General features: G+C 45.3%; 2 protein-coding genes and 2 long non-coding RNA genes across 10 annotated transcripts; 2 read left to right on the forward strand and 2 right to left on the reverse strand.

The window, feature by feature from the left end:
- The first annotated feature begins 100,035 nt into the window (after positions 1-100,035).
- Positions 100,036-670,063, forward strand: USP22 (ubiquitin specific peptidase 22). Of its 5 annotated transcripts, none has more exons than XM_085628912.1 (14): positions 100,036-100,959; positions 143,534-143,666; positions 219,580-219,693; positions 220,171-220,215; positions 292,335-292,436; positions 390,492-390,661; positions 444,446-444,635; positions 522,556-522,661; positions 583,335-583,493; positions 597,377-597,503; positions 640,732-640,823; positions 643,686-643,748; positions 665,165-665,314; positions 669,102-670,063. In XM_085628912.1, the coding sequence occupies exons 1-14, from the start codon at positions 100,840-100,842 to the stop codon at positions 669,142-669,144; spliced, it is 1,614 nt and encodes a 537-aa protein (XP_085485038.1). In that variant the 5' UTR covers positions 100,036-100,839; the 3' UTR covers positions 669,145-670,063. The 5 variants fall into 5 exon arrangements, with proteins under 5 accessions (XP_085485038.1, XP_085485039.1, XP_085485040.1 ...); XM_085628913.1 differs by having other exon boundaries at positions 444,446-444,593; XM_085628914.1 differs by lacking the exon at positions 220,171-220,215.
- Positions 670,064-825,687: 155,624 nt separating this feature from the next.
- LOC146796373 (uncharacterized) lies at positions 825,688-827,588 on the forward strand. Its single transcript, XR_014969926.1, has 5 exons — positions 825,688-825,807; positions 826,452-826,564; positions 826,671-826,743; positions 826,856-826,988; positions 827,242-827,588. It is a non-coding gene; the product is annotated as an uncharacterized LOC146796373 (long non-coding RNA).
- A 12,190-nt stretch (positions 827,589-839,778) lies between these two features.
- Positions 839,779-981,217, reverse strand: TNFRSF13B (TNF receptor superfamily member 13B). 3 transcript variants are annotated; one of them, XM_085628919.1, is made up of 5 exons: positions 981,048-981,217; positions 924,024-924,165; positions 875,661-875,777; positions 856,998-857,198; positions 839,779-844,663 (listed from the first exon to the last, which is right to left on the reverse strand). In XM_085628919.1, exons 2-5 carry the CDS (start codon positions 924,130-924,132, stop codon positions 844,377-844,379), a joined length of 714 nt encoding a protein of 237 aa, XP_085485045.1. In that variant the 5' UTR covers positions 924,133-924,165; positions 981,048-981,217; the 3' UTR covers positions 839,779-844,376. The 3 variants fall into 3 exon arrangements, with proteins under 3 accessions (XP_085485045.1, XP_085485044.1, XP_085485043.1); XM_085628918.1 differs by lacking the exon at positions 981,048-981,217 and adding an exon at positions 980,654-980,719 and having other exon boundaries at positions 843,998-844,663; XM_085628917.1 differs by lacking the exon at positions 981,048-981,217 and adding an exon at positions 980,575-980,665 and having other exon boundaries at positions 844,010-844,663.
- A 168,214-nt stretch (positions 981,218-1,149,431) lies between these two features.
- On the reverse strand, positions 1,149,432-1,150,321 carry LOC146796375 (uncharacterized). Its single transcript, XR_014969927.1, has 3 exons — positions 1,150,264-1,150,321; positions 1,149,783-1,149,849; positions 1,149,432-1,149,587 (listed from the first exon to the last, which is right to left on the reverse strand). It is a non-coding gene; the product is annotated as an uncharacterized LOC146796375 (long non-coding RNA).
- Positions 1,150,322-1,153,433: the final 3,112 nt, after the last annotated feature.

A 1,153,433-nucleotide genomic window follows, 5' to 3' on the forward strand; every position in this document is an offset into this window, starting at 1 on the left:
AATCCCAAATTGCATAATTGGTGTAGTAAAAACTATAAAGCCATTGTGGGGGTCACAAACCCTAAAATTTTGCAAATTCCAGGATTTGTGACTACAAAAAATAAACTTCTATATATAGCTCATTGCTTCTTATGCTGATATTATATTTCTGTTCTCTTCTTTGGATACTGAGAAGCCCTATATTTATTCTGTCCTGACACACTCTAGGCACAACAATCCAGCTGTCTGACAAATCAAACTCTTACACTGAGCACACTTGTGTCCAGGCTCTGCCTATAAAATGATCATGCTAAGATACTGCTGCTAAGTGGAAGCCTAAATTGTACCTCGAGCATAATGCCACTGTTAACATTGCCACCTTGAGCAGCCAACTGTAGCACAAGGATCATTCACTCTGCCAATAATGATAGCTCCTTCAGTGACCTAATCACTTCATTCAATTGAGAACCCACTATTTAGGAAAGGGGTCTACACAATTACATCCTGATTTTAACAATAGCAAGGGAATAATTCTATATAACAGCAAACGGTTACCTTAGATTCCACATCTAAATATAATGGATCCTGAGAGCACCAGACCCATATCATCCTGTAATCTCAACTGTGCATGAATCGGAATTACAATTAGTGTGAAAACTCTGAACGTCTTCGCGAACAAATTTCCAAATGCCACAACACTGCACGTTCAGCAGATCATAAGTGGTAAGACATGTAGACTTACCATGTTAGCTCCGAGGTGCAGAACTCAGACCTGGGCAGTAATAGAGCACCCAATAAATATTGCAGCATACAGTATGGTTTTCTATGTGCAATATAACCACCACAAATAATGTTATAAGAATCTCTTTAAAAATCTCAGTTACCTCTCTAAAAGTCCGACATCTAAAGGTAAAAACTTATGTCTTGATACCGAATTCGGACGTTCTTATACGGACGAGGCTGGCAAAGAAACACCCTACGGCCTATGTACACTTAAGATGACAGGCCATAGAAATTGCTGTATCCGACTATGTGGAGGGGTCCACTATTGCCACACAATCCCCAGTTAGGCGATTCGGTATCACCAGCAGCTGTTGTGGTTCTTAACTTTGTTTTTCCTATTCAGGGCGACAGATGCTTCAGTTCTAGAAATGTAGGGTGGGGGGAGAGAGCGCGCGAGGACCATTGGCCTCTGGGTTGTTTTACGTTTCCATTGGTTGTGATCTCCCTTTTTTACTGGTTTGCAACACTTCGACACCTGTTCACTGCTCCAACACCGCAATAACATGCGACAGCCAACTCACACCGCGCGCACAAGCCGGCACTGCACAACCCCTACCCCGGTGGGGTCCATTAATCCTTGGCCCCTCATTGTGCGTCCCTATCCCGATGAAGTCATTCGCCCCAGGTAGGCCCCTTCATGTTCTATCATGGAATGTGAATGGATTACTGGATCGCATCAAACTGTCAGCGGTCCTTAAGTACGCCCAGCACCATGCGCCCACATAATCCTACTGCAGGAGACGCACCTCCTGGGGACCCAATCCTCTTTCCTCACCTGCTATGGTTTTGATAGAGTCTGGCACTCTGGGTTCGACCGCAGCTCAAGAGGGGTGGCGATTATAATGCGGCGAGGGCTTCCCTTCACTTTCGGCCGGGCCGCGACAGAGCCCCAAGGCAGGTTTGTAACAATATCCGGGACATTAGAGGGAAACGTCCTCAATCTGGCTGGCGTCCATATACGTTCCACCAACTACGCTCACCTCCACCCTGCAACACCTCATAGGCGCGCTCTCCTCCCTACCTTTGGGACAGACTGTGATTGGGGGAGACTTTAATGCTGGTTTGCAACCAGCACTCGATGAGACGGGCACACCCTCCCCAACCAGACTGACCCAAGCTAGGAAGCTGACAGACTGGGTGGCCACATTGGGCTTATGTGATGTTTGGAGGATCTGGATGCCCAGAGGCATCCAACGCACTCATACTTCGGAGGTCCACCATACGTACTCCCGCATTGACCTCATCCTCCTGCCAGCCACTGAATACCACAAGGTAGCCAACATATCCTCCTTCCCCGGGGTATTTCGGACCACTCTGCCCTCTCACTGTGCTTGGGTGGAGCTGCAGATACAACCCAAGCGATGTGGAGGCTAAATGCATGGTTCCTACAAGACAAAGAGGTTGGGAAGGCCATAGAGGTGGAATTGCGTCACTACTTCCACACTAATCACGGATCGGTCCCCTCCCCGGGCATCCTTTGGGAGGCAGGCAAAGCCACGATCTGCAGCGTGGCCAGAGGTCGAGTACACGCGAACCGTCTGGCACAAAGCAGCCGTTTGATTCTTCTTGAGTCACAAGCCTTAAAACTGGAAGAAGCTCAGACTGGGGCCCCGGATGCACACCGAGACAGGCAGCTGGCGCTTATTCGGGGAAACATCGGTTATATTGTGGTATTTACACCGCAATTCCTTTACAAAGCGGGTATTACAAGGCAAGTCATTACAATGACTTGCGCTGGATGGCGCTCTAACCTAAGGAATAGTATAATTTACTATTCCAACACATTCTCTACTGTACATAGACTGGAGTTGGAATAGTAAATCATACTATTACTAAGTCCAGCGCCCTACAGCGCAAGTCGTTGTAACGACTTGCGTTGTAATGCCTGCGTTGTAAATAACGTCGCATATTCACTTATTCGGGATGAGATCAAGCAGCTTTCCTTGGAAGCAGCCAAGATGCTGTGGCGCTCCTCTGTCGCCCGCATATACGGGTGGGGTGACAAAAATGGTAGTCTGCTGCACAGACTGATTTCCTACCCTCTTGCTAACAGGATAATCCCTGAAATCCAAGATCCCACGGGTAAGACCTGTCGCACCTCGCCTGCAATCGCACAGGCCTTTGCTGACTACTATGCCCAGCTGTACTCCGCTCGTGCTCCAGGGGCCGTCCTTACAGACGTGCTCGACCAGGCAGATGTCCGGCTTCCATGCCTCTCGAGAGATGAGGCAGAGGGCTTAGACCTCTCCATCACCCCAGAGGAGGTACAAGGCACGATATCCTTGCTGAAAACTGGGAAAACTCCAGGACACGACAGCTTCCCCCAAGAGTACTACGCATTGTATTGAGACCTCCTGGTTCCCCATCTTGTGGGCCTCTATCACCATGTTTCTGAGGTGGGCTCCTTTCCCTTTGAGACTGATGTGGCAACTATTGTTGTCATTTCCAAGACCCAGCCGCCCTCCCCCAGATGCGCGGAATATCGCCCAATTTCCCTTATTAACAGGGAGATAAAAATCTACGCCACGATCCTGGCTTAACGACTCCATCCTTCTCTCCACAAATTGGTCCATGTGGACCAATGTGGCTTCATGCCAGCGCAGAGCACAAGTCACTGCCTACGTCGCCTTCGCAAGGCCCTTCCACCTTATCTGGCACTCCTCCTTGTGGACTTTGAAAAAGCCTTTGATACGGTGGACTGGCGGTACCTGTAAGACATCCTACAGCTGATGGGGATCGGACAGTAGTTTCGGTGCCTTGTCTGGGTCCTCTACTCCAACCCCAGTGCCAGGGTGTTGACTAATGGAACCCTCTCCAGAGCGTTCCCGATCCAAAGGGGCACGAGACCCCCTTTCGCCCCATTTATTTGCGGTGGCAATGGAGCCCCCAGCCTGCCTTATTCGATCTGACCATGATATTCAGGGCTGGACGTGGGGTACACATCATATCGACAAATTCTCCCTCTACGCGGATGATGTTCTGCTCTACCTGGCAGACCTGGCTAACTCTGACCCTAGATGTCTTGAAGTCTTGCAGGCCTTTGAGAGTGTGTCGGGCTTCCGACTCAACCCGGCGAAATCATGGTTGGTGCCCCTACATCTTTCTAGGGACTGCTTTGACTGGCAATCTATCATCCCCATCAGGAGGCAGTCATTCAAATACTTAGGAGTCTGGGTTGCTCTGCTTCCTGAGATGGGCAATGAACATCACCCTGCTGGTCCATAAAACCAAAGCTGAACTTAGACGCTGGCAAACCTTACCGCTGAACCCGCTCGGAAGGATAGCACTGTTCAAAATGATGATCCTTCCACGCTTCTTGTACATCATTCAGAACACTACCTTTCACTTCCCCCGCAGCTGGTTTAGGGAGTTGGACGGGGTGGTCACGCGATTTCTGTGGGGAGGGGCAAGGCCCCGGATTGCTCTTGCCCGTTGCACGACCCCACCCTTTGATGGCGGTATGGGCATGACCGCCCTCCACTTATACTACCTAGCCTCGCGGCTCCTTGTCATCCGTGACTGGTTCAATGGGGGATGGTCTGACCGGGCCTACGAGACGGAACTTAGAGATATGGATGTTCCTCAGGTGCAGGCGTACCTCTATGGATACCCCATACCTAAAGTAATTCCGCAGCTAACCAGAGCAGTCCTAGTGGAATGGCGCACGGCCCTGAGGCACACGAGATGGGATAACCGTTTGAGCCAACACACGCCTTTCTGGAGGGGTACATGGCTAGGTGAGGTGGCCGCGCTCTCGAGGTTCAAGCTGTGGGATCTTATAGGGATCTCTCTCCTGGGTGACGTTTGGACGGGGGACCACATCAGGACGTTCCAAGACTTTTAGGGGCGATACTCTCTCCATGCTTCACAGTTCTATAAATACTTGCAACTTCCTCATGCCCTCAACATACACATCTCGAAAGGCACGTCCCTTCCAGAATTTAGCCTGTTAGAGGCTCAAGTCATGATGGGGGACCTGGGGAAGGGGGGGGGGGGATCTCCCGGATATACCGTACCCTTGTTAATAACGGACTGGCAACTCTAGATCCACTCCGGACCCGTTGGGAGGGGTGGGTGCGTCCACTAGAAAACGAGGACTGGCGCAACGCCCTTATAGCCCCTAAATCTATCACGTCCTCAGCCAGGCTCCGCCTTATACAATTATACTACCTACACACAGCATATATCACCCCAGCACGCTTGCATAGAGCAGGGTTGCGTCCCTCCCCAGATTGCATGCGCTACGGCCATACACCCGCGGATTTCTACCACATGATTTAGACTTGCCCCAGCCTTGCCCCTTATTGGTCGAATATCAAGCCAGAACTCACTCAGGTCCTGGGCTGGACAGTTCCCCATGATCCTGTGCACCTGGCCTTTTTCTTGGGACTGCAATTGTGGTGGCCAAGCGCCACATTGCGGCCTCCTGGGCGCAAGCCAAGTGCCCTACCGTGGCAAAATGGCACCGTAGACTGGACTGGTGTGCCGCACAGGAAAAACCCTTATTCAAGGCCCGAGGCTGCCCCAGCCAAATTTGACAGGGTTTGGGGTAAATGGCTAAACCTGCTGGACTAAATACTTGAAACCTTCTCGTTGTGAGCGGATGTAGCGTTGGTGTGATACGGAGATCCCTCCGGCTTATACTATGTATGTTCTACAAATGGTGTCTGCGACTTTTACATGTAATATCCATTCAATGTCCAGTTATGTCGATTTGCTTGACCCAAAAACCAATAAAGTTGGTTATCAAAAAAAAAATCAAAAAAAATCTCTGATGAGGTTTTAGTTCTACTTTCGAATGTGGGGGTTAACTGTAAGATCCCTTTAAACTGTAATTACAATTGTTAGGTGTATCAAAAGCTCTTTTGTAGCTGGAAGCAGCCTAGAACAATCCAGTATTAGAGAGCAACTGGCTTCAGGTTCAGAAGGGAAATAGACTCCAAGGATACCCTTCCCCATGGTTCTCCTCTGCATATACATTTTTGCCTCTTCTTCGCTTTATGTGTGTTACTGTTTCCCCTTCATGGGAGTGTTATTCTTTCCTTCTGTTTGCATTTTAAATTGTCTTTTTGCAGTTGTGCCCAAAGCTAATAAAGGTGTCCAATTGATAAATCCACTCAAACGCATTACGTCTTCTTTTGGAGGTCTAGGCTGCATTTTTATGTTGCACTTTTGTTCACTTGCTAGGCCTTTGGCTACTGCAGCTTTCATATCCAACTAATAGATCTGCAGTACTCCACTGAGCCAAATTGCAATGTCTCTCAGTAAAGAACAGAGTGGTGTTGTTAGAGACTCTATTTGCAGACATTATATAGCCATTTATATTCCTGTAGGACCTGCACAGACAGGGTTCAGTTTGTGCAGTTTCATGAGCATTGGTCAAGTATAGTTGAGTAAAGAGCATTTCTTGACACCATGGCATGAGTATTTACATTAATAGGTAAATCTTCCAAAGAACAATCATAAAGCGACACTTCTCAAAATGCGCAGATGAAATTTGGTCGAATGTAGCTTGTGCAAGAAATGAATTGGGACAATGAGTGAATTTAGAAATTGGGAACTATGATCCAGCAATTTTAAAGAAAAACTGTTAAAGCGAGATCTTGATTTATCTAACCTAAGACATATTTGGGCAGTATATGCGGTGTTGCTCGAATTCAGAACAATTATAGTTGGGAAACAGCCTTTACCACAAAGCATTTTCTACGCGTTACGTTTACAACGGTACACTCACCTCGTAGACGTCTTCACAACGCGTATTGCTTCAACGAGGTCTTCACCACGCAAGCAACGTCATCACGGAAAAACATCTTCCTGGTCGGAAAAAAAAGCGTCAGTCTTTCTTTAGTGTCAGCGAAGAACTAAGAAAAAGGAAAAACAAAGAAGAAAGGGGGCTTGGGGGGTCTACCCCGCAAAAAAGAAAAAGCGGGGTAAAGGCAAAATCGAGGTAAGGGCAATGCGAAGAAAAAACATTCCGTTGTAACGCATGCGTGGTAAAGGCATGCGTTGCAACGGAATGCGTAGTAACGACATATATTCTTATAGTTAGCGTAAGAGGGTGCAAGCAGGTGGATATACAAGGCAAAAAAATGTTTTAAAAAAATGATAACCACACTATTTAGATACTGAATCCATTTTGGCAGGAACTGGGAAGAAATGCAACTGAGATACCACTACCTCAAATGGACCGAATCAATATCCATACAACATTCTGAAAATGGAGAATTTGAACCACACACTCAAACCTCAGCACACAATTTAGAGTTCCCCACAGACTGAATCAACATATGTATGATGTTTGGACACGTACACATATCCACCCTTCACCGAATCCTTCAGGCTCCAAAGTTGACATGTTTGGGTCCAAACAATATGAACCACAAGGATTCTGGATGAAGATATGTGATGCTAGTGCTCATGTGCAGCTTAAAAATGAGAGCTACATTTACAAGTCACCTTGCTGCACTGCACTGCATTACAGGTAAAGGGCAGGAATGCACCATATTTAAAAGAACAAGGCGCATTCTTGTCTTTTCCCCTGCGCTGGTGTCGTTTTGGGTGCCTAGTGCCTAGCGCCAACGAAGGCAACATTGCGCCATGGTGCAAGCGTGCCTGTGTTGCATGCAGCATTGTTTTTGTGCAGAAAGGGGCCCTTTACTGCACAAAACCAATCCTGAGAGGCATATTCCTCTGTGTGCTGCAGAATGCAGCACACATAGAAAGATGAAATAACAAGGAGAAATAAAGATCTTCTATCCTCGTTACGCCTCTCCTGGGAAGGCATATCTTTTTCGCGCATTCCCAGGTTTACCAGTTCTGGTAAATCTGGGAAAGCGTCAAAAACCATGGGAGTTGCGTGGGAACACCCACGCAATGCCCACTGAAAGTCTCTCTAGCGCAGAGTAGGGCAACACAGCGATTTGCGCTGTGTTGCTTTACTCGAGATTTATGAAGCCACTCAGGGCCATGCAAAGTGGCCTTGCGTGGCTTCATAAATCTCATTTTTCAGTTGCATCGTGCAATTGCAACGCAACTGAGGCCATAGATATGGCCCAAATCATATTAATTGTGATGATCCAACTGCATTTTAAACAACTCCGAGGAAATTGACTGTCTTCAGTCCAACGTTGATGAAGGAAGGCAAGGACTATGATAGATATTCATTGTTTCCCATTCAGATTAATTGCATTAAGAATATAGGCGTTTACATCGCATGCATTTACAACACATGCGATTACAACGCGGTTGTTACAACAACCGCGTTGTTACATCGCAGTACCATTACAAAGCAAGTAGATACAGTGACTTGCTGTAGGGGGCACACTGGATTTAGGAATAGTATAATTTATTATTCCAACTCCAGTGTGTGCAACAGTAAGGAACGTGTTGGAATATTAAATTATACTATTCCTTAGTTTAGAGCGCCCCCTACAGCAAGTCGGTGTATCAAATTGCGTTGTAATGGTACTGCGATGTAACAACGCAGACGTTGTAACGACCGAGTTGTAATCGTATGCATTGTAACGCATGCAATGTGATGGCTGTTTCCCTGCATTTAAATTTATCTTATATGAGTAGCCTGAAAATCTAGCTCGTCACTTGTCCTAATGGACCAACTTTTGACATTCATGCTTCATCTACTTCCTTACTATGCACTCTAGATTGCCTTATGTTAAAGTAATTACTACCTTGAATGCATAGGCTCTAAGCCAAAATCTAGTTGCCTCCAGAAAAAACAATAGCTCGGATAGAAATTAGCCCACATTTCAGGACAACTAAAGTGGGGCAAATAGAGTGCAACGTTGACTTGCCCGTCGTACATACAACCTAGTGGCAACAAGGATTTAACCAACTCACTCAACAGTGACAATGAGAGGCCTTCGCTTGTTGATCAAAAAAGGCCAAACTTCCCAAATCAAATATGGTTGTCCCTGTTAGATACTATGGAGGAGATATCTTCGGCCCGAAACGTTCCATTTGGAAAAACTAGAACTTCCGGTGGACTTTTAAATGTTTTGGCAGCGTACGTTTTAGGCATCAACCAAAAACTGCAGGCTCTAAATGGCCTGATCAGGAGAGTACAGGAAGATCCAGCTACATTTTATCACTCTTGTCAATGTATCACAGCCATGGACCTTTTAAAAAAAAGTTCCAATCCTCCTTTCGGACATTTTAGAGGAATTCAAAGCTTCCAAAGTCTCTCCGCCAACACATAAAGAACAGTCTGCATTCCATCACCCGCTAGATATTTCTTCCCATAGCACGGTCTGAAATGAATGGGACCATAAACAGCCAACACGCTTGTGGAGTGACACTCAGCACGCATACTTCATCAAGCCCTGTCACAAGAATGATCTAGAAATCATTGAGGAAACAAGGTAGTCTAAACAGGCAATACAAGCAATGGAACTACCCACCAATCAGCATCTTAAGGAGGTCTCCCCATTCCCCCACCAGTCTCAACCGGAGCTGGACTCAGTCCATCAAGGCCCAAGAACGTCCCTGTCAGAAAGAAAGAGTAGATGCCTTAGAAAAGTCAGGAACAACAAATGACTAAGGAGTGGACTGAGTGCACAAAAGCCCCTCACCAGGCAACACCAATGAGGAGCCTGGAAATCTGCAGACCCCAACGGAGACCCAGCAACACCAGCTAAGCCAATCGATAGTACCTTCTTACCTGATATTCCAACAAAAGGAAGGGAATTACAAAGCCACTCAGCAGCAGGTCCCAGACAAAGTGACTCAAGTACGGTGGCCACCACAACTCACGAGCCAGAAAAGGCCAGTACCTGTTCTAACGCGACAATATTATCTCACCCCCAAGGATGTCTCTTCTATCACAACTAGTGAATCCACTCTCCCAATAACCGGTGCAGTTACCACCTGAGAGTCGCCAAGTCAAGTATCACCACACCCTTTAAGGACAGAAGGTCAATCTCACTCAAATGTACCTTGACGCTGGGTTACATCCCCCTCCAACCATGCAGCTGCAGCCGTCCAGTCAAATGCTCCTCGCACTTATGGCCTCCGATCAAGCCAGCCACTTACATCTGTCCGATTTGAGTTCCCCCACTGACCCTTAATCAGCACAGGCTGGGGGCCCAATTACAACCACAGATAGAAATCATCGATACAGCCCTGGCAAGGCTTGAATTGGTTTCACACTACAAAACTAGAGGCACTTACGATGTTCTAAACTGAAGCACCATCCTAAAATTGACCAGAACCCTGCACAACCTGAAACACATACAATCCACCTACATAGAAGGAGCTGAATTCAAGCCCAACCCCTCCATCCCAGACAATGATATGGCCAATCACATGGGCCAATCCAAGAACAGCAACTCGGGTATGGCAGAATAAGGTACACTTCTCAAAATGTGGGTATCGAAATTAAAAGGTCAAAGTTCTAACCTAGCCCTCTACTTCCCTTGCAGGGACTGCCACACAAGAGGCCAGTTCCAGCAAATGGAGTATTAAGGGGGGCAATAGGTGCAACAGACTTACGAGAACATAGAGCTCTTTTGCAAATATCAAGTAACCAGCAACCTGACTCGCTAGGAGTGTCATCACACACAAGGCGTGTCACCCTTCAGTCACAGCAGGGGTTTCCCTCAAGAGCGACGTGGGAGGTATGAACTCGAAGGCAAGAGGGTCGAAGCACTGAACAATTCTCATTAAAATTGTGTTCTGGAATGTGAATGGCTTAAATCCCTTCAATTCCCCTTTCTGCAAGCACGTCTGGTATTGTCAGGGGATTTCAATATGCACTTAATGCAAAGTAGAACTCCGACATCCCAAGAGCATCAATCACATATTCAACAAATTGTGCCGGCAATTATTTCAAATTACTCCAGAACCGACGCCATGGAGGTCATGTATATGGGCCCTAGAAAGTATCAGTCTTTGCACACTAAATGAATGCCTTCCCCAGGATCAACCGGCAGCTTACACCAGGCTGTCACATCAAACAAACGCAATCCTGAGTTACACACTGACAGATGCTGAGCTGTTGCCAATTATTTTTTACTATGGCATAACCGTTAGAGTGGAGAGCGATGACTTTCCCCAGCAGGTTGAGCTATCGATTTGTCCACCAAGGACCCTACATGTGAACAACTTACTAACATCTCCCAAGGCCTTCAACTTAAAACATCTCACATGGTCAGATCCAGCTGCAGAGGACATCATGGACTTTGCAGGAGCCCATTAGACAAGTGAGCAATCAAGCTCAATTCAACACATAACTCCAGCACAGGCCTGGGAGTCCTTGGTCACCTCTACCATCTCCATTGTCTCAACAAAATCTATCCTAAAGAAAGATAACACCTGGGTGGGGGCAGACTGGTCCACCCCCTCACTGCTACTGATGAAGAGGAAGCTAACCAGGAAGATCCAAAGGGCCCTTAAAGCAGACCCAGAAACAAGAGGAAGCTTTCCTCATTGAGGCAAGCTTACAGAAAAGCCATTTAGTCGGCTAAAACCTCCCACCAGAAAAAATTATGGATATGCCTTCTCCATACAAGCAAACAGAAAAACAGTAAATTATTCTAGGTCAAAATCAATACACTTGCAAATGGGAGCCATGGCCACCACAATGCTGGCATCACTGAAGCAGACCGGGAAGCACGCATAGCAGCTGTTTACACTTTGGACAACCATGTCCATTCTTTAAGAATGGAGGATCCAACATCCACACAATCAGATGGCCCGTGGTTGGACGCTCTGCAGGTCCTGCGCATCCTTAAGCGACCCAGATCTGAGGGGGCCCCAGACTTGAACGGACTCCCAAATGCTCTATTCAAACAAGATCAACAATTCTGGGCCTTTCATCTAACCTCACTGTTCAATAATGCCTTCTTCACCAACTACATACCGGCATGCTGGCGAGGTAGCAAACTTCATTCCATCTACAAATCAGGCTCGCAGTAAAATCCTGCAAACTATAGACTGATTGTCCTTATTGACATTGAAGCAAAGATCTATGCCTCCAATCTTTTTATAGATTTGGAAGCCTGGGTTTCTTCCGCAAACATAATTCTAAAAATACAGACAGGTTTCAGAGCAGGCATGAATACAACAACCAACCTCTTAGCAGTCAGCCTCCTCGTAGAAAAAGCAAAAGCCTAAAGTTCCAAACTCTATGCTTGTTTTGTGGATGTGAAAGCAGCTTTTAACAGAGTACCAAGGAATAGCCTCTGGACAAAAATGGCCAATGGTGAAGTGCCATCAAAACTATTAGAATCTTATTTATTTGTATTCAGACACTTGAGTTCAAATCAAGGTTGGTGACCACCGCAGAACCACTCGCAAGATCCCCACTCACATGGCCCAGAAGCGGGGGTCCAGTTTAGCCCCCTGCCTATTCAACACCTATATGGCAGACCTTGACAATCAGTCGTCTGAAGGGATGAGCGATCCTTCCAAACTAGCTGATGAAGCTCTGCCATGTCTCCAACACACTTATGATATGGTTCTATTAAGCCAAACTCCGATTGGCCTTCAGCGCCCAATCACCCAATTGGCAAAATACATTCAAATACTGGGGTTGGAATCAAACCACAATAAAACATAAGTGGTATGCTTCTCAAACACAACTTGGAGAACTTACCCTTACTTCACGTGGAAAGCCTTTGGCAAACCCTTAGAACTGGTCAAATCTAACAGATATTTAGGCATGCTGATGGACACCCGACTATCCTTCAGAAAGTACCTCACTTCTAGAACAGTCATTACAAACAAACTTTAGTTTGCGTTTAAACTACTGCCAAAAAAGGATTTGTAGCGCATCACATCACTATTTGCTACAGGTCATCAGAACAAAGTTTCTTCCATCACTCACATATGGCTCTAAATTACTGAAAGGGAGTGATGCAACCACTAAATTTGCTCCAATCGACACTCTTCAAGCACCTCTTCCTTCTTACGCAACATATATCCCAATCTCAGGTCAGACTGGAGGTTTGGGCTGTTTCACCAAGGGGCAGTAAGGAGCGACTCCTCATCAAACTCATCAAACTCTGTCGGAATCTTAGATCAGCCCCACAAGACTCTCTTGCCCCCACGTGCTGGTCGGAAATGAGAAGGCAGTCTGCCCACAAATTCTTGTGGCCAACGGCCCTCCAGCAGGCCATACACACCATAAAATTAGATAAAACTTGGAACGCGAAAATGGATTTTGCCGCCTTCAAAAAAATCACTAAAAAGGTCGCAAAACAGCACTCTTGGATGATTGATAAGGCAGAGCTTGCCATAACCTGCATGCATGGTCAGTTTTACATTCATACAGTTCTTGGAGCCACAGTCATCCTTGGTGACACTCATCGCGGCGTCCATCTAATACACCCTACTTGTATTTCCACTGGGCGAATTTCCATCAAAGGACATGGCACTCACCTGGAAGCAGCCTTGGCTGGACAGCAAATGCTTTTTTTCACCTACATCCAAGAAAGACTGCTTCACCTCATGGGTATTTTTCCTGTCCTCCTACCTCTTAGGCACAAACTGCTATACTGAATTGAGGGTCCTTCAGATCAGGTCTTTACTTATTTCATTTCAGTCACTGTCCGATGATATGCCTGTGACGATTCTCACCCTCAACCCCTTCGCAATAAGGTACTTGTACCTCACTAATCAAATGTATTTTCCAAGATAGACATTACAGGTTAATAAGGACTGGTCACTTTATATTTCATAGGCACCCTAAGTGGAGAGTCTCGGAATATTAAAACTCCAAATGTCTTCCTGCTAAAACTGAGTCATCCTGCGCCACTATTTGAGCATTTATTGTTGCCCTGTTTGAATGTTTTAATTATTCTAAATGCGATCCTCTGTCTCAATCTCATCCTGTGCGGTCCTCAATGCAGCCACGCCTCCATGTTTTAATATGGTCATTTGTTTTAACCTTATCAGTTGCTGATTTCATTAATTCTTTTAGATCATATATTTCGTTTTATATTGCAATGATTTTAATTAATTGGCAATAAAGAATGATAGAAGATTTACACCCACATTCAAATGTTTTATTCTAGTCTGGTAGACAACAAAAACATGCTGTTGATAAGTGTGCAAAAGTACTTTTATTCTAGTATATTTACTTATTTGGTTCCCATTATTTTTATTCCTTAAATAAATCTCTTGGGTTTTATCCAATAACCAACTTGTTTCCTAGGAGCTTATTCCTACATTCAGTGAATCAATCAGGGTTTTACAAAGCGCAAATCTCACCCGTTAGGGTCTCAAGGTGCTGAGGGGTGGGTGTGAGTAGATCCGTTGGGGTAATTCGAAGAGTCAGGTCTTGAGGTCCTTCCTGAATTGGTGCAGTGTTGGGCTTCGCCAGAGGATAAGGGGTAGATCATTCCAGGTCTTGGCTGTGAGGTAGGAGAAGGGCCTTCCACCTGCTCAGGTCCTGCATAAGCGTGGGACGGTGGCTAGGGAGAGGTCGGCTGAACAGAGGTTTCTCTTAGGGGCATGGAAGGAGATGCGGTCCTTGAAGTATTGGGGTCCGGCTTTGTGGAGGGCCTTCTAGGCATGCGTGAGCAGCTTGAAAGTTATTCTTCTTTTGACAGGGAGCCAGTGGAGGTCGCAGAGATGTTGGGTGATGTGATTGTGCAGTTGGATATCAAGGATTAGTCTGGCTGCGGCGTTCTGGACGGTCTGGAGTTTGCAGAGGAGTTTTTTGTTGATTCTGGCATGGAGGGCGTTGCCATAGTCCAGTCTGCTGGTGACAAGTACGTGAGTGACCGTTTTCCTGGAGTCGTGGGGTGGGGGGGAGAGATGATTTGAATGTCTTGCGTAGTATGCCGAGGGTGTTGAAGCATTGAAGCATGCAGAGGAGACAGCGTTGATCTGCCGATTCATGGTGAGTGATGGGTTAGTATGCTACCGAGGTTAGGTGCGTGGTCCATTGGGGTGGTGGGTTTCTGAAGGGGGGGGCCACCAGGTGTTGTCCCATGCAGAGTGGGTGGAGCCAATGATGAGGACTTCTGTGTTCTCCAAGTTCAGTTTCAGGCAGCTGTTCCTCATCCAGGTTGCGATTGCTTTCATCCCTTCTTGGAAATTGTGCCTGGTGATGTCGGGTTCCTTGGTGAGGGGAGAGGATGAGCTGGGTGTCATTGTTGTAGGAGATAATGTTGAACCTATGGTATCTGACGATGGTTGCAAGGGGGGCCATGTAGACATTGAAGAGGGTGGGGCTGAGGGAGGATACTTGGGGTACTCCACATCTAATCTCTGTTGGTTCTGAGAGGAAGGGTGGGAGTCTTATGCTCTGTCTGTGAGGAATGGTCGTAACCAGTCTAGGACCTTTCCTTGGATGCCGGCCTCATGGAGCCTGGTGGCTAGTGTGCGGTGGAAGATGGAGTCAAAGGCTGGTGATAGGTCCAGGAGGATGAGGGCTGCAGTTTGACCTTGGTCAAGAAGGGGGGGGGGGTCAACTGTGGCAGCGAGGAATGCAGTCTTGGTGCTGTGGTTGCAGCGGAATCCGGATTGAGAGGTGTCTAGGATGTTGTTGGTTTCGATGAAGTGTGCTAGCTGGGTGTTGATGGCCTTTTCAATTACCTAGGCTTCAAAAGGGAGCAGTGAGATGGGCCTGAAGTTCTTGAGGTCCGTCGGGTCTGCGTAGGGTTTCTTTAGGAGGGGGTTGACTTTAGTGCGCTTCCAGTTTTCAGGGAATGTGGCTGTCTCGATGGAGCAGTTGATGGTTCAACATAGCTCAGGTGCGATGGCAGTAGCAGCCCTGTGGAAGATGTGTGGCGGGCAGTGGTCAAAAGGTGCTCCAGAGTGAATGCTCTACATGGTCTGTAGGGTGTCTACTGCCGTGAGTGAAGTCCAGGTAAGAAAGGTCTGTTGGGTGGCGTCGCTGGGGGTGGGGTGATGTAGAGGTCTTGGTCATCAAAGTTGTCGTAGAGTGTCTTGATCTTGAGGTGAAAGAAGGAGCTGAGTCTGTTGTAGAGGTCTAGAAAGAGAGGGACGTCAGTTGTTTCGCTGTTAGCTTTTGCTAATTCCTGTATGATGGCGAAGAGTTCCTTGAAATTGTGGGTGTTGGAGAGGATTCTGTCTTAGAGGAAGTTTTTTTTGTGAATTTGATACGTTGGTGGTGTGCTGTGGTGGTTGTTTTGTAGGCGGAGCGTGCTTCCGAAGTTTTGTTGTTTCTCCATGTCTTTTACAGTAGTCGGCAGGAGAGCTTGGATTCTTGGAGTGCTGTGGTGAACCAGTTGGCTTTCTTGTTGTGTCGTCTCGTTGAGTTCTGGACGGGGCGAGTGTGTTGGTGCAGTTGGCAATCCATTGGTGGAGCTTGCTTGCCACTGTGTTGGCATCAGTCGTAGTTGGGGGTGGAGTGCAGGTGAGGGTGGAGGTGAGGTATTCTTCAGAGAGTTTGTTCCAGATTTTGCGTGGGAGGCGGCGCGCATGCTTGTGTGCGGTGGGTTTAGTAAAGGAGAAATGGATGCAGTGGTGGTCAGTCCAGAGCAGTTTCGTGTTGTGGCTGATGAAGATTTTGTTTCCTCCCGAGAAGATGGGGTCAAGTGTGTGTCCCACTGTGTGAGTGGGGTCAGAGACAAGTTGCTTCAGCCCTATGTTGGTGAGGTTCTCTAGGAGGGCGGTGGTGTTGGGGTGGCTGTGGTTGTCCAGGATGAAGTTCAAGTCTCTGAGTAGTATATGGTCTGTGGAGACGAGGGCGTGGGGTGTGATGAGGTCGGTGATGAAGTTGGTGAAAGGGGTGCGGGGACCAGGTGATCTGTAGGCGAGTGTTACATGGGTACATTGTATCCAGAGGCTTCTTAAGCTCAATTTATGCAATGCATGAATAGAAATTACAATATTGTCAGCATAATAGATGGTAAAAAGACGCATCAAGCCCCACTCCCAGACCCTGGTCTAATGCCTGATTCGCCTAGTGCGGAAACAAATCATGCTTAATTTTATCACATCCAATGTTTCATGAAACCATTTGCTGAATGTAATAACTAAATTACATAGTTCCACACAGCTCAGAAGCTTGTTCAATAGCAATGAATGGTCGTCAATGTGATATGCTCTTAGCAGTGGGCAAAGGCAAACTGTAGTTGCAATGTATCTGGTTCCAATGCTCAACTGGTAATTAAGGTCACAAGGTGTGCCTTGTGGACATGCTCATGTGAAATTCAAATTAATATTACTGCATCTTCTCAACACCACCAGTCATTGGTGCAATACTTATATTAACAAAGATCTTTGTGAGGAGGAAAAAGCATTGCCTAAAGCTGGAAATTTTGGAGGGTCCTTCTCAGCTTGTTAATTAAAAACAAGCAAACTATTGCCCTCCTCCTAAAATGATGGAACCTGTCCCAGGGACTAAATGTCTTTAAAAAAAGGACACAGGACCTAAGTCCACCATCTATCTTCATCCTGTAGAGCCATATTTGAGCCGTTGTCTTAGTCAAGGGCACTAAAGGGTTTTCCAGCTGTCATTAAGGGCCTGCTTTAAAGGTTGGCAGATGGGTGCCCCAATCACAGTTGTGGCGGATAGCTTGAACATTACATTCAAATACACTTGCAGTAAGGAAGACGGGAAATTCATCACATTGTGATGCAGCACCCACCCGCCAAACTAAATCAGGCCCTATGTTATTCTTAATCTAACGCTGCTCACCATCACTCACTTTAGAAAAACCCAAGAGCCCGGAAAACCCCCTAAATCGAAATCATTGCTTGCCCAGGCCTCTTCAGATATGCATGATGCTAGAGCCCAAGTTGCTGATGTTGCTTGCACCGTTAGTTATTAAGATCTCAAATATTTTATCTTTTCTGTCAACTATTACTGTTTGCATTCTTTATCAATTTCCAGTTGTTATTTGCCTTCTCTTCAAATTTAGCAAGTTTTTGACACCCTGCTTTACCTTTCTTATACTCAAACAAGAGTATGGCAAATATGCATTAGAGATGCCTTCTTATCAGTTTAAGTCTAGGTGCAGAGATTCACAATGTAAGGTGACACTAGGAGGAGTCGAACATAAATGGTCTATTAGAATAAGGGAGTACCCGCATTTTGACTACACTTTACAAATAATATTTAAGGCAGTATGGTAAGATCTTAGGGCCAAATATTAGGAATACCGATCCCAAATCTGGCTCGAGTTTGGCCGGCACCACCAGGACCCATTAAGGAATGGGGTCTTAGCCAAATTGTGTTGGGGGCTGAGAGCAGCCGAAGACTATTCCCTCTTGCATCAATGCTGGCTGGAAATAGAAAAGCAGGCGTACGCAAAGAAGTCATGGTTCCTCGCAATACAGCAGTCAATCAAAGCGCTGCAATTAGAGGAAACTTGGCACACCCTTATGGAATCGATTATCACACACCACAGATAAGGCTGCCCTTGCAGTCCATTTTCCATAAAGTGGACCATTGCCTGCTTTTAAAAAATACTATTATTTACATTCTCAAAGGGGAAGGGGTCCCTTATGGACCCCTTCCACTTTGAGAGTGGGTTACCACCAGTTTTGAACTGGGGGTAAACTATTACTGTTTTGTGACCGGAATTTGGTCGCAATACAGTAATACATACCATACTAATTTGGAAGGGGTGTCCTAAACAAACCCCTTCCAAATACTGAATCGCAAATGAAAAATGTGACTTGGTCACAAGTTACTGAATCACATTTGCAAAAGCCTTTTTCCTGTTGCAAATGCCCAATTCTGTGAATCAGGCAATTTGTGGATGGAAAAATGATTTGTACTTCTGGCCCTAGGTCACCATGCTTGTCAAATAAGCTACTGTGAACCAGTAGATCCGGAGAAGGTACATTATATTTAATTCCAGCCACAGAAGGTTTGGTAACACCAGTCACCCTGCGGTGAAAGTCTCCAGCGCATATAAGAATGGCCTATAGTTGGCCACCAATTAAAAATTGGAATCAAACTCCATAGAAACTAAGTAACAGCCCAATTTACCAGGTGACAACATCAGTTCAACATAAAAATACTGTGATACAGGATCAATTCCACTTTTACCCATTTGCACCATCATCGTTAATATATGGCAAAATATGTGATTTAAGACTGCGATTTGCTAAATCATGCTCATATTATTCCATGTTTCCACTTATTACTACTAAAACAACGGCAATCAAAATGTTATCTCAATGATGCTAGCGCACATTTGCGTACCAAGGATTTGGTTGGACCTTGATAGCATCAGTCTATCGCTTTTCCTTGGGTATTTAAGAACATCTCTATTTTATGTCTGCTTTGAGACTGGTTACAAGTAGGCCTGGGCCAAAATTCCGTTCCGTTCGCGGAAATTGCGATAATTTGGCATTTTCGCGTTCCGCGGAAAGCGCGAAAATGTCAAAATTTCCGCATTCCGCAGCTCAGCGATAATTTGTTTCTTGCTCGCGCTGTAAAAAAATACATTCTTGCGTGCGCGCGATCGCCTTACCTGAATCCCCGCGTTCGCTGACAAGTTTTCCCGACCCGGTCGCGTTCTCCACGAGATATTGGATTGTTGGTAGCCATTTTGCGCTGTCTCGCAACAGTTTGCGCTCGCATTCTCGCGCGATGACGTCATTTGTTGCGCGAACACGTCATTCTTCTCGCGATCATGCACCGCACGAGTATGAGAAGATTGAGATCTCGAACACGTCATTCTACATCGCGAGCGAGAGGGTGAGGGCACGTCAAATCGAACGCGAACAGGAGAAAGAGACCCCGAACACGTCATATCCAACGCGACAGGGACGAAGAGAACGCGATCATGTCATTTTCGACACGCCGGCGGAAGTAATGTGAAGCTCGAGAACTCGAACATGTAAAATTTTCAATTTGGAGAGGAATATCAGCTCTAGCAGCATGAAACCTTCTGCAAATGCTGATTTTGGATGAAAACAACTCCTTACATTGACATTTGGCTGTCCTTTTTTGTGCAAGGAGTCCTTTTTTAAAAAGGTGGAGAGAGGGAGGAAGTGACACAGAATCTCCAACTTCCTGTTCCTGTCCAGCAGGCTCCTCCCAGTGCTTTGTCCATCTCCTGCTCATTCTGCCTTTGGATTTGGAGCTGGAAAGTTCACTCTTTTTGTCTGCTGCATCATTGCAATTGGATTTGAGGATTTTTGGAATAGGATATTTTACAAGTAAGTGGTTGTTGTGTCTGTTTGATTGTGGGCATTGCAGTTGTTGTAACTACAATTTATTTTTGATAACTATCATCATTCCTTTTTTTTTTTAAATGTTGTGGGTAGTAGTAGTTAGCCATGGGCATGGCCTCATGGGTGTGTGCATGATGAAGCAACTGTTCCTTTTGGTGTTTTTTTAATGTATTTCATTTTCAAGCATCATTTAGGGCATGGATGGCATTGGATTGAGTTGGGGAAGTGTGCTTTTTGGGGGTGGCCTTTCTGATGTTGTTGGGCCTGGCCATGTGGCTGGTGGCCATTTTGATTGAAGCCTAGGCCTGCAAGCTTGCCTGGCCTTGTCTGCCAACAGGCCTGCTTTCATCCACTAGGATCAGAGCAGATAGCCACAGCTTTATTAATCTAGTGTTTTCTGTGTGGTCTGTTGAATTTAGACTTCATTTAGGGCATGGATGGCATTAGTTAGGGAAGTGTGCTTTTTGGGGGTGGCCTTTCTGATGGTGTTGGGCCTGGCCAGGTGGCTGGTGGCCATTTTGAAGCCAAGGCCTGCAAGCTTGCCTGGCCTTGTCTGCCAACAGGCCTGCTTTCATCCACTAGGATCAGAGCATGTAGCCACAGCTTTATTAATCTAGTGTTTTCTGTGTGGTCTGTTGAATTTAGACTTCATTTAGGGCATGGATGGCATTGGATTGAGTTGGGGAAGTGTGCTTTTTGGGGGTGGCCTTTCTGATGTTGTTGGGCCTGGCCATGTGGCTGGTGGCCATTTTGAAGCCTAGGCCTGCAAGCTTGCCTGGCCTTGTCCGCCAACAGGCCTGCTTTCATCCACCAGGATCAGAGCATGTAGCCACAGCTTTATTAATCTAGTGTTTTCTGTGTGGTCTGTTGAATTTAGACTTCATTTAGGGCATGGATGGCATTGGATTGAGTTGGGGAAGTGTGCTTTTTGGGGGTGGCCTTTCTGATGTTGTTGGGCCTGGCCATGTGGCTGGTGGCCATTTTGAAGCCTAGGCCTGCAAGCTTGCCTGGCCTTGTCCGCCAACAGGCCTGCTTTCATCCACCAGGATCAGAGCAGGTAGCCACAGCTTTATTAATCTAGTGTTTTCTGTGTGGTCTGTTGAATTTAGACTTCATTTAGGGCATGGATGGCATTGGATTGAGTTGGGGAAGTGTGCTTTTTGGGGGTGGCCTTTCTGATGTTGTTGGGCCTGGCCATGTGGCTGGTGGCCATTTTGAAGCCTAGGCCTGCAAGCTTGCCTTGTCCGCCAACAGGCCTGCTTTCATCCACTAGGATCAGAACAGGTAGCCACAGCTTTATTAATCTAGTGTTTTCTGTGTGGTCTGTTGAATTTAGACTTCATTTAGGGCATGGATGGCATTGGATTGAGTTGGGGAAGTGTGCACTTTGGGGGTGGCCTTTCTGATGTTGTTGGGCCTGGCCATGTGGCTGGTGGCCATTTTGAAGCCTAGGCCTGCAAGCTTGCCTGGCCTTGTCTGCCAACAGCCCTGCTTTCATCCACTAGGATTAGAGCATGTAGCCACAGCTTTATTAATTTAGTGTTTTCTGTGTGGTCTGTTGAATTTAGACTTCATTTAGGGCATGGATGGCATTGGATTGAGTTGGGGAAGTGTGCTTTTTGGGGGTGGCCTTTCTGATGTTGTTGGGCCTGGCCATGTGGCTGGTGGCCATTTTGAAGCCTAGGCCTGCAAGCTTGCCTGGCCTTGTCCGCCAACAGGCCTGCTTTCATCCACTAGGATCAGAGCAGGTAGCCACAGCTTTATTAATCTAGTGTTTTCTGTGTGGTCTGTTGAATTTAGACTTCATTTAGGGCATGGATGGCATTGGATTGAGTTGGGGAAGTGTGCTTTTTGGGGGCGGCCTTTCTGATGTTGTTGGGCCTGGCCATGTGGCTGGTGGCCATTTTGAAGCCTAGGCCTGCAAGCTTGCCTGGTCTTGTCCGCCAACAGGCCTGCTTTCATCCACTAGGATCAGAGCAGGTAGCCACAGCTTTATTAATCTAGTGTTTTCTGTGTGGTCTGTTGAATTTAGACTTCATTTAGGGCATGGATGGCATTGGATTGAGTTGGGGAAGTGTGCTTTTTGGGGGTGGCCTTTCTGATGTTGTTGGGCCTGGCCATGTGGCTGGTGGCCATTTTGAAGCCTAGGCCTGCAAGCTTGCCTGGCCCTGTCTGCCAACAGGCCTGCTTCCATCCACTAGGATCAGAGCATGTAGCCACAGCTTTATTAATCTAGTGTTTTCTGTGTGGTCTGTTGAATTTAGACTTCATTTAGGGCATGGATGGCATTGGATTGAGCTGGGGAAGTGTGCTTTTTGGGGGTGGCCTTTCTGATGTTGTTGGGCCTGGCCATGTGGCTGGTGGCCATTTTGAAGCCTAGGCCTGCAAGCTTGCCTGGTCTTGTCCGCCAACAGGCCTGCTTTCATCCACTAGGATCAGAGCAGGTAGCCACAGCTTTATTAATCTAGTGTTTTCTGTGTGGTCTGTTGAATTTAGACTTCATTTAGGGCATGGATGGCATTGGATTGAGTTGGGGAAGTGTGCTTTTTGGGGGTGGCCTTTCTGATGTTGGTTGTCTTAAAGACATGCTTTTGTTGTATGTGTCTGGTCACTGGTGTGTTGTTGGTGTACAATGCATGCACCCTGCAGACCTTTTTGGGGCATGTGAATGTTCGTATTTACATTTTGTTGCATTAAAAAGGCAGAGCAGTGTGCTTTAGCATGCATCCTTTACCTGGCATTTATAGGCCTTTTGTTAGCTCCTGGTGTTCTGTTCTCCATGCCCCCGGCTTGTGTGTGATTTGTGAGTGTCCATGTGGGTGGTGGCCTTTTTTGGTGTTTGGACTGGGAGTTATTAGTGTCCTGCTTTTGCCATAGGCCTGCATGGTTTTCCTATTGGCTATTTGGCTTACTGCTTCCATCCATCCACCCCCTTTGCCAGCAGCAGCTCCATGGATGCTGAGATGCTCAAATAATTTAATGGCAAATAGGGTCCACCCCACTTCCATTACATTTGTATTTTGGTGGTTATAATTAACTTTCCTATCCTTACTGAGAGTGTAGTGTGTGGCTGTACACAGTAGTATAACATAGCCCTAGTTAAAAATGGCTAGACTATCTTTTGTTTGCACTACTACAGTACTAAGTAACTGAACCACAACAACAAATGCAACATTTCACTGATGTTCTTCTCCTGGCTTATTTGCTTTTAGGTGCACAAAAGACAGAGTAGGAGGTGTCATCAGCATCACCCGGCTACCCGTTGTATTGCCAGCCAGACAGAAGTCCTGCTGCGCATCACGTCCACGTGTGACCAGAACTTGTTGTGCATCTGCATCCTGCCTGACATCTGAAGACGATGGCCCCAAAGAAAGGTACCAGGTCCAGTACCAAGAAAGTTGCCGGTGAGAAGAAGGAACAGAAAAAGGAAGTGCCATTAACCACGACTGGTGGTGTGCCGGCCAATGTTTTTTTTGGCACCCAAAAAGAACAGCAGCAGCCGCCGCAACAAGAACAGCAGCAGCTGCCGCAACAAGAACAGCAGCAGCCGCCGCAACAAGAACAGCAGCAGCCACCGCAACAAGAACAGCAGCAGCCGTCGCAACAAGAACAGCAGCAGCCGCCGCAACAAGAACAGCAGCAGCCGCCGCAACAAGAACAGCAGCAGCCGCCGCAGCCCACCATAGTAGTTGTTGCTCCTGACGTAGGGGCATTTCAGGAAATCGAGCTTCCTGCAGACAAAGTGGAGCAAAGTGAAACCACTGTTTCAGAAGATCTATTGTCTTCCAGACCACCAGTAAGGAAAAGGAGGCTTAGTCCATCATCTTCTTCTTCAAGCCCCGCTTCTGATGATCGTGATGCCACTTGGCTCCCACCAGCTCAGTCTGAGAGTGATATATACGCCACAAGACAATGCTTCTGAAAAGGAAGGTCCCAGAAAAACTTAGAGTTATGGAGGTAGATGTAGAAGAGGGGGGTGATGATGTTGATGAAGATGAGCCAGTCATCACGCACATTACTCCCGCCCCAAAGGGATTGGAGACCAACATTCTCACCCTATCCAGAAAGGCTGCTACTGAGCGGGATGTAGCACGGATATCACCAACACAGGTTACACCACCACTACCTCCAGTTGCCATATTTTCCAAGGCCCGGCAGGGACCTACATCCAGCTCAACCATCTCAGCAGGTAGTGGTAGTAAAAGTCACAGTCTAGGTGCACAGGGTCACATTTCAAGCACCCCCTCCAGTTCATCAGGTGTTGTAAGTGGCACATCCAGCAGTGCCAGAAAGTTCTCCTCCCCAGTTTGGGACTTCTTTTCTGTTAGCGCCAAGGAGGAGAACATTGCTATATGCTCAATTTGTTGGCAAGGTGTTCGGCGTGGTAAGCTTGGTACAAACTATGGTACCGGAGGACAAGCAAGTCATCTAAGAATACACCACACTATCGTGTGGGATGATCACCTACTTAAGTTAAAAGAAAGTAGAAAAACTCAACCCATTGAAGTTGGTCAGGATGAATCAGAGAGCGATATTATTGCGGTGGCAGGTGAAGAAGAGGGAGGCATTTTTAGCCCTGTCCCCAGTAGTGCAGTGGTAACGCCCACATCCTCCTCAGTAACATCAGAGTGGCACCGCAGTAAGAGCCATACTCAGAGTCTGGGTGAGACACCAAGGCGACCGGCGAGTACCTCAATGAGACAATCTGTGTCGTTGAGCCTTAGTGGGTTAATGAAAAAAGCACCACTAAGGAAAGTAAGCCAGCCTACCATTGAGAGCATGTTTAGGTTGGAGGGGCAGTTCCAACGCAACCACCCAACGGCACGATTGTACAATGCGAAGCTGGCTAAAATGTTAGCGCTGGACCTTCTTCCTTTTTCATTTGTGGAAGGGGTGGGTTTCCTTGAATTTGTGTCTGCCATCTGCCCGAAATGGAAAGTTCCCAGCCGGTCCTATTTCGCAAGAATTGCTGTTCCGGCACTACATCATGATGTGCTGGAATTGGTTGCACAAGCTTTGCAGCAGAGTGCTGTGCACAATATCCACCTGACAACAGACATGTGGAGCAGTTGCCAAGCCACAGATTACATGTGCATCACTGCACACTGGATCTCTTTTGTGGGGGTTAGAGATAAACTATCTGCACGAGGTGTTGTTGACACAGCTGCGATTTTCGAAGGTACTCGGAAACATGCAACTGTAGCCATGTTCACCATGGAGAAATCTCATACGGCTGAAAACATTTTACACGTTTTTCGCAGCAAGGTTTTGGAATGGCTGCGGCCCAGAGGGCTTGGTATTGGTTTTGTTGCCACAGACAATGACAGTAATGTACTTAAGGCCATGGAACTTGGTTCCTATTTCAGGGTTCCGTGTTTGGCGCACTGTATAAACATTATAGTTCAAGACTTTCTGAAAAAAGAACCCATAGTCAGCAATTTACTGGCCATCTGCCGAAGAATATGCACTCATTTCAGCCATTCTTTTAAAGCTCGGAAGCAGCTGAGGATCATCCAACGTGAACTTAGGATGCCAGTCAAGGCACTCATCCAGGAGGTGGCAACACGTTGGAACTCAACGTATTACATGCTTGATCGTCTGTACGAACAGCACAGGTCACGCCATGAATATGTCTGGTACAGAAGCAGGGATGCTAGTGTTAAAGGCATGAACTTTGAGAGTGATCAATGGACCCTAATTAAATGCCTGACTGAGATGCTGTCTCCTTTTGAGGTCTTCACACGTGAAGTCAGCAAGGAGGACTGTACAATGGGCCAAGCTATCCCATTATTGCAAATGCTAGAGCATGAGCTGAATAATGTGTCTGAATCATACAAAGGTGTAGAGGACAGAAGGCAAGCCCATGACTTGGTGGAGAGCTTATCCCGGCGCTTAGCTGAAAATGTAAGGATACAAAATAAAATTTTGTCACAAGAACATTACATTTGTGCCACAATTCTGGATCCACGCGCATAATTAGGACTACTGAAGACATTCTTTGCTTTTTCCGACATTGATGTTGCCCGCTACAAAAGTTGTATAGCTGAAGCAGCCAGTAAGTTGGAAAACGAAGGGCTGCTCATTAAAAGCCCACAAGATCAACCCACAACAAGTACTGAAGCAGGCCATGCAGGATCAAGTGCAACTTCGTCGGCTGAGGGCAGTGCGTTTGGCTCACAATCACAGCACTCACCATCACTATCGACTACAGAAACAGTAACTGGATCATTAGGCCGAGTACAATCATTATCATTACAGGATTGGTATGTAAAGATAGGCCTTTGTAAGCACAGTGCTGATGCACAGAAAAAACAGCACGAAAGCTTACCAGCAGCAAACCTGAACATTGAGCGGATGGTCCAGGCCTTTCTGGACGACCCAACAGAGGTGTACGTTGATCAAAACCCATTGCAGTATTGGTATAGGAAAAGGTCTGAATGGCCACAGCTCAGCAGGCTGGCGATAAGCTATCTGGCTTGCCCTGTCGCAAGTGTCTCATCCGAGCGTGTTGTCAGTGCTGCTGGTTCAATTGTAACATTGAGAAGGACCAGTCTATCTCCAAAAAATGTGGAGAGGTTAACAATGGTCAAAATTAATCAGCACTTCATACCACCGAATTACACAATACATGAATCAACGGAGGAAGATGAGAACAGCGGCTCAGGTGACGGAAGTATTGTGTCAGATGATTACCTACTACTGGCTGAACCCCCAGAGTTTGAGGACGAGCTATACTTCCCTGACAATTAGGCTCGCACTTACTGTCTTCCTCCCTTTTTTCCCCCTTTGTTTATGTGTCTGTCGTTCCGGTTATAAACTTGTGAATCACAACAAATCCATTACCACCGTCTTCTACTCTTCTAATTTAATATACAAGTTTCAGGTGTCTGCTATTTGACAGTACAGTCCTCCGAATCCAGCTCCTCCGCTCCATCATATTGAATCTCCTGCTCAATTCCATTTCCCTCATGAATGATGATTGGATGATGGTAACAACAAATTCAAACTTTCCTAGTCCTTCCAAAAGAAGTGGAGCATGAATCAGATGACTACTATAGCTATCCTCCTTTCAGAGCCGAGAGAGACTGGCCATTAACTGAAAATAAGATGGAACAGGTAATGATTGATGCCATGCATTGGACGCAGAGTCACAGACTGAATGATTTAGATTTTGTTGTGTTTGTTGTGCATGAATTTATGTAATTGTGCACTGCCACTAATCAACTTTCTACAGAACACACTAAACTTAACTCAAGGTGAATTCAATTTTCCCCTTCTTGCAAATAAGAAATGTGTACTTCTCCTGCAGCTTGGTGATACATTGCTTTTAATTCAATACAGGAAGGGCACTCACTCAATCTGCGCAATGAGTATGAATGATACAACAGACCCGTCCATCATGATGATGGCGAAATAGACAGCCCGTTAACTTAAGATGAGAAGGAACAGGTAATGATGATAATTAATCGCATGCATTGGACACCTGACTCTGAGCGATTGGTCTTTGTGTTTCCGTTGGTTGTTTGTTGTGCACAAAGTGATGTCAAAGTGTACTAGTAATCTATCTTTCTGTACACAATAAAGAATGACTCAAGTCAGTAATATTTATATTTCTACTCTTGTTGTGTCATAAAAATTTTACTTATACTGCAGGCCGATCTTCACAGTCAGTCAGTAAAAGTATCGGAGATGATGAGGAAGTCAGGAGGACGTTTCATGAGTGGCATAAAACGGAAAAGCATAAAGGTAAACACGCCAACAACAACCACAGCAGACACAAATGTCTGTGTAGAAGTGGAATAGAGTGTAGCGGTGGGATGACTGCAGTGCATTGATTTTACTAACTGAAACTGTAAAATGCAATGTTTGGAATGGATAATGTGCTTTGCGTTTGTCCAACTCTTTGAGAGAAAAAAAAGGACTCTAAACTGTTAACGTAGGATGTGCTACTGCTAAGCACTGTGGGCCTGCTCTCTCCTGTTACTGTTGAAGGTCAATGCTGTAAACAGACTAGAGTAGTAGAGATGATGCATACATGCCACCTCGGAATTACCTTACCAATAAATCACCTTTTTTTTCCCAGCCGGGCAGTGGCGAGTGGCGAGGCGACACACCCAAGATTTATGGACGAGAGGAGCAAGAGGAATGCCGAGATGCAAATCCAGTCCACATTTTTGACCAGGATAACACAGTAACAGTATCCACTTTTATCTTCTTTTAAATAATTTGATTCATATTTTGTATACAATCTTTACAACAGTGTGTTCTTGGAGTTGGTATTATCATCATTAGGTTTGCTCTGTGTTTACGATTCTTCCCTACCAATATTTAAAATTTCTATTTGCTATCTGTAAAAGTATTAAGGCCGGAACAGAACAAGAACTAGAAGTGTATGTAATCCGGGTCTCTCATCATCATGCATGCATTGCCTTTTTCTCCCTTAACATATGGATATGGTAGTCTTCAATGATTGTCATTTGTTTGTCTATGTATGCATACTGTTTTTCTATGTCAAACCTTTCCCAAAAACCCCCTTCCCATCCATTCAACAAACCCTAACCCTCTTCCCCCGGGCTGTGTGACTTATTGTCGAGGTGTAACTAAATTAAATGTACACCAATACTTAATCACACACTTGCTGGGGCGGATGTGGTGAAAGCAACACTACTTCAATTTCAAGGCAGAGCGATGATCTTCTTCTGCTTGCCCACCCATGAGTAGGATATTTCAGAGGTTATTTTATTTAACAAAGGGACACATACCTCAGCATGAATTGCCGGCATTGATTGGATTTGTTTGTTCTCATTCCTCATATACAGCACTAACTGTTAGGCTGTAGGCCTAGTCAAGTGACTCGACACAACTATAGTTTGTAACTCTGTCTAGTAGGCTATCCCAAACCACCATTCTGTTTTTTTGTCAAATATTTGAGCATATTATTGTTGCTCGGTAAGTTCTGTGATGTACTTCATTCAACTACTCCTCTAACAGTCTCTCAAAGGCGACTGACTGTCTCCTTTTCTTTTTTTGCAAATGCTGCCGCCCTGCCAGTGTCTACTACTACTACTATGCTACCACCACCACCACCCAATCATGGCATGTATGAAAAAGGAAACCATCTTCACCATGCAGCCAGTGCTGTGCCACAGTTGGACATAAACATCAAGCACCGGTAAGAGAGAAGTTTGGGGGAGGCAGAATTAATAATGGATATGTTGTCAATGATTTCCTTTTCACACACCAGTAAAAAGAATGCATAGACTAGAGGACAGACTGAAAGTACTAGAAGGACCAGTCAATGAGTGAGGTGTGTCGCATCTATCTGTTTGTGTCTTATACAGTCAGCCAATTATTGAAATCAAACACAGGCTATGGGCGGCCATGCACCAGCAAGGAAACAGTGTGATGTAAAACAGTTACCCCACCTACAAAACATTAACAACATTGCATGTAACAGAAAAATATATTTAATTTACCGTAACAAAAATAAACTAAACCCACAAAAGCTGACCCAACCCCCTCCCTAACCCCAACCAATGTCCATAGAAGTCCGTAACGCCCAAACAAGTTCCCACCCACCCACCCAAACAAGAATTAAAAAAGGGGCAGAACAGGATGACAGGGACTAAGTGGTGGGGCGGGACTCAAGGAGGACACGCATCTGGTGCATCTCGCCCTCTAAACGGGCGACGTGGCATCTAAGGGCGCGGCAGTTGCAGCCACAGTGGGGGGGGCACCGGAGATGGCACGGTGGCGGCGGGCAGCCGCCAGACCGTGGTGCCGTACCGCTGGAGGGCGGTGGCTGGGGCCCAGGCCACTGGAGGAGGCTTCAACAATTGCAGCCGCAGTCTCCTCCTCCTCCTCGGCTAAGACGACCAGCCGCCGGTATTCTCGCTGGATTGCCTCCAGCTTCCGGCGCCGTGCCTTGGCGGCCAACTCCTTCCGATTATGTTTCGGAGTAGCTGTGCATCAAAAAGAAAAAAACAAGACAATTGTAAAATATACTCTTAGAAAAACAGTAGGACAAGGTAATTATTTATACACATACAGGCACATGCATCATCATAGGGTTTTGCGATTCCTTAATTGCGATTATTAAGGAATCTCAATTAAGGAATAGCAAAACCCTATGCATGTAGGAATCGCTAAAGAAATAGCGATTCCCACAAATTCCTTAATTGCGACTAGCAAATTGCGAGTCGCAATTAAGGAATGTCTTCCCATTCATTCCTATGGGCCTCCAGGCCCATAGGAATGAATTGGAGATTGCGGGAGCAATTTGCGAGTACCAGTAGGTACTCGCAAATTGCTCCCGCAATTTCGATGGTGCATGGGTGTCAAAATGACACCCCATTGCACCCATGTATGTTAACTCTGCACATATGGTGCATACACACATGCTCTAAGGGCATGTGTGTGTGCAACATGAAACTTAGAAAAATGCAAAAAAGTGCATTTTTCTAAGTTTTCGCAAATTACCATGAAGTCCAGCTTCATGGTAATTTGCTCACGCTAATAGCGAAATCGCTATTTTTAAAACTGTAATGCATTGCATTTAAGGAATCTCAATTAGGGATTCCTTAAATGCAATTGCTATTTAAGGAATCGCTATTTTGAGATTCCTTAAATAGCGATTTGTGCATTTGGGATGATGCATCCCAAATGCAAAAATACCGGTCGCAAAGGGGCAGATTCTGAGAATCTGCCCGTTTGCGACCGGTTTTGTGCTTGATGCATGTGCCTGATAGTGGCATGGTAGAGTAGCACTATAAAATAAAGTACATTAGTACATAACATTTTAAATGTCGCCCATCCTTCTTCCTTCCACCCGTCTTTCACTTTTTAGTTGAACAGTGCACCAGGTGCTCTTCTCCATAAAACTTTCAAAGCGGAGTTGAAATCAGATAGATGAGGCCATTGGTTACTCAATACTCCCGCTCCTATGCCAATTAAAGGGAATTCTAGTCTTCTAGTTCACTCTTCAAACGTCCCCAACAACTCATACTTACTTACGACATCGGATAGTGGGCGGACTTTGTCCGCCCGCCATCCTCATGCTAGAAAGGGTGGGGGTCCCGTGGGGACAATTAATTAGGATGATGCGCCCGGCACAGTGGCGGGCGCATCCTGTTTTTTTTTACATTCTGGTTGGCTTTGTTGAAAGCAATGCTAAAATGTTGTGCTGCTTTTCCAAGCACAACATGACGGGCCCCGCACGGAGCCTGTCACGTTTTGCTTTGAAAGGCGGGGGGGTACCATAGCATAGGTAGGTACCCTCCATGGGGGCACCCAAGCATACTCTGCAATGTCTGCATGCCTTTCCGTGGCGGACGGCAATGCCACCACGCAAAGGCATTCCGAAATGCAGATTATATGGCTGGCGGTGTGTTCAGAGAGACACCACCGGCATATTAAACCCTTTTCCGCCTGGTCGACATGTGGGGGGTCTGAATATTTTCTACAGGGATGGCGGGAGGTTTGCCCCTGCGGTGTCGGCAGTGAATTCCAGCCGGCCCGGCGGGGGCAATACGCCCACCATCCTAATGGGGCCTAAGTCACAACTGTACAGTATACATATACATACAGTACACCCTTGCAGTGAGTGTACTGTCAAGTTCAACAATAGTTAAGGATTATGAATCTAACTTACCACCACCTGCCACTGGTGCTGCCACTCCCCCTACCGCTCCATCGTCGGTATCGGCAGCAACTGCCGCATCCTCGCCCTCCACGTCGCCTTGTTCGCTGGCCCTGGCAATGGTGGTCGGTAGTGCGCCTAGAAAACATTACACATTTATTAGGCGTCATATACACCTCCCCCCTATTGATCAGTAGCAAGGTTGAAAAATGAGTTAATACTAACATACATCACTAGTACAAATCAGGTAGTAGTAGAGTAGACACTAATAGTTATATATGATCATTGTAGCCTTTGCTTAATTAGCCCTAGCCATGCTACCATTTTACCTTTGTGTCTTTTATTTTTGCACATGTGACGTTACCTTGCAGCTTCTTAAGACACCTTTGAGCCCACATGACCTGCCTCACACTGCTACTGTCTAGTCTACGCGCTGCGTACAAGCGGTCAACAAACATTAACAAGCCACTTTTTTAGGAAGTACTGGTGTACTACTGTTACTGTTAGTCCATATTGCTTATCCATAAATGCTACACTTTTTGGCACGGCTGAGAAATGCTTGCAAGTTGCAATATACTAACGCACACCATTTCATTTTTCGCATTACAGACGCAAGATTCCCTTCTACGAACCAGAGCTTCTGAATGATGCAACAACTACCAGTACTAGGTTCTTCTAAGGTGAGGGGTCCCTTCACTCACATCTTCATTTATAAATGTATATAAACTAAATTCCTAGGGGATGGTGGTGCTGCCTTCCACCACTGTTCAGTTATCATGATTTAATTCCCAACTGTATAAGTGTAACAATGTATATTGTTTTAATGTTATTGATTTTCCGGTTGGTGCTGCATTTATAAGAAAACAGTGTACAGACCTTCTCAAATTGAAATAAACATTTTGAACTTACATAGACTTGGTGGTATTTGGTGTGGACTAACTTACACGAGTGAGAAAATTAAAGTAAGGGTGTGCATGTGAATTGCTTCCACGACTGAGAGGTTGGGTGTGTTATGTTCTGGGTTGTCTACTTGTAGGGTATCTTGGGGGGAGGGTTCCGAGACCTAATAGTTATGACAAGACAGTACTATAGTCAAGCAGTAGAATTGTGGTGGGTGCGGAATTTCTGATTGAGGTGTGCAAGGAAGGTCCAACCTACCATCACCAACATCCTATTTTCTGGTGCAAATGTCTGTGTATGTGCAAGATCCCTACAACAGTAGTATGTCCTATAGGGTATCATATCAAAATAGTAATAAATCTGGTAGGGCTGTTGTTGCTGTGAATTTTCAAAGCCTCAAGATCAATAAGAGTAAAAGTAGTACAAGACGACGACCCAACGGATTGGACTCAATGGCTCGAGCTACTGGTGAATATGAGTTTTATATTACAACCTTTCACAAAGAGTGGCACTGGCCAACTGGCAAAGACTAGCTACTACAGTACAGACAGACTGATAGTATGTAGTAGTAGTAGTACTCAGAGTCATCATAGCGGAGGTAGGGATAAGATTTTTGAAACCGTACAGATCGAAGGATAATTGGTGGTAAAAAAATAGCATTTGGAAACAAACAATAGTTCGGGAAAAATATGGGGCAGTAAAAGTTATGGAATAAGAAATATTATTAAAAACAAGAAGACTTACTGGGGCCAGCAGAGGATCCCTCAGTGGTGTCCTCCTGGTGGTGTTCTGAGTGTCCCGCCGACTGCCCAGTCCCTGTCGGTCTGCCCCTGGGTGCTGATGAACAGGAAAGATATAAGAAAGAGACAAACATTGATGGATGGTGTCAAACAAATACAATATTTTTCAACAACGGTCAAAAAACACTTATGTAAACAACAATTGCAATAACTAAATTGACCGATCTCATCTGGTCAACAAGTAATATCGGGGGATTCGCAGTTCGACTACTTAAGTTACTATTTGTCAACAGTAATCCAGTCTTCCATTCTGATTCCAGAATACTAAGTTACAACTAAGCCTAAGTACAACGTACCACCCAACCTAGCCCACCTATTCCAGGCATGCCAATTGTACATTAAGTATGCATTTCCACTGTATTCCTCAACAATGCATATGGTCAAATCATGGAGGACACATGAACATGACTACATTTTTTGTATACACCAAATTTTGGTTTGATTGATTGATGCTGATCTGCTAGTGCTAAGTAACTGCTAAGCCTACCACCACTCATTGAACAAACTAGAAAAGGTTCTAATAAAGACTGCCGTACTAGCAGCACGTCACGTAACTGAGTGAGGGGGCAACACGCATACCACTAACAAATTAGAAGCTCATACAAAGTACCTAAACCTAAGTATCAATCCGCCCCTATCTATTAGTGACAGGACAAAGTAAGGAGTGGACTAGAGTCACTGTAGCATTACGTAACTTAATTTCTCTAAAATAAACTCGTAAAGAATCACGCTAAGCAAGCGCAAACGCAAAGCTGCAAACAAGTAAGATTAGTAGTAGCGCAGAAGAGCACCTGTGTAAAAAAAAATCACAGACTTTTAAACGTAATTAACCTGGAATGTAAGCAGCAACATTCTAGTTGGTTGGAAGAAAAAAAAAGATATTCGCAATATATAACACAGAGCAGAAGAACAGACACAAAGTAGTAATAATTAAATAGGTACTCACCAAGCCCCGGGACCTCCACTCCCAGCAGGTCCAGCAGGTCCTGCTCACGGTCCAAGATGTCGGACCACCGGTGCGTAAGCTGCGCCTGGGTGCGCCGGACACCAGAGAAGCGTGACACTGCCCGGCGCACCTTCCCCCACTGCTGCCGACGCTCCCGGAGGCCGTACCCGGACCCAGGCCTGCCACCTGCTGCCAGGGTTGAGGGGAGGTGGCGCTGCACAAAGAAAATTAGTGCAGCCAACTCCACCTCCCCAAATAAGGCCCGTGCCTGCACCCCTATTGGGCGCCGCCTTTCGCAAGGAAGGCGGTCGCGGCTCTGGCTGCGCCGGCGAACAGCCCTACCCTTGGACATGGTTCTGGGGACGGGGCGGGAAAGAAAAGGTAAAATAAATAAAGGAGTAAAGGAATTAAATAGCAGGCAATAGAAAGAGAAAAAGTAGCTAAAAAACAAAATAAAAGTAGACAAAAACCAATAATATAGAAGCAGGAAAATAGTTAGAGAAATAATAAGTAATAAAGATCCAAAAAAAGTGGCTATAAACAAAGGATTGAAAAGATTTTGGGAGGATTCAAAATCAGGCCCCAGAACCATGCAATACAGTGAAAAACAAGATGGCCGCGCCCATTGCGACCACGTGTGCAAGTTCGCGCGATATTTTCTCCCCGAGCAAGCAAAAAGCAACGCGATCAAGTAAAAGCGGTCGCGAACAGGAAATATCGACCGCGAACAGGCGCGAACATGCATTGCGCGACCCGGAACAGGAAGTAAGCATCGCGAGAGGGCGGGACAAGTGAAAACAAGATGGCCGCGCCCGTGAGCAACCGCATGGGTAAGTTGGCGACCCACGATCACGCAAAAAATACCGCGAACAGGCGGGAAAAAACTTCCGCGTCTTCGCGATATTTCCGGCGTGTTTGCGGAGATTTTCAGCATTTTCGCGATAATTTGCGAAAGTTAATTTTGCAAATTCCGCCCACCCCTAGTTACAAGTTATAGCACAAAATGTACAGAGGGCCCACATAGGCCACGATGTGTGTGAGCCAGTTAATTCATTATTAACGACCAAGGGCAAGTAAACAAAAGAAACAAGACTCAGACATTTTGTTGCTATCACTCACAGCTGAGGCACCATGTTTAAGATCTGCATAGTTTTTGTTTCATTGTTTGGAGAAGCTTTTATGTCTAATATGAATTGATTTTATATCACTTCTGTCTGAATTGTCATTGTGCACTCTGTATTATAGGTTCGCCTGAAAATTATGTCTGAAAAGGAAAGAAATGACTTTGTTCCTATGAGGATTATATATTTTTTTTTAATGGGTTTAGGTTCACTCCTTTGTGAGGACTTCTCATCATAAATTAGAACAAGGAAGTGTAATTTATCGTACAAGCACATTATATAGTTATATCACCAATGTATGCATTACTTTGTAATAGGAAAAGAAAAAGCAATCCATGAGCTGCATATTTTTGGAAGCAGACGTTAGGAGCCCTTTCACAGGCAGAAAGATATGATTCTCAGAGGGCTTTCAGTCCATGGATCTTTCATTTAGCTGGTGATTGAGGTGTGGTAGATCAATAGAGGGAGAAGTATTCAGGCCAAGGCTATTCTAAACCATAACAGGCTGAAAGCAGAGGAGTCTCCACAGGGAGTTTCCATTTATCTTGGATCATGTGCAATGAGATAGGAGTTATCCTTAAATCGTTGTTTTGGGTCATTTCATCAGGTATGAAGTTAGGCATCATGGATCGAATGAAGGATGCTAGCCCAGGTGGTCATACTCATGATTGGTGGCCAACCTAGTCCTAAGGCACTACCTCATGTGCAGGGTGAAACCATTTGGTGTATTGAGAGATGCACAATGTGAACAACATTGGAGATAGGTCCAGTGACAGAGGGGTTTCCTCCAGAGGGGCAAACAAAGGGCTACACCGTGACTGGTGGGGTGGGGGAAGAGGAGTACAGAGGGGGTAGGGTCCAGAGGGAGGAACTTTGGCATGAACAGCGAATGGGGCTAGAGGGCTAAGAGGGGTATAGGTGGATGTGGGTATGGCAGAAAAGCACCAATGGATGAAAGAGATGAGATGGGCTAGGAAGAGCATGGAGGGCTAGGGAAAATATGATGGGGGATGGAGCGGGTGACTGCATTGTTTAACAGATAACTGGCATATATTTCTATATTGAAACAGATTTGTTGTACTGGCTTCAGAGAACACGAAGACTGGAAGTGTGACCTCGGGTGCGTCAAGTGATGCAATAAACGGAAATATGCTTCCCCTCATGCCAAACCATCAACTTTGCCAGGAACCACAGGGAAAATTCCAGGCTCATGAGCAGTAATTCTTCGTGATGACTTGCATCTCAACTCACCATGACATGGCAGTGGGGCTTGGGTCTGCGATCACGTGTTTTTAGGAGCGGAATGTCCCCATCCTGGCATGTGCTCCAATACCGGACCACAGGTGAAACTGGTATCCTGAGTTTTATTTTGGCCATGGCGTCATGCTGATCTATGTGTGTGCATAGGGATCTATGTCTTTCCATGGCAAATCGGGCTCCTGGACCTGTCATGTCACCTGGCAGGGCTCACCGAGTACTCCTCACAGAGAAAGTGGACTACTATCCATGTCCTGAGTGTATCACATAAGGCACTCATGGCAGTGTACTGTGTATTGCGATGTACAGCTTGGCCAGACCCTTTTCTTTGTGTCATTGACAGTGTGGTGTACTGACCTCTCTCTCATGCAAAGATCTCTGCTGCATGAAACCCAGACCCACGTGCTGTCATTTCGTGCACATGTCAAGAATGTATGTGCACTGTGAGCAGGGGTGGCTGGTGACATTTGAAAGTGGTGAGGCGTAAAAGGATTGGCATACTGCACCGTTGCGAGCGAGCGTAGCGAGCGAGCCCAAACCACCATAAGGGGGGTTCGTTGCGATTCTCTGCCCGTGAACATTTTGAAAAAAGAGAAGAAAATGGTGCATTTTCAAGCAAATTTGAGAAAGCAGGAAGGTTAATAAAGCAATTGTGAAAGTGCCTCTGTGAACTGTCACTTTTTTCTTTACCTATCTCTCTCCCAGAATTCACCACCTTCACCTGTAAGTGGCTGCGAGCTGCTCTATCGGCGTCACTCTCTTCCAGTGACACTCACTTTCCCATCATCTAAGTATCCCTTCCTACCTTATCTCTTTTGCTATCTCAGCATCTCCCCTCCTCTGTCACTGGCTGGGTGCTGCTGACACTGCCCGGTGACTGTCTCTTGCTGACCCTTCCATTGTCTCGCAACCCCCCATTCTCTCCTCTCCCTATCTTGCCATCTCTTCCTTTCTTGTTGCTGTCACATCCATCTTGCTTGCTATCCTTCCCTACATCTCAGTATCCATTCCTCCCTCTTCTCTTTCTCTGTCTCCGCACCTCCATTCCCCCATCATAGCAAATGACAAGTAGTTACGACAGAGCACATCTCACACAAGAATCGGATGAACTATCTCTAGACTCTACTATAGCACCTAATATGTACCAGTGATTGCAGGTGGTGGGCGCTTAGAGCTGCCACTCTTTTAAGGTCCGGCGTCCGGTCCGGGGCGTATTTCTCATCATCGGCCTTCACCCCCAGAGCAAGAGAGAAAAGTCAGTTAACCGGGGAATAGAAAGAGAAGGAAACAGTGACATAAGGGAACGAGGGTGCAGAAAGGAACGTGTGAGAGTAACAGAGCTGACCTAATGCCTATTGCTTATATCATTACAAAACGAAAGCAGAATGGTTTCAAAAGACCACGTTTGTGAATACAGAGCCGCAGTATGCATTTTGTTTTCCAATGCATGCACCCAACAAGCAGGTATTTCAGTACCTCCAGGAATAGTGTGCTTTCCAACCCAGGGAAAACATGGTTGTTCAAAGAGCAAGGAGGCGACAAAAGTAGGGCTTCACTGGCAAACACTGTAATGTGGCGCTAATGTGTTTAGGTGTGAATAAATCAATATGGCCACCTTGCTTTAGTTAGTTATTTTTCATATTTTGAATGTTTTATTTCTCTCTACCCTGAGGCTGCACTTAGAAACTGAAAAATGTCAGCAAAAGACTACGTTTCCAGCAAGTGTTTTTCTTTTTTGGATCCATTTCACAAGGAAGCAAATAAACGAAAGGAGGAAAGAGAAGGTAATACCTGTTTCTTGAAGTCTTGGACCAGTTTTTACTACATGAGGAGGAGCGAGACAGAGAGGGAAGAGGGGGAACAAAGGAGGAGGGCCAGCTGCCAGTAGCGGGAGAACTGGACACTGTCCTTGTCTTCTTTGGGCACGAAGGAAAAGACAGAGTTCTTTTCCTTCTCTGCCCATTTCGCCCGTCCCCAAAGGCCGAGCCTTAACCATCGGCCTTGCCCCTTGGCAAATTCCGCCGTGGGAAAGGCATGTTTAAGAAAGTAGGGGAACAGACTCAAGCAGTGACTTACGACAGAGCACATGGGGGGAGGGGGGGAGTCGCGCGGGGGAGGGAAGACAAAAACTTACCTGACCGCCTCTGCTCCGTGTTGGCAATGGCGCCTCTTCAGTTCAACAGCACTGGAGTGGCAACCCCTCAGCCAATCCTGGCGCTGCTGCAGCGCCAGGATTGGCTGAGGGCACAGCTTACTCTTCGCCCGCCGCCTGCCCATTAGGAGACCGAGGGGCTCCTAATGGGCATGCACAAGTCAGTGAAAACACAAGTGCTCATGACTGGGCACGGGCGAAAAATTTGCGCACCGTCCCCACTTATGCGCACTTGTGCTGCAGTGCTGCCTGCCCCTGCCTGGTCTGACAATGCATGTCAGTCAACATGACACCGGACCGCCCACGGTCCGACGTCATGCTGACTGACATGCATTGTCAGTTCTCCCTCAGCGTCTCTGAACTTAAGTAAACTAAGTTCAGAGACGCCGAGGGAGCTGCAGGCGTGGGGGCAACGCCCCAACGCCCCAATGGACGCACCGCGCCTGACTGTGAGCATGAGATACCTGTATGGTAGTAGGGCTCTATTTGTGTAAGTCTGGGTACTGACTCCAGTGGGTTCTTTCTTGTAGGCCCCTAGTTTGGCGTGACACAAGACGGAGAAGGAGGACTGCTTGCCCAGATGTTGGAGGTGTATTTCCTACATTTCTGTGGCTGGTGGGTGGAGTTCCAGTCACTGAAGCAAGGAGGATGGAGGTAGGGATACCTTTATAAATTCCATGAAGACTTTGTTAGCAAGATGCTGACTAGATCTTCCTGATCACTGCAGTTTGGTTGATTGTAGATTTGGGGGTCGCCACTTTTGTTTCTGCTGTTCAAAGTAAGGATATTTATAGGCCATACCTGCCTTTTGTCTGTCTTTGATAACTGCTTTAAGAAGGCTTATGACAGCCTATTAAGAGAGCTCATGCTTTATTGCGTCCCTGTTTTGTGTACGCCTTGCTTGGCATTAGACCCATTGCTACCTGCTATGAGAAGAATCACTTTACATAAAGGCTGTATTAAGACAATAGACTTGAAATTACATTTGAATACAAACCAACCCAAACCGTTTCAGAATCATGAGACGGTGGATTCACATGCCCTGTCTGGAAAATGTGAATGAACTGGGATCCAAACCACCCCACTTTGTTCCTGTTCCAGGATCATCATGACAAATGAAGGGCGTGTTCCGTAGAGTACGCAAAGGACTGCCGTGTGACCAGAGCTGATGTCTGCCTGATAGCCAGTCTTCCAGGAGTGAGGGAACATCACCTATAGTCTGTACTTACTGCTGGAGGAGCAGAGGCACTGCCTAGTGCCTAAAAACCTGCCTGCCTGCTGAGAGAAGGAAGGAGTCTGCATGGCCCTGCAAGAGGAGAGACTGTCAAGGAGGAAGTTAGAAATGGGGTTTCAGGTTGGCTAGGGTATGCACCTACGCCAGTCAGAACCCAGCACTCTTGTCAGGGTAAGAGAGTTACATACCCAAGATAACCCCTGCTCACTCTCTTGGTAGCTTGGCACGAGCAGTCAGGCTTATTCCAGAGGCAATCTGTAAAGTGTTTGCACAACACACACACACACCCACACTCACACACACACACATGACTCCACACAGCAGTGGTAAAGTGTCAGGAGTCCTAAAGCCAACAAACACAGGTCACACAAAAATTACAGGAAAAATCAAAACGTTTGGGGATAGCCCACAAAAAGGGCCAGGTCCAACAGAGGAGAAGCCCAGCATGTTCCTGGCATGAGGATCATCCAGAGAAGGCAGCCTACTTGAGAGAGCGAGCCCAGGAGATACCCATGCTACGAGTGGGTTTACTAGTCTCCTTCCATAGTGGCTGTTGTGAACTGAACCCAAAAGACTGCACAAACCATTGTGCCACCTAGTAGCTGCTGCAGGCATGATCTGGTACTGCTTCTGCAGATGGAGAAAGGAGCTTTGTCGCTGCCGAAGTACAACCAGTTGGTCTAGGAAGGCTGCAACTCCCAGGGACATATTCTTGCTGACCAGTTGGTCCAGTAGAGGCTGCAATTGCCTTTCAACAGAAACCGTCTGCATCCAGCCAGTAGAAGGCTGCAACTGCTAACGACACTGTGACCATTATGACAACACCCATAGTGGCGAAATTCATTGCACGCCCAGCGACACAGGATATGTTCCCTTAAGGATCTTTCTGACCGGAAGAGCTCTATCCTGGACTACAAACCTTAAGCACTTTGTGCCGGATGAAACTCATGGCACCATCCATTACGGATCTTCCAGTACCCCTACTAAATGGCCAACTCCACCCTTGCTTACTCGGCTTCTGGATTTCATTTTAGCTGCCACATTGGGCAACCTATCCCATGAGGGAAAAAACACTCCGGATACGTTCCTTCGAGACCATTTCTGACCAGATACACTCGACTTCCCTTTCAATTCTGAGATTTGTTTCATGCTGCCACGCTGTGCGCTTTACCTCTTCTGATGCTCCACATTCAACGAATCCGAATTATTTAAACCCAGCACCTACTGAATTACATGTAATCCAGTCCTGACAATGACCTAATATCAAATAGGTTGAAATGCTGTCGACCACTCAGTGTAATCTGTGGTGCTTTTTTTAGGTTCTTAAACATGTTCTCCATTAATTGTGTCCTCATTACCTATATTCTGTAACTATTTTTAATATTGTTGTGCCATTTTTGCTGTTGCTTACACCTTCTCATGTGTTAACTTGCGCTGTCCACTTTCACACAAGCACTTATGTGCACACTTACTCTGCGATTACATCTGAATACAATGTAATAGTGCTCATATAAATAATACCTATTGTACCTGCAGTTCCTAATACTAAAACCCCTTTTTTCCCAAAAGATTCTTGTGGTCTCCTTGTCTCTGTTTTGTCGCAAATTTATTTTGCATTGCTTGAAATTGCCTTGAAACATCACCTGTTGAGACAGACAGCCTCATGCATCAACCCAAAATCCAGTCGGTAAAATACCGATTCGGTAATAGCTCCCGGTATTAAGTAAAAAATACCCAATCCCAATGCATCAACCCAAAAGCAGAAATCGCTATTTAAGGAATCCTTAAATAGCGATTCTTTAAATAGGGATTCCTTAAATACCGATTCCTTAAATAGCGATTGCATTTAAGGAATCCCAAAGTGAGATTCCTTAAATGCAATGCATCAAAGTTAAAAAATTAGCGATTTCGCTAATAGGGGGAGCAAATTACCATGAAGATGAACTGCATGGTAATTTGCAAAAACTTTGAAAAATGCACTTTTGTGCATTTTTCAAAGTTTCATGTTGCGCACACACATGCCCTTAGAGCATGTGTGTGTGCAACATATGTGCACATATCATTTTCAGGGGTGCAACAGGGTGTCCTTTTGACACCCTGGCACCCTTGAAAGTGCTCCCGCTATTAGCGATTCGGTAATACCGAATCGCTAATACAGACTGGCTTTACATTCATTCCTATGGGCCTCCAAGCCCATAGGAATGAATGGGTAGGTATTCCTTATTACCGATTCGGTATTACCGATTCGGTAATAAGGAATATTAAGGAATCGCTATTTGAATAGCGATTCCTACATGCATAGCCTTTTGCTATTCCTTATTAGCGATTCCTTATTTTTCGCTAATAAGGAATCGCAAATGGCATTGTTGATGCATAGGCCCCATTGTTGTTTATTACAACACCCGTAGTGCAGCATTCGTCTGTGAAATCCTGTTCTGAAGGGAGGCCTTTGTGCATGGTGGCCACATGGGCTGAGCCTGACCTTACAACCAAACCCACTGCAGATCCATCAAGCATGTAATGCAGGCCGTTTCCGGTGGTCAGAACAGAGAGGTTGTAATGTGTGCCTAGAGAGACCTTTGTCATGCATAAAGCTAGAACCTAGTTTTTATGAAGCGTTTAAAATTGTTTCTTTCACAACTGTTAGTTCTGCTGCACTTTGTATTGTTAGGGTGTAATAATGTGCCACATGCTGTGCTTGGCTTATTTAAGGTGCTTCACTGAACGTTTCAAAACCAAACAGTCACTGAGAGACTGGTTGGCGTGTACAAGCACTAGTTTCAAAGTTAAGAATTCAGAATGGTGATACACCAGTCATTAAAATGCTCAGTGGGCTAAATGCCTGCTGCACAGTGAGTACAACTCAATATTTCATCCTTTAGAAGTCAGTAACATGAGAACCAGTAAGTTGGGTCATCATGAAATCACTAAAAATGCAGTCTATGCTAAACTTCAAGACCACAGAAATGTTATGTTAGCAAGTATTTATAGAGCGCATCTATCACTCCGAGGAGCATCATGGCGCTATATTCGATTGAGTTGCAGGCTTAGTGTATCAGCCAATGAAAAACACGATTGAAAGAGTTAGATCAGAGCTCTGCATAGACCATCTGATGAAGTGAAAATCCAGGTTTTTAAGGACTTCCTAAAAAGGGTTTCTGATTGAATGAAGAGGAGGTTACTAGGGAGTTGGTTCCACACCTTTGTGCCTAACACTGCAATAGATATTCTTCCATTGGAAATACATTTGAAGCTTGGGGCTTTAATAGATTTGAGTGGGAAGATCTAAGCCTGCGGCAAGGTACATAGTGGGTAAACCTAGATCGAAGATACTGGGCGCCAGAGTAATGAAAGCTTCTGAAAGTAATTATTAAAAGTTTGAACAGTATTCTTTTATGGACAGGTAGCCAGTGCAGTGTTTTAAGGGCCGCTGATGCGGAGGATTTCCTGGACCATTTGAGTACTAATCTTGCTGCGGCATGTTGAACCATCTGAAGTTTATGAAGGACTGATTTATTGGTTCCTGCATAAAGGCTGTTGCAATAGTCAAGTCTAGAAGTAATCAAAGCTGTTGCAACCGTCTGCCTTGTCGAAATGGGAAGTAGGTCAAAAAACTTTTTTTGTGATTTAAGTGAAAGCAGATGCCAGCTACAGATAGCGCTTGTTGACGGAAAGACAGAGCAGAACCAAATCGGACCCCCAGGTTTCTGGCAGTAGTTACGATGTTAGGGGGAGGAGGGGTGCCAGCCGGTCACCATCGTCTGGGGCAGAAATTATTACCCTTCCCAAACGGCATGATTTCTGTATTTTCAGAGTTGCGTCTCAAGGGGTTGGTCTTCATCTAGTGAAAGACAGCTGTGAGGCATTGGCAGAGATTTTCCTCAGCCAGTGAAGAATTTTTGTCTAGGACCAATACCAACTGTCCGCATATGATATAGTCTCAATGTTGAAGGCCAAAATTAACCTGATTAGTGGGGCCACATACGCATCGGGCTTCAGAGCATACAGCAGCATGGAGACAGCAACCTTACACATTGTAGATTATGCCCTCTGGATCACAGATGAAGATAACCCCTGCATCTTGATATTGTAGGACCTCTCGGCTGTTTTTGACATGTTCGACCATCCAACCCTCATCAACACACTAAAGTCTTGAATGAAATTCAATGACAATGTTCTTCGCTGGTTTTCCTCCTACTATTACAGTCAAAACCAGTTTGTTCACATCGACACCTCCAGATTCCAAAACATCCCTATCACCTGCGAAGTGCTCAAGGGTTCCATACAGTCTCCTGTCATCTTCAAACTCCACATGGAGCCCCTTGGGGCTCTACTCACAGATAACAGCATCAAGATTCACCAATATGCCAATGATACAAAACTATACCTAAAAGTCTGGAGTGCTGAATCCAAGTCCCGCCCACCCTATACTGGGCAACGTAAATGAGTAGGCATTCCCAGCATCCTACTGTAACTATCAAAGTCAAGTCAAACACCGAAAAAGTGGGTTGTAAAGACTGGGACAAGTTGGCTTAAGATTAATAAAGATTATAAGTATGTAATCAGGTTTTTGCCGCTACATCCCTTGTCATTGTTATAATCATTACTTGTGGGGCATACCCAAGTCAAGGCCTTTGCCAATACAAGCGATTAGAATCACTTGAATACAAACATGTACATTTTAATGCAACATAGTGAAACTTATCTAATACACACACAATCATTCAGATACAAATAGCATTTTTGCAGTTTTTAGGACTTCGAAACCAAAATGATCTTCCGTATCCATGATTTTATGCATATGATATTGTTTCACAACATATGCCCTGAGTCTACGTCCCAGCACTCCATATATTCTGCAGAGAAACATCGTGGAATTCTGCCCAAGAATGAGAGACCCCCCGTCAAGTTAAGCATCATTGAATTCATTCCACGTAGATTTCTCTTGCTCTGCATAAGCCATAGCAAAGGTTGGTTTGAGCCATCTGCCCAAAGTCACTTTATAATCTTTCTTACCTCTGTCTGAAATTCATAACTAACTAACATTCCTCATTTCAGTTGAGACTGGAAAAATCATCAGGAGAATGCTGGAAATCCCATCCCAGTTATGGTGCTCAGTTAAGGGGGTTGGTTGGGAGGGTGGCTGGCACTCAGCACTCAAGATTTGTTTCTGTCTCAGAGTTGGGATTCAAATCACAAATAATAACTGGCACAAAAATAAGCAACGTGGAGATAATGTCTTTTTTTCGATGGCAGGGCCAGAATAGAGTCTCTTTTTATGTCGCCGGGATGTCACCGGCATTACCTGGTGTGGTGACCGAAATGTTTGCGTAGTCATGCATTCCACATGAAGATCACTTTATGGTCATTATGGAATTCCATACGGTCATTATGGAATCTCTGGACAAGCGATGATTAATGACTGTCTGGAGTCTGACTGAAGCTGTCTGGGCTACTTCCCTGATATGCCTAATTAAATTTGGAGTTAATTATCTTTTATGCGTATTTGTGAAATCATTTCAAATAGGGGACTAGCATGTTGAACCAACAAGGCACAAAAGATTTCTCTACAGCTGTGTTTTCAGTTTTCTTCATGAACCAGACTCTCCTTACACAGGCCCTGCCCAGATCCTTTTACATTAGAACATTGACTTTGGCCACTGACCTGGGAGTAATTCTTCATGGGTACATACCATCTTCGCCGTTTCTCACCTTTTTTGGACTCGCACTTGTGCCCCAAGTCTTGAGCTTGCTGCAACCTCTGGGCAAACATTTGGAATGTGCGAGATATGTGCTCTCTGCAACAAATACAACTAGAGCCTGCCTGCCATCTACACATTTCATTATAAGCTTCAGTACTTCCGGTGGACTTGTGGACCACTTTCAGATTTTCTTTTTTCTATTAACAGTTTCCCAAGCATGCTCCGATACCTAGAGTCATTATACGAAAATTATGTTTACAAAAAATGTACAATAAAGCTAAAACAGAAGATCATTTCAGAGTGATTGTCACACTTTCACTATTTTTTGTTCTATTTCCAACCACTGGGATTTTATGAACATTAGGTAAACAAAAGACCAGAACTGCGGATCATTCCACAATAATTTGTACCTTTTTAAATATCTGTATTCTAGTTCTAACTGTGAGCAGCACACTACTGTGGAGAATGGATATCTAAACCTTAATCTCTTTGTGAAATCATCCAAAAAAGAATCCCCATTGGTCGTATGGATCTTTGATAGTCGACTTGAAGTGCTGTAAGGGAGCTAACGTCAGAAATACATACATTTCCATCTCTGAGAAGCTAACATGACTCCACAAAGAGGACCAAAAATCATTTATTTCAACCATAAAGGTCTATTTTAAAACATTAATGTAACCAGCAGGAACAGTTTTAAAAGATGTAACAATACAGTCTGAAGACCAAAGTGTGACAGTAAGTTAAGTTGTGATAAAATTAGATTAAAAATGGTAACACCCACAATGCAAAGGAAACAGATTGATGCAATCAAGTGTTCCATAAAGAAACTTTCCCCTTCTGTTCTAACCATAAGCTAAGATGGAGGGCTCTAAGGGGAATTTCTAAAGGGGAATAATAGAAGGTGTCAGCATGAGTTCCAGCTTCAGTAGAAGTTTGAAGGTAAATTAAGGAGCGTTCAGCATCAAACTTTACACTCGGGAAACCGAGGAAAGAGAGATCTGTTTCCTCTCAAGGTAACATCCGCCTAACTATGCAAAACCAATTAAATGATACAGCTAACAGTTTCCAGAACATCCATATCTCTTTCCCTCTACTGAGGGCCAATCCTATAACCACATTTGGGGGGAGTCGACATACCCCCTAAGTTCTCATCTCCACACAATTAGGTATACATGTGTTGTGCTTGGGTGTAGCATTGTGAGCAGGCGAGCCCCGAGAGAGCGACTACCTTCCCCTTCACACTACAGAGAACAGAATCCTTCAGGACGGGGGAGGAACATCTTAGGGACGAACATCCACGAAATAGGACCACAGGAAGAGAAGCACCTACCTTTCCTGTCTTCGCGCAGCACAGAGCAACGGAGAAGAGGAGAGGAGCCGACCCCGGAAGCAGAGTGTCGGGAGGCGTAAAAGTGAGGCCCGCCCAGGAAGGGTCGTCGTTGTCTAGAGGAAGCGGAACCCGGAGAGAAGAATCGAGTGTGGAATTACGAGTTGACCAGCAGGAGAGGGAACGCGAAGACGGCGACAGGAGCGGAGGCGAGGAAGACGAAGCAGACGACCACTGGACCGAGGAGTGGTGGAGTCCACCGGAGAATGCTGAGGAGCGGCCGCAACTCCGGAGAGTTGCGGCGGGGCCGGTGACTACCGCTGTACCAGGGGACATTGGGGAAGACTTAGACGAGGGCGGCGGGAGGAGTGTGCTTATCAGAAAAAAACGGGAGGGGGGAGGCTATTGGGTAACACGGGGAGGGGACGAGGACGATTGTTCGGGCCCAAGACCTACTGGGGTTTGTTTGTTAAACATCCTACCATCCTGATCATAGTTGGCTGTATACCGTGTTCGAATCACCCCCTTTGGGACCTTAATTTGGGTTAATCACCGTATTGTCTCACTATTTTCCATACCGCCTCACGATTCCCATATCGCCTCACTATTCCACATACTGCCTCACTATTCCTCAGACCGTCTCACTATTCCCTGGCGCCGAAAGATCCCAGAATCACCGGGTGTTGGTGACGGAAGTTAAAAACGGCATTGACTCATAATAAGAACTCACAAATGGCCACCATTGTTTTTTCTTCCTTCTGAGCCTCCGGTCAAGACACCACGACGGACGGAGCTGAGCATCAATCTTGGGCCACTGGCCACACAGTTGAAGAGACCAAGACAACCTCACCACCCTTCTGCTTGGAGGACCCCGACTTGAAGGAAGAACCACTCCCTGCTACCCTAACACCCCTGTTTGTGCCACCTGACAATAAAACCACTACTGTTAGACAATATATAAAGCCTCCGCGTTTGTATATCTAACCCAGTCTCCCACACGCATTCTCCTAAGAACAGGAGGCTTTCTTTCACCGTCTTTGCTCCACAATCACTGCCAACTTTTCTCTCCCAGGCCCTACTATCAGCAGTCTACTATATAACAATAAGCATTTCTCTAGCTAACAAGAATCATAGTATCACACCTTCAGAGGAAAGAGAACAGCATTCTGGCATCGTAAAAGCTAAACATTTTCAGCAAAGGCCTAATGCCCAGCTAAGTTAATTTTAGAATCAAAATCGATGTACTTTACTGTATTATTAATTAGTCGGAAGCAAACATATATTCATTTCATATGCATGTTTAATAATGATTATTGTATGATTACCTAAAATCATTTACAAATAAAGTACATGTTACATCGTAAATAAATATATTTGGTTGATTAAAAGGTCTAAAACAAATGTAAGAACGTCTACAAAAATTAATGCAGCAGAAAGACGAGGGACATCACCGAGCGAGACTGAAAGGCATGGAAGCGTTGACGTGCAATAAGAGGTCATGCAGGCATAAGTGTAATTACTTTGTGCGTAGGCAGACCTATGGGATGGAACATATGTGAGCCGTAGAAGAACATCGAAAGAACATAAAAGAAAAACGGAGCGGTGCCACCGGATAGAACTGAGAGGCATGGGTGCGTGAGCATGCAAATCTAGTGTCGTAGAGCCCTGCATGTGAATTTTATATGCGTAGACAGGCATGTTTGATAAATTGAGGGACAGTGCTCCTTCCAAAGTGAACTATACAATCTGAAATAATGAATAATAGTGCAAGTGGGCGAAATATAAAGTTATGATGCCAAGATTGCTGCCACAGTTGATGATCTGTGGCTCATGTATTATTTTGCTGTCATTATCAGTTCTTGCGTTGATTGTAGAGTCATTCCGGCTACCGCATAGAACTTCCCAATTCGTGCGAGCTCCATCGGCTCTGTGGTGGTGTAGATGAACATTAGAGCCTCCTTGCATGACCTTACACCATTTTGAATGAACATAGTTCTTAAATATAGGCGCCTCAGGCTCAACAGAGCTGGACAGCAGCAGAAAACGTGCTCAGCAGATTCTATATGGTATTGGCACAAAAGACATCCACTGCTTCTTAACAGTGTATTTTTATAGTGAACCCTGTAGTCCTGCATTGGTAATGTTGGGAGCCTAGTCCTCCGAACATTCTGTAGGGCTTACCTTCCCAATTCTGCTTTCGGGTATGGGTGGCATGGGTTAGCTTCGTGCGAGTAGACAAGGCCCTCTGCACCACGAATAGATCTAATCTGTTCGAGATCCTGGTGCCTTGAGGTGTTCTTCCCCTGGTTTTTTAGCAGGATTTTTAGGCCGGCCATTGTTAGTGGTATGCCCGTTGGGAGATCAGCTGGCAGACCCAATGTCTTGTTGGCCGTCAAGAGATACCTTGCCCAGCGACTAGTGCTATAGGTGAAAACTATTTATAACGCTTCCCTGATATTACCAGGACCTGCATTAATCACGTGATGATGAAATTTAACTATGTCTTTTTTACATTCTATATCCATTGATGGGATATTGAACTCTAGGCGAATCAGTGTGCGCCTTGTTGAGTATGGAAGCTTAAAGACCTTGCTAAAAGTCATGATGTGCAGGCGCTCCAATTTGTCAGTCAGCAGGCCAGGAAAAGCAAGATGGCCATAGCTCAGTGTTGGAATTAGCTTTGCTAGCATTACTCGTCGAATGCCCTCCGTTGAGTGGCTTAGAAGCTTATGATTTAATTTACATAAGACATGTGTGACCTTAGCCGCTTTAGCCTCAAGTGCTTCGGCCTGTGGTGTTTGAGTATTGTACTCCCAGATAAGTATACTTGTTGGCAGTAGTGATGGAGCACGTAGTGCAAAATTTTGTATACCTCCTCTATTTTTTGCATGAAAATACTAATTATATAATCTATTAATTATATTATTAAACAAGTATTGCATGTATACTAATCAACATTTTTAATACTAAAATACACATGGGATTTGCTAATTGCATGGCTAAATAACTCTTATAACTAAAATCTGTACGCATATTAACAATAGTATATGTGGTAATAAAATACTGCATGATATATGTTGCTTTGTGATGTTGCACCCTTGAGGAGGATCGAAAAAGGTGAATATAATTGCTTTAAATTTCGCTATATGCTAGATAAATATAAGCACATAGAGGGATTAGCAAGGGGTTAACATTAGGATCACCATTTCCATGAATTAATTATTCTTATGTGTTTGTTTCGCTTAAGTTGGCATATGGGTCTAAATCCAATATGGCCGCTGACACCACACGCAGAAGTGGCCACTGTCTCATGAGGCGCAAAGTGAGCTGCGCATGTGCAAGAAATCTCCTAAACCTTGTAGCGACCTTTGCACAAACTGTCCCCGGTCAAGGAGACGAAACGGGACACTTGCCAAGACACGGGAACAATCAACCTTACAGTAAACCGGAACAAGCCGATACTTCGCTAACCGATGACCATCGCTTGATGACTGCAAACTTTTTCTAAAAATCCACTAACTATGATATATGCTTGCACAATTTCTAGTCCTTTGATACATTGGGACTGTAGCGTGCTGAGCAGAGGACTTTGAGCTTTGGCCTGTTTTTCGGACAATTTCCGACAAATTTTGGCTATGCAGAGCCAATGAATTAGAGGACTTCAAATAGCCAGATTAGGTAAATATGATGTTTGGGATTTATTTGAATTGATCTAAACTCTAAACTTTGGCGAGACAAAAGCAAATATAAATCATTATGAAAATTTAGATAAACAGATATTGATTAACAAGATATATGAGTTTGTGGTTTATTTAGGAAAATAAGGATTCTGAGTCTTAAACTGTGTTTTAGCTGGTTCTAAATCACCATCAACCAATCCAACTAAAATGGTCCATTGACCAGGTGGGTGGAATGCCTTTGATGTTTGAGACTAGGGATCTATAGGCGAAGGATATTAATGTATATTTTGTAAAATAACTTTTTTCTCCCTATAGGTTATATAAGGTATTTCCCCCACAAGTCCAGCGCTTGAATTACTCATCCCTCATGTGGGTGCGCAGACTCGTGAGAGAGACGTATGAGTGTTGGTGTTCTGGGCCCCACCAATGACTGCGTGTGTGAATGAGCTAGTGTAACGTCTGGTCTGTGACGCAGGGAGGGTATTGGTAAATGTTATTCCCCATTCTCCAGTCTCGCGCTGGATCAGTTTTTATGGTAGCAGTATGATGGTTATTATTGTTTTGGTTTGGTGATTATTGCTTGTAAATTGCTTATTGATTATTGATTGTGGGAAAGTATTGGTTTATGTATTAACACTCTATGTTGAGTCGCGTCGAGTTCTATGTTGTTGACGGCTTCTGGGATGTAGGAAGTCGGAGGTTTGTGACAGTTCCGTAGTAGAGCAGAGGTAAGCGCTGCTCTCGGAAAAGACAGAATTGTTGTTGCCCTGTAGGTACACGGGGAAAACGTGTGACGATTGAAGTTGCACGACGCATTGTCTGGATTCGATTCGGTAACATCGTCGTGTGTTGCCATTACAGACATTTTCTGTATGAGAGAAATGTATGGTAGCGAAGGTCACCTGTGACATTTTGGTCTTAGGTACCAGGAGTCCAAAAGGCACTCTGATTACGCTTATCACTGGAAAGGTAATAGGTGTTCCCTAAGCTTGCTAGAAGGATAAAGTAGAGGGAAGTGCTACTTTATTAACGAGTGTAATAATTCTGTAGTAGGGCAGACTGTTCGCTGTTCTCGGCAAAGACAGAATTCTGTGTGAATGAACTATATTTTACATATGAAAGTGCGTGAATGAAATAGCATTTGTGGTTAATTGTGAAACTCTGGTTTTATTTCTCAGGAGCAGAGCGTCTCCAACCAAAGGTGTCTTAATTCTGGAGAAACGGTTAGCTGATGCTTGCTAGAAGGGTAAAGTAGAGGGATGTGCTATTTTATCAACGGAAGTAACGATTCCGTAGTAGGGCAGAGTAAGCGCTGCTCTCGGGAAAGACAGAATTCTTGTAAGAAAGGTCATTAACTATTCTTTGGTTAGCGAAACAGATAATGGTGGCGTTTTTATGTCGTTACTAACAGAATTTTAGTAAAAAGTGAATGTAAAAAGTTTGCCGAAAATGTTTGTAAAGGACGGGTCAGCAGAAGCAGGAGTAGCGAGAAAAGCTGACGTCAGAAAGACCGCGCTGGGATTGGCCAGTCAGTAAGTAACGTAGGCGCTCCTGATTGGTGCGTTAGTGTGAGTCGCGCTGGGATTGGAGAATTACTGAAGTGACATAGACGCTCCGGATTGGTACGTTAGTGTAAGTCGCGCTACAATTGGTAAAAACAACAGAATAGTCATGAGAAAAATCTAGCGATACACAGAAGACAAAATTATGTATTACGATCCATCAGAAAAGGAGAAAAAGTCCTGGTTTGGAAAGATCAAGAGTTTATTTAAAAAGGACAAACCGATTGTGACTAGAGAGGGACAGTTGCTTCCCCCACCAAAATCGCCCGCATCCTATATGGTTGCGAAATACGGATACCATACTTGTATCTGGTTGGATAATTGGGCAAAGTATACAAAAGATGATGGAGTTTTAGCATTTCCAGAACATGGTTCATTTAATTTAGCGGTTTTAAGAAATTTGAGAGAAAAAATTATGAATCTAGAACCTAGACCTAGACCAACACAGTTTGAGGCATTGACAGAATGGGAAGATGAGATGCATGACAGAGAAGGACAGAGGAGTGGCGGAAGGTACAAATATATGTTTGGTAGATCATATGGACAGGAGAATCATGATGATAGAATGAGGAGATGGCGAAGCGCAAATATGACTGAGGGTTTGTTTCCCGTAAGAAATGCTGAAGAAGTTAGCAAAAGAAAATGTATGGAAAAGATAAATAATATTGAGTCAAGAGGGTATGGTGTGCATGAATCGGAGGATGATGTTCTTGATGACATGTTTTATAAAAATCCACCCCCTTATCAATCAGATTTCACATTATTGACACCAAGTGCCCCAATGAGAGAGACTCCACGAAATATAAAATTTGAATCAGTATCACAAGAAACAAAAAGAAACAATCCCTTTAAAGAAATAGAGCAGACACAACATGGTAAAATAGGTAATGAAAATTCAGCTGAACTAGCGAAGACCACTTTAGAATTAACTGAGAAAATTAGGGAATTAACAAAATATTTGGAAGCCGTAACCGTTCCAGTAACTATAGGACCTGTAATGCCTATTTTTGATAAACAGAAGGATAGTGAGCATTGTCTGACGATTCCTTATAACAGTAATAAACAAAATGAGAGATCAGAGAAAATTGCAGACGAGAACCCATGGAGACAAACAACATGTATTCCAAAACAAAGTACGCCTAAAAATTTGACAGTAAATCAAAGTCTAGTGGATAGAATAATAATGACGACAGAATCAGTCCCAGAATCACCAAAGAGATTAGCACAACAAACTACTGAGAAAGATAGTGTAGGGCCTACTTCAGATGAATTAAGTGAATGGCTAAGGAGTCTGCAGCAGAAAGATAAAGAATCCCAATCTATAGATGTGGCCAAGCTGAAGATTGTTTTGGAAGAATTAATAGTAGGGACTATCCCCACAGAAAAGATAAAAGCCTATCAGGATGAAGAATTACTATTTTTATGTAAAAGTATAACCTGGAGAGCAAGAAATCTACATGAGAGACTAGAAGAAGTGGCAAATGAAATGGGTATAGACTTCGAAAAGATAAAAGCTTTATAAAAACCATACAGAGTAGATTTTTCTGAAAAATATATTGAAAATCTGAATACCGCAGGAAGAACAACTCAGATCAAAGACATAATCATTTTGTTAAGAAAATGGGGAGATGTAGATAAATGGAAGAGTAGGTGGTTCCGAAAACAAGATGATGCCTCAGACAAAACGTTTGCAGCTTTTCCCGTAAGAGAAAAAGAAAAGGTAGTAACAGAATGTCCCATGAGAGAAATTCCAGGAGGAGGATATGTACATGTCCCTTGGACTAGACAAGATATTTTATCATTTACCAATGATTTCCCTCGACTACGCGAAAAGCCAGTCGAGTGGTATAGGCAAGTGGATAGGTTTGTAAAGTTATCAAAAGTTTTATGGATTGATTTAAATAGTCTTTTTGACATAATAGTACCAGCAGATTTATGGACAGAGTGTAAAATAATGATACATTGGCCTACACAAGAATACCCTAGAAACCCAAAAACAGGTGCCCCTGATCCAGAAGTGATGAAAAAATATGAACAAGTAATTACCTTTCTGAAAAACAAAGTACCTCCCAAGGAGACTGATTGGGTAAAAATTGATAGGACTCATCAGGAAGCTAAGGAATCCGTACACGCTTATTATGAGAGGTTGATCCTTGCCTTTAAGCAGTTCAGTGGTGATGAAAATTTGAGTGAAAAGGATTTAAGTCACTTTGTATACCGATTTGTGTATGGGCTGCGTCCAGAAATAAGTGAAATGATTAAGCAGCATACAGTAGACTGGCAAAATAAGAAAATAGATGAAGTACTGAGACATGCCAAGTATTTTAGTGATGAAATTGAAGCCAAACAGCGTAAGTTAAAAGAAAAAGCTATGTGGGCACAGGTAAAGGTGGCAGAAAGACAGGAAGCTCAATTAATTGAACAGGCAAATGGTGCAAGTAAGAAAACTTAATTTAATGTTGGAAAGGGAAAGGGACAATTTAATATAGAAGAAGCCAAAAAGAAGTGGCCATGTCATAATTGCGGAAGAATAGGGCACTGGATATCCGAGTGTAAATTTCCTCCGAGTACTAATGGTGATAATGCATCATTGAATTCGCAGGTGCTGAAAGAGGTGAGTTGTCAACCACAGCGACAGCAGCAGGTTGTTGCCCAACAGAATCAGGTGCCAAAACCGCCTTTTCCACAGAACGTAAATCCTCAGAAATACAGTAATGAGACAGGATTCTACAACGAAGAACAGGTAACTAAGTTGCCGTGCGCTAGTGCTGTTTCGCAGTATTGGCTACAACGCGATGAGAGTGAGTCAGAAGAAAGCTATTGACGGTGCCGAGGGGAGGAAGAAGAGTGCGTACTTGGCGCAACTCTAGAAGTAGACCAGACAGGCCCTTTTGTCGATGGAAAGGTAAATGATGAAAATATTACTTTCCTAGTAGATACTGGTGCTACTCGTTCAACTGTCAGGTCAGCTGATGTTAAAAATCTTCCTCTCTCGGATGAAACAATCCAAGTAGTTGGGGTATCCAACAGACAGATTAAAACATATCTCACTGAACCAGTAAAAGTTAACATAGGGACATTTTTTGAAATGCACCGCTTTGTCGTGTGTGATTCAAGCCCTGTAAATTTGTTAGGAAGAGATTTATTGTGCAAAATGAATTGCACTATATTTTGCACTCCCGATGGTATAGCATTTGAGACCCCTGATGAAGATGTACTATATAAAATGACTATGGCTAATATGGAACCTGAGATTACTGAGGCATTTGCTTTATTTAACCCTGAAGAACTACCGAAGGAACTGAAAAAGACAGTAAAGGCAGAGGTCTGGGATTTCACAGGAGAAGATGTAGGATTAATGAAAAAGGTGTAGCCTGTAAAAGTGACTATAAAGGAAGGAATAAGTTACCCAAATATTCCTCAGTATAAATTGACACCCGAAATAATTGAAGGGGTTACTCCTATAATAGAGAAAATGATTAAACAAGGTATTTTGAGAGAAATAATGAGTAGTCCATGTAATTCACCAATTATGGGCCTGAAAAAGCCTAATGGAACGTTCAGAATAGTGCAAGATTTGAGAAAAATAAACAAAATAGTTGTGTCATGTTGTCCTATTGTACCAAATCCATCAGTAATTTTGTATCAGATTCCACATGATGCAGAATGGTACACAGTGATTGACCTGTGTAATGCTTTCTTTTCCATCCCATTGCATCAAGATAGTCAGCAGATATTTGCGCTCCTGTTTGGCGAACGTATTTGGGCATGGTGCCGAATCCCACAGGGGTACAGAGGGCCCCTCAATATTTAACCAGATATTGAAAAAGTCCTTAGAAGATCTCGAGATGTCCGAGAGCTCAGTACTAGTCCAATACATTGACGACCTGCTTGTGGCGTCAAAAACACGAGAGGCTTGTGTAGTGGATACCATAGCATTGCTAAATCATCTAGCAGATGAAGGACTTAAAGTATCCCCATCGAAATTGCAATTCTGCCTGAAAGAAGTACAATATTTAGGCCATAAAATTGAAAAAGGACTGAGGAAAATAACTGCAGAAAGAATCAAGATAATAAAAGGAATGAGAGCACCAATGACGCAAAGAGAAGTGAGAATGTTTCTTGGAATGGTAGGATATTGTCGTCAGTGGATAAGTAACTTTTCCCTGATTGCAAAACCTTTGGTACGCCTGACAAGGAGTGATGTAAAAGATCCCAATGAATTGAATAAAGAAGAGTTAACAGCCTTTAAACAATTGAGAGACAGTTTGTGTGAGGCACCAGCACTTGGTATGCCTGATTATGAAAAGGAGTTTGAACTATACTGCAGCGAGAGGAATGGATGTGCACTCTCTGTATTAATACAGAAACATGGAAAATTGAGAAGACCAATTGCATATTTTTCAGCTATACTTGACCCAGTAGCTGTAGCGTTACCTGGTTGTCTGAAAGCAGTGGCTGCCACTTGTAAGAGACTGGAACAGAGCGAGGGAATTGTGATGGGATATGCTGTGCGAGTATTTGTACCTTATGATGTGCCAATCCTTTTAACAAGGAGCCACACTCAGTTCATGACACATAGTCGGCTGACTAAATATGAAAAAGTCATATTAGGTGCAACAAATGTGAGCCTTGTAAGATGTCTGAATGTGAATCCTTCAACGTTATTGCCTGATGCTGATAATGTGGGAGTCAGAGATGATGTGGATCATGACTGCTTGGATGTGCTTGATTTCTGTACCAAACCACAACCTGATATAAAAGATGTACCTTTAACAGAAAGTGACTATGTGATGTTTGTGGACGGATCATGCTTGAGAACAGACAAAGGAGCTCTGAGTGCAGCATATGCAGTGTGCACATTAGCAGCAGTGATGGAAGAATCTTATCTAAAGGGAGTAACGTCAGCCCAAGTTGCTGAGCTATTTGCTATAACCAGAGCATTTAAGCTGGGAAAGAATGTGAGAGTGACTGTGATAACTGATAGTCAGTATGGCTTTGGTGTTGTGCATGATTTTGGCCAAATTTGGTCACAGAGAGGATTTTTGACTTCAAGTGGAACTCCTATAAAGAATGCTGAAGTGGTTGGGAAATTGCTTGAGGCGATACAGCTGCCTAAGCAATTGGCTGTTGTGAAGTGTGCTGCACACCCCAAGACCGGAGATTACATAGCAGCTGGGAATCAGTATGCAAACGATATGGCTCAATATTGTGCGCGAAACCAGAATTCAGTAAACAGGGCAAAAGAGAAGGAAATGAATTCATGTCCCTTGTTGTTTACTAACATTGTGAATACATGGGAAGAAGTGAGGCAGTTACATGAAGAAGCAGGAGATGAGGAAATGAGACAATGGGTCAAGGCAGGATGTGCACCAAGGGAAACAAATCATGTGTGGGTCTATCAGGATGGAAGACCAGTTATGCCTGATAGCATGGTGTCAGCCATGGCCCGGATGTATCATGGATAAGCACACGTAGGGAGAGATGCAATGCTTAGACTATTTAGACAGACATGGTAGAATGCAAAATTCAGACTTGTAGCTGAGAGTCTTTGTCAACGATGCCTTATATGTCAGCAGTTCAATCCTGGAAGAAAAACAGTGGTAAGTCTAGGAACGATACGTCGAGAAGGAGGGCCTTTCACCAGAATGCAAATTGATTTCAATGAGATGCCTCCCTGTAACAGGTTGAGGTATGTTTTAGTGATGGTCTGCCTATTTTCTAGATGGGTAGAAGCATATCCCACAAGAAGAAGTGATGGAATAGCAGTAGCAAAACTGCTTTTGAGGGAGTTCATCCCAAGATTTGGGTCTCCAGTCACAATTGAGTCAGATAGAGGAAAACATTTCCATAATGAAATCATGAAGCTAATTTGTGAGGCATTGAATGTTCAACAAAAACTGCATTGTGCCTATTGGCCAGAGGCTTCTGGTGTGGTAGAACAGGTAAATGGCACTATTAAAAACAGATTAGGAAAGATGTGTTTAGCCACAGGACAGAAATGGCCTGATGTCTTGCCTCTGGTACTCATGACTATTAGATCAATTCCAGATAGGAACACAGGTTTGAGTCCCCACGAAATTGTGATGGGGAGAGCAATGAGGCATGTATTCATACCCGTCAACAAGTTATTGCCTATCTCTGATGACTTGGATTACTGTAAGGGGCTGGCTGACTGCATACATTCTGTGTTTCATCAGGTTGGATTGGATGCCACCACCCTTGAAAAGAAGCCAGCTCATGATCTGAGCCCAGGTGACTGGGTGAGAATTAAAGTGCACAGAAGAAGGAACTATTTGGTCCCACGTTGGGGAAAACCACGACAAGTGATTTTAACTACAACAACAGCTGTAAAGTGTGCCGGAATAAAGAACTGGATCCATGCTAGTCATACCTTGCGAATTCCAAACCCAGTAGATAACAAGGAAGGAGAGGATTTTGAAGAATCAGAATCCAGCTCTGAATCTGATACTGAAGACACTAGAACGGGACAAAACTCTGAAAGGGGGGAGTCAGAACCTAATTTGACTGTTGCCCCAGAGAACATTCCCTTGAGGAGAAAGTTGCAGATCTCAGACACCAACTCAGACTAAAAAACTGAACAAGCCCAAGTACTTACAGGAAAGGAGAAAAACAGTGAAGAGACAATTAAAGAAGTTCTTGATAAAGAAATTCCTGATGGAAAGTTGAGAGAAATTCCACCTGAAGTAACAAAAGCAGATGGTCAGGTGACAGATACAGAAAGTGAGGGAAAGGTTTTTGCGGAAGACCCCTGAGGAGTTGTAGGGAATTCAAACACCCAGTTAGAGGAAGGGACAGTTAGTCAGCAGGAAGATTGTGTGCAAGAAACACGAGGAGAGACAGAAGTATGGAAAATAAAAGAAGTGGTGGAAAGAGAAACAGCTGAAAGTAAAAGTCAAGTTAAAACAGAATCACAGGACAGTGATGAAGAAGTACCAGAAGGTCGAGTTCTGAGAAAAAGAGCATGGAGAGCTGAGAAAAACGAAAAGGGAGATAAATTGAAAAGATCAGCAAGAGATGAAATCTGGCCAAGCAAAATAAAGAGATTGAGATACCGACTGACACCAGTAAATTCATCCAGAGCTGAACAAGTGAATGAAGTATCTAGTCAAGAAAAGTTGAAAGATGAGGGGAAAAACGACAACCGAAGAAAATAAGAGAACTAGAAAACCTAACCAGAAGTATAAGTCGTCGGAATGGTCATATGTGGCGCTGCCTGAAATAAAAGAAGAGGCGGATAGCCAAGAAAATCCAGAGGTGACTGTACCAGAAGTGGTTGAGGAAGACGAAGAATCAGAAATCCTGAGAGTTATCTTGTCCGACATTGGAGAAGAAACGGATGTTCAGGAAGTTCTGTATCAAGATTGTGAAAGAAAAGTGAAAGACGATCAATGCCAAACTGAAAAGACCAAAAGTGATACCAATGGAAAGACAATAAAATTACTGGAAGAGACATAACTGATAGAACCAAGTAGGTTCTTAGAGCCTTGGGTTAGACAAAACTAGTCGTGAAGTAGAAGAGGCTAAGTCAAAAGACACTGATCATTTTTCGAAATGGCAAACACAGAGAATAGAAAAACTAAATGTATATTTCTCAGAAGGTGGTTAAAAATGTGTTGTTGTTGTACAGGATTACTAATGCTTCTATGGATTGCTTTAGCTTTCATGATCTCATTTAAAGTTACACTAGATACAATAGAAGGACATAGTGAGTGCATCCAGACCCGTGCGGATTTGTTCTGGGCAGGAATACCTCTCAGAATATATGCCGTCTTTTTCATATCCAGGATCAGATCGGCGATCGCTTTCCCCGGGCGGCGGGCCTGGTCTTGGACCTTGAGAAGGCTTTTGATACCCTAACGTGGCAGTACCTGTTCCCGGTTCTTCAACGTGCTGGACTTGGTCCCAAGCTTATAGCTTATACCCGCCTTCTATACACTAAACTCACCTCCCGGGTCCGCATTGGACGCTACATCTCCCCAGAATTCGCCATTTATAGGGGTACGCGACAGGGTTGCCCCCTCTCACCCCTGCTATTCGCGCTAGCCGTTGAACCTTTAGCCATCCGTCTTCGCCGAGAGGGTCAAGGTCGGGGCATCCCGCTCGCAGATGCCACCCATTGTGTATCGCTGTATGCCGACGACCTTCTCCTTTATATACGGGACATCACAACCGATCTCACCTTACTCAGGACCGCCTTGACCGAGTTCGCCGACGCATCGGGCCTGAGGGTGAACTGGGACAAATCCACGGTGTACCCCCTACACCCGAACGCTACCCCCCAGGAAGTTTGGATAGGTGACCAGAAAATAAGCTGGACCGCGGAGGCCCCTCGATATCTGGGGATCCGCTTATATCATTCACCCACCGACATCTTCGAGGGTAACCATCGTAGGGCACTCGCCGGTATACGATCCACCATTGGGTTCTGGCGAAGCCTCCCACTGGCCCCAATCGGTCGCGTAGCTCTCGCAAAAATGATTCTGGTTCCACGACTACTCTATTAATTTACCAATCTCCCAGTGATCCCACCCCGATCATTCTTTAAAGAGTTGGACTCGCTCCTTGGCTCCCTAATATGGGGCAAGGGACGACACAGGATCGCGCTGGCAAAATTAAAACTACCCACGACACAAGGGGGTCTTGGCGCCCCATCATTCGAAGCCTATTTTCTGGCGGCGCAGCTTCAATGGCTTTCCTATTGGACGGCTGATAGGTACACATCCGAAACATACACAGATGCGGGCCGGGTGGTGATGCCGGAGCTACGACACCTGCTCATACCGGGATCTCGTCCCACCGGGACCTATCCCCTCCAAGTGGAGGTGGCCCGGAAATGTATCCAACGCATACACCGCATGACATCAGACCGACCCCCATACACACCGTTATTGCCATTGGTGGGCTGGCCTAAAAACACCCAGTTCTTTACTCCCGCCATGCTTCAAGAATGGACGTCCAGAGACGCCACCGAAGCAGAAATATTATTCGAAGAGGGATAACTTAGACCATTTCAACAACTTGTTGACGACTACGACCTCCCCCCGGGTCAATTCCTAAGGCACCGTCAGCTCCTCAGTCACTACCGACCATACAATGACCTTACACAAGGGGAGCCCCCCACACACCCAGTCCTCCACACGATACTACGAATGGGAGCGGGACGCCATCTCACCACATGGTTGTACAAATCAATTAGGGAGTTGACACCACCACTACTAGGGCCCCTACAGACTCTGTGGGAGGAGGAGGCGGGACGGTCATTCCATGACAACGAATGGGAAAGGGCACTCGAATTCCCTAAAAAAGTATCCAGGAATGCCCGCTTTAAGAATATACAATATCACATTCTACATAGGGCCTACTTTACACCAGCACGCCTGCAGCGTTTCTATCCTGATACAACTTTCCTTTGCCCCCGATGTCAGGCGCAAGCCGCAGACTTTCATCATATGTTTTGGGCCTGTCCGGGTATCCACGCCTTCTGGTCGTCTATCCACACGACACTCCGAGATCTCACCGGACTCACCCACCTAGCCGCATGGGAGTGTTGCGCGCTTGGCATAGTCGGTCGGAGGAAACGGTATAAATTGCCCATACTTTTTGTCTCCTTAGCTCACCTACTGGCTAAGCGCTGTATAGCCATGCAGTGGCGCTCCCCTTCAGGCCCCCCGATTGCAGCATGGGTGGGGGCGGTGCTCAAATGGGCTGCAGCCGAAGAGGATGCAGTGCGAGAGGAGGAAGCGAAAGGTATACGAAAAATCCCAATTTCCCTGGAATGGGCGCTCTTGTTACACCAATTCAAACAGTCTCAGGCTCATGATGAATCGATCACGAACGCGACAACTCATGACGACACACAGCTGTCCACTGTGCAGGCCCACACAACTAGAGCTCCCCCCTGATGATTAATACCTTCCCTGGGGCTTGCTAGTCTTCTGCCCCCACTAACCCGACCCACTCACCTACGCAGCGTGTCCGCCTGCGAACCCCCATCCTCCATAGTGAGATACAATTGCGCCAACACTCAGATACTAGAGGGACCATGTGTGCCCTAGACTGGCCGTATCACCTAAAGTCCCATGACGACCCCTAGTTTGATTTCCCCCGCCCCTCCCCGGTTTTCTTACTTGGCAAACACCTGCTATAGCACATACAGCATTCACAGGAACTCGAAGTAATTGTACATGTCTTTACCGATACTAGCTGATTGGATGCACTTGTACCATGATATTGTGGGAAAATATATATATATGTAAAAACTGTACTAATAAATGCCAATAAAAAGAATTTGAAAAAAAAGAAGGACATAGTGAGAATAAAACTAATGTAGAAAAGTTTCAGAAAGTAAATCCAACTAATATAGATAGAAATTACTTACATAAAGACAGGTCTATAAATGATTTCTCTAACAATGTATTTTCGAAATTACTATATGAATATGTAAAGACAATGGACGTGAGGGACTGCTACGTCTGCATGCAGTTACCTGCATCTGTATCTGAGGGAGTGACCTATCATCACCTTCCAGTAATGTATGGAATTACATGTAGTGTAATAGCAAGTTTGTTTTACACAAAATAGCGAAATTAGAATATTACTTTTCAGATGTAGATAACATATTTTCACAAGTACCTGTAATTAACAAATTGAATAAAGTAAAACCTGCAAAGGTATTAGGTGGATTTTTCTTAGAAACTAAAGAATTAACATTAGAGTCTATATTTAGAAATAATCTAACTTGTAGTTTAAAGAAGGAGGAGAAAGTGTTCTTGGATATGGTTGAAGAAAGGAGATTAAAAATGCAAAAGAAAGTATCTGAGGGAAGAGAGAAAAAGGACAGTCTGGGATGTTGAAAAGGAAAAACATTTGAAAGGAGAAGCTAGTCCAACAATGGCTTTAGTTTGGCCTCAGAAAGGAAAGTTGTGTATTAGAAGGAATCAAACTGTATATGATAATTATTTTGTAGGTAACAGTGATTGCCATGATACATATCGAATCATGGGTGGATGGGGATTTCAAGGAGGAAATTATCCAGTTTTTCCTGGATTATATTTTATCTGCGGGAACAAAGCATATTATCGATTACCAGATCACTGGTTTGGCACATGTTATGTGGGCCTGGTTTTCCCAAAGATATTCCATGTGGGAAGAGGAAGAGATGGTGTACATGAGTTAGGTAGACAACTAACACATAGAAAGAGAGAATCTTGGTCAGAAATTGTGGGAGACATTTTTGGGAGCATTGATAGCAGCAGTGGGAATATCTCTGAATGCACATAAAATTAGAAAATTATCAACAGTAGTGGATCGCTTGTCAACAAGCACCGCTGGAGGATTTTTATTAGTAAACACAGAAATGGTTGCCATGCGCGCCATGGTAATGCAAAATAGACATGCCCTTGATATAATTTTGGCAAAAGAGGGTGGAATCTGTGGAATGCTGAAAGTTCAACATTGTTGTACTTATATTCCGGACGAAAGTCAAGATCTAAAGTCATACATTAAAAATATAACTGATTTGCATGAGGAAATTGCACCACTGGAGGTTGAAGGTGTTTGGGAAAAGATTGGAAAGAAATTATCGTCTATTAAAGAGTTCTTATTAAAATTAGGTAGTACATTTATAGGTAAAATCTTATTTCCATTAACCTGTGTAATTTTTCTAGTATTAGTTATAAGACTAGGATGTTTCTGTTGCAAAAGAAAGAAAATACAGAAAAACTTAATAAGAGAAACTTTGAAAAAGAAAGAGAATAAAAGACGAGAAAGAAGAAGTAGAATTAGAAGAAATGAAAGATATTATGTATAGAAAAGCGAGAGAAGAAGAAATTGGGGAAACAGAAATGGAAACTAAAAATCTACGAATTCATTTTCTTATCATAATAAATTTACAAAATTTTAGGTATTGTGGTGATAAAATCACCAAAGGGGGGATTGATGGAGCAGGTAGTGCAACATTTTGTATACCTCCTCTATTTTTGCATGAAAATACTAATTATATAATATATTAATTATAATATTATTAAACAAGTATTGCATGTATACTAATCAACATTATTAATACTAAAATACACACGGGATTTGCTAATTGCATGGCTAAATAACTCTTATAACTAAAATCTGTACGCATATTAACAATAGTATATGTGGTAATAGAATACTGCATGATATATGTTGCTTTGTGATGTTGCACCCTTGAGAAGGATCGAAAAAGGTGAATATAATTGCTTTAAATGTCGCTATATGCTAGATAAATACAAGCACATAGAGGGATTAGCAAGGGGTTAACATTAGGATCACCATTTCCATGAATTCATTATTCTTTTGTGTTTGTTTCGCTTAAGTTGGCATTTGGGCCTAAATCCAATATGGCCGCTGACACCACACGCAGAAGTGGCCACTGTCTCATGAGGCGCGAAGTGAGCTGCGCATGTGCATGAAATCTCCTAAACCTCGTAGCGACCTTTGCACAAACTGTCCACGGTCAAGGAGACGAAACGGGACACTCGCCTAGACACGGGAACAATCAACCTTACAGTAAACCGGAACAAGCCGATACTTCGCTAACCGATGACCTCACCCCTCGAACTGTACTGAAAATCTTGGAATATTAGTCGTACGATCTCAACCAGCCAATCACGACTGTTCTGTAGTTTAATATTGTATCTTCTATGACTTGTTTTATTATAAAAAGGATAGTAGAATAGGGAGGGCGCGAATGATGCGGATGATGATCTCTCTTTTTTCCATTTATCATTTTCCACGTCCGTTGTGACTCCTTTCCGAAGATCCAGATGCTGCCCGATCGCATGATGACTGCAAACTTTTTCTAAACATCCACAAACTATGATATATGCTTGCACGATTTCTGGTCCTTTGATAAATTGGGACTGTAGCGTGCTGAGCAGAGGACTTTGAGCTTTGGCCTGCTTTTCGGACAATTTACGACAAATTTTGGTTATGCAGAGCCAATGAATTAGAGGACTTCAAATAGCCAGATTAAGTAAATATCATGTTCTGTGATTTATTCGAATTGATCTAAACTCTAAACTTTGGCGAGACAAAAGCAAATATAAATCATTATGAAAATTTAGATAAACAGATATTGATTAACAAGAAATATGAGTTTGTGGTTTATTAAGGAAAATAAGGTGTTACTCGACATGCCTCTTGTGTACTGGCTGGGATTCAGGGACAAAAGTGGCCAGGTTCTGCACTTTTTAGACGCTCCCTTAGTGTGCTTAAGTAGGAGGAGTTTATCCCTGTTCTCTTCCTTAAATAGTTCCCATTGACAGGAAACCGGTGCTTGGCTTTCAGAGTCTTTGATTCCAGAGTCCACGCCCAACCTGTTCGAGTTTCTGGTTTCTTCGTTGTTCCCTGAGCTGTGCCCTGCTGAGTTTCTTGATTCCTGAACCTCTCTCTGCCCTTCTCCTAGTGTTTACACCTATTTATCCCTTTTTTGGGAGTTGCATCGTGGTCTCGTGTACTTAACGCGACCGCGTTTGTTTGCAACTTTGCTGCTTATTACCTCCCGCCCGCTTTATTTTGTTTTTTAAGGAATCGCGGTCGCGTGTCAGTTTCCTTTAGAACGCGACCGCGTCTGTTTGCAACATTGTTGCTGTGCACCTTCAGCGCTATTTTTCTTTCATTGAATCGTGGTCGCGTGTAAGTTTTATTAAGTACGCGACCACGTCTGGGTGCAACATTGTTGCTTTGACTACGAAGCTCTGGTGGAGCGATCTCAGTCTTAGCGCCATAAGTGTGAGCTAGAGTGCGGGCGAATTCTTTGTTACTAATATTCGCGCACGCCGCGCTTAAAGTGCGATCACAGATATTTTTGTTCATGCGCTGTGCGCGCTGTTGAAATTCTTTTGAGGATCCTCAATTTAATTTCTAGATCCCTATGATGTGCATAGGGGTGATTCTCTATTCTAAGCCCTTGAATATCCTTTCGGAATATAATCTCCTTGGTTACTTCTAGAACTACTACTTGTAGCCCTCACCTGTAGTGTTTCACCTTCCCTGCTCTTGTAGCCCTCACCTGTACCCAATCATTTTATCAAGTGGTGTTTCACCTTCCCTGCTCTTGTTGTCTAAGAGTGTTTACCTGCTCAACGAATCCCACAAAGACCCTGCTGAGGCACTTCTTAAAGACTATCGAGATGTCCAGTGGGTAAGAGGGGAAAGCGGGGGCACACTGAGCACGAGCACCTGATTGTATGTTACTTCTGTATAGAAAGGTTAACCACTATCAATATTTTTTTTGTTGTCTTTTGCTCCAGGTTGTTCTCTGCGGTGCCCATCAGAAAACGCCCACTGGGGGAATCAAGGGAGTGCTTCCATACCTTGTCCCCACATCTCTCAGGGCCTGTTTACGACTAGTGTGTATATAGGTTCACGCCTTCGTGGACAGGTCTCAAGAGAGTGGGGGTATTATCGTCGTTCCTGTGGATTGGGGCTATAGATTCACACTGGTGGGTCTAGCAGGCGACATAAGGATTCTGAGTCTTAAATTGTGTTTTAGCTGGTTCTAAATCACCATCAACCAATCCAACTAAAATGGTCCATTGACCAGGTGGGTGGAGTGCCTTTGATGTTTGAGACTATGGATCTATAGGCGAAGGATATTAATGTATATTTTGTAAAATAACTTTTCTCTCCCTATAGGTTATATAAGGTATTTCCCCCACATGTCCAGCGCTTGAATTACTCATCCCTCCTGTGTGTGCAGACTCGTGAGAGAGACGTATGAGTGTTGGTGTTATGGGCCCCATCAATGACTGCGTGTGTGAATGAGCTAGTGTAACGTCTGGTCTGCGACCCATGGAGGGTATCGGTGAAAGTTATTCTCCATTCTCCAGTCTCGCGCTGGATCAGTAGCAATCCTTAACGGGCCAAGATGCAAGCCCAATAGTGATTGTTTGGGTTTGTGGCCAAAGACCAGCACCTTAGTTTTTGTTGCATTGGCTTGAAGTTTGTTTTCCATATTATAGAGATGTAATGTCTCCAATGCCCTTTTCATGCGTATTCTAGTTTGTTCCAGTAGAACAAGGTCATCCGCATACTGCATGATCGGAAGTCTGAGATGGCCAGTTTTGCTGGAAAGATGTTGGCTTTTAGAAGTGCCTCGCCCAGATCCGCAGTGTACAAGTTAAACAGTGTGGGTGTGATCACACAATCCCGTTTTAGCCCTTTGTTTGTGTAGATCTTGGCTGCTGCACATGTCTGTGTGAGCTTGGTGTGAACCGAAGTGCCGGTATAAAGTGACATGATGGTCGCCAGGAGTTTCCTTGGAATACCCCACATTGCGAGTTTTGTCCACAGTATGTTACGATCGATGCCATTAAAGGCGGCACTGTAGTCGACAAAGCATGCATATAGTGGAGGGGTGGCGACCTCTGTGGCCTTGGTTGCCAGATATGATAGCATGATGGCATTGTCCAGTGTTGATGAGTTAGGCTGAAATCCTGTTTCGTATTGCGGTATGATTTGATTTTTTTGTTATCCATACCTCTAACTCTTTCAAGAGCACTTTTGCAAATGCCTTCCCATTGACGTCCAATAATAATGATTAAGGTGCATGATTACAGCAGTCCATTGATCAACCTAAAACATTTATGTGAAATTTTTATGATCATAATGATTACATATTGTTAATTCATTTAAATAGACCACACGTTAATAAGGTTTAACCACACTTCGAATACAAATGTATATATGTATATAAATGTATATATAAATGACATATGTAAAATGGAGCCTAAAATTACACTGCTCCACCACTAAGTATGATTTATATTGCACAACATTTACAAAATAAACTTAAACTCTAATCATCATTTTTTTTTCATATTTTTGTTTTTTTCCCTCTGCTAATTGCATTTGCATCTGGCTTGTCAGCATATTAAAACAATTGTCTGCAAGGGGGTATGCTTAACCCCCAGATACCCCTAGGAGCACAGGGGACTCCATCAACCAGAAGCCCCAGCACCAGGAGCTCCCATTGCAGTCACTGCAAGGGGCAGGGCTCCACCATGCGAGCTACATAGCGCATTCATCGGCACCCCAGCACTGAAAGCCATTCTCCGCAGGGTGTGCTTGACTGCCAGAGACCATAAGGAGCACAGGGGACTCCATCAAGCAGAAGCCCCAGCACTAGGAGCCCCCGTTGCAGAGTCGCTGCAAGGGCCCAGGCGAAGAGGCTGGACTGGGCCCCCACCCTAAGAATTGCATTTTGGACATTAAGGTACTGCGTGTGCCCCGTATTCCAATTTTAAAAGCAGCTTGAAAGGGGCCCATCCTTGGTTACCTTGTATCATCTGATGGAACCTGTACTTACTGGGTCTTAGAGGTTTTTGTGTTGTATTGTTTTCGTGCGCACTGGGAGGGTGTTGCCCAGAGCCTGGTTTGTATTTGAGTTTAATAATGCGCAAGAGAAAGACTGCTGATGGGGGGGCATGGGTGGCAGTAGTGAAAGCTAAAAAAGTTTAAAAGGCTCTGAAGCACCCTGGAGGAATTGCGTGCTTGACCATATTGATAGCCTTCTGGTTGAACATGAAGAGCAGCTGTTTCCACCCATAGTTTAAGACGCTCCTCCCCAAGTGAGGGTCATAATACACCGCAAATCATTCCAAAGATGTTTAAGAAATCTAATACCTATAGTCAGACAGCAGGTACCCCCACACCAGTAAGCCCTAACATGGCAGAACCAGACACCCTGTTGGAAATAGGCCCTCTTGACCTGTATTAACAGGTTTTTACCCCTCCAAAGTATGGCTAATGACTTCCAGAATATTGAGGAGCGGGTTGGCGAGGGGGTTTCCCTAGTATCGGCAGTAGGACCTCTGTCCTTTGACCCAGATGTCCACAAGTATATCAGTGACCTTTGAGCAGAAATTGACACTCTTAGGTCTATCATAGGAGATCTTAATGGGCTGGTGAAACAGTTGTTAGTAAGGAGAGAGGGGGTTTGCATGCAAACAAAGGTAACGTCCTCCCAAAATAACAACCTAGTTGTCAAATCATTTGACAAACAAACACTCCCTGAGTCTACAGGGATTCTCCCTGTTTCCCACATAGCAGAACAGATTTGGCAGTTCGGGATGGACTGTTCCCATGAGGCACAGGGCCAAGACTGATTTGCATATAGCTGCGTCTGAACTGCGGTGGTGAAGTGAGCTAAAGAATGATGATGGATTCAACCCAGATCTGTGATTGGGGGTGAGTGTCTGAAAGGTTTCAGCGCTCCGTCTATCATCTCCTTGCGTTTGCTTTGTTCGCCCAAAGCAAAACTACACAGGTTGAATGGATAACATACAAAGTGGGACACCATCTTAGTGACATCAATTGTGCAACAGTCTATTATGGTCAACCCCATCTATAGTAATTGCACTGTGTATCTCGAGCTTTCACCGTGACAGGAGTAGGAATCTGCATATGCCTGTTGTCAAAAGCCCCTGGCTATCAAATTATGAAAGTGACTAACCGGGGCTCGGACTTTATAACTCTGGTTCTGTGGAGTTAAACTATTATCTCTTTTGGCGTGAGTGGCAAGTCTCTGCTTTTACGGGTGTCTGTCGAAGGGTGGGAGTGCACCATGATGACAGGTAGAAGGACCACTGTGCCACTGCCATCTCACAAGTCACCCTTAGCATGCTTGTCCTACAATGGGAATACCAAACAGGTTAGACAGTGAATTTTACATAATTTTACACATGTTGTTGATGCATGTGAGAAAAATCTAGGTCCAAACTCAAAAAGAAATGGCGTTATTAATGCTTGTTCAGGCTTTCGTTTGGTACAATTGGGCTGGTGGGCACCAATCAGCTTGAGCTTATGGCTGTTTTTAAACGTTCCGTTTTCTGTAGGTTTAACATATAATTCAATGTTGTTTGAGCTGTACCAGAAGCGTTACTGATGTTGCAAACAAAACAAAAAAATACATTCACTAGAATAAATAATAATTGCTTGCCAAAAGATTCCATTGTTACTGCAACAAGTAGGGACTTTTTAAGGATTTGTACGGCCCTGTGCAAGATATATTTTGGGGGCCACTGTTCGGAGCAACTTTGAATGTATCACCCCTTTTTGGCTGATTCATGCCCTCGTAATGCAATACAACATTGAATTATATTACAGGAACGGAGGCTTTGTATTATGCTTCTCTTTCTATTTATTGCCAATCACAGCAGCCAATGAAAAAGGTTGTATTATGTAAACAAACTACATTTCCCATGATGCACATGTAACACATCACATCCTGTAAGGCACCATAAGAGCCACCATCACCGGAAATCATCCTCTTTCTTTGCTGCTCACGCAGAAAGTTAAGTGTATTCTCTGTTGTTTTGACATCTTGATTGTGATCGTTATGTGGCACGCACCGCTATGTGATTGATCAAGCGCAACTGTCGCGCGTTGTGGCTACCCTGCTTTGTCTAATTGTTCTAGCCTTGGTTTCTTCACGAGCCGCGACACTCCCGCTGTCATCGGGGAGTGCGCTTTCACGCCGATGTGTTCTCGGCTGGGAAAGCACTTTTGAATTTCTCGCCAAAGCGGGACTGCATTTGCCGCATACGGCCGCCCTTACGGCCCTCTTCCTTCTCTCGATCGGGAGTGTTTGGGTACCGCGCCCCCTACGGCAGTGGTTTTACAATATTTAAAATGCGCACAGGCTCCCCTCATACCCCGAACGCACGAGGAGACTTCCACTTTTGTTTTTCTTTTAGGTTTCGACGTGTGTAGCCCAATTGGGCTATTTTTTGGTAGGATTTGGGCTACGCACGGCGCTACTGCCCGTTTTTTATCATAATTTGCTCATTTCTTCCCCGATCTCCACTGAGCAAAACTTCCTACGCCTGGCTGGCTGAAAGAACGTTTTGGGCCTGGAGGGGGCACACCTCCTGTATAGAAATACTGCTCTTTGGCTCCATTTACGCCCCGAGGGCTGCAAGAACTGTGCTACAGCTTATGCTGAGGAGCTAGGTACCTCTTTTGATTTCTGTGCTGTGGGTTGGCTCCCCCCCTTTACTCCTCTCTGTCCTTTGCCTCATGAGCAAATATATATATACAAATTTTGTCCCACAATGAAGGATTGGGTCCATTATGAAAAGGATGATACTTTATATGAAGAGGAAGTGGCAAACCCTTCCATAGAGGACAACATGGTAGAGGCCCTGGACGCCTCTGTCCAGGAGTCTGTCAACAAAGCCCTTGAGAAGGCAGTTTCGGGAACTGTGCAGCAGGCGCTAGCTACTGCATTGAAATCAATAACAAAACAGCTTGAAAAATTTGCCAAACGTCATGGTTTCACTGCTCCGGCAGTCCCTCCCAAAGATGTTCCCCAGCCTAAACCCTGGCCTCATTCTTCCACATACTCTTCACTCCCTAGCCCCGAAACCGACAAATCTAAGGCCCCAGACACTAACACAGACCTGGATACTACGGGAACTGACACCCCGGACGAGTCCCCTCCTAGGAAGAGAACAAAGAAGTCAAAGAATGTGGAAACACCTCAAGCTATTCCCACTCCCTTCACATTTAACCCAGCTGATATAGTCCACCCCAGATCGTCAGATTGGTTACCTGCCCCTGAGGTTGCGACGTATTTACATGAAAACCTTCGCAAAAGCTTTGAGAAAGCGGTGCACAACAGACACCGCTCGGAGTGTCCTAGACCAGATATTTCTGATAAGGTGGCCGAAACCCCAAATATAGACTCCAGCCTCTTGACCTTCTTAAAAAAGTTTGCAAAAGACCCCAAGAAGGGTATCGATCGCGCCTGGCGTGGGTGCCAGGATAAGCTCTTAGATGTGGTTGGCCCTCTTGCTAAGATCCTGGAAATGGCTTTAGAAGCGCAGGAATCTGGGACTGCAGTGGATCCCCGTGTCCTGGCAGGATGGATACAGCGGGCCATATGTCTCTTGGGTAATGCTAACTGTGCCATCTCCACTGAGCGGCGCAAATAAATCCTCATGCGCATGGACTCCAATCTCACGGAATTGGCTGCAGCAGAAACTGGTCCCCTGGCGGACGGGAACCTGTTCGGGGACCGATTCGTCAAAGACGTAGCCAAGTATGTGGGCACCTTCACGACTCTTGACAAAGCGCAGGCAGGCATTAAAAGAGTCTTTCAGGCTGGTGTTTTCAACAGGGCCGGAGGAGGCCGAGGAAGCTCGTTTGTTCGACAGTTCTCCAAAGGTCCTCATGGAGGAGACTTTGGTCGAGGCAGGGGAGAATGGGACTCCATCCGTGGCGGTACGTTTTACCCCACCAGGCAGCGTTTCATCAAAAGGCGCTTCAACAGAGGGTCGTACCGTGGAGGCTTCCAAAACCCTGAATCTTCAGGTAAGTGCTCCAGACAAATTCATACTACCACTGGGGGTCGTACTCAGTTTTTCTATCACAATTGGGTTCAACTATCTCAGGATGCTTGGATATTGCAAACAATTCAGGGTTTTCACATCGATTTCTTTCAGACCCCTTTTCAGGACAGGCAACCCAGACAGCTTTCTTTTTCCCAACTAGAGTGCGATTTTATAGATTCCGAACTCGGCGAATTGCTGCAGAAACACACGATAGCGTATTGCCACGAGGGCCTTTGCGGTTTCTGCAGCAATATTTTTCTGGTGCAGAAGAAAGGTGGAGGTCACAGGTTGGTACTCAATTTAAAGGATTTCAATCATTACATGACCTATAAACATTTCAAGATGGAGGGCATCCATATTTTGGCGGATCTCCTGAAACAAGGGGACTGCCTGGTCCGTCTGGACCTGAAAGACGCCTATCTCTCTATTCCCATTTTTCCTCCTCACCATCGGTTCCCGCTGCTTCAATGGCGGAATCGATGGTACGAATATTTGGTCCTTCCTTTCGGACTTTTCTCGGCACCGTGGTGCTTCACCAAGGTGCTGAAGCCAGTGATAGCGTATCTCAGGGAACAAGGAGTTCACATGATAGTTTACCTGGACGACATTCTAATCATGGCGCAGTCTCCCATTCTGGCGGTTCAGCATTTACGCATGACCATTGCTACAATACAAAACCTGGGGTTCGTGATCAACGAGTCCAAGTCGGTTCTGTGTCCTTCGCAGACGATAGACTTCCTAAGCTTCATCATAAATTCTCAAATGGCTCAGTTGAGCCTTCTACACTCCACTCCAAACTTCGAAATATCAAAAAGGAGCTGTGCTCCCTGTTATCCAAACAGATGGTCTCACTCAGAGTGATTGCCAGGATCATGTGCCTTCTAGCATCCTCCATTCAGGCGACTTTTCCAGGGCCCCTCCATTATCGTGCCCTTCAGAGGCTAAAGATTCAGCACCTGCAGAAGGGCCACTCTTACACAGACCTAGTTCCTCTTTCCCAAGAGGTACGGGAGGAGATCAAGTGGTGGCTTGCTCACGTGGAGGCATGGAACGGCAACGTTTTTTATTGGCTGCTGTGAGTGGCAATAAATAGAAAGAGAAGCATAATCCTCGCCTCTGTGTCCTTAATAGAATTGAAAATTCTTGGCGCGAATGCTAGCTAATTTTTTATTATTGCTTAGTCTAGTGAATGTATCGTTTTTTAGGTCAAGCCTGTAGCAGTACGCATGCGCTGCTCTGGCGAGACTTTTAGTAAGGGGCTTTCAAAAGCTCACCACACGCTTGTGTGTGTGTTTTGTTTTTGTTCAGAGGCTATTGGGCTTTGCGTGCGTCTTTCTAAGAAAGACAGCACGCAATTGGGCAAAGGTGGGTGCATGTCCCGCCTTTGCTCCACCCACGGCCTATTGCTTGTGGTTACCCGCACAGGCACCATTTGTTTTGAATTATCGTGCCCAGACCCGTGCTTGCTAATTCAATACAGATGTCTCGCTGTGGCGCGTGCACGCTCGCACCAATCGTTTGCTTGTTTTTTTGGTTGATGTCAGACGCTGTGGTTATTTTCTGCTTTGGGCCATGCGGCCAGTTAGGTTACCTTCTACCTCCTTTAGTAAGTGAACGCGGAATCCTGTCAGGGTCTGTGCACGACTGAGATGATTTTAAGTGCTGTTTATGTTCTTGGGGTTAAAGCAGCAGGTGTTCTAACCAGTTTTACTCCGCCGTCGGTATGTGCCTCTGCTGCTGGGAGGGAAAGCTAGAAATATCGCTGGTGCCTGCCCGTTTGGCTATGCCTCCCCTAAAGCGCCGCAGCTTGCTGCATGTTTGAGCGAGCAGGCACAAAAAAAACGCCAGACTCCCTGTGCTGCCAACCCTGCTCGCACTTGCTTCCCCCACAGCGGACATATTCGATTGCTTCCTTTATTAAATTTTTTTTTGGGTCAGTAACCCTCCCCCATTCATGTTTGATGTTTGGAATATAGTGAGGGTAACTGTTTTGTTAATGTGAAATTTGCTTCTTAAACAGAAACATCTCAAAGTGCATAATAAATTAATCTTGGACGCGAGTGTTAAGAAAAGAGTTTGCCATCGCCCATATCCAGGCAGCATCACTTTGTCAAATGCCAATTCACTGTTATAAACGCTCGCTGGAAGAAAATACGTTTAGGTTTCTGGGTGGAGCTGGTAGTTCTAGACATAAACGAGCAGTGTGCATGTTGAGGACTTTTAATTCCATCATTTGGGGAATTTTATCATCCTAGCTCCCGCAGCCGTGCGCGCAAAACATGCATCGGAGGTAGGTTAACTTTTTATTTTTTATTAGTTCCTTGATAAGTGCCTTTTTTCAAATTGAGTTAAAAAGTAAATTATTTTGTAAACAGGTATGTATGTTTTTGTAACCTGTTATATATTACTAGCCAGTTCATATAGGCGAATTAAAATTCAGCAGAGCCAAGTGAAGCATGCTAATATTTGTGACTTGGTTCATCTTTCAATGTCCTTGTTGTTGTCGTCTGGCCTATCAAGCCACCTTTAAACACTTGGATAGGCCCATACCCAATTTCAAAAGGAAGGAATTCATCTAATGTGCAGCTGGGCAGCGAGAATTCGTCTTAGCTGCTTGAAAGGTCTGGCGGATGTTTCAAAGGAGTTGTTCTCGAAGAACCAGGTGATTTTTAATGCGTGTAGGTTGTGAAGATGTACCATTTCCTCCTTTTCGAAAGTAATCTCTTTTTAACGCACTGAACAGCTGCCGAGAAGCGTGCACAAGAACATGCCTGTTTAAGAACGTAACTTTAAAATGAATGCAAGAACGTACTCTAACGTATTCTAATATCAGACTGGGGTGCTCTGTGTTTTTTAGGAGGAAACAAATCTGGAACTTTTTGTAGTTTTATAACTGTTAAAACAATTTCATAGTTGAGTTATTGTTTAAAGATAAAGGCCCTTAAGAACAGAAAAAGTTGTGAACGTATATTAAAGTCAGAGAGTAACAAGCATTGGCATAGCCAATAGGTCTCGACTTTGGGACATTATAAGTGTTTAGCCATGCTACAGTTGATGTTGCACCAAGGATCTTGTGCTGCATAATTAAATACTTATAAGGTCCCAAAGGCGAGACCTATTGGCTATGACAATGCTTGTTTTCGTATGCAACGTCAGTGCTGCTCCTAATACAGCACCCAAAATACCCTTTTGTGTGTATTTGTAGGCACCCGCGTACTAGTGTAACACAAAAGATGTTTCAATATGCAAAATTACAAAAGATATTCTTTGAAAATGTTTGTTTCTATTATTCTTCAGCCATACTTAAAAATGCTTGTTTCCATTGTTCTGCAGCCAGAAATAAATGTATCCCTTCAGCCGACAGTTCAGTACCAAAGCGATATGTAAAATTGCAGCCTCATCTACTGCTATAAAATAAAACTGCCGCTTTAAAAACGCTCCATATGAGCATCACTTCCGCATATTCCTGATGAACTTCAAGGAAATCACTGGGGAAACCGAGAAGCTGAAGGTGGTCTTGAAGGATATGACATCAAGCGCATCGCAGCCGTATATGGGCGATAGACCGGCCTGATTGTGAGGAGAGCGGAAATGACAAGCATGTAGAGCCAACCACGTGCTAAACTTAAAGACTGGCGTCTCCTGCCAACCAACCACCAGAGCCCTCGGACATTCCAATTTGAAATTGACCACCCTTTTGGGCGGTGCCTGGTTTAGGGAGTGACTCTCAGATCAAAGCTGTGTTCATCAACTTATCATACAAAGAAAAAAGACAAACGATGTGTGAACCGTGAGCCAGAATCTATCGCTCTTATAGATTCACGTGTCCCAATACACCGTTTTGAGTGCTTTCTCTTTCCAGTAAAGGCAGACTGATATTTGCTTGTCAAAGGAGATCAAGCAAAACCCCTGACAAGTCCAATCATTATTGGTCTATAATTATTAGGTAACCAGGTAAGCAATCGGGCGCTCTACTGAAAATCTAGGTCACACTAACAAAATGACAGTAAATCGATAATGGTGCTCAAATGGGAAGAAGAGTTGGTTACCAAACAACCCTACCAAAACCCGCATGAGCAGATAACAATTACAAAAAATTACCCTCCCCGAGCACACTCAATACAAAATAATATATTTAAATGTCCATTAATTTATTGATCTTTTCTACAGATTCAGTCTCTCTCAATCGGTACAGCAATCCTATTCGTATGTCCACAAATAGTCAATGTAATAAGTCCATCCAATTAATTCATATCTCTGGCAGCCAACACGTGTTTCATCATGCTGTATTAAGCATAATTGACTTCTTCAGGGCTGCAAACCCAAATGAAACAATATATAAATCATGTATACAAATCATATACATCCTAAGAACATTTGTTAATATCTAATCATTCTACACGTTGATAATATATATGTATTCAAAAGATTAGATATCACCCCGTGATAGAAAGTATAAAATCCTTAGATCCAATCCCAAAAATCAAAACACCGAGCGTGTTAACACAATTATATTGAAACAAAAAAGTTAAAAAGTAGTAAAGTAGTAAAGCCCAAGAGCAAAAGCAATGTTAATTTGTATTGACCGAGATCAAAAATATTGGTTAATCAAATGTTATATATAAGAACGTATAGTCACCTGAAATGTAGTTGCCTAGTTCACAACCAGTACCTCAATCCGTCTTGTTAAACAACGAACACCCATAAGTTCAAAATCAAGCATCAAATTCAACCCTCCTGTAAAATACGAGTATTAATCAGAACCAACAATCCCCATCTCAAATTATCACAAATTCTAAAGCACATAAGCCAGTTCAGATATATTTTGAATTAATTAGAATTCAATCAATGTATGCTGCTTACAGTTATCCCTTACCCCTATATTATCAGCAAGATGGAAAGTTTCAAATTCCTATAGAAAAGCACCGAACATAGTCAAATATAATAAAAAGCTAAATGATGTGTACCAAGATTCACGTAACTTGTTTAAAATCTAAGAACTGCTGCAGGAGAGGACAGTATATGTTTCGAGAGGTTGCCCCAAGAGCTGGGTGATGATCTGGTCTCCCTGGAATGTGTATCGAGGTAATATCTGTGAGCCCCCAATCTCTTCGCCCCTTGAAGAAATGTTATCCCACTGACATTATGATCATGAACATGTTTTCTTTTATTCTCTTGTAACATATGGCATTACAGGACTGTCCTATGACCAACGGCTGAACCAATGTAACCCTAATGACCTAAAAATGTGAAGTGACCGTTTTGTTCCCCCTTTTTTTTTTTTGTTACTAAAAAGAATTATTAAAAAAAAAAATCTAAGAACGAATATTATATACATCATTACATGCCAAAGTATATAAAACGCATTACCCTTAAATCATTTCAATGAAACTCCCCGAAGTAAACAGTAAAGTCATCAAGGAACGCGTCCATGTATTGGATAGTTTCAGTTTCCATAAATAACAAAAGGGAGAAAAACCCATATGATATAGAACTAAGGCATACATTATGAGTAAACAATGTTACACGTAAAATTATTATACACACAAACTGAAGAGCTAATAACTCCTACTCTACTACTATTCAGACTATCATAAAAAAGTTTCTCACCCCATATTCGTCCGAATTCAAATCCACGAGAACTTATTCTAGTGCATAGTTTCCAGGGTTAAGAATCTGAAATGGAAACCATAATCACAAATTCAGGCTCCCCCTCTTGTAAAAAGAACATGTTCATCATATTCATAGTAACAACCTGCAAGTGACCCTCACTGACTCACCGAGTATAATAATACATGTCCAATCCAAAACGAAAAAAACGCGTACTACTCGGGCGCCATTTTGTCCATGTCTTATATAGAGGACACCAACAAGCGCCATCTTGGAGTGTACAATACATCCATCGTAACTATCATTACTAACAAAGTTACATGGTAAACAACTGAAAAATAAAAAATTATAAATTTCGATCATTTGTATGACATTAATAGATAATAAGAATAATTTCAATAATAGCTACCACCTCATCTCGTATGGCGCCATCTTGAAGTATGTAATTATGCGTGCATTCTTCATTATTAGTAATGTAAGATAAATATATTCTAACAAAGAACCTGTTAGTGTCACACTACTCATGTGTATCCTATTATCGATTCAAAAGTAATGTCCGAATTGACTCTAGTTATAGCATGTGACGTATATAAAAATTCCAATATTTCGCCAACAATTATAATTGATTCATAACACTTCTAATATATATCGTAATGTTAATTTACAACAGTATTAGATTACTTTGTCATTAGCAATATATCATAATGTTAAATTTTCAACAACATTAAATTACTATTACAATAAAGATATGTCCGCGTTTGATACGTCTAAGGTACTATTTAGTTCTTACAATTTACGCACTATCTTGAAATGTACATCTGATACGTATATCCATCTCTAATAGTGAATTAACGTATTTCTACAAAAATCAAACTATCATAACTCTGCTCATATATATTCAATTGTTAATTGGTTATAGTACTTCAAATCCAATGCTTCGCAATAATGCACTAAATGTATTAAGTATATGTACCCGAAATTAAAACATCTATGTATAGAATCAAAGGCTATTTATATTTTCTGAGTTCTCACTATTATTGTAATAATTTCTCACTAAGATCCCCAATTCCGATGAATTCCCTAATGTTTCAACTAAACCAAAAAGTATAAGAAAATGCACGCTTTTATCCACTTATCCACAGAACAAAGAAACCTCCACCATTGTAACGTACAAAATGGAAGAATTAAGAAAAATAAATTGTTTCGTCTGATTAATGAGTTATTCAAAGAAAGAGAGAAAGAGTGGAAAGGAAGTTGCTCATAATATCCATATTCAATTGTATTATCCAAACTACTAATTATATATCCCACGCAACTAAAGAATGAAACAAATTTCATAATCATAGTTAAAAAAACATTATCATATATATACTCCGTATGAGGACAAGGCATCTTTCATAGACCTGTATAAGAGGAACATTATCAAGAACACATTAAGGTTAAATCTCATTTTTGATGATGTTACCCTGATTTGAATCATAATTAAGATACATATGTACAAATCCAGAATAATTGTTTCCACACAGTAACGGTACATAATTCAGTCAATTATAACATTCGTACAGGAAATACCACTTAATATAGATAAGCTGATACATATCAGTTAGGGCACAAACAATACACCACAACAAAATCCTAATTGCGTATTAATCATAATATCAAATAACTTCCAGTAAATATCACTATAGATTCATTGCAAACAATCATTGTCTCAAAATATATTGAAATTCGTTATCTATATTCATTCCCATTTCTACCGCTTTCAATTTCATTATCCAAATCACTTCTCTGCGTCGAAGTGATAACTGTCTGTTGCCACCTCTCTTATCCTGTTGAATATGATCAATGCCATGGAAGCTAAAGGTATGCTTATCCTTATTATCATAATTTTGTACTGCATGAGCTGCAATAGGATAACGTGTATCTCCATTTTTCCAAGCTCTAAAATGTTCAGTCATCCTATCGCGTAGTCTTCTAATTGTGCTTCCCACATAGATCATTTTACAGGAACACACGATCACATATATGACATAATTAGTATCACAATTAATAAACATATCAATTTCGTGTGTTCCCATATCATTGTATTTAAAAGATGTTACCTTATTTTTAGCCCACCTACAAGAGCTACATTTTCCACATTTATAGAATCCTTTTAAATATTTACCAAGCCAGTTCACATTATCTCGCTTTCTCGGATAACTAGGGCTAACAATATTTGCTAACGTTAGCCCTTTCCTAAAAGTCAAGCTGGGTTTATCATTCAAAAACTGCGAAATGTCCTTATCCATTTTAAGCAGATGCCAATATTTATTAAGTATAGAGTACAATTTATAGCTATCACTATTAAAATTGGTGATTAGTCTAACCTTATCTATATCTTCCCTTTTTTGATCTCTATTCTTGTTCACAAGAGTACGTTCTCTAGTCAATTTTTGTGCCCTTAGTCTAACATCATTAATCACTTGACGTTTATATCCTCTAGCAGTAAATCTCTGTGTCATATCCTCCAGGTTTTTATCAAAGTCCATCTGGACTGAACAATTCCTCCTTGCCCTCAACATCTTGCCATACGGTATGGCATTAATTTGGCTCCTGGGATGACAAATATCCGCATGTAGTAATGCGTTACAACTCGTCTCTTTACGATACATTTTACTGCACAATTTGCCCTCATTAACAAAAAACTCTACATCTAAAAAGATAATACGATTCATGTCGTATTGTGTAGTAAAGCTAAGATTCCGATCATTGTCATTCAAGAAAACAAAAAATTCCTCTAATTCACTAGTAGTTCATGTCCAAATCAGAAAACAGTCATCAATAAACCGTTCCCAATAATAGATAGTGTCAATCCACTTGCTGCCCTTTGGGACCCAGATCCACTCCACCTCAATCAAACCCATGAAAAGGTTGGCAAAGGACGGAGCGAATCTGGAACCCATCGCAGTACTGAGTCGTTGCTTGTACCATTTATTATCAAATAAGAAAACATTATTCTGAAGTACAATCTCAGTCATTTCCAATAGCATCTTCGTATGATCAAAGTATTCAGCTGGAAGTTTATTGAGAAAGGTCTTTAATGCCTGCAATCCTACATGGTGGTGAATATTAGTATACAATGACACTACATTTAATGTTGCCATAATCATTCCAGTATCCCAGGAGATGTCACTCATAATATTTAAAACATGCTTAGTATCTTGGATATAAGAGGGTAAATTGTGAACAAAAGGTCTCAAAAATGTATCTATAAACTGTGATATTCTTTCCGTTAGTCCCCCTATACCCCAAATAATAGGTCTGCCCGGTGGTTTCTCCCTATTCTTATGAATTTTGGGTTACCTATACATACACGTGATCTAGGACAATCAACTAATAGATAGTTATATTCATCAAAATGTATTAAAGCTTGATCATACCATCCCTTTAATTTCTTATTAATCATGTTTTTCAATTCCTCTAAGGGATTAGCTGTTAAACATTCATAATACTTATCATTATTGAGCTGTGTAAGAATTTCATCATTATAATCTTTAGTATTCATGATAACGATGTTCCCACCTTTGTCTGCCATACGTATAGTCAATTCCTGATTATTTGTCAATTCCTTTAATGCCAATCTCTCTTCCCTAGTCAAGTTGTCATATCTAATACCAATATTCTTATTCCTACTCTTATCAATGACTTGATCTATATCATAAATAACAGCTTTGTAAAAGGCATCTATGGTATTACCTGCTGTTAATTGGGGGGTCCACTTAGATTTGGTTTTGAGTCCACTGCTAGTACTTAAATTGCGACTAACCTCCAAGTCTTCCAATAATTTTGATACAGTTACTGGATATTCCTCGCTCTCAGTTAATGACAACAATAATCTGGTATCATAAACATCTTGTATTGTCAAGCCACTAGCATCAGATCTAGTATAATCATACTTTAACTTCACCAGATTATTTGCAAAAAACTTCTTTAATTTTAACAATCTAACAAATTTATACAAATCTATCTTGGTCATATACCAATCCGCATTTATTGTTGGACAGAATCCCAATCCTTTCATAAGTAAAGAAATCATATCCTTGGACAGTTCAAATGAGGACAAATTGATAATTTCAATTTCATTATTAAACAATAAGTGTTCAGTATTTAAGTTTTCCATGAGCGTGTTCACATTCCCAGTCTTATCTTTTGCTCTTCCTTTCCCTCTTGACCCTCTCCTTGTCTTAATAAACCTGTTTCTCCAAGACGCAGCCCCCCTCGCGGTCCTGCTCGGACTACCGGCCAATATCCCTCATCAACACCGAAATCAAAATCTATGCCACGGTCCTCGCACAGCGGTTGCGCCCATCTCTTGCTTCTCTGGTCCACCCGGATCAATGCGGATTTATGCCGGACCGGGGGACCAGGCACTGCCTGCGGCGCCTGCACCTCGCGATGGCGCACCGCGGCCGCCTTTCCCCCTATCTGGCCCTCCTGCTGGTCGACTTTGAAAAGGCCTTCGACTCAGTGGGGTGGGCATACTTGGGTAAGGTCCTTGAGCACATGGGTTTCGGTCCCCGGTTCCGTGCCATGGTTGCGGTCCTGTACGCGAGCCCGCGGGCCCGTGTTTTGGTCAATGGGGCTCTGTCTCGCCCGTTTCCCATCGGTCGAGGTACGCGTCAGGGATGTCCGCTCTCGCCCCTCCTGTTCGCTCTGGCCATGGAACCCCTGGCGGTACTGATTCGCTCGTATCCCGCTCTTCGCGGATGGGATTGGCCAGGCCTGGCCCCTGATAAGATCGCCCTCTACGCGGACGACGTCCTCCTCTATCTCTCTGATCCAGCGACCTCGGGACCCCAGGTCCGCCGGATTCTCCGCCGGTTTGGCCAAGCATCGGGTCTCCATCTGAACCCTAAAAAGTCCGTTCTAGTCCCGCTGCACCCGTCCCGGGACTGCTTCGACTGGCAATCGGATATTCCCCTCCGGAGACTCTCCTTTAAATACTTGGGGATCTGGGTCACCCTCCTTCCGGAACTCTGTTGGGCCCTCAATGTGGCTCCTGTAGTCAACAAGACCAGATCAGACATGCTCCGGTGGCAATCGCTCCCATTGAATCCGCTGGGGAGAGTTGCCCTCTATAAAATGATGGTCCTCCCCAAGTTTCTATACATGCTACAAAACACTCCGTGCTCCTTTCCGCGCCCGTGGTTCCGGGAACTGGATAAGATGGTGACTAAATTTCTCTGGGGCGGCGGCAGGCCCCGGCTGGCCTTAGATCGCTGCAGAGTCCCCTCCTACGACGGCGGCCTGAGCATGACAAACCTATATCTCTACTATCTGGCCACCCAGCTACTGGTGATCCACGACTGGTTCTCGGGTGGATGGGGCGATCCGGCTTATCGACTCGAGGTGCATTGCCTCGGGTTCTCCTCTATCCAAAACATGCTCTATGGAGCAGCGGTTCCCCTGTCGCTCCCCGGCGTCGTGCGGGCCCCTTTCCTCGCGTGGCGCGCGGCTTTGAGGCACACCCGGTGGTCGGGGACGAACACGCAACTCACACCGCTTTGGCACGGGACATGGTTGCGGGAGGTGGTGGGACTGGTGGGCTTTCGGCAGTGGGATCTTCTCGGGATCTCCACTCTGGGCGATATATGGCGTGGGAGCCACATGTGTTCCTTCCAGGAGCTTCAGGCCCGCTTCTCGCTGCAGCCTTCTCAATTTTATCGCTACCTTCAATTGCGCCATGCGGTCCGGACCCACGTCCCTCTTGACTCTAGATTGCCTTCCCATAGCCCGCCTGAAGCCCAGGTGATGTTAGGGTGTCTGGGGAAGGGGGGCATATCCCGCATTTACAAATCCCTGATTAACAATACCCCGGTAGACTGGAGCGGACTAAAACAGCGATGGGAGGCCTGGGTGGGACCCCTAGATGACGCGGACTGGAGGGACGCCCTTATGGCCCCTCGGTCGCTTACCACCTCCGCTAGGTTGCGGCTCATCCAACTCTACTACCTCCACACCGCTTATCTGACCCCGGACCGCCTATACCGTGCGGGCCTCCGCGTGGATGCCTCCTGTGCCCGCTGTGGGATGGCTCCGGCGGATTTTTTCCATATGGTGTGGTCTTGTCCCCGCCTGGCAGACTACTGGACAGCGATTGAAGCCGACCTGGCGGAGGTTCTGGGATGGGAGGTCCCCCATGAGCCTAGAATGGCCCTGCTGGGCATCACGGACGGGATGGATGGGTCCCGTAACGACAAGTACTTCCTCACTACTGCCCTAATGGTGGCCAAGAGGGACATAGCAGCCGCATGGTCGCAGCCAGACCCGCCCAAAAGGGCTACCTGGAGTAGAGGGGTAGATTGGTGTGCGGCCCAAGAGCGGTCGTTGTACGCTGCCCGGGGCTGCCCAAAAAAATTCCGCAAAATATGGGGGAAATGGCTGGGGGGACTGCTTTGAGGGGTGGGGGCGCAGAGGGTGGGGACGGGGGCTGGGGGGGGAAGGGGGGGTGTTTACATTTGTTTGTCGATACCTTCCTGATTGCAGGTACTGATGCCATGTTCAATGCACTGTTGTATATCTTTCTTGATATTGTCCTTTATGCTGCAAAACACAATAAATTTGTTTATCAAAAAAAAAAAAAATAAACCTGTTTCTCGATTTCTGATTCATGTCTCTTGATTGCCAATTCTCATACGGCGAACCACCTGTAAAAAACAGTTTTCAGTATTTATATTTATCTGTATATCTCCTGTCTCCTCATTTTCATTACTGGAGACATTACTGGGTGAACTGGGTAATTACTGGGTCTAGTAGCCGTAATGACGACTGGAAGTCCTTATTAGCCCTTAGGAAACAACAAATGAAAACAGCTCTACACGGCACTATTATGACTGAGTACCTTCGGGCCAACATAGCTCCCAATGGCCTCCTAGTCACACTAACACCTAGAATTTTCTTAGAAGACTTAACCTTTAGACGAGAATGGTCCAAGATAGCATGGAAGTGTACCAGAGATTGGCTCGTCCTGATAATCAATACTGCCAAACGTCTATCAGATGAACTTTTGATACAAATCACGATTGCAGAAACTGGGTTAAAAACAGGAATCTCGATTACATCATATAAAACCCGCCTGGCAGAAATCAATGAGGAGAGGTCTGAACATAGAGATTTCCTCACCAAACAGAAGGTTACTAAACTTCAAAAGGATGTTAAGTGCTTCTCTCAAGAGAAAGTATATCCGTACACCAGAGAAGATTATATCTTCCAACACGGTGAACTATCGTCAGATGACATGAACAGCATGAGTTCAAAAAGGACCAACTCAATGAGTAGTGATTCCAGCTATGAAAACAACTACTCCACACCTACGAAAGGAATATGGAGACACCCACCCCCTCCTCCGCTCCTTCAAAATTTCCCTCCATACCCATATTACCAACCACCGTTTCCGGGACCCTGCCTGGGCAGGCAACCTACCTGGATGGAATACACCGGTGAGCCATACCCCACATACACATCCATTCAACCAGTTTCCGAACCCCCCTTTTCTAAACAGAGGAAGGGGCAGAGGCAGAAGGAAAAACGGCTCAAGGATTGTACACTGGCAGCAGCCAGAACAAATGATCCTGAGGAGCAACACCGCGGGGCAAGACGCTAGTTGTCAATCTGTCATCAAGATCCCTCACCCATACAGAATCCAGTCTCTTGGAGAAGGGACTGGGTTTTGTCCCGACCCCCGGAGAGGATTCGTTCAGATTGCATCAGACTCAAGGCCTACTTCAATGAGAAACCAGAGAATGCTGAGACGGGTACCGGATTGAGAAACAGATCCAAGTTTACCCCCAATGCAGCCATGACTCCCAATGAGGTCCTTACTTTTGAACAGGCTGTTCTTAAGGACATCACCAACTTACCACACCGACGTGCATTCAATAACCTCACTGGAGAAGAAAGGAGAACCATTCAGGATATCGCTAATGACACCTCCATCATCATAAAACCAGCCGATAAAGGCGGGGCCACGGTCATTCAGGATATTGACATATATGAAGCGGAATGCAACCGACAACTCTCTAACACCACCTATTACCGACCCATTGAAGAAGACCCTGCACCCCGACTCACCTCTAAGATCAGGATACTAGTCAACGAAGCCGTTGGAGAAGACTGGATTACAACGCAGGAAGCAGAGTTCTTATGTAATACCAACCCGAGGACTCCTTACTATTACACCTTACCCAAGATCCATAAAGGTGTCAACCCCCACCCCCCCCCTGGAAGACCCATAGTATCGGGTATCGACTCCCTCCTTGAACCACTCAGCAAATTCTGTGACTTTTTCCTTCGACCGATTGTGACCAAGACTCCCACGTACATCAGGGACACTACCGAAGTACTGAACATCATTGAACAATATGAGAACCCTAGCGCCATCACCCTCTTAGCCACCTTAGATGTAGAGGCCCTGTACACGAACATTCCACAAGAAGCGACTCCAGAAGTGATGGAAGCCATGGTACGGAGAGTAAACCCATGGAGCCACAAGACACCCATCTCTTTCATCTGTGACCTAGCATCCCAGGCTTTGAAAGAAAATTTCTTCGCTTTCAAGAATCAGCTTTATCACCAGACCCAAGGCACCAGCATGGGGAGTACATTTGCGCCGAGTCTGGCATGTATGTACATGGCCAAATTTGAAGAACAATTCATCCTGACTGAGAGCAATCCATACAAAGAGAATATCATGACCTGGCGTCGATACATCGACGACGTCCTACTCATTTGGACAGGAGATGTGGACCTCTGTGATTCTTTCTTCAATTGGCTCAACACACTTGATCCCTTTCTTAAATTCACTGGTTTTAGCTCAGAAGACAACATACCATTTCTTGAGCTTCCTATTTCCCTACACAACGGTACTCTACTTACCACCAACTATCGCAAGCCTACAGATAGGAACAGTCTCCTACTATATGAAAGTCATCATCCTAAGGCACTAAGAGATAACCTTCCGGTGGGACAGTTCCTACGATTGAGACGGAATTGCAATACTACCTGTGAATATGAGGCACAATCTGCTATCCTTTCACGCAATCTTAAGGACCGCCATTACCCGGTACAAACTATCAATAGAGCACAGAAAAGAGCTAGAAATAACCATAGAGAATCTCTACTAGAGGTTAAAGACAAAAAAGAGAATAAAACCCTCAACTGTGTCACAACATTTACTCCCAATTCCAATAACATTAAAAAAACAATCAAAAAACATTGGAATATACTGACTACAGGCACTTTTGAACCTGGCCCAGTACCACTCTTCGCCTTCAAGAGAACCCAGAATCTAAAAGATCTTCTTGTCCATACACGACCCAGACACACAATGAGTATTCAACCCACATTATGGTCCTTACCACCTATCGTAGGCCACTACCCCTGTGGGACATGCTCCATCTGCCCCCTGACTACCCAATCTAAGAGCCTAGACTTAGGACTCACAAGACCTTGGGTACAAAAACGGCACACAAATTGCAACACAAAAAATTGTGTTTATCTTATCACGTGTCCTTGCGATAAACACTATGTGGGGATGACCACACGACCGATTAAGATCCGCATCGGGGAACACAAGAGTACAATAAGGTGTAAGAAAATGAATACTAAACTTCCAAATCATTTACTAGAGAAACAACACACTATGACTGACTTGAGGTGGACCATCATAGAGTCCAATCCCAACTGGACCAACACCACTTTGTTCAGACAAGAACAACGTTGGGTTTTTCGTCTGAAAAGTCATAGTCTAGGACTGAACGATGATATACCTTGGTCTGAACTTGTGACCTGATCCATACACCATTGTCACCAAAAGGAAGAAAAACAACCTTTTTCTCCCAGAATCATTGACTTTCTTGTCAGGACTCATTTCAATACAAAATGGCTCTTTTACATCCAGACCCTTCAGGCGTCTCAGACAATAGCTGCAACACCAGCCTATCATACAGCGTATATCATTGTTGTAGATGAAACCATTAGATGTACATGGCTCTGCTCTGTCCGAGACACACTTGACAATTGAGTCTCCTAACCATCACTCACATCGAGTAAAGCAGTTCTGACAACAGCCTACATACCTCCCTTACGCATCCCTCTGAAATTGAGCTGTACCTTTGATCTTACCAGTCATTTTGCATCTCACTCACTGTTCTGAGAGTATGTAAACATGTCTGCCCCCATCGCGACAACGATACTCTCTGTCAGTTTTTCATTAAGGACGCTACATTGACTACTTCCCTCTCTTTTTGCTTGTAATAAGCACGGATATTGCACACATACATATCAAATTGCTCGATAAGATTTCTACGTCCTTAGAGGCATTTTTTTGACAATACGGAAGATATTTCGTCTTCACGTACACTCATCATTCTTTCACCCCAATCCAAGATGGCCACCACTTTCTATGTTTCCGTTTTTATCTCCCAGGCAACGGCGTCACGTACCGTGTAGACACGCCCCCACCTGTATCATCTCCCGCCTAGCTTCGCTGTATTTAACTGCAACAAAGCCCGGAACAAACACTCCGCAGTTCGTGTTCCGGCTGGGCAGGTTAATAGACTTGATACGGGTGGTCCCAAGTAAGTACTACTCCACTGCTCCTACGTCCCAGGCTCTGCAAGGTATGTGTTCGATCTCACAATCACACGATCATTGTGCTTTAACTTTACAGAGAACCACCCCCACTGCCGGACGAACGTGTGAGGGGGCACTACTCTTTCCTCCTGGGGTATCTAATTTCAATTTTACTTGTTTTTATTTACTTTGTACTCAATCTATGTTATGGGCTCAATTGATTTTAGACTTGAGCCGCATACCAATGCTTTGAGAGGCATCAATCCCCTCACCGAACTTAGCACGGCACTGCATGATTGAACAAAAAAACTGTTTATTTACTTACGTCAACCATCACCGTGGCCCAGTCAACCACGATTACTGGGTGATAAACAATTCTGTAACAACCAGTCTCTGCCACCATACGCACTGGTTCACTGGTGCGAGTATTCACGTGTGTTCTAAGGATGAAAAGTTCACCTCTGTCTGTGGTCGTCATTTGACTAATATTGCACTACACGACAGGATGTACCTTTATAGATCTCTCTTTACTTGAGGTACAATGTGAACTATTACATTGTTTTTACAATCTCTGTTTTTGTGTGTGTCCCCTTTTTCTTTCCCTCCCCCCCCTTTTTCTCTCCCTTTTGTCTCGACAGGTCAAGGCTGGGACACACCACGTGGAGTCCCCTGCTGCATAATTTGCATGCAAAGAAACCTGACTAAAGTACTTTAGGGATTAAGAGTGTTTAACTCTCTTCCTTACACCACTTTCCTCACCTTTTTGGTCCTTAAGAAGCGCAAAGGGATCCACTAGGGACCCGCTGAAGGCGCGAAACATGTTGACCAGTGCACATTTTCTTTACACACGGTCCTAGGAACAGCGGAGTAATACCCCGACCTCTATGCCATCTATCAATAGAGAGAGTCCCTAGGCCCTGTTCTGTTATTATATTTTTATCCTTACCCTCGGACTGACGAATAAAACTACCTTTATAGTTCCGAAGGGTATTTTAAGACATAACCACTCACACCACTACCACATTCCCTTTTTCTGAGGCCCACACACCCACATGCACAACTGCGGCGTTCCTACAAAAAGATCTCCGATAAAGAGCCCTCTCGCGGGGCCTGTGGGGGACTGCAGCGCCACCCCCACGAGGAGCAACGCCCTATGATGAAGCATGACACTCGCAAGGGTGTGTGAGGGCACTACATTTCAGTAGGAGAGATCCCCTAGGGGGGAAGCACCTCAGTTTCAGAGATTTGTTTTCTCTCTTTGTCTTCCTTTTCTTCTCTCTACTTTTCAGTGACTGAGTCTTGTCTCTGAACTTTCTTACCTGTAAGGAACAGATACCACAGTGTGACTGAAGTATTAATGTCACTCGTAGATGGAGCATCGCCTTTCCTCCTAGTACCCAAATCTTTGCTCACTAAGTGGTGTAAACGTTTAGCAAATGTAAATATACGTCCTGTCCTGTCATCATTCTCATCACGTTTTAGTTTCCTAGCCTTTCTCCTCTTGATCTCAGCCTGAAGGTTATTCAATACTTCATCTAAAATAGTGTTGATCTTAATTGTCGCTTCCGGTAAATTCAACTGTTTAATTTCATCTTCAATTGTCTGAATCTCTACTAATAATTTAGTGATCTTCCTCTCAGCATTTTCAATAAGAATATTCATTGAATTTCTAGAACTATTAGTTAATTCCTTCTCCCATGAGTCTAGAAGATCTGGTACTAAATCCTCGTAAGTTGGAACTATTTGTGATCTTAAACCACGCGGTATACGGTTCAGTGCAAGATACTGTTTAAGAGTAACCGCATCCCACCATTTATTAAGTTCAGTTTTCTTAAGATGTTCAAGTCTCATAAATTTTGCTCTCAGGCCTTCCTTCTTGACATTCTTAGAGCTATCAATGGCTGTACCAATAGAACAACCTGCACTCAAATTACTAAAAATTCCTGTGCTTCCTTTTCTCGGTTCATATTGACCCCAGTGGCTGCCCAGCCCTGTAGAAAATACACTATAATTATTAGGTAACCAGGTAAGCAAACGGGCGTTCTACTGAAAATCTAGGTCACAGTAACAAAATGACAGTAAATCGATAATGGTGCTCAAAGGGGAAGAAGAGTTGGTTACCAAACAACCCTACAAAAACCCGCATAAGCAGATAACAATTACAAAGAATTACCCTCCCCGAGCACACTCAATACAAAATAATATATTTAAATGTCCATTAATGTATTGATCTTGTCTACAGATCCAGTCTCTCTCAATCGGTACAGCAATCCTATTCGTACGCCCACAAATAGTCATTGTAATAAGTCCATCCAATTAATTCATATCTCTGGCAGTCAACACATGTTTTGTCATGCTGTATCAAGCATAATTGACTTCTTCAGGGCTGCAAACCCAAATGAAACAATATATAAATCATGTATACAATTCATATACATCCTAAGAACATTTGTTAATACCTAATCATTCTACACGTTGATAACATATATGTATTCAAAAGATTATATATCACCCCGTGATAGAAAGTATAAAATCCTTATATCCAATCCCAAAAATCAAAACACCGAGCGTGTTAACACAATTATATTGAAACCAAAAAGTAAAAAAGTAGTAAAGTAGTAAAGCCCAAGAGCAAAAGCAATGTTAATTTGTATTGACCGAGATCAAAAATATTTGTTAATCAAATGTTATATATAAGAACGTATAGTCACCTGTAATGTAGTTGCCTAGTTCACAACCAGTACCTCAATCCGTCTTGTTAAACAACGAACACCCATAAGTTCAAAATCAAGCATCAAATTCAACCCTCCTGTAAAATACGAGTATTAATCAGAACCCCGATCCCCATCTCAAATTATCACAAATTCTAAAGCACATAAGCCAGTTCAGATATATTTTGAATTAATAAGAATTCAATCAATGTATGCTACTTACAGTTATCCATTACCCCTATATTATCAGCAAGATGGAAAGTTTCAAATTCCTAGAAAAGCACCGAACATAGTCAAATATAATAAAAAGCTAAATGATGTGTACCAAGATTCACGTAACTTGTTTAAAATCTAAGAACAAATATTATATACATCATTACATGCCAAAGTATATCAATCGCAATACCCTTAAATCATTTCAATGAAACTCCCCGAAGTAAACAGTAAAGTCATCAAGGAACGCGTCCATGTATTAGATAGTTTGAGTTTCTATAAATAACAAAAGGGAGAAAAGCCCATATGATATAGAACTAAGACATACGTTATGAGTAAACAATGTTACACGTAAAATTATTATACGCACAAACTGAAGAGCTAATAACTCCTACTCTACTACTATTCAGACTATCATAAAGGTTTCTCACCCCATATTCGTCCGAATTCAAATCCACGAGAACGTATTCTAGTGCATATTTTCCAGGGTTAAGAATCTGAAATGGAAACCATAATCAAAAATTCAGGCTCTCCCTCTTGTAAAAAGAACATATTCATCATATTCATAGTAACAACCTGCAAGTGACCCTCACTGACTCACAGAGTATAAAATACATGTCCAATCCAAAGGAAAAAAACGCGTTCTACTCGGGCGCCATTTTGTCTATGTCTTATATAGAGGACACCAACAAGCGCCATCTTGGAGTGTACAAAACATCCATCGTAACTATCATTTCTAAAAGTTACATGGTAAACAACTGAAAAATAAAAAATTATACATTTCGATTATTTGTATGACATTAATAGATAATAAGAATAATTTCAATATTAGCTACCACCTCATCTCGTTAAGTATGCCTCGTGTAGTATCATGTTAGATGCGCCTATCGTTACATAGTAAGAAAACTACGGCGCCATCTTGAAGTATGTAATTATGCGTGCATCCTTCATTATTAGTAATGTAAGATAAATATATTCTAACAAAGAACCTCTTAGTGTCACACTACTAATGTGTATCCTATTATCGATTCAAAAGAACATGCCTGTTTAAGAACGTAAACTTAAAAATGAATGGAAGAAAATACTCTAACGTATTCTAATATCAGACTGGGGTGTTCTATGTTTTTTAGGAGGAAACAAATCTGGATCTTTTTGTGGTTTTAAAAATGTTAAAACTGTAATGCTTGTTACTCTCCCCCAATGATACTCAGGAGACCTGCAGGCGTTGTCCTCAAGTATTTATTCATACAAGATTCCCTGTAACGAGAGAGCGCCGGGCAAACCGCTCCGAACGCTCTAATGCTTTCGCGCCGTATCTCGCGCATGCGCGGTAGCGTCCAATATGGCCGCCACACACCCATGCGTGAATACGTAGAGCGCGTCAACTAGACCGCGACACTACATATCTCCCCCTTTTTATAACACAAAATAAATTTATACACATACTGTATTCAAGTTCACTCCAGTTCAAAGTCTTTAAACTTTGATGGTCTCACCACCACTCTGCCTGCTCGGGTGCGTCTTTCCGGGGTTGTACGTTCTTCCTTCCTACTGCCTTCCTCTGGGCTCCCCCTTCTTTCTTCTTGAGTGCTAGTTCTTTCTCTTCCTCCTTTCTCACTCTCTTCCTGTGGTGGTTTCTCCATAGTTGGCTCCTTCCTCTCGCTATTCCAATTACTCGAGGCAGTATCTCCGTCCTCCCCTTGTGGAGCGTCTACCACATCTCTCATGTCCTCCAGTTGTGTTGTTCCTTCATTGTCCTCACTAGGCCACTGTAGAATTTTGTTGCATTTTGCCATATGGTCTTGGGACCATACCTTTCCGTCGCTGAGCAATGCTGCTCTGTCGTACACTTCCTCTACTTGTAGGGGTGGCGAGTATTTGCTATCTCCCTTCCTTTTTAGTACTGCTAACTTTACTCTGACCCACTCTCCTCTTTCTAGGGCGGTCTCTTTCACATTTTTCCTGCGGTTGTAGTGTTCTGTGTAGATCCTCTGCGCTTTCTCCAGATTGTGTTGCACCATTGCTGGCGACCACTTGCTCGTGACTGTCTTTTCTTTCCATGCTACATTGTCCTTGGTGAAGGGTTGTCTTCCTCGCAGAATTTGGAAAGGGCTGTACCCCGTGCCAGTGGGGGTTATGCGATAGGCCCATATCATGCTTTGTAGTTCTTTTTCCCAGTCTTTGCCTATAGAGATTGCTGCTTATATGGAGCCCATTATCACCCTGTTGAACCTTTCTACTTGGCCATTGTACGCTGGGTGGTATACAGATGTGTGTTTGAGCTTGATGCCGTTTCTCTCCGCAAACTTAATCTATTTGTCCGAGGTAAACTGGGTCCGTTGTCACTAATGATGGCTCTGGGAATGCCTTCTCTGGGGAAAACCGATGTGAGGAATCGAAGTATGGTGTCCGTGTCCATTTCTTCTTGAACGTGTATCTCCGGCCACTTTGAATATTTGTCCACGATAACGCACACGTACTTCGGAATCCCTTGGTTGTCTAGTACAGGTCCCATGATGTCTACGGCCACTTCTTCCCATGAATTGTTGGGGTTCGTGAACTTCCCTAGCGCTGGTCTCATTGGCTTCAAGATTTTGTCGGCTCTTTGGCATTGTTCACAATCTCTTACATGTCTCTCCACTGGCAGGTCTATTCCTGGCCACCAATATGTTTGCTTGGTTCTCGCTTTAGTCTTCACAATCCCTAGGTGGCCCTTGTGTAATAGTGTTAGTAGGTGAGGTGTCAATTTCGCTGGTGGGACCACTCTGTCCCCTCTGTAGACGAACATTCCGTCATCTCCCACCGACAGCTGTTCCCTGACTTCATAAAATTGTCGGAGCTGTTTCGTCTGTTGTTTCTTGTCGGGCCACCCCTGATCTATGTATCTCTTGATGTCTTCTAAGTCTTTATCTGCTTCACATGCTTCTTTCCATTCTTGTTTACTTATTACCCGTTCTGGATCTTCTGTCAAGGCCACCATTTCGTCATCTTCTCCCGTGCTGTTGGTGACACTTTCCATGGCCGAAGCCCTGCTGAGATAGTCTGCTATCTTGTTCCGTGATCCCGGTATATACTCCACATCGTAACGATATTCCAGAAGTTTTAGAGTCATTTTTGCTATGCGGGGTGTTGCGCTGGCGTGCCCACTTGACGTTAACACCTTAACTAATGGTTTGTGGTCCGTTTTGAGCAGAAACCTCGTTCCCCACAGGAACTGGCGATACTTTCCCACGGCCCATACTACCGCCAACATTTCCTTCTCGATCACACTGAACTTTTGTTCTGAACTCGTTAGGGACCGGGATGCAAAACTGAGCGTCTCCTTCGTGCCCTCTGTATTCTCTTGCATGAGAACCGCTCCTAGTCCTTTTTCACTGGCATCTGTCATCAGTATCGATTTTCCTAGGGGATCAAACCCTTGTAGAGGGATAGCTTGGCCGATTTCTCTTTTTACGGTGTCGAACTCTCCTTGTGTGTCTTCCGTCCATTTGAATGCTGTTTTCTCCCTCGTGAGTTGCCTCAGGTGGTACGTTTTTGTGGCAAAGTGTTGGACAAACTTACTGTAATATTCTGCCATCCCGAGAAAGGATCTCACTTCTTCCTTGGTGGAGGGTGGAGGAGCCTCGCAGATGGCTTTTACATTGGCTCTTTTTGGTGTTATTCCCTGTGCTCCGATCTCGTGCCCGAGGTAGGTGACTGACGACATACCAAAACGGCACTTCTCCCACTCGGCTGTTAGTCCGTTCTTCTCCAAGGTCTTTAGCACCCTGTCCAGCTTCTCGTCGTGGTCTTTCCGTTCCTTCCCCATCACTAGGATATCATCTTGGAAGTATTGTACCCCTTCCATGTCTCGGTCTAAACGGGCCATTAGTTTCTGAAAGACCGCTGCTGCTGAAGCCAGGCCAAAGGGCATGCGGCAGAACTGATAGCATCCGAATGGTGTTATGAATTATGTCAGTTTCCTACTCGTGTGGTGTAGGACCACTTGGTGATACGCTGACTTGAGATCGATGGTGGAGAACCACTTCACTCCTTTAGTCTGTGCCAGCATCTCCTCTATACGCGGTAGTGGGAACTTCTCCACTATGATGCACTTATTTAGTTCTCGGAGGTCCACACACAGGCGCACCTTGCCCGCTGGTTTCATTGCCACCACCAATGGTGCCAGCCATTCTGCGCTGTTGATGGGTTCTATGATTCCTTCTTCCTCGAGTCTGTGTAGTTCTTGTTGCACCGCTTCCCTCACCGCAAGCGGTGTGTTTCTCACCTTGTGTGCTACTGGCTGGGCATTCTCTTTGAGCTCAATTTTGTGCATGAATTTTTCCAGCTTCCCTATCTTCTCTCCAAAAATTTTCGGGTATTCACTTCTCATTCCTTCTGCTTTAGGCCATCTTCCCTCTGATGTCATTAATACTTGTGTGTCACCTCCCGGATTCAGTTGCATTCCTAATTCTCCTTGGTCCCTCCATCCTGGAACCGAGGGACCTTTCTCAGCGACGTACAATTTACATTGAGCGCTGCGTTCTTTGAATTGGAAGGGTAGGCTCCGGAACCCCACCATCGGAATGGGTTCGCCCGTGTATGTAACAGGTCGTATATCGGAAGGTTTCAGTTGCAGGCCTAGGACGGGCTCAAATTCCTCTTCCCACACGGACCTTTGGACAATAGTGTATGGGGACCCAGAGTCCGCCACTATGGTGATTCCTACTCCTCCTATTAATATGTCACACTGGGGTTTGCGTGAACGTCTACAGTCAATACCTAACACTTGGCCTGCCACGCAGAGTACGTTGTCTTCTTCCTTCGGTTCTTCTTCTTCCTCGTCTTGGTCCTGCGCCACATATTTCACTGTGCGCTGCTTCCACTTCCTTCGGCAAACCTTCTCGTAGTGACCTATCAGGCCGCAAAATGCGCACTTTGCTCTGAAAGCGGGACATCGTTTATCCTGGGCCGTGTGGTTTTGACTGCCGCACCTGTAGCACTTTGACGTGCCTTCCTTGTCCAGTTTCCCTGTTTGTCCTTGTTTCCCTTTCCATTTGTTCATTCCTTTGTGCTCTCCCTGCGCCATTTTGACTTTTCCTCATTTGTCGGCGTCTTCTACTTTATTGATCGTAGGTCTCTGGATTTGTTCTCTCTTCGCCGCTTCTGCGCATCGCTTTGACAGTTCGGCTCTTTTTACCATAGCTATCACGTCTTTCAGTGTGGCATCTCCGTTCGCCCACAATTTGTCTTGCACAGTCTTGTTCGTGGTATGCATTACTATTTGGTCTTTTATAAATTCATCGTGCAGTACTCCGAATTTACATGTTATTGCTAGTTTCCGTAATGCTGCGACATAGTCGTCTATTGTTTCCCCTGTTTCCTGTTTTCTTTGTTGGAAGTTGTAGCGATCAATGGACGTGCACACTGCGGGGCGATAGTGGGTATCCAAGTCTTCAATAGCGTGTTTAAACACATTGTCATCTGCTGGTGGTCGGGTGGCAGGTACTAAGGTCTGAAATACTCTTATGCCTTCTGGTCCTAGATTGTGTAAGAGTATCCTTTTCCTCCTACTACTGGAAAACTCTTCTCCGTTCTCGTCTTCCAGTACCTCTAGGTAATTTTTGAAGTATTCCCTCCAGTCTTCCCATTTCATTTGAGGTTCCCCAGGCCTCGGCAGGAACGGGATTGGTGTCGTGAGTGACGATGCCTGTGCGCACATTTCGGCACGTCCCCTGTGTTCTTCCGCCTGGTTCCTCAGACTGCCTTGTGCTACCGCCCCCTCGTCTCCTTCTCGGGTCGCCCGGGCTGCTTCCGTGCCCTCTGCGCTATTCCTTCTGGGTTCCGCCAGGGCCTCAATTGTGTCGTGCCTCGACTCTGGGAATTCCTAGTGTGCTGGTTCCACCTCCCCGGCTTACTATGTTGCGTGTTTGTGCGAGTGTCCTGCACTTTTCTTTATTTTTCCCAGTGTTTCCCTCTGGCTTCAGTCTGTCGCTGCGGCGCTCTCTCGTTGGTGTCCTAGTGTCCCCCCTACGGTCTTCTGGGTGCACTTACTGGTGTGGGTTGGCTTGCCTTGTCGCCTTCTCCGGTCCTCCTGTCTGTCTATTGGTTTGTTCTCTTCTTCGATGGGTGTATCCTCCTGGTTTTGGGGCATCCCACCCTCGTCGCCACTGTAATGCTTGTTACTCTCCCCCAATGATACTCAGGATACCTGCAGGCATTGTCCTCAAGTATTTATTCATACAAGATTCCCTGTAACGAGAGAGCGCCGGGCAAACCGCTCCGAACGCTCTAATGCTTTTGCGCCGTATCTCGCGCATGCGCGGTAGCGTGCAATATGGCCGCCACACGCCCATGCGTGAATACGTAGAGCACGTCAACTAGACCGCGACACTACAAAAACAATTTCATAGTTGAGTTATTGTTTAAAGATAAAAGCCCTTATGAACAGAAAAAGTTGTTAACGTATATTAAAGTCAGAGAGTAACAAGCATTGGCATAGCCAATAGGTCTCGCCTTTGGGACATTATAAGTGTTTAGCCATGCTACAGTTGATGTTGCACCAAGGATCTTGTGCTGCATAATTAAATACTTATAAGGTCCCAAAGGCGAGACCTATTGGCTATGACAATGCTTGTTTTCGTTTGCAACGTCAGTGCTGCTCCTAATACAGCACCCAAATACCCTTTTGTGTGTATTTGTAGGCACCCGCGTACTAGTGTAACACAAAAGATGTTTCAATATGCAAAATTACAAAAGATATTCTTTGAAAATGTTTGTTTGTATTGTTCTTCAGCCATACTTAAAAAATGCTCGTTCCCATTGTTCTGCAGCCAGAAATAAATGTATCCCTTCAGCCGACAGTTCAGTACCAAAGCGATATGTAAAATTGCAGCCTCATATACTCCTATAAAATAAAACTGCCGCTTTAAAAACGCTTCATATGAGCATCACTTCCGCATATTCCTGATGAACTTCAAGGAAATCACTGGGGAAACCGAGAAGCTGAAGGTGGTCTTGAAGGATATGACATCAAGCGCAGCGCCAACGCAACCTGATATGGGCGATAGACCGGCCTGATTGTGAGGAGAGCGGAACTGACAAGCATGTAGAGCCAACCACGTGCTAAACGTAAAGACTAGCGTCTGCTGGCAACCAACCACCAGAGCCATCGGACATTCCAATTTGAAATCGACCACCCTTTTGGGCGGTGCCTGGTTTAGAGAGTGACTCTCCGATCAAAGCTGTGTTTATCAGCTTATCATACAAAGAAAAAAGACAAACGATGTGTGAACCGTGAGCCAGAATCTATCGCTCTTATAGAGCGTCCCAATACACCGTGTTGAGTGCTTTCTCTTTCCAGTAAAGACTGACTGATATTTGCTTGTCAAAGGAGATCAAGCAAAACCCCTGACAAGTCCAATCATTGTTGGCATTTTTTTTCAATGTAAACAAAAATGAAACAATTCAGTTGGAATTTAAATCTGTTTTACCTTTTTTTAAGCGTTGGTTGACCAGACTGAATTTTGGTTTTCTCGTTCATACTGAACATAAAGATTGATCCCCACCCACTTTTTTTCTGCGCAGTTAGACACACTGAAGTATTGGTATGGCTATATATGTGCTGTGATCCTAGCAGCCTGTCTAGGTATGTCGGAGTTTCAGTCCATAACAGAAAGGGACACAAATACCCAACCAATGACAACCCCACTCATTCTTTAAAAAAGAACTCAGCACGATTGTGATATTTTCAAAACTGGTTTATTTTGATGACACCCAAAGGAGGGCTTTGGTTTTCTATTTTAAATACGCGGGAGGAAGAACTTGTGTTTCATTCCGTAATATTGCAGTAACTAACTGAACTGAACACGTTCTAAAATGTCCGAGCGGTAAGCATACGTGAAATCGAGAATTGTTCAAACATCTACTGGGTGGTGGACCTTCAATATAGCAGCCATCTTGGGATGGTATATATTCGCAATTAAATCAGGATCAAAACTGCTTCACAAAGAGACCATTGTTCTTACCGATGTTCCTTCAGTCGATACTGCTAACTTTAATCCGAAACAACGTTACACAAGCGGCCAGCTCTAAGAGTAGTTACTGGTTACTTGTCTTTTCCGCTTGCGACTACTCCAATCTAAGATGGCCCCCGTATTCTCGCCGTTCCATCCGTCAATGCGTCACGCATTTATATTGGCATCATAACCAGCATATCGGACAGTAGCTTTTCTTGTTGCGCCGCCTCTTTTCCCACGCCTGCCCCAATGAGTGAAGGAGACAGGGGACTGGACTTCACTTCCCCGCCCCCTGGTGTCTCGCGGTTGAATTTCGTCGAGGAGGAGCATGAATAAGAATCTGTGAGGTAGTGAGAAGAGGCGGAGGCTTGGCCGGGGAGAGTGCGGCTGAGGCAGCGGTGGGGAGTAAAGCCTGGACCCCTCCCTCTGACCATCAATGAATTAGAGGGTCCTTGCGAGCTGAGCGGGCCCCCGGTCTTTCGGGCACTGCTTTGTGTGTTCTCTGGTCTGTAAAGGAGGAGGAGCGGCCGCTCCATGAGCTGCACGGCGCTGCTGGCGAGGGGGGCCGGGCCGCTGAGGTGAAGAGAAGCGGTGGTATACGAGTGAGGCTGGCTGTCCCACTGAGAGACTTTCCCATCACGGGCACTCCAACCCGTATTCTCCTTTCCTCTACCCTCCCATCTCACGTACCTGTCCCACCCAATACTCCTTTTCCAGAGGCACATTAACATCACAATTAGTGTGGTGCTTTTAGTCCAGAGATTGCCTCATACGCTCTCTTCCCAACCTCTCCATAAGAAACCAAAACGGCTGCAACCCTCTTGTATGTTCCATTTCAAATACCTCCCCTCTCGAGACAGCCACATATAAGACTGATTCCTCTCAGAGATACCTGCACTTGAAGCCTCCACCCCATCAGACCACAAAGCCCAATTTGCAGGACTGCACTTCCTATTCCAAGCACAGGACCTCCCCCCCCTTGCCCTTGTAGCTACTGTGTAGTCACCGCCAACCCCCTCCATCCGTGACTGTGTTGGAACTCTCTACCAGGCTCCCCTTCCCCGGCGCCCCCCAACCCCTTGAATTCATGTGTGTTCTGTCATGAGTCCGGCCGGCTGCTCCCATGTGAACAGCTTTAAGGTGGAGAACTGGAAGCAGAACTTGCGAGTCATCTACCAGTGCTTCGTGTGGAGCGGCACCCCCGAGACCAGGAAACGCAAGGTGGGTTTTCATTGCACCCTGGCTAACTTCTCCCGGCCCCCCGCACCCAGGCCTCGGTCTGGCCTCCTGCATTGCTTCACTTCCCCGGGCAGAAGAAGAAAGGGATTGCAGGAGAGGGAGGAGAGTTGAACATCCCAGGGGGTGGGGAGAAGGGGCCGGGCCGGAGAGAAGAGGAGGGAGATGCTCTGTGCTGGGGAGGGAAATCCTCAATACGTTGAGCAAGAAAGAGGATTTGGGGGCTGCGGATACCCATGCCTATGTATACATAGCATGTTTACATCCCAACGGGTGGTAGATGGTACATAGCAAGGCTATTAGTAGTAAGACCCCTCCCTCAAAACGAGGTAGATAATACTGTATTTTCGAAGAAGACCAACAATATTATCATAGAGGGCATTAAATGCAGTGTGGTTGATTGAGGCGCCGAATATGGAGAAGATTGACATATGCTTGGGCCCTTTCACATCTGGGGGTCTTGCTGTACTTGAACAGGGACCACAGCACCCATGGTAGTGGAGTAAATGCTTGCGAAGTGCTACGCACAGCATGCAGGGGTCATGATGCATGGTGGTTAGCATATGTAGGAAATATGTCGATGTGATATAGGGATTGTTGAGACAAACGGGCAGATTGGACGGCACACGACATAAGGTAATTGGCACAGGCAGGCGTCCTCAGATGTGACAGACGCAATTGGGTTCGGTGGGCAGCCATTGGAGTATGAGACGTGTACCTACGACAAGCTGAAACGATGATGCGGGTGGCACGTACATTAAATGTGCCAAACGCTGGGGACCATACGTGACTAGTGTATACACGGTCCGGAGTGTGTGGGCGGCCTTGGACATCAACAAGACAGGCTCATCGATACGATATGTGCAGATTATGGGTGCTTAAATTAGCAGGTCCTTGACGTTGTTTTTGTTGCCGAGAGATGGGTCCGCATTTAATGCTTCACGTAGACTGTTGCATTTTACTCCCACACCATTTGTGTGATTGTATTGTGGACCCCGAGATACTCCTCGTTTTGTGTATCTCCAAATTAGGCAGACAGGAGTCAGTTTATTTCATACAAGCACCTTCATTTTCACTCCCTCCACCGCCGTGTTTCTTTGGCAGGTGTCTACTACGTTAGATGCTCAGTTTACCTCTTGATTTTAGGTTTAGTCAGTCGAGATGTGGAGTGAGATTGGTGCAAGCACACGGTTGCATTTTTCTCCGTGGTTGATGGAAGCGTGTGCTTTTTGTTTTGCTTCGCAGTGGGCTGGCTGGCTCGCCAGACGAGGTTTGCAGGCCAGCAGTGCGTCGTGTTTATTGATCGCCCCACCCCCTGTGTTCAGTGAAGGGGGCTCTGCAGACCAGGTCTGCAGCTTGCTACCTGAATTTTTGGTTATTGTGCTTGGGGAGGGAGTGGGGGCGCACATATATCCCCGGGGTGTGGCGTTTCTCGCCCGTGCCCTTTTATTATGTGTATTTGCTGTTATGATTGCAGCGAAATCGAGGAGCAGCATTTACCCTGTTCTAACGTTTTGTATAAACGAGGATGCGGGCATCTGGGAGCCAGTGTTTTCTCTCCCAGACCGACAGTTCAGGTGCACGCTGGAGTGCTGGCCATAAATGCCGCAGTGTCCGAGCAGTGGGACGCCAGACAGGGAGTGTGCAGGTTAAACACAGGCCTTCTGTCCCGGGGGAGGCAGTGATTGTACTCGGGCGGCGTGGGCTGCCTGATGAGATCCCCGGAATTAGGAAATGACCAACAAAGCCCCGAAAGTAGCAGGCGGGGGAGAGTCCACGTGGGAGGCGGGCCCAGGCAGCGATGATACCTCTGATGGGGGGGAGAATTTCAGGGTACCGGGATGCTCAATCCACTCTGTCATCAGCCCCTGAATTATTAAGACGCAGGCTCAACTGGGACGGTTGGCGAAATGTCCCTTTGAGCCATGTCTGGGATACATTATTCAGGATCGGGGGAGGGGTGCAGAAATATGGCAAGAGCTTCTTGTTCGATGTGGCCTTTTGTCCCATAAACTCGGCTTTCATTATGCATAGTAATGGTGGATTGCCACTACCCTTCGGTGATCTGTAAAGCGAGGTGTGCTGTCTGTATTGATTTTCATTTTATCATACATTCTAACGTTATTCTATTTACTCCCTGGAAACGTCTGGAACTGTTGCGTCTCCTTGGATCCCACTGCGGAAGACTAACATTAAGGGAATCTTTGTTAATGGACGGGAGCGAGGGAGTGAATGTTCCTAAAACATTCTTTCGCACGGAAGCTGTCTTGGCCTTATCGGTGGTGTCGGAAATGTCGAGTCTGTATTGCATCTGCATCTTCATAATTGATTTTTAAGGTGCTGTTCTGTGTGGAAAAGAGGCTGTTAGTAGTGCATAGTACAGCAGCGTGTTGTGTATGCGGAATCTATACTGGGATTTGATGTAACAGGTTTGGTTGAAGGCATTTAGTTTTAAATCATAGGCTACTTTCAGATATGACAGATGTTGATAAGCATATTGCACTCTGGTTATTATTTCATATCTATTCACATCAATACAAATATAGTACATTTGTAAGTCATTGCTAATGGCAATGTGTGTTGGCTTCCTAGCTGTATGCCAACATCCCATATTAGCCCCACCCACCCAGTTTATCCTTTAAATTCCTGGCAGTCAGTGGCTAAAGGTGCTTATTAGCTGGCGGCAGGTGATGCATTTAAAGAAGACGCAGAGGTAAATAAGATGATTTAGTTTCTCTGAACTAAGTAAAGCCTTCGTCTGTGGTCCAACTTTAGTGCCTCTGTAGCGTCTTAAGGTGGGAACAATAGCATTGTCTTAGAGTCTTGGAAAGGCCGAAAGGTTCATGAAGTTTGAGCCCTACCCGCAAAGAGGGCTTCTATTGTAGTCAACGATGCTGTGGCACATCACTGTAAGCATTGCTCGCTTATGGCTCTTTCATGCTAGTGGTTGCTTCAGTGTATTGGCACAGAAGCAGGGCTTTAAGTGGGATGAAAAAACTGGGGGGACTCTCAAGGGGCGTGGCCAATGTAATTAAGGGCGTGGCTTAAAACACATACCTAAAAAATGTGTGCTTAGCATAGAGTGCCGCCCGACTGGTATTTTGCTGTTTCTGTCATTGCATCCAGATATATGATACAACAAGTAACATCATACCTACAGTCAGGACTATTGGCTTTGTCAATGATTGTTAGTTGCATAAGATAAATAAGCAGCAACTGTGGCTTGTATATAATACTGAAAAAGCTTCCACACAAAGCCCTGGTGACACCGCAACAATATTGCAGCTCCTGAGTTCCGAAAAGAGAAGAGAAATCCAGAGAGAAAATTACTCTTTAAAGGATTTCCCTTCCCCTATAACGCTCGAAAAAAAGACGGACCTCCTGTGCCAGGGCACAAAATAGAGCCCGATAGAGACCCGTTTCGAGGTCTCCTTAAAAAAACTGCCGTTGCTCAGACCCGGTGAGACCCGGCCCACTTAAAGCCCTGCACAGAAGTAATTTATTCCTGTCAGATGGACCTGCAGTAACTATTCCTTTATAGTGATTTTTGTGAGGCAAGCGAGGACCTTGGCTCTAGTGATCAGATTATCCACATGCAAATTCTCTAAACATTTTGCAAAGGGCTACTACTACGCCTGTTCTCTTCTGTGATGTATCACAGCCCGGCAATATGGGCAGGTGGCCTTTGAGACTCTTCAAAGGCCTCTGTGCTGCACCAGAAGGGAGGAAATAAAACAGTTCAATATGGGTGCCATTTGGAGGTGGGGCTCTGACATACCAGACATGGTCCAGAGCTTTGGGGGTCAGAGCAGATGGCAACCTAGAGGTGGGGCCTCAAATTCAGGTCAACGTACAGATGGGGTCGAATCGAATACTTATAGGGTCAATAGCATCAGATAATAGAAGTCAGAAGTCCCAACCACCTCTAATATTGCGCATCTAATGAGGAGGTACAGGCTGTCAATTGTGGTGATGGGGTGCCTCTACGGATCCCCCAAAGAGATGCTGTAAAGAAAGACAATGTGGCGCAGAACGCTCCTTCGCCCATTGTGGATCTCATTTGGTTATTTGAGAATGAATCCTCTCCGATAAACAAAGGATTCATTCTCAAACTTTTTCCCGAAATAGAGGCACTGAAGTTGATAGAAAGCAGGGATACCCTAAATGTGAATATTATTCAGCATGAGAATTTTTCCAACTTCAGAGTTACCTTTCGCTCCTTGTTAGTAGCCAATTTGGCTCTACAGAACTGTGAGCATTTTTTTAAAACAAGCATTGGCATAGCCAATAGGTCTCGCCTTTGGGACCTTATAAGTTTTTGGCCATGCAACAGTTGCATAACTCAATACTTATAAGGTCCCAAAAGCGAGACCTATTGGCTATGCCGTGCGGCCACGAAAGCAAAAGTGATCGCGCTCACGAGCAAACATCAAAGCGGCCGTGCGGCCATAAAAGTAATCGTGGTAAAGGGCGGCGCGCAGGCCTGCGCACATGCACTGTAGCTCTAGGCTGGCCTGGTAGCACTTTTTGGACCCCTCTCAATAAGTCTCGCCAGACCAGCGCATGCGCTGGGTCAGGCGAGACCTAACAAGGGCTCGATATAATGCCTGTATCAGACTTTGAGGAATATTCTACCATATGTCCTACAATTCAGCGTCCAGAAGCTCTGAGGGCTGGTAATTCTGTGGTGTTAGACCCTATGGGCCCCGACTTTGAGTACCCTTTGGGTAACGCCAAAAATATTATGGTCTCATTAAACAAATGGGGTCGTTTAATAAATCTGGTGCCTGATCCCGTAGTCGCCAGTCAGGCCCTTGACATTGAAGATGATCTGGCTCAGTGGAGATGGGTAGCAAAAGCCTTAAATACCAACTGTCTTGAGGTAGAAAGAAACGCTCCTCTGCGGGGGGGGGAGGGGGGGAGGGGGGGGGGGGTGATACTTCTCTTTTGGAATATGGCTGGCTTGGGTGATAAAGAGGAATTTCTTAAATCCCCTGAATATATGCTTGCAAGAAACCTGGTTGCGCAGAGATTTTGATTGCAATGCCTTTTTTATTTTCTCCTGTCACGCTAAGCACTCCAAAAGGGGACATGCTAGCGGGGCGGGGGTCCATTCTGCTTAAGAATTCGATTAATTGGAATCAGAAAGTCTTTTACCATCCATCAAATCTTCGTATTTGCCCGAAGCTGGCGTGTTTGGGAGAACCCGGAAGGCCTACCTTCTTCCTAGTGGCAAATCTTTTTATATATTAATGAGATAGCTACCATGGAAGAATGCCACTTTGTGGTACTAGTGGGAGATCTAAATGCGAAAATCTCTAATTCTGCGCTGGAGATTTATGCTAACCCAGATAAAGAGGAAATCTGGCATATTCCTCTCTAGCGGATAAAATAAATACGGATAAACGGGGATTCCTCCTGCTTGAAAGCATTAGAAGTGCATATTTGGTCATTTTAAATGGGAGGGTGCCTGTCGCTAAAATAGCACAATTTACTTTTCAATCCCATCATACACAAAGCCTACTGGACTATGTGGTTGTTTCCTACCAAATGTTTGGTGCCTGTGAAAACTTAGAGGTTTCTCCGTCAGTATGGAGCGATCACAGCGTAATAAGCTTGACATTGGCCTTTAATCTACCTGCACTGAATCAAGGTAACTTGGGCCAGGGCTCGGTGGTATTTAACAAAGCAAATGGACGTTCATTTTGGACTCAAAAAATACCTCCAAGGTAGGTGTGATAGTGAAGAGAACTTTTGTAGAGCAGCAGGGCCATGTTTATGCTAATATTATACAGTTCTTTGAGGCCCAAATGAGGGAGATAAAAAATGTAAGCTCTGAATCCACTGGTCCCCGTAGGGCAATCCTGGGCACCCCTTCGCTGAAGGCACTAAATCAAGAAATTAAGCATTTAGTCCGTAAACAACGTCTACAATTTTCTACGGGTAAACGGGAAATTAATCGCCTTAAGCGAGTAAGAAGTCGTTATAAACAAAGAGAAACGAGATGGATGCTAAAAAGATTGGATTGAGGGAAGCCACGAGAGCCAAAAATTCAAAAAAGTATTGGCACTTGATTGCAGAATATTGCGACTCAAGACAGAGGGCTCTCCCCATTCCGATCCCAGAAAAAGAGTGGGTGGACTATATTTCACTATTATATAAATTCAACAATTCAGTGCTTTTTCAGATGCCTGTAACAGAGGAGTTTTCCTTTATCGAATATGATCCCCTGTCAAGGGATGAAATAGTAGGTCACATAAAGAATGCCAGACATCGGGCGCACAAGGACCGGATGGTATCCCGATTGTTACTCTAAAAGGAATCGGCCACATGGGTAGCCTTTTTGGTGCCATTGTTTAATTTTTGTATTCGAACGATTAGTATTCCCTCCTCTTGGAAGGGAAGTATTATAGTTGCTTTGTTTACAAAGGGCCCAAAAAATCTACCTACTAGTTTCAGACCAATTGCATTGCCTGACGCATCGGGAAATGTATTCGCAAAAAGTATACTTCATCATCTGTAGCAATGGGCCCATGACCAGAATATCGTACCGCCAGAACAGGCAGGCTTCAGAAAGAACCATGAAACACTGGACAACATTGTGACTGTCCAAACCATTGTAGAGAAATGTCTTCTCACAAAGCATGTCAGTTTATATGGCATTCATTGACTTCTCCACGGCGTTTGATGATAAAGTGGATCGTCCGACGCTGTGGCGAAAGCTCTCCCATCTTGGTATGCTACTCCACCTCCTGGTCCTTATAATAGAATTGCATACATACACCTGGTGTCAAGTGATGATGGGAGGCTCACAAAGGTTATCCTGTAGGATTAAGACCTATAACGGGCTTAAGCAGGGTTGCCTGTTGGCCCCTCTTTTGTTTTCCCTTTACAAATGTGACCTCCCTGGCAAGTTAAACTCAGTGAGAGGGGACGCCTCTAGAATTGGTACAAAGTCCATTGGTTCCCTATTGTATGCAGATGACGTTGTAATTCTTGACTTAACACCTGTTGGCTTGCAACGTCGTCTGGATGCCCTGACCAAATATGCGGAGGACCATTTTCTGAAAATCAAAATTGCTAAAAGTAAAATTTAGTCTTCCGAGAGAAAGGTCCCACAATAAAGAAAGGGTATAAGTGGTTGTTAGAGCATGAAGAACTTGACCCCGTTGATTCGTATCTGGGGAAGGTTTTTTAAAAAAAAACGGCGGGACTCCGAGTATATTAAACGGTATGTTGGTAAGGCTGCCACCCAGGCTGGAGCTTTGAACAGTTTTTACAAAACCTGTGGGAGATGCCATTTTAATCATGCTCTGTTAGTACTTAAGGTTAAAATTCCCCCTTCATTACCATATGCTGCAGAAGTACTGGATAGGAATTATTGGCTCGCTTTTGATAAGGCTGAAGGCCGTTTTTTCCGCCAAATTTGTAATTTAAACTCTTTGGCTGCCCACATGTTTTACGCTTGGAATTCCATCTAGTCTCTTCATATACTTCATCCTTGGCAGCGGTCCCGAGGTGGGGGAACTCCCTCTTTTGGGGGGGATGAGGGCACCCTTGGGGCCGCTTTGAGAATGGACATTTTTGTTAAACTAAAAGATAAATCAGCTGTCTTCAGATCATTTGCTTATGCAAATGATTCATTCGGTGCTCAGTTTAAATTGTGATTCACCCATGCCAAAGCCTGTACTGAAGTTTTTCTTAAAGAAGTCCGTAAGCTTGATTAGTACGGTAAGAGACACAGCCTTAAGTGAATCCAAAGCCCGCAATGAGGTGGTCTGTGGGAGTGCTGTGGAAAGTAGACCTCGGCCCTATCTTTCATGAAATCTCCCACATGGGATTAGAAGGCTGATACTACTTTTGAGAACCAACCTGTTGCCCCTGAGAGAAGTGACTGGCATTTGGGAAAACATTCCTAGAGGGGAGAGAATCTGTGAATAGTTTTTTTTTTGTTGTTGTTTTTTTACAAATTCAGGATCCTAATTACGTGCTTTTTGTGTGTCCGGAACTTTAAAGGGCTAGGCGCTTGTTTTTAAGACCTTCATTCATCAAATTTAATATTCATTCCGCTCAGGAGGCTCAATCTTTTGTCTTGTCCCCACCAAATTAAATGGTTTGCCATAGGATATTTCATTTTTTTAAACATTTCTGGCCGTTTATTAGTAAATTCTTAAAGAGTTTAGTTTGTATGTTGTAATGGTTATCAGTTGGACAATGTAGAATTTTGCACCCTTCACAAAGCATGTCTTTCCCTCTTTCCTCCGTTTTTAACTTACAGGAGTATTTTGAAAAAGTATTTAAATTGTCTTTTTATTGTATTGGTGTATTTTTGTGGACCTCTGTAGGAGTTCCGTAACAAATAAAAATTGAATTGGGTGCCATTTGGCCTCCTGGTATGATTGTTACATAGTGTATATGTTGTTGGTAGTATGCCTCAGTGTTGTAATCAAGCTGAACTTGCTCTCCCACCTCTTCTTAGCCTTTTGTCCCTGTCTAGAGCTGGTCTCCCCACTTGTGCATCTGCATGGCCGCGGGAGAAGATCCCTTGGAACTCAAGCTTTGGCTCCATGGCTATTGGAGGAAATGGTCATTGTCTGTATAAACCAGTTCTCCATATCCACTGTGCCACCTCCCTCCGGAACACTGCAGTGGCTCATGGGCGCCGTGCACTGCAGGCTATCAAATGTATTCTGAGTGCTTTGCTTTGTTTGAGCCCCTATGTAGTTGCCAGCTCGGGCTTATCATGTTAAAGATTTTTTGGTTGCAGTGACCTTACTCTCATCAGGTTAGAGAGCTGGAGACTGTCTTTCCACCTTTCACATAATTCTTCCCAGATAAGGTCGTTCTGCCAAATAAAGTGGCTTTCTTACCAAAAGTGGTGTCCCTTTTCCATCTCGGGCACGCTGTCATTGGGCCCTCTTATTATCTGCCATTCTGCTCCTCCAAGGAGGAGGAGCAGTTACATAAGTTGGACCCCCTACTATGTGCTAAGGTAGCATATCAAGTACTCAAGGATATACGATCTGTTGACCTACACTTTTAGTGGTACATGGGCAATAAGAAAGGTAAGGCGGTTCAAAAGTGAATTATTTCCTGCCCCATTATATTGTGTATAGCAATCTGCTACACACTGGTGAAGAGACAGCTGTTTGAGGGAATCCAGGCCCATTCCACAAGGGCAACGTCCTTCCACCACGGCCTTAGTTGGGGGTGTACCAGTGGTAGACCTCCGTAAAGCAGCACTGTTGGCCTCCTTCACAAAACCCTATTATTTGGCTTCCGAAGTGAAGAGGGATGGTCCCATCGCCTGCTCAGTTTAACACGGTTTCCTCCTTTAAGAAAGTTTCCTTCAGACCTACCTCCCACAGGACCATTGTTTGTGATTCTATTCAAAGGTGAGGAGTTTGCAGGTAGAAGCATTTACAAAAGAAAAGGTAGTCTGGTGGATAGTGTATCTACTTTCTGCATGAACCCACCCATCACCCCTTTTCTAAAGGAAATGTAAAGGTCCTTTTAAACAGATGTCTGTTTACTTTGTTGCATTGCACCTACTTTAACTTGGATGTCATTTGTGTCCCTGTCTCGAGTTGCGGTAACACAAAAAAAAAAGCAGGTACAATTTGACGTTTGGGCTCTGAGGTGGGCCCTGTATGGCACTAGTGACATCACCGTAGCTCTGTTTCCGGCTTTGAGTTGGAGCCAGAATCCCACCCCCTCCCTTATCAGCACCTGAAAGCTATGTCAGAAGCTTCCAGATCTATGCTGGTGCCTGGGATACAGAATGGTGAGTGTTCTGAAAGTAGAGTATCCATGGGTAAGATGATTATTATTTTCCTCAACCTCTTGTCTCATTTGACAAATCTGATCTTGCGACACATCTTTTTGGGGCCACTTATCTGCTGGAGAACCCATCCGTATTAATTGTTGTTAATTTGGTTATTTAGCATTTGTCATATCAGCCTTTGTTAATTTCCAGCTTTAAATCCATGCATACAGTTTATTTCTTTTTTTTTGGGTGGTAAGTTGATGCTTTCCACTGCAACAAATTCTCACTCCAAAGTTCTCCAGTACGCATTCATAGGTGAGCTTTCTGTGTTGTATGTAGTGTGTGTGTGTGTATATATATATGTGTGTATATATATCAGATAATACGTTGATCTTTAATACATGTGACATTATACGATTATGGGCAGGAAACCGGGGGTAGAAAGTGATCAGACAGGTGCTAGGTTGGTAGACGATAAGCTTCGACTTCTAGTAAGTGTAGCCAAGTAAGTAGTCCTTTATTTAGAACACTTAAATACTTAAGATTAAGACATTTGTGAGTTAAAACTTCAAGGTTCACCATACGGGTAACTTAACAAGTGGCTAGCATGTTAAGTAGCCACCAAGTGGCAAAACAATACATGCTCATGTAGCAAGCAAAGGAGAATATTGGAATATATAAGGATGTGAATCCCTTCAGTAATGTGTTCTCCTTGCACCATCACTGTGGGATGCCACCATGAGTTTATTGTCCAGTTCTTGAGGCCTCCTCTCCAGTCACATTTAATGTGTAGCAAATGGCGTGTACAGTAGATTGTGTGTGTGTGTGTGTGTGTGTATATATATATATATATTATATTATAGTGCAGTTCAGATATGTATGTAGCTGCAGAGTTGAAAGATTGCTGGGAAAACTAAACTACGGAGCAGCATTTTTCCACAAATTGTTTTTTCCATGGTTTTTGTGCATTGGACATCCATCTAGTCAATGCAAAGGCCTGGAATGTGAGGGGAACATTAGCGCACACAAGATAATTGTCCATGTTCTATTCAGTATGAAAGAGCACACATTTGTGGATGCTCTGGCAGTCTTAGTTTGCCTCAAGTATTCTAGTGCAGCCATGCATCTACACATTTATCAGAGGGTTATTTATTAGAATATAATTCAATCATATTTAATAGCCATTTCTATTATCCAAAAAGCAAATTCACATTAGTCTTTGTAACTGTTAATTTTTATTTGTAGGTTTTGAGTTTTAACTCCTGGTAGCTCCATTTCACCAAGGGCAGCTATTTCTGCAATTTCACGGTAGAGGCAGATGCACTCATATCCGTGGCAACACGATAGTTGCCTACAAAAGGGAGCACAAGTGGTTGAAGGACCCAGCCACAGAAAATAAAATATCCCAACCACTCTCTGTGGTTTGTAGGGGCAGTGTGTGATAGAACGTGCAATAACTTAACAGCTTGCAAAACAAGTATGTCTCCTCTTGAAGGCAGACACATTATTATTAGTATTATTGTTCACTTTATTAAATGAAGTTTGAAGACGTCGGGCCCTTCAATCTTGAATTATCTACCCGACAACTTTTTTTTTCTTTTTCTTTTCAAATCCAGGAGCTTGATGTTAACTTTAAGTAATGATTATCTTAGTGGAAAAAAAGGGATGTTGTAGGACATTGCCTCCATGACCAACCCGGTATTGATTGGATCACTTCTTTTAATTCAATTTTGGTCTTATCTCTTAACCTTCTACCATTTTATTCTGGATAGGAAGGGAAACTAGCTCAGTTTGGATCCTTTATCAATGTGAGACCCCTACTGGATAGGTTGGCATCTCGCTACTCAAACTCTTGAGTAAATCATGTCCCCTCTCTTTTGGGCAAATGTTCCTTGTTCCTGTATGTTCTTTCAGTTAATCTCCTTACTTTCGAGTAAGTGCAGCGGGATTACAAAATTGAGGTTTGGCTGTGCCAGTATTAAGGGTAAGGAGATTGTAGACGCTTATCAGGAATCTGCACGGAGTGTGATCAAACCATATTGTGGTTTGTGGGTACGGTTTATTCAAGTTTGGGCATGTCAGTTGGTTATAGGCTACACACCTCACAGATTTCAGGTCTTTAGGCATCTTATATACTGAGTTCACCAGGACACCATATACAAAACCTGCTTACGACCTTTAATATGGGGAATGGCATAATTTCATGTTGGCTTCTAAATAACCTGCATACGATCTGTAGTTCGATTCAATAGCTAAAGCTTTTGGTGGGGCTCCAAGAATCCAGCAGAAAGTTTGAAAGCGGGCTCCCTCGTAACTCACTAGCTAGAACTAAAGGACCTCTCCCATGTAGCAAACCATTTTTTCCCATTATTTAACGCTGTTTGGGGATGGTTTGCTAATTATTTTTAGGAATTGAATTTCTACTATCGCAAATGATTATTTACCAATGAAAAGAGGTCAGTTTACACAGAATTCCTTCAGCAGGATGCTTTATCTTGTATTTTCAAATCTGTCTTCTAAATGCATTTTTGGTTATTATTGGGCTCTTCTGTTTAGCGTTTAACTACAGCTTCAAACTCCTTATGCCCTCCAAAAACATAACCAGTTTTATCAAGTGATTTGTTGCCTTGTATATATTTTTAGTTTATTTGGTGTGCTATGTATGTAAATCTGACACGTTAATACTATCCTGAAATTTGAATAGCACCATAATTTCTTAAATGCGTGTGCCAGTAAATATATTGAGGCATACATTATAATTTTGAGTATTATGTGCTTTCCTTTCCACAGAAATTCGTTAGAATTTGAGTCTTTGTTAGGTCTCGCCTGACCCAGCGCATGCACTGGTCTGGCGAGACTTTTTGAGAGGGCTCCAAAAAGTGCTACCAGGCCAGCCTAGAGCTACAGTGCATGTGCACGGGCGCGCGCCGCGTTTGACGCGATTACTTTCACTTTCGCGGCTGCACGGTGACTTTGATGTTTGATCGGGATCGCGATCACTTTCGCGGCTTCACGGCCGCTTGTTTTACATGTTGTACAGAAAAGCATGTACAAAAAGAACATTTTTAGACCATTCTAATTTCTACACCCCCGAATTCCCTTGAAATAAAATGCTGTCTGTGGGTTTGAAATGCAGCGATGAAGGTTGTTCGCCTTAAAAATAACAAACCGTAGCTTAGAAATGGACTAGAGACCTTCGTTGAGAGTTGGTTGCAAAGCCCCTAATTGTATGCAGTAGTTTTTAGCTTCTCGTTTCCACTTTGCATCTATACAGGGGTATTTTTTTATGGGCACTTTCCTCCGCATCCTCAATGAAGGCAATTCTGAAGGCAAAACAATGTGGTAACTAATATCTAGCTAAAAAACTGTCACAGAGACGCTTGCCGACCCTTATTCGCATTTTCATGCCACAAAATCTGTAACTGGTTGTAATAAGTAACCTAATGGCAGGCACAAATCATTTTACACTGGGCACTTTTTTGCACACAACGCTCCAGCGGCATTCAAATTGACACAGTGAATTGGTGTTTTTTGTTGTTGAAACTATAGGGCATGATTCACATACCGCTACCTGACTTTCATAACAAGGTGACTTTATAGCAGTGGAAAAGTGTGCTGCCAGATTGGAAGCACAGCAAAGCAACATACATAAGGGTCATGCTGATTTGCAAACCTGTTATAAGCAACCTTTATGTAGTTTTTTTAAGCTTCATGAATTTTTCCAAGATGTGTTCCCATTTTTTGTACCCACAGGAAAAGATTTACAAAACTTGGCAGTAGAAATTTTGTAACATTGGCAAATGCTGTAAGCAAATGTCTTCCACACAATGTAGCTGATTGAACTGTCACTCTTTCCCTGGTGTCATTGTCATTAAATCTAAGAGATAGCACTTGGATTACATCACCTACATTTTGATCCAGAAGACAGATAATTTAGATTTAACCATCTATTTTGAAAACTTGAGGCATGCTCATAAACAATGATTACTAACGAACACACACCTCGTTCTTCTAAAACTAGCAGAAGCTTGAGTAATCTGGGGCCATACATTATCAAATCCAAAATGATACACGATTCAGCCAACTTTAATCTGGGTTACTCTGATGTTGTTCTCCAGCTATAAATTGTGAAATGAGTACGTCCAGAAATGAGTACCACAAAGACTGCTGTTTTTAAATGTGTTGGCATAGCCAATAGGTCTTGCCTTTGGGACCTTATAAGTGTTTAACCATGCAACAGTTCATGTTGTTGCACCAAGGATATTGTGCTGCAGAACTAAACACTTATAGGGTCCCAAAAGCGAGACCTATTGGCTATGCCAATGCTTGTTTTTTTGCGCTTGTGCTACGGACAGAATACTTGCTTGGGATCATTTAGTATGCCTTCAGTGGTAACGAGCCATCATTTTGACTGCAAAATCTGACTGATAAAATCTGGACAAAAACACACAGATTTTGAACAGAATGCAGAACAAATCAAACGTTCACCCCTAGTCACAGATCTGGGTTAAATCCATCCTTTTTTTGCTCTCTAGGTCAATTGTCATTTTGAATATTTCCTTGCTGCTATGCTGAAATTGTGCGTTGTAAGTGTATACATTATATCTTGAATTAAAGGTGATACTTGTGTATCATCCTCTGACTTGACCTGGATCTTTTAAATAGTGCTCTACCTTAGGTTGGATGTTGAGCAGTACTTTGTTGGCTAACCAGGATCTATCGGAGGTTTTATCTCCCACCTCTCCCACACTTTTGTTGATGTAGATTTAGAGAGTGCTTTTTTGTTTTTAAAGCTGTAGGTGGTCAAGTTTGATTTCAGTCTAAAATTCACAATTCTGTCCATTTATTCCATAATGTATTTTTCCTGGTCTGAGATTTCAGATAATGACTTTGAACCATTTTTTAACTTGCATTTTTGCATTTCTTAATAGGGTGCAAGGGACTGTTGATAGGGTGGGCATTGTATGTATATTTCCTATTACCATATGTGTTTTGGAATCTTTGACACCTCCGCATTCCTTATATTTGCTTTCACCATGGGCTTGGGTAAATGTATGATATGGTGAAAGGTGCAGATGAATGTGTTTGTTGCATCTATCTACTAACATCTGTGTTTTTTTTCTTTTGTTTTTCCAGTAGTGGGTTGCCTGCTTGGCTAACCACTGAAAAGGACTCCAGTTTATCCAGTTTCATGACTCTTATAATCTCCTAAATGCTAAAAGAACGCAATTAAACAAACACCCTGTTGTCAGTGGCCAAAATGATGATCTGATCAAATGTATCCTGGAGGGTGAGGGCTAATAATACTACAGAATTAAGCTAGTCTGCACCCTCCCAACCTAAATTAGCCAACTAGAAAAACTATATTTAGGCTCTGTGTCAGAGTGGTACTGCTTGTTCTTCAGCCGATCGCAATAGGTGGAAGTTCTTGGTTCCTTTTGCTTCTGTGCGGTCACTACTTGAGGCAGCACCCTTGGGTTCTAACAGTAGCTGAATTAAACACCAAGGTTTATAATTATTTTGGTGTGCATATTTCACAGGGAAGGCTATCCCAGTGAGTGTGTACTAGACCAGTTTAAAGTACAATTCGCTCACAAAGGAAAATTACTTGAGTCTGCGTGATTTGGAAATAACACTTGGCCCAGGTTAAGTACCTTTGTGCAGAAAGGCCTACACCGTTCCAATGCGATGACTACTTAAAAAGGCTGGGTAATCCCAGGCCTGCTGTAATTACTCTAGAAGTTAATAGAGGCACGGATGAACAGACTGTATCAAAATTAACTTATTTTTATTCTTGGTAATTGTAGGACATGGGCTGTTTCAGGATGAACCTGGATGTTCAGTGTTGGTGGGGGAGGGGGGAGCATTAACTGTAAGCGGAGTATTTGCTTATTCAGTTGTCTAAGGCTACTATATAATCTGAGAAAGAGTTAACTCTTTTGGACACAAGGTGTTCAGCTACAGACTAATCTGATACCTTTTGCATAGTTAATACATTCAAAGCTTAATGATTGGATCCTTTCTGTTAGAGACTAGATGTACACCTTAAAGATGGAGATCGTGCTTAGTTCTTTGAAATGCTGCAAGACCATTAACTCTGGGCAAAACATAGGCATGAAGATCACTTGACTCTACTGGATTAATGGATACACTGGATATAGTGCTGTGTAATCCCGTATCACCTTGCACAGTAGGATCAAGTGTTGCTATTATTGCTGCACGAAATGATTCGAATGATTTAGTAATCTGAAAACAAGCAGGAGTAAATGTAATTGGAACAAGACTTGTGGCAAGCTGCATTGCCCACACAATCATTACCATAGTTCTAAATATATAGATGTTTTTGTAGCTCTCCAAGTAGCCTGATGTAGGGTTTCTCTATCAATTATTTTATATCTGATAGAGACGTCTAGCTGCAGATTCCTTAACTTAGACTATCCCCAGGAATCATATTCTAAGTTAAGGAATCTGCGTCTAGACTATGTCTCTACCAGATACATCGTTACCGAAGGTAAGTAACTCGTACTTATGCATTATACTTGCCAATGCGTATGTTATTGGGGCCCCCAATTTATTAGCATTTCACTTGCTAGATCGGTCTTTGCTTCAGAGATGCTCAGGATTGATTTCTGATTTAACAAGAAGGGGTTTCTAACCCCAAAATGTTTATAGCTGAATGTATTCTCCAATAATGCTAGCCACAATTGAGAAGAATTGACCAAAATGTTAAACGTATATGCAAATAGATTAAACATGGGTTCTTGATTCTTGGATTAATCTGTGTACACCAATAAAGATTGGCTACTTAGCTTTGGGCCACTTCAGGTATTTTATCTGGCCCAGTAAGAGCTTATGGGCTTCAATCAGTTGGCAGAATATACACTTTGATAGAATTTTCTTTTAAGTTTGAATTGTTTTTGTGCTGATGCAAAGACACAAAGGCATGGCTTTGGGTAGCTTTGCGCCTCGTCCTTGCATGTTTCTGCACAACACTATGTGTACTTTTTTTCCTGGTGAGCTTGAAAATCATGAGTGACTACTAAGGACATTGGTAAAATGACAATGTGATGCATCTGATCAATACTTAGATGTTAAGGGAGCACCCATGTGCACCCTTCTAGTTGAGTGTGGCAGCGATCTCTTCTACGTTGGCTAAGAGTCTACCAGTGGTTGTAGCAGTATCTGTAGTCAAAGGGTACATGCATGTCTTTCTGTGGAGGAGCGGACTCTGTGTCCTTGAGAGCCTGTATCAGTCTGTCTTAGCTGATATGAGTGGAAATAGTAGCTTGTAGTGTGCTAGACTTATGGATTTTGTTAGATATCCTAATTTTGTGTGGAACATTTTTAAATGCATACAGGCCTTAAAGTCCTTTCAGTCTCAAAAGTAAAGAACTGACTGGATGGCAGCCTTAGTGGTGGTGTATTAACTGCTCTCTGAATTTATAACTTCCCCCTCTGCTCCTTTAGTAGGCCTTGATTTGTTGGCCTAGTTCCTTGACAGTCATGTCCTCGGTCAATCCGTTGGACTATAGCAGTATTGCGGCCCTAGGTCACCAGTAGTAAACATCAGTTATCACAATTAATGCCCACTAACCGCCAGCTTCCCTGGGACCCCAAGCAAAGGCCTTGTGTTTTGTTTAAAAATGAAGCTGCATCCCTTTTAGCCCATGTGTTGGACGTTAAGTTCAGTTCTACGATTCTGATTGGCCGGTTTTCAGTGATGTCATGTCAGTGAAATTGGTTAGAGAAATTTCCTCTGAAATACTTATGAAGTTTTGGTCAAAATGGTAAGTTTTTTTTTTTTTTCTTTTTCTTTTTTTTACAAATATGAGTTGGGGTTTATGTGAATGGATGCATGAGGCAAAGAACTGTATATTTCTTTTCTAGGCTAGCTTGATGCGTTCCAGGTTGCTGCCTAGATGTGGTAATGCGGTTGTAGACTTGGACAACAAGAAGTATGTTGTTTTTGAAGTTGCTGATCTATTAAACAGACTGTAACGAAAAACTCTGTGTGGGTGTGAGCTTTTATGTGGTTGTAACAGACCATGCTGGGAGCTCTAAAACAAGAAGACCGAGTCTATCGGTACCTTCTTGGATGTCTCTCGACTTTTGCCTTTTCATCTTATGCAGGAGATGCTTTGGGAGAGGTCAGTGCCACTGCGTGCCCAGGCTTCTTGCGAGGACCATGTCCATGTAATGCTTTTCTTCATCCCTCTCAAAATCTTTCAAATGCCAGTTTCCTATGAAGGCCGTGACACTCCATGATCTGTAGGGGCTCAGATGGCCCCTATCGCAAGAAATATTCCCAAGTTAACTGGCGAGCCATAACTAAGCTGCAGGCTACCAAAGAATCGCTCACATGGATACTTACTTGCTAGTTTGAATATTATTGCTTACCACCTCAAGGACACCGTAGAGCAGTGTTTGTTTTCCTACCTTTGGTTAACCCCTTCCATGCTCATGACGGAACGATTCCGTCATGAGCATCGGTTGAGCTGTGCTCATGACGGAACCGTTCCGTCATGGCCCCGCCCGCGCTCGAACCCTTCAGCACCGCGGGGGAATCCGCGCAGCGCTGAAGGGGTTAAAAGAGGGCGAGTTTGGCATGTGTGACTACACGGAAGTGTGTGTGCCTAGTTCTTTGGGCTTTTGGTTTTTTGAGGGGAAGAACAGTAAAGTTTCAGGTACCTGAAATCGATGAGGAGCTTTATAGTGCATCCTCTTAGAAGACGCACTTGGCAAAATCTTTTAACATTTTCATGGATTTTAACATTTTTGAAAGTACCATGGATTTTAGGTGGCTTATTGAGAAAAGAAACACCACAGTGTGAATACAGACAGAAAACAATACATTTGTCTGTATTTATTTTTTTAAAGCGGAAAAATACAGGAAATTGGACGACTTGTGAGTGACTCTCCTTGCTGTCCTTCATGAATTCCAGACCTACTGCTAAGCAGCTGGACGTCATGGGGATTTAAAAACAGGATGAGACTTCCTTAAACACAGGCATATGTTTACATATATGTGTATATAATGCTAATTTTGACCTGCCGAAGAAGTGATTTGTTATATTTGCCTGCTTAATTTGTTAATATGAGACCGGCATCAAAGGAGTGCATGTCTCAATTAATTAAATGTGAAATATACCATTTTTGTGAAAACATTTATCCTCAAAACATAAAAGAAATATGGATTAGTACCAATAAATCGGCCAAAAAACAAACCTGGATAAATACAGAAGGAAATGTTAAAAAAAGAAAAAACGGGATCCCTAATCGTATCCCATAGCAAAACCAACTAGGATCCAAAGCAGTGAACCTTATACATTCCGAATACCCTGTATTTCAGAAGAGGATTTTCCATTCTGAAACATTTCAAACATTTCTACAGCCTCCAGCCTGTTGACCAAATTCTGAGTTTCGATATGCTGATCCATGGAAGGGAAAGGTCAGTACTTCCACTGTGGCACTTGATACGAAGGTCAGTCTAGTGACTGGGTAAATGTCCTACAGGTAATGGTCAAGTTAGCCAATAAATGTTCTTCAACTTTCTCTTGGAACAGAAGCAGTCCTTGTGTAGCTGAAAAAGTGTTGGATGGGAAATTGTTATTGACAGCAACTAGAGTCAAGTTTTGTCAAGATATTTTACCTTTTACAGCTGCCAAACCTTCCAAGATGGGTAAAAGTGGTAGGATACCCTAATGCCGCGTTTTTGTGGGTTGCGAACGTCGAAGAAATATTTAAAGATGCCTTTACATTCTGTATTTATCTTGTCACGTTTGCTACTCTTCAAAGTCCGAGGTCAAATGTCAGGCTGTGTCTGATTACTAATTGCTTCTTATTTTTTAACATGGTGATTAGGTTTACAAACTCCTCCCACCTTGCAGTATGAGAAATAAAACTAAACGAATTATTTGACTAGCTTGCCGGGGTACAGGAAGTGTGAAAGGAAAATCTGTAGGATGTCGTTTTTTTTAAAAACACATAATGTAAGTACCTGTTGTGAACTGGACACATTCAGCAGTCCCTAAAGCAAAAAGTTAAGCCCTTCGTTTTGGTGTAATTTCTGAAATAAAGGGAGATTTTTTTTTATTCACACATAATTACCAATTAATCATTTTTATTCTCCAGAGTGTAACCTTTAACTGTCCGCACTAGGTAACAAACTTAATTAACCGCACCCAGACACACCCCCTTGATTCTGCCATTCTTCTACATAGTCCGTTCTGGACCAGAGGGGTCCTGCTATCGCTAATCACACGACATTACACTTTTATCATGAAATAGTATTCACCTAGGTAGCAATGCCATTGTTAAATTGCTACATCTCTTCGGTTGTAATGCGAGAGACAATTAAATGTAGAAGCCCGTAATTGAATTCCTAATGGAGCACAAATGGTTCATAGTTGCACCATGGGAACAAAAACTAGTTTGAAATGTGGTGGCTCATAAATCAGTACAATAAGTATCTGAGGGAAAAAACTCAGAAAACGCCCACAGAAGTTAATTCATGTTTGGTACCCATTTGAATAATAAAACTCATGACAATGGAGAGCTTTGTTGTTCCCTGTGACTAATCACAGGGACTTGGAGTAGACTCTGAAATCTTGGAGTATCTTTTTTCTTTTTCTTTTTCTCTTTCTCCCATTAGAATGGGTACTGCAGTATCCAGAGGCTAGACAGGTTCATGACTGGCTGACTGTGACTTTGTGAGACCTCAAAATATGCAGGTGTACCGGGGGAGATGGGGGTGTGGCGTTGTCTGTACCTTTGAAGAGGCAGACGCTTAACCTTGTAAAAGAAACATTTGCCTTTAAAACAAACTACATGACTGTTGCCAGACAGTTTGAAGTCAATCACTTACTGAAACACACAACTTGCTGGTTAATGCTACAATTCCATACCAAATTAAAGATCATGATTTTAAACTGTTCTGTTTATGCATTCCTTATTGCGACATAACTCATTTTAGTGGATCGTATATTTATCTCCTCAAACATATTATACTAGAATGTTCAGCAGCATTCATCAGATTCTTTGAACTCTTGGCATATGTACTCTTGAACTGTGGGGGCATACTAATGTTATGACTCATTTCTGCTGCTCTTCTATTAATTTTACTTTGCAGCACTAGGTCACAGCCATGAAGGTTTAGAACTCCTGTTCTATATGTTAGTCTCAACTCCCAGAGACTAGCTCCTCATACTACAGAAATCCATCCACCAGTTTTCCAACCAGTGTTTGCTTACTTTATCTTCATTTGATTCATGCACACCTAGTGACAGTAAACATAGGATTTCGCATATATCCAGTCATCCATGTAGAAATGCATTGTCAAAGTAGCACTTGCCTGAAAATAGCAGTTTTTATATATTCATTGCTTTGCTTGCATCAGTGAAATCTTCCGCTTCTCATGTCACTCTCAGTCTGGATTGAATTGGGTTCAGGGTTGCCTTTCTCGTGACAGCGCAAATGGTGACTGTTTTGTGGTAGTGTATGCATAATCCAGTTAACAACCTATCCATTGTACCATAGTATGCTAAACCATGTTTCTATACTAATTATCTATATAATCCTTTCACTGATGTTGAAATGGGCACTTCACTGTGCCAGGTGAACAGCTAAAGGTTCAGATGATTCAGCAAGATAGTTGGGGGACGTTTGCAAGCACACTGGAGGAGAAACACAACATATCCGTTGTCTAAATGAGAGGAGCCCCTGTTTTTTAACTTTAAAAATAATGGGGGCGGGAGGGCTGGCTTTTTTCCTGACGTAGCACAATTTATTTTTTGAATGGCTGAATAATGCTGCATCCAGTTTTGGAGGAAAATGCTATCCGGTTCTAGAGGCTGGGCACCCTCTGCTGTCATTTTCCCTCCTTGTTTATTTTTCTTGTATGCGTTGGGGCCTGTTGGGTGCAGATGTAAACTATTTTGCAGTAGATCAGACCTCGTTATGGTGGCTCTTGTAGGTTCTTTTGTGTGGTTTAGAGAGTAAAGTAGGGCTCTTCTCAGCATCTTATTTTGGAAGTCTGTATCCTTTGCTACACCTTCAAGAGATCCTTTATTACCTCTTAACTAAATTCAAAACATTTGCTTATTTCCCATGCATGTCTTACTCACTAAGGGCCTCATGTAGGTAGCCAAATACCGGTCGGTAACGGCCGATTTTCGGTAAATATGCCGTTACCGACCGGTATTCAGACAAGTGAGATGTAGGAGTCCAAAAACCACTTTTCGGTAAATATGAGGCGGTAAATACCGATTCATAGTTACCGAATTCTAAAATACCGATTCATATTTACCGAATACATTATTAACGAATCGGTAAATATGAAGTGGTAAATATGAAGTGGTAAAAATTTAAAATGACATGTAGGAGCAGTCGGTAATGAAGAAAATCGGTAAATAAGAGTCGGTAATTAACACGGATGGAAAGCAGGTGGTAACCATCAACAATGCACATAAGCAATCCCAAAATGCAACAGCGTGGACAACATGGCCGCCATGTACGTCATTGCAAGGCGCCTACGTCTACAGGCAGCAGGACTGAGGGTGTGGCGACGGGAGGAACAAATCTACAGACAGCGCATCACACTATTCCAGCTGACTGATGCAGAGATACATGAGAGGTACAGGCTACACCCCGAAACCATCATGGACTTAATCAGGGACCTTCACCCACTCCTGGACCAGCCAATAAGAAGGGCGCACGCCATACCCCCACATGTGCAGGTGCTCTGCAGCCTACATCTGTTGGCATCCGGCAGTTATCAGGTGGTGATAGCTGCGGTGGGTGGGGTATCCCAGAGTTGCCTGTCACGTTTCTTCAGGAAGTTCCTGGATGCCATGATGCAGAGAATGCACCACTACATAAGCTTCCCAAACACACAGGCTGCACTGCAGAAAACAAAAACAGACTTTTATCACATGGCATAGTTCCCCCATGTCATCGGCTGTATTGATGGTACACACATCCCAATCTGTCCACCAGCTGAGACAGAGCACATCTACAGGAACAGGAAGTCCACCCACTCCATCAATGTGCAGGTGATCTGTGATGCAGGGAACATCATCACAGATATTGTTGCAAAGTTTCCTGGGAGCACCCACGACTCTTACATCTTCCAGAATAGTGGGATCTACACACGACTGAGAGCCGGAGAATTCGGAGAGGGATACCTGCTGGGTAAGTAACAGTGACGCCCCTTGAAACCTGCCAATCAGAGTGAATAGAGGCATGTAACTGATGGTTCCCTTTTACTCATCCAGGCGACAGTGCATATGCATGCCGTTCATTCATCCTCACTCCCTACCTACACCCAGCAACCCAGAGTGAGAGACGATACAACGTGGCCCACAAATCTACATGCAATGTGGTGGAGCGCACGTTTGGACTGCTGAAGAGCAGGTTCCGCTGCCTCCACAAGAGCGGAGGCGCACGCCAGTACAAACCCATCACCTGCTGCAAGATAATTGCCACTTGTGCAATGCTGCACAACCTTGCCACGAAAAAAGGTACAGATGTGGAACTAACATATTTTGAGGACAACGAGGATGAGTCAGGCCAGCCAGAGGGCAGCGCAGCTAGAGTGCCAACTGCAATCGATGGGAGAGAGAGACGGGCAGAGATCACATGCAACTATTTCTGAGTAAGTGAGGGGACACAGCGAGTTGTGAGAAGTCATGACGTAGTTTAATGTGGCACCACGCCATGAACACATGAACAGGCCAATCTGGCAATATGCCATCTATACAATGAGTATGTCCAGGGTTACGTCACCCAATGGCAAGTGGATAAGCAGGGCCACATCAATGTTTGCGCATACGCGCTGCAGTGGTGGATTGCACGGCCTGTGCATCCTCACTAGAGCCAACCCCAAGCCGCCTGCTGCTCCTGCGTGCTTCTGGGACGGGGGGTGTGATGCTGCTGCTGGTGTCGATGCTCTCCGCAGCATCCCCTGCAGCAGTTGTCGACGCCTGACTAGTCAATAGCACCCCTAGTGCACTTGTCACCTGCACCATCCCCCGAGACAGGTCGCTGCAGCACTGTGTTAGGCCCTCCTGCATCGTCACAGAGCGCCGGCAAAGTAGGGAAGTCGCAGTTGCCAGACGGTTGAGTGCCCTGCTGGTAGTGTCCCTTCTCTGGCGTTCCCGGCGCCGTGCTTCGATGTCAGCATCTAATTTGCTGCACAACTGCTGGATTGACTGGGACATGTCCCGAATGCCCGCAGCCATGCCGCCAATGTTTGTGTCCATGTTGACTAAGCTTGTCCTCATCACCCGCATGTGCCTCTGGACTGACATTACTGCCTTTGATTGCAGGCGCTGTTGCTTCAACATTTGGCCCTCGAGCCCCAAGAAGACACCATGGCCGTCAGTGGGTGCTGGTGGACTCTGGACACGCGACCTGCGGCACCCTCTTGCTCCCGTCTGTGCTGCCTGTGAGGTGTGGGGCACAGTGGGATGGCTCCCTTCCTGGGGCCCAGTGCGGTCTTCTGGGCCCATGCTGTCGTCTGACGAGGTGTCTAAGGCTCGTAGCCTGGCTGCTGGACGCCTCCTCATTCTCACACCTGCAAGCGGAGATGTGGCCGGTGAATCGAACATGAGTGGCGATGCTGGCTCTGGTGGTGGTGATGCTGGCTCTCGGTGAGGTGATGCTGGCTCTGTGTGCGGCGAGGCTGGCTGCGTAGGTGGTGCGGCTGCAAGTGGGCCTGCTCCCTGGTCTGAACTCGTGCTGGCTAGAGGTGATTTTTGTGGCCGGTGTGCCGTCTCCCCTGCAGCATGCCCTGTACTGCATGATGTCACATCTGTGGACAGAAAAACAACATTGGCTCAGTGTCCCCGAAGGGCTGCATTGCAAGCGTCACAATAAATCATTTCACATTCCAATCTGTCCTCTGTCTCCTTGTGCCTCGAGTGCGTGACATGCCTTGTTGCCCTGTGACATTTACGTCATGGTTAGTGTTGCCCTGACTACATCTCCCGGAATGCATTGCCTGTCTGCACTGACACGTGTGGACTGCAGTGTGATTCTCGTTTCACAATGGGGGATGTGGGATAGGGGCGGCTACATTGCTGTGCTTTCGTCTTACCTTGCTGTGTTGCGGCTCTGGCAGAGCTGTCGGCGTCCCCAAGACCCACGACGCTCTCTTGCTCGAGTGTGGCCGCCACCAGCTCCTCCAGTTCGGTGAGGGCAGGTGCCCTGTTGGTTCCACCTCCGGTCTGGCTGGCCTCCTTCTGGATGTCGCCCATCTTCCTCTTGGTCACAATCCTCAGGTCATACCAGCGCTTTTTGAGGACCTCAATGTCCCTGTGGGTCACTCCCACAGCATTGACCTGCGCCTGGATGGCCAGCCATATGTTGCGCTTTTCGGCCTCAGGCACTTGCAGGGATTGCCTCCCAAACAGCTTCTGGTGCTGCTTCACCACCTCCTCCACCAGCACCTGGAGTTCCTTGGGGCTGAATTTGAGCTTCCTCCTCCTTTCCCCTCCGTCTTTCTGTGTTCTCTGGCTGGACATGCTGTTCGTTTCCCGCTCGCACATGCAACTGCTCCCTGCCTCTCCTCTGCACTCCGAGCCTCTCCAGGGTCGGCTAATTATGTACACCTGCCTGGGTGTGGCCACTTCGGCTAATTGTGTACACCTGCCTGGGTGTGGGCAGTTCCTGGTTGGGTGGGCTGTCGTTGCACAGGATTAGCTGTTTCGTCAAGTCATGTGATGTTATTTACCGAATCCGTACGTACCGATTCGGTATTTTCCGATTCGGTAGATACCACCTCGGTATTTTCCGATTCGGTATATACCACCTCGGTATTTACCGAATCGGTGGATTCCGATTCGTATTTACCGAATGTTACCGAATCGGTAACTGTTACCGAATTTTTACCTACATGTAACTTACCGATTCTAATTTACCGATTCGGTACGGCTCGGTATTTAAGAACCGGTAAAATTTATTTACCTACATGAGGCCCTAAGTGTGTTATCTAACATGTATTACCTTTCTCAGTGTGACCTCCAGCAAAAGCCCTTGTTAGGCTGACATTACGCCTCTTGGTATTAAATTGTCAAGAGAAGTTCAAATTGTGCTACTTGGCTTCAGTGACTGTATTGCACCCATTTGTATAGTTTACATCTTATTGCTGTTGACACGTGGTCACTCCCTCTATGCATTTATTCCCCATAGCTAAAGCACCCCACTTCAGACTGTACTAGCTTAGCTGTCTGTGAACTTCTCCCAGCCCATTTTACATTTGGTGATACCCAACCATCCATGCTCTGTTAGTGTTTATTAGGTGATGGTATTCAATGTTAGTAGTAAAACAATCGTTCCATTAATCACCCTCTATGCCTCTTCAACTATAAATGATGAACCAAGTAAAGTTGTACTAGATTCCTTTCGCTGCACATTTCATAACTAAATGTTTAGCTCTTTAAGAAGTCACCACTCTTTCACTGTCCTTTCAACCCCTGTATTTATTTAGGAATTCAGTAACCCTTTTGCACCCCAATGCCCTTCATGAGTTTGTGGTATAATCTTCCTAACCGAGGAGTCTTTATCTCTTACTACACAATGGTCTGATAAAAAATCACTTTTTAGGTTTAAGTTTCCAGACAGCACAGCGTCTACTTTGAGAAAGACCTCTTGGACATTAAGAAACCTGACCTTGGAATGCATTCTGACTGTTTCTTGCCATTGGCTTTGTGAATTGTAACTTACATTTTCTGTCTTCCTATTTGCTGGCTATATTTGCTGTATGCTGACCAGCTCGAGTTAAATAGTTCACTCGGTCATTTTTCACCATCATGCCTTGCAACTTAACGAAGTAGGCTGACGAATCTGCCAATGTGTTGTGTATGAAATCTCCTTGAAACCACTGATCAGCTCCTCTTATTGCTGGAAGACCAGGGCATAGTGAAGATACCTGGGAATACGTTCAACTCGCTGATTATCCTGAACCCAGAAACTAGTTTGGGTTTAATTAACATTAAAGTTACATTTCACATAAAAAGCAATTCTCCAAGTGGAAACACATTCAAATACCATGCATCTAGTTGGATAGAATGATGGAGGATCCTTTTACCAGAACCAAAACCCATTGTGTTCCCTTGGTTACAAACATAGTTTAAAACTCTAACCTTTCTTGGCTGAAATCTGCATAGGAAATGCTGTTGACAAAAGTTGAAATGCTTGCATATAACTTTAGCTGCGTTGATTAAAAGGGAAATTTTTATATTGTAATTTGCTACCTGAAATTTATAGAATTTATAAACTACCATTTCTGCTATATTCTGAACAAATGATGCACTATTCATGTGGGTAACTTGCCTGAGCTGAGAAAGTCGCTGAAGTTGAAAATATCCTTATAGATAACTATCCTTTATCATTAGGCCGAGTGTAAGCTGAGCTAAAGAAGCTACACACCAGATAGCTACATTGATGAAATCTTAAGGAAGCGTGGATATGAAATTCTCACTATTTCTCAAGTGCAGCATCTACAAAAAAAAAATGCCATAGCCAACAAGCCTGGCTCCATGTTAAGGGTAGTATTTGTAAATAGTTAGCCAATTTTGTGTGTTGCTCCTTGCTGTATCATAAAGGAAACACCTTAATGATAGAACCACTTTGGCTAGAAAAATAATTAACCTTGCAGTAGGGTCACTTTGTTGAACAGTTTAGCAACGTTGAGATGTACTCCCGAAGAAAAAAAAGTGTTACAGTGCAAACTCTTCTGATTAATTGTAAGTGGTCAACTTTATAGGAATAAACACCAACATTTTACCTAGTAGATACTTTTGACATTGACACAAGCCTTTAAAAACTGACCATGCAAGGGTGGTTAGTTAACGGCCATATCTGGTCATAAAGAAACTGAGCAAACGTCCTAAACAAAAAGCCACAAACCAACATGCTAACATGTTAAACACACATAGACTCTTGATTTAAAAGTTACTCATCCATATTGTTTCTGTTCTCTTAAATGAGGATTACTTTATCTCCTTCTCAAGCCCTAATGAGAACACAAGTGGGACAATGTAACCATCCCCAAAATGAAATTACCTGATAGACTGCTCATTTAAGCACTGGTAAACTATGGGAAAAAAAGTCATTGGGGTGACCGAACGCCTCGGCCTCTGTATTTCTTATTAAATGTACTTAAAAACTAAAATAAAAAAAGTATTGGTAACACAAGGAGCGGAAAAGTGAAAGGGTAAAGCGAAAAAAATGAAAAGGTTGGAGCAATGCATAGAATTTCAAAGCATTGTTGCTGAAAACATAACTGTACTGAATACCTGGAGTTTCCTGAACAGTCTTAAAAAAATAATCAAATGTTATGCCAGTAGCAGGACTCGAAACTGTCAGTTAATCATTACTGTTTTAGGGGGCAAATTAGAGTACAACCAAAATTAAACTTGTCTGACACCAGAAATTTCGACTTGATCCGTTCACCTAATCTTCAGCTATTTACTCCCATTGTAGTCTTTTCACACTTAGGAGATATTATTGCGTGTTAAGAGGTCTTGAATCTTAGATCTGCGACACATCTCACTACCAGGTCAACCTACTCCAACAGAACCTATCTATTAGGTCTGTCTAAGAAATTGATTTAGCTGTCTTGCTATGCATGTGTATTAGACTTGGCATCTTTTGGCGTGTTTCCCCCGAATTTTTGCTTTCTGACCTCCCGGTTTTGACTCTGTTTTTGCTGGCATAGTGTTTCTGTGCACTTTTCTCACTGCTGATCAGTGGTAAAGTGCAAGTGCTCCTGTGATAAATTGTATTATGGATTGGTGTTTCCATGATTGGATATTTGATTTACTTGTTTGTCCCTAGTAAAGTGCACTGAGTGTGCCAGGGCCTGTAAATAAAATGGTACTAGTGGGTCTGCAGCACTAATTGTGCCACCCACGTGAGTAGCCCGGAAAGGTACCTCAGACCCGCCATTGTGGAGTCTGTGCGCAGTTTGTAACTGCCATGTCGACTTGGCGAGTGCACACACTTGCCAGTCCCTCACCTTTTCTTACAAGTCAGCCACCCCTAAGGTAGGCCCAAGGTACCCCTGTGAGCAGGGTGCAGTTTATGTGAAAGGTATGGCATGCCCTGGTGTGTGCGGCATTTCCTGATTGTGAATTACCACCAATTTCGTTTTTTCGCTATTGCAAGGCTACCTGTTCCCCATAGGACAGAATGGGAAGTTTGTTTATGACTTATAAACCGAACTGGCCCGGGGAATTAGGTAGGAAAATAAAGTTTAGTATGCCTGAACTCGGAATCTAAAGATGCATCTTTTAGTGAAGGTGATTTTTACATTCTGTGTTTGAAAATACCACTTTTAGAAAGTAGGTATTTTCTTGCTCAGTCATCCCGTGTGCCTCTGCTGGAATGTGGCTTGCCTGTCTAGGTTTGAATGACAGAAGGCTGGGCAGCAAGAGTGGCTCCAGATAGTCTAGGTGGGTCAGGAAAGGGCAGAATAGACCTGGGCTGCAATTAAGGAAGGGGGAGGAGATTTCCTTGCACCTCAAAGGGCCTGGTCTGCCTCTGACCAAGCCGTCTCCACCTCCTGCCAGGAAGTTACACCAGAGAAGGCAGAACTGATTCTGGCAGGGCACAGACACTCTCTGCTTTAGAAATCAAAGGATTTTGAGATATAAATATTGGGGCCCAGACCCCTGAACTGTAGAACTCTTTTGGACCAAAAAGACTGCCAAGAAGAAGAGCTGGAGAAGCTATGAGGAGGTACTACCACATTACTGTGTGCTTTGCTGTGTTGGCCTGCAGTGGCTGCTTCTGTCTTAGGCAGTGAAAGGACTGGACTGAACTTTCTGCAATCTACTATTGTGAGTTTCTCCAAGGGCTTGAGGTAGAGCTTGCCCCCCGTTCAAGAAGTCTCAGGAACAGCAAAGACTTCAAACTCTTCTGTCCTCAGCACTGGGGACTGTTTTGTGCTGCAACAGAAGAAAAAGCAACCCGATGCCGTCTACGACGCCGCTGCTGACTCAGTGTCCTGAAGGTACTGCAGAGGGCACCGCCGCCCTGGTCTCGCTGATGCCGCCACTGAGCTGCTGCTCACACTGCGACCTGTGGGCACCGCACGCCTCGTGACGCCACATTGGTTTCCCCGAGACGCCGCTCCACGTCAAAATCTACGCTGCTGCTTGCACTGTGGTTCGAGGGCACCGCTCACAAAGTTACACGACGCACCGCCCTCATTGCGCACCGCAGCCTTGGCCTACTGACGCCGGCACCATCGACTCCAGCTCGTCAGCCGACAACAGCGCATCAGCCATGACGATGCCACTGCTTGCACCGTGACCTGCCCGCACCACGACGAGCTCCGCCTTCGCCTCGCACCGTGACCCTGGTCTCACCGACGCCATCTGACGCCGCCACTGAGGCGCTGCTCGCACCACGACCTGAGGGCGCCGCATGTCGCACCGCTGCACTTCGCACCACAGCACCCGACTCCTGGCAACGCCAGCACTCCAGACTTCAACAGAGGGGAGTTTGACCTGCAACGCGTGTGACTTCAAGGGCCCGACGACTCCTGCACCGACCTCCGGAACCGACGCTGCGGACGCCGTGCTTTCGGAAGCTCAATGAGAGGTCGCTGACGCCCTACATTTCTAAAAGGTACTGTTTGCTGGTCTTCCCGACACCGTAGATGGCCCGCGATGCTGCGGTCAGCCAGAACTGTTTGGATTTGTTTGCTCACAATGCCGTGATAGCCCCGGAAGGAGCTATCGACATCAAGGAACTGTTTTTCAAGCGTATTTTGATAATTGTAGATTTTTAAGTCCAGTATGGTGGATTTTTATCGTTTTGGTCTTGTCTCAAATATATAAAAATATTGGATATTTTTCTAAACTGGTGTGGTGTCCTTTTGTAGTGCGTACACTGTTTTACTGGTGGTTATGTGCAAATGCCTTACACACTGCCTCTAAGATAAGCCTGACTGCTCGTGCCAAGCTACCAAGGGGGTGCGCAGGGGTTATTTTAGGAGTGGAACTCCCTAATCCTGACTAGGAAGAAGGGTCCCTATTTGGACAATGGTGTAAGCCCTTGCCAACTAGAGACCCCCATTTCTAACAATATGTAATTAAAAATTGAATCAATTTGCTAAAATGCATGCAAATGTATATGAACATCGAGGGATGTTGTGTTGGCTCTCTCATGTATAGATGTGTTCATCCATGATTCACATTTAGTTTTCATTCTATAAAACATAGGAAAGTGGCAAACCCCTCTTCAGCCACCAGTTGTCTTGCACTGTGTGTGACTGGATTTTTCCAGACCATATGTTTCAATCTCTACTGAGTTCCCTGATTAAACCCTGAAGAAGCTCAATACTGGTCTTCTTAGTAGGAGACAAGTTCTACTTCTCTAGCCCTGTTTCAATGGTTTGAGTGCTGGCTGTCTGCATTGGTTCACGATTATTCAGCACACCTTTGAGATTGGTGGAAGGAGGCAAGTGTCTGAGAGAACTTGCCACCCTTTTCAGCCCCTCCCACTCATTACCTACTGGCTTCTCATGACATTGTAAGTCCACTCGGAATGAATTGGGGAGGATGGGCAGTGTGGGATGGAGGGAAATGGCAAAAGAGTAAATACACCCCATTAATTTTCTGTAGTGCTACACATTAACTCCACAACGTCGGGTTTTCCACCCTAATGCTGATACTGTTTTTGTTGCTTTTTCGGGTACTTTGTACTTGCACCTCCATAACCTTTTTCCACATAAAATATTGACGCCATATTTGCACCTTTTTTTCCCCAATATGGGGATTTTAAAGGTACCCAGGGTTTGAGAATTCCTAGGAGAGGACCAAGAAGATGCAATTTCTTTGAGAGCTAGCCCATTTATTTCGAATTTTGGTAATTTCCCAGTTTGTGGTAAAACGGCTATGAAACCCATGGTTGATGCCAGAAAGCAATACATTTCTGAAAAGCAGACAAAATTCTGAATCCAGAAAGGGGTTAATTGTGTAGATCACTGTAGGTTTTCTCAAAGAAATGAACTGTTGAAACTGAGTAGGCAGAAACAGCCATTTGTTACGTTTTTATCTGTAGCTTCTTGATATGATGGGCGATTTACAGAAGCAATATACCATTCCGTCGGCAAGACCTTTCTGGTCCAAAGGATATATTGTTTTTTGTTTTTTTTAAGTTCTTCAAGAACCCGTGGCTCTCTGAACCAACAAACCAAACTCCACATTACAATGGTTTTTAGTGTAGAGCAATTCATATCGTAAAATGAGTGAAAAATTTGTATGAAGGAAACATGTATTTCTGAAATGTACATCAGGTACTGAGCTTAGTAACAGTGGTCAGTGTCGGCTTCTCCACTAAGTTTGAAGAGCGTCGCCCCACTGCCCTGAGAGCAGTTTAAAAAGTTAAACCAAAATGATAATAACCAGTGTTTATCATTTTAGTTTTCTGTTCCAGCTTAGGAGCTGGGTGGGGCTGGCCAGAGCAGGGGCAAGGATGAGCAGTGGTGAGCACACTCTTAAGTGCGCATGGCGGTTTGGTCGACCGTCATGGGCCGGCCAAACAGTCATGCGCACTTTGCATATCCTCCACTGGCTGTAAAGCACAGCCAGGGTGGAGAACATGCTTAGCCTCAGAGTCCCTCTCTGAGCGCCAAATCACGGCTCTCAGACCAAGAACAACGCTGCTGCAAGGCAGGGGAGTCCGGGAGCCAGTGTATTCCTGCTGTTGACCGAGAAGCCGAAGAGGACCGAGAGGCGGCGACCAACCTGAGGTAAGTGTTAAAAAAAAATAATAATAATAAAACAAAAACATTAATTTACACCTTCCCTCTCCTGACTCCAATTCTCTCACCCCAGTTAAGTAGCAGCCACTACTGGAAGTGGTTCTTTGTACATCTCAGAATTTGTTAGCACCCATGCTAGTATGCGGGTCAGGGGGAATTTGCAAAATGTTTTCTTTCTTGTACAATGACTTTCGTTTGGACAGCAAAAATACAGGTGAATCCAAATAGATATGCGGAAATGAAAAAGAAACATATGTAGTGTTCTATACCCGCGGGTATCAAGGCACAGTGTTAAGGAACTCTTAAACCCCCTCAGTAGGCATCAAACCTAAGAAGGAAAAAGCCAGGTTTTTAGGTGTTTTCTAAAAGGGGCAAAAGAGTTGGCAAGGTATTCTAAAATTTGGCAGCTGCGACTGAGCAGCAATATGGGCCGAATCTAGTCTTTTGGAATTGTGGCACAGTAAATTTCCTGCTCGAAGCCGATCTTGGAAGCCTAGTTGGCTTATACAGATGAAAGGAAGACCTAATGGCCAGTGAGCCCTTGCCGTGCAGAGATAGTATAGCTGTACAAAATCACCCGATTCTTGACTGGAAGCCAGTGGAGATCTGGAAGACCTCTCGCAGAGATATTTTGGGATGTCAACAATGAGGCACGCTGCCTCATTTTGCGCCAACTGAAGTTTGCTCGGTGGGTAGCTGTTTGTTGATTATGATGAGTCCTGCCTTCTTATACTCCTTGACCTCTCTGCAGCCTTTGATTCTGTTAACCATTCTTCATTACTGAACTCACTTAAAGCTCGCTTCGGCCTAAATGGTCTGGTCCTCAAATGGTTCTCTTCCTTTCTTCAACACAGAACACAACAAATCAAAATTAAGGACTGTCTCTACAACCCTAAACCTGTCTCCCTGGGCGTCCCCCAGGGCTCTATTCTCTCCCCTTCCCTCTTTAACCTTTTCATGGAACCCCTTACCCTCATTCTTAAACAAGCTGGAATCAATTATCACCTCTATGCCGAAGATATCCAACTCTACTATAAGATCAGAGCTCACTCAGACATACTTCATCTCACCAACAATATCCTGAGTAAGATACAAGACTGGTTCTTCTCTAACCATCTCAAACTGAACCCGAAAAAAACCTGGAATTATTCTCTTCTCTCCAAAATATAACCGACTCCCCATCCAAAGCTGGATCTCTGACCTCAATGCCCTTAATTGCTCGCTCTCTTATCCAACTCGGCCAAATCACTTGGTTTCACCCTTGACAATAACCTTACCCTTATTGAGCATATAAAACATTCTGCTAAAGGAGATCTTTTCACTTTTCGACACCTTAAGAAAATTAAACCCTTCATTCCATTGGATGACTTCAAATGGTTTGTTCAATCACTAGTTCTCTCCAAACTTGACTATGGCAACGCTATCCTCACTGGAGCCCCCAAAGTACACCTAGCTCCCCTTACATCCATGCTTCACTTCTCGGCCAGACTCATCACTGACTGTAAACGATTTGATCGCATCTCACCATCCCTCAAAGCCCTCAATTGGCTACCCATTGAAGGTAGATGCCTCTACAAGACCGCATGCATTACTCACAAAGCTCTTCACCAACAAATCCCGCTCTATCTTACTAATAAACTCAACAAAGCAGGGGGCTCCTCACCGATGAGAAGCTCCAATACTCTCCTCCTAGTCCCCCCTTTGTTTAAAAAGAAATCTACCCAATCTCGCTCCTTCTCTGGGAACGCCCAGAACGTCTGGAACTCACTGTCTAAGAACATGCGCTGCAACCCCTCCTACCTCAGCTTTAAAAAAGACCTTAAATTCCACCTCCTCAAAATATACTTTGGTCCTTAATCTTTCCTTTGTCCATACTCTCTACCTCCCTCTGTATTAATGATACTTTTGCTTTCTCCCTTCTCACTCCTTGCCCCCCACTTTATTCAGCTGCCCTCTTTACTGTTACCTGTCCCCTATTCTAACCCCTCCCCTTTTCCCCACCAATCATTACTTATCTTTACCCCTTTGCTCGCTCTACTTCCCCCCCCCCCCCCCCCCCAACTAGTGCCCTCCCCCACTTATTCTATTTTGCCACTCATATCATGTTAATCCCCTAGATTGTTGGCCCCCACCTCACTCTATTGCTGAGCCCTACCTGCGTGCTTTTATTACCATTGTAAACCGCTCCTCCTTCTTCCCTTTCATGTAAATTGCTCTGTTCGCCCCCTTTCTTTCCAAACCATTTGTTGTGTTATAACTGACTGTTTTTACCCCTATGCCCTCCTCCCATGTGTTGTTTGTTGCCCATCCCTTTTTTTATATCTAAACCAAGTTGTGGTGGTGGTTTTTATTTTTATTTATTTTTTAATGTTTACGCTGTACCCTGAATCAATTGTTTATATTTCTAGTACTGCTTCTGTAAAGCGCTCTGATACCCACTGGTCTAGCCAGCGCTATATAAAACCTTTCAAATAAAAATAAATATGTTGAGATAGATGGCATTACAGTAGTCTTAATGGCAAGGTGATTAAAGTGATAGCCACTGTTTTACGAAGTTCTTCAGGAATTAAAGGAAAGGTCTTCTTGAGGTATTGAATAGTATAAAAGCAGGTGCTTGTGGTTTGATTTACTTGCAGATTGAAGTTGAAGGAGGTATCGAACCGAATCCCCAAGTTCTTTATTGATTCCGCTGGAGTGGGGAGGGACCCACACTAATTCGGCCACCAGAGTTCAGATAGTGCTGGGCTCCGGTCTTATCAGCATTAAGCTAAAGGAAATTATCCTTCATCCAGCTACTCGCACCAGTCATGCAAAGATTAAACTTCTCAGCCGTCTCATTTAGGTTGTCGGTAAAGGACACTATTTGTGTTGTCAGCGTATGATACTACCTGGAATCCAGAGGATCTCACCAAGGCTGCCAAGAGGGAGTCATAAGTTAGTGTGGTGCTCTGAGAGGAGCCCTGTGCCACCCCATATGGTAGGCTGAAGGCATTCACTCTGAACTTAATTACCATTTACAATCTGCCATCTCCAAACTCTGGAACTCCTTGCCTCTCCACCTCCGCACAATTCCTAACCATCTGTCTTTCTGGAAGCAATTAAAGACCATGCTCTTCCCCTACCCCCCCCCCCCCCCCAATGTCAGTTACTAGCGCTGGGATGCTTCCGAGTAGCCATGCGCTCTACAAATGTCTTTCCATTCCATCTTCCAACAAGAAAGGAGTGAAGCAGTTCTAGCGCCTTTGCACCCACCCCTATTTGTTGTTACCATTTGTCTCTGCCTTACACAGGGTCAGTGTTGAAAGCTACCAATGAGTCCAAAAGGACCAGGACCGCTGTCCTGCCCTGATCCATCTTCATAGTCCGTGGCAGCCATTAGTGCCAACTCCATGCTGTGGCTACTTCTGAAGTCGTTTTGAGAAGGGTCCAGAAGATCCTTGACTACTTTAAAAAGTTCATCGGTTGAGTTTGTGACTGGCCTGATTGTTGTTGTATAATAGATGAAGTTTTTGTGCTGTTTCCTTTCCTGTCTGCAATAGAGCTGCCTCAGTTCTGAGTTTGGTGGAGAGCCATGGGGCTGGCTCTTTCCTCTTGAAGGGGCAGTTGACCCTAGGTGCTACCTTAGGCGGTCTTGAGCCAGTTGGTAACAGCTTCTGCTGAATAGTCAGAGTTGAACTCTAGATCTACTGTGAGCTAATTGAAGCTCTTCTGAGATATCTTATCCCATTTTCTGTAAGCTTGAGGCTTAGTTTGTGGCAGTTTAAATTTGACCGTTAGGTGAGGAAAAGATTATGTGAAGAGTATCGACTGATGGTCAGACCAACTAATGGGAAGAATGTCCTTCACATGAAAGTCAGTAGAGTTGGTGAAAATGCCTGCTAAGGTATTGCCTGCACTATATATGACAGTGTCGACTATTTGGGTGAAGCCCAAATTGCCCATAAGCTAGGTCTAGGTCTGACTAATTGAGAGATTATATAGTCTTTCGGTACTACTTCTACTCGATCAGGCACAGTCTTCTGTTGCTCAAGTTTCTGTGATAAACGGGCAGTGTAGATCCAGATTTTGGATCAAGTCCATAACTTTGTGTCTGTGCTTAATCAGCGAGCGCCCATTATTAAGATCGCAAGCTATGTTCAAAGTGGCTTCCGCCCTCCGAGAGGCCGTTCCACCATGCCTGTTGTACTGAGTAAATGAGTGGAAGTTGGGGCAAGTGGGGCATGATGTGCTATCAAGAGATCATGGTGCCATTGTGGGCTTACCTAGAGGGCATAATGCGACTAGCTGAGCTTTAGTTTACGTAGTTCTCAAGGAAGCATGTAGGTCTGGCATGAAACGGACAGCATCCCTGCCGCAATCTGGGCAGGGACTGGTGCTGACTGGCTTGCCTTTGACACACCTGCTGCAGCTGTATTTTTAAGGGCAGATCTCCTCTGCTTGAGCTACTGCACCTGATTCTTAACCTCTAAAGCTCTACCTTCCCAAAAGGGCGATTCTAGGTGGCTACAAGGAAGCGAAGAGCACCACATTTTAAAATGTGCTGTATTTGTTAGAAAAACACTTCAGATTCACCAGAATGACTTCTCCTATTTGCTACAAAAAAGAATCGGATTCAACAAAGGGACAGTTCAGCAGTTAACATTATTAAAACTAAAGTGCAATTTGCTAATCAGATGCCCCTCCAAGTATAGGAAATGAGTCTCAGTAATTCACTGTATTTTTTGTTAAAAAAAATAAAGTGCATCTTGGTAATGTGATCAGGTTGCTCCCTCACTAGTATGAGAATTCCTGATGATGGCAACATCAACATTACCGGTCAAAACAATTCTTATTTGGCTGTGGGGCTAGCTGTGGTATTTGGTCCCGGGATCAGCAGCCACACAGGAACACCTACCATACTCTGGCATTTCTGAAAACTAGACGCCCAGGGGAATCAGTGGTAGTGTCTCGCAGAGTTTTTTTTTTTTTTTTTTTTTTTAAATTTAAATTTATACTCCGAGCCTGCAGACCAAATTTCTTATGATCTGTGACGGGAAAAGTCCTAGAATATGTAGGGAGCCACAAACCTTCAGGCCCCCCCCTCCCCCATCTCCCTATAAAAATGTTTCCTCACTTGTGTGGATGAGTGGAATGCCAGAAAGAGGAAAGGGTCCAAAATGCAACCTGGACAGATCAATGATTTCCACTCCAAACTGACCCTTGCCCAGCTCTGGATTTTGGGCTCCAGCTTACCTAGCACCCAGAAAAACATACCAAACCCGCTCATCTCTGAAAGCTAGACACCCAGGGGAGTCCTGGGTGGTGTGCCTTGCGTGGATTCCATGATGTTTTCTTATCCACTATGCCCCACAAGCCTCAAACACTGGCAAAAACATACATTTTCCACACATTTCTGTAAGGGGGAAGTTGTGGAATTGGCAGGGAACTACACATTTCTAACGACCACACGTTTCCCAAAATCTCCTGATTTAAAAATGATACCTTACTTGTATGAGTGTGCCTGGTACTTGCAACAGGAAAGGGCCAAACCGCAATGTGGAGACTTCAAATTTTTCCATCAGAAACCAACTCTGTTTTTGCAATCTGGGTAGCTGTGGATTTTGAGGCTTGTATAGGCCGCCAAACAGGGGAAAAATAGCAAACCCACATTATTTTGAAAAGCTAGACAGTCCATGGAGTCTCACAATTGGACTTATTTGGACCTTGTTTTGAACTGTAGCTTTCATGGTCACCAGGCATAGCCACACAGGTGGGGCAGCATTTTATCGGGACAAGTTTGGTAACGCTGGGTGGTAAATTTTGTGGATTCTTGCAGATTTCCAAAAGTTTCAATCACAGAAATGTAAGAAAATGCACGATTTTGGCAAAGTTTGAGGTTTGCAAGGCATTGTGCCAAGTAAACTTTGTGGCATTCACACATGGCACACAACCCTGGAATCTCCTGGCAGTCGCAGGGCCAGCAAGTATCTGTATCACTTGCTTTCAGTGTAAAAATTTACTAGGGATCCAGTAAAGAGTGCATTGCAACAAATTTTGTTTGTAGAAACCAAGGGACAACTATACCATGGAGCAAGAGGGCCCTGATTTTTACCCCACGTGTCTTGTAAGGGTGGAGTTATACCCTTATCATTGAACTAACTGGACCATTTAGTACACAGGCTGAATGTGTTTGGGCAGAACCCTCGCGTATTAACTTATAAATCTTTAAGGCTACATCGCCTTCTGATTGGATACACTTGAAGGCAGAAAAAAAGGGAGTGGAATCCAATAGGCCCAATTGAGAGATTATTTTTTTGAGCTTCAGAAAATCATAAAAAAACTAGGTTGCATACAGCTCTTGTAATTCAGCAAATGTCAAGGGTTCCATGTCTATGTATGCATCTGAGATGGGGCAATGCCCTTTTGGGCCAGTCCATGACCCGAAGCAGAGCGGCTAGAAATTTGACGTTTCTTATTCCGCAGTAAGATGGTAAAGGATTTATTAATGTTGGAGGTTAGTTTATCCAGTGTTATAGGGCTTTAATTGTGTCTTTTGAAATGATGTGCGAGTGGGCAAAATTGTGATGGAACATATGGTCCATAGTCCAATTCGCAGCTAATGGGAATAGGTAGCTAATGTGTTGATTGAGACTCATTCTGGCCCTTTTGTTGCTCCTAAGAAACCCAGTACACATTTTGTCTACTGTTGAGAAAACAAATGTAGATAGGCGAATTGAGGACATACTGGAGAGGAAGTTAATTAAGGGCATCGCCATCATCTTCAGAGTTTCTAATCTGCCCCACCATATTGTGTTTGGGAGACCAAGCCGATAGGAGGACTTAATTTTGTTGATTTGTATTGATTTCGTTCTAGGATATAGACTCTTCCAAATTGTGCCAAAATCAGATTCCCAAATATTTGATCAATTTAGATTGACACAGGAAGGGAAAGTTTCCTAGACAAGAGGGAGTACAATGGACATTGAGCGGCGTAACCTCAATTTTGCGCCTATTCAAAGAGTATCCTGAGAAGTTGTTAATTCTATCCCGTGTGTTTTTTAATTTTTTTTTTTTTTTTTTTTTTATGGAGATTAAAATGTCATCAGCGTAAGCAGCTGTTTCATAGATCATATCAACAAATTTTACCCCTTCAATGTCTGGATATATTCAACATCATTATCGAGGGGTCCCTAGGCAGTAAAAAAATGAATAAATTAGAAATGGTGAGAGTGGACAGCCTTGATGGTTGCACTGTTGGGAGTGGAACTGGGGAGGATAGTTCATTGACTGATTCTTGCGGTAGGCTTGGCATACATGGCATGACCATGACGATTTTGACATGGGCATCCCCGAGATTGTTCCTAATTAATGTGGCCTCCAGAAATGGCCAGGACACCTTATCCAAGGCCTTCTTCTAGTCCAGAGCTATACCTGCTGCGGCGGTTGCTTGCAGAAGTTACGTTTTATCGATAACCTGGCAGAACAGTTGATTATCACTTTCTAACCTGCCTTTGACAAAGCCCATTTGAGAGGGATGAATTAAGTTTGTGATTAGAGGAGCGAGTTGGGACGCTAAGATATTAGCATACATTTTGGTTTCCACGTTTATTAAGGAAATTTGTTCTAAAATTCTTTGGATTGGAAGGATCTTTCTCCTCTTATGGGATCGCTACGATAGTGGCTACCGACAGTAGCCGATACTTCCCCCGATGACCCAAAGTTGTTTGGCACGCTTTCGAAAGGGACCATAATTGTGGACTCAAAGGTTCTGTAGAAACTTATGAGGAGGCCATTCTGCCCCGGTGCCTTCCCGGATGGAATGAGCTCAATCGCCGTCCTGATCTTGCTATGCTCTATCGGCTCAATCAGTCTTGATACTATCTTCAGGGAAAATAGCTTTTTTGGGGAAAAACCGAAGAAATTTTAGGCAAGTATCTTTGGAGGTGGAAACTGAGGGGGAAGTATAAGTTGATCTAGAATTTCTGAAAGATGTTAACAATATCGCTTGTCTTTGTTTTGATAGAGCATAGTGGAGCTTTAATATTAGAAATGCAGAGTTAATTTGAATGCTAAGCGGCTAGTGATTTCCCAGATTTGTTTTGGTAAAATAATGTTATACCTCTCTGTGTCTCGACCCACAAGTGTGCGTGTTTACTCATAATTTTATTATATTCGTATTTTAGTTTTTTTAATGTTTTCTTCAGATTTGATTGCAGCCGATAATTTGTCTAGGTGAGTGTGATTTCTTAAATATATATTTTTTTTTTTGGGGTATTCCAAAGAGTAACTGATGAGGAGACCGAAGATGTGTTGTCTTTTAGGAACAAGGCTAACTCTTTGCTTAATTCTGTGGGGAGAAAAGGCAGGTAAAATTATTTCCAGTGGGGTTATGTAGCCACTATTCATCCACCAAGCTATGCGAAACGCAAAGTGAGCGCATTGCTTTGTGAGCTTTAGGAGTTCCTTATTTAAAGGCAGAGTTGGTATCCATTCGTAAATTCAAATCCCTTCCGAGAATGATACAGTCCTTTGTGGGGAGCAGTGCCAGTTTGGCAGCCAACTTGGACCAAAAGACAGGGTCATCAGTGTTTGGTGCGTATATGTTTACTGCAAATAACTCTGAACCCCCTGCTTGGAGTTGGGTAATCGCCCGTCTGCCACTGTTATCCTGCTCCAAGGTAATGATCGACAGGCTTGATTTCCAGGATATTAGGGTGACCACCCCATTTTTCTTAGAAATTGCCAGGGAGCTGGATAAGTTGTTCTCCCAACTATTACGCATAGAAAGAGCTCCTTTGTGTCTGATCTTTGTTTTCTGTAGAAACATTAGGTCCCCACTCGGAGTGTGGCAGTAATCCGAGATCTTTCTGTGAATCACTGGATGATTAAGACCTTCAGTGTTCAGAGAAATTACTTTTAGTGTAGACCTGGGTCAGACGGATAAGGCAGTGATGAACTATATGGTGTAAGGAGTGCTCTGAAGGGAGGTACATGACTCTGAAAGAGAGTAGCTTTCATTCTCTAAACTGATTTCGGGAATTGGTGAGAAGAGCCAAAACAAAGACATTAACGTAGTTGGCACTTTTGGAGACGGAACTATCGGATATATTGGCTTTGTTCTTTCACTTGATATGACTGAGGAGTATTAAAATTTGAATCTACTACCTTTTTATTTAATGTCTAACCTCTAAATGTTAATAAAACATTGTCACTGCTCTTCCGAAATAGGGAAATTAAATGTGAAATGTCAGTGTTTCTAACCTTTGTGTTGTAGTTCCAAAGAAATTTCAGTAATGCAAAGACAGCAGACCTTACTGTAAAAAAAAAAATGCTTCTTTACATGTGTTTTTTTGTATTAAAATGTGTTAGTAATATCAATAGGAAACGTGTAACTAAAAATACATTAATGTATGAAAAAATAATCTACCCATTTATTGCAAATCTAGAAAAAGTGGAATGCTAAAAAGCTTCCTTCAGGTACCTCAGACACCCTGCATCATCAATAGTAATTGTTCTACTGAGCAGAGGAAAATATTGCTGTAGGAAGGTCGTGGGAGGTTAATAGGGTATTTATTAGAATGCTTCTCAAGGAGTTAAGTTCCAATTTGGAAAGTGCCAAAGAGCAGTTTGCACTTCATGATGAATCACTTTGCCCCAATAGTCCAGTGATGTTGATGAGCAGATTAGTAAAGATGGAAGGAGAATTTACCTAGGTTTCAAATGACCTTTTCCTGCACTTTTTGGTCTGAAGAGATTTTTGGTGTGTTATTTTTAAAACTATGATTCTAAATCAGGCGGCGGTGTATTTAGTTAAATATCCCCACGTAAACAGATAACCATAGCTTTTTAAACTTTTTCCCTGTATCAAGTACATTTACCTCTTAAATAATTTTGTTTGAGAGATAGAAAACTAGGTCAGCATTTTAACTTGTTTATTGGCATGTCATAAGGACCCTTAGGGACATTAGTTGTGTAATGCCATGAAGAGATACATGATCACTGATGTTTAATAACAAAATACATTTTTACTGTTATTTCAGGCTAAGTCTTGCATTTGTCACATGTGTGGTGCCCACTTGAACAGACTTCACTCTTGCCTCTACTGTGTCTTTTTTGGCTGTTTTTCAAAGAAACATATCCACGAGCACGCAAAAGCAAAACGACATAATTTAGGTAAGACACCTTTTCAGCTCTTTAACCACTGTTAAATTAAACTTTTAAAAATGTTTTATGAAATTCTGTAAACCCTTTAACAAATTCAACAAAGCAACCCACAACGTAATGTCATCTTGAATGCGAGTACTCTTATGTGCAGCTTTCTTCAATACAAATAATTAGGAACTTTCTCCTTTTTGCTAGAGGACATAAAACGTTATTAAAGGGGGGGGGGGGGTAAAAAAGAAAATTGTTGCTATTACAACCTGCCACTCTGAAGTCTCACTGTTTTCCCTTTATTGCTTCTCTCCTACAGTCTAAGTGCTCTTTGCATTCCCTGAGACAACTTTTCGACTGGTGACTTGCCCTTGCCCGGTCTCGGTGTATTTTATTTGCTTTTGCTCAAAGCAGGGAGATGCACAATATCGATAAATATTCAGTTGCATTTCCTCTCCTAAAAACATTTAAACTGTATTGTTTTGATTTCTACGTATATGGATTGTAAAGGAGTCTGTGATAAGCAGAGCTCCCAGAATGATAGACCTACATACAAGGTCTGATAGTAATGCAAGCAAAGGCCTCTGCCATTGACTTGGTGGTTGCTACATGGCTTGTGAACGTTGCTCTTGCCATAAAGAAATACTCGGCATTAGTAAACTACACCGTGATACCAAAATGGTTTGGTCTGGTTCCTTCACCTGCATTGGAGAATTCAGGATGAGTTACTGGTTCTTTGACACTTGTACTATTTGTACCATCTCATACCTAGCCATTATTCTCATCATCTAGAAAGCAGAAAAGTAGAAAATGGGGAACTAGGAGTATGGACTTGTCCCTGGTCCTCTGCCATCTTGCAGCATTGCACCATCTTTAGTCTACTGTTTGACACCTGTTTAGTCTTACTTATGATGTGCTGTGCCCCTCTCAGTCTGCTCTTATGACATTCTTTATATCACACAAAGTGAAGAACAGATAAAGGGCCCTCCGTGATTGATACTGTTACCTATTAGGGCTTCAGCTCGCTTTCTTGAATGAGTGGATGCACGATTGATGAGTAGAGTTATCCCAATAGTTACAACTATTTGTTTTTGAGAGCCTATCTTAACCATATTGCCTCCATAATTTACACATTTGGGCAGCTCTTAGCCCCAACTACATGGTGATTCACTTCACCTTTTCGTCTCTTCTCCTCCCAGGGGGTGTGTCTTTTTTATGCTAATCTTGCTGAAGCCCCCATTTCCAAACAAAGGATATTCTAAGGGTCGAAATGTTACCACATAACTGTACCTTTGCCTAGATGTGATATTTGTAGTATGGCAAAACTATATGAAATTGACTTGGTTTTCTCTGTATGCTATTGAGTGACATATCCTTATGTTCACTTTTTTCATTTGTCTTACAATCCTCATGAGCGCTGCACTCGTCTTTTTACTTTGGAGCACCCACTTTGTTGACTTTTCATATAATGTCTATTTTTAAAGACCTTTTGTGTCTAGTTTAATTTCATTAATTGCACGCTAAGAGAACCTATCTTGGCCTCTCTTATTGTAAAAATCACTGAGAAAAGGTTATCCGACAAACGCTTTGTGTCTTTACCTATATCTCTTTATCATTCAATCTTGAATAGTCTTCAGTGCTGTTGAGAACCATTTCTCTGGTATACAATGGGATCTTGTTAACGTAAATTTAGTAGCCTCTCTTGTCAAGTGGCTTTTTCTTGTTATAGTTTGTTTGTTGCATATGCTTTATAATTTTCCACTGGCTTGGTGCTGTGTTCATATTTTCGCCATTGACATCTGAGGGTGTCTGAACCATGTGATTGCAAAACACTTTCTTTTTTGCTGATTAAGTGATCCTCCGTTTTCAAATTACTTCTGCCAGTCTGTCCTACTCTCCTCCCTTTACATTTGTTTGTAAATTCCTCCGTTGTAAGTAGGTAAATAAAAATGGTTTATTAAAAAGAAAAATCTGTGAACCCATGCCTGAACCAACATTGCTGCGTAGGCAATGTGTTATTTGCCTATCAAATGATGGAGGGGATCCTACCTTCCTTATCGGGTGGTACCACTATCGACATTTAACTTTTTATTATGTGTAACCATGCAATTGGATCTCTCTGAGAAAGATCAGGATTTGAATCCATGACACTTCATTCACTTTGTTTTTTACAGGCACCCTTTTTGTGGCGCCTTTGAAAGAAGGACAGTGTACTCTCTCGAGATTTGTAATCTAGTTCCTACCTCAAAGTTTTGCTCCACAAGAGGCTCAGTCTATCTGCATAATAGACATTTGAGTACTTTATCTAGTTTTTTTTTATTGTTACTCTACAAACACTGATCTGTACCCTCACACCATGTGGGAGGTTAATTTGTGTATCAATTCTTTATTGGCATTTCAGAGTAATCTAACAATCTCATGAAAAATAGACAGTAAGTTACTCTTCAAATACAAACACTGTCAGTGTTGGAGCATCTTTATCCCTATTATTTGGGTTCACCACTTGAGAGGCTTTCAATAATAAGGAAAAGTAAATAAGTATTATGACCTAACAAATGAAAAGTAAACCCTGTTCAGAACCCAGAATATCCCTAGATAAGCGTATATAAAAGCAAAAAATATAAATGGAGAACGGTTTCCCCACGACCCGTTCTCCCAGCTAAGGTTTTGATCAGTTATATGTCAAATAGGAATAAGGTCCTAGGAACAAAACCAAAAAATGACCGAAATGTGCCCCAAACTGCTACATACCATCTGGAAATGATGTTTTGATAGGAGGCTATCGCATGCATATCGAACAACCAAGTGGTGTGATATGGTATCGTAGATCTCTTCCAAGGTCATTGGATTTATATCTTCGCTACTGCCACGGGGGTTACTATCCACCAGTAGATATGGTGGGGCATTGATGGTGAGAGGAGGTATCATGCAAAATGGCCAGTCTCCCTGTCAGCTGGAACGAGACACTAAAATTGGTAAAAGTGAATCCCATGTTGTTCCTCAGAACTGCTTTTGCATTCCCACACTACATGAATAATATTGCATCATTGGGTGAAACCAGCAGACAGATTCTCGGGGCATGCAGGTACTGGGGGACCAGTGCCACTGGTGTAAGATTTTGTAATGGGTACCTTTTGAGACCTGCTTCCCTAAGCATCCAATCATGGTTTTCTATGATGTATGACCAGTCCTCTTCTGTAAATTTCACACCAATGCGATCAGACCACTACCTACAGAGCAAGGCAATGCTTGATGTGAAAGAGGTCATCAGTCGAGGTGGAGTTTAATCCAGAAAGAATCCACCTGTGGTGCTTCCACCAAAGGATATAATGCAAGAGTGTCTGGGAGGGACGTCCTAACACTGGTCCCCTAAAGTTTGTCGGAGACTGTAATAGTTTAAGATGGTGCCAATGTTGAGATTGTGGCAGGTCCTATTTTTGTGAGAGTTGGGTATGAGAGGAGGTCTCCATCCTGTATCGGCTCGTTCAGGCGTCGTATGCCTTAAGATAGCCACAGTGACCACTTATTTCAACAATCTGCCAAGCCGTCGGTACCTGACTGATTCATCGTATTAGGGCACAGGAATGGAACCATGCTGGGGTTTTTCATAAGTAAGTGTGCCCTGCACCATGCTTGACTGGTAGCCTGGAAGACTGGGTTGGCCATTTGGTGCATACGGGAGATGTTGGTGTGAAGTCCAATCCGAGAAGGTGGTCTTCTGAGTCTTCACATCTGGACTTCTCTCTTTTCAACATGTAAACCCCATGCAGCAGTTGTGCAGCCAGCCAGTATGATTCTGTGTGGGGAAGCCGCATAAAGTTGGCTTGCCTAGAGGCACAGCTTAGTCACCCACAATGAAGGCCTTAAAAAGCCCCATTAATTTCCTTGAAAGTAGGGACTGGCATGGTAAAAGGGAGCATTTTGAAGATGTACGTGAGTTGAGGCGTGCCATTCATTTTCATGATCTGGACGCTGCCCCCCATGGACAATTGGAAATTGGCTCAAAAGTCCAATTCTATTTGTATCCAATCAAGCAGGGACCACATGTTTCCCCTTACCATGTTGGCCAAGCTGGGGTTAAGAGACACAGGGTATTTAATACTGGACTGTAGTCACATAAAAGGAGAGTCACCAATAGCAACTCTGGAATTAATGTCAGTGAGAGGATTAGCTCTGCATTTTTACCAATTTAATCCTATTGCCCGAAAACCCTCAGAATCCATCATCGCATAAGAGCAGATATCTAGATATCTAGGTAGTGGGTTTCAAGAAGGTGAGTAAAATGTAATCAGTGTAAAACATGGCTTTATGCTCACCCACTGTGGTATGTATGCCTTGCATATCGGGGGAGGTATGTAAGGCAGTGACGAGGGGCTCTAATGCCAAAAGAAATTGCAGCGGGGAAAAGGGGACAATCCGTGACTAGTTCCCAGTTTAATTGCAAAGTACGAAAAGTCAAAGCCACCACATGAGACATATTGTGGTAAAGGTCTAGAGCCATCAGGCTGATTAATGAAGGCACTTCCTGGGTTCATCAGCTCATCGCGTGGAATAAGTGGGCCCATTCCATATGATCAGATGCCTTCCCTGCATCCAATGAAATCGGTATTTTCTCCTCCTTAACATGCTAGAGCAAATGCGAAAAGGTCTGGAGGCAATCGGCAGAGGAGCATCCGAGGACAAAGCCCACTTGGAGTGGATAGAGAAGAGAGGATAGACATTTCTTGATGTAATTGGCGAGTACTTTTGCCATAATTTGTATATCCAAGGGGTTAAGGATATGAGCGTGTAGTTAGCACAGAAGAGTGGGTCACGTCCCAATTTCGGTACGAGGGAGATGTTTGCCCTGTGGAACTCCTAGGGGTACTGATAGGGATCTAGAATTTCTCTGTATAGTTTTTTTGAGACTCCGTGGGTTTAGTTATTTTATAGAATTAGATTGGCAACCCATCAACTACCAGTGTCTTAAGAATGGCCATCCCATCAATCACTTGTGCGATTTTTCTCACTAGTGATCTCTCCTCCCAAAGTCTGAGTGTTTGGAGGCTTTTTTTGGAAGTGTGATGTAGGTTAAGTGGCAAGTGTTCAGTGTGTCTGAAGTATATAGGCATTAATAAAACACCTAAGTTCCTTAAAAATGTTAATCGTGTCCGTGGTCCTCATTAAGGGCAGCAATAGCCCTGACAGACTCTGCTTCTTTAATTCATGCTGCTAAAAGCCTTCTGGCTTCTTTATGTTCATAATGCCATTGTATCAGGCGGAAAAGGGTCCATTCTACTTATAAGGTGTACAGTTTGTTGATGGCCTGTTTAGCTATTAGAAGGCTCAGAACACATTTGGGTTGGGAGTTATATTCTTGAGTTAGATGCCTGACCTTATCATCCAAGTTATGCCTCTCAGTTTCCACATGGTACTTCTAGGCTGTGAGTCCCTCATCATGTCGCCCCGAAGACCAGCCTTCCCTGCCTCCCGGAGCATATGTGTAGAGGAGGGGGTTTCAGTGTTTTCCTCAAAGTTGAAGATCAGCACAGTCTCGCCTTCTGTTACCACCCATGTTCATCATCCAGTTGGAAGTCTGCGTATAAGCATGGCAAGATCTGTGTCAATGTGGATCAGATCTTAATCAGAGGTGCTGTTGGGAACAATGCTGTCTGTCAGGCTAAGGGTGCTGTGCAGAGAAAATAATCTATCCTGGACCTAGAACCATGAACACAATACTTGAGTGTAATTCCTGTCTGAGTGGGTACGTCTAGCGTCCTGGTTCCACCAATGCATGATCTGATATGAGCTCCTGTAGGGTATGTCTTATGATGTGGATCAGTGGAGGTTTTAGAGTGGCCCAGGTGTGGGTGAGGCAGAACGTTCTAATCTCATCCCAGGAGAACTTTGAAGAAATCAAAGGAATGATGTCTGGACAAGCTAGGCAGAAAAGGCATCTGGGGGCCAGCAGGGGCGTACACGAATCCTATAATCAACACTTCCGATTTTCCGAATACAAATCGGCCTCCAGTGTCTCTCCAGGTACCAGGGATTTGTGGAGCAAAATCGCCACAGCACCATTTATGTGGCAAGGGACATTTCCGAACTTAAGCCTTGTTAGTGTAGATCACAGTACTCTCCCAATCCACTCTAAGTTTCTCATGTTCCGTCGACGTCAAATGGGTCTCCTGAATTAGAGCCTTGTCTGGTCTCTGGATATTTAAGTAAATCAGGATCTTTTTCCATTTTATGAAATGAGTCTGGCCATTTACATTGAGAGAGGCAACTCTAAGTGATCTGACAACAGTCGGGGGAATTGGTACAACTACTGTGTCAACGAGACCCTGGAGAGTAGCCCTAGTGAAGGGCATTTATCTGTGCAGGATACAAGGGACAGGGTGAAGAGGAGTAAGCCTTGAATAGGTAGGGATTGTGGTTATAGGAATAAGGAGAAATCGAGTGTGTGTAACCTACCCCAACACAAAATCCAACCCATACCTATAGCCTTGGGGCTGAAAACCCATCTACTACTAGCCCAGAGCAGTGATCATTTGGGTTGATTGTATACATAGTCTGTCTATAAGGCACAGAAAGTGAAACATGGGGAGCATGGAGTATGTGAGCAAGACGTAACCAATAGAGAATAAAGAGAAACCAGGTAACAGCGGGAAGGAACCAGGACCGGCCAATGATAAAGTAGCAAAGGGAGTGTAGATTCATATAGCTTACTAAGATGCCACTGGGCCGGAAAACGGCAACAAAGATCTTCATCATGCACACAGTAAAGAGGACATCAGAGACACATAGGCAAGGAAGAGTTGTGGCTACAGTTTTTAAAGTCTCACTCCATGTGAGCAGCTAAGATCTCGGCAGGGATCTAGATTTATCTCTCAGTTGTGGATGAGGCCTGGGAGGGTCTGCCTCCTGCTGGGCACTTGAGTCACTTGGTCAAGGCGACAACGTTCTTCGTGATCATCAGCTGGAGGAGAAGCCCATGATGAAGCGTGCTAGTCCGAGAAGGGAACTTCCCAGGTGTCAATCAGTGTTGTGTCCATCAAATCCAACCAGGATTCCAGAGCATCGTGATTATTGAATTCCTGTGTCTGACATTGTGGTGGGCTCTAGTAGCCCATCTCAAATATCTTGCTGATTGAGTCTGGCCGTAGGGCCAAGAATTTCTTTCATTTAATGTTGTCATAGGAGAAGTCAGCCGAGATCTACATTTCCTGGTCCTCATGGACATACGGCCTGTGTCGATTACCTGTTTGGCCTTCTGGTGCTACAAGAAACACACTAGGATTGGTCAGAGCATCGAATTGGATGAAGTGCGAAGTTTAATTCTGTGGTCCTTTTTATTAAAAGTCTAAAAGTAGGCCTAAAGTGAGGTGCAGGAGCGTGGCAAATGAATACGGTGTTACCATTGCACTCCAATTTCTCTTGTAGCCCAGTGATTCTTACATTAGTTCTTGCTTCTGTCCTCCAAATCTGTACATTTTTCTTAATGTGCACATTTTCATGCCCCAATCCTGGATTCCATCTAGTCAAGACTATCCAGTATCCTGGAGTCTGTGACATCCATCCGCTTGTAAAAGGTGGCAGTGTTCGACTGCAGAGTACTACTGCAGTGGTCTTGGAGACCACAGTATTGACCTCAGTGATCGAAGTTTTAATTTCAGCCAATTCCTTCGGCAAAGTCATCGCTGTGGAAGGGATCTGGGCTACCTCTTCCATAGTCCCTGATTGAGGGGCACGTATTGGGCTTTAAATCCGGTGTCACAAAGAACGTGAACAAAGGGTCCCTGTAAGAGTTCCATGGGTCATGGCAGGTACAGTGAGTAGGCAGAGCATCTCGGAAATCGGTTCTTGGTAGAGGGCACCTCTTCAGGAATTGCGGGTCAGTCATGATGTCCATAGAAACATTCCTCCTCCTCCACCGTGTCCAGAAGATGCCTAGTGTTCACCCAAAAGATAGGTAAGTAAGAGCAGGCGCAATACCGTGTAGTCTAATGTTGCCCTCAAATGGCATTATGGTCCCTTCAGGGCATCATGCAGCAAGTCAGCCCAGCAGCAGATGTAGATTCCACCAGAAAAGGACCTGGCCACAGCTCAGGACAATCAACAGTGGAATATCAATATGTGGTGACTAGGTAGAGGCCAGCATCGGTAATGCCTCGTGCGCAGTCTAGCAATCGAGGCCCCAGCGTCTTTCTGGATGGGCTGCACCACGGTAGTAATGGCTGCTGGTGCTGCAGTTTGAAGGAAGTCAAGCTGCTGCCCGTATCTGTGTTCGCACCGGGCCGCCGTGTCACCAAGGGTAGACTGTTAGTCACGCTTCTCCCTATCTATCATCTCAAGCAGAGCAGGGTGATCAGAGACGACTGGAGCAGGGATCGGGGGTCAACAAGGCTGGGAGCTCTAGGTTGAAGTGGGTATCCTTGCTGGAGCTTAGCTTGTCAGTTCATTTGACCCAGGTTTGATTTTGTAAAAAATAAAAATGATGTTCTAATGCAGTCTGGTAGTATCTATCCTTGACCTGAACAAATTCAAGCTTCGCCGACATCCTCTACTCCACACAATATCTGCTGTGTTTCCACCGAAGCCTTAACATAAAGCTTCTCAAGTGATCAATGAGTCAAACCTCTACCTTCAAAACAGTGCATCCTAGAGATGTTTAAGGCCATACAGTCTTTTGACGTGGTGGTGCTACTTAGCCAAATAAGACACTGTAAGAAGACCCCTTCACTGAAATAGGTAGTGTACCGTCTTGAGCTGCAGTAGTTAATGCTCCTTATGGGAAAGTGTATTATCCTGGCCTCTCTACCCTTTTCTCTTTTTGAGGGCTGAGGCTTGGTAATATGACAATAAAAAGGCTTTACTTAGAATTTGCATTTTAGTTCCCTAAACATTGGTAACCACTTTATTTTTTTTTTTGCTACTGTGTAGGTGAAGAAATTAGTGTTGCTTACATAGACTTGTGAGTAGTGTCAAAAGAGATGGTGGTTTAGTAGGTAGCTGAAAACCGAAGGTAATCAAGTCTTGTTCCCTTGAAAAAAGCAACCAGTGAATAGGGCCACCAGTGCAAGGGGAGGTTAAAAGGTGCTGCTAAGCAAATGTTTTGGTCAGACGATTTAAGAAGATTATCAGAGTAATTGTTATCTTGTCCAGGTGTCGGAGTGTAAGGACACATTTGTTCTTAAAAATTAGATATATATTTGAAGGCTACACTAGTCCCCTCTGAAAGTTGCTGGAGATATGTTAGCCTGTATACGTGATCTTTCTTGCAGTGCCCAGTAATTAGCCCAACTTTAACTTTCATGGTTCTTTGAAGATTTGCCACAGATTTTTCTTTCAGTTCCATAGATGTAAGCTTACATAATCGAAGTGGTAATTCACGTATTTGCAAGTAACTGAAAAAAGCTCTGTAGCATAGAGCTGATGTGCTTTACGTTTGCTGATAAAGGTGCAAATGGCTTGGTCCAAACTGGGGTGGTTTGGTGTTGGGGAAAAAACCCAGATCTGTGATTAGGGGTGAATGTTTGATTTGTTCAGTGTTCTGGCCATCATTTGTTCTTTTTGCTTTTGTGGCCCTAAGTGGGAAGGGTATACCCAGATGTAGGTCCCATGTTCACTGTGCCACTAAATTAAAGCTAGCCTGACTAATGAGGGGTGATACCCCAAAACCTGCCCCAGGATACTTGTTTCAACGAAGGACCTGGCCTGGCTGTTCGGGCTAGACTGTTCCCATGGGGAGTTGTGTGTGCCTGTGTGTGTGCCTGTGTGTCTGTGTGTGCCTGTGTGTGTGCCTGCCTGCGCCTGTCCACCAATTTAAAAATAAAGGATTTATTTCGTGCACAACATATGGCAGCACAAACTCCTGTTGCATTTCGGAGAGCACTTCTCCTTGATCACGGACAAAGTCAATAATCTACAAACCGTGTTTAAACTATGTGTAACTAAGGAGCTGAGTTTTGGTGTATTAGGGGATCGCTAACCCGCTGTGTGAAGAGGCTGATCCAGAAGCGACTTGCTTTTTGTTGGGATATATATGTAGTCATTGATAGTGCAATATTTACCATAAAGTGCCAAGATCCCTGTACAATTTATATATAGTGTATATATTTATTTACACCCCTTTTAACAGTTACTTAAGATCACTAATGCAAATCCTTACACAGCTTCTGGATCTGGCATTGGAAAGCTTTCCGCCACCATGAGTATCCGTTTTGCTTAAAATATATAGAGCACTGAAAAATACATGGGTTATTTAAGATTAGTCTATTTCAGAACGCATTGGTATTGTGTGGTGATGAAACGGTCTTCTCAAATCTTATATCTGCATTTTACACTGGCTTTCTGCTCCACCGAAAAGAAAAGTCTAAAGATGAACCTGGCTGGAACAAATGTCTGTATCATGGCTGCCACCACTGTGAAAGCAGCAAGTTCTACTGACACTTTATGGAAGGTCTGAACGGTTGTGGTGAGTCATTCTGACGTTTTTCTGAGAAATCCCTAATCATGGAAGGCTGAAGAAGGGCCGGTCCTTAAGCAGATTACTAGCATCTGTGTGGACATACTGTATAGCTGCTACGAAGGATCCATACATCAGTCCTAAGGCCGTAGCAGTACAGTGTACTGATCTACAATCTGATGTCTCAAATGGCAAGAAATTTGGTACACCGATGAGGAAATGGTTATTATGAGGGCTGAGCCTTGCACTTTAAGTCAGTGTGATTACAAATAAGAAAAAACAGTCTAACAAATACTGCTTCCTGTACATTCCTTGTTCTCAAATAAAAAACATTTCTCAGGCTGATAACTGCATTCTGAAATTCGCCAATATTATTTTAAGATGGAGTAGGTACTTTGCCATCTGAAATTCGTACAACAGTATTCCTGAATATGATGAAGTGGATCCATAAATATGCAGTTGGCCCTGGTGAAACTGCTTTCAAATTTTTTGGCCTTCACAAAAGTCTGTAGTCGGAGACAGTTTATTTTTCTTTCATTATTAGAATTTTCACTGTGGTACTTCCAAATCTTGTCACCACCAAAGTTTCCTGGGATTAGGTTCTGTTTTGTCGGATGTTTGTGACCGCACACTCAATAAGATGGACTAAGTGCTGAAACTTTTCAGACGCCCCCCGTTACAGATCTGGGTTTAATCAATCATTGTTCTCCTGCTCACTAAACCACCCCAGTTTGGACCCAGCCATATGCAAATCAAACTTGACCCTGTTCCTCATGGGAGCAGTCCAGCCCAAATTTCACCCCCTCATCACTAGGCTAGCTTGAATCCAGAGACCAGGTGGGCAAGGAACCCACGTCTGGACATACCCTGGCCACTTAGGGCGAACATAGCAAACTCCATAAGATGAAACGTTTCAGACACTCACCCCCAGTCATATATCTGGGTTTAATCCATCATCGTTCTGCTCACTAAGCCGCCCCAGTTTGGACCCAGCCTTATGCAAATCTCTCTCGATAACTTTATTTCGGCCTCCAGGGCCATAAAAGTACAGATAAAAAAAACTCGGAGGGTATGTGTCATATGTTAAAACTCTAATAGCATTTGCACAATCTCTAAAACCCAAGTTCCTACAAATTGGTTTCACCCAACAATTTCGTAGTTGCTGGTAAGCTGGACAAAAGAAAGACATGTTTTTCATTTTCCATCAGATGGCAACAAGCCGGACAAACAGTGTTCTTACTCGGGTCCCATTTACAGGTAAATGACCTAAGTGGGAGACATCCCATTCTAAACTGCATATACAGTTTTCTAGCTAGAGCAGGAAATATCACATCAAGGAATTCCTCCTTCCTGTACTCTCCTTTTATTTGAAGAAACTGAGAAGACAATCTACCCACTGCTGGATTAGCATGTAATGCCGTAAGATTATAAAGCCTATAATAACGAACCATATTTGCCCTGGACAGAGCCAAACAGGCAACCTCAGGCCTTTTCCATAGTTCCGGAAGACCGATCTTATGACAAAGATCCTTAATATTTTCTTATTTTTGATTACTGCCAATACCTCCTTAAATTCCTCTCGGTAGGTAACCAACTCTGGAACCGACCACAGTCTTCTCCAATAGGTCAGTGGCCGTAAAGCCACCTCTTCTTCCACTGGCAGCAAGCCAAGGTCAAGCCTTAGGGGAACCAGAGGAGTACTAACTGGCAAGCCAATCAAATTTCTTATGAAGAGGTGTTCAACTCTACTTAAGCTTGTTGACTTACAATGTCCCCATAGTTCCGCACCATATAAAGATGCTGCTCTAACTTGTGTTTTGTAAATTTCTACCACCGGGGCAGCAGGTTTATAGACAGAGGCTCTATGTAATTTTGTTATTCCCCCAGCAGTCTGCGTTAATTTTAGTGCCGACTTGGCAACCTGAGAATCCCACCCCAGTTGTTCTTCCAATATAATGCCCAGGTATTCAAACTTCTTCACTTTCTCCAGAGGAATACCGTTTAGTATAGGGTTAGGGCATCTCTGTCTAGGGGGTTAGGGATCATAAACTTGGTCTTTACAAGATTAATCTCTAAGCCACTCTTCTCGCAAAAGTCTGCAAAGCCATCTAGGATCCGTTGTATACCCGCCGGTGTTCGGGACAACAAAAGAGTGTCGTCCGCGAACATCAGTGCGGGTACCTTACCTGTGACCAATTTCGGAGCGTCAATATCTTTTATACCTAATAAAAACATAATTAGCCCATTTATGTATAAACAAGAGTGTGGGAGCTAGCACACATCCCTGGCGTACTCTTCTTAATACAGGGAATCGTGCCGACAGTTCTCCCTGCTTCCCACATCTCACCTGGGCAAAATTTCCTGTGTGGAGTCTTCGCAACACTGCCAACAGGTAAAGGGGCATACCAAGTTCCTGAAGAACTCTCCATAATTTCTCTCTGGGGACCAGGTCGAAAGCCGACCTCAGATCCACAAAAATGAGGTAGAGGCTGCCACCCTCCACACTCACTGTTTTCCAATAAAGTACCTGTAGTCGAAAGATCTGGTCAATGGTTGACGTGCCGGTTCTAAAACCAGCTTGTAAATTGCTCAAAATCTTGTTTTCCTCCTCCCAGGCTTGAATTCTTTCCAGGACTATACGACCCAATACCTTTTTGGCTATGTCTATTAGGCTAATTGGCCTGTAATTCATGGGTTGCAAAGGGCAACCATTTCCGCCCCCCGCCAAGTCTCTGGTGGGTCCGTCCCCATTAAAATAGAATTGTACAGGACACACAAATATGGTGCCCATATATTTGGTTCAGACGAAACAGGTCGCCTGGGATCTTGTCGAGCCCGGGTGCTTTATTTTAATTTGATAATGGCAGATTCCACTTCTTCTATCATTATCTCTAGGGACTCTCTCCTGCAATACTCTTGGAGGAGGTGCAGAGACATGGAATCGACATCACCATTCCCCGGTTGTTCATATAGCTTACCATAGTGATCTTCCCATACTGCTGGAGCTATACTAGGGGTTATTACAATCTCATTCTCCCTTCTGCCATTGCTAACAATAGCCCAAAAGGATTTGAAGTCTTTGTATTGTAGGGCTCTTCTAAGTTCTTCCCACTTTTCGAGCTCCCAAGACTTTCTTTCCCTCTCTATCGTCTTCTTATACTGACCCCGGAGTATCTTAATCCTAACGTTGTCCCTCTCCTTGACTGCTTGGATCAGTTCACTTTTCTTATTGCGACAGATTACACTATACCAGGGGTGACTCTGTACTATTTTATCCCTATACCTCCCTTTTGGATAGAATACCTCAAGCAAATTTGCAACTAGCTGATTATGGATTTCCACCGGCCTTTGATTTGGCTCAGTTATACAACCCGTGGATCCATCCTCGGCCATATCGCTAAGATACGGCAGGACGACTTCATAAATATGCGTCATCTTGCTAGGAGAACCAAGTATATATGGCCATTTTACTCTCCGTCTGTTGTTGTGGAGAGTAAGTAATTGTGAATTAGGGTTTGGTTCTGCTACATAGTTAGACAAACCCCAACTCCCTGGTTTTAGTGCCATAACCAAAGCGTTATGGTCACTATCGGTCCGCTCTACATCCCTGAAATCCAGTATCTTTTCCCAGGATCTAGTCTCAGTCATGATATAATCAATGATTGAAGTATGACCTTCTCTATTGAAGGTCGCAGAGCCGGGTCTATCCGAGTCTGTTCTCCCATTGCAGGACCTCATGGCTGACGCAAGGGTAAAGGAAAGTATTTGTAGAACCAGCGGGGTCCATGCTTTTACCAGTGCAATCATAGGTTCCGGAATGTTCCAGTGTTGATTCTCCCCATCTGGAGCATCAAGACCTAGATTGTTTAAGGGTTCATATTGGCAATTGAAGTCACCCCCTATTATTATTATAGCAAACTCTGGGTCAAGCGTCAATAGGTATTCACCTAACTGGGTAATATCCTTAGACTCTTGGCCACTCTGTGTAGATCTTGAGTAAATATTTATGAGGGCTAGATGTTTTCACCTAGGCAAATTTAGGAAAACACATTGAATGTCACATGAGTTTGTAGATAACTGCTTTGCCGTAATTCCCAAGTGCACAGCTACCCAAATACTTAGTCCACCGGATGGTCTTCCTCTACCCCTGGTTACTGCAGCAATGTTATATGTAGCAAAACTTACCCTATAACTATTATCCATGGCCCAGGTCTCCTGTAGAAAGCATATATCGTGTTTATCCATAAACAGACCCCAGTCTTCACATATCAATTAGTTTTTTATGCCTGCCACATTCCAGGATAGAATATTAATCCTCCCACATTCCTCCCGAACACTGACTCCTGTACTTCTCCTGCCATCTCCTGGTCCTAATGGGCGATCAGCCTCTTGTTGGTTCTCCTCCCTACCACTATCACTACTGCCCCATCACACGTTTGATGTGTTTCGCCAACCCCACCTATTTCATCCTTTTCAATAACACCTTTTGCTGTTAATTTCAGTGGCACTACACCCCTGATATAAGGACATCCCCCCCCCCTCCTTGCCTACTTTATCAAAAAACCCATGAATGTGCATTTTACGTTTCAACGCATCATCATCCGCTCTTAGCATTTGAAACACCCCCACTAGCCTCTACCACGAGTGGGGGCCTTATAATCTAAGGCCGTCAATCAACTAAGTCTAAAGCACTAAATCTATTCCTATGATGAAACATCTCGAGCGTAGGGAAACAATGTTGGGGTCCATTTCGGTCAGTACCTCTCTCAAAATAATTACCTCTAACATATTAATTCCCTACCCATGTTAGTCTGTCCCTTAGCGGTGCAAGATGAGCTTTATTTGCAACGTCAGGGTAGAAGTAGGTAAGTGGAAGGGAATTTATTACCGTGTCTAAATTACCTGTGTTCATTGAACAAATATACTTAACCACTCTAATGTCCCCAAAATTTATCACAACACAATCACCCTGTATATTTTTTACCCTACACCCCACCCAGTCTACTCGTCTAGCAAATAGAATTTTACTTGAATCCTGGTAGGGGAGGGGTTTATTGTGATTTAGCCAGTGGATACACTTGTTTTTGAGTTCTCTGTAACTCTCTAAGAGCCCTAGCATCGAGGTGGGTACCGCAGTTAGGACCACCACATAGGGGATAGACTCAGGGGGCAAGTCCAAAAAAAGGCAAAACAGGCTTATTTGTATATACATCCCTTGTCCTATTTACCTGAGTGGGCACTGAATTGGAACCACCCACCCTGTAATCCCCCCCTCCCTCCTCTGTTCTTTGTATAGCAGGGGCGTTTTGCCGAGCTGTATCAACCGTAGCTATAGAATTATTCACAAGAGCTGGTTGTGCCGGCGTAAGTATGGCTGTGTTCCTAACTGTGGAAATCGTACACTGTGCATCTCCATTTGCTTGGGCTGATGGTCCCTGCCCCTTGCACTTTCCATCTACCACCCTAGTAACATTCCCACCCTCTACCATTGAGCAGAACTGTTCCAGCTTGGTAAGTCTATGCTCAATGCAATCCAGTCTAGCATAGATGGGGAGGCAAGTTGCTGTAAAAAGATGTTCCATTTTATCCCAGAAATCACCCCTATACTCTAAGGGCATCGAATCATCGGGGGTTTGTTTATCAGGCAAGTCTTCAGATGTTAGGTGCATACCACCCATACCGTCCGTGCAGTTCTTCTTTGAATTAGTACGTTTTGGAGCTTTTGTTTTCCTATTTAGCAAAATAGTACCTCCTCGTTTTCTTTTAACTGCCGGGTCCCCTGCCCGGACATCCCCTAAATTAGGACCTTCAATTGACTGAATTGATAGCCCCGATCTTGTAGTGCCGGGACTCTGTAGAAGTGGGAGAGGCAAAGGGTCTAGTGCAGTGGTTACCATAATGTCCAGTGAACCGTTCAGCAATCCGGTAGCCACCGGCAAGTGGTATCCAGCTACTGCTAGGTCCATTTGAGTACTGTCCTTCATAGTTTGATCTACAAGGGGTTCTGTCAGATCAATAGTCCGGGGGACAGGTGTTTTGGCCATATCCAGCCTACCCAGCGACGACCGTTTGTCAAAAGTCAACTCCAAAGACAACCTTTTTTCTGTTATTTCAATCTCTCTTTGGAGCAATGATGATGCCCTTATTATGAAGTTGTCTAGAGTTCCCACCACACCACCTCCAGCTGGTAATTTCTTCCCCCTCTTACAACCTGTTGCAGCCATTGCCATACTATCAGTGATCCTACCGTCCTTTTATCGAGGGAGGCCCCATCCCGTCCTCAGTCGTTCTCGGACGGTCTCAGACGCGGGGGCTGAGCGCAATTTGAAGCGCCTCCTTGTGCGTGATTGGCGTGGGTGGCTTTTTGCCGCTAGGGAGCCTGGGAGGTGTAGTCCTCCTCTCTGCGACCGCAGGCGTTTGAAGAGCGGTGGCGGGAGGGCAGCAGAGCAAGCTAGACGACCAGCGTCTGGAACAGACCAGCAGGTAAGATGAGAAGTTCCCCAAACAAGTCTTCCAACAACCAGTCTTGACCCTGTTCCCCATGGGAACAGTCTGACCCTACCTGCCAGGCCAGGGGTGTGACCACCTCGCAGGCATATTTACTGTGGTGATCAGGACTGTAAGCACTTCAGAGGTCCAATAAGAGTCTGTTGGATTCTTCCTCCTTAAGAGTAATCATAATGTTCCAAACCTACATCTGTCCAGTTTTCTGTCAAGTGCCCCATACCAGTCTTGGGGGCTCACAAGAGCAGGTGCAAATCATAATGGCTAGTCTTGAACCTTAGCCTAAGTCTGAAACCTCTGTTGTGTTCACTGGAGTTATTACATTTCAGTCGATGTTCTGTTTGTTTGACTTTCTGGCAATAGACTGTTTTGGCCCCAGAACAGTGCTTTCCATGATTAATTTCTTAATTTAAATGAAGCCTAACACCACATCAACTCCAAACCAAATGATCGTAAATATTTATCTAAAGCTGTTTCTTATGTCCCTGTGCATTGAGTTTTGGGGATTTGATCACAAGTCCTTCTACTTTTACTTGTTGTTCTTCTCAGTTCTTGTTTCAGTTTCAGGTACAAGTCTGACCATAACACTTATTGAAAGAGTCCTCAGTATGTGGAGCTACAGCACTACAACTGTTTGATATAGAGAAGTTTTAATTTCCTTCCCATTCTCCAGATTACTAGTTCTCAGTTGACTGTGATCTCTGAAGGGTATAAGCTGGGATTCCAACTTTTAACCATCAGATTTCGGGAGATGTAATCAGCTAGTGTTAACTCAGTGAGACATCTTGCTGATTGCTTTTTTTATTTGGGTGGTACAATAATTAAATAGATCGCTCACCGGAATAAAGAATGGACAAGGTAATTATCATCTAAAACTGTTAATGTCTAGAAAAGAGAGAATCCCCAAATAGTATAATGATATCATGCCAATGATAATGTATTGTCGAGCTGTCCTAGCAATAACCACATCTAAAATCCACATCAAGATTAAAGTACATTGAGACTCTACCCTTGACCCTTCCCCTGATGAGATAATCTAGGAGAACTCATACCCCCTTCACATAAGCAACCATATAGTTAAAATGCAGTCATAAATAGTGCAATATTGTCTAAAGTGCCATGATCTCTATGCAAACAATCGGTGGATAAAATGATGCAGATATGTAGCCCCTCATCGTCCTACTCAACCTTGATAAGTGGGAAAGAATCACCACAGCAGTCCAAAATTTCTGAGTTGGTAGTTTCTTTTGGCATAAACAGACTTAAACTGTCTTACCTAGACATTTTCACTTGCCATTGAGCAAAAGATGGATTCCTCGAAGTTTTACAAAACTGTAAAAGAAGTGATCTTGCTTTTGAGATTGCTAAGAAAATTATTTTTTGTTCACCCCTTAAAGTCCCATTATTACCAAGCAGCCCAAACAGGACTACTTATGGGCATGGTTGCATCCCTTTTGAAAGTTATTGGGTCATAAAATATCTGATCCCAAAATGGCTAGAGAGTTGGGCAACTATAAACATTATGGGCCCAATCACCTCGCGCCATCGTAGAACATCTAAAATATTTATTAGGAACATTATGAAAGCATTTGTTACACAATTGGGGTTTATAATAGTGTGTCCATCTAGCAAAAAAAAACATACTTTTAAAATCTGCTGCTCTACACATTTTATGACCAAAAATCTAAATATTTAACCACTTATTGCAAAGTACTAGCACACCCTAAAATTACTGATGGCTTATAAATCAGTTTTGGCATAAATCCTTCTCGAATTTTATGATGTAGCACTTTATCCCAACTTCAAAGTCCTATCTGGTTTAAAAAAAAATCAGAAGTTCAGGGCAAACTGCTCTATATCTGGGGTAAAATCCGGCAAAAAAATTAAATAAAACGTAACAATAAAACAGTTGAGTTCTCATAAACCTGGGTATCTTGCTGACTGCTTGCCAGTATGTTTTCAGCAACCTTTTGGACAAGCATCAGAATTTAGTCTATTTTGCTATTTAGTAACTTAGCCAAAATGCATTTGCCTGCTGCACAGTAAGACCTGCATTTAAGGCTATGAGGCGGCAGACAACCAGGAAAGACAGACCTGCTCCCTCGGATCCAGTTTTCCTTTCTGCACACCCACCTTGTTGTTGTAAGCCTAAACAGAGTGCATGTCTTTCAGCACTCGTGGCTAGAGAGACCAGGCATGTGGATGCACTAGGACGCCAAGGTTTTTGTAAGCTTGATCCTGGTGCCTCCATGGTCATGTGCTTTGAGACTTTACTCCTAAACATTGTGTGAAATGTTTGACGTTGTTTGCCGTTACCAAGTAGGTCATTTAGCTGATTTTCTGAAAGATTAAAAATGTGCAATTACACTATCAACAAGCATTTGCAATGCAATAGGTCTCGCATTTGTGAGAGTTTAAGCTATTGGCATTGTAAATGACTATGCATTTTATTTATTTGTGTTGATAATTAACACATAAATAAAAGGCATTGTCATTTACAATGCCAAAAGCTCAAACTCTTGTAAATGCGAGACCTATTTAATTTCAAAGAAGCGGCAGCCATTGTCCCGGGCTGCTTGGGAAGTGAAAGTGCGCATGGCGCGCTGAATAGTGCAGGAAAGCATGTTGTACCTGCAGTAGGAAAAACTAATTAATGAAAATAGTGCTTACAGACATATCGTGTAACAGAAGTAAAAGGGCCAATCCTCATGGGAGGTTACAAATGAAGACAAGGCGGTACTAAGGCAGGACTAACAAGCCAATTAACGAATCAGAAGCCAGAATTTACAAAGGACAATGACACAAGCCAATGACAAATATGGGCGGAGAGTGGGAGGAGTTTCAAGTCAATACTTGAATACAGCATGTCACGCAGAGCAGTGCATGCGCTGCCCAGGTTTGACCTAAAAACAGCCCCATCGGTCCAAGAAAAGCCCTCACCATTCCGGCCCATCGGGAAAATGCCCTGTGCCCGCCACAGCCAGTCTACCTCAGGCCCTACTGCTGATAAGTCTTACAGTTCATAAAACATGCATTTGAGGTAGTACAGTTCATTCAGACATGCACTATATTGAATAAACTCCCAAAGAAAACCAAATCTATCCAGAATCACTTGAATTTCAGAAGAGATATAAGGTTGTGTCTCTTCTTAGAGTTTAAAGCTTGGCTACCTCGAAGGGTACAGCCCTAACTGGGTGATATGTTACTTGCGCTGCTAAACTCACACGTCTATGCTTTCCACCCTAAATGCGTAAAACGTGGTCAAACGCCATTGCGTCAAGCTTGGAGCACTCTCTGGGCATCACACACGCACCACCACCAAGACTTGATGGCACAGCGACCATCACCTCATCTTATCCGAGAACCTCAGAAGAGTAAGCCCGATTCGTCTTCTGCAAGGCGCTTCAGGGGCCCGACAAGAGGTATGATGACATGCTATAGAATCGATACAACATTTTGCATTAGGCGCCTCGGTGCTGCCTCCTGAAGCCTTGACTACCCATCCCCTTGCTGATTTGGTTTCAACAGACCTGCACCTTTTCCTCGGGCAGAAATCGCTCTCCACCCTTTTCAACACCACGTGAAAGAGAAAAGCGAAGCGTATTTAGCGCAAAGATGACTGAATGGACGCAACGAAGTCAGAAGCACCAGCGCAGCATTTCTTATCACAACATTATGACACCGTGCCAATCCGAACCCTGCAGTGTGAGGCTCATCCCTGCTGGAATCTCAAGGACAACCAATAAGTGCATAGCGTCAAGAGGCTTCTCGCTTCAAAGTGGGCGCTAACTGAACGATCTCATTTTCTGGGAAGGCGAGAGTAGCAACTACGCGTGCCCATACGCCCAGCCCCTATAATAATAAACTATTAGAGTTCATTTAATTAAAAAAATCAAGAAAATAAAAATAGCAGGTTATCAATTGCCAGGCTGGATTGGAAGTAAGCGACGGCTTGGAGTGCCAGGGAGGTGCGGGTGTAATGGGCGACCGCCCCTGCCATCTCGCGGCAGCAACACGGCGCCTGCCGCTAATTGCCAGGGCACGAGGCGGGCGATCGTTGGGCAGGCACCGCCGCCGTGGCACCTCATTAACGGAGAGTCGAGAGGACAGCTAATGCAGTTTACAAAAAGGCACTTTTCCAGCGGGTGCCCCCTCCCCGGCCTCCATGCGTGACGGCGGCGAGGAAGATGATGGCGGTGATTAATTTTATAAGTTTTAATGAATGGCTTGGAAAGGTCTGACCCCTCCGGGGTGAGCGCGGCGCTGCGGGGACCACAGACGCACAGCAGCGAGGAGATTAATAAGAAAACACCCTCTATTTCCATCACACAGACATCCTGGGTGTCATGAGAAGAACAAGCCCGGCTTCTAAAGTGGTCCGGACGCGAGCGCCCGCCGCGCGAAATTAAATTTGGCGCGCGCTTTGGGGGGGGGGGGGGGAGCGCATTCCTGGCGGGGTAGTGGACCCTTTTGAAGTATGATGCCGAGGCTGTGACACGTGCACGTGCACGCGCCAGTGGGCTGAAGCACTTCCTCCAAATGGATTGCATGGCGGCACGATGCACGTGATTGTGCGCGTGCTCGCCATGCAATCCACTTTTGGGAGCACTTTGAAATGCCCCTCTTACTAGAGTCTCGCATAGCGATTTGCGTAAACGCAATAGCTAGGCGAGACCTAAAAAGGGTCCAGCGTAATCCTGATAAGGCATGGTTGGATGCATTCCACATGTGTCTGGAGGCATCCAAAAATACTTTTCAACATATGTTTGGAAGGTTTTGTGCAGAGGGCAGTTTGGGCCCTCTTCTTTGTGCCTCTTCAGTGGAAACCACCTTAAAGTGGAAAGCGATTATTTTGGAACTGTAGGTCCTGCATTACCCAATTGCTGTTCTTATTCCCATGTTTCTGAAAGACTCTAACCACAGAAACCTCTTCATTAAAGACTAGATTGCTGTTGCAGAAGGGGAGAAAGGAATTACTTTCTGAGAGGAAAAGGTTGCTAATCCAGAATTCCAAAAAAGCAAAAATAAAATTGTGATTGGTAGAGATTGCTGGGATTATTTCTTCTTTTTTCTTTTTTTTCTTTTTCCTATTTCATAAAAAAAAAAAAAAAATCCTGTTGAGCCTCATATTAGTAATGAGTATTTGCGAAAGTAATGGTGGTGATCCATTTCATAAGAGATCTATTGATAAATATCTTTATTTTGTATAACTGGCTCGTCACAGTAAGTGCTCTAGAAGAATTTACTAAGTGTTTAGAAACTGCAATGCCATCAAACTTCATGACCGGGGCTTTTTCATTAGAATGAAGGGTTAATTTGCTTTTGTGAACTCACTGTGTATGTGCAGTTTCTTGGATCAGTCCTGGATACCATTTGTTAGTTAGCTTACTCTCACCTGCATTTGGGAAGTAGTTATCCTCTGGATTTGCAATTCTACAAAAACCTGGGTGGCCAGAAAGCTTGGTTTGCCATAATACTGTATGGCCTTTTGCATTTCCCTGCAGGCCGGGCCTGCCTCTGCTTGAGGAGGACTCCTATAATTCCTGGCATCTTAGTCTAACCAGTTCTTCAGCAGGTTTGAAGATGGGCTCTAGATTTCATCTGCTGTGGTTCTTAATCGCCATTAGTTCGCTAACCAGCAACTTGTAAGGGCATTTTGGGGCATTTAGACCCAGATCCCCCCATAGGTTAAATCATTGAAGTGACAACATGAGTGTGAGTCATGCTGTAGAGAGTTGAATCCTTCGTTCTTCCCTAGTTTAAAAGGTATAGGTACAGTATTTGTGTGTCCGATTGGGAGTGGTTTAAGTACCTGGAGTTAAATTGCACCTAAAAGCAAAATTATGGACCAATTGCAAAGTATTCTTTGGAATTAATTCCAATAAGAAAGCAAATAATTTTGAGAGTTTCACCTAGTTGCAAATGACTCTTTCTAATGGCAAAAGCCATCTCTGAGTCCAGATTTAATCTCTCCATGGATGCTGAGCTCAGACTGCACTGGACTGTTTCTCATTACAGTGCATCATGATTTTGTGACTGAGCTAGAGAGTAAGCCCCAGCATTATTCAACAGTGCACATTTCACATTATATAATATGACTTGATAAATGCCTTACTTTGTCTGAACTGGGAGAACTAAGCCTCTCCACTATGCCTTTAGCTGTCTCAAAATGAATTGCGTTATTATGGTTATTAATTGCCCAGAACACTTTTTTTTGCAGTTTGTGCCGACTTTTATTTGACAAATGCAAAAACAACAGTTGATGGACAGAATGCAGAACTATGTCATACATTCACCCCAGTACAGAGATCTGGGCCTAAATCCATTGTTTTTTTGGCAGTTCGGGCTGGTCTGTTCCCATGAGGCACAGGGTCAAGACTGATTTGCATATGGCTGGGTTCAAACTGGAATGGAATGGTGAGCAAAAAAACGATGGATTTAGGCCCAGATCTCTGTACTGGGGTGAATGTATGACATTGTTCTGCATTCTGTCCATCAATTGTTGTTTTTGACTTTTATTTGACAGCACATATGTCACACCCCTGCGAGTTTGGAATTGAACTCTAGACAATGTAGGTGGGATTTTAGCAGCTTATGTATTTTGACGGGGGGGGGGGGGTCAGAGAGGGGGGGGGGGGGGGTCGGGGGTCCAAATTGGAAAAGCAGGCAGACTGAGCAGTTAGATCCAATGATTACATTTGTTAAAGTGTAGTCTGGAACTCTAATGGTGGACCTATCCGTGGTGTGGTAGAATGACAAACAAACAGGCAAGTTATTTTCCTTTGACCAGAACTTTGGGGTGTATTCTTTGTAGGTTTGAGGTTTATTCTTCAGTCTCCATCTAGTCTAGTGCCTCTCTTCGAAAAGGTGTTCTTGAAGACAAGAAGGTACACGAAACCTGTCCTTCTCAGAGTGGCAAGCTGCAACAAGGGTCTTTCTTAGCACCCGTACGGCTGTCCTAAATTTTATCAGAAGGTCCTTCGCAACATTTTCTTTAAAACCAAACATATTAATGCTGAGAATAATTACATTTAGATTCAGAAGTTGATATAGAGAGCGAAATAATCAGTTCACTCAGTTACCGAGCAAAAATCCTTTGCTACCATTGGATGAAGTTAAATTAGACTTAACCCCTTCGCTGCCAGGCCTTTTCCCCTCCTGTGCCACGCCCTTTTTTGGCTATTTGGGGTAGTGCGCTCTTAGACCCCTGTAACTTTTTGACCACATAAGGTATCCACGCCAAATTTGCGTCCTTTTCTTCCAACATCATGGGGATTCTAAAGGTACTCGGGGTTTGTGGATTCTCCTAGAGGGGTCACAGAAATGAGCCAAAACACAGCAAAAGTTTGGTTTTTTTCGGAACAATTGGAAAAATGGGCTGCAAATGAAAGCATCTGGGGTTTTTCCCTGGAAATGTTATCAAAAAAGGGTTTGTGGGGTTGAAATCACAATTTTCCCAGCTTTTTGGGGATACCAGACTTTTGTCAGAAACCCAACATTTTTTACGCAGTTTTGGCTTTTTTCTGGGACATAGCCTAATTTTGCTATTTTGTTGTGCTTTTGACCTCCTTCCAGTTAATGGCAGAAATGGGTACAAAAGCAATAATGGATCCTGGAAAGCTATACATTTTCGAGAAGAAGACAAAATTCTGAATTCAGCAAGGGGTCATTTGTGTAGATCCATCAAGGTTTTTTTATAGAAACTAACAGTTAAATATAGGATAAATTGAAAATTAGTTGAAATAAAAAGCCTTCCGTGTCAACTATTTCACCTGTAACTTCTTCTAATTATGACAGCTGTTTGAAAGCAATATACCATTACATCCGCTGGACATTACTGGTTGTGGGGATATATAGGACTTGTAGGTTCACCAAGAACCCGACGAACCCAGAGCCAAAAACTGAGCAGCAACTTGCAATGGTTTTTTATTATGTACCGGGTATATAGTAATTAGTCTGTAAAAATGTGTACATGGAAAAATCGGTATGTAAGACACCTATGTATTTCTGAAATGGGAACAAAATATAGAGTTTAGAAACAGTAGATATTTGCACATTTCTGAAATTGGGAATACTCATACTAGCATGAGAATTATTAGTCATTTTTTAGAATGACTTCTTTTTTACATAATATCTTTCATTTGGAAGGCAGAAATGCATCGAAAGTCAATAGATAATAACAGTTCCTTTACAAAACTGAATTACCTTAAGTCTCCTGATTAAAAATGGTACCTCACTTGTGTGGGTAGGTATAGTTCCCGCGACAGGAAACGGCGCAAAACGCAACGTGGTCACAACTCAATATCACAGTGAAAATTTACCCTTTTTTTGCAAAGTGCCTAGCTCTATTTTTTAACCCTAGCTCTGCGGGCACCTTGGGAAATCTAGCAAACCTATACATTTTTGAAAACTAGACACCCAGGGGAATCCAGGATGGGGTGACTTGACTGCCTCCCACCAGGGTCTGTTACCCAGAATCCCTTGCAAACCTAAACAATTGTCAAAAAAAACATTTTCCCCACATTTCTGTGGTGGAAAGTTCCGGAATCTGCGTGGATCCACAAATTTCCACCCACCTTGTGTTCCCCCAAAGTCTTACGAGAAAAACGGTACCTCACTTGTGTGGGTCGGCCTAGTGCCCGCGACAGGAAATGGCGAAAAACGCAACGTGGTCACACCTCAATTTCGCAGTGAAAAATGACCCTTTTTTGGCAAAATGTCTAGCTGTAGTTTTTGAACCCTAGCTCTGCGGGCACCTTGGGAAACCTAGCAAACCTATACATTTTTGAAAACTAGACACCCGTGTGCTTCCAGGGAGGCATGACTTGCGTGGATCCCCCAACGTTTCCTTACCCAGAATCCCCTGCAAACCTCATTTAGCTGAAAACATCACCTTTTTCACACATTTTTGTGTGGGAAAGTTGAGGCATCATCGGGCTGACACAAACTTCCTACCACCTAGCGTTCCCCCGGGTCTCCCGATAAAAACGGTGCCTTACTCGTGTGGGAGGCCCAAGTACCCGCAACAGGCAAGGGTCCAAACCGTAGTGCACCTCAACAGGCAAGGGTCCTAAACGTAGTGCGCCTCTACGTTTTGGGCCCTTGCCTGTCGCGGGTACTTGGGCCTCCCACACGAGTGAGGCACCGTTTTTATCGGGAGACCCGGGTGTCTAGTTTTCAGAAATGTGTGGGTTTGGTAGGTTTCCCTAGGTGGCCGCCAAGCCCGGGGTCAAAAACTCATAGGACCCCCTTTGCAAAACCAGGTTGTTTTGTGATAGGTAATTTTGATGTCTCCTCAATAGGTTTTGGGCCCTTGCCTGACGCGGGCACTATGCCTACCCACGCAAGTGAGGTACCATTTTTCTCTGAAGACTTTGGGGAACGCAGGGTGGGTGGAATTTTGTGGACCCACGCAGATTCCAGAACTTTCCGACAAAGAAATGTGAGGAATATGTGTTATTTTGAACGCATTTTTAGGTTTGCAATGGATTCTGGGTAACAGAACCTGGCGAGAGCCAGTGAAGTCACCCCATCCAGTATTCCCCTCGGTGTCTAGTTTTAAAGTATGTACAGTTTTGCTAGGTTTGCCTACGTGCCAACTGCGCTAGGGCCCAAAATCCACAGGTATGCACATTGCTAAAAAAAAGAATCGGAGCCCAGTGGGCTTTCTGGCGCCCTGGGGGGGAATCGGGGAAGGGGGTTTCATCCTGATATGCCCCTAAAGGGGCAGAAAGACTGTGGCTATTTTTTGTGGGGGTGGGGGCATTGGTATGACCATTTTGGGCAGCCCCCACCCCCACGCATAAAAAAAGCCTGCATACTCGCTGGCGCCTACTGGGCTTTCTGCCCCCCCAGGGGGCAGATCAGGGGCCACTGCCACCATCTGCCCTCCCGGGGGGGCAGACAGACTGGCAGCCCACACCCTAAAAACAATTGCGCAAAAAAAATCCCTGGTGTTTAGTGGCCTTTCTTGCCTTTTATTGCCATTTTTCTTTAATTTAACACAGGTACAGTTTATAATTTCCAGCAATTGAAGCAAAGTCATGGTAACATTTTCATTCAGAGGTATTGACAAGTGCAGCATCGATTCGTAAACAAGCATTATATACTTCTTTACTTTCCAGTGTCTCGTCCTGTCCCGTCCCTCCCGCTCTCCGGCACCAATCTGTCATGCAGCGTACGTGACCGTCGGCGAATCTTCCATCGCGAGACCATAGTACTTTATCCATGGATTCCATATTTTTTGGAACTTTTTGGGTCAGCCACGGCTACATAGGTGATGGGAGGGGGGGGTCTGACGACTTCCAGCGTTCAGTGATGAGACGTTTTGCTGCTACAAACCCTAAGTCTATGAATCGCGTTGTCACTTTGTTTCTTGTGCCGCCAGTATAGCTCTAGTATGCACACTTCCCAATTCCATTCTAACTCTCGTTCTGTGCAGCGCACCAAGTGTGTTGCAATGTTTTCTCAGTAGGTAGCCAGCTTGTGGCATGCCCACAGCATATCTATACGGTCTCCTCCCACCAGTTCACAACGGGGGCACCGTGCATCAATGCGTTTGAATATTCTATTAATTGAGGCCGATGCCATGTACGCTCTTTGTGTTGTGTAATATTGTATGATCCAAAACCGAGCATTCCTCGGTATATAGATGGGGCTTTCCAGTATGGTGGCCCATTCCTGGTCCGGCAACTCCCTTCCCTCCATACAGATAATGTGTGTGGGGGTGCGTTTCAAATTGCATGCGTTCCAATGCATAAGTAGGGTTGTCTCTGGGCATATGTTCCTAGTCGTTGACCACTATCAAGTGGGTAGCCCAGTAGTAAGTTCTGATATCTGGTAATGATATGCCACCTTTATACTGATTGCATTGTAGCATTTCTAGGGCCACTCTAGGGGGTTTCCCGTCCCAGAGGAATGTAGGCAGTGTCATCTATCATGACATAAGCGTCATCCGGGACTGGGTAGTATGTATTCTGGAGGATGTATGGGAAGTTGGGCAATATTATCATTTTATATAGTGCAGCTCTGCCTAGTAATGTCAGGGGCAACGTTTTCCATCTCTGTCCATATTAGTCTCTGAGAACTCTGTAGAGGTTTAGGGCCTCCTTTTTATTGGTGTTATCGTAGATGCCCAGGTATTGTATTCCGTCATTTTTCTACCTGAAACACTCGTGCAGTCAAGAGGTTCCCAGGCCTGTTTTGCTGGATATAGGCAGGATTTCTCCCAGTTCATTTTATACCTGGCATGTTTGCCGTAGCACTGAAAACTGTCTAGAATTCTTGGGAGCGTCGTCCTGGGATTCGTTGCGTAGACCAGGATATCGTCCGCATATAGTGATATGCGTTCACCCGTGATCCCATTTTCGTCACTCCGAAAACCTGTCCTGTCCTGATGTGCTCAAATGACGCACGCCAGGGGCTCCAGTACGAGGGCAAAAAGAAGGGGAGACAGGGGACATCCTTGTCATGTCCCGCGCTCTATTGGGAACCCCCCGGAAAGGGCTCAATTTGCCCGTACCCGGGCCATTGGCTGTTGATATAAAATAGTTATCTATTGTCTAAATTTGGGGTTGAATCTAAACTTTTCTAAGGGGGACATGAGGAAAGGCCAGTTAACCGTATCGAATGATTTTTCTGCATTGAGGGATAGTATTAAATGCGGGTTCGCTCTATTGTTTGCTACTTCTAGCCAATTATGTACTCTGCATACATTTTGTCTTGTGGGCCTCTTAGGCATAAAGCCAGATTGGTCGCGATGGATAAGGTTGGATAGGACTATTGTGAGCCTGCTTGTGAGTATGCGGGCCAGTATCTTCGTTTCTATGTTAAGGAGCGAAATGGGTCGGTATGAGCTGCATTTCTGTGCTGGTCTATCTTTCTTATGCAGTACCACGGTACCAGGTTTTTCTGGAGGCAGCCTACAGTTTGCGTTTCTAAAAACCGATTCAGGAGATTGGGACAGACTAGTGCCACATTTTGCTTAAAGAGTTCCGGTAGAAGGCAATTTGGACCTGGAGCTTTCCTGGGCTTCAGATAGCTGATGGCTTCTCTGACTTCCTCAAGTGTTCTCACTTCTTTCAATATTTGAGCTTCCTCCTTTCCTAATCTAGGGACCTCAATTGCTTCTAGATATCTTTCTATCTGTGGCGGTCCCGCAAGGAGATGCTTTGCATAGGTCTCCTAGTAATGAGCGAAGGCAGTGGCTATCCCAATGGCAGTCATGTGCGTTTGACCATCCTCTGTCTATCTGGGTCACCCATCTATTGTCTTGTTCTTTCTTACTGAGCCACGCCAGTAGTCAACCCGCCTTGTCTCCTGCGTCGTAGAGGCGCTGATACATGCCTTGTATCGCATGTGGCGCGTCTTTCCTAGCAAGAGCCAGATATTCTTGTCGAAGAGTCCGCATTGTCTGTATCAGTGAAGAATCATCACTCGTTAGGGTCTGTGTCTCAGTTTGGAGGAGTCTAGATTCAATCTCAGCTATCTCTTCCGTTTCCCTACTTTTTTGTGTGCTAATATATTCTGGGCTTTGTCCCGTAGGACTGTTTTTGTAGGCCTCCCAGAGTGTTCTAGCGGATTCTACAGATCCCATGTTTTCTTTGAAGTAGAGCTCTGTGTCTACTTTGATTTCTTGGGCAAGCTTGGGGTCTTTAAGTGCTCAGGCATTGAGTTTCCACCCATTGTTAAAGCGTTGCCTATCCCTACCCACTGTAAGCCAGGGCGAGTGGTCTGAGAGGCCTCTTGCAAGATATTCTATCTTATAGACCTCGTCACTTCCCCACTGGGGCTAGGATGTAGTCTATCCTGGAAAAGGCTTTGTGGGCTCCAAAAGGAGTACTCCTTGGTGCATGGATGGTGTCTTTGCCATATGTCCGTAAGCGCTAGGGTGTCTGTGAAACACTTGAGTTGTGTCTCACTAGGGCCCCTAGTAGGGACCGTAGTATGATCAGACCTAAGGTCCATTACATCATTAAAATCTCCTCCCATGAGATGGATACTGGAGCCTGCTTCCAGGAGAATACCTGCTAGTTTCTCCAGTGTCTGCTTTTGCAGTCTCTGGGCGCATAGACACTTAAAAGAGTAATGTCCCTCCTGTTCTATATACCTTTTACCGCCACATATGTCCTGCTTGGGTCAGTCCATGTATGTTCAATTCTAAAAGGCGGGGTTTTCCTTATTAAGATGGTGACCCCGCTCGACCTGGTGGAAAAGCCTGCATGTGCTAGTGTCTTGTAAGCCCCTCTACCCAGGAACCCACATTGTGTGCCTTTCAAATACGTTTCCTGCAGAAATGTAACCTCAGGCTTCAGTCTTTTAATGTACGCCGACACTAGACCTTTTCACTTTGCTCCCCAACCCATTCACATTCCAAGAGAGGACTGAGTATGTATGTGTCATTATTTTGTGTTGCCATATTGTGTTTGTAGATGGCAAGTGTCAGTGCTGTGAATGCCCCCTGTCTCTCCCTGCTTACTTTTTTGATGCCTGAAATAGCTGCTGCCTATTCTAAATGTTGCTAGCTTTGTTAAACAATTTGACTAGATTTGTGGGATTCCTTGCCAAGATTTAAGATACTTTAGCCTGCTCTGCTGGGTCTGGAGGTGCCAGGGGTAGCGTGTCTAGCCCAAGTACAAATGTCACCAGTGCTCCTAGTCCCAAATAACTGAACACCACACAGCTTGAAGATGTGTATGAGACATCTAGTCTTAACATAGGAGTTCCTAAATGTCTATGTAGTGAGTAAATTGTTATTTCCTGTGTAGTGCTGTTGAAGTCTGTTTGGATTACTAGTTGTCCTATTGATTTAACCACTACTACTGGCCTCAATAGTAGTGGCTGATGCTTACTCATTTCTATCCAGAGTGGTGTTTAGGCACATTCACATGCCTGACTTCACTCTGTGGTGCTGCTGATGGTACCAACCTGAAAAAAGTAGCAGTTCTCTTGATACTTGGGACCCTAGCCTCAAGGGCTGGGTCTGTTTTTCATGCAAAGTTTGAATATTTCTGATTATAGCTGCCCGCCAAAATATGGACAGTGTCTGTTTGTGGATGATTATTTTGCTTTTTTGAAACCTAGGTAGATCATGATTCCTTTAGAAATGTGTTAACCAGATCTTCCACATCTGAACATTCATGTTCTCTGGTGGGAAAGAGAGATTGGGTATTTTTTCTGAAATCTCTATGGTCTAGGTTTGTTTCACATACTGTCTCTGTAAACCAGTGTATGACTGTCAGCATAGATTTTCAGCCTTCCAAAGTTGATAAAATGAGCCTAATGTATTTGAGTAATAGCAACTTCTTATTTACTCATGTGCCATAGCAGGAAGTGCAGATAACGTCACGTTTTTAATAATCCTAATTCCAGTGTATTTGAAAATTTAGACTAATGTGATCTTTTATGTTCCAGCTCTATCAATCGAAACTTTGAGCTTGCAGTATGATATAATTGTTGATGGGTTCACAACAAAATGCGAACAAGCATACAAATAAACAGTATATAACAGGTGTTTAAAGTGCGATACCACACATCACTAGAGCGTAAATAAAAATGACTTGATTTGGATTTGTTCTGAATTTGTAGTGAGAGCTGTACTCTAAAATCTGACATTGGTGGCAAATGACATAGAAGCCAAAAAGATTCAAGATTTTATTTATTATAAATAAATTAAACCAGGACACAGCCAGTATTCTGAGCTTAAAGCATGCTATAAAGTAAATTTTACAAAAAACGCAGAGGTTGGCTGTAATCCGTCATATCTCCAGTCGCAGTTACACAGGCAAGCAGCAGGCTTTAAATCTGCTTTTTCATTTATCTCTGAAATGTTAATATTTATTTGGCCTAAAACGTAGGCACAAACTGCATCCAAACCAATGAGCCATACCCATTGTTTTATGTGGGTTGGTCAGTGAGCAATGGGATCTTCTGAAGTTATTTTATACCCTGCCACTTTGAGGCATTGGTTGGGGGAACATTATCCACCCAAGACTACATAGTATTATGAATATCTGGAAACATTAATATCCTTGTAAATTCAGCTGTATCACATTTTTCTGACGTGATGCTGAAAATATTACTCCTATCCATATTTTGTGTGATACTTTGACTTCATAGTACCATTTTGTATAAAGTGTCTCTTCCTCTAGCTTTGATGGTAAGGAGATGAGTATCTGGGCCATGTAAGGTGTGAAGTTTTACCAGCTCTGCATAAACATTAAGCATTCCATTAGAAGGCAGACTCTAATTGTTCCTAACAAACACCCCACTGTGAGGTATTTTTGTGCATTTTAGTCATCCTATACTATTGCAGCAATATGCATGCTTTTTTCTTTCTTTTGCATCTCCTCATGTAGACCGCATTCTTCCAAATTTCAATGGTAAATAGTTAGAGAACACACGTGCACTTCCAGCTTTTGCATATGTTCTAATAGCTGCAGGCTTTAAATTGTAGCTCTGGAAACCAGTGTTTTGATGAGATTAGATCACATTTAGCTCATATAAGCAAGTGGATCCTTCTTACAATTTTAATTTGCCACTTTGTGATAAACAGCAGGCCAGTTTAGCTTCAAGGTTTGTTGGTGTCAAACGTTACAACATATTAGTGCCAATTTTATTCAAAGAAGATGGTCCTAATGGGGGAAAAGCGGGACCAAAAGCAGGTTGCTTTTTTTCTTGCTTTTATGGTACTACTTTGATATTTACAAATATTAGAAAAGAATAGAAGCACATCAGTACCCAGCGAAAAGTCACTTTTTTAAATGTATGGGACAGATGACTGAAAATGCAGATAATGCTCTGAGACCTGATCTGCCCAGGTTATCTTCCTCGTAGTCCGTCTCAAAGAAATGAGGTGAAAACTTATCTCTATGTACCTGTTCTGCAAGTTTTAATTATTTGGACGTTTTGTCACTGTAGTACCATTTCTGTAAGCCAGAGGTTTAGCTGAAATGAACCTATGGACATTTCTTTTTTTTATAACTATCAGTGAAGAGTTGCACTAGTGACAGATGAATTTGAGAAAGCCAACCCAGTACATGTAGCCTGCAATTACCAATAAAATTTTTGTAATATTTGTACTGTGTGTTATCAAAGTTTGTAACGGTCTAAATACATCTTATACAAAAAGCCACACCTCCACTGTACAAGATGTGTTTACCAAGCAAAGTGGGGAAAATGATCTATGTGGACATAATTAAAACTTGATTATGATTGAATATTTTTTAAGTTCAATGTGGGCATGCAAAAGTCAATTTAGAAATGAGGGCATTCTATGAGTTGCCATCTATGAATTTGTTCCTGGGAAATGCTATTCATCTTGCAAATTTCCAGTAAACTTTTTAGGTGAAATGGTTTCTCAGTAATATTCCATGATGTTGATTTTCGTATGAACACATCCTCAACCTATTTGTTTGAAGACTACATCCCTTTAGCTGTTTGTGATTAATTTGAGCAGGACAGTAAGACCCACCCATAACTCTTGTCTTGGGCAATAGTTTTTGAAGGGGCCTACCCTCAATATCTTATTCCTATTTTCTCTAATCACTGAACTCTTCAAAGGGCTCGAAGTAACCTGGCATAAAGACGGGGACTATGCTTTGCTCTTTCAGACTGTCCCCATATCTGATGCCTCCCCCTAAGGAACCTGCACTGCAAATAATGGCACATATGTAAATTTACACCTTGTGAACTAACTAACTTTACAAAACCAGAGACGTAGCAGGTTACATAAACATTTGTTTGTGTCCTGTAACCATTACATACTGCCCGACTGTGTAAAACCGTTTGCAACCACCCAGGGACAAGATCCATGCCACATAATTGCCTCCAAAATAAAATGGAAATGCAAGATGCCATAGAGTTCGGAAGGCAAGGCATTTGTCCTGCTGATCGAGGAATTGCCTCCAGAGCTATGGACATTTGATGAGTCTCTACTCGGGATAAATCTCATATGCGGATGGTACGCAGTTAATCCTGAACAAAAACACCACACAGGCGGAAGAAAGTTTCCGCCTATGTCTCACTGCTACCTTCCAATGGTTGAAAACCAATCATCTAAAGTGCAACTGGGAAAAGACGGAAATACTACCACTAGGACAAGGGAATACTTTCTCTCCTAACATATGGTGGCCAGCTGACACTCCACCTCCTCCAAACATCGTGAAGGTGGTCAGAAATCTGGGAATAAAATTTGATGCCGCGCTTTCCTTCAAACAGCAATCACTGGCAGTTGCGGGAACTTGCTTCCATATCATAAAATCACAGTTTTTTTGATTTGCTTCCCATCTCAGACAGACTTTTGCTCTTATCACTTCTAAATTGGACTACTGTAACAGCCTCTATGCAGGTGCCTACAAGCCAGTTTTACACAAACTCCAAATGGTCCAAAACACTGCAGCACATCTAGTGCTGATATGGCCTAGGAGGTCATCTGCATCGGCGGCCCTAGAAACACTCCACTGGCTGTCAACCCATAAGAGTCCTGTTTAAGATTCTGATAATCACCTTCAGAATATTTCACTCTTCAGGTCCACACTACCTCCGGGCCAGATTTACATGTTGTATACCTTCCCGAAGTCTTAGACCCTCTAATGCAAACCTGTTAAAACCACCAGCAGTAGATATGTCTCAAAGGGAGGAAAATCTGTAGCAGTGCTAGGCTCCAAAGTATGAACAAACACCCTAACTAGCTCCGTCCGATCCTGTCTGAAACGCTTTTCAGGAAAGCCCTAAACTTGGATGTTTTCAGCCCCTGACACCCTATGCAGAACACTTATCGAGCTCTTTTTTCCTCTCCCGCAGCCACCCAGTCCTGTTCCAACCCTGGGATCCGCATAGCGCCATGATGCTCCTCTGAGTGACAATTGCGCTCTACAAGTGCCCAATTACATTACATAAACACCTGTGATTCTTGTTGACTAGTGCTTGCAGGTACTGCCTGAACTGGTCACAATATTTATTTGCCTCTGCCTTCCTTTACCTGGAACCCTAAAATCAGCAGAATATTGACATAGGTTGAGTTCTCTTAAGGCTGTCTGCTGGAATTTGGCTAAATGTTTTATTTTTTTGTAATTTAAAAAAAAATGTATTTTAAATACAATTGTGCAGATATGGTTAAATACACCACCGCATTGCACTTGGAGAACGCTATGGTGCTGGTTTCAGCCCAGATGTGGGTGCTTTGTAATGCTAATTAAATTAATCTGATTTTTTAAAAAAAAATGTAAACATATTTTTGACATTTAAAATTTCCAGTGACATTGTGCATCATATCGCGATTCTTCAGAACACATTTACTTGTATTGATATCATAATGCTTTGTGGTTCGTGCGTTGAATAGTCTAGTTTCTAGTCACTGTTGAGATCTTTCTACAGGGAATTGCTGAATTTAACTGGGGGGGAAAAGAACAAATTGGGGGGGGGGGGGGTACTCATGGAATTCTGGCTACAGGTGTCGGATGAGGTCTTAGGGCGGCATGTGCCTCGGTGAACGGTGGTTCCGCAAGTCACCGGGGGTGTGGGGGGGGGGGGGGGCGGGGAACGGACGGAACCTGTGGTCGGTCTATTCCAAGGGGTCCGGCTTGTGCTTATGCCGGGAAGCCCGGCCCTAATACCTAGTGACTTTAACTGTGCACTGCGAGGGATCTGGTATCTGTGGTCACAGCCTGCAACTGCGACTGTGTCTCGTGGTGTGTGAGGGACTCTCTCTGGGTCGTCATGGGTTAGTGATTGTTTGAATTGGTTCAGTAGGATTGCCCAGTCTAGTGATATAGGGTGTTTGCATGTTCCTTTCACCTCTTCTTTTCGTAATGTTTCTTCCTCCGCTAGTGCCCATTTGTGTACCGCCCCCGCAGCAATCGGAGGGCCTGTAGGGAACCGCCAGTGCATGGCTATGTTCCGTTTGGCTAATGAAAGGGCCAATGAGACAAATCTGAGGGGCACTTTGTGTTTCCTCCTCTGATAGATACCCAACGCACATGCTTCCCATGTACTCCGATATGTGAGGTCCTTGAGCGTCTTATGAATGTGTTGCCACTATGATTGTAATGTGGGGCAGCTCCAGAATATGTGTTGGAAATCCGCCGCCTGCGATTGACATCTGGGGCATAAGAACTGGGTGTCGGGGTAAAAGCGTTGGAGACTCGCTGGTGTCAAGTACGCTCTGTGTAGGATATATAGAGCTGTATCTTTTTGAATCGCGCATTTCGAGACACCTTCTTAGGGTATTCAAGAACTCTTTCCCATTCTTTCTCGTGTAGAGAGCGGCCAAATTCTTCTTCCCAGATGGCCCGTAGGGTCTCTAGTGGTCTGTTCCCGAGTTCCCTGATGGCTTTATAGATCCATGTGACCAAGTGTCGTCCCATTCCCATGTGTAATATTGAATGTACGACCGGGTGTGTGGTTGGTTCACCTGTCAAAAGGTCATGGTAACGACGATAGTTTGCGAGGAGTTGATAGTGGAGTAAGAACTGACCGGCAGGGAGATCATGGTCCTCGATCAGTCGCTGGAAGGGCCTGAGCTGGCCATCCTCAAATAGCCACTCCGCCTCAGTGATGCCGCAGTCTGTCCATGTATGTAACATGTTAGGTGTGTAGTAGTGTTCACGTTTGGGCCATCTGACCAGTGGAAGAAGGGGAGAATATGGAGGCCTCCCTGACTACATACGGTGTATCCTTTGCATGCACTTGCGTGCCACTGTTACCTGTACGCGATATGTACGTTTTGGTTTGGTGCCTGGTAGGAGTAGTCGCTGGAGTTCCGGAATGGGCACAGGACCATTTGTGGTGTGTCTCCCCTATGTCTCTGCCCGCCGTCCAGTAAGAGCCACTGCAGTTGTGCAGTTAAGAAATAGGATTCGAATGATGGGGCGGCCAGTCCTCCTTGTGTGGTGGGTAGTTGTAACTTCGCTAGTGCTATTCCATGTCTACTTGTCCCCCATATCAGCGAGCCGAGGAGTGCGTCTAAGTCTCGAAAGAAGGTTCTGGGCGGGATTATTGGCAAGTTCGTGAAGTAGTATAATAGTCTCAAAACCATTATCATTTTTGCGATGGCCACTCGGCCAATTGGAGCCAACGGGAGGTTTTTCCAGAATTCTACCAAGGATCTGATGCCAGCCAGAGCCCTACGGTCGTTAACGTCGTAAATGTCGTCCGGGGTGTGATAGAGATGGACCCCGAGGTATCGGGGAGCCTCTGCGCTCCAAGCGATGGTCTGGTCTCCTAGCCTGATGACCCGGGGGAAGGTTCGGGTGCAGCGGGTACACCGTGGACTTCTCCCAGTTTATGCGTAACCCGGAGACTTCTGCGAATTCTACCAGTGTGGCCCAGATAGGTGTTAAATCCTCGGTGATGTCTCTGATATATATTAAAAGGTCGTTGGCATACATAGAAACACTGTGCATGGTATTTGCTATGGGAATGCCCCACTGTTCCCCATCTCGTCGCAGCCGTATGGCCAGTGGTTCCACCGCGAGGGTGAAAAGTAGAGGCGAGAGTGGGCAGCTCTGCCTCGTACCGCGCTGCACCCCGAATTCTGTTGAGATGTAGCACCCTATACTAACGTGCGAGGTGAGTCTGGTGTATACCAAGAGATTGGGGCCAAGTCCTTTTCGTTGTAGAACCGAGAAGAGGTACTGCCAGGTGAGGGTGTCATAAGCCTTTTCGAGGTCTAGTATAAGGCAGGCTGCTCGGGGGTAAGTGTCGCTCACTTGATCTTGGACATGGAATAGTCGGCGTATATTCTGGGATGTGTATCTGCCTGGGACGAAACCACACTGATTGGGGTGTACTAGGGGCCGTATGATTTGTGTATCTATCCGCTAATATCTTTCCTAGGATCTTGCAATCAGTGGAGAGGAGCGTGATGGGGCCATCACTTGTGGGTCTCGGTTGGGTTTCAGGAAGGTCACGATGACAGATTCCCGGAGGGATCTCAGTAGCTCACCGGTGTCTAATGCTGAAGCATACATCGCTGCCAATCGGGGGACCAGTAGGGAGGAGAAGGTCTTGTAGTATTCTAAGGGGAATCCGTCTAGCCCCGGTGCTTTGTTGTGAGCTAAAGTGCGTAGGGCCTGAGTAATGTCTGCTGGTTGTATCTTCGCTTCTAATGATGGACTATCCTCTCTTGTAATCTCGGGGATTGTTAGGGGATTGAGAAAGTGGTCTATTATGTCCTGCTCGATCATGGTGGGGTACCGGTATACTTCTGAGTAGTGTCGATGGAATGCTGAAAGGATCTGGTCTTGGGATCGTACTAGGTTTCCATGGGGGTCTATAACCTCAGTGATGGGGTTCATGCCGCTGTCTTGTTTAGCTAACCATGCTAGCAAGGTACCCGTTTTATCGCGGTCCTTGTGCATTCTGGTTGCATATGACCTGAAGTTGTAGCGTCGGAAGTCGACGCAAGCCGTCATATATTCTGTCCTGGCCTCAGCGACCTGCGTCGCTACTGCATCTGACGTGTCATCTTGTTTAGTAATGGTGGCGAGGTGGTTTTCGACTTTAATGACTGCTTGCTCCAGGGTTCGTTTTACACCCACTATTTGTTTAATACATTTTCCCCCGGTCTACTGCTTTGAATGAGTCCCATTCTATCAATGTGGAGGATGCTGTCCCTTCGTTGTGTGTGAAGTATTCCTGTGTGCTTTGCCCCTGGTCGTGTTTGAAGACTGAGCCTGCTAGGCAGTCTCGTGGGAGGCACCACGTAGGGACTGTGGGGCATCGTGGTCAGAAATGACCCTCCCCATATAGTCTGTGTGGTGCACTTTGGGCAATACAGCCGCGGAGCATAAGAATCGGTCTAGACGGACTCTAAGGTTATGTGGGACGGAGTGGAACAAATGTAGCCTAGTCTGCGGGTGCTGCATTCTCCACACGTCAGTGAGTGCCCATTGTGTGACCCAAGCTTTGAAGCGTTCTGTTTTTTTCTGGGCGGTTGAGTGTATGGGTGGAGGGTGGGAGCGGTCTAATGTGAAGTCTAGTGTGCAGTTGTAGTCGCCCCCTAAAATCCATGGTATGGAGGCGAATTGAGCAAGTACCCCGGTGAGATGTTCCCAATACTTGTCCTGTTCTACGTTCAGGGCATATATACTTCCCAGCAGTACCGAGTGACCATCGAGGCGGCCCTCTAATAGGGCGTATCTGCCCTCCCTGTCTACCACCCGTCTAAGTTCCTGGAAGGGGTCCCTGGTCGGATCCAGATCAGCGCTCCCCGTGCGTAAGCAGAGTATGACGTGGCAAATATGGTACCTCGCCAGTTGGACTGTAGCCTGTTTAGCTCGGTGTTGGTGAGGTGCGTCTCTTGCAGGAACGCGATTTGGGCATTTTGGCGCTTCGTGTATGAGTATACGGCATATCGCTTGCGCGGCGTGTGAAGACCACGGGCGTTAAGTGTTAGGATGTCTATGTCAGCCTTCTGTGTCTTCGTGGCCATGTGATGTCGTCAGTGCTCGTTTTGGGTAGGCTGTGCCTGCCGGGACCTAGTGACCAGTGAGTCCTCTGTGGTGTGAGGAACATATGCGCTACCATCTGCCTTCCCTGAACATGTCCCAGGTACCCTATTACGTGTATTTTCATGAGGGGGTGAAGTGATGCAGAGCAAGGGTAGGAAACTGTAAAAACTGGGGTCGGGAAACGTCCCCAATGCTGAGGACCCATTACAGTCAGTAATGTGTCCAAACCTACTCCCTCTGACAGAGTACAACAATAAACAATGGGGTTGGCAGTACGCGCTAGGTGAGACATTTTGCCGATCGGGCCTTCGTAGAATCCTGGAGCGTCATCTGCAGCCAATCCAATCTTGTTCATGTCACATGTTTTCAAGGGGGGAGTGCAGATTATGTAAGTCATTTGGGGGTCGGCAATGAGATCAGTTTATGCTGATGAGAAGTTAATTTGTCCATCCATCATGTATCCGCTGTCTGTGGGGTGTCTAAGGGGGGGTGTAACTGAGTCTACTCCGGAAGACTTGTCATCACTGTCATCATCCCCTCCTGGAGAGAAGAGGTGTGGAGCTTGATTGATGTCTTCCGCTTGAGAGGAGGCTTGTAGGTCAATCACTGCTTATAGGACCCCACGTCTCTCTCTCATGATTTGTTCTAGGTCTGGGGAGTCTTGGGTGCCGGTCCGGGTCATTGTCTTTTCCCCACTATGTTGCTGCTTTGGAGTGCGTCTCCTGGGTCACAGTGGCTTGGTGGTTGGGTCTCGCGTGTAGTCTGTTCTAGACTGTTGCACGCAGTGCTGGTCCGCCCAGTCGTGCGCCTCCTCTGCGCTCGTGAAGAAGGTGGCCGAGCCATTGTAGAGTATTTTGAGACGGGCGGGGAAGAGGAGAGAGTACTGTATTTTGTACGCACACAGCCGACGTTTCAGCTCCAGGAACGGAGCTGTTGCACCTCTCATGCATAGTCCGGGAATATCATTATCTGCCTGTTTTCCACGTGGAGGGGGCCTGTTTGTCTGGCCGCCCGGGGCACAGCATCCCGGTCCCAAAAATGTAGGAATTTTGCCAGCATCGGTCTGGGGGGTGTTCCTGGTGGTGGCCTGCGGGCTGGTACTCTGTGGGCACGTTCGATAGAGAAGAACGCCATTCTCTCCGCAGCAGGGGTGAAGGATTTCACCCAGGCTTCCATGTATCCCAGCGGGTCCGTGCCTTCGATTTCCTTCTGCGTGCTGGGCCTTCCAGATGTTACAGCGGCGCGAACGCCCTTCCAAATCTTCCGTACGTTCCTCAATGGTAGACAGGCGGCTAAGGACATCTTGCAGTGTCGTCTGGTGTGCCTTGATAGTGGGTTGCAGCGCAGCCAGTTTCTTCTCCCCCTCTTTCACTTTGTCTGCGAGTTTGCGGTGATCGTCCCGTATAAGGCTGATATCCGTCGCAAGAGTGCCCAGGCGCTTTTCCGTAGAGATCCTAGATTGTTTGATGGCTGTCAGTACTTGATCCAGCTTGTCTGAGATTGATGGGTCAGTCCGAGGCGCGGTGGATGCGTCCACCATCCTGGTTTCGGGCAAGTTTTCAGGAGCGGTCTCGGGCACAGCGGTGTGCTGGGATGCCCTTGGTTTCCCCATTGTGGCTATTATGAGGGTCTTTTGTGTCGTAGACAGCGGGCGCAGGTCCGGTGGACGGTTGGTGCCGGACTAGTGGAATGCTGGATTGTTCAGGGTCAGTGGATCTTCTTGAGGGGGATCTCCTGTTCTGGGTGTCGCTGTGCCCAAATGCGACTCCCTACAGGCCTTGGGAGGTCGTATGGCACTGCGAGTGTCGGTGCCCGTGAGTGAGGTGCTGCAGGGGTCCGTAGTCTGTTTGTGTGTCGCACCCTTGGTGGGGTATGCAAGCTGGGGGAGGGGAGCAGTAGAGGTTATGGCATCTCCATGTGAGGGTCAGGCAGCATCCATTTTGGGCGCATCTGAGGTCCACAGCCTTGCGAGGAGCAGCAGGAGGAGGGGCGGGCGTCGTCATAGCGGGTCCGCCTGTGGCAAGGGGTCCGATGGCTCACCTTGGATCAGTTTGTGAGATGTCCAGGCGGCCCGCCGGTATGCTGTGGGGCTGAGGAGGCGTGTGCTGCGCCGCGGTCCCTGCGGCCGTTGGCTGGTATCAGGCCTAGCGTCGGGGTGAGCGCCTGGTAGGACACCGGCCCTCCATCTCTGGGTCAGGCAGTGGTTGTGCTAGGCCTCGGTGGGGGGGGGGGTCACCTTGCGTGCTTACCCCCGGTATCGGGCAGTCCAGTGGTGGGGGGGGGGGGGTCCTCACCACTCACCGTCCCAAAGTCTGTGTAGCTTGTTCCCAGCAGGCCCGGACCTCCGCTCCCTCCACCGGAAGGTTCAGCCACCGTGCCCACCAGGCGCCATGTTGGGGTCAGGCAGTCTCGGCCCAGACAGTTCTCCGGACTTCGACGGTCCGTGAGAGGGAGTCGTCTCGGCGCCTCTGGTCCTCCGCTGTCCAGTGGGGTTCTCCCGGCCTCACTCGGCTGCGCCCTGTGTGATGCGCTCCGCAGATACTGTCCGCTTGACTTGCAAGGTGGGTCTCCGGGCACCCGCATGGCACCCGGTGCCGTATCTGCCGTTCACTGCTGTTGGGCGTGTCGGTTACTCTGGAGCTCCGAATCCCGGTCCCGCTGGTCCCGTAATCTGCGCTCCGGGGTGTATCTCACACTTCAGGCCCAGGTCTTTTGAATTCAGGGAGAGGTGCGGGCGGGCGACATCTTGCCGCCGAGTACCGGGTCCAGTAATGGCGCGGTGTGTTCTGCAACCCCGCTCTGTTTCAGAATGGGCTTAGCACCATGGGATGCTCCGTGTGTTCTGACGGCTGGATGTCTGTTTGTTTGCCAGAATCGACGCAGGGAAGTAGGCAAAATGCTCGCCCGATCGTGGAGCCTCAGAAGAGCGCGTCCGCCATCGTAGCCTGCTTGGTCACGCCCCCCTTATGAAGTTAATCTGATTAGTGAAATTACATCTATTTTGAATCTATTGTGTTCATTTGGTGCATTTGTCTTCCGCATGAGAGAGGAATCTGTTGCAGGCCTAATATCCTTAACCTGTACATTTTATTCACTTTTTCAATCCGCTATTGGGTACTTGCATCTTGAAGCAACCAGCTGAAGAGGAACAGACTTGAGCTTTTAGGTGGATTGTTGGAAGGTGAACTCTGGTATATGAGAAAACAGCTAATCTGTCCATGTCTTTTGTAATATTCTTAAATCTGCTAAATGATTCAATGTGCTCCCCTTCTTCCCTGGCTTCCCAAATGGGTTGCTTAGCGGCAATGGTAAGGGTGTCATGGCATTCCTGCTGGAACAGCCTTGCACTGCACAACCCGGTTTCCTGTGCAACTGCTATAGCTTTTTTCACCCACACTTCTGCTGCTGTGTTTCTAGCTTTGCTGGTGTTATCAAAGTCTTTGGTGCTTTTGACTGTGCCAGAAGAGTTTATTAACTTTCAATTGGGGGAAGTTATTTCCTAAGGATCTATTTTAGATCTTATAATATTTAACCATCCAGTGCCCATCGTCTTCATGAATTCGATCTTAATTTCATGTTTTGGATTTCCTCATTGATGTGGGAGAAAAAGATGAATTTATATCAGACATATCATAACTTACTTGTTCTTATGTTGTGCTCTGAGTTTTCCTGTTAGGTGGAGCCAGAAAGACTGTTTAATCGGGACATTGTAACTACCTCTGGACTGTGAGGTCAGCTCTTTCCTTTGTTTTGTTGATTTTCTCTGATGGTATCTTTTTTTTTTTTTTTAACTGCTTTACATCTTCTCTTCGGCCTGTTTCAGCATCTCTGTGAATTGCTGTAGTGAGCAACATATCAGTCTGGGAGAGTGGGAGAACTGGCTGCTCTCAAGTATTTAGATGTCTGGCATACCATTTTGAAGAATAAGCAGAAGGATCTTCTCTACAAAGCTTAAACTGCAGTTGAGTCAGCAGGGCTGTGGGGAAGCAGTGATGAAGTGTTTATGTGTAAGAGCTGTTGTTGTTCAAGCTGCTTACCAATCTAATTGAAAGCTTTAAGTTACAATCATGAGAGATTCTGGAGTGGACTGACTGTGAAGAATAATGTTCCTAATCAGTCACATGGCTTTACCTGTCCTGAACAGAGTTCCAGTCTGCTCCATAGTGGTTCCATCTTGATGCAGAACACATCCTGCTTTTGGAATGGACAGGATTTTTTCCTCCTAGTTTGAGATGTGCACCGGAGTGGTAGCCCTCTCCACCATAGTGGACAATCTTGGTATCTTGTCCAAGAGTAAACTGCCCTAGATCTATACATGGCTGGGATTCTGGGGTACTGGCTAGGAAATTCCAGAAGAATATATTCTCTGCCACAAGCCCTGGCTCCCACTGTTGCCTGTCTAGCACTGTAACACCACGCTAAACATTTATTGTTGGATAACTTGATGGTGAGGACAATTTTGACAGGCCTGGTCGTGAACTTGTACATACATTGAATGAAATCTTGCCAGTGAAGGTATATAAAGTTCCAAAAAGTTCTCTTTTGAAATTCACAATCACAACTGATTGGGCTGCTTCACTAAGGAACGCCTTGGAATGTCTCAGTGGTTCCCAAGTAAGTCTGGATTACAGGTGCCCTCTACCCTCGTCTCTTGTAATAGATTATGACCTTTAACAGAAAGTGCCTTTCTTTCTGGACAAGGCCAAAAAAACTTAAGTATTAGAGGTTGAGTTAGTATGGAAATGCACACATTTTTTATGGTTCAGTCATCACACTGAGCAGAGCTAGATCCAAGAGCTCATTCTCAGTTTTTTTTTTTTGTAACATATTTTTATTGACATTTTCGGGTTTATTGTGGTATACATCAGACAAATCTTTCAATCTATGAGCTTACTTATTACAGTATCCGATAAAGAGCTCATTCTCAGTTGTGCTAAAGAAAGCCTACTTCACGAGTGTGGTACCTTGAATATATTGGGGGAACTTGCTAAATGAGCTCATGTCATTTGGGCAACTAAAATGCATGTGCCCCGGGGCAGTCTTGAGCCGCTGCATTTCCACGCTTTCCATCCATATGTGGGGTCCTGTGATGAGATGCTGGCTCTTTTATAGCTGACTTTCTAATACCCACCTCTGCTTGGTTGGTCCCAGTCTTGCTTCCATAATTCTCACAGGTGGACAACCACTTGTTCTAAACCATGTCCAGTAGTCTAACGTGCCACTCACCTGCTCAGAGGATATTCCCCAACCTTGCACTGCTTCTTTTTCCTATTTGTATCGTTTGTGAAGGAAGTGTACTCTATTCTTGCCTATGCTGTACCTTTGTGTGTTGATTCGTAATGGGTTGGGTTTGTGTGTGGCCATTGATTGGCATGTTTGCGTGCGCAGTGTGCTTTTTTTTTTTGGGGGGGGGGGGGGGGGGGTTGTGTGTTTTAGTTAATGTGTGTATATTTGGTACCTTATACTCTTTCTAACCGAAGGTTGAGGAAAGGAATTTTGAGGCGAACTTTTAGCTATGCTGAAACCAAAAGGATTGGCATTACTTGTGTTTTGGTTTCATTGTTCTAGCTAAGAAAGGTAACCACAAGTAACAATTCTTACAACTTGTTTGGCACAGTTGGCTTTTTTGCCTTCAACCACAGCATTCACATATAGTGAAAGACCAATTTATAGGAAAACTACACATTGGCCTTTGTTCTTGTATCCTGATTAATTTTATAAATGTAAGGCAGCCAGTAGACTTTATGTATGAACATTCTCGAGTTAAACCTAAATGTTTACTTTGTTTGGAGTTCCCTTATTTTTGATCACTAATCACACGAAAAAGGCACTATTGAAATGTGTACATACTAGTTTTTGTTTCCTTTTCGATCTTTGGTGACCTTGCTTTTGATAAAAATAAAATAAATATATAGTGAAGAACAATGCAAGGCTTTGGACTTGAGTGGTGGTCTGTGCTTTCTATGCATTTGTAAATGTGAAGTGGTCAGCCTGATGAAAAATAATGAATATACTTTGTTTTTACTTGGGAATCGCCCTACCTTCTATCAGGTGCATAGTAATCTCCCATACGGCAGAGCGATGCACTCCCGAAACCCTCTGCAGCAAATGTAAATGAATTCTTGGCAGTCTGTAGTATCATCTGCCGCAGCGGAAGCAGTCGTTGCTCACTGTTCTGCTCCCACAGTCTTTTTATAGAGCTTTCCATCATTTAATGCCATTAAATGGATTGCAACGGCGTCATAAAACTCGTGCCTACTGGAGATGTACAACCCATCACTTCTCTCTGGCGTTTCCCTCTCAAAAGCTTTAATATACCTTGTTTTTTTATTCAGGTGTGACGTAGCCATTATCTCTTCATTACATGTGTAACTTCATCATTCAGTGCTATTTACTTAGTCCACACGACAAGGCAGCATCTTTAAAGTACATTGTCTTTTTCTTAACCAGTTAAAGGGTAGATTGTTGAATCTTGCATTGAAATAAACTACGTTCAGTATGAGGTACGTCAAAGGTTAAACTCAAGGAGCTCCCTTTTCTGCTCTATACACTATATTTTGAACAACCTAGATCGTTTCGGTGCCGAATTCATTTTTTAAAACTTTTTTTTTTTTTTTTTTTTTTTTTTTTTAATTTTAATGGCTGTTTTCATTAGTTTTCCCATTATGTTGGACTGACGTTTCTTTTCAGTGTCTAGTCCCACTTTCATTTTGGCCAAAAGGAAAGTATAGAAGTTTATTGTATTTTCTCGTTTTTAGTATCTATTCTATTGCATAAAAAAAAACTAGCAGGGGGAGGAGCCAAGATGGTGACCGGGACGGCAGCGTAGACTCCCGGCTCCCTGAACCTCCGCATCCCGCACGGATATCCTGCCTGAGATCCTCAACCTGTGCTGCGTGGTCGTGTCTCTGAAGGAGAGGGGCTCCCGACTGTGTGACTCCGAGGTTTCTAGCTGCGGTATCGCCGGAGAAAACTGCATCGGAACTTTGCGGCCTGTGCGGCCCTGGAGCCGGGACCTCGAGTGGACGTCGTGGCCGGGTGGCAGTGCAACAACAGCGGCCGGTTGTGACTGGGTGGAGTCGGCCCACCGGAGCGGTGCCAAACTCGGCCTACATTTCGGCGTGGTCACTTCTACTGCCAAGCGTAGCGGACCGAGTGCATGTCCGGGGGTGCAATTCTTAGATCCTCCGGTGACTGCCCCTGCCTTGATGGTGAGCTGCCCGGCCGCCGTCCGTATCCTGCCCTGATCATTGCGGGCCGCCCCCGGATCTACGGGAGCTGGTCCGTGGTGGGGACGACTGTTGCCCGTGACCACGCAACGGATAGTTTTTTGCCTGCCCCCGGAACCCGGTCACCCGCGACGTGGACATCGCGACGCTTGTCCCAGGGTCCCGGCCCCAGTGAGGGTCGGGCATACTTGGCGGCCATCTTGTTGCGATGAAGCCTACCATCCTGTCCGCTGGGTCGCAGCGGGCCTGTGAGGGTGCGACTTTTGGGAGTGTGGCGGCGCGATCGCAGAGAGCTGTGCTGGGGTACGGCGACCTCCTCGAGGCTCTTGGTGCTCTTCACTCCTCCTTGGTTCATGGTTTCGGGGTCTTGGGGAGTAAGCTCGACGGTGTTGCGTCAGAGTTGGGGCAGTGGCGGCCCGCCTGTCCGCACGCACACAGGGACTACTCACACTGCGCACAGGAGGACACGGTGGCGGCCACCCCTGAGGTTAGTGCACAGCTGTACGCTCCGGCCAGTATACTACAGTGTGTTCGTCCTGCTGAGGGCCTGATCTGTCCCGGAGGCGTTGGACCTGAGTGGGATGTGGTGGCCTCGTCCCGTACGTGCCCTCCTGCGACCCAGAGACAACTCCAGCAACTATTGTCTGCTTTGGCTGCTTCTGCCTTCCTGGACCTTGAGTGCAGTGCACATCCTAGGGCAGCACTGGGAAGCCTGTTTCTCCACGCGGCGGACTGTGTTGATGCTCAGAGACTTCCACCCCACCTGTGTGCGTCGCTTCTCGGTCGTTTTTGGACACTCCTCTACCGTGGAACATTGGATATGGTGCTGGGTCGAGGGGTTGACATGGGCAGAATTCCAAGGAGTGGTCAGGGATAAGGCTGATCCTTCAGGGGTGGTCATCTAGTGGACGGGCGGGCTCAGGGGTTGCGTGCTCTCCTGGCATGACTACTAGCATAATAGGTGCCTAATGCTCCCCATCTTGTTTTGAGACGATTGACTTTGTGCTGTTCATTGTTCACGCTGGGGGAAACTTACCGTGCGGGAGGGAGAAGCCGGGGGTATGTTTTTAAGGCCCTCCTCCAGTTTATTAATACTCTCTCTACCCCCCCGTCCGGGGGGGTTCTTTTCCTACTTCTTTTTCCCTATTCTCCTATATTTCGGGTCTGGTTCCAGGGCGACAGGCACACTGCTGGGGGGGGGGGCCATACTCATCTGCAGAGGTGCGGGGTGGGGGTTGGGGGAGGGGATTCTGTACTCTTTCATCTCTTTTTCCATGGCCTCCTTTTTCTTCTCTGATTCTTTTTGTTTTTCTTTTTCTGGGATCAGCGTGATACACCTCCTTTGCTATGACTTGTTGCCGTTTCCTGTGTTCCACAACTTCTGGGGTGTTCTCGGGGAGTTCGGCGGGGGACTGCGGGCGCAACTGTCTATGCTATTCTTCCCCATCCTGATGTTCTTGTGTTTGCGCCATTGGCCTAATAGATTGCTGTAAATCGCTAACGTCTATTACTCTGCATACTTGTACTCGCTGTTTGAAAATTGTTTGTCACCTGATCCTTCTACCTTGTTTCATTATAAAATGAAAACCTTTTTCTCCTGGTGCCCTACTTATGCTGTCCACAGTATTAGCATTACGATTCTGCTCCCCGAAGTGCTGCCTGTGTTTATACTTGCCCGTTTTTGATCTGATTGCTTAGCGGCCGGCCCCGGGGGGTTGTAGGCCCATACTTGTTCTTATTGAAATGTCAATAAAGGTTTTCAAAAAAAAAAAAAAAAAAACTAGCAGTAGTCAGCCAAACTTTGAGACAATGCTCTGCTTTGGCATGATGGTCTAGTACTCTCTGCAGCAAACAAGGTGGTTAGTTGATAGACCAGGGGAGGCATGCCAGTTCTATGTGCTAGAAAACCCATTCTGTGGGGTCTCACTTGTCGAGCCTGCAGCTGCCTGACTAACCAAGATGCACCTTCTTTACCCAAAAATCCCCAAATTAGATGGAAAGTTTGCTGCCTTTATCCACCTACTTTGTATTCTCCCCTATCTCCGGGATCAGGCTCAGTACTGGGAAGACTGATTTGATGATTTTTCTGACAACATTAACAAGCATTGGCATAGCCAATAGGTCTCGCCTTTGGGACATTATAAGCGTTTAGTTAGTGGGGCATCGAGAGCTTATATACCTGGCAGCGCCCCCCACTACCCTCTCACCGGGCACACAAGAGGGGGAGACCCCCGACATGGGATCCTGCTCTGCCCAGCGCTGCTGCTGTGCTTCTGGGCGCTACGGGCGGAGCTAGAGCCACCCCTGGCAGCGGCCCCCCTGACTTCACTCTCAGCCGGGCACACGAGGTGGAGACCCCCCCGCCGCCCCCGACATGGGACCCCACTCTGCCCAGCGCTGCTGCTCTGCTTCTGGGCGCTACGGGCAGAGCTACAGCCACCCCCCAGGAGCGGCACCCCTGACTTCACTCTCAGCCGGGCACCCAAGAAGGGAGACCCCCACAGGCCTCCGACATGGGTCTGCGCACTGCCTGACGCTGCCTACCGCCGCTGCTCTGCATTGGCATAATGCAACAAAAGCCCCGCCTTTTTATTTTTCATGCTAGAAAATGCTCTTGTTTTCAGTGGAGGATTTCTTAAAATGAAACGTTCCTTAACTAGCAATCTGTGAAGCTTTGATTGAATTTGATATGCAAGAGGTGGAGGTTATTACTCACTGTAAATCAGCACATGCCTAGAGCTGTGCCTTCGCGTTAGCGCACTCTGGCTGCTGGTTAAGAGTAGAATCGTCTTTTGTTACAGTAATCAGAACATCCGCCCTTGATGATCAAATTGAAGAGATGCATGAGAAGATGGACTGCTTTCTAACAGGCTGACCGAAATAATTTATTGAAATTCAAAGACAAAAAATCTTCAGTTTTTATATGCATACAGTACACTTTTTTTAATTTTAATTTTTTTTAAGACAGTGTTCAGTGAAGTACGCACACAGCATTAGACAAGCTGCTGAGGCATTTCAGAATTTCTTTTAGATGTCTGTGTGGCTTTGAAGTTTTTAATGTTTTTAGTTGGCTATAAAATAAAATAACATGCACGTTATCGCAGCACCTTTCCACTCGTGACTCTCACTGTCACAAAACACTTGTGACCTTGAGGGCATATATGGAGGTTGTGACGAGCTTGGCCCTGCAGCCCCAACCCTGTCTTCTCAGGTAGTCATGACTATGTTTCCCGGCTGGGCATGTTGGGTTGGGGCAGTGCAAGGCATCTATCTGTGCCACCTAGCTTGTTCATTTCGCTCTCTGGCGCACCCGAACCTGTGTCAATCATGACTGAAGCTCCTCACCCCGCCACCCACGTCCCCAACGCTCTCCCTCACTCTCCTGGAAATACTAAACTGCTGTTTCGTCATTTAATGTGGAGAACGACCGGTCCGGGGGCAGCAAAACAAACACAGGGACAACGTCCGCATGCCGAAATAAAGAAGCCGCCTCTGTTTTAACGATTTATTTAAATTCTATGTAAAATGTTTTAAAATGCATCAATTTGCACTCTATTTGTGTGAGAGTCTAGGGGAGGGGTGCCCGTAGATCTGGAAGTTGCTGGTTTATAGAAACCCGCCCTAGAGGAGCCCGCCCAGTGCCCCGTCCGTTGTCATAAGAAACAAGAGAAGGCTCTTTCAGCATGTGGCAGTCACAAAGCAGGGCTCTGTGCTTGGTGCGCACTGTTAGCGAACACGTCTAGATCTCTCGATCTAACAGTGAGAGGTGACGACTGTGTGGGAAATATTGAGGCACTGACCTGGCAGCTCCGATTAGTACCAAACCGGGTCAGAGCCAATGGCGGCCGCCGGATAACACAGCCGAGGGCCAGGAAACAATTTAAGAAAAAGTCTGCGAGTGGTGCGCGCGCGCTTGGGAGAGCGAGCAGCCCATCTGTTTTCAATTATCGCGCCCGCGTCTGGGCACGATAATGGAACACGGATGTCGCCCGTGTGCGTAACCACAAGCCTTAGGCGAGAATGGCGGGACATGCACCCGCCTTTACCCAATTGTGTGCGGTCATTTAAGGAAGACGCACGCAAACACCAATAGAAATATTGGTGGAAAAAATGCTGCAAGCACGAGCTTGTGAAAAGTCCTGGTCCGCTGCAAGAGGTCGTTTTCCTATTGCAGCGCATGCGCGCTGCTCTCGGCTCGACCTAAAAAGGGGTAGTGTGAGTGAAATCCGCTCTCAGTAAAAGCCCCAGTGGACTGCGATGATCAATAATAGGTTCCTGTGGCCCTGGGAGAGAAGTTCTGCAATCACTGTGGTCTAGATTCCACCATGAATCTTTATTCAAATGGTAGGATTCACAGTAAGTTATATGAAGTTCCAGGTCATAGAAATTATGTTTGTCTCCTCTAGCTCTGGTGTACTCATTGGCGTCTTGTTCCTGCTCGGTTTATCCTCCTGGGCCCCTCCTAAGGCTTACCTTGCACTCAGAACCCAACGTTACCCTATACCATCCACATAGAAACATCAGCTGCTATCTTTCACTTGAGTTTCACGCTGCCACGTCTTCACCATTTTATGATTATTCCAGATGCATTTTTGACAGGAGTGTTAGTGCCTGTATACTTGACAAAGACATGCCACCATCGAGAACAAAACCACCACAGTAAATGTGAATATAAGAGGGAAAAAACGTCCAGGGTGCATCAGAAGCAGAGTATCAGTAACTCAAATTGGCGTTTCTTGCCCTTTATTTATTTGAAGAATTTTACAAATAAAATAATTATACACAAAAAATGATCATTTGTTTCCCAAAAAAGGGAAGTCTCCATGTGCGCATTAAATGGGCCAGTCTTTAAATATTTTATTCAAACGTTGGAAAAAAGAAACTAGAAGAGGCAACAGGATTATGCATGTAATTGTTAACTAATGAGCACAACCATCAACATCTATGCATTTGGACAATGCTTGAATAAAAACGAAAAATGTGAAGGGGTAACGTGGAAAGACAAATCAGTTATGTATTACAGGATGTGATTGAAGGGTCCAGAAATGCTATATATGTGTCATAAGCATTGAGTTCCAATGTCTTTTGGTACTTGCGATTTATGCTTGATTGTTTTGTGTGCCTTAAATCCAGGTCTTTGAGGTTATGGAAACTCTTGCAAAACAAGATATGCTAAAAGTAAAAAAAAAAAAAAAAATTGGTATGTCCTAAAGGCACCTTTTTGTTGTGCCAGCCTAATGTCATCAAAAAATATTCATGGATAAAGACACATTTGTATAGGTGCATAGCATGGCTGTTGTCCACCACTCTTTATCCTTTGGCCTATTTAACTTTAACTCCTATTTTGCTTAGGCCCAACATAGTATACTGCTTAGAACAATGGGTTGCCCAACTTAGCCATTTGGCTGTCTTGCAGTGTGAGCCATGGCATCTTTTCAGATCACAAGTGCATATCTACCGAATAAAGTGCACTTCAGTGCCAAATTTGATGGGCCAATACTTTATTTGGCTTGTTGCTTCTTTTTCTTTCAATTTGTTTTACTTTTATTTTTTTGGCATGTCCCACCCCCCCCTTGGCACCAGCTTGCCAAGGTCAGACCTGTTGTACTTGCCAATGTATGGCTTTAATGCCTCTTTCTCTCCATTCAGCCACGATAAGCTGACCGCTGTTGAAGACTTCATCTGGCGGTTTCTAAGGGATACCGAATCACTGTTGCCAGGTGCTGGGTTCCTGTGCCTCTGCTCATCTGCTGTGGCATTAAAGAGTGCTCCAGGAGCGTTGATCTCCTAGAGATGCTTACTTCTGGGCCACGAATGCTCCAGTAAGCCTTTCACCGGTGCTGCACTGAATCTATATCCCCTAAACAACTGCAATAATAGAGATGCAGCTACATCACTGTGACACCACTACTCTAAATGCATTACAACATGTGCATCCTGATTGCCCAGGCGACTTGTGTTTCGCTGGTGTAGTGTAGTTTCGCGAGGTAAGACACATTTGTTAATACACCTTCACTTTTCATAAGCAAGGATTTTATTTTAAAGATAAAATCCTGCTATTTTTTAACAGTTCCTAATGGAAGGACCCCACATCTTATCACTTGAAAGAACTAAAGTTAAAAGAAAGATCTGGCATTCAATTTACCTTCTGAGACTTGAGCTTTGATGAGGATAGACTGCTGGCCAGTCTTCATGTTGAATCTGTTCCACCCATGTGGAAATTGTCTGCCGTTACATCTGGAACATGGTGGTCATCTGAAGCATCCAAAGCTAAATTTGAACATTGAGGTTTTAAGTAGGGGACTACCTGAAAAGCAGTAGACCTAATTTAGAGACAATGACGGGGTTTATGGGTCATCCTTTCTCTTTACTATGAAAGTCTCAAGTGGAACATTACAGGTTTGTTTGCCCTTGTTTTGACATGGTTTCTGCATCTTCAATATTTTAAATTATGTAGTGTTCTACTCCAACCACTGAAAAGAAGTTAACAAAGTTGCTTTGTATCTTTATTTTATCCACTCTGTCCCGCCTAAATTCTTATGGGCTGACTGAATTTGATTATTTACACAAAACTGTGCTCATCTTTCCGGGAAGACCTCGAAACGTTAGCGCCTCTGATTTTAAATCTCACCTGTGTATTCAAAGACAGTTTTGTTGCTCAAGAACATGCTGCGATTCAGTGGCACCTCACAAGAAAATAGTTTCTCGCTTACTTTATACGCACTATTATTGTTCAAAAACCAGTTTTTAACATTGTAATTTAAATATATTATATTTATTGTACTGCATGCTTTCCAAGAACTCGTAGCGTTTTTTCCTTTAATGGCGTAACCATCTGATGGCTGATTTTAATAAATGTTTGTTAAAATGTAACTTTATGTACACAGTATTGTTGTACATTTAAGACCACAGAATTCAGCGTAGACCATATGCCTCTAGTAGTAAGTATGGGGAATGTTTAGATGTAAGCACACTCAACTACGTTTTGAAATGTATCTGTAGAATATCAGTTCTCTTAGTTGGGATGCATGATGTTAACCTGCGCCTATGACGGAGTGCGCATCGGTACACTAGCTGTAAATGTAACTCCTAGTTTCATGCCCCTTTCGCTTGTGTAAGTATGAGCTACAGGAAATGTCAGATCTCCTATCTAATAACAGTTGATTGTCCACTGACAAACCTCCAGCCATAACCTATCCGTGTGCACCTACAAATCTGGCAAGATATTACCACACTTCCACACTTTTTGATATCAGTGCTATCCCCACTGATGGCTATCTGTATCAATTTTGGCGCTAAATTTACAGAAACCCAATCAAAGACATATGCTTATTTTGAGATTCATATTGTACACAATCTGACACTTTTATTAATCATTTAAAAAAACAAACCTAATCAGGAACAATTTTATACTCCATTTACTGAATAAACATTTCTTGTTTTATGTAGTCAGTGTTGTATGCAATGATTTCCCTTTTGTTCCTCTATACCTCGGTATATGTATGTACTTGCATGCCATGTGTGTTGCTTGAAGGCATTTATACTGGTCTATGAAGGGAAGCTTCAGGACTGGACCATCCACCACTTGCTAGACCTATTACACTATTGTAATTGCATTTATATAGCACTTACTACTTCTGACCAGACGTCCAATCGCTTTTTCGGCGAGTAGCATGGTACTCCAGAACCAATAAAGCATTAGTATAGTGAAATATGAAAGTAATTTGAGCGGTGGATATGTTAGTTATTTGGATTGAGAAGGATAGTGGAGGGATAGAAGAGGAAAAAAATTTGCGTTTATAAAGAGCTTTTTCGGCGAGTAGAAGGCTACTCCGGAACCCATAAAGGATTAGTGGTGAATTAGTATAGTGAAATATGAAAGTAATTTGAGGGGTGGATTTGTTCAACTATCCTCTGGCATATTTAGTATATATAGCTTTTTTTAATTTCTTTACGTTGGGCTCTGCTCTCTGTTAATAATATTGGGAGCCTTCAGCTCTTGATGGTTCCGCAGCACATGTTGTGGATGTTTGCCTGCCAGATTGCTAGTTGGTTGCCATGGTTGCGAGAGCTGCAAATTCCATCTGTTTTTAAGCAAACTTATTCATTATTTTGAGGCATCCTTGGGCTGTTTTTGTGCCTCTTCCTGTCCCCTGCGTGGTGGTGTTTAAGTGAGTTAGAAAATCCTTAGGATGGCAGTGTATCATTGTATTGCAAGTTGTGTGCTGAACCTCTCCATCTTTGTACCCTTGGATAGTCACTCATCAGAATATTTATGGCAAAGTGCAGTATTCCTAAGTGCATTTAAATGCAGGCATTTCTCTTTTTTAACTGCATTATTTTTAAATGCATTTAACAAATCGAACATATGTTCGTAGGCAAAAGAGGCTTGTCTTATACTAAAATGAAAAGTAAGTACATTGAAAGCCCATTGAATCTGAAACCTTTTTAGGTCTCGCCTGACCCAGCGTTTGCGCTGGTCTGGTGAGACTTAAAGTAAGGGCTTCAAAAAATGCTACCGCCGTCCACAGCTTGCAGTGCATGTGCGCGCGCTTGAGCAGAGGCGCCATATTATTATTTTTTATTTTATAACGCGCATGGCTGCCCCAGCAACGGGGCGTCCCAGCGCGTGATTACTGCTGCTCGCGCGCATGCACTGCAAGCTGTGGCCTGGTGGTAGCATTTTCCCCCCGCCACGGCAGTCCTTTCTAGATCACTCTGTGAAATCGTCCAGATCTGAAGGGCCATAAATCTATGGACGGCAACAGCGCGCGATCGCGATCAGTTTCACTTTCACGGCCTCGTCAGTTTCACGGGCGCACGGCCATGAAAGTGCAACTGATCAACATCGCGCGCTGCTGCCATCCGCATGTTCTTTTGACTGCACTGAGAGGTTTGAGCAAATGGGGCACGGCCATGGCGCCACTTTTTTTTTTTTTTTTTTATGTCCTGCAGATCCAGCCAAGCCGGCCGGGCATGGCGGTGGTCTCATGGGCTTGCTTACATTTGTGCACCGGAAATGCGGGGTATGAAGCAGAGTCGTCATTTCGCTAGGGCAGTTGCAATTTGCTGGTTTCTGCACACCGTTGCAGCTTCTGCCTCGCTCTGAGCCCTTTATCTTTGATGAAGTTTAAATCCTGTTTCCCCAGTTTGTGTGTCTTTTCTTTGCTGCAGGCTGTGTGCAGAATTACGCTGCCAGCTGATGACCTAAAGAAAGCGGGAAGGGGGGTAAGCTGTCTGTCTGCAAATTCACAAATCCATACCTTCCCATGAATAAATGAGTCCCGCTTTTTAACACTTAAGATTTATCGGAACTAAACGGATATCATAATTCTTTCTGAGACAGAGAAACTTTCCTGGTTAGAACCGAAGCTGAGATAACTGAACGGAGACAGTCATAGTTCATGCTCCATAATTTCTTGATGCTCAATTTAACCAATTCCTAAAAACAAACCTTTTTAAAGCTATACTTGACTCTGTAGAAAGTATTCAAAATAACTGGGGTAAGGTACACAGAAAGTGAATAGGAAAAAAAGTACTAATGTAAAGAAATGCAACAAGAAGTAGAGAACTCAGTAAATGTAAAGCATAACCGAACTAAGATGTTGGCGGCATCTGTACATTGCCATTTAAAAATGAACACTTTTTAACACTTCACCCGTGCCTGGTTCTCATGTGCTCTCATTCAGGCATATACAAAAAATAATAAGGAGATGGAAGGAATGCTTGAATTATTCTCAGCCACTTGCGATTGCGCAGTCACATTCCAAGCCACTGTCTTTCACCCACTATGCCACTTTAAACTGAGACCTGCCATAAGCACATCAGTCTTGGTTCTGCTTCAGGTCCCTTACATATGCGAACAAAGCCACCACATACTAGTTTCGACCTTTTTAGGTATTTTCAGTGAAACCTAGCTTGAGTCTTGTGACACAGTGAGGATGGGAGCCACCGTCTGGGCATAGCCATATTTTCACCATATATTTTGTGGTTTCAAACTCTTTTTAACAGGACCTTTAGTTTACTTTCGAAACTTATTTAAGAGTTGTTTTTTTTTTACAGGTAATTAGACTTCTGAAGACAACTGGTATCCGTTGCTCTTGCTGTGTGTTCACTCTAAGAATTAGGCACATTGGAAGTTGGCAGTAGCTAGGTTGAGAATAAATGGCTTACATAAGGCTAGGTAATTGCATCACTGCTGTTAAGTCTTCAGCAACAACCTTTTTTTATTACACTACAGTGTGCTCAATCCGAAATGTAACCCGGATTGGTTTACAGAAGTACCCCAATGCTCCCTTTAAATATCGAAGGTAAATAAGTTATTAAAGTGCAGGCGATATTTTTTTAAGACCTAGAAGTATCGGCACTTATGGTGGCAAAAAACGAGCTTGTGGTTGTGCTATCTTAAACCTATTTCAGAGTTGAGCTTGTCCTTAGCATGTCTTAACTTGAGCCAAGCAACACCAATTGTATAACACTCAGACACACAATAATGCATTGTTCAAATCACTTGGAGGCATATTCAGCAAGCCAGTTAAAACGCTGCCAATGGCAAATCGCGCCCTCTAAGCTCTATGTGCATCCAGTTATTATGAAGAGCACTGTGAACAAGTACAACTGACTAGCAGATTTTGGAAATCAAGCCTGATATTTTCCCAGCCATCAACGGCACATGCAGTTCAACTCAAAATAGGCATATGCTCCCCCTGTGCAATTTGATGTTGTCACTCTAATGTTCTTGATCAGGAGAATGCATGCACTTTCTAAGATGACTAATAGGGCCTTCTTTAAACTTATGGTAATGTTCGGGCTAAGTGGCTGGTATATAGGAAGAAAGACTGATAGATTGTGTGATGAATAAAAAACTACTTGACAGTGAAAAATCAGCAGGTGGCACCCATATCTGGGTTAAGGAATATTTTAAAGAAAGACTTCAATGGTGAGCAGTTAGTGTGACTAGATTTATGGGAAAGGCAAGACTGTCTTGAGTCCGTGCCGGTTTAAGGTACCCCAGCTTTCCTTATGGAAAAAGTTCCACTGACCAGGCCGGCTGGGGCTACCGCGGATGTACTCCCGAATATTGCCATGAGCTGGGAATTGGAGCAGTTTCGATATCTGGGTGTACAGGTGGCCCGCACTAAGACACTCCAATGCAGGTTACATGGGTAAAATCCTACAAGGATTGTGGAAGTTGATTACTTTCTGGAATACCCTTCCTCTAACTATTATTGGCTATGTTGCATATATGAAACAGACTGAAAATCTAAAGACTGCAATGATATTTTATTCGGTTTCTATGCTACAGAGCTGTAATTTAAATTTGTATTCTGGCACTCCATGACCACTGAATAATATGCAATAGTATGTGAAAAACATAGATGACATTTTGGTTAAAGTGTACGGTTTCATGATGGCGTTGATTTAGATCTAGCTGTGTCTTTAATCAACCTTTACACCTTTACATAACAGTAATAATAATTCTGATTACCTTTTCAATCAAATGGCTTCTGAATTTTTAACTTTGTTGTTCTAGGATTATTGATCTATGACACAAGTATTGTAATGTGGATGGTAAATCACAAGGAATGCAAGAATACCCAAAATTGTTTGTGTAATGTCTTGTGAAAATATGCTTTATAAACATGCATTGTACTTTACAGTATGTTTAAAATTAACAAACACACCGCAATAAAAAACACCTAGCAATTACATTTTCGTGGAAAACATGGTAAGAGGGCGCCATTACACCGTCTCTAGGTAATACTTGCAGCAATGACTGGATAATGTACTGCAGTCACACCTATAACATAATAGTGCAAGTCAAAGGTGGGACGGATCTATCTTCCCCATGGGAATAAAAAAAACAAGAACACATTCTTTGTGTTAACTTTGTTTTTATTAGGGTAGTTAAGTTGTATATAATGTTTTATTGGTTATATAGGGTGACAAATAAGGTTATAGCACTTTTTTTTTAATACCTTTTCAACATGCTGCACAACATTCACTGCTCTACAACACAGCTTAAAGAAATAAACAAAGGCAATAGCTCTGTCTAAACACATATAATGTTCCAAAGGCGAGACCTATTGGCTATGCCAATGCTTGTTTTAATTCCCTTTGAAATGGGAAAATAAGAGTAGGAAATGCGACAAGACCATCTTGACACTGCCTCTGCAAAGAGTTCTGCTGTCCCAGAATGGCACTTAGGGTAGGCCTGGAAACGGACTTTTGGCCTCTTTCAGCATTATTTTTTTTTTTTGCGTGTTATGGAGCATTTCTAGTTCCACTCAACAATTTTTTTCATCCCTGTGGTGGTTTTGTATATATTTTGCATTTTTCGTTCATTTCTTCTCCTTATTTTTAGGTCTCGCCTGACCCAGCGCATGCGCTGGTCTGGCGAGACATTTAGTAGGTGGGTTTTGAAAGTGCTACCCACATTATTGTGCTGGCTACAAGCTACAGTGCACGATGGCGTGCACGCTGGCGTGCACGCGCACAGCTGCTCCCCGCATTCCCCCTCTCCCTTCTCGCGCAGCCATCTGCCTTTCCTGCACCAGCCTTCAGCACCATGCCCCTCCCCCTCTTTTAGCTTCATCGCGATCGCTTTCAGTGATCGCGATGACTTTCGCTTTTTTTGTTCGCTGTCCCTGCTTACACACTCTGTCCCAGATTTCTTACCGTTTCTCTGCCTGCTTTCTCTGAGCTTCCTTTTTGCTTGCTTCTCCTGTTGATGCTTTATTTCCCGACCTGCTTGCTTTCTCTGATGATCCTCTGTCCCTGCTTGCTTTCTGTGCTTTCCCCCAATTCCTTGACCTGTTCCCGATTCCTTGCTATGTCTGTGCTTGCTTTCGACGACCCTTCTTGATTTCTCTGCCCCCGCTGCCCTGCTTGTTTCACTGTCGCCGTGTGCATGTCCCTGCTTTCTAACCCGCTGCTGTCCATTTTTGCTCTCCCTCTCCTTACTTGAAAAACCTGCCCTTACAGTTCCCTGGTTTGTCTTCTTCGACTTACTCTCCCGCCTCCGCACGTCCTCCCGTCTTAGTTTGCTCTTTCTTGTCCTTACTTGCTCTCTCGGCCCCCAGACTCCCCCTATCCCTTTCTAATCCCCTTTTCTAGCTCTCCCCTGTTCCTGCTTTCTCATCCCTGCTCTGCCTGTCCTCCCATGTGCAGCGCTCCTGCTCTTTCCCTCTCAGTCCCTCTGTTCCTTCTCTCACTCTCCCTGCTGCCCCTGTTGCTATACCTCCTCCTGCCTGCGGCTGACTGCTTTCCGTAATCTGCCTCTGTCTCCGACCCAACTAGTCTCCCCCTGGAGAGATCTGATGCCAGCCGATCGTCCTAATGGTACTCCTTTCATCCCTTTCCCTCTGTGCCTGGCCAGTAACCGGCATACACTGATTAATTAGGAGGGCTGGGTGTAGTTGTGCCTACTTTTCTGAGGGTTGACCTACCTGTGACCTTGCGTGCCTGCGACAGCCCCACATGGACTGGCATACACAGATCCCTAGTCTGGATTCCACCTTATCCCACTTTCTTCCACCAACCTTCACTTCCTGTCTTTCAGTCTAATTTTTTAGGTCTCGCTAGAGTGATGAAACATCCACTTTGACTTGCGTATTCACAGAACACCCAAGGGGGTCTATGAGAAGTCACCAGAAGAGCTTGCTGAGAAATTCTACCCCTGATAGACCAACCACGTAGCCTAAAAAGTCTTATAAATACTTATACGGTCCCAAAAGCGAGACCTATTGGCTATGCCAATGCTTGTTTCCTGTTGTCATTGCAGACTTCAGAATAGGTTTTTTGTAACGGTATTTCTTCTGCTTGATGAATCTGTCAGGAAATATTTTATCCCAACCGATTCTTCTTTGTGAGAGATCTCATCAAATCTATACCACTTGGTGAAAAGATTTGAGCGGAAAATGTGTGGCCATAGGAACTTTGGTTCTGAGTGAAACTCCTGATCTGTAGGGGGGGTGCGCAAAAGGAGCCCTTCTTTTGCTATTCTTGGTATCTCCCTCACCAAAGATTCTCTCCAGTGCTTTGGCACAACCGTCAGCAATCTTGTGCAATGCGTGTCTGTCTGTCCGTCATTGTTTTTAGGTCCTTAATATCTGTGGGGTTTTCTTTGTAAAGCCTGCAATTAGTCATTACTCGGCAGCAGGGTATTACTCGGGTGCCCTCTTTCCTCTGTCATTTTACTTAGCGGACCAAATAAGTGGAAGGGAGGCAGGCTCCCTTTGGGTTACAATAGATTGTATTTACACCAGTGACAAACTATTCTATTTCAGCAAAGCATTAAAACTTGCATCTTTGCTCATATAGTGGTTTGCATGCGGTCTGACCATGCGCACATTTTACATTTCACACAGGGAAAGCTCATAAGTTTGGCTAGAGGGCTTCCTGAGTTGGGCAAATATGTGGTTCACTGCTCTGGTGATGGCACACTGAATGAACTAATTATTTTTATTGTTTGAAAGCTTTAATTTTACTCACTTCTCAGTTTCAGTAAAGCGACTTGGCTCAAACAGGAAAGCGCTGTTCTTTTGGATATGTTTTTCTCAAACCCTTCACATTTTTGAGTTATCTTAAACCAATCTTTCAAAGCTAGGTTAGCCATGGCTAATTTCCTGCTTGCTACAGGAAAATGAATTGTGTGATTGGTCACATCCATTCTTTGGAGTTCTGAGACGTTGCAGAGCATAGAGGAATCCCATCCATTTAATCCTAGGTTATTTTGATTGAGCATGAATTTGGGTCCTGAAACTACCATGTCCACTTGAGAACAGAGAGCTGGAAAGGAGACTTCAGCGTTTTGATTGTATATCCCTCATAGTGGTCCTGAGGCGGTCATTCACTCTAACAAGCCAGTCAACCTACAATGTTTACATAGATTTTCCTTTCCTTCTGAAAATGACTTGCAGGTTGCATGGGATCTTCAAAGTATTTGGATTCTTTTTCAAGCAGGTGTTCTCTTCAATTTGACTTCAAAAGGATTGAGGGGGTGGGTGTTTGTTTATTTCTTTTTCCCTATGAGATGCTTCAGGAACATTTCCAAAAAATTTGAATCCCATGACCTTGAAATTACAGTGAAATATTGATTATTGCGTAGTTACTTTAAATACTAGTAAGCAATTACTTTCTAGGCGAGTGCCTCTCATTTCAGTAGGCCTGAAATTTGGATTTGGTGGAAATGCATCTTTAGGTCGTAAGTATTTGTCAGTCGTCTATCCTTGGCGGCTAAGGTTCTTGCTACACTAGAAGATTCTTTGACTTCATGGGTCTCCCTCCTCTACATGTACTTTTCCAGTGCCTCGCTTGGTTGCCTGTTGGCTTTGAGAGTTGATATAATACAATCTTTTCTGCGGCATTTATAGCCTTCAGTCTCCTGCTCAGTTCCAGTCTCTATTTTGGCTCATGTGGCTTTGATCTTTTGAGAGGGGCCTCTCCTCTGTAGTCTCCTCTTCACTCGTAGGATTGCGCATGCACTATCTTGGTGGTGTTTCACCTGGATCCTAGTCCTCAGACTTGAGTCCATATGTTTTCTAATACTAGTCAGATTTGATTCCATGAATCCCACTTATTAATCCTTTAGCAGAAAGATTCAGCTGTTCAATAGCTTTACTTGCTAGAAAATAACTTTTTATTCTATAAAAAAAAAAGTTGAGGGCAAAGCAAAAATTGTAGAGAATGGCTATTGTCCTCATTCGATAAATCTCAACCTCTTTACTTCAAGCTGATAGGTAGCACTTTTTTTGTCATTTTGAAAACCCAATTTAGAGCTGTGAAGTTGCTTATTTCCCTGATGCACTTCAATAGATTTGAGTTGCTGATGTAAATTCCATTGTTTATTAAGTGAAATATAGGAGTGCGGATAGCATTTGTTTTTTAATGGCTGTAGGATTGCAAGTGTTCCTGTTTAATCTTTGCCACCCTGTATTTATCTGTGTTTTTTAGAGTATAACTGTTTGTGTTGGGTTTTTTCTCCAGTATATCCTAATTTGATAGAGCCTTAATTTCTCCATTTTGGGGTGGTTAAGCATATCTTAACTGATAATGGAACCACAACTGCACTGAATTGTCCAAAGACTTGATGATTAGTGACACTCTCTGCACACACTGGGTAGCTCCCGGACAGATAATGGCAGATAGAACTCCTAAAGGTATTGCACATAGTACTGAAAGTGTAATGGATTGATGGATTCAACAGAACTCCTTTGAGTTCAGCAAGTGTAGAACACCAAGCCTTTCAAACAGGACAAAATGTGTTGATAGACTACAAACACATTAGCATTTAATTTGAAAAGTATAGCCATTCCTGCCCCAAAATATGAACTGCTCCTGTCAAGTTGGTGGATTGCTTAGTTGGTTTATCCTTCTATAGTAATTTAAACATGGCCTCAGTGGTTTTGGTTTTAATCCAATGCAGGCTGACTCAGCCTTGCTTCTACTGATTTGTATTTCCTATTGCAAAACCCTAGCCCCTTTCTGTGCTTATCTTGTATTTACCGTTTCCCTCACTCTTATCACAAATGATCCTCTGTTCATCTCATACTAACACAACTGTTTAAGCTTTGCCATGGGTCAGCACCCTGGACTATTAAGCTTTTTGTTCCCATTTATTAGCACTTGGTGTTGAAGCTTTGAGACTAGTTATAAACTATACGTCAAAACTGCACTGTCCTTGTAACAAATGAATATTGTTGAGTAACATATTGAAATGTGTATCTAGGCATTTTTTTGAGTTTACAGATAGTTCCTGACCTTCTTCACCAGTGTGGCATCTGTTTCTACTTGTTTGCGGAACAACAATGCGCTGTTTGGGAGCTCGCATCGTGCACTTCAAGAAGTGAACAGTTCATTCTGTACTGTGATTCTTAGCCACAGGATTAACATGCGTCCAAAAGGGGGCTTTTGTCAAGATAATAAAACTTAGCGCACCTTACTGTTCCATAGGCCCATGCAACTCTGAAATCTGTAGGCGTGGCACTTCTGCATTGGAATGAAGCACTCCAGTCCTCAAAAATGATGGGCAGAGCTCAATTCTGTGGTCGCTCCTTCATATCTGTCCACATGCCAGTCGCTGCAGTGGGAATAGCTTTGGTCTAATTTGGCACAAACACCATTTGTCATCACAGTCCATTTGCTCTCGCCCTCTTGGGTGTAGTATGCAGCTGTCTTCTCTAGACATTACTGAGTAACTTTTCATTTTGGAGTTATTGTTCTAATCTGAATATAATATTTTAACAGATTTGCTCAGCGCTTTATTGCTGTGCATTCTTTTTCCAGTTGGATTGAATAAAACATTGAGTTCCCTTCTTGTGAAGCATGTTAATTAAATGCCTGACTATTGGCTAGATTTATTGCAGCTCTGTTTCATGTATTGTAGACCAGCCTCTCTCTTTATTACTGGGTCACTGCTGCCTGCACTGCTGTTGAAGATGGTGTGATCCAAATCCGTTACCAAAAGTCTTTTCAGAAGTGACCCTGAAACGCACACATTGTGGTGCAGCTCTTATTTCAATATAAGCCTATCATTGAGTATTGAAACACGTATTTTGATTTTAGTCTTTAAATAGGGACATACGTTTTGCAGTAGATACTGTAGCCTGTGTAGCTTTAGTGTCACCTTTTAGAATTAAATGTTCCTTGCGGTATAGATCCTCGGATCACCCATAGTAACTTTGTGACTTGCAGTCGGTACTGTTGAAACAGTCAGAAATCCTGCATCTTTTGATGTTTTCTTAAATGTGTTTAGGTGTAATTAATTTGTAGTTTGAATGCTTGAGCTTTCGTTTTTGCATTCATATGTATAGTATTCATTTTGTCACATGATTTTCTTTTTATGGGTGTCAGTTCAGAACTAACTAATGTTAGTAGCCACAGTTGATAACTTTTGGTTGGTATACATCCTGCTGGGTGTATGTATGCATTAGTCTGTCGTAATCCAAGCTTTAGTAGGTTTTTAGTAGTCTATCTGGTTGCCTTCCTCTCTTTTGTAAGGATGGTTTTCATGCCCCGTGGAGTGGAGTTTTCAAGAAGCAGTTTACACTGATGTTTACTTCACCTCCCGTCTCATCTGGGTTATTTCTGTCTTAAGTCTGCATGTGCATTGTATGGTTTTGTACAAGAAAAAGCAAAAGAAAGATGCTGCTTCCAAAGAGTTGTGCACTTATAGTACTATAGTGAGTAAGACTGTTTTTATGTTAAACAAAGTGTCTGGTATGGGCTTGAGGGTTGGACTGGAAGCAGCACAACCTTGCTGCTTTACCTGCACCACGGACTGTCCCGTGTTGGTCGACTATAACTAGATTTGCATGATGGGCCCCATTGAATAAAGTTTCATACATAGTCCTAATGGTAGTCATTTGCATGGCCTGTTATCCACAAAATCTTTTATGGATCCAATCCTTGTGGGCTGATGTTGGACTCCGCAATAATGGGCCACATGGTAACTTTCATTCGGATACACGTTCATTGAAATTAACTTATTTTGACCAACATGCATTAGTATGCAGTACATTTTAGGCCGAGTTTATGATTCTATGTCCGGACCGGAGGCGAGGATTATGCTTTTTCTTTCTTTACTTTAATGACTGCAGCCATATTAAAGTCATCAAAACAAGCAACTATTCCCATGATACATCGGGAATATCACAACAAAACAAGAGTGTCCAGAGCGTCCCCTTCCCTCTGCTCCAATCACAGGTCCTCGAGGTGCTGGTAGTCCACTTTCACTGTCCAATCTCCCTCTTTTATTAGCTGCTGCAGCCAGATAAGTCATGTTTACTTTTCTCTCAGTGGTTTATGGAAATACCATTTGCTGTTTAATGCTGTGCTATATTTAAGTGCTCAGCTCATTACTGCTTAATTGCTAATCATGCTGCACTGCTTATTGCTTGTATTTTGGCAGTTTCTGAGGGTTTTCTAGTTTTTCCCTCAGGCGCTTCTGGAGCCTTCGCGCTCTGTTATCTGTGTTTCCTTGTTATATTTGTTTTTTGGCGGCTCGCTGCGTTTCTATGGTGTTTTCTGAAGTAATTAGGTGCGAGTCAGCCTCTACTCGGCTGACTCGCTCTCCGGCCGCGGGAGTGTTCTCCCTAGCGGCTGCATGTTTGGTGCGGCTCGCGGTGTAGTTTTTTTTTTACCGCTGGAGGGCACGTGTCGGCGTCCTCCGCGCTGCGTGCGTTCCTGAGATTTCGCACATTCCGCGCATTTGAATCTTGGAATGCACAGCAGCGAAAGAGCCTCCGCCTGTCCCGACACCGTTCGTGGGCTGTTTTCTGCCATTAGGCAGCTGTTGGTTTTCACACCCCCTTAACGCCTTCCACAAGGTCTGTAATATTCTGTGAGGCTGTATTTATTGGACAGGCTGCCCTTCCATTGTAGCACCAGGGCTGTTGGGTCCCGAACGTGAGCTCCGTTTGCTGATAATTCGACTGACCCCCCAGCTTTCCATATTGCGGAGTTCCCCTCCGCTAGTCACGCCCACTAACCTGCGTAGTGTTTTTCTCCCTTACCTACGTAGCGTCTTTCTTCTACCCCAATGGAGTCCTATGAAGAGAATGCTTACCTGGATGACCAGTGGGAGGAAGACCCGCTCACAGCGTTGCAGTGGGAAGAAGATTTCTATGATGCAGTAGCCTCTTCTATTCATAAGGCGGTGGAGCAGGCTATGGCCTCATTAGAAGATCGCCTCACGAAAAATTGAGCTAGCCTGCGACAGACTGGCCAGAGCAGCCCAGTCTACTCCAGCGTTTCTACCTTCCAGCGCTGCCACCGCTGAACCTCAACTGCCTCACGCTAAGCGGGCCAAAGACACAGGGGTAGACACCGACACCTCAAGCAGGCTTTCTTAGCTAACAAACCCCCTCCTGTGCCTGCCACTCCTGGCGACTCTGCTCACGGGAACGATGAAGGGGCTGGGCCTTTATGTCCCTGCAGGCCTCCCCAACCAGCGCCTGCCATGGCGCGGATGAGCAGACTCTCTCTGCGCCGACATGTTGGATCCAGATGACCTCTTGTACCCTAGATCCGCAGAGTGGGCGCCCTGTGACCAGGTCGCCCAGTACGTCGCCAGCCGCATCCGACGTCCGCTAGAGGCATCGGTGCGTAATTGCCTTACGGCGGAGTGTCCGCGCCCCTCTTTAGAAGGTAAGGTGGCGGAAACCCCTGAAATTGACCCGCGCATGGCGAAGTTTCTACAGAAATTCATAAATGATCCCAAAAAAGGTATCGACAGGTGTTGGCGGGCTTGCCAAGACAAGCTCCTGGATATTCTTGGACCCATAACAAAAATTCTTGATATGGCTGAAGAGGCCAAATCATCGGGGGCCCTGATCTCCCCAGAAAACCTCTCCTCTTGGGCCCAGCGCGTGGTGGTATTTTTAGGAAATGCCAATTGCGCCCTGTCGACGGAACGACTAAGATCCCTACCGATAAAGGTGGACCCCAAACTGGGGGATTTGGCAGATTCAGAGGCGGGTCCCATTGCCCAAGGAGGCCTCTTTGGTGAGCCCTTTATGAAAGAACTAGGGCGTTTTGTGAATACATTCACGTCTTTGGACAGGGTGCAAACCTCTATTCTGAAGGTCTTTCGCCCGCAGGTTTTCAGAGGGGCTGGTCGAGGCAGGGGCCGGTCGAGGTAGGGGCCTCTCGTCTGGCCGCCCTACCCAGCAGAGAGGAGGCTCCAATGAAGCGGCTTATCAAGATCAAGCCAGATTCTGCAACTTCTACCCTACGAGGGGACAGCGAGGAAAGAACCATGGTGGCAGAGGCGGCGGTGTCTCCAGCTCTTCCGGTGAGTGTTCTCCCTTCTTCCCAACTAAAGGGGGGGGGGGGGGTGGGCGGCTGGCGCATTTTTTTCCTGGCTTGGACTTGTATCACTGGCGACACATGGGTACTCCAAACTGTCCAAAACTTCCATGTCGAGTTCAGCGGGGAGCCTTTCCAGCAGGCCCTGCCGCGTCCTCTGGTGTTCTCAGCGGTGGACGACGCTTTGGTCGACCAGAAGGTCCAGTCTCTTTTACTCAAGGGGACGGTTGTGCAGTCCACTTACCATGCTCACGGCTTCATCAGCAATCTTTTTGTAGTGGACAAGGCAGACTGGGGCCAGAGACCCGTGATCAATTTGCGCGAGTGGCTGGTTTACCGCCACTTCAAGATGGAGGGAATCAATCTTCTCCGCCCGAACGACTGGATGGTGCGCCTAGACCTAAAAGACGTGTATTTGGCCATACCAATTTTTCCTCCACATCGGAGGTTCCGGCAGTTCCTTTGGCGGGACAAGGTGTACGAATTCCCCACCCTTCCTTTCGGTCTATCCTCCGCTCCTTGGTGCTTCACCAAGGTTTTGCGTCCGGTGATCGAACGTCTGTGTGCATCCGGGATGCGACTCATAGTTTATTTAGACAACATTTTACTCATGGCACAATGTTCCACGGGTCTGTCTCATCAGCTTCAGACAGCGGTCAATTTACTCCAAAGCCTGGGCTTCATAATCAAAGAGGCGATATCCATGGTCATTCCGTCCCAGAAAGTGGTTTTCCTGGGGTTTTCAATCGACTCGGTCGCCGCTACTCTCAGCCTTCCATCCCAGAAGATGACGAAAATCCGTCACGAGTTGAGGAGAGCTCTTACCCAACACCAACTCTCCCTCAGACAGATAGCCCGCATCGTAGGTCTTCTGTCAGCGTCCATCCAAGCCATTTTCCCAGGCCCTCTCCTTTACAGGGCCTTGCAGCGTCTCCAGGCACAGCATCTTCGCAAAGGCCTCTCCTATTCCCAGAAGGTGTCTGTGTGGAGGCCAGGGAGGTGATTCAATGGTGGCTTTCCAACATGGAGGCCTGGAATGGACGTGCGATTTTCTGTTATGCACCAGATAACGTTATCGAGTCCGACGCCAGCAGATCAGGGTGGTGGGGCGCACGGTGTGGCCAGTTCACAACAGGCGGTGTGTGGTCTCCTATGGAGCAACAGTTGCACATCTGTCCGGAAGTATTGGCGGGGTAGTTTGCGATCCAATGCTGGACCAAAGACTTGGTCAGTTATTGTGTTCTACTCAAGATGGACAACACATCAGCCGTCTGTTATAGCAACCATCTTGGGGGCATGCGTTCAAGGGCGCTCTCGGACATGGCAGCGAACTTTTGGAAGTATTGTCTGACTGTCATGTGTCAGTGACGGCCGAGTACCTTCCGGGTCAGGACCACCAGATAGCGGATTTTCAGTCCCGCCATCTCCACGACGGCAGTCTTTGGAGATTGCACCCGGGTTTTTTCGCAGATCTACAGTCTCTTTGGGGTTCTGTTTTCGGTGGACCTCTTTGCCTCTCGCTTGGACCATCAGCTGCCCAGGTTCTTCAGTTGGAGACCGGATCCCCGGGCGGTGCAAACAAATGCGTTTCTGCAAAATTGGCAGAACGAACAAGGCTATGCCTTTCCCCCGTTTGCCATGCTCATAAGGTTCTCAGCCCAGGTGCGACGCCAGAATGCGGACGTGGTTCTCGTCTCCCCGATTTGGAGGTCTCAAGTGTGGTTTCCGGTTCTTCTGGAACTTTCATGGGATTTTCCAATCCCACTCCTCTTTCCGACGCTTCTGCTCAATCCGGACGGAGTTCCTCATCCATTGATAGAGCAGGGCTGTCTCGCCCTCATGGCATGGAGGATTACAGGGGACGCTGGGCGGTCCCAGGCCTTTCGGGAGTGGCTGAGAAGTTCATGTCAAAGGCTTGGGCTGACAGCACAGTCAAACGCTACCGTTCCACCTGGAGAAGGTGGTATCGTTGGTGTGCGACGGGGTCTCAATCCCGTGGCAACAGATGTGACCTTGATTCTGAATTTTTTGGCCTCTCTGGTGGAGGAAGGCTTGGCTTATAGAACTATCAACACTTTCCGTGCTGCCTTTTCGGTGGGTCACACCATGGTTGACGGGTCACCGGTGGGTGAACACCCCTTGGTCTGTTGCCTTCTTCGAGGCATCTGCCTCTCGCTGCCGCCTGAGCCTCGGTACTCTCTCAACTTTGGGATGTTAACCAGGTATTAAATTTGTTTCTGCCTTGGCAGCCGAATAGGTTCCTCTCTCGGAAGGAACTGTCGGCGTAATTGGCGGTGCTTCTCTACCTTATCTCGTGCAGAAGGGTTGCAGATGTCGGGGCCCTTGATAATACCAGTCTGTTTTTTTTTTTTTTTTTTTTTTTTTCCCCCCACGGGGCTCACTTTTACGATCCGCAGACGGACAAAGTGTGGAGCACGATCTATCTCTTACCCGGCGTTCCCGGATTCCCCGAAGCTGTGCGTGGTGGCTTGCCTCAAGGCATACGAGAAATGTCGGAAGAATTTCGTCCTACGGGGGAACAACAATTGCTCATTGCACTTAGGAAACCTCATAAGGCGGTTTCTTCCCACACCATTGCCCGATGGGTGAGGTGGGTCATGCAGGAGGCTGGCATTGACCTTCGGATCTTCGGCGCTCACTCGGCCAGAGGAGCGATGGCCTCTAAGGCATTTACCCTGGGAGCTCATCTGGAAGACGTTCTGAATGCGGCAGATTGGTCTTCAGACTCCATTTTTAAGCCGTTATATTTTAAGCCGATTATTGATATGGCTCACTTGGTGGTGAGCAAGCTTTAAACGAGCATAATCCTTGCCTCCGGTCCTGACATAGAATGAAAAATTTCCTAGCTATTGTTACAGAAAGTTTCAATTCTATTAGGGATTCGGAGGCGAGAATTATCCCACCCAGGGTACAAAGTCTTTGATTCCTTCCCTCCCACTGGAGTACTGGAGTAAGTAAAATGTTTTAACGGTTTATGATATCGGCAAATGTTACCGTACAGCCTTTGATCTGTTGTTGCCTTGCAGGCTAAACCTTAGCCACGATTGTTGCCTACATTCTGTTTTGCGTTTCAGGCGATTCTGGAAAACAAGATTCGTGAAGCCTCTGGGCTGGCTGACCTACAGCAACGAAAGAGGGAGATTGGACAGTGAAAAAGGACTACCAGCACCTCTGGGACCTGTGATTGGAGCAGAGAGCAGGGGACGCTCTGAACATGGACACTCTGAACATGGACACTCTATTGTTTTGATATTCCCGATGTATCATGGGAATAGTTGTTTGTTTTGATGACTTTAAAATGGCTGCTGTCATTAAAGAAAGAAAAAGCATAATCCTCGCCTCCGAGTCCTTAATAGAATTGGAAACTTTCTGTTACGATGGCTAGGAAACTTTTCATTCTATAAGCATTGATTTCTCTGTATGTTAGCAGGAATAAGTATGCAGAGCCAAAATGCCTGTTAAATGTTTCATTTGTGGAAACTATAGTATTATTAGCATAGTTGGGAGCAAAGGTGCATTTACTTTTCTCAATGTTTTCAGGTAAGCTCCCAACCATGCAAGGTGTCTTTCAGAAAGTAAGAACAAGGATGTTGCCTGTTTTCATGCTTGCATGTGTGTCTCCATCAGTCTCTTTGGAGAAGTTCACTTTCGTAGCGTCTCGTCCCACAATGCCATAATGGCCCTTGGCCTCAATGAGTATACTTTTACAGGTCTGTGAACTGTCAAGGTGGCTGCCCGTGGTATGCAGGTACCTATTAGGGTTAACAGAGCATCTGTCTTTCCTTTAGAATGGAGTATGAATGTCTCATTAGCCTTCTGTTTGTTAAGGGTGTCAGTGCATGCCTTCATTTGCTTTAGTCTACTAACGCAAATACGGTCACTCGGCAACTCCGTGGTCCTTTCCATGTTCAATTCTGGAAGTATAAAGGATGCAAGTATGCACACCGTCCACATTTTACACTTTTTTTTTTTTTTTTTTTACCCATTCTTAAATGTGCATTTTTCTTTCCTACTTTCTTCTCTTCTGTCGTCCTGGATTTTTTGGAATTGCCTCCTCACTACAAGCAGATTCACTAACAACTTTGCGCTTTTATGTTCTTGATTGGAGTGCATTCTTTTTATGACTGTCTTCAAGCAATGTATTTTATGAGGTTCAAACAGGCGGCCATACTGGGATTTTCAGGTTTTCGAATCTAAAAGGACTGGCAGACTCTACCCTACCAGCCGCTTGGTCAGATCATGGACGACTTCCATTTAGTTTTAACATTTCCTCTAAGGAGACTAGTGGCCACCCAAAAACTAGAATTTCTCGACCATGGAGAAAAATGAGTAAACAGAATTTCGGTACTCTGTTAAACCATTCTCCCTTCAGGTTCCATGAAGGAAAAAACAGAGCACGTAATCCATATTGTCCTTAGCTGCAGATTTAGCTGCTCCACTTAAACAAATACTCTTCAAGGTAGTCTGCCCTGCCCCTTGGTTTTCTCCAGTGATGTTGGTGAACACACAAATATGCAAGCAGCTATTAAAACAAGCATTGGCATAGCCAATAGGTCTCGCCTTTGGGACCTTATAAGTGCTTAGCTATGCAACAGTTGCATAACTAAATACTTATAAGGTTCCAAAAGCGAGACCTATTGGCTATGCAAAGCGGCCGCGAAAGTAAAAGTGATCCCGATCAAACTTCAAAGCGGCCGTGCAGCAGCGAAAGTGAAAGTAATCGCGGTAAAGCGCGGCGCGCGCGCCCGCGCACATGCACTGTAGCTCTAGGCTGGCCTGGTAGCACTTTTTGGAGCCCTCTCAATAAGTCTCGCCAGACCAGCGCATGCGCTGGGTCAGGCGAGACCTAAAAACTTTGAGGAGGATAAAGAATTCTAGAAAAGGCCAGCTGGCAATGCATCACAAAGTATTTCAGATTGCAAAATTATTTTTTAACCCTAAAGCCAGCAAAACTACAATTGCCCCGTTTTTCTTTTGGGGGGGGGGGGGGGGGAGGAGAAGGGGGTGTTTGAGGAAAAGGTGACTAGAATAAAGCATTCTTTTATATAAACAACCCTGGCAAAACATCAAAAATCCTTTTATCAAACCATTTCTTCAGTGTTGTCTGCTGGTTTAAAACAATTTCTCTTGAAGAGTCAAGGCAGGCAATCTTAAACTGCAAAGCAGGTTCCCTCTCAAAGCCCTCCAAGCCTCATAGCTTTGGCGGTAGATGTGATAAATACAGTTTTGAATGAGATTTCCAATTCTTCTCTGCCACCTTCAAGGTGCCAAAAAGATGGAAACTAGCAGTAGTGAAGAAACCCTTAGCTGGTCCGGTCAGTCCTCCTAATTTTAGTATGATCTCTCTTCTGCCTGCCCTTTGTAAACGCTGGAGACGGTAGTTAATATTCATTTGTCTTGCAACCTGGAACGGTATCTGCATAACCCATCACAATCCAGCTTCCTGCCAAGACTTGTACTGAAACCTCTGCTAGAAGTGTTGAAATGCATCAAGACCTTTTTAGATCAAGGCTTGCCTGCAGCCTTTGTCTTGTTAGACCGGTCAGTGGTGTTTCTCATGATACTCTTTAATACTGGCTAGCAGACCTGGGGGCTGTCGATTAAGCCCTAAATGGTGACATTCTTTCCCTCCCCAAAACTCTGAATTACTAGGTGCCTAAGCGCTCTTTTGTTGTGCCTACATTTTTTAACATGTTTGGCACCACTAGCTTCCATAACTGAATCGTATAGCATTCAGGATATTTCTTACGCTGATGGCACCTAACATATCCTTTCAGTAGGAAGAAACTGAAATACTACTGCCTGGCCAGTTATTTGAGGACTGGTCCAACGATTAGTGGCCAGAAGAGCCAGGCCCCACCCACGAGCCTACAACAGTAGCTAATGGCTCAGGGGTCAAATTTGATAGCAAACTATTGTTCGCCCAGATACTGTCCGTAGCAGGCACCTGTTTCTCACTGATTCAGACACTGAAAAAAGGCCGGGTAAAACCATTGTGTATGCTGCAATTTCCTCGAATGGAATTTGCCAATGTCCTGTATTTAGGTTTGCTCAGTGGACCATTAGATTGCCTGCATATAGTATAAAATGCTGTGGCAAGGCTGACTTTGCAGGTCCCTCGTCGACAATCTGTTAATTTTCACCTTTAAGAACTACACTGGCTGTCAGTGAAAAACACATCCTAAATCCATGGTTTGGCTCGTCAACCTTTTTATAAAGCCTCTCCAAAATATCTGAGAAATAGGCTCTGCTAATTACAAAAAGCAAAAGCTCTTGGATCTTCAGACGTTTTGCAATTGAGGATTCCTAAATTCAGGCTTATGACTCGGGGAGGCTGTGATTTTACCTATCTGGCCTCCAAAGCCTTAAATGACTTTCTGTTTTCTCAAAGCCAACTTCTAATATAGACCTTTAAGCTGCTAATATTCGTGCAGTGAATGAGCCTTTAGTCTGCTTCTAGCACCGGAATGCCTAGTTTAGTAGATGTGCGCTTCATACTTTTGATTGGTTTGTTTGAGGCTTACAGTGCTCTGTGGTTAAATTTACATCCTCGTGGATTCTTGATTTTGATTAGGGAATTCAGCCAAAGTTGTAAAAACAATGGATTGTCTGTTGAAGGATGGACTGGTGCCTAAAGAGGCCCTGATTTTTGTAATTGGAATGAACCTGCCACAAGCTAGTAGGACCAAGGAAGCATCTGGTCGAAAGTCTTGGGCTTCTGTGGTACATGTGACCTTTTCACACTGTGATAAAAGGAATGTAACACTCATCTGTGTGGCTGCCTCAGATCTACACCAAACTTAATTGGAGCGCTCTGGGGTAAAGATCATGCTCCTGGTAGAAATTGACCCAGAATCTTTTTCTTATTGTGCCTAATCCTTCTTTTCTAATTTGAGTGATTCTTCCTCAAGATTGCGGTATCTGTTCTATAGTACCTTTGTTTCCAATGATCTGTGTAGCCGCACCAGATATCTCAGCTGAAGGAAGAATCATTGTCTGTATGAGGCGTTACGCAAGAGCTTCCAATATTTAACTGGCATCCAAACTAGTACTGGAACCTGCTTTGCAAGATATTTCTTTATTTAAGACTACATTGGTGTCAGAGGGGAAACCACTATTCTATTTGTTCCAGACACTGGCTTTGGGAACCAATCAATCAAAAAATTCCATCATCAGCAGTTACAATACAGACCGTGATGCATCCCCTCTTGGAGCCTATTCACATTTCTGACACTAGAGAGAAGCTTAATGCTTCTAAATTTGTCACTTTTAGGGTGGTTAGTTTCTTAATTTTTTCATTCTCACCATATGATTGTATTAACAGCTAATTTGGATTTTTTTGAAACCTGCTCCTCTTAGTTCTTCTCGACACTGAGTACGGCCCTCTCTCTCGGTTAACATTGATGATCAAACGTTTTTGGTTTTCTATGTAGATCACAAAAGTGACCTACGTGAAAGGTGAACATAGTCTCTATCTAGCGTTTTTGATTCTTTTAGCATCAGGTTTTCTGTACAGCCGTTAACCCCTGATGTCGACCATGCCTCCTGGAAAAGCAGATTCACCGATTTCCTTCCTAGTCTGCGAAAGTAGACTGAAATAGCACAGGGGGTCTAAAGGATTCTGTACTTTCATATGATGGTTCTTTGGTTTGCGGATTTACGTAGAATTTAGTACGTTACTTACACCTTAATAGCAATTTAATTATAACCTTCAATAAAAGATTGTAAGTAAAAAGCTATTTAGATGATTGTGTTGGAATTCAAAATTAAAACCCATGATCAACTGATTCACCAGGGTCCAACATGTTTGGAGGCTCAATTTTGTTACTCTTGTAATTGTCTCTAAATATGGACCCATGGGAAAGAAGATAACTTGGAAATAAAAAATGGTTCTCCATTATTCGTTATGATGCACAAACCACCAACTTTCCTCTCCTTATCACTCTAAGGCTTCTCTCCCTGCTGGTTATGTCAAAAAAAGCTGGAAATTAGTTTTTTTTCATGATGACCTAATAATGGGCACTTTTTTGTGTCACTTCTTTAAATAAAAACGCGGCCTGGCTCAATCCTTCCAAATGGATTTCACGAGCTGGTGGATTTTGGTTAGACAACAGAACCATTGTTACAGGTAAGTAAATATTTTAGATTTATTAAATTGTTCTTTAACTTCTTTATCCAGCCTTTTTCATAGCTGGTCGGAATGTAAGAAGAATTGCATATAAAATCTTTACCTAATGATTATGGTTCCCAGTTGTACTAGATAAGGATGGAAAGCTGAATCCACATTTCTTTGCAAGGAAACTATTTTATTCTGGTTACATTGACTTGCAATCTTTTGAAAATGTTTGTTTTATGGCTGAAATTGCTGGAAAGTCTTTTAATTTCATGAAGTTTCACAGTTTTCAACACTTACAAAAAGTGGATTACATTTGACATTTCATACTGCTTTACACACTGTTTTCTTTCATTTACAGCAATAGACCTTTTGTATGGGGGTATATACTGCTTTATGTGTCAAGATTACATTTACGACAAAGACATGGAACAAATTGCCAAAGAAGAACAACGGAAAGCTTGGAAACTACAAGGTTTGGTTTTAATTATAGTATATAATAATGTGGGTTCTAGATTTAAGGCAGATAACTGTAAAGGTATCAGTGAGGGACTAACCTTTATAACAGATAAAGGTTTTAGATGGGAACAATTGTAGTTTCTATGAATTAGGTTATTTTAAGTTTCTGAAATACACACAAACACCTTACTGAGGCTGAACCCTTCATATCATTCTATTCAATAATTTAGTTGGTGTTAGGTTTCTAGTATATTTCCTTTTAATTAAAATATATTTACAAAAAGACACTGAACAATATTTGAAATTAACTTACATTTACACAGAATTAACAAGCTTGTCCAAAGTAAAAACAGAGCAAGCTCAATTTTCTATTTTTTACTAATTACATTTCAAACATTTTCATAATACACATAGTACACAATCTAGTGAGCTATATTCTGTGCACACATTTGTGTTATTATTCAGTTTGCTTTCCCTAATTTTTCTTTTTTAGCTTTCACCCCAACAATGGTTTCTCCTTACCAGTATACAATGACAGGTAAGAGGCTTGGGCTGGAGACGCACCTCTTCTCACATGCGTCCATTTTCTGATGTCCCACCACATCTAGATGAAATTGACACAGGAATGACAACCCTTGTGGTGTAAATTTGTTTGTTTCTTTAACATACTTCATCGATCGCACAGTCAGACTTGGACCATATTTGATCTGGGAATTGAAACATTTTTTTCTTAATACAGCCTTTTTTAAAACTGTGATAACTGCTGCTCTCCCAGATTGCTAAGCAGTGTGTGCTTCAATATTTAACTGTGCTAAACTGAGTCTTCATTAAAAAAAAAAATACCTTCAATTTTCCTGTGCTTGCTATTTATACTACTTGTGATACTAAAGAAGTGTCAATGTTATGTATGAGGAGACGAGAATGTGATTGTAACAGCTTGCAACACAAAACTGAGAGGCCTTGAATTGATTGCACAGCTTGGTTCACCATGCTCGAACACACCTATGGCTGATCTTATGATAAACCACAGTTAAACCACCGCCTCGTGTATTTATTTTTCATCCCAAAGGCATATTTTAATTCTTACTAAATATAACTTGATGGCTATAGGTTTAAAGCTAACTTGATTGCCTTCTGCTTTCAAACTAGAAGATCACCTTTAAATGCTTGCTACCTCAAACATTTCATTTTGATTTAGCTTCCAAACATATAGTATTCTTTTTTGGCCAAATAGCCGTTTCATGTGCTTGTTTACTCTTGTGGTAATGTTGGTACCCATTGTGTTTACAACCCTGTTCACTGACTGCTGTTTTACACCCCATGTTGACTGAAGTTATGCTGCACACTTATTGCCATTGAATAGGTGATCACACTGCAGTTTTCCTAGTGGCCACTTAAGACTCTGTTTTGTAAAATCATTTTAATCATTTTCTGTGCTAGAGAGAGGTAGTTCAAATGGGGCATGGAACAAAAGCTCATCTTGTCTCCTACAAAAGGGCATAAGAGTTCTAAGATGCAGGCAAAAAAAGTTGACTATCTTTAACATAGATTGACCTGCTTCAGCTGAAGGGAATGGGCTTTATGCTGTACATTTTAAACTAGCCATGCAATCTAATTCCAGGACCTTATGTAAATACCTCAATAGTTGAGTCTGATTTGAACACATTATTCTGTTTAAACTAATAACTGTGGTCTATTTTGTTTCTACTAAGTTCAGCCCTATTCACTCTTCTTGGTACCTAGTCCATGCACTAATTTTGTTATTGTTTGTCTACAGCATATACCTATTGACAATGCCCACATCTATTAATGTCTGTACATTACTTAACTGGTGTTTACTTTTAATAATTCTGTTACCCTTCAGGCATTCCTCTATTTGGTCCACAGATACTCACTCTTAATTCGAGGCTGTGCTGTCTATAATTCAAAAACATATTCGGAACTGACAGTTCATCATTGTGTTACGTCCTACATTTGCCCCAGAAAGATATGTTTCCGAAGTGACAGTAATGTTTCAAAACAGTAATATTAATCAGAACTGGGTAATACTAGGGTTACTGTTGAAACCCTTTTTAAGCTACTGGGAGCCTACATGGTCCAATCTTTTCAATCTCATACGTAAGCCCTTTTATCTCATTTGCCTGACCAGGCTTTTCTGTAGTGGTGACTGTGTCCGTCTTTAAATCACCCTTAAAGGTAAAAACAGCAGTAAAAATGATTAGCATGTCTAGAAGGCTATAGAATAGTGGTACATTTATCTAATTGAAAATGCCTAAGCTTTTAGCCAGAACTCTAGTCACCATGTAGACCACCTTAGTTAAGGTTACTACCGCACATTGTGAGGGAGTATCTCTACTGCTCTCCTTCATTATAGGCACGTTTTATTTTTGTTGCTGTATTTTAGATTACCCTTGTTTCCTATTTATCATACCCTTCTGCAGCCTCTTTCTAGAATAGTCTTTTAGGCGTTTTGAACTGGATTAATGCAGCTTTTGGAGCTGGTTGAATCCTTGAAGGAAACTATATCCTATTCTGGCAATGTGCTAGTTGTGGGCTGAAGGTTTTCTTTGATCTTCATAAAGGATGTCTATTGTTTGCACTTTGCTTCTAAGCCAGAGAGTTGCAAGATTTGCCATACCTTCTCAACTAGAACTCTTGGAGAGGGAGAGAAATATATTACCTTACATAGGCCTCTTCTGGGTATGTCTCTTCTAAGATGTCCCCTCTGGGGAGGAGTCTAAGAAGTGCCCCTTCTACACTATCCTAAAAAGCCACTCCATTTCAAACCAATAATTAGAGACTTATAAATGTAACCTTCCAAAAGAAGCAGCTTTGATGGACCAGTAGCCTTTCTAGTCCAAAGACCCACCTACCAAGGTGGCTAAGAAGCTTGCAAAGCCTACTCTAGACACTCTGGTACTGGGGAGAGGGGGGGGGGGGTTAACTACAGAATTCTTGTTGCAGCCTTGATCAGTCCTGGCATCAAGGCGCCCTTCAGTGACAGTTAATGGCCCAACCAATGACATCTGACCCTGTTTTACCAGCTCATATTCCTTCAAGGAAGATCCCATCCCAGCCTCAGACAAGGACTTTGGACACCAGAAGTGATGAAAGGAGGATTTGACTTTGAAACCGATTCCTATGGGACTGCTTACAGCCATATGCACCTAAATGTAACTTCTGTGTCAGCAAGGAATATTCCAGCGCTGGATCAAAGGGGGGGGGGGGGGGGGGGGAAGAGAGGCTGTCTAGGCAGAAAGTAGCCATTATCCCTTCCTTCAGGGCGAGCAAGAACTGGCAGTTCATTAGGGCAAAGTATAGAATTATTGCTATGAGGACAGTCTTCATTACTAGGGCCCTCCTATGCGCCAGGTTTTGCTGGACAATAGCTGCGGGGACTACTGGCTGAACAATCTCCAAGGGTTCAGGGTAAAAAAAGGACATTTCTTGACTCTCCTTCAGATTACATTTTGGCAGTGTCCTCTAAAGATTTAAATACCAATGACCCCCAGAGGAAAGCATTGTTTTCTTTTATGACTTTCATAAGAAGCGATGAAGGTCTGTTAAGGCCATTCAATACTATATATGGAAAGAGGGGGAATCCAGTTACTGCCTCAGTGGTGGTTCTGTGATTTGAGAAAAAAATAACACACTGGTTGATATCCCAATCTCTTACCCATCACACCATGGAGATCTGGTCATTTTGCCAGGAGCCCAGCGCCATTAGAATGAACAGTTTTCCCATGTACCACGCCACCATAAATAGAAGTCCAGAAAATTGACACCTTCTCCTGGAGTATCGGTATTGTGCTCGCAGTATCGTACAAAGCTGCAAATTAACTTGCGATTTTTCGCAGATGTTGACTGCCATTACCCACTACCAACCTCGTCCACTGACTCCCTATTATTGCGCCATCTAGTCTTTGTGTCTGGAAACTTCAATAATCATAAAACGCTTTTTGCTGGGCATAAACCATAAGTCGAAGTGGGATAACACGCTGTTACACAGTTATACCAAGCATAACCTCTCAATGCCCCATATATAGACTCTGTCTTAAGATTGTTTTTCACTATTTGGTTTAGAAGCAAAAATAATCTGTTGAAAGTTTATGTAACACATTTTGTCCATTTTAAAATACAGACTCATGCTTTAGAGACCCTTGCACATCTCTATCCTTCATCTTTACCCTTGTGCCCTGCAGGCAAAAGCCCCTTGGCCCACCTGCATGTATTGAGGTAATAGTGAAGGATTTTAGGTCTGGTCCAGTTTGACGGTCGGATTATGCCATAGAAGACTAAAAATCCACATTTATATATTCTCCAAGTAGCAATCTTCTGTCTAGCTCCTGTGCCTGAAAGGGGGATTGAATCCAATGCCCAACAAAACAGATTCCGCTAGAAGTTTTCCTTATGAAATAAAACATTTGAAGACTGCCACCCTATCCTCATCCTAAATCTAAATCAATTTCTTAAAGTTCTTTATCATGGTAACATTACATGTTCTTCAGCAACTGCGTGAAGGAGAGATTCCTATAACCATTGAAACTGCAGGGCTCTTAAATTCATATCTCCAGGCCCTAGGATGCTTGTTTCCGGTCCAGGGATGACCTGGCTTGGCAGTTCGGTCTGGACTGTTCCCATGAGGCACAGGGTCAAGACTGATTTGCAAATGGCTGGATCGAAACTAGGGTGGCATGGTGAGCAAAAGAACGATGGATTTAATCCAGATCACTTGACTGGGGATGAATGTTTTGATTTGTTCTGCATTCCGTCCATCATTTTTAATGCTCCTGTTTCTCCTCCTCTTGAGAGTCCTCCGCATTTTCTCCACTCGAGTCCCCTGCATGGTCAAGAGGAAACCGTGCAGGATCGTTGTCAATTGCTCTGGCTTGGCTGAGACAGTATGGTGTCCTGGACCAACTACACCTAGCCATGTACCCTCAAACACTCATTAGTGGACCCCTGGCACCTCGTCTCCAGGCCGAGGAGTTCTAATCTGTATCATAACCCTGCATCTCCAAATGTGAAAACTGGCTCCTGAACACTTGTAAAATGCATGCCTAAACATTAGAGAGGAATGTCAAAATATTATTGCCAAATCTTTTTCATCCTTACTACAAAGACATAAAGTAAAATGGAAAATATTTGGTTTTGGTATTTAAAGGAAAGGCTGAATCTAAGACCACCACAACCACCTTACTGTACTTGCCCACTCACTCAGGCAGGTTTAGGTGTGGGTCCAAGTGAATCCCAGCATTTTGATGTTTCTCTTATAATACGTGGTTATTCTCCATTCTTTTTGTCAAGAAATTCATGGGAGGTCTGTTTAGACCCTGAATCCTGCCTCAGCTGGAATCTCAACCTCTGGCAATATGGGTACTCGACCCAGTGCTGTTAGCTGATATTCAATTGAAAACCATTCACGGAGCAGATCTAAAGTTAGTATCTTTGAAGATTTCCTTGCTACCAGTGCTCACCTTGGCAAGAAGTGTTGGTGATATCCAGGCTTTTACTCAAAAGCACCATTTCCTTCAGTTTTATTATGACTGCAGTTCTACACACAGATGCCAAGTTAATGCCAAGAGGGCCATTGGGCTTCCCCCTTAGTCAAAAAGATAGAGCGTGTCTTTTCAAATCTGCCACTGCAGCAGAAATCCCTGCACATGCTTAAGCTACATTAATACCTGTAGTTGTGCATTGTGAGACCATCTAGTCCTTACTTGTAAACTAAGGATGGCAAAATGGTATACGATGTAAAGACTGCCCTCTGTCAAGACAGGGGATAGGTAGATGGATGAGAGTAGCCATCACCTTCTGCCGTTCAAAAGCCAACTGCTCTTTAAAGTAAGGAGATCACTTCTTGAACGAAAAGTGTGGCCACTAGAAGAGCTCTCTGAACTGATCTTATTACTATATACAGAGAGACCAAAAGGGAAAAGGGTCAGAACACTACTGTTCGGAGATCAAGGCAGTAGAGACTGTTTTTTGCAACATTTTAATAAGGTGAAGCTGCAAACCGCTCCATATTTATTAATCTATGACCGGTATACTATTTGCTTCTATGATTCAAACACTAGGAATCTGGTTCTGGAGAAGATCTGTGTTAATTACCTTGTAATTATTTTTACAAAATTTGTAATAACTTTCCTTGTGGTCGTCCTGCTTTCCATATTAGTATGCTCATCATGAATGCTATCCCTATACACCAGTGCATCGAAATCAAAGCTATGATGACTTGTAACAGTGGCTGAATTTAGAATTCATTCACCCCCTTGGCTAAAGTTTGGGCAGTTTTCAATAAGGTTACAAAGTGGGCTACCAAGCAAACACTAGTGTATGCCTTTCTAGGGATGTTTATAATGTTCACTGCTATTCTTATTACCCGAGACTGAGTGTTTGAGGCACGTGTAATGAAAATGCCAACACTACCCAACTGTAGTTATAGGTAAGTAATTTATTTTCTCTGGCTTTCCTACCTAGAGGATTAGACTGCAGAAAGTAAAAAGCCATAGAGTAGAGCATATTCAGATTCATGTATATAACGTGTGGACAGCCTTAAAATAGTGGCCAATGTGAGTTTGCTATCAGTTACTGTTATATGTGAGGCAAATGGATGCATTTTAGCTCGTATTCCAGAGTAGCTTTGCAGTATGTCACTTCATTAGCTCACTTGACTTCCTGTTCTAGATGTAGCCGCAATGAATGAAGGATTTTGTTGGTGGAAAATGTTCCAGGATAGTTTTCCCTTACAAAATCGAACAGATGTTTCTCCTATTAGTATTCCGTGGCAACCCAGAGAGCGGAAACCTACCAAGTGGACTACAAAAAAATCTTGCAATTAGAAGGCTCTATCATGGATTTGAGGCAAAAAATAATGAATAAAGGAGTTAATATGACACCATTGAAGAGAGCATTCAGAAATGAATATTCTAACTGTTGTCTTCGGGTTCATTGGCTTAAGCACAAGTAGAATGTAAGTAAATTGTTATACAGGCATAACTGACTTTCATTAGCAATTTCAATGTGGGCTGCCTCATCATATAATATGCTTATCTGTCTTTTTGCTTTGCCAATGTAACTTATTAAACATTGGAAGAATATTGCAATAGTAGGAATTTATCTCTACTTATTTGCTACTAACGTGTGGAGTTTCAGTTGTCATTCTAAACTAGCATCTGCGGTACGCTATAGCTGCTTAGTTGTCTTTACTTTCAATTTAGAGGTGTCCTGTGGGTTAATGAAATTTATAGGTGTTATTATTGTGATACTTTAATGTATAAAACAATATGAAAATGTTTTATTTAGTAAAATAAAATACTGAAATAAAGTTTCATTTACAAGTATATTTATGTGGATTACAAAAGACAAAATGTGATGAAGATAGTGCATTGGAAGCAACTAACGTGCCTTTTCTTTTAATTACTACAAGGAGCAAATAGTGGTATTGTGAAAAAATAAAGATCCTGTCCTGATTTGTATGAAGAATTAATGTTAGATGAAAAGAGAGCACGGCATGGACATAATCCCTGGTGATTTCTTTTTTTTGGCCAGCCCTGACGTCTGCCTCAAAATCACTGTCTGGGCTACTATTGCATTAGAAGTCTGGAAATTAAGCCAAGTTGCAGATCTCCATTTTAAATATAGATCGATTATAGACAAAGATGGATAGATAGAAATGGGTATATAAATAGGTGTGTGTGTGTGTGTGTGTGTGTGTATAGATAGATATATATATATATATATATATATATATATTTTGTGTGTATATATATTCGGGGGGGGGGGGGGGGGGGCTTGAACCTTTTGGCTTCTCCAGCTTTCTCTCCCGAGTATTAACAAAAGTTCCTGAGGAATTCTCATATGCTTGTCAAAGTTTCCATGTTTTCTCTTCATTACAGTTTTTTTTCCTTAGCAAAATAAATATTAGTTATTTCTAAAATGTTTAACCGGAATAAAACTGCAGTCACCCAGTGTTACTTCCCAGAGTCCAACTTTATTGCTTCCTAAGTTATCAGCAAATGGATCTCCCTGCGCACATAAGGAAAATTACCTTAAATTCTGCTCCAGAAAAATATTTTAGAATTGCCATGTTACTTTCATAAGTGACCCTTAAAAACTGTGCCATTCTTTGATATATCACTGCTAAACTGTAAACTTGCATTGGCCTGCCCACTGACAGGAGCCCTTTGCCTGGAGTAAACTGCCATACACTGCTCTTGTAAACCTCTGATTAAGGAGTGTTTGTCAGCCACAATGTCTGGTCTCTGCTTAAGTTAAATGTGTGGTGATTTAAATAGTGGACTTGAACCGATTTTTGTGGAGCAGAAGTTAAAGTAATTTTCTATGCTTTCAATGGATTAATCTTCCAGTATCTTGATGGATATCAGGTGAGTATTGTGTGACTGACTTTATATAACCACTGATTCTTCTAAGACTAGCATATTTTGGGGATTGCCCATAAACCTATTTGGGAAGCACAGAACACAATATAAACATTGAGTAATCTGAAACATTCTGAACTCCATTCCCCTTGACTTTGTTCACCTTCTTGATTTACCCATTGTCTGTCTGCATTTACACTTGATACCTAAACGTGTCTGGAAATGCAATACCCAAGCTCCTAATACTGCTTTTTCAAAGTTTGGAGTGACCTAAAATACAATTATTTATTAAATAAAGAGGGCAGTTTTTTCAAAGTATTGCACTTTACCCCCCCCCCCCCCCAAAAAAAAGCGACTGTAATGTCCTTACTTCCTTATGTGTGATGAGGTTTACCCTGAGGAGGTCGAAGTAAGGTCATATCCTCCTCTCCCTTTTTCTCGTGTTAAGCTTATTGTTAACAGCCTAGTTCTTTACCTGCCAGTCTTCCAGCCAGTAAAGTGTACAAGTGTTAGATCCTGCTACTACTGGGGATGGGGTATAGCTAGTACTGTGTAAGGGCTCTTTCTTGTCCTTTACTGGAGTTTTTGCTGCTTCCCTTAATGTGGGCATTTGCTTTTCCTATGTTTATTATTCCAATATGTCTCATATTGATATATAAGTGTCCCGTAAAATTGTTTGCATATCATTTACCACCAGCATTTTCCTTTTTTCCTCATCTTAAATGCCCAATAGTTTTTTCTTCATGTTTTGAGGGATCTGATTGCAAGAGAAAATTCACGTGGTATTTCACTTGCATGTTCACAATCTGAGCACAATCTTACACATATTGAACTCTCTGTATGCAGATCCTCGTGTAATTGAAGACATGCACTCATTTTACTCATGTAAAATCTTTCTTTGCTACCTCTGCATTCACACCACTAATTTGAGTTGCAACACTTTAATGCACCAAGAACGCACAAACTGAGCTTGTCCTGCCTATTTCCACGTACCACCATACCAGCAAAATATAAATGCACATACAAAAAAAACTATAGACTGAATGTTATTAAACTGAATGTGAGGCAGTACAGTACAATTTCATCTTGCCAAGTCCTCTGTTCCACCTGCTTCTCTTGAGCATTGGCATTTAAAAGTATAGGCGTTCTAGTGGAAGGAGGCTTTTTTTCTTTAAGGGCATTCATGTAGTTGTTTGGTAATTGTAGGTGGTCAAGCTCACAGTGAAAGCAGGGATGAAGGACTTTCGAGAGAAGATTAAATCGGCATGGAAGACTCATTTGTAAAAAGTCAGATAGTCATTGCTCTGGACTGCCATTTGTACTATCATCATTGTCCTATCCGTGGACAGCTGAGCCAGAGAGCCACTCACCCAAACAGGGAACTGTATCCTCCATCCAACTAGGCTCTTTAGTGAGTGTCAACCTCCGTAGTCCCACTTTTTAAATTGATATTCCCATGCCTTTCAGTTAACATTTGACGTATTGAGGTTTACCCCAAAAGTGAACATCTTTTCACAGCAAACAGTCATTGAGGTTCTGAAAAGCATTAGGACACCTCTGTCTGGCTGAGACTGCATCAGAGGAGTTTCCCTCATTTCGGCTTCAGAAGATGGCACTTCACTTATTCACAATTAGGAGGCAGATCTATCTGAGCACTCTGGAAGAGGTGCTCCCCCTCAAACCTCTGATATTTCTTTTATTGGGGTCTAGTTAAAGCAAAGGATAGCTAAGGAGAATAAGTAGTCTGAAGAGTATCCTAAAGACCCTAGAGGTCAGTGAAATGTTTGAAAACCGATTGCTTTACAGAAGGCAGATGAGAGGTTTGATTCTAGCTTGAATTTCAGTCCCCAGACAGGACCTGACTGAACAAGGAATGAGCATTATTGTCCCATTGGCGGAGGAGTGTGGAATATGCCTCTTCAACCTGCACATAGTTCTCTTCAATTTGGAGAACTGTTTTCCCCTCCAAACACCGGATATACTTCTTTTGTGTATTTCATTAGTGGATTGTGCGGTTTGTGTAATAAGGTTATGAACTGACCCGCCAAGAAGCGTAAGGTTATTACTTCTTCCTGTGAGACATTTTTCATCTTCCATACATTTGTCCCAAAAACCTCAAGCTAGACCAGCGTCCCCTGTAGTACTTGCACTATTTTAAAACCCCTATGCCTTTTTTTTCCTCATATACAATACGATTTTATTGACTACAAACAAAAGGGGAGAAAGGACAAAAACACATTTCGTAGCTTTCCTGTATGGTCCAGACGTTGTATGCAGTTACTCTTTACATTCTCAAGTTCCTCTAAATAAATCCCACCCACTCGCAGACCCTCTCCCTCCCGAGTGAATCATATGCAACCACCAGAACATTTAAAACATGAGCCAACGATTAACGTTCCACCGACATGCTCATCTTTTGCTTGTTAATTTTTGATATATTAAGTCTGCTCCGCTTGATTGAGGTGTTGCAAGATGGACTGATCTAAATGGTTTGGGATACACTAGCAGCATACCTTTGTCCATTAATGGGTGCCAAACTATGTAAAAAATATCACCCCTTTCGTTTATCTTACCAGTCCGTTTTTCCTTTGCCAATAAGGTCCACAACTGCCCGCCCAGTCTTGTAGAGTTGGAGCTGTCACACATGTCCATCTTTGTGTGATCACTTGCTTTGTTGCTAAAAGTATACTGGCTATCAACCTCCAATCTGAAAGGAATGGATTTAATCTTGGGGTGAAGGCCCAACCAAATTGTTGCCAGATTGGGTTTTAATGGGTATTCACCCGCCTTCTTTGTGACTAAGTACGTCGTTCCCAAAAAATGTTTGTATGGGACAAGTAGACCTTATATGTTCAGTTACCCCCACCGTGCGACCACATCCTTTGCAACACTGACCATTAGTATTGTTGTACAAGTGTTTCAACCTTGTGGAATGAGATGCCAGTTCATCATATGTTTGTACATAGATCCCCTGTTTTAGACTTTTTTTTTACATAGGCGGTAAATGTCAGGCCTAAGCATCATCCATTGTGCTGAAGTTAAGGAGTCTCCATAGTCCGCTGACACTGCTTCATATCCGGCCAGATAAAGGAAAAACACTTGCATGTGTATCGCAATGAGTTGCTGTTGTCCCTGTGCTCTTAGGTTGTAGCACCAATGTGGTGCATCTGAAGATAATGCGTGTTCTGTTTCTGTTAAATTAAAATCCTGTTTACACTGTTGAAAAGACTTTGTTTCATTTCCCTGGAACAGGTCCCTCAACCTTCAGTTTTCTCCCATATCCCACTCACAAAAGCAGATCTGTGAATCCCCAGAGTGCACTCTTTGTTGCCTAGGAGTACTGTAATAGTAATTAGTATAAAGTTAGTTAAGACACGTGCTTCAGGGAGTCCCAAATCTCTAAGGTAGGGCTTAGTATTTTGGAAAACTAGCACACTGGCAGTTATACTGACCTTGGTAAAAAGATTTGCCCATGGGGCCCAACTCATCACTGCTGCTTCCGTGTGAACCCAATGGCGCTCTTGTGTGCCCCACAGCAAGTTGATTAAAGAGTACAAATTGTGAGCGTGTAAGACGAATGTGTACTCAAATCTGAAAGGTGTTTATCCTGTCTGAGGTACTTGTGATAGAAATACAAACCACAGAAAACCATTACAAAACTACACTGACTGCCTACAAAAAGAGATTAGACGAATTAAACAAAGAAGTAAATGAGTATAAGGATAGTCTGACACAGCAAAAAGTCACAAAGTTCCAAAAGGATCTGAAACAATTCTCATTTTCTAAGTTATCCTTATTCAGACCCTGATTACGTACCCCTTGAGAGAACAGATTCCATGTCCGAAAATTCGGGCGACGACTCATCAAATAGTAGTGATTCATCTACTGGGAGCTGGAGACAGAGACAGAGGGGTCTTAGTAAGTCCCAGCAATATTGGCCGCAATATAGCACTGATGATGGGAAATTACAACCCCAACAACAGTTTCAAATGTATGGTTGGCAACCACCTTTCCAACAACTGTTTAATCCCAGAAAATGTACAGGCCCCCTTTTTTAGGGAGAGGCAGGAGGGGAAGAGGCAGGCGAAGAGGACAGAATCGGGTCCCCTGGGAGGAGGAGGATCCAGTAGGGAGACACACAAGGAGCAGGACAGGGGGACCACAACCAGGCCCGAGCAACAGCAGGACCTAGTAACAAACCTCTCCGATAGAGACATGACTAGTTCTGAACTATCTGTCCTGAACAAAGGACTTGGTTATGTGCCAACCCTTAAGTTGGACAAATTCGCACTTCACTGTGAGTTAGCCGTTTTCTTTCGAAAATTAAGGTTAAAATCCTTTTTCGAACAAAACCTTTACTCAACCAATGCTTTTGTTGACATGATCAACAACAATGAAACTGGGCTAAGACTATAATCCATCTTCACTCTGCCATCACATATGGTCCCAAGTGAGATCTTCACTTTTGAGCAAGCCGTATATAATGAGGTGGAGAAAATGTCCCTAAAAAAGCCCTTCCAGAACATTAACAACGAAGAAAAAAGAGCTCTCGAATGTCTTAGAAGTGACACGACCATTGTTATAAAGCCAGCTGACAAAGGGGGTGGCATAGTGATACAGAATAAAACCGCATACCAAATGGAATGCTTAAGACTTCTCTCTGACGGAAGGAATTATTTTCCTCTGACAGCCGACCCTTCAGAGGACCTGAAGAGGCAAATCCAGAGCATTGTAGATGAGGCCGAGTCCATGGGACATATCTCAAAGCATGAAGCAGACTTTTTAACTACAAATGAAAGTAAAATTCCTTACTTCTACACATCGCCAAAAATGCATAAGAACAAGCTACCACCACCAGGCAGACCAATTGTATCTGGAATAGGCTCACAACTCGAACCACTATCGAGATTTTGTGACTTCTTCTTCAAGGAACTAGTCCAAAATACTAACACATATTTACAGGATACAAAAAGTCTTTTATGTATGCTACAAGAAATAACTGTAAACCAATCCACTGTACTTGTGAGTTTTGATATTGAAAGCTTATACACATGCATACCACAAGATGCGACAGAGGTACTAAGGTCGACCCTCAATGAGACAGACTGGAAATACCAAACACCAAAGTATCTAATTATGGATTGTGCCACACTCGCATTAAAAAAACTTTTTTGAGTTTGAGGGTAAACTATACTGGCAAATCAACGGGACTTCAATGGGTAGTACCTTCGCCTCAAGTGTGGCGGGCCTCTATGTATACGATTTCGAGAAAAAATACATACTACATGATGGTAACCCTTACAAACGTTACATAAAGGTCTGGACACGTTATATTGACGACGTACTGGTAATCTGGCAAGGTCCCATGGAACCCCTTTTGGAATTTTGTGACTGGTTGAATCAGTGTAATTACAATTTGAAATTCACGAACACTATAGACCAACACTCATTAGTGTTTCTGGACATCGAACTCCTGATCAAAGACAAAAAGATTACAACTAAAACCCATTACAAACCTACGGCAAAGAATACCCTTCTCAGATTCGAGAGCTTCCACCCAAGACCATTAAGAGAAAACCTGCCGTATGGGCAGTACCTTAGGATAAGACGCAATTGTAGTGACATTAGCGTGTATAAACAATAAGCCAATGATCTAACTGAAAAACTCACTAATCAAGGTTACCCTAAAAGGATACTGACAAATTGCCAAAAACGTGCCAGGAATCAACCAAGAGAGGCCCTTTTAGAGACCATCCAAAAAGACCTGGACAGTGCACCACTGACTTGTGTAACAACTTGCAATCCAATCTCGAATCAAGTAAACAAATGTATCAATAAGCACTGGGCAATCCTAAACACTGGGAATTTAAAATGGCAAAAACCACTCTTTTCCTACAAAAGGGCGAGAAACATAAGACACATTGGTAAACACACGCCCTCTAAAATCAATACATCAGGTCAATATTACTGTGTTAAATGCATGGGGGTTACCCCCGGTAATCGGTAATTTCCCTTGTGGTGGTTGCAGCATCTGTAACCCGACTACAGTCAGCAAAACCCTGTCTCTTGAACCCAGTAGGACTTGGACACAGAGAATGCATACGAACTGTAATAGTACGAATGTTGTCTACATCATCACCTGTCCGTGCGGACTCCGCTACATAGGAATGACTAGCCGCAAAAAAAAAACGGGGATATGTGAACACAGGAGCAACATTAGATGCAAAAATAACACCACAAAATTGACAAACCATTACATTACAGCCACATACACACTCACCAAATGAACTAAAATGATCTGTAATCGAAATGCTACCAAATGCAGACAACAAAAAACTCTGAGAAAGAGCAACGTTGGATTTATAGATTATCCACGAATGTTTCTGGTCTCAATGATAATGTTCCCTGGAGCAGTATACAAAAATAACAATGCACATAGAAAATGACATATGATTACTAATATGTCTAGGCAACCACACTTCACGATTATAAAATAGTCGAATGCTAATCCAATGTTTACATTGGTTTTAGTGAGTGCTCGCCGAATTTTTCATCTCAAAACAGCCAACGAAGTCAAATTAGTCTACGGAACTACAGTCAGTCCGTTTTCTATTGAATTAGAACTACACCAAGTCCCCGCCCCCATCACGTACTCCGATACCACGTGATGCGGAAGCAAACAGCAAAAACATGCCGCCTAGAGTGCACCGGCAACATTCGGTCCCGGGAGGCACTCGACGGTAGGTGAGACTGAGGGAGGCCAGGCAACGTGGTGGAAGTAAAATCTTCTCACCGGGTAAGCGATGTCCCTGATAATCTATCGTGCCGGTAGGCGGTGGCATTAAGGTTAATTCTTGCATCGCCATACTTTTTTATTTTGCCACAGCACTGAACCATTAACTGACGCCCCCTCCCTGAGGCTCCATGGGGCAGTAGTTTGTGCATTAATATGTAAGGAACAACAATGAGAGTTACGAAACATTTCCACGGTTACTTCCTAGAATTTAATCCTAGATTCACAATTCGATCGCCTTTGATCGGTTGCACTTTTAAAATAGTCACGTTTTTCTTGAAAGCTCGAACTTCCACGAGCTGTTTTTCTGCATGAGAAGAAGCAGCAACGAATGTGGAAGGAACTCATTCTGATTCTAGTATTTATCAGAATGGAACACAGTGTTTGTGTGTGCAATAACTGCTAATACATGGCACTCGCTTTATCACGTAGACTCCATTTGGCAGCATCTATTTGTTGATATATCACACATAGGTATGTGTGGGTTTGCCGGCATTTATTGCTGTCAAATATCTAAATTAGCAAAGACATGGTATTTGATGCAGGAGTTTTCTTTCTTCTTTTCACAGATCGCATGAAAAAGCTCCCTAATTCAACTACTCCGTGAGTATACGGGGTGGTATATTTTTGGATGAGAGAAGGGTGCACCCTAGTGCGTGCATACCCCTACTTCCAACAATTTAGGTCCTGACGAAAGCCCAGCATTGCTATAGATGGCAGAAACATGTTGACCTGAAAGACCTTGTCTAACATCACTAGTATAACACTAGTAACACTAGATACCAAAGGTTTCATCACTATTGTTTTTAATCTTACCTCTTGACTCCATATTAAATCACGTAGGGGGTCTTGAGGTATTTTTAAACCTCACTTATATCACTAACTCACGTGCACTATCACGTAACATCTTAACGCGCTCCGCTGTAATCAGGCGTTGAAGCACACCCGGATGGTATTAGGCCATTTGGGAGGGCCCCGATGATGAAGCACGTCACCAACTAGGTTGGTGAGTGAGGGGTTTCTTAAAAAGAAAAAACCTTTTTCTCTCCTGTATCTTTACTATACTTTTTCTACATATACTTGTTCTACATCCTTGTGGATTTAAGGATAACTCCCTCGTTTTGTTTCTGGATATCCTGTCCGAAACCCATTAGGCCAATGTCTTGCATATCCCTTCATAGTTCCTTACATATAACTCCCTGTATGGACCCGTTTTGAGGATGTCTGTCAGTGATATCCCTGGGCACAAGATTGAAAATCCTCAAGCTAAATAGTAATTTGGATCTTACTTTTCCCCAAATTTTTAAGTAGGAATTGTGTGAAGTGAAATAGCTCAACTGAGTAATGCTCCCATTGCATAAATCTGAGTGCAAACTGAAGGTTGTGTTTCTCTACGTGCGGGATTCTCCTCATTTAAAGAGTTTACAAAATAAAAACAGAACATTGCTAAGAAGTGTATTTGTGTACTGAAACTAGGTGTTCTCCCGGCTAGATCAGGAGCACTGGGCTATGAGCAGATCTCAAGAGTGCACACAGATCACCCACAGTAAATCCTCCCAAACTAACACCATGTGCATTGCACACAGCAGCAGTCCCCAGATGCTGGGCATGTTGATATGGCCTACACTTCCTATTTGAATCTTAAAGGGATGCTAATCACTTAGTATCAATTGAGTCTGTATCCCCTCGGGCACAAAGTGTTTGCTGACTCCTGTTTAGGCGAGTGTGAATAGGGGGTGTTGTCTTTCACCCAAGGCCAAGAGGAGTCCCTTCTCCCAGAGAATCAATGCCAGCAACAACAAACCTAAAGAGCTCTTGATCTTCAAAGAATACACACAGCCACATGCAACTCGATCACCCCATCGCAGGACCTCTACATCCAACTCTCAGACTTCTTCCATGACAAATTCTCCAACATAAAGAAATTCAAGCTTCCTCCCTTCCAATGACCCACCCTCATGCACCCCTTGCCCTCCCTGCAGGAGCAACCAATCTACAACTGGACCCCATTGACCACTGAAGAAACCACTACAATCATGGCATCCACACACTTGGGTGCCTCCACGGATCCTTGCCCGTATTACCTTTTCTAGCTTTGCAGCTTCAGAATAAGCTCGGTACTACAGTCCATCACCACATCCATCACCACAGCCACGTTCTTGGATGCCTGGAAACACACAGATGTCACCCCTCTCCACAAGAAACCATCCATGGACCTGCAAGTCCTCAGCAACTATCGACCCATCTCTCTGCTTCCCTTTGCCCATAAAAATCTTGGAAAAAGCCATCAACAGCCAGCTTTCTTGATACATCGAACACAAGCTCCTTGGCAACTCACAACCAGGATTTTGCAGCAACCATAACACTGAGGCAGCCCTCCTCAATGCAACGGACAACATTCACACCATCATGGACTGAGGACACTCCGCTACCCTAATTCTGCTTGACCTCTCCTCCGCTTTTGACAGTTTCCCACCACACACTCCTCACCAGACTCTAAGACACAAGAATCCAAGGACCAGCCCTCTAATGGATGCGATTCTTCCCGTCCACCATTCACCTCTGAACCCAAAAATGCCCTCTGCGGAATCCCATAGGGATTATCACTCAGCCTCTCCCATTCAGCATTTGTCCTGCACCCCTTGCAAAGATCACCTACGCGCCGACGTCGCATATGCCTGCTTCAACATCCTCGGCATGATCAGAAAGATGTTCAAATGGCTCCACCTGGACACCAGAAAGGCAGTCACCCAGGCTTTGATCACGAGCTGGTTAGAGTACGGCAATGCCCTCTACAACTGAGTACCCGCCCACCTTGCACACAATCTCCAAACAATCCAAAACGCCGCCGCAAGACTGGTTTCAACCTACCCAGCCTCACCCACATCACGCCTCCCTTACGGGAATTCCACTGGCTCCCTGTACAGAAACACTGCCACTTCAAGATGTTTACCCTCGCCTACAAAGCACTGAATCAGAATGGACCCACATACCAAAACTGCCATCTGCACTCCCACAAACCCATAACCTCCAATCTGCCTCGCTGCCTCTCGCACACACTCCACATATGCGCAGAAGCATGCCAGGGGGCTGCTCATTTACCTATCCAGCTGCAAAGACCCGGAACACCCTCCCCTAGGACATCAGAACAGCCACCACGCTCGCAACGTTTCGCAAGAAACTGAAGACCTGGCTCTTCGACTGGTGCTCCTGACCTTCCACACCTATTCAGTGCCTTGAGACCCTCACGGGTATTTAGTCGACGCTCTACAAATCCATTTACATTACATTTCATTTCACCTGTGAACCACTGACTGGGGGCTAGAAGTCTCCTGTTCCATTCCTCCTGGTAATAAAATGTTAATGAATTTCTTCATTTCTGTGTACCATATACCATTTATGAGCTACTTAAATCAAGCTAGTGTGCACTAAAATATTTTTGGGAGAGGACCGTGTGACTTGTGATTCTTTGTATTTCGCGTTATTCCTACCTTTTAACACACTAGGCTGTGCAACAGACACATTAACAGAGCTATTTAATGATTCAATCTTGAAATTGGAGATAACAGTAAATCTTCTTTCTCAAATCTCGACCTGTTGATCCTAAAGAAAGACTTCATGTTAGAGGTGTAAATGCAACAGTAAATGTTATAAGTGAAGTTCTTTGCTTTGTATTTTGTAGTCACAGAATAGGCACAGTCTCCAGTAAATGTTTGACGCTCCAAAATGCATATGCACAGATGGCTACTGATTTTCTTAATTTTGGGAAACACTGATAAAAATCCACTGGAATTAATAAACCGGAAACACTGAAAACAGGATATCCTTAGTACTACCAATATGAAGATTTTAAATTGGCCTCAGACTGGCACCCAAAGCTTTCTCAAATGACATGGTTATGATAGCGGAGTTGTTTGGGCACATGAATCTTCCACACAGCTTACTTAGACTAATGGTTTTTCAAAGCATTTTCCAAACAGCAGTAAATACAAGGCTCTTACATGACCCAGAGTACTTTAAGATCTGCTCCTCCAGATCACCTAAGAAAAATCTTTCCAGCCCATATCCTCCAGATCTCTGGGCACTCAAACATAGTTTGCACAAAGTGTTTCTTTTGAAGACCAGATTTTTTTTTCTTTTCTATCCAAAACAAAAGCTAATATCTGAAGACCTTGCCTCATGTAATGGTCTTGGTCTCCTGTCTTTTGGATTCTATCACAGAGTTTTCATAGTCCAGAATACCAGATCATGTCTGTTGCAAGCGTAAGGGAGACATGAAAGAATGTTTTTTTTTTATCCTGTCTGGCTCTCCAATTCCTGTCATGGTTGTGTACGAATAGGAATATTATTCATGGAATCGCTTTCAAGAAAATGTCTAGCTGAAACAGTTATGACTGGTGCATTGATGGAGAATTAGGTGCCTAAATACTTTGTTGATTCAATGATGGTGGTCACAAAGAACCAACGTATCTCATCAATATTTTGTATTTGTGGCTGGTTCATCTATCCTTAAAATTACTACTTCGGTGATTTTTATTCGGTGTAAAATGATATGTTCGAGGCATATGAGCTGCAGATTACACATTGCATAGATCGCCATCTGGTGTTGGGCCCGGATGTTGCAGTTGTTTTTCTCCTGGAAAGTCTTTGGAAGTCACGAGCTATGTGACTCCTCCTTTGGATCGTATTGCGCATGGGCTTCGGCTCCATCCTCAGTTTTTTTTCCGCCATCGGGCTCTGATGTGATCTTCACACTCCGGTTCCGAACAGTTTCCAGTTCTCCAATCGACGCACAATCCTCCCCCCTTTTCGCTGTATTTTCGATCGCGATCTCCACACTCTACGCGGCTCATCGATCAAGACCTTTGATTCTAGTCGTTGACTACTGCCTTCGGGCCTACCCAAGCTCCGGTCCTGGGTAATGGAAAGGACTCCCTTCAAAAAGTGCCCTCGATGTGGGTCCAAATTCCCCCACACCGATCTCCACGAAGTATGCAATCTCTGCCTCTCCCCTGAACACGAGGCTCGAGACTGTCCAGCGTGCAAATCCTTCCAGTCCAAGAAAACCATTCGAGACCGAAGGGCACAAAGAACTATGGCTCACTCGGCGGTGATCCCAGACGACTTCTTCGGAGAAGGCGTCGACGCTCCAGAAAAACACACCGACGAGGGCCTTGTCAGCGCCTCCGAAGCAGACGATTCAGATGTGGAGGACATCACTCCGGCACAGAGGGTTGTGAGTACCGAAACCCACCCACACCCTCCATGGCATCCAAAAAGGCTTCTGTCACGCATTCGCGCCTAGGCACGACCAAGAACATTGCTTCCCACACCGCACCTTCGGGACCGGTAAAGAAGCCTATTAAGCCTTCCGGAGGCTCGAGCCAGCCCAACGTCTGTGCCGAGAAACACTCCTCTGCACCGAAAAAGAAAATGGCCGCCTCCTCGGCACCCAGCTCCATACCGAAGCACTCTGCACCGAAAACCAGCACCAGCTCCTCGGTACCGACACCAGCTCCTCGGTACCGACACCGTCCTCGGAACCGAGCAAAAAAACACAAGGCCACCGACACTCATATCTCTAAGCCGAAAACCATCTCGGAGCCGAGTAACCAACCAGCCCTTTCACGTCGGGTTCGGGTTCAGGATACGAGACGCCGAAACCGGTTCCTTGAACAGGTGTATCACGACTTGTGGGCCACCATTATCATATGGATGGGCTCTAAACTGGGTGCTAAGTTCCCTTGTTTGACCAATCAAGTATTGAGACTGAGCTCTAAGGGGCAGAAGTGTCTACACATGGGCTATTAATCAAGGAGTGCCATGATTTCTGATTGAACTAGTCTTAGATATACTGGGACCTGATGACTTCGATTTCTCTGGAGTATCGTGACAGCTAATATTTGATCCACCATTAGAATATATATACAGAGGTGCGCAGGACGTAGATATTTACAGATTGAGCAAACGAGTAAAGAGGTTGCCAACCTCCGCCCGATTTCGCAGTAGCCTTTAAAAAGTCCTAATGGACGAAACGCGTGTCGGCTGATTTTTTTTGTATATAAACATGGCATGACAAAGAACAAGATTGAAGGATAATTGTGGAGCATAGTGTGGACTTTGAATATATACAGAGGAAATTGTCTTAATATGGCCCAATTCCTGTTCATGAGTGCCTCGACGGATTGGTAACTAATGTGTAGACCTTAGTAGGGTATCCTTTTGGTTTCCCCACGGGTCGGCTGTTTCTTCCAAAAGCAGCGGGAGATTCTTTGTCTGAGAGCACCTCATTGTTTGAAAGAATTTTTGTGAGAAACATGAGGGTATTTTGATGTTTTCATGGATGTGCATGTGATTTTCTGGCAAACTGCTGCTTAGTTCTGTGTGTGTAATGAAGCCCTTTCAAAGCCGCATAGTTCAAAACAGCGGACTATTGCAGACTCTAAAACAAAAAAAACCACGGCCCGATGCCTTCGGCACCGACGGACAGACCACTCTCTGAAGAACTTTACACCTGATCCATTGCAAAAAACACTGATCAAGGATCCTAAAATTGGACCATCCCCACCAGAAGACTCATTGGGGTTCAACCACCTACTCCAGAGGGCCGCACACTACCACGGTGTAGATCTCCATACTGACCCCGTGGAGGAGGACTTCCTCCTTGATACGTTCGACACGACACACAGGGCCACCTCCATCCTGCCCATGCTCAAAGGAGTCACCAAGCAAGTGCCGGAGGTCTTTAACCCCTTGTGTGCCCATGACGAGCTGGACTCGTCGTGGGCCGCGGTTGCGCTGTGCCCATGACGAGTCCAGCTCGTCATAAACCCCGCCCGCTAATGTAACGGCCGGCACAGGGCGGGGAAAGGGTGTGGCACACAAGGGGTTAAAGATCCAGTCAGAGCCAGGGTCATCAACCCTCGCATAGACAAAAAATATAAAGCCGCCATTACCGATCTCGCCTACATCAGAGGGCAGCAGAACTAGATTCCCTAGTAGTGTCTACAGCACGAAAAATAGCAAACTCCCAAGCATCAGGCGAGGCACCACCACCTGATAGTCAAAACTCTTGGACGCATCGGGCAAGCGCACTGCATCCCAGGCTGCCAACATATGGCGCATCGCAAATACACAAGCGCTTCTGGCAAGATACGACAGGGCACATTATGACGAACTAGAAGCCATAGTGCAACACCTCCCTGACAAATATAAAAATAGAGCCAATGAGTTAATTCAGGAGGGCAAAACCATCACCACCTCCATCCGCTGTGCCCTAGATGCAGCTGACACCACCTCTAGGGCAATTAACACCAGCGTCGTCCTCCGTCGCCATGCCTGGCTAAGGATTTCAGGTTTCAAACCAGAGGTGCAAGCTTCCATTCTGAACCACCCTTTTGACCAGGAACATCTGTTCGGCCCAAAAGTAGATGAGGCCCTGGAAAAAATGAAGAAAGACAATGATGCGGCGAAGTCTATGGGAGCCTTACAATCACACCCTCCCAGGCGCTCTTTACGCCGCTCTTCCTTTCGAAGCACATCCAGAGGCTACTCCTCTGACACAGCTTCCACTTCCTATAAAACCCCCCACCCAATCCACCTTTACAAGGTTGTTACCAAAGAGGTGGCTACAGAGGCAACAATAATAAAGGCAGAGGCAAGACAAACGTCTCCCGCTCTGCCTCCACCCCTTCCCAATTACTTCCCTCAGCTCCCCCCAGATCATCCCACTCCGGTCGGGGGCAGACTCCACAATTTCCTCCCTGTCTGGACTACCATCACCTCAGACAAATGGGTAACGCAAATAATTCGGTCCGGCTACTGCCTCGAACTAACATCTTACCCCCCCAAAACATTCCACCAAAACAACGCCCAATGTCAGGAACATTTATCACTACTAAAACAAGAGGTAATCTTATTCCTACAAAAGAGTGCGATAGAACTAGTCCCTACCAACCAAACCAATATGGGAGTTTACTCCCTATATTTTCTCATACCAAAAAGGGACGAGACTCTAAGGCCCATCCTAGACCTCAGACCCCCTCAATCACTATATACACTCAGACCATTTCCACATGGTCACACTCCAGCAGGTACTTCCACTGCTCTCCCAAAACTACTTCCTGGCCACCTTAGACCTCAAGGACGCCTATTTCCACATTCCTGTTCACAACGCTCACAGAAAGTTTCTCAGATTTGTAGTGGACGGTCAACACTACCAATTCAAGGTGCTCCCCTTCGGAGTCACTACAGCACCACAGGTGTTCACAAAGTGCTTAGCAGTAGTGGCAGCACACCTGCGAAGACCACACATTCATGTCTTCCCATACCTAGACGACTGGCTCATAAAAGCCAGCTCATACAACCAGTGTGTACAACACACTCACGCCACAATCAAGCTGCTTCACGACCTGGGCTTCACAGTAAGTCACATGAAGTCCCATCTGCAACCATCCCATGTAAAGCAATACCTCGGTGCCACCATAGACACCGCAAAAGCGCTTCCCCAGTCCTGTCAGGATAGCAAGCATTCAGGCTCTTCGTGCCAAATTTCAGCCAGAACTCTCTCTTCCAGCCCGAGTGTTCATGCAATTTATAGGAATGATGGCCTCTTGCATATTCATAGTACCTCATGCAAGACTCCAGATGCATCCTCTCCAAGAGTGTTTAGTGCGCCAATGGAACCAGGCCCAGGGTCAATTGACAGATCTGGTGTTGGTAGACGGTCGTGCCTATCGCTTTCTGCAGTGGTGGACCGTCAAAAACCTTTCCAAAGGGCTACCGTTCCTGGACCTGGTTCCTCAGATAGTACTAACAGCGGACGCATCGCTCTCCGGCTGGGAAGCTCACCTACTACATCACACCATGCAGGACAGGTGGACACCTAAACAAAAGTTACTCCACATCAACCACCTGGAGTTACTAGCCATATTCTTATCCCTAAAGGCTTTTCAAACGCATCTCTCAGGCAAGGCCGTCTTAGTCCGCAGCGACCACATGACAGCCATGTACTATATACAAAAACATTGCGGCACACACTCTCTGCAGCTCTCTCCTAGCACAGAGCATATGGAGATGGGCCGTACCCCAAAAACTCTTTCTCCTAGCCCAACATGTCCCAGTAGTCTGGAACACTATAGCAGATCTGCTCAGCAGACAAACACAACACATCCACGAGTGGGAACTCCATCCACAAGTTCTTCACCCGTACTTTCAAATGTGGGGGCATCCACAGATAGACCTCTTTGCCACCCACGAAAACGCCAAATGCCCAAACTTTGCCGCCAGATATCCACACCCATTGTCCAAAGGCAATGCGATATGGATGAACTGGTCAGGCAGATTTGCGTATGCTTTTCTGCCTCTCCCACTCATTCCCTTTGTGGTGTGCAAACTACAACACTCCCTCATCCTAGAAGCTCCAACTTGGGCCAGACAACCGTGGTACACCACACTACTGGAACTATCTGTAGTACCACACCAAAAGTTACACCTCTCTCCAAGCCTCTTAACCCAGAACCATGCAGAGATTAGGCACCCGGACCCAGCTCAGCTCAACCTTGCGATCTGGCTCCTGAAATCCTAGAATTCGGTTACCTGAATCTTCCTCCTGACTGTATGAACGTCATTGGAGAGGCTAGGCGACCTACCACTAGAGCTTGCTACGCAGCCAAGTAGAAACGTTTTGTGGTCTATTGTCACAACAATAACTTCAATCCCCTAGATGTGTCCATTCAACACACCATAGGCTATTTACTACACCTACAAAGATGCAATCTAGCCTACACGTCTATTAGACTGCACCTTGCAGCCATAGCAGCTTACCTACAAAACGGGCAACATCTATCACTCTTTTGGGTACCTGCCATAAAAGCCTTCATGGAAGGCCTCAAAAGAATAATTCCCCCCAGATTGCCACCCTCACCTGTGTGGAACCTAAACATCGTTCTCACTAGACTAATGGGGCCACCCTTTGAATCTCTACACAAATGTGAACTTCAATTCCTAACACGGAAAACTGCTTTCCTTGTAGCCATCACTTCCCTTAGAAGGGTCAGTGAGATACAAGCACTCACCATTCAAGAACCCTTTCTGCAAATGCACCATAACAAGGTTGTTCTCCGTACTAATCCAAAATTCCGCCCTAAAGTCATTTCTCCCTTTCACCTAAACCAATCTGTGGAACTACCTGTATTCTTCTCGCAACCACAAACCGTTGCAGAAAGAGCTCTCCACACATTAGATGTCAAACGTGCCTTACTCTACTACATCGAGAGAACACAACCCTTTCATAAGACCAAACAACTGTTCGTCTCCTTCTCACCACCACAAAAAAGGCAACCCATCTCCAAATCTGGGATAGCTAGGTGGATTGTCAAATGCATTCAAATTTGCTACCACAAAGCAAAACGATCGCTATCTGTTTCCCCTAAAGCCCACTCTACATGTAAGATAGGGGCTTCCGTGGCATTCTTGGGGAACATCCCCTTAGATGATATCTGCAAAGCAGCTACATGGTCAACACCGCACACTTTCACTAAACACTATTGTGTAGATGTGCAGGCTAAGCAACAAGCTAGTGTGGGCCAGGCTGTACTCAAAACATTGTTTCAAACCACTGCAACAGATACTGGTGGTTGCCGCTAGGGATGGGTACTGCTATACAATCTATGCACAGTGTGTAATCTGCAGCTTGTATGCCTCGAACGGCAAATGCTACTTACCAGTATGCATCTGTTCTTGGCATGTAGATCTGCAGATCTACACAAGCCCACCCGGCTACCTTTATCTGTGTCCAGTTTATCTTATTTAGATACAACACACATGGGCATCTTAACTGTTTATTACTACGCTCCATTTCCCTGCTGGCGAAAAACAATCTGAGGATGGAGCCGAAACCCAGGCGCAATACGATCCAAAGGAGGAGTCGCATACCTTGTGACTTCCAAAGACTTTCCAGGAGAAAAACTGCAACATCCGGGCCCAACACTGGATGGCGATCTATGCACAGTGTGTAGATCTGCAGCTCTACATGCCAAGAACAGATGCATACTGGTAAGTAGCATTTGCCTTACCCTGATGGCATATAATAATATAGTAACCAGATCCATAACTTTTCAATATAGATATAGGTACTTTGCCCGTGATTATGGTTGAGAATCATCAGCATCATTTGAGTTCACCTATTGAGCTTCTTTTTTGGAACGCAGATCTACTCAGCAACTGCATGTTGAAAGAATGCACATGGGTCTAAAATGGGGAGGGGCTTTCAGACTTTTTCGTAACTTGTGGCTTTTTAAACAGATTGTTTGCTTTTGAGGTAAATGTGAAATGAGAAACGTAAGCTTCCAGGTTCCTAGGCCCTTTATCCAGAGGAAGGCTTTTTTTTTTTTTTTTTACTAGACTTTTCAGGGACATTTGTTCCTTTGACTGTAGCCCCTGGAGTGATTTGCTATGCTCAAACAATACAAAACAATGATCATCCTTATTGCTCTTGACCGGCATTGGCAGTGGACCTGTTCACCTGTCCACCTGGCTACAAATGAGACTTCCATGTCGACCAAATCTTCTCCTCACGGTCCTTCATCCCAGGTTTCATTGTGAGCTTTACAGCTTTTATGACCACCTACAATTAAGAAATGGTTGCATGAATGCACTTAATGAAGGAAAGCTTCCTTCCACTAGAACTTGTTTTCAAATGGCAGACATTCTGTATCTGCTCTAGAGAAGCAGGTGGATTCGAGAACTTGGCAAGATGAAATGGTATCACCTCACGTACTGTTTTGTAAAATCGTGTCTCCTTTTTTTTTTTCTTCTTCTTTACATTTATATTTTGCTATTATGGTGAACGACAAGTGTCCTTCCCAGGCGACCTGATCACTTTTAATTGTTAAAAAGGGAGTTCTTAGCTTTCGTCCCCCAGTTAGGTGTACTGTTATTCAGAAATTAAATATTGGTATTGTTCAAAATAATGCATCCTCCCTTAATACACATCTTCAAACCCAATCCACCAATATTTTTCTTAAGTGCACCTTTCTTGCTAGTTATTTCATCTGAAAAGGTGACTGAGATTCTGGCTCTTTGGACAGACAAACCTTACTGTGTTCCCACGAGATAAAGCCTTTCTAAGTAATCCACCTTTCCTGCCTAAAGTCTCTTTAGGCATTCTTTTTAAGCTGATTGTTTTGCTTACCTTTTTTTCTCAATCCTTCATGCTAAGAAGAAATGTATTTTCGCACCGTGGATGTTTAGCAAGTTATTTAAAGAAGACTAAAGACATTAAGAATTCAAACCAGTTTTTGTCTGTCTTGACGGCATAGATGTCTACTACTACCTAATGTAACCAATTGTTCATAAAATACATAGTGCTTTGACTCCTATGCTATTGTCTATTATTCCAGATGCTGGTGTTGTAATACATAACAACCTTTTTTACATCGCAAATGCACACTGTATCATAATGCATGGTGGAACATGGTTTGAGTCAACCAATTCACTTTATTCTGTTTTTGCATAAAACCATACAAGTCAAATAAAACAGTGTATACAAAGAAATCTATCATTAAAAGAGTCTACCAAATAACATCAGATGCTATACACCAAACTAAGATATGGTATTACGAAATGAGTGTATAATATGTTTTTTAAAAAAGGGATAAAAGTCTGTAAAAAGACTAAGTACAAGGTAGTAATACTTCCAGGATCACATCTCCGCCATCCCTTGTGTACCTCAGACAGTTAATCGCAACTGGCTTGGAGCCTAACAGCAGATTTTAAAAAGCTAAGGACATAAAAAACAATTTTGACAGATAGCATTTGTAAAAAAGTAAAAGCTGGGTGCACCTGCCTAAACTGGAGCTTTTTCAAAATGGGGATAAAGTCTCCCGGGGTACCTCATAATAACTACAGAACATTATGAAATGGAGCATGTCTTGTGGAGACTTACCGTCGCAGCCACAGTACATTAAGGTCTGACCCCTACTACGCCCATGTGGCTGTGCAACCAGAAGATACAAAAATCAAAATGAAACCTGGTCAATAAATAAATAAAACTATCGTAACCACTTAAAGATCCCAGAAGATATGGTTTGCACAGTTTTAAAGGTGAAAAATCTGCGTGCACTAGGCTTCCTTAGCTCCTGGTTGAGTCAAGGTACAAGATGCTTGAATGACTGCAAAAGGGTAATGTATCCACAATTGGAAATTGCCCCTGCTTTTACACCTAGTGTCCCGATAGGGGCTTGTGGATCCTTGAGCTTGGCTTTGTGTGAGCTCACCTCTGTTGCTGTTCTTGAAAGCAAGGTCTCTTCTGTTAGGGTGTGCATTCCTTGGAGCTCCAGACATTGAATTTATTGCATTTGATTGGTTGATGTGCCATTGACAGATGGCCCAAATTTGTGCAAGGAATAGCCTTCAATTTGGTTTGTATATAGTTGAGAGTACAGCAGTAGACTGTCATCTGTTTTGAAGCCTTGTTCCTGCTGTAAGTTACTCAACTGATTATGGCAAGGAGTTAAAACACAAATATTTTTTCCCTTCTCCCAGTCAAATCTCCGGTTTCAATATTGCAGTTTAGTGAGTGCTGGATGCCTGTTCAAACTAAGTTTAATGTGAAGATGGTCTGTTTTGCAGAACAGAGACATGCACCCTCTATGTGAAACTTCTAATTTTGTCAGGGTTGCTAGAACGACAAGGGGACAGAGCCAAGGTTATTTTTCAGTCTGTGTGCTAAAGCTAGAGTAATAGGATCGTCTCTGCAGTGTGAGTTTTGTCACTTAAGGGAATGTCCATTGGGAGGTATGTCATTGCCTTCTACGAGACTTTGGGTCAGAGCTTCAGTGGATGTGTGTCCCTATGCAGACAAACCTATTGCTATTCCTGTTATAAATTAGAGCTGTGACTGTGTTAATGTCTTATTTCAGGAGACAGAAGGAATGCTTTGGTGGCACTTGGGCTGAGAAAGTAGAGCCTTTGTATTAGTTTGTCACCGAATTCTTGGCATTTCATGGAGAAGAGGTTTAGTTAGTTCATGCTCGTATATATGCTATGGTAGGGTGGAGGAGGCGAAGAAATATTAGTATCATGTTTTTACGGTTTGTGCTGTGCCACGATAAAACACTGTTAATGACATGTGGGAGCTGGATTTGTTGTTGGGCTAGCTGTTTATATCAAGTTAAGAATGATGATATTCCCGGTGTGAAAACGTATGCATATGGCATGAATTATGTTGTAAGGATATTTACGGTTCTTATTAATGGTGTGTATTGCTTTCTCCTATCTGGTTTCCAGTTTATTTCCCTTTAACCACCATTGCTAGGGAAAGCACATTAAATAAAGGTTGGCTGGTGTAACCAGGAGCACAGCCCATCCAGTCTAAAAACATTTTAGTTTGTTGCACACAGTTGTATGTGGTGTCTGTAGCACATGAAAACACATATTTGTACTTGAAGCTTCAACATCCGTTAACTATAAAATGTACTTCAAGTTGTTTGTGCCATATCATTAAAGACCTATGAACCTGGCAAATATGCAGAATTTCTGAACTTCTATTTCGATATCATATATTTGGTATCAAAGGGTTACTAAAAGAGGACTTTCATATGTTGGTGACAAACTGACGGGTAAGTATAAGACCTGATGAGGGACTTGCTAGACTTTGATTTTGCCGATTAGTATACAAGCTAGCATGTTACATGGCATTCAAGGTAATGCTTGTGTCTGCTGGTAAAGAACAGGACTTGATGGGAGCTCTGCCAATTATGGACAGTTTCTGTATAATAAATTCCTAATTCTGGGTCGTGGTTACTCTCCGTTGTTTCAAGTCACACATATAATAATCAAAAGCTAGATTTTGGATCCTTTTTTATCTCCAGTTAAGTTTAAACCACACCTCCATGCATAGACTATCTGACACAACAGAGGGGCAACCTTTCAACCTGTGAAATGTCAACTGGTTGAACAGTTGTCTCTCGTTATACCTGATAAGACCCACGTGGTGAGTGAGCTCCTAACATTTTAAACAACAAAATACCTTCATCCACGTCTCTGCCTTGAGAAAGCGGTTAATCCCCGAAACACTTGCTGGCAGTGAAACTATTATGGGTAACCTTCCTTTTTAGGTCTCGCGCCTGCGTTGCACTGCGCAGCAGTGCTCGCGCTGGCGCGAGGCATTTTGTAGGTGAAAAACGGGTAATCTGAGCTAGGGATCGCACGCGCTTGTGCGTTTCCTTTTCAGCTACCCCATTGGCCTTTGCGTGCGTCTTTTATAAAAAGACTGCACGCAATTGGCCAGAGGCGGGTGCATTGCTCCACCCATGGCCTATTGGTGTCTATTACGCGCTTGGTGCGCGTAATGGACACCAATAGGCCATGGCTCGCAGTGGCGCGCACACCACTCGCGGGCTGCTTTTTTTTTTTTTCAAAAGCTGAAGTGAAAGCATTCCCTGCCGCTTGTTTTTTAATGATATGGTACACGCAGTAACTTAAATTAATTATAAGGTTGTTGACTGAAAAGAATAGCGAAGGCTGCGTTATGAAAGCGGGTAGAGTGTTGCTCGGCCAACTGCACCCGGCGCAGCTCCCCGGTGAGGTGCAAAGAGAGAAGCGCTGCGAGCCTCTCCGTGGATTCTGAGCGCATGAGAGCTGCATCTCTGGACCCTGGCGACGTGGAAGAAGGGCTGTCGGTCATCCACCAGAGGACGTGCCTCCTTATTCGAACACAGCTCCCCACTGAGGGGAGGGCCGGGTGTGTATTGTTTGTGTTTGCTTGGGCCGCAATATTAATTTTAGTGTTGTGTTTTATACAATGAAGTACAAGAAAACAAGAGTTGGAAGGACACTCCTTTCAGTGAGAGTAAACATTAAAATACACCACTGACTGGAAAATGCAATGTCCTGTCCATTGATAGATGGCAATTCAAGTCAGCGGTTTTAGGTTGCTTGTGGTAGAATTGTTTTCGTGCTCATACATTTGTTCCCTCGCATTCTGGCCAGACACTACCTCTTGCATGCTGAGGTCGGTAGTAGTACCGGAGCATTCATGTTGTAACCTGGAGCAGGCTTGCATTTACTCAGCCGCCCGCTATTTTAAACAGTGCCTATCTGCCTCCGATAGTCGCCGTGCCCCGCCACGCCGCAGAGTTTGAAATGTATAAAGGCTTTGATGCATTGCTTTTCTATCTGTGATTAATGCCCCCTAATTAGCTAATCTCACAGCCATTATTTGCACGGAGACACGAGGAGACGCGACGAGCAGCACTTAGCGAAGACAAATTATGAACAAAAGTGAACGCTTAAGTGGCCGAATTGGGGCAATGTGAGTGGGCTTGCACTGGGTGTAAATATTAAATTGGGTGTATTCTTATATATATGTCCCCGATGCAAATTACAATTGACCAGTTGCAAACTGATTCTGCTGGATCCACTTGTGGCCCAATGAGTATTTGTGACTACTTAACTTCGAAAGAGAGAACTACAATTGGCGTCGGTTGCGTCTTGGAAAATATTGTTGATGTCTTCTGCTGCTGTTTTATTTAGAATTTTCAGTTGATCGGTTAACTACCCTGATTTTAGTTGTTGGATATACATAAATTGCAATTTCATAAAACAAACTGCCCAAGCTGATCAAATTGAAAACATTTAACTGATCAAGTTCAATTTCCACCAGCGGTCCTGTTTTTGGGACATGTTTCTGTGCCGTAACATTTCTGAATTGAGTTTATACAAAACACAACACTTGTGCGTTTTATTCTTTGTTACAGATTGTGAAATATTTTTTTGTTTATAAATCCGTCTCACCACTTTGTTTCATCAACAAATTATAACTTCATATTCTTCTATACGTAGACTCATTCATTTATTGTGGAAAAAATACATAAATGTGCCTCTATCTTCTTTTTTTTAATGAAGTAACTGGCAAATCCATCAAATTTCAGGAATTACCAGAATCTGTCCTCGTGTCGCCACCGTGCCTGTTGAGTCGCGCAATAACATATAATACACAAACCAATTCACCACCATTCTTATTAAGACCCGGGAGGCGGTGGGGGAACTCAATGCTCTTCATCTTTTATTAAAACTTCCAATGCACAACAATTAAAAGGCACCACATTGCAGCCGCAGGTCATTCATAAGAAGAACTGCTCATGTTGGCACTGGGGTTCCAGGTTCGAATCCCGGCCATCTCCCAGCATCCTGTGATTCTGGGCACATCATTTAACTTCCCTGCGCTGGTAATATGACCTTGTGTAATGTAATTGGTGCGCATGTAAAGCACTCCAATACTATTCAGGTCGAGTCCGTGCATATAAAACTGCCCGAAAGAAATGGTGCCGAGAATCTGACAACATTTTATCGTGAACACGTTCCATTACTGATAACAGACACAGGACTAAGTGGAGTCACCTGCCGCCTCTGCAGTTCGTCACCTCTTATTTGCAGGGGGGCACACAGTGAGAGAAATGCTAGATTCGCCAGTCAAGTTGAAGATCCTAACAGGAAGAAGAGCATTTCAGCGCAGCTGTTGTACATAAGGGAGCAGGAAGAGAACACAAGTAGCCTGCGAACGTGAGGGCAACGCGAGTTCTATTGGTAGGCTGGAGGTGCTGTATTTTCAGAGCCTTCAACCCTATGTGTTCTTGCAGAAGTGGGCCCTGGTTTGAATTCACTGCTTTCCTAGCATGGCTGAATGCCTCCTTCGCAGCTTGTTTTCAAGCGACAGGAGGCATTTCCAGGCCACTTTCTACTGCTGTACTGCTGGGACACCCGTCCTCTCCCCCTCTCTGGATGCTCCTGCTGCAGGCCCTGTTCTGTGACCTTTTGTATTGCAGAGCCCATGTACCTAGTAGTCACAGATGCTGCGCCGCAATTTTGGAGTGAAACCAACTTTTAATAATGCGAGACCTATTGCATTGCGAATGCTTGTTTAACTTGGGACTTTGACTATTTAATAAATAAGATTTGTTACTGCGGTAATATGATGTACTGCTCATCACCTCCAACAATTGGATATTGAATTGGTTTGAATATTTTAATTGTGTTGTCATGTTCAAACTGCACTTCAGCAGAGACTCTGATTCCGAGTGGCGTCTGTTTGGTTACTGAAATTGATGCTTTAGTTTAACAATTGGAGAACTGGATCACACAGGCTCTGGGCCCCACTACAGAACATTTGGCTTTCAATCTCCTCACTTTTGAAGAGCTATGCACTTTATGGCCTGGGGTGAAATTATGCAAAAGACACACAGTTGATGGATTTAATGCAGAACAAATCAAAACATTCACCCCCAGTCAAGAGATCTGGGTTAAATCCATCATTAATTTTGCTCACCATGCCACACCAGTTTAGACCTGGCCATATGCAAATCAGTCCTGACCCTGTGCCTCATCAATCAGTCAAAGAATTTGTAAAGCGCGCTACTTAGCCGTGAGGGTCTCAAATACTCGAATAGCCAGGTCTTGAGGAGTCTTCTGAAGGCGAGTAGGTCATGGGTCTGCCGTAGGTGGGTGGGGAGGGTGTTCCAGGTCTTGTCGGCGATGTAGGAAAAGAATCTGCCGCCGGAGGTTGTTCGTTGGATGTGGGGGACCACGGCGAGGGCGAGGTTGGCGGAGCGGAGCTGGCGGGTGGGGGTGTAGAAGCTGAGTCTGCTGTTCAGGTAGGCTGGTCCGGTGTTGTGAAGTACTTTTTGTGCATGGGTGAGGAGTTTGAAGATGATCCTCTTGTAGACTGGGACCCAGTGCAGGTTTCTAAGGTGGGGAGTGATGTGGCTGCGGCGGGGGACGCTCACGATCAGACGGGCGGAGGAGTTTTGGATGCGTTGTAGTCGTCGGAGGAGTTTGGCTGGGATTCCTGCGTAGTGCGTTGCCATAGTCCAGTCTGCTGCTGACGAGGGCTTGTGTCACCGTTCTTCTTGTTTCGGTCGGGATCCACTTGTAGATCCTGCGGAGCATGTGGAGGGTGTTGTAGCAGGAGGAGACGGCGTTGACCTGCTTGAACATGGAGAGGGAGGAGTCGAGGATGAATCCTAGGTTGCGTGCGTGGTCGGTGGGTGTCGGTGCTGTTCCCAGTGTGGTCGGCCACCAGGAGTCGTCTCAGGCTGAGGGGGTGGGTCCAAGGATGAGGACCTCCGTCTTGTCAGAGTTCAGCTTCAGCCGACTGCTCCTCATCCAGTCGGCGATGGCCTTCATCCCCTCGTGGAGGTTGGTTTTGGCGGTGAGTGGGTCCTTGGTGAGGGAGAGGATAAGCTGGGTATCATCGGCGTAGGAGATGATGTTAAGGTCGTGGTGGCAGACCACTCGTGCAAGGGGGGCCATGTAGACGTTGAACAGTGTCGGGCTGAGCCCTGGGGGCCGCCGCAGATGATGTCGCGGCTTCGGATCGGAAGGGTAGGAGGCGGTCGCTTTGCGTTCTGCCTCATGGAAACAGTCCAGCCCAAACTGCCAAGCCAGGCCCTCCCTGGACCGGAAACAAGCATCCTATGACCGGTTTCCGGGTTTCACCCCTCATCAGCCAGGATAGCTTGAATCCAGTGGCACAGTGACCCCGGGACCCACGTCTGGGCATACCCAGCGCACTTGGGGTGAGAAAGCAAAAGACACGAAGTTGATGGATGGAATGCAGAACAATTCAAAACATTCACCCCAGTCAAGAGATCTGGGTTAAATTCATCATTCTGTGAGGTGAAATTATGATCACCTGTCGACCCAGCCTCTCCTATGGTGCTGGAGTGCAGGATGGAGGTCATCCTTCCCAGGCTCTGCAGTATTCTCAACATGTCTTTTGCTAGTGGTGTGGTTCCCATAGAATGGAAACCTGCCATGGGTAGTACCGCCTTAAAAAATAATAAACAAACACCCCAGACCCCAAAAAAACGGAGAACTTTAGGCCCATATCTCTTCTTCCTTTTTTCTCTAAACTAGCTGATGAACTTCATCGAAACTCAGACTCTATTGCATTAGACTTGGGATACTGTCAAGAGTACAGCACAGAATATGCGCAGTTACTGGCTTCTGAATCTCTCAAATTGATTGCGGATAGTAGTGATACTGCAGCACTAGTTATGGTGGACTTATGTGCAGCATTTGAGACAGTGTTGCAGGGCCTTCTGCTAGAACTGTAGGATAACTGGGCCAGCTCTACTTTAGCTGTCCTCCTTCCTCCAGAACCGCATCCTTCAGGTGGTCTCAACCTCTCACTTTTGAGGTCTTCCACTACAACAGAGGGTGCCACAGGGCTCTGCCTTTTGCCCTACCCTGTTCAACCTTCACATGCTCTCCCTAGCAGATGTCATCAAGCGTCATGGTTTTAATATCATATCTTAAGCCTATGACACGCAGCCCATCACTACCCTCTCACAGGACGAGAAAGCCACTGCAGCTCGACTTAGATCTTGTCTGGTGGAGCTGGCAGAGTGGATAGATATCAGCTGCCTAAAACCAATGCTGGGAACACTGAGGTATTCGTCCTAGAAAAACCATCTACTATCTGGTCCACTGCTTGGTGGCCTGATGTCCTTGGACCTGTACCGCCCTACCTCAATTCAAAAGTTTAAAATAACGGCTTTTGGTTTGATGACACCCTCTCCTTAGATAGCCAGGTGTCTTGCCTGGCTGGAAAATGCTACAGCATTTTGAAAACCTTAAGTAAAGTTCAGAGTCTTTCTTAGAGCGGCTATGAAATCCATGGTCCAGGCACTGGTAATAGCCAGACTGAAATGTGCTCTTCTTTGGCCTTTCTCAAGGTAGAGGGGGCAAACTCCAGAGTGCAGAATGCAGCAGCAGGTCTCTTGCTCAACCTTCAGACGCTTTGCCATGGGCTCTGCCCTTAAACGCCACTGGCTCCCTTTCTGCAAAAGAGCTGCCTTCAAAGCCATGTTCTTCTGCCATAAAATCTTCTACAGGAAAGCCCCCATTATCTGACTTTTGTGAAGCCCATCCTGAAAGAAGTATGAGATCTACAGGAGCCTCTCGTTGTGATTCTCCCCCCCACCCCCCTGTTCAGTCACCTGGGACTTAACTCTGTATTTTATCTCTCAAGAAACTACTTTCTAAAGGATTTTTCATCCATTTGCACTGAGAAAGATAACTTTATCTCTTTTGGTAGAAAATCTCTTCGTCAAATATTGAGTGAAATATTTTCCAAGTCTTTAACACCAGGTACATCATCTAAGTGAATGGTTGAATAGTACACTTCGTAAGATCCAGAAAAGTGTTGATCTCCAGTCGCTTCAGCCTGTGACTCATAACTGTTAAAATGAGTGATCAGCCCAAGTGTCTCAGACTCTACCTTTTCAGCAGCATAACGGCAGAAGTGGTATGTTTCATTTGTGCTACCTAAAATACTTAAGATTGAAAGGCATTACCTCAAAACTACTCATTTGTGTTCTCTAAGGGTTTTACAAAAAGACTTCATTTTGAACCACAGATCAGAGGTAAATTATTTTATTAGCGTTTAGTGGCAAATGTTATTGAAGTCGTTTTCAAACGTTTGTACTAAAAAGTAACTGAGGCTGGCATTTTTTTTAAACGAGAAATACTATAGGCATTATAATTATTGCTTGTATTGTTTTACTAAGAAGAAAAAAGGTTAACCCTGAGAAGCTAAATGTATTCTGCTGCTTTTCAATCAAGATTGAAATAACGTGGCTGCAAATTTCCTAATAAGAAAACTATCAATAAAATATGAGCACCATAAAAAGAGGCTGGCCTGCATACAGTAGGTAATCATAACTTGTAGTTGTAGTTTCATTTGTAGTAGGTAAAATAATAAAATTGTAGTAGCGTTTGGGTGGAGTATTCTTTAAAGACAACGGACTTAGTGTATCCGAAGTCTTATTAGAAAACAAAACAAACAGAACCATGAAGCATCAAGTTTTTATATGAAATGCTAATATTTTTCTAGACATATCAATGTATGTACTTCTAGTTTATTACCTAGCCCTAGGATCATTCCTTGTCCCATTATTGGAGGAAAATGCAAACGACGGATTGAATGCTTGCAAAAGTCCTTGTAAATGGGAGATGCTCTGCCACATTCTAGTTAATCGTTTTCTCACTACAATGCAACTAAGTCTCATGCAAATCAGCTTTGGTCCTACTCCAATAGAATGCATAGATTCTCATTATCAACATCTGATTGCCCAGCCACCAGGTAACTGCATTAGAAGCTGCTTCCATAGCTGCTGATGAGCTTTGGAATGATGGTAGCTTTCACTCTAGCATGCATCATATATAAACGCACCCTCTCCCTGTGAACACTCGCCAATGACTACAGTTATTTTCCAAACCTTTTTCTGTTGCAATAGCTAGTTTTAATTGCAGGCCTTATTTTTTCTTTCATATTTCTTCCTTTATCCTCCTTCCTCAGATTAAGGTAGTTTGTGCTGCAGCGCTGCTGCTTTTTTAAGCCTTATGCGTACTTTCAACAGTATTCAACAGATTACTCCTACAGCTTGGGGAAAGGCCATCAATTTCACCACTATACTGTGTGCATCAGTTTAATTTCACCATGATGAATAGCCCTCCGCGAGGTGTGTACAGGGTATCGGAAACTAGCCAGGGTCTTAAGTACTGTTACAGTCAGTGATGTAACACACCCTACCTTATTGCCTTTCACATCTTGTATGGAGGTGACTGTAACTGGTTCAGCAAAGGTTTTGCAGGTAACCCGAGAATTGCGATCCTCCTATTACCATGAACAGAGCATCTGGATTTCATTAAAGACACAGAGGCTAACATTATGCATTATTCCTTTAATGCAACTTCAAGCAGCCATTTTAAAGTTAATACATAACAAAGCAAAGCTCTAGAATACTCGTTAAGTTACATTGGCAACAAAGCTAGACAGATCTGCCTCTTTTATATGCAATGAAAGTCAGAGTTCAAGTATTATGAAAAAGATAAGCTTATTCTTTAGGAACTGATGAAATCCAAAGGAACATAAGGTACGATGCGGAGACTTGCTTGGAGGGAAGATGAGGACATTTTAGAACTCCAAGTCAGATCCTTTTGGAGGAACCAATTACGTTGAAATATCTGAAAGGATAAATTATAATAAAAAATTGCACTAATAAGCCCTATTAAAAGGGAATTAAAGGTAGTAAATAACTGAGATATTTCCTCCTCATACATGCCTTTTTTTTTTTCTGCCGACGCAGATGAGCAAGATGGCGGCCGCGCGGCCGTGTGAGTGAGCAGCTCTGCACCTCGGCAGAGGAGAACGCCAGGATTACCGTGCCTGAAGGGTGTGTGGCCGGTCGCTGATGGGGGATGGATTAGCAGCTTTCTGGTTCACCTCGGAGGACTTCTTTCGGCTTTTTCCGGCTTTAATCCCGCCGCTGCTGCTGAGGGCTTGTTGAACGCGGGAAAGGACGCAGGTTAAGCGGCGTTCGGAGGAGTCGGATGCGGCCTCGAGGCGGAGGCGGACATTGCTTCAACTCAGCATCGGATTGCAGGCAGCTGGGGGTTGAGTTGGAGCTGGAGCTGCAGCAGAAGTTAAGAGGCAAAGTGGAGGAGATTTCTACTGTGGAGACATGAGCACGAACTGAACACACATTGAATTTAGTAATCCCGGCGATTAGAGAGGCTGTAACTGTTGCAATTGTTGCTCTGCTCCACCGGTCGGCGTAGATTTCTTTATTGTCACATTGTTACAAGCTTGCGGTGGGACTCCTTCGAGCAAGCTCTAAGCCGTGGTTGAGAGGTTCAGAGGTTGAAAAGTGCCCGGAGTCCCTGGAAAAAACGTGCGAAGGCTTTTTTTATTTCACCGCAGCAAGAAGTGAACAGTTTGCAAACAAGTAAGCAAGCATGGCGCCGAAAGGTAGAGTTACACGAAAAATTGTTGCCAATAATGCTAACAATACCAGTGCTAACATAAAGAATGCAACCAGTGTCAGCGCCAGTGCCAGTAATAATGTAAATACATCTGGGAGCGCGGCCCTCCCCTCCAAACTAACTGATATGAAGGTCACAGCATTGAGTGGCGGTGGGGGAAGAGTAGGGGTCAGCCTGACCAGTGGTAACAGCGATAACGGTGAGCAGACTGCTAGTAACAACACCCCTATTACTATTAAAACACCTGGGAATTTGGATGCTGCAAAAACACCTGTGCTACATGCAATTTTTATGGAAAAAAAAAGGCGTTGCCACTAGCACAAGACACACTGTAGGGGTGACAGGCGGTGATGGGGTTGATACCAACGGCTCGTCCCCCTCTGAGCGCATTATCAGGAATGGAGAAGGGGGCATAAATGGGCTACGAATAGCTACAGAGGACCTGGTAGATACAGACTCTGCATTGTTTGATGGCAAATTTTATTCAATGCCAGATCTATCCGCTGTATCGGAGGATGACGGTAACAGTCTGCAAGGCGAGCGGGGTGATGATGAGGTGGCACTTACAGACGAGGAAGACTTGTCGGAGGAATCCGGTGACACGTCTCATTCACCCACACAGATGAGGGGGCTGGTGGATTATCAAGACACGGTCCGGCGAAACCCCGAAACCGAAGGGGTCTCACAGGAAATGACCCCTCTTGTACAACCGCTGTGGGCATCGGGGGGAAATGAGTCTCAACTACAGGAGCAGGACCAAGACCAAGGCGTTAATGAAGTAACTCTGGACTTAATATATAAGAGCATTATGGCTCACCGGGTTGAGACCAAGGCTGAAAGTAATCGCACCAGGGTGCAGTACAGAAATTACAGAACACTATGCGGCGGATGGTTAAGTCCGTTAACGAACTTACCATGCGGGTGACAGACACAAAGGAACGCATATCGATCACTGAAGATGTACTCACTAAGCAACAATCTGCGATAGAGACTCTGCAGGCTACTAGAGTGGATATGGAGTGGAAAATGACGGATCTGGAAAACCGCGCTCGGCGCAATAATCTGCGTGTTTTGGGAATTCCAGAGATGAAAGAAGGGAAAGACGTTCGAAAGTTTATAATTGAGACTTTTGCAGAAGCATTCCCAGAGTTAGCTGAATGGCAGTGGGAGAATGAGATTACTAGGGCACATAGATATCCATTTGTACTGCGCAAGACTCACGGGGAGTCAAAGGCCCCGGCAGGTACTAAAGCTTTTCCATGAGCGATATTAATTTGTGTGAATAATTTTGTTCTGAGGGAAGCTCTATATGATCTTGCTCGCCCGGACAAGCGGTGCAAGGGTTCTGGATGTGACTTTTTTGTCAGGCCGGACTATTGCCCAGCAACTGTGTCTTTAAGATAGCAATTTCGACAACTATTTCAGCCATTTCAAGCTAAGGGCGCGCAGGTATTCCTCTTGAACCCTGCTAAACTCAAGGTGATTTATAAGGGGCAACCTAAATATTTCACCTCGGAATCTCAGGCGCAAGCATATCTTTTTTTTTTTTTTTTTTTTGAAACCGTTTATTGCACGATGAAAAAGTTACAGGCATGGGCCTACAACCATCCGGCCGGCCGCTAGAGTAACAAAAGGCATATAACATACATACAGTGAGAGTCTCTTGGCGGAGCAGATTGGCAAATCAGGTGATATCAATAGCGTAGGCCGCATAACTCCTAGCCCACAATACGGTTTCCTTTTATCAAACAGAACAACACAAAAAACCACACCCGCAAGGCAACCCGCGATCCAAGTGACAGTACATGCTCCGTAAATGGGGGATCCTAACCAGCAGCAAAACTCTGAAGAGGGGAATGGGAGTATAGCAGGGACTGGGGAGCCACGTGCCCACGGCTGAGGGAGGGGGTCGGCTAAGGAGATGGGGCTGGCGAGGCTGCCGGTAGGAGTGGCGGCTCACAAATACCCCCACGGTAGGCGTTCCAGGGGCTCCAGATTCTCACCCACGCCCCAGGCTTACCCCTCGCCACATACACTACTTTTTCACGAAACATACACCAATGTAAATGTAAATGTATGTGTCTTGTAAAGCGCACTGCTGCCCTGAGGCGTCGTGGCGCTGTAGACCGCTGGGGAACCCGTCCTGGCTATCCCTGTGAGATGGTCCCTCCTGGGTATCTCCAAGGTGAAACCAGGCATCCCCATATGTTCTTTCCAGGCCAACACCGCCGGGGGCCTCTGGGATCCCCACAATTGGGCAATGTCACGTTTCGCTATCATGTATCCCAGAGTCACCCACCGCGTCTGCGGGACCGAATAATCATTTGGTTCCCACACATTCAGCAAGCATCTCCTCGCTTCAGGCAGCAGTGCAACACGCGTAACCACACGCAAAACCTCATGCACACCACGCCAGAATCGCTCCACTTTCGGGCACTCCCACAATATATGCATGAAAGTTGCCAAAGCACCACAGCCGCGCTTACACAATCCGTCACCAGCAAAGCCCATACGTAGAAGCCTTGGCCCCGTGACGTAAACCCGGTGAAGGATCTTAAGCTGGACGAAACGAAGGCGAGCCGGGATGGCCACCTCCTTCGGAGAGGCCACCGCGGAGATCCAATCCTCGTCGTCCAGCTCCAGCCCATCGGCAACCCAGGCCTCGCGGAGGCCAGTCAGCAGGCACGATCTGTCATTGATCAGTTTTTTATATATAAGGGAGATCGTGCTGTCTGGTACATGGCCATCCAGCACCCTGTCCTCTAGGGGGGGAAGACTCTGGAATGGACGCAACATCCGGGAAGACGGAGGCCAGCGCGTGGCGGACTTGTAAGTATCGAAAGTACTCACTGCCTTGCAGCTGAAACTCCGTCTGCAGCATCTCAAAAGTCTTGAAACCTCCCCTCGTCCAGAGATCTCCCACCGCGCTGATTCCGATCTTGTCCCACTTCTCGAAGCCCTTCGATGTCCACAGGGAGCCCAACCTCTCAGACGCATATAGCGGTGACGCCCGGGTCAAACGGTCCTTCCATCCCAGAGCTGCATTAGCCGCGTGCCATACACGCACCATGACACGCGTCGGTCCCGTCAGACGGGAGTCGGGCGTGCCAGAATAGAGCGCTCGATTATAATCGCCACCGGGCAGGAGCATCCTGTCCATTTCAAATGCCGGGTTCAAGGCGGGCCCGTAAAGGCCATGATTGATTGCAGCTAGCTGGGAGGCCCAGTAATACCGTTTAATGTCCGGGAGGGCGACCCCCCCCTCGTACCACGGGAGCGTCAATTTGGCCAGAGCAATACGCGGCCTCCCGTCCCAGAACAGGCGCCGCTGCAGGCCCTCCACCTCGCGGAAGTAGCGCGCTGGTACCAAGTCCATAGTGTTCTGGAGGGCGTACAGAAAGCGCGGCAAGGACATCATCTTAAACAAGGCCGCTCGGCCAAGTGGCGAGAGCGGAAGACGCCGCCAACGCGCGACATCCTCTCGCAAGCGCTGGAGGGGGGGCAACAAGTTCCGCTCATAGCGGGCCTCCGGGTCTAGAGTGATATATATACCCAGGTACCGGAACCCCTGGGAGGCAATCTGGATCGGGCAGTCACGCGGTAGGGCCGGAGCCTCCCCGGAAAGCACATATACGCAGGATTTCGCCCAGTTGATGACAAGGCCTGAGTTACGCCCGAAGGAGCGCAAAACATCAACCAGGACAATCAGCGATTTGCGCGGGGAGGCGAGATACAAAAGGATATCATCGGCGTAGAGGGACACGCGGTCCTCATACTCAGGGGTCCAGCGGAGACCACGGATAGAAGGGTGCCACCGTAGCCACTCCGCCAAGGGCTCCAAGGCCAGTGCAAACAGGAGCGGCGACAAGGGGCAACCCTGGCGCGTGCCCCGCCCCAGCTCGAATGGGGCCGAGACTCGCCCATTCACCACCACCTGCGCCAATGGGCCCGAATACAACAATTTGACCCAGCTAATGAACCCCGGGCCAAATCCGAATTTCGCCAGCATCGCCCAGATGTATGGCCATTCAAGCGTGTCAAACGCCATGGTGGCGTCTAAGGACGCCAAGATGGCCGGCTCCCGCACAAACGGGACACGCGCGAGCACCCCGTGCAAGCGTCGCAGATTAAGAGCCGTGTTGCGATGGGGTATAAATCCAGATTGGTCTTGGTGGACCAAGTCACCCACCACACCGACCAGCCGGTTGGCCAACACCTTGGCGAGGATTTTGGGTTCCGCGTTCAAGAGCGAAATTGGCCTGTAGGATGTGACCCGCTCACGGGGTCTCCCCTCCTTGTGTATCACCACAATCGTGGCCAGACGCTGGTCCGGCGGGAGGGAACCCTGCGAGTGGGCCGCCAGGAACATCGCTCGCAGGTGGGGCGCTAGTACATCCGGGCGCAGCTTGTAAAGCTCGATGGGGAGACCATTAGGGCCCATGGCCTTGCCGGACGCGACCGAGCGAATAGCCAGGGCAATTTCGTCCGAGGTGGGAGGAGCGTCCAGCGAATCCCTGTCCTCCACCGAAAGGGAGGGCAGCGCTATGTCCCGAAGCAGGGAATGGGAATCTTCCTCCGAGCAAGGGGAAACCGGGGAGTACACCTCGCGGAAGTAATCCGCGAAGCAGGAGACGATGGCTTCCGGCTCGGTGACACGCGTACCATCCATCCTATCAATCAAAGGAACCACACGACTCGCTCTCTCCCTCTTATCCAACCACGCAATCAATTTACCCGCCTTATCGCCCACATCATACAATCGTCCCTGTTGCTCTCTACTGAGGCCCCTGGCCGCCTCCGTGACGAGGGCCCTATAGGCCGCCTGCTTGAGGTGCAAAACATGCAACTTGGCATCCGTTACCCCGCTCCCCAGGTCACCCTCCAGTTCCACAATCTCGGCCTCCACCCGGGTCACCTCCTCCCGCTCACGCCTCCGGGCATGGGAGATAAAGGAGAGGGCCTCCCCTCTGAGGACTACCTTAAAGGCCTCCCACAGGGAGATGGCCGAAGGGACAGACCCCACATTCTCGTCAAAATAGCGCTGTAAGGATTTAATCAAGTCGGCACGAATAGTGGGGTCTCGTAAGTACCATGCATTGATTGGGGCCACCCTGCCCTCTCCCCTCGGGAAGACATCAAAATGTAACAATAATGGGGAGTGATCCGAAATACCCCGCGCCAGATGGCACACCTCTCCTACCCTCCCAGCGTGGGCCGCCGGGACCAGGATGTAGTCAAGTCGCGAGAGGCTACCATGGGCGCCCGAGTGGAAAGTGTATTGCAGCTGCGTAGGGTGCTTTAGTCGCCAGCAATCCACCAGGCCCAGTGTGTCTAAAAGGCCGGACAGCCACGCCTGTGCCCGGGGGAGATCCCTAGGGGGGTGACGATCCATAGACCCAGAAACTACCGCATTGAAGTCCCCCCCCAACCACCAGCAGGCCACCCGGGAGGTCCAGGAGGAGGCGCCCCAGGTCCGCAAATGTAGTAGCTTGTAACCCAGGCGGGACGTACACTGACATGAAAACAATCACTCTACCCTCCATTCTACCCACCAGGACAGTGTAACGTCCCCTCTCGTCATGGCGCACCTCATCAATCTCCAGCAGGCGCAAGCATATCTGAAGTCTATTCACACCAATGGTGGAGCACCTTGAAAAAAAAAGGGAAAAAGAAAAAAAAAAAACAGTTAGATATAGTGTTACTTTAATGTGTGGGGTGTATTGTTTACTAGAGGTGAATTAAATAATAGAGGGAGGAGAGGCAGCATCAGCCAGCACCAATCGGACATTTTTAGCTTTGCAATGCTATGTGTATTTTTTGTCTTTTTTAGCTAATTTTTTTCTTTGGAGCAGAAAAGCAGGTCTGTTTAGTGAGCGACACTCGAGTTTGACTATGCAATTAAAAGTATATATGGAGTAATGGGATAAGGTGCCGCTCTGAAGGATGCTCATACAGAAGGTTAGAAAATATGATTAGAAATATGTTGCTTTAGTAAAAACAGATGGCAGATAAATATAGGAGAGGGCAACGGCCTGGCAGGTCCTCTGCCGTGGTGGATCTTGCACACTCGCATCACTAAGGACTATGTCCTTTTGCTCACAAGGGGTGGTTGAAGTGGGGAGGGGGAAAGGGAGGGTGGTCTCGGTGTGGGGCCAGCGGGGTAGGGAGGGCCAGAGTGGGGTGGTTAAAAAGGGAAAAACAGATCACAGGTATATTCTTTACTGATTATGTGGAAGTAATGCAGGACAGGGAGCAGAGTGTTTCTTCTTTTTTGGAGTTCGAGTCAGATGGCAGCTAGAATGCTAAGAATAGGTACGCTAAATGTGAGAGGACTGAATGCTTTAAATAAAAGGCAACGAGTTGCTCGGGAATTGCAGTGGCTTAACTACGATATTATTGCACTTCAAGAGACACATCTAGCATGGTCTAAGCGAAAGTATTTAAGTGACCTAGGGTATAGTGTGCTGGTGTGTACTAAGCAGTCTACTACAACTCGTGGGGTGGCTATACTAGCAAGGAAAAATCTGGTTGATGGTGGACGAGTTTTAGAGGACAGTGCTGGTAGGTGGACAATCACGGAATGTAATGTAGGAACTTTTAAATGTACTGTTTGCTCCATCTATGGATCAAATTTTGATGAGGCTGCAGTCCTGGAACACCTGAATGTCGAATTAGCAACCTGGCCTGCTCCCGTAATTCTCTGTGGGGACTTGAATATTAATCTCCATTCTGGAACATTAGGTAGTGATCAATATATGTATGTAGGTAGGAAACCAAAGGTATACAGGGCGCTAAGATCTATGGTGAATGCACATGGGCTAACAGACGCTTGGGCCTATCTCAGGAAGACTGATCCCGGATATACTTTTTTCTCGGCTCCTCACCAAAAACTATTTCGCCTAGATTATTTCTTAGTTTCACACAATTTGCTCCATGATGCACTAATACAGGTTTATCCCCGAGTGACTTCCGATCACGGGCCAGTAGTGCTGTCTATTCGGATACTATACCCATCCTGCAAGCCCCGGGAATTTTCTTTTGATCGTAAGTTATTGTTGGATGTTAAATTTCAAGAATATATGAGTGAGTGGGCCCTAGAGTTTTTTAATTCAAATAGGGGAAGTGCAGGGGTTGGGATAGTCTGGGATACGTTCAAAGCAGCTTTTAGGGGCGAGGTGCTCAGCTATGGATTGTACGCTCAAAAACAGCTGCGAAAGAAACTACAGGAGCTTTACCAGGATTTAGGCAAGGCGGAGGAGTTGCTGAATCCAGACATCGCTCATAATAGGGACACCCATGAGACATCAGCCGAGGTGACGCGATTTAAGGCCAAGGTTAATAATCATTGGAGCAATGAAGCAGCAAAGACCTTTGAGACTAAAGAGACAGGTGCTGTATGAGTATGGGGAGGCAATTGGGAGGTGTCTGGCCCAGAGAGTGAGGACTAGGGAAGCTGCTCAGCGAATTAAAAGTATGAAAAATGAAGCTGGACAAAAAGGTGGTGTGCGCACAGACCCCAGTAATGAAGTTTGTTATTTGATATTCATGGCAGCAGCAGTGCTTAGGATGTGTATTGCCTCAGCATGGTTACAAACTGAGGCCCCCCCATTTGATGTGTGGAAAACTCGTTTTCTGTTCACGTATAATATGGAATACAATTTGTATATCTTGAAGGGGAGGCGGAAAAAGGCATTGGGGCAGCGAATATGGGGCGCTGTCAGGGCATATACGGACACGTAAGACTGAGGTGTTGAGCTATTTAGCATACCTACTTTGCTTTTGTTCTTCTCTGCTCTTTTTCTTTTCTTTTTTCTTCTTTCTTCATTAATATTTAAGGGCAACTTAATATAAACTGATTAGTCATATATCTGTTTGTGATCTGGTAGGACCTAATGGAGGTGTTTTGATGTTGTTTTTTTTGACTAGATCACGTCAATGTTAGCAATGAATGATACAAGGGAACTGTTTCATGTATCAGTAGTATAAGTGGTCTTTTAGTCTGAAATATGCCGAATACTACTGTAATTTAAACTCTGTGAATTGACCCTGCATTGCTTAATTAATTATAATTGAATGTTTGGTTATTTTTCCTTTTTTTTTTTTTTTTTTGTTTTTGTCCCCGTGGTCTCTATTCAATAAAGAAATTAAATTAAATAAAATAAAAAATAAAAAATACATGCCTTTTTTTCTTATTTAAATACTAATGTTCAAACAAATGCAATAAAGTAAATTACAATTAATTAATAGCATGCTATAATAGGATACCACTCCCGGGAGAGGAGGGTTGGGATAATGTTACCCTCCGTATCTTTAATGAAATCCAGATTCTCTGGTCATGGTAATAGGAGAATCGCAATTTCATTACAAGACCGGAGGCTACCATTATGCATGTTGGTAGTCTAGTAAAACTACATCAGACATGTGTTCTATAGGTTTGTAGTAATGTTTTGCAAAGGTATGGGAACTGGACCAGTCGGCCGCCTTAAGAATATCATCTAACTTACCTCCTTTCCAAACAAATTGGCTAGCCATAGCGCCTCTTAAAGAATGTGCTTGAAATCTTTGGAGGTCAACGCCTGCCATTTGCTTAGCTAGTTTAGCCCATCTAGCTATAGAGGAAGAGGAGATGGGGTTGACAAAGGAAATAAGAAGTTGGTTTATGCCAGCAGTGCAATGTTTGTTCATCCTTGCGTCATACTCCTTCATACAGTCTACAACGCATAACTTTGGGAAAGCGTCAAACCTAGGGTAAAAAATCATGTCGGACATGGTTTTAGTTCTTTTGATAATTTCAAATCTGAAACCGAAGGCGTCGTATGATCTATTGGTTATTTCCAGTGCTTTGACATCTGAAACCCTACGACAGGATAGTAGACATGGGAGAGAAGCTAGTTTAATAGAATGTTTATCATCTAGCAGATTATTATTGGGCCAGTTCCAAAATTGGTCAAGTAATAATTTTATGTCCCATAGTGTTTCATATTTAGGTTATGGAGGTCTTTTAAGCCTGATGCTTTTCATAATCCTGCATATTGGAGTCGATTCTAGCGCTATATAAACCTACATTACCGGCTCCACAAAGCGCAGAGATACTCCAATTGTAGTCGATTCTAGCGCTATATAAACCTATAAATAAATATTATAGATTTATTACCAATAGATCTACCATATAAAAGAAATGCAGAAATGGCTGATCTATAGTAGTTAATTGATCTAGAAGTAAGACCTCTTTCAAATTGTTCGACAAAGTTGGCTACATGTACGATAGGAGCCTCCACGGAATCCAGGTTCCTTTCCAAGCACCAACTAACCCATCTTTTCCAGATACCGTTGTATCTATAGTGTGTACCGGGGGCCCAAGATTCTTGCATGAGAGAAAAAGCCTGTGCCTAAAGGTCAGATTTCATTGGCTTGTCTGACACTTTTCATGCAAGAAGGTTCGAAGTCCTGTTCTGAAGAAGGGGATGTTCTAAACAATCTGTCTCTTAGGAGGCCTGGTGAAGCTGGGTTCCAAGGTTGTTGGAAACCAAGGTTGGGACGGCCAAAAGGGGGGTGTTAGGATTATTGAACATTGTTCCAGTCTCAATTTTTGCAGGGCAAGCTGGATCATTGCAAAGGGGGAAAAGCATATCTCCAAATTCGTTTCCAAGGTTGAAGGAAGGCATTCACTGCCAGAGCACCCGGGTCTGGCATCCAGCTGAAGTATTTGCATAGTTGGCAGGCCAGACTGCTCGCTAAGAGGTCTACTTCTAAGGGACCCCAAAGGTAATCTAGTTTTTTTTAACACGTTTGTGTTCAGTTTACAGTCGGTGTGATCTGATAGGAATCTGGAATTCAAGGCCGCACAAACATTGTTTTGTCCTGGAAGGTATTCTGCTCTTTACAATATTTTGTGCTTTTTTGCTAGGTTGGAGAGGTCTGGTGACTTGGTGCCCCCTAGGCGATTTATGTATGCTAGGGCTGACATGTTCATCTTGAGAATGACTGACCTCCCTTGAAGGGATTTCTTGAAACTCATAAGGTCATAAAGCCCGGCGGTTAACTCCCAAACATTTATGTGGTTCGCACTCTCCAAATAGGACCATGAGCCTCCCGTGTTTTGATTCTGAAAGCAAGCACCCCAGCCATGAAGGCTGGTGTCTGATTCCAGGACAAAATCCAGGGAAATGCCAAATATGGCTTTGCCATTCCATGCGTCCAGATTTTCTAACCACCAGGTCAATTCTGTCTTGGCTTCCAAATCCAGGCAAATTTTGTCTCCTGAGCAAAGGCCAGACCAGAGAGCTCTGCCTTTCAGCCTTTGAAGGGCCCGATAGTGTAAAGGACATAGGAAAATAGCTTGGATTGATGATGAGAGGAGGCCCAGGAGTCTGGCTAGTTCTTCTAAGGTTAACAGATCGAGTTTCAGGACATGATGTATCTGCTTTCGAATCTTGTATATCTTTTCCGGGGCAAGTAGCAGCATAGACTTCTCGGTGTCCACTGTGAAGCCCAGGAACTCTAGAGACCTCGAGGGAGTCATGATTGATTTTTCTTTGTTTATAATAAAACCTGTACTCAAGTTTAGGGTAGTTTTCAAGTCTTTTAGAATTTGTGAATGGTCTTGAGACATGAGGAGAATGTCGTCTAGATAGATAAGGCGGATACCTCTTTCCCTCAGAACTGGTGTAATGGGCTTCATAACTTTGGTGAAGCACCAGGGGGCAGAGGATAGACCAAAGGGAAGAGCTTGGAACTGGTATAGGTGATTGTTCCAGGTAAATTGGAGAAAGGACTGGGATTCTTGCGCCATTGGAATTGTAAAGTAGGGGTCCTTTAGGTCTAATTTCTCTAACCAGTCTTTTTCTAAAAATATGTCGCTGAGGAGATGGATACTGTTATATTGAATACGCTACACAGCAGGTAAGTTGATGCAGCCTTTATTCACTGACCATCCGCTCTCACAACAATGAAAGACTTCACCTGAACATTCTAAGGTGAGCTCCCTAGGGTCATACCATATACTGGAAGGGGAGGGAGGGGGGGGGGGGTTTGGAACATACCAACTCACTATAAGTATTACAAGATTATAACAGATACCTTCCATCTTGAAATGTCTGTAGGTGAGATTTGTTCTGTTCTCTGAGATTCATTACCTGTCTCCACCCTTTGTCCTTCTTCTCCACCAGGAAAATATTGCTCAGAAAATTCCGGCATTCCCAGGGGACCTCTACAATTGCTCCCTTCACCAACATAGTTTATTTTCTCTGCTACAATAGAACATTGTTCTTGGGTTAGATGTAACACTCGGTGTTATAACTTGTTCGGGTTTTTCTATAAAATCTATTTTGAAACACTGGACAGTCTGTAGAACCCAAGGGTCTTGTGTAATTTGTTTCCAGGTGTGTAAAAAGTGTTTAAGGCTAGCCCCCACTTTCCCCGTTAAAAAGGAAAGATGAGGTGGAAAGGTACTTGGAGTATTGGTGGAGTTCTGACCTCTGGTTCTGAAGCCTCTTGAATGGAAGGGTCTTCCTCTCTGAGGGTAGAAGCTGGGATTGGACTGGTAGGGACGACCAAAACCCTGTTGTCTGTAGAAGGGTCTTTGGTAGGGACAGCCGGTAGAGTGACCCCTTCTGCCGGCCCCGGCAAAAACACTTGGGTTAAAAACTCTGCGCATGTTAGTTTGCGCCTTATCCAGTGCAGTGAAAGTTGCCACGTATTTGCCTAGTCCCTTGATCATCTCCGCCCCAAAAAGAAGTCAGTTTGGGTTGACAGAGGGTTCCTGTTTTGACCATGTCACAGAGTTTAGGGTCAATTTTTGATAAAAACAACTTTCCTTCTTTAGGTGTCAACTGTTGCGTTAGCGTTGCCGAGGAGGATTAGTGTCCTCTGGCTCCAACCCCTCAACAAATCGATGTTCGGTGAAGAGCCGTTAATATGGCTCTCTTCAATTAAATCAATCATTCTGCACAAGGAACCTAGCAGATCGAGCATGCGGTCTTGGCAGGTTTTGAGGGAGCGCTCCATTCCCTTCCTAGGGTCCCTGCCCAGTTTAAATAAGAACGTAATAAGTTCTGGGTCCAGTTTTGGAGTGAGACAAATTTTATCTTGGACCATAGGTCTTGGGCATTCAGCTTTAAGGATATTCCTTGTCTCTTTCAAGGGGGTTTCTTATCCACCTCTTGATAAACTTGGCCACGTGGTTTTCAGGCCAACATTGGGAACTCCTACGGTGTTGAATGTTTTGAGGGGAGAACATTTCTTCACCCAAGGAATCAATTACTATTTCCTTAGAAGAGGGGAGTTCGTCCTCTGAGAGAGCAAAATCGGGGTCATTATCATCCTGGTCCAGGATGTATTCGTCCAGGGATTCTGTTCCTTGATCATCATAAATTAAGTGGGGGGTCAGATAGAGCACTTGGATAAAGTGAGCCGCTTAGGGCATCCGGATAGGTTGTGCTTCTATGGACACCAGATAGTTTTGGGGCGTGTAGGCCTCCCTTAGTGTTTGAGGCGCTTAGTCCTCCTGAAGGGTGCGAGGTGCGTATGCCTCCCAATAAGTTTGAGGTGCCTGGACCTCCCAGTGTGCTCTCTATCTAAATTGTTACTTTTCCTTGATCTTTTACTCCCACATTTAGTTAAATCATCAATGTGCACTCAATGGAGAGGAGTGGGGTTGGTAGATTCAGTTAGGGGTCTTTTTCCAGCAACAATTTTGACTTATTTTCCCTCATTCATGAGCGCAATTCTTTTTGGATAATTTTCTTAATTTCCTCATTAGGATTGGTAGTAGGGGCCTGGGCTTGTGAATCGTTTGATTCAACGTCAGACATAGTAAAAAATTGAATCACAGGGGGTTAAGTCCTTGAAGGGTGTTAATATCTAGTATTATTATTATAGGTATTGGGTAAATAGTAAAATAAAATGTATGCTCCAAGCGTTTAGTCGTTTGATTAGATAATATAGACTGCGTAATAAAGGTTATAGGTAATTCTGTTAAAGCAGTCTTTAATATAGAAGTCATCAAAATAGTTATTTAAGTAATTCCATTAAAAAAGTAGTATTTTATGCCTAAGCTCTTTCCAAACAATGAAATCCGACTTAGCTGATCGCTACCGTCTCAACCGTCAAGAGACTGCGCGACATTCAGCTGTATGCAATAGGCGTATGCTTTGCTATGCAACGCGGTGTAAATATTGAAGGAAGACTCCTTCAGGACACCTCCTCTATGTGCGATTCGTCAAGGAAGTGCAACGCGTCACTCTGTGCTCTCTAAGGGTCTCTCCTCTAAAATAGGAGGGACCCTGCCTTTACAAAGTTTCAAATCGAAGAAGCCCGTGCGGGCTAAAAGGAGGAACCGGGATGAAACCGGAGAAAAAAGGTGTCCTGGCGTGGCCTACGCTCTGTAAATTTGAGCATGAGGAGGGCCGTGCACGGACCACAACGAATTGTAAAGTCTTGAGGTCAGGAAAAAAAGTGAAGGAATCGGAAAGGTGTAGAAGGCTTGGTGGAGGCGACATGAGCGCCAAGGTATGTTGGGAGTAGCCGAAACCCAAAATATTAATAAACCGCAAAGTAAAAAGGTTAAACAGAAAACAATGATAGCAGGAAATGTTATAGCTATAATATAAGGTATAATCAAGATTAAACGCAATACAATGCAACATTGACAAGAGAGTATAGAGAGCAATGAAAAACAGAACTTATCTGCTTGAAGCCGCATTTTCAATAGGCAGATCTGTCTAGCTTTGTTGCCAGTGTTTAACCGATGAGTATTCTAGAGCTTTGCTTTGTGATGTATTAACTTTAAAATGGCTGCTTGAAGTTGCATTAAAGGAATAATGCATAATGGTAGCCTCTGGTCTTGTACTGAAATTGTGACTTTTCAGTAAATTTCTCCCTAGATACCAAATAGCCTGTTTCATTCTGATTTGATTTTTGAAGTCTACGTAAGTGGACCTGAAGAGAGAGGGCTCTTGTGGATTAGCTTTTACCAACTCTGCAAACACTAATCTGATAAAGACATCTAGCCGCAGATTCCTTACCTTTGATGTCCCCTAAGTGTCAGACTGGATCTGGAAGATTTTTCGTGACCAGGACCCCTGTGTACTGGTAGGTTGCGTCGGCTGGCTCCACTTGGCGTCATCGGCACCAGAAGTGATATCCGTGTCACCTATACAGGCGCCACCTTAGCTGGCTGACATTAGTTATTTTCTTTCTGGACCAGCCAGCACAGATCCGAGAAAAGAGCTACCCCTCTGTCCATTTTTTAAAGTTTCTTTGCAACGTTCTTTTTTTAGGTTTTCTTCTTGTGTGTTGAGGAAGGTCATTGAGTACGGTTTTCAACCCAGTGGCGCCTGTCAGCGTACCAGGTGCTTGTGGTGCTTGGAGAGCGACCACAAGTCCGTCTTGCACCGACTGACGGGCCATGGCGCCAAAGGCTTTGAGGGAGCAGTCCCTGAAGCGGCTCGTGGCCCAGTGCGCGAATCTGCAGAAGTCACGGTCCAGCTCAAAAGTCCTCTTTGTCCCACTCCAAATAGTCATGGTACTTGGGTAAGGGGCCCAAAATACAAAATGTTGAAGCGTGCTTTGACTTCTCTGCGGCTGACATAATGAAGGCACATCGGCGTTCAAAGCTTGGTTTCTTGGAAGCTGCGTTTGGGCCGACTCCATGCCGCCCCACTTTTTCGGGAGCTGGAGCGACCTTTGCTTAAATGAAGGAACTTTGAGGCCATGCACCAAATTTCTGAGCGACCCGACCCCTCTGGGATGCCTTCTGGCCCCGCAAATTCAGAGGGATGGGGCCCATCTGGTTCCATACCGGCAGCTCTGGCCCAGCTCCGATGTCTCTACCCCAATCCCCCCCCCCCCCCCCCCATCCCCGTGGATCTAGACCGGTGCAGGTTGTGCCGCTCCAACCTTCACTGGCACCGGCCCGATGCTCTTGACATCCTTTTTGGAAACTGGTTCACACCCAGCACAGAGGCTTCTGTGAATAGGAAGATTGGCCGCTGCCCCTGCCCTGCTCCAAGGGACCCAGATTTCCTTACCTAACACCCTACCTCATAGAGCTTGGTGGTCCAAGCCAGCACTTCCCATGATGCATTCCCTACTGCTCCCCTGGGCAGGGAATCCAAGAGGCTAGATAGTTTGGGTAAGAAAATGTTTGATTTCGCCAATCTTGCATTGTTGTTCGTGAACACCGCATGCTTATTGGACTGCTGTTCCCACACCTTTTGGGAAACGGTTGTGCAAGTGCTGCCACAGCTTCCGTAGGAGGCCCGGGCCATTCTTTCTCAAACAGTTCCAGATGTTTACTATACGCTGTGGCGTGGACTCGACAGACGCTCTAAGCAGAGAGGTTTCATCAGCTGTGGAACACAGACTCCATGCCTGGCTGAGAACATATGGGTTTTTGGGAGATGTTCTAGCTTCCCTCATGGACAGGCCCCTCAAAGGCACCTATCTTTTTGGTAACAAGGCTGACTCGGCGCTGGAGTGCTTTAAGGACTCGCAGGCTAAGGCCAAACCCATGGCATCTCGGCTGCCCTACAGCCTCAGTCTGCCTTTCACTCCTTTTGTGGCTGTGCCAATTCCAGCTACAGAGCTGTGCAAGCTTTCTAGCCCCTGCGTAGACGAGGGGGCAATTCCTACTGGCCATGCGGGTGAGGTAGCCAGCGGTCTAGTGCAGCCTCCAAACCTTCCTAGTCTCGCCCTTTTAGATCATGGGCGTCCAGTTGGTGGCAGGATCCGCCATCGCCTCCACCATTGGGGGTCCATAATATCAGTAAGGTGGCTTCTGCAGACTATCCGAAGGGCCACTCCCTCCCCTTCAAGACTGTCACTCCCGTCATCTTACAATCGACTGACTGAGGCTCATCTATCTCTGCTGTGGGTGGAAGTTATGGCTCTCTTGGCCAAGGGGACCATAGAGGTTTCCGGTGCTAGAAGTAGGCTGTGGTTGCTCTTCCTGCTAATATCTGCTTCCGAAAAAGTACCAGCACCTTCACCCTATCCTAGATCTCTGAACCCACAACTACTTTCTCAAAAAGGAGAATTTCAGGATGCTCATATTGGCTCGGGTCTTGGCTGCCATGGACCCAGTAGACTGATGGTACAGTTGCACGATCCCTATTTTTACATTCCCGTCCTGCCGGCCCATCGGTGTTACCTACAGTTTGTAGCAGGCCATGAGCTTTTTCAGTTTATAGTGCTCCCTTTTGTCCTTACCAGCACTCCCTCTGTTCACCAAGGGTGACCGTGGTGGTTGGAGCTGATCTGTGCAGATCAGGGGTGCAAGTCTTCCCCCTGTCTAGACGACTGGTTGCTGAAGGCAGGCTCACCCCAGTCTGTAGTCTCCCACCTTGAGACTACAGTGGACCTCCTGCATTCGCTGGGGTTCTCCATAAACATGCCGAAGTCTCATCTGGTTCCCTATCGGACACTCCAGTTCTTTTGAGCTGTTCTGGGCATAGTGTAGTTTTGGGGTTATCCTCCTGAGCTGCAAGTCTAAAGATATTCATGTCATACCGATTTTTCAGCCTGTATCTTGGATTTCAGTGAGTCTGACTCCAAGACTGCTGGCCGTCTTGACCACCTGCATCATGCTAGTGACTCAAGCCAGATGGCATATGTGGCCTCTGCAGTGGGACCTGAAGTTCCAGTGCGCGTAGCATCAGAGAAATCTATCGGACATGGTCCTGGTGTCAGAGAGAACTGCAAAGGACCTACAGTGGTGGCTAACGATCCGAGGTTTGGTCAGGAGTAGACCCCTCTCCCTTCCCCAACCAGATATTGCAACAGTTAGGTGGGCCACACCTGGGATGGGACAGCCATCTGCAAGAGGGAGATCCGAGGCCTCTGGTCTCCGGCAGAATCCGGATTCCACACCAACATGCTGGAACTCTGGACAATCTGATTGTCATTGAACACTTTTCTACCCTCCATCAAGGGAAGGCTGGTACAAGTGTTAGCGGACAAAACCACAGCCATGTGGTACTTGAATAAACAGGACAGGTTGGGGTCGTGTATTCTTTGTCAAGAGGGCCTGTGTCTCTGGAAATGGCTGGAACAGCAGAGCATATCCCTGGTGGTTCAACACCTGCCAGGTTCCCTCTACAAACTCTGCCATCGATGCGTAGCTGATAACGAATGTTGTCTCCACCCGACGTTGGTGAAAGGTCTCTTTCAACAGTGGGGAGAACCTTGGTTAGATCTGTATGCCTCTGCCGAACGTGCAGGTCAGCAGTTTTGCACACTGGAGTTTCCAAGGCAGCTCTCGCTCGGAGATGCTTTTCGTCTCGAGTGGAGCTCAGGCCTCATGTACGCCTTTCCACCCATACCACTCCTGCCCAGAGTTCTCATAAAGATCAGGAACGACAGTCCAAGTCATCGTTGTGGCTCCGCACTGGGCACGGAGAGTCTGGTGTCCCGGGTTTCTGAACATGAGCATTGATCTTCCAATCAGGCTGCTCCTTCGGAAGAATCTTCTGTTGCAGCAGCAGGGGAGGGTCCTCCACCCAAACCTGCCAACTCTTTGCCTTCTTGCGTGGAGATTGAGCGACTGTGGTTGAAGCTGCCGACCTTCCTCCCGCAGTCTGTAATGTTGTTCTGGCAGCACGATGTCCCTCCTCTTGAACTGTTTACACCTGCTGATGGAAAACGTTTATATTCTATTGTACAGAAAAGTCTATTGACCCTTGTTCTGCCTCTCTTTCTGATTGCTTACTTTTTATTTTGACCTTTGTCCAGCAGAGCTCTGCTCTGGGCACTCTGAAAAGGTATCTTTTTGTCTTGCCTGCTTTCTTACGGTTGCCTGGCCAACCCTCCTTATTTAAATCTCCCATTGTAAATAGATTTTTGAAAGGTCTTGTACATATGTTCCCACTAGCCCCTTTCATGATATCTCCGTGTGGGGCCTTACTTTGGTTCTCACTTTTCTGATGTGTGCTCCCTTCGAGCCCTTATGCAATTGTCCCCTCGGGCTGCTGAACATCAAAAAAGCCTTTCTTGTGGCAATTACATTGGCCAGGAGGGTGGGTGATCTGCAGGCTTTATCATCCAAGCCTGTATTTCTATCACTTTTTCCTGACAAACTGGTGCTTCACACTAGGGCCTCTTTTCTGACAAACGTGGTAACACCATTTTGTGTGGGCCAATCTGTCCCCTTGCCCACTTACTTCGCTTCTCCACACATCGATTGAAGAGGAGTGACTCCACCATTCGGACCCAAAAAGAGCGTTCTACCTTGACCGCACACAAGCGTTCTGGGTGGACAACCAACTCTTCGTGGTGTATGTTGGTGCCAAGAAAAGTCGAGTGGTGCAAAAATGTGATCTCCTAACTGGTCGTTCTCTGTATCAAGATCTGCTACGCACTGGCAAAGAAGCAGCCTCCTGAGGGCTTAGGAGCTCATTCCACCAGAGATAAGGCTGCAACCACTGCGTTAGCCCTTGGAGTTGCAGTCCTGGACATATATCAGGCAGCAACCTGGGCTTCCTTGCCCACGTTTTGGTTTGCAGGGACAGGCACTTTGCCTGTTCGGTCTGCAGGGCTTCTTAGACTAAATTTGTCTGCAGACCCACCTCCGGGGATGGTATTGCTTGGGTATCTATTCAAAGGAAGTAATCTGTGGCTAGATTTCTCTATCAGATGAGCAAGTTGCTTACTTAGGTATCACCTTCTTTGGTATGGACAATACCTATCCACAGATTCCTTACTGACCCACCCATCCTCCTTGCTCTGCGGACACATTTCTTGGGTCAGGGCTGATCACCTTATGGGCCCGAGTTTGTTGCACTACATGGCTTTGCGCTTCTGCTGTGAAAAGTTGTGAAAAGTAACTGACGTCAGTGCTCCGAAGAGGCACCTATATAGGTGATACGGTCGTCTCTTCTAGCTTGGATGCAGACTACACATGGAGACAACCGACACCATCTAGCGGTTCGCTGGGGTACTGCTCACGAAAAATCTTCCGGATCCAGTCTGACGCCTGGGGGAATTCAAAGGTAAGGAATTTGCATCTAGATATTGTCTTACCGAAGGTAAGTAACTTGGTCTTTTTGGAGTCTGACTCCCATTTTGGTCAAGGAGGCCATCTGCGACAGGGTTGTGGAGTTTAATAAAATATCTACTTGTACATGGGACAGGTTGCTTCATAAATCTACTTGTCCTGTAACAAAATCCATTTGTCCCTTTTATGCCATGTAACACAGCGACAAATTATGGCAGCCGTCTCCGTATATAAGTTCTCTTATGTGGCATCTCGGATTATGCCAGGGCTCATACCATAGTAGGATGTGAATACTAGCAATTACATTATGCTGCTATGTTTCCGCCGATCTATGTACTGAGCCTGGAGGTAGTGCAGGGCTCAAAATCATAAGTGTTTCTAGACCTGCAGGTTTAGTAACTTGAATACACTACTCAACCTAACTGTAATGTACTTGACCCATGAACTGGTCTCATCCCATTTGTAACACAGTTCACTTTACACAATCCTTTAACTTCAGTCACAGAAAGAAAAGTAAATGTAGAAAGACAAACTGACTTTTGACCTTTGTCAGCAGAGAATTGTGACAAGATAAGGCTTAAAGGCATCTTTATTGACCATTCACTTTGTAAGCAAGAGCAACACCTGTTGGCAGCTCGGCAGAATGGGTGAGTAGGCCCTAAAAATAGCTGGTCCTGATTAAATCTGGCTCGCTATTGTGAATGGGCGAGTGGATGTTTTGAGCCCTGTAGTGGTAAGCAATAGTTCCAGGGTTGGAATGCCCTTTTGAGTCTGTGCAAACCTACTAACTTGCATATTTTAAGGGTTTTCACCAACTCTTCTCTAATCTTTTCCCATAAGGAGAAAGGTTGGAAATTTACTCCTGACAATGGCAGATGTAAAACTTCTTCCAGGGTTGGGAAAATAGTTGTTGGATGGAAAGTGAACTTGCACACTCAGATTTTCTCATGAGCAAATCTACACAAGCACATTTGCTCATGCTAAAATGCAGTTCACAAATATGTTTTTTTTTTTTTTTTTTTTAACCAGGTAGCAATGATATAAACATTGGTTTCTAACCTGCCAGTATCAAAACAATATAATTAAATCAGACTTTATACCAACAATATCTAGAAATACAAAGCTATACAAACATAGGCGGGGAAAAAATAAAAGAGCTTCACATGACCAAGGGTTCTGGGACATGAGTTAGACAGCCATAGACCTAAAGACCAAATAATCTATCCGTACATTCTCCACCAAATTCAGTTATTATTCCATAAGTGGCCCCCAAATTTTACGGGCCCTAGCCATCCCACGCCTTCCCTTACATTTATACAGTACCATCTCTAGATTAAAAATGTGATAAAGCCTAGCATACCAAGCCTGATAGGTTGGGGGATCTGCATCCTTCCACCTAGTGGAGATAAGTAAACGATAGATAGCTGTCACCATAAAACAAAAGTACTCTAAACGATCATCTATCTGTAGGCTTTCGTCAAAACCAAGTATCAGCATAGTTGAAGTTAGCGATACTGATTGCCCCAAATTTTGACATAGAAAGCGTTCAATACCTTCCTTCAAATTATCTAATTTAGAACAATCAGCAAACATGTGGCGTGTATCAGCTGGGCCCTGATCGCATCTGGGGCACTTGTTATTAACCCTTCTCCCCCAAGCCCAGAGTTTAGCCGGAGTGAAATACAATCTAAACACAGTTTTAAAAGTTTGGGCTTTAAGATTTGAGGTCAAAAAGGTTTTATTTGACAACTAGAGTGATCTGCTGATATCTACATCCAGGTTATTTAATTTACCTGCCCAAGCACTTTCTACCTTAGGGATGTCGTCCATAGTAGCCTCCATCAATATTGTATACACATCCTTAACGCAATATTGTTTTTTCGTCACAAAATCTAGTAAAGGAATTCGAGCCAAGTTATTAGGTTGTAGAGCCAAACTATTTATAATCGCCCTAATTTGTATATATTCAAAAATGGTACTAGAATCTAATCCGTATCACTCCTGGAGGTCCACAAACGAGACCATCCCATTCAAATCGGTAATATCTCCTATGTTTTTTATACCGGCTTTTTCCCAAATTCTGCCTATATTATCATATAATAGTGCCGGAAAGGCCGAGGAACGCCACAGCAGTGTATATCTATGAATGCTGGGTATTTCCAAATTTTTACGGATCTTCCGCCATACATTCCAAGCTGTTCTAATAATCTTAAAGTGTTTTTTTTTTTTATAGTAACTGCCTTCCAGCTGCCTCAAGGCTAACCCTGGTGCGAGTTTGCCTAAAGCCAGTTCATAAATAGATGGCGGAAAATCCTTATCCCCCCTCTAGAACATTAGTTACCCCAACCGGATCCAGAGTCTGTGGCCTAAATAAAATACTCATATGTTGCAGCATTACAGCCCAGAAGTAATACACCATATTTGGAACTGCCAGTCACCCTCGATGTTGTGGTAAGGACATGTAATCTTCTAATTTTACCATACCCCCAAATAAATTGACTAAACATCTGCTCCATCTGTTTAAATATTGAATTTTCCAGCTCTACAGGTATGCATCGAAACAGATAGAATATTTTAGGAAACATCGTCATTTTGATAATTTGCTCTACCAATAATAGATAAATGTAGGTTATCCAGTCTCTTCAGGACTCCCTTAATTTTTTTAACGATAGGTAACAAGTTTATTTCCCATATGGTACCAACCTCCGCTGTAATAGTTATCCCTAAATACGTGGCTGATTCTGTTCGGCGTAAATCCTGAAACTGCGTATTTTTTGTACATATGATTTGTGTTTTATCCGTATTTAAACTGTAACCTGATTGTTTCCCAAATTCAGCTGCAAGTCTCTCAATCTGATTTATAGCAACAAACGGATCCGTGGTAATTACAGCAATGTCGTCTGCATAGGCTAAAAGTTTGGTGTTATATCCAAGGGTCACAACTGGTTTAATTGCTTGATCCTCCAATATAGATCTAATCAAGGGATCTATATAAAGGGCAAATAATATGGGGGAACACGGGCAGCCCTGCCGTGTCCCCCCGAGTAATCTTAATCCTACCCGACTCCTTCCCCATTAACTGTATTTTTGCGTGTGCGTTGTAATACATAGCCTGTATGGCTGTTAAGAACCGTGGGCCAAATCCCTTAAGTCTAAAATTTTCCCACAAGTACACCCATTCCACTTGATCAAAGGCTTTTTGCGCATCCAGCAAAATCAACGAGATCTGTATCCCAGTAGCTTTGGCAATATCAAATAACGAGAACTCTCCGAACATGATCAGTGGTACTTTTGCCGGGGATGAAGCCATGTTGCCAAGGGCTCACAAGGGTCCCTATTATCTTTGACAATCTTAAGGCCAGTATCTTAGAATACAGTTTCTCATCTGTATTAATTAGAGATATTGGTCTGTATGCAGCGGGGTCTTCCGGCTTCTTGGCCTTCTTCAAAAATAGCACTATGTTCGTGTCCTGCCAGGATTGTGGTGAACCCCCTTCTGTTGAACTGATAAAAACAAATCCAACAATAGAGGAATCAATTCCATCTGTAAAGCTTTATATCTTTCAATTGGGATCCCGTCCGGGCCCGATGTCTTGCCAATAGCCGTTGTTCTTAGGGCCTCAGAGACCTCATTCAACGAGATATCTGCTTCAAGCCCCAACATCTGGGACTCTTCATTCCCCATTGCTATCCCTATTCCAACTAGTATCGGATCCCTAGATCTATAGAGGTCCTTCTAGAAATCGGTGAGTATATTTATTATGCCTGTTATATCTGTGGCCATTGTTCCATCTTTCCCTCTTAATTGTAAAATATTATTTGGCGTCGCCCTTTGTTTGATTCGCAGTGCCAAATGTTTCCCAGTCATTTCCCCGTACTCATAATTCTCCCGTGTTGCCGTTTGAAATCTTTCCGCTACTTTTTTGTTAAAAATTCCATTAATTTTGGCCTTAATCCTAATTACTTTTAGCTCTAAGTCAGTTTGTGTCTCGATCTGTTTGTGTACTATGGCTTCCATATGTTGTCTCTCAATCAAGCTCAGCTCCTCTATAAGAGCAAGTATTTCCCCTCTCTGTTAATGATAAAATATCCCGAAGCTTGTTATTTCACCCGAGTCCAGCTTTGTATGCGTCCCAAACATTTTCTCTAGATGTACTGTATCTATTTATATCAAAATACTGTTTAGTCCATCCCCTAATGTGCTATAAATCCTTCTGTGACTAACAGTTTTTTATCAAATGTTCACTTTAGCAGACCCTTAGTATATGCCGGGGCCTCGATACTCAATACTAATGGATTATGGTCCAATAACACTTTCGGGAGTTGTTTAATATCTGCGCCCTTGGTGAGAGAGGCAGAGGCTAGAAAATAATCAAGTCTAGCATACTTCCTGTGCGGATATGAAAAATAGGTGAAACCTGGATCCTCTATTTTTATACACGACCACACATCAACCAGACCGTGGCTATCAATGAGAGCATTTAAGGCTTTAAAAACCTGAGGTTTCCTCCCTAAATAACCGTCCTTGCCCCACCCACCAGTGTCTACATGAATATTCAGGTCCCCACATATGATTAGGGGTGTCGGCCAGGCCGCTAATTTTATCTTCAGCTTAGTCCATACATCTATGTCATCAAAATTAGAGCCATACACTGTACAAATAGTAAATTGATTTGGTAAGGAAGCAATGGCCCACCGCCCCCATTTATCAGACTTGACACGTGTAATAGATAACCATCGCTGAGAGACATGTATAGCGACCCCTCTTGTATTGGTAGACTGAGAGGAACAGGCAACCTGAGAGTACCCCGGTATAATGTTAATCCCTCTTTTCTGCCAGGGAATATGTCTCTTGCTGACATATAATATCAGCCCCTATTCCACGCAACATTTCTCCGGCCCTATTTCTTTTATCTCTATCATTTAATCCACCAATTTTAATTGTAGATATAGTTAACCTACCCATATTATTTTACCTTGATTTGTTTCTCCACCCCGCTTCTACAACCTTCTTCATTTCTGTATAGACCGTCCAACCACTTTTGACCCCTCCTGACTATAGCTGCTACCACTCCATTAGTACATCTTGCCTTCTGTCCAATTACCTTGCTTTCCTGGAATTTTTTTTTGACCACCCCTTGATCCCCCTTGCCTCCCCACCCAGCACCCTAACCCCACCCCTCCAATCCCCCCTCCCTGTTAAATAAGGCAATAGACCTCTCTGGTCTGTGAGTGATGAATGGTGATCCACACCCTTGTGACGGCATACCAAAACATTTTATACTTTACTTTCATAAGTATGTTTTTCCTCGGCAAAAAAAAGAAAAAACCCCAAGCCAACAACTTTCGGAAAACAAGATAAGAAGTCCTACCCTAGTTACTACACCTATTTTCATATTCTACCCTGTTTACAGAGCAAAGGGGAAAATTTAAACAGAATATATTGGTTCACCCCTCCGTATTCAAAAAAGCCTTAGCTTTAATTTCAGAGAAAAAAAACGAGTCTGATCTTTCCAGATAACTTTCAATCGGGCTGGACTAAGAAGGAAAGCCTGTGCTCCTTTCTCTTGGAACTGGGAGATCAATTGCCGCAAACGCCATCGTCGCTCTACTGTAACGTGACAGAAGTCCGGCCTCGTAAAAAAGGTAAAACCATCCGTCACCCGCTTAGCTTCTGGTCTTGCTTTCTCAAACACATTCTGTCTCAACAAAAAGTTCCCAAAGTAAACCAGAAGTGCCCTAGGTTTGGCATCCGGGCCAGCCGGCTGTCGAATATTGAACGGTACTCGATGCGCTCTCTGCACTTCTTGCGCCCAGTTCCAACCTGCCAGTTCAGGAAAATACTTTTCTAGAAGCTGGACCATAAAGAGGCGTGCATCGGGCCCTTCCTTCCCCTCCGGAGTTCCAAGAAAACACAGATTGTTCCTTCTTTGTCGATTTTTCCCCTTCCTCCAATTTCCAATGAATATCAGTGAGTTGTTCTTCATGCGCAGTGGTTAGACCTCTTGAGCCCGCTAGATCATCTTCCAGCGCAGCCGTCCTTGTTTCTAACTCCGCCATCCGATCACTTATGTCGTTACAAGTTTTGGCGATTTTTCCGCACCGCACCATGAAGTTTCCGATCAGCATTCTGAGAGCGCTTGCTTTCTATTCTGGCTTCTTCCCTATGTGCCATTACGCACTGCAATATGGACTCTAGGGTGGGAGAGGGTATCGGAGGCCCTTCCAGACCTTTTTCTGCATTAGGCTGATTTCTACCCCCCATCAATTGGTCTCCCATAGAGTAATCCCATCTGAGATCCGATTGTTTGGAGTTTCCCACTCTCCCAGACCGAGGATGGGTTTTCCTGATAGAAGTTGGCCTACCCCTACCATCTGTGCCTGAGATGCTTTCCTCCTCACTAGACTGAGTTAGTCTCATGCCCAGAACCCAGACCTGACCAGGTAGCATCAGAAAGTGAGTAAAAGTCATTTGCCTCGTTCGCTTCTGAGTCCAAATCCTTCTCTTTACCCGCACGCAGTGCCCTATGAGGCTTGTGGAAACCTTTGGGGTCACCTCCCTTCACCCCTATAGACTGTGGCATTTGGTGCATTTGGTGCGAACCCCGCCCATCCTCTTGTAGGCAAGGGATTTCCCCTAATACATCTAAATGTCCTATGCCAGCACTTAGACCTAGTTGCACAGTACTTTCTTTACCTACAGTTACCTCCGTATTAATTGGTGGCTCCACAACTTCGCCAGGGTTTGGTAATTCCCCTTGACTCAGTGGCGGCTTACCCGTCCCGTTCAGTTCTTCCACCAGATCCTCCGGTATCGAAATATTTTCAGCGGGTAGAGCTTCTGCCGTTACAGAGCCTACACTATTCCCGATTCCCCGGAACAGGTCGATAATTGATGCGGGCCGCAACGGCTGGGGCTGCGCTGCCACAACCCTCCCCTTCCCGTCCAGAGCGTGCTCCAGACGTGCTCGCTGGCGGCGCCCCTGAGCCACCGTAGGGGGTGTTGATGAAGACTCCGCCTGGTTGGAGCACTGTTGCTGGAATGGCTGTGGGGGTTTACCCAGGGTCTGGTTGCACAGGTCCGCCTCTAGCCTTGACTCCGGTTTTTGGAGGCATAGCGGCTGCAAGAATGTGTGGTCGTTCTCCACTGCTCCAGTGCCGACTCCGTACAAGCTCCCGCAGCAAGCCATGACAGCTTGCGATCAATTCCTCCGCGATCCTTGCCAGCACCACTGCCCCTAGTCTGATCACTGGTGGGTACTGCTCCGTGCTTGATAGAAATCTTATGATAACAGTTCCGTGCTTGTAGTTTGCCATTCGCAATTCGCCATTCAGATAGCTGCAATTCTTCTAGTTCGCCATCTCAAGAGAGGATCACCTACGACGTGACCAGCAACTAGCTAGCACTCGGTCGCCATCTTGCCTGCCAAAATCACAAATATGTTCTAGTTCTATTTCTTGGCCTACTTCTTTAATTTCTTGTGAATTCACAAAAGCCTTATATCTGCACTTAATTCAAGGACTTATACCATAGGTGCACTTTTGAGACTTTTTTTTTTTATTAAGTGGGCCTCTAATTAGGTCTGGCGTTAACCATTACCTTTTCAAAAGGAGCATATCTGCACACAAAGTAGTTTTGTTCAGTGCCAGGAACTACTGTGGCAATGTGTGCTTTTTGAAACACTTTTTACATTGGCCAATGTTTGTTATGGCAAGGGCACAGCAGCTCCCACACCTAAAAGTTTTACAAAAACCACACCAAAGCAATTCACGCAGTGACCGAACCTTAAGGCTGGCCACCAGTTTCAGACCTACTGGCTTTGCCAATGCTTGTTTATTTGGACAGTTCCCATAATCTAATTGAAACTGGTTACACTGATTTTTCATAATGAATATTTTGGGAAATACTAGCATACAAAAACACTTCTTGCTAAATGATGCCACAAAGAAATAGTACCTACAATTCTACAGTAATTTAGGGAAGTGTTTTGTTCCTATTTGCATTTTTTTAGGAACATTTTATTTTGAAAACAAAAAATCCTCAATCTTGCTCTCAAGCTTCTGCAAATATTTCCATTTAATCCGAGAGCGTTCTGGGAGCATTATACAGAGCCTCAAACTGCGAAACTTTGAAAACGTGTGTACGCATTTTTATACTGGAACCACTGTCTAGTGCAGTCTGAGCTTACAACATTTACTTAGTGTGCTCCCCCTAATAATAAAAGCTTTACATTAATGCAACATAAGTACAAGTTTTAACAGCATTAACACATGGACACAAATATTACTTTAATTGCAGACATTGCCCTTCCGTGACCCTTAATATGGTACTGTAAACTGGCAGCCAAAGGGTTTGTGCTGTAGGGGGTGGGGCCTACTTGTCCAAAGGACAAAATACACATGAAAACTTGTTGCCGCTGACCACAAACAATATGTCCTGGGCGTCTGGTTATAGGATTTCCACATCCCTGCTGCCATCATTTCCTTTTAAGGATCAAGTGAATCTCTCCTTTGGGCTTGCTGCTGGCTTGTTGAATCAAGGACCAAATCTCTTTCCTCTTGTCACTTCAAAGTGATGAGCGAAGGAGTAGAGTTGAGCCTCCCCTCTATTGCAGTTCCAGCCTGATGAGGCTCTCCCATTTCCCCAACTTCTATACATTTAGTTATGCCTCACTCATGGCACATGGGGCAAGTATGTTTGCTAAGTGACGAGCCTTGAAGCAAGAACCAGAGAAGACCAGCCTCTAGCTGTGTTTGGTGCAATTATTATACTCCTAAACTCAGACGTGAAAACACTGACCCCTACCAAGCAAGCCTCTTGGCTCCGCTATGAGCTGCAGTCTTGTTGGGAGATTGCTCTGACAGTGTAGGGACCAGACTCTAGAGTACATTACTTCATTTCCACTACTGCTTCAGATCCTGGAGGCCCGAGACTTTTTTAAAGAGAACCTGGGTAAGCTATAAACCCCTGGTATTTCAGGTGGTGTGGAATGCCTTTTCCTCGGGGCTCGATATTTTCTAAATTCTGCCTTTGATATACTCTCAGAGAAGGTGTACTCCAAGGCAGATAAGTCCGACTTGTCTGATCAGGATCAGAAGGACTAGAAGTGTCCTAAGCCATCTCAACTTTAGTCATTTCCTGATAGAGTATTCGCCTCTATGTTCTAATACATTCTGTGCTCAGTGGATAGTCTGTTTGCAAAAACAACAATTGATGGACAGAATGCAGAACAATGTCATACATTCACCCCAGTACAGAGATCTGGGCCTAAATCCATCGTTTTTTATCTCACCATGCCTTTCCAGTTTGGCCAGGATAGCTTGATTCCAGTGGCATGGAGAGCACGGGACCCACGTCTGGGCATACCCTTCCCACTCGGGGTGACAAATGCAAAAACAACAATTGATGGACAGAATGCAGAACAATGTCATACATTCACCCCAGTACAGAGATCTGGGCCTAAATCCATCGTTTTCTTTTTGCTCACCATGCCTTTCCAGTTTGAACCCAGCCATATGCAAATCAGTCTTGACCCTGTGCCTCATGGGAACAGTCCAGCCCGAACTGCCAGGCCAGGTCCTCCCTGGACTGGAAACAAGCATCCTAGGACCGGTTTCGGGGTTTCACCCCTCCTCAGCCAGGATAGCTTGAGTCCAGTGGCATGGAGAGCATGGTACCCATGTCTGGGCATACCCTTCCCACTCGGGGTGACAAATGCACAGACGTGGGTCCCATGCTCACTACGCCACTGGAGTCAAGCTATCCTAGCTGAGGACGGCTGATAGCCAGAAACCAGTCCTAGGATGCTTGATTCCGGTCCAGGGAAGACATCTTGGCAGTTCGGGCTGGACTGTTCCCATGAGGCACAGGGTCAAGACTGATTTGCATATGGCCATGTCTGAACTGGGGTGGTGTAGTGGGCAAAAGAACGATGGATTTAACCCAGATCTCTTGACTGGGGGAGAATGTCTGCATTGTCAGCATTCCGTACACTTGTTTGTTGTAACGCAGTGGATAGTCTGGGCAACGTGGAAGACCTCAGACTTCCCTGTTTACCACCACCTCACATTTCTTCTAGAACCCTCAAAGCCCCTGGCTCCCCAAAGCAAACCACTGAAGACCAAGCAACAGTGCCCCCCTCGCCCCCCCCTCCCCTCCGCACCTGTGGCCTGACCCTGCTTTCAGCTTCTGTACCCTATGCACTAACGGGGCTCTCATGGGTAGATACACTATGCAGGAGGTCTTGCTTGGGTGACTCCGACATTGGCAAGCAGTCTTATCCTGATGCTTGTTACGAGGTCTCCAGAGGCCTGTACCCAACTATTAGTCTGCTCTTTTTCAGTCCTTCAGTTGAAATGTGTTGGGATTTTAAGCCCCCCACCACACTTCTTTGTAAGGGAAAGCACCAAACAGTTTATTCTTTTTTGGAGATCTGTGTCGGTGCGTCTCACTGCAGAAGGTCAAGGTGCATTTGGCTCTGTTTCTAGGAGCTGGTAAAATATATATTTTTTTAACAGACTATGTTCTGTGTACTTTCAAGATGGTTACCTTCATGTCAGTGTCCCAAAGAAGCACTGGAACTATGTCTGGTTCTGAAGAAACCAGCTTTTCCAATCCAGTATTCCTTTTTGGTCTCATTGTAGCCTCTCCGATCCTGACCAGGATCCTACCTCTAGTGGGTTCCCTCTTGCCACGGAGCTGTGCCTGGTGGCTCAGTGGACTAATGCATCCACAGCAGGGTCTGTGTTTGAATGCATGGCCACAGGTAAATATCCCAGCAGGTGCACTTATCCTTTCATCCTTCTGAGTTCAATAAACTGACTCCCATTGAGTTAGGTAATATGTTCTTTCAGTCCTAAGATACCCTTCTGGATGAACATGCATTTTACAAGTACGCATGTGAACTAAGTTGATCACTGCCCTACCTGAACAGCTGTGTTACTCATACGAACATAATCTAGGGAAGCATTAGAGACCAGCCTGCCTGATCATTAAAGGACTATTCAGTTTTGTGTTCTCTGACAGCTACCAAAAATCCTCCTGACCACCATATGGAAGTTTAAGTTTATCTGGAACATACTGGACTGTAGTCTAGCAAAATCTGTTACTGCCCATTGATATCCTGATCTTGGCTTTGGACCACTCCTTCAATAAAGTTATTAGCTGCGTGTACTTAACAGCCTGTGTATTAGAGTCCCATGGTGGTCAGATGTAACCACCCTTGTCTGTAATTCATAGTTTTAACAGAGTATTGAAGGAGAGCTCACTGTGTTGAACTTTTATTTAGTGCCCTTGAAACAGATAAGATTTGTCCCCCATATTATTTCATTCAAGCTGAAGACTCTTCTTAGCACTGAAGGTTTCGAGTATTGAGATTTGGAATGTTGAGAGTAAAAATGGAAAACACCTTGGCAATCCTAAATATCCAAAAGACTCGCTACCCGAAACCGAGCAGGTGTTTCTGCTCAACCTGCAAGTGTAAGATTTACAAGTAAGTCATTGAACCAGACTTTGAGGCATACGCATGCTCAACCAAAGAAACCTTCATCAGTCATTTGAAGTCCTGAAACTGCCAGTTTGCAACAGTTATGGGCAACAGGCCTGTATCCCTGTGATGCAGCCTGCTGTTGGTTTGGACAGGAATAGGGATCTGTACCTTTTCTTACACTCCTATGATTCTGAAGGTCCTGCAGATGATAGATGACTTCCCAGAGTGCTGATCCATTCTGCTAGCTCATCCAGGTCTGGTGTTTGGGCATTATCCATCAATGTGTGAGCAGTACTTTGCTTCCTGTCTGTAGAGGGACTGAAAGTGCCACACCGCTCCCTATCATTCATCACACAACTCATGTACCTGGTTTCTGAGAAGTAAACCATAACCCAGAAAACCTTGTCAGTGGCCAAGAAGTTCTCCACCAAAGTTTAAATTTGGGCAAGTGGCTGATGGTTTGTTACTCAGTCTTGCCAAAGAAGTCTGTGCAGCAGATTATCATAATTCTTTTTAGTAAGTCTGATTTACAGTTTTGCAGGGCCTACCTAGCGGTATTTGAGGCCTCTTGTAATAGATGTCAAGAGTTCTCTGAAGATAATGAGGCTGGCAAACATCTTCATGGACTTGATGCACCTGTTCCCTCCAGTTAGTTGATTCATGGTCTTTTGGACCACAGTTTAGTCCAGGTCCTCACCAGATCGATGCACACATTCTTTGATCTTATGGCCTCATAAAAGATTAAACCTCTTTTTGAAGGCTTTCCTTTGGGTGGCCATAACTTGATTCAGGTGCTTTAGTATATAGGTTTCCTGGAACCATGCACTGTTTTATTAGGGCACATACCTAGTTTGCTTATGCAAATGCATATTGAGCACATAGGTGTGTGGCAGGAAATTTGTTTTTACTAGTAGATAGCTTTCTTGGTGATCTTCAACTCTGATCGGTAAGTTTTTTCTGAGCATTCCATTGTCTTTATCAAAAACCCGTTCAACTTGTTTTTATTCCTTCTTTTATTGCTAAAGTCATAGTGGCATTTTATTTTTTTTAATCAAGATTATTCTTCTGGTCTCAGCCATAAACCCTATGTTCAACTGAGGAAACATTACAAAATCTGGACTTTTCTGCATTGCTATCTGAAAAAAAAAAAAACACCTGAAGATTTCAGACCACACTGGTCAATAGCCAAAACTATTTCTATGAACTAAGGCCCTTTCTCGTCTCAAAATCAAATTACTTTAAAGGAGCTCATGCTCATTCCACCACACCAAAGGCGTTATCAGAGTTATTTGCAAACACCTGTTGCAGACATTTGTATGGCAGCACCAGGAGCTACTCCGCAAGCTTGCTAGACAGATCTTGTAGCAAAAGCTTGTCTGTCTTCTGCCTGAATGGTCTGCAAATGTTTGCTTGAAGCCAAGTTGGACATTTGCTGTCTGCTCTTTACACCTCATTCCATGTTGAGTTGGGCATTAGGGACTGAAGCATAACAGTAAGGAGAAACCGTGGTTCAATAAGCCTTCACAGAATTCTAGATGACATCCCCCTGATTTAGGCGTGGAGGTTGGTGACCAGAGTTTTTGGTGCCCCTGAATGTAATGCTTGGAGTGCTCCAAAACGTTATAGGGACTGTGTTCTTCAATAATAATAAAGTTTCACAGTGTAGGTAATTCTCTTCTTGTGGTGAAGTTAGAAGAGCAAGACTAAGTGACGAAAGCAAGCCACGTAGGCAAGGAGCTTCTCTGTGGATTATAGACTGCACTTGTCTTGACTGCTCATAAGAGCCATAAATCGAACATTGTCGGTCTCATTGATCTTTGACCTTTAATTTATGGAAATGGTGCCTCTGCTCTGCGTTGCAAGGAATTATCAAGCGAGCATTACATCTGTTTAGAATTTCAAAGCATCCTACATTTTGGTAGTGTTAACTGCTCCTGATGGTTTTACTGGTAGTATTTAATAAACCTGAACTTGAGATACGACCATAAACCTTGGCCAAGACCTTTGCATCTCATCAGATTGCCACAACGTAGACCGCTGCAGCATTCGGCAAATTAAGCCCACTTTAGTGATAGCTGTTCTGTGCGAGATGAGGGTCTTTAAAGATAAAGCTATACAATTTTGGGTAGTAGAATGCATTAAAATCTAGTAACATCAGTTTCAACTAGAGCAATTCTGTTTGCGACATTAACCCTGCTTCCAGTGTGTCTGCGAGCCAACCACCTTTAATCCTCCATTATAGAATAGATTGCCTGTCTCCTTAAACGCCAGAATGCTCCTCTGACTCACCAGAACTGGCCTTGCATAACAATTTGTATCTTTGCTGCAGTCTTTCTGCAGCGGCCTTCATGTGGGCAGTTCGTAGTGCTTTACTGTTGTTTTTTCTTCCCGATTGGGTTTCAGCAGCCATCTCAAATAATGTGTCAGACGGAGACCTGGGATGACTAAAAACAAATGTAAAGCACGTCTGATTTCCCGCAGAGATCCGTGATATTCGGGTATTCATACGAAAGAGTCTTAAACGCTAAGTCAAACTGGTTGTTCTCCTGTTACGCAATTACATTACATGGTCTGTTTTGAATAGTGTTTTCAATGAGAATGCTTAGATTGAAATCTTGAACTTTTGAGGTTTTCACTTATTAAAGAAGTAACTACGCTCAAGAACATTTGTATACGTTTGCAACCTTATGCCATGTTGTATTTGGCTTCTTTAAAAGTACTGCAGAATATCATATCCTTAGGTATGTACTGGTTGTCCAGTTTTTTTTTTAATTAAACTGTATTGTTTTGGTTAATGAAGTATGTTTGATTCATTACAGTAACTGATTTCTCTTGATGTATTAGCATCTTGTACAACAGTGTGCATAGAGGGTTGAACATTGCGTAACCAAATCCACCAAAGAGTCAGTGAGCTTATTTTACAGTAGTTAAATTGATATGGACGGTGTATCTGTAATTATTTTGGAAAGCTCACTTGCTGTAAATCACTTCATAAATGTAAAAATGATATCCTGGCCAAAAGAGAACAAGTGTAAACAATAATAACTACATAACACATCCTAACAGAATGTTGCTTTAATTTATCCTAACAAACACTGGCCTTAATATGAAACCTCTGTAGGACTATCTGCTTACTGATGTAGCTCCCTAAACATGCCTTCTTATCCTGTTAAGGAGTTGGAGAGAAATATTCAACGTGGGAGCCAACAAAGCGAGAATTAGAATTGCTACGACATAATCCCAAGAGAAGAAAAATAACCACAAACTGCACCATAGGTAAGTTAAGGAAGTTGTATTTGAAGTAGTAAATGTGTCATTTCACAACACACAGGCTACTCTACCTTGGGGTCATAGAAAAGTCCTTGTTTTGTACTAGGATTCTACCACACTGGTTCGCTTGATATGCCTATAGCTATAAACTTACTTTCTCTGTTTGAGCAGCCTCCATAATTTGTTATGAGGGTATAGGAGAGCTTGCAGTTAGTTACTTCAAACATTAAAATGGGCACCAACGCTAATAATTTTTGGTTATCACAAGCACATGATCAAGGATGTTTGCGCATTTTATTTAATAGCATAGCTACAGCAAGATTGGTGCTGACTTGACGTTGAACTGACCATGAATCGGGAAGTCCAGAGGAATGGTGAAATTTGCTTATGGAAAGGAAGAGTCTGGGCGGAAGCTCAGTGCAAAGAGGAGATGGAAGAAAATATTTCTTGAGCTTGTGTTACACTATTTGATTGACGCCTAATTATTTATATGTAGTTCTTCCTCTGGAGCAAGTAATAAATTATGCTTTTTGTAATTTTTGTTTACCCTTGCTTCGAGTATTTTTCGCTCTTCTGCATTTTTGTACTCCATCTTTACCCTGAATGTATTTTTGTATGGTCCTGCAGGCTTTGCAAGAGGAAAGATTGATAGTTGCTGCTCCAGGCTAAAACCACACTTTAAAAGTGACTGTAAAGGGGAATTTAAGTAAAGTATGATAGAACTTTTAAAAAGCAAGAGGTGCGCAGTGTGACTTTTACGTCCATTGCCTGATTGTTGGCTCACTTTTTAGACTATACTGGCCTTGCTTTCTATCTTTAGAGACTCCATGTCAGCGTGCTAAGTAAAACAAACATATTTCTAGCGAGCTTGTGGGCGTCAGAAGCATTGGTTAAATTGTATAAGATCTTTGTTTGCTTTCTTTACTTGCCTGCCTGTGGTTCTGATAACTTGAGGACAGACTTTAGTTCTTGTTACAGGGTAAATAACATCTTACATGCAACTTTGGTTCAAACTCATTCATGAACCATGAATTGTAGCTGTGAACAACCAAATGCTAAAGCAAGGGAGAGGGGGTCAAGTCTTTAATATTAAAGGCTTTGTTCTTTTAACACATACACTAGACCCCAAAATGCATTAAATAGAGGAGATTACTGACCAGAATGCAAATGAGACTATAAAGGCGGTCTCTACATCTGAATCTTCAAACAAGTCTTTCAGAAATGAAAGTTCTAATAGATATTTTACAGGATATAACCATTCATTAGTTTAACATGGATACAAAGTTAGAAAACTTGATTGGTACGCATTATGGCAAACCACATTCTTTGTTTAAATTGAGTGCAAATATGAACACTGTTTCTGTGAAAACATTGACAAATTAAATAAACTTCCCCTGTCTGACCGGTGATGGATGGATGGATGGATGGATGCATGGGTGGCTGTCTGGCACAGAAATATTTCAGACCTGCAGAATGACTGACCAGTGGCATTCCAGTAGTGCAGACTGTACCTGTAGGTTCGGGTTCACATTTCGGTACAAGCATCTTGAACCTGATTCGCCTTAAACTCTCCGAATCACCCAACAGATCAGCTGTAGTTGAGGGCAAATCTCTGCTTAAGACAGATATTCCAGAACAGACTTTTGTAAAAGTGCTTTCTTGAAATAACAAAATACTGAAAAAAATGATAAAAGCAGAATTATTGTGCGAGATCTTTTATTAAAAGAAAGAATAATCCTCTTGATTAACAAAGTTGCCCCAGTTTATACCTCCAGTAAACAGTCCTCTTTGCCAAAATTATTTATTTCACATATTCACATACTTGAATCATTCCCCATCATCAGGCTGGTAATCCTCGGTAAATGTAAATAGCAGTAAACAGTGTTGAAATGGTTATAAGCCTCAACAACAGTGTTTTTAGTAACAATCCCATCTCATTTGAAACAACCCAAACTTCAGCCACCTAAGTGAATGTTCTGTGCTCTCATACTCCACCAGAGCTCACCATAGCACAGATTTCTACCACACGTTGGGTGTTCGAGAGCCCAGGGAAAATCTCTGGACTTTCCTGTATGACACCTTATCCTGGCTGCATCTTGATACTGCCCACATCTTCCCTGGACTTCAGCCAGGCTTAACTTCAGCTTTTAGGATACTTTGAGTTGTTCTTAAAGGTTTTATTTGGAAAATCTCCACTTTCTGATCCAGGGAAGTCCCATTTGTGTCACTAGCTGCCATCATGGCTTACAAAGAAAAGATCTTATTTCAAGCCCTGCGCTCACTTTCAGCAAAAGATTGTCAGTTCCTGTTCCACATTATTTGTCTGTTTTTTGTCTTTATCCACAGCACAAGGCATCACGCTGTGAAATTTGTAACACACTTCCTTCTGGGACTTAAAGAATAGCGAAATGAGGAAGGCACTTCTCCTGCTGGAGAAAAAAGATCCCCTTCTTGCAAAGGGGAGGCCCTGTCCTCTGGAGAAGGATTCAGTGTAAAGTACCCTACCAAGCACTTCCACGACTGCAACGCAAAAAAACTTGTGTAGTCTCGTAGCTGGTATTAACATCTAAAGCGACTTCAGTTTTCCTCCTGAAAACACTCCATAATGGATAAAGCAAATTCCGTTATCCTCTCTTGGCTCATCATCTATCACTTCACCATTGAAGGCCATTGTACCAGCCTCACCTACGGAAGTCAAGAAAACACAATATACTACAGCACGGCCAACTAGAAGAGTGTTGCTGACACATCTCTGATGACCACACCATGGATGACCCACCATCTACGACAACTCCATCTGTGGCAGTACCTTTTACACTGTAAACGGCAATTTAATCTATTGTAAACATTACCACCTAGTTGATGACCCCGACAACTGAAGTTCTATTTCTATCTCCATGCATTCTCTATGGAAAGTGTTTGTGCTCACATTCTAGAGTCTGAAATAGAGGTTGACATTAGTGACTAGCAGCACGCCATGGATGCAGTGTATAACCCTGAGCAACTGGATGTGTTATATGCCATATTTTGAGGAAGAGCAGGAATATTCAGATTGTGACTGCCAGCCTAACACCTTTTGTGTGTGAGAATCCTCAAAAGTTTAGCCTTTTTATGACCCTTTGCGCTCAAGTTTGGCAGGTGCCATTTACATTCATGGCGATTCTGTGACATGTGCTGAATACTTGAAAAGCTGCTCACAGTAGCGTGTCATGTTTCATCCCATTGGCCCACTGCCTGTCCCATCCATACAACCACCAAGAGTACAAATGCTGCATCCACCACCTTCCCCCGCCTTCGATGTTGGAGGCCCCACCTGCCCGTTTTTCCCCAGCACCTATCCAGGATTTGCAACCCTTTCCACCAACACCAAGAGAAATGAGCAACCCAGATACATCAGACTCCAATCAGTTCTCTGAAATGGAGGAGGAGGGTGAGTTGTAAGAGAACCAGACTACAAGCATTATTAGAAAGTTGTAGGATTGCATCCTGCCGAAAAAGGATGTAACCCATGATGCCCCATTCACCTCCAGAAGACATAGCTCACTTTCATGTGCTACTTGAAAATACTGTGGAAAGGTTCAATGTCCCCATAGCATCAGCAGAACAGCAAAGCTCTCTATACGACTTTGTAACAGCAACCCCGTAAGGCCATAAAGTAAGTCCTCGTTCAGGACTTTGTTTGATTAGAAGGCCTTAAGTTAATTAGCTCCGGCAACGTTACTGCCAATGGTTCCTCATGTGGAGAAGAAATATAGGGCCTTCAATTCTGCTTCAACTCGTTTGTCAGGCTATTCTATGCGTCTCCTTTATCGTATCAGCAGCCCAAAGGTCTTTAAAAAAAATCCTGACACTCCGGTTGCAGCACCTTCTGAGAGTGCTGGCCAAAGACAGGATAACCTGGGCTGCAATTTTGGTTATATTGCGGCCACTTCAATCGGAGTTGCAAACATCTTGGCCATCCTCAGTCATTACGATCTCCAGATGTGGCATAACATTTCACCAGTGATCAATTCAAAAAGACCGAAGTAGCAAAGACCATAGTTAAAAAAAGGGAACCGCTGCTGTCATAGATGCAGAAATGGATGTGTTGAATATGGGTTTCCACCAATTGTCCGGGGCCATTGTCCTAAGAAGACATTGGCTGTGCTGTACAGTCTTGTGTCCAGTCCAAAATCTTGGACATGGCCTCTGACAGGCAGACATTATTTGGAAAGAATGGTGATGCCCTCAGATTTAAAAACTGACAGTCAAGGCACGTTCCCTAGGAGCTATATGTTAAATGCACAGGTTTAGCTATTTTGTTATGGCTCCATACAGTCTCCGAGGATGTTTAATTCAGTCCGGCGGTTGAGAGCAAGCTTTTTACTGGGCCATACAAAAAGGATATGACAGAGCTATGAAGCCAGCAGAAGTCAAAGACTAAGCTATGGTAGAATATCTGGACAAAGCAGGGCTTAAATGTCTTATACTCAGAATAACCAGAAGCAAACTTGCCTCTCTCTAGCCCCCCCCCCCCCCCCCCCCCCCACCCACCTCCATTTCCAGATCATCCTTTGGGATGGAGATTTCGCTTGTTCCTGATTAGGAGTCCATAACATTGGGTCTCTTGATGCTCCAGATAGTACAATTGAGGCACACCATTTGAATTTGTGCAGAAATCACCAAATCCGTCACCCAGGAGAGCACATCACATGCGCTTACAGGAACTAAAACTGAACAGGCTTCTCCTCTTGAAAGGGCATATAGAAGTTGTCCCTAAAAAGCGGGGGTCTATGTCAGGTTCTTCTTAATAAAGAAGATGGGAAGGACAACGGAGACCGATTCTAGACCTCTGACCTAAATATATCTCTGTAAAAGCAATCCTTTCAGTGGCTGAATGTCCTGAAAGACCTAATGCTCCAGGAAGGAGAATTCCTAACCTCCCTGGATCTTCAGAATGTATATTTTCATTTCACATACATCAACCACTCATCCGCACTACAGTGATGGGCAGCAATACCAATTCAGAGAGCTCTCTTCAGGATTCAAATCTGCACCATAGATTTTCACAATGTGCATGGCACCTATAACTTCATCTCTATACCAGAAGGTACATCCATACTTGGTGACTGATTTGTCAAAGCTTCATCAAAGGAAGAGGTAAGGATGTTCAGTGAATTGAGTCCAATGGTAACTATCAGATTCTACATGCCACTGCTGGGCATCCTCAGGAACTGGTGCACACCTGGAAGCAAATTAGTGGCTTCTGGATGACACGCTCCTGGTTACAAGAAGACTCAAACAGCCATTTCTGCAGTGTAGGTTTCCATAAAACCTCGATGCAGGCCTCCCATTCCAACCTTCAGTAGGCAGGAGAGTAATGGCAATGGCTGGATCAGTGGAGAGCTTGGGAGCCCATATGCAGGAGCTATCAATCAGAGGTCCCTCGTTCTGAAATGGAGAATACAATTCACGTCCTACAGGTATAAATCTAGGCCTGCAGTCGGTTCTCCTGAGATTAGCTGGAAAAGGTAGTGCTGCTCAGACCAGGCAATGCAACCTCTGTGTATCTCATCACAAAACAAAGGAACAAAGTTTGATTCTCTCAGAGGCACAGATGCTGTGGGACCGTGCAATCTCCAACAACCACGAAAACCTACAATGCAAAATTTGGAAGCACTTCAGCACATTGTGCAGAGACTGGCACTTTAATCCTGCTGCCATACAGCCTCATCAATTCTTCCATATTTACCACACCTGGCCAAGAGTGATAATAAATGCTCTTCAGTTAGAGCCCAACTTGAGGCAATCTCAAGGCTCAGAAGAACTAAAGACATTCATCCTTGTCCTCAAAGATTTATCGAGCAATATATGAAAAGACGATTTACCACATTCCCATCTGCAGTGCTAACACAGTATTGAGCCAACTAATGCTGCCTCCCTTTGAACTCACCCATAGAGCACTTCTGAAATTCAACTTGTAGAAAAACGGGATATTGCTAGCCCTTACTTCGGCAAGGGATCTAAGAGTTGTGGGCCCAATTAAAACAAGCATTGGCATAGCCAATAGGTCTCGCCTTTGGGACCTTGTAAGTGTTTAGCCATGCAACAGTTGTTGTTGCACCAAAGAAATTGTGCTGCATAAATAAATACTTATAAGGTCCCAAAAGCGAGACCTATTGGCTATGCCAATGCTTGTTCTTTGTAAAGAAATAGATGCTTGTTTCTATTTCTTTACTTTTGCTATAATCGCGGCACCGGCGCTTTATTTTTAACATTATAAGTAAAGCGCCGGAGCCGCGATTATACCAAAGGTAAAGAAATGGAAACCAGCATCTATTTCTTTACAAAGACAAGTGGCAGAAGAATGGGCTGGAAAAAGGGGAATAACAGGAAGAGGCAAAGAATGAAGGTGGAGATACTGGACTGTGAAATGAGGTAGGTAAGGCCTGTTCTTGGCATATCTTGATGTAGCGCCTTCATGACGTACAGTACCCGTGACGGGGACATATGGCGGCTGCGCGCGTTCACGCGCACATGCACGCAGGCTTCAGGCCAGCGGCTGCAGCACTTTGAAAATCCCCTTACAAAAATTTGAGCAACAGCGCATGCGCTGTTCTAGGCTCGACCTAAAAAATATATATATCTATCAACTGCAGATATTAATCTTTCAAACCAACCCCAAGCTCATACTTTTATTTAGATGAGCCTGTTATTCTTAATTCCTTTTCCCCAAATCCGACAATATCGGCAGAGACCTGTTGCCATGGACAAGACTTATGCTCATCATTCTAGCTAGTGTTTTCTTTCTTCATTCATTTACGTTCTGTTTAAATGTCAGTTTTTTCTCCTAACAACATCTTACAGCCTTTTGTTTCACAATGATTGTCACAGCTCACTTGACCAAAAAACTTTTAGCTGTAATAAGAGAAAGGAAAGAAACACTATTTTCCAGGATAAGAAAACATTAGTAAAACGTTCTCTGTCCTTGAACAGAAAGCAAATGTGTCAAGATAAAAACAAGAATTAAAGGCATTTTGATTGCTCATTCACTTTCTGAATGAGCAGAGCACCTGTTCCTTCCAGTTTAAGTTCACTGCCAGAACAGATGAGTAGATGCCAAAAATAGCTCAACCTCATAAAATCGGTCTCATCATAGGGAGTGGGTGAGGATATTTTTCAAGGCTTTTATTATATGTATAGATGTGTGTATATATGTGTAAATGTGTGTGTATGTATATATAATATACACACGTGTGTGTGGATATATATTATAGATAGTAGAATTTGGGAAGTGTCTCAAATAACTTGCACACTTTTCACCAAAATTAAGGGAAGCATAAGTACCTGCTGCATTATGCTGACATTATGGTTGTTCTAATTTGTAGCCCTATCGGCAGTGCTTAATTCGTTTTTGAAATATTAATAAATAAGTGCTGGCTCCGAATTTTTGTTCAGAAGCTGGTGACTGGCTCTATTAAAGGTCAAGGTGCCTAATACCACAGTTGCTTAGTCTTAATCCCCCCGTCCCCCCCCCCATGATTCTTCATCTCAGTTTTGCAGGTTCTGGCTTTTGTTTTATCCCTTCTTTTCCCTGTGTCACTTTTTAGGTCTCGCCTGACCCAGCGCATGCGCTGGTCTGGCGAGACTTATTGAGAGGGCTCCAAAAAGTTTTACCAGGCCAGCCTAGAGCTACAGTGCATGTGCGCGGGCGCGCGCGCCGCGCTTTACCAGCGATTACTTTCACTTTTGCGGCCGCTTTGATGTTTGATTGTGATCGCGATCACTTTCACTTTCGTGGCCGCACGGCCGCTTTGCATAGCCAATAGGTCTCGCTTTTGGGACCTTATAAGTATTTAGTTATGCAACTGTTGCATGGCTAAACACATATAAGGTCCCAAAGGCGAGACCTATTGGCTATGCCAATGCTTGTTTTTAGGTCTCGCTGAGCCCAGCGCATGCGCTGGCTCAGACATTTTCTATGTGACTTTTCAAAGTGCTGCTGGCTGGCCTAGCGCTTGCGTTCATGCGACCGTGCACACGTGAATCGCTAGCCTTCAGCAGCACTTTGAAAACTCGTGGGTCATCGCGATCGGGATCGTGATGACGCACGCTTTCAATGCTTGTTAATTAGTGCGATGCGCACCATGCGCGTGCTTGTTTACCCTTCTTTTCACGTGTAGCACTGAAACCTGGTTCGCCTCGCAAGGTCACGTCAATTGAAAAAGTTCGCCCTTGTCCCATTTCGGCAGCAAAAATCCAACAAGACATTTCTCTCTGACACCGCAAATTCAGAAAAACATGCATCATGATCACTTCGTGTTTCTCTCACCGTCCCCGCGCGCAGTGACGAGGCCCAGTCAAAATGCTGATTTCTGCTCTCACAGCGCAGCTCTTAACTCATGTTCCTTGCCTGCCGCCTTTATTACTCATGAGGTGCCGGGCGCGCGGGACTTGGTCATTCCATTGCACGTGTCAGGCTCAGGTCAAAGACTTGTCAATCCGCTGTCCCTCGACTCCGTCATCGATTGCCGGTCAAGCGCTCGCGCTGAATAAGCTGCACCTGTTAAAGAGACACCGCGTGCAAGTCACCGCCGATAACTTAATCGGCGTCGTCGATAACCGCGCGAAACCTTCCGACGGGTTCCAGAGTAGAAGTGTCAAGTCTGAACCATACACGTCAGAGACCATAGCTCCCCAAAAACAGGCCCTTGGCTGAGTATGTCCTCCATAATTATTTGTTGCCACCTTCTTTCCCGATTCTCCCACCACCCACAAATCATATAATATATACTAGGACTGGGTCACACCAAAACCTCTTACTTTGCGTCATGTGCATAATTTTATTGTAAAAAATATGTGCTTATTACGAGAACTCCCCAGTAGCGCAATTAACATAAGGTGTGGTGTGCAAAAGTCACTCAGGCACAACTGCGACACTGATTGGAGAAGAAAATGGTTGAGCAGTTGCACACATTTCCCACGAGACGCTATCTGTTCACACCAGTTTCTTGCAGTAAAAAGCATTAGCATTGCCAACAGGTCTCGCTTGTGGTACCTTATAACTATTTTTGTCTCTAGGCTGTCTAGACTTTGCCTAGAATTACCCATGGTCTGCTTTCCGTTCTGGGGAGTGTTCAGAAAAGTGCATGCATATGACTAACAGAGCTACCTCGCCTGCAGTCACTACCTCTCTAGGGCTGCTTCTGCAGAGATTCCCTTCCTGCACCTTAAGGCAGCAACAGATTACGAATTGTCTGGCATGCCTGTGACCCGTGTTCTGTATGGGAGATTGGCAGGGAAGTGCCCGCTGAGTACTTTCGAAGTCCCAGTAGAGCTTCCTTGACAGTGCTTAATTTGTACTAAAGTAAGTGACAGGGCTCTCGTCAGGAGGCCCCTGCAGCTTGCGCCTCACATTTTCCCTGCCATGCTGCCATTGATAGTAACAACACAACTACTAACCATCACACTCCAACAAGTGTGACGAGCGACTATTTCTGGCCCCCAAAATATTCATTTTTAATGTATATTGAATTAACAATTAACTATTGTTGTGGTCATTTCTAAATTAAATTAGCCAGACATCGTCACCTAGAGGCGAAGAGTCACAAGTGCCAGTGTTTACAATTAAGTGCCAGTGCCGAGCCCCGGAACCCACTGGCTCAAATTAAACACTGGGCTCCACAAATGTCATTAATTACTTTACCTCAGTTCTTTCTCCAGGTGGGCACTTAATGTAAGGTGAGCCCCACTGTTGCTGACTGTCACTATTGAGGGTTCTGAGATTATAGTTATTAATAATTTGCACTGGGTTTTACCGATCCTCTACTCATACGTTTTTATTAATACACATTACATGTATAGCTGTACAGTTTTGTAATGCTATTTAGCTTAAAAACCTAATATTTCCAAGTTCCAAAACACATATTTTCAATAATCTACTCACAATACTGTCAAATTGTAGCAGTTGTGTTGTTGCAAGAATGTACTCTATAAAGGTGCAGGCCTTTGAGGTAGCTTTAATGAACTTTACACCTGTGCGTCACACATGTCGAGTAGAACATGAACTTGTTGGGTGTTAAACAATTGAGTGGCCCATGAAAGCACATTTGAAGCTCATCAGGCATAATACCGTTCTCACTAACATTTCCTTCCAACCCCACACGTCAACTGTGCAAGGCTCATCAAACTGAATATTCATAAATGAATGGGTTCCTGGAGCCCTAGACCATTGAAAGTGAATTATTCTCTCATGCTAATGTTCAACCACATTTGGGTATACTGATCTCTACTTGTAAATGAAACCTAAAATGTATTGTGTGCAGTGTTATGATGTGGGGAAAGACATTGCTTCCTTTCTCCTCCTCCCTTCCAAACCCCACCACCCTTTCACTCTAAAAAACGCATTTGTCATTTTATTTTAATTTTAGTTTCCAATCCGACTCGGACGGTAGCTAAAAAGGAAAAAAAGCACTTGCGTCATTTTGTAGGCACGTTCATGATTGGTGTGCATGCCTACAAAATAATGCAGACAGCTAAGCCAAAGTTTTTTTTCTCAACTTTAGCCAATATGTACAGTAATGGGTATACTCTGCAGCGTGGCTAAAAACCATTGTCAAAGACAATAGGTCACAGAGGTGAGACCTATTGGCTTTGCCAATGATTGTTTTGACTGTTTTCTATCGTTTATCTTCCTTCTTACTTACTTTTCTTCCTTACTCTCGATTGTTCTAGGTCAAAGTCTGATGATGAAATAGAAGTCCTGGGCCTGTATTACAGATAGCGTGCACTTTCCATGTTTGCGTCACAGAGCACCTTAAAGCAAGTGCGCTGGGTGGAAACATGGAAAGTAAGCCCTCTCAGGAAGAATGTGCTGCCCTCAGGCAGACACTATCTTGTGCTGCCTCTAGAGCAGCGCATTCAAGAGAAAAACGTGGCAGCTGTTTAAAAGCTGCATAATGTTTTTCTGTGCAGGTGGCAACCCGCCTGCACTTTTAAAAGGGATTAAAGATCCCCTTGGGGTGAATAATTGTACCCAACTGCAAGGGGATGTCTGGGGGGGGGGTCCACCAGACTGCCTTTCAGCACTTTAGAGGGCTGCACTGAACGTATGCCACCTTTGTGTGGCGCACTTTTAGTGTGCCTTCTACAGGCATGTTTGCCTCTGTGCCCACATTGGTAATATGGCGTGGCCGCAGAGGGATTCCCTTATTTGCATGGAGATAGCACTGGTGCTGTATGTGCGCCAGCGCTATCTATATTACAAAAGGGGCTGCACCAACACCTGCAGCCCCTTCTGTAATACCAAAGAGCCCCTTGTGCAAAATAAAGAGGGCACAAATGTCCATTGCGCCCCCGGGCTGCTTTTGTAAAATAGCCCCAGATCTCCCAAAAATGACTGCTGGTGCCAACGACCACCAAACACCGCTCAAATTAAGTATGCACTTGGGTGTTAGATGGCTTACCCATTATAATTATTGTTGTCTTCAATTTTGTCCTTGTTACATGGTGTGCTTGCACGAACGAGTTGCTCTAGTAGCGCAATATTTTGAACTTACGGAGTAAACAGTCTTCTGATGGACAAAACTGTCAATTTGGTCTAACTTTTCAAGAATTGATGGGTAAATAATCCGGTAACTTGCATGTAATGATTGCTCGCCTATTAAGGTTTATTTTCATACCACTGATTTGAGTACTGCAATAAAATATATAATATTAGGAGCACACCTTGCACAAACTTGACACTCGGTTATGTGACACTGAGAGGCTGCAATGTCCAGTATGTGTTGGATAATCAGCAGTGGTGGCTGCTTGCCGATGGCATTAGTGGGGTGGGGAAGGGGGGGTAAAACAAGCATTGATATAGCCAATAGGTCTCGCCTTTGGGACCTTACAAGTGTTTAGTTATCCAGCACAATATTCTTGGTGCAACAACATGAGGTGTTGCATGGCTAACCACTTGTAAGATCCCAAAGGCGAGACCTATTGGCTATGCCAATGCTTGTTTGTTTTTCCTGCTCCCCCCCCCCCCCCATTTGTGTAGAACTACTCTCTTGATCTGGATCAATGTTTGTTGAAGAAAAATACGTGCTGGTCTCCAAAAAGAGTACTGGTGTGCCCTCCGTGCAGCCACTAACTCAATTAAACACTGCCTAAAGGACGTCGAATGTCTCGGAATTGTTGAAGATTTTAATGAAACCAATGGCTTGGAAGTCAAATTTAGTTAAAGTAACACACATCTCTTATGGTAAGGCAAAACAGTTGTTTTGCTGGACATTGGGGACTCTAGTTTTTAACCACAGGATATGAAGTGCTGAGTTATAATACCCTTTGCCTAGTCCATCTCGGCAGGTACTGAACCGATGGTCGCGTGTACCTTTTGGCGGAATTGTAAGTAAGATCAAATTCTTTTTAAGCATATTATAATAGAGGTTTGTTCTTTCTCAACTTGGCTCTCTTGACAAATCAGTAAGAGGTTAGAGTCCATGATCACTAAACTTTTTCATTTGGATTGATGGGTTAGGAGGTGGGTCTAATGTTTGTGACATCATGATGGACTTGGGAAAGGTGGTCCATTAACCTGGGGGTCCCCTTCAGTCTGGGGAGCAAAGTGCAATGATGGAATTTAATAAATGCAGAAGAAGATATGAAAGCAGGAGTGCCACTACTCCATTCAAATCCTTAGTTGTCTTGTGTTCCTTGTTGCAATTAGAGCTGATTCTGTACTCCTTCCTCAGGGGAGTCGTTTTTAAATATTGTCTAGCATTCTGTTCAGTGTAGGATAACATTAAAATAATTAAAATGTTAGCTGAATGCAGGCCTCATGTCACTTTTGCTAAGATAGGTTGATTGCTTATTGGGCAATTGTGGTCTTTCTGGGATGGAGAGCAGAGCAGTTACTACATTTGTAGTTGAATATATGACCTAGGCAAGAGTCAACCTGTGATCCAACTATGCCACAGTCATATGTTAGATTGATGCAGCTCTCCACAGGTAGAAGGTTAAATAATGGTAGATTGTGTAGAGATTGTACAGTGTGGCTGAGGCAGCGAGTTGGGCTTCTCTTCAACTCATTGGATTATTCTTCAAGTTCTTTTCACATCTTTGGATTTGCAGATGAAGTGGTCACTAAGAAAGATGCATAGTCCTATATGTGGGTGATTGTGGAAGCAGAGCATTCTGTATTGAGGAATTGTTTTATCTTTGAATTGCTTAGTGGAGCCTTTTCTCCTTCCTACTGCACTTGTGTTAAGTGCCAGTTGTGGCCTGTTCTTTTTCAGTGTTTTTTCAGAAATCTATATTGAGACAATGTGGTCTGTGACCTTTGTCAAGCATTTGTCAGTCGGAAATGGAACTATTAAAGAGATTGTAGCTTCTTAAGCAATGACCAGTTTTGTTGAGCTTGGAAGATGACAGTGCCAAGTTGCTTCCAAGGCCTAGAAGTTATTTTAGCAGTTTGTTTGTAGGCTAGGCTGGTGGGGAGGGTGAAGTTGGAATTGATCCACCCAAGTCCTGTAATTATGTCTGAATAGAGATGATCTGTGGTGCAAAAATTGCACTGAAGGTGTGCACAGCTGTATGGGTCAGCCTACGACCATTTAAACTACACACAGCTAATCCATGCTAAATAACAAATATTTCGGAATGAGCAAGTCCGGTTTCTAAAGTCTGCAGCTGAGGTTTACTAATAGCTATGAGATCAAGCTTAAAGGTTCCTGGTCTCACAATTGGGTCTGAAAATGTGAGATGCTTCACTAGAAAGTTGCAAAAAGAATAATTGATGGACAGCATGCAGAACAATGTCATGCATTCACCCCAGTACAGAGATCTGGGCCTAAATCAAATTGTTTTTGCTCCCCATGCCATTCCAATTTGGACCCAGCCATATGCAAATCAGTCTTGACCCTGCACCCAATGGGAACAGTCCAGCCCGAGCTGCCAGGCCAGGTCCTTCCTGGACTGGAAACCAGCTTCCTAGGACTGGCTTCGGGGTTTCACCCCTCTTCAGCCAGGATTGCTTGACTCCAGTGGCATGGAGAGCACGGGACCGACGTCACTAGAAAGTTTGGCACGATTTTCCCATACAGCTCATAACACACAATGGGGCTGGAGAAGGTCAGTAATGTGGTCCGCAGATGGAAAGGAGGAAGTGGCAGTAGGTGTTGCAGAACATTTGAGGAGCATCAACTCGTATTCTTATGCATCATTTATTTTTAAAAATTTAGATAAATACCCTTTTATGTATTTTGGCCTCTCCTCCAAGAGTGATTCCTCAGCAGGATTTTTGACTGGAGATGGAACTTTATATAGTACTGGTCTGAGATTTAGTAGAAACACCTTGTCAATGTTGGCATCTGACAAGAGGTTCTAGACAATTAGTGCACTTTTTGTTAAGCAATTTTTATGTATATGTGGGTACTAGAGAGTTGGTGAATAATCTTGATGGGAAAGCAATTGGGCAGAAGCAGACTCAGTTGCTGAGAGACCTGGGATTGTCGAGCGAGGATGAAGACCATATCGCCGAACGAGCACAAGGAGAGGGCTCAGAGAATGAAATGAGTCATCGACGTCCAAGAATAACACCGAAAACCTAAGATGAAACATTCACAGGTAACGTTTTAAAAACAGGTTGGGGCGAGTCTCAAACACTCGGAGACACCAAAAGCTGCCTTGGGGCAGAAAATCTCAGACTGAAGGCAAGCAGAGACTCCCAACAGCGCCTTGGGTCCCACATCAAGGACACCACAGGCAGAGGTTGCCGAGAAGATGACTGTTGAAGGATGACTGAAGTCAAGACCAGGTGTTGAGTTACACTTTGACACCATAATCCTAGACGTCGAAAAGAAAATGGACACCGACGCTCAAAGCTGAAGAACATGCAGTCGAAATCGAATGGAGGAAGAGGCCTTTCGAAGCCGAAATGGCTGCAGTCTTACAGAAGAAGAAAAAGTTTGACCCCTCTCACGGAGAATTCAGAAAAACATCAAGGGAACAAGGACTCAGAAAAACTGGATCCCCCCAAATGACTCCAGAACTAAAGGCGGAGGAGGATCAAGAGATCTTCTACAAAGATGAGGACCCACTGTCCAAGGGCGTGTTCCAGGAGAAAAAGGGGTTGGAATAGACCCAATGGCAGGATCCCGAGACAGTTTCCTCAGAGGAGGGGATAGACACACATCCATCGAGGAATTCGCCTCCGAACGACATTGCCGAGTATAACCAGCTAATAAAGAGGGCTGCAGACAAGTATGGAATACAACTGGATGAGTAGAAATCTCAACCATGTTTTCTATTAGAGACTGTGTTGCCATCGCAAAGTAGGAGTCAGTACCTACCCATGCTCCCAAGCATACTTGACATTGGTGAAGTGGCTTTTAACAAACCTGCAACATGCAAATCAGGAACACCTAGTGCTGAAAATAGATACAAACACTCCTCAAAAGGCCTACTACATAACGAAGGGACTGTACCAGGAGACTATTATTGTTGCCCCGGCCAGAAAGAGGGCAAATGTTCCAACAAACTCCTGAACCCCCCTCCGGATAAGAAAACCGACATGGTGAGGAGAAAGATTGAGAGGGGAGCATCTACTCAATGGTGCATAGCTAATTTGAATGCCCTACTCAACAGGTATGCATATTGGCACTGGGAGGAGATGACAGAGCTGATGAAACGTCTGCCGGAGCCAGCGCTTACCATCTCAGAACTATACATGTAAACACACGAAGACAAGATAGTCATGAGGACCAACCCACATTTCCTATCAAAGGTCATATCACATTTTCACATAAACCAGACAATTAAAATATCTAGTTTCTTCCAACAGTGAAAGACTCCTACTGAAAGAGCCTTATATACACTAGACGCCAGAAGAATGGCATTGTACCTTTTTATAGAGAAAACAAATTCAGTAAAGAAGGGAAAACGGCTCTTCGTGTCCTTCGCGGACAATAACAAAGGCCAGTGACTAAAAATACCATTGCAAGCTGGATCACTCAGTCTAGATGTCACACAACAGCTGGCTGTCAACTACTGATCAAACCAAGAGTACTCTCAACACTTAAAGGCGCTGCAGTAGTGGCAAATATCCTGTTGCATAACATAAGCATAGCAGCCACTTGGTCAACAGTGCACACTTTCACAAAGTACTACTGCATCAACGTACAGCTGTACAAGGAAGCACAAGTGGGACAGAGTATAAAAACATTTATTTACAAGCTCCAACTAGTCTCCAACCCAGCTTCCACAAGGATAAAAAAAAGGTACAAAATCAATGCACAGCATGTAAATCCAGAAAAGAGGAGTAGTTTTGCGGCTTGAATAATTTTCTGGATTCACATGCAACCCACCCACCTCCACCAGAGATGAGGGAGCAGAAGTGAACAAAGAACAGAAAACATATGCAATAAAGGAAAGTCCACACAAAAAAGAATTTGAAGATGCCGACCACGTATGTAAGCTTCGGGGGAGGAGCATATGAGGTCAGGAGAGGATGGATTAGACACCAAATGGTGGGACAGCTTACGCCCAAAAACAACAAAAAAGAGAATTAATAACACAAAGGAAAGGACAATTCTGGTCCCAACCAGTTGATGGCGGAATAATGCACAGCTTCTGAATCCAGAAAACTCTTCAAGCTGCAAAACTACTCCTAGAGGTGAGAAACTTTTGTTATTGTCACTGGTGGAAGTGGAATCATTGAGTCCAGCAGAAGGAGGAGAGGCATTACAGGATTGACAGTGTTAGCAAAAGACAAGTGTCTATTTGGCAGAAAGGTGTTTGAGGCATAGACGATAGAAGGTGTCTGGTGAAGATTGATAGGCCCAAGGATGGGTAGGTGAAAGGAAGCATTGGAGTAGGATGAATATGGAAGGCGGAGGACTGGGGTGAGGGGTATATCTTACAAGTCTATAAGTTGTAGGGCTGTGGGAAAGGGGTGGATAATGTAGTGAGTTATAGAGGTGAAGGTGGGAGCATGGAGTAGATACCAGAAAGGTAGTAAAAATATAGGTCTTTCCTTCAAAACTTCCACCTGCATTTTACCAGCCAGCTGAAACAGATGCCAGATTTTTTTTCAGTCTGTGGTCATTGTGTCTAAAGTATTGAAGTCAAAGACCTACATGGATCTGTAATTTTAGTGACAAAACACCTAGAGTACTTGTGGAAACTAGTTTCTGTGTTATGGATTATGAAAGTCTGACCGTATCGAATAGAAATCGCCTGTTGAAATTAGAGTAATTGTGCTAAACAAACTGATTTCCTCCAGCCCATAGTGTGTGCTTGAATAGTATCTATGGACTGTACAGGATTATTTTTGTGACAAACTCCTAGAAATGCCACTAATGCAGGTCTTTGTCACCCTCCTTCTGTTTCATATGTGTAGTATACTTCAGTTCTGTTTTTGTCAGTCATTTAGAATAAATTTGAGTTGTCTTTCCTATGTAATTGACTAGATTATGAAGTTAAACATTTGACACACACACAGGTTTTCTGTTGCATTCCAAATTTGGATTGGATTGGTAAAATACCATCCAATCCAACCTGAAATTAAGGACAAAGCTATACCTCTGAAGAGCTCTGAGAACGAAACACATTAGAGGGGTTGCTTTTATTCATTTCAGGTTGTCAGGTTGACTTGGATAGTATTTTACCACTGCAAAGCTGTAATACAGTGCCTGGAGTGGTAAAAGGCTTTGGCCATTTTACAGCTCGGCATGGATAGCGGTGTGCTAATCCTATGCTTAAAGGCTTTGCTGTGGAAATGGTAAAAGACGTTGTCCCTTTCTATCTCGGTGTGGATAGCACTGTGCTACTCCTACGCTTAAAGACTTTGAGGTGAGCAAATTTTGAGTGTTGCGGGTGTTGAGAGTGCTCTCTATTGGAGCTGCTTTCCACCTAAACTTGAGAACTACCCTGAGTTCTCTGCTTCTTTTTTTGCATAATTTATGCGTCACTCTATGCCAGAAAGGGCTTTGTTTTTATATATATATGTTAGCCTGCAGTAAGGGAGCCCACACAGGTGAGTAAATCTTGCCTCATATTTATTCAAGGAAAACAAGGTGAACAGCTCGGTGGTTCGCTGCATAAAAGTCCTGCCCGATGCGTTTCATGTCTGGGACACTTCTTCAAGGGCTCAGGGCTTTGGCTTGGTTCCAACAAACGGCAGGTCTCTGCAGTATATGTAAATATATTAATTCCCGCCCAGATGAGCGTGGCCACCGGAGTGGCCTGTTGGTTAATGTAGTGCTGTCTTCTGTGAGTTGCCGTGTGGTCCCTTTTCACCGTATAAATCCCAAGTGGGTTGCTTTACACTGTTGCTGCACAGATTGCTGTCTTCCATCCTCAAATGGCATCACCTTGTCCCTATTGTCACTACGCCGGGTGGCGCAACAGCGGGGCTGCACTGGGGTGCAGCGGGGCTCACCTTGCGGCTCAGGCTGGGCCGCTCACATCAAAACATAAGTTTGCCTGCAGTAAGGGAGCCCACACAGGTGAGTAAACCTTGCCTCATATTTATTCAAGGAAAACAAGGTGAACAGCTCGGTGCTTCGCCGAATAAATGTGAAAAGGAACCACACAGTGACTCACAGAAGTAAGACACGGCACTACATTAACCAACAGGCCACTCTGGTGGCCATGCCCATCTGGGCGGGAATTAATATATTTAAATGTACTGCCGAGACCTGCCGTTTGTTGGAACCAAGCCAATGCCCTGAGCCCTTGAAGTGTCCCAGACATTTAACACGTCGGGCAGGACTTTTATTCGGCGAAGCACCGAGCTGTTCACCTTGTTTTCCTTGAATATATATGAGGCAAGATTTACTCACCTGCGTGGGCTCCCTTACTGCAGGCGAACTTGTGTTTTGAGATATAGATATATATAAAATATAGTCTGGAGGGCTGACTAAAAATCGGGATGATACCTTTAAAAATGGATGGTTTGATTGTCCTTCATTTCTGTGGATTACCTCACTATATATCATGCAGGTGGTGTTAAGCCGCATTTGTGCATATGATTAAACTTGCTTCTTGGATCGAAACGCGTTATGCTGTGCTGCTTTAGAAATAAATCCTTTACTTACTGGAAGGCTGGTTGGTGTGGCTCGTTTTCACGCTCACATGCATGATTTTCATTTAAAATATGTGGTGGTGACTAAGCCTACGAGCCCAGACTCGCCAGGCTGAAGCTTCCTTCCGTCAGAATGTGTTGGAAATAAATAAATTGTGTAGGTGTATGTGCCTGTATATATATATGTGTGTGTGTGTGTGTGTGTGTGTGTGTGTGTGTGTGTGTGTATATATGTATGTATATATGTATGTATGTATATGTATATATATATATATATATATATATATATATATATATATATATATATATAAAATCTACTGGCGGTCGCCAGTAGATAGTTATAGTTAGGACCGAGTTCCCATAGGAAATCTGAAAATTCTATTTTGAATAACTTTGGCGCTGGTTGACTTATCTTCGTGAAATTTTCAAAACTAATGGGGCGCTCCACTCAGCTCCTACCCTGAAAGTCTCGGGGTGATTCGTCAAGCGGGGGCTGAGAAAAAAGGGGGGTCCCAAAACGTGTTTTCCCCATGCATTTTCCCATAGGACCTTTAGTCGAAGGGACAGCCCGAACGGCTGAACAGAATTACTTGAAATTTGGCTAAGAGGTAGTCCTTAGGTCAGGCATGTGCCTTTTGCATATATGGAGTCAATCTGTTCAGTAGTTCCTGAGAAAATCAAAAGTAAAATCACATATATATCTGGGCGGAGCCTAACCATACATCTCACCGTGAGATCTGATTGGCTGTCAGCACTTCATCCAAGAAGTGTTGGCAGCCATCTTGGGACCAATATACATGATAGCACCTCATTAAAAAGCATTGCAGTTAATAGAAGGTTTTAAGACTTTAGTTACATTATAAATCATTTGTTGATGGTACCATACTCATTTTAGGAATTGTGGTGTGTTCTATGGTGATTTTACCATGTGAAAAAGCCTTCTGCTGTGATATCATGAATCATGTTTGAGAGAGAACTATTTTCTCATGCTTTTCCCACAGAGGTTTGGAAGGTGATCTATAAGCTAAACTGAGAGCATATTTTCTGTAAATTCACATTCTTTCTCAGTCATGTGAGAATGAAGTCTGACATTCTCAGTAAAACATGTACATCCACCAAGGGCAGAGACTGTCAGTTGATTCCTTTGTGTTCTACTGCAGCTTCCCAGAGTGTTCTAAAGAACAACTAGAGCGCTAACAGTCCTACTTATGACAAACGTATGGCACACCTGAAGCCATCTTGGTTGGAATAACGTGGTAACTCTTAAAACATTTAATTTAAAAAGGAACAAAACAAGGGGGTTCATTTTGCCATAGAAAGTATGATTAGTGCTGCAGAAAGAAAAATTAGGGCACATTTTGAGTGACTTCTCAAATCCTCTTCTATTTCATTAAAAAAATTCTGATATGCAGACTGAAACATGCACTTTTAATACCAGCAGCAGACTTCCGTGGTGAGCAGTAGCTTTACTACAGTGATCTAATGAGCAACTAGAGTGCTAACATTCAGAATTTATGGCAAATGTGTGACATATCTGAATACCTTCTTGATGGAATCAAAGTAAACAACTGAAAGCATTTCCTACTGAGGAGACTGCAGTAAATGAGGAAATTAGGAAACTTCATAACAAATAAACCTCCCAAGATGGCCACCAGAGACAAAAGAGCCCAAATGCAGCACGAATATCACCCAGTTCTCTTCCAGGGGATCCTCATCAATAGTCATAAGCACTGAATATTCCCGCCCATGTGCGGGGACCCCGGAAATAATAAAATTATATATGTAAAAAAACATACATATATACAGCTCTGTATATGTATAAACGTATATCATTTTTTACAAGCAAATGCAGCCCCTATAAAAGGCTAGGCAATGTATAAATACACATCCAATAATACATATAGGTATAATAAAACACCTAAATCTTTTTTTTTTTTTTTTTAATGAGGTAAACACTCATGAGAAAGCAAAAAAGAGAAAACTGTGGGAAACGCAGATCTACAACACATTGCTAGGCTGCAATGCAATACAATACCATAGAGACTGAAAAGCCCTGTATAGGTAAAAACTGGCACCGTGCCTTTAAGGCAGCCCTGGCTTCCATATCCCATCATGCCTCAGGGGTGACAGTTAGGTCAGTTGTTCTTTCCGGCTCCTTCAGTCAGGACCCTGGAATTCAGCTCTCTTCTTTTTTGACTTTTTAGTCAAGAATTATTTGCATTATAGTAATTTTTTGGACTTCCTCTTATTAATATCTGGGAGGAAGTTGGTATCCTGTATTTTTCTGACTGATTTTCTGCAATTTTTGTCAGAAATATGCCTTCTTTATTTATTCCATGTCCATCTAGTGGAAAAAAGAAGGCCTCTTCAGACACACATGAGGTGTGTATTGTCTGCCTGCCAGATTCTCACTCTCCAGCTACATGTCATCATCGTAAAGACCTTTCCAAAAGGACTTTAAAGGAGAGAGAGAGGATTAGACTCAACGGCTTATCAGAACGGTCGACGTCGAGGCAGCTGGTCCCTGTTTGCTCCCCATCGGCGTCGGGCTCGGCGTCGAAGACTCCAGCAGCGGGATCGTCGCTGAGAGGTGACGAGTCCAGGGGTAGTCATGCTGCAAAAAGAAAATCATCGTCGACTTTGGATACAGCGACGAAGCGGATGCGTTAGTCGTCGGCGACTTCGACGTCTAAGAGATCGGCGTCGAGGGATCGGCGTCACAGTTAGACGTCAAAAAGGCATCTTTCGACGTCAAGAGAGGATCGCTCGACGTCAAAACAGACATCGTTCGACGTCGAAGGAAGGACATCGTTCGACGTCGAACTGCGAGAGATCAGTCGACGTCGCAAGAGGTTCGTAGGCGTTCGACTCCGAAGTCTACGTCGAGACCAAGATCGCCGTCAAGACCAAGATCGCCGTCGAGAAAAGATCGATCGTCGACGAAGAGACTTGCGACGTCAAGGCATTCGTCGTCTGAGCATTCGACGTCGAGGCAGGCGCCTCCGTCAAGACCGACGTCGAGGCAGGAGCCTCCGTCGGAGTCTACGTCGAGGCAGGTGCCTCCGTCCTCACAGGTCTCCAAGGCTTTGGAGAAGTCCATAACGGCGAGGCGAGATTCCCCGTCGGGGTCTAGACCTCCGTTCAGACCAAGCCCTCCGTCGACGACTAGGTTCTCGACGTCGAGGCAAGAAAAATCTCCACTGATCCTCGGAGTCAAGTCCCAGGTCTCCGGTGATAGGCCTATCACCGTCGAGGCGGCCCTCTGCAGAGGGTTCTCAGGAGGTGTCGCATGTTCGCCTTACGATCCGGCCAGTCTCAAGGCGCAAATACCCTCATAGACTGGTATATACAACTTCTGAACATGATTCACCATGTCTTATATCTATCTCGCTCTCAGGATCAGAGGGCTCGAGTTCAATATCCGAGTCACCGGAAATTGTGCACCAATCTCCAGTGCCTGCAAGAGAAAATAGTCCACTGGAAGAGGGAAATGCTGTACCTCAAAGTCCCGCAAGAGAGATGCCTCAGGACTCGGCTATGTCTTACGCAGTTAAGGCCTCACTAACAAGGTTAAGAGACATGGACTTCCCAGCGAGACCGGTCAGATCACGTTCTCGGGGAAGAGAATTTCGACGTCGCTCTCGAACACCAAGGAGGCGATCCAGATCCTCCTCCCACAGGAGAGAGTCGACCAGATCGGAGAGAAGGCGCCGTAGGACCCCTTCCTCCTCCCCGTCATCTAGATCATCCAGAACGGATTATTCGCCGACACTCTCGGATACACCACCCTATAGGGTATCTCCGGTGGATGATATCTCTACTTTTCAGGAAGTGTTGTGTAGAGGAGCTACAAAATTAAATATCCCAATGCCGGTTCAGGAGATCACCTCCTCCATAATCTTTGAAACTCTTCATGAACGAGCAGTGTCATGCCCACTGTTGCCGTTAGTCCCTGGTTTGCTACAACCAGTAATGGATATTTTTCTCACGCCAGCGACCACCAAATCTGCGCGGATTCTAAAAAAGTACCGTCCGGCTCCAGGAGATCCTCTGTTTCTAAGATCAGATCCTACACCGATTCTGTCATCACCGCTGCTGCCAGAAAGACGGATGCAGTAGCTGGGTCTTCAACGGTGCCCCCAGATAAGGACAGTAAGACGCAAGACTCTTGGGGGAGGAGAGTTTGCGGCTCGGCATCTTCTAGCTTAAAGGTGGCCAGCGCCTCAGCGCTTCTGGGGCGCTATGATAGATCATTATGGGACTCTCTCCAGAGGTTCATTGAAAAAGTTCCATCAGAGGACAGACGGGACTTTGAAGAAATTTTGCACGAGGGAAGTCTGGTTTCTAACCAGGTCATAAGTGCAGCGGCGGATGGGGCAACCCTAGCAGCGCATTCTTATGCCCATGGAATCAGTAAGAAGATCATCTTGGCTCAGATTGATGGCCTTGAAGCCGGAAGTGCAGGCGAGAATACTAAATCTGCCTTTCTCTGGTAGTTCACTTTTTGGGTCTCATGAAGACTAAGAAATGGCCCGTATGAAGGCAGAACTGGAGACCATGAAAGCCGTCTGGCTTGAAAAGAGGAAAGAGTTTCGACGCCGCAGGGGAAATGATAGGCGTAACTACCAGCAGAGGGTTCAAACCCCTCAGTGGCAGAAGAACCAGGACCAGCAAGGTCAAAAGAAACAGCAATACCAGTCCCGCAGACCATCCAGGGGACGTGGGAACAGGCAGTCAAACGCTGGAAACAAGGCTCCAGGGAAGCAATGAGGAACCGCTTCCTCCGATGCTGTCCACCGCTCCGGTGGGAGGAAGTGTTGCGCATCATCTTCCAGAGTGGCAATCCATCACAAAGGACAAGTGGGTTCTGAATATACTGCGTCATGGCTACTCGCTTCGTTTCCGAAGCCACCCCCCATCGATTCCTCCTGTTCATTCATCCCAGCATCTAAAGCAGCTCAGAGAAGAGGTGGCGACTCTTCTGCTCAAATCTGCAATAGAAAAAGTACCCAAAAACCAAAGAGGAAAGGGAGTTTACTCCAGATACTTTCTGATTCAAAAAAGGAGTGTGAAGGTAGAGTTCAGACCCATTTTGGACTTACGGATACTGAACAAACGCATAAGAAAGGAAAAATTTCGCATGCTGGCGCTCCACCAAATATATCCTCTTCTCCGGTTGGGCGATTGGATGTGTTCGCTGGACCTTCAGGACGCATATTTCCATATTCCCATCCTACAGAATCATCGAAAATTTCTCAGGTTTGTGGTAGGGAACTCTCACTATCAGTTCAAGGTTCTTCCATTTGGCCTGAAGTCAGCTCCTCGAGTATTCACAAAATGCGTGGCAGTAGTAGCGGCTGCTCTGAGGCGCGCAGGAGTCTTCGTCTATCCCTACCTAGACGACTGGTTAATAAAGGGTCCATCGCCTCAGTGTTCGATCGAAAGTCCAATTTTTCACCGACACAGAGGATCCACTACCTGGGTGCAACTATAGACTCCGTAGTAGGAAAAGTGTTTCCTTCGGAGGAAAGACAGTCATCCATTATCCTCAAAGGCAGACAGATTCTATCCAACAATCTGTCGTCGGCAAGACAAATCTCATCTCTGCTAGGGGCCATGGCATCCTGCATTTTCCTAGTGCCCAATGCCAGGCTAAGGATGCGTCCTCTCCAGCAAGATCTCGAGGACAAATGGGATCAAAGGAACTCCCTGTGGGAAGAAAAAGTTTGCCTTTCCTCAGCGGCCAGGCAGTCAGTCAAGTGGTGGCTGAAGCCACTGAATCTACAAGTGGGGATCCCCTTCCATCAAGAACCCCCAACTCAGACCTTAATCACCGACGCATCCCTTCAAGGCTGGGGTGCGCATTTCGGGTCTCTACAAACTCGGGGACGGTGGTCCAGCAGCGAGCAGTTGTACCACATCAACATGCTGGAGCTCAGGGCAGTCCACCTAGCCCTCAAAGCGTTCCTGCCTGCGATCAAGACGAGTACCATTCTAGTACAGACGGACAATACCACCACAATGTACTACCTGAACAAGCAGGGGGTACTCGATCCAGGACGCTCTCGCTGGAAGCTCAGTCCCTGTGGCACTGGATCCTAGCAAGGAACATCTCGTTGAAAGCGGTGCACCTACCAGGAGAACTCAATGTGCAAGCGGACTTACTCAGTCGTCATTTTCAAGAACCAGAGGACTGGGTACTAAACGACGAGGTGTTAGACATCTTCGGGGAATGGGGGCGTCCGCAAGTGGACCTCTTCGCGGACGAACACAACACAAAATGCCGAGGCTTCGCCTCACGATACCATCGGCCAGGATCCCTAGGGAATGCCCTTTTGATCAATTGGTCAATGACATTTGTGTACGCTTTTCCGCCTCTCCCACTAATCCCCAAGGTGGTGACCAAGCTACAGAATTCATCTGCCAAGATGATACTCATAGCACCGGACTGGCCGAGGCAGTGGTGGTACACGGATCTCCTGCACATGTCGATCCGCCCCCACAAACGGCTGCCGTGCAGGCCGGACTTGTTATCCAAGATGCAGCGGAAGATTTACCATCCCAGCCTTCCCTCGCTGAGCTTAACAGCATGGCTCCTGAAGTCCTCCAGTATGGCCATCTGAACCTCCCTCAAGAGTGTATGTCCATACTGAAGGAAGTCAGGAGGCCTTCGACAAGACACTCCTACTTATGTAAGTGGAAAAGATTTTACATATGGTGTGCTCAGCATCATTATGATCCAACAAAATGCCAGGAGGATGTAATTTTGCCCTATCTTCTACATTTAGCGAGGGCAGGGTTGAAATTTTCATCCATAAAAGTTCACCTAGCAGCCATTACAGCATACAGGCGTTCGCAGCAGTCATTTTTTAAGTTGCAGGTGGTGAAGGATTTCTTGCAAGGTCTCAAAGTCTATCCCCCTGTTAGACCTCCCTCTCCTTCCTGGGAGCTAAACTTGGTTCTGTCAAGGCTCATGGGTTCTCCTTTTGAGCCTATTCATAAGGCTACCCTACAGCACCTCACATGGAAGACAGCCTTTTTAATAGCCATCACTTCAGCACGGAGGGTCAGTGAGATACAGGCCCTCTGTTCTAAAGAACCCTACACTACGTTTCATCTGAATAGGGTAGTGAGGAGGACTCATCCTTCATTCCTACCTAAGGTGGTATCGGACTTTCATGTAAACCAAGCCATCTCCTTACCAACCTTTTTTCCCAACCCCTCCTCTCCGGCAGAGAGGGCGTTGCATTCTTTAGATGTCAAAAGGGTCCTAAAACTCTATCTAGATAGGACTAAGAATGTCAGGAAATCTGATCAATTGTTTGTGAACTATGGTGTTGTCCGTATGGGCTTTGCTGCATCCAAACGTTCCATTGCTAGGTGGATTGTTTCAAGTATTACATTGGCCTACCAACTGGCTCAGAAACCGTTGGTGGCGCGCTCTAAAGCACATTCTACAAGAGGAAAAGCGGCTACCGCTGCTTTTCTCAATCATGTCCCACTCTCCGAGATCTGCAAGGCAGCCACTTGGAGATCTGTCCACACTTTTACCAGACATTATTGTCTGGATTCGGACACCAGAGCAGACACTCGAGTAGGACAAGCCTCCTTGAGGAATCTGTTCCATACATAATCATTTTCATGATTTTTCTTACTCCATGTGTGGTACAATTTTTTCATTTGCCTCCAGGTGGAAGGTGGGCTTGCTACTCTATTCAGTGCTTATGACAATTGATGAGGATCCCCTGGAAGAGAAGGATAAGTTACTTACCTGTAATCCTAGTTCTCTTCCAGGGGTATCCTCATCAGTCATAAGCAACCCACCCGCCTCCCCAGGCAAATGAGAAGAAGTGTATTATTTATTATGGAAAGGATATATCTTTGTGTTTAGGACTACGGTCCCGCAAAGAACAACTGACCTAACTGTCACCCCTGAGGCATGATGGGATATGGAAGCCAGGGCTGCCTTAAAGGCACGGTGCCAGTTTTTACCTATACAGGGCTTTTCAGTCTCTATGGTATTGTATTGCAATGCAGCCTGCAGGCTAGCAATGTGTTGTAGATCTGTGTTTCCCACAGTTTTCTCTTTTTGCTTTCTCATGAGTGTTTACCTCATTAAAAAAAAAAAAGAGAGATTTAGGTGTTTTATTATACCTATATGTATTATTGGATGTGTATTTATACATTGCCTAGCCTTCTTTTATAGGGGCTGCATTTGCTTGGAAAAAATGATATATGTTTATACATATACAGAGCTGTATATATGTATGTTTTTTACATATATAATTTTATTTTTTCCGGGGTCCCCGCACATGGGCGGGAATATTCAGTGCTTATGACTTTGATGAGGATACCCCTGGAAGAGAACTAGGATTACAGGTAAGTAATTTATCCATGTAGCCTAATCACAGAAGTGTGCAAAACACTTATTTTTTGTGTATTTGCAGTTTTCTATAGTGCAGACTTGTCAGGTATTGGAGTGCTTTACATGAGCATTGGTTACATCACACAAGATCAAATTCATTTTGGTTGTAGACATGGGGAGATTAAATGATTTGACCAGAATCACAGAATGTTGAGCTGAAGCAGAAACTCCAACCTGTTTCCCCAGTTGCAAAGTCTGCAGCTCTGGAAGTAACACCACAGCCTCTCCCCTAGGTGCAACATTTAATCAAGTGGTCAACTGGATAAAAAAACAAAGATTACAAATAATTTAAAAGTTCTTTGTCGCCATTTGAAAACTCAGAAAATATGTCCTCATTTTAGTTTTTTAGAGCACTAACCATACTTTTGATGCAAATAAGACCCTCTCATATATGTAATTTCTAAAGGAAATTCTCTAGGTATTACAGTTTTGATTAAATCAAGATGACGTCCGGCGTTCCACACTTTTGTAATAAATATAGAATGTTAGCAGTCTAGTTGTTCATTGGGATACTGTTGAGAGGCAGAGACCAGGGGCACGGACTCTGAAAATTGAAGGCAGGTAGGAGAGTGCAGATGCAACAATTTGACCACACTGGGCAGGCAGGAAGGGCAGTGGCAGCACAACAGACTATGGAGGGCAGTGGAAAGGGGGCAGGGGCAACAAACCAACAATACAGGACTGGCAAGAGAGGCTGTGGCAATATAATAGACCATTGTGGGCAGAAGGAAGAGGCAGTGGTAGTACAACCATACATGCCAACAGACCCGTTTCAGCCAGGAAACGTCCAATGTTTTTAAGCTCAAATGGGCTTTATTTGATCTGTCTCCTGTCTACAATCTCCTCTTTTTAAATGTAACTCTAAGGGTAAAATCAATACACCAGTTTTTTTTCAAAATCTCCCTCTTACCAAGTTCAAAATGTTCGCAAGTATGGTACATTGGATCATGGTAGGCAGGAGGAATTGGGATAGGGACATGGACTCGGATAACAGAGGACAGGAGGGACATGGAGAGGTGCACCAAACTGACCCTACAGGGCAGGCATCAGGGTTTGCAGCAGCACAATACACCACACAGCGCATGCGGGACAGGAGTGCAGCACAACAATCCATAGAAAGCAATAGGGAGGGGACAGGACCATGCACATGGACAACGGAGAACAGAGGGGAAAGAGACAATGGTAGCTAGCTGACCATAATGGACAGACAGGAGAGAAAGCTGCAGCATAACAGAGCATAAAGGGCAGGAGGGACGGATCAGGGGCATTACAATGGAACAGACAAGCCAGGAGGGAGGGAATAGGGGTCTGCACATGGAAACAGAGGGCTGGGGGCAGGGCAGGAGCAGCAAGATGACCATGGAGGTCATGCAGGTTGGGCACTAGAAACAAGACACACCATGGAGAGCAACAATGAGACTATGATTGCATACACACAGACCATGGAGGGAAGGTGGGAGGGGGTCAGGGGCAGCTAGCTGACCACACAGGGAAGGTTGGAGGGGCCATGGCAGCACAGAAGATCATGCATGCCAAGCGGGAGGGTTAGTGGCAGCACAATGGCTATGATGGGCAAGAAGGAGGGTGCAGGGGCATGCATAAAGGACCATGGAGGATAGAAGGGAGGGTCAGGACTTGGGCACAGACAAGAGAGTTCAGGGGAAGGGGCCTCACAACAGACCGCACGGGGCAGGCAGGAGGAGCAGTTGCAGCACAACAGACCAGGGAGGGCAGAAGGGTGTGGCAGTAAAATGGACCATGTAGGACAGGAGGAAGATGATAGGGGCATGGCATGTGGACAGGCAGGGTGGAGGTGGCAGGGACAGGTTACAGTCATCTGACAATGCTAGGCAGGTGGGAGGGGAGTGGCAGCTCAACAGAACACTCAGAGTAGATAGGAGTGGCAGGTCCATGGAACATGGTGGGCAAAAAGGATGGAGCAGGGGCATGCACAAAGAGGGCAGGGGGAAGGAGAATAGGGGCAGCAAGCTAAGCACAGAGGCTAAGCAGGAGGTCAATGATGGGCCATAGAATTGGGCAATGGAGGGCAGGAGGAGTGGACTGGTACATCATGCTAAATGGAGGGCAGTGGCAGCACATCAGACCATGCATGGCAGGAGGGAGGAGGCTAGTCCGTCGATACAGAGGATAGGGAGGAGGTGGACGGGACAGCAAGCTAACTGTTCAGAGAAGGTGGGTATTAGGAACTTTATTGTTTTTAAAATGTGTGTCTGTGCGAACTACTTAAAATATGAACAAGTATGCAGCATAATCTCACTTTTATTCAGGAAGAAGAGGACTTTTGTGACTGTGACTCTGGGCTCACTTGGCAGAAACACCCCCTTGACCCTCCACCCCCATCGCAAATTGTAATGCCCGTGAAAAGGGTAGGTGGACGCAGTGTTATATAGAACATAGTCCTGGGAGCACGATTGAAAATGAAAACTAGATATAGTATATGGTATAAACTATGCACCGGGGCGTGAAATATAATATGCAATACATTGTGCGCAATGACAGATTCATTGGAGAGCGCGAGATAGCACAGGCACTAGCGTGTGCTATGCAATGTGCGCCTTGGAGTGTAATATGCACAGGGCAGTGCTGTGTAACCTAACTAGTCTCTAAAGTTGTAATATAAAATATGTGCTGGGGAGTGCAACGTTGCATATGCACTGTGACAAAGATATGGATCCCAGATTGTAATATGTATGGCATAGCACTGTGCGTTATAACATGGGCATCGAGGAAGGCACGTTAGATGGGGCAATATAACCTGTGTGAAGGCAAGTATGGCATGACATATTCACGGGGTGGTGTTACAGTGCACATGGGCTAGAGAGTGTCATAGCATACGCACTAGCTGGTGAAATACAACACAGGTGTGAGGCACTCGGCGGGCACTGGTGGGTGTAACACAGCATTGGGCTCAGCCAGGAGCACGCTGTGACTCTCAAGTGAGGTTCGTCTCCTTTCCAGAGAGTAAAATAAAAAGTATTACACATCCGGCGGTGGATGTGTGTTTTATTAACCGTGAGGGGGGTTTCTTGCTTAGTTTGGTCGAATTTTTGTCGAATCCCCTTTGAATGGCTTGGTGTGCGTGTATATTAAATGTGCCCGTCAATAGCTACCCATGTTTATATAAATAAACGCCAAGGGTGTCTACTTGGAGAGTACCCACCAGCAGGGGGCACCGGGATTAGGCACGGTAGGGCGTCAGACACGTCAGTGCTTCACTAGTGTTGTAAATACATTCCATGTGGATTCATTCTATGCATAGTCGCCTTTTAATGAATATCACGGAAATCGTCATGGTGATAGGTACATACGGTTTGTCCAGCATGTCCTAGGTGTTTCTATAAATATATATTTTTTTAAAATAATAAAAAACAAAGGCCGGCCCCGGGGGATGGGGTCCCCGGGGCCATAAGTGGCCTGAGGAGGGGGGCAACGCAGCCCCCTCCTAAAGAATAATAAAAAAGGCCATGACCCCGGGGTCGGGGTCCCCGGGACTGATTGAAGGCCTTGGGAGGGCCAAATTTATTTTTTTCAACAAAAAAAGTTAGGGTGCAGGCCCTGGGGGATGGGCCAGTAAATTAGAATAAGAAGGGGGGCCACACAGCACTCTTTCTTAAAAAAAAAAAATAAAAGACCGGCATTGTGCCGGAGGCCATGCCCCCACCTTGCAGCACTCTGCAAACACGGCCCCTGGCCAGTTGTAAGTTGGGAGAATTAATTCCCCTTCAATACTGAGGGTCCCTGAGGGCCAACTAGCCCAACAGGTTTCTCCAGTATGCGCCAGGGAGCTGCGTTGCAGAGAGGTGGTGCAGGCTGTGCCCCTTTTTACACCTCTCTGCAATGGCGCTTACTGGACGTACCTAGTGGGCTATTTTGCCCCTAGGGATCTTCAGGATTCAAGGGGACTTAATCTCCCAACTTAAAAAACGGCCACAGGGCGTGTTTACACAGTGGGGAAGGGAGGGGACGGGGCCTGAGGTGACGTGTGCAAACACGCCCTATGGCGCGTTTTAAGTTGGGGAAATAATTCCCCTTTAATCCTGAGGGCCCCTGGGGGCTAACTAGCCCACCAGGTGCTTCCAGTAAGCGCCACTGAGCTGCGTTGCAGAGAGGTGGTCCAGCCCGTGCCACTTTTTACACCTCTCTGCAACGCAGCTCTGTGGCGCTTACTGGAGGTACCTAGTGGGCTAGTTGGACCCTAGGGACCCTCAGGATTCAAGGGGACTTAATCTCCCAACTTAAAACAGCCACAGGGCGTGTTTACACAATGGGGAAGTGAGGCGATGGGGCCTGAGGTGACGTGTGCAAACACGCCCTGTGGCGCTTTTTAAGAGGTAGTTTTAATCCCCTGCCCTATTATATACTAGGGGCTTACAGAGGAGGTCATGCTGATCACAGGGGGACCCAAACGCATAGTGTTCCCTAGTGTATGTAGGTGTTTTCACTGTATTCTGAGTGTCTTTTAACATAGCACTGGCTCTAGGACTGGTTAGTCAGACTCCGTTACCATCAGTATCCGTCTGAAAAAGTTGATGGTACAGGATGATTTTGCAACAAGGCTTCTTGCTGCTCTTCTGTTTGTTCTTTCTGCACGTTATCCTTCTTCCTGCACTTTTCTTCGTCTTTGAGGACTTCTGTTGCTTCTTTCTGCATTTCTTTTTTTTCTTTCTGTACGTTTTTTCTTCTTTCTTCACATGTGCTATCTCTGTAGGCATAGTTAGAAATTAGCATTTAAAAAACCTTTGAAATTCACTGAAAAAACCATAGGTTTCAGGCACGTTATAGTTGGGAATTAGCATTTAAAAAACCTTAGAAATTCACTGAAAAAACCATAGGTTTCAGGGGCGTTATAGTTAGCTGGACTTTTCACTCATACAAAACCATTGAAATTCCCCCGTTATAGTTAGTTCAGCTAACTATAACTCGCGCGCCCACAATGCACTGCTGACGTCACATATTACATCACTCATGACATGGTCAGTGACATCACTGATATCTCAAATGACAGCACTGATATCACTGATGACATCATCCTTGTGATAGTGGCAGACCGCCTCTCCCCCTAATATAACCTTTGATACACACATTCAAAAATAGAAACTAAAATTTTCAAAACAATTGACATACCAATATCAGTTACAACAACCTATTCAGTAATTCTAAGATCCACATACACTCATTCACCAACCGTCCTATAGTCACTCATACATGTACTCACTCATCATATGTACTCGTACACCTATACATCCTGAAACACGCCACTCATCCATTGTTACTCACACACATAGTCACTCATGCTAATAAAGAATCAAACATCCATTTACTTGCATATACACTTATACACACACCACCACACTTACTTCTCCAGAAACTTACACATACTTAGTCTTTTAAACAATCACTTATAGAAACACATACTTATTCATACAGGAACTCTTTCAATCTCTCACTCTCACATATACTCATTTATATACACCAATAGTCACATATACTAGTTTAAAACATATGTAGTTACTCATAAAGACACTATTGGGACAGTCATTCACTCACTAACACACCCATGCACACGCTCATCCACCCATACAGTCCTGCACACATGCTGTCTTCAACACATACAGTGAGTCACTCATTCATGCACCTATGCACTACGTAATACCCCCCACCGAACCATACAGACACTCCTACTGCTACTCAGAAAAACCAACTAATAACCTATATAGACACTCCTGTAGCTACTCACCAACCCATGCAGCCACTTATACACAGTGAGAGACTGATACAGATATTTACATATTTAAACATTACTCACTAAGCAATGTATTCACTAAGATACAATTAATCAGTCCGTTATACAATCAGTTTTTCAAAAACAAATCATCCATTTAGACACTTATATACCCATTTATTCTTCCATCGACCTTGAGATATACATATATAAAACATATGTAATGTTCAGAAAAACACACATTCACTGGATGATGTCACAGTGATGTCATTTGAGATGTCATCAGTGATGTCATGAGTGATGTAATATGTGACGTCATCAGCAGTGCATTGTGGGCGCGCGAGTTATAGTTAGCTGAACTAACTATAACAGGGCAAATTCAATGGTTTTGTATGAGTGAAAAGTCCAGCTAACTATAACGCCCCTGAAACCTATGTTTTTTTTTCAGTGAAAATAAATATAAATATATATCTTCCGGCCGAAACGCGTCATGACAGAGTAAAGGGAGCTTCTAAATACTTGCAATAAAGAAGTATTCACCGACGAAGAGGAGTTCGTGCAGGCCCAAAAATCTGTTGGCCCGGACAGGCCCTGAACGCGGTAATCCGCGATGATGCGAGCAGCCTGTTTTTTAGTACAGCAGGCAGCCCGACATCCTTTTTAGGTGGTGCGCACTTTTACCGGCACTGGGCTGTGCCGGAAAATTTATTTACCAAATGCTCCCCACGAGACCCTGGGAAGCAGCAAGCGGCACACTCAAGCAGGTTCAATACTCCTTTAATATAATCCAGCAACACACGACCACTGGTTGCCTCCCAACGCGTTTCGACGATAGTCTTGTTCACGGGCATGGCAAATGCTGAAGACTGCTGCAAATCCCACAGGTAATTTAACTTGATATGCAAATGAATGACATCGTGCCCCAATGCATCCTGGTCACAGCAGTCCCCAAAGTACAATCATAACCCTCCATTGGGTATATTTTAACGTGATGTGTGCTGCTTGCCAGGGTCTCGTGGGGAGCATTCGGTAAATAAATTTTCCGGCACAGCCCAGTGCCGGTAAAAGTGCGCACCACCTAAAAAGGATGTCGGGCTGCCTGCTGTACTAAAAAACAGGCTGCTCGCATCATCGCGGATTACCGCATTCAGGGCCTGTCCGGGCCAACAGATTTTTGGGCCTGTTGATGGGACAAGCTGGTCTCCGGAATTGTGTAGAATCCAACGCACACATCACGTTAAAATATACCCAATGGAGGGTTATGATTGTACTTTGGGGGCTGCTGTGACCAGGATGCATTGGGGCACGTCTTCAGCATTTACCATGCCCGTGAACAAGACTATCGTCGAAACGCGCTGGGAGGCAACCAGTGGTCGTGTGTTGCTGGATTATATTAAAGGAGTATTGAACCTGCTTGAGTGTGCCGCTTGCTGCTTCCCAGGGTCTCATGGGGAGCATTCGGTGTATGTATATGTATATGTATATGTATATATATATATATATATATATATATATATATATTCTCATGCGGGTCCGCTTGCTGTCTTCATTTATCAGTTTGAGTGGAACAGGAAATACCGAGTGAATGATACAGCGGGGTTGAAGTGACTCTCTAATCCCTTGATGATTGTTTTTAACGTGACTTTGATGGCGCCCATTTGGGTGGAACATTAGCACTACCAGTCCCAGAATGCTTCAGTGTATGATCTCATGTAGATTGTTTAAATTAAAGGGATTATGCTGGCAACTGCTTCCGTTTGCCGCCACTTCACGTTAGCCCATGATGAAGGGCGTCCATCGCCCGAAACGCGTTGGCTGAGGTTTGAGGAGGATTGTCCTTTACCTACCTGTACAGAGGAGTGAATCCTGGGCGTGCTGACCACCTTAGGGGTAACTGCTTTCAATGATGGTGTGTGTGTGTATGTATGTATATATATATATATATCGCACACACATCTTGTATAATGGTGTGTATATATATATTACACACACACACACACACACACACACACACACATCTTGTATAATGATGGTGTGTGTGTGTATGTATGTATGTATGTATATATATGTATGTATGTATATATATATATATATATATATTACACACACACACACACACATCTTGTATAATGATGGTAAGTCTTCGTCCTTCTATTACTGCCATTTCTGTCTCCATCCATTGCATACAGATAAATTCACCAAGTCCACCTCAAATTGTTCTTGATCGCTATCCCAGAAATCTTTCTTTCTACCCACCCAGATCTGAACGCAAAGGTAGAGAGTGGAAGTTTAAGGAGGTTGAAGGATGCTCAACAAGTAGTGCAACCTGATATTACTGAATGGGTGATGTGTTTTCAGGTAGTCTAGAGATGCTTAGGGTGCAAGATAACTAGGGCAATTAAAGAACCCACAATTGTTGAGACTGCCCTAGTCCTAAACGTTCTGAAGGCATGTCCCAATGGCTGAAAATTGCTTGCAGCCTTTCTTCTCGCTGCTTTTGGCGAAGCCCCCCAGCCTTGCATTGAGGTAAACTCAGAGGTTTTGTCCTTAGGCTGATCTTTCCTGTTCCAGACTCTTTGGGTCGGCGGATGTAAGAATGGAGCCAGAGCAGCACAATTTAAGTTCCCTGTTTGCAAAGAGCGTCGGGGCAGCTAGAACAAGGTTTGAAATTGAGGGCCTTGCGTGATGTTGCAGGTGGCCAGTGGGTGGACTCTGACCCTAGTTGTCTTTTTGATGTTATTTAATATGAATCTTGGTAAATCTGAAATGCTTTAAATCACCCCAGAACCTATTGTTTACTAACCCCCTGGCATCACACCAGTTGATGCATGTAAAGCTTTTGTAGTATGCAAGTTAACAAAATGAGGTCTAGGCACAACGGCTGAGCTCGAGATGCACATGGGCCTAAAACACTTAAGCAGAAAGACTTGACTGCGTATATGATTACAGCATACGTTTAAAAGTGTAACCTCCACGAATGTAGTCATGGGGTACGAATGCAAACACAAGGCCTCTCCTTGTTGTAGGGTAAATTATAAGTAGGTGTCTTCTTCAGCTCAGAGGTGTTTACCCCATTGCAGACTTTCTAAGCACGGTTGCATAAAATCAGCTATGTTCTTGAAACAAGAGGTCATGATCTTGACAGATAATAAAGAGAAAGTAACACTCCTCTGCATGCACTGAAGGGCGCACTACGGGAACTGAAGACTAGCCAAATACTACTGCACTGCAGTGTAAAACAGCTAAGTAAATACGAGAACATCTTTCATCTGGGTGCTCATTACAACAGCCACGACGCTGGGAAAACCCACGATGAGGAAAACTGAAGCCTTAATTGAAAGGCATAAAAAAACGATGTAGTGGTTAACAAAACTTAATAGGATCCAAGAACGGATAATGTAACCATCCTCAAAATCCCATGGCTGTGATGGACAGCCCAACCAAGTACTGCCAACCAATGAAAAACACATGAAAGACCAGGGTTAAAGGAGAGTGACCCAAAGCGCAAGCTGACTGTACCACATGTTACTGCACTTTTAGAAGAATTCATAAAATGGGTCATCCACAAAGCAAATGCTTTCTGTAGCCAGACCAAAGCAAACGTGAACTTTGGATTTTCCTGTAATTCAGAACTGAGGAAGATACTTCTGAGACTGGGAGAATGAAGGGGAGGGGGTTGGGGCAACTGTCACCATTGAACACTGGCATAGTAACCTTATTAACCCTTAAACAGTTGTTTAGTTTTCTAATTGACCACTGTAGGAGCCGTAAAATAATAGGTTTGATATATGACTATATTTACCTTTTTAAGGCTGCTTTCCTTTGTGTTTTAAGGTTCAGAGAGCTTAGGTCTCTAAGTTCTTCAGAAAACCCGTACATGAACTGAAACCGAGAGCGTTTATGAATTAATTAAACATCCAATAGAGTAGCTGAGCTGTAGTAGACATTCAAGACCAAAGGTTTGGATTCCTTTCTAAATGTATTTCGTTTATCAAAATCCTTCTCTGGCACACCATGTTTGGCCTGAAACTGGCTGTGAGGTTGTTTCATCTGACAGATTTAGAAAAAAAAATGAAATTAGTAACCAATAATGGAGTCTTTAGTTCTCAAAGCCTTTTTCTACTGATACTACTATAGATGTAACTGTGGTTGTGCCATTATTATTTGTTTATGCCCTAAGCGCAGCAAATTGTGACTTTCTGCACAATTGTGCAACATAATGCTTCCAACTTTTTTTTTTTCTGTAAACCATAACCTGTAATTTTGAAACGGATCTCCAGCACTAGTTAACTACCAGTGTTCGTATGGGATCATCCAGAACTTTCTCAATATTCAATTACTGAATTAATATATTCCACAGCGTACTGCACATCAGGATACCCCTCCTCTTTCTAGCAATGGTAATAAATAGCATATTATGCTCTGCTCATCTGCATGGATGGATAATGCCATGGCATATTTTCATGTGTATTTTAAGTAAGTATTTAACCAAAACCAGGATGCAAGGCGTTAGATTTCTGCAGCAATGTAAAATCGTACTGAAGAAATATTCTATTTGAAGAGTTGTTTCTCTGCGTAAAGGAATTGTTACATGCAATTTGTGAGGCAGTAAAGTTATTCTCAAGTAGTGCCTTTGCTATCCTGTGGTATTAAACTCAGATTTGACCTTTGCACAGAAGTAATGTGAATATGCGTTCAGCTGCTCTAATAAACACATTATTGGGCGCTATGTATCTTCACTGCCACTGCATAAATATATAAATCGTCAAGTTGTGGCTATAGTACTATGTAAATCAGTATCTTTGGTATATTAGATGGTCAAACCATTCTTGTGGTTAGCATAGCCTTTATCCCTGGAGTAACCTGTCGGCCCAAGTTCCCAAGGCTTCTTGTATACCCATAATTATTTCTGTACCTATAAAACCCTTCATGAGTAACTTAAGTTCTGAAGAAGCTCTCCTAAGTTTGTCATAGTCTAAGAAAATCCTCAGTGGCGCTACTAACTTCTGCATTAAATGTTTCATCGCAACAAACTGCCAAAGATGGAGAATGAGGAGAAAGCAGTCCGAACTCCGCCAACTCTCTCTCTACCTTACATAGATTGTTTCGATATGTCTGTGTCACAAATGAATGCCTGTCTGCTGGGTGCTTCACTGTTGTGCTTCTGCATTAAGGAGATGCATTTGATTTAATGTTGAATTCCCTCAGTCTGAGGGCTGTGTGATGGGAGAATACATGTTAGTAGTTTTAGTTTGAGAGGTTTACAGAGAAGTTGATCAACGAAGTGAGAAGGAGCAGGTATTTGCGAACATCCTATATTTACAAGGCAGGAGTGACACTGCAGGGTGACGTTTTCAGCTTTTTGTGGCACAATGCTAAATTCACTAGTGAAAAGTAAACACATTTCCACTTTAGTAGGATGACTTCGGTGTTCGGAAAAGGCATGATGCATTTCACTTGTACCTGTGCTATGTTCTGTAGTTCCCTTGTGTAATATGTTTATGGGGGCCGAGGGAAATGAGTATTGTACTGTCGAATATAGACTGTCATTTTATGGAGAGTTGATGGCTAAGCTCTTTGAAGGTGGCTACTGGTTTGGCTCACATGGCTGAAGAGCTCACGTACCTGTGCCTTCTGCTTGCTCACACCATGCTGTCCATGGGCTTCCTTGTATCTTCTATTCTGTTGAATAGATTTTCAGATTGAGAATCCACTCTGCCTTCACTACTTAGCTGCTTTGCTATGTTGAAAGCCTTACCGCTGTCTACGAAAAATACCTTTAAAATTGCTTTTTTTTGGTCATATATAAGAAATCTATTACAATGGATATAAAAAGTCTACTTTTTAATGACACGATGGTGGACAGAAGTGGACAGTCTCATCTTTGGCATGCAGTTATTGATTATTCTTTGTGGCTTTACAATAGCAGCCTAGACAGACTGCTTCTTACCAAGGTGCAGATACTTTGAAGTGAGAATACAGCAGGCTTTGGGACAGTCTAAACAAGTATTCCACATAGCTTGGCCATGTAATTCATGGCTCAGACTGTAACAGCGGGAAAACTTGTTTATTTTGAAATCTGAAAAATAGGTACTGCTGTTTGAATCCCATCTTGATGTCAAGGATCATATTTGATTATAATATTCATTACTTTGCCAATATTTGCTTACTCTGACAGTCAGTTTTGGCCTTTTATATAGTGCAAAGGTCTTAGACCAGAGTTGCTATTCATTCGGAGCTTAAACCCTGTAGCGAGCACAAGTTAAAACATTCCAACAGACATGCTGATGGGTTACTATAGCGATCAGTAGTGCATACTTAAATCACCTGACAGAAAACTGACACAATTGACAACCGCAGCAATAGTGCATATTGTGTTACAGAAATGTTCGCAGCAGTGCAAGGGTCTCTCACATATGCGATTTTAGAAAGCATAAGGAAATAGGAGTTGTCTTTTTTACTTGGATAGAACAGGTACAGCATAATGGCAGCGTACACCTGTGTGCTTCCCCAACCCACACAGTGCTGCCTGAGGAAAAGGCATTAGTTAAAAGTGTGGAGCAGATTAATCTATAACCTGCTGATGCAGGGCTCACCACTTCACCACGGGTTCTTATCAAGTAAGGAGGAATCAACATTGGAGCGAAGTACAAACCATAGGTAATTTATTAAGCATTCAGAATGGGTCTCCATCCAACGAGCACCATGGAGTTACTCAAGGAAGGAGCACACTTGAACAAGGGCTACATGGGTTTTTACAGGGAAGATCACAAGCAAGGAACGCCCAGAGGTAAATAGAACTTTGGAAAGAACACACAAATGAGCTAAGGCAAGAATCTGACCGCCTCGGTGTCTTGTACAATTTCTTAATCTTAAGGCTGGACAACAAGATATGCTATTCTGAGTAGACTTTACTCAAAGATTAACTATTGCCTGAAAACCTTTGAGCAAGCGGACTCTGCATGTTTACGCAGCCTACAATGTCAACTTTAGCTTTGTGACCTAATGTTTATGCAGGTGGCGTCCGGGACAGTCAGGCTGAAAACGGTTCAAAGGTGAGTATGGATGAGGCATAGCTGAATCAAAACGAGAGATTCAGATTTTAAGGTTTCAGTCTTTCCTTTTCAGCTGTGCCGAATCCATAAGGAAGGTACATGTATTAACTTATATTTCAATTTTCATTATTTCATCAATTTCAAGTTGTACCATCATTTCTCTATTTAGTTCATGAACATTGACTGGGGAAGGTTTAATACTATTGCAAGTAGCTATATAAGCTGTACATGTTACTGGGGCATGCTGAATGCAGCAACAGCAAGTGAGAAAGATGGCTCCTATAATCACTATTCCCTTTAATTATGCCCAGACCCAAGCAGAAAAAATACCTCAACCATTCTGACCAAGTCCATGCTCCTTTTTCCTGGTGTCATTCTGCAGTTATTTGATGAAACTTTTGTTTGGCTCAATTAACATTAAGGGTGTTTTATGTGTTTTGACAAAATCCTTGAGGACAAGGTGAAGTGATAATGTTCAGATGCGGTAGAAGTAGGGGGCATTAGGCTATGAACAGGGTAATATGTTTTATGCCTCAAAAATAGACCCCCAAAAAAATCCCAATACTACCAATAGAAAACATACAAATATCCCTATTTTTCTCTTTCTAATCCAAAAATGTCAGATTTTAGCAGGGGCATTCGGGACAAGTACTTCTATTCCTCCTAATAGTGCAAAAAGACCTTCCCAAAGGGCCTTAATGGCAGATGAACAACTCTACCTATTTCAACCTAATCTATATACAAATACCTATTTCAGAACACCTATCACTATTGCCTATACGAATCTTTTATATCCAACCTGTATGTTTCTTAATCTTCCTTCCTCTTACTGTAGTATTTGTTTGATTGCCAAGGTAACAAAGAGTAGTGTAACGATCTGCCAGAAACAGAGCAATGTAATTTCAATTCTCCCAAAATTCCCTCACTACACTATCAGAGAGCATTAAGTCCCAAGTGTCTTGTGCTTCAAAGCCTCACTGGCAAGCTTATGTACCGGTCCGGATGTTGGCGGTCTTGACCACCGGCATGGGTTGCTACTTCTCCAGAGATAGTTTCTTCAATCAAAGTCTATAGTTCTTTTGGCCGCATTTTGTATCAGGGCTGAACAATGTCAGGATGTTTAAACAGAATCTGTTCATCTGGGTCAGGCATGATAAATCAGGTATTCCTCTTGATATTCACTAATCATATGGCAAAGGGAGTGGTGCTTGCTTTCTCCACATCACTGGTATGGATCTGGTGTCTGTGCCCTGTGCACTTAACAGCAGTCTGGGTGGTGAAGAAAATATACACTGGCCTCTGAAACTGTTGGGTAAAGACACCATCTCTAGGCCTCAGCTTGTGACCTGGACCTTTAAGACTGGGAGAGAGACTGGCCTTCTGAATGGATCAAATGCAGATCTTTAGTCAATACAGTAATCAGCAAGAATCGTAAATTCAATGTCAGATTGTCCTTGATCTTGGCACACCCTATACATTTGCTGGCCTCCCCATAACCATCTCAACTGGTTGCAAGACCTTCAAAGGGCAGATCTGGGGGTGCAAAATATCCTGTTGAAACGGGGTACATTTTCCTGTGCTATAAGTATGGCACATCATGCACCTCTTGACATAGAACTCTGCCACCCTGGGAATCAGATTATTGAACCATACATGATCTGATGTGGCCACTATTCCTTTAGCACTGATATGGGCTGAACTGTGGGCCATGGTAACAATAACATTCACATAATAATTTGGAAGCATTCATCTTTGCTTTCCTGACAGATCTATCGAACATCCTGTTGCATCCTGGCACCCATATTTTTTACACTGTTCCTTCTGTTCCTCCGTAGCTTCTTCCTGTACTTCCCTAATGAAAACTAAAGTTTGATTAAACTTAGTCACTTCTGGTGTCCATCTAACTGTCCCTACAATATACATTAAACTATACTCTAAATAGGCTGATCGTTTAGCTGTTTCATTGGAAAAAGTATTTCCCTGTATTACCTCATCCATAATTTTCTTGTGGACAAAATATTTAACCATAGCAACTCTTTTTGGCAACATCAAGGTATCCAGTATCTTTACTATTAATTTCCCATACTGTATCTTATCACCATGCAAAGTCAAAAAGCCCCCTTTTGTTTTTAGTCGTCCGAATGAGTGGGCAACTCCGAAGGCATATATTGATATTTACAGTCAAATCTTTACTTAATTCACAAGCTCTAGTCAAAGCTGTCGGCTTCACAGATTGCGTTAACATTTGTTGTATTTTACATAACTCAACCACAGATTTCAAGGGAGTAACTGTATAAGCTGCTGTACTAGAGCCATCAGGTAGTTTGTAACATGCACCATCCACGTACAGTTCCCCTGGTGGATCAGATATAGGAGTATCTGTGAGGTCTACCCGTCCCTTAGTCTCCTTCTCAGTAATAAAATATTCCATCATGCTTCTCATCTTGTTGGGACTCCAAGAGGGGTAGTACAGTGGGTGGATTCAAAATGTTACAGCATTTCGGAGTGATGTTTTGGAGCAAAAAGTATCAACTCATACCCTGTTAATATGGCACTGGTCAGGTGCTGGATCTGAATTATTTTTTTAGATATCCACTAAATGTGGTACCATAACTGTCAAATTGTGACCTTAAATATACATTTCAGATTGCTTTATCGCAGTGGGGTCCAATGTGGAGAAGAAATATGCACATGACCTATTCCTTCTTACATTGGACCGTGCCAAACTGCAACCACCTTTTGCATGCACAATTTGTAATAATCAAGTTTTACCTAAAGCAGGAGCATTACATAAAGCATTTCTAAATTGCAAAAAGACAGCTTCACATTGATTAGTCCAAAGAAAATGGCATACATTAGTGCTTTAATGTTAAGGCAAGCAGGGGTTTGCAATTTTTGTAAAATTTGGTAATAAACGTATAGATATTAGATAGTCAGTGGTTTCTGCAAGTTCTGTACCTATTATATCCTATGTTGGTGTATCGTCTCACCTCCCTTTGACAGGAGGAGACCTAAATAGGTAACCTTCTGTTGACAATACTGTTATTGAAAAAGAGATACTTTATGTCCCAAGGATACTAAGTGATGCAATAATTTCACTGTAACTTGTTTCAAACCTTATGCTGTATTACTATGTCTCCAACGAGTAGCTTACCAGTGTACGGTCCAACCTGTATTTTAAAAAATAAAACTCAGGCATTCAAAACAAGATCTCTTTTGTATTTTCACAACTCATAAACTGATACTTACAGAGAAAATGTGTTTAAAACTATTATTTCAGTTGGAGATATTCATTACTCATTTTTATACCTTGGTGCAAGGGGTATTGTAGCTATGGTTTGCATGTACTACACATGTAGTTCTTGAGTTTAAATTGTCAAAGCCTTGCTTTTTTTTATTACTGCTGAAAACCCTGCCTAATGCACCAATGTGATCACTGCTGATACTCTTGGATGGGGTGCTCATTTTACATTACTAGTAACTTTTGTTACAGAAAATATTGGAGACCCTTGTACTAACATTCAGTTGTTGTGAAATAGGGCTTTGAACTGGAATGCCAGAAAATCCCATAGGTGTATTAACTTTACCTGAGAAACAGGATATTGAGGGACTACTATCTTGTTACTTTTCTTTCAAATCAATCACAAATTGATAAACCTTTATCTTGTATTTCATCCCCCCTTTAAGGACAGGAAGAATAGGGCTATTACATACATTAGAGGAAACTTCCTCAAAGCGAGTAAAGAAATCGGGGACGGCTTCTCCCCGTTTTTGTTTACAAGCAGTAAGGAATGCCCAATCTATTTTCCTAGCTGGAACCATTGTTTTTATATAAGTATGTATGTTACCAGAAAGATCCAGAATGAGCTGACTAGGTTTCTGACCAGGTTTCCTATCTCTATCAGCTGTTATTATGGCAGCCCAAACTCATCCCAAATCAACAGCATGATCGTGTTTCCAGGTAAGTCGCCACATAACAGGTGGTAGGATCATACCAAAAAAATATCGATATCCGCTAAAGTCATGATACAGAAATCAATGGCTGCCTATACATGATCATAAAATCCCCTAGGATTTTTCCTTGGGTCTGGTAAGGAGGCTTTTAAAGAAAGTACATCCATCCTTTTCCAGGGCGTATATATCCAATTGTATAAAAAATGGGCTCTAGCATTGGGACTATTTGGGTCATCATTATCCTCATTCCCTCTTCCAGGAATGAACTGTGGCGCAGCTTCCCTCATAGGTCTTTATTCAAGGAGAGGAAGAGAGTTCATTCCGGAATCCAATTATCATGGCAATAGCATTATTTATTCTATCTACAGGGAAGGCCCCTATCTGACACTGTCTATTAATTAGTTTAACATCATCCGGGCCATTTCGCCCTTTAGTCATCTCCCATTGAACCATAAGTTGATGAGAGAGCTTCTTTATAAGACAAAGAAGCTCACCCTCCAAGAAATCCTGAATCTGATCCATCATTTCTTCTACTTCCATTTCTAGATCACTTAACCAATTTAATACCATCAACCTTATCGCATCCTGACGAAACTGAGGTACAGTAGAGCGAAGAACTCGAGGGGTCTGGACAGCTGCAGGAAGCACAGAATCATTAGTCATTTCAAATGCAGTGGCCTGAGGTGGAGGTGCAGAGGCTTGGGGTGGGGGTGCAGTGGCTTAGGTTGGAGAGGGTAAAGAGTGTACCGATACTGGTTGAAAAATAAGGGGCTGAACAACCGTAGGCAAAGGAGGTGGAACCGGGGGTACAAGGGGAACAACATTCAATGGTGCAGGGGGGAAGAGGTGTTAAAGGTACATATGGGGGTGGGGGTCGTTCTATCAACAACCCATCAATATCTGAATCCACATCTTCTTGGTGGACCTGAACTGCTACAGTTGGTCTAACTATATATTCTTTAGATATTAATAATCTATGCTCCCTATCTAAACATTACTTTTTCTCCTAAACTTCCTTATCCTTTAATTCCTTATACTTCTGATACTCTGTTTTCCTTTCCTGTATCCTTTGTACCTTCTCTGCCTTGAGCTGCCGCTCCCTCACTTCTTTTCTCCACATACGCAACCTGTCAAACATAGCCGGCCTAAATTTCTTCAAAAACAATTGATTCTCTAAATACTCGCGTTTGTGAGGGTCCATGGTTCCCTCTAATGGCCATTCTAACTGGGGATCCCCTTTTGTGTATTTGTTCCACAATGTATTATACATGATGGGACAAATACCATATTTGATGTACATCTCAAAATTTGGCGTACCTGCTGGTGGCGCTGGCTGACTTGCTTCAAAATGCTCTGCTTATCGCAGCAGCAACAACAAAACTTCCAAAGAGTGCTAATCACAGGCATGTAATATAAGATTAAAAAAAACTTATAAACAGAAAGACATAAAAAATATTCTCACATTACCTGTAAGAAAAAATGTTGGCAAAAACAAATGGCAAGTTCCTAAATAGTCTAAGTTTCAAAATACCAAACAGATCCTAGGTTTCAAAATTCCAAACCAATTCCGAACGCAGTACCAATTCCGAACGGATTACCAAACAAATACCAAGTCAAGACTAATATCAAGTCAAGCAAATACCAAACAAATCCTAACCAAATGAACAAATGAACCGGTTCAATACAGATTTACCTCATGCGTAGTCTTCGACTCCCACCTGTCGATCCGCCCTGATCCAAAAAAGACCATCCGAAGGCCCCAGTCAAGGCTAGCAGCCGCCGGGAAGATCAGAGTTGGAGAGCTGAAAAATCACCTTGGTCCACGAGCAACACTAATCTCATCAGGTGGGGTGCTTCCTCAGCGAAGTTCATCTTACCGACCTGATCTCCTGCCCCGGTCCGACTGAAAGCGCTTGATGGGGCCCCACGTTTGGGCATCAATTTGTGGAGCAGATTAATCTATAACCTGCTGGTGCAGGGCTCACCACTTCGCCACCGGTTCTTTATCAAATAAGGAGAAATCAACAGTGGAGCGAAGTACAAACCATAGGTAATTTATTAAGCATTCAGAATGGGTCTCCATCCAACGAGCACCATGGAGTTACTCAAGGAAGGAGCACACTTGAACAATGGCTACATGGGTTTTTATAGGGAAGATCACAAACCAGGAACGCCCAGAGGTAAATAGAACTTTGGAAAGAACACACAAATGAGCTAAGGCAAGAATCTGACAGCCTTGGTGTCTTGTACAATTTCTTCATCTTAAGGCTGAACAAGATGTGCTATTCTGAGTAGACTTTACTTAAGGATTAACTATTGCCTGAAAACCTTCGAGCAAGCTGACTCTGCATGTTAACGCAGCCTACAATGTCTCAACTTTAGCTTCGTTACCTAATGTTTATGCAGGTGGCGTCAGGGGACAGTCAGGCTGAAAACAGGTCAAAGGTGAGTATGGATTTGGCTTAGCTGAATCAGAAAACGAGAGTTTCAGATTTTAATGTTTCACAAAAAGGGCAATCAGAGGAGGAAATTGATGGCAGGAGGAGCACTTAAAAGCAGAGGCAGTGCTGGTTGACTACTTCCATATTTACACTGTATAGTAATTTCTTATTTGATTTTATTAAAACATTTAGCTCAATACTGAGCCACATCCTCTTGTTTCATTTGTATGCAGATTTCTAATTAGCTTCTGTCCATAAGTGGGGTATGTCAACCCTGCCATTCCTACAACCCCAACTGTTTGTCTTGTCATAGCGATGGAACAGCAAAAGATGGACATTTGAGGAAAGGGGACCAGGACCAAAGAAATATGTGAAGGTGATATAAATTCTAACACGTCTTCCCCAAAGTTACAAACAATCTTGAACCTTTCCCTTTGTGTAAAGCTTTTCCATGCCTCAAGAAAGGAACAACAAATCACAAAGTCCTACAAAGGACCTCTCCTCAAAATCTCACCTGTATGAGAAATATTTGTGGATGTGGGCGAGTATGCAGTTTTAAGCTCTTCAGCATTTAACACAACAGATCAGCAGCTAGAGGCAAGATGGCGGCCGGTCACTCGGCTGTGTGAACAGTCGCTGTGGACTCCCCTGGTAATCCCACCATACAGCGGATTCTTGTGTCCGGTTGAGCGAAGTCGTTACATAGCGCAATCGGCTATGCTTTGGCGGCTGTTCAAACGCTACGGAGTTTTAGCGCATAAACTTTCCCGGTTTCAGTGCTATTCAGCTTGGCTAAGCGGACTTTCGACCTCCCGCTGTTCCTCTGTTGTAATGGCAGCGAAAGTGCCGACAAAGATGCCGAAAACCCGCGCCGGCACTGTTAGACCGGCCCACACAGCAAGCCCTGGCAAAATCCATGGCGAGAAAGACCTCCTGACTGCCCGTGCCCCAGAGGAGAAGGTGACGGGGGGCTTCGGGCTCTGCATCAGGCTCTGCTCTCTCAGCCAAAGCGGGAGCCGGCAAAGTGAAACAGACGCTTCCTTCATTGTTTAAACTACAGACGGAGAAGGCGGTGAAGGCTGGAAGATCGACTCCCTCAGTAAGTCGGGGCTCCGGCGAGCAGAATGTTACTGACAAAGCCTTACCTGTCAGTCCTGAGTCCAATATTACTCCTAGTTTGCAGCAGGTTGGGGGTGATTTGGTGGCTCAGCGACTGGTTTCCCCAAGTAGTAATGAATCACAGGGTGAAGGCAGTGGAAATTTACCAGAGGCAGCATCCAAAGAGTATAACCCACTTCATATTACGTTACCTGTTCCAACCAGTGGAATTGTGGGAAATGTAGTCCACCTTTCTGCCACAGTGTCTAAGGGACCTCGCTCGAGCCAAAAGAATATGGAAACATCCAGTAAACATTCTGACATGGTAGCGGATGGCTTAGACACTAGTATGCAAGTTTGTGATGGTGGTAGTGGCTTAATTAAAGAGATGGAAGCTGCGGACAAATTTTATTCTATGTCGGATCACTCAGGCTCAGGCTCTTCAGAAGATGAGGAGCTTGAAAAAGATTGGACAGATGATGATAGTGACTTAATAGACTGGCAAGGAACGCAAAAACCAGAACTTTTACCTGGTGGTGAGGGTACTGTGCGAAAACCTGTAAAGCATAAATCACTTGGTCAAGGAGGGCTGGCGCTAAGTAAGGCATCTGGGTTAGCAGTCTCAGCCGGATCAATGGTATGGGACTACTCATTCTCTACTCAGTCTGGCCCTACTACCGATGTTTCTAAACCAAATGATGGCGCTCAAGGGCCACCGGTGGAAATAACACTATCCACTATCTATCGGACTATGATGGCCCATAGAGAGGAGGCGCGTCAGGAGAGCTCTCGGACACAGGGAGCATGCCGAAAGATGCAGAACTCTATCCGGAGAGTTGTCAAAACCTGCTCAGAAATAGTCTCAAGAACGGCATTGGCCGAGGAAAGGATCTCTGCCCTGGAGGATGACTTGGCACTGCAAAAGGGCCTCACGGACATGGCTAAGGCACAAAGGGACGATGTGGTCTGGAAGCTAACAGACTTGGAAAATAGGGCCAGGAGGAACAATCTAAGAATCTTAGGTATTCCAGAAGGGAAAGAGGGCTCCGACCCTAGGCAGTTTGTTATAGAGCTATTCGCAGAAGCATTTCTAGATTTAAAGCAATGGGACTGGCAGCGGGAGGTTCAGAGGGCACATCGCTTCCCCTTTAAGTTGCAGAAGACTGGGCTAGCTACAGATAAGCCGCGGGCCATACTGATCTGCTTAAATAATTTTTTAGCTAGAGAAAGTGTTTATGACCTTGCAAGTCCAGATAGGAAGAGGGCTGGGAAAGGTTGTGAGTTCTTCGTCAGACCAGATTTTTGTCAGGCAACAGTTCAGCGGAGGTGGCAGCTCCGCCAGCTGATAGCGGCATTCCAAGCAAAAGGAGCACAAGCTTTTTTGCTTTTTCCATCAAAATTAAAAACAATATATCGGGGTCAGACTAGATTCTTCCTATCCAAGGTCCAGGCGAAGGAATACTTAAATGCTTTGTACGTTTATGTTGACTGCTTAGGTTTCTTACTGTTGGTGGTCGATTATCCTTTCTCTTTTCTTAGTGTGTATATCTATCTATCAAGGGGGCGGCGGTTCTGTTTGGTGGTGGGGTCCAGGGGAGTATGGGGTTCAGCCTGTTCATAACCATCATAAGGACTCAGGTCCTGTTGCCTCCTAAGGGGGGTGTAGTTCAGGGTAGCGGGCGGGATTGGAGGGGGACTGGATGGGGGGTTGATCCAGTCTTGAGGGTGGAGGGGGGGGCGGGGTTTGGCGATTGGGTTTTGGTGTTTTTTCAGGCATGACAAGCATAATGTTAGGGCTGTGGATGATGGTGATAACATGAATTAAAAAAGATGGTATTTCTGTAGCAGTATATTGGAACAAAGGGAGTCTGGAATATTTACATTGTCTAAATGATGCAGGGTAGGTTGCGTATAGCTACTTGGAATATCTGTGGCCTGAATGCTGGAAAGAAACGTGCGCTTTTATCTAAAGTTTTGCAACCTATGCAACTTGATATTTTATGTCTACAAGAGACGCACGTCCCATGGGGTAAGCGGGAATGTCTGAAATTTCCGGGTTTTGATTTAGTATCCTGTACGAAGCAATCCTCAATGATTAGAGGTGTGGCTATATTGGTAAGGCGCGGGGCGGGTGTCTGTAGAAGGATTAAAGTGGACGGAGCGGGAAGGTGGGCATTAGCTGAAATCTCGATTTGTAATGATCTTATCACGATTTGTTCTATCTATGGCTCAAATCTAGACGATCCGTCGATCATGAAATGTTTAAACATTGAATTAGTATCCTGGCCGCACCCAATGATTTTCTGTGGCGATTTGAATATCCATATGCCAGCTAATTGGAACTTGGCGGGCAATGTAAAGTATCGGGGTAGGAAGCCAAGGGTTTTTCATGTCCTCCAGGCGCTAATTTCCGAACACGGGCTTGCCGATGCTTGGCACTGGCATAATAAAATGGAAGACGGTTTTACATATTATTCTGCTCCCTATAATAAAATGGTGCGGCTAGATTATATCTTTGTCAGATCAATTGGTAGGGGAGGCTTCGGTTGAGGTCTATCCTAGAACTTTATCAGACCACAATGCTGTGATTATGGAGTGCCCTTGGGTAAGAGGGACCAAAGTCCCAAGACCATGGACCTTCGAAAAAATACTACTTTTGGATCAGCTTTATCGGGACCATATGGTCAAACGGATAGCAGAATTTTTCAGTTTTAATCGGGACTCGACGGCGGATGGGGTAGTATGGGACACATTTAAAGCCGCTGCCCGGGGAGAGACTAAGAGCTTTGCGGCTTACCGTTGGAAAATCATTCAGGCTCACATAAAGGATCGCTTAGAGCAGTTACGGGTTGCTGAGATGGCATTGACACAGAACATTAAGGAAGGTCTTAATTGTGACCAAAGTCAACAGTTGGTGGCCAAGGTTAAATCAAAGGTACTGGAATACTTTGGTAAGGACCTTGCCGCAAAATATATTCAATATCGTGCGACGATGTTTGAATTTGGTGAGAACTGTGGCAGAGTTCTTGCCAAACGGCTTCAGCAAAGAAGTGTGGCAAATAGAATTGTTAGTGTTCTGGATCAGCAAGGTCAGGTGCAGGCTACTCGGGGGGGTTTTGGATGTTTTTGCAAAATGTTATTCTCAGCTATATAAGGAAGATGAGGTCATTGCTCCTGTTGACTCTATGATTGATGGTTTTTTACAGGATATGGATACCACTAGAATTACAACTGGTCAGAATGAAATTCTCTCAGCCCCTATCGCTTGGGAGGAGGTTGAATTGGCTATTAAATCGCTGGCTAATGGTAAGGCCTCTGGACCAGATGCTATTCCGTTAGAATTTTACAAGACCTTTGCTCAAGTAATGCAACAGGATTTATTAGTAGTTTTAAGGGAAGCTCAGGGGCATTATACCTGCATCTTGGAGGCAAACAACTATTGTACTTTTTCAAAAGAAAGATAAACCGGCCCAGAATCCGTAATCTTCTCGTCCTATTTCACTAATTTATATGGACAGTAAAATTTACTCAAAGATTATAGCGACTAGGCTCGCTGCGGTAATTACCCCTTTAGTGTCTCTTCGGCAACATGGCTTCATTCCTGGCAGGGACACATCTGACCATGTAAGGCGGGTTATCGCTTTGCTAGATTGGGCACAGGCCACTGAATCTCCCCTCGGGGTGATCCTATTGGACGCCGAGAAGGCGTTCGATAGGGTCTCCTGGGGGTTTCTCTGGGCAGTGCTCCGCTGGAAGGGGTTTTGCGAATTTATACAGGCGGTGCAAGCATTGTATATTTCCCCACATGCATCGATTCGTATTTCTGGGCTGGAAACTTCTTTATTTAACATCGGTAGGGGTACAAGGCAAGGTTGTCCGTGCTCGCCGTTGCTTTTTGCTTTGTACATCGACCCATATCTTATGAAAATTCAAGAAGATTTAACAATTTTGCTGGTTACTGTTAATGGTACAGATTATAAGACGCTAGCATATGCTGACGACATTGTCATTTTAACAAGGGATGCTTCCATGGCTTTTACAACTATAATAAATCTGGCACATCAATTTGGTTTATTGTCAGGATATAAGCTCAATGTCGATAAGACCCAGATTCTCCATTCAGCTTTTATGCGCCCTTCAGACATCCCTATTACTACGGTAGCAACTTATTTGGGGGTTAAAATCTCTGCTTCTGTATCAGATATCCCTGATATTAATATGCTCCCAGTGGTCAAATCTATCAATTTGAAGCTTGGAAGATTGGATCACTTGCAACTCTCCTTATATGGTCGCTGCAATATTCTCAAAATGTTAGTCTTGCGGAAATTATTATATCTGTTCAGAACTATTCCGTTAGAATTTTCTTAAGCGTCTTTGAGTAGCGCCGAGAGGGCCGGCTCGAGATTTCTCTGGGGGTATCGTCGAGCACGGAGAGCAGCTAAATTGATGTGCCTCCCAAGAGCCCGAGGGGGATGGGCGGTCCCAAATCTGCTAATGTATTACTGGTCAGCTATGCTGCAACATTTTGGAATCCTTCTAGTAGGGGGTAGGGCAGATGTCCCTTTAGCAAATAGGCCAACTATTTATGAAATAGGTCTGGGGGACGCCGCTAAAGGTATTCTAGTAAAGATACTAGAACCTAGTTATTTTAAAAAGACAAAATTCAAAGTGATCTACGCGGCATTTACGATTTGGCGGAAGATTCGCCGCAGGTGTGCAATCGCAAATATTAACTCATATACGCCCTTCTCCGTTGCTGGAACTCTGCCATCAATTTTCCAGGATCAAGTCATTCTAAGATGGCAGTTATGTGGATTGCAGGTTATTGGGGATTTGTGTTCGGGAGGGGAAATATCTACTTTTTCTTTTCTTAAGGAGAAGTATAATTTACATACCCATGATTTCTTTAAATATCTTCAGATTAGAAGTTTTCTGGGAAAACCCCGGAATGAGATGATTAGTAAATTTGGGAATATAACCATAATAGAAATGGCTCGTAAGAAAGTGAGAATAGGCTTGATCTATCAGTATCTTTTATCCTGTCTACCGGACGTTTTGGACTCGCAGGATCTGAAGTGGGATGGGAAATTTGGTAGGACAGGGGTCGATATTAGGGTCACGCTACAGTTAGCAAGTCGGATTTCAGTTTCAGGCAGTTTACAGACCCAATGTTATATGGCGATGTTCGGCCTATATTATACACCTGCTAAGATTGCAAAATGGGGGGGACAGAAGGGCGATAGATGCGCTAGATGTGGATTTCAGGCTGCGGATGTAGTGCATATGTTTTATGTGTGTCCTAAGCTGGGGTTATTTATGCATGAGATCGAGCAATTTATCAATGTGATGTTAAAGATTCAGTTCAAAATTTCCCCTGAACTTGTGATAATGGGTTGTGATGGCAATGGGTCTATTGGGGGCTCTAGTTATACGGCTGCTTTTCTTTTTCTAGCAATGGCAATGATTCGGCTATGCATTACATCACAGTGGATTAGCTGGGAAGCTCCAACTTTTTCTAATTGGAGAGCTAGGATGTTAGCATTATACAATCTGGAGTCTTCTGTTTTTCTGTTAAGGTGGAGTAAAAGGCGGGAGTTCGGGGCTAGAATCTGGGCCCCTTTCAAGTATTGGTTTGATGGCTGATGATTTGTTTTTGTAGTCTCTTTCCTCTTTTGTTCTCGTCTTTATTTTATTGTGCTGTGTATAGCATGCTTGTCATGTTTTGTATCATTGTAAATTTAAAATCAAAATAAAGGGGAAAAAAAAAACAGATCAGCAGCTAAGCTGCCAGAAATTGTGTTCACCGTAAGGCTTCTCAGTAGGACAAACCAGTTGATGCATTTAGAACAAGAAATAGACCCACCACCCCTCCATGCTGCTGTTAGAAGCTAAAACTAGTTGATTCAATTCAAGTAGGCTACAATGATCACAGGTACTACAGTACCTCTTGCGGCACAGCTTTATCCAGGATCTACCCAAAATATTGATACCAAAAATAATTTTCATTACCACCTCCTCATGGTTCATTGTAGGGATTATTTGGATTTAGAGTTTCATATGTTCTTGTTTTATAGGCGCGAACACTGCTTCATTACGCACAGTTTGGTTACATTAAACATTGTCCAAATAACTTTTATTTTTCTGATGACCACACAGAATACTATGGTGGCATAGCCATAGGACTAATGGAGCCATGAAATTCGTCCCCCATCCGCATACTGGAAACAGAGCAAAAAAGAAATTTAAACTCATTTCTTCATCGCCCAACCAGAACTCTAACTGCTGATATTTGAAATAAATCCAGTAGAGGATTGTCTCCACAGATATGTTTTATGCCTCTGACACCGCTACTTGGGAAAAGACTTAAAAATCTATCCTCCTTACTCGGCATTAATGAATGATCCCTGGCTGTTGGAAGCTTGTAGTGTTCTCCCTTCCCTACTGATAGCAACTCCTTGATGATGATTGATGTCAGTAAAATTGAAACCATAATGATCCAGGTAAATTAGGTTGGCCTCCAGTTTTTATAGCCCCCCGCCCCACCCCACCTCCGACACCTGAAAACAAATAAATGGTACACTGAAGCTTTTTGTTATTTCATCTTTGGATTGCACACCTTGCTGGGCAAACTTCAGAAGATGCCAATTTCCTGCATTGATTTGCTTAAGTACAATGTACCTTGTTGAATGCATTTTGTACTGTCGTTTGCACAGGAACATAAAGCGAGAGAGGAAGGCTTCATTGCTTCTTGCCAGAACTACCATTTTACCATCTTTTGCATCTTCTATGTGGGGTGGCCATCGGCATTAATATAAGTACTTTTGTGATGCTTATCATATGATCTCCTATTTTATCTTTTTGCAAAAATAAATGAACCCGTGCCCTTTTCTCTTGTAACTGGCCAATTTATTGTGAGGTTTCAGCTTAAACCATCATGGAAAAACTGAGGCAGCGAGGGTAGGTCCAAGGATATTCCAATTATCCGGGTGTATCTAACATACAGCCGGAGTCATAAAAATTGTGCTCTGGCTGCAGCCTGGGATGCTGTGTGTAAGTGACTAGGTTTTGAGCACTCTGAACAGAGCACCTGCAATGAACCAAATTAGGTAGGAGCTGTGCTTCATTCCCCAGTCACCTGACAAAGGTCGAAAGGCATAGGAGTTAGAGCTTTACTCCGATTCGATACTGTTAAGGAGTTTTCTTCATTCGTTCAGGAGGTGAAGGCAACATAGGAAGGTATAGAAAGAAAGGGTCCATAATTGTGATGGAATACCAAGGATTCTTTTTGCACCAGTTGATGGGCAGAAATGTTGGGCTTACGAAGATAGATTGGATTTGTTCTCTTCTACATTAGATGTTTATTATTGCATAAGATCGTACTTTTACAAAATACTAATGTAACGGACTATCCATTTGTTTCGGAATCGGAATTTAATAGTTAGACTTCGAGGCCTTTCCATCTCGAACGCTCCTCTTCAATAAGCAATATTTTGAGGGCTTCAAGAACTTAAGACTGTTTAGCACTCACATGGTGCTGAGGGAAGAGTGATCCCGATGATTAAGCATGACACTTGTGTGTAAGGTGTTGCATCCTTTTTTAGATACATTCCTAGTTTTCCATTAGAACTTCGAAGCCATTATTTCACATATGACGCAATCACCACACAAACAAAACCATAATTTACTTACTCACTTATTCCAGTTCTTGGATCCAGATGCAGCCTACCGGGCCTATTTTTGGTTCACCTATTCCCGATAACACTGCACTACTTTCTGCCATCTAGTGAATGCAGCCCTACTGCCAACATGAAACTAGCCATGGCAAAGCCAGTTGGTCTTTCTTTTTAGGGGGAGGGGATTGGGGGGGTGGGGTGAGTGTTTTGTAAAATGTTGGGCTACTTTGAGTGTTACCCCAGTATTGGAACTTTCATAGATTCTCATGCTTTGTATCATTCCCCGTCGTCGGAATGGGAGCCTCGGTAACAAAAATATATATATATATAGATATACATATGTATAACCATAGAAACAAAAGAGAAAAATTAGGCCCAGGCCTCATCTCATTTTGTAGTATATCACCCTCTTTGTGTTAAAGAGCCCAAACTTTTGCCAGGGCCAATCAGCACAGCCTCACCCTCTGGAACCTTCCTGAGAGAGCTCAGAGCCTCAGATTTTTCTACCGCACGTTGTGCTAGGGAGTCTCCACTGAGCTCTGCTCAGTTTTTTTCACAGAGTTACTTTTGGATATCTTTATTACCATCTTTTGAGACAGAATGTCAGAAAAGGAGAAGAAAGCTTTATTTAGGGCTTGTGCCTCTTGTGGGAAGAAGAGACTGTTTGTGGAAGACAGGCATGAGAACTGCATATACTGCCTGTACCCGGAACACAAGGCCACCGACTGTAAAATCTGTCGGACCTTCTCGACCAAGACCTTGAGAGACAGAGAGGGGCGCTTGCTGACGTGGCTGCAGAAGATAAAGACCAGGGAGGTCATTTCTTCGGATGAGGAAGAATCTATCTCTGGCACCTCCTCCAGGAGATCGAAGAAGAGGGGTAGGTCATCGCCCTCCACTTCTGCGGAACCCCCTCTCAAGGTTCCTCTCAAAGCCCCTCACGGGATCTCTGACAGGTCTGAGGAGGCTGGTCCCAAAAAATCTCCTCACGACAGTGTAAAGGAGAGGCAGGGACGGGCTACTGTGGACATAGCCCCTAAGGACAATAAGGGGGTTGCTACATCTACCCCTCCGTCCCAGAAGGAGAAACCTGTAAAGAAACAGGCTGCAGAAACTCCTCAGTTGGTGCCACTGAAGAAACCGCGTCCGTCGACGCAGGCGGCAGCAGGTACGTCGACGACGATCTCCTCAATTAAGCCTATTTCCATGGGGTCGTCCACGAGACCGTCGACAATATCTACTTCGTCGACGGCGGTGTCGACGACGAAGACCACGTCGACGATGACGACGACGACGACGAGTTCGTCGATGTTGATGACTACAAGTTCGTCGACGAGACTGTCGACGGGTGCTCCGCCGACGATGAAACATACTACGTCGACGAAAAAGAAAACTCCGTCGACGACTGCTCCGTCGACGACTGCTCCGTCGACGACTGCTCCGGTGACGGCTGCCCCGTCGACGGCTGCTCTGTCGACGACTGCTCTGTCGACGACTGCTCTGTCGACGACTACTCCGTCGACGACTGCTCCGTCGACGAGGATTACAGGACTGTCGACGGCCTCATCGTCGACGACTATTTCAGCTCCGTCGACGACAGTTGCCTTTCAGTCGTCGTCGAGTACGTCGACATTGGAAATCCCGTTGCCATCGACTCCGTCGACGAGACCGCCGTCGGGACCGTCGACGACGAAGAATTTGGATTTTTCAACCCAAAGATTAGTGATTACACCGGACATGACTTCCCCTAGGCGGGTCACGCCTTTGCCACCATCCATGCTTCTCGAGGACTCGGAGGAGGATGAGGAGGATGGGCAGTTTGGGGACGCATACAGCCTTTCAGACCTGAATGTCAAACAGCAGGACACAGATACGGAGGAGTTTTATGGCCCAGAGGGGCAGGAGGGGCACCAACAGGGATTACGCCCCCGCCCTGTAAGGCAGGACCTAATTGCCTTGCCAGTGGCTTTGGTGTCGGATTTGCAACAGATGCTGCAAGACTACAGATCTCGTTTTCCGACGTTGCCGGATCGCACTCCAGTGCGTCCTTCTCCTTTGGAAGTGCCACGTGACATACCAATGGACTTGCCACCCCTACCAAGAGAGGTACCTCGGTCCATTTCACCAGTGCTGCCCTTAGTGGTTCCCCAACCTTCAGGTGCGGAACCTGCTGATGACGCGGACGATGGAGATACGGACGAAGACGACGAGGGAGAGGTGATCCCACTTACAGATCCAGGGGATCCAGATGGGGACCCTGATGATACACAGGATCCTGATGCTGTAGGCCGAGAGACAAATATATCGCCTCCGGTGGACATTGGTGGTTTCCATAATTTGATGGAACGGGCATCCAAGAGGTTTGGTTTGCCCTTTACGGTGGAGCAGTCCGACTGCTTCCTATATGACTTTAAAGCCCAATATAAGAAGTCTGTAAGATCAATTCCCATTATAGAACATGTCTGGGATGAGGGATTGAAGACAATGCAGAATCCAGCAACTGTCATTCCGGTTCTTCCCCGGCTGGAGAAGAAATACAAGGCACCAGAGGGCAGTCCTGCGTGTCTTCTAGGACAACCTAAGCCGGATTCTGTTATTTCACAAGCTGCTCAAAGTAAATCTAAGAATCCGTCCACTCCTTTAACCACGCCTCCAGATAAAGAAGGCAGAAGACTGGACAATGTGGGTAAAAGATTCTCCACCATGGCCAGCTTGTTGGTGCGGGCAGCAAATTCTCTGGCTATTCTGGGCAGATACGACCGCCAGATGTGGTGTGATATGGAACCATTCCTGGACCAGCTACCAGAAACTAGTCAAGACGAAGCCAGACAAGTGCTGATGGAGGGAGAACGATCCTCCTCGGAAGTCATCGACTGTGCGATGGACATTGCTTCAACTGCTTTCAGGGCTTTGGCGGGCTCTGCCGTCTTGCGCCGCCAAGGCTGGTTGAAGGCGACTTGGTTTCGCCAGGAGGTCCAGAATAAGATCTTGGACCTCCCCTTTGACGGAGAGATGCTTTTTGGAAAGCATGTGGATGACGCCCTCCAAGGCATTAAAAAGGACACCGATACAGCTAAGTCCTTAGGCTCCTTGACCTACCGCAAGGTGCCATTTAAGGGGGCACGTGGTCGGGGGTTTTCTAACTACAGAGGAAACCAACGGCAGTATTCCTCTCAATCTGGACAGTCTTATAAAGGACAATACTCCAGCCAGCGCCAAGGACAGTCGGCGTCTTTCTCTCGGCAGTCCCAGAGAGGACGTCAGAATCGTCAGGGACGAGACAACGCCAAGAGGCAATAGCGGCCTCCTGGCTCTGGCTACTGTTCCTCCCCTGCCACAAACACCGGTTGGGGGCAGGATATCTTTTTGTCTGGACAGCTGGGCGCGTTTAACATCAGACCGGTGGGTCTTGAACATAGTTCAGAGTGGCCATACGTTGGAGTTCCAAGATCTTCCTCCAACAAGAGCTCCAGACGCCCGTGCAGCGAAACATCTCCGACTATTACATCTCGAAGCCCACCAGCTTTTCATCAAGGGGGCGATAGAGCCCGTGCCACTTTCACAAAGGGGCAAGGGGTTTTATTCCAGGTTCTTCCTGGTTCGGAAGACGGAGGAGGCATGGCGTCCTATACTAGACCTCAGGGAGCTCAACACCTATCTCATCAAGCTCTCTTTCAGGATGGTCACACTCCAGGATATTCTAAAGCTGCTCAATCCGGGAGATTTTTTGGCATCCCTGGATTTAGAGGATGCTTACTTTCATGTTCCGATCCACCCAGCTCACAGGCAATATCTACGCTTCACAGTAGGCAAGAGCCATTTCCAGTTCAAGGTGCTCCCGTTTGGCCTTCGGTCGGCACCCCGCATTTTCACGAAGATGCTGGCACCAGTCGCTGCTTTCCTGAGGAAGCAGTCCTTGGAAGTGTTCCCGTACTTGGACGACTGGCTCATCAAGGCTCCATCGTTCAGGGCAACGTCTCAGGCTGTGTCAACTTGCATAAGATTGTTCGCCCATTTGGGTCTTCAGCTCAATGTGTCCAAGTCGGAACTGATACCCTCCAGGTCACGGAAGTTCCTTGGGGCAATTCTGGACACGAGACGATGCACGGCTCGTCCGTCAGAGGAGCGTCAGGGCAAACTGGCCGCTTCCGCTCGTCTACTACTACACAAGAGACATGTATCGGTTCGACAGTACAAGTCCTTGCTCGGATCAATCTCATCCTGCATACCTTTGATACCGCATTGCAGGCTACATATGCGTCCTCTACAGGAGGAGCTGGACAAACAGTGGCGTCAGGCAGAAGGATCGTTCAACGACAAAGTATGGATAACACCTGCCATGCGCACGGCTTGCGAATGGTGGCTGGGGAAGGAAAACATCGCAGGAGGATTAACGTTCCGAATCCCTCCTTCTCCTATGGTGGTCACCACGGATGCTTCCCTAGAAGGGTGGGGAGCTGTCCTCCAGGAGCTTCAGGTCAGCGGTCACTGAAGTCCAGCAGACAGACTGCGCCACATCAATCTTTTGGAGCTGAGGGCCATTCACTTAGCCTTGCTGGCGTTCCTCCCCAGACTTCAGAACCGTGCAGTGCTGGTCCGGACAGACAACACTACGGCCATGCATTATATAAACAAGCAAGGGGGAACGAGATCACGGACGCTGTCCAAAGAAGCTCAGGTGATCTGGGAATTTGCCATCTCTCACGGGATCACTCTGCGAGCCGAGCACCTGGCGGGGTGTCTCAACATCACAGCGGATGCTCTAAGTCGGCAGACGAAGGTGACGCACGAGTGGGAGCTGGATCAGGCCACTCTGGAAGCAGTGTTCAAGAAATGGGGCACTCCGACCATAGACCTCTTTGCGACCCCGGAGAACGCCAAGTGCCGGTTTTACGCAAGCAAGGTTCCCCAGCGAGGGTCTCTGGGGAATGCCCTTTCGATTGCTTGGTTCGGCGCATTTTGCTACGCCTTTCCTCCGATTCCCCTCATTCCTCGAGTTCTCAGGAAGGTCAGGGCAGAACCATGCAAAATGATCCTCATTGCTCCAGCATGGGCGCGGCAGTTCTGGTTCTCGGAACTCCTACTTCTCTCCCAGGATCGCCAGATTCGCTTGCCACTGATTCCATCTCTGTTATCGAGAAATCAGGGCCAAGTCCTCCATCCGGATCCGGAGTCACTTCACTTGTCAGCGTGGCTCCTGAACACAGAGAATTCCGCCATCTGAATCTGTCTCAGGAATGCAGGGATGTTCTATCTCAGGCACGGGCACCCAGCACTAATAAGACCTACAGGGCAAAGTGGAAGAGATTTTGCCTTTGGTGCCAGAGGAATAAACTCCATCCTTACAAATCCCGGCCACATCAGATTCTGCCCTACATCCTGTCTCTGGCCAAATCAGGTCTGGCGCACTCTTCGATCAAGGTGCATCTGGCTGCCTTATCCCGCTTTCGACGGAAGACATCGGGGCCATCTCTATGGTCTGCAAGAATTGTTAAGCAGTTCCTTAAGGGGTTATTTCGGATGTATCCTCCGGTCCGGCCACCTCCGCCTATCTGGCAACTTAACCTGGTACTGGCTCAACTGATGAAAGCGCCCTTTGAGCCGATTCACAAAGCGGACTTGAAGTTCCTATCTTGGAAACTGGCCCTTCTCCTAGCATTGACTTCGGCTAGGAGAGTTAGTGAACTCCAGGCTCTCTCTATAGTGGAGCCTTTTCTACAGTTCAAGAGGGATGTCATGATTTTGAGAACCAACCCAAAATTCATCCCGAAAGTGCCTTCGGAGTTTCATTTGAATGAACCCTTAATTTTGAACTCCTTTTTTCCGCGTCCTTCCACTCAAGCGGAACGAACATTGCATTCTTTGGATGTCCAAAGATGCCTGAAATTCTATCTGGAGCGTACACGCTCTTTCAGAAAGTCTACTCAACTATTTATCGCCTACAGTGCACCACGGAAGGGGTTACCGCTCGCCAAGAGTGGCATTTCCCGCTGGATCTCCAGTGCAATTCAGTACTGTCATCAGGCTGCGGGCAAACCTTTGGATAAGAGGGCCCGGGCGCATTCTACGAGAGCGATGGCGTCTTCAGTGGCTCTCTTTGCTGGAGTGGCGATTAAGGACATCTGCAGGGCAGCAACGTGGAGCAGTGTACACACCTTCACGAAGCACTACTGCCTGGAATCGGTGGGACGAGCTGACGCTGCGGTTGGTCAAGCAGTCCTCCGGAATCTTTTTCAATGAGAGGTGAGCTTTCCCTACAATCCCTCCATCCTGGTAAGCACATTTGGTTTCAGTAATGGTTGTTTTATCATGTGCACTGAGATGATTTTGTAAAGCCATGTAATTACCGAAATGTGCTTGTCGTGATCTACTGCTTGCTATTCTGATACAAAGCATGAGAATCTATGAAAGTTCCAATACTGGGGTAAGAAAACAAGTTACTTACCTGTAACTTTGGTTCCCCAGTATTGGTAACTTTCATAGATTCTCATGCGCCCACCCACCTCCCCTGGGAAAGCTCTGCAGGCTTACTAAGATAGTGGCTGTTGGCACAACGGCTACGAAAATCTGAGGCTCTGAGCTCTCTCAGGAAGGTTCCAGAGGGTGAGGCTGTGCTGATTGGCCCTGGCAAAAGTTTGGGCTCTTTTACACAAAGAGGGTGATATACTACAAAATGAGATGAGGCCTGGGCCTAATTTTTCTCTTTTGTTTCTATGGTTATACATATGTATATATATATATATATTTTTGTTACCGAGGCTCCCATTCCGACGACGGGGAATGATACAAAGCATGAGAATCTATGAAAGTTACCAATACTGGGGAACCAAAGTTACAGGTAAGTAACTTGTTTTCTTGCCCAGCCCGTCCAAATACCTTCCCTTCTTGAAGCTACTACAATTTGCAATGCTGGCGGTAGGAGCACCTTTACTGAACCGACTGTTATATCAAAGTGAAACTGTACCCTCAAAGGAGTGTTACATGAAGTCCGAATATAAAGTTTACGTTATTAGTGGTAAATGAAAACACAGAAAAATATTGCGTAGTATATTCTGGTTAGTCGATAAAGGGACTCTTTTTTTTCTTTTCTTTTTTTTTTTCTTCATTGCATCCTTAAGAAATTTGTGCTTGCACACCTTTACTTTGTGAACAGAGAGCTCTACGTCCTACGGGTTCTGATTGCAGGAATAAAAAAGTGAGCCCATACTGTGTCTTTATAATGGACGAAGGCAACCAAACACCATGTGCTTACATAAAAGCCATGAATAAAGAATTACTCTGCTGCTGTATACCATCACCAAAGCCTAATGGAAACCGAAATGGGACAACATAACGTTCCACAAAATGCCATCTCTTGATGGACAGACTTCCCATACAGTGGCACTGACTGAAGGCCAACGGCACAAGGGGGCTAACTCAGTGAAGACCTTCAGTTAGGAAAAATGCAATTGCTAAAGAATGATCGGTCGGGGAGCATCAGATGAAAGGCTCCAGTTCAAAGGGAGTTCTCTCGAATTTCGTGCTTCTCCAGATTCATCCATCTGTTGGTTGCAGTAGCTTAGATAATGAAATGTTCACAATAGGGAGTTTCTGATCAGTGTATGTGTAGTGTTCTCCGTGTCTTCAAGAGTAAGGACTGTTACCTACTTCTGTTAACTGCTTAAGATGCCAGGTGATAAGAAGCGCCTCCTGAAGAGAATCCTCTTGTTCAGTTGGAGACAGATCAACATTAGTACTGATCCATGAGGCTGTCATATGCTGATCTTGACTAGGAGTTGTGAACTGCTCAGACTGACCTGTGCACGATACTGTGCAGCCCAAAGCTGGCACACTGCAGCTGCAAGAGCTTCGGATGATTGGGGCATGCACCTGTGCCTGCATCGCTATGCCTTCACTAACACCTGATGACCGTTAGAGAGGTGTGTGTTTGTGACTGTGTGTGTGACTGTGTGTGTAACTGTGACTGACAGCCATGTGTGGCACTTGTGACCTCGATCTTCATGAATATCATCATCTCAACAACGGATTATTGTGCCTGCATGTGCTCTGAAATTCATACACCTCGTCATTTTCTTAAGCAGCAGTTAAGTATTCGCGCACCTTGGGCACCCCCCGTAACTTGTACTTACCTCTCCCTCTACGTATGCTCGTTCTACAGCAGAATTGTGTCCTGGCACCGCCTGTTGCCAATCATGGCACAGACTGTGGCTAATGATACTTCTACTTCTTTTTCCAGTGACTACCAGGGAGTTCATTCCCATATGTTGGCCATGTTTCCTACCAATGAAGAAAATCAGTGAATGTCCAATATTGAGTAATGGCAACTCGCACTTAAAGCAGACACATTGCTACAACCGCCATCAGTAACAGGGTAATTTAGAATACACTAATGGTATTGTTGAAAGTGACACCTGTTGGACCGTTTTAGTCTTCGCAATTTATGCATGTACAAACTTACCTTGACATTATGATCCACACCACCCGCCCCAGAGTAAGTCTTGACCGTTTGGCTGCATTACCTGTGAAGCCTAACCCTAAAAATGAGGACTTCGCATTTCAGTGAGCGTGCAGCAGTATTTGGTTCAGTATTAACTGCCTTAGAGATGTGCAGGCCCCAGAGAATTGGACAGACCTTTCATTGCCTCGAGTTAGGCAGATTTGGGGATTCCTATAGTAACACAAATATTCAGAAGTATATTTTTTTTGTTGTTTTTTTTAAGATTTGAGTTCCTAATGTATTCTGTGTACCCAGGCTGTATTGATATGGATTGGCCGGAGGCAAGCGGTCTGTGGCAAATGTAAAATGTAATTTCTATTAATCAAATCTTGAATGTGTAGTTTTCAGGATCTTGGCATGCTTGCCATTTTTTCCTCACAGTCCAAGTGGTGCTCATTTTTATAGAATAAGCTATCTGAAGTGTTTGAAAATATCCATAAAGCTAACGTGTGGTTTTCTCAACACCCACCCTCTATTTTCAGCTATCTCCAGTTCCATCTCTGGCTGTAAATGTCAGCAGATCCTGATTCTGTGAATCTGAAGCTGTCACTTGCAGCAAGATCTGTGAATTAGGCCTTTCGTGTGTGGTCTGAACCTTTTCCTAGAACATACTTGACAGGGATTTGCTGTTTTACAGTTCAATAACGAGGAATGCAATTTAAAGCAGCAATTGAATGTTTAAAGTCTTCCAGTATATTTGCCTAAAACAATGATGCAGATGTCATGTCATGGCGAACATTCTTTCCAGAATAGCTACAACTTGAAATTTTCAATCAGAAAATCCTGCTCGATACCTCTTAATTTACTCTTCCCAATGTTCCCCATACACATATAAAACAAACCCTTTAATTGCCTTTTGCATCCACGATTATTTGTCAGCTGCTTAGAGATTAACATATTTCGAGGCAGATTTTGCTGGGTATTTAATGGTCTTGGAAAATTAGACCCAAAAATGTTTTCAACATCATTCCTACCCATCACTTTTTGTTTTACTTTAATTTTATGTATAGGTCACAGTGCCCTGTATAAATAGGACTAATCTTGACGTGACGTTTTCCCCCTACATTCACTCCTACTCCATGCCCGCATCCACCAAAGATCCGATTGTGAAAGCTGATTGTGGGAGGAAACCTTTGTGTGGCCTTTCTCTTTAGATTTGTTTTCCTCTAGAGTGCTACTTGGGTAAGAATGGAGCGGCCCAGGAACCCCTGCAGCCTGCTTTCTGAACTCGGCGGCGCGCTCATCCTGGCAAGATTTGTATCCCAAATACGTATTAAGATGGCTATCGGCGCCTCCGATTAGCATATGAAATGACTCGAACTAAAGCCCCCCCCCCCGAGCGTGCCAGAGACGAACAATGGGAGAGTAATGGACTCTGAAGGCCCGAGCCTTAGGCGCTTTCCATGTGCCGAACGGCAAGAGGTAGTCGAGGTTAAAACCCCAGTTGGATAAAAGGAGCAGTGGGGAAGGGAGCGCGCCAGAAACAATGGCCCCATAGTAGTGGCAGGTGGTGGTGCATCTGTGCCTTTAAGTGGCTTGTCCTCCAGAGCACGGGTAGAATGAATCGTTCATAATTGACCGAGCGCCCCTAACTGTACCCATCCATGCTGCCTGTGAATATCCAGTTATTTCACGTCAGAGGATGGAAGCGAAACGCATGTTGCCGTGTAACATGGTCACAGATCCCATGTACAGTTTAGAAACACTTGGATATGTAGAATAGTATTTCTTGGTCTCCTCGTTTGACCCTGGTCCACGTTTTCATTTGCTTCTTACTTATCTTCTCTCTTTCGCCCTTGCATTTTTTTCTTCGCTGCCAAGCCTTTTTCTACCTGGTTCCCCATTTACCCTGTTATTTTTCAAAGTCTTCCTGCTGCATTTTCAGTATTTGTCAGGATTTTTAGCCTGCTTGCAATTCCTGCTGGGTCACGTGACGTAAGCGTCAGTTATTCTTTAGCTTAATATTGGTGTATTCTATGGTACCTAGTAGCTAAGTTGGACGTTTAGGGGAAAAGAATGACGTTGGGCTTTATCAACTGCACCACAGAGCCCCTCATCTGTTTATGGAAATGAATAACAATAGTCATACATGGAATTCTGGGGAGATAAAGGACTCTTAGTTGGCCCTCTTCCTCCATTGGTCCTCTGTAGTGTCATTCACATTTTGCTTCCGCACACCACCGCATACAACACAGAACACAGTGTCATCCCACTTCAACCATTGGCATACCGAACTCCTTGTGTGACAGCATTTGTTGTTGCACAATGTACACATTTGCACAATAACTAGCCCTCTTGAACTCCAGGGACTATTGTGCCATGTGGGCTATTACATGAAAACAATTTGGCTTTTAGACCGTGCAAGTTTTACGTAGATAAGGGCCTGGGAGCTTCCTCTCTGCCAACACTTCTACCAGGTCACTGTTATGCAACATGTCTTCATGCAAACACCATTCACAAAGACCATAAGCATTGACCAAGTGAAAATGTCAGCAGCTAATACATTACTTATTTGCATTTCCTTGTTTCAGAGTATTAAAGACACTGATGGTTCTGAAGATTGAGTTGGCATCAAACCTTGCTAATATAGGTTCCTTCCCTTTCTACTGAAGTCAACCTTCTGGTCCTATTTAAAACAGAAAGGCTGTGGCTTTTCTCTTTTGCAAGAGATAATTTGTTTCGCGCTTTATCCGATTAACTCAAAGCAGACCCTCACTGAAACATTCTTCAGGTCTCAAGTGACAATACAGCCCTGCTCTGTGAAACCAAAACCATCGTCTTAACAGTTACTCTTATTACAAACTTGGTACTAGGGGAACATGGTCCATCAACACTGTGATGCACATAGCAGCCAGTCTTTATTACCTGTGTTCCATGAGAACCGATGCCTGGTAGAGTTACCGTTCTATCAAAGGTTGGTTCCGTAGCTCAGAGAAAGGAATTCAGAGAATGTGCTTAAAGAAAATGTGATCATTCCAGAGCCGCAGATCCCTTCTAGTTACAGTTCTATAGTGACACAGGAACATAGGAAAGAACTGGAGGCCATCGCGAAAGCTGAAATTTCGTAGTCTTTAAATTTGACTTCAAGTGGTGGAGTTCCAACTGTGTATTCATCTCTCCATATCTGTCTGTCTGTATCTATATCTGTAGCTCTGTATCTATATCTCTCTATACCTCTGTCTCCATCTCTTCCTCCCTCTAGCTCTATCTCTCTATATACATTTATCTGTGTGTGTGTCTGTCTGTCTGTGTTCTCTCCTTCCAATCTCCCTTGAGATTCATCTTGAGGCGATCAAGTGATGAAATGGTTCTTTCAATTTTGAGCTTCTACACCCAATGCGAAATTATACAAAAGACTACAGTGGCTTTTTACACGTTACATTTGCTTTTCTCTTTATGCCCCAATAAAAACTGAATTGATTAGAAAATAGTTAAAAATGTTCAAAAGCTTCTGGGTCTCAATGTCATTGGTGGTGGATACAAATATGGAAAAGATAAATCTGAACGAATTAAAAATCCTCTTAGACAAACTGGGACGGTTCTGTAAATTTACAACAGTAAAACCTAATTTACAAGAACCGGTAAGAACGGAAACAAGTCAAAAAGCAGTAAACCCAGCAAGTGCAATAATTAGTGATGGAAATGTGACTTTATTGAAACAAGGAAGGGGCGTTCTTGACAACGTAGCGCAAAATGGTAATAAGGTCTAAGAACCACAAATGGAACAAAACAGCATACACCAAATGGGAATTCGACAAAGTGAACCGGCAGAGTCCTCTATCAAATTGATCTTTGAGCCAGAATACCCAACAAATGGCAGATTGGACTCTTTGAACAGGGGAAACCTAATGAGACTGTTTAAAGAGATACCAAAGCTGCGTAATATCACATCAGCAGATCTCTTGACAGTAGAATTTCTGCAAATGGAAAAAAGATCAGAAACAGAGGCGACTCATACAACCTGGTCTTCAAATGAATTAACAGCTTTGATATTCTCAGCAAGAGCAAACTTCGAAGAATGGGGTATATCACTATCCTATCCAAAAAGCCCAAAATATCCGTACCCACTTTTATCTGATACAGTGACCCCACATACATTGGGAAACAAGCCACGTCCAACATCTTGCCTAAGGGGGGCTAGAAGCACCACTCCTAAACACAGACTCCTCAAACAAGATGCTGGAAATATCAAACCAGAACCCAATACGTTTAAAACAACAATCTGAAAGAAACGCGTTAGTTAGATTCCTTACCTTAGAATATCCCCAGGCGTCAGGCTGGATCCGGAAAGATTTTTTGTCAGCAGTACCCTTGCGCGTCGGTAGGCGTCATCTGCGACTCTGCGTCCGTCGTCGGCGTCGTGATCGCCGGGATGACGTCGTCTGAGTACTTGGATGCCACCCTTGCACGCTGACGGCAGTTCTTCTTTTTTCCGCGCCAGTAAGCGCAGATCCGGGAAGAGCGTACCCTTAGTCATTTTTTGACTAACTTTTTGGACATTTTTGTCTCTCTTTTCGAGTCAACCTCGACTCCTGGTGCCTGTAGGGATGCTCGGGTTCAAGCCGTGTGACGTCTGTCACCAACTGATGTCGGTTACCGACCCCCACCATCTGAGTCTCTACTGCCTTGGGGCCGACTACGATGACAAGTCGTGCCCCGACTGCCGGGCCTTGACCTTGAAGGCTAGGCGGGAGCAGTCCCGCAAGCTCCTTGAGATCCGGCATTCTGCTCTGCGCTGCTCGAGGTCCCAGTCGAGGAGAAGGTCGAGAGACCGGTCGCGGAGCCGAAGTCATCACCGCTCGTCTGGCTCCAAGTCCTCGCATTCAGATAAGTCAAGGCACAGTAAAAAGAAGTCGAAGAAGCGACATCGCTCTTCTGACTCCCCTCGCCGATCACGTGACTCGGCCGAGGGTTCGGGTGCACCACCCGTGTGACTGCCGAGGGTTCGGGTGCACCACCCGCGCAGCGCCGCAGGAGTCGCATCCGGCCCCATACCCCCCGGTCCCTGGGCCTCATGCGACTCTGGGCGAGATTCGGGACTTCCTCGTGGCCATGAGGAGTCTCGCTCCGCCGTCGAGGCCTGCCAGTGCGACTCCGGGCCCCGCAGGTCTGACTGGGGGGCCTAGCTAGCCGGCAGGTTCGGCGCCGTCGTCGACTTAGGTCCTGATGCTGCAGATCCCTGTGGGATCCAGGCCTGGATCCCGGTCAACGCCGGTTGACCTTATGACTCCTCCGCCGGTGCCGACCCCCATGGTGCTGCTCCCGGGGCCATCCTCTGACGCCGTCCCTAGTTTCAGTCCGGGTCCGGCATCGGAGCGGCGCTGCTCGGCGCAGTCTCCGGCGTCGATGGGTGAGCATTTCATCTATGACCTGGCTCTGTACTTTCTGCCTGTTTACCAGGAGACGGATGAAGGGGAGGACTGGGAGGGGTCGGAGGACCCTCTGGCACATCAGTGCCAGTTAAGTCAGGACTGGGCAGACGAGCTGGGGGATGCCAGTGGTCTAGACACTTCGCCTGACACTGGTTTCATCTCCCCTCCTTCCGTGGCTACGGAGGAGGGTGTGACTTATTCTGTGGTGTTGCGCAGGGCGGTGCAGGCCCTACACCTGGAGCTCCCTGCAGCGGCCGTGAGGACTAACCTCCTTCCAGAGGTGACAGCCGGTCAGTCCACATCTGCTCCTGCAGCATTTGCCTCAAAGCCTTCCTAGTCCTAGCTTTCAGGCCCATTCCACGCCAGTGGGAGGCAGAGTTCGCCATCACCTGCCCCACTGGCATACCATCACTTCATACAGGTAGGTGCTGCAAATCGTCCGAAGGGGCTACACCCTCCCCTTCGAGGCGACCCCTCCAGCCATGCCACCGCAGTACCACCACATGGCGGGGGATCACTTGCAACTTCTGCAGGAGGAAGTTACGGCCCTCTTGGCCAAGGGGGCCATTGAGCGCGTTCCTGGCCCAGAAGTAGGACGGGGTTGTTACTCCCACTAATTTATGGTTCCCAAGAAGGGCAAAGGGGGCCTACGCCCTATCTTGGACCTCCGCAACATCAACGCCTTCCTCCGGAAGGAGACGTTCAAGATGCTGACTTTAGCTCAGGTTCTGGCTGCCCTAGACCCTGGAGACTGGATGGTAGCATTGGACTTGCAGGACACTTACTTCCACATCCCGTCCTGCCAGCCCACCGGCGTTACCTGCGGTTCATGGTAGGCCACAAGCACTTTCAGTTCACCTTGCTCCCCTTCGGCCTCACCAGTGCAACTCGGGTGTTCACGAAAGTGATGGCGGTGGTCACAGCTCATCTGCGCAGATTAGGGGTCCCAGTCTTCCCCTATCTCGACGACTGGTTGTTGAAGGCGGGCTCGCCCCGAACAGTCGTCTCCCACCTCCAGACTGCGGCCGACCTCCTGCATTCGCTGGGATTCTCCATCAACGTGCCAAAGTCGCATCTGAGTCCCTCCCAGAAGCTCCTCTTCATTGGAGCGGTTCTGGACTCGGCGCAGTTTTGGGTCTATCCTCCCGAACAGCGGGTTCGGGATATTCAGGCTCTGATTCCGATCTTTCAGCCTTTATCCTGAGTTTTGGTCAGGATGGCCCTACGGCTGCTGGGTCTGATTGCCTCCTGCATCCTGCTGGTACATCACACCAGGTGGCGGATGCGGGCTCTGCAGTGGGACCTAAAGTTCCAGTGGGCTCAACATCAGGGCAACCTGTCCGACCAAGTCCTGATCTCGGAGGGCACTGCAAGACAGTTGCAGTGGTGGCTCACGGACCGCGATTGGGTCAGTGGCAGGTCCCTCTCCCTATCCCAACCGGAGCACATAGTGGTGACGGATGCGTCCCTCCTGGGATGGGGGGCCACATGGGAGAGGCCGAGAGCAGAGGCCTCTGGTCTCTGGCGGAGTCCCGGCTCCATATCAAACTATTGCAGCTGCGGGCGATCCGGCTTGCACTGAAGGCATTCCTTTCCTCTGTCCGGGGAAGTGTAGTGCAGGTGTTCACGGACAACACCACCGCCATGTGGTATTGCAACAAACAGGGCGGGGTGGGGTCGTGGACCCTTACCCTGGTGGTTCAACACCTGGCGGGTTCTCTGAACGCCAGGGCAGACTAACTCAGCCGCCGGTGCATGATGGATCACGAATGGCGTCTGAACTCTGACGTAGTGCAAGGCCTCTTTCGGCAGTGGGGAGAGCCTTGGTTAGATCTATTCGCCACCGAAGAGAACGCCAATGTCAGCAGTTCTGCACGTTGGAATTTCCAAGGCGGCACTCGCTCGAAGACGCTTTTCGTCCCGAGTGGAGTTGCAGTCTGTTATACGCCTTTCCGCCTATACCAATTCTGCCCAGCGTGCTGAAGATCAGGTGCGACCGGGCCCAAGTCCTCCTTGTGGCTCCGGATTGGGCACGAAGATACTGGTATCCCGAGCTACTCAGTCTGTCAATCGATCCCCCGATTCGACTGCCTCTTCAGGAGGACCTTCTGTCACAGCAGCAGGGGACGGTCCTACACCCGAACCTGTCCACCCTCCACCTCCATGCGTGGAGATTGAGCGGCGGCAGTTGATGCCATTTGACTTGCCTCCTGTAGTCTGTGTCATTCTGGCAGCCAGGCGTCCCTCCACTAAAACGGTATACGCCTGCAGGTGGAACAAATTTGTGGCATGGTGCACAGCAAAGGCTGTGAATCCCCTTTCTGCCCCTCTATCTGAGGTTCTCCTCTTTCTTCTTTCCCTGGCCCAGCAGGGCTCTGCTCTGGGCACCATCAAGGGATATCTTTCAGCTGTTTCTGCCTTCTTACAGCTTCCTGATCAGCTTTCTCTTTTCAAGTCCCCTGTTGTAAGTAGATTCTTAAAAGGCATTACTCACATGTTTCCTCCTGTCCCCTTTGTAATGCCTCAGTGGGACTTGAATCTGGTTTTAACCTATCTGATGTGCGCTCCTTTTGAGCCACTTCATAACTGTCCTCTTCGTCTTCTGACTCTCAAGACTGCTTTCCTGGTTGCCATCACCTCTGCCAGAAGAGTGAGTGAGCTCCAGGCTCTTTCTACTAAACCTCCTTTCCTCTGTACATCCGGACAAGGTTGTTCTGAACTCGTCCTTCTTTTCTTCTTAAGGTGGTTACTGCCTTTCACATCGGACAGTCCCTCGAAAGAGGAAGGGAGGCTCCACCGTTTGGACCCAAAACGTGCGCTCTCCTTTTATCTTGACCGCACCGAACAGTTCCGGGTGGACGACCAACTCTTCGTTGGCTACGTGGGCGCTAAGAAGGGGCGGGCAGTGCACAAGCGGACCATCTCTTGGTGGGTCGTTTTGTGCATTAAGGTCTGTTATTCCTTGGCTAAGAAGGATCCTCCTGTGGAGCTGAGGGCCCATTCCACTCGAGCCACAGCAGCTACTACTGCCTTGGGACGGGGAGTCCCTCTGCAGGGCATTTGTCAGGCAGCAAAGTGAGCCTCGCTGCACACGTTTGCCAAGCATTACTGCCTGGACAGCCAAGTCCGGAGAGACGGCTTCTTTGGCCGTTCTGTTCTCCAGGACTTCCTGGTGTGATCTTGGTTCGCAGACTCCCCACCGGGGTTGGTATTGCTGGGGTATCTATTCTAAGGTAAGGAATCTAACTAACGTGTTTCTTTCAGATGAACAAGTTACTTACCTTCGGTAACGATATATCTATTAGAAACATTAGTTAGTTAGATTCCTTACCGCCCCACCAATCCTCCCCGTTCTGCAAACTGACATCTAGGGTTAAGGTCATCCCTTTCAGGCCCCTAGTTTCATGGCACCAGTGTCGGTTTCTTGCATGGCTCTGCGTTCCTGGCGCAGAGAGCTATGTACAGAACTGAAGTCCGCGCGCGAGGGTGGCGTCTACATACTCAGTCATCCCGGCGATGCCGACGACGGACGCGCAGACAACGCCTACCCACGCGCAAGGGTACTGCTGACGAAAAATCTTTCCGGATCCAGCCTGACGCCTGGGGATATTCTAAGGTAAGGAATCTAACTAACTAATGTTTCTTACAGATCTGTCGTTACCGAAGGTAAGTAACTTGTTCGTTGAAAGTTCACGATTGGTCGTTGGTGCCCCAATTCCTGAACCAACAACGACCCTGATGTATTTAACGGTCCTCAAAGGAAACGGCTAACAGAGTTGCACTCAGGTACGTCCAAGGAGGATAACATTAGAATTTGCTTATGGAACATTCACGGGTTCAGAGAAATGGGCCAAGACCCAGAGACCCAAGCCTTTTTACAAAGTTTCGACATCATCTTGTTACAAGAAACGTGGAACCTGACACCAAAACCTATTATTGGATACAGAGAATTTCATGTCATGACGGAAAAAGTTTACAACTACGGGCACCCAGAAAAATTAGTTTGGCAATCGGAGGAACTTGACACAGGAGAAAATTGGCTTCAGGTTGTGAAACTGGAGAGTAACAACTTTACATATATAAAGCCTTGGAAGCTACTGATTTTAAACATCTATATCCACCCCAATAAAGTGGAAAAAGGAAAAACTGGTGTCCCTGACCAACTTGATAAAGGTTCTGCAGATTAGCCATCAAAGTTGTGAGATGATAATTACAGGCGACTTCATCTCCAATATAATAGGGAGCAAGGTAAACCAGAGAATGAGTCAAAAGGAGTTGGAGGTTAACAAACTGAAAAATGACTTGGAAATCTTGGGTCTACACATTCTGAACGGAAAACCAAAGGGTGATCAACCAGCTGGCATCACATTTTTAAGCGGGGGGAAAAAACAATCAATCGTTGACTACAATGCCGGTAACATATAATCTGAGGAAACTAAAATGGCGCACAACGAACATTACACAAATAATGGACACTGTGCATAAATACATAAATGATAGTGGGTCGCAGTGTACCCAAACGTTAGAAGACGTTTGGGAGAAATGAGGAAAGTTTCTATTAAATAAATTTCCAGTACTCCTGGGACGCCAAGGTACACAAAGAAGAACTTATGAACCATGGTTCAATATACAGCTCCGCGACCTGAAAAGGGAAATCACAAGGGAAGCGAGAGAAAGCGCTAATGCTGCAAGATCGTAAAACTGTAAAGAACAACAAAATCACAGACATGAGGAAGAAATACAAGGAGAAGTGTAGGGTGGCAAAAAAGGATCACATGGAAAACCTCTGGGAGAAATTACTTTGGGCCAGCAAACTGCCAAACAGTTGTGAATTTTGGGGCATAATAAACAAGTTAACAAAGGGAACAGGAATGCTCCAAAAAGCAGGTATAAGCGAGAAAATATGGAAGCAACACATACAAAACGTATACAACAAGACAAATAAGACCATGATTTCCGAAACTGGGCTAGATGCTCTGCAGGAGGAAAAGCATAGAAAAATTGTCATCAGTCCCCTTTTCCAGGAAAAAGCACAACTTGAAGCAATCTCACTCCTCCCTGACAAAGTACAATTTGAAGATGACTCAAATACTCTAATAAAATAGAATTTAAAGAAGTAATAAAAAACTGAAAACTGAGGGGGCAACAGGGCCAAATGGCCTTCCAAATGCACTATTTAAACATGAACCGGACTTTTGGGCAAATTATCTCACGCCGCTCTTTAATCACCTGTACTCTGAAAATAAGATTAACTCTTGGAGAGGGAGCCTATTTCACCCCATATACAAGAATGGTAGTCGTAACGAGCCTAGTAACTACAGGCTTGTAGCCCTGACAGACGTTGATGCAAGACTTTATGCATCCTGTATATTAAAATTGCAAGAATGGATAGAGGTGAAAGGCATAATTCCCAAATATCAAACCGGTTTTAGGCAAGGAATGGGCACAAGTACGAACTTGGCAGCATTGGCAATCCTTAAAGAAAAAGCTATTTTCAAGAGAACAGGTCTATTTGCATTTTAGATCGGCTTTCGACAGAGTCCCAAGAGATCGACTTTGGACAAAAATGAAAGGATGGGTAGTACCACAACAATTAATGAACTCCATAGTAGCCCTCCGCAGCGAAACCTGGGCCCGGGTGAAGCTGGGAGATGACAGTATAGTATCATCTAAGATTGACATAAACAACGGTCTGAAACAGGGGTGTGTCTTGGCCCCAAGCCTTTTTAATCTGTACCTCGCCGACCTGCACATCCATTTGTTAAAAATAAACGGCCATCCTCCGAAATTGGCAGAAGACCACATACAGTATCTGCAATATGCAGATGACATAGTGGTCTTGAGCCAAACCCCAATTGGCCCAAAAAGAGTCATCGACCATCTGACAAATTACTTTGACCAACAAGGGCTGGAGATAAACAAGAAAAAAACAAAGGTGGTGCGATTAGCGGGCCCAAGGCCAAAACAATTCAAGTGGTTCGCAAAGGGTGAACAAATAGAGGATGTTGGCACCTATAAGTATTTGGGCATTAACTTAGGGTGATGCATGTCCTTTACCGATCAAATAAGAGCAAGGGCCCAAACTCTAACTTTTGCATACAAACAGCTGCAATTGAAACGGAGTTGCCCTTCATACAGGCATCTTTTAAAAGCAATGGCAGCACAATTACTTCCAGCGCTGGCATATGGTTTAGAAATATGGCATGGCCGGGAATTTGGAATTTTAAACGAGCTACAGACAAAAGTGTATAAAGCTCTTATTAACCTTCCCAAAGCAGTGTCACCAGCACAGGTCCGCCTGGAATTTGGGCTCCTAAACCAGAAATTCCAGAGACAATCTGTTTTCGTGAAACTATGCTGGGAAAATTCGCTCCTCGGAACTTGGCTCCATGAACAATCTATGCTAGACAGAAACAAAGGCCCAGTTTGATCAAAATACATTGTACTCATGGGGCTAATATCTAAGATCAGCTCTGGTGGAATTAGACATCCAAGAGGAATGGGACAGTAAAATGGAGAGGGTGGCGTTTAACAGTGTGTGTAATGGCGCTGCAAAAACACAGTGGCAAAATGTCGACACTGTTGGACTGTGATAAATCCTTATGTAAAACTCAAACCGCAAGCTTATCTAGCAGCACACTTCAGATTGACACTAAAAAAGAGGTACATGCTGTATCGGTTAGGAGTCCATGAAACCAAGGATTTACTACCAAAATGGAAAGGGAAATAAAGAATTTTTCTACTGTGGTGGATAATTGATACCATAGAGTACATTCAGTGGTGTTATGCTTTCAGCATGTGTGGCCTTCCAAAACACCCTTGCAACAGTTATGTAGGTCTCCTCCCTTATAGGCTCAGTGACTTCATCTATTTTAGTGATCCTTGATGCCAATCTTACACATGAGACACCTTTACAAATTGCTATTTATCAGTGGTGCCTGACATCTGAGATCACCCCACTAAGGGCAGCTCAACGGACCATTCTTAAATCCCTGGGGATGGCTTCAAGGTAAGGCAGAGTGGAGCTGGTTGTAGGCTCTTCTGCTTTCAAAGTTCCATGAGAACATCAAAGGTATGTTAAATGCAAGTCAAAACTTGTAGAACCTATCATGTTAAGGTAGAAGCCCACAAAACAGTCTGCAGCGATTTCTTGTCTTTCAAGCAAGGCCTTTAAACAAGCATCTGATTGGCCTTTAACTGTTTACACTTGTGACGTTGTCTGTTGCCTAGTGGAACCTCAGTATTTTCCTTTGACATCCACTGCACAAACCATTCTGGCACTGACTGCTGGTGAAGTTAATTTGCTTTCTGAGGAGCCAAATTCTTGGTAGCCATTAATTGTGAAGCGGAGAGGGAGCGGAACCATTTATGCATCTCTGAACCGTACAGTGTTTTCCTTTGGGTGAAGGTCGTATTCAGGACATACACCTCCTTTGTTCTGAGGTTGTTAGCTAAATTATGCTGATTGCCCAGTCTTCTTAACGAACTGTCAAACTTCATGGGCTGAAGATGTGCTTCACATAATGTGTCGGTGGGCCTCTAATTCAGTGTGGAATGACCCAGCCAGTTTTATTCTTAGGCTGGCTTTTCTTTGGATACCATGTTCTGTATGCAAGGGATTGCGATTCTGTAGCTGCTGTTTCCAGATGAATTACTTGTATCTTTCTTCGCTTACAGGGTGTTACCTTTGCTTCGTTATTTGTATATTTTCGTCAAGTTTTGTTACAATGCTTCATGCTTGTTCCTGTCAGATGTTGTATGGAAACATCAGCCACCCTACATTATTTCTGCCCGAACTATGCCTGAATGCTTACTCATGAGGCATTACACAATCGTGCAAGTAGGTGGTGGAAGAAGCAATAATGTACGCCACGGTGAGCATGCGGCTAAGAAACATGGGCCTGTTCCATCCAATCTCTTAGATTGTTTACACTTGAAGTGTCTGAAAGCCTGGTTGTTCATGCGCTTTCAACTTAGCTGAAACAAAATACATTTCCTGCCATATCTTGAGTGGTGAAGGTACAATGTTTGATTCTTTGGCAGGAAAGTGTTTGCTTCATTTTGGAATTGAGAACCTACAGTGCAGTTTGTTTTGTGGCTAGAGATTCACGTGTACTCTCTTTGGTCTGTGTCCAGTATGCCAGAGCCCTTGAGATATTGGATTGCAGCACATAAACAAATAATGCTGAGTGGACTGGACACTGTAAATATGCTGTGGTAGCTCGAGCTGCATATTTATTGAAGAGGCATGTGTGGATGCATTCCGCTTTATTTTTTCTCGGTTTGCTAAACGCTGCTGCTCTACATGCCACTTATTCAGCAGCATTTGTTTGGTGAAGAGGCTGACCATTTCTTGGGATTTCTTTAAGCAGCACATGGCTTAGGCTTGTGTTTTAGGTTTGGCTTTGTGCACTTGCAGATTGCACCAAAAGAGGAGGAAGTTCAATGGGAATAAACATCTGTTGAGGAAGCAAGTGTAGAAGCCTCAGCAAAGGCTATTGACATTTTTCTGACCACATGGTTGGTCAGCTGCTAGAGGATCAGCAGACTATTTCAGCTTTATCTTCTTCCCCTCCTACCGTAGCAGAGCATAAGTGCTTATGATAAGACGTCAGCTGAAGCCATTTGGGGTTGACTATCACTTTGCCAGAAATGAAATTGCCTCCGAATGATGGTCCTTTAGATCGTAGAAGAGGGATTTATTCTACCATTTCAGCAATACTGCCATTTGTTCACCTACTCACAAAATAAACATCTAGGTGGAGTAAGTTTACACTTTTAGAAGAGTAGCTAAAATGGTAGTTGCCCTTGGAAGGAGGGGCAAGGGATCTATATTCCAATATATATTGGTCCCCCAAAAAGATGTGGAAAAAAACCGTTTTGTGGTTTTGCTATTCACCATTTCATTGGGTGAAGCTTTGCAAAGGGGTTTTCTGTGATCGTAGATAATCCCTATTGACAACAGTTGCATGTGTACTCATACTTGGACGTTTTGTCCATTGACCTGAAGTTTACAGGGTTTTATATGAAAGTTAAAAAAAACTTTTCCTACTCCAGCTTATTAAGAACATTAGATCAATCCATTCTAAACAAAAAACATTTGCTTTTCACAACTCTAAAAGGTGGAGAATATTTAATTGATGGTCTATTGATTTTCAGTGGAGTGTAGGATAGTCGCAAGGTCAGTTGTGTACCTCGTACTGTTGATGAGGTGGTTCACATTTTTGGTGCCTCAAGATTGTTTGAGGATGCGCTCTCTTCTGTGCTTCATTAGGCACCAGTGCAATCTGTTCAGTGGGCAGTTGATGGATCTGGCCTGCATTCCTCCAGAATAGCAGATGAATCTGAAATGGTGGGTTTTTCTGCTCAATTTACTTCTACACCGGCCCTTCAGACTTCTAAGCCTCCGGCGGCAATATGTTTGTGCAAATGTCAGGTGGTCTATAAAGAAGTCCAAATTTCTTTTCAGCTTTATGGAGTTCTGGGCAATGAGTTTGACCCTCATAGCTTTCCTGTCACACTTTCAGCAGAAGCCAGTCCAACTTGTTCCAAACAATCCTCCAGGTTGATTTACCTTATTAAAGCTGGAGGCATAGACTCATCTGCCCTGAAATAATTCAGTTGATCTAGTGGGTCATCTGAATAAAAAACCTCCATCTGCATACCAATATCAATGACTTACAAATGACCACTTCTGAAGGATGTGGGCCACATGGTGTTCATAGCATATGTGGCTGTAGATACACACATATTGCATACTCTTGCCCTTTTATTGTTGAGCTCTGACATTACAAGTTATTTTTCTGCAAAGAAGCTTTGTGTCACAGATGATATGCGACTCCTTCCCTAGTCGTACAATGCACGTAAGCACCCGCTTCACCCATAGATTGTTTTTTTTTCCCACTATAGGGTACATGCACGTTCTGTACTGCTTCGAATCAACACGTTCCCTGTGCCTTTTGTGGGCCTAGCAGTTTAATGACTTTGACATTGATGATCGTAGAGCAATCATTGTGATCATGTGAGCCACAATAAACGTTTTTAATAGAGCAGCAACTTGGCTTATGGGGGCAAGTATATGGTGAAGGGCTGAACACCCTTTTGCCCACAGTGCCACACCAGGTCCCCTTGGATACAGCGCCTGCAAACCTTGCTGCTCCCCAGAGCACAACAAGACCACCTCAGAGTCCTGCTTCGCTTTAAGGTGTAAGACTAAATGCTAAGCTAAATGAAGGAAAGGCCTGTACTCATCTTAAGACGCACTAGCAATCCGTGCTAAGACACCAGATATTTTTATTGATTAAGGCTTCCTTAAGATCATGGCTGAGATGGCAGAGCTTCTGGAGTAGCAGCACATCAACCGACACTTAGCCCATAGATGGCGTCTTAAAGTATCTGAGAATGCGAGGAGATCAAGGTAACCTCATCAACGTTGATGCTGGTAAATCCACTCTCAGGGTGGCCATGAGTACTACCCTCGTCCGGAACGCCTAACTGAAGCCTCACCCACCTAATTGTCATGGGGGCAAAGCATAGCTCCAGAGAAAGTATTGCTTAGAGCACATGAGGCAAAAAGCTTCCACGTTTGGTGTACCACTGCCTTTGGATGCTTGTTGACTCCAGGACAAGAACGCAGAGTTAAGCAAGCTCCAGAGGAAAGGAGTCTTAACATCCACCACACCTCTATGCCCTTGCTTGTGAATACTCCTGACACTACACATTCGGGGCAAAAGTCTGTGCCGAAATAGCACTGTAAGCCCAGTACCCAGACTTCAACGCAGAGATCGGAGCTCTTCGAGGCAGCCATTCTTAAATGGCTAGCTGAAGTATTGGCTGCATAGCAGTAAACCTGTTTTATCCTCCTGGATACTGGAAATATGTCTGCAAAGCCACCTCTGAGGGAGGTTTTCAGTAACTTTGTCTCTTATACCCAAGAAGCAAACACTCACATTTGAGCAGGAAAGAACTATTGAGAGACCTTGGCACCTAGTGCAAAAACGGATAAGACCACCTCCTTTACATTTTTTACCCACATACTCCACTTCACCACCTGATCGTCCACACCCATATACTTCACCACCTACCTTAAATTCTCCAGAGGGATCAGTCCACACTTGCTGTTACTCTACCAGCCATTATTGGGGAAAAAGACCCTTAAGATGAACCTGCAGAGACAGTAGTACAGGATGATCCATGGGACAATTGTCGACCCTTCAGACAGCCCTGATCTTGAGCCCTCTCACACCAAGCAATAACCTTCTGATTATACTCCTGTGATTCATGGCATTGCAAAGTGTTGGAGAAGGATGCATTCATGGTATAAGCCCTCTCAAGAACTAAACGCACGGTTCACTTTCTGTCAAAACTTTTGGGGATGCTTAAGACTGCTCCAGAGAACTTAAAAGATCTTGTAAGATCAAGGTGGTTGCAACTATGGTATAGAGGAAATTTTAGGTGTCTCCCAACGAACCTCGCTGCGTTAGAGGTAAACGCCCACCCTGATTCCTGGTTGTCCATACAGCAAATAAGGGCGCATCTGTCCAGGCAACTGCCCCCCCATCCCCTGCATCCCCCAAATAATGAAAGCAAGACTTTTTAACCAATTCAGACATGCCTTGCAGTTCCCTTCATGAAAAGTCACTTTTCTTGTAGCTAAAACGTCCCTCAAGTGCATTGGTGAACTGCAAGCTGTTACTATTGTAGAGCCATTTATACTGGCTACATGACGGGGGTGGTCTTTAGGACAATCCACGTTCTTACCCAAGGTGGTATTAACTTTTCATGTGAATCAAACTATTGATCTACCCTTTGTCTTTCCACAGCCAAATTAGTTAGGGGAAAAGGGTATTACACACCACTGATATTAAACTGGTGCTCATGATAAGACCAAAGCTTTTCGAAGCACCAATCCACCTTTTTGTAGCTTTCACTAAACCTTATAAAGACTATTCTATTTCAAAAGTGGGCATTGCAAGATAGATTGGTAAATGCATCCAAAATTGTTATGTTAAGGCAAAATTTGGACTCCCTATACCTCCAACGGCACACATGTTAAAACTGAGCTACTTTGTTTCTTTGATAACATTCCTTTAGTAGATATTTGTGAAGTTGCTACTTGGTCAATGCCACACACATTCAAATAGAATCACTGTGGAGACATATAAGCTTGTAAATAAGAGGTGTTTGCCCAGATTTTCTTAAGAACCTTGTTTCAGACATTTGAATAATCTGCCCATTTGCCACCATGAGGAGGAACTGCATTTACAGTTGATGCATAGCATGTATATCTACAGAGACACGTGCTCTAAACTGAAAGTAGTGTGAAGAGCTGTAAATTCTTATGCACCCATCCTCCTCCCAGGCATGGGCAGTGCTAGCACATTTGCTACACTTAATACATATTTACTATCAACTGACAAAGTGCAGATCTCCTACCTACTATTCTCTGCACTCCACTTTCACCCACTGAGTGAAACACTATCTACAGGTGCAGTCTGCTCATGCATATTGTAAGCCTTAAAAAAGGAGGAGGGGGGCTGGGAGGGACACAGAGCATCCCGTGACTCAGAGCTTCTTTGAAGAAAAACAACTTGTAATGTCCAAGCTGACAGTATATGGCAAGAGTGTTCAAATCATGTTAACCCCTTCGCTGCTAGGCCTTTTTCCCCCCTGTGCTAATCCTTTTTTTTTTTTTTTTTTTTTTTTTTTTTTTTTTTTTTAGGTATTTGGGGTAGTACGCGCTTAGGCCCCTGTAACATTTTGACCACATAAGGTATCCACGCCAATTTTGCGTCCTTTTCTTCCAACATCATGGGGATTCTAAAGGTACCCAGGGTTTGTGGATTCCCCTGGAGGGGTCCCAGAAATTAGCCAAAATACAGCAAAAGTTAGTTTTTGGGGGGGAAAATTGGAAAAACGGGCTGCAAATGAAAGCGTCTGGATTATTCCCTGCAAATGTTATCCAAAAAGGGTTTGTGGGGCTGAAATCACCATTTTCCCAGCTTTTAGGGAATGACAGACTTTTGTCAGAAAACCAACATTTTTTACAGTTTTGGCATTTTTCTGGGACATAGCCTATTTTTGCTATTTTTTGTGCTTTAAACCTCCTTACAGTTAATGGTAGAAATGGGTGAGAAAGTAATAATGGATCCTGGAAAGCTATACATTTTAGTAAAGTAGACACAATTCTGAATTCTGCAAGGGGTCATTTGTGTAGATCCATCAAGGTTTCTTTATAGAAACTAACAGTTAAATATTGGAAAAATTGAAAATTAGTTGGAAAAAAACAGCCCTTTGTGTCAACGTTTTCTCCTGCAACTTCTTCTAATTATGACAGCTCTTTGAAAGCAATATACTGTTACATCCGCTGGACATTCCTGGTTGTGGGGATATATAGGACTTGTAGGTTCACCAAGAACCCAACGAACCCAGAGTCAAAAACTGAGCAGCAATTTTCAATGGTTTTTTATATTCCGGGTATATAGCAATTATTGTGGGAAAATGTATACATGGAAAAATTGGTATTAAAGACACCTATGTATTTCTGAAATGAGAACAAATTATACAGTTTAGAAACAGTACATATTTGCACATTTTCCAAATTGGGAATACTCATACTAGCATGAGAATTATCAGTAATTTTTCAACATGACTTCTTTTTTACACAATGTCTTTAATTTGAAAGGCAGAAATGCATCAAAAATCAATAGGTAATAACAATAGCTTTACAAATATGAATTACCCGAAGTCTCCCGATAAAAATGGTACTTCACTTGTTTGGGTAGGCATAGTGCCCACGACAGGAAATGGCTCAAAACCCAACGTGAACACACCACATTTTTCACAATGAAAATTTACCCTTTTTTTGCGAAGTGTTTAGCTGTACTTTTTTAACAGTAGCTCTGCCGGCACCTAGGGAAACCTAGCAAACCTATACATTTTTGAAAACTAGACACCCAGGGGAATCCAGGACGGGGTGACTTGACTGCCTCCCGCCAGGTTCTGTTACCCAGAATCCCTTGCAAACCTACAAAATTGTCATAAAAACCATATTTTCCACACATTTCTGTGGAGGAAAGTTCTGGAATCTGCGTGGATCCACAAATTTCAACCCACACCGCGTTCCCCAAAGTCTTCCGAGAAAAATGGTACCTCACTTGTGTGGGTCGGCCTAGTGCCCGTGACAGGAAACTGCGCAAAACGCAACGTGGTCACACCTCAATTTCGCAGTGAAAAATGACCCTTTTTTGGCAAAGTCCCTAGCTGTAGTTTTTGAACCCTAGCTCTGCCGGCACCTAGGGAAACCTACCAAAGCCACACATTTCTGAAAACTAGACACCCGGGGGCTTCCAGGGAGGTATGACTTGAGTGGATCCCCCAACGTTTCAATACCCATAATAGCTGAAAAAGTCACTTTTTTCACACATTTGTGTGTGGGAAGGTGTGGCCTCACCGGGCTCACACATTTCCTACCACCCAGCGTTATCCCAGGTCTCCCGATAAAAATGGTGCCTCACTTGGGAAACCTACCAAACCCACATATTTCTGAAAACTAGACACCCGGGGGCTTCTAGGTAGGTATGGCTTCCATGGATCCCCCAACGCTTCCTTACCCAGAATCCCCTGCAACCCCCAATTTTAGCTGAAAAAAATCACTTTTTTCACACATTTTGTGTGGGAAAGTGTGGCATCCCTGAGCTCACACACATTTCCTTACCACCCAGCATTCCCCCAGGTCTTCCGATTTAAAATGGTGCCTCACTTGTGTGGGAGGCCCAAGTACCCGCGACAGGCAAGGGCCCAAAACGTAGTGAGGCGTCATCCAAATTGCCTATCTCAAAACCACCTGGTTTTGCAAGGGGGGGTCACCCGGGTTTTTGGCCCCGTGCTCGGCGGCCATCTAGGGAAACCTACCAAACCCACATATTTCTGAAAACTAGACACCCGGTGGCTTCCAGGGAGGTATGGCTTCCATGGATCCCCCAACGCTTCCTTACCCAGATTCCCCTGCAACCCCCAATTTTAGCTGAAAAAAAATCACTTTTTTCACACATTTGTGTGGGAAAGTGTGGCATCCCTGAGCTCACACAAATTTCCTTACCACCCAGCATTCCCCCAGGTCTTCCGATTAAAATGGTGCCTCACTTGTGTGGGAGGCCCAAGTACCCGCGACAGGCAAGGGCCCAAAACGTAGTGAGGCGACATCAAAATTGCCTATCAAAAATGTGCCACACAAATATGTGAAAAAAGTTATTTTTTTTCAAGTAAAAATTGAGGTTTGCAGGGAATTCTGGTTAAGAAAACATTGGGGGATCCACGCAAGCCATACCTCCCTGGAAGCCCCCGGTGTCTACTTTTCAAAAATGTGTGGGTTTGGCAGGTTTCCCTAGATGGCCGCCGAGCACGGGGCCAAAAACACAGGTGATCCCCCCCCCCCCCCCACCCCCTTGCAAAACCAGATCGTTTTGACATAATTAGTTGTTTATTTATACAGCGTGAGAATTTCGGCACAATATTGCAAGGAAAATGTGACAGACATTTTGAGGTTTGCAGGACATTGTGGATAAAATAACTTGTTGGAATTCACTAGAGACATCACCATGAACTCCCATGGGTTTACGACAATATCTACAGTTGGTCGGTTATTCTTAGATGGAATGAACACCTTGGCAGAGAGACTAAAAAGACAAAGATTCCTGCACGGCCATCTATTCCTCAAACACACACACATACTGGTTGGATTTGGCACAAGGGTGAGTGATGGTTCAGTATATACAATTGTATTAGCAAGTGATTTCACAAAAATGAAATGCACTGTTAATAATTGAAAGGGCGAGAAACTGAACCATTGATTCACAGCTCGTGAGCTGTAAAGCCACGACAAGGCACCAACCTCTTTACAATCCATTCATACACCTTTCATACATGTGACGCATACAAAACCATTCACACCGTCAGCCGCGGGCCCATCACATTACAACACTCACACCAGCAGACAGCGCCATTCAAGGGCCCATCACTTTCACGCCCACATTCCTGACACAGCAACCACACAAGCTGATAGATTGTGTGGAGTGGCACTCAGCTAGCAGTGTGTGTAGTGACCAGCAGCAAGTCACTACTCGCACACCGCCAGCCGAGCGCCAGTCCTGGCACACCGCCAGCCGAGCGCCAGTCCTGGCACACCGCCAGCCAAGCGCCAGTCCTGGCACACCGCCAGCCAAGCGCCAGTCCTGGCACACCGCCAGCCAAGCACCAGTCCTGGCACACCGCCAGCCAAGCGCCAGTCCTGGCACACCGCCAGCCAAGCGCCAGTCCTGGCACACCGCCAGCCAAGCGCCAGTCCACGCACACCGCCATCACATTTAGATTTTTTTTTTTTTAGACAAAAATAAAAACACAAACAAATTGCAAATAGATACAAATCTACTAACACAAAATCTGAAACTAAATACATTGCACTAATGCCAACCTTTAAACAGAATCACATTTTTTAAAGAATACAGACCAGGCAGGTCACTTTACCACTCATGGATGCTCCCAAAAATTATTTTGCGTGTGGTACGCTCTAAAACAAGCAGGGACACACAGCCCAGGGTTAGAACACTCTGGGCAATACATGTGAGTCTCCTTCTGCGTACCTCTTCACCAACAGACTCTACATCTCCTAGTGGGAAAGTCTTTTGAGGATGTGGGAGGAATGTAATCAGTAAAGTGGCGATTTTTCAATCGAGCCACATCCTCCACCACTCCAACTCTAGGAACACTTGCCTGTTCCACAACAACAAGGCTGCCTATCACAGACTGCTGAAACTGAACAAAAGTCAACTTTGATGCAGGAGAACACTCCTTGAACACAACAAAAGTATTGAAAGTTGCTAAATTAAAGAGATGGATGGCCAACTTCTTATACCAAACGTAAGCCTTACGAATAGCAGTGTAAGGTTCCTACCTCTGATCTACTCTATCAACACCGCTCATGAGCTTATTGTAGTCTAAAATGCACACAGGTTTGCGCACTTCAGAAATCTGACCCCAAACAGCCACAGGTGAAGTACTCATCATGGATGGTAGTCAGCATGTACACATCCCTCCTGTCCACAAATGTCACAGCTAGTAGTTCATCACTACGCAAGGAACTGCACTGTCCCCTCTGAAGTTTTCTGCAAACAAGCTCTTTTGGATAACCTTTACGGTTAGAGCGGAATGTGCCACAAGCAAAAGTGTCCACTTTGAACAATTCCATAAACAATTGCATAGCAGTGTAGAAGTTATCAAGGTACAAATGGTGGCCTCTGTTAAACAGTCCTCTAGCAAGATCCCACACAATTTTCTCTGAAACTCCAAAAGTGGAAGGACAACCAGTGTACACACGGAAATTAAAAACCTATCCTGTCCTGCTCTCAGACAACATATGCAGCTTAATTCCATAGCGTGCCCTGTGGCTAGGGATGTACTGCCTAAAAACCAAATGGCCCTTGAACAGGCCGAATCTTAACCCCTTCGACGCTTATGACGGAACGGTTCCGTCATGCACGTCGGTTGGGCTGTGCTTATGACGGAACCGTTCCGTCATGGCCCTGCCCGCGCTCAGAACCTTCAGCACTGCGCGGAAATCCGCGCAGCGCTGAAGGGGTTAAAGACTGTTACAGTCAGGGTGATGTCTTGGCAACGCCAAAGAATTATCAACAAAATGCAGCATCCGTAGCAAAAGTAAATACCGGTCACGAGTCATAACTGCAGGAAATATGACCGTTACCATCAAGGGACTGGTAGACCAATATGAAGCCATGGACGGCTTCGTTATCAAACCCATCAATAAAGTCAAATCCAAAAACTTCTTAATCTCTTCCAGATTTGGGGGAGTCCACTTGGTAGCTCTAGAGTGGGGCCTAAGTTTGTCACTGTTGTCCCTCAAAAACTGTTCAGCATACAAATTAGTCTGCTCAACAATCTCACCCAAAAATACATCATCCATAAACAACTGAAAAAACTGTATAGGCAAAAAATTTTCACAATCCACTCTACACCCTGCATCACCACTAAAGGCAGGCAACACCGGCTGCACCATGTTTGGATCAACCCAGAGTCCAGCACTTCCAGTAGGAAGCCTATCCGCCTCAGGCTGCAATCCAGATGCCTCTTGCACCATCGGCACAGCAGTATCCTCCTCTAAAACAGGCACTTCATCTGCGCTGAGAGTACCTTCATCATCAGATTATTCCATGTGGAGAGAGAACTCCCTGCCTGAATCTTCCCCTCCCTCCTCTCCCTCAGACGCACTGTCAGTCTCATAATCCTGCTCAGAGGAAGATTCAAGAAGCATACCAACCACCGGCTGAGCAGTCATTCTACGGCTAGCTATACTGCTTACTAATAAAAGTAACTTGTCAAACAAGTCAACAAAAACAAACACTTTGTAAAATAAGTAATAAACAAAATGCACCTTTATCAGAAATACCTATATACTCCAAAACGATGCCACTCACTTGCCAGAAGCAGCTAAATTCACTACTACCTACTCTGCACAGACACAGTATGGATCAACAATATCCCACTAAAAAAGAAAGCGAAAAGAAAACTACACATAAGACAATGCAAAACACATCGCAAAGAATTCCATGCACAAAACACAAACTAAATAAGTTGCCATTATGACACCACTTACAAAAAAGTTCATTCATACATGACAAAAATACTCATTTGGAGTAAATACAACAAAAATGTTTTTCTTACCCAAAAAAATGCAACTACGCCAAACTGCAGAACCACCACTGTTGAAATCGCGAACAGGAATCAAAAGCTTTACACTAGAATAAAAAGGAGAAAATAACATTACAATCACATATGCAAATAATGCACCAGTCCACACACAATCGACCAGCCAAGCTAAGGGGTAGGTGGGCCTAAGAGTATCAATAAAATACCCCCCCCCCCCCCCCCCCTAAAAGGGGAGCAACCCTTGCCCTTGAAGCCACTCCCAAACACAAAAATTAAAAAAAACCCTGGTGTCTAGTGGATTCTGCCCCCCTTGAGGGCAGATGGGCCTAAAAACATACTGCTATTCTGCCACCCAAAGAGGGCAGAAATGGCCACAATCATCCTCCCATAAAGGGGAGCGACCCTTGTCCAAGGGGCCGCTCCCCAACATAAAAAAAAAAACTGGGTGGCCTAGTGGCCCTACAAAAAAACAAATCAGCCGATCTGCCCCTCAGGGTGGCAGAAACGGCCAAATTAATGCTCACCAAATGGGAGCAACCCTTGCCAAAGGGGCCACGCCCCACAAACAAATCCCTGGTGGTCTAGTGGGCCCAATTTTTAAAACAAAAATTGCGATCTGGCCCCCTGGGGGGCAGACACAGCCACAAATATTGACCCCAAAGGAGAGTGACCCTTGCCCAAGGGGTCTCTTCACAAATAACTCCCTGGTGGCCTAGTGGGCCCTACATTAAATGGCGAAATCTGCAGACAGCCAAAATCATAGCCCCCAAAGGGGCCACTCCTTGGTGGTCCAGTGGGCATTTTGTTTTTATTTTTTTATGCCTCAGGGGGGCAGGCAAAGCCTAAAATATACCCCCCATAAGGGGAGAGACCCTTGCCTAAGGGGCCGCTCCCCCAAACAAAACAAACATACATGGCCTCAAAAGAAATGGCCCCCAAAGGGGAGTGACCACTCCGCACTACATTTCTTATAATTGGCCGATTTATTTATTTATTTTTAGAAAAATTTAAGTCTGCACCCCCCCCCCCCCGGGGGGGCAGACAAAGCCACAAATTATTGCCTCCAAAAGGGGTTGCCTAAGGGGCCACTCCCACAAACAACAAAACACACAAGAAGTAAAAAAAATAATAATCCCTGGCGCTAGTGGGCATTCCTGCTGCACGATCGCATGATCCTGCAGCAGGAATGCACAAAAGACGCATCGAGGGAAAGGAAAACCCTTTCCTTTCCCTCTGTCTCTTTTGGTAAAATCCCCCCACCCCCTCCCCAAAACTTACCTGTTTATTCTCCAACGTGCATGAAGCAAATGGCTCCATTGGCAAGCCATTGGAAACCTCCAATGCCTCGCGCGCTGACATTGGCGCGCAGGGGGGTGCGGGGGGAGGCAGTGGAAGGTCTTCCCCGTTTAAAATACCCGGATCGTCCGCCCACGGGGGGAGTGCCAGCGCTTCCCCCCGTGGGTGGTTGTCATGACGAGCTGAACTCATGAGCACAGGGCTACTGTGTGCCTCGTCATGAGCACAGAAAGGGTTAATCCATAGCACTTCATTTCCTGACTTCACTCTTACTTTTCTCTACATTGTGTGTGTGTGTGGGTGTGTGTGTGTGTGTATTCACCTAAAAAACCATAGGTTTCACACATGTTATAGTTAGGTGGACATTTCGCTCGTAAAAAACCAATGAAATTCCCCCGTTATAGTTAGTTCAGATAACTATAACTCGCGCGACCGCAATCCACTGCTGAGGACTTCACATATTACATCACTCATAACCTGGTCAGTGGCATCACTCATGACATCACTGATGACATCATCCTTTTGATAGAGTGGCGGTCGCGTGAGTTATAGTTATCTGAACTAACTATAACGGGGGAATTTCATTGGTTTTTTTACGAGTGAAATGTCCACCTAACTATAACATGTGTGAAATCTATGGTTTTTTCATTGAATTTGTACGGTTTTTTAAATGCCAAGTTATGTATTTATTATTATTTTTTTTTATATATTTATTTTACAATAAACTAAGTATTAAAATGTTTGTACTTTTGGGTTTTTCACCGTGCACGCACGGTGCGCGCACCCCGTGATTTTTTTAAAAAAAAATTAAAATGTTTTTTTCTGCCTTCGGGGTCCTTCAGGGACCCCCTGACAAAGGCTAGGGGGTCAGGAACTCTCTACCCTGCCCCCTGTTCACGTTCGCCACCTTCCTTTTTCACTCTCGCACTCAAAACAAACAAAATGGCGGCCGACACTTCCTGATTTCGACCGATTCGAACGTTGACTGACATGTAACCACCAATCAGAATTACGCTTGCGCATGTTAGGGTGCGCGCACGGTGCGCGGCTATAGATATTTATGTAATTTAACTGCAATTTTCTCAGGAACTACTGAACAGATTGACTCCATATATGCAAAAGGCACATCCCTGACCTGAGGACTACCTCTTTGCCAAATTTCAAGTAATTCTGTTCAGCCGTTCGGGCTGTACCTTCGACTAAAGGTCCTATGGGAAAATGCATGGGAAAAACGCGTTTTGGGACCCCCATTTTTTCTCGGCCTCCGTTTGACGAATCCCCCCGAGACTTTCAGGGTAGGAGCTGAGCGAAGCACCCCATTAGTTTTGAAAATTTCGCGAGAATTCGTCAACCGGCGCCAAAGTTATTCAAAATAGAATTTTGAGATTTCCTATGGAAACACTATAACTATCTACTGGCGACCGCCAGTAGATATATATATATATATATATATATATATATACCGCATCGGAACTTATTTGTCTCTACTATTTCAGATGACTCATTGTTTCAGCCTCCGTATTCTTGTTGGTTACATTTTTCTTTTAAAAATGTTCTGTCAGCACTTCAGCAGGAAGGGTGAGAGAAGGTCAGCCTTTGCTGTCTTCTCCTCCCTTAATGGCTTTGTTTTTTCAAATGGTAAGCTTACTGTTAGTCAAACCTCCTTGTTTGCCTAAGGTTTTAAGGATTCACTTAGAACAGAGTGTGTCTTTGCCTTTTTCCCACCTCCATCTTTTGAACTAGAATTCCAGGTTCTTAAGCTCGATCTTTGAAGAGAATTTAGTCATTCTCTGCAGGATAAAATAAATCGGGGTTGGTGAGAACCTATTTGTTGGTTATGAAGGTGCAGATCATGGTTAGCCGACCAGCAGACCATTTCGAGGTGAAATTCCTCAGTGATTAATGTTTGATATGATTGTACCGGAAAGAACCCTCCACTAGAGTTATTATAGATCCCTCTGCCTTATCGAAAGTTGATATTTTAGCTTTGCTGTTATCGCATAGACTGACTGCTTCAGGAACTGTTTTTCATAACGGACTCGTGGAAAGAAGTATCAAATAGTAGAGGTTACCACCCTTTGCTCAAATTCTGCCTGATGGATTCTAGTCTTGCTGCCAACTTATCACGCTCCACCTTCTTTTCTATTTTTCCTCTTTATAACGTTCACTTTTCTGTCCTTAAGTCTGTTGTCACTTTTTTTTTTTATTGACATTTCCAGTGCCTGTAGTACAATATGCATCAACTGACGCACTCTCACTGCTCTGGGACATTTGGCCAGCAGCACTTCTCCAGTATTGAATCTTTCATAGATTCACATGCTTGTATCTTCCCCGTCGTCATGGTGGGAGTCTCACGGTAACAGAATGACCACAGCAGTATAAGAAAACTGCATAGGAAAATCCCATAGGGAATCATCTTATTTGGTAACCAAATCTCATCATTATGTGGTCCAAAACTCAGCCAATCGGCTGCTAGCCCTGCCCTCACACTCCCCAGCAGAGCCTTCCTGCCTCAGATTTCCAACCGCCTTCGTGTGAAGAGGAGTCTCCCTGAGCCTTGCTCAGTTTTTCTGTTCCAGTGTGAACTTTTGACCCCCGGTTCTTCTAATTACCTTCTACTTGCTGGTTTAAGGTATTGTGCTTAATCTTACTACTACAATATGGCTGAAAGCTCTAAGAAGAGGCTTTTCAGGCCCTGCAGATCCTGTGGAAAGCCTAGATTATTCTCTGAGGACCCACATAAGGACTGTTTATATTGCTTGCACCCTAATCATGTGCCTAAGGACTAAACATTGCAGAACCTTTTCTGCGAAGACCCTGCGTGACAGGGAGGCACGCCTTCTGCTGTGGCTTCAGAAAAAGAAGGTCACTTCAGACTCTGATTCTGAGGAGGATTCAAAGTCTACAAAGAAGAGAAAATCTTCAACTTTGGAGGATGTTTCAGAGGTAAAAAAGCAAAAAACAAAAGACAAAGGGGCTCCTGCGTCTTCTTTACCTCATACTCCTCTTAAGAAATCTAAGGAGTCAAGAGAGATTTCCTCAGCCCCGTCGACGAAGATTAGAGCGTCGCCGGCGCTTATTACTTTGAAACCGTCGACGACTACGTCGACGGCGACCATATCGACGACGACTCCGTCGACGACTACCATATCGACGTCGACAGCGGCATCGACGACGACGAACACCTCGTCGTCGAAAAACCACCCGTCGACGATTCCGTCGACGGCTACAATGCCTTCGTCGACGAAGACTTCGTCGTCGACGACTACGGCGTCGACGATAATGCAGCTTACACCGTCGACGAGGTCGACGACGGTTCCGTCGACGGGAGCTTTCAAATCCCCTAAGGTGAAGAAAATAACATTAAAGTCTATGGCGTTGTCGACGGGCTCGTCGACGAAGCAGACTAAATCTACGGATTTTACGGCGTGGACGAAAATTTCTCCGCTTCCACCTTCAACTTTACTAGACTTACAGTCCGATGATGAGGACTCTTCAGGGGTGGCTTATAGTCCTTCCCAACTTCGCATAAAGAGTCAGGAAACAGATGAGGATGAATACCACGAGGTACAAGAAGTCTTCTCATTTCAGGACCGTCCACCGAAAGATTCACAGAGGTACGAATCTTTTCAGGAGTCTTATGCCTACGAGGAGGAGGAAGAGCCTCAGAATACTTCGAGAGAGGACTCTGTTTCCTTACCAGGGTCCTTGGTGACTGACTTGCGCCTCATGATCAACGATTACTATCGTCGTTTCCCGGAGGCAAACTCTCAAATGCCACAGACGGTGGAGAAGCCGGCACAGGTACGACCGCCTCACTCGTCTCCCAAAGCTTCCACTCAGAAAATCCGATCTCCACCGATTATGACTATCAGAGATGACCTAGAGGACAGTGATCCCGATCAACTAGAAGAAGGAGAACTCCTTCAAGACAAGCAGGGTGACGATGAATGGGATCAGTATATTCTCCCAACTACGCCGTCAACATCTCCAACACCGGCAAACTCTCCGCCTCAAGATATAGGTGGATTCCATGACATCATGGAGAAGGCATCGAAGCGTTTTGATCTTCCTATTCCGGTTCAGGAAGCTGAATGCTTTCTTTATGACTTTAAGGAGGAGTCACGCAAGTCTATGCGATCCATTCCAATAATTGACCATATTTGGGAAGAGGGCTTGAAGATAATGAAGAACCCAGCTTCGGTGCCTGCTTCAATACCTAGAATAGACAAAAAATATAGGGCTCCGGAATCGTCTCCGGCCTGTTTAATTGGTCATCCTCGGCCAGACTCTGTGGTGACGCAGGCCGCCCAACGAAACTCAAAGAATCCGGTTTCAGCATCTATGGTTCCCCCGGACAAGGAGGGAAGAAGAATGGACGGTGCAGGGAAGCGCTTTGCAGTAATGGCAGCGTCCTCAATAAAGGCCTCTAATTCATTAGCCCTCATCAGCAGATTTAACCGGCAGATGTGGTGCGATATAGCTCCCTTGCTTTCCCATCTTCCAAACGATAAAAAAGAGGAAGCAGCTGCTATACTTCAGGATGGGGCTAGAGCAGCATCTGAGTCCATTGACATCGCTATGGATTTGTCCTCAGTGGCTTTTCGTCAGATGGCAGGTGCAGTAGCCCTGCGGAGGCAAGGATGGCTGAAGGCCACCTCCTTCAGACCGGAGGTACAGGCCAAGATAGTAGACATGCCTTTTGATGGAGAGAACCTGTTCGGGAAACACGTCGATGAGGCCCTCCAAAGCATCAAAACGGACACAGATACAGCGCGGGCGCTGGGATCTCTACAACAGGGCAGGTTTCAGTCCTTTCGGAGGAGAGGATCCCGAGGACAATTTACACAACGATCCTCGTTCCAGTCGAACAGGTATCAGCCATACCAGCAGCAGGGTTCTCGACAGTACTCGAGCAATCAACAATATCTACCTTCGAATAATTATCAACAGCAGTCCAGAGGAAGGTCTTCTACGAGAGGGAAGTCCCAGCAGTCCAACCGACGTCAATGACTTCTCCACATCCGCCACTTGCCCAACAAGCAGCGCCCATTACCTGACTCCATTTTACCCAGCTTGGCTGTCAATAACATCGGACAGATGGGTTTTAGATGTAATTCAACATGGCCATACTCTGGAATTCGTAGAAAAGCCACCAAATCAGCCTCCTATTCGCAGGAGACAGGAACATCTATCAGCCCTCAAAGCGGAAGTGATGGCCTTATTACAAAAGGAGGCAATAGAGGAAGTTCCTCATCTTCAACGCGGGAAAGGCTATTACTCGCATTTCTTTCTCATAAAAAAGGACACATCAAAATGGAGGCAGATAATGGACCTCAGAGGTCTCAACAAATTTATTCAAAAGAAATCATTCCGGATGTTATCCCTGCAGGAAATTCTTCTCCTAATTGGCAGAGGAGATTATTTGGCGTCCCTGGACCTCTTAGATGCTTATTTTCACGTCCCAATCCACGTAAGACACAGAAAATTTCTACGCTTCATGGTGGCGGAGCGCCATTACCAGTTCAAGGTCTTACCTTTCGGGCTAAAGTCGGCACCGAGAACCTTTACAAAATGTATGGCGCCAATTGCGGCCCACCTGCGTCTCCAAGGTCATCAGGTCTTCCCTTATCTGGACGATTGGCTTATCAAGGGAAGTTCGTTCAGAGATACCCTTCGCTCCCTTCACGTTTGCATGGAGCTTTTCGATCAGCTGGGTCTCAGAGTCAACTTAGAGAAATCACATCTCAGACCAGCGCAGTACATTCAATTTCTGGGTGCTCTAATCTGCACGGAGGAGGCCAAAGCTTACCCGTCAGAGGAGCGCATTCAAAAGATCATACGGTTGTCAACACAATTGCAAAGAAAAAAGTCCGTTTCAGTGAGGGTTTACAAGTCATTGATGGGAATGATGTCCTCTTGTATCCCCCTACTCCCAAATTGCAGGTTCCGCATGAGACCTATACAAGAACTGCTGGACGAGCAATGGCTCCAGTCGCAGGGATCCTTCGACGATTGCATAATAATTACCCCTCGGATCAGAGACGCCCTGTCATGGTGGAAAATCAGAGATCATTTGGAGGAAGGACTGACCTTCGAAATTCAAACCTGCAGTTTCGTAATGATGACGGATGCTTCTCTCCAAGGGTGGGGAGCGCATCTCCAGGAGCTCGAAATTCAGGGTCACTGGTCAAAGTACGAAACGCAGCTCCACATCAACCTGCTAGAGCTGAGGGCCGTGTTTTTGGGACTCAAAGCTTTCCTTCCCAGAATTCGCGGATCTACGGTTCTGGTGAAGACTGACAGCTCAACTTCTATGTTTTACCTGCTAAAACAAGGGGGCACAAAGTCGAAACTTCTGTCACAAGAAGCACAGGCCATTTGGAAATGGCTTCTAGCTCACAACGTATCACTGCAAGTGCAACATATTGCAGGAGTGGACAACATAAGGGCAGATATTTTGAGCAGATCTCCCGAAATCTCCCACGAGTGGGAAATACATCAGAAGCACCTTTCCAAAGTATTCAAAGTATGGGGCACGCCAAGGCTAGACTTATTCGCGGACCGCCACACTTCAAAATGCAAGAACTTTGCAAGCAGGTTTCCGCAGAAGGGATCGTGGGGCAATGCGCTACAGATATGCTGGACAGGAATGTTTGCATATGCGTTTCCCCCATTTCCTCTGATATTGAGAGTCTTAAGGAAAATGAAGTCAGAACCGTGTCATCTGATTCTGATTGCACCAGCATGGCCGAGACAAGCATGGTTCTCCGAACTTCTCAGGCTGTCAATGGCACCAAGGATACAGTTCCCGTTAACACAGGATCTGATAACTATGCACAATGGCCAGATACTGCATCCAAATCTGAAATCGCTCAGCTTGTCAGCATGGAACCTCACGAGCATGAATTCCACCTCTTAAAGATCCCTCAGGACTGCAAAGACATTCTGTCGCGATCCCGGGCAGTATCCACAAACAAAACATATACGGCGAAATGGAAAAGGTTCTGTCACTGGTGCGCAGCTAACAATTTGCACCCATTTCGGGTCTCGTCTGCCCAGATTCTTCCATACCTGTTGACATTGGCCAAATCCGGACTCTCTCATATGTCCATAAAGGTACATCTGGCCGCAATTTCAAGATACACCAGAGATCCTGGCCGTCCTTCTCTTTGGTCCCAAAGAGTCGTTAAGGAATTCCTCAGAGGGCTCTTCAGAATGTTCCCTCCTGTTCGAACACCGATTGTTCCTTGGCAACTGAATACAGTTCTTACGCAGTTGATGAAACCGCCCTTTGAACCCATCCATAAGGCGGAGTTGCAGTTTGTCTCATGGAAGACGGCGTTATTGTTAGCACTTACATCGGCAAGAAGAGTCAGCGAGATTCAGGCCTTCTCAATCGCAGAACCATTCCTACAATTCAGGCAGGACAGAGTGATTCTCAGAACGAATCCCAAATTTATTCCTAAAGTCCCCTCCAGCTTTCACCTAAATGAGCCAATAGTTTTGCCTACATTTTGTAAGGACCCGTCAACGGCGGCGGAAAGAGCATTGCACTCTTTGGACATCAAGCGATGTCTAAAATTCTATATCGACAAGACCAAAGCATTCAGAAAAACAAACCAGCTTTTCGTAGCCTTTGCCGGCCCCAGGAAAGGGGTGGCACTTTCCAGAGCCAGTATCTCGAGATGGATATCGTCAGCAATATCCTTGTGTCATACCAAAGCTGGAAGGCCTTTGCAATCCAAAGTACGTGCACACTCAACGAGGAAGATGGCAACTTCTACGGCCCTATTTGCGGGAGTGCCATTGCCAGACATTTGTAGAGCTGCGACATGGAAGAATGCGCACACCTTTACTAGACATTATTGTCTGGACGCAGCGTGGAAAAAGGATGCAGCAGTGGGACAAGCAGTTCTACGGCACCTATTTCATTAAGGTATTTATCATGGATTATAACAATGTATATGTACAGATATATGTATGGTTGCACAAATTTTCAAATACTGCAATGTATGTTAACATTCTACCCAAAAGAGCAGAGCCCACGTTTATTGGGGGGTTCTAGCCTGGAAATGCAGTTTGGGATAAGTACTGCTTACTATTCTGATACAAGCATGTGAATCTATGAAAGATTCAATACTGGAGAAAGAACTAGTTACTTACCTGTACACTATGGTTCTCCAGTATTATCTTTCATAGATTCACATGCGGCCCGCCCACCTCCCCATTTCTCAGGCAGAACCTCATTGTCTCTAAGAGTATTCTAGTCTCGCACTCGGGGCTGGAAATCTGAGGCAGGAAGGCTCTGCTGGGGAGTGTGAGGGCAGGGCTAGCAGCCGATTGGCTGAGTTTTGGACCACATAATGATGAGATTTGGTTACCAAATAAGATGATTCCCTATGGGATTTTGCTATGCAGTTTTCTTATACTGCTGTGGTCATTCTGTTACCGTGAGACTCCCACCATGACGACGGGGAAGATACAAGCATGTGAATCTATGAAAGATAATACTGGAGAACCATAGTGTACAGGTAAGTAACTAGTTCTTTCCTGTTAGTGATATGTTGATTTCATAAAATTATTCAGATTCCAGTCTGAACCTGGGGATGTTCACAATTGGAATCTGCTGGTATTGTATCCATCTGAAAGAATGTCTCGCAGACTATTCAAACAAAAGTATGTTCAGTTTTTTAATAAAAAACAAACCTATAATGCTCCAATCTTTATTCTCTTTAGGTCTACGAGGGCTCATCAACCTTGGAAATACGTGTTTTATGAACTGTATCGTTCAAGCACTTACCCACACTCCACTACTGCGAGACTTTTTCCTTTCAGACAGGCACAAATGTGAAATGCAAAGCCCAAGCTCATGTCTTGTTTGTGAAATGTCTACACTCTTTCAGGAGGTAAGTCATCAAATCTGGCACACGTTTGCTTTCTGTATTTAATCATTTTAACAACTTAATCTGAGTTTCTTGTCTGACTTTTTCTGTGCAGTAAAATCATGTCATGTACCCAAGGCCAGGGTTGTCCATGATGCACTTCCGCCTTTTCTCTAGAAAGGTTTGAGGAAGCAATGCCCACATGTAAAGTCATCCTTATTTGTAAAATTAGATATTTACCAATAGCCATATGGAATGTAATGTATTGTGCTGATCTGTTTAATGTCTGAAGTATATATACCATCTTTAGTGTTAAAATATAAAATCCTGCATTGCGATTGGTATTTAAAAACAAAAGATAATTACAGGTACGGTTGTGTGCATCAAACCCACTGCAAATGAATTAAATGTAAGAAGGAACGATCTGTAATTTTCCTTAGAAAAGCAGCTCCTAGCGTGTCAGTAATCCATAAAATATAATGAACGATTCTCAGTTCATATAGTAATCTACTATGGTGCCATCGCAGTCTAACGTCATAAAACCTCAAATTTAGACCTTAAAAACCAGAAGTGAATGTCAAACTTGTGCGGGAGAAGCATGTAGCTGAATGTTGCAAAACCTGATCCTCTTCCTAATTTTTTTTTTTGATAAACAAATTTTTATTTTCAAATAGGCATCAAGATCAAAAAGGACATACAGCACATTGAGCAATTTGATAGTATTCAGACCCATCACGTAGCAGTTAAGCAACAGCAGCCCAAGCAATCTTCCCCCACCCCTCTCCTTCCGTTCCCGCCCCATGCATACCCCCCCTTAAACTAGGCCCCCGAGCCATTTCCCCCATACTTTACGGAACTTTTTGGGGCAGCCCCTCGCAGCGTACAATGTCCGTTCCTGTGCAGCGCACCAATCCACCCCTCTGCGCCATTTGCCTCCCCTGGGTGGGTCAACCTGCTTCCAGGCGGCCGCTATATCTCTCTTGGCCACCACTAGGGCCGTGGTGAGGAAATAGTGCTCGTTACGGGAGCCATCCAGCCCATCCGTTATGCCCAGCAGCGCTAATCGAGGGTCATGGGGGATCTCCCATCCCAGGACGTCAGTTAAGTCAGTTTCAATCTCCCTCCAGAAGCCGGTTAGGCGAGGGCAAGACCAGACCATGTGAAAGAAATCTGCCGGGTACATCCCGCACCGCCCGCACGAGGCTCCCTGGCACAGGCCTGCGCGAAACAGACGCTCCGGGGTCAGGTATGCGGTGTGAAGGTAATAAACCTGGACAAGCCGCAATCGAGCCGATGCGGTGATTGTCCTGGGCGCCATGAGGGCGTCCGCCCCAATCATTGTCGTCCAGAGGACCCACCCAGGCCTCCCACCGCTGCCTCAGCCCACTCCAGTCCATCGGGGTATTATTAACCAGGGATCGGTAAATGCGGGAGATGCCCCCCTTCCCAAGATATCCCAGCATCACCTGGGCTTCAGGCGGGCTATGGTCAGGGAGTTTGGAAACTAGAGGGACGTAAGATTGGAGCGCATGGCGCAACTGGAGATAACGATAAAACTGCGAGGTATGGAGAGAAAACCGACTCCGGAGCTCTTGAAAGGAGCACATGTGGCTTCCCCGCCAGACGTCGCCCAGGCAGGAGATCCCCCCCCCCCCCCAGGAGGTCCCAGCTACGAAAGCCCCCGAGTCCCGCCACCTCCCGCATCCAAGTGCCGTGCCATAGCGGTGTCACCTGGGTTAGCACCCTCGACCACCGAGTGTGCCGTAGAGCCGCTCGCCACGCCAGAAAGGGGGCCCGCACTACCTCTGGAAGCGATCCAGGGACCGTTGCGCCATAGAGCATATTTTGAATAGAGGGGAATCCGATGAGCCGCACCTCCAGTCGATAAGCCGGATCGTCCCACCCACCCACCCGAAAACCAGTCGTGGACCACCAGCAGCTGCGCAGCAAGATAGTATAGGTAAAGATTCGTCATGCTCAGGCCACCGTCATAGGAAGGAACGCGACAGCGGTCCAAGGCCAACCGGGATCTACCTCCGCCCCAAAGAAATCTAGTCGCGGTCTTATCCAGGTCCCGAAACCAGGAGCGGGGGAAGGAGCAGGGCGTGTTCTGGAGCATATATAAAAACCGAGGGAGGATCATCATCTTATAAAGAGCGATCCTTCCCAACGGATTCAATGGGAGAGATTGCCACTTCGCCATATCTGATCTGGCCTTGTTCATCACGGGGGCCACGTTAAGAGCCCAGCACAGTTCCGGGAGAAGGGCAACCCAAATCCCCAGGTATTTAAAGGACAGCCGTCGAAGAGGAATGTCAGACTGCCAATCAAAACACTCCCGTGAAGGGTGGAGCGGAACCAGGACAGACTTCCCCGAGTTCAAACGGAGACCAGAGGCCTTCCCAAACCGGTGAAGAATTTGGCACACCCGAGCACCCGAGACAGCCGGATCTGAGAGATAAATAAGAACGTCGTCCGCATACAACGCGATTTTATCAGGGACCATACCCGGCCAGTCCCAGCCACGGATGACCGGATCTGCCCAGAGGAGCACAGCCAGGGGCTCCATCGCCAGGGCGAAGAGGGGCGAAAGCGGGCAGCCCTGCCGCGTCCCCCGCCCTATGGAAAATGCGCGGGACAAGGTCCCATTGACCAGTACCCGAGCTCGTGGGTCCGCATAAAGAACCCGAACCATGGCACGGAACTGGGAGCCGAACCCCATGAGTTCTAAGGTGTCCCCAAGATATTCCCACCCCACCGAATCGAAAGCCTTCTCAAAGTCCACCAGGAGAAGGGCCAGATAAGGAGAGAGGCGCTCACGGTGGGCCAGAGCAAGATGCAGGCGCCGCAGGCAGTGTCTGGTACCTCGATTTGGCATAAACCCGCATTAGTCCGGGTGAACCAGCGCGGCCAGAAACGGGCGCAGTCGTTGCGCAAGGACGGTAGCGTAGACTTTGAGCTCGGTATTGATAAGAGAGATCGGCCGGTAATCGGAGCAGGACTGCGATGGGGGTTGAGTTTTCGGCAAGACGACTATAGTGGCGGTATCCGTTTCTCGCGGGAAGGAACCCTTCTCCACCGCCTCAGCAAAGAGATCCCGAAGCCGCGGGGCCAGGGCATCACGGAAATGGGCGTAATACTCCTGTGGAAAACCATCCGGTCCCGTGGTCTTCCCAGGTGCCAAATGGGAGATTGCCATTTCGACCTCCTGGAGGGAAATGGGCAGGTCCAGGGTCTCACTATCCTCCTGCCCCAACCGCGCCTTGGCCGCCCCACCCTCCCCCATCAATCCCGCAAGGGAGAGCCCCTGCGCCCGCGTCCGGTATAGCTGGGAATAATAATCTGCAAAGGTTTGAGCTATTGCCAACGAGACCGTGTGTGTCTCCCCCGTGGCGTCCGCGATGGCCGGAATTACCCGGCCTGCACGAGGGTAGGTGGCCAGACGGTGCAGGAGCGTACCATTTTTGTCCCCCCACCCGTAGACCCGGGCCACCGAGGAGCGCCAAAGAGTTTTCGCCGCATCCAGAGAGTGCATGCGTATCTCTTCGCGGAGAAAGGCCAGCCGTCGCGCCCGTGCGGCGTCTCCCAGCGCCTCCCGATCGCGCTCAAGCGCCAAGGCCTGCGCTTCACAAGCTGCAAGTTGCTGGAGTTGGCGCCGGCGCTGCTGCTGTAGATGCCCCTTCGCAACCCCTTTAATAGTCGCCTTGCCGGCCTCCCAAAGGACAGCCGCAGAAGAGACAGAGCCCACGTTGTGGAAGTAGTATTCCGCAATCCCTTTTTCCACCACCCCCCGAAAGGCCTTGTCCTGAAGGAACCAGGCATTCAAGCGCCACGTCGGACGGGCCGTAAAGGGAGGTGGGCCGAGAGCCATAAGCACCGGCGAGTGATCAGAGAGGCCTCGCGGAAGAATGCGGACATCACAAACCCCTGCACAGTCGGCGGAGGGAACAAAGACTAGATCAATACGGGCGTGGGAATGGTGTGCCGCCGAAGTATGGGTATACTGGTGCTCGCGTGGATGCCAAACCCTCCAGACGTCGCAGAGGCCCTGGGCCTCAGCCCAACTCGATAGCTGTTTCGCGCGAGCGGTCCTGGTAGAGGAGATCGGACCCGTCGAGTCCATATGGGGTGTATAGACCGCGTTAAAGTCGCCACCGAGGACGAGAGACCCCGTCGGGAGCCTGGGGAGGAGGTCCGCTGTGTACGCAAGAGCGAACTGCAGCAGGGATGGCGCTGGGTAGAGGGACAGCAGAGTAAGCGGGCGGCCCTCCAGGGCGCCACAGACCGTAACGGCCATACCCTGGGGGTCCAAATGCACCTGGGTCATTACAAAGGGAAAGGAACGCTTAAGCAGGATAGCCACCCCCCGTGAGCCGTGAGCCCCTAGCGAAGCCCGCATGCCAGACCCTGTTGTAGCCGGCTAGGAAGGGACATTTATTACCCATAAGGTGGGTCTCTTGAAGGAGGACATCAATCTCCGCGCACTGCGCGTATTTGAGGACCGCCATGTGCTTGAAGCGATCGAGCAGACCGTTGACATTCCAGGATAAGACGCGCACCGCAGCTTTAGGCAGGGGTGTGTCCACCATGGGAGCAAGCAGGGGCATGCAGGACAGGAGATAGACAAAGTGGCCGCGAAAGGGGGCCGTGGGCGGGTCGTGAAGCGCGCAGGATGCCAATTCCCCGTGGGCACTGCGCCCACACAGGGGCCAAGAAGCGCGTGGGCAGGAGAGCTCCCCGGAAGGAGGGACCTGGAAAGATCGGACAGGAGAGCAGGTCGAATAGTACATGATGCCTTGGAACCATAACAACGAGGAGTACACCCTCTAACAACAAAAACCTCCCTAGGAGGAAGAAACCACCCCAAACCAAACCCCACCCCACCCCACACCCCCCACCCTATACTTCGAGAACAGAAGCATCTGTCGCCCTAACAGTGAGTAACCAAAACCAAGCTAAAACGCTCGGGCCTGAGTGCTAGTGGACCCCTCAATAAATCAGATCAGACCCAATTCATCCGCCCTGGCCGAGAGCAACAGATGTGTAGGAGCACCGAGGCCCGACTGCGAAGTCTAGCGACCAGGAAGCAGAACCCCACCTCCATCCCCCGGCAAATACATCACAAGCAGTAAGTGGAAGTCAAATGGTGGGGCTGCGGGAGAGGTCCGAAGTGTCTATTTGGGGAGCAGGCTGGGTCACAGAGCCCGCCCGCTGGGGGGACACGGCCCGCTGCCCGGCGGCGTCCGGACCAGTGGGCGCCACCGAGGAGGCCGATGAAGCCCCGGACGCCCGCCGCAGCCGCCCCCCGGAGCGCACGACAGTCACCTCCTTCCCCGCGCGCCTCCGGGTCAGCGTGCGCCGTCGCCGTCGGGACCTGGAAGAGCGGGGCGCTCCTCGCCCAGCTCGCCCCTCCACCGGAGATCCTCGACTAGCACACTGCAGGGGACACTCCTCCGCGAGCCAGGTCCAGGCCGCCCGCGGCGTGTCAAAGAAGAAAGTCTTTTGCTGGAAGATGACCCGGAGACGGGCCAGGAACTGCAGCTGATACTGGAGGCCCAGGGATCGCATCTTCTGCTTCACCTCCAGGTAGGAGCGCCGAAGCTCCTGGACCTCTCGGGTGTAGTCCGGGAATACCATTATAGTGTGGTTTTGGTAGCGGAGATTCGCGGAGCGTCTGGCCTCCCTGAGGATTGCATCTCTGTCCCTGAAGTTCAGGATCTTCAGGATAAAGGGACGGGGGGGGCGCTCCCGGGGGCCTCGGCGCCAGGGAACGGTGGGCCCTCTCCACCACGAAGCAGGCCGAGAGGCTGCCCACCGGCATCCAGGATTGAAACCAATGCTCCAGGAAGTCATCCGCACGACCTGCCTCCGCCCCCTCCGGGAACCCCACCAGGCGGAGGTTACAGCGGCAGGCATGATTTTCAGCGTCCTCCACTCGGCGGTGCAGCTCTTTGGAGTGGGTGGTAAGCTCACGCACCTGGTCCTGCAGCTGGTGGATGTCGTCCTCGGCGGTTGAGATACGGGATTCAGCCTCAGATATGCGGGCAGTGTCGTTACGCAGGTCCTGCCGAAGAAGGGCCACGTCCACCTTCACCTCCCCCACCATGCCCTCCAGGGAGGAGCGGGACGCCGTGATGGCCTGTAGGATGGCAGCAAGGTCCGTGCCAGGGGCCGGGGCCCGGCCCCTTCTCGGAAGTCGTGAACTTGTCCATCTTGGTCTGGGTAGCCGCGGGCGTCGACCGGGAAGCCCTGTCCTTACCCATGGCGGCGGCACCTGCGACCCCGGGGGGCGCTTCGCCCAGTCCACGGGCAACAGATCCGGTCGCGGCGATTCCAGAAGGCCTTGAAAGGAGAACAGGAGGAGGACACCTAGTCACTAGCCCCCCGGTGGATCTGCTCGCCAACCGCCCGATCTGGCAAATGATGAGCCTGGGGGAGCTGCAGCCGCCTGTAGCCAAGGATCTCGCTCGGAGGGGCACCCCTGCTCGTTACAGCCAAAGTCACCGGGCGCCCGTCCGCCTCGGAGAGCCCAACACGTCCACCGCTCTCGCACACCTCAGGGTCAGGGCCCCAGGTGGCCCCCGCGGACAGGGCCACCCCAACACACAGGCCCCCAGAGGCGGATGTGGAGGGAAAAAAGGGGGGGCGAGGTTAAAGGAGGAGCGGGAGGCGAGGGACAACCATCCACCTCCCCCTGACCGCCGGCCTGCGGCCCGAACCCCCGACGAGGCGCCACTCCACCAGCTCGCTGCTGCAGGCCTCGGGACACCAGGGCAGGTCCAGCAACGTTGGTGGGGGAGAGTGGGGGGAAACCGGGCCCCGGCTGTCGACACCCGGCCCGATGGGGAGGGCCCCCGCCACCTCCAGCCCCACAGCAGCTCCGGTCGTCCCACCAGGGAGTGCCCCACTCACCGCCCGGCCGTCCGTCCGGCACCACAGCCCGAAATAGGCCCCGCAGCACCTTGCCGCCAGCCACAGGATCCCAGGTCGGGGCCCCACCGAGGGGGGAGGGGGGGGGCGCCACTGCCGCAGCGACGATCTCACCGGCCCTCCAGGACTCCCAGGCCCAGCACCCTCGTGGGCGCCGCGGTCTCGAGTAGCCGCGCGCCCGCACCCAGCGTCAAGGATCAAAGCCGCCTCCCGCCGGGCGCCGATGACAAGCAGCAAGCACGGCTCCGGGGGGGCGGTCGCGCCCCAAACTCGTACCAGGAACAGCCAGGCGGGCCTGGGCCCCAAAACTGACAATCAGCCGGCCAGGGCAGGATCGGGCGAGGAAGAAAGGATCGGCGGGGTCCGGCAGCCGGAGCCTCACGGCAGAGCAGCCATGCCGGTCAGGCGCCACCTAGCGCTCCCCTCTTCCTAATTTAATTGTAACTGCCGATATAGTTCCACACAGCAACTTATTTTTTGGTTAATTCTCAAATACGTTTTGCTGCTACAGCAATAGCATGGAATGGAAGCTGCCCAAGTTTTCTTTTAAGCTCTTTTGAATCAGGCCTTTGAAAAAGTTAAGAGTGGACGAAGGAGATATCCCACTCTAGTTTACAGTGAGTAGGCCACAGAAAGAAGTCATGTTGGGTTCATATCAAGCAAGAAAGTTACTCATGAAAGACCGTAGCTAGCTGCAACAAAGACCAAAGTCACACAGCATGGGTGACCATGTTGTGCCAAATGGAGTTGCTTCTGGGCCTTCAAATTGCTGCACATTTTTTTAACCAATGCATATATTGATCTTGATTTGTTTTGTAAAGACCGGATCCTGTCTCCATCTGCACCATGATGCTTAACAGAGTTAACTTATGCTAAAGTTAAGGCGTTTGGGACTGTGTGGGAAATTAGAAACATGGTTTTTGGCACTCCTGATCATGTTTTGAGTGCAAGGGTCCAGGTAATTGATCATGGTTACTCGGAGAAAATAATTTCTCCAATATTGCATCTTCCTTAAATTCACATGCTTGACTCCCACGGTACTATAATAAAGCAATGTGTATCACTACAATAAACAGAATGGCAATAAACCATATGTTCTATAACGTACCCATGTCCTTTTAAAAAAGGGACCAAACTAAATCCGGCGCTAAAATCCGGTGCCGGCACCCTCTAGAACACCCCACAGAGAGGCTCCTCCGATTTTCTTCTCCCCGTCATGTGTAGGGAGTCTTCTTTGAGCTCTGCTCAAACTTCTTTCTCAAGTGTTTTTTTAAGGAATTGACTTACAAGAATAATTATTTCTTTCAATAGCTGCATATATTGACAGGACCTCATGTCCCAACTACTTAAAGGAGTTTTCAGATCCTGTGACTCGTGTGGAAAGAAGAGGCTCCATTCGGATGACTCACATAAAGGCTGCTTTTATTGTCTTTATCCAGAGCATAAGGTGAGAGACTGTCGAACCTTATCTAAAAAAAAAAAAAAAAAACTCTTAAGGACAGGGAAGATAGACATTTGCTATGATTACAGAAACATAAGGAGTGCCCATTATCTGAGGAGGATAGCAATAGTTTTTTACTGACTTTATCATCTGTAAAAAGGGTAGCATCAAAGAAAAATACTTCTGAACCGCTTTCGCGGGCTGTTAAAAAATCTAAGCCTATTTCTTCTGGACATGAAAAGAGGCATGAGGACCTTCCTACTTCATCCAAAAATAAGGAAACTGCCTCTGAAAAGGTTCATTCAGAACCTACCACTCCTTCCTTGAAAAGAAGCATTGCCAAAAACTGCTTCACAATCGCCGTCGTCGACTAAGATCTTTAAAATAATTATTGAGCTCCTCGGGAAGATTGACTTTGACAATGACCACATCTATAATTACCACAACCTCAACATCTACCTTTACGGCAGCAGCTTCGCCCGTGATCATCACCTCGCCACGTAGAAATACATGACAGTCTTGGCGCCCAATGATTAGGATGATTAACTTATTCCTACGCCATCTCCACTTCCAGCGACTCCAGTAGTCTTGCTGCCAGATGACATTGGTGTTTTTCATAATTTAGTGGAGAGCTACTAAAAGATTTGAACTTCCAATGCTTACTAAATAGGCAGATTGTTTTGTCTACGATTTTAAAGAGCCTGCCAAAAACTATCCCTATTATTGATTTTATTTGGCAGGACGGTCTTAAAGCCATGAAGATCCCTTTTCATGCTTTCAGCAGTCTTCCCAAAATTGGATAAAAAGTTCAAAGCTCCAGATGATTCTCCCACCTGCCTCAATGGACAGCCGAAATCAGATTCTGTGATTTCCCAGGCAGCACAGCACCGCTCTAAAAATCCGCTCGCACCGATTTCCTCTCCTCCAGACAATGATGGTCGTTGGCTTGATAATGTCTTTGGAAAACATTCTCTGCCCACGATGGCGGCAACCACAGTTGGAGCGGCAAATACTCTTGCTATACTAGGCTGCTATAACCGCCAAATGTGGTCTGGTATGTCTGCTTATGTTGACCTATTACCAGAGACAGCCAAGCTGGAAGCCCTGAAGATTCTAGAGGAGGGGAAAAGAATAAATGAGGAAATTGATTTTGCCATTGATGGTTCATCTTCTGGCTTCAGGCAACTTGCGGGAGTGGCCATTCTCCGCAGACAATGATTGCAGAAATCTGCTTCCTACCTGAGATAGAGTAAAATGCTAGACATGCCATTTGATGGTGCATCCTTGTTTGGCAAGCATGTGGATGATGCCCTACAATCCATCAAGGCTGTCACGGATACTGTAAAGTCCCTCGGAGTTCTCCAATATAAAAAGCAGCCCTTTCGGTGAGCCAGGGGCAGAGGGACTAATTCCTTTATAGGTGGTTACCAACCATACAAGCTACAATATCAGCCAAGCCAAACTCCATACCGCCCCAACTATAGTCAACAGCAGTAATATAAACAGCAGCCAGTGGCTGCTTATAAACACTCAAGAGGTAAATTGGCAACCTGAGGAAGAGATTCTAACAGGAAACAGTAAACTCCAAATCGTGTCGGCTACCCCTTCTCTCGCAGCCTAAGTCGGAGGTCGAATTTCAAACCATCTTCACCCGTGATTCAAGATAACATCCAATAAGTGGGTACTCAATGTGATCTCCCAAGGGCACACCCCGGAGTATTCCCCCCCCCCCCCCAAAATAAAAACACTCCACCATGTGGACCACCTCCCCCTCGCTGAACCCAGCTCCTAGAACAGATTTTTCTCATGGTACAAAAAGGAGCAATAGAATTTGTTCCAAAACATCAGGAGGGATTGGGATTCTACTCCCGTTTCTTTCTAGTAAAAAACTTCAGGAGATTAGAGTCCAATTGTAGACCTATGAAGGTGGAACACATTTCTAAAGAAGCAGTCCTTCTGCATGGTGACGATTCAGGACATTTTACACCTTCTGAACAGCTTACTTCCACATTCCCATACACCGCAAATACCTCCGTTTCCATGTAGCCGGCATACACCTACAGTTCTTGGGAGCACTTTTGGACACCATGCAGAACAAAGTGTTTCCATCACAGGACAGACGACTAAAGATTCAACAACTAGCCCACAGACTGTTCACAAAAAAGTAAGTTTCTGACCGGATCTACAAAACATTCTTGGGAATGATTTTTTCCTGCATTCCTCTCATTCCAAATTACTGGTTACAAATGCGTCCACTTCAGAAGGAGATGAATCGGCAATGGCTCCAGACTTAGGGTCCTTCGACAATCTCATTCAAATAACTCGAACAGTTAAGCGAACAACCTCTTGGTAGACACAGATTACAAATCTGTCCAAAGGTCTTTCATACATAACACAGATCTCAGACTATACATTTACAATGGATGCTTCCCTTGAAGGTTGGGATGCCCACCTCCAGGAATTACAAATAAGTGGCACATGGAATTCAGACGACTCAAAGCTCGACATCAACCAAATGGAGCTCAAGGCAATCACATTAGCACTAACGTAGTTCCTTCGCAAGATACACTAGTCAGTACTCCTACGCATAGTCCATACCACCAGTATGTTTTATCTCAACAGGCAAGGTGGAACAAGCTCACTAGCGTTTTCTCGTCATGCCCAACACATCTGAAACTGGGCTTTTCAATATCAAATATCACTCCAAGCTGAATGTGTGCCAGGAATTTCCAACATACAAGCTGAGCAAGACATGTATCTCTTACCACGAGTGGGATCTAGACCAGCACATTCTAGACCATCTGACCACCAATGGGGCAAGCCCAACCTGGATCTATTTGCAAAAAGGAACAAGAAATGCCCATTCTTTGCAAGCTGGCATCCCCAACAGGAATTGTGGGGAAATGTGTTTTCGATACGATGGTCAAGGATCCATACTTGTGCTTTTCCCCCATCCCGTTACTCCCACAAGTGCTCAACAAATTTGAGAGAGCCTTTCCGATTTCTTCTCATAGCTCCCAGGTAGCCCAGGCAGCTCTGATACAGAGGGCTCCTGCTCCTCTCTGAAAACCTCCTGTTCAACTCAAACCAATACCAGTGCTGCTAACCATGAATCTCTGCCAGGTCCATTATCTCGATCTGACTTTACTGCACTTATCGGCCTGGCTCCTGAGTTCCATGAGTTCTCCAACGTAGACATTCCTGCAGACTTTAGAGATGTCCTAGCCAAAGCAAGAACTGAAACAACCAACAGAACCTATAAATTCAAATGGAAATGCTTCTGCAGTTGGTGTGCAGACTCTGTCCATCCTGGCACTTCACCGCCAGAACAAATCTTCCAATATCTGCTCCAACTGGCAAGATCCTGTTTGACTTATTTTTCCAACAGGGTGCATCTGGCAGCAATCTCCAGGTTTGGGCGATCCAGTAGTATGCCTTCTGTATGGTCTAATCTCATTGTAAAACAGTTTCTCAATAGCCTATTCAGGATTTTTACTCCAGTATGAAATCCTCCACCATTGTGGTACCTCAAATTAGTACTGGGACACCAACATTTGAGCTCATTCACAGGGCAGGATTGAAATACCTTTCTCGGAAAACCACACTTCTAATGGCTCTCACTCCAGTGGAAGGCAGAATAGCGGATTACCCACTTCAATGAGAAAACCTCACTACAAAGAGTTGGATTTTAAATAAGGCTATTGTATAGGACTAACCAACCCACAACAAGGAAGAATAGGTTCCAAAGAACCAAACTCTTGCAATTAAGGGAGGAAATAAAGGAACTCCTAGAAAAACAAGTAAGAGAGAAGGTACCAACAAGGGAACACGACAAGGTAAACTACTCATTTCTTGGTACCAAAGCAAGATCTCACACGAAGACCGATCTTAGATCCCAGATACATAAACCAATTCATTCGCACTCAGCATTTCAAGATGTCATCACTACAGGAAGCAATCTCACAGCTACAAAAAGACTTCATGGCAACAATAGACTAACCCTGGGCATAGTTTGCGAAGTAGCGCTACGCGAAGTGTACTTCGCGAGCTACACGTAGCTTCGCAAACTGCGTAGTGCACTGTGCAAGCTGCTGTTCGCACTGATTGCACACTTGTCCACACTCTGCAATCGGTGCAAACGGCATCTTGCACAGTGCGAGCTGTTGTTTTCTGCCACTCGAGTAGATTAGGGGAGGAAGCCATGTCTATCCCTATCTAGACGACTGGTTGGTGAAAGCAAGTTCAAGGCAAAGACGTTACCCACATGTTCATAGGTGATTACAACCTAACAAGGATTGGAATTTTCCAAAAACCATAAGAAATCCTCAAGACCGGAACAAGAAGAAACCTCACTAGGAGCAAGATTAAACAACAAGATTGCATGAGCATACCCAGGCCAAAGGAGGATACAAGCTATCAAACGGCAAACTCCCCTCTGCCAGAAGGGGTAGTCTCTGACAGTGAAAACAGTCATGAAACTCGTGGGCATTATAGCATCATGCATTCCCCTCATTACCCATGCATGTCTACACATGCGCCCTCTACAGGACCATCACCAGACGCGTCCAACAAGCGTTGGGGAGCACATTCAGGAAACCTGAGGGTACAGGGTCAAGTGAACGATGCAGACTCCATAAAACATATCAACTTCCTAGAAATGAAGACTGTTCCTGGCTCTAAAGGCATTCTAAGCCCACATAGGAGGGAAGACCGTATTGATCCAGACGGACCATACCACAACAGTGTTTTACCTCAGCAAACGTGGAGGAACAAAGCCATTTACCCTAAGCAAGCTAGCTCAGGAAATATGGAAGTGGGCCAATTCAAGGAGACTAAACCTGCAGACAATTCACCTGCCAGGCAAGGATAACATAGAAGCAGATCAGCTCAGCTGGCACAACAGTAGCTCACACAAATGGTAGATAAAGCAAAGGAGCCTGCAAAGGTTCTTCAGCCTCTGGGGGACACCAGAAATAGACCTATTTGCAACAGTGGAGAACAAGAAATGCCAATTATTTGCCTCCAGGTTTCAGTACCACCTATCAGAAGGGAGTGCCTTATTGCTAAACTAGTCAGGGACATTTCATACGCTTTTCCTCCAATTCCTTTGCTACAAAGGGTACTGGAAAAAGCCAGACAACCAGGAACAGACCTAATTCTGAAAGCCCCTCAATGTGCAAGGCAAACCTGGTACTTAGACCTACTCTAACTGTCCAAGGGACAGATGATCACATTCAAGGCAGAAAAGGACCTTCACAATGCAGAGGGGTCCAGTATTTCACCTGGAACCCGCTAAACTCAGCCTAGCAGCGCCTGAGTACATCAGAGTTCAGACACTTAAACTTACTGCAAAGAACAATGGAGATATTAAAAGGCAAGAAAACAAACCACAAGACCAAGCTACATGGGTAAGTGGAAATGGCACATAATATGGTGCACAGAGAACAATACCCTAAATTCAGTATCCACACAGGAAGCAGTGCTCATATCTTATAGCTAGACTGCAAGATCAACTATACGAGCCTCAAGGTGCACCTGGCAGCGATTCATGTAAAAGTTTTTTCACATCACCAGTTATCAAAAGATTCCTGGAAGGTTCCAAGAGGATTGCACCCCCATGGTAGGCTCCCCCGATGCGGAGCTTGAACACAGTTCTAACACAGCTAATGACAAAACCATTCGAACCCATGCACAAAGCAGCACTCTTATACATCACAACAACATTATTATTATTATAATTATTATTAAATGTCATTTGTAAAGCGCACAGCTACCCATCAGGTTTCCCTCCGCTGAGCAACTGCAAGGAGATCTGGAAAACACCTTATTTAGGAGAGCCATGTTTTTAAAAGTTTGCAAAGCAACATTAACGAAGTGCAGTTTCTTATATACTGAGGCAGAGCGTTCCACAGTTTCGTCCCTAAATAAGCAAAAGAACGTCCGCCCAATCTAGCCTAGTGGATTCGGGGCACACAGTATTGGACCTGGCTGACAGATCTCAAATCTCGGCAGGGATATAAAAGGGGATTCTGGCTCTTGTACATGTTTCGGGCCAAGTCCTGCTTTAGCTCTAAACATAAAGCAGAGAGCTTTAAATTGTACTCTTTCCACTAGGTAGCCAGTGCAGCTCTCAGAGAATGGAGGGGGCCGTTGTACTGCTCGGAAGTCGAGTAGGAAACCTGGAGACGACTGGTAACCGCCTTGTCAGTACCCAGATAGAGAACATTCCCATAATCCAATAATTAGTGTTCTCAGTGCAGAGTGAGGAATAATCCAAATAATTTTCTTCACCCATTTCATGAATGCAAAGAAGGTAGATGCTACTATAGCAGCTTGAGGGCACATAGACAAAGCATAACCCGAAGCCCAGGCTTTTCACTTTGGTTGAAGGGGTAGGAGCAATTCCTAAAGATGCAGGCCACTACTCCGGACCCTAAGATTGAGGGTTTCTACCCACAGTCAAAACCTCGGTTTTCTCACCATTCATTTTAAGCAAATTGCTTTACATCCAGAAGGCAATCAGTCTAGGACCATGGTTGATTAAGTCAGCGTGGTGCTTCTGAGGGGATGACAACGAGAAAATAATTTGAGTGTAGTCCGCATTCGAAAATAGTGTTAGACCGCAGCTCTCCACCACATCAGCTAACAGGTGCACATAAAGATTAAACAGGGGACTCAGTGCAGAACCCTGAGGTACTCCTGTGAACATGGTGCATGACTCAGACCGATAATCAGCCTAAAATACTTGGAATGATCTTTCAAAAATTGAATCCTCCATGCAAGGGCTCTGCCCTCCAATCTTATTGTTCTCAGTCCTTCAGGATAGAGTGAGGCACTGTCAAAGGCCGCACTCACAACCGTATCAGGGGAGTGGTGTTGCCTTCATCCAGAAGTTCGTAGGTGCTCTGTGGCCCCTAATAAGGCAGTCTCAGTACTGGAACCCCTTCTGTAACCCGATTGAGACTGGTAAGAGTTGGTGGGCTTCAGTATAGGTATTGAGACATGAATTTGTTTTTCTAAAATTTTAGCAAAAAGGGGCAGCAGAGAGATGGGTCTATAGTTTGACCATATGGTAGGTTAAAGATGAGTTTTGTTTTTTTTAAAAGAGGGGGACCATAGCATGTTTCATTGCCTGTGGAATATGGCTGTCTTTGATCGAGCAATTGAGTAGATCTACTACCATTTAAAGCAGGTCCATGTCAAAAGCTGCAGCTTGGCTGGGGGAAGCGGATCTAGATGAGAGCCTGATTTAATATAATGTAGGATAGACAAAGCAATCGCAATCCAGCAACCGCCAAGTCTCCATTGCTTGAGCCATTCTAGGCATACCAGGAGAAGGTGGATGAAGACAGCCTTCATAATAGCTATAACCTCTCTACTGAGAGTATGTGAACTACTGTCATTAAGTATTGAGGAACCATACATGCAAATCCACAAGGACAAGGTTATCCTAAGGACCAACCCTCGATTCCTACATAAGGTAGTAAGTAAATTCCACATGAATCAAAGCATTCAGCTAGCAGTTTTCTTTAAAAAAAAAAACCACAAACACGACTAGAAAGAAGCCTTCATACCCTGGATGTAAGAAGGGTTTTACTACACTATCTACAGGAGACCAGACAATTCTGTAATGGAAATCAATTGTTTGTCTCTCACTCCCAAGTCCAACACCTGTGACAAAGGGGACAATTGCACGTTGGATTGTAGAAGCAAGTATTCTACTCCTCGTCTGGAAAAACTCAACTCCCAGCCAAAAGCCTACTCAACAAGGAAGAAAAGGGGCAACGCTGGCCTTAATAGCCAATGTGCCAATAGACCGTATATGTGCAGCAGCGACAGGGCTTTCTCCACACACCTTCACCAAGCATTACTGGGTGGTTATACAGATGACAAAGGACGCTCCGGTGGGACAAAAGGTGCTTCAACACCTGTTTGCATAGTCTTCCTCATTTTACTACAACCACAAGGAGGGGGAAACCACTACATAATCTAATGCACAGCATGTGAATACAGTAAAGGATTCGTGCTGCAAAACTAAATGGTTACTTACGAGTAGGAGTAGATTTGCAGCTTGAAGGGTTTTCTGGATTCACATGCGACCCACCCACCTTCTCTCAGAGGAGGAATGCAAACAGGTGAGAGAAAAGGTCACGTAATTGAAAAACAAAGAACTAAAGACAAGAATATTTAAGACTTACTCTATTTTACCACAGAGGGAAAAGGGGAAAATCAGAAGATGGCTTCCACGCCCAGGAACTGCCGGGTGCCGTCTGAAGTCACACTAGGGATGGACCTAGCACCAAATGGTGGTCGGCGACGCTCCACAGAAAAAAATAACCAACCAAATGACAGACCATTTCAGACCCAACCACTGGATGGTGGAATAATGCATAGCATGTGAATCCAGAAAACTCTTAAAGCTGCAAAACTACTCCTACTGGTAAGTAACCATTTAATTTCTCATCAAAAGGGAGAAAAGAAAAGCACCTAGCTGTGCCCTCGTGTGTCTTTTAAATATAACAGAATCCTCAAACCCTCCAGTAGTGCCTCTAATCCCAAGATGCTCAAATACTGTCTTAAATCCTCATATTCCACAGGACCCACCCCCCCGGTGCGGCGTATGGACATGACTTGGGGTCTTTGCATGGAGATAGGATCGACTATGCTAGAGTAAGGGGGTAACCACTGTGGCAGCACACAAATGACAGCCACAATCCTGGGAGTACTATCACACAGCGTGGACTATATCCTGCATGGCAATACTTCTTGCTAGGTGTGGCCAATAAATGCCCAAGACCAGAGGTGATGAGACTGGGGACGAGCACCTGTGACAAGCCATGATACCTTGCAGCACTTGCTCCAGTTTCTTTGTGAAAGATTACATTAATAGGAGTTGTGTGTGTTCTGTAGCGAGGGCTGAGTTAGTTAATGCAAATGGTTGCATGGATGAAGAGCCTAGTAGAGATAAGGTATGGTTAGTTTGGAGGCATATGGTTTCAAAGAAGGTGTGTGTGGTCTGTGAAATGAGATGTGGGCTGTTTGCAGAAATAAACTGGTACCGATTAAGGCACAAAGGCATGAGGCTTAGTGATCTATACTCCTAGAGGAAGAATACAGGAGATGGAGAGTAATGAGGGTCCTTCAAAGAAAGAAACTTGGGAGTGGGGAGGGGTAACAATTGAAAGTTTTAGGGCAAGGAGCTTTTTCTTTCAGGGGTTAGGTAGTATAGTGGGAGGAGACTTTTTGAGATGCCATGCAACCGTAGGATGTTAAACCGTAGACAAACAACTTTATTTGCATGTGAAATAATACTATTTAAGGTACGTTTGATAGGCTCTAGAATCATGTGAATGGTGTATAACCTGCTAAGCCATGGTTCTAGTTAATAGCACATATAGAGTGCTTGTTTTCCCAAATGCGTCATGGCACTAAGACCGCATAAAGAGAACTGAACTGCTGAGGAAGACTCCTATGTACAAAAGCCAAAGGCTTTCTCTTAACAGCCAAGTTTTCAATTGATGTCTGAAATTTTCTATTGTTGTGTGTGACCAGATGTACAACCGATGAGAATGCCAGGGCAGAGAACCTCTGACTCTTGTTTTACGGAAACTGGGTACCACTAAAAGATTAGCCTTGGATGAGTGCAGTTCCCTTGTTGGGGACATATCTCATAAATTCCCCAATAAGAAAATCCAGGGCTAATCTGTGGATAGCCTTGAAGAATAGGCTACAGACGTTACATTGAATATGCTGTAATGTAGGTAACCAATGTAGCTTTTTTTTAAGAGAGGTCAAGTATGTGACTTTAGGGGAGCCTTAAACACCAGTTTATCTGCTGCATTTTGGAGTAATTATGGTTTCCTTAGATTGCAGTCTTTCAAGCCCAAGTAAATGCTATTGGGGTAGTCTATGCTACTAAAAATTATTACCGCTATGATCGTTTTCATGGCTCCAGACGAAAGGTATGGATAGTTTCCCAACTGCCCGAAGAGGAGACCACGTCATTAATTTGCAGTATCAAGGATAGCTGATGATCCACTATTCCCAGGCTTTTCAAATTTACTTTTGGTGTTGGTAGCAGTCACATTTCACTGGGCAGATAGGGGTTGGTCCTGGATCCAGGGTTACTATTGAAAACCACAGTGTCTTAGCATTTAATTTCAAGAAATTTGTCTTTTCATCCAATCATAAATGAACCGGATTGATTCTTCTGACCTTCCAGACATAGTAAAATCTGTGAGTCATTTGCATAGCTAAAAAAGCAGGACCCTTTGTTGGTCCGCTCCTCTCATCAGCTGCATATAAATGTTAAACAAATGAGGTGAAAGGGCTGAGCCTTGAATAACTCCACACAACTAGCTTCTGTAGATCTGAGGGACGATAAATGTACTGCTTGAGTTTCCTGACTAAGAAATTAACTCAGCCATTTGTAGGCCTTTTCAGAATTGTCCACGGCCCTAGCAAGGCATAGCAGTATACCATGATCAAGTGTCAAAGACTGCGGACAAATCAAGTAGGACTAAAGCCATATTGTGACCTGCATCCAGATATTTCCTTAGGACAACAATGACCGATAATAGCACTGTTTAGGTGTTATGCTTTGGTCGAACACCAGTGTGTTGGGGGGTCCAAACAATTTGTGAGTTATGCAGATGGGTTTATAGTTCATGAGCTTGAAGAGATTCCAAAATGATCAACTTTTCACAAAATGTTTGTAAAATTTTGCCATTACCTTTAACAAGTTCCTCATTGAATTTCTGTTGGTAGGCCAGTCTCTGTCCTCAATCACTTCTGGATCTCCACCCTTCAGCAGCAAGAATGCAGGCAGCACACTTCCATTGTCTGGGGAAGCTATTTTTACGTCTATAAAGTGCCATGCTAAACGAGTGGCCTTCCAAAATGTTTCCCCACTGATCCAAGTACTCTGACTTCAAAGCGCAAGTGAATTCAGACAAAACACGAGAAATGATACTATAAGTACTCCGACCTAGAAACAACTCGTACCCTCCAGTCCTGATATAAGCTTTCTATATGGGGCCTTCAGGGTAGCTGTAAATCCCCCATTCTGCTGCACTTGCTTATACATTGCCAGGAGCTTTTCTGCCTTATTGGCCTTTCCCTAAAATGTTTTGCTTATTCTAAGAAGGGCTAGCTTTCGTCAGTTGGCTCTAAGGACATGCAGCTAACCCTTTATGTAGGCCACCCTCCAACATTTTATCAAGGTAGGCTCCCGCATATTCTCATTTTCTGATTCTTTCTGTTCCTTAGTAAGGTGGGTTTTCTCCGCTTCCTCGCTGCTTTAGCTGCCAGTGCAGTAGAAGTTCCCAGTAATTGTCACCTTAATTGCATCCCAGCTTGTTGCATTACAAGTGTTTTTAAGACTGATCTCTCAAGTAGGATCATTTCAATTGGGACAATTCTGACCGGTCAACTGAATCTTTCAGCAGGCCTTTATACATGCTTCATATTTTAGGTCTACCTAGCCTCTCACCGACCGACCATTCTTTCATTACATGGGCGTGGTCAGAAATCAAAATATCTGACATTTCCGCATGTTAAAGCTTGTGTAAAAGAGGCCTGAACATGAAAATATAATGAATCCTGATATAGTCTATGCACATGTGAATAGAAAGAGAGGTTCATCACTGCAAGATGGGAAAGCTCCATAATCTGAAAACCCTTGAGCAGTGAAAAGGGCAAGCTGGTGCCTCACTGTAGGCTCTTTTTACATTGTGTGTCTGAGAAAATCGCTCTAAATCTAGACCCCTGTTGTTAAAACCTATTTCCGAAACCAAATTCTCTCTTGCTGTCCAACTTCCTCTCAAAGTATCCACCCAAGACATTGCTCCTTCTCAGAGTTCAGCAAGTGTGTTGATAAATGTATTGTCTCCCTGTAATTCTAAAATGACTGCAAGGTACCCCCTTCTTAGTCCCATCAAACTGTATTTCCACACTGCTCTAACATTGTGTTTACACAAGATCACCCAAACTGCCTTTTATAGGACCTGTGGTGGCCCAGAATTGTGGATAGAACAGTCTCATTCTGCATTGATCGGACCTTAATAGATGGATGTCCTTGAGGAATACAAATGTCTGGGTCCCTAGATCCTATATACTTGCATATCCCACTCTTGCTGGGGAGGAGGTAAGACGTCTCACTTCTAGGCATAGCAATTTAATTATTTTCTCTTCACATAAATGTATCCTGTGTTCCTGTATTGCTACCTACCCTATTTGCTGACCCTTGTGTACCTGGTGCGACTATTGTCCCTAAATCTATTACCATAGGCATTTGAACAAGAATCTGAACCCCCACCCTTTGCTACTTCTCTGTTTAGTAGTCCTATCCAGGGCAGTGGTTGATCTGTCCAGTACTGCGTACTGGAAAAAACAAACAAAATTGTAACTCCCTCATATTATATGAAGGTAGATTTCTTTTATTGCTGGAGCAGTGGCCCATCTCACTGCAACATTGTTCCGCCTTGGTGCTGTGTGCTTGCTATTTTTCTAGTGTTTAATGAGTGCCCTCATTACCCTTCACTGTCTATGTAGCTTGATATTGCTGCACAAGTGCCCGTTGGTTCTTAGGCCGGTGTTATTCAAGAGTTTACCCAGACTGTGTGTACCTCCCTGATGAACAGGCCCATCTTAAACTCCCTGGTCGGTTGCTGTTCACATCCTCCCTGACAGTCTGCTTCTGTAGATTGTCCTCACATTAGGCATTCCATCTCTTCACCTGTTTGACCATGTGCACCAGATGCTCCTGCCTTGGTGTCTTGCGTGTCCTTTACGAGCAGCTTCTGTCTTGCTAAGAAGGACACCAATTTCCCGCCCTTCCTCCAAAACTTAATGCCATTTAGCAGGAGCCATAAATGATGAACCTGGCATTTGTTGAGCTCTAGAGTCACCACTGTATAGAGGTTCACCTGCCACTGAAAGCATGATCCAGAATGCCTGGCTGTGGCTCAGCTTGAGGTCATCTTGGACTCTTGAGACCAAAACGAGCCAATCTTTCAAGATGTTTCTGCTTGCTACCGGTGCTGTAACTCCATGTGCTTATAAAGATAAAGTAATAACTTTTGGTGTAATGCAGATGAAAGAAGGTGATATCTAACTAGTGGCTAAACTGTCCACTGTGAAACCTGAAAACCTGGGATGAATGTCAACTTGCCCGCTTGACTAAATTGTGGTCCTAGGCTAACGTTTAATCTCACCATACCACCTGTTTTCACAATCGCATCTGAGAACACCTTGAAATATGTGAAATCAGGATGTGTCCTGTTCAAAAACCTCTTTTGTATTGATTTAATAATGTACCATATAAGAGAGAATCTAGGCAACATTTAGGGTACACATGAAAACTGACATGCCCCTTAGTTCCCTAATGCAACAATAACACAATGGGATAAATGCTTGCATTAATAGCAGCCACTGGCAATCGTTCAAGGTCGCAAATCAGTTTGTTTTTCACCTGCCATGTCACTCTAGACAATGGCCCACCTTGTGCAAATCAGTACTGACGATGCTCCTCATTGGAACAATCCATCCTGAGCTACCAGGTGGGGCTCTGTCCAGAAGGGGCCGCAAGTAACCCCAGACTGGTTTTGCCCTACTTGGGTCAGTAGGGTGTAACTTGAGTCCAAAGGCAATGTGAAACGGGATGCATGTCTGGGCATACCAGTTGCATTAGGGCATCATCTGTATTAGCCTGGTTGCATGGTGGGCAGGCGAACGATGGCTTGGAATGATTGCCAGTAGTTGAACAAACTGCAAGCATTCCTCCCATCACCTTTTGTTTGTTCTTAGTTCACTAATGGCGTTGTCAAGGGGAGAGGAGCGTCTCATTTCCTATTTAAAACTTTTATAAAATTGATAAATGCCTCTTCATAATGAGCCTCAGTGCAGTGATATAATCTGATATACTAAGGTGTAATGCCTCTGCATGTTAAAGAAATGCACTTGTTCTTTCATTTTGAGGAGGCTGTTTTTATATGGTGTTTGTCACATAACTTACATGCCAAACATTTTCATGGCTTGGCTCGTGCACGAGCTCGAAGTGTCAAGCTAGACACTTGGTTAGGCTCTCCCTTTTTAGCTCTCGGCTAGACAGCGCATACGCTGTCTCAAAGAGACATCCAGTTTACAATTTAATGGGCTTAAGCCTACTCATAGGCTTACCATTTGCTCACTTCCTTGTCCCCCTCAAATCCTTTGTCCCCATTTGTCCATTGCATGCATCATGCCTCTTCTTGTGTTTAGCCCTCCTCCCAGAGCATGGACCAAGTACTTGTCCATCCACTGCTCCTTTTTCCTTTGTGTTTGAGCACTCTAAGCGAGTGCTCGTGTTTTCACTCCGTCAGTTTCCTGTGGCCTCTATCCCTCTCCCTCCCTCCCACCCGCCTCATCCCAACCCCAGCCAGATTGCCTTCACATCCGAACACTGCTTTATCTGGGTTTATTTGTGCAGGAAATCTTCAAGCAATAGACCTGACCCTGCGCTGCACAATTCTTTTAACAGCATTTACTATAGCGCCCAAGAAGTGTGCAGGCCAGAAGGTACTGGCTCGCATGAGTATTTCCAGGCATCCGCTTTACATTATATGCTGGAGCGGGTCCTGGAACTTGGAACATAGATAGGATGGATTGTTTAAACCGGCAACCGTTTGCATCACTTTACATCCCTTTGCGGGTTTTGGTGCACTATACATAGTACGGGTTACTGTTACACAACTCAGTGGCACTCATTTTATTCACTGCAGAAGGATGAAATATTCAGCACAGCAACGGCATCTCTCACGGGTATATAGGCCACCTAACACAATCAATCCCCACTCCCAACCTTTCCTTTCCCATATTATGTGTCATCTTCTATCCCCTCCCTTCAACTTTCTCTGAGGGGCTTGGAGAGTACATCTATATATAGACTAGGACAGTTATGGAATGTGGCCATTGGCGGTTCGGTGTGAAAAGGGGGGAGAGAAAGCTTAACATAGGTTTTACAGAAGTACATAGGCGGTCTCGGACAATAATATTTGGGACATATTTGCATTTTAAAAACTGACATTTTGAGTCTAGCAGAGTGTTTTAATGTCCCTTAAATCCTGTACTCCTTTTGTAAGCAAGCACGTCAATAAATAGCTCAGTGGGTTAATGCATGGGCTGCTGAGATCTGTGTACAACCTGCAAGTCACATCGTGGAATGCTGGTATTGGACCAACCTTTTAATCTCTCCGAAGACAATAAGGAGTACCAAGTCTTGTGAGTAATGCCCACTTCTCTCTAAAGGCCAGTCACCTACTGGGCATCTAGTTAAGAAGGCAAAAGTCACCTGCCAAAGTCATCCGGTGCACTTTCTATGAATTTGTGGGTACCACCCATGTTTAAAAATTGAGGCGTTCCTAAACCAGCCTAGGCCGGACTCCCCAAAATGTGTACCCATGTCCAAATATTCTACACAGAAAGCACTTGGCTGACCCAGAACATTGTATATTTTGGATCTTGTATTGTTCTTTCCATGAAAATCCCAAGGATTGCAAAGCCTGAACAGAAGCTAGTTAAAGCGCCAATAGCTCAGGCATTGCTGAGACCGGTGTGGCCACATCAAGGACTTGATACTGCAGTACCTCACAGTCACCAGAGTTAATCTTTCTCATGTTGTATGTGTCTCATAATCCCCACTTGACCAGCACATCTTCGTACCACAGCTTTTCTCTGTCGCCTGAAGCTGTATTTCATCTGAGATCACAGGTTTAGCGACATCGGCCCCCAAACCATCCCGTCCATGGCTGTGTTGTATTCTCAGTGTAGCTTGTTGTTTATTTGTTGTTAGACCAAAAGGAAGCTAAGGGAACACATGAGGTGCTGAATGCAAAATATCAAACCTAACAGTCCCAGCCAGACTCTCTTTGACAACAGATTAATGTGAAAAATAATTTTGGTTTGAGTTTGTTTTTTTGAGTAACAACTGTTAATTCAGGCAGAAAAAACTTTTTTGAATCTGGCTATTCTCAAGTGGAGTTTGAAGGCCTCATATTTCCTTTGGAAAGAAAGCTAGTTATCACCTCTCTGTCAATTTGCTAACCGCAATAACCCTACACCCTTTGACCATTCTTTTTGCTCACTTTTCCCAACATGTCCAGGCAGTCACACCACTAATCCCATTGGAATCCTGATGCCTTGAACGTTGGTGCATAAAGAGCAACACACTTGTTTGCTTGAAGTGGAGTACAACTATAAAAATTTGACTTTTTAAAATGATTTTTAACCTAATGACTTGTACATTGGGTCTGCGTTTTGCTGTAGCCAGCACAGGGCGATCTGCTGCTGTCTAGGGGGTTTCAGCTCCCATAATGCAAAATGACAAATGGAGATTTACATTTGCTCTTGCTTCCTTTAATAGTAAAGAAAGCCTTGTGAAGTGAAAACTCTGAGCAACGTTTCTGACTGAAATGTTCTTCTTTCGGCTTAAATGAATGACTCCTACTTCCAGAGTAATGACGAAGAGGGCTCTTTGTTAAAATGACCGCAGAGCTCAGTGTAATTGCAGCCAGTGAGTAAGTATAACTGGGAAGCTTTATGGCTGCACTTTCCTGAATAACGGCGAATTGAGATTGCATCAGCACATTTTCAGTCAGGGTACTTTAGCCTATTTAAGTCATGCTGCTTGGCATCTAGGTTTTCTATTGATCATCTTATTTATAGAATCCATTTGGCATCGTCTGACTGCAGTGATGGTGCTTGGGCTCACATGGAGCTAACCAGCTGCTTAGAAAAGTGCTGCCTTTGCAGAGAATTTAGGCCAGACGATGGTCATCTCCATGTGGAAGGAAAAAGCACACCCATCTAACAAACTGGTATATCAGTTGAGTAATAGAGCCCCATTAATTTGTTTTAATGGGAGAGAGAGTAGCCATCAAATGTATAGCATAGATTCATTTCTTATGTTTAATCGTTTTGGTTGCTGTTTTTTCCTCTGTCTATTTTTATTTTGCTTTCAAGATTCTAGAAGTACATAGAATAGGAGGAATGCCAACACAAGCTTGTTACAGACAGGAATACTTACTTCCTTTGGTATTGTAAAGGTTTTTTTTATTTTTATGGGACAATCACTTAATTTGCAATGCTTAAGGGTTCTGATAATGAAATACATTTATAGTTTTTGTGAAGGTTGCATTAAATACAGTTTCATTCTGACAGCGGTAATTTTTTTTTGTTTTTAGGTCTCGCCTGACCCAGCGCATGCGCTGGTCTGGCGAGACATTTAGTAAGTGGGTTTAGAAAATGCTACCCACATTTTTGTGCTGGCGACGAGCTACAGTGCACGATAGCGTGCACGCGCACAGCTGCTCCCCGCATTCCCCCCTCCCTTCTCACCCAGCCATCTGCCTTTCCAGCGTCAGCCTTCAGCCCCATCTCCACCCCTCCCCCCGCAGCTGCATGCATCGCGATCGCAATCACTTTCGCTTTGAGAGTGATCGCGATCGCGATGACTACCCGTACATACATTCTGACCTAACTGCACATCACCTACGCGTCCGTTGGACCAGCCTCCTATGCTCCTTTCGCCCTCGGTCCTAAGCCAGCTCGCCTCTTGCACTCCTTACCTGTCTATTTCAAACGGACCTCCTGCGACACTTTCAACCTCCAGCAGACCTGGCCCCAGTACCCACCGGCCTTATCCGTTTCGCTCCCCACACAGCCGCCATTTTGTTCCCGTAATTTCACCCCCACTGTTGCCAGGTCAGGATGCAAAAACAAGGGCAAACTGCGAGAGGGAGAAGGCCCGAAAGAAGCCCGCCCACGTGAAAGCAAGCCCATCCCTACATATCGACAGTAACGGTCTACCAAAGACAACATGTGACTCATCGCTCCCATTGTTAGTGAACCAACGTGAATGTTCGTCCGCTCTAATCGATGTCTGTACTTTTCTAGCTCATACAGCCTGTGATTTTTTTTCTTTGTTTCAGTGTCTTTCCATTCCCCGCCTGCATTCGACGTGCTCTTTCGGCTGTATTTGGCCTCCCGCTTCATTGCCACTTTTTGTATCCGTTTTCTACGACCTTTGGCCCGTTTTCGCTCTACTGTTATGTCATAAATGCCCATCCTTGACCTCTCTTTATTCTATCACCCCTGTGCGTTTTTTGAGCCCTCTAATTTTTGCTACCCCTGTTGGTTATTTTCTGCTCTTCAATTTTTTTACCTTGTTATACAGTGCATACACAATCACATAGGATACACGGATGACATGCAAGTTCGCGGAGTGAGTGGACATTCATAACCATGTGGCAGAGGTAGATGGCAGAAGTCCTAGCTAGTTGATGCAGATTGGTTAAGAATTGCTGGTATTTGAGGCCCTGAGTGAATTATTAGAGAGAAAGCAACAGTCATAGAACCCTAGAGAGCCTGTTCCAGAGTCTGTGTGCATATAGAAAGGATGCTTGCTTCCTGTTCTTTCTTTGATTTCTGTATTTCTGATTATGCCAGTGCGTGGCTCAGTATTCTGATCTAGAGACCATAGATGGTGTGATGGTAATATAGCTCACTTTCTTAGATTTCATCACCTTGACCATGATACATTATATTTTGAGAATAATATATGCTGCCAAGCAATATAGCTCTCCTTGTGAGAGAAATAAGGTGCATTTCTTTTGAAACGTGATCGGATGAGACGAATGACTGCATGGCATAAGGTCCTTAACTGCACCAGGATGGCATCTGGTAGGCCGGTAAGTACTAAGACAAGCATTGGCATAGCCAATATGTCTCGCTTTTGGAACCTTATAAGTGTTTAGCCATGCAACAGATTATGTTGTTGCACCACGGATATTGTGCTGCATAACTAAATACTTATAAGGTCCCAAAAGCGAGACCTATTGGCTATGCCAATGCTTGTTTAAATTTAAATCTGACAGGTAGCAGAGTTGACAGGTAACAAGTAAAACAAAGGCCATCTGCTGTTAGTGGAGTCAAATGACAATAACTATATTCTTAAAGATTGACTGAGTAAAGAATTGCGATTTTATTAAAGACTAAAAGGCAAGCATTATGCATAAAGTAACAAGTAACTTGCCTTCGGTAACACATTTTCTGGTAGAGTCCTTGTCTAGCTGCAGATTCCTAAACTTTTGAATCCTCCACAGGCGTCAGACTGGATCTGGACATTTTTCAGCAGTATCTCTGCGCACCAGGGGATGGCGTCACAGGACTCCGTCATGACGTTGACTCCGGTTCTGATGTCAGTGGAGTCGTACAAGTCCTCTCCGGCGCTCGGACGTCAGTTTCTCCTGTGAAACCTCCCATGCCACTACGCGGAGCAACCATAGAAACTGGGTGTGGAAACCGTGTGCCAATAAAGATCAATGTATCTTTGAAACAATAACTAGAAAACAAATGAATGGTATGGCAATATCAAGTCAAGATCTACAAGCTAAAGCAAGTGGTTCATTGAATCACACAACTACATAAAAGATCGATCACTGGAGTATAAAAACAGTGCTGAAAAAGGGTAAAACCCTTACACTCAGGCAATGTCTACAAGTAAAGATCAAATGGATTGACAAAGCACATAGCTACTTGAAACTCTGACCACCAGTGTGTAAACCAGGGTTTTAAATGGAAATACATCTAACACTACAAATCATTCGAAGAGTGAGGAGGCTGGGTAGGGCGAATCTGCGGCTAGACTATGTCTCTAGCAGCTAATGCGTTACTGACGGTAAGTAAGAGACATCCAGCCGCAGATTTCTTAACTTTTGATTTAAATACCATAGCAATACCCACCCGGGGTAGGTTCAGTAATGTAATCCTACAAATGTTCTCAGAGGGAGCCAGTCGGTCGAAATTAACAATAGACCAGGCGTACATAGGAATTAGATGAAAAAAAGCATGAGCTCCTTCTAAAAACTGTGGCAAGAAGCATAGGATATGTAAATAAAACAACCCTACCGAAATTGAAAACAACTATAACACTGTCAGAAGACAACAGTAGGACAGTAGCACATGACCCCTAAAGGGTTAAAAGAGCCTATGGACTACAAGGACCAAAGGCAATAACAAATGCCCTATAAATTACAGTTCCTACACCTGTAAGGAAGTATTCAAAAGAACCTGTCCTAAGAAATCCAGAAAAGAAGTTCCAGAACTTATACATTAGAGCTTAGATGAATAAACTCATTCATCGTAAAGTCTGAGAGACCAACCCAAGAACAAAAACTGATGCAAACCAAAGTCTATCCTTGAGGAAACGTCATTAGATAAAATGTCCACTGCAGGGGGCTCACAACGCATAGAACCCGGAAAGATAGCAATTATCCATATATGAATCTGCTATAAATAATGAACAAACGATGCCCAAATCTGTATAGTTAATTCTCTACGTACATATACAGATTCATACTCCTAATATATATACATCTACAGGATATGATATAGTCACAGATAAAACTACAGTGAAAAGAGAAACAAACTGTAACTCATAGTGAGATCTGGAAAAACAATGCATATCCTGCCTTATTGTATATAGCAAAGCTATATCAAAATATGCACAGATACATTGCACATGTGTGTGTGTATGCCGTATACCCATATAGATTAAATGGAACTGAAATACCAGCCCATGATACCTACACAGCAGAAAATCGCAATGGAACAAAATAAAGGAAGATCACACCTTCAATAAAGCACCCAGGGTGACTTGGCATTAAGACAATGCCAACTGTCCGAAAGTATCCTGAGCGCCTGTTACTATCACCAGTCTAAAAGAAAACACACAACAATGAAGCCTTGCCAACAGCAAACACTTACGACCACACTTGGCCCAATAGGTCAAAAGGAAGTACAAATCAATCCATGGAAATCTCATAAAGAGATATCCAGTTGAAATATTGGACCACAAGGTACACTAGACAGAACCGAAATCTGACCATAAATCAGTTGAGGGTGTACATATGTATATAGCTAGATATCTATAGATGAGAGAGAAAAAGATATGAGAGAAATAGATATGAGACAGATAGATGAGAGAGAGATGGATATATAGATATCCAACAGGAACAATTTAACTACACCAGCATATCAAAGTATATGGAGCGGAAAACTTAGGATGTCCTTAATGAAGAAAAGAACCGTAGAGGTGAACATTCTCTTTGCGAAAAGAAGAAATCTTCCCAGAAAATGCTGGACATGACTGTAAAAGCTAACCGCAAAAACAACAATTGATGGACAGAATGCCACACATTTACCCCAGTACAGAGATCTGGGCCTAAATCCATCGTTTTTTTGCTCACCATGCTGTTCCAGTTTGAACCCAGCCATATGCAAATCAGTCTTGACCCTGTGCCTCATGGGAACAGTCCAGCCCGAACTGCCAAGCCAGGTCCTCCCTGGACTGGAAACAAGCATCCTAGGACCGGTTTCGGGGTTTTGTAAAGGCTAACCCCCTAGGGTTAAATAATTGTCACTGCATTCCAGATAACATTACAAGCAATGATCGCAGAACAACCATGTTCTAAGAATTAAAAGTAGACCATAGAACCTCCATAAATTGAGGTAAGCGTTAGTAATCACTCGGAAGAATACAAAATAGAGATCCAGAACCTGCCATATGTAACTCCTCCAAGAAAGAGAAATATATATCAAGGGACAAAACACCATGCACAGGCAAGGAACTTACAAAGTGCTTAAGTTGGCATAACTTCGCTTGGGGTAGCATAAACTTTGCAAAAATCACCTAACTCAAAAGCAATCCGTGCACCCCCTGAATTCAGAGCAACGTGCACCCCGTCAAAACTAGCGAAAAGGACTGCAATCAAATTAAGGGCCATCAACCAAGAATGTCCTAGTGGAACTCTTGATCAAATCAGACTGCACTGAAGTGGAAATTCAGAGTAGGTGCAAAGAATAAGCATACTCTCTGTATAAAAGGTTTCCCATAGGGCTTTAGCAAGATGTCCCAATAAGAGATACTGAAAATCAAAAGTAACGCATACCAGCATACTGAACTGCTTCCAAAGAAGCATGGGTAAACTTCCTAACTGGAAGAAACCCCACAAGCAAGCTCTTGAGCATGCCACCAATCAGAGGGAAAAAAGGAAAGGAAAAAAGCTATGCAATAGGTGTCCTTGTACCACATAACCGGTCAAAGACCGTATTCAAGCAATAATATCTGCTAACAGCAGGAACACCACATCAAGTGTCACCAACAAGCGAAACTTATACCACCATGATACTGCCATAACATGACCAGCAGTGTAAGAACCAAAAGATTAATATCCCCTATGCTACTTTAAATCCCAAACTGAATAACGAAAGACTACAGCTTAGACTGGCAGAAAGAACATCGAAACAACACCCTTCTCCCTCTCACCTTGCCCTCCTCAGAGCTGGTAGATCCACCAATAAGAAACACCTTTTCAACGAAACAGCAGCCTTTTTCGGTGCTCAACTTGATTGTGCCAAAAACAGGCCTAGAGAACTTTTTAACATTGTAAGAAAACAAACATCTTCTGCTCCTCTAGAGCTGAAGGCGTCAATCGCGAGATGTGGGGAAATTGCCAGCTTCTTCTCTGAAAAAATTGACCAATCCTTCCATCAAATCCAGTACCCGCTCTACCCCCAACTTACCTACGATGCTGCCTTCTACACATCCTCTTGGTCTGCACCACCCCTTCCACTTCATTCTTCCAACCTCCTACCCACTCCATCCTCACCTGCTTCCATACCTCCCAACTTACAACTGAAAAATAACACCTCCTGGCACAATTTCCGCCCCATGACCGAGCTCGAAGTCTCTAATATTATAGCCAAACTTAAACCATCTTCACACATCAAAGACCCTCTCCCTTTGTTCCTAGTTCACAACCGTAACCATATCATCGCCCCTTACTGGACCAAAATCATTAATACCTCCATCACCTCTGGATGTGTCCCTGACTCCCTCCAACTTGGACAAATCATGCCCATTCCTAACAAGCATTGGCATAGCCAATAGGTCTCACCTTTGGGACCTTTAAGTGGGATGAAAAAACAGAGGGGGTCTCTCATACGGTTGTGGCCAATGTAATTTGATGTAATTAAGGGTGTGGCTTAAAACACTCAAGCTAAAAAATCTGTACTTAGCACTCGAGGAGTTACTAAAGAAAATCCTCATGACTTAGGAGCAAGTTGAAAACCATTTAGTATATGTTAACAATGTAAGTGCCCGGGAGCAATATATGGCAATGCTGAGCAGCTTCACAAAACGACAAGTCAGCCGTGGTCAGTGCTGGGTCCGGTAATCGATCCTCATCCACATGCCTGAACAAGCGCGGCCGCGAATGCAGCTGCAGCGTCCCACGAGTGGTGCGCGCTTGTGAGCCGGTGCGTGCAACAGCAAGCCATAGGCCGGAAATCAGTCCAGAGCGATTCCAAGAGGTCTTTTTTCCTAGAGCAGTGCATCCGCGCTGCCTAGGCGAGACCTGAAAACCTCTCTGCTGACCCCAACGATCCTAACAATCTCCGACCAATCTCTAATCTCCCACTTCTTGCTAAAGCCCCGGAAAAATGTGCTTCGCTCCAAATAGACAATCACATAAGCAATTTCAACCTACTTGACTCCCTTCAATCTGGTGTCAGGAAAGGCTGCAGCACAGAATCCGCAATGCTGAACATTGTTGACGACATCCACAAAAATAGTGAAGCTTGCCTTCTCATTCTCCTTGACCTCTCTGCTGCATTTGATACAATTAATCACGCCTCCTTACTTAATTTGCTTCAATGTCACTTTGTCCTTAATGGTGTGGTCCTCAAATGGTTCACCTCTTTCCTCTAACACAGAACACAACAAATCAAAATCCAATCCTGCCTCTCTAACCCGACGGCTATCTCCTTGGGCGTACCCCAGGGCTCTATCCTTTCCCTCTCCCACCTCTTTATGGAACCCCTCCCCCTCATTCTGAAACAAGTGGGAATCAACTATCCCCTCTATGCCAACAAAATTAAATCGCACTCTGATATTCTGCACTTAAACAATACCTTGAGTAAGATCCGATCCTGGTTCTACTCCAATCATCTTAAACTGAACCCTAAAAAAACTGAAATTATTCTCTTGTCACCTAAAAATAATCGGCTCCCAATCCAAAGCTGGATCACTGACCTAAATGCCCTCAATTGCGCACTCTCCCTATCTGATTTTGCAGAATCCCTAGGTTTCGCTCTTGTTAAAAACCTGGACCTTAAAGACCACATAAACTCGGCTAAAGGAGCACTCTGCACTCTCCGTCACCTTAAGAAAATCAAACCCTTCATTCCCTCTGACGACTTCAAATCAGTTGTCCAATCTTTAGTCCTCTCTAGATTAGTCTATGGCAGTGCTATCCTCACAGGAACCCCCGAAGTTCACCTGGCCCCACTTAGAGCTGTTTTCAACCTGGCGGCCAGACTCATCATGGATTGTAAAAGATTTGACCACGTTCGAGGCATGTGGGCTGCTGAATTCATATCTGTGCATAGATCGCCGCCTAGTGTTGGGTCCGGATGATTGCACATTGTTGTCCTGGAAGAGTCTTCGAAGTATCCTGAGATGGGTGACTCCTCTACTGGACCACAGTGCGCATGGGCATCCTCTCCATTCTCAGATTGTTTTTTTCCGCCATTGGGTTCGGATGCAACTATCTTAGCTCAACTTCGGAATACTTAGTTTTAGGCCAAAAGGCCTATAGTTTTCGTCGGTACAGTTACCGTTCGGTGTCGACTACTAGTTCTAGTGCTCCACACCCTTTTTCACAATTTCGAATCGAATTGGTCCAAACTTCGACGCTCCATCGACAATGGAATCGAGAACTCCGTTCAAGAGGTGTCCGTTGTGCCACGCCAAGTACCCTCACATCGATGTCCACCCGGTCTGTAATAAATGCCTCTCGCCGGATCACGACGAATCAAAGTGCATGGCCTGCGCGCGGTTCCGATCCAAGAAAACTCTACGGAACCGACGGGCAGCGAGGCTCGAGGCGCAGCAGGCAGCGCCCGCACCCACCAACATATTCAGCACCGAGGACGAGGACGCCGAGAGCGTGGAAGAAATACTATCTAGCCCCGCTTCGGAGCATGGTTCCCAATCGGACGACTATGACGAAGAACTCTTTCGACGTGAAGAAGCCGTCGACGAGGTAGGGGACATCGACGAAGCCTATGGGGCTGAAGAAGACAGCTCTCCCGAGGAGTTAGGCCAATCCGTCGAAACGGAGGCCAAAATTAGTCGTCCGGCTCCGGTCGAGGGATCGCCTTCGGGCCTTACCCAAGACCTAATCCATGGTTCCTCGGCCCCGCCTTCCGGCCCGGCACTGAACACTATGCAAGAGCCAATATTACCCAAGACGACCGGGTTGTTAAACCCTAAAACATCCATCGCTCCAGTCACTTCCAAATCGAAAGCGAAACTGGTGTTGGTCGGATCAAAGGCGTCGAAACAGTCCACTGCCACCGACATCGGCACCGAAACTCTTTCAAATTCGGACACGTGTCCTCCACACACAGTCCACCACCTCTGGCCTACCAGAACACGAACCTTCAGGGCCACAGTTTATCGACGCCGACACTGGCAGGCTCATGCTCCACAAGCGCAAGATCACTCCAGTCAGGGAAGAGGTGCCATACAAAATTCCTCTTAAACGCAAGCTACCGGCGGAGCAGGAACCAGTGCTACAAGAGCACCTCCATCCCCTCCACTTAGATCCGCAGTCCTTTTCTCCTACCCCTTCTGAATCGGACCCAATGCAGGAATATGGCGGGGACGATCCCATCTACCCCGGGGACGCAGATCCCGATGAAACACAGGATCCTGATCAGGCATGGGATGACCCCACAGACCCAAGTGTCACGCCACATGCTCAGGACGCACAACTCTACAATATTAAAACTTCCCCTACAGAGGACACGGCCGCATTTAATGCCCTTATCGAACGGGCTGCTGCTCATCATGGGGTGGAACTGCACTCTGACGCCATTGAGGAGGACTTCCTGCTTGACACTTTCGCATCTTCGGAAAGAACTGTCAAGACCCTACCCATGCTTAAAGGGGTTCTGAAGCCTGCCAAAGACATTTTCAAAGACACCACAAGAGCCCGGGTCTTAAACCCCAGGATTGAAAAGAAATATAAGCCTGCACCTGGTGACCCTAAATACATTAGGGGTCAGTTGCCATTAGACTCTATGGTGGTTGCCAACGCTCGCAAAAGAGCCCACTCACAGACAACTGGTGATGCTCCTCCCCCAGACAAAGAGTCTAAGGTCCTTGAAACATCTGGCAAACGTGTGGCAGCGCAAGCAGCCAATATCCTGCGCATTGCCAACACACAAGCACTCCTGGCACGTTATGACAGGTCACATTATGACACGCTAGAGTCACTGCTCCAAAGCCTACCAGAGGAGTATAAAGAGTCAGCGGAGCTCCTCATTAGAGAAGGACAACTCCTCACTAACGCGTCCATAAAATGCGCCCTAGACGCAGCTGACACAGCGGCCAGGGCAATAAACACTAGTGTCATGCTACGACGCCATGCCTGGTTACTCATCTCAGGCTTCAAACCCGAGATACAAAACAATATCCTCAACTTACCGGTTAACACGGAATCTTTATTTGGCCCAGACGTTGACACTACTCTGGAGAAAATAAAAAAAGACACAGATACTGCCAAATCTATGGGGGCGCTACAAACCCAACAATTTCGTAGTGCCTCCTTTCGTCGCACTGGAAATAGGGGAACATCAAGAGGCCAGGGGTCACAACAACAGTATGCCAAAGGTGGCACACAAACCACCTACGACAAAAACAGGGGTGGATACCGTAGATCCAGCGCCAAAGGCAGGGGACGTGGATATGGCAACACCAGGTCCTCCCCAAAAAACAAACAGTGACGCCCTCTCCCTACCCCCCGACCAATTAACATCTGTCGGGGGACGACTCCAGCTGTTCCTGCCCGCATGGAAGAACATCACCACGGACAGGTGGGTCAGGGACATCATTCAACATGGGTACTGTCTGGAACTAACTTCCACTCCACCCAATATACCACCAAAGCACCGTCCTATGTCAGCCGAACACTTACATTTACTCCAGCAGGAAGTGCTTGCTATGCTCGCAAAAGGGGCCATAGAAGTAGTGCCCACCACCCAGCAGGGCACAGGAGTGTACTCTCTGTACTTCTTGATCCCAAAAAAGGACGGCTCGCTCCGACCTATCCTAGACCTGCGACCCCTAAACCTGTATATACTGTCGGAGCATTTCCATATGCTCACTCTCCAACAGGTTCTCCCACTACTCACTCAGGGGGATTTCCTAGCTACACTAGACCTGAAGGATGCATACTTCCACATACCAATACACCCTTCACACAGGAAATACCTCAGATTCACCATTCAAGGGAATCACTATCAGTTCAAAGTTCTCCCCTTCGGAGTAACAACAGCGCCCAGGGTCTTTACCAAGTGCCTGGCGACAGTGGCCGCGCATCTACGAAGACAAAATATTCACGTCTTCCCTTATTTGGACGACTGGCTAGTTCAGGCCAAATCAGCACAACAATGTGCCGCACACATGTCCCACACCATTCACCTTCTTCACGATCTGGGATTCTCACTAAATTACCCAAAATTAAGTCTCCAACCTGCGCACGTACAACAGTACTTAGGCGCGACAATCAACACTCTGGCTGCCACAGCTCAGCCAACTTTAGTGAGAATCAACAGCATGCAACTGCTGATCTCAAAATTCAAACCTCAACACTCCCTTTCGGCGCGAGTGTTCATGCAGTTGATAGGCATGATGGCCTCCTGCATCTTCATAGTCCCACACGCGAGACTACATATGCGCCCGCTTCAGGAGTGCTTAGCACGTCAGTGGAATCAGGCTCAAGGACAGTTGAAAGACCTAGTGTTGGTGAGCGGTCGGGCATACAACTCTCTGCATTGGTGGAATCCACAAAACCTTTGCAAGGGCCGACCGTTCCAAGAGCCTGTCCCACAAATAATACTGACAGCGGACGCGTCTCTCCAGGGATGGGGAGCTCATGTACTCAATTACACAGTGCAGGGACTATGGACTACACAACAGAAAAAGATGCACATCAACCTTCTGGAACTGATGGCAATCTTCCTGGCAATGAAAGCATTCAAAGTACACCTGTGCAACAAGGTCGTGTTGATCCGGACGGACAATATGACTGCCATGTACTACATACAGAAGCAGGGAGGAACACACTCTCCACAGCTGTCTCATCTGGCTCAGAGCATGTGGAAGTGGGCCATTCAGAGGAACATATTCCTCATGGCGGAACACCTCCCCGGCAAGGACAACCAGATGGCGGATCTGCTCAGCAGACACAGCCACCAAATGCACGAGTGGGAGTTACACCCATCAGTACTCCAACCGTACTTCCAGCAGTGGGGTCATCCAGAGATAGACCTATTCGCCACCAGGGAAAACGCAAAATGCCAAAGCTTTGCCGCCAGGTTCCCACATCCACAGTCGCAGGGCAATGCGATATGGATGAACTGGTCCGGCAGATTTGCGTACGCTTTTCCCCCAGCGCCGTTGATACCGCTGGTGGCACGCAAACTGCGACAGCACTCACTGACACTCATCCTGGTTGCTCCAACATGGGCACGCCAGCCATGGTATACCACCTTTCTGGAACTTTCCGTGGTGCTGCATCAAAGACTGCGGATCAAACCCGCGCTTTTGACGCAGAACCATGGAGAAATTCAACACCCAGATCCGCAACAGCTGAACCTGGCAATCTGGCTCCTGAAGTCCTAGAGTTTGGCTACCTAAACCTGCCACCTGAATGTATGGAAATCATTAAGGAAGCTAGGAGACCCACTACCAGAGCTTGCTATGCAGCCAAATGGAAGCGGTTTGTCGTTTATTGCACCAACAATCACATTAACCCGCTAGACGCATCTATTCAGAACATAATCTGCTTTCTATTACACCTATACCGATGCAATCTAGCATACACCTCAATACGTGTCCATTTAACCGCAATAGCAGCCTATCTCCAAAACAGGCAGCACCTCTCTTTATTCAGAGTGCCTGCCATCAAAGCCTTCTTGGAAGGCCTTAAACGGGTGATTCCCCCAAGGCACCCCCCAGCCCCGGTGTGGAACCTCAACTTGGTCCTCACCAGACTAATGGGTCCACCCTTTGAACCTCTCCATTCTTGTGAGATTCAATTCCTTACCTGGAAAGTGGCTTTCCTGGTTGCCATCACTTCCTTAAGAAGAGTTAGTGAACTCCAGGCACTAACCATTCAAGAGCCATTTATACAAGTTCACGCAAACCGGGTCGTACTGCGTACCAACCCAAATTCATGCCTAAAGTAATATCGCAGTTCCACATGAACCAAACCATCGAACTGACTGTTTTCTTTCAAAACCCACAAAATGTCGCTGAGAGGATGCTCCACACACTAGATGTAAAGAGGGCCCTCATGTACTATATTGACAGAACTAAAAACTTTAGGAAGACTAAACAACTCTTTGTTGCCTTCTCTCCACAACACAAAGGCAACGCCATTTCCAAAGCAGGTATAGCCAGATGGATTGTTAAATGTATCCAAATTTGTTATCAAAAAGCTAAACGCACATTAACGATTCCACCACGAGCCCACTCAACACGGAAGTTAGGGGCCTCCATGGCTTTCCTGGGAAACATTCCTTTACAAGAAATATGTAGAGCAGCCACATGGTCCACTATACATACATTTACAAAACACTACTGTGTAGATGTACACTCAAGACAGCAGGCAGCTGTAGGACAGGCTGTTCTCAAAACTCTTTTCCAGACTGCTGCAGCTGGCACGGGTAGCCGCCGCTAATAGGAGGTACTGCTGTGTATTCTATGCACAGATATGAATTCAGCAGCCCACATGCCTCGAACTGAATATGCTACTTACCAGTATGCATCTGTTCTTTGCATGTAGGGCTGCTGACATTCATATCGCCCACCCTCCTCCCCGGCGCCTGTCGCAGCTGCAGCTCTCAGAATTACTGTATAGCATGGTCATCACTTCCTGTATCTACTCCATCACTGCCACAATGGCGAAAAACAATCTGAGGATGGAGAGGATGCCCATGCGCACTGTGGTCCAGGGGAGGAGTCACCCATCTCAGGATACTTCGAAGACTCTTCCAGGACAACAATGTGCAATCATCCGGACCCAACACTAGGCGGCGATCTATGCACAGATATGAATGTCAGCAGCCCTACATGCCAAGAACAGATGCATACTGGTAAGTAGCATATTCAATCTCCCCAGCCCTGAAAGCCCTTAAATGGCTCCCCATTGAAGGAAGATGCTTCTACATAATCGCATGCATCACGCACAAAGCCCTTCTCCAACAAACTTTGCTATACTTAACAAACTCAAAAAGGCGGGCTGCACCAGACTGATGAGAAGCTCCAATTCGCTCCTCCTCGTCCCCCCACTTCAAAAAAGGAAATCCACCCAATCTCGCTCCTTCTCCAGGAATGCCCCGAGCATCTGGAATTCCCTCCCACTGGACCTGCGCTGTAACCCCTCCTACCTAAACTTTAAACAAGCATTTGCAATGCAATAGGTCACGCATTATTAAAGTTTGAGCTATTGACATTGCTAAATAATGCAACACCAATAGCTTAAACTTTAATAATGCAAGACCTATTGCATTGCAAATGCTTGTTTAAAGGAGGCCTTGAAACGGGTCTCTATCGGGCTCTGTTTTGTGCCCTGGCACAGGCGGTCTGTTTTTTCCCGGACTGCAGTGACAGCAGCCTGCTGTCACTGCAGTCTGGAAAAAAGTGCCAGGGCACAAAACCGAGACCGATAGAGACCCGTTTCGAGACAGCAGGCACATCGATTTGCGCGTGCTCACACTGCTCACTTCTCATCAGTGGAGAAGTTACGGCATGACGTCATGCCAGCTGAGCGTTGTACGGGAAGGGAAATCCTTTAAAGAGAATCCTTTTCTCTCTGGATTTCCCTTCTCTTTTTGAAACTCAGGAGCGCAACATTGTCGTAGTGTCTGTCACAAGGGCTTTAAGTGGAAGCTTTTTCAATATTAATACAAAAGCCATAGTTGCCGCCTATTTATCGTCCTGACTTGTTATAGGTATGATGTTACTACTTGTATCGTATATCTGGATGCAATGATAGAAACCGCAAAATACAAGTCGGGCGGCACACTATGCTAAGCACAGATTTTTAGGTGTTTTTAATCCACGCCCTTAAATACATTGGCCACGCACCTTTGAGAGACCCCCCCAACAGTTTTTTCATCCCACTTAAAGCCCTGTCTCAGTTAAACCTTCTCAGATGTCATCACATTCTTTTCTTAAAACCGGTCTTCTCAAAAGTAATTGACCTGTCTCTTTCACCAGTGACCGACCCCTTCGTATCCTCAGGGGACAGGTCCCCTGCGCCGCCATAAATTAAAGAGTTGCAAGAAGCCAGCAATGGTGCACTGCGTGCACTTTTAGTGGACCGTCCTGCTCATAAAGGAAACGTTCTACTTCAGTATGCTTCAAATATTTAGAGCGTTTTCCACACGTACCACACATTACGTTTGGTTCTTAATTACTTAACATGGAAGCTTTCTTCTGATCGAATTTCAAGCATTCATTTTACTTTTTCATACTCTTTACAAGTTTTTAAAAACCTAGGTTTACAAAAACATGCAAACTATTTTATACATCGTGATTTTCAAAACACGCGTTTTTAAATTTTGGAAGTTAGAGTCCAGTCATGAGCCCTTAGCTGTTTTAATTTCCTGTGGTATGTTAATGGCATTCGTATAGCGCATATTCTAGCGCTTTGAGCAGTATGATGGCTTTCCCCATGGTTCCGGTGCCTTCGCCGCAGGTCAGACTCTCTTCAGCTTTTGATGATGTTTTACTTGTGGTCTGGTCGCATTCTCCTTGGTTAGTTGGTGGTGTTTCTGGTCGCCTTCTCGGTTAGATTGCTTACTTTTTTTTTTTTCTGTTTAATATAGCGCGACCTGAAAGTATTGGACCATATTACATGAGCACCAGTTCCTTTACACAAGGACACACACATTCATTGCTTTGGTAGGCACGGGAGATTAAGTGATTTGCCCAGAATCACTGGATGTTGAGCAGACGCCGATATTAAAGTTTTTATCACTGCAGGCTGTCATAAATGAAGTGTGCAGTCTTCTATAACCTGATAAAGTTTCCCTATTCTTCACAACAATCATCGTACAGTGGAGTATTTGTTCTCACACTGCAGCACCATGTTTGTCCATGACTTGACTAAGAAGATTAATCGCGTAGATGAAGGCTGGCTTTCAGCCGCTCTTGAAACACCCCCCAGGGCGCGCGCCATTGTTCCGCTTGTCATCAGTTACGCCTTTGCGTGGGCGGCGCTGGACGTATCCTCAAGTGCTCTTGTTCAGGTGTCGTGTTGACAGGCCAGTGTGTGCCAGGCTCTTATGGAGTACTTCCTAAGCATCACGTGTGCACGGAGCAAGCCGTAGTGCGTATGAAACAACCTCTGAATTGTGCCACACACCTGCATAGTCAGTTTATGTACATTAGGTTACTTTTGTTAGAATTATGAAAACAGCCAAATTGCGGTCAGCCAACAGCATGACGGTCTTAAAATACAGTGGCTTTGAACATCTCCTAGGTATGAACGGACTCGACTTGTTTGAAGCCAACAGTGAGCAGCACAGCACCGTTCTAACTATAAATAGGCATTGACAAAGCCAGCAGGCTTGGCTTTCACATGGCAATGTGTGTAAATCGAGGCATTCACTCATTAAAAAAGTAAAAGCGAGTTTACAAAAAAGGAATCAATAACATCAGATTAAAGTTAAATCGATAAAAGAAAAAGACGGATTTTTTCAACATGTAGTAACAGCCACTTATCTAATGTGTGGGAACATCTCAGGGGTTTTACAGCCAAATGAAAACCCAGAAGGAAGGGGAGAAAATATTTAGGAAAAGGACTCCGCAATAATAGTATTAAGCACTACATCACAGACACCCTCTTTTTCACTCACACACATAAAAGTTGGGGGGCTTCTCACTCCTAGGGGTGGGTGAGCAGGCAGAGAAAAGGCAGCACACCAGATTCACCACTGTGGAGGTTTTCAAGGCATCCCAGGGTTAAGCCTTAATGACAAACATCTGTACTGGTGGAGGAGGAAGGGGGAGAAGCCAGGTCAGCAGAAAACCAGTGGTGCACACACACCACAGAGGAGCGGGGACTAGGGAGCACGGCAGCGCGCGAACGTGCCCTGCTGCGCGTGCTGGCCACCGACGGGAATGGGCGGAGCAAAGGTGGGACATGCGCCCGCCTTTGCCCAATCGCGTGCTGGCTTTTAAAAAAAATGAAATGCACGCGAAAGCCAATGTCAGCCGCAGAAAGCTGCTCACATGCACGAGCGTGTGAGCAGCTTTCAGAACCCAAAACAAAAGGGCTCTTGCTGCGCGAGCAGGGCTGCGCACTACAACGCAGGCGCGAGCCTTATAAAGACCTAAAACATCACCTTCTCAACTTATACTGGGGTCCTTTATCTCCACTCTGACCGGACTTTCTTCTTCCCCCTGCTTCGGTTTTTGTCAATTTCTTTCCTTACCCTCTCTTCACCCACCCTTTGCTTATATTATTCCTCCCTTCCCAGACACTGACTTCTACCCCCATGTATATTATTTTTATGTTCATTTCCTGCAATACCCCCTGGATCTTCTAATTGCCTGTTCCTTTACATTGATTAGTACCAGCACATTTTTTACCCTAATCTTCGCCAATCTTATTTTTATACTGTGATGTATTAGCTTGCTTCATTTGTTATCCTGTACAACTGTCCTCTCCAATTGCCTCTGTTCATGTAAAGCGCTCTGATACCCCCGGGTCTAGCCAGCGCTATATAAAACCTTTCAAATAAATAAAGTATAGGGGAAAAAATCAAATGGCTATATAATTAGAAAAAGAGAAGTTAGGACTCTGTCTTACTACTTGTATGATGGAAACACCATAAAGCAGAGTTGGCCTGGCACCAAAAAGATGGGTGCCATCAAAGGGCATATCAGCCAAAGCAGCTTGGTTAGCCTCTGAAAGGCCTTGCACGACGACATAGCACCACAGAGGATGCCATGGCCTGACCAGTGGTGTCCATGCCACATCTAATAATCCGCTGAGCCGCATGTTGGCTATCCCGAATCAACTGTTCTATATTAAAACGGAGGCCATGTGGAAGCGATGTCAACATAGTCTGCAAGGAATCCCACAAAGCATGAAAAAAGCGCCCAAGAACATAAGACGTGCTAGTGGACCTTAAAGCAGAACTAGTTGAGGAAAAATATGCCTGCCACACGACTCTTGCCTCCTAGAGTCTCTATTCGATGGAACATTAGAGAATCTATATCCTGTGAGGCAGAAGCCACCTGAATTACCAAACTATGTGAGGTAGGATGCTTGAGGAGACCAGCTTGATCTCCAGGAGCAGGCAAGTGCCTGTGAGATATAGCACAATCCACCAAGACCCCGTATTCGGTTTAGCCCAAGTGCCCAACAATGTCCTACAGGGGCTCACCATATGGGAGAATAGGCTCCACCCCTGTCTGACCTTGATATAGACCATCAATCCGGCAGGAGCGGCTTGTGTCGGGGAAAAGAGGCGATGAGGGGGTTGGGTGACAACGTTTACCAAATAATTCTGATAAAATATTCACCACTTCTACCTCATTCGCCTGCACCGGCTCCAAATACCTGCCCATGCACCAACGTACCCAAACTGGCCCAATGCTTCTGTATTTATTTTTTGTCCCAGGAGCCCAATATTCATTGAGCAGTTCAGAAGCTGCTCCCAAGAGACCTGAGAATCTTCCAGAATTCCTGACACCTGCCAAACTAGAAGGTTGAGCAAGCCTGCTGATACTAAAGGATGTTCCTCCTGTTCTTCTCCTTTCAAAAGTCCTTTGCCAACTGGATTAAATATGAAATCTCGATTGCCATTTCCAACAAAGTTGGTAACAAAACTTTTGTGTTTTCCAAAACAAGGTCAACAACTGTACCGGACACATCGGTTTCCTCACATGAACCAACACTCCATCATTGCAAATGGAGGAAATGCATCATCTTTTATCCCCTTCCAATTCAGTTTGAAAGCATCTGCTGCTGTCTTTCGGATCTGGTCTCCAACCCACATAATCATGCAACTGAGTTGTGAATCTGGATGCATAAAGATCCACCCAGAAGGGCCCTAAAGTCTTCTGAATTTTCCGAAACAAATCCACCCTTTACTTCAAATCTCTGTAATCTCTCACATTCCTTGAATCAGTCTGCTGTAACACTGCAAATTCAAGGTAAATATTCTGCCTTCAGAATAATTTTGTGTTCCAAACAAAATTCCCACATTTGCAGAGTCAAATCAGACCACTTCTTTGACCTTGTGTCTCCTAATTTGTTGATATAAGTCACAGCTGGTGTATATTGTTCAACCTTAAAATAACAGAACTGTCTTTTGAAACTCTCTGAGGCCAATAATCCTGCTTTCATCTTCAAACAATTTATGATTCTCCTTTTCTAAAACATTCTATACACCCCCTGTTTATTGTCCTAAGCAATAGGCTCCCCATCCAAACTTGCTTACAAACAATACAAAATTAAAATCTGGTTTTACTCCAAATATCCATCGCTTTTCCATTTCATGGGTCCAAATTCTCCTTCCACCACTGTATCTCCATCTTCGCACCTTGACTCAAGACTGTCTCCATACCACAGACCTCTAGACAATCCCCACATCTTCAGCCGTTGCAATGCCTGATATTGTAATGGTCCTGGAAAAATCGTCCTGTATTGATGAAGAGAACAGGCCAATCACTCGGGCTAACTCCCTCAATATCACCTTCTTTCTTCAAAAAAGCTTTTTTTTTCTGCCTTCTTTCTCACCTCCGGCAACTGTAACTGACAAATTGTGTCTACTACAAATCCCAGAAATTCTACCTGCCTTATTGGGGTCAAAATCTATTCCTCGATATTCACTATGAATCCCAGATTCTCCAGTAAATCCCTCACTAGAACCAGCTGGCTTTATAGTTCCTCCAAATCCTGCCACATCATAAGGATATCATCCAAGTATGTTATCATCCTAATGCCTCTCTCCCTGAAATACCTACTACCGGCTTCAACACTTTTGTAAAACGCCATGGGGCTGCTGATAATCTGAACAGAAGACACTGAAAATGGTATAAAACCCCTTTCCACCTGAATTACAGATTTTTCCTGCTCTTTCCCAATTAGAATTGTGAAATAGCCATCCTTGAGATCTAATTTCACCATTAAATCCCGTCATGTAACATGTGCACCACTTTCATTTTGAAATGTCTGCACACTACATATTGAATTAAATTCCTTAAATGTATCACCAGCCTCCATCCTTTCTTTTTCTCCACAAGGAAAAGTGTACTTACAAAACCTTTCTTCTCTTCCCATACTACCACTATTGCTCCTTTTGCTAACATCTGTATTATCTCCTCCATCACAATGTCGTCTAACTCCTTGTTGAATGCCACCTCGCTTGGTTCTCTTACTTCACAAAGTTGACTTACAAATTCTATTTGATATCCTCTCACAACTTCCAAAATCCACACATCTTTTGTTATTCGTTTCCACTGTTCGTGGAACAATCTGACTCTTCCTCCCACCTTTATGGGTTTAAAACCGATAAAGGTCTTCGTACTCTCCTTATCCTGCATTGGTCGACTGTCCACATCCTCTATTAGATTTATATCTTCTCCACTTCCCCTTTGGGGATAGAAACCTCCTTGATTTCCTTTTGGCAACCATAATAATGGATCTTAAAATTGGTGCAGCAGAAAGGTTGGCCTCTCTTTGCAGCCCGCCCAGAAAAACTGCCCCTATTATATTGTACTGTGCCTTCTCTAAACTGGTAAATATTTGCACTACTTCCCCATGGATTTCACCATGCCTTCATCAACTAAAAGGCCTTTGGCATAATCACTTGTTTCTCTTTTGGCAAAATCTTCCAACTTTGGATTCATGCCCATCTAACGGTCTTTCGATGCTATGCTAGTAGAATCGCATTTGTGTTGCCTAAAAAACATATAGCGCTTTGGCACCATCCCCTCAGCATATCAATATTCGCATCTTTACCCTTTAGGTAAGCGTCTTCCACCAAGTCAGTCTTGCCAAGAGTCCTAATACATCTAGGCGCGCCTGTCCTGACATTGTTTGAGGGAATGCTTTAAACCTTTTCTAGGGTCTCGCCCTAATTTAAACAAACGAGTGATCATCTCCAGATCTAAATTAGGAGTCACCTTATCATCTATTACCAGTCAAGAACACTCTTCCCTCATTATATTGCTTCCTCCTTTTCTAATGGTCTCCAGATCCATTGTCGAATATACTCAGACACATGCTGCAATGGCCACCAACCTTCTGTCTGGGATGTCTTGTATATCGGGGGTCAAAAAGATTCTTCCTCATAGGATCAGTTACCTTCTTTACCTTCTTGACCTCTCATCTATATCCCCAAACTCCTCATCAAATTATCCTTGTAATCCATATCCAACACATAATCATTCATATTGGATGGCCCTCCTTTTACTTCCATCATATTTGATGGGCATCACTTACAGTGCTTGACTGCCCCTTCTGTGTGCCACTTCGAACACCTTCTCCTTCTGAGCTGCCTAGGACTTCCTTCCGAATTGATGTTACCCCAGCATGCTTTCTTTTCCTTTTGCATTTACCTCTTAGGCCTCTACGCACATCCTCCTCATCCAAGACCGAAAAATATCCCTCTTCCTCAACACAAACTGCCTCCCTCTTTCTGTAAAGCCTGCTTAACACTGCCCAATACCTTAGCAATACATTTTTCTTATAATAGTCTCCTGACTAACTTCAGTCGCTTAAGGCTTCATACTTACTAAATTTATCCCACCAAATAAACTGATGTTTACTAAATTATATGCTTGTAATAAAGCTTCCCTCAATATGCTTGAAACTAAGCTTTTCCTCACAATATTCCTTTTATTTTTTAACAGTCTCACCTCCAATATGCAAAGAAAGCACCATCAACTACCTATTTTTCTGTCAGCGGAGCGCTCGAGCGTCCTATTGTTAAGCAATGAACCTTACACACCTAAATCTTCTAGGAATAAGGCCTATTGTTTACAAATTAGGCCTAAAACCCTTAAATTCTTCACAAAGCAGCCAGCTTCCTTTGGAAATACACTCGCGGTCTCTCCACAGACTACAAGCTTCCTGACACGTGCCAGATCCCATGCACTCAGCAAGATTTAACAGGTTTTAACGGCTCTAGAGCGAGAATTAAACAACCGTTCCATGGGCTTGCTGCACATGGTAAAGCGCCAGTTTTGAATCTACTGATACTTTCCTGAAAGACTGTTTAAAAACTGTTCAAATTGCTAGAAACTGGCACACAAATTAATTTAGAACATCAAATTAAAAATACTTATTACCTTCACTTACCTCATGTAAATAATAAATCCTACATAAAGTAAACTGGGCAAACATTTATACCCATAAATTGGGTAAACCAAACCATACTATCAAACACTTTTGTATCATTACCAAATATTAATTTGATTTTTAAAAAAAACAAGCATTTGCAATGCAATAGGTCTCGCATTTACGAGAGTTTGAGCTATTGGCATTGTAAATGACATTAGCTTAAATTCTCGCAAATGCGAGCCCAATTGCATTGCAAATCTTTTTTGTTGTTTACAAGCGCCCCATGCCAATTTTTCATATTAATAGAGGCCATGCCCCCTTCTTTAGACTAACTGCGTCTAAAGAAATTGGCGTGCCCACCATGAAAGTGAAAGTGCGGCATGGTGCGCTTTTACAAAAAAAGCATTTGTCAACTTGACAAACACATTTTTTTTTTTTTTTTTTTTTTTTTAAAAGCACCGCATGCGGCAGTTTCACTTTAATGGCGGCGCACCCCTTTCTTCAGATGCGGCTCGTCTAAAGAAAGGGACGCAGTCCCTATTAATGTGAAAGCGTGGCATGGGGCACTTGTAAACAACAACAAAAAATGCATACTTTACAAACACCATCAAAATGCTTTGGGTTTAAAACAACATTGTTTATAAAGTGTAATTTCCACTCGAAAACGTGGTCAGAATGATTTCCGTAGGTATGTGGGTTGCAGCTGGTGCTATTTCTTTGAAAACATAATAGTCTGCTTCTGTAATGTATTTTCTCTTTTCAGAAATGTGACTTCTTTCTTGTTTAAAGGATAAGATTTAATTTCACCTAAAGGAGTGAGACATGCATTTAGGTGTTAAGGGCCAGTTTTGTAGAGAACTTGTTTGTAATTGTACATATTTGCTGGATAAGGGAACAGAGGCATGGGTGATAAGGTAATGGAAGCTGTAGGTAAAATGCAAAGATTCTGATTCTACGTATGCTCGAGAAAGAACATCGAGTTGACAGGGGACGATAAAATGAGAAAAGGCTGTGAGTGAGCAAGAGAACACACAGCTGTATTGTGAGCCTCTAAGGGCTACACATCTTCATGGAGACTATGTAAGAGAACATTGTGTCAAAAATAGATGTACGTGTATGTTTTGTGGATATACAATGTATGGTAGGAATGTGTAAAGAAGATATGTGGCCGGGGGAAGCTGTTTGTAAATGGAGTGGGGGAGAGGTGCCTACGGCGGACTGACCCATAAGTGCATTTTAAGGGATGTGTTTCTTAGGGCAAGACTTGACATGCACTTTTAAGGGAGATCTATACGTGTGTTTAGGGGGCGTGTTGGTGTAGCTGTGATAGGTGGGTGCTTAAAGAGATGTACGAGCGTTAAAGAATGACGCAGGATAGAAGTTGAGGGGCGCCAGAGGGGAGGGGTGTGTTTGTGAGATAGAGGAAAGTGGCCAGAAGAGGATGTTGTGAAGAATAAGCAAAGTGGAGCACATCAATGAAAACGGAAAGGAAGAGGAACAGAAATAGAGAGATGATAGAGTAAAGGGTAAATGTGAGGAAGACCGAAGAGGTCAGCAAAAGGAGAACAAGAGCTGGCAGCGCCAGCCAGGGCCATTGCTTCCAATTTAAATTCCCATTTATTACTCTATTTTGATTGGGATTGGGATTCCAGGAATGTTGAGACGTGCTGGCGGCGAAAGAGCCTTGAATGTAAAACATTCACGCATGACTGAAAGGAGGCTCGCGCTAATGGAAATAAATCGCTTGTCAACGAGGCGGACTTCAAACATTTGTACAAAAGGGTCATGGAAAAGGCGGGTTTGTTGACTGGAATTGGCTGGATCATTCGGTTCTTTCATCTAAACGTTCAACTACAGGAATAGTTCGCCTCAACAATGTTAAGTAGCATTTGTGGGAAGAAGCGCAGTGTAGGGACTCTTATGACGGCAGTAGAAGAAAATCGCTGTTCAAAGAAAGAAAATATAGGAGCTGGCGACAATTGCAGCATTCCACTTTTTTTAGTGAACATTTTAAGCTAGCAAAAATCAGTATTGCGCAATTCAACAGAGAGAATTTGGTGGGGGAGGGACAGTTGTGAGAGGTGCCATGAGGAAACAATCTCTCGCCATGCGGGGGCGGGGAAGCGCATTCCAGGCGGGGGAGCGGACACTTTGAAGTATGATGCCGAGGCTGTGGCTACACGTGCACGCGCCAGTGGGCTGAAGCGCTTCCCCAAACGGATTGCATGGCGGCACGATGCACGTGATTGTGCGCGTGCTCGCCATGCAATCCACTAATGGGAGCACTTTGAAATGCCCCTCTTACTAGAGTCTCGCCTTGCGATTGCGAAAACGCAATAGCTAGGCGAGACCTAAAAAGAATACGTATCTGCTCAGAAGCAGCAAACAAAAGAGGAAGAAAATGAAGGACAAGGAGCTTATATGGGATTGAGAATTCTATTGTTTTGTAATGTTGTAAAGTTCTATTTTGGAAGCTTTAAAGTGCTGCTCAGGAGTGGAAAAAAAGGGTTATGCATGATGCTAGCCTCCTGTCTAGACATACAATGTTTAGTGGTGTCTTGAGACCAGTATCTTGGGGTGCAAGTGAACGAGTATTCCTGTGTAAACATAAACATTTCTGAATATTAAACCTGCACCTATTGGGTTGTTAATATTGAGGATTTTGATACGTGACACATTAAATACCTTGGCCTTGATTACAATTGGCCCACAAGGAGGGTGCTATTTATTGCAAAAAAAATCCAACTACCTAGGATTTGGAATTCCAAGATTTGGGGTAATATCCAGATGTTTCTGCTTATTACTCCAAAATTCACGTTACGTTAAATGTTAATCCCTTTGAAATTCCAGGTGGTTTGGCCTGCGGAAATTTGAGTGCAGACTTTATTGTACTTGGTAATTACTGCGTCGGTAAATTCAGCCTAACTGTGAGTTCTGACCCCTTCACAAACGGGCTTGCGCAGCTATGAAAACTTCCCCACTTACAGTCCCAGTGTAATCCTTCCTCCGGATATAGGAAATCCAGTTTAGAGGTTTAAACTCCCTCGCCCCATATGATTCTCCATATGAGGACTTGTACATGTCTATATTTATTTCAAGTGTTCCTAGAGTAACATGCTGTAACACTATTTCAGCATGGCACTCTGTGTTAGTGAAGCTTTCCCTCTGTAGTAGCTCGCCACGTTGTGCATTTGTATGAACACTTCTTAACCAATAAGGATTTACTTTCTGACCTGGAACTTTTTTTTTTTAAGCATAAGCTGTTAAACTGGATGTAAGAAGGCTCCCCTCCTTAGGGAGATTGCCCTGTGGCAAAGAAGCCATTGTAACATCCAGTGTTGGCAAATCTAGTTCTCAATGCCGTGCAAGTGGCTCAGCATAGAGTTACAGCAGATGAGCCATAATCTTGCCACCTAGGCGGAAGTAAATGTTTTGATACTTTATTATGATGAATTTTGTTTTAGCGTACAGTGCTACACCCCTTCATTGTCTCTGATTGCGAACTGACAGTTATTGTTGAGTTTTTCTGAAGTAACCGCAGTCTGCAGTTTTGCCCTGACCCACGAAGAATGTTTGATCACGGTCTACAAAACTAGTTTCCAGATCTGTCCTAATAAGTTCTGATCTCTTGGTGTTTCATTTATGTATTTACTGATGGCAGTTCACTGATCTTTAGTGGACATGCTCCCTTTACGACGCAGCTCTTCCTGGTAGCTTCTGCTGCTGCCCTCGTTGCTGCTGCTGCCCTCGTTGCTGTTGCTGCTCCGCTGGTCAGGCGTTCGAGGCCCTTCCTGCACCTTATCCCTAGTGGTCTGGTGAAAGGGCATCACTGTTCTGCTGCAGGGCTGCCCCTCTCTCTCTTTTCTGCTTTTTCTGTGTTCACTTTATTTGTGCTCTTTTTTCTGCCTTTATTCTGTTTCTGCCTTTATCCGTTCTTTCTGTTTTCCTCTACTTTTTCCTTTTTTGCCCCTGAAGTCCTCCCTGCTCCTGCCCCACTCTAGTGACGCTTCCCACCTCCCAGCTGTCCAGCCACCCCACCCCCCTTCCCTCGCAGCACTACTTAATGGCGGCCACTCTGTGGTCTTGCAGCTGGGCTGCCAAAGGCAAGCCCGTCTGCACCTGGGCAGTGCCATGGACCCTGGTTCTCTGACCTTCCACCGCTACGACGCCAGCACCCTCCTCGCCCTCCACTCCGGACGCCACACCGCCTGCCACTTTGCGTTTAGAAAGGAGACCCATGAACCCTTTGCCTGCTGGAACTGCAGACACACTTTCACCCATGCCAACACACCTGCCCCTCTCGCCGCCCAGTCGACCAACAGCATGCCTGACCGGCTCAACTGCATCCTCAATGTGCAATCTCTCCACAAACACATGACAGAATTCTGGGACCTCCTTGATGCCACCTCTCACGACATCGCCTTCTTCACCTAAACCTGGACCAACCCCTGTTCTTAAATGGACATTGCCATCCCAGATCGCTACAAAATCACACACAAGGACTGCACCCACCAACTGGGAGGAGGCATCGCTGTCATCCACAAGAACACCCTCTGACTGACCACGCACTCAAATGACCCAACGACAACCATAGAACACCTCCACTGCCTGATCTAGACCAACGCCACCCTCCTTGGCACCCTTGTCTACATGCCACCCGGACCCTGTCCGCCTCTCACAGACACAATTGCAGACCTCGTCGCACCCCAGGCTCTTGCATCCACCGTTTACATCCTACTTGGTGACCTCAACATCCACCTGAACAACCCCAGTGACCAGAACACGGCCTCCCAACTGGAGACCCTCGCCAACATGTGACTTAAGCAGCTAGTCACCGCACTGACCCACATAGCCGGACACACGCTCGACCCCGTTTTCTCTGCCAGTGGAAACATCACCTACAGCCACACCACCAACTTCTCCTGACCGACCACCACTACGTGCATCTCTCTTTGACCAAACCCACCGTACACCACCGCCCTCATCGCCACCACCCGTCACAGCTGGAACAGGGCCACCGAAGAACTTCTCGCCAACTTCCTTATCACGACCACTTCACCAACATACACCAACACCACAACGCGCAACCTTCACCGATGGATCTCCAACTGCGCCGACACTCTGGCTCCCCTCAAGAAGGCATTATGCAAACAACATTCCAAAAAAGCCAGCTAGTTAACTCCCGCCCTCCATGAGTCCAGACGCACCTGCAGACTACTCGAGAAGAGACAAACAAAACCACAGAATTCCACTCAAGCTTCAAATCCGCTCTACCTTCTCCTCAAAACAACAAAGAAAACTGCCTTCCAAGACAGACTCCACGTCAACGCACACAGCAGCAAAGAACTCTTCGCCATTGTCAAAGAGTTTGCCAGGCCCAATAGGGCGATCACAGCCGTCCCATCCTCCCAAAACCTCTGAAGCAAACTCTGCACCTTCTTCCACCACAAGATCCGGCTGCACCCCAATAGATTGTGCTCAACTGGACGTCGCTCACCACACTCAAGACCATGAAGAGCATCCACTCAGGAGCCCCATCGGATCCTTGCCCGTACTACATCTTCCATAGAGCAGCCACCTCCATCGCCCCCCCGCCCCCCTTCCAGCTTCGCCGCACCATCAACTGATCCTTCGAAACTGCCACCTTCCCCGACGATGGAAACACGCTGAGATCAACCCTCTGCTGAAGAAAGTGTCCGCCGACCTGACAGACCACAAGAACTTCCGACCCATCTACCTCCTCCTCTTCCCAGTCAAGTTAATCGAAAAGGCCATCAACGCCCAACTCTCCATGTTGATCGAAGAAAACCATGTCCTGGACACCTCCCAATCCGGCTTCTGAAGCAACCACAGCTCCGAGACCGCACTCCTCGCCACCACCGACTACATTCACACCCTCCTCGACCAGGGCAATACCACCGCCCTCATCCTACTGGACCGCTCGGCCGCTTTTGACACAGATTCCCACAGCACCCTAATCAAGAGACTCCACGACTCTGGCATCTGCGACAAGGCACTGGACTGGATCCACTCCTTTCTTACCGGCCGAACACAGCGAGTCAACTACCCCCATTCCTCTCAAACTTTAGAACCAGCACCTTGCATTCCACACACCCGTCAGACAATTTTTCTTAGCCAACTCACCCTGGCCTCTATCCCAAGAATCCACGAGACGAGAAGCGGAGGAAGATACTTGTCCTACCTCACTGCTAAGACCTGGAACACCCTGCCCCTCCACCTCAGTCTGCGTCACTGACCCAATTCAGGAAGGATCTCAAGGCCTGGCTCTTCATCTGAACCTCCACACCCAGACTGATCAGCAGCCCACCCCCTCCCCCCAGCCCCTTGAGACCTTCACGGATGAGTAGGCGTGCTACACAAACCTTTGATTGATAGATAACTGTGTTACTTGAGTATGAAGTCTATGCTCTGAGTCTGGTGGTATAAACATATGTTGGTCTATGTCCTATTCAAAACAAAAACCCTTTCACATTAAACATGCTTTGGCTGGATCTTTCATAGACTGGGGCGGCTTCTACAAATAAATCTTCCCTTTAGGGGTTCTATAGATAAAATAATTGTATCATATATGATACTTCAAGATATAAATTGCCATATCTATTTGGGTATGAACATAGAGAGATGATAGTATTTTTTCACCGAGTTTGTTGTAGGAATATTTGACAAATGGAACTCTTAAGTCGAAAAAAACATTTGTGCAGTAGGTCATTCTGTAAGCACAGTCTGATTTTGCACTTTCCTCTCTCCAAACCGATTGAATACTGATTTACTGTTAATTTGTTTATGCCTCGTGTTTAGAATGTTTATTTTACACTGCCTCAATAGGAAATAATCTAGTTTGATTTTTGAAAAGACCTGCATTGTAGTGTTTCTAAATGTCTTTTTAAAAAAAAAAAAAATTTAAATGGTTCTATAAAATATTTTTTCTTTTTCTTGGGTCAGTTTTACTCTGGGCACCGATCTCCTCACATTCCCTATAGGTTATTGCATCTGGTGTGGACGCATGCACGGCATTTAGCAGGGTACGAGCAACAGGATGCACACGAATTCCTCATTGCTGCATTAGATGTGCTACACAGACACTGCAAAGGTAATGGTTGCGCTGGAGCTGAACACCCCAGGAGTGATGGAGGTAGGACTAGTACATGGGACATCAATTACATTTTTGCTGTTATGTTTAAGGGCTCATTATCGTTTCCATAGTTTAATAAGAACTGGTATTGATTTAGTCCACTTGCTCATGTTCTGGTGTTGCATTGAGACTTCCTTCTTTTGAAATTTTCTGCTTTCCTACTAGTATACTTTACTCAGTTGTTGACAGCAGTCTGTATTTAAATGCAAGGTGTGGTCTGTTTAATCTCTAAGGGTAAATATCTTTTCATATTACTGTGCAAGGATGATGAGGCACAGCATTGTTGTCCATGACTTCATTTTTCTACTGTGTTGTATTTTACTAGTTCTTAAAATGGTTCTCCTGCTGAAATGTCCTTAACTGAAAAATGAGTTTGAGAGTTTCTCCAAGAGAAGTACAGACAGTCTGGCATTGGATGCCATGGACAGATAAGACATTTCATCAGTTTTGTATCTGGGCTTTTAACTTCGATAACAGGCAATCTCAGCAGGTACCTATTAGAAGAATGAAAAATTTCCTAGCTATCGTAACGGAAAGTTTCAATTCTATTAAGGACTCGGAGGCGAGGATTATGCCTTCTTTCTTCACTTTATTCATACAGCAGCACTGAAAGAACAACAGACTAAGTTTCCCATGAACCATAGGGGAAATAAAGTAGTCATCAACATTGTGTTAACAACCAATCAAAGAAAAGAACAGCGTCCAATCAGAGCCTCTCCAGTTCCATATAGTCCTTTGTTAGTGGCCAGATCCCCTCTTTCGGAGCGCGAAGACAGCCCAGCTCTCAACTTCAAGAGTCCTGTCTGTGGGTATCAGAACCTGCAACAAACAAGGCAGTATTACCAGGGGAAAACACAACCCTAGGTATCAATTAGAAAGAGAAAAAATACGGCACAGGTAAACCATTACATACAATCAAGTACTACTTCCTTCGACATAAGCATGAAGGAAAAAATTTTATTTACTTCTATACGGGGAGGGATTTCCTCTGAGATCACAGGGCGGGATAATCCTCGCCTCCGAGTCCTTAATAGAATTGAAACTTTCCGTTACGATAGCTAGGAAATTTTTCATTCTATGTCAGGACTGGAGGCGAGGATTATGCTTGTTTAAAGCTTGCCCACGACCAGATGAGCCATATTGAGGATTGGCTTGAAGTAAAACCGCTTAAAAGTGGAATCAGAGGACCAGTCCGCCGGATTGAGGATATCCTCTAAGCGGGCACCCAGACCAAACGCCTTGGAAGCCATAGCTCCTCTTGTGGAGTGCGCCCCAAAATGTCTGAGGCTAATGCCAGCCTCTTGCATCACCCAACGAACCCATCTCGCGATGGTGGGTGAAGAAACAGCCTTAAAGGGTTTCCGGAGCGCAATGAGAAGCTGACGCTCTCCCGGAGGACGGTAGTCTTCCGTCATTTCCTCATATGCCTTGAGGCAACGGACCACACAGAGCTTCGGAGAATCTGAGAAAGCCGGGTAGGAGACGACTCTCGTATGGCACTTTGTCCGGCGTGAAAGGGTAAATGTCACCCCATCTGGAGTGAACATCCGACCCGAGATATCTAGAGCGCGCACATCCGACACTCTACGACAAGACACCAAGCAGAGGAGCATTGCAAGCTTTGCTAACAACTCCTTACGGGATAGAAACCTATTGGGTTGCCATGAAAGGAAGAGATTCAAGACCTGATTAACATCCCATAAAGCCGAATACCGCGGTTCCGGTGGTAAGGAAAGTCGAATACCCCGTAGGAGCCTGCAAACCAAAGGGTGTTCACCCACAGCCGAGCCTCCAACCGGGACGTGACCCGAGGAGATGGCAGACCTGAAAGTGTTAATAGACCTATAGGCAAAGCCGTTGGATGCCAAATGCGCCAGAAAGTTCACAACGTGGACCACATCCGCGACCACGGGATCGAAATCCCGTCGCAAACCCCAACGGGACCATCTGCCCCACGCAGATTTGTATCTTTTAACGGTGCTATCCGCCCAGGCTTTAGAGATGAGCTCCTCAGCTGTTCGCAAAAGGCCCGGGGCTTGCCATCTACCCCGGAAATCCTCCACGCCATGAGCCACAGTGAGTTCGTGGACACTAGAGGATGAGGAGTGCCGTACGGATCCATGAGGAGATCCGGTACCCGGGGGAGTAGGATTGGAAAATCCCATGAAAGTTCCAGCAGAACTGGAAACCACACTTGAGACCTCCACAGAGGGGTGATTAGAACCAAGTCTGCTTGCTGTCTGCGGACTTGAGCCGTGTAATCATCGCGAAGGGAGGAAACGCGTAGCCGCGATCCTTGCTCCAATCCTGGAGGAACGCATCCGTGGCCGCTGCCCGAGGATCGGCCCTCCAGCTGAAAAATCTGGGAAGCTGGTGGTCCAGGCGTGATGCAAACAGATCTACCGTAAACGGACCCCAAAGATCGCTGAGGGAGGCAAAGACCGAATGATCCAACTTCCAGAGGCTGGAGTCTCGGAAGTGGCGCGATTGATAATCCGCCTCCACGTTGTCCCAGCTAGGAAGATACTCCGCTGTGACCGATACCTGACTGTCCAGGCAATACTGCCAGAAGCTCGCCGCTAGGTCCGAGAGAGCTTTTGACTTGGTGCCTCCCAGATGGTTAATATAACGGACAGCCGACACGTTGTCCATTTTAAAAAGTACACAAGATTGTACGGAGTCTCTCGTCCAACATTTCACGGCAAACGAGCCGGCCAGAAGTTCGAGACAATTTATATGTAATTTCTGTTCGTCGGGAGACCACAAACCTCCCATGGAAAGATCTCCGCAGCGAGCGCCCCAACCAAGCCTGCTGGCGTCCGATTCGATGACCAAATCCGGAACGGAACCGAAGATCGCTCTTCCGTTCCATGCCTCCATGTGTGTTAGCCACCATTGGATCTCGCTCCGAGCTTCTTCGGATAGGCGGATCTTGTGGGAGTACGAATACCCCTTCCGAAGAAAATACGCCTTGAGGCGTTGAAGGGCCCTGTAATGGAGTGGACCCGGAAAAATCGCCTGAATAGAAGCAGACAGAAGCCCTATGACACGGGCCAGCTGGCGAAGAGACACGCGCTGTTGAGCCAGAACCCGACGCAACTCGTGGCGAATCTTTGCAAGTTTCCTGGTCGGCAGGCTTAGAGTGGAGGCAATGGAGTCGATGACGAACCCCAGAAAGGTAACGGACTGCGACAGCAGAAGAAGGGACTTTATCCTATTGATAACAAATCCGAGGTCCTGGAGCAAGGTCACTGTCAGCTGAAGATGATCCGTCAAAAGACGGGGACAGGAAGCCATCAAGAGGAGGTCGTCTAAATAAACGATCAACCTGACCCCACGAACTCTCAGGAACTTCACCACCGGTTTGAGCACCTTGGTGAAGCACCAGGGCGCGGAAGAGAGCCCGAAAGGGAGAGATGTGAACTCGTAAATCCAATGACGCCACACGAATTGAAGGAAACGGCGGTGAGGTTGAAAGATTGGGATCACCAGATAAGCGTCCTTCAGGTCCAAACGAACCATCCAGTCGTGAGGACGGAGTACATCTCGAAGGAGGTGAATACCCTCCATTTTGAAATGGCGGTAAACCAACCACCCATTGAACTTGCTGAGGTTTATGACCGGACGCTTGCCTCCGTCGGACTTGTCTACCAAAAAGAGGTTGCTGAGGAACCCCCGCGGGTGGAGCGTTGTCAGCGAGATGGCGCCCCTGCGAAGCAGGGAAGCCACCTCCTCGTCCACCAGGAGTGCATCATGAACCGAAAACTGAATGGGACGCGGAGGAACCTGTTGAACAGGGTTTCCGAAATATTCTATGTGGAACCCTCTTATCGTCTGAAGAACCCAAGCATCGCGGGTGAGAGATGACCATGCCCCGTAACAACTTGCCAGGCGCCCCCCTATGTTTTGTGGGGAAAAAGGGAGAACACTCACCAGAGTTTGAGTTAGACGTTCCTCCCCTGTGTCCTCTGCCTTTGCCACGGCGTCCTCTTGTGGGGTAGAAATTCCCAAACTTCGACTGGTCTTGATATTGACTGGAGCCTCTCTGGTTGACTTGGTGATTTTGCCGACCGGTCGAGCGGCCCCTTCCTCGACCGGCCCCTCGAAAAACACGAGGGAACACTTTTTTAATGGTGGACTGCGCCCTGTCCAATGAAGTAAAGGTGTTCACGAACTTGCCCAGCTCTTTAATAAAGGGTTCTCCAAAGAGTCCCCCTTGGGCGACTGCCCCCGCTTCTGAATCCGCCAAGTCGCCGAGTTTTGGGTCGATCTTAATAAGGAGGGACCTCCGCCGCTCGGTGGAGAGAGCACAGTTAGCGTTACCTAGAAAAACGACTACCCGCTGAGCCCAGCCTGATAGCGTCTCGGGTGAAATCATAGACCCCGAAGCCTTGGCTTCTTCAGCCATATCCAGAATTTTCGTGGCGGGCCCAAGTACGTCCAAGAGCTTATCTTGGCACGCCCTCCAAGACCCTTTCAATGCCCTTTTTGGGGTCTCGAATAAATTTCTGCAGGAACGTTAACATTCTCGGGGTCAATATCCGGGGTCAGGGCGACCTTTCCCTCAAGAGAAGGGCGGGGACACTCCGCTCAGACAATTGCGAGCCTCCTTTTCGAGCGGGCGTCTGATATGTTCTGCGACATATGTCGCTACCTTGTCAGCTGGGACCCAGTCCGAAGAACGTGGGTGTATAATGTCATTAGGGTCCAACATGTCGGAAGGCGTTGGGGGCGGTTGCAAATCAGAAGGCACTGAAGGGGTCTGAGGAATCTGCGAGGGTCGGGACGGAAGACAAGGCCTGTACGGGCTGGCGTCGGGATCCCCTGAAGGACCTGGAAATCCTGGGGAGGAAGCAAGGTTAAGAGCTAGAGTGTCGCTCGTACCTCCAATAGGTTGGCTATCAATAAAAGCCTGTTTGAGGCGCTCAAAAGCGTCCACATCTATCCCCGGGGCACAGGGGCGCTTAGGAGGAGGGGGGCCCGGGAGTTCCTGGGCACTAGAAGACAGAGCCGATCTACGCTCTAGCCGCAAGAACGCCTGTTCTATTTTTTGCGTTAGCCTATCCTCCAAAGGAGAAATGGCCCGGTCCACTGCCCTGTAGATAGAGGTGTCCACAGCTTCGTAAAAAGCATCACCCCATGGCATGTCCGCCAGAGGATCTTCCTCTTCCTTGTGATAATCCCCGTAAAAATCCATGACAGGTGAGGAAGGGCAAGAGGACCTGCACTCGCAAATAATTAACAAAAAACTGGGTGTCAGTTTGTAATATTCACACGTGGCAAAACCACAATTTTTTGCAGGGTGACTAGCCCTGAGGGGACAAAAAGGCTGGCCTTAACCCAATTTAAATGAATGCAGATGACCTGGGCTGGAATTGTCCCCAAAGCAAGCCTAATGGCATGTACTGGACCTCCAGGGAGGCATCAGCGCTAGCGTACACAATACAGACTCTTATTCCCTTATGAATGTCTTTTGGGAAACTAGCGTCAAATATGCTGAAAAAAAGGCCCGCAAGCGAAATGACAGGCTCGCGGGACCGATACAGACCGCAGAAACGGTGTCACTCTCAGCCCAGTGCTCCAGTCAACAGAACGCGCGCGCGTCTCTGGAAACCGTTGAAAACCAGAGAAGCGTCGCGTCACGTCCCGTCCCAGCCTCTCGTGCCCCCAGGCGGCGGGAGGACCGGAGCGCGCCAGCCACCACCGCGTAGGAGCGAGAGACAACTCTCGGTCCCGCGGAATTAAAGCAAAAAGCGGAATCGCCACTGAAAAACCTCCCACATGTTAAAATGGGCAGGAAATAGCAATTCCACACAAACTCGCTACAAACGCGAAATTAATGCACATCAGTAACTCGCCATAACGTGACTAAACATTGGCACAATTACGTAAAAATCAGCAATGCGCAAGAACAAGCGGCATATTTAAGAAAAAACAGAATATAGCCATAAAAGACATTACAAAGCCCCCCCAAACAGTATAAGACTCTGAGGAGACATAACTGGCTGCGCAGCAGTGAAAAAAGAGGGGATCTGGACACTAACAAAGGACTATATGGAACTGGAGAGGCTCTGATTGGACGCTGTTCTTTTCTTTGATTGGTTGACACAATGTTGAAGACTACTTTTTTTCCCTATGGTTCATGGGAAACGTAGGCTTTGTTGTTCTTTCAGTGCTGCTGTATGAATAAAGTGAAGAAAGAAGGCATACTCCTCGCCTCCAGTCCTGACCTAGAATTTAAGGGATTCTAAACATGAGTTTTTTCAGACTTTTCCACTGCCTGCGGCTCACCATATATCGGCTTATTAGTTGCTGAAGCAAATTAAAATGCCAAAAGGTTTATTGAATGCCACATCCCAATAGAATGCATTTCCTATAGGGTCTTTAAGGCAATTTGCTTACACTTATCCTTCAGTTCCCCTAAGACAGAACACTAAAATCTGACATGCACAAAAAAGGTGTTCCTCCTTTTCCAGGCTTGCATCACCAGCAGTAATAAGGGACCTGCTCTGCTTGTCCATCAAACTACACCGGAATTGCCCTTCTACGGTACATTTTCTATCCAGATGTCACAAAATACTTCCTAATACCCTTCCTTTGCAGTGCTTGGTCGCCTACCTCCTGAAGACTTACCATGCCCTCTAGACATTACCAGATAAACTAGATAAACATCAAGAAACAAAGAATCTTTCTACAAGCTATCCTATGCTTTTAGATCAGATTCTGCATCTGGTATCTATAGACAAGTACTCGAAAAACAAAAGAGGGGAGGTAGAGAAATAGAAGACTCGTCCTCCTATTCGTTATATTGTAAACAAAAAAAAAAAGCCCATCCATCTTTCAGGACTATCTTTCCACTGCAGTTGTTACATTGTAAACGGACTGTTTAAAAAAAAAAATAATAATAATAAAAAAATAACCCTTCACCCCCTCAGTTTTCCCCTGGTGGCATGCTTCATCATTGGGTTCTTCCTGTTCCACTGCAGAATGGGCGTGCTATGACCTACGGGTTACGTGGAAGCACTTATTGGTGTATACCTTAAAGGATGAAGGAACAGATAGGAGTGTTTTTTTTAATACGCGAAAAAAATGTTAAATAACCGGCTAGTAGGAAAATAATTGTATTTGTAACTCTATCTGGTATGGTTATAAAATGGGAAAAGTGGAATGTTTGAGTTTCTGCGGTCTACATGTTTCAAGCCCTACCTCAAGGCTATTCTTCAGGACCAAGGATTGCTCCCCGATACCACTCCTGCCAACACTTTATTCGAAGTGCACTGCATTCTTGGAAATATAAAAAAAGGAAATACATATACATACAGTACCGATATGGTATATATGTAAAAAGCCAAAATAAGGCTGCATGAGTCTTACTGGAAGGAAGGGATGCCTTTAGTAATACTTACTCCAAGGCAGCTCCCTTGCTTCGGGAAATATCCAGCCTGTGGCTGAGGACAGGAGCCCAAAAATACGGCAAAGATCAAATAGTACTACTTTATCTGGTCTTCAATTTTTGACAGTAGAAGTACATTTGACTGTTGATGTGTTTGATTGGAAATTTCTTTCCAAAACCTATTTATTAACGTTTCCTCTGATTAAAGATTTTTTATGCTGAGCAGTAAAGTGTTTTTTCCTCCTTTATGAAACCATTCCGTCTCTGGAAAATCATTATTCATTTGGCGAAATTAATGAGGCCACCCTTTTAGCTTCTGCAGAAGTTATACCTCCAGAATCTGTTAGGGCAGGTAGGTTTTTGTTCTGTTTCTCTGTAAAGAGAGTGAGAGCATCAGCCTCCTTGCACGAATGAAAAGTGTGAGGTCATCCATTCTAATAGTGGTTTTCTAGACTCACACTTTCTTCTCTGCCCATGACTATCTAGAACTTTCATTTTAAACTAAACATTTTAATACTGATCAATTGAATCCTTCTACCTACTGAAGCACAAAGTTTTCACAGTCTAATAAACCATTAATTTATTTGTAGAAAACCAAAGTTTCATTAGAGATGTTTGTATGTTATGGAGCTTTTAGCTCTGGAATTGGTTGATCCAAGCAAGCCATAGTTAGGTGGGTAGTTTCTGATGACAACCTACCAATTAGCTAATGGTCTGTGCCAGGTAAACTGATAAAACCCATGTCATTACAAGGAAGTAAGCCATTGCTGCTCTTATGAGCACTATACCATTCATTTTCATGACAGCAACATGAGATCAGCACAGGCAGCAAAATATTACTGTTTAAGGTTTGCACTTCTGGAAAAACGTTATGTGACCCACTGCAATTTCTTTGCATAATTGTTTTAAAGCACCACAAACTATCTTCTAGTTCCTCGCCTTAAATCTTTTTGAATATCTGAGATAATTTCATCATGGTAAAAAAATCCTCAACCTCTAATTCCAGTTCTCAGTAATCCAATCCGTATTCTCACCAAAATAACCTACCCTGTGATCCAGAATTTTTCTGAGTGGTGTTCTCTATAGAATATAGATTCTCTCAACATGGCCTGCAAAAACAAATTAGCGTACTGAGTCTGCCAGGCATAAGTGGTCAGAACAGCTTCTGGGAACCGAAAAATCTGTCTTGATTCTAGTTAGTATGTGCACCACTTCGCCTTTTCTTGAGTTTGAAATGCTACTGTGGTTGGGTACTTTAAGTCAAATGTACTTTGCCATTGCTAACTAAGACAAAAACTGTATTGTGCTATTGGTGTGTTCTTTTTTAAATGAAAAGAAGTATTTAAGCTTGTTTTGGATCTTATTTGTGCGCTGTTTTGTTGTAGGGTTCATGATTTCAGAGAGAGTAGTCTTGATGGCGAACTAGTTACAGGTTAGTAACTTCCTTTTCCATTTTACTCATGCTCCCCTCTATCTTTCTAGTGGTAACCCTTTATCTGAATTGTTGTAGCTGTGCAAGAGGACTCTATTTATATTTTCAATATCTATTCACAAGAAGAAAGTTATTGAGTGCATGCAATAATTTGTTTTTCAGTAAGGTTTGTCTCCTGCAGCCTGCTGTGTTGTAGTAGATCCTTGCTAAAGATTTTTTTTCACTCTTAGCAGTGAAGGGTAAATCTTACTTTAGAAGGCTGAATTTAATCATGGGGTGGCCCAAATGAATGGCAGCAGATTGTCCTCTGCTAAGTCCTTCAGTTAATTCCAGACTGTTCTGGCAAATATTTGAGTTGGGGAAAGTTTTGTTTTGCATCAGGAATTTCCTTTAGCTTCACATGGTTTGTTAATTCCTCTATCAAGTGGTTGGAGTGAGTCGGAAATTCCTACTTATGAGATGTTTTTCTGACAAAAGAGCCAGTTTATCAGGATTTTATGCTTGTTCAGACTGCATACACTGTAAATCAGTGTGATCATGGAAGGTTTCTTGTTGTTGCCATCCAAGTCAGTGTGTTGGATCCTGTGCCGTAGCCTTCAAGTATACAAAAAGCGATGGATGGAATGTATGAATTAATCTAAGCCACCGGTAATTACTCTGGCCATAGCTGGATCCAAACTAATGTGGCATGGTGTGCGAAATAAGGATGCAGCGTGAGTGATCACCAGTGGCTGAGATTAATTCAAGTATTCCATCCATCACTTTTTTGTATACTTCAGTATGTCACCCTTTGTGGGACGGGTATGCCTAGACGTGGGTACTGTGCACACTGTCACTGGAACCAAGCTGTACCTGGCTTATAAGCCCATAACTAGGGAGAAACTAGTCCTGGGTTGCTTGTGCTTTGATTCAGTGAGGATGTGGCTTGGCAGTTCTGGCTGGACTGTTCCAATTGGGGCAGGGTCAAGACTGATTTGCATAAAGCTGGCTGCAAACTGAGGTGGCATAGTGTGCAAAATAACAATGGACTGGGATGCAGCACAAGTAATAGTGGCTGAGATTAATTCACGCATTTCATCCATTACTTTTTTGTATACTATAGCAGTAGCCTTGGTCACGGGTTGTATGCTAGACCCAGAGCTACAGACGAGGTACTATTTTCACTCCCATTAAATGCATGGTCCTCCTCAGTGACTGTTTGTTGGTTTGCTCCTCATTATCACGGCCCAGATGCCTCCAGGGGATCTGGTATTTTAAATGTTTTTTTCCCCTTAAGATTATACTCCCTCTGCCATTGGGTGAATAGGATATAGGCATATCAGCAAGTGCTTTTTCATTAGCATAACAAGGAGAAAGGTCTAATACCACCTTTAATGCATTAAAATCAATCTGCTTATCCTTAGTCATGTAAGGAAATATTGTACTCATAGGTCTGAAGAACTGTAATGCATAAGGTTTAACACAGAAAGAAATTCAATAATGAGTGTTAAAAACCTGGGACGCAAAGCTGTCAATCCCCAGAGGGGGAAAAAAACTCACTACTTTAGAATAGCCAAGTATCCTCATCGCCCCAGATGCTGTGCAGGGACCATTGGAGACCAGTCCATGCTTCTGTGCTGGAGAATGATCCTAGAGAATCCTTTTGTTGCAGGAATATGACCCTACAACAGTCAAGGAATTTGTCAGAGGAGTAGATTGGAAAATATCAGGAAGTGTGCCTCATTGAAAACTGAGTCGAGAGATTTAACACCACCAAGGGAATAGAGCAATCAAAATAATCGGTGTCAAAGAAAGACAGTCACTCCGGACAAACACCACCATCTAAAATGGCATTATAGTATAAGATGCTTAAAAGCCTGCAGGTCTAACATGGAGAAGAAACTAGTGTTGCCTGCTCATGTGGATTTCATGGCAACACACTCCTGCCCACCCTTCTCATATCCCCCAAAAGCCCAACCAAACCCCCAAGGTGGTTACCCACTTATTCCTGCAGAGCTCAACACAAGGAAAGGCACATAGGTTAAACGTCTGTAAGGCCGGTGCTGAAATCCTGGCGGGCCCCGCGACAGGGCTCTTTGTCGGATATCTTTTAATAAATTCAGCAACTAAGCCCAGTAGGACAGGAAATGCTGTGTCTTACAACGTGAGAAGATTGGTGAAAGTATAAGTATAAAATAAACTGTCAAACATATGCTGCAAAAAATGTTTGTGATATTAGTGGTGGTTGTAGAGCTTAAAAAGAAGGCAGAGACTCTGGATAGAATAGTCCCTGTCTCTGCCCCACACAGTGTATAGGTGATAAGGTGCCGACTGACATCTTACTGGCGAGCAGTGTTCTAATAAAGTGGTTGAATTATGATAACCCTCCTGCAATTAAGGGCAAGTCGACCTATCTGATTGCGAGGAGGCCAACACAGAGCGCGACTTGTCAGCTCTAGACAGTGCCTACTAGCACCTACCCCTATCCTCTCCTCGGTGCTTGCCAGTGACGGTAAGATGTCAGTCAGCACCTAGGCACTTTATCACCTATACACGGAGTGGGGCTTTGAGCCATTGAGCTCCTCTCTGTGCGGAAATAAGGTCACATCTACCTGTTTGTACAAATAGTTGGTTCTGAGGAAATGCGACCAGATAGCTCCATGACTACCTAAGGCATGAACATTTTTGACCTCTGGCTTAGACCCAAGTTCACTAGCAGGATAAAAACAACTGTCATCCAGTTGCCGCAAAAAAATATTTTAATCTGATATTCCTTGTTGAAGTGGAGTTTAAAAAGAAGGCAGAAAAACTCTGGTTATAGTGGTCCCCTTCTCTACAATTGAGAATGAGTATCGGTCACCTCTAGACCTGCTAGTGAGGTTAGGTCTAAGCCAGAGGTCAACATGTTTCATGTCTTAGGTAGTTGAGGAGCGATCTAGTGGCATTTCCTCAGGACTAACAATTTGAACAAACAGGTAGATGTGACCTAATCGGCTCCGCTGAGTGAGGAGCTCAATGACTCAAAGCCCCACACCGTGTATAGGTGATTAGGTGCCGACTGACATCTTACCGCCACTGGCGAGCACTGAACTCCCAAAGTAGATGGAAACATTTCAGGCTCTCAGTCTTAGTCTCTACAGAAACATTCTCCTAATGACAATATTTAATAATCTTTATGATCCTTGTTATTACAACCTTAAAGCTCATCATACCGGTCATTTTTTAGATGAACAGCCACTTGCGTTCTTTCAGGCTTTACACTGCAGTTCATCCAGTTCAGACATCCCTTTATTTCCCTGTCTGCTTGAGCCAACAAAGAAGATTATTGTAGCTCTACCAAAGGCTGAGGCCTTCACCTTAAGGCTAATGAAAACATAAAATTGTGCTGAGGTAACTTCATTTTTGCAAACAGACCCTCTAGCAACAGTACCATATTCTTAAAGGTGAAAGAATAAACTTAGTTATTCTTCAGCTAGAGCTGTGCCGCTGTCAAACTGATGGCTGTTTTTATACTTGTGGACCGAAATATTGTGACACATCTGCCACTTCTTTGAGTCTGACCATTGTATTTAGTAGTCCATAGAATAATTCTCAGACAGCCACCTATGACCGCAAAAAACAAGACTTCATGCAAGTGGTCAAAGAGGGAAATTCCGGAATCTGACCTGTCTATAGATATTGATAATGGAGAATGTATTCTCTGCTTACCTTAGCTGCAGCTCAGAAGCTTGATGTGGGTCATCCAAGAAGCATACCGCATTCTCAACCGAGATGAAGGTCATTCAGAGGTGAATGACCTTTTGTATGAAAGTAGAGAAGCGATTTAAGGCAGTCAAAGTTTAAAAGAGAAAAATCTGTCCATGGTGAGGCAAAATGTTAGCAAAGAACCCACTGCTGTGAATCAGCAGCAGCCCGCACAAACAGTAATCACATTGCCAAAACCATCAATTATTAAAGACCACTAATTGGTCTATTCTCCAATGAAATCTGCCTTTCTTGTGGAATGGAATATGTAGTTCCACTGCATCAGAAGGCCAACACTTTCTTATGTTCTGTTATGTTACATAGTTTTATAGAGCGCGCTATTACCCAAAAATGGGCAACTTTGCACTATTGGCAAGAAGACTCTTGATATTGTTCATTATCTGCAAATAAAAACAAAAAGCGAACACCATCTTTTAGGGGGCATCAGCCTGCTGATTCCAGGAGAAAAACCAGCTTTTTAGATCCTTCCTAAATTTGAGAATGTTGGGTTAAGCTCATAGATGATTCGGCAACCGATTCCACCATTTCGCTGCCATATGGGAGAAACTTCTCCCACCCCAAAGAGCTTTCTTTATTCTTGGAATTTCTCTTTTGTTGGCAGTACTAGATTTTAAAGTGCGTGGGGTAACATACCAGTGAAAGAGGTCCTGCAAGAAGAGTGGACTGTACTGATGTAACCCCTTATGTACCCAACAAAGGGCTGTGAACTGAATCCGCTCCTCAATTGGAAGCCAGTGAAGATCCCTGATTGATTTAGAAGCTGAGCAGCATTTTGATAGCTTCAACAGAACTCTTGCTGCTGCATTTTGCACTCTTCAGTTTATTAAGAAGACTTGCTTGACCTCCTACAAATGGGGCATTACAATAATCAATCCTTGATAACACCAAGGCAATAATTACTGTTTTCCTATGTTCTAATGGTAGAAATGGTAGGATCCTTTTTTTAAAATCTTTAGCGTGAAAAAACAGGAGGAGGTCACCTGGCTTGAGTGTTCATTATAGGTTAATCTGTTGTCAAAAATGACAGAAACCACAAGAGAGAGTCAGGCGAAGATAAGGCAACACTACTGTCCCCACCATGAAACATTAAACACAAAAAAGGTAGGTTGCCAATATTAATACAATAAGGAATGAAAGTGTGGTTGATGGTGAAGATCTGATAGTCATAAGTCATGTGAGGTCTAAGAATGACTAAACGGCCATCATTAGTGGAAGAGGATGCCTCACACACAATATTGTCATGCTTCATCATTTTTTTTCAACAAACTTTATTGCCTTTTACATGTTATACAGCAGGTCCTCTTCCGTGCGGCGCCAGTAGATAAAAAGCATGATCAATTTAATGTATCACATTGCAGTGCCTGCTTTGTCTAATAACCCCAAGTCCTGATTTTATCAGTCGCATATTCCGTCGGATATCGCTTCAGCATACAATCGTGAAGATTCTCCCCTCCCTCCCCAACAAATAACTGAACCCCTCCCGCCCGCTGTCTCACTACTACATCTATTGAGCTCAGATAGGAGCCTCTCCTGCGCTTGAGATATGGGTGATGGTGCTTTGCCGGATCCCCTATCATGCTTCATCATAGGCATCCTCTCCCTACCCTGGTAAGATGGTACTACCAGGGTGGATTCAACCTCCTTGAAGATTTTTGGCGAAAGGAGAGAGTTCTTACATAAAACTTACAGGACAAAAACAGGATCCAGTTCAATTACAAATACCTTCAGGTGCCTCGGTTATCACCTTTATTAGCGTGGACCTGAGGTACGTTAAAACCAAATACATCGATGGACCCTAAAGAGAATAATGTCTTTAATCCATCTCCCAACAAACCAACATGTTTCTGCCCACACAAAGAGCCAAAAAGGTCTGGGGCATTAGTCAGGGCTGTCAGATCCCTACAAGAACAGAGTAAGGTGTCCCCTCTGTCCCTATCAACTTAAGTGGGGGAGTTCACCTAAAGTGTGCCCAAGTGAATCCTACCTGGGATACTCGTGTGTAAATCACCACGTACCTGCAAATGGAAAGATAATATAAAAATGCAAGTCACAGGGAAAGTACCTTGTAAAGGTGTGCCAGTCATGATTTTATATATCCCAGCGCACACCTTGGTGAACTACATGACTATAAACTTAAGTCTCCTACATGCTTATCACCATCACCCAACAGGTGCACAAAATACAACACATTTCGTGAGTGGGTAATGGAATAAGGAAACCTTCTATGATCAAGACAGGGTAATTTTAATAAATGTTAGCTATGGTGGAAACAATTATACCAATGCGTGTAACAGCATGGAGTCCTCTTACCAGGACTAGGAATTCTATATCCGGAGTAGTAAACTATGTCCACTAAGGTTAATAGTGATCAAAGTTAAAGCACCTGCTCCTTACCCTAGATTTTAGGGAATACCATTAACTCGGTCAGAAGGAGGGGTGGTGGCCTTCGTAGTCACACTCTAAAAAAAGAGGGATACATGAGAAAAGAAGAATAATCATCATAAGGAAGGACAACATGAAGTGAACACCCAGATTTCTCACTTTCAGGACTGGAATTGGCAACGGACCAAAATTATATGGCCACCAGGTGGAGTACCAAAAGGTACTATTGTTGACAAACGTTAACACCTCCATTTTATCGTAGTTTAGTTTGAGAAAGTTTAGTTGCATCCACTGCACAATGTTATTCATGCATGTGGTAAATTGCAAAGCTACTTTTCTGAATTGGATGAAATTGTTTCCAATAGCTGTGTATCATCTGCGTATGAACAGATCGAAAAACCATGCGCTCTAATTAACTGAATCAGTGGAGTGATGGATGCATTAAAAAGATTTGGACACTGGGAGGACCTCTGTGGAACCCCACAGGGAAGTTTAAGTTGAGTGGAAGTAAACCCTTCAAGCATAACTACTTGCTCTCTATTTGTAAGAAAGGATGAGATCAATTTCACAGCCTCTCCTTTTATGCCTAATTTCTTCAGAAGATTAATGCACGGTGATCCACTGTGTCGAAAGCAGTCATACATCCAGTAAAATCAACGCCGCATTTTCCCCCGCATCAATAATGGATCTGATATTTTCTATAGCTGCTGATGTCACTGTGTTGCTCAACAGTTACTCAGGAGTAGTCTAATCAAATGCAAGTGTTCAGGCCAGGTGGCCTGTGCTAATTGCCTGCATGCAAAATGATGAAAATTGAAGAGAGTAGAGTTTGCTTCAAATATTTGTAAGCTTGAGATTTTGCAACAGTTTTACTTGCATTCAAGTCTTTATCTCTGGTGCTTCTCGGATATATGGCAAGTTTCTCAGTTGGTATTGGCATGAAGAGATACTTTCACTAATTATTGTGCTTCAAACTCAGTAATTTAAAAAAATCGGGTGACCGCTCACGTTGAAGAAAGGAAGGAAATTTGATTAAGCAGTTCAATTGTTACAAGATTCAATACAATTTACTCCGAATGAAATGTGCATTATTGACCTTGTTGAGATGCATTCTCAAAAGAATGTTTTACTGTGTTCTAAATGTCAGGTTGTCGCGCGTTCTTTCCACAGTTGGAGCTTCTCAAGTAGGATTGTGTGGTCAAACGTAGATGACTGAAAGGTAAGAGTTTAAGAATACCTTTAGTCGCCTTTACCAAGAAGAGGAAGAGCCAGTGCAGTTTCTGAGATGGTGGTGTGGGTTTACTGACTTCTTCATAAAGAGGTTGTCTGATTCCATATAGTCCTGAAGTTGTCTTGTCAGCATCTCCAGTTGTTTGCTGAGAAATGGGAAATTCAAGTTTGATAGATCGCCAACCCGAAAAGCTTGTCTGGTGCAGATGGCAGCAGTGTAGGCTGCAGGGGAGTGCTGTAGCTGTGGCATTTTGTTGCATTGGTTGTGGACTAGCTGTAATGTTAACATAGTCAGTTGGACATTCCTTGGTTAGGACTGATGGGGGTACGAGGATTCAAGATTTTTTGTAATCTTCAGATTCAGGGTATGTGTGTCTGGGAGAAACTACCTGCTGCCTGTTTAAAGCTGAGAGCCTGTATGTTATGGATGAGGGGGATAGCAGATTTCGCATCTGCAATTGTTTACTCTCAGATAGTGAGAATTTGGTTAGCATGGATTTGTATAAGACTGAGTTTAAACAGTTCTAGAAGGTTTGAGGTGGGAAGGGGGTAGAGTGTCAAATGGGATCGATGGTGTAGTGGGTGGGTACACACTAGAAGGAAGTGAATGTAATGTTTGGTATTGTGGAGCAGAACTTTGTTTGTGTAAGGTAGTTATCCCTCACCCTCGTTTCACTTCTCTTCTGCTATATGATTTTGCGAACATTTTGTAGGAAGCCAGCTGGATGGCATTTAAGTTTAGTTAGAAGATCTTGGGCATCTTGAATGTGGCTCATGACTAATTGGTGTTTAAGGTTACGAGTAGGGCTCGGGTTGTTTCATTCAGTCTTGGTAGGGCAGTGCCAGAGCTTTGAGCAGTTCGGTGATGCAGTCCTGTGGAAGCAGGTCTTGTCAGAGGAAGGTTATTGGTGGATAATTTGTGGCAGGTTGTAATGGGATTAGTTGAGCAGGGAAGGTTTTGTTCGAGGCATGTGGGCCTTACTTACACATGCCTTGCATAAGTCCGCCATCTAGTTTTGGGCTCAGATGATTACAAGTTGTTTTTGTTCCAAGAAGTTTTCTTCGAATCTCAAGGCTATGTGACTCCTCGTCTTGGGAATACTGCACATGGTGATCGATGCCATCTTTCAGATTATTTTTTCTGCCGACTGGTTCGGATGTAGTATCACGCACTCTGGTTCGAGACTCCTTCAGACTCCCACCACCGAAACGTTTCGTTTTCTGTCCAAAACCTCCTCCAAAGCCAATTGTCGAGCAATTTCAGCAAAAGCTCGATACAAAACAATGCAAATTCTGCCTGGAACTAAGAACATTATGATACAACCACAAAAACAACAAACATCTAAGAAGCAGTTGAGTTTTGAAGAGACATTGGACATTACTGTTCACCTTGTAAAGAATAAGAGGAAGAATGCTGCAACTAGACCATTGCACATTCCTATTCATACTTCACCACTACCACAAACACCTCCACCACCTATTCCGCCACCTCACTCACCACATTTATCTGAGGCAGGTAACCTATCTCTGCAGTGTATAGTAGGAGAGAATCAGGATATCCCAGATGATATACAACCAGGGGATCCTTGAGATAATTATGATATTGAGCCTCAAGCAGACACTAATCCTGACTTGTATCCCACTCGCCCATCACCACCTGATGATGCCTCTGCTTATCAGGACCTAATAGCATGTGCAGCAACGTTTCATCAAGTTCCTATTCTATAGAGAAATATTTTCTATTAGAGACTTTGTCTACTTCACAGAGAGGGCACAATACTTACCGTTACTCAAAAGTATGACACGTCATTTAGACAAATTGTGTAAAGACCCAGTCAAAGCAAGGATAATTGCTCCACGCATTGATCAGAAGTACAAGAAAGCATCATTAGACCCCATTTTTATTAAAAGCCAACTCACCCCAGACTCTGGTAGTGTCAAATGGCAGGAAAAGGGCAAACTCACAAACAACTGGAGATGCGCCACCTCCAGAAAAAAAATCTAAGATCATAGATGCCTCTAGTAAAAGAGTTGCGGCACATGCAGCTTATCATTGGCGTATGGCTAATAGCCAAGCTTTATTAGCAAGGTATGACTGGGCCCACTGGCATGAAAATAGAGTGGCTCCTCCAACATCTCGTAAAGGAGCACAAAAAAGGAGTCCAGAAATAGTGAATGAAGATACTTATTACTAACATTTCTATTAAATGTGCACTAGATGCAACTGACACCGCTGCTAGGGGTATTAACACCAGTATTCTATTACGTAGGCATTCATGGCTAAGGGTGTCAGGATTTAAACTTGAGTTACAGCAGGCCATATTAAATCTACCATTCGATAAAGAACATCTTTTCAGCCCGCAAGTAGACACAGCTCTTGAAAAGATGGAGGACACAGCGGTATCAAAATCTAAGTGCCCCTACAAACTAACTCCTATCGTGGTTCTTTTCGTAGACCCATTTGCAAACAAGGTGCCCAAACTGCCACCATAGATACCTCTTAGTCACAATACAAAAATCGGGGACAAACCTCTACACCTAGACCTTTCTAAAGAGGCTCCTATAGTGGAAACAATTTTAAAGGAAACATCTGTTCCTCAAATGCCAATAACACACAATTACTTCCTTATCATCCCCCAGACCATCTAACACCTATTGGGTCGTCTTCAACAGTTTCTTAACAATTGGAAATAAATCACAACAGACCAATGGGTCTTGGACATTATCCAACATGGTTATTGTCTGGAGCTCATAACAATAAGTTCAAATATTCCATCTCACAAATACTAACTATCTGTTCAACATCAAACCCTTCTGCAAAAGGAGATCTCCGCTCTGTTACAAAAAGGAGCAATAGAAAGTTTCACCACAATTTCAAAGAACAGGGGCATGTTTACTATACTTCCTTATACCCAAATAAAATGTGCCCTAGGACTCATTCTCGATGTCAGACCATTAAATCATTACTTCATATCAGAACACTTCCATATGATCACTCCCCAAGAAATCATCTCATTATTACAAAAAGGAGATTTAATGGCGGCTTTAGATCTAAATCCACACACCAATTCACCCTGCACACACGAAATACCTCAGACTTCTATTTCAAGGAAAACCTTATCAGTTTAGGGTTCTTCCGTTTGGAATTACCACAGCACCACGAGTCTTCACAAGGTGTTTAGCAGTTCGCCATAAGTTGGCAGGGTATGCTCAGACGTGAGTCCCTTGCTCACTTTGCCACTGGATTCAAGCAAGCCTGGCTGAAGACGGCTGAAATGCCAGAAACCGGTCCTAGGAAGCTTGTTTCCGGTCCAGGGAAGGCATGGCTTGGCAGTTCGGGCTGGACTGTTCCCATGAGGCACAGGGTCAGACTGATTTGCATATGGCCATGTCTGAACTGGGGTGGCAGAGTGGGCTAAAGAACAGTGAAGGATCAAACCCAGATCTGTTGACTGGGTGTGAGTGTTTGATTGGTTCTGATGCTCCGTCCATCACCACCCCCTTTGTTACCGCTTAGCAGTAGTAGCAGCACATCTACGCAAGCAAAATATTCATGTTTTCCCATATCTAGACTACTGGTTAATCAAAGTAAACAACTACATTCTTTGCAACCAAAGCACGCAAAAAATACCTTGATTTGCTGCATGAACTAAGGTTTAGCATCAGTCTACGAAAATCTCATCTACAACCAGCCAAAACTGTCGTACCTAGGAGCTCTACTGAACACACAATATGCACAAGCATACCCAAACACAGAATGGCTGCACAGCATAGTAACATTCATTCAGCAGTTTCAAACAAGAAATCACCTTCCTGCCAAAATATTTTTCAGACTTCTAGGCATGATGGCAGCCTGCATTCACATAGTACCACATGCCCACCTAAATATGAGACCTCAACAACAATGTCTCTCAACAGAGGACTCAATCACTGGGTCACCTTCACGATCTAGTGTTGGTAGACAACCGCACAAATAACTCTCTGCAGAGGTGGAAGCTACGGAATTCAACCAAAGGGCAGCTGTTTCAGGATCCAGTTCCCCAGATAATACTCACAACAGATACTTCCCTAACAAGTTAGGGTGCACATCTCCACAACCTCACTATTCAGGGAATATGGGATTCCAAATACAATAATCTCCATCATTCATCTAGTGCTGCAAGCTCTTCATCTAGCAATCAATGCCTTCCCACCTCACCTGCAACACAGCGTTGTCTTAATTCGAACCGAAAATGACAACAATGTTTTATTTACAAAAATGGGGTTTGGATACTCTCTCCAGTATTCTCATGTAGCACAGAAAATACGGAGACTAGCAATACATCACAACATTTGTCTCCTAGCAGAACCTGTCCCAGGCACAAGCAAACCAATTGTGGACTTTCTAAGAAAAACGCAACAAGAAGTCCACGAATGGGGGATTCACCCCAATATTCAACCATACTTTCACAAGTGGGGATTTCCAAAGATAGACCGGTTTGTAACAAAAGAAAATGCCAAATGCCCACACCTTGCAAGCAGGTACCCACATCATCAATCTAAAGGCAATGCTCTATGGATGATCTGGTCAGGGATATTTGCATATGCTTTTCCACCTCTCCCACAACTTCCATCAGTGGTCAGGAAACTCAGACCGGCATCTCGCACCATGATACTAATAGCTCCAACATGGGCTTGACAAGAATAATTTTCAACACTCCTGGAACTGTCTTTAGTCCCACACGAAGCTTCACCTGAACCCGAGCCTTCTCACACAGAACCACTGACCACTAAGATATCCCAGTCCCAAAGAAATTAATCTTACAATTTGGCTCCTGAAGTCTTAGAATTTGGATACTTACATTTACCTGAAGAATGTATGACCATTCTTAAAGCGGCTTGTAAACCAACTACAAGGCAATGTTGAGCAGCAAAATGGAAACGCTTTATGTCCTGTCACAAACAAAATATTAGCCATCTTCAGGCAAAGGTACAAGCACTTTATTGCCTTTACAAACTGCTGTATTAGCATATACTTCTGTAAGTTTACATCTTGCAGCTTATCTCTAAAATAGACAACACATCAGTGTTTAAAAGTCCTGTTATAAAATCTTTTATGGGGGGTAGACTTAAAAGAATAATTCCACCTAGACTTCCACCTGCCCCAGCATGGAACTTGAACATTGTCCTAACAAGATTAACCTAACAAGATTAACGGTAATCCTTTTGGACCATTACATTCATGCAATCTCTTTCATGTTAACTTGTCTTTTTAATCGCTATTACTTCTCTTAGCAAAGTTGGTGAAATTCAGGCATTCACTCTAGAAGAGCCTTTCTTTCAACTACATAGGGATAGGGTAGTGCTTAGAACTAATCCTTAATTCCTACCAAAAGTAGTTTCTGATTCCCATATTAATCAGTCCATTGATTTGCGAGTTCTCACTCCCCCAACCAGATACAGTTGCAGAAAGGGCATTACACACTAAATGTAAAAAGGGCATTGATGTATTAAATTGACAGGACTAAATCGTTTAGAAAAACTAAACAATTGTTTGTTGCCTTCGCACCCCCTCGTTTAGGAAAAGCAATTTCAAAATCGGGCATTTTAAGATGGATAGTTATATGCATCCAGACATGTTATGCAAAAGCTAAATAAATTGTATCTGTTACACCAAAAGCACACACTACTAGAAAAATTGGACCTTCATTGGCTTTTTTTAGGGAATATTCGTATTGCTTACATTTCCAAAGCTGCAGCCTGGTCTGCTCCACACACCTTCACAAAACATTGTGTGGACGTATTTGCATGCCAACAAGCCAATGTTGGTCGGGCAGTACTTAAAACTCTTTTTCAGACAACTGCAACCCCCACAGATTAACCACTGCCTACGGAGAGGGACTGCTTTACACTCTATGCAAAGCATGTCTATCTACAGCACACATGCCTCGAACGGATTGTTACTTATCCTGTAAGGATCTGTTCTTGGCATGTAGTGCTGTAGATTCACAAGCGCCATCCCTCCTCCCCACAAATTGTTGTGTAGGTTGCAGTTCATACACTTTATTTCATACTAACGCATGAACATCCCAATGCTTACATGTATAGCATTCTTACATTCTCACGTAGCCATGGCAAAACAAAATTAAGATGGCTTTGATGACCATGTGCAGTATTCCCAAGAGGAGTTGTCACACAGCCTAGTGACTCAAAGATAACTTCTTGGAACAAAAACAACTTGTAATCATCCGAACCCAACTCTAGATGGCGGACTTATGCAAAGCATGTGAACCTACAGCACTACATGCCAAGAACAGATGTTTACAAGGTAAATAACATAATCCTTTCCATGCATGTGAGTGTGGATGGGCAGCTTTTCTTTCAAGTATCTGTCCTTTCTTCTTTTATCAGCTGGTATTAAAATAAGAATTTTTGGTCAATTTATTTACTAATGCACAGTTGTGTGGTGTTTATTAAAATAAAAAAATAGAAGATAGGTATGTGTTTTGCAATGGATATTCTGTTGAATATTTATTGGTCTTGCAAATGCATTGTGGAATTCCCTGGGATTACCCTTGAGCAATCCCTGGCACTCATGAAAAATCTTAAGTCTGGCTCACCCTCTGATCCATGTCCAGCAAAAGTACCGTCTTCCATTGCAGAAGCGATCAAACCCTGTAGTTAATCCGATTTTAAACACCGCACTGCGGGAGGGGCTTATGCCACAAACTTGGAAACATGCCAAAATCCTCCCTCTTTTAAAGAAACCTATGGCAGACCCTGTGATCACCAGTAATTACAGGCCTATTTCCCTCCTGCCTTACTTTTCCAAGGTTTTGGAGAAATATGTTAATGAAGTTACCACGAAGTATGTGGAGGCCAATCATCTCCTGCACCCGAGCCAGTCTGGCTTCAGAGCCAACTTTAGCACGGAAACTACCTTGTTAGAAGTCGCTGAGCTGAGGAACCAAAAGAAAACATACCAAATGACGCCGGAACGATCAAGGGAGAAGTAGACCCGACAATCGGACCCAACCCCAGCAACAGAGGGAAGCAAATCAGTGAAGAAAACTCCCGGTGAGAAAGAGGGAAGATCCAAGATTGTGCCCACAAAGTGAAACCCCCTTCCCGATGCCTGAATCGTGTGCCGACTGCGAATAATAACTACGCTTGCAGGGAGACCAGCAGCTAGCTCACCAAAGGTTAGTGCTGGGGACCTCCCGTGAGGCTTCATGGAGGCAACGGTATTCATTGTAGGAGCCCGGGAGGGAAAGACTATCGATAAACCTCCCAGAGCGAAACTGAAACTTGGCATGAGGGCCGCCATCTTGGGAGAGCTGGCAAAACAACTCGGCCGGTATTAAGAGTGCTGCCGGGGAGTGACGGGGAGATTAGTGACACGATAAAGGATCACCGCAGTGAAATAGTAAAATGTGCGGCTTTTGGTGAATGCAAGCGCGAGTTTGTGCCCAACGGGTGCCATCAAGCACGAGAACTATTTTGTACAATAAAAAAAAAGTGCATTCTATAGTGGGAGCCGACGCCACATACTGTTGTGCCGCCATCTTAGCTCCGCCAGACAATCAACTTGGTCTATACAAGGTCCTTGCCAGTGCACGCTCAGCAGAGCGGGGGGTGAACGCAACATTCTGTAGCTTCGGATGCAAGCAGTGGATGACCAACACAAACCAGTTTAAAGAGGCTACCTTAATGGGGCTATTGAAAAGGAACAAATGTAAGGAAACAAAAGAAAGTCATCAGTAATTACCACCGCCACAGAGGGGAAAGAAAATAATAATAAAAACCTCCACAATTGGCATACTGGTAATCGAGCAAGTTAAGGACAGAACCCCTAGCTATTCATAACGATACATAGCAAAGGCAAGGCATACAAACCACAGAGAGACTGGAAAGACCCAAACTCTTCTATCGCGGTCACACATAATATCACAAACGCGATATTAGTAAAGGTGTAGCGGTGTCTCTATATAGTTAAATGAGATATGTTCAAGGTGAGCGTGGTGATCAAAACTCAGTGGGGTGCATAACGCGGAAGAACTAGCAGCAACCAAGCTTTAAAAATAAAAAATATAATCAACGTGGTCTAAAGGATAGCAGCAACCAGCTTACTTGCGCAGGTCAGCTGGCATAAAAGCAACATAGAATGGACCAGAGCTCATTGGAGGAAAAACTGTCTGCAAGACCGTCAAGCCCAACAAAAGCCACCGGCTCAGAGACTGTACTGTAACCAAGGGGGGACAAAAGCGATAACTATCTGTCAACAAGGGAGGATCACAAGAGAACCAACCATAGAGCGGAAAGTCAGGAAGGCTCAGCCTACAGCAGGAGAGAAGAGGGCTAGTAGCCATGGCTGGTAATGACTGGAAACTCACGCAGCAGCCCAAAAAGAATAAGAGTGACACTCTGGACTCCCCTATCAAACAAAGACCTGATATCAACAGCACGCTGGACATGATTTTGAAAAAACTGGCAGAAGTACACAACCTAGCAAAATCTACTAAACAAACCACGGATGCTATCCAGCTGGAAATGGCTGCGGTCAGAGCGGGCATACATGCAGCGAACAATAGACTAACAGAAGTAGAGCAGAGGGTGAGTGATGTGGAGGATAGCGAACAAAAGGCAAACAAGGCATTGCTAGAACTTGCCAAAACCACAGCAATGCTATGAAGACAAACAGCAGAATTAGACGACCGCAACAGGAGGGGGAACATCAGAATACTAGGGGTCGCCGAGGGAGAAGAGGAGAAATGCGGGTTGTGCATTGCGTTCATACAGGACATGATCCCTAAAATTACTAACATTAAATTTGACCTCCCGCTGGAGCTAGACAAGGCATACAGAGTTCCAGCCTTCAGAACTTCGAATATGACTACACCACGCCCCATAATATGCAAGCCTCTTAGATTACAACACACCAAAGCCATCTTTGCAGTGGCCAGGAAAAAACAATCTGCAGTGGAACGGCCAAAAAATCATCCTCACCCAAGACCACTCCAAACACATAGTGGACGTAAGGAAAGGATTTTTAGCCCAAAGAGATAGATTAAGGAAGGAAAAAATCTTCTCATTTACTGGCCCCACGAAGTTTAGAATCACCGACAAAGGCAGAACGCACATCTTCGAAGACCCAATGACCTGTCCAGTTATCTACAAGGTCCGATGCTGCAAGAAATTGAATTTTCCCAAGCAAGCGCGAACAAGAGGAGAGCCTCGCCAGATTTAAGGGGGAATGTATAAATGTATGTCATCTCAAAATTCTGACTTCACTACTACTCGAACATTCACGATCTACCTCACGATCTACCTCAGACAGGCCAATACTTTCTCACACCTATCTACCTCAATAGCCAGACGGCCGAAACTACCTCAGGGAACGACCTACATGTGGATCTTAAAACCGCCACATCTGTTTCGGAACACTAAGAGCGCGCCAATAAATAAAACAATGCTGAGACAAGGCTGATACGAGAACAACATAAACGCTATATCCTTTCTAAGATCAATACTACAGTACTGTACAAATGTGTTTTGTATTTGTTTTAACAGTGTGGGAATGCCCGTAATTTGCAAGAGGGGAACATAGCATGCTAGACAAGATGCGCTTAGCTTTGAGTCTAAATTAGTCTAATGAGTCTAGATTAACGCCACAGATGCATGCACATACGGACACATACTATCCCAGGGGAAGCGGAGCTGGATCTTTGCTGTCGCACGTTCAGAATTCTATGTGTATGTTGCGGGGGGGGGGGGGGGGATCTGGGGATTTTGGTGGGGTTTTAGTCTTTTTTTCGTCATGTTAGTAATATATGACAGGCACTCATGCTTTGTTTCCACCCACTGTACCCTTTCCTCTTTAAATCTTTCCATCTACACTTCTGTACGCAATGTAGAGAACGATACCAGGCCACGAGAGGGAGCGGGGACGTGGGCCCAGAGAGGGTTGACACAGAAAGCACACACACGAAGTCTCAGTGAGAGTAGTAGTAATACTGTACGGAGAAGGAAAATGGCTTTGATCAAACAACCATTACCTAGCATAATAAAATTACATCTAACCCTATGAAAACATTAACGTCCAACTTAAAGATAGTCTCCCTAAATTTTAAAGGTCTCAATCACCCAGTTAAAAGGAAAGAAATACTTGACTACTTAGCTAAAACGAAGGCAGACGTCTTTCTCCTACAGGAGACTAGGATATCCCTGGACGATGCAGAACGGATTAGGGCAAGATGGGTTGGTCAGATGGCATGCTCTCCGGCCGTAGGTAAGAAACTGGGTGTGATCACTTTGATAAATAGGAACTCCAATATAATTATAGAAGATCAAAAATGCGATGTAGAAGGGAGAATTCTATTCACACAGCTGAAAAGGGGGGAAGAAAAGATTCATGTACTCAACATCTACGGACCAAACACGGATGACTCCGGTTTCTGGGACGGCATCTCGGAAAGGCTGGAGTCACTCCCACAAAATGACCTAACAGTGACGGCAGGTGACTTCAACATGGTGTTAGACTACACTATAGACAATCACAGTGCCATACAGTACCCCCGGGGGCACACAACGTACTGAAAAATGTATGTACCCGATACAATCTTAAAGACACGTGGCGACTTCAACACCCAGACACGAGAGACTACACATTTTACTCAAACCCACACAATTCATACAGCAGAATAGATTACATACTGATCACAGGTACACACACCCACTTAATAGAGCATACAGACATAGCCACGAGAACTGTCGGACCACTCCTGTATCAGTCTCCTACTGTGCGGACGCCACAATGAGGACCATCCACGAAGATGGAGATTCAACAGCGATGTGGTGACGGACCAGAGCAACAGATCCAAAATAGAGATGGCCATAAAAGAATATATTAACTTTAACAACACTACAGATATAGACCCAAAAACCATGTGGGACGCTTTGAAAGCCACAATTAGGGGGACAATTATGGACATTAAAGGCAAGATGAACAAGAACGCAAAGGCACAGTTGGACCCTTCTAAAAACAGATATCCAAAGACTAGAGGCAACCCATATCTCAGACTCAAGGAATGCAGGGGTACTTACAGAACTCACAAAGAAGAAATACGAATTCAACAGAATTCTGAGCGAAAAAGCGGGTCTGTGGATAAACAAATTTAAAGCAATAAACTTATGCAAGGCCAACAAAGCTGGGAATATCCTGGCATCCTACCTAAAACACAAACAAAGACAGCATACCATTTCCACAATGACAGACTCACAAAACATCACACACACACTTAATCAAATCCTAAATTAAACTAATGTTTGCTTCTGGCCGTGCCCCACTAACGGAGGAGCTGCCGTGTTGCCGTGCGTCAGCCGAGGCGTGGTTGAGGGAGTTGGCGGAGCAGGAGCAGGAGCTGGACGCCGGCCGATTGGTTGATTGAGCAGAGCTGAGCAGTGCTACCGTGCTGCGTGTAAGCGGGAGCGGGAGTGAGAGAGCGAGTGAGCCGGTTCCTCCTTCTGGCTCAGGAGGTGCAGGCACAGGCAACAGGAATCTTCTGGTAAGTCGGCGAAAAACGGGATCATGGGAGAGGAGGCTTGAGGGCCCTCTCTATTGAAGGTGGGGCGTGTTGGGGGGCTTTTGACAGGTCAGCCGGCGAGGCGAAAGCCTTGGGCCCAAGCCTTGACCCCCCCCCCCTGAGCCGCACGCTCTTACAGCGTTGCCCGACGTTTTGACGCTTGACGCTCAATACTGCATAATACCGCATAATACTGCTTGCCTAGATATTGCCTAGTCCTCCCTGTATTCCTGGCGCCTGCTCCCCTGGTCCTGTTCTCCTCCACTCCCCCTCTGCCCTTTGCTCTATAGCTCTCTGCTCTCTGCTCTTCGCTCTCCTCAGTGCCTCCGGCCCGTCCATTCTCTCCTCCTGTCCCTCCTTACCGGCCTGGCTGTGGGCGTGTAGGGGCACGGGGCAGCTCTGTCCAGCTCTGGGGCTGCTCCCCCTGCTCTCCCCTTCCCCTGCGAAGCCGCCTGACGCCCGACGCTTCACTGTCTCACTGTCTCATTGCGGCCATTGACCGGAGAGCCCTCTTCCCAGTCTCATTACCAGTGCGCCCCCCCTTAAGGGGGATAACACAGAGGTGAGGTGAGGTCTGGCTTGGACTCCCGGTCTCTTGCCTGTGTGGTACGGCAGGCAGGCAGGTGGCCGCAGGCTGGTTAGGGGCTGGGGCAGGGCTACATAAATGAGCGGGGGGGTGCCACGACAAAGGTACCAAAGGTGACCAAGGTGCCAATAAAAGCTGGCATAGATTTTACCGAAAAAAACGAAAAAAAGACATCTGTCAATAGTTTTGGCAGATCAAATTCGCAAGATAGCACAGCTCATAACATAAATACAGGACAATATTTACAGTATCCATATTACCTGGCTGTCGGAAACTGCACTGCTGGAATCACCGGACTATCAGTCTCCGACGCTCCAACGTCCTGGAGGAGCGGCTCCGGTGGATCCCTGGCAAGAGCACTTGTTCCAGCCGACCTTTAATAAGTTTTTAACTTTACAAGCCATGAGATCTGGGAAAATTAGGAAACCTGCAGTGGCTCCCAAAAGGAGGATACCAAAATGGATGTCGTCAGACGAGGAGCCCGACCAAGGTAGCTATGGGCCCCCAATGGCTTGTAATGACACAATAAAGGTGGCAAAACAGAAGCCAAATGGTAACGTCAATAACAGTCTTGGCATCAACGGCAAGGGTAAGGACACACCAAACACTTCGAAAACCTTGAAGCTGCTTGACTATTTTAAAATAATTCCATCTACGGCGAAAGCTCCCTCAAATTCGCAACCGCTGGAGGAAACCAAATTTGGAGCATCGGACCAAATGGCCGAAATAATTACGCTCTTTACAACCTCCATCTTCACAACAGCTGCAGAAGAATACGTCCAGTAAAATCTCGGCTCAACTTTCGGAAGTCTTTATTTTTGGATCCACACAAAAAGATGCAACCCCAACCCAGCCAGAGGGGATAACCTTAAAACAAAATCCTCAACACGATGACTTTCTACAATCGCAATCAGGTTATTCTGCCTCACTAATGGATACGAGCAAGCAGGAAGCACCTTTGTTGCATATTCTTCCGCTGAGCCAAACACAAAACTCAAGCACCTTTTCAGACCAAGCTCAGAATATAGAATCATCAGCACCACAGTCATGTCAAGACCTAGTCGTATTAAAGGAATCCACAATGGCTTTTCATAGCCACCTAGTTTTTCCTCAAATTCACGTGCAAAACATCCTCCACAGCAACAAAAATCCACGACCAGCTGAATTGCATCAATCCATAAGCACACCTAAGGACCATCTCGATGCGTCAAGTCTTCAGCATATCGCATTTACACCAAAAACAGTATCAATGACACCTTCACCACAATCGCCTAAAAAAACAGCTCCAGATGACCAGTTTTTAGCGGACTTGTCATTTTTCTTTAAAAATACTCAGAATTCTCATAAACATTCTTCAAATGTAAAATCCAAGCCAGAGGACCCTACAGCAATTGATATCTGGCCCCAACTTCTCCAAACTTTCCAACAAACAGTTAATGCATTAAATTATCATTCTGATAAATTGGACGTGCAGATAGACCTTTTGAACACCCTAGCACTGTTCACAGCAGGTATTGACGACAAATTGGACAAACTGAACAACTTAATAATAGGAGCGCAATCTTCTGCAAAGCTTGTCCAGGTGGTCTGTTGCTGTTCCCCAATCATAGACTCACTTTCGTCGCTTCCAGCCTTTTTATCAAAGGTCATAGACTAAGTTAAGTTGCTGAAGGGAGGCAACACACCAACAACTCTTTGCCCACAATCGCAAACACCGCCAAACAAGTCTCAAAAACAAGCTAACCCTCGGATTATAACAAAACAAGGCACCCAGCTGAAGGATGAAATAGTTCCCCTCCCAAAACAACTAAACGAGCAGCCAATACTTGACCGACTCCAAAACGGAACAACGGGTCTCGACCTGACAGAAGCAACGACCAAAAAAGCTTGGTCTCCAAGTGGGCGCACAAACTGCGCAGCCCACATTGAGCTTGAGTCAGGGGCTAGCTCAGCAGCCCAGATAGCCTTGATTTCGGAAGTTCAGCCAGTTCCTTTACCACCCTGTAGTAAGAGAGCGCAAACGCCAGCGTAAAAACAGAAATAAAACAAGGTCTAAAACAGCAGCCATGACAAACTTTTTTCCTCTTTTCGCAATAGCTTCTAACAAAAAAGTTCTTAGTGAATGTGACATACCATCACCCTTAGCAAACCCAAACATAATTGATCAAAAAGGGGACCTATCTGAAACCGTCATTCAACGGACTTTGAGCAGTAACCATGATTCAACTAAGTCAGCCATGGGAATAGCGATTGACGACTTCAGTACTGCTAAAGAAAAGCCAAGAGTGAAATTTAACGATCTAAGCGCATCAGAGCCCACATCTGTGGGAATAACAGAAGATTTTAGTATAGCTAAAGAAAAGCCAAGGGCGAACAGTAATGATCTAAGCCTGTCAGAACTTACAGCGACCGCAACTAACCCTAAACCAGTACCTGCTTCAATTTTACCCCGGTCAGACCATGCCATGACTAGTTCAAACCTAACAAAAACAATTTACAATCACAATCCACTTTTGCCTACTAATAGACAGTCCTTGAGGAAGGACCATCAACACCAGCCTCTACAGGAGCAGGATCTCGACGCAGGCCTGACCCTTAATAACATCAACAAGTTAACTCAAAGCTTATGCAGTAAAAAGAACAAATGCGACTCTAATCTTTCTCATATTATACTAGCCCCAGACTATAAATCAAAAGGTAGGCAAGTCATTCTCAACAGATCTAATATAATTAAATTAGTGGATGGTACTCCGGGGTTTGCAGGCTTGGTTACGGCCGACATAGATTCCATCGTATTCCTTCCCCCAAGAGGCACACAACCATCTGAGGTAACACTGGTAGCATTCAAGTCGGCCTATTGGGCAAGGGTATTTCTGGACCACAAGGCTATCCTGCGGGATTGGGGCATTCGAGTTTATCCATATTCCACCCCAGGGTACCCCCCAGCTTTATTAAACCAGCAAACGCCACCCAAAAGAGCCAGAACCCTACAATTCGAGCCCCGCCCCAGACCTTTCTCGATTCTAAAAAATGCGTCCGGATCTGAAGCATGTGACAACCCGACTTCAAATGTGGTCTCTAACGATGACTCTCATCAAGGCTGGAGTTGGCTCCCAGCTATCTTATCAAAAAGAACAGAATGACCTCAAGGTACAGAGCCTATTGGTCAAACTCTTACACCTTCGGAAAACACAAGCACTCAAGCATTCCCATCGGCAAAGGGGCACATCCCACAAGTAGATTCCATCTTCTTAATTTGCTCCTGGAACATCAGCGGTCTTCAACAGAAAGTTAGGAACCCAGAAACTTATTCTTTTATTTGTAAGCATGCTGTAATAGCTCTGCAGGAAACTTGGGCTTCACAAGGCCACCCCGTCACTGGTTATATCGATCTATGGAAACCAGCACTGAGGGACAGCAGGTATGGTCACTCAAAAGGTGGCATGTCAATATATATATCAATTAACCTAAAAGGCCCAATAACACAATTAAAATTGGATGAAGACTGGCTGCTTGGGGTTAAAATCAATTCTTGGCGGGAACAACGCTCACTCATTCTTCTAAACGTGTATATCAACCCAAATACACGCACAAAAAAATCACATCTGGTACGACTAACGGAAGTTATGAGCGACTTAGCCGTGGAGCACCCACACTCGGACTGTATTGTTACTGGGGATTTCAATACCAATCTATTTCAGGGGCAACTAACAGAAATTGAGGGGCCCTTTCTATTCTCCTTGAATGAGGCAGAGGCACAAACTAAACCGGCGAATCAAGCCTACAGTGCTCTGGGACACCTCTGTGCGATGCGTTTTTATAGCGCAGGCTACTTGGTCATAAATGGAAGATCGGAGAGTGATACGCCCCCAATTGGACTTGGACAAATGGAAACAAACGTTCCTATCTGGACTATTCCATCTGTAATTCAGCTCTGCTCCAAGCTTGGTCAGCTTTTGCATTCACCCACGAACAAAGTGATCATCGGCCTCAGGTCATAGCTTTCAAAACAAACCCGGTGAAGCATAAACCTGCACCTTCAACCAGTAGGGGAATATACTCCGAAAACCTCAAACGCCTCAGATGGAGCGATGACATTAGTCCGCAGATCCTTCAAGTAAGCATGGAGCTGATAAGAGGTGGATTTGACCAGGAAGCTTCCCCGATAGTGACATGGACGATGCTCTGCGCTCACCTGATTAACCTTTTTCCAAAAAAACACCAACCCTCAAGTAGATCTCTCCCGCGCCAGTTCACGCTTTCACACCAGTCGAAGCAACTTAAGAAAGCTAGAAACAATGCCTTACGACTGCTGGTAAAAACTCCAGGGAACAGCGAATGCTTAAAACGGTACCAAGTAGCCCAAAAGTCATTCAGGTTGGCAACCACTAAAGATAAATGGACACATGATAACCAATTTTGGTGTAAGTTAGTGTGTGAGAGTAAGAGCCGAAACTCACAAATTCTGGGCCCTAATCAATCAGTCAAATTCAAGCACACTGAGCCTTGGATCTGCTAACATCCAAGAAACAGACTGGGTCACCTTCCTTACTGACCATTTTAGTCACTCGGAATGCTTGGGAGCAACAGGAGAGAATCCCGCAAGTGAGAAAGTATCAGATCATAACAACAAGCAGAACAATCTTATAGAGTGCTCATACACCGATAACGACGATCTCCAGATTTCACAAGAAAGGGTCGCCACGGCTGTGTCAAAAGCTAGATCAGATAGAGCTCCAAGTCCAAATGGCCTCCCACAGAACTTGTTTAAATCTGACGTGGCCCTCTGGTCAGGCCCATTGTCAAATCTCTTTAACTTTGCTCTGACAACTGCAACAATCCCAGACTCATGGCGGGGTGCAATAATTCAACCTATCTATAAATCTGGTTCCCGTGCCTCCCCCAAAAATTATAGACTTCTTGCACTCCTGGACATTGAGGCGAAACATTATGCGGGTCTCCTGCTGGAGGAGTTGAGGGCATGGGCAAAGGCACACAAATTGATACCAATTAACCAAACAGGTTTCATTGCAAATTCCGGGACAATGACCAATCTATTAGCATTGTCAACTATCGTCGATAAAGCACTCTCTACATCCAGATCGGTGTTTTGTTGCTTTGTTGACTTCAAAGCAGCGTTTGATAGGGTTCCGAGGGCCGCTCTATGGGAAAAGCTGATGAAATGGGGGATCCCTGACAAACTTTTGGAGGCAATTGTACAACTCTACTCCAGAACTTGGGTTAGGGTGAAGTTGGGGTCCGGCACGCATCTCTCCCGGAAAATTTCGACATCAAGAGGTGTGAAGCAGGGATGCGTGCTGGCCCCCATGCTTTTCAATCTGTTTATAGCGGATTTGTCAACCTCATTGGACGATACTAATAGTCACGCCCCAAAGGTAGGAGGAATGGCTTTAAGCAACCTCTTGTATGCCGACGACCTGGTTCTTTTTAGCCTCAGTAGGGTCGGGCTGCAAAGGCTTCTTGATAAACTGTACACCTACACGTCCATGAACCAACTAAAGGTTAATTTAAAGAAAACACAAGTAGTTCCATTTGGTCGGAAACGGCGCATTGTTGGAGGTTGGTCATATAATAACATAAGCCTCGTTGTAGGTCACTCGTACAAGTACCTAGGTGTCCATTTGGACTCTAGAGGTAACCTTACTAAACATCGTAACGAGCTCACAGTCAAAGCCATAACCCTTGCTGTATCACTAGCTAAAGTCTCGAAAAATATCTCTGGCCCAAATCTTTTACCACTCTTAAGTTCTGAGAGCAAAAATCGGCCCTTCTCTATCATATGGTATAGATATTCAGGGGCAAGCTGAATACTGCCTTAAACCAACATACAAGCAAAATCTATAAAAAGGTACTCCACTTGCCAAACTCCGCATCTCCAGCTCAGGTAAGACTTGAGCTGGGGATATTGAATTATGATGCTTCTAACATTGGTACATATCTGAATCTCTGCCACAAACTGCGACAAGCAGACTTAGGCACAATAGAATCTTTGGTCTGGTTGGAAATTACCCAGAAAAACCCTGGCAGTACGTTTGGTTGTCTTTTCAAGGATTACATTTGTCCAATGTCGGCGAGCGAGCTATGGGTCCTCAACCCCAGCCGGGCAGCATTCAAAACTGCCATCAAAAAATGTGTGAGAATGAGTTCTCTCATAATGGATAAGGCCCTCTTCACCAAACGCAGTCATGCTTGGGCTCTTGTAAATTCTTACAGACGGCTAGCCCCTGCATCTTATCTGTCTTGCACATATTCACTGTACTTAAAACGCAGCTTTATGGCAATCAGGATGGGTGACTGGCGCTTTTTGCAAGATCTGCCCCCCTGGCGACGTATGGCGGAAAATGTTATCTGCAGAGGGTGCGGCAAGACAGCCGAAACCCTGCTACATGTAGTTTGTCTCTGCCCAGCTTTTAACTCGCAACGCAGGTGTAAACTTAAAGTAGAGTGGAATAGGATGGGTGTTCGGACATGCAGGCAAGCCATTATTGTGGCTCTAAACCCTGAAAACAAAGACTTAAACCTGGGTTTAATAACTTTTATTCAACAAGTATATCGTAACTTTACGCAAAACAGGATTTGTTAACAAAAAGTTTAGAGAAGAAGAAATGAAACGTTTATCATGCTCTGCAAAGTGATAGATCAATACATCTAATCCTATTCCACAGAACACTGCCTTGTTTTAATACTTATGTTGTATTTTTATAGCCAGTGTAACATATAACAGTGTATTGTATTTTAAAACAGTTGGTTTCTTTTTAACTGTGAATCTTGTAAACTCTTTTAAAGATATGTGTTATATCTAAATAAAGATTATTATTATCACACACACACAGCATAAAGAAATTCTACGCACATTTAGTGTATTTTATCAGGAGCTCTACAATAAAGACCAAACGCTGGACGAAAAGGGCTGCACCGAATACCTTAACAGACTAAACCTTCCAAAAATAACACCAGAAGACGCTATCACCCTAGGAAAAGAGATTAGTTCAGCTGAAATTGAGATGGCAGTTAAGTCCCTCAAAGCTAACAAGGCACCCGGGCCAGATGGTTACACAGCCACTTTCTATAAGACTTTTATAACTCCGCTACAACCAACTATGACAAAAGTATTTAACCATTGCGAGGGGGCAGGGATGGTCTCAAATACCATGTCTGAAGCGAATATTATAGTTATCCCCAAAGAAGGCAAAAGTACCCAGTTCCCCCAAAACTACAGGCCTATCTCTTTAATTAACGTAGATTGCAAGATATATGCAAAAATCCTGGCATCAAGGCTTAATAAGGTTCTTCAACAACTTATAAGCAACACACAAGTTGGCTTCCTAAAGACACGCATGTCACACGACAACACCAGACTTCTATGCCATATCCTCGATAGAGCGGCCAAGCCGATCAAACCTGCTGTGACCATTACACTAGACACAGAGAAGGCGTTTGATAGGGTATCGTGGCATTTCCTAGAACAGTGCATGCCTGCTTTCAACTTGGGAAACTCCTTCACAAGGAAAGTTATGGCACTATACGATAAACCTACGGCTTGCATTGTGGTTAATAGGGCTGTCTCTGAGCCCTTCACTCTGCAGAGAGGGACAAGGCAAGGTTGCCCCCTGCCCCCCTCGCTATTCTTACTAGCACTAGAGCCTCTGATTAAAGACATCGAGAACAATGAAGAGATGAAAGGGTTCTCCATCAATGATGTCACAATCAAACTAGCAGCGTATGCAGATGACATCCTTGTTGTCACAGAAAGCCCTAAAGCCTCTATCAAGGCACTCATGGAATCCATAAAGAAGTATTCTGCCCACTCCGGGTATAAACTTAACAAAGACAAGTCAGAATGCAAACCACTCAACATACACACCACTAGAGACATATTGGGGGATTCGGGTCTCGCTTGGCAAACAAGTTTCGTAAAATATCTGGGCATTTACTTTGGCAACGACCTTAAAAACACACTGGGAAAAAAACTAAAATAATGCTGGACAAAATAAAGAAGCTGCTGGAGGGCTGGTCGCCTAAATTAATTACGTGGTGGGGAAGGATTGAGTCAATTAAAATGATGGTTACCCCAATGGTCAACTACCTGGCAAATATGCTCCCTCTAACTCTTACTGACGACTTCCATCGCAAAATAGATAAGATGCTAAATAACCATCTGGCGAGACAAAAAAGCAAGGATAAGCCTTAAACTAAGACTGGGGAAAAAACTATGAGGATTAAACCTGGCAGATTTTAAGACCTTCCAAACGGCCTTTTTGGCAAAACAGGGTAGCTACTGGATTCTACCAGACCAGGAATACACACCAGCTTGGCTGAGAGTAGAGAGAGCTATACTAAATAACCTCGAACCATTAGCACTACTATCAGCCAGTAAACATAAAATGGTAGTAAACCCAATACTCAAAAATACCAGAACCGCCCTACTGAAGGTAGACCAGAAGATGGAACATAGCATTAAAAACTCGAGATGGGAATCATTATGGGCAAACAATAAGATAAAATACAAAGGCAAACCGCTCAATATGGATACGTGGGGTAAAACCCACCCTATTCAACTCGAAGAGGGAGGGAATCCCACCACTTTCAGGACGTTAAAAACCAAGCACAAATTACCAGACATTAAACTTTATAACTTCCTAAAAATCAAAACCGCTCTGTCCAAATCGAGACTTTCTGCTACCAAGCCGTCAATCATTCAGTATATGTCCAACCTCAATAAAATAGGTCACCAGGTTTCACACATTTATAGACTCCTACGGCCGAACACATCTAAACTTAACAAGAAGACACGTAAATACTGGGAGTCGCAACTGGGAGTTACACTGAGCGAGAAAGAAACCCAGGCACTATGGTCCTCCCCCACACAAAATAGGATAACCCCGGTATTAGCTCAGACAAAATTCTGGACACTACACAAACTACACTGGACCCCAGCGCGCCTGGCTAACCTAGGCTAGAACACCAATGACCAATGCTGGAATTGTAATAGAGGAAGGGGGGATCTGGCCCACCTCATATATCATTGTCCCAAAGTCAAATCATACTGTGAGAAGATCTTTGCCTTTATAAACGATATGTTAGGATGTTCCCTTAAAACTGAGTTTGCCACCCTGGTAACAGCCCCTATTAGTACAGAGGCAGTCCCACAACAAGATAGTGACTTACTTGATCTCCTACTAACAACAGGTGTAAAAATGGTTCTAAATAAATGGAAAGACACCTCCAAGGCATCGTTTAAGGGATGGCTCAAATGGGTGACGTACCTTAGAGGTGCAGATACGGTGGCCCTACGAGACTCACCGTGGAGACAGCCCACCAGGAAAATGTGAGCATCCCTGGACAAATACTTAGACCCCTATGAACCACCCTGAAGTTGTCTAGTATAACGACCTGGATACCAACCCTTTTAGACAATGGTGGGTAGGCTTCTTCTCTCTCCGCTTTGGTCCCTTCTTCCCTGTCCCTATCTGTGCTTCCTGTGACTTTTTACGTGATCAGAGGGTGGGGGGCAGCCTAAAAAGGAAACAAAAAATTGTACCTCAACTAGCACAACCATCATGAGCTGCCCTGTAACATCATGCGATACAAGTGCATTGTTTTATGTTTATTTGTATTTGTTTTGTATGGCTTTCGTTTTTGACAAAATCCCAATAAAATTCTATTGAAATTTTAAAAAGTCGCTGAGACAATAAAAGCCACGTTGGATAGAGGCGGTAACGCGGTCTTGGTGTTGTTGGACCTCTCCGCTGCCTTCGATACCGTACTCCACAATAGATTACTGCAAAAACTTCAGGAGGGCGGAATCGGAGGCACGGTATTGAAATGGTTTGACCTTTTTTTTTTTTAAAATCTTTATTTGAATCAGGGCATAAATTAATCACAAAGCACCTACATAAATTGCAGTTCATTGTTACACACTCCTTCGACATCTCACACCTCGTTAAGTTCCACAGTGCAGAAAGCATAGCATTATTATATGTATTAATCTCGCAACGGTCCTCCGCCCTCCACATCAGATACCCCGTCTGTCCACACCCTTGGTGGTTCACAGATGTAGCCCCTAAATTTATTCCAAGCCCCTCATCCTATTCCACTTTTGAGGACAGCCTCGATTGACAAACACTGCTTTTTCGGCTACCATAGCGGCGTCCATGTCTTTGCACCATGTGGCAAGCGTCGGGGACTCTTCCGAACCCCATTTTTGGGCAATATTACGCTTTGCAATCATCCCCAGTGTGGCCCAATCCTGTGCTGGATGAGTAAGGTCAGTCGGCTCCCAGACATTAAACAGACACCTCTTTGGCTCAGGCACCAGTGACACCTCCTCTGTTTGTGGGAACGTTCTCATCACTTTTACCCAGTAGGCTTCAATTTTCAGACATTGCCACATGGTGTGATAAAATGTACCCTCCTCCCCGCACCTTCATAGGCAGAATGGATGCTGGATTGTCCCTATTTTGCAGAGGGTAAGCCTAGTGTAGTAGATGCGATGTAATATGTTGAGTTGTACTAATCTAAGCTTCGAGGGTATTCCCACCTCGCGTCCAGACGCCAGTGCCTCCTGCCAATCAGTGTTAAGTTCCCCTACGTCTTGGGTCCATTTTTCCCTGAGTGCCGCAGTAGGATCAGGTAAGTTGTTAACTAGCTTTCGGTAGGTGAAGGAAGTGGCACTTTTTGTCAAACGTATTTTTATTGAGAAATTTTCGATACACCTCAAAAGAATACTACACATCTCTCTCAACCCAGTGAGCTTATGTTTTAAAGACCTACAAAAGGGTTGAAGCCATAGCCCGTTCCCCAGCCAATAATCTGTCCCTTGATGCGTAGAAGATGCAAATACAAGGGGTACAGTGTTATAACATCGCAAGGGATCAAACCCGGGTCTAGCTTCCACAATAGACAAGTAGGTCACACGGCCTGCCAACCCTCCCATCTTTCATTTGTGGTGGGTGTCAGTTGACTCTTCCAAGAGAGGAGCAATATACAATACATTTTTTTTTTTTTAAAACACAAATAAAAAAAAAAACCTCCAGTCCAACAAAAACCAACCCTCCCTCCCCTCCCACGATGGCGACGACTCAGGTACGAGTTATATCCGTAGGTAAATAGGCTGAGGCAGGTCAGAATTGAAAGAGGTGCAGTGTTCTAATAGAAGAAGGACAAACGGCCATGGGCAGACCACGTGAAAGAAAAGCAACCAGCGGGCCCCACGTATATTCAAAGTTCTTATAATTATCTCGGAAGATATCCGCCATTCGCTCGAGGCTGAGTAGCCTCCACAGACGAGAGTGCCAGAGAGAGATTGCCGGAGTTGCTCTCTGTTTCCAAAAGGCCGCTATGGTCACCTTGGCCGCCCCTATACAGAGCCATAGGATTGCCTTGTCTGCTTGGGTCTGGTGTTCGAGTGTCGGGTCGCGAAGCCCTAGTAGGATCTCTGCCATGGAGGTTGGGATGGGGTAGCCTAACATTTCCTTGATGTGCACTAGTATTTCTTCCCAAAAGGGGCGCAAAACAGGGCAATCCCACCATATGTGTCGGAAGTCACCAAGAAGTCCGCACCCCCTCCAGCATCTATCCGAGGTGCTGGAAAAAATCTGTTTAAGTTTGGAAGGATAGAGATACCAATCCATCATGGTTTTGAGATGGGATTCTCGGAGTTCCGTGGAGTGGTTGAATCTTGAGATATCCGTCCATAAGCGTGACCATTCCCCATCTGATATGTCGCGCTGCAGCAGACCCTCCCACATGTTCATGTATCTTGGACGTGGTGAAAGCGCAGTGACAAGCAGGTGAGAATATATGAATGTGATTGCCCCTTTCATAGTGGTGGCTTTTGCAAGGAAGGATTCAAAGTCTGTGGAGGGCGGGTGGCCGCCCCCTCACACATGGAGTGAGAGCCCAGTGTATCAGCTGTGTGTAGTGGTACTGTTCCACGTTCCCCAGGCCATAATCGCGTTTGCAATTCTCAAATGTCCGGGGGTCCGCGTTGTGGAAAAGATGAGTCGGGGCCAAGCATCCACCCTCCCTCCAAGCATCAAAGGGGCCCTCGCGCATGGCCGGGGGAAAGGCCGGGTTAAAATGAAGAGGCATGAAAGGGGAAGGGAACGAAGCCCACCGCTCGTCGCCCGCTAGGGAGTCCCATACCCTCAGGGTAGTGCGTGTAGGGGTGCTAAGGTACGCGTTCATGGGTATATCTTTCTTGGGGCGCCATGCTAAGTCCCAAATGGTCCTCCCCGCCACACATCGGTCCATATGTAACCAGTGCTTTTCAGAATCTGGCTTGGACCACTCTACCAACACTCTAAGCTGAGCAGCCTTATAGTACAGAGCTAGATCTGGGAGTCCCACTCCCCCCGCCGCTCGCGGGCGGCGTAAAATGGCGAAGGAGAAGCGGGCTCGCCCTCCCTGCCAAATAAAATGTAGGATCATAGATTTAATTCTGCGAAGAAAGTCTCGTTCCAATTCTATGGGTAGGGCCTGAAATAGGTATAGGAGCTTGGGGAGGAGGGTCATTTTAATGGCGTGCACCCGACCTAGCCAGGAAAGAAAAAGGTTTCCATCTAGCCAGATCTGCCTGAATGCGGGTGAGAGCAGGGGGAAAGTTAGCCCGAAAGAGATCCTCCACTCTGGCCGTCAACTGGACCCCCAAGTATTGTATAGAAGAGGTGGCCCACTGAAAATGGGTAAGGGATTGTAGGTCACGCACGGCGGTCTGCGACAGCGTGAGATTAAGTATGTATGACTTGCCAAGATTGATCTTGAGGCCCGCCACCGCCTCGAATCGCTCCATCTGCAAGGGTGGGAGGGACCGAGCTGGTTCGGAGAGGGACAAAAGGATATCGTCCGCAAAAAGTGTGATCTTGTGGGAGTCCCCACTAAAGGGGATTCCCCGAATCTCCGAGTTGGCCCTGACAGCCAGCGCTAGAGGTGCAATGCTAAGGGCGAATAATAGGGGCGAGAGTGGGCATCCCTGACGGGTGCCCCTGGTGTGTGGAAAAGGGGCTGAGTGCATCCCGTTGACCTGTACTCTAGAGCAAGGTTGAACGTAGTTGGCCCGAAGCATGGTAATTCATCTGCAAAACCGAAGCCCTTGAGGGTGTGAAAAAGAAACGACCAGTCCACTCTGTTGAACGCCTTCTCAGCGTCAAGGCCCACTAGGACAGCAGGGAGTTGTCGTTTGTTAGCCTTTTCTATCAAATGGACTATGCGACGGGTGTTGTCGTGGGTCTGCCGGCTCTTAATAAAGCCCGACTGGTCAGGATGTATAAGGTCGGTTATAAGATCATTGAGCCGTGCCGCAATGATGGCGGAATAAAGCTTCGCATCGAGATTTAGCAGAGCGATGGGGCGATAGGAGGCGCATAGTTGAGGGTCCTTCCTTGGGTATAATCGATATTACCGCTTCAGTCATGGATCTAGTGGTCTCCCCCTCCTTCGCCATTTTGTAAAACAGTCTCGTGAGGTGCGGAATTAGATCAGGGGCGAAGGCTTTATAGAAGTGAGCGGTATAACCGTCGGGTCCTGGGGCCTTGTGAGGTTTAAGCACTTTTATGGCGATCCCTATCTCTTCAGAAGTTATGGGAGCAGTGAGTGTGGTGTTCCACTCCGCCGAAACTTGTGGGAGGTGCAACGACCGGAGATACTCTTGTTGCATGTTCGTATCTAGCTGATCAGCAGTGTACAGGGCCTTGTAATAGGCGCTAAAGATGTCAGCCTTGAGCTCGTCTTTGTGTGTGATTTCTCCATTCGCCCCCGTACACCCCCTATGTACTCCCGTTCCCTTTTCTCCTTCAGTTGCCTTGCCAGGTGTTTCCCAATCTTATTGCCCTGGAGATAAGAGAAATGGCGGAGTTTAAGAAGGGTGAGTTCCGCCCTGTTATTATAGATATTTCTAAGCTTGCCCCGCAGAGCCGTTAAGTTGCGGAGAGTCTCCCTGGTGGGGTTCATCTTATGAACTTGTTCAGTGGTGGCTACCTCTTGTTCCAAAGCCTCCCTCTCCCTGGTTCGCTGTTTGTTTAAAGCCGAGTTCAGGGCAATGCATTTCCCTCTAAAGACGACCTTAAACGCATCCCAAGTATTATACTCTGAGGTGTCTACGGGGTTGTTGTTAGTAAAAAAATCTGCTATCGTTTCTCTCAGCTCCGTACAGAACACCTTGTCTTGCGTGAGGGACGCAGGAAAGTACCACCTGGGGCGAGATGAGGCGTTACAGCTCCAGGCCAGGCAAATTGATACTAGGCCATGGTCCGACACGGACAGAGGAAAGATCTTGGCTTCCTGCAGTACTCCCAAGAGGTTTTGGCTTATAAAAATATAATCCAGTCGGGAGTATGTACGGTGTACATGCGAGTAAAAGGTGTAGTCACGGGATTGAGGGTATAAAGTGCGCCAAGCATCTAGAAGACCCAGGTCGTGCAGGTTCTGTTTAGTGTCAGCGGGAAATGTGCTCGCGTCAGAACGTTGTGGGTGAGTGCTGTCCAAGTCTTTCTGCCAGATCAAGTTAGTCCCCCATGAGAATTGTAGGTCCCTCTGCGAAATCTTGAATTTTCCCCGTTAGTGTGTTTAAGAAGGCCGCTTGACCTGTGTTAGGCGCATACACAGCCACAAATGTACAACAACTGCCCATCAAGAGGCCTTTGACCATAATAAGGCGACCGTCTTTATCGGCCTGAACATCATGTGGCTAGAATTTCACTGAGGAGTGAAACAGGAGAGCCACCCCTCTATGTTTTGTGAGTGCAGAGGACCTGTATATCAAAGGATATTGTTTGTGGCGGAAACGCGTGTCCTCAGATCTAACCAGATGGGTCTCTTGCAAGGCCACTATATCAAGGTGGTGGTCGATGAGATATTTCCAGACCTTTTGGCGTTTTTGGGGTGAGTTGAGGCCCTTGACGTTCCACGAGCCAAGGGTGATAGTCATCTATCTAATAAGGGAACCTGCGCTCCTCTGGGCATTGTGTACCGTCCCGCCCCGCCAAGATATCTGGTGGATCTCCTCCGAATGTCTCCATTAGGGATGGTGTACCACCCGAACTCTGCCCAGTGTAACAGCAAAGAGCCGCCGCCATTCCCCTCCCTAACCCTCCCACCTTCCCCCAACAATGTAAAAATAAACATTATCAAAAGTTGAAATCAGAATAACAATAATATGGTCCCAATAAGGGAAAGATACTCCCCACGAGAAGTCGGTGGGAGCGGTAGAACCGAGGTCCCCGCCCACGCCCATCCCGATCAAAACTTAGGTGAAAATTTGTAAACGGCCCACTTGGGACAACTATACCATCAGGGCCCCCCGGCCATGCCCATCCAGAACATGACATGAAATGGCCCCCCTGGACAGCTGCGACAGTGTCAGCAAGTCTGTGAAGCAACGTACAGGAGCGCAAAGCCAGTCTCTGCCAATAAGAGCGATCTCCGAACCAGTTCACCAATCCATCTGCAGCAGCTATCAGCCTGCACATTGAGGTCAAAACCAAGGAATCTGCGATGAGACCAGGCGTTGGTAAGGTCAAAACAACCCAGGAGAGAGTCCGTCATCCCACTGCTATGGTGATACATCATGAGTTGACAGCAACATCTCCCTTCCCGAGGGCAGCTTGAGGAGAAGGAGATTTTGTGTGCCGCCCGCGGTTCCTACGCGGGCCCATGGACCAGGGGGGGACTGGCGGGCCACCCCGCAGCACTACCCTCTCCGCGACACGGGTGGGCCCGATTCCTCGGGGTGGAAGGCCCAGTATCTCCAGACCGTCCTTCAAGTCAGTGATATGGCGCCGCCTGTTATTTAGCTCTAAGCTTAGACCAAAAGGGTAAGTCCATCTGTAACGTATCTTGTCCTCACGCAGCTTTGAGGTGATAGGCCTGAACAGTTGCCTCCTGGCCAAAGTGGTGGGTGCTAGGTCCTGATAGGGCATGAGTGATTCTGGAAGGATACATTCCCTTTCTTACGCGCGGCAAGAAGTACCGCCTCTTTAACTTTATAGGAGTGGAACTTGGCCAACACATCCCGGGGGCGCTTCTTTTCGCCAGTGGACAGACCACCCACTCGGTGTACACGCTCCAACTTGATGTTGAGAGTTTGAGGGCTCAGGATTTCTGCAAAGAGCCCCTCCAAGAAGGCCTCCAGATCGGGACCCTCCGCTCCCTCCTCCAGGTCTCGTATGCGAAGGTTATCTCTTCGAGCCCGGTTCTCAAGATCCTCCGCCTGAAGTTGTGTCTGATGGAGCTGGTCCTGGAGGATCCGAATGTCTTCTCTCAGTTCAATGGTACATGCCTCCTGGCTCTGAGTTTGGGTTTCAAGGTCGAGCACTCTCGCGCCCACCGAGTCCACATCCCGCTGTAAGGAGGACAAACCTGTCTGTGAGGTCAGTACGCAGTTGGTCTATGGATGCCTTTATGTCCTGGCCGAGATAGTTCCTGAGTTCTGTTTTAAAGTCTTTAAACATGCCAAGGAGATCTTCCCGCATGAGGGCCATACTGCCCGCACCACTGGAATGCTGCGTTAGGTGCCTGTCAGTTGGGGCGAAAAATTGTGAAACCTTGGTGGGTGCTTTGCCTGATGTCTTCTTTGGCGGCATAAGGGCGGGCCCAGGAGGACCCCCAAGGCGGTGGCTGGAAAGGCACAATTAACCCACGCGGGAGGACTAACCCGCCCCTCGATATCAGGAGTGGGTTCCGGGCCGCTGTGTAAGGGAGACGGCAGGAGGTGAGTCTCGTGAGCGCGTCAACCTCTCGGGGGACCCATGAGGTGCACCACAGCGGCGTGTCTCCAAGGAGAGGGCCTGGCAAACTTACGAGTAGGCCCAGCAGCAGGCACCAGATGTCGCAGGCCGTGTGTCCGTTAGCTATCCCCACCACAAAGCGGACCAGGCGCCGAAGAAGCAGTCAGCCCAGATGAATTCTACCGCCCTAAGGTCGATCAGTCAAGCTGGTACTGAGAATCTGGGCCGTTGGATTATCTCCCTGCCACCAGAGAGGAGACCATGCCGGCCAGGACGGGAAGTGGAGGTCCGCCGCACCATGTCACACCGGAGCCGCCATTTTGAAGTCAGGCAAGGCGGGGAAACCCTCGTCGGGGGCCGCAACGCGTCCGCTGCTATTGGTGGGCCCTCCGTGACCGGCGCTAGAAGGTGTAAGGAGACAGCACCTCGGTCTCTTCCCTCACCATCCAAATACTGGCTCCAGCCCGCAAAGCCCCTCCTCACCTCGGAATCCGGCCTGACAGCGGTCCCGGCTCACTCCGCTGCTCCGGGTAGGTGGCGGCGTCCGCAGCCTCAGCTTACCCCACCCCCGGTCTCGGTAACTGGTGCCGTGATGCTAATAGGCTCCTGGTGCAGGCACTACGGGGCTCCGAGCCGCGACCGCCATCTTGTCCACAACGGCGATCCGGCAACGGCTGCACATTCTGCTCGCGGCGGCGAGTACAAGGCAAGACAGGGCTTTCCAAGTGCGCCCCATATCATCCGCTCCCCGGAGCCACGGCGTCTCAGCTGCAAGGCATCAGCAGGCCGCGGAAAACAGATCGGGAATAGTGCGTGGGCCGGGAGCCGAAACGATCTATGCCCGTTCGGCCATCTTGCCCGACCGGATAGTGGTCTCTGGGACCTCAGTGCCAGGTGGTAAGGCTGCTTGCAGTGCATGTTTAATCTGCAGATATCGAATATTTCTGAGGGTGCTAGGTCATATTGCCTTTGTAGACGTTCAAACGTGATCACCTCCCCTTTGTCGCACAGATCACCCACCGTGGAGATGCCGATCGCATCCCATTGGGCAAATCCCTTACTGTTCTTGAGTCGCCCAAGCCGCCGTGTGTCCCAAAGCGGAGTAAGTTGGGTTATGACTCCTTGCCAGCCCAACTTAGCGTGTGCCGCATGCCATATGTTGACTGTATGGATTGTAGGTCCGATTAGTGAAAGGGGCAGTTTTTTGTTGTAAGGTGCTGACATAAGTCCCTCTTTTTCCAGCCCATATCTATCTGCTTGAAACGCGGGGTCTGTTTGCGAGGCATGAATCCACTGATTGATGATTTTCAATTGAGCTGCCCAGTAGTACAAGTGTATGTTCGGAAGAGCTATTCCGCCGTCGTACCACCCACTGACCAATTTGTTTTGCGCTATGCGCACCGGTTTGTTTCCCCGTAGCAGACTGGAGACCTCCGCCGCTATCGCCCTGAAGTAACTTGGCGGCACTGGGAATGGTGTGTTTTCCAAAGCGTACAGGAATCGAGGAAGCGCCATCATTTTAAAAAGCGCTGCCTTTCCCAGAAGTGTCAGCGGTTAAGTGCCCCAGTGTATCACATCCATCTAGGGGAGGCATTAGGTTATTTTTAAAGAATTAGTTCGAATCAGCCGTTCTATGAATACCTAAATACTTGTTGTGTTCTCAACAATCGGCAGCGGACAATCTCTGGGGAGTTGCGGTTGAGTGCCGTGAAGCACAAATGGGATCGATTTGGACCAATTTATGGTATAGCCAGATGCCCGGCCAAAGAGTTCACAAATATGTAGGAGCACCATAATGGAGCGCTTAGGGGAGGCAATATATAACAAAACATCATCCGCATACAAAGAAATGCGGTCCTCCCACCTTATCCCACGAATCATCGTTTCCCATCTAATCTATGCCGCCAATGGTTCCAGCACAAGAGCGAACAGGAGCGGAGATAGTGGGCAGCCTTGGCACGTCCCACGAGTCAATGGAAAGTCTTTAGAGACATGACTATTTGCCGTAACATGTGCCATTGGTTTAGTATACAGTAGGCGTATCCACGCGCAAAATTTAGGGCCGAAGCCAAGGTGAGTAAGCACTGCGAAAAGGAAGGGCCATTCCACCATATCGAATGCCATTCGGGCGTCTAAGGAAAGGATAACGGCTGGCTCCTGGATATACGGTATACAGGCCATCACCTCATGTAGGCGTCTCAAATTAAGAGCCGTGTTTCTACCTGGCATGAATCCCGACTGATCCGGATGTATCAGGGTCGTAAGATTCCGGGTCAGTCTTATCGCAAGGAGTTTCGCGAGGATTTTAGCCTCTGCATTGATTAAAGATATGGGGCGGTATGAGGCACAGTCTTCAGGGGACTTTCCGGGTTTTGGGATCGCTACAGTGGTAGCCATCCGCTGATCTAGAGGAAGTTCTCTTGACTGTAAACTATTACAGTACATATGTAACAGATGTGGGGCAATTATCCCAGCCGTCTTTTTATAAAGTTCAATGGGTACTCCATTGGGGCCCAACGCCTTTCCTGATTGCAAAGTACCGATTGCCACCTGTATCTCCTCAGCCGTAAGATCGGCCTCGAGCATGAGAGCCGCCTCTGGCGTGAGCTTGGGCATATTTATATCTTGTATGCAAGTCTGCTCCTCTTCCTCAGTCATGGTGGACAATGACGTGTAAACCTGCTGAAAGTGGTGCGCCAATGTGCGTACTATTGTCTGTGGGTCAGCTACTACCAGGCCATCTTGTGTTCGGATTTGTGCTACCCATTTCTTCCCTTGCTCCCTTTTGTCGAGCCATGCCAGGAGCTTCCCGGCCTTATCGCCGGTCTCGTACACCTTATGTTGTGTGGCCTTCATTCGGGACCTAGTCACTTCCTTGAGGTACTTTGTGTTCTTGTTGTTTAAGACGCAGACATTGGGCTGTGGCTGGAGATGCGTTGCGTGTGTATTGGTCATCGGCCTCATGTAAATCTAATTATATAGTGTTTAGTTCTTGCTGTTTTTCTAGTTTATGGCCTGTAATAGAAGCAATGGCCTGCCCTCTAATAACCGTTTTATAGGCTTCCCACAGTGTGGTTGGAGAGCGAACTGATGTGATATTTTCTTGGAAATAGTGTTGTCGTTGTGGTGATTGCTTTCAGGATCTTGGGAACATGCAAGTAACCAGGGTATATAGGATAGACATGTTGCCTCACCCTGTGGCGACACTCATATGTTAACAGTATTGGGGAGTGATCCGAGATGCCCCTAGGACGGATTTCAATATTCGCCACGTTTCTCAGGCTGTCTGCTGATGTGAGGAAATAGTCTATTCTGGAAAAACTATTGTGAACTCCGGAGTGAAAGGTGAATTGTCGTGTGTTGGGGTGGCGGTACCTCCATACATCGGTGAGTCCAAGTGCGTCTAAGAAAAAAAAAACATACGGGTGACGCCAGTCGTGTGTATCTTTGTGGGGTGCCGGTCAAGGGTCCCATCAATTGTGGCGTTAAAGTCTCCCCCAATTAGTAGTTCCCCCCCCCCCAGAAAGAGTAAGTAAGAAATCACTAAGCGCTGGGAGTGTCACTGCGTGAAGGGCTGGTGGAATGTAGTCTGATGCTATATTGATAGATCGCCCCACCCATAGACCAATCAGAGGTGACTGCTTTCTGACCAATATACCTACTCAACTCGAGCCAGACGAGAACTCTGAGTGTACTACCACCTTGAACCCCCATCTATCTAGTGCTTTGCAAGTGGTGCCGGTTAGAAGAGTCTTTTGCAGTAGAGCCACCATCGGTGAATACCGTTTCAAACATTGTAAAACTAGGCTTCTCTTTATTTTGTCCCCCAGGCCACGCACATTCTATGTAATCAGCGATAGGGGAGTCACTTGTGACATGGGGAATGTCTGCGGGTTACGCTCTCGCGAGTCCTGCAATGTCACCACTAATATTGTGGGTGTGCGTTGTCGTGCCTGCAACGTACCTGGAGTGCAACATTCGAAAACGCCTTATGTAAAAATGCCCTTGTGGAAACTGAAATAAAAAAAAACATAACCATATTAACATTCCCACTCCCTCCCTGCTTGACGGAATTAAAACTACCCGCCACCCCAACTGTGCAGAGTGCTTGATACCCATCCCCGTTACTATAACTTGGGGTTGAGAGTTAGCGTCCGCTGTCCATTAGAACCCCCCAAACGACTTCATTAAACTGTCAGATATACAGTTCGGAACTTCGTTCCAAGGAGGATAGGTCTCAGTGACAATTTCCATTAGTCTCTGTAGTTGGACATCACAATCCTCCTGTTTTCTATTGTCAGTTCAAGGGGACCATGTCTTGGGTGCAGCCGATCGGTGCCAGGGCGGCCCCGATGTGCAAGAGGTCAATAGAGTCCATCTGGGTGCCTCCCTTTGAAATGCATCATCCCAGTTCTGTTTCAATGCCAGGCGTAATCCAGTAGGTTCTCTCACTCCTGTTCTTCACTAGTCACGTGCTCTCCACGGCGTGCCTCGAGTCCTCCTGTTTTTTCCGATCGTGTGGCCTTTCACCATCCCTCCAGCCATTCCTACACGTTTTCTGGTGCCAGAAAGAACCATGTTTTCCCCTCTGCTTCCACTCTTAACTTCGCCGGGAACATCATGGAGTATTTGATTCCGCGTTCACGAAGGGTCTTCTTCACGTCAAGAAACCCTCGACGCTGCTTAGAAACTGCTGCCGTGTAGTCCGGAAAAATGGTGATTGTAGCATTGTCAATGCGTATCGGGGGAGCGGTACGTGCGGCTTGCAGTATTACGTCTGTCTCGAAAGTTGAATATGTGGGCCAGAATGGGGCGCGGAGGTGCTCCCGGTTTCGACCTTCCTCCGGGGACTCGGTGCGCCCTCTCAACGGAGAAGTAGTTGGATAGGCCTCGCGCTTGGAGGTGATTGGTGATGAGATCTTCAACAAAGAGATCAAGGGCTGGGCCACCCATTCGTTCCGGTACACCAATAAGGTGGATGTTGTTCCTCCGTGATCGCCCTTCTTGGTCTTCCAGCTTCGCTGCCATCAGCTTGTTTGCCATGAGTTGATTCACTTGTTTTTTCAGAATGGTTGTGTCCTACACTAGAGTTGTCGTAGTTCCCTCCACCTCTGTTATTCTAGTGGACAGTTTGTTAAAGTCTGCTCGGATCAGGGCGACTTCTACCGTGAGGGCTCCAAAGCGCGTATCTACCTTGGTCAGAGCGGCCATAACGTCTTGCAGGTTGACTTCTTGTGGCGTAGTACTATTTTCACTAGGCGCAGGCTGGCTTTCCTTATCCTCAGGGTTCGTCTGCGTTTTGGAGTAGGCATATTTATCCAGTTTAGCCTGGCTCGGGCCTTTCGGATTCTTGTTACTCATCCTGGCCGTTGGAGTGAGTGCGCACCTGTCCTGGGATCGAGGGCGGTAGTCACCGCCACCAGCCAGAGGGTTAGTCAGGTCCTCGCGGCCTGTTGGCTTTCCCACCCTTTCTCCACTCTCTCGGTGCCTTCACAGTTGCCCCCAGTTGGATGGTAAGCTCGTATGTTTGGTCCTTATGTCTGACTGAGCTCAGCCCCAGGATGGAGAAACACTGTCCCTTGGGAGCGTCCCTCTCCCTTGCAGGATGTTTTGATCCTGGCACTCTTCCTGCGCCGCTTTCTGCGTTGGTTTTGTTGCGGTGGGATCCTACTGCAATGATTTATGCATGTACCTGCGGCGTCATGTATATTATCCCTACCGAGACTGCTTGTCTGAGCGTGAGGGTGGGGGTCCGTAGAGATGGATCCTTCCTTAGGCCAGCTCAGGGATTGCTGACCGAGTTTACACCACAGCACCGCGTTCCCTGACAAGATGGTGTCCGCCCAATCAATCCTCTGCAGAGCGCTGTGAGTCTGGGGCCCCTCAATGCGATTGTATTGTCACTATTTTTGTGGGCTTCTGTTGTGAGGTTTACATATTTCTCCCGGGGTCACCGTATGAAGCGGGGGGTGAGCCTCCATGCACGCTCACCCGACCGCCGAGCTGGTAGTTGCGTGTGTATCACGGGCAGTAGGAATTACCGATGCTCCGCTGTGCAGTCCACCTCAAATGCTGCTGTTCTGTAGGGATCTCAGCCGGTCTCATCGGACATTTCTTTGTCCCGTTTTGTGCTTTCACCACCGCGGCAATCATGGTGTACTGGCCGCTGCGTCTGCCTTTGGGCCTCCACTCTGCCGCTCCGCCTCGGTCGGCCTCACCACAACTTTAGGCCCTGGTCTGTCACGAGGAGATAGGCCGCCGCATGGGTCTTCGCTACCGCTGCCGCAGGGAGTCAGCACGGTACTTCAAATCCGCATCGCTCGGTAGCTTGGATCTTCCGCTATCATTTCCTATAATTGCGTGCAATTTTGCTGCCGGATATTTGGTCGGATCTGTGGGGTCGGTTCTGGGACCTTCGGAGCCTCTCTAGGCTGCGGCCATGTTTCTCGGCTGCTAGCCATGCCCCTGTTTGTCCTTTTTAAGTAACCGCTCACAAATAATCTGGTCACTACCTTTCACCGCAGAAATCCCTCCCTCGAACGTCTGGGTTCCTCAGGGCTCAATTTTGAGCCCCACATTGTTCAATTTGTATATGGCCCCGCTTGCCCTTCTCGCTGAGAAGCACGGCGCTAAAATAGTGTCATACGCGGACGACACTCAACTGCTGTTCACGTGCGAGAAGGGTACTGAATTCAATGGTACTAGGATAAACAACTGCCTCTCTGAGGTTTTCTCTTGGCTCAGTCGAAATCAATTGAAGTGTATCTCTGAAAAGTCAGAGAATATTCTTTTCGGCTCTCGTCCATATGAGGCATGGCATTCGTGGTGGACGCAGAACATGTCTTCCCCAGTCTGCTGTTACTATCGTGAAAAACCTGGGGGTTAAATTGGATGCAGCCCTTTCCATGAAGGCGCAAGTCCAATCGGTGGCTGGGACCTGTTTTGGGGTGCTGAAAATGCTGGGGAATTTTCTCCCCTTGCTTCCAGTCTCCCACAGGAAAACAGTAGTCCAGGCCCTTGTGGTGTCTAGACTGGACTTCATTAACTCCCTGTATTTGGGACTACCGGAGTACTTACTCAGCCGACTATAGATGATTCAGAATGTGGCGGCCTGGGACTTCTGTTTTTACAAGACCTAGTACTCTTCCGTCTCCTCTTCTATCTTCACTTCATTGGCTCCCGGTGCAACAAAGAATTCATTTTAAAGCTCTAGTCCTGGTTTTCAAAGCTTTTAATAAGATTGGAGCCCCCTACCGAAGGGAAAGATTTCAGCCTTCTACACCACAATGCACCTTTAGGTCCTCTACTCGTGCTTGATCTCGTCTCCGAAGGTCTTGCTCTCCCGGATAGGGAGAAGATCTTTTCAAGCAGTAGCATCTCGACTATGGAATGGCCTCCCTCTTCCTCTGAGACAGATACCGGACCTCCTTACTTTTAGGAGAAATCTGAAAACATGGCTTTTCCAGCTTTAGGACTGTCCGATTCTGCTGTGGGGGCGGGGTTCTGTATGCTGTTATGTGGTCTTTTTCTCTTAGCGCCGGGACACTCTTGGGTGTAGCCGCGCGCTCTATAAATACCAGATAATACCAGATAATATAACATAACATATGTGAAACCACCCAGACTTCAGCCAGTGGATTGGAAGTACTGAGGTCTCTCCGCCCCTAAGAGACCACTGTAGCCCAGATTTCTGCCAAATTGAGTGTGTGAGGAAGTTCCTGGAATGTGCAATTTTCTTTGCAGCCGCCCATGCTTGCACGTTTCACTGAAGGGTTCACTCATAACGAATGTCCACTGGAACATAGTGTCTGAGAAGGTTGATATGATTTTATCAATTTTTGCACGTACTTTGGGCCCTTCTCTGCTCTAGCCTTGTGCACATAGCACAGGGTCTTGAAATGAATTATTTTCCCTATAGGTAAACAGTGTAATTCCCGTAGACTCCCTGATGCAGAGGTGTTTTTTTTTTGGCAGTTTAAACCGCATCTTTGCTGCCGAGTTCTGGACAACTTGCAGCCATTTAGTAGCAGCGTTAGCTGCTCCAAGATATACATTCCTGTAAAACAGCTTAGCGATTACTAGTGCCTGAATCACTGTTCTCTGGCCATAGATTGGTAGCTGCCAAATATTTCGAAGCCATTTTAAAGTGGCAAAGCACATGGTCGCTTGTGTTGTCACCTGTGGTTTCATGGGCAACTTATCGTCCACTATGATCCCCAAATCTTTAGCCTTGGATACTGGTCCTGGAAGAAGACCCAGACTTTTCGGCCAGTGTTGGGGACCCCACAGGGAGGCGTTTTAGCCTAATAGAAGAACGTCCGTCTTCCCGCCATTAAGCGCAAGTGAGTGACTGTCCATCCAGCCTGCAACCAACCTTAGTCTGGAGTTCAAGGTCTCTGAGTTGTGTGTCTGTGCAGATGACCGTGAGATGATGATTTGGGTGTCATCTTCATATGAGAATAGAGTGAGCCCGCAACGCTCCACTAAGTCCGCTAGTGGGCATACATAGATGTTAAATAGTACCGGACTTGGAGATGAACCTTCAGGAACTCCTGAAGTCGGGGGTGTCGCTTGGAAGTGTCCTTTGTTGAGACCACCTGTCTCGTAGAAAAGACGCCATCCATGAGAAGGCTATTCCCCCTCCAGTCCAATCTCAGTGAGCATTTCCAGAAGCATTGCCTGTGATACAGTATCAGCGCTGCCTTACGCCTTTATCTAGGAGACGCTTAAGTTGTTCATTAACTCTTAGCAGGGCTGACTCGGTACTTTGTCCTTTCCTGAATCCTGCCTGAGATGGGTGAAGGCCATCTTTTGTCTCCAGGAAGCTATATAGTTGACCATAGATATACTACTCTATTATCTTTCCCATAATGGGAAGCAGTAACACTGGGCTGTAGTTAGCCCAGTTTTCAGGGTCTAAATTAGGTTTCTTTAAGGGCTGAACCATATCATGTTTCCTTGCTTTTGTAATCGATTCCTGTTTTAGCAAGTAGTTGATGAGCTCCACTAATAGCTGCAGATTATCCATGTCTAGGACATTCATCAGGAAATTATAAAGATGTTCTAGGTGGTTTGGTAATGAGTGTACATTTATACAGAATTGAAACTTTTTCCACACCCTTTACCTACAAGTGAGGTTGTCCCCTTATCCAATTTGTTTGTCGAGTGTCTGAGCCTCCCACTCCTGAGTATGCAGAGAGATTACAAAAATCACATTTTTGCTCATTCTTACCTAACTCTTTAGATGAGAAACGTGACTCCAGACACTCTGGGTGTAGCACTCTTAACTGGTCCACCGAGAATACCTTTCTGATATAAAACAGTCAGAGTTCCTGGCACCTGCACCCATTCGGACACTTGTGTTTTTTGGTTACTTTTGTATAAATTGTACTGTAGTGCTGATACAACTACTTACAAATAAGAACAAGAATCAATGTTCCACCTTACTTTCTTGTGGTCTCCCCTTTTTCTTCACCTCTCCTCAGTGATCTATACAAATCCCGGAGGAGGCCTGGACTGTCCTCTCCCAAGCTATCACAGATGGGAGACATGCAGCAAAATTCCCCATACGGGGTGGCCTAGATATGACCGATTCCCTGGGTAGGTAGACTGCAACGATGGTGGCCTTAAGGCGCCACGCCTGGCTTCATACAACTGGCTTCTCGGACGCTGTCCAACCCAATTTGATGGACATGCCTTTTAATGGAACTTTTAGCAGGTTCAACAACTTTCGAGCTACTGCCAGATCCTTGGGTGCCTCCTCCACTCCCAGTGGCAGACTTCCTTTCGTGGCAACGCAAGGGGTTTCCAGCCACGTCAACCCTATCCTAGCCACCGTCCCGCACAGCCTGCCCAGGCAGGGCGGGGACGTGGAGGCAGTGCATTCCGAGGTCGTGATGGAGGCTAGAAGTCATCGGCCACACTGCCCCCAGCAGCCGCAGCCTCCAAGCACTCCTAGGCTGATTCTGCAGGACCACACTAATCCAGTTAGTGGGAGAATCCATCATCATCTTCCCCACTAGAGATTCCTAACATCGGACAAGTGGGTCTTGCAGATCGTACAGGAGTGCTATTGTCTGCCTTACCTTTCATTCTGCCAAATCAGGAAAGGCTGAGGGAGGATCATTTAAAGTTGGCCCAAGAGGAGGTTACAGCTCTCTTGGCCAAGGTAACTATAGAAAGGGTCCCAGTTTCAGAAGTAGGCAGTGCCTGTTATTCCAGCTACTTTCTGATTCTGAAGAAGGCGCTATGGCCTATTTTTGATCTTCGGACCGACAAGCTCTTCCTCAAAAAGGAGAAGTTCAAAATGCTTACTCTGGCTCAGGTTTTGTCTGCCCTAGACCAGAAAGACTGGATGGTAGCGTTGGACCTGCAGGACGCGCATTTCCATATTACTATCCTGCCGGGCCACAGGGGTAACCTGCAATTCAAGGTAGGCCACGAGCACTTTCAGTTTACCGTGCTCCCCTTCGGCCTTACCCGTGCCCCTCGGGTGTTCACCAAGGTGATGGTGGTGGTCGCAGCTCATCTGCGCAGGTTAGGGATGTCCGTCTTCCCCTACCTCGACAACTGGCTTTTGAAGGCGTCCTTCCCCAAGGCAGTTGTCTCCCACCTTCAGACTACCGCAAACCTTCTGTGTTCGCTGGAGTTCTCTATAAACGGGCCAAAGTCATACCTGACTCCTTCTCAGATGCTCCCTTTCATTTGAGCTGTTGTGAACACAGTGTGGTTTCGGGCTTATCCTCCCGAGCAGCGAGTCCAGGATATTCAGGCTATGTTTCCAGTGTTTCAACCTCGATCCTGGATTTAGGTGCGATTGACTGAGGTTATTGGTGAGACATGCCAGATGGCGTATGCGGGGCTCTGCAGTGGGACTTGAACTGCAATGGGCAAAGCATCGGGGAAATCTCAGGAATGTGGTTCAGATCTCAGAAGGAACTGCAAAAGATCTGCAGTGGTGGTTAACGAACCGCGATTGGATCAACTGCAGACCTCCCTCCCTTCTCCAACCAGATCTCACAGTTGACAGATCCGTCACTTCTGGGCTGGGGTGGCCATCTAGGAGAAGTGGAGATCGGGGGACACTGTTCTCCGGCGGAGTCAGGGTTCCACATACATTTATTGGAGCTCCGAGCGATTCGGTTGTCATTGAAAGCATTTCTTCCCTCTGTCAAGGGTAAGTTAGTGCAGGTGTTCACAGACCACACCACCACCATGGGTTACTGCAACAAAAAGTGCGGAGTGGGCTCATGGACCCTTCGTCGAGAGGCCCTTCCTCTCTGGACATGGCTGGAACTGCAGGGCATAACCATGTTGGTTCAACACCTGGCAGGTTTTCTGAACGCCAGGGCGGACAAACTCTGAGGTCAATTTCTAGTGAATCATGGGTGGCGTCTCCAATCTGAGTTGGTGCTAGGTGTCTTTCAGCAGTGTGGAGAACCTTGTTTAGATTTATTTGCCTCTGAAGAGAACGTGCAATGTCAGCGGTACTGCGCGCTGTAGTTTCCAATGCGGCTATCGCTCGGCGACGCCTTTGGCGTGAGTGGAGCTTAGGTCCGTTGTACGATTTTCTGACCATACCAGTCCTGCCCAGGGTTCTGAAGAGGATCAAGAACTACCGGGTCCAAGTCATTTTTGTGGCTCCGGTCTGGGCGAGGAGAGTCTGCTATCCAGAGCTTCTGAGAAAGAGTATTGATCCTCTGATCAGGCTCCCCCTTCAGGAGGATCTTTTGTCGCAGCAGCAGGGGAGTGTTCTCCACCCGTACCAGTCAACTGTGCGCCTCCATCCGTGGAGATTGAGCGGCGACAGTTGATGGCTTTTGACCTTCCTCCCGAAGTCTATAATGTTATTTTGGCGGCCAGGCAGCCCTCCACTAAGACTGTATACAGCTGTCGTTGGCAGAAATGTGTGTTATACTGTACAGAAAGGTCTATTGACCCTCTTTCTGCTTCTCTTTCCACTGTCTTTTTATTAATTCTAACCCTTGCCCAGCAGGACTCTGCCTTGGGAACTCTCAATGGTTACCTTTCTGCGCTGTCTGCTTTTTTGCGGCTGCCAGACCAGCCCTCTCTCTTCAAATCTACTATTTTAAATAGGTTTCTAAAACGGCTGGCTCACTTCTTTCCACCCACGCCCTTTATTATGCCGCAGTGGGACCTTAATTTAGTCCTTACCTATCTGATGTGTGCTCCCTTTGAGCCTTTGCACAATTGTCCCCTCCGGCTGTTGACACTCAAACCAGCCTTCTTAGTGGCAATTGCATCTGCCAGGAGAGTGAGTGAGTTGCAGACGTTATCTTGTTCGCCTCCTTACCTTCTGTCCTTTCCAAACAAGGTGATGCTTCGCAACGGGGCTTCCTTTTTGCCAAAGGTCGTGACCCCATTCCATCTGGGTCAGTCAATCACTTTGCCCACCTTCTTTGCTTCTCCGTATCCCTCTAAGGAAGAGGAGCGTCTCCTCCGACTGGACCCAAAAAGAGCCTTGTCGTTCTACCTTGACCGCACAAAAGAGTTCTGGGTGGATGACCAACTCTTTGAGGAGTATGTGGGAGAAAAGAGGGGAAGGGAACTGCAGAAAAGGACCATCTCTCGCTTAGTCGTTCTCTGCATCAAAATCTGTTATGCCTTGGCAAAGAAGCAGCCCCCTGAGGGATCAAGAGCCCATTTCACCAGGGGAAAGGCTGTGTCTACGGCTTTTGCTTGGGGTGTCCCTGTCCAAGACATCTGTCAGGCAGCGACCGGGGCTTCTTTGCACACGTTCGCGAAACATTACTGACTTGATGGGCAAGTTCGCAGTGACTGGCATTCTGTCCGTTCTGTCCTGCAAGACTTATTAGTCTAGTATGCGAGTCCGCAACCCACCACTGGGATGGTATGGCTTGGGTATCTAATTCAAAGGTAAGGACTCTGCAGCTAGAAGTCTCTATCAAATGAACAAGTTACTTACCTTAGGTAGCGCATTAAGTGATAGACTCTATCTACCTGCAGACTCCTACCAGCCCCACCTATGCCTCCTCGCTTTGCAGACTTATATTATAGGACTAGTGTGGTTCCCCCTTTCAGGGCCCTAGTTTTGCGCATGTCTACGTCGGTTACTTCATGGCTCTGTGCTTCTGGCGTGGAAAAAAAAAAGTTCTGATGGCAGTGTGCCTGAATGGTGCCTATATAGGCACCGCAATGTCATACATAACCGACGCTGAGGACACTGACGTCACGCGGAGCCGAATGCAGCCACCCGACTTCACCCGCAAGCGGAATTGCTCAGCAAAAGTTTCCAGATCCAGCCTGACGCCTGGTAAATTCAAAGGTAAGGAACCTGCAGCTAAATAGTCTCTACCAGATAATGAGTTACCGAAGGTAAGTAACTTGTTTGTCATGTCAACATACTGTCCAAGCAGACAATTTTTAAAAATTTCTTTTTTTTTTAACTATAGTTGAATATAATCAATATGTGAATCAAGGTGACTCATTTGTCGCCATGACTCCTATCAGCGCCAGGATACTCCCACGGGTGATAGTATGTTTTACAAGTACACATCAGGTCTTGTTGGTATTTAAGTGTCTGCAAGTGCTTTCATAAGATAAAATAGGTGATCTGATTCCATAAAACCCAGGTATCTAAGCGTGTGCTAGGACTTTCACACAAGAGGTTACGCCAGTTCACAGCACCAGCCTCATTTAGCAGCTACCTCGGGGACAGCAAAATGTGCCTTCAGACTGAGCTGTGATAGGGAGTAACTGACTTATTTGATAACGAAAAGATAGGTATTCTGTGCAATTTGTCTTGACAAACTCAAGTACAGGCTTGTCATTTACTGCTTTACCTAGAATTAGTATAACCCCTAAATATAGATCAAGGGTGTTGGGATGCGAAAACTCAATAACTGTGTAAGAAATGTTTTGGTTGTTTTCAGTGACCATGACATGCTTAGTTGCATCCCTTTTCGCATTCCATGTGGTTACTATTCATATTTTGTACACTAGGTGTGGATTTTAAAATGCACTTTTTAAAATACATATCCTGTTTCTTAGTGCTGTTTTGAGTGTGCTATACATTTACAAAAGGGGGGGGCTTTAGTTATCCAGTATTAGGGTATCTTTCATAGATTCACATGCCTGAATCCTTCCCCGTCGGTATCTTTCATAGATTCACATGCCTGAATCCTTCCCCGTCGGGATGAGAGTCCCCGGTACATAAGAAAAGTAATGTCTCACTAGACATATAGAGAGATAGGCCAAAGGCCTCACATCAGTAACATATCCAGGTCCTTTTGTAATGAGGACCAAACTCTAGAGAACAACCAATCCACTATCGCCACCCTCTGGAACCTTCCTGGAAGGAGCTCTAGTCCCTCAGATTTTCTACCGCACGTCGTGCTAAGGGAGTCTCCACTGAGCTCTGCTCAGTTTTTCCTTGCTTCTGGAATTCAAGTGGATTTTTCTTCACAATTGCTTCTTCTGAGTGAAGTCTACTCTCTTCATGTCAGACACTCCTAAGAAAGGCCTTTTTAGGCCCTGTGCTTCCTGCAATAAGAAGAGACTGCATGTCGACGACCAGCATAAAGACTGCCTCTACTGTCTCTATTCGGACCATTCCTCCAAAGACTGTAAGGTATGTCGTACCTTTTCATCAAAGACTCATAAAGACCGTGAGGGACGGCTTTTAATTTGGCTGCAGAGGCTTAAGGACAAAGAATACCCCTTGTCCTCTGAGTAGAGTGAGGGCTCAACGAAGTCTTCAAGAACCTCACAGAAAAGGTCCAGAGATGCTTCTCCAGGTCCTTCTTCGCAGCCCCCTCAAAAGAAGACGCAGAAAAAGTCTTCGGAGGCACAACTTAAGGCTTTGCCGCACAAGGATCCTCTGCTGAGGATTGTACACACCTTTAAAAAGCCTACTTCAGCCCTGTCGACAACCACCTCGTCGACGGTAGCCTCGACGACAAAATCTCCATCTACAGCTGTGGGAGTAACCTCGACGATAGTCTCTACACTCTTGGCGTCGTCCGCATCAAACTCGTCGACGACTGCGTCATCGTCGACGGCTGTTCCATTGTCGTCGACGATCAAGAATAAAAATCGTCGGCGACGTCCAAGTCATTGTCGACGCCACGCTCGACGACTAGCGCATCGACGAGTACGTCGACGAGGGGTGTTCCATAGACGTCTCTCCCATCGTCGACCATGGTGACTTTGTCGACGACTACTTCGTCGACGCTATCATCGGTTGTGTCGGTTGGTGTTTCCTCGTCTGCGACGACTACACAGACGGCCTCGTCGACAACACCAAAATCAACGGTGGACAGTGCATATGTTCACCTCAAGGTCACTAAAAGAAAGCTGACGCCTTCACTTACATCACCAAGCAGGGTCCAGCCTTTTGGTCGAGGAGGAGGATTTAGATGGCAGCATGTTCAGGGCTGCAACAAGTCCCTCTGAACTTCATGTCCAGTACCACTAGGACTCGGGCTAGAACGAGCAAGACGCAGAAGATCAGGCATATTATCCGGATGACACCTATCTTCGCCAACAACCCATGGTTTGTCTCCCTGCGTCTTTGGTTTCTGACCTCCAATTTTGGATTTCTGACTACAAGCAGAGGTTCCCTACTTCTGCTCAGTCTTCTACTCCAGTTCTCTCTCCGCCTCCACGGTACAGGTTCCACCTCCGCCCACTATGCCTGTTACAATACCACCTCCCACAGCTGATGACGAGGATGACCAACAAGAGGAGGGAGAGGTTCATGATTCCCAATCAACTCATGATGAGTGGGACGACTAAGTCATCCCTTTTCTGGCGTCTCCAGTGCCTCCTCAAGCAGATTCGCCTCCTGAGGATATTGGGTGTTTTCACAATGTCTTGGAAAGGGCTGCACAGCGTTTCCAAATTCCTATGCCTTCTCTCCAGCAGGACTGTTTCTTGCATGACTTCAAGGAACCTAACCTTTACAAAAATCGGTGAGATCTGTGCCGATCATAGACTACATCTGGGATCAAGGCATTAAAATCATGCAAAATTCTTCTACGGTCCCCCCAGTGTTGCCTCGTTTGGATAAAAAGTACAGAGCTCCAGACACCGCTCCAGCCTGTCTTGCTGGACATCCAAAGCCTGATTCCGTCATCACTCAGGCAGCTCAGCGGAGATCTAAAAACCCTTCTGCTCCGCTTTCAGCCCCTCCAGATAGGGAGGGCAGACGCCTGGACAACATTGGGTAGCGTTTTTCTTCCATATCTGCATTGACGGTGCGTGCGTCTAATTCCTTAGCGTTGTTGGGGCGCTACAACAGGCAGATGTGGGCAGATATTGCACCATACTTGGAGGCCCTGCCGGACGACTCTAAAGCGGAGGCAAAGAAAATTTTGTTGAAGGGCGAACATTCGGCTTCCGAAATCGATTGTGCGATGGATATCGCCTCTACTGGTTCCCGCCAATTGGCTGGGGCTGCGGTCCTCAGCCGCCAAGGTTGGCTTACGGCGACGACATTCCGACCAGAAATCCAGATGAAGATTTTAGATATGCCTTATGATGGCCAATTGCTTTTTGGCACTCGTAATGATGAGGCCCTTAAGGGCATAAAAAAAGGATATGGACACGGCCAGGGCTTTGGGTACCCTTCAATTTAAAAAAAAAAACCTTTTCGAGGCTCACGGGGTAGAGGTCAGTCTTCCGCTAGGGAACCTACAAGCAGTATCGGTCTTCCTATTCTTCTTCCAACCAGCAATATCGGCCACAGTTTCAACAGCGCCAACAGCAGCAATCTCAATACAATAAGTCCTCCTTTCGTGGAAAGGGCGGACGACAGAAGGATTCTGCCCGGTGTCAATGACTTTTCTCTACAACCGGTCTCCATTTCCTCTCCACCCTCTCCCATTTTCTACACAAATTGGAAACGGATCACAACGGACTGTTGGGTTCTTCAACTGGTACCATTTGGACGTTCACTGGAGTTCATTCAGATTCCTCCGCAGACCCCTCCTCGACCTATGCTTCGCAAGAATCTGCGCATTTTACTCCTGGAAATCTCACTAATGCTCCAGAAAGGTGCTATAGAGCGGGTTCCTCTTCGCCAGAAATGGAGGCCGATTCTTGATTTGAGAAGTCTCAACAAATTCTTAAAGAAACAATTGTTTCGCATTGTTACCATTCAAGAAGTGCTCCACCTTCTCAATGCAAACGACTTCATGGTGTCTTTGGATCTTCGAAATGCTTACTTCCATATCCCTATCCACAGGAATCACAAAAAATGTCTAAGGTTCGCTGTGGCAGGCAGACATTACCAATTCAGAGTCCTGCCCTTCGGACTCAAGTCAGCCCCTCGCATCTTCACAAAGTGCCTTTCTCCAGTGGCTGCATACCTCTGGCAGCAACGTCACCAAGTGTTTCCCTATCTCGACGACTGGCTCGTCAAGGCACCTTCTCTGGACGGCGCAAGCAGATCTTCCAACGCCTGTTGGCAGCTTTTCAGTCGCTTGGGACTCTCTCTCAATCCAGACAAATCCAGCCTACAACCGTCTCAACGAATAACTTTTCTGGGTGCTATTCTCGATGCAAACCAGAGGAAAGCTTTTCCGTCGCGACAGTGCAAACTTCTTCACTTGGCGAACCGCATAAAATCCAGAAAGTTTCTCACAGTGCGCCTGTTCAAATCTCTTCTCTTCTCGGGATGTCATCCTGTATTCTGCTGGTTCCCTACTGTCACCTCCACATGCGCCCTCTCCAGGAGTCACTATCCGATCAGTGGATTCAAGCCGAAGGATCCTTCGATGTCGTTCAGGTGACCCCCCAGATGGTCACTGCTCTGCAGTGGTGGACTTGTCCACGGAGTCTTTCTCAAGGCCTACCTTTTTCTAGCTTCAAGCCTCTCCACAAATCACAACTGATGCGTCCTTGGAGGGTTGGGGAGCATTCCTCCAGGAACTTCGGATCAGCGGAAAGTGGTCTCCTTCCAAACGGTAACTTCACATAAACCTCCTCGAGCTGCGGGCTGTTTATCTGGCCCTCCTGGCGTTCTTTCCCAGGATCAAAGGTTCTCTGGTGCTTGTCCGGACGGACAATACTACAACAATGCACTACCTGAACAAACAGGGGGGTACTCGTTCACGGCCACTCTCTAGCGAATCTCCAAAAATCTGGAACTGGTTACTTCAACACATTTCCCTCAGAGCGGAGTATGTTCCAGGAACAGACAATGTGCTGGCCGATTCACTAAGCAGGCAACAAACAACATGTCACGAATGGGAATTGAACCAGCAGGTTCTCAACGGCATATTCTCTGAATGGGGCACACCTCTCTTGGACCTATTTGCCACCCAGCCCAACGCCAAATGCCAAAACTTCACAAGCTGGCATCCCCAACGGGGATCTCTAGGGAATGCATTTTCGATAGCATGGTTCAACGTCTTTGCTTACGCTTTTCCACCAATTCCCCCTGATTCCCAGGGTCCTCAGGAAGTTGAAGACAGAACCCTGCACGCAAATCCTGATCACGCCAGCGTGGCCTCGCCAGAATTGGTTCACGGAGCTCCATCTTCTTTCCCTGGAACCGCCAGTTCCGTTGAAACCTTTTCCTTCTCTCCTAACAATGGACCGGGAACAAGTCCGACATCCGGATCCAGCATCTCTCAAATTATCTGCTTGGCTTCTGAGTTCCGAGAGTTCCAAGGCCTAGACATTGCTCCAGACTGCAGGGCAGTTCTGGCTCGGGCTTGAGCCGACAGCACACACAACATATTCCTTGAAATGGAATAGATTCTGCTTCTGGTGTAAGTCTGCGAATATACATCCTTTCACTTCTTCTCCAGAACAAATATTGCCTTATCTTTTCCATCTGGCGACTTGAGGTCTGGCTCAAGTCCCTATTAAGGTTCAGCTGGAAGCGATATCCTCTTTCAGGAGATCTTCTACGGGTCCTTCTCTTTGGTCACATAGACTGATTAAACAATTTCTCAAAGGTCTGTTTCGGATTTTCCCTCCCGTGAAGTCTCCCCCTCCAGCTTGGCAACTCAACATCGTTCTTGCTCAGCTTATGAAACACCCTTTTGAGCCGATGCACAGAGCCAACCTCAAGATTCTCTCCTGGAAAACGGCACTTCTTCTAGCCCTTACGTCTGCAAGGCGAGTAAGCGAACTTCATGCATTCTCAATTCAAGACCCTTTTCTTCAATTCAAACATGATAGGGTTGTACTTCGGACTAATCCCAAGTTTGTTCCCCAGGTCCCGTCACTTTCACCTCAATGAGCCTATAGCCTTACGAACCTTTTTTCCCGAATCCTCAAACGGCGGCAGAAAGGGCTCTGCATTTACTGGATCTTAAACACTGCCTTAAATTCTACCTTGATAGGACAAAGATGTTCCGCAACTCCAACCAACTCTTTGTGGCTTACAGTCTACCTCGAAAAGGTTTTCCACTTACTAAACAGAGTATTTCTAGGTGGATCTCTGACGCAATTACTTTGTCACCAGCAAGCAGGCCATCCCTTGCACTCGACAGTTCATGCCCATTCCACTAGGGCGATTTCTACCTCCATGGCACTCTTTGCGGGTGTGCCTATCACAGACATTTGCAGAGCGGCAACATGGAAGACGCCGCATACATTTACCAAGCATTACTGCTTGGATACAGAAATCATGAAGGATGCTGCAGTGGGACAGGCAGTGTTACGTCATCTATTTCGATAGAGATGAACCTTCTTTTCATTCCACCATCCTTTCCTTTACCTGCACATTTCTCCATTGTGTTTTCTACTGTTTTCTTTTGATTGCACTTTACTTCTCTGCTTTCACATTGATATGTTATTATCTGATGAATTTGTGCATTCTGTTCTCTCCGAAATGTGCCTATCATTGCTTGCTATTCTGATTCAGGCATGTGAATCTATGAAAGATACCCTAATACTGGATAAGAAATGTGTTACTTACCTGTAACTGCAGTTATCCAGTATTGGTATCTTTCATAGATTCAAATGCAACCCACCCACCTCCCCTGGAAGGGCTCACCTGCTTCTCTCAGTGATACATCTACTTAGCACTGCTTACGAACATCTGAGGGACTAGAGCTCCTTCCAGGAAGGTTCCAGAGGGTGGTGATAGCTTATTGGTTGTTCTCTAGAGTTTGGTCCTCATTACAAAAGGACCTGGATATGTTATGTTATGTTATGTTAAATTGGATTTGTTGAGCGCTTAATACCGAAAAGGTCTCTAAGCGCTGTAGAGGAAGAGTAGCATAGAAGCCAAGCAGTTCACTTGATCGCTAAGTTAAGCCCAGGCTTCCACAAACAGAATGGTTTTCAGTTGTTTCCTAAAAGGGAGGAGGCGGTCTTCAGCTCTAAGTTGGCTGGGAAGCTTGTTCCAGAGAGTGGGAATAACGGAGGAGAAGGCTCTCCCTCCTTTGGAGACATAGTTGAAGCTGGGACAGTAAAGCAGACTCCCTGTGGAGGACCTGAGTACACGTCCTGGTACGTATTTTGTGAGGCGCTGTTTGATGTAATAGGGAGCTTGGCCATAGATGTCTTTATGGGCGATGCACAGGCCCTTGAATTTAGCCCTTTGTTTCACCGGAAGCCAGTGAAGGCGTTGGAGAAGAGTCGAGGCTCGAGTGTGTCGGTAATTTGAAAATGAGCCTGGCGGCATTATTCATTGCTATCTGCAGTCTTCTAACCAAGAAGTCAGGGAGACCAATGTACAGGGAGTTGGCATAATCGAGCCGGGCCAAGATAATGGCAGAAACAATGGTTCTCATAGTAGAAAATGAGAGAATGGGGGACAGTCTCCTTAGCAGTCGGAGAAGTCCCACACAGGTGCCAAAGACCGTGGAAACTTGATTGGCCAGGGTAAGCTTGTCATCTATTTTGATGCCCAGACTTTTGACCACCGGGATCGGGACAGGGGCCACACCCAGCTCCTGGGGCCAGTACAGGGAGTTCCACGGATTGTGGTCATCTGACATTGCCAGGACTTCGGTTTTGTCAGGGTTGATTTTCAATGAATTTGCCATCCTCCAGTTAACCGTAAAGCTTATAATCTCTTTTGCCCTGGCTTGTGCATGGGGGGAGTTCTCAATGTGGAGAATGAGCTGCGTGTCATCTGCATAGTTAAAAATCTGGCAGTCCATGTCCGATAAGGCCTTGATTAAAGGACTGAGATATATGTTGAACAGAAGAGGTGAGAGTGCCGACCCTTGCGGGACTCCACAGGTAATAGGGCCTTTCTCCGAGACCCACTCGCCCATCTGGATTCTTTGGGTGCGATCTGTCAGAAAGGAGGCGACCCATTGTAGGGCAGGTCCCCCCAATCCCAGTGAGCGTAATCTTTCCAGCAGAGTGACATGATTGACCGTGTCGAAAGCCGCCGACAGGTCGAGAAGGATCAACACGCAAGGCATCTTCTTGTCAGCATTTAATCTAATGTCGTCGAGAACCGATGGCATTACCAATTCGGTGCTATGGTGGGCCCGAAAGCCTGCTTGCCTATCCCCCAGGAAATGGTGATCTTCAAAGAATCTAGAAAGATTCTGCAGCACGTGCTGTTCAAGTATTTTAGCGAGGAAGGGGAGTTGGGAAATGGGGCGGTAGTTCTTCATATTGGATATATCAGCGCCGGGTTTTTTAAGGAGGGGTGTAATTCTAGCTTCCTTGAAGCTGTTAGGAACCATCCCTAAGCGTAGGGAGGCATTGAGAAGAGCCAGGATGTCATGCTCGATTTCTGGGAGTGCAAGATTAAAAATCCTAGGCGGGCAGGGGTCGGCTGGGGAGCCAGATTTAGTCTTTTTGGCCAGGCCTTGGAGGGCATCCATTCCCAGGAGTGGAAAGGAGGAAAGGGACTCGGCCATCCTGACCTGTGAGTCATCCACTACTTTGGGTAAAGGTGTGCAGGGAGAAGTACCGATCTCCATCAGGATGTCCTGAATTTTCTTTGAAAAATATGTGAGGAAGTTATTACATTGTTCCTTGCTGGGTGGGGTGGTCTGTGATTGTTTTTGACTTAGTTCCTTCAGGATTCTGAACGTTTCTTTTTGTTTATTTGGGGCAGACAGGATTCTGTTTTCATAGAAGATTGCCTTGCTACGCAGCAGTGCTTTTTTATATGAGGCTAGTTCTCTTCTGTAGTCTGCCAGTGCCTGAGGGTTATAGTGTTTCCGCCATACTCGTTCATGCTGGCGTAGAACTCGTTTGGAAGTCCTAAGTTCTTCCGAGAACCACGGGGCCCCTTTGCCTTTGATGCAGATTTTAATTTTCTTTTCCGGGGCCACTGTGTTAATTGCTGCAGAAAGTCTATCGGAGAAGGCAGCGACCCCCCCTTCTAGATCATCCTCAGATTCTAAATCCGCTGACGCCCATTTAATGGGAGGGAGATCGCGGAGGGCGTTTAGCAGCGTCTGGCCTTCTATTTTGGACCAGGTGCGCACGAGCTTCCAAGTCGCAGTGGGTGGCTTTGTGCGTTCAGTAAGGGGAAGTATCAAATGAATACAAGAGTGGTCAGACCAAGGGCATGGGATGACTTCTTTAATTAATAAGGAGGGGATGGTGGACCAGACCAGGTCCAGGGTGTGTCCATGCACATGAGTAGGAGTGGTAATTAATTGGGAAAAACCGAGCTCGATTAGAGTCTCTTCTAATTGACGAGCCTGAGCCTCCCTGGGTTGTTGATCCCAATGGAAATTAAAATCACCCATTACCAGGAGGTGTTGGAAGCGTGAGCGGAGGTTGGTGATAGATTCGATTAAAAGGTTAGTAAAGTTGGGGGGGCATTTCGGGGGGCGGTAGAGCATAGAGATCGTGATGCTCGAGGAGTAGTGACAGACCTTGATGGTCAGCATGTCAGCCCCTGCCAGAGTTTCAACGGACACTTTCTCTATCCTTAGGTGTTTTTTGAAGAGGAACGCTACCCCTCCTCCTCTTTTACCAATGGGGCGGTTGTGCCAGAGTATGTCACAACCGTCTGGGAGCGCCGCCAGTATAGTGGGTCCCGAATCTTCATCTAACCAAGTTTCCGACAAGGCCAGGATGTCTGGGGCCTCGTTTTGTAGAAACGTGAGAATTTCTATGGCATGTTTTTGGAGGGCGCGCGTATTCAGGACCATTACTTTCAGTACTTGAGGCGTTGAAGTGGAGGGGGTCTGGGCCGGAGTGGGACTGGGACGCGTGGGCCTGTCCTCTGCTGGTATGAGGAGGCCTTCTCTCCTAAGAACACCAGTAGTCTCCCTATTCAAGGGGTAGTGGTCCCGGTTAAGGGTTCTTAATTCTACGCTAGTGTAGGATCGAGGTCGGGCAGAGATTTTGGTCCCTGGGCCCGGCAGGGCGCGGACGGGCGCAGACGGGCTTGAAGGAGCGCCAGCGGCGCGCCCGCTGCGCGTCCGCTCCAGTGTAAAGAATATATACCCCCGTGACCCCTGGCTCCTCCCCGCCAATCAGCCCTGCTGTGCAGCAGCTGACACCCTCAGTCACTAGACCAGCGTGAGCGCGTGCGTGGGAGGAGATCGGAGCGGCCAGGTGAGGTAGCAGGTGTGTATTTACACCTGCTACCTCAGGTAGTTACTAATGTGAGGCCTTTGGCCTATGTGAGGCCTTTGGCCTATCTCTCTAGATGTCTAGTGAGACATTACTTTTCTTATGTACCGGGGACTCCCATCCCGATGACTGGGAATAATTCAGGCATGTGAATCTGTGAAAGATACCAATACTGGATAACTGCAGTTACAGGCAAGTAACGCATTTCTTCCATTGTGTACCTGAACTCCTCTTGTGACGTATATTGACTAGAAAACACAATCTGTGCAGCATTGCTTGGTTGGTCGTGTATGGGTCCTCGTAAACGTGGACTTGGTAAATTGACTAAGTCCTTGAGCCAGAGTGTTAGAAATCAAACACCCGCACTCTGAAAAGCCATAGAGCAGAGGTCTTCAATCTGTGGGGCGCAACCCCCATGGGGACCGTAGGGTCACAGGAAGGGGGTCGCACATTCCCCGTCCTCACTTCTGCCTGGAATCTCGAAAAAGAAAACCATCCCCGGACGGTTCATTATGAAGCTTAAAATACTTCAAGTAGCAGTGCCATTCAGGGGGTGTTCTCTGGTGCTATGAAGCCGGAGCTGATCAGACAGGTAAACAAGGTTTCCTTCCAGGATGCCTGCTTGCCTGAAACGAATGTAAAGAGCAATTTGCAACTGTAAAGGATGCTTGGTAGTGGTACTGGCTTTCATTGATCAAATCAATGGTAGCTTTGTGATGAGCTGTAAAATGCGTGCTTATAATTGTAATTAATTTACATATTGCTTACTATCCCTGAAGAGGTGTTGAAGGCCAGTAAGGAGTAAGAAAAAACAGGGAAAGCTGGGGTAGGACGGGCAAGCTGGAAAATAAATTGTGGTGAAATGTGTTGGAAGAATGGGAGTGTTTTATACCCAGGCAGGCACATTGCAAATTTCAGTTCTGACTTTCCTGTATCTGACTTCTTATCAGTAGCCCTGATGCCTTGCATGGGAGCTGACAATAAGTTAAAATGGTTCATATTCAAATACATTTTCTCCAAAAGTATCAATGTTCTGAAAGACCTTACTAGAAAAGGTGTTTCTGAATGGACAACTGAGCTCTGAAGTGATTGCTTTTAATTGTAATTGCACAGCGCTTACAATCCCTGTGGAGGTGTTGAAGGGACAGTTCTGTACAAAAATTGCATTGCGTATGGTCTGGGTATTACTAAAATCTATATTTAGGAAGCACCATTTTATCGTACAATGTTTTGCGCATTCTGTAGCAGTTTATCTTCTACTGTGTGTAATGCAAGTATAATAATGACATGCATATTCACAGTGCTTTCTGTCACAGGCTGTGACCTCGTAGCACTAAAAATAAACAAATCACTATCCTCCACTGTACCAACCAAGATTTAATTCTGTGGCTCTCTAGTTGCACACAGACCATTTAAGGTGGGTTAACTACTAGAGGTTTAATAATGTACTATATTGCATTGCCCACTTAGTAGCACTTTGTTTTTATTTTTAATTTAAGCTGACCCTTATTTTATATGTAGCTACCTGATGGTGAAGGACCTAAAAATCATACAGACTATTTAGTTTTTAGCCACACCTTTTACCCGCCCAAGCACTCACACTCTTAAAGCCCTCCAGCCGCCCCCAAACATGACTGAAGTCAACAACAGCAGCAGCAAACTAATATACCCAGTCAGTTTTTTCTAAAATAGAAGCACCTGTTTTCATAATTTTAAAAATATATAACCTTTTTAGAACAACTGTGTGAAAGATTAAGAGACCACTTCCTGCCCTGGAATTAAAGAAAGCATTCTACTTAGACCTTACAGTTCATCATTAATGACTGTAAATGGTATGTTTTAATTATGTAGAATGAAGTTTAGCAACCTCCAGTTCCATCCAGCTGTAAAGGCCAAGCTATCCACATCCCATGAAATTCATTATTGTTCTTCTCGAATGCCGTGCTCTCAAGTTGCAGCCCATGCATTACAGCCATTATACCCAGGGCCACTGGAATTATGCGATTGTGCAACTGCAGCGATTTTCGCATAGTTCTAGATCTGCCACATAGTCAATCATCTGCCACATAAGCTGCTGATTTTAACAAAAAAAATGTTTATAGCTCAACCGGTTCACTAGTTTGACCCTCTTTCTGGAGAAAAACAGGCACACCATCACATTGATTCAGAAAGGTGTTCTCACCCAAATACGTTTTGCTAAATTATATTTTATTTGTGAAAGTACCATTGTGAATTTTTGGGTAATTCTTTTTGGACACTTTTTGTTTGAACTGTGTAGTAAGCCTAAATGATTTGCCGTCTGAATTGGGGACGTTTATAGTTGTTGAGGATGAGGAGTACCAGGTTCTACAAATGTTGTAGGATGGGGTCCTTACGCCTAAAACATTTTGGCGGTGGGGGGGGGGGGGGGGGTGGGGGGGAGTCTCTGCATCAAAAAGTTTGAAGACCTTTGCCATAGAATAGGAAGCAAGTAGATGAGATGTACAAGAAGCCAATAAATAAGTAGTGGGCTCATCCAAAATAGCCTCTAAATATTGGTATTTTCCACAAGAGGTCTTTTTGACTTCAAGACATAAAAATGATGCGTTCTTAACACATAACCAAAGCTCTGGCTGACACACAAAAAGCTTTAGTGATCCGAGACCTTGTATATACAGATCCAACTTCATAAACTATGCTTTTACTTAGAGACTGTGAATATACAAAGATTGATGTAGCTAGACCCTTGGTATGTTCGTAGATTGTATTATGGGAATGGTGATCTAATCATAGCCTAACTGGAAACCACTCCCAAACCTAATTACAACTGGCATAACAGAGGACCTATTATTAGAGCTATGATATGAGAATCCTTACATAATTTGCATGACACCAAATGGAACTAGTCATTTTTTTTCTTCTTACGAGCTAAGTGGATTTCTGAAGGTTTATGTCTGTTGAACAATTAAAAATTGTATAAATTGCCTGATGTTCTTGATCTATTCTCCCACTCATTTAAACATTTTGAACAAAAACATAGGGGAGACTTGCCCTAATCATCTGTGTTATTAGATATTGTAAAATTGTGCCAATCGCCTATAGACCGTTCTTCCATCAACCTTCCTTCGTTTTATTTGTCTACCTGTGTCCCAAAAGGTCCTCCAGAATCCAGGTCAGATTTTGGATTTTTTTGTCCCAAGTGTCCACTAAGGATTTAGGCCAGTGTGCTACGTTTTCTTTGTTAGTTGAGCTCTATTTGCCCGAGAAGACTACTGAACTCTAATGGTCTCCGTTCATAGTAAACGGGAAATTTCCTTTCTGCATGCAACTGCATAATTGTTGATATTTTAATTTTGATTAGGTGTGTTGGCTTGCATACCCTTTTGACCCACATGCTCATTGGATGCACAAGTGCACACTATCTGTCCAAATGCCTACGTGTAATAGAACCATCTAAAATGAACCCTTTTGCAAATTGAGCAGTCTGATGTTATGGTTATAGAGGTGTACTTGATAATACATATCTGAAAGAAACACGTTAGTTAGATTCCTCACCTTAGAATATCCCCAGACGTCAGACTGGATCCGGAAGGTTTTTCGTCAGCAATACCCCTTGCGCGTCGCTAGGCGTCGTCTGCGGCTCCGCGTCCGTCGTCTGCGTCGTGCGCCGGAATGACGTCGTCGGAGTACTTAGACGCCGCCCTCGCGCGCTGACGTCAGTTCTTCTTTTTTCCGCGCCAGTAAGCGCAGATCCGGGAGAGCTACCCCTTTAGTCACTTTTTGACTAACTTTTTTCGATCCTTTTTGATCTTGTCTCGACTCCGGTGCCGGTAGGATGCCTGGTTTTAAAGCCTGTGCTGACTGTAGCCGCTTGATGTCGGTTACGGACCATCACCGCCGGTGCCTTTACTGCTTGGGCCTCGACCGCGACGCGGAGTCGTGTTCAGACTGCAAGGCCCTGACCTCGAAGGCTAGACGGGAGCGGTCCCGTAAGCTTCTCGAGATTCGCCACTCGGCTCCGCGCCCCTCTCGATCCCGGTCCAGGAGGAGGTCCAAGGATCGGTCGCGGAGCCGCAGCCGACGTCATCATCGGTCGTCGGGATCCAAGTCTTCGGGTAAGTCGAAGCACTCCAAGAAGTCCAAGAGGCGACACCGGTCTTCGGACTTCCCTCGCCGGTCGCGCGACTCGGCCGAGGGTCAGGGTGGTTCCACCCCCGCGGCTCCGGCGGAGCCGCAGGCGCCGCGCAAGTCCCCATACCCACCGGTCCCTGGGACTGACGGGACGCCGGCGGAAGTTAGTGCCTTCCTCTCGGCCATGAGGAGCCTGGCTCCGCCGTCGACGCCCGCTGGCGCGCCTTCGGGCCCCGCGGACCCGACTGGGCAACCTTGCCTGCTGGCGGCCCCGGCGCCGTTGACGGCTCCGGCTTCGACGCCCCAAGCGCCCGAGGGACCCATTCCCCGCCGACGCCGGTCGACCTCGTCACGCCTCCTCCGCGACGTCGACACCGGTACCGACGCCGACTCCGCTCGACGTCGAGCCCCGGTTCAGCCCCGGTCCGGGCCCGGCGCCGATACGGCGTCGATGGACGCCGCGTTCGGCGCCGCTGGAGACACATTTTGTCTATCGCCCGGCTCCGATCCTTCCTCCTGCATACCAGGAATCGGATGATGGGGACAACTGGGAGGGATCCGAGGATCCTATGGCCGCTCAGGCTCAACTGTCACAGGACTGGGCAGATGAACTGGGGGAGGCCAGTTGTCTGGATACCTCTCCGGACACTGGATTCATCTCTCCTCCGACTGTGGCTTCGGAGGAGGGTGCTGCTTTCTCTGTGGTGCTGCGCAAGGCGGCCGCAGCCCTTGGGCTCGAGCTACCTGCCGTGGCTGTGAGGACTAACGTCCTCACTGAGGTGCTTCAGTCTGCAGCAAGCTCCACTGAGCCTCTGCTGCCATTCAATGAGGCCCTCACTGACGTTCTGCAGGGCACCTGGTCCAAGCCCTCCACAGTTCCTCCTGTGGATAGGAACGTCGCCAGGCGCCACCGCCCTGCTCCGGGCGACCCAGTTTCCTGTCCCAACACTCTACCCCCGAGAGCCTGGTTATCCAGGCCTCTACCTCCCAATCCTCCTTCCCGACCGCTCTGCCGGACCGGGATTCGAAGAGGCTGGAACAGTTCGGCAAGAAGCTGTTCTCCTCCCTTAGCTTGGGTCTGCGGTCTTTGAACACCGCCTGCCTCTTGGACCGTTTTTCCCACTCTCTGTGGGATACGGTGGAGGACGTGCTGCCCCTGTGTCCGGAGGAGGTCCAGACACGACTTACCCAGGCTCTGGCCGATGGGAGGGATGCAGCACGACATGCTATCCGATGTGGGCTTGACACTACGGACTCGCTGGGTAGGGCGATTTCTACCTCAGTGGCGCTTAGACGTCACGCCTGGCTGCGGTCCACGTCCTTTTCGGGCGATGTCCAGAGCACCCTCATGGACATGCCCTTTGATGGCACTCGCCTTTTCGGCGAGAAAGCGGACAGTGCGCTGAATCGCTTTAAGGACTCCCGGGCTACGGCCAAGTCCTTGGGCCTCTCGGCCCTGCGGTCGCAAACTTCCGCCTTTCGCCCCTTTCGTGGCCAAGGAAGGGGTGCCTCCTCACGTGCGCCTTGCCACCAGCCGCAGAACCAACCTGCGCGTGTTCGCAGACGTGGTTTCCGCCGAGGCGGTTCTGGAGGACGACGCGGTCAGCCCACCTCCACCCCGGCAGCATCCGCCTCAAAGCCTTCCTAGTCCGAGCTTTCAGGCCCATTCCACGCCAGTGGGCGGCAGAGTTCGCCATCACCTGCTCCACTGGCGGTCCATCACATCGGACAGGTGGGTGCTGCAAATCGTCCGAAGGGGCTACTCCCTCCCCTTCGAGACGACCCCTCCAGCCATGCCACCGCAGCACCACCGTATCTCGGGGGATCATTTGAATCTTCTCCACGAGGAAGTTTCGGCCCTCTTGGCCAAGGGGGCCGTCGAGCGCGTATCGAGCCCAGAAGTAGGTCGTGGTTGTTATTCCCACTACTTTCTGGTTCCCAAGAAGGGCAAAGGAGGCCTACGCCCTATCTTGGACCTCCGGAACGTCAATGCCTTCCTCCGGAAGGAAAGGTTCAAGATGTTAACTTTGGCTCAGGTTCTAGCTGCCCTAGACCCTGGAGACTGGATGGTAGCGTTGGACTTGCAGGACGCATACTTCCACATCCCCGTCCTGCCGGCCCACCGGCGTTACCTGCGGTTCACGGTGGGCCAAGAGCACTTTCAGTTTACCGTGCTCCCCTTCAGCCTCACCAGTGCCCCTCGGGTGTTCACGAAAGTGATGGCGGTGGTCGCAGCTCATCTGCGCAGCTCAGGGGTTCCAGTCTTCCCCTATCTCGACGACTGGTTGTTGAAGGCGGGCTCGCCCCAGACATTCGTCTCCCACCTCCAGACTACGGCGGATCTCCTGCATTTGCTGGGATTTTCCATCAACGTGCCGAAGTCACACTTGAGTCCCTCTCAGAAGCTCCTCTTCATCGGAGCGGTTCTCGATTCGGCGCAGTTCCGGGTCTATCCGCCGGAACAGCGGGTCCGGGATATTCAGGCCCTGATTCCCATCTTTCGGCCTCTATCCTGGGTTTCGGTCAGGCTAGTGTTGCGGCTTCTGGGGCTGATGGCCTCCTGCATCCTACTAGTGCATCACGCCAGGCGGCGCATGCGGGCTCTGCAGTGGGACCTGAAGTTTCAGTGGGCCCAGCATCACGGCAACCTGTCCGACCATGTCTTGATCTCGGAGGGCACTGCACGGCAGTTGCAGTGGTGGCTCACGGACCGCGATTGGGTCAAGGGCAAGAGCCTCTCCCTTCCCCAACCGGAGCATATCGTAGTGACGGATGCGTCCCTCCTGGGATGGGGTGGCCATATGGGAGAGGCGGAGATCAGAGGCCTCTGGTCTCCGGCGGAGTCTCGTCTCCACATCAACCTGTTGGAGTTGAGAGCGATCCGACTTGCACTGAAGCCTTCCTTCCCTCTGTCAGGGGAAGTGTCGTGCAGGTGTTCACGGACGACACCACCGCCATGTGGTATTGCAACAAACAAGGCGGGGTGGGGTCGTGGACCCTTTGTCAGGAGGCTCTGCGCCTCTGGACATGGCTGGAACACCAGGGCGTCACCCTAGTGGTTCAACATCTGGCGGGCTCTCTGAACGTCAGAGCGGACGAACTCAGCCGCCGGTGCATGATGGATCACGAATGGCGTCTGAACTCCGAAGTGGCGCAAGGTCTCTTTCAGCAGTGGGGAGAGCCTTGGTTAGATCTATTCGCCACCGAAGAGAACGCGCAATGTCAGCAGTTCTGCGCGTTGGAATTTTCAAGGCGGCACTCGCTCGGCGACGCTTTTCGTCACGAGTGGAGTTGCGGTCTGTTGTACGCCTTTCCGCCTATACCACTTCTGCCCAGAGTGCTGAAGCAGATCAGGCACGACTGGGCCCAAGTCATCTTGGTGGCTCCGGATTGGGCACAAAGGTACTGGTATCCAGAGCTACTCAGTATGTTGACCGATCCTCCGATATGTCTGCCCCTTCGGGAGGATCTTCTGTCGCAGCAGCAGGGGACGGTCCTCCACCCGAACCTGTCCAGCCTCCACCTCCATGCGTGGAGATTGAGCGGCGGCAGTTGATGCCATTTGACTTGCCTCCTGAAGTCTGTGATATCATTCTGGCAGCCAGGCGTCCCTCCACAAAGACGGTATACGCCTGCCGGTGGAACAAATTTGTGGCATGGTGCACAGCAAAGGCTGTGGATCCCCTTTCCGCCCCTCTTTCTGAGGATCTCCTCTTTCTTCTTTCTTTGGCCCGGCAGGGCTCTGCCCTGGGCACCTTGAAAGGTTATCTTGCTGCCATCCCTGCCTTCTTGCGGCTTCCTGATCAGCCTTCTCTTTTCAAGTCCCCTGTCGTTACACGCTTTCTAAAAGGCATTACTCACACGTTCCCTCCTGTCCCTTTTGTAATGCCTCAGTGGGACTTGAATCTTGTTCTCACATTTCTAATGTGTGCTCCTTTTGAGCCTCTTCATAATTGTCCTCTTCGTCTGCTGACGCTTAAGACTGCTTTTCTGGTAGCCATCACCTCGGCTAGACGGGTGAGTGAGCTCCAGGCTTTATATTCAAAGCCTCCTTTTCTCTCTGTTCATCCAGACAATGTTGTCCTTCGGCCTCGTCCCTCCTTTCTTCCGAAAGTGATGACCCCCTTTCATCTTGGGCAGTCTGTCACCTTGCCCACCTTCTTTCCGCATCCTTCCAAAGAGGAAGAGAGGCTCCACCGTCTGGACCCAAAACGTGCGCTCTCCTTTTATCTGGACCGCACAAAGCTGTTCTGGGTGGACGACCAACTTTTCGTTGGATACGTGGGTGCTAAGAAGGGGAAAGCTGTGCACAAACGGACCATCTCTCGGTGGGTCGTTCTGTGCATCAAAATGTGTTAATCCTTGGCAAAAAAGGAACCTCCTGTTGGGCTGCGCGCCCATTCTACTCGGGCCACAGCGGCTACTACTGCTTTGGGACGGGGTGTCCCTTTGCAGGACATCTGTCAGGCGGCAACTTGGGCTTCGCTACACACGTTTGCCAGGCATTATTGCCTTGACAGCCAAGTCCGGAGGGATGGCTTCTTTGGCCGTTCTGTCCTCCAGGACTTTCTGGTGTGATCTTGGTTCGCAGACCCACCACCGGGTATGGTATTGCTTGGGTATCTATTCTAAGGTGAGGAATCTAACTAACGTGTTTCTTTCAGATGAACAAGTTACTTACCTTCGGTAACGATGTATCTGTAAGAAACATTAGTTAGTTAGATTCCTCACCCACCCACCCATCCTCCCCGTTCTGCGAACTGACATCTAGGGTTAAGGTTATACTCTTCAGGCCCCTAGATTTTCTTTTTGGCACCAGTGTCGGTCTTTGCAAGGCTCTGCGTTCCTGGCGTGGAAAGCTATGTACAAGAACTGACGTCAGCGCGCAAGGGCGGCGTCTAAGTACTCCGACGTCATTCCGGCGCACGATGCCGACGACGGACGCGGAGCCGCAGATGACGCCTAGCGACGCGCAAGAGGTATTGCTGACGAAAAATCTTCCGGATCCAGTCTGACGCCTGGGGATATTCTAAGGTGAGGAATCTAACTAACTAATGTTTCTTACAGATACATCGTTACCGAAGCTAAGTAACTTGTTCGTCAGGGCTCTTGTGTGTGTTTAATCGTGCAGAATGTGTTTTTAGGTGATACTGCTGGTTTATCTTTAATTTTGACTTGACTACAAACAGCCCTTTTTAACTTACAGTAAACATGTCCATCTGTTTTTATTTTAAGGTGACGATAATGGGAAAAAGGCCAACAATCCCAACCACTGTAACTGCATCATAGACCAAATCTTTACAGGTGGACTGCAGTCTGACGTCACGTGTCAAGTCTGCCAGTAAGTGTATTTACTCTTTGGGTTGTTCTTCAACTACTAAGTATCTACTCAGAGGTTTGCCACTGTTAATTTCTTGGCTACCTGAAGCTCTGTTGCTTTGTCTTGGAAGCAAAGATATTGCAATTGTGTGACTAATGTATGCAAGGTCTGTAGATTTGCTTCTCTCTTTACTAGGATGTCAGGAAAGTTTGCTTCATCTGTCTTGATATTGGGTTAAAAATGTCATACTGACATTTACATGCAAAAAAGCAGCATTTTATTTTGCCTTATAAATAATTGTAAATTTGTTTTTATTTGATAATATAAAGAAATATTGCCACCTGGAAGGTTCCAAAACCTTTGTCATCCTATTTATTTGCCCTATTAATCCTTTTTTTAATATAGCCTGTGACTTCATTCATCTTAGTTCCAGATTGGACTACATTTAACAATAGCACTTTGTCAAGAACCTGTTCTCCAAATTGTATATTGCCTAGATTTACCAACGTGACTTATCCCAGTTGTCGATCTGTGAGCTCCACTGTAACATTACCATAGCAGTATAATGTTAAACATAGCAATGAAGCTGTAAACTTTGTCACTTAAGTAGCCTGCCAAACTTGAATCATTAAGGTGGAAACTTTGCCTTCAGTCACACTAAGAACAAACCTTTTTTTTTTTTTATTCTTAAGGACTTTCACCTGAATAAACTGGTGATACTGAAGAACCTTTCAATGCAGCCAAAAAAGCTCACTATAGGGTGGACTTTAGGGGTATCTTAAATTCTACTTAAATAGAACCAAGTGATTTTGTAAATGTGATGAAATTGAATTAGTCGGATCCTGAAATCCTCAAAAAGGACATTCTATCTCTAGACAAGGTATAACCATGCAGGATTGTAGCAGCGATAACTTTCCATCATTGAGAAGCTGACAGACTGTTTTAAGGTCCTGTTACAGTGCACTCCACAAGAATCCTAATGCACTGTTTAGTGGAGTGCTGGTGGCAGACATATGTAGGGCAGCAGCCCGGAGGTATCTACACCTTGGACAAACACTGTGTAGAAACACCTGTACAAAGAGACTCCGCAGTGGGACAGGTGGTCAATTATCTGTTTCAGTAAGGTGAGTTCGTTTTGCTATACCAGCTATCCACTGTTATGCTTCTATATTGGTTTAATGTTCTGATTGTTCTGATTGAAGCATGTGAATCTTTGCAAGAGCCAATTGTGAAGAACAAAATAATTGCTTACCAGCAGTTCTCCAGCTTTGGTATATTTCAAAGATTCACAGGTGACTCGCACTCCTCCCGCAAGATGCTCATGCGTCATTTCAATCCTTCATAATAGTGACAAAATCTGAGGAATGGTGGCCTCTAGGGCAGTAGGGTCTTCACTGTGCTCCCACCTCATTGGTTAAAGTTTGGTTCTTTTTCAATGAAGTCAGTAGGGTACTGTTAAGCTTTGTTTTAAATTGTACTGCTTTAGTAATGTTAACATAGGGATGCCAACTGAACTGGATTGATTCAAGGCATTCTGTGAAAGATATCAAAGCTGGAGAATACAGGTAAGTAACTATTTTCTTTGCTCGATTTCATTTTTCCACAAATAGCCACTATTTAATAATACCTTTCTTACATTGTTAAACTGCTATTCATATGTCCTTACTTCTTTTGTTTCACCTGCAATACGTATTTTTTAGGAAAATTACTGTATGGTGAAATACCTCATGTTATAAAGTTTGATTAACTTTTAGTCACATAAGCTGCCTATTTACTTGTACCTCTTAAGAATCCTCTTGGAATGAAAAGTCTTTGGTTGGGCCGCAAGTTAACATCTTCTTTCAAGCCTCTTGGTTTACTGTTGCTTATACAGACATTGAAAAACTGCTGCATTTGCAGTGTGCTATACCCACATTTGTATAGCCATTTATATAGCCAAGAAAAAACCTGAGATGACAACCTTTCAATTTTACAAGCTGTCCCTTTCATCACAGCTTATTTTAAATACAATAATGTGATAAATAGTCAAAGCACATTAGAATAATGCTTTAATCGAGGGTTAATGCAGAACAAAAAGTAGCCCAGACCAGCAACAAATTTCCATTATTCACATTAAACCAAAAAAGTGTTGCGAGTGAGCCAAGCCGTGCCAAGTGTGGAGGTTTGGGGAGGTTGAGACTGTTTTGCACAATAATTATTTTGAAAAGAATAAGCCAATAGTGTATATACACCTCAAGTTTTCATAGTAAAGGTCAAAGATTTTATGGGAATTCAAAAAGAAAGTTGCATGTGTTTTGTGTAATGAGAAACAAATAGTTGACACTGTAATTTTAAATCTTGTCATGACATGCTCTTAGATGTTCTTGTCTGCTATTATCCCCTCAGACTGTATGTGTCCGGAAACAAAACACTATCGCATTTCATGGGCCTGGAATCGAATACTATTGTGCATCCAGAATATATTTGAGTTCTACTACAATCTTAATAGACGCAGACAATTTTATTAGAATTTTATATAACTCCTTTAGACTGCAACTGTTAACAGTGTGCTACTGTACGGTATAAAATGGCAGCCTTGTCTAAGGTGACTACTTATGTTCGAATAGATCAGGTGGTGTTATAGGAATGGGTTAAGCTCAGTATGTAGATATGGGTGATACTCATGGTACATAAATGGGTTCAGGTCATTGAGTGTAGTCTCAGGCCTCAGGTTGCAAATACTACTATGATGTATGAATTACCCCTGTGTGAATAGCGCACACTTTGTGGGCATCTTTAAGGTTGCCAACATCCCACTATATTTGCAAAGCACAATTATGCCAGAATACACTACCCACCCAGTATGTAAAATAACCAGGGTCTTGGCAATTTTCATTAACACAGTTTCGCAAGCACAGTTGTCCTGCTAATTCACACACTTGCCAGTTTTAGGCAACTGCTTAGTGTAACTTTTCTCCCCTTTCTGAATGCATGATATAACCTTATGTAATGTTCTCTGGGATTAAAACTCTTTCCACTCCCGACTATTGGAAAAATCTTGTCTTGTTTCCTTCCTTGTGAACTGTATCCAGTTTTGAAATGTGTTGCTGTCTCTTTAATGCAAAGCCGCAGTTAAGAAGTTGTTAGAGTAGAAATTTGCAGATGCTTGCTATAACGGACTCTCTGTATTCATCACTGATGGAGGATGAAATTGGATCTTGCAGTAAGCTTTTAAACAAGCATTTGCAATGCGTCTCGCATTTTCGTAACTTTGACCTATTGGTATTGTAAATGATTGCCATTTATTATTGCAGGTTTTTTAAACTGATAAATAAAAGGCATTGTCATTTACAATGTAAAAAGCCAGAATCTCGCAAATGCGAGACCTATTGCATTGCAAATGTTTGTTTTAGAAGAAATACGGTAACTGTTCCTGGTAAAGACATTTCCTGGTAAAGACAATGCTCGGTGCATGATTTAATAGCGCCATTTTTGTGGAGGGAAATCCTATGTGCCATTTACCGATCAGTGTAGAGGTAATGTAAACTGCAGAGATAGCACCGCGTGCAATTATCTTCCAGAACTACCATGTACCCTGCGCTAACGGAGCTGGCATCCTTCATCGCAAATAAAGAATATACCTACGCCATCGATGCAAGCTGTTTCCAGCTGCATGAGTGTGCAGAGACTGAATAGGCGAGGGTAAGCACTCTGCACAGCTGGTGTCTGCCTCCCCCTCCTTACCCACCTCTGTAGATTGACAGCTAAGGAGCTGGCAGGGGACACACTCCCTGATTGACTTCTCAGCGGCGACGTCAACGCTGGTTGTGGTCACCATGGCGACGTCTCGGCAGTGAACTGTGAAAGTTGCAGGCCCCGCCTCTCCTCTTCCCGGTGCCTTGACGTCACGAGGGGCGGTGCAGGGTGCAGGCCCCGCCCCCGGCCGAGGCTGAGCTCTGCCACCGGAGCCTGAGCTGTTCGCGCCGCTCCCGCACCCCGGTGCTGCCTCCGTTGCTCCCCGGCCCCAGCATGGTTATGGCTGAGCCCCTGGGCACCCCCAGCGCGGCCTGGTGCGGGTGGGTTTCTACTTTCTACGACATCGACCGCATGCTAGGGAAGGGCAACTTTGCTGTTGTGAAGCTAGCGAGGCACAACATCACCAAGAGCGTGGTGAGTGCCTATGAGGACCTATAGAGGGATTCCTATAGATGATGCAGATTTACCCATAGATACAGATACATGCAAGCCGGGCCCTGGATCACCAAGAGGGAGGTGAGTGCACGTGGAGAGCCAAAAAAACAAGGAAACCGTAAGCGGGAGCCACCATTGCTAAGTGAAACAAAAAAAAAAACAGAAAGGAGGCGTATTACAGCAGCGCAATGTTGAAACTAGCCTGCATTTCTCCTGTGTTTGTTAATTAAGGAAGCCCACATGGCGCAGGGGGCTCTAAGGCGGCGCCAGCTGTACACGTGCAGATCTTCTGCACTGAGAGTTAACTAACGCCTCACGGTGTAAGCAGGCGCGTGTTCACAGGCGCGTTCACAATTGCAGTCCGTCCTGCGCTTGCACATATCCGGTCTCCCTTCCAAAGCAAGTCAGTAACAATAGATCTCGCTAGCGACAGCGCTTTTGCTCTGCGTTGCTAGGCGAGACCTAAAAAAGGACATAATAAACGAAAGGGGTGATATGGCCATGTTAAATCTTCAGGATAATTTACCTAGAAAGTTTCAACCTTGAGCTTGTCTTGGAAGGGATTGACATTCTTCCCTTCTACTTGCAACTTAGGTTCAGTTTTGTTCTTTTGTGCTGTCCATCGAAGACCTCTTTTGGCTTTAACTAACTTGGTTATGACCTTGTTCGACGATATGATCATCCTGGATATTTTCATGGTTTGGTGAGATGATACTGCTTGCCCACATTAAAAAATCCAAACACAAGCAGTGGGAAATTAAGTTATTCACACTCAAGCATTAGCAGTTTCTCTAGTTTTTTTGAAAAAGTCAGGCTCTTCAGGAGAGAGATGGTCAGAAATTCCCTTGTTACGATATAAACGAGACCCTTAACTCTTTGCCTTGCATTTTCTTCACTGCTTTCAAAGAAATAAGCTTGTCTTAAACTAAAGATCCTCTGTTAACTAAGTCATCCGAATCACCTAAAGATGTTTGTCCAGCATATACTGTTAGTGTCATGAGCCTTAATATTCTAATTTCCTTTCAGTCCATCAGATTTTTGTCCACAGAGTGTAATTCTGTCGTACTACAAACTTAATTTTATTTTTATTTGATTATTTGCAGTTTTATAAAATGTGAACTTTACCTTCTGGGTGTCGGAGCACTTGACAGAGACTGATTGGTCACAGTTACATTAAAGGGTAGTTACAATAACAGTTCAACAAAAGCACAGATTACAAAAGCTTGTAGGTAGCAAAGTAGCATCCATGGTGACTGGGTTACTGATAACCCGTATATAGAGATTGACGTTGGAAAAGTAATATTGTAATTGTATGTTCAAGGCATGTGTGGCTGTAGATGCACATGCTTTGCAAATTCTTGCAATCTAGTGTTGGGTCCCGATGTGTGCAAGTTTTTTTCTTTTCTTTCAAAGAAGTCTTTTTAGTTGCGAGATAAAGTGGTGCCTCCTCTTGGTGAGCATGGGCATCAATTCCATTGTTAGACTTACTTTCCGCCATCTGCTTCAGACATGTATTACTGTGCGCTGGTTCAAGACAGTTTCAAACTTCTTTTGGTTCGTAATCTACATTTACCCTCATCTGTATTGTAATCAAACACATTCCCATCTTTCTGTTTTGAAATTTGGAAGCCTTTTACTCGTCAGATCGACGCGCTCCAACCGCAGCCTTTGGGCCTACCTTTACCTTTCTTTGGCATCTCCTAAAATGCCCTGCTAATGGAACAGAATGCATTCCGTTTCTGCCCATGCTGCCCGTCTTGCTTTATGCTCCCAAATAAAAGAAATTCAGCACTCCGTAGAAGACGTCAAATGAATCCGGTAAAACAACATGCAAATGCGTGTGTGTGTGTGTGTGTGTGTGTGCGTGTTAGTGTGTGTGTGTACAAACTAGTAATAATAAAACACTCAAGTTCAAATGCATGAGATAAAACACAAGCAGGTGATAATGGTAAGTAAAACACACGCAAATAATAATAAAACACTCAAGTCAAATAATAATGGAACACTCCCAAGTCAAATATAAGAAAGTAGAAGTCAACCAAATAATAATAATGGAAATCCAATGCAAGAAACCAGCACTGTCAAATATCAGGAATAAACTGTCAAATGAGAGAATCAATTATAAAGAGCACAACATGAAAACATCACCTTTTGAGTTCAGCATTCTGGTCAACTCGACTGGAAAGCCCTTTCAGTTACCCAAAAGTCTCAATGGGACAGCAAGACTTTTTCGTGACGGTACATCCACCCCACAAATGAGCTTCTGTAGGAACGCAAAAAATTCCCCCTCCCTTCATCTATTGCAAAACCAAAGCTGACCATACCAGTCTGTTTCAAGGTCAAGACGGAAGCTGGCCAGCCCTCCGTGTTTTGACTCAGAGACCGAGAAGTACATTCCTAATTAAAGCTTCCAAATGCACATCCCACACATTCTGAACCAGCAAGGCTGTTTTGCTCTTTGCTAGGAAGAAATGAAAACATCATACTCCGAAGCAGGCACAAAATGAGAGCCCAAAATGATGTATATTCAAAATGGAGTAAGTTAAAACACCTTGTTAAAGGTCACCACAATCTCACTAGGTGACCTGTGCTTATATTGTAATCACAAGGAAGAAGCCTGCAAGGCCTTCCGATCACTTTGATCCAAGAAGACCTTACAGGACCGAAGGGCACATCGCAGGGAGATGCAGCGTCACAAGGGAGAAAACACACCCAACCTCTTCAGGCAACAGGATGTCCAGGAGGAACTCCTTGAGGCCTCTGCGGCTGATGAGGCTTTTTCTGTGAATGACTCCGACTTGGAGATCAAACTCCAAATGCAGGATCTTTCACCAAGTCAGCATACCATGAGTATGTGCGTCTGACCATCATTGTTCTTTTTGCACCTCTGTACTGTGGCCAAATCTAAAGCCAGACTGTGAGGGGTGGAGCAGGCCATTATATTCTCGATGCATCATTAGTTTTGTTCATTTGCTTTTCTAGGGCTTTGGATCAGATAGGCAAGAGGGAGAACGGTCTATAGTTAGAGCAGCTGAAGGGGTCAAGATTAGGTTTTTTAAGTAGGTGTATGACCATTGCATGTTTTCATGCCCTTGGGGTGATACCTTCCGAAAGTAAGGCATTTAGAAGCTATGTAAGTAAATCCTTTGCAAAAGGTTCAAGATCGCCAAGTACCGCAGGAGGGTTAATGTTAAGCGGTGAACCTGACTTAATGGAAGTGAGGAGGGATTTGAAAGTTGTGGGTCCAGGAGCCGGATAAGCTCAATGATCAGGTCCCGGCAGAATGATCCTATTGAGAGTTGTGTTCTAAAATGGGAGAATGGGTAGCTAGAGTGTCTGCTTAGTCTCATGCGACACCATAGTGCTACATGCACGATTAAATGTGTGTCTGCTGCAAGAATGTCTAGCACGCTATTGGTCTTAGTCACTGGGTCATTTAGAGGATCTTGTGTTGCTAGACAGCTGCACCCATTGCTCTCTTCAGTGGTGGAAAACACAAAACCTGTTAAAAGGGCGGCCGTTCCTCAACCCTATTCCACAAATCATTCTGACAGTGAACTCCTTCCTTATAGAATGGGGTGCTCACCTACAAGATCTCACAGTTCAGGGTCTCTGGGACGCCTAACACCAAGGTCTCCACATCAACAACCTCAAGCTTCAAGCTGTTCACCTAGCGTTGAAAGTGTTCCTACCTCAACTCGTTGGCAAATTTGTCTTAGTCCCAACGGACAATACTGCAGCCATGTACTATGTATAAAAACAGGGGGACACACTCTACACTTATCACACCTATATCAGACAAATTGACGTTGGGCAGTACATCCCAAAATCTGTTAGCTGAACACCTCACCGGGCACAGAACACGACGTTGCCAACCTCTTCAGCAGGATGCGGCAACAAGCCCACAACTGAAAACTCCACCCCCAAGTCGTCCTCCCCTACTTTCACAAGTGGGTGTTTCCACACCTAGACCTGTTCACAAACGAAAGCAACTCAAAACGTCCAATCTTCGCCACTAGGTTCCCACACCCTCTATCCAAGGGCTATGCTGTATGGATGAACAGGTCCGGTATATTTGACCGCACTTTTCCTCCTCTCCCTCTTCAGTTTCTGGTTCGAAAGCTCAGGCAAACCTCTCTCATACACCCTGGTTCACAACACTTATCAAACTCTCTGTAGTTGCCCACGAGAAGTTTCACCTCAACCATGACCTTCCCACTCAGAGCAATGAAGAAATCGGGCATCCAAATCCAAAGGAACTCAGCCTTGTGATTTGGTTGCTGAGATCACAGATTTTGGTTACCTGAATCTCCACCTGAATGTGTGACCATTCTTGAACCTTTTAGGCCTACCAGTAGAGCATGTTTTGCAGCTAAGTGGAAAAGATTGAACATTGATCCATTTAATGCAACTGTTGAAAGCATTGTTTGCCACCTTCTTCATTTACAATTCTCTGGCCTTGCCTACACTTCAGTACGCTTACATCTTGCTGCAGTGGCTGCCTGTCTACAAAAAGGCAACACTTATCTTTTTTCTAAGTGCATGTTATTAAGGCCTTTCTGGAAGGCCTTAAAAGGGAAATTCTACCGAGCTCCATCTGCACCCACATTGAATCTCAATATTGTTCTCACTAGACGTATAGGTCCACCTTTTGAACCATTACATAATAGTTCCCTCCAGTTTCTGTCTTGGAAGGTCACCTTTTTATTTGCCATTACTTCACTTAGGTGAGTCAGTGACCTCCAGGCACTAACCTTGGAAAACCCTTTCTTCTAATTATACAGGAATAGGGTGGTCCTTCACACCAACCCAAAATTCCTTCCAAAGGTTGCTTCCCCTTTCCACCATAAGCAATCAGTTGAGTTACCTGTTTTTTCCCTCAACCAGACTCATTTGCGGAAAGGACTCTTCATACAATAAATGTTAATAGATCTCTAATGTATTACTTTGACAGAACCAAAGATTTCTGTAAAACCAAGTAACTTTGTTGCTTTCTTTCCCCCTCACAAAGGAAAGCCCAGATCTAGAGTAGGCATTTCTAGATGGATAATTAAATGTATTCAGACATGTTATGTCCAAGCTAAAAGAACTTTACCTACACCCCCCCCCCCCCCCAGCACAGTCTACTTGTAAAATAGGGGTATCCATGGCTTTCCTGGGCAATATTGCAATTGCTAGCATGTAAGCCTACCTTCAGCTACTGTTTAACATTAAAAGGCATGACCATTTCTAGCACCCTTGTATATAGTTTTTTTTTTTTTTAAATAAACCTGGCACCAACCCTTAATGACGAGTGCAAGACGAAGACCAGGATAAATCAGGGGACCCTCAAGGGGAAGCATATTCCGATGGTTCAAAATAGGCAGATACAGTTGAGAAGAAGTTGTATGTAAACTCCAAAGCAACCCCCCTTTGCTCTTTTTTTAAACCAACACTTCACTTTTGAGTTTTGTTGAGACTTAAAACCAATGATGGTCACAATCAGTGGACTTGTTTTGAAATATTATAATTTTTCTATTATGAATAGAAACGGAAGCAGACTTGCTCGGTGCAATATTATGAATTCTGCACTATCTAGGTGATACATGCATGCAGTAATCACTTATCAGTGAATTAAAGAAATATACCAGTTAGAGAAAAATTCAGCATATGCTATACTTTATTTTATGCTTTCCTCGAGTCTTCTTTTCGTTTTCCAAGTTCTGCAGGCTAATATACCTACACTTACCATTTGTTACAAAAAAGAAGGAAGGAACCCACTGGAGTGCCAAGAAGAAAAGGATCTGACTTGTGTATGGTCCTGACGAAGGCCATTGACCCCCTAGAGATTTTCCGGGTGAAACGTGTTAACCACCCTGCTTAACGCCAAGGAGTAGTTCTTACCAACTGCGCCACATACTGTTTTTAACCTTATCCCTATTCCCCCCACTTCAGATTAAATTGTGTTAGGACATAGGCGATAGTTTTATGTTCGAGGCATGTGGGATCCCTTTGGTTCGCAATTCACTCTACCCTCGTCTGTATCGTTTTTGAACGCGTTATCTTCTGCGTGTCGAAGAACTTCAGAACTTTCATTATCCATGAAAAACTGACCGCGGCTTTCAGACCTACATCTTCTCTGGTTTCCACTCGAAGATCCTGCATCCAGTCTTCCGCAGATGGAACGGACTCCATCCAGTTCTGTCCTAGGTGCCATTCTAAATACCCGCGCACAGATCTTCATAAGGTCTGTAACCTTTGTCTCTCTCCGGAGCATAAAGAGGAAAACTGAGACGCCTGTAGGTCGTTCAGTTTGAAAAAGACTCCGAGACCGTTGCTCTCGACGCAGAGACATGCAGCGACAGTCTATCGAAGAAACTCCTGATATCTTTGGCGAAGAGGCTGAACAAGAAGAGATGGTGGCGGCGGTGGAAGAGGCCTTTTCAGATCAGGGCTCGGATTCTGAGTTGGAGATCGAACTCAAGTGTACTCACTGGTTGGTGACTGTTCCTATTAGAGAGGGCTGTAACCAATTTGGTTGCAAGAAACACAAATAAGTGGATAGTCTGTAGGTGTGTTACTAATCTGATGAACTTTAGTCCCACAACATTCCATCTGGACAGGGTGCCGTGAGTAACAAATCCCCTTTGCCCATGAAACCCACTCCAATCAAGCTAAAGGTTTCTGGGCCACCACTGCCTTCAGACCACGGTATGCACCGAGATTGATACCAACGCCCCGCCTTCCAGCTCGGCACCAGAACAGAAAGTCCAGCCTTCCGGTTGGGCCCGAACCAAGATGATACCCCTTCCATGCCGAAACATTCGACATTGAAAGATAAAAAAGACAAATCCAGCTCGGCATCAGACATTTCGGCATTGAAAGACAAAGATGCTCCTTTGAAGCGACCAGTGCCGATTTTGGAGAAAATGCAGCAAGAGCTGGATCCCAAACAGAACATAATCCACATTGCCATTACCTCTGTGATTCCTCCTCCAAAAAGGAAGATAGACACCGGGTATAGAATACATCTGAAGACTAAAAAGAACATAGCGACTAGTCCTATTAATATTCCCCAACTCCACCCTCTCCACCACTACCTGTCAAACCACCATCAGACCCAGTATACATTACACCTTCAGGGTCTCCAGCCATAGATCCAGATATAGCTGCAAATGAAGACAATGATGATCAGCTACATGGCCCATGGGATGACTATAACATTGATCCATCGGGAGCCACAGATCCTGATCTGTTTCCAGCCAAACCTTCCCCTCCTGATGATAACCCTTATGAAGAGTTAATTGCTAGAGCAGCCACTAATCATGGGGTCACTTTACATAAAGCAGACCTAGAAGATTTCCTTTTGAAACTTTTTTAGGAAATACACACAGAACATCTCCGTCTTTGCTCATGTTAAAGGGCATGATGAGGCATGCAGACAAAATCTTTAAAGCTCATGTTAGGTCACATTTCCTCACACCTAGAGTAGATTAAAAAAATACAACGCTCCTCCATCTGACCCTGTATTTATTAAGGGTCAGTTGCCTTTGGATTCCTTGGTAGGTTCAAACCCACGTAAAAGAGCAAATTCACAAAGCTCAGGAGAAGCACCTCCTCCTGATAGTCAAAGTTAATAGATGCCTCTGGAAAGAGAGTAGCAGCTCAGTCAGTCAATCATTGGATAATAGCCAACACTCAAGGGCTGTTAGATAGGTAGGATAGGGCACGTTGGGATTGAATGGAAGAATTATTATAATATATTCCAGAACAACACAAGAAATAACGACAAATAGTGCAAGAAGGCAAGCTTATTTCTAATTCATCCATTAGATGTGCTTGAGATGCTGCATACACTGCAGCTAGAGGACTCAATACCAGCATTTTACTAAGGAGGCATACATGGCTCTGAATTTCTGGTTTTAAGCGAGCGGTTCAACAGACTATTCTTAATGCACCATTCGACAAAGAACACCTTTTGGACCTCAGATAGACCAATCACTAGAAAAGATGAAAAAGGACACGAGTGGCGAAATTCTTACTGTGGTATAAAGTATACGTAGTTACTTGGAAGTTCAACCCCTATCTGTCTTGAACCCTTGAACAATCTATGCATACGTCAGGTTATTAACGTTCAATGAATGAAAAAAATATAAAAAACGCGGGAATATCTTTTTTCAAGAAAGTACAACATTTTTATAATACAGAAGACAGTAACATAAATACAATGACTGTTTGGGAAATACATGAGAATGTCGACGTTTCGGGTCTCTTTATACAGCTGACTGTACGTCCTGAAGATGGTCTGACGGACATTTACGCCACAACGGACCGAAACGTCGACTTTCTCATCTATTTCCCAAACATTCATTGTATTTAAGTAACTGTCTTCTGTATTTTCTGGGCCGTTACTTTATCTATATAACATTTTTGTACTTTATTGAAAAAAGATATTCCCGTGTTTTTGATAAAAAAAAAAAAAAAATCATTTTTTTTTCATTCATTGAGCGTTAATAATCTGACGTATGCATAGTTTGTTCAAGGGTTCAAGACCGATAGGGGTTGAACTTCCAAGTTACTACGTATACTTTACACCAGAGTAAGAATTTCTAAACAAAATCCCTCGTAGGCACTTTGTACTCCTAATTGATTTAGCAGTAGTAGCGCACATCTGAGACCGCAACAAATACATGTCTTCCCATACGTAGACGATTGGCTCATAAACGCCAACTCATCTCAAATGTGTTGTGGAAATATGGATTTTTCTGGTCAGTTATGTCCACTATCTTGGACCCCAACGGTTCTATGTGCATGTTACAAGTACATGTATATTCCCTCCAGTTCCAGTTATGAAGACGCAAACACATGTGCGTCCACCGTCAACATGTCCTCTGTCAGATCCGCCATGAATAGGCCGGATATTCCATTCCTAAGTATGAAAAGCCACCGGCTTTATATGGTTCACCTATGCCATTTTACAGTCCAGGCAAGTAGGCCCTGATTCTGTCATCAAACTCTTCTTGCCTTCTGCCTCTGAAAACTCCAGTCTGAGCCTGCATCTGTGACCATGAACTTTGTCTCATTCTCTGCGCGGCTCACGAAGCCTGACATCAGCCTATTCTCTGCCAAGAACTGTATTTCACCTTCGAGTTATCTGCTTCACCCCTTAGCCGATGCATTCCTGTCTAGTAGTTTAAATAAACATTCTTCCAGCTACCGAGCAATGGCTCGGCTTCTCTGTCTTTATGCAAGTAATTCATAGTCCTGTTACCATGGAATATTCCTACCCCCTCGCATTTAGTGTAGACACTTAGACGCTTGTACACGCACGCACGGTCAGTATAGAATAGATTCTGTCCGAGAGTCCTTCTTTTGTGGATAACATAGTTCTTTAAACATAGGATGTTAGATATGATTTGGGATTAGGTTGACTTGACCCCCCAGACTTTTCGTCTCCACATGTAGAGCTAAATGTCCAGTCCCCTTCACCCCCTAGTTGCACGTCAATCACACGTCATGCTGCTGCGCGCGCATCTATGCCAAGTATTATCTTATAGATCCACCTATATATGACATCATAACCAATTATGTTCCTTTTTACTCCTTATTACACCCATTTTCGGTTACGCATATGAATCGTCATTTTCCTTATCAATTGTTACGCCTACTGCATTCGCTTCATTGTAATGTATGTACTATAAAAGTCATTTCTTGTCAATAAAGTATGTACTTCACTTCCTGAACCTCCGTGGTGATGGAACTTGGAGCAACCGATTATAATCGATCATTGGAATAAAGCCCATTCCGAACCTCTAATACCACGGATTCTGCCTCTCATTTTACTGAGCTATTTTATTATGTTTCCGTATCAAATTAAGTCCCGGTAATGAATTTTATTTACCACATGAATGGCGCCCGAACAGGGACACTTTCTCATCTCACGCGCCGGCGGTGAGTTGCAGGCCCGGTCTCCTGCCACAGCTGGACGGACAATAACGCGTACCAGCAGGATTTCCTGTATCTCCCTCCGGTCAAGCGGGGGCGACTGAGGCTGCGATCAACACCCAGACGAGGCGGTGAGAAGTGCGAAGTATCCCGACCAGAGCCTAGCTGAGAGAGCAAGATCCGAGGTATACAGAGGCCCACCAGTTCGAAGTCAAGTCCAGTTTCCAACGAGTCGAGTCCAGTCCGGTCCAAGTTCAGTCTCCGAGGCCTTCCGTTTCCGAAGCTACCCGGTGAGTACCATTACTGGGGAGGCATTTCTGACGTGCACATAGGTTGTGCCGGTCAAGACGGGTTTGGGTACACAAATCCGGTCTGCACTGTTTTAGCAGTGTATATGTACTGTTTAGCAGTATATCAAGTATTCCGAAGTATCTAGTTATTGTCAAAGAATTATGCTTGGTGATTAGTTATGCAGACGATCATCATTGTTGGTTATTTTAAAGGTTAAAAAATGTTTAATGTTTAATGTTTAATGTGTTAAACGTCCTGCATATTGTGGTATGAATGGTTGTTCATTATTGTGCTTTTGTACTAAGTGTGTTCAAGATTAAGTATCAGATCAGTTCTCAATATGCCGCTCTTTTCGAAACTAAGACAGATCACTACAAGAAAAGGGGTACTCGAAGAAGCCGTTCCTATTCCTCCTAGGGACACTCCAGGGTACTTCATGTATCATAAACATGGCTTAGACGCTATATTATTTCTTGATTTATGGGTAGACTACACCAAGGAATTACCAGAAAGTCAGAGGTGGCCCACAGCGGGAACCTGGGATGCAGAGTGCATCATGAAAGTAGAAGAAGAGTTATGGAAAAGGAAAGTCAGACAGTCACAGAAAGATGCCGTTGAGTTATGGCGTAAAGAATCTCATAGACGTACAGAAAAAGCACGTAGACAGGAAGAGAAGAGTAAAGAGAATTCCAATAAAGTTCGAGAAAATCTATTAATTGAGGAAGGTATCCGAGTGAAATCAGAACAGGTAGACAGACAAAGAAATGCCCTTATGAATGGTATGTATCCCCTTCTGGCCGAAGGATTACCTAAAGCTACTCCAGAAACACCGAAAGACTTGCCGCCCCCATTATTTCCAATAAAGGTACATCCTAAGGGGCATCCTAGAACCGCAGAAGATGTTTTTCTTTCCTCATATTTAGATGACGCAGCTCCCGAGTATGCTAATTCCGCCCCACATAGACCGCCTATCAGGGAGGTTCAACGCCAAGACCCAGTACCCGTATCCCTACAGCAACAGATCGTGTCACAAGTTCCGGCAAGCACATCTGTTTCTACATCTGTTCCTACAGCTGCTTCTATAGCTGTGTCCACACCTATAGTTGCTGTGTCACGTTCAACGAATCCTTTCACACCCGACACCCCAGATGGGGCTACGGGAGGTGCTAGTAACATTTTTTCTACGCCACCCAGAATAAATAAACTTACTTTTCAAGAGTCAGCACATTCACGTACCCCCAAACTCATAAATGCCCGTACGCTTAAGGAACTTCTTATAGATTGCAGATATGACCCTGTGCCCGGCAAAGAGGACGAAATGATCATGGCATCATTGCGTATCAGACGAGCCGCAGTGTACTTAGGGAAGTTACCAGGAATGACTGCGCATCTAGATAAAATATACCATTTTGTCCAAACAGGGCGAGATCCAGAATGTATTAACAGAGCTATGGAATACCAGAAAGTGGAGATACAGGGGGAACTGTTACGTTTCCTCATAAATTGTGTGATCAGAAATGAAGACCGACCGGGGGTAGACCCGGAAGCAATGCAAATTCTTACCAGATGGAGCCAGAATATATCAGAAGGTAGACATGATAAACAAAATTGTATAATAGCCATGTGCCGAAAGATCCGTAAAGAAATAGAACGCCTACACGAAGAAAGATTAGCGGTAGACGAGTTCGAACAAAACGAGGAGGAAGGGTCAGGACTGCCCGCAGGACAGTCAGACACCATAGCCTATGTAGGTAAAGGAAGATCTTGTAATAGTAATAGATGTCCTATTGACCCGATACGTCCGATATGTCCTGATAATAACAGGAATTTCCAAATACCTATAATTAACATCAGGTCTAACGAGCATTCGTTCCAAGCCGCCGACAAACTACTCCGAGAACGAAGGGGTTATCATTTCCTCGATTCTATGGATGAACAAGATTTAGCTAGGGCAGCTGTCCATTGGGTGGACAGTCCCGGAAAATATAGTGATGATACAGTAGCACGCGCATTTTTGAATCTCACCCCAGATGAACAGCGGTTAGCTGGGATTTATATGATTCAACAACTCATTATACTATATCAGAGTCAGCATTCGGACCCTGGTCCCTTACCTGACATATTGACTGAATTGCTTATGAATAGATGGAGAGGTTCAGGTACTAAATTAATTAAAGAAATTCTAGAATCAAGAAAGCAGTATATTCTTTTTGTATGTTCAGACCGGGTCTCATTGCCCATCAAGGAAAGAACCACGTATTACATGGATAGACCGAATCCCTTACGAGAAGTGCACCCAATAAAGGGCGAGGACAACGAGTTTAAGCGCGTATTTGTATATACGCCCATATCAAAAATAGAATTGTTAGAAATGAAGAAAGTGGTACCCAGTCATGACAAAGATCCAGCGGGTTTTCACCGAGAAATTAAAGACATGTTACTCATGGGAGAGTATACCTATCCCGACATTATGACAATATTAAAGGTATTGATGCCTGCTGGCATTTATGAGAAACTCAGGGAAAAAGAGTGGGAGGTAGGAGACCAAAAGATAGAATGGTCAGTATTAGAAGCAGAAGAAAAGGCCCGAACTGCAGGAGCAGGACTCGGGGATAAAACTAAAGCACTACCAGGTTTATTAGTACAGGTACTGCCACGTTTATTAACTACGAAAAAGGAAGATTGGGGTACAATTTCAGCCTGTAAGCAGAAGCAAGATGAAGACACTAGTGATTACTATGCCCGATTTGAAAAATGTTTTGGTATAAATAGTGGCCTAAAAGCAAGTAGCGAATCATACCCACATCTGTTCGTAACAAAATTAGTAGAAAATGCCCTGCCCCAAGTAAAGAATAGAGTATTAAAATTCGAGAGTACCTGGCAAGGTAACACTCCATCACAAATGTTACAAATGTTACAGTACCATCACAATAGAATTAGAGAGGAACAAGAACATGAACACAGACGCATGAAAGACACGAAAATGAAAATGTTAGTTTCTCAGACAGTCCCAGCTGAAGGACATAAAAAGGGTATGACACATTCCGGTGATTCAGCCGGACCTGTAAAAGGGACATGCAATTATTGTAAAAAGCCAGGTCATTACGTACACGATTGTCCAGTTTTGAAACATAATATCGCCATAGGAAAAACACAAGAAAGACCACGGCCACCTAGACAGGACCAGAATGAACAAGGAGCTCCGCAGCATGCACAGTCCATGCCAGCTTCACAACAGTCTATACAGTTTGTGCCAGCTGCACCAGCGCTGCCTGTTGCTGCCACACAAACCACGACACGACAACTGTACCAGACCGCACAGTACGACTATCCTGATTATCAACGATACGCATGAACAAGCCTAGAGAGGGAAGTTGACTTACCCCTTATCGAGATCCCTGTAGATCAAGAAGGACCTTATGTACATAGTGAATTATTAGGCCAAGACAGAAAATTTTTACTCGATACAGGGGCAAGTCGAACAACCATAAAACGTAGTGAAGTTCCAGGGGCACCCCTCTCAGGCTCACAGAATATTTCCCTTGGTTTTTCAGGAAAACCTATTGTTAATGAAGTGTCACAGCCTCTCCCACTTACGATAGGACCTTTGACCCGAACTACAGATTTATTGCTTACTAAATCATGTCCAGAAAATCTGTTAGGAATAAAAACACTGAAAGCTCTAGGAGCTATAATATGTTGTTCTCCGGAAGGAGTAAGGTTGTTTTTACGTGATTTTAAAGGTCATTATGTGTCTAGAGACATGGATCCCCGACTGCAGACTTTACCTACACATCTATGGGCACAAGGCCCTACTGATGTTGGATGCATGAATATTACACCATATCGAGTCACATTAAAGGCAGGAGTGGTGCTACCACGAATGCGACAATACAAGTTACCACCAGATGCTGTAGTGGCTTTACTACAAATCATTGACGAGCTCATTACCCAAGGAGTAGTTGTAGAAACAGACTCCAATGTATGTAATTCACCGATAATTCCGATTCTTAAACGAACAGATCCAAAGGCCCCGCCAGTATATCGATTGGTTATTGATCTGCGCGAATTAAACAAATGCATTGTGCCACAATTTCCTGTGGTCCCAGATATCTCGTCATTACTGACAGCTATTGATTCCAAAGCGACATTCTTTACTGTAATCGATCTCAAGAATGCCTTTTTCAGCGTCCCAATAGATCCGGAAAGCCAATATTTGTTCGGATTTAGTTTAAATGGACGTAGCTTTAAATTCTCACGCGCACCTCAAGGATTTACAGAAAGCCCCAGCATCTATAGCCAAGCACTGAAACGAGAACTCGACAGTATCCACATGCCAGTTAACACTGCTCTGCTTCAATACGTCGATGATCTGTTGATCACCGCGAGAAGTGAACCGGAATGTGAAAAAGCATCACTGACAGTTTTACAATTTCTAGCCGAAAAGGGGCACAAGGTGTCCCCTTCTAAGCTGCAATTCTGTGTCCAGCGAGTTGTTTATCTTGGACACTCGCTGTCCAAGGAGGGAAGGCAGCTTACACCCGACCGCATTCAGTTAATAGCTAACATGCCAATACCCAAGACACAAAAGGAGGTGCGGGCTTTCATAGGCCTCACGTCATATTGCAGACAGTGGATCCCTCAGTACGCATTTCTAGCAAAACCACTCATTCAGTTGACAACACAGGAGGCAGCCACATCGACTGTTCTCCCTTGGACTCAGGAACATACACAAGCTTTTGAAAGCCTAAAGAAAGCTTTATGTCAAGCACCTGTTTTAGCAACGCCATGTTACAGAAAACAGTTTACACTCTTTGTTACAGAACGCGAAGGTACTGCCTTGTCAGTACTCACACAGGAACAAGCAGGAGCACACAAACCATGTGCTTATTTTTCTAGTACATTAGATCCCGTAGCTCAGGCTTTGCCTGCATGCCTAAAATCAGTGGCAGCGACAGCTTTAGCAATCAGACAAAGCGATGCCATAGTGTTAGGACATCCATTGACAGTTCAAGTACCACATGCAGTAGAGGTTCTTGTAAATAGAACGCAAACACAACACTTGACTATAGCGCGACTTACAGGGTACGAACTTACATTGTTTCAGCCACACATAGAAATCAGACGCTGTAACACATTGAATCCTGCCACACTTTTGCCAGTAACCGGAACAGACCCACTAGCCCATGACTGTATTGAAGTTATTACAATAACGACGAAACCTAGACAAGACTTAACCGATGTCCCATTGTCAGACCCAGACCTGACATTGTATGTAGATGGTTCATGTATGAGAACAAATACAGGAGAGTTGGTGGCTGCTTACGCAGTCACAACAGATACTGAAGTCATTGAAACTAATCGTATAAATACTTTGTCAGCTCAAGCCGCAGAGCTTATTGCTCTGACACAAGCCTGTATTCAAGCCACAAATAAAAAAGTCAACATATACACTGATTCACGTTATGCATTCGGAGTTGTACATGACTTCGGCGTGCTATGGCGAGAGAGAGGTTATTTAACTTCCCACGGTGCCCACATTCAGCACGGACCCCTCATTCATGCCTTATTAGATGCAATACATCTACCTACTGCAATATCAATTATGAAATGTAAGGCTCATACGAAGGTTACTGATATCATTTCTCAAGGCAATGATCTAGCCGACAGAACAGCTAAACAGACTGCTCAAACCCAAACATCCGACATGACAAAGACAATAGTCCCGATGCCGACACATTGTATGACAGTTAAAGATCCTACCCTTGACGTAATTGACATACAGACACATGCTACACCAGACGAAATAAAGAAATGGACTGAATTAGGAGGGATCCAAACGGACCAAGGATGGATGATGAAGGAAAAGTCTGTGTGGTTCCTTCCTGATTCAATGGTCCAAGTTATAGTTAACACTATACATAGTCCAGCACATCTAGGAGAAAAAGCTATGCTAGACAGCATTCAACACATTTGGTTCAATAAACATTTACGAGCAGCAGCCAAACAAAAGGTCCGTACCTGTATGATCTGTTGCCAGTTCAACCCAGGAAAAAGTGTTCCCGTAGAACAAGGTGGATTTCATCCTCCTAATCACCCTTTTGAAGTACTCCAGATGGATTATATCCAGATGGAACGATGTCGAGGATTCAAATATGTTCTCGTAGTTGTCTGCGCTCTGTCCCGCTGGACGGAGGCATACCCGGTTTCAGATTACACTGCCCCGACTACTGCCAAACAGTTAGTTCGAGAATTCTTCCCACGATACGGTTTACCACGTGTTGTTCACTCAGATAACGGCCAGCCGTTCTCATCCGAATTAATGAAACATGTTTCACTTCTGTTAGGTTATCAGTGGAAATTTCACTGTGTCCGACACCCCGAAGCAGCAGGTCTCGTAGAAAGACATAATCAGATACTGAAAATCAGATTGTCCAAAATATGCAGAGAGAAAGGTGTCGACTGGGTAGTAGCGTTACCAGTTGCACTCTTCTACATGAGAATGGTAGCACACTCTCGAACAGGGCTATCCCCGTATGAGGTGATCTTCGGCAGACCACCAAATATGTGGGGGACGCCTATACCACGCAAAATAACTGATATTGACTGTAATATGCTGACAGATTACTTGGCTTCCTTGATGTCTGCACTACAATCTTGTCGTTCACAGGTAGCTGCAGCCTTTCCCGACAACACTGAGGTGAAACCCCATGACGTAGTTCCGGGAGACCTTGTGCTTGTGAGAAATTTCGACCGAAAGACTCAGCTGGAGCCCAGGTGGAAGACACCCAAGTTGGTCCTGCTGACCACAAGGACAGCCGTGAAGATCGAGGGCAGGAAAGGATGGGTGCATTCAAGTCATATCAAGAAATTTCATGGACTTCCTTCAGATGTAAACAGCCCACCTCGTGTGTCCTCACCAATTGACTCAAAACTACCTCTGGCTGAGGCCGACAGTAAAGAACTTTATAAACTAAAATTAAGGCCTAGGCCGTCGGACGATTTGATTGTTTAAGTCCTCTCCTAGGTGAAGCGGTTGAATCTGTCTCCGACATGTATCGCCTAGACCTGAATCATGGACAGTCGCGAAAAATGATGAAACGACAGGCGTATTGTAAATCACTGCGTAGCCATTGCATAGTGACATTATTAATCTTGTTTTTCTTAAGTCTTTTAATAATTACTGCAAGTATATTGTTGCACATATATTACCCTATTGCCAGAAACGTTTACAATGTTACTGCTGAACATTCTTTTAGTGACTTACCCCCGCATGAATTGTCTTATAGACTTGCGCTGCGCAATAACACTTTCATTAGTATGTTACATCATTCCCATCAGATTAGTAATGCAACTAATTGTTGGGTGTGTGGCCGGCTCCCTCCCTATCAGAATTATGAAGGAGTCCTGCCTTTCTTTCCACATCCGTTTACACATAATGGCTCCTGTGGAGCATGGTTTAGTTTAATCAATTCCATAGACTCAGATACAGCCGTTTACCAAGACCAGTGGGTATGGGGAAATCTGAACCTAGTTTTATTCAAAGTCTGTTACCCTGACAAGGAGGGTCGCCCCAAAGGAACAGGAACTGATCTAGAAAATGAAGTATATGGATTAGGTAACTTTACACCTAATCTCATGGTTCTAAATGTCGAATCCGAAGTTGAACTAGTTTTACCAACCATGTCAGTATTCCCAGTGAAAGGTGAATTGTGTGTGAGAAAAGTTGGTTCCATACATATGGGCCATAGTAAATGCACTACTACAGTAGAATTCAGTGATCAAGGCAAATCTTCATTTAGAGCTTATCGCCACTCCTACTTTATATGTGGTCAGACTGCATATATGCGTCTACCTCTAGATTGGGATGGTACCTGCTACATTGCATTCCTTTTGCCACCTGTTTTCCTAGCTCCTCCTGATTATTATAGAAATATTCATTTAGTACACAACAGAGAGCGGAGAGATCTCCCAATTGTCGATTACACTGAAACAGCATGGGAAAAATACACAGATTTCAATAATGGCATCTTTCCCTATATAGGTACTGTTACTAATAGTAAGCTGATACGTAGATTAACTAGAACCCTTGAAGCAGTAGTGAATGAAACTATTTCCGCCCTAGGCAATTTAACAGAAGAGCAGTCTGCTATGCGGATTGTTGTGCTTCAAAATCGTCTTGTCCTTGACGTCATCCTGGCTGATAGGGGCGGAGCTTGTAGGGTCATCGGATCAAGCTGCTGCGTATTCATACCAGAAAATTCGCCATCTGTATATAAAGCTATAACTCGCCTTCATAAGATTGTAAGCCAGATACACCAGAACCCAGGCACTTGGACTTGGTCCGGTTGGTTTTGGAGTGTGATATCAGCCTGGGGATGGAGAGTTCTATCATTCCTAGGTATTGGCCTTCTCATACTATTCAGTTGCTGTCTATGTCTACAATGTGGACCAGCGATCTGTGGCCTGTGTGCCACATCGTGTATTCCACCACCAAGATCTCATTCGTCACGGAAGAAGAAAGAAGAACAAATGATGTTATACGAACAGATCAATGGATTAATGAAGATTGATATCTCTTGACGGGCAAGTAGGGGACAAGGAGGGAATGTGGAAATATGGATTTTTCTGGTCAGTTATGTCCCCTATCTTGGACCCCAACGGTTCTATGTGCATGTTACAAGTACATGTATATTCCCTCCAGTTCCAGTTATGAAGACGCAAACACATGTGCGTCCACCGTCAACATGTCCTCTGTCAGATCCGCCATGAATAGGCCGGATATTCCATTCCTAAGTATGAAAAGCCACCGGCTTTATATGGTTCACCTATGCCATTTTACAGTCCAGGCAAGTAGGCCCTGATTCTGTCATCAAACTCTTCTTGCCTTCTGCCTCTGAAAACTCCAGTCTGAGCCTGCATCTGTGACCATGAACTTTGTCTCATTCTCTGCGCGGCTCACGAAGCCTGACATCAGCCTATTCTCTGCCAAGAACTGTATTTCACCTTCGAGTTATCTGCTTCACCCCTTAGCCGATGCATTCCTGTCTAGTAGTTTAAATAAACATTCTTCCAGCTACCGAGCAATGGCTCGGCTTCTCTGTCTTTATGCAAGTAATTCATAGTCCTGTTACCATGGAATATTCCTACCCCCTCGCATTTAGTGTAGACACTTAGACGCTTGTACACGCACGCACGGTCAGTATAGAATAGATTCTGTCCGAGAGTTCTTCTTTTGTGGATAACATAGTTCTTTAAACATAGGATGTTAGATATGATTTGGGATTAGGTTGACTTGACCCCCCAGACTTTTCGTCTCCACATGTAGAGCTAAATGTCAAGTCCCCTTCACCCCCTAGTTGCACGTCAATCACACGTCATGCTGCTGCGCGCGCATCTATGCCAAGTATTATCTTATAGATCCACCTATATATGACATCATAACCAATTATGTTCCTTTTTACTCCTTATTACACCCATTTTCGGTTACGCATATGAATCGTCATTTTCCTTATCAATTGTTACGCCTACTGCATTCGCTTCATTGTAATGTATGTACTATAAAAGTCATTTCTTGTCAATAAAGTATGTACTTCACTTCCTGAACCTCCGTGGTGATGGAACTTGGAGCAACCGATTATAATCGATCATTGGAATAAAGCCCATTCCGAACCTCTAATACCACGGATTCTGCCTCTCATTTTACTGAGCTATTTTATTATGTTTCCGTATCAAATTAAGTCCCGGTAATGAATTTTATTTACCACAGTGTGCATCATGCTCAGATTACCTTAAATCTTCTACATCAGTTGGGATTCACAGTCCATATATAGAAATCCCATCTTCGACCCAATCCGACCCAACCATATCTAGGAGCCATTCTAAACACTCTATCTCAAACCAGCCAGGACTCCGAATTTACAGACACTGTTACAACAGTTTCAAGTCAACCAGTATCTCTCAGCCAGAACATTCATGCAGTTACTAGGAATGATGACATAATGCATCACAATAGTGCCTCATGCAACTCTAAACATGTGCCCTCTATAAGAAGGCTTAGCACATCAGTGGAATCGAATCAGAAGAACATAGAACCACCTACTGGAAATATTCTTAACAAGATGGCGGGCTGAAGACGCCGCTGCGCGGCAGCGCTGTGTGATGCTCCCTCCCTCCCTCCCACTTTGTGAGAGAATAGTGCCGCATAAGAACTAGAATCAGAAAAAGCTCTACCCGCTTTACCCGCTGATATTCACTCTCGACCGGCCATCGGATGTTACGTTTCCTGCTGGGTCGCTGTAGGTGGAGGTTCTTCTTCACTCAACCGGTGATCGCTCTGGGAGCAATCGGGGTTTCGCTGGACTCTTCACTTGGCTGTTCTGGTCTCGGACTGATACGGCCCTTGGCTGTGCGCCCTGCTACCGGCTTCTGCTCAGGAAGGGAGACGCGGTGCGTCTTGGATACCCGCGTCATGGCCCCGAAAAATGCACACATCAGCCCGGACAGGGAGAGGTCTCATTACCGAGAACACAGCCTGCAGCGGAAACATTGTTGCGAGAGCTCCTTTGGTGGTCTCAGAGGCTACAGCAGAACACGCTGGGAAAGCCGAGAAAACCGCAGCGATCCCCAGTAAGCAGATCATTCGAGCTTCCTTATTTTCTGCAGATATACAGGGCAGGTCAGGCTCTAAATTGACATTTGGAAACAATGCTGTCCCTGACGTGCCCCTTACACACAACGAAGCCTTGCCTCTTAATCCAACGGGGGATACCCTTTCTACTATCCAAAGGGGGATCCTTTCTAGCGACCAGGAAGACATTCTCTGAGCTAATGCAATCGGTACTGACTGTGAGCTAATTACAAATCAGCAATCGGAGATTTTCAGTGCCAACGGAGAAATAGATCCTAATTTATCCAACAAGGGATGCTCAGAGACTTTTATATCTGCTGGGGGGGGGGCACACTTATAATTGATACTTTGAAAACGCCTGAGTATCCACAAAGGGACGGTCAGACGAATGCACATACGGGGAGGAGGTCGGGTACTCTCGCGTCACCCCCCACGGACGTGCAAACTACATCAACCGAAGATGAAACCAACTGCAAGGAAACAGATGACTGCCTTATTGATGATTATGAGGACTCGGTTGAAGAAGATACGTCTAGCCCTCCCATGAAACACTCTGGTCTCAAAAAGGGGAAATCAAAAACAAAACACAAAATAAAGAAAGGGAAGTTTCTCAATACCTCTATTTTGTCTGTATCAAGCTCGGTCCTGAAACCACGTGGTAAAACCATTACTGATGAAAGTCCCTTACGAAGGTGGATACAGGCAAAAGGAGGAGTCAAGAACATGGCCTTACGCCTTTCAGGTACTAGCCCCACGGAAGAAGAACACTTAAAAGAGTGCTCTGCTACGGCCGGATGTAAAATAATCCAACCTGTCTCGGCTATTTTACCCACTGCTGCTCCAGGTATCTCCTTAGTTGACTCTTTTGCTTCTACTGCTACTACTGCAGTAATAATTACTGAACTGGATTCTCAACGATTACCTCTAACCCCTACAAGTACTCCAGGAGTCCTGCTTGCCCAAAACTACACTGGGAACACAGAACGTAATCTTTCATCTTTTGATCAGATTTTAAAGATTTTGACTGACCACAGAAATGAAGCACAACAACACTTCCTACAGCTCAGAGAAGATAATTGTCAACTGCAGAAGTCTTTAGTAGAAGCTACTAATACATTTGGAATAATTACTCAAGAAGTTGAGGAACTGCAACAAAGGGTGGCAGGCATCGAGGAAGTATCTGCCCGGACCGAGACTCTAACTAACCAACATGACACACACATATCAAATCTTCAGAACAAGCTCGAAGATATGGAGAATCGCCAAAGAAGACAAAATCTCCGACTTTTTGGTATAGCGGAAGGCTCAGAAGGATCTGATCCGCGGGCCTATATGGTAAATCTCTTTCAGAGAGCCTTCCCAGACTTATCAGATTGGGATTGGGACTCCCAGCTGCAAAGGGTCCACAGGTTACCTCTGGTTCAAAGAAACAAGGAGAGTAAATTTCCCCGTTCTTTCCTGATTTACTTCGGCAATTATCTACTAAGACAAGCGGTCTCTTTTACGGCCAAGCCTCACTCCCCTGTCAAAATAGATAATGTTACTTTCTTTGTTAGATCTGACTTGAGCAAGGCCACTATGGACAAGCGCTGGAAGCTACGACAACTTATGGACCCTTTAAAATCTCTGGGTGGGCAGGTATTCCTGCAAGAGCCTGCCCATTTAAAAGTAATGAAGGGGGGTCATACATATACCTTCACTGACGTTAAGGAAGCTGAGACAGCGCTATCGAAATTTGGCTAAGAAAATATCGATAATTTTCTTATATATATGATTATTCGCTTTAATGTTTTAGCGGATCGGTCGTTATACCTGGTAACTGTGTTTCGGTGAAGTCTGGACTAGAGCTTGGTAACTAATATGGGTACTTATTGTTTGATGTTTATTACATATGTTTTTTTTTTTTGTTTTTTCAGGGTTTTTTCAGGGTCCTTAACTTTTCTTTTTTTACACTCGTATGTACACACGCACTGTATGTTTTTTCTTTTTTTTATCAACAAATGGAGTGGGGGAGTTAGAGGGAGCTACCCGCTGCTGCCTCTCAACAAGGCTGCCTCAACAACGGCAGCATGGGACAAGGGGGTGCTCTTCCCCAGGGGATTTGGGGGAAGGTTTAGGTTGGGGGTGGGTTTGGAGTAAGGGGTCATGGGCGGAAGCCAATAATGCTAAAAATGACAACACAATAGTAACACTTACTGAAAATAATAAAAAAAAGAAAAGCTGATATTTACGATAGTTATTATTAGAATAGTTGATCTTTTAATATCTTTGAAATGTATAGACTTAGATGCTTAATATGGAATGTTGCTGGCCTCAATTGCAAGAATAAGACGATTAGTACAGGAAGAGCTTAAATTATATAATCCTCATTTAGTTTTACTTACTGAAACACACATCTGTTTTAAAGATAGGAAATTATTAAGGCTATTAGGGTATGAGGTGGTCGCCTGTACAACTCTAAACGCCACTATCAGAGGGGTCGCCATTTTAAAACAAAGACAACAAACTAAATATCATTAAAACTGCTGTAGACAAGAGGGGCCGATGGATAATTATCCAAGTTGAATTGGGAAGCTGTAAATATGTTATATGTTCTGTATATGGATCTAATACCGATGATCCGTATATTTTTGATTGGCTAAACATTGAATTATTGGAATGGGAAGGGGAACGTCTAATCGGGGGCGATTTTAACTGCATAATTGATTATGATATAGATACTACTAAGCATGGGGGGTTTCAACGCATGCGGAAAACATGCGTGGCCATTTTAGAACTAGGCCGCTTCCATAACCTAAAAGATTCTTGGCGATTCCTTCATCCCAAAATACCAGGCTACACGTATTATTCTGTACCTCATAAACTATGCTCTCGCATAGATATGATCTGGGCCTCTGATAAGATTCTACAATCTAGCTGTATTGATATTTGCCCAAGACTCACCTCAGACCACAATCCCATTCTTTTTATTTTTAACACAATCTCAAGAAAACAAGATATAAGATTATTTTCATTTCCCAGGTATCTTCTTTCAGACTCAGAATTTATACTACAACTCAAAGAACATATCTCTGAATTTATTGATATAAATCTTCATTCTACCTCTCCAATCCATGTATGGGACGCCTGTAAGGCCAGCATAAGAGGATTTACACAACAGTTTATTCTTACACAAAACTCAAAACGCCACAAAGAGGTTAAGAATATGACGTCCAAAATTTTGATGCTAGAAAGTCAGCTAGCAGACGCCCTTATACAAGGCTCACTAGATACGGACAAACTAGGACTAGAATTAATTAGTCTTCGATCTGCTACCAAAAATGTTTTTAGAGAGCGAGCCAGTGTAAAATTACAAAAATTTGAAATCTCTCAATATGAGAGTGGCGATAAAATCGGTAAGATTTTGGCGTACAAAGTTGTGGATGACAAAGCTAATACAATAATCAAATCTATTAAGGGACCTAATAACACTATTTATAATCAACCCATACATATAATGGAACAATTCGTTAAGTATTAGTCATTTATACACCCCGGAAAATAACCCTACACTACACAATATTCAAGCATACATCGGTAATAATGTCACCAACAATATAGAAATTGAACATAATGGGCAATTAGGGGAGAATGTTACCACTGCCGAAATCAGAACGGCGATTACTTCTCTTCCGTCTGGTAAGGCTGCCGGAGAAGATACACTCCCTATAGAACTTTATAAAATCTGTATTGATGAAATACTCTCTCTTCTCTGCTTAGTAATGAACTCGATTGGTCTAACAGGGAAGGTTCCAAATTCTTGGAATTCTGCTAAGATCGTGTTTTTTCTCAAAAAAAACAAACCTGCTGATGAGTGTGGTTCTTACAGGCCTATCTCGCTTATTAACGCAGACGCCAAAGTATTTTCTAAAATTCTTGCACTCCGACTGGCTCCTTACATGCCTAAGCTAGTTAATCCACAACAACATGGATTTATTATCGGCAGAGACACTACAGCACATGTTAATATGGCAATCACTGCTTTTGATGTAGCAGCAACTAATTCCACCCGACTCGGTATGATACTTTTAGATGCTGAAAAGGCATTTGACCGAGTCGGGTGGGATTACCTCTGGGCTTTAATGAAGGCGTACGGTTTTAAAGGCCAATATTTAAGATGGATACAGGCTCTATGACTCCCCAATTGCCAAAATTAGCTATGCAGGTATGATCTCTCCAGGCTTTAAAATACTTAGGGGTACGCGGCAGGGGTGTCCGCTCTCACCCCTGCTGTTCGCGCTTTCCATGGAACCATTTATAAACTCATTACAAACTCAACCTCATATTATCCCGTCGGGATTCGGTCCTAACACCTTGAAAATCACCGCCTACGCCGATGATATTGCCATATACTCCACTGATGTAGTAAAAGCTCTCTCAATGATAATTGAAGAATCTAATGCTTTTGGATTAATTTCAGGATACAAATTAAATTTAAATAAAACACAGGTAATATTAAACTATAAACCATTGACTCCTGTCCAAGGTACCTGTCGAGTGGCGACGTATCTAGGTGTTAAAATATCAGCCAAAATAAACGACATAAACACCCTCAATTATGATGTTTTATTGAAAGAAATAGCTGGCCTACTTAAAAAATGGCACAAAACACCTTTAAGTTTGATAGGCCGGATCAACTTAAATAAATATACGAATTTGGGGAGTATCTTCATTTTGATTAGGTCTATACCCTTACGCGTTAGTAATTCCTTTTTCAAAAAACTAGACGGGATCTTAAGTAGCTATATCTGGGGGTATAAGAAAGCTAGAAGATCGCTTGCTCTGCTTAAATTACCAAACAACAAAGGTGGATTAAACTTCCCCGACTTTAAATTATATTTTCTGGCAACCTTTTTCGGTCGCCTTCGTAGTCTATTTAACCCCAATAGCCAATACTATTACCACCAATTTATGTTGGGCACTGACTCTAATCGATTCCTCACAAGAGTAAATGACCCTAACTATTTTAAAAGGGTCAAATTCAAGACCGCGAGAGAGATAGTTGCGGTTTGGAAATCTTTATTAACTACATGTAGGACTTCTCTTTTTCATCCAAAGCTTTCTTTATGGGGTAACCCTGGGCTACCAGGAATATTTAATGACGGACTTGGGGTTTTCTGGGCCAATTCGGGCATCAATTTTTTGGGGGACCTTTATGGTACTCAAGGTTTTTTAGATTTCACTGCGCTCAAACTTCTCTTTAATTTAACTGAAGCAATGCGATTTAAATATATGCAAATTAGAGACTATTTGGTTTGCAAGATGAAAATCAACCAAATTTCGGACTCAGATCTATGGACCTGCTTCTACTCGGAAAATCAGAAATGACTAATTAGCAGGGGTTACAGATGTTTAAATAATTTCAAAGAAGATAACTGTCCAAAAATTGCTCTGAAATGGACAACTAGATTAGGGACTAACATCACTTCTACCAAAATCTCGGCCTCACTGTGTAATATTAACAAAGTGGTACAATCTTCGAGCCTGAGGATTCAGTTATACAAAACCATCTGCTTTTTATACTATACCCCGCTAAGAATTTCCAATTGGTCCCAAAACTCTTCATCAAGTGAACGCTCCAAGTGTCCCAAATGCGACCTTTTGGCGGCTGATATTACACATATATTTTTCTCATGTCCAGCCTTGTCTGAGTTCTGGGCCGGATTCGAAAATATTTTATCGCAAAAACAAATAGTTTTTTGTTCTCTTTCGCCATTATCTGTATTATTAGATATACAATCTGTGAATTGCCCACATAAAGATTTGTTAACAGTATTATTTTCTTGTGCTCGATTGACTATTGCTAGGGCCTGGATTTCCCAGAAATCTCCACATATTCTGGAATGGTGGTTCTTGATTAATGAAATTTATACTATGGAACGTGCTATTGCCAAAACGAGGGGATTGAAATCAATGAAAAAATGTGATAGAATGTGGGGAACTTTACTTTAATCTTTCCCTTTAAGTCTCTAATGTTTATATATTTACATGGCCTACTTGATATCAAATGTATATGCTACTATTATCAGCTAATCTTTTGTTTCTGATTTATCTGTGTTGTCAATAAAAATATTTTTAAAAAAAGGAATCAGAATAGGGTCAACTGGCAGATCTTGTGTAGGTAGAAAGCTGCACTCATCGCTCTTTGCAGTGGTGGAACACACAAAATTTATCAAAAGGACTGCCGTTCATCGGCCCTATTCCACAAGTCGTGCTTACTACAGATGCATCTCTCCCAGGTTGGGTGGCACACTTACAACAGTTGACAATTCAGGGTCTTTGGAACTCCAAACAGCAGAACTATCACATCAACTACCTAGAGCTGCAAGCAGTTCAACTAGCATTGAAAGCTTTTCTACCTCACCTGGTAAAGAAAGTTGTCTTAAACCGGACGGACAATATGACAACAATGTACTGTATACAAATACTAGCAGAGCAGCTTCCAGGCACAGCCAACATTTTTGCTGATCTCCTCAGCAGAAAAAAACAACAAACACACAAATGGGAACTTATCCCACTGGTTCTCCTTCCGTACTTTCAAAAGTGGGGATTTCCACATATAGACCTCTTTGCCACAGCACAGAACTCAAAATGCCCAGACTTCGCCTCCAGGTTCCTACACCCTCTATCCAAAGGCAATGCCCTGTGGATGAATTGGTCAGGGATATTTGCTTATGCTTTTCCACCTCTCCCTCTCCTTCCATTTCTAGTTCGGAAACGCAGGCAGACCTCTCACACCAATTCTCATAGCTCCCACATGGGCTCGTCAACCATGGTTCACCACACTGTTGAAACTGTCAGTAGTTCCACATCAGAAGCTTCACATAACATCAAATTTTCTCGCACAGAACTGTGGCGAAATCAGACATCCAAATCCCAAGGACCTCAACCTTTTGATTTGGCTCCTGAAGTCATAGAATTTAGTTATCTAAACATGCTACCAGTGTATGACAATTCCTAAAGAAGCAAGAAGACCTACCACTAGAGCATGTTATGCAGCAAAGTGGAAAATATTGATCATGTATTGTAATAATAATTCAATTGATCCGCTAGGTGCATCTCTACAAAACATTATTTATCGTTTTCATCTACAGCTCTCGGGTTTAGCCTACTCATCTATTCGACTACACCTTGCAACAGTAGCTGCATATCTTCAGAACAAGCAACATTTATATTTATTTAAAGTACCTGTGATCAAAGCTTTTATGGAAGGCCTTAAAAGAATAATACCACCCAGAGTACCACCTGCACCTGTTTGGAACCTTAACGTTGTCCTTACATGACTTATGGGCCCACCATTTGAACCATTACACAATCGTTCACTACAATTTTGTTCATGGAAAGCTGCCTTCTTAATAGCAATTACTTCACTAAGACAAGTTAGTGATTACAGGCATGAACCTTAGAAGAACCCTTCTTTCAACCGCATAAAGATAGAATTGTTCTTCGGACAAATCCAAACTTTCTTTCAAAGGTTGTCTCTTCTTTTCACATCAGCCAATCAGTTGAGTTACCTGTATTATTTCCTCAACCCGAATCCGTAGCAGAGAGCGCTCTACACACACTTGATATCAAAAGAGCATTATTGTACCACATTGATAGGACAAAAGATTTCCGCAAAACAACTTTTTGTTGCTTTTGCTCCACCTCATAAAGGGAAGCCCTTCTCAAAATCCGGCATTTCGAGATGGATTGTCAAATGTATTCAAACTTGCTATATTAAAGCTAAAAGAACTTGCAGTATCTCCTAGAGCACATTCTACTCGCAAAATAGGAGCATCTAAGGCCTTTTTAGGTAACATCCCCATAGCTGACATGTAAGACAGCTAGATGGCCTACACCACACACATTTTCAAAACATTGTGTAGATGTGTTAGCACGTCAACAAGCTTTTGTCGGACAGGCAGTACTAAAAAAACTTTCAAACAACTGCAACACCTACTGGTTAGCCACCGCTTTTGGAGGGTACTGCCATACAGTCTATGCAAAGCATGTGCATCTACAGCACACCTGCCTCAAACGGATTATTCTACTTACCCTGTAAGCATTTGTTCTTGGCTTGTAGAACTGTAGAGTCACATGCACCCTCCCTCCTCCCCGGACACTTATGGCTGTTGCAGTTCTTTTTGTTCACATTATATGTGCATGGACATCTCTATACTGTGCTTACTTACTCCATTCTCACCCTCTTGCGGGAGAACAATCTTAACAATGGAGTCGATGACCATTATCACTGAAAGGAGGAGTCACCTTACCTCGTGACTGGAAAAGACTTCTGCAAAGAAAAATAACTTGCAAACATCCGGACCCAACACTAGATGGCAGGAGTATGCAAAGCATGTGAATCTACAGCTCTACATGCCAAGAACAGATGCTTACAGGGTAAGTAGCATAATCCTTTCAATGCACGTATCCTACCAGTGTTATTAACTGCACACACACTCCCTCCAGTTGGAGGCATCACTTACCTGGGGAAGCGAGTACCCTGGTGCGGAACTCTGATGATGCCACCTACAACAATCGCCCCAGTGGAGAGGATATGTTGCTGGGGGCAAGTAAGGTTTGAGGGTTTCCGGAACAACAACTGTGACACTCTGGCATAACTGTTGTAATCCACTTTATTTTGATTATGTTTGTAAGGCAGCTGCATGGTCTACACCACACACTGACTAAACATTATTGTGTGGATGTTCTAACACGCAAACCAGCTAATGTGGGTCTGGCAGTGCTGCGTACACTTTTCTAAACAAATGCAACACCCACAGGTTAGCCACTGCTTTTGAGGGCACCGCCTTAGTTTATGCAATGTATGTGTATCTACAGCCACACATGCCTCAAATGGAGTAGGTTACTTACCCTGTAAGCATCTGTTGGCATGTAGTGCTCTAGATTCACATGCAACCTCCCTCCTCCCTAGGCACCCTTGGCTGTTACAGTTCTCTTTGCTTTTCATAAGCATGAACATCTATTTACCAATACTTATTCACACCTGTCTGTGGGAGAACAATCTAACAATGGAGTCGATGCCCATGTGCATTATCACCAGGAGCAGCAGTCACTTTACCTCGTGACTCGAAAGACTTCTTTGAAGAAAAAACAAATTGCACACAACGGACCCAATTCTAGATGGCAAACGTGTGCAAAGCATGTGAATGTACATCACATGCCAAGAACAGATGCTTACAAGGTAAGTAACATAATCCTTATATAGCGCTTACTACCCCTGACAGGGCGTTGAAGTGCTTTTCGGCAAGTAGTAAAAAGGGTTAATGGTAGATTAGTATAGGGAAATACAAGTTAATTCGAGCGATAGACATGGAGTTTGTTAGTTTGATTGAGCAGGTTAATTGAACGATAGATGAGGTAAGAGTCTAAAAAATTTTATTTGGGAGATCATGGTAGTAAGATGCGGTTTGAGATGAGTCAAAGGAGGGAGCAGTCTAGAAAGGGATTAGGGAGATGATAGTATTAAAATGAGGTTTGGGATGAGTCAAAGGAGGGATGCATGAGGGAAGACACTAGAAATGGTTATTTGGGAGATTATAGTAGTACAGATAGGTTTAGGGTGAGCTGAGGAGGGAAGAGTCTAGAAAGGGTGTTTTGGGAGATCATAGTAGTAGAATGAGGTTTGGGATGAGTCGGAGGGTGAAGGTAGGTGGTAGATTGAGAGAGGTATAAGATGTGACGGAGTTGTGCATTGGAGAGAGTTGAAGTTTTTTAAAAATATATTTGTATTCAATGGGAGTTAAGTAATATAGATACATAACTACATAGAAAGGACATTCATGTGTAAGGAAGATAATATATCGAACTATAAAGTTGTATAAAGTCCCATATGTGCATGTGTGGATAGATAGTTAGCAACTCAGAATATCAAGCGTTGCTGCCCGTGAAGCTAATCTAATGGTGTACTTTTATTATTTTTAAAGTGTTTACATTTTTATTTTCCTCTTTTTCACTAGAGAAGCACTTGTAGATATTTATGATCATATTTGCATATTTTGTGATGTATAAAATAAATCTGAGACCCATAAGCATCTTATCAAGTAGCTTGTATGAAATCATTGTAGTGACCGATATACATGTCAAGCCTTTTATATGAAAATAACAATGCCTTTTATTTGTTTTGGTTTTTAAAACATAAATAAGACATTGTCGTTTACAATGCCAATAGCTTCAACTCGCGTAAATGAGAGACCTATTGCATTGCAAATGCTAGTTTCATCCCAGCTACTTGGCGCTGCCCTGCATGGGAATTACTACCTGGAGATTTCTATCGGATGCTCTTGTGGCATATTCTGTAACTCTGTGTATCGGTCTATGGGTGAAGGTGCAAAACCCAGAGAAATTCTTTTGATTAAATAAAAATACAACTGACACTAAAATTGACCAAGAAGATACAAGTAATTTATAAGCCTTTTGCCTTACACAAGAGAACCAAACACTTTCAGACTAAAAGAATATTACAAAACCACCAATCCAAAACAGACCAGAATACAATAGCTTGCTACTCGCTGTAAAGCGCTTCAACGCCTCGCCAAGTGTAGTAAGCACTAAATAAATACAATTACAATGCTAATAAAACATTATCTGAAAACAAATCAGACTTCAGTCTGCATTGTAGAACGACAACCGAGACCACCTAAAGCTCAAAGAGCAATGACACACTGCAATATAAAACGGTCAAGAACCAAAAATAATAATCATTTGGCCTCAATAACTAGTCTCAAAAGAAACTGAGCACCTGGGTTTGCTCCTAATTAAGCGGAAGCCCAAAAATACCAACTCTTGTGTCAATCAGAAAACATTTGCAACTGGAATTCGGGCCCCTCAATATTACGCATGCCTACCCGTGGATGCACTAAGGTACAGATGGGGGGGACACGCGACAGGTAGTCTGCAAGGTTTCATTTCTGAAAAGCTGGCTCCTGTTTACATAGAACAAGGTGATGTTTCAGTAGTGCATGCGACAGGTGAAACTTGACTAAGTATACTCGCCGGGTCCTTGCTAATCATGGCTTCTCCTCTTTCCCACAGTGTGACTGTAATTGTATCTGCTCCTCACAATCTAAACTAACAAGGCGCTCACAAAAATACAATGTCTCAATTTAATGCGCAAAGAAGTAGAAAATATACATTGCGTTGCTTATCCTCACTCCCAGAAGCATGTTTCCAGTCAAATTACTCACACGTTTGACAAATGACTTGGCCGCCTCTCCCACTTTACAGATGGGTGCCGGGGTGAGGGACATGTGGCCATGGTCTGATTACTCGTCAGTGGAGCACCCGTCACTCGGGAAGCCAGTCTACCTCTCAGCCACTATCTGTAGATGAAGCCTCTTCCGGTGATGTGACACAGGCGCCTGTGGTAGTGAGCCGTCCCAACCGGGGGAATGCCCACATGCCTGTTCGTAAAGGCCACATTAAGAGACACTGGCTGCCATAGTGTCGAGTACTGAGCAAAAGATAAATCGAGAAGAGCCGCGCGGCGCTCAGGTCCACTCAAACACCAACATGTTTTTACGTCGCACCTAGTGTTACGAGTTGGGTGAGATGCGCGTAACTAGGCGTGCGGCCTCCATTTTTCAGCACATAAATAAACCAGTAAAAAAGCATACGAGTGCGTACTAAATAAACAAGCATTTGCTGTATGATATAAATAAAGTGAGCGCAGTGTCCCTAGCGGACACAGTAATCAAAAATGTACAATTGAGAGCGCATAGTGCATAGTGCTGCAGCTGCCATTGTCCGTGTCCATTTCCCAAATAGTGCGTGCTTAACTAATTGAAGGAGACCGTGTAACGCCGCAAGTGAGATCCAGTCTGGATGGGCCGTCCGAGAAGGAGACAGGGCGGTAACAAAGAAGCCTTATTTTGAATCGGAAGCCAGCGTTTAGCGTAAACGATGACGCCAGCCAATGAAAATGATGGGCGGGGCTTCCCGTCCCCTTCAGAAATCCTATTGATTACAAGACGCCTCGCAGAGTGAGGAGCGCATGCGTGCTCCAACGCTAGGCAAGACCTAAAAAGAAGACTTTTATTTTTTTTACATTTCGTGAAGATTTGTCAAGCGGCGCCAAAGTTACCTACCGCCAGTACAATGGATATATATACACACATGCCATAAGTAATATATACATTTGTTAAGCAGACATAAGGAATATCTATGTATTTTAAACCATAGGCAATATATATATATATATTTGTACAGAGAAATGCACATATCTAAATACATACATATCAAATTATAAATGTTTAAATACATAGGGATATGTTGTCTATTTGTGTTTGAGTATGGTGGTTATGTAGGACGGAGCCAACTCTTGAGTAGTCTTTTGAAGATAAGATCGTTATCCGTGGATCTTATGTTTGGGGTTAGTGAATTCCATAGTTTGGCTGCTTGAACAGAGAAAGATGCGCAACCTATGTTTTTTTTTCTAATGAGGTGCCAATCTGGAGAAGCATTTCCTTTGTTGAATGTATTTTGTGGTTTTATCCCTGATGAAAAGCAATCCTGCTCCATATATTGCTTTGTGGGTGATAAGCAGTTTGAAGGTGGGTCTTCTGGCAACCGGTAACCAATGTAGGGCCCTCAAGGCAAGGTACATGTGGGCTTGTGGGTTTACATGTAGGAATAGTCTGACTTGAGAATTCTGAATTTGTTGTAGTCTTTTCATAGTTAATAAAGATTATCCGTGGTAGGTGGCATTGCCGTAAACAAGTTTTTTAAATTGTTGATGTACGGTTATGAGAAGGTAGGAGGTGAGAGATGCTCTATGGTTCAGATGCGGCAGTGACGCCTGAAGAGTGTCCTCATTCCTTTCTTGACAGAGGCGAGTGCTGTCTATCAGACTCCATTCGGGGAGGCACAGTGAATGCTGGGGCTATTGTGCACAACTGCAGTGACTGAAGTAGTTTGTCACAGACACTATGGCTGTCCAAGGTGGACCATGTGCAACCCTTTTCACATTTGACTCAAAGGGTTGCAAGGACTTTCCAGGGTGGTAGTGTGGGGTTCGAGAACTCAGACGTCAACAGACATAATATTTTGCCCAGTGCCATTCTTTTATTTATAAGAAAATACTTTAATCTCACAGCAGCAATTAGTACTACACAGTTGAAACAGGAGTGCAATGCAGATTTGTAAAATACTTCACGTTTATCGGTGAGGCACTATCATATCCCTTAAAGGTACTCACGCACCACTATATTCTGAATCCCCTGATTACAGTCCATAGCTCCCTAGCTCTCTAAAAGCATAGGTATCATGAGGCACATTTGCAGATGAAGTAATATGTCACAGTTCCGTGCCTTTCACTCCCTTGAGTTTAGACCGCAAAAGTCTCAAACTTGTGAGACTCTAGCCTGTGCATGTTAGCTTCCTCTCCTAGGTGGAAGCAAAGCCTTTGTTTACCTGTTTGTGATCGTTGTAGTTCTAGCAGGGTGGTTTGCGCTCATGGCCTTTCGTGAGGGGCTCCATCTGTGGCGGTCACAGCATCAATCTTGCATTGGAACAGGGATCACAAAATGAAATGGATGATGCAAGCCTGTGCAACAGCGCTCTACCACTACAGCGGTGACCTTTCTGGTTGGTGGCAAGCAGGTGCTCGCTTCAGCAGTTGCTGCCTCGTGGCCAGTCTGTGTTGGTGTCTTCTGCAGTTGCTGCCGCTGGGCCTATCTGATCTTCCGATTGTTGCTGTGATAGAGCTTCATTTACTGACAGCGCAGTGGCTGCACCAGTTTCTTGAGCCCACAAGGATTCTCAGGCGAGAGTGGTACTTGGTCTTGGAAAGTCCTAATGCAGCTCACATGGGAACATCTGGTAGACGCCTGTGGGGAGATGAGGGTGCAGGAGTAAGCAGGAGTTATCTTACAGTATGGTTCAATCTTTACTTTACTCTCTGATTGGCCACTTTCTCTGAGTGCTCTTCACACCCGTTATCTCCTCCTGGATAGTCTGTCCTCCTGAATAGCTAGGCACGCCCCTTCTGTCTCTCAATAGACAGGCTTCTAAGCAATCCAGTCAGAACTTTAGCTCCTCCTGCAGAAAGTGCATACTCCTGGTGATGTCCTCTCAACTCTGGGAGACTTGCTGCCAGGCACACACTAATCCTGTTTACACAGCAGCTCTTTAAGTACTCTGCAGAGCATTCTCTTCCTAGTTCAAAAAGAACTTGGAACAAAATGTAGTGGTTTGGATCACACTTTTATACACATTTTGCTGACAAAGGATGTGGATCTCCTGTCAACAGTTTGAGAACTGGTTTAGTTTTCTTTCACATGGCATTTCCTGTCTGCCTCTCAGACAGCCTTTGTGATGGTGATAGATATGATAGCAGGTAGCAGTGGGGCTGGCTTCGAGTAGGGCTACCCAAAACATGGGCACAGTCGAATATATTGATTTCTACACTTGGCCGTCAGTAGGCTTCCTAAGCAGCAATTCTCGTTTGGCCAAAGTGCCGTTTTTAGAAACTTCATGCTAAGCAACGTTAACTACAGTTTCATCGACAAACCCTGCCATCTACCAAATGGCAGTGCTTAGGACGAACAAATAAAAAAGGCTGTTGCTAAGAAGGTCCTCATTGAAATTCTAAAGATAGCCCTGTGTCCATCCGCCACCACTTTGGTGTCTTTGTCTCCTCTATCCAGCCTCAGGAATACAGGCAATACACTTCCACAGTCTGGGGGAAGCTGTCCTCACTGGCCAATCTTGCTAAACCAGGAGCATCCAGAATGGAAGCCACTAGTCCCAGTAATTATATTCCCTCAACAGTCTTTCTAAAATATGTGCTATTCCCACTCAACAATCAAATGGGATGTCTGCGCAAAGTTCTGAGTCTTGCAAAGCCGCTGAATTTTACATGATTCACCTTTCCTTGACACTGAGAATGGACAGGTAATACTGACTCGCACAACGTGGTATGCTGCCACAATGTGTGATGGGGCAATGGCATGGAACGTAGTCCAAGGCCCACTAGGAGTGCGCCCCTTGAAACTCTCTCGATTTACCCTTTCAGGTTACAGAACTGGTTCTGGACCTCTCCAAATAAGGGACTGGTCATGGTGTCTGCTCACATGCTAGATTAGTATGATGCCATGACCAAAAGACTTGAGGATACAAGTTCAACATGCAGTCGGGCACTTACACCAGGAAAACAATGACCAGTTACCATACAGGGGACATTCCTTTCTCAACACTGGATTAGTTTAGATCTTAGGAGAAATGGAGTTCCATATCATTAGGGCACGCCCAGTGAAAGAATGAGCGTTCTGTGTTTGATGCAGAGGACAATGTCCAGTTGGGAGGGGTAGTGCCTTCCCAGCTACAGTTTTGTAGAAAATAACCAACTGCCAGCACATTGGGAGACTGGTTTTAGGCATGAACACAGCACACAAATAGCAGTGGTTTCTGTATTGAATGAATGAATAATAGTGATGGTGGATAAAGGCAGTCTTGCTTTTTCTAGATCATTCTGCTACCTTCAACAGTCATCCGCCAGATCCTCCTCATTAACTTAATCTTTTTGGGCATCAAATGGGCATATCCCCCGACTCTCAATGTTGACGATTCCACGCCGCCTCTGCGTATTTCATTCTTTTCGCCTGGTACTGCCCTGGGGTTGCAGCGTACTGGGTAGAGGTCTACTGGGCCACGTAGCAGAGATACCCAGAAACTCTCGTAGGCTTGCCGCCCTACTTTTCCTCCTTGCCAAACACAGGGTCGCAATGTGCTGGGGTGGCTCCCTGGGGCCTAAAACAAGAGACTGGATAAAAGACCTTGCTTACTGCCATGAACAATTGTCTAATTATTGGGACATAATGCCTCCGAGATCCCGGCCCGAGACATTTCTAAGTTACATGCGTCAACAAGAAACGACCTCCAACCCATGAGGCTCTTCCGGCTATTGAATCCTGAAAACATATGTTTTTGTTTGTAAATGTGATGTTTATTGTGATGACAATACAAGGACGTAAAATGTGGAGTTGCCAAACCATTATAAATGATCTGTATTAATGTATATGATTACCAACAAATATAAATAAAGTTTAAAAAAAAATTACGTAATCTTTTGGGAAATCTCATTTGAGGGCACTGTGCTGGTCTGGGTTCCTCCCTTTGTGTCAAAAAAGGTTCAGACCATGTATCTTAGATCTTTTGCTCTTGCCTCAAGACCTGTTCTTCTGCGCTGTGATTCTTGTTTTTTTCACTTCCCCCATTTATGTTCCACAATTTTCCTTCAGATCTGCTTCATGAGATGTAAACGTAATTTTATGCATGCGCATGCCACCTAGCTGCTGTTAACTTTGAGAAAGGGCAAGACCCTGCCACAAACATACTCACTAAGGCTTTGTAAAAGTACTGTGAAATGATGTCCATGAGCTATCTGAACCCAGCAAAATTGGAAATGCTGCACACCTGCAATCCTACACATGTCTGGGAAAGCCAGCTCTGGCCTTCCCCTACAAGATCATGCGCCCAAGGTGGTAAAACCTTTAGTGCCTTGAAGCCTCTCTGTGGTACAAACTCAATCACAGACTACAAAACCTTTTAAAAGATAAGAAAATGATAGAAGCTTTGTGTATGTTTCCATTTTATAAATCTCACAATAGATAAAGCACCAGTTACATACCAGTGCCCACATACCCTAGTATTTAATGCAGAGTTGTTAGGTCAGCTTCCACCCCTAGTAAATAATGTACACTTTGGCAACTTATATGCAGCTTTGTACCCCAAATTATGTAACAAAACATTGTCACTTTTTTTTTACTGGTGGCATATGCAACAGGCAAACTTGATCATGCTACTTTTCTACTACCCCATCACAAAAATGTGTTGCATACCATTACCACGCATTACGCGTATGCAGTGTAATGGCCTCGTTGTAAAGTTAATGTGTGTAAATGATGTTTCACTATATAAAGCACTGTTCCTATGCTCCTATTCATAGTCTATGAATTTAAAGTTGCCCTGAAGGTGTTGGCATTGACAGTATTCCTATGACCTCCCTAAATTATTCCAGTATTAACAGTGGGCACCTCTGTGACTTTAGGGAATTTCTATTTGGCATAGCAGAATGTTTTCCTAGAGAGCAATATCACCAGTCCTGTGTCCTCTTGTCAGCAGCCTTTAAATGGAAAGCTGCTGCTGCTGCCGCCATGCCATTGCTATAATGCTATATCTTTATTTTCTGCCATTCTCACATGCCTAATCAACCTTGGTAGAAAGAAAACAGATTTGATGTAATATGGCATTCCTTCAATTTACTAACTATAAATGTAACTAGTGAAGTGAGTAAAGCTATAAACCTTGGAGGCCAGAGACAGGCTAGCTCTCCAAGCTTGTGTAAAATGGCCCTCCTAGAGACATTTGTCATTCGAAAATAGTGATCATGAATATCTCCCATAAACTGGAGAGTTCCTGAGTGACCTTAAAAAAAATAAAACGTATTAAATCGATGCTAAAAAAAAGTAGGGGCCTAATCAGTTTGGCCCATAATTAACACTTTCTGTATAAATCCATTGAAAAGACAGCCTTCTTACAGATCTCCCGCTAAATTGAACAAATCAAATTCTTGCATTACACAGAATGCAGTAAAGGAGTGAATTCTAAACCGCATATATCTACATCTGGATTGACCTCAAGAACACCAGTGATGCTAATGAAGTTGTAACACTACTCCCTCCTGTTTTACCTATCCTCAGCGTTGTACACAGTGAACCAGGAAAATGTGGTCAAAGGAGTAAATGACAACAATCTAGTGCACAGTCCCCAGTTCAATAAAATCCTACTTTGGAGCACAACTTGGCACATTTCCTCCTTTCTGCTAGTCTCCAGTCTCCATTCACTTCTTGTGAAATGGTCTTTTAGGATGAAATATTATAACTCACCTTTTTAGTGTAGAATTTTCCCGATTTTCAGATCAGGTCAGGTCCTTCAAGCTTACCTCCTACAAAAAAGTGGATTATATTTTGGGTGTCCTAAAACATGACAAACCTTTTGACAGGTCTCTCCATATTACTGTTGGCAATGCACTTTTCAATGAAAGCAAGCCATATTAATTTGACTGATACTTCAAACCATGGATTTCTCACCTTTTAGAATATCCCTAAGTGCTGTACTAGATGGGGAAGCTTTCATAGTAGTGTGCCCATGTGCCGCTAGTTGGCGCAGGGGGGCTCTGCTTTGGCTTTGTTCCACCCTGGAAGGGACTGAGTGGATCTGCATATAGGCGTCACACCTGTATGTTGACGTCGATTCCTTTCTATCTGTGCCTTCAAACGTGTAGCTAAACCCCTGCTCCCTCTTTTTTACAGATTGCAGATAATTTTCTTCAAAAAATGGTATGACCTTGCGTAAGGGTATCATGTGCCCATCTTAAACTACAGGGTTCAAACCATACTGCAGCTGTCTGAACTAGATGTCGGTGACAGACCCGCACATGAGGTGTGCATTTTTATGTTTGGGTTCTGGGTACGACTTCTAGTTACGTGACGAATGCACCCTCATTAACCCAAAGGCGATCCGGTACTGTGAAGTGAAGCTTCTGAAAAAGCCAACCAAGTTCCACTTCAAGTCGAGGACGCAGACCTGTTTCAGCAAAAGGTCAGGCTATTGATTTAGAGGATCTTCTGTCACAGCAGCAAATTTGCGTTGGTTGTGGACATAGTCCTTGCTGCCAAGTGTCACTCTACAAAGTCCATTTACGCCGGATGCTGGGACCGATATATGGCCTAGTGTGGAGCCCACAGCACAGACGTATTATATGCCAAACTATGGATGATTTGTTTGTTTTTGTCTTTGACCCAGCATGAATTTGCAGTGGGCAATGTTAAGTATTAGTCAGCCTTTTTGCTCTTATTGAATCCACCTTTCTTGTTGAAATTACCTGTTGTGATGCATTTTATTCGACGTTTGACACAGCTGTTTCCTTCCCAACTGTGTTATGCTACAGTGGGACCTTAATTTGGTCCTCAGATTTCTCATATGTTCTTCCTTTGAGCTAATGCAAAGCTGCTAGTTGCATTTTTGGGCTTTAAATATTGTCTTTGTCGCAATAACTTCATATTGTTTGTGAGTGAGCTCCAGGCTCTTTCGGTGCTACCATCCTTCACCATTGTTTTTTCATGCAAACTGGTGCTGGGGACCAGAGCAACCATTTTTGCCGAAAGTTACTCCTTTTCATGTTGGCCAATCCATCACCCGCCAAACTTTTTGCCCCACCTCACCCCTTGAGAAAGGAGAAGATACTTCTCTGTGGCTAGATCATAAAAGAGCTTTAAACTTTTGCATCAATTCCACCAAAGACCATTGGATGGACAATCGGTGTTTTGTGGGCTGCTGTGAGGCAAATACAAGTAAGGCGGCACCGAAAAGGACTTTGACGGATAGTCTTGTTGCATCAAAAGCTGCTACATAAGCTAAAAGGGAGCCTCTAGAAGAGCTAAGAGCCCGTTCCACCAGTGCTATGGCTGCTACCACTGCATTGGCAAGGGTACTGCCTTTCCTTGACATTTGCCAGGGTGCGACATGGGCAACTATACAAACGAAGCACTTCTACCTTGCTAGACAGGAAGGTTATTTTACCCATTCAGCCCTGCAGAACTTTCTGGTTTGAGTCCACTCCACATATCCTCCAACTTTGGACGGTACTGCTTTGGTATCTATTCTAAAGGTGAGGAATCTGCAGTTAAATGTATCAGTGAAAAGAACAAGTTACTTTTTTTTTTTTTTATGGATCTTTCTGTTGGATACTGTATCTAAACTCAGATTCTTCACGGTCTTACCGCCTAACGGTTCTGTTGAGTAGTCCATTTTTACCATCTAAAAAGGTCCCAAATTAGAGATCTGCACACCGGTGTGAGAAAGTGGCTCTGTATATACTGTTCCCAAATAGGTACAGTGTGTACAGAGTCCACAGTCCCCAGAGGTTTGGCAGAGGCTAAAGTTAGATATAACCTTACTCTCAAAAGTGGTAGCTTGGTCGAGCAGTAAGGCAGTATTAGAGGACAGTGTAAAGCATTTGTTGTACACACTCAGTCAGCAAATGGTCTCACACACTCAATAACTGAACTCTAGGCCAATGGTTTATATAAAAAATATTAGCTTGTTTTATTTTAGAACCAACAATAGGTATTAAAATATACTTTCTCAGAATGAGATGCTTTAGGTAAATACTTTTGCAAAATGCAATTGACTTTTGTAAAATGCAATTGACTTTTGTAGATAATTGCAGATTGCTGCAATAGGCAACACAATTTCAAACATAATAATGCATTGAGCTCAATGGGAATTTTAAGTTCTATGCAATTGATTACTTTCAAGATTACTTTTCTAACTCCAGGACTGGATCCTAGAGTCAGTCCTGGGACAGTTCTTGGAAACAAATGAGTAAATTCGTTTTAGTTACTGTTGTGATTTTTAAGCAATATTTTGCTATTTTAAAAGTTGACGCAAGCTTTTTCTGATCAAATTACCAATATTATCCTATGGAAGGAAATTCACTTAGCAGGTAAGTGGGGTTATGGTTACTTTTTCTCGGTCAGTGTTGGATCCTAGATCCAGCACTAGTGTACCACCTGTAAGAAGTTGAGAAACTGCGTTTAAGTTATACAGGCGATTTGTAAGGAATATTTATAAGTTTGCAAAATCGACACTTAGATGAAATTTCATAGAAAAACAGTCAATGGTTCCCTATGGAAGAAAATTCAAGTTACAGGTAAAGTATGTTCTCGTTACTTTTGTAATCCAGCGCTGGGCTCCTAGGCTCAGTACTGGAACATCTATCTAAAACAGGTAAGTAATTACGTTTTCACAGTTGGTATGATTTTTAAAGAATTTTTGAAGTTTGCAAAAATCGACACTTAGAAGAAATTTCACAGAAAATAGTCAATGATTTCCTATGGAAGAAAATTGGGTTACTGGTAAGTACGGGTGTGAATATTTTTCAGGGTCCGTGCTGGGCACCAAGATCCAGCACTGGGATCTCTCCTAATATCAGGTGAGTATTTTCGTTTTCGTTACTCAGTTGATTTTTGGTGAATATTTTAAGTTTTAGAAACTCCACACTTAGAAGAAATTTCAGAAGAAACCAGTCAATGTTACCCAATGGAGGAAAATTGGGCTAGCAGGCCACGCGGCTGTGGGAGCTGGACTCCTGGTCACTTGCTCAGGGCAAATGGGGAACTAAATAGGTGTAGAGGTTACACTGCCAGGGCCACTCGGGCGGCTGGGTGCAGGGTGCTTTTGAGCCTTCGGGCGCTCAATGGGTTTCAATGGGAAAGCTCCTGGTCGAACAAAGGCTGCAAGCTCGGGGACGAAGATTCTTCAGGTGCCACCACCACTTAGAGAGGTTAGTTGGGGGATAGGTAGGTACCCAGGAGTTGGGCACCGGGGGCTGCAGGGCGCCGGGGAACCTTTTGAGTCGGGAAATCTTACCCTCTGTTGATCGCGGTTGGGAGGGGCACCTGGTTCTGAGGCTGCAGGTGTCGACACAGGAGCGTCTAGGTGAGTCCTTGGGTGCTGGATTCGGGGTCGCAGTCGCCGGGGGGACGTCCTCGGGGTCTTTGTTCACTCCGCCACAGGCCAGGCTTGGCGGGTGCAGAGTGTGCAGGGTTCGCGGTTCCAGGCTGATCCCAGGGATAAGCAATTTGCTTTGAGCAGAGCCACTGCTCGTGGGAGTCCCAGTCTTGGTAGAGTCTCAAGGTGATCAGGTCCTCTGGGGTTTTGAGGTTGCTGACCACTGAAGGCGCCGGCGTTCCACAGGAGCAGGTTCAAGGATCAACAGGCCGGTAGGGCGGGGGCCAAGTCAGTTGTAGTCCTTTTGTCAGCAGCTGCGCGGCGGGTCTTCTGGTTTCTTGATCTGCTTGCTTGCTTGTTGAATCTGGATCTGAGGAAGGAAGGTTCAGGGTGCCCCTAAATACTAAATTTTGGGGTGTTACAGGTAGGTAAGGGGCAGGGACCACTGGGTCCCTGCCCTGGGGTGGGTACACCCCCTATCCTGCCACTCTCATGTGGGATGGGGACAGTGGCCTAGTTCTGATTGGGGAGGGCTCCCCATCTTCAAGATGGTGAGAGCCCGGGGACATGCTTCAACTCGCCTTCCCCCTCTGAGGGGTGGGGTTGGCAGAGGCTGGCACACCCCCTGTCCTTCCTTGGGGTTTCCGGACAGTCTTCCCGCCAGAGAGGGGGTTGAGAACCGGTAGGGGCCAGTTGCTGGGTACAGCAAGTGGCCTGGAGAAGCTCACAAAGGCGGAATGCCTTTGAAGCTTCCCCTGCCCATCCTGGGGGAGTAGACTTCTCACCTCACCCAGGATGTGCATTGTTGCAAGCCCAGGAGAGCAGATGGCTCTCTACCCAGGGGTCCAGCAACTGTCTGCTGTGTGGCAGCCTAGGCAGCCCCTCAGACCAGACGTGGATTGTAGGTTAGGTTCAGGGGGCATCTCTAAGAGGCCCTCTGTCGTGCATCTTACAGTAAATCCCACACTGGTATCAGGGTGGGTTTACTGTGCTGAGAAGTTTGATACCACATTTCTCCGTCTTCAATGCAGCCATCATGGTGCTGTGGAGTTCGTGTTGACGACCTCCCAGCACCATATACTCTTAATGGCAGCACTGCACTTGCAGTTCCCAGGAATGGACCTGGGTACTGTAGGGGCACAGGGCTCATGCACCCATGCCCACACCTCTGGCATAGGGCACCCAGCTAGAGGGGTGACTGAGGTATGCCAGGGCAGTGTGTGTTGTGGGCATGGCACACAGGGATGTGTGCCATGTCGACTTTGTTTTGTTCTGCACCCAGACACTCTGCCTGCAAAGGCAGTGTGTGTGTGTCAGGGTACAGGGCCTCTAAGGGTGGCACAATAAGTGCTGGTGCCCTTAGGGGCCTTATCTGGTCACAAGGCCCTGGGCACCTAGGGTACCATGTACCAGGGGATGACAGGTGACCAGAGATGCCAATTGGGGTTTGGCTGTTGGGCAGTTTTTAGGGAAGGAACACAGGCCCTGGGCACCTGATTGGCAGGAGCCCAGGGCACAACAAGGAAAAGTGCATCAGTTATTAGGCAAAAAACGGGGAGGTTACTGCAACAGAAACCCACTTTCTTACAACCGGTACCTCCACCAATTTTGCATTCCGTGTTCAAGAGGAGTCCAAGAAGTACCTGACGTCTGTGCTAATCCATGGCACTTGCATGTGGCTCAAATCCGTCACTTTGGGGTGTCACGAAGTCCGTGCCGAGCAGCACGGTGCCACTTAGCATCGCACAAGAGCAATGCTGTGAAAGTGTCTGGTTCATTGTGGTGGCTGGGGATATTCTAAAGGTTAGAAATCTTCGGTTAGATAGAGAATCCAACAGAGAGCATTACCAAAGGTAAGTAACCTGTTCAATTTAAAACATCAAAAATGGACATGCTTACCTGTATAACCTAGCATTTTGTAGGACCCAGTTTCCAATTGTACCCCTCCTGAGTTGAGACCACCACCAGGACATGGTGATGAAAAACCTTGGTATGATCATGGACTGCAGCCTCTCGCTCCATATCAATATACAAAAGTAACTTTCTATACAATAGCGCTTTGTATCCTACCTTATACCCTTTGCACTGGATTTAGGCATCAATAGCGTTAGTGTTATCATAATTAAGTTGTATGGATGGCATCTGCATTGGGCTGAATAAGTGGCTCATAATCTACACTAAATCTAGACCATTACAGCTAGACCACGTTAACTAGCTTCTTACTCTGTTAACTGGAAGGTGATTTGGTTTTACAAAGGGTAAGAGAAGATGCAAAATAAATCCTACAATATGCCTGATAGCTTTGTTGGAGTAGCCTGTCTGTCCTTTCATTAGATTATGAGGACTTCCTTTTTATGAGACGGACTCCTGGCTTTCTATCGTGTCTACTAAGGCGTAGCAAAAAATTGCTTTCTCTGGCTCTTTTCCATTTGACTTGCACACCATAAGATTATTAAAGTAACTGTGTAGCTTACTCTCCATTCTACAGACATAGAAAACATAGCTTCTTTCTATGGTTTGGTTCTAGGTGTAATGCAGAGTTTTTTGGGTTTATATTCATTACTGACAAACCACTCCAGTAGTGGTGACCGCTGTAACAGCAAAACTACATTTGTGAGCTATAGGTAGCCAGCAATTATTTGGCATTGGGGAAAATTCAAGCCCCTGTGGGTAGAAATATCTCCAACCACCTTCCAGCGTGATTTCAGTCCTTGTGAAATTATTTTTTTGTTCATGGGGTCTTAGTCATTCCTCTGCACTGTACCTTCAATCACATTTCTTGTGTAGTTAATCTCCAAGTACAGCAAGATAATGATGATCTTATTTGTGACTGCTCCCACCAGTTGTGGTATCCTGACCTTTTGTAGTAGTACATTCAGGTGCAGAGTGGGCATAATAAGAGACTACATCTCCACTCCAAGATGTCAGACAGGAACCTCCAGCAGAGGCATGCATCTCTGAGCTTAATCACTAGCCAGTTATCTGATTAACTATCCCAAACACAAATATCAACACTGTATACTTTGTGTGCAAAGTCGTTGATATCGACAATAAAAAATATAGAAGACCACAATATCGTCAAAAAAGTGCAAGTATATTGAATTATAACCATTATACACTATATTGACTTTTAAACTAACTTTAAAATAATTGCAAAAAACATATTTAAAAAATATAAATCTTTAAGCATATACAATAAATACTAATTACAAGTGATCATAAACACTGAATACAGTAACATTTAAAAAATATAAATTAAAGCAACTTAACCATTTTATAAAAAACAGACTTGGAGCGGGTCAGATACTATTCTCACTCCAGCTTAAGCAGCAGTAGTGAATATGATTGACTTTGGAGGGTTTAGATTTACTATTGCCACTCCATCTTAAGTAACAGTAGGAATAGTGTTTGATTTTGGATGGGTGAGATCTACAATTCCCACCCCCAAGTAAGCAGCAGTAGGTAATATGTTAAACTTAAGAAAGCTCAGATTCATTTTTTTCTGTCCTAAATTAATATAAAATAAGTTCCATGTATTATAAATATTTATAAAATAAAAAAAATTACATTTTTATGAACAATCTTTCAATTGATCATAATTGGTAAAAAACTAAAAACAAAATAAACATAATTGTGTATAATTCAATGCATTGAAGGAATAGATTTAACATACTTTCACACCCTATTACCCTAAAATTCCCACACTTGCAAAAGGAAATTAAAAAGTAACTAAAAAAAATGACAACCCACATTATTTAGAAATATAATAACTATAAAATGTAAAATATATATATATAATTAATATCCAAATTACTGAAGGCAATTCAATCCGAGTTTCACAAACTGTGGGTCGTACCCCACTCTGGGTTGCCAGCCGATTTGTTGGGTCGCAAACGAGTTATAAACATGCATTAACATTTGTATTTATCTTGTCACGTTCCCTGTCAAATGTTAGGCTATGTTTTCTGCAAATAGCTTTTTTTTTTAACTTGGGAAGTTGTTTACTTTTCTTTCTCTGACTGCAAAGTGAGAGGGGATTTTAAAGTCTGCTATGTGACAACCCTGCTGATGTGAAAGGAAAGGCTGTAAGATGTTATTTTTTTGTAATTAAACAAAATGTAAATACCGGTAAATGAACTGCACCCTTATTTCAGAATATATTAGCAGTAAGGAAAGCAACATTAAAGCACATTTTTTGTAATTCTGAAGTCTGATGGAAACAAAGTATAATAGGCTCAAAACAAATCAAGACTCTTTCACTTGGTGATATGCAAATGATAAATCGCTGAAACCAGGTTTCCACACTATCATTTGTGTGCTATAGTTTTATTAAACAATTGTATGCCTGCGCAACTTTAGTGGCCATTTCAGTGAAAAATGTCATGTCTGTAAAGAACATTGCGGTACCACACACTTCTTTAGTTAAATTCATGAGTTTGCTACAAAATGCACCATCAACTACATACTAAATCCTTACCATTCACCTGCTGGGTACTTTTGTGAAGCTAGGATTTTTCACAATCCCCAAGACTACAGTGATGTGACATTGAGGTCCGCACACCTGCCTGAAAATTCTTCCAGAACCCTGGTGCAAAGGTGCTGAATTATGTTCCTAAGTTCAGTTTAAAAGAAACCCTTCCAGCATTTTTTTGCTGCAGTTTTTTTTTAAGTCTCAAAACACCATTTGAACAGAGAATATGCCCATTATATAGGATCATACACAATCACCCCACTTGTGTAAGACTTTCACACACAAACTGAGAAATGTTGATGTGGCCTAATGGGCATAGCTGCTGACTTTGGGTCTGAGGAACAAGGTTAAAGTCCCGGCATTGGATCTGGCATATCACTTCATCTCCTGTGATTAAAATAGAATGAATCTGACCATATTTATTTTAATTTGGTGCTCATGTACAGCACTCCAATGCCTTTGTGAAGTGTTTGTGCTGTGTATGTGTTTGTGTATATATGTATATCTGTGTTTGTGTGTGTCTGTGTTATATATCCCTTTTATGGGCAGATGATTTTTTTGCCCACAGTCCGATCTAAACCTACAAAGGGAGTCGTCAAGGTTGCGACATTTGCAAACCAAGTGTTTGAGAGGATTGCAAAAAGTTAGTGTTTTTTAGGCATTTAACAGCATTTGGAATGTATGGCCATTACATTAAAAAAAATGCCCTGTCTAATGTCCCTTAAAGCTAGGTGGGTCCTGAAAGTCTGTTCTGGAAAAATGGGTCCTGGTTCTAAAATGTTTTGGGAAGCACTGATTTAAATTATTAACACCATCATCCAGTTAACCAATTAAGTAAACAAATGTATTACCATATCAAAATGATCTATTAAATACATAAAACAATGGCATAGTTATTAAAGAAACTTATCAAATAAAGATTATAATACATTTTTTTTAAAAATTTAAATGCTTACCACTCTATTTTCCTACTAACCTAACAACCTGCCAAAAATAAAATTGACAGAAAATAACACTTTGAAAAGCTACCAAATAAAAAGAACACTAAAAATAATTAAGTATACTTAACATTAAAATAATAACTTGTAACACAAACTAGCAAAATTCAACTAAAAAATTGAAACCCACCTTTATCAAAAAAGTAAAGACCTGCAAAAATTATATTCTTACCTGTGTTCTGCCCTATGATATTTTTTACACTATTTGGGTCTTATTTTTGTCATACAATATTTTGTCGAAATTTCAGTACGTAGTAGTGTAGCAAGGATGCTATGGGCCTGGGTGCAAGCAAGACATATGGTCCCTTTGACTGCTGTGGAAGCAGTAAATATAGTAATTATCTGGGTTCATTGGTCCCTTCTGGGCCCTGGGCCACTCTACCCGCTGCACCAGTGGTAGCTATGCCTCTGCCACCAGGTGTGTGTGTATGTACCACAAACTGACCAGATGGAGAAACAAACGAATGATATTCGAGAATGAACTGAAATTTCTCAAAAACAATAACCCAGTAACTCCCTTGATCTACTTTATACCGAAAGTCCACAAAGATGACAAAAAAAACCCCGGCAGACCAATCATTTCTGCAAGAGGTGGGTTACTGGAAAAGACTTCACAGTATATTGATTATTTTCTGCAAAGTCACGAAAAAACTCTTGAGTCATATATACAGGACACAGGTGACTTTTTACTCAAAATACAACAGATCACATGGATGAACGATGATTGGATGTTAGCACTTGATGTGACTGCACTCTATACTAGTATTATACATACAGATGGCTTAGCGGCAGTGAAATACTACCTAACACGCAGACCTGAACAATACCAAGATCATAAGTCCATGTTGTTACAGATGCTGGAATTCTGTTTATGCAATAACATTTTCATGTACAACAATCTTCTGTACCGCCAACTGCAAGGTGTGGCCATGGGGGCCAGTTTCTCTCCAAGCTACGCCTGTCTACACATGGGGGCTTGGGAGGAACTGGTCCTCAAGGTCCAGTGTAAGTCAATTCTCAGTACCAATGTTATTGCCTGGTACAGGTATATTGATGATCTATTTGTGGTTTGGAGGGGTAGTTAAGAACAGGCAGAGAATTTCATCGCCATGATTAATGTAAATCAATTTAATCTAAAATTCACTGCAACCATGAGTCAATCAAGCATAGCATTTTTGGACACTGAGGTATTCATAGGTAACAACACAATCCAAACCAGACTATACAGAAAACACACTGCAGGCAATACCATCCTCCACGCAGGAAGTGCACATCCTACATATCTCATCCATAGCATTCCATACGGCGAGATGCTTAGATTAAGGAGAATTTGCAGCAGCCAATATGATCTCGAGCTTGCACAACAAGCAAGTAGAATTCGATTCTTGGAGAGGGGTTACAGTGCACGAGTCATTAATAGTGCTGTAATGAAAAGTATGCAAGTTGACAGACAAAAACTCCTTGATACTTATAGAACCTCTGTTTCTATGGTACCCGTTAAAACGAACACCATGCTACCATCAACAGCCAGTCCATTTAGGATTATCACGGGGTACAACAGACAACATTCAGACCTATACAGAATCATAAATCGAAATTGGCCTATTATCCTCAGTGATCCAATCATCGGTCCTACTCTTCCTCACAAAGCCTCTATCACCTATAGTAGGGCCCCCTCCATGAAGGACCGTTTGGTCAATACCAGCCCTGAAACAATTGAAAGAACCACATGGCTTCAGACTAATAGTGGATTTTTTAAATGTAAAACCTGTAAATCCTGCATCCATGGTACAAACATGAAAACTTTCAAGGATGGTTTTAGTGACCGAGAACACCCCATTGATAAGGTTTTAACATGTAAAACAGAATTTGCCATATACGTTTTACAATGCCCCTGCCAACTTAGATATGTTGGCAGTACGAAACTTGCTGTTCATAAGCGCATTCTACAACATCTTAGGGCCATAACAAACGAAGACAATACCTATCCAGTTGCCAGACATTTCAAGGAACATCACCACAGTGACAATAAGGGCTTAAAATTTTATGTCATTGACGCAGTGGCGGCAAGTAGACGCGGAGGTGATAGAGCATAGACTCCGCCAACTTGAAACACGTTACATCTTGCAGCTTGATTCAAAACATCCAGGGGGATTGAACATCACAGAGGATCTTTATACTTGCCTACCTTAAATGCTATTTAGTTTTATGTAGGCATTTACTTTTTCACTCGAGGTTTTTATACCAATCAGCAGGACCTAGAGGCGGTTTTAGGCCCTTCAGACTCATATATATCTATTTATTTATTTATGTATTTTAAACAGTCAGTAATCCAGTGAAGTAAATATGACCTCTTTTTGATGTATATATTATGTACCCCCAGCTTAGCTGCTACTTTATACAGGGTGCCAGACTAACCTAACTTCTTTAACTAAAAGTTATCTTAGCACCCATTTTATTTATTGTGCCCTTCTATCACTACATTCTCAAGTTCTAATTCATGACATAATATCATGTTATGGTGAGGGCTCTCACCATAGAGTATTCTACCTTGAAATAATCCCTTAGACCTCTCCTAATTTGTGAGTTGCTGGATATGCCCTTATTTCTGACCTGCCCACTTCTACCAGCAGGGCAGAGGATACTGATCAGTTCAACAGGTCTCCGGCTGTTTTTTACATTTTTTAACTTCAGCCATTTGATCCATTGGGTGACCTATTCTTACTCGATTCAGTTTGCTTCTAGATTTGAGTACATCCCCCAAAGTGTGATTGTAAGAGAATTATCCTTATCATAATCACATTTGCAGTAATTTTACTTTATTTTTATCTCACAGGTGCGGCTTATTGGTTCACACATTTCACTTTGCACATTTGCACAATTCATTTATGTGACTATACTTATGACATCATTCCAAATTTAGGAAGACTTGCTTATAGCGTTACCCTTTATAGGGGATTTATCCCGTAATCGGCCATTATGGACTTGAATATGAATGTGGAGTGCTATTGTGGTTTCTTCGTGAATATGTTCTTATTTAGATCACACACGAGATGGGATTTTTTTACATCACAGGTCAGGTGCATATTAAACATGAGATCTTGTTAACAGAATCGTTTTATTTTAGATCCATTATGTATACCATCTCACGTCTATTCAGATGTTCCTCTGTTTAGCACCTTACCCTCACTCTACAGCTGTCGGATAACCGATACACGTTTACTGGCAAATGCATATCTATTGATTGTATCATGATGACATACTCATGTGGTTGCGCTCAGCATATACAACAGCGATATTTTGCACAAGTGAAAGAATATATATTTATTTATTCTTTGCAAATTTGATTGCTATTTGCACTTACATCGATTCTAAATATTTTATATTTATTTATTTGATGTATTTACCAATATAGGTTTTTTAATTATTTATAATTCAATTACCATGCTGATGCAGTTTTTAAACGTGTTGTTTTGCACAGTTCCATTTGTCAAGTCTGTTATCTATGTCCATTTGCAAATAGTCACATGACCGTTTGAATGTATGCACAGTCACTTTATAAGCCATCTCTTTATTGGATCATGTTGTCATGTGATCAAGGCTCGGAGGAGCCGAAACGTTATGGCGGCAGAAAGGCACAGATTAAAATAATCGGCACTTAACTTTGGTCCGTGTCCGTTTATGCTGTGACGGTGTGGAGTGGCAATCGCAGCAAGCTTACGGATTCACGTATATATATATAAATATATATATATATATATATATATATATATATATATATGTGTGTATATATATATGTGTGTATGTGTGTATATATATATATGTGTGTATGTGTGTGTATATATATATGTGTGTATGTGTGTGTATATATATATGTGTATGTGTGTGTATATATATATATATATATATATATATATATATATATACTTAAAAAACCATAGGTTTCACACATGTTATAGTTAGCTGTACATTTCACTCGTAAAAAACCAATGAAATTCCAGGTTATAGTTAGATCAGGTAACTATAACTTGCGCCCCTGCAATGCACTGCTGATGACGTCACATAGTACATCACTCATGACATGGTCAGTGACATCACTCATGACATCAATGATGACATCTGAAATTACACATTGTGGATTGCGGTCGCGAAAGTTATAGTTACCTGATCTAACTATAACGTGGAATTTCATTGGTTTTTTACGAGTGAAATGTACAGCTAACTATAACATGTGTGAAACCTATGGTTTTTTAAGTGAATTTGCAAGGTTTTGTAAATGATAATTCCTAACTATAACGTGTGTGAAACCTATGGTTTTTTCAGTGAATTTGTACGTTTTTTTAAATGCTAAGTTATGTATTTATTTTTTATTTTTTTTTCTGGTATTTCACTATGCGCACACCCTGCGCGCACGGTGCGCTTTGCGCACCGAGCGCCCACGTTGCACAGTCCATGCCGTGCGCTCCTCGCATTTTTTTACGCAGTAACATTTGTTTTTTTTCTCCCTTGTGGGTCCTTTAATTTATTTAATAAATGTGATTGTTACTTCTTTTTTTTTTTTTTTTTTTGCCGTGCGCGTACGGTAAGCTTACCGTACGCGTACCCCGCGATTTTTTTTTAAAATTATTAAATTTATTTTTCATACTTTTAGGTCCTTCTTGGACCCCCTGACAAACACTAGGGGGTCTGCAACTCTCTTCGTTGCCCCCGTTTCACGTTCCCCACCTTTGTTTCTCAGTGCGAGAGACAGAAAATGGCAGCCGACACTTCCTGATTTCGACCGATTCGAATGTTTACAGTCATGTAACCACCAATCAGAATTGAGCTCGCGCACGGCACTGTACGCGTACGGTAAGCTTACGGTAAGCGCACGGAGCGCGCTTACAGATATATATATATTGATTTAAATGTTATTTTCTCAGGACCTACTGAACAGATTTACACCAGACCTACAAAAGGCACATCCTTGACCTGAGGACTACCTCTCTGCCAAATTTCAAGTAATTCTGTTCAGCCGTTCGGGCTGTAGCTGTGTCTAAAGGTCCTATAGAAAAATGCATGGGGAAAACGCGTTTTGGGACCCCCCTTTTTTCTCAGCCCCCGCTTGACGAATCCCCCCGAGACTTTCAGGGTAGGAGCGGAGCGTAGCTCCCCATTAGTTTTGAAAATTTCGCGCGGATTCGTCGATCGGCGCCAAAGTTATTCCAAATAGAATGTTGCGGATTTCCTATGGAAACACGGTCCTAACTATAACTATCTACTGGCGACCGCCAGTAGATAATAAATATATATATATATATATATATTCACTGAAAAAACCATAGGTTTCACACATGTTATAGTTAGCTGTACATTTCACTCGTAAAAAACCAATGAAATTCCCCCGTTATAGTTGGTGCAGGCAACTATAACTCACGCGACCGCAATCCTCTGCTGATGCTAATACTGTATTTAGACACTTATTTGCCCATGTCTTCTTCCATTAAATTTTAGCTATACATATATTACAAATATTTTTTTTTCATAAAGACACATATGTCATCAGCAGAAGATTGCGGTCGCGTGAGTTATAGTTGCCTGCACTAACTATAACGGGGGAATTTCATTGTTTTTTTACGAGTGAAATGTACAGCTAACTATAACATGTGTGAAACCTATGTTTTTTTCAGTGAATTTGTACGGTTTTTTAAATGCTAAGTTACTTTACGCCATTCGTGGCGTGCGCGCCCAGTTAACGCAGTTCGTTCCGTGCGCGCGCCCACTTTACGCAGTTAGTGCCGTGCACGCACGGTGGTCACGCGGTGCGCTGCGCGCACCGCGTGCCCACGTTATGCGGGATGGGCCATGTACGCACGATGCGCTTCACGCACCGTGCGCACATTTGTTAATTTCATACCTCTTATATGCCATTTGCACACGGGCACCATTTGCACACGGGGTCGAGAATGTGGATAATTGTTTTTTTTTTAATTTTTACCGTACGCGTACGGTAAGCGTAATCGGCGATTTTCCGAAAAATAAAAAATAAAATGTTTTGACTTGGGGGTTGTTTGGGGACCCCTATAGCAATGCTGGGTGGTTAGGATCTCAAGAAACTGCCTCTTTAGACATTTTTGGGCTTCGTTTTTGCTGCCCAACTCAGAGAGCGAGAGAGAAAATGGCGGCCGCCGCTTCCTGGTTTCGACCGATTCGAATGTTTACTAAGATCTAAGAGCCAATCAAAATTGCGCTCGCGCACGCCACCGTACGCGTACGGTAAGCTTACGGTAAGCGCACCGTAAGCGTACCGTAAGCTGACACAGATATATATATTGATTTAAAGGCTATTTTCTCAGAATCTACTGAACAGATTTACACCAAACCTACAAAAGGCACTTCCTTGACCTGAGGACTACCTCTCTGCCAAATTTCAAGTAATTCTGTTCAGCCGTTCGGGCTGTAGCTGTGTCTAAAGGTCCTATGGAAAAATGCATGGGAAAAACGCGTTTTGGGACCCCCCTTTTATCTCAGCCCCCGATTGACGAATCCCCCCGAGACTTTCAGGGTAGGAGCAGAGCATAGCGCCCCACCTATTTTGAAAAATTCGCGAGGATTCGTCGACCGGCGCCAAAGTTATTCAAAATAGAATGTTGCGGATTTCCTATGGAAACGTGGTCCTAACTACAACTACCTACTGGCGACCGCCAGTAGGTAATATATATATATGTATATGTATATATATATGTATATATGTGTATATAATATATATATCCAGTGTTTAAGAGTTACATTTACCTATAGAGCATACATGCTGCATGGTATCTTCAAATGCAAAAACCTGGTTCCAATAGAAATGTTAATATGGCATCGCCCATGATGTGTGTGACTCAGTGTTTTTTCGAAGCAGTTGAATTGGTCCAGCAGAATCACCAAGAGGTATGAGTGGAAGTTTTATAAAGGTAGATGTAAATTAATTTGGGACTTGCACTCTCCCTAATTTAAGGTGTTTCCACTTCTAGACCGTCTAAGTATATTAGTCTCATGCACAATAACCTGCTTCAAAAAGCCCCTAGCCTTTTTCCAAGTAGACTTAAAGCACACTTCTCTAGCGGCAAAGCAGTGACCACCACTGTGATGTGGGATACAGTTCCTATTCCAGGTGTTTGCTGGGCAGCCGCCTTGTAATCTTTCCCTACATTTGTGACCATTATTGCACAACATTTGACTCCAAGACTTACACCCTTGTTGCTCAAGCTTCCCTGTGTAGCTTGTTTGCATAAAGATTTCTTAAGTGCTTTTGTTTCTGAGGTGGTGTGACTCTTGCTATTTCCTTTCGTGAATATTGGAGGGAATTCTATGATGAAGGAAAATATTTGTGGTCCTAGTTCACCATCCTGGGCATTCACTCAAAATTGTTTAGACTGATCTGCCACCATGTGGTCCATAATCATAGTTTGAATCCATTATTAGATAGATCCTTTCTCTACTTGACCTTCACAAATAACACTAATGTTACCATGAGTTTCAACCAAAAATGAAAGCAGTGACTAGTGTGGCTACACTTAAAATGTACAAGAGTGGAAAACCTATTCGGACACACAACTCCTGAAGATACATCACTTCATAATGCCTATTAAGGTATCCGGTAGGTAGGTTTTCAGTCAAACACACTTTAGTACGTTTAATTTGATTGCCAGGATGGCATGGGAAATGTCTAAAATATGAAATTGGATGTGTGGATTGTTGGCAAACGTTTTGCCTGGCCACCGATCAGGGTTGTATTACATACAACTTGAGGTTTGTTTGCTCACTTTGCTTCACCAGACAGGGACCAGTCCTATCTAAACCAGAATTTACACTCCCCAAGATAAAACAGTTCAATCCACCTTGCCATGCTAAGCCAGGTACCTTCTAAATTGATAGCAAATAACCCTAGACCAGTTCTGTGTTTAGTAGTATGCTTCCGTTCTAATGGGCATGGCCACACGTGGCTCCACAGGATAGAGGCTGCATCTCACTGATAACTAGTGAGAGTGAAACTGGTATGGGGCAACCTGCAAGAGGGGACCTGGCGTAGCAGTTGCGGATGGATCGTCCTGTTTGAGAATAACCAAGTCTTATTTGAGTTTGGCTGGTCCCTTTCTGGACTGGAATAATGGGCAATAAAAGATGGGTTGGAATGCAGATTGATTGCCAGCAGCTAAAACTATTGCAAACTTTCCACCAATACACTTTTTTTTGTTTCTGGAATTATTACCTCCCAGTTGCATGTTTTTCAAATTTTAAACTTGTAAGGAGACGTGTTCAGGGGTCCCACAAAAGTTCTGAGATGGTCAGCCTTGAGTTCAAGAAAATACCATGATGATTAACTCTATTTACAAGTAATTTTTCCTTCCACTAACTTGCAGATTTTAGGAACTAGTGATGCAGTGTCACAGGAATTATCTTGGCTGAGTGCACAGCCAGCACAAAGGTGCTTCTGAAACCCAAGTGGACCTACCCCAAAAACAAATCGGAAGTCTACAGATGGCTTTCTATATTAATAACGTTTTAATAAAATCCACAAGAACTCCCCTTAAGACCCAAGTGGTGAAACGTAATAAATTATAATATGTACTGTAATTTTTTTCACCATACTTTAATTCATAATCTGTCTTTTATTTTTCTATTTTCCAGTGGTGTTTCTACAACAATAGATCCATTTTGGGACATAAGTTTGGATTTGCCTGGCTCCTCCACCCCGTTCTGGCCCCTGAGCCCGGGGAGCGATGGCAGTGTGGTGAACGGGGAAAGCCATGTAACAGGAACTACTACACTTACAGACTGCCTGAGAAGGTACAGCATATTGTTTTATTTGTCTAAAGGATGTTTCCTACCGAATGCTGAAAAGAAGGATGAGCAAATTGCATATTTATTTACTGTAGTTTCAAAGGTGCAAGATAAAATTACCTAATTAAACAAATGAATATATTTTGTCAAATCTTATCTTGAGTCTCCTTAATGTCATTGGATGTGCCAACAGTCTTACATTTTCACAGTGCATGCCCATTGCAAACCCATTCTAGAATTGACATTCGTTATAAGCTTCCATTGGTATTACACATTTAATTGTATTTTTATTATTGAATTGAAGGATGCCCATCCAAACTAAAGTTTCGAGGAAAAACTTTAATTCCATATTTTTCCAGAGTGCCTTTAATTCCTTTGTGGTTCAGCTGGCCATGATAAGTTTAGAGGAATGGATGACCACTTCATTATTTAAAAAGTTGACATCTACAACATCCAAATCCCTTTTCGACTGGATTCTACCTCCGGATTCATTTGATTTGTCTTTCCATTGAGATGTTTGTATTCCAAAGGGCATCCTAGTCGTGGTTAATTGCAGATGAATAGGGTATTAACATTCCTGTTTTGAACCTTGTTATCAAACTGCCATCAGGTTAGGTCCTGCAGATATATGGCTAGAATTTTCTTGAAATAATTTGAGGAAAATATTCTTACATTTGCGGTTGTGGATAACATTGCAATAAAACTGTTCTGTTTATAGACCACCCTGCCTTGAAATCCTTCTTTTACAACGGTAATGGGAATTGTTCGGTCTTATCTTGGTACACAACACCGGGCCGTGTAGAAATGTTCACTTTTCATCATTAATCTAAATAGCTGACTAACATATCCACCACTCAAATTACTTTCATATTTTCACTTTACTAACTCCCCACTAATCCTTTATGGGTTCCGAAGTAGCTTGCTACTCACTGAAAGAGCACTTCAATGCACATTAGGGGTCGCAAGTGCTATATAAATTCAAACCTTATTAACTTCTTTATCCCTCCACTATCCTTCTCAATCCAAATAACTAACATATCAACCACTCAAATTACTTTCATATTTTCACTATGCTAATTCACCACTAATCCTTTCTGGGTTCCAAAGTAGCGTGCTACTAGACAAAAAAAGCACTTCAAAGCACATCAAGGGTAGCAAGCGCTAAATTAATGCAAACCATTTTCCCTCTTCTATCCCTCCACTATCCTTCTCAATCCAAATAACTGACTAGCATATCCACCACTCAAATTATTTTCATATCTTCACTATACCAATTCACTACTAATCCTTTATGGGTTCTGGAATAGCGTGCTACTCGCCGAAAAAGCGCTATATAAATGCAATTACAATACAATACAAGGGCCTGAAACAGTTGTTTCTAGTTTTTATGACCTTTTTTTCTTTATAACCATTAACAGACATCCACTAAGTATGCCAGGGACATGAAACTTCCTCTTTTGTAAATTGATGCTGTTGTTTTAGTCATTTTACGTTCTTTAAGGCATGCTTCTGTGAATGCAGAAGCTGCATCTGAATATTCCTCTTGATATGTTCAGAACGTATGCATGTTCCTTTTAGTTAATTGCTATATGTATGTTTGTTTGAGGTACATTTATAATGCGTAGGTAACCAAAAAGCATACTGTACACCGCATCAGATACCGGGATAAGAATGTTCCTGTACCCAAAGGTTCTAGAAAAAGAACAGTTTTATTGCATGTGAATACTAACATCTACACATTGAATAATTTGAGGTTTTGCCTCTTCCTAGGTCTGTTTTACATGATGTGTTAACGGTATATTTGTGCTGAACATGCAGATATATTCAATTGGATCCATATTGAGCTGCAGATATAAATACGTTTTTTTAATCCTGTTGATTAGTGTGATCTTGGATCTGGCTTAGTAGCATACACCCTTTCCCAGGTACAAATGTGCCACCCTAAGAAATGTTAGTCCTACATCTTTAAAAACCCATTCAGTTGGTAGATTTACTAACCAATGGATTTGGTGAGCCAGAGAACATGATTGGGATGCTGTCCATTGAGATTCCCAAGACTTGCTGAAAATTAAGACATTTAATTTGCACCTTCGCTCCCTCACAAAGGAATGTGCGCTACTTGGAGCCACAGGTCATCAAACATTTGCAGAACATTTGGTAGACAACCTTTTAACCCACTATTTCCAGCGTGGAAAAGGAGGTCCTGTTTCTAGACTAGAGGAGGATTTACCAATGCAGTTGTTTCTCACAGGTTATGCCAGTATGTTTTATCATGGCAAGATATAGATTACACTTGTGGTCTATATTTGAGCGTTATACCTACGAGGTGTCCAGACAATTCAAGGAATATATATCCATGCTTAGACCTGGGTAAAGAGGAGGTTAGAAATTGCATGGGATATAGATCCTCATAAAGATTGCAGCATTATTCAGGAATAGCGATATCTGGGGTCTTCCACTGAAGAAAGGAGAACAGGACAGACAATGACCTGCTGTCCAAATGCAAACATCTCTCCGATATACTAAATTATGAGGCACTCCAACTGTATCAAATAGCCACATCACAGCAAAATCAGAGTTCCATCCTAGCAGGACATGCCATTCCTCTTTCTAATCAGCCAAGGTTCTTCAGTTTTTCAAAGCAAGAGCTAATTTTCACTCACATGGTATGACCAGCTCTGCCTCTTGCTTATTCATCCTAGAGGTGATGCTTTATGGAGAAAATGAAATCTGTCCCATCAGTCTCCAGATCAGCCAGAAATTCAAGTAAATCTCATGAAGTAAATGTACTTTATTTAGTAGTTTTGTAAAGTAAGGAGCTTGTGGCCTTGCACCAGTTTTGCATTTTGAATGTAAGAGAACAGAGTCCAAGCAAAGGCGTAGAAGGAAGTAAGACTCTAACCAAAAGCAATGTGAACAAATCCATGTTCAGGATTACTATATTGCAATGCTTTTGTGCGTGCATTATTAAATTAAAGAATGCCTTAAAAGTTCAGTTTTTACGATTTTCTTACTTGGAAGTAGTTCAGATCTAATTTTAAGCTGTGGGTAAGGGCATTCCATAGTTTAGACCCTGGGCGCCTATAGACCTACTGTCCTGTATTTGTCATTTGATGGTACATTTCTGGATTGCGTTCAGGTTCATTGATTGGAGATGGCATGTGTAAAGTTGCAAGCCTTCTGGATGATGAAAATAATTTTTAAATGTGATTCACGATTCCACAGTTAGGCTGCATGATTGTGAAGTCTTTGCAGTCTGCATATGACCTGTTTTGTAGCTGTGAGTAGACCAAGTGACAGAAATCCAGATGTTCCTAACCTATAGCTATTTTTGTTGCACTTGATGATTAGATTGCGTTAGTGGACAGACCAACCTGAGCATAGACAATTTCTTGTCTTTCTTAAGAGATCTGTATCAAAGATTTCCCATGGATTTCTTACATTTTTGTTGGACAGTATAGAACCCAGGTACTTTGGCCATTCATAGTTTTACCTGTTCCCTGTTATTCCACCTCCTAACATACAACACATGTTAGAAGTGCTCTTCCATCATCATTGGATTTCAATCAAGAATAACTTTTGGCTAGTGTCAGTGGTAGGCAAAGGCATTGCAGTACAACGCCCACCATTGCAACTGTCAAACCTACCTCCGCTTCTTACAAAAGAGTGCCAGGCTCTATTTAAGTATATAGCCGGGCTTCTCTGAATAGGACCCAAAAAAGCAGAGTTTTCAGCCCAAGGTGAGGCTAATCTTTTCAAGTCCGAAAGGAATAGAGACCGCAAGATTCCTGACCATAGTTTTTAACCATGCCAAGCTGTTCATTGTCTTTGCAGCTGCAACAATCATTGTTTTTCTGATGAATACTACTAACAATAAATTCCCCCCAGGCGCCAGAGTGAATCCGGAGATTTTTTCCCACATCGCTTCTGCGTGCCAGCGGGTGGCATTGTGTGGCTTTGCCTCAGCTTTGTCCTGTCCGCCTTGGAGACTCATAGAGACGCCACCCCTGCACACTGACATCAATTTCTTTCTTTCTGCACCTTCAAACACCAATCTGGAGCTTGCTCCCAAGGTTTTAACTTGTCTTCTGACCATTCTATTCACTCAAATTTCCTTTTCCAGTGTTAAGGGAGCATGTTCCCACAAAAATCCACAGAGTTTAAGCCACAAACCGATGTCCACAAAATGCCTTTGCCCTCCCACACAAAATAAGCAGTTCTGTTATTGACCCAGTTCCTAAGAGGGTGAAGGAGCATGAGGAACAATCTGCATCTGATAATTAGCTTTTTAACTCCACCTGAACCAGTAAAGGATCTGGCATTGATGTTGGCTAAGGGTGAAGCGGAGGCGCTCAGAGGAGCTCTGTTCAGAGAAAACTTGATGGTGCCATGCCATTTCTTATTGTCCCAGTAAGCTGTGCAGGAATGTTTGGACTTTGGAGGGGTGATGTAGTCTGTTAGGGCAGGCTAGGGATTCCTGAAATCTAGAACTTTCCACCCCTATTTAAAAACCCCTGCACGGGAGAGACGGAGGCGAAGATGGGGGAGAGGATGTAGCCTAACGGCTAGGGCGGTCGACCTCAAATCAGCGGTACCGGGTTCGAGTCTTGGCAACGACGCTCAACATCCTGTGATTCTGGGCAAATCACTTAATCTCCCTGTGCAACAAAAATGAATGTGTCCTTATTTAACGCAACTGGTGCTCATGTAAAGTGCTCCGATACCTTCTGGTCAAGTTCGCACTATAAAAACTGTAGGGGAAAAAAAGACCCTGGGAATTGGAAGGCGATGACCGCATAAAAATAAGCTGGAAAGAGACTCCATCTAATGCCATGCTAGGATGGACTAAGGGCTTTGAATCTACCTCACCCCTAGAATGGGTCTCTCCAGCACTAATGGCACTGGCCCTCTTATACCCCTATACCCCTTGAGGACCTGTTTGGTGAAGACCTGGACTTCACTGCGACTCCAGGTGCTCTGCATGACAGCTGAGAGGCGCTATGGAAGTTGGGAGTGTGCGCAGGAGGGTGTTCTGCTGGCTGAGGGGCTGCCAAGATGGCCCTACCAGCAGGAGAGGAGTGCCTTAAGCCATGGCAGAGGAGAAGGCTGATGCAGGGAACAATTGAATCAAGCTCCTCAGAACATTTAACATTTTAGAGTGCAGGAGGCCTGTGGAAATTGATCCTGATGGTTAGCCCTGGTCATAAGGAGCAAAGTGAGCCAAAGCTCTTTAAAATTAGCCCAACGGGCCAGAGTTGTGCCAATTTAAAGATTTGTTGTTTGTAAAACAAATAATGGAGTGTGTGGCACAATTCTAGTTTTAAAGGATCCAGGGTCGGCAAGGGCCCGGGGGTGAACAGATCTTCATTCTTTAATTATCTTTGGCAGGAAATGTGCATGGTACCTCTTCCCGGAGTCAAACTTCGGCCGTGGGGACTCCATTCCCTGGGGCCCATTGCAAGACTGCCCTAAGGACCCCATCCCCTGGACAGAGCTAAAAGGCCTGGAGCCGATGAGTAAGGCTGGCACATTACATTGCCCGCCTCCTGCCTGTGTCTGGGGTGGAGCAGACAACGCCAACTTTTTGTTACCCCCTGACTGCATCTGGACAGTGGCGAGTGCTGGGTTCCCACACATGGCCGAGAGCAGAAGCAAAATTTGCGCTAGCATCAACGTGGAAGCAGCAGAAGAAAGGCACATCCACCTACGGTCTAGTGGGCCGGCTGGGGCGCTCCTGCAGCCCCCAACAACAACCCACTAATTGTGGGTTACATGTGTGGGACTGGGGCACCCAAAGCTAAAAAGATCAGAAAGCAAAAAACAATTGTGGCTTCCAGGTTCAGGAAGGCACTTGCAGAATATGCAAGCTCTCGGGCTGCAGTGCCCCATAATTACCCGGGGTGGGGCTGCACTACCTTTTGTGGTTCCAAAAGGTGGTGAACGGACACCACCAATGTTAAATGCAGATGTTCGGAGGATGGGGGACTGCAGAATGCGTAGCAGCCAATCACTGTTACTGTTGGTGGATCCATCCTTAATGCCATCTAAGCCTCTTGACCCCACTTAAGGCAGTTCCAACTCTGGGGCTGATGCATATCCAGTCTTTAAATGTGTGCCACAACCCGGGCTGGTTCCTGCTACACTGAAGCCAGAGGAGGACCAGATGGTTTTTTCCAACACAAACTTGACAGAAGTTGCGTCCTGTAGCCGTTCTGACACAGCTGATCAGACTCCTTCTGTTTCAAACAGAAGCCTACCACTATCCAGGAGTTGCCCTCAAGTACTCCTCAATCTTTTTGGCTCTGATTTGGAACCTAGTCAGCTTGACCTGGGTGATAAAAATGGTGATGGCTGGGATGATGCATCCAGGTGCTGCAATGATGATTATATTCTTGTGTGTAGGAGAGTAGGGTCTGCTTTCTATGTTCACCCCCACTTTTTGCTTTTGCTTTACTGGTTTTCGACTTAGATGTGTCTGTGGGCCTGCTGATCAGACCCACAGCCCTGCTGTTCTCTCTCTAAATTAATACTATGTTCTTTAGGTGCATAACCCAATTGGATAGGATCACCTTATTGGCCCCTGTACAGTGTACCTTAGGTACCCAGGGCATAGGTGTACCCTAGACCTACCAGGGGCTGCAGCATGTATTATGCCACCCCTGGCCTGGCCTTCCATTATGACACAACTGGCTGATCACTCAGCTGTGGCAAGGTCGTGTAATCACCCCTTGCTTAGGTGTAGTATTCCTATACCTACCTTATATATAGACACTTGTACCTATCAGCCACTCCTATGGCAGGCCTTAACAATCCTGGAGGCAGAGTGCTTGGTAACATGTGAGATAGTGCTCTGGCATGAGCTGAGCCTGTCTGCAGCTTTCGGAACCATGTCCTTATAGCTGTTCTATGATATAGCCTACCATATACTCTTAGTGCCTTATAATCTTAAACGGTTATGGTAACTATGGTTTGGCTTTATCAAAACATGTCGTGTAAGGTGTCTAACACGTTGAAATAATACCCCCATCCCATTTCTGGTGATGAGGATATTATCCCTACCTTCTAGAGGGAGAAGACATGTGGAAACCTACTTACCCGGTTAAAGTTAACCAGAGCCCCAGCATCACAAAATGGATGCTGCTGCCACAGACACGAGTCTGACCTCCTGCTGCTGGGAGTGATCCCGGCACGGGAGGCTTGGACAATAGGTTTCCTGCCTTGGTAGGTGCGAGCACCACCCCAGACAGGCCTTAGTGTATTTGGGCAGGGAGGGATGAAAGAAACTAGACACTGCCTGGGGCACACAAGGTGTCCCATGCATAGTCCAGTTCAAACCGGTGCTGGGGCACTCCAGCCCCAGTCCTGGCGCGAAACAGGACAAAGGGAAGGGGGTGTAACCACCCCCCTCCCAGGTCCCACCCATAAGGCGTGACCTAGCAGGCAACCCAGCCCCCCAGACTAGTATAAGTGTGGTAGCTGGGCCCCAGGAGATTAGATTATCCTGAACCTGCAACTTGAACAGAAACTCTGGACCTTCGACATTCGACGAAAGAAGACTGAAGAATCTCCCTTGTGGCCAAGGAGTGGTCACCCTGTGCGAACAGGCACCATCAAGAGACTTACCCTTTGCTTTGCTGAAGTTCTACGAGGGACCGACTGCAGAGCCTGACCAGAGCCTTGACTTCCAGACTTCTCTGACATTGATCCACATCCACAGCCAAGAGATCCGTGGAGGCGACGAGAGACGTGGGACCGGCTACCTGGGAAAAGTGGCGAGTATCTTCCAGCGCAGCTTCTGAGGCACCCTCGAAGTTGAGCACCGGGGAATGAGAACCCCAAGCACCATCTGCACCGAAGATCAGCCCCCCACACTCCACGAGTCCTGCGTGGGGTCCTTCTGCATTTTCCTGCTTGCCGCGTCTGTGCGGTTGCTTGCCCTTTGGCTAGTAACCTTTGCGACGACACACCTTCTATTTTCTACTGCTGGTTTGGCTCCTCCAGACTGGCTCCTGCTCCTCTGTAAAAGAGAAGCACCCCAGACCTTCCTGGTCTGCACCAGAAGCAAGTCCTCCATTCTTCGTGGGTTCCGCTTGCCAAGGTTTGGTGAGTCCTAGTTCGACTTCGCCGCCGCCAACAGCACGAGCCTTCGTGGGACAGCTCGCCTCCTGGTCCTGGTCGTCCTCGACGTCTCCTGGTACCCGTGGCTGCTGCGACAAGCTTCACCCGCAAACTCCCGACATCGCCTGGTTCCTTCCTGGTTCCACGTGGTCACTGGCTAGTGACCCAGACTCTGTCCCTTCTGCTTGCAGGTATCCTTCCTTCTTGATCCCGGCCTTGGGATCCACCGGACACTCTTCACTGACTGCCTGTCAGCATCTTTCCTTCAGGCATCCATAGGAGTCGACGACGAAACCCGACGCAAGTTCACACCTATGCACCCGCAGCCCGTGGGCTAGGTAACTTTGGTACTCCGGTGCTCATCAGGGTATTGACTATCCTAGTGTCTAGTTCTCCAGTCTCGACTTCCTAGCTACTCCAGAAGTGTCCTAAATCTTATTAATTCTAAACTGTACTATTTCTATCGATTATACGCATTACGCGTGAGTGTTTCCACTCTGCACCTGAATCTCGTGGGCCTCCCACTTCCTAACCTTGGGTAGTATAGTGTAGCCCCAGCGATTCCCTAGGCCTAGGCCTATCCTATTTCCGTGACAGTGGTCCTTATACCACTTACTTAGTATATGGTTTGCATGGCCCCTAGGGCCTAACTGTATTACTTACCTCTGTGACTTAATGTATGCTTGAATAAGACTGTGTTGTACTTACCTCGAATCTCATAGAGTGCTGAGGGTTTGACTAGAATAAATACACTTTATTTTATATATATATATATATATATCTGTTGTGGTGTCCTTTCATTGAGTATTCAAGGGATTACATATGTAATAACAGCTGGCTTCACATGCCATTCAGAGTTTAGCCTAAGACTGCTCTTGTCCATGCTACCACTAGGATAGCTGGTCTATAAGGTTGACTTTACAACCAATCACCATAAGGGTTGTTTGGACTGATACAGGGTGTACACTAGAATTAGTGACATCACATATCAGGCCAACTTCTCACATTGTGGACTTAATAGAGACCATGGTCTGGACACTGTCCCAGACAATGGGTTGAGTTCACCTGCGGCCTATCAACAGAAGAATCTGCCTCTCTCACTGTACTCATCTAGAATGCAGCTGAAGTTATTCATTTCCAGCCATTATCTATTGAGGTGAAAACGGACACACTGACAGAGGTTCTACAGCCTGGTCAGACTTCCACAGAGCCACTCCTTTCATTCAGCGAAGTTCTGACTCGTTAATGAGCACTTGGCCCACAACTTTCTCTTCCTAGCTGGTTATAGGCAATACGCCGTGACCATTTAGATGAACCCAAACTCGTTCTCTTGGACGACTACTGATAGGTAGTTGTAACGCATAGAGGCATTTGGGAAACTGTTTTCCTCCGCCAATTTGGCCCTTTGTTAAGTCAATGCGAGCTGCCTCCTGTTATATTTACATTCACTTTGGGATATCATCTGCGGAATCACGATTAATTTCCCTCAAACCAGGCACAGAACATTCAGGATGGCCAAGACACAGTAAAATATGCCATCCTTTCTGGCCTTGCCACTTCTGAATTTTTAGTGAGGGCAGTTGGTACCATTGTCGGGGCTTTGGCACCACGCATGGATCACATCCACAGGTTTTTCGAGTGATGTCCAAGCGTCCTAGAATTTCTGGCATGAGCATGTGTCCTCTGATCAGGCAACAGCATTTGGGGGGATCCTCTGGCACAGCAGCAAAGCAGGACCCTGCACCGGGGGCCTGCACAATCTACACCTCTGTGTGGCGACTGTGTGGTAACAGTTGACTGCTTTTTTAACCTCCTCTCATATCCCTCTAAACCCCACACACACACACACACACACACACACACACACACACACACACACACACACACACACACACACACACACACACACACACACACACACACACACACACACACACACACACACACACACACACACACACACACACACACACACACACACACACACACACACACACACACACACACACACACACACACACACACACACACACACACACACACACACACACACACACACACACACACACACACACACACACACACACACACACACACACACACACACACACACACACACACACACACACACACACACACACACACACACACACACACACACACACACACACACACACACACACACACACACACACACACACACACACACACACACACACACACACACACACACACACACACACACACACACACACACACACACACACACACACACACACACACACACACACACACACACACACACACACACACACACACACACACACACACACACACACACACACACACACACACACACACACACACACACACACACACACACACACACACACACACACACACACACACACACACACACACACACACACACACACACACACACACACACACACACACACACACACACACACACACACACACACACACACACACACACACACACACACACACACACACACACACACACACACACACACACACACACACACACACACACACACACACACACACACACACACACACACACACACACACACACACACACACACACACACACACACACACACACACACACACACACACACACACACACACACACACACACACACACACACACACACACACACACACACACACACACACACACACACACACACACACACACACACACACACACACACACACACACACACACACACACACACACACACACACACACACACACACACACACACACACACACACACACACACACACACACACACACACACACACACACACACACACACACACACACACACACACACACACACACACACACACACACACACACACACACACACACACACACACACACACACACACACACACACACACACACACACACACACCCCCCCCCCCCCCCCCCCCCCCCCCCATTCTGGCTGCCAGGCTACAAATTCTATTTTCATCAGACACTACAATAAGTTTGTCACCTGGTATGTTTCGCACATGGAAACCCATTGCAAGCTAATTATCAGATGTTTTGCGCTCCCTTGGGTGGGCGCGGAAAGGTTATTTGTTGGCTATTTAGGCCGTTTCTGTTGCCAGACCAACCATCCTTGTTCAAATCCCAAGTTGTTATGCGTTTCCTTTAAAGGTTTATGTCCCACCCAAACCTTTTGAGATGGTGCAGTGGGACCTGAATTTGGCTCTCAGAATTCCCTGTGTACCTCATTTGAACCAATGAACAGCTGTCATTAGGCCTCCACCATCTCTGGACAAACTGGTGTTGAGGATTCACATCGACCTTTCAAGGACAATCGGGTGGATTAGTAACACTGTATCGGTTAGAAACACAACCTTAGAGCAAATTGGAAATATTTTGACTGCATTAACAACTGACATTTAAGCGCTCATTGCAAAGTCCAATAGGAATAACCAAAACATTCATCATTCAGAAGGTAATAAATTGAACCCATTGTGTTAAATAATAAAATTAATTACAGAGCTCCTCAAAAAATTCAGATACTTGTGCAAAATGCTGTATAAAAGCACATGTTATTAATATTGATTTTCTTTGATACTTAAGGCACCTTCACAAGAAATAATTTAGTGCTTAAAAACAGTACATAAGAAGCCAGAATGGATGGAAGGCATCAGCATATCCATTGTAGTTGGAAGCCCTCTGGCATTAGCCAGTGTGGAAGCCGATAAACTGCACTCTTGGTTGGTGGAATTAGGCGTCAAAGGAGGATTAATTTTTGCCCACAGTTGCCTTAATTATGCAGCAAGAAGTGACTTCTATATCTGTGTTTCTTTGCTTTTTGGCATTTGAAAACAATATTACTGTCTGGGTAAAACGGTTGCCTCATTAATTAGTACATGTTTTCACCAGATGCTGTAATGATAATTGAAATTGACAATTAAACCTAGTTTGCATGCTAAGCTTTAAAATTGCAGAGAAGACCTGGGAGACTTTTCCACACATTGAAAGAGTCAGCAGCACTAACACAAATAGTTGCACTCCCAGAATGGGGCAGATTGTTCTCAATACTTTCAATATTACTAAATCAGCATGTCCTAAGTATCCTGTGGTGGAGGCAAATTTTAGACTGGTAACTCCGTCATTGAATTATATAGTGATCAGATTAGAGGCGGTTTCGGGCTAATCAGTCAGTTTAGCACCCAAAACATTACTATTACGATGAATCCAAATCTTTTTAGAATGACTGTGTTATCCCACTCCTGGCTTATGCCAACACCATTACTTATGGGGTTAGGCAATCCTTGCACAACCCACTTAAGGCTATCTTGCTCTCCACTGCCAGATTCTTTTCTCCGATAAGAAAATTCAGCATTTTCACCGCAGTCCTTTCCCATTCACAAAGGTTGCTCATTAAAGCTAAAGTTCAATTTAAAATCTGATACCTAGTCTACAATCCCCTCCTCCTGCATCAGCTGTCCTATTTAGTCAATGTATTCTACTTCAAAGAAAACTGGAAGGCAGAAAATCTGTGTTCGGCCCAAGCTGAACACCAATGTGTTTTAAGAGTGGCTCTAGCTTTGTGGTATGGAAATCATTCCTGAAGATCTAAGGACCACTTGTCCTCTTATGATGTTTAGGTAACTCCTAAAATAACACACATTCTGGTTGTAATGAAATTAAGTATGTCTTTCTTTATACTTGTCTCAGTCCGTACCTTCTGACTGTATGTATTGTTTGGGGCTAATAGATATATTTACCACTTAGTGCAGTGCTGTGGAAAACTGAAGTAAATCCCACCACTAAAAAAAGGAAAACTAAGCATATATTCTCGTAACGTCTGCAATGGGGGTCTGAAAGCTCCAAACAGGTTGGTCTTTTGAAACTGCTATTATTCTTATTGAGAAAAGGTGGCGTTCAAGGCATACAGATGTCATTTGTTCATTCATTCTTACCATGTTCATATCCGCAAGGCAATGTGCCTTTTTTTTTTTAAATCTTGGCCTTCAACAGTTGCAGAGTTCATGATCTTACAATAGCTCCGTGGTTGACGGTAAGAGAAATATGAATTTTGACACCACTGGAAATGTTGCCACATTTTTCTAAAGCGTGACTGTTTCCTAAATTTGCATCCAACCTACACATCCTCACCTCTGTAAAAGCACAGTGAACTGCTCGTGGATTGTGTTAAGGCTTTGAGAAAGCCATGAAAGGGGTCTCGTAGATTATTTTTTTCCTAAAATTTACCTGCAAATCTGTGGCAGGTAAAACCTGCTACAATGTGATGGTCGGAAAAAAAATCTCATACTGGAGAACATTACTTAAAATAACCACCATTTTTTTTGTGGTAAGGCAGAGTCCTTCCAGTCATTATTTTGTAGAAAAGTAATAGTTTTGCAATTTCATTTGCCTTTAGTTGGAGCTAAAATAGCTATGATGTGATGCTAGCTTTTCAAGCTAATGCTTGGAAATGTCTTAGTTTTGAGAGATTGTAAGAATGTATGTTGGTTAAATAAAGCTTAAAGTGCTTTGGCTGTAGATCTTCTAAATTATAACACTTGAGGCATTTTAGACTCTGATTAAAAACGTTGGCCATTACTTTACATTTCACTTTGTATTTGTGAAGTAGCTTTTGTTGAGACCCTCACATCAACTTATAAGTTGTTTGATGATGTCAGTTTAACTTTTTGGGGGCATCAACAGCCAAATTATTGTGTGTCAGTAAGCTTCCTCTTCTTTATTTCAGGTTTACACGACCCGAGCATTTAGGAAGCAGTGCCAAAATCAAATGTAGCGGTTGCCACAGTTACCAGGAATCTACCAAACAGCTTACAATGAAGAAATTACCAATTGTAGCCTGTTTTCATCTCAAAGTAAGATGTTGCCATGAACTTCTGGATATGTTATTTAGTGTTCACCTTTCAAAAGTAAACAGACAAGTGTATTTAGCTTGTATCCACTTCAGTTAATCTTTACTAATGGGACGTTTCTAAGAAAGGAGACCATTACAATTTAGAACAGCGTAGGTCTTTGTTTCTTTTAGAAGTGCAAATCTGGCTCAGGGTGCTTGGCCTCCTAACTGTCTTTCTGACCACAGCATACCTGTTGGTTTCGAAGTCTTGTTTGCCCGCAGTAGTTATTGAATGTCAGGACAACATTCATGTCTCTCACACACAAGCATTTTAATCCTTTTATCACATGTGCAGTTTCTCATCGGTTTCATTTACTGCAAGGTTTCTCATGTTGTCCATTAAGTCTTCAAGAATTGCTGATTCTTCTGGACTCAATTTCTCAGTTTATGATCTCCCCAATATTGCTGGGAATGTCTGGGTACCCAGAATTATGTGCACTGATGTCACTGGTGCTTCTGTATATTCAGGATCCAACTTCTGTAGGTAACTTGACAACTGTCATTCAGAAGAAAAAAGGTAAGTGTCTTTGTTTATATAGTTTTGATTTCATATCGTTTTCTCTTGCCCAACAAAGCAGCTGTATCAGGAAAATGTTTGTGAGCAGCTTCTTCTGGCCTGCTTTCCAGGTTTCACACTGAGTTTCGGTCTCAAAGTTGAGTATTAACAAAAAGTGATCTCTAGCTGCATAGGTGGACTAAACTTAGTTTCCCCAAGGTGCCATAACATCCCATGGTTCAAGACTGACAGTTCTGGAAGCCTTTCTTGGTGCCTGATCTCTTGCTTAGACTCGTCCTGAGCGACGTAGGAGTCTTTCTCCTAGACCAAAGTGTGCAAGCCAGACAGGCTGCCAACTCTAGTGGTTCGAAGAAGCTGTGTTTTGCAAGGATTGTACCTCTGTCACTTCAAGGTGGAACACATAGCCTCCAATACACCTCCTGCTAGTTACTTTGCTTTATACTCTTTTGCCACCTACCCCCGCCTAGCTCTTTGAACCACCCCTGCCAAATGTTCGTTGAGCATTCTAAAGTGCCAGGCTACGTCACAATGATGTACTTTTTGTAGGAAGCAAGACTCATGTTCAGAGTTATGTCTGTGCTATGAACGGCTTAGAATAATTTGGAGTTTCCAGAATTGATGCTGAGCACTTTGCTTCCTTCAGTGTCAAAATGTTCTGTGAAGAGTGCCAGAATGGTACCATACCCCTTAACAAACCACCTGTAGTACCCAGTCAAGCCAAGGCATGCCCTGACTTGAGTCTGGGTGGTTGTAGCTACCCAGTCCACAATTGTCTGGAGCTTGGGTTATAAGGGTTGAACGTGGCCTCCACCTACAAGGTGGGCCAAGTATACAACAGAGCCTGCCCTATCTTGCACTCACTTTCCTTGATAGTGAGGCCTGTACCTTTCCAGGGTGGAGCAGGTGATCCTCCCAAGTGAAGCTATAGACAGCAATATCATCTAGATATGCTGCAATAAAGCGTCCAACCCAGCAAGTGCTTTGTTTACCAACCTTTGGAAGGTGGCAGGGGTATTCTTTAGTCCAACTGGCTTTAAATTGATAATGTCCATCTGGGTCAAGAATGCCGATTTATCTTTTGCTCCAGGGATCAGACCATTCTCATCCAGGGGATACTCATCAATAGTCATAATCTATGAATAATCCCCACCCACGTGCGGGATCCCGGAGCATATAAAAAAAACATATATGTATATATATATATACATATATATATTACCTACTGGCGGTCGCCAGTAGGTAGTTATAGTTAGGACCCCTTTTCCATAGGAAATCCGCAACATTCTATTTTGAATAACTTTGGCGCCGGTCGATGAATCCTCGCGAATTTCTCAAAATAGGTGGGGCGCTACGCTCCGACCCTGAAAGTCTCGGGGGGATTCGTCAAGCGGGGGCTGAGATAAAAGGGGGGTCCCAAAGCGCGTTTTTCCCATGCATTTTTCCATAGGACCTTTAGAACGAGCTACAGCCCGAACGGCTGAACAGAATTACTAGAAATTTGGCAGAGAGGTAGCCATAAGGTCAAGGAAGTGCCTTTTGCAGGTCTGGTGTAAATCTGTTCAGTATTTCCTGAGTAAATAGCATTTAAAAGCATATATATATGTGGGCGGAGCCTAACCACACATCTCATCCTGAGATCTGATTGGCTGTCAGCACTTCATCCAAGAAGTGTTGGCAGCCATCTTGGGACAAATATACATGATAGCACCTCATTAAAAAGCATTGCAGTCAATAGAAGGTTTTAAGACTTTAGTTACATTATAAATCATTTGTTGATGGTACCATACTCATTTTAGGAATTGTGGTATGTTCTAAGGTGATTTCACCATGTGAAAAAGCCTTCTGCTGGGATATCATGATTGAGAGAAAAATATTTTCTCATGCTTTTACCACAGAGGTTTGGAAGGTGATCTATAGGCTAAACTGAGAGCTTATTTTCTGTAAATTCACATTATCTTTCTCAGTCATGTGAGAATGAAGTCTGATATTCTCAGTAAAACATGTACATCCAACAAGGGCAGAGACTGTCAGTTGATTCCTTTGTGTTCTACTGCAGCTTCCCAGAGTGTTCCAAAGAACTACTAGAGCGCTAACAGTCCTACTTATGATAAACGTATGGCACACCTGAAGCCATCTTGCTTGGATTAAAGTGGTAACTCTTAAAACATTTAATTTAAAAAGGAACAAAATGAGGGGGTTCATTTTTCCATAAAAAGTATGATTAGTGCTGCAGAAAGAAAAATTAGGGCACATTTTGAGTGACTTCTCAAATCCTCTTCTATTTCATTAAAAAATTCTGACATGCAGACTGAAACATGCACTTTCAATACCAGCAGCAGTTTTCCCTGGTGAGCAGTAGCTTTACTACAGTGATCTAATGAGCAAAAAGAGTGGTAACATTCTGAATTTATGGCAAATGTGTGACACATCTGAATGCCTTCTTGATGGAATCAAAATAAAAAACTGAAAGTATTTCCTACTGAGGAGACTGCAGTAAATGAGGAAATTAGGAAACTTCATAACAAATAAGTCTCCCAAGATGGCCACCAGAGACAAAAGAGCCCAAATGTAGCCCAAATATCACCCAGATGTAGCCCAAGTATAGCCCAATGACAGAATGTCCCAGAATGTTCTTAAAAACAACTAGAGCGCTTACTGTCTTCATTATGACAAAAGTATGGCACACCTGAAGCCATCTTGATTGGAATAAACTGGTAACACTTAAAACATTTAATTTAAAAAGGAACACAATGAGGAGGTTCATTTTGCCATAGAAATTATGATTAATACTGAAGAAAGAAAATGAGGGCACATTTTGAGTGACTTCTCAAATCCTCTTCTATTTCATTAAAAAATTCTGACATGCAGACTGAAACATGCACTTTTAATACCAGGAGCAGACTTCCATGGTGGAGTAGTTTTACTACAGTGATCTAATGAGCAACTAGAGTGCTAACATTCAGAATTTATGGCAAATGTGTGACATATCTGAATACCTTCATGATGGAATCAAAGTAAAAAACTGAAAGCATTTCCTACTGAGGAGACTGCAGTACATGAGGAAATTAGGAAACTTCATAACAAATAAATCTCCCAAGATGGCCACCGGAGACAAAAGAGCCCAAATGTAGCCCAAAATCAACCAGATGTAGCCCAAATATAGCCCAATGACAGAAGTGTGCAAAACACTTATTATTTTGTGTTTTTGCAGTGTTATATAGTGCAGACTTGTCAGGTATTGGAGTGCTTTACATGAGCATTGGTTACATCACACAAGAACAAATTCATTTTGGTTGTAGACATGGGGAGACTAAGTGATTTGACCAGAATCACAGAATGTCGAGCTGAAGCAGAAACTTCAACCTGGTTCCCCAGTTGCAAAGTCTGCAGTTCTGGAAGTAACACCACATCCTCTCCCCTAAGTGCAACATTTAATCAAGTGGTCAACTGGATAAAAAAACATAAAGATAACAAATAATTTAAAAGTGCTTTGTCGCTATTTGAAAACTCAGAAAATATGTCCTTATTTTAGTCTTTTAGAGCACTAACCATAATTTTGATGCCAATAAGACCCTCTCATATATGTAATTTCTAAAGGAAATGCTCTAGGTATTACAGTTTTGATTACATCAAGATGATGTCAGGCGTTCCACACTTTTGTAATAAATATAGAATGTTAGCAATCTAGTTGTTCATTAGGATACTGTTGGGAGGCAGAGGCCAGGGGCACGGACTCTGAAAATTGAAGGCAGGTAGGAGGGTGCAAAGGCAACAATTTAACCACACTGAGCAGGCAGGAAGGGCCGTGGAAGCACAACAGACTATGGAGGGCAGTGGAAAGGGGGGCAGGGGCAACAAACCAACAATACAGGACTTGCAAGAGAGGCTGTTGGAGGGAAGATCTATTACGGGTCAAGGAAGCTAGGGGCGGTCCCCAGATCCCCAGGAGCCACCACAGAACTGAGCAGGAGAGTGAGTCAGGGACAAAAGGGGCACCTTAATTTGAGCCGGGGTGCCTAGGAACGCTTGCTCCAAAAATGAAGAAAACAGACATATGAGACATGGAATTGGAGGCAGAATACAATGGCAGTTTAATGAGAAGATGCAACTTCAAAGAAACCGCAGAATAGAGACATAAAGTACAAAAAACAGAATCCAGATAATCATACAGCTGTCATAATATTCTCTGTATCTCAATTAATGTACTGACAGAGAGAGAGAGAAAACACATCTATAAATGCATCATGAGAAACAAGTTACACCAAGGAAAATGTTACCTAGGAACACTCACGTTTACTCTTAGAGCAAGCATTCCTGCAATTACAATACAAAATCTTTTAAATGCAAAAGTAAAGAGAACAATGGTTAAACATAACATGACATTTCATATAGGTAAAATAGAATAAGATACTTCAAGCAAAGCAGAGCAAGACATTTTAAGCAAAGGAAGACAAGAGCTCCCAGCTCTTGGGGAAAACCTGCACTGCCTGTTAACCTACATACAGACGGCGAGGTAGTCCGTCGATATCTGTGGGTGCTCCCTTTTCATATCATTTTGTGGGCTCCTTTGCACGCTACATCTACCTACGTATGCTACCCAAAAGCTTCGACTGCAGATTTTACCAGACATTTCGTCATTTACCCACTTAATGCTGACAATGGACTGGGTGAAAAGGTCAGTCTCTCAGGCCAATCGCTTATCGTAAGTTCCATAGAGCAAGCAGAAAATAATGGGTATTGTACGGGAATTCAATATATTCATGTATAAAATCTCCTCAGTTCTCCTAACTTGACGCTCTGCGGTTGCCACTTCCTTAAAAGCGGGAAACCTGCCCAGGAAGCAAGTACCAGTCCAGGATGCAGCCTACTGTATGTCGACAGCTTCAGGGGGATGTTGAACTTTGATACCAAGCACGGAGCACTCGGGTAGGGTGGGGGCTACTAGTTTGGATCAGAAGGCCTCGCAGACCTGCCTTCAGACTGCTATACACTAAAATTGCAGAGCTATGGTCAATTTAACAAAGAGGCCTACATATTGAACAGAAGGGCCTACACAGGGGTTTTATGCTGGCTGAGTGGTAAGGATGTCTCAGGATAATTATATAGCAATACAGGACCCGCTGGTCAATTTAATACGGCCTACAAATGCAGCTGGCAGGGCAAGGACAAGGGTCTCATACTTCAGGTGTGGACAGAACGGGCCAGGGGCCCCCTGTGATACAAAATCTACCCTCCTTCAAGGCTGTGGCAATGTAATAGACCATTGTGGGCAGAAGGAAGAGGCAATGGTAGTACAACCATACATGCCAACAGACCCGATTCAGCCAGGAAACGTCCAATGTTTTTAAGCTCAAATGGGCTTTATTTGATCTGTCTCCTGTCTACAATATCCTCTTTTTCAATGTAACTCAAAGGGGAAAATCAATACCCCAGTTTTTTTTCAAAATCTCCCTCTTACCAAGTTCAAAATGTTCGCAAGTATGGTACATTGGATCATGGAAGGAAATGGGATAGGGACATGGACTTGGATAACAGAGGACAGGAGGGACATGGAGAGGTGCACCAAACTGACCCTGCAGGGCAGGCATCAGGGTTTGCAGCAGCACAATACACCACACAGGGCATGCAGGACGGGAGTGCAGCACAACAATCCATAGAAAGCAAGAGGGAGGGGACAGGACCATGCACATGCACAACAGAGAACAGAGGGGCAAGAGGCAATGGTAGCTAGCTGACCATAATGGACAGACAGGAGAGAAAGCTGCAGCATAACAGACCATAAAGGGCAGGAGGGACGGATCAGGGGCATTACAATGGAACAGACAAGCCAGGAGGGAGGGAGTAGGGCTGGGGGCAAGGGGGCAGGGCAGGAGCAGCAAGATAGCCATGGAGGTCAGGCAGGATGGGCACTAGAAGCAAGACACACCATGAAGAGCAACAGTGAGACTGTGATGGCATACACACAGACCATGGAGGGAAGGTGGGAGGGGGTCAGGGGCAGCTAACTGACCACACAGGGAAGGTGGGAGGGGCCATGGCAGCACAGAAGACCATACATGGCAAGTGGGAGGGTTAGTGGCAGCACAATGGCTATGATGGGCAAGAAGGAGGGTGGAGGGGCATGCACAAAGGACAATGGAGGATAGAAGGGAGGGTCAGGACCTGTGCACAGACAAGAAAGTTCAGGGGAAGGGACCTCACAACAGACCACACGGGGCAGGCAGGAGGAGCAGTTGCAGCACAACAGACCAGGGAGGGCAGAAGGGTGTGGCAGTACAATGGACCATGTAGGACAGGAGGAAGAGGATAGGGGCATGGCATGTGGACAGGCAGGGTGGAGGTGGCAGGGACAGGTTACAGTCATCTGACAATGCTAGGCAGGTGGGAGGGGAGTGGCAGCTCAACAGAACACTCAGAGTAGATAGGAGTGGCAGGTCCATGGGACATGGTGGGCAAAAAGGATGGAGCAGGGGCATGCACAAAGACATCGGAGGGCAGGGGGAAGGAGAATAGGGGCAGCAAGCTAAGCACAGAGTTTAAGCAGGAGGTCAATGATGGGGCATAGAATTGGGCAATGGAGGGCAGGAGGACTGGACTGGTACATCATACTAAATTGAGGGCAGTGGCAGCACATCAGACCATGCATGGCAGGAGGGAGGAGGCTAGTCCATGGATTCACACAACAGAGGATAGGGAGGAAGGGGATGGGGCAGCAAGCTAACTGTTCAGAGAAGGCGGGTATTAGGAACTTTATTGTTTTTAAAACATTGTGTCTGTGCGAACTACTTAAAATATGAACAAGTATGCAGCATAATCTCACTTTTATTCAGGAAGAAGAGGACGTTTGTGACTGTGACTCCGGGCTCACTTGGCAGAAACACCCCCTGACCCTCCACCCCCTATCGCAAAATGTAATGCCCGTGAAAAGGGTAGGTGAACACAGTGTTATATAGAACATAGTCCTGAGAGCACGATTGAAAATGAAAACTAGATATAGTGTATGGTATAAACTATGCACCAAAAAGTGTGATATAAGATGAACCGGGCGTGAAATATAATTTGCAATACATTGTGCGCAATGACAGATTCATTGGAGAGCGCGAGATAGCACAGGCACTAGCGCGTGCTATGCGATATGCGCCTTGGAGTGTAATATGCACAGGGCAGTGTTGTGTAACCTAACTAGTCTCTAAAGTTGTAATATAAAATATGTGCTGGGGAGTGTAACGTTGCATATGCACTGTGACAAATATATGGATCCCAGATTGTAATATGTATGGCATAGCACTGTGCGTTATAACATAGGCATCGAGAAAGGCACGTTAGATGGGGCAATATAACCCGTGCGAAGACAAGTGTGGCATGACATATTCACGGGGTGGTGTTACAGTGCACATGGGCTAGAGAGTGTCATAGCATATGCACTAGCTAGTGGAATACAACACAGAGGTGTGTGGCACTCGGCAGGCAATGGTGGGTGTAACACAGCATTGGGCTCTGTCAGGAGCACGCTGTGACTCTCAAGTGATGTTCGTCCCCTTTCCAGAGAGTAAAATAAAAAGTATTACACATCCGGCAGTGGATGTGTGTTTTATTAACCGTGAGGGGGGTTTCTTGCATAGTTTTGGTCGAATTTTTGTCGAATCCCCTTTGAATGGCTTGGTGTGCATGTGTATTAAATGTGCCCGTCAATAGCTACCCATGTTTGTATAAATAAACGACAAGGGTGTCTACCAGGATTAGGCACGGTAGGGCATCAGACATGTCAGAGCTTCACTAGTGGTGTAAATACATTCCACGTGGATTCATTGCATGCATAGTCGCCTTTTAATGAATATCACGCAAATCGTCATGGTGATAGGTACGTACAGTTTGTCCAGCATGTCCTAGGTGTGTCTATAAATATATATTTTTTAAAAATAATAAAAAACAGTGGCCGGCCCTGGGGATTGGGGTCAAAAAAATATAATTAGGAGACTGGCCCTGGGGGATGGGGTCATCAGGGCCAATAAATTAGAATAAGAAGGGGAACCAAACAGCCCCCCTTCTTAAAAAACTAAAATAAATAAAAGACTGGCATCGTGCCGGAGGCCATGCCCCCTCCGTGCAGCACTCTGCAAACGCGCCCCCAACAGGCATCTCCAGTATGCGCCAGGGAGCTGCGCTGCAGCCAGGTGTTCTGAGGCCAAGCCCCTTTTTACACCTCTCTGCAACGCAGCTCTGTGGCGCTTACTGGAGGTACCTAGTGGTCTAGTTTGACCCTAGGGACCCTTAGGATTCAGGGGGACTCTCAACTTAGAACAGCCACAGGGCGCGTTTACACAGTGGTGAAGGGAGGGGACGGGGCCTGAGGTGACGTGTGCAAACACGCACTATGGCATGTTTTAAATTGGGGATATAATTTCCCTTCAATACTGAGGGCCCCTGGGGGCTAACTAGCCCACCAAGTGCTTCCAGTAAGCGCCACTGAGCTGCATTGCAGAGAGGTGGTCCAGGCCGTGCCACTTTTTACACCTCTCTGCAACGCAGCTCTGTGGCACTTACTGGAGGTACCTAGTGGGCTAGTTGGACCCTAGGGACCCTCAGGATTCAAATGAACTTAATCTCCCAACTAAAAATGGACACAGGGCGTGTTTACACAGTGGTGAAGGGAGGGGACGGGGCCTGAGTTAATGTGTGCAAAAACGCCCTGTGGCCTGTTTTAAGAGGTAGTTTTAATCCCCATGCCCTATTATACACTAGGGGCTTACAGAGGAGGTCATGCTAATCACAGGGGGACCCCAACGCATAATGTTCCCTAGTGTATGTAGGTGTTTTCACTGTATTCTAAGTGTCTTTTAACATAGCACTGGCTCTAGGACTGGTTAGTCAGACTCAGTTACCACCAGTATCCGTCTGAAAAAGTTGAGGGTACAGGATGATTTTGCAACAAGGCTTCTTTCTGCTCTTCTTTTTGTTCTTTCTGCACGTTATCCTTCTTCCTGCACTTATCTTCGTATTTGAGGACTTCTGTTGCTTCTTTCTGCACTTCTTTTGTTTCTTTCTGTGCATTTTTTCTTCTTTCTTCACATGTCCTATCTCTGTAGGCATAGTTAGAAATTAGCATTTAAAAAACCTTTGAAATTCACTGAAAAAACCATGGGTTTCACACACGTTATAGTTAGGAATTAGCATTTAAAAAACCTTAGAAATTCAATGAAAAAACCAAAGGTTTCACACATGTTATAGTTAGCTGGACATTTCACTCGTAAAAAACCATTGAAATTCCCCCGTTATAGTTAGTTCAGCGAACTATAACTCGCGCGCCCGCAATGCACTACTGATGACGTCACATATTACATCACTCATGACATGGTCACTGACATCACTCATGACATCACTGATGACATCTCAAATGACATCACTGATGACATCACTGATGACATCATCCAGTGATTGTGTGTTTTTATGAAAATTATATATTTTTTATATTTATGTATATCTCAAGGTCAAAGGAAGAATAAATGGGTATATAAGTGTCTAAATGGATACTTTTTTTGGGAATTTTTTTTGTGTAACTGACTGTTTAAGTGTATCATAGTGAATACATGGCTTACTGAGTAATCTTTAAATATTTAAATATCTGTATCAGTTTCTTACTTTGTGTATAAGTGGCTGCATGGGTTGGTGAGTAGCTACATGAGTGTCTATATAGGTTATTAGTTGGTTTTTTATCACTATGAGTGTCTGAGTTTCTGTATGGTTCGGTGGGGGGTATTACTTAGTGCATAGGTGCATGAATGAGTGACTCACTGTTTGTATGTGTTGAATACAGCATGTGTGCAGGACTGTATGGGTGGATGAGTGTGTGCATGGGTGTGTTAGTGAGTGAATGACTGTCTCAATAGTGTCTTTATGAGTAACTACATATGTTTTAAACTAGTATATGTGACTATTGGTGTATATAAGTGAGTATATGTGAGAGTGAGAGATTGGAAGAGTTCCTGTATGAATAAGTATGTGTTTCTATTAGTGATTGTTTAAAAGAGTAAGTATATGTAGAAGTAAGTGTGGTGGTGTGTGTATAACTGTATATGCAAGTAAATGGATGATTGATTCTTTATTAGCATGAGTGACTATGTGTGTGAGTTACTCTATGGATGAGTGGCATTGTGTAACGGGATGTACAGGTGTATGAGTACATATGATGAGTGAGTACATGTATGAGTGACTGTAGAGGACTGTTGGTGAATTACTGTATGTGTATGTGGTTCTTAGAATTACTGAATAGGTTGTTGTAACTGATATTGATATGTTCATTATTTTGAACATTTTAGTTTCTATTTTTGAATGTGTGTTTCAATGGTTATATTAGGGGGAGAGGAGGTCTGCCACTCTATCACAAGGATGATGTAATCAGTGATGTCATCAGTGATGTCATTTGAGATGTCATCAGTGATGTCATGAGTGATGTCAGTGACCATGTCATGAGTGATGTAATATGTGACGTCATCAGTAGTGCATTGCGGGCGCGCGAGTTATAGTTAGCTGAACTAACTATAACGGGGGAATTTCAATGGTTTTTTACGAGTGAAATGTCCAGCTAACTATAACATGTGTGAAACCTTTGGTTTTTTCATTGAATTTCTAAGGTTTTTTAAATGCTAATTCCTAACTATAACGTGTGTGAAACCCATGGTTTTTTCAGTGAATATATATATATATACATATGTGAAAATATACATGCAGCCTAAAAATGTTTCAAACATGGCAATGCTGTAAATTACATAGGTTTGCATTGTAGTGCCCCCTAACCCATAAGGAAAAAAGGAAGCACCAAGCCAATTGTCACACAACAATGCTTTATTGCCATAAAGCAAACTTGTAATTGCAGGCACTTGCCTGTAGGCTGCAGTAGAGTATCAAGAAACAAAGAAAACTGACACCTTGCCTTTAAGGCATTAGAGTAAGGGGACCGTGCCTTTAAGACCTGCAGGAGACCCCTTGCTCCCATGATGCATCACGGGTGACAGTTAGGTCAGTTCTTTTTTCCGGCTCCTTCTATGAGGATCCTGGAGCTTGAGCTCTTCAGTTTTTTGACTATAATTTTGGTAATACAGAAATTCGACATTTTCTGGCTCCTGAAAGCGGGTTCTGCTGGTTTCCTGAAGAATTAAAAAAAAAAATTCCAGTCAGAATGCCTGCTTTATTTAGGAAATGCCCTTCCTGTGGCAATAAGATGGCACTGGCGGATCCACACTCTGTGTGTATTGTGTGTTTACCAACTTCACACAATCCTGACTGGTGCCCCCACTGCCAGAAGTTTTCCAGGCGCACTCTGCGCGATAGAGAGCGCATTAAGCTGCATGCCCAGCTGGAGAAGGAAAGAAGCCGTCGTGAAGGCGACCATTCATCTTTAAAACCACCTTCTTCAGCTAGACAACCGCAGAAACGGCGACATACCACCTCTCCTGATCCCAGGAAGACCAAGGTTCCAGGAGATTCGCCGTCGAAGGTACTGTCGAAAAAACAGAAGACGACTTCTGCTTCAAGAGATTCATCTCGACGTCGAGATTCTCCGCCGCAGAGAAGTAATTCGGCGTCGAGGCGCAGTCCTTCGGGCTCGAAGGCTGTTAGTCCGGTGAGATCTGGACTGTCTCTGTCGACGTCGAGGCTTCAGTCGACGTCGAGACACTCTCCGCCACCCTCGAGGGGATCGGCGTCGAGAGATGCGATGACTTGTGTCTCGCCGCGAGTGGGCCGTTCGACGTCAAGGCTTTTGACGTCGTTGAGGTCAACCCCCATTCGACGTCATGGAAGGTCGAAGTCGCCAAGCCGACGTCATGGAAGGTCGATGTCGAAGTCATCAGGTCGACGACGAAGGTCGAAGTCGCCAGTTCGACGACAAACACCTGTTCGACGAAGATCGACGTCGAAGTCTCCGCAACGCCGTAGGCGGTCGGCGTCGAGACCACCGTCGAGGGCGGAGCGCCATTCACAACAATCGGCACCGATGGTGACACAAACATCATCGACGTTGAGGCGTTCGACGTCGAAGGAAAGAGCAGCAGTGACCGCGGAGAGAAGATTCAGATCTAGATCTTCAGGAGATCGATCATCCTCTCCAGGCCTGCATATCGTGCAGATCTCTCCGGAAAAATCACCTAAGGCACCGGAGAAGTTTGGACTTTCACCTCGCGGGTTGGAGAATGTGGGTACAGGTGACTGCAGAAGTCCGGGCTCGGACTTTTCCCGCACGTACTCTCCCTCCAGGTTTTCTCCACGTAGGAGCAGGACCCCTCCTGGTAGTCCAAAGCCACCTTCTCCACGCCAGTCACGATCCATGGATCGTCCCTCTTCTTACAGAAGGCCAAGATCTCCTTCCAAACACGGATCACGGTCCAGGGGTCATCACAGCGACTGTCCCCACAAGAGGCGACGCACTAGATCACCCACCTGGTCTTCCTCCACAAGGTCCTCGGTCCGGGACTATTCTCCGACCTGGTCTTCTACACCCCTGTCGCGAGTGTCCCCTGTGGATGACATCGCTACTTTCTCTGACGCCCTGGGTAGAGGTGCGCAGAAATTGAATATCACGCTACATACCCCTCTGGCCCCCACGTCAATTATATTTGATACGTTGCATCACCGGTCAGCACCAAGACCTTTGCTACCACTGGTGCCAGGATTGTTGGAGCCAGCGATGACCACATTTCTCACTCCTGCTACGGTGGGCTCTGTACCTTCAAGAATAGCGAAAAAATATAAGACTCCTGCTGAGGATCCCTTGTTTCTAAGGGCAGACCCACCAGCGGACTCGGTTATCGTGGCGGCTGCCATGAAGTCCCATTCTTCCTCTGTGTCCTCTTCTGTCCCCTCCGGAGAAAGACAGCAAGCAAATGGATTCGTATGGCAGAAAGATGTGCAACACTTCTGCCTCACACATGAAAGTGGCTAGTGCTTCAGCCCTGCTAGGACGGTATGATCGCTCTCTGTGGGATTCCCTCTCCAGATTTGCTGAGAAACTGCCAAGGGATGACAGGCAGGATTTTAATGAAATTCTCCTGGAAGGTGGGCTCGGAGCCAATCAAATTATCATTGCGGCTGCGGATGCTTCGGACCTCGCCGCACATGGCTACTCTCATGGCGTATGCTCTCGGCGCTCAGCCTGGCTGCAGCTGACGGGCCTCAAGACTGATGCGCAGAAAAAAATTCTTAATCTGCCTTTTAACGGGTCAACTTTGTTTGGGACTCACGCTGATGACCAAATGAACAAAATGAAGGCCGAGTTGGACACTGTAAAAGCTGTTGGGCTGGAAAAGCGCAAGGAATATCGAAAGCGCTTTCGCCAGGGCGACAAGCGTGCCTTTCATCAGCGCGTTCAAACACCCCAATGGTCCTCCCAAAATCAGCAGAGGTCCCAGTTTCAACAAAGGGGTCGTGGCAGAGGGAGAGGAAATGCAAAGCAGCAACAGTCCTCCACCAAACAGCCCTCAAAACAGTGAGATCTTACTTCCTCCGCGCTCGTTCGCCACTCCGGTAGGAGGAAGTATCAGTGTTCACCTGGCAGAGTGGGAAGCAATTACAAAAGACAGATGGGTGCTGAATATTGTACAGCATGGCTACTTGCTGAGGTTCAAGTCTCCCCCTCCGCATGTATCCCCACGGAGGCAGCACCTCCCTCAAATCCAAAATCGGCTTTTACTGGGCGAAGACTCTCCTCTCCAAGAATGCCATAGAGGAAGTTCCGCCCCTGCAAAGAAATCAAGGAGTATACTCCCGGTACTTTCTTGTTCAAAAACGAGGAGTACTCAAAGAGTACAGACCCATTCTCGACCTCCGTCTGCTCAACGGATTTGTCAGGAAGGAAAAGTTCAGAATGCTGGCTCTGCATCAGATCTTCCCGTATCTTCACCAGGGAGACTGGATGTGTGCCATCGACCTACAGGATGCCTACTTCCATGTTCCTATCTCGGTGAAACACCGGAAATTTCTCAGGTTTCAGATCTCTCGTCAGCACTATCAGTACAGAGTTCTGCCGTTTGGCATCAAATCCGCCCCACAGACATTCTCAAAGTGCATGGCGGTGGTAGCTGCCTTCCTCCGCAAACTGAAGATATTCGTCTATCCCTATCTAGACGACTGGCTCCTGAAGAGTTCCACTCCTGTTCAACTCCAGAGCCATCTCTCGTTCTGCCTCAATCTCCTACAGTCGCTGGGATTACAGGTCAATTACAAAAAGTCGGTCCTCAATCCCACTCAGCGGATTCACTACCTGGGTGCCTCTCTGGACTCCGCAAAGGCAAGCGTGTGATCTTCGGAGGAGAGGTTATCATCCATGCTTCAGAAATGCCACACGCTTCTCAACGCGGCATTTCCCACAGCCAGGCAAGTGTCGTCACTTCGGGGGTCGATGGCTTCGTGCATTTACATTGTGCCCAATGCACGTCTTCACATGCGCCCTCTGCAACAAGAGCTAGAGGATCAGTGGTCGCAGAGGTCCGGCCGCTGGGAAGATCTCATCTCTCTTCACCAAGCTGCCAAAGACTCCATCAGATGGTGGATGAAACGCTCCCATCTACTTCACGGCGTCCCCTTCCATCAGGCGCCTCCGACACAGACAGTGGTCACAGATGCCTTCATGCAGGGCTGGGGTGATCATATGGACCAGCTTCAGGTACAAGGTCTCTGGTCCAATACCGAACAGAGTTATCACATAAACTTCTTGGAGCTTCGAGCAGTCCATCTAGCTCTCAAATCCCTGTATCCGTCCCTCCAAACCAACTACGTGCAGGTTCAGACAGACAACACTACAACTATGTTCTATCTGAACAAGCAAGGAGGCACCAGATCACGAGTCCTATCTCTGGAAGCTCAGTCCATTTGGTGATGGCTACTAGCGAGAGGCCATTCGATCATCGCTGTTCACCTGCCAGGGACCCTGAACGTCCAGGCAGACGGCCTCAGCAGAGACATCGTCGAAGCGCACGACTGGGTGCTCAACGAAGACGTCGCTCAAGAGATCTTCAGGCAGTGGGGAGTACCGGACATAGATCTTTTCGCAGACGCGGCAAACAAAAAATGCCCCGTCTTCGCCTCCAGGTTCCCCCAACAGGGATCTCAAGGGGATGCACTTTTGATCAGCTGGTCACAGACATTGCTATACGCTTTTCCTCCTCTCCCTCTCATCCCAGCTGTGGTACAGAAATTCTACAGGACCAGAACGCGGATGATCCTGATAGCTCCGGAGTGGCCCCGTCAGTGGTGGTACCCGGATCTACTACAGTTGTCAGAGGTGCCACACCGGAGATTGCCTTGCCTGCCGAACTTACTGACCAAGGACCAGGGGAGAGTGTTCCATCCCAACCTCCCCTCTCTTCGCTTGACGGCATGGCTCCTGAACTCATCCAGTACGGATATTTAGATCTTCCTGCGGACTGCATGAACATTCTGCGAGAAGCAAAGAGGCCCTCCACTAGGAAGTCTTATGCCTTCAAGTGGAAGAGGTTCTACATTTGGTGTAGAGAACGCCCTTGATCCGATCCGGGGTCAAGAACAGGTTATTCTCCCCTATTTATTACACTTGGCAAAGTCTGGTTTAAAGTATACTTCCATCAGAGTCCACTTAGCTGCTATCACAGCTTATAGAAAATCTCCTACCCAGGCCTCATTCTTCCAGATGCCGGTAGTCAAAGATTTCCTAGAAGGGCTTAAAGTATTTCCACCAGTGAGGTCTCCTTCTCCTCCCTGGGAACTCAACATTGTTCTCTCTAAGCTGATGGGAGCTCCTTTCGAGCCTATTCATAAGGCATCCTTACAGCATCTGACTTGGAAGGCTGCCTTCTTAGTAGCCGTCACTTCTGCCCGCAGGGTGAGTGAAATTCAGGCCCTCTGCTGCACGGAACCTTACACTGTTTTCCATGCTAATAGAGTGGTACTACGTACTCATCCGAGCTTCCTGCCCAAGGTGGTCTCGGACTTCCACATTAATCAGGTTATTACGTTACCCACTTTTTTTTCCTCAGCCAACCACTCCCCCCGGAGAGAGCTTTGCATTCTCTTGACCTCCGGAGGGTATTGAAATTTTATCTTGCTAAGACCCTTTCACTTAGAAAGTCTGACAGGCTCTTTGTTAATTACGGTCCAACGAATACCAGGCTGGCTGCCTCCAAGAGGTCCATTTCTAGATGGATTGTCTCATGTATAGCCTTGTCCTATCAGCTGTCTCACAAGGTGCTACAGGGTAGACCAAGAGCACACTCTACTAGAGGGAAAGCTTCTACTGTAGCTCTCCTTCGCAACGTTCCCATGTCTGAAATTTGCAAAGCGGCTACATGGCGCTCCATACATACTTTTACACACCATTATTGCCTAGATTCAGACGCACAGGCTGACGCCCAGGTGGGGCAGGCCTCTTTGAGGAATTTGTTTGCATGATTGCTATGCTTATGTGATGTTAATGCATGTTCTAAATGCTATAATGCTCGTCCGCGAGACTTTGGGTATGGGCTTGCTACTCTATTCATAGATTTTGACTATTGATGAGTATCCCCTGGATGAGAAGGATTAGTTACTTACCTGTAATCCTAGTTCTCATCCAGGGGTATACTCATCAGTCATAAGCGACCCTCCCACCTCCCCGGACGAGCTTTTTCTCCTCAAGGCATTGTTTATTAATTGCAGATCTACTCTGGTGCGAGTGCACCGTCAAAAAGAACTGACCTGTCACCTGTGGTGCATCATGGGAGCAAGGGGTCTCCTGCAGGTCTTAAAGGCACGGTCCCCTTACTCTAATGCCTTAAAGGCAAGGTGTCGGTTTTCTTTGTTTCTTGATACTCTACTGCAGCCTACAGGCAAGTGCCTGCAATTACAAGTTTGCTTTATGGCAAAAAAGCATTGTTGTGTGACAATTGGCTTGGTGCTTCCTTTTTTTTTCCTTATGGGTTAGGGGGCACTACAATGCAAACCTATGTAATTTACAGCATTGCCATGTTTGAAACATTTTTAGGCTGCATGTATGTTTTCACATATGCATATATATGTATACATGTGTATTTTCTATATGCTCCGGGATCCCGCACGTGGGTGGGGGATTATTCATAGATTATGACTTTGATGAGTATACCCCTGGATGAGAACTAGGATTACAGGTAAGTAACTAATCCATCTGACATCACCCTGATGTTAAATCAAAAGTACTGAGAAACCTGGCTGCCCCCAACTTGTCATTAAGTTCATATGCCCTTGGGATAGGGTGTGCAGCTGTCTTAGTGACAGTATTGAGACCTCTATAGTCCACACACAACCTCCGCTCTGCTTTACCACCCTCAGAATGAGGCTTGGGGACTAAGACCACTGGACTGGACGAGGAAATCCAACGGGGCTCAATCACCACTACCTTCAGCATCTTGCTGACTTCAACCCTGATGCTTTCTTTCACTTGGTTAGACAGTATACCTATCAAAAATAAAATATACAGACAATCACCAGTGTCCACATCATGGGTACACCAACTTGTCTCGCCAGGGGTGGGAGAAAAGAGCTCAGCATACTTCTCCTGGGCAAGCCTGCAGTCAGCTTGCTGCGGAGCAGAGAGGGTGTCTGAAAAGACCACTCAATCAACTGACCCATCTTCAGGTCTGTTTGAGAGCAGGTCAGGGAGAGATCCACTCGATGTGTCCAGGGGTGCCTTGGGAGCCACAGACTCTAGTACCCACACCTCCTGCCCTGGTTGGAACTCTACCAGTGGAGCATTTTGGTCATACCAAAGCTTCTAGGGCTCATTGCTGGCCTCAAGGGTTTTGGATGCTTTCTTCATGTACTCTGCCATACTTGAATGTAGGCCAAGGACATAATCAACAATGTCTAACTTAGGCTCTTTGATATGCTTCTCCCAGCCTTCCTTTAGTAGACGCAAAGGTCCCCTCACAGGATGACCAAACAGAAGTTCAAAGGAACTAAAGCCCACTCCCTTCAGTGGCACTTCTCTGTAGGCGAAAAGCAGGCATGGCAAAAGTACATCCGGTCTCCTTTTGCGTTTTTTAGGGGCTCTCATGATCATGCCTTTCATGGTTTTGTTAAATCTCTCAACTAAACCATTGGTTTGTGGATGATATGGGGTAGTGAACTTGCAAGACACACCACATGGCCTTTAGGTAACCAGACATGTAGTTGCTACATCTGTCTAACACCACTTCTTTAGAATAATACACTCTTGTAAATATACTCAAGAGGGTCCCTGCAACTGTAGGAGCAGTGACAGTCCTACATGGAATAGCTTCAGGGGTACTGGGTGGCATGATCCACTGCCACCAGTCTAAATCTGTTCCCTGATGCTGTTGCAGGGGGTCAAAGAGGCCAACGACCTCAACCCCTACCCTTTCAAAGGGAACCCCAACCACTGGAAGTGGATATATGGGGGCCTTATTGTGATTACCTGACTTGCGACTGGCATGACCCGTAACACAGGAATTACAAAACTCCTTCACCTTCTGGAAATTACCTGGCCAGTAGAAGTGGGTGGCTACCTTTTCCAAGTCTTGGTCTAACACAGATGCTTAACTAAGGGGATGTCATGAGCTAAATAAAGTAGAACTCTTTATACTGCTGAGGCACTGCCACTCTCCAAATGGGACCAGGTTTGGGGTGTCTGGCCTCAGTGTATAGTAGTCCTTTCCCCCAGTAGGTTCTGTATGAGCGACTGACCTCTCCCTTTTTCTGGTCAGCAGCTTGCTGTCTTGGACTCTTGCGGGTGAGACAGATCCTCTGCCCCTGGCGCAGATCTTCTCTAGAGGGTCCCCATGGACCTAGGAACTCTTTCATGTAAGGGCCAAGTTCCTGGGGCTCAGTTCCCTCTGGGGCTGACGGGTCATCTCCCTCAGGAGAGGGGAACCTGAGCTTGTGTCTGGCTTTCAGTTGGTTTCCCAGACTTCTTGCCTTTTCTCTTGGACGATTGTGCCATTATTCCAGTCTCCAACTCGTCTTTTTCACCCTGTCCGCTTTCTTTCCCAATTCTTGGGGGAGAGACTGGACCAAATACTAATAAGAATTTTTTGGAAACACAGTTACTTAACAGATGCTCTTTCATAATTTAATTATAAAGCCCATCAGAGCCTTGCACCTGGTTACCTTTCAACTAGCCACCTAGTGTTTTGATTGATCTACTCGGGAATGTCTCGAAGACTCCCTGAACCTAATCCTGTACTCCTCAGTGGTAAGTCCAAAGACCTCAAGCAGAATATCCTTCGTGAGGTCATAGGACTCAGCCTCTACGTCATTAAGTGTCAGGAGTCTATTCCTGCACTTTCGTGAGAACAGATCCCAGAGTAGAAAACCCCAGTACTTTAGGCTGAATTTCGTCATCTTACAAGCCCTCTCAAAGGCTGTAAACCATTTGGTGATATCATCACCGTCTACATATTTTGGATATTCCCTTTGAGGAGTTTAGTGCCAAAAGCTTCATCTTTCTCCCTATTTAAAATCTTGCTGCCTCCAAAGATAGACCCTAGGCCCAACTCAGCCATTTATTTTTCTATGGCCAAAATGATGGCCTCAAGGGCTACTCGAATAGCCAGTTTCTGAAGATCTGGGTCTTCATCTTCTACTTCTTCTGGGGTACTGTTGGAGGTAGTTCCAGTAGGGGTGCTGTCTAGGGAAATCTGAGGAATCCTAATCCTCCTCCTCCTCACTGACTGCTACATCCCCTTTAAGGTTTTCTCTCATTGCCAGGGCTCTATCGTGTTTGGCAAGCAACTCCTGGAGTTGTGTCCTAGTGGGTTTAGGTCCTACTGCAATTTCACATTCTTTACAGAGTTTAAGTTATCCTAACTGAAGATTCTTGTTGGGGGGCAGATTGAGTTCCTGGCGAGTACCCTCTGAATCAGACATGTGTTTTTTTTAAACCATTGATGACCTTATTAGAACTGTCAAAGAACATTCTGAGACTTTTAGGCCTAACTATTTATACTTAATACATTTTAAAAAGTTTGGACTGGGGGACTTAACCCAATGCTCTAACAGTTATTTTTAAACCGTTTAGAAAACAATTCAAATACAACCCCAAAAAATATTTTCTTAGCTGAAGAGAATTTTTTGATTCCTAGTGGAATCACTCATTAACAGAGTGGTACAGCAGATGTCAAGTCTGGTATCCCACCGCTACACCACCAATGTAGGAAGCTGGCTCTTTATATAATATACACAAGGAGATGATGGACGGAGTGCTGAAACTTTTAAGACACTTACCCCCAGTCACAGATCTGGGCTGAATCCATCATCGTTCTTTGTCACTTCGCCACCCCAGTTTGGAAGGCACGATTCCGAAGGAAGTATCTAAGCCAAGACAGAGCTGTGTCCTGCACCCCTACAGCCTTTAACCTATAGAGTACAGTGTTTTGTGTCACTGTGTCGAACACTGCACTGAGGTCCAACGGAATCAGTGCAGTGGTGCCACCGTTATCTAGTTGTTGCCTTAGATATTCAGTTACTGCTAGTACTGCCAATTCTATACGAGGAAGCAAAAGACACACAGATGATGGACGTAATGCAGAGCAAATAGAGCATTCACCCCCTGTCAATAGATCTGTGTTATATCTATTGTTCTTTTGCTCACCATGCTACCACAGTTTAGACCCAGCCATATGCCCATCAGTCTTGACCCTGTGCCTCATGGGAACACTCCAGACTGAACTACCAGGCCAGGTCCTCCCTGGATTGGAAACAAGCATCCTGGGACCGGTTTTGGGGTAGCACCCCTGATCAGCCAGGCTAGCTTCTGGTCCAGGGTGGACCTGGCTTGGCAGTTCGGGCTGAACAATTCCCATGAGGCACAGGGTCATGATTGATTTGCATATGGCTTGGTCCAAACTGGGGTGGCGAAGTGAGCTAAAGAACGATGATGGATTTAACCCAGATGTGACAGATAGTATGCCAAAAAGAGGTATGCTGTGTAAAGAGACCAGGTATCCCTTTATAAGTGGACAGGGGTTTTGTGGTCTAGCAGCCTTAGGCTTATCATAGACGAGTGTTAGGCATTTGTTGCACACGCAGAATCAATAATTGATGCACACACTCAAAATGGAGATCAACACCAATTTAGAAAAACAGGTGTGTGTGTGTGTGTGTGTGTGTATATATGTGTGTATATATATGTGTGTGTGTGTATGTATGTGTATGTATATATATATTCACTGAGAAAACCATAGGTTTCACACGTTATAGTTAGCTGGACATTTTACTGATAAAAAAACCAATGAGATTCCCCCGTTATAGTTACTGTAGGCAACTATAACTCACGCGACCGTAATCCTCTGCTGATGCTAATACTGTATTTAGACACTTATTTGCCCATGTCTTCTTCCATTAAATTTTAGCTATACATATATTACAAATATTTTTTTTTCATAAAGACACATATGTCATCAGCAGAGGATTACGGTCGCGTGAGTTATAGTTGCCTACAGTAACTATAACGGGGGAATCTCATTGGTTTTTTATCAGTAAAATGTCCAGCTAACTATAACATGTGTGAAACCTATGGTTTTCTCAGTGAATTTGCAAGGTTTTTTAAATGCTAATTCATAACTATAACGTGTGTGAAACCTATGGTTTTTTCAGTGAATTTGTACGGTTTTTTAAATGCTAAGTTACTTTACGCCATTTGTGGCGTGCGCGCCCACTTAACGCAGTTCGTTCCGTGCGCGCACCGTGCGCGCACAGTGAGCACGCGGTGCGCTTCGCGCACCGCGTGTCCACGTTACGCTAGATGGGCCCTGAATGCACGATGCGCTTCGCGCACCGTGCGCACATGGAGGAAACATATGATGAGCATCGTTGTGACAGGTAAAATATATGTTTTGTAACAGATTATATAAGCCATGCACCTTCGGGCACCAGTTGCACACGGGGTGGGGAGAATGTGGATATTTTTTTTTTTTTTTTAATATTGGCTACCGTACGCGTACGGTAAGCGTAATCGGCGAAATTTTCGAAAAAATTAAAATTGCTTTTTTTCACTTGGGGGATCGTTGGGGACTCCCTCGACATGGCTAGGTGCTTAGAAGCTGTCTAAACAGCCCCTTTACATGTTTTTTCACTTTGTTTTTCAACCCCCTGTCAGAGTGCGAGAGAGAAAATGGCGGACGCCGCTTCCTGGTTTAGACCGATTCGAATGTTTACTAAAATCTAACGGCCAATCAGAATCGCGCTCGCGCACGTCACCGTACGCGTACGGTAAGCGCACCGTAAGCGCACCGTAAGCTGGCTCAGATATATATATTGATTTAAAGGCTATTTTCTCAGAATCTACTGAACAGATTTACACCAAACCTACAAAAGGCACTTCCTTGACCTGGGGACTACCTCTCTGCCAAATTTCATTAAATTCTGTTCAGCCGTTCGGGCTGTAGCCCTGTCTAAAGGTCCTATGGAAAAATGCATGGGAAAAACGCGTTTTGGGACCCCCCTTTTATCTCAGCCCCCGCTTGACGAATCCCCCCGAGACTTTCAGGGTAGGAGCGGAGCGTAGCGCCCCCCCTTTTTTGAAAATTTCGCGAGGATTCGTCGACCGGCGCAAAAGTTATTCCAAATAGAATGTTGCGGATTTCCTATGGAAACAGGGTCCTAACTATAACTACCTACTGGCGACCGCCAGTAGGTAATATATATCTATCTCTATCTATCTATCTCTATCTATCTATCTCTCTATCTCTCTATCTCTATATATCTCTATCTCTATATATCCCTATCTCTATATATCTCTATCTCTATATATCCCTATCTCTATATATCTCTATCTCTATCTCTCTATCTCTATATATCTCTTTCTCTATCTATATATCTCTATCTATATATCTCTATCTATATATCTCTATCTCTATATATCTCTATCTCTATATATCTCTATCTCTATATATCTCTATCTCTATATATCTCTATCTCTATATATCTCTATCTCTATATATCTCTATCTCTATATATCTCTATCTCTATATATCTCTATCTCTATATATCTCTATCTCTATCTCTATATATCTCTATCTCTATCTCTATATATCTCTATCTCTATATATCTCTATCTCTATATATCTCTATCTCTATATATCTCTATCTCTATATATCTCTATCTCTATATATCTCTATCTCTATATATCTCTATCTCTATATATCTCGATCTCTATATATCTCGATCTCTATATATCTCGATCTCTATATCTCTATCTCTATATATCTCTATCTCTATATATCTCTATCTCTATATATCTATCTCTATATATCTCTATCTCTATATATCTCTATCTCTATCTCTATATATCTCTATCTCTATCTCTATATATCTCTATCTCTATATATCTCTATCTCTATCTCTATATATCTCTATCTCTATATCTCTATCTCTATATCTCTATCTCTATATCTCTATCTCTATATCTCTATCTCTATCTCTCTATATCTCTATCTCTCTATATCTCTATCTCTATATATCTCTATCTATATATCTCTATCTATATATCTCTATCTCTATATATCTCTATCTCTATATATCTCTATCTATATATATCTGTATCTCTATATATCTGTATCTCTATATATCTGTATCTCTATATATCTGTATCTCTATATATCTGTATCTCTATATATCTCTATCTCTATCTCTATATATCTCTATCTCTATATATCTCTATCTCTATATATCTCTATCTATATATATCTCTATCTCTATATATCTCTATCTATATATCTCTATCTATATATCTCTATCTATATATCTCTATATATCTCTATCTATATATCTCTATCTATATATCTCTATCTATATATCTCTATCTATATATCTCTATCTATATATCTCTATCTATATATCTCTATCTCTATATCTCTATCTCTATATCTCTATCTCTATATCTCTATCTCTATATCTCTATCTCTATATCTCTATCTCTATATATCTCTATCTCTATATCTCTCTATCTCTATATCTCTCTATCTCTATATATCTCTATCTCTATCTCTATATATCTCTATCTCTATCTCTATCTCTATATATCTCTATCTCTATCTCTATCTCTATATATCTCTATCTCTATCTCTATATATCTCTATCTCTATCTCTATATATCTCTATCTCTATCTCTATATATCTCTATCTCTATCTCTATATATCTCTATCTCTATCTCTATCTCTATATATCTCTATCTCTATCTCTATATATCTCTATCTCTATCTCTATATATCTCTATCTCTATCTCTATCTCTATATATCTCTATCTCTATCTCTATATATCTCTATCTCTATCTCTATATAGCTCTATCTCTATCTCTATATAGCTCTATCTCTATCTCTATATATCTCTATCTCTATCTATATATATCTCTATCTCTATCTATATATATCTATCCGCTACTTTCCGCAGTTTTGTTGAGCATGCCCGCTTCTGGTACCAATCCACAACACTACAGACACGGACCTCGGTCTTCAGTGCAATTTTTTATTTATGAATCTCGCGTGCTAGTCGCCATAACGTTTCGGCTCCACCTGAACCTTGTTCACATGACAACGTGTAATACAAAGAACCACCCTTATGTAGACGTAACTCACTCTGCACGTGATGCTGGTAAATGTGCATAGACATGGTAGAAAGATTGCGGATAGCACATCAATCACTTGAGCAATGCTCTTATAATAGGTGGGTGTTAAGAATTAACACGCAAGCATAAAATATGGCAATTCTTGAGCAGTCCGTAAAATAGTTAAATCTAAATCACTGATATGAAAATACATTATTATCTTGTGTATTCACTGCTATCAACTATAATAAAAGTATTATACTGTATGTTGAATATGCCTTTCGTGTTGATACTTCAAAACAATGTATTTGATCTCACCAATAAAAAAGCTGTTAATAACGGGTTTAATCCCACCATGTTGCAGCTGTTTAATCAGCATTTGTATCAATCTCCTGATTCCTGCAGCTATGTCAGCCTAAAAGGGTGTAATAAAGTGCCTAGTGATATGTGCAAATATCAAAAAAAATATTTTTTTGTGTAATATATATATATATATATATATATATATATATATATATATATATATATATTTTATTATTACTTTTTCATAAGACTCTTTTTTACAGTTTAATAATGTTAGCCAACAGTGCGTTTTTACGCGTAATGCTTTCCTATGGGAGAAATAACATTCACTGCATACATATACTTGCAGTGTGCTTCCGTGAGACCCCTTTCGGCCATGAGGTGGTAGAGAGACAAGGACCAAAGTTCCACCAGCAGCTCGGTCTTTTCTCTTCCAGGGGATCCTCCTCAATAGTCATAAGCACATGAATATTTGCGCCCATGCGCGAGACCCCGGAAACATATAAAACCATATATGTGGAAACCATATATTTAGCTATATATATAATTATATATATATATATAACACTCCCTGGTGTCTAGTGGGGTTTTTTATGTGGCAGAAAGGCCACATAAAAAAACGATCTGCCCCCATTGGGGGCAGAATATACTTATAAAATAAATTGGGCCCCTGGAAGTGACCCTTGCCCAAGGGGTCGCTTCCAATTTGGAAAAAAAACACAATTCCCTGGCTCTAGTGGGGGGCAGATAAGTTTAGAATTAAATTTCCCCCTTAGAAAGCGACCCCTTGGGCAAGGGTTGCTTCCTTTGCATCAAAAAACACATCCCTGGTGTCTAGTGGGGCATTCCTGGTGCACGATCGCAACGCTGTGCGCGATCGTGCACCAGGAATGCCCTGCATTGAGACATCAGGGGGAGAGGAAACACTGTGTTTGAGGCATATGAGCTGCAGGTTACACACTGTGCATAGATCGCCATCTGTTGTTGGGCCCGGATGTTGCAGTTGTTTTTCTCTTTGGAAGTCACGAGGTATGTGACTCCTCCTTTGGATCGTATTGCGCATGGGCTTCGGCTCCATCCTCAGATTGTTTTTTTCCGCCATCGGGCTCTGATGTGTTTTTCGCGCTCCGGTTCTGAACCGTTCCAGTTAGTTATTCTCATCGGCGCGCAATCCTTCCCTTCCGCGGTATTGATCGCGATCTCCCCACTTGACGCGACTCATCAAGAAACTTCAATTCCAGGCGTCGACGCAGGCCTTCGGGCCTACCTCAGCTCCGATGCTGGCTCATGGAAAGGACTACATTTAAGAAGTGTCCTTGATGTGGGTCCAAATTTCCCCACACCGATCTCCATGAGGTGTGCAACCCCTGCCTCTCTCCAGAACACGAGGCTCAAGAGTGTCCGGCGTGCAAATCGTTCCGGTCCAAAAAGACTATTCGAGACCGAAGAGCCAGGAGAACCATGGCACACGCGTCGACTGCAATCCCCAACGACATCTTCAGAGAAGGCGTCGATGTTCCCGAAGAACAGCACACCGACGAGGGCCTCGTCTGCGCCTCCGAAGCAGACGACTCAGATGTCGAGGACATCACTCCGGCACAGAGGGAGCGTGAGTACTACTATCGATCCCCACCCCCCACCCTCGACGGCATTGAAAAAGGCTTCGGTCACGCCTTCGCCCTGGGACTTAGGTACAACCAAAGACACTGCTTCCCATACCTTGCTTTCGGGCCAGGTTAAGAAGCCCATCAAGCCTTCTGGCAGCTCGGGCTCGAGCCAGCCTGTCGTCGGTGCCGAAAAACACTCCGCACCGAAAAAGAAAATGGCTTCCTCCGCGCCGACTTCCACACCGAAAAACTCGGCGCCGAAGACGCCCACTAGCTCCTCGGTATCAACGCCATCTTCGGAACAGAGCAGGAAAGCCAAACCCATCGGCTCCCACACCTCGAAGCCGAAAGCCATCTCGGAACAGAGGAAACAACCGGACATGTCTAAACCACACAGTTCAAAACAACGAGCTTATGATTCCAAGACTAAAAAAAACACCGGCTACGACCCCCTTCGGCGCCGACGGATGACCGCTCATAGAGGAACTGTTTTGTCCCGATCCACTCCAAAAAACTCTTACTAAAGACCCTAAAACTGGACATTTGATGATCAGCATCAAAAAGAGGCCGCTGGACAAGCCTTCCCTGGCTCCACCTCCAAAGAAAAGGGACTGTGGTACCTCCCCGTTGAGAATACCCTCACCCCCTCCTCCTCCACCTCCTCCATCTCCCCCGCCTCCCCCACCTCATCATTCCCCCACACCCTATCCATATGAGGATGATGACGATGTCTATGAAGACATAGGGGAGGGGCCCCATGACCAACCCACTGGAGACCCCACTCCTACAGGCTCCCCAGACCCATGGGACGACTACAACATCACAGACGTCCCTAACGTCCCGCAGGATGACATTTACCCTTAAAGACCGCCCCCCCCGAAGACACAATGGGGTTTAACCAGCTGCTACATAGGGCTGCACACTACCACGGAGTTGATCTCCATACAGACCCCGTGGAGGAGGACTTTCTCCTAGGCACTTTTGATACCACCCACAGGGCCACTTCCATTCTGCCCATGCTTAAAGGTGTTATCAAACACGCACCAGAGGTCTTTAAAGACCCGGTCAGAGCCAGGGTCATCAACCCCCTTATCGAAAAGAAATATAAGGCCGCCCCTACAGACCCTACCTACATCAGAGGGCCCGCACCACTAGACTCCCTCGTAGTCTCCACTGCAAGGAAACGTGCAAACTCCCAAGCATCAGGCGAGGCACCACCACCTGATGGAGTCCAAACTCCTAGATGCCGCTGGCAAGGGAACAGCTTCTCAGGCGGCCAACATATGGCGCATTGCGAACACACAAGCGCTTTTAGCACGATACGACAGGGCGCATTATGATGAGCTAGAAGCAATCATGCAGCACCTCCCTGACAAGTACAAGAATAGAGCCAACAAGCTAATCCCGGAGGGAAAAACCCTCACCAACACCTCCATACGCTGTGCCCTCGATGTTGCCGACACCACCTCTAGGGCAATTAACACCAGCGTAGGCATGCCTGGCTGCACATTTCCGGTTTTAAACCAGAGGTACAGGCTTCCATCCTTAACCACCCCTTTGACCAAGAACATCTCTTTGGCCCAAACGTAGACGTAGCCCTTGAGAAGATGAAGAAAGACACCAATACAGCAAAATCCATGGGAGCCTTAGTCACACCCTCCTAGACACTCCTTTCGCCGTTCTTCCTTTCGAAGCACATCTAGAGGCTACTCCTCTGACAGCGATTCTATGTCATATAAAGCCCCTACACAATCCACCTTCACTAGGGGATACCAGAGAGGTGGAGAGAGGTGGCTACAGGGGTAACAACAATAAAGGCAGAGGCAAAACGAATACCTCCCGCTCTGCCTCCACTCCTACCCAATGACTTCCCTTCACTCCCCCCAGACCATCCCACTCCAGTCGGGGGCAGACTACAAAATTTCCTTCATTTCTGGGCTACTATCACCTCCGACAAATGGGTGACACAAATAATTTGGTCAGGCTATTGCCTCTAACTAAAATCAATCCCCCCAAACATTCCACCAAAACACCGCCCAATGTCACAGGAACATTCGTCACTTCTCAAGCAGGAGGTAATCTCCCTCCTACAAAAGAGTGCGATAGAGCCAGTTCCTACCCAACAACAAAATATGGGAGTTTACTCCCTATATTTCCTCATACCAAAAAGGGACGACACTCTAAGGCCCATCCTGGACCTCAGACCCCGAAATCACTATATACATTCAGACTATTTCCACATGGTCACACTTCAGCAGGTACTTCCCCTACTCTCCCAAAACGACTTCCTTACCACCCTAGACCTCAAGGAAGCCTATTTCCACATTCCCGTTCACACAGCTCACAGAAAATATCTCAGATTTGTAGTGGATGGTCAACACTATCAATTCAAAGTGCTCCCATTCGGAGTCACCACAGCACCGTGAGTGTTTACTAAGTGCCTAGCGGTCGTGGCAGCACATCTGCGAAGACAACACATACACGTCTTCCCATACCTGGACGAATGGCTAATAAAAGCCAGCTCATACCACCAGTGTGTACAACACACTCACGCAACTATAAACCAACTGGGCTTAACAGTAAACCACATGAAGTCCCATCTGCAACCGTCCCACATAAAGCAATACCTAGGTGCCACGATAGACACCTCAAGAGCGCTAGCCTACCCCAGTCCTGCCAGGATAGCAAACATTCAGGCCCTACGTGCCAAATTTCAGCCAGAACACTCTTACAGCTTGCGTGTTCATGCAACTCATAGGAATGATGGCCTCTTGCATATTCATAGTACCTCATGCAAGACTCCAGATGCGTCCTCTCCAAGAATGCTTAGCGCGCCAATGGAACCAGGCCCAGGGTCAACTGACAGATCTGGTGTTAGTAGACGGTCGTGCCCATCACTCTCTGCAGTGGTGGACCACCAAAAACCTTTCCAAAGGGCGACCGTTCCTGGACCCTGTTCCTCAGATAGTACTGACAGCGGACTCATCGCTCTCCGGCTGGGGAGCTCACCTACTACATCACACCATGCAGGGCAGGTGGACACCTCAGCAAAAGTTGCTCCACATCAACTCTCTTGAGCTACTAGCCATATTCTTATCCCTAAAGGCTTTTCAAACGCATCTCTCCGGCAAGGCCGTCTTAGTCCGCACCGACATGACAGCCATGTACTATATACAAAAACATTGCGGCACACACTCTCTGTAGCTCTCAACTAGCACAGAGCATATGGAGATGGGCCGTAGCCCAAAAAATCTTCCTCCTAGCCCAACATGTCCCAGTAGTCCGGAACACTATAGTAGATCTGCTCAGCAGACAAACACAACAAATCCACGAGTGGGAACTCCATCCACAAGTTATTCACCCGTACTTTCAAATGTGGGGGCATCCACAGATAGACCTCTTTGCCACCCACGAAAATGCCCAAGCTTCGCCGCCAGATATCCACACCCATTGTCCAGAGGTAATACGATATGGATGAACTGGTCAGGCAGATTTGCGTACGCTTTTACGCCTCTCCCACTCATTCTCTTAGTGGTGCGCAAACTGCAACAACACTCCCTCACTCCCATCCTAGGAGCTCCAACGTGGGCCAGACAACCGTGGTACACCACACTGCTGGAACTATCTGTAGTACCGCACCAAAAGTTGCACCTCTCTCCAAGCCTCTTAACCCAGAACCATGGAGAGATCGGACACCCGGACCCAGCTCAGCTCAACCTTGCGATCTGGCTCCTGAAATCCTAGAATTAGGCTATCTGAATCATCCTCCTGACTGTATGAATGTCATTAGAGAAGCTAGGCGACCTACCACTAGAACTTGCTGCGCAGCCAAGTGGAGACGTTTTGTGGTCTACTGCCACAACAATAACTTCGATCCCCTAGATATGTCCATTCAACACATCATAGGCTATTTACTACACCTCCAAAGATGCAACCTAGCCTACATGTTTGTTAGACTGCACCTTGCAGCCATAGAAGCTTACCTGCAAAACATGCAACATCTATCACTCTTTCGAGTACCTGCGATAAAAGCCTTCATGGAACGCCTCAAAAGAATAATTCCCCCCAGAGTGCCACCCTCACCTGTGTGGAACCTCAATATCATTCTCACTAGACTAATGGGGCCACCCTTTGAACCTCTACACAAATGTGAACTTCAATTCCTAACATGGAAAACTGCCTTTCTTGTAGCCATCACTTCTCTCAGAAGGGTCAGTGAAAAACAAGCACTCGCCATTCAAGAACCTTTTCTGCAAATGCACCATAACAAGGTTGTTCTCTGTACTAATCCAAAATTCCTCCCTAAATTAATTTCTCCTTCACCTAAACCAATCTGTGGAACTACCTGTATTCTTCTCGCAACCACAAACCGTTGCAGAAAGAGCTCTCCACACATTAGATGTCAAACGAGCCTTACTCTACTACATCGAGAAAACACAACCCTTTCGTAAGACCAAACAACGGTTTGTTTCCTTCTCACCACCTCATAAAGGCAACCCCATCTCCAAATCTAGGATAGCTAGGTGGATTGTCAAATGCATTCAGATTTGCTACCACAAAGCAAAACGACCGCTATCTGTTCCCCCTAAAGCCCACTCTACACGTAAGATAGGAGCTTCCATGGCATTCTTAGGGAACATCCCCTTAGATGATATCTGCAAAGCAGCTACATGGTCAACACCGCACACTTTCACTAAACACTATTGTGTAGATGTGCAGGCTAAGCAACAAGCTAGTGTGGGCCAGGCTGTACTCAAAACATTGTTTCAAACCACTACAACAGATACTGGTGGTCGCCGCTAGGGATGGGTACTGCTATACAACCTATGCACAGTGTGTAATCTGCAGCTCATATGCCTCGAACGGCAAATGCTACTTACCAGTATGCATCTGTTCTTGGCATGTAGAGCTGCAGAACTACACACGCCCACCAGGCTACCTTTATCTGTTCCAGTATATCTTATTTAGATACAACATACATGGGCATCTTCACTGTTTATTACTACGCTCCATTTTCCCTGCTGGCGAAAAACAATCTCAGGATGGAGCCGAAGCCCATGCGCAATACGATCCAAAGGAGGAGTCGCATACCTCGTGACTTCCAAAGACTTTCCAAGAGAAAAACTGCAACATCCGGGCCCAACACCAGATGGCGATCTATGCACAGTGTGTAGATCTGCAGCTCTACATGCCAAGAACAGATGCATACTGGTAAGTAGCATTTGCCTTCCTCTCCACCGATGCCTCAATGTGCCCCCGGCCCACCGGAGCAGCAGAAACTTACCCTCCTCCTGGACGCGCTGGAAACAAATGGTTTCTAGCGTGTCCAGCGCTTCCTGATGACGTTGGCGCGCGCTGTGCGCGCTGACCTCATGGGAGTGCGTGGCGGGCGCCAGTGCTTCCCCCATGGGCTGTGCTCATGACGGAGCGGTTCGGTCATGAGTACAGCCCAACCGATGCTCATGACGGAAGCATCGAGGGGTTAAACAAACAAGGTGGAACACACTCTTGACCTCCTGTCTCTGGAATCTCAAGCGATCTGGCACTGGCTGCTGGCCAGGAAACTCCATCACGGCGGTACATCTGCCAGGAGAACAGAACGTGCGAGCAGACGCTCTCAGTTGACACTTCGAAGAACAAGAAGACTGGTTGCTCAACGACTAGGTGGTGGTGGACATTTTTCATCGATGGGGTCGTCCATCCATCGACCTCTTCGCAGACGATGTAAACAAAAAATGCCATGCCTTCGCGTCCAGATTCTACCGACTAGGAACGAGAGGGAATGCTCTTTTGATAGACTGGTCCGGGACGTTTGCATACGTCTTTCCACCCCTTCCTCTTATCCCGAAGGTGGTGACCAAGCTCATCCGATCCAGGATGAAGATGATCCTGATAGCACCGGACTGACCTCGCCAATGGTGGTATACGGACCTATTACAGCTCTCTATCTGTCTGCACAGGAGACTCCCGTGCAGGCCGGACCTTCTGACCTAAATGGGAGGAAAGATTCTGCACCCCAGCCTTCCCTCGCTGAGCTTGGCAGCATGGCTCCTGAGGTCCTGCAGTACGGACATTTGAACCTTCCTCAGGACTGCATGGATATTTTGAGGGAGTCAGAGACCATCCACAAGAACCTATTACTCTTTTAAATGGAAAATATTTTACTTGTGGTGTATGCGTAATATTTGGAGTCCGACTACTGGGCAAGAAGAGGTAATCTGGCCGTATCAGTTATACTTAGCTAAATCTGGTTTGAAATACACTTCCATAAAAGTTCATTTGGCGGCCATTACAGCCTATAGAAAAACACCTAACCAACCTTCTTTCTTTCAACTTCAGGTGGTCAAGGACTTCCTTCAGGGGTTGAAGAAGGTTTATCCCCCTGTCCGACCTCCTCCTTCTCCTCCTTGGGAGTTTAATCTAGTTTTATCAAAATTGATGGGTCCCCCTTTCAAACCCATTCATAAGGCCACGTTACAACACCTTACATGGAAAGTAGCCTTTCTGGTAGCTATTACATCAGCACACAGAGTGAGTGAAATCCAAGCACTCTGCTCTAAAGAACCGTATACGATTTTCCTATCACAATAGGGTGGTTTTGAGAACTCACCCTACTTTCCTACCCAAAGTGGTATCTGACTTCCATGTCAACCAGATAATTTCTCTCCCTTCTTTTTTCCCCAATCCTGCTACACCAGCAGAAAGGTATCTTCACTCATTAGACCTCAAGAGGGATCTCAAATTCTATTTGGAGGGAACAAAATCCATTAGAAAGTCTGATCAATTGTTTGTAAACTACGGCTCTGTTAGGACAGGCTTTCCAGCCTCCAAACGATCCATTTCAAGGTGGATAGTGTCTTGTATTAAATTGGCCTACCAATTAGCGAACAAGCCTGTTAGCCTCTCCTAAAGATCACTCTACTAGTGGAAAGGCTGCTACAATAGCTTTCTTACACAATGTACCGATGGCCGAGATTTGCAAGGCTGCAACTTGGAAGTTGGTTCATACGTTTACCAGGCATTACTGTCTGGATTCTGACTCCAGAGCGGATACCTAAGTAGGCCAAGCCTCCTTGAGGAATCTGTTCCAATGCTAGCTTAATTGGAGTCTTTGAAATTTTTCTTTAACAATGTATGTTTCATTTGCTCTTGTCACTTGCCCGCAGGATGAGGGGATGGGCTTGCTATTCTATTCATTGTGCTTATGACTATTGATGAGGATCCCCTGGAAGAGAAGGATAAGTTACTTACCTGTAATCCTAGTTCTCTTCCCGGGGTATCCTCATCAAAGTCATAAGCAACCCACCCGCCTCCCCGGCAAGTGATCAAGATACATGTCATCTTTGTGCCATGGCCTTCGGATCTCCGCAAAGAACTGACCTAACTGTCACCCCTGTTTATAATGGGAAGCTGGGGGGCATGACTGCCTTAAAGGCACAGTACTAGTTTATTCTGTGTTTTGTGGGTTAGCGTTTCAGCTTTGTACACTGATGTTTTTAGAATGCAGCCTATGTGCTGGCAATGTTTTTCATTCCTCTTTGCAGGATTATAGTTTCTGCTGTACATTAAAGCAGTTTTCAAATGTATTTTCTTTCTCCCTGCTTTATTGGAATTGTATTTATGTGCAAGGGATATTCTTGCAACAATGCTCAGCATTTCTACTATATGGAAGGCTGCATTGTGTATTTATTATACATAGAGGTATAGAGATAGAGAGAGAGATATGGATATGGATATGGAGCTACATATATGGTTTCCACATATATGTTTTTATATGTTTCCGGGGTCCTGCGCATGGGCGGCAATATTCATGTGCTTATGACTTTGATGAGGATACCCCTGGAAGAGAACTAGGATTACAGGAAAGTAACTTATCCATCTGCCCCAGTGAGTCTGGGTTCAGAGGTGCTGGACGGGTTGGTAGCCTTGGGAGCTGCGCAACAAAGGGAGGAGGGTGGTGCGGGGGGGCACCTGAAAATAGGCTGCAAGGAGGACTTTGGGACAAGTCCAGGAGCTCCCAACGGGGGGCTCTGGTCGTGAGGATCCTGCGAAAATTGGGGAACAGTCTGTTTTCTTAGGCCTGGTCCGGGCGGCTCAGGTGCAGGGGAGTTTGTAGTTGGCATCATGGTGCTCACTGTCATCAGTCATGGCCATCAAGGGTGACAAACAGGACAGCTGGGCCACTCTGTTCTGGCCTCTGTGGTGCTGATGTTCCTCGTCTGTGATGTCATAAGAGTCAGAAATAGACTATATAAGCTCTTATCGCGGCAAGAATCCAGTACCCTGGGTTTGGTGCTGGAGGGCTCGTGGAGGTCCTGGCGTCTTCAGACTTAGCAGGAAGAAGTATCAGACCTTCTTGAATGCGCTGACCTTCTCCTGGGCGGCTACTGCTTAGTACACAGCAGCTTCTTGAAACTGGACGTCTTGGTCGGTGGCTGCAGGGAAGTAGCTCCTCTACCCCAATGGAGATGCCGGCTGTTTAGCAAAGTGCTGGAAACCCTCAGGGGCTTGTGGAGGATGCACAGGTGCAGTTCAAGTCGGGTCTTTGCAGTTGTCGATTTTCTGTGTGGCAGGCACGGTTTGGCGCCAGATGTCCACAGCAGTCTTTAGCTTTTGCGGGGAACATCTCTGCAGTGTCCTCTTCTTATTTACAGTCGGTAGAATCCAAAGTTCTGGATTCAGAGCGCACCCTAAATACTATGTTTAGGGAAGTGGAGAGTAGTAGCCAATAGGCTACCTACCCTTGGGGGCACTATGCCCCCTAAATGAACACTTCCTGTGGGAAGTGGGCCTAACCCTGTCCCAGTTTCCTAAATTCTGCCATCGCAAAGATGGCAGAGTTTTCCTAGGTTGGGGCACATCAGGCAGCTCACCTTAGGGGTGGGACTGACCTGGGTGTGCTCCATGCCTACTTTGCATGCTAATTTCGCACCTACCCTAGTGCTAAATGGGCCTCCGGGGATGGCATCTCCCAGGTCTGGGGGGTGCTGGGGTCGCATATCAAAGGCGGAAATGGCTATGAATCCTCCGACCTTGGTATGCTAATTGTTAGCTATTCTGTTTGGAGGAGGTGTAAACACTTCCTGCCAGAGCAGGCATTGTTCCTGACCTCGGAGACCGGGCCTCTCACCTCCCAGGAGGTCAGAAGCGAGTCTGGGGGCAGGCTGGACGGTACCAGCCAGCCAGCCAACACACTAGTGGACTAGTAGGTATTCAGGGGGTATCTCTAAGATGCCCTCGGGGTGCATGTATTAATAAATCAATCAGTGTGGGTTTATTAATAAGAGATGTTTGATACTAAGCATCTTTGGTTTCAGTGAAGCCATCATGTAGCTGGGGAACTCGTGATCACCAGTACATATACTTAACATGGCTTACTTGCAGTGTCTATAAATCAACTTGGAGATCACTGGGGCATATCTGTTCTTGCAGTTATGTCCACACATGTAATATAAAGCACCCTTACGGCTTTAAGGGGTGCTGCATGGGTGACTTACATATATTGTATGCAGTGTCCACAGGCATGGCATACAGGAGGTGTGCCATGTTCTGTTATCACACCACATCACACAGGCTGAAATGGGAGTTTGCATGAGTGTGGAGAAGGGCCCCTTGAGGGTGGCACAATACATGCTGCTGCCCTTAGGGGCTCTCTTTAGTACGCAGTGGGTACCAGGGCTACCATCTACTAGGGACTTGTGGGCACAATTGTCCAGTTTTAGGGAAAGAGATCTGGCACTGGGGACCTTGACAGCAGGAACCCAGTGCACTTCTGTCAAAATTACATCCAATACCAAGCAAAAAGTGTGTGGGGGGGGGGGGGGGGGGGGGGGGGTGTTGCCATGTCAAAAACCGGTACTTTCTTATACCTGTAACTCTATGCAAAATTCTAGTGTCCTGATACTATTCTATTCCCAATAATATTCCTACCTTATTTCTTCCTTATGTCCTTAGTACCCAAAGGCTGATGGTCCTTTTTATTAACCTCTCTCCTCACTCTAACAGTTTAACTCTTGGATCATCCTTTAGTGTCTCTTGCTTTCCCATCTACATTTCAGTGTCGCAGTCTCTACCCTCATCTACCCCCCTCTTCTGAATTGTTCCCTACTTATACAAACTGACCTACCTGCCTGCTCATCCACACTACAACAGTAACTCACCATACCACGCCACTTCCCCCTGCTTTTCTGCCCTCAGCCTCTTCTCTTTAGCCATGCCTTCTACTTCTCTTAACCAAATCCCATCCTGCACTACTTTACACCCCCCACTATGTCCTTTCTCCTGTCTCATTTCTGTCTCTAAAAGACACACAGTTGATGGACGGAATGCAGAACAAATCAAAACATTCACCCCCAGTCAAGAGATCTAAGTTAAATCCATGCCACCCCAGTTTAGACCTGGCTATATGCAAATCAGTCTTAACCCTGTGCCTCATGGGAACAGTCCAGCCCGAACTGCCAAGCCAGGTCCTCCCTGGACCGGAAACAAGCATCTTAGGACTGGTTTCGGGGTTTCACCCCTCTTTAGCCAGGATAGCTTAATTCCAGTGGCACAGTGAGCCCAGGACTCGCGTCTGAGCATACCTGGCACACTTAGGGCGAGAAAGCAAAAGACACACAGTTGATGGACGGAATGTTTTGCATTCTGTCCAATAGTTCTTTTTGCATTCGTCACCCCGAGTGGGACGGGTATGCTCAGACGCGAGTCCCGTGCTCTCCATGCCACTGGAATCAAGCTATCCTGGCTGAAGCGGGGTGAAACTCCGAAACCTGTCCTAGGATGCTTGTTTCCAGTCCAGGGAGGACCTGGCCTGGCAGTTCGGGCTGGACTGTTCCCATTGATCCATCTCTGTACACGCTCTTTTTCTTAACACCTCCTCACAACACTCCCTCCTTCCCATCCTTCAACTAGCCTGCCCCCCCCAACTTCTACCTCTTGCCCATGTCTTCCCAGCAGAGCCTTTCTCCCATGTCTCACCCTGTTTGATCTCTCCTCAGTTCCCAAGGGCTTCTTCTCCATCCACTGGTGCAGGCAGGTGCTCGTCTAGTCCAATCTTCCTGTCACCACTTCAGTAATCTCTCTTCTGCAGCCTAAAGAACAAAAAATCCAATAACAACCTACTGAGCATCTTCAACCCAATCATAGAATCTTGCCTGAACCCTCTTTTCACAGGTGAAACATGGCTAAAAATCACTGGTCTGGACTCCCTATGTGACCACCCCTCTTGGTTATAAAACCCTCATGAGAAAATGTGCCACCAGGACACTTTGTGGCGAAGTAGCACTCCTGTTCAAGACCTCCTTATTGACCACCAGCTTCCTTGAGTGCTCTGCCAGGGGATACAAATCCCATATTAGTCAGATGCTCACCTTATCCCAGAGTTTGTTCCTTGGTTCACCTGATTTACAGCACCTTCTTATAAAACTTAAACTTTACAGAAGCCTTTTCCAATCTAAAAGCGATCATCGCTTTCAGCAGCCTGTGGATCTTGTGTGACCTCAACCGTCTGAGATTCTGTTGTCATAATAAAACACATGATCTACCACTTCCAGTTCATCATAATAGATACAAGTATTACATGCACAAACTGAATCTAGATTCACCACTCTGTTGAATACACCCAGTTGGCAATCTTTGCACCAACATCACAGGAAACTCCATCCTTACCCAGTTACCACCATGCAGTTCCCTTTCACCTCCAGCATCATCCTGTTCGGTTAAGGTATTAAATACTGGTTATCAAAGTTTGTTTGTAGATTTATATAGCCCGGCTTATCACCTGTGACGGTATCCTGGCGCTGTCCATGGGCATGTGGGACATTAATTGATTTGCCCAGAATCACAGGATGGTGCGCCAATGCCGAGACTCTAACTGGGATCCCCGGCTCCCGAGTCGGCAGCTCTAGCCACTGCACTACCTATTCCCCCAAGAACTATGCAAGGCATTGCAAAATCCTCTGCCAGGAGGAGCTCATCTTCAATTGCTACTTTTTCATTCCTTGTGAAGCAACACCACAAGATCTATGCATCAGTCCAACATGTAGCTGCCTGCAAACTGCTAATTTACTCGAATAGCATTCGGTACCTTGAAAGCAATTCAATGTAGACTACCTCTCCAAAGAAATGAAGATGACATACTGTTCATAGCATGTGTGACTGTAGATACACCTGTTATGCATACTCCTGCAATCTAGTGTTGGGCTCGGGCGTTGGAAGTTGTTCTTCAAAGAAGTTTTTTGAGTCATGAGGTTCTCAGTGGTAACTCCTCTGTTTGTACATGCACAAAGTCTCCAACTCCATTTGATTGTTTTCTTCACCATCATGATAGCATGTGATCCAGTGTGCTCCCGGTCTTGGGATTCTCGTTGCGGCCTCAAATGTGCTGTCCTCCAACCCATTGCTAGAAAACTGTTCCACGAGCTTTTGAACGTGTGGCACCAGTTCCATACTTGAGCCCATCGACAACAAGTGACTGGGCCTCTTTGCAACCCATATGCTCCGACCACCCTTCAGATAATGAAGATGCTCCCCAAGTGATGGAAAGGAACACTTCAAGAGATGGCACTGTTCTCAATATCCCTAGGCCTACCCCCACCTGTAACTTGTCCCTCTTGCCAGGACATGAGCGGCGCTGGCACCGAAACGGACGGTCTGCTCACCACAGGATGAACTAGTCATCTTCAGAAACACCAAACATTTTCAGCAAGCCTGATTCGATTCCCCCTCCGAGTGCTGAAAAGATGTTGGGTGAGTCTCAAGAGCTCCTGGCCCACCAGCCCAGCCCGAATACATCTACTCAGGCATTAACAATGGCCAATGGTCGGCTAAATAGCATTATTAAACATGTATGCGCATGACATTGTGTGGTTGGTTTCTGCATTTGGTTCTTAACTTCTCATGAGTGAAATGGAAATAAACTGACCACATGAATTTAGGTTAATATATATATATTTTTTTTAAAATCTATTTTTTATTGATTTTACACAACCATCTACTTGGGCAACATGACGTGGTACAATATCATAGTTACACATAGTAGAATGACATACAGTCTCAAACAGTATAGAAGAATACACAGCGACAGTGCCAATGCATTATGTGAATCCTCGCTAGACATTGTTAAATAATCTATCCTCTGTAATTGAATCTCCGATTGCAAACCAGTGCTTATGCTGCAAGCTCTTATTCCCTCATCTGGAGTCTAATAACAACATGCCATGAGTACTTAAATCAATCAGTGCTTAATACATTGCCAACAACCTAACTAAAAAACAAAAAACAAAAAAAGTTACCCACCCTTCCCTCCCCTTCCCGCATGTCCGGCAAGAAGTGTTTATAGTTGCAGTTACTCATGTCCACAGTTGGACACGTGTGCATTCCGGTCCTGCAATCAGGCTACAACAACGGTGCACCCTAGTAGGATAATGTATCTATCGCGGCATATTCCTCCATCATTGCATTCCAGCTCAGCGAGATAGGTGTTTTCCTTAGCCCCCTATACTCCTCTCTGTGTTGTTCAGCCCCCTCAGCCCTTCCCCATTTCACCATTTCTGCATGCCATCCCTGTAGGGACGGGGCTATAGCAGCTTTCCATCGTGCGGTTATGGCTCTTTTAGCCAGAAGTAGCGCAAGGTTAGCAAAACGGGTGGCGGGGTTACCCTTTTTTCCCCTGAGGTCCCAATCCCAGTATGCAATATTCCAAGGTGACTGTACGGCACACCGGGGTTACATCAGCTAGTAGTTTGCATACTGTCGCCCAGTAGTATCTTAGTCGGGGGCAATCCCACACCATGTGTATCAGTCCCGCGTTGGGTGCGTGACAGCGCGGGCAGGTCGGGTGCGTGACAGTGCGGGCAGGTCTCACTCGCTCCCGGATACATAGTGTGCAACCTGCGCGGTGTTAAATAGGCTCTGTGTAACACCATCAATTGGATAAATTTAAATCTAGGATTGCGAGACACTATCCTACTATGATATCCCATTCCTTATCTGTAAACTCCCGACCTACATCTGCTTCCCACTTGTCGCGTACTAGTCTCAAGGAGATCGCCGTTTCAGTGCGAATACCGTTGGCGAGCCATTTGAATTTAGGTTAATATATATATACTGAAAAGGATCCTCTAAATTACCGACAACCAAATGTTTTCTAAAGATTTTTGAATTTTTTTATAACTTGAATCCTGAGGTTTTACAAAAAGATCTCTATGCCTAATAATTCAAGACATGTTTTAAATAAACACTCTGATTTGATTGTTTCCTATAACGAATCCAGTCTTTTTAGGTCGTGCCTCGCGCATGCGGTGCTCTATGGGAGGCCTCTTGTGATCACTCCAAACGTCTGTGTGGGCGTGACTGCCCACACATTTGATTGGCCTTTGCAAGTGGCTTTCAATAATGAAAGCGCGCAAATGGTCAAAGGCGGGTGCATGTCCCACCTCTTCTTCAAATGTACACACCTACTGCGTTTAGGTCTCGGGAGCGATCAGTGGCGCGCAGGTTGCAGCTGCATTCCTCGTCCTGTCGTTGATCAGGTTACTAAATAAACACAGCGTGGGCGCTTTCACTTTCGCAGCTGCGCTTTTATTTTTCTTCGCTGCTCATGTTTTGGAATGTGGTGTTTTTCTGCTTTTGGAGTGAAACTCGATTGACGCTCAGCTTACAGAAGGTAGCGTGTTATGAGTCTATAAACAAACTTTGTTGGATGCCGTCCGCCTTTTAACTACACGCCCGCTTTCATTTTCACCACTGCGTGTTTTATTATATTAATTTGGAGGCTGCGCCCCTTTTAACTACAAGCACGCTTGTTGCAGCTCTTTCTAGCTCTCTTCCCCCCTTACCAAGGCGAATATTGTCAGGAGCAGATCTTTGTTTGAGATCAGTATATTAACATTATGTATATATTACGAGGTGGTAATGGATCATCTCTTTCAACTAGCTTTCCTCGGCATGCTCGTTCCCGAAAACGGTGGTGATGAAATGTGTCTTCAGGCTGCTGCATCTGGTACTGTGCCAAAAATGAATAAACTTGATTGGTGTTTTCCATCACTGAATACAAGCCAAAGTCCCCACATTCTTGCATTTCTAGTGTGTTGAATTGCATCAAAGCATACGTGTTATTTCTCTAGTTTTTTCCTAGAGGTGTGGGCTTCATGTTTTGAATTGAATCGCACAGTTTAATGTTTTGACAGATGAATTAAAATTTAGGTCTGCTGGATTCACCGTAGATTACGTAAATGCTCTCACCCACGTTTCAATTAGGTGAGGTGTTAACATTCCTGTGCCCAAATCAATGGAGTAGTGTATGTCCCCACGAACGATGCATAGTGTCATCGATGTCAAACATGTAGTAGTCTAGGAGCTATGTCCTGTCTCAAGAATATTTATTAATTTAATGTACTTTAAAACGATTTTTTTCTTCATCATGTGCAAATTGTGGGCAACCTTCTTGTGTGTGTCATATTGAGATGTCGCTGTCCTGTTTCTGTCCTCCTACAAAGGCGTGCCTGTGCGGTTAGTGTGCGCCCACGTAAGAACTGGAGGTAAAGCAAAATGAATGAAGGCGTCAAGTTTTGGCTATTTATAATCTTGTAGATTGTCGACTTGCTGTTCGTACACTAGCAATGCCCCTGGTTCAACAGCATGTTCATGAATACGCATCGCTCCAACTTCTATCCTTGGTTTTCGTGGTGTCTGGTAGGGAGGCATATCGTTTCTCGCAAACGCAGGCTTTTTTGGGAAGGTGAGTTCTTTGTCATTTAACAGATTGCATTTTTTGTATCTTTTTTTAGGTCTGTCGTTAGCCAGGGCCTTTTAATTTTACCTATTTTATTTGTATAAAATACCTACTTATAGTACCTATTTGTGTGCTGCATTGCTAACCACCTATATGGTCCCAAAGGCGAGACCTATTGGCTATGCCAATGCTTGTTTGTAGCTTGTAGCAGGTTGAGAATTCTCTGCACCACTCTCCAGGACCCCACTTGTAACTATTTTGAAAGTACATTTGATTATGCATTGTGATGCAATTCAGAAATGTGGGTTAAACTATTGTTTACTGTAAAATAGGCTGTAATTAGCACACAGAATGATATACATATGTAATTTTGCAACATATGTAATAGAAAAAAAAACGATGAAAGGGGCACTTTAAGGGGAGATTCTAAGTTTGCTCTCACCTTGTACTATTCATTTCACAATTTGAATATATATTTTGTCTTAGCGGTTTGAACACTCAGCCAAACTGAGGCGAAAAATCACTACATACGTCTCTTTTCCTCTGGAATTGGACATGACACCGTTTATGGCCTCCAGGTAAGACCTTAGTGGAAATAAAAAGCACTGCCACTGTTTTGGATATATATATATATATATCTCTTTTTGGGAATCAGATAACCACATTTTTTTCAAGGAAGTAACCTCCTTAGTTAAAGTTCCGTCTCTAATTTGAATGTAGATAAAATGGTAAGCAGAGGGATTAGATTTAGACAAAAAGCCATATTGTCCCTGTTTGTAGATTCAATGTGGCATTACCATCCTGTGTCATTGTGGCCTTACCTTTTATTCCCAAAAATATAACTTCTCTCTTCTTGCTCTTATGTTAACATATCTTTCATATTACTAATTGTGTTGCCATGTACTGTGAATAATAGTTTGAAGATTCTACAGCATTGACTGTTTTACAAATCTGCATGTTTTAAAATATTCTCCGTTAAGTGAAATCGGTCATCCTTAAAATGACTAACAGTATTCCTGTTTTGTAAGCCATTAACATTACCAAAAAAATATTGTATGTCTTAAGTGCACAGCAACCCTTTCTAGATTATTTTTCTGCAAGCTGGTCTGTTGCACTGTAAACTTAATTTTCTGTTTCATTGAGCATACATCTCAGTATTTACAGTCTCAAAGAGTGTTTCTAGTTGGAAAGGTTTATTTGTGTTTGGAAACCCTGGTTCTCCTGATTGAGGCCTTTGAACCGTTCATGAATATCCCTTTGCATTTCTTGCATTAAGGCACTTTGCTGGTTCTGTTCTTGTTGACAATGAATTGGTGTTAATTACTCACAATGTTGTTTGTGCTGCATGTCCCACATGTTGTGTGTGCATATGTGTTGCACTGGGATTCCCATCAGGGCATACCTTGAGCTAGCGTTTGTTTGTTAACCCTGGTCCCTGCTGATTTTATAGTCCACTGAATCCCATTAGATTGAGACAATGAAGTGTGTACCAATCATTCCCAGAAATTTCTTTGTTGTCCCCATATTGTCAGACTGCTAGAATGTAGTTTTTTGATGGTCCTGGTGGCTTCAACTAGTTCAGAGGCACATGGTTCCCAGAGTTGCTTTGCATGTTGATGCATCCTCGTTTTCAGACACAAGCAACCTGTCATCTGCTGAGCTGGGAAACGGGCAGGATTCGGTCTCAAAATCCACCTTCTCACAACCACTCAAGGCTACTACAGTCCTAGATTTTCAGTGTTCTTGCCTATCCAAAGAATGTGTGGAAGGTCTAGCCAACTCCACCAAATGTTTTACTTCCACTATATATGAATTGAAATTTGAATTAATTTGAAAATTTGAAGACGTTCTGTGACTGGTGCTCATAGAAGGATGTGGATTTGATACTCAGCAAAGCTCGTGAACTGTTACCACATCTGTTGGGCATGGTAAGGACTATAACGTACATCTCCAAGAGCAATTTGTGGTAGTGTTTTGCTACAAAAAGATTCCTGGCTATTGCACCTTAATCCTTCAACCTGTGATTAGAGACTTTCTGAAGGTTTGCTGTGGATGCTTACTCCATTTAGGAGTCTGGTGTTGTGGTTAAAGCTTAAGGTGGTGCTGGTGTGTCAAGTCAAAGCTTTTGGAGCCAATTCATGACACTGATCTAATTGGAAGGCGACCTACCTGGCTGCCACCTCTGGTAAGAAGATAGAAGAGATTCAGTTATTCTCCAATAAAATCTATTGATCAGAATTAACCATGATAAAGCAACAGTGCAGATAAACTGAAGTTCATGCCGATGTTGGTGTCCCCTTCATCCGACTCAGGCTCTGTCAGCATTACCTGTCTGTTTCCATTCGAACAGGAGCGCTACATAGGCTGCATGTCACTCAATTGCATACTGACAAAACCAGGATAGACAGGTCTACAGTTTTTTTGTTTGTGGCCTTCAGACAGCAGTAGCCAAGGCCTACACATCCATTTGTCCCATACACTGGATCAAGTTTGCCTACCATAAGGCAGGCAGGAGTTTCAATCAGAAGGGTCACCTTGGCCAGCATGCCCCCACTGGACATCTACAAAGCAATCACATGGAAATTCTCATGGATGTTCTCCCAGCATTGCTGATTGGATGGTGAGCCGAAGACCAGTGTTATATTGGGGCAAACTGTGCCGATAAACCAATTTTGTTGATCCTGCAACTCTTCACATGTCTTTCAAGACATTTTATTTGGTATTTTATCAAAATAATACCCGAATCTATAGAAGATCCAGTTTTGAAAAGGATAAGCAGCTTGCCTCATAAGGTAGCTCTCTAGCATTGATATCTTTAATAGATTCCCAATTTTCTCTCCTAGCCTTACCAACTCCGTGTTTCGTTTGATTTGGACGTGATGCTGCCCAATTTTGAGTGTTGCTCAGAATTTGATGTGGAGAAGGTGCTAGGAGGTAACGCAACGAGTTATGGGTGAAAAAGAATAGTCCTTCTCTAGTCCTTGCCTAAAGGCGTAAATGTTCCTTTTTTCAGAATGATTCCATTACCAGCTTCACATGGGGGGAATATTCAAATGGCCCAGGATTGTTTGAGAATATTGTGGAACCACCTTTACAGGCAAGTAACTTATTATTCTACTTTACTTTTTATGTTTGTGTTAGAGTTTCTGTTAAGTTGGTTCTGATGGACCCATTGGCCATTTGCCACTGATTCACTATATCAGCCTGTTTGGAACAGAATAATACCTAGTGTTTCAGATGAGAAATTATACTTTCGAATACCATTGCCCTACAGATTGTTTACAGACTTTACTCCACATATGGCTTTTCTTTTTCATAAACTAACCGCCACAGAATTGAGGTCTTCTTGTTTTAAATATGCTTTTAAAGAAATGTTTTTTCTGTGAACATGAGGAATGTTGTGGTATTTGTTTAACTATCTGTATTTATATGTATTGCAGTAAAGAGAGCAGAATGAATGGGCAGTATCAACAACCAACAGATAGTCTCAACAACGATAATAAGTAAGTGTTCTTGATTTTATTGTCCATAACTCATAACATACTCCTTTAGGTTGCCTTGAGTTGATATTTACCACTGTACAGCCCAGGAATGTTGCTTTAATCTGCCTCCTGAAAATGTAGCATCACATAATCTCCAGACTACTTTAAGCTGGTAGACATTTGATTTATTAGCCTAAAGTTTGAAATGCAGTGGTGTTTTAACACTGATATATTTTAAAGAATGTTTGTCTTTTTTCTTGAATCTAGATTTTTAGTGTACATTTCACATAATTGTGTGCTATTCAGCTTGAAATTCTGATACTAAAGACCGACATTTGTCTGCAATGCAAACTCTGTTAAATTACTGCCAACCAAAAAATAAATTGTTACGTTTGTCAGACTGAATTTACCCTCTAGGAGTGCTCTTTTGGCACACACTTCCTTTCAAGAAATCGAAAGAAGGCAGCTGCCAATAAAGTTTTTTACTGGCTATGGAGTACAAAAATTAAAAGGTTGGCAGATGCACAGCTTTACAAAAAAGCAAACCTGCTTCATAGCCTTTGAGCTAAACTGTCCTTCCTGGTACAGCATTAGCCGTTGGCTTACAATTTAGTTCTCTTCCCTATGCAGTTATGATCTGTGAACACTGCTCTGCTGTTCTCCTTAATTTTGCGTTTTATGGTCAATTTATATCTGTTATACGCAACATCATTTAACACCGTTCAGTGTTTTCCTTTATTCACAGGCATTTTTGCATGGCCCTAATTTTTAGCAATGTGTTTCTCCACAGGAAACCTCAAATCCCTTCTGCTTGTGAACGGCCTCAACGGTGGCAAAAAAGTCAGGAAAGGACACACATGGGGACCTACTGACTCTTATACATACAACGTGAGATCCACAGAGTGCTGGTAGACCATTACATGCAATTGTACCAATCAAGGAGACGCTGCCAGGGCCCAGAGTTGGAAAGATTCCTAGAGCCCATTCAGCTGCCCACAGCATCGGAGACACATCAGACACTCAATGGTCCCCTCACCTTAGAAGAGCTTGGGGAAGCGATCCAATCTATGACGTCGGGGAAAACACCGGGTCCGGACAGCCTACCTGCCGAATATTACAAAGCTTATAGGGAATCTTTGGTCCAACGGTTGCACACCCTCTACGTCATGGCTCTGGAAGAGGACACGCTGCCCCCTTCGATGCGCAAAGCCTACCTGGTGTCCTTGTTGAAACCAGACCGGGACCCAACAGCCCTGGGATTAAACACTGACTATAAGATGTTTACCAAAGTGTTGGCAGAACGGCTCGCATTGGTAGTCCCCGAGTTGGTTCACAGTGACCAAAATGGATTTGTGCCTAAACGTAGCACATCGCTAAACCTGCGAAGGTTTTTTTAAAGTGGCTTCGGACAGCGAGAGAGCGTGGCCCAGAGCGGGGTGCCTTGTATTAGACCTAGAAAAGGCCTTTAATTGTCTAGAATGGAGCTATCTCGCAGCAGTGCTATCGAGATATGAGCTAGGCCTCGGATTTCTCCAGATGGTTGGTCTCTTATACAAGAACCCCACAGTTCGGGTGCGATTGGGGCCATACATTTCTGACACTATTCCCATATGCAGAGGCACCAGGCAGGGGTGCCCGCTGTCACCCCTCCTGTTTGCTTTGGCGATAGAGCCCCTAGCAGCAGCGCTGTGTGCGACACTAGGAGATGGAATACCCCTGGGTGACGCGGTGCACCAAGTGTCGCTGTATGCAGACAATCTCCTGATATACGTGAGGGACATAGAGAATATACCAACTCAACTGGCGGATATATTACGCGACTTTGCTGCCATCTCGGGGCTCAGCGTGAGCGCTGGCAAGTCCTGTATCTATGCATTTGGGAAGGGAAGCAGAGACCCAGGTTACACCTTAAATGATATAAGGGTGCAATGCAGGGGAGACACCTTCGATACCTGGGTATCCAGATATACCGGATCTATTTGACGCCACACACAGAATGGCACTGGCGAAATTGTACCTGCTGACCGTCCAGGGGGGTCTTGCTACCCCCTGTTTTGAGCACTACTACTTTGCCGCGCAGCTGCAGTGGGTCTCTCGCTGGCTTGCGGATAGGGGTCGCGATGACACTGCGTCCACACTTCCTCCCTGCTTTCTGGAGCAAATAACCAGGCTCTTCCACCCGGCCACCAAAGCCGCTAAGCCGAAACCATTACTTCTGGCTCGGAACCAGGTGCAGGATTGATACGTAAGCTGTGGGACTGTCATGTACTACATACCTAGTGGCGCGCGGTCAGTGAGCAGTTGCACACATGCACAGGGCGCGACATACCCTTTGAATGGCCTACTTACCTCTTAAACCATTTCTGCAGAACCCTGGCCACAAAAGTCACATCTCGGTTTCTTGACCTGGGATTGGTGGTTGGCAAGCGCCTTCTCACCAAGAGGTGGAAAGCACATAATCCACCACATATATGCGCATGGAAGTACTCGCTTTCTGCTTTGGCCAAAGCAGAAGAACTCACCATCTTGTGGGAATAAACGTTGGGACTAAGGAAGAAAACCATAGCTGCCCAATGGGAGGGATTGCTCCGGGCCCTACGGGAGGCAGGGAGGAGCAGCCCTGGGGGACAGTCCGAGGAAAGTCGATGCGAGCATACAGTGAGAATCGGACATCCCACCAATATTTAGTTGCAATGTCTGGCGCAGGCACATATCCCACTTAACGCCCAGGGTGGACATAGCTTCAGCCAATGGATAGGGGGCTGCTGGGGTGGCGGGGTTGCAGACTGGGGCGGGGAGAGATAATCGCATAGACATCGGTTAACGCTGCCATGGTTAGTTTGGTTTTGATCGTTTTGACCGCAACATCTGTTCAATTGTATATGTTGTGAGACCGGAAAGGACTCTGTAACACCCACTAATGAGCACATGCAATTACTGTACTGGAACTTTTACCCTCCGTGCAATGCACTGATTAGGGGAGTTAACCGTGACTCTGTACCAGTGAAGACGCAGAGATGTATGTCTTGTTTGACTCCCAAGTAAAATGGTGTACTTCTTGCATGCATAGTCGGAGTAATGTACAGATGGCTCTTGTTGTGACACGTTGCCTTTCATGAAAATGTAATACCAAAGTAAAATAAAAAGATTTGAACAAAAAAATGGGGACCTACTGACTGTGTCTGCGCTCTCATCTCCAAGACTGCTTTAAACTCTCCATATCAGAAATCCAGAAAATGGGCCCAAAATTGTTGATAGCATTATTCTCTCCTTTTTAGTTGAGAAATTACTACTATGTTCTGAAAGCACATGAGAGCACCAAATTAATTGCTGTCAAGATGGAAGTTGACCATTGGAAATGATGGTACTTGATGTCTAAGCAAAGGACACCGTTCCATTTGATGTAGCAATACTCATTCATCTGTCATGCTCTGTTAAATTCAGACAAGGCACTGTACAAAAAGACACTTAGCTCTGGTTTTTATTTTCCGGCTGCTTAGCCGGCGTTAACCCTCAATTTAATTTTTTTACTGCCTATGCTTAGGCCTCCCAGCAAGATTTTCTCCAAGTTGCCTGGATTACACTGGAGGTTGCTAGCCCTTAGCAGGCCAATGACTGCTTTCATATGCGCTGTGAAAGCCATCTTAGCTTCCATTGAGTTACCTTCATTCGAGAACTGTGTCTCTGCATATGAAATAATTTTTACACCAAAGACTCAACCAAGACTGCAAGGGGCGACAGGGGAGGCTCCTCCTTTATGGCAGAGGAACATCGCCCTGCTTGCTGCCAGCGCAGCAGACACACACATTCATAAAATGTCACAAATACCATTTTATCATGTGGTAGGCTTGCGCTGGTACAGCACGAGGCAGGGACGGGGCTGATAAGTGCAGTAGCACTTTTAAATCAGCCCCCTGCCAGTGCGGATGAAAGATTGTCCGGCTGTCGACAGCCGACCAATCTGACCTGCACACTTCAGAGCCTGCAATCCCAAGGTTGCGAAGCAGCTGAGAGATTACAGTCGCAGGCCCGCAGCCTTATAGTATTAGTTAGTATAGTATTAACTATATGAATTGTATTATGCTTTTTAACAAAATGGGACTTGTGTTTTCCTTATAGCGTTTGTGACAATTATTTACCCTCAAGCTTCGTTTCTACCACTTAACATACATACAAGTAGAAGAGTAATAGCGAGGAGAGGTAAAATATATGGGCAGATTAAGTCCTGAAGAATGTCTAGGACCTGATGAGCATTGGGGATAGGTTGAGACACGTTGATTACTTTATCATTAGACAGGTAGGGTCCTAATAACTAAATCCTTCAAGTTTTTACTCTTGTGAGTAAGGGACATATCAAAATAAGTATTGGAAATAAGTGTTCTACTATTCTAGCTACATAACAAATACATCGGCAGGGCACAGTCAACAACTAAATATTCCAAAAACAGAGCTCTGGTAAACCCATGTTGCAGCAGTCCTTTGCTATTGAGAAGAGTCCTCCATGTCGAAGCATTCCACTTAATATGGGTGGGAGGTCTGATTTCTTTTTTTTAGTAAAGCCATTTAGTCAAAATAGCTACCAAGTATTTCAAAAACGAAAAGAGGTAGATCCTCATGTTCTGAATCAGCCGAAGTTCTCGGTTGTGATTATAATTGAGTTGGGAGGATGCACTAAGGACTTGCTCCTTATGTCTCCTAACAAAAATTACCTTTGGTCACCCAAGAATGGTAGTCATTGAAGAAAAAGACCGGTCTCAGCAAAGACATGCTCTTGGATGCTTCACCTGCCTACCTTGGTGTTCCTAATTAGAACATCTCAACCAAGAAAGTGAATTCTAGTTCATTCACTACCACACCTCCTGATCTAGAATTTAAGATAATTTGCTGCTTAAAGCATGTTTTCTTCTGCCAGTTTGGCATAGCGGTCTTTCAGTGCAGTCTGCCTGTTTGGTCGTTTAACACATGCATTTTGGAATATGGTCCGCGAGACCTTGCCTGCAACCTTAGAAGATCTGAAATCCTTTTTGGCCAAAACTATACATGATGGACAAGATGTAGCCAAATATGTACTCCATGCAGGTTTGGATATCACAAAGTACCTTGACAAGTTGGTTGGTTACAGTGTGGTCCTTCAGCATGCCAGGTGAGGTCTATTAGGCATTCCAATGATGGAAATGCTCTGAGTTTCTCTACACCACCCCCTTCACCCCTCCCCCACCCCGTCACTGAGAAGGCGGACACATTTTTTTAACAATTCAAAGATGGTAGCGCTACCTTGTGCAAGGTGGCTTCTGCAAAACAATTTCAGTACCATTTTCAGAAATTGGGAGGCTAGTCCAGGGGTTGGCATAGGAGTAAAGACAGCTTTCACAACCAGTAATGCAGGAGGCAACCTAGTCCTTACAAGGCAGACAACGTGTAGGTCTGCAGAGCACCACTTTTTAAGTCCCTGTTACTCCGGCCAACAAAAAGCTTACGTTGGATCTAAGCAGCGCATACCCAACCTGTGGGTGCAGGATCCAACATTTCCTCCCAGATTAGCAATCCATAACATCCAACAGATGGGCTTTGCAAATTATTCAAAACTGCTAGGGTCTATCCTTTCTTTCTACCTGTTCCAATATTATTTCCACATGGTAACAGATTTTAGAGTGGCACCTGTCTATTCGCCTACCAGAGATGCACCTTTTGCTTTTCAGAGACGCCATAGAGAAGACTCTCAAAAAGGCGAGTGTTCTCGCTGTTTCCTCGTTCTGCAAAAGGATGGGGGTCTAAGGCCTGTTGTGGGTCTCCTTCAAAGCCTTCCTTCAGAAAGACAGATTTAAGATGCACCTGACATTTATTTAAGATGTTGCCTTTGCCCCAGATCCTCCCTGCTTTGGATCTGGATTTCTGGCTAGTGACTTGGACTTGCAGGATGTTTATTTTCATATACCCTGCCCTGCAGTCTCACATGCCATCTATGTGATTCAAGGTGAATAAGGAGCATTTTTTGTTTATTTTGATCCACTTTTGCCTCACCAGCGCCCCTCGAGTGTTCATGAAAGTGATATCCGTGGTTGCTGTCCATATTCAGAGGTAAAGAATCGTAGACACCTCACCAGATGGATATATAGAAGTGTTCGCACTCATGTGGGGAGGCCACTGTCAGACCTGCAAGATAAATGGGCCTGAGACATAGGGCGAGAATTATTGGATAAGGACTGGGACAAAGTACTTGAACATCCCAAGAAAGTGTCTAGGAACCCTAAATTTAAGATGATACAACTCATGTTGGTACACAGAGCATTTCTGACACCTCACAAATTGAGCAAAATGTTCCCCAACGTTACTGATTCCTGTCCCAGATGCCACGCGCAACCAGCAGGCCTACTACACATGATGTGGTCATGCCCATGTATAGCCACAGTCTGGGAGACTGTACATGAACTGCTTCATGGGTTTTCCCCTGAAGGGGGGAGTGACACGATAGAACAATGTCTACTAGGCATAGCCAAGACAAAAGAAAACACAGAGCACACATGTTCAATTTGCTAACCTGGTGCTACTATTGGCGAAACATTCCATCACAATGAACTGGAAGTCAGTGAAGCCTCCATCGACAATGGTCTGGTATGAGGAAGTGGTACGATGGGGTAGGGCTGAAAGCATGGCAATTAGAAGAGAACAGAGGGATGAGGAAGAACCATATTTCGTTGGAGTGGGACGCTCTTCTTGAAGCTTTTCTCTGCGAAACCCTCCCAGCATTGAGTGCTGCATGGTATGTATGCTATTTAGGAAGCGGAGCACTTGACAAATGCAGGTCCAGTATGATCCCCTAAACAGTCAGATTGCCTGAAGTCATAGGTTGAACACCAGCTATGCTGGGGAAGCCTTTTGTGACCGGTAAAAATAAATGATGTGTTATTGCGAAAGAGGGCCAGGGTAGGGATGGGGAGGGAAATAGACTGTTGCAGTGGGGAGGCGGGAGGGCTGGGGCTATTTGGTCAGACTGAAAATGTACTGCAATATGGTACACTCGATTAATATATATACAATCCCATGCAGGATGTTTTTTGTCACATGTTGTACAGTGAATTTCTAGATGCTGGCCTGTTTTTATGCAATAAAACTAATAAAATGGGTTTTTTTTTAAAAGAGAATCCTCGTTGAGCTTGTCATAGACTGCCTCTGAATGATGGTAGAAATCCTGACATCATGGGGATTCACCATAAATGAGCTGATTCCCTCTGAATCTTCCTTTCATTGTGGTCAGTCAGAGTGGAGGTGACGGCTTTCCAGGAAATTTGGGCTATTCTGATGTTTCAGGCTCACTGCCGAATCCAATTGAGGGTGTTTCTGAGGCTTCTTGGCCTCTTAGCATTGTGCATCCTCCCTACCTGCACTGCCAGGTGGCAAATGCTAGCTGATCAGTGGAATTTGAAGTTTGTGTGCCCTCTACTAGGATCGCCTTTCCGATATCGTTCAGATCTCAGAGGAAGTAGCTCAAGATCAGTGTTGGTTGACCTATAGCCGTGTATTTTGTGGCAGGCCACTCTTGTCCCCATCGGGCCGACTGTGGTGACCGATACATCACTTCTGGATTGAGTATGGAGGAGGTCACCTGGGGAGATGTAGATCAGAGGACTCTGGTCACCAGTCAAGGGCCAGCTCCGCGTCATTCCTCTTGAGCTGCGGGTCATTTGTTTTGCTTTCTAGGCTTTCCTGCTATCCATCAAGGGAAGGCTAGTACAAGTTTCCACATACTAAACCATTGACATGTGGTACTTCAAGAAGGAGGGCGGTTTGGATCCAGGGTCCTGTGCCAGAAGTCTTTGCGTCTCTAGGGATGGTTAGAGTACCAGGGTGTCTTCCTGTTCAGTAATCATCTGGTGGGGTTCCTTGAATGGCTGGGCAGATAAACTAAGCATATGTCTGGCAGATCATGAGTAGCAGCTACATCCAGAGGTGGTGCACAGCGTCTTCCACCATAGACTAGAACCCTGGCTAGATTTTTTGCCACTGTCTAATGTGTAGTTTCATCGGTTTTGCGCACTGGAGTTTCTACAAGTGCACTTGTCAGTTGATGCCTTCTGGCTGGGATGGTATAAGACACTTGTATGCGTTCCCTGCCACTTTCTCTTGTACTCTGAAAAGCGGGAAAGACCGAGCCCAAGTCATCCTGGAGGTTTCAGTGTGCTACCTGGACCTCCTAATCATTAACAACTGTCCTCCGATCAGGTTGCTGCCTTGGGAGGACCTCCTGTAGCAACAGGGCAGTCTTTCATCCGGATCTGCGCAATCTACACCTCCATGTGTGGATACTAAGTGATGGCAATTGATTTCACATGATTTGCCATCTGAAGTTGGCATCTTCACCACCAAACTGCCCTCCACAAAATCCAGATATACCAGGTGCGGGAACAAATTAGTTACCTGATGCAGTGCCCGGCGTACAGATCCCTTATAGGTGAAGCTGTTGGATGTCCTTTTATTTGTATGTTTCCTTCAGCCCAGCAAGGCTTTGCAGTGGGGACTATAAAAGATTATTTGGCTGCACCATCAGCCCTTCTAACTTTTTCGGATCACCTTGTTAACACAACCAGGGATGAGCTTCTTTAAAGGTTTGACAAACGTTTCTTCCCATGCAGTTTGTGATGTTACAGTGGGACGTTAACTTGTTCTTGACATTTCTCTTGTGCCCTTTTACCATTGATTCATAGTGGCTCAGTGTGTCCCCCGACCCTGATGACTCTTACTCATTATAATTACATCAGCCCATGGCGTGAGTGAACTAGAAGCACTTTAAGTGCAACTGCCATTCACAACCCTTTTGTTCATAGACAAATTGATGCTTATGACTCTGGTGACCTGACTTGAAGTTGTCTCCCTTCTGCATTGGACAATCCACCACTCTACCAACGTTCTTTGCTTCCCCTCAAAAGAGGAGAGGCTCCATCTGTTAAACCCAAAAGGGCTTCAGCTTTTACATAGATTGTACCAAGGACCATTGAGTGGATGTTCAGCTTTTGTGGGGTTCTCTGTAGCAAAGAAAGGGAAGGCTGTGCAAAAGAGAATCTTGCATTAGTGGATAGTGCTCTGGATTAAGGTCTACTATGTGTTGGCCAAGAAGCAGCCTCTCGGATGGTATGAGTGCCCTTCCACCAGAGCTAAGCCTGCTACCACTGCATTGGAACGAGGTGTGCCTGTCTGACTTCTGCCAAGTTGCGACATGCGAGTTGACGCATACCTCCACAAAGCACTACTGTAGTTCCTATATCCCTGATAGGCTCTGCGCATTGGAATAATATACACTATAGATTTGACATAGGACTGAGGTCAGTATGTCTCTATCGAGTACATTAAACTTAATTACTTGTGTGTGCCAGCTAACTCAGAGGTCACTAGAAACTTCTCGAATATACTAGAAGGGATTAGTTTCTGACAACCGCATAAACATGACTACTTTGTTTCCCCTAGAGTCGGAACAATGTCAGAACCGTGGAAACAATAGATAAGTTTCACCCAGTCAATCGTGCATGCTTCGTTTCTACAGAGTTGCACAGAAATAGAGAGACGGGTGTTTCAATAAAAAGGGTTTATTGAACAGTCTTATTTCTCATGCAAGAGATATGAACTGCTACAATCGTAAGACAGGCTGCAAAGTACAATATGTACAGAGGAGTTAGCAGTAAGATAAAATACTGCAATGGCATGGTTTGTAGCTATGACATATATTAATTAAAATACATACATAAATAACACAGGCTAAAATGTGGATACTCATCTAATGCTTCTAAATAGTTCTACCCCAGTGTACCTAACCTAAGTGTAGTACGAGGTAAGAAGTAGGTGCTGTTTTCTAAAGTATAGCTAGCTATAGTTTTAGTTTTGCCAAGAGTTGCCAAAAGTTTCTCTAAGTTCTAGTCTGCTCCATACCTTAGAATGTGCGAGGTTGGAATCTCTTTTCTGGGACTCGATATCTAACACCCCGCAAGGGGAGTCAGACACACTGGAGCTGGGTTCTCTGCGAAGAGGATGACCGCGTCTGGTCAGTGCGTCAAGCTTGGAACTCTTTCCTTCCGAACTTGCAGTGACGAACCGCAAGTAGGCAGTCGAACTGGATCGTGCCGGAACCGTTGTTTGCCAGGGCAAGTGCAGGTATATTTATACCTTGAATGTGTTTAGGAATCCCTGTATTGACGTAAAAGTTGGGCATTGAAACGTCATGAATGAACCCCTAAGGAATAGATGTTCATGCATACTAAATGAGTTCTTGGAGAAATCGATATCTAAGCAAGGGAAATTCCTAAAGGCTTAAGAGTCTGGTTTTCCAAGAACTCGTTGTGATGTGGATGGACGGATGTAGGAGACCATGCCTGTATTTGGTTAGCGTGGACAATTCCTAAATAAGGGCTGGATTTTCTATGCCTAAATAAGGGCACTATGAATTGTACCTATATAAGGGCATACATCAGGAAACCTATATACTGAATCTAAATCTACACACAACACCCACTCCAGTTTCGTATGAACGACTCTACTAAATCCTAAACATACTAAACATGTCTAAAAGAGAATATAGCTTGATTATCAAACATGCTAAGACATATCTAAAAAGCATTTGTCCTAAAAAATGCATTACAAACCCATTGCTATGCATAAGGTGCTGTGCATATTAAAAGCAATGTTCCATTCTAAGCATATGCGTACATTGAAAATGCCAACAAGAATGAATCATAAATATATACAAATGATGAAATGGCTTGTTAATACAGAAGAAAAAAGGGCCGAAACCATTTCATATCAGGTTAACATAAATCAATTGTTGATGTGACAAGGTGGCATAATGTCCCTGGAAGTTTGCAAAGAAGTCTGTTCTCTATGAATAATTCTACCATAAGCAGATTACTGTGCCAAAAATGGCAAAAATACAAAATTAGAGAAAATAAATTAATCATAGGAAAAAGTTCCAAAGTCAGTCCCTTGTTTGAAAGAAATGAAGGCCAAATTCAGAGTCTCTTTGGAACACTTTGTGCCTGAATCAAGTCAGTGTGTGGACCTGGAGAAAACATGAAATCTTCTTTTTCCGTTGACAAAAATGTGTCTACCGTTGTAGGTGAAAGTTGGAATACCTCGTTTAGAAGATTAACTACACATAGATGTGAACTATCACCTTCAGCATTGGTCGCATCAGCAATGTTCGTATCGGATGTTACCTGCATGCCTGTTTCCTCATGTACCTCAGTAGTAGCAATTTGCGTCTGTGAGATCTCAATGAATGCTGTCATCAGGATTGGTAGCCGCTGGGGACAACGCAGAGCATGGGCCGTTACTGGGTCCAGCAGAGTATCGATATCCGTAGGCATGACTGATGGGAGTGTTAGACAGATGTCCAACACGCATTCTTCACTGCAGAGCAGGCAGCGTAGAACAGGTAAGATGCAATCTTGCCAGATTGGTCTGAATGACAGAAACCATGTGGTATTTAATTCTCGTAGATGAGGTAAACCCAAAATTTGGATGATGCGCTCACGGCACTTCATCTCCTAGAGAGCTCTCTGGTGCCTGGAGTGATGCTGGTGATGAGGCTTGCCATATTGTAGCAGTAGGAGCAAAAATAGGATCCCTGCAACAAGTACTAAAATGAGCGGCAGTCCGCCAAACACAGAGTGCACAAAGTTTGGAAAAATTCTGAGGACTGCTTGAAAGGGTGCTAACAGTCCTGCACACACATTCTTAATTACATGTACAATACCACTCGTAACAGACATGTTTAAGATACAACTTAACATTTCTGAGAAATGTACAGGGCGGTTTGTATACAAAAGGGTATGAATCTCCGCAGAAGTCCTTGCGACTTGGAGATCATAGGTTTCTCTGGCCGAGGTCAGTGGCACTGTTTTTTTGGTAAAAGAATGGTTTTCATTCTGCTTAGGGTATCAATTCGTATAGAAGAGATGTTCAGTGAAGGCCACAAAGGCGACTCCCTGACTGTGTCTATTTGTGGAAACAAGACTTGCATACAGCAAGTGACCCTGGATGTAATCGTAACTAGATATGGAATACCTGGCAACATGCCACAGCAGCTGTGATCATTCAACATAATGTAACTCCCATTAGAAAGTTGGCCAAAAATTAGATTAATCACTGCAGCCGGTGAACCTTGCAGGTGACAGGATAAGTTTGTAGTGGAACCATCACAGGTCCCGTGTAAGTTAATACCCTGACAAAAGAGAACCGCTTAGTGTGTGTTCAGTTTTCACTGCTAAGAAACACTTCACGTTCCCCACTCCAACACCTGTGTGTGTAAGGTAATTCCCAGGATGTCTTGATGTATCCTTTACCCAACCTTTCATATTTGCCAACTGGTATATGTTTTAGGCAATACTGAAAATGGAAAGTTGTAACAGAGTAAATTTACCATGTATGATCCACTCAGTAGCTGGTTTTTCTGCCACCGTGAGTGGTAATGTTTCCAGTTTTTCAATGCTCAGCATAGTGTAGTCTGCTCCCCTTTGTGCCAGTCTGATCTGTTTATCAGTTAGATTGAATTCTGACAACAGTGACGTAGTATGGATTAAACGCCAAGGCACATAGCCTGCATGCAAGTTTTTGTACCGTCCAGCCTAATAGCATGATAGAACGTAGTTGAAACTGACCCTGTTCCATGATGTCTGACAGAAGACACAATGCTGTCAAATGAATATATTCTGGACGACAGAGTTGTTAACCCATTGTCTACTACAGAGAGAGTTTTCTCTAAATTAATACGATCAATTTCTCGTATTCGTTCTGCAGTCTCTGCTTGGGTAACCTTCCATGCTTCATTATAAGCAGCGTAGATACCGGCATATATGAAACGTTTTTGACGCATTTTTTTTGGTCCTAGCAAGAATTCCCAAACGTCTGTGCCTTCTTGAAGTACAGTTAAGTGTTGTTTAACATCCTTCAGTGTAGCTTTCTGTAGCCAATCAAGGCAGAGTTTCCCTACACTGTATGTTGTTACTACTCCTGGATGCTGTCTTTGAACTTAGAGTGGGTCTGGCCTGTTGATAGTGAAACCCTGTGTTTTATTCAGGAATCGATCTTGACAGTTGTTTGTGTCTGTGGGCCAGAGCAACCATTTTTTCCATTCTGGATCTGATCTGTTGTGATGCAAAATAAAATGTACGTCGATCTCCTCCCCGCCCCCCCCCCCCCCCCCCCTCCCCCATGTTGTGCTATTGCTTGCAGGTATAGGTATGGTCGGTGTGTTCATGTCTTTGATCCTGGCTAATCCAAGGCAAGACGTTTGCTGGACAGTGCAATTCAAAAACAGAATTTGCTCAGGGATCATACAGGTCCTAAATAAAGCTTCTACCCCCTGTACTTGCCATTCTTTTGTACCCCAGACAGTCTTTGTCTCAATGTTGTCTTTCCAAAAGTCGAAACCCTGTCTAGACAGTTGGGCAATAAAGGCTGCAGAATAAATCTGTTTCGTATTGGTTAACATATTTTTCGTTCCTGTCTTGTTCACATTTTTAAAGGAAAACGTTTCTGGTTTAGACAAATTGTAGCCTGAAAAATATGGAACCTTCATTGCAAAAGTTTTTGAGCTACCCTTTGGAGGTGTAGGACAATGTTCCCATTGGTTATACATAAATACATTTCTAGGCGTTGCAGATTTTTGCACGAAATGATGACCATGGTGGTTATAACAATACATTTGTTCATAGTCCGATGAACCCTCTAAATAGTCATGATTTGTGAATACTGTAGACCTCTCTAGATCAGACATCATGTTAACAGTCTCGAAGTCCCAATCATCAGAAAAGGTACTAGTGGTAATAAAGTCACTTAATGAAATCTTAAACGTGGAATCTTCAAAAGCTCCGACGGGCCAAAATTGTCATATTCACTTTGGTCCCAAACTATACCATCATGTATAGGAATGGCTGTGATGTTCACTGCTGACAAGTCTCTTGCTTCACGATGGGATGATTTGTGCGGCTGGAGAAGTTCACTTTTACTTGCTGTGTCCATTTGAATATATCTTCCATTTAGCAGCATACCCAGAGTTAATACCAGAGCTAACCAAAGTACAAAGAAGAATATTCCCAAAACAATCCATAGTTCAATCCATGGTGAAACCAGATAAGTCTTTTTCAGGAGATGCTTGTTATTTGAAAGTTCTTTTTGCTGGCGTTGTTTCAGGTTCACTTGGATCCTCAGAAAACGTATCAAAGTTCATGAAATAGCCAGTTCTGTCAATGGTTGGAATTGCATCAGGATTTGTTGAAGTCGCTGGAACCAGTTGATCACTTGTTACTTCGTTGTAGACATGTGTATCAGGACGAACTGTTATTGGGGTTTCAAGAGGGACAAGTTCCATAGCTTTGTTGCTTAGTCCTTTACTTCTTACCGCAGAATCTTCAAAGGTGATGAGTCTCTCAGTTTGAACCTCTTGGATTGTAGCCAGCCGAGTGCATCTGCTACATTGGCGGAGTCCACTTGGCCTACTGCTTAGTATCGGCCGCATGGACACATCTTTTCTCCTTTTTACCAGCAAGGGGCGGCAAAAGTACTGTTCTTGATCCGTGGATTGCTAGGGCAGGTACTGGTTGTCTGTAAGAAGGCCCAAATTCCTTCTTGTCCGCGATCTTTTCTATGATTAGATCACCAAGCTTTGGGATCCAGACAGGCCTTACTGGGACGACCGGTTTTTCCTCAGTGATGGTTGGCTTCAGGAGCCTGTTGCTTTATTTTGTTCTCAGTTCATTTAAGTCCTGTAAAACAGCCAAACGATCTTTGCTATCAAATGTCTTTTTCCATCACTGTGCCGTGCATATCAACGTCCGGTACCAACATTCTAGTTCCAAATAGTACCTCATACAGAGTGACTCCCCCTAGAGAACTTCTTGGCAAGTTATTAAGTGCGCGTTGGACCCCATAAAGGTGTTTGACCCACCCATCACCTGAACCCAATACCCTAGCTGTTATAGACTGCTTTATGTCCCGGTTTTTTCTTTCCACAACAGAATTTCCCTCAGGATGGAATGGAGAAGAATACCGCAATGCTACGCCCAAACTGGCCATGGCTTCTTTGTAAGCACGAGAGCTAAACGCAGGACCCTGGTCAGAATGTAGTGTGCCAATTGCGCATGGGCCGATAAAGACTCGCAAATCTTTTACAACAGTTTGAGCGTCAGCCGAGCGCTGAGGCCACATCCAAAGTAACCTAGAACACGAATCCACTGCGACCATGATATATTTATATTTATAGTTACCATCCCTTTGTAAGGGACCGCAGTAGTCCAGGTAAACACATGCTAATGGCTTATCTGAAATTAACAGGGTCGTCTGCGCAGGGTGTTTTACAGTAGAGACTTTCATCTTCTGGCATATTTCACATTCCAAAACATAATTCCTGGTCTGTTTCCTAATGCCTGGCCACCAGTATCTGTTTTAATAACAATACTGTGGCGGAAACACCTGCATGGGCAGAGGCGATCCCTTCATGTGCAGCTAGGATTAGTCCTAATCTATGTTCCATGTTTGGTATTACCCAATCCCCCACTCCAGGGATTCGAGCAAACAGAACATTGTTCGCATCAATTATATATGAGTGGAAATTTTGTAGGTAATGCTGCACCGCTGCCTTTGCTAGAAGCATTGACAGCCAGCATTATTTCACTGTCTATTTTCGTCGTTTTTGAACGAGTGATTACAGCTACGGAAGCTGTTTGCACAGCCCCTTTCGCGGCTTCATCGGCCAATGAATTCCCTTCAACGTGAACGCCATCATGTTGATGACTCAGCGTGTGTATCGCGTGAGTGTTTTGTAGTCCGTTTCGCAACATAACTACCTGTTCCCAAAGCATTTTATGCTTGATTGTGCCACCTTTTGCATCCTTGAAACCATTTTGAAGCCAATTCTGTAAATATTCATTGTATAATTGAACACAGTAAAAAAGAATCTCACACTGTGTGGGGAATTCGCGATCCGTGTTTTCAAGTGCCATCTTGAATGCCTGTAATTCAGCTCGCTGAGCTGTACAATCTCCTAGAGATTGCGTTTTTAGTGACCATTAGTCTGAATTTGCCATCACGCATACGACCTTTAACGATCACGCGAGCTGCACTGCAAGCTTGTTTACTCCCCATAGCGGGTTGTGCAGATCCGTCAGTATAAATTATAAATTCGTATTGATCAAGAGGGAGAATTTCAGTAGGCAGAGGGCATTCGTGTTCGTATTGCAGGAATGCTTGTGTTTTCAAATAAGGATCAAAAACATATTCAACATCAGTTGCAGCAAGAGAATTAACCCATTGTATCCATCTCGGATGTAAAGCTTTTGCATTCGGAATTCTAGCTTTAGTAACTGCCTCTAAGGCTGGTACAGGAGTCACGACCATTATGTATTTCCCCTGTGCTAGGGCTCTTTCTTTTGCTACAGCGGTTTGAACTGCTGTCAGAATTTTTTCTGTAGAAGTGAATTTCATTTCTGCTTGTGTATAAAAGTGTGATTTGTATGCAATGGGTACTTTTTCACCTTCTTTAAAAGTTAAGTAGGTGAATTCGCATTGACCCGGAATGATTCGGATCACTAAGTTGCGTACATTTACTCGTGTTTGCAAGTGTTTAGTTGCTAACATGTCTGTTTGAAGTGAACGCAGAATTTGTGTGTTCTTGTGTCCAAGTTGTGGCTTTGAAATCAGGTTTGATTAATTCGTAAAGAGGTTTAACCCTCTCTGTGTAGTTTAGAATGTATGTTCTTCCAAAATTCAGGAAACCTAGAATCAACTGTATATTCTTCAGCGTTTTTGGAGGTTGGAGCAGCGCATACTTTTCTAAAAAGTTGGCTGCCAGGCTTTTGTCTCCACTTGAAAGTTCATATCCTAGGGAAAGGATGTTGGATGGGCAATTCTGGACTTTTGAAAGTTGAGTTTGTAACCCTCAGAGGCGAAGCCCTTCACCCTGTTCAAGTGTCTGTCTAGGTCATCGTCTGTCAGATATATATCGTTGACATATGACAATGCCTCGTCATCATAAATTTGTAGTAACTCTGTTACTCTTGCTGAGAATAACCCCGGGCTGTTTTTGAACCCCTGTGGTAGTCGACAAAATTAATGTGATGTCCCCATTATTGAGAAAGCGGCAAATATCTACTTTCAGGTGCAATATTTTGACAAAAACCATTTGAAATGTCTAATGTGGTTTTATACTTTTTACGCACAATGTTATTCATTAATGCTGTACTGTGTGCATTTTGCAAATGTTTTACAACATGAGTTTATGTGTCTGTAATCCAAAACTAGACGATATGTATTGTCTGGTTTGGAAACAGAAAACAAAGAATTGTTCATTGATGAGGTGCATGTTTCAATCTCCCCCTGGTATTCAAGTTGGTCTAAGATCTCTGAGTCCTCATCCCATCCTACATGATTCTTGTATAATGCTGGGGCCTGGGCCACTGCCCACTTCCTGGCATAAGTATTTTTTTAATGGATTGGAACATGGTTCGAGAAGGCTGGCATAATGATGTCTTCGCCATGTGGGCACTCCCTGACAAATTCTGGTGGCCAGTCTCGTTCTGCTAGAAATATATCATAACCCCTTGAAAGATGCTCCCAAAAGACTGCTTTCACTTTTCTTGGTATGTCTGCCTCCATCCGGAGTTTTATTTCATATAACCTATGCGGAGAACTAACCCTGGTGTCTGCAGTTTCAACTTGAATGTACTCATTCATGTCCACTGTCTCCAGAAGCCCCTTCAGGTTCTGGCGAGCTACTGTAACTTCTGCTGCACTGTCCAACATTGTCTGAGTCCAGTCTCTGTTCTTGAGTTGTTCTCAGAATCCTCGGCATGTCTGATCAAAGACTTGCTACCTTCTTCTTGGAGAATTTAGGTTTTTGTTTGTTTTTCTGAACGTGTTGTTCGTCTTTGGACTTCACGCATTCTTTGTTCTCTGACCGTCCTCTTCTTTCGGATGTCTGTGATGATATCTGGAAGGTACGAGAGGAACGTGTATCAGTATCTTGATATCTGCCACGTTTTCTCAAATTATCCCTATTCCTGAGGTTGTACCTCCTTTCAGAGGGCTCCTTTTTAGGAGACCTACCTCGGGATTGAGAACGCTTCTCTTTAGAATGCGGTTTGCTCTTTTCCCACTTCTTTTTAGAAGAGGTAGGAGTATTTTTAGGAAAGACCTTATCAGGACTTTCAGACAATTGTGGTTTAACTGGTTTCCCACCCAAACTCTCTGCCTAATTCTTCATAGGATTTTTCAATTATTATGGCTAGTTCTTGTGGTTGTTCTGTTACATCAAATTCCCTTAATTTCTGGCAGATTGACACTGATGCTGCTTCTCCTTTGATATTAGATAATATTATTGTTGAGACCTGGTCGAAATTTTTCAGTAACTTCATACCTAAATTCAGAGCAATTCTGCCCCGTATTCGTTTTGAATTTGTTTCAGGACAACCGGTATTACCGCCATGGACGGAACACCATGTTTTTTTGTGTAGATTGCAGCAAAGACTGTGCCCCAAGTGGTGCAGTCTTCCATATGTGGTGTGATCCCATTGGTAAACAGATTGTTAGAATTCTGTGTTTCTCATAAGGGCAAGTATTAGGAAATACTGCTTCGATTTGAGTAATTTTTTGATTTATCCAGAAAGGAATTTGTTCACGTTTTGTGGGCATTTTACCCATGACTGCGTGTAAAGTCTGTGGAGTGATTTTTAATGTATTCCCCTGATGAGGGGCTGGATTTTGAATGGTTAATGGTAGTTGGACTGTAAAAGTCCGCATGACTTATTGAACCAATTGTCTATAAATTTTGATTAGCTCTTTGAGTTGAGCTAGTAGATCCACATCTGACATTTCTTCAATATCAGGATGAGGTGTGTAGCCGGCTAAAATCGGCCATGTTGCTCCTGGTGGCCCTAGTGGACCGAGCCTGGTAATGTGATTGTATTGTTTTAGGGCGCCTTTAAACCTTTGCTCATGCTCCTGGTATGTGAGTGGAATTTCAATATCCTCTAAAGGAATTTATTCCTCAGGTGGATCATCTTCTTTGTAGAAGTAAAACAAGTGTGTTACTGGATTTGATTCTGGGAATACTATCCATTAATAGAATACCTCTGTCTGGTGAGATTCATGTGCCTCTATCACAAAAACTGCTCTACCACCTCTTGGTGTTAGGCCAGGTTTTATACGTTTTAGAGTGATGGCTCACCTTAAATTTGGATGGATGATTATAAAATCCTCGTCGGTTTCTTGAAAACCTGTATGATTAAAAGCTGCTGTGACTTGGTCAGCCGCAGCTCCACCAGTATCGGTGTTTGTGCCTTTTTCAGTCATTGTTTAACGAAAATTTCAGAGCAAGTTTCAAGGGAACAAAGATAAGGTGCACAATATTTTGGAGCACTGTATCCTTCAAGGTTGAACAAACCTAACAGCTAATACATGGGATTTTTGTCCTACTCGGCTATGGCGGATATTATCCCTACCCACTCCAAACGTCTTATGGAGTATTATGAGAAGGTGTCTCTGAGAAAAGCACGACTGAGTTACTTCAGTATCTAGCGCTAAATTAGTGCCTTACCAAACCGTTGGGCGCCATGTAGTGTAGTTCCTATATGCTGGATAGGGGCTGCGCATTGGAATAATATACACTATAGATTTGACATAGGACTGAGGTAAGTATGTCTCTATCGAGTACATTAAACTTAATTACTTGTGTGTGCCAGCTAACTCAGAGGTCACTAGAAACTTCTCGATATACAAGAAGGGATTCGTTTCTGACAACCGCATAAACATGACATCTTTGTTTCCCTTCGAGTCGGAACAATCACAGAACCGTGGAAACAATAGATAAGTTTCACTCAATTGTGCATGCTTCGTTTCTACAGAGTTGCACAGAAATAGAGAGACGGGCGTTTCAATAAAAAGGGTTTATTGAACAGTCTTATTTCTCATACAAGAGATATGAACTGCTACAATCGTAAGACAGGCTGTGAAGTACAATATGTACAGAGTTAGCAGTAAGATAAAATAATAATGCAATAGCATGGTTTGTAGCTATGACATATTAAAATACTTACATAAATAACACAGGCTAAAATGTGGATACTCATCTGATGCTTCTAAATAGTTCTACCCCAGTGTACCTAACCTAAGTGTAGTACGAGGTAAGAAGTAGGTGCTGTTTTCTAAAGTATATCTAACTATAGCTATAGTTTTAGTTTTGCCAAGAGTTGCCAAAAGTTTCTCTAAGTTCTAGTCTGCTCCATACCTTAGATTGTGCCAGGTTGGAATCTCTTTTCCGGGACTCGATATCAAACACCCCACAAGGGGAGTCAGACACACTGGAGCTGGATTCTCTGCGAAGAGTATGACCGCGTCTGGTTAGTGCGTCAGGCTGGAACTCTATTTCCTTCCGAACTTGCCGTGGCGAACCGCAAGTAGGCAGTCGAGCTGGATCGTGCCGGAACCGTGGTTTGCCAGGGAAAGTGCAGGTATATTTATACCTTGAAGGTGTTTAGGAATGCCTGTATTGATGTAAAAGTCTGGCATCGGAACGTCATGAATGAACCCCTAAGGAATAGATGTTCATGCATACTAAATGAGTTCTTGGAGTAATCCATATCCAAACAAGGGAAATTCCTAAAGGCTTAAGAGTCTAGTTTTCCAAGAACTCGTTGTGACGTGGATGGATGGATGTAGGAGACCATGCCTGTATTTGGTTAGCATGGACAATGCCTAAATAAGGGCTGGATTTTCTATGCCTAAATAAGGGCAATATGAACTGTACCTATATAAGAGCATCAATCAGGAAACCTAGATACGGAATCTAAATCTACACACAACACTTCTGCCTTGACAGCCAGGTCCAATGGGAAGTACACTTTGCCTGCTAGATTCTGCCTGACACGCTACTGTTTTGGTATCTATTTCAAGCTGAGGAATCTGTGGTTGGTTCGTAGTATCCACCAGAAGAACAAGTTACTTAACTTCAGTAATGCTGTTTCTAGTGAAAACTGTGTAACTGCAGATTTCTCACTCTCCTTTCACCTGCCATCCTGTGGAGTAGCCCATTTCAACATCTAAAATAGTCCCAAGTTACTACTCAGCACACTATAACCAGCAAGCACTCTAGTTCCATCTTTTGGGTGTGCAAAAAGTCAAATGGTAAGAAACGGACATCAGTGTACAGAGGTAACGCTTGTATGCAGCTCCATTCCGGGGCGTTATGAGTCCAGAGCAGAGCCCGCGCAGCATGGGTAGCATTCTTATAAAAAAACTTTAAATAATGCCTGGAGAGTATTCCAAGGTGAGGAATCTGCGGTTAGAGTATCGACCAGAAGGCTTGTTACCAAAGGTAAGTAACTTGTTGTTTTATCCCTTATGTATAAGAAAACAATTTCATTGGTTCTTCATTGATGTAATATATTTTTTTCTTTTCGTAGGTATTCCTTATTTGCAGTCGTTAATCACCAAGGCACCTTGGAGAGTGGGCACTATACAAGCTTTATCCGGCAGCACAAGGACCAGTGGTTCAAATGTGACGACGCCATTATTACCAAGGCTAGCATTAAAGATGTACTAGACAGTGAAGGGTATGATCTCTCCCATTTGTTTAACGCTCTACTGTCTGTCACATGATATTGTAGTACTCCTTTGCAAGCATTTATAGGCTGGAGTGTTCGTATGTTTCCAGAAATGTGCATTTGTTATGACCTATGTGAGAACAAGTGAGCTACATGAGATTGTGCTGCATATATGCACTCATGTTTGAAGGATATGGGAGATGAATTGTGCTCCGTGTAGGGTTATTTTGTCTGAAACATAGGCATTTTTTTTCAGCAAGAGCCATTATCCTGTCTTGCATTGTCGTTTGTTGGGTTAATGGCTGATGGTGGTTTTCCTGGATGATAGTTGGGTATAACTTGGGTCCAGAAAATGAAAAGAGCCAACTTTTCATGGACTTCCAGAAAGGAAGTTGGTTTTATACCTGCCTTATCGAAAGTGAATGTGGGGTTAGTCTGAAAAAGAGCACCCTCTTAGTCCGGTCTTGTTGTAATGTGGCACTTTTAGCTGTAGGACTTTGTTGTATTGGAGGCTTCATCTAGGGCAGTCATTTCTCAGATGTTATGGGAATGTTGGTCTAGTTACAGCTCTCATATATTTTATGCACAGTGCTTTGAATGTGATCCATTGAGATGTTGGAAGCCAGTGTAAGGCCACAATGGCAGGTGGATTTGGTCCCAGAGATACTAAAGTAGAAGCAGATGAGGTTTGCAGCATTGGTACTTTAAGAGCTCTTCTGTATCCTAGGTGCAGACTGTTAGTAGTACAGGACACAGATCACAAGCCAAGCTGCGACTTGGTCTCTTTGGGGGGAAGACTGGTTAGAGGATAAATCAGAATCCAGTTCCTGAGCATATTTGTTGAGGATTTCACTACAGCGTCTAATTGCAAAACCAACATAAGGGCTGGACCCAGTATGATCCCAGGCTTTTTGCTGTGCTTATCTGTGTGTGCTGCTTCTGGGTCTGCTGAAATCTCTTGTGCTGGTGGCCAGTTTTCAAATATCTGGATCTCAGTTTTGTCTTCATTGAACTTAGTGGTTGACAAAATGTTCTCTCAAGAATGATTTTTAATAGTACAATAAATAAATGAGGTGTTAAATGTCTGTGTTAAATGTAACAACTTTATTCCGATGTGCATTCTCTCGTGATCCGAATTGCAAGCCAGTGTTATTTCAATCCTGCTGAGTCTAAAATATTCTTAATGTCAAAATTTCAACCCTTTTGCAGCAGTTTTTGCGTAAAACGTAGGCTTATTTTCAAATTATTTGAATGACATCAATGAATACTCCCATATTAGAACACTGCAGGCTCAGTCAGTTTTCAGTATAGTTAACAATAAAGAAGGTACGATGTTCCTATGGTGATGTGTTAACCACTCGAAAGGTAAGGATTTAAAAGTACTACAAGTAGTGAGGGGGGGAGGGAGAATTCCTCCTGTCAGAACTAGGGCCCTCACACACCCAGCAAGATAGGTGTCATGCTTAATCATATGAGCCTGCTCCTCGTCGGGCCAGCGCTGCAATGCCCGACGGGCACCCTAAAAGGGGCTCTTTGCCGGAGATCTTCTGTTTCTCACCGTATGGGTGCCGTGGGGGGCCAAAATGAGTGTAGATGTGTAGAGTGATGAAAAAACTGGTAAGGGAGTCCTCTGTGGTGAATTTATTCAGCGAGGGACCCAACCTGATTAAAAGTCAATAGGGAGGGGTGGCTCTTTTGTTATAATGTGACAAAAAATGCACTCCACTCCTAAATGGTCAACATGTTTCTCGCTATTTGTCGTCAAGGGGTGATCATTTGCGATTCTTCAGGACCGTGTGAACAAAAAAACTATCTACACGTGGGTGGCAAGGTGCAACGCTACCTACCACTAGTAGTCCCTCAGGGACATTGCCCTTGGGGATTGAGGTAACCTGTAGTCCAAACGAGAGCACAAGTCTATGTAAGTTTCACATAAGCCGGTGGTATTGTGAGTTCGAGTTAATTAAAAATACAATGCTGCTCATGCTTTTACATTTTCAAGTAGTATGTGACTTTGTAGAAAACCCCTTAAAAACATCAATGCACACGTGATGAAAACCGTGGTGGTGAGTGTAATGTAGACTCGCCTATTAAGGTATCCAGTATTACCTAATCAGTTCCAGCGAAGTTAAAAAGACCTAATAAGAGGTGTCTCTATAGTAATGAAAAATGACATAAATAAAGGAAAAAACGTCAGGGGTTAGTATCCTGATTTTTTGCAACATGTCTATGCCAAGTAAAGAAATAAGGAAACCAGGGCACAGGATCCCGGACAGTCCGGGTGTAGCCTAAGCGGGTGCCATTGCACCCTCTCCATACTTTGTTAGAAGAAACTAGCGTAATCACAATCCGTGAACTTCAGTTTTCAGTATAGCCTTAATGCATAAAAAGGACATCTTTACAGAGGAAGAATATTACGATTTGAGACTATTTAGTATTTGAATGTTAAAATCGTTAATTTGATTAAAAGTGGCCAAATTAAATTGACTTTTTTTTAACTGTTTTTCTTCTAAACATTGTTTTTGTGCTATTTTCTACAAAATATAGTTACTGGTTTATTGTTCCTGTAGTCCTTCAAATTGTCTAGCATAATATTCTGAGCTATTGATAACCATGCTATATTAACCCATGCCATAATATAGCTGTCAGCAAATTCCATTGAAATCTTGCACTTGGCTGAGACTCAATTTAACTAAGTGTTCACATATTAATGTAAGAAACATATAACCCATATTAATTACATTTTTCCATCATATTAACAAAGTACGCAGCCTAACCTTGAATTTTCTCCCATGTTACAGCTCTTTTTGCCTCCTCAAGCTAGGTAGTAGTTCCTTATGGATTGTAGTGGCTAATAAACATTAGTTACCTGAGCAACCACGTAGATAAACGTATGTGGTTACTTCCATTTAGTTTATAGTCTTGCCAGCCTACAATGGACACGGGGAAACTGAATACACTAAAGCACTACAGTATGCTTCATCGCTGCCTTTTGATTATTATTCAAATGAAACCATGTTAGTCAAGTTAGCTGCTATTGTGCTCTTCCTGGCCTGAACAAATTGATTTTTTTTTTTTATTATAGCCAAACATTTACTATGTAGTGGCTGCACAAATTGCATACCCTAATGTATACTAATAATGATCTAGTGTCTCACCGATCAGTTAGTCCGAATATTTAAAGGTGCAAAACGTCCTTGGTATTAAAATGTTCATTTGATCAAACAATTATTTTGGAAAAAACTTTCCAAATGACTTATGAAATTAACATTTGCCTCATGACTGTTACCTCAGTTTTACAAATATGTCGGGAGCATGCTCATATAATTTCTCTTTTGCTGCGTCCCTTAAAAGACTATGACTCTCACCGTATACAAAGACGGAGGATGATCCCCATTGTATAAATGTTTTTAGCTAGTTAATTGGCCGTATTGCTCCTCCTCCTAAATAGCCACTTACCTACGATATTTTGCTTGAGTAATAACTAGCTGAATTAAGAAAATTGCTTCTTGATCAAGATTCTAAAGAAGTTCAAATTAGCCTCTCTGATTGGGTGTGGGCAGGCAAAGTTGTAGTGCCCAATACTATGATACAGAATACATTTTTTCTCATTACATCTGCTAGAGTTCCTCTACATATGTAAAACCTTTCCTCTACAGACAGTAAAATATGAATGGTAACGTGATTAGATTAGCTATAAAAGGCATAGGGTTATAGTGCCTCGAGGAAGAAATGGAGAAATAGCTGCATGTGTAGACATAGTTAAGCTAATTACATTTCTTTGTTTTGTTTTCAGGTATTTACTTTTCTATCACAAACAGTTCCTGGAATACGAGTAGCCTTAAGCAGCAGTCTGTCAGGATACTAGAGCAAAGTAAAACGCCTTCTGAATTGACACACATGCCTACCTGAAAAATTACAAACATTGAAAACTTAAAACCCAACTGGCACTGAGCTGCAGCAGAACCTACTTGACATTGACTCTGAACCAGAGTCAGAATGGACTTAATCAGCGGCACGGCAGTCCCAGGTGGACAGGAATGGGAAGGAGGCTACAAGCGGTCAAACGTGAATGAGGATTGGAAGAAGCAAATGACATGGGTGGGGGCTATGTGGGAGCTGAGCGACTCTGGCACTAGGACTTGTCTGATGTTCCCCAGGGGAAAAGGTGGGGTGGGATAAGGATGCCCTCATCTCCATCAAGCATCTTCTTCATTGGTGCCTCACTCTCCGGCTGACCAATCGTATAACAGTTACAATAAACATAAACAAAATCCAAGCCCATTTTTATGCACATGGGTCAGAAAAACAGTTAGTGGAGAAAACAAAGGTGTTACAAAAGACAACAAAAGACTTGGAAAGTGTCTTTTTACTTGTGAATTTTAGTTATGAAATAAATACAGTATGAAACTATTAGGCTATCTGTTTTTCTCAACCAAAGTGAAAAGGAAACTGTGGATTGTGGAACTGAAGCTTCAGCACACAGATTTTCAATGTCTGTTGTGCAGGGTGACATTATGCCATCGGACTGCTTAATGGAGGCATTGGAACATGCTGTTTGTTTTTGTTTCTGTTTGAGCCCATTTATTTCCATTTTTTTTATGGAAACTATTTTCTTCATTTTTTTCTTTACACCCTTTTTCACAAGAATGGATTTCATCAATGCAATCATCAGTAAAAACAAATGAATTGGCATGTTTATGCTGTAAAAGTGGTCTTGTTCTTTTGTAATAATTTAAAGACATGACAACAAATCTACTTTGGATGCTGCTGTTTATTTCTTTCATGTGTGTCTTCAACTGTAGTTATTTCATGGATTTGCCCGGGTAAGTATTGCAGGTGAGAAACCTTTGAGTCTGTAAAAATCTTCGTATGCATTGTGGACCAGTTTGTACTCTGCATTTTTTTAGAACATTGGTTATATTGATGCAAACCATTGCCAGTGTCCTAGCAATATTAGAAATGTTGGTTTTCACAATGTGCCAAAAGATCAAGCATGCATAGTTCTATAAAGAAATGCATCCATAAGAATGCAAAAGGTTAATGTGCCAATGACAGATGTGCTTCATATCAAGTACTATGAAATGGATATTTGTGTAAGGGTGATTTTCCTAGCATTCAGTATTCTGAAAATCAAGATTCTGTATTAGATACTGAGGCAAGGATTAGGTTCAAGATATTTAGCATTAACTATACTAGCAGCAGCTATGAGTAGAAATAGCTACAAAACTAGCACTGATTGCATGAAATTTAAATTGTAGAATGATTGCTCTTAATTTGGTATCCTACAAACCAGCAATAACCAGCATTTGCAATGCAATAGGTCTTGCATTAGTAAAAGTTTGAGTTTTTGGCATAGCAAATAATAATGCAACACTGATAGCTCTAATTTTTAGTAATGGAGACCTATAGAGTGTAGTGTATTATGTATTATGAAAATAAAAGGTGATGGGTGAATATGGGCCAAATGAGAATGGTAAACAGTACTGACCCTTGAACATGCCCAGCACATAATACCTGTAACACATCACCACAAACTAAACAAGAAAAGAAAAGTTGAAAAGACAGACAGGGGAGAGCAGGGTGCGAAAATGTAATGAGGCGGGGAGAAGAGGTTGCGGGCATAAGAGAGGTGGATGTGCGAAGAGAAAAAAAGAGGAGGAGGGATTTGGAGATGAGGGGAGGGTAGATGAGAAGTGAGGGGGAGAGGGGAAAAGGAGTGGGTGTGGAGAGCTAAAAGAGGATGAGAAAGATAGGTGGAAAGAAGAGGCAGTGGAGAGAGAAGAGGATCAGGGTTTGAACATAAGGAGAGAGATTGGAAAGGGGAGAGGAGGTTTGGGTTTGATGGGATGTGATGGGGAGATGGGAAGAGGAGCAGGGATATGTTAAAACATGAGGGAGAGAAGGGGTGGGGTGTGGAGATGGAGATGGAGAAAAGGAAGAGGGAATCAAAGGAAAGTGAGGAGCTGGGAAGAGTGGGAAATAGAGAGAGGGTGCGAGGTTAGAAGAGAGGGTGAAGGTGGAGAGACCCGAGGCTGGAGGGAGACCATAAAGGGGGGCGCTTGCAGGTAAATGGGTGGCAGAGCAAAGGAAGCACGTGCAAGCATGGCGAGGCGGCTAGTCTGGGTGGAGAGAGTGGAGGATGAGGAGATGAAGAGGCAATGAGGTGGGAAGAGGAGGATGTAGAGGAGGGAGGGAGAGGAAAAAAGAAGGGAGAGATGGGAACAGTGGAAGGAGGGACGACGTAGGGTTGAACAGAAGAGAGGGAAAAGAGGCGATGGTTAGAGAAAATGATGGAGGGATGAAGAGACCAGTGGGTGGAGAGAAAGAGGAAAAGGCACTGAAAGAAAAACTGATGAGAGAGAAGCACCTCAAGCTCTGGGGACCCAGAGAAAGGGCGACAGATGGTGTGGGGTAAGAGGAGTGTAAAACGGGAGAGTGGGGAGGGCAGAGGTTGGAAGAGAGCGAGGGCCCAGAAATGTGCTGGGAATATTAGAGAAGACGAGGGCAAGAGTTTTAAAGAACGAGTGGAGGAGAGGAGAAAGACAGAGCTGCAACAAGAGAGGGAAAAGATAGAGGCGAGGGGGAGCGAAAGAGGGGTAGAGCGAGAAAGAGAGAGGAGGTAGAGCGAGGCGAGGGGAAGAGAGTGAGGAAGAGAGGAGAAAGGGAGAACTGCAACAAGAGAGGGAAGAGAGGCGAAGGGAAGAGAGAGGGGGAGGTAGAGAGGGAGAGGCGAGGGGAAGAGAGAAAGGAGAGGAGAGGAGAAAGGGAGAACTGCAACATGAGAGGGAAGAGAGGCAAAGGGAAGAGTGGTGGGGTGCTGGGAGATGGATGGTAGGACTGTAAGACTGAGACAGTCAGTGAGGTGGTGTAAGGGTGTGAGCGGAATGATGGCGCGTGAATCACAGTTCCTGGAAGCCTTCAGGTTGGCCTGCGCCTTCCCCCACCCACGTCCCACCTACCCCACACCGTAGGCATATCCGAAGGCCTGCATCACCTACGCATCCGTCTCCTGTGACTCAAGGAATGCCGACGCCCTGGGAGGTGGCCGCACGCAGCGCTCCGATTATCTAGAAGGCTTATTTTTTGTTGCTACTTTCAAAAGAATGAACGATTTTTCCCAGTTGGCAACACGAGTAGCAACGGTTCCCCAAGTTCCCATTAGTTCATTTATCGCCCTTGGCTATCTTCATCTGTGTATTTAATTGCTGACTATTGATTCTTGGTGATAATTACTTTATATCGAGGAGGGAGTAGCGAGCCCTTCTATGAAAATGAGGGCATGATACCGTCAGCTGGTAGGCATTGATGTGAATCGCATAACTGTGCAACAAAAGCCTGCCCGGATGTGCTCGCTGCACAAACAGCCTGTTGTTTCCAGCAGTGCCAGTTTTCTATTAATGTCAAGAAGAATACAATTGTAGTATGCGAGAAAGGCATACTCGGTCTCCGACATAGGACTCTTGTATACTTCTTTCATCCGCTCTCTTGGCAATCCTTCATACCCTCCCCGAGCCCCTGCTGTACATTAGGTGCAATAATTCGCTACGGATGTTAAACATGTATTTAATTTAAACGAGTATTAAACACTGCAACAGTTTAATAGTACAGAGGGGCTGCGTAAGAGGTGCAACCAGATATTTAGATATATTGTGGCCTATTTCAGTTTTTTTTTACTTTTAGAAATCTACACAACATAAGTTTCGGTTTTTTGCAAAGGTCGGGAGAGCGTGACGTTGCCGCCTGAACCAAGGGATTTCAGTGGCCCATTGTACCTAAATGATGGGTCGTTTTTGTATCTAATCAGGGGCTCCAGTGGAGGATTTGTCCGTCCTAGCAAAGGGGTCTTGGTGCTATAAACTAAGGGAATGGTGTCTGTTGTGAACTGCTTGGTGGTTGATGCCCGGAGTCTGAACCTGCCAAGGCCAATGTAACTGTCTAGCCTTCCGTGGTGGTAAATACATTGAGTGCCATGTATTGCATAATAATACTTACCATGGGCCCCACCTGCAAACACTGGGTCAAATTAAGCACTGCACGCATCCCAAAGCATGCTTGCACAGTGTGTCAAATTCAGTGCTTTGCCTAGTATGCAAAACACTATAGTGTACCAAACGTGGTGTGTGTGTGCGCACGCACATAATACACTTAGCTATCTCAGTACACTAGGCCAAATCCGCAACAAGACCATGGAACCGGAGTCTATTAAATGAAATATTATAACTTATAAATAACTAAGTCAGGAATATGGCTCTGTAAGGTTTTGAATTTGTGCCAGAATTTTGTTTGTCCGGGCTTAACGCATGTGGCACGCATTCTCAGCATTAGCAGCGTGTCCCATCTTTTTCTCACCAGAAAATTGCCACATTCCTGGATTTTCAGTGCCCACGGGTCGTGCTGTAATAGGCGCAGATATAAACTCAAACATAAAACAGGTTTCTCCAGTATTTTGGGTGTCTTTCATAGATTCACATGCCTGAATCATTCCCCGTCGTCAGAGTGGGAGTCCCACGGTACATAGAAAAGCAATAATTATGCATATAACAACCAAAAAACCCTGGTAACCTGAAACCAGGAAGTAAGTAGCCTAAGCTACAAGGAAAAAACTTCCACATCTATGACTATCAGTGATTATATCCAGTCCAAACTGCAGCCAATCAGGCGACAGCACCCACCAGAATGTTCTCCTCAGAGGCTCACGCTCTCACATTTTCTACCGCATGTCGTGTGAAGGGAGTCTCCCTGAGCTCTGCTCAGTACTTCAAGTTTTTCTCTACTACTTTGGAATCTTTAAGGATGTCAACTGCAAAAAGATCCCTCTTCAGGCGTTGAGTCCTGTGGAAAGCTTCGGCTTTTTTCTGAAGACCCTCACAATAAATGTATTTATTGCCTCTATCCGGATCATGAGGTGAAGGAGTGTAATATCTGCCGGACCTTCCCTCAGAAAACCCTCAGGGATAGAGAAGGGCGCCTACTTCTGTGGCTACAGAAGATCAAGGATAAAGACGACCCTTTGTCGGAGGTAGAAAGTGCCTCTGGATCCTCTATTTCTTCCAGAAAAAGGGTGGCTGAAGGAGTTTTCTTCTCCTGGGGCGAAGGTGTTGAGGAAACCCCAGCCTGGTAAGGGCTCTGGCCAGTCTTCGTCTTCATCAAGGAAGACGTCTCCACCTTAACGAACAAAGCCTGCTACGCCCCCGAGGAAATCGGGAAAAACTATGCCATCTAAAAGTTTTCCTGACAGGAATTTACCTCAGGTAAAATTGCCGTCGTCGACGCCTCCGTCGTCGACTGTCATCATCGTCGATGCTATCTCAACATCGACTATTACATTCTGGTCGCCGAGGCCTGCTATGATAATGTCTTCAGCTTCGTCTCCGGCGACGCTGGTCTCGGTGAGTGTCAAGCCCATCTTGTCGACGAAGCAAGTGTCATCACTCGTCTCCGTCCCGTCGACGGTAAGAAGTAAGAAAATGTCATCGTCGACGCTCACTTCGTCGACGAAGACTTCCTCGGCGGCTGCATCGTCGACGAAGATTGCGATACCGTCGCCGATTGCCACGTCGACGAAAACGGACTCGATTAAGATTCGACGGCTAACGTCTCGTCGACGAAAATAGCCTCGTCGTCGAAGACAGCTTCTATATCAGGACAGGTGTCATTGCCTATACCGCCATCGTCGACGACTCCATCGGCTCGCTTATCAGCACCTCTTTTGTCTACCTGCACGGATATGCAGGTCTGGACTGCAACTTCGGCGTCTGCCTTGTCTGACCAAACGACAACGGCGACTACACTTCTTCAACGCCGTGGGTCATCTTTGGAAGCCATTTCGCCTTTAAAATTGCCGGCAAAGCTTCTAGAATCTGAGGAGGATGAGGAGGACGAATCCGGAGAGGATGAAAGGTTTCGGACTGCAAGGAGTCCATCGGAGCTTTTCATCAAGTATCAAGACGACGACCAGGAGGAAGATCCTGATACTGATCCACAGCCGCCACCTCCTGTCTCAGTGCCTTCTACACAAATGCTGTTAGACCTGCTCAATAATCTTCAGTACATGTTGCAGGACTATTATAGGTGTTTCCCTCCTTCAGAATCGGCGGAGCCTCTTCCGTCGATGCCTATGCCAAGAGTCCCAGTACCTTCTTTTCAGTCTCCAAGACCACCTTCTCCATTGCCATCGCGTCACTCACATACTACTGACGATGAAAGGGAGGAAGGAGAAGTAGATGATCGGTCAGTGATGTCGGAGTAGGACGCTTATCAAGTGCAAACTCCGTCTCCAAGTGCTCCGGCCCCGGTAGACTCTCCCCCGGTGGATATCGGGAGTTTTCATCTCCTTATGGAGAGAGCTACCAAGAGATTCCTTATCCCCATGGAGGCAAAACAGGACGACTGCTTCCTTTATGATTTTAAAGACCAACCAAGGAAGCAGATTCGAGCAATTCCGATCATTGACTTTATTTGGAAGGAGGGATTAAGACTAATGGCTACTCCAAACTCTCTTCCAGCAGTTTTACCACGGTTGGATAAGAAGTATAAAGCCCCAAGTAACTCACCGGCATGCCTCATCGGTCAACCTAAAGCTGACTCAGTCATAGCTCAAGCGGCTCAAAGACTGGCCAGGAATGCATCGCCCATATCAGCTCCACCTGATAGAGATGGCAGACGGTTAGATGCAATAGGAAAGAAGGTTTCCACGATGGCAGCGACCACGGTTCGGGCTGCAAACTCCCTAGCTATATTGGGGAGATACGATCACCAGATGTGGTCCGACATCTCTCCTTTCATCAATCTGCTACCGGAGCCTTCAAAATCCGAGGCCTTAAAGATTTTGCAGGAAGGGGAGTATGCATCGGCAGAAATCATTGATGCAGCAGTGGATGTGGCATCTACTGGGTTCAGGCAATTGGCGGGAGCTGCAGTGTTAAGAAGGCAGGGTTGGCTAAAGTAAACGTCTTTTCGTCAGGAGGTTCAATTGAAGATCATAGACATGCCATTTGATGGTGAGTCCTTATTCGGTCCACACGTGGACGAAGCCCTTCAGGAGATTAAAAAAGATACGGAGACGGCGAGGTCTCTTGGTAGCCTGCAATTCCGTAAGTCTTCCTTCCGTGGTGCCAGAGGACGTGGATCCTTCTCCAACAGGGGAGGTTATAATCAGCAGCGATCCTTTCAATCCTCCCAGACTGGCCAAAGATCTCAATTATCGGCAGCAATCCTATGGACAACGGAGTCAGTCCTATTCACAGTCTAGAAGGAAACAATCCTTTCGTGGACGAGAGTCCAGTAAAAAACAATGAGATCAGCCACCTGCCACCATATCTACCGTTGCCCCACATAAAAATTGGAGGAAAAATATCCCACTTCTATTCGAACTGGTCCAAAATTACTACAGACAAGTGGGTGTTGGATATAGTATCCAGAGGCCACGCTCTGGAATTCACAAGGATTCCACCAAATTCTCCTCCCAAAGGTCCACCCCCTGCTCATCTCAAGGAGCTTTTTTCCCAAATAAATCTGATGATTCGGAAGGGAGCAATCGAGAAAGTCCCTCTGCTGCAGAGAGGAACAGGTTTTTATTCAAGATTTTTCCTCATCCGGAAAAAGTCAGGAGAGTGGCGTCCAATTCTCAACCTTCGCGCTCTCAACAAATTTTTAAAGAAGCTGCCTTTCCGGATGTTAACGCTCCAAGAAATTCTACAGTTACTTTCGGAGGGGGATTACATGGCCACCCTCGACTTACAGGACGCTTATTTTCACGTACCAATCCTACCCAGACACAGAACATTTCTACGATTCAGTCTGGCTGGCAGGGATTTTCAATTCAGAGTCCTCCCATTTGGACTCCGTTCAGCACCCAGGGTATTCACAAAGGTCATCGCACCAGTAACTGCACATCTTCGCCTGCAGGGAATTCAAATTTTCCCGTACCTGGACGACTGCCTTATCAAGGCGAGTTCATCCAAAATAGTATCAGAACATGTTCGAGAATGCCTCCTGCTTTTCCAGTCTCTGGGTCTCTCCACAAATCTGGAAAAATCGCATTTGGCTCCTTCGCAGAGAATAATTTTCCTAGGAGCAACACTGGACACAAAACTGACCAAGGCCTTTGTGTCAAAAAAAGGCAAATCAAGATATGCAACCTCGCGCGCTCATTGCTTTCAAAAGAGTGCGTTTCAGAACATCTATACAAATCATTCCTAGGGATGATTTCATCCTGCATTCATCTCATTCCCAACTGCCGGTACAGAATGAGGCCGTTACAGGAAGAGCTCAATTTTCAATGGCTCCAGATCACAGGATCGTTCGAAGACCTCATTCGCATCACCTTACGAATGCGGGACGCTTTTCATTGGTGGACCCAGGTAAAGCACTTGAGAGAAGGTTGTGCATTTCTAGTCGAAATGCCGTATTTCACCATCACCACAGATGCATCCCTCGAGGGTGGGGGAGCGCACCTTCAAGGAATGACAGTCAATGGCAATTGGACTTTAGAACAAAGAAAGTGGCATATCAACCTCCTAGAGCTGCAAGCCATATTCTTGGCTCTGAAATCCTTCCGAGCCATCATCAGAGGAGCATGCATACTAATACGGACAGACAATACGACCAGTATGCATTACTTGAAAAAGCAAGGCGGGACGAGATCACCACTACTATCTCAGCAAGCACAAGAGATTTGGGATTAGGCAATTCGTCGCAAGATCAGCCTCAAAGCCATTCACGTCCCTGGAATCACCAATGTTCTGGCGGATTCCCTCAGCAGAACCACAACGTCAAATCACAAATAGGAGCTACATCAACCATCCCTAGACAGTGTTTCAGGAATGGGGGCATCCCGATCTAGACCTTTTCGCAACCAGCCAGAACCGCAAATGCCCATTCTTTGCAAGTTGGGTTCCCCACAAAGACTCACTGGGAAATGCATTTTCGATGAATTGGTCGCAAATATATGTCTACGCTTTTCCACCGATTCCGTTGGTTCCACGAGTTCTGCGCAAGATCGAGAAACAACCTTGCCGCATGATCTTAATTGCTCCCAGGTGGCCCCGCCAGTACTGGTTTACGGAACTTCTCCTCCTCTCGGAGACCGAGCCCATACAGTTTCGACCAATTCCGCAGCTTTTGACCCTTCAGAACGGCCAAATTTGTCATCCGGACCCAGCATCGCTGAGGTTAGCAGCATGGCTCCTCAACACCTTGAATTTGCACACCTAGATATCCCTCCAGACTGTCAAGAAGTTTTGGCTAATGCTAGAGCACCGGCAACTGTTAAAACCTACAAACTAAAGTGGAAGAGGTTTTGCGTGTGGTGTCAGCCTGTTAATCTCCATCCTATTCGTGCAAGACCAGAACAAATTCTGCCTTTCTTCCTACAGTTGGCAAGGTCCGGTCTTTCCCATTCTACTCTGAAGGTGTTCTTGGCGGCAATTTCAAGGTTTCGGCAGGATGGTATTAACTCTTTATTCCAATGAAATCATCCAACAATTTTTTAAAGGGTTATTCCGGATGTTCCCTCCTATCCGGCGTCCACCTCCGTCTTGGCACCTTAATATAGTGCTTTCACAACTAATGCGGCACCCTTTCAAGCCCATTCACAAGGTGGATTTAAAGTTCCTTTCTTGGAAGGTTTCCTTATTGCTGGCTTTGACATCAACCAGAAGAGTTAGTGACCTTCAAGCGTTCACTATTCATCCACCTTTTCTGCAATTTACATCTGAAGCTGTAGTACTACGCACTAACCCGAAGTTTATGCCAAAGGTTCCGACGGATTTCCATCTTAATGAACCTCTAACTTTAAAGACCTTCTTCCCAAATCCTATAACAGCTGCAGAAAAAGCCTTGCATTCGCTTGACGTCAAAAGATGTCTGAAGTTTTATCTACAGCGGACAGCAACATTGCGCAAATCGGACCAACTATTTGTAGCATATGGTAAACCGCGTCAAGGATATGCAGTGTCAAAGCCAACCATAGCTCGTTGGATTTCTGCTGCAATTTGTTTGTCATGACCAAGCTGGACGACCATTGCAAGCGACCCCAAGAGCACCCTCTACGAGAGCAATCTCTTCATCTACAGCTCTTTTCGCCGGTGTGCCTCTTCATCAAATCTGTAAAGCGGCAACATGGTCCAGCGGACATACGTTTGCCAGACACTACTGTTTGGAAGCTGCAAGTGATGCGGATGGATCAGTGGGACAAGCTGTTCTACGCAATCTTTTCAAATAAGGTGAGCCTCTGTTCTCCCTCCTCCACTATGCTTTTATAAGACGCTTTTTTCCATACTATTTCTATCTTGAAATTGTTTTGCATATGTTGAAGCACACATGTATTTCTCTGTGGTTATACTGTTTCATAATGTATATGGTCTATGCCCGGCCCGAAGTAGCTGTAATAAGGTAAAGAGGAAAGGCGGAGGGGGTTCTTGGGGATTTCACGCTGCTGGCTGGCGGCATCTTTAAGTGTTAAACTGATACTGCACGCTCTGTCCTGGGATATCAGCCCCGCGGAGCTGCACTCGCCATGACAACTGGCGTCTCCTGCCATGAAATGTCACTCAAGTTTACTGTACTGTTTATCTCGATTCTGTCTCCCATCCTGTTATCCGTAGATTATTTTTTTAGTTTGCGTGGAGAGAGCGCGCCTCAAACCCAGGCTGCTCATAAAAGTTTAAACGGGCAAGCCAATCGTTTTATAAACAATGCAGCGCTTGATCGCCTTGCAATTCCCATCCAGACCCACATCTACCTCGGGCCAAATCCAGTCAGGAAAAAACGCAGCAATTAAAACAAGGGGGGAATGCAGAAGAGTGAATACGCAGGAAAACGGTGAAAGGCAGAACAGAGTGACACAGGGTGTAATGGTCTGCTTTTATAACAGTTTAACTCCAATAAGGGATGCAAAAGTATCCAGGTCTTCAAAATTTGCTGTATGCCAGTAGAATCGGCCTTACAACAACTGCGACAAGTGCATTAACTCACTGTACGCACTGCCTTAGCAGCAGAATGTGACTATTCGACAGAGACCCTCCCCACCTCCTCCCACCGCAATCACGCTCTTGTTTTTGAATGATATCAACGAACAGCAGGAACTGCCCCGATAACTCCTCTTGGAATATGGAGTCGAATAAACAATATCCTTTTGGCGTATTTAAAAGAAATAGGGTTGAAGGGAAAAGGTTCCAATGCCACGCACAGCAGAGAGAGTGGGGTGGTGTTAGAGTGGGGAGGGAGGGAGGAAACAGGAGATGCGCGTGACGACCTGGAAATCCGATGCTGCGCTGAACTTTCCCTGAACCTTCCCTTGTCCAATGGAAACTAGTGGTGCGCGCGCACCACAGAGGAGCAGGGGGAGGGAAAGCGGCAGCGAGGCGAACACACGCTGCTGCGCGTGCTAGACACGGACGGGAATGGGCGTTGCAAAGGCGGGACATGTGCCCGCCTTTTCCCAATCGTGTGCCTTTTTTAAAAAAAAAACACGCGAAAGCCAATGCCGGCTGGCGAAAGCCTTATCTCACGCACACGCGTGTGGTCAGCTTTCAAAACCCCCTTACAAGAGGTCTCGTGCTGCACGAGCAGTGCTGCACACTGCAACGGTAGGCACAAGACTGCAACGCTAGGCGCGAGACCTAAAATTGAAGGCGCTGATTACGATGCCAGTCAGACAAGCGTCCGATTGGCATCGTGTCGGAATGGAAACCAACCAACTAGTAGTCAGCAGTTTCATCTGATGAATTAGGATGCGAACGCCTATGAGGAGGTCGGAAACATACATTTTTCCGTTGCGGCTTGTGCAGCGACCCGAAAATGGCCACAGCACAAGCCGCATTGGGAAACTTGATGTTTACAAACATCCATGCACTGTGTGCGTGGTGCCTGGCACATGGGGTGTGGATTTTTAGGGAGCACCATAGGTGCCCTTCCAGGCCTCCTAGTGGAGGCCATGGAGGCCGTGCTAGGGGCAGCCAAAGTCTGTTTTCAAAATCCTTTTAAGGGCAGTTGGACCACCATTAAAAGGCTACCTGAAAGGGACATTGTAATCCCTACGGCAGTGCCTGAGCATGCACCACCCCATTGTAGAGGATTATATTTGAACCGACCAACGGTCGGACGGGCTTCTTGAGCCCATCGGGATAGTCTGTCTGTCCCTCCACATGTTGCCTCTGACTGCCGTGCATCATAATGCGGCGGTTGGACCACAGCACTAGATGTCAGTCGATCGCAACCGATAGGCCTCCGTTGCGGTCCGACCGACATCGCAAGAGGGACGAAGTTTTTTTTATACAGAAAAAAACTCACTAATCTAAATGCAGTCTCAGTGACTGTAATCGGATCGACCTTTTTCACTGTGATCTGTTTCCAAACTCTTCCTCTTTCATATCTTGATAAGTGTAAAGCATTTTCCTAGTTCCGTTATGCTTTTGACCTACAAGAAATATGAAAATAACTTGAACATCCTTTTCAGTCAGGTGAATAGAGCATCTCTTCTCTTGGCACTTAAGTAAACAACTCCGCAGTCTCAATGTGTCCTAAAAATAGTTCTCATATAGTTCAGAAATTGCAATTTTAAGTTGTAGGAATAAATAGTTCTTGGAGGTGCTTTTGCTCAGTTAATGATTCTAGAGTGTGCCTCAAATCAGTGAATGCGTATCAACTCTCGCACCTTCTGGCATCTCCACCCTCATCAGACACCAAGTCAGCTCTTTGTGTTTGTTGTTCCAGACTCGCCCCTTTATCTTTTTTTGGCGTTGCCTGCGAATGTTTCTCTTTGTGTTTTTACTGCTCTTTTTTCGATGACCCTCATTTTGGCGTCTGGGCCTTCTCCTCCAGCAACTTCGGCTATGTTGTGGTAAATAAAATATCACGCTGTCATAATTGTTCATATTATCAATAAGATCATGCATAAAGCAAGAGGCTGAGTCTGTGGTATCAGATTCATAAAGGGATTTATTCCAATAACTCGAGTCAAAGGGAGAATATCTCCATCACCAAAAAGGATCTGGACGGGGCTGAAAAGTATTCTCAATATTCTCAAAACATTATTCACAGAGTACAGTATATATACATTTCTCAATTGTACGTAAGCAAGAGAGCAAGAGAGAATGAGATAAGAGCATGTGGGCGTGTAAGTAGGCGTGAAGGTGGGCGTCCATGTGGGCGTCCACTTGATGATAAGGGGTAAATTGTCATGTGTGGGTGGATACCTGGAGATGATTTCGCAATGTCAGCAGAAATACTTGGCAGAGATGCGCGCGCAGCAGCATGACGTGTGATAGACGTGCAACTAGAGGGTGAAAGGGACTTGACATTTAGCTCTACATGTGGAGACAAAAGTCTGGGGTTATGTCAACCTAATCCCAAATCATATCTAATATCCTATGTTTAAAGAACTGTGTTATCCACAAGGGAAGAATCTATTCTATACTGACTGTGTGTGTGTGTACAAGCGTCTAAGTGTCTACACTGAATGCGAGAGGATGGGAATATTCCATGGTGACAGGGCTATGAATTACTTGCATGAGGGCAGAGAAACCGGGCCTTTTGCTTGGTAACTGGAGGAATGTTTACTTAAGCTACTAGGCAGGAATGCATCGGCTGAGGGGGAAGCAGATAATTCGAAGGTGAAATACAGCTCTTGGCAGAGAATAGGCTGATGTCAGGCTTCGTGGGCCGCGCAGAGAATGAGACAGAGTTCATGGTCACAGATGCGAGCTCAAGCTGAAGCTGTCAGAGGCAGAGAGCAGGGAAAGGCTTTGAGGACAGAATCGGGCCTACTTGCCTGAACTGTAAAAATGGAGTAACTTAGCCATAAAAAGTCGGTGGCCTTTCATACTTAGGAATCGAATATCCAGCCCATTCATGGCGGATCTGACAGAGGACATGTTAACGGTGGACGCACATGTGTTTGCGTCTTCGAAACTGGAACTGGAGGAAACATACATGTACTTGTAACATGCATATAGAACCATATAGAACCGTTGGGGTCCAAGATAGGGGACATAACTGATCAGGGAAATCCACATTTCCACATTCCCTCCTTGTCCCCTACTTGCCCGTCAAGAAACATCAATCTTCATTAATCCATCGATTTGCTCATGGAGCATCATTTCTTCTTCTTTCTTCTTCCGGGATCTTGAGCGAAAACCTTGATGTGGAATACACGATGTGGCACACAGACCACAAATCGCTGGTCCACATTGCAGGCATAGACAGCAACTGAATAGTATGAGAAGGCCAATACCTAGGAAGGATAGGACCCTCCATCCAAAGGTAGATAATACACTCCAAAACCAACCGGACCAAGTCCAGGTGCCTGGATTCTGGTGTATCTGGCTTACAATCTTATGAAGGCGAGTTATGGCTTTATATACAGATGGCGAATTTTCTGGTATGAAAAATGCAATGGCTTGATCCGATGACCCTACAAGCTCCGCCCCTATCGGCCAGGATAACGTCAAGGACAAGACTATTTTGAAGCACAACAATCCGCATAGCAGACTGCTCTTCTGTTAAATTGCCTAAGGCGGAAATAGTTTCGTTCACTACTGCTTCAAGGGTTCTGGTTAATCTACGTATCAGCTTACTATTGGTAACTGTACCTATATAGGGAAAGAAACCTTTATTGAAATCTGTGTATTTTTCCCATGCTGTTTCAGTGTAATTGACAATTGGGAGATCTCTCTGCTGTCTATTGTGTACTAAATGAGTATTTCTATGAGAATCAGGAGGAGCTAGGAAAACAGATGGTAGGAGGAATGCTATGTAACAGGTACCATCCCAATCTAGAGGTAGGCGTATATATGCGGTCTGGCCACATATAAAGTAGGAATGACGAGAAGCTCTAAATGTAGACTTGCCTTGATCACTGAATTTTATTACAGTGGTGCATTTACTATGGCCCATGTGTATGGAGCCATTCTTTCTTATACATAATTCCTCTTTTACTGGGAATACGGACATGGCGGGCAAGATTGGTGTAGCTTCAGATTCAACGTTCAGGATCATGAGGTTAAGTGTAAAATTACCTAATCCATATACTTCATTTCTTAGATCAGTTCCTGTTCTTTTGGGAAGTCCCTCCTTGTTAGGGTAGCAGACTTTAAGTAAAACTAAGTTCAGGTTTCCCCATACCCAGTTGTCTTGATAAACTGCGGAATTCGAATCTAGGGAATTAATCAAACTAAACCATGCTCCACAGGAGCCATTGTGTGTGAACGGATAGAGAATAAAGGGGCAAAACTCCCTTATAGTTCTGATAGGGGGGGAGTCGGCCACAGACCCAGCAGTCTGTAGCATTGCTAGTCTGATGTGAATGGTGCAGCATCTGAATAAAGGTATTGTTGCGTAAGGCAAGTCGATATGATAGCTCATAGGATGGCAGATCACTAAATGTGTGCTTTATGGTATCATTAGTGGAGGAGTGTAAAAGTGAGGCAATAGGAGGAAAAATGGCATGTAGTATTAAGCTGATACATATTATCGTGATGCTCTTAAGATATTGAAAAATTACAGTCACTATACATCTATTTGCTTCTTATCTAACTCTTATTTTTGCTTTATGTTATTGTCCAAGATCTTATGCGAGCCAGAATACATGTTCAACCGCTTCACCACCTAGTGGACTTAATTGATCAAACGGGTTCTGACTTTTTGAATCAAGGTTTAGCTTTGTGGAAACTTCTGGGCATTCTCCTCTAGAAAATGTTGTTCAAAATCCAAGTTCAAAGTTTTTTTTTCCTTTGTAAAAGAGTGGTGAAGGTGCACTTTGACTTTAACGGCCGTCCCCGTGGTCCAGAGCACTGACTTCGGCGCCTGTCATCCAGGAGCGATGGAGTATTCTTTGACCTGGGTGTTGTCAGGGAAGGCGGCAGCAACCTGCGAACAACAAGAGAGTAGTGCAGACATCAAGGAAGCCAGGTAATCTGTCAGCATGTTACTGTCAACATAAGTAATCTTTTAGGCATTGTAGTGCCCACATATTTTGGTGGTCTACCAAAGACCACTTCATAGGGAGATAAGCCTGTTCTAGAATGAGCTACAATTCGCATGTAAAAGAGGGCAACCGGCAGGGTTACCATCCAGTCTATACCTTTGTCTGCGCAAATTTTTAATGTCTGATTATGTCTTTCTACAAGGCCTGCTGCTTCAGGATGTCGCACACAATGGAATTTCCAGGTATACCCTAACAGAAGGGACACCTGCTTCATTAGTACCAGGACATATTTGTAACCTCTACATCTGTTTATTTGGATATAATCCATTTGGAGCACTTCAAAAGGGTGGTCAGGTGGATGGAATCCACCTTGTTCCATCGGAATGCCTTTACCTGCATTGAATTGGCAACAGATCATACATGTTCTGACCTTTTGTTTCGCTGCTGCACGCAGGTGCTTGTTGAACCATATATTCTGTAAGCTATCTATCATTGCTTTCTCTCCTAAGTGTGCAGGACTATGTGCGGTATTTATAATCACTTGTACCATGGTATCAGGAAGAAACCATGTGGATTTGCCCTTTGTCATCCAACCTTGATCAGTCAGTACCCCTCCTTGTTCCGATCATTTCTTTAATTCGTCTACAGTAGCATGTGTCTGAATGTCTTGTACATCCCTGGAAGGATCCCTAACTGTCATGGCTTTGGACAGTGATAGTATCTGTGATTTTGTCATGTCTAGTGGGGTCTGAGCTGTCTGTTTAGCAGTTCGGTCTGCCAGATCATTGCCTTGGGAAATGGTATCTGTGGCTCTAGTATGTGCTTTACATTTTAGGATAGCTATGGCTGTTGGTAAATGTATTGCTTCCAGTAGGGCTTGAATAAGGGGGCCATGCTGTATCTTGGCCCCATGAGAGGTCAAGAAACCTCTTTCTCTCCACAAAATCGGTGTAAATGTTTACTCTCAGGTGCTTAGCTCTTATGCACGCTTGTGTCAGGGCGATGAGCTCTGCTGCTTGTGCTGACAATATGTCTATTCTTTTAGTCTCTATTATTACAGTATCAGCAGTCACTGCATATGCTGCCACTAATTCTCCCGCCCCTGTCCTCATGCATGAGCCGTCAACATATAGTGTTAGGTCGGGGTCTGGGAGTGCAACATCTGTCAAGTCTTGTCTTGGTTTAGTCACGGTATGTATTACTTCAACACAGTTGTGTGGTGAAACGCTTTCTGTACTGGAGGGCAAAAGGGTAGCAGGATTCAGTATGTTGCATCGTCTGATCTCTATGTGTGGTTGAAATAACGTTGGCTCATAATCTGTCAGTCTAGCTACAGTCAGGTGTTGTGTTTGCGTCCGGTTCAAGAGAACCTCTACTGCGTGTGGTACTTGTACTGTCAGAGGGTGGCCCAGCACTATCGAGTCACTTTGTCTTATGGCTAAGGCCGTTGCTGCAACTGATTTTAGGCACGCAGGCAAAGCCTGTGCTACTGGGTCTAATGTACTAGAAAGATAAGCACAGGGCTCGTGTTTTCCTGCATGATCTTGTGTTAGGACAGATAGTGCTGTTCCATCCCGCTCTGTCACAAAAACATAAACGATTTGTTGTAATCAGGGTTTGCTAAAACTGGTGCTTGACATAAAGCTCTCTTTAATTCTTCAAATGCCACAGTGTGTTCTTGTGTCCAAGGGAGGACTTTAGTAGAAGCTGTATTAGGGGCTTGGACTAATTCCCCTGAAAGATCACAATAAAACATGAGAAAAAGGGGAAAACACCATACCTATTTCCTTGGCTTAATTTCTAAGGGGGCTAATTTCTAAGGGGCTTAATTTCTTAAGGGGCTAGCGGGAAGCGAACCTCCTCAGGGGCCACCCTGTGTCTTGACAATACTATTAATCCCTGTGTGTAGCTACTGGGCGTAAGCAAAATTATAGGAGATACACAGCGTATGTGAAACGGCGAGAAATCCTTCAAATTAATGTACAAACCTCATTGTGTTAGCTCATAAGCTAGCCAAATGACATCTCATATGCAAATGTCCCTATTACATGAACCTACACCAACCTGAAGTCAATATTAATGCTAGGAGGCCCTAATAGGAATGCTAAATTACCTAAATATTCGGAAAACCAAGTTTAAGAACAGTTGTTAATGTTGATAATTAATAATTTATCTGCTAAAGAAATCAGTCAATGTGCAATAATTTCCACCTATACAATAAATAGCCTAATTCAAAAACAAGTCAACTTTTGGGGCCACCACTCACAAGAATGAGCTTACTAAAGCAAACTTTAAAAAAGGAAATCCTGTCAGATATTTTCTCATTACCCTAAATACCGAGCCTTATTTGTCACTCTGTGGTGGCAGTCCTTATTTAAAACAGGCCTTTCAAGAGTTAAAATGCGAGTGCACAGATCATAATTGTTCCTTAATGTCCAATCTGGAAACATATGACCGAGGCTGCCTGTCTATAAGAGAAAGGCAGTTATGTGAAAAATATTTTAGTCTTGCATAGCCTTTTTCTTTTGTTTCATTCATCTCCAACACCAATTAGACATACACTGATAACGTGTTGTCTGCTATTTTGACAGCATGATAATGGTAATATCATGTCTGTGAAATTTAGTAATTGTGCCAAGCCATCAGTATACCGGGCACAGAAAGCATAGATAATTACACTAACATATATAAATGAGCAGCGATGCGTAATTACAGTACCTACAGCTCAGATGCGAACATTCTGGCCTGCTTAATTTGTCAGGCTTATAATCAATAACTTATTTACCTGCCCTATACAACCCCATCTGGCAGTGGGTCATCCCAATGATGACCGCGTCAAGTCTGACACACAGGATCAGCAACAATAAGCAAAAAATGACGAACACACGAACCTGTCTCTTTTTTTTTTTTTTTTTTTTTTTATAAAAATGTGCTATGCTTCTTTGTACACAATGTACCCTCATGTCCTAGTCGAAGATGCATCTCACATCTTTCCTCACAGACCCGTAACCACTGGATCATTTATCCAATGCAACTGGTGGCAGCTTGTGGCCACAATTCAAAAATGTCTGAATTTGAAAATCGTTTTTATATAGGCACATAGCCCTTAAAATTCCAAGCAAGAGCAACATTTTACTTTCTGACCAGAAGCAATATAACAATTGCTAAAAAATAAAACAAATCTTCTCCATAGACATTTCCTCGGGGCACTTGTTTTGCACAGAATAGAACAAGGGAATCTTTCTCGACTCACATTTCTCAGCTGCCCTGTCTTATCAGAGAAGTTAAAAATAGCCCCTCAGCGCGGCCTGAGCCTGGGCTGCCAGCCATCTTTTTTTTTTGTTTTTCCTACTCCTGGCCCCAAGGCTCTCCAGCTGCAGGCATTACACAGATGCGATGTCAGAGAAGCCTTCTAAGCAGTGCCCTGTTCTGCTCCTCTCATCGGCCCCCACCTACACTGGCTACAAGGTCAGAATCTGTCTCCGATTTCTGTATCACATTCTGCTCTACACGGCCCCCACCTTCTCCTCACTCTGAAGCTGTCAAAGACAAAAAGACTACTCAATTCCATAAAAACTGCAATAATTCGCTCAATTGAAAAATTATTTTTACATACAATTTGCACTCAGGGGGTCATAATCTTACCGACTTGACCCTGCACATTGGCTCACTGGACCACCAAGAACACAAACCTGTATTCATGAAAAATTTGCAAATTCGAAATACCAACAATTCTTTTTCCAAGCTAAACTTGTCACTAATTATTTTTCGTTAACACTTTGTACATTAGGGGTGTCACAGGAGTTGCTCCTTCTCTAGCTGCACCCCTCTCAATTTCCTATTGCCAACGTAGTCAAATGTTGGACCATGTAAACACCAGCTATGCGCTGTTCATTTGGTGGGGGGCTCAAGAACCTTTGGGCTACTATGTAATTAATATATGTATTAGAACTGGTCTTTTTACTGGGGCCACTCTTGCTAGGTCCTCTGAAAGGACGGGATAAATACCAGCAACGTCAGTATTTCTTTTTCTGTCAGCCTGCGCTCATTTTACCAGCTCAAATTCCTCCTGTAACATCTCATCCTTGGCTTTTCCAGACTCCAGTCCACTCCTCTCTGCTTCGTGAAACACTTACTCTGACCTTCTATGTGACGCCTTGCGCCAAAAACTCAATGGCATCCTTCCAAGCTGGTCTACATTTTCTCTTTCATAAGAGTGTTTCGTTGTCCATCTACTTGTTCTGCTTTTACTCAGATACCTTCCTCAACTAACACGTTTTCTCGGGCTTTGTCTGAATCCTCCATACTTTTCTCTTCTTTTCTGAGCGCTTACTCTGTGCGTCTATGCTATTCTTTACGCCATAATTCAACAGCGTCTTTCTGTGACTGTCTAGCTTTCCTCTTCCACAACTCTTCTTCGACTTTCATGATACATTCGGCATCCCAGGTCCCAGCTACGGGCCATCTCTGACTTTCTGGTAACTCTTTGGTGTAGTCCACCCATAGATCAAGGAATAATATGGCGTCTAAGCCATGCTTGTGAAAAATAAAATGTCCTGTAGTGTCCCTAGGAGGAATAGGAACTGCTTCTTCAAGCACCCCTTTTCTGGTAGTAATCTGTCTTAACTTCGAGAAGAGCGGCATATTGACAACTGATCTGATACTTACTCTTGAACTCACTTAATACGAAAAAAACACAATAATGAACAGTGAACAATGAACAATCATTCATACCACAATATTTGAACACTTTAAACATTAAACATTAAACATTTTAACAACGACCGACAATGATGACAGTCTGCCTAACTAATCACCACGCTGAATTCTTGACAATAACTGAATACTTCGGAATACTTGATATACTGCTAAACAGTACATATACACTGCTAAACAGTGCAGACCGGATTTGTGTACCCAAATCCGTCTTGACCGGCACAACCTATGTGCGCGTCAACACGCCTCCCCGGCGATGGTACTCACCGAGTAGCTCCTTGAAACGGAAGGCCTCAGAGAATGGACTGGACTCGACGACTGCGGACATCGGACCCTCTGGACATCGGGACTTTGAAAACCTGGTTGGCCTCTGTATACCTCGGACGCAGCTCTCTCGCAGGTGGGCTCTGGGTAGACAATCTGCGTTCCTCACCGCCTCGTATGGATGCCTGGTCACAGTCTGTCCCCTTCGGTGGCCTGAGGGAGTTGGCGGGAAAACCCGCGACGTGCACGCTTGAAGTCCATCACGGCTATGGAAGGGGGCAAAACAGGACCTTCATCTCCGGCGTGTGGGGAAAGAGATGTCCCTATTCGGGCGCCATTCTGTGGTAAATAAAATATCACGCTGTCATAATTGTTCATATTATCAATAAGATCATGCATAAAGCAAGAGGCTGAGTCTGTGGTATCAGATTCATAAAGGGATTTATTCCAATAACTCGAGTCAAAGGGAGAATATCTCCATCACCAAAAAGGATCTGGACGGGGCTGAAAAGTATTCTCAATATTCTCAAAACATTATTCACAGAGTACAGTATATATACATTTCTCAATTGTACGTAAGCAAGAGAGCAAGAGAGAATGAGATAAGAGCATGTGGGCGTGTAAGTAGGCGTGAAGGTGGGCGTCCATGTGGGCGTCCACTTGATGATAAGGGGTAAATTGTCATGTGTGGGTGGATACCTGGAGATGATTTCGCAATGTCAGCAGAAATACTTGGCAGAGATGCGCGCGCAGCAGCATGACGTGTGATAGACGTGCAACTAGAGGGTGAAAGGGACTTGACATTTAGCTCTACATGTGGAGACAAAAGTCTGGGGTTATGTCAACCTAATCCCAAATCATATCTAATATCCTATGTTTAAAGAACTGTGTTATCCACAAGGGAAGAATCTATTCTATACTGACTGTGTGTGTGTGTACAAGCGTCTAAGTGTCTACACTGAATGCGAGAGGATGGGAATATTCCATGGTGACAGGGCTATGAATTACTTGCATGAGGGCAGAGAAACCGGGCCTTTTGCTTGGTAACTGGAGGAATGTTTACTTAAGCTACTAGGCAGGAATGCATCGGCTGAGGGGGAAGCAGATAATTCGAAGGTGAAATACAGCTCTTGGCAGAGAATAGGCTGATGTCAGGCTTCGTGGGCCGCGCAGAGAATGAGACAGAGTTCATGGTCACAGATGCGAGCTCAAGCTGAAGCTGTCAGAGGCAGAGAGCAGGGAAAGGCTTTGAGGACAGAATCGGGCCTACTTGCCTGAACTGTAAAAATGGAGTAACTTAGCCATAAAAAGTCGGTGGCCTTTCATACTTAGGAATCGAATATCCAGCCCATTCATGGCGGATCTGACAGAGGACATGTTAACGGTGGACGCACATGTGTTTGCGTCTTCGAAACTGGAACTGGAGGAAACATACATGTACTTGTAACATGCATATAGAACCATATAGAACCGTTGGGGTCCAAGATAGGGGACATAACTGATCAGGGAAATCCACATTTCCACAATGTTGTCCTCCTCCTCGCTCAACACAGTGACATAGTTGCTATCTGCCACTGCATGGCATAGTGTGCTTGTCTCTGTTTTTCTCTTTCCGTTAAGGCTTTCCATTCGGCTTGAAACCTGCGCAAGCTTCACGGGTGTCACTCTTGTGATCCAGCGGAAGGAAAAGTTTGCACACTTGGTGGTTATCTTTTTGTGCACATTTATGATGGCACTTCGGGCAGAATTTGAAGGGTGTCTTCTCCATGTCACATGGAACATGGGGCCCTCTGTCCAGGCTTTCTCCGTGTCACCTTCGACATATAGCTCAATGATTTTTAAAAAAAATCTGTGCCTTGTTTCAACTGTCTTCTCCAGTACTACTTCTTTCTTAAACTTTCAAATGCATTTCTCATTTGCGTAAATTGGAGAGCCATCAGCAATGCTTCCAGCAGAAAATAAAACTTATGATGACGGCACTCATGGGAGCCTTCGGGGAGGGTTTATTACGTCGGAAGAGGCTGGAGTTTGCACCGAATGGTGGGACAGTTGTTGGCCAAACAAACCAGCATTGGCATAGCCAATAGGTTTCGCCTTTGGGACCTTATAAGTGTTTAGCCATGCAACAGTTGCATAGCTAAATACTTATAAGGTCCCAAAAGCGAGACCTATTGGCTATGCCGTGCGGCCGCGAAAGTGATCGCGATCAAACATCAAAGGTGCCGTGCGGCCGCGAAAGTGAAAGTGCTCGCGTCAAGCGCGGCACGCGCGACCGCGCACATGCACTGTAAGTCTAGGCTGGCCTGGTAGCACTTTTTGGAGCCCTCAAAGTCTCGCCTGACCCAGCGCATGCGCTGGGTCAGGCGAGACCTAAAAACTGAGAAGGGCTACTAATACAAAGGAGGGTTCCAAACCCAACCACTAGATGGCGGAATAATGCACAGCATGTGAATCCAGAAAATTCCTCAAGCTGCAAAACTACTCCTCCAGGTAAGAAGCCATTTTGTTCTTGGAGATGCTTGTACTCCGTTCATGGTTCTAAAGCTTGTCTCACATTATTGAATGCTGTATCCTCTCTCACACCTTCAGACATTTCCACCCTCATCAGGGTTTTAGTCAAGTGCCAGTGTTACCTATTTCGGCCCACACCCTATCCTCCAAATCTAATGGTATATCTACAGTGTTAAATGCGGTTTCCAGATCAGACCACTTTTAAAGAACATTGTCTCATTCATACTTTATTCTTATTGCATCAGCTATCAAGGTACAGTTATCAACCTTTGGCAGTATTTGTTTCTGATTAGTGTGCTTTGTGTGTATCCCTTCTGTCGGATAGTGAATCTTCTGCTTTGCTGGCTCTGTTCATATTACTGAAGTTCCGTCATTTTTAGACTGTCAGCTGAAACAATTACAGTACTCCACTTTGAATTCTATCTAGAAAAATATTCTCATTTGCATCAAAAAGGTACAATCCGTGTCCTGGATTTTGTATCGGTTTCTTGTAGTTTTTCTAAATCATTGCATGTAATACAAATCTTTGTCAAACTTTCAGTGAATTTTTGATTGTCTTCAAATCTACCCATGATTAATTAATTTGTAAACTTGCTGGTTCTCACCAATGTGAACTTCCTTTATGCTATGTTATAGTTTCTCAACCACATTAAATCCTGTTTTGAATTCAGAATGAGCAATACAATTTCACATCTGAATTACCACTGTTACACTTTATTCTGATATGACTGACATGATTTATGCTTGTTATTGGCTTAAAATTCACATGCAGTTGAGTTTGTCTACTTGATGCACATTCGATTGCGCTGTAGTATTTCTTTGCTTATCAGTGCATTAAGTTGCTTTTCACAAGAGATGGTAATTAGCCTTTTAAAAGGATTACAAACCACCTCTTGATTGTGTATATAGTACACAGTTTTCGATTTTCCTTGATTGACCAAGACCGTACTTCCTCACCGTTTAGGCACCTGCAGATCCTTGTTTTGATGGTGACCATCAGATTCCATGGTGTTGAACTCCAGCATTAGGCACTATTCTTGTTAGTGTAACTTCTGCTCTCGATCAACTGCTATTAGTAAATTCTGCACTGCAAGTATGCTATAGAGGTTGAAATCTGTAGCTGCCTTTGATGTTTTAAAAGGACATAGCCATGGGGCAATATGTGTCCATATAATGGCTCTTGTTTTCCATTATTCTAATGTTGCCCTTCTTAATTGTGCTTGCAATGTAAAGTAGGTTACATTGACTATCTAACATGTAGACCACATACTTTTGCACTTTTTTTCCATGAATGGCTGAAGACCTGCTTTACAATGCCACTTTTGTGGAAGACCTTCCTTGCTTTGGTTAGCCATTTACAATTTCCTTTAGCTGTATTTCCAAAATGCCTGTGATCCGGCATCTGTTATAAAGAGGTTCTTCATGGATTATGATGATCTGTTTTGTTCCCATTCCTGTATTCACAATGTCCATTAATATATTCTAAGTGGCTGCCCAGTATTTAACTGATGTCTTTATCTTGCGTGCTGAAACCAAAAATGCACCTTTATGCTCGTTTATCCACTATCCAAGCCTGTTAGTCTTTTTTTTCTTCTTTTGCCTTTCTAGCTGCGTTAAAAAAAAAAAACTTTTCCTGGGAATCTCATCTGCTTTCCGTTTAGGATCACCCAGCACCTGCTTAGGATAGGCTTTGCATTTTTATTTCTCTCATATTATCCCTGCCTCCTTTCTGATATGTATTTCCTTCAGCTCTTACAAGTCACTCTTATGGTACACTCCACTTTACCTTCAGAGTGTCTGCTGGATACACGTAGCACTGGAGGAGGGATTGGCTGGCAAGAATTTATTGAGCTTGATCATGTTACTCTCCACTCAGTCGAAGGTCCAGTAAAGGTGACTTTACATTCACTGATCTCCTTTGTCATTTAGAGGTTTCAGGCTGGAGATGGATGTATTGGCTTCTTCTGTTGTCTCTCCATATGCTAGAGATCACTGAGGACTTTGTTTCCAACCCAGTTTCTACTCCTAACAGCACACATACAAGTTGGCATAGGTTGCAACAAAATAAGGTGTTTGTCCATGCCTCATAATGAATGGTAATTTTTTGGATGGAAAAAGAACACATTCTAATTTAGAACAAACGGTGGTGAACACAATTTTTCTTGAAATTGAGAGGTCTAGCTTGATGAAAATGGGCTTCTGCTGGGCAACCCAGATGGTGCTCAATTGAATCGTATCAGAATGTAATATCAATCGTGGTACACGAATGCCCAGGGTCCTATGGTATAGTGTTGATTCTCCTTTAAAAAGAAGGGAATCTGCATCTTATCACAGATAAGGTGGGATTGTTTTACCCATCAAGAAAAGGAATGTCAGTGAATCTAGATGAAGTTTGCAGTGGACAACCCATTTGGTTATTTAGTAGATTTTGCTTCTCAATCAATCAGGTTTGTAAAGCACGCTACTCACCCGTGAGGGTCTCAAGGGGGTGGGAGGGTTGGCTTATCCGGATCAGTTGAAGAGCCAGGTCTTGAGGTGCTTCCTAAACATGTGCAGGGTCGGGATGTGCCTGATGTTCACCTGGATCGTATGTTTGCCACCTATTTGAGTTCCTCTTAGTCCAAGAGTCCCTCCTCAACCAGGTTTTCAATTTGGGTCATAGATCGCTTTAATGTTTTGTACAAGCTATTTCTCCAGTAGGTAGTGTGAGTCTGATTGCTTATTGTCTTATTCTAGATATTGCCTGCTAGTCATCACTGCTAGATTGCTTCCTTTTTTGGATGGCTTCGCAGTAATTCCATCAATTTTTTTATTCTTGGCTACATGGTGATATTTTTTCTGCCTCCTCGTTTTCACTGTGTATTTATTTTTTTGAGATCCTTATCGCCAAATCATGATGCAAATCAATATGATTGCATGGTAACAGGGATGAAGTCATTGACTAATTTTAGGCCACTGTGTGCTGAGTGTTTAACCTCTTCTCCCCATTTCAGATTGTAATCTTCCTTTGTTACTATTATAACTGCAATTGAGCCACTAGATTGTGACATCTCACACAGGTTACTCTAGTTCTGTGACCCTTCATAGATTTTGCTTTTTCAAATCCTGCTGCTTTGACATCTTTGGGTCAAACTGTCAGGAAAACCAGTATAATTGTATTTGTCAAAAGTATGTGATGAATTCAACTCTTGTTGTTGCATAATCCTATTCTTTGATTGGGCAGAAACTCCGCACTAATTTCAAAATAAATTCAGCTTCCTTGGTAAGTTTAATTAGTTATGTTTTTTGCCAGATAACATATGTTTATTTTATTTATTTAAAGAGTTTTATATAGCGCTGGCTAGACTCTAAGGTATCAGAGCGCTTTACATAAGGTTCCACATAGTTGCAAACTTACATCAGTTACAAGATACCAATGATACTAGTAAAAACATTTAAGGAGCATAGAAGAAAAGGAAAATGGAGTGAGACAGGTAAGGGGGTACCGGAAAAAGGGGTAGGGTATAGATACGACAGAGATGAAGGGAAAGTCTGCCCAAGGTCCGGCTGGGTAGGTGACGGCCAAGGGGGAATCCGCAGCCCATCTCCTCTTCAGCTATCAAGTAGCTCCACTGGGCATCGGTCAAATAGCTAGGTCTCAACAGAAAAACAATTAAAGGGATAGAAGGCCAGAAGAAGGGAGCGTAGAGGGGGAAGGGGGTAGGGTGAAGGGGTAGGAGGGGGATACGACAGAGCGACGAAGGAACGTCTGCCCAAAATCCAGCTGGGTAGGTGACGGCCGAGGGGGGATCCCCAGCCCATCTCCTCTTCAACTAGCAGGTAGATCCACTGGGCATCGGTCAAATGGCAGGGTCTCCAAGGTCGAGGGAAAGTTTGAATAGTACCTGTCCTAGAGGGAGAGCATGATCAAGGTCAGGTGAGGGAAGTGGTTAAAATCAGGTCGATGACCAGTTCTATTGTCCAGGAGTGGTGGAGGATCGTGGAGAGACCAACTGAGGCGGCCATCTTGAGGTTAGGCAGGGGGGTTGTGACATTGGTGTTAAGTTCAATCGGTCCCCAAAGTTGTCAATGACTCAAAAGCATAGGGGGTGCAATCTATGCAGTGAGGCGGCATGAGGACAGGGCCAGTGTCCGCATGTCTTCAGAGGGGGTGAGTGATGCCTCCAGATTCATTCTCGCATAGCCAGGGAGCAGATCTGGATCATCCTTATTGGTCTGGATAGTAGATACAATTTCTGTTCTGTTATGTGGCATTTACGCTGTAGATGCAAACGGGGGGATTCCTTTATGGTGTTGATAAGACCCCATGCGCCAATCTACTGCAGGCGCCATTTTGGAACCAGGCGCATTTCTTCTGAGGCACTTCATACAAACATCTTTGCCCAAAAAGATTACCTGCTCAAAAAGCCTCCTTAACCCTAGATGCTGTTAGTACAAAACCCCAGGAAGCAGGATATTGGGTGTCCTGTGCTGCAGCTGGAGTTGTCGGTTATTATTGTCCAAAGCGGGCGCCATGTTGAAGTCAGGCTACCCACTCCGGTGAGGTATCTTTCTGTGGGACCAACCCCCCACCCCCACCCTCCCTCCCGGCTTGTGTGAGCTGCGGGAGAACAAAGTGCCGTTTTGTCCACCTATTCTGCTTAACAAAACTCACTGTGCTGCCATTTTGGATGGGATTCCGGTCATGGATCGTGCTGCGTGTTAAAGATATAACACACTGCCAGTGTCATCAAAGCAATCCATCTTGATGGTAATTGTAGCGTGATAGCTTGCAGCGGAGGGACGCGCCCCCCACAGGGTACGATCCAATGTCATTGTCAGCAAAACGCATAAACAGCACCGTTGCCCCTGTCGCATTAACATGCACCACTTCTCCCCTCCTTCCCCAAAGTTCAAACCGGATAGGATTTCCTGCTTCAGGCCAAATCAAGTGGGTTGTGCAGTGCTATTCGTACTGTGGGTGGCTCCTCTGCCCACTCTGTAGATGGTGCTGGGTCCGATGTAATTACGCCGCCGCTTTCCTATACTCTTATCGAGCCGCCATTTTGGGTTAGGCTCCGGAGTCTGAGCGCACTGCTTATAAGTGAATTTTACCGCTGTTAGATGCCGCAATAGCTGAGTCCACCTGCAGATTTTAAAAATCTCTACATTCCGACAGCATATTTCGTGCTTTTTGGAAGTCGTTTGCTTTGCAACCAATTTTTAGATGCAATGCATACTTAACTATTTTGCCTTTTTGTCCCTTATTGTGAATTATGAATCACTCCAGAACGCTCTGTCGCTACTTCAGAAACTTGACATTTGTTGTAGAAATTTTTTACTTGAAAAAAATAAATATATAATTTGTGTTGGCTAGCCCCTTTTGGACAATATCAAGGCCAGCACCCAAACACCTTGAGAGATTTGAACAAAAGGTCTGAGAGTTGCCACTGTCCGCCCCTTCTACCTTTTTTCTCCTTCTGTCTCTCTTCTGTTCCTCTTCATCACCAGTCCTATTGTCTCCACTTTCAAACTGGATGAGTCTATTTCATCTGGATATTTGACTCCGAGTAAGATGCTATATCAGTGACCTTCTTTGGAATGGGCCTTTGTGGTCTGTCATGTTGATCTGTTAATGTCTTTTGTCCTTAAGGCCATTGTTTATAGGGATTCTGCTTTTCCAATGGTTTTTCATCTACCACTGGTTATACCATGTAGGTACTGTCTTAACATTAGCTTCTCATTTAAAAGAAATTCTACCTAGTATGTGCCTCAACTGCTGAAAAGCTTTTGTAAGAGTTTTTATCTGATATTTGTTTTTTTTTTTGTCGCCGTTATTTTGTACAATGATGCATCTCAATCTGTGTAACAAAGTGACTGTCGATTGTACACGTTCTTCCTTTTTCTTAACCATTCTTATACATTTCAGTTTCATCACTTAATTTCCACTCCATGTTTATTTTTCCAAAGGTAACTGCCAGATGACAGTATTCCTCATTTTCATTGAAGTGCTCCACCTTATATTACTTGGTTCTTTGAGTAACATCTTGGTGTCTGGCGGCATGCTTAATTAAGAACTGCGAATTTCAGCTCTTCAGCTAATGATGCATCCTCCCTTGGGCTATGTGAAGTTCCACCAGCCACCTTAAAATGTATCTGTCCCTGTGTTTTGGGTCTCAAGCTTTGGTGCCTGGCATCCTGCAATATGAATCTTTTGTTGCTGCCAGACAATCAGATTGCCTTTATCATCGAATTCTCGGATTATCTGTGAATCACATGATGTGTTTTGGGGGTGTGGGGGTGGGATGCCCCCTCTTCATTGTGACTTATTTATTAAGTCTCGCCTGAGACCTTGCGTGTGCTGTTGCTTGTGACGATGTATTGTTCCTTTTAAAAAACTCAACCATTGGTTGTCTTCATTGTCTATTTCTTTTCTAATTGGTGAGCGCATGTTAGATAGAGCCTGTCTGCTTCACTTTGTCTCAATGTGTTTTTCTCTCCTGCAATATATCATTACAGATTGATTTATTGATTAATGTTCTTCCATGCTGCTTGTGCTTGGTTTGCGATCCTTTTTTTTTGGTCACAGGATAACTTGAAACCAATTGAAGCTTTTGCTTCCCTGTATTTCTTAGAGCTGAACAGAACACAACTTTGTGTCAAGTGAGCAATTTCTATAACATACATTTCGGCTCAGCAGGTCCCTGGAACAAGGTTCATCCCCACCTGAGCACAAAACCTCATACAGTAGGCATCTGCTCAAAAAGAAAATCCTCAACCCATCCGATCCAGCAAACTAGAGGCTTATATCAAATGGTCAATTCTTAGGAAAACGTTTTGAGAGAGCAGTGTATATGAGACCCTCTAAATTAACTGAAGAGGGCTTGCTGTCAGACCAATAGTCCTGTTTCAGACCAGGCCGAGGCATTGAGACAGCCATCATATCCCTCTGGGAAAATGAAACCCCACCAAATGAATAGTCGGAGACTAACTGAAAAGGTCTGTCACATATTAGTGGACAAATTTGAGGCACTTTAATGTAGTCCATTCTCTGCAGGTCCCAAATATCTTTACTAGAGTACAGATTCTTTACAATTCACATATAGTCTGATATGGGACAGTAATAAAAATGCCCATCCTTACATATCTCTCCACTTCTATATCCTCCCGCCATGCCAGCTCAGAACCACAACTGTACTCAATCGCAGACTACACAACTTAGTGCAGTAACCAGCTAAGCAGACTAAAATATGACATAAAGTATCTGCAGAGCTGTTAAAAGCTAACAGCATACTGAAACCCATAAAACTGCACTCTTGTCTTACACTTCGTCGTCCAACTCACAGCTGTGTGCTGCATCCCATAACACAATAACTGCACCTAGGTGGTCATCACACACAAAATGGAAACACTTCCCACATAGGATCAAAACAAAAACATTCTTCCAACCACACACCCTATATTGTGTAGCATGCTACTTGTGTAAGCTAGCGTGAGAGTGCCCCACATAGGGATAGGAAGCGCTCCATAAATGCTTCTGATAGACATCTAGCCGCAGATTCCTTATTTTGTGAATTCTCCCCAGGCATCAGACTGCATCTAGACAGTTTTTCCAGCAGTACCTATGCACGCTGGCGGGCGGCGCCGCATGACTCCGTATCGGCGTCGGCTCCAGATATGATGTCAGAGGAGCCATATAAGTCCCTTACAGTGCGCTGACATTAGTTTCTTCTTTTTCCGCGCTGCACATGGATCCAGAGTAGTGTATCTCTGGGCGTTTTTCGACCTGCATTCTATTTTTGTGTGGTGCTTGGGCAAGCATCATGGCGCTGAAGAATGTGGTGCCTGCGGTCGAAGCCGCAGGCACTGCAGGAGCGACAAAGCTCCTACAGAGCGGTTGTCACAGACTTCCAGTTCCTCAAGGCATCTGTTGTCTTCTCGGTCTGCAGTTAGCCGGTCCAGTCGTTCCCATGAGCATTGCTGTTCATCCCTTTTTTCTTCAGTAGTGGTCCCAATCCTTGGCTATGTCTCATGGTATGAGGTGCCACAAGTGATCAAAGTTGCAACCTTCTATGGCTCCTTTGCAACGTGGATTCCGGAGACTCCTCATATCCCGGTACTGTGGCCTCCTCTCAGACGTCCCTCCCACAACTCCCTGTTTTTCTTGGAGCCAAGGTGACTTGGAATCAGATGCAAGAATATTACAATGCTCTTAATTTTGTCTTTGGACTCTCACCTTCCTCTAGAGTCCTTGTGGGCCCCAAGGAGGTCATAGGTGCGGCAATATCACAATTGGGTTCTTCCTCTGTGGCAGTCCAAGTCTTGGACACAGTGGAGCTGGTGCATGGCCCTTCACGACACCCACCTGTGGCGGTTGTTCCTCTCAGTTGTTTTTACGGCGCCAGATGGCTCAGAGCCGGAGTCGGTACACAACGCTGTTGGGAATCCTGTGGAAACGTGGCCCAACGCCACCGCCCTGCAGCGGGCGACCCCAGTTTTCTGTCCCAACACCCCACCCCTGAGAGCCTGGTCATCTAGGCCTCTACTTCCCAGACCTCCTTCCCGTCCGCTCCCCCGGATCAGGAATTCAAGAGACTGGAGCAGTTTGGCAAAAAGCTGTTCTCCTCCCTTAGTTTAGGGGTGCGGTCGATTAACACCGCTTGTCTCTTGGACCGTTACTCCCACTCTCTGTGGGATACGGTGGAGGACATGCTTCCCCTGTGCCTGGAGGAGGCCCAGACACGGCTCGCCCAGGCTCTTGCCGACGGGCGGGACGCAGCGCGGTATGCCATCCGATGTGTTTTGGACACGACGGACTCACTTGGCAGGGCAATGTCGTCCACGGTGGCGCTTCGTCGTAACGCCTGGTTGCGGTCCACGTCTTTTTCCGGGGATGTCCAGAGCACCCTCATGGACATGCCCTTTGATGGCGATCACCTCTTTGGCGACAAAGCGGACAGTGCGCTGGAGCGCCTTGCGTCTCTCGGCCCTGCACCCGCAAACTTCCACTTTTCGCCCCTTTCGTGGCCAAGGAAGGGGCGCCCCCTCACGTCCGCCTAGCCACAGGCCGCAGAAGCATCCTCCACGTGGTCGTGGACGTGGATTCTGCCGAGGCGGTACAGGGGGTCAACGTGCCGGTCCATCCGCCTCAAAGCCTTCCTAGTCCGTGCTTTCAGGCCCATTCCACGCCAGTGGGCGGCAGAGTTCGCCATCACCTGCTCCACTGGCGTTCCATCACTTCGGACAGGTGGGTGCTGCAAATCGTCCGAAGGGGCTACTCCCTCCCCTTCGAGACGACCCCTCCAGCCATTCCACCGCAGTGCCACCGCGTGTCGGGGGATCACTTGAATCTTCTACGGGAGGAAGTTGTGGCCCTCTTGAGAAGTAGGCCTTGATTGTTATTCCCACTACTTTCTGGTTCCCAAGCCTTTCTGATTCCCAAGAAGGGCAAAGGGGGCCTATGCCCTATCTTGGACCTCAGGAGCGTCAATGCCTTCCTCCGGAAGGAGAGGTTCAAGATTCTCACCTTAGCTCAGGTTCTGGCTGCCTTAGACCCTGGAGACTGGATGGTAGCGTTGGACTTGCTGGACGCTTATTTTCACATCCCCGTCCTGCCGGCCCACCGGCGTTACCTGCGGTTCAAGGTGGGTCAGGAGCATTTTCAGTTTACTGTGCTCCCCTTCGGCCTCACCAGTGCCCCTCGGGTGTTCACGAAAGTGATGGCGGTGGTCGCAGCTCATCTGCGCAGATCAGGGGTTCCAGTCTTCCCCTATCTCAACGACTGGCTGTTGAAGGCGGGTTCGCCCCAGCAAGCAGTCTCCCATCTCCAGACTACAGCCGACCTCCTGCATTTGCTGGGGTTCTCCATCAACGTGCCGAAGTCGCATCTGAGTCCCTCCCAGAAGCTCCTTTTCATCGGGGCGGTTCTGGACTCTGCGCAGTTCCGGGCTTATCCTCCGGAGCAGCGGGTCCGGGATATTCATGCTCTGATTCCCATCTTTCAGCCTCTATCCTGGGTTTCGGTCAGGTTGGTGCTGCGGCTTCTGGGTCTGATGGCCTCCTGCATCCTGTTAGTGCATCACGCCAGGTGGCGAATGCGGGCTCTGCAGTGGGACCTGAGGTTTCAGTGGGCCCAGCATCGGGGCAACCTGTCCGGGATTTCTTAAACCGGTTATGGACATCTTTCTTACGCCGGCTCAAGACTGCACTGGCGAGGATTCTAAAGAAGAATCGTCCTCTGGAGGAAGATCCCTCCTTGACGTCAGATCCAAAACCGGACTCTGTAATCGTGGCTACTGCCAGAAAGACCCACTCAGTGGCCTTCTCGTCTACAGTACCACCAGACAAGGAGAGCAAGACACAAGACTCATGGGGGAGAAAAGTATGTGGCACTTCAGCATCCATGCTTAAAGTCTCCAGTGCGTCAGCTCTATTGGGGCGTTACGATAGAGCTTTATGGGACTCGCTACAGCGTTATACAGAAAAACTGCCCAAGGAAGACCGTAAGGACTTCGATGAAATTTTACAGGAGGGCAGCTTGGTAGCGAACCAAGTAATTATTGCTACGGCGGATGGAGCTACACTTTCAGCACACTCCTACGCTCACGGAATTTGTGCCAGAAGATCTTCATGGCTTCGCCTGACAGCATTGAAGCCAGAGGCGCAGTGCCGTATTCTCTACCTGCTATTTTCTGGTTCATCGTTGTTTGGCTCGCACACAGATGAAGAGATGGCACGGATGAAGACCGAGCTAGATACCCTGAAGGCGGTGGGGCTGGAGAAGAGAAAAGAGTTTTGTTGCCGTTACCGCAATACGGAGTGCCGCTCCTTCCAACAGAGTATTCAGATCCCTCATTGGCAAAAGAACCAAAAGCAACAGGGTCAGCAGAAATCACAGTATCAAAGCCGGCGATCCAACAGGGGAAGAGGAGGAAACCGTCTGTCCTATGCCTCGAAGAAAGCTCCAGCCAAGCAATGAGTGCCCGCTTCCACCAGTACCGTTCACCACTCCAGTAGGAGGAAGTGTTGCGAATCATCTGCAAGAGTGGCAAGCCATCACGAAGGATCAGTGGGTGTTGACTACGCTGCTGAATGGGTACTCTCTACGTTTCCGACGTCGTCCTTCCTCGATCCCTCCCGTACCGTCATCATGCTGCCAGGTCAACATGCAGAGGGAAGAGGGCATCCTTCTCCAAAAATCAGCCATAGAGAAGGTTCCAATGTCTCAAAGAGGTCAAGGAGTTTATTCCAGATACTTCCTGGTAAAGAAAAAAGGTCAAAAGTCGGAGTACATGACCATTCTGGATCTGCGAACACTCAAGTTCATCAAACGAGAAGTTTTGCATGTTGGCTCTCCACCAAATATATCCTCACCTCCGCAAAGGAGATTAGATGTGTTCGCTGGATCTGCAAATTGTCTTTTTTCATATACCGATAAATCAGCATCACCGGCAATATCTACGATTCATAGTCGGAACATCCCACTATCAGTTCAAAGTGCTGCCCTTCGGGCTGAAGTCAGCTCCCCGGGTGTTCACGAAGTGCATGGCATTGGTGGCAGCTGCTCTGCGATGCAGAGGCATCTTTGTATACCCTTATCTGGATGATTGGTTGCTGAAAGGGCCCTCTCCACAGAGTGTGATGAACCATTTCCAGCAGTGCCTAGGGCTTTGTCAAAAACTGGGACTACATGTGAACTTCGAGAAGTCGACGCAGCAGCCCACTCAAACAATCCACTACATGGGGGCGCTGATGGACTCCGAGCAAGGAAAAGTGTTTCCTTCGGAGGAGAGACAATTATCCATCATTCAGAAAGGCAGACAGATTTTAAAGAGCAGCCTGTCTTTGGTGCATCAGATCGCCTACCTGCTAGGATCGATGGCATCCTGCATTTTTCTGGTGCCGAATGCCAGATTGAAAATGCGTCCTCTACAGCAAGATCTAGAGGACAAATTGGATCAACGGTCTTCTCGCTGGGAAGACAAAATTTGTCTATCGCGCGCAGCCAGATCATCCATTCCGTGGTGGATGAAGAAGGGCAACCTGAGGGTAGGATTACCGTTCCATCAAACTCCTCCATCTCAGACTCTGATCACAGATGCATACCTGCAAGGATGGGGAGCCCGCATGGGGTCTCGCCAGATGCAAGGTATATGGTCTTCAAAGGAGCAGTTATACCACATAAACATGCTGGAGCTAAGGGCAGTTCATCTGGCTCTCAAGGCTTTCCTGTCTTCGATTCAGGCGAGTTCCATCCTAGTACAAACTGACAATACCACCACCATGTACTACCTGAACAAACCGGGAGGAACTCGCTCGAGGACTGTCTTTGGAGGCACAGACCCTTGGCACTGGCTTCTGGCGAGGAATCTATCCATCACAGTTGTTCACCTGCCCGGAAAGCAGAATTCTCAGGCGGATGCCCTCAGCCGTCACTTCGAGGAACAGCAGGACTGGGTCCTCAACGGCGAGGTGGTCGACGACCTCTTCCAAGCTTGGGGCCGTCCAAGCATAGACCTGTTTGCGGACGACGAAAACACAAAATGCCGAGACTTCGCCTCAAGGTACTACTGACCAGGATCTAAGGGGAATGCCCTTTTGATCAGCTGGTCAGGGGCATTTGTGTACGCCTTTCCACCCCTGCCTCTCATCCCGAAGGTGGTGACGAAGCTATCTCACTCGGACACCACAATGATACTGATTGCTCCGGACTGGCCGAGGCATGGTGGTACCCGGATCTTCTGCATCTGTCAATCTGCCCACACAAGAGACAGCCCTGCAGACTGGACCTGCTATCCAAGATGAACGGGAGGATTCATCACCCCAACCTTCCGTCACTGAACTTGGCAGCATGGCACCTGAGGTCCTCCAGTATGGGCATTTAGGTCTTCCACAGGACTGCATGGCCATATTGAAAGAGGCAAGGAGACCTTCTACAAGACATTCTTATGCCTGTAAATGGAAACGTTTTTACATTTGGTGTATGCAAAATAATTGTAATCCCACCAAGGGGCAGGAGGAGGTAGTTTTGCCCCATCTGCTTCACCTAGCCACAGCAGGTTTGAAATTCTCATCTATTAAGGTACACCTAGCTGCCATTACGGCGTACAGGCGGTCTCCTTCTCAACCCTTGTTCTTTCAGTTACAGGTGGTGAAGGATTTCCTGCAGGGTCTCAAGAAGGTCTACCCTCCGGTCCTACCTCCCTCACCTCCTTGGGAGCTGAACTTGGTACTGTCAAAATTGATGGGTCCACCCTTTGAGCCTATCCATAAAACAACCTTACAACACCTTACGTGGAAGGTAGCTTTTTTAGTGGCTATCACCTCAGATCGTAGGGTGAGTGAGATGTAGGCCCTCTGTTCTAAAGAGCCCTACTTGGATTTTCATCTCAATAGGGTAGTCCTCAGAAATTCCTTCCTTCCGAAGGTGGTGTCTGATTTTCATGTAAAGCAAACTATTTCTCTTCCGACCTTTTTTCCCAATCCCTCCACTCCAGCTGAGAGGGCTCTACATTTGTTAGACCTTTAAAAGGGTTTTGAAGTTTTATCTTGACAAGTCGAAGCAATTGAGGAAGTCTGATCACCTATTTATTAATTATGGTTCGATCAGAACAGGTTTCCCGGCATCAAAGCGGTCCATCTACAGATGGATAGCCTCATGCATCAAATTGACTTATTAGTTGGCACAGAAGCCTCTTTTGTCCGCTCCAAAGCTCATTCCACGAGACGAAAAGCAGCTGCTACTGCTTTCCTCAATAAAGTACCGCTCTCTGAGATCTGTAAAGCAGCCACTTGGAGATCGGTGCATACATTTACACGGCATTACTGTCTGGACTCTGATACTAGAGCGGACACTCAAGAAGGTCAAGCCTCCTTGAGGAATCTGTTCAACAGCTGACTTTTCGGTTGTTGTTAACAAGGTCACTTTGTTTCTCATTTGCCTGCAGGTGGATGATGGGCTTGCTATTCTATTCAGTTCTTATGACTATTGATGAGGATCCCTTGGAAGAGAAGGATAAGTTACTTACCTGTAATCCTAGTTCTCTTCCAGGGGTATCCTCATCATGTCATAAGCAACCCACCCACCTCCCCAGGCAAATGAGATTATTTCATTGTTAAATATTATCTTGGTACCCTGATCTTCAGGGTTAAGCAAAGAACAACTGACCTAATTATCTGAAAGAAACACGTTAGTTAGATTCCTCACCTGAGAATATCCCCAGGCGTCAGGCTGGATCCGGAAAGATTTTTCGTCAGCAATACCCCTTGTGCGTCGCTAGGCGTCATCTGCGGCTCCGCGTCCGTCGTCGTGCGCCGGAATGAAGTCGTCGGAGTACTTAGACGCCGCCCTCGCGCGCTGACGTCAGTTCTTCTTTTTTTCCGCGGCAGACAGCGCCAATCCGGGAAGAGCTTACCCATTTAGTCACTTTTTGACTAAAACTTTTTGAGACTCTTGTCTACTCGTCGACCGAATTGGTGCCGGTAGGATGCCTGGTTTTAAAGCCTGTGACTCCTGTCACCGACTGATGTCTGTAACGGACCACCATCGCCGGTGCCTTTACTGCCTTGGGGCCGACCACGATGCGGAGTCGTGCCCCAACTGTCGGGCCTTGACCTCGAAGGCTAGGCGGGAGCTGTCCCGCAAGCTTCTCGAGCTCCGAGACACTGCTCCGCGCCGTTCCCGGTCCAGGAGGAGGTCCAAGGACCGGTCGCGGAGCCGCAGCCACCACCACCGATCGTCGGGTTCCAAGTCTTCGGGTAAGTCGAAGCACAGTAAGAAGTCCAAGAGACATCGCTCTTTGGACTCCCCTCGCGCGAGGGTCTGGGTGGTACCACCACACCCCCCACCCCCCCACCCCCCCACCCCCCCCGCGGACCAACATCCGTCCCCATACCCGCCGGTCCCTGGGACTGACGCGACTCTGGCGGAGATCAGTGCCTTCCTCTCGGCCATAAGGGGCCTGGCTCCGCCGTTGATGCCTGCCAGTGCGCCTTCGGGCCCCACAGGCTCGACTGGGAGGCCTAGCGAGCCGGCGGCTCCTACCCCAGTGCCGTCGTCTACTTCGGTCCCGACGCCGCAGGTACCCGTGGGATCCAGGCCTGGATCTCAGTCGATGCCGGTCGACCTCACGACGACTCCTCTGCCGGCGTTGACACCGGTTCCGGCGCCGTCTCTGGACGACGCCGTTCCCCTGTGCGGCGCCGATGGGTGACCATTTCATCTTCCGCCCGGCTCCGATCATTCCCCCTGTTTATCAGGAATCGGAAGACGGTGGCGACTGGGAGGGGTCTGATGACCCTCTGGCCCGCCAGGACCAGTTATCCAAGGACTGGGCAGATGAGCTGGGGGATGCCAGTGGCCTTGACGCCTCCCCTGACACTGGCTTCATCTCTCCTCCGACTGTGTCTTCGGAGGAATGTGCTACCTTTTCCGTGGCGTTACGTAAGGCGGCCGAAGCCTCGGACTGGAGCTACCTACTGTGGCCGTGAGGACTAACCTCCTCACTGAAGTGTTACAACCGTCGGCAAGCTCCTCGGAGCCTCTGCTGCCGTTTAGCGAGGCACTAATGGACGTTCTCAAGGGCACCTGGTCCAAGCCCTCCACAGTCCCTCCTGTGGATCGGAACGTGCCCGACGCCACCGCCCTGCACCGGGCGACCCCAGTTTTCTGTCCCAACAGCCCACCCCTGAGAGCCTGGTCATCCAGGCCTCTACTTCCCAGACCTCCTTCCCGTCCGCTCCCCCGGATCGGGAATCCAAGAGACTGGAGCAGTTTGGCAAAAAGCTGTTCTCCTCCCTTAGTTTAGGGCTGCAGTCGATTAACACCGCTTGTCTCTTGGACCGTTACTCCCACTCTCTGTGGGATACGGTGGAGGACATGCTGCCCCTGTGCCCGGACACGGCTCGCCCAGGCTCTTGCGGACTGGCGGGACGCAGCGCGGTATGCCATCTGATGTGGTTTGGACACGACGGACTCACTTGGCAGGGCAATGTCGTCCACGGTGGCGCTTCGTCATCACGCCTGGTTGCGGTCCACATCTTTTTCCGGGGATGTCCAGAGCACCCTCATGGACATGCCCTTTGATGGCGATCGCCTCTTTGGCAATAAAGTGGACAGTGCGCTGGAGTGCTTTAAGGACTCCAGGGCTACGGCCAAGTCCTTGGGTCTCTCGGCCCCACGCCCTCAAACTTCCGCTTTTCGCCCCTTTCGTGGCCAAGGGATGGGCACCCCCTCGCGTCCGCCTAGCCACAGGCTGCAGAACCATCCTCCACGCGATCGCGGACGTGGATTCTGCCGAGGCGTACGGGGGGGGGGGGTGTCAACGTACCGGTCCATCCACATCCGCCTCAAAGCCTTCCTAGTCCGTGCTTTCAGGCCCATTCCACGCCAGTGGGCGGCGGGTGCTGCAAATCGTCTAAAGGGGCTACTCCCTCCCCTTTGAGATGACCCCTCCAGCCTTGCCACTGCAGTGCCACCGCATGTCGGGGGATCACTTGAATCTTCTACGGGAGGAAGTTGCGGCCCTCTTGGCCAGAGGGGCCGTCGAGCACTTTCCTGGTCCAGAAGTATGCCGTGGTTGTTATTCCCACTACTTTCTTGTTCCCAAGAAGGGCAAAGGGGGCCTATGCCCTATCTTGGACCTCAGGACCGTCAACACCTTCCTCAGGAAGGAGAGGTTCAAGATGCTCACCTTAGCTCAGGTTCTGGCTGCCCTAGACCCTGGAGACTGGATGGTAGCGTTGGACTTGCAGGACGCTTATTTTCACATCCCCGTCCTGCTGGCCCACCGGCGATACCTGCGGTTCATGTAGGGTCAGGAGCATTTTCAGTTTACTGTGCTCCCCTTCGGCCTCACCAGTGCCCCTCGGGTGTTCACGAAAGTGATGGCGGTGGTCGCAGTTCATCTGCGCAGATCAGGCGTTCCAGTCTTCCCCTATCTCGACGACTGGCTGTTGAAGGCGGGTTCGCCCCAGCAAGCAGGCTCCCACCTCCAGACTACAGCCGACCTCCTGCATTTGCTGGGGTTCTCCATCAACGTGCCGAAGTCGCATCTGAGTCCCTCCCAGAAGCTCCTTTTCATCGGGGTGGTTCTGGACTCGGCGCAGTTCCGGGCTTATCCTACGGAGCAGCGGGTCCGGGATATTCAGGCTCTGATTCCCATCTTTCAGACTCTATGCCGGGTTTCGGTCAGGTTGGTGCTGCGGCTTCTGGGTCTGATGGCATCCTGTTAGTGCATCACACCAGGTGGCGAATGCGGGTTCTGCAGTGGGACCTGAAGTTTCAGTGGCCCAGCATCGGGGCAACCTGTCCGACCATGTCTTGATCTCGGAGGCCACCGCACAGCAGTTGCAGTGGTGGCTCACGAACCGCGATTGGGTCTGTGGCAGATCCCTCTCCCTACCCCACCCGGAGCACGTAGTGGTGACGGATGCGTCCCTCCTGGGATGGGGGGGGCCACATGGGGGAGGCGGAGATCAGAGGACTCTGGTCTCCGGCGGAGTCTCAGCTCCATATCAACCTTTTGGAGCTGAGAGCGATCCGACTTGCACTGAAGGCATTCCTTCCCGTTGTCCGGGGAAGTGTGGTGCAGGTGTTCACGGACAACAACACCACCGCCATCTGGTATTGCTACAAACAGGGTGGGTGGGGTCGTGGACCCTTTGTCAGGAGACTCTGCGCCTCTGGAGATGGCTGGAACATCAGGGCATCACCCTGGTGGTTCAACATCTGGCGGGCTCTCTTGTAGGAAGGTGGATATCCGACTATGGTTACCCCCAACTTTTTGCCCAGTGTCTAGCTGGTTTTTCGACGCAGTTGGCCTGAGATCCTGCCATTCAGGGTCTCAGGCTGTCTGCTCACTCTTTAAAATGGACTCCATGTACCCTAGGTACATTCCCAATTGGTAAGGATCACCTTATTGGACCCTGTACAGTGTACCCTAGGTACCCAGGGCATAGGTGTACCCTAGGCCTCCCAGGGGCTGCAGCATTTATTATGCCACCCCTGGTCTGGCCTTCCAATCAGACACAACTGGCTGATCACTCAGCTGGGGCAAGGTCGTGTAATCACCCCTTGCTTAGATATAGTATGCCTATATCTACCCTTATATATAGACACATGTGTACCTATCAGTCACTCCTATGGCAGGCCTTAACAATCCTGGAGGCAGAGTGCTTGGTAACATGTGAGATGGTGCTCTAGCATGAGCTGAGCCTGTCTGCAGCTTTCGGAACCATGTCCTTATAGCTGTTCTATGATATAGCCTACCATATACTCTTAAAGTGCCTTATAATCTTAAACGGTTATGGTAACTATGGTTTGGCTGTATCAAAACATGTTGTGTAAGGTGTCTAACACGTTGAAATAATACCCCCATACCATTTCTGGACATGAGGATATTATTCCCCCCTTCTAGAGGGAAAGACATGTTAAAATCATACTTCACTATTAGTCTCTGACCAAAGCCTCAGCATCACAAAATGGATGCTGCTGCCACGACACCAGTCTGTCTGACCTCCTGCTGCTGGGAGTGATCCCAGCCAGGGAGACCTGGACAATAGGGGTCCTGCTTGGGGAGGTGCTAGCACCTCCCTAGACAGCCTTTAGTGTATTGGGGCAGGGTGGGCTGAAAGGAATGAGACATGCCTGGGGCACACAAGGTGTTCCTTGCATAGTCCAGTTCAAACCGGAGCTGGGGCACTCCAGCCCCAGCTCTGGCGTGAAACTGGACAAAGGGAAGTGGGTGTAACCACCCCCTGCCAGGTCCCACCCATAAGGCGTGACCTAGCAGGTATCCCAGCCCCCCAGATTAGTATAAGAGTGGGAGTTGGGCCTCAAGACTTTAGATTATCCTGAACCTGCAACTTGAACAGAAACTCTGGACCTTCGACATTCGACGAAAGAAGAAGACTGAAGAGTCTCCCTTGTGGCCAAGGAGTGGCTACCCTGTGCAAACGGGCACCATCAAGAGACTACCCTTTGCTTTGCTAAAGTTCTACGAGGGACCGACTGCAGAGCCGACCAGAGCCTTGACTTCCAGACTTCTCCGACCCTGATCCACATCCACAGCAGAGCTGAGATCCGTGGAGGCGACGAGAGACGTGGGACCGGCTACCTGGGAAAAGTGGCTAGTATCTTCAAGCGCAGCTTCTGAGGCACCCTCGAAGTTGTGCACCAGGGATTGAGAAGCCCCAACCCCAAGCACCATCTGCACCGAAGACCAGCCCCCCACACTCCACGAGTCCTGCGTGGGGCCCTTCTGCAGTTTCCTGCTTGCCGCGTCTGTCCGGTTGCTTGCCCGCTGGCTAGTGGCCTTTGTGACGACGCATCCCGTAATCTTCAGCGCTGGTTTGGCTCCTCCAGACTGGCTCCTGCTTCTTTGAAAAAGAGAAGCACCCCAGACCTTCCTGGTCTGCACCAGAAGCAAGTCCTCCGTTCTTCGTGGGTTCCGCTTGCCAAGGCTTGGTGAGTCCTAGTCCAACTTCGACGCCGCCGACAGCAAGAGCCTTCGTGGGACAGCTCGCCTCCTGGTCGTCCTCGACGTTCCCTGGTCCTCGTGGCTGCAGCGACAAGCTTCACCTTCACCTGCAATCTTCACGACATCACCTGGTTCCTTCCTGGTTCCACGTGGTCACTGGCTAGTGACCTTGACTCTGTCCCTTCTGCTTGCAGGTCTCCTCTCTTCTTGATCCCAGCCTTGGGATCCACCGGACACTCTTCACTGACTGCCTGTCAGCATCTTTCTTCAGGCATCCATAGGAGTCAACGACGAAACCCGACGCAACTTCACCCCTATGCACCCGCAGCCTGTGGGCTAGGTAACTTGGGTACTCCGGTGCTCATCAGGATAGTGACTATCCTAGTGTCTAGTTTTCCAGTCTCGACTTCCTAGCTACTCCGGAAGTGTCCTAAATCTATCTATTTCTAAACTGTACTATTGCTAGTGACTTTTACGCATTACGCGTGAGTGTTTCCACTCTGCACCTGAATCCCGTGGGCCTCCCACTTCCTAACCTTTGGTAGTATAGTGTAGCCCCAGCGATTCCTTAGGCCTAGGCCCATCCTATTTCCGTGACAGTGGTCCTTATACCACTTACTTAGTATATGGTTTGCGTGGCCCCTAGGGCCTAACTGTATTACTTACCTGTGTGACTTAATGTATGCTTAAATAAGACTGTGTTGTACTTACCTCTAATCTCAAAGAGTGCTGAGGGTTTGACTAGAATAAATACACTTTATTTTATATATATATATCTGTTGTGGTGTCCTTTCATTTGGTATTCAAGGGATTATATATGGTATCACAGCTGGCTTCACATGCCATTCAGAGTTTAGCCTAAGACTGCTCTTGTCCATGCTACCACTAGGATAGCTGGAATGTAAGGTTGACTTTACAACCAATCACCATAAGGGTATTTGGACTGATATAAGGTGTACACTAGAACTAGTGACATCATACATCAGGCCAACTTCTCACATCTCTGAACACCAGAGCAGACGAACTCAGCCGCCGGTGCATGATGGATCACAAATGGCGTCTAAACTCTGACGTGGCGCAAGGCCTCTTTCGGCAGTGGGGAGAGCCTTGGTTAGATCTATTCGCCACCGAAGAGAACGTGCAATGTCTGCAGTTCTGTGCGTTGAAGTTGTCAAGGCGGCACTTGCTCGGGGACTCTTTTCGTCGCGAGTGGAGTTGCGGTCTGTTGTATGCCTTTCCGCCTATACCACTTCTGCCCAGAGTGCTGAAGATCAGGCGCGACCGGGCCCAAGTCATCTTGGTGGCTCTGGATTGGGCACGAAGATACTGGTATCCCGAGCTACTCAGTCTGTCAATCGATTCCCCTGATACGACTGCCTCTTCAGGAGGACCTGCTGTTGCAGCAGCAGGGGACGGTCCTCCACCCGAACCTGTCCAGTTTCCACCTCCATGCGTGGAGATTGAGCGGCGACAGTTGATGCCGTTTGACTTGCCTCCTGAAGTCTGGGATGTGATTCTGGCTGCCAGGCGTCCCTCCACAAAATCGGTATACGCCTGTAGGTGGAACAAATTTGTGGCATGGTGCACAGCAAAGCCTGTGGATCCCCTTTCCGCCCCTCTTTCTGAAGTTCTTCTCTTCCTTCTTTCTTTGGCCCAGCAGGACTCTGCTCTGGGCACTCTTAAAGGTTATCTTTCTGCTATCTCTGCCTTCCTCCGGCTTCCTGATCAACCTTCTCTTTTCAAATCCCCTGTTGTTTCTCGATTCCTTAAGGGCATTACTCACAGGTTTCCTCCTGTCCCTTTCGTAATGCCTCAGCGGGATTTGAATCTTGTTTTGACATATCTGATGTGCGCTCCCTTTGAGCCACTTCATAATTGTCCTCTTCGTCTGTTGACGCTTAAGACTGCTTTCCTGGTAGCCATCACCTCTGCTAGAAGGGTGAGTGAGCTCCAGGCTCTCTTCTAAGCCTCCTTTCCTTTCTATCCATACAGACAAGGTTGTGCTCCGCACTCGTCCTTCCTGCCTAAGGTTGTGACTGCTTTTCACATTGGGCAGTCTGTTACGCTGCCCACCTTCTTTCCGCCTCCCTCGAAAGAGGAAGAGAGGCTCCACCGTCTGGACACAAAACGTGCGCTCTCCTATCTGGACTGCACAAAACAGTTCCGTATGGACGACCAACTCTTCGTTGGCTACGTGGGTGCTAAGAAGGGGCGGGCGGTGCACAAGCGCACCATCTCTCGGTGGGTCGTTTTGTGCATCAAAGCTTGTTACTCCTTAGCTAAAAAGGAACCTCCTGTTGGGCTGAGGGCCCATTCCACTCGGGCCAAGGCGATGATGACTGCCCTGGGTCGGGTTGTCCCCTTGCAGAACATCTGTCAGGCAGCAACGTGGGCCTCGCTGCACACGTTTGCCAGGCATTATTGCCTGGACAGCCAAGTCCGGAGAGACTGCTTTTTTGGCTGTTCTGTTCTCCAGGACTTTCTGGTGTGATCTTGGTTCGCAGACCCACCACCGGGGTTGGTATTGCTGGGGTATCTATTCTAAGGTGAGGAATCTAACTAACGTGTTTCTTTCAGATGAACAAGTTACTTACCTTCGGTAACGATGTATCTGTAAGAAACATTAGTTAGTTAGATTCCTCACCGACCCACCCATCCTCCTCGTTCTGCAAACCGGTATCTAGGGTTGAGGTCATCCCTTCCAGGGCCCTAGATACATCGTTACCGAAGGTAAGTAACTTGTTAGTCACCCCTGAGGCATGATGGGAAGCTAGGGGTCATGGCTGCCTTAAAGGCACAGTGCCAGTTTTTATGGAAGATTGCTTTCATTTTCTAGGTTGGTTTACAATGCAGCCTGTAGGCTAACAATGCCTGCTTTTCTTTTGCAGTTTACTCATGAGATTTACTCATTAAAAACAGAGTTCAAGTGCTTCTTTCTCTCATGTGTTTTTATACATATATTATGAATATTTGCAAAAGCAGTTTGTGTTTTATTACGTTGTTTAGCCTCCTATATGAGAGCTGCATTGGTATTAGAAAAAATGATATATGTTTTTATATATATATATATATAGAGCTGTGTATATATATATATATTTTTTTTTCATATATAGTTTTGTATTATTTCTGGGGACCCCGCACATGGGCGAGAATATTCAGTGCTTATGACTTTGATGAGGATACCCCTGGAAGAGAACTAGGATTACAGGTAAGTAACTTATCCTTTTCAGTCAAGTCAAAGAAGGCTTTATTCGATTGATTAGGCAAACACTCATAAAAGCACAAGATTACAAAATACATTCAAACAATTCATACATTAAAAAGTTCATATAAGTTTTACATAAACTCCAGTTCAAAGAATTAAAACGGTATTAAACTTACAAAAGCCCTCATCTCATTAAAAACAATTAAATAAGCATATGTTTCCTTTGGCTCCAAACCTTTTTCAAGAAAATTATTATCCTAAAAACACTATGCTCATTATCTAAATATTGTAGTGCCAGAAAAACAGGACGGCATTGGCGGAGCCCAAACAGTTTTAGGATAGGTACTAAGAACAGGCTCCTTGCAGCGGAATAAAACCTACAAAAAAGAATGACCTGAATCGTGGATTGTGGGGAGATATTATTAAAGGGACATAGCTGAAGGTCTTGAGACCAGTCATTCGTTATGGGAAAAGTAACTAATCTATGAAAAAACCCCAACCTAAATAGAGTTAATAAAAACCTATCATAAGCTCCAGGTACAAAAGTTAAATAGGGTTGAATGTTAAAAGTAGTTAAAACCAACTGATTGTGCAGGACTGTGGGTTTTAAAATCTCCGATGACATTCTAATGGTGTCCAGGAGCAAAATATCCTCTTTTGTTAGTTCCTTCCTTGTTATTGCGCTAGTGGTGGTAGGATTAATAAAATACTATAAATGGCCAAGATTGTTTAAAAGGTTATGAACATATCTTAGCCATGGTATCCTCATTACACCTTTCAGTTTCAAAATACCTGAAAGGATATCTCTGTTCAGTTTGGTCTCTTCTTTGGTCCCGAGCCTGTGCCATATTAGCACAGGCTCAAGCCTGATTAAATCAGAGATGAAGGGAAGTCCTAGCTCTGCATGACAAATGTATGCTGGATTACCACTCTGGACAGATAAAATGCATCTTAGGAAGGAATTTTCTACTCTCTGAATTGGGAGCAGATCAGCAAACCCCGAGACACCACTCACATAAACTGCCACTGAAACGCACTTTGCCTTATAAATTTTAATGAGCTCCTCGGGGGGTCTTTTGCCCAGTTTTCTGGCAAAGGAAGTTAGAGCAGATGTAGTGCGTCGGAGTGTCATTTTTTTTTTTGCTGCAACTGCTTGTACCCAGGTGTCATTGTGGGCAAAAAGAATGCCCAAAAATGAGAATTTCTTTGTGACCCCAATTTTTTTTTCCTGCCACTAACATAGCCTTGTGTTTCTTAATGCCATTGCCACAGCGCGTGATAAACGTTTTGGAAGAGTTTACCCTTAAACCTAGGTCTTTCATGAAGAGGGAAAAACTGTCAAGATTTTGTAATTAACAAAATTCTGTCACTGAACAGCCTCCGAGCGTGGCACACCTGCTCAGAAGGTAGTGGATTTTGATGTTAGATCTGTAAGAAACGTACTTCTCGATCTACATTCGTAAAACCCTGTGTCTCGTTGGGCTTTGCGTACAAAACGTGCTCATCTCTTGGCTGTAAAGAATGTCCTTACCTTGTTTGATTCCGTGAAGGTTGTGCGCGATATGTTTTACGGCTTTTTTCAGTTTTTGTGAAGGTTTGTGTTTCTTGTTTATACTTCTGCCTTGCCTGCGGCCATCTAGCTGCCACCCTGGACAACGTGGCAGGAGGCGTTAGCCGTGGCCCCGCTGTGGATTTGGGGGGGGGGGGGGGGGGTCTTCTTGGACCACCCAAAGGTGCAGGGTCCACCCTTCGTCCACGGGTCCGGGATACAAACTGAGACCAACACTGGAGCGCCGAGAGAGAGGATATTTATTACAATCTCATGAGATGGAGAGAGAATCGGCAACAGACACCTGAAGCTTATCTGAGGAGGCAATCTGCCAAGCACTTTGGTTCCATGTTTTATATACCCTTCATCCCCACCCCCTGCATGTACAGTAAAGAAAGAACACCATGATTATGCAAAGGGGGGGTGTCCAGTAAATGAGGAACACCATAATAATACAAAGGGCGACGTGTACAGTAAAACAATGAACACCATAATTATACAAGCAGAGGTCAATCTGATAAGTTAGCAGATGGTCACTGTTGGGCCCCTGCAGGGCATAGGTGAAAACCCATAATTACAAAACAAGCAGAGGTCAATCTGATAAGCTAGCAGATGGTCACTGTTTGGTCCCTGCAGGGCATAGATGAAACCCATAATTACAAAACAAGCAGAGGTCAATCTGATAAGCTAGCAGATGGTAGCTGTCAAGCCCTGCAGGGCGAAGGGCAGGGTGAGGACAGTAAGCACGGGCAAACAGTCCAGTTCAACTGGGGTTAGCAAGAGTTCAGTCAGATTGTGGCAAACAAGGGCACGGACAGTCCTGCTCGACTGGTTTAGCCTGAGTTCAGGCAGGTGGCGGTAGGTCAGGTCATAATCAGGGCAGTGCAGAGATGAATCAAGAAGGGAAGCCACAGAGCATTTGTGATAAAGAGAGAAGGTCAGTGATGAAGGGTGGGTGAAGCACAAAATGGCAGAGCGAATGGCAAGATAACAGACTTACCTTTCCACAGAGTACAAAATGGCTGAGCGAATGTCAAGATAAAAAATAAATTTTCCACAGTCCCTCCTTTTGACAGGAGCGAAGCAGAAAGTCTTGAGGCATTGTTCCAATTGTTGGTACGTGTGGCTAGTGTGACTAGTTGGAAGACGGTCTTATTTTCTGCTGTACTTTTATTCTTTTCAAAAGTTTCCTGAGGAATAATGCAAAGCCTCAGTGGTCATACCTGTAAACAGAAAAAGTAGCCGTTGGTGCCAGTCTTCAAGTAATTTGAGAGGTTACTAGCACTTCTATTACTTAGGCACTCTCAATATGAAGAAAACAAAGTGATGAAGAAGGTAAAGATGTCTCGTTGTCACAACTTATAGACTGAGGGGTTGGGGTGTTGATGTTTCCAGACGTTCTTAGTTGATGTATGCTTGGGGTCTGCTTACACACACTCTTCCTTTCTCTGCTGTGTGGAACACGTGCAACCCTTCAGAATGAGCTTGAGATACCATTCTCACTTGGTAGTTTCTGTGGAACACATGTAGTTTCTGTGTAGCGCCTAGCCCCTTGCGCAACTCCTCAATCACATGTGAGATGAATGCCAGTCCATTGTCAGAACCAAAAAGCATAGGTACTTTAAAGCGCAGTATGAGTTCTTTCAGGAGGCATTTGGCAATCGTTTGTACATTGCAGTTCTTGGATCGTTATGCCAGTCTGTGTGCTGAACATGCACACAATAACCAACACGTACTTGTAGTTTGAGTAGGGGGCATGCTGAGGAAGTCCATTTAATTTGGGGAAGAGAAGTGGCCTGGGGCAGTGGAAGTACCCTTTCCAATTTAAACTTTGTACCAACATTTGGGAAAACGGTCTGATCATTCCATCACGTCCTACGAGTGATGAACCATAAAAAAGTCAGGCCATGGGAGCAAGCATTATCGTTGGTAAACATATCTTTCCGTTTGGGCCTATCCATATTCCTTTTCTGTCTGCATACATCCTCCCCTGTTCCCTTCTTCCTTTTCTTCCTCCCATCCCTTTCAATAATATACTTAGGGTCATAGTACATATCATCATCTTTTATCTTTATATCATGTGTAATAGAAGCAATCTGAATCATTGTGTACTCCCAACCATGATACATAGTCCTCGGAGGAGGAGGGTGCAGCACATTTTACAATTGAAACTTTGGTAGCAACAGGCCTTGCAATAGTTGTGCTATTAATGGTGCATGCCGTATTTCTTGGCTTAAAAAGAAATCCGTTATCTCCAAAAGCAAAAGAAGGATTAAAACATTGTACTAGAGCTTGTCCCAACAGCAAATACAGTTGAAAATCTTTCATAGTAACACCTCTGGGAATCAAAATACTTGTAGTTGTCAAACTGTGCCAATCCTTTATACCTTGTAATCCAATTGCAAACACCTTTAAAGACTGCATCTGTATACTGAAAGACTTATTAACTCTATACTCACTGTATCCCAAAACAGTATAATATGAAGCACAGTTATTTGATGCACACTGTCCTTTATTTACATATACTCATTACTAAACCTCAATACATAAATTTATTCCTACTATATATTATCCATCCTTTGTGGTCCGTGGTGAATGCACTGCATTTAGAATCTATTTTAGCACATTCCACCTTACAATGTAATTTGTTACAACAATATTCTCTTCAACTCTGAAGAATCTAGAAATAAAAACATTAATATACATACACATTATTTCTTTTAGCTAGATATATAAAATAGTACTTTGAACAGGGATGCCAGAAAATCCCACAGATGTATGAAATTTACCTGACAGGGTAGACCTAGGAAAGGGATTATGAACTAGAGAGGTAAAGTAACACCGGTATGCACCAGGAACTCATGCCCCCCCTCCCCAGTGGTACAGTACCATAGGGGCCAGCTTTATTAACTGGTATCATGAACCTTCTTCTGCCCTTCCTAGACTGCCCTATGGAGGTTATTCAAAGGTATTATAATCAAATGTCAGTAGTCCTCATTGTAAAAGCTTCTGTCAGTTTGTATGCTTATAGTGCGGAGATCTTTGCTACCGTATTTTGATTCTTAGATTCTCTCATAGAATCCAAGGCCAAGCAACTACGCCTTGGCAAAAGCTGTTTGTCAATACATAGAGCTTGGTGTTTTCAATAAAAAGTCAAAATGTAATACATAACCTTCATCTAATCTGTCCTCGTCCTAGCTAAATCTACCTCCCTCTGTTCGGCTTCATCTTAATCTGTTCTGCTCTTTCATCAAAATCTGCCCTCTCCTCTTCTGCATCTATTCTCTACTCTGCTTCCTTCACTTCTACATCGAAGTCTTAGTCTGAGAAGTGTGATTGCACCACTTCTTCTTGTACTCCTTGTGAATGAATTACCCATTCCTCTCGCCATCGTTGTTTGGCCCTGTAAATTAGGGCATTCATCCTTTCAATGACCCTTCCTGTAAGCAGTAGGCACACTCATTTTGGCCTAATCTTCCACTACGTTGCTGCGCCGGATCCAGTGAAGGTTGACCAGCCCCTGTTCGATTGTCCTCCTCTTCTGCATATTTCCCATTCATTTCTGTCTCCCCTACAAAAACCTTTTGCAATAACACTATCAGGATTTTCTTTGTTCAATTTTAAATAACTTTCATAATATTAATACGTCTAATGAGAACAACCCTGTGCAACATTGTCTGTAAAAGACAATGCTAATTGTACTTTTTCATGTTAACTGTGTTTTAATAGTGCTTAGCATCTAAGCACTATAATACTGTCTGGGGTCAGAACTCTGGCCCAGAGGATTGTAGAGACATCTGGTTTACACTTTGTCCTAATTATATTTGTAGTATAATTCTCTTGGGTGTAATAAAGTGCTTTTCTTTTAAAAAAAAGTAAAGCACTGACTGGACATTGAGTTCATCAGCTGGCGGTACAGTGTGTGCTGTATTCTGAATGTCTAACCGCACCTCACCTCTTTGAGTAAGCCGTGGACTGCCCTATCTTGCTATCCTAAGAGTCAAAATGAGTAGGAAACACTCCAGTTGATGCAATTGGAGCATAGTGACCCCTGAGTGCCCTGGCACCAGAAAGCTTGTTCGAACAGGCTGTGAACCTGGGGCGGAATGCACCTTCACTGAAACAAAGGGCCCAATTGAATGGGCTAGCATTTGCACATATCCCTGTTAGAGCACAATGTTTTGCGCATCCTGGGTAAGGGGTGCGTTGGGCTGTTGACTAGCTGGACCTTGTGGTGGTTGACTTGGTAATAGCATTGTCATCTGGGCAGGAATAGTAATAATTTAAAACTCTCCTATCACAAATATATTAGTAAAACAAAGCATACTGTAGGAGTGCACTGTCATTACAGATAGCATATTCTCCATTGAAATGGCCACTAAAGGTGTCCCACTAACGTGTAGTTTTACTGATATAAAGATGCACAGTGCACAAACAATGTTTGGAAATCGCCATTCAGCAAGAATACCTAAAAGTTGCACATCATCAAGCAAACCATTCTAATTTGTTCTGATCCTATAAAAATATATATATATTTTTTTCTCTCAACACAAATTTACAAAAGTGTGTCTTCATAATTGGTGAAGCATATTTGAAATGTTTGAACCGTTCACTTATTAGCTATTTCAGTGCTGTGTTGGAAAAAAAGAAAGAAACCTGGCATCTGACAACCTTTCATTTCACATGTTTTGCACAGTGCAATCGTAACGCAGTTCACTTTAAAAATCCTTTAATTTCAGTCACAGAAAACAAACTGACTTTTTACCTGTTTCTGAAAGCTGAGCAAATTTTGCAAGACAACAATATTTAAAAGCATTGTTATTTCTTATTCAGTTTGCTGAGTAAGCAGAACACCCGTTGTCACCTCGCTATGGTAATTCCTAAAATAGCTTGTCCATATTAAATCTTGCTCGACGTTGTGAGTGGACTTTTTTCTTTTCAAGCCCTGCTAAAGTGGTGCATGCTCTTCCCATTTTCGAAAGCTTTCCCATTTATCTACCTTATTTTTCCTTAAAAAAATGTAAATGCTGTATTTTTGTGTAAATCTAAGGAGCTGTCCAGCAGCCACTCAAATCTTCATTGTCCTTTGTATATTTTATACCAAAAAAAACCCTATTCCCTTTCTGTAATGTGCTTGGATGGAACTGTACGCAAATTGTATGTTTCGCATAACTTTAATAAAAAGAGTTATAAAAAAAAAAAAAACCCTATTCCAAAGATTCACCCCAAATTTCACCTACATCCTCCAATTTGAGGTAGGGAGTGGAGCAATTTGTCCAAATACGGACTTCGAAAACAACATAACAATGAGAAATGCATTTCCTTAGTTTACTCATCGTCCCCTAAAATTGGAGACCCTCAGTAATGAGAAAACTAATAATCCCAGTCTCCAATCTCCCAAAATGACAAGTGTCTCTGATTCAATCAATTGCACAAGCATGCATTTAGAGCAACCTCACCAAGTGAATGCGGGGGCGTCCGTCTCTCCGCACTTTGGACAAATGTGTCAATCTTCAATCAACCCGGTTCGGGACCAGAGAGAGATGGGAGTGGAGCTGTAGGGTCTGGACGCAAGTCTGGACCGGAAGGTTGTCCGTTAGCGTCGGGGAGTTGTTGTCCGTCAGCGGGAAGTAGAGGGGCAGGTATGTGATATGGTGGCGACGGGGGTGTAGAAGTAATTCGTCCTCATGGGGGTCTGACTGTGCTAAGGGGGTATATCGCATAGGATACTGGCCAGAGGCATTTAGCTGGTGTTCTCTATCTAGACAGGCTATATTTGAAGCCACCTTTTCTTGTTGTAATTTCGCCAATTTTTTTTGTTTCTCTGATTTCCATGCTGCCTTCTAGGATCGGGCCTGAGCTCTCCTCTCCCTTTATATAATTTCCTTCTTCCATAACCCCAAGGAATCAAACATGGATTGTCTAGATCTGCGCCTAAGCGATTGGGCTTCTACTGCCTATATTTTCTGAGGGTCAAAAGAGCCATATTTTGGCCAGGTATTATCCCTATCCTTTGACGTGTATTTGTTCCATAATGTGCTGTACATTATGGGAGAAATACCGTACTTTATGTACATTTCTTTATTCGGCGTACCCTCCGGGGGAGCCGGCTGACTTTCTTCCAATACCTTTGATTGAGATGTGCAGATTCAACACCGTTGTTCAAATTTGCTAAATACGGGCATGCTTTTCTATGTTATCTTACCAAAACGTCTCTACAAGTCTCTAAAGCCGGACAAAAAGTCCACATTACCCGTTTCACTTTTTGCAAAGAGTGAGCAAAAGCCAGATAACCAAACAAACAAAAGGTATCGGCAACCGGTGATCCTACCAGGATCCTTTGTCTCGTTCTCCAGGTGGTCTCTTTACTGCAAAGCTCGTCCAAGTCTATCGGGGGCCCCAGTCAGGACCGGCGCCACTTGCGGGGGTCTCCTCAGATGCAGTGAAGGTCAGGTGATGGCTACGAAGATGAGGGTCTCTTTGCGTAGGTATACCCCACCACTGTCCATTCAAACTTCGTTGGGACCCCTCGACCGGGCAGCCGCATCACTGATGGGGCCCAATGTTGGGCGCCAATTGTGGATTTGGGGGTTTCCTTGGAAGACCACCCAAAGGTGCAGGGTCCGCCCTTCCTCCACGGTTCCGGGATACAAACTGAGACCAACACTGGAGCGCCGAGAGAAAGGATATTTATTACAATCTTATGAGATGGAGAGAGAGCATCGGCGACCGGCACCCTCAGCTTGTCTGAGGAGGCAATCTGCCAAGCACTTTGGTTCCACGTCTTATATACCCTTCATCCCCACCCCCTGCGTGTACAGTAAAGAAAGAACACCATGATTATGCAAAGCGGGGATGTGTACAGTAAACGATGAACACCATAATTATACAAAGGGAGATGTGTACAGTAAAACAATGAATACCATCATTATACAAGCAGAGGTCAATATGATAAGTTAGCAGATGGTCACTGTTGGGCCCCTGCAGGGCATAGGTGAAAACCCATAATTACAAAACAAGCAGAGGTCAATCTGATAAGCTAGCAGATGGTAGCTGTCAAGCCCTGCAGGGCGAAGGGCAGGGTGAGGACAGTAAGCACGGGCAAACAATCCTGTTCAACTGGGGTTAGCAAGAGTTCAGTCAGATTGTGGCGAACAAGGGCATGGACAGTCCTCCTTGATTGGTTTAGCCTGAGTTCAGGCAGGTGGCGGTAGGTCAGGTCATAATCAGGGCAGTGCAGAGGTGAATCAAGAAGGGAAGCCACAGAGCATTTGTGATGCAGAGAGAAGGTCCGTGATGAAGGGTGGCTGAAGCACAAAATGGCGGAGCGAATGGCAAGATAACAGACATAGTTTTCCAGAGAGCACAAAATGGCTGAGCGAGTGTCAAGATAAAAAATACATTTTCCACACCGCTGGGAACAATGGCTGCCACATATATGTTGGGAACTTGCCTCCCAACACTCGCATTTCTTTTTGGAGAAAGGGATTCAGGCGACTGGGTGATTACTTCCCCATTTAGCATTTTGTTCTTTACTTGGCTTCCAGTCCTTAGGTGCCTGACACGGCTTCAAAGGAGATCACCAAGCAGCCCAGCTGCATGCCACTGAAGCACAACAAAGAACGGGGCCTCTTGCACTCTCTCGGCAGTCACTGATAATGCAAATATGCCTTCATCCGCCCACCACCTTGGACAGCGTGGCTGAAGGCGTTAGCCATGTCCCTGCCAGGTACAATGACTGCCACATATATGCTGTGAACTTTCCTCTCAACATTTGCATTTCTTATTGGAGATATGGAGGCAGCCCGGTGATTACTTCCTCAGTTAGCCATGTATTCTTTACTTGGCTTCCAGCCCTTCGATGCCTGCCCCAGCTTCTAAGGAGGTCACCAAGCGGCCCAACTGCATACCACTAAAACATGCTAAGCACAGGGCCTCTTGCAATATCTTGGCAATCACTGATGATGCATTTAGTAACTTGCAAGTGTCTATTGCTTGAGTTCTGCAACCTGACATCCTTTCTTTTAGGGTTTAAGTGAATAAACAGCCCGTTTCTGCATAATATTTTGCCACTTGATTTTCTGCACTGTGTTTTAAAGTCCTGTCTTTAAAACTCATTATGAATAAATATATTTTGAAAAATGTAGCATGTTTTACAAATGCATTCTAAGAGCAGAGCAGTTCTGCTGTGTAAAGTGTATAATTATTACAAATGCCTTCTTATAGGGCCAGTTTGTCAGAAAACTATTTGCACTACTAGGTGTGAAGTACTTCCCTTCTCTAGCCTTTCAGGGGAGTCATCAGTAATAGTTTCCATATTTGTAGATATTTGTAGGAAAGTAGGATCTGCTTCTTATGGTTCCCCCCGCTTTTTGCACCCACTGTTTTGACTAGTCTGGCTGAGATCCTGCTATTCAGGACCCCAGCCTATCTGCTTTCTCCCTTAAATGGATATGTATGCACTTTGGTACAACTCCTGATTGGATACTGGGGTACCCTTATCAGTCCCTAGTATATGGTACACATGTACCCAGGGCATAGATACCCCAGAGGCCTCCCATGGACTGAAACATGTATTATGCCACCCTTGAGAGGCCATGCAAAATGGAAACTTAGGTCTGCTACTGCAGCCTGTGTAAGATATTGCTTGCACCAGTTACCTTAGATATAGGTTCACTATATCTACACATTCCACTACACTTAAAACTTTGTAAGTCACCCCTATAGCAGGCCTTAACAATCCTGAAGGCAGGGTGCTGGGTTTTACGTGAGAGGGTGCTCCTGCATGAGCAGGGCCCTTCTGCAGTCTTCGGAGACTGTTCCCCTGGGCTGTACGTGATACTACCAGACATATAGGTAGAGGTGCATCATAACCTCACGGTAAATGCTATCTCAAACAACTGCAGCAAAGTATGTCGTGTTTGGTGTCAAACACCTTGGAATCATGCCTCCACACCAGTAACTGGTGTGGGAGGTATGATTCCTCCATCAGAACCGAGGTTCTGGGGGTACCTAAGTCTACCGGTACCAACTTTCTCAAGCCTTACAGCACAACATGGATGCTGCCAGCCACAGATGCGTGTCTCCCCTCCTGCTGCTGAGCCAAGCTCGAGCAGAGGAAGGTCGGACAATAGGTATCCTGTTACAGGGGAGGTATGACCACCTCCCAGACAGTATTTAGTGTATTGGGGCTGGGTGGGTGCACTGTCTCAGTGCCAGAAAGTCTGAACGAGGGGCACATTTGGTGTCCCTGTGCATAGTCCAGCTCAAACCAGTTCTGGGAGCCATTTGCTCCTGCTCTGGCACAAAACTGGACAAAGGACATGGGTGTAGCCACCCCTTTCTCCGGTCCCTCCCCTAGGAGGGTCCCTAGAATCTGTCCAACCCTCTCCCGTGGGTATAAAATGTGTTACCTGGCTACAGGACATTAGATTTTACTTGGACAAGATTCTGCAAGAAGATACCACTACACTTCGACCGTCTGGGCTTCGCTGGACCTCCCTTGGGCTCGACTTCTTCTTCCCTTGCCGTCCCCAGTCTCGCCACTCTCCGTGATCTATACAGGCTCTGTGCAGGACCCTGTGGACCTCCAAGACAACAGAAGAATCTCCCTTGGAGTGAAGGAGTCACTCCCCTGCAAATGCAGGCACCGTAACGCATCTGACTGGTTTGCTGGTCCTGAGCTCCTTTGGATGCCGAAGGCTCCAGCAACACAGGCGGTGGGATTTCTGAATGTCTCCGAGGTCGAGCTGCCCTCTTACCGAGTTTGAGGCAGATATCCCTCGTGGGGACCGCATAACTCGTTCCCCTCTGCACCGCGTCCATTTGCAGCTGCACATGCTTGTTGTCATGCAACAATTCCGTGCATTGGGCCATTTGTAGCCATGACCCCTGCGCATCTTTTCTGAGAAGGACTCGCACTCTGTGCCCTGCTTGCTGGTATCCTGTGAAACCACCCGAGGTCCCCTCGCGACTCCTGTGCCTCCGGCCTGTGTGTCCACTTGAGGGTTAACTTTCCTTTATTTGGGCTCCCCTGGTTGCTCCAGGCCTGCCCTGACTCCCTTGCTGTGGTGAGTCCCCTGGTCCTTGCTGAGCCAGATTGACACCGAACTTGACCATCTGCGTTGTTTGCCGCTGCCAAGGCTTGTTGGTGCTCCCGACGGACACCGACCCCCTCAGCCCTCGACATCATTCGTGGGACAGCTCGTATCTAGCTCCTGGTCGTCCTAGATGTCTCCTGGTCCGTGCAGCTAAAGAGTCAAGATCACCATCAACACACCTGTGTGCATTCTTCTATCGAGCCCCTGGTTGCTCCACAGTGGACCAGGCTCTGTCCCCTCTGCTTTCAGGTTCTTCTCATCTAGAATCCATGTTTGGATTCCACCGGACTCTTTTCTTACTTCCAGCAGCAGCATTTCTTTGTTGACATCCATAGAGAACAAGGGTTTCCGACGCCACTTCGTGCCTATGCACCCGGCTCCTCTGGGATAGGTAACTCTGGTACAAAGTTATCCACGGGTGGGGTGGCTCTCCAACCTCCTAAATTCCAAGGGTTCACTTCGTAATCTGCTGGGAAGGGTCCTTAATCTCTAATTTTCCAACTGCGACTTTCCCATTGAATTGTACGGAGCACGCAGTCGTGTTCTCACACTGCACCTGTCCTCCGTGGAGTCCCTACTCACTCACCTGGGGTGCTTCCTTGGGGTCCCAGCGATTCTAGACTAGGTCTAGTCCCAAGTTGTGGTTCTTATACCACTTACCTAGTTTATGGTTTGGTGTCCCCCTGGAGCCCACTGTGTATTGTGCTATTTACGTTTGATTCTTTGCAACAGTATTATTTGATTTGTGTTCTATCCTTGTGTAGATGATACTGGAGATTGTTATATAGAATAAATACATATTTTTATAACTACTGTGTGGTTTCCCTTTCATTTAACAAATACTTTAACCCCTTCGACGCTCATGACGGAACGGTTCCGTCATGAGCGTCGGTTGAGCTGTGCTCATGACGGAACCGTTCCGTCATGAGCACGCCCGCGCAAGCAGCAGTCAGCACCGCGGGGGAATCCGCCCCGCATGGAAGGGGTTAAGGTTGCATTCTGGTAAAACAAGGTGCTTAACATTCCTTCAAGACTTAGCCTGAAGGCTACTCTCTATAGCTATCACTAGGATAGCTTTCTATAAAGGTTATCTTTGACCTAATCACCAGAAGGGTTGTTTGGACTGATACAAGGTGCCCACTTCAATTAGTGGACAGCATATACCAGGCCAACTTCTCACAATGTTTACTTTGGTTAGGATTGAATTTTGATGGCAGATAATACTTTGTTGCTGTAGACTGAGTCCATTTTTTGGGCCACAAAATGCTTTCGTTAATTGTTATCTTCTTAAACCTTCGTTTGACAGAAGGTGTGGGGCGGGGAGCGGGCTATGCGCCTAAACTGCACCCAGCTGACGGCAGACAAGGCCACATCAATTTGATTGAACGCCCCCACCTATCTTTTGTTCTCAAATTTCAGCAGGTATACTGCGCACACCGTATTTAGAGTGTGTGTTTGATATGCACCACTGTCGTGGTTTGAGACAAGCAGGTCAGAAAAGGAGAAGAGTCTGTCCATAAGTCAATGTTTTCGCTTTCAAAAATGTACATCAAATGTATCGCTGCACCAACACCCCCCTCCTCTTCCAGCCCCCTAGTCTTATGTGAGATATGACTGACTGAAATGTATTTAAATGAACAATTATTCCTTGTATTATTTGTGATGAACGGGAGGCAGCGGATATGTCCATGATCGGTTTTCGGGATGCAGCATCTAATGTTAACACAGTAATCTTCTGAGATTTTAACACTTTGTTTGGTAGTTTTATGTGCGTGGAACATTTTTAAGTTGTGTTGACAATCTTTATGTGGAAGGTTTGAACAGCAGACCTCCGCAGAAACCTCTGCTCCTCTCCGCCCCGTCCTGTCCACCAGCGTCCCTCTTCTGCGCCGTCTCCCCATCAAAACCTCTCTCCATTCACTGCAGTTTTGTCTGCTGTATCTCTTTCCCTCTGTTCCGGTCTGTACTTTGCGTGTTTACAATCTGCCTCTCTACACTCGGCCTATCTATAACCCCCTCGTTATCAGCAGGTGCCTCTCTAACTTTCAGCCTGTTTCTCTTTGCCCTGGTATGACTACATTCCTCCCTCCCTCCCACTCTCCGTGCACACTTCTCTCCGTGCACACTTCTCTCCGTCCGCGTGTATTGCATCTATACCTGTTAGTGTTCACCTTCTGCCTCCTTTTCTCTTCTCTGCTGGCTCATTCCATCAATGTATCTGACACCAACCCCCAGACTCATTTGAGGGCAGCCTGACTCCTCTCCTGTAATCCGTCCCTGCCCTTTCTGTGACTGTTGTGGCCCCTCTCCCTGGCTGTTCTTCCCACTCCTGTCTGCCAGGCTTTCTCCCAGTTTTGGCTAGCTCCCTGCCTGCCTATCTGCTAATGCCTCTTCCTTCATGCTACCGCTTTCTGTATATTTAGCTAGCCCCTCCCCCACACACCTGTCACCTTTGCTGCCCATTTTTCTTATCTGAATTCTTATTTGCCTTGGTCTCACAGGAAACTGCCAATCTTGGTCCCCACTGTGTTTCCGTCACTGTGCCGGTCTCCTACCTCATACCTTCCTCTACGTGCCCCCTATCTCCGACTTTCCTCCATTCCCTGCAGGCCTCTTCTCCTCCCCTCGCTCTACCTACAACAAACTGATGGTAAACCCAGGGTTGCTATACTCTGCCTATTTCTCTCTCCGCCACAACCGGCATTCCTCTCCCTTTTCTTCCTCTCTCATTGCTCTCACACTATCTCTACTCTACATTTGTTCGTACTTGCCTCATGTCGCTCATCTGCGCTTGTTTCTGTTCTCTCAGCCTGTTTGTCTCTTCTCGTCGGGCTCTCCCACGTCTCCCTGCCTCTGTCGCTCACCCTTCTTTGCTTCTTTCCCTCCCCCCCACGCGCACTCTTTTGGCATCCTGCCTTCTCAGGTAAGCAGTCTGGCCTGCCTGCCCATAATTTGTCAGGAGAGACAGGCCTGCCTCCCCACGTGTGCGACTGCCTGTGCACATTCAGTCTTATTAAGACACTCATGCTCAGTCTGCTGAAACAGTGGGCTGCTGGGCAAAGCACAATAAGTGCCCCTTGCCATGAAAGTGATTCTTCATGGAAGTATGATAGATCCTCTCATTTTCCCTATGATTTATTTTCCATTATGGGTTCATTATTTTTCAGAGTATACTTACATAATACATTTTTGGGCTATATTTAAAAGAATTAAAAAAAGCTCCACGCCTCGAGGTTTCAGCTTCCACTGTTTGGTTCTCTAATGGGTTTCATCCTATAGCATTTTTGGTTATATTAGCTCAAATGTCCAAACCTTAAATAATTTTCTGACGTAATGGGAGTGCACTTTAAGAAAATGGTCGACTGTAGGATCAACCTAGTTACATTGTGCTTTTAACAGCGTAAATATTTGGATACGATTAATGAGGTAAGCATGCTGTTATTGCTCTGTTTTATGAAACTGGAAGCAGCTTTAAGTAGCACAATTTCAACTTTTGATGCATTCTTTTAGGTTTCAATCGTTGGTGAAATAAAATAAATATCAGGGAATGCCTCCTTGTACTCTCCTAACACAGCATGTAATGCGAGGTTACTTAACAATGTATCATACAGGTAGACAGTGCAACACCACCACTGCAGCACCACCACCTCAGCACCAGCACAGCATCAACTCCACCACGGGAGCACCAGTGCAGCCCCACCACCACCCAAATCTGCCTTCAGAATCCATCTGTTGATTCTCCCCTAGTGTCTGTCCACTGCCTGTGTTGCAATTCAGGGACTATTTCCCAACCTCCACCCTCCCATTGTTTATGTCCCCTTTCCCCATTCCAATAAAAAGCAGTAACAAATGAGCAATAGAACCGAGAGGTAGAAGTTGCCAGCATTGCAAGGGCAAAAAACTAGAAGCCATTTTTTGTTTTTAACATTAAACTTGTTTAAATGGGGTTTTTCACTTGTACATGTCGTCTTATTTGTTATATATGGTAACCAAAATGCTTATGACACTTTTTTTACTATAACTTTTCAACATGCTGCACAGCAGCCACAACGCTCTACAACATAGCTTTAAAACATTGGCAATGCCAATTACTCCAGCTAAACACTTATAAGGTCACAAAGGCGAGTTCTATCCATGCCAATGCTTTTTTGAATTTAGGTGGTAGCAAGGTCAAGCAGCCAAGACTCGGACAAAAAGGTGGGTTATACTGTGTATTTTAATTCTGAGCCTGGCCATCTTGGATCATATCGTAAAGTATCTAAGGAAGTAAGAAACCTTCGAGTTATCATGGACTCCACATTAACAATGAATGCCCAAGTGGACAAGTTAGCGAGATCAAGCTTCATTACTTTTAAAATGCTGCGACGCATCTTTCCCCACCTAGGATTTCCACACAAGGTCCAAGAGACGTTTTCTCTTGTGTGCTTTAAACTTGATTACACCAATGGCCTCTACCATGGATCATCTTTATCAACTATGAAAAAACGACAACAAATTCAGAAATCTGCTGCCAGACTACTCCTGCATGTAAAGCAACAAGCCCACATCTACCATACCTTGAGGGCCCTCAATTGGTCACCAGTTTTCAGAAGATCCACCTCTCCCCTTTGACGGTAACCTGGGATCCTATTCGCACATCTCTTTAATCGGCAGACTTTTAGTATTAAAACTCTTGGCGTCTGCTTACCTGATATTTGAGCAGTGATTCAATTGATGGCAGGCAGCGGCTCCCACGGGCGCAGTCTAGAAAAGTTGAGATGAACCCCTGTTTGGTTCAGCAAAATATTTTGACGAAAAAAAAGACGGCACGATGTCTGCTGCCAAAATAGTACACTTTAATATAGCCCACCATAGTGGGCAATGCCGGCGATTAACGGTCCTCCTCAGCATTAAAGGCCCGAGCCTCACGCTCTGGCCTTTAACAAGGGAGCTTAATGGCCAGTATAGCCCAGCTACGGAGTGCTATAAGGCTATTAGAACATTCTGCCACTAGAGGGTAGAATGTTCTAACAAATAAAACAAAGGCCTCACGGAGCCCAAGGGGATTTATATCACCTTGGGCTCTGAGAGGCCTTTTTTCACAGCAGCAGCTGTGAATGAAAAACAAAATTAGAATGTTGCTCTGTGGAGTTCTACCAACCCTTAGAAGCCCGTAGCACTCCATTGTCTACAATGGAGTGCGTAACATTCTAATTTTCGAATATAGGAAACAGCAGGCGGAAGGTCCGTCAGCTCTGAAGAACTTGAATCTGAGCTTTGACTTACAATGCAAAAGACAGCTTCTTTTATACTTGTCTCATCATGAATATGTCGTACATTTGCATGGTAGACGGACGTCTGCTAAAGCATAACTTTATCATCAAAACGTTCTACTTGCAAAAAAAACAGCTAATCACGTCTGCAAAATGTGTCTCAGCTGCACATGTTATCGTTAATAATGCTTCCACACCACCACTAGCTACCAGTGTCCTTTACTTGTCTCATACTTGAAGTCTAACAATGCTATACTCCCTATAAATTTGCTGCCTGTCTAAGCCTAACCTCCCACCTATTCTGCGCTTCTGAGCTATCTTATCTACATAGTTTCTCAGATATGAAATCTTGCAAGCGGCCTGTGACCTTCCATTTGCTCTATGCCTAATTATATGTTAGAGGCATATGAGCTGCAGAATTCACACTGTTGCATAGGTCGCCATCTGGTGTTGGGCTCGGATGCTTGCACCTTGTTGTCTTGGAAGAAGTGTTTTGTAGTCACGAGATAGGTGACTCCTCCCTTGGACGATAGTGCGCATGGACATCGACTCCATCCTCAGAATGTTTTTTTCGCCATCGGGTTCGGATGTAACTTCAGCGCTCTGGTTCGGTACCGTGTTTTCCTAACCTTTTCATCACGCAAACCATCGCACACTCAACGGTACTGTTTTTGTTCGCGTGCCTTTCGATGTGCTAACTCTAATTCGATTCCGATTGTCGACGCGGGCTGCTGGGCCTATCAACGCCATTTGGGCCTACGGCTAATGGAAAGGACTCCATTTAAAAAATGCCCCCAGTGTGGAGCTATATTCCCACACAGCGACCAACACAAGGTCTGCAACCTTTGTCTCTCGTCTGAACACGAAGAAAAGGATTGCCAAGCCTGCGCCTCCTTCCGGTCCAAGAAAATGATCCGTGATCGCCGGGCTTGACGGCAGCTTATGGTGCAATAGGCTGCACCGGTGCCCGAAGACATCTTCGATGTAGGCCCCGATGTTCCAGAGGCAGAGGATTCGGAGGAGCTCGACATCGTATCCGAAGCAGATGACTCAGACTCCGATGACCCCATCACTCCAGGTCGACGAGTGAGTACAACTGCCCCTGCCCCAACTGACAAAACAAAGGCTCCGGTCAAGACTTCGCCTGAAGGCCTTAGTCGCGACCAAAAGAAACCTTCAGACGCCCCGCCTCCGGGCCCGGCTTCAAAGAAAAAGGAGAAGCCTTCCGGCAGCTCGGGACTGAGCAAGCCGCACGTCGGTGCCCCAAAAATACCGTCTATGCCGAAAGCGGGAACACATCCTAATCCCGCTGTCCCCAAAAAGGCCACGGCACAGAGCACTCTGGCATCGAAAGAACAGAAAGCTTCAGATCCGAAGAAACATCGACAACCTTCGGATCCGAAAAAGATTTCGAACTCCACACCTAAGCCGAAGGACTCGAAAACCCCTTCTAAGGCTCCCGATCTGAAATCGAAACCACGTTCGGAACTGAAAAGGTCAGCGCCAAAGGGAGATGCTGAGGAGGAAGAACTGTTTCGTCCGGATCCTATCGATCCAAAACAAAAAACATTACATGTGGACCCTAAAACGGGCCATATTGTCAATATACCACGGAACAAGAGGAAATTGGACACCCCACGCATCCCTGAGGTGCCTATGAAGAAAAAAGACTGTGCAACTTCACCGTTAAGACCCTCTTCTTCTGTTCTTCCTACTAAACCTCCTTCTCCTCCAAAGTCTCCCATACTTCCTTCATACTCACCACCACCACAGGATGATGATGACCTATGGGATGGGGGTGGAAATAATGACCCTTACAATGATCCTGATGATGACACTAACATACCACAGGACACAAGGGGCGACTACAATGACCCTGTAGATCCTCCAGACCTTCCTGATACAGATACATACCCAACAAGGCCATCTCCCCCAGATGACAACATTGGGTTTAGTCAGCTCATTGATAGGGCTGCCCAATATCATTGCGTCCAAATACATTCAGACCCCACAGAGAAAGACTTCCATGTACACACTTTTGCACAATCACAAAGGATAGTACAAACATTACCCATGCTGAAAGGTGTCATCAAATATGCTCCAGACGTCTTCAAAGACCCTGTCAGGACCAGGATTCTCAATCCTCGCATTGAGAAAAAATATAAACCCGCCCCTAATGATCCCACCTACATTAAAGGCCAACTCACCTTAGATTCTCTGGTGGTGACCAATGCTAGGAAGCATGTCAACTCTCAGACCTCCGGTGATGCTCCACCTTCAGACAAAGAGTCTAAATTACTAGACGCTTCAGGCAAAAGAGTTGCCTTCCAGGCAGCTAATCACTGGAGGATAGCTAATGCACAAGCATTACTTGCCAGGTACGACAGGGCTCTCTATGACGAACTTGAGAGCCTAATGCAGCATTTACCTGACCAATACAAGGCCAAAGCCAATGTTCTGATTCAGGAGGGCAAGCTGATAACAAACGCATCCATTAAATGTGCCCTCAATGCAGCAGAAACTGCATCTACATCAATCAACACTAGTGTGTTATTACGAAGGCACGCATGTTTGCGCTTTTCTGGGTTCAAACAAGAAGTGCAGACTACTATCCTGAATCAGCCCTTCAATCAGGAACAACTTTTTGGCCCAGCTGTAGACACAGCCTTAGAGAAAATGAAAAAAGATACTGAGACTTCAAAATCTATGGGAGCATTACAGTCTCCATCTACACGAGGCTCCTTTCGTCACTCCTTTTATAGGGGCACATCCAAAAACATCAGTACAGACACTGCTTCCTCCTCCTATAAAAGTCCCACACAAACATCTCTCAACAAGGGATATTTCAGAGGTGGATACAGGGGAAATAATAACAAAGGCAGAGGCTGAGGTAACAACACTCGTACCTCCCCCCACTAACAAACAGTGACTTCCCTCCACTACCCCCAGACCATTCCACTCCAGTCGGAGGAAGACTCTCACAGTGCCTACCTGTCTGGAATTCCATCACTACAGACAAGTGGGTTAGACAAATTATCCAGTATGGTTACTACCTGGAACTTACTGCAACTTCCCACAACATACCACCCAAACAGCATCCAATGTCCACGGAACATCTAACGCTCCTCAAACAAGAAGTTCTCTCCATGCTTCAGAAGCACGCAATAGAACCAGTTCCTCTAGCACTTCAAGGGACAGTGGTTTACTCCCTGTACTTTCTAATCCCCAAGAAGGATGGTACTCTCAGGCCAATACTGGACCTCAGACCGCTCAACTTCTACATACAGTCGGATCATTTTCACATGATTACTCTCCAACAGGTCCTTCCACTGCTCCAACAAGGCGACTTCCTTGCCACACTAGATCTCAAGGACGCTTACTTCCATATTCCCATACACCCTGCTCACAGGAAATATCTAAGGTTCACAGTGGACGGCCAACACTATCAGTTCAAGGTCCTCCCATTCGGAGTAACCACAGCACCCAGGGTCTTCACCAAGTGTCTCGCGGTAGTGGCAGCACACTTGCGGAGGCAACAGATCCATGTGTTACCATACCTGGTCGATTGGCTGATAAAAGCCAAATCGCACAGTCAGTGTGTTCATCACACTAACCAAACAATCCAGCTGCTACACAACTTGGGGTTCACAACAAACCACACCAAGTCACACCTACAGCCCTCCCACCTACATCAGTATCTAGGAACACAATAGACACTTCCAAAGCTCTAGCTTACCCCAATCCAGTCAGGATAGCCAGTATGCAGACTCTCATCACAAAATTTCAACCCCAACACTCCCTTCCAGCTTGACTGTTTATGCTGCTCATTGGAATGATGGCCTCATGCATTTTCATAGTACCACACGCAAGACTTCAGATGCGTCCCTTACAGGAATACTTAGCACGTCAGTGGAATCTGGCTCAGGGTCAACTTACAGATCTGGTGTTGGTGGACAGCCGCACACATCGCTCTCTCCAGTGGTGGAACATACAAAACCTTTCCAAAGGGCGGCTGTTCCTAGAGCCAGTTCCATAAATAGTGCTAACAACAGACTCATCACTCACAGGCTGGGGAGCCCATCTCCTAAACCACACAACTCAGGGCAGGTGGACCACTCAACAAAAAGTTGTCCACATCAATCACCTAGAATTACTGGCAATATTTCTAGCACTAAAGTCATTCCAAACAAATCTCAACAAAGCTGTCCTGGTCCGCACGGACAATATGACAGCAATGTACTACATACAGAAACAAGGAGGAACACATTCTTTGCAACTGTCTCACCTAGCGCACAGCATATGGAGATTGGCCATTCCGCAAAACATATATCTTCTCACAGAACATCTTCCATGAGTGCACAATCAGATTGGCTAAGTCGTCAGACACAGCAGATACACGAGTGGGAACTTCATCCTCAAGTTCTTCAACCATTTTTCCACATGTGGGGTCACACAGACATAGATCTGTTCGCTGCAAATGCAAAATGCCCAACTGTCGCCGCCAGGTTCCAACACCCGTTGCCCAAGGGCAATACGATATGAATGAACTGGTCAGGCAGATTTGCGTACGCTTTTCTGCCACTCACACTCATTCCGCTAGTAGTACGCAAGCTCCAGCAACAGTCTCTAAAAATGATCCTAGTTGCTCCCACATGGGCACGGCAACCGTGGTTCACAACACTCCTCTAACTCTCAGTAGTTCCACACCAAAAGCTATGGCTCTCCCCAAGACTGCTCACTCAGAACCATGGAGGCATAAGACACCCAGATCCAGCACAACTGAAGCTAGCAATCTGGCTCCTGAAGTCCTAGAGTTTGGGTACCTTATCCTCCCACCAGACTGTATGAACATTATCAAAGACGCCAGACGCCCCACTACTAGAGCTTGCTATGCAGCCAATTGGAAGCGATTCGTCATTTACTGCAATAACGACAAAATTGACCCACTAGATGCTTCCATTCAGAACATCATTTTCTATTTACTGCAATTACAAAAAAGTAATTTTGCATACTCATCCATAAGATGACATCTGGCTGCCCTCGCCGCCTACCTGCAAAACAGACAACCTTTGTCATTGTTAAAAGTACCTGCAATAAAAGCCTTTATGGAAGGCCTTAAAATAATAATTCCACCCAGACAGCCACCCTCTCTGGTGTGGAACCTAAACATTGTCCTTACTAGACTCATGGGTCCCCCATTAGAGCCTTTACACACAAATGTGAATTGCAGTTCCTTACATGGAAAGTAGCTTTCCTCGTCGCAATCGCCTCACTCAGGAGAGTAAGTGAGATCCAGGCTTTAACCATACAAGAATCATTCTTACAAATACATCGTAACAAGGTGGTCCTTAGAACAAATCCAATATTCCTTCCCAAAGTAATCTCTGATTTTCATTTTAACAAATCTGTAGAGTTACCAGTGTTTTTCCAAAACCCAGACTCCGTAGCAGAAAGAGCTCTTCACACACTTAATGTCAAAAGGGCTTTACTTTATTACATTGACAGGACTAAACCTTTTAGAAAGACAAACCAACTGTTTGTAGCTTTCTCTCCACCTCTTAAAGGAAATCGTATCTCCAAAGCTGGAATTGCCAGGTGGATAGTCAAATGCATTCAAATATGCTACCAAAAGGCAAAACGCACATTAACAATTCCCCCCAGAGTGCATTCAACACGCAAACTAGGGGCTCCCATGACATTCATAGGGAACATTCCCCTAGAAGACATTTGTAAAGCAGCAACATGGTCTACTACACACACCTTCACCAAACACGATTGTGTAGACGTGCAGGCGAAGCAACAGGCTTCTGTAGGCCAGGCTGTTCTTAAGACACTTTTCCAAACCACTGCAACAGATACAGGTGACCACCGCTAGGGGAGACACTGCTGTACAGTCTATGCAACAGTATGAATTATGCAGCTCATATGCCTCGAACGGAAAATGCTACTTACCAGTATGCATCTGTTCTTGGCATGTAGAGCTGCAGAATATCATATGCCCCCCCCCCCGCCTCCTTGGAACCTGTATCTGTTCCAGTGTTATCTTACTTAGATACATTCATATGGACATCTTTTCTGTTTCTTACAAACTGCATCATTTCCCATCATGGCGAAAAACAATCTGAGGATGGAGTCGATGGCCATGTGTACTATCGTCCAAGGGAGGAGTCGTCTATCTCGTGACTACAAAAGACTTCTTCCAAGACAACAACAAGGTGCAGGCATCTGAGCTCAACACCAGATGGCGATCTATGCAACAGTATGATATTCTGCAGCTCTACATGCCAAGAACCGATGCATACTGGTAAGTAGCATTTTCCTTCCCTATTCTACTGAAGCTCTTATCTAATTCCCTCCCCCCGGGTCTGGTCTCCATCTGTGCTCTTTTTTTTCTGCGAACAAAGAAGTTCTGCTACAGATTAGGCTTGTATTCTCCCTTTAATACGCAAAACTGAACACGTCTCTCTGCTGGTGCTTTCATTGGCATAAGTAGGCCTACACTTTCGACGTTCCTTATAACAACCTCCATCCACTACAGCAATCACACCTGCCTCTACTTCTTTCAAGACAATCACCATGATCATTTCTGAATCCGCCATAGACCGTGCAAAATCATTTCAAATCAGATAGATTAGTTGCATGTGAGCAAGTCAGGGTGTGTCTGGGGCTTCAGGATGATGATTTTTTTTGTCACTGGGAGGCAGCTGAACATGATCTATCATTCAGCGGCACACTTGAAATTGAGCCCCAAGATGTGTGTGCCAGATCAATTTTAAGTGAGCAAGCCACCACAGTTCGACGCAAAATAACGGTTGGTGATACTTTGCTTGAAGACTTGTCTGACTTAACTCACAGGCTAGCTGACATGCGGCCTGATGATGCTCAAATGTCAAGATACAAATGCTCAGACCCTCAATGACCGCCATGTCACACTGATTGACATGTCTCTACAGTGGTAAGAAGCAAAATCAGAGTTTTGACATCATATCTGTCAGAGGAGGGATTGTAGAGCAGCACCCAAGTCATTTTAAAAGAGAATTACCATGCAAATAGAAAGGTTTGTCCAAAGATGGCACAAACTAGCAGTAGTTAAAATTGTAAGAAAATATAAGTGGTACTGCCTCATATATTTGACTGTCTGCTGCAACTTTTAAGCGATTTTATTTTTAATTGAAGAATTATATTCTGCACATGGAATTACTTGGTGCTGAGCTATTGCTTATAATGGGGGTATATAAATATTTCTTTACCGCGCCCTGTATTTTCAGGTATGGTTTCAATTCCAAACCCTGCATAACTCATAATAGGGGCCCTTATGTAATATTCTTGATGTCAGAGTACAAACTATTAAACACCTAAATAACATATAATGGGTTTAAAAAAAATAATCAACAGGGAATTGGATTCCAAGCACTGATGTCCTCAAAAGGTTTCAAAGTTTGGGAAGACTCACAGAAGTTAGAAAGAGGAGCCTGCAAAGACCCATTAGTCCACTGAGCTATCACACTGTCTTCAAACACCAGAAACAGCAAAAACCAGGAATCTAAGTATGAGACATCCAAGTAGTGATGGACCCCCTCAGGTGAAGTTTTTTATTTGACTCGGCTGATAAGGCATACATTCTGGGTCAGGCAGAAGACCTGAGTTTATTTGAAATCACTTGGTCTGTCTTGCCAATTTTTCAGAGCTCCCTCAACTTCCATTGTATGGATAGACTCCATCGACCGTTGCTTAAGATAAAGATGCACTGTTCTGTTTGTTGTGAAAGTTTTTTAAAACTCCATTAAAAAAGGGAATGATTTAGACAAGTTTCCAAAAGGACTGTAAAATAAAATCACATGGGATCCTGAAAACAAGCTTTTATATAAGAGTTAGGCTGCCAACAATGTTATTTCATTTATTTTTCCTTCAGGAGTACAACTGCTGTTAAACTGAAGCCTCAATACCTTCATTATACATTGTAGAGATATTTTGATTACACTAAAGGAAGGGCCCTTCGCTGACTAGGGTACCTGTGCTGTGGTCAGATAATGTTCACCCCTTCTTTTCAGCCTGCTGTTGATCAACCAGTACCTCTTATAAATGAGGTCCTACTTGAGATATCATTGGTGGCCAGTTGTGTGACGTGTTCTCCAACAGTAGACTGCTAATGACAAAGTTTATGTGAACTTTTCTGTTCTTTTCTATCGGCTCTTAATTTATGTCATGAACTGATATTTCCCAAGAAATTTGACTGTCCCTATTTAAAAATCTTATTGGTATTGAAATCTTAAAATGAGTGAAAAAAATAAGTGTTCTTAACAAATACCTGTGGCTACATTAAAGATAAACATTGCTCCCTTTGTTATCTCATCGCGCCTATCACCTACCACTCACCCTTTACCCCTCCCAACTCTTCTTCCCTCACCCTGTCCACCCCAGAGGATTTCCCAACCCTACTAGACTAGATTCTCTAAATAACAGATCCAACACATCGATCTATGTAACTACACCTCCCTGACAAATTAATATAACCAAAACAGAAGTAATTACATAAAATTAATATGCCTAACTATACTCTAAAGATCATATCACTTAATGTTAAAGGCCTTCATTTTCCGGTAAAGAGGAGGAAAATAGTTGAATATTGCAGCAAACTAAGATGAGACATTCTCCTGCTCCAAGAGACCAGAATAGATAGGCATAGCCCAAAATCTCCTAAATAATTGGTATTCAGAACTGGCCTGCTCGAATGACTCAAACGAAAAGAATGGTGTCATCACGGTATTTGCCAGATCTGCAGGAATAAAAGTAATCAATAGTACTAAGGACACAGAAGGGTCATCTCACAAATTATGAAAGACATCCTGAAACTTTATATTGTTAACTTGTATGCACCCACTGCAGATTGCCTCACATTTTGGAGTTACCTGAATGAAAGACTGCATGAATTCCCAAATGGCTCTAGAATCCTACTAGGAGGAGACTTCAACCTCTCGATAGATCTAGTCTGAGAGAGAATATTGCCCTGCAAATACAGACCAGAGAAATCCCACACACAAATAGCAAAACTAATCACTACACATAACCTCGCGGACACCAGGAGGCTTTTCAATCCAACAGGCAGTGAGTTCACTTTCTACTCGAGCCTGCATCATTTGCACTCTAGAATAGACTTCTTACTCACTAATCAGAAACTAACTCCCTCCTGCTCGACCCCGAGGATTGAGATCATTTTTATTTTCGATCATGCCTACATTTCAGTTGATATCACGGTCACTAACTCACAAAACCAAGACAGACTCTGGCACCTCAATGACATGCTTTCAAACGCCCAGACCTGCAGAGAAGAGACGCTGTGCAATAGTAAACTACTTCAAAGAAGATACAACTCCAGACATATCCCCAGAAACCCTCTGGGAGGCAATGAAAGCCATTATCAGGGGCAGAATAATAAAGCCATTATCAGGGGCAGAATGATTAGTACGGTGGCCAACAAAAATAAATGTCAACAAAGCCCTGGAAGAACTGGAAGTGGAGCTCAAACAACTAGAGTTCCTACTTATCACCAATCACTCCTTAAGTTCAAAAGTGAGTTTGAGATAAAGGAAAAATACTAGCACAGAAAGTATAAGGACAATAAAAAAGAAAAATTACATATAATAAAGCAATTCAGTTTTGATAAACACAAAGGATACAAATGTAAGTCAAGTAAACATGCCATCTGTAGGAAAAATAACAATATCATATAAAGAATCGGTGAACAAATGAGTATTACATTCTGTGTTAATATGCGCACTACAAAGTGAAACGTAGTTAAACCGTAAAATATCAATATGAAGGAAGTCACAGAGGTTTAGTCACTTCTTGTTGGAAGGGAGTGAGAGACAGAGAGAGTTGAGCACTAGCATCAATAAACAATGTAACAGGCGACCATAGGTCTGAACGTTTGGATGCCATATGCAATGGGTATACAAAAGTTGTGTCCAATCTATGATTGTAGCAGACAGGATACCACCATGCTTGATACGACAATTAAAGTCTTTCCAGTTCTTAGTTATTTGCTGAAAGGCAACTGCTAACAACAAATCTATTGTTTTTACATTGTAACCAAAATTTGCCAAAATAGGGGATAAACTACCTAAAAAGATATGTGAAACAGAGAGAGGATGGCAGGAGCCAAAGATCAAATTAATTTGAGACCATACCTTTTCCCAAAAACTGTGAACAAATGTACATGTAAAGAGTAGATGATATAAATCTGCAAGTGGCGAGGAACAAGTCCAACATACATCTGAAAGTGCAGTATGTCTTGGACTGAGAATGAATGGGGAAAGTAGGAGCCTGTTATAAATAAAAAAGAGTGTCTGCGTGGTGTTCGCAGCTCTAGAGGACTTCCTAAGTTTAAGCCAAATTCTGTCCCAAAGCTCCACAGACCAAGAGGCTGCTAAATCTTTTTCCCAATATAGCTCTACTTTAGTTTTTTCTCTTGGAATGGGTGAACTATGTAAGAATTTATATATGACAGAAGCCCTAGAGTTGTTAATTAGAAGAGTGCGTAGCTTATCTGCAGAGGAAGGTTCACTTGAAGCAGAAAGGGAAGAAGTTGTATAATGTACGCGGGCATTTTGGATAGCTTGTGATAAGAGGGAGTATTTAGAGCGGAAAGATGCAGGCAAGTCAAAAGAGCCGTTGGCTTGTGAAAAGGATATAATCTCATCCTGGACATACAATTGACATACCCAAATCAGACCTCGTTGTCTCCAAGATTTCCAAAATAGAGGTTTATTATTTATTAAAATAAAAACGTTGTGCCATATGGTGGAGTTGAGAAATGAGGTCCAATCATTGGAGTTCGAGGAGGAAATAGATAATAGAATCTTAGAGGTATGTTTAATTACAGGAGTGGGTACAGACTGCGACTTACGTGTAAAAGACAGATATTCTTGAAATGAGAGCGGGGAAATGAAGGGCTGTTCAAGCGTGGCCCAAAGAGGACAATTTATAAGAGGCTCAGAGAGCCATCTCGAAGCCTGATGCAATAAAAAGGATTTATGGTAAGTGGGAAAATCACGGAAATTCACCCCACCCTCCGATTTTGGGCAGATCAATTTTGATATAGACATACGTGATTTCTTATTATTCCATAGAAAGGAGGATAAAATGGAATTGAATTTCCTAAAATATTTTAAGGGGATAGAAAGTGGAATATTAGAAATTGTATATAAAATTGTAGGAGATAGCATCATCTTTATAGTATCCAGGCGACCTCACCAAGACAGGTATAAAGGGTGCCATTTCGTCGTTAACAAAGGCAAGCTCTGTGTACAATTTTCCATACATCGTGATATTGTAAAATGAAGACCTAAATACTTAATGAACTGGGGACTCCATGCGAAACCTGAAGCGGTTAAGTCAGCCTTAAAAGTATATTTTGTTAAAGGTAGAATTCCGGATTTCGGAATCGACCTCCTCCAAAAAGGCGGGCAGAGAGGTTGGGGTTGTGAGAGAAATAAAAGAACATTGTCAGCATAAGCTGCCATTATGATGTTAGTCTCTTTAAAACCCGGGACATGTATCGGGTCTAGAGATCATCTGTTTAACAAGTACTTACTTGCACCCACTGGGGTGAACCACTCAAGAACTTCATGTACCAGCTTCCCATGGGGCAACCCGGAGGAGGAGCTAGCGGTGTGCGCTCCATTGCGGATGTTTATATAAAACCATGAATATTATCATTTTGGCGGACTCTTAACAAAAAAGGTTCTAAGGCAAGATTAAAAAGAAACAGAGAAAGTGGACAACCCTGTCAGACACCTCTACCCAGTGGAAAATAGGAAGATATGCCCCCATTTGCGCAAACAGCCGCTCTCGGGTTAGAATACAAAATAGATATCAGAGCAATCATTTTTGGGCCAAACCATTTAAGTGTATGAAAAAGATAGGGCCACTCAACTCTATCAAATGCTTTCTCTGTATCCAGGGCTATTGCTGCTAAGGAATGTGAAAGAGTGGAAGCTTTGGAAAGGACATCAAAAAATAAACGAGTATTGTCTGTAATGACTTGTCCCTTGACGAATAGGTCAGGTAATTGAGATTCCAAACGCAAGGCTAGGGTTTTTGAATTTTTTTTTATAATCGATGTTAACCAAAGAAATGGGTCGATAATTTTACAATGTTGTGGATCCTTGCCATCTTTAGGTATAAGGCAAATTAGGGCATCTGAGAAAGAGCCAGAAGATTCACCTGATTTTAAAAAAGCATGTATGAGTAAATATAATTTGGGAATAAGTAAATGTGCAAAGTGAGTGAAAAATTCGACAGTGAAACCATCTGGGCCAGGTTCTTTGTCTCTTTTGAGTGTTTGCAAGGCAGTAAGAAGCTCCTTTTGCGTAAGGTCCGATTCTAAAAGTGAAAGGTCTGGGCGTGTGTCAGAAGTGCGTTGAATATTAGAAAAGAATTGAGAAATAGAATGATCAGAAGAAAGAGTTTCAGACATGTACAGTGTTTTGTAAAACTGGAGAAATTCATTTAGGATATCTTCATCTTTGAACTTCAATGTATGGTTGTTATCAAAAATAGATTCTATATTGAGTTTGTTGTGTTTAACCTTCAAATAATTAGCTAGCAATTTTCCAGCTTTATTCTGACCCCCATAAGATTTTGCACTAGACTTTAGCAAAACGTTAAAAGCATTATTAGTTGTATCTTTGTTAAACTGAAATTTAGCATTTATAAGTTCAGACAAACAAGCTTTCGATTTGGAAGAGTAGTAAGAATGCTCCAATCTCTTTATTTTGGTGGTTTCTTGTGCCTTTTTCTGTTTTTTTTAGATATATCTAATAACAAAATCTCTAGCGGATTCTTTGAAGGCGTCCCAAACCACATGAAAAGGCAAAGTATCTGAGTGATTGAAGAGGAAATATTCATTAAAAAAGAAACAAAGGAGGATGTGAATGTTGGATCTAAAAGTAGGGCATTTTAAAACGCCATTCCCAAGATAAATTGGGTTTCTGTAAAACATCAAGTTGGATAGTGACGGAAGCGTGATCAGATATTAAAATAGATCCAATATCTGCCGCCACCAATGATTGAGAAATATTGTGGGTTACAAAAATATAATCTAAGCACGATTGAGTGTGGTGTGTCGGGGAGTAGTAAGAGTATTCTCTTAATGTGGGGTTGTAAAGCCTCCAAGCATCTATAAGCTTGTGTTGTTCAATTGTTTGTGTGAAAAGTTTGTGAGTTTTATAAGGAACAAAGGGGATGGACGAATTTCGATCCAAAAAAGGGTCAAGGATCTCATTACAGCCTCCTGTAAGTATAAAATTATCATCCAAACAAAAAAATGTGTGATTTGTTGGGCTAGGAAGGACCAGAAGGAGGCATCTCCAGCTGTGGGTGCGTAAATATTCAACAAAGATACCGGAGCACTACCCACCATTAATTTAACAAATAGCCATCTACCATCCTTATCTATACATTGCGATAACATTTTGATAGGAAGGGATTTGCGACAGAGAGTGAGAACTCCATTACGTTTGCCATCGCCCGGGATAAAAAAGACCTCCCCCACCCAACCTCTCTTTAACTTTACAGATTCTTCAGCCGTCAAATGAGATTTCTGTAAGCAGGCTATATCTGCTCCCAACTTGGCTAAATGAGTCAGAACTCTTTGTCTTTTAATAGGTGAGTGTAAACCTCTGACATTCCACGAAATAAGTTTTAAAGACATAGAACAAAACTGTAAGTAAGTAATAAGCACCCATTGCAACAATTCTCTGAGCAAGTCAAACAATACCAAATATCAAACCAACTGCATATAAATTGAGTCAAATGAGATGGAAAAGAGAAAAGAAGGGAAAGAAAGTTAAAACAAATAAACAACATTTGAAATGTGAGAGAGAAACGTGAAAAAGAGAGTAGTATTACAGTGAAAGGGGATCGAGATAATGCTCTCAGAGTGGAGGAAAGATAAAAGAGAGAGAGAGTGCAATACAAAAGAAAAAGAAACGTAATACAGCGAAAGACTTGAATATAATCCAGGACATACGAAAGGTGGAGGGATGTGAGGCCACATGGAACAATGACGTGTCCAGAACCCATGCGGGAAGACAGGGGGGAGAACAGAATCGAGACAATGGAACACAAGGGGAGATGTGACACGGAAACATAACCTGTGAGGAGAAAAAGGAGGTTAATTGTATAATCGAAGAAATACTAATGAAACTTGCATTTTTGCTATTTATCAACACACAAGCAAACCATGAACAGATCTAAAACATGTGACAGGAGTAGAGGCATTTCGGGAACCAAGACGTCTATTTGATGTGTGGTGAAGAAGTATCCATAGAGTCACCGTGTTAAGAGTAGAGGAAGCTCTTCAGCTTTACTGGATCTTCATAGGTACTGGTTTTGTTATTGATGGTCACTTTAAATAGGCAGGGATGAAAAAGGCCATATCGTGCACCTATTGAGAGGAGCTGCAGTCTCAGTGCTAGGAACTCCTTTCGTCGGTCTGCAGTTGTTTTGGCATAGTCTTGAGAGAAAAATAAGGAGTTCCCTGACCAGGTAATGCGATTCATTGCCCTAGCCGCAGATAACATTTTTAGCAAGTCTGTGTATTCCAGAAAGTATAAGATCACTACCCTCAGTTTTTTAACTGTAGAAGAAGACGTCAAAGGCGATGTCGGGCTCAACCGATGACCTCTCTGAATGTTGAGAAGAGTACCTTCCGGTAGTTTGAGGATCTTTGAGATGAAGGATTTAAAGAAGACAATTGGGTCTATACCCTTCGTTCCTTCTGGCAGACCATAAATGCGAAGGTTGTTCCTCCTGTTCCTATTTTCCAAATTTTCAATTTGCTTATGCAGTGCTGACACCTGGGAGCATAAGGAATCCACTTTGGAAATAGAAGAATTTAAAGAGTCAACATTTTGTTCCAATGCGATAACACGTTCTTCCACATTTGACCATCTATCAGTGAGGAGTTGCAACTTTGAGTTGGTTTCTTCCTTAAACGGACGCAAGGCCCGGATTTCTTCTAGCAGTAAGAGCATTGTGGCTGAAGTAGGTTGTTTAGGGAGGAAGGAGGATCTTTCTTCAACCGCTTACTGCGTGCTTTGGTAGCACCAGAGGATAAAGTAGTAGCAGATGTCAACGCACCTTTAAGTGAGGCGTTTGTGGAGTCCTCCATGGAGAGACAACTATAACAAGAGCTGGTGCGAATTAAGAATCTACGCATTGAATACTTGGGTTGAGAGGAGTCCTTAGTTAATCTTCCCATAAATAGAGACAAAATAGTAATTGGAAGATCAGTAACAATGGATTGTCCGCTTGCAAAACCTCAATATTTGGCACCTTAGTACGATATAATTGAATAGATATGCGGCCACTAATAGATGACATAACAATGGCTGTAGTTAAGCAGAAAAAAGAGAAACTTCTAGAAATTCAATCACCAAGCAATTGCCACTTATTAGACATGGCTCACAACAAAGTGAGGTATATCTGAAATTCTAACATTGCAGAAAGCAGACATGTTAAGAAATCATATCCACAACCTCAGTTTTTAATGAATTAATCTCTAATGTGATGAGGCAATTGGGCAGTAGGTGGCAGCAGAGCAGACCACTTGTAAACAGAGAAAAGAAGTTCAAACATTAGGTTCCTGAAAGCTATCCAAATTGTTGCAGAGCGCCGAAGAAAACAAACTTCATGAGGAAGTCATCCTCGTTATTGTAGACAGAGTGCAAATAATTTTAGAAGAAGCCAGACAAAGAAGGAATTATATGCCCCATTGTGACGATAATAAATTATTTCAGTCAGCTGAGGGTCATGACAGGGTCGCAATGAGCTGAAACTCCGCGAGTGCAATGCGCTGTAAAACTCCCCACATAACTCGATTTTAAATGGCGGCCGTTTCTGTGATGGAACCGCTCCGACGCGCAAACTAGGTAAAAGCGTCTCTTACATGGTGCTGCCGCCGTTCAGAGGCACCTCGTTATGCGAAGCTTCTTTTCCGCCGATTAAACAGGCATTTGGAAGTCCGTGCAGCCTGTCAATAATGCGCAGGTCAGTCGCTCTCTCCCTCGTCCCGGGAGAGTCAGGGACAGTCTGCCATTTTCCTTGGGCGCTGGCCACGCACTCATCACCAATCACTCCTTAGAAACACTAAACAAACGGAAAACTATAAAATACCAAGACAATAAGCGAGAGAGCACACATCAGGCTGAATATTTATAAAGCGAAAAACCTATGCAAATTTAATAAAGGCAGTACATTTCTTGCCAACTCCCAAAAAGTAAAAAGCCAATGTGACGTGATACAAAACAAAGCAGACAAAACCGAAACTGAACCCAAAAGAATCACAAGCTGCTTCGCCCATTAATTCAATAAACTATATAACCCGGACAGACAACCAAACATTGCGGACTGCGAAAACTACCTCACAAACATAAATCTCCCCTCACTCGTGGAAGCTGACCAAATCCCTCTTAACAAGCCAATAGAGACATAAGAAATAGAGGATATGATCAAAACATTAAAACTAAAACAAGCCCAGGGCCAGATGGCTTCACAAGCCGCATCTATAAAATCTTTAAACCCTTATTCACGCCACAACTAAAATTCCTTTTAGATTTCTACAGCCATAGTGACACAACAGGTCCAAACTTTACGGAAGCTGTAATATTAGATATTCACAAAGACAACAAAGACCTTAGACACCAAAAACTACAGAACAATCTCTCTACTTAATGTGGACTGCAAAATATATGCAAAAGTCCTTGCCATGAGGTTAGAAAAACTTCTCCCATCTCTAATCCACCTCTCTCAAATGGGCTTCATAAAAGGGGAATTGGGCTGTGACAATAAGATTATTTGCACATGTTAGAAAGATCTCTACTCCTTAATTCCCCTGCCATGGCCCTGGATGCCGAAAAGGCTTTCGATAAGGTCTCCTGACCATTTTTAAGATAAGCAATCTAGAAATTTAATCTTGGACTCCCTTTGAACAAATGGTGTTTGTACTTGAAGACAACCCCTCCGCCAAAGTCTGGGTTAATGGCCTCCTCTTTGAAAATGTCAGTCTCTCACAAGGGACTAGGCAAGGATATCCCCTTTCACTGCTGCTCTTTCTCCTAGCCATAGAACCTCTACTCTCGGAAATTCACCACAACCCCATTATTACGGACATCCCCTTTAACTCCGTAGCACATGAAGTTGCAGCCTATGCAGACGATATCCTCATCTTCTCTGAAGAAGCAGAAACAGCCATCCCAGAAATCCTCAAGATAATCAATACCTACTCCTATGCCTCTGGTTGCACAAAGACAAAACTGATGTTTTTCCACTCGACATACTCTGCACACCCATGATCATAAACAACACAGATCTCAAATGGCAAAACCTTCACCTGAAATACCTAGGCCTTCATCTAGGCAAATCCCTCTCCGAAAACATCTCTCTAAAACAATCAAAGACCTAATTGAAACTTGGTCCCCAAACACATGATGTGGTGGGGCAGACTAGAATGCACAAAATGCTAATTGCTCCACAAGTAATCATCAGTATGTTCCCCCTTCAACTATCAGACTCTTTCTTCAAAACACTAAACCAATACACCACTCAATTAATCTAGTGCAATAAAAAACTAAGAATTGCTGGAAACGTCTTATTACTTAACATAGAGAAAGGAGGTGTGGGCCTACCCAACTTTAGTAAGATGCAAACAGCTTTCCTACTTAAGCAAGCTATACACTAGAATCCCTCCTCTTTCACCTCCCCTAAGGACAGGATTTGAGAAAGACCTCTTCCGACCGTTTACTCTGCTCTTGTCCATCTCAATGAACCACTTCAAACTGCAACACTCCTTAAACATTCTTAGAGACATATTGGGGTATATTTACAAGGGAATAGCCCACCAGAATGTCACTTTTAGTGACGTTCAAGTGGCGCTATGCCCTTCTCCATATTTACAAAGCGGCTCTAAGCCACTGTGAGTGGCTTAACACCGCCTTGTGAATATGGCCCCTTTAAACATGAAAGGGGGTTGCAATGGGTGCGTTCCACCACAACACCCATTGCATTTTGACCCTGCCCCAGATTTACAAGGATGTGTAAATCTTAGGCTGCAACAAAAACAAACGCCATGCAATAACAGGTATTAGAATGGCGCAACAAGAAGAAATACTTTTCTTTTTCTGCAGCACACATAGAAAGCGCAAAATGCCATTAATTATTATTTATGTGCAAGATGGGACACCTTCATGCACATAAACAATCATGTCCTGCGTCGTAGGCACCCCTTGCACTATTGTGCAAGGGTCCCTGCATTGGTGCTAGGCAGCTAATTTAAGCGCCAGCACTTGGAAAACAGGGGTGCACCGTATTGTAAATACAGCACATCCCTACATTTTGGAAATATCAGAGCACAGCGCTGCCAAATTTGGCGCAGCTCTGCACTCCAACATATCCTTGTAAATATGGACCATTGTGCGGTGTAAAACAACTAGGCAAGATCTGCTCAGTTAGAGTCAAACACTCCTCATATGCATCTATTTGGCACAACCAACTAATACAAATCGACGGTAAGGCCCTTGATTTGGCACTCACGGGCATCTTGCAATATTCTATATATCAAAGATGTGATCAATAGATACAACCCAACCCCGTTCTCCCTACTTCATGCATCCCTAATTAGGAATTTTATAACTTCCTAAAACTCAAAGTAGAGACCAACACTTCCGAAATCGTCAACCCCCAAGTAGTCTTACAAAATTGTACTCTCTCTCCACTCAAATTCACCAAACCTTGAAAATCTGCAAGATTCTCCATGAATCAAGTTCTAACCATATTCATCAATGCCAATAAGTGGTCAGACTCATGCTTTAGAGAAGGCTAGTCCCACCTAACTGACAACTGGTCATAAATCCGGAAACATGCCACCAAACTGAAGATTTCCCCAATTATCCTGCAGCGCAAATACTGGCTACTACACAAAACCTTTTGTACCCCTGCTAGACTCTACAAATTAGGCCTGCTTGATTCAAGCAAATGTTGGAACTGCTCCTCAGAGGTAGGCGACCATGACCGCATGATAGTCTGCTGCCCCCCCACTCAAATCGTATTGGAAATCATCAACGAAACCATCAACGATATCTTCTACTACAAGGTACGGCTAGACCCAGTTTTAATCGCCTTAGGCCCCTGTGCACTCCCCAAACCCCCCCCCCTCTACTCAACACAACTGAGCACCTCTATTTGATCCTCTGCGATTGTCAGATATATATCTTATCACACTTGGTAGGCCTGGGTTGGCTTTCTTAGGAGTGCGGACAACATCATCCTTAACTAAATTTTTAACAATAAGTCAAGACTTCTATGGTCCCCACTAGACACTCACACTCAAACACAACCATGATAACTGACCACACTGGCTTAATCTTGGGATATCCTCTCACCATCGCCTCTTCTCTGCTGTATCCTCCTTCTCTTGCTCTTTTTCTCCAAATAGCAAATTTCTCCCAGACTAACCAAATTCTGCAGATAATACTACGGATGTTTTTAGAACCAGCTGACTTTCTGCCTCATACGACGATCCATAACGCCTGAACGGTAGAAATACTTTGTCTGTCTGACGGACTCAAATTTGTGAGAATTAGAACTTACTGTAATGTCTTCAGTGTCTCGTCTGTCCCAGTAATAAGTTAATGTATGTTTTGTTTTATCGAAATGCCTAATAAAATGTTTATTTAAAAAAAAGTTAAACTTGAAAGTGTGATGTCTCCTCGGCCTTGTTTCATGTCAATTGTTATTAATAAATATCAGTCAATCACATTTATGCTGATTTTCCTTCACTATGTCCACCTATTAGTACAATACGCAAGGAAGTCTGAAATATATATTTTTTTTAAATGAGCTATTTGTGGTGTGTTTGAGTTGTTTGAGTGAGGCTGTGAATGGAAAAGCTTTGCTAACAAAGTTTTCTTGCACCATGATAAGAGAATACTAGTCAGATTCCTTTTAAACTATCTTATGTTTCCGTTCAGTAAGCTTCCATTTGAACTTGGGCTACCCCCATATCGCTCAATTTTTTTTTTTTGCATTTGATATAATTTTCTTTGTCACTTCAATCAGGGTATTCATGCATGTGCCAATTGAATATTATATCTCTTTCTGCCTCCGCATGACTCGTGATGGCATTTTAGTTACACACCATGATACGTTTATGTGGGTCTTTGCACCTAGGGTGAAAAAATGCATTGAGATTGGCAAATGTTCGACAAGAATGTACATATAATTCGAAACACACCAGTAGGTTCACTCGACAGTCCTGATGATGCTCTCACACAAATCAGGCAATAGGGGTCAAAACATCAACATTACTTTTTTGACTGAATACATTCTAATAATGTTGACTGTATGTATAATTGCCATTTGCAATAACAAAAAAGTTGGTTGTGTACCAAAAAAGTTGTTTTTTTCAATTTGTTTATATAGTTACTTTCACCCCTTCCTCGTCCTCTTTGTCACTGGTAACTGCTATTTGTCATATTTAGTTTTTCTTGTATTGATTGTCCCGTCTGACAATTTGATATCTTTACACCAAGGTTTAGCTAATATCAATAAACCAGCTTTGCCTTAACATTCCAGCTGCCACCTTGTCTCATTTAATGAGATGTGATATAGTTGCACTCCTGTCACAGTAACTAAATATATATTTTTTTTATAAACAACCCCTTTGGAAACCCTGTATATATATATCTCTAAGAAACAAGTGACTCAAACAGATAGATTCACCAAAGAACAAAAATATATTTCTACTACAACGTTTCAGCTTCCGCCTTCCTCAGGTAGTACAAGTTGGTTTACTCTGTGGCTGCACAGATGACAGCTGAATTTTCAAAAAGCATCATGAGTGAAGATTCCATTTGGAATGTGGAATCAATGCAGTCCTGAGAGCTCTTGGGGTATGCAGTAATCAGGGTGTGTTGTCAGTAATGTTCAGTCCATCTGGATGCAGTGATTTTAAACGGTACATCCAGAAGTTTTCCCTGGAGTCCAGTAGTTCATCCTTTGAAACATGTTCCACGGGGAAAATCTTCAAATCTGATAGTGAATGATCCACAAGGTTGAAATGATTGGCTACAGGCTGGTCAATTCTCTTATTAATTATTGCAGATTTGTGGTTCCAAAGATTTTCATTTTGATGCCAAGATTTTCCACATGGAACATGTTTCAAAGGAAGAACTACTGGACTCCAGGGAAAACTTCTGGATGTACCGTTTAAAATCACTGCATCCAGATGGACTGAACATTACTGACAACACAACCTGATTACTGCATATCTCAAGAGCTCTCAGGACTGCATTGATTCCACATTCCAAATGGAATCTTCACTCATGATGCTTTTTGAAAATTCAGCTGTCATCTGTGCAGCCACAGAGCAAACCATCTTGTATTACCTGAGGAAGGCGGAAGCTGAAACGTTGTAGTGGAAATATATTTTTGTTCTTTGGTGAGTCCATCTGCTTGAGTCACTTCTTTCTTGGATATTTTATTTCTTTGTGACTCATTGTATCCTTTGGGATCCAGATTTTTGCCCTGGCTGGCTGTTGTTTTCTTGTGATCCTTCATCTTCAAGTATATATATATATATATATATAAAACAAAAAGGGGCACATAACTTAAGGGGATATTCACAAGTAAATGTCGGAGTGCGATGCTGTGCCAAATTTGACAACGCCACCCTCTGACACTTTCAAAACACAGGGATGCGCTGTATTCACAAAAATACGGCGAACCCATGTGTTTCTCTTAGCGCTGGCGCCAAAAAAGGCTTGTCCCCAGTTGTCCCACATCGACAACACTCATTATTATGTGATCTATGAGACATCAAAATATATGTTTGGTAGTGGGACCACTTGAATGGAACTCCCTTCACCTTGAGGTCCTTTTGGAAACTTGTCCTAAGAGGTGAACCACAGTTGTAGAATTTCAAAAATGTATGCTGGGACACCTAAGTTGGAATTCCAAATGCAAAAGGTTTTTTTTTTTTTTTATTTATAAATGGCGCCTCTGTTTGCTTGTTTTTAGGTCTGACTTGATAGGGAAGTTCTCTGCAATACCCTTTGTTACTATTTTTCATATATATATAAATATATATGAATGTTCTTTGCGTCCACCCAGAGGAGTTTACCTATCAATCCATTTTTTTTTTAAACAAATTTTATTAGTTCATTGAACAAAATGCAATCAATCCCCGTCCCCCATAGTCCGCCCCCCAGCCAAATCAGGACATCTTGCAATAACCATCCCAGCACATAAGCTACATCTGTACAGCATTCACCCCAATAATGTCCGTTCTACTAGGTAGTGCATCCACAGGAGTAATCCACCATGAGTGTGCGAGATAGCCAAAATACCCCCCACCCCATCCCCCAACATCCCCCCCAACGAGCCCCTCCTCCCTACCCACCCACCCAAGCATGTCGCCAGTACCTATCAGAAGTACATGTACATCAAAATCGCAGCTTACCTATCAATCCATGCTACTGGATGTTTCGTGTATCATTCCACACTTGAGGAAGTGCTTCTGGTGAAATGCATGAGGAACTATTTTACTTCAGAAAAGTATACACAGTCCTCATACAGTTCGTCACATTCAATTATTTTCCTCGTTTATGCATTCGATCTAAAAAGCAATCCTTTTTTGCTATTTGTTTCCCCAGCATTTGCAAAGGCAACAGGGTTTTAATGTTCAAACTGCATTGTGCTTGCAAGTTTTAAGACATTAAAGCCCGCCCAGTGGCTTTGCCAGTGCTTGCTCTTTTAGTCGCCTGGTACTTGTAACAGTGAAGTCAGGAGATAAGCTACTCATTTAGGCCGGACACATTTTCTGCTGCAGCTCCACTTGACTGGAAATGCTGCGCCATCTTGTGGCCGATTTGCCGTAGTGTCCCTGTTGCCCAACTTGAGGCTCAAGTCTTTTTTCAAAGCTCAATTTACATTTCGAGTGTTTGATGCCGAGATCAATTGGTGCTACTGCTTCCAATAATATACCTTTAAATTTTTTTATTCCAACGTCAGGATTATTTTCGAAGTGGCCGTCATGTATATTTTCCCTTGACGCTGCCCCAGATTTAGAAGGCTGGGGCAGCACCAAAAACTAAGGTAATACCTGGTCTTAGAATGGCGATACGAGAAGAAATGATTAATTTCTCCTGATTTTTTGCCCTTTCTATGTGTGCTGCAGCACACATAGAAAGAGCAAATCACCGTAAACAATTGTTTATGTGCAGAAAGGTGCCCCTTCCTGCACATGAACAATCGTCCCTGCAGGCAAGTGCACTGGCAAAATGGCGGCATGGTGCCTGTGCAGGCGCTAGGCAGCATATTTGCGCCAGCACTAGGAGAAACACAGGAGTGTGCCATTTTCTTGTGAATATAGCGCATCCCTGTGTTTTAAAATTGTTGGAGCGTGGCATTGCCAAATTTGGCGTAACACTGCGCTCCAACATTTGTTTGTAAATATGCCCCTTCGAGTCCCTTCCTTATGCAAAAGCCTTCAGAGAAAACATTCTGCTCAATAAATATTCATTGATCACTGTGACCAAGAGCTGGTTAAGATCACATGAACCAATGTATGGTAGTAAGACTATTCATCCTGGGTTAGGGACATCCTGAGATAATTTCTAAGGGAGGCACCAATATTTAGGGAGTGCTTAATCTTATGGATATGAGAATCTATAGGCGTTTTCACTGAGGCATGTGACTTGGGCATCGAAGAGAGTATTGAGCTCATATATAATAGCACATACAGGAAGCCGTTAATCAAGACATCTGTATTTTGGAAAGCAAAAATTTGATGGCAAAGTAAAATTACTTGAAATTTCCTTTTTGGACTTCATTATTTGTCTAGACTAGAGATACTGTCTTTCACTAGTTTAGTATTGGGCTTGTACATTTTTGGGGTTTTATATAAAGATAATGTATGTGGTGAACTTGAGTTTCCTGAACAGCAATGCTTCTGACCCATTGCAGAAAGTCAGGAGCTAGGTCCAGGTAAAAGAGGGAGCTTCAGATGTTGCTATTCAAACCCATACATTTTACAAACCATGGGACATATTTACTAGAAACTGGCAGAGAGCTGTATTATGCCAAAATTGGTAATGCTGTACTCCGTCAGTTTCAAAAAGCAGGGATGCGCTGTATTAACGCATGCGGCGTACCCCTATGTTTCCCCTAGCACTGGCGCTACAGGATCTGCCTAGCGCAAGCACCCTTGTGCCATGTTACAGGGTGCCTACGCACAGGAGTGATTGCTTATGTGCAGGAAGGGACACCAATCTTCATAGGTGATTTGCTGTTTCTATGTGTGCTGCAGAATGCAGCCCACATGGAAAGAGTCAAAATACAAGGAGAAATGAAACATTTCTCCTTGTATCACCTGCTTAAGACCAGGTATTCCCTGGTGATAGTTTTGGTGCAGCCCCATATCTTGTAAATATGGGGCTGCGTCAAAAAGCAATGGGTGTTGCAGCGGAATTCTCACTGCAACACCCATTGCATGCCCCTTTCACGCTAAGTGGGGCTTTATTTACAAGGCAGCATTAAGCCACTTAATGTGGCTTAACCCCTTCCTCGCTCATGACGGAACCACTCCGTCATGAGCCACGGTTGCCGTGTGCTCATGACGGAGTGGTTCCGTCATGCCGCGACCGTTGGCGGCCGCTCCTCTCACGCGGCGCTGTTTCCCCGCCTGTGCGGGGGGACAATGCAACTGGGCGGAGTCATGACGGAACCACTCCGTCATGAGCACAGCTCGACCGTGGCTCATGACGGAGTGGCTCCGTCATGAGCACAGCGCCACCGCGCTGCCCCCCCATACCCCCCAGCGCTGCGGCAGAATTCCCGCCGCAGCGAAGGGGTTAATGCTGCTTTGCAGTGGCGGCTCCTCCACTATGGCGGAGGAGCATTGTCTCACTGCTTTCAAGCAGTACAAGAAGAGGAAACATAAAATAATAATAACTTTCAATCATCGTTTTATGTTTCCGTTGCAGGCGGGTGGGCTGGGCGGTTCTGCTCTCGGAGCAGAGCAGTGGAGGAGTAGTTTGCCCTCTCTCAGGTGCGCAATGAGTGTTTGGGCTGCCCAAACCAGTCAAGCACACTTTCTCCTTACTTCATGCAGGCTGCATTACAGCCTGCATGGAGAACATGCCCAGGCCCCAATTCCCTGGTTGAGTGTCAAACCAGGATGCCCGAAACCAATCACAACACTGCATTGCAGCGTTGTGATTGGTCAGTGAGGCCTCGCTGTGCTTCCTGATTCTTGAGGAAAGCAGGAGCAGAACACAGGACTTGAGCGGGAAAGTAAGTTAATTATTTCTTTTTTTGCGCATCCTTGCGAGACCCCCCATGCACCCACGACATCCGCCACCTGCGAGCCATGCTGGCTGCCACTGCCACCTTGTAAATAAGGCGAAGGTCTTAACGCCACCAGAACATCAGAAAAGGTGATGTTCTGGTGCTGTTAACTCCTTGTAAATGTGCCCCAATGTTTGTGACTGGTGCTGTGTTAGTTTGGAGAGGGTGATGCTCTGGTGGTGTGAGGTTGGACTGTAGTAGAGCTCAAACAAGAATTCTCCACACTTGCTGGGCAAGGCGTAGAGTGAGATAGATTGAGCCATCGAAGGAAAAAGCAACACCTCTGGTGCCCCAGTTTCCGTTCAACCTAGTGTGTGCTGCAACTGAACAAACTAAACAGTACTCTGCAGAACCAAACTGCATATCACAGATATGCAGTATAGTTGGGAGTCAACATGCTCACAATAACACTGTCCACAAAGACATATCTCACACCGCCTTACAACATCACACATTAAAGCAGAATCTAAACACAAACACAATGGCCCAAGCTTGCAACGTACTGGCTAATAAGGCAAACTACAGAACTTGCTGCAAGAACCGGCTTGGAATACATGCACATTTCCATGTACATTCTCCAGGCAATGAGTACCCTTGCCAAGTGAGGAGATATGTAAGCATTTTGAAACAGCCTTTGAGCTTCACTCACCAAAACCTCACCCTTCATTAAACCCAACATCCTCACCGTACTGACCACACATCCCCAGGAATCGAAACAGACTGCGATGGAAAAGTTTGGATGTCCCCCCCCCCCCCCCCCCCCCCCCACTATATCAAAAGAGCCCGAAATGCCATAGTGAAGGCATATTGTGTTAATTCCATCAGTTAATGAAGCTGAGTGTTTTATCCCACAGTGTGATTGTCGTCTGCAATCACAAGTGTAAAAGTACCATAGTAAGGCCTCAATTACGGATGCATCATCATTGTGTCATTTTTTGTCGCACTCGATAATTAACAACACCCTGGGGTTTATTATTTATCAGATGTGATGGATAACGGCAACTTCGAGGGTTGCTCTCAAACTGTCGCAGGACATGCAGACTTTGGAGCTTACTGCACCAGAATCATCATATCACATTATTTACCCATGGACGTCATTTAGGGTTCACCAGGGGTCGAAGCTGCAACCCCTGGCTTGCCCCTTGCGTCCCCTGGCACTGCTTTTGCAACCCCTGGCACTGCCTATGCGTCCCCTGGCCCTTCCTATGCGTCCCCTGGGACTGCTTCTGCGGCCCCTGGCACTGCCTTTGTGACCCCTGGCACTGCCTTTGTGACCCCTGGCACTGCCTTTGCGACCCCTGCCACTGCCTATGCAACTCCTTAGAGGTGGCAAAATCAGTACCAGGAACACAGTGGCAACTTGTCCTTATGGACGTCGGTTGGGGCTTCATTTTCTTTGTTTCCTCTCCCTTTTTTTAAAATTATTACACTAATAGTGAATCATTTTTCATTATTCACTATTAGTGTGATAAAATAAAATGGAGCACTAGCTTGAATTACCTTCCCTGGCAGCTGAGGTAAGTAAAAACCAATGAGAGAGCCTGTGTGTGAGTGAAACTGAAGGTCAAAGGGCTGTGATGTCACTTCCGCTACCCCAGGCATTTTGGTCAACTGATGTTCATGCATTTACCAAGTCTTTATCACTGTGTAAGATTATTAGATGTGGAACCCCCCCTGTTGAATTTTCCCGTTATAATTGTAATTTCGACAGCTGAATTTTACAAGGCGCTCATATTTGAGTTTTTTGACACAGGATGACAGGAATGCTTCCCCCGGATGTGGTTGCAGCTGGCATCCGTTCGCGTGCACTTCTGCAAATCCAGAAATGCTTTTCCACTGGGCTGAGGGAGCTGCTTAGAAGACATGATCGTAAACTACTATTAAATAAACAATGGTTGTATTATATTTTAAAATCGAAATCTATAGGATGCAGCAATAGCAGAACCCTGGAAGAAAACTTGATGATCAGCTTCCTGAATGGTATGCTGTTCCACAATTTTTCAGGAAAATTGCCATAATTGGAAAGTCATGCAATCAAATTCTAGTTATACTAATTTCACACAAAAAACAGGAAAAAGACTCGAAAATAGCCAAATAAACAAACAAACAAAAAACACATCTAAAGAAAGAACAAAACGTGTTAGTAAAGCAAAACAAGGCTGCTAGCAGCGTTCAGATGTAACACCTCTCTGATTGGGTGAACGCTCCCGGGGATTTCATTCACGCTATTTTGAAAATTGGTTAGCTGCAGCAGACCGACACCCCCGTCCACCGCCCTCTTTGGGACCATAAGCGGATCGATGCTAATGCACACAGGTACTCCATTACTCCGACGTGCTCGTTCAGCCACAGCATTCGCGTTGGTAAACGCTGGGACCAACTGCGCTCAGCGGATCCGGCCCTTGCACTCGGGCAAAAGCTATTTCTTTTTCGCCACTGTCTATTTTAAGCCCTGCCGAGTCTTCTATTTTGTAAACAAAAGAGATTAGTTTTACCATTGAGCACCAAACATGTGCGGGCAGTGAGTGCAGTGCTGCTCGTCCCGTTGCCTAGCAACGGGAAGCAGGCCAACCAGAGGGCAAAAGCATCCATGAGTCGTGACTTCTGCAGGCAGGGGACGCTTTCCTGCTATTTTCACTCTCTTCCTTCAGTTGAGAGTCAAGGTCACCAAAGGCACATATTGGAATATTGTTTCTTTTCTTCATAAGCCATTAAGGTAGTTACCCCTTTACCATATATAGAAAATGCTTTTAAGCACGGGGTGGGCGAGGTGCCAGGCTCTTGCATAGCTTGCACAATAGCAAAACCAAAGGGGATGATTGACGGAGTGTTGAACATTGCAAGCACTCACCCCCAGTCAACTGATCTGGGTTTAATCTATCATCATTCTTTAGCTCATTCAACCCCCCCCCCCCCTTCAGACATGGCCATATGCAAATCAGTCTGACCCTGTGCCTCATGGGAACAGTCCAGCCCGAACTGCCAAGCCATGCCTTCCCTGGACCGGAAACAAGCTTCCTGGGACCGGTTTCTGGATTATCAGCCGTCATCAGCCAGGCCAGCTTGAATCCAGTGGCAAAGTGAGCAAGGGACCCACGTCTGGGCATACCCTGCCAATTTAGGGAGAACAAAGCAAAACCAAAGGGGATGAGTGTTGAACATTGCAAGCACTCACACCCAGTTAACTGATCTGGGTTTAATCCATCATCATTCTTTAGCTCACTCCGCCACCCCAGTTCAGCACAATAGGCCAGCTGTCTAACTCCAGATGGCACCTGGGTATTTAAGCAGTTACCACACAGGTGTGCATCTCATTAAGGTGCTTTCCCCTCACCCCTCCTTGCTTTCACAAGCACATACATGGAAGATAGATATTCAGACTCCATGTCACAGGGACCCATTGCCTCAGAGCATCTTGGGACCTGTAGTCTCTGTTCAGTTCCGGTGTATGCACTGGACTACCCCAAAAAAATCTTCATATAACTCCCAATCAACACACGCAGAACTGTCACCCAGGCGCTTGTTACCAGCAAACTGGACTATGGCAGTGCACTTAATGTCAGCATAACAGCCCAACTGACCAGAAGACCTCAGGTCATCAAAACGTAGCAGCCAGAGTCACACTCAGGCCCCCACCACATACACACTTCAGCCTGTACCACAAAGAGTTACACTAAATCCCCTTTCACAAATGAACATTTTTCAAGCTCCTCGCCCACACTTACAAAGCATAGGCCCTGCTTACCCCAACAGCCGTGTCAACTTCCATACCCCACCCGAGGTCTACAACCGGCTGATCCCCTGCTCGCTCACATCGCCTTCATCTGCAGAGCATGCCTCGCATCCATGGCCTGCAACGACCTCCGAATGCATATCACCTCCTCAGTCCTTGAATTCTGCAAGAAACTGAAGACATGCCTCTTTGCCTAGATTTCTACCTCTGCCAGCTTAGCCCTCTGTTATATAGCATCTGGATTCCTCCCACGTGAGATGTACACTCCACAAATAGCCATAGCATAACATAACATAGCTGCGGAAACAAATCATTTGTTGATGTAGAGCCTATTAAAGTTGTGCTCTTGTGACATACACGTCTGTGGCATTCCAAGTAGATGGACAACGTATTGTGTTCAGTTATTTCAATTTCATAGCTCACAAATGACTTTGACAATCAATAAATACCAATCACGAGGTTTGTATCTTGCGACTTCGAAAGATATCCCTTGGCAGTGCCTAGTCTTCTGACTGTCAAAGGGTTGGAAACAGAGCATGGTGAAAGAGTCTGAGCCAAGTTAATGTGCTTACAGCACGTGATGATGCTCAGAGACCTATTTACAGCAAACATTCACCTTTAATAATCTCTCAGAAGAGCTAAGCAATGTTAGTAAATAAAGGCATCTTTCCCAATGAGAATTTAGAGGTTGATTCACAAAGCTTTTTCTGTGAGTAGTTCTACCATACTCTAGTCTTAGATGCGAATTACTCCTTAATATCATGAATTTACTCATGGAAATTCATAAATCAGACTTAAATGTGGTTAGACTCAAGTGCTCTCAAACATGCTTTGTGGATCTGGCCCTATGAAGCTAACTTCAAAGTGGGTTCCTGGAGCCTGCGCCATCTTAACTTAGCCTTGGCTGTATGACAGAATGTTGACAGCAAAAGTATCTAAATACAAAAATATCGGTAAAAAAATATTGAGGTCTAAAATATTAACTTTACATATTGTAATGTAAATCATAGGAATCTTGATAAAGATATTCGTGGACTAAAATATTGACATTGAATAGTTATTTATATATATATATATATATATATATATATATATATTACCTACTGGCGGTCGCCAGTAGGTAGTTATAGTTAGGACCCTGTTTCCATAGGAAATCCGCAACATTCTATTTGGAATAACTTTGGCGCCGGTCGACGAATCCTCGCGAAATTTTCAAAATAGGTGGGGCGCTCCGCTCCGCTCCTACCCTGAAAGTCTCGGGGGGATTCGTCAAGCGGGGGCTGAGAAAAAAGGGGGGTCCCAAAACGCGTTTTTCCCATGCATTTTTCCATAGGACCTTTAGACACAGCTACGGCCGAACAGAGTTACTTGAAATTTGGCAGAGAGGTAGTCCTCAGGTCAAGGAAGTGCCTTTTGTAGGGCTGGTGTAAATCTGTTCAGTAGATCCTGAGAAAATAGCATTTAAATCAATATATATATCTGAGCCAGCTTACGGTGCGCTTACCGTGCGCTTACGGTAAGCTTACCGTACGCGTACGGTGACGTGCGCGAGCGCGATTCTGATTGGCTGTTAGATCTTAGTAAACATTCGAATCGGTCGAAACCAGGAAGCGGCGGCCGCCATTTTCTCTCTCGCACTCTGAGGGGGGGGGAGGAAAAACAAAGGCAAAAAACATGTAAAGGGGCTGTTTAGACAGCTCCTAACCACATAGCCTTGATGAAAGTGTCCCCAAAGAACCCCCAAGGTCAAAAAGTCAATTTAATTTTTTTTTGAAAAATCGCCGATTACGCTTACCGTACGTGTACGGTAAAAATTATTTAAAAAAAATAAATTAGCCACACTCTCCACACCCCGTGTGCAATAGGTGCCCGAACGGCACCATTAGTGCATGGCATATATTTAATCAATGAAAATTTAAAAGATTATCCACACTCTCCCCTCCCCGTGTGCAAATGGTACCCGAACGGCACCATTTGTGCATGGCATATTTATTTACTGAAAATGTAAAAGATTACCTTTCACAACGAAGCACATAATATGTCCTCCATGTGCGCACGGTGCGCGAAGCGCATCGTGCGTACATGGCCCATCCAGCGTAACGTGGGAACGCGGTGCGCGTAGCGCACCGCGTGCCCACCGTGCGTGCACGGCACTAACTGCGTAAAGTGGGCGCGTGGTGCGCGAAGCGCACCACGTTCTCACTGTGCGCGCACGGTGCGCGAAGCGCACCGTGCGCGCACGGAACGAACTGCGTTAAGTGGGCGCGCACGCCACGAATGGCGTAAAGTAACTTAGCATTTAAAAAAACCGTACAAATTCACTGAAAAAACCATAGGTTTCACACACGTTATAGTTAGGAATTAGCATTTAAAAAACCTTGCAAATTCACTGAAAAAACCATAGGTTTCACACATGTTATAGTTAGCTGGACATTTTACTGATAAAAAACCAATGAAATTTCCCCGTTATAGTTAGTGCAGGCAACTATAACTCACGCGACCGCAATCCTCTGCTGATGACATATGTGTCTTTATGAAAAAAAAATATTTGTAATATATGTATAGCTAAAATTTATTGGAAGAAGACATGGGCAAATAAGTGTCTAAATACAGTATTAGCATCAGCAGAGAATTGCGGTCGCGTGAGTTATAGTTGCCTGCACTAACTATAACGGGGGAATTTCATTGGTTTTTTATCAGTAAAATGTCCAGCTAACTATAACATGTGTGAAACCTATGGTTTTTTCAGTGAATATATATATATATATATATATACATACACACACATACACACAAACATATAAATATATAATTATTGCCCAATTAAAACGAAGTTACATTAAGGGGCCGATTCCGATCCTGTAAAACCCGGGTACAAATGGTCGTACGGAGCGTATTCTCTATATGACTCGTACCCACGAAATCCACCTTACAAACCAGCAAGTACGATTTGTACAGAAATACCATTTCCGTACGATTCGTACAAAACTACGTGCGGCGAAAAAATACCCACAATTCCGATCCGGGACATCGCGTACGTGACGTCCGGACGGAGTCAGGCAGCGTTTTACGGACCAGCAAGTACGATTCGTGCCTACGTCACTCCGCACGGCTAATTTTTTACGGCAGCCAAAAACTCCCGGGAAATTGAAGACGACGCGAAGAAGGAGCACCGGTACGCGACGGACAGCCATGGACCCCATCCTATGTGTCATCCCGGCCCTCCTAGCCTACGACCTGGTGCACCGAAACCGCCGCGCACGCCGCAGAAGGTCAGAACAACACCCAGGGGCAAAGGTGGGACGGACCGTACCCACGGCCTCAGAGCGTGGGTACGGTCCGTACCACCATTGTAGTGGTGATGTAGGGGTACGCGTGGTACGGACCGTACCCACGCTCTGAGGCCGTGGGTACGGTCCGTACCACCATTGTAGTGGTGATGTAGGGGTACGCATGGTACGGACCATACCCACGCCCTCAGAGCGTGGGTACGGTCCGTACCACCATTGCAGTGGTGATGTAGGGGTACGCGTGGTACGGAACGTACCCAACCGATGAATGCGGGGGTACGGACCGCATCACCCGTACCCCTAGGGCACCAGTACATTTGTGAGACAAGGCGTACACACGCCACGAATGTTGGTTTAGGGCCTGGTGCAGCATATAACCAGAACATTGGGGGGGTGGTGTATGGCCAGGACAGCAGTGTACTGCACCAAGGGTACGGGTGGGTGGGTGGATGGGTGGCTGCCTAGGATTCCCAGCAGTGGACAAAGACATGTGAGGTGTGGGTGCAGAGGAATACCAGCAGTGGACAGAGACATGTGGGGGGTGGGTGCAGAGGACTCCCAGCAGTGGACAGAGACATGGGGGTGGGTGCAGAGGACTCCCAGCAGTGGACAGAGACATGGGGGTGGGTGCAGAGGACTCCCAGCATTGCACAGAGACATGGGGGTGGATGCAGAGTACTCCCATCAGTGGACAGAGACATGTGAGGGGTGGGTGCCTATCACTCCCAGCAGTGGACAGAGACATGTGAGGGGTGGGTGCAGAGGACTCCCAGCAGTGGACAGAGACATGGGGTGGGTGCAGAGGACTCCCAGCAGTGGACAGAGACATGCGGGTGGATGCAGAGGACTCCCATCAGTGGACAGAGACATGTGAGGGGTGGGTGCCTATCACTACCAGCAGTGGACAGAGACATGTGAGGGGTGGGTGCAGAGGACTCCCAGCAGTCGACAGAGGCATGGGGGCGGGTGCAGAGGACTCTCAGCAGTGGACAGAGACATGGGGGTGGATGCAGAGGACTCCCAGCAGTGGACAGAGACATGGGGGTGGGTGCAGAGGGCTCCCAGCAGTGGACAGAGACATTGGGGTGGATGCCTATCACTCCCAGCAGTGGACAGAGACATGCAAGGTGTGGGTGCAGAGGAATACCAGCAGTGGACAGAGACATGTGAGGGGTGGGTGCCTATCACTCCCAGCAGTGGACAGAGACATGTGAGGTGTGGGTGCAGAGGAATACCAGCAGTGGACAGAGACATGTGAGGGGTGGGTGCAGAGGACTCCCAGCAGTGGACAGAGACATGGGGGCGGGTGCAGAGGACTCCCAGCAGTGGACAGAGACATGGGGGTGGGTGCAGAGGACTCCCAGCAGTGGACAGAGACATGGGGGTGGATGCAGAGGACTCCCATCAGTGGACAGAGACATGTGAGGGGTGGGTGCCTATCACTCCCAGCAGTGGACAGAGACATGTGAGGGGTGGGTGCAGAGGACTCCCAGCAGTGGACAGAGACATGTGAGGTGTGGGTGCAGAGGAATACCAGCAGTGGACAGAGACATGTGAGGGGTGGGTGCAGAGTACTCCCAGCAGTGGACAGAGACATAGGGGTGGGTGCAGAGGACTCCCAGCAGTGGACAGAGACATGGGGGTGGATGCAGAGGACTCCCAGCAGTGGACAGAGACATGGGGGTGGGTGCATAGGACTCCCAGCAGTGGACAGAGACATGGGGGTGGATGCAGAGTACTCCCAGCAGTGGAGATAGACATGGGGGTGGATGCAGAGGACTCCCATCAGTGGACAGAGACATGTGAGGGGTGGGTGCCTATCACTCCCAGCAGTGGAGAGAGACATGTGAGGGGTGGGTGCAGAGGACTCCCAGTAGTGGACAGAGACATGGGGGTGGGTGCAGAGGACTCCCAGCAGTGGACAGAGACATGGGGTGGGGGCAGAGGACTCCCAGCAGTGGACATAGACATGGGGGTGGATGCAGAGGACTCCCATCAGTGGACAGAGACATGTGAGGGGTGGGTGCCTATCACTTCCAGCAGTGGACAGAGACATGGGGGTGGGTGCAGAGGACTCCCAGCAGTGGACAGAGACATGGGGGTGGATGCAGAGGACTCCCATCAGTGGACAGAGACATGTGAGGGGTGGGTGCCTATCACTCCCAGCAGTGGACAGAGACATGTGAGGGGTGGGTGCAGAGGACTCCCAGCAGTGGACAGAGACATGTGAGGGGTGGGTACAGAGGAATACCAGCAGTGGACAGAGACATGTGAGGGGTGGGTGCCTATCACTCCCAGCAGTGGACAGAGACATGTGAGGGGTGGGTGCAGAGGACTCCCAGCAGTGGAGAGAGACATGTGAGGGGTGGGTGCAGAGGACTCCCAGCAGTGGACAGAGACATGGGGGTGGGTGCAGAGGACTCCCAGCAGTGGACAGACATGGGGGTGGATGCAGAGGACTCCCAGCAGTGGACAGAGACATGTGAGGGGTGGATGCCTATCACTCCCAGCAGTGGACAGAGACATGGGGGTGGGTGCAGAGGACTCCCATCAGTGGACAGAGACATGTGAGGGGTGGGTGCAGAGGACTCCCAGTAGTGGACAGAGACATGGGGGTGGGTGCAGAGGACTCCCAGCAGTGGACAGAGACATGGGGGTGGATGCAGAGGACTCCCAGCAGTGGACAGAGACATGTGAGGGGTGGATGCCTATCACTCCCAGCAGTGGACAGAGACATGGTGTGTGTACATCATTATCAGATGACCACAACTCCATGGGTGAATGTACGCATCCCTAATTTGCGACTATGTCGAAAGTGCCATAACAACACATCACTGACAGCAGTGTCCCACTCCCATGAGGATGGATGTCTTTCCCCCACTGCATGACACACCACATGTGGGTGTGAGGACAAATGACACATGCATACCCACCCCTGGCGGATGCAGCACAATACACACAGGGAGATCATGCCACAAGACTGTATAGTCATGTCAATGCCTACTAAACTAAGAGAGCCAAAGGGAACACACACTGTCACGCACATCCCAGGACTGATAGGAATGTACAGGTGCTGGGGCAGCCACCAAGATGTTGTCTCTCATGGAAGGAATAGGGTGGAGTTCCCACAGATACAATGGCCACAATTGTCAGTCAGGTGCCCAAATACCCTGCAGAACAAGTACCATATGTGTGCTAGGCTGGGATTACACACATGCATAGTGCGGAAAAGGGAGAATTACTCCCTGAAGGCATAGCAACATACTCAATACACAAGTACAGCGACTAGCAAGGATGGCACAGACGATGCAGCCGGAGACATTGCTGAGCAGGCATGGCCATAGTTGAAGGGATCCGTCACCAACAAAGGGAATGTATACACAGGTCAGCACAACAATTGTGCAACTCTCTTCAGGGAAGATGTCAGGTGCCACGGAGGAAGGGACACTCCTTGGTACAATGTATCAAAAAACAAATAACACACACGACCAAAGATCCTTTGCAGAGACCTTGTGATGGCACGCAGATCCCATGGTCCACCTCATGACCATCAGACTCAAACCCTTGCCCGAAACATAACACATTACCACAACCCCAATTCCTGGAGCATCAGCACCAACATCAATACCTGAAATGCAATAGTGTTCAAAGTAAAAAGAAAATGCTTTAATCAGCATAAAATTATCTTTTTTTCCAAAAACACTATATACAAAGGCCAATGGCCTGTCCAGAATAGAAGTCCTTGGGGGGACACATGGGCACGCGTCTCCCCTAGCTTGCCTGCACATTAGAACCCTCAGGTTCGTCGACGGGGGGGGGCATCATGTGGGGAAGGACCAGGCACCGCAGGGACAGGAGGTGGAAGGGTAGGTGTGGTGGGTGCAGGGCTGGACGCCTCCACCACAGGGGGTGGGGCAGCGCCAAAGGTGGAGGTGAGCTCGGCGCTGCACACTTCTGCCAGGTCGTCCAGAGTATCCCCTGCACCGGAAGAAACCACAGGCACAAAGGAGGGGGTGGGGTCGGAGGGATGGGGTGCAGCGCTACTGGGGGAGGGGATGGACAGGGGGGGGGGGATCAACTCCCCTAACCGGGGAGTGCCTTGCCCGTTTGCGGGCTGGTGAGCCAGTGGGGCTGAGGCCCAGCACAGCCAAGTAGCTCTCCTTGTCTGTCTGTGTGGCAGGGGTGCCAAGGGGAGTGTCTTTGGAGGGACTGGGTAGTGAGGCATGCAGACTCAGACTGTGGCTGCGTGTATGCCTGTGTGCCCCAGACCCAGTGGGTGTGCCTTTATCCCCCTGAGTGTGCGTGCCAGGAGGTGTGTGCTTGCCCTTACGTGTTTGTGTGCTGCCTATGTCTGGTGGGGTGCGTGCTTGGGAATGTCTGGGTGTGCATGGGACAGGCATGGGAGTGGGAAGTGTGGATGGTGCAGGGGTAGGGGGAGGAACGAAGCGCTGCAGGCGACTCACTGTTGCCGTCAGTGAAGAGTCCATGGACCTCAGCAACATCCGTTGGTCAGACATCGCTGCTGACATGCCCTCCATGAACGACACCATATGTGTCAGCAGTCTAGTGTGGCCATGGAGGACATTCAGCATCGATGTCTGGCCAACCTGCAAATGCCGCTGAATGTCCACAGACTCTGCAGTGAGGGCAGCAGGGGGGACAGGGGCAGGAGGTGCGGTGCCTGGCACGAAGGAGACATGGTGGTGCCCTGCACGGACAGAAGGGACCGGAGCAACTGGGAGGGCGGTGATGGGAATGGAGGAGGCGGTGACAGATGTTGTACTGCTGCCAGGTGTTGTAGCAGCCTCCGCCCCCTCGAGGAGTTTAGCCTCAGACCCGTCAGCGTCGTAGCCGGTGTTGCCACCAGACAGGTCCTCCGCCTGACTCCCCTCGCCCTCCGTGCCACTTGCTCCCGCAGGCTCCCCAGCAGTGGTGGCACCGGTGCTGGATCCCTCCTCAAGGTCCGTGCAGGTGTCTCCCTCGGTGTCCTCCGATGATGCTGTGGGCAAGGTGAAGATACAGAAAATAATCAGTCACCTGTATACATCTGACACATGAGTCCAAGCAAAATACGTCACAGTGCATATCAGGAAAAGCATCATGAGTAACATCTACATTACTCCGCACATATGTAAGCCCTGCACTCCCCAGTTGGATGACCCACCATGCCACTTGGAAACAAGGAAAATTAGGACACAACAGCAAATGACTTGATATCGAATTATACGGAGAAGCTAGTGTCTGGGAACAGTTGAGCATAGCAATACTATGAAGGCATGCCACCTCTTGTTTACTGTGAACGAAACAGTATTGGTGCACCCAAGGCTAAATAACAGACCGCAATGCTGAAGGTGTCCCCACAATCAGAGACCTGTGAGTACTTTGGAAACCCAAACGAAATACATTGTGATCCCTTGGGTATCACAACGCTTCACACAATCTACATGTTTAGAATGTGTGAATGTGCCACTTTGTGAACAGAACACACATGTGCCTGTATAAAAGAAGTCACACAAGGAGGCGCACACAAAACTACATTTACACAGTCATTGTATGAGCTGCCAGCCTTATTCAAACAAGCCACTGTTAGAAAGAAATGGGGTTTCAGTAAGTACATATACATGGCCCCACGGCGGTATGGATGACTTGACACTCGTAAGTTTGTATCAGCAACAAAAAAGGACTTACTCAAATGCCACCACACTGTGGGAACATGGATATGTATTACCTTAAAAAAAGTGTTATTCGGCGGAGGCAAGATGGCGGCCGCTTGAGACCGTAGTGCAGTGAGCTCTGGCCAGTGCTCGTAGCTAAGTCTTGCAGCCTGCTATGTGAAGATTTAAATACAGTTTTCAACCTCGCTAAGGATCAGAGGAATGCTGCTCGAGGAATCTACCGACAGGGTTGAAGCACTGAGTAAGACTCGGACCTCGATTTTGGCCTCGGTAATCGGCCTATCTATAGTCCGTTATCTATGCAGCATTAGTAAAAACTTCAGAAGCCTTCGTCAATCCTACCTGAGTGATACGGAAATCCAGCAGTGCAGCAGTATGGCTCCGAAATACGCCTCAAAGAACACAGTCACTGCGTCCTTGAAGCAGAAAGAGACGAGAGTGACCAGGATGGCTGCCCGAGATACTGCCGAGGCGTCAGTCGTAGGAGCATCAGAGGCGAATTCTTCTAAGGGATTGAACGCGAGCGGCTCGACCCGGAAGAGCGGACAGACTGTCTCCTCAGTGATCGAGCTCCAACGCGGGATCCCGGCTCATTCTCTTCCGGGTCGAGGTGAGCAGTGCAAGCCTCATACACGAGACGCGCTGGGCGGTGCTATAACGAACACTGCTCACACAGAAACTGACAACAGCACTAATGGAGCCTCCTCTGTAGAAACTAGACGGAACCATACACATAAACAGACGGTGAGAGGGGGGGAAGATCACAGGGCTCCTCTGGGGGGGGCTAATGGTGAGATACAAGCTCTTAGTAAAGCTGTAACGAATGGGAAAACAGAAGACAGCTCTCACTTATTACCTACTTCTGAGACTGGAACCGATGCCTGTCTAGTATCCTCCCTCGCTCTACTAAGTGGCCTGGGAAGCCAGCAATCGAGTCAGGTTCTGGTGCCTTTATCAAGTGACCGGCCATCTGTGCAACTCAGATCCGAAAATCTGAGTGAAAATCCGAGTGAGGCTGATACTGACAAAGACAGAGATAAGGATAAGGATAAGGAACCCAGTGATTTTTATTCTTTCTCTGATGAGCTGGGATGGTCTACCGATACAACGTCTAACTTATCTGAGTCCAGCGATGAAGAGACTAACATTAGTAAGGTGAGAACTGCTCAGAAATTGGGACCTAGACACAGGAAAAGTCGCCACGACTCAATAGACTTGGCTTGGGACTATACTCCTACTAGTGATCTCCCCCCCCCCCCAGGGACAACCTTGGTACAATCACAGCGACCCACCTCTGGCTCTAATCAACACCAAGAGCAAGGTACCAGTCAAGATACGAATGCACCATCGTTAGAAACGATTCTGTTAGATATAGCTGCGCATAGGGAAGAGACCTCTCATGATGGCCGCAAGGCCCAAGCAGAGCTACGTAAGGTGCAGGGTGTGGTCCGTAAGCTCTCGAAGAAAATTGATTCCTTCAACGATCGCATGAATGAGATGGAGTCAAGACTATTGCTCAATGAAACGGAAACCGCATTAAACCGGGAGAAGACTGAAGCGCATGATAAAGAACTCTCAGACATGATGTGGAAACTCGAGGACATGGAAAATCGCCAGCGGCGAAGTAACCTACGAGTCCTGGGAATCCCCGAGGGGATTGAAGGGGGGGATGTCCGCTCTTTTATGGTTAAGCTGTTTCAAGATTCCCTTCCAGAGCTGTCAACGTGGAAATGGGATATTGAGATACAACGTGCCCATCGGGTACCCCTTAACGTGAGAGGCACCCCCAAACCTGGAGCGTATCCAAGAGCAGTATTGGTATACTTTGGTAATTTTCTGTTGAGACAGGCGATATGGGAAAAAGCTAGACCTGAAGCAAAAAAAACTAGCGGCAACATAACCTACTTCGTACGCCCCGATTTCTGTCATGTAACGGTTGAGCGGAGGTGGCGTCTCCGCCAACTCATTAGACCATTTCAAGAAAAAAAACTTCAGGCATTCTTGAATAACCCGGCCTGTTTGAAAGTTATTAATGGTAATCAGACCAAGTTCTTTACTTCTGAGATAAAAGCCAAGGAATATCTGGACACTCTCTAGGGCTGAAATTTAGTTTTGTGCTCTTGGTTAATTAATGTTATCCCTCTGACATTCCTGCTTTTTTTTTTTTCGGTGGCTTTAAGCTCTAGAATATGATGAGGGGGGGATAAGGTTGTCTAAAAGATTTTCTATTAAGGTGGGGTATTGATTTAAATAGAGAGCACTGGCCTCATTGGTCTCACTGCACGTCCATCACTACAGACTCTTATGGAGTCTATTTGCCCTAGTAATGGGGGAGTGGGTGGAGGGAGGGAGGGTAAGGGAATAGGGAATGGGTTGGGACTCAGGGGGGTGAAAATATATAAAAAATGTAATTGCAGGAATGGAAATAAAAATGGTAGCAGAGATGGAAATGGATTTCATGAAATTATTATCGCTAAAATTGGTCATATAGTAAAATCTGACTGGCTAATAGATATAATCAAGTATGGTTAGTTTAAAATTATGTTCATGGAACATAGCGGGCCTCAATGATAAGGGGAAAAGGGATCGAATGTGGGGAGTGATCTCCCAAAATACGTTCGATATAATTTGTCTTCAAAAGACACACATTCCTTGGGCAGAAAGAAATATACTAAGGGTCCCTGGGTTTGATTTAATGGCAAGCACCTCCCACACTACTAGAACAAGAGGAGTAGCTATCTTGGCAAAATCTTTCTTAGGACCACCAAACACGTAAGGCAACTGACCCTTTAGGCCGCTGGGTGATTGTCGAGCTTAAAGTAGGTATCACTATATGCTCTATCTACGCACATAACCAGGATGATCCATCTTTTTTTTTCAATATAGAATTGGAATTAGCATCCTGGCTATCTTCATCTCAGACCACAATCCCTTAGTGCTCCTATTAAGGACTAATAATATTCTAAGACCTCGATCAAGCTGGTCCTTTGATAGAAAATTATCAGTTGATAATGACTATGTAGAATATATTAAAGTATGGGCGCAAAGATTTATAGACGCTAATCGTTATAGTGCCCCACGGGATGTGGTCTGGGATTGTTTTAAAGCCTCAATTCGTGGTGAAACAATAAGCTATGTGGCCAGGAAGAGGAAGGAGGTGGTCAGAGCCAACGTGCTTTCTCTACTAGAACTAGCTAGGAAGGAGGAGAAACATACTGCGATAATAATGCAAGGTGGTGATGGAGGGCAGATTCTAAATGAAATGATGATTCTTAAAATGGCAATTAATAGCAGGCTAACCAAGAGAGCAGCAGAGACCTATCAATCTCACCGCAACGAGATATATGAGGCGGGTGAGATGGTCGGCAAGCAATTAGCTCTCCGTACGAGACAAAAACAATCCCTAAATGTAATCACCAGTATTAAGGCAGATGGTCAAGACCACATAACATCTGAAGCCATTCTAGAAGCTTTTCAAAAATACTATCAGAAACTTTACCAAAATGAGGATACGCTGGACTCTTTAAAAATTAAGGACGAATTGGCTAGGTGGGCAACTGAGCAGGCGGGGAACCCAGGACTAGAGGAGGCTACTAGACAAGATCTAGAAACAGACATAACCCTAATAGAGCTACAAACGGCCCTTGCAGAGCTTGCTCCAGGCAAGGCCGCAGGCCCAGATAAAATACCTTTGGAGCTATATAAGATTCTTGGGAACATTATAACGCCACTTCTTCTAGATTTTTTATAAGTATCCAGGTGCGCGCCATCCCTCCTAGCTCTTGGAGGGAAACGAATGTAGTCGTCTTTCCTAAAAAAGATAAACCGCCCAATCTAACTACATCGTACCGCCCGATTTCTCTTATAAACACAGATTCGAAACTCTATTCTAAAATTCTAGCAAATCGCCTCGGGAGGATCGTCGAGTGCCTGGTCTCCCCCTGGCAGCATGGCTTCATTCCGGGTAGGGGCACTACGGACCATATCCGCCGGGCTATCGCCCTGTTTGAGGCCATGGGGGTCTCGGGTGGCCGGATGTCGATGATCCTCCTGGACGCGGAGAAAGCCTTTGATAGGGTTTCATGGGCATTCCTATGGGCGATACTCGAGCAAAATAAAATTGGGCCGTGTCTTATGAAATCCATCAAGGCTATGTACTGTATGCCAAGAGCTAGGGTTCTTGCAATGGGTCTTGAGTCTGGCTACTTTGATATATCTCGAGGCACTCGTCAGGGATGCCCATGTTCTCAGATTCTCTTTGCCCTCTATATAAACCCTCTAATTTTGAAATTGTTAAAAACAGAGTCTATTAAACCTGTCACTATAGGCCCATTTGACACCAAAATTCTCGCTTATGCCGATGATGTGGCTATAATAACCTCTCATCCCGCTGAGGCTCTGTCTACCATTGAACAGATTACACAGGGTTATGGCCGCCTCTCTGGATATTCTCTAAATAGAGACAAAACAATGGTTATCTGCACTCACAATACTCAATTTGTTGATTCAAGTAGAGTTGATAGTGCAATCTATCTAGGAGTCCGGATATACTCAAAAATAGAGGAAATAATTAAAATCAATTACGACCCTCTCCTCCAAAAGATCAAGAACGATATAAAAAGGATAGATGGGTTGCATCTATCAATTATTGGAAGAGGGATTTTCCTTAAAATGAATATATTACCTAGGATCTTATATTTATTTCGTGCAATTCCGATATTAGTTGACGATAAAATTATCAAAGCTATGGAATCCCAGATGGCTAGATTCATCTGGGGGTACGGGAAAATAAGGAGATCAATTCGCTTTCTCTCCCTACCAACTATGAGAGGCGGTCTCTCTATTCCGGATTTGGGATTCTATTTATGGGCCACTTTGATCCAACAGATGACCATGCTACTTTTTGTCAAAATACCACAAGAAGAAATAGGGGGCAAACAGATACCATCAATCTACGAACTTCTTATAGGGGATAAGGCTAATGGCCTCCTAGTAAAACAGTTGGAACCCTCCTATTATAAGAAAACTAAATTCAAGATTATAATTAGTGCTTGGGCCACCTGGAGGAAAATAATGCGGCACCTCAATATACCTAAATATAACAAGTATATTTCTTTGTGGCACTCGACAGCTCTACCAGCACATATATATGATACTATGGCTAGAAGATGGGAATACTTGGGAGTTCTAACGTTAGGGGATTTTTTGCTATCAGGTAACACTAATAGATTCCAAGTCCTGCAAAGTAAATTTTCTATTCCGGACAATAATATATTTAAATTTATTCAGATTAACACAATCTTAAAACTTAGGAGCTCCAACTTTTCTCCGAGTAACATCCCCATATTTGAATGCTTGGCCAAATCTTCAACCAAGATTGGCACGGTTTATACAATATTAGCTGAAAACCAGCAGGATGATATGGAAAAAACGGAAAGGAGATGGTCATCTAATTTAAATAATCCCAATGTGGACATTGATATGTCTCTATATCTCTCAATGAAGTTATTCGTCTCATCTAACCTCAAAGCTCAGCTATACAAGACCATATATGATCTCTACTTTACACCGTCGAAGCTTTACTCTTGGGGGAAAAGGGTGAACTCAGAATGCCCAAGGTGTGGTGAAAGCGGGGCACATTTGCTCCACATGCTCTATGAGTGTACTAAACTTTACCCCCTTAGGGATCTGATAGCTGGTTTTTGGCAGAACGTGTTCGGACATTCGATACCTGAATCCCCCACCCTATACATGCTGGGCTACGATAATACACTCGGGCATACAAAGAGAGAGGAAATCTGTCTCTTCCTCGGGACTGCGATCTACAGGATAATTTTAACAGCCCGCTGGAAGGACACAGATCCTCCCAACTTCCAGGTTTGGCTAGCTAGGCTACTCGCTATGTATAACCAGGAGAAAGCTATCTTTGCATGTAAAGGTAAAAAAGCGAGAGCCTTAGGGAATATGATTTGGGAACCAATAGAAACCTGGAAGAACAACAACGCAAATGTATGACTGTAATATGTTTAAGTTATATTCACATTAGTTCTATGGATTGATCCACTTGTTTTTCTATTTAACTGTAACTGGTTTGCATGTATTTTACTTTATATGTCCAATGTTTAACGTAAATTTCCTTCTCTGCAATTAACCATGTAAGTAATTTTTGCAAAAATAAATAAATAAATAAATAAATAAATAAAAAAAGTGTTATTCGAAATGTGCCTTTCTTTAATATGTGCCAGCGTGTCCCCTGAAAGTGTAAAGGTGGTTTCTTGTGCACTTCCGTGGGAGACATCTGTCAGGCAGGCACATTATTGTCCTACATAACAAAACATCAAAGTCAATCATTGAAAACATGAAGACATGTTGACAAGTGTAGTGAGTGCCAGGGTACAAGACTTCTTGACTAACAACTTGAATCATGCCACCTGTCACATGGCCATCCGTACCATGATGACACAGTTGCTAACACATCTGACCCACTGTCATGTGGAGTGGCACACATGTCCAAACACAGGACAATGCATAAGATAATGGGCCTGCAATTGTTTCGGAATAAGGAGCACCTACAGTGAGGAGACACACTCATGGCAAGCAAGAATGTCCACACAGATGTAACCACACAAAGAACAAACTACATAGCATCTGGACCACACACTGGTGCCAAAAATGGATAAGCAGGAATCATGTATTTTAACTTTTGACACATGCAGCAAAGCACTAAAATTAAACCATGCACAACATGACTGGGTCACTGCATGTTGAGTGTCTGTCCAGACAATTATCACACACAGGTCAGACCTGGCAAGAAGCCATAAGGTTTGGACATGTATGCCTTGCCCGCATAAACCCCCCATACCTGACACAATGTGATTGAGACAGATCAAGAAGTTACACCTCTTAATCTGGGTTTACTCAAATGTGCATCAAGAAATCCCAAATGTACTCCACATCACCTTGTGAGGCTGCCAACACATATTTGTGACAAACAACCATCAACAGATAGTTGTACATAGACACACAGGCACTGCCCAGTGTGAGGATGCACAAGCCAAATGGGGTCACCCTGTCCAGTGGACACATGTAGCACACTTTACATTAATACAAATGAGGCCAGGGAACAATGCCACAGAGGCCAACCTATGCTGAACACACAGAGAATGGGCACAGTGTTGGATGACACACATGAATCAGAGGCAAGGGTGTCTCAGGGGACTGTAGCGGGCACACTGCTCCATGGTCCTGGAATGATCTGACTGTAACATGAGCAAACGTCCCGGCACTATGCATATCTCCCACTCATGCACATCATGTCTGAGGCCACAACATCGGTCCTGCAAGCTGCAAGTCTGTTAATTTGAATCCTCACACTCCTATGTTGAGACTCAGTATCAGTGCCAACAAATATGGACCCCCAAATGACTGAACAGGACAGGGCACAGGCAAGGTACCAACACATATCACAGACCACCCCCACACATGATGCAGAAAGCAATGTGCACGTGGATTAACTGGCAGCCTAGATGACCATGTGCAATAGTGTTTACACACAGACCAGGGAACACATGTCAAGGAGGGGAAGAGAGGAAGAACAGCACTGGTTGACTTGGGGGAAAAGGATACACACTGCACATATAAACCCTGGCAGTGTATCCAGGCGACTGAGCACTTCCAAAAGCTGGTGACACACAACAAACACACATGTACCTACCCCCTTGCTGCTGCTGCTGTTTCTCCTGTAACTGCCCATCCATCTCAGGGAAGACCACCGCCAGGACACGCTTCATCTGGTGGGTCAGGCGTCGGCGCCCGCCGTGGTGGCGTGGAGGTGAGTCCTCCAGCAGGACCCGGGCGATCCTCCGGGTCCAGCACCGGATGTCCTGCCACCGTTTTCTCACTTGTGCTAGGCGCCGACTGCGACCCTCCACCGATCTCACGGCCCTGACGGCCTGCTTCCAGATCTCTCCCTTGGCGTAGGCAGTTACCTGTGAGGATGACAAAGTGAGACAACATCACTACACCTGCCCCATGTCAGAGAGACACACATTTGAACATCTTTGAAATGTTGAACAGGGCATAGGATGCTGCCAAGGAATTGCATCTTAGTCATATGGACATTGGCCTCTGTGGAAGCCCCAATGCACTACATGGCATGTAAAGTACACAGGTGGCATGAGGGGTGCGACACACTCCATGAACATGGCACACACTGTGCATCACAAGAGACACCAGGCTGATGGACAGCACCTCCAAGCAGTTACATGCACAGACACACACAGGCACAGATCAATCACATGCCATTGGCAACAGCGGATACAAACCTCACTCTGCACATGTGCCACTTGCCTGTGGGGTGTCACAGGTGTGGGGCTAGCTCAGCAAGTCAGACACACAGCATGGCTTACTTCTCACATCAGATGGGTAGAGCTGTTGCGTCCTCCATGCAGCTGTGGTGCAACACTTCACATAGACACTCACCAACATGACAAGGAACATTCACACACATCAATGTCCAGGGGGCATACACATCACTTGGACACTCTCACCACAGCTCCACTCAACTCACACACATCGGTGGGAACAGTCACCTGTCACACCGGGGGACCACTGAATCACCTCAGGACAATAGACAAAAAATGTCACAAAGGATTAGCCAGGCTGAATGTGTCATGCACTATGCAGTGAATGTCACAGTAAGCACAATGCAAGTGAGGAGTGCACACATGAACTCCACCATGCTCTGCATGGGAGACATAAGCCATTCCCCCCCCTGGGACCCACTCTAAACAACATAGCATGTCTGTCACACCTGGACACAATGCCAGAAGTGACAGTCACAAAAAAGGTGCACAGTCAAAGCTAGTGGAGTCAGCACTCACCTGCTCCCCTGGTCTCCCATACAGACTGGGGTACTGTGGGAGGATGACATCCAGCAATGCCTCATTCTCCTCCTGGGTGAATGGCTGGGCCCTCTCCACAGACCTTGACATGGTGCCAGAGGAAGCACGGTCAGCAGCAGTGTTGTCGACAGGAAACTTGTGCAGGCAAGTGCCCTCTCATGGGTTCTGGCTGACTTCTATCTGTCTTGCTGAGGGGCATTCATTTGGAGGAGTACATAGTGATTGGTCAGATTCATTCGCATCTTACGTTTACTCCAATCCCTTTCCACATACACCAGTGACAGCATTTGCATCGTTCAACATTTATGAATCATGTCAAGTCAACAACCACTTTGAAACATTGTATTTTGTGGCCAACTGACTCTTCCAGGCCACCTGATTGGAAAATTTGAACAGAAAACTCTGTATCCATGACAACCAGCATGCATTTAGTGCCTAATACTTGTCCCTTATGTGTCCCCTATGTAATTTTCAAATCCACACACAGGTACGGTGCGTTTCACACGTACCCCTACGGCACCAGTTGCACAGTGCCTTTGACACGTACGTGTAGGCACTGGTAGTACACGTATGTGTAGGCACTGGTAGTACACGTACCCGTAAGTATACTACCAGTGCCTACCCGTATGTGTACTCACAGTGCCTACACGTACATGTCCGCAAAGGTAGTACATGTACCCGTACAGGTACTCACAGTGCCTACACGTACGTGTCTGCAATGGTAGTACACGTTCCCGTACGTGTACTACCAGTGCCTACCCGTACGTGTACTCACAGTGCCTACACGTACGTGTCCGCAATGGTAGTACACGTACCCGTACGTGTACTCACAGTGCCTACACGTACGTGTTGGCACTGTGATTACACGTACGGGTACGTGTACTACCATTGCGGACACGTACGTGTAGGCACTGAGTACACGTACGGGTACGTGTACTACCATTGCGGACACGTACGTGTGGGCACTGTGAGTACACGTACGGGTAGGCACTGTGAGTACACGTACGGGTAGGCACTGTGAGTACACGTATGGGTAGGTACTGGTAGTACACGTACGTGTGTACGGTTCGTACCACGAGTGCTCCTACGGGCACACAACTCTAGTGATACGGACCGTACACACACCCTCAGAGCGTGTGTACGGTTCGTACCACGAGTGCCCCTACGGGCACACAACTCTAGTGATACGGACCGTACACACACCCTCAGAGCGTGTGTACGGTGCGTTTCACACGCTTACACTGTTGATAGGATGCCCACACGAAAGGAATGGAGGTCTCAGACCCGCAGAAGGATGTACATCAAGTCATTGTCATTGCTGTCCTACATGTGCAGGGCCTAGGTGTGTCAGGCAGTGATATTGCACATGTCTCCTCATGTATTTGCACAATTGATGTGTGATGACCTGTGTACACGTCATGTGTGATGGGGCACTATGTGGCACACTTCCCCTTCACACTTTGCACATGTATGCATGTAGTGCAAACGTGTCACGCACAGCATCACTGGTATGGCACAGTCACAACCACCCGCAACTGTCCCCTGATGCCAGTGACAGGGACACTGACAACTTAAATTTAACGACCAGCGTGCACCGATGTGACTATGTCATGTGTGTGTCATGTGTTCCCATGAGCTTGCTGTTGCCGTCCCGTCCACTGCATCTGCTGTTCCTGCATCCAACATGTGTCTGTGTCTAGATGTGCATGGCACACATCTACGCACACCATGCCACATGTGTATTTCCACATAACGTGTGTCTGTATGCATCTAACTTGATATTTTGACATGAGGACATATCTGCGTCGTCTCAATGTCTGTGTTTTCTGTTTTCACGTGTACCTCTTCATCGCAATGTGTGTGATCTGTACATTTGACCTTCCATGTGATCTGTGCGTCTAGCTTGCCGTCAGCTGTCTGTATGAGATGACATCCTTAAAATGCTGAAATGTGGATGTATGTCACTCTTGTGATTTCTCTGGCTATTCACTGACACTGGCCCACAGCTCGTTTCAGGGCATGTCATGTACACTTGCCAATCAACGGGTGTAGCTAGCTTTTCGTAGGAGTATCACCTGGCTGGCATACGTGTCCTGGATGTATTGCACAGACCAGACTCTGTATTTAGCAGATGTGTATTAGCAGTTGAGCATGTGCTCAGTTCATTGACATTGATGTTGTTATGTTCTCACTCTTCGTTATTTATTCACAATTTCTGCAGGGCACCGCCCGTCCCCAGACCAATTCCAGACTTGGGTGCCATGAGGGAACGTGACTGCATACGCCGTTACAGATTCACCCAACAGTTGATTGAGGACCTGACAAACAGGCTCACCTTCAACCGCGACACAGTTATCCTACTGCGCTGACCCCCAAGATGAAGTTGATGGCAGCCCTACATTTTTTTGCCACAGGTACATTTCAATTCACCATAGCTGATGTTGGTGGCATGTCCCGGACGATGTTCAGCCGTGTCCTGCATGATGTTTTGGCAGCCATGTTGGAGCACCTGGATGAATTCATCCATTTTCCGACTCCTGAGGAGTTGACAGGTGTCAAGGGAGATTTCAATGCCCTGGGAGGGATGTCCCATGTCATTGGGTCCATTGATGGGACACATGTGGCTTTTGTACCACCACAGGCACAGGAGGTCGCCTATCGCAACCGTAAACATTACCACTCCATAAATGCCCTTGTGGTGTGTCTTGCCAACATGCTGATTTCCCATGTCTGTGCACGTTTTCCAGGGTCAGCACACGATGCCTACATCATGAGGCGTAACAGGGTGCCAGAAATGATGCTGCGGCTGCACAACGAACGAGCATGTCTTGTTGGTGGGTATCCTCTGTTTGTCCTGTGTTTTGCGGTATCTTTGTATCTTACGGCATCTCCTGACCCACTTTTTTACATGATGTTTCCATGTAGGTGACTCTGGCTATCCCAACATGCCATGGCTGATGATGCCTCTCCGCAACCCCAGATCAGCTGCAGATCACCATTACAACGATGCACACGGGCAGACCAGGCGAGTGATTTAGAGGACGTTTGGCCTCCTGAAGAGCCGATTCCGGTGCCTTCACAAGACAGGCGGGTCCCTCCCATATGCACCGGTGAAGGTCTGCAAAGTCTTCCTCGTGTGCTGCATGCTGCACAACATGGCAGTGGAGAAGGCAGTGCCACTCATCCTGGCGCAGCATGAGCAGGAACATCCACCCGTGGAGGATGAAGGGCTTGGTCACGAGGCAAGTGAGGAGGAGGAGGAGGATATCCGGAGTCAGCTCATACGCAACTTCTTCTCATAATGGTGAGTCACTGGGTCTGAGTGTGCACCCTTGGAGCCTTGTGTGGCATGTGTTGCAATGTGTGTGTCCAGCTGACTGTATGCTAAGTGACTTAGATGTGTGTTCTGATGTGTCACTCGAGTGATGTCATTCCAATCATTTTAGCTGTGACCCTAATTTTTATATTCACATGGTGACAACATTATTCCTTTAGAGTAAATGACCATGTATGCGGATAACAATCTTTTAGTTGACTGCTTGTGTGTCTGTCATCCACAGGTTCTTGCGCATGTTGTCTGGTCGTGTCATCATTGGCCTCCTCCTATTCCTCATGAGTATTGCAACGTGTGCTGAATCAGCATTCCATGCATGGACATGTGGAAAAGTCATTTTGGGTGAGGATTGCAGCAAGGCATTGTTAGGTGTTTGGAATGTGTGGGGACTGCTCCTGTGCATGTTGGGTTACCATGCATACATGTCGACATGTAGCATGACTCCCATGAATTGATAGTCTACCTTCGTGACATTCATCTCTAATGGTTAGTGGATTCTGATGAAGGCATCAATGTGTGTATAACTTCCCTCAGAAACATACGGGATGCTACGGGTGGACATGGTGTGGGACATCCCCATAACAGCCTCAATGGGGAATTGCAGCCTCTCCGTGTGCAGAAGGGGGTGTTTGGCTCATCCCCTTAACTTGTGTGCCAGGCCATTAGGATTTACTACATCTATGTTGTGAAGGGGGTGTCCAGTGTAGGTCCCACATGTTCAGCAACATGACCTGTGTGTCTGTTCATATTGATGCTTTTCCCTTAGTGTGGGCCTGAGTAATAAAGGGGTTCCTCACCCTCCAAGGTGCCTCATCTCTGTCAATGCAGGTCTCTTGCCACTTTGCATGCGGCATCTCTGGCATAGTTGTCAAAGATTGTGCATATGAGTCTATGTGTAGTTTGGTAACATGCATGCAGGTCTTCATGGGTCAGAATCTCTATTGTGCATGAAGTCCATGGTTGTGTATGTATTTGGGCATGTTGGTCCCCATGACGGGCCGTCAACGCCTGCTGAGGGTGTGTCTCCTGTGCGCGGCTCGGCCTTCTGTTTCCTGATCCTGTGTCAGTCATCTTCGGTGATTGTGCATCCATTTTCTCTGGGTAACCGGACACTCCTTCCTTTACTTACGCCTGTTGCATTTGTCCTTTCTGACATCCTTGTCTTTGTGTGCTACTTTTGGCATAGTTTCAAGGACATACCACCTGCTGCTGCGGCCCCTGCAGCAAGGACCCACAAAGTGCGGGATTCCACAACACACATGCCTCAAAGATGCTCCTCCCTGCCTACCTCCAGCCATTCATTTGGCTGTCATCACCTTGTCTGTGCCACTGTTGGGTACACGCGGTGCCAAAGGCAGGACCGTCAGCACATGCAACGTGCACATTGCACGACCCTCATGTCCTTGCATGACCCACATCACACTACAGTCTGAGGTTGTAGCCACCCTCCAAGCAATGTCTATCTGAAACTCAACCGCCTGCTCTCAGCCATACCCTAAGCGCACACATGACACCTTTGCATGCTGAGTGTGCAACTCCAACTGCCTACACAGCACTGCCTCTCCTTCCAGGCCCTGTCACACCAACCAGATCATGTCCCTCCTGCTCCACACTGGCTCCGTACACCAGCAAGGCCATGGGAGTGGGACTCAGGCCTTCAGCATGTGGTATAGTGGCGTCATCTGGCACATGGCCCAGGGCTCATCTCTCAGCGTGTCAATCTTCAATGTGTCCAGGATCCCCCTCTCCACCATCACATGCGCACACAACCTCATCATCATGTCGTATGCCATTGACACCCAGGTGCTCCTCACCCTCACCAAAGACCCAGCCATTGCCAGTTCCAACGTTCAAGAAGGCATGAGGTCCGTGGATGAAAGGCTGAACATCAGCCACCTGAGGCTGAACTTGTACAGGACTGAGGTAAGCATCGGTGGATTGTCCCCTTACAGCTGGCTCAACTCCTTGTGTCCCACCCGCAGGGGCCCTACACAAGCACCCAGTGGCCACGCAAGATGTTGTGCATCCTGGATTTGTCACTCACATTTGCCATGCAAATCACCATCATCTGTACCTCATGCTGCAGCACCCTCTGCATGATGCACATGATCCTCTGATAGATCCACTACAAGGAAAGACAGACCATCCCCCAGGTCCACAACACCAGCCGTGTCAACTACTGCCCCACCCTCCACGGAGCAAGTACATCCTAACTCACGGGAAAATTGTCCACATCCAGGGTGCATCTGTACAACTCAGCTTCAACATCCCGCGGCTCATCAACATCACCGTCCACCTGAGATAGCTGCAAGGGATCACTGTGTGCTGCAGGATGACCTTCACACTCCTCACACACACTCAGGAGGCAGCCAACAACCCCAGAGCCCAATACCAACCTTGTACGTCTGTCATCCAAGACCCCGTTGGCCCAACTCAATGCATCCGAACTTGGCCTGGCCACCATTCTTCACATCCACAACACTCCAGCATGAAGGAGATGGGTCTCCCACCTGGCCAAACATACCTGGGACTCACTCCCCGGGAACCTCCACATGAGCCATGACCTGTGGGCCTTCATCATCGTCTTCCTGATTGGTGTGTGCGCACAGTACTTCAAGCCCCCCCACAGCAGCTTGAGGCCATCACGGGTGAGTATTGGGCTCCCAGGCTGTATTGGATGATACATTGTGACCCATGTGTGTCCTGTACTGGACTCAGATCCCAGGGTATGGATGGCTGGAGTTGGTTCCACACTGAGGCATAGTTTGACCTTAACACACACGTATGTTGTGGACTAATGCAAAATGACGGCAACATCTCATGACAAAAAAATTGTTTTATTCTCGGTGGGGTGCGTGTTTTGGTAGATGACATAAGGTGCTCTAACGTGTGCATAGAATCCAAAGTTCACAGGGGGAGATGCTATCGTTGGCATTTGAAGGCATCAGAGTCAAGACCACAGTGTTGGTCATCATTGGTCAGACTGTGACCAGCAAGTCCATGTGGCAGAGAATGTACGTGAATGATGTGCTGCTGTTGCGCATGAAGACCAGGTGCCAGTCCAGGTGACCTGGGAGATGTGGATGGTCCTCTGCCTCTCACGGTCATTTCCGTGGACGACCCACCTTCCTCCGGGGACCCTCAGATGCAGGCCTTGACGATGTTTGGGACGCTCCGTTGGACGAATCCTCCTCCTCCCTCCCTGTGGCTGGTGCTGGTCTGCGCCTGGTGTCACAGGGAGGGTTACCCATGTTGTCGGCGATCCGACGGAATGAATGGCTTATGTCCCTTTGCACCGCCACGAGCTCAGCCAGTCTTGCCTCCATCCGTCCTTGGTGTTGTTGTTGACTGGCGTGTTGCTCGGCCTGCTGATTCTTAATGTCTGTGAGGGTCGCCACTACCTGACTGATGGCCCTAGTGTCACGCCGGTATGCCTCCATGATGTTGCGGACGTGTGACATACCGGTCCCTTCAGCTGGCTGGTCAGGTTCTCGCCTCCGCCTGCCTCCACTCCCACCACCCCTGCCCACACGGACCTGGCCTGCCGTTGTGGGCACATCGGGTCTACGGGACCCCTGAGGGATGGCAGTGTCGGTGTTGTCTGCCTCCTCCTGGGTGCCTGGCGAACCTTGTCCCTCCAGGTCAGACTGGCTCAGTTGTTCAGTGTGGGCAGGGCTCCTGGGTGTCTCCTGGGATGTGGCAGGAATGGTGGTGGTGGTTGTCACAGATGTACCTGAAGCAGGTGCTGCAGGGGCTTGGACACCAGGTGGGTTGGGGTCATCCACGGAGTGTTGTGAGGTGTCGCTGCCGGTGGGATCAGGTTCCTCCCGAGCCTGGGACTGTGGTTCTTCTCCCCCATTGTTGGGGGAGATCCATGACGTTGCCCTGTGTGTGAGAGAGAGACAATGTTAATGCTGTTTAATGCGACATCCATGTTTCACACATATTCTATTTGCCACAGTTCCTCAAGGTAGTTGTATGTGCCTAGCATTCACATCAATGTTCACTTGTGGGTGGGTATGTTGCAGGGGACTGATTGAAATGTTCTCCAGGGTGTTTGACATGTCGAATTTGGCCTTGGATGCTTCTTTGGCTGTTGCTTGATCTTGTTGTGTCACATGTCCATTGTGAGAGTGGGTAACTCCATTGGCTGCCCCGGGGGTGTGTGCTTGTGTAAGGGGTGAGTGATCATCCCTCAGCCCGACGCTGTTCAACATCCACATGGCCCCCTCACACAAGTGGCCCGCCCCCACCACCTCAAAACCATCTCCTATGCCGACGACACCCAGCTCATTCTCTCTCTCACACCGCCAAAAAATATATCCACAAGGGCTGAGGTCCATCGCCGACTGGATGCGGAGCGGCCATCTGAAACCGAACTCGGACAAAACGGAGGTCCTCATCCTGGGACCCACACCCTCAGACTACTCCTGGTGGTCGATCGCTCTGGGGACAGCACCAACACCCACCCACCACGCACGCAACCTAGGATTGATCCTCGCGTCCTCCCTCTCCATGTCCAAGCATGTCAACGCCGTCTCCTCCTCCTGCTACGACACCCTACGCACGCTCCGCCGGATCGACTGGTGGATCCCGACTGAAACAAGTAGAACAGTGACACAGGCCCTCGTCAGCAGCTGACTGGACTACGGCAATGCACTCTATGCAGGACTCCCATCCAAACACCAACGGCGGATACAACGCTTCCAAAAAGCCTCCGCACGACTGATCGACAACGCCCCCTGCCACAGCCACATCACCCCCCTCCTGAGTGACCTGCACTGGCTCCACATCGACAAGAGGATCACCTTCAAGTTCCTCACCCACTCACACAAGGAACTCCACAACGCCGGACAAGCCTACCTGAACATCAGACTCAGCTTCTACAACCCCACCTGCCAGCTCCGCTCCGGCAGCCTCGCCCTCGCAGCTATCCCCCGCATCCAACGTACGACCGCCTGCGGGAGATCCTTCTCCTACCTCGCCGCCAAGACCTGAAACACCCTCCCAACCCATCTACGACTGACCCAAGACCTACTTGCCTTCAGATGACTCCTCAAGACCTGGCTCTTCGAGCAGTAGTGGAACCCCCCCCCCCCCCTCAGCACCTTGAGACCCTCACAGGTAAGTAGCGCGCCTTACAAGTACCCTGATTGATTGTTGATTGATTGACGGTGCCTGCTGGTGGATGTAGTGTGATTTGGCAGTGGGTCTCCCAGGTGATGTATCTGTCCCCCCATGGAGCATGCTGCCATGTCAGTGAGTGTGAGTTCCTGTCCTAGATATCTGAGCTGGTTGTGTTTGTGTTAGATTTTGCAGTTGTCACAGGAGGGCCTTTTGCTGACTACAGCAGGGCCAAGTGTCAGCTACCTCGTCAGTACTTTGCCAGTCCCTGTGCATTGCGCATGGTGCATGGGTATGTACCTGGGCCATATGGGCTGAGGGCAATGGTGTCTGTTTCTGAGTTGTACAATATGTTTCGTGATCCCCACCCTCCCAACATCCCGGACATCCAGTCTTGGGTTTGTGGTTTGTGTAGGCTGGGACATGGCATTGCCTTGCTTTGTGAATGGGGCATACACATGTTAGTGGCATGAGCGTTGTTTTTGAGTGTGGTTGTGTCCGGTGAGGGCTTGGGGGTAGGTGTGTGCATTTGTTGTAGTTGGGGTGTGGATGCCATTAGCCCCATGTTACGTAAGTTGTTTGTGTACTCACCAGGCTCGGCAACTCCTTCGACTCCGTGTACTCCCACCAGCGGAAGCAGGGCCATCACCTTCTTCTCCCAGGGATGGTAATGTACCGGTCTGCGGGGCAGCCCACCTCCTGTGATGTTACTCTGGGTGTAGTCCTCGTTCATTTTGCGTTTGACTGCCCTGCGCAGATCGTACCACCTGGCTTGGCATTCATTCCTGGTCCTTCTGATGGGCGCAACAGCATTCACCCTATCGACGATCCTCTGCCACAGGCGTGATTTTTCAGCTATGCTGGTCTGTCTGACCAATGTTCCAAAGAGCTGTGGCTCGACTCTGATGCCTTCGTTGACAAGGATGTCCAGCTCCTCTCTTGTGAACTTTGGATTCTTGTCTGTGGGCATGGTGTGGGGTGTGGGTGTGGATGGTTGTGGGTGTGTGGGTGTGAATGTGTAGGTGTGTGTGTGAATGTGTAGAGGGGGTATGTGTGAAGGAGGTTGTGTGATGGTGTGTAAGTTAAGGTGTATGGGTGCAGTTGTTTGTGTGTGGTGTCTGTCAGCAGTGAGTCTGTTGCAAAGGCTCATGGTTTGTGAGTGTGGGCCTTTTTTATTGGTCCATTTGTGGGTGTGGCTGGGTTTGAAATTTTGGTGGGTGTGTTATAAGAGGTGGTTGTGAGTTTGGGCCTCTGTTTGCCTGTTTGGATGTGCCAGGTCAGTCTTTTAGATGTTTTTAGTACTGTAGATGTGTTTTTTGGTGTTGTGCGATTCGAATTGACCCTGCTTGTGCTGTTTTGCAGTGTCCTGGTTCTGGATGAGTCGTTTTAGCGTATGTAACGTGCGTACATACGCGATGTTGTTGTACAGTGCTCACATATGCAATGTTGCTGTACGGTTCGTACATCCGGGATGCTGGGGTACGGTGGTGGGGTACGGTGCGTCCAAGTACGCGGCTGGGGTAGGGTGGTGAGGTACGGTGGTGGGGTACGGTGCATCCAAGTACGCGGCTGGGGTACGGTGGTGGGGTATGGTGCATACAAGTATGGGACTGGGGGACGGTGTTGGGGTACGGTGCGTACAAGTAAGGGGCTGGGGTAGGGTGGTGGGGTACGGTGCGTACATGTATGGGGCTGGGGTACGGTGGTGGGGTACGGTGCCTCCAAGTACGCGGCTGGGGTACGGTGGCGGGGTACGGTATGTACAAGTAAGGGGCTGGGGGACGGTGGTGGGGTACGGTGCGTACAAGTTAGGGGCTGGGGTAGGGTGGTGGGGTACGGTGCGTACATGTACGGGGCTGGGGTTACAGTGCGGACATGGGGGGGTACGGGGCAGACATGTGGGGGGGAGGGGGGGGCTGTATGACTCGTATCCCGGGCACAAGTTTACCCGGATACGAGTGGTACGGCGTTCGATCCGTACGGAGCCTTTCCCATGCGCTTTTGTTTTCGGGCGGCCGGTACGGATCGTACTTGCGCGCTCGGACTTCACTTTTACAATTTGTATGTAAAAATGTCCGGGGACGTGTCGTAGACTTTTCCCGAAGTCATTTGTATGGATTTTTCACGTACGAATCGTACTTCGCCGTTTGTACGGGACTTGTACGATTCGCACGTACAAAAATACGGATGCGAGTCGGACGGTAATTTTTTTTGACGGATCGGAATCGGCACCAAAATTGTAAAAAAAAAAAGTAATTTGTTTTAAAAATATATATTATAAAAACAAACCTTAATTCAGTAACTTTAAAAAAAAGTAAATTTTATTCAAAGACAGGTAACCTTGACAAGCATTGGGAAAAGTGCTTACATTGTATTGGGGCTGTCGTTTTACTCTTTTAATGCCAATCTTTCAGACATTGGGAAAAGTGCATATATTGGAGACGCAGTGTTACCATTCCAATGCCTTTGTAACAAAGATCAAGGGAGATGCTTACACCGGGGAGATCAGATTGACTATTTTAGTATCCTAAACCCAATCTACCAAACATTGCGGAAAGTGCACACATGGGGGAAGGGTGTGTGTGTGTCAAACTGATATTGGAGAAAGTTGACACATCGTGGCATAGGGTGGTCAGAATAACTATTCTAATTCCAGTACAACCATTGAGGAAAATGCATAAACTGGGTGTCCATAGGAGGAGTTGGTTTACTTTTCAAACTCCATTCAAATAAATAGTGGGAAAAGTGCGTACATTGGTAGGGATAAGGGTTAGATTTGCTGTCAGACTCCAATCTAATAAACTTTGGGGAAGTGCATACATTGGGTGGGGGATCTGATTTACTATACCAAGTCCAGTCTAATAAACACTGGGAAAAATGCACATTTTAAGGGTGGGTCAGATTTACTATTAGAATCGCAGACTATCAAACATTGGGGAAATTGTATTCATTGGGAATGGTGCCAGATTTACTTTTCTAACTCTAGTCTAAGAAAAGGTTGGGTAAAGTGTATAAATTGGGGGTCATATTTACTATTGTAACTTCAATCTAACAAAGACAGTGGTAAGTGCATACATTGAAGGAAGCGGAAGAGACAAATGGACTATTCTAACTCCATTTAACAAACATTGGGAATAATGCACACCTGGAGGGGGTAATATTTGTTTCTATAACTCCAGTTTAAAATACATTGCGAAAAGTACATACACTGGATGAGTTTACATTCACTATTCCAACACAAGTCTTACAAGAGTTGGGGAAGTGCACACATTGAGGTGTGGCAGCTATATTATCCTAACTCCATTGTAACAAAAACTGGGGAAAGTGCATAGATGGGGTGGGAGAAGAGGCAAGATTTGCTATTGTAACTCCAATCTGAAAAATGTTGAGGAAAGTGCACTCATTGAGGCTGAGTATCAGACTTACTATTCTAGCTCTAATACAAAAAATAATGATGGAAGTGCCTACAGTGGTGGGGGGGTCAGATTTAATATTCTAACTCCAATTAAACAATCATTGGGGAAAATGCACATATGTGAGGGTTCACATTCACAACATCTACATAATATAATTCCCAATTAAAAACAATTTAAAAATAATTCTGACTCATTAAAATCTATTACATAAAAAATCTATTATTTTAAAATTGCGCAAAATAATAAAAATGGCTAATAGAAATAATAAAACATTTTAAATTACACCGTACGTCCAATCCTCACTTATAATAAACACACACATTAAAGAAATTCTTTGTATCATAATAGAAATATTTATAACATATTTTTCCTTTTAAAATGTAATAAATATAAAACTTAAATTAATTAAAAGAAGAATGTAAACAAAAACACAATCAGGCCCACAAAACACAACCCAACCTTTGAAAATTAATGAAATGGTTTTTCAAAATGATATAACAAGTTTGTCAATGAAACATTAATTTACAATACAAATAATTACTTGGCATTTTAAAAATGAACATAATTCATACATTAATCAATTAACCTCGTTTTTTAAATACCCAAATACCCCAATAACCCTCAGACCCCTAATTTAAAATGTTAAATTCTAATTTAATGAATAACTAAACTATAAAACATTTAATCCAATAATGATGGAAACATTTTTAATCTAACCTAATATTATATTACCATAAATTAATATGTAATTTTAGAAAACTATCCACCCAATTGGTCAATATACTGCAAAACCCAAACTCAAAATGAAATACATAAATATAAAATATAGTAACAATCAATTCAATACAATACAGCAAATTAATCAATTATTAATAATTAGTATTTAATTAATATAAATCTCTACCCATCCCCTCCCCAAATGAATTTAACAACCTGAAATAACAATATAGTACATAATTTAAAAAGGTATACATCATTTATAAAATATATTGAACATTTGAAAATATACGCAACATAAAAAAGATCAAACATAATTTATACATTAATTACCATAACTTACTATATAATTAAAAACACTACCCACCAAATGCCCAAGTAAACACTGCAAGCTGAAAAAGATACATAATATATTTTAAAGAATTTTACATCAACATATATAATAAAATACAAACATAAAACAATACACTCAAACACCATAATAACATTTTATTACATTGAACAATATTTTAAACGTTGATATAGTAGTAAAACGTTTAATAAAATTATATATTTATCCTGCATATGTTGGTTCCCAATATTTTTATATTCACAATATTCTGACCATGATATTATAGTAGCCAATATTTTTGAGTCGAGGTGAGCCTCAGAGCCCTTAAGGGCGTCATTGTTTTGCCCTCTCACAACATCTGGAATTAGAGTGCATGGAAATGAAAGTTGAAATTAAATGATCATGGGAAAGCAGGGGAAAACATTCAGGTTGTTATAGATAACACAGTAAGAGATAGAAATACGATTCAGAATGAGAGACAGATAAACGTATCCTTCTGCGTACTCCATTGACTATGCCATAAATATTGAAGAAGTTGTGACTTCTTAATCCCCCTTCATGAAGGTTAGGTCTTTTTTCAACATTCAAAGGTGATGATGATTCTGGTCTCGCCCTAAAGGATGTATGGCAAAGACCATTCAACGTTTCACACCTGCACTTTCAAGGTTACTGTCTCTGAGCTGGGTTTTGTTCTATCATAAACACAATTCATTTTAGAACAAATCTTTTATGTTGTATTAGTTATGCTGGTAATAGCAAGCAATCACCAAATGAACTGCCAGACATTGGGTCTGTCTAAGGAAGGGAAAAGGGTTCATGAGATACTGACCACCTCCCATATATTCTATTGAAACCGTCCATGCTCCATGCCAAAATTAAAATCAAGCTAGTAAGTGAGTAAAATCTTTATTTGCTTGATTACTTAAAACAATTGGATAGCAAAACAGCAGTTTTATATTATCTCCAAATTCATAAAACCATGATTTTTATCTAAAAATGGCCCTTATGTATGTAAAACAGCAATATACAAATGGACTATATTGAAACCTTTAGTTGTGTGTCAGTGAATGCAATTAGTTTTGGCCATTGTGTCTATAAAACACCAATATACAAAAAACCATATTAAAACCTTTAGTCATGTGCCAGGTTTGCAGTTCATTTTGGCCAAAGCAGAGTCCTAACATTTGTATCCGGTTGGTCAGCGAAGTGCTTGTATTTAGCTTTGTTCCTACAGCACCCATGAATCAAACCAGGCGGCAGGCTAGCTGGATATCCCCTCCTTCAAAGCATGCTTTCACTGCCTGCCTACATGTTCTTATCCCATTTTGATTCAGGGTTGGTTTTAGTATGAGTCTTTGTTACTTTTCTAGACTTTCGCATGTGCAAACTAGGGGGTCGATTGCGATCCTGTATTTTCTTTTTTTCGTACGACTCGTATCCGTATTTTTTTCCGTCCGAATCGTACAAGTCATGTCCGACCCGTGAAGTACGATTCGTACGGGAAAAAGTACATACGGATCGGCCCGATCCGTACGCATCGTAGCGGGAAAAGTTGTACGAGACGGACCCGGACACTTTTCCGTACGAATCGTAAAAATACAGTCCGAGCGTCCAAGTACGATCCGGACCGGCTTTCCGATTTATGATTCGTACAGAAAACGTCCCGTACACGTGGAATGACTTGTACATATGCAATGGCGGTGTACGCACCGTACATAACAATGGCGGTGTACGCACCGTAAATAGCAATGGCGGTGTACGCACCGTACATAGCAATGGCGGTGTACGCACCGTACATAGCAATGGTGGTGTACGCACCGTACATACACAATGGCGGTGTACGCACCGTACATACACAATGGCGGTGTACGCACCGTACATACGCAATGGCGGTGTATGCACCGTACATACACAATGGCGGTGTACGCACTGTACATATGCAATGGCGGTGTACGCACCGTACATACGCAATGACGGTGTACGCACCGTACATAGCAATGGCGGTGTACGCACCGTATATACTCAATGGCGGTGTACGCACCGTACATACGCAATGGCTGTGTACGCACCATACATAGCAATGTCCGTGTATGCACCGTACATAAACAACGCATGGGGGTGTGTGCCTGTACGACTCGTACCCCTGTACCGTACTGAACCACGGACACTGTAAAACAGCACAAGGAGGGTCTATTCGACTCGCACAACACCACAAAACACGTCTACAGTGCACAAAAAATGGAAATGACTGACCTGGACACATCCAAACAGGCAAACAGAGGGGCAAACTCACAACCACCCCTTATAACACACCCACCAAAAATTCAAACTGAGGCCCACCCACAAATGGACCAATAAAAAGGGCCCACACACACAAACCATGAGCCTTTGCAACAGACTCACTGCAGCTAGAGAGCACACACCAACAACTGCACCCATCTACCTTAACATATACACCTTCACACAACCTCCTTCACACATACCCCCTCTTCACATTCAGACCCACACCCTCACATTCAGACCCACACACCCACAACCATCCACACCCTCACCCCACACCATTTTTTTTTAAAACGCACTTTATTAAGTTTTTATACAAACATCCACAAATCCGCACCCAATATTTAGCAGCATAATCCCTAGGGAGCAGTCAACAACCCCCCACCAATTACACTCACCCCACACCATGCCCACAGACAAGAATCCAAAGTTCACAAGAGAGGAGCTGGAGATCCTTGTCAATGAAGTCATCAGAGTTGAGCCACAGCTGTTTGGAACATTGGTCAGACAGACCAGCATAGCTGAAAACTCACGCCTGTGGCAGAGGATCGTCGATAGGGTGAATGCTGTTGCACCCATCAGAAGGACCAGGAATGAATGCCAAGCCAGGTGGCACGATCTGCGGAGGGCGGTAAAGCGCAAAATGAATGATGACTACACCCAGCGCAACATCACTGGAGGTGGTGGGCCCCGCAGACCAGTACATTTCCATCCCTGGGAGGAGAAGGTGATGGCCCTGCTTCCGCCGGTGGGAGTACATGGACTGCAAGGAGTTCCAGAGCCTGGTGAGTACACAAACAACTTGGGTAACATGGGGGTAATGGCATCCACACCCCAACTACACCAAATGCACGCAACTACCCCCAAGCCCTCACCGGCCAGAACCACAGTCAAAAATAACACTAATACCACTAACGTGTATGCTCCATTGAGAAAGCAAGGCCATGCTATGTCCCATGCTACACGAAGCAGCAACCCAAGAATGGATGTCCGGTATGCTGGGAGGGTGGGTGGCACAAAACACATTGTTGAACTCCAAATCAGACACAATTGCCCTCATCCCATGTGGTCCAGGTACATACCCATGCGCAATGCACAGGGATTGGACAAGTACTGACAAGATAGCTCACACTCGGCCCGGCTGTAGGCAGCACAAGGCCCTCCTGTGACCAGTGCAAAACCAAACACCAAGACAACAAGGTCAGATATCTAGGACAGGAACTCACACTCACTGTCATGGCAGCATGCTCCATGGGGGACAGCTACATCACCTGGGAGCCCCAGTGCCAAATCACACTACACCCACCAGCAGGCCCTGTCACACACACCCCTTACACAAGCAGACACCCCCGGGACAGGCAATGGATTTACCCACTGTCACAATGGACATGTAACACAACAACACCAATACATAGCCGAAGAAGCATCCAAGCCAAAAATCTACATGTCAAAGACTCAGGAGAACATATCAATCTGTCCCCCGCAACATACCCATCCACAAGTGAACATTGAGGAGAATGCTAGGCACATACAACTACCTGGAGGAACAGTGCCAACTTGAATGTGTATGATACATGCATGTTGCATGAAACAGCATTAACATTGTCTGTCTCAGGAGGAGCCTAGCCTGCAGCCGAGATGGCCGCCTAGCTCTTCGGCTCCGCCGACCCTTTCGCCCTTCGTCGATATCCTGGCAAGAATCCTGCGCCTCCGAGCCCTACGCGTACCTGCGCCACGTTCCTGACCACGATACTTTGACTCCGGTCGAAAACGGAGCTGCCCCGGCGGAGTTGGGCCCCGGTTTCCATTCCGGCCTTCCAAGCGGTCGCAGCCGGGCCATTGCTTAGTGGGGACGGCCGGCGGCGACAACGATAGCAGCGGCCGCTGTGGAGAGGGAGGAGCCGGTGCACCGGACCTGGAGCGCGGCGCTGGGATTCTCACAGCAGCCTTTTCCATGCTCGGCTGCCCAGCGCGCCCCGCTCGCAACATTGTATCCAGCTCCCGTATACTGTATCCCGGCCCAGCTGGGAGAGGGCCGGGATCGCTTCTTTGTTGCAGCCTACAGCAGCGGACGCCATTTTCCGCATCGGAAGCCCTGGTCTCGCCGGTGGGTTTCCCTGCACCACAGATTCCCCTGTCCTTGAAGCCTTTCCACGACCGGCTGCCTCCACGTTTCCTGCACCGCCGGGGCCCCGCAGAGAGCTTATCACCTTCCAGATACCGATGGCCGGTGAAGGGGGCTTGCTTCCCGGGGCGCTCGATGGTTGCTTGCCTAAGATGGCGGACGCAACAGCACCCTCCATCCTTGATCCACCGCTGGGGCTTCGCGACATCCTGGCAGCTCTGGAGGACCTGTGGTTGGCCTTCCGCGACTCTGCCACTGGTTTGGAGGACCGGATTGATCGGACTTTTTCAGCTGGCCATGATGATTCTCCAGTGCGGCATGTTAAGCCACATCTTCAGCCGACTGTCGGTGGATCACCCGAGTTGAGGTATGTGGCAGTGACGGGGGGACGTGTCCCAGTGCCAGCTGCGGTACTCCTCGGCCCTGCCCTGGAGGAGTCTGACAATCCTGCTCCCTTGGTATGGCCGGAGCTTGTGCCTCAGCCGCCGTTTTGCCCATCTCCTTTGTCCTTTGGTGCCACGTTTCTGAGCGTCCTCCTGGACTTGCTTCCTGTACATCGGCCGGCCGCTACTCTGGGATTTATGCATCGTCCTGCTCCCTGTTGTACTAGCCACCGCATAGCAGTGGCGCATTCTGTGGTCCTTTACTATCGAGCTTCGCTCCAGTTTGACTTGTCTCTTACCCCTCGATTGCTGCAACGGACTCCATGGTGGCCCATCCCGTCCAGGTTGGCTGTACTGCAATTGGATTCTGTTGGACTGCAGATTCGAAGGGGCCAAGGCTGAGGAAGGGGTTTTTTATTGTTGCACATTGATACGTATATGGCTGGGACTGGGACTTGTGACTGTTGGAGGTACATGTAGCAGGGTGTTAGGTCGGGGCCTGGGGTTGGGTGACCGCGGGTAACGATTTTGCTTGTATTGAATAGATCCTTGGCCCTCCTCCGATCAACCGTGACATTCTTTTTCTTTTTCTTCTCTTTCTCTTCTCCTACATTTCGGGTACTCTTTTGGGGCGACAGACACACTGCTAGGGGGGGTAGGCCGTAGCCTCTGCATGCGTGTAGGGTGGGGGGTATATTTCCTTGTTGGTTTTTTTTTTTTTCTATGGGCCTCCTTTTCCTTTCTTTCTTTTCTCTCTTTCTCTTCTCCCTTGCTACTCTTTACCTTTCTCGTTTGCTCTTTCCTTTCTTATTTCTGGGGTCGAGGGGAGGATTGGGAACTTGTGGGTAGTGCTTGGGGATCGTCATGTGATATGCTTCTTTTCTATCCTGATTTCATGGAGTGCGATTGATTACCTTACGGATAATGCTTGCTGACTCTTCTGATGATCGTTGCCCACTATAGTCCTAACTGCATTGCTCTGATTCGGATCCTTCCAGACCTGTTGCTATGGACTTATTTCAAAACTTTATAAAACTTAAACCTCATCATCCTGGCGCTCGGCGGCACAATTGTGTATAAACGTACTCTGGTCTATTCGTGCTTGTACTGATATGCTGCTGAATCGTATAATTGCTTGCTGATGTGCCCTTTATTGTCGAGGCCGGCCTGAGGGTTGTAGGCCCGTATCTGTCTGCGCATACTGTTAAATAAAGGTTTTCCAAAAAAAAAAAAAAAAAAAAAAAAAAACATTGTCTGTCTCTCACACACAGGGCAACGTGATGAATCTACCCCCAACAATGGGTGTGAAGATTCACAGTCCCTGGCCCGGGAGGAACCTGATCCCACCGGCAGCGACGCCTCTCAACACTCCGCGGATGACCCGACCGACCTGGACCCTCTGGTGTCCAAGCCCCTGCAGAACCTGGTTCAGGACCATCTGTGCAAACCACCCCCCCCATTCCTGCCACATCCCAAGAGACACCGAGGAGCCCTGCCCGCAGTGAACAACTGAGCCAGTCTGACCAGGAGGGACAAGGAGCGCCGGGCACCCAGGAGGAGGCAGACAACACCGCCACTGCCATCCCTCAGGGGTCCCGTAGACCCGATGTGCCCACAACGGCAGGCCAGGCTCGTGTGGGCAGGGGTGGTGGGAGTGGAGGCAGGCGGAGGCGAGAACCTGACCAGCCCGCTGAAGGGACCGGTATGTCATACATACACAACATCATGGATGCATACCGGCGTGACGCCAGGGATTTCAGCCAGGTAGTGGTGACCCTCACAGAGATCAAGAACCAGCAAGCCGAGCAACACGCCAGTCAACAAGAACACCAAGGACGGATGGAGGCAAGACTGGTTGAGCTCCTGGCGGTGCAAAGGGACATAAGCCATTCCCTCCATTGGATCGCCTACAACATGGGCAACCCTCCCTGTGCCACCAGGCGAAGACCACCGCTAGACACAGGGAGGGAGGAGGAGGAGGATTCGTCCGACGGAGCGTCCCAAGCATCATCATGGCCTGCATCTGAGGGTCCCCCGAGGAAGGTGGGTCGTCCACGGAAAAGACCGTGAGAGGCAGCGGCACATCCACATCTCCCAGGTCACCTGGCCTGGCACCTGACCTTCATGTGCAACAGCATCACCTCATTGACTGACATCATCTGCCACATGGACCTGCTGGTCACAGTCTGACTAATGATGCCAAACACTGTGGTCTGGACTCTGATGACTTCAAATGGCAAGGATCCCATCTCCCCCTGTGAACTTTGGATTCTATGGTCCCTGCATTGCACCTTTTTCAGTGCACAAATCACGCCACAGAGCTATAATTAAATAATTAATACGTGAAATTTTATGTTGCAGTCATTTAAGATGAGTCCACAACATACGTGTGGGGATATGTCAAAGTATGCCTGAGTGTGGAACTAACTCCAGCCATCCATACACTTGGATCTGAGTCCGGTCGAGGACACACATGTGTCTCAATGTATCACCAAATACAGACATGGAGCACAATACTCACCCGTGATGGCCTCAAGCTGCTGAGGGGGGGCTTGCAATTCTGCTCAGACAGACCAATTTGGAAGAGTATCATGAAGGTGTAGAGGTCATGGGTCATGTTGATGTGCCCGGGGAGGGAGTCCCAGGTCTGTTTGGCGAGGTGGGAGAACTATCTCCTGCATGCAGTTTTTATGTGGATGTGATGAATGGTGGCCAGGGCAAGGTGGGCTGCATGGAGTTGGGCCAACGGGGTGTTGGATGACAGACGTCCAAGGTTTGTTTTGGGTATGGGGTTGTGGACTGCCTCCTGAGTGTGGTTGAGGAGTCTGAAGGTGATCCTGCAGCAGACAGTGAGCCATTCTAGCTATCTCAGGTGGACGGTGATGTGACTGGGGCTGGGGATGTTGAAGATGAGGTGTGCGGATGCACCCTGGATGTGGACAAGTTCTCCTGCAGTTTTGCTGTTGTTCTACGTAGAGGCCGGTGCTGTAGTTGAGCTGGCTGGTGTTGTGGACCTGGGGGACGGTCTGTCTTGCCTTGTAGTGGATCTATCTGTGGATCATTTGCAGCATGCAGAGGGTGTTAAAGCATGAGGTACAGATGGTGGTGAGTTGCATGGTAATTGTGAGCGATGGGTCCTTGATGAACACCAGCTTGCGTGAGTGGCCACTGGGTGCTGGTGCGGTGCCCAGACCAGTGGGACACAAGGAGCTGACCCAGCCGTAAGGGGACAATCCTCAGATGATGACCTCAGTCCTGTCCAAGTCCAGCCTCAGGTGGCTGATGTTCAGCCATTCGTCAATGGATCTCATGCCTTCTTGAAGTTTGGATCTGGCAATGGCTGGCTCTTTGGTGAGTTTGAGGAGCAGCTGGGTGTCAATGACATATGAGATGATGATGAGGTCGTGTGCGCATGTGATGGCGGAGAGGGGGGTCATGGAGACATTGAAGATCGTCACGCTGAGAGAAGAGCCCTGGGGCATGTGCCACATGACCCCAGTGTACTACATGCTGCAGGGTGGAGGCCGACTCCCTGGACCTTGCTGGTGAGCTACTTTCTGATTTAATCCTGGGCCCTCCTCTGGATACCAGTGTTGGAGATGTGTGAGCTGACAGTGTGTTAGCACATGGTGTACAATGCCGTTGAGAGGTCAAGGGGGGTGTGCTCACCATTGTTGAGCAGGGCAAAGTTGTCGTTGGTGGCAATGATGACGGTTGCAGTGGTGTGATTACTGTGGAATATGGTCTGGTGCTGGTTGCCTGGAGCTGGGTGCGTGGAGGAAATTTGTCAGTTGCTTGTTGAGTGTCTTCCGGATGACATTTGCTGGGTAGGGAAGCAGGGTGATGTACCAGGAGATCCTGCGGTACTGCCGTCCGTTGTTTAAGAAGGGCCTGGGTCTCTGCATGCCTCCAGCACCCATGAAATGTGGCTAACTCAAAGGAGACATCCATGACGCGCTGGACGTGGGTTTCAAGGATGGGAAATAATGTGGTTGAGATGTTGTGTGGGAAGGGGCCTGATGGAGAGCCAGAGTGGATGGTGCACATGAGCCAGGTGGTATACTTGCTGCTGACGGAAGTCCAGAACCTGAGGGAGGTTTGTCCTGCGGATAATAGTGCTGTCTGACTCTGTGTGCCAAGGCTGTTGTGTATGGCCATGAGCTAGCAGTGGTACAAAGTTGCAAGGGATGTGATCTGCCTTGCAAGGGTGGGGTGTCTTGGATGGAGATCTGCTGTCAGTTCACTCACAATGCTGATGAGCTCCTTGATGTCGTGTGTTTTGGTGTCTCGGCACTATCTGAAGGATCTCCACTTGTCCTTGCTGATGATATGGTGATGTCTGTGTGTGGTCTTTTCCAGGCCTGTAAGGTAAATGATGGCTCTTTGTGTTTCAAGGTTTGCACAAGAGTCCGGCTAGGTCTGTAGGAGTCCAGTAGGTCTGCCTTGTCTCAGGTGCCTTAACTGTTGTTGTGCTTCACAGGAAAGTCCGTCAATGTGGCAAGATTGTTGGATCAGTTGCTGATCCAGTGTGTGAGGGTGTTGCGTTAGTGTTGTTTTGAGTGTCCCACACAGCTTGTCTGTGGTGACTTACATCAAGCATCTTTGGGGGATCGTTAGCGGGGTGTGGGGCAGTGTGTTGCTTGTTGGAGACGTTGATTAAAATGTTGATGGACCAATGATGGATGGTGGTGTGGTTCTCCTCCAGCCAGAAGTTACTGGCCCCCAGCCACATGTAGCCTGTCGAGGTGAGGGCGTGCGTGCAGATGTACGTGTTGATGGCTTAGCGCAATTGTGGATGTAGGCCTGGAGATCTGTAGATGAGTGTTACTCTGAGGGTTGCCAGGGAGTTGCTGCAAACCCGGATTTGTGACTCTGAGGGTGTACTTGTGAATAAATTGCAATTCGTCCTCCGGGATTGTTGGTGCCGTCCCTGCGGGTGATCTTGTATCTGTCTGAGATGGCAATGAAGAAGTTGTGTGCTGAGGATGCTTATGTCCAGGTTACTGTCATGAAGGTGATGTGTGGGGCTGTTGTGTTGAGGAGGTAACAGAGTCCAATGCAGTGCCGGTGGATGGAGCGGGTGTGGAGTAGGAGGCACATAACCTGGTTGTTCTGACAGGGTCTGGTAGGTGGGGCAGCGCTGTGTAGGCAGTTGGAGTTGCACACTCAGCATGCAACGGTGTCGTGTGTGCGCTTAGGGGTTGCCTGATACCAGGCGGATGATTGTCTGGAGGACATTGCTTGGAGGTTGGCTGCAACATGAGCCTGTTGTGTGACGTGGGTCATGCAAAGACCAGAGACTCGTGCACTGTGCACGTTGCAGGCGCAGACTGTCCTGCCTTTGTCACGCCGTTGGCGCAACAGTGGCACAGACTAGCTGCTGGCTGCATTAAGAATGGGTGGAGGGGGGAAGGGAGGAGCATTTTGGAGGCGTGTGGGTTGCAGAATCAGGGCACTGGGCGGGACGGTGCTGCAGGTGAGGCAGCAGCAGGCGGAAGGGGTGAGAAACTAGGCAAAAAGTAGCACACAAAGACAAGGAGGTCATAAAGGCACAGTGCAACAGGTGTATGTAAAGGAAGGAGTGTCGGGTTACTCATGGGTCACTACGAGAAAATGTATGACCAATCACCAAAAATGACGGCCACAGGGTCAGGCAACAAAATGCGGAGATGCGCACAGGAGACACACCATCAGCTTGTGTTCATGTCCCGTTGTGGGGAGCAACCTGCACAAATACATACACAACCAGGGACTTCATGCACAATAGATATTATTAGCCATGAAGAACTGCATGCATGTTGCCGAAGTACACATACACATATGCTCAATCTTTGACAAGTATGCCATAGATGACGCATGCAAACTGGCAAGAGAGCTGCAGTGACAGAGATGAGGCACTTTGGATTGTGCTGAACACCTTTATTCCACATACACACACAAAGGGAAATGCATCCATGTGAACAGACTCACAGGTCAGTTGACAGAACATGTGGGACATACGCTGGACCCTCCCCTTTACGACACGGATGATGTCAATCCCAATGAAATGGCACACAAGTTAAGGGGATGAGCCAAACACATCATGCTGCGCACGGAGAAGCTGCAATTCTCCATATAGCCTGTTGTTGTGATGTCCCACACTATGTCCACCCGTAGCATCCGCAATGTTTTCAGAGGCAAGGTTTACACACATTGATGCCTTCATCAGACGCCACACTCCACTACAGATGACTGTCAAGAAGGATGACTATCATGTCATGGGAGTGATGCTACATGTTATATGCTCCATGGTGAGAAGACATGTATGCATGGTACCACAACATGCACAGAAGCAGGCCCACACATTCCCAACCCGTACCACCCCCAAAAAGCCTTGCTGCAATCCTTACCCAAACTGACATTTCCACATGTCCATGCATGTAACGCTGATTCAGCACACGTTACAATCCTCATGAGGAATGGCAGAAGGAGAACGATGACACGAGCAGACAACATGCGCAAAAACCTGGGAATGACAGACACACAAGAAGTCACCTAAAACAATTCTCGCCGCACACATGGACATTTATGAAAAATGAACAATGTTGGACACATGTAAATTTCAAAGAAAGTCTCTCCGCAAAACTGTGTGGCATGACATTATCACTAGAGTGACACATCAGAACACACATCAAAGTCACTTTGCATTCAGTCAGCTGGACACACACATTGCAACACATGCCACTCAATGCTACAAGCTTGCACACTCATACCGGATCCAGGATGAGTGGCACTGCCTTCTCAACTGCCATGTTGTGCAGCATGCAGCACACGAGGAAGATTCGGCAGACCTTCCCCGGGGCATAAGGGAGGGACCGCCTGTCTTGTCCAGGCACTGGAATCGGCTCTTCAGGGGTCTAAACGTCCTCTCAATCACTCGCCTGGTCTGCCCGTGTGCATTGTTGTACCGGTGATCTGCAGCTGTTCTTGGGTTGCGGAGAGGTGTCAGCAGCCATGGCATGTTGGGATAGCCAGAGTCCCCTACATGGAAACATCATGTAAAAAAGTGGGTCAGGAGATGCCGTAAGAGCCAAAGATACTGCAACACACAGGACAAACAGAGTATAACCACCAACAAGACATGCTCGTTCGTTGTGCAGCCGCAGCATCATTTGTGGCACTTTGCTACGCCTCATGATGTTGGCATCGTGTGCTGATCCTGGAAAATGTGTACAGACATGGCAAATCAGCATGTTAGCAAGACACACCACAAGGGCATTTATCGAGTGGTAATGTTTTCTATTGCGATAGGCTTGTTCCTGTGCCTGTGGTGGTACCAAAGCCACATGTGTACCATCAATGGACCCAATTACATGGGGCATCCCTCCCAGGGCATAGAAATCACCCTTGACATCTGTCAACTCCTCAGGAGTAGGAAATTGGATGAATTCATCAAGGTGCTCCAACATGGCTGCTAAAACATCACGCAGGACACGGCTGAACATTGTTTATGACATGCCACCAACATCAGCTATGGTGAATTGAAACATACCTGTGGCAAAAAAATGTAGGCCATCACCTTCATCTTGGGGGTCAGTGCAGTAGGATACCTGTGTCGCGGTTGCAGGTGTGGTGCCAGCTTGTCTGTCAAGTCCTCAATCAACTTGCGAGGGAATCTGTAACGGCGGATGCAGGCACGTTCCCTCATGGCACCCAAGTCTGGCATTGTTCTTGGGACAGGCTGTGCCCTGCAAAACATTGTTTGTAAGAATGAAAATTGAGAGTCTGCCAATATCAATGTCAATGAACATAGCACATGCTACACTGCTAATACACATCAGGTAACTACGGAGTCGGGTGTGTGCAATACATACAGGACATATATGCCAGCTTGCTGGCACTCCTACAAAAAGCCAGATACACCTGTTGATTGTCAAGTCTACATGACATGCCCTGAAATGAGTTGGTGGCCAGTCTGAGTGAAGAGCCACAGATATCACCGGAGTGACACACAACCACATACCTGCATTGGAAGGATGTCATCTCATCCACACAGCTGACTGTAAGGCACACGCACAGGTCACATGGACTGTCAAATGTACATATCAAACACATTGCGATGAAGGGGTACACGTGTCAAGAGAAAGACACAGCCATTGAGACAACGCAGACATGTATGACTGGGAAAATATGATGTCCGATGCACACAGACCCTACAGCGGTGGGAATCCACATGTGGCATGGTGTGCGTAGATGTGTTCCATGCCCATCTCCACACAGACCCATGTTGGATGCACCAACAGCAGATGCAGTTGACGGAACACTGACATCAAGCTCATGGGAACACATGACACACACCTGACAAAGTCACAAAGGGGCACGCTGATCGTGAAATGTCAGTTGATAGAGTGTCCCTGTTCCTGGCATCAGGAGACAGGTGTGGCTGTTGATGACTGTGCCATCCCACTGCTGCTGTGCATGACACAGTTGGACTACAGACACACATGTGGCAAGTGTCAAGGTGATGGGTGCCACATAGTGCCCCACCACACATGCCATGTGTCCACAGGTCATCACACATCAATTGTGCAACTAGATGAGATGACCTGTGCAATATCACTGGCTGCCACACCTAGGGCCTGCACATGACAGTATGCAATGACAACTACTTGATGGACATCCTTGTGCGATTCGTAGCCCTCCATTCCTGGCATGTGTGCGCCTGTATTACCATTGTAAGCATGTGAAATGCATACCCGTACGTGTGAACTAGTGCGTACCCGTACGTGTGAACTAGTGTGTACCCGTACGTGTCAAACGCACTTTACTACTAGTGCGTACCCGTACGTGTGAACTAGTGCGTACCCGTACGTGTCAACCCGTACGTGTGAACTAGTGCGTACCCATATGTGTCAAACGCACTGTACTACTAGTGAGTACCCGTACGTTTGAACTTGTGCGTACCCGTACGTGTCAAACACACTTTACTACTAGTGCATACCCATACGTGTGAAACGCACCGTACATCCGCTATCATCGCGTGTGTACGCTTCGTTTCACCATTGTACTTGTGCCGTAGGGGTACGTGTGAAACGGACCGAACACCCGCTATCATCGCGTGTGTACGCTTCGTTTCACCATTGTACTTGTGCCATATGGGTACGTGTGAAACGCACCGAACACCCGCTATCATCGCGTGTGTACGCTTCGTTTCACCATTGTACTTGTGCCGTAGGGGTACGTGTGAAACGGACCGAACACCCGCTATCATCGCATGTGAACGCTTCGTTTCACCATTGTACTTGTGCCGTAGGGGTACATGTGAAACGCACCGAACACCCGCTATCGCGTGTGTACGCTTCGTTTCACCATTGTACGTGTGCCGTTGGGGCACGTGTGAAACGCACCGTACCTGTGTGTGGATTTCAAAATTACATAGGGGACACATAAGGGACAAGTATTAGGCCCTAAATGCATGCTGGTTGTCATGGAGACAGAGTTTTCAGTTGAAAAGTGTCGATCATGTATCCTGGAACAGTCAGTTGGCCACAAAATACAATGTTGCAAAGTGGTTGTTGACTTGACATGATGCTCAAAATTTGAATGATGCGAATGCTGTCATTGGTGTATGTGTAAAGTCATTGGTGTATGTTTAAAGGGATTGGAGTAAACGTAGGATGCGAATGAGTCTGACCAATCACTATGTACTCCTCTAAATGAATGCCCCTCAGCAAGACAGATATAAGGCAGCCAGAACCCATGAGAGGGCACTTGCCTGCACAACTTTCCAGTCGACCACACTGCTGCTGTCTCTGCTTCCTCTGGACCATGTCACGTACTGTGGAGAGGGCCCAGCCATTCACCCAGTAGGAGAATGAGGCCTTGCTGCACTGCCTCCTCCCACAGTACACCAAGCTGTATGGGAGACCAGGGGAGCAGGTGAGTGCTGAGTCCACTACCTATGCCTATGCACCTGTTGTGTGACTGTCAATATTGTATCCAGGTGGGACAGACATGCAATGTTGTTTAGAGTGGGTCCCAGGGGGGGGGGGCATGCTGATGTCTCTCATGCAGAGCATGATGTAGTTCCTGTGTGCACTCCTCACTTGCATTGTGCTTACTGTGACTTTCACTGCATAGTGCATGAAACTTTCAGCCTGGCAAATCCTTGGTGGCTTTTTTTCCTATTGTCCTGAGGTGATTCAGTGGTCCCCCCGGTGTGACAGGTGACTGTACCCACAGATGTGTATGAGTGAGAGGACCTGTGGTGAGAGTGTCCAAATGATGTGTACGACCTCATGGACATTGATGTGTGTGAATGTTCCTTGTCATGTGGGTGAGTGTCTATGTGAAGTGTTGCACCACAGCTGCATGGAGGAGGCAACAGATCAACCCATCTGATGTGACAAGTAAGCCGTGCTGTGTGTCTGACTTGCAGAGCTAACATGACACCTGTGACACCCCACTGGCAAGTGGCACATGTGCAGAGTGAGGATTCTATCCGCTGTTGTCAATGACAGGCGAGTGATCTGTGCTTGGGTGTGTCTGTCTAGTATGCTGATGGTGCGTCAGTGGAGTGGGACATGTGACTGCTTGGCACGTGCTGGCCTTCAGCCTGCTGTTGCATGTGCTGCACAGTGTGTGGCATGATCAGTGAGTGTGTCGCACCCCTCATGCCAACCTGTTGACTTTCAATGCCATGTAGTGCATTGGGGCTTGCACACAGGCCAATTTCTTATTGTGTATGATGTAATTCCTGTCTGCATCCTATGCCCTGTTCAACATTTCAATGATGTTAAAACGTGTGTCTCTGGGACATGGAGCAGGTGTATTGATGTTGTGTCACTTTGTCATCCTGACAGGTAACTGCCTACGAGAAGGGGGTGATCTGGAAAAACATCGTCAGGGCCGTGAGATCTGAGGGGGAGCATAGTCGGCAGCTGCCACAGGTCCGCAAGAGGTGGCAGGACATCCGATGGTGGACCTGGCGGATCGCCCGGGTCCAGCTGGGGCTCGACAGTCCTTGCCCCCACGGCGGCCGCCGACGCCTGACCCCCCACATGAAACGTGTCCTGGCGGTGGTATTCCCTGAGCTCGATAGGCAGTTACAGGAGAGACTGCAGCAAGGAGGGGGTAGGTACATGGCTGTTTGTCGTGTTATGTGTCGCCAGCTTTTGGAAGTGCTCTGTAGCCTGGATACACTCCCAGAGTTTATATGTGCAGTGCATTTTCGGTTCCCCAATGTCACCTGGTGCTCTTTTTCATCCCTTCCCCTCCTTGACATGTGTCCCCTAGTCTGTGTGTAATCACATTTGCCCATGGTCATCTAGGGTGCCAGTAAATCTAAGTGCACATTGCTTTCTGCATCATGTGGGAGGTTGGTCTGTGACTTGTGTTGGTACCTTGCCTGTGCCATGACCTGTTCACTATGTTGGGGGTCCATATTTGTTGTCACTGTTGATGATTCTCAATATAGGAGTGTGAGCTTTCAACTGAACACCCTTGCAGCATGCATGACCAATGTTGTGGCCTCAGACATGATGTGCATGAGTGGGAGATATGCATATTGCCATGACGGTTGAACATGGTACAGTCAGCTCATTCCAGGACCATGGAGCAGTATGCCCACTACAGTCCCCTGAGACACCCTGGCCTCCTAATCATGTGTGTCATCCAACACTGTGCACATTCTCTGTGGGTTCAGCATAGGTCTGCCTCTGTGGCATTGTTCCCTGGCCTAGTTAGTATTTTGCTAATGTGTGCTACATGTGTCCACTGGACAGGGATACACCATTTTGCTTGTGCATACTCACACTGGGCAGTGCCTGTGTGGCTATTCACAACAATCTGTTGATGGTTGTTTGTCGCAAATATGTTTTGCCAGCCCCACAAGGTGATGTTGTGTAAATGAAGCTATTTTTCCAGCACAGTTATTGTAACCCTGAATAAGGGGTGTCACTTCTTGATCTGTATCAATCACATTGACTCAGGTATGGGGTGGGGTGTGTGGGAGAGGCATACATGTGCAACCCAGATTTTTCATTGCCAGGTCTGACTTGTGTGTGAGACTTGGCTGTACAAAGAATCACCGTGCAGTGCCCCTGTGATGGTGGCCAGTGCTTAATGTTCGTGCTTTGCAGCCTGTGTCAGTTTTTTAAAAACATGATTCCTGCTCATACATTTTTTGCACCTGTTTGTGGTTCAGATGCAACGCAGTTTGGACTTTGTGTGCTGACATCTGTGTGTACATTCTGGCTTGCCATGAGGGTGTCCCCACAGTACAGCTAGGATTTTTTTCAACCCAATTGCAGGCCCATTAGCTTATGCATTGTCCTGGGTGTGCATATGTGTGCCACTCAAGATGACAGGCAGTAGGTCATATGTGTAGCCAACTGTGTAAACAGGTGACGGATGGCCATGTGACAACTGACATAATTCAAGTTGTTAGTAAAAAAATATTGTACCTTGGCACTCACAGCACTTGTCAACAGTTCTTCATGTTTTAAATGTGGAAATTTGATGATTTGTGTTAAGAACACTGATGTGCCTGCATGAAAAAGTCTCCCAAGGAAGTGCACACCAAACGACATTTCCACTTTCATGGAACACACTGGCACATTTTCTAAGAAGCCACTGTTAGAATTAAATGGTGTTGCAGATTCTCCATATACATGTTCCCACAGTGCTTTTGATTTTGTGAGACTCCATTGTTGTTGGTGATACAAACTGACGAGTCTCAAGACATCAAGACCTCCGTGGGCCCATGTATATGTACTTTCTGCAACACCATTTATTTCTAACAGTGGCTTCTTACAAAAGGTGGCAGCTTCTTCAATGACAGTGTAAATGTACTTTTGTGTGCACTGCCTTGTGCGACATATTTCATGCAGGCACATGAGTGTTCTTTTCACGAAATGGCCAATTGGCACATTCAAAACATGTCGATTGTGTAAAGTATTGTGATTCCCAAGGTAGCAAAGTTTTTTTGTTTTGTGTTCCAAAGCACTTACAGGTCTCTGAGTGTGGTGACACCTTGAGTATTGAGGTGTGTCAGTTTACGTTGGGTGCACCACTACTGTTTCTTTCAGGGTAAACAAGAGGTGGCATGACTTCATTGTATTGCTGTGCTCACCGGTTCACAGACACTAGCTTCTCAGTGTATTTCTCATTCAAGTTGTGGCCTTTTGTGTTCTTTTTTTCCTGGTGTCCAAGTGGCATAGTGGGTCTACCAACTGGGCAGTACAGGGCTTACATATGTGCGGAGTTATCTAGCCGTTACTCATGATGCATTGCCTGATATGCACTGTGACCAATTGTTCTTGTGCTCATGTGTCAGATGTATACAGGTGACTGATGCATTTTGGTTTCTTCTCCTTGCCCACAGCATCATCATCCGCAACCGAGGGAGACACCTGCATGGACCTGGAGGAGGGACCCAGCGACAGTGCCACCAGTGCTGTGGATTCAGAAGGACCCAGTGGCACGGAGGGCGAGGGGAGTCAGTCGGAGGACCTGTCTGGAGGCGAGAGCAGCTACGACGCCGACGGGTCCGAGGCTGACATCCTTGAGGAGGCGGAGGCTGCAACACCAACTGGCAGCATCCCCACATCTGTCCCCGCCTCCTCCTTTACCATCTCCGCCCTCCCAGTTGCTCCTGTCCCTTCTGTCTGTGGAGAGGCCCACCATGTCTCCTTCGGCCCAGGCACCGCACCCCCTGCCCCTGTCACCCCTGCTGCCCTCAGTGAAGAGTCTGTGGACATACTGTGGCAGTTACAGGTTGGGCAGGCATCGGTGCTGAATGTCCTCCATGGACACACTCAACTGCTCACACAGATGGTGTCGTTCATGGAGGGCATGTCAGCAACGATGTCTGACCAACGCAGGTTTCTGCGGTCCATGGACTCTTCCCTGACGGCACCAGTTTCTCTCGTGCAGCGCTCCGTCCCCCCCTCTACCCCGGACCCACCCACACTGCCCTCTCCCATGCCTGCCCAACGCACACCCAGACAGTCACGGGCACGCACTCCACCAGACACATCCAGCACACCCCCAAGTAAAGGCACAGCGCATACCTCCTGGCACACATACTCAGGGGGATGTAGGCACACCCACAGGGTCTGGGGGCAGACGGCATACACGCAGCCACAGTCGCAGTCCGCAGTCCTCACAACCCTGTTCCTCCAAGACCACTCCCCTGCCAAACTCTCACCTAAGGAGATCTATATGGGTGGGCTGGACCTCGCCCCCACTGAGCCACCACCCCACAAGCGGGCGAGGAAGTCCCCGGGCACAGAAGTTGAGTCCCCCACCATGTCTACCCCCTCCCCCAAGAGCGCTGCACCCCATCCCTCACCCACCACACCCTCTGTTGACCCTGGGGAGTCCTCAGGTGCAGGGGTTCGGCTGGAGGCACTGGCAGCGGTGTGCAGCGCCGAGCTCGCATCCACCTTCGGCGCTGCCCCATCCCCTGTGTTGGAGACATCCCCCCCCTGCACCCGCAACACCTACCCTTCCCCCTCCTGTCCCTGCAGTGCCTGGTACTGCCACTGATGATGCCCCCCCCCGGTCGACAAACCTTGAGGTTCCTTTGTGCAAGCAAGGTAGGGGTGGACACGGTCCCCTACGTCCACCCTTGGACTTGAGAAATGGACTGGCCATTGGCCTTTGTACATAGTCTCTTTTTAATTAATTGTTTTTTGGTGCTGAATAAAGCCTTTTCTTTTACTTTCAACACTATTGCATTTCAGGTACTTGACGTTGGTGATGAAGCTCCTGGAGTTGGTGTTCTGGTAATGTGTTAGGGTTCTGAGAAATGTTTTTGTATGATGGTCATGAGGTGGACCATGGTATCTGTGTGCCATCACAATGTCTCTGCAAAGAATCATTGGTAGTGTGTGTTCTTTTTGTTTGGAGACATTGTCCCAAGGAGTGTTCCTTCCTCTGTGGCACCTGACATCTTCCCTGAAAACAGTTGCACAATTGTTGTGCTGACCTGTGTCAACATTTCCTTTGTTGGTGAGGGATACCTTCAACAATGGCCATGCTTGCTCACCGATGTCTCCTGCTGAATCGTCTGTGCCATCCTTGCTAGTCACTGTACTTGTGTTTTGGGTATGTAGGAATGCCTTCAGGGACAAATTGGCCCTTTTCAGCACTATGCATGTGTGTAATCACGGCCTACCACACAAATGGTACTTGTTATGCAGGGTATTTGGGCACCTAACTCACAACTGTGGGCATTGTATCTAGTGGAATAGAACCCTATTGCTTCCATGAGAGACAACATCTTGGTGGCTGGACCAGCACCTGAACATTCCTATCACTCCTGGGATGTGCGTGACAGTGTGTGTTCCCCTCGGCTATCTTAGTTTTGTATGCAGTTACATGACTATACAGTCTGTTGGCATGAAATCAGGGTGTGTATTGTGCTGCATCCGTCATGGGTGGGTATGCATGTGTTATATGTCCTCACACCCACATGTGGTGTGTCATGCAGTGTGTGAAAGACATCCATCCTCCTGGGAGTGGGACACTGCTGTCAGTGATGTGTTGTAATAGCACTAAAATCAGAGTCCAAAGTTAGGGATGCGTCCATACCACCATGTAGGTGTGGTCATCTGATAATGATGTACACCCCCCATATCCCTGTCCACTGCTGGGAGTCCTCTGCACCCACCCCTCATATTGCAGGCCACTGCTGGTAGTCATATGCACCCACCCCTCATATGTCTGGATACTGCTGGTAGTCATATGCACACACCCCTCATATGTCTGGACACTGCTGGGAGTCCTCTGCACCCACCCCTCATATTGCAGGTCACTGCTGGGAGTCCTCTGCTCCCACCCTTCATATGTCTGGACACTGCTGGGAGTCCTCTGCACCCACACCTCATATTGCAGGCCACTGCTGGTAGTCATATGCACCCACCCCTCATATGTCTGGACACTGCTGGGAGTCCTCTGCACCCACCCCTCATATTGCAGGCCACTGCTGGGAGTCCTCTGCACCCACCCCTCATATTGCAGGCCACTGCTGGGAGCCATATGCACACACCCCTCATATGTCTGGACAATGCTGAGAGTCCTCTGCACCCACCCCTCATATGTCTGGACACTGCTGGGAGTCCTCTGCACACACCCCTCATATGTCTGGACACTGCTGGGAGTCCTCTGCGCCCACCCCTCATATTGCAGGCCACTGCTGGGAGTCATATGCACCCACCCCTCATATATCTGGACACTGCTGATAGTCATATGCACCCGCCCCTCATATTGCAGGCCACTGCTGGTAGTCATATGCACCCACCCCTCATATTGCAGGCCACTGCTGGTAGTCATATGCACCCACCCCTCATATGTCTGGACACTGCTGGGAGTCCTCTGCACCCACCCCTCATATTGCAGGCCACTGCTGGGAGTCCTCTGCACCCACCCCTCATATATCTGGACACTGCTGGGAGTCCTCTGCACCCACCCACGCACCCCCTTGGAGCAGTACACTGCTGGCCTGGACCTAAACACACACCAATATGAAGGTAACATGCTGGGCCAGTCCTCTAAGCCCACATTCCTGGCGTGTGTACGCCTCGTATCCCAAATGTACTGGTCCCGTAACGGGGTACGTGTGACATGCACCATACCCACGCATTAATTGCGTGTGTACGGTCCGTATCACTGTTCTACATTGCGTGTGTACGGTCCGTATCACTGTTCTACTGTGCCGTAGGGGTACGTGTGGTACGCACCGTTCCCACGCATTCATTGCGTGTGTACGGTCCGTATCACTGGTCTACTGTGCCGTAGGGGTATGTGTGGTACACACCGTACCCACGCATTCATTGCGTGTGTACGGTCCGTATCACAGTTCTACTGTGCCGTAGGGGTACGTGTGAAACGCACCGTACACGTCCACTTCCGTTGTTGCGGTACGCAGGGGTTGCTGGCCACGCCCCCCCAAGTGACCAGACCCTGGTGGTAATGTATGGCCTCCATATTAGAGGTTTGGCTTTGAGTATGTGGTTTGTAGGCCAAGAGGACCGGGATGACGGGGTTCATGGCATGTACGTCGCGTACTGGGGCTCCGTTGCGTAGCGGTTCGCGTCGTACTCTGCTTTTCCGGCTGTGTTTGACTCCCGTAAAAAAAGAGCCGTACGGAGTGACGAATCATACTTGCTGGGCCGGAAACCGCTGCCTGAATACGTCCGGACGTCGCGTACAGGCTGTTCCGGATCAGAATCGTAGTTTGTTTTTACACGTACGGTCTTTTGTATGATTCGTACGGAAATAGGATTTCTGTACGAATCGTACTTCCTAGGTTGTAGGGACAGTTTACCGGGTACGAGTTGTACGGAGAAAACGCTCTGTACGACGATTCGTACGGCCTTTTTCCACGATTGGAATCGGCCCCTAAATGTAGCATGTCCTCTTTTGTTCCTGCTCATAATCGACACTGAGTTGTTGACTGTGGTTGTTTCAAGTTAGTATGGGTTTGTACTCTTTTCTTTAAGCGGTGGGTAAGAGCATGTGGCTAAAGCCCCATCTCTGCCCTCCTTTCCAGGATCAAGATTGTTTCATTAAGAAAACTGATATTTTATGAGAAAGAAGCAAAGATGTTGAAGTACTTCGGGGCATATTGTCAAGCGGCAGCGATAATTATCGCTGACCGCTCTTAGTGCAAATATTTCTATTGCCAGCTATCGCTGGCACTTATCGCCATGTTAGCACTGTATCAACAACGCTCAGCGCTATGGTGATAAATATTCCAGCGATAGCAGGGATATCGCCGTTTTCCATGGAACAACGCTGGTTTTCCAGCGATGTTCAATGGAAAACTGCGATATCCTTGATAATAGGGCCTGTGGTCTTAGCTACACAATCCACCCCCCATGTCAGGTATGCCTTAGTCTGGAATTTAACAGACGTTAAATTCCAGCGTTAAAGCCCAGTTAGCGTGAAAAACAGCAGCGCTAAACTGGACGGGGCTTCGTTGTAAATACAGCGAAGCACCATTAGCGATATTTTATAATGTAGTTGGAAGGGGCACGCCTACCTTGCATCTCATAGGCGAGGCTATAGGAAACCGGGCGCTAAGGCAAGGAAACACGTGCTAGCGTGTCCTTGTTAATAAATCGATAAAATTATCGCCGCTTTTCGCCCGCAAACGGACGCTAAAGCGGCGATAATGTTATCGCCAGCCCTTGATAATATGCCCCTTGATTAGTCTTTTGAAAAGCCTTCCCATTCATGCAATTAATTTACTGAGACTGAAGACTCACAATTGTCAGCAGTAAGCCCTGTGTAAAATATATATTAAACATGATTCTGAATCTGCATGGCTCGCTGTGGAATATTATGACAATTGCTCCACCACAATTGAGCTTCTGACTCACTAATCCAGGTGTTTTTGTTAGGGCCATTGGAATTATGCCATCCTGCAGCTGTGTCATTTACAAAATAATTTGGAATGGGCCACATGTCACATAATCTATCATGGTCTGCATAATTTGAAGATTAGGAAAAACTGTTTCTAGCTCAAACAGATCAAAAGTTACTAAAAATGATGCAGTGCAGTGACAGGTCACCTTTCAGTTGCTGATAGCTGTATTTAGGTTTTTCACAGATACCGATGAGGTGAAACATTTGCCCATACAGTATTGACAAGTCTAAAAATGACAAAATGGCAAAGAGTCCAGCCACAAAAAGTCCTGCATTACACTCTGTAATTTGCATTTTCCTACTGCATAATTTGATTCTTCCATGCTGCATAATTTGATTCTTCAATGCTACATTATTCCAGTGGCCCTAGTCACTATGCACAGTGTACCCTGATTTTTCTGAAGCGATTCAGTCACTTCAAATACATTCTTCATTAAGTTATCATTCATTGGGCTGATTGGATATGTAAATTGGATCCCAAAATATTGTCCATAAATGCACTCTCGGAGATCCATACCTGTCAATTAATGTACAGAAGGTTAGGAGTCTGCATTTTCAATTAATTGAAAACTAAGTATAAATTTGCTTGTAGGAGTGGCCAGTCTCCCTCGAGCTTGCCCATGTAGTGGGGCAGTTTGATTGGGGAAAGTAGATTTTAGATTCAAAGTTGTTCAGAAAGCAGGTATTATGAACATATACAATATCATGGTTTTGAGAGAGTTTATTTTACTAGTTTAACGATGCTCTGAAAGATGACAGCCACGTCCCAAATAACAGGTCTAAACTCCCCTCTGTGTTCCACTAGATAGGTAGGTAGAGTTAATAGCAGTTTGAAGCAAGTCTCCAGGAAGTAGAAGGTTCAGTGGCGGCTGCCCCAAACAAAAAGTGGTGACCGGGTGGAGGGGATGCGGCGAGAGTGCTGGGGGGAGCGCAGGGGAATTTAATAATAGTTAAAAATTAAGGGAACTTACCTGAAGCTGCCAGCCGCCTCCCACATCAGTGTTCTTCCATGTCCCAGCATGCACTGGGGCAGCATCACAGACTCCCTGTACAATCCCCGCACTGCTCTCATGCTATGAGAGCAGCGCCGGGATTGGCCTGAGCGAGCTAGTTTGTTGCTCCGCTCAAGCACAGGAGTCTGTGCTGTTTCTTGGGCCTGGCAGTTCAATACAGCCCGGTTGGAGAAACCTAAATGTGTATGTGTGTTTTGCTGGTCTAAGACGGCTAGCCAAACACATGCACACTTATAAGTGCACAAACTAGTCCTCTTCGCCCCCTCCCATGCCCCCGGCCTGGCCCCTCCCTATGCACGCTATGTCAGCCAGCAGGTGAAAAATAAAATTATGATAGAATATCGTTTTATTTTTCAACAGCAGGCTCTGAGCAAGTGGGGCGACGTTCCTCTGCCATTGCGGAGGAGCTGCACCGGAGTAGGTTCCAAACCTATTTTCGATAAACCACCTAGGCCATGTGACAATTTCATCACAACCATGTCTCCATCAATCTGACCACTTTCAAATCAGAAGAATTTTGATTCCTCAAGCTTAGAATAAAATTAAAGATCTCCTATATACGAGATCTATTATTGGTACTGTGAACCTTTCATCCTTCAAAAGTCTTCAAATACTAAGCAATATAGGTAACTAATGGGATAAGTATCTAGCAGGCTGCGTCCCAGAGACGTTGCTAGAATGTCATCCTCTACCATAGGATCAAAAGTTTGAAACTTACCACATGTTGATTTAAAGGTTGGCAGCCTACTCCCAGTGTGGGAAGGGGCAAGGAAGCTTCTTGCTCATCAGAGGGAAAAAACCATTAGGCCTTTGAAAGATAATATTCTGTGACTGATCTTCACACTTCTTCACATTTTTATTGATTTGTTTTTTATTCCCTTCACTTGAATAATGTTTGTGTAGCGCCTATTTAGAGGATGATTCTATTGCTTGACCTAAAGTAACTATAACTCGCGCCCTGGACATGCACAGTGTTGTCATGAATGATGTAATTTCAGATGTTGCAGTGGTGTTATAAATCATGCCATAATGAATGATGTAACATTAAAGGTAAATTGCATTGCATGACAATAGCGTGATTTATAATTACTTTAGGGCGGAAGTTATACTTAATTGCGATAACTATATCAGGTGAATATCAGTGGTTTTGATTGTTCAAAATGGTACATTTTAAATGCTATTTTCACCAAACTATAGCTTCCCTTTAACCTTTGGTTATTTCGGAGAATTTCAAAGTTTAAAAAAAAATGTAAAGTGACAATATTACAACTCCTGACTGTAATGTCATTTTAACCTTTGATTTTTTCCAGTGAATTTCTTTGTTTTTTTATAGTAAAGTATGATGTCAATCGTCGTGCATGGTGTGGTGTTGGGTGCAGGGCCTGGCCTCTTGCTGGTACCCAAGGCACCACTTTCTAAGTGCCTGTGTGGGTGTGTCAGTAGCTGAGTATCCAACAAGATTCCACAGTTTTGCACAAAATATCTATTCACTTCCTTCTGGTTAATTGGAAACTGCTACCTCATTGGGTAAATGTCCAGGGTGTATTCTATGCTACATCTGTGTAATGGCCCACGAGGCAATGTCTCCAGTGACCTTGTGTGCATTATGGCAATGTGATTGTTCCTTGTGCATCTCTATCCAGAAGTCTGTGTTAACATGAATCCTCCTAAAGATAGGACAATGAGACTACCAAGAGATTAATCTCCACCAAACAACGGTACTTCCGCTTAGCTAAATGAAGCTAGTGCTCTTTGGGGCATATTATCAACGGCCAGTGATAATTATCTCTGGCTGTGCTTAGCGATAAATTTTTTATCGCAGGCTATCTCTGGTAGCGCATTATTAACAACGCGTTTCTCCAGGGCGATAAAAATTCCAGAGATAGCGAGGTTATCGCCGTTTTGCAGGGGACATCACTGGTTTTCCAGCGATGTTCCCTGCAAAACGGCGATAACTTTGCTGATACGACCCTGTGGTCGTATCAGCATAATCCACCCCCTATGTAAAGCATAGGTAAGTCTGGATTTTAGCAGACGTTAGTTTTGGGCAAAAACCGCCGTTTTTGCCAAAATCTAACGTGTGCTAAAATCCTGTGGGCTGCCTTGTAAATATCGCGATGTGAACATCAGCGATATTTGCAAGGTAGTCCATCCGGGGAACGCCCAGTGACGCCCACTTTGCATCTCATTAGAGATGCAAAGGGAGGCGTTGGGAAAAAGGGTGCTAACATGTGATTTTTTTTATCTCCGGAGATAAAGCCCTTGTAAATATGCCCCTTTGTTTGGTGGAGGTGTCCTCATATTTCTCGGCATGAAGAACGTGTCACTACAATGAACAAGAATTATGCTGGGGGACCTTTTGGTAAGCTGTCCATCATCCCGGTAAAAGGCAGGTAGACCTTGGCATACTACACAGGTGGGCAGGGCCAAATGGATGAAGCTTTCAAGTGATTAGCACATTTGCATACTTATAGTGATTTAAAGGGAGAACCATGGACTCTGATCTCACCAGGACAGGACAACAAGGAACCCACTCTTCACAGTCACACACAAATTGCGCTCCAATAGATCAATGATGCAGTCACATTCACAAAGGATTTGAGATCTTTTTTCAATATGGAATTGCAGAGAAAACACACTTGCCTTGGCCAAGCCTAGGAGTTAGGATTATTTGTTCTTTACAGAAGTGGAGCTTCAACAGGAGCACCTGCTATGTTTATATTTGTAAGTGCCTCTCGTGAAATGAGCTTAAGGGCCACAACAGTCCTGCAAAAGCTAAATGTGTTGATTTCTGCCCTGGGAACCCCATCTCCTGGGCCAGGCCATATGTACCATGCCCTGATCATATCCAGTTGCAAAAAGAGCAATTGATCACCAGAATGCAGAACAATGTCATACCTTCACCCCAGTACAGAGACCTGGGCCTAAATCCATCATTTTTTTGCTCACCATGCCATTCCAGTTTGAACCCAGCCATATGCAAATCAGTCTTAAGCCTGTGCCCAATGGGAACAGTCCAACACAAACTGCCAGGCCAGGTCCTCCCTGGACTGGAAACAAGCATCCTAGGACCGGTTTCGGGGTTTCACCCACTCATCAGCCATGATAGCTTGACTCCAGTGGCATGGAGAGCACGGACCCACGTTTGGGCATACCCGCCCCACTCTGGTGACAAATGCAAAAAGAACAATTGATGGACCGAATGTGTTCTGTCCATCAATTGTTTCTTCTGCATATGTCACCCTTAGTGGAAAGGGTATGCCCAGACGTGGGTCCTGTGCTCACTACACCACTGGATTCAAGCTGGCCTGGCTGATAACGGGTGATGCCCTGAAACTGGTCTCAGGATGCTTGTTTCTGGTCCAGGGAGGACCTGGCTTGGGAGTTCGGGCTGGACTGTTCCCATGAGGAACGGGGTCAAGACTGATTTGCATATGGCTGGGTCTAAACTGAGGTGGTGTGGTGAGCAAAAGAAAGTTGGATCAAACCCATATCCTTGTGCCTGGGGGTGAATGTTTGCATTGTCCAGCATTCCGTCCATCAATTGTTTCGTTTGCATGATCACACCTAGGCACCCAGTGTGCTATTGTACCACGCGGGGAGGCTCAAGGCCCCCGCGGTCCCAGCCAGCTTACTGCCTACTGCGGGAGCCGGCATTGCTGTCACATGCAGGGAGCTGCTAGAGATTCAGCTCCTTGCTTGTGACATCAATATCTTCATCTCTTTCCCTGTCGGCATGTCAGCTGGCAGGGCAAGAGATGAAAACTCTGCTTCCAGCAAGTGTGAGCAGTTTTACAGCTCCCGCTTCCTGGAAGCTCTCCACTCCCAACAAGCAAAAACAAACACCTATGTACTGGGGTGGGAACCCCGGGACATAGCAGGAACCTGGCCTGGCGAGTGGCTGTCACCAGGACTATAAATGGCTCCATGAGTGGGGCGGTCGCATGGCCCCCCCTCCTTTGATCTGCACGAGCTGACCCCAGGGAGGTGGTGGTTCCTGGAGCCGTATATGGCCCAGGTGGTGCCACTGCACATCCCCCCTCCCTTTTAATATCAAATAGAATTGACCCCGAGGAGGTGGTGGTCCCTTAGCTCAGGGGTTGCACGTGGCCCACTATGTTTTTTCTTCAATTGTAGCCTTGGTACCCCAGGCCTGATGGGTCCATGCGGCCCCCCCTTAGGTCTTTTTTTTAATTGTAGCCCCAGGAGGTGGTGGTCCCAGGGGCCCAGGGGAGTCTGCGTGGCCCCTCAATTATTATTAACAAGAGCCCAGGGAGGTGGTAGTCCCTGGGACATAAATAAGCACTTGGACGGCGACCCAGTGTGACACCTCCATTTTTACATACAGCTCTGCATACCCTTAGGACCTGTCCCACCCGGGCCTTTCTTTGAAAATAAGTGCTGTAGAGTGCGCTTTTTTCTTATTTGAGTCGAAAGAGTCAATGGGAATTCACATGGGAAACACACTTTTTTTTACCCCCCTTTTCCTTGGTCCCCACTTGACAGATTGCCCCAAAACTTTCCATGCACAACTAAAATTACCTTCGCATTTGTTTATGAACATTTTGTGAAGATTCGTCAACCGGCGCCAAACTTATAGCCAAGCCAAAAAACCCTTTTCCGATGAATACATGGTCCTTACTATAACTACCTAATGGTGACCACCAGAAGGTTATATATATATATATAAATACGCTCATTTGTCATGTCCCCAAACTTTGAGCTGCACTCGAACAACGACCAAGGTGGCAAGTCTTTTAATGAAGGGTAAAAGCAGGCTGAAGTTGACAGTTGACGATCAAACGGCTACAAACGTGGTAAGCCTGACGCGTTTCAAAGGTGAGTCCTTCTTCTTCAGAGGCGGTTGCATTTGTAGATATGTGCTCCGGTCTCCGTCCTGAACGCCATTTATACGCCCCCAAATGGGCCGGTTCAGTGCCCGATGCATTCTGGATACTGGAGTCCCGGTATTACTTCCGCTGATGGTGCACTAATTTCTGCCCATTTGGGGGCGTATAAATGGCGTTCAGGATGGAGACCGGAGCACGTATATCTACAAATGCAACCGCCTCTGAAGAAGAAGGACTCACCTTTGAAATGCGTCAGGCTTATCGCCCCCCCCCACAGATTTCATAACAAGCCCGGCGGGGTGGCGGTCCCTGGGGCAGTGTGGGGGGGGGATTGCCCCCCCACAATTTTTTTCGTATGCCCCTGGGACCTGGCCCACCCGGGGGCTTTAATTAAACAAAGCGCGGGAGCCAGCGCTTCGTTTTTTTTAATTTTCGGCTGACCCTGGTGGGCTAGTTGGACCCCAGGGACCCTTAGGATTCAAGGGGACTTAATCCCCCAACTTAAAATGCGCCACAGGGCGCGTTTGCACAGTGGTGAAGGGAGGGGGAGCGGCCTGATGTGACATGTGTGCAAACAGGCCCTGTGGTGCGTTTCAAGGTGGGGAATGAATTCCCCTTCAATCCTGAGGGTCCCTGTGAGCCACCAGGTACCGCCAGTAAGTGCCACAGGGCTGCATTGCAGAGAGGTGTAAAAAGGGGCGTGGCCTCAGACCACCTTTCTGCAAAACAACCCTGTGGCACTAACTGGAGGTACCTGGTGGGCTAGTTGGACCCCCACAGGACACGTTTGCACAGTGGTGAAGGGAGGGGATGGGGCCTGAGGTGACATGAGTGCAAACACACACTGTGGTGCGTTTTAAGTTGGGGAATTAATTCCTCTTCAATCCTGAGTGTCCCTGGGGGGTAACTAGGCCACCAGGTACCTCCAGTAAGCGCCACAGGGCTGCGTTGCAGAGAGGTGGTCCAGGCCACGCCCCTTTTTATACCTCTCTGCAATGTAGCTCTGTGGCGCTTACTGGAGGTACCTGGTGGGCTAGATGGACCCCAGGGGCCCTCAGCATTCAAGGGGACCTGATCCCTCAACTTAAAACGCCACGGGGTGCGTTTGCACAGTGGTGAAGGAAGGGGGCGGGGCCTGAAGTGACATGTGTGCAAACACACCCTGTGGCACATTTTAAGTTGGGGAATTAATTCCCTTTCAATCCTGAGGGCCCCTGGGGGCCAACAAGCCCACCAGTTACCTCCAGTAAGCGCCAGAGGCCTGCGTTGCAGAGAGGTGGTCCAGGCCATGCCCCTATTTACACCTCTCTGCAGCGCAGCTCTGTGGTGCTTACTGGAGATACCTGGTGGGCTAGTTGGACCCCAGGGACCCTCAGGATTCAAGGGGACTTAATCCCCCAACTTAAAACGTGCCACAGGCGTGTTTGCACAGTGGTGAAGGGAGGGGGCAGGGCCTGAGGTGATGTGTGCAGACACGCCCTGTGGCGCGTTTTCAGTTGGGGAATTAATTCCCCTTCAATCCTGAGAGCCCCTGGGGACCAACTAGCCCACAAGGTGCTTCCAGTAAGCGCCACTGCGCTGCGTTGCAGAGAGGTGGTCCAGGCCATGCCCCTTTTTACACCTCTCTGCAACGCAGCTCTGTGTTGCTTACTGGAGGTATCTGGTTGGCTAGTTGGATCCCAGGGACCGTCAGGATTGAAGGGGAGTTAATCTCCCAATTTAAAATGGCAACAGGGCGTGTATGCACACATGTCACCCCAGGCCCCCCCTCCCTTCACCACTGTGCAAACGTGCCCCGTAGCGCGTTTTAAGAGGTAGTTTTAATCCCCCTGCCCTATTATGTACTAGGGACTTACAGAGGAGGTCATGCTAATCACAGGGGTACCCCAACGCATAGTGTTCCCTAGTGTATGTATGTGTTTTCACTGTATTCTAAGTGTCTTTTAGCATAGCACTGGCTCTAGGCCTGGTTAGTCAGAGTCAGTTACCACCAGTACCTGTCTGAAAAAGTTGTGGGCACAGGATGATTTTGGAACAAGGCCTCTTTCTGCTCCTCTGTTGTTTCTTTCTGCACATGTCTTGCTTCTTCCTGCACTTTTCTTCATCTTTGTGCACTTCTGTTGCTTCTTTCTGCATTTCTTTTGCTTCTTTCTGTGCGTTTTTTTTTCTTTCTTCACATGTCCTACCTCTGTAGGCATAGTTAGAAACTAGCATTTGAAAAACCTTTGAAATTCACTTAAAAAACCATAGGTTTCAGGCATGTTATAGTTAGAAATTAGCATTTAAAAAACCTTTGAAATTCACTGAAAAAACCATAGGTTTCAGGCACGTTATAGTTGGAAATTAGCATTTAAAAAACCTTTGAAATTCACTGAAAAAACCATAGGTTTTAGGGAAAGTTATAGTTAGTTGGACATTGCACTCGTACAAAACCCATTAAATTCCCCCGTGATTGTTAGTTCAGCTAACTATAACTCGCGCCCCCGCAATGCACTGCTGATGACGTCACATATTACATCACTCATGACATAGCCAGTGACATCACTGATGACATCACGGATGACATCTCAAATGACATCTCAAATCATGTGAGGGATTCCACGCATATTATTAGTTTAGTGGAAAATAAACCTTTTTGTCAAAATAATCAATGTCTAGTTACTCTAGTCTAGACATTGAGGCATTGTACACAAATATTCCGCAACAATCGACTGTTGATGTTGTACAGGGAATTTTAGAAAATTTAGAAATGGAAGCTGTCAATAAAGATTTTATTGTGCAATGCACAGATTTGGTACTTAAAAATAATATCTTCCTATTCAAGGATCAGCTATTCCGCCAAAGGAAAGGTACCAGCATGGGCGCTACATGTGCTCCTAGTCTAGCGTGTTTGTACGTAGGAGAGTTTGAGAAGCACCATATATACAATGAACTTGCTCCATTCTATGAAAATGTTGAAGAATGGCATCGTTTTATTGACGATGTCTACTTCATATGGAAAGGTCTGGTAGAGTTACTAGAGGAATTCTTAAGTTGGTTAAATCTGGGGGATGAGAACCTCAGATTTACGGCCCATTACAGCAAGGAGAGTGTGGATTATTTGAATATTACTATTGGATCTGAGGGTGGAAGACTGGAAGTTGAACTCTACACCAAACCTATGGATAAAAATACACTACTTCACTATTCCAGCTTCCACCCTAGATCCCAAAAGGATAATTTACCATTCAGCCAATTTCTTCGCTTAAGAAGAAATTGCACGGAGCTAAACATCTTTTATAAACACTCTGAAGTTTTGAAAACTAAATTAAAGGTTTATACTAGAAAAAGTGACTATGAATAAGAGAGGGGGTAATATGGAGGAAAAAAGGAAAGCGCGTGAGCAATGGTATATCTCTATTCTCAAGACAATCAGGCAGGGATTGAATTCTCAAGGAGAGTGGGAGAAACTTATTAGATAAAACACTATGCCCATATGAACCTGTTTAGAATTTAGCAATAGACACATTATGTAATATCCAGCAATATATTAAATATACATAGGTGTAGGACCAGGGTGGATACGAACCATAGAGAAGTTTGTATATATTTTATCAGAAAAAGTAATAAAAACTTTGAGAAGTATTTCTGTAATGAATGCATAGAGGTTTTGTTTATGGGCCATCAATATAAATCACATAAGGGCTTATAACAGGGACAAATGCATTGAGTCGCTTTTTTGAGCAACTCACGTGAGAAACTTGTGCACTACTAAGAATTTTGCTGTTAATATAATTTTGGCTGTTAAATGAGGAGCCGGTTTGGTTCTGCTGGCAAGACAATGAATTACTACTTGGCTAAAATAGGCCCCTTGACTCTTGGATCGAGAGAATATATATAAAAGAGAAAATAAGAAATAAAGTATTTACATATATTTAAAAAAAACTCTGTTGAGCACTGGCTAACTTATTAAAGTTATTGTTATTCTGAGTCCATTCTAATATGGTGCATTATATATATTGTCTATCTACCCCTTCGTACAAAATATCGAACAAAGGGAAAGACACGCCTGCCCTGAATTGAGGTGTCCTATGATATTGAACTGGTGGAAAGCAAGATAAATTTGCATGCCTACCTCATTTACTCTCAGTCATATAGTCTTTGGAAAAATATTTTTTTTTATATATATTTTTTCTTTTTAAACATTATTTATTTTAAAAAACCTGTTAGAAACCAACATTCTTTACAAAAGAAATATTGACTCCATTGGGGTTCATTAGTATTAGTTTCACGTCCGTTATTAAATTTATCGACAATGGACACACTTTTTTCGTAAACCGACATTTTGATCAGTCCGTTTGGAGCCCATTCTAAGATGGCGTCCATAGACACTTGCGTAATACTAGTCCGCTTTCGTTTGCCATGAGGATGTTAATCAATGTGTAGGTGACGGACTATTTATAAGAAGTGCTCCTCTGCTCATTTGCATTTTTTGTACACCAGCATACGAGTGTGGAGTCGGCTTGGAGACCCTCTATGTCCCGGTAAGCGGCAATCTAGTGAATCCAACTGCGGCTCGATAGTGCTATTGACAATCTTGTAACTACGCGCGATACTAAGGGTGTGATAGGTTGAAGAACGGGCAGTATTAGTATTTTTGGTTTAGGCGGTGCCCGTGACGGCGCTTATACAAGAAAGGGTTGATATACGGACACGAGAGGTAGACAAAATGGCACGTGAAAGTTTAGCTAACCTAGGTAACGTCCACTTTGATCATTGTGTACTAGCGTATGAAACAAGGTAGTTAGATTTCGATAATAATCAGGGGTTGATTTTACCCTCTATGTATAATATTGATGGTAGAAGCAGTATTTCTTCAGAGTAAAGGGGTTACCTACAAGTAACATGTGGGAACGCATTTATGCAGCTGTATTTCCTCCCTGAGATTCAGGGGGTTACATTGATAGTTTCAGGATAAGAAGGATTCCTATATAAAAACGGATAGTTTTTTTTTTTAAATGTGATACTGCAAAAATATTTTAGATTGTGAAAGTGAATTCCCTGCTACAAGATGATGGGGATATAGTGTTGTTAATGAGCTTTAGTAACACTGTTTTGGGTTTCTCTTATTAAGTAATACATGAACGGTTCAAATACAAATTATTTATGTTTTATGATTTATATTTAGGCACCAATTGGACTACTTTTGAAGCTTTTTAGCCCACCAGTAGACATATACAAAAAGCAGGAAATCATTTGCCATAACTCCAGTGGCAGGGTACGACAAGTGATTGAAAAAAGGTAGGGATGCTTTACTATTAAATAACAAGATAGCATCTCTTCAATATGGGGTGAATTGATTTTTATATCCACTATCCTTTGGATATATTATTTTTCATATCTGCAGGAAATAATCAGAGGTTGCTAAATCCTGTGCACCGTTTTTTTAACAAATAATAACGGAAGGAAGAAAAATTAAGGTAGTTATTACTGCTTTATTATTTAGAGCATGCATTTATGAATATAATCATATAAATATAACAATATCGTTCAAACTATATAATTAAAAAAAACATTGCTACTTTTTCTTAGGGTGGACGCACTTGCGATACCCTTATTGATCGTGTGCGGGTGGTGTGAAGGTGTCTCAACCACTCTGATATAGGAAGAAAAGAGAAAATATAATTTTCCACCCTCCCCAGATCATTGATAGCTATGACAATGGGTGGGTATATACGCAGCTACGTGTATATGAGTATGTATGCTATTGTCTGTGTGGAATGGGTTGCATGACTATGGAATCATCATGCTTGAAACCAATATTGTGATATAAAATGTTTATTGCAATGACAAATGTTTGTTCCAATATCTGTTTGTTTTAGTAAGACACTATATGAATTAGATATGTTTCTAGAATTGTATGAATGTATCTTGCATTTTTAATAATAAGAAATTCTTTCATATATTGTTATTTTTAGATATTTGGGGAGATACTGATTTATCACATTAAGCCTGAAGAAGGTGGTGAATCGAATTGTGCCACCGAAACGCGTCGCTTGTTCTGTGTTCATCTAGCACCCAAGTATTTCTCAAGGGTCAATAACAACAAAGAAAAAGAAAAAGTGTTGATCTCTATATATCATACTGTCGAACTTGGTGTGCTTCTTGGACAAGATTTATGTTTATATCCCCAATCAACTGTTGTTTTTAAATATTTTCATATTTGTTTTTACTATTTGTTGTATAGTAATGATGTGAATTTTATGGTAATAGCATTTCTTTGTGAGAAAACTAAAAAAAAATTAAATAAATAATTTTTATATCACTTTTGTTGGTTTCGATTGAACGCTGGTGATTTGGATAGTGTATGGTTGAGAATATTTGTATGCTTTACTAAAGGTGCCGAAAGGGATTTTTGCCTTTGACAGAAGTGTCTTATCTTGGTGACCTGTCCCTTTTTATTTTAAATATAATGAGGTGTTCCCAGGTCAATTTGTTATTAAAAACATTCCCTAAATAGTTAAAATTCAAGACTTTGTCAATTGTCTTCCCCTTTACCATGAACTTTCTAGATTTGGTATGACTTGGTCCACAGACCATGACGTAGGATTTAGTGAAATTAACCTTTAAATCTAGAGCTAGCATAACATTTGTGAATGTGTTCAAAGACTTCTGTAAGCTATTAGCAGTTAAAGCCATTAAAACCGTGTCGTCTGCGTATGACAGCAACGGAATCGGCTTACCCCCCTATTCTAGGGAAGTCTAACTCCTGATCTTTTAGAGCTGATTCTAGTCCGATTGTGTATAGAAGGAAGAGGAAAGGGGCCAATATGCACTCCTGAAGGACTCCCTCTGTAGAGACAATGGATCCTGTCCTTTCTCCACTAGGTCCAAATCTTATAGCTACGGTGGTGGATGTGTGCAGCCTACGCAATAGGGTGACCAAAGGCTCCTCAAAACCCATTTCTCCCATCATGGCCCACATTTTGCTCCTATTAACAGTATCGAACGCGCTGGACAAGTCCATGAAGGCAAGGTGTCCTTGCCTTCATGTATTTACCCATGATCAGCGCAAGGTTAAGGCACTGTCCGTTTGTCCCCATTCCTCTTCGAAAGCCATATTGTGTTGGGGACATTATACCTTTGGAGTCTGCCCAGGTCTCAAGGCGTGCTAGAATCACCCTCCCAACACCTTGGCCGTGGAGTCATTTAAGGAAATGGGCCTATAACAGGCCGGATCCTCCTACTTTCCCTTTTTGTACACAGGGACCACTATGGCCTCTTGCCATGATGTTGGAATGGGACCCATTATTGCTGCTCTAAAGACATTCGTTAGGAGAGGTGCCCAAAGTTGGATATTACTTTTAAATAAATCAAGATGTACCCCATCCGGGCCTGGGGCTTTTAGATGTATTCCTCTCTGTAGGGCCTCCTCTACCTCACTCACTGAGAGGAAGGCGCTCAAATGATGAGCGGTCAATGGATTTAATTGGTCCACCTGGCTTAATTCCTGACTAATGATACTGTTCAGGTTACAAATCTTAGTATAGTGGGATTCCCACACGTCCCCTGGTATCAGTGAGTCCATACCCCTTGAGTCCTTTGAGAACAATGGGTGGTTGATTACCTCCCAAAAGCACCTAGAGACTTTGAGCGCACTTGCTCTCTCTAGGTCCTCCCAGGCCTGCTTCCTCAGGTCTTGCTTCCTTTGTGCCACTATGCACTTATTGGACTCCCTTGCACTTAAGGCCTTATCTTGCGGGTTTGTGTGTAGTGCCTTCTTTAAGTCTTTTTGCACCCTTGTACACAGCATTGAACCATTTGGTTTTCCTAGGTTCCCTTAATGCTAGTGGGTTCAACAGATTAATTGATACATCCCTACAAATTCCCTGAAATCCCTGTATAACCATTTCGGGGGGGAGTCATAATCCAGGCATTTCAAAAAATAACTTATATTTGTTTTTACAATACTTTCCTCAAATTGAGGGGGTGTTTATCTTACTCCACTTCATTCTTACTCCTTGATTTGAATTATACTGAAGGGGGTGACCATCACCTTTATTCTCCTGGGCAGCTTCAATTAGGGAGGCAGTGAGAGGGTTGTGGTCGCTGGCGTTGTTTGGCTCCACCTCAAAACTGTCTATAAGGGAGGCATATTTTCTGGATATTAGCATGAAGTCAATAACACTTCCACTACCTCTGCCCATATAAATGGGGTATTGAATTTCTGAGTTACTGACCAAGTCGTTCATGATGAACAAATCATTCACAATAATAATGTCATTTAAGGCATCTCCCTGTGGGGTGTGTATATAATGCGGTAGTGGTTGTCCTTCAGTGTCTGTTAACCCACAAACCTTATCTGAGCTATATCCACATAAAGTACAATTAAAATCCCCGACCCAATAGATGCACAGAGGCTGCAACTTCCCTGCTATCTTGTCAATCTCCTCCTTGATGTTTACAATAATGTCACTTCTATTTGAGGCAAAAACATTATAATACCAGTTAATTAAAAGAATCTTGACCTGAAACAAATTAAAATCAAAATCAATTGATACCATGGTGAATTAATAACAGACTTGACATTAATAGACCCGTAGTTAAGAGAAATCAGGGTCACCAGTCCTCCTTTTGCTCTCCCTGCAGGTGAGACAATTGCATGAACATTAAGGGACCGGCAACAATTTAATTCAATATTCTCCCAAGACCAGGTTTCCTGGGTACAGATAATATCAAAGGTATTTACATACTTTAACCACATTTCGTCATCAAGTTTCGAGCGAATGCCTGCAATATTCCAAGAGATGAATCTAAGGGAACGGGTTTTACATGGCCTTATAGCTGTGTCCTCCCTATTGCTAGTGGTCTCAAGATCTAAAACAGTCCCCCCCTTCCTAGGTCAATTAAAGTAGGGGGAGTGAAGGGTTTGTTTCCCAACAACCCCTCCTCTGTACTACTAAAAGTATCTAATGTGGTATATATGTTGTGGTCAGCAGGGTAGGACCCCAGTCTATTCTCTTCTGTTCTTTTTACTGGGCAGTTGGATTTCCTCCTGACCGTAACAGTTTACTTGGACTATGTAGGTCTACTAGTAGTCAGTCATTATCCGCTAAGCCCGATAACACTTCAAAGCGATTTGTGTGGTGCCATGTGGGGGGCTGAAGAAGAGGGGTTCTGTTCTGGGAACGCAAACCAGACCTAATGCTCCTTTGGTGCGGGGATAAAAAAAGGCCAAAGAGCGGGCCTGTATGTTTTCCATAGGGGAATCTCTGGGGTCTGAGTCTCTGAGGTGACATAAAGCGAATTCTAACCATCTTCTATCATTAAAATTCAGGACCTCACAATCGCCTTCTATGTCTTTTTGTGTTTTCCCCAACCAACTTACTCGTCTTGCCATTATAATGAGTTTATAATGAGTTTACGCCAATTTACCTCGGGCTTTATTTTACTAGAGCACCAGTGAGCAGACTTATTAATGAGACTCTGACAATTTTCGTTATGGTCTAGGGGAGAGTGTGGAACCCCTGTCAAGATCATCGTGTAAGGGGTACTTGCTGGCGGGAGGTCTAAAACAATATTTTCCTCCCGCCTAGTTTGCTCGAGTCCCTTATTGGGCCTTTTCTTATTCCCTTGGTTCCCACTATCATCCCTTTCAATGTTCGGGGAACTAGAGTGCCCTTGTGTTTTATTAATGCTCCTAGCTTGATCATTTACCTGTGTTTGTAGCACTGTTTTAGGGTCTGAACAGTTTACACCCACCCGATCTGGAGCTGATAGTCTTGCCTTTCCATTTGTAATTATTGATCAATCTATGGCCACCGCCTCACTCTCGGGGGCGATGGGGGTAACATTTACTTCCCTTTCATTCTGGTTTATACACAAAGAACCCCTAGCATTAGGCCCAATTTGCAGAGCCGGGTTCCCCAGATTTAACAGTACTCTGCCAAGCTGCTCCTCTATGCAGGCCAATCGTAGCAAAACGGGCTCTAACGAATCTAACACTATTTTCCCCAGTTGAGCTGCCACCATGTCCGCATCAGGCATAGATTCTGACTTTGCAAGCCCTCCTCCCCCTCTGGCTTTTCCCATGGGGGCCGGTGGGTTTTGTTTTGTCCTCTTAACCCTGGGCAATTGACCCACGGTCCACTGTTCGGACCCAATAGGGTCAGTGTGCTTCCTTTTTCCCCCAGCTGTGTTTTGGTCCCCCGAAGTTGTCGTTGTTGCAGTGTCCATGCCTTTTGACTCGCCACCCAAGGTGCCCTGCTTCACAATAATAACAGTTGGTGAGAGCAAGATTGGGGGATCACCATGCCGAGATGGAGGGGACACAGTTGATATTCGCTTGGGGTCCACCGCAGTTGTTTGGTGGGGGGACTTGCCTGAATGAGTGTTCATGTCAGCGGCTAGGGGTACTGGGGACAGAAATAGTCTGCTTTCTGCCAATTCAAGTTCTTTATTAAGTGCCCCCATGGCCTTTTGTAAAAAACCATCTAGGGTTGTGTCTGTGCTTTTAGGGGCCGGCATAAGTTTCTTTCTTCCCATCTCCCCACGCAGAATCAGTACTGATATTCCCCAAACCTTTCAGCCCCACTCCTTACTTCTATGTCTCTGATGATAGGGCCAAGAGATGTGGCCCGGCCCGGCCTCCTCCGGTCGCTGACAGGCGCAGACGGGCCGGCCCTTGGCCCAGGCACGCCCTTGCGCATCCCACGCTGCGGGAGCCGGGCCGAAGATTTAAAGCACCTCCGGGTGCGTTGTGCGTGCGTCGGCGGCGTCAGGAGCCGCAAGGGAGCCTGGGACCTGAAGTCCTGTCCCGCTCCCCCTCTGGACCCATATGACGCTGTGGCGGCAAGTGGCAAGTGGCAGGGTTTTCTTGGGCTTCCACACAATTACCATAATAAATTATCAATTAATTAATGAATATTGATTAGCAACCAATTAATTACACTATAAAATCTAAATTAAATGAATAAAAAAAAGTCATTAATTTATTATAATTAAATTACTTCCCATCCTCTTCCCCTATAAACCCACAACCCATTACGGGACTAAAAAATGCTAAATTTAATTAAAATAAAATTCATAACTACTAAATATTTAACACATATATTAACAAACATAAACAATACTTACACTAAAAAACATTCATCACATACATTTAAAATATATGCTAAAATACATAACACTATTTAAAATTTGATATTTTAAATATCTATATTTTTGCAAACATTATCAATGATTTCTATATTTTAAAAACAGTATTTCTTACCTTAAATTCGATATTCTTGACCACGATATTCTTGCTGTCAATATTTCTGAATCACAATATTTCCAGTTCAATATCTGTGTAAGTTGACATTTCCAACTCGATATTCTGTCTCAACACCCGATCCGGCATTAGCCGATATGGAACCCTTGTTCGATTTGGAGCAATTGGAAAGAGACAATGAAGGAAGGAATTTCTATCCTCCACCAGGGAGGCAGCAGATGCCCTTGGAATTGACATTTACAGGAGTTTACATACTCCATTTAAACAAAAATCAGTGTTGCTTCCCATCCTACCTAGGGACTCTTTGAACATTTTTTCTGAGGTGGTGATTAGTGATTTAAAAGCATTATTAGTTGAAACTAGTGAGAATTTTTAGTCTGAGAATGGTGCCCAGGTAGCTCGGTGTCAACAATAAAGTTAAATACAGAAAAGACGTGGTTGTCCGACAATTGGACAAAGGGTGAAACATCATCTTATGGCCCCCAGATTTGCATGTAGCAGACGCAAAGCACCAACTTAGGGATTCCAGTTGCTATTGTGAAGTGTCCCAATCCAACATCCTTGAAGTAAAAGAAAAATATTTCACAGAGCTATCTAGTTGGAGAGGGACAGGTCTAATTACGCACGAGGAATTTCTTTATTCGAAAGTATATACACCAGTAACACCTTTCCTATACTTGATCCCTGAAATTCATAAGAACTATCAGAATTCCCCCAGGTGGCCAATAACTTCTACCACTGGAGGTCCATTTAAGACCACCTCCCGATTGATAGATTACTTCTTGCAAGAACAAGTTCGGAGCCTGCCCTCTTTTATCCAAGACACAGGAGATTTTCTAAAAAAGATTTATGATATTACATGAGAAGACACTTTAGTCTTTATGACATTATATGTCACTTCCCTTTACATCAGGATCTCCCATCAGGATGGCCTCAATGCCATGTCCCATTTTTAGGCTCCAGGCCTATACATCTACATCAATGTACATTTATGCTCTTAGAAAGTGTGTGCCTCGGGGATAATTTCTTGATTTTTGGTAAGAACACTTACAGGCAGGTTAGAGGCACTGCCATAGACACCTGCTTCACCCCCAGTTAAGCCAACCTACACAGGGGCTGGAGGAGGAGCAGGTGCTCATGTTATGTTACAAAACACTTATAGCGTGCACGGATACTCAAGAGTGTCCCGGCGCGAAAGCCAACTGCAGAAAAAGCAAGGAGCTGAGAGGAGCTGTGGGTTAGTTGAAAAGCAAGGCCTTTAACTCCTTCTTAAACAGCCTGAGATCCTGAGTATTCCGCAATTCATAAGCAAGGGCGTTCCAGGCTTTGGCTGCCTTAAAAGAAAGAGAGCTGCCCCCCATTTGCATAAGACGAAAACGGAGAATGACTGCAAGACATAATGCGGCTGAGTGCAATTGTCTTCGGGGAACGTAGAAATCAAAGTGTCTCCTAAGATACGTCGGCTCAGATTTGTATACGGCACCGTGGGCAAGAGTGAGAGCCTTGAAATGGATGTTGTTGCACCACGGGGAGCCAGTGCAGGTCCCGCAGATGTTGCTTTATGCTTGATCTGCCAGGAATACCAAGCAGCACTCTTGCTGCTGCGTTTTGAATAATTTGCAGCTTTTTCAGCTAGTATCCAGGAAGGCCAATATACAATGCATTGGCATAGTCAATACGTGACAAAATGAGGGCACGAGTCACCATTTCCTTGGCTGGTTTGGGTAGCAATGGCAGGAACCTACTAAGGGAGTTCAATGTGCCATAGCACACTCCGGACAGTTTTTTTTAACTGCATAGAAAACCAGACGTCCTCACTAAACCAGACCCCCAGATTCTTCACAGGGTTGCCAACTGAGTTAGGCCTGGGATATTCTGCAGGCCAAAGATCCTCCCTGAATAGAGGGGGGAAAGACCCATACAGAAGTACCTCAGACCTGTCCTCATTGCACTTGAGCTGAGCCCTTGCAAGCCAGATAAAAACGGCTGAAAGACAATTTTTGGCTAAATCCGGGGACAAGTCGTTTTCCTTTCATGTGAAGAGGAGCTGAGTGTCATCTGCGTAAGCTATGATCTTAGCTCCCAGCTCCTCCCCCAGATAGAGTAAAGGCGTAATGTATACATTGAAGAGAAGGGGACTCAAAGTGGAGCCCTGCTGAACTCCCGTGGTCACCTTTCTTGGGGCCGAGGAGAACGGGGGCAGCCATACCTGCTGTGTTCTATCCTCTAAAAATGATTTCAGCCAGTCCCATGCTAGACCTGAAATTCCAGTGTTTGAAAGACGGGCCAAAAGTTGGGGATGGGGCACAGTATCAAAGGCGGCAGAGAGATCCAATAAAATCAAGGCCGCTCTGCCACCTGCATCCAAACATTCTCTTAAAGCCTCCAACATCTCAACAAGGGCCGTCTCTGTGCTATAGGTGGCCCTAAATCCCAACTGGGCTGGGTGGAGGGCACCAGATGACTCAACAAAGTTGGAAAGTTGTTTATAAACTGCCTTCTCACACACTTTCGCCACAGCCAGGAGGAGTGAGATGTCCGCTCTTGCATGGCATTAGTTTTTGGCGCTACCACAGATTTACACCTCTTTGTAAATCTGGGGCAGCGTCAAAAAGCAATGGGTGTTGCGGTGGAAGGCCCACAGCAACACCCATTTCCCCCCCCATTGCCGTAGAGGACTGTGGTGGAAAAGGGCATATATTACAATGTGGTGTTAAGCCACATTAACCTCTTGAGTGCCCATGACGAGCTGGTCTCGTCATGGGCCGCGGTTGCGCTGTGCCCATGACGAGACCAGCTCGTCATAAACCCCGCCCGCTAATGAAACGCCCGGCACAGGGCGGGGAAAGGGGCGGGCACTCAAGGGGTTAAGTGGCTTAGCGCCACCTTGTAAATATTGAAAATGGAGCTACCCCACCGGAGCATCAAAGAAAGAGATGCTCTGGTGAAGATAGGGGCTTGTAAATATGCCGCCAAATTTTGCAGGAAGCTAGATCTGTACTCAAAACTTGTTTTTTGGGGGTTTGGTCTAAATCCGTTCAGTGGTCTTTGAGAAATTAAGGTTAAAATGTTTGTGATATTTGGGAAGGGCAGAATGTTTTGATATACAGGCCACAACTTATTTTGCTACTTTCTTTGGCGTCCTTTGACAAATCTTGACAAAGCTTTTAAAAAGAATTCATCCACCTCACCTCCTTCCAGAATAATTTTGGGGTGATCTGTCAAGTGGGGCAAGAAAAAGGAGGGTAGAAAAATGCATTTTCCCCATGCAATTTTCCATAGGAATTTTAGACAGCGATGCAGAAAAAACTGCTGAAGAGGTTTACACCAAATTTGACCGAAAGCTAGATCTTTAGTCAGTAAGCGTGCTTTTTGTGATTTTCTGTAAATCCATTAAGCCTTTTTTTGAGAAATTGAGGTTCAAAATGTAGTAATATTTGGGGATGGCTAAGAAACTCTCTACCCCGATATCCCCATGGTCAAGATAGTATTTATTTATTTTTAAATGTCTCTCCGGTGGCGTAGCGCCATTTTCAATATTTACAAGGTGGCGCTAAGCCGATTAGCGTGGCTTAACGCCCCTTTCCGCCACAGTCCTCTGTGGCAAAGGGGCATGAATGGGGTTGCTGTGGATGTTCCACTGCAACACCCATTGCTTTTTGACACTGACCCTGATTTACAAGGAGGTGTAAATCTGTGGCAGCACCAAGAACTAATGCCATGCAAGAGCAGATGTTAGAATGGCACACAAGGAGAAATGCTTTTATTTCTCCTCGTTTTTGCTTTTTCTGTATTCTGCATTCTGCAGCACACATAGAAAAAGCAGAAAGCCAATAATGAATGTTTATGTGCAGGAAGTTGTCCCTTCCTGCACATAAACAATCAATAAATAATGATGATTTGCTACTTCTATGTGTGCTGCAGAATGCAGCACACATAGACGTAACAAATGGCCATTATGGATTGTTTATGTGCAGGAAGCGACACCTTCCTGCACATAAACAATCATTCCCTGCAGCGCAGGCACCCTTGCACTATGGTGCAGGGGTATCTGCGTTGGCGCTAGGCAGCTATGTTTAGCACCAGCGCTAGGGTAAACACAGGGGTGCACAAAATTGTTGTAAATACGGCACATCCCTGCGTTATTTCCATACATACGTATGCTTCAACTATGAGTGGCAGGGGGTTGGGCCAACCAGCTAGTACACAGAAGTCCTCCAAGACACCAAACGACACTGTAATTAAAAAGAAAGGAAATGGAGAGCGACAACAGCACTGGCAGAACCACCTACAAAGCAACCTCTGACGCTATCACCAGCAAATAAGAGACACAAGAAAAAATGCTATTGGGCAGCATAGAAGGAAGCTCTAATGCAAAGAGATTTTCTTAATCGTTTAGGACTTCTCCTCACCCTCAGCTGCCGTCAGCAGCATCACTACCTCCCAATAACTCTGCAACAACCTATCTAAGTTCTTCCACAGCATAATTGCAAACATTTACAGCAACTTCGCATGACAATCCGACCCCATAAAATTCATCGCCAAAGCACCCATCACCAACCAAGATTGCCACCCGACTGAATGGACAACCCTCACCAGAAATGACACAGTGGCAATCATCCAGACCATCCACTCCGGGGACCCAATGAACTCTTGCATCACCACATCTACAACCTGGGAACATCACCAATCAACGCCACCTTGACCCATATTATCAACACCTCCATCACATCCGCCACTATCCTGCAAGAATTGAAATTTGCTTAACCCCTTCGGTGCTCATGACGGAACGGTTCCGTCATGAGCCACGGTTGAGCTGTGCTCATGACGGAACCGTTCCGTCATGACCACGCCTGCGCAAGATTCCGTCAGCACAGCGGCGGAATCTGCGCAGCATGGAAGGGGTTAAATTAAAGCCCTACTCAAGAAGCCCACAGCCGGCCCGAAATTACTGAACTTCCGACTCATCTCCCTGCTGCCCTATCCAGCCAAAGTGATTGAGAAGGCCATCAACAAGCATCTCACAACCCACCTCCAACTGCACCAGCTCCTAGACAACACCCAATCAGGATTTAGAAAGAATCACAGCACTAAAACAGCAGTCATTGCGGCCATCGACGACATTCAAACCATCCTGGACTGAGGAGAAACAGCGGCCCTCCTCCTGCTCAACCTCTTGGCAGCATTCAACATTGCCTCCCACAACACCCTAATCAGAAGACTCCTCAGAGATTGGCATACAAGAATCTGCACTCAAATGGGTCTCTTCCTTCTTCACAGGGAGAACCTATAGAGTCAGATTGCCACCCTTCACAAGAACCTGAAATGCAGAGACCCACAGGGATGGTCCCTCAGTCCCACCATTTTCAACATATATATGAAACCGCTCATCAACATCATCTGAGCAGAAGATATCAACGTCAACTCCTACGCCAATGACATCCAACTCATCCTCTCCATGATGGACGAGACAACCAACACCAGCACCAACTTCAACTAACATGACTATGGTACCAGTCTGGATGCGACCCAACTGCCTGAAGCTCAACTCTTACAAGATGAGTCTTCGGCAACAAGACCTCCCCATTGGACTCCATCTGGTGGCCTCAGAGCTAGGACCAACACCAACAACCACACCCACAGACCACATAAGAAATCTAGGGATCCTCCTAAGCGACAAACTCAACATAATGACACAAGTCAATGCAGTGAGTACCTCTTGCTTTGACATCCTAGGAATGCTGCGAAAGATTTTCAAATAGTTGCCACAGAAAACCAGACGGACCATTACGCAAGCACTCATCATCAGCAGCCTGGACTACAGCAAAACACTCTGCACCAGAATCTCTAAACGACGCCTTTACAGACTCCAAATCATCCAGAGTCCGATGCAAGAATCATACTCAACCTCCGATGCCTCACCCATATCACACCGCATCTCAGGAAACTTCACTGGCTTCCCGTTCACAAGCCAAGCCAATTCTAACTTCTCAGGCACACATACAAAACCTAACACAATACAGGAGCAGAAAACCTGAAAAGGCACATACACTTTCACCAGTCTGCCAGACACCTACACTCTGCCTCACTCTCACATACTTTCAACATCCGCAAAAGCAGAGCAGGAGGTAGCGCTTCCTCCTACATTGCACCCAAAACATGGATCACCCTCCCTCAGCACATCAGAGCTTCCTCCTCACTTCTTTAGTCCAGCAAGAAGCTGAGGACCTGGCTTTTCAATTAAACACTGAAGGGACCTACACACTTGGCTAAGTGCCTGGATACCCACACAGGTGATTTGTGCGCTATACAAATCGACATAACATGACATAACAGAATATATGTTCATCAAATGCTTGGCCTCTCTGCAGAACGCTCAGAGCAATGGTCACAAGTGCCAATCCACAGTCGGGCCGAGAACTACATACATAAAAAGATAGGACAGGCCTATCTTTTTATGTGAGGAGTTCTCCGCTCGACTGCAGATTCTAAGCACTCGTAAACTTACTATTAAAATGCAGTTTTGTGAATACTGAAAATTCATAAACATCTACAAACGTGTAAGTTTACCTTTATGAATCAGACCCATTGTGTGAATGGGGGTGTTGAAGTGAAGAAGATGGAAAGAATTTGGTGCAGAAGGAGTGAATGAAAAGAGGGCATGAAAGAGGAAATAGATGAGATGCAAAATATGCAAATGAAGGACTTTAGAAAGACGTGGGGAAATATGACAGAGGACCTGAAATATCACTGTGGTGGCTCAGCTGTGTGAAGCTCAGGGTTTTAGTTTATATGCTTTAAGCCACAGCCTTAATTACACACGCCACAACTCTTGGAAAGGAATCGAGGTTATGCTTCCTTGACCACCCCTCCTTTAGAGACCACCGACTTTTTTCATCACACTTAAATACATTCCTTTCGCAATAAAGTTCTGAAATAGTACCGCACCGGAGTGCCAACTGTTTATCTACAGAGGATGGAAGCAGAGTTTGGTTATATACATTTACAAAACTATACAGTGAAATATTACAATACACTGTGTTCCTATATATTTCACATCTTAAATTAGCAGAAATAAGGGTCTCCATTAGAAAACCTAAAAGTACTTTGCATGAGCATTGTATGGATTTAGTCCAATGCATCATTCGTGAGCTCAAAAACTAATTGAAACAAGATTTGTCGTATACATTGACAATTTTTTCAGCCTGTAAAATTAACAAAAAGAATGAAACATAATCTTTCATTTTTTTTTATTTTTTGGAAAAATAGTGTTACAACAATGTGCGGAATGCCCTGATATTTTAATAAAACGCTACAAATGCATATCATTGTGGAAGAATTTCATAATATGTTCATTAACCATACATTTTGTATTCATATTGGTGTCTATAATTAGAGACATAAATTATTATCGATATTAGTTTAAAAAAACTAATCAATGGCACCCAGAGGAGCAGAAGATGAAAGCCAAAGCCACAGGTGGAGCAAACAACACAGCGGACTAGCTGAACTATCAATAGTCCTTTCTACATTGTTTAACATCAGATAGCATTGCACAGACAGAGGGTTAATTTGAAAATGTATGGTTCTTGCAATATGGCATTGCCTACAACAATATTCTGATCTGATAAAAACAGTTTTGTAAAAAGTAAATTTCTGTTTCTGTAATGATTTGTTGTCATTGTAGAGATACTATAGGATGTTCAAAATAACTACAGCAACCTATTTTGTAGATCATTTTTGTTTTTTTTATCATCCATCAATTTAATACTGAAAAGTAATGTCCGCATGAGAAACTAACCAACATTTGAGGTAGATATGAAGATTAAAATAGACTAGCTGAAGAGCACAAAAAAGAAGCATACAGATTTAAAAGTTTGTGCAACTCTTGGAACAAAAATCATGCATAAGTGGCTTAATTGTGGGATACATTAAGTTCTGAAAGTAGATAAACCTCTGCATGTAGCTACTGCTTGAACTCTGCTGATCCAAAGGCACTCTCATTGCCTCATATTCTTAACATGTTTACCCTTCTATTGTCTCTATACATTGTTTATGCTCCCTGTTTATGTACAAGCGATATACACAGCTGTTCTGTCCCACTACTGGATGTATACTCTGCTATGTCTATCTGATGGTTGTGTATGATGGTCAATGTCTGAAATATGAAAATGGCAATAAAAATAAGTTTAAAAAAAAAATGTTTACCCTTCTATTGATTGAAGCCTGTATTAGTAACTTTAATCCATCCGATTTAGATTGTTCTCTATCACATCTTTAACCAGGTTTGAGGTTAAGGATTTCTAAACAAGGTCATGATTACTCCCTAATGGATGAATCGTTTTGCAAAAGTACATGTTACCACATAAGACATTCAAGTAGTTATATAACAGTTTTATAATCTATGAAATTCTTTCTGGTATATTGCTTTTTGTATTATAATTGAACACCTTGTGGGCACAGCCGATGTACTGGAAGAATAAAATCCATTCACGGCAATGTTAACCATGCAATGTATCTGACCCATAGCTGATATTGCCAAGTCTTAGTAATTTTTCTTTATTCTAGGCCTTGTAAAAGTCTTTGGGCCAACAGTAAGTATGGAATTAAAGTGAAAATGTAGCATTTAGAATATTTTATTAGATCTGACCGAATATCATGTATTAAATATTATATTTTCATTAGATTTAAAACGTTTAGTCTTAATATTTAATAATCTTTTCCTATATTGTGTAGATGTCAATTACTTTGTAAATAACCTTTCTGTTTTGGTATTCTTCCACAAAATCAGTTGTAAGATTTTGTTTAATATATACAAATTCCCCTGTGTGAATATTGTGTCATATATGAGTGCCAAGCTGATTCTTGGCATTCGGCATAGCTTTTACTGAAGTATTCTTTCTATTCTATTTAGATTCTAGCTCACCATTAGCAATAAATAAATTGATGCGTAAAAATATATTTATTTTGCTGCTCTCCGTGGTCAATTTAATGTCACAGTTCTTCTTGAAATATCCTATGCTTCATTTTAATATAAAATAAATATCACCCCAAACCATCATCCATGATCAATGTTTTGGTACACAATACTTTGTGTTGGGTAAGTCCGTCAGTCTTGTTTGATCAGTTTTTCTTCTCCTCATGCCCATGGTACCACAAAAATGAACAAAAAAGTTACCACTAAAAGTTCACATTGCATCCTCTTTAAATTGACAAAAATAGCTGTTCAAAATGAAAGAAATTATATCTAATAAAAAATCAAGAACGCAAAATAAGTCTATGCGGAAAAAAAGTTTAATAGTTTTGTTGCCTTGGTCATGGTTTATCAAAGTTTTTAAATGTCCACAGTAATTAAAATGTATTGGGGAGGACGTGGTTGTCATGGAATATTTTCAGAATATTAGTCAAGTTTTTGATGTATGACAGCCATTTCCTGCAAACAAACATCAGTCAAAAATATACCTACAAAATGTGCAAATATTTCCTGAGGGGACCAATATTATGTATTATGAGATGCCGCGGAAGAGTCAGTTTATGTATTTTAGGAAATAGATCTAGAATAGGTAAAATAGGGTTCAGCTCAGCTAGACGGCTTACTTTGCCCCGATTGAGTGATCCTCAATACTAGATTTGAAGATGTTTATCCAAAACAGATGTAAGGTCTTTCATGGGATTGTGCTGTAATTTATGGTTCCATTTAATGAAAGGAGAAGTATGTTCTTTGAGGTGTGACATACATTTGAAGAACTGTATTAATTTTTCACACATGCACTTGGAGGCTCTGACCCTTAAGGAACCAAGCTGTACCTTATAATCCAAATGAGAAACGATGCTCAGATATATGACAGATCTAGCATACCTGAGCCCTGGTAATGATGTGACCTGTTTTTTCCTGGATCCTGCAGACTGAGTGGTGTTCAGTGGCTTTATTCTGTAGCAAACGTGGCCTGACCCTCATCTGTAAAAATATGTTCCTTTTGCCAAATGTATGTATGCATGTAAGGGGATTTATAAAGTACAAACTGAGCTATGAACCTATGAAGGGTTACGCAAAGTGGGATCAAACAGTGAGGTGTGCTGGCAGAGAAACATGGTGTAGGCACAATGGAGAAGGCAAGCAGCGATTATATCCCCAGATTTACTTGTGGGTTTGCTTAAAGAAGAGAATCCAGTCCAGTTGATTCTTGGAGTGCAGAAGTGACAACACTTGCTGTAAATTGGATGGAGATAGAAATCCTGATCATGGAGATCTGCGAGGAAAGGCCAAGCATGATGTTTTCTCCTTCTCACTTATTCCTATATTGAGCCTTATGAGGTTGAGGCTGCTGGTGTCACATTGTCTACTGGAGGCCTTGATCTTGCAGGCCACATTTGATCAGGTATTCCTATTCAGGTATTTGTAGGTGATGCAGCAGACTTTCAAGGTGACACTGGGGGGAACCGGAGCCAATGTAGTTAATTGAAGGTGTTTGTCAAACTACAGGGGTACATTGATAGGTTTGGCTTTGGCACACAGGATGCCCTTCATGGGGTCAGGTTACCAGTGAGCTAGAGTGTTGCCTCCATGAAGGAGAAAGTACTAGTACTGGGACATCTATTCTGAAATTTACTTTGGAGAGAACAGTCTTTGCCTTACATAGTATGAATGAATGGTGCCAAGCAGTTTATTCCCCTTTTTTTAAATGTGTTTTGAAGTTGATGTGTGATTGATTTAAAATACCAGTGGGGTGAAGCCATCACTAAAACCTGACCTGAATGAGTTTCTGTTGGTCATTGTTTTCATTGAGCATTAACTCAGTCTTCAGAAGGCTGAGCTTCAAGTATGTCTTGGACATCTGGGTTTGAATAAGATTGGATCTGGGAATGCTCATCTGAACAAACTGGGATCTGTGCTTTTTTTTCAGAGCATACTGTGCATTGTGGATAATAATATTGAATCCTGTTCTCCTAAATGCTGCGTTCAATGGGGATTGATGGTTGATGGTGTTAAAGGTAGGGGAGCATAATTCACGTAATTTGCTGTAGCGTAATTATGCAAAATTACAGCAGAATTATGCTAAGGGGCGTAATACAGAATTTAGCACTATATTCTCACATCCAAAATGGACCAGAGGACGCATTTTGTGCTAAGAAAATAGCACTATATACATCAGAAAATGAATGGAAGCAGCCAGAAGCCAATGGAGCTTGCTAAGTGCGTTGTTCCGCTGCTACAGCAGAGGGATTTGTGTGCCAAATTTCTCACAATTACGCAATTACTCGTAATAATGTACTTTTTGGTAATTTCATGCCAAAGTAGTACGAATTTACTTTGATTACTTGGGCGCAGTTAAAATACAACCCCTGCGTAGTTAAAGTCTGCCAAGAGGTCCAACACTGTGAGAAGACATGGGTTGGTCTTATGATCAGGAGTTTATTATCAACCTGTTGGAAGGGGTCAGCTGTATTGCGTTCCAGATGGAGGGTGTTCTTGATTTTTTTTTATGGAATGGAAGTAGGTGTTGACTGACTTTTCAATGATCCTATCCGAAAAGGTAATTTTTTGATGGGGCAGTAGTTTGTAATATTGTTGGGGTCCAGATTAGAATAAACTCAGCCATAATAATCCACATAATACATGTGACATACACCTAAGGCTATTTACATTGCAATTTACCTTGGATTTATGGCTTTCTCCAGCCCTCACCTAGTGCAAGACGAGGGTGTGACGCTCTAAAAAGAATGGGCTAAATGGACAAAACACTATTACAAAAGTTAAGGACTGATATATGTCTGTACACAGAAGAGGAATCAGATGTGAGCTGAGATGGTCACTCTCCAACTTTAGAAGTGACCTTTGGTTTAGGTCATTGATGTCTTCTCTTGCGATGGTGAGCAGATTATGGTGAAAGGCCTTTCTTCATAGTTTATATCAATTGGCACGGTCCCCAGATACCCACCACTGGCTCCCTGGGAGGGTATAGCAACTGCTCTGTGTGGATGAGTCATGCCCTGGTTTCTTCCACCCTCCTCGATGGTTGGCATTGACTCAGGGTAGCAGAATACGCATGTCTCAATAGGATCCGGCGTGCCACCATCAGAACTTTCACTGGAGCCTCGTCCGGTGGTCTCTGTATTTACAAGGCGGTCTGCGATAAAAGAAAAGAGCAACAGGTCATTCTCACCAAATTACCATAGTAGTGTCTGTATATATATTATGCACATAATATATATTATGTGCTGAATGCCACCAGCCTTCAGCTTCTTAGCATCACAAAGACAACATGAATACCAATGAATCGATATAAAAGTATAAAATAGTAGTACAGCATTCAAGATAATGCCGATAGACTTTTGTATTCCAAAGTTAATGTCTATTGTAGTGTAAATTTGCAACTTTTGAGGCCGAGCTAAAGATTGCTATTTGTCAGTCTGTTTCAGAAAGGGAGGACTGTTTTTTCATAAACTGACCTCCCAGTGAGGGCTGTTTCATGTGCAGTTCAATTCAATTCAATTAATCTTTATTTCGGTTTAGCAAACCATAAAAGATACACATTAACAAATCACACATCACAATAAAAGCACTTCATGTCATAATCTTTCAAAAAGGTACTATAATCCACATTTGTAAAGCGCGAACAATCACCCGTAAGGGTCTCTAGGCGCTGGGGGCCGTCGGGAAGATTAAGCAAGCTATTGCCCAGAGTCACATGGTGCTGGGCTGACCTGCCGCTGGCGATCGAACCGTGATCCCCAGATTCCAGAGTCAGTCGCCCTGGCCGCGGTGCCACACCTCTTCGCCACCTCTGCTAGACCAATGCATACATTTTTAGAATCTTATTTCTAATCTAAGACCTTTGTTAATCCTTAAAAAGATAAATATCATTACAATTTAAAAAAAATTAAAAAGAGTATAAAAACATTGAGGAGTTACAACAAAATTATGGAATACCAGAAACCACACATATTATATCTGGGTTCCTTAAAGTAGGCTTCCTGGTCTTTAAAATACTAATAATACAAAACAAAATATATATACCAAATATAATGTTCCAACTGATTTTTCCTTTTTACTACAGTATAACTAATATAATAGTACTGATAGTATTATTCATGTACTAAATAAAGTGCAAGTGCAAAAACCAGTATGGTTTTGGAATATTAAATTAAAATTTCAGACATTCCTTTCTTCTTATTAAACTTATGCCAAACAGGTACCTACTAACACTGAAAATCACAGTTTGAGATGAGTCAGTTTTCAATATTCTTTCTGCCTCATAGCAGGATCTTATACCTAATAACCGGCAAATGTTTTTGATCCATTTTCTCCTATGTTTTGTATAGGCTGGGCAGAAGAACAATATATGTACATCGTTTTCTTTAGCACCCGTATGACATAATACACAACACTCCGAACTTTCGTCCCCTTGTTTCCGGACCCATTTTGATGTATTCGAATTTGTCTGTAATACAATGTATCGGAATTTCAAATATAAGGATTTTGCTAACTGTGGCTACAGCTTGTCCAGAAATGGCTCGAAACTCCAAGTTGGTTTTATCGTGAGAAACCGTGTTGTTAAAGTACCTGTGGGTTGTACACAAGCATTGAGTAGCCATCAGTTTACTTTCCATAGCTGATTTTAGGATTTGGGGCCAGATGTACGACCATTTTTTGCGGTAGCAAATGGGAAATCGGCCTGTTTGCAACCACAAAATAGGTCTGTGCAATGTACAAACTCTATTTTGCGAGTCAGTAACCTATTACCAACTCGCAAAATAGGGTTTGCGACTCACTATCAGGAAGGGGCATGGCAAGGGTGTCCCTTCCTAATAGTGAGTCACACTTCAATGTACAATTGCCCTAAGTGCACCTACAGCAGGGTGCATCTGTAGATCTTTGCCTCAAATTGTTCTTGTTTTTTATTATAGAGGTGGCGTGGCACTGAGAATTATTCTGAAGATGTTATTTTCTCAAAGTTGGTCAAAAAACAGAAATTTCATGGTAACCAAAGTCAGAGAGGCTGGAATCCTTCATAGTGGCCACGGGGTTGTCTAAAGGGCCAATGGATGTAATTTTTATCAAAAGCATATAGGTGGCAGAAGTTGACTGAGAACATGGCTCAGAGGCGAGATGAAGAGTGACCATAAATTTATTGTAGTTAAAGAGTAGGACAGGAGCCCAAGTCTCACCGACCGCCATGACTGGGACAACTGAGCTGCTGTCTGTCGAATCCCGGACCTTCGCGAAGTTTAGGCCATCACAAGAGCTACTCGAAGCTCGCACAGGTAAGTGCCACACCAAGGTAAGTATGTTCTGTTGACCACATCAACATATGTGAATAAATATACCCATGAAATAGGTCCTCAAGATATAGATCCCACACAACATTGGTATCACATGTCGTTCCTCGGAATTACATCACGGGGAGTGACATCGTATTACATTTGACCATAATTTCTTCCAAGAAGTAACACCACAAAACATAAACCTGTAACATTCGCAAGAAAGAAGTTCAAAATCATACCATAAATGTAAAAATAATAAGTAACTTCCAAATATTACAAAAGCTGATGCAAGGCACACAGGTTACAAGTTATACCATAAAGGTCACATTTGCAAGCCAGGTTAAACCCTGAAGGATGCCCCGGATGTTTTTTATTGTATTACCAAAGGCCTAGACATGAGTTCTCTGCTGCCTGGTGGGTGCTGCATCACTCTTCCCATTAGAACTGGGGACTATTGAACTTTTTACATTGTTCTACTGCTCCAAGAAGGTATTTGCCATTTTACAGGAAACATGAAGCAGGTGCAATTAGTAATAGATTATTGAATCATATTACTAGGTAACCATGGAAACATATACATCAGAATCAGTTTATAGCAACATCATCTTAAGAGTCAGCGCCGGTGACTGTGAAATAGATGTTCTCTGAAAGAGAAGCAATTGAGTTGAGATCGCAGATTGACAGGTAGTGGGTTGCATAACTTTGTCTCCACTCTTGTGAGTGACTCATTTTAAACTTGCATGATTTTAAATCTTTTTGTTTCCAGATGGAGACAGTTCCATGGGCGGCCGGCACGGCTCGCAGGTAGGGGGGGATCAACTGCAGTCTGCATCAAAAATAAATAATAAATAAAACGTATCTTGCTGCCGCTGCCGGGTCGCGCATCTTCTCTCCTGCTCGCCTGTGTACGACTCTAGGTCGGAACAGGAAGCAGGCAGCCAGGCTCCCACCCCTAAGCCAATCACAACGCTCCAGTCGAGAGTTGTGATTGGTCTGAGCGCTGTGACACAGCCCTCAGCCAGGGGCTAGAGGGGTGGGCATGTTCTCCACGCAGGCTGCAATGCAGCCTGCATGGAGAACAGGGGAGTATGCGTGATGGTGTGGGCGGCCCGAGAGGGCCAACCAAACAGTCATTGCTCACTCTCAGGAGTGGGCAAACCACTCCTCCCCTGCTTCGTAAGCAGAGCAGCTCCGCCTACCCGGCCGCTGGCAAAAAAACCATAAAAGGGTAATAACTAAAAGTTAATACCATTTTATGTTTTTGCTTCTCGCACTGCGAGAAAGCAATGGGGCGACGCTCCTCTGCCATAGCGGAGGAGCCGCCACTGGACAGTTCTTAATCCTGAGGTGGAGAAGTCTGCCAGAAAGGTGAAGCGGGGTGGCGAGGCATGTTGTTATGTTTAGGTGCTTAGCTTTGTAAGCTGGTTATTCTATGTAAGTAAGTAAATATTCTTTATTGCTTGATTAGTTAACATCATTACAATGTACAAAATTACAAATATTATAGACCACATTAAAGAACCTGCTATCGATGGAGACGGTTTAGACTAAAAGCAGTGCTTAATTTGAGACGGTGGTTTCCGGTGCTCATCAAAACTGGTGCTTCTCATGACTGCCAGTTAAGAACACATGGGGAGATTAAGGGGCACATGCATCAATCCCGCATTTTGCGATTTCTAAATAGCGAATTTTACAGATTCGATATTTAGAAATCGGCAAATGGAATGCGTGAAGGATTCGCAAAAAAAAGTGATTCCTTAAAATTCCTTAATTGCGACTCACAAATTGCGAGTCGTAATTAAGGAATGACTTCCCATTGATTCCTTTGGGCCCTAGGCCCATAGGAATGAATGGGAATTGCATGTGCAATTTGCGAGTACCAAATAGGTACTCGCAAATTGCGCATGCAATTTTAAGGGTGATGGGGGGCCAAAAGGAAGTTGAAGTTGAAAGTATTTGTAGAGCGCACTGTGACCGAGCGGTTTCCTGGCGCTGATAGATTACAAGAGGTGGAGAAAAAGCAAAGGGGGTCAGTGGGAGAGGAACGCCTGGGCGAACAAATGGGTCTTGAGCGCCTTCCGGAAATGTAGATAGGTAGTGATAGATCTAATGATAAATGGAAGACTGTTCCAAAAGCGAGGAGCAAGGGTGGAAAACCTAGTGCAACCTGCTCGAGACTTACAGAATTGGGGAACAGTGAGAAGAGCCTGGCTAGAAGAACGGAGATTGCGATTGGGAAGATAGTGAGAGACCATTGAGTTAATAAAGAGAGGGGCTGTGCGGGCACGAGCCATGAAAACTATACATCCCATTTTGAAAAGGGTACGGTACAGAATAGGGAGCCAGTGGAGGGATTTAAGGAGAGGAGAGGTGTGATGAAATTTGGGAAGCCGATGGATAAGGCGAGCAGCCTGATTTTGAATAGTCTGGAGACGCCAAAGCTCATAGGCGGGAACGCACACATACAGGCAGTTCCCGTAGTCCAGATGGGAGAGGACCATGGCTAAGATGATAATTTTGAGGGCATCCAGGGAAAAAAAGCGGGAGATCTTACGGATGGTCCGAAGAGATAGAAAACAGGATGAGACAACAGAGCTGATCTGAGGGCGCATAGATAGGTCCTGGCTGATTTTGATGCCAAGGGTTCTGACTGAGGCAGAGGGAGCCGGGGAGGAACCAAGGCTGGAAGGCCAGAAGGCAGAGGACCAAGGGCTGGAGGAGCCACCAGTCAGGATCAGCTCAGTTTTGTCCGGATTGAGTTTGAGGTGGTTTGAACTCATCCAATCAGAAATAAAGATAAGAATAGTTTGAAATTTAAGATGGGGATCAGTAGAAGAGGAAAGATCGAATATAAGCTGAAGGTCATCCGCGTAATTGTAGACGGATACCTCCATTCTGAGCAAGGAAACAATAAGAGGGTAAATGTAAAGATTGAAGAGAAGAGGGGAAAGGGAAGAACCCTGGGGGACCCCACAGGACACTGTACGAAACGGAGCAGAGAAACCAGAGAGCTGAACAGGCCTTGAAGGAATGACGCGAGCCAAGAGAAAGCGGTGCCCTGGATGCCCGCTGCCCTGACACGGTCAAGAAGGATGGAATGATCGACCGTGTCAAAGGCAGCGGACAAATCAAGAAGCACCAAGGCTTGGGGGCGGTTGGAAACCGCCTTACTTTTAAGCTCATCAAGGACAGAGAGGACCACTGTTTCGGTCGAGTGAGCCGGGCGGAAGCCCGCTTGATGGGAGGCCAACAGACGATTGTCCTCGATGTAAGTCGACAGGCAGAAAGTTATATGGCTCTCTAGGATCTTGCCTAAATACGGAAGCAGTGAGATGGGCCTAAAATTAACAGGGAGGGTAGGGTCAGAACCAGGTTTTTTTAGAATAGGAATAACAATGGCCGATTTGAATTGAGGCGGAACTGTTCCCTGAGAGATGGATGAGTTGAGAAGGGACAAAGGGGGGTCGGGGCAGTCAGCAAATAGCTCCCTTAAGATGCGGGCCGGGCCACAATCGGCAGGGGAGCCAGATTTGACTTTCCGGAGCAAAGCCAGAAAGGATTCTTTTGAGATGGGGGGGAAGTGAGTGAGAGAAGAAAACAAAGGGGGAAAGAGAAGGGAGGGAGGTGGGAGGATGGTGAGGAAATATTCCGTTTGATATTAGCAATCTTCTCAAAGAAATAGTCTTCGAGAGAAAGACAGAGAGCAAGAGAAGGAAAGGGCTTGAGGTTAACTCTATCAAATAAGGCCAGATTGTGGACAATAGAAAAAATTTCCTTAGGTGTATTGGCCGCTGATAGAATTTTACCAGAAAAGTATTCTGACTTCGCCGAGAAGATGGCTCTCTTATAGTTGTTTAAGAGAGATCTATATTGATCCCTCAGGGAGGGGCAATAGTTGCGCCTCCACTGGCGCTCAGAATGGCGAAGAGCCAGTTTAAGGGTTTTGAGGTCGCTCGAAAACCATTTATTGGCTTCATGGAGACGACAAGCTTTAACCGTCCTGAGCGGAGCGATTTGGTCACAAGAGGTAGATAGCCAGGTGTTGATGGCATCCACTTGAAGATCAAGGGGAAGGACCAATAAATCCGGGAAGGAGGTCATCAAAGAGGAATGGAGAGAATTGAAATCCACCCGATTCCAGTTCTGCGCAGAGACGTTCTTAGGCAGGGGGGGCTTGTCTGTGACCGCTAAATCAATGGAAAAGGAAATCAGCGAGTGGTCCGACCAGGTACAGGGGAGAATGGTGGTCGGGGAAAGGGCCCGATTGGCCGACCAAATCTGGTCAAGAATGTGGCCATGGGTATGGGTGGGGGCGTGAATGTGGGGAATAAAATTGAGACAGCGAAGGGTTTCAGAGAAGTCTTTGGAAGCCAGATCTTCTTTGGGGTCGCCAGGCCAGTAATTAAAATCGCCCAGCAGGAGCACAGACGTGTTATTGATCACAAGAGTGGCTAAGAGTTCTTGCAGGGCAGGTAGAAAATGGGTCATTGCGTGCGGAGGACGATAAACAAGAACTATGGTAAGGGGGACGGAGATATTCACCAAGCGGGCCACTACAAAATCAATTTTAGATATTGGAGGGAAGGACAGGGGCTGGAATTGAAGAGTGGATCGAATTATCAATGCTACACCCCCACCGACTTTCCCATCAGGGCGATCAGCCCGAAGTATGTAGTACGAGTCAGGGAGTGCAGATAGGACATCCGGCTGAGAGTCAGTGGAGAACCAGGTTTCCGTCAAAAACAAGAAATCAGGTAACTCGGTGTCAAGGAGATTGTAAAGTTCCAGCTGATGCCTGCCTGCTGAGCGGGTATTAAGAAGATAGGCATAGGCCGCCGTCAGAGAACAGGAAGGGGAAGAGGGAGAATGAGCAGGGGGAGCGAGCAGTTGCTGACTAGACACGAAAGCAGCAGGGGAATGAAGGGAAGAAGCGGCAATGTTCAGAGCCTGGATGCGGCTAAGTGTGAAGGGGTTGAGGAACCAAATACCTTGATAGGTGAGAAGCTGGACGGAGGTATACCCTGATGCACCCCTGAAAGTGCAATTAAAAACATGTTGCACACACATGCCCCAATGGCATGTGTGTGTGCCACATAGAACTTTGAAAAATGCACTTTTGATGCATCCCAAATGCAAAAATTGCAGTCGCAAAGGGGCAGATTCTGCTAATCTGCCCCTTTGCGACTGCAAAAAACAATGATGCATGTGCCCCTAAGTGATTTGCCCAGAATCACAGGATGTTGAACCAATGCCTCGAACCTGATTCCCCAGCTTCGTAGTCGGCATCTCTGGCCATTACGCCACATCATTTCCCCACTTTCATGGTTAGCAGTTGGTTCTGTTTTAGGCTTCCCCAACAAGAGAAACGGGCTGGTGCAAGCTGCCTTCTGAGGAGAGTGCCGGCACTTTTAAAAAATTCTTTTTTTTTTACAAATTAACTACCGACTAAAAGACCGTAGCAGTAAGATGGAGAAAATAACTGTCGAATCCGAAGTGTGAAGTGCTAATTCATAAAATGTTCACAGCATCTGAAATCGTGCTCTTCCCTCAATTTGGACAAGCTTTTGAACTCATTCGTTCACTAGTGTAAGCATGAATAAAACACACTATAAAAGGCCATGATAGCTCGCAAGGTGCTGACCAGCAGAGTCCATTTGTGAGGGTGATTTTTTGGGACGTTAGAAAAAGGCACTATTTTTGTTTAAGTATGATGGAGATATGATCACATTTTGTCACTGAAAAAATGAGTAAAGCCAAGTCCAGACATCAAATGATTCAAGCATGGACTGCAGGTTACATTTGGATACCTCTTAAAATATGTTTAGGGCATATTAACAAGGGCTTTATCTCTGCTTTTTTGGCTTTAAAAGCCAAAAAAGCGGAGATAAAACTATCGCCCTATTTACAAGAGGGTGCTAACATGCATAATCGCATGTTAGTACCCTTTTACCCGACACCTCCCATTGCATCTCTAATGAGATGCAAAGTGGGCGTCGCTGGCCAGTACAACCTTGCAAATATCGCTAATGTGCACATCGCGATATTTACAAGGCTGCCCCAGCATTTTAGCAGACGTTAGTTTTTGGAGAAAACCACTGTTTTCTCCAAAAACTAACGTCTGCTAAAATCCTGACTTATCCATCCCTAACATAGGGGGTGGATTATGATGCTACGACCACAGGGTCATATCAGCAAGGTTATCGCCCTTTTGCAGGGAACATCGCTGGAAAACCAGCGATGTTCCCTGCAAAATGACGATTTCTCCGCTATCTCTGGAATTTTTATCGCCCTGGAGCAACGCGTTGTTGATAACGCGCTACCAGGGCGATAAATTCCAGAGATAGACGGCGATGAATAACAAAGCGCTAAGCGCGCTCTGCGTTATTCATCGCTGTTCCTTGCTGATATGCCCCATGTTTGAACTTCTCTACAGACTGAAGGTGGCAGCTAATAGATTGAGATATGCTCTTTATGTGGAAGAGTGGCAACCAGAGGGAAGTCCAGGTATTTTACCATTTAGGCAATTGCCGAAGAGAATTTGGGGCATATTTTCAAGCCCCTATTGCCACCGGAATGTCACCTTTTCTGACCCTCTGGTGGCATAGCGGCATTCCCCATATTTACATGGTTCTAAGTCACTTAACGTGGCTTAACCCCACCTTCTAAATATGCCCCTTTCCACCTCAGTCCTCTGCAGCAAAGGGGCATGCAATGGGTGTTGCAGTGGGCGTTCCACCGCAACACCCATTGCTTTTTGACACTGCCCCAGATTTAAAAGGCTGGGGCAGCACCATAAACTAAGGCCAGGTAATCCTTGGACTTGGGATAGCAATACGAGGAGAAATTATTAATTCTGCATTCTGCAGCACACATAGGAAGAGCAAATCACCATTATTGATTGTTTATGTGTCGGAAGGTGTCCTTTCCTGCACATAAACAATCGCCCCTGCAGTGCAGGCACACTTGCTACATAGCGGCAGGGTGCATGTGCTGGCGCTAGGCAGCTTTTTTAGCGCTTGGGGAAACATGGCGCATCCATGTGTTTTGATAATGTCGGAGCGCTGCATTGTCAAATTTGCACTAGCACTGTGCTCTGGCATTTTCTTGTACATATGCCCCTTTGGCTGCAATGAATTCATCTAGAAGAATGAGAAAAAAATATTTTATGTTTGATGATGACGATTAAAATGATTTTTAATGCTTGACATTAAGAAGTAGACGTAGATTTCATGTCATTTTCTCAGTCATGAGCCATTTACAGTGTAAACATAGAAAAATATGGCCATGGATTTGATTGTGAATCCACTCTTTTTATTGAAGAGATAATTGGACTTCTTCATCCCCTGAACATTAAGGGGCATATTATCAAGCACGGCGATAAACTTTTTGCCGCTTTAGCGGCAGAAAACTGCCGCTTAAGCGGCGATAATGGGCTTGATAATATGCCGCAGAGAATTCCAATAGAAGCCCATGTTGACACCAGAACATGGGCTTCTGTGGGAATTCTCAAGGGCACATTATCAAGCCCATTATCGCCGCGTTAGCGGCAGTTTTCTGCTGCTAAAGCGGCGATAATTTTAACGCCGTTTCTTGATAATATGCCCCTACATTCTTCCTCTTGATGGTGTCAGCATATTGTAGCCAGAATATCGTCCGACATAAATATAATCTTCTAAATATCATTTACAAAAAATATTGCCCCATTGGAATTAATAGTGGAAAGTTTACATCCAATGGGAGGCTATTTTTGCAACCTGAGTTGAGCCTTATCTGCTAAGTATATGGCACCGCTGCTGTCTTCGTCAGTGCATGTGCATCAGAAGGGTTTCTAGTGCCACACACTTTTGTACCATGGAGCAAAGGTGTGTGTGATGTCTAGCATAGGTTGTGTACTGAAAGGTTACCGTACAGGTTTTATGATGGCTGCTATTCCTTATGGTATGCGAGTTACAATGATTACACGCATAGGGCCTCATTTACAAACATTTGATGTACGGTAGCACAGAAGGCTTTCCTGCAGTGCTGCCGTGCGTCAAAAGAAACGGACAGAAATGCGCCATATCTACAAGATACGGAGCATTCCTATCCTTCTCCCCTGCGCTGGCACACAAACAGCAGACGTGCGCGAACGCAGACAACCTTGCGTCTTGTTGCAAGGGTGCCTGCGTTGGCGGGATGAATTTTTTCTGTTCAGTAAGGGAGACCTTACTGCACAAAAACAATAATTGATGGCATTTTTCTCTTTATATGCTGCATGCAGCACGTATAGAAAGAGCATAAAATTAGGAGAAATAAAAGTATTTCTCCTTATTTCTCCTGGTTGTGCCACTCCCACGCCTCTCCTGGGGAGCCACGAGAATCTGATGCATTCCCAGGTTTACGATTCCTTGCAAATCTGGGAATGCTTCAGGTTCCATAGGTATTGCCTGGAAACACCCACTACAACACCCGCGGAATGCCCCTTTCACGCAGTGTCACGCGCTCTGGTGGCACAAATGTGCCGCTAGGGCCTCGTAAATGAGGCTCATAGTGTGGTGTAAAGTTAAGAGATAGTTCTGATTTCTGATGCGGCACAAGAACGCTCCACTGTGCTCTATTGTTTAGTATGAGCTGGGAATGCAGTGCTTCTCTTGTCCCATCTGCTGGGTACGAATAATGCTCCCATGAAAAGGAGGAAATAGGAAGGAATTGGACCATACTATAACCCCATATTCAGAATGCTTCTTAAATCATGGCTTCTTCGCCAATATATTTGGAAACATTTGTGTCAAATAAAACACACCTGTGGTTGGGTGTTTTGTTCAGAGGGCAAAGTGGCCTGGCAGATGAGCCACATTGTTCCTTTGAGGCAAGACAGGACATACTTGTATAAGATTGTTCCTATCTGAAATAGAAGACAAACTAAACATTTTGCAACAAGGTGCCTCAAAGAACTCCCAAAAGCACACAATTGATGGACGGAATGCAGAACCAATCAAAACATTCACCCCCAGTCAAGAGATCTGGGTTAAATCCATCATTCTTTTGCTCACCATGCCACCCCAGTTTAGACCTGGCCATATGCAAATCAGTCTTGACCCTGTGCCTCATGGGAACAGTCCAGCCCGAATTGCCAAGCCAGGTCCTCCCTGGACCGCAAACAAGCATCCTAGGACCAGTTTTCCCTCTTCAGCCAGGATAGCTTGAATCCAGTGGCACAGTGAGCCCGGGACCCACGTCTGGGCATACCCGGCGCACTTAGGGCGAGAAAGCAAAAGACACACAATTGATGGACGGAATGCAGAACCAATCAAAACATTCCCCCCAGTCAAGAGATCTGGGTTAAATTTATTTTGATTTCTCGCTCAACGAACGCCCAGCTCACTGGTTTACAGCTGAACTCTCTACCCGACCACACTTCATGGCTTACCTCACCCAAAGATTTTATATGTCATACCTACTGTATATTGTGTGCTCCTTCCACAAAGGTACTTGACGAATTCCTACCCCTACCCATCGCTCCATTCCCTTTGCCACTGTTGTGAACTGTCAATGCCGTAAGATTTAACCAGTGTTTTATGCTGTCTGTGATGACTACTGTTCTTTGAAAAATTTCTTTTAATAAACAGATTTGAAGTACAGAACGCCCAGCTTTCTAGAAAGGTTAACTCAAGCATATACATCACTCTATTTTTTGGGTCTTTGTGCTCCAAAATGTATTTTTGATTTTGCGACTTTTAGCAAATACTTCTAATTGTAGCGATTTTTGCAAAGCACGTCTTGTAAATGTTCATCACTCTGTGACTTCACAAATCCAGAGATTTGAGGTGCAGTAATTCTGCTTTTGTCCTGCTGTGCAGCCAAAGAGACTACAACATCCACTTACAGCTATTCATGTGTGCTCCCTTGCCCTTTTCTATGATGGTGCCTTCCCTCTGCTGAGTCTGATGATGCTATGACTGCTGCTAACTGAATCTTCATTATGTTATCTGACTGCTGCTGTCTTGTCTCTGAGTTACGCCTGCTGGCTGTCACATTGGTTTGTTGAGATTTGTTGTAAACACTTAATAATTTATTTTTTTTTAACATCCTCCTATAGCTGGTTTGTGATCTCCAGAGGGTTTCTTGGATCATGGAACCTAGGTTGGTCCTCCCATTCTGCCAACCCTCTGCCTTGTGCCATCTCCCACACCCACAGAAACAGAGCTAAACACCTACCTTTCAATGACCCGTCCTCGTTGCCCTCCGCAATGGAAGGCTTGCACGCACACTGGTCAGCCTCATTCTTGGCAAAGCATCTCAGGATCAAAAGGAGTGAGCCGATGGTTATGAAAAAGGAAAGTCCTAGCAATGTGTAGATTAAAACTGTCTGGTCTTGGCTCAGGCTTTGCCTGTGTTCTGGAACTTCATTGAAGGAAGCTGCAAGGGAACATCACAAAAGAGCTAATGTTATAGCTTGAAGAAGGTAAAGTTTATTTGAACAATGTTAGTCTAGCCTAGAAATCCAGGCCCTCCAGGTTTGGATTGGATAGCTTTTCTTCTAAGCAAAACTGGGCAATGGTACAATGCGTTAACCAAGGGTCCACATTAAACAGATCGCTGCACTTAAACACAACCAAGTGTCAGTAGCGGCTGGTGACCTCGAAGAGTGGCGGGCGGGTGTGAGTGGTTGGGGAACGACAGACGACAAATGACAAAATTAAAAAAATAATAACAATAACTTACCTGCAGCTAGCCGTGTTGCGCTCTTCTGCTACTCTCCTCTGCAGGCACAGGCTCCCAGACTCCACTGCGACCAATCCTGACGCTGCTTTCATGCTACTGGAAGCAGCATCAGGATTGGCCTTTATGCTCTGAATTTGCACTCCCAGTGAGACTGAGAGTCTGTGCCTGCTGTCTCCAATCCGGCAACGCAGCTCAGGTTGGAGACAGCTTCAGAGCGCATGACGGTTTGGCCGGCTTGAGACGGCCTACCAAACCGGCATATGCACTGACCACAGTGCACTTATCACTCCTCCTGCAGCCTGTCACGCCCCCAAAGACTCGACAGGAAAGGAAAAATACAACAATAACAAAACATGTTTATTATCATTTTATTTTTCCTTTCCTGCTGTTTTGAGGCAGCTGGCAGGGGGCTGATGCTCCGCCACCATAGCGGAAGAGCCACTGCTGCCCCATAGCACATTAAGGGCCTCATCTGAATGCCAGGGCAATACCAGGCGCGACTTTACCTTGATCCTGGTATTCTAAGATGTGTGAATTTAAAACACATCTTAGATGTTTCCTGGTGTACATGTTACCAGGAAGAGTCTGTTGAAATTTGCATAACTGGAAAGAAAAAGATAAAATGTGTGAATCAGGTGCTGTGACTCAGATTCTACATCTTATCTTTCGTTCTGAGCAGAAAATCACAGAATCATTAGCTAATTTCACAAAGGAGAAAAATCAGAGGGTGTGGTATTTTTCACAGTGTAGAATGACCAAATGGCAATTCCACAGGATTCAGAATGATGGCCGTAGTCGGGTACCACCAAGCTTACAATAATATGCATCTGTAGTAACATGCCAAACACAAAACATCCAACGGAGCATGTTAGACAGAACACTACACACATATCTAACACAACACTGATCCATCTTTTAGTTGGATATTACTAATCTCACAACAGCACCGTCCACCAAGACATACCACACACTTAACATCAGCAAAAGAGCACTTTCTTCTAACAATCGCCCATTACACAGGCGTCACATGTTGCCCATGTCAATACTGGGGAAAGAATTGTCCACTAGATCATTCAGTGCTGTCCCGGTCCCCTGCTCCAGGCAAAACCTCTAGTCCAGTGGGTAGGAAGCGAGATATGCCTTGGGCTGCATGGTCGCTACAGTAAGAAGGAGCCAACTGATCATAGGAAACCCAGCGATAGATCTGCAGTTGTTAGGTATCAATGCATCTAGACTCATGGTAATGTTATAATTGCGATTGTGTCCATGACTAGACATAATATAGAAGATATCCGTGCTGATGTGATTGGGGTGAGAGAAAATGTGGGTGTCCTAGCCTTTAAGAGAGGCTGGTGGGAAGTGGTAGTAAAGTGGAAGGGAACATCCTAGCAGTAGCTTACAAGTGTGTTGTGCAAATGATCATTCTTCAGAGAGTATATTTAGATGTTAGGAGTTTGTGTGGTACCATGAACACCCTTAACAGTTTACTGTGTCTTCAAGTAATTAAAAGGTATAGTAGAATTGCATTCCTTGTCACTATCGACAAGGGGTAATACTGACCACTATACTAACGAGGAAGTCTTCCTTGCCACTATTGGGGAAAATTTAACTGGTATTAGTTTTCCTTCATCCCTCTAGCTAATAAATGCAATAGTTGAAAACACATTCCATAATCTATAACTGTCTACAACGAGCACTATCTCCTCTCTATCGTATCAAAACCTATATGTCGGCTACAAAAGTAAAACTTAAAGAAATATGTACTCAAAACATTCAATCTTCGAAGTACATCAGAAAATATATATGAATAAAAATAACAAATGTATAATGGATTACAATAATATTTCATAGACCAAGCAACTCAGGTGGGTCTAATTCAGAACAAGTCATGAACCAGACCCAAAATGAACATCTATCAGAATGAACAAACACCATTAAGATGCGCCTGGTTAAAATAACATCGAGTTCCTTTATGCAATGGCACATTTTAAAAAGGAGTAGATGCCGGCACAAAGAGAGGGAGAATTTAGCTGTTGTAAATACACCAAAACATCACCACATCTTCTAATACCTCTTGTCCTTGGTATAGGTATTAAAAACCTTATAGTAAAATCAATATAGAAATGAGAAAAGAAGGTAAAATGGAGCAAGCTCTGTGGAGATAACTCATCGCATGGGCAAATTGAGACTCTACAGGGATCGAATTGGCCAAGGGGGAAGTCGAGGTGCCACCTCACAATCCCAAGTCTGAATGGTTAAATGCAGTCTGTGCCAAGAGCTATCTTTTCTCAATCGTAAAATCACATTTGACCGAGCATTGGTTACAACTCGTCTGGATTACTGCACCAGTGTCCACATAGTGCTCCCAAAACGTCACCCATCCACATGTCCCACACATGCCAGCCATCCAGGCGTCAATGGTCGGCAAACCTAAATCTACTCTCCACCCTTCCAAACAAATATTAGAGATCATGTGGTAGATCTCTTTCTGAACAGGGATTCACTCTCTGGAAGGTCACTGCAAAAATAGAGATGGGTTTGCATAAATTCAGAAGAGGCCTGAAAAGCCACTTCTATATCAGGCTTGCAAAGACAGTAACATCTCTGGTTTTTTTTTCACTTTGTCCCCAGTCCAGGCTACCCATGCTCATACTGATGGTCAGAAACCTAAGTCTGGCCCCACTATATGTAAAGACTCAGGGCTTCCCTATTTTAAGGCTTTTACACCAATCAATTAAACGAGGAGGAAGGTTTAAGCCATCATAAGCCATTTTGAGTCAATATAAGTAGTCATTTTCAGCCAGCAGGAGCCATTTTCAGCCAGCAGAAAACTTCTTGAACCAACAGAAGCCATCTGATGCTAGCAAAAACCAATGTGCTCTGCGCCCCAGCCAAATGAATAGCTATACTGATGTCCCCCTTTGTCTTTTAACACCCCTGCAAAGAGGTTAAAAAAAATACGTAATGCTTTATAAAATCCCAAAATACAATTAAAACAAATACAGACTACCCTTAGACATGAAACTCTACATGATTTTAAGGGCCAGATTTACTACTCACTCACACAGCGCAGTGCAGCAGCTGCAAATGCTGCGCTGCGTGAAAAGAAGAGAGGAGGAGAGCGCCATATGTACTAAAATATGGCTCTCTCCTCCCCTCTCACTAGTGCCGGCGCTGAAAACAACGGCCGTGCACTTTGGAGACACATTTGCTCCATGGTCTCTGGGTGTCTCCGTGAGTCTAGCACAGGTTTTGTATTAGAAGGGTACCCTTCCAGTACAAAATACTATGCACAGACTGACTTTAACCCTTTTCACTCTTTGAATGTGTGCTGTAAAGTGCAGCACACGTACAAAGTCGGTAAAGAAAATAGAAATGAAAGCATTTCTCCTTCGTTGCGTCAACTTCAAAAGAGTGGTTTTCTGATGCTAAACCCTGTCTACTTCATTTAGTAAATAGCGTATAGCATCAGAAACCTTGGGTGGTTGCATGAGAACGCCCATGCTCCACCCTTGGTGCGAAGTAATGCAAAGCAGCTCTATGCGCTGCCTTGCATTATTTTCAATTTCTTTTGTTTTTTAAAGATTTTGCGTCACTTTTTTGACACGCACACGGTGTAAAATCTTAGTAAATCTCCCCCTAAAAGTCTAAATTTGTTGGCCAGTGGAATACAACTGATTAACTGCTTCTTTAATTATATAAACCCATTGTAACATAAGGCATGTGTGGACAATTAATGCTAAATATGTAAAAGCATGACATTGAGTCTTGCTACAAAGTGGCAGTCTGCTAATGGGGGGAAAGCGCCCAGATATCCCAGTGCCACTCGGGGTGTTTTTTGCTAATGTTTGTGCGGATGCTCACATCGCGCAAAGCGATCCAAATTTACTATTAACAAGACAGTGTACATTTGTGCAGTGCTGCGCGAGCTCTCGTGCAACCCATAGTAAATCTATGCCTCTGTGTTCAGACATAGCATTGCAAAGGGCTTTGCAGAGCTTTTATTCTACATTGTATGCATGTCAACTTAGATGTATTATTTAAGAGATTACCACTCAATAGGTTTTCCAGTTTAAAGATGAGACTTTTATGCCATGGGGAGACATCCACCCAAGATCACATATTTTGTCATTTTGTAACTATGTTAAAATGTCAAAGTGATAACAGTGATGCTAAAAATCACCGAGGTTCATACATCAAATTCGTGTTTATTTTTTATTGGGGCAAGTGTCTAATATACCCACTTTTTTTGTAGTATTAATTTTATTGGCATTTCGTGTAAAATTCAAACAATAACATAACTCAAACAGCAGTACATTGCTGACAGACCCGACATTTAGGCATAAAGAAATGATGGCATATATAGCATAGTATTTAACACCACTACAGCACTTAGAACATGATACAGTCCATCAGTGTACACCATTGTCTACGTACTTATATGTCTAAACATACAAATACATTGTAAGGAGGGGGTACCTGGTAACTTGCATGTCAGGAATTCTCACCCGTATCCGGGTGTTTGTCCCCGTGATGTTCTTATTAAGGATCGTCTACATCTGCAGCTCTCAACCAGTTCTCAAACGGGCCCCATATGGCTCTGGTTATAGGAAAACAATGGTTCTGTCGGGTATGGGTAAAACAATCGCTTTGTTGAAAGAATGAATCAAGGAAAAAAGGAGAATCAATCAAGTTGACCACACAATCTCAAAGTACAAATCAAGATCAGGCTTGTTTTGAAAGATGTAATGTCATTCTTTATATATAAATTGCATCATTTATATGAAGAAGCACAAATGACATTGGAAATGCAGGATTACCAAAGTAGTAGACTGTAAAGTGAGTCAGTGAATTTGTGACAAGGTGACATAAGTGACCAAATTGTGCATAATATATACAGTGAACGAATGCAGGAAAGACTTTTTATATACACAATATACAAGAGGAGGGCCAGTATCGAGGACAAACAATGACTCTGTTTCATGGATAAATCAAAAATTGTATGAAAAACAGGTCTCGCACTGGTCCTAACAATTTTCGTCGACGTTTCAACCCAATATAAGCGACTTTGAATCGTCATGCAGGGTCTTCATCAGGACATTAAAATAAACGATGGCAACCTGCAAGAGCAAGTAAAGTGCGTGTCAAAAGTGTGTTGTGATTATTTAATTGTGTGATCCCGAATGATAAGGGCCATCACTCACCTAGCCAGTGATCTAGGATGGCCTGGCAGACAAACGTTCATGCGTAGAGAAACAGAGCGCCTCATCAAATGTGGTCTCTGTAAGTCAAAGTAAAAACGCGTGTTGCCGTCAGTAAACAACATAAGGTCTGCGCCTATTCAGTTGTGAGGCTAAGAATAATGGTTAAAAGTAATGGCCTCTATGTAGACCGGTTCAAGAAATTAAGCGATTCAATCATCCGTTTACGGAAGTTGTGAGGCTAAGATTAATGGTTAAAAGTAATGGCCTCTATGTGGACCGGTTCAAGAAATTAAGCTATTCAATCATCCGTTTAAGGAAGAGGAAAACAACTTCAGTGCTAAAAGAGACGCTCACCTTAGACGGCGTAGTTCATTTAAATGAGGCCGACTCCGGTGAATAAATCGCGTCGGAACCGATCCGAGTTCTACTTCCTATTTTAATCTGAAAGGATAAATATTCAATCAGGATTGTTCACGAACGGGCAGGGCCGGGGGCACTGGTTATGGTGACGATGTCTTACTTGGGAAGAAGAGCGGTAACGACTCACGCGGCAGCTACTCCTGTCTCAGTCGGGAGAAGCCGCAACTGACAGGCAGGCTGCTACATAAAGGTGAGCCGGGCTGTCCTGTCTGACGTCGACATGGTGACGTGTAAGGGGCGTTGCCTAGCGACCATGGTCGCATCAGGGAAATACGGCAGCTGGGGCGAGGCGCGCGCTATGCTGACGTGGACTGACAAACATGTCAATCAGCATAATTACTAAGCGAATGAACAGATCGTGTATTACTAGCGTGGAAACTAAGCGAATAAGCAGATCGTGTGCTATGGAAATAGTTATGTCGAATTGTGTAGTAATGCGGGCTACTCTCTCGCTATCGGAAGTCAGCAGAGTGGTGTGTCAGTAGGGTTGCGTAGCAACCACGGTCGCATCGGTGAGCCGAGGCAGCTGAGGCAGAGCGCGCGCTATACTGACGTGGACCAACAAACAACGTGTCCAACAGCAGGGTTAGCAAGATTACAAAGTGAACGGATCGTGTGCTTTTGTGCAGTATTGCGGGCTGCTCTCTCACGTGGGAGGTGATGAGGCAATTGGAAGTAAAGCGGTATGCCGAAGGAGTTTGGCAACTTAGATCATACGTAGCCAACGCAACAAATGTGTACAGACGCATGTATGCATCGAGATGCAATTGGTACAGAATGACAAACACATAAGTTATTATTTACAACACATGTGCCTAATAGGGCAGGTATGAAGACATAAATCGAGCACAATTTAAACACAATTTGAGATCTGTCTTAAAGTCCCATGTGAGAGTGCCAGTAAATCACAAGGTAAGGTACAAAATGAAAACATGAACAACTCATATATACACACTGCAGATGAGCCTAAGGTTGTGCGACATGGGGTGCAATCTGATGATATAATCGCCAATTATGCATTACCTCTTGTGATGTTGTCACTACCCTCACAGCATGACACCTCAACTCTAATGGCTGATCAAAATTCTCAAGCAACAGTCATGAATGGGATCCCATCGGACCATCCTGTTGAGATACTGATATCAACGGCACGGCTAGAGCAACCGACCACTGTTGCCACTGTAATTGACATTTCCCAGCAAGTACCATTGCATCAAGCCAATATCAACCTGGCTTTGACTCAAGTTAACACTGACTCTATGCCCTCCGACACTCTAGATCCCATAATCAATCTCTCTGATTATGCACTAACAAATGAAGAAAAGATGGTTTTGTCCAAAGGGTTATCATCTGTACCCACGTCTGTTCCTGACTCTTTCAATGTCAAGGTTGAATTGCAACGTTTCTTCAGGAAAATCCGGTTGAAATATTATTTTTCAAAAAACATCTATGTCCCAGCCACCACAGCAACACCTTTCCGACCTATCTCAACATTCACACCAAGTGCATATATGATGAGCGAAAAAATACTCGCTTACGAAAAGATTGTACTTGAGGAGATTATGGACCTACTCCGGAAAAAGGAATACATCAGATATAACATCAGTAAACCTGAAAAACTGGCTCTCTCTACTTTGGGAACTAATGAGGCCATTGTGATAAAAGCCGCTGATAAGGGGGGAGCAGTAGTTCTGCAGAACACACAAGACTATGTTGCAGAAATAGAGCTCCAATTGGCATGCAGAGACTGTTATCGCCTGGTACCTAGAGACCCCACATCTGAAATCAAATCGTTGATCGAGAGGATTACGACGGATGGAGTATCACAAGGCTTCCTCAGTCAATCTGAATGTGATTTCCTGAACAAACGTGAGGCCAGGATTCCGACCATATATACCCTTCCCAAGATCCACAAACGTCTTGACAAGCCTCCCGGCAGACCAATTGTCTCGGGATGCGGTTCCATACTTGAACCGCTTAACCAATTCATAGACCACTTTTTACAGCCATGGATACCACAGACTAAATCATATGTTCGTGATACGATGCATATCATCCAATTGTTGGAGGGACAACCATTTGATACGCAAACCCAACTGTTGGTCACGTTAGACGTATCCTCGCTTTATACCTCCATTCCCCAGACGAGGGCCCTTGAAGTTATCAAAGAAATCCTTGACAAAAGAATGAGACCGCACTGGATACCTACCGATTTTCTGTTGGGCTTGTTGGAAATTGCCATGAGACATAATTATTTTATTTTCATGAAGCAGTTTTATTATCAATGTAAAGGCGTGGTGATGGGGGCTACCTACGCGCCGAGCCTGGCCAATATCTTCATGGACGCGTATGAGGAGGAACATCTATATAACCACCAGAATCCATTCATTGACAACATTACCGTCTGGAAACGCTATATAGACGACGTTATAATGATCTGGTCTGGTACTAAGGACGAACTCAATCAGTTTTATAGCTGGCTGAATGCCAGATCCAATGATATCCAGTTCACCATGTCAAATGATAACAATACCATCGATTTCCTGGATCTTACCTTTGAAGTGGATGATGGACAACTAATTTGTGACCTCTATCGTAAGCCAACGGAACGGAACACCCTCCTGAAGTATGACTCTCACCATCCACGCAGCCTAAGGGATAACCTTCCCTATGGCCAATACCTTAGACTGAGGAGGAACTGCACACGCAGAGCTGATTTCTTTAAAGAAACTGAGATCCTTACCGCTCGATTAAAGGAACGTGGGTATCCATTGGGTCTCTTGAAACGCGCACGCAAACGCGCATGGTATTGTCCGAGAGATGAACTCTTACAGGTCAAAGAAAAGAGATCCAGGAGTGAAAACATTGTATGTGTCACATCCTTCAACACGAAGAGCAATGGGATGAAGAAAATCATCAAGAAGTACTGGAATCTTGTTGCCAGTGAACTCCCGACCCTCGAGGAACCCATCTTCGCGTTCAAACGGGCCAAGAATGTAAAAGACAGTGTTGTTAAGGCATACCTTGAACCACCAAAAACACGTGGTCTCAGAGAACAGCTGGGGCTACCTTCCATCGTGGGCCATTACAAGTGCGGCCAATGCAAAGCCTGTCCGTTGTCAATAGAGGGCTCTTCCTTCACCCATAATGACAGAACTTATAACTCATCAACTTTCACGAATTGCAACAGCTCCAATTTAATATATGTGATAAGATGTCCTTGTGATCTCTTATACGTGGGACAAACAACACAAAAAATAAAAGTGAGGATTCTACAACACATGAGCCGTATCAGATGCAGAACGCAAGGGGCCCCCATGGTGGATCATTTTCTGGCACTAAGCCATCTACCTGAAGAATTGAAATGGTGGGTGCTAGAGAAGGTCAATCTTGCGCCAAGAGGGGGATCAATAGCTGTGAATCTGAAGAGAAAAGAGTGTAGATGGATTCATTTCCTCAATACTGTCCAGCAAGGGCTTAACAGCCTCGAGGAAACATCCAGGGAGATGGGGCAACTATGACACTTCTCCTTGCACCCCATGTCGCACAACCTTAGGCTCATCTGCAGTGTGTATATATGAGTTGTTCATGTTTTCATTTTGTACCTTACCTTGTGATTTACTGGCACTCTCACATGGGACTTTAAGACAGATCTCAAATTGTGTTTAAATTGTGCTCGATTTATGTCTTCATACCTGCCCTATTAGGCACATGTGTTGTAAATAATAACTTATGTGTTTGTCATTCTGTACCAATTGCATCTCGATGCATACATGTGTCTGTACACATTTGTTGCGTTGGCTACGTATGATCTAAGTTGCCAAACTCCTTCGGCATACCGCTTTACTTCCAATTGCCTCATCACCTCCCACGTGAGAGAGCAGCCCGCAATACTGCACAAAAGCTCACGATCCGTTCACTTTGTAATCTTGCTAACCCTGCTGTTGGACACGTTGTTTGTCGGTCCACGTCAGTATAGCGCGCGCTCTGCCTCAGCTGCCTCGGCTCACCGATGCGACCGTGGTTGCTACGCAACCCTACTGACACACCACTCTGCTGACTTCCGATAGCGAGAGAGTAGCCCGCATTACTACACAATTCGACATAACTATTTCCATAGCACACGATCTGCTTATTCGCTTAGTTTCCATGCTAGTAATACACGATCTGTTCATTCGCTTAGTAATTATGCTGATTGACATGTTTGTCAGTCCACGTCAGCATAGCGCGCGCCTCGCCCCAGCTGCCGTATTTCCCTGATGCGACCATGGTCGCTAGGCAACGCCCCTTACACGTCACCATGTCGACGTCAGACAGGACAGCCCGGCTCACCTTTATGTAGCAGCCTGCCTGTCAGTTGCGGCTTCTCCCGACTGAGACAGGAGTAGCTGCCGCGTGAGTCGTTACCGCTCTTCTTCCCAAGTAAGACATCGTCACCATAACCAGTGCCCCCGGCCCTGCCCGTTCGTGAACAATCCTGATTGAATATTTATCCTTTCAGATTAAAATAGGAAGTAGAACTCGGATCGGTTCCGACGCGATTTATTCACCGGAGTCGGCCTCATTTAAATGAACTACGCCGTCTAAGGTGAGCGTCTCTTTTAGCACTGAAGTTGTTTTCCTCTTCCTTAAACGGATGATTGAATAGCTTAATTTCTTGAACCGGTCCACATAGAGGCCATTACTTTTAACCATTAATCTTAGCCTCACAACTTCCGTAAACGGATGATTGAATCGCTTAATTTCTTGAACCGGTCTACATAGAGGCCATTACTTTTAACCATTATTCTTAGCCTCACAACTGAATAGGCGCAGACCTTATGTTGTTTACTGACGGCAACACGCGTTTTTACTTTGACTTACAGAGACCACATTTGAAGAGGCGCTCTGTTTCTCTACGCATGAACGTTTGTCTGCCAGGCCATCCTAGATCACTGGCTAGGTGAGTGATGGCCCTTATCATTCGGGATCACACAATTAAATAATCACAACACACTTTTGACACGCACTTTACTTGCTCTTGCAGGTTGCCATCGTTTATTTTAATGTCCTGATGAAGACCCTGCATGACGATTCAAAGTCGCTTATATTGGGTTGAAACGTCGACGAAAATTGTTAGGACCAGTGCGAGACCTGTTTTTCATACAATTTTTGATTTATCCATGAAACAGAGTCATTGTTTGTCCTCGATACTGGCCCTCCTCTTGTATATTGTGTATATAAAAAGTCTTTCCTGCATTCGTTCACTGTATATATTATGCACAATTTGGTCACTTATGTCACCTTGTCACAAATTCACTGACTCACTTTACAGTCTACTACTTTGGTAATCCTGCATTTCCAATGTCATTTGTGCTTCTTCATATAAATGATGCAATTTATATATAAAGAATGACATTACATCTTTCAAAACAAGCCTGATCTTGATTTGTACTTTGAGATTGTGTGGTCAACTTGATTGATTCTCCTTTTTTCCTTGATTCATTCTTTCAACAAAGCGATTGTTTTACCCATACCCGACAGAACCATTGTTTTCCTATAATAATCCTACCCAGGTTCTGAGGGACACAGGGTCACCCCATTGTTTATATACCATATGGCTCTGGGGCGGGTTTCTGCCGGCATCAGCTCCCAATAGACTGCCAACTGGGCCCTACAATAAGCAACATCCCGGACCCACTCCTTCATTGTCAGAGGGGGAATAGCACCCCAGTGGAGGGCCACCTGTCGCTTAGCCATTAATAGTAGCATGGCCGGTAATTTCCTCAGCTTCGGTGGTATGTCGGGGAGAACTCCCAGCAGTGCCACCGGTGGGAGCCCCACACCTCCAGCAATTGTCATCGGAACACACCCCCATCCGGTGGAGCTGCATCGGAGTGCGGTAGAGTCAGTGAATGTACTTAAAATGGATAAGTCTGAGACGATAACTTGAGGACAGCTGCTCCAACTGCCTACAGCTGAAATCCCACTTCTCATCTGTAATACTCTCTCCCAGATCCCCCTCCCACGCCCCGCGGGATGTCGGCACTATGGTTGGATAGTCCCTCTGTGTGATAGTATAAATTTGTGGGATCAACTTGCGACCTGATTCCACCGCAATTACATTTTCAAGCGCAGGCAGCTGCGGGGGCGGCTTTGGAAATGTTCCAAATTTGCTTTCACATGCTGCTCGCAGTTGGTAATATAGCAGCGTATCTAACGCTGATGGGGGGGTAGGACCACACATCTGTTGCAATGTAGGAAAAGTATCCCCCGGGTATAAATCTTGACCCACCAGTATATGGTGCAAGCGTGCTCGCTCCTGCGCCTTACTGTCCATGAGTGGTGGAATCTGTGGGTTGTTTGCCAATAGCATGGAAGAGGCGGAGAGCATGTCAGTGTTTGCGGGCTTATGGAGACCCTCCCATGCCCATCTCAACGCCTCAACGGTGTCTACCTCATTGCGTGGGCGCTTGAATGTTTAATAGATAGCGGTGTTAAGGGGAAGGGGGGTAATTCTGTCCAACTCAATGGTGAAACATGAGGCTGAAAGGGGGTGGGGTGTATCCAATAATGTAGGAATTGAGACTGGGCACTGTACACGTAAAGGACGAAATCCGGAGCCGCCAGCCCACCCTGTGCCTGCGGCAGCATGAGCACCTCCCAAGAGATCCGGGGCTGTTTCCCCGACCATACCAGTTCAATCATTAGGGAACGGAATTGTTTGAAAAACTGCATCGTGAGAGGGAGGGGGACATTCACGAATAGGTACAGCAGTTTGGGCAGGATTATCATTTTAGCCACCGCTATGCAACCTATCAGGGAAAGGAGAAGCGTTTTCCATCTCTTCACTCCTTCTTCAATCCAGTCCACCACTCTGCCATAATTAGTCGCCCAGATTTCCTGCAGGTCATTGCTAATCCAGACGCCCAGATATCGTGTCGGCCCGGTAGCCCAGCCAATAGGGTAGTCAGTGTCAAAGGTTTGCGTTTCAGATGTCAGAGGGATAATGACTGATTTGTTCCAATTAACCTCCACTCCAGATAGCCCACCATATCGCACTACTTCACGCGTCATGGGCGCAAAATTGTCTTTAGGGTTTATCATGTATAGAGTTATATTATCTGCGTAAATTGACACAGTGAGTCCCCTAGTGGTGAACCCTGTTCCTCAGTGCGTGTGATGCTGCCCGATTCTGGCCGCCAGTGGCTCAGTTGCTATTGCAAATAATAATGGGGATAGAGGGCAGCCCTGTCTGGTGTCCCTCGTGATAGGTATCATGTCTGAAATCAAACCATTGACCCGCAGGCACGTGCTGGGCATGGTGTAGAGCAGTTGAATTTGTTAAATAAAAAGCGGACTGAGGCCCAACCTGCCTAAAAGCGGGAACAATAACCCCCATTCCAAGGAGTCGAACGCCTTTGTGGCGTCTAATAGCACCGCAATCGCAGGAACATGTGGGGCTAGATAGTGCATGTGCGCAAACAGCGTTCTAAGGTTATGTGAAGTGGACCTCCCCGGTATGAAACCAGATTGGTCCAGTCTGACTATCAGTGGAAGCAGTGGCTGGAGGCGGGTAGCCAGTAGTTTAGCAAAGATCTTTGGGTCCGAATTGATCAGTGAGAGTGGACGGTACAAGTCGCACTGCGAGGGGTTTTTATCAGGATTTAGCATGGTAATAATAATGGCCTTGCGCATAGAATCAGGCAGAACACCCAGTTCTGTGGCCTCCGGATAGACAGCCTGGAGCTGCGGCGCCAAAAGCTCGGCGTATTCTTTGTAGAATTTTGCCGTTAGTCCATCCGCCCCAGCAGCCTTATCTGCGCGCAAACTGCTTATGACGCGCCCCACATTAGTTTTCTGTGATTTGCGTCCTGAGGCTTTCTCTGAAAGTGGTATCTAGGAGTGCATTGGGAGGAAGGCGGCACGTGAATGGCTGCATGTAGGGCTGTGGCACCGAGAGAACCAATGTCACGGGGGCATGGTCCGAGAGTGTGCAGGCGTGATGTGTTACCTCTGTGACCCATGCATGTAAGTCCTTAGTTGTTAGCCAAAAGTCAATTCTGGACCACGCATGGTGTTGCTGTGTAATGCACGTGCCCTCACGAGCAGTGGAGTGAAGCTTGCGCTATGAGTCAATCAGGTGGTGGTCCTGCATTAGACTACGCAAAACCGCAGCCGCCTGCAGGTGGTGTGTACGTGAAACGCCCGCTCTGTCTGTTGTGAGCGATAAGACAATGTTAAAATCTCCCCCAACATTAGTGCGGCGTCTCCTAGTGACTGTATCTTATGCTAGACTTGTTGGAAGAAAGTGGGGTCGTCTGTGTGGGGCACATATGTGTTGGCAACTATGACCGGCTGATTGAACAGCAGCCCCTGTAAGATTATGTACCAGCCTTCCGGGTCACTCAACACTTTTTGTGTTTTTGAGGGTATACCCCACCTAATCAGTGTAGCCACCCCCCGGGAGTAATTGGAGTAGCTGGACGTGTGCACTTCTCCCCATCTGTTGCTAATTAGTCTTGGTTGAGCTGCTTCCTTTAGATGGGTTTCCTGTAGGAGGCAACTATCTACCACCTGTCTAACCAAATATGACTGTACAAACCACGCTTTATGGTGGTCATTAGGGCCACAAACGTTCCAGGTGAGATAAGTTAGCTTTGACATTTAGAGGCATGACGTCCCAGTGCTACGGACTAAGGTGGTTCACCCTCCCGAAGCCTCCCATCATTTGACTCTAATCTCAGCACTGCTCTGATGAAGCTGATGTGATATTTTACGATTGTTTCTGGATGGTGTGCTATTTTTCCCTTAACAAAGGGGCCCACAGTGTCAGGTCTAGAACGTACTGCATTAGACAATGAAAAAACATGAGCAGCCCTTAGCCCTTAGCCCCCACCCACACCAACCCCCCAATCAGGTTGTGCATCCCAACTTAAACAACCCACTACAAACATAGGCCCATGTAACACAGGGCTAAAGGGAATCATCCTGTGGGGGCGTAAATTCGCCGGCATACTTCCCCGTCGTCGTAGCAATAGGGTGGCTAAGCTTTGAGACTACTTCTTTAGCATTGCTCATCAAAATAAATGGACCAATAAGCAGGTAAATAGAGTTATATACTGCTGGCTAGATAATTTCGGGCTATGTCCCGCATAACGAAAGATCTGCCAAGCGGAAGCCAAACATTAGGCATTATCACTTAGCTGGCTACTAGGAGACCCTGCAGCCGCCGCGTCCTTGCTGTGTTGTTTTCTTGCAGTCTGCTTGGCAAACTTCAGAGAGGCACTGGCTTCGGTGAAGATCATAGGCTTGCCTCCGGTCTGCACACTCAGCTTCGCAGGGTACAGCATTGCGTACTTCGTGCCAATTTTTTGGAACAGTTTTTTAGCTGGGATAAATTCTTGTCTCGCAGCTTGTACCACTTGGGTGAAGTCTGGATAGAACGTAATGCTGTTACACTGATGTAGTATGTCCCCTTTCTCTCTGGCCTTCCTTAATATAGTGACTCTGTCTCTGTAGTTTAGTAGACGAGCCAGGATTGTTCTTGGTTGAGCACCGGGGGGGGGAGGGTCTGTGTCCCAGGATTCGATGTGCACGCTCCACCAGAAACATTGCCGATAGATCAGGGCCAAACAGCTCTTTCAGGAGACCCTCTACGTAGTGTTCCATATTTGTTATGTTCGTGGATTCTGGAACCCCCATTATATGGACATTGTTTCTTCTTGACCTCGCTTTAAGGTCTTCGTTCCGTGCCTTGATTACTTCCAGCACTTTGTCCATACGAAGTAGTCCTTCCTGTGTCTCCACCTGGCAGTCATCTGAATCCGATACTCTAGTCTCCAGGGTTTCGATTCTGGTTTCGCACTTGTCTACTTTTTGTGAGACATGGTCCATTCTCAGCGACAGAGAGTCCAGTTTAGAGTCTATCGCCCTTAAGCTGACCTTCACCTCGGCATGGCTTTAATATCATCGTCTTGCTCGGGATCCATCTGCGTTTCGGGTACCACAGTTAGCGGCATCGAGTCAATGTCCTGCAGTCTAGATGTGCGTTTCTCAAAGGTTATCTTGGCCTGCTTATTGTCCGTTTTCCCCAAAACTGCTCTTCTGCTGTGGTGCCTGTTCACTGTCAGTAAGGGCACTGATCCACTGCCCGCCAGGTCATCCGGCACCAACTGCTAGCAGGGGTATCATGCAAAAAGTCCCAACGAGGGTCGGGTATCACCTCCGCCACACTTCAGAGGGCAGCTACTCCTGTGGAGGAGCCAGTTATGGATATTGCCGTTAGTCTGTTCGAAAGCGCACCTGGTCTCTGGGTATGTCTGTCAGTCTGTAGTCCTGCTCCCTCAGGTCTCACTGCTGCGCGTGGCTCAGGGTCTTGACAATGAGGGCCTAGTTGATGACACCGTCGATAGGTGCGGGGATTCAGCCACAGTTCCACCAAGGTCGTGGATGTGCAATTTATAAGTGTATTAGCAGGTGCGTTTCTCATCATGCTGGTGCTGAAGGTCAGTTCTTTAGTTGTAAAACATGAGTCTTTTCTTCTCTGTCTCACTGTCTCACTGCTGCCGGGACCCGATCTGACTTCGCGACTGGTCCTGGGTCTGCTAAGGATTTATGGCTGGTGTTAGGTCGCGGTGTCCGGCCAAGACGTGCCCATCTACTTTTTCCCAGGTTGGGTTTCGTTAGTGCGCACTTTGAAGCCCCTGCGGGAGGGCGGTCCTCGGGACTCACACAGAGCACGCTTTCCTACCTGAGCCCGCGGGCATCAGCTCCCGCCCCCAGTTTTCGGTGTTCCAGGACGGGCCTCCCGTCACTGCGTTTGGCCTCAACCCCTCTGTATCTCCAATGTCTGTTACTTGAGAGTTCCCCGAGGCACCAATCTCTCATCAGCCAGGGCCCTCAGGCTGGTCGCTGCAGTATGTTTCCCTCTGCTGGCTCAACTTTACACTGGTTTTGCCTCCCTCCTGAGATAGCTCTGCGTCGGTTTAAAATGCGTTGCGGGCCACTCACCCCCGCTACGCCCGATGCACAATGTCATCACTGTCGTTCTTGCCGGGGGCCCTCCATGATGCCACCGCAATTGCACACTCTCCCACGTCGCCGTGGACCCCCGCAACTATCTCCAAGGTCTCAGGGAGCGCAGGTGAGAGCCTCGTCTGGCGCGCACACACCCGACCGCAGTCAGCAAGCCTCATGGACGGTTCCGACCTCCGAGCCTCACTCGCGGCAGCACCAGTTTTCCTCGCAGGCGTCGGTCAGCAAGTGCACTACTGCTTGTATGCACACGCAATCTTGCCTCAATCAGCTTTGGATCCCAGCCGCTGCGGACACGATGAGTCCGATCCTGCTCATCCTTCACTGGTACGATGCCATATTTCGTCCCCGGTCGGGCCCGACAGCGTAGACTGACGTGGTTAACTTCCGTGATTTCTATTGCACCGAACCCCGAGACCCAGGGGTGCGCTCCACTTTGGTTTCTGTATCTTACTGCTGCAATTTAGGTACAGGACGAGTAGTTTATAACAGGATAGATGGCGTATAATGTGCTTGGCCGGCAGAGCCACACTATCGAGCGGCCATCTTGCAGCTCGGCTTGGCCACACCCCGTAATATTCCCACTTTTGTTTATTTTTATTTGGGGTGCTCAAAACTCACTTGTGTCCGATTCTTAGTTGTTCTATGCACTTTGGGTGCATATTTATCATCAGTTGCACTATAAGAAATAAGAAATGGCCCTTGCACAATAAGGTGAGGTACCCACCGGATTCCTGCTACCCTACTTGCCATGGACTGGGTAGGGGTTGGGAGGAACCAATCTGCCCTTGAAGAGAATCGGGCACACCCCTGAATAGGAGTATAGCAAACCACAATAACTTTGGCAAGCACAATCAGCACCGAAGACACATGCAAGCCACCTTGGTGTCCAACAAAGGCTTCAGCCTGCTGAAGGCCTCTAAATGCTGAAACGTATCATCCCTGCACCATGCTTTTTATGTATTTCTACGACTGTTCCATGTCCTAATATCGCAGTTTGGCTTGAGAATCACTTTTCTGTATCACATGTAAATTACATGGCAGACTGCTCAACTGTGATATATAAACAACATGACAAATTGTAATTTCATATGTATGACAAAATCCATTTTTTGCAATCATTCCATGGAGTAGCGTTCTGACTGTCCGCAAAGTTGCTTTAGTACATCATCTGTGACAGTATGGGTTCAGGGACGTAACATAGGCCCCGTAAGCCCAGGGGGGCTCAAGTCTCCATGGGCCCCCAACCCTTTTGAAGCTTTATTCAGCCCATGCCCAATGGATAACTGTCAGATTTGGGAGACTTGTGGGCCTCACCACATTCTGCAGGTTGGCCCCATCATTTTTCATTATTCTACAGTATAGGCCATCCCAGTGTCACTACAATACAAGATTTCCCAGTTCCCTCAATCATTAAACTGCTCAGTCTCCCACAATAGGTTAAGGCATTGCGGCGACATGTCACCCCTGAGGGTTTTGGGACAAGCATCTGTAGCGCCAACAGCCGGGAACTTACTTTGGCAGAATGATGCACACTGCGTGGGATGCTGCCCACACACATCTGAGCAGCTGACGCAGCTCGACAGAAGCTTGTCATAGTAGAAGCCTGCTTGCTTGCTGCATTTCATGGATTCTGAAAAAAACAGACAAACATAATGCTGCAGTTATTATAAAGCAACCAGTGAAAATCTGTCCCTTCTCAAACACTAACAGGATTCTTCTGGGTGCAGGATACTTATGGACTTGGCTATCAATAGTGCAGCAGAGGGCCTCCTAAGCTTAGGCTTGTGGTGGGCTCACTGCATGTGGTTAAGGCTGCCTTGACTACCTACTCAAGGCGTGGGGGGCATTGCATTAGGTCCAATTGCAAACTTTCTAACCCACTGAAAATATATAGGTTGTTGTGTCAGGTTTGCATTATTTATTTCTTATGTAGATCTGATAAAAAAAGTCTACTGGTATGATTTACAATACAACGCTAATGGGGATTTACATTTTTTTAGCGTTTTATATACTAGACCCGAGACATCAGGTATCAGAGCGCTTTACATGAGCACCAGCTTCGTTACATGAGGATACATTAATTTTTTTAGCCACGGGGAGATTAAGTGATTTGCCCAGAATCACAGGATGTTGGGTGTCGTTGCAGAGACTCGAACCTGGTTCCCCAGCTTCAAGGTCGACCGCTCTAGCGGTAGGGCTACATTCTCTCCAATTTAACCCAAAATAACACAATGCAGCACAAAGGGCTGACTTTCGTTACTTTGTGCCAAAGGGCAGTTCCATAGTTGGTGCATGGCGCTCCAATGTGACCCCCATGGGTTTTAACGCAAATCCCCATCTACAAAGAATAGTAGACAGGGATTTGTGCCAATTCCTGCACCTCCCGGAAGCAGCTGTAAAAAACACAAGGGGAAATGTTTTTTTCCTTTTCATGTGTGATACATTGTACAGCACATTTGCAAAGAGGAAAATGCCTTATACCATAGTTTTTGCACTTGAAGGGACTCCTTCCTGCTCAAAACCTAAGGTGATCAGAAGCATGCTTGGTGGTATGTCGAGCTTTGTTTTAATCACTTTCACAGTGGGAACAAAAGTGGCATCCTTTGTTGAAATCTTGACCGCTTGTGCCAAAGATTAGCGAACAGACCATCCCATTTTCTGGTGAATTATTATTTAAAATGGATTTCTCTTTTCATATTCTTGATCCTAATATTACAAAAAGATAAACAATAATATATTTGGGTATTCTTCTACCCACAAATACATACAGCTAGGCAGCCAACTAATTATCATCTATCCCTACATTCTTCCCCCTACATGTTAATATTCACCATTTTTTTTTTTTACATTCTGTCATCCATCAGTCAGTGTGTCACCATTCCATCTGTCCATCAGTCCACCCATCCATATGCAAACCTATCCATTCATCTTCAAACCTATCCATCAAACCATCCTTCCATTCATCCATCCATCCACCCACCCTTTCACTCAGTCAACCATCCTTTCACTTATCCATCCCCCTTTCATCCATCCATTCTTTCAATCATCCATCATTTTGCTCATCCATTCACACTTTCACTCCATCTATCCTCACTTTCACTCATCCATCCATCCACCATTTTAATCAGCAGTCTATCCAACCTTTTACTCAGCTATCCATCCTTACCCTCATCCAGCCACCCTTTGACCTATCCATCCACTCATCCATCATTCATTTACCCTTTTCACTCATCGATCTATCTGTTCACTCACTCATCCATCCATCCACCCTTTCAATCATCCATCAAATCCACACTTTCACTCATCCATCCATCTTTTCATACATCCAAAGCGTCTACCCTCCCTTTCACTCATCCATCCATTCTTTCACTCACCCTTCCATTCATCCTTTCACTTATCCATCCATCCATCCTTTCACTCACCCATCCATTCATCCTTTCACTCATTCATCCTTTCATTCCTTCCATCCATCCTTCCTTTCATTCCATCCACCCACCCTTTCACTCATCCATAGTTTCACTCTCATCCATCCGCTCTCATCATCCATCCATCCATTCACCCTTTCTCTCATCTATCCTTCTTTTCACTAATCCACCCTTACATCAATCCTTTTACTCATTCATCTAAGCATCTATCCATCCACCCTTTCACTCACTGATCCATCCCCATTTCACTCACACATCCGTCTGTCCATTTAACCTCTCACTCACTCTCCCACCCGTTCACGTTATTTATGAGACTTTGTCTGCCGAAGAGGCCCATCAACAACCCCACCCCGCTGTAACTGCTAAAGTGGGAGGGTTTCCACAACAACATTATTATAAATACTTGCAATTTAGGATTACTTTGTGAGATCACAATGCCTTAAATCGGTAGAGACTCATCAAATATTGATATTTTTACATGAACCTCATCAGAAGAAGACAACATTTAGTCACGATAAACTTGATCCTTCAATACAATTAGCTGCAAAATGGGGCTCAATCCCTGTGGAGGAAGTAACCCCTACAATGCTAAATGATGCATTCTCAACATTAAAAAGATGCTGTCTGGTCTATTCATTTGAGACTTCAGCAATTTAAGACAGTATGCATGCTGTACTATACGCCTGACAAGATAGTAAGGTGGGGGCTAACAACAATTAATCACTTAATTAGTAGGGTCAACTGCCCCAAATGTGGAGAGCATGGGGCTAACATCGTTCATATGTTTGCCACTTGCCCACAGCTAATCGCTTTTTGGCAAGAGGTTATGTTGGGCTCCAAAAACCGTCTCAGACTAGACATGACCTTTTCCGATGAAGAGATTATACTGGGTTATAAGAGGGATCCTAACCGAACATGTTGCACACTAGTGGCTATAAATATAGTTACTACTAGATTGCCTATAGCTAGAGCCTGGATCTCTCCAAGACCTTGTATGGCAGTAGAATGGTGGGGTATTGTTGTGGAGGTTTTTGAACGGGAAAAGGCCTTGGCTAAGGCTAGGGGCTTAAAATCGATGCAGAGATTTAATGCTATTTGGTGGGGTATGAGCTAAGACTGATGTTGAAAAACTGTGTGGCATTTTGGTTTGTAATATTTTCCTTTCTTCTGTGCATGTTTGATTCCTCTGTAAATAGAAGAGATGTTCTTTTTGAAAGCACAACATGATGATATATTTTACTTTGCTGCTCTTGTCTCCTTTGCAAAAAATAAAAAAAACAAATAAACAAATAAATAAACAAGCATTGGCATAGCCAATAGGTCTCGCCTTTGGGGCCTTATAAGTGTTTAGCCATGCAACAGTTGCATAGCTAAATACTTATAAGGTCCCAAAAGCGAGACCTATTGGCTATGCCAAGCGGCCGTGCTGCCGTGAAAGTGATCGCGATCAAACATCAAAGCGGACGTGCTGCCGCGAAAGTGAAAGTAATCAAGGTCATGCGTGGCGCGCGCGCCCGCGCACATGCACTGTAGCTCTAGGCTGGCCTGGTAGCACTTTTTGGAGCCCTCTCAATAAGTCTCGCCAGACCAGCGCATGCATTGGGTCAGGCGAGACCTAATAAAAAATGGGAGGGTGACGGACTTTCTCACTAAAAAGCTGTAAGCTTCCAGGCACCAGACTGCCCTTCTCTAGATGTTAACAAGATCTGCCTAAAATAGAAAGTCTGTTACTGGGGGAAACTGGTCCTACGCCCCCATGCCTCCACCACTACTGTGATCCCTCACACTACTTGCTTGGGGATGTTGATGATAATCTCTACACAGGAGGGGTGTCACTGGGCAGTGTGCCTTGTTGCCTCACCATCAGGAAGGACTTCTCCTGCAGATTAGGAGGACCCTTCCATTGCAGGCAGACCAGGCAGATTTGAAGGGGCCTCATAATGGTAGCACTCACAGACAAGGTGATCAGCAGATGACTGTCCCACAGCCATGAGATGCAGAGACTATGCATTGGTTTGTGAACACATCACGCCTGGCTTAAAGCCGGGGCACTGTTGCTGATGATACCTAACCTGCTGGAATAGGGGGAAGAGGGTGAGTTAAACAGCAAAAATTGGATGAAAAATGCGAAAATTGCAGGCACCAATGGTATGCTCAGAAATCCACTAAGCATGAGAAAAGTAGGCTCAGTAAAACACCAATTACAGAATAAACACGTCCTACGCCGGCTAGTCAAACCGACAGGCTCACTTACAGTGCCTACCACTCCTCCTACCTGCATCTGAGTGACGCTCCATCAGGATGGCCCCACTTTAAGCCTGGCAATTGGCTGAGTGAGATAAAAAAAATTAAAAATAAACAGGTTTTGTTATAAATTTATTTTTCAGTGGGGCAACGCTCTTCTGCCATAACGGAGGAGCCGCCCCTATGCTTCGACCTAAAAAAGGAATTGTGTAGGATACCTTGTTGTGCAGGGAGTGGAGATAGTGGTGTGTATGACATAAACACACCCAGTTTCTTACTTGACCCCCGGGTGGCAGTCTACCCATGCTTTGGGAATTGAAAAACCATAGGTTGAAGGAGCACTTTTTTTTTTTAAAAATACCTTTGGAGACAGACACATGTAAACACTGATCTGCATGAAAAAACAATAGTTTGTAAAATGCAGTTGCTCTTTTGACTAATTACTCTACGGGCCTTCCAACTAACTCCTGAGGCGGAAAGCCGGGAGCGCTGCTCTTTTTAATGTGTTTAAATTTGTATTTGTACTGCTGTGGCTGCTCTCTTACCGGCATCCTGCCACGATCTCTTGCCTGCCCTCAGAGGTCCCAGACAGCCGATTTGGGGGCTGCCTTGGGGAATCCTCCCTCGCTGCCGCCATCTACCGCGAGCGAGTAAGCTCCGCCCACTTTACCGGCCACGCCCCCTCCCATCTGATATAAGGGCGCGCTGATTACTAGCGCGTCCTTGCAACTAACTCCTGAGGCGGAAAGCCGGGAGCGCTGCTCATTTTAATGTGTTTAAATTTGTATTTGTACTGCTGTGGCTGCTCTCTTACCGGCATCCTGCCACGATCTCTTGCCTGCCCTCAGAGGTCCCAGACAGCCGATTTGGGGGCTGCCTTGGGGAATCCTCCCTCGCTGCCGCTATCTACCGCGAGCGAGTAAGCTCCGCCCACTTTACCGGCCACGCCCCCTCCCATCTGATATAAGGGCGCGCTGATTACTAGCGCGTCCTTCCAACTAACTCCTGAGGCGGAAAGCCGGGAGCGCTGCTCATTTTAATGTGTTTAAATTTGTATTTGTACTGCTGTGGCTGCTCTCTTACCGGCATCCTGCCACGATCTCTTGCCTGCCCTCAGAGGTCCCAGACATCCGATTTGGGGGCTGCCTTGGGGAATCCTCCCTCGCTGCCGCCATCTCCCGCGATCGAGTAAGCTCCGCCCACTTTACCGGCCACGCCCCCTCCCATCTGATATAAGGGCGCGCTGATTACTAGCGCGTCCTTCCAACTAACTCCTGAGGCGGAAAGCCGGGAGCGCTGCTCATTTTAATGTGTTTAAATTTGTATTTGTACTGCTGTGGCTGCTCTCTTACCGGCATCCTGCCACGATCTCTTGCCTGCCCTCAGAGGTCCCAGACAGCCGATTTGGGGGCTGCCTTGGGGAATCCTCCCTCGCTGCCGCCATCTACCGCGAGCGAGTAAGCTCCGCCCACTTTACCGGCCACGCCCCCTCCCATCTGATATAAGGGCGCGCTGATTACTAGCGCGTCCTTGCAACTAACTCCTGAGGCGGAAAGCCGGGAGCGCTGCTCATTTTAATGTGTTTAAATTTGTATTTGTACTGCTGTGGCTGCTCTCTTACCGGCATCCTGCCACGATCTCTTGCCTGCCCTCAGAGGTCCCAGACAGCCGATTTGGGGGCTGCCTTGGGGAATCCTCCCTCGCTGCCGCTATCTACCGCGAGCGAGTAAGCTCCGCCCACTTTACCGGCCACGCCCCCTCCCATCTGATATAAGGGCGCGCTGATTACTAGCGCGTCCTTCCAACTAACTCCTGAGGCGGAAAGCCGGGAGCGCTGCTCATTTTAATGTGTTTAAATTTGTATTTGTACTGCTGTGGCTGCTCTCTTACCGGCATCCTGCCACGATCTCTTGCCTGCCCTCAGAGGTCCCAGACATCCGATTTGGGGGCTGCCTTGGGGAATCCTCCCTCGCTGCCGCCATCTCCCGCGAGCGAGTAAGCTCCGCCCACTTTACCGGCCACGCCCCCTCCCATCTGATATAAGGGCGCGCTGATTACTAGCGCGTCCTTCCAACTAACTCCTGAGGCGGAAAGCCGGGAGCGCTGCTCATTTTAATGTGTTTAAATTTGTATTTGTACTGCTGTGGCTGCTCTCTTACCGGCATCCTGCCACGATCTCTTGCCTGCCCTCAGAGGTCCCAGACAGCCGATTTGGGGGCTGCCTTGGGGAATCCTCCCTCGCTGCCGCCATCTACCGCGAGCGAGTAAGCTCCGCCCACTTTACCGGCCACGCCCCCTCCCATTTCCTCTTTCCTTTGATTCTCTCATAAAAGGATGTGTATGGGCCGGAGGCGCAGCGGACGGGCGCAGCGGGCGCGCGCCTAAGGCAAGCCCGTCTGCGCCCGTCCGCGACTGTCCGGGGCTAGGGGCTCGCCACTCTGCCTCACCTACCACCTATGCCCCCGACCACTTGCGTAGCCTCCAGGGATCATGGTCCCTACCGTCCTCCACCTGCTCTCGCATTTCCTCTCTCGGCCTGTCGCCTGTTGTTCCTCCCGACATCCCCCCTCCTCTAGCTATCCCCCCCCACTCTCCTAGTGATAATGCTTTCCCTGCTACCTCCAAAACCCTTACGGCACTCTACCTCAACACCCGGTCTGCTGTAGCCCATGCACACGAACTCTCGGTTCTGCTTGACCTTCATGCCCCGGATCTTCTTTTTCTAACGGAAACTTGGTTCTGCGATGACTCCCTCCCTGCCCTATTGGCCATCCTACCAGCTCCATACTACGCCCTTCGAGCAGATCGCCCTACTGGCAGAGCCGGGGGCGGCGTGGCGGTCATCGCACGTACCGACCTTCCTTTCCAAACTCTGTCCCTGCCGGACATCGCAAATACAGAGTACTTGGCAATCCGCACTACATCCACTACGCCCCCTCTTACCTGTTTTCTTACCTACCGTCCTCCCCGTTCCACTTCATTGTTTCTCCTTGACTTCCTGGAAGTCCTAGCCACAATCACCGTTAATAATTCCTCCATTCTACTCCTTGGTGACTTCAACTTCTGGCCCTCTGATCCAGCGGAATGCTCTTCTTCAAAAGAATTTTCAGAAACTCTCCAATCCCTCAACTTTACATCTCATATCCACTCCCCTACCCATATTAAAGGTCATACATTAGATCAGATCTGGTCCCTGAACTGTCCTGTGGAGTCCCTTTCTATCTCGCCTTGTACATGGTCTGACCACTACTTGATCTCATTTGCCCTCCCCATTCACACTCCGACCAAGTCCTCTCGTCCCAAAAACATCTGGGTTCGTGCTTGGGGGTAGAGTTGACTCGGAAAACTTATCGTCCCTACTCACCACTTCCCTCCCTTCTCTGCATGGCCTACCCACCCTCTCCCAGGTCAAGGCCATTGAACAGTGGCTTTCCTCAGGCTGCGATTCTGTTGCTCCTTTAAAACAAATCACCTCTAAGCGAGAGAAGGATGCCAATCGGTGGTTCAACGCAGAGCTCAAGGCCACCAAACTAGCTGTACGTCGCGCGGAGCGGGCTTGGAGGAGAAATTACTGCCCCCTTTTACGATCAGAGTTCATTAACATCTTGACCCAATATAAAAAAGACATCTTGAGGGCTAAAACCACCTATTTCTCCTCCAAAATCCTTGCAGCAGAAAACCAGTCGAAGGAAATTTTTTCGATCGTGCATAATTTGGCGTTTTCGGACAGAACAACTTTAAAGCCCGCCCCTTCCAAAGAACTCTGTCACTCCCTCAATAACTATTTTATTCATAAAATAGCTACTATCAAAACCAACATCCCTCCCCCTTCCCCCACTTTTGTTGATCCCCAGTGCCCCCCTCCTAAGGGAGAACTCACCACCCTCCCTCTTCTTACTAAAGAAACCCTGACATCCATAATACCCCTTGTCAAATCTGGCTCCCCACTAGATCCTTGTCCGGCCCATATTCTCCGTCACATCTTTACCACATGTCCAGACCCTCTCCTTCACCTCCTCAACAGCTCCCTTTCTCAAGGCGTAGTACCGCACCCATTAAAATCTGCGGTTATTGTACCCATTCTTAAAAAACCGGGCGCGGACCCCTCAATTCCTGCCAACTTCCGCCCCATCTCCCTTCTGCCATTTCTGGCAAAGGTGCTCGAGCGCCATGTCACCACCGCTCTGAGCTCCTTTGTGGAGAAGCACGGAGCTCTCGCCCCCTGCCAGGCCGGGTTTCGCCCCGCACACTCTACGGAGTCCGTAGTCCTCTCAGTCCTGGACAACCTCAGGGAGGGTATGGATACTAACCAGCCCCAGGCCTTGGTGCTCCTCGATCTCTCAGCCGCTTTTGACACGGTGGATCATACCATCTTGCTCTCCCGTGTCAAGGCGGCGGGGATCGGGGGCACCGCTCTGGTCTGGCTATCCTCCTTCCTGAGTGACCGCACCCAGGCTGTTCGCCTGGGCGACTTTACTGCGGACGTTCGGAGAGTTCAATGCGGGGTCCCCCAAGGTTCCTCCCTTTCCCCTCTTTTGTTTAACCTTTATATTGCCCCTCTTATCTTCTCTCTGCAACAAATGGAGGTCGCCGTATTTAATTATGCGGATGACCTCCAACTGGTCTTCAATCTGTCTCCTTCCTCCTCTTCTGTTCTTAATTTCCAATCTATTATGCTCCATATCCGGGACTGGATGAACCACAACCATTTAAAGCTCAACCCAGACAAAACTGAGCTGGTGTTGACGGGTGGTTCATCCAGCCCCTGGTCTTCTTTATACTGGCCCCCCTCTCTTGGCCTTTCACCTATCCCTTCGACCTCAGTTAAAACTCTAGGCATAAAACTCAATTCTCAACTCACTCTTCACTCTCAGGTCAGCTCTGTGGTTTCTTCTTCTTTTCTATCACTGCGCACTATACGCAGGGTGTCCCGCTTCTTTTCCTTTACCGCCCTCAAACTGATCATCTTGGCCATGGTGGTTTCCCGCCTGGATTATGGCAACGCCCTATATGCAGGTATTCCTGCATATAGTCTACGGCGTTTACAACAGATTCAAAACCAGGCGGCCCGCCTGGTCTTTAAACTCCCTAAATTTCACCACACTACTCCCCTACTGAAATCTTTGCATTGGCTTCCTGTTCGTGCCCGGGTTCAGTTTAAGCTCGCCTCCATCACTTTTCAGGCTCGACTGGGCTCGGCACCGGCTTTTATCTCTTCTGAGATTACCCCTTACGTTCCCGCCAGGGAACTACGCTCATCCACTCAGTCCCTTCTTACTATCCCGCATTACCGGAGAAAGAAATGGGGAGGCTCGAAATTTGCGACCCTTGCCCCGCTCCTCTGGAATTCTCTTCCTCTTGAACTCCGAACCCTCACTTTGTACCCGGAATTTCGGAAACATCTCAAGGCTCACCTGTTTATAAAGTCCTTTAATTAAATTTCCCGTAGCTTGCTCTTGGTTCTCTGTTTTGGTCCTCTGTTAGTTGTAGCGCCAAGAAACCGCTGGTGTATGTGCGCTTTAAAAATAATTTAAATTCAAATTCATACGGGCCTTATTATGAGTTTGCGCCGTATTGGTGGTGGTGGTGGTGCGAACACAGTGAGCTCGGTGGTCCGACCGGCATATGACGAGATGGGCGGATCGGCTTTGCGATGAGACCGCCGGGTTCGCAGTCAGGGAAAGGCATAGGCCGGTACAAGGGAGCTGCACCGCCGTCTGTATTATGAGGTGCCTGTTCTACGAGTGTACCATGGCGGTTTGACCACCTGCTTCAAGGTGGCGGTGACGCAGGATTTGGGGTGCATACTCACCCTGTTCTTCTTCCAGGCAGATTCCAACATTAATCCCTTTTTACAGGTCCCCCTTCATAGCAGGATTTTCACCCCAAAAAGTATGACTCTGTTCGCAGCAATCTTCAGGTGAGTCCTTTTCGAAGCATATACCCATTGACACGACTGCCCGCATATGGGGTGAACCATACTAATGGGTATATGGTATTTTTACACACATATCATGAATATGTGTGTATCCCACACATCTGCAGTCAAAATGCACACTCAGGCATTGATGCATTTGTGAAAAATACTCACCACCACTGCAAGATCCCCGCCTCCACACTGCCGGCTCCGTGGTCAACTCGTAATACGCTGTCTTTGGACTGCCAGCGCCATGGGCTGCTGGCGAGGGCAGACGCTGTCCTACAGTGGTCGGACCGCCAAACTCATAATAAGGCCCTTAACCTCTGTATGAGCTTGAGCAACACCTCAACCTGCAAGAAAAACATAATTGTCCATTCTTATGCTGACCTCCTGCCAGATCATATGAGAATGCTGAAGTACCCCCTCTCACCCTTATTGCCAGAGTCACTTCTGTGAGGTGTGTCTACAGAAATGGTGATGGTAGTGTGCGAGGGTGGTTGTTACTCATTCCTCTGGCAGTATGAGCCAGGGTTAGTGATCTGACCTTTATGTGGGCATGTGCACCTCTGTTATTTGAGAAGAGGGTGGCTGTGGATGTCTCAGTAGGTCCAGTCTTTGCACATGTTAGGTTGTGATGAGAGTATGGCCTTGGTTGTTAGTGCATGGGGCACTGGGATGTTTAAATGATCAGTGTTGACCGACATTTAAGAGAGTATCGCTCTGTGCACTCTTAAACAAGGTGATGTGGATGTGTGGTCAGTGTGGGAAGGGCTAGTTTATATGTGGGCCAAGGCTGAATGTTGTGTTATTGGAAAAACTAGGAATGTAGATGAACGAAGGGTGTGGAAGGGGCTTTGGCTCCACTGGAGATAGATCTGGTGCATTTAATGGGGTATTTTATCCTTGAGAGGGTGGGTTATGGCTGCCCTGTTTGTTACAATAGTGTGATATGGCCATTCGGTGTCTATTTATTTGGGAGTCAAAATAACACCTTAATTCTTAAGCTGACACTGATACCCGGAGGATTGCTTAAGAATGGGAGGAAGTCATCAGAAGGCCTTTGCTCACAGCTGCAGCCTGAAGTCCTGAGCTTTAGAAGGGACACTGGCCCCTACACAGGAGTTATGCATGCTCAACTTCTCATTAAACGAGAAGTGGTTCTGCCACAACACACTAACTAAAATAAACTTTTTTATCCCCTTTTACCGTGGGATTTCATTGACTGTTATAAAAAGATCTGTCTAAACACGTATTTGAAAAGAGAAGGCCCAAACTAATTGTACTGTGTTGAAGCGTATTTAAACTTTATATGAAAAAAATCATGTATCAATATGGAACAGGACATATACATATGAAATTCTAGTGTAACATAAGGGGAGTGAGGTGTGTTATACATATATCACAATGTAATACAATAGGTACATACAAATTACTACACGTAAACAACTACATTTAGGCACAGCGTGAAAACATGGTGGTAATCTCAGCGTGACCTGGAATTTTATTCCTTCTATTTATGATGGTCAGGTTGGACTGTAATGCTTCTAGTTATGCGTCGACGTTTCGACTCTTGGATTATTGTGCTCAATTCTCACTCATAAGGATGTGGGGAACGTTTTTAAGTGTATTAGGCTATTAGAAAGATCATGTACAACAAAAATGCTTAGTTCATCAGAACCAGGCCCTGACACATGAGGAAACTGTCCCCAAGTAAGCTGTAAGATAATTAAACAAGGAATTACCTACGGCAGATCACCGAGGAATCATAAAGGAATCAAAAACAATGCCACCAGTGAATAGCAACACCAAAGAGAACTCCAAAACATAGACCCCAAAAATGACAACAAGCAATACATTCACACCACCCAAAAGCAAATGCCTATTGGGTGCGACAGCAGACGGTACCCAGGTAATGTAATAAAACGTAATAAACAGAATGAGAAAACATTATCTAAACAATCTACGGAATGCGAACAGATGACTGAAAAGAACATGACACATTATTTACAAACAGGGATTCCAAGGGCAGTAGCGCGGAGTATTCGTTTTGGAGGGCGTGGCCCCGAGCATTGCCAACACGAAGGGAAGGTTTGGCAATGTGGATTCTAATATATATATATATATATATATATATATATATATACATATATATATATATATATATATATATATATATATATATATATATATATATATATCCAAAGCAATTGTCGATTCCTCTTCGTTAAATCAACAGCCGAAGACCATAACGTTGCAAAAAGCGGTGATTTATTGTCGCTTCGCACACAACCCAACGCGTTTCGGGGACAACCCCTTGATCACGAGTAACAGGTATCGTTAGCCAATCTGCTTAAATAAACAAACCATCATGTGACAAATAATAATGGAAAACAGACTTGAAGAGTTACCATCACTCAAAAAGTCATTTTAAAATTAAATAAATGTGACAAAAACATGAAATGTTATTCAAAGCATTGGAAACATAATAATTGCTGTTTTAAATTATTTTTCACAATGTTACCTTCACAATGGAAAGATAAATAGTCTCAAGGATTAGCTCTGAAATTCATTAATCATGTCATTTTTAGCTTTCAGTCCATTCAATAGAACCCTGGGAAAACTTTATTATTCCCCTCTTTGAATTGATAAATCATACCTTGAGTCATGCTCAAGAAGATAATAAAGCCCCAGTGGTCAATCATTATGTATCTCGAAATAAATATATATAAGGGTGTCGGACGAAAAATTGGCTGATCTTCTACAACAATGAACAGAACTCCATCCTTTTCATGACTGCTTCCTAATCCAACAAATCTGCGATCTAAACAAAAACCAACAATAATCAAAAAGTTTCCATAAATAACACATTGACAAACAGATACACATAAACATACAAAAATGTGTGATGTCGCAGGCTATTAAAAAGATCTTACTTCTTAGAATAAAAAAATGTTAGAAAAACAGTGTTAAATAAATTCCCTTAGGAAAATCCGTTATACTCTTGGAAAGATCTTGTAGATACAACTCATTAAAGTTTGTAAAAATACCTATCACATTAAGTTACGTAAACATTAACAATTGTAGAGGTATGGATGCAGGAAAAACTGGCAGGATTTATGGGCGAGATTTTAATGCAAACCTGGGTTGATTGAAAATACTTGACTTACTAAACTTCAAGAGTTTCTTTTAAATTTCTCATCAAATTTGTATCAAATGTTGTGGACTTCTATCCTAAGTGTACAGACAATTCTTCATCACAATTATGTCCTTCAGGGGCCATTGTGCGATATTGGATGATCAGCCTCGATTCTAAGCGTCTTAGATCTTGTACACGATTACCTCCTCTTATGTTGACATTAACTGAATCCAAGACCACGAAAGATAGTAATCTTTCATCTTTATTGTGGGCTGTCTGAAAATGTCTAGCCATGGGGTATTGTTTATCACCATTTTTTATGGCTCTAAGGTGTTCAAGTACTCGCTTTTTGGCTTTATGTAGTGTGCTTCCTATGTATGTCTTTTTGCAAGGACATTGGAGAGCATACACCACGTGATCTGTGTTGCAGGATAGATGTTTTTGAATTGTGAATGGTTTGCATGAAGGTGATAATTTGCACTCCTTACAGTTTTTACTATACTTGCATGCTTTGCAATTGCGACAAGTGAAAAAACCCTTGATGTTAAAACCCTTCTCTTTAGATGGCTCTAATGTCCTGCAAATGGCATCCTTTAAAGATTTGGCCTTTCTATATGTGATCTGAGGGTAGGTTTCCACTTGTGAAACCAGGTCTTTGTCAGTGGAAAGTACATTCCAAAACTTGTTAAGACTTTGTCTTACTTGCTGGGCTTGTCTGCTAAACGTAGTTATAAATCTGATCTTGTCATTAAGGTTGACAGCTTCTACATTAGCTTCAGTCAAAAGATCAATTCTGTTGCGGGCCCTGACTTCAGTTTTAGCTTTTCTGATGACTGTCTTGGTGTAACCTCTCTGGAGAAAACGTTTTGTCATAGCTTCCTCTTCTAGGTGATAGCTATAATCCGTGCTGCAGTTGCGTTTTGCGCGCAAAAATTCACCCAAGGGAATGCTGTGGATCAGATTTCTTGGGGGGCAGCTTCTTACATGTAGAAGGCTATTGCCTGCTGTTTCTTTGCGAAACAGCGTGCTTTCTAGTTTGCCTTCTACCACTGTCAGTTTGAGGTCAAGAAACTCTAATGCTGAGCTCGAGAATTGACTAGTGAACTTTAAGTTGAAATCATTACTGTTCAAATCTTCAACAAAATTAATAGCCTCCTCTTCGCTGCCATCCCAGACAACAAAAATGTCGTCTATGTAGCGCGCCCAGACAATTACATTTTTCTTTCTGGTTTCCATTTTATTCACTATGGTCTCCTCCCAAAATCCTAGGTAGAGACCCGCAAAACAAGGAGCAAAGCAACTACCCATAGAAGTTCCTAGGGTTTGCCTATAGATTTTCTCATCAAATATGAAACAATTTAGTGTTAAACAACTGAGCATCATTGAGGTTAACATTTCAGTGTGTAAAGTAAATGAGGCTGATCTTTCTCTCAAGAAGTGTTTGCAGGCTCGTATACCTGAATCATGGGGGATGCAGGTGTAAAGGCTCATAACATCAAGGCATAAAAGGTTATAACGAGTTTCCCATTGTATTGTACTTAGGAGTCTAAGGAAATCCCCTGTGTCCTTAATGTTAGATGGCAATTTTTGAACGAAAGGCTGGAGAAAAAAATCAACATATTTGGATGTGTTCTCCAGAAAGCTTCCCCTAGATGAAACGATGGGTCTGCCAGGGGGATTTAGTTTATCCTTATGAATTTTGGGGAGCAGGTACAATGCCGGTAATTTGGGATGTTTACAGACAAGAAAATTATATTCTTCTTTCTCTAGAATACCTCTCTCAAACCAAACTGATAGTTGTGTTTGATAAGACTGAACAGATTTCTCATATTCTTTTTTACTGCTTGCCTCATACTTCTCTGGGTCCATCAACTGTTTCATACCTTCATTAACATACATCTCACGTGATAAAACCACCACATTTCCACCCTTGTCAGCTTTCTTTATGACAATGGTGCGATCATTTTTAAGGCTTTCAATGGCATTCATTTGGATGTCAGATAAATTATTATTTCCATGCCATCGTTTTCTGGATAATTTCAAAAATTCTTGCATTACCCCTCTTTCAAATACATCAATGGTGTCATTTTTGATTTGAGGAAGGAAAATTGATTTGGGTCTAAAGCTGGTGCCTGCACTACAATCAGTACGTGTAATGACATCTAAATCAACCTCATCATTATCACCTCCCAACTCCCTCAAAGTATTAAACAATTCAACATCTCCTATGCTGGTTGTGCTAGGGTCATCAACAACACTCAATCTTGTGTCCTTAACCTTAGTCGCAAACCATTTCTTAATTCTGAGTTTTCGTGTGAAATAAAATAAATCTATACGACTTTGAGTGTAGTTAAAATTCTGCGAGGGACAAAAAGATAAACCCATAGAAAGGATCTCTACCTCAATGTCGGTCAATGGACGCTTCGAGAGGTTTATCACTGTGTTCTGTTGCATCATTTCTTTTGTTGCTGGCTCCCCCTATATATGTATGTATGTATGTATGTATGTATGTATGTATGTATATATATATATATATATTCGGCTCACAGTTCCATCGGGTATTCGTACCCGTAACAGAAGACAGCACTCACGGGGGAGAGTTCAAAAGATTTATTTCCTGAACTCCGGGCAAACAGACGCGTTTCGGCACTTAGCCTTTGTCAATTTCTGCACGTAAACGCTGCGGCCATATTTTATTTATAAATGTGCATTCATTCATGATATCCGGTGTGAAAACAGAAAAAGGACTATTCATAAGACGGCAACAAATCATTCCGCCATCTTTGAATGTCTAAAAGCGGAACGCAATGCAATAAATGTAGCGTTACTTCCACATTATAACGTAAGTTAATCAATCGTTATACAACCCTAAATGTGAAAATCAATTATACATGATACATTTATAGTTATCATTATAACTATCAAAATCTCGCCCACAGATGGGCCAAAATTCTGCCTTCTACCAGAGATCCCATGGCACCACATCTAAACAAAACATGATCAGTCAACACCCGATATACAATTTCGCACACATATTTCAGAATGGTTCTAACCAATACAGAAAATACAGAAAGAATTGAAGAGGAGATTTACTTAATCAAAAATGACAGCCTATTCATCCTAAATGTACAGCAAGCTCCTCACTACTATTCAGACCCAGTGGATTCTTGCTTTGCAGATCTATAATGTAGCGTGATTCTAAACGCCTTAATCTCTGTATCCTGCCCCCACCCCTGGGGTTTTGCGGTACATGATCTAAACAGAAATATGATAAAAGATCCTTATTACGGTAATGTATCTTGTTGTAATGTCTCGCTACTGGGTATGATTCATCAACATTATTGATCGCCCTCATGTGTTCTAGGATCCGTATCTTGACCGGATGTATCGTGCTCCCAATGTAACGGAGCCCACATGGGCACACCAAACAATAGATAGCATAGGGAGTAGTGCACGTGAGAAACTTGGTGATCTTTCTAGGTGTACTGAGGCCAGGGACGTCGTACGACAAAGTGCATTTACTTTTTTTACAGGCTTTGCACTTACCACATGGATAAAATCCATTAAGTGCTTTAAAAGATACCCTACTAGGTTCTACATTGTGATAGCTGTGGACCAAATGGTCTCTCAATGACCTTGCTTTTCTGAAAGTGAACAAAGGATTCGATGGTAAATCTTCTTTTATGATATGGTCAGTAAGAAGAATATGCCAGTTTTTACGCAATATCCTCTTGAGTTGGTTAGCATTTTCAGAAAAGGTAGTGATCATACGAAAAGTCCCATTGTTAGACTTTTTTGTAGCTTTCTCCATAAGTAAATCTCTCCTAGAGATATCATTGACTCTATCTAAGGCTCGTGACAGGACTGCTTCGCTGTAGCCTCTCACTCTAAAGCGTTGCATGCTTTATTCTACTGCCTTCTGGAATTCCTCATTGCTAGTATTATTCCTTTTAAGCCTTAGTAGCTCTCCATATGGGATGCTATCAATAAGTTTCTTAGGATGGCTACTAGTAGCAAAGAGAGTTGAATTCCCTGCAGTTGTTTTCCGAAAGAGTCTAGTATGTAACTGCCCATCTATTACATACACTGTCAAATCCAAGTAATTGACCTCTTCAGTACTTACTTCACCTGAGAATCTTAGGTTAACATTGTTACAATTCAAAACATCAATATATGACTTTGCCAAATCTGGTGGACCGTCAAACACAATGAACAAATCGTCAATATAACGATACCATGCCTTTATCCTCAAGTTCCAAAATGCATTGGGCTCCGCCCAGGCTACCTGCTCCTCCCACCAGCCAACGAACAAGTTCGCATAGCTGGGGGCGAAGCAGGTACCCATCGCAGTCCCCGATATCTGTCTGAACAGATGTTTTTGAAACAAAAATATGTTATGAGTCAGGCAAAAACTGACAAACTCCAGAATCATACTGCTGTGTTCATAAAACCTCAAATCACGGGATTCTAAGAAAAATCGTATAGCTTTTAGGCCATCAGTGTGTGCGATGCAAGTATAGAGGCTAGTGATATCAAGTACCATGAGACAGTAACTAGCTTGCCATTCAATTTTGTCTATATGTGTTAAAAAATCTTTTGTATCTCTCAAATAAGATTTCAATGTGACCACATGTTGAGAAATAAAAAAGTCAACATACATAGATAGATGTTCCGTTAAACTACCCTGAGAGGCAATAATCGGTCTCCCTGGGGGGTTCTTGATGTCTTTATGAACCTTAGGCAAGTAATAGAAAGTGGGGATAGTTGGATTCAGACATCTTAGAAATAGATATTCCTCTGAGTCTAATTTATTCTTTTTATACCAAGAAGAAATCAACAAATGATAGTCAGTGATGCTTTGATTATACATCTGTTCATTAGTCTTTTCATAGCACAAGGTGTCATTCAATTGACAATAGGCTTCCGTTTCATACTGATCCTTAGTAAGCAAGACAATGTTCCCACCTTTGTCCGAAGGCTTACAGACCAAAGAGGTGTCATTAGATAAATCATCTAACACCATTTGTTGTCGCTTAGAGAAGTTCGTAGTTCTCTTCCTAGGCGAGATTTTGATAGTTATAATGATAACCATAAATTTATCATGTATAATTGATTTTCCCATTTAGGGTTGTATAAATTGTTATTAACGATTGATTAACTTACGTTATAATGTGGAAGTAACGCTATATTTATTGCATTGCGTTCCGCTTTTAGACATTCAAAGATGGCGGAATGATTTGTTGCCGTCTTATGAATAGTCCTTTTTCTGTTTTCACACCGGATATCATGAATGAATGCACATTTATAAATAAAATATGGCCACAGCGTTTACGTGCATAGGTTTCACACACGTTATAGTTACGAATTAGCATTTAAAAAACCTTGCAAATTGACTTAAAAAACCATAGGTTTCACACATGTTATAGTTAGCTGGACATTTGCAGGTAACTATAACTCACGCGACCGCAATCCTCTGCTGATGACATCAGATATTACATCACTGTATTTACACACTAATTTACCCATGTCTTCTTCCATTAATCTTTAGCTATACATATATTACAAATATTTTTTTTTCATAAAGACACATATGTCATCAGTGATGTAATATCTGACGTCATCAGCAGAGGATTGCGGTCGCGTGAGTTATAGTTGCCTGCACTAACTATAACGGGGGAATTTCATTGGTTTTTTACGAGTGAAATGTCCAGCTAACTATAACATGTGTGAAACCTATGGTTTTTTAAGTGAATTTGCAAGGTTTTTTAAATGCTAATTCGTAACTATAACGTTTGTGAAACCTATGGTTTTTTCATTGAATTTGTACGTTTTTTTAAATGCTAAGTTATGTATTTATTAATTTTTTTTTTTTTCAGGTTTTTCACCGTGCGCGCACCGTGCGCGCGCTGTGGGCGCTTGGTGCGCTACACGCACCGAGCACCCACGGTTCGCAGTGCGTGCCGTGCGCGCGCGGAGCGCGCACCTCGCGATTTTTAAAAAAAAAATTGTTTTTTTCTCCCTTGGGGGTCCTTCTGTGACCCCCTGACCATGGCTAGGGGGTCAGGAACTGTCCACTCTGCCCCCTTTTCACGTTCTCCACCTTTTTTTTTCACCCCCTCAGACTGCGAGAGACAAAATGGCGGCCGACACTTCCTGGTTTCGACCGATTCGAATGTTTACCGACATCTAACAACCAATCAGAATTGCGCTCGCGCACGGCAGGGTGTGCGCTCAGTGCGCGCACGGTGCACGCGTATAGATATTGATATGCTTTTAAATGCTATTTTCTCAGGAAATACTGAACAGATTTACACCAGACCTGCAAAAGGCACTTCCTTGACCTTATGGCTACCTCTCTGCCAAATTTCACGTAATTCTGTTCAGCCGTTCGGGCTGTAGCTGCGACTAAAGGTCCTATGGAAAAATGTATGGGGAACATGCGTTTTGGGACCCCCCCTTTTTCTCGGCCCCCGCTTGACGAATCACCCCGAGACTTTCAAGGTAGGAGCTGAACGGAGCGCTCCATTTGTTTTGAAAATTTCGCGAGGATTCGTCAACCGGCGCCAAAGTTATTCAAAATAGAATTTTGAGATTTCCTATGGAAACTAGGTTGTAACTATAACTATCTACTGGCGACCGCCAGTAGATAATATATATATATATATATATATATATCAACCACCAACTCCAATCTTCGACAAAAGAAAGGACGCCGACACCAACGACTTTCACTGAATCCACAGGTTTAATGATTACATTCCTTTGCTATTTGCAATATGTTTTATATAATTTGAGCACATTAGTATTATTTTACTACAAATCCCACAATGCAGCAGAAAGGCAGCAGTGGGTATTAATAGATGAAAGAGACAAAGGACTCACTAACCGTGAGAAAGGCCAAGGGCTGAAACGCGTTGGTGGAGGTTGCGATAAGGAAATAAATTGCTTTGAATACAGTTCCTGAGTGCCACGTCCTTTGTTTTGCATTAAATTAACACTGGGTCTGGGTCCGACCCCTACGTGGAGCACCAGCTGCTGAGCGCGCCGAGTGAAGGGACCACATTGTTGAAAGATATATATATATATATATATATATATATATATATATATATATATATATATATATATATATATATGTTACCTACTGGCGGTCGCCAGTAGGTAGTTTACCTACTGGCGGTCGCCAGTAGGTAGTTATAGTTAGGACCCCTTTTCCATAGGAAAACCTCAACATTCTATTTTGAATAACTTTGGCGCCGGTCGATGAATCCTCGCGAATTTCTCAAAATAGGTGGGGCGCTACGCTCCGCTCCTACCCTGAAAGTCTCGGGGGGATTCGTCAAGCGGGGGCTGAGATAAAAGGGGGGTCCCAAAACGCGTTTTTCCCATGCATTTTTCCATAGGACCTTTAGAACGAGCTACAGCCCGAACGGCTGAACAGAATTACTAGAAATTTGGCAGAGAGGTAGTCCCTAGGTCAAGGAAGTGCCTTTTGTAGGTTTGGTGTAAATCTGTTCAGTAGATTCTGAGAAAATAGCCTTTAAATCAATATATATATCTGAGCCCGCTTACGGTACGCTTACCGTACGCTTACCGTAAGCGTACGGTGGCGTGCGCGAGCGCGATTCTGATTGGCTCTTAGATCTTAGTAAACATTCGAATCGGCCGAAACCAGGAAGCGCCGTCCGCCATTTTGTCTCTCGCACTGAGTGTTGTTTATCAAACATGATGGCCAAAAACATGTTACGGGGCTGTTTTGACAACTCCCTCCCACATAGTCATGTTGAGGGAGTCCCCAAACATCCCCCAAGACCAAAAACGGTTTTATTTTTTTTTCGGCAATTTCGCCGAGTACGCTTACCGTACGCTTACCGTAAGCGTACGGTAAAAAAAAAAAAAAACACTATCCACACTTACCCCACCCCCTGTGCTTTTGGTGGGCGTAGGCCACCAAATGTACAGGGCTTATTAATAGGTAAAAAAAACTAAATTTTGGCAACATGAAATTATAAAATCGAAATAAAAAAAACACTATCCACATTGACCCCACCCCCTGTGCTTTTGGTGGCCGAAGGCCACCAAATGTACAGGGCTTATTAAAGTTGATAAAAACCGTGCACGGAACGAACTGCGTTAAGTGGGCGCGCACGCCTCGAATGGCGTAAAGTAACTTAGCATTTAAAAAAACGTACAAATTCACTGAAAAAACCATAGGTTTCACACACGTTATAGTTAGGAATTAGCATTTAAAAAACCTTGCAAATTCACTGAAAAAAACATAGGTTTCACACATGTTATAGTTAGCGGAAATTTTACTGATAAAAAACCAGTGAAATTGCCCCGTTATAGTTAGTGCTGGCAACTATAACTCACGCGACCGCAATCTTCTGCTGATGACATATGTGTCTTTATGAAAAAAAAATATTTGTAATATATGTATAGCTAAAAATGTATGGAAGAAGACATGGGCAAATAAGTGTCTAAATACAGTATTAGCATCAGCAGAGGATTGCGGTCGCGTGAGTTATAGTTGCCAGCACTAATTATAACGGGGCAATTTCACTGGTTTTTTATCAGTAAAATTTCCGCTAACTATAACATGTGTGAAACCTATGGTTTTTTCAGTGAATATATATATATATATATATATATATATATGTATATATATATTTTAAACCACTGCAATTATAAGGAATTTGAAAGCACAAAGATGCACTTTAATTTGTATGTTTTAAATATTTTATGTTCCCTTCTTCTCACACCCTTGGGAGTTTTATGTAAAATATTTGAAAAATGCTGCTTTTTACAGCTTGTTATATTTTTAAGGCAACTTTACATGGAGACTTTTCGAGAGTAATTGTTTGGAAAATAGTTGTGTAGATCAGTAACCCTGGTAAAAATTGCATAATATTTAAAGATTATTTAAAAGTGTTTAGGGGGACTTCCTATTGTTTTTTAATCTAAAGTTGTGAGACAGTGCATCACAAATGGATTGCAGCAGTAACATTAGTCACTACTCAATAGAATGTTAATACAACTGTATGGAGTTTTCTCCTGCTTTTGACAAAAGTAAGTCTCAGAGGGGAGGGGGACTGCCTGCAAAAGGAGTGTGGATAGCAATCAATTGTCAGTTTGTGGGATGGTCATCATGTTTTGCACACGTCACAGTCCTGGAACAGCCACATCAGGCATCTGTGAGATTCACTCACACTTAGGATTATGCCATGATAGTATACATTTCATGAGACAGCAAATCCATGAAAGTGTGCTTGTAAATTATACTATATACTATTTTCCCACCTAATTATCCCCAACGAGCTCACATAGCTTTGTGAAGTCAAGTCCTATATGAACAGGGATATGCCTCACAGGTCCTGGTAGAATGGAAATGACGCCAGTGTAATTCCAGTGAAGTAGCGTGGGGGGGGGGAACAGTTTTTTGTGACGACTGGAGTCCTGTAAATCAACTACCAACCCCCTCCCCCGCCCCGAGAACAAGTCACCCATCGGCCGCCCCCCCCCTCTTACCTGCACCCAGGCAGCAAACTTAGGGGCTGCCCCGGGTGGCAGTACATCTAGCTACACCACTGTGTAATTTGCATACATTTGTGAATGTCTCACTATGCTTGTTACAGGCGCTTCCTGAAATTAAGCCATTACATCACGTACGTAAAAACATTTTACTGCGGCCGGGAACAACTAGAAAAACCCAAAATCAAAGCAATACTCTTTCAGGCTTGGAGTGCCGACTGAATTATGCAAAAAAGGAAGCAGGAAACCCTGGGTAGTTCCCAAATTTGAGTCAGCGTGCCTCTTTCACACGGATCCCTCTACAACACCACCAACACTCCAGAGCTGCTCACCTCAATTGTCTGTTTTTCTAGCAGAGTTTTTAAGCATAGGAATAGCACTGTGCCACTCACGCTGAGCTAGGCAAGGGACAAAGCCATTAACCATTTATGCAGCAAAGTCTTTAAGCATAGGATTTGCTAGAGATTGCATACGCATGTCACTAGCCCCCAGCCAAGCATCTTATGTAGGATCAGCCGGTGAATCCTTGGTCTTGAAGGAAAAAAGTTATCTATGCCATTAATTATTTCTTATATGTTAACATCCTTATGTCCCTCAATAGTTGCATTGGATTTAGTATGGTCTTCCATTACTGGTCTATTCCTTTTCCGAGTCCCTTTCCCATACAGTGTCCAAGAGAGTGTCCAGCTTATCCATAGCAAAGCAAGCCAGTGCCAGGCTAACACTACAGTCATTTATAGACATTTTCACACAAAGTCCCTCTTGCCAACCCAAGGGATCGGCCATAGCAACACAGTGCAGCAACAAACAATCAAAATTGGTTCAGCATTTCTTGAACACTCAACCAAAGCTCCATTATACAGGCAGTCATTGGACAGAAATTGATCAAACTTACATAGTTTCACAAGAGTTATATATATGCCCCGTGCTGGATTCTGAACTGAATTAATTTGTGCCGGACATCACAAGACACTCTTTTGATGAAAAAAAAGCTGCATATCCCCTACTAAGTGTCAGTCGGAGAAAACCCTACATCCAAATTCCGTCTGTCCAGGGCTAAAGAACCCATAATGGGAGTAACATCCCTAATCATACTATACAGGCATAGAACCGGACATGGCATTGAAGGTATAGAGCAATGCACTATTAAAACCATTTCTTAAGAAGTATCTCAGTTTGATGTACCCTAACATGTATTTTTCTTTTAAAACAGATGCTTTAAATGTCTCATCTGCACAAAACTCACTAACTGACACAAGCTCACAGCAGTGCTTTATTTGAGCCGGTGGTTTCTGGTGCTCAGCACCAGCACTTAATTGTCAGCACCAGCGCTTGTCACAGCCTGCCACAAGGTGGTGCCATCTGGCTAATATAGAGATGACCACAACAACAGTTAATTATTAATTCAATATACATTGAAAATGACTATTGTCTGCCGCCCAAGCCATTCTTATAGCTTTGGGGGCCTGAAATATTTCGAATTGTCACACATTTAGGAGTGTGATGTTAGTAGTTGTGTTGTTACCATCATTGGCAGCGCTGGCAGGGGCAATATGTGATGCAAGCTGCAGTGGCCACCTGACAAGAGCCCTGGCACTTAGTGTTTTTTACAAATTAAGCACTGGCTCACAGTCCTTTAAGCATCGGAGTGCCCCACCTCTTGCGTCAGGAGAAATATGATAACTCTTTCAAGAACATTAAATGCAATATGAGCTCTTTATTAAGAATCGCCCCTCGACATCTTCCCAAATTGGGCCACTTGCAGTTCTAACCGTCTACATTTCAATCTGTTTGATAAAGACAGACATTGTAATCTGGACCAGCCTGGTATATGTTTCAGGTTTTTTGGGCCCAGTGTTAGTGTAATACATTGGGGACTGCTAGACCACCGAAGTCATAATTCCCTTGAAACACTTGCTATTTAACCCAAGGTGTCTTGCCAACCTGGATATAACTCCCAATACTCTAGCTATGCTCTTAGGGTAACTGTTGGTACTAGTAAAATCACACAATACTTTGGGCTATCTTGCCATCTTGAAGACATTTATCTTATGGATGTATGACATTACAACGCCAACTATTACAACGCATAGTTTTACAACGCATTTTTTACAACGCAATTTCCATTACAACGTGAGCCATTACAACGCATGTACCATTGCAACGTAATTTACTATTCTAACACCGCCAGGTGCTTACCTCAGGGAAGGTGCTGGTTAGTGAGGCGTATGCGTTGTAATGGCATGCATTGTGATAGCATGCGTTGTAATGGAACTTGCGTTGTATTGGCTGCATTGTAAAGGCATTGTGTTGTAATGCCTACGTTGTAATGGGTGTTTCCCTTATCTTCCCCATGATTGAAAGGGGCAACGGTTCCAAAACACTACTCACATGTAAATCATTAACATCCTTGCTGGTATGTACAATTGGCGTGTCCAAATAATGCAGTTCCACTTGCTGGTTCAGATTGGATTACTATGAACAGCGTATTGTCCACATACAGTACCATGAGACTAGTAACATCTCCCCTTCTGATGGTCTAATGTCTATGTCTCTCTCTCTCTCTACCAAACAGGAAAAGGGGTCAATTGCTAACTCGGAATAAGTAAAAGGGGTGGGGGAACAAACACTTATTAGTACAGGCAGTTTAAACAGGCCAACCATACAAAGTTCTAATCCAGGAAAGAATACATGGAGCAAAAACACTTTGCAGCCACTTACAACTAAAAGAGTCAAGGTATTTCTAATTTAGTGGGATATTGTATACATAAATGCACTATGGCCCTGAAAAACTGGTCAATATTTAATCACTTTGTATGAGAGTCCAACAGAGGAGGTTATGGGGAATACAGTGGCAAGAATACACTAATGACAACTGAGCATCATTTAAATGAAGCCTGGCAGACAGTTTATCTACTGTCCAGTTATGGATGTCCAGCTATTTCCTCAAACTTATTCCCAGCAAAGACTGAGATGTTACTCATTGACTACCTGAAAAATTACCTCTTGGCTGGAAATAATGGGATCACACAGGATCCCTCCAAAGTCACCAAAAACCTGAGGGTTTCAAGGGACACTAATTTGTCCATGAAAACCCAGAGGGCAAGAGTGCCAAATGCCCACTTTGCCCAACTGAGCATACATACAAGCAGCCTATTCATTGATTTCAAGCGTCACATTAGGGTAATAAATGCCCTAATTCAGCTTAGTTCTACTACCACATGCTTATGAAATATAAATGATATTACATAAAATGAAGTAGGATTTTGGGGTTCCTGCTAAAGGAGGTTTTAGAAAATAAGTGGCAACTGCAGATTTAATTGATTGCACATTTAAGCACTACTTTGAAAAGTATATTATGGTCTTCCCATTAATTTAGATGTCTCGCTAAGGCCACATGAGCCCCGATTGTACTTTATAGTGAAACCCAGTTATTAAATAAGTAGGAGCAGACTTACAAGCCCCCTGCGCCACCAGTACGTCAGGTGGCGCAGGGGCCCCTCCATATTTGCAAGGACAGGAAAAGCCACAATGCATGTCTTTTCCTCTCCTTGTAAATACGACCCGTTCACACGCAGCACTTTGCGTTGAAGGGACATTCCATGGGTGTTGCTGTGGGTGTTCCCACGCAACACCCATGGAAGAAGACATATCTCCAGATTTATGAGAAATCGTAAATCTGGAGATGCGTCTGAATGCTACGCCACCCTAGAGGTGGCGTAGCGAGGCGCAACGAGGAGAAATGTTTTCATTTCTCCTCGTTTTTTCCTCTTTCAATGCTTGCTGCATTCTACAGCATGCATTGAAAGAGGAAATTGCCTGTAGTGATTGTTTTTGTGCAGGAGGGTGCCCCTTCCTGCACAAAAACAGTCTCCCCATGACTGAGGCATCCTTGCACCATGGTGCAAGGGGGCCTGCTCCAGCGTATGGCTGCAGTTTTGTGCGCCAGCGCAGGGGGAAGCACAAAGATGCGACATATTCTTGTAAATATGTTGCATCCCTATGCTTTGGAAGTGCCGCAGCGTGGCACAGCCAAAGGGCTTGCGGTGCCACGCTGTGGCACTTCCTTGTAGATCTGCCCCGTAATACTTTGCATTTTACTCGGCACTTGCTAACTCATACTTTACAGTTTCACACAGTCCAGTAAATGTGCACAATACTAATAGCCATTTTGATAGATCACATTGAGCACTATAAAATATATTTCACATTTTAAGTGATTTATTACACCTTAATTCTAAAAGTAAAAGCTTTGGTGTGTGCTGAATATTTCTACAAACTACTTTGTCTTCTGCTAAACTCAGATCCTAGGGTGCACATATACATATAGGGGCATATTTACAAGAAACTGTCGGAGCGTGGTGTTATGCCAAAATTGGTAACGCCGTGCTCCGACAGTTTCAAAACGCAGGGATGTGCCGTGCTCAAAAGAATGTGGTGCACCTCTGCGTTACCCTAGCGCTGGTGCAAAAAAAGCTGCTTAGTGCCAGCGCAGGCCCTCTAGCACCATTTTGCTAGGGTGCCTGTGCTGCAGGGGCAATTGTTTATATGCTGGAAGGCAAACCTTCCTGCACATAAACAATCTTTACCAGCACCTTGCTAGTTCAGTATTTGGAATATCCTGAACTACTGTTCTTTAATACTGAATGGGGCCGATTGACAGAACTAATCTGAGATAAAATCCTAAACTTCCTACTTTTGGTATTCACAGAAGGCATTTAGTAGTGGTAAAGTTAGGAGTCCTAACTTTACTACTACTAAATGCCTTCTGTGAATGCCAAAAGTGATAAGCTTAGGATTTTATCTCATATTAGTTATGTGAATCGGCCCCAGAGTTATTTAATTATTGTAGCTAGACTAAAAATATGTTTTAAGTTGTCTCTGTGGAACTACCTGCATTCAGATAGATAGTTCAATTAGTTAGTGTATCAGAGGCTGAGAATTAAGGTGCATATCTACAAGGCGGCGATATAAAATTATCGCCGCTTTTTTGCGGCCGTGTTCGGCCGAAAAGCGGTGATAATTTTATCACTAAATTAGCAAGGTCACGCTATTGCGTGAAACCTTGCCTTAGCGCCTGAATTCCTAACGCCCATCTTTGCATCCCTAATAGATGCAAAGTGGGTGTTCCTCCCCAGGATAACGGGAGAAATGTCTCTAAGCGACATTTCTCCTATTATCAAGCCTCACGCAAAGCAGCATAGCGACAGGAAAAGTAGCGATAACTTCTGTTATCGCTACTTTCCTTACGCCTGCTTTGAAACTGACTTAGCCATGATATCCCATGTAAGGTGGATATCATGGCTAAGTATGTGAAGCCCTATCAGCAAGCTATCGCCAAACTTCGTGGGATTATCGCTGGGTTTCAAGCGATAATCTCACGTTTGGCAGTTAGCGCTAGGATTTTTATCGCTTTTGAGATAAGTGTTGCTAATAGCACGCTATCTCAGCGATAAAAATCCACGCTAGCCGGCGATAATAATCCAAGCGCTAAGTGCGCTTAGCGATAATTATCGCCGGTTGTTGCTGATATGCCCCTCAGTCCTCTTGGCTGGCTCCACTTAGCCTTATAGTTTCCCAGAAACATATGGGGTTCGCTTTATAATGAATGACAAATTATCATTTTTTTGTGGTTGAAGGTTTCAGCACCCCTTTATTGGGCTGCTAAAAATGTAAGCAATTTCCAGGACCCCTGCTTAGCCCCCGATTCCGAGAGCGGTGGAGAGAAATTGCCATGTGGAATTTCACCCCACCTGATTCAGAGTTGGTGGATTTTTCCATACCTCATACCCATCTTTCTGGTGTGGGAAAATTATGAATGTTTTTTTCCAGTCAGCCAGCAATTCCACATGGAAAACTAGCCCGAAGTTTGGCTGCAGAAGCAGCAGCCAAGACTCATTCCCTGTTTATTGACAAGGGAAGCATGCTAGGAAAAAAACTTCCCTCTGATAGTCACAAGCTCAAGGCCGGACTGGGAACCGAAATCGGTCCTGGCAAACTGCTTGGCCGGCCCCCTGGGGGCAGAGGATTGTGGCCAAGCTTTTTGCCAGGGCCGGTTTCGGCTGATTATGTTACAGAGGGCCGATATTGCCGGCCCCCGCTAACAAAAACGGTCCCCCAGGGGACCAAAACCAGCCCCCACACTGGCGGCCTCCTGGGGAAACGCCCGGTGCCCGCTACGGCCAGTTTGGCCCTGCACAAGCTCATACTCCTCCCCCCCACCCCTACCACAGGCCCCCACAAACATTTACCACCTGCTGAGAGCAGGTGGAGTAGTATCTGGTTAAGGAAAACTACAGGCTGGTCTAGGCCCTCTTCGTTCAGTTGTGAGAGCACCGCTCCCACTCCATGCTCTGAAGCGTCAGTCTGCACGACGAATTCCTTGGAGAAGTCGGGTGCCTTGAGCACGGGTGCCGTGCACATGGCGGCCTTCAGGGCATCAAAACCCTTCTGGCAGGACTCAGTCCAGATCACCTTCTTGGGCTGCTTCTTGGAAGTCAGCTCTGTTAAGGGGGCAACAATGGTGCCATACCCCTTAACAAACCTCCTGTAGTACCCGTTGAGTCCTAAGAAGGCCCTCACCTCTGTCTGGGTCTTGGTGGACTCCCAAGCCAGAATGGTGTCAATCTTGGATTGTAGGGGCGCCACCTGGCCGCTTCCTAGCTGGTGTCCCAAGCACACCACCGAACCCTGCCTGATCTGGCACTTACTGGCCTTGATCGTGAGGCCTGCCCTCTGCAGCGCCTTCAACACTTCACCGAGGTGCTGCAAGTGTTCTTCCCAGCTGGAACTGAACACTGCGATGTCATCCAGGTAGGCGGCACTGAAATCCTCCAGCCCAGCAAACACCTGGTTGACCAACCCCTGAAAGGTGGCAGGGGCATTCTTCAACACAAAGGGCATCACCCGGAACTGGTAATGTCCTTCTGGGGTCAAAAATGCTGACCTCTCCTTGGCCCCATCAGTTAACGCAATCTGCCAGTACCCAGACATTGAATCAAACGTGCTGAGGAACTTGGCAGCTCCCAACCGATCAATGAGTTCATCAGCTATGGGGATGGGGTGTGCGTGAGTCCTGGTGACGGCATTGAGACCACGGTAGCCCACACAAAACTGCAGTTCTGGAGTGGCATGGGGTGCAGCAGCCTTTGGGACCAAGACCACGGGGCTGGCCCAAGGACTGTTGGAAGGCTCGATCACCCCTAACGCCAACATCTTAGCGACCTCCTCTTTAATGCTGGCCTTGACCCGGTCAGTTAACCTGTAAATCTTGTGCTTCACAGGAGGGCTGTCACCGGTGTCCACGTCATGGGTACACCAGTGAGTAACACCTGAGGTCAGAGAGAACAGTGGGGCAACCGTCCCAACAACTGGTGGCAATTGCTCTGCTTGTCTGGCCTCAGTGTAGGGGAGAGGATCACACCTTCCACTGACCCATTTTAGCCCTTGGTAGACAGGAGGTCAGGGAGAGGTTCACTCTCCTCTTCTGTCCCATCATCTGCCGCCAAGAGCATGCTCACTTCAGACCTCTCGAAGTGGGGTTTGAGGCGGCTCACGTGGAGGAACCTCAAAGGGTTCCTGGGAGCCTGCAAATGCACCAGGTAGGTGACATCACTTTTGCGCTCCACCACCTCAAACAGCCCAGTCCACTTGTCCTGCAAGGCACAAGGTTCCCCTGCGGCCATGACCCACACTTTTTGCCCAGGTTGAAATTCAACCAGAGTGGCATTCTGTTCATACCACTTCTTCATTTCTTCCTGGCTTGCTTCCAGGTTCGCCTGAGCGAGTTTCCTGAAGCGAGCAGTTTGGTTTCTGAAGGCCAGCATGTAACTAAACACATCCTGGGGAGTTTTCCTGGGAGCTGCCTCCCAGCCTTCCTTCACAAAACTCAGAGATCCTATCACACAGTGACTATACAGAAGCTCAATGGGACTGAACCCAAGAGACTTCTGTGGTACCTCCCTGTACGCAACGAGAAAGCAAGGCAAGAGGACGTCCCACTTACGCCTCATGGGTTCTGTTAGACCCTTAATCATGCCCTTCAAGGTCTGGTTGAATCTCCCCACCAGACCTTTACCTTGTGGGTGGTAAGGGGTGGTGAACTTGTAGGTTACACCACACTCCTTCCACAGGGATGTCATATACTTGGATATGAAATTGGTTCCCCTATCAGAAACCACCTCTCTGGGGAACCCCACTTGGAAAAAGATCCCCTTTAACGCCCGGCCCACCACTGGTGCCGTCGTTGTCCTGAGAGGAATGGCCTCCGGGTACCGGGTGGCATAGTCCACCAAGACCAGAATGTACCTGTTGCCCATGGCTGCCTTGGGATCCAGTGACCCACAATGTCCATCCCTACCTTTTCAAAGGGCGTTCCAAATACTGGAAAAGGTTGGAGAGGAGCTTTGACCTTCTTCCCACTCTTACCGTTTGCCTGGCAAGTTGGGCAAGACCTGTAATGTCCATCTGACTGACTTCGCATTTGGGGCCAGAAGAAGTGGGTGACAAGCCTGTCAAAGGTCTTGTCCTGCCCCAAATGTCCTGCCAAAGGCACGTCATGAGCCAGACCCAGTAGGAAGGTCCTGAAGCGCTGGGGTACCACCAGCACACGGCTGACCAAGGCTCAGCGACCTCAGGCTCACTGTGCAGGAGATCATTCTCCCAGTAGATCTAATGTGATCTGGACTGATCACCAGCTGCCTGGGCTGCAGCCTGCTGCTGCAAACCCTCTAGAGAAGGGCACTCCTTCTGCTCCTTGCAGAATTCTTACCTGGTGGGACCCCCTTCTTGCTGCCAATGGGTCAGCTCAGAGATGTCCCCCAGTTCAGCTACCTGCTCCCCTGTGGGCACTGGGGCGTCCCCCTCAAGGTCCGCCTCTTCCCGGTCCGCGGGAACTTCAGGGGCCGGTTTCCCGCGCCCCTTGCCCTTTTTCTTGGCAGGGACTTTGACCACTGTTTCAGGCTCCAAGTCCTCTTGATCTCTCTCTCTGGTCGCCATAGACCGAGTGGACAAGCATGCCCACTCTGGTAACCTAAGCATCTCCAAGTGAGACCTGAGCTCAATATCCTTCCATAAGGACTGCTCCAGGTCAATCTACATGCATGGAAGGGCACACAACCACCCTCAAGGGACCTGAGACCCCCCCCCACTCGAAGGGAACCTGCACCACCAGACACTGGCACTCTGAATTGTCCACCGCAATTACTTGGTAGTATGCCCCTGGGACTACCTGCTTCTCAGAGACCAGGTGACACCGGACTGAGGTCACACTGGCTCCAGTATCTCTGAGAGCCTCTACCCTTTTCCCAGGTGCTGTATTTCTTTGTGTTAGGGGGCACCAGGTTTCCTTGGACCATCTCACTGTCCCCTAGTGAGATGAGGGTCATTTCTGCGGGGTCCCATCCTCCGGTGGGTATTCCTCCTCCCCAAGTGCTACATTAGCCAACACCTTGGACTGCCCACCGGTGGGTGGCTGTGCCCCCTTAGGGCACCTGGGGTCCCCCTTCATGTGACCCACCTGGTCACATGAAAAACACTTGCGGGGGCCAGTCTCAGCAGGCTTTCCTGACGAGACCCCTTGTTTCTTATCTCCGGGGGGATGGAAACCTTCACCCTGGGTGTTAGTTTGGGGTCCTTTAGAGAACTCCTGTGCTTTACCCTTGTCCCCCCCACTTTTCTGCTGGGGACCCTGCCCACCTTTGGCTGAGTCTCCCCAAATGCTTTCTTGTGGACCCTGGTACTGAACCAGCGGTCCGCCTCCATAGCAAGCTTCCTGGGGTCACTACCCCAACTAGGTGCTGGCGCAGATCTGCAAAACATAGACTAGACAAGTGCTCCCATGCAGTCAAATTGTAGAGCCCCTGAAAATCTGTCACATTACTGCCCTTCACCCAGACATCCAGTGACTGGCAAAACACAACCACACATTCCAACCAAGTGTTGGCATCAGACTTCTTACTGGACCTGAACTGATCCCAGTACTTTTCAGGAGTCAGACAATACTTAGTGAGAAGGGTGTCCTTCACGTCGGGATAGGTGAGGTGATACCCCTTACCCAAAGCTATTAAAGTATCCCGGGCTTCTTCCAGAAAGAGAGGCCACTATCCTGATCCCCAATTCTCCTCAGGGACCCCATTCATGTGTATCGCTGCCTCGTAACCCTGAAACCACCTTTGTATGTCGTCCCCCTTCTTGAATTCCTTGCCTACATTCTTAGGGATGTGTACAATTCTGTCTGCCTGTCTTGACGAGTTGCTGCCACCATCTGAGCTGGCTCTATTCCTTAGCTCCAGCTCCTTAAGACTTCGCTCATGACCTAAGATCATCTTTCTTTCCTCCATGGCTATTCGTTTTTCTTCCCTTTCACTTTCTATCCTGAGTTTCTCCAACTCGAACTTCCTTGCTTCCTGCCTGTCCTCCAACTCCTCTGGGGACAGGCCACTGCTGCCTGGCCTGGAGGGTTCCTCCCCTCCCAAAAGCACATCCACCCTAGGAATAGGCTCCTCCGCCTCTCCACTGAGATCACCAGACTGCTCGCTGGCATGTCTGGCTGCTACCCAGGTCCTCAGTGCCTTTTGTAGCTCCTCCTTCCTCGTGAGGCCTCTGACTTGGACGTTTAGGTTTTTGTAAATTGATTTCAATTCCCTAACATTGTGGGATTCCAACCTATCCTCCTCAAAGTCAATTTCCAGGGATGCAACAGATGATGCTCTTGATTCAGGCATGATGAAGTAGCAAGTTCAAACTGGCAAGATCAAAAATAGCAAAAACAACAGTTGATGGACAGAATGCAGAACAATGTCATACATTCACCCCAGTACAGAGATCTGGGCCTAAATCCATCATTTTTTTGCTCACCATGCCATTCCAGTTTGAACCCAGCCATATGCATGGGAACAGTCCAGCCCGAACTGCCAAGCCAGGTCCTCCCTGGACTGGAAACAAGCATCCTAGAACCGGTTTTGGGGTTTCACCCCTCTTCAAGCATAGCTTGATTCCAGTGGCATGGAGAGCACGGGACTCACGTCTGAGCATACCCGTCCCTTTCGGGGTGACAAATGCAAGATCAAAAATAGGCCAAAAAGAAAAAGAACCAGTATTTGGCACGTATTGGTCTGCGATATGGTAGTAGTGCACACCAATCACTGTAAGTCAAATGCAAACGCAAGTCCTATCCTCACCGCTGACAACCAATGTTAGAAATGGGATTTTTGGTCGGCTAGGGCATGTGCCAAAGTCGGGCAGAAACCACCACTCTAGTCAGGATAAGGGAGATACACTCCTAAAATAACCCCTGCTCACCCCCTTGGTAGCTTGGCACGAGCAGTCAGGCTTATCTTAGAGGCAGTGTGTAAAGCATTTGCACATAACCAACAGTACTACAGTGTAAGCACTACAAAAGGACACCACATCAGTTTAGAAAAATATCCAATATTTTTATATACTTAAGACAAGACCGAAAACGATAAAAATCCACAATACAGTACTTAAAAATCTTCGTTTATCAAAATATGCTGGAAAAATAGTTCCTTGATGTTGATAGCTCTGTCCAGGGCTATCACCGCGTCGTGAGCAGACAAATCCAAACAGTTCTGGCTGACCTCGGCGTCGCGGGCCAGCTACGGTGTTCGAAAGACCCGCAAACAGTACCTTTTAGAAATGCAGGGTGTCGGCGACCTCTCGTTTAGCTTACGAAAGCACGGTGTCCGCAGGCGTCGGTTCTGGAGGTCGGTGCAGGAGTCGTCAGGGCCCTCGAAGTCACACGCAGATCGATCTCTTCTCTGTTGAAGTCAGGAGTGCTGGCGTCGGCAGGCGTCAGGTGCTGCGGTGCAAAGTGCAGCGGTGCGGCGTGTGGTGCCCTCAGGGCACGGTGCGAGCAGCGGCTCGGTGGCAGGGTCAGATGGCGTCGTCGGTGAGACCAGGGTCGCAGTGCGAAGTGAATGCGGTGCTCGACGTGGTGCTGGCGGGTCGCGGTGCAAACTGCGGCATCGTCGTTGCTGAAGCACTGTCGTCAGCTGACGAACTGGAGTCGATGGTGCCGGCGTCAGTAGGCCAAGGCTGCGGGGCGTGATGAGGGTGGTGCATCGTGTAACTTTATGAGCAGTGCCCTCGAACCACGGTGCAAGCAGCGGCATAGATTTTGACGCCGTTGGGGATACCAAGGCGTCGCCGTGAAGCAAGGCAGTGCGGAGTGCGGTGCCCACAGGTCATGGTGCGAGCAGCAACTCGGTGGCAGCATCAGCAGGTGTCATTGGTGAGACCAGGGTGGCGTTGCGGCGGTGCCCTTTGGGGTGCCTTCAGGACACAGAGTCGTCAGCATCGTCGTAGACGTCGTCGGGTTGCTTTTCTTCTGCTGCAGTACAAAACACACAGGGGCAGATTTACAAGCCCCTTGCACCTCTTTTGCGTCGCTTTTCCCATTTTAAAAGTGACACAAAAGTGGCGCAAGGGGCTTGTAAATCTTCCCCTCAGTCCCCAGTGCTGAGGGCACTAGAGCTTGAAGTCTTTGCTGTTCCTGAGACTTCTTGAACAGGGGGCAAGCTCTTTCTCAAGCCCTTGGAGAAACTCACAAAAGTAGATTGTAGAAATTTCAGTCCAGTCCTTTCACTGCCCAAGACAGAAGCAGCCACTGCAGGCCAACACAGTAAAGCACACAGCAAAGTGGTAGGTACTCCTCACAGCTTCTCCAGCTCGTCTTCTTGGCAGTCTTCTTGATCCAAAAGAGTTCTAAGGTTCAGGGGTCTGGGCCCCAATATTTATATCCCAAAATCCTTTGATATCTTAGGCAGAGAGTGTCTGTGCCCAGCCAGAACCAGTTCTGCCTTCTCTGGTGTGACTTCCTGGCAGGAGGTGGAGATGGCATGGTCAGAGGCAGACCAGGCCCTTTGACGTGCAAGGAAATCTCCTCCCCCTTCCCCAATTGCAGCCCAGGCCTATTCAGCCCTTTCCTCACCCACCTAGACTATCTGGAGCCACTCCTGCTCCCCAGCCTTCTGTCATCCAAAACCCAGTTAGGCAATACACATTCCAGCAGAGGCACACGGGATAACTGAGCAAGAAAATACCTACTTTCTATAAGTGGTATTTTCAAACACAGAATGTAAAAATCACGAAAAGATGCATCTTTAGATTCTAAGTTCGGGCATACTAAACTTTATTTTCCTAGCTAATTCCCAGGGCCAGTTATGTTTATATGATGTTAACTCCCCATTCTGTCTTATGGGGAACAGGTAACCTTGCAATGGCGTAAAACGAAATTGGCCGTAATTCGCTATCAGGACATGCCACACAAACCAGGGCATGTCCTACCTTTCACATACATTAAACCCGGCCCACAGGGGTATACCTTGGGCCTACCTTAGGGGTGGCTGACATGTAAGAAAAGGGAAGGTGAGGGACTGGCAAGTGGGTGCACTGGCCAAGTCGACATGGCAGTTACAAACTGCGTGCAGACTCTGCAATGTCGGATCTGAGTTATCTTTCCAGGGCTACTCACATGGGTGGCACAATCAGTGCAGCAAGCCCACTAGTAGCATTTGATTCACAGGCCCTGGCACACTCAGTGCACTTTACTAGGGACAAGTAAATCAAATATCCAATAATGGAAACACCAATTCATAACACACTTTACCACAGGAGCACCTGCACTTTACCACTGATCAGCAGTGAGAAAAGTGCGCAGACACACTACGCCAGCAAAACCGGGAGGTCAGAAAGCAAAAGCTCAGGCGAAACATGACAAAAGAGGCCAAGTCTAACACAGAGGGTATCTGGCAAGATATTCCTAAACTTCACAGAAGAATCCCCCGCACTGAATCTGCATATAAAGTGATGTACCAATGGTACCTTAGCCCAGTACGACTGAGGAAAATATACCCTACAACCGCCACATTATGTTGGCACTGCATTAACTTAACTGGTAACTTTTTGCACATTTGGTGGTCCTGCGTGGTCATTCAAATCTTTTGGAAAGAGATTCCGGGGCATGTGAAATGGACCCCTTGATATCTTATCCTGGCTGAGCCCTCAGGTTTTGGGGCTACAACCAACGATGATGCGCTCTGTCTGGAAGTTAATGCGCCAAATGTCTGGAACAGCCAAACAGCGCATTGCCCTGTTCTGGAAGAAGAAGGAGGCACCCTCATTTTCCTTTTGGTTTCATAGAATGTGGCGCACACTAGCAATCTAACAAATATCCCACCAACATTTAACCTCTGAAAAAAAATGAATGAATGTTTGCAACCTCTTATTCATTAAAAGCCCAATTCACAAAGGACCTCGCAGTAGTGGCGGAGGGCCCGCAGTCGTGGGGGATCCTTCGCATTGCAGTTTCTCATTGCGGAGGTCCAGCTACAAGTGCGGGCCCCCCGCCACGACTGCGGTCCTCCACCACGAGTGTGGAGGCCCTTTGTGAATCAGGCCCTATATACCAAGACTTCCTCTGTTTCACACCGACAAGATTGAGAGCCCTCCAGCTAGTTGACTGAGACATGGAAAGGAGATGATACCCTCTCCAAGTACTTTCGTTTATCCTTGGCGCCGATGTGGGGGCATGTCAGCAAGCAGCAGCGATAATTACCGCTGTCCGCGTTTAATGTGCAAAATCCTAACGCCGCCTATCGCCGGATTCTATCGGTCAGCGCAATATTTGCAACACGCATCGCAGAGGCGATAGAAATCCTGGCAATAGTGGCGATAAGCAGGAAACAGCGCTGGATTACCAGCGATATAATAAAGCGTTAGGGAAAACATTGTAAATAGAGAGAAGTGGACTTAGCATTATGATCCACCTCCCATGCAACATATAGCTAAGTCGGAAAATTAGCAGGCGTAAGGAACCGGCGCTATACCCGGTTAGCGCTACTTTGAATGACGCTAGACGGGTTAGCGATTTCCTAGTAAATAGGGAGAAGCTGTGGTTAGCGATTATTGCTGCTGAATTTCAATCGGGAACGCCCACCTCACATCTCATTAGCAATGCGAGGCGAGGCACAAAGAAAATGGGCACATAGGCATGAATTCACGTGTTAGCATGTCCATGCTGATAGGGTGATAGAATTATCGCGCTTTTTGTCCGAAAACGGACGCTAAAGCGGCGATAATTCTACCGCCGTGCCTTGTTGATATGCCCGTGGTACTTCCTTGATCCCGTATTTCTAAGGATGGAAGCATCTTGGGGGACATGCCCTCAACACTGCTTATATGCCTTTAAGTACATCAAAGCTCCACACCTCCGCTCCCCCTGGCCTCCTTCTCTTCTTATCCCTCCTAATGTTTGTTATTACTGATTCGCGGTTATAGAGAGGGTTCCCGGTTTTATGGTATTTATTTTTTTAACATTTCCGTCTGTATTTATCCATATTTATTTTATGGCCATTTTATCTGTATTTATCCATATTTATTTTATGTTTTGCATTTAAATGAAGTTGAAAAACTATACATTCCCAAATTTATATAACTTATAGACGCACACTCATACTTTGATGTCTGTTGTGTTTTAGCTATTTAAGCTGTCAAATTTTACATAACAATACATCCACTGGTAAATACTAGCATTATACCATAAATGTATGTTGACAAACGCCCTTATTTAAAGAAATTTCATCCTGTTTTTTAATTTCCCATGCTATTGATCCAGCGGTAATTACCTGGTAATTTCCCTATTCAAAACCTCATTACCTATTGTTTACCGCTGTAAAGGGTGAAATGATGGACCTTTTGATGACCGTGTTTCACCAAACAGGAGACTTTACATAAATATGAAAATTAAATGCAAACAATATTTAAGGCAATAATGAGAGTGGTGAGTTATTTTAAAGGGTTTTATTTTTAAGTCAAAAGTTAAGGTTCTCTAACTCTTTATTCATTAGTCAAATATCAATCAGGTTACATAATTGAAAAATAGCATTAATACAGAACATATTACAGTCTGCATATAAGCATCACATATAGGAAGGGAAATTTGGCGCAAATTGTCTGTCAAAACTCTTAAAGAGTTTCTAAGAATAGAGTGAGTCTTGCAAGGTTAATCAATAATTAATAATGGCAAAAATCTCCCATAAAGAGAAATAAATGCACAGGACAAATACATATTTATGAAAAGCAGTTAGTTAAAGCATGAAATTTGAAGTTTAGCACCTAAAATCGAAATCTGTTCTGATCCCTTCAGTTCTCTCTCTCTGCCTTGCTGTGCTGGTCTGTCTCTCTGTCTCAGGCTGCAAAATAGCCCCCACAGACTCAGACCCTCCTCTCTCTCCTCCCCGTCTCTGTGACCAGCACAGAAGCTGGGTCTGGCCCTCAGGAAAAAATGAGCAAAAGAGCCACCCCTCCCACTTGTAAGCCTAATTCAAGCAAAAGTCCACGTGCTTGGTCCTCGTAGCTGGTCCAATCAGAACTTCAAGACACATTATCTCCCCATGGGCTGACTGGATACGTCATAATCAGGCGTGTTCCTGTTCACATTTTAGTCTTGTGATTATGAAAAAAAATGTGTGCTCTTCACTCCACATTTAAACAGGCTACAAAAATATGCAACATAGTGAAGGCCGAAGAGACGTAAACAGGAGGGCGTGATTTATTAACAAAGCCCTTTCATTGAAATTGAAATTTGATACCTCCCTCTCTTTCTTACCGCATATTAAAGCAGTGGCGGGAATGTGTTTTACCCTGATAAAATCTTTAAAGAAATTCTTTAAGTTTCTTCCCCTGGCAGCAAGAAAATCTGTGGCTGTGGCCTTGATACTTTCACGCATAGATTATTGTAATGGTCTCCTGGCAGGAGTTAACAAAGCTATTTAAAAAAAGCTACAGGTGGTGCAACATGCGGCTGCACGATTAGTGCTCAAACTCCCCAGAAGATCCTCAGCCTCTGCGGCCTTGAACAGCCTTCATTGGCTCCCGGTGCAAAAGAGAATTCTCTTTAAGATTCTCCTGATCACCTTTAGAGCTAAACTTAATATGGGGCCTAAATTTCTGACTGCACGTTTTGTCCCGTATACATCAACAAGACTACTTAGGTCCTCTTCAGCAAATTTGCTTAAATTGCCCAATTTTAGTTATAAATTGAAAGGTGCTAAGACAGTGGCGTATCTGGGTGCTAGAGCCTGGAATATGCTTCCTGCTCATCTTAGATCATGCAACACCGAACTTCTATTCAAGAAAGCTTTAAAAACCTGGGTTTTCGGTGCCTCTGATGAATGTTGTTTTGCTCTGATCTGATTTTCTTTTTTGGGACTCTTCTCATCACCCGTACCCTAGCGCCAGGATACTCCTCACGGAGTGATAGTTGCGTTCTATAAATACTTACTCAAATCAAATCAAATCAAAAGTTGGTATGGAAGAGGAGCACATTCCATTCTAATCTTCAAGGGCAAAACTGCAGTAAGCTGAGTCCACTAAAGCAAACTGAAATCACGTTGTTTTCTACACTGTAAAACACATTTCAGCACATTTCTACTCTTGCAAAAATACATGATGCCATTTTGAAAGTACAAATACATTTTCTAAATTAATGTGCATTCTATAGTGAGATGACATATTGATTAATCACATATACACATGGCTGTTCAACTAATTGAGCATTTTTTCACATGAAAGCACCTCCAAACTGAAGCATTCTGATCAGGCCTTATGTTTTCATCTTGCTTGCGCCACAATCTGCGTGCCATTTTAGAAATAATGTCTGCAGCTTTTTGTCATATAATAATGCATACATTTTATAGGTGAAATCTGAGCTCCATCAATTCACTCTTTTCATAAATATCAAATCATTGTACCTCAAATGATTTATAAATTTATCACACTTATTTAATTTCACATGTTACATTTATTTAAATAAAACACATCATTAGTTGAGTCAAATATATGTTTTTCTCTACCTAAAATATTAGTAGTCATCTTTAGTGTTCATTAGCACACTTAATTCACACAGGTATCTAAAAGAAAACCCTACTAAATTAGCATGTTCTTTATCACTGGTTATTACAAAAGCTGAGAATATAACAATGTTACCTCTATTTCTAAGGCCACACAAATTTGGTCTGTAAGCAGATCATATATGGCCAAGCTCAAAAGTTGTAGTGCAGATTTCTGTAAGTAGCTTCTTGGAACAGTTTGACAGTTCTCATTTATTGTTTCAGCAAATTTTGGCTCCTTGTCACCAGCTTGTCATCAAGGTGGCTCATACAGTGTGGCATCCTGTACTTTTTCCATGCATTTTGACCACTCAGGGGCTGAAAAACTCTGACAGAGCACCATCAATTCCTTGCACTTTTCCAATCCAAGCCTTTCACTTTTATTTTCACTTTGATCAGATTCAGATGTTTCAGCCATGGGTGCAAATGATTTTTCAAGGGACCACTGCAAACATTTTTGTTTCCCTTTCAGCCAGCTTTTTCCTACCTCCACTCGAAGGCCCACAGCACTAATTTCTTCTTCAGAGGCTGCATCTAACTCTTTCACACTTTGGACACCTCTTTCATCTGAGTCAGTTTCCACTTTTTGCTTTTCCAGTGCCACCTCAGTTTTCTCTAGTGCTGCTTCAAACTCTGTGTGTTCCCTTACAGCTTGACTGACCCTCTTCTGTGGACTTTTGAGCACTGCTGGCATCTCTTCTTGAAGAGGAGCTGTTTTATCAGGGGGACACAGGACCATACGTGTGTGAGAGGCATGCACCCAATTTGGAAGGCCACCACATTTCACAACAGTCTTTGCCAGGATCCTTTGGAACAGGCCTTTCCATTTCACAGCATCTTTCAGATCAAAGTTTTGGCACCATTCATTATGTAGATCTTGTGTAGCAGCTGCAATCTGGTGAGAAACTGCACGCTCCACATCAGTCAGACCTTCACAGCAATGGCTAGTCTTTTCATCTCTGTTTTTCACAAGTGCATTTGCATGTCCATCTTTAAGCCACTTTAGTGATGCTGAAACAGTCTTTTGCAAAAGTGTAACTCTGTGCTAGCTTTGTGTTGCTTTATTATGCTTGAAAATTCAGGCAGATAGCTACAATCCACTCCTTGTCCAATCTGTGGTTCTGCACTCATCATCTTTGAGACCTCATTATGATCTGATTTCAGCGAAACTGGCAATCTATACCTGGGCATCAGCTTTTGCAATAACACATTTGAGACTAACAGGATACAATATTGTGCATCTGAATTAGCATTTCTCTTTCCCAGGACAACAGTGACTACCAATTGAGAAATGATATTGCATGTTATGGTAAGGGCAATCAATCTCAAATTTTGGGCTGAGGTAACTGCTGACAGCCATGAAACTTTGACAACATAATGTATAGGAAGCACAGCATGTGCTGCTCTTAATGTGTCATTGTTACCTTTCAAATATGGGTCATCTACAAAATTGTTGGGCTGAATCAGATGTTCATCATTAAAGTCTAACTTTGGTTTCAGGCAGAAATTCATGACATTTAAACAATTAGGTTCAGTTTGATCACAAACAATTTCATTTGCTGGCAGTAAGCTAAATACATTTGAATTTAGACATTTCTTGGTCAAAGTATTTTCCCAAAACAACTCCACAAAGGAAGCAACCATTTCAATAATTGGGAATTCCATTATTATAAACTCGCTCTTTGTAAGACTGACATCTACCACAGCTACTAAATTAAGGCAGCTGGGCATTTCTGCGACGTTGGGGTCAAGGGTCATTGGGAAATACGTCACAGACCTTTGAACGCATTCCTAGTGCTGGGGCACGACACTTTTTCTCTTTCAACTCTAGGAATGCTTTTGTGCAATTGTTGTCCAATGGAAGCGGATCAGACACATCACTAGGGAAAGGTTTAGCAACCACTCTCTACAGCAGCTAACCATTCCCAAAAACTTCCTGATTTCTTTCTGAATTTGAGGTGGATTCATCGGGTAAATTATTTTCACTCTCTGTAGTGACACCTTTCTACCTCCCTTTCGAATTATGTGTCCCAGACATTCATTTTCTTTCTGACAGTACTCCTCACTAGCTTCATGCAATGGCACTGTGACATGAACTTGGCAAAAATCAATAACAGTAAGCCATTCTTCAGCACATGGAATGTGAAAAAATATATTGGCTGGATTCGGTACCACAGGACAACATGGAAAAATTGTGCTATTAATCTCCTGCTCTAATCTGTTCTTTTCATTTGGTTTCTGCGAACCTGTGATCAGAAAGTTACATAAACTTCCAATCAATTCCATCAAAAATCCTTTTATTAGTAAAATTCCTGCAATTGATGCTGTTCTTGAATACATGTCATCTAATTCTAATTTGAATAAGACATGCTCTGCACATTTTATTAATCTGACATCCTTCTCTGTGAACTCTCTTATTTCTGTTTTTATTATTTATTTCAAATCAGAAGGTAATTTTTCAACTGTCTTTTCAGAAAACAATGCTACAGCTGTCTCTTGTTGGGCCATTTTAAAATGTACATCCTCATCAGGAATCTGAAAATTAACATTATCTAGTGTACAGTAATCTGTGCTGTTTAATTTGCAAAACAATTGTTTTCATGTCAGGCCTTGTTTCTGGAAATAGTTCACATTTGCTCTGGACAACTTATTTAAATTAATTTTAGCATTTTCCATATCTTGTGGGACCATTTGGGCTTGAAAAACCCCTGCCATTGGTACCTGTTTCTGAACTGACATTTGCATTTGCTTGGCTGACACCTCTTGCACCTGCATTTCTCTCTGTATTTGCACATTTCCAACTGCTGCATCATGTTTACATTTAAATTTCTTCTTCCAATGCTCAAATCTGTCACAAAGATGGCAAAAGGACACTTTTTCCAGCAGTACAACATCCATACCTGAATTTGCAGAAACCAAAACACCTTTACTTCCATCCTGTGTACTTTTAATCTGTACCCAATCAACATCCTTTGCTGGCACTCTGCCCTTCAGGAAAGTAATCACTGCTACGTTTTTCTCCATAACAACAGAAAATGATGGTGCATTCATGCAAACATTTTTCACTGTCTCCTCACCTGGCCTTTGCACCGCAACTTTAGATTCAAACCATAATTCAGTTTGCATGGCAGTGTCAAAAATCATTTCCAAATTGATACACAACTCCTTTAAAATGTCGATAAATCCATCAACTTGTGGGTACCACAGCATAAGTTTGTCTCTCAATGTTGTGTTCAGAAATGCTGCAAGTTCACTTTTGTTCCGTGGCACATGAACACGCACTTCTCCCACCATTTCTCTCAATGAGCAAGCAAAAGCTTCTCCCTCATTCTGCTTATTATTTTCGTCAACTAAATCTGGTGGTTTCTTTTTCTTATCCAGTTTCCTTGCAAGGTCTGGTGGTTTCTTTCTCTTCTCATGTTTTCTTGCCCACTTGTCTCCTAATTTCTCAAACCCATTGCATTTGAAAATATATTTAATTATTTCTGCAATGTGCATTTGCATTTCTGAAGAACTCATGGTCTTATTTGCTTCATCATCCATATGTATCCTGAAACTTTTCTGAAATGGAAAACTTCCTGAAACATTAATTTCATATTTTTGAGCCAAACCGGTCAGTCTAGCATGTATAGTTACTGCACATGTATTTGTTTCCTTACTCAGGGAAATTAATTCTTTATCCTGACACTGGTTCACATTTTCATGATTTAAATAGCAAGGACTGTTAATTTCTTCATGCTCAAATGTTGAATTTAAAACACTAAGCTGTTGCTCTTTTTCGGGGTCTGGGTTAATTTGTTCCCCCATCTTTTTATTTACTGCTGCTTCCTCAAAGCAGGTTTGAAAAATCCCATCTCCAAATATATTTATTTTATCCTGGGCTGTGGGTGCTGTAAACACCATTTCCCCCCCATCTTTCAATGCTTGGACTGTCTGGAGTAGTTTCTGTTCAATAATCTGTGAATTCTGAGTTTCTGAAATATACCCTGACATATTTACTCCTTCTACAACTCTTTGAACCTTTTGAGTAGGGCCCATATTAATTTGGACAGTCACAATTTGTCTAGGCACTGTCTGTGCATCTAAAGCTTGTAGTTTTTATCACTGAATTAGTCACATTTAAAGCAGTAACACCTGGAGGTATCACTGTCAGTGCTGAATCAACAGGTAGTGGGTCAATCTGAAATGTCTGCGCATTTCTCTCATTCTGTATTTCTCTCTGTTCAGCAGAAGCAGTAGCCACTGTAGTACTTGCTGGTACACTATTATCAGTATTTTCAGTGAGCACCATGTAAGGTGGCGGACACTCAGTTAATAATGCATCCAACATTTCATCCTCTACATCATTATTTATTTGAAGCTTTTTATCATCATTAATTCCCTTCTCCTGCATCTGGTGCTTTACCTTTTTATCCTCACTTGCTTTGTCTCTTGCTGTCTTTCCCCACATGCTTAAGGCCTCAAAATGTGCAGCTCTAGATGGTGTCTTCATTTCACAAAACACTCTCCTTAATTTGTCAATAACTTGCAATTCAAAAGTACCATCTTTTGGAAACCTCAAAGGACCCTCTTTTTCAGTAATCTTGCACCATTGGTGAACCCACATACAAGAATTTTGTCCCAAATTGGTAGACATAAAATGCACAGGTGTTCCTTCAGGAGCATCACAAATAAAAAACAAATTTTTCACTTTACTTCCTAACAGCTTATTTAAACCTTTAAACAATTCCATTTCTGCAATATTTTAATGCAATTTATTTTCTCCAGTCCTGCCATAATTGACAGTTTCAGTCTGTTTAACTCCTGCTACTGACCCCTCCTTTACAAACAAGGCTCACTACACACCCACTGTCTCGTCCAGTGCCAGCGCAGCCCTTTGTGACGTCAGTTTTCCTCCTGCTACTAGCCCTCCCTTTGCAAAATCTTACGGCAATATTTTTCTTAATTAAAATTCTGTTAGTAACAACATAAAACACATCTCCATTGCCTGTTTCGCTAAACCAAAGAGATAGCTTTGTCCATGTACACAAGAATTCTGTCTTTCCAGTAGGCAGCGCTTACCTCTACCCTACCACAGAATTATTTTGTTTTGCCGATAAAGTAGCACTTCCCTCTACGTTACCCTTCTAACAAGTAAAAGGCTAACCTGTTTCTCTGGGGATAAAACACATGTGGAGACTACAATGCTCCTGAGAATTAAGGCCAGAGTTTCACAAGAAAACCTATTGCTATTTCACTCACACACATTCATATGGAAAATGTCCCTAAAGATAACACACAATGATGTTACCACTTTGAAATCAGACAATGCACTGTGCGACTTCACTTGCCACACATTTCCCCCTGCCTGCATACAGGGCAACCAACTTCCTACTTCCCGGAAGTCTTTAAAACAATTGACAACATAAAACGCAACACAAACTCAACATAAAGTGTTAAACATAATCAATAATCAATAAATCTGTCCTATGAAATTACCAATTTAATCAATAAAAAAAATTAAAAACATCAAGTCAAAATGAGCAAAATTTCATCCACAGTCAAAACCCTTACTATTTTTCAACACCACAAAAACATACCTGCAAGCACATTAACAACATTTCACAACCCTATTAATACTCACACCACTCCAGCAATCTCCTTCTTGCATCACCTTTCCAGTACTGCTTTGCCAGTCCTCATGTTCTGAGCACAGGAATCAGGAATCAGAACTTTCATCTAACTTGGGCAATTATTTTCTAGCGCTAGGCATTAAACTAACTATGCTCCTTTTGGTGATGGCACTAACCATCCTCTGCTACCAAAAACTGATCCAACGGTAATTACCTGGTAATTTCCCTATTCAAAACCTCATTACCTATTGTTTACCGCTGTAAAGGGTAAAATTATGGACCTTTTGATGACCGTGTTTCACCAAACAGGAAACTTTACATAAATATGAAAATTAAATGCAAACAATATTTAAGGCAATAATGAGAGTGGTGAGTTATTTTAAAGGGTTTTATTTTTAAGTCAAAAGTTAAGCTTCTCTGACTCTTTATTCATTAGTCAAATATCAATCAGGTTACAGAATTGAAAAATAGGAAAAATAGCATTAATACAGAACATATTACAGTCTGCATATAAGCATCACATATAGGAAGGGAAATTTGGCGCAAATTATCAGTCAAAACTCTTAAAGAGTTTCTAAGAAAAGAGTGAGTCTTGCAAGGTTAATCAATAATTAATAATGGCAAAAATCTCCCATAAAGAGAAATAAATGCACAGGACAAATACATCTTTTCAAAAGCAGTTAGTTAAAGCATGAAATGTAAAGTTTAGCACCTAAAATCTGAATCTGTTCTGATCCTTTCATCTCTCTCTCTCTCTGCCTCGCTGTGCTGGTCTATCTCTCTGTCTCAGGCTGCAAAATAGCCCCCACAGACGCAGCCCCTCCTTCTCTCTCCTCCCCGTCTCTGTGCCCAGCACAGAAGCTGGGCCTGGCCCTCAGGAAAAAATGAACAAAAGAGACACCCCTCCCACTTTTAAGCCATATTTCAAGCAAAAGTCCACATGCTTGGTCCTCGTAGCTGGTCCAATCAGAACTTCAAGACACATCACCTCCCCCGTGGGCTGACTGGATACGTCATTAATCAGGTGTGTTCCTGTTCAAATTTTAGTCTTGTGATTATGAAAAAAAATGTATGCTCTTCATTCCACGTTTAAACAGGCTACAAAGATATGCAACATAGTAAAGGTCGAAGAGACGGAAACAGGAGGGCGTGATTTATTAACAAAGCCCTTTCATTGAAAGTTGGTAGGGAAGAGGAGCACATTCCATTCTAATCTTCAAGGGCAAAAACTGCAGTAAGCTGAGTCCACTAAAGCAAACTGAAATCACGTTGTTTTCTACACTGTAAAACACATTTCAGCACATTTCTTCTCTTGCAAAAATACATGATGCCATTTTGAAAGTACAAATACATTTTCTAAATTAATGTGCATTCTATAGTGAGATTACATATTGATTAATCACATATAAACATGGCTGTTCAACTAATTGAGCATGTTTTCACATGAAAGTACCTCCAAACTGAAGCATTCTGATCAGGCCTTATGTTTTCATCTTTCTTGCGCCACAATCTGCGTGCCATTTTAGAAATCATGTCTGCTGCTTTTTGTCATATAATAATGCATACATTTTATAGGTGAAATCTGAGCTCCATCACTATCCATCTGCTCAGCTGCTGGCCTATAATTATTGAAAGACAGCACGGAGAGTCACTTAAAAGAAGCACAATTTTCTGTATTTATCCACTTTTAAAAATAAATACAGATGGAAAACATATTGTATTCTGTCTGTATTGATCTGTAAAAATCCGTAAAAAACGGAAAACAGGGAGCCTTCGTTATAGATTAATGGTGGGGGGATCATTTGTTGGGATCTAATTTGTTTAATGTCTAAATTTCTATCTCCACGTCGTTGGGGCGATTAATGACTTAGGTGATACATTGGAAGGTATGACAAATCACGTGTTGTTGATATGCTTCCACTGCTTATCGTTGATCACCTTGGCACCCTTGAGATGACGACATGTTGTATGCATTGTTTCCTTTAACTAAAAAACCTGCAATAAAACATTTTTGGAAAAAAAAACTAACACCTAGGGAGGCATTGCCACCAACCACCTGTTAGTACATATAAGATGAGGCCCTTTGCAACACTCACCGCAGAAAGTGGAGCATTTCCTGAATCCAGACTTGTGACACCTTAGCTTGCAGGGCATGCACTTGTTCACAAGGTCGTCTGAGTACTCCTGTTCTGAGCAGCTCCTCATGTTCACAGACTTGGGTATTTAATTGGCTGAGATCTGCAGAAATGATTGAATGGTGCAATTAGTGACCAATAAACAGGATTGCACGGCACTCCATGGATTTGTAATCCTAGATCAACTACTTATGTTTTCCTTCTACTGAAATCTGATTCAAGTTTGTGAGAATCCAGATTAAATTTACTGGATATCACTCAGATCAAACAATAATGGAGACGTCTCCTTTAATACGCATCAGGATAGAAAAAATCCAGGGAACCTGGTATCAGGTTTAATTATTACGCATAATACAACACTACCTGCCAGGAGTAGACTTCAGAATCACTAGTCAAGCTTTGGTCCTCACCTATCTAGATTAGGTATTTGCCAGTGTCCTAGACCAGTGGTTCTTAACCTTTAAACTTCTGTGGAACCCCCCACTTAATCATTACTGGAATTTAGGGACCTTCACTGAATGATTGCTGGAATCCAGGAATCCCAACTGAGTCATTGCTGGAAGCCGGGGACCCCAGCCTAAGCATTTTCAATGACTTGAAACGCAAAACAATACACAAAAATTACAGACTCAACATTCATCAAACAAATTCACAGATGATTAAATATTTGATTGAATTTACAATCAAATATGAGGATACTAATGTAATTTTTAGCCTCCAATTTCAAATTTCTTCACCTTTACAGAATGCTTGAAAATTTTCGATTTTCAATGTTGCTTTTTTTATATACACAATATAAATTTGTTAATATAATTACATTTTCTAAGCAGTCACGGACCCCCTGACTAGACTTAGCCTTAGTCCCCGAACCACAGGTTAAGAACCACTGTCCTAGACTCTTCGCTGGTGCCACTGAAAGCCGCCCTACATACATCTGCCCAACTCGTCAAAGGCTGGACAAAATATGAACACATCAATCCCAACTTGATGAACCAGCACTTGGTGCCTCCAGGGTGCCATCATCTTCAAATTCTGCTGCATCCCCTACAAGGATATAGCGAACAAACTCAGCAGCACCCTGCCAGACCAGAAATCTAAAGGTACAAAGACCAAGGACCATAACCCAAAAACTTTGCCTGGCAGTAAAAAAACGAAAATGAATGGGCACATTCATTTGCACTATTTTTGCATTGCATGTAAAATAGCATGGAGCAAATGGTATTTGACCCAAACTAAACTTATATTGGTCCAAAACATGGTGCAAACGAATTTCACAATATCTTTGCGTGGTAAAAATTGAGGAATTATTGTTCTCCTCTTTTCGAACATAAAAGATGGGACAAGTGTGGTATCTTCATCTATGCCATGCATTCTCCTCTTAGTGCTTTGTCCCCTGCTGCTCGGCCAGAGGGACTGTGATGTAATTAGAATGCTGATGTGTGCCTGGTTGAGTGAATATGAGTTGCAGTACGTGGGCTGAGCAGCAAGGATGCTACTCCCAGTGGATCTTCCTTTCTGCCATCTTGACCTGTAACCTGAGACTCCTTTCTTGTGAATAAACCTGATCTTGTTATCACCTTACTACTGGATACCCTGCATCTTAATTTACCACAACAAGGTTAGAGGTAAAATATGTGCCGCTTTTTTATTAAATAATTACAAAAAAAGAGAGCATAACCAGCTCGCTCTATTTCTTGTTTAAAATGTTATTCAGTGACTCGAATTACTTTGTTGACACCTCAACTACATTTTTAAAATTATTTCTCAGCAATTCGCATGTGCTATACGTTTAACAAATGTTCCGTAGTCAGTTTCCTCCATTTTTGTTGAGGGAAAAAAAGCCTTTCTCTTATCTGGCCTGGAAATAAAGCTGTTTGTCATTGATTGTCTCACATATGCGATAAATGGTGTGAGGAAGATCTGATATGCACCCATTATCTAGAACATCATCTGCAAACATTTCAGGCTTGCTGTACTCCCTGAGGGGCATATCAGCAACAACCGGCGATAATTATCGCTAAGCGCACTTAGCGCTAGGATAATTATCGCCGGATAGCGTGGATTTTTATCGCTGAGATAGCGTGCTATTAGCAACGCTTATCTCAAAAGCGATAAAAATCCTAGCGCTAACTGCCAAACGTGAGATTATCGCTGGAAACCCAGCGATAATCCCACGAAGTTTGTCGATAGCTTGCTGATAGGGCCTCACATACTTATCCATGATGTCCACCTTACATAGGATATCATGGCTAAGTCAGTTTCAAAGCAAGCGTAAGGAAAGTAGCGATAACAGAGGTTATCGCTACTTTTCTTGTTGCTATGTTGCTTTGCGTGAGGCTTGATAATAGGAGAAATGTTGCTTAGCGACATTTCTCCCATTATCCTGGGGAGGAACGCCCACTTTGCATCTCATTAGAGATGCAAAGATGGGCGTTAGGAATTCAGGCGCTAAGGCAAGGTTTCACGCGATAGCGTGACCTTGCAAATATTGCGATAAAATTATCGCCGCTTTTCGGCCGAAAACAGCCACAAGAGTGGCGATAATTTTATATCGCCGCCTTGTAGATATGCCCCTAAGTTTCTCAGGAGAGGAGGGGACAACAGCTGTACCCAAGTGAGCCCTCCCTGGTAAAATCAGTTTTGTCTCTCATAACAAGGGTCCTTTGTATCCCTTCGCGTCTGTGTTATGTGTTGTGACTATAGCAGCAGGGCATGTGTGTGTAGTGCCCCTGGGAGCCAATTTCCGGTCTTGTAACTTAGAGAAACATCAAGAATCTTGCCTGAAGCAGAGGTTCACAACCAGTTGTCTTCTCCCTCTGCTAGTATGACGCCCTGCATGCTACTGTTCCTTGCCCTGCACTTTATACAGCGGCACTCCCCCCCCCCCCCCCCCCAATTAGGGCAAAGAAGCAATGCCCCCCCTTCTGCCAGTGCAGCAAATATGAAAAATAAAACGGTAATAAAAGAAATCACCATTTATTTTTAATTGCTCCCAGCCCGAGCAGTGTTTGGGGGCGGGGCTGCTGCTGACTGGCAGCAGGGGAGTGATGCTCACTCCACCAGTTTACACTGCTCATGTCACTTTGGCGGCTGTGTGGCGATGGCCAGCCTGACATGCACAGTGTGAACCTCTCCACCCAGCTGTCCCAAACAGCTGGGTGGAGAGCAGGCACAGGCTCCCTATGCCTGCTGGAGCGTTGAGGCAGCCTGCTCCAGCCAATCCAGGCGCTGCTGTCATACTTCTCATCTGCAGCATGAGAGCAGCATCGGGATTTGCATAAGGGGGTTGCCTAAAGCTCCATGAGGAGCATGGCATGTCAAGCTGACTCTAGAAATAAGAAAGAAGAAAATGCTGAGCAAAACGTGGGTAAGTACATTTTTTTAAATGATCTCTTTGCCCCCCTCTTGGTTTGTCAGTCCCCCCCACCCCCACGCCCCTCCAGTTTTGAGTGTCACAGCCGGCCACTGACTTTATAGACCCCACAGACGCCTGGATGAACTAGGAAATGACCTAGAACAGGTTCTCAGAAACATAACCAGAGCCGCGCCTCCACCCCTGGTTGTGCTGGGCTTTGCCAAGCAATGGGGAGACTCTGGCTGGGGTATCTGCACAGTCAGTCTGGCTTCCTAGAATCCACACCCCTGGGAAGCAGTAAAAGCAAATGCATTTATTTAGGAACACTATTCAGGGCCAACAAACTCTATCCGGCCATAGAGCTGTCCCAGATGATAGAGAGCTCTTGAGGCATGGGTAGTGCGGCCATAGAGACATCCCGGATGATGGAGAGCTCTTGAGGCCTGGGTGGTGTGGCCATAAAGCCGTCCCAGATGACAGAGAGCTCTTGAGTCATGGGTGGTGCGGCCACAGAGCAGTCGCGGATGATGGGGATCTCTTGGGGTATGAGTGGTGTGGCCACAGAACCATCCTGGATGATGGAGAGCCCTTGAGGCATGAGCACTGTGTCATTAAAAAAAATAAGTAATTAGCTGTATTTACCAGAATACTTTGCACCCCTGTTAATTCACTGGCACTTAAAATAGCTGCTTAGCGCCAACACAGACATGCTTGCGCCATAGTGCAAGGGTGCCTTCGCTGCAGGGATGATTGTGTATGTGCAGGAAGGTGTCTCTTCCTGCACATAAGTAATCAATAATGGCGATTTGCTACTTCTATGTGTGCTGCATTCTGCAAATTTAACTGTTTCAATCATTAATAGCGTTTTGCTCTTTGTATGTGTGCTGCAAAATGCAGCACACACAGAAAAAGCAAAAACGAGGAGAAATAAAATATTTCTCCTGATTGTGCCAAACTAACACTAGTTTTGACACTGCCTCAGATTTACAGATCCTTGTAAATCTGGGGGAGCATCAAAAAGCAATGGGTGCTGCAGTAGAACGCCCACAGCCACACCCATTGCACGCCCTTTTCACGCAGATACCTACGTGGAAGGGTACCATATTTACAAAGCGACGTTGAGCCACACAAAATGGCTTAACGCCGCTTTGTAAATATGGTGCAGTGCATTGCGCCACCAGAACATCAAAAAAAGTGACGTTCCGGTGGCGCAATCCCCTTGTACATATGACCCTTAATACCCTAACAACAATGGTACTGAAGAGAGCATCCTGGTGTTTTGCATTGCAATACTACATATTCACACTAGGTGGCACCAATGTATTTTGAGAACGTCTGCGTGTTTTTTTTTTTTATTTAAACCATGGCGGTGGAGGTTGAGTTATAAGCATAGAAGCTTAATGATTAGAAAACCCAACATCAAAAATATATAATTTATTATTCCTTTTCATAAAATAAGATCTTCATAATGACACATATAAGGATGGTTCTTCAAATATCCCAAATGTGATAAAGAGGTGTATCAAATTCGAGTTCCTATTAGAATTAGGGTGACCAACCGTCTGTACATTTTACGGACAGTCCGTGATTTGGATCTCACGTCCGTTGTCCGTGGTGATCCCTTTTACGGACTGTTATTTTGGGCATTGGGGATCAGCACTGTTCCCCTGCGGGGAGTCTCTTCTTCCTGATGGGGCCGCCTCGCGATCATCCTATGAGCACAAGAGCAGCCGCACCCCGCCCATTGTCAATCTGTATGCCAGCTGTTGTCACATACAGAATGACAATGGGCCAGTCTGGCTGTTATAGCATGTGATGGGCCTCCTCCTGCCTCAGCCTAGGGCAGGGCATTCTGTTTTAACAGTACATAAAGAAAAATGTTGCACCTCACCAGATAGAAGGAAGGTACAGAATCCAGTTCATGAAAAGAAGCCAGCGAAATAAGTTAAAAAGAAGGGGCTATAGTTCTTTCACAGTCTCATCATTTTAGAACTGAAGCATTTCCATTATTATATACAACGAAGCCATAGTTGTTGCTTTTTTATTTTATGCAACTAACAACCATTGACAAAGCCAATAGTCCTGGTGTGTTGTAGGGGTAATGTAGTATATATCTGAATGCAATAACAGAAGTATCAGCATACCAGTCAGGCAGCACACTATGCTAAGCACAGATTTTTAGCTACTGGGTTTTAAGCCACGCCCTTAATTACATCGGACACACCATTTGGAAAGACCCCTAAGTTTTTTCAGCCCACTTAAAGACCTGGAAACAACAGCATGTCACAGTCACCTCACGTCCTGGCACTGTGCATCATGCATGACTCATGACTTCCAAGTTTTCAGATTGCCTATGTGCAGGGGTATAGTGAACCCTCCCCACCTCACCCCTTGCTTTAGGAACTACAGCAGGGGTGAAGTGCTTGATGGGCCTCTTCTGTCTGCAACTCTGCAGACAAAGGCTCAGCTCATAATTAATGTGAAAAGGTAAGTGAGTAAGTAAGTGAAGGAATGGGTGAATGGCTGGATGGATTAGCAAAAGGATGAATGGATGACTGAAAGGGTGAATGGATGGATAATGAGAGAAAGGATGAATGGATGAGTAAGTGGAAGGATGGATGAGAGAAACGGAAAATAAATAGATGTATGTTTGGAATGGTGGATGGATGGGTGGAATGGTGGATGGATGGGTGGAATGGTGAATGGATGGGTAAAAGGGTGGATGGATGGGTAAAAGGGAGGATGAATTGATAAGTTAACGGGTGACTGGATGGAGGGATGAGTGAAAGGTTGGATGCAAGGATGGATGAGAGTGTGAAAGGGAGGGTAGATGGGGAAAAGGATGGATGGATGAGCGAAAGGGTGGATGGATGGATGGATGGATGGATGGATGGATGGATGGATGGATGGGAGAAAGGATGGATGAATGAGTGAAAGGACCAATGGAAGGATTCAGGAGTGGATGGATGGGTGAAGGGATGGCTAAGTGAAAGGGTCTATGGATGTTTTCAGGAGTGGATGGATGGGTGAAGGGGGATGGAGAGAGAAAGAGAGGATGGATGAGTGAAAGTATGGATGGATGATTGCCAGGATGGATGGGCAAATGGATGTATGAATGAGTAAAAAGAAGGATGTAAGGATGGATGAGTGGAGGAATGCATAGATGAGTGAAAGGGAGGGTGAAGAGCTGGAAGAAAGGAGGGAAGGATGAGTGAAATGGTGAATGGATGGATGAGTGATTGGGTGAATGGATGGATGGATGAATAACTGAAATAATGGCTACATGGGTGAAAGGGTAAATGGTTGGATGGATGAGTAAATGGATGAATGGGTGAGTGGAAGTGTGGATGGATGAGTGAAAGGATGGATGGGGTGAAAGGGTGGATGGATGGATGAGTGAAAGGGTGGATAGAGGAATGGATGAGTGAAATGATAGATGGTAGGACAGATGATGTATAGGTTTGGAAATGGTTGACTAGGTTTGGATATTGATGGGCACACAGATGGAAGGACAGAATGAATGGTGAAAAACTGAATGATGGACGAAAGAATGACATCAGGCAGCAAGCACGGAACGTGGGCTTGAAATGCTCCTTCTGCCTGCCAAAAAGCAGAAACTAATTTCTTGTTTGGCACCGTGGTACCAACAAGAGACATTCTGCTACTGTGTTGTTGGGTGGTGCTGCTCCCATGCCACCGGGAAACAGCACAAGCAGCCCTCCACCTACCCCTAGGCCATGAGAGATGCATGAAGGCACGGCTCCTTGCAGCCCTTCTGCGGGGAAAGGTGGGCAAGACAACATAACCTCCACTTGCAGACAACAGCAACGACGTGACTCGAGTCCCTTCCACCACAAATCTTTTTTCTTTTAAAATGTTGCACCCCTAAGAATATTGCGCCCGGGGCAATCGCCCCTGTGGCTACACCACTGCCAACCAGTATGGATGACATCTGAGTTTTACACCTTGTAGCCCTCAATGTCTAAAGTAACATTTCCTACACATTGACTTTCACATTTATCAATCATTGTCTCTATATAATATGTATGTGATGTAATGCACTCCGACACCCTGCAGCACAAACTTTGATGTGTATTACTATAAAACAAATTAAATACACATGTGAGAGGGTCTAGAGAATCTATGTGAAGATGAGGGGCACCATTGGAGGGTGGTGGCAAGGCCGGACTGGCCGTACCCGCATCTGGCATTTCCCTGGGAGGCTGGAAAGGTGGGGGTTGGGGGCGGTTTTGTTAACGGGGACTGGCACTGCAAAGTTCCTTCAATATCCAGCAGTTTTAAAGGCAACAATAAAAGTGTCAGGATAACTCTGGTGACTAATGTACCTGCTGGAGAGAGATGGAAGTTTTGTTTAGTGGCAGATTTGAAACATCTAAGGTAGCACAGAGGGTTAATATGCCTGCTGCAAAGAATGTGTACCATGCATATCAAAGAACAGTATTTTATGTGCAGAGCTCAGTGGGTTACTACTTTTGTCACTGAGATTCTTTTGTTACTGTGCAGTTCATAAGTTACATACGTAATCTAGCACACTGAGCTATGATCTGCCATCAAAGAGCTGCATCCAAGCTCCATGGTACAGGTTACAAAGTTATGTTTTATTCCCAGTTTTTGATTATCCTGATGTTGCTAAAAAAGATATGTTTGTGTAGTAATAAATCTTATCATTAAAGTCACTGTTAACTACTGTGTTATGTTCTGAATTCTGAGTTTGAGCTTCTTCAGACCAAGCACTCTTACAAAATGCCTATAAGTATGGGTGACGTGTATCCTACACCTTGTAGTCCCCTTTGCCTTATGTAACATTTTCTATACACTGATTTACACACAATTTATTCATTGTCTCTGTATGTGTGTGTGATGTAAAGTGCTCTGGCACCCTACACTGGTATGAAAGGTGCTATAAAACAAATTAAATTCATGTAAGAGAGAGACACTGTTGGCGATTGTGAGGGAATCATTGATGAGCCCCATCAAATATTGTTGTATCCTGGTGCACAGTAAAGTCATCATATGCTATGCTTTAGAAGCTAATACAATTGATATATATAATGACAAATGTGTTGTAGAATGCACCATGTTTTCCCACATTTTCTTGGGGGCGGGAAAACAAATGCTGTAAGCTGTGAGTTTGTTTGTAAAACACAACTTTTAAATATCTGCAAATGCACTGTGCAAATGTTTCAAAACATATCAGTAGTTAGGAACCTACAAATGGACCACTTGTTTGTAATTCAGAAGTGTGCTGGAAACAGAGTTTTAATAGGATCAAAACAATCACGACACTTTACTTGGTGTTGTTCAAATGATACATATTTACCGAAACCACATTTGCACACATTAGTATTTGTGCACTATATAGTTTTATCAGTAAAAGTGCATGTTGGCATTTTGCTTCCATTCAATAGAAAATGTTCTGTATGTAAAAGACAGTGCCTCCTTCTGCCCTACAAATATGCTTTAACAGTGTATACAGTTTCTTGTCTGTAGGACACTAGAACTAGAGCTAGAAACAGCCCAAGCAGTATACTATTTCCAAATACAGGTAAAAAAAGGAGGGCTGATATATGGCTAGCCACTAGCCAGGTCATTATATAGTAATGTCAACTCCTATCTAACCATTCTGACCCACAATAATACCATAATGCTCAGCAGTGTGCAGAAAATTATTGCTCATGCAGGCTGGTTAATAACTCCCTATTCCTGCTTATTGCTCTTACCCTCACACAAGACCTGTCTGCCATGGCCACGCGGAGGACTGCACTTTAGTTCAGCTCTGCAGGCCCCAATTAGCTACATCCTATGTGTGTCGCTCTACATCTCACAATGGCACTGATGTGTCTATAAAACTTACCTTTTTTCCCGAAGTTTTGTCTTGAATTTTGACCTTCTGTCCTGAATTTTTGTCCTGAATTTTTACTTTCACTGTCCTGAATTTGTGCCCATGCTAGTTGGTCACCCTAATTGGAATTCAGATGTTCTATTACCAGAAAAAATATTTTCTATTACTTTCTTATAAAGCATTATTCGCGTAGTAAATGTACTGCTTACTGAAAACGCTGCAAGCCTAATTTCTAGTTGCAGTGTTTTGTTCCAGCCAAGGATGCTGGTCATACATTATACAAAAGTAAAAACAAATTGGCAGTCAAAGAGGTCCTTGCCACGCTATGTCTCAGCGCATTTGCCATAAAACAACGGATAACAGAATTACACATTTTTTAAAGTATTAATAGTGACATTGTATCCAAGGAAAACATGGTAATGGTAATTCAGAAGAGTGCTAGGATACATCTGGAATTATAAATATCTAAAGTAGTTCTTGAACAGGGCATTATCAGCTGATTGAGCCTAGATACAAAGGCATTTTAGACTACTTACAGGGGTGTAACGCAGGCCTCTGCAACCCCTGCAGCACAGGTGGCACCCAACCCTTTAGGTGGCCCTCACCCTTCAGATGGCCCCCATTGAGACCAAGACCAATGAATATCTGTGAGTTATGGGAGACTCAGGGGTCCTCATCACATTAAGAAGGGGGTCGGCATCTTGTGTTACACCACTTACTCCGTAAAGTAGTGGTCTCCTGCAGTACTCTTTACATACTCTTGCATGTCTTTGTGACTAGGCCCAAAACTATCTAAAATAGGAATATTCATTTACAGCTAGTACAAACAGAAACAATTGTACCTTTTGGTACTTTTATTAACAGGTGGAATCTGCTTATAAAGTGATGCAGTAACTGTACCTTACCCCAGTACCACTGAGCAAAATATGCTCGAAAATGTCCACATTATGCTGTTGCTGCGATCAGTTAACTGGTGACGTTTTACACATTTGGTGGTTTGGTCATTCAAACCTTTTGGAAAGAGATTCTGGGGCATGCGAAATGGACCCTAGGATATTTTATCCTGGCTGAGCCTTCTGGTTTTGGGCAGTGCCGTCTTAACGTATAAAGCGGTACAAAAAGGGGTGGTGATGGACGGAGCATCAGAACCAATCAAACACTCACACCCAGTCAATAGATCTGGGTTTGATCCGTCACCGTTCTTTAGCCCACTCTGCCACCCCAGTTCAGACATGGCCATATGCAAATCAGTCTGACCCTGTGCCTCATGGGAACAGTCCAGCCCGAACTGCCAAGCCATGTCTTCCCTGGACCGGAAACAAGCTTCCTAGGACCGGTTTCTGGCATTTCAGCCATCTTCAGCCAGGCTTGCTTGAATCCAGTGGCAAAGTGAGCAAGGGACTCACGTCTGAGCATACCCTGCCAACTTATGGCGAACAAAGCGGTACAAAAGGGGGGTGGTGATGGACGGAGCATCAGAACCAATCAAACACTCACACCCAGTCAACAGATCTGGGTTTGATCCATCACCGTTCTTTGGGGAACAACCTTTACAACGCAACTTTTACAACGTACTACACTTACAACGCATTTTTTACAACGCAAAATCCATTACAACGCACTACACTTACAACGCATGACACTACAACGCATTTTTAAAAACTACCTTTACAACGCATTCCATTACAACGCCTACCATTACAACGCATAATATTACACTACACTATCCAACACTTACCCTACTGTTGCACCCCCTGGAGATAGAATAGTAATTTTTACCCCTATACTATCCAACACTTACCCTACTGTTGCACCCCCTGGAGATAGAATAGTAATTTTTACCCCTATACTATCCAACACTTACCCTACTGTTGCACCCCCTGGAGTTAGAATAGTAATTTTTACCCCTATACTATCCAACACTTACCCTACTGTTGCACCCCCTGGAGTTAGAATAGTAATTTTTACCCCTATACTATCCAACACTTACCCTACTGTTGCACCCCCTGGAGTTAGAATAGTAATTTTTACCCCTATACTATCCAACACTTACCCTACTGTTGCACCCCCTGGAGTTAGAATAGTAATTTTTACCCCTATACTATCCAACACTTACCCTACTGTTGCACCCCCTGGAGTTAGAATAGTAATTTTTACCCCTATACTATCCAACACTTACCCTACTGTTGCACCCCCTGGAGTTAGAATAGCAATTTTTACCCCTATACTATCCAACACTTACCCTACTGTTGCACCCCCTGGAGTTAGAATAGCAATTTTTACCCCTATACTATCCAACACTTACCCTACTGTTGCACCCCCTGGTGTTAGAATAGCAGTTTTTACCCCTATACTATCCAACACTTACCCTACTGTTGCACCCCCTGGAGTTAGAATAGTAATTTTTACCCCTATACTATCCAACACTTACCCTACTGTTGCACCCCCTGGAGTTAGAATAGTAATTTTTACCCCTATACTATCCAACACTTACCCTACTGTTGCACCCCCTGGAGTTAGAATAGTAATTTTTACCCCTATACTATCTAATACTTACCTTAAATGCAATTTTATATTATGCGTTGTAATGGTATGCGTTGTAAAGGTAGTTTTTAAAAATGCGTGTAGTGTCATGCGTTGTAAGTGTAGTGCGTTGTAATGGATTTTGCGTTGTAAAAAATGCGTTGTAAGTGCATGCGTTGTAAAAGTGTGCGTTGTAACGTCATACATCCCCGTTCTTTAGCCCACTCTGCCACCCCAGTTCAGACATGGCCATATGCAAATCAGTCTGACCCTGTGCCTCATGGGAACAGTCCAGCCCGAACTGCCAAGCCATGCCTTCCCTGGAACGGAAACAAGCTTCCTAGGACCGGTTTCTGGCATTTCAGCCGTCTTCAGCCAGGCTTGCTTGAATCCAGTGGCAAAGTGAGCAAGGGACTCACTTCTGAACATACCCTGCCAACTTATGGCGAACAAAGCGGTACAAAAAGGGGTGGTGATGGACAGAGCATCAGAACCAATCAAACACTCACACCCAGTCAACAGATCTGGGTTTGATCCATCACCGTTCTTTAGCCCACTCTGCCACCCCAGTTCACAGAGATGGCCATATGCAAATCAGTCTGACCCTGTGCCTCATGTGAACAGTCCAGCCCGAACTGCCAAGCCATGTCTTCCCTGGACAGGAAACAAGCTTCCTAGGACCGGTTTCTGGCATTTCAGCCGTCTTCAGCCAGGCTTGCTTGAATCCAGTGGCAAAGTGAGCAAGGGACTCACGTCTGAGCATACCCTGCCAACTTATGGCGAACAAAGCGGTACAAAAAGGGGTGGTGATGGACGGAGCATCAGAACCAATCAAACACTCACACCCAGTCAACAGATCTGGGTTTGATCCATCACCGTTCTTTAGCCCACTTTGCCACCCCAGTTCAGACATGGCCATATGCAAATCAGTCTGACCCTGTGCCTCATAGGAACAGTCAAGCCCAAACTGCCAAGCCATGCCTTCCCTGGACCGGAAACAAGCTTCCTAGGACCGGTTTCTGGCATTTCAGCCGTCTTCAGCCAGGCTTGCTTGAATCCAGTGGCAAAGTGAGCAAGGGACTCACGTCTGAGCATACACTGCCAACTTATGGCGAACAAAGCGGTACAAAAGGGGGGTGGTGATGGACGGAGCATCAGAACCAATCAAACATTCACACCCAGTCAACAGATCTGGGTTTGATCCATCACCGTTCTTTAGCCCACTCTGCCACCCCAGTTCCGACATGGCCATATGCAAATCAGTCTGACCCTGTGCCTCATGGGAACAGTCCAGTCCGAACTGTCAAGCCATGCCTTCCCTGGACCGGAAACAAGCTTCCTAGGACCGGTTTTTGGCATTTCAGCCGTCTTCAGCCAGGCTTGCTTGAATCCAGTGGCAAAGTGAGCAAGGGACTCACGTCTGAGCATACCCTGCCAACTTATGGCGAACAAAGCGGTACAAAAGGGGGTGGTGATGGACGGAGCATCAGAACCAATCAAACACTCACACCCAGTCAACAGATCCGGGTTTGATCCATCACTGTTCTTTAGCCCACTCTGCCACCCCAGTTCAGACATGGCCATATGCAAATCAGTCTGACCCCGTGCCTCATGGGAACAGTCCAGCCCGAACTGCCAAGCCATGCCTTCCCTGGACCGGAAACAAGCTTCCTAGGACCGGTTTCTGGCATTTCAGCCGTCTTCAGCCAGGCTTGCTTGAATCCAGTGGCAAAGTGAGCAAGGGACTCACGTCTGAGCATACCCTGCCAACTTATGGCGAACAAAGCGGTACAAAAAGGGGTGGTGATGGACATGTCTGAACTGGGGTGGCAGAGTGGGCTAAAGAACGGTGATGGATCAAACCCAGATCTGTTGACTGGGTGTGAGTGTTTGATTGGTTCTGATGCTCCGTCCATCACCACCCCCCTTTTGTACCGCTTTGTTCACCATAAGTTGGCAGGGTATGCTCTGACTCTCTTTAAAGGATTTCCCTTCCCCTACAACACTCATCTGACATGACGTCATGCTGCAACTTCTCCACTAATGAGAAGTGAGCAGTGTGAGCACACGCACATCGATGTGCCTGCTGTCATTGCAGTCCGGAAAAAAATGGACCGCCTGTGCCAGAGCCCGATAGAGACCTGTTTCAAGGCCCCCTTTAAAAACTGCCAGTGCTCAGCACCGGTGAGACCCGGCCCACTTAAAGCCCTGCGTATGGGCACGCTGGCTAGTTGCCCGGGGGCCCCACGAGCATAGGGGCCCCATGCACACATCAGAATTTAACACTTATTTTCTGTTGAATATTTTTATTCCTGTGAGTGGTTGTGTTGGCAGGGCCCAGTGCACTGATTTGCCCAGGGGCCTATAATACTGTTAAGAAGGCCCTTGTTTTGGGGTTACAACTAACGTCACTGGAAGGCATGGCGCGCGCTGTCTGGAAGTTAGCGAGCCAAATGTTTGTAACAGTCAAACAACTCATTGCCCTGTTCTGGAAAAAGAAGGAGGCACCCTCAATTTTCTTTTGGTTTCGTAGAATGTGGCACACACTAGCAATGTAACAGATATCCCACCAGCTTTTACTCTCAATATGTGTTGCTTTGCATTACTTTCAAGTGATTTTCCAGTGCAAAACAAGTTTTGAGCAGGAAAGTAAATTTGTAAAAAAAAAAAAATCATCGATTTGCTTCACTTTTGTGACGTAAAGACAACGCAAATTCTAAGTAAATGTACCCCTAAATATGATAATGCACTTCCTGGCTGTGTAAAGGACCCACAACAATCTTCTTGCGCACTGGAGTCCAACTTCTTGGACTGGTGGTTGAAGATTAAGAAGATGCTTCACAAGCAAGGCAACCATGTTCTAGGATCACCCTGGGTCATGTAAGGCAACGTCCATGGTTGGTCAAACCTAATGAGTGGTGTGATTTGTGAGGTTTATAATCCATGTTTTTCTGTGTCATTAGAAGGAGAACATCCATTAGGCAATCCGTGAGCACGTTGGGCTACAAGAGAGATACTCTTCACCACCCTGGGCATATCACAGCTGGGAACTGATTACCATCCTGCCAGTGACTGTGTGCAGCAACAATGGGGCCTATTATCAAGGACGGCGTTAAAAATGATCGCCGGTTTAGCGGCAGAAAACTGCCGCTAAAGCGGCAATAATGGGCTTGATAATATGCCCTGGAGAATTCCAATAGAAGTCCATGTTTTGGTGTCAACATGGGCTTCTATTGGAATTCTCCAGGGCATATTATCAAGCCCATTATCGCCGCTTTAGCGGCAGTTTTCTGCCGCTAAACCGGCGATCATTTTAACGCCGTCCTTGATAATATGCCCCAATGTCAGGTAGTTGGTCTACCAGATATTGTTTTCACCCTGCTCCATTATGTATCATCTCTGTTATTACTGGGAGGTGAAAAGATAATACCGTGATATGATCCAGTTATACCACTGCATCTTCCAGAAATGTTCAGAGATGTCATCAGCAGCTTCCGGCCAACCCCAGAACTGAATGTGCTGGAAACAGTTTTCAGTAATGGTATTACCGCTTCATACCCTACCACAGTACTTACTGGCCCAGTTTATAATCAGGAACATAGCTAACAAAATGTCTGTGAATTAAATGTTTGGCATTGACATCTGATTTAACCAGTAGGTTATGGATTTGAGTTCTTGCAGGGCCAACTAAGCCTTTCATCCTTCTGAGATTGGTAAATCGAACGTGGGTAAAAGTAAAACTGCTATTTGAAGCTGTGTATAAGAATTTAGAAACAAGATAACATTTATTGAAGCCTCTGCTAAGGGCCCTATAAGCAATTCAAGACTTTTTTTTCGCCCTGTTTCGTGATTTGGCATAATTGATTTATTCCCTGGGCGTGGCCATCTATGGTGCAGCAGGTGACTTGGGCCCGCCCCCCGAGGCCTTTAGGGAACCCTCTGCACCCTGATTATGGTCGGATATTTTGGGAATTACCACCACCGGGTTTAGGGACCCATTTTCCTTCATTGCATTAGGCCACGTGGCTCCCCGGGGGCCCCACTGATCTGTCCTTCTGGAAACACAGGAACCCATGCTCACCGAAAGAAACACATTTTAATTTGAAATGAAACCTAAAGCAAGCCATGACTTTGCAAATATGGCCTCCCGAGGCGGAGGATATGCTTCAGTGAGTCCTGCGATTTGAAGTGTTCTGGGAACTGACTGTTCGTACACGGAAACTGAAAAAATGAAGGGAAAAAAACGCCTGAAGAGGACATTGGCTAAAATGGCGCCTACAGCTCGGTTCCACTCGAGTGCTGAGAAAAGACTACCGTTCAGCCGTAACAGGGGCAGAACATAGAAACAGTAGAAGGCCGAAAAGGTGGTTTTGTTCGTCACCTTACCCTCCAGGAAACCCATCCCTTACCGGAAAAGACCTGAAATTGCCCTCACAGGTTAGGGGTTTTCTCGCAACGTTCAGGGCTCACATCCAAACTGAACAGAACCAAAGTGGTTAAATGTGTTGGAAACACCCGCTCTGCAGTCACGGTTGAGCGAATGTCGGCAGAGCAGACGCCTCACAGATTGAAAAGAGGGCGGTGGGGGCCATGTGAAGCCAGAGTGACCGCAATCTCCCTTTTTCCATAACAAAATGTGTTTAAAAATGTACATCAAATGTACAAACATTAACCACTCTACGCCAGTTGGCGAACAGTAATTGTAAAATCAGGCATACGCATCGCAAAGATAGTACAAACATCTGGATCAATTTTAGTAGGAAAGTTGCATGGATTATATATAGAAACAGCCAACGGACGATAAGAGAATTTACGTGGAAAAGTTTACAGAATTTGGGCTAAAGGGCCTTATTTCTAGTTTGGCAGTCGGGATATTCCATCATAAAAGTGGCGGATGTCCAATCTGCTGTATCACAAGGCTATAATACTTTTGTAATACAAGATGGGCGGATACCTGCTGTGTATGTGAAATATAATGTAGAGGTGATTTCCACTTCCTATGGGGCAGATCAACTACAAACGTCGATAAACATCGCAAAGCGCGCTTTGTGCTAATACATTTATCGCCGTCTATCGCTGGAATATATCGCCCGGATAGCGCGTTATTAACAACGCGTTTCTCCAAGGCGATAAATATTCCAGCAATAGCGGTGAAATGCAGGAATATCACTGAAAATCCAGCGATAATCCAGCTAATGCAAGGAACAATTAACCTACATCTTACAAAGGGGTCGAAACGTCGATAGTCCTTTATAATCTTTCAAGCTCAGACAACAGAAATTAATTATCTGTGTCAGAAAATGCTATGCTTTCTTTGTATTGATTTGCCTTCATGTGGCTGGATAGGTTTCATCAGTCTATGATGTATATATTGATCATTGCTTTTCCTCTTCTATAACCCTCACAAGTGCACATTTCCTCCTGAACACTCTCTCTTTCTTTTTCTGGAGCACCAATTTTAGAAATGTACAGACAATCGTGCTGTCCTCTATAATCATGCGACTATTGGAGAATAAATTGCATTCAATTGATCTGTTATGGTGATGTTATGATTTCTTTTTGTGTTAAAATTAATTTCCACTGTGACCATCCTTCTGTTGTACTGTATTTTACCCGGGTCAAGTGGCATTTCGGGTCATCCATTGTTCTATAACCCACCTAAGAAACCAGCCCGGCTGCCATGGTTTCAGCACAAGTTGTGGCAGCACTCTGTCCACGCAGCATTGAACTTATCACAAGTGTGTGAAATCAATCAGATCTCTTAGCACTGGGTTAGATGTCGCCCATACATTTTAACATTACATTACCACTGATCCATTTTCAATGCGGAAATCTCCTTTAATTTAAGCAGTTAGTACAGTTCAATTTTCATTGTGGCAAACTCCTTAAATTTTGTTTTGTGCTTTCATTAAAGCTCTTCAGAGGAGTTTAAACTTGGATGGCGGTGCTGAGTTTGAAGGTTCGAATGGTTAAAAACACAAGTACCAGTTCATAGCAAGGGAGGAATACACTGGTGCATAACAATGGCTCGGAGGTCAGAGCTTTCTCAGCTATTAACACAGATTGTGGTCAGAACGGGGGAGAGTCGGGGGGATCACCACATTTTTTATTTCTGACAAATGTCAGTAAATATTAGCACAAGTTCCCAAAACTCAGAGGCACTGAGAAAGTGAGAATATGAAACATATAAACACAATGACCAACGATTATCCCTTACTGGACTACTAAAGGTTATTCTCAAGAAGAGAAGGCAAACTAGTGTGCAAAATAATAACAAAAACATCAGGTTAGTCAAGGACGAGCACTTGTGAAAAAAGCACCATAGTAACAAGGAAGAAGAGAAAAACTATGAATCTGATAACCAATCATTTAATGTTTAGGAAGGCTAAGAAATATCTCAGGTGTATAGACATGAAATTTAAATAGGTCGAAGAATTTGGTAGCCAGGCACATCCTGGATCTCCTCAGACGAAGCAACATCACCCCCTACCTCAGGGAACTCCACTTGCTCCCTGTATGAAAATGATGCCAGTTCAATCTCCTGACCCATGCATACAAGGGCCTACACAACTCCGGACCTGCCTTCTTGAACCACCACCTGAACTTCCATCATCTCATCAGACCCCTCCATTCCACGTCTCTTTCTCTAGCCCTCACTCCATCCTGCAACAGACGTAGCAGATGCAGAGGTCAATCCTTCTCCTACCTAGCAGGGAAGTCCGGGAACGAGCTACCCTTTCATCTACTGACCTCCCCAGCTCTGTCAGAGTCCTTAAAGTCCCTGAAGACCTGGTTATTGGGATAATCAACTGGAACCTGCCAGTGCCTGAATACCCTAACAGGTGACACGAAGCGCTCTACAAACCTACTGATTGATTGATTGATTGAAAGATGTCAGGAAGGTAACTATAAATTCCCTTTGCTTCTAGGATAATAAAGGTCTCAGAAGTAAACTGCAATGAGCAACATTGCAATGAACTTGCCAGAAAGTCAAGACACAGAACAACAACATCTTCAAGAGGACACATCTTCAAGGTGCAAAATTAGATAATACATGCAGTGTTGAGAGTTCAGTTGGTGAAGACTCACAACAATTTCAATTAAGAGTAAATAGTTATTAAGATGTGTAATTAAGACATTTTCAGATTTCGAGATACTTGTCTCACAGAAGCACACACTGGGCCACCAACTTAATGCCCACAGGAATACACTGGCCCTATTTGGCAAATTTCAATGGGAACAGTGCACCGATTTGGCCTAACTAATTTTGCCTGAATAGGTCCCTGAAGCTTAAAAAGAGAGTCTAAATATTGGTTTTAGGATTTGTCGCTTTTTGTCCACTGCTCAGAGATGAAATTGATGTCAGACTCTAAAATGCCTAAACCACTATAAAGGACCAAGTCAATGTCTTTAATGCTTATAATGTTATGAAAAATAAACTGATCTCTGTATTTTATACTATGTGTGGCCCATTCATACCGGCACTACACCGGGCCCCGTTCTTTTGGTGGTGGGAAGGGGACTGTCTTATGATTTCAGATATGTTTCAGAATGGGGAAATTAAATCCTTTGGGGATGTTAGGAGGAGTTCAGGGTTTTGTTATACAAAACTGCGCCACTGGAATGGAAAGAAGCTGCGACTCGAGATCCCCCACCTTTCGAAAGCTTTGTAAGGCAAGCAACAGGATCAAAAGGTATAATATCTGTTTTATTATCTCCTTTTGGATTCACAACCTCCCAAAGCCACCCATCATAGACTTAAGTGGCAAGACAGAGTAGGCACAATACTATCGGAGGCCCAAGGGCTTGATGTTTGGAAGACTCTCCACCAAAATGGTCAAAGCATTCTAGGCCAAGATCCTCACTTTAAAGTCCTCTTGCATTGATGCAGATATTCTACTACGCTTCATAAATTCTATCCTGGTGTAAGCCTCAACTGTTGGAGGGGACGCGAGTCAGTGAGAGACGCTTGACACATATGATGGCTATGGTCCATGCATAGCAGTATTTGAGATGGAGATCCTAGAGGTGCTCTGTAACATCTTAGGTTACTTCATCCCTCCAGACATACCTACTGTCCTACTGGGGGTGCGCCCACGTTCACTGAGATTCCAATTGATCATGTGGAATAGCTTATGAGCTCCAAAGAATATGATGGCTGCCCACTGGAAAAGGGGTGGAGGCCCCTCTCATCACCTTGTGGTTCAATCGACTTTAGAGCCGCCTAACAATGGAAAAGCTGGCTGACAACTTGCTAGATAGGAGGCTGGACTTTGAGGTGTTGTGTTGACCGGTGCTTGCCTATCAGACGGTGGGTCATCCTTCGGCTCTGTTCCCCCTTAGACTCAGGGCCTTCAACCTGTGACAATGGGGTGGGCAAATGCCATAATGCTAAAAAACATGTGCTAGGTAGGAACACAACTAATGGGACATTGAGTGTTAGACCATTGAGCTTCGCAAGCTCACAAGCAGTACCATGCTTATACAATATGCATACTCTATACGGCTTGTCAGGGGATGGAGGAGGGTTTTATTGTTATCTCCTTTGTTTTTCCTCTTTCCTTTTTTTCTACTATATCTAACTGCATGATTCACTGTATCTTAGATTTGAAGGTTTGTTACATTGATTGACCAGCTTATAATATGTTCTGTATAGTGATTGTGGAATAATTCCTTGTCACTGTCACTTCAAACTGATATGATGTCGTACTGTGACTTGCCGTTCATTGGAAAACTTTAATAAAATTGTCATTGTTAACAAGAAAATTGTGTGGCCATAATTTTGTTACACTTTTATTTTAATCAAAGTTAGTCTGCCAATTTTTCGAAACAGTGCAAGTCTAAGGGCATTTTTGAGCAGATTGAAATTTTGCGTCATGATTGTGTATCGAAGTTTAGATACCTAAACCCATGCGTCATCTTTACATGACTTGCTCAAAGGATTATTGTAAATGATTCAAATATTTTCCAGATGTTAACATTCATCTTTGTGAATTATCTCACCCATGTTCAATTGTGTCATAGGAAGTTGATGTCTGGTATGTATGCATTGATATTTGTTGCGCACAAACTTATCTCAAGAGCAACAGAGCACTGAACATGAGGCATGGTTCCAGAAAGAGTCAATCGCTGGGAGAAGAACAAGCGTAACATCTTTGGTCATGGGTAGTACTCATGGCAAGCAGTGTTTCTTCAGGTTTTTTTCAGTCTGTGCCGATCTCATGTTGATATGGATTATTCCAGATCCTGGGAGCATGACCGGAGTAGACTTGCATTCAGTTTTTTTCCTCTTGCAATGCTTTATCTCCAGTCTGTAATACTTATGCTCTTGGTTTGACATTGCCCCACAGACATGACTGCTTTGTTTGCCAGGTATGCTGTGGTCTTGTAAGTGATACAGCGGTCTTCAAGGTGATCCGGGTTACAAAGGGGAGCCAGTGTAGTAGGAGTAATTCTGTTTAATTTGATTCGGGCCCTTGATCAGTGGCGTAGGAAGGGGGGTGTGGTGGGCCGCTCCCGGATGTCATCACTGAAGGGGGTGACAAAATGGCAAAAATATGGGCCATATTATCAAGAACGGCGTTAAAATTATCGCCGGTTTAGCGGCAGGAAACTGCAGCTAAAGCGGCGATAATGGGCTTGATAATATGCCCTTGAGAATTCCCATAGAAGCCCAGGTTCACACCAGAACATGGACTTCTATTGGAATTCTCAAGGGCATATTATCAAGCCCATTATCGCTGTTTTAGCGGCAGTTTTCTGCCGCGTAAGCGGCGATGATTTTAACGCCGTTTTTGATAATATGCCCCTATGTGTTTTAAACACATATTTTTGCCATTTTGTCAAGCCGGGGGTGACAAGAAATTTTCCGCACCGGGTACCACCTGACCTTGCTACGCAACTGTCCTTGATGAGCCGTGCCGCTGCTTGTAAGATACCTGTTCGAAGTACTAGGGTGGTGTCGGTGAGGCAGCTCAGACAAGGCGTTGCCTCTGTCCAGATGAGAGAGGACTAACGCTTGTGTGGTGGTTCTGAAATCGTATTCCAGGAAAAGCATCTCCAATTCCTTCAAAAGGGAGAGCTGGAACCAAGCTGTCTTTTCCTTCCTGGCGATGTGTTTCTTGAATGTCTATGTCAAGAGTGAATATCAGTGTTTGAGGCAGGATCTGAAGTTAAGAAGGAAGAAATTGCCATTGTACTGTGTGTCGAAGGCCACTTACCGGTCTAGGGGGCATATTAACAAGGGCTTTATCTCCGCCTTTTTGGCTGTAAAAGCCAAAGAAGCGGAGATAAAAATATCGCCCTATCAACAACAGGGTGCTAACATGCAAAATCGCATGTTAGTACCCTTTTTCACTACGCTTCTCTTTGCATCTCTAATGAAATGCAAAGTGGCCGTTCCAGAGCAAAATAATAGGAGAAAGCGACATTTCTCCTATTATCAAGCTTCACGCTAACCCTGTTAGAGACAAAAAAAGCAGCGCTAACCACGGTTAGCGCTGCTTTTTTACGTCTGCTAATTTTCAGACTTAGCCATGTAATCCAATGGGAGGTGGATTACATGGCTAAGTCCACCATGGGCTTCAACAAGGATATCCCTATCCTTGTAGTTTTATCGCTGTATTACCAGCGAAAACCTCTCAAAATGCCGCTATCGCTGGATTTTTTATCACCTAGGCGGTTAGCGTTGTTAATAACGTGATAACCAGGCGATATTATCCAGCGATAGCAGGCATTAAAGTTTTTTTACGCTAAGCGCCCTTAGCGTTAATTTGCCCCGTTCCTTGTTAATATGCCCCTAGGTTTGTCCAGTCCAAGAAAGTTAGCCATGCCTGACGAAGAACTCTTTGTTGGTGATTTACTCAAAAATATCACAACAAATATTTTGCAGATTATTTAACTGCCTGCGAAAATTTATGAAAATTGACAATGAGGTTATTCTGGCAATTATGATTAACAGAAACTTCTGGTTTTATCCTCATTAACATGCGAGCCCCTTCACCAATCCTCATCAATCCAATTCCTGGCTGAAACGATTTAGAAGAGTTGACACTTTTTTGAAACTTTTTAAAAACTAATTCATGGTTTTGATTGCAAGTGTTTCGGATGACGTAGGTTCCTGCCCGAGGTGGTGATCTCTGTGGTCTTGAAAGGTAGAAACAAAAATTAGGGTTATTCTGAAACCAGTTGAATACCTGCAACATCAAATATAAACAAACAATAACTTTCCGACTGACTAAAAATGTGCTCACTCCACATTTTAAATTTGACCCTTCATTAGTGAACAGAAAGAGAGGCTTCACTAGCCTTAGCGTTAAAGAGTATTGGTAATTTGGAATTTTGGAATGGTTCTTTACAAGGCAACTAGTAATATGTGGATTTATTCAACACCTCAGATTTTTTCTTTAGGAAAAAAGATTTACCATGTAGGTTCTGTTTCATACCTACTATTACAATTAATTGCCTGTTACTTTGCCCTCCTACGTGAATTAATCTCCATAAAATTAGGCATTTCACTGCAACGCCATATGGACAACCAGTTGTGTTTAAGATGTTCACTTTTTATAAGTGTAGTTGTGAAATGATTGTTTTTTTAACTCCTCCTTTTTATGTAGTAAGCTTTAGTACTGCCCTGCTCCTTTTACTAGTTTGCAGAAGGCGCCTTTAGCAGTTTTGAGAGATTTGGCTTCTTTAATGAATCTGCACCTTTTCTGTGGCACAAATACCTAGAAGACGGGGCATATCAGCAACAGCCGGCGCTAATTATCGCTAAGAGCGCTTAGCGCGAGGATAATTATCGCCGGCTATCGCTGGTTTATATCGCCGAGATAGCGTGCTATCAGCAACGCTTATCTCCGATGCGATATATAAACCAGCGATAGTTGCAAAAAGTATCGATTATCGCTGGAAATCCAGCGATAAACGCACAGCGACAGGCGATACCTTGTTGATAGGGCTGGGTGGTCTCAGCCCTATGTTCCACCACCCATAGGCTAACATGGTTTAGTCAAAAGAAAAGCAGGCGTAAAGAAACCTGCGATAAGCGCGGTTAGCACTCCTTGTATCAGCGCTGCACAGTTTAGCGTGGAGATTGGTAATAGGAGTATTGTCGCTAGCGTCATTTTCCTGGTAATTTCTGTGAGTTACGCCCACTTTGCATCTCATTAGTGATGCAAAGATGGACGTTGATGTAACGGGCGCTAAGTCAGCAAAACATGCAATAGAGTGTCTTTGCTGATAAGGCGATAAAATTATTGCCGCTTTTCGCCTGAAAACAGGCGCTTAAGCGGTGATAATTTTATCGCCTCTCCTTGATGATATGCCCCGACATTTTTAGGTGTCGGGTACTAGACAGCCCATGTGCTGTTTGTTGAGAGGTGTATTGTCAGTTTACAGTGGGCTTAGAGCCGGCTCATTGCTTGCCGTGGAATTATTTAATTGCCACTCTTATTTGTTTGTGTCTTATTTGCTAGCTTGTGTGGGCTTTTCTTCCTTTTTATGCTTTTCAGTACCCTGGAGCATGGACAAATTACTTGCGCACCTCCATGGTTCACTTTTCAGTCACTACTCTTTTGTTTTTGTTTAAGCACTCCACAAGTGTGCATGTGTTTTCTATATGTCCCTCTCTCGTACTTCCGCCCTTCATGTGGTCATGTTGCTCTTTCTATTCCTATGTGCTTTTCCCTGCCCCCATGATGCGTTCACCCTCACGTGTTCTCCTCCACCTTGCTTTTGCCTACTGCAATGTTGCTTTCTCCACCTTTCTGTTCCTTTCCCACCCCTTCTCTCTGTGATTCCAACTCAAACCTTCATGTTCCTTTCCCCACCAGCTCCTGCTACTTTTTGTTAACCAATCCAAGTTAGATCGGTTAAAAAAAAAATACACTTGGCCCTTATTTATGAACGGCTTACGCCACCGTTGCTTCACTTTTTTGTTACGCTGCAGCGGCATAACAATGCGCCACACTGCACGCTATTTACAAAGTAACGCATCTAGGCAGATGCATCACTTTGTAAAGCCCTGTGCTACATTATACCTGCGTCAGGTATAATATATGCGGGGTGGACATCACCCCATAAAAAAGGCTTGTAGAAGCGGCTCAGTGAAATCTATGAGATTTCACTGCACCACTTCTATGACTTTACTGCGTCAAATCCTTACACCTGCTTGAAGCAGGTGTAAGGACTGACACAGGGCCTTTCACATGGGGCTCGCCCATGTGTAATAACACATTGCTGGAGTTGTGTCTGTTTTCCGACACACTTCAGCAATGCATCATTACTGCGCCAACAGACACATCAAAATTATTGATGTATCTGTTCAATCCTTGCGGCATAGAGCACAGTGTAAGTATGGCGCATCCATGTAGTCGCAAGGAGGGTGCAATGAAAAGTGTTGCATCGCTGTTTTCAACCAGCGATGCGTCACTTTTCATAAATGAGGCCCAATTGTCTTTTAGTAGGCACTCACATGCTTGGTACGTGCCCCTAAAAATTGAGAATTTTATGTTCTCGTTTTCAGCCATGCTACACAACATCACAGATTCTGTATAGAATGGCTAAAACCAGTGGCAAGGCCAATAGGTCCCAAAGGCCTATTCGCTTTGTCAGTGCTTGTTTCATATGGTTCTAGATCTTGCATAGAAATTTTAGTCAACAGATCCCTTTTTCCAAGCTCATGCAAGTTCAAAGTGGAAGTGCAGTGACTAAGATTTGTAGTGACATGCAGTGGATGAGGAGAGAGAGAACTTACTCCATTCCTCTTGCCTGTCACTTACTTCCAGGGAGGGATAAGGTTGAAGGAAGAAGGACTTAGACCACTAGTCAAGGGAAGAGTTTGGCGCTGTCTCTTGAGGTGGTTGGGCATGTGCCCATTTTTGGCACTTAATGCTTCAAAATTTGTAGGTACCAGTGCAGAGACATTATAGCAATGATCCAAGAGCTTCTTGCCAATGATAAGGCTGGAAGTGTAGTTTTAGGCACTTCAAAGTTTGCAAAATGTTTTCTCTAGAAGAGTCAAGATAGCTAAGGTTGGGCATCATCAAAGAGTTAGGAAATCCTCTGCAGAGGGTATAACAATAAGAGACTGCACTTGAGGATCCTCTTGAGGAAGTGAAGATGGCACTCTTCGCAGTAGTACTGACTTGGAGCTCAAAGGACATATCAGTGTTGTAGATGACGCCCAGCGTGTGCACATTTTCCAATGCCATAGGTGGAGTTCTCCTTGCTGGAGGCCATGCAAATGAGAGAAAATAGGGATTCACAAGTAGACAAACGGTGACTCATTTTTCAAATGATCGAGATATAGCTTTGGACGATGTACATTAAAGTTGTGCTCCAGGTGTGGGATAAGGCGCTCCAACAGCTGGGGTGAGCCACAACCACCACAGGAAGCACCCTGATATGGGACTTCTGGAGACTACCCGAGGTGCGGGGCTTGTGGGCTTTCGACGCTGGAACCTCATTGGGGTTAGTACCCTAAAACACATGGGGATGGACATGACCATGAAGCGCTTTCAAGTGCTAAGGGACAAATATAAGATTATTTGCGCCTTCGGCACGCCGTCGCTAGGGACGATCCAGATGCCACCAAGGTACCAGATGTTAATCCACTGAATGATAGAATACTAGAGCCCCTGAGACTCAAGGCAATCCATCAAAAGCTCATGAACGACCTGCCTGATGCTCTGGAAGCGCTGAAGGAAATCTGGGAGCGAGATCTTGTTGAGCTCTCCGATAACGACGGGGTTGAGGCACCATCGGAGCCTAGAGAGGTGGCGATTAAGGCAGGATTTTGCTTGTCCAACTAAATGTCCTGCATAGAATCTACTACACTAGAACACTGTTGGCCAGGAGTGGCAGGGCAGACAGTGACGAGTGCCTCTGGGGATGTGGGCAGACTGGAATGCTTTTGCACACGATGTTGGATTTTCCTGCATGGCAGCCCTACGTGAGGGAAGTAGTACGTACCTTGACGAGGGTCACTGGCCTATAGCAGGCCCCGGAGTGGAAGCTCTGCATCCTTGGCATATTGGGTGACCAGAAAGGTACTAGATATCAACAATTGGTTTGCAATTTACGGTTGGTGGTGGTCCAGCATAATGTCGCACAGTTATGGACTTCCCCGGTTTAACCCCACATGGAATGATGGACTACAGACCACTCGTGCGTGGGTGCTGAACGATTTGTGTATGAAGGGATAAGATGCCCACATATATTTTGGAAAATATGGGATCCGTGGTGGAATTTTCGAGGTCTATTGCAATAGTAAATATGCTATGTCAATTTGTTGGTATGTGCATTATCCCGCTGCGCCCTTTGGGAACTGGAGGGACACATGTTGTTGCACTATTTGCATCTGCCCAATGGGTGTTGACGTTTATGATTGCTCACCTGCAAAATTGAACATGCATCGTATTTGGAAGTATATAATGCCAAATGTCTTTTTTTGTGTTGAAAATAAAAAGAACTTATAAAAAAAATTATACCTGAATCTCCTCACTATACATGTGATTAATCATTGGGTGCTGATGAAGATGGAGTACCAAAGTGGATATGTAAATACTCAGTTGTATTGGCCTTCAGTGTGGGGCCCGGGGGCACTCGCAAATGATTTAGATGGATGAGGAGAGGACTTTGTCCTGCTTTACTTCATGGATTTGATTTGACTGGAATGATATAAATAAACCAAGGGGCATATCAGCAACATCCGGCGATAATTATCGCTCAGCGCTCTTAGCGTGAGGATAATTATCGCCGGGTAACGTGGATTTTTATCGCTGAGATAGCGTGCTATTAGCAACGCTTATCTCCTCAGCGATAAAAATCCTCACGCTAACTGCCTAACGTGAGATTATCGCTGGAAACCCAGAGATAATCTCACGCAATGTGGCGTTAGCTTGTTGATAGGGACTCACACACTTAGCCATGATATCCACCCTCCATAGGATGTCATGGCTAAGTCAGTCCTGAAGCAGGCGTAAGGAAAGTAGCGATAACAGGGGTTATCGCTACTTTTCCTGACGCTATGCTTCATAGCGTGGGGCTTGATGATAGGAGAAATGTCGCCATTTCTCCAGTCATGTCAGATTAGGAACGCCCACTTTGCATCTCATTAGAGATGCAAAGCTGGGCGTAAAGAATCCCCACGCTAAAGCAAGGTTTCACGCGTTAGCGTGGCCTTGCTAATTAAGCAATAAAATTATCGCCTGCTTGTAAATATGCCCCCAAGTTCTGCTGCAGTTGTTCTGGCAAACATGTTGAGTTGTTGAGGATGAGTATTGTGGTCAGTTGTGTGAAAGGTTGTGGAGAAATAGAGCAGGACCACACACTCTAATCTCTAATGGTAAGTAGCTTTTCTTTGATGTTGACGAAGGCGGAGTCTGGCCCAACAGCCGAAGCCACTCTGCTTTTCATTCAGGAGGCCTTTTAGAATAAAAAAGGATGAGGAACGTGTGGGGGTCCCTGCAGGCAGAAGGGTCTGTAATTCACAAGAATTTCATGGCAGCCAGTTTAACGTTTCGCAATAGGAGTGACTATGGCGTGCTGTAATTTAGGGGGGAGGTTGGGAGGCTTCTTCTGTCAACTGAGAGTTTTTGTAATTTATGTGCTGGAACCATCATCTTGATTTTAGACCAAAGAGATGTGATTTGGGGTATATGTTTGCGTCCATGTGCGTGTGTGCTGTGTGTGTTTTTGCATGTGTGTGTGAAACCGCTCCAAACGCTCCTATTCAATCTACACCAAATTAAACCTCTAGGATAGAGTACCAATTCCAAAAGTACCCATGCAGGTAAACCATGGTATATAAGATGCATACGCCATGTCACTGTCACAGGTAGGCTGGGAGCACACACATCTCCCATTCATCAGCATCTTCACTGCCTTTCAGGCAGGGTCGGGTTGGTAAGGCGGGAACTCGGGCAATGCGCCGGTATCGGAGTTGCTGCTGTAGGCCGCTTTTTGGGCCAGCGTGGTGGCCGATTTGGGCTGTGTCTCTGCTGTTCAGATGACACCACCGGGGGGAGCATAACCGTGCCACAGCTGACTTGTAGAGGAGAATACGCCGCCAGGATCTTTCAGCCTGCCTACCTGGTGTCCAGGAACCCGAGTAGTCCACGAGCCTTGCACCTGTGGCCGCACCCGCCGCCGTGCTTCTAACACCGCGCGGCCGCGGAGTGGTGCGGACCACAACTCCCAGGCTGCCCAGCGACTCCGCCCACTGCCTGCTTCCCGCGCCGGAGGACTTCAAAAGAGGTCAGCCTCCACTGGGGAGCGGGGGAGCATAACCGTGCCACAGCTGACTTGTAGAGGAGAATACGCCGCCAGGATCTTTCAGCCTGCCTACCTGGTGTCCAGGAACCCGAGTAGTCCACGAGCCTTGCACCTGTGGCCGCACCCGCCGCCGTGCTTCTAACACCGCGCGGCCGCGGAGTGGTGCGGACCACAACTCCCAGGCTGCCCAGCGACTCCGCCCACTGCCTGCTTCCCGCGCCGGAGGACTTCAAAAGAGGTCAGCCTCCACTGGGGAGCGGGGGAGCATAACCGTGCCACAGCTGACTTGTAGAGGAGAATACGCCGCCAGGATCTTTCAGCCTGCCTACCTGGTGTCCAGGAACCCGAGTAGTCCACGAGCCTTGCACCTGTGGCCGCACCCGCCGCCGTGCTTCTAACACCGCGCGGCCGCGGAGTGGTGCGGACCACAACTCCCAGGCTGCCCAGCGACTCCGCCCACTGCCTGCTTCCCGCGCCGGAGGACTTCAAAAGAGGTCAGCCCCCTCCGCCTCGCGGGCGGCGCCTGGCTGAGCCCGGGCAGAGGGCGGGCCGTCTGTGGCCGTCAGGGGCAGACAGAGGCAGGGCTGGGCCACCCCCTTTGTCCGCAACGACCTATAGCACCCGTGGTGGAGGTAAGAGTTGCCACCGAGGAGAGTACATTTGTCTGTCACGTTTGTCTGCCATGGGTAAAAATGATTCTATCCACCCACGACCCAACACCAGACATAATAAAACATCCACCAACCCTCTTCCAAGTCTAACAGCAATTGACAGAATGCTGCAAAAGACTATAGGGGTAGTGGCTTCGGCTATAGAGTCTACCGAAAGGCGTCTCTCACTCCCAATTGGATCAGTCCCACCTATTTTACCTGAGAATGCATCTACAACTTTGGGCAATTCCTATGATTCTATGTTAATGATTTCCTACGCTGGTTTACCTGAACTTCCAGGAACTGATACCAACCTGGAGTTAATTAACCCTAACCATTCTTTGACTTTGGATCATACTCCCCCGGCAAGCAGACTGTCCATCACCCCTGTACTGCTGAAACAGGTTTCGAATGAGGAGGAGCTTTTGGCTAATGACATTATTGATGTTGATGGTAATAGTGCCGTTGGGACACCTATTGTTATTGCACAATCCCCTGCTATTACTTCACCAGTCCAAACAAGAGGACAAAAGGCCAAAAACAAACAAAAACATAATAACAAAGAACAGAAGGCATCTAAACCCAAGGGTAAAGGTAATGGCCGCCATTCCAAAGCGGTACAAAATCTACTTGTAGTAGAGCCACGTGTAGATCAGTTAGAGGTTACTAATGCCCAGCCAAATCGAATCAATAATGAGTCCAGTTCTGATGGCTTTTGGGAGAGATTGGACGTACTTGTATCAACCTTTCTAGGGCCTATTAACGAGAATATCCGGGCTCTTGAAGCAAGGGTTAATTCTATTGATCAACATGTACAGACAATAATACACTCAATCAAGTCGATTTCAACCCAATCAGTTGCCCCTATACCCGACCCTGATCAGATTAGGAGGACGCCCACACCTATTCCCGTCCCTGTCCCGTGTGTTTTTGAGGGCACAAAGTCAAGACCAAGGGGGGTAGATAAACAACTAAGTGCCCCAAGTACCTTACCTGTAAGTTCAGGTAATAGTAACAGTTGCCCCCCTGACATAGGGACTAGCGAAGATAAAGACAAAGCTTCGACGGAAAAGGTTGTAACATCAAGGGAAGACACCGGGAAACATGGGTCCCAAAAACCAGACCAATTGAAGAGTACCTTCCACCTTGTAGATTATAAAAGTGATAATGTACCATCAGTAATGAATCTACCTCCAGAATGTGGAGCGTATGTTGCGGTCCTTTGTAATGTCCCCAGGCTACGGGAAGGGCAATTTGAGACCAATGAAACCCTGAAAAACAAAACTCTTTATTGGTTAACTAATAATTGTGGTTTGCCAACCTTATATGCAGAACAGATCTTACTCACTCAGCGAGTAGGATGGATAGGCCCCACAACCAAGAACTTTAATGGGGACTGCATCATTATTAGTTTTAGATCACCATTCTGGGCACATAAAGTTCTACGCAGAGCCCCCCCCCCTTCTCACTGGGAATTTAATACTACTTTGTTGCCACTCGCCTATTTTTATAGACATCCATTAGTTAATAATCATGTCATGAAACCCATTACCCATTATGTGAGTAACAATTGGTCGCCAATGGCTTCAGCAACCCACCAGTTGTTACCACCACTACCATTATATAATAGGTTTCAATGTCTGACCTCAATGGAGGACACCGATTGACACACAAAATCTGTGGAGATTATCGATGGGGGGGGGAAATGGGACACCAAACCTGACTCCTATACAAAGGGAGAATAGTGAAGGATTGTGTATGGACCCATTTTTGACAATCAAGTTATCGGGGGTAAATGGTGACAATGAGCCTGTTATTCCTATAGTTGATACTTCTGTTAAGTCTATTTTGTGCAAGGATGTATCTATAAAATTGACTAATGATGAAGGTATTTTAACTCAAAAGGGGTATACACTGACTACCTGGAATATCGCAGGTCTCAGAAATAAATTAGGGACGCCCTTCTGGCAAGACTTTATCACTTGTGGCACTGATATCATGTGCTTACAAGAAACATGGAGTACAGAACCAATCTCAGTAGAGGGTTATACCTCATACTGTGTAAATGCGACCCCCTCCTTAATGGGTAGAGCGAAGGGTGGTCTTATGTTGCTTATTTCTACCAAACTGATTGGTTGCAAAGTTTTAACTTATTTACCTATTGACAATTATAGTCAAGTTTTACGATTATCTTTCCCGCAAGGTAAAGACTTGGTGCTAGTAAATTTTTACAATAATAATTTCCAGAAAGATAGAGGAGCTTGTTTAGCGCCACTGGAAAAAGAGTTGGACAGGCTTCTAAACACATCTAGTAAATTGGCTGCAGTTTTGTGGGCTGGTGATTTTAATATTCAAGCATGCCCCACCACATTTACTAATTCTTGTGGTTATTTGAAAACCTATTCAACCACTGATGGGATTAAAGATGACATGTTGCATTTTCCCCATTGTGAATATGGTCTAACCCTCAACACTTTAATGGCCAAATACGATCTTGAGCTGTTGGATTGTACCATAAATGAGGGTCATCTTAAATGTCCCACATTCACTGGTAGGGAAGCTAGTAGCAACATTGATCATATCTTATTCTCTAAGAACTGCCCTTATATGAACCTTTGGATATCCGAACAGGTAGTTAGTGATCACAATAGTATTTCCATAGTTTTGTTAGCTTGGGGAAATAGAATTACTAGCACTACCCATACAATTAATGATATCCTCCCCATTAGACCGAATGGTAGGAGATTAAAGTGGATTGGTCTGGACCCACAAAAGATTCAACGGGATGTGATTGGTAAATGCAGAGATAGCATTAATTATTGCCTCAGCGAGGAGGTTACCCCTGGAAAGCTATGTATGGAATTCGCCAATATAAATATTGTGATAAGAAATATCTTAACCAGGAACACCAAAGGTTCTATACAGAATGGTAAGAAGTGGTTCGACTCTGAATGCTCCAAGATTTGATCTAATCTAAAACTAGCATTAAGGACTAAACCCCGCAATCAATCCCTTGTCTGTAAACTACGTAAAGATTACAAACAAGCTATTTCAGCACAAAAAAAGGCATTGAGATCAGACGCCTGGGATAAACTAACCATGGCCAGTGAGTTGAACAATATTAAACTTTTTGGGGAAATTGTAAATAGCCCTTTCCTAAAGGAGGATTGCACCCCTGAGTTGATGTCTCATGTTAATTGCACTGAATGGATTGAGCACTTTTCAAATTTTTTTAATCCAGAACAGATCGTTTTAACTTTTCCTCTTTTAATAAATAATTTTACTTGGCCTCTACTACCATTAACAATTAGCGTTGAGGAGGTGCGTGAAGGTCTGTTAAATAGCAAAGGGGGAAAGGCTCCCGGCCCGGATGGTGTTCCGATCGATCTATACAAGGATGAAATGGATCTCTGGGCACCAATCCTTGCAAGAATTTTTAATGCTGCTGCTACAGGAAATTTTCCATTTTCATGGGCCGAATCTTTAATTGTTCCACTTTATAAAAAGGGTTCGCGCTCTGAAGCATGCAACTATCGCCCTATTTCATTGCTTGATTCTTCAATAAAAGTACTAAGTAGGGTGCTTTTAAAAAGATTGGAAACATGGGCCGAAGAATTCAATGTATTGACCCCAGTCCAATATGGTTTTAGGAAGGGCATTGGGACCATTGAACAATGTGTTAATTTGGAATTACTTATCAACAAATATACAGTGGTAAAAGGGGGAAATTTGTTTTTATGTTTTGCTGACTTGAGCAGTGCGTTCGACTTAGTGGACCATTCGCTCCTCTGGTCAGTATTACTTGAATCTGGGGCCCCAAAGGAGATTGTGTTTTTCCTAGCCAGGATATATGAAAAACTCTCTTGTAGTGTACGTTATGGACCTACGGGTGAGCGAACCCCTTTTTTCACTGTGCGAAGGGGCATTAGACAAGGGTGCGTATTGGCTCCCCTTTTATTTTCTCTTTTTATAAATCAAATTGCTGAGGTTTTAAATAATACCCCTGCTGATGCCCCCAAAATAGATAATACTGTTGTGCCTATATTGTTATATGCGGACGATGCCGTCCTAATTTCACGCACTCCTCTGGGACTACAACGTTTAATTGATGCTTTTACTGGTTTTATTAATGACAGGAAATTGCTGATTAATAAACTAAAAACTTTTATCATGATATGTGGACGAAAATTTAAATCATCGCGGTCCTTTTTTCTTGAAGGCTCGAAGATACAAGCGGTTGATACCTTTTGTTATTTAGGCATCAATTTTGATGCTAATGGCAAATGGTCTAACGAGCAAGGAAACATTGGCCACAAAATGACTAGAAATTCTAATGGCATTTTCCGTTTTGCCTCAAAAATAGGGGATTACAGAATAAAAGATATGTTAACCATATATAACGCAAGATGCGTCTCTTCGGCCTTATATGGAGCTGGTTTATGGGGCCATTCTCCAATGGCCCAATTACAAATAAACGAAAATACATTCCTTAAACGCCTGCTATGTGTCCCAGTTGCAGCCTCATCTGATTTAATTCATCAAGAAACAGGCCTTAACTATTTATCGGATTTGGCTGCTTTACGCCCTTTACTACTATGGCGTTCAATATGGAACAAAAAGGAAACTGTGTTTACACAGTCTGTAATTAAGGACTGTCTTAAGTTGGACTTCCATCTCCGTATTCAATTTGACATTTGACATTTGACATTTGTAAAGCGCGAAACGAAGGCCCGTGGGCATCTCGGCGCTAAGTAACTGCAATGTTTAGCCAGAAGGGAACTGGGAGATCAGTGATTAAAAAGCCAGGTTTTGAGGTTTTTTCGGAAGGACCAGAGGGACGTGCTGGTCTTAATGAAGTGAGGCAGTGTGTTCCACAATTTTGGAGCAGCCACCAGAAATCTTCTGTCACCCCAGTTGACAGATTTAGTTCGGGGGATCACCAGATCCAAGGAGCTGGAAGAGCGCAGTGCTCTGGATGGACAATAGGGGGTAAGGTTCTGAGTGAAGAATGCTGGGACAGCGTTGTGTAAAGCCTTGTATACCAGGCACAAGGTTTTGAACATGATCCTCTTCCTCACCGGAAGCCAATGAAGTTGTTTCATGGTAGGTAGAACTGGATGGAATTTGGGGATTCGCCCTAGGAGCCTGGCGGCCGCGTTCTGTATGGACTGCATTTTTGTTAACACTCTCTCCTGGGCCCCTAGAAACAAGGCGTTACAATAGTCTAGGGTGGAGAGCACCAGGGAGCTTACCAGCGTTTTCGCCATGTTTTCAGGTAAGAAGGGCAGAATTTTTTTGATGAGCCTGAGTTTATAAAAGGCTGAAGAGGATATCTGATTGGCGTGTGGTAGGAAGTTCAGACGGTTGTCAAACATAACGCCCAGGTTCCTCACTTTATCAACCGGAACTGGGGGCTGGCCCAGAGATGACGGCCACCAACGGGAGGACCACTCCGGAGAGAGATTGCCGAAGATTACAACCTCCGATTTGTCGGAGTTTAGCTTCAGACAATTGTGCGACATCCAGTTCCCGATGGCCGACATGCCCTGGTTGAACATGGTGGCTTTCTGAAGGCCGTCATTTTTGACGGCTAGGACCAGTTGAGTGTCATCAGCGTATGAAGTAAAGCTCATCCCATGTGCCCTGATGACATTGGCAAGGTCCGACACATAGATGTTAAATAGTGTCGGACTAAGGGATGAGCCTTGGGGAACTCCACACGGTAGTGACAGAGGGGAGGATTCAAAAGGTCCCACAGTGACGACCTGGGTCCTGTTGGCCAGGAAGGAGGCAAGAAGATTTTTGGCGTTACCTTGGATGCCTATGCTCTCGACACGGTCGACCAAGGTGGTATGGTCGACCGTGTCGAAGGCCGCCGACAGGTCTAGTAATATCAAGACGGCGGTGCCTCCCGCATCCCGGATAAATCTGATGTCGTCCGCCGCTTTCACCAAGGCCGTCTCGGTTCCGTGGAAGCGACGGAAGCCAAACTGTGATTCATCTAGGCATTTGTTATCCTCGATGAAGGAGGAGAGTTGGGCATTCATAATTTTTTCCACAATTTTTGCTAATAGTGGGAGACTGGCGATGGGGCGGTAGCTTTTGGGTTCATCTTTATTAAGGGTAGATTTTTTGAGCAACGGTTTTATTAGGGTTTTCTTTAGTGTCTCGGGATAGATGCCGGTGCTAAACATGGAGTTGCAGATATTGGTTATGGAGGGTAGGACTGTATCCATGATAGGTCTCAAGACCTTCAAGGGACAAGGGTCGAGGGCCGATCCCGATTTAATGGTGGATATCGTTTTTAGCACCTGCGGGCACGTGACCTCACTGAACTGCGAGAGAATAGGTCCTTCAGGTTGAATAGATGGGCTGTGGAAGAGAGTGACGTTATTGGCGAAGACCCTGTAAATGTCATCCACTTTACTGAAGAAGAACCTAGATAAAGCGTCGCAAAGGGATTGGGACGGGGGAGGTGTGAGATCCACGGAGAAACCCGCCAATTGTTTGGTGGTCTCGTATAGACATTTATTGGAGTTTTGTGCTGTTTCAATTTTATTGCAATAATACTTTTTTTTTGCGTCCATGATAAGATGTTTGTATTTTGCTACTGACTCTTTATATGAGAGTTTGGCTTCGGGTGTGTAGTCCTTCCGCCAGTGTCTCTCTCTATTTCTGCACTGTTGTTTTTGGGTACGCAGTTCCTCTGAGTACCACGGGGCCGAGGGGGTAAATCTATTGCGTGACCGTTGTTTAAGTGGGACCAGATCTTTTGCTGCTGAGCTCACCCAGTTGTAAAATTGGGACGTAGCGTTATTGGGGTCCGGAGATAACGTAGGGAGGGTATCATTAAGCAAGGTTTCCAGCCTGTGTACATCTAAGTCATCCCATGCCAGGTAGGGGAGACAGGAGTTAGGGTGGGGCTTGTCGACCAGGGGGTCGCCCACTGGAAGTGAAGCCAGGATGAGATGGTGATCCGACCAAATTAGAGGGAGTATTTCTGTAAGTTTGAGGCCCGAGGCATTAGAAAAAATGCCGTCTAGTGTGTGCCCTCCTTCATGCGTAGGGGAATGAACCAAAGGGGATAGACCAAAAGTGGACATGTCAGCTAAAAACGTGGCTGTGTCAGGATTGTTGGGCACATCAAAATGGAAATTAAAATCACCTAGAATGGTGAAGGAGTTCTCCAGTGCGGATGTTTCCAGGAAGGGTCTATGAGCCCCCAGGAAGTCACACCTGGGTCCCGGTGGTCGATAAAGGAGGATCCCTTTGAAGGTATAGGAAGGGGTCAGTTTTATTGCGAATTCTAAGGCTTCGCAAGAAGTCTGAGGAATTAGCGTGTGCCTTACAATGTAGGTGTCTCGGGCAATGATAGCAATGCCGCCACCTTTTTTCTCGGTTTGCCTGTCCAGCCTATAAGTGGCAAACCCAGCAGGAACGGCTATGACAAGATCCGGATCAGATGCTTGGCCCATCCAAGTTTCCGTCATGAACAGGATATCTATTTTATGGTCCTGTATCAGTTCATGGATGTCCTGGCTGTGTTTGCTAAGCGAGCGGACGTTTGTGAGCGCAATGGTGTAAGATTTCGTCGGATGGTGCTTACCAATCTGAAAAGATTTACGAATGAACGGTAAAATGGCGTGACAGCCAGGGCAGTATGCTGCATGCTCTGTAGGCAGGGCATTAGGATGGAATATGCAGCATAAATGACTGGTCGGGGGGCGAAAAGCCTGTAGCTGAGCGGCTGAGTAACAGATACGGGGGGTAGGATGGAACAGACCAAGGGGGGTGGCCCTGGGCCCGGGCCAGGCGCGGACGGGCGCAGACGGGCTTGCCTTTGGCGCGCCTTCGGCGTGCCGCCGGCGCGCCCGCTGCGCCTGCCCGCTGCGCGGTCGGGCGGCTCTGTTGTTAATATACATAGCGGGGCGGGCAGGAGGAGGGTGGGAGGGGCGCCGAGCAAACCGGGCAGCCTTCCCAACACAAGATGGCGCCCAAAGTCAAGCTAATAGCTCCCCAGCGCGTGAACAGCGTCGCTGAGGGAAGAAAATGAACCGGATTCTCTGCGAATTAGTCTCGCCTGGGTGGGGGGGCGGGAATATAAAACAGAGCCTGGTTAAAATAATTACAGAGGTTAAAAACGAATATAGCAATCAGTCGTTTTAAATCATCCAATATACACAGAGCAACCCTCCGGCTTCCGCCTCAGAGGGAAAACATTGTCAATTACTGGCTGAGCGAGGACGGGCCTATTAAGTACCTTGGGAGGGCGGGAGGGGCGCCGAGCAAACCGGGCAGCCTTCCCAACACAAGATGGCGCCCAAAGTCAAGCTAATAGCTCCCCGGCGCGTGAACAGCGTCGCTGAGGGAAGAAAATGAACCGGAGCCTCTGCGAATTAGTCTCGCCTGGGTGGGTGGGCGGGAATATAAAACAGAGCCTGGTTAAAATAATTACAGAGGTTAAAAACGAATATAGCAATCAGTCGTTTTAAATCATCCAATATACACAGAGCAACCCTCCGGCTTCCGCCTCAGAGGGAAAACATTGTCAATGGCTGAATTATATTATTTTTTGGTATAATATCCTATTTGGAATTAAGATCTCCAAAGATTCAGTTTGTGATATATTACCTTCCAAGAAGGAAATTAAAGACACATTCCTTCTATATAAAACAGAAGAAAGGAATAAGTTGATTAAGACTCATAAGACATCTGTGTTTTATAGGCAGCTTAATCTAAAAAAAGGCCTTCAGTCATATTTGGTGGAAGTGACTAGGAAATCACACCGATTTGTTCTTGTACGTTTAAGGTTGGGTATCGTACACCATCTCGTATCATTCCCTGTGATTGGGGCTGGCTCTAGCGAAGAATGCCCATGTGACAATATTTCCAAACAAAGTTGTTGCCATTTTCTGTTATTTTGTAAATTTTATATATCCCTGAGGAAATGTTATCTGAAACCGATCTTTTTCAAATATAACATCCGTTTAACAGCAGATGCCATGAACCTACTCTGTTCTCTACAGAGCTGGGACATTTGTTTCCATGTAGCACTATATATTATAAAATGCAGAGCTGCTAGGAAATCTATAACTATCTGTTAAATGATAAATGTCGACTGTATCTTACTTTGATGTTATAGTTATGTATAAGTCATTTTATGAAATAACCTATTTTATGCATAAGTCACTTTACTATAATGAGTCGAACTCATTTTTCTATACACGAGTCACTTTATGTTAGCCACCTATTTTCCTCACCTATATGGTGATAGCTACTGACAAAAGATTTTAAATGACTTAATATTACAATGTCTTATTCATTTTTAAACATGTATATATATGGATGTATTAATTATGACTCACCATTCAATGCAAGTTAAGTTAGGGCTTGTATAGGAATCACTACCTGTCCATGATTTTGCTGAATTATATGTTATGCTATTTTATGTATTTTTTATTTGTTCAGCTTATATGGTTGTATTTATACAAACCGAATTAAAGCTTATTTGACTTGACTTGACACCACCGGCCCAGTGGGGGCCTGAACGGCCTTTCCAGAGGCAGATAGGCTTGTATTACATCCCTTTTACCAACGGGGCAGAGGTGTCATTCCCAGTCTCTAGCTGGGCAGGCCCATTAATGAATGCAGATTGAGCAGGGGGAGTGGGGGCTGAGCAGAAGTGGCCTTACTCAGGTGTGGTTCACCATTGTAAACTAATCCGTGCACAATCAGTCCTGGCAACATCTCCATTTTTTTTTAGCTCCGTGAAGTAAAGAAAACATGCTTCTTTTAGAGGGACCTCACCCCCCTCTTTTCATTATATTTAAAACACTGAAGCAGTGTTTTGCGAAGAGGCGCAATCTGCAAATGTGGCCCACGTTTCTGGGCCTATTTTTTTTATCCCAAACCAACCCTGTTTCCAAGCCACAATTGTGTAAAATCCAAGGTGCTATGAATGATTCTTAGAGCCTATAAATGACCAAACCACCTGCTCCTGGTTGCAAAATATTGCACTCCTGCCCTTCTTGCTTCTTGGGATTGGCTTCCCATGAGCTCCTAATCCCCTGAGATGAGCAGCCATGTCCAACCTCTTCTATCCTTCAGAACAAAATATGAAGACACATCAGTTCAAGGAACATCTAGCTAACTGATAAGAAGAACGATGATTAAGAATCACCCTCTTCCCTGGGCTGTGGTCCTGATTGCGGTCGGCATCACCTACATTCCAACACCGCAAGGATCAAAATTTATCGGGTGTAATGAATAGCACCTAGCTAGGATTACCGATCTCAAAATGGGAAATAATATGTGCAGCAAAATTTGAACGCCCAATTATTTACCTGGTATTTTTTCCAGAGTAAATTTTGCCAGGTTTGGATCTTCTGAGATTCACTTGCCAAATATGCGAGAATGTGGCGCTTATCGCACTACTTGAAATAGCAAAATGTGTGATAACAGATGTTACTGCACATATCTCAAATAATGGGGCCAGCCATAACTGGGATTTATCTGGATGATCGTCAAACTTTTTCTCTCCTAATAGTCATCATGCATATTGGCTGGTCTGTGGATTTAAGAGACATTTGGGGGCAAGCTCCTTAATTTTGAATCTTCCTCCTGCTATAAACATGCACAAAATCTATAGACTCTTTCTAAACCTATGTTTTCTGGATTCGGTTTACCAGTCATGTGACCGGATTGCCACTTCCAACAGAGGCACAACCTCCAGAATAGATCCAATAAAACACTTATATTTGAATGTATCTAGCATATAGCAGGACATGTTGATTGACTTTCCACTAGATAGCTTGAACCCTTTCCACAATATGATGGGCAATTTCTAGTCCCTCAGTGTCATTGAGAACAATGTTTCTCCCTGCCCTTAAAGAGCTGTGCTGTAGCAGATACCTAAATGCTCAAAATTCTTCAAACCATACCAGCATCCTAGACATGATCTGCTGGTATCCTTCAGCATATTTAGGAGAAGATCCATCCACAATCAAATGTGCTTAGCATAATCCAGTCAGGAAGCGGGTTTCATTACTTGGCCTCAAATTTGCTACCAGTACCTTTATTGAGAACTGGTCTTGGTTGTTCCTTTTAATTTCTCATTTTGAGTAGATGCTAGTGACCTCCACCCATTTGACATCATCTAGTCCCAGCAGGCCTAGGCAGCAGCATCCATCTTCATTTCTTAGAGCAGTTGCTTACAGGAAATTTAGATCTCATGGGTAATTGAGGCCTGTTTAATTGTCAGCCAACTGGGCATCTTACATCTGGGTGAGTTGAGTGAGGTATCTTACTCCTTAGTATACTTGAAGCAGGTTTTTGAGGCTAGAGAAATTCTCAGCTGCACCTAACATCTTGGAGGACAGGACTGGGATGTCTTAGCCTTTGGCAATTTTGACAGTGGTATTTAGGACCTGAATAATTATCAGCCATTTCTGCATTTTGCATCTGGAACTACTTGACTGGAGTATCATACTACTGGTTGAAAGTGTGTGGGAGTCATAAAGGGCTCAGTAAATCTTAAGTGCCTCAAGATAAACCAGCTATGGGGAATTTGAGGGTTGAGGATTCTCGGTTACCTCAGCGGCATAGATCTAGGTGGGATTGACGGGAACATCCTGCCCCTGTGGAGATTTCAAGACCAGAATAATTAATGGGAGCCTCAACATCTTGTATCCGGTGTACGTGAAAGAGGTGTTGGAGGCCTGAGTATTCCTCACCATCTCAGTATCTTTTAACTGGTAGCAGTGATATGGGTATTTGAGGCCTGAATAATATTCAGCTGCCTTGTCAACTGCATCCAGGTGGACCTGAAAGGAAAACACTGTTAGTGGGTAATCCTGACAGAATCTTAGAGGCCAAAGTGACTGTAATTTTGTTTTATTTTTGACATGGGTTCTTTCCTCCTGGATAACCTCCAAAGAGATACTCAGGCATCAATTTACAGCTATGTCACTGGCTTGTTGTTATTGCTGCAAAGACCACTGTACGCAAGTACACATCATCAACACTCCCTCAGGACCAACCCCCTTACCATGCTCACTCTTGTGTTGTTGTGGGGAGGTTGTTTGCACAATCTCCGTTTCCTGTTTCCCTCCAGTGTCCTCTCCATTATCATATACTTCACTCAAACTCCACCCTTACTTCCCTCAATTGCCACACCTCTTCCAAACTCCAGCTCCTATTTTCCTGATACACTAGCCAATCCTCTTTGCTCCCCTTCATCATGTCTTCCTCCAGGCCTCTTGTTCAAGCTCTACACCCATCCTCAAGCACTTCAGCCTTCCATCCTATGTTCAATTTGGACCTAGAAAGTGCAGGAGGACCAGTCTCTGCAGCAAACTCTTATGTGTTTACTGATCCCCTCCTCCAGATCTTCAACAATTTAGCTCTCAGTGCTAAAACCACCACCAGGGAGAAGCCCTTCTGTCCCAAATCTGGGTCCAGGGAGACTCACAGAGGTATATATATGTGAACAATTTATAACATTCTAATACTTAGCTCTGTGCCATCTGCACATCTGACCATTTCATGACTTTGGCATGAAATGGACCACACCCAACTCTTCCCACCCAGAACACTCTACACCCACACTTTCCAACTCTACAGAAAGGCTTTAACTGCTGTCCTTCCTGAAAATTCAACAGCGCTACGATGTGATACCAGTGAACGTTTGTGCTATACAAATGACAGGTAGCATAAAATTGTCAGTGCCATCAGGTGTTGGTGGAAAAATAATCAAGTTTGTGCTCTCAGTGACCTATTTTTTAGACCAGAAGGCTTCCTGACTATGACTGCTAGCAGTCTTATTCATTAATGACAGATATGGTTTGGCAATGCGAGTGCTTTAGGTACTAGCGGTCTCAGTCTCCATATGAGCTGCCATAGCAGCATCCTACAACAATGTGGTATCTACTGATTGGTCGAGAAATCTGGACGATTATTCATTATGTGTGAGCAAAATCTGACTGTGCAGAACTACAGAGCTGTGGTTGGTTGAAGCTGCGTGCTGTCTATATGCAGCCAATGGAGTCTCGAACATGGTCCGACTGTACAGAGAGTGTTTGGCAAGGGGCAACATTTTGGCAGTTAATGCTAAATATATTGGGCCTCATTTATGAAAAGTGATGCATCGCTGCGAGAAAACAGCGATGCGTCACTTTTCATTGTGCTCTCCTTGCGACACCAATGATGCGTCATATTTACAGTATGAGGCATCATGTCGCAAGGAGTTACAGATACGTCAGTATTTCTGACGTATCTGTAGGCACAAAAATGACGCATTGCTGGAGTGTGTCACAAAAGTGACGCAACTTCAGCAGTGGATCATTTCACATGGGCAAGTCCCATGTGAAATGTGCCTGCGTCAGTCTTATGCCTGCCATGAGGCGTCCTAGAAGTGGCGCAGTGAAATCCTATAGATTTCACTGCGTCACTTCTACGACCCTTTCTTGCGTCAGAACGCCCCCCGCATACATTATACCTGGCGCAGGTATAATGTGGCGCAGGTGTTTACAAAATGATGCATCCACTTAGATGCGTCACTTTGTAAATATGGTGCAACAAGGCTCATTTTTTACGCTGCTGGTGCATCCGGCGGCGCAAAAGTGACGCAAGGGCTCATAAATAAGCCCCATTAAATCTGAGGACACAGGCTTCTCCACACTGTCTTTCTCCGGTGCACTTCTGATAAAGTACAGCCTGGACCTGTCATAAGACATAGACAATGAACCCTCTGCCAGCTGTTTGCAGTGCATAAACCAGAGCTGCCCAGGCATGAGCATGTGAACCATGGTGGGCAGAAAGATATGGGATGACAGTGGGCCCTGACAGCTTTAAGAATGTGAAGTCCCTCTGAGCACACCTAAGGGCTGGCAGATAGAGAACCCCCCTCCCCCTTGGCCTAGTCTGACGGTCGAATGCCCATTGCCACCCTGTGGATGAGGGTGAGAGGCGGAGTTAGTGTTTATGCAGTAAGATGGCACTGGGAAATCCATAACCCGTAAACACTGCAGCACACCAAGGGCATAGAAGTACATACATTTCAGTTGTATTTTGTAGTTAATCGATTCAAAGATTAGGTTAGGTATAGGAATTAATATTCATTTTAAAATCTGTTACTGTCCCTGTATTATCAGATTCTGAGCGAATACCACAGTTGGAAAAAAATGACTGGGTTTTATGGGCAACCATATTTTCGCATTGGAGCTAGCTTTTCTTTGATGGGGCTCAAGTAAATCACAACTAGTCTATGCTGCAAGCTAGGAATCTTCTGTGTGCTGAAAGTGAATGATCCACTCTGACCCTTTCCAAGGTCACTGCATCGGGAGCACGCCCCAGTCTTTTTTATTATATTCCTTAACTCTTTTGCTTGTGGACTGAATGTGAGGGCACCGTAGCCTATGTTTTAATGACCTATTAAGGTTTGTGTGAAGGAATAATGATGCTGCTATCATTATGTTTTTGATAGAATTATAATATCCATATGTTTTATGTTAAAATTAAATATTAGTGTCATATTATAATGTTGTTCGTATTAATAATGTTAATAATGCTACTGGCGTTATTTGTGCACCTGGAACTCCTCAGGTGTAGTTGTTGTGTAAAGCGCTCTGACGTCCTGCCAATAGCGAGCACTATAAAAGAACCTTAACTAAACATATATTGTCATTTCAGTGGAACACATACAAGATAGCTGCTAGTTATGTGTCGTACAAATAACTCAAGTAAACTTCGCAAGCCCCGCCCCCTAGGGCGGTAGACATATTAATGAGGCATCACCAATGGATATCATCAGAAACTCATGGCATTGATTAAAAAACCCTAAGTCAAGGCGGAGAAAGGGTCTATTAGACACAACTATTCAGCAGTATAAAACCAGAGAAATAAAATCTTGGTTGAAGATGTCTTAGGGATATGAATCAAAGCCTCAAAAAACCTCAGAAATTTGTGAATTAATTAAAATAGCTATGAAACTTTAGCTTTCCTGCCATGTGATACTCATGATCTCACACATGACATCCCAAAGGAGAGTTGCCCAAATGACATCAATAATCTGGCATAAGATGCCACTTTTTCACATATGGCACATCATTGCTGTATACTTAACATTCTGGATAAATGAAAGGACATTTGGAGATAAGATGACATGTGTTTGGGCCATTCATTCACTTAGACATCCTGAGTCCCTTCGTGGCCGACTCGTGCTTCTCCATCATCTATCCACTCACTTACCTACTCTCTCCATCACCCAGTAAACCAGAAGTTAGTAAACTTCTTTCACGGACAAAGTCATTGACCGCATTGTACCTTGGCTTTATATCACACAATAACCTATACATCAAGTAACTGTTTTATAGAGTTACACTTTTCATATATTTTGTGAACAATAATTAATTAAAACAAGACAACATAACGAATGATGGGGAAACTGGGGTGTGTCCTGTTGAAAAGTAGCTGTAGTTTTATTATAACTAGTAGTAATGGCACCAGTAGTAGTGGCATTAATAATATTATTAATGATGTCAGCAGTTTTTACATTACCAGGTGAAGCAATAGCAGCTGTACAAAAACTAGTAGTGGCATCAGTTGTAGTAGCTCTATTAATACTATCAGTTGTTTTTTATTTGTTTTATTGTTTAGGATACAGCCTTTTACAAAAAAACGTAAATGTTGAATTATCACATATTTCAGACCAGTGCTCAATTTGAGCTGGTCGTTTCCAGTGCTCAGCACCCGCACTGAACACTTTATTGTCAACACCTGCGCTTGTGACAGTCTGCCACAAGGCGGCACTGTCTGGCTAAATTAGAGATGACCACAACAAGTAAAATATTGATTGAATATACATTAAAATGACTATTACCTGCCACCCAAGCCATTCTTATAGCTTTGGGGCCTGGAAAAGGCCGAATTGTCACACTTGTAGAAGTGTGATGGTTAGTAGTTGTGTTGTTACTATCATTGGGAGCGCAAGGTGTGGTGCAAGCTGCAGTGGCCTCATGACGAGAGCCCTGGTGCTTATTTTTTTAACAAATTAAGCACTGTTTCAGGCAAATATAAATAAAACAGAACTTCCAACTCGTACATAATTACATAGATCTTAGCCCTTTACATATATACTGAGGCTATGGCTTGAGCTTTTGTTTACAGAAATACATTTACTCAGGACCACATTTTTCAAATAGTCAATAGTTTCTAAATATCAAAAATTTGGAAAACAATCATATTCTTTTTGTGTCGCTCTCATACTAGATTAAAATAACCATTACACAACTTCATTTAATTAAGGTGACTGTAATGGCTAGAGTGGCTGTGCTCTCACACTGCAATAGCAAAAATTGCAAATTTCAGCACAAAATAAGGACATTTTTTAAAGATTCTGTAAACCTTAATCTTCTTTAGGGTTATCCCCATAGGCCGAGCGACCCCACATTCTGTAACGAGTCGGTATTATATTAATTGGTGTATGATACCAAAATTCTTCCTTAACTATTCTTTTTATCTTATTCTTCCACTCTGAAAATGATGGACTTGTGGTAGACCAATAATATTACCAGTTCTTGTAGCACTAGAGGAAGTATATGTGGTAATAGTGGTAATCATTTTACTTTTGTCAGTTCTCCTAGCAGCTGAAGTACTTAGTGGTATCAGTGATAGTGGCACTACTAATATGATCCGTTGTAGAACTAGTAGAAAGAGGTGTCATAGTAGTAGTAATAGTGGTAGTATCTTCAAAATGTCTTGTAACACTAAGGGGCATATCAGCAACAGCCGGCGATAATTATCGCTAAGCGCACTTAGCGCTAGTATAAGTATCGCCGGCTAACGTGGATTTTTATCGCTGAGATAGCGTGCTATTAGCAACGCTTATCTCAAAAGTGATAAAAATCCTAGCGCTAACTGCCAAACGTGAGAGTATCGCTGGAAACCCAGCGATAATCTCACGAAGTTTGGCTTTAGCTTGATGATAGGGCCTCACATACTGAGCCATGATATCCACCTTCCATAGGATATCATGGCTAAGTCAGTCCTGAAGCAGGCGTAAGGAAAGTAGCGATAACATGGGTTATCGCTACTTTTCTTGCCGCTATGCTTCATAGCGTGGGGCTTGATGATAGGAGAAATGTCACTTAGCGACATATCTCCTGTCATGTCAGGTCAGTAACACCCACTTTGCATCTCATTAGAGATGCAAAGCCGGGCGTTAAGAATCCGGGCGCTAATGCAAGGTTTCACGCGATGGCGTGACCTTGCTGATTAGGCGATAAAATTATCGCCGCTTTTCGCCTGAAAACGGACGCAAAAGCGGCGATAATTTTATATCGCCTCGTTGCTGATATGCCCCAATGTACTCATAGTGGCAGCAACAATAGTATTAGGAGTTGTAGTAATGTTAGTACTAGTAGTTTTAAAAATATAAGTAGTAGAAATGACAATGTAAGTAGGCGTAGTATTAGCTATAGGAGTAACACATATGTTAGCAGCAGTACTTGGTGCACTAATCCCAGATGTAGGACCCTAAGTAGCACCTTTTGAAGTACCCTGAAGACCCTGAAGAAGGTTATGAATGTGGCGTGTCTACTTTTCACTGAGAAGGACCCACTCTGATGCAGGTAGCAAGCAATCGACAAAAGGTCAGGTAACACAGCACATAACATGCCATAACATAAGATTACATAAAATAAGGTACCATACCATAACATAACTTTAGACAACATATTTCGACCTAGTTACTATTTCTGTTCTAGGAAGCGGTTCACACTGAAACCTCAAAACTGTATACAGCCTAAGTTAAGACGCCAGCTGTGTTCTCACAGATGTGCTGTAAAAACATACTGGGTCCACTGTTGAGTTTCAGAGCCGCACACTGAAACAAGTTGGGACTCATCTGGGGTTCTCACAAACCTGCACCTGGAGTGCTGCAAAATGACCCTCAGTATCTGACTATGCACTTAGTGGTTTTTTTTAAAGGTTCAAAAACAAGTTTAGACGATTGTCCATAAAACATTCTAAAAGCACACTTAACAATTAAAAGCTTTAAATGAGCCCCCCTCCTCGCTGCACCACCCCACCCCCATTACATTTCATTTTTAAAATTCTGTTTAACAGATCGTAAAAAAACGAGCAATCCCAACTGCCACATCTAAGTATCGCATCGCAGACAATAACTCCACCGCTTTGTTGCTGTGAAAAGCGTCATTTTAAAAAAACAGATGGACATATCATCAAGGCCATGCGATAATTATCGCTCAGCACTCTTAGTGCAAGGATAATTATCGCCGGCCAACTCTGAATTTTATCGCGAAGATAGCGTGCTATCAGCAACGCTTATCTCCAAAGCGATAAAATTCAGAGCACAAGCTGCCAATTGTGCGATTATCGCTGGAAATACAGCGATAATCGCACAAGGTTTGGCGAAAGCTTGCTGATAGGGCAAGGCATACTTAGCCATGATATCCACCTTACATAGGATATCATGGCTAAGTCAGTTTTGAAGAAGGCGTAAGGAAAGTTGCGATAACAGAGGTTATCGCTACTTTGCTTGTCGCTCTGCAGGTTAGCGTGCCCATTGATAATTGGAGAAATGTCGCTTAGCGACATTTCTCCAGCTATGTCAGGGCAGGCACGCCCACTTTGCATCTCTTTAGAGATGCAAAGATGGGCGTTGGGGGAAAGGGCGATAATGCAAGGATTCACGCGACAGCGTGACCTTGCTGATTAGGCGATAAAATTATCGCCGCTTTCCATCCGAAAACGGACGCTAAAGCGGCGATAATTTTATCTCCGGGGCTTGATGATATGCCCTAGAGGTCTTAAAAACTTGATCCGATTTGCGAGATAAAAGACGCAATCCATAAGAATATGCGTAAGAGTACATTTGACTTTCAAAGGGCAGGGACAAAAACCACTATTATTCTGCACCCCAGTCCTATGTGGATGGGATGAATAGATTGGATTACATCCCACCCGAACCCTTAAAATTTATTTTCTCAAACCTGGGTCTGGTAACCGTGCTAGATAAGGCCAAATGAAGCAAGCACTTAGTGTTTGTTTATTAGACTTGCAGTTAATGCCTCTCTGATTTTAAGAGGTTTTATACTCTAGGTTCAAATGAGAACATATGAAATGGAGATTTTACAGAATATTTGCAGAATTCAAGCAGACGTGGTATAACTTGCAATCTCCCATGGCTTGGCACAATTACAAATCTGGGTTTCCTGAAGATGTAAGCACCTGTTTGCCCATTCTACTGCGACAAGCAACAAAGTGACGAAAAGAATGATGGAGTTAATATCAACCAATGGTGATCACTCAGGGCTGCATTACAGACAATAGTTTCTCACCCACAATGCTACATTAGACAGAGACCAGCCATATACAAATCAGTCTTAATCCTTCTCCAATATGAACAATCCAGCCCAAATGCCAGGCCAGGTCCCCTCCACATGGGAACACAAGTCACCCCAGACCAGTTTTGATCTACTTAAGTCTTGTCTTGAGATACAGTTTGAGTCCTGTGACACACTGAGCATGGAACCTACGTCAGGGCATACACACCACCCTTACAACATCTACTGAAGAAACAACAGTGATAGAAGGAATGCTTGACTTCATCTCAGCCACTGCTCACGTGGGCTGCATCCAGACGATCATTTTTCACCCACTACTCTATACAGAGATCAGTCATATGCAAATCTGTCTTGCTCCTGCTACAATGGGAACAGACCAGCCCAAACTCCCAGGCAAGGGTCCCTCCAAACTCCCAGCCAAGGCTCCCTCCACACAGAAACACAAGCAGGCCTAGACTGGTTTCCGCCTACTTATTCCACATGAGTTTGCCTGTTATAATACTCGGTACTACTTATTCTTCATGTGTTTGCCCGGTATAATATGCGGTATTAACAATGCTGCCCCTGAGCAGCGAAGCAATGACAAAAGGCGCTCTAATCCCCCATAATCGCATGATTCTAAGGCCTGAATAAAACCTGACTTAGCATTATTGCCTATGGGAGGTAGATTGTATGGTTAAGTACACACTCCTCTGTTACCAAGCTTTTCATTAGCGCTGTGAAATCATCGCAGGATTTCACACGCTAATGATCATTATCGCAGTCTATCGCTGGATTGTACTTCGCCTGTTAGCAAAGCGTTGCTAATACGCCGCTAACACGGCGATATAATTCAGCGATAGAGGGCGATAATGAAAAACGCGCTAAGCGCGATTTGCAATATTTATCGCGTGTTCTTGATAATATGGCCCAAAGTATATTTCTAGGCTGAATTTCATGGGTAGAAACTTTGACGAAACCCACCGTATAATAATGGGGGTGCAAGGCAAGGAATTTCTCTGTTTTAAAAAACATTATTCACGTGGAGAAAAAAAAGGGAAAAAGGCAAATGCACTTCTTTGCCAACTTTCTGCATGGAAATGTGTACACCGGTTTCAATTTTGTATTCAGAAACATTTACGCATTTGAGCAATCAAATAAATGTATGAGTGTCACAGAACTACTGGACTAAAGTAAAACTTTGGGATGTCCAAAAAAGTCTGAAAATATCTCCAAACACATGGATAATCTTATAGTTAGCCTACCTTGTGTGAACCAAGATGCAAGTTAATTCTGATATCATAAAATAGGTTAGTAAGGCCCACCATGTGACACCATCAAACTTTCTGCTGGCCACATTTGAATCCCAATTCCCTGGGCTTTACCATAAAAAGTGGCAGATTCTTCTAAAAGGTTTTGTGGCAGACATCTAGGAAATGTTCAACCTCACTTACCTTGTAAATCACAAACTGCTTCTGCCCCCTCAACTGAGATATGTTGACCTAATAGTAAAATTGGCTTTTAAAAAAAATGTATTAATGTTATTATCATCATCATTATTATTTTTATTATTATGGGACATTGTAACACCCTACAGCTGGAATCCGAGCTACTGAATATTAAAGCATTCCACAAGGCGAAGTCTGCATTAAATGAGATGGAATAATAATTTAATTTACTGTTTATTGTTAATGCAGATATGAAACCAATCTTTTTTTAAATGTGAAGGAAAACATGGGTTTATAGCCATTTATGGCAGAACAAATTTTTAAAGGGTTAAACATAGTTAATAAGAGAGCTTACTACATATCCCCACCATTCCCTTTCCACTTCTGTTTCCTCAGACTATACTCCCTCTCTGCCACATAATACCTCATCCTTAAATTTTAAATAGAAGCATTCTGGTAGACAACTAAGGGGGTTTTTAGTCATTCATCCATTTACATATTAAGAGGGTCAGAAATTAATACTTTAGTTTTCAAACTGAGTTTTTATTTGGCTATTTAATTTTTTATTTTACTTCTCCTATTTTCTTTATAGTACCTTTCTTTTGCACCTCTCTGCATGAATGTGAACTTGCGTGAAAATCATTTTATTATGAGTAAAGTGTAAGGAAATTATAAAAACAAATAAAAAATGATTATCTATGTAAAACATCTATATATGATTTGAAGACAGCTACATTCAAATTTCATTAATTACAACGTATTTTGAAATATGTAAAGAGTTTGGTTAAATAGGTCTCTTTAATCATGCAGAAATACAATTTGCTGCATTGCTCAATCACAACCATAAAATTGGAGTTAGAAAAATCCATTAAAATGCATACAAAAAATAATTCTACTAGTTTGTAAGCCAAAAGAATAGGCCCCCTTCCTTTCTGTTGGTATTTTATCGAATCCTGTACATGTTGAAATGTTCTTTGTAATACTATACATTGTATTTTAGCTTCTGAGGTGGTACGGGTTTGTGCTTCACCCTACCGTGCTTACTATGTATATTATGTATACATAAAGAATCAAGCTTTCTCTAGTTGTTAAATACTAAAGATGGCTCAAATTTGAAAGCATTACAAATACATGTAATGCATTTCCCAATTTGTAGAATGTTTAAACCAGTAAAAGAACAAACTATTTTATAAAACAGAGTATAACTAATCACATTCTTAACATTACAATCACCTTCCATTTGTGCTTATCTAAACAATGAAGCAATTATTTGTAAAGCACATTACAATATGTCAAGGTTTACACTGTTTAAAACATTTTCCATAGATTGGGAGCATTTTAAATGTAAAAGGCAACCCAAAGCAAACATAAAGAATGTCTATTAGGACTCCTTTCTTTCTAGCAGGTGAAATGATAAGCGTTTTTATGCAAATGTTTAGTCCTAATCCAAAGAATTCGACAGGACCGGCTTTTCAAGAGACACAGGCTGGACTAGTACGCATCTGGTTTTAGACCCATGTGGGTTACGGCTTTGAGCATTTGCCAAAAGACAGAGCACTCATTTGTGATCATTCAAAAGACTATGGATGCTTGACTCTTCATGAGTTCCTATGCCGCTACAGATGACACATTCAGACGGATATCTACTGTCAGTCGAGACCCACACATATACTCCATAGAGTTTGAACATTGACTATACCATCTCAGACTGTAGATCCAATTTAGGAAACAAGAGCATTTGAAGAATTATATTGCCTTATACTTCTTGGGTGTAATGTCATTTGAAAAAGCTCTGAAATTTCTCTTCTTTACCCAGTTTTTAATTTTCTCCTGTCTCAGAGCACTGCACCATCTACACTCTTTACTTTGTGGTGTGAAATGTATGTCACTTGTTTTATAATGAAGTCAATATGTCTTTTTACTAGTATGGGGGCCCACTTTTTCATTCAAGTTATGGATAATTCTGTATACACCTATTGGATCAATGCTCAATGGACTGTTTCTATTGGAGATTTGAAGTCACCAATGAATGAATTCCTAGGAACCTGTTGCTATTGCATTAACCAGATTCCTTGGGTACATGGGTTAGTTGTGAAATATAACTACAGGTCAACACTCTAGTTCCTGCTTGGAGGAGTGTGATTTTCACAGCAACATGTGGGTTATGATTAAATAAGAATTGTAGTCAGAACTTGCTATGAATCTCCTGGGTGAATATTGACTACTTAGGAGCTAATCAGAGTGCAGCATGTTGGTAGTGTACAAATATCCTGAGTAGATATACATTAAAACATTGCAATGTTGCCAGCAGCAGGCCTATACCAATGTTTATGTCCCGAACATTCCAATGTTTTAATATGTAAGAGAAGCCATGTGGTGGGGACCAAATCATCCCACAAACCAGAGGTGATCCGTCACTGCGGGCATCAGGGCTAAGCCCCTCCACCAATCCCCTTGCCAGTTTGACAGATACCATGCCAGGGTAAGGCAGCCAGGTGTTTTACATGTGCTAATGCGCCGACGCCTGCCAGCATGAGCCACGTTTTGCCATGCTGAATATCTCACAGCCCCAAGGGCAGTGACATCATCAACCCAGCAAAGCCATGAAAGGATCCTCCCCCGCATGACGAGGGGGAGCGTCACTGATAGAGTCAGCTCTGGGACGCTTCAGGTTTTTTAAGAGCTGAAGAACTCAGGGCTCACTGTCTATCAATGACGCCTCACATCACACTTCCCTAACTCGTCACTGAGCAGGGTGGGATCAGCATGTCTCATAGACCCCATCTCACTTTGTGACGAGTTAGGAAAGATGTTCCTCTCATTGGCTAACCCTTGAAAGGGTTAACCAATGAGAGGAGGTGGCGGGATGTTCTTTTTCCTGTTTTTCATCCCAAAGCCTCCAGCTCCTCATGGGCTGTCGTGTTTCTTGTTCCCACCACCTGCTGGTTCTGTCATCACCGCCACAGCCCAGTAAGTGCCTTATTGAATGTTAGGGTGCATGTGTGTATGTATGAATGCATGTGTATTTGCGTGTGTGTTCTGTGAATGGGTAAGTGCAAGTGTGCGGGTGTATGTGCTTGTAAATGGGTGGCAGTGTGTGTGCACATGTATGCTTATGAATGGAAAAGTCTGAATATTTTAGTATGTGTCTGCTTGTGAACGGATAGGTGTGAGTATGTGTGCGCATTTGTGTTTGTAAATGGATAGGCGTATGTGCACGCGTGAGTGCTTGTGAATGGATGTGTTTGAGTGATTGTGCTGGTGGATGGGTAGAAGTGAGTGCGTGCATGTGTGCCTACCACACTACTTCTGCAAGTTACCAGCCACCTCTGCTACCAACATAGCAGTATGTAACCTCAAACTTAAAAATCACAAAACACCCTATTTCTTCAAAGGTATCGATTTGGATGTAAGCAAAATGAACTTTGCAGGTTCAGACACTAACAATTATTTTCTAGGAGACACTGACAGTAGCCTTTTGGGAACACCACCAGCTCTGCGCCATTTGAACACAGGTATTCTTCACTATAAAGAGTATTTACTTTGACAAATTGCCCAGTACAGGAACTATTTCAAAGAAGCAAGATTATACTTCAGCATTAGATGAACCAGGATTTAACCTATCAATTTTTTGTTAATGATCAGAAAAGAAAATTTATTTTGACTAAGGTGATATGTCATCTCCTCATTGGAGTCTTCATTTTCTGGCAAGCAACCACAGAACCTTAAATGTAGGTCAGACTTAAAATATTTGCTCAGCTTAAGTCATTGCATTTGGTAAGTTAAGATATTAAATAACAATTCACTCTATCAATAGGAGTGAATGTTTTTTCAGTGCAAAATAATGAAAAATAAATAGCAAGTGGATCATTCAAATATTCAGGGTTGCACAGTTAACACAAAGGAAACTGACAATGAGAAACAAAAACAGAACAGAATATGGTGTAGGGGGAGATCCACCCTCTCTTATTTCCGCAGTTAGGACCATAGAAACACAACGCTTTTGACCTACTCGGATTCGGTTTTATAATCAAAACACAGGGGCCGTATCATACAGAGATTTGCATCAATGTTATTTTATTTTGTCAGCACTCTAGGACATATCAGATAAATAAATGTGTGCCCATAGAATGAGAATTTGTTAGCAGCAAATTGCACAATACTTGATGTTAACACCATATTGCAACATAAGTTCCATTGTTTCCCATGGTATTGAAATGAACAAAAAAAATTTAACAAATAAAAATACCACTGACACCTTTTAACACCACAGATTAAATCCAATGCTACTGACAGAAATTTGTTTACATGGTAAGGGCAATGCCGCTGACAAATTCAAATACCGCCATCACAAATCTATTTACATGGTAAGGGCAATGCCGCTGACAAATTCAAATACCGCCATCACCATTCTATTAACATGGTAAGGGCAATGTCGCTGACAAATTCAAATACTGCCATCACAAATCTATTTACATGGTAAGGGCAATGCCGCTGACAAATTCAAATACCGCCATCACAAATCTATTTACATGGTAAGGTCAATGCCGCTGACAAATTCAAATACCACCATCACAAATCTGTTTACATGGTAAGGGCAATACCGCTGACAAATTCAAATACCAGAACCACAAATCTATTTACATGGTAAGGGCAATACCGCTGACAAATTCAAATACCAGAACCACAAATCTATTTACATGGTAAGGGCAATGCCGCTGACAAATTCAAATACCGGAACCACAAATCTATTTACATGGTAAGGGCACCACAAATCTATTTACATGGTAAGGGCAATGCCGCTGACAAATTCGAATACCGGAACCACAAATCTATTTACATGGTAAGGGCAATGCCGCTGACAAATTCGAATACCGGAACAACAAATCTATTTACATGGTAAGGGCAATGCCGCTGACAAATTCGAATACCGGAACCACAAATCTATTTACATGCTAAGGGCAATGCCGCTGACAAATTTAAATTCCGCCATCACATATCTGTTTACATGACAGTGGGTGCCCTTCCCTCTTTCTTTGCTGTGCTGCTGCAGCTCATGAACTAACCTGTAGAATTTCATAAATATATGAATCTACCTTAGGCAGTGCAATGTCTTAAAAGCAGACGCATATCTCTGCATCAGCGCACCTGTTCCCTGTAACCCTCAAATGGCATACATTTCAAACACAGAGAAATGTATGAAACTGCAAAAAAGTGTAGATTGCTTAAAAAGCTGCAGCAGAATATACTTCTCAAAAAGCCAGTTAAAAATGGAACCCAGCGTGAACATTGGCAGATGACTTGTTTTTATTCTCGAATTACATAATTTTTCCGCAAACCAAACATTTCCCTTTCCCAGAGCTCAGATACGAGCTCTCTGGCTCTTTCAGTTCTAGGAATGTGGCCATGTACATAGCAGGGATTTCAGGGGGAGGGGCCTTTGACTGATTGATTGATCCTCTACCCCATTCCTTTCTTTGCCCTCCACCATTGTGCAGAGGTAGCACAAACATGAGTGCAGACGTAATCTTGCCCCACATGAGATGTTAACCATCGGGGATTCCACTATCCACTCCACTATCCACTTGGTCACAAATCACGGCTTCTAATTTCCAACAGATACATAAAAATGCCTATATTTTAGGCTTTGTCCGCAGAACCCTGGGTAATTCCACCAGAGGATATGTCCCCACCTGGATGTAGGGTGTCCCACTAGGCTCAGACGTCGCCAGTGGTACATGTCTTGGTGCCAAGTCTGAAAATATGGTCCTGACAGGACATGGTTTCATATAAAGCATCAGTCTCAGGTTGAAAGGTCAGGTAACCTGGTGAACAGACCACTCTAGGCAGCTCCATGTTTCTCCAATGAACAGAAAACACCCAGATCTATGAAACTCCCTTTCTTTGATCTGTATGCCTTCGTCAGGTCTCTTTGTAACCCCCGTGAAAAAAGAAAACCCAGATCTGCGAAACTCACCTCCTTTGCTCTGTAGGCCTTCATCAGGTCTCTTTGTCTTCCCCATTGAAAAGAAAACACCCAGATCTGCGAAACTCACCGTCTTTGCTCTGTAGGCCTTCATCAGGTCTCTTTGTCTCCCCCATTGAAAAGAAAACACCCAGATCTGCGAAACTCACCTCCTTTGCTCTGTAGGCCTTCGTCAGGTCTCTTTCACTCCTCATGCGCAGACCCCCTTTGAGCATGACCACGCAAATAAAGTGCATTTATTATTAGACTTGCATTTGATTGGAAACACAGCAGTTCATATCCTGGGGCTTCCCCAAGCACAGCGCATGCAAACTTCTGAGCCAAAAAAAACTTCAAACTTGACAGCATTTTCGACTCCACCTCTTTCAATCTGAGACTGAGGGGCTGAAACACAGCTTCTAGGTACTTGTAGGTTCAAGCTCACATTATAACAGCAATGCTCGGTCAGCGCGGGGACACTGCCATTAATACTTGAGAGGTCTTTATCGATTTTTTATATGATTTCATATGATTGAAGACAGACACCTGCTTAAATGCACTTACCCTGGTGAAAATTCCACTTGGCCAGTTACAAATGGCGTCCATGGCATCCAATTGGACCCAGATGATGTTTTTGATTAATAATAAATCTCTGTGCAGAGATTTCGTGCTATCGCCTATTCATCTTGGAAGTGGTTTTAGGTGTCAATTGATTGATGCTCCAGAGGCTCCCACCATAGGAAGCCTTTAACATATGGAAGACTGGATATGTAAATAATATATAATGACGAAGAGATTTGAATATGTTAGTATGAATTTTCTCCGTATGTGGAATTGCTTGTTGTGGATACGTTTTTTGAGGAGTTCATTTTGAAGTTTTTGCTTTAATACAGAATACTGAAGAACACATGCTTTATGCTGGCTCCATTTTCACAGCCACCTGAAACTTATATCTGTGTGAGAACATATTTTTTTACAAGCATTGGATAATCTGTGGACAATCCTGAAGGATCGTTCTTGTAACATAACCATGAAATGGATAAGTGAAATACTGACAGTGAAAAATGTATTAAAAATAAAAAGAAAGAAAAAAGGTTTACATGGTGAAGAACCTTTCTTAAGAGGAGACACTGCTCCTTCATTGTAGGCTACTGGGTTACTTTTAGATCAGAGTCTTGTTTCCAGAAGATTAAACACTATTGTATTTAAAATCACCTTAGGCTCTAAAACTGACTAAAAGAAATATATTTTAGAGAAAAAAATGTAGGGGATGTTTGAACGTTTGAAAGTTTACCCCAGAGAGATTTAACAGAATGAGAGCAGCATGTTGCATTTTACAGCATTGATGAGTTGTGTCTTACAAATAAGACACCTCAGAATGCCCTAAGAGTTTGGGGATCTCCTTTAGAGTAAGCTGATTAAATGAAGGGCGGCTGCATTTGTTAAAACTCTTTCAAATCACTTCCATCTGGAAATGAGACATTTAACAGAAATAAAAAGAGTGTTTTGGTTTCTTCTGCTAACAAAACCTATGAAAAAAATGGGAACAATATGAATTCGCAGCACTTCTTGGCTAACTCTTTTGTCAACATGATGCAATTTATGAAAGCATTTCTAAAGAGTTTAAACCTTTCTTGTCACATACTTCTCTGCACAAGCCTGGGATTGTGAACTGTAATTGCAGAAAAGGATTCAAGAGATGCAGTGCTCTGCTGCACAAGCGAGCTTTCCCGCCTCTGCGTATGCTCACGTGCCTCTGCCATGCCCCACCTTTCTCCTGACTGCGCATCCTTTGCTGAGCACAGGGAAAGCGCTCAGCTATGCTCGGATGCAACGCCCAGGCACAAGGTTTGGCAGTACATCCCCAGCCACACACACACACACACATATATATATATATGTATATATATATAAATATTCACTGAAAAAACCATAGGTTTCAGACATGTTATAGTTAGCGGAAATTTTACTGATAAAAAACCAATGAAATTCCCCCGTTATAGTTAGTGCAGGCAACTATAACTCACGCGACCGCAATCCTCTGCTGATGCTAATACTGTATTTAGACACTTATTTGCCCATGTCTTCTTCCATAAATTTTTAGCTATACATATATTAGAAATATTTTTTTTTCATAAAGACACATATGTCATCAGCAGAAGATTGTGGTCGCGTGAGTTATAGTTGCCTGCACTAACTATAACGGGGGAATTTCATTGGTTTTTTATCAGTAAAATTTCCGCTAACTATAACATGTCTGAAACCTATGGTTTTTTCAGTGAATTTGCAAGGTTTTTTAAATGCTAATTCCTAACTATAACGTGTGTGAAACCTATGGTTTTTTCAGTGAATTTGTACGGTTTTTTAAATGCTAAGTTACTTTACGCCATTCGTGGCGTGCACGCCCACTTAACGCAGTTCGTTCCGTGCGCGCACGGTGCGCTTCGCGCACCGCGCGCCCACTTTACGCAGTTAGTGCCATACACGCAAGGTGGGCACGCAGTGCGCTACGCGCACCGCGTGCCCACGTTACGCACCGTGCGCACATGGAGGACATATTATGCGCTTCCTTGTGATAGGTAATCTGTTAAATTTAATTTGTAAGTGATGACAATAATATGCCATGCACAGAGAGTGTTTTTTGTTTTTTTTAAATTTTTAGCGTAAGCGCACCGTACGCGTACGGTAAGCGTAATCGGCGAAATTTTCAAAAAATAAAAATTTACCGTTTTTGGCCTTTGAGGACTCAACTAACATGGCTATGTGCATGGGCGCTGTCTAAACAGCCCCTTTATATGTTTTTTGCCTTTATTTACAGCCCCCCCCTCAGAGTGCGAGAGAGAAAATGGCGGCCGCCGCTTCCTGGTTTCGACCGATTCGAATGTTTACTTAGATGTAACAGCCAATCAGAATCGCGCTCGCGCACGTCACCATACGGTAAGCTTACGGTAAGCGTACCGTAAGCTGGCTCAGATATATATATTGATTTAAAGGCTATTTTCTCAGAATCTACTGAACAGATTTACACCAAACCTACAAAAGGCACTTCCTTGACCTGAGGACTACCTCTCTGCCAAATTTCTAGTAATTCTGTTCAGCCGTTCGGGCTGTAGCCTTGTCTAATGGTCCTATGGAAAAATGCATGGGAAAAACGCGTTTTGGGACCCCCCTTTTATCTCAGCCCCCGCTTGACGAATCCCCCCGAGACTTTCAGGGTAGGAGCGGAGCGTAGCGCCCCACCTATTTTGAGAAATTCGGAAGGATTCGTCGACCGGCGCCAAAGTTATTCAAAATAGAATGTTGCGGATTTCCTATGGAAAAGGGGTCCTAACTATAACTACCTACTGGCGACCGCCAGTAGGTAATATATATATATATATATATATATATTAGAGACCCCTTCCTGCACATGAACAATCATTCCCACCAATGCAGGTATGGTGCAATGGTGCAAGGGTGCCTGGGTCTGGCGCAAGGCAGCTAAGTTTAGCACCAGCGTTTGGGGAAACGCAGGGGTGCGCCGTAGTATTGAAATACAGCGCATCCCTGGGTTTTCAGAATGTCGGAGCGCGGTGTTACCAATTGTGGCATAACACCACGCTCCACCATTCTGTTGTGATTATACCCCTTTTTCAATTTTCGGCCTTCAATCTTAAGGCAGGGTGATATTTTGCAGGTGATATTTTGACATTCATCTCAAGGTCATCTACTTTCTTCTTGGTGCCCAATAACCATCCAATCGCTTCTCTCAGTCAAACAGGAAGCCTACCCTAAACATTTTAATGTAACCACATGGTCATCACCTAGAGAGGTCACATGAACAAAGCAGGTGCACATACACTGATAGATTCAAACACATCCATGGTGAATGTTGTCCACCTGAAAACAACTCTAGTGAAACTGCACCCAAACTATTTCTAGGATAAATATAGTAAATCAAGCACATAGTCGCAGCACACAACTACAAATGCCCTCATTTGTATGACAATGTATGAATGTGTCCACACGACTATGATAAACTTAAGACCAAAATTACTGATTTTTTTAACCATCATTATTGAGTTTTATTGCACCACAACACAGTTTATACATACAATTTGCACATATCAAGCCAGCATGCTCCCAACATAATCACTACTCATATGTCGTACAACACCGGGATTATCAGGATTCATTGGTTCAGCAAATTGATAAGCAGAACATAGGAGGCCCATATTACTGATATGAAGGTTATGGTCTGGATTGAGAGTTTTCTGATCCCAACTTCGAATCACTTATCACTTTAGAAATTTGAGAAAGAGTGATATTCCAAAAAATGGCTTCGCATTAAGACTGCCTGAGAAGATCTCACCTCGATAGAGTGAAACTGGTTGTATGCGATGGATCCTTCAAAGCAGCTCACAAAGTGGAAACACACGCGATCTACTTTTAGCCACACTAGCTGAACACCTGCTTCGTGGTCATCCACCCTTCCTTGCCGTGTCCATCCACCATGCTAGATGAAGCAACTGGAGCCGGCCAAACCCAGGAAACTTTAGAGTTGCATCAGCAGGGGCCGCGATCATCAACAGTCATGTGCTCTCTGACAACACATATTGGAATATCTGAAACGTAGTCATTGCTTGGGTTCAACTTTTAGCAAACTCACTCTACCCACAGCAGAAAGTATTTCCTTTTAGTTGTAGTTCATTCCTTTGCTTAGGTCTTTTCTCTGCAGATGATCATGTGCCCCAGAGACCTCTAATGTGGTTAACCAGTAACAATGTGGAGCCTTGGAAATAACCTCCATTTCCCATTGAATATTGTATTAATGGTTTATTTAAATAAATATGCAATTTAATATATCCCAACAAGTTAACCAAACACATACACCCATATCTCAACACATTAAGCAAATAAGACATTGCAGTTAATATTAAAACCATTCCAAATGAAACTGAGAGTGGTTATCTTGTAGACAAACGATTACTGTAATTATATCCATAATATAAATCGAAATGTCTGATATCCCAAAAGGACCACTCGTGGCTAGCATGATGCTGGATCATTTGCTGCCGGTGTAGCTTTCTTTATTTGTGTAAAAGCAGCTGCTGCATCAGTGTTTTTCTTGCTGGCAGGAAGTAGTAACCTAGGGGCATATTTACAAGGGCTTTATCTCCGCTTTTTTGGCTTAAAAAGCCAAAAAAGTGGAGATACAATTATCGCCCTATTTACAAGAGGGTGCTAACATGCATAATCGCATGTTAGCACCCTTTTTCCCAACGCCTCCCTTTGCATCTCTAATGAGATGCAAATTGGGCGTCACTGGGCGTTCCCCGGATGGACTACCTTGCAAATATCGCTGATGTTCACATAGCGATATTTACAAGGCAGCCCACAGGATTTTAGCACACGTTAGAGGCCAAAAACGAACGTCTGCTAAAATCCAGACTTACCTATACTTTACATAGGGGGTGGATTATGCTGATACGACCACAGGGTCGTATCAGCAAAGTTATCACCGTTTTGCAGGGAACATCACTGGAAAATCAGCGATATTCCCTGCAAAACAGAGATAACCTTGCTATCTCTGGAATTTTTATCGCCCTGGAGAAACGCGTTGTTAATAACGCGCTACCAGGGCGATATATTCCAGAGATAGCCTGCGATAAAAAAGGTATCGCTAAGCACGCGCTGGCCATTGCTAATATGCCCCTTAGTTGCCAATAGGTTTTAGGAAACGGCAGTGACTTTAATGCTCTATATAGGTCGCATTTATTGGGCACTTAGGTAAGTTCTCCACAAGGCTTCCTAATTTCATTAATATACACCTTTAAGGAAAATATGAACGCTGTACGTGCTGCATTGGACAGGTTTTAACCAATCGTGAGCCAGTTGGCTCAAAACAAACCGTTCTGTGGAATCCAAAGCTAGCCTCAAACATCAGTGGGAACCACCACTGACAAAGTGAATTTTCCATTCTGGTGGGCCAGAGCGCCATTAAAAAAAGTACCCTCGGTGGTATATTTACAAGCCCTCAGCGCCACCAGAGCATCATTTTTTTTTACGCTCTGGTGGCACAGTGACATTTTCCATAGCCACAAGGTGGCATTAAGCCACTTTGAGAGGCTTAACACCAACTTGTAAATACGCCCCTTTCTGCCGCAGTCCTCTGCGGCAAAGGGGCATGCAATGGGTGCTTCTGTGGGCATTCCACCGCAACACCCATTGCTTTTTGACGCTGCCCCATATTTACAAGTCTGAGGCAGCGCCAGAAACTAATTCCAATGGAATTTTGCCCTTTCTATGTGTGCTGCTTTCTACAGCACACATCGAAGGTGCAAATCGCCATTATTGATTGTTTATGTGCAAACAATTGTCTCTGAAGCGCAGGCACCCTTGCAACATGGGGCAGGATTCCTGCGCTGGCGCTAGCCAGCTATTTTTGCGCAAGCGCTAGGGGAAACACAGAGGTACGCCGTATTCTTGTGAATACAGCGCATCACTGCATTTTGAAAATGTCAGAGCGCGACGCTGTCAAATTTCACACAGCTCCGCTCTCCGACATTTTCTTGTGAATATGCCCCTCAGTTTGTATGTTGTTTCTAGGCAACTCGTCTCACCACCAACACAAAGCACAGATGATTGGGCACTATCCTATCTTCTCTGTATGAGGTGTGCAGCCTAGGCCTTGCATTGAGCCCTCTTCTTGTACAGGTGTTGCTTCTGCCAGGTCAGAGGTTAAGCTCCTGCAAATGTCGTGGCCCAGGCCCAGGGAGCAACAAGATATCGTCCTGCTCTATTCACTGTATGTGCATCCAAACCAGACACATGCACCGGGCTTCACAATGAATACTATACTAAGGGCGATCAACGGAGGAGAGGTGGGGGGGTTGCAAGAAGGGGGGACAGCAGACATCAGGAGTCCTGCCACTTTAACTAAATGAGTGGCAGGTCCAACACCTGTGGTGGAGGGCATTCTGCAGGCTGGGCCTTGTGGTTCTAAAGACCATGTCTTCCTTATTGGGACCTCGCGTTTCCAGACCCTTAGATTGTCTCCCCGGCTTTATATTGTGGCCACTCTTATTGTGGGTTTTCTGGGTAAACAGCTCCAATATATCACCTTTTCAGAGCATTTCTCCTACTCTTTCTTGTAGTTCATGCAAGCTTTTACAGATTTTAGTGTGTTTAACTGGGGAGGTCTTTTATTAGCCCTATCTTGGTTCATACAAAGGTTTCCAGGGGTCATATTAACAAGGGCCGGCGATAAATATCGCAAAGCGTGCTTAGTGCTTGCATATTTATCGCCGGCTATCTCTGGAATTTATCACCCGGTTAGTGCGTTATCAACAACGCACATCGCCGAGGCGATAAAAATTCCAGAGATAGTGTGGATATCGCCGTTTTCCATGGTGGAAAACGGCGCTATCCTAGATGATAGGGCCTGTGGCCACAGAATCCACCCCCATGTTAAGTATGCCTTAGTCAGGAATTTAACAGACATTAAATTCCTGCATTAAGGCATACTTAACGTGATTTAAATAATCACTACCCTTCCTTGTTAATATCGCGAAGCTGCCTTCGCGATATTTTCCCTGGTTGGTTTCACAGCCACGCCTACTTTGCATCTCATTAGCGATGCAAAGTTAGGCGTGCTGGAAACGGGCGCTAAGTCAGCAAAACACGCGATAACGTGTCTTTGCTGATAAGGCGATAAAATTATCACCGCTTTTTGGCCGAAAACGGCAGAAAAAGCGGCGATAATTTTATAGCGCCGCCTTGTTAATATATCTCCAGGTTTTTCCTGCTTCATAGAGGAATGACCTGATTCTAGTATTGTACTGGGTCACACTAATATTAACTGCCGGAGTATGCTCTGGACTACATCATGCAAGGAACCACAGCATGGAATTCAACCTAAGAAATCCATGAACATTGGAATATGCATTCAGGAGGTGGAAAACGGAGAGGACCATGGGATTACTCGTCTTCGCTGGGTTCCTTGCATCGTTGGGCTTAACATGAAAATAATCCTGAAGGAAGCACTGAAAGCAGGGGGCATGAATGTAGTCTCCAGTAATGGTGCACTGGACATTGCTCATGCTAGGACACAAATACCACATTCACTTTGCCCTGAACTCAGTTCATTGTCAGTCCCTAGTGACCCAGATGTTTGGAGACACGGTTGGTGTATGTCTGTGCAGGAGAAGAACATATCAGGCAAACCAAAGCGGGTCCCTATTTTGAAGGAGATCTGGCACATCGGATAGATGTTCATGTAGTACAATAAACCGGAGGCCTCATTCACAACTTTTTGGCGCAGGTCAGCGCTGCAAGGAAAAGGTAGAAATGCGCTGTATTAATGAAATACGGTGCATACCTGTCCCTTCTGCCTGTGCTGGCGCACAAATTGGTGCCTAGTGCCAAAGCAGGCACCCTTTAAACCATGGCGTAAGGGTGTCTGTGTAGTTGGCACGATTGTTTTTGTGCAGGAAGGCACACCTTCCTGCACGAAAATAATAAATGGAGGCGTTTTCCTCATTCTATGTGTACTGCAAAATTCAGCACACATAGAAAGAGGAAAAATGAGGAGAAATAAAGTTATTTCTCCTCGTTACATCTCCCCTGGAGAGGGGCACAGTTTTTACGCATTCCCAGATTTACAGATCCTTGTAAATCTGGGAATGTGTCAAACCCCATGGGTGTTGCATGGGAACATTCACAGCAACGTCCATGGAAAGTCTCCTTGATGTAGAGTAAGGCAAGGCTTACCTTACTCCATCTCTATGAGGCCATGCAAAGCTACGCATGGTGGCTTTGCGTCGCCTAGCCTACCCTAGCAGGGTGGCTTTGCGTCGTCTCATAGGTACGATGGAGAGGTCTGCGCCACCAGAGCGTCATGAAAAGTGACGCTCCGACGGCGCAGGCTTCTTGTAAATGAGGCCCTTAGTTCACAGGTTATTTTGTTTATGAAATATGCAAATCGTTCATGTTATTTCTTTTTTTTGAGAACTTGGGGGCAGATTTATGTTTCCTGGCGCATCCCTGCAAATCAGCAAGGATGCGCCAGGAATGATGCGTCACGCAAGTTTACCCTTGCGCCACACATGATGCGCCGCATTTACAATGCGGCGCATCATGGCGCAGGAATAAACAGATGCGTGACGCATCCGATGGCGTAAGGTTGGCGCAGTGCTTCAGTTGCGTCGCAAGCGCGACGCAACTCCAGCACTGTTCCAACCTACCCTATCCCTAACATGGTGCGTCAGGCCTTACGCCTGCTTGAAGCAGGCGCAGGGTTTTGGCGCATCAGCGTTGGGAAAGTGACTCAGTCAAATCTTATAGATTTGACTGAGTCACTTTTCAGGGGCGTTCCTGCGACGGAACGCCCCCCCCTCTGTCGACACGCCCACGTGAAACCTGAGGCAGGTTTTACGTGGCGCAGGGCTTTACATCGTGACGCATCTCCATGGATGCGTCACGATGTAAATGTGGCGCAGGATTTACACCGTCGCTGCATCACAAAACGCGGCGTAAAAGTGGCGCATCTCCAATATAGATCTGCCCCGTTGTATTTATATTTAGTTGTTTTGAAACATGTTAAAATATATATATTTATTATTGGGTTAATTGAAATGTTTTACTTATATTGTGTTATATGTTGTGCCAATGGGAACAGGTTAATCAAATGCAGGTAGGCAGGTCCTGAAACTGAATGTACCTGTTGGAAAGGCCCACCTAGTCCTAGTGCTGGTGATCTAGTTTTTATTTATCATTTGTATGGTCGGATCTCAAGGAAGTATGTTTATCGTGGTAGATAGCAGTTTATTACAAATCATGTTACTCCTTTGAGTAATACTGGCTTCTAGTTAAGAATAGGGCTAAGTTGAACTACCCAATAAACATATAGAGGCAGATTTACAAGAAAGTGACGCATCTGTCAGATGCGACACTTTCCTTGCGCCACCCTTAGAAACCCTTGCGCCACCATAGATGCCCCGGGGCAGATTTATGAGCCCCTTGCGCCACTTTTGCCTCACTTTTAACATGGGAAAAGTGATGCAAAAGTGGCGCAAGGGGCTCATAAATCTGCCCCGTATTTACATTACGGCGCACTATGGCAAAAGGGTTGACAGATGCGTCAGAAATTCTAACGCATCTGTTGGCGGAAAAGTCACGCATTTGCTGGAGTCATGTCGCAAGCACGACGCAACTCCAGCAATGCGTGTTGAGGCCTATTCCCACTACACTGCGTCACTACTTACACCTGCTTGAAGCAGGTGTAAGGTTTTGACGCAGTGGCATCCTAAAAGTGGCGCAGTGAAATCTTGTAGATTTCACTGAGTCACTTTTACGAGGCCTTCGTGCGTGGGAACGCCCACCCTGCATACATTATACCTGATGCAGGTATAATGTGACGCAGGGCTTTACAACGTGACGCATCTCCCTAGATGCGTCACGTTGTAAATAGGCCGCATTGTTTGCACCGCTGTTGCGTCAAAAAAGTGACGCAACTGCAGAGCAAAAGTCACGCAAGGGGCTTGTAAATCTGCCCCATATTTTGGCACTCTAGCTTCATGGTACCTTAAGTTTCCCAATTCTGCTCCTTAACACCTCTAGAAAATTCTGCGCTATGCTATTACCACCCCTGCTGCTTTCTACTACTACCCCTAGGATCTATTCTTTGCTGGTGGGACCTTGTTTTATTTCTGATCTTTTATCATACTTCTAATACAAAATTGAAGGATCTCTTTCCGCTACATATCATTTTCTCTGAGTGTCTCTCACTTTGACCATAAAGGTAAATGTATGGTAGTTTAATGTATGAGTGGGATGACCATAGTATCCATAAGGATGTACATCTATGGTGTTAGCTTCCTCCCCATTTAGTGCATTCTTCTTCCAAGGGATTCAAGTGGTGGGGGAATCCAAGCATTCTGAGATATAAAAAGAATTGATACCAACCTTACCTCTTGCCTCCAGGACAAGAGAACCAGTAACCGCCCGCGAGCCGCGTCGAGAAAAGAAGAGACCGAAGTGGGGGCGAGCCAGTCGGGGAGACCTCAGAACTGCGAGAAGAGTGTAAAGAGAACACTAACATCCATAAACAGAAGACAATCAGGGGCTGTGAGATTTATATAATAAAAAAAAAGTATTCAATTAATGTATGGATGTGTCCTTTTTCGACATTCACTCACGTCCACAAATGTGTAAGTTTGTGGGGTGCCACACACTTTCAGGCATTACCGCCTTTCGACACTGTCTCACACCCACACAAGTTGATGTATTCATACGGAAACCTCTCTGTGAATAAATCTATTCACGAGTGTGAACTCAACTTTTGTGAATTGCAAAAGATGGATTGCACTTACGAATGAAGGTACTTTTGAATGAGGCTCTGAAATCTGAAGCCATTTATGGTCTACCTACAAAGTTGTCTCTCCTCCTTTTCAAAACAAACATTCTCATGTGACACGAGTGGGCTTGATCATGTGACTCTACAAAGTCCCGAAAGTGACCATAGATTCTCAGGCACATACTTTCACTTCCGCGCATAACACACATTTGTTTTTTGCACATCAACACATTCCACGCTCTTAGCAGCCAATTGTTAACATTTGGGACTTGCACCATTCCCCAAATTACCACCAGGGTCTGCAAAGCCTCCACAAGTTACTAAGGGGTACGTTTACTAAATGTTCACGTAAGGCAGGGTAGCAAGCATAGTTGCTGCTCTGCGTGAAAGGAAAAGAGCAGAAATTCCCCATATTTACAAAGATACAGAGCATTTCTGCTCTCTTCTTATTCTGGTGCACTGGGGACACCCTAACAGCAACGCCCCATAGTGCAAGGACAATGTAAAGGTTTCATAGAGCTGGGCATGAGTGATCAGTTCCCCATTTACGTGACTGGGAAGGAATTTCACTGCAATAAGACACTATCGATGTAACTGTTGTTTTCCACACATCCCCATGACTTCCTTTCCCATCTCCAGATTTTCCCCTATTCCACATCACTTAGGGGCATATCATCAAGGGGCAGCGATAATATTATCGTTGCTTTAGAGCCCGTTTTCGGGCGAAAAGCGGTGATAATATTATCACATTATCAACAAGGACACGCTAGCGCATGTTTCCTTGCAATAGCGCCCCTTGTTAGCTCGCCTCCCATCGCACACTAATGAGATGCAAAGGAGGCGTGCCTGACAAGACTCCCTTGGGAAAATATCGCTAACCCAGCTTCGTCATATTGACAACGAGGGTTAGCGATATTTAAAATCACGTTAAGTATGCCTTAACGCAGGAATTTAACATCTGTTAAATTCCTGACTAAGGCATACCTAACATGGGGGGTGGATTGCGTGGCTAAGACCACAGGCCCTATCATCTAGGATATCACCATTTTCCACCATGGAAAACGGCGATATCCACACTATCTCGGGAATTTTTATCGCCTCGGCGATGCGTGTTGTTGATAACGCGCTAACCGGGCGATAAATTCCAGAGATAGCCGACGATAAATATGCAAGCGCTAAGCCCGCTTTGCGATATTTATCACCGGCCCTAGATAATATGCCCCGTGGTGTCTTTCCTAAATCTCTCTGCCATGCATACTGTCAACATTCTGTGACCAGACGAGGTAGGATTCTCCGGACTTCAAAATTACTTAGTAGATGGCATTATTGGATATGACTCAATCATAAAAGAGAGAGAAGGCCCCACACAAGAGAGACAGAGCACCACATTAAACAGTAATTTGAAATTTCCCCTTGGGAAAGTTACTATGCCACACGTATACATCACATTCACTCTTCAATCACTCCTTGAGCCAAGGTTACATTCCATGTTGACCCTCCAAAGCCAGCAGTATTGAAAATTAACCAAGAGGCATATTATCAAGGACGGCGTTAAAAATTATTGCTGGTTTAGCGGCAGAAAACTGCCGCTAAAGCGGCGATAATGGGCTTGATAATATGCCCTGGAGAATTTCAATAGAAGACCATGTTCTGGTGTGAACATGGGCTTCTATTGGAATTCTCCAGGGCATATTATCAAGCCCATTATTGCCGCTTTAGCGGTAGTTTTCTGCCGCTAAACCGGTGATCATTTTAACGCCGTCCTTGATAATCTGTCCCCAAGTTTTAATAGCGCATTCACAAATAACCACTAAGGTTGTGGATACTAAAATCGTACAATGCGTAAATCAACAATATCACAGTGGTAGAGGTGACATTTCTTTCATTAAGTGAAAAACAATTTTATAAAGCTAAAAACTATTTTTGCATGGACAAATATATTCGTTATACATAAAAACCTTCAGAGTTCGGCACATAACAGTATCATAAATAATAAGGAAAAATGTAAACTACAAACTAAAACCGGGAGGGACACAACAGACTCCAAACAATTTGTTTATTCAGCAGTACTTATCCGTCCAGGTATAATACAAGAAACTTGATGTAAAGAGAAGGATTGAAATCTATTGTATCAAGAATTTGTACAGATTCAGTTTTGTTAATTACGTTAACACGTTTTGGTGGATCCCATTAGTGTTACCACCTTCTTCAGGACCAACATCTAAAATCTCCCTCATACCCTAAATAGTGTGGTCTGCGAGGAGTACAAAAATCTCCCAGTTTACAACACTGATCCCACCTAGGAATCAGATACGTGTACGTGTTTCTGTATTCTGTCTGGGGACACGCTGTCTCACAAACAAGCATAGGTTCCCAAAATGTAAGCCACATACTCTTGCAGTGAGAACACTGGCTCCTCTATTAAGCATAGCCCAGGGCTCGACTCACTGAGCTGACAAAATTACAACCACCCATCCATTGTAACGCAGACCATCTCACTAACATTCTCTTTCCAAAGCACGAGTGAATGTCCTTACCTCCAGAGTTTCTTCCGTGTGGATGCCAGTATGCGTTCTGATTAAAATCACTACTGTCATTCAGCATGTACCCCTTGGTTGGTCGGTACCGTCATGTGATAAAAGTCACCTGGTCTAAAGACTAGACCGACTTCTGATTTTTGCTGTTATGGGAATGGTCAAAATGTATGTAAAGGTCATGCTTTTTCCCATCCATAAAGATGGTAAAGATATCATGTGGGTGGACCAAGATATGGTCCAGAAAATGTCAAATCAAATGAAATCCTATACAAATGGGCCCAATACGAAACCTGTATTTTAACATCTCATTAAGCACATAAATTCGAGTGCTGTCGATAGGGAACAATAAGCTGTGGTAATCACTCCCCATGCTGTCAACTTAAATGAGGGGAATATATTTTCCATACTTTTCATTTTCCAAGGGACCGCAAGGTGAATGGAGTTCCATTCAAGTGGTCCCACTACTAAACATATATTTTGATATCTCATAGATCACATAATAATGAGTGCTGTCGATGTGGGACGACCAGTGTCTATTGAGGACATGTTACCACCCCACAATGCTTAAAGTTGTGAATGGATTCCACTCTTCCTTGGTATTTAGACCGTACCTCCTCATATTGAGTCTAGAGATGAACCACTGTTCCCTAAGCTTCCTTCTCTCCTCTGTATTGCCACCTCTTTTCTTGTTTATTATTTTCTTCAAGCTGAACCACTTTAATCTGTTCTTGCATGGCTCTTCTCCAAGAAATATTCTACTAACGTGGCATTGATCTTTTGTGTCCTCACTGCCAACTTATGTTCACAGATTCTACATCTCACTTCTCTACTAGACTCCCCTACATCACCCAGTCCACAAGGACACATCAGGAAATACAGTTGCTTATGTTTGAGATGGAATAGTAAATCCGATCCCTCTGTAGTCTATGACTTATCCCATTGTTGCTCAGTTTGGAGTGAAAAGAGTAAATTTCACTCCTCCAAAGTCCAATATTTTTTTAACAGTTTCATAGGTTATAGTGAAAATAGTAAATCTGACCCCTCAAAAATCCAACACCTTCTCTACTATTGCTCACATAGGAATGAGAATAGTAAATATGGCCATCATAAATATAACACTTTCTTTGCTGTTGCTCACATAAGAGTGGGAATAGTAAATCTTAGCCCTGTAAAGTCCAACACTTTCCCTACTGTTGCTTAGGTTGGAGTGAGAATAGTAAATATGATCCCTTTAAAGTCGAACCCGTCTCCTACTGTTGCTCAGGTGCTTGAGAGAACCCTGCTGGGAGCTAACGCTGAGATAAAGAGCTGACCTGCTTTGAGTGTGTCTCAGCACATTTTACAGAGATCGGTGCTTTCCACGGCTCAGCCAGGAAGAAAAGGAAAATAAATTATGATTTTTGAAGAGGAAACTGCATAGTAGACAACAGTAGGGTTCTCTGTAGTTTTTGGACGAATCTACATGAACAAAATGCTTATTGGATAAAAGTCTTAGGTATGTGGCCAGAACTGAATGTAGAGACAGTGGAAAAGAACTGCATAGAAAAAAATACAAAACTGCTCTAAATTAGTAGAGATCAGGATTAAGGAAAGCAAAGAAAAGATTAGTAAACAATTTGGAAATCTCAGTCAAATGCTACAAAAAAATCTATAGTTTTTCTGTTGATAAATTTTGTAGGTAGTCACTTGACGATGCCGTGTATAGGTTCATTGGGTATCAAATCGATTACCGGAATTAGAAGTTAGAATAGAATATGACTTGGGTATTTTATCGAGTACAGTTGTGCTCCTCCAGTGTGTGTTCATGTGGTCTGTAATTTTGCCCTAATGTTTATTTGTATTGTACTATGTGCTGACTGTCATTCGCCTAAAATGCAGAATGCGACATCAATTTCTTTTTAGCGCCTCCAAGAGAACTTGACATAATATGGGTAAATTGGGAGAAGATTTTCACCCATTATGCACAATACCAATTTGAGTGCCGGCAATAAACCCTATTTATAATGTATTGTTTGGGAGCTGATGGGCATGATGTCTTTGGGAATCTACCAGAATTACCAGCTGAGGATGCACAAGGTATAACTGAATGTGTGAAAGGAAATTGTACTTGCATTATTTTCCATGTATCAGCAGCATTGTATAAAGAAATACTTTTGGAAATTGGCTTTAAAAGGAGACTGAAATTCTGGAGAAGTATGTTACACAAATAAGAATACTGGGTGCATCTTGTAAATTTGGTGCAAAGACTAAAGACTGAATTAGTGATCACTTTATGTTATTTGGCAAAGATGATATGATAAGGAAAGAGTTATAGTTAAAATATTAACCACCCTTGGCAGGAGTATTGGTAATTGCAAAAAGATTAGAACATACCATTTTGTGTCCGAGAAGTTAGGAAAGGTGCTGAGAATGGTCCATTTCCTTTGCACAAGCTTGACATGTGACCAACATTCTTTGAAATACGCCAGGGTGGCAGTTCTTCCAGACAACATATTGTTATATGGTATTCAATCAATCAATCAGGGTTTGTAAAGCGTGCTACTCACCCGTGAGGGTCTCAAGACGCTGGGGGAGTGGGGGGGTAGGGGGTGCAGCTCTGGGTCAGTCGCAGAGCCAGGTCTTGAGTCTCTTCCTGAAGGTGCTCAGAGTGGGGTAGCGTCTGATGTTGACCGGGAGCTCGTTCCAGGTCTTTGCTGCAATGTAGGAGAAGGCTCTACCGCCTGCTCTGGTTCTGCGGATGCATGGGGTCTCTGTCAGGGCGAGGTCGGTGGAGCGGAGGTTCCTCTTGGGTACATGGAAGGAGACTCTTTCGTTGAGGTATTTGGGTCCGATGTTGTGGAGGGATTTGTAGGTGTGGGTGAGTAGCTTGAAGGTTACCCTCTTCTCCATGGGGAGCCAGTGAAGGTCTCGTAGGTGTGGGGTCATGTGCTTGTGTCGAGGGGTTCCGAGGATGAGTCTTGCCACGGTGTTCTGGATGGTTTGGAGATTGTGTAGCAGGGTTTTGTTGATTCCGGCGTATAGGGCGAAGCCGTTGTCCAGTCTACTTGTTACTAGTGCGTAGGTGACGGTCTTTCTGCATTCGTGGGGGATCCACTTGAAGGTCTTTCGGAGGATGCGGAGGGAGTTGAAGCAAGTTGAGGCGATGGCGTTGATCTGGCTGGTCATGGTGAGGGAGGAGTATAGGATGATGCAGAGATTCGGGGTGTGGTCCGCTGGCGTGGGTGGGTTTACGAGACCAGGTGCTGTCCCACTCCGTGGGGGAGGGTCCAAGGATGAGGACTTCGGTCTTCTCCAAGTTCAGCTTTAGGCAGCTGTCACTCATCCAGGCTGCGACATCTTCTTGGAAGCTGAGTCTGGTGTCTTCTGGTGTCTTCATGAGAGAGAGGATTAGCTGCAGATGTTGAAAAGCGTGGGACTGAGCGAGGATCCTTGTTGTACTCCACAGTTGATCTCTGTAGGTTCGGAGAGGGTAACAACTGTGTAGAACATAATGTGTTCACTGTAAAACTAATAACATTGTTTTATTTAGAAAAATAAGCACATCTCACAGAATAATTAAAAGTTTTCATCAAGAAACTCAGGTGCCAAAACCCTAATAGCATCACATTCCACCATAAAGAGACTTCCACTGAAATCCTTGAACTCAATGGCGAAGCGATGAGAAAGGACACTGTATACTGAGATCATTCAAATGTGTCGTAAACTACACTGGCCATCACTTAGAAGGCCACATCAGAAAGGGAAGAGTTGCCACAGGCCACTCAACAGGTCACATATGCTCCAGTCAGTTTAGGCCTCTTCTTAGCAACTTTTGCAACCACTGATTCATCTTTTGACATCTAGGGAGTTTTTGACTGAATTTGGACTAGAAAATATAAAAACTTTGGCACATCCTCCCAGGGCTCAATTTTGCTGTGAACCTTGTAGCCAAGGAAAAAACAGATCTTTATTGGAACAGTGTTTTCCTTGTCATCTAACTATTACTGGAAGACTGGAATCAGGAGGGATATGAGTCCTAGAACCATCTATTCTGGTTTCCATTAAAAATATTGTGGAGAAAAAAAGTAGAGTGAAAAAAGATGTGTAAAAAAATGCTGTCTACTTAATAAATAGAATGAAAAAATGATGTGGCTTATAGGCTACTTGTAAGTGTACTGGGGGCTGGGTCATGGTGGCATCCTCCTGTTAAAGTAGAGAGGAGCATTTACAGTGAGGTCGGGAAGGGAGCTGGGGAGTGGTTTTTTATGATGCAGTGAATGAGAGCATTAAGGGTAGTAATGGTTTGGTAAGGTTCAGTGATTGGTAGCATTAGGTGATAGCAAGGGGCTTTTAAGGTTTAGGGAAGGCTGTATTAAGGACTAGCAAGGGCTTTTTATGGTTCAAGGAAGGACAGCACTATGGGGTCGGTCAGGGTTTTTAGGGTTCAGGGATGGGTAGCATAAAAGTGTTGTAAGGGGGTTTTGGGGTTCATGGAAGGATAGTGTTACGGGGTAGTAAGGGACTTTAGGGTACAGAGAAACGGTATCAATAAATGGAAGTAAGGGTTTTGTTAAGTCAGGGTAGGGTCATTAAGGAATAATAAGGAATTTCTAGGGTTTAAGGAAGGGTAGCATTAAGGGATAGTTTGGTCTTTTTAGGGTTCAGAGATGGGTAGCGTAATAGGGTATTAAGGGTTATTTAGGGTTCAGGGAAGGCTAGTGTTAAGGTACAGTAAGGATCTTTAGCGTTCAAGGAAGGGTAGCATTAAGGGAAAGTAAGGAGTTCTTAGGTTCAGGGAAAATGTATGCTTAAGGGATTAAAAGGGTTTTTATGGTTCAGGGAAGGGTAACATTAAGGATTAGTAAGATTCTCTTTAGGTTAGGAAGGTTAGCATTAAGTGGTAGTAAGAGGTTAGTAGGGTTCATGGATTGATAGTGTTAAGGGGTATTAAGGTGTTTTGAGGGTTCAGGGAAGGTTAGCCTTAAGTGGTATTAAGTGGGGTTTTAGAGTTCAAGGAAGGGTAGTGTTAATACATACAACCTCTATCATCAGGTTTTTCTTCTTCAACACTGCTCTCATCATTGGCTCCTTCTGTTGTGGACTATTCAAATTTAACTAAGACTGTACCGTTAACAGAGGCTGTTCTGGAGAGGCCCTTTTGGTGTCCATTCTGTTCTCATCACATTCACTGAGCCATCAATGGCCCCTGCAAGCGCATCTCTTTAGGAAACCTCTCAACCTCTTTACTTAGTGCAATTTCTGTAGTAGGAACAAGGAAGGCCAGATTTCTAAACTGTGCTGCTCTTGCAGTATTCTCCTGCTGCTCCACCTTCATTTACAGAAGTGCACCAGTAGCAATGTTGCAAGTTTCAAACTTGTTGGGTCCTTTGATCAGCCCATGGCACCCATACAGGTGTCTAAATATCCCATATTTTGTTCAGTGTGAGTAATGTGATTGAAAAGGGATTCCAGCTTCTTTGCATATCCTTCAATACAGCCATAATCAAGAAATCAACTCTCGACAATGGGGCATCCTCTTCATCTTGAGCAAGGTCCACTTCTATGGATTACTTGACCCAATATGAAGATTTGATTTTGAAAAAATCATCGATTAGCTCCACGTGTTTTGTTTTAGCTCCTTTTGGTGCATTTTGACATCATTGGCCAACTTCTAAGGCCTACTGTAGTGTAATTGTCCGGACCTTCCTGACTTTACTGATCTGGGGGGCAAAGGTTCATGAACCACCCATCGTGCATCTTCATGATCTACATCTTCTTTGCCACCACCACCCAGACATCAGAAATGCAGTGCTTGACGGCCTTTATACCTCAGCGTATTCTTGTCCCCTGGGCCTCCAGAAAAGAACCTCTGTTCATTCAATGACCCAATCCCAAATTCAGTGGGCCAAGATGGGTAGCACCATTGTGTGGGAACCGTGGGAGATAATGATCTCTGTCATTGGCGTGGTCTTCAGCTTCCCACATCACCCACAGAGGCACCCAGCTTGGGTCCCATAACATTCGCAGAATCGGGTGCCCACTTTAAGGCCCCTGCTCACCTTCTGCTTTTGGAAACAGCCCAGAGAGTGAAGCCGCACCAGAGGTCCACCTATCAATGACCATCATTGAGTCCGGCAATTTCTTCCCCCTGGGCGGCAACATTTCATGAGCTGAAAAAAGACCTGTGCCGGCTGCAACCTCTATGGACATTTAATCCAAAATGTACACGTAGTATTAGTACTCATGTAAGCTGTGAGGATTGGGTATGGTTTTAAAGCAGAATGTACTGGGGAACAGACAACAGCTGCTTTTGCATCAAGATCATTAGAAGGAGCAGTAATAAACTTCTCACCTATAGAGAAAGAGGGGCATATTATCTAGGGCTGGCGATAGATTTATCGCCGTTTTCGGGCGAAAAGCGGCAATAATTCTATCGCATTATAAACAAGGACACGCTAGCGCGTGTATCCTTGATTTAGCTGCCGTTTCTGTCACCACTCGCTATGCATCGATAATGAGATGCAAAGTAGGCCTGGCTGACAGAAACAACATGGAAAAATATCGCGAAGGCAGCTTCGCGATATTAGCAAGGAGGGGTAGCGATGATAATAATCGCGCTACCTCTGGCCTAACGCAGGAATTTAACGTCTGCTAAATTCCTGTGTTAGGCATACCTAACATGGGAGGTGGATTATGGGGTTAAGGCCACCGGGCCCTATCACCAAGATCATCGCCATTTTGGGAGGGACATCGCTGTTTTTTAGGCAATGTTTGGCCATTTGCCCCGCTATCGCTGGAATATTTATCGCCATAGCGCTGAGCGTTGGTAATACAGCGTTAGCTTGGTGAGATATTCCAGCAACAGCCGGCGATAAAGAAAAGCGCGCGCTGCGATAATTATCGCCAGCCCTAGATACTATGCCCCAGAGGCTCTTACGGTTTTCTGGGCTATAAATAAGTTTTAAAACTTTGTTTGGGGAATGGAATTCATCATTATAACTGTTCACAACTTTGTTTGGGGAATGGAATTGATCATTATAACTCCTCAGAGGGGTTTTCATGAAGAAAGGAAATGACTCAACCTCATTAGGCATTTGCAAATCGGCGATAAAGGTCCAGAATGGTGCACTATACTTCCTCGGGGTACATAATATGGCATCAGACTAAGAAGATTGGTGGATGAAGGGAGTAGTGCAGTGGAGGAGGGTGGTGAATTGCATGAACAATGGAATGATGTGGAAGTATGTGAAATTATAGAAGGAATGGTTTTGTAAAAAAATGGTGTGCTGAGATTGAAAAAGATGAAATGTTATTTGAAGTAAGATTAAAAATTGATGGAGTAAAGAAGAGCAAAGAACATGTCTGTGAAGCAAACAAACCAATTTGGATCATCAAAGATGAATTGTCCAAAGATGGAGGATTGATATTTCGGGGACATCCACAAAATGGCTTTCTACATCTAGCCTTCAGTTTTTATTAATTTCTCTCTCTTTTTATTCCATGTTTATTCTTCCATGTATTTCATAGATTATACCATTGTCAATTACTGTCTTAGAAAAAGAGAGATGTGGACTGTACTGGAAAGGGATACATGTAAAGGACATCAGGGCATATTAGCAAGGGCTGGCGATATAATTATCGCCACTTTAGCATCCTCCGTTTTCGGGCGATAAGCGGCGATAATTATATCGCAATATCATCAAGGACACGCTAGCGCGTGTTTCTTTGATGTAGAGCCCCTTTTTTCACAGCCTCGCCTCGCATCGCTAATGAGATGCAAAGAAGGCGTGGCTGCGACAACAACACATGAAAATATCACTAAGGCATCTTCGAGATATTAACAAGGAGGTGGAGCGATAAAAAAAATCGCGCTACCTCGGCCTTAACGCTGGAATTTAACATCTGTTAAATTCCAGACTAAGGCATACTAATAATGGTAGGTGGATTATGCTGATACGACCACAGGGTCGTATCAGCAATGTTATCGCTGTTTTCCATGGAACATCGCTGGAAAAGCAGCGATGTTCATGGTAAACACCGCTATCGCTGAAATATTATCGCTATAGCGCTATGTATTGTTAATATAGCGTTATCATGGCGATCATTTTCAGCGATAGCCGGCGATAATATTTCTACCACTATGTGGGGCCAGCGATAAGTATCGCTGGCCCTTGTTAATATGCCCCATCATTCTTTTCTGCGACGGTCATGGAGATTCTGTGCGAGGTGGATCTGTAGGGAAGAGTCTAGATGTGGCTTAAGTTTATATTGGTTCTGGATTTCTAGTTTCACACCCTGATTAAATTTGTTTTGCTGTTTTAATGGAAACACAGGCATAGGGGCTCAAATCACTGAGTTGTCTAGTGACAGGTTCCAAGGGGAGGGATCTCCTGAAAACCCTTGAAGCCTTGCGCAGACATATCGCTGTAACAATACACACACTAGGAATCGGGGTAAAAACTGTGAAAAGTGTGAAAGAGAATCACCAGACCGGTACTTCGAGGACTACAGGCAAAACCATAAAAAGAAGCACCCATGCGCTGAATACCATATTTGCGACACAGTGAGAACAGTAATATCAAAGGGTGAATCAGGCGTACCTGTCATGTCAGCGGAAGTCGTCATCATGAGCATCAGACCAAACTGGATACTAGTCAGGGACCCTTGTATGTCAAGAAGATCACCTGGACTGGAGCTGAGAAGGCAAATGTTAAGTAAATTAGACACCCAGAGGTACCTTCTCAAAGCAAGCACACAACAAAGAAGGGACAATTAGGCAAAGTCTTGACTGTGAGGAGCAAAACCGGTGAAAACAACAAATGGGGGGGAGTAATAGCTGGTTGGGAAAAGACCTAAGCAGACAGCCACAACAACCAAATGGCATATTGCCAGGCATCTGCACAATATTGTTTTGGCCTTAAATATTGGCTCTTCCTAATCTCGTCAGGAAGTGCACCCATTACTAGGGAGTGAGTCTTTGAAGGCAAAACTATTGTGTAATCAGGTGTTTGTGAGCTTTCAGTTTCCATAGACATGTTTCCACAGATCTGTTCTCTTCACTTCTCCAGCCTTATGCATAATTCTGTGCCTACGCTGTGTGCAAATCCTGACATCAAACTTGGTACCCAAGAATACTAAAAAACTAGAGCTGAAGGGAGATTTATCATAGCAAACTTGAAGCATTGTTTGATCCTCTTTTGTAATGTCTAACCTATTCACTGTTCGAGGGAAATAAGCATTGTAATAAGCCTGAAAAACTTTGAATGATGCCAAGAGTGAAACCTATTCTTCCCCCAACACAAGAGTGTACATGTTTTATTAATGTATGGGTTCTATTTTGAGCCCAAAAGGAGTCAAAACTTTGTGGGTTTGTTGTGTGCCTTGTTTTAACTGCAGGTTTAACTATGTGTAAACAAAGGACCTGTTATTTTACAAGGTATAGCTCTGAATGGAAATTCAGGACCAGACTTTTCAAGGTTTTGCATCGCTCTTGCGCCACGGAAGCGGGCGCAAGCGCAACTCAAAACCTAAGTGAGATTTAAACAAGCCACATAAGGCCACCTTGCATGGCTTGATAAATCTAAAGCAACGCATGGCGGCAGCTTTGCATTAGTCTGCGACAGGGAGGCATTCCATGGGTAAAGCTTGGCTGTTCCCAAGCATCCACCCACGGATTTTGGCACATTCCCAGATTTACCATTAGTGATAGGCCTGGAAATGCGTCAAAATGTTACACCTCCTCAAGTGAGGCGTAACAAGAAGAATTATCATTATTTCTCCTCGTTTTTACCTCTTTCTGCATGTGCTGCATTATGTTTTTGTGCAGGAAGCAGACCCTTTCTGCTCAAAAACAATCCTGCCACTACGCAGGCACCCTTGCAACATGACAGAAGGTTTCCTGCATTGTCGCTAGGCAGCCAAAAGTGTGCCAGCACTAGAAAAGGTCAGGCATGCGCCATATAATGCTAAATACAGTGCTTTCCTGCCCTTTCCCTTTCACACAGCGGAGCAAGGTGACTTATTGCGTTGAAGTGAGTGAAACAATGGTAAATATGCCCCTCGGTTTATTGAGTGCAATTACTTGTGTCGAGTTCGGCATAGAGATGAAAAAGACACAGATATGACAAGACTAACTTCTGGCATTTTACAGACTGCATTTTACTCACCCCAGACCACGTTATAGAATGCATCTATTAATATTTTTTTTTTTTTACATAACTTAGACTTAATTATGTAGGTTGGCTTTTTCAATATTCTTATCCTGCTAGAAAACTTTTGCTGATTTTTTAAATAACCAATTTCTAGGACCTTAAACAATTTCAGGGGATTGCATCTGAATTCCATCCCCTTAGTTACAACTGATCTACATTGCTTTATAACAAGTGTTAAATTCCACAATGAGCTTCGTCTTCCAACAGTTCATCTTCGGGTGTTTTACTTCGAGTCAAGTATACAAAGGGAGTAACTGGTTTATTCTGCTGGAGTTAACTAGTACCAGAGGACCTGAAATACCAGGGCTAGATGACTGTAAGGACCACAGATTCTGCTCAGCAATAACCAACTGCACAAGAACCAAGAGGCAATGCCTCACACAGGGACTTCTATAGTAGCCAACCTTGTGTGGTGTAAAGTGCCCACCTCACTAGAGGCGCCCCCTTACTCCAGACTCATGGTGTCCCCACTGGTTCATTCTCACAGAGCATGCTGATTCAGGCAGACTTTGGCATTCAAAGACTGCCCATGCACAGCATCAGCAGTGCCGGATCAAGCCCTGTGGAGGCCCCTGGGCAGTCGAAATTTCAGGGCTTACCTTGCAAATTATCTCCTAATACTGAATGCACAGGATTTTTTTACAAACTGACAGCTGCCAGAAGTTGAGCTTTTAAGAGACAGACTGTTATGTGAATCTGATGTCTCTGGTTTATGTACTTTAAGTTGTTACGGGTACATTACATTAATACAGTATTCTCTCTATACAGTCTTAATTTTTCCTTTCGTTGAGTTGATTCATTTTTTTCTATCTTTTAGAAACAATCTTTAAGAAAGCATTTGTAATTTTCTGTCAAGATCAAATCATTATTATTTTGATCCATTGTCGCGGGCCCCTAAAAGGAGTGGGGCCCGTAGGCCGGTGCCTACTTTGCCAATTTGATAATCCATAACTGAGCATCGGACTACTGTCCTGATTGTAAGGGATACTTGTCTGTTATCAAACACAGTATGGGGTTACAGTACTGCCACTCAAGTGGTCAACGGCAACATGCACCAAGTCCATGCTCGCTCTACTAGTGATGATGTGGACACCAAAGACCTCTCACTGAACTCATCTAAGAACTCGCTCTCCCGAGAGGGGCCCTTACAAGCTCACAGAAGCCACAGCAGCATTTTCTAAGTCACAGCCTACAAGCGTTAACTGTTTGGTTTGGGGAGCCTGGGTTTCTGCTACTGGGCCAGGTGTTCTGGTTTCTCTTGGCTGGGATACATGACTCATATGCTGGGCCACCTCAAACAAGTGGTTTCATAGGGGAAGCCGCGCCTGCAAATAGCAGCTGTAATTTCACCACGCCATCCCTGGAACGGGAAGTGAGAATGCTGGTCTGAACGTGTTGCATGAGTCTATTAACTGACTGCAGACGCTTCAGACAAGTGCAGAGTTCCAAAGAGTGTGCAAGAGGTTGGCTCAGTGGTGATCAAGACGACCTGTGAAACACTTCCTGCTTTCATATGCAGACTTGACCTCCACTTCTGCCTTCCTTTGCTCCTAGACAGTGCTTAATTTGTAAAAGAATACGTGCCAGGGCCCTAGTCAGGAGGACACTGCAGCTTGCACCATCCATTGCCCCTGCCAGCTCTGCCAGTGGCAGTACCAACACAACTACTAACCGACACATTCTTACAAGTGTGACAATTCATATTATTCCAGGCCCCCAAAGCTATAACAATGGCTTGGGTGACAGGTGGCAGTCATTGTTAATGTATATTGAATTAATAAACAGCTGTTGTTGTGCTCATACCTAAATTAGAAAGACAGTGCCACCATGTGGCAGACTGTCATAGCATCGGTGCTGACAATTATGTGCCGGTGCTGACAATTAAGTGCGGGTGCCAAGCACCAGTAACCACCAGCTCAAATTAAGCACTGATCCTAGACATCTCAAGCCAGTGAATGTGAGACTGGAGCAGTTCTAGGTCCCCAGAGCACGGTGACTGCTTGAGGTGCAGTCAACTGGGATTAAACCTGATTGCCCCTGTAAGCATGAAAGCTTGGCTCTGTATATGTAAGGGTTTCCAGGAGCCACTTTGCCTAGAGTTCACCGACAAACATCCTTACTGCAGTCCTGTCTTAAGCCTCTCTTCTTTGAACATAGTGCCACCTAAGTTAGAGATAGCAGTTGGTTTACAAAGAGAAAGAAACCATACACAAGTACATGAACAAGATTAGGTTCAAACAGTAAGAGTGCAGTTCACAACCTTAAAACATTAAAATTAAACTGACTCGGGTCATTGGGGTTGTTAGTTCAGCATGTAAACAAACATGGGTCAAAAAAGAAAGGGCTGAAGCGAATAAAGAAGAAAGAGCTGACATGGGTAGGAGAGCGGTACAGAAAGATGGGGTGGAGAGAGGAAGGATAATGATGATGTAGGGTGGGGTGGAGCTGAGTGAACAGATTTACTTTATGTGAAGATAACAGGGCTTATTTATGAGCCCATGCGTCACTTTTGCGCCGCCGGTGCGTCACTTTTTGTGACGCACCAGTGGTGTAAAAAGTGAGCCTTGTTGCACCATATTTACAAAGTGACGCTTCTACCTAGATGCGTCACTTTGTAAACCCCTGCGTCACATCATACCTGCGCCAGGTATAATGTATGCAGGGGGGGCGTTCCAACGCAAGAAAGGGTCGTAGAAGTGACGCAGTGAAATCTATGAGCTTCTAGGACGCAAATGCGTCAATATCTTACGCCTGCCTCACAGCAGGCGTAAGACTGATGCAGGTACATTTCACATGGGACTTGCCCATGTGTAATGACCCATTGCTGGAGTTACGTCACTTTTGTGACACACTCCAGCAATGCATCATTTTTGCGCCTACAGATACGTCAGAAATACTGACGTATCTATAACTCCTTGCGACATGATGCGTCATACTGTAAATATACGCGTCATTGGTGTTGCAAGGAGTGCGCAATGAAAAGTGACGCATCGCTGTCTTCTCGCAGCGATGCGTCACTTTTCATAAATGAGACCCAACATGTCTAATGGCATAACTTATCTGCATTACTTCCACTACATCGAACTAACCACTATATCAAAAGGTAAACCTAAGTAAATAGATATGGAGTTAAGAGTAGTAATCATATACTTACCTTGACCTTGTGGTGGTGGATACAATCATTTTGTATGGTGATTTTGATATGGCGTCACACAACCATGTATGATAGACAATAAATGCTAGAGAGGGATTAGAACTCAATTAAGGCAGGTGTCATTAGGAATTCCTATGGCTGAGCAAATATTCAGAAAAGGCGTGGGAGACGGTTTGAGAATTTTCCGTAATGAGTATGAAGTTTTGAGGTGAGGTAAGTGGGTCGAGACTGAGACCCTTAAAGCCAGCTCTGGCGGGTTTAGCTTGACGCGGTATGGAACGAGAAGCCAGTAGGACATGACAAGCGCAGGGAATTGTCCTTCCATGTTTTTTACTTCTCATATGAGCAGAGGATTGTTTTGAGGGAAGAAGAATGTTAAGAAGAAGTGGAAATGACTTGGTCAGAATTACCAGAGCCCCGGTGAGAAATAATTAAGGGTTGCCATGTGGATGTCTGACAGAGAGAGCAAGCATTTTAATATCTTCAGAATTTGAAGATGGAACAGACAAGATTTGGCAATTGCATTGATGTGACCATTTAGATGAGGAACATTTCCAAGAGTAACTCCTTAAAGACCTAGGGGCATATTATCAAGCACGCCGATAAAATTATTGCCGCTTTAGCGGCAGAAAACTGCCGCTAAAGCGGCGATAATGGGCTTGATAATATGCCGCAGAGAATTCCAATAGAAGCCCATGTTGACACCAGAACATGTGCTTCTATTGGAATTCTCAAGGGCATATTATCAAGCCCATTATCGCCGCTTTAGCGGCAGTTTTCTGCCGCTAAAGCGGCAATAATTTTAACGCCGTTTCTTGATAATATGCCCCTTGATGCTGCGGGCAACAGTGGGACAGAAGCCAAAACGTGTGAGGGTGCGGAGTGATGATTAGAATAGACGGTGAGAGGAGGGTAAAAGCCGAGGCCCATAATTATCAATCTTTCAAGCAGGGCAGAGCAGCAAGCCACCTTGCTGCTCTGCATGAATGGGAAAGGGCAGGAATTAACTGTATTTGACATTATAGGGCACATTCCTGTCCTTTCCTAGCACTGCCACACTTTTGGCTGCGCAGCCCCATCACACGCTCCTTTGCCTCATGGTGCAAGGGGGCATGCATTGTAGGTAGGATTGTTTTCATGCAGGAAGGGACACCTTCCTACACAAAAACAACCCTGAGAGGCATTTTCATCTTTTAATGTGTGAGCAGAAGCAGCACACAAAGAAAGAGTAAAATATAAGAAGAAATAAAGATATGTCTCCTCGTTACACCTCACCTGGGGAGGCGCAGAATTTTGACGCATTTCCAGGTTTCCCACTAATGATAAATCTGGAAATGCGCCAAAATCCATGGGTGGATCTGTGGGAACACCCACGCTCCGCCAATGGAGCACCTCCCTGGGGCGATTTGCGCTGCCTTGCGTTACTCTAGATTTATTAAGCCATGCAGGGCTTATATAGTGCATGCAGCTACTCCCAGGAGTGTCCCAGCGCAGACGTAGAGGTCGGCCGGGTGGACATTAGACTTGCACAAAGAACCAGGGGGCATATTATCAATGGTTGGCGATAACATTATCGCCGCTTCAGCATCCGTTTTCGGTCGAAAAGCGGCGATAATATTATCGCTTTATTAACAAAGACACGCTAGCACGTGTTTCCTTGCCTTAGCACCCGTTGTCAGCACGCCTCGCATCGCATCGTTAATGAGATGCAAAGGAGGTGTGCCTGACAAAACTCCATGGGAAAATATCGCTAACCCAGCTTTGCGATATTATCCACGAGGGGTAGCGATATTTGAAATCGCTTTAACCATGCCTTAACGCAGGAATTTAACGTCTGTTAAATTCCTGACTAAGGCATCCTTAACATGGGAGGTGGATTGTGGGGCTAAGGCCACAGGGCCTTATCATCAAGTTATCGCCGTTTTCCATGGAACATCGCTGGAAAACCAGCGATCTTCCATGGAAAACCCCGCTTTCGCTGGAATATTTATCGCCATAGCGCTAAGCGTTGATAATACAGCGCTAGCTTGGCAAAATATATTCCTGCGATAGCCGGTGATAATTTAAAGCGCGCTAAGCGCGCTCAGCGATAATTATTGCTGAGGCTTGATAATATGCCCCCAGGTTTTCAGTTGCTTCCTGAACAGCAATGAGTTACCAACAGAGTGTAGCTCCAATGGGAGCAGATTCCATGCTGATGCTCCCAGAAATGTTAGTGATCTACCTCCCTATCTTTGACACTGAAACTTTGTGATCACAGCTAGAAGTTTTCTGGTAGATCGTAAATGTCTAGAAGGGTTGTAAAAGCTGGATCTAACCTTAGGTATTCAGGGGCCATCTGATAAAAAGCATCATGTACCAGTGTCAGAGCCTCAAATTTGAGCCTTTCCCTAATGGGTAACCGCAAAGTCCACGCAAATTTAAGTAAGGTGGCACATGGAGCAGAAGGCAGGCTGCTGCGTTCTGGATCCCCTGCAATTTATCAATTAGGGTTTCTGGTATGCCCAGGTATAGAACATTGCCATAATCTATTTTAGATGTAACTAATGCTTAGATGACTGTTTTTCTTGCTGAAAAGGAAAGCATGGGCAGAAATTTCTTAAGGGACATCAGAATTCCAAAGCATGTATCTACCAGCTTTTTCACTTGAGGACAGAAAGATAGTCTATTGTCAAAGGTTATTTCCAGGTCTTTTACCAAGTCCTTCTGAGGGCCAGGAGGGGAGGCATCGTCTGGCCAAATAGTTGGCCCAGAGTTTGGTGGGAATGTCCCAAAGAAGAGGATTTCTGTTTTTACCTCATTGCATTTGAGTTGAGCTTAGGCTAGCCAGTAGAAGACTGCGGTAAGGCAGGTTTTAATCTGTGTAAATGGTCCATTTTTCTACCGAGAGGGACTACCGCCCGCTGTTTCGTCTGCCAGATCAAAATATTGGCTGCAGGAATTATCAAAAATCAAAAGATCAAGGAGGACGCATTGAAAATAGATACGCCACAAGACTTCGGCATCATTGCTCTGTCAATAAAGATACCAGAGCAAGGCCAGGAGCACCAGTGAGTACCTTTGAAGTCTATATAATACTATCAAGGTCTTATAGATTGACCGGTTTGTTAAAAGGGTCATTGCTAAATGCAGATTCTGTTGTCCTGAAGATGGTCTGAGGGATTCATACGATAGAAGACTGAAACGTCGACTGTACTTTCCATTTCCTCACGTATTGATGTACTTCAAGTGCCTGTTTTATTTATGAAGATATATGTCACTTCTTTGGATTGTATTAGGAATGGATTTTTTTACTTATGAATTATAGGTCTAAGTGTAGTGTACCTTTTTCATTTGTATGCATTGAAATCAGCTTCAGTGTTGATTGTACCCTATGAATTTTGCATTATAAATGAAAAAATATATTGATCAAAAGATATCCCCATGTTGGTTGTTACTGATTTGATTCTTTGCGCATTGATTGCATAAGTTACTAAATCTATTTGTATTGGTTCAAAATTTATAGACATTGAATTTCCTTTTTGCAATTTGAATAGGAATTACTCTTTCTGAATAAAATCCCTTGTAGGCACCTTGTACCTGATAGCATTGTAAATGCGGCGCACCAGTGGTGGTGCACGGGTGGCTTTGTGGGTCGCAAGTGTTCTGGCGCATCCCTGCTGATTTGCAGAGATTCGCCAGACCTTGTAAATCTTCCCCGAGGTGCTCAGCAAGGAGAAAGAGAAGCCACTCCCATGCTCTGCAAGTTTGGGAGATAAGTTCCAATAAATTAGAAATGAGTTTGATAGCACTCCAAATCTAAAGGCAAATTGTATTTTCATTCCTTAAACTATCTCATCCTTTATTCACAAGTTTTCATACATTTTATATCCTAGCCAGCCAACACATGTTTTGCCATCCAGGCATAACCCAATGACTTCATCAGGGCTAGAAAAACTACATCCAAATATGCAATAACTCTTACAGTCATATTTCCATCAGCACACGAACAGGAATGGTGTACACTACAGTGTTTCTAATGAACAATCCAGTGCTCTTCCTACTATTGTGTTAAAACCATGAATTGTCATAGGAGAGTGACATTACAAGAGAGTAGCCCTGGGAATGTTCCCTGAGCACAGGAATCCACGGCACGCCTGGGGGAGGGTAGAGTGGGTGGGGTTGCCAAAAAGTTGATGGTGGGGGGATAGTTTCAGTTAATTGCACTACGTAGCACTGCGGGATGTGTACTTGGTTGTAAAGGAACCTCCTGGAAAACTATTGACTGACTATGAAGAGCTATACAGAATTGATAAACTGCATACCTGTCAACAGAGGACTCGTGTTGCTTCACATGCTCATTCCAAGAGTATGCTGTATTGGTATATGTAACGTAAATGCCTAATAAAGTTTGTTTACAAACAAAACCATGAAGTGTCATGCTACCAATCTAATGTACATAAATCCTGGAGATCAGTACCCCACATGGTAGTGAGGAAACTATAATACAAGCACCCCCTACCAAAGAAATCAGAAAGCATTGTGTATATTCCAGATTATCTTGAGTGTGAACATGTGAAATTACGTCTGGTAAGGTGAAGGGCCCTAAGTAAAATGAATGTGCCCTAGGTGTGTACCCTAAATCTCCCAAATGCCTCCGTGCAGAGAAGTAAAAACACTCAGGGGCATATCAACAACGAGGGGCGACAATGGTCACCCGGCGCGCCTAGCGCTGATTTCCCTAACGCCGGCTATCGCTGAATTAAATCGCCGTTATCATCAACGCATAACTCAAGGGCGATATATAATCCAGCGATTGCGGGGAAATCGCCGTTTTGCAGGGAACACCGCTGGTTTTCCTGCACAGGTGGGGGGGGCGTTCCAGCACAGGAACGCCTCCGAAAAGTGGCTTAGTGAAATCTACAAGATTTCACTCAGTCACTTTTATGGCCATGCTGCGTCAAAACCCTGCGCCTGCTTGAAGCAGGCGTAAGGATTGACGCAGCATGTTAGGGATAGGGGCACCCCGAGCCTTGCTGGAGCTGCGTCGCGCTTGCGACGCAACTCCAGCAATGCGCCGTCTTTCCGCAGGGGGATGCGACACGCATCTGCCCATCCGTGCGCCACGGTGCGCCGTATTGTAAATGCGGCGCATCAGTGGTGGCGCACGGGTGGGCACATGTGTCGCAACTCTTCTGGCGCATCCCTGCTGATTAGCAGAGATGCGCCAGAAGTAGTAAATCTGCCCCAATGTGTCCATCCTCACTGTAATAGAGATGTATGTAGTGTGTGTGGCGTGAATGCACAGAGGTCAGGCTACAGTGAAAGGGCCAAAGAAAGCGACTATTGCCAGAAGAAGAGTCTTTTAGTACCCAAAGCCAAACAATCCCAGGACAAAATTACCAGTGAAATCACTTATTGTTGTCTTACCAACAGCATAGTTAAGATCATTAAAAACACTGGGATATATTGACCTATAGCACTTGCACTGGAACTACCCTGTTTTTATTTAAATGAGGCTGTAACTTGAAGGGCCACATTGTGACCGCCTAAAGGTTTCCACTCACTGATGGTACTATCACTTCTATGTGTGTTTCCCATCTATCATTGGTGGTTACAAACGTGGAAATTGCATTGGCAAGTCTTTCCATTACCATTACATCAGAGAAGACCTAAGGATTTTTTTCTAATTGTATCTTTACCTTTGTGGTGTACTGTATTAAGTGTCCATTCGACCTTCTGTACTTTGGGCAGATGCCACAAACAGTCAAATCCTGTATCAGCCAACATAGAAGTAGGATCTGGAGCAAGATCCCAAATGTCCCCCTCATTGGCCACTATGTTTCAGCAGCGAGGCCCTGCACCCAACCCCGCGGGCAGCCAACCTCTATTAAAAAAACATAGGGGCATATTAGCAAGGGCCAGATTGCTGCTTTATCGGCACTTTTTGCCGATAAAGCGGCAATTATTTATCGCCCAATTACCAAGCTGTCGCTACCAGCAGTTAGTGACAGCTTCCAGGTGATAGCGACCGGTTTGGGGCCCGCTTTGCATGTCAGCGGTATTTATCGCTAATGACATGCAAAGTGGGCATACCCAAACTGGTAGCGACTGAAAGCAGTCGCTAACACAGCTATCGCCTATTAGCAATACTCGCAGCGCGATAAAAAAACGCTCGCTAACCGCGATTAGCGCCAGGATTTTACACCTGGTAAAAACCTGACTTAGCCATAATAGGCAATGGGAGCTGGATTCTACGGCTAAGTCCCCACCTGCCTATTGGCGAGATTTTCCTTAGCGATAGGATTTTTATCGCTGGAAATCTCACGTTAAAGATGGGATTCGGCGCTATCGCTGGATGTTTTATCGCCGTGGGGATAAACGTTGGTAATACTGCATTAGAATCCAGAGATAGGAGGCGATAAAAAAAATCACGCTAAGCGTGGTTTGCAATAATTATCGCAAGTTGTTGCTAATATGCCCCCTATTTTTTAGTCCTGCAGGACTCATGTGGCATCGCAGGGTATTCGTTGGCTCCCGAATGAGCCTCACAGGGTCATACAGAGGCCACAGTGGCTCCTGTGTGAGTCCGATGGATCTGTAGAAAGCCAAATTTTGTTTGTTTATTTTGTGCCTAAAGGAAGGGGCCCTCTGGACGAGCAAGAGGATCAGGGTACCCCTACCTGCCCCCTTATATGTTTTTAAATTTTATTTTTCAGGACACAAGGACCAGGCAATCAAAATTATTTTCTTGTTGTTTTTCCCAAATAGACTCCTCCCAGAGATATCGTTATTTTTAAACCTAAATTTCTCTAAATCAGCTGAGCAGATTTACACCAAATCACAAACAGCAAATTTTCTTGATAAATATCTAGTTTTTGCCAAATTTGGTGTAAATCTGTTCAGCCATTTTTTCTGTATCATTGTTTAATTTTTCCGAAATAGCATGGGGAAAAAAGTGGTTTCTCACCCCCCACATGAAGGATGACATCAAAACTTTTTAAGAAGGAGCTAAGGTTGAGGAACTTTTTTTGAAGGTTTTGCGAAGCTAATTCAAACAGCGCCAGCATAGCAAAAAAATGCTTTTCCTATGGAAACTCTGACTCACACATAACTGCACAGTTGTAACCCTTGGCTTGCTCCTTGCGGCCCCTGGCACTGCCTTTGTGATCACAAAGGCAGGGGCAGGCATAGAAGGAAAATGGGTCTCGATGAGCCCTGTTTCAATTCTGTTACTTCACCAGAAATGGGACATTTTAATTCGTTAGAGTTTGTATCCCTCTTCAGAATGTTTTTAATTTGCAAGTAGGTTACATTCTGTAGTGCGTGCAATGCACACTCCAATCAATTCAAATTTTGCTTACCTATAAGCTTATTACAAAAACCCCATTTCACTTCAGCTGTGCCTTCAGCAGCAAAGTTCCTTTCACTTTCTCTTCTGCTGCTGAACTTAGCATGTGCTTTTTGAGGGCATCTCCCTCCAGAAGAGAAGAGAAGAAAACCAGATCCTTGGGGCGACCCAGCAGGGCATACCTGCATCACAGGTACTTTTGGTCAGACATTTGGCTGACTACCTCTGTTCTGCTACTGTGCATGTGATGGAAGTATTAAATAGTGGTTGTGCCTTTCTTTTGAGGCTGTGTGGAAGAACTGAAGTGTCTGGTCACTGGGTGGTGTGTTTGGCACTTGGCTGGGCCTGGGCATTTTGAGCTGTGTCTTGGCATGTGGGCCTGTGTATATGAATGTTGGGAATTGTCCATGCTGGCTGTATCTGGATAGAAGACTGCTACAAACCTGACGTATCAAGGCAACATTCCTGACATATGGCTGTATTCACTGCAGTCCATGGCATACCTTCATAAATGTGTGGTACAAAAATAGATATGCAACTGCTTTAGACCCCTGTTGCTTTATTTGATTAATCTTGCATTTAATGTTTGCTCTTTCATTTATTGTGTTTTTAGTTCAGATGTGTTATTACATTAAAGGCAATAAGTAAAGTCACTTTCTCTAACATCATCAGTGTCAAAGGGTCATGCGATGTCACTTCCTGTGATTTTATCAGTGTCTGAACATTTGGACGATGTCACTTCTGCTACACCTGGCATTTTGGTGAACCCATGTTGACTCAAGAAGGGCAATGAAAGCGAGCAGCAGTCCAGGCTAACCCCAGGGGTGGTAGAGGCATTAGAACTTGGATACAGTATTCACACTTCAAAAACTTAGGGGCATATTATCAAGACCCTATCGCCACCACAACGTCACTTTTTGTGACGTTGTGGTGGTGATAGGGCCAGCGTCCTATCACCAAGGCAGCGTTAAACCACATAACGTGGCTAAAAGCCACGTTAAGTGGCTTAACACTGCCTTGGTAATAGGGCCCCTTTCACACTAAAATTAGCGTGAAAGGGGTGTGCAGTGGGTGTTGCGGTGGGCGTTCCACAGCAACACTCCTTCACTTCGACGCTGCCACCTATTATCAAGAGAGGCGATATTAGGTGGCAGCACCGAACTTAAGACCAGGAAAATCCTGGTCTTAAGGTGGCGAAACGAGGAGAAATGCTTCATTTCTCCTTGTTTTTGCTTTTTCCATGTGTGCTGCCTTGTGCAGCACACATGGATAAAGCAAAATACCAAGGTTTGTTTATGTACAGGAAGGCGTCCCTTCCTGTACATAAACAAACCTTTTTTTTAATGCAATTTTGTAACGTAGATGGGTGCTGCATGAAGCAGCACACATGTAAGTTACAAAATGGCATTTTAGTTTTGTTTATGTACAGGAAGAGGCACCTTCCTGTACATAAACAAACCTCCCTGCGCGCAGACACCCTTGCACTCTGGTGCAAGGGTGCTTGCGTTGGCGTTAGGTCGTGAGACTTAGCCCCATCACAGGGGCAAATGCCAGGCTGCACCATATCCTTGGTAATATGGTGCAGCCTGGCGCTCCCGTAGTGGCGATGAGAAGCTTTAAGCCAAGGAGCCCAACGCCTCTCACCACCACTTCCTAGATAATATGCCCCTTAATGTCTGCTCAGATCTAATCTTTTAAAGAGCCCAATGGCCTTATTTAGAGGAAGGTATTATGGACTGCAATCCAAAATGTGCTGAGCTCCCCAGAGTCTCATCCACCCCAAACAAACATCTTCCAATCGCTTTTCCGGAGCAAAGTATCTCAGCGCACATAAACTCTCTCCAAACGCAGGTAGGGGCATATTTCCAAGGGATGTGGAGGAGTGAGGTGTTAGCCTACCTGGCTTAACGCCTCACACTGCCACTTCAGAAACGCAGGGCTGCAACATATTTACTAAAATCTGGTGCAGCCGTGAATTTCCCCCTGCACTGGCATTACACTTAGCAGCCTAACGCCAACGCAGGCACCTTTGCACCATAGTGCAAGGGTGTCTGCGTGCAGGGGGAAATTGTTTATGTGCAGGAAGGTCCCCCTTGGTAATAGGGGGCAGCGTCAGAATCAATGGGTGTTGTGGTGGAATGCCAACTGCAACACCCGTTGCCCTCCCCTTTCACACTAAGCACGCTACCTTGTAAATAAGGCAAAGAGCCTATCGCCACAGGAACGTCGTAAACAGTGACGTTCCCATGGTGATAGGGGCTTGTAAATATGCCCCGTAAGGTCCTCCAAAGTGAAAGAGTAGCTGAGGCCCTCTCCAAGTAGATGAGAGTCCTAGGGCCTCCCATATGTGGTGCAAGTATGTTATTAAACCCCATCCATACACACCCAAATTTGTCACGTGTATGTTTTTTATTGTGTGTGTTTGCGGTTTTTAGTTCAAATATCCTCAATTCTATTCGAGAGCTACATTAACCGTTTTTGCCGTGCCTTTATTTGCAGCTTTTTGCTGCGCGTGTCCCCAGTTACAGATGAAGCCAACAAGGCTGAGATTGGCTATTCCCTAATAGAACCAGCAGATGGCAGTGGACTCTAAAATTAGAACAAAACGGCATCGGTATGAAAGAAAATGATTTGCACACATGGTTAATGTAAAGCAGGGTGAAACAGGTGTGTTCCGTTAAAAGACCCTAGTGTTAAAACAATTGATGGGAGTTCAGTTAGTTATCAATGGCAGACCGGTCGCGTGAACCTCTTCCCTAGAGTAAAGGTTGATTTCAGGGCTGCACTCTCGCATAACTGAAACCGAGACAACATCTATAACATTGTGGTTGCTGAAACATCATAGGTACATTTGACCACTTTTAAATGTCTGCTGGTGCTTCTGTCCAATATTTACTGACTTGGAGACGATGGGGCAGATTTACGAGCCCCTTGCGCCACTATTGCGCCGCCGTTGCGTCACTTCTGTGACGCAGCGGTGGCGTAAACCATGCGCCACGTTGCACCCTATTTACATCGTGACGGATCTAGGGAGATGCGTCACATTGTAAAGCCCTGCGCCACATGAAACCTGCGTCAGGTTTCATGTGGGCGTACAGGCGCAGGGGGGGCGTTCCGGCGCAGTAAAGCCTCGGAAAAGGGCCTGAGTGAAATCTACAAGATTCCACTCAGTCACTTTTCCCCCGCCACTACGGCAAAACCTTGCACCTGCTTGAAGCAGGCGTAAGGCGTGACGCACCACGTCATGTATGGGCAGGCCACGAGCATTGCTGGAGTTGTGTTGCGCTTGCGACATGACTCCAGCAATGCGCCACCCTTCCGATGGGTGATGCGTCACTCATCTGTTTATCCTTGCGCCACGATGCGCCGCATAGTAAATGCGGCGCATCTGTGGTGGAGCAAGGGTAAACTTGCGTGACGCATCTTACCTGGTGCATCCCTGCTGATTTGCAGGGATGCGCCAGTTGTCATAAATCTGCCCAAAAATTCCTTATTTACGAACGTTCAACGTTTATGTCACTTATACTCCTTGACTAATGATGCATCATCACAATATTTTGGTAATATGTAGATATATATATATATATATATATATATATATATATATATATATATATATATATATAAAACCTGTGCAGTTTACTTTCTTAGGGAACGTCACGCTCTTATGTAAATCTCTCTGAGAGCCTGATGGGTATGGTCCGTCCAATTATAAAGCGCAAATAAATAAATAACTACATAAATGGTTCTAGCTGTCTGGATTCAGTAGTATATGTACAATACATTAGATTGAAGTTGAAACATCCAAACTAAGGGAAAGACTGGAGGAAGGTGGCCATCAGTATTGGTTTGTCTTGGAATGTTCTTATATATTCAACATATTGATTGTTTTTAACATGCCTAATAAATGTGCATTTTGATTACTTTGCTGTGATTTGAGAGAAAATCTGTTTGCATGTTGTCTTTTGAGGTGTCTCTCACAGACTTCTTTTTGTCCTAGATTTTGGGTTGAACATGAATATTTGGCCCAGTATATTTGAAGGAAGACATTATGGGCCAGATGTGCAAAGTCATTTTGTAGTCTCACAAGTACAATTATCAAAATCACACAAGGGCAGATTTACAAGCCCCCTTGCGCCACTTTTGCGTCATTTTTAACATGGAAAAAGAGACGCAAAAGTGTCGCAAGGGGCTTGTAAATCTGCCCCACGGTTTTTAACTACGCGAAACCCATTCAGCCAGTTGGAAAAGGATTCCTGAAGACACAAATGGTCATGCCGATCCATTTTAATGGCCCTAGTCCACTTGTCTGAGTCCTCTCCTCTAAGTTATTTTCCTGCATCTTCAGGGGCATATCAGCAACAACCGGCGATAATTATGGCTAAGCGCACTTAGCGCTAGGATAATTATCGCCGGCTAGCGTGGATTTTTATCGCTGAGATAGCATGCTATTAGCAACGCTTATCTCAAAAGCGATAAAAATCCTCACGCTAACTGCCTAGCGTGAGATTATCGATGGAAACACAGCGATAATCTCACGCAATGTGGCGTTAGCTTGATGATAGGGACTCACAAACTTAGCCATGATATCCACCTTCCATAGGATATCATGGCTAAGTCAGTCCTGAAGCAGGCGTAAGGAAAGTGGGGATAACAGGGGTTATCGCTACTTTTCTTGCCGCTATGCTTCATAGCGTGGGGCTTGATGATAGGAGAAATGTCGCTAAGCGACATTTCTCCTGTCATGTCAGGTCAGGAACGCCCACTTTGCATCTCATTAGAGATGCAAAGCTGGGCGTTAGGAATTCCTACGCTAGCGCAAGTTTTCACGCGTTAGAGTGAGTTTGCTAATTAGGCGATAAAATTATCGCCGCTTTTCGTCTGAAAACGGCAGCAAAAGCGGCGATAATTCTATTGCCTCGCCTTGCTGATATGCCCCTAAATTCTTTCCAAACTGGAGTGACAAAATATTGCCACAGATCCTGGTTGTGTATGTGGGAAAGGCCTTTTGAATTGTTGTTTAATTTTTTTGCACTACTTTCCCTCCAGTTTGACAGCGCCCTGGCTGCAGGTGTGCAGAGAGCATGCAGAGATGGTGAGCTTTTCTCCCATATAGGCAAGGGTTCTGTTTGTGAAGGCTTTGTAAATGATGCAGCTGATTTTGAAGATGTTGTGGGTCAACGAGAGGAGTCAGTGGACTTCCATTAGAATCGTTGTGAGGTGATCATATTTCTCAAGGCCCTGGATGATACATGCTATGGTGTGTAGAATGCCCTTAAATTGGGGTCTGTGTGGAGTTTAGGAAGCCATGGATCAGAACACTTGCACCATACAAACGCAAGAGAATGAGGATGTCATCAAATTAGTAAAAGCACCCACATATTGAGATTCAAAATTGTACCCCAATTAAAATGAATAACCACAGTATAAATAATCAATAGCATTTACTGTAATGGTAAATCTTGCACTATCAGTATTTACATCATCACTAATGTATCTTAAATTCAAAAACATGTATGAGTCCTTCCTTCACTTCTGTTAGACTTTCACTTCAATCATAGAACTAACAGCAAGTGATTTCAACACTCCTGAACTAATAAATTCAACTCTCCAACTCCCACTGCTTATTGGGTCATAATTTCACTATACCTGGAGACTTAGGGTGACATTTTAGTAAAACACTCTGGGGGCTGCAGTATTCTATGCAGCCCCTTAAACATGTGCTTAAATTGCTGGCAGTGTTCCTGCCCTTCTTGGGGTAACATAGTGAAACAAATATGTACATTTTACACCATCGCTGGGCATTATGGGAAGCTCTATGACCCAAGGCATGAATACATGATGAGCTGCTTGTCCTGCTCTATTTTCTTATGAATGCATCTTTGTGCTCTGTCACTTTTCTTTTCATTTTTTAACCCCGGATTCGCAGGTCTCAGGTGGGGCACTCATGATCTGGTGAGGGTCGTGGCCGGCCTGAAGGGAAGCCCCAGGCCTATGCAGCCCCAGCCAACTTCTTGCATACACATGCTATTCCTGGGCTTTGTACGGGAGATGGTATTTATCTTTCTGCCCCCACGCCACAGGAGCAAGGGGCATATCAGCAACGAGGCGCTAAAAAATTATCGCCGCTTTTGCGTCTGTTTTTGGGCGAAAAGCGGCGATAATTTCATCGCCTAATCAGCAAGGTCACGCTATCGCGTGAAACCTTGCATTAGCGCCTGAATTCTGAACGCCCAGCTTTGCATCTATAATGAGATGCAAAGTGGGCGTTCCTGCCCTGACATGACTGGATAAATGTCGCTAAGCGACATTTCTCCTATCATGAAGCCCCACGCTATGAAGCATAGTGGCAAGAAAAGTAGCAATAACCCCTGTTATTGCTACTTTCATTACGCCTGCTTCAGGACTGACGTAGCCATGATATCCTATGGAAAGTGGATATCATGGCTAAGTTTGCCTTGCCCTATCATCAAGCTAACACCAAACTTCGTGAGATTATCGCTGGGTTTCCAGCGATAATCTCACGTTTGGCAGTTAGCGCTAGGATTTTTATCGATATTCAGATAAGTGTTGCTAATAGCACGCTATCTCAGCGATAAAAATCCACGTTATCCGGCGATAATTATCCTAGCGCTAAGTGCGCTTAGCGATAATTATCGCCGGTCCTTGATGATATGCCCCCAAGTTCCTCTGTTACTCCTTCCCACAAAGCGAGCAATGCCCGCAGCCAAGGAGTCCTTGTCCTGGGGGATTGGGTCACCGGGACAGTATCTAAAATGTGCTTGGCCCCAAAGGACATAAAATAAGCTTGGTGAGGATGTCACACACATGCTTCCTCCCCATTTAAGATTAAAACAAGAGGATTGTGGTGACCAATGGGGCTTGGCACTCTCTGCAGGATATCTTTTACTTTCCTGCAGATGCCAGGTGCTTCGCTTTCTTATTGTTCTACTTTTCAGGGGCAAAACTTCTCAGGACCATTTCTTAAGCTTTGTTAGGCCACTTTTCATCATCTTCGGCTCATTTTGTTCCTGTTGACCAGCACTAGCCATCAGGACCATTTTATTCAGGTCTCCTGCCTTCTAAAGGCGCTTTTTGTGGAGAGCTGAGTTTTTAAGGGCTCTCTGGGCCAGACCTTCCTTCTGCCTGGCTCCACGTGCTCTTCTCCTGCTGGTGGGGGAATCCTGTGAAGGCCCCCTCAAACCAGCCAGAAAAACACTCTCCCTGCCACACTCTAGTGGCGTATCGCAAAATGATGGGGCATCCCTGCAGAATGTGATGCGGGACTCTGGCGTCTCCCAGAGTGCACAAATATTCATTGGTCTTGGGCTCAATGGGGGGCTCTTGAACAGTTGCCCCCCACCCACACACTGCAGGGGCCTGCTTGGGAAAGCAGAGTGACTTTCCCAAGCGTGTAATATTTCTTATCCATGCCATTGCACGGGTAAACAACTATTACCATGAATCTTTTATCCCGCATACTATCACCCCGCATACCATGACAACGCAATGCCATTATAACGCATGGAATTACATTTTATATGCTTTTACCACAAATGCTTTTACAACTGAGGGGCATATCTACAAGGCCAGGCGATAATTATCACTCAGCGCTCTTAGCGCGAGGATAATTATCGCCCGCCAACGCTGAATTTTATCGCGGAGATTGCATGCTATCAGCAACGCTTATCTCCAAAGCAATAAAATTCAACGCGCAAGCTGCCAACTGTGCGATTATTGCTGGAAATCCAGCGATAATCGCACAACGTTTGGCGAAAGCTTGCTGATAGGGCAAGGCAGACTTAGCCATGATATCCACCTTCCATAGGATATCATGGCTAAGTCAGTTGAAAAGCAGGCGTAAGGAAAGTAGCGATAACCATGGTTAGCGCTACTTTTCTTATCGCTATGCTTGTTAGCGATTCCCTTGATAATTGGAGAATTGTCGGTTAGCGACATTTCTCCAGTTATTTTCTGGAAGGAACGCCCACTTTGCATCTCATTAGAGATGCAAAGCTGGGCGTTCAGAAAACAGGCGTTAAGGCAAGGATTCATGCGATAGCGTGACCTTGCTGATATAGCGATAAAATTATCGCCTCTTTTTAGCCGAAAACAGCCGCAAAAGCGGCGATAATTTTTTGCACCTACTATTGACCATGCACGCATCGGGACCCATTGGAGGGTCTTAAGAAATAGTTCCACAAACGCTTTTTTACATGGGGGACTACATATCCCAGAATTCCTAAAGGGAGGGCTCATCTGAGCAGCCTATCAGAGGGCGGCTGATTAAATAAAGGAGTGGTCAAACAAACGCTGTGTACTGAGTGGAATCTAGCCTTTGAAAAAGAAACAATTTTGAAACGCGTCGGCTGCCCGAGACGTGAGTGTTGGTATGTGGATGTACACTGTGGTTTGAGTGCGTCCCGAACCTGTGGGTAACTTGGAGCAATCATATATATATATATATATATATATATATATATATATATATATAGGTAGGTAAAGCACTTTTACACAGTTTATGACTTCACCACGCATGCATTTGCATTGTAAAGGCGTGCGTGGTAAAGTCATATTAGGAGTGAAAGTTTGCGGGGTAATGGTATCGCGGAGCAATTGCATTTTCGTTGTGAAAAATGCGGAGTGATGGCATGCGGGATGAAAGTATGCGGGATAACGTGGTATATTCCATTGCGCACATTCTGAAAGGCAGGCAATGGCATGGCTTAGAGGGTGAGTGGGCCCCCCTCCAAAACAAGAAACCCTAGGGGCCTCCGCACCGCAGGGCTGCGGGGGCCTCTGTTACCTCCCTGCCACACTCCCCAAGCCCCAGAGTCTCCTGGTGGTGTCTTCGAGGGCACCTGTGGGTCAACAGAGTCCAAGACCAATCCACAGAAGTCTCCAGTGGAACCATCCTGGGTCACCTAGCAGATTTGTCACCCTGTTCCTGTTCTGTGAGAGCATAAAGGAGCCCACACCACTGGCCCTGGAGAGACCTACCGTATTTATGTGGATCTACTGAAGTTAAAGTCCATCTGTCCATACTTACAGGCCATCAGGTGTCGCTTCAGCCTTGGATCTTTTATGCTATGACATTTTTTGTATATGGCATATTCCAGTACAATGTGATAATTTGATATTTGCTGTTTTTAGATATACAAGCACCATAATAAGTTTAATACATTTCTTGTTATTTGCACAATCACACTCCTGCGTAATTTGCACATACCACAAATGCTTTGGGTGGTTCTTTCTTGTCAAGAACACAGTCCTAGAATTAGGACAGAATAGTGGCCCTTCTGTTGTTGTTGAAGACAGGCTTGGCAGCATTATTTGTAACAATATTATTATCAATATTATTGAATAGCCTTTGTAATGCTTTTAAAATATTTATACATATTTATATTTGTTTTATCTTTTGCCTTGTTACAGATGAAATTGGATTCATGAACTGTATCAATTTGCCGTCTACATAATTCCACAGTGTCATGAGATTTATCTCTGGACTTTTCTTTGCTGTGTTTCTAAGAATATATCGAATAGAAATCTATACGGATAACATATGTATTTTAATATGTTCTTCTATTATGCGCTATACCTGAATTGTATTCTAATCAGCAAATATGTAGAACTAAGGGCACTCTTTGTAAAGAAATAGAATAAAAACTACTATCCAAATGTTAAAACGGAAGTATTTATATTGTATATACATAGTATTTTGTCTATGTCTATACGTAGTGTGTGGTCACATGGGTGTTGGCATCACGATTTAAAAATGGTCTAATTACCTTGCCTCGTTGATGTGAACAAGGGCGAGTGAAGCCCAAAACGCGTCTTCAAGAGGACTAAACAGCTTCAATAAACAACTTGTTGCTTCAAATCGGTGGTTCGTGGTTCCTTGGTGTAAAAGGCTGGTGTAATGGACGCTGTTTACTGACCGAGGACCAGGTGTGCTTTGAGATATATATATATATATATATATATATATATATATATAGGTAAAGCACTTTTACACAGTTTATGACTTCACCACGCATGCATTTGCATTGTAAAGGCATGCGTGGTAAAGTCATATTAGGAGTGAAAGTTTGCGGGGTAATGGTATCGCGGAGCAATTGCATTTTCGTTGTGAAAAATGCGGAGTGATGGTATGCGGGATGAAAGTATGCGGGATAACGTGGTATATTCCATTGCGCACATTCTGAAAGGCAGGCAATGGCATGGCTTAGAGGGTGAGTGGGCCCCCCTCCAAAACAAGAAACCCTAGGGGCCTCCGCACCGCAGGGCTGCGGGGGCCTCTGTTACCTCCCTGCCACACTCCCCAAGCCCCAGAGTCTCCTGGTGGTGTCTTCGAGGGCACCTGTGGGTCAACAGAGTCCAAGACCAATCCACAGAAGTCTCCAGTGGAACCATCCTGGGTCACCTAGCAGATTTGTCACCCTGTTCCTGTTCTGTGAGAGCATAAAGGAGCCCACACCACTGGCCCTGGAGAGACCTACCGTATTTATGTGGGTCTACTGAAGTTAAAGTCCATCTGTCCATACTTACAGGCCATCAGGTGTCGCTTCAACCTCTAGCTGGGCATCCTTTTACCATCATCGCTCCATGGTCCAGGGTCTTTTGATCTGTGCCTCCCTTGTACTGGGGCTTTAAAGTGAAGGTGGAAAGGATGCCACACCACACCTTCATTCCTGTCCCAACCCTCCTGCACAGTACAGCATTCTGGGGCAAACCAATCTGTTGACTTCTAGTTGTCTGTGGAGGCAGAGAGCCTCAACTTGATGACAAAGTTGCCTGATCCTTTCCCACCAAAACTTCAAAGACAGGCTTCTCTTGTGTTGGCACCATTTGCCTGGTATCCTTTGTTCCAGTTGGCATAGGTGCAGTGTGAAGAAGATTTTCTCCCCCCCCTTCATTACCCAGGTACCAGGTCAAGCACAGTCAACTGGTCTTTTTTTGTGGGGAGGCATTTAATCCCCCTGCTGGCGATCAGAGTCATTAATGTGGCCCAGTAGGGGGATCAATGGCCTGGCCCTGATCTGATTCTAAGCTGAGCTAGGAAAGCATGACAAAACTTAAATTCCCATTTGCTGTGTATGTGGGATTTTGGGGACTATAAATTCACTCTTGGTGTGTAAACAGCCCGAAGACGTATACTGATGGAATGAACAAGAATATTAATGGCATGCACAAGTATCCTAACAGTATGAGCGAGTATGGTAACGGAAAGGAAAAATATAGAAACAAAACAGACAAGTACACTGACAACATTGATAAATATACTAGTGGCATAGACAAATATACAAACGGTATGGACAAGTACAGTAACAGGATGGAGAAGTACACTAACACCAATTACAAGTTTACAACCAGAATAGACAAGTATTCTAACAGCCTGGACAAGTATACTAATGCAAAGGACACGTAAACTAATGGGAAACATGAGGATACTAATGGAAAGGACGGGTATTCTACTGGCATGGACAAGTATATTAACAACCTGCACAAGTAAACTAAAATAATGAACAAGAATACAAACAGCACGGCTTGGACCAATCTACTATTGGCATGGACAGGAATGCTAACAGAAGGGACAAGTATTTTAACAGCCTGGGCAAGAATAGTAACAGCAAGGACAAAGATACCAACAGCATAGATAAGTATACTCGTGGCATGGACTAATATACTAATGGAATAGACAAGTATAATAAAGGAAATTACATGTATACTTACAGCATGGACAAATATACCAACAGCATGGACAAATATACCAACAGCATGGACAACTATAATAACAGCATGGACAAATATACCAACAGCATGGACAACTATACTAACAGCATGGACAAATATACCAACAGCATGGACAACTATACTAACAGCATGGACAACTATACTAACAGCATGGACAAATATACTAACAGCATGGACAAATATACCAACAGCATGGACAACTATACTAACAGCATGGACAACTATACTAACAGCATGGACAACTATAATAACAGCATGGACAACTATACCAACAGCATGGACAACTATACTAACAGCATGGACAACTATACCAACAGCGTGGACAACTATACTAACAGCATGGACAACTATACTAACAGCATGGACAAATATACCAACAGCATGGACAACTATACCAACAGCATGGACAAATATAATAATGCCCTGAACAAAAATAATAACAGCTGAGACCAACGCTAAAAGCTACTAAATATATTTCAGTGGCTTTCTGAATGTCGCACCTCTTAGTCGGTGAATGAAGAAGACCATGTTCCACCTTTGTTCATATGTGGACCCCCATCATGTTGGAAAGTATTTTCCAGTTGGATAGCATACAATGTAGAGCAGTTATCACTACAACGTGTGAACCTTAACATTCCAGCTCTTTCATTGCAATGAGAATGTGGTGTTGTCTTCTTGTGCTCATTAAACTAATTAAAAATACAGGGCTTCATTTACAAGCCCATTGCACCACTTTTTTAGACGCACCAGCAGCGCAGTGCGCCTGCCCATATTTACAAGGCCACGTAAAGTCTCCATAGGTGCCTTTTCATGGCCTTAATATGGGCCTCTTTCACACATTAGTCTACGTGAAAGGGGCGTTCCATGGGTGTTTCTGTGGGTGTTCCCACGCAACATCCATGGAACCTGATACACTCCCAGATTTACAAAGTGTCGTAAACCTGGTAATTCGTCAGAATCCTGAGTGGCGTAACAAGGAGAAATACTTTTATTTATCCTCGATTTTTGCTCTATGTTTGCTGCATTCTGCAGCACACATAGAATGAGCAAAGCTCCATTAATTCGTGTTTTTGTGCAGGAGGGTGTCCCTTCCTGCACAACAACAATCATCCATGCAACGCAGGCACCCTTACAACATGACGAAAAGGAGTTTGCATTGGCGCACAGCTGCTGTTTGTGCGCTGGTGCAGGGGAGAAGGAAAGGAATGCGCCTTACCTTGTAGATACGGAGCATTCCTGTCCTTTTATTTCGACGCACAACAGCGCAGTAGGAAGGCTTGCTGCGCTACCTTGCGCCAAAATATAGTTAATGAGGCCAACAATTCTTCGTTTTTAATTACCTCATTGGTCTGTCCCCCACACTTCATATTTGTGTTAGTGAGGATTTACTTTTCATTACTGATTAATTTATTTGAAATAAAAGACACAACATGGTTTTGTATTCCAATCTCCAACCCACTCCACTCATGGTTTGGTTGGCATGTTTTTCTTTTTCTTGAAAAATATTTTTTCTTATAACAAGGTTTGTTTTCATTCTTTGTGGAGTTTGTTGATGTTGTTTGGTTCAGTGCAAGCCTTGGCAGCTCACTGCGAAATTTGTGAAAATTCCACACCTTGCCAGTCTGCATTGCCTTTGAAAAAAACATATTGGCCAAGATTTGCTAACATTTTGCTAAGCTGTGCAAAGTCGCGAATGCCGGTACCGATCAACTTTAGCAAGCAAAATGTATTGCGTCCTGAAAGTTGACGCAATAGCAACGCACTGCAAAAATACCTTGCATCACAGACCTCCACACCCCAAAATAGTATGCAAAGGAGGCATAATAGAACAGGTCCAGCTCACACACCCTTAGGATTCCACACCAAGCGATATCTTCTAAGACAGTGGGGCCAGGCTTTATGTGAAATTCAGCACCCAATGAAACCAGGCACAAACAATGTGCAAGCAAAATATTGTGTAAATATGTGGTTGAGCATGCATCGCAGGTGGAAATGTCACACAAAACAATTCTAGCTCTCATTTACACTGTGGCGGAACACTTTGTGGCACATACAATGAGGGAGATTTACAAAAAAGTAGCGCAACGCAGACCTCCGCAAAGCTGCGCTACATTGCGGGACAGGTAGGGAGCAGGAGAGCGCCATATTTTTAAAGATATGGCTCTCTCCTCCCCTTTCCCTTGCGCTGGCGCTGATTTCAGGAGCCGTGCGCCATGCACATACCTTAGCGCTGTAGTGCTAGGGTGTGTGCATGAGTGTAGCATAGGTTTTGTACGGGAAGGGTACCCTTCCTGTACAAAATACTATGCAAGGCACGAGGGAATGCTTTTCCCACTTCGTATGCGTGCTGCACAGTGCAGCACGCATGCAAATTCGGAAATGAAAGCATTTCTCCTTCCTTGTGCCTAGTTGAGAAGAGCGTAGTTTTCTCACGCTAAACTCAATCTACTGCTTTAAGTAAATTGGGTTTAGCGTGAGAAAGCTTGGGTGGTTGCATGGGAACGCCCATGCACCACCCTTGGCACGCCCCCACGGTACAAAGTAACGCGAAGCAGCGCAATGCGCTGCTTCACATTACTTTTACGTTATTTCCAGCGCTAAACAAGTTTAGCGCTGGAAAGTTAATTAGGAAAAAAAAATTGTGCCGTTTTGCTTCACTTTTGTTACTCAAACACGGCGCAAAATCTTAGTAAATCTCCCCCCACAGCTTATTTTGTACAGGTGCAACCCATGACAACATCAGTGAACGACTCTATAAATATGACGCTGTGCAAATTTTAACCATTTGGGCTGTGCAGTGCTCCAGATTTCAATACAGCACGGCAAGATTATACTTATTTTGGGAAGAATTTGGATGGAGACCTCGAGGGAAGATAAAGAAAGCAACCCAAATTCTGGGCATGCAGCAGTTGTCATGCAGTCATATTTTTATCCCTTAAACATCTTCAGAAAAGAACAGGAGTTTTGCAAGTTTCTGCCCCAGCCCTCCCAGCCTTTGAGAAGTATTGCCCTACTACTTATTAGGTTCCATTTCATTTTTGCAAAATCTAACTCGGATGATAACCCGGAAATGACCTCACCCAGTGTCTTCTGTCTGGACAAGCTTTTCAAACCATGTCAATGTAATTAATTCACACCTTTTTACAATGTAGCACGCTAATTTCCAGGCATATTATTAGTGCATGTGGATTTGACGTTATTTAACGTTCACAATGCAGTAGAAAATTATACAGTATTTATTTATTATGTTTGATTAATTAAAATCTTTCATACAACGTAAAAGATGCATCTAGAGCAGGAAGCAATGTTATTTGAAAGATAGACCAGTGGAGTAACTGTTCCTGCTGAGATTTGTGTATCATCAATATGCTACGGCTTTGAATCTTTGTGGGTTTCCTCAGCCGTTCTACTGTCCAAGGATGGTCAGTTATAAGATCGTCTATCTATTCTTGCAGTTTCGTATAGCGCGAACTCGAACCAATGGTATTGAAGAGCTTCATAGGAATACCAGTTATATTACACAAGGCTGTAATGGCCCGATCAGGGCCAGGAGCGCGAGTAAAGAAGACAGACAGGGGCATTTTTACAACAGAATGGCGAAGCGTGCCATTAAGCAAAATTGCTAACGCCATGGTTCGCCATTCTGAAAACGCAGGGTTGCGTCATATTCACAAATGCGGCGCCCCTGCGTTTCCCCTAGGGCTAAATCAAGCTGCCTAGCACCAACGCAGGCAGCCTTGCACCATAGTGCAAGGGTGTAGGCGTTAGGGAGAATGATTGTGTATGTGCAGGAAGGTGTCCCTTCCTGCACATACACAATTCAGAATATCGATTTATAACTCCTATGTGTGCTGCATTCTGCAGCACACATAGAAGATGCAAATCGTCATTTTTTTAAATGATTGTTTATGTGCAGGAAGGGACACCTTCCTGCACATACACAATCATTCATGGCGATTTGCTGTTTCTGTGTGCTGCACCGGTTTCCTGGTCTTAATTTTGGCGCTGTATATAGGGAGCAGCGTCAAAATCAATGGGTGTTGGGGCAGAACACCCACCGCAACACCCATTGCCCACCACTTTCACGCTAAGTGTAGCGTGAAAGGGAGCATTGTAAATAAAGCAGAGGACTCAACGCCACAGAAAAAACCCTTGTAAATATGCCCCATGGTGTCATGCAATTGGGACTGGACCACAAGCGGTCCACGTCTCTTTTTTTTTATGTCCTTCTGGCCATGCCCGGCAGTCAGGTTGCGTGAGTCAGCTGGGTATTATGTAGAGCCAGGTGGATCACTGCAAACGTCACATTCATTTTTAGGCACAGGGAGATTTAGTGATTTGCCCAAATTCACAGGATGTTGAGCTCCTTATTCCCCAGTTCCAAATTGGGCAGCTCTGTCCGTAATGCCACATCCTCTCTCCTTGTAGTTCTGTTGTCATAACATTAAGATCTGATATTTTCAGCGCTTCGAGGCTGCCACTTGTACTTTTTATGGCCCATTTTAGTGAAGGTGTCAAACGCAGGCAGGGATTTATAAAGTGCCTTGCATCAAAACATTTAGGGGCATATTCACAAGAACGTGTGATAACTACCGCAAGAGTAGCTTAACGCAACTCTCAACATCGCGGGAAAATGCCTGTGTCAACGTGGAATTCACAACAAGGCGGTACCATGTGATAGTCCTCCGAAAACGCGGCCAATGTCAGGAATACAACCACCCCGAGGGAGATAAAAAACACAAACCACAACACCACAAAACATGCGATGAGTCCATCCGCGATGTGGAAAGCAGGGATAAGCACTGCCAGGACTGCGAAACGCACGGCAGGTGGGAATAAGCACTACAAAAGCCTGAAAAAGTAAGACAGACCAAACAGAAAACAACAGCCAACCACAATGGAGGCAACCCGAGCCAGCAGACAACCCCACCAAACCCATTGGCAACAAAACATTGTACATGACAGGCCAACTTGGACAAGATGAATGCAGCCTGAGAGAGGAGGAGGACAATGGCACAAAACCAGAACTCCAGCAATGATGCGAAAGGCAAGAAACACGCCAACAACAAGAAGGCAGCAATGCACACCGGAGGTGGGAGTCCAGCGCCACACCAGGAGCTGGATGACATTGAGGAAATGGGGTCCACCACATCAGTCTGGAGATGGTGGCAGGACTCAGGGACCGCAAACTGCACCAAACAACAGACACAACAGCAACAGGGAGAGGAACCAGCACAGACTGGGGGACGGGAGGAGATGGGCACAATGGCACACATGTACAACTAAGCACAGCACAACAGCAGACAAACCATGCCCACGAGCAACAACACCAACCAGGTGCACAAGTCACACAACCCGGCAATGTCACACCACTGAACAGGCACAGAAGTGAACACAACACCGCCTGAAAGGGAGAAGGGTGAGCCAAATCAGAGCTGAAGGGACATCTCACACACAATGCAGCACACACACATAGGAAGCAGAGCACCCCAACATCCAACACAATGTGTTACAAACACCAACTTGTGCACAACCAAACATCGGACACAAGTGCACCCGCCTGTGGCCGGTAAACGGCCATACGCATCTGGCAAAGCACGTAACAGGGACATGATAATGTACATGTACAAACACACAGTCCTGATGGGGTAGCAATGCACGGATGGCAGGGAGCTAGAGAGTCTGTGACACACATTGGCATACAAATCAAGACACAACACAGTTGGAGACAAGTGAAAGTGCGGAAACTTTATCAACAAGTGTGAGTCAGTACGGCCAAGATAAGTGCCACGATATGCAGACCAATGCTGAAGCATGTCTGAATGAGGAACGTAGGAAAGCGCCCATGTCCATCTCGGGGGAGTCCCTCACCAACACAAGTCAGTGCCAACCCGCGTTGGTTGTCCGCGCCTGGAATATGAGTCCTGGCCAATGTAGCCATGTCTACTGTCGTCTCTGGACTTGTGACCATATCCACAACATGCAACCATGTGTCGTGACAAGTGCAATGGCTCACATCCAGTTGTGGCTGCAGGTACCTTGTCACTCGTCCATGAACGCGAGTGCAGCTGCGTAGGCCAACATCTCCAATGAGCAATCGTCGGCCACCACATCTGACATGTCGTCGACGTAATCCATCAGCTGACCAGGACAATGTGCACCAAAGCCCAATCTGGTAGTAGCTCAATGTGCCCACTGCACACAACGATTCGTGCAATCTCCCAGGTACAGTTTCCAGCCTGCATGCGGAACATCCATGCATGCCATAAGCGGTCATCCTGGTGACACTCCTGGTCATGGTCCAACAGGGGGCGCACACACACGTCGAAATCCAGGCCAGCTACCGTTACGTTGGAGAGGCAGACATCCATAGACCACTCGAATATGCACGAGCGACAATGCAACACAGGCTGCACGCAGGTGACGTGCGCAAGGCGGAAGCCCCCCGGTAACTGATCCACAGCACTGCCAAAGGGAATGCCCCCAGTACATGCAGCAGACGTGCACGGTACAGCTCCACGTGACTGGAGTAGACCATGTGTCCGGGATGGTCTGCCATTGCGTCAGTGGCTCTGCTTGAAGTGCCACTGGCTTGCCCTGAGACAGTACAGAGGATGAAATGGCACAGCTCAGTGCAATGAGCAGTGTCTGTGTGCAACGGGTGCAGGCCTTGGGTGGGGTGGGAGTACGTGCGAAGGCCATATCATGCATGCCAACTACGACCAAGGACTACTGCGTGTGGGATGTGTACACGTTGGTCTCACGCCGGGCAGTGCGTAGTGTGGGATTCGCAAGCAAATGCCATCATACCTGTCAGGGGGTGCTGGGCACATGCAAGTTTCTGCTCGGAGCTGCAGATGTGCTACCACCTGATAGTACAGACAAAGGACCTTTCATCCCTACGTTAACTTCGCCAGCTGCATGCATACAGGAGACGTACAAAGGCAGGTCGTGGGTGTGGAGGAACGTCTGCGACCCTGGCAATCATGGATGATATGCCCAGCACGATGCACGTGAGCGGACTCACTGTGTGTTACGTTGCCACACAGCTGCCACCCCCTGCCACGGGCACCCACACTTGTGTGCGCTACACGGTTGCATCAAGTGCACTCCAACGGGACACCATTGTAATGCCTGCCTGCGCATGTCCAGCGCCATGCCAACAACACTGCGACGCTGGCCTTCGAAGGTGTGCGTCCACTTGGGTATAGGCCAATGGTCCGGACAGCCCATGGCTGGCTGGGACCGCGCAGCGAATGAGGACAGGCAACAGACTCATGCATCCGCAAGACTGATATACATCACACCTGGCATGCATGTGCCAAGACCTCGAGCGACCTAGTGCTCCTACATGTCCCCGCATTTGCGGGCCCGCCCTCCTGGTATATGCCACATTGCTACATCAGGTACTGTGGACCTGGTGGCCACAACACCCCAATACAGAGACACAATTATCGCACTTCCTGCACCGGGCCACATCCGGACCACGCCCTGCCCCTCCTACCGAACCAGCACACGCAGCCTGTGCATGCCGGGGAGCAGGCGCGGGGCTACATGTCCAGGGTCACTGCCAATGCTGAGTTGACATGGCAACGTCCGTAGAAGACAGCACACTGTGATGTTGCAAGGCCCATGCACATCAAGCTGACACAATGAACACACGGACACACTTGCTCAGATGGTGTGAATGGCTACGGGCATGTGTGCATGTGCACATTTATTAGCAGGCACACTTACCGAGTGACACCTGTGTTGGATGCGTGTGAGGTGTGTGCACACCAGCCGGCAATGGCTGCCTGGTGCAGTCAGAAATAAACAACATTGTACATCGTAAAGGACACAACCATACAACCATAAAGGCCCCATGATTTGTGCTGCATAGAGGTAGTGGCCCGGATGCACAACGTCCTGCACTTGGCTACCGCTGACTTGCGGTGCACTGGGGCAGGGTCACAGGTGCAGAGCAGGTCCACGGGATGACAAGGGGCCTTATCGCGAAGTGGCTCTAGGGACAGTGGAAGGTGTACCCCCAGGGTAGGATGGAGAGGGCAGGCCCACGCTGATACAGTCACTATTGTGGAGATGAATGGAACAGACACATGTCGGCGCCAAGTCCGGTCCAGCCAGAAGAAGATGCAGAAAACCACCAGGCCATTGGCTCTGACGCGACCCGGGTCCAAACAGATGGTGCCCATGACTCATTGCGCACAGAGTTAGTGGCACCAGTGCAGTTAGGGGAAGGCCACCTGCGTTGAGGTGTGTCCAATGGTGTGGATTCCTCCACATCTTACCCAAAACACAGTTCCACATGTGTGACCTAATGGACCGCAGTGTAAGCCTGAGGTAGCTTTCGGCACGGGCCATTCACCGAGTGTCACCGGCCTGCGTAGTTCAGGTTCAGTGGCACCACGTGACGCAGAATTGGATGAACAGCTTTGATGGCACCAGGTCAGTGTTTTCGGTAACCTCCGTGACTATGACCCGGGTTTCGTCCAGACTGAGCCGCATCTTCCTCTTACTCCTCTCTGTGCGAGCACTGGTGTCGACACTGCCATTCGTGATTCGTGACTAGGTGCTAGTCCTGGTCCCTCATCCACGTGTGGCCTGCTGGCGTTGAACAGGGTTAGTGGCACCACGTGTGGCCAGCTGGCGTTGAACAGAGTTAGTGGCACCACGTGTGACCAGCTGGCGTTGAACAGGGTTAGTGGCACCACGTGTTGCAAGATGCCCATATGGAACTATGCCTCACTGATCGGGGGGTCTGGTGCTGTGGCCGCTGCCCAGGCTTTGGTTTTACTGCCATTCAAGACTCAGGACACAGTTTCACATATGGGACCTACTGGGCCGAAGAGGACGCCGGTGTAGCAATGTGATTGTGGAACGAGTAATGTGGGCAAGCGTCGGGGGCCATGGATGGTCTGCAGAGGCTGCAGATGTCACGGAACTGGTGCTTGGAGCTTGCACCAGCACGTGGTGGACCCTCCTTGACACACGCCGGTGTCGGCAGGTGATCAGTGTGGCCTGGCTACGCAGGGGCGGGCCTGGCAGTTTCGGGGTCCAGCGGGCAGGCGCACAGGATCGCAGGCAACTCCGCTCACGAGGATGGCGTCGGCCTCGTGCCGTGATAAGAGACGCCGCCTTGGCAGAGACATTGGGCTCTCCAAAAGTGGACCACCCCCAGGGCTACGTGCTTTTTATTCACACCCCTACGCTGGCCTGGCGTATGCCGGGCGATCCCACTCAGCTCACGCTTACGGGGGGACGTAGCAGGCAACATTTGCGCGAACTCCCCCACTGGCCGGGGAGACATAGTTGAGTCCACTGTCCACCACACTCCATACACCAGTGGTGTGTGTCGCCATGGATATGGGTGTGTTCTGCATACTGCGGTCTGTCCAGCACATCTCCGCCACTCTTGGCATTGTGTGCTTTCCCAGTCATGGTGCTCCTGCCTCCTTCACACATGCCTGGTTGCAATCTTTCCCCACATTCAGCTAGCGTGTGGCTGAGGTGCCATGCCGTTGATGGCTCATGTGCAGGGCTTGCCCAGGTTACTATTGTGAGTTGTTCTGTCGTGTCTGGTGGGTGGGCATGTTGTTTTGCATGTTGGTTTGGATTTTGTGACGTGTGCATTGCCTGAGTTGTGAGTTGCATGGTTGTGGAGTTGAGGTGAGTGGGGTGTTCATTTTGAACTTGCCAGGGGGCTGTGCATTTCCCTTGGTGCCATCCTGGGGACGCTGGTTGCTGATGGACTGTCGGAGGTTGGAGGAATCGTGCACAGTGGCTGGGTATTTGGAGGCGAGATTGGTGGAGGTTCCACAGTGTTCGGTTGTTGTCTGTACATTGCTGTGAGACGTGTGCTTTCTGTTGCGGTGATTGTGTGCTGTGTCGGCAGGGGCATAGGTATGACGTGTGCTGTGGACTGCCCCAGACACGTTCGTGCATCCAGCTATGGCGTACGGTCCTTGCTTGGTGTCCAGCGGATCCTGTCAATTGTGTTGGACGTATAGGGACTGGGGTGACAGGGTGATGGTGTTGTCCAGGTCAGGAGTGAGGGACTTGGATGTAGCTGGCTGTGTGACTCCTTCGACTGTGGCGGGTGTTGGTTGGGGGGTACCAGGGGCCAACAGGTGCAGCACAGCTAGCAGCTTTGTGTGGGGTGGGATATTGGTTGTCTGCTGTGTTTGTGCCGTTGGCCTGTTGGGCGTTGTTAGTCAGGATGCGTAGGATGGTTGTCCTTTTGGGCCTGTAGTGGGCAATGACATTGTTAGGTGTTGGGTCTGTGATGCTGGTGCGTTTCCAGGGGGTCCGCTGTCTTTGTCTGCGATGCCTCTGTGGTGGTCCGGGGGGGGGGGTTCTGGGTGGGGTTTGGGGTCCTGGGGTGGTGGAAGTGGGTGTTGTGGCCCACTTGGGTGTCCGGGCCACATGGCCAATGGCTCAATGGCATCTGTTGCCCTTCCGATGTGGCTGAGGGCTGTGCTTCCTTTTGTGGTACAGACTGTGGTCCGACTTAGCACCAGGTCAGAGCAGGTGTTATTTTCCTACTGCTAAGCGCCTTATCGCCGGTTTTGTGTTCTTATTGCACTTTTGTCTGGTCGTTGTGAATGTTGTGGAGTTGTGTAGTCGCTGCTTTTGGCACGGGAACGCCTATTCTGCATCTCATTAGCGATACTTGTGGGGGACATCCGTGGTGATGTTTTTGCGGTTGCTATCGTGGGTAAACTGGTGCTGTGGGCTGTTAACACCAGCTTGTGAATGGGGCGATAAATTTATTGCAACTTTGGCTACGATGAAGTGCCGTTAACTCGGCGATAGTTCCTTGTGAATATGCCCCTTAGTTGATTGGGCTCACTCAATCATTTACATTACACATGCAATGTGACTAGAATGTTACCATGTTACCTCCCGCTGCTAGCGTAATGTAATCATACTTCAAAGGAGCCTGTCTTTAGCTGACGGCAGTCACACGAGCTACTATATAAATTAAAAAGAAATAAAGATTTTAAATACAGCCCTAGCATGCAGGGTCGGATTGTTAATGTGGGCACTCAGGAAATGGCCGAAGGGCCGGTAGCCGAGTTCCAGCTGTGGTCTGCTTTTTGGGGTAGTCTGGGCTGTCTGTGCTGTTAGCATGCCGCCAGCGGCCCAGTGGGTGCCTGAGTGGCCTTTCTAGAGGCAGATGGGCGAAGGTATCACTCCCTTCCTCTTGCTGGGCCGGCCCATTAATATATGCTGATTGAGCGGGGGCAGGGGGCCTGAGCAGAAGTGATCTCACTTACATTCATGTGTGGCTCAGCAGTGTGAACTAATTTGTGCCTTTTTTTTATATCTAAGTGTAGTTAATAAAACATACCACCCACCCCTTTTCTTTACATTAGACTTCGCTGAAGCAGTGTTCTGCAGAAAGGGAATACGCAAATGTGGGCCACTCTTTAGGGCTCGCGCCCTAGCGTAGCAGGCGAGAGCCCTTTTGTGTGGGGTTTGAAAACGGAGCCTGGAATCGCACACGCTTGTGTGTGCGCTTTTCCTTTTGGCTTCCGCGATTGGTCTTTGCGTGCGTGTTTTTCCAAAGATGGTATGCAATAGGCCAAAGGCGGACGCATTGCTCCGTCCATGTGTCTATTACGCGCACCAAAGGCCATGTGGTTTCAATTATCGTGCCCAGACACAGGCGCGATAATTGAAACCACATGTTCGCTGTGGCGCACGCGTGCGCGCACCACTCGCGGGCTTGTTTGTTTTATAATAGCGATCGCTTTCGCAATCGCTTCCACTGCCGCTTGTTTATACCAACCAGCGGGCACACCTTATGTTGTACAGCTTCCAACATGCAAAAGAAGCGGCATGATGCAATGGGCCATCGTGTAGCTAAAACATTTATTTGTTTTTACAAAAGGCACACCGTGCTTTTTTGCCTGCTTTTATTTTTGAAACACATTTTATTTTACCCAGAACACCTACTGCGCTTTATCCATAACACTTTTAACAATGTAGGCCCGTGGCTCGCAGCCCGCCACCTCGTCCTGGGTGATGTGCTTAATGTTTCAGCACAACGCCTGCTCATACTTTCACAATGGCAACGAGCCTTCCTTATTTTCTGTATTTTATAGTTGAGGGATAGATGTCCTAGTCTGTTTGTGGTTTTTATTTTTTATTTCTCTTTTCAGTCCTAAATGGCACTGACTGCACAGTTTGCGGTGTCTGGTGCTGAGCACTCTGTAAACTTCTTGTTGGTGGACCTTTCGCATCACTGGGTGGGCTCGGACTCTTTCTGTCTTCTTCTCTAAGCAGCAACAGCTCTTGCAGTGAATGGTATGCATGTTCCGTGCAGGTAATATGGTTCAAGAGGAAAATGGTCCAAAAATCCCCAGTAACGCGGCGATCGTCCCCGTGAATGGTGCAGGCAGCTTGGAGTCCTGCCTGTGGTACGCATGGACCAAGAAACGACTTGATAAGAAATACAGTGGAACTTTCACTGAGCAGCGCCAGAGTGTATTTTGGTGTTTCAGACCCACACACAGTCAGGTGGGGAGAAAACGCAATAGAAATGCAGGTACCATACAGTCAGGGCTTTAAGTGGGATGAAAAAACTGGGCCGGGGGGGTCTCTCAAAGGGGCCGGGCCAATGGCCATGCCTTAAAACTGCTTTCAAACACGTAAGCTAAAAATCGGTGTTTAGCATAGTGTGCTGCCTGACTTGTATTTTGTTGCTTTTGTCACTGCATCCAGATATATAATACAATTAACATTACTCCTACAAAAAGCCGGGACTATTGGCTTTGTCAATGGTTGTTAGTTGCATAAAATAAATAAGCAACTACTACGGCTTCATTGTATATAATATTGAAAATGCTTCAATTCTGACATGAGACTGTGAAAAAAGTAAAACGAGTCTCTTGGAAGTTATATCAAAGCCTGTGAAGGATGGTACTGCTGCAAAGTGAAGACTTTTATTTTCACCCTGAGGGTGAAGGCAAAAATTGGAGAGCCTAATAAGGACCCTTCTCTGCACCTGCTTAGCGCCGGCAGGACCCGGCCACTTAAAGCCCTGCATACAGTGTTTGTTTTTGGAGGGGACGCAAGATTCGTAGAAACATGAATAGCTTTAGTTGTATGCAGCGTTTGCACTCACCAATTTGCTGGTTTGTAGCACCATAAACAGAGCTACCAAGTATTTCCATGTAACGTCTTATCAGTAAGTCATGACTTTTCAACCAACTGCCTGTTACTTTCTGGGACTTTCATTTTTTTTTGTGACTAGGGGCCATATGTAGGTAGCTAAATACCGGTCGGTAACGGGCGAAATTCGGTAAATATCCCGTTACCGACCGGTATTTAGCCAAATGAGATGTAGGAGGCCAAAAAGAAGGATTCGGGAAATATGAATCGGGAAATACCGAATCATATTTACCAAATTCTAAATTACCGATTCATATTTACCGAATTCTAAATTACCGATTCATATTTACAGAATACATATTTTCCGAATCGGTAAATATGAAGTGGTAAAGCGAGAAAAGAACTGTAGTTAAATTCGGTATTTAAGAAATGCCTGAAATTCGGTATTTAAGAGTCGGTAATTAACACAGATTGAAAGCAGGTGGTAATCAGCAACAGTGCATATAAGCAATCCCAAAATGCAACAGCGTGAACACCATGGCCGCTCTGTATGTGATTGCAAGGCGCCTACGTCTACAGGCAGCAGGTCTGAGGATTTGGAGACGGGAGGAACGCATTTACAGACAGCGCATCACACTCTTTCAACAGACTGAGGCTGAGATACATGAAAGGTACAGGCTACACCCCCAAACCATCATGGACCTGATAAGGGACCTGCACCCACTCCTGGACCAGCCAACAAGAAGGGCGCATGCCATACCACCACATGTGCAGGTTCTCTGTAGCCTACATCTACTTGCATATGGCAGTTACCAGGGGGTGATAACTGCGGTAGGCGGGGTATCCCAGAGTTGCCTTTCCCGTTTCTTCAGGAAGTTCCTGGATGCCATGATGCTGAGAATGCAACACTACATCAGCTTCCCAAACACACAGGCTGAACTGCAGAAAACCAAGACAGACTTTTACCAGATGGCACAGTTCCCGCATGTCATAGGCTGTATTGATGGCACACACATTCCAATCTGCCCACCAGCAGCCACTGAGCACATCTACAGGAACAGAAAGTCCACCCACTCCATAAATGTGTAGGTAATCTGCGATGCAGGGAACATAATCACTGATATCGTAGCTAAGTTTCCTGGGAGCACCCACGACTCCTTCATCTTCCAGAACAGTGGGATCTACACACGACTGGTTGCCGGAGAATTTGGAGAAGGATACCTGCTAGGTAAATCACTGTGACGCTCCCTAATACTTATTGCAAATGATTGTGTATTGAGGCATGTGACTGATGGTACTCTCTTACTCACCTAGGCGACAGTGCATATGCTGTGCGGTCATTCATCCTCACTCCCTACCTACACCCATCAACCCTGAGTGAGAGACGATATAATGTGGCACACAAATCAACACGCAACGTGGTGGAGCGCACGTTTGGACTATTGAAAAGCAGGTTCCGCTGCCTCCACAAAAGTGGAGGCGCACGCCAGTACACACCCATCATCTGCTGCAAGATCATTGCCACTTGTGCAATGCTGCACAACCTTGCCACGAAGAGAGGTACAGAGGTGGAACTAACTGATTTTGAGGACAATAATGATGAGTCTGCACAGCCAGAGGCCAACGCAGCAGGAGTGGCAACAGCAACAGATGAGAGAGTGAGACGGGCAGAGATCACATGCAACTATTTCTGAGTAAGTAAGGGGACACAGCCAGTAGTTGGATGCAATGACGTAGTTTAATCATGCGGCACTACGCCACAACACAAAGGAAAAACTGTCCTATCAATATTGTGCAAGCACTTGTTGTAAGTCAAGGGTTACTTCACCCAATAGTCTCATGCAATTGTGTGCAGCATCACTGTCTGCGCCCACGCACTACAGTGCGGGATGCCATTGATTGTGCGTCCTCACTGGCTGTGGGACCAGTGGCAGCCCCATGCCGCCTGCTGCTCCTCCATGTGTCTGGGACAGGGGGGTAATACTGCTCCTGCTGGAGGTTTCTTCGCTGTCCCCAGCATCCACAGCACCAGTTGTGGCAGACTGGCTTGTTAGCAGCACCTCAACTGCACTGGTGACCCTCACCATCCCCCTTGACACGTCATTGCTGCAGTGCGCAAGCCCCTCCTGCATTGCCACGGAGCGCCTGCAGAGCAGCAAAGTGGCAGTTGCCAGCCGGTTCACTGCCCTTGTCTGATGCTCTTTTTTCTGCCGTTCCCGGTGCCGTGCTGCTCTGTCCACATCAATCTTTGTGCACAGCAGCATGACGGACTGGGACATGTCCCGCATGCCCGCAGCCATCTCACTCATTCCCTCAGCCATAGCGCTTATGCCCCTGTCAATATTGCCCAAGGTATCATTGAGGCCCCGCATTTGGCGCTGTACTGACATTATTGCCTTTGCTTGTAGGTGCTGTATCTTGACCATGGTGGCCTCCAGCCCTGAGAATACTCCATGGCTCTCACCCTGTGGAGGTGGACTTTGCACCCGAGCCCTGCGGCGACGTCTGGCACCTGTGTGTGCTCCCTCAGAGGCGGAGGGCACACTGCCATGGCTACCATCCAGGGGCACAGTGGATATTTCCGCACACCTAGAGTCGTCAGATGAGGACTCCGAGACATTTAACCTGCAAGCAGCACGCCTCCTCGACCTGAGCAATGCAGGTGGTGTTGATGCCGGTGACGCCAGCAGGAGTGGCGATGCTGGCTGGGGTGGTGAGGCTGGCTGTGGTGGTGAAGCTGGCTGTGGTGGTGAGGCTGGCTGTGGTGCTGATCTATGCCCAGAACTTGTGGTGGCCTTCTCTGCGCTGTCCCTACGGGGTGCCCTCTCTCCCTTCTCATGTGCAGTCCTGCGCAAAGTATCGTCTGTGGACAGAAATGCAACATCAGCTCAGTGTACCTGAAGCCCTGCATTGCTAGCATCACAATACATTTCTGAAACACTCTCTCATTGTCCTCTGCCTGCTTTTCGCTAATGTGTGTAACATGCCTTGTTGTTCTGTGCTATTCTTCTCATGTTTGGGGTTTCAGTGACTACATCTCCCATAATGCATTGCTAGTATGCACTAACACCTGTACTGGAGTGGGATTCTCATTGCCCAATTGGGGAGTCGGGATAGGGGTGGGGCGGCCACATTGCTGTGCATGCGTCTTACCTTGTTTGGTGGCGGCTCTGGCAGAGCTGTCTGCATCCCCAATCCCCACGACACTCTCGGGCTCAATTGTTGACTCCACCAGCTCCTCCAGTTCTGTCAGGGCAGGTGCCCTGTTCCTTCCCCCTCCAGTCCGGCTGGCCTCTTTCTGCAGTTCCCCCATCTTCCTCTTCGTGACGATAAGGAGGTCGTACCACCGCTTCTTCAGCACGTCTATGTCCCGGGGGGTCACTCCTATTGCATTGACCTGCGCCTGGATTCCCAGCCAGATTTTCCTTTTCTCGGACTCAGGCACTTGCAGGGACTGCTTCCCGAACAGCTTCTGGTGCTGCTTGACCACCTCCTCCACTAGTACCTGCAGTTCCTTTGGGCTGAATTTCTGTTTTCTCCTCCTTTCACCTCCATCTCTCTCTGTCTCCTGGCTGGACATTGTGTCAGTTTGTTGTTCACAATCAGGCACTGGCTCTGTTGCTCTGCTCTGCACTACCAGCCTCTCCAGAGTCTGATGATTGTGTGCACCTGCCTGGGTGTGGCCACTTCCTGGTTGGGTGGGGTTGGCCTTGCACAGGATTGGCTGATTCCTCAAGTGATGTATATTTGAATTACCGATTCGGTAAAATCCGATTCGGTATTTACCGAATCGGTAAATACCACTTCGGTATTTACCGATTCGGTAAATACCGCTTCATGATTCCGCCCGGTATTGTGGATTCGGTATTCATTTACCGAATTTTACCGATTCGGTAATTTATACCGAATGTTTACCTACATACTATTTACCGATTCATAAATACCGATTCGGTAAAATTCGGTATTTATGAATCGGTAAATAGTATGTTACCTACATATGGCCCATTGTAAGTGTAGGTTAAAAAAAATCCCAGCACAAGTAGTGGTATTGAAGTAAAAGCCAGTACTGGCAGAAGGTGTCACACATTACATGAGAGATGGGCGGTTATGACTGAATTGATTCATTTCGGATAGCAGCCACATAATTAATATGTTTTCTAGTGCTTCAAGCAGGAATAAATAGCATGAAAAGTTGGAAGGCTATACAAACTCAGATAAGAATAATCATGTTACTTGTGGCTCAGCAAGCGTAAATCAGAAACGTGTTGTGAGGACCTTGTCATTTAGGTAAAATAGCGCAATCACAACAAAAGACTGTCAAATACTGCTCCCCTTACCGCCTATAAAAAATCACCTCACTAATTCATAGATCAAACTATGCCTAAACCGCCCTACCCCTCTGGGCCTCCTAGGCGCAAAACCCTCTGTAGCATTTGTAATTGCATTTCACCTTCTGTCTGTGATCTACCTGAATGCTATCCATGAAACCGTCCTTAAGCCTCATTTCAGCTGTCTATTCTTTCCAGGCTATTTCAAGTTATATTCCTAAGCATCTGACAGGGATAGCCAGGACGGGTTCCCCAGCGGTCTACAGCGCCACGACGCCTCAGGGCAGCAGTGCGCTTTACAAGACACATACATTTACATTTACATTTACCTTCAGAACAATCATCTCACCACACCCCCAACACCTCCAAAATGGCCTGCTTGTCCTGGAAATCAAAGTCAACCCTCCTGTAACACAGAAATTGGTAAAAACGTACCTATATTTCTCATACGTTTATTTCTACATAATATTACTATATTTTATCATAATACAAGCACACACAATCCCACTCTATAAACTTTCCTCCACTTTACTCAACTCAACACCACTCCACGCTAAAGTACTCAACTCCACTACACTTTATAATTAGGGTGACCAACCGTCCGTAAATTTCACGGACAGTCCGTAATTTTGTGCGTCTGTCCGTTGTCCGTGAAGGATTCTTTAACGGACGCCATTTGTCCGTAATTTTAACCGGGCACCGATCGCACCACCCAAAAGCCGGCACAGCTTCCACCCACCTCCCTGCATGACTCCGATGCTGTTGAGGTCGGGTGTAAAAGACTCCGATGCAGTACCAAAGCTCAAATACCCAGCAGCATTGGAGAGGCACAGCGGGATGGCAACCCTCACACCTTTAGCCCTTGATGAGCTGTTAAGAGGTGCTTGAGGTGACAGAGAGGGAGAAGGAGCAGGGGCATCTATTCAGATGCAAACAACCCTGAATGCCTCATGTCTCTGCAATTTAGAGGGACCTCACACATTCCCTTTCTGCCCAGGGCCCCAAACACCCTAGAACCGGCCCTGATTACACCAGGCAGCATGTGGTTCTCTTCATAGAGCTTAATTACTGTCACTAAATTGTAAGCAAACCTCGGTTCTTCAAACATGCAGTCTATAATGTAATAAAATACAGAAATGGCACAATCGCACCCACACTGATTAACAAAGTATGGAGGACAATCAGTTAAATCAGTTCTATTGGAGTATCTCCTTTAAGTACTGTACATCACAGTGGGGGATGGCAAAATTAACATTTTGGAAAGAGAGCCTGTCTTCTCGTTGTCTTGTCCAGGAGGGGGTGAGGAGCTCTACCCCTTCCTGGAAGAGATCAAGATGATACTAGAATACTGCATGCCCACCCCTGTGCCCACCCTGGTGGATCCTGTTCCCCCTCCTGTGATGGCTCCTGCCCACCCCCCCCAGTGATGGCTCCTGTCCCCCCATGTGGTGGCTCCTGTCCCCCCCCTCCTGTGATGGCTCCTACCCCCCTGTGGTGGATCCTGTCTCCATCCTGGGTGGCTTCTGTCCCAGCCCTGGAATAGCTCCTGCAGCGAGGGTGAAGTTCTTGATGGGCCTCTTCTCAAAAAGGCTCAGCTCAATATGAATATGAAAAGGTGGGCGAGTGAGTAAGTGAAGGGTTGGGTGGATGAATTAGTGAAAGGGTGAATGGATGAATGAACGATTGAATAGATGGATAATGAGAGAGGATGGATGGATTGATGAGTGAGTGGAAGGATGGATGAGAGAAAAGGTAAATAGCTGGATGTATGGGTGGAAGGGTAGCTGGATGGGTAAAAGGATGGATGGATGAGTGAAAGGATGGATGAGTGAAAAGGTGGATGATGAGTGAGTGGCTGGATGGATGAGTGAAATGATGGATGGATTGATGAATTGATAAGTGCAAGGGTGAATGGATGGACGGATGAGTAAAAGGGTGGATGTAAGGATGGATGAGTGAAAGGGAGGGTAGATCGATAAAAGGATGAATAGATGAGTGAAGGAGTGAAAGGATAGATGGATGAGAGAAAGGATGGATGAGTGATAGGGTCGATGGATTCATGAGTGGATGAGTAGATGGATGGGTGGGTGGATGGAAGGAAGGATGGCTAAGTGAAAGAGTCGATGGAGAGAGAAAGGGAGGATGGATGGATGACTGAAAGGGTGGATGGGTGGAAGGATGAGTGACTGGGTGGATGGATGAGTAAGTGAAAGGATGGCTGGATGGGTGAAAGGGTAAATGGCTGGATGGATGAGTGAATAGATGGGTGGAAGAGTGGATGGATGAGTGTACAGATGGATAGGGTGAAAGGGTGGATGGATGGAAAATGGATGGATGAGTGAAAGTATGGATGAAGGGATGGATGAGTGAAATGATAGATGGAAGGATACATGATGGATAGGTTTGCAAATGGTTTTAATATGTTTGGATATGGCTGGGCTTACTTATATACTATTGCGCGACCTCCTCTGATGTGTCCGTAAAACTTACCTATTGTCCTGAACTTTTGTCCTGAATTTTTACACTCACCGTCCTGAATTTGCACCAATGCCAGTTGGTCACCCTATTTATAATAATCTCCTCTACTCTATACTACACCACTTCACTGTACCACACTACACTCTATAGGTCTACATTAACAAAATTCGAGCTAGTAATGTTGCATTAATATTTGCTACGCCAAAAACTCAAACTTTTACTAATGCGAGACCTATTGCATTGCAAATGCTTGTTTTTGGTGTGCCCGGCCGATTTTTGCTCCCAATCCAACCCTGCTAGCATGCCCTGTCTTTAATTGTGCACACTGGCACACCCCATACCCAGAACAACCTCGTGGTGTGGGGCTTGGGACCCGCAGCCCCTGAAGCCTGCTTTCGCGACCCCTCTGATTCATAAGGAATATTAATTGGGAGGGAGGGAACACGCTCCCTCCTTCTCCCCAGCGGCGTAGAGAGGCGCTTCCCTCCCCCTGAACCGGAAGCTATTGTTCCGTTGCGCAGCGTGCACCGCGCAGTGTATGATATCTGCCCGCAGGCCTGCAAGAGTCCCGCCGCGCTCTATTGCTCTTTTGTTAGAACATGGCGCGCACATTTGTCAAACGCGGCTTCTCATTGATTTTCTGCCTGCCTGTTAATTAGTAAGTGGAGGTACACATAATTATTCATTCAGCTCAGTCATCCTCAGAGGAAACACCTCCCATTCCCACAGACCGGGCAGGAAGGGTGGCAGCAGGAGCAGCTTTCCACACCTGCTTGCACAAGATATGAGGGAATCTCAACTGGGCCTTTTCTGCCTACTGTTCTGGCGCACACCCTTAATTAACTAGCAGGGAAGCACCCAGCCTCACTATATAGCAAGATTCACCCTGAGGGCAAAAGGGAAAAGTGTTCAGGCCTATAACGTATAACTACCATGTTTTGAGTTTCACTATGTGTGACGTTTCCATGTTTTTCATGTACTTTGAGGTGACATTTCAATGCCAAACGTGTGACACTTGTAGTGACTATTGTGAGTAGAACGAAGAAGTTATGTCCATGTAATAAATATTGGAAATAGTCCCCACAATAGTCATAGAAACATCCAGAATGGCAAGTTAAATTGGTTGTAAAGCAGGGACTAGCCAAAGATATTGGTTATACAAGTTATAGGGGTCTGTTTGGCATCACTGTGATTGCGTTATCACTTCCCTTTAACCCGCTCCATTTAAAAAAAAATATATATTAATCTAAAGTTAGGACCTGCAAACAAAGATCTATTATCTGCAAAACTATTTTATTCAGGTACTTTTGTACAAATAAAGGGGCATATCAGCAAGGGTCAGCGATAATTATCGCTAAGCGCACTTAGCGCTAGGATAATTATCGCCGGCTATCGCTCCTTTCTATCGCGGAGATAGCGTGCTATCAGCAACGCTTATCTCCAAAGAAATGCAAGCGTTAGCTGGAAAACAGTGTGATTATCACTGGAAATCCGGCGATAATCGCACTGTGAACGGCGATACTTTGCTGATAGGGCAGGGTGGTTTTAGCCATGTAATCCACCTCCCATTGGATTACATGGCTAAGTCAGAATTAAAGCAGGCGTAAGGAAAGTAGTGATAACCATGGTTAGCGCTACTTTTCTTATCGCTATGCTTCTTAGCGATTCCCCTGATAATTGGAGAAATGTCGGTTAGCGACATTTCTCCAGTTATTTCGGGAAGGAACGCCCACTTTGCATCTCATTAGAGATGAAAAGCTGGGCGTTCAGTAAACAGGCGCTAAAGGCATGGATTCACGCATTAGCGTGTCCATGCTGATAGGGCGATAAAATTATCGCCGCTTTTCGTCCGAAAACGGACGCTAAAGCGGCGATAATTTTATCGCCTCGCCTTGCTGATATGCCCCAAAGTGACCCAGCACTAAGATTACAGAGCATATTACTTTGTTAAATGAGCTCCATTTCTCAGTGATAAAATCTGTCAATACAATATCAAAAGCAATTTTGTGTTCACCTCAGACAAGTAAGAGGCAGAGTAGACCCTGCCAAGATTCTGACTTTGAACCTCTAGATTATGGACAACCCTCTGCAGCGAATGCTCCAAGTACTGAGCTACCTTTTCGTCATTGGATATTGCCATCAAATCTCTCAAACATAACACCATCACCCCAAATCTGACTCATGTAGTCAACAATGCCACAAATTGATTAAGACAGGCACCCATAATTTGGTAAGGACCAACTACAGAAAAAATATGATAGGAGTTATGTAGTAATTCTGCCCTCCATGGGACAAACTTTGAAACCTGGCCTATCTGTCTGCTTAACTAACGTGAAATCCAGATTGTTAATTTGGTCTAGAGTCAAACAATAGATAACAAGTGACCACATATTATGACTTTTTTGGGCAACAGCACTTTGCATTCTTGCGTCTCGTATATTTACTTTTTCCTTTTAAGGCATAGACTTCCCTGGTCCAATATGAAAGTGGTGTTGGCTTAAAATTCATATTTTATCTGTTTAAATGTTTTTCGGAGTCATCGGTTTTAGCTGAACCAACTTTCCTTCATGGAAGGCGCCCTTTACAGAAAACAAGGTGCTGGAAGGGAGGTCGAAAAACAAGGATTGGGATCACCTGTTGTAGACAGGATTGGATGCTTTGCATCACATGCATGCATGTTTGTTACCTGTTACTTGGAGACTAGACTGACGCTGCAAAGGAGGTTATTGATGGCCATCATGGAGCATGATCTGTTCTCTTTGACCATGATGGCCAGCTCAGTCCTACAACTCCATCTTCATGAGAGGCAGCTGGACGCTGCAGCATGTAAGCTATGAGCACAGCTTGAGGTGCCGGGAAGGGTTGATGACTTCTTCTGTGTGGCACGGCTCCTTGCTGCATTGTTCTCCTGTCCAGTTGAGACCTTATGTAAGCTTTCTAGATCTACCCGGCGCAAGAGCTCAACAACTGTAAGCTGCTCACATGGAGTGAGCAGACCAGGCTGCACAATGCCAGAAATTACGTATTACTATGACAATCCTATCTTATCCTCGCTCTGGGCATGATCATAGAGCTGCAAGCAGGAGAACCTAAACAGTGAAGTGACACAGAGTCACAGTCTCTACACTCAGAGCGCCAATGCCTAATAATTTGTACAGGAACAGTAATTTGGTTTCCTGATTTTATGTGCTGAAATATTTTTCTACCTGAATGCGGAAACAAATGCTCATGTGCCTTAGTTTAACCCCTAATGAGTGGTCCTTAGCAGGGCTGATAATGATTCACATGCTCATGCTGGCAGCCATTTTGCATTTTCTTTTAGAGAGGGAAATGGCTCAGTTGGTTGCTGTAGCGTCGGCAGGCATGTGAGGAGTTTCACGTGGCAAAAGAAACATCACAGAGGTATTGTGGTTGTCTGTCTGGTACACTTTTGCCCGAGGCTTATTTGTTCCCTGTGACGTCTGACTGGCCTAAAACAACAGACCAAGCACCGACAAGGCAAATGCCCGACCCTCACTCAACGCCCCGTCGGTGATGGTCTTGCCCTCGTCAACACTACATTCCTCCTAAACTATAACCACAGCAACACCCAAACTACCCAAAGAAAACAACAACAACAAAATCATATGCCTCTATACATGGTGAAACTGACTGACTGTCTTTCGAGTTTACTGGCATGCCTTATTTAGAACAAAGTACCAGTACTGTTGAGAGGGCTTGGTGTTGGATCGTCGGTTGTTTTTCCAGCTTGCTGAGTCAGTGACTGGGTAGGGCTACATCCTCTCGTTCTCGTAGGGACTTCTCAGGCTCCAGCGGTGCTTCGCGCACGTTGATATCCCCCAGACACACAGCATTTAGCATCTGTAGGATAGTGCCCCTTTTTGCATGGTTACCCCCCACTTTTTGCCTGACAATTGATGCACTTTGACTTAGTATGCCCTGGGTCTCTGCCATTCAGGTTCCCAGGGTCTGTGTTCTTTCTCAAAGCGGTACCTTTGTAACCCACAATTGGCACATCCCCTAGTAAAAGGTACCATGGGTTGCAGCACCTATTGTGCCACTCTTAGAGACCCTGCACCTTAATACCCACACACTGCCATTGCAGGCTGCATGCTTTGGTGCAGAGAAAAGTGAAGAGTTGACATGGCACACATCCCCGTGTGTCAGGCCCGCAATCCACTGCCTGTGGCCTACATATGCCTCCCCTCTAGCAGGAGGCACTAGACCACAGGTTAGGGTACAGTTGCATGATCACTGTACACAGTTACGTGAGCACTGTACCCCGACAGTGTCTAAGTCAATTCTTAGACATTGTAAGGGCCATAAAGCCATAAAGAGTATATGGTCTGGGAGTTGGTCATTACGAACTCCACAGCTCCATAATGGCTTTACTGAACACTGGGAAGTTTGGTAGCAAACCTCTCAGCACATTAAACCCACACTGATGCCAGTGTGGGATTTAATGTAACATGCACTCAGAGGGCATCTTAGAGATTCCCCCTGAAAAACGACCAGCCCGGTGTGGTGCCTGAATGGCTGCCGGCCATTTGCCACCACCAGACAGTTTTCTGGACCCCTAGGTAGAGGGCCTACACTCTCTGGGTCCAGAAACAAAGCCCATCCTCGGCAGAGGTGTAATGCTCCTCCCCCAGGATGGGCTGGGTCCACGAAGGGGAAGCTTCAAAGGCCTGCCGCCTTTGCAAGCTGTCCCTGCCTTTCACTGCCTCCAGCAATTGGCCCCCACCAGTTCTGCCCCCCACTTTGGGCAGAAGAATCATCAGGAAAACCATGTTAGGAGGAGAGGTGTGCCCACCTTTGCCAACCCCACCCCTCGGGTGGGGGAGGCAAGGTGAAGCACACATCTCAGTCTCCTCCATCTTCCAATTAGGAAGAGGATCATGCTCCCCTTCCACTGGAGGGTGGCATAATAGGGGTGTACTAATGAATGCTGTAGCGCATCCAAAATGGGGTGAGTCCCCCTGGGCACAATCGGAACCCTGTGGAGGGTTTTTCACGTTGAATAATTCAAAATAAAGAGAATGATCCAAAATATGTAGTTGAATAGTCCATGTATTTCTTTCAACATTTTAGGAACTTGAGTTTCAATTTATAGCAATCAAAAGTTGGCAAAACGTCATCAATAACAATTTTTTAAATCATGATTTTCCTCCTCTGTTTTTTTTTTAATTTTTTTTTTTTATATAAAACCTTTATTTTAGATCAGTGACACAGCTAGTCAGCCGACAACCCGGAGGTACGGCAGCTTTAGAGATTCAACACATGCTTGCGTCCACATATCACTGACAGGAGAGCAAAAGGTTCCATTTTACATAAACATAAATACAACCCTAACCACAAGCAAGGCGAAAGGTACTGTAAACACCAAGAGAGGTTCCCATCAGGGGGGACGAGCCCCATCACATCCAACAGGCACAGGTTTATAGTAAGGGAAAGGAGGGAAAGGCAGAGACTCTAGAAACAAACACATATCAGCAGGAAAGCCAAAGCCGGAAAAAGACTAAGGGGAAAGTTGCTCCTCAGGCGGATCCGGGTCGGGGGGGAGGCATATGTCCCCTCTGTACTGGTTCCATGGCCCCCACACAGCGTGCCATTTCCGAGGGCGCCCTCGAGCACAATACACTGTCTGCTCCCGAAACATGCTCCAGTCCATGTTTTCCATCCACGCTGTCAATGTGGGCGGCCTATTGGAGCCCCACAGCCGAGCGATATCGCGCTTGGCTACCATGTTCCCCAGGGTCACCCACTGAGTCTGAGCCGCGTTGTGGTCAGTGGGACTCCAGACATTCAGGAGACAACATCGCGCCTCAGGCTGCATAACAATTCCTGTCACCTCCCCCATCACCTCGTGGACTTGCCTCCAGAACTCCATAATCGCACCGCATTCCCAAATAATATGGAGGAAGGTACCCACCATACCACAGCCTCTCTTACATAAGCCCTCCTCAGAGAAACCCATGTGGACCAACCTGGGCCCCGTCACATAGACCGTATGGAGTATTTTAAGCTGCACCAGCCGCAGGCGCGCGGGGATAGCGACCTCTTTGGGGGAAGAAACTGCGTACTGCCAATCCTCATCATCTAGTTCAAGGCCGTCCCTGGTCCATTGAGCGCGCAACCCTAGGAGAAGATCCGCCCGAACGTTGATAAGTTTCTTATAAATGAGCGAAATCGTGCTCTCTGGCATGTGACCATCCAGGATCCGATCCTCCAACGGAGAGGACTCGGGCACCTTCTCCCCCTCCACAAGGACTGACCGCAAGGCGTGGCGCACTTGAGCATAACGGAAGAATTCCGTGCTCCCCAGCTCGTATTCCTTCTGCAGCTCCTCGAACGACTTTATCTTACCCTTAACCAAAAGGTCTCCAACCCTGGATATGCCGATCAAATCCCATTTCTCGAACCCTTTCGTGCGCCAAAGCTTCCCCAGAATCTCGGAGTCAAACAGTGGGGTGGCAAGGGTAAGCTTACCCCTCCAGCCCAACGAGTCCGTCGCCACCTTCCACACATGGACGGCCACTCTGGTGGGCCCCGTGAGGGTGAGGTCCGACGATTTCGAATACAACGCTCTGTGGTAATTACCCCCACGGAGCAACCAGCGGTCCATGGCGAAGCCAGGGCTCAGCGCCGGACCATAGACTCCATGGTTAATCGCGCTCAACTGGGTGGCCCAGTAGTACCGTCGAATGTCTGGAAGCGCGATACCACCGTCGTACCACGGAAGCGTCAACTTAGCGACTGTGATACGCGGACGCCCGTCCCATAAGAGCGCGCGCTGGTGGCTTTCGATCTCCCGGAAATAGCTGGCCGGGACCAGGTCGAGAGTGTTCTGCAGGGCATAGAGGAAACGGGGAAGGGACATCATTTTAAACAGTGCAGCGCGGCCAAGGAGGGAGAGCGGCAATCGCCGCCAGCCCGCCACATCCCGCCACAGGCGCGCCAAGGGAGGGAGCAAGTTCTTCTCGTAGCGCAAGATGGGGTCGGTGGAAATATAGATCCCCAAATACAAAAAGCCCTGCTGGGCTATCTGGATCGAACAGTTACGCGGGACAGGCGGGACATCCCCACACAGGACATACAAGTGCGACTTCCCCCAGTTAATGACTAGGCCCGAGTTTTTACCGAAAGATGTCAAGACGTCACAAACCATTATCAGGGATTTCTTAGGCGAGGCCAGATATAACAGAATGTCGTCGGCGTAGAGTGAAATACGGTCTTCATGGTCAGGCGACCAGCGAATCCCACGTATATCCAGGGGCCACCGTATCCACGCCGCCAACGGCTCAAGAGCAAGGGCAAACAGCAACGGCGACAGGGGACACCCCTGCCGGGTGCCTATCCCGAGCTCGAACGGCGCCGACGCCCGCCCGTTCACCACGACGCTTGCAAGAGGCCCCTCATAGAGCAGCCTCACCCATCCCACGAATCCAGGCCCAAAGCCGAATTTGGCCAGCACCGCCCACAAGTATGCCCACTCCACCGTGTCGAAGGCCATCGTGGCGTCGAGGGACGCCACAATGGCCGGCTCTCGCATCGTACCCGTCCTGGCAATCACTCCATGGAGGCGTCTAAGGTTTAGTGCAGTGTTTCGGTGCGGGATAAAGCCCGACTGATCCGGGTGGATCAAGTCGCCAAGTACCCGGACCAGGCGGTTCGCGAGTATCTTGGCGAGGATTTTCGGCTCGGCGTTGAGGAGCGAGATCGGCCGATAGGAACCACACCTATCCCGGGGCTTTCCGTCTTTATGTATTACCACAATCGTCGCCAGCCGTTGATCGAGCGGAAGAAACCCGTTCTCCCGCGCCTCCACGAACATGGCGGTCAAGTGAGGAGCCAACTTATCCGGACAAAGCTTGTACAGCTCTATCGGCAGACCATTTGGGCCCGAAGCCTTGCCGGAGCGCAACGTACGGATAGCACCTGCCACTTCGTCTACAGTAATATCACCATCGAGGTCCTCCCTATCAATGGCGGAAAGGCAGGGCAGAGCGATGTCACGCAGAAGATCACACGAGTCCTCAGTCGGTCTATCCGAGACCGAGGCGTATACCGTACGAAAGTAGTCCGAGAAACACCGGACTATACCGTCGGGATCAGTGACAACCTCTCCCCCATCCGTCAACAACTCCGGCACCACACGATTAACACGCTCCTTTTTGTCCAGCCATGCCAGCAATTTCCCGGCCTTATCACCAACATCATACAACCGCCCCTGCTGCTCCCTGTGAAGGGTCTTGGCGGCACTCGTCACCAGGTCCCTATACTCCAATTGCTTCAGGCTCAAATTGTGCAGCGTGGACGTCTCAATATCCCCCTCCAAGGCCAACTCTAGAGCCGCTATCTCGTCCTCCACTTGTATCACCTCGGCGTCTCTCCGCCGCTTGGCGGCCACCACCAAGGACAAGGCTTCTCCTCTCAGTACAGTCTTAGAAGCTTCCCACAAGGACACCGCGGAGTCTACTGAGCCCTGATTTTCTCGAAAATAGTGGTCAACTGTCTTCAGCAACGCGCTGCGCAGCTTGGGGTCCCGAAAGTACCAGGGGTTAATGGGAGCCACCCTGCCTCCCGCCACCCGGCCTATGTCCAGACGTGCCCACACCGGTGAATGATCTGATATGCCCCGTGCCATGTGCCTAACCTCGGTTACCAAAGAGGCGTGTGCCGCCAGAGTGAGCAGATAATCAATCCGGGAGAGACTCCCGTGGGCCCCGGAATGGAAGGTGTATTGTCGCTGAGTGGGGTGCCGCAGCCTCCAACAATCTACCAGGCCAAAAGTATCAATAAAGTCGGGAAGCCACTTCTGAGCCCCCCCGGTGTCTCTGGGCGGGTACCTATCTAGCATTCCAGAACCAACCGCATTGAAGTCTCCTCCCACCACTAGCATCCCTTCGGGGAGTTCCAACAAGACCTTGCCCAGGTCAGCAAACGTGGAGGCCTGCAAGGCAGGAGGGACATAAACCGAAACCAAAACCAACGTTCTGCCCTCCCACCTCCCCGACACGGCCACAAAGCGCCCCCTATCATCAGCAATGGTGGAGTCGACCTCAAATGGCAGGGAAGCTCTGACAAGTATGCCCGCACCCCTGGATCCCGAGGAAAACCCCGAGTGAGCAATGAATTTGTAGCCCTTTCTGTTAAGTGCATAACACATATTCCCTATAAGGTGGGTCTCCTGCAAGAGGACCACATCTGGCAAGGTCCGTTTCAGAAATTGCAGGACTATCCCACGTTTTATACGGTCCCCTAAGCCATTAACATTCCAGCTGAGTACGTTTAAGCCCCTATCCCCCATCCCTGAACACAAAGAGACCCCCCCCCCCCCCAGAGAACCACAATCGGACAATTCTGACAAACATTGCTACGCCTTGCAAGAAAAAACAACAACCCCAAACAACAACCCCAACATCCTGAAACCCCCCCCCACCCTGCACCCCTGCGTCAGCTTACAAAGCCCCCCCAACTTGCAGTGTGCCTGTCGCCCTGCCAAAAACAAATCTACAAAAGACACCCCAAGGGAGGAGAGAGCCCCTATCTTCCCCCCGCCGCCCTCCCATTACTGCAATAAGGTGCGAGTCACTGTCCAGGGCTGAATCGAGACAGGCCAACACCGAAGGTATCACTTCTGTCCATCCCGGTCGCCTTCCACCCCATCCACGCCGTCCCGGCCGGGCTGCCGCCGAGGGAGTGCATCCAACCAGTCCCCTGCCATGTCCGGCGATTCGAAGAAGAAAGTCCGATCCTCATATACCACACGCAGCTTAGCGGGGAAAAGCATGGCATACTTCAGGTCCATATCCCTAAGCCGCCGCTTCACCCCCAGGAAACTTTGCCTCTGTTTCTGCACCATCTGGGTGAAATCAGGGTAAAAGCTCACAGAGGCATTTTGAAAAGGCACCGGGCCTGTCACCCTCGACGCTTGCAGGATAGCGTCCCGATCTCGAAAGTGGAAGATCCGGGCGACAATCGGCCGCGGGGGGGCTCCCACCTTACGCCGTCCGCCAGGCACTCGGTGAGCCCACTCCACCGCGAAAAACTTGCCGAGGCCCTTTGGCGCAAGATGATTCACCACCAAATCCTCGACGAGGAGGTCCACGGAGAGCTCCTCCGAAGCCTCCGGGACCCCGATAATGCGCACATTATTGCGCCGGGCCTGACCTTCAAAGTCCTCGAGCCGGCGGGCGGAGAGGTCATTCGCGGTTCGTAGCTTGCGGACCTCAGCCTGGAGTTCCGAGACATCGTCCGCGAGGCCAGTAGTCTTGAGGTCCAGGGACTTGACCCGCTCATTGGTTTTTCCCAGGTCAGCGCGAATCAAGTTAACATCGACCAAAATCATGCCCACCTTGTGCGCCAGGGTCTCGAACTGTCGCCCAATCGAAGATTGCATCCCATCTATCGCCCCCTTGATATCCTGCAATGATAACTCCGAGGCTGGGGATGAATCGGCCTTCTGGACTTCCAACGACTGTCCCGATCCACCAGGCGACCCCTTCTGCTGGGCATAGCGATCCATATTGTTGGATTGGATATAGCCTCCCCGCCTGGTAGTCTTAGACTTCGACCTATCTGCCTCCGATTTGGTCGACATCTCGGACAGCAGGACGGTCAGTCACAAGAGGACGTCCCTCACTCAGGTAGAGGAGACAGGGACGACTAGTTCTTCAACAGCCAGTCAGGTCCTCCAGACAACAGAGGATCTGTATGACGCACTCCCAACCCGGAGCAAACAAAGGGCGAGAAAGCGAAAGTGAAAGTGCAGCGGCATCCGTCCGTCAGTTCACACCTCCCAAGGCCGCTGTTGTTCAATTAGTGGCCGGGCATCCTGCCAACGCAAGCCCCTGGCATCCTTCGGAGGTAGGCCGCAATCTTCCGCCGTGCACAACTTCGGTCCCCAGTGGGCGATCTTGGCCCGGACAACGTCAATCGCCCCAGCTGTGACTCATCTGCAGGATTTCGTGCATGAAAATCAGGATTTAGGACAGGATGATTGCAGGAGGGCGCGAGGGTAGCGGGAGCTCAAGGCTCACGCGGCCATCTTGGTCAAGCGCTAGGCTCCTCCTCTCCTCCTCTGTTTTAAGCGTCCCAATGCATTTCGGGTGTTTGGCCCTTCGTCAGGGGACAAATCTATGGTATGAAGAAAATGAAATACAATGAGGAAACCATCTTGTTTGAAGTAAACAAGGATGGCAGTATGGTATGATGTGATCTAGTTATACTGGAATGGTGCGCAGTGATCACATGCGTCTATGTAACAAGAAATCCTCTTGATACTCAGTGCTAGGTGAAAAACGTAGTCTCAAAGTTAAAGTGTATTGAAAACTGGATAGTCGTCATAAGAAACTAAAAAAGACCATTGAAGACTGTGTTGGAAAATGAAAACAAATAGCGTGAGCCTTCCGCAGTGTAGTATGGGTTTCATTTTTTCAATCTTCCTTTAAGCAGAGTGACTCATAGTTTTGGTCCTGAGGAATGCCATGAGCCTCTTGGTCTATATTGGCAGAAACATGTTGACCAGATTTTGACTTGACATTGAAGGGAGTGACGCTTGGGGTGTGGAATACTGAATTGGGGAACTGTGCTTTTATCTGTGATCTTGCTTTTTAAAAATATATCTTGCTGCTGTCAATTGCTTTTTTGCACATAGATCGTAACGCTCCATATTTCACATCCGAGCCCGACCGGAACTAGCGTGCCTTCGCTAGGAGGTCAGCACTCTAGTCTTTTTTGCTGGCGTCTATTTAACGTCGCTCTGGAGCGACCGCGCACAACTTGACATTGAAGGGAGTGACGATTGGGGTGTGGAATACTGAATTGGGGAACTGTGCTTTTATCTGTGATCTTGCTTTTTAAATTATATCTTGCTGCTGTCAATTGCTTTTCTGCACATAGATCGTAACGCTCCATATTTCACATCCGAGCCCGACCGGAACTAGCGTGCCTTCGCTAGGAGGTCAGCACTCTAGTCTTTTTTGCTGGCGCCTATTTAACGTCGCTCTGGAGCGACCGCGCACAACTTGACATTGAAGGGAGTGACGCTTGGGGTGTGGAATACTGAATTGGGGAACTGTGCTTTTATCTGTGATCTTGCTTTTTAAAAATATATCTTGCTGCTGTCAATTGCTTTTTTGCACATAGATCGTAATGCTCCATATTTCACATCCGAGCCGGACCGGAACTAGCGTGCCTTCGCTAGGAGGTCAGCACTCTAGTCTTTTTTGCTGGCGCCTATTTAACGTCGCTCTGGAGCGACCGCGCACAACTTGACATTGAAGGGAGTGACGCTTGGGGTGTGGAATACTGAATTGGGGAACTGTGCTTTTATCTGTGATCTTGCTTTTTAAAAATATATCTTGCTGCTGTCAATTGCTTTTTTGCACATAGATCGTAACGCTCCATATTTCACATCCGAGCCCGAACGGAACTAGCGTGCCTTCACTAGGAGGTCAGCACTCTAGTCTTTTTTGCTGGCGCCTATTTAACGTCGCTCTGGAGCGACCGCGCAGCGGACGCGCGCTGCGGGCGCGCCGGCGGCGTGCCTAAGGCGCGCCAAAGGCAAGCCCGTCTGCGCTCGTCCGCGCCTTGGACGCGCCTGTCGCGACTCATAATGTTGCTTATAATTTCTTGCCCTGTGCGAATCTGGACGCAGCGCGGCTTTGTTACTCTCGGAAACAACTGTATGAGCTTAATAATTGCGCTTTGACCCCGGAAGTGCCGGAGGTAGGACCTCCATTGGGGACTGCTGTTTGCCCACCCCATGAGGAAGGATTGAACTGTGGACTTTTAAATGTTAGGTCTCTCCCCAAGCACTCTACGGAAGTTCAACTGCTAATCGACGAACACAACTTAGATATACTGTTCATGACGGAAACCTGGCTTGCGCCTGGTCTGGATTTAGAACTTGGCGCTGTATGCCCCTTTGGGTTCAAAGCTTTTCATAAGCCTAGATCTAGCGGCAGGGGTGGCGGAATTGGGGTCATTTACAAAGAAATATGGGATTTCTCGCCACTGGACATTGACGAGATCACGCAGCTTGAAACCCTGGGCTTCTCTTTAAAGGACAGGTCCGGTCATGTCTTGACTGGGATTCTATGCTACAGACCCCCTGGGACTGTAAGTGACCAGTCACAACAGCAGTTTTTGGATGTGATCGGCAACCTGGCACTTACCCATCATAGACTGATGATTTTGGGAGATTTTAATCTTTGGCCTAATGCAATGATGAAAACAGCATATAACAATATTGTTCAATCATGTGCTAACTTTAATCTACCACAACGAGTGCTGGAGGCAACTCATTGGGCAGGACATGTACTAGATTTGATATTTGCGGCGGAGAATATAGTGACTCTGGATAATATCCTGCCAGTGGATTGGTCCGATCACCATCTGATCAGATTTAGAATATTGTCGATCTCTCGGTGTAGATTCCCCCCTCTCAAGGATATTAATGGTGTCCTGAGTAGGGACTGGAAAGCCCTGAGGAGGAAATCTGCACCACTTTTTGATGCGGCTCCCCTCCCTGACTTAGGGCAGTCGGTTGATGCTAACTACAGGGAGCTTTGCAGCTATATAACGAATACCATTAACCGGTCTGCTCCTCTGAAACGGCTCAGGAAAAGAGGATCCCCTTCTGCACCTTGGTTTTCAGAGGAATTACGGGCTATCAAAATTCAGTGCAAACACGCAGAGAGGCAGTGGCGTAGTCAGTATCTAACTAGTGACAAGATTGTCTGGCGGGAATTATTAGCCAGATACAAACAAGCCATAGTAACCACTAAGGCATCGTATTTTGCGGACCTTATTCTGAACGCCCCAAATAGTCTCAAATGTGTCTTTAATATCCTAAGAGGCATTACCAATCCAGAGTGCCTGGCCAATAAGATCACTCCTTCTCAGGATCTATGTGATGGGTTGGCAGCCTTTTTTCACAATAAAATAAAGGGAATCCTAGAGGGCTTGCAACTTGATCCCGCGATCAGCAGCAAGGATGGAGCCGATGTACTGACAGCGGAACCGCGTGGCTGTACAGTCTTTAGGACAAACCAAGAGTCATCGGCAGGGCCCTATTTAGATCACTGGACGTGTCCTTCCTTGGAGGATTTCTCCGACCTGGCTAAGAAAGTATGCTCTGGTTCTCCGCTAGACCCTATCCCGCAGAAACTCTGGAAGGAACTAGGGTCGGAAACTTTCCCACACCTTCATCAGATTACTAATCAGTCACTAATCAGTGGTGTGGTCCCGGCCTGCTGGAAGGATGCGCTGGCATCCCCCCTTTTGAAAAAACCTTCGCTAGATCCCACTTGCTATGGGAACTATCGACCTATCTCTATGCTGCCTTTTCCAGCTAAGATAGTTGAGCGCCTGGTTAGCCAGGAGCTTTCGGGGTTCCTGGAGAGCAAGGGCAAGCTGGAGGAGAATCAATTTGGTTTCCGCCCAGGGCACGGAACCGAAACTGCTTTGATTACTGCCTTGGACGATCTACGAATGCGGGCGGATAAGGGGCATTCTGCAACTTTGATATTGCTAGACTTATCCGCCGCATTGGATACGGTTAGCCATAATATCCTCCTGCATAGGCTTGAGGAGGTGGGGGTCACTGGTCTGGCCTTGAAGTGGCTCTGCTCCTATCTGTTGGACAGACGGCAGGCGGTTTCTCTGCCTCCGTATCAATCAGACTTCTTTCCTAATAAACAGGGTGTCCCTCAGGGCTCTTCTATTAGCCCGATATTGTTCAATGTTTACATGCGACCTTTAGTTCAAATCATTAAATCTAGTAATATTACGGCAGTTAACTATGCTGATGATACGCAATTGATCATCTCCCTGGAAGGCGATCAGGCGGACTCCTTATCCACCTTCCATAACTGTATGCTGGAAATGACGTCGTGGCTGAAAAACAATGCCCTCCAGTTCAACGGTGCCAAAACTGAGATTCTACACTGTTCAGTGGGCAAGGTGCCTCTAGCCTTGCCATCTAATTTCTGGCCTCTTCCCTTGGACACCCCCCTTGTTCCAGTGAAGACTGTGCGGAATCTGGGGGTCTGCTTCAATGAGAAGCTAAGTCTGGAGTCGCATGTCAACAAAGTGACCTCGAACTGCCACATGATTATGAGAGGCTTACGTAGGATCCTACCATTGCTTCCTATACATGTGAGAGGAACAGTGGTTCGTTGCACTATCCTTAGTCGCTTGGACTATTGTAATGCCCTGCTACTTGAGTCCCCAGGTTACTTGATCCGGCGACTTCAACGTATCCAGGCAGCTGCCGCAAAGCTTGCCCTTCTGAGACCGCGTTTTACCTCTAGCACTAAGGCTTTGTCCGAGCTTCACTGGTTGCCTGTGCAACAGAGAATTTTGTTCAAATCTTTGTGCGTAGTTTTTAAAGCTCTTCATGGCCTTGGCCCCAAACCGCTGCAAAATCTATTTAGCTGGTATGTTCCCACACGCAGTTTGAGCTCTTCATCAGCTAGGCTAGCCAAGATTCCTAAGACGAAGAGATCTACCTTGGGAGGTGCGCCTTCAGCACTGCGGCTGCTCGTTTGTGGAACAGTCTTCCTTTGGAGCTGCGTCAGGTCCAGGAACTGACACTGTTCCGTAGGCAGCTCAAGACCTGGCTATTCCCTAGAGTATAACCCCCTAGCCTCTTCTTCTTCACTATGTCATTAGCGCCAGGATGCCCGTAGGGTTGCAGTGCGCTTTATAAATGCTTATACATTACATTACATTTTAGTATAGGGTAATATCCATATCCCTATCTCACTTAGCTTGTTTTTAAGTTTATCCATTTGGGATACCAGAATAAAGGTTGTTTTTCACCCACCAAGAGATAGTTTTAAACTCACACTTTAGTCTTTTGTTTTGCACTCTGCCCCTCTCTCCCCTATAAGATAGAGGAAACCCATAGTATGGATGACAAAAAAAAACTCCTGCTCCTCCCTTACGGTAGTGTTGTAACCCATGCTGGGTACCTTGCGGTATCAGTATGAAGAAGGGGACCCTATGATTAAGCATGTCACCCTAGGGTGAGTAAGGGTTCTCGTCTTAACACAGAAGTGCTTTCAGGTTTCACCCTTTCTTCTTTTCGTTGCGCTCTCTTTCCGTGGTTACCATCCTTGTACATAAATGTGAGATAGGTCGAAGCAAGGTTGCAAGTGTAGTCTCTCCGTCAGACTGTGCGATGACCAGAAAAAACATGCGAGGCCGGTATTCCATGCACCGGCTGCCATCGCATGCTGTTGCACACTCACCTGCAGCAACAGTTGGATGGAAGGATGTGGGCCCAGCAGGTGGAGTGGGTGTATGGAGTAGGCCCTGCTCAGGGGGTGGAGTCGTCGGCAGTGTCTAGCTGCAGCAGGCTTTGGCATTGCAGCACCACATGATCACGCCAAACAGGAGTTGCCTCCATGGAGCATGGTGTGCCAAACGAGGCGCATAGTGTTAGCTGAATGGGTTCTGTGCTAAAACACCAGTTTCGTCCCAATTGTGGTGTTGGCAGGCATGCAAGGTACTTTGCACAACAAAAGAACCATCACACACAGGTATTGTGGTTTTCTGCAAGGTACGCTTTGGCCTCACTGCTTATTTATTCTCCCCCGTGACATCATGATGACTTAAACCAACAGGCCCAGCATCTACAAGGCAATTACTCAACCATCTTCAACTTGTGGTCGGTGATGGTCTTGCCCATCGTCAACACTACAGTTGCTCCTACAGTTCTATGAATGAGTGCATGAAAGAATTAATAACAGTTTTATAAAGCGCAGTGACCTCTAAAGTTATCACTGGAAGCACGTGGCTAAGCTGCAGTGATTAGCACTGAATGGTAAAAGCAAAAACACAAGTTTTAAGAGTTTTCAGTAACATATTGTAATTGGGCTGGCTGCAATGTGCATGGCGGGGCTCTCTGTACCTGTTCAGAAATTTTATGTAGGTCGCAACACTTTTCCATGGAGGAGAAAAAAAATAAAAAATACACCAAGGAAATCTTGGCAGCAGGTGGGAAAATATATTTTCGCTGGGGCCAATTATTTGAAAACTGGGGTCACCGTTTGAACGAAAGCAGCAAAAAACAAAAGGTTACAGCCAAATTGAGTGCAAGTAGGACCCTTGCCTGATATTTGTCAATTGTAGGCCCTATTCCACATGGAGTTCAGTTCAATCAATCAATCAATCAGGATTTATAAAGCGTGGCCAATCACCTGATGGGGTATCCTGGCGCTTGCAGGCAGAGGCTTATTCGAACAGGCAAGTCTTGAGGGCCATTTTGAATTCCGGAAGTGAGGTGATGGTCCGGAGGTGTGTGGGAGGTTGTTCCAGGTCTTTGCTGCAATGTGGGAAAAGGAGCATCCTCCACTTATGCTTCGGTAGAAGCGGGTGGAAGTGAAAGGGAGGCAGAGCATAGTCATCCTGATGGCTAATAGAAGTTCAAGTGGATAATGTAGGCTGGTCCTTTGTTGTGTAAAGCCTTGTGTGTGGGGGTCAGCAGCTTGAATTGGCATCTCTTTTGTACAGGGAACCAATGAAGTTTTGTGAGGTGGAGTGTGATGTGGGTTCATCGGAGAAGTCCGAGCATGAGTCTGTCTGGGGCGTTCTGTATGGTCTGATGTCTCTGTAGAAGGTGCACAGCGATTCCTATGTAGAGGGCATTGTCGTAGTTCAGTCGGCTTGTGCTGAGGGCATGCGTCTCGTGTAGGGATAGCCACTGGAAGATCTTACGTAGCATGGGCAGAGTGAGGAAGCATGTGGAGGAGACTACGTTGATCTGTCATTTTAAGGTGAGCTTGTTGTCAATGATGATTCTAAGGTTTCTGGCATGGTTGGAGGGAGTGGGTGTAGGTCCTAGGTCTGATGGTGACCAGGAGTTGTTCCACGTGTTGCTGCTGTTGCCAAAGATCAGTACTTCCGTCTTGTCTTTGTTCAGCTGCAGGCAGTTGTTCTTCATCCAGTCGGCGATGTTTGTCATGCATCTGTGGAAGTTGGTTCTGGTGGTGGTGGGATCGTTGGTGAGTGAGAGGGTGAGTTGGGTGTCATCTACATAGGAAATTATGTGGAGACCATGGGATCTGACGATGTAGGCTAGCGGGGTCATATATGCGTTGAAGAGTGTGGGGCTGAGCCCTGGTGGACACCGCTGGTGATCTCCTTGGGTTCAGAGGTGAAAGGTGGGGTGTGGATCCTCTGCGTTCTTCCAGTGAGGATGAAGGTGATTCATCTGAGCGTGTTCCCCTGGATGGAGGGCTGTCTTCTTTGTTGCCCTCAGCAGGAGGTGGTAGAGGTTGAAGACATGTCTGCATAATTCTTTATTTTTTTCAGCCCCTGAAGTGTATGAAGTTTGGATCAGCCACTAGTCCTTTTTTTTTTTATAAATCTTTTTATTGATTTTTAACAATTGAAACATACAATCAGAAACATCGTCAATGCACATTGCGGGCTGATTGGTGGGCAGTGAAATGCAGTGTGGAACAGGCGATACAGCATGTGGACTGGAAATCAAAACTTGACAGTATACACATACATGTGTCGGGGCTTACTTCTGGCACAAGCCTATCTGGGTATAATCGGCCACTCATCTCCCTCCCCTCGGTCCAGTTCCTGATCGGCCCTGGGATAGGCCCAACCCCCCCTCGTCCTCGGCTAGTTCTAAGCCGTAGTAATCTAACCATGGTTGATCAGCCACAAGTCTTGGATCAAGGACATTCCACAGCCTGGGTATCTGGACTCTCAGGGATCTTTCATTGTGTTTCAGATGCTTGAAGTTTGGTTGATGTTTGGCACCTAGTTGGTTGCCAGTTATTGCAGGTACACTGGCAGTCGGGCCATAAGCTTTATGAATGGCAGAGAGCAATTTGGACTCAATGTCTTGGGTGGAGGCAAACCTCTTTTTGTTCTTGGCCCACAGTTATGAAATACATGTTATGTTATGTTATGTTATATGCACTTGTAGCGCGCACAGATACTCCGAGGAGTGTCCCGGCGCGAACCCAACAAGGATAACACAGCCAAAGAAATCATCATGATCTCTAATCTATCTAGTCACATTCTGATATGCTCTGAAAACCTTTCTTTTTCTGTCGTTCTGGCTTGTTCTATTTCCTTTCATCAGTGGTTTATTTTTATAGTGCCAAGTTGTGAATGTTCGCACTCGCAAAGGTTTCTTAATTCCATTCCATCCTTCTACTTTGCTATGGCGTCTATCTGCAACTAATAGATAACCTTCAGGGCTGGTGTTATTCAGTACACTTTTGGCATGTCCCGAAAGCATTAGCTGCCTCAGTATTGTGAACAATATTGTGAACAATGCTTGGCAACTGTGGGAGCGTACAGGCCATATTTTAGGCCCCAAGCATCAGTGAATCTCGTATTATGGGGCAGAAGGCACTAAGGATACAGATACATCTCGGAACCCCTCAACAACCCCACTTCCAACGCCAGCGAAACACGGCGCAGCTGGTCTACGGTATTAGAACAATGTTGGACCAATGCCCTCAACTCCCACCAACCCATCACCACCGAATACACAGAACAAGCAGTGGACAACTTTACAAACTGGATCACAACAAGCTTTGACGAAGTCGCACCGAGGAGCCTACCAACCCAAAGAAACAAACATGACTCCCCAACTGGTTCACAGAAGAACTAAAAACCCAGAAAGGCAACTGCAGACAGACGGAAAGAAGATGGAACTTTTCAACATAGTCAAGGAAGTCACCTCCCTATCAGCAACAGAAAACAATATCACACTATCCCAAGATCTCTCCTTGCAGATTTTTTCCACAACGAAATTAACTCCACCTACCTAGACTTCGCATCCCAACCCCCTGCCACAGACAGCATCAACTTTCTCATTTAAAAAAAAAAAATCTGTTTTATTAGGTTTTTACTTTTACATCAATTGTACTGGCATGCACATTTTTCCATTTTATAGTTACATATTACGGAGATCACCTATTGGATGCGTCGACAGTGTTCATCTCATGACCTAGAATTACCAATGCTTAGGCATTTAACTTACGGCTATTGTCACTTGTAAATAACAATTCGCGTCTATAAAGATTGGTTAAAGCTGACTTGCAGGATTGTCCAGGTGCGTATAATGTGCCAGTAGCACAAATGCGTAGTGCCTAATATTTTACTAACTATGGAGGCGGTATATAAAGGAACAGTGACAAATTAAAATATAATAGAGTGTGTATCTTAACAGCAAAACTGGCTCCTGGTTTCCCCAGTTGATACTTCTTTTATGTTGGCGTTGGTGGTGAAAGTCTTGGCAGCGATTCATATCATATGATGGAGTGGGTTATGCGAACATGTGGTGTTTACTACCGTAGATCTGTATCTCTCTCTCTATGTCTCCTACTTTTGGTGATAAGTTAATTGCTGTGTGGTGTCTTAGTGATGCTACGAACCATTTGGTTGTGTCCCCCCTGCTCCATAACGTGCAGATATTGTATGGTGAGTTGGGTCTCTGGCTCAGTGGTTAGATGGCCCCATCTGGCAGAAAGAGCGGTAAGTATAGAGCGATGGAGCAGAAATCGCCCTGGGGCAACGCATCTTCCTATACTAATGTTGTGTACAGGGCCAGGGTGGTGTCTTAGTACAGGTCTCTCATGTCCTGTATTCCCGCTTCTTGCCAGCTCTGTAATTCAGCAGCCGTAGTGATTGTTACTCCTGGGTGTTCCCTTCAGTGGCAAGGCAGGTGCACATGGGGTTGTATTACGGGAAATGCATAACGTTCTGCGATAACATTTGTACGCAACGTTAAGCAACACTTCTGGTGGCTTGATTTTTGCACAGGTATGGAATGGCTCTATCAATTTTGAAAGAGATAGGGGGCGGGTGTGTGGTTGCAGTGTCTCCTCTATGGCGGTCAGCCAGCCATCTGGCCACCCTCTGCAGTTCCACAGCCAGGTAATATTGCTCTAGGTTTGGAGCCACCAGTCCTCCTTGATCTGTGGGCAGATGAAGTTTGTATATTGCCACACGGTGCCTAGAGTTTCCCCATATAAAATCTTTAATTAGCTTTTCCTGCGGGCGGAAGAAGGAGGGAGAGATAAATAGCGGCAGGTTCGTGAAGTGATATAAAAACCGAGGCAGGACCACCATCTTCGTGAGGGCCACTCTTCCTGCCACAAATGGGAGCGTGTTCCAGAATGACAACTGGGAGCAGATAGCAGCCACGGCTCTGCCTAGGTTGCCCTCTAATAGGTCCACTGGATTCCTATATATACGGATTCTGAATATCGGAATGTGTTGGCGCACCATCTCACTCGCACCTCAGTGAGAATATAGCCCGGGTCCCTGCACTGCTCGCTAAAGGGGTAGAGGCAGGACTTGGAGGCGTTTACCTTCAACCCCGATATAGAGGCGAAGATACCTTGTGTATGGTCCAGTTGTTGGTGGATTTGGCTAATGTCTTTTAGGTACACCAGGAGGTCGTCCGCGTACAGAGATACTGTATGTATGTCATCCCCTAGTGTGATGCCGTCTCTCATTTTGGTGCGAATTCCTTCGGCTAGCGGTTCTGTGGCCAGTGAGAAGAGTAGGGGGGATAACGGGCACCCTGACTGACCCCTCTTCCCACTTGTATTGAGTCAGATATGTAGGGGCCCATTTTAACCCATATCATCTGTTTAGTATATAATAGACGTACCATACTCAGGAATGTGTCTCCCAAGTTGTACCTCGCCAGTGCGGCAAATAAATATCTCCACTCCAAAGAATCAAAGGCTTTTATAAGATCTCAAATTAAGCAACCTGATTCTGGGCCGGAGGTTACTGAGTAAGCCACAACTCTGAAGACATACCTCAGGTTTAGTGAGTGCTCCGGGAGGGCACAAATCCGTTCTGGTCCGTATGGACCAAATTGGGGACCACTTGTGCAAGCCTGTTGGCTAGGATTTTCGCTAGTATATTGTAGTCAACGTTGAGCAGGGCTAACGGCCGGTAAGATGCCAGGTCCATGGGATCCTTGTCCGTTTTGGGCAGCGATACCAGGTGTGCCTCCCACATGGACCGAGGGAGCTTACGGTCTCTGAGAGCCGTGGTGTACAGCTCATGCGATTTGGGGATCAGTGAAGTGGCGTATGCCTCATAGAATTCCATTGGGAACCCGTCCAGGCCAGGCGTTTTCCCATTTGCCAGCACTGCTATTGTGCCCTGTATTTCCTCAGGTGTTATGGGGTCATTTAGTAGCTCCCTCTTCTCTGATGTTGCAACTGGTAGGTGCACAGAGCCTAGAAACATGGTTAGAGATCCTTCGCATTGGTGCCTTGTAGATTGGTATAATGTAGCGTAATAACTTGTCATTGCAGCATGTATTTCATGCTGTGTGGAAATAACCTGCCCTCTTAAGTCGCCTATGGGTTGGTGTGTTTGTTCTTGGCGCAACAGGCATGCAAGTGTTTTGCCTGCCCTGGCCTCTGTCGCATGCTTGCAAGCAGAGTGTGCTACATAGTTTTGGCAATGGAGCCGCTCTAGCAGGTCCGCGTGCTCAGTACATGGGGTGTCTAAGCACCTTGTGTCCCCGCTACCTGTTATCTCTTTTATTTCCTGGCTTAGAAGCTGGCGTTCTATCTTACTAAGCAAGTCATTTAGTTGCTAGCGTATATTCCACGAGGCACCCAAGCAGTGCCCTCTTAAGGTTACTTTAAAGGCGTCCCATTCTAATAGAGTGTCCCCTGTGGAGTGTTCCTTTACCTTGAAATGTTCTAGTATTGCTGTCCCCAAAGAGGAGCGATATGCTTGGTCTTCTATCGCTGCTGGTTGAAACCGGCAAATGGGAATCGGGGGAGGTCCTACATCCCATGTGAGCTATAAGAGCTGGGAGTTATAGTCCGAATGTGTCCGCCCTAGGTATTTTGTGTGTTAGATCAAGGGAAAGAGGGTGGAGAATCCGACTATTCGGTCGAGCCGGATGTGTAGGCCATGTACTGGGTATTAGAGCAAATATATTTGAGCGTCGGGGTTAAGAGACCGCCACACACATTAGGGCCTAACTGTGGCAACTGTTGTGTTAGATGTGATTATCTACAAGGGTGTGTGCTTCAAGCCTGTGAGGGTGTGGCATCTCCTCGATATAGTCTTAGAGTGGCTGACGTTCCCTGTTATGCTAAGGATGTGGCCATGCACGTGTCGTATCTAGCGAGGAAGGCGCGCAGCACTGTGGGCACATTTCCTGTTGTGTGCTGGGCAGGTCCTCTACGCATCTAAGCATTTATCTATTTGGCCAGGTTGCGCAATAAATACAGTCTAACAGATGCATAAACAAAGGTAAGGATACACTTATCAGGTCACTGCTACATGTTCAAATTATGTCATCTGATGTCTGTGGTGTAATGTCTGGTAGTTGTAGGGAGTCTCGATCTTTGGATCTTGTGGGTGATGATCCTGTCGCACCCGGAGAGAGAGTAAAGCTTGTCTCAGGTGCAGGGGTATGTGAACTAGTCCGGATTGCTGCTGCTACGTGAAGGGCCTCTTGTCTTTCCATTAGTCTTTGTTCCATGTCAGGGATTACTGCCTGCAGCCATGTTTGTTTGGGGTTATCACCTCTACCATGGCGACGATTTTCTCTGCCACGGCGGGTCGATCGCATATCCATTGGTGGTTCGGGTCCCGTTTGTAGTCCTGATTCCTGTAGCCAGTCCCAGACCTCAGAGAGTGTGTTGAAGAATCGGTGAGTCTTTTTGAGGCAACCCGCAGTTTGGCTGGGAATATTAGGGAATAAAGAATGTCCAGCGCATGGAGCTGACGCTTCACCTCAGTAAATGATCTGCGTCTTCTCTGTACTTGCATTGTGTAGTCCGGAAACAACATGACTTGCAGGTCTTGTATTTTTATCTCGGCAAGCTTCCGGGACTTTCGCAGCACTGTGTCTCTATGCCTGTAATTTAACAGTTTAAAGAGCAACGGTCTTTGCCTTGCCCCCGGGGGCAGGTTGGGTGCCTGCACCCGATGTGCCCATTCCACCACAAACTGGGGTGAGACTGCAGCTTCTGGTAGCAGCTCCCGCAGCCAACGTTCGACATATGCAAATGGATCATGTCCCTCCTCTACCTCTGGCAGGCCCACCACTCATATGGTGTTGCGGCGCGCGCGACCTTCCGCATCTTCTATCTGGTCCTCTAACGTGTTTACTCGGTCCATGAGATCTTGCAAGGTTGCTGCATGACTTCGGGCGACTGGTTTCAATTCTTGTAGAGTCTGTTCATTAATCTGGACTTTGTCCAACAGGTTGCAGTGGTCAGCTTCAATAGTGTAAAGTCAGATGCAACCTTATCTATTTTGGACTCCAGCGAGGTCCGGGTGTGATCCAGTGTGGCACCTACTTTTTCCACTGCAGCTAAGACACGAGTTGATTTTTGTGGAGAGTGCCAGATTTGGGGCTTCTCCTGTGTGCTCAACCTCGGCGCGTTGGATCCTTGAGTTTCGAGTGTGCAGCATATTGTTGTGTATTTGTACGTAGGCTGACCATGACCAGCTTCTGAGCCGGAGACATACAGATGAGCAGGGAGGCACCTGTCCAGTGGCTACAAGTTGCGCTGGGGTAGGGTCACCAGTTATGTGGGATAGAAGAGGTGCACAGTGTTCCTGCAGGCTTTTCCCTTCTTTTACTGACTGACCAGACCAGGGAGATTGTGTGCTCACTCCTTCACTCTCTGCTCTCTGCTGTGCACAGGTGTATGAGGCATTGTCAGGTTTCGAGAGCCTCCGTGGGTTATTGACCCTTTGCCTGTGTGCGGCTCGCTTGCGGGGTCTTGCTTACTTCTATTGAGTGAGGGAGTTGCGGGAGAGTCGCTGATTTCTAAAGGGCTATGTTTGTGGTGCCTCAGGTTCTTTCACATTTCTCTCACTCTTTATTTTGTTTTCTCCCTGCAGGGTCGATGACATCGATCAGCTTTTGAGGCCTCAGGGAGATTCTTCTGATGGAAGATTGCGCATGGTGGAGCAAATTATTGCAGTAGCAGGCTGGGAAGGGCCAGCGAGCTTCAACTGCACTGTTCATAGTGTTTCTAATGTGCCAAGTGTGTTGCGATGTAACTACTTATCCGGGATGGCTGCGGGGTCGCCGCCAGCAAGATGTGCCGTCCGCCTATCACTCAAGCGGGTGCCGTCTCAACCCCTGACGGGCCCTCCTGTAATTACCCAGCAACCAGGCAAGGACCTAGCCCCTGCTTCCAGGAGCGCCAGACCGCACAGACGGAGCCACAGGTCTCCCCTGGGTGTGTTCATGTCGGCGCCCTTCCTCTAGGCCACGGGTGTAGGCTTCAGCTCCTACCTCCACACCTGGCCCGCCCCGGCTGTTGCCTCCGGAGTCTGGTACTGTGCATGGAGCTGCTGGGCCGGAGCCACGTGCATCGCGGCCAGGCGTGTATTCACGCTCTGCTGTTCCTTTCATTCTGTTGTGGCATTTTAGGCTCTGAGCCCTCCTTTACATTTCCGGGCGCTGCTTCTCTCGGCTGGGGTAGAGAAGTTCCTCTCCACAGCTACTGGGGATGTGTCATCACTACGCCAGGACCCCTCACCGCGCATATGGTATCTGGCTCCGCGTGTCTTCAGCGACCCCAAGTTTCTCTACCTCTCATCCACACCTTTTGCCTCCTCACCTTTCAGTTAGTCTTCTCACAGCTACGGCCTGTCTTTGCCTCCATTTCTACAGGGGACGTGCGCTCGCTGCTGGGTGGGTCGACGGCATCTTCGGTGTTGATGCGGTCCCTTTCTGCCGCCGCACTTTGGCATGTAGGATCTCTGGTGCACCAGGGGCGAGTGTTGCCTATGTTCAGAGGCGTAGCTAGAGCTTGTGGCGCCCGGGGCTATCCCTCAGATTGCCGCCCCTGGAGAGGCGGGGGGGGTGCTGGGGAAAAAGGAGGGCGAGCACTTGAAAGAGGTCCGAGAGACACATAGTATTGCCGCTAATAGTTACCTCGATCAAGCAAATCACATGCACATACATGACGCGGTCCAAGGCTACACAGTTGAATAGACCAGTGACTGGCAGTACAAAAGAGAATACACAGACTGCATGATCCATCTGGGGACTCAGAAAAACCGCATGTGCCATCCTTCAGAGAGCTGCGTAAACAATTACCTGGTAATCCCCTCAGCACAATGCAAACATGCACATACATGACACTGTTCAGGGATCCATCATCTACAGCTGACAGTGGAGAAGTGTGGCTCAATGGTTAGAGCGGCAGACCCTGATGCAGAGGTCTGGCCTGGACCAGGGTTCAATTCCCGCCTCGGCGGCTCTTGGGCTCAATTTCCCCGGACCCGATAATTCTCGCCTTGGTGCCTATTCTGATCATGGGTCCCACCCACTCTGCAACTCTGGGCAATAGCTTGCTTAATCTCCACAACGGCCCCCACAGCGCAAATGATGCCTGGCTTTCACCTTGGGGTGCCCAGGAGTGGACATCTCATAGGAAAAACCAGGAAGGGTTCCACAGCGGTATGAGTACAAGCGCCAGGATGCCTCCGGGTAGCTGCGCGCTATACAAATACATCACATTTACATTAAATGACCATACATCATGGTCCCTCCATTAAAGCAGTGGGGACCTGCACAAACGTGATGTGGTCTGGGGACCCAAAACCAATGTAACAGTGTCAAAGCCTGTGATTCTTTGTCTTTCAAAAACAGCAAATTAATTATTCACAGGGAATGACTCACTGTGTGCCCTTAGAACTAAACGCAGCACAAAGGGGTCAGTCAGCTCCACCTTGCCAACACAGACCAGATACAAAGCCCACTCTGGTGGCCCAAAGGCAACAACCAGGTGTCGCGCCCTGTCATTACTTTAAGCACTAGCAACCAACTCCAGGGAATGAAAAAACGTGTGCTCCTGGGACCCAAAAACAGCTTTTAATAGTGCATCTCTCCTTCATAGCAGCCTCAGAACACACATGGTGCACAGCCTGCCCGGGGGCCCAAAGCTAAAAAACAGGGAGGGGCGACGCATTATCATCACAATCCTCAAACACAGCTGTAGGAGCCATGGGAGCATGTTCAACTCTATCCAAGACCCGGGACAAACTGCTCCAGCGCTGCGGCACTCCTTGAATATTCAAAGAAACCAGAAACATTACATTTTTCTGCGATTTTGTTTTCACATTACTTTCATGGTAACCAACAGTGTTAAAAGTCTACAAGAACAGTAAAATAATAATAATGTGTCAAGTAAAGAACTGCAAGGCTTGCACACGTCCCAGCTTGTCATTCTTTCAAACACCTTGACTTCTATGACCAAAAGAAATTGTCAGAGCCACTGGTAGACTAACCCCTCGCCTTGGATAAAAATACACTCCAAAATCCAAAAGCTTGTGTGAATTAATTTTGCATTAACTACTGCTCAGGATGATGTATAGATAGCCATTTGGTTCCTACTCAGGGTTTTAGCCTGTCTGTTACATTAGTAGATGAGCAAGTAAAAGTCTAGGTAAGTTTCTATTTGTGAATCGCCAGGACTCGGACTGAAACAACCATGCAGCCACTGAAAGACACCAACCAGGGCACAATTCCGGGGTGCACAGCGTCCACCCATTATTTTCACAGGGTGAACGCTGTCCACCCTGCCAAGAAGTTGGCCCCACAGAAATATGCTGAACTTGTCCAGGTGTAATTTTCAGACTCCTAGACAAGTTCAGCAGCACCTGCACATTGTCTGCTTTTCATCACCACCCCCTTTTGTACCGCTTTGTTCGCCATAAGTTGGCAGGGTATGCTCAGACGTGAGTCCCTTGCTCACTTTGCCACTGCATTCAAGCAAGCCTGGCTGAAGACGGCTGAAATGCCAGAAACCGGTCCTAGGAAGCTTGTTTCCGGTCCAGGGAAGGCATGGCTTGGCAGTTCGGGCTGGACTGTTCCCATGAGGCACAGGGTCAGACTGATTTGCATATGGCCATGTCTGAACTGGGGTGGCAGAGTGGGCTAAAGAACGGTGATGGATCAAACCCAGATCTGTTGACTGGGTGTGAGTGTTTGATTGGTTCTGATGCTCCGTCCATCACCACCCCCTTTTGTACCGCTTTGTTCGCCATAAGTTGGCAGGGTATGCTCAGACGTGAGTCCCTTGCTCACTTTGCCACTGCATTCAAGCAAGCCTGGCTGAAGACGGCTGAAATGCCAGAAACCGGTCCTAGGAAGCTTGTTTCCGGTCCAGGGAAGGCATGGCTTGGCAGTTCGGGCTGGACTGTTCCCATGAGGCACAGGGTCAGACTGATTTGCATATGGCCATGTCTGAACTGGGGTGGCAGAGTGGGCTAAAGAACGGTGATGGATCAAACCCAGATCTGTTGACTGGGTGTGAGTGTTTGATTGGTTCTGATGCTCCGTCCATCACCACCCCCTTTTGTACTGCTTTTCATTCCCAGCAGCAACGTGCAGGCAGCAAGGTTTTTTTTTCATATTTATCTCCAGCTGGAACAACGATAAAGGGCAAGTTAAGGGGCCTTTAGGCCTCCTTTTGATCGAGTGGCCTGGAACTTCACATTTAAATGTAAATACAACGGAGGGAAACAAAAGCACACAGCTGGTTATCTCTTCACAGGTACTTAAGAGAGGCATGCTTTTGACTTTGTTAGGCCCCTTTATGTAAGTGCATGAACTGTAAGTATCTCAGATGTGTTGGTCGGTCCCAGTATTTACACACAATTTAAATAGCACTATTTTACTTTCTTTTATAATGCTACACATCCCTATGCAGTGTCAGAGCGATTTACATAACATACAGATTGAAAAAAAATCATGCAAGCGTGTAAATCAGTGTACAAGATGTGTTGCATGAGTCAGTGAGGGTTAAAAGTTGTAGCAGTCACATATCCTAAATAGCTCACTGTGCTATATTAAAAGGTTTACTATGTATGAACTGCAAGTAACAAAAGGATCGGTGTTCAAAGCAGTAACCTTACCCAACTACATAAAAAAAAATCTGTCATCTGCATATTACATGATGTGCTTTGCAGGCATATTAACCTTCTATACTACTATTCTAGCCTACAACAAGTCAGGACTATTGGCTTTGTCAATGGTTATTAGTTGCATAAGATAACTAAGCTGCAACTATGGCTTGTTACATATAATATTGAAAAAGCTTCCACTTAAAGCCCTGGTGATAATACCACAATGTTGCTGCGCTTGCAATTCAAAAAGAGAGCAGCAGGGCACAATGGGGCTTCAAGACACTGTGAGACATTCGGATCATCGGATTATCATGAAAAACGCTCATTTTCCAGTTCACAATGGCCTAGGGTGGGCCAGGGCAATCCTTGGGTGGGCCTGGCCCACCCTCTAGAACCGGGACTGGTCGTAGGTATCAAAAAAATAAAAATGAATCAGTTTTATGTACATTATTCATCACTTGGGCAGTAATTGCAGCGATGATCCGAAAGCAGCAATGATACAAACTAGAGCATCCCTATTTCTGGAATAAGTGAAAGAAGTGTGCTCTGCTTCAGATCTCTGGGGAGCATGTAAATATCTGAAGGGCGGCAACATGTAGGCATCCACAGCACAACTCCCTCTGGGTACAAGAGACTGTGGCTGCCTGTACCCCACCTCCCATGCCAGATTTCTCACAACTCGATATCTGTCTGAAAACACAAAATGGCTCGTTCTGAAGCTATGACAAGATTTCTCTTGGGGCTACTTTATCCAAAGCATCACTGGGAATAAAAGAAAATAAATAAATATATATATATTTAAAAATCTAGTTGTCCTCCAGGTTTACGACCAAAACTTAGAAAACAGCTGTTGTGCGAATAGCCAGTGAAGACTTTTGTATTGGTGATCACACTGTTCACATGCTTTGTGGAAGTCCTGATAACAGCCCACTATGCAGAGAGAAGCAGCACCCACCTAAGGGAGGCAGAAGCAAAGGTAGAGGGGGAAATGCCTTGTGATGACGTAGTAAGAGTGCGTCCTCTATTGAGATGGCAAGAGAGACCCCCAGTAGTTTGCAAACTACCAGTCTGTTTTTTTTCTTTCGCTCTATGCATGGGGAAAAAACTGAAAAATATGCCAGCAACGGTTATCAAAGAAGGGAGTGCTGGCAATATGGTTGTAGGTATGGTGTTACTTCTTGTATCACATAGCTGAATGCAATGACAAACAGCAAAATACAAGTCAGGCGGCACACTATGCTAAGGGTAAGTGTTTTAAAGCCACGTCCTTAATTAAATCGGCCACCCCCCTTTGTGAGACACCCCCCCCCCTAGTTTTTTCATCACACTTAAAGCCCTGTAAGAAAACTCTTCTCTTACCTCACGCGTGACTCGTTCCACTTCCAGGGTCTCTATATGGCAGGCAGGGGCGAGGTTGGTTCGAACTTCTTTAGCCGCCAGACCTGTCTCCAGCGCCATCACATCACCCAGATATCAGCAGACTGCCCCCAGGCCAGAATGAGCGCGAGAGCGCGTAGCGTGAAGCGCGTGACGCATCACTGCTACGCCGTTCTCATCGCGAGGGCAGGGCTGGCCAAACTAAATTCATGGGTTTTTTTTACGTTGCCCAGGGCCGTCATTGGTAGCGCTCGCGCTACAAGAGTGATTGACGGCCCTGGAGGCTGGTAAGTGCTAAGTGCGCTCAGCGCACACTTTCAAACTGGGTCGCGCCCGCGCGCGCGGCACTGGTGATCGGTTGCGGCCGCGGCATCCGTTATAATTTATTTGGGGACACAGTGTACCAAAATAAATTATAAAGGCCGCCACGGCCGCAACAGGCGACCAGTGCCGCGCGGCCACCCCCAAAATTGTGCCGCCTGGGGCGGACCGCCCCCCTCGCCCCCCCCTAGCTACGCCAGTGCCTATGTTTTCAGTTGATGAAGCGGATATCACTGATTTGCCAGGATAATATAGGTAATGTAAGTGGAGCGTTAAAGGCTCGCATCCCCATCTTGTCTGGCTAGCCATGTCCCCACTACATCATCAACTTCCTCATGCCAAGTGGGCGCTAGGTGGCGCACGAGCAAGATGGCCACACTGTTGTGAGGCTCCTGCAGCTCGGCGCAATTATCCGCTCATTTATCCTGCCCAGATGGACCCTACCACACAATAACTAATGTTTCGAGGTGACTGTAACCCCATGCACTCGCGTTGTGAGTTTGGGGCATACTGCAAGCTCCATTCAGCCGTTATCCTCACATCCGGCTGCCACCGCTGAGAGGGCCTGTTCTGCCCGGAACTGCCGCTGGGCGAGGTGCGTCACAGGAGCACCGTGGCGCCCACGAGGTGACTAGGCCCTGCCTGGCGTGGCCTGCGATTTCGGCGCCTGAGATAGAAGAGTGAGTTCGTGGTATCCTGCCTCAGGTGCGGACTGAGAAATATGCCTCTTTGATTTCTGGACGAGTCCGGGGCAGCGTCTACTCCTTACCTCACCTCCGCAGCTCTCCTCCTGCTAACGCGGCGCGTTGCGCCACAACTGACACTGATCCCTGGGTGGCGGGCCTGCCGCAAGCGACACTGCATAAACCTGCCTCCTTTGCTCGGCACGCCGCAGCTGTGCTGCTGCCGCGGCGCCTAGCCGCGCTTGCGATGCGGCAGAGGTTCCTGTTGAACTGGCGGCCACGAAGCCTCGAAGGCCCCACCTACCTGCGGTATGGGATCCGCGAAGGCCATTGCCCTGCACCTCCTGGATACAGGTGATGCTGCTGTGCGGCACTATGGATGTGGATTCCCCTGCAGCATATGCAAATTCAACACTGTACTTCAGGGCTTTCAGCCGGGGCCATAAATAATCGCCTGCGGTCCTACTGTGCGGGGTACCGTGACATTACCCCTAAAGTGAGAGTGCTCCTTACCCACATCAGCCTCTAGCAAAGAACCCTACGTGGACACGACCGCCCTGACTGTAAGGCCTACTCCTTCATGAGGCTAGTTGGGAGGCATTGTCCCTCTACTGCTCCTTGTGGCGCTGTCTCCCTGGGCCAGTTCATAGCTGCATGGCCCGTGTGGCCTCCCGTCTGGACGATGCTGGTGGTCTGTGACTGAGGCCTGCCGTGGCACGCGAGGGTGCGGCCGGTGTACCGCTGGCGCCTTGAGGGTGGCGTGTACACGGGGGACTGGCCCACACAAAGATAACGGCGGTCCCGACATTCTCTGCTGCTCTTGCTGCTTGTGAGGACCGAGGGTGGTTGGAGCTCCTCGGGCCCCGTATGAGGAGACCGCACGTCACGCACCCATCGTCCACCGCTGTTTTTCTAGCTGCAACATACTAAACATGGGGAAGACAGACCTAAAACAGCCTTGGCTGACGTTTGAGGCAAAGAAAAGCACCCGCCTACACCAAGAAGAGCCTGACCGAACTAGTGGTGAGCCCGCACAAGGGGCAGCTCTCGTGCCGGATGAAGATATGAAAACCATTCTCCTGGAGGTCAGGCAAGGACTCACTACTATTGAGGACAAAATGGATGCCATGACCACGTAAATGGATGCCATTGTGCACAAAGTAGATGGCCATGAAGAGCGCATTAAAGAAACGGAGCGCCGTATCTCTGATGCTGAGGACACCACATCCCATATCCAGACAAATGTGGCGCAAAAGGACAAACTTCTGAAGATCATTGCAGCTAAAAATGAAGACATCGAAGCTAGAAGCAGGCGTAACAACATACACGTCCTTGGCATCCCGGAAAGTACCAACACTGGGAAGATGGAAGAGTACGTAGAAAGACTGTTGCTGACAACGATTGGTGCTGAATCCCTCTCTTCCCAATTCATTGTCGAACGTGTGCATCGGTCGCTGGGACCCCGGCCGCCGCCGGGGAACACGCCAAGACCCATCATTGCTCAGCTCCTCAATTATCGGGACCGGAATGTTGTCCTTCGGACGGCCCCAGAAAAACGACAGCTTAACTTTGAGGGCAATGCGTTCACCATTTACCCAGATTTCACGGCGGCTGTGCAGGAGAAGAGACGCAAGTTCCTACCATCTAAACAGAAGCTACGTCGGGCCCAAATAGACTATGCGCTATTATATCCAGCCCGGTTGAGAATCACTCATCAAGGCAAGCAGATCTTCTTCACTAAACCACAACAAGTAGATGACTTCTTGAAACGCCTCAAACGCCAGAATACAACCTCTGCCTCTCTGGACGCCTCATCCAGACCGGCATCGCCGACCACAGAGTAATCTTTCACCTGCGGCATGCAGAGATCATTTCCAGGAACGTCTGAGGCACCGCGATGCCACAACGTCGTGGGAACGCCTAACTGTACATCATTTAGAGTGGGACATTTGTCACTGTACACCAGATAAGTAATAAACTGGGTCTATGAGACAATCAGCACCGAGCATCCTCAGCTCTCTCAGAGGTCGTTGATACCACCACTCTGACTCTTTGAGGGCGAGGAGTGAACGTGCATGACCCTAAGATCCCCCCCCCCCCCCCCCCCGAGGGTGCTCCCCCTTTGAACTTTGCTGCGAAGTTGCGCGCAGCTTGTTTTTCAAGTACTTGGGTGTTTGGGTGGGGGGTGGGGAAGGTATTTATGGCATGTTTGGGATGCTTCAGTGGATGGGGGGAAGGGTGTTCTTTTTTGAGTTTCTTGATATATACATGACACAGCATGACAGACAGAAATGTGAGAACATTCCTATTCTCTCCATAAGCGTCACAGTGCCACAATGCCACCTACTGCATGCAACTAGTGCGCATGGCTAGCCTGACACTTCGGAGCAAAACCAAAGGGGATGCTGGACGGAGTGTTGAACATTGCAAGCACTCACCCCCAGTCAACTGATCTGGGTTTAATCCATCAACATTCTTTAGCTCACTAAAACCTCACCAGAAATCGCAGATCATCACTTGGAATGTTAGGGGGTTTGGTGATCCGTGGAAACGCCGGCTGATACTGGCATATTTAAACCGACACCAGATCCATGTTACAATGCTCCAAGAAACCCACATCAATCCGTGGCACAATACCACCTTTGCACATAAATGGGCTGACCACAGGATATTTTCCTCTTACTCCTCCTATGCCAAAGGAATAGCCATCTTTATTAAAAAACGGACTCCCTTTGCTCTGGCTGGGACATTACTAGATCACCATGGGAGATGTTGTCTTGCATGGGGACGACTGGGTATGGAATCGGTTACTTTAGCATGTTGCTATGGCCCTAACATTGACACCCCTGATTTTTTTTTACTACACTCTGGGGTAAGATTATGGAGATTGGCTCTACTCACATAATATGGGGGGGGAGATTTCAATGTTGCCCTCAATCCTGCCGTAGATAGGTCTAACCCAGCGCCGCATCATTATAATAGATCACACGAGGCACTGCAAGGTATAGTGACAGACAACAGATTACTAGACGCCTGGCGCTACATTCATCCTCATATAACGGAAGGCACACATTTTACTGAGCAGGCTGCGTTTTGGGCCCGCTTGGACTATTGCCTGATCTTCCGCAGACTAGGTCCATCGGTAACTAATATCACGCATTTAGCTAGAACATACTCTGACCACTCCCCTGTTAAACTCACACTCAAACCCCCAGGATATGGCACCCCACGCAGCAGCTGGAGATTGCAACCTTTAGCGCTGCTCAACACAGTATTCCATAGTGACTTGGGAGAAGAAATTCAGGATTTCTTTCAGAGAAACAAGGGCTCTGTGGACAGCGTTGAAACAGTTTGGTAGGCCTTCAAGGTCACAATTCGAGGATTTTGCATCTCAAAAAGTTCAGGGGTACTACGAGACATACAGGGTACACTACGACGACTAGAGACTGAGCTCAAAACGCTTTAGGGACGCCTTTCTAAGGGGAGTGACAGCCGAGCCCAGCAGGAATTCCGTGATAAACTCTCAGAGTGCACCGCTGTCACTGACCGTGAAACACGGTTTAGGGGTAAATACTGGGTGGCCCACCGATATGGGGAGGGCGAGTGGCCTGGGAAGGTCTTGGCTGAGACCATACGGAGACCCCGCTTTTCCAATTACGTCTTAGAGATTTCTGGTCCAGGAGAAGTAATTTATTGTGAAACCACCAACATACTCACCACATTTACTACGCACTACTCCACGCTCTACACATCACAAAGGCGGGACCACCTTGAGCTGGATGACTTTCTGGGGGAGGTGGCGCTCGGCTGGCTGGGAGACTCACAGAGGGAGTTCCTATGCGCTCCCTTCGAACTAGATGAGATACGGGAAGCTATAATGCACATGAAATCTGGCAAGGCCATTGGCCTGGTCAGGCTACCGATTGAATTTTATAAAACATATATAGACCAGTGGACCCCTATTCTTAAAGAGATTTATGAAGACTCACTTGAGACCGGCACACTTCCCACCTCCATGAGGAAAGCACTCATTACTTCCCTTCTTAAACCGGAAAAATTGCCACTCCATTGCGATTCTTATAGACCATTGTCCCTCATTAATTGCGATACAAAAATCTTGGCCAGGGTTATAGCCAATAGATTAAACCTGTTAATGGAAAAGTTGGTTGTCCCTGATCAGGCAGGCTTCGTTCCAGGGCGAGCAACCACACATAGGGAACTATTACGATGGCGGACGGATAAAGTCCGCCCGCCACCGTAACGGTATGCGGGACCGTCTGCCAGAGGTGCGGCGGTCCCACTGCGGCCATTAGGATGCCACCGCCACCGTAGCAGTGGCATCCCCCATCCACAACATTGTGGCGGGCAGTGCTGTGAGCACTGCCCGCCACAATGCTGTGGATGCACGTTGTGCATTGGCATGCACAAGGTGACAGGCACCGCGCGGTGCCTGCCACCTTGTCCATGCCAATGTAGGGGGTACCATAGGTACCCACCATGTGCACCCCCCAACACTCTGGGGGCCCGCAACGGGCCCCTAATAGCAGTAGCCGCATGCCTTTCCATGGCGGCAATGCCACCATGCAAAGGCAAGTCTCTGCAGGCATCACAATATGGATGGCGGTGTCTTGCAGACACCGCCAACATATTGTGGCAGTTTTAGCGGCGGACGGTCTTCCCGTCCGCCGCGGACCCCCCAGCCATCCTAATGTGGCGGGGGGTCAATCATGGCAGGATGCCGGGCCGGCGGGAGCAATCCGCCCACCATCCTAATAGGCCCCATAATCTCCACACCTTCTTCTCAATCCTGCATAATGTCGATCCTGACCTGCCGCTGACGGCTGTGTTTTTAGACGCCACCAAGGCGTTTGACTCTGTGGAGTGGGACTATCTTCTCGGGGTATTGCAGCTGATGGGCTTCCCTCCTTTGTTTCTCTCATGGATACGACTGTTATACCAACTTCCCACAGACAAAGTCCTAATTAATGGTCAACTGTCTACAGCCTTCCCCATCAATAGAGGTACCTGACAGGGGTGCCCACTGTCCCCCCTGCTCTTCGCCCTGGCGATCGAACCATTGGCGGCTAAACTGAGGCAACACCACCAGGACAAGGTACTGCGTTGCAACCTGGGCCAAATCCTCATAACTCTTTATGCGGATGACATTACCCTCTATGTCAGAGACTCACAGCACAACGTTAACCCACTCCTACGGGAATTCGTTGTCTTTGGAACATTGTCCGGGGTCCACATCAATTGGGGAAAGTCACAAATCTTCCCTCTTACTCCTGCAGCCACTCAGTTTCCCTGGATTTCCCGTTGGAGTGGTGTGATACAGACATGTGCTATTGGGGATCCGCATCTCCGGAGACAGGGAGGAGCTGTTACGCCTCAACTATGGCACCACTCTGGACCACATTACAGGATGCATCACTCGATGGATCTCCCTGCCGCTTTCCCTGGCGGGGCGAGCCTCCTTAATTAAAATGGTAGTGCTCCCGCAACTACTGTACCTATTCCTCAACATCCCGTACCATCCTGGACGACATTTATTTAACTCACCGTGGTCAGAAATGGTCAGGCTAGTATGGGGGGGCAGGCAGCCGCGTCTGCAATGGAATATACTCACCAAGCCCTATGCACAGGGAGGATTTGGTATTCCGAATTTCGAGCTTTATTATATATGCGCGCAGGCCCATTATGCTTATTATTGGTTCCACCCCTCAAGGTACATGCCTCAGGTCGTGGCAGAGCAGTGGCTGGCAGATTCCATACCGTTAGATGGCGTGCTTTGCACCACCACTCGTCCGAGGGATAAAGCGCCCACCACGATTACATGATAGATGCCTGGAATTGCATTCTGACTATTCTACAGCACCCCATCCTGTACTCACCGCTGCTCCCCCTTTCATACCACCCCGAATGCAACTGCTCCAAGAGAAGGGGTTTCTTAAACTCCTCGAGCGGACCAAAATTGCAACATGGGGGGATCTTTACCACAAAGGAACGTTTAGGTCGTCTGATCACATATTCCATGAGATCCAACCCTCTCCTTTTTCTATACACGCGGCTCCGTCAAGGCGTGAGATCTATCACCCCACGGAGTTCCCTCAAGAACCCCTCAGTCTCCCCCCCCTTACACCTGATGCTGCAGGCCACCTCGCCGGGGCACCTGGTTTCCACGCTTTATCATACCATACACACTCAGCAGGCGGAGTCTCCTTGCCCCTCCAATGGACACTGGAACTCAGAGTTAGGTTACGAACTGACGGATGGACACTGGACATACTGTTGTCTACAAACAGAGCAAATATCTGCCAGCAGCAAATTGCGTATCACACATTTAAAATGCTTGTACTACACTCCAGTCAAAATGTATAAATATCAATTAAAGGACTCTGATTGCTGCGATAGATGCGGCACCTCAGGTGCTGATTTCCTTCATTTGGCCTGGGAATGTCCAAAGGTGAGCGACTACTGGGGACAGGTCTTTGATGCCATGGAACAGATGACAGCAATCTCCTTAGAGCGCACTCCACTGACAGCTTTGTTAGGCTACACCAATCTTATCCCAAAACCATACCTCCGATATCTCGCTACTGCTCTGCTGCTGGCTAAACGCAGCATGGCCTGTAGATGGGGTAGAGGATGAGCGCCCAAGTTTAAAGAATGGCTCAATGACTAAATATATTGTCAAGAGCAATTGACTAACTGTGCAGAAACACTCCCCTGCGCGTCGCGGCCCAGACATTTGGGACTCTCTCAAAAATTACCTTCTAGTGCACCCACAAGATGCCCCGACCGACACTCCAGAAATAGCGGCGCCATAGTGATGTTAACGTAAGAGAGTATATGGGATGTGCACAGGGCATGTATTGGACTGCCTACTTAACTTTGCCTCCTTTCACGACATGCCTAGTGATATAATGCAGTGTATAATGCACCAGTATTGTGATGTTGATATCAGACACTGTCAAACTGATCGTTTCTTCAACTCATGTGTGGTCAATGCCAGGCTCAATGTCAATCTGTGCTGTACGGCTTGCCTTGTTGTAATGTGCGCAGAAAGAGGACAAATATGTCATCATGGGCTGGACTACTGCCTCCTCACACTATGCATTGCTTTCGAGACAAAAATACATTATCTATATGCCTAAGTACTATGTCTGTTACTACATGCTTATGCTAGTAATGTATTGTTTCACTGGCTAAATCAATAAAAACAGTTTAAATGCCGACTGACGCCCACCCACACCAGCTCCCTTCGTGGAACCTCCTCACCGAGGATGAAATGGCGACCACCATGAGATCCATCCACTCCAGGGCCCCTATAGACCCCTGGCCCCACCACGCTTTAAACCTCGGCAATCAACTCATCAGGAAAGAAGTTACCAAGGTCCTCAACTCCTTGATCACAACAGCCCACTTCCCCCAGAATTTGAAACATGCCAATGTGAAGACTCTGCTGAAGAAGCCATCCACAGATCAAAGAGAACTAAAGACCTACCGTCCCATCTCTTTGCTCCTCTTCCCAGCCAAGGTCATCAAGAAGACAATCAACATCCAGCTCACTAGACATCTGGAGAATCACGATCTCCAGGACCCCTCCCAATCTGGCTTTAGAAGAAACCACAGCACAGAGACAGCTCTAGTGGCAGCCACAGATGATATCCGAATGCTGCTAGACCAGGGAGAAACAGTGGTCTCTATCCTCCTCAACCTCTCAGCCACTTTCAACACTGTATCCCACCACACACTGATCAAAAGGCTCCACCAGATCGGAATCCAAGGGGAAGGCCTCAAGTGGTTCGCATCATACCTCAAAGGAAAAACGCAGAAAATCATCCTCCCTCACCACTCCTCGTGCCCTAAAAACATCACTTGCGGTGTACCTCATGGCTCACCCGTCATCCCAACCCTCTTCAACACATACATGACCCCCCTGGCCAACATCATCAAAAGTCATGGACTCAACATCATCTGCTACGCCAACGACACACAACTCGTCCTCTCTCTGACTAACAATCCTAGAACCATCAAAGACAAGTTCCAAAGATGCATGAAAGATATTGCCGATCGGATGAACAACTGTCTCAAACTCAACACCGAAAAGACAGAAGTATTCAACTTTGGGAATGGCAAGGTCACACACTGGAACAAGGAATGGTGGCCTCTGGAGTTGGGCCCTACTGCGGTACCCACCAAACATGCCCGCAACCTCAGCATAATCCTGGACAACCAGCTATCCATGAAGAAGCAAGTCGGCTCAGGAATGTTTTCAGATGGCTCCCAACCAACATCAGGCAAACTGTCACGTAGGCTCTCATCACCAGCAGACTCGACTAGGGCAACTCCCTCTGCGTACGAAAAACTGCCCAACTCATGAGGAAACTCCAGATGATCCAGAACATAGTAGCCAGGCTCATTCTTGACCTCCCCAGACAGACACACATAACCCCTCACCTCAAGAAACTCCACTGACTACCAATCATGAAGAGATGCCAGTACAACTCATCCACATATGCAAGGCATTACACAATGAAGGACCTCCTTACCTCAACCAACTTGTGACCTTTCACCAGCCCACCAGGAAACTCAGATCCGGATTGCTCGTCGTCGCTGCCACCAATCACATCTGCCGGACCAACAGTGGAGGCCACTTGTTTTTGTCACCCAAGACCTGGAATGACCTTCCCCTGCACCTTAGAGCCTCGCCATCGCTCCAGCAGTTCAGGAAGGACCTCAAAACTTGGATGTTCAACCAATAGGAGAACTAGCAGCATCATCCGATAACGCCTGGAGGGTTGGCTGACACAACATCGATGTAAAAAATATCGATGCGAAAAATATCGAGCAAAAAATGTAGACAACAAAAATATTGACTCCTATGCTTAACCCCTCCCCTGCTCATGACGGAGCCATTCCGTCATGAGCCACGGTTGCCGTGTGCTCATAACGGAGTGGTTCCGTCATGCCGCGGCCGTTGGCGGCCGCTCCGCCCACGCGGCGCTAATTCCCCGCCTGTGCGGGCGATTAGCGCCGTGGGCGGAGTCATGACGGAACCACTCCGTCATGAGCACAGCTCAACCGTGGCTCATGACGGCGTGGCTCCGTCATGAGCACAGCGCCACCGCACTGCCCCCCCCCCCACCCCCCCCCAGCGCTGCGGCAGAATTCCCGCCGCAGCGAAGGGGTTAAACAGGTAAGTACAAAAATATAAACAAAAAAATATCGATGTAAAAAATATAGATGTATAAAATATCGACCTTTATATCAATATATAAGAAAATAATATATATTAAATATATAAAATATTAAATATAATTTTAACAAAATAAATAAATAACAAATAAACTTAATAAAAATAAACACACAAACATAATAATTTATACATATATTTTTGAAGCATATATTTATTTTAAAGCAATTAATAAACTATTATTTTTTAATTTATGTTAAAAGTTTAAAATAATATACAAAATAATGTTTATTAATAATTTAAATCTAAAAAAAATAAAACATTAAACTATTAAAGAATATTTAAACTTAAATTTTACAATACAATCAGTGCAACAGAAGGGAAAGTGTTGGATAGCAAAGGGGTAAAAATAACTATTCCCACTCCAGTGAGGCAAAGTAGGGTAAGTGTTGGATAGCGGAGGAATTAAATTTACTATTCCAACTCCAGTGATTGCAAGAGTAGGGAAAGTGTTGGCTAGTGGAGGGGTAAAAATTACTATTCCCATTCCAAAGAGTGCAACAGTAGGAAAAGTGTTGGATAGCGGAGGGGTGAAAATTACTATTCCCACACCACTGAATGCAACAGTAGGATAAGTGTTGGATAGTGGAGGGGCAAAAATTACTATTCCCACTTCACTGAATGCAACAGTAGGATAAGTGTTTGATAATGGAGGGGTAAAAATTACTATTCCCACTCCAGTGAGTGCAACATTAGGGAATGTGTTGGATAGCTGAGAGGCAAAAATTACTATTCACACTCAAATAGTTAAAACAAAAAATATATAAAAAATAATGTATATTAATAATTTAAATATGAATAAAATCTAAAAAAAATTAAAACATTAAACTATTAAAAGATATTTAAACTTAAATTCTACAATACAATCAGTGCAACAGAAGGGAAAGTGTTGGATAGCAAAGGGGTAAAAATAACTATTCCCAATCCAGTGAGGCAAAAGTAGGGTAAGTGTTGGATAGCGGAGGAATTAAATTTACTATTCCAACTCCAGTGATTGCAAGAGTAGGGAAAGTGTTGGCTAGCGGAGGGGTAAAAATTACTATTCCCATTCCAAAGAGTGCAACAGTAGGAAAAGTGTTGGATAGTGGAGGGGTAAAAATTACTATTCCCACTCCAAAGAGTTCAACAGTAGGGAAAGTGTTGGATAGCGGAGGGGTACAAATTACTATTCCACTCCACTGAATGCAACAGTAGGATAAGTGTTGGATAGTGGAGGGGTAAATATTACTATTCCCACTCTACTGAATCAACAGTAGGATAAGTGTTTGATAATGGAGGGGTAAAAATGAGTATTCCCACTCCAGTGAGTGCAACATTAGGGAAAGTGTTGGATAGCGGAGAGACAAAAATTACTATTCACACTCAAATAGTTAAAACAAAAAATATTAAAAAAAATTAAACAATCATAAAAATAATAAACAATCTTAAAAAAATTAAATACATAAAAAGAAAACATATAATATTAATTACATATAACAAACACATACAAGGGGGTGCTAGGTGGCGCACGACCAAGATGGCCACTCGCATGTGAGGCTCCAGCCTTGCCGAGCAGGGAAACATACTTTATCCTCATTCTGCAATGTCTATGTGAATACTTGGCATCACCGCGCGATGCCCGAATTGCTGCTGAGTCCAGCGATACCAATCTTGTGTGCCCCGTCTGGAGTGAAGATTAAAACACTGCCGATATACTTTTCAGCAGGCTGCCTTGCCCCAGACTGGAGCCTGAGTGCGGGCGCTTGTGCTGGGAAAGCCCGAGGCCGCGGAGGCGGGAGAGTCACAACTACAGGGAGCGTGCATCGATGAATGCCTTCCATCGTCTTTCTCTCCTGAGTTGCTGACTCCCTGAGGTGGGTGCTTGCTCCGGAGTGTGTGAAGACACTGGCGCTGTACATTACTATCTAGAGCCGCGGGCGGAGCTGCTGATACTGGCACCGCGGCTCGGAGACACGCAGCGCTGCGGAGCGGGCGACTTGCAGTGCGACTTTATCGCAGGAGGTGGCGGCGGCTGGCGCTCGTGGGGGCCCGGAGGAGCTTGCTGATGTGCATTCGCTTGCTCCCTACACTCACCTGACTTCTGTAGACTGAACTCGGTGCCGGTATTAATGTCTTGGTATGCATGCTGAAAGGGGCGGCCGCCAATTTGTCCTGCGACCAGGTCGCAACCCGAAGTAGAGACACAGCCCCTTGGGGCCCAAATGAGATTATTGATTGCCGGGCGGAACTCCCATCCAGATGCCTGTTGTGCGCTTGAACTGTGACCCCTGCTGCGCATAGGATCTCTCCTTTACACTCGTTTTGCTGCCATTACTGATCCCGGCGGCCATCTTATGGTGGTTGGTTGCTGAAAATCTTCAGTGAGCTCGGCCTGACTGGTGGAGGGAGTTTGGTCTCCGTTGGTTGTGGCGGGGAGACTTGACATTTACTACCCCTCTGGTGCCCCCGCGGTATTCTGGGCTTCCCTGGAGAGCCTTTGTCGATTGAGGCCCCCAATTTATCAGTGTATTACAGGTGCCCGGTTATGCTCCCTCACCTGCACACCTGGTAGGCACTGCACCACCGCTGCGAAGCCGCCTGAGACGCAGATTGGCCAGATACTTCTTATTTCGCCACAGTGAGTATTGCTTTTGGGCACGAACTTACCGGCACTGGTCGCCTTAGTCTGCAAGTGGTAATCGCCATTCCTGACTAGCTGTGGTCACTGACGCTGGTGACGTCCCTGGAGCTCCTGCTTTGAGCCACTGCTTTGTTTAACACGCTGCGAAATGGGGCACACAGACACCAAGCAAACTAAACTCCCATTTGAAATGCGCAAGGCACCCAGATCGAACTCACTAGAGCATGCGAACTCGGATGCCACTGACGCGCCTGAGGACGACTGGAAGGCCCTTCTGCTGGCCATGAAGCAAAGCCTCACGTCTATAGGTGCTAAGATCGACACGATGAACATGCGCATGGAGGCTGTAGTCAACAAATTGGATCAACATGAGCTGCGCCTAAAGGAGGCCGAGACTAGGATTTCAGATCTCGAAGATGGCGCCACCACCAGCAGGGGGCAACTATTGCAGATGGACACGCTGCTCAAGATTATCGCCGATAAAAACGAGGACTTGGAGGCTCGTTCCCGAAGAAATAATGTCCGCATCCATGGCCTGGCGGAATCCATCAATGAGGGTCGCATGGAGGACTTCATTGAAAAGTTGGTTGTGGATTTATTTGGCAGGGATTCCTTTTCAGCGCATCTCATGGTGGAAAGAGCGCACAGATCCCTGGCGGCCCGTCCACCCCCGGGGGCACCGCCAAGACCGGTGATAGCCCGCTTTTTGAACTATCGCGACAGGGATGCGGTCCTGCGCCTGACTCGTGAAAAGAAGCAGGTTCAATACAAAAACACCACACTGGTGTTCTTCCTGGACTTCACGCAATCAGTACAAGATGCTAGATGTACATTTTCAGCTGTCAAGAAAAAGCTTTAATCGCAAGACATCTCTTATGCTGTGTTGTATCCGGCAAAGTTGAGGATAACGCATCAGGGTAAACAGCACTACTTCCAGACCCCGCAGCAGGCTGAAGAATACCTTAAGCGAAATCGGCGGCCGGTGTCCAGGGGGTCGGAGGCACGAGGGTGCTCCAGATCACACTCTCCTTTGTCGGACCCCGACTAAGACATGTAATAGAAATTGGTTCTCCTGGGACTCTTCTTGATCCTTTGCTATTGATGAACAGTTCGAAGCTGGTGATGTATTATTATTTCTTATGCTTTTTGTAAAATGTCCTGCTCGGTAACTCCCCTCTGTCCCGCGACGACTGCCCGCTTCTAAGCGGAGTGGTGGGTGGGTGAAAGTAAGGAGGGAGAGGGCGTGTCGTGAGCCCCTGGCGCTTCCCCACGAGGTCATACCCCTAATTCTATGTTAAAGAGGGGCAGTAATTGTGATTTACTGATGGTTTTTTTTGGGGGGAGGGTTAATGTACCCGGCACGTTGGCGAAGCCGGTGTGGGTGGCGGGAGGGCGGTGTACGGTTACAGCTTCTAGGTTTGTACAACCACTAGTGATTACAGATGCAGGGTTAAGTACAGCTTCTTATAGGAGTTACAATGGCAGACACCAGACGTGATATCAGTGGTTTTAAGATAGCTTTATGGAATGTGCGGGCCTGAATAACCCCAGGAAGAAAAGGCAGATACTTGGGTATTTGGACAGGCATCACATCACAGTTGCTATGTTACAGGAAACACACCTTAGCCCTGGCGCTGTGCCCCTGTTTGCACGAGATGGGCCTCGCACCGCTGCTTTGCATCCTACTCCAGTTATTCCCGGGGAGTTGCTATCTTATTCAAAACGGGGGTACCATTTGTTTTATGATGTGACATTTGCTAATTATTACGGCCCCAATACCGATGACCCTCAGGCTCTTCTTCGGTTATGGAGTAGAATCAAGGAGATTGGCACTACGTATGTCATATGGGGGGGGGGGGGGGACTTTAATAGGGTGCTACAACCACGACTGGATAGATCCCGAGTCACCTCGGCACACTCAACAATCACCCATAGAACACTGAGAGATATTGTAGCGATAATCGCTTACTTGATTCTTGGAGGCATATACATCCTACGCTGCAGGAAGGCACACACTACTCTGCGGTCCATTCATCTTGGGCCAGACTAGATTACATGTTTATTTCGGTAGGAATGGCGCACTGGCTGCGTGGTGCTACCCATCTAGCCCGAACGTATGCGGACCACTCCCCAGTTGTTGCGGAAATCCACACCCCCTTGCAGTACTCCCCGTACAGTAGTTGGTGCCTCAACCCCTCACACTTGCAGGACACAGTGTTTAAAGCGGAGCTGGAACAAGATATCCGTGATTTTGTTTTAGCGCAATGTCAAATCCGTTCCCAGCATAACCACAGTCTGGGAGGCGTTCAAAGTTACGGTTCGAGGATGGTGTATTTCCAAAGGTGGAGGCATTCTTAAAACATCGCGCAATGACCTCTCCAAATTGGAAGGGGAAATAAAAAAATTAGAACAGGACGTTAGCACCAGCACTGATGGTCACGCACTCAGAGCCACCATACGTAGCAAGTTGACCGATTACGGTGAGATTGCTGACAGGGAATGCAAATTTCAGGGGAAACCACACATGGCGGGGAAATATGGGGAGGGTGATAGGCCGGGGAAGGCGCTGGCAGCTGCGATCAGGCCCCCTAAGTTCTCCAACTATATAACGGAGATTCAAGATGCGCAGGGTAACATACACAGGAATCTTCCTGATCAACTGTCCACTTTCAGAGATTTTTATAGAAACTCTGTACTCTTCCCAAAGAGGCACCCCCCTTAACTTGTCTGAATATTTTGAGGATACAGCTCTGGCCTGGTTGGGGGATAACCAGCGGAAATGTTTAAACTTAGAATTGGAAGTAGACGAAATCACAGATGCTATCATGCAGATGAAGTCTGGGCGGGCTCCGGGGTCAGATGGTCTGCCCATAGAATTTTACAAAACGTATGCTTCGATGCTAGCTCCCATTTTGAAAGAGGTGTTCTATGTGGCGTTGGAGGAGGGTCGCTTGCCTGGAACTATGCGCGAGGCCTTAATCACCTCGTTATTGAAGCCTAGGAAGTCCGCTCTTTATTGTGATTCGTATAAGCCGTGACACTAAAATACTTGCTAAAGTCCTGGCGACTAGGCTTGGTCTGCTGATGCAGCGGCTGGTACTTCCTGACCAGGCGGGGCTCATCCCTAACCGTGCCACGTCGCATAATCTCAGAACCCTTGCCGCAGTTCTACAAGATATCGACCCTAACTGCTCGGGGGTGGCTGTATTCCTCGACGCTACTAAGGCGTTTGGCTCCCTGGAGTGGGACTACTTGCTTGGTATATTGGAACGCATGGGGATGCCCTTTACCTTCATCCACTGGATACAACTGCTTTATAGCCAGCCGGTGGCATCAGTGCTATTAAATGGTGCCAAATCCTCCCCATTTGCTATCTCCAGGGAAACGCGCCAGGGGTGCCCCTTATCTCCTATTTTGTTCGCTCTTGCCATTGAACCCTTAGCAGCGAAGCTCCGACAACACCATAACGATAAAGCACTGATTTACCCCACAAGACAGCTGCTTATTTTGTTATATGCAGATGACATGACACTATGGTGCCGATTCCGATCCTATAAAACCCGGGTACGAACCGCCGTACGGAGCGTTTTCTCCGTCCTACTCGTACCCGGGAAAACCACCTTACAAACCCGCAAGTACGAATCGTACAGAAATACCATCTCCGTACGATTCGTACAAAACACTGACCGGCAAAAATTTACCCACAATTCCGATACGGGACACCGCGTACGTGACGTCCGGACGGAGTCAGGCAGCGTTTTACGAACCAGCAAGTACGATTCGTGCCTACATCACTCCGCACGTAGCATTTTTTACGGGAGCCAAAAACTGCCGGGAAATTGAGGAGGACGCAAGGAAGGAGCACCTGTACGCGACGGACAGCCATGGACCCCATCCTACGTGTCATCCCGGCCCTCATAGCCTACGACCTTGTGTACAGAAACCGACGCAGACGCCGCAGAAGGTCAGAACAACCCCCAGGGGCAAAGGGGGGGGGGGGGCAAGGGGCAGGAAACATAACTCACACCCCACAAAAAACATTTATATCCTGCACATTAATTACCTCCATGGTCTGGTCACTTCGGGGGGCGTGTCCACCAATCCCACGTCCCGCCACAACGGAAGTTGACGTGGACGCATACCCGTCACCACCACAATGGTGGTACGGGACGTACCCACGCCCCTCAGAGCGTGGGTCCGTTCCGTACCACCATTGCAGTGGTGATGTAGGGGTACGTGTGTACGGACCGTAACCACGCCCCCCAGAGCAGGGGTACGGTCCGTACACGCGTACCCCTACATCACCACTCCAATGGTGGTACGGACCGTACCCACGGCCCCCAGAGCATGGGTACGGTCCGTACCACCATTGCAGTGGTGATGTAGGGGTACGCGTGTACGGACCGTACCCACGCCCCCCAGAGCGTGGGTACGGTCCGTACACGCGTACCCCTACATCACCACTACAATGGTGTTACGGACCGTACCCACGCCCCCCAGAGCGTGGGTACGGTCCGTACACGCGTACCCCTACATCACCACTACAATGATGGTACGGACCGTACCCACGCACCTCAGATCATGGGTACGGGCCCTACCACCATTGTAGAGGTGACGTAGGGGTACGCGTGGTACAGCCCGTACACACCCTATGAATGCAGGGGTACGGGCCGTACCACCCGTACCCCTACGGCCCCATTACATGATGGATACAAGGCGTACACACGCCACAAATGTTGGTTTACGGCTTGGTGCAGCACATCAGCTGTAAATTGGGGGTGGTGTATGCCCAGGACAGCAGTGTACCACAGCAAGGGGGCAAGTGGGTGGGTGGGTGCAGAGGAACACCAGCAGTGGACACAGACATGGCGGTCGGTACCTATAACTCCCAGCATTGGACACAGACATGTGAGGGGTGGGTGCCTAACACTCCCAGCAGTGGACACAGACATGTGAGGGGTGGGTGCAGAGGACTCCCAGCAGTGGACAGACATATGAGGGGTGGGTGCCTATCACTCCCAGCAGTGCCCAGACATATGAGGGGTGGGTGCCTATCACTCCCAGCAGTACCCAGACACATGAGGGGTGGGTGCAGAGGACTCCCAGCAGTGCCCAGACATATGAGGGGTGGGTGCCTATCACTCCCAGCAGTGCCCAGACATATGAGTGGTGGGTGCCTATCACTCCCAGCAGTGCCCAGACATATGAGTGGTGGGTGCAGAGGACTCCTAGCAGTGCCCAGACATATGAGGGTTGGGTGCATATCACTCCCAGCAGTGCCCAGACATATGAGTGGTGGGTGCAGAGGACTCCCAGCAGTTCCCAGATATATGAGGGGTGGGTGCCTATCACTCCCAGCAGTGCCCAGACATATGAGTGGTGGGTGCCTATCACTCCCAGCAGTGGACACAGACATGTGAGGGGTGGGTGCCTATCACTCGCAGCAGTGGACACAGACATGGGGGTGTGTACATCCTTATCAGATGATCCCAATTCCATGGGTGTATGTACGCATCCCGATATTTGGACTATGTTGATAGTGCCATAACAACACATCACTGACAGCAGTGTCCCACTCCCATGAGGATGGATGTCTTTCCCCCACTGCATGACACACCATATGTGGGTGTGAGGACAAATCACACATGCATACCCACCCCTGGCGGATGCTGCACAATACACACACAGAGATCATGCCACAAGACTGTATGGTCATGTCAATGCCTACTAAACTAAGAGAGACAAAGGGAACACACACTGTCACGCACATCCCAGGACTGATAGGAATGTACAGGTGCTGGGACAGCCACCAAGATGTTGTCTCTCATGGAAGGAATAGGGTGGAGTTCCCACAGATACAATGCCCACAATTGTGAGTCAGGTGTTCAAATACCCAGCAGAACAAGTACCATATGTGTGCTAGGCTGGGATTACACACATGCATTGTGCGGAAAAGGGACAATTTCTCCATGAAGGCATGGCAAAATAATCTAAACACAAATACAGTGAGTACCAAGGATGGCACAGACGATGCAGCCGGAGACATTGCTGAGCAGGCATGGCCAGAGTTGAAGGGATCCATCACCAACAAAGGAAATGTAGACACAGGGCAACACAACAATTGTGCAACCCTCTGCAGGGGAGATGGCAGGTGCCACAGAGGAAGGAACACTCCTTGGGACAATGTCTCCAAACACAAAGAGCAGACACGACCAAAGATTCTTTGCAGAGACCTTGTGAGGGCACGCAGATACCAGGTTCTACCCCATGAGATGCAGACTACAACATTTCCATGAAACATAACACATTCCCACAACCCCAAATCCTGGAGCCTCAGCATCAACATCAATACATGAAATGCAAGACTTTTCAAAACGGAAAAGAAAATGCTTTATTCAGCATGAAAAAATAAGATGTAGTAAAGAACACTATGTACAAAGGCCAATGGCCAGTCCAGATATGAAGTCCTTGGGGGGGGACATGGCCACGCGTCTCCCCTAGCTTGCCTGCACATACTAAACCTCTGGTTCAGCGACTGGGGGGGGGCATCATGTGGGGAAGGACCAGGCACCGCAGGGACAGGAGGGGGAAGGGTAGGTGTGGTGGGTGCAGGGACGGACGACTCCACTACAGGCGGTGGGGCAGCGCCAAAGATGGAGGCTAGCTCGGCGCTGCACACTTCTGCCAGATCTTCAAGTGTCTCCCCTGCACCCGGAGAAACAACAGGCCCCAAGGAGGGGGGGGGGGACGGAGGGATGGCCTGCAGCACTACTGGGGGAGGTGGTGGACAGGCTGGGGGACTTAACTCCCCTACCCGTGGAGTGCCTTGACCGTTTGCGGCCAGGTGAACTAGTGGGGCTGAGGCCCAGCCCAGCAAAGTGGGCCTCCTTCTCCGATTCTGGGGCAGGGGAGCCAAGTGGAGTGACATCGGAGGGACTGGGGAGTGAGTCATGTGGACGAGGACTGTGGCTGCGTGCCTGCCTGTGTGCCCCAGACCCAGTGGGTGTGCCTGCTTCCCCCTGAGTGTGCGTGTCAGGAGGTGTGCGCTTGCCTTTACGTGGTGGTGTGCTGCTTCTGTCTGGTGGGGTGCGTGTGTGTGGATGTCTTGGTGTGCTTGGGACAGGCATGGGTGTGGGACTTGTGGATGGTACAGGGGTAGGGGGGGACGCAGCGCTGCAGGTGACTCGCTACTGCCGTCAGTGACGAGTCCAGGGACCTCAGCAACATGCGTTGGTCAGACATCGCTGATGACATGCCCTCCATGTACGACACCATCTGGGTCAGCAGTCTGGTGTGGCCATGGAGGACAGTCAGGATCGATGTCTGCCCAACCTGCAACTGCCGCTGAATGTCCACAGACTCAGCAGTGAGGGCAGCAGGGGGGACAGGGGCAGGGGGTGCGGTGCCTGGCACGAAGGAGACATGTGGTCGCCTAGCACGGACAGAAGGGACCCGAGCAAGTGGGAGGGCGGTGATGGGAATGGAGGGGGCGGTGATGGATGGAGTGCTGCTGCCAGCTGTTGGAGCAGCCTCCGCCCCCTCAGGGAGTTCAGCCTCGGACCCGTCAGCCTCGTAGTCAGTGTTGGTACTGGGCAGGTCCTCCGCCTCACTCCCCTCGCCCTCCGTGCCACTAGATTCCGCCGACTCCTCAGCAGTGGTGGCAGCAGTGCTCGATCCCTCCTCCACGTCCGTACCGGTGTCTCCCTCGGTGTCCTCCGATGATGCTGTGAGCAAGGTGAAGAGACAGGCAAAAATCAGTCACCTGTATACATCTGACACATGAGTCCAAACAAAATAGGCAACAGTGCATAACAGGAAAGGCATCATGAGTAACATCTAGAATACTCCCCACACATGTAAGCCCTGCACCCCCCAGTTGGTTGACCCACCATGCCACTTGGAAAAAATGAAAATTAGGACACAACAGCAAATAACTTGAAATCCCAAGATCCTGAGAAGCTAGTGTCTGGGATCATTTGAGCACAGCAAGACTATGAAGGCATGCCACCTCTTCTTCACTGTGAACACAACAGTAATGTTGCACCCAAGGCCAAATACCACATGCCAATGCAGAAGGTGTCCCCACACTCATAGACCTGTGAGTACTTAGGAAAACCCAAATAAATACATTGTGATTCCTGGAGAATCACAACCCTTTACACAATGGACATGTCTAGAATGTGTGAATGTGCTACTTTGTGAACAGAACACACATGTGTCTGTATAACAGAAGTCACACAAGGAGGTGCACACCAAACTACATGTACACAGTCATTGTCTGAGCTGCCAGACTCATTCAAATAAGCCACTGTTAGGCAGAAATGGGGTATCAGTAAGTACATATACATGGCACCACGGTGGTCTGGATGACTTGACACTCGTAAGTTGGTATCGGCAACAACCAAGGACTAACCCAAATGCAACCACACTGTGGGAACATGTATATGTATGAACTCTAAACAAGTTTTGTTCAAACTGTGCCTTACTTTAAAATGTGCCAGCGGGTCCCAGGAAAGTGTAAAGGTGGTGTCTTGTGCACTTCCTTGGGAGACATCTGTCATGCAGGCACATTATTGTCCTTCACAACACAACAAAACAACAATGTCAAGCATATGAAACATTGAGACATGTTGACAGGTGTAGTGATTCACATGGCTATCCGTCACCTGATTACACAGTTGGCTACACATATGACCTACTGACTGTCATCTGGAGTGGCACACATGTCCACACCCAGGACAATGAATAAGCTAATGGGCCTGCAATTGTTTTGTAAAAAAGCCTAGCTGTACAGTGGGGACACCCTCATGGCAAGCCAGAATGTACCCACAGATGTCAGCACACAAAGTCACAACTGTGTAGCATCTGAACCACACACAGGTGCAAAAAATGTACAAGCAGGATACATGATTGTCAAAAACTGACACAGCCTACGAAGCACAAACATTAAGCACTGGCCAACATCACAGGGGCACTGCACGGTGACTTTCTGTAATGCGAATTAGCACACACAAGTCAGAACTGGCAATGAAAAATCAGGGTTGAACATGTACGCCCCTCCCGCACACACCCACCCATACCTGAGTCAATGTGACTGATACCGATCAAGAAGTGACACCTCTTATTCATGGTTACAATAACTGTGCTTGAAAACTCGCTTCATTGACACAACATCACCTTGTAGGGCTGGCAAAACATATTTGTCACAAACAACCATCAACAGATTGTTGTGAATAGCCACACAGGCACTGCCCAGTGTGAGTATGCACAAGGAAACTGGTGTATCCCTGTCCAGTGGACACATGTAGCACACATGTGAAAATACAACCTAGGCCAGTGAAGAATGCCACAGAGGCAGGGCCATGCTGAACCCACAGTGAATGTGCACAGTGTTGGATGACACACATGATTAGGAGGGCAGGCTGTGTCAGGGGACTGTAGTGGGCACACTGCTCTATGGTCCTGGAATGAGCTGACTGTAACAGGAGCAACCGTCCTATGCATATCTCCCACTCATGCACATCATGTCTGAGGCCCCAACATTGGTAATGCATGCTGCAAGTCTGTTCTTTTGAAACCTCACACTCCTATGTTGAGACTCAGCATCAGTGCCAAGAATTATGCACCCCCAAATGACTGAACAGGACAGGGCACAGGCAGACCACCCCCACACATGATGCTGAAAGCAGTGTGCACCTTGATTAACTGGCAGCCTAGATGACCATGTGCAATAGTGATAACACACAGACCAGGTAACACATGTCAAGGAGGGGGAGGGAGGAAGAACAGCACAGGTTGACTTTGGGGAACAGGATATGCACTGCACATATATACCCTGGCAGTGTATCCAGCCGACTGAGCAGCTACAAAAGCTGACGACACACAACAAACACACATGTACCTACCCTCTTCCTGCTGCTGTAACTCCTGTATCCGCCTATCCAGGTCAGGGAAGACCACCGCCAGGACACGCTTCATTTGGTGGGTCAGGCGCCCGCCATGCTTGCGGGGAGCCTCCTCCTTCAGCATGACCCGGGCGATCCTCCGGGGCCAGCATCGGATGTCCTGCCATCTGTTCCTCACTTGTGGCAGGCGCCGACTGCGACCCGCCACCGATTGAACGGCCTTGACGGCCTCCTTCCAGATCTTCCCCTTCTGGTAGGCGGTTACCTGTGAGGATGAAAAAGTGGGACAACATCACTACACCTGCACCATGTCACAGAGACACACATTTGAACATCTTTGATTTGTAGAACAGGGCATAGTATGCTGGCAAGTAATAGCACCTTAGTTATAGGGACATTTGCCACTGTGGACGCACCAATGCACTACATGGCATAGTAAGTACACAGGTGGCATGAGGGGTGCGAACCAATCCCTGATCATGGCACACACTGTGCATCCCAAGCAACACAAGGCTGATGGACAGCACCGCAAAGCAGTCACATGCCCCAGGCCACTGACCCAACATCAGCAGACTACACAGACACACACAGACACAGATCATTCACCTGCAATTGGCAACAGCCGATACAAACCTCACTCTGCACATGTGCTACTTGCCTGGGGGGTGTCACAGGCGTGGGGCTAGCCCAGCAAGTCAGACACACAGCACGGATCACTTCTCACATCAGATGGGTAGAGCTGTTGCCTCCTCCATGCAGCTGTGGTGCAACACTCCACATAGACACTCACCCACATGACAAGGAACATTCACACACATCAATGTCCAGGGGGCGTACACATCATTTGGACACTCTCACCACAGCTCCACTCAACTCACACACATCTGTGGGTGCAGTCACCTGTCACACCGGGGTGACCACTGAATCACCGCAGGACAATAGAACAAGAATGCCCAAGAGGATTAGCCAGGCTGAATGTGCCATGCACTATGCAGTGAATGTCACAGTAAGCACAATGCAAGTGAGGAGTGCACACATGAACTACATCAAGCCCTGCATGAGAGACATAAGCCATCCACCCCCGCCTGGGACCCACTCTAAACAACATTGCATGTCTGTCACACCTGGACACAATGCCAGAAGTGACAGACACAAAAAAGGTGCACAGGCAAAGGTAGTGGAGTCAGCACTCACCTGCTCCCCTGGTCGACCATACAGCATGGGGTACCGTGGTAGGATCACATCCAGCAGGGCCTCATTCTCCTCCTGGGTGAATGGCTGGGCCCTCTCCACAGTCCTTGACATGGTGCCAGAGGGAGACAATACAGCAGCAGTGGTATCGACTGACATGTTGTGCAGGCAAGTGCCCTCTCATGGGTTCTGCCTGCCTTATATCTGCATTGCTGGCCTATTTCATTTACAGGAGTACAGAGTGATTGGTCAGACTCGTTTGCATCCTACGTTTCCTCCAATCCCTTTAAACATACACCAGTGATAGCCTTAGCATCTTTCGAATTTGCAGCATCATGTCAAGTCAACAACCACTTTGCAACAATGTATAATGTGGCCAACTGCTTTTTCCAGACTACATGATGTAAAGTTTTGAACTTGAAACTCGGTATCCATGACAACCAGCATGCATTTATGCCCTAATACTTGTCCCTCATGTGTCCCCATTGTAATTTTTAAATCCCCACACAGGTACGGCTCGTTTCACACGTACCCCTAGGGCACCATCACTACAGTGATACGGCCCGTACTCACGCGTGTACGGGCCGTACACGCGTGAGTGCGGCCCCTATCACTATAGTTGTGTTACCGTAGGCCATAGTGATAGGGGCCGTACTCACGCGTGTACGGGCCGTACATGCGTGAGTGCGGCCCCTATCACTATAGTTGTGTTACCGTAGACCATAGTGATAGGGGCCGTACTCACGCGTGTACGGCCCGTACTCACGCGTGTATGGGCCGTACACGCACGTGTACGGGCCGTTCACGCGTGAGTGTGGCCTCTATCACTATAGTTGTGTTACCGTAGGCCATAGTGATAGGGGCCGTACTCACGCGTGTACGGCCCGTACACGCGCGTGTACGGCCCGTACTCACGCGTGTACGGCCCGTACTCACGCGTGTACGGGCCATATACGCGCGTGAGTACGGCCCCTATCACTATGGCCTACGGTAACACAACTATAGTGATAGGGGCCGCACTCACGCGTGTACGGCCCGTACACGCATGTGTACGGCCCGTACTCACGCATGTACGGGCCGTACATGCGTGAGTACGGCCCCTATCACTATGGCCTACGGTAACAGAACTATAGTAATAGGGGCCGCACTCACGCGTGTATGGCCCGTACTCACGCATGTACGGGCCGTAAACGTGTGAGTACGGCCCCTATCACTATGGCCTACGGTAACACAACTATAGTGATAGGGGGCGCACTCACGCGTGTACGGCCCGTACATGCGCGTGTACGGCCCGTACTCACGCGTGTACGGGTCGTACACACATGAGTACGGCCCCTATCACTATGGCCTACAGTAACACAACTATAGTGATAGGGGCCGCACTCACGCGTGTACGGCCCGTACACACGGCCTCAGAGCGTGTGTACTGAGTTTCACAGCTTACACTGGTGATAGGAGGCGCACACGAAAGGAATGGAGGTGTCAGACTCGCACAAGGCTGTACATCAAGTTATTGTCAGTGCAGTCCTTCATGTGCAGGGCCTAGGTGTGTCAGGCAGTGATGTGGCACATGTCTCCTCATGTTGTGGCACAATAGATGTGTGATGAGCTGTTTACACATGTCATGTGTGATGGGGCACTACGTGGCACACTTCCCCTTCACACTTTGCACATGTGTGCATGTAGTACAAACGTGTCAAGCACTGCATCACTGGTATGCCACAGTCACCAACACCCGCAACTGTCCCCTGATGGCAGGTACACGGATAATTTCACCTGACATGTGACTACCAGCGTGCCACGATGTGACTATGTCATGTGTGTGTCATGTGTTCCCATGAGCTTGCAGTTGGTGTTCCGTCAACTCCATCTGCTGTTGCAGCATCCAACATGTGTCTGTGTGAATATGTGCATGGCACACAATTACGCACACCATGCCACATGTGCAATACCACGTGACATGTGTCTGCATGCATCGAAGATGGTATTGCGACCTGAGGACATATCTGTGTTGTCTCAATGTCTGGTTTATCAGCATTTGACATGTACCCCTTCATGGAAAGGTGTGTGATCTGCCCTTTTTAAATGACATCTGACCTGTGCGTCTAGCTTCCCGCCTGCTGTCTGTATGAGATTACATCCTTCAAATGCAGATAAGTGGATGTCTGTCACTCCTGTAATGTGTCTGGCTGTTCACTTACACTGGCACACAGCTCGTTTCATGGCATGTCACGTCGACCTTGCAAATAAACTATTGTAGCTGGCTCTTCGTAGGAGTATCACCTTGCTGGCATACGTGTGCTGGATGTATTGCACAGACCAGACTCTGTATTTAGCAGATGTGTATTAGCTGTTGAACATGTGCTCATTTCATTGACATTGTTGTTGTGATGTACTCGCTCATCGTTATTCCTTCCAAATCTCTGCAGGGCACCGCCTCTCCCCCGACCAATGCCAGACCTGGGTGCCATGCGTGAACATGACTGCATCCGAAGATACCACTTCTCGCAAGAGTTGATTGAGCGCTTGACCATCCGGCTGGAACCACACCTCCAACCGCGACACAGGTATCCTACTGCTCTGACCCCCAAGATGAAGGTGATGGCAGCCCTACATTTTTTTGCCACCGGTACCTTTCAATTCACCATAGCTGATGTCGGTGGCATGTCCCAGACAATGTTCAGCCGTGTCCTGCATGATGTTTTAGAAGCCATGTTGGAGCACCTGGATGAATTCATCCATTTTCCCACTCGTGAGCAGTTGACAGGTGTCAAGGGTGAGTTCTATGCCCTGGGAGGGATACCTCATGTAATTGGGGCCATTGATGGGACACATGTGGCTTTGGTACCACCACAGGCACAGGAGGTAGCCTTTAGGAACCGCAAACGTTATCACTCTATTAATGCCCTTGTGGTGTGTCTACCTAACATGTGAATTTCCCATGTCTGTGCCCGTTTTTCAGGGTCAGCACACGATGCCTACATCATGAGGCGTAGCAGGGTGCCAGAAATGATGCTGCGGCTGCACGATGAACAAGCATGTCTTGTTGGTGGGTATACTCTGTTTAGCGGTATCTCTGTATCTTACGGCATCTCCTGACCCACTTCTTCACATGATGTTTCCATGTAGGGGACTCTTGCTATCTCAACATGCCATGGCTAATGACGCCTCTCCGCAATCCCAGAACAGCCGCAGAACACCGTTACAACGACGCCCATGGGCAGACCAGGCGCGTGATTGAGAGGACGTTTGGCCTCCTGAAGAGCCGATTCCGGTGCCTCCACAAGACCGGCGGGTCCCTCCCATATGCCCCGGTGAAGGTCTACAAAATCTTCCTTGTGTGCTGCATGCTGCACAACATGGCAGTGGAGAAGGCAGTGCCACTCATCCTGGATCCCGATGAGCAGGAACATCCACCCGTGGAGGATGAAGGGCTTGGGCACGAGGAAAGTGAGGAGGAGGAGGAGGAGGACATCCGGAGTCAGCTCATCCGCAACTTCTTCTCATAATGGTGAGTCCCTGTGTCTGAGTGTGCACGCTTTGAGCCTTGTGTGGCATGTGTTGCAATGTGTGTGTCCAGCTGACTGTGTGCTAAGTGACTTGGAGGTGTGTTCTGATGTGTCATTCAAGTGATGATGTAATTCCACACATTTTAGCTGGGACACTAATTTGTTACATTAGCATGGTGACAACATCATTCCTGTAGAGTACATGTCCATGTCTGCCGATAACTAGCTCTTTGCTGACTTGTGGTGTGTCTGTCATCCACAGTGTCTTGCGCCTGTCGTCTGCTCGTGTCATCGTTGGCCTCCAGCTATTCCTTATGAGTATTGCAACGTGTGCTGAATCAGCGTTCCATGCATGGACATGATGAAAAGTCATTTTGGGTAAGGAGTGCAGCAAGGCATTTTGTGGGTGGTACGTGTTTGTTTTATGTTGGGACTGCTCCTGTGCATGTTGTGTTACCATGCATACCTGTCGACTCACCATGGGGCACATGACATGTGGCATGGCTCCCATGACTTGATATTTACCCTTCCTGACAGTCATCTGTAATGTTTTGTGGAATGTGATGAAGGCATCAATGTGTGTAAAACGTCCGTCAGGAACATACAGGATGCTGATGGTGGACATAGTGTGGGACATCCCCATAAGAGGCTCAATGGTAAATTGCAGACTCTCCGTGTGGAGCAAGGGGTGTTTGGCTCACCCACTTCACTTGTGTGCCAGCCCAGTAGGATTTTACACATCTGTGTGTTTCAGCGGGTGTCCATTGTAGGTCCCACATGGTCAGAGGAATGACCTGTGAGTCTGTTCAAAAGGATGCATTTCCCTTAGTGTGAGCCTGAGTAATAAAGGTGTTCCTCACACTCCAAGGTGCCTCATCTCTGTCAATGCTGGTCTCTTGCCACTTTGCATGCGGCATCTCTGGCAGAGTTGTGAAAGATTGTGCATAGGAGTCCATGTGTAGTTTAGCAACATGCATGCAGTTCCTCATGGATAATGATCCCTATTGTGCATGAAGTCCATGGTTGTGTATGTATTGTGACATGTTGGTCCACACAATGGGCCATCAACACCTGCTGAGGGTATGTCTCCTGTGCGCAGCTCGGCCTTCAGTTCCCTGATCCGGTGTCATTCATCTTTGCTGTTTGTGCATGCATTGTCTCTGGGTGTGCCATGTGAAACCGGACACTCCTTCCTTTACACACGCCTGTTGCAGTTGTCCTTCTGACATCCTAGTCTTTTTGTGGAATATTTTCAAGGACATGCCGCCTGCTGCTTCGGACCCTGCAGCAAGGGCCCACAGAGTATCCTGATTTGGCAACACACACGCCTCAAAGATGCTCCACACTTCCTCCCTCCACCCATTCATTTGGCTGTCCTCAGCTTGTCTATGCCACAGTTGGCGCCACACGGTGGCAAAGGCTGGACCATCAGCACATGCAACGTGCACATTGCACGACCCTCATGTTCTTGCATAACCCACATCACACTACAGTCTGATGTAGCAGCCACACTCCAAGCAATGTCCATCCGCAAATCTACCGCCTGCTGTCAGACATACCATAAGCGCACACACAACAGGTTTGCATGCTGAGTGTGCAACTCCAACTGCCTACACAGCGCTGCCATGCCTTCCAGGCCCTGTCACGCCAACCAGGTCATGTCCCTCCTACTCCCCACCGGCTCTGTACCCCAGTAAGGCCATGGGAGTGGGACTCAAGGCTTCTGCATGTAGTATGGTGTCGTCGTCTGGCACATGGCACAGGTATCATCTCTCAGCGTGTCAATCTACAATGTGTTCAGGACCCCCCTCTCCACCATCACATGCACACAGCACCTCATCAGCTCAAATGCAATTGACAGCCAGGTGCTTCTCACCCTCACCAAAGACGCAGACATTGCCAGTTCCATTATTCCTGAATGCATGAGATCCATTGATGAATGGCGGTACATGAGCCACCTGAGGCTGAACTTGTACAGGACTGAGGTGATCATCTGAGGATTGTCCCCTTACAGCTGGGTCAAGTGCTTGTGCCCCACCCGCAAGAGCCCTGCACAGGCACCCAGTGGCCAGACACACAAGATGGTGTGCATGATGTATTGCTCGCACACATTTGCCATGTCAGTCCACAGCATCTGTACCTCATGCTGCAACGCCCTCTGCATTATGCACATGATCCACAGATAGATCCACTCCAAGGAAAGACAGACCATCCCCCATGTCCACGTGTCAAATACTGCCCTGCCCTCTACGGAGCACATACATGCAAACTCCCGGGAAACTTGTCCACATCCAGGGTGCATCTGCACACCTCAGCTTCAATGTCCTGCGCCCCAGCCACATCACCGTCCACCATAGATAGCTGCAATGGATCACTGTCTGCTGCAGGATGACCTCAACACTCCCCACCCACACTCAGGAGGCAGTCCACAACCCCGACAGAAAACCAACCTTGTACGTCTTGTCATATGAAACCCCGTTGGGCCATCTCCGTGCATCCGACCTTGCCCTGGCCACCATTCTTCACATCCACCGTACTCCAGCATGCAGGACATAGTTCGCCCACCTGCCCACACATACCTGGGACTCCCTCCCAGGGAAGCTCCACATGAGCCATGACCTCTACGCCTTCATGATAATCTTCCAAATAGGTCTGTCCGCACAGTATTGCAAGCCCCCCCCCCCTTAGCAGCTTGTGGCCATCACAGGTGAGGGTTCTGCTCCATGACTGCTTTGGATGATACCTTGTGACCCATGTGTGTCCTGTACCAGACTCAGATCCCAGGGTATGGCTGGCTGGAGTTAGTTCAACACTCAGGCATAGTTTGACATTTACACACAAATATGTTGTGGAATTAAGCTACATGACAGCAACGTCTCATGAACCAAATAATATTTGTATTTGCGGTGGGGTACATGTTTTGGTAGGTAAAATTAGGTGAATAGAATCCAAAGTTCACAGGGGGAGATGGTATCCTTGGCATTGGAAGTCATCAGAGTCCAGAGCACAGTGTTGGTCATCATTGGTCAGACTGTGACCAGCAAGTCCATGTGGCAGAGAATGTCATTGGATGAGGTGCTGCTGTTGCGCCAGAGAGCCAGGTGCCAGGCCAGGTGACCTGGGAGATGTTATTGGTCCACTGACTCTCACGGTCTTTTCCGTGGACGACCCACCTTCCTCTGGGGACCCTCAGATGCAGGCCTTGGCGATGTTTGGGACGCTCCGTCGGATGAATCCTCCTCCTCCTCCTCCCTCCCTGTGGCTGGTGCTGGTCTGCGCCTGCTGTCACAGTGAGGGTTGCCCATGTTGTCGGCAATCCGACAGGGTGAATGGCGAATGTCCCTTTGCACCGCCAGGAGCTCAGCCTGTCTTGCCTCCATCCGTCCTTGGTGTTGTTGTTGACTGGCATGTTGCTCGGCCTGCATGTTCTTGATCTCGTTGAGGGTCCCCTGCATCTCTGTGAGTCTTGACACTACCTGGCTGATGCCCCTGGTGTCACGCCGGTATGTGTCCAGGATGTGGCGTATGTGGGACATACCGGTTACCTCAGCTGGCTGGTCAGGTTCGCGCCTCCGCCTGCCTCCACTCCCGCCACCCCTGCCCACTTGTGCCTGGCCTGCCGTTGTGGGCACATCGGGTCTACGGGACCCCTAAGGGATGGCATTTGCAGGGTTACCTGCCTCCTCCTGGGTGCCCGGAGAACCTTGTCCCTCCTGGTCAGACTGGCTCTGTTGTTCAGTGCGAGCAGGGCTCCTGGGTGTCTCCTGGGATGTGGCAGGAATGGGGGTGGTGGTTGGCACAGATGTACCCGACACAGGTGCTGCAGGGGCTTGGGCACCAGAGGGGCCAGGTTGGTCGGGGTCATCCACGGAGTGGTGAGAGTCGTCGCTGCCGGTGGGGTCATCTTCACGCCGAGCCTGGGCCTGTGATTGTTCCCCCCCAGTGTTGGGGGGAGTTCCACGATGTTGCCCTGTGTGTGAGAGAGAGACAATGTTAATGCTGTTTCATGCGACATCCATGTTTCATACATATTCATGTTGTCACAGTTCCTCCAGGTAGTTGGATGTGCCTAGCATTCCTCTCAATGTCCACTTGGGGATGGGTATGTTGCAGGGGACAGATTGAGATGTTCTCCTGAGTGTTTGACCTGTAGAAATTAGGCTAGGATGCTTATTTGGCTATGGATTGGTCTTGTGTCACATGTCCATTGTGAGAGTGTGTAAATCCGTTGCCTGCCCCGGGGGTGTGTGCTTGTGTAAGGGGGGTGTGTGTGACCAGGCCTGCTGTTGGGTGTAGTGTGATTTGTCATTGGGTCTCCCAGGTGATGTGTCTGTCCCCTTATGGTGAATGCTGGCATGACAGTGAGTGTGAGTTCCTGTGCTAGTTACCTGTGCTTGTGGAGTTGGTGTTTGAGTGTACAGTGGTCCCAGGAAGGCCTTGTGCTGCATACAGCAGGGCCAAGTGTCAGCTACCTTGTCAGTACTTTGCCAGTCCCTGTGCATTGCGCATGGGTATGTACCTATGCCATATGGGCTGAGGGCATTGGTGTCTGCTTCTCATTTTCACAATGTGTTGTATGAGGCCCACCCTCCCAGCCTCCCGGACATCCAGTCTTGGGTTTGTGGTTGGTGTAGCCTGGGACATGGCATTGGCTTGATTTGTGAATGGTGCATGGAGACGTTGGTGGCATGAGCGTGGTTTTTGAGTGTGGTTGTGTGCGGTGAGGGCTTGCGGGAAGTAGCGTTCATTTAGTGTATTTGTGGTGTGGATGGCATTCCCCCCATGTTACGTGAGTTGTTTGTGTACTCACCAGGCTCTGCGACTCCTTCAAGTCTGTGTACTCCCACCGGCGGAAGCGTGGCCATCACCTTCTCCTCCCAGGGATGGTAGTGTACGGGTCTGCGGGGCAGCCCGCCTCCAGTGATGTGACTCCGGGCGTATTCCTCATTCATCTTCCTCTTGACTGCCCTGCGCAGATCGTACCACCTGGCTTGGCATTCATGCCTGGTCATTCGGATGGGCGCAACAGCATTCACCTTATCGACGATCCTCTGCCACTGGCTGGTTTTTTGGGCTATGCTGGTCTGTCTGACCAATGTTCCAAACAGCTGTGGCTCGACTCTGATGACTTCGTTGACAAGGATCTCCAGCTCCGCCGTTGTGAACTTTGGATTCTTGTCTGTGGGCATGGTGTGGGGTGTGGGTGTGGATGGTTGTGGATGTGTGGGTGTGAATGTGACGGTGTGTTTGTGAATGTGAGTGGGGGTGTTTGTGAAGGAGGTTGTGTGAAGGTGTGTGAGTTAAGGTGTAGTTAAGGGCTCAGTAAGGTGCAGTTGTTTGTGTTTGGGGTCTGGCAGCAGTGGGTCTGTTGCAAAGGCTCATGGGTTGTATGTGTGGGCCCTTTTTATTGGTCCATTTTTGGGTGTGGCTGTGTTTGAATTTTGGTGGGTGTGTTATAAGAGGTGGTTGTGAGTTTGGGCCTCTGTTTGCCTGTTTGGATGTGCCAGGTCAGTCTTTGAGATGTATTTTGTAATGTAGACGTGTTTTGTGGTGTTGTGCGAGTCGAATTGACCCTCCTTGTGCTGTTTTACAGTGTCCTGGATGATTATTTTTCACGTAGGTACGGTCCGTACATACGCGATGCTGGGTGAGGGTGCTGGGGTACGGGGTTGGGGTGCTGCGCGTACATGCTGTGGGGGTACGGCGCGTACATGCTGGGGTACGGCGCGTAGAGGTGCGGGCCTAGGGCGGTGGGGGCACGGCGCGTACAGGTGCGGCCCTGGGCGGTGGGGGTACGGCACGTACAGGTGCGGCCCTGGGGTACCCGCATACATGGGGGGTATGGCACGTACATGCGGGGGTACGGTGCGTACAGGTGCGGGCCTAGGGCGGTGGGGGTACGGCGCGTACAGGTGCGGGCCTAGGGCGGTGGGGTTACGGCACGTACAGGTGCGGGCATGGGGCGGTGGGGGTACGGCGCATACAGGTGCGGGCCTGGGGTACCCGCGTACATGGGGGGGTACGGCGCATACATGCAGGGGTACGGCGCGTAAAGGTGCGGGCCTGGAGTAGCCTCGTACATGGGGGGGTACGGCGCGTCCATGCGGGGGTACGGCATGTACTGGAGGGGTACGGCGCGTACAGGTGTGGGCCTGGAGTACCCACGTACATGGGGGGACGGCGCGTACATGCGGGGGTACGGCGCATACTAGGGGGTACGACGCGTACAGGTGCGGGCCTGGGGTACAGTGCGACAGGGGGGTGTACGGTGCTGACATATTGGGGGGTGGGGGGGGCTGTACGGCTCGTACACGGGCACAAATTTACCCGTGTACATGTGTGCTACAGCATTGGCTCCGTACGGGGCCTTTTACATGCGGTTGTGTATTCGGACGGGCGGTACGAATCGTACTTGCGCGCTCGGACTTTTGTTTTACGATTTGCACGTAAAAATGTTCGGCTCCCTCTCGTACACTTTTCACGAGGCCATTCGGACGTAAAAAATTCCGACTCCCTCTCGTAGAAATTTCCCAACGCTATTCGTAGGTATTTTTCACGTCCGAATCGTACTTGGCCGTTTGTACGGTACTTGTACGATTCGTACGTGAAAAAATACGGATACGAGTCGGACGGTAAATTTTTTTAACGGATCGGAATCGGCACCTAAATGTTAAGAAACCTCAAGTCAATATGTACCCCATATTACGGGAGATAACTAAATTCGTATTCGTAGCTATATCCGGAGTACAAATAAATTGGTCAAAGTCAACGATTTTCCCTCTAACATATAACACCCCGCCATACCAGCTAGATTACCCCCTAATATGGGAGTCTGACGAATTAAAATACCTGGGCATCCGTGTTACTAGAGACAAAGACGCGCTAATGAGAAGCAATTATGGTACGGCCATAGATAAGATAACTGATAACGTCACCAAGTGGCTGCGCCTTCCCCTTTCCATGGCAGGTAGGATCTCATTCAATAAGATGGTGTTACTGCCGCAGCTTTTATATCTGTTTGTAAATATACCATATCACCCAGGGAGTTTCTTCTTTAGTACACTCAGATCTCAACTTACGAGGCTCATATGGGGCGGGAAGCAGGCACGCCTTAACCTTACCACGCTTATGCTGCCATATCACCTGGGTGGGTTTGAGGTCACAGATTTTGAATTTTATTATTATTGTGCACAGGCCCATTTTGCTATCTACTGGTTCCACCCGCCGCCTTTTATGCCTCATCTGGCGGTCGAAGATGGTTACATGGCCCCAACCCCCCCCCGTCAGGCTACCTTTTCACCGCAGTGAGGGAGCGCGCTCGTGATCCATCCACTGTGGACTGTACTATACTGGCCTGACATCAGATAGCCCGCAAGTTGGGGAACCCTGTGTTATACTTCACCAAAATATCCCTGTCGCGCAATCCCTTGTTACGAGTTACATGTGAGGGAATATGTCGCAAGATGCTAGAGGGCCTCAAGTATTCCACCTGGGGGGACCTTTATATAGCGGGGCAGTTCCGTTCCAAGGAACAGTTCTTTGGAACACGCACGCCAACGATTATGGACACATTTCTGTATACCAGAATCCGACAAAGTATTAAGGCGATGACCCCTGATTTTCCTGCAGAGCCAACTACACTAGCTCTTCTACACGCCTTCCTACAGGCAGAGCCCCCCGGCATGCTATATCCCTCCTATATAAGCACACACAGAGAGCACTGCCAACCTACCCTGTTCGGGCCAGACGCGAGTGGGATAGGGATTTGGATGTCCCATTGACAGATGACCAGTGGGAACTTAGCTGTACACAGACAGAGGCCATTACTAGTAACAGCAGGCTACGACTTATTCATTTTAAGTTTTTGCACCGGTTATACCGTACTCCGGCTAAACTTTACAGATTCTGACTCAGGGATAATGATGTATGCGCGCGCTGTGGGAGGGAGGGGGTGGACTTCCTTCACCTGGCGTGGAATTGTCCCCCGGAGGCAGAATTCTGGGTGCAGATGTTTGATGGGATCTCGGACATGATAGGTGTCCGGATGACGCCATGCCCACTCCTAGCCCTCCTGGGACAGATTCAAAACGTTAATACAAGATATAAAAAATTTCTAGCGTTGGGGCGACTATTAGCGAAACGGCAAGTGACATGTCGATTGGGGAGAGGCCGAGCTCCCCAGTTTAAAGACTGGATTCACTCGATGGCCACTTGGCAAGAACATATGCACGACTATGCAGAACTATTACCCACTAAGTCACGCCCGAAAGACATCTGGGGCCCGCTAACCTCCTATCGGATTGTGCAGACAGCGAGGAGCGAGGAAGCAGAGGGTGAGGTTGCTTTGGAAACAGGCTGCGGGGGTGAGGCTGAATCCCGTTCCCCGGCCTCACAGGAGGGGCCGCCTGAGAGGTAGCTCGGTTCAGTACCAGTGTGGAGACACTGGGACCACAGTTTAAGCGCGTTATAGCCTCCTGGTTATGTTCGCTGGGGATGGACTTGGGGTGCCAAACTAGGGGCTCTATTATATCTGTGATAACTGAGTAATTTGTATTGCCTTGACCTAGAATACTCTGTTGTACACAGTGGACTGCATCAAATGCTGATATACTGTACTGACAAATATCGGAGTGTACAATGAGACTGCTGGACCTGCATCGAAATTATTGGGGGGGGGGGGGGGGGGGGAATTAGAGTCATGTTCATTCTGGCATGGGAAGGTGTCATCTGCATGTGTAATGATGTACAATATGATAAGTGTTTTTTTATCACACTGATGTACCGTACAATTTCTCAATAAAGGTTTCCCAAAAATTAAAAAAAAAAACACATACAAATAATATATAAAATGAAATAATATAGACATTTATAAAAAATAATTCTTTTCAACTAGAAAATATTTACAAACAAAAAAATTAATTAATAAATAAATGTATTAATTTTATTTCCTACCCTATAACACCACAGCAATAACAAAACACTTCAACATTTTTAATTCAATTTACTTCCATAATTAACATAATTATTAATCAATTAAAAAAATATTATTGATAAAAAATAACTAATAAACGTTAATTGACTGCACACACTTTAACACTATACTATCCACAACACACCTAAATTAAACTGTAAAATAATAAAACACAATTAAAACTTATTTTTAAATTAAAAACGTTTACTATTACAAGTAAGAATAAAGTAATTAGAATGTATTTAATACCGACCCTTTACCCCTTTAAAAATAAAAACAGCACACAAAAAATAAACAATTACCCAAAATAAATATCAAATAATTAATATTAACAACTATAGATTAATTAAGTACAAATTACTTCCCACCCCTTACTCCTATAAACACAACACACACCTAAAATTAATTACACGATTACCATAATGAATTACCAATTCAATAATTAAAATTAATTAACAACCAATTATTAATTAATAATAAATTACTTTACACATTTACCGCTATAATATCTCAATTAAACAAATAATAATAAATAAAAAATAATCAATAAATGTAATATAATTAAATTACTTCCCACCCTATTCCCCTATTACCCACAACCCGCTACGGAACTAAAACACAAAATTCTAATAAAAAAAATATTAATGACTACTAAAAATGTAACACATATATTAAAAATACAAACAATTCATATACAAAAAAACATACTACACATACATATAAGATGTATACTAAAATACATAACGTTGATATAAAAACAATATTTTTAACAACTATATTTTTGCAAACGACATTAAACACTTTGATATTTTTAAAATCAATATTACTTACCTTAAGTCGTTATTCTTGACCACAATATTCTTGCTGTCGATGTTTCTGGACCACAATATTAATGACTCGATATTTGTGCAACTCAATATTTTTTACTCGATATTCTGTCTCTGCACCCGCCTGGACAGGCTCACAGGTGAATCAGCTACGCTCTACTAATCCTGATTGATTGATACATGCATGAGACCTGGGCTTGTCTTATGTGCTACATTGCAAAAGTTTCCAATAAGGTATGTACTTACGAATAACAGGTGTTTCTCTGCACAGCTAGCGGCATACACATTCCCTGACAGCTGGGCGCAACCATAGGTGACAAATTGTATAAGTAGCAGCGTCTAAGATCCATATTTGTGAAATATGCTCAGAAGTATCTTATTCCTGGGAATATTTAGCCAGTGCTGCTTGAAATTTTACCCCAAAGACTGCACAACAATTTTTCTCTTTACACTTTTTCTGCTGCTCATGTTTATAATAACAGTCTTGTGTAAATTTCTCGAATGGTTTGAACCAGTCAATGCGTAAAAACAGGACGTCCAATTGCGATGTGACTACTTATCCGGGATGGCTGCGGGGTCGCCGATTATTGACCTATGCCTCTTAAATGAGCATGTAAGGTTGAACAGATGCACATTACAAAACAATGAAGATATGCTTATGAGGACAGGGAAGTCTGAGAATTTCACTATGCTTGATCTCTCCTTGGATTACCACTAGGTGAATTTGCATGGGAATCTTCTTTCCTTTTTTTTTTTTTTTAATATCTTTCATTGTTTTTGTTTTATTACGGCGGTAACAGTAACAAACAGCATTACATGGTTTGCATATCATGCCCTTAGATCTCTTACAGCAGTTTGTTTGACGACAAGAACGTTACATTTATTTATTTGATGGACATGCAGGTGTGACAGTGTCAATTGAATTGTACCAGGACGGTAGTCATCATTCAGGGTCCAATTTTGTTAAGATGTCTACAAAACATTGCTTTCAGTAAGTAACATTGAGAGTCTGGAATGGTATGGAGGACGATGATAAACTGCGCATTTAACAAAAAGGGGGGGAAGGACTTACAACTTGGAGCTGTGTTGGAGTTTCTCTGCATGCCTGTGCATGTGTATGGATATGTTGCCTACTGTGTCTGTGTCCATTACTTTAACCATATGCCCCCATAAATGCGTCAGTGCCTTTTTAGCTGCAGAATTGGTGTCTTCTGGTGTCTCAGGGATTCTATTTGCGTGCACGGTGTTGCCCATCCGGGCCAGGTGTCGATGTAAGTTGGGTTGGCGGGTTTGCATGCTGTTGCAGTGTTATAAGGATTGCTTCCCAGTGTGTAGCTATTGGTATTTTCCTAAGGCCTATGGTTTCTTCACGGCAAATTGCTATGCCTTCTACCCTAGCCAATGCGAGTGTGGAATGCCTCCATGCCTGGAAGTGCGGGAGTCAGGCGCCTTCCATCGTTTTGTGATTAACCATTTGGCAGCTATTATGTCCAGGTCCAAAAATCTAGATGTGACTTTGGTGTTGCGTGGCCAACTGAATCTTTAGCAAGTACACTGGCCACTCAAAGGGTATCTCTCTCTCTGCAGGTATGCAGCGCTTCTGCTACTTCTCTCCAGTATGTACTAAGACTGGTGCAGCTCCACAACATATGTATCAAATCTGCGTCTAAGACAGAACATCTGGTACAAGCAGAATCGGTACGATGAAAATATCTGTTGATTTTGGCCGGTGTGTAGTAATCTCTGTGTGTAATGTAATATTGGATCTGCCTGAACCTCAAGTTCCTGGGGATCTGAACCGAGCTGGCCAGTACCTGTCCCCATTCTTTGTCCAAAAGCTGCCTGCCTAGGTCTTGCTCCCATTTATGCCTGAGGGGGTCTAACTTGATCGCCGCGTGTTGGCACAGCGAGGCTGAGAACCACTGCGTCAGGTGTCTGCCTTGTCCCATTACATGCAAGTATTGCATAGTAAGGTGTGTGGGCAGTTCAGTAGCGAGGTCTCCCCATAGCACCATGAGTGTGGCCAACAAAGACTGATGCAGGAGAAACTGTCCCACAGGGAGTCCGTCCTCTTCTATCAGTGTTGCATAGGGAAGCAGAGCGCCTTCGTGGTAGAGATCTCCCAGAGTCTGTACCCCTGCCGCGTACCACTGTTGCAATTCTGCAGCGGTAAGCGCCCCCTGTCCTTTACGAGCACCCTCTAGGGAGAGAGCGGGGGCGTAGGGTGTTGTGCCACGAGTTATGTAGAGAGTCCTTTTGTAGCATCTGTGTGCTATGTTCAGCCACGGGGTCTCTGGAGGCCGTGTACGTGCGCCTGGGTGAAAGAGCTGTAGAATCTGGGACAGCGTAAGCAGTGGGAGTGTGGTCGCAGTATCTTCGCAGTGGCGACCTGCCCTCCACCTAGCCACTCATTGGAGTTGCGCTGCCAGGAATTAGTGTTCTAGACATGGTGCAGCTAGTCCCCCTTGGTCAGCGGGCAGATATTGTTTTTAATCGCCACTCTGTGTCGATTGGGGCCCCATATGAAGTCCCTGACCATCTTCTCTAGTGTAGCAAAAAAGGAGGGCGGCAGCGAACGGGTAGATTGGTAAAATAGTACAAGAATCTCGGTAGGGCCACCATTTTCACCAACACCACCCTGCCTGTCACCACAAGAGGAAGTGTGCTCCAGAAAAGCATGTGGGATTTGATGGTAGTTAGCGTCCTACCTAGTTTGCCATAAAAAAAGATCCTTAGGTTGGCGATATATCCAGATTCCAAGATAGTGGCATGTATCTGCATTCCAGTGTACCCTCACCCCACTGAGTACGAGGCCCGGGTCAGGGACATCCGCGCTATAGGCATAGAGCTTTGACTTGCCGATATTTACCTTTAGTCCGGATATAGCCGCAAACTCCCGCAAGATTTGGGCCAAGGTGTCTGGTACTGTAACGCCCTGAACGTCTCAGGATCGTTTAACAGACACGACAATGAGGACGCAACCACTTGTGAAGGGTTAGTTCTTTTAATGAAGGCAAATAAAATACAAAGAACAAACAAAAGTTATAGTCACTGGAATCCTCCAGGCTAAGTACGTTACCAGCCCACAGCACGGATGGTCCTAACCGTCCTCTGCATATACGCCGATCCCGGCGTATGCCAACAGAGGGCAGAAATGAAATGGCCGACAATGCCAATCGGTAGGCTGTGAGGGGCACAAAGAGTGTTGGGGAGAATCGAGGAGTCAGGGAAACACCCAGCCGGGGTCTCTACCTGAAGGGAGCAGCCGCTCAACCTCTTCCTCAGACTGCACCGGGACGCGGAGTCACCTCCTGGTGATGCGTCACCGATACCCCAATCACAAGCAAGAAGACTGAACCGAGAGCAGCCGCTCGATCGATCCTGTGGACTTCCGAGTCTGTAACGCGGCAAACACCTCCTGGTGTGCGTTACAGCTGGCAGTCCCTGTGTCTCTGGTCGGGCTGGGAGTTACGACTCCAACCAGCAAAAGCGCCACTGCGCTTGGACTCAGCCGAGTCAAAAAGCGAAGCTCAATGGTTGACCGGTAGAGCTTCCGGGTCCTTCACAGGTGACGATGGGGCAAGACACGGCCCAGGGAGTAACGACTCGACCTACCTCCGTTCTTGCCTTACTGGAGCACCACTCCGGAACACTGCTCTTCACGAAGCAGGTACGTCGGTGTAAACACAATATCCGACAGCCTTGTACCTCCCGGTTCCTCCCTTTATAGGGCGTGTTTTCCTTGAGTTATGTAACAGCTCTCCTGTTTACATAAGGGCGTGTTTCCCTTGAGTTATGTAACAGCTCTCCTGTTTACATAAGGGCGTGTTTCCCTTGAGTTATGTAACAGCTCTCCTGTTTACATAAGGGCGTGTTTCCCTTGTATGACAGGAATGCTTGACAGTACATCCTCCCTCTCAGCGGCTCCCCACGGGTCCAGCGCTGGCAGGAAAACGCCGATGGAACAAGGAGACCAAGCGCGGAGCATGAACCCCTTCAGCCGGTTCCCATGAATGCTCCTCCGGGCCATAGCCTTTCCACGCAACCAGGTACCACAGCTTCCCCCTGCGCCATTTGGACGCCCGTATGCCCGACACTTCATACTCCACCTCCGACTCCACGCATACCGGCCTAGGTGTCCCAGACGGCTTGGAGGGTGCTGGTTTGAGCAATGATACATGAAAGACAGGGTGTATCCGCAATGACTGGGGCAAGCACACCTTCACGTTCACGGGACCCATACACTTGGTAATTCGATAGGGGCCCATGTACTTGGGATGGAACACACTGTTCTTTCGAAACCTCATGTTTCTTGTGGATATCCAGACGTAGTCTCCAGTGCGGTACAGTGGCCCGGGCCTTCTCTTCCTATCTGCCGCAGCCTTGTATCTTCTCTTGGCCTCTATTAGGACAGCCCTTGAGCGCATCAACGTGTCTTTTATGTGTGCCACCCTGTCCGCTGTGGCGGGAATCCTGTCCTCTCTGAACGGATGTAGAAATGGCAAGAACCTGGGATGTTGGCCATAGTTGCTATAGAACGGAGATGACTGTGTGGAGCTGTGAGTGGCGTTGTTATAGGCTATCTCTGCAACCCATAGCAAGTCGACCCATTCTTCCCTGCCCTGGTCCACAAAACATCGCAGATACTGTTTGAGCGTTTGGTTCAGGCGCTCGGTTTGGCCGTCCGTTTGAGGGTGGTAGCTGGTGGACAGGGCGGTCTTAACATGCAGCGCAGTGACCAAGTCTTCCAGAATTGCGCAGTAAACTGCGACCCCCGGTCCGACACGATCACCCCAGGTAATCCATGCAGTCGTACCACATTCTTTAGGAGTAGTGACGCCAATTCCCCGGCCGTAGGGACTCTCTTGCAGGGGATGAAGTGCCCCATTTTCGTCAAGTAATCCACCACCACCAGTATTGCCGTCATCCCCTGGTCTACCGGTAGGCCCACCACGAAGTCCAGTGATATGCTATCCCATGGTCTATCCGGGGTCGGAAGTGGATGTAAGAGCCCTTGGGTTCGGCCATGGTCGGCCTTCATGGTAGCACACGTAGGACACTCCTGTCCCCACCTCCTGACATCCACTCTCATGGTTGGCCACCAGAAATGCCGTCCCATGCTAGCCACCGTTTTTTCAAAGCCCAAATGACCTGCGCATGGAGAGTCATGGCACCAGATGAATGCTTGTTTCCTTAGCCTAGGCGTGGGTATCAATAGGCACCTGCCCTTCAGGGGTATCCCGTCCTTCAGCTGCCATTCTCTGTGACTGAGGAGCCACCTCCGCCATGCGAATGACCTGATCCCTCTCTTTATTCCCCTCAGGAAAGTATCCGGTTGGATAACCCCCAATACCATCCTCGGGGAAATGATGGAACGCTCGGTTGCAGGCAATGGTTCCTTAACTGCAGATTGACGGGACAGGGCGTCCGCCTTCCGGTTTTCCGTCCCCGGCCGATATGTGATGCGGAAGTTGAACCCCGCAAAGAAGATCATCCACCGCAGCTGCCTGGGAGAAAGGTGTCTAGTGGCCGTCATGAACTGTAGGTTCCGATGGTCCGTGTACACCGATACCACATGTCTTGCCCCCATCAACCAATGCCTCCATTCGGTGAAGGCGTCCTTGATTGCGAGAAGCTCCTTCTCCGCAATATGGTAGTTGCGTTCGGCGTCGTTGAGTTTGCGGGACATGTACGCAACGGGATGAAGCACCCCTGTGTCGTGGTTGCGTTGGGACAAGATAGCCCCCAGCGCCACATCCGACGTGTCCGCTTCCACCACGTAGGGGAGATCCGGATCGGGGTGAGCCAACACCGGCGCCTTACCAAAGGCGCTTTTCAGGGCCTCAAAGGCTTTGTTCGCTTCAGGGGACCAGACAAACTCCTTGGACTTCCTCAGTAGCTGTGTGATTGGGGCCACCACTCCTGAAAATCCATCTATAAACCGCCTGTAAAAGTTGGCGAAGCCAATGAAACTTTGGACGTCCTTCACGCTTTGGGGCACCGGCCATTCTTTCACCGCCTTGATCTTTCGTTCTGCCATCTCCTGTCCCTCTGGACTCAGCATCACTCCGAGGAATTCCACGGATGTGACGTGGAAGTCACACTTGCTGAGTTTACAAAACAGCATGTTTTTCCTCAGCTTTTGGAGCACAGCTTTGACGTGGTGTACGTGCTCCTCCACACTGGACGAATAGATGAGGATGTCGTCGATATATACGACCACGTAGATATCCAACTCCTCTCTGAATACCTCATTCAAAAAGTACTGAAAGGCTGCCGGGGCGTTGCACAGACCGAACGGCATGACGAGGTACTCAAAAAGGCCGAACCTGGTCTTAAAGGCGGTCTTCCACTCGTCTCCGTCCCTCATGCGCACCAGATGGTATGCCCCTTTCAAATCCAACTTGGTGTAGATACGAGCTTTCTTGACCTGTTCCAGAAGTACACTGATGAGAGGCAAGGGGTACCGATTTTTTATGGTTATCGCATTCAATGCCCTAAAGTCCACACAGGCTCTCAGCTCCCCATTAGCCTTCGGGATGAAGAAGAGTGGCGAGGCGGCCGGAGACTTGGACGGGCGGATGAATCCTAGCTTGAGGAGTTTATCCAGGTACCCCCGGAGATGCACGTTTTCAGGCTCCGTCAGGGCATACAGCCTGCCGCTGGGAACGCTGGCCCCTGGCACCAGGTCGATCTGGCAGTCAAACTGTCTATGTGGTGGTAGCACTTCCGCCTTCACCTCATCAAATACATCCTCAAAACTGTGATAAGCCTGGGGGAGAGCCACATCTTTTTCTGCCGCTGTAGCCACCGTCTGACTCCCGCTCTCATCTGCGTCAAGGGATTCCGTTCTTATTCCACAATGCAGGATGCAATACGGTGACGTCATTTCGATGCGATGTGTTGGCCAATCCACAAAGGGGTTGTGTTTCTGTAGCCACGGCAATCCCAATATGACGCCATATTGGGGCGCTCGGATGATGTTAAAATCGATTTGTTCCAAATGGTTCCTCCCATATCTCATCGGAAGGACCCCCGTGTGCTGTCCGATGGGCCCCGTCACCAATCGCCTTCCGTCTACCGCATAGACGTCTTCGGGTACTGCTTTGGGAAGAAGCACTAGCCCTAGCCTGCATGCCTCGTTGTGGTCCATAAACATGCCAGTGGCCCCTGAATCCACCATGGCCACAACGGGTATCCACTGGTCATGCACTCCCACGTGCACCGTGATAAACAGGTGTCGTTGTCCCTTAGTGACCGAGTTGGAAAGTGAAGGGATGGATGAGTGACTCCGAGATGCCCCTTCTCTGGTCTTGGAGTCCTCTAGTTTTCCGCCGGTATGTCCACCACGGCTGTTACCGACCGGTTGGCCCGATAACGTGACGTCTTCGGTTTGGCAGGGCATTCACGTACGTAGTGGCCTTTTTTGCCACAATATAGGCACAATCCTTGTTTACGGCGTGACTCTTTCTCCGTGGCTGTGAGGCTCGCTCGTATTGCGCTGATGTCCATGGGTTCTCCCTTGGATGCGGTGGAAGTTTCAGGACTTCCCACCGTCACATAGGATGGAAGGGATTTTCCTTTTCTCCCATGATCCCCCTTTCTTTCACTTAGCCTATGTTCCAGCCGTAATACCAGGTTGATAAGGCCCTCACATGTCTTGGGTTGAGGGTCAATATGAGCCACGGCGTCCTTGAGCTCATCGCACAGCCCTTGATGGAAGAGCGCCGTCTGTTTAGCAACAGGCCACTTGGTTTCCGCAACCAGCCTTCGGAACGCGTTGAGATACTGCACCAGGTCGTTGGATCCCTGTCTCAACTCAAGCATTTCACGGTCCGCCGTGTACGAGTCAGCCCTTCTGTCGAACACCTTCAGGAATTCCTCGCGAAAAGCACCCCAATCACATAAGAGGGGGTCGTCCCTGCTCACCAGAGGAACGGCCCATTGTGCCGCGTTTCCAGCCAAATAGGATATAAGGAAAGCCACACGAGCCTGACTCGTGGGGAACGCCTTTGGTTTGCACGATAAATGTAGCGCCACTTGTGTGAGGAATACCTGCACTGTGTTAGGATCCCCACTGTACCTCTCTGGTGTTGCCAAGGGGATGGCTACCGGCATTTCCACTACTACCGCAGGGGTCTGGTTCGTGAGGGAGGTGCTGGGCGTGAGCGGGTCCATTTGGATAGCATCCAGTCTGGCTTTTACATCGGCTGTTTCTTGCCTAGAGGCAGCCACTTCAACTTGCATGGCCGCTAAAGCAGCCAGCACATCATCAAGTGTTGCCATGTCTGTTATCGACCGGGAGACAGTTAGTGTTATTAAGGTCGGATATTTTGTAACGCCCTGAACGTCTCAGGATCGTTTAACAGACACGACAATGAGGACGCAACCACTTGTGAAGGGTTAGTTCTTTTAATGAAGGCAAATAAAATACAAAGAACAAACAAAAGTTATAGTCACTGGAATCCTCCAGGCTAAGTACGTTACCAGCCCACAGCACGGATGGTCCTAACCGTCCTCTGCATATACGCCGATCCCGGCGTATGCCAACAGAGGGCAGAAATGAAATGGCCGACAATGCCAATCGGTAGGCTGTGAGGGGCACAAAGAGTGTTGGGGAGAATCGAGGAGTCAGGGAAACACCCAGCCGGGGTCTCTACCTGAAGGGAGCAGCCGCTCAACCTCTTCCTCAGACTGCACCGGGACGCGGAGTCACCTCCTGGTGATGCGTCACCGATACCCCAATCACAAGCAAGAAGACTGAACCGAGAGCAGCCGCTCGATCGATCCTGTGGACTTCCGAGTCTGTAACGCGGCAAACACCTCCTGGTGTGCGTTACAGCTGGCAGTCCCTGTGTCTCTGGTCGGGCTGGGAGTTACGACTCCAACCAGCAAAAGCGCCACTGCGCTTGGACTCAGCCGAGTCAAAAAGCGAAGCTCAATGGTTGACCGGTAGAGCTTCCGGGTCCTTCACAGGTGACGATGGGGCAAGACACGGCCCAGGGAGTAACGACTCGACCTACCTCCGTTCTTGCCTTACTGGAGCACCACTCCGGAACACTGCTCTTCACGAAGCAGGTACGTCGGTGTAAACACAATATCCGACAGCCTTGTACCTCCCGGTTCCTCCCTTTATAGGGCGTGTTTTCCTTGAGTTATGTAACAGCTCTCCTGTTTACATAAGGGCGTGTTTCCCTTGAGTTATGTAACAGCTCTCCTGTTTACATAAGGGCGTGTTTCCCTTGAGTTATGTAACAGCTCTCCTGTTTACATAAGGGCGTGTTTCCCTTGAGTTATGTAACAGCTCTCCTGTTTACATAAGGGCGTGTTTCCCTTGTATGACAGGAATTCTTGACAGGTACATTGTTGATGTTGTGAAGATAAATTAATAGGTCATCCGCATATAGCGATACCTTATGCATGCCGTCGCCTAATAGTATGCCCCCCCTGCGTTTGCATCCTTATCGACTCCGCTAGCGGCTCCATTGCAAGCGCAAAGAGAAGGGGGGACAACGGGCAGCCTTGTCTTGTCCCCCGTCGCACTGGAATCGCCTCTGAGATATATGGGCCCATCTTTACCTGTACCACTGGGTTTGTGTAACACAGGCGGACTAATTGCAAGAAGGCGGGACCTTGCTTGTACTTTTCAAGAGTGGCGAACATGTAATTCCACTTGAGGGAGTCGAAAACTTTCTCGAGATCAAGCACAAGACAGCCCGCCCTCGGCTATGCGCATGTGGAGTATGTGGCTATTCGGAAGAAGCGGCTTAGATTAAGGGAGGTGCTGCGAGCTGGAACAAAACCATTCTGGTCCGCAGGTACCAGCTCGGGAACCACCTGGGTCAGCCTGTCAGCCAATACCTTCGCTAGCAGTTTATAGTCGCTGTTAAGTAGGGCGAGGGGCCTGTAGTAGTCCATGTCAGTTGGATCCCTGTTGGGTATGGGCAGTGAAATCAGATGCGCCTCGCATAGTGAGGGGGGAAGTTGTTCCGCATCTTCAGCGGCTGTATACAGGGCATGCAGTTTTGGGCATATTGTCACCCGATACACCTTAATGTACTCTGCCGGGAGTCCGTCTGGTCCCGGGGTCTTCCCCGTGGCCAGGGACGATATTGCTTCCTCAATCTCCTCAAATGAGATTGGCTCATCCAGCATATCACTGTGCGCTGGTGCTATCTCAGGCAATTGTATGCAGTCTAAAAGGCTGTCAGGGTGTACTATCCACAACTGCATTGGGATTGATACAATTGGCTGAAATGTTGAGTCAGCCTCACTGATGTCTTGTTCTGCATATATTAGTGTTCCCGTGCTGGTTTGCAGCACTTCGATGGGTTTGCGGGCGTGTTCTTGGCAAATTAGACAGGCTAGAAGTCGACCTGCCCTATCAGTGGTGGCATGGGTGCGAGCTGTGTGCGCCACGTAATTGTGACAGCGGAGGCGCTCTAGTAGCTCCGCATGCTGTGTGCGCAGTGCTTCTAGGTTTTGCTTGTCCCTGCCCTCACCTTCCCCCTCCACCTCATATAGCAGCAACTGCTTTTCTATTGTGCTTAGTTCGAAAGATAGTTGCCTACGTATGTTCCAGGTCATACCCATTCAGTGTCCTCTCGTTGTGAAATTAAAGGGCTCCCATTCCACCAATGCATCCTCTGCTGTGTTTTCATTAATCTCGAAATATGCGAGTAGGGCCGTGCCCAGTGAGGATCTGAATGCTCGGTCCTCTAGCGCGGCAGTTTGGAGTCTCCATGTGGGGGCAGGGGGGCACCCAACGTCCCAATTTAGTTGTAATATTTGCGGATTGTGATCGGAGTGTGTCCGGCCTAAATATTTTGCGTGGTGTACCAGGGGGAGGAGCGCCGGGGATCCTACTATTCTATCAAGTCACACATGCAGGCTATTTACCGCTGAGTAGTATGAGTAGACCCGAGTGTTTTGGTTGATAGCGCGCCATATATCTATAAGTGCCCAGTGTGCCAGCCAGTGTGTGAGGGCCTGTGCATTGGACGCTGCCATGGTTTTGGACAGGGGCGGGAACGATCTATCCAGATCTATGCTAAGCACGGAATTGAAATCTCCCAACCCCCCCCCCCCCCCCCCCCCAAGGAGCCAGGGCATTCCGTTCCACCCCGCTAATGTCCTCGTGAAATTCTCTAAGAAGGCCGGCTGGCCCACATTCAGGGCGTAGAGGGAACCAAGGAGTAATCGGTTGGCCATTAAGTCTGCCACTGACTAGTATATATCTACCTTCAGATTCAACTAGTACACGTTCACTTGTAAAGGGAATCCCAGGCCTCACTAAAAGGAGCACGCCTCGCGCGTGAGCCGAGTAACTTGTGCCGTACACTTGGCCTCTCCATTTATTACGCAAGCGCCCCAGCTCCACCTGGGACATGTGTGTTTCTTGGAGCAGAGCAATTCCGGCTGATCTGCGTTGAAAATATGAGTAGATAGAATACCTATGCGCCGGTGAGTGTATGCCACGCACATTCCACGTAACTACGTTGACTTGCACCATAATTCTTTCTTGAGATAGTCAGATGGGCAACAGGGGGGTAAGGCACTATAATTACTAATTTGTGTGAGTGTGCACCAACTCAGTGTTTTCGATAACAAAGCGTATCCATAAACTGAACTATGCATAACTATCTGGGGTAAATTCCAACTGGGTTTTCGTCCAAACTAGATTGCCTAACGTTAGGCTGCAACTGTTACACTAAGGTTTGCGGGGTGGACTCTTGTGGTATGTACCTGGCATGGGTTACGTCAACCATCGGTGTTGCCTTTTGGGCTGAGTGTCCTCCCAGCCAATCCGCCTTGTCGGGGGAGCCTGCGCGCTGCGCGTGTCCTTGACTGCGGTGCTGGACAAGCCATGCCTGTGGCGGTGTGTAAGGGAGTGCCATTGCTCATACAGGGCAAAGACTGGTAAGAGGAGAGGGGAGGGGTTGCATTATTCAACACAACATGTTTGCCAAAAAGGTAGATACTTATGTGTGCTTGTTCCCGGTACTGTGCAATTGTCTGAACGAAGTCATATGATGTCATCCGCCATCTGCGGTGTGACATCCGGTAGTTGATACTCTTCTGGATCACCTAGTCTGGATGATGTGGAGGAGCCGGCATCAGAGGATCTGGATGTACTCTGCTGACGTTCAGTGTTTTGCGGCACAGTCCCAAGTGCAGCGGCAACGTGGATCGACCTCATGTCTCTCCGCTCTCCTCTGTTCTAGGTTGGGAGTGGTGGCGGGTACAATGGCATTTGACCGGGATCTGCCGCAGTCCTCCGCGAGTCTGTCGTCTTCTGTTGGGTTTCCATATTTCTGCCTCTGTGGAGGGTCTGGGCCCAGTCCAAGTCCCCGACCCCTCCAACCAGTCCCAGATTTTGGCGGGCGAGTCCAAGAAACATGCCATTCCTTTTGCAACTACAGGCAGGCTAGCAGGGAATAGTAGTTTAGATCAAGTTCTCGCAGCTGTCGCTTCACCACTGAGTATGCGGTCCTGCGTCGTTGAACTTGTGCAGTGTAATCTGGGAAAAACATGATCTGGCTACTTCCTACTTTCACGCCTGGCATCTTGTGGGTTTCGCGCAATATCAAGTCTCTGTTTCTGTAATTGAGGACTCTGAACAGGAATGGACATGGTCGGGCTCCCGGCGGTGGCTTCTGTGCAATGATCCAGTGTGCTCTTTCAACTACAAATTGGGGAGACAGGGTGTCGGTAGGTAGTAGGTCTCTGATCCTGCGCTCAGTAAATTCTTCCGGGTTTCGTACTTCCTCGTCCTCCAGTAGCCCCACTACGTGGACATTGTTTCTGTATGAGCGTCCCTCTGGGTCTTCCACCCTGTCCTCCAGTTCATGTACTCGATCGATTAGGTTCTGTAGGGCTGCGGTGTGACTTTGCGTGACAGGTTTTAGCTCTGTGAGCGTTTGTTCTTGTTGTCGCACCTTATCCCCATAACTTGTGATGATCAGCACGTAGAAGGGTGAAGTCTGAGGTTATTTTGTCAATCTTGGACTCCAGCAATGAGCGAGTCTGTTCAAGAGCAGATCCGATCTTCTCAACCGTCACTAGCACTGAGTCAAGTTTGGCAGCAAGTGCTGTGTGTGGCGTCTCCGAGGGCATACTCCCCTCTGTAGTCACCGTTTCTTGGGTGCAAGTGCACGCATTGAGTTGTTGGGTGTTGTTGCGTAGGCAGCCCATTACTAACTGTTGTGCTGTTGGCATTCGGTTTGGTGCCATATGGGCAGGGCCAGCCGTCTGTGTCGCGGCTTCCCTAGTGTATCAGGCCCAGTCTGTGGGTTGGCAGTTAGCTGGGCAGGTGTTGCTCTTGCTGTTACATGTGCCTCTGGTTTCTTGGTTGTTGTATCTTCAAATGATTGAATGTTGTAGGGCTCTATATGGTAGGCTTGTCAGCACCCCTTCTACGGAGTCTGTGGAGCTCTGTTCCATTCCTTGCTATTGCCCTTTTCGTATTTCTGGGCAAGGGGGCCAATCTCGCCTCTCGTTTCGTCACTATGTCCTGAACCCAGTCCTCTGCACACCTACTGGGGCAGGACAGTTCTGTGTGAGCCTCTTCTTTTCACATCAAATTCGTCATCAAGCTTGTTTTTTCCGTAGCCGGTATGTCTCTTTTAGGATGTCTTGGGGGGGAAATCCGTAATTCCACTCCCGCACGGTCGTCTTCCAGGCAGCAACCCAGCCTTCGTGCACGTGTCGAGGTGGTGTTAGGTTAATTTAGTCCTGCTGAGTGGATAACCCGCCGTTTGGCGCCTGTACTCTTCACCCTTCCCACCGGGTCGGATGTATCATGGATGGAGCAGTAGGGAGTCACACGCCTTGCCCCCGTGTGGTCGTAGTCTGGGCCCAAATTGGGTGATGCTTCTTTTTACCGTGCTTCACTTATGGATTAATATGTGGGAAGATCCACGCTCCGTAGTTGTGGATTTATTCACTATTGTCTTGCCCTGTAGAGGGCTTCTTTATGGTGTTTAAGTGCAGAGTTGGAGGGGCCCACCCACCGCCTTACCGTCTCGTCCCCAATCGCACTAGCATCGGTGTGTGCACAGCCTGGGCCCGATCCGACCCACGAGCCTGTTTCGGGTCCAGTCCGGGCCGCTTCTATTTTTACTAGTGGCTGTAGTAGCGTCGCTGCTCCTAGCGCTGCACAGTAGACATTGCTAAGGTGGTGCTTCACTGCTTGGGGCCCCTACTTCTTGCGTTATCTCGCCAGGCCGCATGGGGTCTGGATGAAGCAGGGGGAACGTGCGCATCACCTAAGCACAGCCGTAGGCCCGAGTCTATGCTTCTTCCTTTCTCCCCCTGTCGCAACATGCACATCCATAAACCAATGTGATGGGCATTGCATCTAAAGCTTGGCACCACTGGTGAATGTCGTGAGGTCAGGGGAGGTGCACCACTCCCCAGCATCGCCTTCTTCGCCGGCCCCGGGACCTGGGCGTACACGGCCTGGGTCTGACCTGACCCCCGGGCCTCACGTAGAGTCAGTCCTTGTTGCTTTGGTGTTACTTAGTGCTTTTGTGGCAGTCCCGCTGTGGCAGAAGTTTGTCTTCGGGCTCTGTAGGGGCAGTGCTATACTGTTAGGTGCTGTTATTCGCATTCACCCCGCTAGGTCGCACGCACCTTGAGCAGGAGCGAGGGGGGCCCCACAGCTCTCCTTCACGTGACCGTGGACTGGGCACAGTCCGACCCCCGCACCACGCAGGACCAGCGCCGCTCCCTGATACTGCGGCCCGGTCACGTCCAAGTGTAAATAGGGGGGGAAAGGCCGCTATTTTTACACACTGCTTGATTCTCTGTGCAGTGTTCCTGGCATCGGTCTCCTTAAAATGCCGAGTTGGAGAGTCCGTGGCAAATGGGGGAGGTATACCTCTGCATGACACCGATCTTGCCTGCCTCTGTTGCTGCGCCTCCTCCGCCTGGGCCCGACCCGACCCCCGAGCTTGCACTGGCCGAGCGTCCGTTTAAGTAGCTTTTCCCTAAGTCCCCTCTCCGACGTCGCTGCGGCCCGGACCAGCCCCAGAGAGCAGAGTAGGAGGAAGACGGGGGTGGGGAGGGCCGCCCGACCCCCGCAGTGCGCTCCACTCACCCGGTCAGTCGGTCCTGTCAGCGTGTGGTTGTCACATACAGGGCTCCAAAAGTGTAAAGGGCGAGTGGTGGACGCCGTCCTCCAGGGGATCACGCAGCGTTATCAGGGCCTCCCGGCTGTGCGCAGATTCTTCAGGCGCACCTTGACAGCGGGCGACCGCTTCTCCTCACTCGGTGGCAGCACGACTGCTCCAGGGAAGGATAATGGAGCCCCCCACCACCTCTTAGGCCCCCGTACCTCTATGCAGCAATTGGCGTGAACGCGCGTCCCCAGGGCACCATCGTGGCCAATGGTGTCCTGCCGCTCATGAGCTCCTCGTTGTCAGGCCCCAGGGGAACTGTTTAGGGGTCCTGCTGTGCTCGCCGCTATCTACATCTCACGATCATGTGCCACAGCGGTGCAGGCATTCATTTGTGTTTTCCCCGCACCTGGATGGCTGGGGATGCCATTTCCTGACAGGATAATCGAGGGTTTTCTGGACGGAGCTCTAACAGCTCGCGTCCGCCATGTTCGGATGGTTAGCCACGCCCCCATGGGAATCTTCTTTCATGACACAATTGGATATAATTTGCTGTTTGATCTACTGTCTTTCTGTACGGTTTCCAAAGGCAAGTTTATTTGCCATTATAAAAATAGTGTATTTAATAAGGATAAATGTTCGGCAGTGTGTCACCACTAACTAAGAAAATAATAAAAAAGTATGCAAAATCCTGAACATACTTAAAAATGGGGTCTGAGCATACAAATTCCCAAATGCCAATGAAAAGTTAACTGCATTACATGTATGGGACACAGTTGTCATAGAAGAGAGGAGTTGTCCTAATGGCTTGGGCGGTCGACCTCGAATCTGGGGAACTGGGTTCGAGTCTCGGCAATGACGCTGAACATCCTGTGATTCTGGGCAAATCACTTAATCTCCCCGTGCCTAACAAAAATGAATGTGTCCTCGTGTAACACAACTGGTGCCATGTAAAGGGATCTGATACCTGATACCTTCGGGTCAAGTTTGTGCTATATAAAACTCTGTGTAAAAAAAAAAGAAAGAAGAAGGAATAATTCTCAAGGTAGAATAGGTGAAGCCAATGTGGGCAGCCACACTACCAGTGGACATGGATGAATTAGGTCTTCATTAGGTTTAAATGAACACTAGGTCAAATTTGGCGCAAGCCTTTCAGTAGATAGCCTATCAATGAGTGAATCCCTTAAACACGCAACAGAATATTTATGGGTCATCACAAAAGAAGGGCCAGGGGGGATTCAGAGACCTGTAGGTGTTCACTCCCAACTCTTACACACAAGTTGTTACTGAAACTTCAGGGGCATCAGATCACAGATAGAGTGCACCCTGAGCCCCAGGCTAGGGTCCCTTGAGTTGAGGCACAACACCCAATGATTGCGGGTTGTAATGCAGCGGATCCATTATAGAAACTCACTGTGGTCCACTTATTGGTTTTATATTTTCCCTTTCATGAGCACATTAATTGAGCAGAAGTGATACTTAGAGGTCCTGATGAATGCCAATACACCTCTTCTGAGGGTCTAATTAGCAGAAACATGTTGACCAATAACTAGAGACACACAGAAGCAGGATCAGTTGACCACTGCAGTGTCCCTTCTTTATTTTTATTCCTGACCCATGCACTCATGAATAAAGTTATACGCCTGCGCTGCAGTCAATTTTCATCACTTTTCCACATATTGCATGCTCTGCGAGCCTCACTAACCTTTAGTTCCCCATAGGGTTTCTACCAAATCTCTTAAAACATACAAAAAGGTCCTTCTTCTCAGAGACTCTAAGAGGGAGTTATAGCCCGCACCGAGATCTGCTGTCACAGTGCGAGGAGAATCCCAATGATGAAGCATGCCACCTCTGGTGGGTGAGGGAATTTGTCCTTAAAAAGGAATATTTCTGTTTCTAACTCTTTTTAAAAACAGGTGTTTCTGTGTGTGTAAGACAGAATATTTATGGTCTTCTTAGGTTTTTCTTTATTCCTTGAAATCGCATGGACCACTCAGCAATGCCAAAGAGGAGATTGTGATTTGAAAGATCCTCGGGGATCTGAGATTTGACCCAGGGTCCATAGTGTATTGTTTATAAACAACTTACTTCACTATGACATTGTGATAAATCCAGAAACAAAAAAGGTAGGACACACCAAACCAATTATTTATCTCTTTTGATAATTTGTATTTGATGTTCCACAGCTGCTGAAAGCTTTTCTCAAGAATGTATTCTGTATATTAACATAATCTTCATGAAGAAAATTAAATTCATATCCTATTTCATATTTAAAAATCATACAACCCTTTGGACCACAAGATTTTGATTTCTTCATTAGAAATCAAAATTATGCATTTAAATTTTTGAAATTTGAATGAAATCACCATGTCGAAGAGTACTTGATTTAATGTATCCATTAAACACCCTCTCCAGATGAGGGACACCTTCATACAACTAGCTTTGTATAACTCATTGTAGACCAGAAAGCAGTGTTTACCAAACTGTGGGTTGTGACCCACTGATGGGTTGCGAGTTGATTTTTGGTCGGTCACGCTTCCGACTTTGGATCTGGTAACCTGATTTGAGTCCTGGCAGTGGGTCAACGTCCTTCAATTCTGGGCAAATCCCTTAACGTTGTGGACATACTTTCAAATTGCTGTGAATTGCAAAAATATCATACTCCACAGTTTTAGAGAATGTTATTTTGGTAATTCACAGCAAATTGCTGTCAGCTACCAGGCACATCTAGTGAGCGACCTCCAAATACCAACATACATGATAATGTGTTTTACATAGATTACAAGAAGATGTGGAGGGCCGTGAAGAGAATTATAGGCCTGACTGGAAAGCCACCTGTGTGACTTCTGCTGCCTTGATAATGTAGCTCCAACCACTTGCCAGATTGCTAAATCGAAGACTCTTTTTTTTAATAAACACATTTAATTGACATTGTGAGTACATCTAGGCCTGAAAGGCATACACATTGCAGTTTCATTAATAACACAGGAGACCTCATTGAACCCAAAGAACTATTCCCACATAACATGTATAACATAGACACCGCCTCCACTGGCCCCGGACGACCACGCCACCCATTCGGTGTCACCTGCCACGATATGGTACCATTACCCTCATCCTGAACCATATGTCTGTATCTCCATGTCCTAATCTGGGACTCTTTAATCAAATCTTGTCATACTGCCACTGTCAATGGAGCAAAGGCAAGCACCATGTTTACTCTCAGCATTAATCAGGTTGACACCACCATCCCCAATTTTATCATGCACAGAAAAAAATGAAAGGTTACAGGGACGTGGCAGGGAGCATATTGCTTAGTCCCGAGCTTCCCAATCTCTGTGTCGCGACACGGTATTGTGTCGCCTGCCATGTATGGGTGTGTCGCGCGACGATGCGCGGTCTATTCATCGTTGGTGACACAGTAGTACGTGGAGAAGGGAGAGGGAGACCGTTAGGCGAGCGTGTGCACGCAGCCTCGTTCCCTTTGCAGCGCACGGCACATGCAGTCTGGTCCGCAGAGTAAAGTAAGTTGGCGCCGGCTTGTTCCATACGGCAGAGTTAACTTCAGCCAAATGACTGCTCCTTTGCCGCTCCATGTCTGATTCCAGCAACGGAGCTGGTATTCTAGATTTCTCCGGGGCGCGGCCCGCACAGCTTCCTCCGAGACAGCCGCATTGTGCTGGGCTCTATCTGTCCGTAGCCCGGACTATGGACTCGAGCACTAGGGGTACACCACTGCCTCAGTCTTTACGTCCCCCAGAGCCCAGGTTGCCTTCAACCACTTTTCAGTCCTCTGCGTCAAGCGAGGCCCACTGCTTTCAAGCACCAGCAGCACCCGCAAATTCAGGGAGCAGCATACACGAGATCCAACCCCCAGATACTCATTTTTGGGAAGAAAGGTAGATTTTCTTTATTGCCTCTTGTGTAGTCCAAAATGTTTGTTGTAGCCATACCCCAGCCTAGTAGTCAAAAAGGTTACAACTGTGGATGTTCTCGTGATAGAGATCAGGGTGTATATAATAGTCCCACTACCACGGATAGAGTAATCTCACAGTTACACGCACATGCATACATCATACGCTAGGGCCCATTTCACTAACATACGCTCAAATACTCTACCAGCAACAAACCTGTGGAAAGAAAACACTCCTAAACACCCTGCATCTATATCGAGGCCGATAAGACCTGGTTTTGTGACTGTCCCTAAGTATAGTCTATACAATATATACAACAATAATCAATAACACAAACCCAATAATTGACAAAAATGAATATCCAACACCATGTTTAAAATTATATTGCTTTATCTAAAATTAGTCAAAGAAATTCAATCAGAGTAAATCATTTCTCATAGTTACCTATTCTAGCTAAATGTCAGAACGGGTCAGGACGAGTCTCTCGGTAAATGTCTCTCAAGACGAAGTCCCATCAGCATCAATCCTCAGTAACGCAAGTTCATCACGCAGCAAAGGCAAAATGGTAAGTGGCAAATGGGGTGGGGAGAACCCTCTCTAAGCTAACAGTTTTTATAATAAATTGAACAAAGGAAAGACACATTAGAACATAGGAAAAATCATAATGTCCGCCGGACTTGCTGAGCAGAGCGAGAAGGAAAGGATGTAACATTGCAACATTTATGAATCTCCGCTCAGGAAAAGTACACATAGCGAAAACTACGGAACAGGAACCAAGAAAATAAAACATGTATCACATTAATACGGCTTCTCCTCGGCTATCGAGCCACAGTTCAGAGTTTCCCTCTAAGGCTCCTTTGTTTTTCAAGATTGCCAAGGACACTTTCACTTCTCTTGGAGAACTCCCAAAAACTGCTGCTGTCCTCATGGAAAGTTTCTCGACAAGGACCATGGTCAGTTAGCTTCAAAACCATTTCCAGCAGGGGTCTCCCTCGTCTCAGTTTTCACATATTCACTCGAGGCCAGGCTCACAAAATCAGCCATCATGGACTAGGCCTCCATAGGCCACAATAGACCATCTCAATTAAAAGAAATAAAAACAACGTTACTACAGCATAATGATTAAACAGTGTTAACCCCACTAATACCCTTATGTGTATGCATTTATCTAGCTCTCGCAACATAAAAAAGCATTAATTCAAAAGCGTTTTGTGCTCAAATATAAACAGCACATAGCAACGTTTAAACATGAAAACGCATTTAACACACGCGTTATTGTCAGTCAGCACATTTAAGCACATTCACGTGTAACTCTTTCTTGTTAAAACAAACGGATTGATTAATATAAACGCACTTGCACAAGACAAATAATTAATTATTAATTATTATTACTTTAGTACAACGAATAGACATGCCAGAGCTTCAAAAGCCCCAGAATTTTCAAACTGAAAACTCTGCTCCAGCAATCCCCCCTTTGGTGATTTTATCACCAAATAAACCCAAAAAAAAAATTTGTGAAAATTTAGTCCCATTTTAGGAGAAATCAGAAATGTCTTTTCCTCTTTACACAACATTAAACACCAGTCACTCTTTCATCATCCCTTTTTGTCTCTAAGTAAACACTCTCCCTCAATTCTTCTAATTCAATTTCTTGAGGTTCTCTCTTCAACCTCTTATTTCTCTTTTCTTTATTCAATTTCTTCCTCCCTCCCCTGTTTTTACAACACACACACACCAATCTTATTATTAATAAAGCCACAATTATACAAGACAAGGGAAACAATATTCTACCTATAATAGTACTACCTATCTTTGCAATAAAATCCTTAACAGCTATCATTTTATTAGCTATTTTAGTCCACAAACTCTCAGCTTCAAGTGGTACTAATTCTTCATGCAAATCAGTAATATTTTTGATATAGACCTTTAGGTCTCTGCTTTCGTCTGGAATGTAAGTGCAACAATGTTGAACTTTCAGCATTCCACAGACTCCACCCTCCTTGGCCAATAGAATATCAAGGGCAAGTCGATTTTGCATAGACATGGCACGTACGGCACTTAATTCCGTATTTACCAAAAGAAACCCTCCAGCGGTATTTGTCGATAAGCGATCAACCACTGTGGACAGTTTCCGAATTCCATAAGCATTCAAAGAAATTCCCACTGCTGGAATCAAAACCCCAAAAATATCACCCACTATTTCAGACCAAGTTTCTCTCTTAAAACGCATTAGTAAGTTAACATCTTCTACATCTGTTACTTTATCTATATGAAAAATCTTTGGAAAAACTAAGCCCACATAACACGTGCCATACCAATGGTCAGGCAACTTGTAATAAGCCTTATTCCCACAAACATAATATACTCCTGGAAAAATTGTATCTTCTCCACCTCTGAAACCCCAACCTGTTGCAATGAAGTATGTATCATGGCACTCACTAGTCCCGACAAAATATGTATCATATTGGGATTTCCTTCTTGTAATACAAAGTTTACCCTTCTGTGGTGCATCTAGAGCTAAAGTTGGACTAGCCCCATTCCTCAACTCTTTTCCCATCTCAATGTCCCAAATTGTCTCCCTCACTTCATATTTCCCTACTTTCTCATGCCTGTTTAATCTCCTTTCTTCTACCATATCCAGGAAAGCTTTCTCCTCTCCTTTCAAACTACAAGTTAAATTATTCTTAAAAATGTAATCTAATGTTAATCCTTTTTCTTCAATAAAAATCTCACCAAAAGTGTTAGCTTCTTTAGCTGGATTCAGCTCTTTGTTCATTGGCAAATGCCCAAAAATACTATCTCTGTTAGACATCTTATAATCTACTTTCCCTAACAAATAAAAAACACTACTTAAAATACTACAGGAAATACCATATGTAGCTGGTAAATGATGATAAGTAACACCCTCTGAGACGGATGCAGGTAATTGCATACAGACGTAGCAATCCCTTACTTCCATTGTCTTCACATATTCATATAACAGTTTCGAAAAAACATTACTAGAAAAGTTATTAATTGACCTATCTTTGTGTGTGTAAGCATTACTAATTCTAATTGGAACTACTTTTTGTGAATTCTTCTCTACATTTGTCACATTTTCTATATGCATTCCAAACTCTACTTTAAAAGTAACTAATAAAACTAAAACACCCCATAGAAGCATTAATAATCCAGTACAACAGCAGCACATCCTACACCACCTCTTAAAGAAGGCACATCTATCTCTTCGTTCACTTGATCCAAGTGAATCCTTCTTTCACTCAATTTGGATACTTGTCATTCTTCACTTCAATTTCTTCAACATCAAATTGTATCAGATCTCCAACATCAAAATCCTCAGTACTCGACTCTTCTCCAATGTCAGTCAAGAGTACTTTCAGAATTTCACCAGTATCTTCCTCAACCACTTCTCTCAAGACCACTTCCGGATTATCTCGAGTCACTGTTTCTTCTTTTCCTCTTTCAGACAGTGCCACATAAGACCATTCCGGTGATCTGTACTTTTGGTTGGGTTTTCTTACTCTTTTTATTTCTACTGGTTCGTTTGACTCCTTTGATTCTTCTCCTTCAGCTTTTGAACTTTGACTCGAAACTTCATTCACTTGTTCAGCTTTCGATGTATTTGCTCTTATCACTTTGTATCTCAGCCTCTTAACTCTGTTGTTAGGCCAACGGTCTCCTCTTAACACCTTTTTCGGCTTTATTTCTTTATTACTTCTTTCTCCAATCCAAGTTCTCTTTCTCAGAACTCGACCCTCTGTTTGTTCATCCTCATCATCTGTTTCAAGTGCCTCTTGTTTCCGTTTTCCAGCAGCCTTCTTCTTCTCCACAGACTTTTTCACCACTGTTTGAGACTTCCCTACTCCTGTCCCTCCTCGGGTCTCCAACACGCAATCTTCTTGCTGTCTACTTGTCCCTTCACCTGGCTCATCAAGAATGTTCCCTACACCTCCTCGGGGGTCTTCCGCAATCTGTCCCTCTCTATCTTTTTCTGACCCTACTTCTTCAAGTATAATCTCAAGTGGTTCTTCAATCTCCTCCTCTTCTGATTCAGGAGTAATCTCTGTGTGATTTCTCTTTTCTTTTCTTTTTCCTTCACTGCTGTTTGAAACTTCAGGCTCTCTTACAGAATTTGATCTCCTCTCTGATACTCGCAGTGGTTCATTTGAAGCTCTTCCTACTTCTTTCCCCACTGATTCTGTATCTTCATCATCGCTGGAATCTGACTCTTCAAAATACTCTTTACCAGTCCCTTCTTTTGGGTTTGGAACTCTCAGAGTATGACTTGCATGTACCCAGTGCTTCACTCCAGCACACTTTACTGCAGTCGTCGTAGTCAGAATAACTTGTCTTGGCCTTCCCCACCTTGGAATCAAGCAATTTCTTCTTCTGTGAACTTTTATCCTCACCCAGTCTCCTGGACTCAGATCATGAGCTTGCTTCTTCTCAAGTGTGGTAGCTTCTTCTCCAACCTGGTGAAACACAGAATGAACTGCGTCAGCCAGGCCTTTACAGTAATCCAAAATCATGTCATCTGTTATTGTCACCAACTTATTGACAGGCACGAATGCATGGCGCATAGCACGTCCCATGATTATCTCGTGCGGACTCAAACCAGTGGTTCTATCTGGAGTAGATCTCATTGTCATCAGAACTAGAGGCAACACATCTGGCCATTTCATGCCAGTGGCCAAGCACATTTTCCCAATTCTATTCTTGATTGTGCCATTAACCTGCTCAACCACACCAGAAGCCTCTGGTCGGTATGCACAATGTAGCTTCTGCTGTATTTTCAATGCTTCACAAATCAAACCCATGAGCTCATTTTGAAAATGTCTACCTCTATCAGACTCAACTGTTACTGGAAACCCGTACCTAGGAATCAACTCCCTTAACAGTAACTTTGCCACTGTTAATCCATCATTTCTTCTAGTCGGGTAAGCTTCCACCCACCTTGAAAACAAACAGACTACCACTAGAACATACCTCAGTCTGTTTACTTGGGGCATTTCAATGAAATCAATCTGCATTCTTGTAAAAGGACCTCCTTCCCTGCCTATTGTTCCCAGACTCACCACTGTCTTTTTCCCAGTGTTAAATTGCTGACAAACTAAACACCTCTGACAGATGCTTTCTGCAATTGTCCTGAACTTTGCATTGTACCAGGTCTGCTTAAATGACCTAACCATCGCGTCCCTCCCCAAATGTCCCTGGCCATGATACATCCTTGCCATTGACGACAAGATGGAGTTCGGCATCACTGGTCTGCCATCTCTGTAGACCCAAACATGGTCTGTTTCTCTTGGAGCACATCCTGCCTTAATCCAATCTCTTTTCTCTTCCTCTCCTGCCTCATCCTGCAACTGTTTCACTTCATCCCAGGTCTCTAGGACATTAGTAAACATCACAGATAGAAAAGACATTTCCCTTTCTCTGTCCCTGTTAATGGACTGATTCGTTTTGGCACAGTATTGCGCAACATCGTTGGCATAACGGTTTCCAACCGTTATAAAATCCTCCCCTAGACCATGGGCAGCACATTTTACAACTGCTAACTCCTTAGGCAGCTGTATCGCCTCAAGCAATTTACCAATCATTTCAGCATTCTTTATTGGAGTTCCACTCGATGTCAAGAAACCTCTTTGTAGCCAAAGTTGGCCAAAATCATGCACCACTCCAAATCCATACTGACTATCAGTCAACACAGTCGTCCTCAAATCTTTCCCAATTTCGCAAGCTTTTGTCAATGCTATTAATTCAGCAACTTGCTCAGATTTCACCCCTTTTAATGGTGATGCTTCCATGACCTCTGAAACTTTGCATACCGCATATGCTGCACATAGCACACCATCATCATTTCTCAGACATGATCCATCCACAAACAACACATGATCACTCTCATTCAAGGGTAAATCTCTTATGTCTAGTCTTGGTTTTGTACAGTACTCAAGCACATCCAAACAATCATGATCATCTTCCATTTTCACACCCACATTTTCAATGTCTGGCAAAAGCGTCGCTGGATTCACATTCACACATCTCTCGAGAGTCACATTTGATGCTCCCAGAATCACTTTTTCATATTTGGTCAAACGACTATGTGACATGTACTGAGTTCTGCTTCTTGTCAAAAGAATTGCCACATTGTGAGGTACGAATACCCTTACAGGATATCCCATTATGATTCCTTCACTCTGTTCCAGGCTCCTGCATGTTGCAGCCACAGATTTCAGACAACCTGGTAAACCCACAGCCACAGGGTCAAGTGTCGATGAGAAGTACGCAATAGGCCTTCTCAGTAATCCATGTTTCTGAATTAACACTGAAAGTGCACATCCATTTCTCTCACTACAGTACAGCTCAAATTCTTTCTCATAGTCAGGCATACCCAAAGCTGGAGCCTCACACATTTTACTTTTGAGCTCTTCAAATGCTGCCATTTGTTCTGCATCTAGATCCAATGGATCTGTCATTTCACTTTTTGTCAGTTTAATCAGTGGCTTTGCTATCAGAGAAAAATTAATTATCCACTGACGACAATAACCCACCATACCCAGGAACATTCTCACTTCTCTCTGGGTCTTTGGAGCTTTCATTTCTCTGATTATCTTGATCCTGTCAGTAGTCACTTTTCTCAGACCCTTTTCAATATTGTGTCCAAGATAATGCACCTCTTTCTTGCAAAATTGCAATTTGGCTGGAGATACCTTTAACCCTCCATCTGCCAGATGATTCAGTAAAGCTATGGTATCTACTTCACAAGCTTCACGTGTCTTTGATGCCACCAGTAGGTCATCAATGTACTGCACTAGCACTGAACTTTCGGGCATGATCAAACTTTCCAACGATTTCTTCAATAACTGATTGAATATCGAAGGACTCTCCGTATACCCCTGTGGGATTCGACACCATGCTAAGATACGCTGGCCAAACCTAAATGCAAAAATCGGCTGGCTATCATGATGCAATGGAATTGAAAAGAACGCATGACACAAATCAATCACTGTATACCACTCAGCATCATGTGGGATTTGATACAGGATCACTGATGGATTTGGCACAATAGGACAACATGCCACCACAATTTGATTAACTTTTCTCAAATCCTGTACGATCCTAAATTTCCCATTGGGCTTTTTTAGTCCCATTATCGGTGAATTACACGGACTACTCAGTAGTTCTCTCAGGACTCCTTGCTGAATCATTTTCTCAATTATAGGAGTTATCCCTTCAATTATTTCTGGTGTCATTTTGTATTGAGGAATGTTAGGATATGTAATTCCCTCTTTTACTGCAATTTTCACTGGATCTACATTATTCATCAATCCCACATCCTCTCCAGTAAAATCCCAAACTGTCCTTTTCACTGTGTCTCTCAGCTCTTGAGGCAAATCCTCCGGATTAAATACAGCAAATGCACCAATTAACTCACTCTCTCTATTTTCTAGAGTCACTCGGTACAAAGCATCTTCATCTGGTGTCTCAAAGGCTATTCCATCCGGTGTACAAAAAATTGTGCAGTTCATCTTACACAATAAGTCCCTACCCAATAGGTTCACTGGACTCGTGTCACAGACAATGAATCTATGCATGTCTGAAAATTTCCCTATCTGTACTCTTACAGGTTCAGTAAGACGTGTTTTGATCTGTGTATTGGCTACACCAACTACTTGGATTGCTTCATCCGAGAGAGGAAGATTTCTAACATCTGTTGACCTGACAGTGGATCTTGTCGCACCTGTGTCTACCAAAAAAGTAACACTCTCCTCATTTATTTTCCCATCCACAAATGGTCCTGCCTGGTCTATTTCTAGAGTTGCACCAAGTATGCACTCTTCTTCCTCTCCTCGGCACCGTCAATAATCACTCTCAGACTCACTCCCTTCACTCTTTAACAAGCACTGCTGTACTTTGTTAGAACGTCTTGGTTTGTTTACCTGCTCATCATTGTAGAATCCTGAATCCTGATTATACTTTTGTAACCCTCTATTCTGCGGCAAGGGCGGTTTTGGCTCTTGACTCTGCTGTCTCACAACTTTCTGTTGTTGCTGTTGTTGATTATTTCCTTCGTTCTGGTTCTGCACCTGTTGATTTAAAGGTTTACTCTCATTACTCACTAATGGTGGATTAGGACACTCTGATCTCCAATGCCCCAATTGGCCACAGTTGTGACAAGGGAACTTTTTCTTCGCTTCCTCAAGACTTCCTTTTCCTTTTCCTGCATATCTTGGTCTATTTCCTGCATTATTTCCTGGATTATTCGCCTGTTCCACTAACTGTGCTTCCTGTCTCTCTGCAACTTTCACTTGTGCCCACATTGCTTTCTCTTTCAGCTTTCTTTGTTTTGCTTCAATTTCATCACTGAAGTATTTTGCATGTCTCAGGATCTCATCTACTTTCTTACTCTGCCAATCCACTGTGTGCTCACGAATTCTCTCACCAATTTCAGGTCTAAGGCCATATACAAATCTGTATACAAAGTGACTCAAATCTTTGTCACCCAGGTGTTCATCTCCACTGAATTGTTTAAATGCCAGTATCAGCCTCTCGTAAAAAGCATGAACTGATTCTTTCGCTTCCTGTTGTGTTCGATCTATTTTTACCCAGTCTGTCTCTTTTGCAGGTACTTTACTCTTCAGGTATACCATCACCTGATCATACTTTCTCATTACCTCTGGATCTGGTGCCCCTGTTCTTGAGTCTCTTGGATATTCCTCAGTAGGCCAACTCACAACTATTTTACACTCAGTCCACAAGTCTGCTGGAACAATTATATCAAACAGGCTATTCAGGTCAACCCACAGCACTTTTGACAATTTCACAAACCTATCTACCTGCCTATACCACTCGGCGGGCTTTTCTCTCAATCGAGGGAAATAATTCGTAAATGATAAAATATCCTGTCTGGTCCATGGAACATGTACATATCCTCCTCCAGGTATTTCTCTCATAGGATAATTATCCACTGGTTTCTCCTTTTCTCTCACTGGAAATGCTGAATAAGTTGTTCTATCTTCAGTCTCATCTCTTTTCTTATACCACCTATCCTTCCACTTTTCAACATCACCCCATCTTCGCAATAATGCTACCATTTCCTTAATCTGTCCTGTTCTACCAGTAGCAATCAAATTTTCAATGTCCTTCTCTGTAAAATCCATCCTGTAAGTTCTCTGTAAAGCTTTCACGTTATCAATGTCAACTCCTTGTTCATTTGCTATTGCTCTTAGCCTGTCATGTGTATTCCTTGCTCTCCAGGTAACACTCTTACACATAAACATTAGTTCACCATCATGATGACTCTTCAGAATCTCTGTTGGAACTGTTCCTGTGACAAGCTCTTCTAGTTCTACACGTAATTTAGCTACATCAATTACTTGTGAATCTTTATCCTTTTTCTGTAGAACCTTCATCCAATCGTTCAAATCATCAACTGTTATTTCAGCAGTTTTTCTCACTGGAACCACTCTCTTTTGCGGTTCTAAAATTGGCATCCCTGAACAGCTAGCTTCACTAGCATCCAATATTTCACTACATGTGTCATGTCTTGATTGTCTCAGGTCATTTCTTTCTGCTCTTTTGCCTGAATCTCCTGAAGGACCAACTGAATTTGTCAGATTATTCCCAACATATGGAATCACCAGTCCATTCTCACCTGCTCTCTGTTTGTCAAACACAGGCATAACTGGACCTATTGTTACAGGCACCGTAACAGCTTCTAGATTCTTCGTTAACTCCCTAATCTTCTCAGTCAACTCTGTTGTAGTTCTGGCTAATTGTCTGGCATTCTTATCAAGGTAATGATCACTCCTTACCTCAGGTATCTCATTCTCTGTCTCACTAACACAAACTGTATCTCTTATCGGAGAAACAACTGGTGTACTTTTATCCGGTTCTGGTCTATATGGAGGTGGTCTCTTGTAAATCATGTCATTCAAGACCTCATCCTCATACTCATTAACTCCATATTTTCTTATCTCTGACTCAGGAACCCTTTCTGCTCCTCCTTCAATTGTTCTCATCGGATATAATCCCTCTGACATACTAACATCTCGCCACCTTTTCATTCGATCATGATGAGTCTCACGATCATGTCTCCTCCCAAACATGTACCTATAGTACCCTCCTGATCTTTGTTTCTCTCTCTCATGTACTTCTTCTTCCCATTCCATTAAAGCCTCGAACTGTGTAGGTCTCGGCTTCGGGTCAAGACATAACATCTTTTCCCGTAAATTTCTCAACACGGCCAGATTAAATGAACCATGTTCTGGAAATGCTAGAACACCATCTTCTTTAGTATACCTAACCCAATTCTCCAACCATATACAAGTATGAAACCCATGTCTCGCAGCCATGAAGGATGCAGGTGTTTTCGGTGGAGGTAACAACTCGCCCTCTCTTGTTTTAACATCTTTATCCTTGCTAAACCACTTTTTAACTCTACCAAAAAATGTTTTTTTCTTCTTCTCTTCTTGATAATACATTTTATCGTTTACAAAGAACCTTCTACTCTTTCCGTATTATAAATATACAATATGAATTTTCAACCAATTGCAGCGCGACTCACACTAACGCACCAATCCTGGAACGTTTACGTCACTAGATAGCTCTTCCAATCCTTGCGCAGCTCACACTAACGCACCAATCCTAGCGCGAGCACTATTCTGATCTACCATCCAATCAGAGCGCAGTCTTTCTGACGTCAACAGTCGCTGCAGTTTGTCTCTGTCTTCTGTCACTCGTCTACCCCTCCTTTACAAAATCTTTTCAGTAGACTTCGTGTCAAAATTTCTACAAAATCTATTAGTTACAACATAAAAACATCTCCATTGTCTGCTTCGCTAACCACAGAATAGTAAAAAGAGTCTATTTCATAAGAAACCTTTCATTGACACAGTAGCACTTCTTCTACTCTGTCCTACTAACATACATTCATTAACTGTTTTCTCTAGGACTTGTCCAAAGAGTCTTACAATCAACTAAATGTACAAACATTCACGCACATTCATACAAAGGAAATATAGTACATACGCACAGAATCCTGCTTCCCGAGAACAGACAATCTGCTCCACTACAGAATTATAACACACATTAGCTAAGCAAACTTTCTTTGCCCAGTTCTTCAAATAAGCTCAGAGAATACCTATTACTCCTCTCGCGATAAGCTTTAACGGAAATCCTTACGGATCCCTGGGACTTAAGACCAGAGTTTCACAGATAACCTTCACTATCATACACACTCCTTATATACCAGAAATATCTAATAGTAACATACGACGATGTCACTGATTCCGAACCCAGACAATGTGACGCGCAACTTCAATTGTCACACGTTATTCCTCACCATTCCGTCTTTCCCGAGAGCAGCATCTGCCCTACTACGGAACTGCTACAGCTTCCAAGTTCCAGAAGCACTACATATAACTCAACATTACGACTCCAACATATAGTATTAGTACATATACCAACATGAACCAATAATCAATAATCAATAAAAACAATCTTATCTAATCAAGACAATCATTAAAACCATCAATCTCTGCTACCAGGAAATTGATAGAGATCAGGGTGTATATAATAGTCCCACTACCACGGATAGAGTAATCTCACAGTTACACGCACATGCATACATCATACGCTAGGGCCCATTTCACTAACATACGCTCAAATACTCTACCAGCAACAAACCTGTGGAAAGAAAACACTCCTAAACACCCTGCATCTATATCGAGGCCGATAAGACCTGGTTTTGTGACTGTCCCTAAGTATAGTCTATACAATATATACAACAATAATCAATAACACAAACCCAATAATTGACAAAAATGAATATCCAACACCATGTTTAAAATTATATTGCTTTATCTAAAATTAGTCAAAGAAATTCAATCAGAGTAAATCATTTCTCATAGTTACCTATTCTAGCTAAATGTCAGAACGGGTCAGGACGAGTCTCTCGGTAAATGTCTCTCAAGACGAAGTCCCGTCAGCATCAATCCTCAGTAACGCAAGTTCATCACGCAGCAAAGGCAAAATGGTAAGTGGCAAATGGGGTGGGGAGAACCCTCTCTAAGCTAACAGTTTTTATAATAAATTGAACAAAGGAAAGACACATTAGAACATAGGAAAAATCATAATGTCCGCCGGACTTGCTGAGCAGAGCGAGAAGGAAAGGATGTAACATTGCAACATTTATGAATCTCCGCTCAGGAAAAGTACACATAGCGAAAACTACGGAACAGGAACCAAGAAAATAAAACATGTATCACATTAATCCGGCTTCTCCTCGGCTATCGAGCCACAGTTCAGAGTTTCCCTCTAAGGCTCCTTTGTTTTTCAAGATTGCCAAGGACACTTTCACTTCTCTTGGAGAACTCCCAAAAACTGCTGCTGTCCTCATGGAAAGTTTCTCGACAAGGACCATGGTCAGTTAGCTTCAAAACCATTTCCAGCAGGGGTCTCCCTCGTCTCAGTTTTCACATATTCACTCGAGGCCAGGCTCACAAAATCAGCCATCATGGACTAGGCCTCCATAGGCCACAATAGACCATCTCAATTAAAAGAAATAAAAACAACGTTACTACAGCATAATGATTAAACAGTGTTAACCCCACTAATACCCTTATGTGTATGCATTTATCTAGCTCTCGCAACATAAAAAAGCATTAATTCAAAAGCGTTTTGTGCTCAAATATAAACAGCACATAGCAACGTTTAAACATGAAAACGCATTTAACACACGCGTTATTGTCAGTCAGCACATTTAAGCACATTCACGTGTAACTCTTTCTTGTTAAAACAAACGGATTGATTAATATAAACGCACTTGCACAAGACAAATAATTAATTATTAATTATTATTACTTTAGTACAACGAATAGACATGCCAGAGCTTCAAAAGCCCCAGAATTTTCAAACTGAAAACTCTGCTCCAGCACTAGTTTAAGCACATGTTACATATGGTAAAAATAGAGTGCCAAACAATGTAAAGTAGTGTGCCATTAACATGCAGTGTGCTCCCTGTGCACCGAACTTAGTCCTAGTAGATAAAAACAAAAGAAGTAAAAGCATGTAATACGATGAGTATTCGAACGGCAGCGTGCTCACTGACATAATGCAAGTGGTTATAAATAAAAATTAGAATAGTAGATTTGAAAATGTATCAACTACTGAAAAGTTAAATTGAGTGGGGCATGCTCACTATGCACCGCCTCTGGATCATTATGTATTACCAAAGCATGTCTGACCAATCTTATTTGTAAAGTTAGTGCGCCGAGCCTCAAAGCTCCAAAGACCTTATACCCAAAGGAAAATGCTTGTACAATATAGTCATGTGAAAGCAGTCAGGAGTACTCACTGAAATGTGTGTGATGGAAATGTGCGCAATGGTGTAAAGGAGAACATGGTTTGGAAATGTGTGTGTGCTATCTTACAAACCATATATTTTTAAAAATATGAATAAAAGGTTTTCGTGAGATACGTTGTGTCCCCATACATACGGTTTATTATTTACAATTTTTATGACATATGTATTTGTCCTTATCTCTTATATGCAGTTAATATAACCTCCGGTTTGCTAGTAAAACTGAAATGAGGCTTGTCTAAAAAGCGTGTCACCAACATAAAAAGTTTGGAAAGCTCTTAGTCTGAGATGTACAGACAACCAGATGCTAATTGCAAACCATTATATGACGTACCAATGCGTTGTCTTCAAAGTGTAACATTTACCAAGCAAGTGACTACTGATTTGATTGACCAGGAGCAAAAATTTGAAATTTCCTGACTATAACATTCTATGCAATTTAGAGCATGTTATCTTAGTAATTCACAGCAATTTGGAAGCATGTCTACTATACTCACTACGACATAGTGACTATAGTAAATATGCTTTTAAATTGCTTTGAAAATTGTCAACATTTTTTAACAAAATAATTGAAAAATAGTTTTGAAGTCACACAAGACTTCCATGTATTTCTCTGTATTCCAATAGACCGATGGTTCAACCCTTAAAGAACGGGTTGTAATCACACTTGAAATCCAACATCTATGTGTAGGCTTTTCATCATATTGCCAAAAGTGTCTGTCAAAATCTTGCATTTTATCTGGCCTAACCCTGCCCGCAATCAAGGCACCATCAAGGTAGTAAGCACATCCTTCCACACCACTTTCCATCTGTGCACGGCACTCCAAACTGGAACACAAATTTCAAGCACTGCAATACATAGCACACAGCCCTCGGGCAAGAATTTCACTGCTATCCTCCATGGCAAAGGCCATGAAGTGATAGCTATCTCAGTGCACAGGCAACAACCTGAACACTGACCTAATGTCTGCCTTTGCTGAAAGAGTTTGAGCCCCTCCCTCCCTTACAAACATAATAACCTCCTCAAAAGATGTATGTAGAAAGCTGGCTCTCTATATAGTGTACTAAAAAGAAGTACACTGTGCAGCGAGTCCAGTGGTTCCCCAATTGGTTTACAGAGGCTAAAGTAGATAATACTAACACTCTTATGTGGTAGTGTGGGTGAGCAGTTAGGCTTATCAGAGGGTGGTTCTGAACATTTGTTGTACTCACAAAGGCAATAGATGAGACCCACTCACAGAATAAATCTGAGACCAAATTAGAAAAATAACACTTATTTGTATATATATTTAAAACTCAAGAACTGTGTTCAAAAGTAAATACAGTTTTCAATAGAAATATTCACAGGTTAGTAAAACGTTTGAACCTGTGCACTTTTATGCACAATGCAATCCTATGGGAGAAAAATTAATCGATGCATAATGATAGTTACAGTTGTCTCAGGGGTTTACCTTCTGAGATCGGAATAGTAGCGGGCCAAGGTTCAAAGTACTACCAGCAGTTCTTCGGGAACCGCCCGGGTTCTACAAGGAGCAAGGTGCTGGTGAGGCTGCTAGCTGGTGCACTACGGAGAAGGGGAGCCACCTGAAAAGATGCTGCACAGGGGGACTTATGGATAAGTCAGAGGGCTCCCAAACAAGGGCTTAGGCAGCAAGGGGTTCTGGAGCACGGGGACACAGCCGGTTCATCAGGACCCAGACCGGGCTGCTCGGGTGCCAATTGTTTGGTTAGCTGGGCTGGGTGTGAAAAGATGCACCTCGCGGTGAGGGACAAACAACTGGCAGGGGCAAAATCAAAGCAGCTGGGCCACTATCGAAGTGGGTCTCAGTGATGCTGACATCCCTCGATGGCTGCTTGGTCCTGGTGCAGTGAGAATCCGGACTGGACTCTCGCTGTTTGTGTTTGGTGCAGGGCATATGGTACCCCGGGGGTTGGTGCTGCACCGCTCTAGTTGGTCCGGTGGCTTTCTCCACACTCGGTGGGGAGACAGATCTGACCTTTTAAGGGTGAGTACCTTCTCCTGGTCATCTGTGGCATCGGCTGCAGTTCTTGCCAGTGATTCTTCTTCATCCTTCTTCCGGGGGTAGTCTAATGGTGCCATCTGGGTGCATTTATTAATAAATCCCACACTGGCATCAGTATGAGTTTGTTAAGACGAGGTGTTTGGTACCGAACATCTTGGTGTACAGTGAGGCCATCTTGTAGCTGAGTGTCCAGCCCATGTATTCAGTATGGTTTCCCTGTGCACTGGTAATATCTAAGGGTGAACTTACATATCACCGGGATATATACACTCTTGTAGATATGCCCTCACATGGGTATAGTGCCTTAGGGCTGTAAGTCCTGCTGTAGGGGTGAGTTGTAAGACAAAAAGGGTACAGAGTTCCTCAGGTCAGTTAAGAACAAATAGTGATTACAGCAAAAAGTTTTGTCTGTCATGAAAAAGGGGGGGAGACCCTTTAGTTGGAACTAGGGCCCTCACACACCCAGCAAGCTAGGTGTCATGCTTCATCATTTGAGCCTGCCCCTCGTCAGGTCGGCGCTGCAATTCCTGACGGGCTCCCAATATTGGGGCTCTTTGGCGGGGATCTTCTGTTCCTGCCGAAGGGTGCTGTGGGGGTAAGGGGCCCTAGAATGTGTAGATGTGGTGTACGGATAAAATAGGTACTGTTAGTCCACAGGAAATGTGTTTAATAAAGTGGTAAACAGCCTAGTTAAAAAGAAAATGAGGTGGGGATAGCTACTAGTGATTATGATGCTAGTTGTGTATGCCCTACTCTCAGAAGGATCAACATGTTTCTTGCCCTTTAAGCCAGTAATTGGTCACGGCAATTCGTCAGGATCAGGAAAACATAAACTATCTACAACAAGGTATGTGTGTTTTACATACCCGAAAGGTGCTCAGGAGTCACCTATGGAAACATTGGAGACAGAAAACACATGACAAAACTGTAAAGATAAACAATACATACATAACAACTTCAGCTGAAATCATCGAGAGTCTCATAGGGTGAAGCTCTCAGGGTGAGTACTGGAAGGTCTCGAAGGACAGAATAAATCAAAAGACAGGACTGGGGGCGGAGACAGAGCGGAGGTTGTAAACTCACCTCTTGCGTTAGCAAGGCAATCTTGCAGCAGTCTCCGGCGGGTAAAAAAGGACTCCTAACGTGGGTCCTGAAGTAAAAAACCGGGAGGAGCAATTAAGAAACCAGGGAGGGACGAAATTAAAAGTGACATGGTCAGCCCGGCAATCCATGCGGTAAGAGCAGTGTCGGAGGGTAATGACAGCCTTGAATATCAAAAGATGCTAACATGAGCGATTAGGTGTGCAGCCATGGTGACCATCATGCTCAGGGGCCAGGGTGTATCGCCGCCCAAAAGTAGTCAATGAGGTCAGTAACGGGTTGCCACGAGAGACTCAAGAGCAAAGTAGGGGGCGACCGCCATCGCCCCTGGTAGAGGATGAGTCAGAGCAGGACGTACTCGCTCAAGCTGCCAATGAAGTCATGGAGGCGTCACGAATCCCCCTTTGAAAATACTCAAACTCACCTTATGGAAGACGGCTTGGATGAACCCTGATGCACTCACCTGCGTCAAACGACGCGTGGGATGGAAGACCTACCCCTACCGCCGGACCTGGGATGGGTTCCGAACGGAGTCGGTGTTCGCCAGATAAGGATATCGGGAGGTGTGGAATGTGTCACATGACTAAGGTAATCACAAGCCCATTGGTCGGGGAGTGTAAAGCGGGTCAGCCATGTTGGAACAGGTAGAGAGAGCAACCATCCATATCCGGTATGACTCGGGAAGTGATACTCAGTGGGTTGGTGTGCTCACAGGGATTGGTTACCAGGGCGGTTGTATCAATCCCATTGGTTGGGGATAGAGGGGCGGCCATGTTAGAGCAGGTGGTGTGGGGAAACTATCGGCATCCGGTCTGAATCAGGAAATGATTCTTCGTGGGTTGATTTACTCACAGAGTTGGTTGCCATGGCGATATAATTAAAGACAGGCAACGGGTAGGTGGCCAGACTAAATGCCACGGGTAACACATGGGAATGTGGAAAAATAATAAAAGCGGTAGTGATGGGGTTCGCGGGGGCCATGATGAAGTATCAAAGTCCCACAAAATTGTACCGGGATGTAACCCGTGAATGGGGGTCTAAAAACAGAGCGGCAACCGTCCGCATCGGGGACCGGCACATAAAAACACACAGAGGGAGGCACATAAAAAGAAATAGGATACCAATATAGTGTATCTATTTTTAAAGCAGTGGAAATGAGATCTAGATGGTTCGTGATCTATTAAAAAGGTGTATTTTCAGAGAACATCACTGCTAAGGATTAAGGATCCGCATCCAAGTTAACAGGTATGGCCAAGGTGGTCGTGGGCGTAACAAGGACACGTAGTGAATTCCGGAAGGGTCACAGGTCCTACCAAGGAGCATGTTTACCTAATGAGTGTGGACCATGGGATGTCGTCGTTAAGACCAGTCAGGTGTGAAGATATTCTAAGGACCCATCTTTGCTCAAGTTTAAACAATGCATTTTGGGACATCTGAGGGTGTGCTTCTAGGACCAACCAGTTGATGGAATCTGTCTGGTGTTGCATCGTTTTAAAATGGGTGTAGAGTTTGGTGGTCACTTTCTGACATCGAATGTTACTCTTATGTTCCATAATCCTGGTCTTTACCATGCGGGTTGTCATGCCTACGTATACCAAATCACACGGACACCTGATCATATATATGCAGTTCTTAGTGTTGCAATTCGTGTGTCTATTTAGTGTCCAGTGGAAGTTATTCGTAAAAGTTATGTCCTTGTAGGTGTTAGTCAGTTTGCACACTACACATGAACCGCATGGGAAATGGCCCTTTACCGGTGGAAGCTCCCATATCGTCCTTTGTGGACCAATGGTGTGCAGTCTAGGTCTAGTGTGGACAAGTAGATCTTTGATGTTTTGTGTGCGTCTGTAGGCAAATCTGGGTTTGGGTATGCTAAGATTCCCTTTATCTAGAATACCCCAGTTGTTCAAAATGATCTTTCTGATCCTGCTTGAATCAGATGTAAAAGACGTGACACAGGTCAGAACATCGGTATCGGGTTTGGTGTGTGTTACCAGTAGTGTCTCCCGTGGGTTGTTCCTGGCCCTTTTCATAGAATTACCGACACATGTAGGTGGATAACCCCTAGCCCGCAGATTTGATGCTAATAGCTTGGCTTCTGAGTTATAGTCTGTTAGCTGAGTGCAATTACGTCTGATGCGTAGGAATTGCCCAACGGGCAGGTTGTCCCTCAATGCTTTGGGGTGGTGGCTATCATAACGTAAAAGACTATTGCGGTCAGTGGGTTTCTTGTACAGTGTGGTGGTTAGGGTGCCTTCAGAAAGAGTGATGTTCAGGTCCAGGAATGGTACCGAATGTTCTGATATAGTGTGGGAGAACTTCAGGAACTCATTCTGCTCATTAATCCACTGTATGAAATTCATACACTCAGTATGTGTGCCATGCCAAAAGACGAGTATATCGTCTATAAACCGTTTCCAAACAAAGATGTTGTCATGGAAAGGGTTAGATGTACCAGAGATCACATTCTTCTCAAAATCAGCCATATAGAGGCACGCTACACTGGGAGCAAAGGTACTACCCATAGATGTGCCTTGGCTCTGGTGGTATAGTTGTTTGTTAAATTCAAAAAAGTTTTCAGTGAGAGCCAAGGTAGCACAGTCAATGATAAAGGTGACTGGTGTGGGTGATGACCAGTCTAGTGCCCGTAGTGTTGACTCAATAACAGCCAGAGAGGCCCTCTGGGGGATGTTGGTGTAGAGGGCCTCCACATCCAAGGTCAGAAGATAGTTAATGGGACTAGTGTCTGGAAAGTCATCAATGATTTTGAGGACGTCAGTGGTGTCCTTGATGAATGAGGGTATGTCACGTACCAATGGTTGTAAAAAGTGATCACATCTAACCCTTTCCATGACAACATCTTTGTTTGGAAACGGTTTATAGACGATATACTCGTCTTTTGGCATGGCACACATACTGAGTGTATGAATTTCATACAGTGGATTAATGAGCAGAATGAGTTCCTGAAGTTCTCCCACACTATATCAGAACATTCGGTACCATTCCTGGACCTGAACATCACTCTTTCTGAAGGCACCCTAACCACCACACTGTACAAGAAACCCACTGACCGCAATAGTCTTTTACGTTATGATAGCCACCACCCCAAAGCATTGAGGGACAACCTGCCCGTTGGGCAATTCCTACGCATCAGACGTAATTGCACTCAGCTAACAGACTATAACTCAGAAGCCAAGCTATTAGCATCAAATCTGCGGGCTAGGGGTTATCCACCTAGATGTGTCGGTAATTCTATGAAAAGGGCCAGGAACAACCCACGGGAGACACTACTGGTAACACACACCAAACCCGATACCGATGTTCTGACCTGTGTCACGTCTTTTACATCTGATTCAAGCAGGATCAGAAAGATCATTTTGAACAACTGGGGTATTCTAGATAAAGGGAATCTTAGCATACCCAAACCCAGATTTGCCTACAGACGCACACAAAACATCAAAGATCTACTTGTCCACACTAGACCTAGACTGCACACCATTGGTCCACAAAGGACGATATGGGAGCTTCCACCGGTAAAGGGCCATTTCCCATGCGGTTCATGTGTAGTGTGCAAACTGACTAACACCTACAAGGACATAACTTTTACGAATAACTTCCACTGGACACTAAATA

The sequence above is a fragment of the Triturus cristatus genome, chromosome 10, assembly GCF_964204655.1.
Source record: "Triturus cristatus chromosome 10, aTriCri1.1, whole genome shotgun sequence".
Taxonomy (NCBI): domain Eukaryota; kingdom Metazoa; phylum Chordata; class Amphibia; order Caudata; family Salamandridae; genus Triturus; species Triturus cristatus.

What these genes read in the sequence shown, in the direction of transcription:
- USP22 (XM_085628912.1), top strand. Translation starts at nt 100,840, where the DNA reads ATGAGTCCGGCCGGCTGCTCCCATGTGAACAGCTTTAAGGTGGAGAAC. An exon ending in GAAAGCTTGGAAACTACAAG is followed by an intron (nt 219,694 to 220,170) that starts GTTTGGTTTTAA and finishes TTTCTTTTTTAG; the next exon opens with CTTTCACCCCAACAATGGTT. An exon ending in ACACCGTTTATGGCCTCCAG is followed by an intron (nt 640,824 to 643,685) that starts GTAAGACCTTAG and finishes TATGTATTGCAG; the next exon opens with TAAAGAGAGCAGAATGAATG.
- TNFRSF13B (XM_085628919.1), bottom strand. Translation starts at nt 924,132, where the DNA reads ATGAGGAGCTGCTCAGAACAGGAGTACTCAGACGACCTTGTGAACAAG. An exon ending in GTGTGCATCATTCTGCCAAA is followed by an intron (nt 857,199 to 875,660) that starts GTAAGTTCCCGG and finishes GTTCCCTTGCAG; the next exon opens with CTTCCTTCAATGAAGTTCCA. An exon ending in CGAGGACGGGTCATTGAAAG is followed by an intron (nt 844,664 to 856,997) that starts GTAGGTGTTTAG and finishes CTTTTATCGCAG; the next exon opens with ACCGCCTTGTAAATACAGAG.